The sequence below is a fragment of the Ranitomeya variabilis genome, chromosome 4 (assembly GCF_051348905.1).
Source record: "Ranitomeya variabilis isolate aRanVar5 chromosome 4, aRanVar5.hap1, whole genome shotgun sequence".
Classification (NCBI taxonomy): Eukaryota; Metazoa; Chordata; class Amphibia; order Anura; family Dendrobatidae; genus Ranitomeya; species Ranitomeya variabilis.
In genome coordinates this window covers 315,982,174-316,829,953 of record NC_135235.1, presented here as the reverse complement: position 1 = coordinate 316,829,953, position 847,780 = coordinate 315,982,174, and the positions used below count along the sequence as shown (strand labels likewise).

Sequence of the window (847,780 nt, the reverse complement as noted above, 5' to 3'; positions counted from 1 at the left end):
GAAACCTTCATAGGAACAAAGCGGGAAGAAAGCCACACCAAATCCCCAACACGTAGTCAGGGACCCACACCGCGGCGGCGGTTGGCAAAGCGCTGAGCCCTCTCCTGTGACAACTTGTCCACCACAATATTCCAGATCCGCTGCAACCTATCCACCACAGAATCCACCCCAGGGCAGTCAGAAGGTTCCACATGACCCGAAGAAAAACGAGGGTGGAAACCAGAGTTGCAGAAAAACGGCGAAACCAAGGTGGCGGAACTAGCCCGATTATTAAGGGCAAACTCAGCTAACGGCAAGAAGGTCACCCAATCGTCCTGATCCGCAGAGACAAAACACCTCAAATAAGCCTCCAAAGTCTGATTAGTTCGCTCCGTCTGTCCATTAGTCTGAGGATGGAAAGCAGACGAAAATGACAAGTCAATGCCCATCCTACTACAAAAGGATCGCCAGAATCTGGAAACGAACTGGGATCCTCTGTCTGACACAATATTCTCAGGGATGCCGTGCAAACGAACCACGTTCTGGAAAAACACAGGAACCAGATCGGAAGAGGAAGGCAGTTTAGGCAAAGGAACCAAATGGACCATCTTGGAGAAGTGATCACATATCACCCAGATAACAGACATGCCCTGAGACACCGGAAGATCAGAAATGAAATCCATGGAGATATGTGTCCAAGGTCTCTTAGGGACAGGCAAGGGCAAGAGCAACCCGCTGGCACGAGAACAGCAAGGCTTAGCTCGAGCACAAGTCCCACAGGACTGTACAAATGACCGCACATCCCTAGACAAGGAAGGCCACCAAAAGGATCTGGCCACCAGATCTCTGGTGCCAAAAATTCCTGGGTGACCTGCCAACACCGAGGAATGAACCTCGGAAATGACTCTGCTGGTCCACTTATCAGGCACAAACAGTCTGTCAGGTGGACAAGAATCAGGCCTATCAGCCTGAAATCTCTGCAACACACGTCGCAGATCAGGAGAAATAGCTGACAAGATAATACCATCCTTAAGAATACCAACAGGTTCAGCGACTCCAGGAGCATCAGGCACAAAGCTCCTGGAAAGAGCATCGGCCTTCACATTCTTTGAACCTGGTAAATACGAGACAACAAAGTCAAATCGGGAGAAAAACAATGACCAGCGGGCCTGTCTAGGATTCAGGCGTTTAGCAGACTCGAGATACATCAGATTTTTGTGATCAGTCAAGACCACCACACGATGCTTAGCACCCTCGAGCCAATGACGCCACTCCTCAAATGCCCATTTCATGGCCAACAACTCCCGATTGCCCACATCATAATTTCGCTCCGCAGGCGAAAACTTCCTAGAGAAAAAGGCGCAAGGTCTCATAACAGAGCAACCAGGGCCTCTCTGCGACAAAACGGCCCCTGCTCCAATCTCTGAAGCATCCACCTCAACTTGAAAGGGAAGCGAGACATCAGGCTGGCACAAAACAGGCGCCGAAGTAAACCGACGTTTCAACTCCTGGAAAGCCTCCACGGCAGCAGGAGCCCAATTAACCACATCGGAGCCCTTCTTGGTCATATCCGTCAAAGGTATCACAATGCTAGAAAAGTTAGCGATAAAACGACGGTAGAAGTTAGCGAAACCCAAGAACTTCTGAAGACTCTTAACTGACGAGGGCTGAGTCCAATCAAGAATAGCTCGGACCTTGACTGGGTCCATCTCCACAGCAGAAGGGGAAAAAATGAACCCCAAAAAGGGAACCTTCTGTACACCAAAAAGACACTTTGAGCCCTTGACAAACAAAGAATTTTCACGCAAAATTTTAAAGACCATCCTGACCTGCTCCACATGCGAGTCCCAATTATCAGAAAAAACCAGAATATCATCCAGATAAACGATCAGAGATTTATCCAGATAGTTCCGGAAAATGTCATGCATAAAGGACTGAAAAACTGAAGGGGCATTAGAGAGCCCAAAAGGCATCACCAAGTACTCAAAATGACCTTCGGGCGTATTGAATGCGGTTTTCCATTCATCCCCTTGCTTAATGCGCACAAGGTTGTACGCACCACGAAGGTCTATCTTGGTAAACCACTTGGCACCTTTAATCCGGGCAAACAAGTCAGACAACAGCGGCAAAGGATACTGAAATTTGACAGTGATCTTATTTAAAAGCCGATAGTCAATACAAGGCCTCAAAGATCCGTCCTTTTTAGCCACAAAAAAGAATCCCGCACCAAGAGGGGAAGAAGACGGACGGATGTGTCCTTTCTCCAGAGACTCCTTGATATATGAACGCATAGCGGTATGTTCAGGTATCGACAGATTAAACAGTCTTCCCTTAGGAAATTTACTGCCTGGAATCAAATCTATTGCACAGTCACATTCCCTATGAGGAGGCCTGGCATACTGTTATGACCCCAGTGGACAGGGTCTCAGAGGAACGTGTAAGTCTGCAAGATACAAAAATCCAGGTCATAGGGCTGTGGTAACTGGGTTGACCAAATAGCTACTCCTAACGCCAACACTAGAAGTAGCCGGGGATCATGCCTACGGTGATCGCTAGATGACTCGCGCCAGCCGGAGAATCTAACTACCCCTAGGAGAAGAAAACAAAGACCTCTCTTGCCTCCAGAGAAAGGGACCCCAAAGCAAGATACAAGCCCCCCACAAATAATAACGGTGAGGTAAGAGGAAATGACAAACACAGAAATGAACCAGGTTCAGCAAAGAGAGGCCAGCTTACTAATAGCAGAATATAGCAAGATAACTTATCTGGTCAACAAAAACCCTATAAAAATCAACGCTGGAGATTCAAGAACCCCCGAACCGTCTAACGGTCCGGGGGGAGAACACCAGCCCCCTAGAGCTTCCAGCAAAGGTCAGGATACAGATAGGAACAAGCTGGACAAAAATACCAAACAAAACAAAAGCAAAAAGCAAAGAAGCAGACTTAGCTTGAAAAACAGGAACCAGGATCAGAAGACAAGAGCACAACAGATTAGCTCTGATTTCAACGATGCCAGGCATTGAACTGAAGGTCCAGGGAGCTTATATAGCAACGCCCCTGAACTAACGGCCCAGGTGAGGATATAGGAAAAGACAGACGCTCCAGAGTCAAATCACTAATGACCACTAGAGGGAGCAAAAAGCAAAATCACAACAGACAGCAGGAGGAGAAGGCTAGAGCTATTGCCGCAACACAGCAGGGGAGCAGCTGGCGTTACTGAACCCCAATAACACGGCAGCAAGTGTTGACTGTGCAGACAGCACTTCCGGGCAGCAACTGGCGGTGTTAAAGCCCAGGGACAGCAGGAGGAGCAGGCTGGAGCTATTGCCGCAACACAGCAGGGGAGCAGCTGGCGTTACTGAACCCCAATAACACAGCAGCAAGTGTTGACTGTGCAGACAGCACTTCTGGGCAGCAACTGGCGGTGTTGAAGCCCAGGGACAGCAGTAGGAGCAGGCTGGAGGTATTGCCACAACACAGCAGGGGAACAGCTGGCGTTACTGAACCCCAATAACACAGCAGCAAGTGTTGACTGTGCAGACAGCACTTCCGGGCAGCAACTGGCAGTGTTGAAGCCCAGGGACAGCAGGAGGAGCAGGCTGGAGGTATTGCCGCATCACAGCAGGGGAACAGCTGGCGTTACAGAACCCCAATAACAGAGGAGCGACTGTTGACTCTGCAGACAGCACTTCCGGGCAGCAACTGGCAGTGTTGAAGCCCAGGGACAGCAGGAGGAGCAGGCTAGAGCTATTGCCGCAACACAGCAGGGGAGCAGCTGGCGTTACTGAACCCCAATAACATGGCAGCAAGTGTTGACTCTGCAGACAGCATTTCCTGGCAGCAACTGGCGGTGTTGAAGCCCAGGGACAGCAGGAGGAGCAGGCTGGAGGTATTGCCGCAACACAGCAGGGGAGCAGCTGGCGTTACTGAACCCCAATAACAGAGGAGCGAATGTTGACTGTGCAGACAGCACTTCCGTGCAACAACTGGCGGTGTTGAAGCCCAGGGACAGCAGGAGGAGCAGGCTAGAGCTATTGCCGCAACACAGCAGGGGAGCAGCTGGCATAACTGATCCCCAATAACTCGGTAGCAAGTGTTGACTGTGCCGACAGCACTTCCGGGCAGCAACTGGCGGTGTTGAAGCCCAGGGACAGCAGGAGGAGCAGGCAGGAGGTATTGCCGCAACACAGCAGGGGAACAGCTGGCGTTACTGAACCCCAATAACAGTGGAGCGACTGTTGACTGTGCAGACAGCTCTTCCGGGCAGCTACTGGCGGTTTTGAAGCCCAGGGACAGCAGGAAGAGCAGGCTGGAAGTATTGCCACAACACAGCAGGGGAACAGCTGGCATTACTGAACCCCAATAACAGAGGAGCGAATGTTGACTGTGCAAACAGCACTTCCGGGCAGCAACTGGCGGTGTTGAAGCCCAGGGACAGCAGGAGGAGCAGGCTGGAGGTATTGCCGCAACACAGAAGGGGAGCAGTTGGCGTTACTGAACCCCAATAACAGAGGAGCGACTGTTGACTGTGCAGACAGCACTTTCGGGCAGCAACTGGCGGTGTTGAAGCCCAGGGACAGAAGGAGAAGCAGGCTAGAGCTATTGCCGCAACACAGCAGGGGAGCAGCTGGCATTACTGAACCCCAATAACACAGCAGCAAGTGTTGACTGTGCAGACAGCACTTCCAGGCAGCAACTGGCGGTGTAGAAGCCCAGGACAGCAGGAGGAGCAGGCTGGAGGTATTGCCGCAACACAGCAGGGGAACAGCTGGCGTTACTGAACCCCAATAACAGAGGAGCGACTGTTGACTGTGCAGACAGCACTAGCGCTCAGCAACTGGCCGTGTTGAAGCCCAGGGACAGCAGGAGGAGCAGGCTGGAGGTATTGCCGCAACACAGCAAGGGAGCAGCTGGCGTTACTGAACCCCAATAACAGAGGAGCAACTATTGACTGTGCAGACAGCACTCCCGGGCAGCAACTGGCGGTGTTGAAGCCCAGGGACAGCAGGAGGAGCAGGCTAGAGCTATTGCCGCAACACAGCAGGGGAGCAGCTGGCATTACTGATCCCCAATAACTCGGTAGCAAGTGTTGACTGAGCCGACAGCACTTCCGGGCAGCAACTGGCGGTGTTGAAGCCCAGGGACAGCAGGAGGAGCAGGCAGGAGGTATTGCCGCAACACAGCAGGGGAACAGCTGGCGTTACTGAACCCCAATAACAGAGGAGCGACTGTTGACTGTGCAGACAGCTCTTCCGGGCAGCTACTGGCGGTTTTGAAGCCCAGGGACAGCAGGAAGAGCAGGCTGGAAGTATTGCCACAACACAGCAGGGGAACAGCTGGCATTACTGAACCCCAATAACAGAGGAGCGAATGTTGACTGTGCAAACAGCACTTCCAGGCAGCAACTGGCGGTGTTGAAGCCCAGGGACAGCAGGAGGAGCAGGCTGGAGGTATTGCCGCAACACAGAAGGGGAGCAGTTGGCGATACTGAACCCCAATAACAGAGGAGCGACTGTTGACTGTGCAGACAGCACTTTCGGGCAGCAACTGGCGGTGTTGAAGCCCAGGGACAGAAGGAGAAGGAGGCTAAAGCTATTGCCGCAACACAGCAGGGGAGCAGCTGGCATTACTGAACCCCAATAACACAGCAGCAAGTGTTGACTGTGCAGACAGCACTTCCAGGCAGCAACTGGCAGTGTAGAAGCCCAGGGACAGCAGGAGGAGCAGGCTGGAGGTATTGCCGCAACACAGCAGGGGAACAGCTGGCGTTACTGAACCCCAATAACAGAGGAGCGACTGTTGACTGTGCAGACAGCACTAGCGCTCAGCAGCTGGCGGTGTTGAAGCCCAGTGACAGCAGGAGGAGCAGGCTGGAGGTATTGCCGCAACACAGCAGGGGAGCAGCTGGCGTTACTGAACCCCAATAACAGAGGAGCAACTGTTGACTGTGCAGACAGCACTCCCGGGCAGCAACTGGCGGTGTTGAAGCCCAGGGACAGCAGGAGGAGCAGGCTAGAGCTATTGCCGCAACACAGCAGGGGAACAGCTGGCATTACTTAACCTCAATAACACGGCAGCAAGTGTTGACTGTGCAGACAGCACTTCCGGGCAGCAACTGGCAGTGTTGAAGCCCAGGGACAGTAGGAGGAGCAGGCTAGAGCTATTGCCGCAACACAGCCGGGGAGCAGCTGGCGTTACTGAACCCCAATAACAGAGGAGTGACTGTTGACTGTGCAGACAGCACTTCCGGGCAGCAACTGGCGGTATTGAAGCCCAGGGACAGCAGGAGGTGCAGCGCCCCAGAGTCTGGTCGTTGCAGTAACTTCGCTCTTCCTCCAGGGGGAGTGGTGGTACTTCTGATTTCACTAAAAGAGTTCTCCTTGCCAGGTATCACAGTCACACATTACACTTCACACTCCGGCCACCGGGGGGTGCAAAAGTTCCTATTTACTAGGCCACTCCTCACAGATGGGTAAAATTGGGGGTTGGATAGGAAGTTAGGGAGAAAGCAGTTGGGAAGAGTTGGAGAGAGGACCTGTCAGGGGTGGGATCCTGACAGCGGCCTAACACAGACAGATCGTTACAGAGCCGTGACTGTACCATATAGCGGCAGACTCCTAAGAAAGGACACAAAGTGAGGTATATTGTGGAGAAGTGAGAAACGGGATCACAGCACAAAGGTGATAGAACCAGAATGAGTCGTGCTTCAAGATCAGCAACATCCTTCTGAGGCGCGTAGCCGGGGGCGGAACGCTGAGGAAGTAATAGACTCTACGCATTACTTTGAACTACGGTAGGGCAGTTAACTTTAGGTTGGCTGTCTCACCTTTACACCTAATGAAGACAAGAGAGGCAATTGTGGAAGAAGGGTGTCTCTAGGGTCCCTATAAAATAACTCCAGGCCTACCCCGTCATAGGGGTGTGTCCTAGCCATATCATCTGGGGGACGGAGAGAAAGAATAGAAACATACACGACAGTTGTGAGGACTATCCTGTGGTCCTCAGCAGGGAGGTACTACAACACACAGGCGCTAGCAGGAAGGCTACTGATTTCCACCTGCAAAGGGAACTCTGGATGTGCCTTCGGAGGGGCCGGTCTCAGCCAGCCCTGTTAGCAGTGCTCTGGATTGCAGATGCCGAAGCCTTCAGTAAAGAGGTAAAGAGACTGCAACCCTGTGTCCTCGTTATTTACTGCGACCTACTCCATCACCTACATCTTTAATTGGATGCCCCTTAGCAGGGCCATGGACCGGGTCAGGCCACCGTGACATCCACAGAACCAAGAGACCGGTACCGAGTACCCCGGTGCCCTGCGTTTGGGGGCCGCTCCAGAGGAGCAGGCTAGAGCTATTTCCGCAACACAGCAGGGGAGCAGCTGGCATTACTGAACCCCAATAACACAGCAGCAAGTGTTGACTGTGCAGACAGCACTTCCCGGCAGCAACTGGTGGTGTTGAAGCCCAGGGACAGCAGGAGGAGCAGGCTGGAGGTATCGCCGCAACACAGCAGGGGAGCAGCTGGCATTACTGAACCCCAATAACAGAGGAGCGACTGTTGACTGTGCAGATAGCACTTCCGGGCAGCAACTGGCAGTGTTGAAGCCCAGGGACAGCAGGATGAGCAGGCTAGAGCTATTGCCGCAACACAGCAGAGCAGAGGGGAAGCTGGCATTACTGAACCCCAATAACACGGCAGCAAGTGCTGACTGTGCAGACAGCATTTCCGGGCAGCAACTGGTGGTGTTGAAGCCCAGGGACAGCAGGAGGAGCAGGCTTGAGGTATTGCCGCAACACAGCAGGGGAACAGCTGGCATTACTGAACCCCAATAAGAGAGGAGCGACTGTTGACTGTGCAGACAGCACTTCCGGGCAGCAACTGGCGGTGTTGAAACCCATGGACAGCAGGAGGAGCAGGCTGGAGGTATTGCCGCAACACAGCAGGGGAACAGCTGGCATTACTGAACCCCAATAACAGAGGAGCGACTGTTGACTGTGCAGACAGCACTTCCGGGCAGCAACTGGCGGTGTTGAAGCCCAGGGACAGCAGGAGAAGCAGGCTAGAGCTATTGCCGCAACACAGCAGGGGAGCAGCTGGCGTTACTGAACCCCAGTAACACGGCAGCAAGTGTTGACTGTGCAGACAGCACTCCTGGGCAGCAACTGGTGGTGCTGAAGCCCAGGGACAGCAGGAAGAGCGGGCTGGAGGTACTGCCGCTACACAGCAGGGGAACAGCTGGCGTTACTGAACCCCAATAACAGAAGAGCGACTGTTGACTGTGCAGACAGCACTTCCGGGCAGCAACTGGCGGTGTTGAAGCTCAGGGACAGCAGGAAGAGCAGGCTGGAGGTATTGCCGCAACACAGCAGGGGAGCAGCTGACGTTACTGAACCCCAATAACAGAGGAGCGACTGTTGACTGTGCAGACAGCACTTTCGGGGAGCAACTGGCGGTGTTGAAGCCCAGGGACAGCAGGAAGAGCATGCTGGAGGTATTGCCGCAACACAGCAGGGGAGCAGCTGGCGTTACTGAACCCCAATAACATAGCAGCAAGTGTTGACTGTGCAGACAGCACTTCCAGGCAGCAACTGGCGGTGTTGAAGCCCAGGGACAGCAGGAGGAGCGGGCTGGAGGTATTGCCCCAACACAGCAGGGGAAGAGCTGGTGTTACTGAACCCCAATAAAAGAGGAATGACTGTTGACTGTGCAGACAGCACTTCCGAGCAGCAACTGGCGGTGTTGAAGCCCAGGGACAGCAGGAGGAGTGGGCTGGAGGTATTGCCCCAACACAGCAGGGGAACAGCTGGCGTTACTGAACCCCAGTAACACGGCAGCAAGTGTTGAGTGTGCAGACAGCACTCCTGGGCAGCAACTGGTGGTGCTGAAGCCCAGGGACAGCAGGAAGAGCGGGCTGGAGGTATTGCCGCTACACAGCAGGGGAACAGCTGGCGTTACTGAACCCCAATAACAGAAGAGCGACTGTTGACTGTGGAGACAGCACTTCCGGGCAGCAACTGGCGGTGTTGAAGCCCAGGGACAGCAGGAAGAGCAGGCTGGAGGTATTGCCGCAACACAGCGGGGGAACAGCTGGCGTTACTGAACCCCAATAAGAGAGGAGCGACTGTTGACTGTGCAGACAGCACTTCCGGGCAGCAACTGGCGGTGTTGAAACCCATGGACAGCAGGAGGAGCAGGCTGGAGGTATTGCCCCAACACAGCAGGGGAAGAGCTGTGTTACTGAACCCCAATAAAAGAGGAATGACTGTTGACTGTGCAGACAGCACTTCCGGGCAGCAACTGGCGGTGTTGAAGCCCAGGGAAAGCAGGAGGAGCAGCGTGTAGGCTGATGCCTAATTGGAGCAAGTTTGTAGCTGAAAGAGCCACCTTGTGCAGCACCAATGATGCAAAAGGTAAAGGTGGCTCTTTTAATTATGCTCCTTGCAAACGCAGAACTAAACACTTACAAAATGTGTCCTGTTATGATCTGGTGGCCTAAGAGCAGCATGAGACATACTCTGGAGAAGGTGGTACCTGTACTTACCGCAGACCCTGAACTTAACACCGCAACTAGAAGTAGCCGTGGAATGTACCTTTCACTCCCTAGACATCTCGACACAGCCGGAGGCCACTTCTAGCTAAATAGAAAGGATAGGACAGAGTACTATGCGGTCCATATTAAAACACTAGAAAATATCCACCACAGAAAATACAAAATCTCCACATCTAACTAACGATAAGGAGGGTATATCTGCATCTCCAGAGATACCAGCTTGGCTAAACAAATCCTTATACAGACCAAGCTGGACAAGACAAAAACATGGAAAAGAACTGAACAATAAAGCCCACAGCATGTGGACAGCAAAAATCAAGGCCAGAACTTATCTTTGTTGGAATGAACAGCAAAGCAGGAGAGACCAGGCAGGGATGTGAATCCTCCGGGAACAATGGACAACTGGCACTGACTAAAGGGTCAAGCAAGACTAAATAGCCCAGTCAGAAATGCAAAAAGTGGAAACACCTGATAAATGCTGTGATCCAGAGACAGCAGCGCTACCACTGATAACCACCGGAGGGAGCCCAAGAGCAGAATTCACAACAGTACCCCCCCCCCTTGAGGAGGAGTCACCGAACCCTCACCAGAGCCCCCAGTCCGATCCGGACGAGCCAAATGAAAGGCACGAACCAAATCCTCAGCATGAACATCGGAGGCAACAACCCAATAATTATCCTCCTGGCCATAACCCTTCCATTTGACAAGATACTGATGCTTCCGCCTCGAAAAACGAGAATCCAAAATCTTCTCAACCACATACTCCAACTCCCCATCAATCAACACCGGGGCAGGAGGATCAACAGAGGGAACAACGGGCACCACATATTTCCGCAACAAAGATCTATGAAAAACATTATGGATGGAAAAAGAGGCTGGAAGTGCCAAATGAAAAGACACTGGATTGATAATCTCAGAAATCCTATAAGGGCCAATAAACTGAGGCTTAAACTTAGGGGAAGAAACCTTCATAGGAACATGACGGGAAGACAACCAGACCAAATCCCCAACCCGAAGTCGGGAACCAACACACCGACGACGGTTAGCAAAACGCTGAGCCCCTTCCTGAGACAACACCAAATTGTCAACAACATGAGCCCAAATTTGCTGCAACCTGTCAACCACAGAGTCCACCCCAGGACAATCAGAAGGCTCAACCTGCCCTGAAGAAAAACGAGGATGAAAACCAGAGTTACAAAAGAAGGGTGAAACCAAGGGAGCAGAACTAGCCCGATTATTAAGGGCAAACTCGGCCAATGGCAAGAAAGCCACCCAATCATCCTGATCAGCAGACACAAAGCATCTCAAATAAGTTTCCAAAGTCTGATTAGTTCGCTCGGTTTGACCATTTGTCTGAGGATGAAATGCGGAAGAAAAAGACAAATCAATGCCCAGCCTAGCACAAAAGGACCGCCAAAACCTAGAAACAAACTGGGAACCTCTATCGGACACAATATTCTCCGGAATGCCATGCAAACAAACCACATGCTGAAAAAACAACGGAACCAAATCAGAAGAGGAAGGCAACTTAGGCAAAGGTACCAAATGAACCATCTTAGAAAACCGGTCACAAACCACCCAGATAACAGACATCCTCTGGGAAACCGGAAGATCCAAAATAAAATCCATAGAAATATGCGTCCAAGGCCTCTCAGGGACCGGCAAAGGCAAAAGCAACCCACTAGCGCGGGAACAGCAAGGCTTGGCCCGTGCACAAGTCCCACAGGACTGCACAAAAGAACGCACATCCCGTGACAAAGAAGGCCACCAAAAGGACCTACCAACCAAATCTCTGGTACCAAAAATCCCAGGATGGCCAGCCAACACAGAACAATGAACCTCAGAAATCGCTTTACTAGTCCATCTGTCAGGAACAAACAGTTTCCCCACTGGACAGCGGTCAGGTTTATCGGCCTGAAATTCCTGAAGAACCCCTCGTAAATCAGGGGAGATGGCAGAAAGAATCACCCCTTCCTTCAGAATGCCGACCAGCTCAAGGACCCCAGGAGAATCAGGCAAAAAGCTCCTAGAGAGGGCATCAGCCTTAACATTCTTAGAACCCGGAAGATACGAGACCACAAAATCAAAACGGGAGAAAAACAGGGACCATCGGGCCTGTCTGGGATTCAGCCGTTTGGCAGACTCGAGGTAAATCAGATTCTTATGATCGGTCAAGACCACAATACGGTGCTTGGCCCCCTCAAGCCAATGTCGCCACTCCTCAAATGCCCACTTCATAGCCAACAACTCACGATTGCCGACATCATAATTGCGTTCCGCAGGTGAAAATTTTCGAGAAAAGAAGGCACACGGTTTCATCAAGGAACCATCAGAATTCCTCTGAGACAAAACAGCACCTGCCCCAATTTCAGAAGCGTCAACCTCAACCTGAAAAGGAAGAGAAACATCCGGCTGACGCAACACAGGGGCAGAAGTAAATCAGCGTTTAAGCTCCTGAAAGGCAGAAACAGCCGCAGAGGACCAATTTGTCACATCAGCGTCTTTCTTCGTCAAATCGGTCAGGGGTTTAACCACACTGGAGAAGTTGGCAAAGAAACGGCGATAAAAATTAGCAAAGCCCAAAAATTTCTGAAGGCTCTTCACGGATGTGTGCTGGATCCAATCATGCATGGCCTGAACCTTAACCGGATCCAATTCTATAGATGAGGGAGAAAAAAATGAAGCCCAAAAAAGAAATCTTCTGTACTCCAAAGAGGCACTTAGACCCCTTCACAAACAAGGCATTATCGCGAAGGATCTGAAATACCATCCTGATTTGTTTCACATGAGACTTCCAATCATCTGAAAAAATCAAAATATCATCAAAATATACAATCATGAATTTATCAAGATAATTCCGAAATATATCATGCATGAAGGACTGAAACACAGATGGAGCATTAGTGAGTCCGAATGGCATCACAAGGTATTCAAAATGGCCTTCGGGCGTATTAAACGCAGTTTTCCATTCGTCACCCTGCTTAATACGAACAAGATTATATGCCCCTCAAAGGTCAATCTTAGTAAACCAACTAGCCCCCTTAATCCTAGCAAACAGATCAGAAAGCAAAGGCAAAGGGTATTGGAATTTGACCGTGATCTTATTCAAGAGGCGATAATCAATACAGGGTCTCAAGGAGCCATCCTTCTTGGCAACAAAAAAAAACCTGCTCCCAATGGTGAAGAAGATGGCCGAATATGCCCCTTCTCCAAAGATTCCTTTACATAGCTCCGCATGGCGGTATGTTCTGGCACAGACAGGTTGAAAAGTCAGCCTTTAGGGAACTTACAGCCTGGAATCAAGTCAATAGCACAATCACAGTCCCTATGCGGTGGAAGGGAACTGGACTTGGGCTCATTGAATACATCCTGGAAATTTGACAAAAACTCAGGAATTTCAGAAGAGGGGGAGGAGGCAATTGACATCAAAGGAATGTCACCATGAACCCCCTGACAACCCCAACTAGTCACAGACATAGATTTCCAACCTAATACCGGATTATGCACCTGTAACCATGGGAAACCCAGCACCACCAGTTGCTGCCCAGGAGTGCTGTCTGCACACTCAACACTTGCTGCCGTGTTACTGGGGTTCAGTAACGCCAGCTGTTCCCCTGCTGTGTTGGGGCAATACCTCCAGCCCACTCCTCCTGCTGTCCCTGGGCTTCAACACCGCCAGTTGCTGCTCGGAAGTGCTGTCTGCACAGTCAACAGTCATTCCTCTTTTATTGGGGTTCAGTAACACCAGCTCTTCCCCTGCTGTGTTGGGGCAATACCTCCAGCCCGCTCCTCCTGCTGTCCCTGGGCTTCAACACCGCCAGTTGCTGCCTGGAAGTGCTGTCTGCACAGTCAACACTTGCTGCTATGTTATTGGGGTTCAGTAACGCCAGCTGCTCCCCTGCTGTGTTGCGGCAATACCTCCAGCATGCTCTTCCTGCTGTCCCTGGGCTTCAACACCGCCAGTTGCTCCCCGAAAGTGCTGTCTGCACAGTCAACAGTCGCTCCTCTGTTATTGGGGTTCAGTAACGTCAGCTGCTCCCCTGCTGTGTTGCGGCAATACCTCCAGCCTGCTCTTCCTGCTGTCCCTGAGCTTCAACACCGCCAGTTGCTGCCCGGAAGTGCTGTCTGCACAGTCAACAGTCGCTCTTCTGTTATTGGGGTTCAGTAACGCCAGCTGTTCCCCTGCTGTGTAGCGGCAGTACCTCCAGCCCGCTCTTCCTGCTGTCCCTGGGCTTCAGCACCACCAGTTGCTGCCCAGGAGTGCTGTCTGCACAGTCAACACTTGCTGCCGTGTTACTGGGGTTCAGTAACGCCAGCTGCTCCCCTGCTGTGTTGCGGCAATAGCTCTAGCCTGCTTCTCCTGCTGTCCCTGGGCTTCAACACCGCCAGTTGCTGCCCGGAAGTGCTGTCTGCACAGTCAACAGTCGCTCCTCTGTTATTGGGGTTCAGTAATGCCAGCTGTTCCCCTGCTGTGTTGCGGCAATACCTCCAGCCTGCTCCTCCTGCTGTCCATGGGTTTCAACACCGCCAGTTGCTGCCCGGAAGTGCTGTCTGCACAGTCAACAGTCGCTCCTCTCTTATTGGGGTTCAGTAATGCCAGCTGTTCCCCTGCTGTGTTGCGGCAATACCTCAAGCCTGCTCCTCCTGCTGTCCCTGGGCTTCAACACCACCAGTTGCTGCCCGGAAATGCTGTCTGCACAGTCAGCACTTGCTGCCGTGTTATTGGGGTTCAGTAATGCCAGCTTCCCCTCTGCTCTGCTGTGTTGCGGCAATAGCTCTAGCCTGCTCATCCTGCTGTCCCTGGGCTTCAACACTGCCAGTTGCTGCCCGGAAGTGCTATCTGCACAGTCAACAGTCGCTCCTCTGTTATTGGGGTTCAGTAATGCCAGCTGCTCCCCTGCTGTGTTGCGGCGATACCTCCAGCCTGCTCCTCCTGCTGTCCCTGGGCTTCAACACCACCAGTTGCTGCCGGGAAGTGCTGTCTGCACAGTCAACACTTGCTGCTGTGTTATTGGGGTTCAGTAATGCCAGCTGCTCCCCTGCTGTGTTGCGGAAATAGCTCTAGCCTGCTCCTCTGGAGCGGCCCCCAAACGCAGGGCACCGGGGTACTCGGTACCGGTCTCTTGGTTCTGTGGATGTCACGGTGGCCTGACCCGGTCCATGGCCCTGCTAAGGGGCATCCAATTAAAGATGTAGGTGATGGAGTAGGTCGCAGTAAATAACGAGGACACAGGGTTGCAGTCTCTTTACCTCTTTACTGAAGGCTTCGGCATCTGCAATCCAGAGCACTGCTAACAGGGCTGGCTGAGACCGGCCCCTCCGAAGGCACATCCAGAGTTCCCTTTGCAGGTGGAAATCAGTAGCCTTCCTGCTAGCGCCTGTGTGTTGTAGTACCTCCCTGCTGAGGACCACAGGATAGTCCTCACAACTGTCGTGTATGTTTCTATTCTTTCTCTCCGTCCCCCAGATGATATGGCTAGGACACACCCCTATGACGGGGTAGGCCTGGAGTTATTTTATAGGGACCCTAGAGACACCCTTCTTCCACAATTGCCTCTCTTGTCTTCATTAGGTGTAAAGGTGAGACAGCCAACCTAAAGTTAACTGCCCTACCGTAGTTCAAAGTAATGCGTAGAGTCTATTACTTCCTCAGCGTTCCGCCCCCGGCTACGCGCCTCAGAAGGATGTTGCTGATCTTGAAGCACGACTCATTCTGGTTCTATCACCTTTGTGCTGTGATCCCGTTTCTCACTTCTCCACAATATACCTCACTTTGTGTCCTTTCTTAGGAGTCTGCCGCTATATGGTACAGTCACGGCTCTGTAACGATCTGTCTGTGTTAGGCCGCTGTCAGGATCCCACCCCTGACAGGTCCTCTCTCCAACTCTTCCCAACTGCTTTCTCCCTAACTTCCTATCCAACCCCCAATTTTACCCATCTGTGAGGAGTGGCCTAGTAAATAGGAACTTTTGCACCCCCCGGTGGCCGGAGTGTGAAGTGTAATGTGTGACTGTGATACCTGGCAAGGAGAACTCTTTTAGTGAAATCAGAAGTACCACCACTCCCCCTGGAGGAAGAGCGAAGTTACTGCAACGACCAGACTCTGGGGCGCTGCACCTCCTGCTGTCCCTGGGCTTCAATACCGCCAGTTGCTGCCCGGAAGTGCTGTCTGCACAGTCAACAGTCACTCCTCTGTTATTGGGGTTCAGTAACGCCAGCTGCTCCCCGGCTGTGTTGCGGCAATAGCTCTAGCCTGCTCCTCCTACTGTCCCTGGGCTTCAACACTGCCAGTTGCTGCCCGGAAGTGCTGTCTGCACAGTCAACACTTGCTGCCGTGTTATTGAGGTTAAGTAATGCCAGCTGTTCCCCTGCTGTGTTGTGGCAATAGCTCTAGCCTGCTCCTCCTGCTGTCCCTGGGCTTCAACACCGCCAGTTGCTGCCCGGGAGTGCTGTCTGCACAGTCAACAGTTGCTCCTCTGTTATTGGGGTTCAGTAACGCCAGCTGCTCCCCTGCTGTGTTGCGGCAATACCTCCAGCCTGCTCCTCCTGCTGTCACTGGGCTTCAACACCGCCAGCTGCTGAGCGCTAGTGCTGTCTGCACAGTCAACAGTCGCTCCTCTGTTATTGGGGTTCAGTAACGCCAGCTGTTCCCCTGCTGTGTTGCGGCAATACCTCCAGCCTGCTCCTCCTGCTGTCCCTGGGCTTCTACACTGCCAGTTGCTGCCTGGAAGTGCTGTCTGCACAGTCAACACTTGCTGCTGTGTTATTGGGGTTCAGTAATGCCAGCTGCTCCCCTGCTGTGTTGCGGCAATAGCTTTAGCCTCCTTCTCCTTCTGTCCCTGGGCTTCAACACCGCCAGTTGCTGCCCGAAAGTGCTGTCTGCACAGTCAACAGTCGCTCCTCTGTTATTGGGGTTCAGTATCGCCAACTGCTCCCCTTCTGTGTTGCGGCAATACCTCCAGCCTGCTCCTCCTGCTGTCCCTGGGCTTCAACACCGCCAGTTGCTGCCTGGAAGTGCTGTTTGCACAGTCAACATTCGCTCCTCTGTTATTGGGGTTCAGTAATGCCAGCTGTTCCCCTGCTGTGTTGTGGCAATACTTCCAGCCTGCTCTTCCTGCTGTCCCTGGGCTTCAAAACCGCCAGTAGCTGCCCGGAAGAGCTGTCTGCACAGTCAACAGTCGCTCCTCTGTTATTGGGGTTCAGTAACGCCAGCTGTTCCCCTGCTGTGTTGCGGCAATACCTCCTGCCTGCTCCTCCTGCTGTCCCTGGGCTTCAACACCGCCAGTTGCTGCCCGGAAGTGCTGTCGGCTCAGTCAACACTTGCTACCGAGTTATTGGGGATCAGTAATGCCAGCTGCTCCCCTGCTGTGTTGCGGCAATAGCTCTAGCCTGCTCCTCCTGCTGTCCCTGGGCTTCAACACCGCCAGTTGCTGCCCGGGAGTGCTGTCTGCACAGTCAATAGTTGCTCCTCTGTTATTGGGGTTCAGTAACGCCAGCTGCTCCCTTGCTGTGTTGCGGCAATACCTCCAGCCTGCTCCTCCTGCTGTCCCTGGGCTTCAACACGGCCAGTTGCTGAGCGCTAGTGCTGTCTGCACAGTCAACAGTCGCTCCTCTGTTATTGGGGTTCAGTAACGCCAGCTGTTCCCCTGCTGTGTTGCGGCAATACCTCCAGCCTGCTCCTCCTGCTGTCCTGGGCTTCTACACCGCCAGTTGCTGCCTGGAAGTGCTGTCTGCACAGTCAACACTTGCTGCTGTGTTATTGGGGTTCAGTAATGCCAGCTGCTCCCCTGCTGTGTTGCGGCAATAGCTCTAGCCTGCTTCTCCTTCTGTCCCTGGGCTTCAACACCGCCAGTTGCTGCCCGAAAGTGCTGTCTGCACAGTCAACAGTCGCTCCTCTGTTATTGGGGTTCAGTAACGCCAACTGCTCCCCTTCTGTGTTGCGGCAATACCTCCAGCCTGCTCCTCCTGCTGTCCCTGGGCTTCAACACCGCCAGTTGCTGCCCGGAAGTGCTGTTTGCACAGTCAACATTCGCTCCTCTGTTATTGGGGTTCAGTAATGCCAGCTGTTCCCCTGCTGTGTTGTGGCAATACTTCCAGCCTGCTCTTCCTGCTGTCCCTGGGCTTCAAAACCGCCAGTAGCTGCCCGGAAGAGCTGTCTGCACAGTCAACAGTCGCTCCACTGTTATTGGGGTTCAGTAACGCCAGCTGTTCCCCTGCTGTGTTGCGGCAATACCTCCTGCCTGCTCCTCCTGCTGTCCCTGGGCTTCAACACCGCCAGTTGCTGCCCGGAAGTGCTGTCGGCACAGTCAACACTTGCTACCGAGTTATTGGGGATCAGTTATGCCAGCTGCTCCCCTGCTGTGTTGCGGCAATAGCTCTAGCCTGCTCCTCCTGCTGTCCCTGGGCTTCAACACCGCCAGTTGTTGCACGGAAGTGCTGTCTGCACAGTCAACATTCGCTCCTCTGTTATTGGGGTTCAGTAACGCCAGCTGCTCCCCTGCTGTGTTGCGGCAATACCTCCAGCCTGCTCCTCCTGCTGTCCCTGGGCTTCAACACCGCCAGTTGCTGCCAGGAAATGCTGTCTGCAGAGTCAACACTTGCTGCCATGTTATTGGGGTTCAGTAACGCCAGCTGCTCCCCTGCTGTGTTGCGGCAATAGCTCTAGCCTGCTCCTCCTGCTGTCCCTGGGCTTCAACACTGCCAGTTGCTGCCCGGAAGTGCTGTCTGCAGAGTCAACAGTCGCTCCTCTGTTATTGGGGTTCTGTAACGCCAGCTGTTCCCCTGCTGTGATGCGGCAATACCTCCAGCCTGCTCCTCCTGCTGTCCCTGGGCTTCAACACTGCCAGTTGCTGCCCGGAAGTGCTGTCTGCACAGTCAACACTTGCTGCTGTGTTATTGGGGTTCAGTAACGCCAGCTGTTCCCCTGCTGTGTTGTGGCAATACCTCCAGCCTGCTCCTACTGCTGTCCCTGGGCTTCAACACCGCCAGTTGCTGCCCAGAAGTGCTGTCTGCACAGTCAACACTTGCTGCTGTGTTATTGGGGTTCAGTAACGCCAGCTGCTCCCCTGCTGTGTTGCGGCAATAGCTCCAGCCTGCTCCTCCTGCTGTCCCTGGGCTTTAACACCGCCAGTTGCTGCCCGGAAGTGCTGTCTGCACAGTCAACACTTGCTGCCGTGTTATTGGGGTTCAGTAACGCCAGCTGCTCCCCTGCTGTGTTGCGGCAATAGCTCTAGCCTTCTCCTCCTGCTGTCTGTTGTGATTTTGCTTTTTGCTCCCTCTAGTGGTCATTAGTGATTTGACTCTGGAGCGTCTGTCTTTTCCTATATCCTCACCTGGGCCGTTAGTTCAGGGGCGTTGCTATATAAGCTCCCTGGACCTTCAGTTCAATGCCTGGCATCGTTGAAATCAGAGCTAATCTGTTGTGCTCTTGTCTTCTGATCCTGGTTCCTGTTTTTCAAGCTAAGTCTGCTTCTTTGCTTTTTGCTTTTGTTTTGTTTGGTATTTTTGTCCAGCTTGTTCCTATCTGTATCCTGACCTTTGCTGGAAGCTCTAGGGGGCTGGTGTTCTCCCCCCGGACCGTTAGACGGTTCGGGGGTTCTTGAATCTCCAGCGTTGATTTTTATAGGGTTTTTGTTGACCAGATAAGTTATCTTGCTATATTCTGCTATTAGTAAGCTGGCCTCTCTTTGCTGAACCTGGTTCATTTCTGTGTTTGTCATTTCCTCTTACCTCACCGTTATTATTTGTGGGGGGCTTGTATCTTGCTTTGGGGTCCCTTTCTCTGGAGGCAAGAGAGGTCTTTGTTTTCTTCTCCTAGGGGTAGTTAGATTCTCCGGCTGGCGCGAGTCATCTAGCGATCACCGTAGGCATGATCCCCGGCTACTTCTAGTGTTGGCGTTAGGAGTAGCTATTTGGTCAACCCAGTTACCACAGCCCTATGACCTGGATTTTTGTATCTTGCAGACTTACACGTTCCTCTGAGACCCTGTCCACTGGGGTCATAACAGTATGCCAGGCCTCCTCATAGGGAATGTGACTGTGCAATAGATTTGATTCCAGGCAGTAAATTTCCTAAGGGAAGACTGTTTAATCTGTCGATACCTGAACATACCGCTATGCGTTCATATATCAAGGAGTCTCTGGAGAAAGGACACATCCGTCCGTCTTCTTCCCCTCTTGGTGCGGGATTCTTTTTTGTGGCTAAAAAGGACGGATCTTTGAGGCCTTGTATTGACTATCGGCTTTTAAATAAGATCACTGTCAAATTTCAGTATCCTTTGCCGCTGTTGTCTGACTTGTTTGCCCGGATTAAAGGTGCCAAGTGGTTTACCAAGATAGACCTTCGTGGTGCGTACAACCTTGTGCGCATTAAGCAAGGGGATGAATGGAAAACCGCATTCAATACGCCCGAAGGTCATTTTGAGTACTTGGTGATGCCTTTTGGGCTCTCTAATGCCCCTTCAGTTTTTCAGTCCTTTATGCATGACATTTTCCGGAACTATCTGGATAAATCTCTGATCGTTTATCTGGATGATATTCTGGTTTTTTCTGATAATTGGGACTCGCATGTGGAGCAGGTCAGGATGGTCTTTAAAATTTTGCGTGAAAATTCTTTGTTTGTCAAGGGCTCAAAGTGTCTTTTTGGTGTACAGAAGGTTCCCTTTTTGGGGTTCATTTTTTCCCCTTCTGCTGTGGAGATGGACCCAGTCAAGGTCCAAGCTATTCTTGATTGGACTCAGCCCTCGTCAGTTAAGAGTCTTCAGAAGTTCTTGGGTTTCGCTAACTTCTACCGTCGTTTTATCGCTAACTTTTCTAGCATTGTGATACCTTTGACGGATATGACCAAGAAGGGCTCCGATGTGGTTAATTGGGCTCCTGCTGCCGTGGAGGCTTTCCAGGAGTTGAAACGTCGGTTTACTTCGGCGCCTGTTTTGTGCCAGCCTGATGTCTCGCTTCCCTTTCAAGTTGAGGTGGATGCTTCAGAGATTGGAGCAGGGGCCGTTTTGTCGCAGAGAGGCCCTGGTTGCTCTGTTATGAGACCTTGCGCCTTTTTCTCTAGGAAGTTTTCGCCTGCGGAGCGAAATTATGATGTGGGCAATCGGGAGTTGTTGGCCATGAAATGGGCATTTGAGGAGTGGCGTCATTGGCTCGAGGGTGCTAAGCATCGTGTGGTGGTCTTGACTGATCACAAAAATCTGATGTATCTCGAGTCTGCTAAACGCCTGAATCCTAGACAGGCCCGCTGGTCATTGTTTTTCTCCCGATTTGACTTTGTTGTCTCGTATTTACCAGGTTCAAAGAATGTGAAGGCCGATGCTCTTTCCAGGAGCTTTGTGCCTGATGCTCCTGGAGTCGCTGAACCTGTTGGTATTCTTAAGGATGGTATTATCTTGTCAGCTATTTCTCCTGATCTGCGACGTGTGTTGCAGAGATTTCAGGCTGATAGGCCTGATTCTTGTCCACCTGACAGACTGTTTGTGCCTGATAAGTGGACCAGCAGAGTCATTTCCGAGGTTCATTCCTCGGTGTTGGCAGGTCACCCAGGAATTTTTGGCACCAGAGATCTGGTGGCCAGATCCTTTTGGTGGCCTTCCTTGTCTAGGGATGTGCGGTCATTTGTACAGTCCTGTGGGACTTGTGCTCGAGCTAAGCCTTGCTGTTCTCGTGCCAGCGGGTTGCTCTTGCCCTTGCCTGTCCCTAAGAGACCTTGGACACATATCTCCATGGATTTCATTTCTGATCTTCCGGTGTCTCAGGGCATGTCTGTTATCTGGGTGATATGTGATCACTTCTCCAAGATGGTCCATTTGGTTCCTTTGCCTAAACTGCCTTCCTCTTCCGATCTGGTTCCTGTGTTTTTCCAGAACGTGGTTCGTTTGCACGGCATCCCTGAGAATATTGTGTCAGACAGAGGATCCCAGTTCGTTTCCAGATTCTGGCGATCCTTTTGTAGTAGGATGGGCATTGACTTGTCATTTTCGTCTGCTTTCCATCCTCAGACTAATGGACAGACGGAGCGAACTAATCAGACTTTGGAGGCTTATTTGAGGTGTTTTGTCTCTGCGGATCAGGACGATTGGGTGACCTTCTTGCCGTTAGCTGAGTTTGCCCTTAATAATCGGGCTAGTTCCGCCACCTTGGTTTCGCCGTTTTTCTGCAACTCTGGTTTCCACCCTCGTTTTTCTTCGGGTCATGTGGAACCTTCTGACTGCCCTGGGGTGGATTCTGTGGTGGATAGGTTGCAGCGGATCTGGAATATTGTGGTGGACAAGTTGTCACAGGAGAGGGCTCAGCGCTTTGCCAACCGCCGCCGCGGTGTGGGTCCCTGACTACGTGTTGGGGATTTGGTGTGGCTTTCTTCCCGCTTTGTTCCTATGAAGGTTTCCTCTCCCAAATTTAAACCTCGTTTTATTGGTCCTTACAAGATATTGGAAATTCTTAATCCTGTATCCTTTCGCCTGGATCTACCTGTGTCGTTTGCTATCCACAACGTGTTTCATAGGTCCTTGTTGCGGCGGTACGTGGTGCCTGTGGTTCCTTCTGCTGAGCCTCCTGCTCCGGTGTTGGTTGAGGGCGAGTTGGAGTACGTGGTGGAGAAGATCTTGGATTCTCGTCTCTCCAGGCGGAGGCTTCAGTACCTGGTCAAGTGGAAGGGCTATGGTCAGGAAGATAATTCCTGGGTGGTCGCCTCTGATGTTCATGCAGCCGATTTAGTTCGTGCCTTTCACGCCGCTCATCCTGATCGCCCTGGTGGTCGTGGTGAGGGTTCGGTAACCCCTCACTAAGGGGGGGGTACTGTTGTGATTTTGCTTTTTGCTCCCTCTAGTGGTCATTAGTGATTTGACTCTGGAGCGTCTGTCTTTTCCTATATCCTCACCTGGGCCGTTAGTTCAGGGGCGTTGCTATATAAGCTCCCTGGACCTTCAGTTCAATGCCTGGCATCGTTGAAATCAGAGCTAATCTGTTGTGCTCTTGTCCTCTGATCCTGGTTCCTGTTTTTCAAGCTAAGTCTGCTTCTTTGCTTTTTGCTTTTGTTTTGTTTGGTATTTTTGTCCAGCTTGTTCCTATCTGTATCCTGACCTTTGCTGGAAGCTCTAGGGGGCTGGTGTTCTCCCCCCGGACCGTTAGACGGTTCGGGGGTTCTTGAATCTCCAGCGTGGATTTTTATAGGGTTTTTGTTGACCAGATAAGTTATCTTGCTATATTCTGCTATTAGTAAGCTGGCCTCTCTTTGCTGAACCTGGTTCATTTCTGTGTTTGTCATTTCCTCTTACCTCACCGTTATTATTTGTGGGGGGCTTGTATCTTGCTTTGGGGTCCCTTTCTCTGGAGGCAAGAGAGGTCTTTGTTTTCTTCTCCTAGGGGTAGTTAGATTCTCCGGCTGGCGCGAGTCATCTAGCGATCACCGTAGGCATGATCCCCGGCTACTTCTAGTGTTGGCGTTAGGAGTAGCTATTTGGTCAACCCAGTTACCACAGCCCTATGAGCTGGATTTTTGTATCTTGCAGACTTACACGTTCCTCTGAGACCCTGTCCACTGGGGTCATAACAGCTGTCCCTGGGCTTCAACAGCGACAGTTGCTGCCCGGAAGTGCTGTCTGCACAGTTAACAGTCACTCCTCTGTTATTCTGGTTCAGTAACGCCAGCTGCTCCCCTGCTGTGTTGCGGCAATACCTCTAGCCTGCTCCTCCTGCTGTCCCTGGGCTTCAACACCGCCAGTTGCTGCCCGGAAGTGCTGTCTGCACAGTCAACAGTCGCTCCTCTGTTATTGGGGGTTCAGCAATGCCAGCTGCTCCCCTGCTGTGTTGTGGCAATACCTCCAGCTTGTTCCTCCTGCTGTCCCTGTGCTTCAACACCGCCAGTTGCTGCCCGGAAGTGCTGTCTGCACAGTCAACAGTCGCTCCTCTGTTATTGGGGTTCAGTAACGCCAGCTGTTCCCCTGCTGTGTTGCAGCAATGTGTCCTGCGACCGCCACGCTGACACAACTACTGAAATTTAAGGGAACCTGTCCCCCCCGCCAGGCGTTTGTTACTGAAAGAGACATCTTATGCAGCAGTAATGCTGCAAAAGGAAGAGGTGGCTCTTTTAATTATGCTACTTGCAAACGCTGAACTAGACACTTATGAAATGTGTCCCCTCACACCGTTAAACCGTCCCGTAGGTGGGACTTTCCTTTGTAATGTGACGCAGCACAGCCGTCATTCCTACCCCCTTGGCGCCGTGCGCCGCCTCCTCAGCGTTGTTTGATTCTGTCACGGAGCCTGCGCTGTTATGTTATCCCTTGGCCATGCACACTTTGCACAGCCCGTCTTCTAACATCATTTGGTGTCAGGCTGGCTGCGGCTGTGCGGCCGCGTTGCCCGAGATCCCGCTTCGCAGTGTCTTCTGATTTAATCACACTGCGGGCCTGGGATCCATGGGCATGCGCAGTGCATATCTTCACCTCAGCCTCTCACTCATCTCCCTCTGCCCTCTTCAGACTGTGCGCCGTCAGCTGATCCCTAATAGCATGCCACGGCCGTGACGCCGCACAGTGTGAAGAAGCCAGAAGGAGGGGAGTGATAGGCGAGGATATGCACTGCGCATGCCCATGGATCCCAGGCCCGCAGTGGGATTACATTAGACGACACTGCAAGGCGGGATCTCGGTCAGCATGGCCGCACAGGCGCAGCCAGCCGGACACCAAATGATGTCAGAAGATGGGCATTCATGTAAATGCGCTGTGCATATCTTCGCCTCTCACTCATCTCCTTCCGCCTTCTTCACACTGTGCGGCTTCACGGCTGTGGCATGCGATAAGGGATCAGCTGACGCCGCACAGCCTGAAGCAAGAGTAAGAACATGAGTGACAGGCGCCGATATTTACTGCGCAAGGCCATGAATCCCAGCCCCGCAGTATAAATAAATCAGAAGACACTGCGGGGCTGGGATTCATGGAAACGCGCAGTTACAGCGCATGGCCAAGGGATAACACAACAGCGCAGACTCCGGAACACAAAAAAGCAACACTCAGGAGGCAGCACCCAGCACCAAGGGGGTATGTTTGACAGCTGTGCTTCGTCTCATTAAGAAGGAAAGTCCAGCCTCCGAGATGGTTTCACGGTATGAGGGGTTAAAATTTTATAAGTGTTTCATTCAGCGTGTGCAAGGATCATAATTAAAAGCAGAAAAAAAGGGGAAACACCAGCACTGCTTATGGTCAGAACGCAACAATTCTCAAGTCTCATATTTGAAATACAGTTAGAATTTAGTTTGTGCATGTGCACTTTAATTGTTGCGTTCTGACCATAAGCAGTGCTGGCTTCTCCCCTTTTTTTTCTGCTGTTGCATTGGTAAGTGGCTGACCACCACTGTTGCCGCGCAAGCTGGGTTATGTACGCTATTCTTTCTGTGTTCACTGTGATTGATAGGCTGCTGTGCACACACACAGCAGCCCTGCCCTGCCTCAGGCTTTAGTTAATTGTGCACCTGTGTCTCAGTCTGTCTCACCCTTTAACTTTGGTGCTGGTTTGGGAGTGTGAAAGCCAGATCTGAAATGTCTGCATAGGACCTGATCGGCCTTTACCCGCGCTTGCCTTTCCAGCCACCAAGGGAGTGATTCTGAAATGCTCCAGGTACAGTTTGCATGTAATGTGGTCTTTCTTTTTATACTCTTAATACACTTAGAAGGCCGTAATGGCACAACGCAAATAAAATACGTAGAGTAGGACTGCCCCATTATGAGAATGCCGTGAAGTGGCGGGGTAGCTCAAAGAATTGATCAATTGTTTGCTAAATGTCTCATATTTGAAATACAGTTAGAATTTAGTTTGTGCATGTGCACTTTAATTGTTGCGTTCTGACCATAAGCAGTGCTGGCTTCTCCCCTTTTTTTTTCTGCTGTAACATAATTAAAAGAGCCACCTTTTCCTTGTGCATTCCTGCTGCACAAGGTGGCTCTTCTAGTTACTAACGCCTGAGGGGGTTTAAGGGTTCCCTTTCAATTTGCTCCAATTAGGCTTTGGCCTACACTCTGCTCCTCCTGCTGACCCTGGGCTCTAACACCGCCAGTTGGTGCCCGGGAGTGCTAGCTGCACAGAGGAAAACACCCGCCACTGTGTCAGTGGGGTTCAGTAACGCCACCTGTTCCCCTGCTGTATAGCCGGCAACGTATCCTGCAAGCGCCACGCAGGCACAACAGACAATAAACTGCCTCCCTCCAGTGCAGGCTTCGGCCTACACTCAGGTCCTCTGCTCCTTCATAATTCCCTGGGCTCTAACACCACCAGTTGGTGCTCGGAAGTGCTGGCTGCACAGAGAAAAACACCCGCCAATGTGTCAGTGGAGTTCAGTAACGTCAGCAGTGCCACTGCTGTGTAGCTGGCAACGTGTCCTGCAAACGCCACGCAGAAACAAAGCTGCCTCCAGTGCAGGCATCGGCCTACACTCTGCTCCTCTGCTCCTCCTTGGTTCCCTGGGCTCTAACACCGCCAGTTGGTGCTCGGAAGTGCTGGCTGCACAGAGAAAAACACCCACCAATGTGTCAGTGGGGTTCAGCAACGCCAGCCGTTCCCCTGCTGTTTAGCCGGCAACGTGTCCTGCAAACGTCACACAGACACAACAGACACTAAGCTGCCTCCGGTGCAGGCTTCGGCCTACACTCAGCTCCTCTGCTCCTCCTTGATTCCCTGGGCTCTAACACCGCCAGTTGGTGCTCGGAAGTGCTGGCTGCACAGAGAAAAACACTCGCCAATGTGTCAGTGGGGTTCAATAATGCCAGCTGTTCCCCTCCTTTGTAGCTGGCAACGTGTCCTGCAAACGCCAAGCAGACACAAAGCTGCCTCCAGTGCAAGCTTCGGCCTACACTCTGCTCCTCTGCTCCTCCTTGATTCCCTGGGCTCTAACACTGCCAGTTGGTGCTCGGAAGTGCTGGCTGCACAGAGAAAAACACCCGCCAATGTGTCAGTGGGGTTCAGCAATGCCAGCCGTTCCCCTGCTGTGCAGTCGGCAACGTGTCCTGCAAACGCCACGCAGACACAACAGACACTAAGCTGCCTCCAGTGCAGGCTTCGGCCTACACTCTGCTCCTCTGCTCCTCCTTGATTCCCTGGGCTCTATGTTGTGAATTCTGTTCTCGAACTCCCTCCTGTGGTTATGAATGGTACTTCGGCGAGTTCTGTTCATGGACTCCCTCTGGTGGCTGAGAGTGGAGCTGCTGGGTCTGAGGTTCCTTCTCCAGCTGATCTCGTTTAGGCCTTGGCTGGCTTCTCTATTTAACTCCACTCAGATCTTTACTTGATGCCAGCTGTCAATGTCCTAGTACTGGTTCAGTTCTCTTGGATCTTTCAGAAGACCTGTCTACTTCAGCAAAAGCTAAGTCTCTGCTAGCTTATTTGTTATCATTGTTTTTTGTCCAGCTTTCTATCATGATTTTGTTCTGTTAGCTGGAAGCTCTGGGATGCAGAGTGGCACCACCACACCGTGAGTCAGTGCGGTGGTTTCTTTTGCACACTCTGCGTGGTTTTTTGTTAGTGTTTTATGCTGACCGCAAAGATACCTTTTCTATCCTCAGTCTGTTTAGTTAAGTCTGGCCTCCTATGCTGAAACCTGTTTCATTTCTGTGTTTGTGACTTCCATCTTAACTCACAGTCAATATATGTGGGGGCTGCCTATTTCTTTGGGGAATTTCTCTGAGGCAAGGTAGGCTGTATTTTCTATGTTTAGGGGTAGTTAGCTCTTAGGCTGTGAAGAGGCGTCTAGGCAGAGTCAGGAACGCTCCACGGCTATTTCTAGTTGTTGTGATAGGATTAGGGCTTGCGGTCAGCAGAGCTCCCACTTCCCAGAGCTCGTCCTGTATTACTAGTTTGCTCATCTGGTCATTTCTAGTGCTCCTAACCACCAGTTCAATCATAACAGCTCTAACACCGCCAGTTGGTGCTCGGAAGTGCTGGCTGCACAGAGAAAAACACTCGCCAATGTGTCAGTGGGGTTCAGTAATGCCAGCTGTACCCCTCCTGTGTAGCTGGCAACGTGTCCTGCAATCGCCACGCGGACACAAAGCTGCCTCCAGTGCAGGCTTCGGCCTACACTCTGCTCCTCTGCTCCTCCTTGATTCCCTGGGCTCTAACACCACCAGTTGGTGCTCGGAAGTGCTGGCTGCACAGAGAAAAACACCCACCAATGTGTCAGTGGGGTTCAGTAACGCCAGCTGTTCCCCTGCTGTGTAGCTGGCAACGTGTCCTGCAAACGCCACACAGACACAAAGCTGCCTGCAGTTCAGACTTTGGCCTACACTCTGCTCCTCTGCTCCTCCTTGATTCCCTGGGTTGTAACACCGCCAGTTGGTGCTCGGAAGTGCTGGCTGCACAGAGAAAAACGCCCGCCAATGTGTCAGTGGGGTTCAGCAACGCCAGCCGTTCCCCTGCTGTGTAGCCAGCAACAAGTCCTGCAAATGCCATGCAGACACAACAGACACTAAGCTGCCTCCAGTGCAGGCTTCGGCCTACACTCTGCTCCTCTGCTCCTCCTTGAATCCCTGGGCTCTAACACCACCAGTTGGTGCTCGGAAGTGCTGGCTGCACAGAGAAAAACACCCACCAATGTGTCAGTGGGGTTCAGTAACGCCAGCTGTTCCTGTGCTGTGCAGCTGGCAACGTGTCGTGCAAATGCCATGCAGACAGTAAGCTGCCTCCAGTGCAGGCTTCGGCCTACACTCTGCTCCTCTGCTCCTCCTTGATTCCCTGGGCTCTAACACCACCAATTGGTGCTCGGAAGTGCTGGCTGCACAGAGAAAAACACCCGCCACTGTGTCAGTGGGGTTCAGCAACGCCAGCTGTTCCCCTGCTGTGTAGCCGGCAACATGTCCTGCAAACACCACGCAGACACAACAGACAATAAGCTGCCTCCAGTGCAGGCTTCAGCCTACACTCTGCTCCCCCTGCTGACCCTTGGCTCCAACACTGCTAGTTGGGGCTCTAGGAAGACAATCTTGAATAGGTCCCCCTGGTTCCAGTACCGTCAGCTGGTTCCGGGCAGAGCCTTTGGCTTAGGTGCCTCCTTCTGGATATCCGAGTTCCACCAATGTCAGGTGGTCCTTGGTAGTGCTTTCTGGCACGGGTACCTCCTGCTTAGTAACCGGGTTCCAGTAACGTCAGCTGGTCCTCGGTAGTTCCATTGGCTCTAGTACCTTCGGCTACCCATCTGGGTTCCAGTACCGTCAGCTGGTTCTCGGCAGTGTCTTTTGCTCTTGTACCTTCTGCTCCCCATCCTGGTTCCAGTACCGTCAGCTGGTTCCTGGCAGAGCCTTTGGCTTAGGTGCCTCCTTCTGGGTATCCGAGTTCCACCAACGTCAGGTGGTCCTTGATAGTGCTTTCTGCCACGGGTACCTCCTGCTTAGTAACCGAGTTCCAGTAACGTCAGCTGGTCCTCGGTAGTTCCATTGGCTCTTGGACCTTCGGGTAGCCAGCCGAGTTCCAGTTCCATCATCTGCTTATCTGCATTTTCTCAGCCTTCTTGTACCTTCTGCTACATTTCCAAGTTCAAGACCCTAAAGACGACGACCCGGAAGACCGAGAAGCAGAAGAACAAGAGGCTGCAGAACAAAGAGCAGAAGAACATTAAGCACAAGACTAAACATCAGAGCAAAAGATATTATCTAAATTATAAGCAGAAGAAGACTAAGCAGTGTATGGGGGTGAGTCCGTTCCTCCTCGTGGTGCCCCTGGAAAAAGCCTGCTGCTGCAGTCCTAACTGAACGCGGACAAATCCTGTTGTAACTCTTTTGTGACAGGCAGAATGGAAGGTGTAATCTTCAAACTGTTATAGGTAACAACTACAGGAATTCCTGTCACAAATAAGAATATGATGAAGAAGTAGAATATGAAGAAGAATACTAGTTTAATAAAAAGAATATGAGAAATGTAACAAAAAAAAATAATAGGTAGAAGATGAAGAAGAAGATGAATAAGATGAAGAAGAAGTTGATGTCAAAGATGCCGCTGCTGAGGATGATGAAGAAGAAAGTGTCGGAGAAGTAAAAAAAAAGGTGAAGGGCATGGAAGTAGTGAAACATCAATATCTGACAAAATAAAAAAAATCTTAACATAGTCAATATCTTTGTAACTCCGAACGTCTTAAAAAAAAATTAAAATTCCTGCTATTCTATTTGATTGGGCTAAACCTCTATGCCTTTAATGTCTCCGCCACCTCCCCCAATACATCCTACATTATTCTTCGTTGTTTTCCATCATGTAGAATGAACCTACAAGGAAAGAAAGGGTTTATTTTAATTCCGATATTTTGGTCCCATTGACTTGCATTGGTATTGGGAATCGGTATCGGCAATATCCGATATTTTTTGAATATCGGCCGATCCAATCCAATACCGATACTTTCCGATATCGGAAGGTATCGCTCAACACTAGTCATACAAAAAGGTGTTATGCATGGTGGCAAAAAAACACAGCATTCCAAGAAAAACACTTGCTACCCACAGTAAAATTTGGTGGAGGTTCCATCATGCTTTGGGGCTGTGTGGCCAATGCTGGCACTGAGAATCTTGTTAAAGTTGAGGGACGCATGGATTCCTCTCAGTATCAGCAGATTCTTGACAATAATGTTCATGAATCAGTGACAAAGTTGAAGTTACGCAGGGGATGGATCTTTCAGCAAGACAATGATCCAAAACACCGCTCCAAATCTACTCAGGCATTCATGCAGAGGAACAATTACACTCTTTTGGAATGGCCATCCCAGTCCCCAGACCTGAATATCATTGAACATCTTTGGGATCATTTGAAGAGGGCTGTCCATGCTCGGCGACCATCAAACTTAACTGAACTGGAATTGTTTTGTAAAGAGGAATGGTCAAAAATACCTTCATCCAGGATCCAGGAACTCATTAAAAGCTATAGGAAGCGACTAGAGGCTGTTATTTTTGCAAAAGGAGGATCTACTAAATATTAATGTCACTTTTCTGGTGAGGTGCCCATACTGCACCTGTCAAATTTTGTTTGAATGCAGATTGCACATTTTCTGTTAGTACAATAAACCTCATTTCAAGGCAGAAACATTACTGTGTCCAACAGTCCAACATTTATTAGATATATGAAACTGAAATAGCTGTTGCAAAAAAAACTATTTTTATAAAACATTAAGCTTAAGATTAATAGGGGTGCCCAAACCTTTTCATATAACTGTAGCCTCCCTTGCCTCTCTAAGCAGGCCACACGGCTGCTGTGTTCTGTCTGTTGAAGCCTACACTAGGCCCTGACATGTGAACAAAACCGGAACAAACTCACCATGATGGTGGGGACTCAGATCCAGTCCCGAGGGCCACCAACAGTCTAGTACGGTGGTGCACATGGCTCTTTGCCAGCTCCGTGGAACATGGTCTTCTCCTTGCTTCTGGGTCCGGAGGTGCTTCTGGAAATTGTAAATCCCTTTCTCGGAATCTTTGTGGCTTCTCAAACTATCACAGGACAGCCACCCTTGCTGCACCTTAACAGTCTGTCCAATTTCACGAGTCCACTCTGTCCCAGGCTGTGGGTCCTCTTTCACAGCTACAAGCACAGACGTTCTCTGAAGCAGCTTTTTCTCACACACTCTAAAGGCTCAACCCCTCCTCTCAGCACAGGGCACTTAATTCATACAGTCTATTGCAGGGGGAAGCAGAACATTTCATCACACCAGACAAGTGGGTGCTGTTTCTTAAAGTGGCAGCATGTTCCTTACTGTCCATAATAGCACATCCTCCTACATGCCTCCCTACTTAATGATGGTCGTCCTCGGCCATCAGAGCATCAAGGTACAGTGTAACGAAGGAACATGCAATGTGGAAACAGCACCTATAGAGGAGGCAACAAAGTAGGAAAAACAGAGTACACTGTTCTACGTATCGGACTGGTGGAACCCCTGCAGTAGACCTCTGGGATCTCTGGAGCTCTTGGCTGTCAGGCAAGGCTTGACTATCTTCCAGAGGAACACTTGCTGCAAGAGTCAGAGTGGGCTCTTGTCGGGTCTCATCCTCATGTGGCGGTAGTGGTACATCCATGGGATTAGCATCTCTGTACGGCTGAGGACCCCTTACTGTGTCAGGGACGGTCCACCACTCATCATCGATTTCACCATCAGGCATGACAGATTCAAGAAGTGGAGTCGCGCCTTCAGGTGGCAATGGAGCAGAACAGACCTCAGACCGGCAGTGCTGCAGCATATTTCTGTGAAGTACTCTAGAGGCAGACTCCCCACTCTCAATCTGTACCTTGTTGATCAGGCTGTCAGCCTACACTTGTTCGATTACTCGGTATGGCTATACTTCCATTCTCTCACTTAGTTTTCCCTTGGGGTTTTTCACTCTGACCAATACTCGGTCTCCGGGTTGGAGTGGTATCTCTTGAGTCAGTTTACGGCCCGTATGTTCTTTTTCCAGCAGCTGCTGACCCGCCAACCGCCGTATTGTTTGTAACCGTTGCCGATGCTCTTTCACCCATGAAGTGACAGTTTGCTCCATTAGCTCCTCTGGCTGTACCAAATTCAGCTCAATGATCTCTCTTCCAGCTTTTCCAAACAGCAGTAGATAAGGGGTATAACCCGTGGTGGAGTGGACCCGATTATTGTAGGTCCAGACCAACTCTGGCAGGTAGTCTGGCCAGCATACCTTCTTATCCTCCTCCAATGTTCTCAGCAATTGAAGTAGCGTTCGGTTGAAGTGTTCACATGCTCCGTTGCCTTGAAGATGGTAAGGAGTGGTCCAGGACCACTCAATGCTATACATACGATACAATTCTTCCATCACCTTGCCTTGGAAACATGCACCTTGGTCGGAGTGGATGCGCTTTGGGCACCCATACACTCGAATGAAGTCTTGACAGATGGCTCGCGCCGCCGACCCTGCAGTCTGATCTCTAGTAGGGGTGACTGCTGCGAACTTGGAGAAATGATCGGTCATCACTAAACAGTACTGTAGCCCCCGGGTCGAGTGTCCCACAAGGAGATAGTCAATCATCACAACTTCTAGCAGTTCCTTAGTTTGTATGGTCTTGACGGGTGCCCTCTGTTCGGTACTCTTAATGAGATCACATACTCGACATTGCCGGCAAACCTCTTCCAACACAGACTCCAGCCGGGGGCAATACACGTACTGCTGTAACCATTGGAAGGTCTTTGTGGGTCCGATGTGAGCTCCAAATTCGTGGGTTGACCACCTGCCACCTTACTTCCATATCTTTTCGATGTTGTCTCTTACGATATAACACTGATTCTCGCACTTCCAGTCTATCCCACTGGTGTAAGACACTCTTCATTTTAGCATCCAGATCATCTCTTTCTTGTTTGTCAGGCTTCTGCTTCTGAGTTACCCACCATTTCATCTGCCTCAGCCCTTCATCTTCATCCTGAACATGTCCCCATTCCTTATTGGTTCTCCCGAGGGACCGGGGTAGTGCGCAGGCATCCCTTCTTGACAGGGCTGCAACCACTGGGGGCTTAAATTTACGAAAGTCTGGGGCTTCCTCCTCTTCGAGATCCCCCACTGGAGTTTCCACAGTCACTCTTGACAGCCTGTCAGCATTTGTGCTTTTGGTACCAGGGCGATAACGGATGGTAAAGTCAAACTTGACTAGGTGAGCCACCCACCGATGTTCTAATGCCTCCAATTTAGCATTCTCAATGTGGGCCAGGGGATTATTATCTGTTCAAACTTAAATCTTGGTCCCTGTCAGGAAGCCCGCAAACTTCTCTGTCATGGCCCTCACCAGGGCCAGGAGCTCTAACTGGAAGGAGCTTTAATTGTGGGGGTTTCTTTTGCTGTCTCGCAGGGACCTGCTGGCATACCCGATGACTCTCTCATGTCCATCCTGTATCTGAGAAAGCACTGCACCGAGTCCATGAAGGCTACCATCTGTGTTCAACAGGAATGGTTGATTGAAATCTGCGTAGGCCAAAATCGGGGCTGAAGTAAGTTCATTATTTATAGCCTGGAAGGCCTTATCTTGTCTCTGGGCACAAGGGATGCAGATGCAGGGTTCAGAACTCCGGCTTTCCTCCTCAGAAGCGCATTCAGAGGACCCACCACTTTCGTGAAGTCTTTGAGAAACCGGCGGTAGTATCCGGCGAGCCCCAGAAAGGCCTGGAGTCCTCTCACTGTTCGAGGGGCTGGCCACTTCTGAATAGCAGCCACTTTTTCTGGTGAGGGTAGAACTCCATCTTGTGACACTATGTGGCCCAGTTACTTGATCTCTCTCTTGAAGAGGTGGCACTTCTTTGGCTTCACCTTCAAGTTATGAGCCCGCAGTCTTCCGAGTGCTTGTCCAAGCTGGGCGAGGTGTTCTTCAAATGAGGCCGAAAACACAATGATGTCATCCAGATAGATCAGGGTATCCTCAAAATTTAAGTCTCCCATACACTTTTCCATCAGCCGTTGAAACGTGCCCGGAGCATTGGAGAGCCCGAAGGGCATTCGGTTAAACTCGAACAGTCCCATAGGGAGGATGAAGGCATTTTTTCTTTGTCTTTCTCTACAACAGCTACTTGCCAGTGTCTGCTTGCTACGTCCAAGGTGCAGAAGTACTTGGCTTTCCCCAACACTGTCAAGGATTCCTCGATGCGGGGTAACGGATACGAGTTTCGAACAGTGCAGGCATTGATTTTCCTGTAATCTACACAGGACCGGATGGTTCCATCCTTTTTCTTGACAAACACCACCGGGGCTGCCCAAGCGCTCTGACTACTCTGCACAAGTCCTGAATTCAGCATCTGCCTCAGTAATGTCTTCACCTCTTGGTACATCTTGGGCTGGATCTGCCAGTATCCTTCTCGAATTGGATGAGCTTCCCCGGTTGGTATCTCATGCATGATGGCTTCAGTGCAGCCAAAATCCTCGGCATGACTGGCAAATGCGGCCTGTGTCAGTATCAGTCTTGGAATCTGTTTCTCTTGCCCTTAGACTTGCCCTCAGTTAACATGGATCTTGATGTTTTACATCGGCCATCTTGCTTCCTGCCAAAGCTGTATATACAGTTATATGAAAAAGTTTGGGCACCCCTATTAATCTTAAGCTTAATGTTTTATAAAAATTGTTTTTTTTTGCAACAGCTATATCAGTTTCATATATCTAATAACTGTTGGACACAGTAATGTTTCTGCCTTGAAATGAGGTTTATTGTACTAACAGAAAATGTGCAATCTGCATTCAAACAAAATTTGACAGGTGCAGTATGGGCACCTCACCAGAAAAGTGACATTAATATTTAGTAGATCCTCCTTTTGCAAAAATAACAGTCTCTAGTCTCTTCCTGTAGCTTTTAATGAGTTCCTGGATCCTGAATGAAGGTATTTTTGACCATTTCTCTTTACAAAACAATTCCAGTTCAGTTTAGTTTGATGGTCGCTGAGCATGGACAGCCCTCTTCAAATGATCCCACAGATGTTCAATGATATTCAGGTCTGGGGACTGGGATGGCCATTCCAAAAGAGTGTAATTGTTCCTCTGCATGAATGCCTGAGTAGATTTGGAGCGGTGTTTTGGATCATTGTCTTGCTGAAAGATCCATCCCCTGCGTAACTTCAACTTTGTCACTGATTCATGAACATTATTGTCAAGAATCTGCTGATACTGAGAGGAATCCATGCGTCCCTCAACTTTAACAAGATTCCCAGTGCCAGAATTGGCCACACAGCCCCAAAGCATGAGATGCTAATCCCATGGATGTACTACTACCGCCACACGAGGATGAGACCCGACAAGAGCCCACTATGACTCTTGCAGCAAGTGTTCCTCTGGAAGATAGTCAAGCCTTGCCTGACAGCCAAGAGCTCCAGAGATCCCAGAGGTCTACTGCAGGGGTTCCACCAGTCCGATACGTGGAACAGTGTACTCTGCTTCTCCTACTTTGTTTCCTCCTCTATAGGTGCTGTTTCCACATTGCATGTTCCTTCGTTACACTGTACCTTGATGCTGTGGTGGCCGAGGATGACCATCATTAAGTAGGGAGGCATGTAGGAGGATGTGCTATTATGGACAGTAAGGAACATGCTGCCACTTTAAGAAACAGCACCCTCTTGTCTGGTGTTTTGGAATGTTCTGCTTCCCCCTGCAATAAACTGTATGAATTAAGTGCCCTGTGCTGAGAGGAGGGGTTGAGCCTTTAGAGTGTGTGAGAAAAAGCTGCTTCAGAGAACGTCTGTGCTTGTAGCTGTGAAAGAGGACCCACAGCCTGGGACGGAGTGGACTCGTGAAATTGGGCAGACTGTTAAGGTGCAGCAAGGGTGGCTGTCTTGTGCTAGTTTGCGAAGCCACAAAGATTCCGAGAAAGGGATTTACAATTTCCAGAAGCACCTCCGGACCCAGAAGCAAGGAGAAGACCATGTTCCATGGAGCTGGCAAACAGCCGTGCGCACCACCGTACTAGACTGTTGGGGGCCCTCGGGACTGGATCTGAGTCCCCACCATCACCGTGAGTTTGTTCCTGTTTTGTGCACATGTCAGGGCCTAGTGTAGGCTTCAACAGACAGAACACAGCAGCCGTGTGGCCTGCTTAGAGAGGCAAGGGAGGCTACAGTTATATGAAAAAGTTTGGGCACCCCTATTAATCTTAAGCTTAATGTTTTATAAAAATAGTTTTTTTTGCAACAGCTATTTCAGTTTCATATATCTAATAACTGTTGGACACAGTAATGTTTCTGCCTTGAAATGAGGTTTATTGTACTAACAGAAAATGTGCAATCTGCATTCAAACAAAATTTGACAGGTGCAGTATGGGCACCTCACCAGAAAAGTGACATTAATATTTAGTAGATCCTCCTTTTGCAAAAATAACAGCCTCTAGTCGCTTCCTATAGCTTTTAATGAGTTCCTGGATCCTGGATGAAGGTATTTTTGACCATTCCTCTTTACAAAACAATTCCAGTTCAGTTAAGTTTGATGGTCGCCGAGCATGGACAGCCCTCTTCAAATGGTCCCACAGATGTTCAATGATATTCAGTTCTGGGGACTGGGATGGCCATTCCAAAAGAGTGTAATTGTTCCTCAGCATGAATGCCTGAGTAGATTTGGAGCGGTGTTTTGGATCATTGTCTTGCTGAAAGATCCATCCCCTGCGTAACTTCAACTTTGTCACTGATTCATGAACATTATTGTCAAGAATCTGCTGATACTGAGAGGAATCCATGCGTCCCTCAACTTTAACAAGATTCTCAGTGCCAGCATTGGCCACACAGCCCCAAAGCATGATGGAACCTCCACCAAATTTTACTGTGGGTAGCAAGTGTTTTTCTTGGAATGCTGTGTTTTTTTGCCACCATGCATAACGCCTTTTTGTATGACCAAACAACTCAATCTTGGTTTCATCAGTCCACAGGACCTTCTTCCAAAAAGAAATTGGCTTCTCCAAATGTGCTTTTGCATACCTCAGCCGACTCTATTTGTGGCGTGCTTGCAGAAACGGCTTCTTTCGCATCACTCTCCTATACAGCTTCTGCTTGTGCACAGTGCGTTGTATAGTTGACCGATGCACAGTGACACCATCTGCAGCAAGTTGATGCTGCAGCTCTCTGGAGGTGGTCTGAGGATTGTCCTTGACTGATCTCACCATTCTTCTTCTCTGCCTTTCTGATGTTTTTCTTGGCCTGCCACTTCTGGCCTTAACAAGAACTGTACCTGTGTTCTTCCATTTTCTTACTATGTTCCTCACAGTGGAAATGGACAGGTTGAATCTCTGAGACAGCTTTTTGTATCCTTCCCCTGAACAACTATGTTGAATAATCTTTGTTTTCAGATCATTTGACAGTTGTTTTGAGGAGCCCATGATGCCATTCTTCAGAGGAGATTCAAACAGGAGAACAACTTGCAAGTGGCCACTTTAAGTAGCTTTTCTCATGATTGCATACACCTGGCTATGAAGTTCAAAGCTCAATGAGGTTACAAAACCAAAACAAGTGCTTTAGTAAGTCAGTAAAAAGTAGGTAGGAGTATTTAAAACAAGAAAATGATAAGAGTGCCCATACTTATGCACCTGTCAAATTTTGTTTGAATGCAGATTGCACATTTTCTGTTGGTACAATAAACCTCATTTCAAGGCAGAAACATTACTGTGTCCAACAGTTATTAGATATGTGAAACTGAAATAGCTGTTGCAAAAAAAAACAATTTTTATAAAACATTAAGCTTAAGATTAATAGGGGTGCCCAAACTTATTCATATAACTGTAAAGTCAGCACCTGTTCTGTTTCATTGCTTGTGTATTATGTTTTGGACCTTGTTCCTCTGCAGTCTCAAGCCTGTTGGTCCTTTCCTAATGGCGGAGTCCTCTGCCAACCTACACGTCTGGAACCCTGCCTGCTGACCGAGTGATTGCTGAACACCTGACTTCAGAAACTTCTGCCTGACCACACCTGTGGTGAAGTAAGAACTCCAGCCAGTTTGTGTGTTCCTCGGCTCTGCAAGAGACTGTGTCAGTGCTGGACATTCTTGTGCACTCATTGCTCAGTGACTTCGCGGTCTTGTGATTGGTCTTGTGATTGGTCGCGTGACCGCTCACGTGACTGCTCACATGACCGCTCACGTGACCGCGACGTCATCAAAGGTCCTTCACTCGCTCATTCTTAGGAACGGAGGCTGCCGGTTGCAGCGGTTACAACCAGGACCCGTCCGAGGGTGAGTATATCCCTATTTTTTATTTGTATTCTTTATTTTACACATGAATATGGATCCCAGGGCCTGAAGGAGAGTTTCCTCTCCTTCAGACCCTGGGAACCATCCAGGATCACTTCCGATATTTGTGTCCCATTGACTTGTATTGGTATCGGGTATCGGTGATATCCGATATTTTTCGGATATCGGCCGATACAATCCGATACCGATACTTTCAAATATCGGAAGGTATCGCTCAACACTAATCGTGACAGGATACACAAGCCACAAAGATGGATGCCGCTGGGACAGAAACTTTAGAGGTGCGTGTTAAGAAGCTAAATAATATCACTGCTGCTGTACACGCTGAAATGCAGACATGGAAGAGCAGAATAGAAAGCCTAGAGGGGAAGAATAAATATGATGTGCAAATGCTCAGTCAGACCCTTCAGGAATTGCGTGGCCGAATTGCGGTCCTAGAGGCACAACCTCAGGCTTCTGTCCCTGCCATCCCCAAACTACTGCCATTTAGGTTTGGTGGTGACCGAGACAAGTACCGTGGATTTCTGAACCAGTGTCATTTATACTTTGCTGCACATGTCACACAGTTTCCTACGGACTGATCCAAGGTATTGACTATCATCATGTTGCTGACTAACAAGGTTCTTGCCTGAGCAAACCCCTTAATAGAATCGCAGGATGCATGTCTGAACGACTTCAATATGTTTATCACTGCCATGGGGCAGATGTTTGACGATCCGAACCGTAGCCTTACAGCGGAGACGGCCCTGCTGAATTTGTGTCAAGGTAAACGCCCAGTGACTGAGTAAGCTATGGATTTTAGAAGGTGGGCTCAGGATACCACCTGGAATAGTGCAGCAAAGTACTCAATATTTAAGAAGGGGTTGTCCAGTTGTATCAAGGACGAGTTTGCACGTGCTGATAGGTGATTTCATCAATCACTGTATTCGCCTTGACGCTCGCATCTCCGAACGAAGACTAGAGAGGTGTCTGAGGTGAATCGCAGCAGTAAATCGCTTCTTCCTTTCCCTCTCAAGGAGATTCCAGACCCAAGTCCACAGGAGTCTGCACCCGAACCGATGCAGGCAAATTCCCTACGAAGTCGAGTAAGTGACGAACGGAAGGAATTTTGTTTCAAGGAGAATTTATGCTTTTACTGTGTGAAGTCAGGACATTTTATTATCAACTGCCCCAGTCGTTCTCGCAGGACAACTGCAGCCATGGTAGAACGCGACTTCTCAGACTCCTACTCTGTGACTTCTGAACCAGGGTCACCCGAAATTGCAGCAGCTGTTCCGGATTATGACTTTTCAGATATGAACTCTGTTACATCCGAAACGGTACTACCCATTAATGCTGGCATTCTAGCTTCTGCAGTTTCATACCCTTTCATTAAGAAAAAAGACTCACATTGCTATCTCCTTATCAAGATCTGGATTAACTCCCATTGGGTGAACAGTTCCGCCATGATAGACTCCGGGGCCAGCGGTAACTTCATGGACACCTCGTTTGCTAAGGAATATGGAATCCGATCACAGAGAAGAATATCTTCAATTCTGATGAAGACTGTGGATAGATTCTCCTTTGACCTTGGGGCCAGGGGACCAGCAGACTGAGCCTCTGAAGGTCCTCATGGGAGATGATCACCAGGAAAAATTGCCCTTCCTTCTGATTTCCTCCCGACATTTCCCTATTATCTTGGGTTTACCCTGGTTGCAAGCTCAAAATCCCATCATTGACTGGGAGACAAAGAGATTCCCAGCTAGGGAGGTAACTTCTGGGAATTTGATTGATCCATCTCCGGGCGACCCATCATTGGACCTAAGGTTACCGGCAGTTTATAAAGAATTTTTGGATGTGTACGATAAAAAGAATGTAGACAAATTGTCACCACACCTCCCTTATGACTGCCCAGTTGAGCTTCTGCCTGCTGCTACCATTCCCTTTGGAAATATTTATCCATTGTCCGGTCCTGAGCTCAAGACTCTCAAAGAATATATCGATGAGAACCTGTCTAAGGGGTTCATATGCCCTTCGTCCTCTCCATCCGGTGCACCCATCTTTTTTGTTAAAAAGAAGGATGGATCCCTCAGACCCTGTGTTGATTACCGGGAAATTTACAAGGTAACCATCAAGAACCGCTACCCCCTGCCATAAATTCTGGAGCTTCTCGAGGGAGTTCATCAGGCCAAGGTCTTTTCAAAATTGGACTTACGCGGTGCATACAATCTAGTCCATATAAGACCTGGAGACGAATGGAAAACAGCATTTAGATCTTGATACGGACACTTTGAGTATTTGCTCATGCCATTTGGACTTTGCAATGCCCCAGCAACTTTCCAAAACCTAGTAAATGATATTTTTAGAGACATTCATGATCTTTTTGTCGTAATCTATCTGGATGACATTCTGATTTTTTTCTAGCTCCATGGAGTAACATCAGCAACATGTCAAGAATGTCTTGCAGCGTTTGAGGGAACATCATCTGTACATCAAGCTGGGGAAATGCGAATTTCACAAGACAGAGATCCAATTCTTAGGATATGTAATTTCTCCACGGGGTCTGAGTATGGATAACAGCAAGATCAAGGCGATTCAGGAGTGGCCAATCTCCAAGAACGTCAACGAGGTCCAACGTTTCATCGGATTTGCTAACTTCTACAGACGTTTCGTCAAGAACTTCTCTGACATCGTCTCGCCCAACACCCGGTTGACACAGAAGAAGACACCATTTATTTGGTCCCTTCAAGCCCAAGAAGCATTCTCTTGGCTCAAGACCAAGTTCATGTCAGCACCAGTACTGATCCACCCTGACCTGGAACTCGCCTTCTTTATTGAAGTAGATTGTCACGGGAGACCTAGGTAGGCAAAAGCTAACAACCTGGGCCCCTTCGATTTCCCTTAGACTAGGAAAACCCTGACTGACCCTTTCCCAGAGTTTACACTGATGGTGTGCATGTCTGGGCCTCCACCCTCACCCTGTCTCCTGTTTCAACCCTAAGCTGAAACCACCACCCACCACCCAGTGAGGAGACCACACCAATACCCACAGTTAGCACAGACAAGGATAATGGAAAATATACACCACGCTGCAGTCACACAGGAATACACTATAAATGCTCAGGGCAAAACAAATACAAATATAGGAAGGAGAAAAAATGACAAAGGGAAATACACCACCAGATACGAAACTCTTTCTCCTAGACCACCAGACCGAGATAACCAAGCACAAGACAGAAGCTATAATCGGCGACGCCCAATGTTCAGCAGAACTATTTAAAGGCAGTGGGCGTGACCCAGCTTCCAATCCGAGTACCAGCTAAATTAACCCCGGACCAGCTAGATAGAATCTAGCCGACGCCACTGAGCGCATAGCGAACAAAAGCGGAATTACCGCTGTCTGTCGGATGCCCTAGTGTGAACAGCGTCTGACATGACAGTACCCCGCCTTCGACGAGGGACCCCAGGGCCCTCACGACTTATAGGACCCGGGTTGTCTGGATGGCGGTGGTGAAACATACTGACCAGCCAATCCGCATGAATGTCCGAGGCTGGTACCCAAGACCTCTCCTCAGGCCCATAACCACGCCAGTGTACCAAGTACTGTAAAGTGCGGCGCACTGCAGGAGAGTCAACCACCTTGGAGACTTCAAATTCCAAATTACCATCCACCAAGACTGGAGAAGGCATCGACTTTTTAGCAACGATCTGTGGAACACGTTGTGTATCTTATACACCGTAGGAAGCTCCAAATGGTAAGCTACTTGGTTAATGACGGCGGCGACCCTAAATCGACCAATAAACCTTGGACCCAATTTAAGGGATGGTATTTTGAGTCTTATGTTTTTTGTGGATAACCACACCCAGTCATCCACACTCAGGTCCGGACCTGGCACACGCCTACTGTCAGCCACACGTTTGTACCTAGCACCCACGCTCAACAGGCGCTGTTTCACTCTCCTCCAGACTGATGACAGTTGTGCTCCTAACTGGTCTTCCTTCGGGACGCCGGAAGAGCCCCCCTGACTCAAAGTACAGAACTGAGGATGGAGCCCGTAAACACAAAAAAAGGAGACTCCCCAGAAGACTCCTGGTGATGATTATTGATGGCAAACTCAGCCAAAGGAAGGAACGTCGACCACTCCTCCTGGTTATCAGAAACAAAGCAGCGTAAGTACTGCTCCAGATTTTGGTTCATATGCTCGGTCTGACCATTTGACTGAGGATGAAATGCCGAAGAATGAGACAACTTGATCCCCAGCCGTGAGCAAAATGCCTTCCAAAATTTTGCCACAAACTGAGACCCCCTATCAGAATTGATGTCAGATGGAACCTCATGAAGTCTGACCACCTCCTGCACAAATACGTGAGCCAGATTCTTAGCGTTAGGCAACGAAGGCAAAGACACAAAGTGCGAAATTTTAGAAAACCGATCAACAATCACCAAGATGACCGTGTTCCCAGCTGAGGAGGGCAAGTCCGTGATAAAATCCATGAAGATCCCTGTCCATGGCTTACTAGGTACCTCGAGAGGAAGTAGAGTGCCAACAGGACGGGAGAGGGGCGTCTTAGCCCTAGCGCACGTGGTACAAGCTGACACGTATGAGACCACGTCCTGTCAGATTTTGGGCCACCAAAACCGACATGACACCAACTCCAAAGTGCCCCTAACCCCTGGATGGCCAGCCAGGACAGCATCATGATGCTCCGCCAAAACCTTTAAGCGGAGATGAAGCGTACAAACGATTTGTTGATGGGAAGCTCAGATTTTACCTCCTCCTGGGCCTCGGCAATCTCAGCCTCAACCTCGGTTGTGAGAGCCGAAACCACAACACCCTTTTGGAGGATGGGTACCGGATCTTCCCGAGGTTCTCCCCCCCGGAAAACACCTGGACAGAGCATCTGCCTTAGTGTTTTTAGACCCAGGTCTGTAAGTAACAACAAAGTTGAACCACGTGAAAAACAATGCCCAGCGAGCCTGCCTGGGAGATAGACGCTTGGCAGACTCCAAATAAAGCAAATTCTTATGGTCGGTAATAACAGTAACCTGATGAACCGACCCCTCCAAGAAGTGTCGCCATTCCTCAAAGGCCAACTTGATTGCCAACAACTCCCTGTTGCCGATATCGTAGTTACGTTCGGCGGATGACAGTTTCTTGGAGAAATAGGTGCATGGAAAAAATCACTCAAGGATGAGCCTTGTGACAGCACCGCCCCCACACCAACCTCAGACGCATCGACTTCCACGACAAAAGGTTTCGATATGTCTGGCTGCACAAGAATGGGAGCCGAAACAAAACTGTTCTTAAGAAATTCAAATGCGTGCACAGCAACCTCAGGCCAAACGGAGAAATTGGTACCCTTTTTAGTCATGTCAGTTAGCGGTTTAGCAATGATAGAAAAATCTTTGATAAACTTCCTATAGTAGTTAGAAAACCCAAGGAACCGCTGAAGTGCCTTTAGGTTATCAGGACGTTCCCAACGCAACACCGCTTGCACCTTAGAGGCGTCCATTTTAAACCCAGAAGCAGACACAATATAACCCAAGAAAGGCAACTCCTGAACCGAAAATACACATTTCTCAAGTTTTGCATAGAGCTTATTCTCTCTGAGAAGCTGTAACACCTGCCTGACATGATCTAAATGAGTATCACGGTTGCAAGAATATATGGGAATGTCATCTAGGTACACAATGACGAATTTCCCCAAAACATGCGAAAACACATCATTTATGAAATGTTGAAACACTGCAGGTGCGTTTGTCAACCCAAATGGCATCACCAAATTTTCAAAATGACCCTCAGGGGTATTAAAAGCCGTCTTCCACTCATAACTTTGACAGACTCTTATGAGGTTGTACGCCCCCCTGAGGTCAAGCTTGGTAAACCACTTAGCACCTGCCACCTGGTTGAACAAATCTGGTATCAGTGGCATAGGGTATGGATCACGAACCGTAATCTGGTTTAACTCCCTGAAATCCAGACACGGGCGTAGTCCGCCATCTTTCTTCTTTACAAAGAAGAACCCCGCTGCCACAGGCGAGGATGAAGGTCTGATGTACCCTTTGCTCAAACTTTCAGCAATGTAATCCTTTAACGCTTGTCTCTCCGGACCGGAGATGTTAAACATCCTCGCTTTAGGCAATTTGGCCCCTGGTTTAAACCTGATAGTACAGTCATAGGGGCGATGTGGTGGCAACTCTGAATAACCCTTCTCAGAGAAAACATCCACAAAATCCAGAAGTGACTCAGGAACGCTTGAAGTCACAGCAGACACACATGTGGCCAGGCAATTCTCCTGGCAGAATTCGCTCCACTGAATTATGTCCTGAGTTTTCCAGTCAATAACCGGGTTGTGCATAGACAACCATGGAAAACCCAAAACCACCTGTGCAGGAAGATTCCTGAGCACCTTACATGTAACCTGTTCGAAATGTAGAACCCCAATGTGAAGTTTCACCTCAGCCACAAACTCAGTAATCTCCCCCTGTGGGAGAGGAGCAGCATTGATGGTGACCACGCGGATAGGATAAGGCAGTTTTTCGACCCTAAAACCGGCTGTGCACGCAAACTCCTCATCAATGAGATTTGTGGCAGAACCACTATCCACAAAAACAGTGCTTGACTGCTCTCTTCCAGCGATAATAACTTTGGCAGGGAGCATGCATTGAGAAACCAACATGGAGGATATGCATAAGCTCAGATTGGTCTCCTCCACGCCCTCTGAGCTTAGTTTTCCGCCGTTGCGTTTTTCTTAGACAGCAGAGGACAAATGCTAACAAAATGACCAGTTTTACCACAGTAAAAACAGGCTCCCTGCTTCCTGAGCATAGGGGCTCGATGCTTAACATGTGACACCCCTGCGATCTGCATAGGCTCCGTGGGCTCACCTGCAGCAACCTCACGTGAACCCAAACTCTTTCCCATAGGGGTGTCTCATGCTACCCCTGACGTAAATGGCGATCAATGCGGACAACAAGACTCATAGCGGAATCTAGAGAAGCAGGAGTCTCGTACATCAGGAGGGCTTTTTTAACCGTTCCAGAAACCCCCATGAATAAACTGACTCCGCAGCGCGGGATCATTCCATTGTGTATTGACCGCCCAGCGGCGAAATTCAGAACAGTAATCCTCTGCAACACGCTCCCCCTGGCGAATAGCAAGTATCTTAGATTCTGCTAGAGCCATTCTGTCAGGATCATCGTAAATGTGTCCCAAAGCAGAAAAAAACTCTCCACTGAGTTAAATGCAGCAGAATCAGATGACAAAGAAAACGCCCATGCTTTGGGGTCCCCGTTTAGTAATGACAACACCAGGCCCACACGCTGAGCCTCATTACCTGAGGAGATCGGGCGCATACGAAAATATAGTTTGCAAGCTTCATGAAAAGTAACAAATTTACTGCGTTCCCCAGCAAACTTTTCAGGTAAAGGAAACTTAGGCTCAGCAACTCTACTTGTCGCTTCAGCTTGCACATTAGATACTACTAGTCCTTGTTGCTGCACTGCCCCCCTCAACTCAGTGACCTGTAGGGACAGCGCCTCCAACTGGCGGGTTATGGAAGTCATGGGATCCATGGAATTCAAATAATACTGGCCGATTATAATGTCATGGGAGAACTAGGTAGGCAAAAGCTAACAACCCGGTCCCCTGCGATTTCCCTTAGACTAGGGAAACCCTGACTGACCCTTTCCCAGAGTTTACACTGATGATGTGCATGTCTGGGCCTCCACCCTCACCCTGTCTCCTGTTTCAACCCTAAGCTGAAACCACCACCCACCACCCAGTGAGGAGACCACACCAATACCCACAGTTAGCACAGACAAGGATAACGGAAAATATACACCACGCAGCAGTTACACAGGAATACACTATAAATGCTCAGGGCAAAACAAATACAAATATAGGAAGGAGAAAATATGACAAAGGGAAATACACCACCAGATACGAAACTCTTTCTCCTAGACCACCACTCCAGACCGAGATAACCAAGCACAAGACAGAAGCTATAATCGGCGACGCCCAATGTTCAGCAGAACTATTTAAAGGCAGTGGGCGTGACCCAGCTTCCAATCCGAGTACCAGCTAAATTAACCCCGGACCAGCTAGATAGAATCTAGCCGACGCCACTGAGCGCATAGTGGACAAAAGCGGAATTACCACTGTCTGTTGGACACCCTAGTGTGAACAGCGTCCGACATGACATAGATGCCTCAAACTGTGCCATCGGGACTATACTGTCTCAAAGAACAGGTGAGAAGAATTTACTTCATCCTTGTGCTTTCCTTTCCAAGCGACTGTCTTCTGCCGAAAAGAACTACGATGTAGGAAATAAAGAATTACTGGCTATCATCGCGGCCTTCAAGGAGTGGAGACATCTTCTACAAGGAGCTTCACAGCCGATCGTTGTCCTCACGGATCACTGCAACCTTGAGTTCATCAGGTCAGCAAGATGCCTGACCCCAAGGCAGGCCCGCTGGAGTCTTTTCCTTAATCAATTCAATTTTAAAATCTCTTACAGAACAGGTTCTCGCAATGGGAAAGCAGATGCTCTATCCCAGATGTACTCCACTGACGCTGTTCCAGATGCTCCACCTAAGACCATACTTTCTGATTGCAATTTTGCAGGTGTCATTCATAACCCAGATTTGTTGCAGGTCATCAAAGAAGCTTACAACTCTGATCTTTTCCTGTCTCATCCATCTGATGAAGTAAGCCTTCTTTTTAGGAATGGAGTTTGGACCCGGGAATGGCGCCTCTACATTCCTGAAACCGTGAGGTTAAGGGTGTTGAGATTGGTTCATGACTCTAAGGTTGCAGGGCACAGAGGAATTCAGAAGACTCAAGAATTCTTAACTCACTTCTTCTGGTGGCCAGGTTTTCAGAAGGATGTTCAGAAGTAGGTTTCATCTTGTGAGGTATGTGCCAAATTCAAGATTCCACATGCCGCCCCTAGTGGTCTGTTACAGCCTTTGCAAGGTGCCGTCTCACCCGTGGGGATCCATTTCTATAGACTTTATTGTAGAACTGCCCCTTTCTGAGGGAAAGAGTATGATTTTGGTGGTGGTCGATTGCCTGACCAAGGCGGCCCATTTCATCCCTTGCTCCGGTTTACCCTCTGCGAAGGACACTGCTGACCTAATTAACCAGAACATCTTTCGTCTGCACGGGGTTCCAGATGAAGTTGTTTCGGACCATGGAGTTCAATTTACTTCAAAGTTCTGGTGAAGCTTTTGTTCGGCATTAGGCATAGAAGTTAACTTATCTTCTGCTTTCCACCCACAGTCCAACAGGCAGACAGAACGTTCCAATCAAACACTGGAGCAATACCTTCGCTGTTACGTTTGCCATTTGCAAGATGATTGGCTACTCCCATTGGCTGAATTTTCTTATAACAAATCCCAGAGTGCCTCCACCAAGCAGTCTCCATTCTATGCTAAGCTGGGATATAACCCTAGCATTCTTCCCAGATTACCAGTAGATACATCTTTACCAACAGTTGCCGACAGGATCTCTTCACTTCAACAGAGCCTTGAACTTCTGAAAGAGACTTTGGGTTCCGCACAAGATAGGTACAAGAAGGCAGCTGACAGATTTTGCAAACCAATGCCAACATTTAAGGTAGGAGATTTGGTCTGGTTATCTACAAAGAATTTAAAGATGAAGATCCCTTCTCCTAAGTTGGGACAGAAGTACATCGGTCCTTATAGGATCAGTGGTCTGGTAGGTGCTGTTGCATGTCGCTTAAAACTCCCAAGAACAATGAAGATACATCCTGTCTTTCATACTTTCCTACTACCAAATCCTGTTCCAGGACATTCATCTCCTCCTCCCGATCCCAGTCTTGTGGATGGTCAAGAGCAGTTCATCGTTGAGAGAATTTTGGATTCAAGAATCTACTGAAATCGATTGCAGTACTTGATTAAATGGCAAGGCTATTCTTCAGAGGAGAATTCCTGGGAACCCGTGGATAATATTAATGCCTCCCGACTGATTGAGCAGTTCCATCAAAGGTACCCTGGCAAACCTGATTTGGGGTCATCCGGAGGCCGTTCTTGAGGTGGGTGTAATGTCAGTATCAGTCCTGAAATCTGTTTCTTTTGCCCTTAGACTTGCCCTAAGTTAACATGGATCTTGATGTTTTACGTCAGCCATCTTGCTTCTTGCCAAAGCTGTATATAACGTCAGTACCTATTCTGTTTCATTGCTTGTGTATTATGTTTTGGACCTTGTTCCTCTGCAGTCTCAAGCCTGGAATTATGATCCCTGTTGGTTCTTTCCTAACGGCGGAGTCCTCTGCCAACCTGCACGTCTAGATCCCTGCCTGCTGACCAAGTGATTGCTGAACACTAGTGTTGAGCGATACCTTCCAATATTCAAAAGTATCGGTATCGGATTGGTTCGGCCGATATCCAAAAAATATCGGATATCGCCGATACCCGATACCAATGCAAGTCAATGGGACACAAATGTTGGAAGCTATCCTGGATGGTTCCCAGGGTCTGAAGGAAAGGAAACTCTCCTTCAGGCCCTGGGATCCATATTCATGTAAAAAATAAAGAATAAAAATAAAAAATATGGATATACTCACCCCTCCGACGGACCCTGGCACTCAGCGGTGCAACCGGCAGCCTCCATTCCTAAGAATGCAGTGAGTGTAGGACCTGCGATGACGTCGCGGTCACGCGACCGGTCAAGTGACCAGTCACAAGACCGCGACGTCATCGTGGCATATTATTGCCGTCAAACTTTGATGGCACACTAAATATGGTGCCCATAGGGAGTATCCTTGCAGGGGTTCCAATGCCCACATATCCCCATTAACATTAGCTGTCTGCTGCCTCCATCTTGGTGACAGTACCCTTCTTGCAGCGCTACTTGAAGTGATTGCCGGGGAACCACCACGGTGCAGGGAGACTACCGTACATAAGATGAGGTGCAAACAACAGAGGGTCAATTTATTGGAAGGCAAGGAATGAAGTGGAAGAGGAAGGTGCAAACAGGGGTATGCAATGGCAAAAGATAATTTACAAGAGTTGTATTCTTTGGCTGGGCTGTCAAATAGCACGGTGCTCCAACTATTACAGAATCAATATGCATACACAAGCAAATGCAAACAATAAACAAAGAATGATGCTACTCTACGTAAAGCCTCCCTTGCCTCTCTAAGCAGGCCACATGGCTGCCATGTTCTGTCTGTTGAAGCCTACACTAGGCCCTGACATGTGCACAAAACAGGAACAAACTCAAGGTGATGGTGGGGACTCAGATCCAGTCCCGGGGTGCCCCCAACAGTCTAGATGGTAGTGCACACAGTTCTTTGCCAGCTCCGTGAAACATGGTCTTCTCCTTGCTTCTGGGTCCGGGATGTGCTCCTGGAAACTGTAAATCCCTTTCTCGGTATCTTAGTGGCTTCTCAAACTAGCATAGGACAGCCACCCTTGCTGCACCCGAAGAGTCTGTCTAATTTCACAATTCCACTCTGTCCCTGGCTGTGGGTCCTTTTTCACAGCTACAAGCACAGACTTTCTCTGAAGCAGCTTTTGCTCACACACTCTAAAGGCTCAACCCCTCCTCTCAGCACAGGGCAGTTCATTCACACAGTCTATTGCAGGGGGAGCAGAACATTCCATCACACCAGACAAGGGGGTGCTGTTTCTTAAAGTGGCAGCATGTTCCTTACTGTCCATAACAGCACCACCCCCTACACTTGTGCCATCGGATCCGACCAGGCCCCTGCTACTCATAGAAACTAAACACAATTTTGCTACCTAGCTGCTAGTGGCTCTCCTATGTATCTCCTTCCCATGCTTGTTAAAATATATTAAGACCCAGGCAGGAGCTTGCCCTTTTCTGGGGATCTTGGAAATATAAGCAATGTACAGCTAGGATGTATAGTATTTCCATAATTCCTTTATGAAATCCTAGCTGGATGAACAATGCACGCAGGCCACATGGCTCAGATCTACAGGGGGTCTTCATGTAGAAGGTTGCATACCTACTAGCTAGCAGGAGTGTGAATTCGTTTGTCTGAAGCTGGCCAGGTGTCATGTTACCACATCATATGCTGCAAGATTTTTAATAATTCCATGCCCAATAGTATACAGATGATTGACATGGAATTATGCCTCCAATATTCTTCACAGATGCCCTATGAAATTATGCCACATGCGAGAAATACGTCCGAGTCTCGCATGGTAATACCCGGCATTGCCGTCGTCACTCAGGAACAGAGAGTGCGGCAGCATAGCAATACATAGCAATACATGCAGCCACAAGCTCTGCTCCAGAGAGACGGCGGCAGTGCTGGGTATGACCATGCAAGACTCGGACGTATTTCTCGCATGTGTGATCCCGGCCTAATAGCTTCCCCTGTGGGAGGGGGGAAGAGGGGGACATGGGGTCTAAATGATGTAAAAATCATGAGAGCAAACATAGCTGGCAATGATATTTCCTGTTTCAGAACCTAAAGATTGGAGGAGTTGGTGCACAACAAAATCCTTGTATTTTTTTGGTTTGTTTTATTTTTTGCATTTCTGACAAGTGTAATTTATGCAATTTGAAAAAAAATGTGTTGTGCATAATTTAACAATTGTGAATGACAGGTTTTTTTAATTTGCCATATGGTTCAAGAGATATGGACCTTTTTTGTTTAGTGCTAACTTTTGTTTCCTTTATAAAGGTGCGTGGCTCACAGGATTCTCTGTGGGCGTGTCTTCAGGCTGCTCTGCATTATTACCCTGTGAGTAACGCCCCCTTGTAAAAGAAATAAAAATTATAACTAAATAAAAATGCCCATATCTCAGGACCTGTATGGTGAATTTAGAAAAAAAAACAGTAAATTCAGGGAAGCCGTGGGAATAAAATAACTGCAAAAACTGGCCAGTTCGGTTCTGGCCAGTCTGTTCTAAATACAGTAAAAAAGCCTTCTAACAAATTGTGGCTCTTTATACCCCGACTTGTCCACTGTTGTATCACTTTCATTATGCAACTATAACTTTCTATATTACCAATAGGAAAATTATTAATCTTTAGAACTGCTGGTGATACAAAAATGTAATTTTTATTTATTGGAACTTTTCTAGGCCTCAGTTTACACTGATCAAGAACACTAGCAAAGACCAGCAGAAATATCTCAGTTGGGAGAGCGTTAGACTGAAGATCTAAAGATCCCTGGTTTGGTCCCGGGTTTCGGCATAAGAAGTGTTATTTTATAAAAAAATGTTTTTACATTTTCTTTGCATTGATTTTCTTCCAGGACTCCACGATTCGGAGATAATAAAGACACATAATATTACAATATTAAAAATAGCAACTGTGGTTTACCAAAAATGTGCATCAGATACTGACACCTAGTGGCCATTATGACAGCTGCAACATTTCATTACTAATTGTTACTTATATAATATAATGTTTAATGTACAGTATATGTGCATGGGCCATTATACAGCATGGAGGGTTGTGTGGGGGCCATCATATTGTGTGAAGGGCTGTGGGGGCCACTATACTCTATGGACGGCTAATATACTGTATACAAGGCCATCATACTGTATTGAGGGCTGTGCGAGGCAATTATATTGTGAGGCTATCGGGGCCATCATACTGTGTTTAGGGGAATGTGACTACCATAATACTGTGTTGTGGTCACTCTGGGGGTATCATACTTTGTGGGTTAATGTAGGGTCATTGTACTGTGCGTGGGACATGTGCCATGGAGGAATAAACTGTGGGGGGGTATCTTACTGTGATTGGGGTACTTTTGTTGGAATCATACTTTATGGAGGCCATGTAAGGAGTATCTTAATGAGCGAGAGCATTAAGGGGCTTCAATAGGGGCATAATTACTTTGTAAGAGCTGAAAATCTGTGAGATATGCTCTTCTGTCACCATGATGTTTTAATTTGTGGGGGGCCCAATTAGAACTTCTCCTATGGGGCCCCTCATGATTTCTCTGTACCCCCTGCTCCTAAGGCTTATTGCTGCCACAATGTCTGTGTACTGGTGTAATTCTCTGACTATTATGCACCAGAAAGTATAACAGGCAGCCCCCCGCAGCTGAGTAAAAAAGTACAAAAAAAATATCACAGCTTCCGCTGTTCTGTAATAAATAAATATAACCACATAATTAACCCTGTAACACCTTTACATTGTGATCAATAAAGGGTCTGATTTCTCTCTGCTGCTATTTCAAGACGATGAGGATTAATCCCTTTCCGACATGTGGTGTAATAGTACGCACATGTCTCACTCTCCCTGTTTGGTGTGGGCTTCTGCATTGGGTCCACACCTTCCGGGCACATGACAGCTAATCTATACAGCTGACATGTGCCTGCAACAGCCGCGGGTGGAATAGCGATCCACCCACTCTCTGACAGCGGCATATAAGTTGCGCTTACAGGAGGCGCATCACTAATCCCACCCATCGTTAACCCGTCACATGATTGCAGGTCACCTGTGGGTCGGCATGAAAACCAGAGGTCTGTAGCAGACCTCTATGGTTGTCATTGCCAATCCAAACACTAAAAGTAGAATTACTCAAGGGGTATCACTTTTGGGGATTTTCTAAAATAAAGGCCCCTCAAAGTCACTTCAAAATTGAATGGGTCTTTATAAAATAGGATTATTTGCAAATGTTCTTGAAAAAGAATGAAAATTTGCTGCAAAAGTTAACCCTTCTAACATCTAAAAAATATAAAAGGAGGTTTAAAAAATGATGCAGAAATAGACATAGCAAATAAAATAGACATATGGGAAATATTATTTATTAACTATTTTGTGTGGTATGACTATCTGCTTTAAGGATAAAAGCAATGACTGTGTTAAAATTGCTAATTTCCCCAAATTTTCACAAAACTTTAGATATTTTCAGAAAAAAAAAGCTAAAAACATATTCAACTACATTTACCACTAACATAAAAGACAATATGTCACAAATAGACACTTGCAAAATGATTGGGATATGTTGAAACATTCCAGAGTTATTGGTGCATAAAGTGACTGGCAAAATTGGGCTTGGTCATTAAGCTAAAAAGTGGCTCTGCCATTATGGGTCAATAATAAAAACAAATTATGATACATTTCTATTAATCACAAGCAGTGACCTTCTTTCTGCTGTCTGGTTTGGAAAGAGTTAAGTGAGATTAACAGCAGTGAGATTAAGGCTGGGGTACACATGGCGTAAGACAATACGCCACGTATTATACGTCCGTACTACGCGTTCAATACGCCAAAATGTCTCCGTAAGCGACTTCCGTAGTTCCTGCGTTGCTTAGGTGTGGTCGCGTATTTTGCGCATGTGCTTGTGCGTGTGTAATCCGTATGTGATCCGTATGGCGTATTTAGCACGCACCATCACAAAATGGACATTTAACGGTTTTCAGGCCTGCAAATCATTTAAACCATCATTAACCACACTATTTAAGACCTCTACAACAGGTGGAGCCCTCCCATCTGCCCTATATGTTCTCTAGCATATTTTGGCTGTGTTGCTTTGAGATTACAAACATGTCTGGCCCTGTGTATTTAAGCACAACTCAGCGGGTGTTGCTTCACTGGGTGTTGTCTCGTCGCTTTGGCCAGCCATATCCGGTCAATGTGGATCCGCGAAGGAGGAGACGAAGATTGTGGGTACATCCTCTATTGACCCAACGCCAGAGTAAAGGCCATTTCCAGAGACTATATTCAGCTTTGAGGGCACATCCAGAGAAGTTTTACCAGTATACTCGAATGTCCATCCGGACTTTTGACATGTTGTTGGAGATCTTACGTCCTGGGCTCACCTTTCAGGACACCTGGATGAGAAAAGCCATCTCTGCTGAGGAGCGTCTGCTCCTAACCTTACGGTATGTATTCCACATTTTCCAATACTGGTTTTTTTTGGGGGTTCTTTCCAAATGTGTGTTGTCCTACTAGGTTTAATTAACTTCACTTTGACATGAAGCCACAAGCACATATCAAAGATTTTTGCCAATATTCTAGTCTAGTTATTTTGTCAACTGTAAATTTGTATACTGTAAATAATTTAATAGTAAATGAAATATACACTTTGGCTTATTCCTTTGTTCGTCGTCCTCATGTTTGTTTTTTTTTCCCTTTTTGTTGTATTGCAGCTTCCTGGCGACAGGATTGTCCTATGCGGGTCTACACATGGAGTTTCTGATTGGGCGGTCGACCATTTCAGGCATTGTTAGGACAACCTGTTCCCAAATCTGGCAGAAACTACATGAAGCTGTGTTGCCGGAGCCAAAACAGGACGATTGGCTTAAAATCGCCACAGGTTTCAGAAATAATTGTGACTTCCCTAATTGCATTGGAGCTGTGGATGGGAAACATATCAGGGTGCGTAAGCCGCCGAACTCTGGTTCCCAATTCTACAATTACAAGCAGTTTTTCTCTGTAGTTCTGTTAGCAGTTGCTGACAGTAACTACAGGTTTGTAATTGTAGACATTGGGGCCTATGGGCGAACTGGAGACTCTAGGGTCTTCAATTCGTCCATAATGGGTCGGCGGCTACGTGACAACCAGTTGAACCTCCCACCACCACAACAACTCCCAGGCTCCAATGCGGAAGCAGTGCCTTTTGTTTTTGTGGGAGATGAGGCCTTCCAACTGTCGAGCCACGTCATGAGGCCTTACCCCAGGCGCAACCTTGACCACCGGCGGAGGGTGTTTAATTTGAGACTTGCCAGGGCACGGAGACTGGTTGAGTGCGCCTTTGGGATTCTTGTGGCCAAATGGCGTTTTTTTTTTCAGTCTGCCATCCAGCTGAGTGAGGCTACAATCAATGAGGTGATCAAAGCCTGTGTCATTCTCCATAATTTCACAAGAATACATGATTGTTCCTCTCCAAATTTTGAAGATAACCTCATGACCAATGTTCCTAGGCCTACCCCATATGTCCCTCCTCCGCGTCGTCCACTTTCTGGACTGAGAGTTCGTGATATCTTTACAAATTATTTTATGTCTCCTCAAGGTGCTACTCCCTGGCAAGACTATGCATTTTTGCATGTGTAATTAATTAGCTCTATAAAGTATGTGTTAATCAAGTTTCCAACTGTGTGTGTTTTATTTTCTTATTTCACATATGGTTATCAGCATATCATGTGTGTGTGATGGAAGAATGAATCCAGCGCATACAGACGGTGACTGGTAGTAAGAAAACGTTTTTTGCTGAATAACTTTTTTTACTTTCTCGGTGTTTTTTTTTTCAAAACCTTTTTTTGGCCTTCTAAAGGCCTATTTTTCTTTTTTAACAAAAATAGCGTAAACAACCACAGTAAAACATGCTCTGTAGTGACAATACAAGCCTAAATATTGTATCCAAATAATATTTAAAACAAAAAAAAAAAGGTTAAAATAACATTAAAACACAAACAAACAAAATTATAAGTCCTGGTAGGTTGGGGCAGGAGAAGTAGCTTGCTCATTGTCTGCATCAGGTGGCATTTGTACGGCCAACTGTCCAGCACCCTGTGCAGATGTTGTAGTGGCCTGAGGGACATTTGCCAAGCTATGATGCTGGGAACTTGGAAGAGTGGGGCGAGGATTTGGTAGATACCCCTGCTGGTGATAACCATATTGCCGGGAATCATAACCCAACCCAAAATGACCATATTGTCCAAACCCAGGTTGGGACCAGCCTCCAGCACTGGGTGTGGCCAAGTGGCCATATTGGGATGGTTGAAGATATCCCGCCATATGTTGCTGAGGTGGCCATTGTGTGTTTGATGGGGGTTGGGGCTGAGGTGTTGGCTGTCGTGGAGGGGGTGCTTCAGATCCTTGTTGAGCTGGCAGGCCTTGTAATCTCTGAGGCCGCAGAAGATTTTCTGGTGACATCTGCCACTGTTCAATCATATGCATGAGATTGTATGGGTTATTTGGGGGGGTGCATGCGTCAACAAGGATCTGAAAACACCCTCTCACACGAAGCCTTAACTCACGCTCTAGGGACCTTAAGTAATGGGCCATGCTCCTGGTAAATCCCTCCTCCCCATCATCGTCTCGAACACGGGCCAAGTAGCTCAGGACCCCAGCATCCACGTTTTGGCGCCTTTGGAGCAATTCTCTTCTGCGGCGTGCACGCTGTGGTCTGCCTGCAGCCTGTGGGGATGGAGCCAGGGCAACAGTTGGGCTGCTGCTATTTCCAGGGTCATCCTGGCTAGGTGGTGGTGCTGCAGAAGAGGCAAAATGTGGGTCCTCAGGGTGTGGGACGGAGGCAGATGGAGCAGCCTGACCAGATGAGGATCCAGGAGGGATGGAGCCAGAGGGAGCATCAGATGGACCAGCCACCTCTTCAACTTCACCAACTGGGTCAATGACAAGTTCCGAGTCAGACCCTGTCTCCCTGTCAGTGAGGTTAGACTGAGTTCTGAAAAAGAAAAAATGTTTTAGGGCCACAAATAAGACAAAAACCCAAAAATACACAAAAAACAATGTTACTTACGGCCTGAGGTCCATGCTGGGATTCAGAAAGTTAAGTCGGTCAAAATATATGTATTTTTTTTTTTTGGGAGGTGCCCCGGCTCCACTTCTCTCCCGCTGCTGCCTCTCCCTCCTGTACTGGTCGCGGATACTCCACCACCTTGTTGTAACATCACCCACTGAAACAACAAAAAATACACACATTCTTTAGGCCATTAATCAGTGAGCTCACAAAAGGTGGAACTGACTACAGAGATTTAAGTGTAGCATCCAAATAGGCCTTTGTGGAGAAGATTTAATCTTAAATATACCCAAAAAACAAAATTAGCAAGCAAAGCCACAAGGACAGAGTCCACTAACCTCTATCACAGAAAGGCCAAATAATGGGAAACACTGTTAGTAAGTAAAAGGGACACATATTCTAAACATTAATGAAATCCGTTTCTCTTGTACAACACCATGTATCTACTGGTGGGCTTTCTAGTTCCTTCATGACTATTTACTAAATTCGGGAAGAGAAATTCAAAGTAGTAAGGGCCTGATAATTCTCAAGAACATTACATTTAAAACATGGGTGTACTTACTTATCTGTCGCTGTGCCTGACGTGGCTGCTGGTCATAATGTGGGAAGAGGGCCACACACACACTCCTCCATGCTGCCTCTTTTTGTGCCCTGTTTGCATAATTAGGGTCTCTTTGGTCCCAGAGGACAGGCCTCTCTTGGACCAAAATGATCAGCATGTCCGCGTTGACAATGTTTGCCATGCTGAATATCACTCCGTGGAGGCGTGCAGCAGACTTCCGGGTTCACTGTCTGGCTTTTTCAGCTAATTAGCATGTCTCACCTGCCTGATTGAGGCCTTTGGACCTTTCAGGACATCTGCCAGTAAATCCGTATTTCGCGCAAGGCACACGCATGGTCCGTAAGCATTCCGTATTATACGCTCTCCCATAGACTTGCATTGGCGTATTTTTTGCGCGATACGCTGACAAACGCAGCATGCTGCGATTTTCTGCGCCCGTACAACTCCGTAAATTACGGATCCGTAATATACGCCTTATAGGACTAGACCCATTGAGAAGCATTGTGCCGTATGTAATGCGAGTTTTACGTACGTAGTTTTTGCGCTCTTACGTACGTAAAACACGCATGTGTGACCCCAGCCTTACAGGATGGCCGAGTGGTCTAAGGCGCTGCGTTCAGGTCGCAGTCTCCTCTGGAGGCGTGGGTTCAAATCCCACTTCTGACATCAGTTCTTTTATGTCATGAGATTGTACAGCTTCTCTCTGTTATTGATTAGTACATGTTACATTACATAATGGAATTTATATTTGTAAGCAGCAATACCAGGAACCTTCAGCTCTTCTGTCTAACACTCATGTAACTAATTTCAGCTTACAATGATTTCTTACAGACACCTAAGGAATTGAAAGTTAAATTAATATTTATTTGTGTGACATCTTTATCCCTGCCATTTGTATGGTATTCCATAAATGAGAATATCACAAAGCCTAACCCTTTCTCTACTGCGATCATGCCCCATACCTTGTGTGGACAATCACGACCTGTCTGATCACGTTCCTTAGTTTAGAGTGCAGTTATGTGTGCGCTAACACCTGTCGCTAATGGCCGGGAATATAGATATACAGCGTTTCACTACATAAACACCATAAACCAATCCCTGTGTGGTATTAAAATAATAAAGGAATATCAGCTAAACTAAAAATATCTCTTTGTAATGAAATATTGCAGTTGTCACATTGGCCACTAGACATCACTATGGTCAGACTGAGGTGTATCTGGATGGTCCACAAGTGGAGCTACCTAAGCTTCAAGTTAGTGACCCACCTCAAAGATAGATCAGCTTTTCATCGTTAGGGAACACACAGGAATTGGCCAGTTTGTGCACTAAGTACCCAACATTTCATAAGTATAATGTATTTGGCAGTAATGTAGTCTAAAGGGAACCTAACCGACAGGGCCGTACTGGGACTAAAATTCAGCCCTGGCATTTGAAGTTACACAGGCCCACTTGTCACATGGTGACCGTATAATATCTTTGTACAGTTGTAGGCAGGGCCAGTTTTAGGCAAAATGGGGCCCTAGGCAAAGTTTAAAATGGGGCCCCAAATGCTAACATATTGCACATCACACAAAAGCATTTCGGTTGTATTTACAAGCGCTGAGTTCAGGCCACTAAATGAGTTTGATCGACAATGCTGAAGTTGTTCAACACTTGTTTCCTGGCCTCTTTCCACCAGCTGAGGAATAATGATGGGACAGAACGATCACTAATAGATCACTAACAGATTACCATACAGTATCATGTTATCAGCAGCACATCTACAGTTTACGCTGGCAATGCGCTGCTGAGAACAATGATTTTTGTTCCAGCAAAAACAATCTGAATATGCAGCATTTTACTTGTTTAGTAAAATACACCCCATAGTCCTCCATATATTATAATGTGCACCACAGTCCTCCATATAGTATAATACACTCCCTATAGTCCTCCATATATTAAAATACACTGCTCAGTGCTCCGTATAGTATAATACACTCCTCATAGTCCTCCATATAGCATAATACACTCCTCATAGTGCTCCATATAGCATAATACACTCCTCATAGTGCTCTATATAGTATAATGCACCGCCATAGTCATCCATGTAGAACAATTCACTTCCCATAGTATAATGCACCCCATAGTTCTTCATATAGTATAATGTATTCCCCATAATCCTAGATACAGTATAATGCAGCCCACATATAGTATAATGCAGCCACCCCAGAGTATAATGCAGCCACTCCATAGAATATAATACAGCCCACCTCTCCATAATATATAATGTAGCCCCCATAGAATATAATGCAGCCCCCCATAGTATAACACAGCCTCCCACATAGAATATAATATACCCCCACAATAGTATATAACAGCCACATAGTATATAACATGGCCTCCCCCATAAAATATAATATACCCCCATAGTATTATTATTATTATTATTATTATTATTTATATAGCACCATTGATTCCATGGTGCTGTACATGAGAAGGGGTTACATACAAGTTACAGATATCACTTACAGTAGACAAACTAACAATGATGGACTGATACAGAGGGGCGAGGACCCTGCCCTTGCGGGCTTACATTCTACAGGATTATGGGGAAGGAGACAGTAGGATGGGGGTTGCATGAGCTCCGGTGTTGATGAGGCGGTAGCTTCGATAGTGATGAGGCGGCAGTGGTGTCAGTGCAGGCTGTAGGCTTTCCTGAAGAGATGAGTTTTCAGGTTCCGTTTGAAGGATCCGACTGTGATAGTATAAAGTATATAGCACAACCTGCATAGCAGATAACACGGCCCACGTAGCAGTATACAGGACAGCCCATGTAGCAGTATACAGCACAGTCCACATAGTAGTATAAAGCACAGCCCACATAGTAGTAAACAGCACTGCCCACATAGTAGTATACAGCACTGCCCACATAGTAGTATACAGCAGATCCCACATAGTAGTGTATAGCACAGCCCACATAGTAGTATACAGCACAGCCCACACAGTAGTATATAGCACAGCCCACGTAGTAGTATACAGCACAGCCCACACAGTAGTACACAGCAGAGCCCACACAGTAGTATACAGCACAGCCCACATAGTAGTATACAGCACAGCCCACATAGTAGCATACAGCGGAGCCCACACAGTAGTATACAGCACAGCCCACATAGTAGTATACAGCAGAGCCCACACAGTAGTATACAACACAGCCCACATAGTAGTATACAGCAGAGCCAGCACAGTAGTATACAGCACAGCCCACATAGTAGTATACAGCAGAGCCCACATAGTAGTGTATAGCACAGCCCACATAGCAGTATACAGCACAGCCCACACAGTAGTATACAGCAGATCCCACATAGTAGTATACAGCAGAGCCCACATAGTAGTATACAGCACAGCCCACATAGTAGTATACAGCACAGCCCACATAGCAGTATACAGCAGAGCCCACACAGTAGTATACAGCACAGCCCACATAGTAGTATACAGCAGAGCCCACATAGTAGTGTATAGCACAGCCCACATAGCAGTATACAGCACAGCCCACACAGTAGCATACAGCAGATCCCACATAGTAGTATACAGCAGAGCTCACACAGTAGTATACAGCACAGACCACATACTAGTATACAGCAGAGCCCACATAGTAGTGTTGTTGTGAATTCCGCTCTTTGGCTCCCTCCGGTGGTTGTAAGTGGCACTTTTGTGAGTTCTGCTCTTGGGCTCCCTCCGGTGGATTTAAGTGGAACTGCTGCTTCTTGGATTTAGCAGTCAGCAGCTGCTTCCACTGATCGTCTATTCTGGCTCGGCTATCTATCCTGGCTCTGTCCTTCAGCCTGTGCCAGTTGTCTATGGTTCCTGGTTGGATTCACATCTCTGCTTGGATTTCCCTGATATTCTGACCAGTTCAGCAAAGATAAGTCCTTGCTTTGTTCTTTTGCAGTTCACTTGTTGTGGACTTAATCGTTCAGCACATTCTATGTTTTTTCTAGTCCAGCTTGTCAGTATGGTTTTATTCAGTTAAGCTGGAAGCTCTGGAAAGCAGATTTACCCTCCGCACCTTTAGTCAGGTGTGGAGATTTTTGTAAACTCTGTGGTGGATTTTTCTAGTTTTTAATACTGACCGCACAGTATTCTGTCCTGTCTTATCTATCTAGCTAGACTGGCCTCCTTTGCTACATCCTGGTTTCATTCTGTGTATGTAATTTCCCTCTCCACTCACAGTCAATATTTGTGGGGGGCTGTCTGTCCTTTGAGAATTTTCTCTGAGGCAAGATAGATTTCCTGTTTCTATCTTTAGGGGTAGTTAGTCCTCCGGCTGTGACGAGGTGTCTAGGGAGTGACAGGAACATCCCACGGCTACTTCTAGTGTTGTGTTAAGCTCAGGAACTGCGGTCAGTACAGGTAACACCTCCTCCAGAGCACGTCCCATGTTGCTCCTAAACCACCAGTTCATAATAGTACAACTGGCCAAAAATGAATTAAATGCATCTCAAAAGAAGGAAAAAAAGTTCTGAACCATTTTTTTTTTTTTTTTTTGCAGTCTGTTTTGTCTTTTTTTTCCTCTTAATCTCTGGGTGGTTCAGGATTTTGGCGCTGGCATGGATGTTCAGGGTTTGTTTTCTCGTGTGGATCAACTTGCTGCAAGAGTAGAGAGTATCCAAGATTATGTTGTCCAGACTCCGGCTTTAGAGCCTAAAATTCCTACTCCTGATTTGTTTTTTGGGGACAGATCCAAGTTTTTGAATTTCAAAAATAACTGCAAATTGTTTTTTGCTTTGAAACCCCGTTCCTCTGGTGATCCCATTCAGCAGGTTAAGATTGTCATCTCGCTGCTGCGTGGTGACCCTCAGGACTGGGCATTCTCCCTTGAATCAGGGGATCCGGCATTGCTTAATGTAGACGCATTTTTTCAAGCGCTCGGATTATTGTATGACGAACTTAATTCAGTGGATCATGCAGAAAAAACCTTGTTGGCCCTATGTCAGGGTCAGGAAGCGGCAGAATTATACTGCCAGAAATTTAGAAAATGGTCTGTGCTCACTAAATGGAATGAGGATGCTCTGGCAGCAATTTTCAGAAAGTTGTGCACCATATGGCAGTGTCCTCTGGGCGGAGTCCTGAGCCTATGCAATGTGATAGGATTTTGACTAGAGCAGAACGGCAGGGATTCAGACTTCAGAATAGGCTGTGTTTTTACTGTGGTGATTCTGCTCATGTTATTTCTGATTGCCCTAAGCGTACTAAGAGGGTCGCTAGGTCTCTTACCATCAGTACTGTACAGCCTAAATTTCTCTTATCTGTGACCCTGATTTGCTCATTATCGTCCTTTTCTTTCATGGCATTTGTGGATTCAGGCGCTGCCCTGAACTTAATGGACTTGGAATTCGCCAGGCGCTGCGGTTTTTCCTTGCAGCCTTTGCAGAGTCCTATTCCTTTGAGGGGCATTGATCCTACACCGTTGGCCAAGAATGAACCTCAGTATTGGACTCAGCTGACCATGTGCATGGCTCCAGCACATCAGGAAGATTGCCCTTTTCTGGTGTTGCAAAACTTGCATGATGTTGTTGTACTGGGTTTTCCATGGTTACAGGAACATAATCCGGTGCTGGATTGGAAATCTATGTCTGTGACTAGTTGGGGTTGTCAAGGGGTACATTGTGACGTTCCTTTGATGTCAATTTCCTCTTCCCCCTCTTCTGAAGTCCCTGAGTTTTTGTTGGATTTCCAGGATGTATTTGATGAGCCCAAGTCCAGTTCCCTTCTTCCACATAGGGACTGTGATTGTGCTATTAACTTGATTCCTGGCTGTAAGTTCCCTAAGGGCCGACTTTTCAATCTGTCTGTGCCAGAGCATGCCGCCATGCGGAGTAATGTTAAGGAGTCTTTAGAGAAGGGGCATATTCGGCCGTCTTCATCACCATTGGGAGCAGGATTCTTTTTTGTTGCCAAGAAGGATGGCTCCTTGAGACCCTGCATTGATTATCGCCTTCTTAATAAGATCACGGTCAAATTCCAATACCCTTTACCTTTGCTTTCTGATTTGTTTGCTCGGATTAAGGGGGCTAGTTGGTTTACTAAGATTGACCTTCGAGGGGCATATAATCTTGTTCGTATTAAACAGGGTGACGAATGGAAAACTGCATTTAATACGCCCGAAGGCCATTTTGAATACCTTGTGATGCCTTTCGGGCTTTCTAATGCTCCTTCTGTATTTCAGTCCTTCATGCATGATATTTTCCGCAATTATCTTGATAAATTCATGATTGTGTATTTGGATGATATTTTGATTTTTTCCGATGATTGGGAGTCTCATGTGAAGCAGGTCAGGATGGTATTCCAGATCCTTCGTGATAATGCTTTATTTGTCAAGGGGTCTAAGTGCCTATTTGGAGTTCAGAAGGTCTCTTTTTTGGGTTTTATTTTTTCTCCCTCGTCTATAGAAATGGATCCTGTTAAGGTCCAAGCCATTCATGACTGGATTCAACCCACATCGGTGAAGAGCCTTCAGAAATTTTTGGGCTTTGCTAATTTTTATCGCCGTTTCATTGCCAACTTTTCCAGTGTGGTTAAGCCCCTGACCGATTTGACGAAGAAAGGCGCTGATGTGACGAATTGGTCCTCTGCGGCTGTTTCTGCCTTTCAGGAGCTTAAACGCTGATTTACTTCTGCCCCTGTTTTGCGTCAGCCGGATGTTTCTCTTCCTTTTCAGGTTGAGGTTGACGCTTCTGAGATTGGGGCAGGGGCTGTTTTGTCTCAGAGGAATTCTGATGGTTCTTTGATGAAACCATGTGCCTTTTTTCCAGAAAGTTTTCGCCTGCGGAGAGCAATTATGATGTTGGCAATCGGGAGTTGTTGGCTATGAAGTGGGCATTTGAGGAGTGGCGACATTGGCTTGAGGGAGCCTAGCACCGCGTTGTGGTCTTGACCGATCATAAGAATCTGATTTACCTCGAGTCGGCCAAGCGGCTGAACCCTAGGCAGGCTCGATGGTCCCTGTTTTTCTCCCGTTTTGATTTTGTGGTCTCGTATCTTCCGGGATCTAAGAATGTTAAGGCTGATGCCCTCTCTAGGAGTTTTTTGCCTGATTCTCCTGGAGTCCTTGAGCCAGTTGACATTCTTAAAGAAGGGGTGATTCTTTCTGCCATCTCCCCTGATTTGCGGCGGGTGATTCAGGAATTTCAGGCTGATAAACCTGACCGCTGTCCAGTGGGGAAGCTGTTTGTTCCTGATAGATGGACTAGTAAGGTAATTTCTGAGGTTCATTGTTCAGTGTTGGCTGGTCATCCTGGGATTTTTGGTACCAGAGATTTGGTTGCTAGGTCCTTTTGGTGGCCTTCCTTGTCGCGGGATGTGCGTTCTTTTGTGCAGTCCTGTGGGACTTGTGCCCTGGCCAAGCCTTGCTGTTCCCGCGCTAGTGGGTTGCTTTTGCCTTTGCCGGTCCCTGAGAGGCCCTGGATGCATATTTCCATGGATTTTATTTCGGATCTTCCTGTTTCCCAGAAGATGTCTGTTATCTGGGTGGTTTGTGACCGGTTCTCTAAAATGGTCCATTTGGTACCTTTGCCTAAATTGCCTTCCTCCTCTGATTTGGTTCCATTGTTTTTTCAGCATGTGGTTCGTTTGCATGGCATTCCGGAGAAAATTGTGTCTGACAGAGGTTCCCAGTTTGTTTCTAGGTTTTGGCGGGCCTTTTGTGCTAGGATGGGCATTGATTTGTCTTTTTCTTCAGCGTTCCATCCTCAGACAAATGGCCATACTGAGCGAACTAATCAGACCTTGGAAACCTATTTGCGATGCTTTGTGTCTGCTGATCAGGATGATTGGGTGGCTTTCTTGCCGTTGGCCGAGTTTGCCCTTAATAATCGGGCTAGTTCGGCTACTTTGGTTTCGCCTTTCTTTTGTAATTTTGGTTTTCATCCTTGTTTTTCTTCGGGGCAGGTGGAGCCTTCTGATTGTCCTGGTGTGGATTCTGTGGTGGACAGGTTACAGCAGATTTGGACTCATGTGGTAGACAATTTGACGTTGTCTCAGGAAAAGGCTCAACGTTTTGCTAACCGCCGTCAGTGTGTTGGTCTGTTATGGACCTGGTGGTTAGGAGCACCCGGAATGACCTGATGAGTAAACTCAAAATTGGAACTAGCTCTGGGAAGTGGGACTTCTGCTGACCGCAAACCCTACTCCTATCACACACACACTAGAAATAGCCGTGGAGCGTACCTAACTCTCCCTAGATGCCTCTTCACAGCCTAAGAGCTAACTACCCCTAAAGATAGAAATAGAAGCCTTACCTTGCCTCAGAGAAATTCCCCAAAGGTAAAGGCAGCCCCCCACATATATTGACTGTGAGTTAAGAGAAAAGTCACAAACACAGGAATGAAACAGGTTTTAGCAAAGGAGGCCAGACTTAACTAAATAGTCAGAGAGAAGAAAAGGGAACTATGCGGTCAGCACAAAAACTACAAAAAGCCACGCAGAGTAAGCAAAAAGACTCCCCACACCGACTCACGGTGTGGAGGTGCCACTCTTCACCCCAGAGCTTCCAGCTAGCAAGGGAATATCATGATAGCAAGCTGGACTAGAATTTAGCAGTACCAAGAAATATATTCAGGAAGCAGTAACAACAAATGAACTAGCAAAGACTTAGCTTCTGCTGGAGTAGACAGATCCTCAGAGAAGTCCAAGAGAGATCTGAACCAATACTGAAACATTGACAGCTGGCATGAAGTAACGATCTGAGTGGAGTTAAATAGGGAAACCAGCATAGCAATAAACGAGGGCAGCTGATAAAGCCAACCTCAGTGACCAGCAGTTCCGCTCGAAGCCACCAGAGGGACTCCAAGAGCAGAACTAACCAAAGTACCATTCATGACCACAGGAGGGAGTCCGAGAATGGAATTCACAACAGTACCCCCCCCTTGAGGAGGGGTCACCAAACCCTCACCAGGGCCCCCAGGCCGATCAGGATGAGCCAAATGAAAGGCACGAACTAAATCGGCAGCATGGACATCGGAGGCAACAACCCAGGAATTATCCTCCTGACCACAGCCCTTCCACTTAACCAGGTACTGAAGCTTCCGTCTCGAAATATGAGAATCCAAAATTTTTTCCACCACATACTCCAACTCCCCCTCAACCAACACCAGAGCCGGAGGATCAACGGAGGGAACCATAGGCGCCACGTACCTCTGCAACAACGACCTATGGAACACATTATGGATGGCAAAAGAAGCTGGAAGGACCAAACGAAATGACACAGGGTTGAGAATTTCAGAAATCTTATAAGGACCAATGAAACGAGGCTTAAGCTTAGGAGAAGAAACCTTCATAGGAACATAACGAGAAGACAACCAAACCAAATCCCCAACACGAAGTCGGGGACCAACACAACGACGGCGGTTAGCGAAACGTTGAGCCTTCTCCTGGGACAACGTCAGATTGTCCACTACGTGAGTCCAAATTTGCTGCAACCTGTCCACCACAGAATCCACACCAGGACAGTCAGAAGGCTCAACCTGCCCTGAAGAAAAACGAGGATGAAAACCAGAATTGCAAAAAAAAGGCGAAACCAAAGTAGTAGAACTAGCCCAATTATTAAGGGCGAACTCAGCCAATGGCAAGAAGGTCACCCAATCATCCTGATCAGCAGAAACATAGCATCTCAGATAGGTTTCCAAAGTCTGGTTGGTTCGTTCGGTTTGGCCATTTGTTTGAGGATGGAAAGCCGAAGAAAAAGACAAATCAATGCCCATCTTAGCACAAAAGGACCGCCAAAACCTAGAGACAAACTGGGAACCTCTGTCCGACACAATGTTCTCCGGAATGCCATGCAAATGAACCACATGTTGAAAAAATAATAGCACCAAATCAGAGGAGGAAGGCAATTTAGGCAAGGGTACCAAATGGACCATCTTAGAAAAGCGATCACAAACCACCCAGATGACAGACATCCTTTGAGAGACAGGAAGATCTGAAATAAAATCCATGGAAACATGCGTCCAAGGCCTTTTCGGGACTGGCAAGGGCAAAAGCAACCCACTGGCACGAGAACAGCAGGGCTTAGCCCGAGCACAAGTCCCACAGGACTGCACAAAAGAACGCACATCCCGTGACAAGGAAGGCCACCAAAAGGACCTAGCCACCAAATCTCTGGTACCAAAAATCCCAGGATGACCGGCCAACACCGAGCAATGAACCTCAGAAATAACTCTGCTAGTCCACCTATCAGGGACAAACAGTTTCTCCGCTGGACAACGGTCAGGTCGATCAGCCTGAAACTCCTGCAGCACCCACCGCAAATCAGGGGAGATGGCAGACAGAATTACCCCCTCTTTGAGAATACCAGCCGGCTCTGGGACTCCCGGAGAATCAGGCAAAAAACTCCTGGAAAGGGCATCCGCCTTCACATTCTTAGAACCTGGAAGGTATGAGACCACAAAATCGAAACGGGAGAAAAACAGCGACCTACGAGCCTGTCTAGGATTCGACCGCTTGGCAGACTCGAGATAAGTCAGATTTTTGTGATCCGTCAAGACCACCACGCGGTGCTTGGCTCCCTCAAGCCAATGTCGCCACTCCTCGAATGCCCACTTCATAGCTAGCAGCTCCCGATTGCCAACATCATAATTACGCTCAGCAGGCGAAAACTTTCTAGAAAAGAAGGCACATGGCTTCATCACAGAGCCATCAGAACTTCTTTGAGACAAAACAGCCCCTGCTCCAATCTCAGAAGCATCAACCTCGACCTGAAAAGGGAGCGAAACATCTTGCTGACGCAACACAGGGGCCGAAGAAAAACGACGTTTCAGCTCCTGAAAAGCCTCAACGGCCGCAGAGGACCAATTCACCACATCAGCACCTTTCTTGGTCAAATCAGTCAAAGGTTTAACCACACTAGAAAAATTAGCGATGAAGCGACGGTAAAAATTACCAAAGCCCAGGAATTTCTGGAGGCTCTTCACAGATGTAGGTTGAGTCCAATCATAAATGGCCTGAACTTTAACAGGATCCATCTCGATAGTAGAAGGGGAAAAAATGAAGCCCAAAAAGGAAACCTTCTGAACTCCGAAGAGACATTTAGACCCCTTCACAAACAAGGAATTAGCATGAAGGACCTGGAATACGATTCTGACCTGTTTCACATGAGACTCCCAATCATCCGAAAAGACCAAAATATCATCCAAATATACAATCATGAATCTATCCAGATACTTTCGGAAGATGTCATGCATAAAGGACTGAAACACAGATGGAGCATTTGAAAGCCCGAATGGCATTACCAGGTACTCAAAATGGCCCTCGGGCGTATTAAATGCTGTTTTCCATTCATCGCCCTGATTAATACGCACAAGGTTATACGCCCCTCAAAGATATATCTTGGTGAACCAACTAGCCCCCTTAATCCGAGCAAACAAATCAGACAGCAGAGGCAAAGGGTACTGAAATTTGACCGTGATTTTATTGAGAAGGCGGTAATCTATACAGGGTCTCAGAGAACCATCCTTCTTGGCCACAAAAAAGAACCCTGCTCCCAACGGTGATGAAGACGGGCGAATATGCCCTTTCTCCAAGGACTCCTTTATATAACTCCGCATAGCGGCGTGCTCTGGCACAGATAAAATGAACAGTCGGCCCTTAGGAAACTTACTACCAGGAATCAAATTTATAGCACAATCACAATCCCTATGAGGGGGTAGCACACTGGGCTCATCAAATACATCCTGGTAATCCGACAAAAACTCAGGGACTTCAGAAGGAGTGGAAGAAGAAATTGACACCAACGGAACATCGCCATGTACCCCTTGACAACCCCAACTAGACACAGACATTGATTTCCAATCCAATACTGGATTATGAACCTGTAGCCATGGCAAACCCAACACGACCACATCATGCAAATTATGCAACACCAAAAAGCGAATATCTTCCTGATGTGCAGGAGCCATGCACATGGTCAACTGAGTCCAGTAGTGAGGTTTATTCTTGGCCAACGGTGTGGCATCAATTCCTCTTAATGGAATAGGATACTGCAAAGGCTTCAAGAAAAAACCACAGCGCCTGGCAAACTCCAAGTCCATCAAATTCAGGGCAGCGCCTGAATCCATAAATGCCATAACCGAGTAGGATGACAAAGAGCAAATCAGAGTAACAGACAAAAGAAATTTAGGCTGTACAGTACCAATGGTGACAGACCTAGCGAACCGCTTAGTGCGCTTAGGACAATCAGAGATAGCATGAGCAGGGTCACCACAGTAAAAACACAGCCCATTCTGACGTCTGTGTTCTTGCCGTTCAGTTCTGGTCAAAGTTCTATCACATTGCATAAGCTCAGGCCCCTGCTCAGAGGACACCGCCAAATGGTGCACAAGCTTGCGTGCACGCAAACGCCGATCAATTTGAATGGCCAAGGACATTGATTCATTCAGACCAGCAGGCGTGGGGAACCCCACCATAACATCCTTATGGGCTTCAGAAAGACCCTTTCTAAAAATTGCTGCCAGGGCACACTCATTCCATTGAGTAAGCACAGACCATTTTCTAAACTTCTGACAATATACCTCTGCTTCATCCTGACCCTGACACAAAGTTAGCAAGATTTTCTCTGCCTGATCCACTGAATTCGGTTCGTCATAAAGCAATCCAAGCGCCAGAAAAAACGCATCTACATTAAGCAATGCAGGATCTCCTGGCGCAAGGGAGAATGCCCAGTCTTGAGGGTCGCCACGCAACAAAGAAATAATAATATTTACTTGCTGAATGGGGTCACCAGAGGAGCGGGGTTTCAAAGCAAGAAACAGTTTACAATTTTTTTTGAAATTCAGAAACTTAGATCTATCCCCAGAAAACAAATCAGGAATTGGAATTCTTGGCTCTAACATCGGATTCTGAACTACATAATCTTGAATGCTTTGTACCCTTGCAGTAAGTTGATCCATACAAGAGGACAGACCTTGAATATCCATATCTACACCTGAGTCCTGAACCACCCAGAGGTTAAGGAGAAAAGAGAGACAAAACACACTGCAAAGAAAAAAAAATGGGTTCAGAACTTCTCTTATCCCTCTTTTGAGATCCATTAACACTTTGGTGGCCAGCTGTACTGTTATGGACCTGATGGTTAGGAGCACCCGGAATGACCTGATGAGTAAACTCAAAATCGGAACTAGCTCTGGGAAGTGGGAACTCTGCTGACCGCAAACCCTACTCCTATCACACACACTAGAAATAGCCGTGGAGCGTACCTAACTCTCCCTAGACGCCTCTTCACAGCCTAAGAACTAACTACCCCTAAAGATAGAAATAGAAGCCTTACCTTGCCTCAGAGAAATTCCCCAAAGGTAAAGGCAGCCCCCCACATATATTGACTGTGAGTTAAGAGGAAAGTCACAAACACAGGAATGAAACAGGTTTTAGCAAAGGAGGCCAGACTTAACTAAATAGTCAGAGAGAAGAAAAGGGAACTATGCGGTCAGCACAAAAACTACAAAAAGCCACGCAGAGTAAGCAAAAAGACTCCCCACACCGACTCACGGTGTGGAGGTGCCACTCTGCACCCCAGAGCTTCCAGCTAGCAAGGGAATATCATGATAGCAAGCTGGACTAGAATTTAGCAGTACCAAGAAATATATTCAGGAAGCAGTAACAACAAATGAACTAGCAAAGACATAGCTTCTGCTGGAGTAGACAGGTCCTCAGAGAAGTCCAAGAGAGATCTGAACCAATACTGAAACATTGACAGCTGGCATGAAGTAACGATCTGAGTGGAGTTAAATAGGGAAACCAGCATAGCAAAAAACGAGGGCAGCTGATAAAGCCAACCTCAGTGACCAGCAGTTCTGCTCGAAGCCACCAGAGGGAGTCCAAGAGCAGAACTAACCAAAGTACCATTCATGACCACAGGAGGGAGTCCGAGAACGGAATTCACAACATTGGTCCCCGGCTTCGGGTGGGGGATTTATTCTGGTTATCTTCTCGTCATGTTCCTATGAAGGTTTCTTCCCCTAAGTTCAAGCCTCGGTTTATTGGTCCTTATAAGATTTCTGAGATTATCAATCCGGTGTCTTTTTGTTTGTCCCTTCCAGCCTCTTTTGCCATCCATAATGTTTTCCAAAGATCCTTGTTGCGGAGATATGTGGTACCCGTTGTTCCATCTGTTGATCCTCCTGCCCCGGTAATGGTTGAGGGGGAGTTGGAATATGTGGTGGAGAAAATTTTGGATTCTCGTTTTTCGAGGCGGAGGCTTCAGTATCTTGTCAAGTGGAAGGGTTATGGCCAGGAGGATAATTCTTGGGTTGTTGCCTCCAATGTCCATGCTGCCGATTTGGTTCGTGCCTTTCACTTGGCTCGTCCTGATCGGCCTGGGGGCTCTGGTGAGGGTTCGGTGACCCCTCCTCAAGGGGGGGTACTGTTGTGAATTCCGCTCTTTGGCTCCCTCCGGTGGTTGTAAGTGGCACTTTTGTGAGTTCTGCTCTTGGGCTCCCTCCGGTGGATTTAAGTGGAACTGCTGCTTCTTGGATTTAGCAGTCAGCAGCTGCTTCCACTGATCGTCTATTCTGGCTCGGCTATTTATCCTGGCTCTGTCCTTCAGCCTGTGCCAGTTGTCTATGGTTCCTAGTTGGATTCACATCTCTGCTTGGATTTCCCTGATATTCTGACCAGTTCAGCAAAGATAAGTCCTTGCTTTGTTCTTTTGCAGTTAACTTGTTGTGGACTTAATCGTTCAGCACATTCTATGTTTTTTCTAGTCCAGCTTGTCAGTATGGTTTTATTCAGTTAAGCTGGAAGCTCTGGAAAGCAGATTTACCCTCCGCACCTTTAGTCAGGTGTGGAGATTTTTGTAAACTCTGTGGTGGATTTTTCTAGTTTTTAATACTGACCGCACAGTATTCTGTCCTGTCTTATCTATCTAGCTAGACTGGCCTCCTTTGCTACATCCTGGTTTCATTCTGTGTATGTAATTTCCCTCTCCACTCACAGTCAATATTTGTGGGGGGCTGTCTGTCCTTTGGGAATTTTCTCTGAGGCAAGATAGCTTTCCTGTTTCTATCTTTAGGGGTAGTTAGTCCTCCGGCTGTGACGAGGTGTCTAGGGAGTGACAGGAACATCCCATGGCTACTTCTAGTGTTGTGCTAAGCTCAGGAACTGCGGTCAGTACAGGTACCACCTCCTCCAGAGCACGTCCCATGTTGCTCCTAAACCACCAGTTCATAACAAGTGTATAGCACAGCCCACATAGCAGTATACAGCACAGCCCACACAGTAGTATACAGCAGATCCCACATAGTAGTATACAGCAGAGCCCACACAGTAGTATACAGCACAGCCCACATAGTAGTATACAGCACAGCCCACATAGTAGTATACAGCAGAGCCCTGTTATGAACTGGTGGTTTAGGAGCAACATGGGACGTGCTCTGGAGGAGGTGGTACCTGTACTGACTGCAGTTCCTGAGCTTAACACAACACTAGAAGTAGCCGTGGGATGTTCCTGTCACTCCCTAGACAACTCGTCACAGCCGGAGGACTAACTACCCCTAGAGATAGAAACAGGAAAGCTATCTTGCCTCAGAGAAAATTCCCAAAGGATAGGCAGCCCCTCATAAAAATTGACTGCAAGTGGAGAGGGAAATGACATACGCAGAATGAAACCAGGATGTAGCAAAGGAGGCCAGTCTAGCTAGATAGATAGGACAGGACGGAATACTGTGCGGTCAGTATTAAAAACTAGAAAAATCCACCACAGAGTTTACAAAAATCTCCACACCTGACTAAAGGTGTGGAGGGTAAATCTGCTTCCCAGAGCTTCCAGCTTAACTGAATAAATCCATACTGACAAGCTGGACAAGAAAAAACATAGAAAGTGCAGAACGATTAAGTCCACAACAAGTGAACTGAAAAAGATCAAAGCAAGGACTTATCTTTGCTGAACAGGTCAGAATATCAGGGAAATCCAAGCAGAGATGTGAATCCAAGCAGGAACCATTGACAACTGGCACAGGCTGAAGGATAGAACCAGGTTAAATAGCCGAGCCAGAAAGACAATCAGTGGAAGCAGCTGCGACTGCTAAATCCAAGGAGCAGCAGTACCACTTAAAACCACCGGAGGGAGCCCAAAAGCAGAATTCACAAAAGTGCCACTTACAACCACCGGAGGGAGCCCAAGAGCAGAATTCACAACAGAGCCCACACAGTAGTATACAGCACAGCCCACATAGTAGTATACAGCAGAGCCCACATAGTAGTGTATAGCACAGCCAACATAGCAGTATACAGCACAGCCCACACAGTAGTATACAGCAGATGCCACATAGTAGTATACAGCAGAGCCCACACAGTAGTATACAGCACAGCCTACATAGTAGTATACAGCAGAGCCCACATAGTAGTATACAGCAGAGCCCACATAGTAGTATACAGCACAGCCCACATAGCAGTATACAGCAGAGCCCACACAGTAGTATACAGCAGAGCCCACATAGTAGTATACAGCAGAGCCCACACAGTAGTATACAGCACAGCCCACATTATAGTATACAGCAGAGCTCACATAGTAGTGTATAGCACAGCCCACAAAGAAGTATACAGCACAGCCCACACAGTAGTATACAGCAGAGCCCACACAGTAGTATACAGCAGAGCCCACATAGTTTTACATAACACAGCCCACATAGTAGTGTATAGCAGAGCCCACACAGTAGTATACAGCACAGCCCATATAGTAGTATACAGCAGAGCCCACACAGTAGTATACAGCACTGCCCACATAGTAGTGTATAGCAGAGCCCACACAGTAGAATTCAGCAGAGCCCACATCTCTCCTCCCCCCTAGAATGGCCCCACAGTCCAGTAAAAAAAAAAAAACACTCCTCACCTCACCTCGTGCCTGCGGTGTTCCCTGCTCCTGTCTCGGTGGCTGCCGCTGCTCTGCCTGGGACACAGTGAGTGCATGTGCACCCGCAGTGTCCGAGGCAGAGCGGGGAATGATGGGAGAGGGAGCGTCAGGTGACGCTCTCTCCTCCATCATTGCATTCAACTGTACCCGCATCTATGATGCCAGTATAGTTGAATGCGGCAGCGGCGGCGCTGGGGGGGCAGGGTGAGTCGGCACGCAGTGGCCCACTACTGGCACCGGCCCTTCTGGCATTTGCCAGAACAGTCCGATGGCCAGTCCGGCCCTGCTGACCGACCTTTCCCACCAGTTTCCAGTACAGCTCGGTCTCTGGTGTAAAAAAAAGTCCAGGTAATGTGGTCAATCAGTCACCACTAAGCCCCAGTGGCCTAATGGATAAGGCACTGGCCTCCTAAGCCAGGGATTGTGGGTTCGAGTCCCATCTGGGGTGGTTGTTAGAAAAAAATTTTTGTCCATTATGTTAAGGGTAATGTTTGTACTAAGATTAACTTTCTTTTACTTTACCATTAATTGTAATTTATACACTATAAATTCCAGTACTGCTGATTGTATTATCGACTCTTCTACAAGAACTCAACATCTTGGTAGAAAATATAAGGCTGGACAGTCCAGTGGTTGTAAAGGTGCTGTCCACTACTGGAAAACCCCTTTTAAATGCTCCAAGTGTACAGAATAAAAGAAGAAAAAAAAACCTAAAATCGCACACGAGCGCAACTTCTCTTTGTTCGCTGTGTTACCTGTGGATCTGGTTACATTGCTTTTCAATGGAACCCTGCAGCCCATCAGCAAACTAGATTATCTTTCCTTACAAATATTTACTGAGTTCCCCATATGCAGATTACAATGGATCTTCTCCAAAACTGGGAAAAATACAAAATGATTCCTGCCAAAAAGTCTAGTTTATTGGTTTAATTACAGATTTCTAATAATGCCTCAGTGTTCCCATTTGCAACATAATAAATAATTCTGAGGGGTGAAGATTTCATCCTGTTTCCATTAGCACTCAGACTAAGACTTGTGGGTAAGACATTTGCCCCATGAGTGCTGCCATTTTTGCTTGCCATAAATTTACACACAGTAAAGTTCGGGGTCCGCAACGAACACCTACTATTTTTCTGAAAGTCCATGTTACTGTCATGTTTTGGTGTTCAAAACTTTAGATGTTTGCCATGTTGTCATGCAGAAACACCAGTGGTAAGATTACTGCTCCCATCAGCCTACACCTGCTGCCACTAATAACAGTGAGAGCAGGCACAGCTAATGGGAGTATTCATCACCTGGTGCCTGCACTATAAATACATTAATTTAAAAAAAAAATAACTTGGGATCTTTCTATTTTTGATAACCAGCATGGCAAAACTGACAGATGCGGACTGCAACATTCAGCTGTCAACTGTATCCGGGCTGGTTATCAAGCATAAATAAATAATTTAAAAATGTTGTGGGGTTCCCCCCCATTTTTGACAACCAGCAATGATAAAGCTAAAGTAAATGCTCAGCGTAGAGTGCAGGATAAACGTGATCCAAAAAGTTATGTAAAATGATCCCAATAAAAGCTTCAAATCAATCCACAAAAAAGCAAGTCCTCACTAAAGTCTGTAATCTGTTAGCGGAAATATAGGGATCTTCCATGTTACTGGTAGTATAAAGGCTCTAGAAAAGCTAAATGGCTCATTGCCCCCTCTAAAAAAGAAATTCAGCTAATTATGCACTCCCAAATTCAAATGCCCCTCCCTCCCAGTGTGCCTAAGCCATATTTAGCATCAACATGTCTTACATTTCTATAGTAATGAGAGCCCGCCTAATTTACAGGTGCATGTCTCCAGAAGCATAAGATGGACACTACAACGTATTGGGTACTATAACGTCATGGGTACTTCAAAGGCAGTTTGCAATTTTCACTTAGTAACATCCACTGCTGTTTTTTTCTGAAAAACACCCATGGAGTAAAAATTGTCAATACATATGTAGAGGGATGCAATTTCCAAAATGGTGGTCACTTGAGGGGGGATTCTGCTCTTCTAGTACTCAGGGGTTCTGTATATGGAATCCGCAAACTATTCTCTACTGAGTCTCGCCGTGTCACAAATTTTGGTGTCATTTTTACCCATTTTCCCATAGTAAAAATGTAAAATCTGGGGTTAAAACTAAATTTTTGCGGTAAAAATATAATTATTTTTTCTCCACTGCCCAATAGTATAAAATTCTGTGACACATTTGTGGTGTTAAGATGATCACTACACAGCTAGATGAATTCATTTAGGTATAGTTTGTAAAATGGGGTATCATATGTGGGGTTCTGCTTTTCTCGAACTTCAGGGTCTCTGCCAATTTCACATGGTACCCTCAAACCATTCCAGTAAAATCTGAAATCCAATATGGCGCTTCTTCCCTTCTGAGCTTTGTGCTGTGCCTCAAAAGTAGTTTTTGACTACATGTGGGACATTGGTGTACTCAGGAAAAATTGCAAAACAAATTTTGTGGTCAATATTCTCCTGCTATCTGTGTGAAAATGAAACAATTTTGGGCTAAAACGACATTTTTATGGGAAAAATATATTTTTTCCATTTTCACAGGTCAATGTTGTAAAATACTGTTAAGCACCTGTGTGTTCAAGTTGCTCACCACACGTCAAGATAAATTTCTTAAGGGGACTAGTTTCCAACATGGATTCACATGTGGGGAAGATCAGGGGCTCTCCAAACGCGACATGACACCAACAGAACATTCCATCAAAGTATCCATTCCAAAAGTGACTAATTCCTTTCTAAGCCCTGTTGTGCACCCAAACAGTACTTTTCCCCTACATATGGGGTATCTGCATACTCAGGAGCAAAATTTTGGGGTCCATTTTCTCCTGTTAGCCTTGTGAAAATAAAAAAATAGTGGCTAAAAGAACTTTTTGTGGTAAAAATATGACTTTTTATTTTCATGGCACCTGGGGGTTCAAGGTACTCACCACATCTTCATCACCATAGTGCTGGCGGCACTTGCGCTGTAGCATGATTGCATGTATAATGTACACTTATTTATTTTATTTGGTGATATAAATTTATTCAGAAAAAAAATTCTCTGTCAAAATGGTGCGGAGAGTGCCTGCACAGTAGCATCTATCGGATCGCCAACAGATGCTACTGCACAGGAGCCGCCGGTGCCATTTTGCTAGAGGGAAAAAAAAATGTCTCCTCAAAGATGCTTTCTGGTCACTAAGCTCAAAATTAGCTTAGCCTGTAAGGGATTCAAAATCAATATTAAAATAACAATAGTTCTTGATAAAGAATGAAAATTTGCTGCAAACGTTTAACCCTTCTAACATCTAAACAAAATAAAAGGAGTTTTACAAAAATGATGCAGAAATAGACAAAGAAAGTAAAATAGAAATATGGGAAATGTTATTTATTGACTATTTTGTGTGATGTGACTATCTGGTTTCAGGCTAAAAACAGTTAAAGTTTTAAAACTGCTAATTTCCCAAAATTTTAGACACAAAACTATAGATATTTTCAGAAAAAGGCTAAAAACATGTTGACCTAAATTTACCGCTAACGTAAAGGACAATGTGTCACAAACAGACACTTGCAAAATGATTGTGATATGTTGAAACATTGCAGAATTATTAACACATAAAGTGACTGGAAAAATTGGGCTTCGTCATTAAGCTCAAAAATGTCTCTCACTAAAGGGTTAATGATCAATAATAAAAAATAAATGATGATACATTTCTATACATCATAAGCAATGATCTTCTTTCTGCCATCTTCACAAACAGTTAATAAAGGGTAACCAGCACAAGTCAGGATGGCCGAGCGGTCTAAGGCGCTGCGTTCAGGTCGCAGTCTCCTCTGGAGGCGTGGGTTCGAATCCCACTTCTGACATCACTTCTTTTATGCCATGAGATTGTACAGCTTCTCTCCTGTTACTGATTAGTACATGTAACTTTACATAATAACACTGACATCTTCTATAGAATTTATATTGTAACGCAGCAATGCCAGGAACCTTCAGCTCTTCTGTCTAACACTCTTAAGTCTTAACTACTTTCAGCCTACAATGGTTTCTTACAGGCACCTAAGGAATTGAAAGATAAATAAATATTTATTTGTGTGATAACTTTAACCCTATCTCTATTGTTTATATAGTATACTGTAATGAGAATATCACAAAGCCTAACCCTTTCTATACTGCGATCCGACCCCATACCTTGTGTGGACAATCACGACCTGTCTGATCACATTCCTTATCTTAGAGTGCAGTTATGTGTGCGCTAACACCTGTAGCTAATATACGCACCTCAAAGATAGGTCTCCTTTTCATAGATAAGGAACACACAGGAATTGGATAATTTCTGCGCTAAGCACCTAACAGTTCGTAAGTATAATGTATTTGGCAGTAATGTAATCTAAAAGCAACCTGACCAAGCTTTCTCACCAGTCTCCTGTGGAGCTCGGTCCCTGGAGCATAAAAACAGTCCAGGTAATGTGTGTGGTTAAGTGCCACTGAGCCCCAGTGGCCTAATGGATAAGGCACTGGCCTCCTAAGCCAGGGATTGTGGATCCGAGTCCCATCTGTGGTGGTTCATAAAAACATTACTTCTTTTTCTTAATACATTTCTTTGTGGTCTCCATTATGTTAATGGTAATGTTTGTACTAAGAGTGAGTTTAATTTACTTTATTCAGTGATTGTCATTTATGTATCTACATATATAAAAATGTGTGTATCTGTGTATCGACGATGATGTCATAATGGTTGCCATGGCTATGATGATATCATAAAGGTTGCCATGGCGAAGATGATATAATGGTTGCCATGGAAACAATGATGTCATAATAGGTTGCGATGGTGACGGTTATGTCATAATGGTTGCCATGGTTATGATGACATAATAGATTGCCATGGCAATGATGATGTCAGAATGGTTGCCATGGCGAAGATGATGTCATAATGAGTATATGGGCATGGAACTATGGAATGGAGGATGTGTGATGGGAATATGGGCACGGGACTATGAGATGAAGGATATGTATGATGGGAATATGGGTAAGGGGCTAAGAGATGAAGGATATGTATGATGGGAATATGGGCATGGGACTATGGGATGGAGGATATGTATGATGGGTATATGGATACGAGACTATGGGATGGAGGATGTGTATGATGGGAATATGGGCACGGGGCTAAGAGATGAAGGATATGTATGATGGGAATATGGGCACTGGACTATGAGATGAAGGATATGTATGATGGGAATATGGGCACGGAACTATGAGATGAAGGATGTATATGATGGGAATGTGGGCACGGGACTATTGGATGGAGGATATATATGATGGGTATATGGGCACGGAATTATGAAATGAAGGATATGTATGATGGGAATATGGGCACGAGACTATGGGATGGAGGATAATCATTATAATTTGTTATAACTAACCACAGCTCATTTCTATGCCTGGGCCACGCAGGGCTCTTCAGCTAGTACACTATAAATTCCAGTACTGCTGATTGTATTATCGACTCTTCTACAAGAAGTTAATATCTTGGTAGAAAATCTAAGGTAGGGTTAATGTTAATGTCAGGAAAGTGACTGACCCGGTATGAAACAACCCAACCGTAGGTCGGTCACCAACAGCACAACAAACAAGGGAACACTGGGGACACAATTACAACGGTGGGCCCTGCGATAGGGAACGGGGAAACGGACACCTCCTGCATGCTCCTAAGGATGTGTCCTGATCTCACTGACATCCCTATACAGGTTCTTTCAACCTGTCGCCGAGCAGGACACTTAAGCCCTCGCTTGCTTTGCACATATCCCTAAGTTAGGAATTGGCAAGTGAGGACACTGGTCCAACCGCTGCACTAATAAAACACAAAGGGATGGTATGACAGACAAGGTAAAGGAAAACAACACTTAGCTCACTGCTGCAAAGCACAGCAGGAATGAAGCACCAGATTCACCGGACTCAGCTGAAGAACAACTGCTCCCAGCAAGCTCCTTCTCCCAGCTTCGTCACTGCAGAATGAACTAACACCGACAGTCAGCTGATGCGTCAGGTGATCTCTAGAAGGATGGTGGGAGAGGTCGCCACCCACATCAGGTGACCCAGCAGAAATTTTATCACTATCATGAAGTACAATATGTCACGAAAAACATCTCAGAATCACCGAGATCCATTGAAGCGCTCAAAAGTTATTTACTCATAAAGTGACACTGGTCAGAATTGTAAAATGTGGCCTGGTCATGAAGTTGAAAAGTTGCTTGGGGGATGAAGGGGTTAAAGATGACCTATCACCAGGTCAAAAGTTTCCAGTTTTTGCCCCTTGTTTTATTTCTGCTGCTTCTCTCATTATTTATCTTTTTAGTTAATCTGCCATGCAGTTCCAGAGATCTGGGATCTTTATGTTTAGTGCTTATTTTAATGTCCTTTACAAAGGTTGTGGCTCACAGGGTTCTCTGTCGGTGTGTTTTTAGGCTGCTCTGTATTATTACCCTGCAAGCAATGCCTCCTTGTAAAAGACATAAACATGATCACTAAATTAAAATGCCTGTATCTCAGGAACTGTGTGGTGAATTGTAAAAAAGCAAAAAAGTGGTACACTCAAGGGAACAGTGGGAATAAATTAAGTGCAAAAACTGACCTTGGGACAGGTCCTCCCGAAGGCGTTTCTCTGTACAGTAAAATTTAGTATTTTAGTCTGTTCTAAATACAATAAAAAGGTAACAAATTGTGACTATCTATACCCCGACTTGTCCACTATTGTATCACTTTCAATATGCTACTATAACTTAATCTTCAGAACTACTGATGATATAAATATAATTTTCTTTTCTGAAACTTTTCTGAACCTCAGAAAACTGTTAGCCGAAATAGCTCAGTTGGGAGAGCGTTAGACTGAAAATCTAAAGGTCCCTGGTTCGATCCCGGGTTTCGGCATAAGCGATGGTATTTTGTTAAAGAATATTTTAAAATTTTCTTTTGCCATAGATGTTTTTTCTAGGACTCCACAATTCATACATTTTAAACACATAATATCATAATCTTAAAAATTGTAATCGAGGTTTAAAAGTCTGTAACATGTGTATCTGATACTGACATCAAGTGGCCAATATGATAACTGCAACGTTTCATTACTAATTGTTATTTACAAATCAAATCTAAACTAATAAAAAATCCTAACATGTATATGATACTTTTTAACGAAAGGCTAAAATTCCTAATTTTATTTTTTGCTGATTCAGGGATGTCAAGTTTCATTGTTTTTTTTATTACTATTTTGTGTTATAAGGAATAAACATCCCAGCAAAGAAAACAAAGAAAATATGTTTTAATTCCTTTACTAATTTGAATATCATAAAAATAAGCCACCAAGGACCTGCCAGTCTGACTAGTCTGTATCGTGACTCAGTCCCTGGCAACTAGCAAAGCATGTTTTTTTTTGACATGCTGAAAACTATTTGATGTTTCCAGAGTCTATTTTGAAAGGAAAAATTCAGGACATTAAGGCAATGTGCACACGTTTAGGAATTTTTGCGTATTTTTCGTGTTTTTTCGCTATAAAAACGCGATAAAACTGCGAAAAAAAACGCATACATTAAGCATCCTATTTTTAGAATGCATTCTGCATTGTTTGTGCACATGCTACATTTTTTTCCGTGGCGGAATCGCATTCCGGAAAAAAAAGCAGCATGTTCATTAACCCCTTTACCCCCAAGGGTGGTTTGCACGCTAATGACCGGGACAATTTTTACAATTCTGACTACTGTCCCTTTATGAGGTTATAACTCTGGAACGCTTCAACGGATCCTGATGATTCTGACACGTTTTTCTCGTGACATATTGGGCTTCATGATAGTGGTAAAATGTATTTGATATTACCTGCGTTTACTTGTCAAAAAAATGGAAATTTGGCAAAAAGTTTGAAAATTTCGCAATTTTCTAACTTTGAATTTTTATGCCCTTAAATCACAGAGATATGTCACACAAAATACTTAACAAGTAACATTTCCCACATGTCTACTTTACATCAGCACAATTTTCGAACCAAAATTTTTTTTGTTGGGGAGTTATAAGTGTTAAAATTTGACCAGCAATTTCTCATTTTTACAACACCATTTTTTTTAAGGGACCACATCTCATTTGAAGTCGCTTTGTGGGGTCTATATGATAGAAAATAACCAAGTGTGAAACCATTCTAAAAACTGCACTTCTTAAGGTGCTCAAAACCACATTCAAGAAGTTTATTATTAACCCTTCAGGTGTTTCACAGGAATTTTTGGAATGTTTAAAAAAAATGGACATTTAACTTTTTGTCACAAAAAAATTATTTCAGCTCCAATTTGTTTTATTTTACCAAGGGTAACAGGAGAAAATGGACCCCAAAAGTTGTACAATTTGTCCTGAGTATGCTGATACCCCATATGTGGGGGTAAACCACTGTTTGGGCACATGGCAGAGCTCGGAATGGAAGGAGCGCCATTTGACTTTTCAATGCAAAATTGACTGGAATTGAGATGGGACGCCATGTCGCATTTGGAGAGCCCCTGATGTGCCTAAACATTGAAACCCCCCCACAGGTGGCACCATTTTGGAAAGTAGACCCCCAAAGGAACTTATCTAGATATGTGGTGAGCACTTTGACCCACCAAGTGCTTCACAGAAGTTTATAATGTAGAGCCTTAAAAATAAAAAATCATATTTTTTCACAAAAATGATCTTTTTGCCCCCATTTTTTTATTTTTCCAAGGGTAACAGAAGAAACTGGACCGGAAAGGTTGTTGTGCAATTTGTCCTGAGTACTGTGATACCCCATATGTGGGGGTAAACTATTGTTTGGGCACATGGCAAAGCTCGGAAGGGAAGGAGCGACATTTGACTTTTCAATGCAAAATTGACTTTAATTGAGATGGGACACCATGTCGCGTTTGGAGAGCCCCTTGTTGTGAATTTGGATTCTGGGCTCCCCCGGTGGCTACTGGTGGAATTGAACTGGTGTTTTCATCTTCTCTGTTCACCTGTTCCCATCAAGATGTGGGAGTCGCTATATAACCTTGCTGCTCTGTTAGTTGCTTGCCGGTCAACAATGTTATCAGAAGCCTCTCTGTGCTTGCTCCTGCTCCTAGACAACTACTAGATAAGTTGGACTCTTGTCCATGTTTGTTTTTGCATTTTTGTTCCAGTTCACAGCTGTAGTTTCGTTACTGTGTCTGGAAAGCTCTTGTGAACAGGAATTGCCACTCTGGTGTTATGAGTTAATGCCAGAGTTTTAAAGTAATTCCTGGATGGTATTTTGATAGGGTTTTCAGCTGACCATGAAAGTGTCCTTTCTGTCTTCTGCTATGTAGTAAGTGGACCTCAAATTTGCTAAACCTATTTTCATACTACGTTTGTTATTTCATCTTAATTCACCGCCAATACATGTGGGGGGCCTCTGTCTCCTTTCGGGGTATTTCTCTAGAGGTGAGCTAGGACTAATATTTTCCTCTGCTAGCATTATTTAGTCCTCCGGCTGGTGCTGGGCATCTAGAATCAACGTAGGCATGCTACCCGGCCACTGCTAGTTGTGCGTTAGGTTTAGTTCATGGTCAGCTCAGTTCCCATCTTCCAAGAGCTAGTTCCTATATATGCTGATGCTATGTTCTCTTGCCATTGAGAACATGACAGTTTGACCGGCCCACAAAGTGTTAATTGTTTGGGCTGAAGCAGGAGAAAAAGAAGTGTTTAAGGGAATTTTTTTTTTTTTTTTTTTTCCCCCTCAGAGTTTTGCTGCCTAGCCCTTAATTGCTGTCTAGCTGCTTCTTACCTCCTCTTAACCCTTGAATGGCTCTGTGTCCACCTGTTTGTAATGGATCTTCAGAGTGTAACTGCAGGTTTGAATAATCTCGCCACGAAGGTACAAAATTTGCAAGACTTTGTTTGTCATGCACCTGTATCTGAGCCGAGAATTCCTTGGCCGGAATTTTTCTCGGGGAATAGATCTGGGTTTCAGAATTTTCGAAATAATTGCAAATTATTTTTGTCCCTGAAATTTCGCTCTGCCGGAGACCCTGCACAGCAGGTCAGGATTGTGATTTCCTTGCTCCGGGGCGACCCTCAAGACTGGGCTTTTTCATTGACACCAGGGGATCCTGCGTTGCTCAATGTGGATGCGTTTTTTCTGGCCTTGGGGTTGCTTTATGACGAACCTCATTTGGAGCTTCAGGCAGAAAAAACTTTGATGTCCCTATCTCAGGGGCAAGATGAAGCGGAAATTTACTGTCAAAGATTCCGTAAATGGTCTGTGCTTACTCAGTGGAATGAGTGCGCCCTGGCGGCGACTTTCAGAGAGGGTCTCTCTGATGCCATTAAGGATGTTATGGTGGGGTTCCCTGTGCCTGCGGGTCTGAATGAGTCCATGACAATGGCTATTCAGATCGATAGGCGTTTGCGGGAGCGCAAACCAGTGCACCATCTGGCGGTGTCCACTGAGAAGTCGCCAGAGAGTATGCAGTGTGATAGAATTCTGTCCCGAAGCGAGCGGCAGAATTTTAGACGGAAAAATGGGTTGTGTTTCTATTGTGGTGATTCTACTCATGTTATATCAGCATGCTCTAAGCGCACTAAAAAGCTTGATAAATCTGTTTCCATTTGCACCTTACCGTCTAAGTTTATTCTATCTGTGACCTTGATTTGCTCTTTGTCATCTATTACCACGGACGCCTATGTCGACTCTGGCGCCGCTTTGAGTCTTATGGATTGGTCCTTTGCCAAACGCTGTGGGTATGATTTAGAGCCTTTGGAGACTCTTATTCCTCTGAAGGGGATTGACTCCACCCCATTGGCTAATAATAAACCACAATACTGGACACAAGTAACTATGCGTATTAATCCGGATCACCAGGAGATTATTCGCTTTCTGGTGCTGTATAATCTACATGATGATTTGGTGCTAGGATTGCCTTGGCTGCAATCTCACAACCCAGTCCTCGACTGGAGAGCTATGTCTGTGTTGAGCTGGGGATGTAAGGGGGCTCATGGGGATGTACCTGTGGTTTCCATTTCATCATCTATTCCCTCTGAAATTCCTGAGTTCCTGTCTGACTATCGTGACGTCTTTGAAGAATCCAAGCTTGGTTCATTACCTCCGCACCGAGAGTGCGATTGTGCCATAGATTTAATCCCGGGTAGTAAATACCCAAAGGGTCGTTTATTTAATCTGTCTGTGCCTGAACATGCTGCTATGCGAGAATATATAAAGGAGTCCTTGGAAAAGGGACATATTCGTCCATCGTCATCTCCCTTAGGAGCCGGTTTTTTCTTTGTGTCATAAAAAGACGGCTCTTTGAGACCATGTATCGATTATCGGCTTTTGAATAAAATCACTGTAAAATATCAATACCCATTGCCGTTGCTGACTGATTTGTTTGCTCGCATAAAGGGGGCCAAGTGGTTCTCTAAGATTGACCTTCGTGGGGCGTATAATTTGGTGCGAATCAGACAGGGGGATGAGTGGAAAACCGCATTTAATACGCCCGAGGGCCACTTTGAGTATTTAGTGATGCCTTTTGGTCTTTCAAATGCTCCGTCAGTTTTCCAGTCCTTTATGCATGATATTTTTCGCGATTATTTGGATAAATTTATGATTGTGTATCTGGATGATATTCTGATTTTTTCGGATGACTGGGACTCTCATGTCCAGCAAGTCAGGAGGGTTTTCCAGGTTTTGCGGTCTAATTCTTTGTGTGTGAAGGGTTCTAAGTGTGTTTTTGGGGTACAGAGGATTTCCTTTTTGGGATATATTTTTTCTCCCTCTTCCATTGAAATGGATCCTGTCAAGGTTCAAGCTATTTGTGATTGGACGCAGCCCTCTTCTCTTAAGAGTCTTCAGAAATTTTTGGGCTTTGCTAACTTTTATCGTCGATTTATTGCTGGTTTTTCGGATATTGCTAAGCCATTGACCGATTTGACTAAGAAGGGTGCTGATGTTGCTGATTGGTCCCCTGACGCTGTGGAGGCCTTTCGGGAGCTTAAGCGCCGTTTTTCCTCTGCCCCTGTGTTGCGTCAGCCTGATGTTGCTCTACCTTTTCAGGTTGAGGTCGACGCTTCTGAGATCGGAGCTGGGGCAGTGTTGTCGCAGAAAAGTTCTGACTGCTCCGTGATGAGGCCTTGTGCCTTCTTTTCCCGTAAATTTTCGCCCGCTGAGCGGAATTATGATGTTGGGAATCGGGAGCTTTTGGCCATGAAGTGGGCTTTTGAGGAGTGGCGCCATTGGCTTGAGGGGGCCAGACATCAGGTGGTGGTATTGACTGACCACAAAAACTTGATTTATCTTGAGACCGCCAGGCGCCTGAATCCTAGACAGGCGCGCTGGTCATTATTTTTCTCTCGGTTTAATTTTGTGGTGTCATACCTACCGGGTTCTAAGAATGTTAAGGCGGATGCCCTTTCTAGGAGTTTTGAGCCTGACTCGCCTGGTAACTCTGAGCCCACAGGTATCCTTAAGGATGGAGTGGTATTGTCAGCCGTTTCTCCAGACCTGCGGCGGGCCTTGCAGGAGTTTCAGGCGGATAGACCGGATCGTTGCCCACCTGATAAACTGTTTGTTCCTGATGATTGGACCAGTAGAGTCATCTCTGAGGTTCATTCTTCTGCGTTGGCAGGTCATCCTGGCATTTTTGGTACCAGGGATTTGTTAGCAAGGTCCTTCTGGTGGCCTTCCCTGTCACGAGATGTGCGAGGCTTTGTGCAGTCTTGTGACGTTTGTGCTCGGGCCAAGCCTTGTTGCTCTCGGGCTAGTGGATTATTGTTGCCCTTGCCCATTCCTAAGAGGCCTTGGACGCACATCTCGATGGATTTTATTTCAGATCTGCCTGTTTCTCAGAAGATGTCTGTCATCTGGGTGGTGTGTGACCGTTTCTCTAAGATGGTCCATTTGGTTCCTCTGCCCAAGTTGCCTTCTTCTTCCGAGTTGGTTCCTCTGTTTTTTCAAAATGTTGTTCGTTTGCATGGTATTCCTGAGAATATCATTTCTGACAGAGGGACCCAATTCGTGTCTAGATTTTGGCGGGCATTCTGTGCTAGGATGGGCATAGATTTATCTTTTTCGTCCGCTTTCCATCCTCAGACGAATGGCCAGACCGAGCGGACTAATCAGACCCTGGAGACATATCTGAGGTGTTTTGTGTCTGCTGACCAGGATGATTGGGTTGCTTTTTTGCCATTGGCAGAGTTCGCTCTCAATAATCGGGCCAGCTCTGCCACTTTGGTGTCCCCGTTTTTCTGTAATTCGGGGTTTCATCCTCGATTTTCCTCTGGTCAGGTGGAATCTTCGGATTGTCCTGGAGTGGATGCTGTGGTGGAGAGATTGCATCAGATCTGGGGGCAGGTGGTGGACAATTTGAGGTTGTCCCAGGAGAAGACTCAGCTTTTTGCCAACCGCCACCGTCGTGTTGGTCCTCGGCTTTGTGTTGGGGATTTGGTGTGGTTGTCTTCTCGTTTTGTCCCTATGAGGGTCTCTTCTCCTAAGTTTAAGCCTCGGTTCATCGGCCCGTATAAGATATTGGAGATTCTTAACCCTGTTTCCTTCCGTTTGGACCTCCCTGCATCCTTCTCTATTCATAACGTTTTTCATCGGTCATTATTGCGCAGGTATGAGGTACCGGTTGTGCCTTCCGTTGAGCCTCCTGCTCCGGTGTTGGTTGAGGGTGAGTTGGAGTACGTTGTGGAGAAAATCTTAGACTCTCGTGTTTCCAGACGGAGACTCCAGTATCTGGTCAAGTGGAAGGGATACGGCCAGGAGGATAATTCTTGGGTGGATGCATCTGATGTTCATGCCTCTGATCTGGTTCGTGCCTTTCATAGGGCCCATCCTGATCGCCCTGGTGGTTCTGGTGAGGGTTCGGTGCCCCCTCCTTGAGGGGGGGTACTGTTGTGAATTTGGATTCTGGGCTCCCCCGGTGGCTACTGGTGGAATTGAACTGGTGTTTTCATCTTCTCTGTTCACCTGTTCCCATCAAGATGTGGGAGTCGCTATATAACCTTGCTGCTCTGTTAGTTGCTTGCCGGTCAACAATGTTATCAGAAGCCTCTCTGTGCTTGCTCCTGCTCCTAGACAACTACTAGATAAGTTGGACTCTTGTCCATGTTTGTTTTTGCATTTTTGTTCCAGTTCACAGCTGTAGTTTCGTTACTGTGTCTGGAAAGCTCTTGTGAACAGGAATTGCCACTCTGGTGTTATGAGTTAATGCCAGAGTTTTAAAGTAATTCCTGGATGGTATTTTGATAGGGTTTTCAGCTGACCATGAAAGTGTCCTTTCTGTCTTCTGCTATGTAGTAAGTGGACCTCAAATTTGCTAAACCTATTTTCATACTACGTTTGTTATTTCATCTTAATTCACCGCCAATACATGTGGGGGGCCTCTGTCTCCTTTCGGGGTATTTCTCTAGAGGTGAGCTAGGACTAATATTTTCCTCTGCTAGCATTATTTAGTCCTCCGGCTGGTGCTGGGCATCTAGAATCAACGTAGGCATGCTACCCGGCCACTGCTAGTTGTGCGTTAGGTTTAGTTCATGGTCAGCTCAGTTCCCATCTTCCAAGAGCTAGTTCCTATATATGCTGATGCTATGTTCTCTTGCCATTGAGAACATGACAGCCCCTGATGTGTCTAAACATTGAAACCCCCCACAAGTGACAACATTTTGGAAAGTAGGCCTCCTAAGGAGCTTATCTAGATGTGTTGTGAAAAGTTGAACTACGGTTTATAACACAGAGCCGTGAAAATAAAAAATCCTTTTTTTTCCACAAAAATTATTTTTTAGCCCTCGGTTTTGTATTTTCCCAAGGGTAACAGGAGAAATTGGACCCCAAAAGTTGTTGTCAAATTTGTCCTGAGTATGCGGATACCCCATATGTGGGGGGAACCACCGTTTGGGCGCATGGCAGAGCTCGGAAGGGAAGGCGCGACATTTGGAATGCAGACTTAGATGGATTGTCTGCAGGCGTCACATACAGTAACAGTAGAAACCTCCCACAAGTGACCCCATATTGGAAACTAGACCCCCCGAGGAACTTATCTAGATGTGTTGTGAGAACTTTGAAACCCCAAGTGTTACACTACAGTTTATAACGCAGCGTCGTGAAAATAAAAAATATTTTTTTCCCACAAAAATGTATTTTTCCCCAAAATTTTTATTTTCCCAAGGGTAACAAGAGAAATTGGACCCCAAAAGTTGTTGTCCAATTTGTCCTGAGTACGCTGATACCCCATATGTTGGGGGTAAACCCCTGTTTGGGTGCACGGGAGAGCTCGGAAGGGAAGGAGCACTGTTTTACTTTTTCAACGCAGAATTGGCTGGAATTGAGATCGGACGCCATGTCGCGTTTGGAGAGTCCCATATGTGCCTAAACAGTGGAAACTGTTATGACCTGGTGGTTAAGAGGCCACACTGATATGACCTCGTGGCTAAAACGCAACATGGGACGAGCTCTGAGAAGGTGGTATCTCTACTGACCGCAGTCCCTAATCCTAACAACAACACTAGTAATAGTGCTTTACTTTTTCAACGCAGAATTGGCTTGAATTGAGATCGGATGCCATGTCGCGTTTGGAGAGCCCCAGATGTGCCTAAACAGTGGAAACCCCCAATTCTAACTTAAACCCTAACCCAAACACACCTCTAACCCTAATCCCAACCATAGCCCTAACCACACCCCAACCCTAATCCCAACTGTAAATGTACTCAAAACCCTAACTCCAACCCTTACTTTAGCCCCAACCCTAACCCTAACTTTAGCCCCAACCCTAACCCTAACTTTAGCCCCAACCCTAACCCTAACTTTAGCCCCAACACTAACCCCAACCCTAACTTTAGCACCAACCCTAACCCTAATGGGAAAATGGAAATACGTTTTTTTAAAATTTATTATTTTTCTCTAACTAAGGGGGTGATGAAGGGGGGTTTGATTTACTTTTATAGCATTTTTTGGCTGATTTTTATGATTGGCAGCCGTTACACGCTAAGAGACACTTTTTATTGCAAAAAATATTTTTTGCGTCTCCACATTTTGAGAGCTATAATTTTTCCAAATTTTAGTTCACAGAGACATATGAGGTCTTGTTTTTTGCGAGACGAGTTGTCGTTTTTATTGGTACCATTTTCGGGCACGTGAAATGTTCTGATCGCTTTTTATTCCGATTTTTGTGAGGCTGAATGAACAAAAACCAGCTATTCATGAATTTCTTTTGGGCGGGCGCTTATACCATTCCACGTTTGGTAAAATTGATAAAGCAGTTTTATTCTTCGGGTCAGTATGATTTCATTGATACCTCATTTATATTTTTTTTATGTCTTGGCACTTTTATACGATAAAAACAATTTTATATAAAAAATAATTATTTTTGCATCGCGTTATTCTGAGGACTATAACTTTTTTATTTTTTTCGTTGATGACGCTGTATGTCAGCTCGTTTTTTGCGGGACAAAATGACGTTTTCAGCGGTACCATGGTTATTTATATCCGTCTTTTTGATCGCGTGATATTCCACTTTTTGTTTGGCAGTCTGATAATAAAGTGTCGTTTTTTGTCTCTTTTTTTTTACGGTGTTCACTGAAGCGGTTAACTAGTGGGACAGTTTTTGTAGGTCAGGTCGTTATGGACACGGCGATACTAAATATGTGTACTTTTATTGTTTTTTTATTTAGATAAAGAAATGTATTTATTGGAACAATATATATTTTTTCTTTATTTAGGATTTTTTTTTTTACACATGCAAATATTTTTTTACTTTTTTACTTTGCCCTGGGGGGAACATCACAGTAAAGTGACAGATCGATGATCTGACACTTTGCTGTGCACTGTGTCAGATCAGCGATCACACAGGCACAGCAGGGAGGCGAGGAGCGGGAAAGCTGTGCGGGACGCCGGAAGGTGAGAATATCATGATTTTATTTTTTTTATTATATTTAACATTAGATCTAGAGTTGAGCGACTTTTACTTTTTTCGGATCGAGTCGGGTTTTGCAAAACCCGACTGAAACACGAAACCCAATGCAAGTCAATGGGGAATCAAAGTCGGCAGTGAGTGGAGGACAGGAAAACACCTACAGTGCCCATTTTAATGGCAAAAACATCAATTCCTTATTACTTAAGGAATATTATTACTTAAGTTACTTATTACTGTAATTGATTCTTACAGATAACTTTTGACTGATCATTCGGATCTTGGTTAAAAATTGCCACACTACACTCTTCCTACTATGGAATACCTTTTCAGGCATTGCACGCTGTGCTACTTTCACCGGATGGCCACACTGTCCTAAAACTGTTTTTGTTTTTGACAAATGCTTTTGGCCTAAAACGGGCCAGCCAGATGACAGCTGTTGCGATGTAGATGGCTGCTGCGGATCATCCTCCACCACTTCTGAGCTACTGGCAGTGGCACCCTCTTCCCCCAATGGCTGCCAATCTGGGTCAACAACTGGGTCATCTATCACCTCCTCTTTAATGTCATGTGCACCTTCCTCTGTGTCACCGTGTAAGGTGTAATAGCGTTCGGGACGGGGCACCATAGTCTCATCAGGGTCAGATTCTGGCTCAGTACACTGCGAGGGCAATGTAGTGATCTGAGTCAATGGAACAGCATAATAATCTAGCTGTGGCTGTGCATCAGTGCACTCCATGTCTGATTCATCTTGTAATGGGCAGTTAACAATTTCCCTTTCTAACCCAGGCACGGTATGTGTAAAGAGCACCATGGAGTAACCTGTAGTGTCGCCTGACGCATCCTTCACTTTTGGTTTGGGTGAAGGACACAAGGAAACGTCTTCTTCCTGACCGGGAGCATCCACTGACGACTCGCTGCTTTTATATTTGGAACTTTCTGAAGAGGAAGCGAAAGAGTTAGAGGCTGAGTCAGCAAGGAAAGCCAAAACTTTTTCCTGCTGCTCCGGCTTTAAAAGCTGCTTTCCTTCTCCCAGATAAGGGAGCCTTTGAGGCCTTGTGTAGCCAGATGATGACGCTGGCTCAACACCTCCAGCCTTAGGTGCTATTGTGCTTTTGCCACTACCACCAGATGCACCACCACCACCACTACCATCAGTACCAGCTGGCAACCACCGCCCACGGACTCTTCCACCAGACTTCCTCATTTTTTGAAAAATATAACCAAAATAATAACCATTATATGGTACGATAAAACAAGGTAGAAGGTATAAATAAACTTGATGAGAATTCAAATCTCCCTTTTTTTGGGAGACTGAACCAAAACTCAGGCCCTGTGCACAAAACAACACAATGTAAGTGGCAGAAAGTGGCTGGCTGATATACGACAAACTAACAGGACTGAAGTATATCCACTTTGTGAGAATTTGAATCTCACTTTTTTTTGGGGAGACTGAACCAAAACTCAAGCCCAGTGTATATAGCAACGCAATCTAAGTGGCAGAAAGTGGCTGGCTGACATACGTCAAACTAACAGGACTGACGTATATTCACTTTATGAGAATTTGAATCTCCCTTTTTTCTTGGAGACTGAACCAAAGATCAGGTCCTGTGCATGAAACAACAAAGTAAGTGGCAGAACGTGGCTGGCTGATATACGACAAACTAACAGGACAGAAGTATATCCACTTTGTGAGAATTTGAATCTCACTTTTTTTGGGGGAGATTGAACCAAAACTCAGGCCCTGTGCATAAAACAACACAATGTAAGTGGCAGAAAGTGGCTGGCCGATATACGACAAACTAACAGGACTGAAGTGTATCCACTTTGTGAGAATTTGAATCTCACTTTTTTTTGGGAGACTGAACCAAAACTCAGGCCCAGTGTATATAACAACGCAATCTAAGTGTTAGAAAGTGGCTGGCTGACATATGACAAACTAACAGGACTGAAGTATATCCACTTTGTGAGAATTTGAATCTCACTTTTTTTTGGGAGACTGAACCAAAACTCAGGCCCTGTGCATAAAACAACACAATGTAAGTGGCAGAAAGTGGCTGGCTGATATACGACAAACTAACAGGACTGAAGTATATCCACTTTGTGAGAATTTGGATCTCACGTTTTTGGGGGGGAGACTGAACCAAAACTCAGGCGTAGTGTATATAACAACGCAATCTAAGTGGCAGAAAGTGGCTGGCTGACATACGACAAACTAACAGGACAGAAGTATATCCACTTTGTGAGAATTTGAATCTCCCTTTTTTGGGGGGAGACTGAAACAAAACTCAGGCCCTGTGCATAAAACAACACAATGTAAGTGGCAGAAAGTGGCTGGCTGATATACGACAAACTAACAGGACTGAAGTATATCCACTTTGTGAGAATTTGAATCTCACCTTTTTTTGGGGGAGACTGAAACAAAACTCAGGCCCAGTGTATATAAGAACGCAATCTAAGTGGCAGAAAGTGGCTCGCTGACATACGACAAACTAACAAGACTGAAGTACAGTATATCCACTTTGTGAGAATTTGAATCTCCCTTTTTTTTGGGAGACTGAACCAAATCTCAGGCCCTGTCCATAAAACAACACAATGTAAGTGGCAGAAAGTGGCTGGGCTGATATACGACAAACTAACAGGACTGAAGTATATCCACTTTGTGAGAATTTGGATCTCACGTTTTTGGGGGGGAGACTGAACCAAAACTCAGGCGTAGTGTATATAACAACGCAATCTAAGTGGCAGAAAGTGGCTGGCTGACATACGACAAACTAACAGGACAGAAGTATATCCACTTTGTGAGAATTTGAATCTCCCTTTTTTGGGGGGAGACTGAAACAAAACTCAGGCCCTGTGCATAAAACAACACAATGTAAGTGGCAGAAAGTGGCTGGCTGATATACGACAAACTAACAGGACTGAAGTATATCCACTTTGTGAGAATTTGAATCTCACCTTTTTTTTGGGGAGACTGAAACAAAACTCAGGCCCAGTGTATATAAGAACGCAATCTAAGTGGCAGAAAGTGGCTCGCTGACATACGACAAACTAACAAGACTGAAGTACAGTATATCCACTTTGTGAGAATTTGAATCTCACTTTTTTTTGGGAGACTGAACCATAACTTAGGCCCAGTGTATATAACAACGCAATCTAAGTGGCAGAAAGTGGCTGGCTGACATACGACAAACTAACAGGACTGAAGTATATCCACATTGTGAGAATTTGAATCTCACTTTTTTTTTGGAGACTGAACCAAAACTCAGGCCCAGTGTATAAAACAACACAATGTAAGTGACATAAAGTGGCTGGAAGATATATGAAAAAATACAAGGACTGTAGTACAATTTCAATCTCCCTACAATGATCTCAGGACAAGTATGGCAGCAATAAAAAGGACTGCTTCACACAAAAGTGTGGACAAATAAACAAGATAACTGTGCAGAAAGGAGCAACAGGATTTTTGCTTTTAAAAAAGCAGTTGGTTTGCACAGTAGCGTGCAAACAGCAATGCAGCTATCAGGGAGCCTTATAAGGCAGCCTAATAAGCTAAAGAGCTGATGCACAAAAATATAGCCTCCACTGTCCCTGCAAAAAAATGGTGGTGTTGGACAGTGGAAATCGCTACAGCACAAGCAGTTTGGGGGTTAATCTTCCCTCCCTAACTATATCCCTTCTTCTGATGAAGCTGCAGCAACCTCTCCCTATGCTAAGATCGGCAGAAGTAAGATGGCGGTCGGCGTGCACGCCCCTTTATAGCCCCTGTGACGCCGCAGAAAGCAAGCCAATCACTGTCATGCCCTTCTCTAAGATGGTGGGGACCGAGACCTATGCCATCACACTGCTCACGCTCTGTGTCCTCCTTCATTGGCTGAAAAATGGTGTTGAAAGCTTTATATGAAACGCGACTTTTGCGCGCAGATCGCTGACCTCATGGTCGATCCCACACTAGGATCGGGTCGGGTTTCATGAAACCCGACTTTGCCGAAAGTCGGTGATTTTTTAATTTGTCCGATCCGTTTCGCTCAACCCTAATAAGATCATCTTTTTACTATTGATGCTGCATAGGCAGCATCAATAGTGAAAAGTTGGTCACACTTGTCAAACACTATGTTTGACAAGTGTGACTCACCTGTCAATCAGTTTTCCAAGCGATGCTACAGATCGCTTGGAAAACGCTAGCATTCTGCAAGCTAATTACGCTTGCAAAATGCTAGTGTTTAGCGGGAATACGCATGCCAATTCCGCATGCGATATACCCGGGGAAGGAGTTGTGGAATTTCCGTGGAAATTTCCGCGGCAATTCTGCAACGTGTGCACTCAGCCTTAAGATTCACCTCAAGGACCATCAGGAATTCTGCTAAAATGCCAACTTTGGTTATTGCTTTTTCTGCTCAGATTGTCTTTGGGAGAAATAATATGCAGCTAAAATATATGTGCATCAAGCATTAGATCAAATAGTATAACAATGAATGCTGTTTAACCCCTTCATGACCCAGCCTATTTTGGCCTTAATGACCTTGCCGTTTTTTGCAATTCTGACCAGTGTCCCTTTATGAGGTAATAACTCAGGAACGCTTCAACGGATCCTAGCGATTCTGAGATTGTTTTTTCGTGACATATTGGGCTTCATGTTAGTGGTAAATTTAGGTCGATAATTTTTGAGTTTATTTGTGAAAAAAACGGAAATGTGGCAAAAAATTTGAAAATTTCGCAATTTTCACGTTTTGAATTTTTATTCTGTTAAACCAGAGAGTTATGTGACACAAAATAGTTAATAAATAACGTTTCCCACATGTCTACTTTACATCAGCACAATTTTGGAAACAATTTTTTTTTTTGCTAGGAAGTTATAAGGGTTAAAATTTGACCAGTGATTTCTCATTTTTACAACAAAATTTACAAAACCATTTTTTTTAGGGACCACCTCACATTTGAAGTCATTTTGAGGGTTCTATATGGCTGAAAATACCCAAAAGTGACACCATTCTAAAAACTGCACCCCTCAAGGTGCTCAAAACCACATTCAAGAAGTTTATTAACCCTTCAGGTGTTTCACAGCAGCAGAAGCAACATGGAAGTAAAAAATGAACATTTAACTTTTTAGTCACAAAAATGATCTTTTAGCAACAATTTTTTTATTTTCCCAAGGGTAAAAGGAGAAACTGGACCAGGGACGTTGTTGTCCAATTTGTCCTGAGTACGCTGATACCTCATATGTGGGGGTAAACCACTGTTTGGGCGCACGGCAGGGCTCGGAAGGGAAGGAGCGCCATTTGACTTTTTTAATGAAAAATTGGCTCCAATCTTTAGCGGACACCATGTCGCGTTTGGAGAGCCCCCGTGTGCCTAAACATTGGAGCTCCCCCACAAGTGACCACATTTTGGAAACTAGACCCCCCAAGGAACTTATCTAGAAGCATAGTGAGCACTTTAAACCCCCAGGTGCTTCACAAATTGATCCGTAAAAATGAAAAAGTACTTTTTTTTCACAAAAAAATTATTTTAGCCTCAATTTTTTCATTTTCACATGGGCAACAGGATAAAATGGATCCTAAATTTTGTTGGGCAATTTCTCCTGAGTACACCAATACCTCACATGTGGGGGTAAACCACTGTTTGGGCACATGGTAAGGCTCGGAAGGGAAGGAGCGCCATTTGACTTTTTGAATGGAAAATTATCTCCATCGTTAGCGGACACCATGTCGCGTTTGGAAAGCTCCTGTGTGCCTAAACATTGGAGCTCCTCCACAAGTGACCCCATTTTGGAAACTAGACCCCCCAAGGAACTCATCCAGAGGCATAGTGAGCACTTTAAACCCCCAGGTGCTTCACAAATTGATCCGCAAAAATGAAAAAGTACTTTTTTTTCACACAAAATTTCTTTTAGCCTCAATTCTTTCATTTTCACATGGGCAACAGGATAAAATGGATCCTAAAATTTGTTGGGCAATTTCTCCTGAGTATGCCGATACCTCATATGTGGGGGTAAACCACTGTTTGGGTGCACGGCAAGGCTCGGAAGGGGAGGCGTGCCATTTGACTTTTTGAATGGAAAATTAGCTCCAATCGTTAGCGGACACCATGTCGCGTTTGGAGAGCCCCTGTGTGCCTAAACATTGGAGCTCCCCTACAAGTGACCCCATTTTGGAAACTAGACCCCCCAAGAAACTTATCTAGATGCATAGTGAGCACTTATAACCCCCAGGTGCTTCACAGAAGTTTATAACGCAGAGCCGTGAAAATAAAAAAATAATTTTTCTTTCCTCAAAAATGATTTTTAGCCCAGAATTTTTTATTTTCTCAAGGGTAATAGGAGAAATTGGACCCCAAATATTTTTGTCCAGTTTGTTCTGAGTACGATGATACCCCATATGTGGGGGTAAACCACTGTTTGGGCGCACGGCAGGGCTCGGAAGGGAAGGCACGCCATTTGGCTTTTTGAATGGAAAATTAGCTCCAATCATTAGCGGACACCATGTCGCGTTTGGAGAGCCCCTGTGTGCCTAAACATTGGAGCTCCCGCACAAGTGACCCCATTTTGGAAACTAGACCTCCCAAGGAACTAATCTAGATGTGTGGTGAGCACTTTGAACCCCCAAGTGCTTCACAGAAGTTTATAACGCAGAGCCATGAAAATAAAAAATAATTTTTCTTTTCTCAAAAATGATTTTTGAGCCCACAATTTTTTATTTTCCCAAGGGTAACAGGAGAAATTTGACCCCAAACGTTGTTGTCCAGTTTCTCCTGAGTACGCTGATACCCCATATGTGGGGGTAAACCACTGTTTTGGCACACGTCAGGGTTCGGAAGGGAAGTAGTGACGTTTTGAAATGCAGACTTTGATGGAATGCTCTGCGGGCGTCAGGTTGCGTTTGCAGAGCCCCTGATGTGCCTAAACAGTAGGAACTCCCCACAATTGACTCCATTTTGGAAACTAGACCCCCAAGGGAACTTATCTAGATGTGTAGTGAGCACTTTGAACCCCCAAGTGCTTCACAGAAGTTTATAACGCAGAGCCGTGAAAATAAAAAATGTGTTTCCTTTCCTCAAAAATATTTTTTTAGCCCAGAATTTTTTTATTTTTGCAAGAGTAACAGGAGAAATTGGACCCCAAAAGTTGTTGTCCAGTTTCTCCTGAGTACGCTGATACCCCACATGTGGGGGTAAACCACTGTTTTGGCACACGTCGGGGTTCGGAAGGGAAGTAGTGACGTTTTGAAATGCAGACTTTGATGGAATGCTCTGCGGGCGTCAGGTTGCGTTTGCAGAGCCCCTGATATGCCTAAACAGTAGAAACCCCCCACAAGTGACCCCATTTTGGAAACTGTCATGATCTCTGCAGGCAGAGATCATAGCAAGCCTATAGAGGGACAAGCTCTCGGAAGATGGAACTATACTGACCATGAACTAAGCCTGCCGCGCAACTAGAAATAGCCAGGTAGCATTTCCTATTTATAGCTAGATGCCCAGCTCTGGCCTAAGACCTAAATAGCTAGCAGAGGGAAATATAAGACCTGGCTCACCTCTAGAGAAATATTCCAAAGAAGACAGTAGCCCCCCACATATAATGACGGTGAGTTCAGATGAAACAACAAACGCAGCAGGAAAATAGTCTTAGCAAATTTGAGGTCCGCTTACTAGATAGCAGAAGACAGATAGTATACTTTCATGGTCAGCAGAAAAACACTAACAAAACACCATCCAGAGATTACCTTAAACTCTGGCATTAACTCATAACGCCAGAGTAGCAATCCCTGATCAACGAGAGCTTTCCAGACACAGTAACAAAACTTCAGCTGTGAACTGGAACAAATAGGCAAAATGAAACATGGACAAAAGTCCAACTTATCTAGCAGTTGTCTAGAAGCAGGAACAAGCACTGAGAGGCATCAGATAACATTGTTGACCGGCAAGAAACCACCAGAGAAATGAGCTTAAATAGCGACACCCACTACTGATGGAACCAGGTGAAACAGGAAAGAGGATGACAAATCCAATTCCACAAGCGGCCACCGGGGGAGCCCAGAATCCAAATTCACAACAGTACCCCCCCCTCAAGGAGGGGGCACCGAACCCTCACCAGATCCACCAGGGCGACCAGGATGAGCCCTATGGAAGGCACGAACAAGATCGGAAGCATGAACATCAGATGCATTGACCCAAGAATTATCCTCCTGGCCGTAACCCTTCCAGTTGACCAGATACTGGAGTCTCCGTCTGGAAACACGAGAGTCCAAAATTTTCTCCACAACGTACTCCAACTCACCCTCAACCAACACCGGAGCAGGAGGCTCAACTGAAGGTACAACAGGTACCTCATACCTGCGCAATAACGACCGATGAAAAACGTTATGAATGGAAAAGGACGCAGGGAGGTCCAAACGGAAAGAAACAGGATTAAGAATCTCCAATATTCTATAAGGGCCGATGAACCGAGGTTTAAACTTAGGAGAAGAGACCCTCATAGGGACAAAACGAGAAGACAACCACACCAAATCTCCAACACAAAGCCGAGAACCAACACGACGATGACGGTTGGCAAAACGCTGAGTCTTCTCCTGGGACAACTTCAAATTGTCCATAACCTGCCCCCAGATGTGATGCAATCTCTCCACCACCGCATCCACTCCAGGACAATCCGAGGATTCCACCTGACCGGAGGAAAATCGAGGGTGAAACCCCGAATTACAGAAAAACGGGGACACCAAGGTGGAAGAGCTGGCCCGATTATTGAGGGCGAACTCTGCCAATGGCAAAAAAGCAACCCAATCATCCTGGTCAGCAGAGACAAAACACCTCAGATATGTCTCCAGGGTCTGATTAGTCCGCTCGGTCTGGCCATTAGTCTGAGGGTGAAAAGCAGATGAAAAAGACAAATCTATGCCCATCCTAGCACAGAATGCCCGCCAAAATCTAGACACAAATTGGGTACCTCTGTCAGAAACAATATTCTCAGGAATACCGTGCAATCGGACAACATTCTGAAAAAACAGAGGAACCAACTCAGAAGAAGAAGGCAACTTGGGCAGAGGAACCAAATGGACCATTTTAGAGAAACGGTCACAGACCACCCAGATGACAGACATCTTCTGGGAAACAGGCAGATCTGAAATAAAATCCATCGAGATGTGTGTCCAAGGCCTCTTAGGAATAGGCAAGGGCAACAGCAGTCCGCTAGCCCGAGAACTACAAGACTTGGCCCGAGCACAAATGTCACATGACTGCACAAAGACTCGCACATCTCGTGACAGGGAAGGCCACCAGAAGGATCTTGCCACCAAATCCCTGGTACCAAAAATTCCGGGATGACCTGCCAATGCAGAAGAATGTACCTCAGAGATGACTCTACTGGTCCAATCATCCGGAACAAACAGTCTATCAGGCGGACAACGATCCGGTCTATCCGCCTGAAACTCTTGCAAGGACCGCCGCAGATCAGGAGAAACGGCCGACAAAATTACTCCCTCCCTAAGGATACCTGTGGGTTCAGAATTACCAGGAGAGTCCGGGTCAAAACTCCTAGAAAGGGCATCTGCCTTAACATTCTTAGAACCCGGTAGGTATGACACCACAAAATTAAAGCGAGAAAAAAATAAAGACCAGCGCGCCTGTCTAGGATTCAGGCGCCTGGCAGTCTCAAGATAAATCAAATTTTTGTGGTCAGTCAATACCACCACCTGATGCTTAGCCCCCTCTAGCCAATGGCGCCACTCCTCAAACGCCCACTTCATGGCCAAAAGCTCCCGATTCCCAACATCATAATTCCGCTCTGCGGGCGAAAATTTGCGAGAAAAGAAGGCACAAGGCCTAATGACGGAGCAGTCGGAACCTTTCTGCGACAACACTGCCCCAGCTCCGATCTCCGAAGCGTCAACCTCAACCTGAAAAGGCAGATTCACATCAGGCTGACGCAACACAGGGGCAGAGGCAAAACGGTGCTTAAGCTCCTGAAAGGCCTCTACAGCATGAGGGGACCAATTAACAACATCAGCGCCTTGTCTGGTCAAATCAGTCAGTGGTTTAACGACATCCGAAAAACCAGCAATAAATCAGCGGTAAAAGTTGGCAAAGCCCAAAAATCTCTGAAGACCCTTAAGAGAGGAGGGCTGAGTCCAGTCACAAATAGCTTGCACCTTGACGGGATCCATCTCAATGGAAGAGGGAGAAAAAATATACCCCAAAAAGGAAATTTTCTGGACCCCAAAAACGCACTTAGACCCCTTCACACATAAAGAATTAGACCGCAGAACCTGAAAAACTCTCCTGACCTGCTGGACATGAGAGTCCCAATCATCAGAAAAAATCAGAATATCATCCAGATATATTATCATAAATTTATCCAGAAAATCGCGGAAAATATCATGCATAAAAGACTGGAAAACTGAAGGGGCATTAGAAAGACCAAAAGGCATGACCAAATACTCAAAGTGGCCCTCGGGCGTATTAAATGCGGTCTTCCACTCATCCCCCTGCCTGATCCGCACCAAATTATACGCCCCACGAAGATCAATTTTAGAGAACCACTTAGCACCCTCTATACGAGCAAACAAATCAGTAAGCAATGGCAATGGGTATTGATACTTAACAGTGATCTTATTCAGAAGCCGATAATCAATACATGGTCTCAAAGAGCCGTCCTTTTTTGAGACAAAGAAAAACCCAGCTCCCAAGGGAGAAGAAGATGGACGAATATGTCCCTTTTCCAAAGACTCCTTTATATATTCCCGCATAGCAGCATGTTCCGGCACAGACAGATTAAACAAACGACCCTTTGGATATTTGCAACCCGGTATCAAATCTATGGCACAATCGCACTCACGGTGCGGAGGCAACGACCCAAGCTTGGGTTCGTCAAAGACGTCTTGATAATCAGAGAGGAACTCAGGGACTTCAGAGGGAATGGACGACGAAATAGAAACCAAAGGTAAGTCCCCATGAATACCCTTACATCCCCAGCTCAACACAGACATTGCTCTCCAGTCCAAGACTGGGTTGTGAGACTGCAACCATGGCAATCTGGAGGAAAAAAAAAAAAAAAATTCCAGCAGACTTCTTATAACTCTCCTTTCTCAACCTGGGTCTTTAACACTTTATTGGCCGGTCAAACTGTCATGATCTCTGCAGGCAGAGATCATAGCAAGCCTATAGAGGGACAAGCTCTCGGAAGATGGAACTATACTGACCATGAACTAAGCCTGCCGCGCAACTAGAAATAGCCAGGTAGCATTTCCTATTTATAGCTAGATGCCCAGCTCTGGCCTAAGACCTAAATAGCTAGCAGAGGGAAATATAAGACCTGGCTCACCTCTAGAGAAATATTCCAAAGAAGACAGTAGCCCCCCACATATAATGACGGTGAGTTCAGATGAAACAACAAACGCAGCAGGAAAATAGTCTTAGCAAATTTGAGGTCCGCTTACTAGATAGCAGAAGACAGATAGTATACTTTCATGGTCAGCAGAAAAACACTAACAAAACACCATCCAGAGATTACCTTAAACTCTGGCATTAACTCATAACGCCAGAGTAGCAATCCCTGATCAACGAGAGCTTTCCAGACACAGTAACAAAACTTCAGCTGTGAACTGGAACAAATAGGCAAAATGAAACATGGACTAAAGTCCAACTTATCTAGCAGTTGTCTAGAAGCAGGAACAAGCACTGAGAGGCATCAGATAACATTGTTGACCGGCAAGAAACCACCAGAGAAATGAGCTTAAATAGCGACACCCACTACTGATGGAACCAGGTGAAACAGGAAAGAGGATGACAAATCCAATTCCACAAGCGGCCACCGGGGGAGCCCAGAATCCAAATTCACAACAGGAAACTAGACCCCCCAAGGAACTTATCTAGATGTGTGGTGAGCACGTTCAACCCCCAAGTGCTTCACAGAAGTTTACAACGCAGAGCCGTGAAAATAAAAAATCATTTTTCTTTCCTCAAAAAAGATGTTTTAGCAAGCAATTTTTTATTTTCACAAGGGTAACAGGAGAATTTGGACCCCAATATTTGTTGCCCAGTTTGTTGTGAGTACGCTGATACCCCATATGTGGGGGTAAACCACTGTTTTGGCACACGTCGGGGTTCGGAAGGGAAGTAGTGACGTTTTGAAATGCAGACTTTGATGGAATGCTCTGCGGGCGTCAGGTTGCGTTTGCAGAGCCCCTGATATGCCTAAACAGTAGAAACCCCCCACAAGTGACCCCATTTTGGAAACTAGACCCCCCAAGGAACTTATCTAGATGTGTGGTGAGCACGTTCAACCCCCAAGTGCTTCACAGAAGTTTACAACGCAGAGCCGTGAAAATAAAAAATCATTTTTCTTTCCTCAAAAAAGATGTTTTAGCAAGCAATTTTTTATTTTCACAAGGGTAACAGGAGAATTTGGACCCCAATATTTGTTGCCCAGTTTGTTGTGAGTACGCTGATACCCCATATGTGGGGGTAAACTACTGTTTGGGCACACGTCAGGGCTCGGAAGGGAAGTAGTGACGTTTTGAAATGCAGACTTTGATGGAATGCTCTGCGGGCGTCAGGTTGCGTTTGCAGAGCCCCTGATATGCCTAAACAGTAGAAACCCCCACAAGTGACCCCATTTTGGAAACTAGACCCCCCAAGGAACTTATCTAGATGTGTGGTGAGCACGTTCAACCCCCAAGTGCTTCACAGAAGTTTACAACGCAGAGCCGTGAAAATAAAAAATCATTTTTCTTTCCTCAAAAAAGATGTTTTAGCAAGCAATTTTTTATTTTCACAAGGGTAACAGGAGAATTTGGACCCCAATATTTGTTGCCCAGTTTGTTGTGAGTACGCTGATACCCCATATGTGGGGGTAAACCACTGTTTTGGCACACGTCGGGGTTCGGAAGGGAAGTAGTGACGTTTTGAAATGCAGACTTTGATGGAATGCTCTGCGGGCGTCAGGTTGCGTTTGCAGAGCCCCTGATATGCCTAAACAGTAGAAACCCCCCACAAGTGACCCCATTTTGGAAACTAGACCCCCCAAGGAACTTATCTAGATGTGTGGTGAGCACGTTCAACCCCCAAGTGCTTCACAGAAGTTTACAACGCAGAGCCGTGAAAATAAAAAATCATTTTTCTTTCCTCAAAAAAGATGTTTTAGCAAGCAATTTTTTATTTTCACAAGGGTAACAGGAGAATTTGGACCCCAATATTTGTTGCCCAGTTTGTTGTGAGTACGCTGATACCCCATATGTGGGGGTAAAGCACTGTTTGGGCACACGTCAGGGCTCGGAAGGGAAGTAGTGACGTTTTGAAATGCAGACTTTGATGGAATGCTCTGCGGGCGTCAGGTTGCGTTTGCAGAGCCCCTGATATGCCTAAACAGTAGAAACCCCCCACAAGTGACCCCATTTTGGAAACTAGACCCCCCAAGGAACTTATCTAGATGTGTGGTGAGCACGTTCAACCCCCAAGTGCTTCACAGAAGTTTACAACGCAGAGCCGTGAAAATAAAAAATCATTTTTCTTTCCTCAAAAAAGATGTTTTAGCAAGCAATTTTTTATTTTCACAAGGGTAACAGGAGAATTTGGACCCCAATATTTGTTGCCCAGTTTGTTGTGAGTACGCTGATACCCCATATGTGGGGGTAAACCACTGTTTGGGCACACGTCAGGGCTCGGAAGGGAAGTAGTGACATTTGAAATGCAGACTTTGATGGAATGGTCTGCGGGCGTCACATTGCATTTGCAGAGCCCCTGATGTACCTAAACAGTAGAAACACCCCACAAGTGACCCCATTTTGGAAACTAGACCCCCGAAGGAACTTATCTAGATGTGTGGTGAGCACTTTCAACCCCCAAGTGCTTCACAGAAGTTTATAACGCAGAGCCGTGAAAATAAAAAATAATTGTTCTTTCCTCAAAAATTATGTTTTAGCAAGTAATTTTTTTATTTTTGCAAGGGTAACAGGAGAAATTAGACCCCAGCAGTTGTACCCCAAATGTGGGGGTAAACCACTGTTTGGGCGCACGTCGGGGCTTGGAAGGGCGGGAGCACCATTTGACTTTTTGAACGCAAGATTGGCTGGAATCAATGGTGGCGCCATGTTGCGTTTGGAGACCCCTGATGTGCCTAAACAGTGGAAACCCCTCAATTCTAACTTCAACACTAACCCCAACACACCCCTAATCCTAATCCCAACTGTAGCCATAACCCTAATCACAACCCTAACCCCAACACACCCCTAACCACAACCCTAACCCCAACACACCCGTAACCCTAATTCCATCCCTAACCCTAATCCCAACCGTAACCACAACTGTAACCCCAACACACCCCTAACCCTATCCGTAACCCTAACCACAAGCCTAATCTTAACCCTATTTCAAACCCTAGGCCTAATTCCAACCCTAACTCTAATTCCAACCCTAACCCTAAGGCTATGTGCCCACGTTGCGGATTCGTGTGAGATTTTTCCTCATGATTTTTGAAAAATCTGCAGGTAAAAGGCACTGCGTTTTACCTGCGGATTTACAGCAGATTTCCAGTGTTTTTTTGTGCAGATTTCACCTGCGGATTCCTATTGAGGAACAGGTGTAAAACGCTGCGGAATCCGCACAAAGAATTTACATGCTGCGGAAAATACAACGCAGCGTTTCTGCACGGAATTTTCCGCACCATGGGCACAGCGGATTTGGTTTTCCTTAGGTGTACATGGTAATGTAAACCTGATGGAAAACTGCTTCGAATTCGCAGCGGCCAATCCGCTGCGGATCCGCGGCCAATCCGCTGCCAATCCGCTGCGGATCCGCGGCCAATCCGCTGCGGATCCGCTGCGGATCCGCGGCCGATCCGCTGCGGATCCGCTGCGGATCCGCTGCCAATCCGCTGCGGATCCGCTGCCAATCCGCTGCGGATCCGCTGCGGATCCGCTGCCGATCCGCTGCCGATCCGCTGCCGATCCGCTGCGGATCCGCTGCCGATCCGCTGCGGATCCGCTGCGGATCCGCGGCCGATCCGCGGCCGATCCGCTGCGGATCCGCGGCCGATCCGCGGCGGATCCGCTGCCGATCCGCTGCCGATCCGCTGCCGATCCGCTGCCGATCCGCTGCCGATCCGCGGCCGATCCGCGGCCGATCCACTGCGGATCCGCGGCCGATCCGCTCTGTGTGCACATGCCATAACCCTACCCCTAACCCTAACCCTACCCGTAACCCTAACCCTACCCCTAACCCTACCCCTAGTTCTAACCCTAGTTCTAACCCTAACCCTAGTGGAAAAAGAAAAAAAAATATTTTCTTTATTTTATTATTGTCCCTACCTATGGGGGTGATAAAGGGGGGGTTTATTTATTATTTTTTTATTTTGATCGCTGTGATAGAACCTACCACAGCGATCAAAATGTACCTCTAATGAATCTGCCGGCCGGCGGGCGCACTGAGCATGCGCCCGCCATTTTGGAAGATGGCGGCGCCCATGATGGAAGCGGACGGGGACCGGGAGCCTCGGTAAGTATAAGGGGGGGGAGATCGGGGCACGGCGGGGGCGTCGGAGCACGGGGGGGTGACATAGGAGCAGGGGGGGAGCGGGAAGGAGGACGGGGGAGCGGACAGCAGGACGGGGGAGCCGGCAGGCGGACGGAGGGGACCGGACCCTATAACGGAGCACTGGGGGGGCGATCGGTGGGGTGGGGGGGGTCACATTAGTGTTTCCAGCCATGGCCGATGATATTGCAGCATCGGCCATGGCTGGATTGTAATATTTCACCAGTTTTTTAGGTGAAATATTACAAATCGCTCTGATTGGCAGTTTCACTTTCAACAGCCAATCAGAGCGATCGTAGCCACGGGGGGGTGAAGCCACCCCCCCTGGGCTGAAGTACCACTCCCCCTCTCCCTGCAGATCGGGTAAAATAGGAGTTAACCCCTTCACCCTATCTGCAGGGACGCGATCATTCCATGACGCCACATAGGCGTCATGGGTCGGATTGGCACGGGTTTTCATGACGCCTATGTGGCGTCATGGGTCGGGAAGGGGTTAATGTAAAATATATTTTCTTGCACAAAAACTACAAGAAAACTCAAAACCCTTATTAGGTAACTACAGTTGGTATGGAAAGTATTCAGACCCCTTTAAACTTTTCACTCTTTGTTTCATTTCAGCCATTTGGTAAATTCAAAAAAGTTCATTTTTTTCTCATTAACCCCTTTCTGACCCCGGACGGTATAGTACGTCCGAGATCAGAAGCCCCGCTTTGATGCGGGCTCCGGCGGTGAGCCCGCATCAAAGCCGAGACATGTCAGCTGTTTTGAACAGCTGACATGTGCCCGTAATAGGCGTGGGCAGAATCACGATCTGACGCGCCTATTAACTAGTTAAATGCCGCTGTCAAACACAGACAGCGGCATTTAACTACCGCTTCCGGCCGGGCGGCCGGAAATGATCGCATCGCCGACCCCCGTCACATGATCGGAGGTCGGCGATGCTTCAGAATAGTAACCATAGAGGTCCTTGAGACCTCTATGGTTACTGATCCCCGGCAGCTGTGAGCGCCACCCTGTGGACGGCACTCACAGCACACCTGCAATTCTGCTGCATAGCAGCGAACATCAGATCGCTGCTATGTAGCAGAGGCGATCGTGTTGTGCCAGCTTCTAGCCTCCTAAGGAGGCTATAGAAGCATGGCAAAAGTTAAAAAAAAGTTTAAAAAAATGTGAAAAAATAAAAAAAAAATAAAAGTTTAAATCAGCCCCCTTTCGCCCCAATCAAAATAAATCGATAAAAAAAAAATCAAATCTACACATATTGGGTATCGCCGCGTTCAGAATCGCCAGATCTATCAATTAATAAAAGCATTAACCTGATCGCTAAATGGTGTAGCGAGAAAAAAATTAGAACCCCAGAATTACGTTTTTTTGGTCGCCGTGACATTGCATTAAAATGCAATAACGGGCGATCAAAAGAACGTATCTGCACCGAAATGGCATCATTAAAAATGCCAGCTTGGAACGCAAAAAATAAGCCCACAATGGACCCCAGATCATGAAAAATGGAGACGCTACGAGTATCGGAAAATGGCGCAAATTTTTTTTTTTTTTTTTTTAACAAAGTTTGGAATTTTTTTCACCACTTAGATAAAAAATAACCTAGTCATGTTAGGTGTCTATGAACTCGTACTAAGCGGGAGAATCATAATGGCAGGTCAGTTTTAGCATTTAGTGAACCTAGCAAAAAAGCCAAACAAAAAACAAGTGTGGGACTGCACTTTTTTTGCAATTTCACTGCACTTGGAATTTTTTTCCCATTTTCTAGTACACGACATGGTAAAACCAATGATGTCGTTCAAAAGTATAACTCGTCCCGCAAAAAATAAGCCCTCACATGGCCAAATTGATGGAAAAATAAAAAAGTTATGGCTCTGGGAAGGAGGGGAGCGAAAAACGAACATGGAAAAACGGAAAATCCCAAGGTCATGAAGGGGTTAATGTACACTCTGTACCCCATCTTGGCTGAAAAAAACAGAAATGTAGAAATTTGTACAAATGTATTAAAAGATAAAAGCTGAAATATCACATAGTCATAAGTATTCAGACCTTTTGCTCAGACACTCATATTTAAGTCACATGCTGTCCATTTCCTTGTGATCCTCCTTGAGGTGGTTCTACTCCTTCATTGGAGTCCAGCTGTGTTTAATTAAACTGATAGGACTTGATTTGGAAAGGTGCACACCTGTCTATATAAAACCTCACAGCTCACAATGCATGTCAGACCAAATGAGAATCATGAGGTCAAAGGAACTGGCCAAGGAGCTCAGAGACAGAATTGTGGCAAGGCACAGATCTGGCCAAGGTTACAACAGAATTTCTGCAGTGCTCAAGATTCCTAAGAGCACAGTGGCCTCCTTAATCCTTAAGTGGAAAAAGTTTGGGACCACTAGAAGTCTTCCTAGACCTGGCCGTCCAGCCAAACTGAGCAATCGTGTGAGAAGAGCCTTGGTGAGAGAGATGGGAGAAAGTTTCACTGCAGCCCTCCACCAGTTGGGCATTTATGGCAGAGTGGCCCAATGGAAGCCTTTCCTCAGTGCAAGACATATGAAAGCCTGCATAGAGTTTGCTAAAAAAACACATGAAGGACTCCCAGGCTATGAAAGATAAGATTCTCTGGTCTGATGAGACGAAGATAGACCTTTTTGGTGATAATTTTAAGTGGTATGTGTGGAGAAAACCAGGCACTGCTCATCACCTGCCCCATACAAACCCAACAGTGAAACATGGTGGTGGCAGCATCATGGTATGGGGGTGTTTTTTAGCTGCAGGAACAGGATGACTGGTTGTCATTAGAGGAACCATGAATGCGGCCAAGTACAGAGTTATCCTGGATGAAAACCTCTTCCAGAGTGCTCTGGACCTCAGAATTGGCCAAAGGTTCACCTTCCAATAAGACAATGACCCTAAGCACACAGCTAACATAACAAAAGAGGGGCTTCAGAACAACTTTGTGACCATTATTGACTTGCCCAGCCAGAGCCCTGACCTAAACCCAATTGAGCATCTCTGGAGAGACCTGAAAATGGCTGTCCACCAATGTTCACCATCCAACCTGACGGAACTGGAGAGGATCTGCAAGGAAGAATGGCAGAGGAGATCCCCAAATCCAGGTGTGAAAAACTTGTTGCATCATTCCCAAGAAGACTCATGGCTGTACTAGCTCAAAAGGTGCTTTTACTCAATACTGAGCAAAGCGTCTGAATAGTTATGACCATGTAATATTTCAGTTTTTACTTTTTAATACATTTGCAAAAGTTTCTACATTTCTGTTTTTTTTTCAGTCAAGATGCTGTGCAGAGTGTACATTAATGAGAAAAAAAAATTAACTTTTTTGAATTTACCAAATGGCTGCAATGAAAAAAGAGTGAAAAATTTAAAGGGATATGAATATTTTCCGTACCCACTGTACATCACCATAATAGCCTGAAAAAGTAATTAATTAGAATACTTAGTGTAAGGCCAGGTTCAGATGAGCGTATGAAAATTCATCTTATTTTCATCCAGAAAACTCAAACATTCTGACCTGTATTCCATCCATGTGTCTGTTTTTTGCATTAATAATTACACATTAACAGTTTAAAAAGAAAGTAATCAAATACAGTTTCTGGTGATACAGCGGTGACCCATAAGAAGAAAGAGAGTTTGGGTATAGTTCTGGTACCGGATACAAAACTCAAAACAGATGAACCCAAAATGAAGGGTTAACACATTTACTAACAGCCATTTTACAGTTTTTCATATGGTATTAGTGATGAGCGAGTGTGCTCGTTACTTGAGTTTCTCCGGGCACACTCGGGTGATCTCAGAGTATTTTGGGCATGCTCGGAGATTTAGTTTATGTTGTCGCAGCTGCATGATATGTGGCTGCTAGACTACCTGAATACATGTGGGATTGCCTGTTTGTTAGGGAATCCCCACATGTATTCCGGTTGTCTAGCAGCCACAAATCATGCAGTTGCATGGACATAAACAAAATCTCTGAGCACGCCGAAATACTCGGAGACCACCAGAGCATGCTCGGGGAAACTCGAGTAACAAATAGATTCTCTGAACAATATATGGTATCTGTTATGGACCTGGTGGTTAGGAGCACCCGGAATGACCTGATGAGTAAACTAGTAATCGGAACAAGCTCTGGGAAAGTGGGAACTCTGCTGACCGCAAACCCTACTCCTATCACACACACACTAGAAATAGCCGTGGAGCGTACCTAACTCTCCCTAGACACCTCTTCACAGCCTAAGAGCTAACTACCCCTAAAGATAGAAATAGAAGCCTAACCTTGCCTCAGAGAAATTCCCCAAAGGTAAAGGCAGCCCCCCACATATATTGACTGTGAGTTAAGAGGAAAGTCACAAACACAGGAATGAAACAGGTTTTAGCAGAGGAGGCCAGACTTCACTAAATAGTCAGAGGATAGAAAAGGGAACTATGCGGTCAGCACAAAAGACTACAAAAAACCATGCAGAGTAAGCAAAAAGACTCCCCACACCGACTCACAGTGTGGAGGTGCCACTCTGCACCCCAGAGCTTCCAGCTAGCAAGGGAATATCATGATAGCAAGCTGGACTAGAAATTGGCAGTACTAAGAAATATATTCAGGAAGCAGTAACAACAAATGAACTAGCAAAGACTTAGCTTCGGCTGGAGTAGACAGGTCCTCAGAGAAGTCCAAGAGAGATCTGAACCAATACTGAAACATTGACAGCTGGCATGAAGTAACGATCTGAGTGGAGTTAAATAGGGAAGCCAACATAGCAATAAATGAGAGCAGCTGACAAAGCCAACCTCAGTGACCAGCAGTTCCGCTCAAAGCCACCAGAGGGAGTCCAAGAGCAGAACTAACCAAAGTACCATTCATGACCACAGGAGGGAGTCCGAGAACGGAATTCACAACAGTACCCCCCCTTGAGGAGGAGTCACCGAACCCTTACCAGGGCCCCCAGGCCGATCAGGATGAGCCAAATGAAAGGCACGAACTAAATCGACAGCGTGGACATCGGAGGCAACAACCCAGGAATTATCCTCCTGACCATAGCCCTCCCACTTAACCAGGTACTGAAGCTTCCGTCTCAAAATACAAGAATCCAAAATTTTTTCCACCACATACTCCAACTCCCCCTCAACCAACACTGGGGCAGGAGGATCAACGGAGGGAACCATAGGCGCCACGTACCTCCGCAACAACGACCTATGGAACACATTATGGATGGCAAAAGAAGCTGGAAGGACCAAACGAAATGACACAGGGTTGAGAATTTCAGAAATCTTATAAGGACCAATGAAACGAGGCTTAAACTTAGGAGAAGAAACCTTCATAGGAACATAATGAGAAGACAACCAAACCAAATCCCCGACACGAAGTCGGGGACCAACACAACGACGGCGGTTAGCGAAACGTTGAGCCTTCTCCTTGGACAACGTCAGATTGTCCACTACGTGAGTCCAAATCTCCTGCAACCTGTCCACCACAGAATCCACACCAGGACAGTCAGAAGGCTCAACCTGCCCCAAAGAAAAACGAGGATGAAAACCAAAATTGCAAAAAAAAGGCGAAACCAAAGTAGCCGAACTAGCCCGATTATTAAGGGCGAACTCAGCCAATGGCAAGAAGGTCACCCAATCATCCTGATCAGCAGAAACAAAGCATCTCAGATAGGTTTCCAAAGTCTGGTTGGTTCGTTCGGTTTGGCCATTTGTTTGAGGATGGAAAACCGAAGAAAAAGACAAATCAATGCCCATATTAGCACTAAAGGACCGCCAAAACCTAGAGACAAACTGGGAACCTCTGTCCGACACAATGTTCTCCGGAATGCCATGCAAACGAACCACATGTTGAAAAAATAATGGCACCAAATCAGAGGAGGAAGGCAATTTAGGCAAGGGTACCAAATGGACCATCTTAGAAAAGCGATCACAAACCACCCAGATGACAGACATCCTTTGAGAGATAGGAAGATCTGAAATAAAATCCATGGAAACATGCGTCCAAGGCCTTTTCAGGACTGGCAAGGGCAAAAGCAACCCACTGGCACGAGAACAGCAGGGCTTAGCCCGAGCACAAGTCCCACAGGACTGCACAAAAGAAAGCACATCCCGAGACAAGGAAGGCCACCAAAAGGACCTAGCCACCAAATCTCTGGTCCCAAAAATCCCAGGATGACCAGCCAACACTGAGCAATGAACCTCAGAAATAACTCTGCTAGTCCATCTATCAGGGACAAATAGTTTCTCCGCTGGACAACGGTCAGGTCTATCAGCCTGAAACTCCTGCAGCACCCGCCGCAAATCATGGGAGATGGCAGACAGTATTACCCCCTCTTTGAGAATACCAGCCGGCTCAGGGACACCCAGAGAATCAGGCACAAAACTCCTAGAAAGGGCATCCGCCTTCACTTTCTTAGAACCCGGAAGGAACGAGACCACAAAATCGAAACGGGAGAAAAACAGCGACCATCGAGCCTGTCTAGGATTCAACCGCTTGGCAGACTCGAGATAAGTCAGATTTTTGTGATCCGTCAAGACCACCACGCGGTGCTTGGCTCCCTCAAGCCAATGTCGCCACTCCTCGAATGCCCACTTCATAGCTAGCAGCTCCCGATTGCCAACATCATAATTACGCTCAGCAGGTGAAAATTTTCTAGAAAAGAAGGCACATGGCTTCATCACAGAGCCATCAGAACTTCTTTGAGACAAAACAGCCCCTGCTCCAATCTCAGAAGCATCAACCTCGACCTGAAAAGGGAGCGAAACATCTGGCTGACGCAACACAGGGGCCGCAGAAAAACGATCTTTCAGCTCCTGAAAAGCCTCAACGGCCGCAGAGGACCAATTCACCACATCAGCACCTTTCTTTGTCAAATCAGTCAAAGGTTTAACCACACTAGAAAAATTAGCGATGAAGCGACGGTAAAAATTAGCAAAGCCCAGGAATTTCTGGAGGCTCTTCACAGATGTAGGTTGAGTCCAATCATAAATGGCCTGAACTTTAACAGGATCCATCTCGATAGTAGAAGGGGAAAAAATGAAGCCCAAAAAGGAAACCTTCTGAACTCCGAAGAGACATTTAGACCCCTTCACAAACAAGGAATTAGCACGAAGGACCTGGAATACCATTCTGACCTGTTTCACATGAGACTCCCAATCATCCGAAAAGACCAAAATATCATCCAAATATACAATCATGAATCTATTCAGATACTTTCGGAAGATGTCATGCATAAAAGACTGAAACACAGATGGAGCATTTGAAAGCCCGAATGGCATTACCAGGTACTCAAAATGGCCCTCGGGCGTATTAAATGCTGTTTTACATTCATCGCCCTGTTTAATACGCACAAGGTTATACGCCCCTCGAAGATCTATCTTGGTGAACCAACTAGCCCCCTTAATCCGAGCAAACAAATCAGACAGCAGAGGCAAAGGGTACTGAAATTTGACCGTGATCTTATTGAGAAGGCGGTAATCTATACAGGGTCTCAGAGAACCATCCTTCTTGGCCACAAAAAAGAACCCTGCTCCCAACGGTGATGAAGACGGGCGAATATGCCCTTTCTCCAAGGACTCCTTTATATAACTCCGCATAGCGGCATGCTCTGGCACAGACAAATTGAAAAGTCAGCCCTTAGGAAACTTACTACCAGGAATCAAATTTATAGCACAATCACAATCCCTATGAGGGGGTAGGACACTGGATTTGGGCTCATCAAATACATCCTGGTAATCCGACAGAAACTCAGGGACTTCAGAAGTAGTGGAAGCAGAAATTGACACCAACGGAACATCGCCATGTACCCCTTGACAACCCCAACTAGACACAGACATTGATTTCCAATCCAATACTGGATTATGAACCTGTAGCCAAGGCAAACCCAACACGGCCACATCATGCAAATTATGCAACACCAAAAAGCGAATATCTTCCTGATGTGCAGGAGCCATGCACATGGTCAACTGAGTCCAGTACTGAGGTTTATTCTTGGCCAACGGCGTGGCATCAATTCCCCTTAATGGAATAGGATACTGCAAAGGCTCCAAGAAAAAACCACAGCGCCTGGCAAACTCCAAGTCCATCAAATTCAGGGCAGCGCCTGAATCCACAAATGCCATAAACGAGTAGGATGACAAAGAGCAAATCAGAGTAACAAACAAAAGAAATTTAGGCTGTACAGTACCAATGGTGACAGACCTAGCGAACCGCTTAGTGCGCTTAGGACAATCAGAGATAGCATGAGTGGGGTCACCACAGTAAAAACACAGCCCTTTCTGACATCTGTGTTCTTGCCGTTCAGTTCTGGTCAAAGTTCTATCACATTGCATAAGCTCAGGCCTCTGCTCAGAGGACATCGCCAAATGGTGCACAATTTTGCGCTCACGCAAACGCCGATCAATTTGGATGGCCAAGGACATTGATTCATTCAGACCAGCAGGCGTGGGGAATTCCACCATAACATCCTTAAGGGCTTCAGAAAGACCCTTTCTAAAAATTGCTGCCAGGGCACACTCATTCAATTGAGTAAGCACAGACCATTTTCTAAACTTCTGACAATATATCTCCGCTTCATCCTGACCCTGACACAAAGCTAGCAAGATTTTCTCTGCCTGATCCACTGAATTCAGTTCGTCATAAAGCAATCCAAGCGCCAGAAAAAACGCATCTACATTAAGCAATGCAGGATCTCCTGGCGCAAGGGAGAACGCCCAGTCTTGAGGGTCGCCACGCAACAAAGAAATAATAATTTTTACTTGCTGAATGGGGTCACCAGAGGAGCGGGGTTTCAAAGCAAGAAACAGTTTACAATTATTTTTGAAATTCAGAAACTTAGATCTATCCCCAGAAAACAAATCAGGAATTGGAATTCTAGGCTCTAACATCGGATTCTGAACTACATAATCTTGAATGTTTTGTACTCTTGCAGTGAGATGATCCACACAAGAGGACAGACCATGAATGTCCATATCTACACCTGAATCCTGAACCACCCAGAGATTAAGGGGAAAAGAGAGACAAAACACACTGCAAAGAAAAAAAAATGGGTTCAGAACTTCTCTTATCCCTCTTTTGAGATGCATTAACACTTTGTTGGCCAGCTGTACTGTTATGGACCTGGTGGTTAGGAGCACCCAGAATGACCTGATGAGTAAACTAGTAATCGGAACAAGCTCTGGGAAAGTGGGAACTCTGCTGACCGCAAACCCTACTCCTATCACACACACACTAGAAATAGCCGTGGAGCGTACCTAACTCACCCTAGACACCTCTTCACAGCCTAAGAGCTAACTACCCCTAAAGATAGAAATAGAAGCCTAACCTTGCCTCAGAGAAATTCCCCAAAGGTAAAGGCAGCCCCCCACATATATTGACTGTGAGTTAAGAGGAAAGTCACAAACACAGGAATGAAACAGGTTTTAGCAGAGGAGGCCAGACTTCACTAAATAGTCAGAGGATAGAAAAGGGAACTATGCGGTCAGCACAAAAGACTACAAAAAACCACGCAGAGTAAGCAAAAAGACTCCCCACACTGACTCACAGTGTGGAGGTGCCACTCTGCACCCCAGAGCTTCCAGCTAGCAAGGGAATATCATGATAGCAAGCTGGACTAGAAATTGGCAGTACTAAGAAATATATTCAGGAAGCAGTAACAACAAATGAACTAGCAAAGACTTAGCTTCTGCTGGAGTAGACAGGTCCTCAGAGAAGTCCAAGAGAGATCTGAACCAATACTGAAACATTGACAGCTGGCATGAAGTAACGATCTGAGTGGAGTTAAAAAGGGAAGCCAACATAGCAATAAACGAGAGCAGCTGACAAAGCCAACCTCAGTGACCAGCAGTTCCGCTCAAAGCTACCAGAGGGAGTCCAAGAGCAGAACTAACCAAAGTACCATTCATGACCACAGGAGGGAGTCCGAGAACGGAATTCACAACAGGTATCACTGCGGGGGGGTTTACTATAGGCCCTCACAGTCACTTCAAAACTGATTAGATCTATTTTTAGATAAAATAGGACTTGGAAATTTTCTTGAAAAGAAAATGAAATCTTGCTGCTAAATTTTGACATTTCTTAGATCCTACCAAAATAAAAGGAGGTTTGAGAAATTTTGCTGACATAAAGTACACATATGGGAAATGTTATTTATTAACTTTTTTTTGAGATGTGACAAACTGGTTTAAAGAGAACCTGTCAGCAGGATTGTGCACAGTAACCTGCAGATACTGTCAGGTCAGCGCCATTATACTGATTACAATGATACCTTGGGTAATGAAATCTGTCTTCTGGTTGTTCTTCAATCTTTTTTTGCAGCTTTCAGTTAATGATATGCCCATTCTCCGGGGTGGGGCTATGGGCGGAGCTATGGGTGGGGCTGTGGGTGGTGTATGGGTGGGGCTTTATGTGGTGCTCTGCTCATATTGGCATATGTATGGGTTAATGACAGGTCAGTGATCCTTCAGTGACCTGCCCCCTATTTTACATACTGCATAGAATATTATGTGCAAGAAAAAAATTAACATTCATCACGGAGGCGCCGGCGCTGTAGGATGATACAATGGATAATATGCATTTATTTATTTATGATTTAGTCATATATTATTGTGGGGAAAAAATGTATCTTCATCAACATAGCACTGGCGGCACTTGCGCTGCAGCATGATCGCATGTATAATGTCCATTTATTTATTTTATTTGGTGTTATAAACTTATTCAGAAAAATGATTTCTCTCAAAATGGTGCCGACGGCGCCTGCACAGTAGCATCTATTGAATCACCGGTAGATGCTACTTTGCAGGCGGTGTCATTTTGCTAGAGGAAAAAATTGTCTCCACAAAGATGGTTTGGTCACTAAGCTTAAAATTAGCTTAGTCTGTAAGGGGTTAACAATCAATAATAAAATAAATTAAATATATTTACTTTCATAGCAATTGATGAACATCTTTGTGTTGACTGGCGTAGAAAGTGTTAATGTGCAGAATCATGTAGAAGTCAGGATGGCCGAGCGGTCTAAGGCGCTGCGTTCAGGTCGCAGTCTCCACTGGAGGCGTGGGTTCGAATCCCACTTCTGACATCAATCTTTTCTTGTTACTGATTAGTTGCGGGTCGGCTCCATTGGCGGTAATCTCAAACCAAACACTAAGGGTATGTGCACACGTTCTGGATTTTTCGCGTTTCTTCGGCGGTTTTCCGCATGAAAAACGCATTCATTAAGCATCCCATCATTTTGAATGCATTCCGCAATTCTTGTGCACATGCTGCGTATTTTTCTGTGATAAAAATGCATTGTGGAAAAATACGCAGCATGTTCATTAATTTTGCAGATTTATTGCGGATTTCCCGCTATTTAATGCATTGGGAAGCTGCGTAAAAAAACACAAAAAATCCGCACTAAAAACGTGCAAAAACCGCTACAAAACCGCGAGAAAAACACGTGCAGATTTTATGCAGAAAATCTCCGGTTTTGTTCAGGAAATTTCTGCATAAAATCCTGACGTGTGCACATGCCCTAAAAGTAGAATAACTCAATGGGTATCACTTTTGGGGATTTTCCAAAGTGTACGCCCCTCAAAGTCACTTCGAAACTGAATGGGTCTTTAAAAAATAGGATTATTTGTAAATATTCTTGAATAAGAATGAAAATTTGATGCAAACGTTTAACCCTTCTAACGTCTAAACAAAATAAAAGGAGATTTTAAAAAATGATGCAGAAATAGACAGAAGATAAGATAGAAAGATGGAAAAGTTATTTATTAACTATTTTGCGTCATGTGACTATCTGGTTTAAGGATAAAAGCAGTGAAAGTGTTAAAATTGCTAATTTCCCAAAATTTTCACAAAACTTTAGATATTTTCAGAAAAAAAAATGCTAAAAACTTATTGACCTTAATTTACCGCTAACATAAAGGACAATATGTCACAATAGACACTTGCAAAATGATTGGGATATGTTGAAACATTCCAGAGTTATTAACATATAAAGTGACTGGAAAAATTGGGCGTCATCATTAAGCTCAAAAGGGTTAAAGATCAATAATAAAAGTAAATTATGATACATTTCTATAAATCACGAGCAATGCTCTTCTTTCTGCTGTCTGGTTTGGAAACAGTTAATTCAAGCTCATCAGCAGAAGTCAGGATGGCCGAGCGGTCTAAGGCACTGCGTTCAGGTCGCAGTCTCCTCTGGAGGCGTGGGTTCGAATCTCTCTTCTGATATCAGTTCTTTTATGCCATGAGATTGTTCAGCTTCTCTCCTGTTACTGATTAGTACATGTTACATTACATAATAACACTGACATCTTCTATAGAATTTATATTGTAACTCAGCAATACCAGGAAACTTCAGCTCTTCTATCTAACACTCTTAACTAATTTCAGCCTACAATGGTTTCTTACAGACACCTAAGGAATTGAAAGCTAAATGAATATTTATGTGTGACAACTTTAACCCTATCTCTGTCATTTATATAGTACACCATAATGAGAATATCACAAAGCCTAACCCTTTCTATACTGCGATCCGACCCCATACCTTGTGTGGACAATCACGACCTGTCTGATCACATTCCTTATTTTAGAGTGCAGTTATGTGTGCGCTAACACCTGTAGCTAATGGCCGGGAATATAGATATACAGCGTTTCACTACATAAACACCATAAACCAATCCCTGCGTGGTATTGAAAGAATAAAGACATATCAGTTAAAAAAAAATCAATTTGCAATGAAATATTGCAGTTGTCACAGTGGCCACCAGAGATCAGTATGGTCAGACTGAGGTGAATCTGGATGGTCCACAGCTGGAGCTGACTCTTTGAGCCACACTACAGCAATATGCAAATAACAAAGGTTGAACTTGATGGACCTACAGATGCGCCTTTTCTGGGGTGGCTGGGGGCAGATGTTTTTAGCCAGGGGGGGCAACAACCATGGTCCCTCTCTAGGCTATTAATATCTGTCCTCAGTCACTGGCTTTCCCACTCTGGCGGAGAAAATTACTCGGGAGCCCACGCCAGTTTTTTCGGTGAATTAATCCTTTAATTTAACACCTACAGCTTCAAAATTTTACACACACACTGCTAACATTATTAGTGAGGGATATATAAAAATATAACGGATATGGAATGGTTTACTGTATGTAAACCATGTCTCATCTCCTGTTGGGTTCTGTAATGATTTTACAGAACCTGACACTTAAATTATCGGCTATTCTGCTATCTAACTCTCTATGAAATATAAAGAGATATATATATATATATATATATATATATATATATATATATATATATATATGTGTGTGTCTCACTGACATATATATATACCTATTCTATGTATACACATTTATTCTACCTATTCTATTCTATTCTGTCAGTGTGATTTTACTGTACACCGCACTGAATTGCTGTCTTTTCTATAGAACACCAGTGCGTATTTCTCACAAGTCACACTGCTGGTCCGTGTGTAATCCGTATTTTTCTCGCACCCATAGACCTGCAATGGGGGATTTGGGGCATAATACGGTGACAAACGCAGCATGCTGCAATTTCACTCGCATGTAGAAGACGGCTGAGAAAACAATGGAGCTGCCCCATAGATTAACATTGGTCCAAGTGCTATGCGATGTTTTATGGCATAGCACTCCTCCGTATTATGGTCTAGTGTGACTCCAGCCTTAGACGTTATCCCCGGTATAGTGCAGCATCGACTGTATAATACCGGAGGCTCCTGCACATGTACTGTGTCCACACCATAACTAGGATGTAGAATTATGGGTTACAATAATGGGGTTCTTCAGTGAGAACAAATCATCAACTATTCACCTCTTATTGATTGATGGTTGTCCGCTCCATTCATCATCTATGGGGCTACCAGAAAAGCCAAGTGCAGCGCTCGGCAGCCACAGTAGGAATTTTTTGAGCAGCGGTCGGACATGATGCTGCAGTCTAAATTTTTTCTAACTTGCAAAGTGCAGTAAGTTGGTTGTACACACACTAGCTGCGGAGGGAGGTAGGGATGACGTAGGACATAGTCACTATCATTATGCCCACTGGGTGACTCCTTGTTTCCCGCGGGGCCAGTTGAGCCTGGAGATCAGCACCACAAACATTTTAAAGACTTGTAAATGAATATCAACATTTTATACCTTGTGATTATTTAGTGTCTTTTTGGTCTCTTGGGTTGTGGGTTTGAGCCCAATCTGGGGTAGAAGATATAAGCTTTTTCTTTGATCATTTCTTTATAGTCTCCATTATGTTAATGCTAATATTTGTACTAAGAGTAACTTTATTTCACTTTGCCAAAGATTGTAATTTATATACTTTAAATTTCAGTATTGCTGATCATATTATTGACTCTTCTACAAGGGGTTAATATCTTGGTAGAAAAAAAATGACTCCAAAGGTGGACAACCCCATTCAGACAGCAAATTATGTATAGTTTACAAACCTATGCAGGAACCTCTCCAGGGAAACCCCAGTTTGAAAGGACACATGACAGGTAAGTCCAAAAAAATGGAAACAATTTGCATGTCAAGAAACAGGAGCATGACTACCTGCAGCAATGAATAGTGGGAAAGGCATCTGTTTAATGGCAACAAGGAAGTCTGTCACCCCTAGTGTGAAGGGGTTAAATCATTTTACAGCCAGGAGCTGTGCTAATGCACTCGCTCCTGCCTGCAAAACCCCGGGTACTGAATGGAAAGCAGGGTGATCTGTAGTTACCTTGAGTTGCGGTGATGCGCCCTCTGCTGGATGTCCTCATATGAACTCGAGCGTGGGAACTTTTCCAAGGCTCCAGTTCATGAGGACATCCAGCAGAGGGCGCATCACCGCAACTCAAGGTAAGTACAGGGCAATCCCCTGCTTTCCATTTAGTACCCGGGGTTTTACAGGCACGAGCGAGTGCATTAGCACAGCTCCTGGCTGTAAAATGATTTAACCCCTTCAGATGGATTTACTTTGTGGGACATAACGACGGAAGGTATGGAATATTGTTGTTTTTTTATCTTTACTTTGTTATAGAACGAGGGTCTTCAGGTGGATTACCAGTCTAATAAAATATTACAACACCCTGTGTCTTTATTTCATTAAAGGACTTTGTAATAATGTGTGTGTGTTTTCTTAACCATTTCGTACTATTGGATAAATAATGGATAGGTGTCATAATTGACGCCTCTCCATTATTAATCTGGCTTAATGTCACCTTACAATAGCAAGGTGACATTAACCCTTCATTACCCCATATCCCACTGCTACACGGGAATGGGAAGAGAGTGGCCAAGTGCCAGAATAGGCGCATCTTCCAGATGAGCCTTTTCTGGGGTGGCTGGGGGCAGATGTTTGTAGCCAGGGGAGGCCAATAACCATGGACTCTCTCTAGGCTGTTAATATCTGCCCTCAGTCACTGGCTTTACCACTCTGGCGGAGAAAATTGCACGGGAGCCCACGCCAGTTTTTTCCGCGATTTAACCCTTTATTTTACAAGCTACAGCGCCCAAATTTTGCACATACACACTACTAACATTAGTAGTGTGGAATATGCAAAAAAAAAAGGGGATATGAGATGGTTTACTGTATGTAAACCATGTCTCATGTCCTGTCGGGTTTGAGAAGGAGAAATGAAAAGCCGGCAATTGAATTACCGGCTTTTCTATATAGAACACCGCTGCATATTTCTCGCAAGTCACACTGCTGGTCCTTGTGTAATCCATATTTTTCTCGCCCCCATAGACTTTCATTGGCGATTTTTTTGCGCAATACGGTGACAAACGCAGCATGCTGCGATTTTCTACGGCCGTACAAGACCGTATAATACGGATCAGTAAAATACGTCTGATAGGAGCTGGGCCATAGGGAATCATTGGGCCGTGTGTTATGCGTATTTTACGGATGTATTTACTGCGCTCATACGTCTGTAAAACTCGCCAGTGTGACGCCGGCCTAAAGTTCGGGGTCCGTAACGAATGCCTACTATTTTTCAGAAAGTCCGTGTTAGGGTGCGTGTCCACGGTCCGTAATCACAGTGCTTTGGACGAAGCGGAAAACCCTCTCTGCCAAAGCGCTGCCCCTTCTGTACGAGCAGAGGTTCTGGATGTGTTCATTGTATACATCCGGAATCTCCGCACCCCATACATAGGATCCTGTGATTTACCTTGCGGTGACGGAGCGTCGCAGCAATGTAAACAGACGCGCCGCATGTCCGTAAACGCAGGGACACCGGATGCGTGTTCGCACGCATAGTGGAGATGGGATTTCATAAAATCCCCTCCACTGCTGTAACATCTGAGCGCTGTGGGTTGAACGCTGCGGCTGTATGCAGCGTCCAATCTGCAGCTAATCCGGATGTAATCCTGAACATGTCATGTTTCGGTATCCAAAACACGATGTTATGCAGAAACACCAGCAGTAAGATTACTGCTCCCATCAGCCACTAATAACAGTGAGAGCAGGCACAGCTAATGGGAGTATTTATCACCTGGTGCCTGCACTATAAATAAATGAATTAAAAAAAAATAACTTTGCATCTTTCTATCTATGATAACCAGCATGGCAACACTGACAGCTGCAGGCTGCAACCCTCAGCTGTCAACTGTATCATGGCTGGTTATCAAAAATAAATAAATAATTCCTCCACGTTTTTGACAACTAGCCATGGTAAAGCTAAAGTAAATGCTCAGCGTAGAGTGCAGGATAAACGTGATCTAGAATGTTATGTAAAATGTTCCCAATAAAAGCTTCAAATCAATCTACAAGAAAAGCAAGTCCCCACTAAAATCTGTAATTTGTCAATGGAATACTAGAGGTCTTCCATGTTACTGGTAGGACAAAGGCTCTGGAAAAGCTAAATGGCTCCTCCCCCCCCAAAGAAATTTAGCTAATTGTGCGCTCCCAACTTCAAATGCCCCTCCCTCACAGTGTGCCTAAGCCACACTTAGCATCCACATGTCTGACATTTCTATAGCAATGAGAGCCCGCCTAATTTACGGGTGCATGTCTCCAGAAGCATAAGATGGGCACTACAACATTGTGAGCACTACAATGTATTGTGTACTACAACATCCTAGGCACTACAATTGCAGTTTGCAATTTTCACTTAGTAACATCCACTGCTGCTTGCTAAGATGATCACTGCACAACTAAATTAATTCATTGGGGGTGTAGTTTGTAAAATGGGGTTTCTTATGGGGGGTTCTGCTTTTCTGGCACTTCAGGGTCTCCAGCAAAATCTGAAATCCAATATGGCGCTTCTTCCCTTCTGAGCTTTGTGCTGTGCCTCAAAAGTAGTTTTTGACCATATGTGGGACATCAGTGTACTCAGGAAAAATTGCAAAACAAATTGTGTGGTCTATAATCTCCTGCTATCATTGTGAAAATGAAACCATTTTTGGCTAAAACAACATTTTTGTGGGAAAAAAATAATTTTTTCCATTTTCACAGGTCAACATTGTAAAATTCTGTTAAGCACCTCTTTGTTCAAGGTGCTCACCACACATCAAGAATATGAATTCCTTCAGGGGTCTAGTTTCCAAAATGGGGTCACCTGTGGGGAAGATCAGGGGCTCTCCAAATGCGTCATGACACAACAGAACATTTCATCAAAGTATCCGCTCCAAAATGTCACTCCTTCCTTTCTAAGCCCTGTTGTGCACCCAAACAGTAGTTTTTCCCTACATATGGGGTATCTGCATACTCAGGAGAAATTGAATAACACATTTTGGGGTCCATTTTCTCCAGTTATCCTTGTGAAAATAAAAAAATGTGGCTAAAAGAACATTTTTGTGGGAAAAATGGGACTTTTTTATTTTCATGGCTCTATGCTATAAACTTCTATGAAGCACCTGGGGGTTCAAGGTACTCACCACACATCTAGATACAATACTTGAGGGATCTAGTTTCCAAAATGGAGTCACTTGTAGGGTGTTTAAACTATTTAGGCTCATCGGGGGCTCTCCAAATGCAACATGGCATTTGCTAGTGATTCAAGACAATTTTGAACTCCTAAAGTCAAATGATACTCCTTCACTTCCGAGCCCTGTCGTGCGCCCAAACAGTAGTTTTACTGCACATATGGGGCATCAGTGTACTCAGTAAAAATTGCACAATATATTTTAGGATCCATTTTCTCCTGTTACCCTTGTGAAAATAAAACATTTAAAGGCTGAGTCACACATAACGATATCGTTAACGATATCGTTGCAACGTCACGCTTTTGGTGACGTTAGCAACAATCCCGCTAACGATCTCGTTATGTGTACCAACGATCAGGCCCCTGCTGGGAATGGGAATGATCAGGACCTTTTTTTGGTCGCTGATCACCCGCTGTCATCGCTGGATCGGCGTGTGTGACGCCGATCCAGTGATGTGTTCACTTGTAACCAGGGTAAATATCGGGTTACTAAGCGCGGCCCTGCGCTTAGTAACCCGATATTTACACTGGTTACTATTGTAAAAGTAAAAAAAACCAGTACATACTCACATTCTGATGTCTGTCACATCCCCCGGTGTCCACAGGGTTAAAACTGCTTTCGGCAAGAACGCTGCTAATATGCATGCGCTGCTGCCGAGAACTTCCCTGCACTGAATGTGTCAGCGCCGGCCGTAAAGCAGAGCACAGCGGTGACGTCACCGCTGTTACTGCCGGCGCTGACACATTCAGTGCAGGGAAGTTCTCGGCAGCAGCGCGTGCATATTAGCAGCGCTCCTGCCAAAAGCAGTTTTAACCCTGTGGACGCCGGCGGGGGAGGTGACAGACATCAGAATGTGAGTATGTAGTGTTTTTTTTTTTTACTTTTACAATGGTAACCAGGGTAAATATCGGGTTACTAAGCGCGGCCCTGCACTTTGTAACCCGATGTTTACCCTGGTTACCCGGGTGCTGCAGGGGGACTTCGGCATCGTTGAAGACAGTTTCAATGATGCCGAAGTCGTTCCCCTGATCGTTGGTCGCTGGAGAGAGCTGTCTGTGTGACAGCTCCCCAGCGACCACACAACGACTTACCAACGATCACGGCCAGGTATTATCGCTGGTCGTGATCGTTGGTAAGTCGTTTAGTGTAAAGGTACCTTTAGGCTAAAAGAACATTTTTGTGGGCTTTACGTTACAAACTTCTGTGAAGCACCTGGGGGTTCAATGTGCTCACTATACATCTAGATACATTTCTTCTTGAGGGGTCTACTTTCCAAAATGAAGTCACGTGTTGGGGATTTCCACTGTTTAAGCTTACCAGTGGCTCTCCAAATGCGACATGGTGTCCGTTCTCTATTCTAGCTAATTTTGCTTTGAAAAAGTCAAATGGTGCTCTCTCCCTTCCGAGCCCTGCCATGCGCCCAAACAGTAGTTTTCCCCCACATATGAAGTATCAGCATACTCAGGTGAAATTTCACAACAAATTTTTGGGTCCAATTTTACTTCCTGCTACCCTTGTGAAAATTAAAAAAAATGGGTCTAAAGTACATTTTTTGTGAAAAAAAACAAAATGTTTATTTTTTCCTTCCACATTGTTGGAAAAATTAGAAATCGCTGGTCAACTTTTAACCCTTCTATCTTCATAACAAAAAAACCAAGTACTTTTCAAAGCTTGTGCTGATTTAAATTAGTTATGTAGGAACTGTTATTTGTTAACTTTTTGTATGTCATAACTCTTTGGCTTAAGGGCATAACAATTGAAAGTTTGAAAATTTCAAAATGTTCAAAATTTGTGCCTAATTTCCAATTTTATCACAAATAAGTCATATTGAACAAATGTTATCACTATCATGAAGTACAATATGTCACAAAAAAACCTCAGAATCAGTAGGATCCATTGAAGCGTTCAAGAGCATTCACCTCAGGTCGGAATCACACATAAGCGAGATACGGCTGAGTCTCGCAGGTGAAAACCCAGCTCTGGCGCTGGCACTCCGGAGCAGAGCATGCAGCCGCACAGCAAAGCATGGAGCTGCACGCTCCACTCCATAGTGCCGGTGCCAAAGCTGGGTTTTCACCTGCGAGACTCGGCCGTATCTCGCGTATGTGTGATCCCGGCCTCATAAAGTGACACTGCTCAGAATTGTAAAATGTGCCCTGGATATGAAGGTCAAAAGTGGCTTGGAGGGTGAAAGCATTAAAGCTCACCAGGTCGAAAGTTTCCAGTTTTTGCCCCTTGTTTTATTCCTGCTGCTAAGCTCGTTATTTATCTACTTTTATTAAAGTCTGCCATACAGTTCCAGAGATCTGGGATCTTTATGTTTAGTTCTTAGTTTTATGTCTTTTACAAAAGGGCGTGGCTCACAGGGTTCTCTGTTGGCATGTCTTTAGGCTACTCTGCATTATTACCCTGCAAGTAATGCCCCCTTGTAAAAGATATAAAAATTATCACTAAATAAAAATGCCCATATCTCAGGACCTGTATGGTGAATTTAAAAAAAAGCAAAAAAGTGGTAAATTCAAGGGAACAGTGGAAATAAAATAAGTGCAAAAACTGGCCAGTTCTGACCTTGGGACAGGTCCTCTTGAAGGCGTTTCTCTGTACAGTAAAATTTAGTATTTTAGTCTTTTCTAAATACAATAAAAAGGTCGTGAAACAAATTGTGACTATTTATACCTTGACTTGTCCACTATTGTATCACTTTCGATATGCTACTATAACTTACTGTTGTTCCACTAAGAATATTAATCTTTAGAACTACTGATTATATAAAAAAATTTTCTTTTACTGAAACTTTTCTACACCTCAGTTCACACTGTTCAAGTTTAACGACAACCATCAGATGACATAGCTCAGTTGGGAGAGCATTAGACTGAAGATCTAAAGGTCCCTGGTTCGATCCCGGGTTTTGGCATAAGAATTGATATGCTGAAAACTATTTGATGTTTCCAGAGTCTATTTTGAAAGGAAAAATTCAGGACATTCAGGACATTAAGGCTATGTGTACACGTTTAGGAATTTTTGCGTGTTTTTTCGCGATAAAACTGCGAAAAAAACGCATACATTAAGCATCCTATTTTTAGAATGCATTCCGCATTGTTTGTGCACATGCTACATTTTTTTCCGTGGTGGAATCGCATTCCGGAAAAAAAAGCAGCATGTTCATTAACCCCTTTACCCCCAAGGGTGGTTTGCACGTTAATGACCGGGACAATTTTTACAATTCTAGACTACTGTCCCTTTATGAGGTTATAACTCTGGAATGCTTCAACGGATCCTGATGATTCTGACACTTTTTTCTCGTGACATATTGGGCTTCATGATAGTGGTAAAATGTATTTGATATTACCTGCGTTTACTTGTCAAAAAAATGGAAATTTGGCAAAAAGTTTGAAAATTTCGCAATTTTCAAACTTTGAATTTTTATGCCCTTAAATCACAGAGATATGTCACACAAAATACTTAACAAGTAACATTTACCACATGTCTACTTTACATCAGCACAATTTTCGAACCAAAATTTTTTTTGTTGGGGAGTTATAAGTGTTAAAATTTGACCAGCAATTTCTCATTTTTACAACACCATTTTTTTTAAGGGACCACATCTCATTTGAAGTCGCTTTGAGGGGTCTATATGATAGAAAATAACCAAGTGTGAAACCATTCTAAAAACTGCACTTCTTAAGGTACTCAAAACCACATTCAAGAAGTTTATTAACCCTTCAGGTGTTTCACAGGAATTTTTGGAATGTTTAAAAAAAATGGACATTTAACTTTTTGTCACAAAAAATTATTTCAGCTGTAATTTGTTTTATTTTACCAAGGGTAACAGGAGAAAATGGACCCCAAAAGTTGTACAATTTGTCCTGAGTATGCTGATACCCCATATGTGGGGGTAAACCACTGTTTGGGCACATGGCAGAGCTCGGAATGGAAGGAGTGCCATTTGACTTTTCAATGCAAAATTGACTGGAATTGAGATGGGACGCCATGTCGCGTTTGGAGAGCCCCTGATGTGCCTAAACATTGAAACCCCCCCACAGGTGGCACCATTTTGGAAAATAGACCCCCAAAAGAACTTATCTAGATATGTGGTGAGCACTTTGACCCACCAAGTGCTTCACAGAAGTTTATAATGTAGAGCCTTAAAAATAAAAAATCATATTTTTTCACAAAAATGATCTTTTTGCCCCCATTTTTTTATTTTTCCAAGGGTAACAGAAGAAACTGGACCGGAAAGGTTGTTGTGCAATTTGTCCTGAGTACTGTGATACCCCATATGTGGGGGTAAACTATTGTTTGGGCACATGGCAAAGCTCGGAAGGGAAGGAGCGACATTTGACTTTTCAATGCAAAATTGACTGGAATTGGGATGGGACACCATGTCGCGTTTGGAGAGCCCCTGATGTGCCTAAACATTGAAACCCCCCACAAGTGACAACATTTTGGAAAGTAGGCCTCCTAAGGAGCTTATCTAGATGTGTTGTGAAAACGTTGAACCTCCAAGGGTTTCACTACGGTTTATAACACAGAGCCGTGAAAATAAAAAATCCTTTTTTTTCCACAAAAATTATTTTTTAGCCCTCGGGTTTGTATTTTCCCAAGGGTAACAGGAGAAATTGGACCCCAAAAGTTGTTGTCAAATTTGTCCTGAGTATGCGGATACCCCATATGTGGGGGGAACCACCGTTTGGGCGCATGGCAGAGCTCGGAAGGGAAGGCGCGACATTTGGAATGCAGACTTAGATGGATTGTCTGCAGGCGTCACGTACAGTAACAGTAGAAACCTCCCACAAGTGACCCCATATTGGAAACTAGACCCCCCGAGGAACTTATCTAGATGTGTTGTGAGAACTTTGAAACCCCAAGTGTTACACTACAGTTTATAACGCAGCGTCGTGAAAATAAAAAATATTTTTTTCCCACAAAAATGTATTTTTCCCCAAAATTTTTATTTTCCCAAGGGTAACAAGAGAAATTGGACCCCAAAAGTTGTTGTCCAATTTGTACTGAGTACGCTGATACCCCATATATTGGGGGTAAACCCCTGTTTGGGTGCACGGGAGAGCTCGGAAGGGAAGGAGCACTGTTTTACTTTTTCAACGCAGAATTGGCTTGAATTGAGATCGGATGCCATGTCGCATTTGGAGCGCCCCAGATGTGCCTAAACAGTGGAAACCCCCAATTCTAACTTAAACCCTAACCCAAACACACCCCTAACCCTAATCCCAACCATAGCCCTAACCACACCCCAACCCTAATCCCAACCGTAAATGTACTCAAAACCCTAACCCCAACCCTTACTTTAGCACCAACCCTAACCCTAACTTTAGCCCCAACCCTAACCCTAACTTTAGCCCCAACCCTAACCCTAACTTTAGCCCCAACACTAACCCCAACCCTAACTTTAGCCCCAACCCTAACCCTAATGGGAAAATGGAAATACATTTTTTTAAAATTTATTATTTTTCTCTAACTAAGGGGGTGATGAAAGGGGGTTTGATTTACTTTTATAGCATTTTTTGGCTGATTTTTATGATAGGCAGCCGTTACACACTAAAAGACGCTTTTTATTGCAAAAAATAGTTTTTGCGTCTCCACATTTTGAGAGCTATAATTTTTCCAAATTTTAGTTCACAGAGACATATGAGGTCTTGTTTTTTGCTGGACGAGTTGTCGTTTTTATTGGTACCATTTTCGGGCACGTGAAATGTTCTGATCGCTTTTTATTCCGATTTTTGTGAGGCAGAATGAACAAAAACCAGCTATTCATGAATTTCTTTTGGGCGGACGCTTATACCATTCCACGTTTGGTAAAATTGATAAAGCAGTTTTATTCTTCGGGTCAGTATGATTTCATTGATACCTCATTTATATTTTTTTTTATGTCTTGGCGCTTTTATACGATAAAAACAATTTTATATAAAAAATAATTATTTTTGCATCGCGTTATTCTGAGGACTATAACTTTTTTATTTTTTTCGTTGATGACGCTGTATGTCATCTCATTTTTTGCGGGACAAAATGACGTTTTCAGCAGTACAATGGTTATTTATATCCGTGTTTTTGATCGCGTGATATTCTACTTTTTGTTTGGCAGTCTGATAATAAAGTGTCGTTTTTTGTCTCTTTTTTTTTTACGGTGTTCACTGAAGGGGTTAACTAGTGGGACAGTTTTTGTAGGTCAGGTCGTTATGGACACGGCGATACTAAATATGTGTACTTTTATTGTTTTTTTATTTAGATAAAGAAATGTATTTATTGGAACAATATTTTTTTTTCTTTATTTAGGATTTTTTTTTTTACACATGCAAATATTTTTTTACTTTTTTACTTTGCCCTGGGGGGAACATCACAGTAAAGTGACAGATCGATGATCTGACACTTTGCTGTGCACTGTGTCAGATCAGCGATCACACAGGCACAGCAGGGAGTCGAGGAGCGGGAAAGCTGTGCGGGACGCCGGAAGGTGAGAATATCATGATTTTATTTTTTTTTATTATATTTAACATTAGATCTAGAGTTGAGCGACTTTTACTTTTTTCGGATCGAGTCGGGTTTTGCGAAACCCGACTTTGGCAAAAGTCGGGTCGGGTGAAATCGGCCGATTATTGTGAAACGTCGTAGGCTGACTGAAACACGAAACCCAATGCAAGTCAATGGGGAATCAAAGTCGGCAGTGAGTGGAGGACAGGAAAACACCTACAGTGCCCATTTTAATGCCAAAAACATCAATTCCTTATTACTTAAGCTTGTCAATCTTAATTTACTTTATAATAATAGTTAGGCATTGAAAACTGGGGGTCATTTGGCTAAAGTTGTGGGGGGTAGGGCTGGCTCAAGATTTTCGTGGGCCCAGGAAACACGGAATACGTCATGGCGGTGCAGCAGGGAGAGGTAAGTATTTCAACTTTGCAAGTGCTGTGATCCTGAGCAAGCAGGGGGGCCCACTCATTGGCACTGGCACAGGGCCCCTCATAGTACGGCGGTGTGTTTGACGGCGGGTGGCGCCTTCCACTGGCAGAGACACTTTTGCATACTATGAGGGGCCTTGTGCCAGTGACGTCGCCAACGAGTATGCCCCCCACCTGATGAAGGAACCTGCACTTTCATCTGCACCTTCCTCTTTGTCCCCATGTAAGGTGGTATAGTATGCGGGAAGGGGAACCTGACTTTCAGCAGGGTCAGATTCTGGCTGTGTAGAGTGCAAGGGGAATGTAGTGGTCTGGGTCAATGTACCAGCAGACTCATCTAGCAGTGGCTGGGCAATGGGCAGGATGAGGAGGAAACACAGATATAGGCCCAGATAATAAAGTAGGCTAAATGCAGTTCAAAATTGGTAACAGGACTAAACAGGCGGCATTGCTTTTTTCAGTGGAGGAAAACTAATGAGTGGCAGACACAGTTAGTAGGCCCAAATAATAAAGTAGGCTAAATGCAGTTCAAATGTGGTACCAGGACTAAACAGGCGGCATTGCTTTGTTCAGTGGAGGAAAACTGTAATGAGTGGCAGACACAGTTAGCAGGCCCAAATAATAAAGTGGGCTAAATGTCTGCCAAAAAATTGTTCATAAATAAACAGGTGGCATAGCTAGGTACAGGAGTGGGCTCCTCTGCTGAGTAGCAGACAGTGGTAGTAGGTGCAAAGTATTAACTGGTCTAAATGGAGGCCAGGGCCCCTGTATAATTTAACTATCATCTATCATTTCAACAAATTTGTATTGGCAGTGCCATTGAAGGATTTAAAAACACAGACTACACAGTGGTGGAGCAGGGAGAGGTAAGTATTGCAAGTGGTAGAGCACTGTTCGAGCTGGGGTGGAACACTCTCTCGTGGGCAGCGGTACTGGCACAGGGCCCCTCATATTACGACGGTGTGTCTGACATTGGTTGTGCACCCCTACCATCAGAGACACTTCATTGTACTATGAGGGACCCTGTGCCAGTGCCGTCGTGCAAGTGTGGGCACACCCACCTGTCCAGGCAAACGGCACTCACACGGGTCCTGGCGCCAGGTGGTGACCACGGCCCTGTGGGGGGAGTCAGCCCATTTAGGGAGGTATAAAAATGGCCTATGGTGGACATTCAGCAGTTGCAAATGAAGGAATTGGAGAAGTCAGTAAGAGGAGGCCAAAAGCAAGACATTTTTCAGGCAAGCTACGTGTCAGCGGGGGAAGGTGGGGCAAAATAATTTGAAATCCATGATTGGTTCATTTTAATGAAGGTTAGATCATCAACATTTTGGGTAGCCAGACGTGTCCTTTTTTCAGTCAGTATTGAAACAGCAGCACTGAAGACACTTTCTGATAGCGCACTAGCAGCAGGGCAAGCGAGCTCCTGTAATGCATATTCTGCCAATTCAGGCCAGGTGTCTATTTTAGATACCCAGGAATCAAAGGGGAATGACCTGTGAGGGAGAACATCGATAAGGGAGGAAAAGTAGTTCGTAACCATACTGGACAAATGCTGTCTCCTGTCACTTTGAATCGATGCAGCAGTACCTGTCATGTCAGCGGTCATTGCGAAATCACGCCACAACCTGGTCATAAAACCCCTCTGTCCAATGCCACTTTGGATTTGTGCACCTCTAACACCTCTGCCATGTTGCCCCCTACGGCTCGTGTGAGAACCATCACCGTCGCTGTGTGCTGGGAATGCCTGAAACAAACGGTCTACAAGAGTTGCTTGTTTGGTAGCCAATATTTGCTCAAGGTTCTCATGTGGCATGATATTTTGTAATTTTCCTTTATATCGTGGATCCAAGAGGCAGGCCAACCAGTAATCGTCATCGGTCATCATTTTGATAATGCGGGGGTCCCTTTTTAGGATACGCAAGGCATACTCAGCCATGTGGGCCAATGTTCCAGGTGTCAATTCACTGCTTGTGCTGGGTTGAGGAGCACTTTCTTGCAAATCAACATCAATTGTGTCCCGCAAAAACCCTGTACCTGACCTTGCAACGACACCAGTTTCTATTGCCCCGAGAAGCATCCTCCTCCCATAAATATTCATCCCCATTATCCTCCTCCTCCTCCTCTTCGTCCGCCACCTCGTCCAAGAGAGTTCCCTGAGCAGACAATGGCTGACTGTCATCAAGGCTTCGCTCCTCCTCGGCTGCAGACAACTGCTCCTTAATGTGCGTCAAACTTTGCATCAACAGACGCATTAGTGGGATGCTCATGCTTATGATGGCTTCTTCTGCACTTACCAGCCATGTGCATTTCTCAAAACACTGAAGGACTTGGCAGAGGTCTTGTAGCTTCGACCACAGCACACCAGACAACTCCATGTCTGCCATCCAAGTGCCTGCCCGTGTATGTGTGTATGTGTATCCTCCCACAAATTAATTACAGCATGCCTCTGTTCGCACAGCCTCTGAACCATGTGCAGTGTGGAGTTCCACCTTGTTGCAACGTCGATTATTAGGCGGTGCTGGAGAAGATTCAGCGATCACTGATGGTTCAGCATACGGCTGGAGTGTACGGGCAACCGGCGCATGTGCGAGCAAAGTCTTCGCACCTTCAGGAGCAGGGCTGGTAACTCCAGATAATTTTTGAGGAAGCACTGCACCACCAGGTTCAAGGTGTGAGCCAGGCAAGGTATGTGTTTCAGTTCTGAAAGGGCTATGGCAGCCATAAAATTCCTTCCGTTATCACTGACTACCTTGCCTGCCTCTAGATGTACACTGCCCAGCCATGACTGAGTTTGTTGCTGCAGGTACTCGGCCAGTACTTCCGCGGTGTCTTTGTTGTCGCCCAAACACTTCATTTGTAGCACAGCCTGCTGACGCTTACCACTAGCTATTCGATAATGGGACACCTCGTGTGCAACACTGGCAGTTGCGGATGGAGTGGTCGTGTGACTGTGCTCTGTGGACGAGCTTTCGCTTCTGGAGGAGGAGGAGGAGGGGTTGCGAACGCCTACAGCCAACTGTTTCCTAGACCGTGGGCTAGGCAGAACTGTCCCACTATGGCTGTCCCCTGTGGACCCTGCATGCACCACATTAACCCAGTGCACCGTGATGGACACGTAATGTCCTGGCCATGCCTAGTGGTCCATGCATCTGTTGTGAGGTGCACCTTTCCACTGATTGATTGCCTCAGTGCATGAACAATGCGGTCTTTGACATGCTGGTGGAGGGCTGGGATGGCTTTTCTCGCAAAGAAGTGCCGACTGGGTAGGTCATAGCGTGGTGCTGCGTAGGCCATCAGGTCTTTGAAAGCTTCGCTTTCAACCAACCGGTAGGGCATCATCTCTAACTAGATTAGTATAGCAATGTGGGCGTTCAAACCCTGTGTATGCGGATGAGAGGATGAGTACTTTCTTTTCCTAACGAGAGTCTCTTGTAGGGTGAGCTGGACTGGAGAGCTGCATATGGTGGAACTAGCGGTGGTGGTGGTGGACATGGCGGATTGAGTGAGGGTTGGTGATGGTATTCTTGATGTTGGCCTACATACAGTGTTTCCTACCAATAACCTTGTGATTCCCTGACTGCTTTGGCCTTGCGACGATACCTCCACATTTGCTGCTGGTGGTGTCCTAACCAGTGGGCTTACAGTGAGGGAAGCAATGTAGCATTGCTGACTACCTTCATTCTGAGCAGGTGCACCAACGGTATGGGACGTTTGGTAGTTAGTCCAGGCTTGCAAGAGCATACTGGTTAAATGTCTAAGCATGCACGTTGTATTTAAATTTTGAAGATTCTTCCCTCTGCTAAAGGTCTTTGAGCATTTCTTACACATAACTTTTGACTGATCATTCGGATCTTGGTTAAAAAATTGCCACACTACACTCTTCCTACTATGGAATACCTTTTTTCAGGCATTGCACGCTGTGCTACTTTCACCGGATGGCCACGCTGTCCTAAAACTGTTTTTGTTTTTGACAAACGCTTTTGGCCTAAAACGGGCCAGCCAGATGACAGCTGTTGCAATGTAGATGGCTGCTGCGGATCATCCTCCACCAGTTCTGAGCTACTGGCAGCAGCACCCTCTTCCCCCAATGGCTGCCAATCTGGGTCAACAACTGGGTCATCTATCACCTCCTCTTTAATGTCATGTGCACCTTCCTCTGTGTCACCGTGTAAGGTGCTATAGCGTTCGGGACGGGGCACCATAGTCTCATCAGGGTCAGATTCTGGCTCAGTACACTGCGAGGGCAATGTAGTGATCTGAGTCAATGGAACAGCATAATAATCTAGCTGTGGCTGTGCATCAGTGCACTCCATGTCTGATTCATCTTGTAATGGTCAGTTAACAATTTCCCTTTCTAACCCAGGCACGGTATGTGTAAAGAGCTCCATGGAGTAACCTGTAGTGTCGCCTGACGCATCCTTCACTTTTGGTTTGGGTGAAGGACACAAGGAAACGTCTTGTTCCTGACCGGGAGCATCCACTGACGACTCGCTGCTTTTATATTTGGAACTTTCTGAAGAGGAGGCGAAAGAGTTAGAGGCTGAGTCAGCAAGGAAAGCCAAAACTTTTTCCTGCTGCTCCGGCTTTAAAAGCTTTTCCTTCTCCCAGATAAGGGAGCCTTTGAGGCCTTGTGTAGCCAGACGATGACGCTGGCTCAACACCTCCAGCCTTAGGCGCTATTGTGCTTTTGCCACTACCACCAGATGCACCACCAACACCACTACCATCAGTACCAGCTGGCAACCACCGCCCACGGGCTCTTCCACCAGACTTCCTCATTTTTTGGAAAATCTAACCAAAATAATAACCGTTATATGGTACGATAAAACAAGGTAGAAGGTGTAAATAAACTTGATGAGAATTCAAATCTCCCTTTTTTTGGGAGACTGAACCAAAACTCAGGCCCTCTGCACAAAACAACACAATGTAAGTGGCAGAAAGTGGCTGGCTGATATACGACAAACTAACAGGACTGAAGTATGTCCACATTGTGAGAATTTGTATCTCACATTTTTGGGGGGGAGACTGAACCAAAACTCAGGCGTAGTGTATGTAACAACGCAATCTAAGTGGCAGAAAGTGGCTGGCTGACATACGACAAACTAACAGGACAGAAGTATATCCACTTTGTGAGAATTTGAATCTCCCTTTTTTGGGGGGAGACTGAACCAAAACTCAGGCCCTGTGCATAAAACAACACAATGTAAGTGGCAGAAAGTGGCTGGCTGATATACGACAAACTAACAGGACTGAAGTATATCCACTTTGTGAGAATTTGAATCTCACCTTTTTTGGGGGGAGACTGAACCAAAACTCAGGCCCAGTGTATATAAGAACGCAATCTAAGTGGCAGAAAGTGGCTGGCTGACATATGACAAACTAACAAGACTGAAGTACAGTATATCCACTTTGTGAGAATTTGAATCTCCCTTTTTTTGGGGAGACTGAACCAAATCTCAGGCCCTGTCCATAAAACAACGCAATCTAAGTGGCAGAAAGTGGCTGGCTGACATACGACAAACTAACAGAACTGAAGTATATCCACATTGTGAGAATTTGAATCTCACTTTTTTTTGGAGACTGAACCAAAACTCAGGCCCAGTGTATAAAACAACACAATGTAAGTGACATAAAGTGGCTGGAAGATATATGAAAAAATACAAGGACTGTAGTACAATTTCAATCTCCCTACAATGATCTCAGGACAAGTATGGCAGCAATAAAAAGGACTGCTTCACACAAAAGTGTGGACAAATAAACAAGATAACTGTGCAGAAAGGAGCAACAGGATTTTTGCTTTTAAAAAAGCAGTTGGTTTGCACAGCAGCGTGCAAACAGCAATGCAGCTATCATGGAGCCTTATAAGGCAGCCTAATAAGCTACAGAGCTGATGCACAAAAATATAGCCTCCACTGTCCCTGCAAAAAAATGGTGGTGTTGGACAGTGGAAATCGCTACAGCACAAGCAGTTTGGGGGTTAATCTTCCCTCCCTAACTATATCCCTTCTTCTGATGAAGCTGCAGCAACCTCTCCCTATGCTAAGATCGGCAGAAGTAAGATGGCGGTCGGCGTACACGCCCCTTTATAGCCCCTGTGATGCCGCAGAAAGCAAGCCAATCACTGTCATGCCCTTCTCTAAGATGGTGGGGACCGAGACCTATGCCATCACGCTGCTCACGCTCTGTGTCCTCCTTCATTGGCTGAAAAATGGCGTTGAAAGCTTTATATGAAACGCGACTTTTGCGCGCAGATCGCCGACCTCATGGTCGATCCCACACTAGGATCGGGTCGGGTTTCATGAAACCCGACTTTGACGAGAGTCGGTGATTTTTGAATTTGTCCGATCCGTTTCGCTCAACCCTAATTAGATCATCTTTTTACTATTGATGCTGCATAGGCAGCATCAATAGTGAAAAGTTGGTCACACTTGTCAAACACTATGTTTGACAAGTGTGACTCACCTGTCAATCAGTAAGCTAATTACGCTTGCAAAATGCTAGTGTTTAGCGGGAATACGCATGCCAATTCCGCATGCGATATACCCGGGGAAGGAGTTGTGGAATTTCCGTGGAAATTTCCGCGGCAATTCTGCAACGGGTACACTCAGCCTTAAGATTCACCTCAAGGACCATCAGGAATTCTGCTAAAATGCCAACTTTGGTTATTGCTTTTTCTGCTCAGATTGTCTTTGGGAGAAATAATATGCAGCTAAAATATATGTGCATCAAGCATTAGATCAAATAGTATAACAATGAATGCTGTTTAATGTAAAATATATTTTCTTGCACAAAAACTACAAGAAAACTCAAAACCCTTATTAGGTAACTACAGTTGGTATGGAAAGTATTCAGACCCCTTTAAACTTTTCACTCTTTGTTTCATTTCAGCCATTTGGTAAATTCAAAAAAGTTCATTTTTTTCTCATTAACCCCTTTCTGACCTTGGACGGGATAGTACGTCCGAGATCAGAAGCCCCGCTTTGATGCGGGCTCCGGCGGTGAGCCCGCATCAAAGCCGAGACATGTCAGCTGTTTTGAACAGCTGATATGTGCCCGTAATAGGCGTGGGCAGAATCGCGAGCTGCCGCGCCTATTAACTAGTTAAAAACGCAGACAGCGGCATTTAACTACCGCTTCCGGCCGGGCGGCTGGAAATGATCGCATCGCCGACCCCCGTCACATGATCGGAGGTTGGCGATGCTTCAGAATAGTAACCATAGAGGTCCTTGAGACCTCTATGGTTACTGATCCCCGGCAGCTGTGAGCGCCACCCTGTGGACGGCGCTCACAGCACACCTGCAATTCTGCTACATAGCAGCGAACATCAGATCGCTGCTATGTAGCAGAAGCGATCGTGTTGTGCCAGCTTCTAGCCTCCTATGGAGGCTATAGAAGCATGGCAAAAGTTAAAAAAAAGTTAAAAAAAATGAGAAAAAATTAAAAAAAATATAAAAGTTTAAATCAGTCCCCTTTCGCCCCAATCAAAATAAATCGACAAAAAAAAATCAAATCTACACATATTGGGTATCGCCGCATTCAGAATCGCCAGATCTATCAATTAAAAAAAGCATTAACCTGATCGCTAAACGGCGTAGCGAGAAAAAAATTAGAAACGCCAGAATTATGTTTTTTTGGTCGCCGTGACATTGCATTAAAATGCAATAACGGGCGATCAAAAGAACGTATCTGCACCGAAATGGTATCATTAAAAATGCCAGCTTGGAACGCAAAAAATAAGCCCACAATGGACCCCAGATCATGAAAAATGGAGATGCTACGAGTATCGGAAAATGGCGCAAATTTTTTTTTTTTTAGCAAAGTTTGGAATTTTTTTCACCACTTAGATAAAAAATAACCTAGTCATGTTAGGTGTCTATGAACTCGTACTAAGCGGAAGAATCATAATTGCAGGTCAGTTTTAGCATTTAGTGAACCTAGCAAAAAAGCCAAACAAAAAACAAGTGTGGGACTGCACTTTTTTTGCAATTTCACTGCACTTGGAATTTTTTTCCCGTTTTCTAGTACACGACATGGTAAAACCAATGATGTCGTTCAAAAGTACAACTCGTCGCACAAAAAATAAGCCCTCACATGGCCAAATTGACAGAAAAATAAAAAAGTTATGGCTCTGGGAAGGAGGGGAGCGAAAAACGAACATGGAAAAACGGAAAATCCCAAGGTCATGAAGGGGTTAATGTACACTCTGTACCCCATCTTGGCTGAAAAAAACAGAAATGTAGAAATTTGTACAAATTTATTAAAAGATAAAAGCTGAAATATCACATAGTCATAAGTATTCAGACCTTTTGCTCAGACACTCATATTTAAGTCACATGCTGTCCATTTCCTTGTGATCCTCCTTGAGGTGGTTCTACTCCTTCATTGGAGTCCAGCTGTGTTTAATTAAACTGATAGGACTTGATTTGGAAAGGTGCACACCTGTCTATATAAAACCTCACAGCTCACAATGCATGTCAGACCAAATGAGAATCATGAGGTCAAAGGAACTGGCCAAGGAGCTCAGAGACAGAATTGTGGCAAGGCACAGATCTGGCCAAGGTTACAACAGAATTTCTGCAGTGCTCAAGATTCCTAAGAGCACAGTGGCCTCCTTAATCCTTAAGTGGAAAAAGTTTGGGACCACTAGAAGTCTTCCTAGACCTGGCCGTCCAGCCAAACTGAGCAATCGTGGGAGAAGAGCCTTGGTGAGAGAGATGAGAGAAAGTTTCACAAAGTCAACTATCACTGCAGCCCTCCACCAGTTGGGCATTTATGGCAGAGTGGCCCAATGGAAGCCTTTCCTCAGTGCAAGACATATGAAAGCCTGCATAGAGTTTGCTAAAAAAACACATGAAGGACTCCCAGGCTATGAGAGATAAGATTCTCTGGTCTGATGAGACGAAGATAGACCTTTTTGGTGATAATTCTAAGTGGTATGTGTGGAGAAAACCAGGCACTGCTCATCACCTGCCCCATACAAACCCAACAGTGAAACATGGTGGTGGCAGCATCATGGTATGGGGGTGTTTTTTAGCTGCAGGAACAGGATGACTGGTTGTCATTAGAGGAACCATGAATGCGGCCAAGTACAGAGTTATCCTGGATGAAAACCTCTTCCAGAGTGCTCTGGACCTCAGAATTGGCCAAAGGTTCACCTTCCAACAAGACAATGACCCTAAGCACACAGCTAACATAACAAAAGAGTGGCTTCAGAACAACTCTGTGACCATTATTGACTGGCCCAGCCAGAGCCCTGACCTAAACCCAATTGAGCATCTCTGGAGAGACCTGAAAATGGCTGTCCACCAACGTTCACCATCCAACCTGACGGAACTGGAGAGGATCTGCAAGGAAGAATGGCAGAGGATCTCCAAATCCAGGTGTGAAAAACTTGTTGCATCATTCCCAAGAAGACTCATGGCTGTACTAGCTCAAAAGGTGCTTTTACTCAATACTGAGCAAAGCGTCTGAATAGTTATGACCATGTAATATTTCAGTTTTTATTTTTTAATACATTTGCAAAAGTTTCTACATACTGTTTCTACATACTGTTTTTTTTTTCAGTCAAGATGCTGTGCAGAGTGTACATTAATGAGAAAAAAAAATTAACTTTTTTGAATTTACCAAATGGCTGCAATGAAACAAAGAGTGAAAAATTTAAAGGGATATAAATACTTTCCGTACCCACTGTACATCACCATAATAGCCTGAAAAAGTAATTAATTAGAATACTTAGTGTAAGGCCAGGTTCAGATGAGCGTATGAAAATTCATCTTATTTTCATCCAGAAAACTCAAACATTCTGATCTGTATTCCATCCATGTGTCTGTTTTTTGCATTAATAATTACACATTAACAGTTTAAAAAGAAAGTAATCAAATACAGTTTCTGGTGATACAGCGGTGACCTGTAAGAAGAAAGAGAGTTTGGGTATAGTTCTGGTACCGGATACAAAACTCAAAACAGATGAACCCAAAATGAAGGGTTAATACATTTACTAACAGCCATTTTACAGTTTTTCATATGGTATTAGTGATGAGCAAGTGTGCTCGTTACTTGAGTTTCTCCGGGCACACTCGGGTGATCTTCGAGTATTTTGGGCATGCTCGGAGATTTAGTTTATGTTGTCGCAGCTGCATGATTTGCGGCTGCTAGACAACCTGAATACATGTGGGATTGCCTGTTTGTTAGGGAATCCCCACATGTATTCCGGTTGTCTAGCAGCCACAAATCATGCAGTTGCATGGACATAAACAAAATCTCTGAGCACGCCGAAATACTCGGAGACCACCAGAGCATGCTCGGGGAAACTCGAGTAACAAATATACTCTCTGATCACTATATGGTATCACTGCGGGGGGGTTTTCCTATAGGCCCTCACAGTCACTTCAAAACTGATTAGATCTGTAAAAAATAGGACTTGGAAATTTTCTTGAAAAGAAAATGAAATCTTGCTGCAAAATTTTGACATTTCTTAGATCCTACCAAAATAAAAGAAGGTTTGAGAAATTTTGCTGACATAAAGTACACATATGGGAAATGTTATTTATTAACTTTTTTGTGAGATGTGACAAACTGGTTTAAAGAGAACCTGTCAGCAGGATTGTGCACAGTAACCTGCAGATACTGTCAGGTCAGCGCCGTTATACTGATTACAATGATACCTTGGGTAATGAAATCTGTCTTGTGGTTGTTCTTCAATCTTTTTTTGCAGCTTTCAGTTAATGATATGCCCATTCTCTGGGGTGGGGCTATGGGCGGAGCTATGGGTGGGGCTGTGGGTGGTGTATGGGTGGGGCTGTGGGTGGTGTATGGGTGGGGCTTTATGTGGTGCTCTGCTCATATTGGCATATGTATGGGTTAATGACAGGTCAGTGATCCTTCAGTGACCTGCCCCCTATTTTACATACTGCATAGAATATTATGTGCAAGAAAAAAATTAACATTCATCACGGAGGCGCCGGCGCTGTAGGATGATACAATGGATAATATGCATTTATTTATTTATGATTTAGTCATATATTATTGTGGGGAAAAAATGTATCTTCATCAACATAGCACTGGCGGCACTTGCGCTGCAGCATGATCGCATGTATAATGTCCATTTATTTATTTTATTTGGTGTTATAAACTTATTCAGAAAAATTATTTCTCTCAAAATGGTGCCGACGGCGCCTGCACAGTAGCATCTATTGAATCACCGGTAGATGCTACTTTGCAGGCGGTGTCATTTTGCTAGAGGAAAAAATTGTCTCCACAAAGATGGTTTGGTCACTAAGCTTAAAATTAGCTTAGTCTGTAAGGGGTTAACAATCAATAATAAAATAAATTAAATATATTTACTTTCATAGCAATTGATGAACATCTTTGTGTTGACTGGCGTAGAAAGTGTTAATGTGCAGAATCATGTAGAAGTCAGGATGGCCGAGCGGTCTAAGGCGCTGCGTTCAGGTCGCAGTCTCCCCTGGAGGCGTGGGTTCGAATCCCACTTCTGACATCAATCTTTTCTTGTTACTGATTAGTTGCGGGTCGGCTCCATTGGCGGTAATCTCAAACCAAACACTAAGGGTATGTGCACACGTTCTGGATTTTTCGCGTTTCTTCGGCGGTTTTCCGCATGAAAAACGCATTCATTAAGCATCCCATCATTTTGAATGCATTCCGCAATTCTTGTGCACATGCTGCGTATTTTTCTGTGATAAAAATGCATTGTGGAAAAATACGCAGCATGTTCATTAATTTTGCAGATTTATTGCGGATTTCCCGCTATTTAATGCATTGGGAAGCTGCGTAAAAAAACACAAAAAATCCGCACTAAAAACGTGCAAAAACCGCTACAAAACCGCGAGAAAAACACGTGCAGATTTTATGCAGAAAATCTCCGGTTTTGTTCAGGAAATTTCTGCATAAAATCCTGACGTGTGCACATGCCCTAAAAGTAGAATAACTCAATGGGTATCACTTTTGGGGATTTTCCAAAGTGTACGCCCCTCAAAGTCACTTCGAAACTGAATGGGTCTTTAAAAAATAGGATTATTTGTAAATATTCTTGAATAAGAATGAAAATTTGATGCAAACGTTTAACCCGTCTAACGTCTAAACAAAATAAAAGGAGATTTTAAAAAATGATGCAGAAATAGACAGAAGATAAGATAGAAAGATGGAAAAGTTATTTATTAACTATTTTGCGTCATGTGACTATCTGGTTTAAGGATAAAAGCAGTGAAAGTGTTAAAATTGCTAATTTCCCAAAATTTTCACAAAACTTTAGATATTTTCAGAAAAAAAAATGCTAAAAACTTATTGACCTTAATTTACCGCTAACATAAAGGACAATATGTCACAATAGACACTTGCAAAATGATTGGGATATGTTGAAACATTCCAGAGTTATGAACACATAAAGTGACTGGAAAAATTGGGCGTCATCATTAAGCTCAAAAGGGTTAAAGATCAATAATAAAAGTAAATTATGATACATTTCTATAAATCACGAGCAATGCTCTTCTTTCTGCTGTCTGGTTTGGAAACAGTTAATTCAAGCTCATCAGCAGAAGTCAGGATGGCCGAGCGGTCTAAGGCGCTGCGTTCAGGTCGCAGTCTCCTCTGGAGGCGTGGGTTCGAATCTCTCTTCTGATATCAGTTCTTTTATGCCATGAGATTGTTCAGCTTCTCTCCTGTTACTGATTAGTACATGTTACATTACATAATAACACTGACATCTTCTATAGAATTTATATTGTAACTCAGCAATACCAGGAACCTTCAGCTCTTCTAACACTCTTAACTAATTTCAGCCTACAATGGTTTCTTACAGACACCTAAGGAATTGAAAGCTAAATGAATATTTATGTGTGACAACTTTAACCCTATCTCTGTCATTTATATAGTACACCATAATGAGAATATCACAAAGTCTAACCCTTTCTATACTGCGATCCGACCCCATACCTTGTGTGGACAATCACGACCTGTCTGATCACATTCCTTATTTTAGAGTGCAGTTATGTGTGCGCTAACACCTGTAGCTAATGGCCGGGAATATAGATATACAGCGTTTCACTACATAAACACCATAAACCAATCCCTGCGTGGTATTGAAAGAATAAAGACATATCAGTTAAAAAAAAATCAATTTGCAATGAAATATTGCAGTTGTCACAGTGGCCACCAGAGATCAGTATGGTCAGACTGAGGTGAATCTGGATGGTCCACAGCTGGAGCTGACTCTTTGAGCCACACTACAGCAATATGCAAATAACAAAGGTTGAACTTGATGGACCTACAGATGCGCCTTTTCTGGGGTGGCTGGGGGCAGATGTTTTTAGCCAGGGGGGGCAACAACCATGGTCCCTCTCTAGGCTATTAATATCTGTCCTCAGTCACTGGCTTTCCCACTCTGGCGGAGAAAATTACTCGGGAGCCCACGCCAGTTTTTTCGGTGAATTAATCCTTTAATTTAACACCTACAGCTTCAAAATTTTACACACACACTGCTAACATTATTAGTGAGGGATATATAAAAATATAACGGATATGGAATGGTTTACTGTATGTAAACCATGTCTCATCTCCTGTTGGGTTCTGTAATGATTTTACAGAACCTGACAATTAAATTATCGGCTATTCTGCTATCTAACTCTCTATGAAATATAAAGATATATATATATATATATATATATATATATATATATATATATATATATATGTGTGTCTCACTGACATATATATATACCTATTCTATGTATACACATTTATTCTACCTATTCTATTCTATTCTGTCAGTGTGATTTTACTGTACACCGCACTGAATTGCTGGCTTTTCTATAGAACACCAGTGCGTATTTCTCACAAGTCACACTGCTGGTCCGTGTGTAATCCGTATTTTTCTCGCACCCATAGACCTGCAATGGGGGATTTGGGGCATAATACGGTGACAAACGCAGCATGCTGCAATTTCACTCGCATGTAGAAGACGGCTGAGAAAACAATGGAGCTGCCCCATAGATTAACATTGGTCCAAGTGCTATGCGATGTTTTATGGCATAGCACTCCTCCGTATTATGGTCTAGTGTGACTCCAGCCTTAGACGTTATCCCCGGTATAGTGCAGCATCGACTGTATAATACCGGAGGCTCCTGCACATGTACTGTGTCCACACCATAACTAGGATGTAGAATTATGGGTTACAATAATGGGGTTCTTCAGTGAGAACAAATCATCAACTATTGACCTCTTATTGATTGATGGTTGTCCGCTCCATTCATCATCTATGGGGCTACCAGAAAAGCCAAGTGCAGCGCTCGGCAGCCACAGTAGGAATTTTTTGAGCAGCGGTCGGACATGATGCTGCAGTCTAAATTTTTTCTAACTTGCAAAGTGCAGTAAGTTGGTTGTACACACACTAGCTGCGGAGGGAGGTAGGGATGACGTAGGACATAGTCACTATCATTATGCCCACTGGGTGACTCCTTGTTCCCCGCGGGGCCAGTTGAGCCTGGAGATCAGCACCACAAACATTTTAAAGACTTGTAAATGAATATCAACATTTTATACCTTGTGATTATTTAGTGTCTTTTTGGTCTCTTGGGTTGTGGGTTTGAGCCCAATCTGGGGTAGAAGATATAAGCTTTTTCTTTGATCATTTCTTTATAGTCTCCATTATGTTAATGCTAATATTTGTACTAAGAGTAACTTTATTTCACTTTGCCAAAGATTGTAATTTATATACTTTAAATTTCAGTATTGCTGATCATATTATTGACTCTTCTACAAGGGGTTAATATCTTGGTAGAAAAAAAATGACTCCAAAGGTGGACAACCCCATTCAGACAGCAAATTATGTATAGTTTACAAACCTATGCAGGAACCTCTCCAGGGAAACCCCAGTTTGAAAGGACACATGACAGGTAAGTCCAAAAAAATGGAAACAATTTGCATGTCAAGAAACAGGAGCATGACTACCTGCAGCAATGAATAGTGGGAAAGGCATCTGTTTAATGGCAACAAGGAAGTCTGTCACCCCTAGTGTGAAGGGGTTAAATCATTTTACAGCCAGGAGCTGTGCTAATGCACTCGCTCCTGCCTGCAAAACCCCGGGTACTGAATGGAAAGCAGGGTGATCTGTAGTTACCTTGAGTTGCGGTGATGCGCCCTCTGCTGGATGTCCTCATATGAACTCGAGCGTGGGAACTTTTCCAAGGCTCCAGTTCATGAGGACATCCAGCAGAGGGCGCATCACCGCAACTCAAGGTAAGTACAGGGCAATCCCCTGCTTTCCATTTAGTACCCGGGGTTTTACAGGCACGAGCGAGTGCATTAGCACAGCTCCTGGCTGTAAAATGATTTAACCCCTTCAGATGGATTTACTTTGTGGGACATAACGACGGAAGGTATGGAATATTGTTGTTTTTTTATCTTTACTTTGTTATAGAACGAGGGTCTTCAGGTGGATTACCAGTCTAATAAAATATTACAACACCCTGTGTCTTTATTTCATTAAAGGACTTTGTAATAATGTGTGTGTGTTTTCTTAACCATTTCGGACTATTGGATAAATAATGGATAGGTGTCATAATTGACGCCTCTCCATTATTAATCTGGCTTAATGTCACCTTACAATAGCAAGGTGACATTAACCCTTCATTACCCCATATCCCACTGCTACACGGGAATGGGAAGAGAGTGGCCAAGTGCCAGAATAGGCGCATCTTCCAGATGAGCCTTTTCTGGGGTGGCTGGGGGCAGATGTTTGTAGCCAGGGGAGGCCAATAACCATGGACTCTCTCTAGGCTGTTAATATCTGCCCTCAGTCACTGGCTTTACCACTCTGGCGGAGAAAATTGCATGGGAGCCCACGCCAGTTTTTTCCGCGATTTAACCCTTTATTTTACAAGCTACAGCGCCCAAATTTTGCACATACACACTACTAACATTAGTAGTGTGGAATATGCAAAAAAAAAAGGGGATATGAGATGGTTTACTGTATGTAAACCATGTCTCATGTCCTGTCGGGTTTGAGAAGGAGAAATGAAAAGCCGGCAATTGAATTACCGGCTTTTCTATATAGAACAACGCTGCATATTTCTCGCAAGTCACACTGCTGGTCCTTGTGTAATCCGTATTTTTCTCGCCCCCATAGACTTTCATTGGCGATTTTTTTGCGCAATACGGTGACAAACGCAGCATGCTGCGATTTTCTACGGCCGTACAAGACCGTATAATACGGATCAGTAAAATACGTCTGATAGGAGCTGGGCCATAGAGAATCATTGGGCCGTGTGTTATGCGTATTTTACGGATGTATTTACTGCGCTCATACGTCTGTAAAACTCGCCAGTGTGACGCCGGCCTAAAGTTCGGGGTCCGTAACGAATGCCTACTATTTTTCAGAAAGTCCGTGTTAGGGTGCGTGTCCACGGTCCGTAATCACAGTGCTTTGGACGAAGCGGAAAACCCTCTCTGCCAAAGCGCTGCCCCTTCTGTACGAGCAGAGGTTCTGGATGTGTTCATTGTATACATCCGGAATCTCCGCACCCCATACATAGGATCCTGTGATTTACCTTGCGGTGACGGAGCGTCGCAGCAATGTAAACAGACGCGCCGCATGTCCGTAAACGCAGGGACACCGGATGCGTGTTCGCACGCATAGTGGAGATGGGATTTCATAAAATCCCCTCCACTGCTGTAACATCTGAGCGCTGCGGGTTGAACGCTGCGGCTGTATGCAGCGTCCAATCTGCAGCTAATCCGGATGTAATCCTGAACATGTCATGTTTCGGTATCCAAAACACGATGTTATGCAGAAACACCAGCAGTAAGATTACTGCTCCCATCAGCCACTAATAACAGTGAGAGCAGGCACAGCTAATGGGAGTATTTATCACCTGGTGCCTGCACTATAAATAAATGAATTAAAAAAAAAATAACTTTGCATCTTTCTATCTATGATAACCAGCATGGCAACACTGACAGCTGCAGGCTGCAACCCTCAGCTGTCAACTGTATCATGGCTGGTTATCAAAAATAAATAAATAATTCCTCCACGTTTTTGACAACTAGCCATGGTAAAGCTAAAGTAAATGCTCAGCGTAGAGTGCAGGATAAACGTGATCTAGAATGTTATGTAAAATGTTCCCAATAAAAGCTTCAAATCAATCTACAAGAAAAGCAAGTCCCCACTAAAATCTGTAATTTGTCAATGGAATACTAGAGGTCTTCCATGTTACTGGTAGGACAAAGGCTCTGGAAAAGCTAAATGGCTCCTCCCCCCCCCAAAGAAATTTAGCTAATTGTGCGCTCCCAACTTCAAATGCCCCTCCCTCACAGTGTGCCTAAGCCACACTTAGCATCCACATGTCTGACATTTCTATAGCAATGAGAGACCGCCTAATTTACGGGTGCATGTCTCCAGAAGCATAAGATGGGCACTACAACATTGTGAGCACTACAATGTATTGTGTACTACAACATCCTAGGCACTACAATTGCAGTTTGCAATTTTCACTTAGTAACATCCACTGCTGCTTGCTAAGATGATCACTGCACAACTAAATTAATTCATTGGGGGTGTAGTTTGTAAAATGGGGTTTCTTATGGGGGGTTCTGCTTTTCTGGCACTTCAGGGTCTCCAGCAAAATCTGAAATCCAATATGGCGCTTCTTCCCTTCTGAGCTTTGTGCTGTGCCTCAAAAGTAGTTTTTGACCATATGTGGGACATCAGTGTACTCAGGAAAAATTGCAAAACAAATTGTGTGGTCTATAATCTCCTGCTATCATTGTGAAAATGAAACCATTTTTGGCTAAAACAACATTTTTGTGGGAAAAAAATTTTTTTTTCCATTTTCACAGGTCAACATTGTAAAATTCTGTTAAGCACCTCTTTGTTCAAGGTGCTCACCACACATCAAGAATATGAATTCCTTCAGGGGTCTAGTTTCCAAAATGGGGTCACCTGTGGGGAAGATCAGGGGCTCTCCAAATGCGTCATGACACAACAGAACATTTCATCAAAGTATCCGCTCCAAAATGTCACTCCTTCCTTTCTAAGCCCTGTTGTGCACCCAAACAGTAGTTTTTCCCTACATATGGGGTATCTGCATACTCAGGAGAAATTGAACAACACATTTTGGGGTCCATTTTCTCCAGTTAGCCTTGTGAAAATAAAAAAATGTGGCTAAAAGAACATTTTTGTGGGAAAAATGGGACTTTTTTATTTTCATGGCTCTATGCTATAAACTTCTATGAAGCACCTGGGGGTTCAAGGTACTCACCACACATCTAGATACAATACTTGAGGGATCTAGTTTCCAAAATGGAGTCACTTGTAGGGTGTTTAAACTGTTTAGGCACATCGGGGGCTCTCCAAATGCAACATGGCATTTGCTAGTGATTCAAGACAATTTTGAACTCCTAAAGTCAAATGATACTCCTTCACTTCCGAGCCCTGTCGTGCGCCCAAACAGTAGTTTTACTGCACATATGGGGCATCAGTGTACTCAGTAAAAATTGCACAATATATTTTAGGATCCATTTTCTCCTGTTACCCTTGTGAAAATAAAACATTTAAAGGCTGAGTCACACATAACGATATCGTTAACGATATCGTTGCAACGTCACGCTTTTGGTGACGTTAGCAACAATCCCGCTAACGATCTCGTTATGTGTACCAACGATCAGGCCCCTGCTGGGAATGGGAATGATCAGGACCTTTTTTTGGTCGTTGATCACCCGCTGTCATCGCTGGATCGGCGTGTGTGACGCCGATCCAGTGATGTGTTCACTTGTAACCAGGGTAAATATCGGGTTACTAAGCGCGGCCCTGCGCTTAGTAACCCGATATTTACACTGGTTACCATTGTAAAAGTAAAAAAAACCAGTACATACTCACATTCTGATGTCTGTCACATCCCCCGGTGTCCACAGGGTTAAAACTGCTTTCGGCAAGAACGCTGCTAATATGCATGCGCTGCTGCCGAGAACTTCCCTGCACTGAATGTGTCAGCGCCGGCCGTAAAGCAGAGCACAGCGGTGACGTCACCGCTGTTACTGCCGGCGCTGACACATTCAGTGCAGGGAAGTTCTCGGCAGCAGCGCGTGCATATTAGCAGCGCTCCTGCCAAAAGCAGTTTTAACCCTGTGGACACCGGCGGGGGAGGTGACAGACATCAGAATGTGAGTATGTAGTGTTTTTTTTTTAACTTTTACAATGGTAACCAGGGTAAATATCGGGTTACTAAGCGCGGCCCTGCACTTTGTAACCCGATGTTTACCCTGGCTACCCGGGTGCTGCAGGGGGACTTCGGCATCGTTGAAGACAGTTTCAATGATGCCGAAGTCGTTCCCCTGATCGTTGGTCGCTGGAGAGAGCTGTCTGTGTGACAGCTCCCCAGCGACCACGCAACGACTTACCAACGATCACGGCCAGGTATTATCGCTGGTCGTGATCGTTGGTAAGTCGTTTAGTGTAAAGGTACCTTTAGGCTAAAAGAACATTTTTGTGGGCTTTACGTTACAAACTTCTGTGAAGCACCTGGGGGTTCAATGTGCTCACTATACATCTAGATACATTTCTTCTTGAGGGGTCTACTTTCCAAAATGAAGTCACGTGTTGGGGATTTCCACTGTTTAAGCTTACCAGTGGCTCTCCAAATGCGACATGGTGTCCGTTCTCTATTCTAGCTAATTTTGCTTTGAAAAAGTCAAATGGTGCTCTCTCCCTTCCGAGCCCTGCCATGCGCCCAAACAGTAGTTTTCCCCCACATATGAAGTATCAGCATACTCAGGTGAAATTTCACAACAAATTTTTGGGTCCAATTTTACTTCCTGCTACCCTTGTGAAAATTAAAAAAAATGGGTCTAAAGTACATTTTTTGTGAAAAAAAACAAAATGTTTATTTTTTCCTTCCACATTGTTGGAAAAATTAGAAATCGCTGGTCAACTTTTAACCCTTCTATCTTCATAACAAAAAAACCAAGTACTTTTCAAAGCTTGTGCTGATTTAAATTAGTTATGTAGGAACTGTTATTTGTTAACTTTTTGTATGTCATAACTCTTTGGCTTAAGGGCATAACAATTGAAAGTTTGAAAATTTCAAAATGTTCAAAATGTGTGCCTAATTTCCAATTTTATCAGAAATAAGTCATATTGAACAAATGTTATCACTATCATGAAGTACAATATGTCACAAAAAAACCTCAGAATCAGTAGGATCCATTGAAGCGTTCAAGAGCATTCACCTCAGGTCGGAATCACACATAAGCGAGATACGGCCGAGTCTCGCAGGTGAAAACCCAGCTCTGGCGCTGGCACTCCGGAGCAGAGCATGCAGCCGCACAGCAAAGCATGGAGCTGCACGCTCCACTCCATAGTGCCGGTGCCAAAGCTGGGTTTTCACCTGCGAGACTCGGCCGTATCTCGCGTATGTGTGATCCCGGCCTCATAAAGTGACACTGCTCAGAATTGTAAAATGTGCCCTGGATATGAAGGTCAAAAGTGGCTTGGAGGGTGAAAGCATTAAAGCTCACCAGGTCGAAAGTTTCCAGTTTTTGCCCCTTGTTTTATTCCTGCTGCTAAGCTCGTTATTTATCTACTTTTATTAAAGTCTGCCATACAGTTCCAGAGATCTGGGATCTTTATGTTTAGTTCTTAGTTTTATGTCTTTTACAAAAGGGCGTGGCTCACAGGGTTCTCTGTTGGCATGTCTTTAGGCTACTCTGCATTATTACCCTGCAAGTAATGCCCCCTTGTAAAAGATATAAAAATTATCACTAAATAAAAATGCCCATATCTCAGGACCTGTATGGTGAATTTAAAAAAAAGCAAAAAAGTGGTAAATTCAAGGGAACAGTGGAAATAAAATAAGTGCAAAAACTGGCCAGTTCTGACCTTGGGACAGGTCCTCTTGAAGGCGTTTCTCTGTACAGTAAAATTTAGAATTTTAGTCTTTTCTAAATACAATAAAAAGGTCATGAAACAAATTGTGACTATTTATACCTTGACTTGTCCACTATTGTATCACTTTCGATATGCTACTATAACTTACTGTTGTTCCACTAAGAATATTAATCTTTAGAACTACTGATGATATAAAAAAATTTTCTTTTACTGAAACTTTTCTACACCTCAGTTCACACTGTTCAAGTTTAACAACAACCATCAGACGACATAGCTCAGTTGGGAGAGCATTAGACTGAAGATCATCTAAAGGTCCCTGGTTCGATCCCGGGTTTTGGCATAAGAATTGATATGCTGAAAACTATTTGATGTTTCCAGAGTCTATTTTGAAAGGAAAAATTCAGGACATTCAGGACATTAAGGCTATGTGTACACGTTTAGGAATTTTTGCGTGTTTTTTCGCGTTTAAACTGCGAAAAAAACGCATACATTAAGCATCCTATTTTTAGAATGCATTCCGCATTGTTTGTGCACATGCTACATTTTTTTCCGTGGCGGAATCGCATTCCGGAAAAAAAAGCAGCATGTTCATTAACCCCTTTACCCCCAAGGGTGGTTTGCACGTTAATGACCGGGACAATTTTTACAATTCTAGACTACTGTCCCTTTATGAGGTTATAACTCTGGAATGCTTCAACGGATCCTGATGATTCTGACACTTTTTTCTCGTGACATATTGGGCTTCATGATAGTGGTAAAATGTATTTGATATTACCTGCGTTTACTTGTCAAAAAAATGGAAATTTGGCAAAAAGTTTGAAAATTTCGCAATTTTCAAACTTTGAATTTTTATGCCCTTAAATCACAGAGATATGTCACACAAAATACTTAACAAGTAACATTTCCCACATGTCTACTTTACATCAGCACAATTTTCGAACCAAAATTTTTTTTGTTGGGGAGTTATAAGTGTTAAAATTTGACCAGCAATTTCTCATTTTTACAACACCATTTTTTTTAAGGGACCACATCTCATTTGAAGTCGCTTTGAGGGGTCTATATGATAGAAAATAACCAAGTGTGAAACCATTCTAAAAACTGCACTTCTTAAGGTACTCAAAACCACATTCAAGAAGTTTATTAACCCTTCAGGTGTTTCACAGGAATTTGTGGAATGTTTAAAAAAAAATGGACATTTAACTTTTTGTCACAAAAAATTATTTCAGCTGTAATTTGTTTTATTTTACCAAGGGTAACAGGAGAAAATGGACCCCAAAAGTTGTACAATTTGTCCTGAGTATGCTGATACCCCATATGTGGGGGTAAACCACTGTTTGGGCACATGGCAGAGCTCGGAATGGAAGGAGTGCCATTTGACTTTTCAATGCAAAATTGACTGGAATTGAGATGGGACGCCATGTCGCGTTTGGAGAGCCCCTGATGTGCCTAAACATTGAAACCCCCCCACAGGTGGCACCATTTTGGAAAATAGACCCCCAAAAGAACTTATCTAGATATGTGGTGAGCACTTTGACCCACCAAGTGCTTCATAGAAGTTTATAATGTAGAGCCTTAAAAATAAAAAATCATATTTTTTCACAAAAATGATCTTTTTGCCCCCATTTTTTTATTTTTCCAAGGGTAACAGAAGAAACTGGAGCGGAAAGGTTGTTGTGCAATTTGTCCTGAGTACTGTGATACCCCATATGTGGGGGTAAACTATTGTTTGGGCACATGGCAAAGCTCGGAAGGGAAGGAGCGACATTTGACTTTTCAATGCAAAATTGACTGGAATTGGGATGGGACACCATGTCGCGTTTGGAGAGCCCCTGATGTGCCTAAACATTGAAACCCCCCACAAGTGACAACATTTTGGAAAGTAGGCCTCCTAAGGAGCTTATCTAGATGTGTTGTGAAAACGTTGAACCTCCAAGGGTTTCACTACGGTTTATAACACAGAGCCGTGAAAATAAAAAATCCTTTTTTTTCCACAAAAATTATTTTTTAGCCCTCGGGTTTGTATTTTCCCAAGGGTAACAGGAGAAATTGGACCCCAAAAGTTGTTGTCAAATTTGTCCTGAGTATGCGGATACCCCATATGTGGGGGGAACCACCGTTTGGGCGCATGGCAGAGCTCGGAAGGGAAGGCGCGACATTTGGAATGCAGACTTAGATGGATTGTCTGCAGGCGTCACGTACAGTAACAGTAGAAACCTCCCACAAGTGACCACATATTGGAAACTAGACCCCCCGAGGAACTTATCTAGATGTGTTGTGAGAACTTTGAAACCCCAAGTGTTACACTACAGTTTATAACGCAGCGTCGTGAAAATAAAAAATATTTTTTTCCCACAAAAATGTATATTTCCCCAAAATTTTTATTTTCCCAAGGGTAAAAAGAGAAATTGTACCCCAAAAGTTGTAGTCCAATTTGTACTGAGTACGCTGATACCCCATATATTGGGGGTAAACCCCTGTTTGGGTGCACGGGAGAGCTCGGAAGGGAAGGAGCACTGTTTTACTTTTTCAACGCAGAATTGGCTTGAATTGAGATCGGATGCCATGTCGCATTTGGAGCGCCCCAGATGTGCCTAAACAGTGGAAACCCCCAATTCTAACTTAAACCCTAACCCAAACACACCCCTAACCCTAATCCCAACCATAGCCCTAACCACACCCCAACCCTAATCCCAACCGTAAATGTACTCAAAACCCTAACCCCAACCCTTACTTTAGCACCAACCCTAACCCTAACTTTAGCCCCAACCCTAACCCTAACTTTAGCCCCAACCCTAACCCTAACTTTAGCCCCAACACTAACTCCAACCCTAACTTTAGCCCCAACCCTAACCCTAATGGGAAAATGGAAATACATTTTTTTTAAATTTATTATTTTTCTCTAACTAAGGGGGTGATGAAAGGGGGTTTGATTTACTTTTATAGCATTTTTTGGCAGATTTTTATGATAGGCAGCCGTTACACACTAAAAGACGCTTTTTATTGCAAAAAATAGTTTTTGCGTCTCCACATTTTGAGAGCTATAATTTTTCCAAATTTTAGTTCACAGAGACATATGAGGTCTTGTTTTTTGCTGGACGAGTTGTCGTTTTTATTGGTACCATTTTCGGGCACGTGAAATGTTCTGATCGCTTTTTATTCCGATTTTTGTGAGGCAGAATGAACAAAAACCAGCTATTCATGAATTTCTTTTGGGCAGACGCTTATACCATTCCACGTTTGGTAAAATTGATAAAGCAGTTTTATTCTTCGGGTCAGTATGATTTCATTGATACCTCATTTATATTTTTTTTTATGTCTTGGCGCTTTTATACGATAAAAACAATTTTATATAAAAAATAATTATTTTTGCATCGCGTTATTCTGAGGACTATAACTTTTTTATTTTTTTCGTTGATGACGCTGTATGTCATCTCATTTTTTGCGGGACAAAATGACGTTTTCAGCGGTACAATGGTTATTTATATCCGTCTTTTTGATCGCGTGATATTCTACTTTTTGTTTGGCAGTCTGATAATAAAGTGTCGTTTTTTGTCTCTTTTTTTTTTACAGTGTTCACTGAAGGGGTTAACTAGTGGGACAGTTTTTGTAGGTCAGGTCGTTATGGACACGGCGATACTAAATATGTGTACTTTTATTGTTTTTTTATTTAGATAAAGAAATGTATTTATTGGAACAATATTTTTTTTTCTTTATTTAGGATTTTTTTTTTTACACATGCAAATATTTTTTTACTTTTTTACTTTGCCCTGGGGGGAACATCACAGTAAAGTGACAGATCGATGATCTGACACTTTGCTGTGCACTGTGTCAGATCAGCGATCACACAGGCACAGCAGGGAGTCGAGGAGCGGGAAAGCTGTGCGGGACGCCGGAAGGTGAGAATATCATGATTTTATTTTTTTTTATTATATTTAACATTAGATCTAGAGTTGAGCGACTTTTACTTTTTTCGGATCGAGTCGGGTTTTGCGAAACCCGACTTTGTCAAAAGTCAGGTCGGGTGAAATCGGCCGATTATTGCGAAACGTCGTAGGCTGACTGAAACACGAAACCCAATGCAAGTCAATGGGGAATCAAAGTCGGCAGGAAAACACCTACAGTGCCCATTTTAATGCCAAAAACATCAATTCCTTATTACTTAAGCTTGTCAATCTTAATTTACTTTATAATAATAGTTAGGCATTGAAAACTGGGGGTCATTTGGCTAAAGTTGTGGGGGGTAGGGCTGGCTCAAGATTTTCGTGGGCCCAGGAAACACGGAATACATCATGGCGGTGCAGCAGGGAGAGGTAAGTATTTCAACTTTGCAAGTGCTGTGATCCTGAGCAAGCAGGGGGGCCCACTCATTGGCACTGGCACAGGGCCCCTCATAGTACGGCGGTGTGTTTGACGGCGGGTGGCGCCTCCCACTGGCAGAGACACTTTTGCGTACTATGAGGGGCCTTGTGCCAGTGACGTCGCCAACGAGTATGCCCCCCACCTGATGAAGGAACCTGCACTTTCATCTGCACCTTCCTCTTTGTCCCCATGTAAGGTGGTATAGTATGCGGGAAGGGGAACCTGACTTTCAGCAGGGTCAGATTCTGGCTGTGTAGAGTGCAAGGGGAATGTAGTGGTCTGGGTCAATGTACCAGCAGACTCATCTAGCAGTGGCTGGGCAATGGGCAGGATGAGGAGTAAACACAGATATAGGCCCAGATAATAAAGTAGGCTAAATGCAGTTCAAAATTGGTAACAGGACTAAACAGGCGGCATTGCTTTTTTCAGTGGAGGAAAACTAATGAGTGGCAGACACAGTTAGTAGGCCCAAATAATAAAGTAGGCTAAATGCAGTTCAAATGTGGTACCAGGACTAAACAGGCGGCATTGCTTTGTTCAGTGGAGGAAAACTGTAATGAGTGGCAGACACAGTTAGCAGGCCCAAATAATAAAGTGGGCTAAATGTCTGCCAAAAAATTGTTCATAAATAAACAGGTGGCATAGCTAGGTACAGGAGTGGGCTCCTCTGCTGAGTAGCAGACAGTGGTAGTAGGTGCAAAGTATTAACTGGTCTAAATGGAGGCCAGGGCCCCTGTATAATTTAACTATCATCTATCATTTCAACAAATTTGTATTAGCAGTGCCATTGACGGATTTAACAACACAGACTACACAGTGGTGGAGCAGGGAGAGGTAAGTATTGCAAGTGGTAGAGCACTGTTCGAGCTGGGGTGGAACACTCTCTCGTGGGCAGCGGTACTGGCACAGGGCCCCTCATATTACGACGGTGTGTCTGACATTGGTTGTGCACCCCTACCATCAGAGACACTTCATTGTACTATGAGGGACCCTGTGCCAGTGCCGTCGCCCAAGTGTGGGCACACCCACCTGTCCAGGCAAACGGCACTCACACGGGTCCTGGCGCCAGGTGGTGACCACGGCCCTGTGGGGGGAGTCAGCCCATTTAGGGAGGTATAAAAATGGCCTATGGTGGACATTCAGCAGTTGCAAATGGAGGAATTGGAGAAGTCAGTAAGAGGAGGCCAAAAGCAAGACATTTTTCAGGCAAGCTACGTGTCAGCGGGGGAAGGTGGGGCAAAATAATTTGAAATCCATGATTGGTTCATTTTAATGAAGGTTAGATCATCAACATTTTGGGTAGCCAGACGTGTCCTTTTTTCAGTCAGTATTGAAACAGCAGCACTGAAGACACTTTCTGATAGCGCACTAGCAGCAGGGCAAGCGAGCTCCTGTAATGCATATTCTGCCAATTCAGGCCAGGTGTCTATTTTAGATACCCAGTAATCAAAGGGGAATGACCTGTGAGGGAGAACATCGATAAGGGAGGAAAAGTAGTTCGTAACCATACTGGACAAATGCTGTCTCCTGTCACTTTGAATTGATGCAGCAGTACCTGTCATGTCAGCGGTCATTGCGAAATCACGCCACAACCTGGTCATAAAACCCCTCTGTCCAATGCCACTTTGGATTTGTGCACCTCTAACACCTCTGTCATGTTGCCCCCTACGGCTCGTGTGAGAACCATCACCGTCGCTGTGTGCTGGGAATGCCTGAAACAAACGGTCTACAAGAGTTGCTTGTTTGGTAGCCAATATTTGCTCAAGGTTCTCATGTGGCATGATATTTTGTAATTTTCCTTTATATCGTGGATCCAAGAGGCAGGCCAACCAGTAATTGTCATCGGTCATCATTTTGATAATGCGGGGGTCCCTTTTTAGGATACGCAAGGCATACTCAGCCATGTGGGCCAATGTTCCAGGTGTCAATTCACTGCTTGTGCTGGGTTGAGGAGCACTTTCTTGCAAATCAACATCACTTGTGTCCCGCAAAAACCCTGTACCTGACCTTGCAACGACACCAGTTTCTATTGCCCCGAGAAGCATCCTCCTCCCATAAATATTCATCCCCATTATCCTCCTCCTCCTCCTCTTCGTCCGCCACCTCGTCCAAGAGAGTTCCCTGAGCAGACAATGGCTGACTGTCATCAAGGCTTCGCTCCTCCTCGGCTGCAGACAACTGCTCCTTAATGTGCGTCAAACTTTGCATCAACAGACGCATTAGTGGGATGCTCATGCTTATGATGGCTTCTTCTGCACTTACCAGCCATGTGCATTTCTCAAAACACTGAAGGACTTGGCAGAGGTCTTGTAGCTTCGACCACAGCACACCAGACAACTCCATGTCTGCCATCCAAGTGCCTGCCCGTGTATGTGTGTATGTGTATCCTCCCACAAATTAATTACAGCATGCCTCTGTTCGCACAGCCTCTGAACCATGTGCAGTGTGGAGTTCCACCTTGTTGCAACGTCGATTATTAGGCGGTGCTGGAGAAGATTCAGCGATCACTGATGGTTCAGCATATGGCTGGAGTGTACGGGCAACCGGCGCATGTGCGAGCAAAGTCTTCGCACCTTCAGGAGCAGGGCTGGTAACTCCAGATAATTTTTGAGGAAGCACTGCACCACCAGGTTCAAGGTGTGAGCCAGGCAAGGTATGTGTTTCAGTTCTGAAAGGGCTATGGCAGCCATAAAATTCCTTCCGTTATCACTGACTACCTTGCCTGCCTCTAGATGTACACTGCCCAGCCATGACTGAGTTTGTTGCTGCAGGTACTCGGCCAGTACTTCCGCGGTGTCTTTGTTGTCGCCCAAACACTTCATTTGTAGCACAGCCTGCTGACGCTTACCACTAGCTATTCGATAATGGGACACCTCGTGTGCAACACTGGCAGTTGCGGATGGAGTGGTCGTGTGACTGTGCTCTGTGGACGAGCTTTCGCTTCTGGAGGAGGAGGAGGAGGGGTTGCGAACGCCTACAGCCAACTGTTTCCTAGACCGTGGGCTAGGCAGAACTGTCCCACTATGGCTGTCCCCTGTGGACCCTGCATCCACCACATTAACCCAGTGCACCGTGATGGACACGTAATGTCCTGGCCATGCCTAGTGGTCCATGCATCTGTTGTGAGGTGCACCTTTCCACTGATTGATTGCCTCAGTGCATGAACAATGCGGTCTTTGACATGCTGGTGGAGGGCTGGGATGGCTTTTCTCGCAAAGAAGTGCCGACTGGGTAGGTCATAGCGTGGTGCTGCGTAGGCCATCAGGTCTTTGAAAGCTTCGCTTTCAACCAACCGGTAGGGCATCATCTCTAACTAGATTAGTATAGCAATGTGGGCGTTCAAACCCTGTGTATGCGGATGAGAGGATGAGTACTTTCTTTTCCTAACGAGAGTCTCTTGTAGGGTGAGCTGGACTGGAGAGCTGCATATGGTGGAACTAGCGGTGGTGGTGGTGGACATGGCGGATTGAGTGAGGGTTGGTGATGGTATTCTTGATGTTGGCCTACATACAGTGTTTCCTACCAATAACCTTGTGATTCCCTGACTGCTTTGGCCTTGCGACGATACCTCCACATTTGCTGCTGGTGGTGTCCTAACCAGTGGGCTTACAGTGAGGGAAGCAATGTAGCATTGCTGACTACCTTCATTCTGAGCAGGTGCACCAACGGTACGGGACGTTTGGTAGTTAGTCCAGGCTTGCAAGAGCATACTGGTTAAATGTCTAAGCATGCACGTTGTATTTAAATTTTGAAGATTCTTCCCTCTGCTAAAGGTCTTTGAGCATTTCTTACACATAACTTTTGACTGATCATTCGGATCTTGGTTAAAAAATTGCCACACTACACTCTTCCTACTATGGAATACCTTTTTTCAGGCATTGCACGCTGTGCTACTTTCACCGGATGGCCACGCTGTCCTAAAACTGTTTTTGTTTTTGACAAACGCTTTTGGCCTAAAACGGGCCAGCCAGATGACAGCTGTTGCAATGTAGATGGCTGCTGCGGATCATCCTCCACCACTTCTGAGCTACTGGCAGCAGCACCCTCTTCCCCCAATGGCTGCCAATCTGGGTCAACAACTGGGTCATCTATCACCTCCTCTTTAATGTCATGTGCACCTTCCTCTGTGTCACCGTGTAAGGTGCTATAGCGTTCGGGACGGGGCACCATAGTCTCATCAGGGTCAGATTCTGGCTCAGTACACTGCGAGGGCAATGTAGTGATCTGAGTCAATGGAACAGCATAATAATCTAGCTGTGGCTGTGCATCAGTGCACTCCATGTCTGATTCATCTTGTAATGGTCAGTTAACAATTTCCCTTTCTAACCCAGGCACGGTATGTGTAAAGAGCTCCATGGAGTAACCTGTAGTGTCGCCTGACGCATCCTTCACTTTTGGTTTGGGTGAAGGACACAAGGAAACGTCTTGTTCCTGACCGGGAGCATCCACTGACGACTCGCTGCTTTTATATTTGGAACTTTCTGAAGAGGAGGCGAAAGAGTTAGAGGCTGAGTCAGCAAGGAAAGCCAAAACTTTTTCCTGCTGCTCCGGCTTTAAAAGCTTTTCCTTCTCCCAGATAAGGGAGCCTTTGAGGCCTTGTGTAGCCAGACGATGACGCTGGCTCAACACCTCCAGCCTTAGGTGCTATTGTGCTTTTGCCACTACCACCAGATGCACCACCAACACCACTACCATCAGTACCAGCTGGCAACCACCGCCCACGGGCTCTTCCACCAGACTTCCTCATTTTTTGGAAAATCTAACCAAAATAATAACCGTTATATGGTACGATAAAACAAGGTAGAAGGTGTAAATAAACTTGATGAGAATTCAAATCTCCCTTTTTTTGGGAGACTGAACCAAAACTCAGGCCCTCTGCACAAAACAACACAATGTAAGTGGCAGAAAGTGGCTGGCTGATATACGACAAACTAACAGGACTGAAGTATGTCCACATTGTGAGAATTTGGATCTCACGTTTTTGGGGGGGAGACTGAACCAAAACTCAGGCGTAGTGTATGTAACAACGCAATCTAAGTGGCAGAAAGTGGCTGGCTGACATACGACAAACTAACAGGACAGAAGTATATCCACTTTGTGAGAATTTGAATCTCCCTTTTTTGGGGGGAGACTGAACCAAAACTCAGGCCCTGTGCATAAAACAACACAATGTAAGTGGCAGAAAGTGGCTGGCTGATATACGACAAACTAACAGGACTGAAGTATATCCACTTTGTGAGAATTTGAATCTCACCTTTTTTTGGGGGAGACTGAACCAAAACTCAGGCCCAGTGTATATAACAACGCAATCTAAGTGGCAGAAAGTGGCTGGCTGACATATGACAAACTAACAAGACTGAAGTACAGTATATCCACTTTGTGAGAATTTGAATCTCCCTTTTTTTGGGGAGACTGAACCAAATCTCAGGCCCTGTCCATAAAACAACTCAATCTAAGTGGCAGAAAGTGGCTGGCTGACATACGACAAACTAACAGAACTGAAGTATATCCACATTGTGAGAATTTGAATCTCACTTTTTTTGGAGACTGAACCAAAACTCAGGCCCAGTGTATAAAACAACACAATGTAAGTGACATAAAGTGGCTGGAAGATATATGAAAAAATACAAGGACTGTAGTACAATTTCAATCTCCCTACAATGATCTCAGGACAAGTATGGCAGCAATAAAAAGGACTGCTTCACACAAAAGTGTGGACAAATAAACAAGATAACTGTGCAGAAAGGAGCAACAGGATTTTTGCTTTTAAAAAAGCAGTTGGTTTGCACAGCAGCGTGCAAACAGCAATGCAGCTATCATGGAGCCTTATAAGGCAGCCTAATAAGCTACAGAGCTGATGCACAAAAATATAGACTCCACTGTCCCTGCAAAAAAATGGTGGTGTTGGACAGTGGAAATCGCTACAGCACAAGCAGTTTGGGGGTTAATCTTCCCTCCCTAACTATATCCCTTCTTCTGATGAAGCTGCAGCAACCTCTCCCTATGCTAAGATCGGCAGAAGTAAGATGGCGGTCGGCGTGCACGCCCCTTTATAGCCCCTGTGATGCCGCAGAAAGCAAGCCAATCACTGTCATGCCCTTCTCTAAGATGGTGGGGACCGAGACCTATGCCATCACGCTGCTCACGCTCTGTGTCCTCCTTCATTGGCTGAAAAATGGCGTTGAAAGCTTTATATGAAACGCGACTTTTGCGCGCAGATCGCCGACCTCATGGTCGATCCCACACTAGGATAGGGTCGGGTTTCATGAAACCCGACTTTGACGAGAGTCGGTGATTTTTGAATTTGTCCGATCCGTTTCGCTCAACCCTAATTAGATCATCTTTTTACTATTGATGCTGCATAGGCAGCATCAATAGTGAAAAGTTGGTCACACTTGTCAAACACTATGTTTGACAAGTGTGACTCACCTGTCAATCAGTAAGCTAATTACGCTTGCAAAATGCTAGTGTTTAGCGGGAATACGCATGCCAATTCCGCATGCGATATACCCGGGGAAGGAGTTGTGGAATTTCCGTGGAAATTTCCTCCGGCAATTCTGCAACGGGTACACTCAGCCTTAAGATTCACCTCAAGGACCATCAGGAATTCTGCTAAAATGCCAACTTTGGTTATTGCTTTTTCTGCTCAGATTGTCTTTGGGAGAAATAATATGCAGCTAAAATATATGTGCATCAAGCATTAGATCAAATAGTATAACAATGAATGCTGTTTAATGTAAAATATATTTTCTTGCACAAAAACTACAAGAAAACTCAAACTACAGTTGGTATGGAAAGTATTCAGACCCCTTTAAACTTTTCACTCTTTGTTTCATTTCAGCCATTTGGTAAATTCAAAAAAGTTCATTTTTTTCTCATTAACCCCTTTCTGACCTCGGACGGGATAGTACGTCCGAGATCAGAAGCCCCGCTTTGATGCGGGCTCCGGCGGTGAGCCCGCATCAAAGCCGAGACATGTCAGCTGTTTTGAACAGCTGATATGTGCCCGTAATAGGCGTGGGCAGAATCGCGAGCTGCCGCGCCTATTAACTAGTTAAAAACGCAGACAGCGGCATTTAACTACCGCTTCCGGCCGGGCGGCTGGAAATGATCGCATCGCCGACCCCCGTCACATGATCGGAGGTCGGCGATGCTTCAGAATAGTAACCATAGAGGTCCTTGAGACCTCTATGGTTACTGATCCCCAGCAGCTGTGAGCGCCACCCTGTGGACGGCGCTCACAGAACACCTGCAATTCTGCTACATAGCAGCGAACATCAGATCGCTGCTATGTAGCAGAGGCGATCGTGTTGTGCCAGCTTCTAGCCTCCTATGGAGGCTATAGAAGCATGGCAAAAGTTAAAAAAAAGTAAAACAAAATGAGAAAAAATTAAAAAAAATATAAAAGTTTAAATCAGTCCCCTTTCGCCCCAATCAAAATAAATCGACAAAAAAAAATCAAATCTACACATATTGGGTATTGCCGCATTCAGAATCGCCAGATCTATCAATTAAAAAAAGCATTAACCTGATCGCTAAATGGCGTAGCGAGAAAAAAATTAGAAACGCCAGAATTATGTTTTTTTGGTCGCCGTGACATTGCATTAAAATGCAATAACGGGCGATCAAAAGAACGTATCTGCACCGAAATGGTATCATTAAAAATGCCAGCTTGGAACGCAAAAAATAAGCCCACAATGGACCCCAGATCATGAAAAATGGAGATGCTACGAGTATCGGAAAATGGCGCAAATTGTTTTTTTTTTAGCAAAGTTTGGAATTTTTTTCACCACTTAGATAAAAAATAACCTAGTCATGTTAGGTGTCTATGAACTCGTACTAAGCGGGAGAATCATAATGGCAGGTCAGTTTTAGCATTTAGTGAACCTAGCAAAAAAGCCAAACAAAAAACAAGTGTGGGACTGCACTTTTTTTGCAATTTCACTGCACTTGGAATTTTTTTCCCGTTTTCTAGTACATGACATGGTAAAACCAATGATGTCGTTCAAAAGTACAACTCGTCGCGCAAAAAATAAGCCCTCACATGGCCAAATTGACAGAAAAATAAAAAAGTTATGGCTCTGGGAAGGAGGGGAGCGAAAAACGAACATGGAAAAACGGAAAATCCCAAGGTCATGAAGGGGTTAATGTACACTCTGTACCCCATCTTGGCTGAAAAAAACAGAAATGTAGAAATTTGTACAAATTTATTAAAAGATAAAAGCTGAAATATCACATAGTCATAAGTATTCAGACCTTTTGCTCAGACACTCATATTTAAGTCACATGCTGTCCATTTCCTTGTGATCCTCCTTGAGGTGGTTCTACTCCTTCATTGGAGTCCAGCTGTGTTTAATTAAACTGATAGGACTTGATTTGGAAAGGTGCACACCTGTCTATATAAAACCTCACAGCTCACAATGCATGTCAGACCAAATGAGAATCATGAGGTCAAAGGAACTGGCCAAGGAGCTCAGAGACAGAATTGTGGCAAGGCACAGATCTGGCCAAGGTTACAACAGAATTTCTGCAGTGCTCAAGATTCCTAAGAGCACAGTGGCCTCCTTAATCCTTAAGTGGAAAAAGTTTGGGACCACTAGAAGTCTTCCTAGACCTGGCCGTCCAGCCAAACTGAGCAATCGTGGGAGAAGAGCCTTGGTGAGAGAAATGAGAGAAAGTTTCACAAAGTCAACTATCACTGCAGCCCTCCACCAGTTGGGCATTTATGGCAGAGTGGCCCAATGGAAGCCTTTCCTCAGTGCAAGACATATGAAAGCCTGCATAGAGTTTGCTAAAAAAACACATGAAGGACTCCCAGGCTATGAGAGATAAGATTCTCTGGTCTGATGAGACGAAGATAGACCTTTTTGGTGATAATTCTAAGTGGTATGTGTGAAGAAAACCAGGCACTGCTCATCACCTGCCCCATACAAACCCAACAGTGAAACATGGTGGTGGCAGCATCATGGTATGGGGGTGTTTTTTAGCTGCAGGAACAGGATGACTGGTTGTCATTAGAGGAACCATGAATGCGGCCAAGTACAGAGTTATCCTGGATGAAAACCTCTTCCAGAGTGCTCTGGACCTCAGAATTGGCCAAAGGTTCACCTTCCAACAAGACAATGACCCTAAGCACACAGCTAACATAACAAAAGAGTGGCTTCAGAACAACTCTGTGACCATTATTGACTGGCCCAGCCAGAGCCCTGACCTAAACCCAATTGAGCATCTCTGGAGAGACCTGAAAATGGCTGTCCACCAACGTTCACCATCCAACCTGACGAAACTGGAGAGGATCTGCAAGGAAGAATGGCAGAGGATCTCCAAATCCAGGTGTGAAAAACTTGTTGCATCATTCCCAAGAAGACTCATGGCTGTACTAGCTCAAAAGGTGCTTCTACTCAATACTGAGCAAAGCGTCTGAATAGTTATGACCATGTAATATTTCAGTTTTTATTTTTTAATACATTTGCAAAAGTTTCTACATACTGTTTCTACATACTGTTTTTTTTTTCAGTCAAGATGCTGTGCAGAGTGTACATTAATGAGAAAAAAAAATTAACTTTTTTGAATTTACCAAATGGCTGCAATGAAACAAAGAGTGAAAAATTTAAAGGGATATAAATACTTTCCGTACCCACTGTACATCACCATAATAGCCTGAAAAAGTAATTAATTAGAATACTTAGTGTAAGGCCAGGTTCAGATGAGCGTATGAAAATTCATCTTATTTTCATCCAGAAAACTCAAACATTCTGATCTGTATTCCATCCATGTGTCTGTTTTTTGCATTAATAATTACACATTAACAGTTTAAAAAGAAAGTAATCAAATACAGTTTCTGGTGATACAGCGGTGACCCGTAAGAAGAAAGAGAGTTTGGGTATAGTTCTGGTACCGGATACAAAACTCAAAACAGATGAACCCAAAATGAAGGGTTAATACATTTACTAACAGCCATTTTACAGTTTTTCATATGGTATTAGTGATGAGCAAGTGTGCTCGTTACTTGAGTTTCTCCGGGCACACTCGGGTGATCTTCGAGTATTTTGGGCATGCTCGGAGATTTAGTTTATGTTGTCGCAGCTGCATGATTTGCGGCTGCTAGACAACCTGAATACATGTGGGATTGCCTGTTTGTTAGGGAATCCCCACATGTATTCCGGTTGTCTAGCAGCCACAAATCATGCAGTTGCATGGACATAAACAAAATCTCTGAGCACGCCGAAATACTCGGAGACCACCAGAGCATGCTCGGGGAAACTCGAGTAACAAATATACTCTCTGATCACTATATGGTATCACTGCGGGGGGGTTTTCCTATAGGCCCTCACAGTCACTTCAAAACTGATTAGATCTGTAAAAAATAGGACTTGGAAATTTTCTTGAAAAGAAAATGAAATCTTGCTGCAAAATTTTGACATTTCTTAGATCCTACCAAAATAAAAGAAGGTTTGAGAAATTTTGCTGACATAAAGTACACATATGGGAAATGTTATTTATTAACTTTTTTGTGAGATGTGACAAACTGGTTTAAAGAGAACCTGTCAGCAGGATTGTGCACAGTAACCTGCAGATACTGTCAGGTCAGCGCCGTTATACTGATTACAATGATACCTTGGGTAATGAAATCTGTCTTGTGGTTGTTCTTCAATCTTTTTTTGCATCTTTCAGTTAATGATATGCCCATTCTCCGGGGTGGGGCTATGGGCGGAGCTATGGGTGGGGCTGTGGGTGGTGTATGGGTGGGGCTGTGGGTGGTGTATGGGTGGGGCTTTATGTGGTGCTCTGCTCATATTGGCATATGTATGGGTTAATGACAGGTCAGTGATCCTTCAGTGACCTGCCCCCTATTTTACATACTGCATAGAATATTATGTGCAAGAAAAAAATTAACATTCATCACGGAGGCGCCGGCGCTGTAGGATGATACAATGGATAATATGCATTTATTTATTTATGATTTAGTCATATATTATTATGGGGAAAAAATGTATCTTCATCAACATAGCACTGGCGGCACTTGCGCTGCAGCATGATCGCATGTATAATGTCCATTTATTTATTTTATTTGGTGTTATAAACTTATTCAGAAAAATTATTTCTCTCAAAATGGTGCCGACGGCGCCTGCACAGTAGCATCTATTGAATCACCGGTAGATGCTACTTTGCAGGCGGTGTCATTTTGCTAGAGGAAAAAATTGTCTCCACAAAGATGGTTTGGTCACTAACCTTAAAATTAGCTTAGTCTGTAAGGGGTTAACAATCAATAATAAAATAAATTAAATATATTTACTTTCATAGCAATTGATGAACATCTTTGTGTTGACTGGCGTAGAAAGAGTTAATGTGCAGAATCATGTAGAAGTCAGGATGGCCGAGCGGTCTAAGGCGCTGCGTTCAGGTCGCAGTCTCCCCTGGAGGCGTGGGTTCGAATCCCACTTCTGACATCAATCTTTTCTTGTTACTGATTAGTTGCGGGTCGGCTCCATTGGCGGTAATCTCAAACCAAACACTAAGGGTATGTGCACACGTTCTGGATTTTTCGCGTTTCTTCGGCGGTTTTCCGCATGAAAAACGCATTCATTAAGCATCCCATCATTTTGAATGCATTCCGCAATTCTTGTGCACATGCTGCGTATTTTTCTGTGATAAAAATGCATTGTGGAAAAATACGCAGCATGTTCATTAATTTTGCAGATTTATTGCGGATTTCCCGCTATTTAATGCATTGGGAAGCTGCGTAAAAAAACACAAAAAATCCGCACTAAAAACGTGCAAAAACCGCTACAAAACCGCGAGAAAAACACGTGCAGATTTTATGCAGAAAATCTCCGGTTTTGTTCAGGAAATTTCTGCATAAAATCCTGACGTGTGCACATGCCCTAAAAGTAGAATAACTCAATGGGTATCACTTTTGGGGATTTTCCAAAGTGTACGCCCCTCAAAGTCACTTCGTAACTGAATGGGTCTTTAAAAAATAGGATTATTTGTAAATATTCTTGAATAAGAATGAAAATTTGATGCAAACGTTTAACCCTTCTAACGTCTAAACAAAATAAAAGGAGATTTTAAAAAATGATGCAGAAATAGACAGAAGATAAGATAGAAAGATGGAAAAGTTATTTATTAACTATTTTGCGTCATGTGACTATCTGGTTTAAGGATAAAAGCAGTGAAAGTGTTAAAATTGCTAATTTCCCAAAATTTTCACAAAACTTTAGATATTTTCAGAAAAAAAAATGCTAAAAACTTATTGACCTAAATTTACCGCTAACATAAAGGACAATATGTCACAATAGACACTTGCAAAATGATTGGGATATGTTGAAACATTCCAGAGTTATGAACACATAAAGTGACTGGAAAAATTGGGCGTCATCATTAAGCTCAAAAGGGTTAAGGATCAATAATAAAAGTAAATTATGATACATTTCTATAAATCACGCGCAATGCTCTTCTTTCTGCTGTCTGGTTTGGAAACAGTTAATTCAAGCTCATCAGCAGAAGTCAGGATGGCCGAGCGGTCTAAGGCGCTGCGTTCAGGTCGCAGTCTCCTCTGGAGGCATGGGTTCGAATCTCTCTTCTGATATCAGTTCTTTTATGCCATGAGATTGTTCAGCTTCTCTCCTGTTACTGATTAGTACATGTTACATTACATAATAACACTGACATCTTCTATAGAATTTATATTGTAACTCAGCAATACCAGGAACCTTCAGCTCTTCTAACACTCTTAACTAATTTCAGCCTACAATGGTTTCTTACAGACACCTAAGGAATTGAAAGCTAAATGAATATTTATGTGTGACAACTTTAACCCTATCTCTGTCATTTATATAGTACACCATAATGAGAATATCACAAAGTCTAACCCTTTCTATACTGCGCTCCGACCCCATACCTTGTGTGGACAATCACGACCTGTCTGATCACATTCCTTATTTTAGAGTGCAGTTATGTGTGCGCTAACACCTGTAGCTAATGGCCGGGAATATAGATATACAGCGTTTCACTACATAAACACCATAAACCAATCCCTGCGTGGTATTGAAAGAATAAAGACATATCAGTTAAAAAAATGGGTGCTGTTAGTTGCCATTGGGCCCTAATGGCCTAATAGATAAGGCACTGGCCTCCTAAGCCAGGAGGGGTTGTGGGCTTGAGCCCAATCTGGGGTAGAAGATATAAGCTATTTCTTTATGGTCTCCATTATGTTAATGCTAATATTTGTACTAAGAGTAACTTTATTTCACTTTGCCAAAGATTGTAATTTATATACTTTAAATTTCAGTATTGCTGATCATATTATTGACTCTTCTACAAGGGGTTAATATCTTGGTAGAAAAAAAATGACTCCAAAGGTGGACAACCCCATTCAGACAGCAAACTATGTATAGTTTACAAACCTATGCAGGAACCTCTCCAGGGAAACCCCAGTTTGAAAGGACACATAACAGGTAAGTCCAAAAAAATGGAAACCATTTGCATGTCAAGAAACAGGAGCATGACTACCTGCAGCAATGAATAGTGGGAAAGGCATCTGTTTAATGGCAACAAGGAAGTCTGTGTGGTACATGCTAGTGATAGGCGAACCTGAACAGTAAGGCCGGCGTCACACTAGGCGTAAGACAATACGGTCCTTTTTTTACGGCCATAATACGCAGAAAAGTCCCCAAAATAGTGATCTGTATGTCATCCGTAGGCAGGGTATGTCGGCGTATTTTGCGCATGGCATCCTCCGTATGTAATCCGCATGGCATCCGTACTGCGATATTTTCTCGCAGGCTTGCAAAACCAACATCGAATGGATTTATGTGCTCAAATGTTATTTAAAACATATATGCAGTATCTATCTATCTATATATATATATATATATATATATATATGTCATTGAGACACACATATATATATACTGTATTTATATTTAATTCAGCGCGAGATATGTGAAAAGCCGGTAATTCAATTGCCGGCTTTTCATTTCTCCTTCCCAAACCCGACATGATATGAGACATGGTTTACATACAGTAAACCATCTCATATCCCTTTTTTTTTGCATATTCCACACTACTAATGTTAGTAGTTAATCCATTTTCTCCTGTTACCCTTGTGAAAATAAAACATTTAAAGGCTGAGTCACACATAACGATATCGTTAACGATATCGTTGCAACGTCACGCTTTTGGTGACGTTAGCAACAATCCCGCTAACGATCTCGTTATGTGTACCAATGATCAGGTCCCTGCTGGGAGATCGTTGGTCGATGGGAATGATCAGGACCTTTTTTTGGTCGCTGATCACCCGCTGTCATCGCTGGATCGGCGTGTGTGACGCCGATCCAGCGATGTGTTCACTTGTAACCAGGGTAAATATCAGGTTACTAAGCACGGCCCTGCGCTTAGTAACCCAATATTTACACTGGTTACCATTGTAAAAGTTAAAAAAAACCAGTACATACTCACATTCTGATGTCTGTCACGTCCCTAGGCGTCCACCGGGTTAAAACTGCTTTCGGCAAGAGCGCTGCTAATATGCATGCGCTGCTGCCGAGAACTTCCCTGCACTGTGTCAGCGCCGGCCGTAAAGCAGAGCACAGCGGTGACGTCACCGCTGTTACTGCCGGTGCTGACACATTCAGTGCAGGGAAGTTCTCGGCAGCAGCGCGTGCATATTAGCAGCGCTCCTGCCAAAAGCAGTTTTAACCCTGTGGACGCCGGTGGGGGACGTGACAGACATCAGAATGTGAGTATGTAGTGGTTTTTTTTTTTACTTTTACAGTGGTAACCAGGGTAAATATCGGGTTACTAAGCGCGGCCCTGCACTTAGTAACCCGATGTTTACCCAGGTTATCCGGGTGCTGCAGGGGGACTTCGGCATCGTTGAAGACAGTTTCAATGATGCCGAAGTCGTTCCCCTGATCGTTGGTCCCTGGAGAGAGCTGTCTGTGTGACAGCTCCCCAGCGACCACACAACGACTTACCAACGATCACGGCCAGGTATTATCGCTGGTCGTGATCGTTGGTAAGTCGTTTAGTGTAAAGATACCTTTAGGCTAAAATAACATTTTTGTGGGCTTTACGTTACAAACTTCTGTGAAGCACCTGGGGGTTCAATGTGCTCACCATACATCTAGATACATTTCTTCTTGAGGGGTCTACTTTCCAAAATGAAGTCACGTGTTGGGGATTTCCACTGTTTAAGCTTACCAGTGGCTCTCCAAATGCGACCTGGTGTCCGTTCTCTATTCTAGCTAATTTTGCATTGAAAAAGTCAAATGGTGCTCTCTCCCTTCCGAGCCCTGCCATGGGCCCAAACAGTAGTTTTCCCCCACATATGAAGTATCAGCATACTCAGGTGAAATTTCACAACAAATTTTTGGGTCCAATTTTTTTCCTGCTACCCTTGTGAAAATAAAAAAAAATGGGTCTAAAGTACATTTTTTGTGAAAAAAACTAAAATGTTTATTTTTTCCTTCCACATTGTTGGAAAAATTAGAAATCGCTGGTCAACTTTTAACCCTTCTATCTTCATAAGAAAAAAAACCAACTATTTTTCAAAGCTTGTGCTGATTTAAATTAGTTATGTAGGAACTGTTATTTGTTAACTTTTTGTATGTCATAACTCTTTGGCTTAAGGGCATAACAATTGAAAGTTTGAAAATTTCAAAATGTTCAAAATTTGTGCCTAATTTCCAATTTTATCACAAATAAGTCATATTGAACAAACGTTATCACTATCATGAAGTACAATATGTCACAAAAAAACCCTCAGAATCAGTAGGATCCATTGAAGCGTTCAAGAGCATTCACCTCAGGTCGGAATCACACATAAGCGAGATACGGCCGAGTATCGCAGGTGAAATCCCAGCTCTGGCGCTGGCACTCCGGAGCAGAGCATGCAGCCGCACAGCAAAGCATGGAGCTGCACGCTCCACTCCATAGTGCCGGTGCCAAAGCTGGGTTTTCACCTGCGAGACTCGGCCGTATCTCGCGTATGTGTGCTCCCGGCCTCATAAAGTGACACTGCTCAGAATTGTAAAATGTGCCCTGGATATGAAGGTCAAAAGTGGCTTGGAGGGTGAAAGCATTAAAGCTCACCAGGTCGAAAGTTTCCAGTTTTTGCCCCTTGTTTTATTCCTGCTGCTAAGCTCGTTATTTATCTACTTTTTTTAAAGTCTGCCATACAGTTCCAGAGATCTGGGATCTTTATGTTTAGTTCTTAGTTTTATGTCTTTTACAAAAGGGCGTGGCTCACAGGGTTCTTTGTCGGCATGTCTTTAGGCTACTCTGTATTATTACCCTACAAGTAATGCCCCCTTATAAAAGATATAAAAATTATCACTAAATAAAAATGCCCATATCTCAGGACCTGTATGGTGAATTTAAAAAAAAGCAAAAAAGTGGTAAATTCAAGGGACCAGTGGAAATAAAATAAGTGCAAAAACTGGCCAGTTCTGACCTTGGGACAGGTCCTCTTGAAGGCGTTTCTCTGTACAGTAAAATTTAGTATTTTAGTCTGTTCTAAATACAATAAAAAGGTCTTAAAACAAATTGTGACTATTTATACCTTGACTTGTCCACTATTGTATCACTTTCGATATGCTACTATAACTTACTGTTGTTCCACTAAGAATATTAATCTTTAGAACTACTGATGATATAAAAATAATTTTCTTTTACTGAAACTTTTCTACACCTCAGTTCACACTGTTCAAGTTTAACGACAACCATCAGCCGAAATAGCTCAGTTGGGAGAGCGTTAGACTGAAGATCTGAATTGACATTTTGTTAATGAATATTTTTAAATATTCTTTTGCATAGATATTTTTTCTAGGGCTCAACAATTCATAGATTTTAAACACATAATATCATAATCTTAAAAATTGCAATCGTGGTTTAAAAGTTTGTAACATGTGTATTTGATACTGACATCTAGTGGCCAATATGATAACTGCAACGTTTCATTACCAATTGTTATTTACAAATCAAATCTATACTAATAAAAATTCCTAACATGTATATGATACTTTGTAATGAAAAGCTAAAATTCCTCATTTTATTTTTTGCTGATACAGGGATGACTAGTTTTGTTGCTTTTTTATTAGTATTTTGTGTTATAAGGAATAAATATTGCAGCAAACATATTTTTAATTCCTTTACTAGTTTGAATATCATAAAAATAAAGTTTAAGGTTATGTTCACATGATGCATTCCCAAAGCATTTTATTGTTGAAAATTTTAATAAAGCTATAGTGAAAACCGAGGAGTTTTACTGCATTTTCAGTTGGGAATGCATTGTGTGAGCAAGTCCTTAGAGTGAATTCAGTGGTGTACCAGTAATAGTGGCAAACTACGTGTCTGCTATCAGGCCTGTGAGTCGGGAGTCCCCTGCCAGTGCCAGAGTCATGGATGCAGACACAGTTGAATTCAATGATGGAATAAGGATCCATTCTCCCAGTGCATCTGAGCTCTGATCTCTGAAGCACAGCAGGGGCTGCAGAGACTGGAGTAGCAAGGGAACAAGGAGAGGTATGTTTTTTTAAAATCAATAAGTACATTGTTTGGTCCATAATACTGTTTGGAGTGATATATTGAGTGATATATTTATGCTATTTGGAGGGCTATGTGGGGGCCATCATACTATTTGGAGGTCTATGTGGGGCCATTATACTATTTGGAGGGCTATGTGGGGGCTATTATACTGTATGCGTGCCATTATACAGGGTGGAAAATTGTATGGGGTCTATCATATAGTGTGGAGGTTGTGTGGTTGCCATAATTCTGTTTGGAGGCCTAGTGGGGCCATTTTATTGTGTGAGGGCCATTATACAGTCTGGACAGCTGTGTGTGGGCTATTATATTCATATACTGTAAGCTTGAGAGCAGGGCCCAAACTGTTCTTGGTATACATTTAACTATACATTTAAATATGTTGGCGCTATATAAATAAAGAAATTATTATTATTAAAGGGAATCTGTCACCCCTTTTTTCAATTTGAGATAAAAATATGGTTCAATTGTGCCTGAGCTCTGCCTTACAGCAGTACCTTTCATATCCCCCTATTCCCCACCTTTACTGAGAAAATACCTTTGTAATCTCTCCGTTTTCTTATGTAAATTACTCCAGTCCGATGGGCGGGCCTATTCGCCGTTTCTCCCCACCTCCTTCCTTGCTCTACACATTAATGTATCTTCTGTCCTGCGTTGCCTTTTTTTTTGCGCCTGCGCATTGAAGTGGCCTCTCGCGCATGCACAATATGTTTTTCCCAACAGTGGGCAAAGCATACAACTCCCTATTGCGCATGCGCCGGCATTTTCCATGACATTCTGTGCCCTGGAAGTCTTGCCATGCAAGGGGGCATAGAACGTAATGAAAAATACGGGCGCATGTGCAATAGTGATTTTATGCCTTGACCACAGTTGGATAAAGCATACTGCACAGGTGCTAGAGGCCAATTCAATGCGCACGCGCAGAAACTGTATGGGAACTGTGCTATACACAGATCTCGTTACTTCAAGCATGCCGAGGAGCAGGGGGAGAGATGGCGAATAGGCCCCGTCCATCGGACCGGACCAATTTACATACGAAAACGGAGAGATTACAAAGGTATTTTCTCAGAAAAGGTGGGGAATCCGGGGATATGAAAGGTACTGCTGTAAAGCAGAGCTCAGGCACACTTGAACCATATTTTTATCTCAAATCGAAAAAAAGGGTTGACAGATTGCATTTAAACTGTTCGGGGGGGCTAGTGAGAGCCATCATACTGTGTGGGGTCCATCATACTGTTTGGAGGCTTATCATTGGGCCATCATACTGTGAGGAGGGTTGGGAGGGGTCCATGATACTGTGGGTAGGGGTGCCGGGATCATTATACTGTATGGAGGATTATTGTACTATGTACAGGATTGTGTGGGGTCCATCATACTGTGCGGAGTGTTGTGTAGAGACATTATACTGTTTAGATGGCTAGTGGGGGCCATCATACTGTATGATGGGCCATGGTACTGTATCGAGGGCTATTACATTGTATGGAGAGCCGTTAAACAGTGTGGAGGGTTATGTGGGGTCCAATATAATGTGTGAAGGGTTGAGTTGGTCCATTATGCTGTTTGGATGGCTATGTGGGGTAGCTTTATACTATTTGCAGGGATAGTAGGGGCAAGTATACTGTGTCTTGGCAGTTATACAGTACTAGATGGTGGCCCGATTCTAACGCATCGGGTATTCTAGAATATGTATGTAGTTTATTTATGAAGATTTAAGAATAATGCAATGAATACACAGGATTTTCCAGGTAAAATATATATATTATCAGGGAAGCGGTGTTTAAATCCCACACCAATATCACTGATTGGTCGCGCCCGGCCGGCCGCGACCAATCAGTGAAGCGGTGTTTAAATCCCATGCCAATATCGCTGATTGGTCGCGGCCGGCCGGGCGCAACCAATCATCGAAGTGTGGATAAAATCCCATGCCAATTCGCGGCTGGCCGCGACCAATCAGTGAAGCGGTGTTTAAATCCCGCGATAATATCATTGATTGGTCGTGTCCGGCCGGACACGACCAATCAGCGCAGCGGGGTTCAAATCCCGAGCCAATATCGCTGATTGGTCTCGGGCAGCTGGTGAGACCAATCAGCGACGCGGGATTTCCGTTACAGACAAACAGACAGAATTAGACAATTATATAGTAGATATCCGATGCGTTAGAATCGGGCCACCATCTAGTATTCATATAAACATTGGTGCTTACATTTATGTTTTAACCCATTGGACACACTGCAATTGTTTTTCTCATGTCTTTATTTTAAGAGTCAAAACTTTATTAGTCATCTATCGCTGTATGACAGCTTGTTTTCTACAGGATGATTTATAGTTTTCAAAGACACCATTTATTTTACCATATGATAAACTTAAAAACGGGGAAAATTTGTATTCTCTCCCTCACACACTGTCCTCCATGTTATTCTCTCCCTCACAGACTGTCCTCCATGTTGTTCTCTCCTTCACAGACTGTCCTCCATGTTATTCTCTCCCTCACACACTGTCCTCCATGTTATTCTCTCCCTCACAGACTGTCCTCCATGTTATTCTCTCCCTCACAGACTGTCCTCCATGTTATTCTCTCCTTCACAGACTGTCCTCCATGTTATTCTCTCCCACACAGACTGTCCTCCATGATATTCTCTCCCTCACAGACTGTCCTCCATGTTATTTTCTCCCTCACAGACTGTCCTCCATATTATTCTCTCCCTCACAGACTGTCCTCCATGCTATCCTCTCCCTCACAGACTGTCCTTCATGTTACTCTCCCTCACAGACTGTCCTCCATGTTATTCTCTCCCTCGCACACTGTCCTCCATGTTATTCTCCCCCTCACAGACTGTCCTTCATGTTATTCTCTCCCTCACAGACTGTCCTCCATGTTATTCTCTCCCTCACAGACTGTCCTCCATGTTATTCTCTCCCTCACAGACTGTTCTCCATGTTATTCTCTCCCTCACAGACTGTCCTCCATGTTATTCTCTCCCTCACAGACTGTCCTTCATGTTATTCTTGTTCTAGTATATGTATGTAGTTTATTTATGAACGCTGATTGGTCGAGGCCGGCTGGGCGCGACCAATCAGCGATGCAGGATTTTGGTTACAAACAAACCCTTAGACAATTATATATATATATATATATATATATATATATATATATATATATAGATGAAGGGTTGTGTGGGGTCCATCATACAGTCTGGCGGGTTGTGTTGGGGGTCATTATACTGTGTGGAGGTTTGTGTGAGGGCAATTATACTGTATGGAGGGACATTATACTGTATGAATTGTCAACATACTGTATGGAGGGCTCTGTGTAGGACATCTGATAGATTTTAGCTAGTTAGCTAGGCAGTTGTTTCTAAGTCAGATAGTTTAGATAGCTAGTGTCCTGTGTGGCTGTGAAATCAACCTTCCAGCAGAATTTTTTTTCCTTGTGCCATTAGTGTGCTCCATGCACGAGTAGACCTTTCAAAATCAGTTTTTTTCAGTTGCTAGGCATGAATCAGCAAGGCATATGTCACCTTGTCATTTAGTGTCGCTGAAATTCATCTTTGTGCAGAGCTGTTTCACAGAAAAAAAAACCTATATTTTTCTTTTGCTAAATGTGATACAGCACACCATATCCCACCTTATCATTTAGTGGCAGTGAAATTCATCTGTGTGCAGAGCTGTTGTAGAGTAAAAAAACATTTTTTTTTCAGTTGCTAACATGGTTCGGCATGCCATATCTCACTTTGTCATTTAGTGGCAGTGAAATTCATCATTGTGCCGAGCTATTGCAGAGCAAAAAACATTTTTTTCTGCTACAAACATGATATAGTGGCTAAATTTGAGTTTCAAATTGCTTGAAGCACATATTCCATTGTATACAGGCTTCATCTAGACTAAAAAAATACTTTGCTCTGTTAATAACGTGACACAGTAGGGGAGATCTCAGTTTTAAATTGTTTGGAGCATATCTTCTATGTTATACAGTCCTCATACACACAAAAAATACTTTCTTCTGTTACTAATGTTATACAGTAGGGGAGATCTCACTTTGAAATTGTTTGGAGCACATCTTCTATGTTATACAGGCCCCATCCACACAAAAAATACTTTCTTCTGTTACTAAAGTGATACAGTAGGGGAGATCTTATTTTGAAATTGTTTGGAGCACATCTTCTATGTTATACAGAATTCATCCACACACAAAAAACACTTTCTTCTGTTGAGAACGTGATATAGTAGAAAAGATCTCAGTTTGAAATTGTTTGGAGCATATCTTCTATGTTATACAGGCCTCATCCACACAAAAAATACTTTCTTTTGTTTCTAACATGATACAGTAGGTGAGATCTGTTTGAAATTGTTTGGGGCATATATTCTATGTTATACAGGCCTCATCCACACAAAAAATACTTTCTTCTGTTACTAAAGTGATACAGTACAGTAGGGGAGATCTTATTTTGAAATTGTTTGGAGCACATCTTCTATGTTATACAGAATTCATCCACACACAAAAAACGCTTTCTTCTGTTGAGAACGTGATATAGTAGGAAAGATCTCAGTTTGAAATTGTTTGGAGCATATATTCTATGTTATACAGGCCTCATCCACACTGAAACAATACTTTCTTCTGTTTCTAACATGATACAATTTGGGAGATCTCAGTTTGAAATTGTTTGTAGCATATCTTCTATGTTTTACAAGCCTCATCCACAATAAAAAAAAATACTTTCTTCTGTTACTAACGTGATACAGTAGCGGAGATCTCACTTTTAAATTGTTTGGAGCATAGATTCTTTGTTATACATACCTCATCCAGACTGAAACAATTATTTCTTCTGCTACTAACGTGATACAGTAGGGGAGATCTCACTTTGAAATAGTTTGGAGCATATTTTCTATGTTATAGACAGGGCTGCCAATAAGAATTTTGGGGCCCCATACTGGCACAATTTTGGAGGCCCCCTTGAGACTCTGCCCAGGCTCCACCCCTCAAACCATCCACAGTCCCACCACCCTCTCTTGGAAAAACTTAACTTCTGCACCACATCCTCACCAATCACACATTAACGGTTCATAGCACCTGATCACATACATAGCCAGCAGCTTTTGCTCTGGCCAAAAGATTTATTAATCCGCCACCACAACATGGTAGACTCTTTTGGCTGGGCCCTAATCTACTGTAACTTATTAAACATTTTTTTAAATATAAAAAACTCGACCCGAGGCTCTAAGACTCTAGTTACGCCCCACGCTGCAGACTTATAGGATGAGCATAAAGAGTGGAGAGTGGGTGATGGACAGGCAGTGGGCAGGTTGTGCTCCGGATCTTCATGGAATATGGAGAAGTAGTGTCTATAATCATCACAAGCAATTATGTAATCCAATAATCCCAGAGAAGAACGATACAAGAACAGGTTGTGGTTACATTGTATTTATTACCAAAAATAAGAATTATAATATCCTGAAATATTAAAATAAAATGTATAAAAGATGTCCCGAATAATATATGTCCATTACTAGGATAACCCCTTCTTGATCAAAATGTTTTGCCCCCATAAAATTCTAAAGCCTATACTCCTCTTCCATGCTGGTGCCGTTCCTGCTGTGTTGGCACTTGCTTTCCCCAGGGCTCTTGTATTGTGTTGTGACATGTGACTCCAACACCCAGAGTTGGCGTCACTGTCTCCGCCTTTGAACAAAACGAACATGAAGAAGTAGTCCAGGCTGCAGCTGATCTTGGACTTCCTCTTCATGATCAATTTGTACAAAGGCAGAGACAGTGACGCCAAGTCTGATTGAGTGCAGGAGCACAACACCATACAAGAGCCCCGGGGAAAGCGAGTGCCGACACCGAGGGAATGGCACAGGAATGGGAGGTGAATATAGGCTTTATTATTTTATGGGGGCCAAACGAGGATTATGACAAAAAGTTGTCCAAGTAGTGGACAACTTCTTTAATAAACTACTTGCAATAAATAATAATTCACTGTGTTACAAAGGTTTTGTCCCTTGGACAATTTTGAGTGTTCGTGATAGATTTTTTCATGCTGATTTCAGAAATGACTTCAGATTTTTCTGATCACATAAGGTTTTTGAGAAATGATATGAAACATTATAATATTCTGTTATAATTGTAAAAACTCATATATGAACTTTTTCTGAAACAGTATATTCTATATTATATATTGCGGTTTTCGCATTATTGTTTAACAAGGATATGGCAGGTTTTCTATCTGTTGGTCTTAATACAGACACTTGGCTATCAGAAGTTAAAGAGGTTTTTTCAGAACAGGCTTTTACACAAAAAAAGTATCTTCCATCCTTTAACACGGCCTTCAAGGAGCTCCAGCAGGTATATAGGGACCAGATCACCTCATGGTGGGAGGTCCAGAGCTTGGAGAGCTACTTGAAGGCTAAAATTGTTCCACGTGGTTTAAGGATCAATTTGTCAGCCGGCAGTAGACATAAAAACTCCACATTCACACATAAGTGGGAAAGAGAGGCCACTGAGAGCTCGTTGCGTTTCATGCAACTGCTTTTAGAGGAGGAAAAGGATACACTAGCTGCCTTAAACGACAAATTAAAAGAACATATAGAGACAACAATTTTTTTTCCACAGAAACGGACTTTGTTATCAAAGAAACAGAACTTCAGACACACATTGAACGCTTCCAATATCATCTTAAAGAGAGGAAGCATCGTCGTCAATACTTGAGGGACATCCAGGACTTCAAGGATAACAAAGCATACTTAGTTCTAGCTCCCCGAGCCCCTCTTCCAGACTGGGAGACTGAATTATCCTCCACTGACACTGATTTCTCGGAGTCTGAAAATAGAGTAAGGCCTTTCAGAGGCAGAAATCGAGGGAGGGGTAGAGGCTGTGGGGCACGGGGTTCCTCGGACAGAGCAGAGAGTACACAAAGTGGGGTTTTTTTAGATCAGGTTTATTCCCTGCGAAACCGACAACCTCAAGTAAGGAAGCAATGAGCTCTTCCCCATCAGACTCTCCTTTATTTGGTAACCATACTCCTACTCAGTCTGATTCTTCTATTCAGATCATTAATTTATCTGATAAACAATTCGATGATTTGGAAATGTCAATCCTACGCAAGGGTCTTTCATTTGTCCCTAGCACAGATTTTGATTTGTTTAGAGCAGTCAAAGACCTTAACCTCTTCTTACGTAAGTTGAGATGGAATAAATTCTTCCATAAACAGGAATCTCACATATGCTCTGATCTAGGCATCCCAGTTGATATGTTACCAGACGTGAGACTGCTACACAGTATTGGCGAAATTGAGCCTAATTCTTGTGGGCCTGGGTCCCTTCACCCAGTTGAGAGACAAAAGCACGAGGATGCCACCAAACACAGGTGACCTTTCAGCTATTGATATCTTCTCAAATCTGGTCACGTCTGAGCTAAGGGAGTTATCTCATAGCCATATACAGTGCAATTTTAATTGCTCAAGACAAGAAATGGAGGCAATTAAACGGCTGGAGAAAGATGCCAGTATAGTTGTCAAGCCCTCCGATAAGGGGGGCAACATTGTTACTCTTGGGACAGAGCAATATCAAAGCATGTGCGAATCTATCCTGGCGGATCGTGAGACGTATGAGATCCTCTCACATAATCCCACTAGTGAATATCGTGATGAACTGCAGGCAATCTTACAGGAAGACCTTAATGATGGGGTCATCAGCAAAACTGAATTTGATTTCATCTTTCTGAAATGTCCAGTCACTGCCACGTTTTACAGCCTGCCCAAGATACATAAGGGCCTGCACCCCCTCAAGGGCAGGCCCATTGTATCGGGGGTAGGCAGTCTTTGTCAAAATGCAGGCATATATCTGGACCGCATTTTGGCACCCTTTGTTTCAGCACTGCAGTCCTTTGTAAAAGATACTCCGGATCTCCTTCGACGATTAGAAGGCCTGACCATTAGCCCTGAATCATTGCTCGCAAGTATTGATGTTGAGGCACTCTATTCTTCCATTCCCCATGATAGGGGCATGGAGGTGGTAAGTTATTTTCTCAACACAAGGGGACAGCAATTTAAACAACATAATTGCTTTGTACTTAAACTTCTCCACTTTTGTCTGACACGTAACTACTGTACTTTGTCTTCATCTTCAACTGCAGGACCTACCACCAGCTGAGGGGGACTGCAATGGGCAGTCCCTGTGCCCCAGCCTATGCGAACCTCTTCCTCGGCTGGTGGGAGGAGACAGTGGTTCCTGGTGAAGACTGCGAGGAGAGTGATTCGACTATATACCGTGTCTCAGAAATTTGGACACGGTATATAGACGACATTCTCATTGTCTGGCGGGGTACCAGTGATGAGTTTGCTGCATTTGTGGACTCTTTGAATCACAATGACATTGGTCTCTACTTTACTTCAGTTATTGATACCTGCACCTTACCATTTTTGGACATTTTGATCACCAAGGGTGAAAATGGCGAATTAATAACATCTACATTTAGAAAGCCAACGGCAACCAACTCTCTCGTACATTGGAATAGTCATCACCCGATACATCTTAAGAGGGGGATCCCGAAAGGGCAATACCTTCGGGTATGGAGGAATTGCTCAGATAACTGTACCTTCGAGACACAGTCTCGGGAGTTGAGAGAGAGGTTTTTGGCTAGAGGTTATCCCCGCAGTGTCCTCAGTAAGGCGTATCATGAAGCTAAGGGTAGGGACCGCAGTGAATTGTTGAATCCCGTACCCAGGAGACAGGATGATACTGTTGCCCGTTACATCACTACCTATGACAATGGTGCAACTTGTGTCAGAGACATCCTTAGGAGACACTGGTCAGTCCTGCAAATGGATCCGGATATAGCAGAACGTATAGGTGATGCTCCCACCATCACATACAGTGGGGAAAAAAAGTATTTAGTCAGTCAGCAATAGTGCAAGTTCCACCACTTAAAAAGATGAGAGGCGTCTGTAATTTACATCATAGGTAGACCTCAACTATGGGAGACAAACTGAGAAAAAAAATCCAGAAAATCACATTGTCTGTTTTTTTTAACATTTAATTTGCATATTATGGTGGAAAATAAGTATTTGGTCAGAAACAAACAATCAAGATTTCTGGCTCTCACAGACCTGTAACTTCTTCTTTAAGAGTCTCCTCTGTCCTCCACTCATTACCTGTAGTAATGGCACCTGTTTAAACTTGTTATCAGTATAAAAAGACACCTGTGCATACCCTCAAACAGTCTGATTCCAAACTCCACTATGGTGAAGACCAAAGAGCTGTCAAAGGACATCAGAAACAAAATTGTAGCCCTGCACCAGGCTGGGAAGACTGAATCTGCAATAGCCAACCAGCTTGGAGTGAAGAAATCAACAGTGGGAGCAATAATTAGAAAATGGAAGACATACAAGACCACTGATAATCTCCCTCGATCTGGGACTCCACGCAAAATCCCACCCCGTGGGGTCAGAATGATCACAAGAACGGTGAGCAAAAATCCCAGAACCACGCGGGGGACCTAGTGAATGAACTGCAGAGAGCTGGGACCAATGTAACAAGGCCTACCATAAGTAACACACTACGCCACCATGGACTCAGATCCTGCAGTGCCAGACGTGTCCCACTGCTTAAGCCAGTACATGTCCGGGCCCGTCTGAAGTTTGCTAGAGAGCATTTGGATGATCCAGAGGAGTTTGGGGAGAATGTCGTATGGTCTGATGAAACCAAACTGGAACTGTTTGGTAGAAACACAACTTGTCGTGTTTGGAGGAAAAAGAATACTGAGTTGCATCCATCAAACACCATACCTACTGTAAAGCATGGTGGTGGAAACATCATGCTTTGGGGCTGTTTCTCTGCAAAGGGGCCAGGACGACTGATCCGGGTACATGAAAGAATGAATAAGGCCATGTATCGTGAGATTTTGAGTGCAAACCTCCTTCCATCAGCAAGGGCATTGAAGATGAAACGTGGCTGGGTCTTTCAACATGACAATGATCCAAAGCACACCGCCAGGGCAACGAAGGAGTGGCTTCGTAAGAAGCATTTCAAGGTCCTGGAGTGGCCTAGCCAGTCTCCAGATCTCAACCCTATAGAAAACCTTTGGAGGGAGTTGAAAGTCCATGTTGCCCAATGTCAGGCCCAAAACATCACTGCTCTAGAGGAGATCTGCATGGAGGAATGGGCCAACATACCAACAACAGTGTGTGGCAACCTTGTGAAGACTTACAGAAAACGTTTGACCTCTGTCATTGCCAACAAAGGATATATTACAAAGTATTGAGATGAAATTTTGTTTCTGACCAAATACTTATTTTCCACCATCATATGCAAATAAAATGATAAAAAAACAGACAATGTGATTTTCTGGATTTTTTTTTTTCTCAGTTTGTCTCCCATAGTTGAGGTCTACCTATGATGTAAATTACAGACGCCTCTCATCTTTTTAAGTGGTGGAACTTGCACTATTGCTGACTGACTAAATACTTTTTTGCCCCACTGTATAGAAATGCTCGCTCGCTACAAGACAGAATTGTCCATAGCCAATTCACCACTCCCCAAACGAGCATGTGGCTTAAAAGTAATGTTACGGGGTGCCACAGATGTGGTCATTGCACGGCTTGCCAGTTTGTGGATCCGAGTAAATTCTTTGTGAGCAATGTGACAGGGAAGAGGTATGAAATCAAGCAGTTTATTAACTGCAGCACAAAGGGGGTCATTTATAGAGCCTCATGTACCTGCGGCATGGAATACATTGGTAAGACCATCAGAGAATTTAAAAAAAGAATTGGCGAGCATGTTGGTGATGTCGAACACAAGAGGGACACATCTGTGCCTCGACACATCAACCATATGCATAATGGACAAGTTAAAAATCTGCGCTTCGTGGCTATAGAAAAGGTCTCTGCACCTATGTGAGGGGGCAACTGGGATCAGTTGCTGTTACAGAAAGAGGCGAAGTGGATATTTTATTTGAACACTGTTTCACCTTATGGTCTTAATGACCAAATTAACTATGGATGTTTTATCTGATTCCTCTGTCTGTACTTTATTGTTGCTAGCCAAGTGCTGTTTTACACATGAAAGTGTACCTTCCCACAAATCCTTTCCTATTTGTCACCTTTTTGGGTTTTTGCATTATTGTTAACTGATATCTATATGGCCTCAATCATATATTCTATGTGGGGCACTTTTTTTCAACAAATTTTGGAGCAGATATATGTATGTGCTGATCTTCTAATCAGAGCATTCCTATATAACACTGTGCATTTTATTTGACTCAGCTTTTTATGGGCTGTTTCAGTTACAGTTATTTGTGTGCATGAGCAGTAGTTGCAAGCAGTTACCCCATAACATTGGGCAATTGTAACTATCAGTAGGGCTGTTTTATTAGCTTATAAGCCTAACCGTCATTGATGAACGCTGACATCCCTGTGTGCGACTAAGCGCATATGACATATTTCTAACGTAGACATATAGGCATTTTTTGTCCACTGTATGCTCTTATGCATCAATGACATCTGTTCTGCTGTATATAACACTGTGCATTTAATTTGACTCGGAACATTCCCACATAACACTGTGCATTTAATTTGACTCGGAACATTCCCACATAACACTGAGCATTTAATTTGACTCGGAACATTCCCACATAACACTGTGCATTTAATTTGACTCAGCTTTTTATGGGCTATTGCAGGTACAGCTATTATCTGTGTGTATGAGCAGTAGTCGTAAGCAGTTACCCCATAACATTGGGCAATTGTAACTATCAGTGGGGCTGTTTCATTAGCTTATAAGTCTAACCGTCATTGATGAACGCTGATATCCTTGTGTGCGACTAAGCGCGTAGGACATATTTTTAACGTAGACATATAGGCATTTCTGTCCACTATACGCCCTCATGCATTAATGACATCTGTTCTGCTCTATATAACACCGTGCATCTAATTTGACTCAGAGCATTCTCATATAACACTATGCATTTAATTTGACTCAGCTTTTTATGGGCTGTTGCAGGTACAGCTATTATTTGTGTGTATGAGCAGTAGTTGCAGTTACCCCATAACATTGGGCAATTGCAACTATCAGTGGGGCTGTCTAATTAGCTTATTGGTCATTGGTGAACGCTGACATCCTTGTGTGCGACTAAGCACATAGGACATATTCCTAGTGTAGACATATAGGCATTTTGTGTCCACTGTATGCCCTCATGCATCAATGACATCTGTTCTGCTGTACACCGCCATCCCGTGACATTATGGCATCCATCTACATGGATGTGGGCTCCCTCTGTGACTTATGACGCAGTATCTAACCATACAAACTTAATAGACACTTTGGTACCATCCAATTTCTGTCGCCCATTAGCATAGTTATGTGCTCATGAATCCATTCTATGTGTTTACACTTCATTTTATGCGCAGTGTTGGAGGCCCCCGGTTGCTGTGGCAACGTCAACATCCGGTGTTTACTGGGGATTGTTTTTTCTCGGCCGCATTTGTTAATTGTGACGTCTCGTATGAACACATATTGGGATCTAATAACCATTCCTTACCACTACGTCTTGGCAACTACTGTCCATTGGCGTAGCCTGCCTGAATGAGCGGTTACTTTGCCCCTTTTTTAGGCTAGATTGGCGTACTGTAGTCATGGCAGCGCTAACATCCGGCCCTCACCGGAAGTCATTGATTGCGGGTTCCCACCATGAACTGGTGGCGCATTTTAGTAAGTAAAGCTGCACAGCGAAGGCGTCTGCGGTGTCTATCTGATAGTTTTCAGCAGCTATTGCCCACTGGCAAAGCCTCCCAGAGACTGTGGATTCCTCTTTTTTTTTTTTTTTTTCTTTTAGGTATTGTCTGTACCTGAGTCTCGTTGCTATGGCGACATCAACTTCCCGTTGTTACAGGAAGTTACTAGCCTCGTGGATTCACGTAGGTTTTTGGCGTCTTTAAACATGTGAAAAGGCACCGGACAGGTAATTTGAGCATACTATGGGGCATGGTGTTTGATTGTTTTCTTGAAGGAAGTACTTTGGCGTATTTTAAGCGCCGCACATATTGTCTGGCTGATTAGACCTGTCACATGATTTGGGTCTGACAGGTGCTAGGCTATTATTGCCTTGTAGCACACTATTTAAGTGCAAACCAATGGTTCCTCCCACCCTCTGCAGTTTAGTATAGAGGGTGGTAACTCTATTTGTAGCACTGAAGCACCTTATCTCCCATGCAAGCGAGTCCCCTGATGATCCTGCTTGCAAAGAAACGCGTTGGGACCTGGAAATAGGGAGAGTGCAGGGCATGTTGTACCTTAGGGGTAGATGTGGACTGTCCTTGTAGGGGCAGGAGCTCGGGGATTGAGATTTATTGATAGCCCCCCAGGGACTGACAGGGAATTGTCTCCTGATGTTGTGGCTTGAAGGATTTCTCCACCTAAGCGAATTGGGGCTCCACCTTACCTATCCTCAGCAACTGGTGAGATTGTTCCAATATTACATTTGTGTACATGTCTTTTCCAATTGATCTTACCCCTCCCTTTATTTTGTGATAGCTGCTAATACTAATGCAACCAAGGTTATCTGTTTATCTGTATTGGCACTTGATAAATGCTTCCTCTATAGGCAATATCTCCATTTAATCAGGTACCTTGGGTTGAGTGATAGGACACTGGACCACTGCCAGCGTCTGCACAAAAATCCTTTATAAGTACTAAATTTTGTATGGCACATCCCCTGACAGGGTATACCCAGTAGTACTTTTTTATTGATACACCTTTTTTTTTTGGGGGGGGGGGTGACAGTTTATTTAATATATTCCTTTATTTGGTTATACATTAAAAGTTATGTTTTAATTCCTGCTTATGCTATGTTCTCTAAAAACTCATATATGAACTTTTTCTGAATTTTCCACTGAAATAAAATAAATCGCTGATCTACACATATGCAAGCACTTATTATGCGAATTCCGCGCAGGCGCAGTGAATCATTCGGCTGACTGTGTACGGAACATAACACATCTCCTGGGCAGGGGAGGAATCAAAAGACAATACTGACATTACAGCAGGGGATCACCGAGGATTTCTTTTGTCAGGTATTCACTGACCATTTTTAACCCCTTTACCCCATGTCCTTGGCAACAGCAGGGCACCGAACTTTGAACAACTCGTGGACAACATGCTCTCAGCATATCATTTGATGAAATGCAATATGTCACTAAAAATGTATTTTCTACATTCTCACTTGGATATTTTTCCAGCCAATCTTGGTGCCGTTAGCGATGAACATGGTGAAAGATTTCACCAAGACATTGCGCTGATGGAGAAAAGGTACCAGGGAAAGTGGAGTACGTTAATGCTGGCTGACTATAGAAGCATCTGACACGGATTATAAACGAAAGTCGTCTGCAAAACACTTTTGAACAATTGCTTTTGCTACTGACATCAATGCACATGTATGTAGTGTCTCAGACGTCATAATGTAGACTATAAACTGTTGTTTCTTAACCCCTTACTGCCAGCTGATGCACTATTCCGTCAGGTGGCAGTATCCCCCGCTTTAAGATGGGCTTCGGTGGTGAGCCCACCTCAAAGCTGCGACATGTCAGCTGTTTTTAACAGCTAACATGTGCCTGCAATAGGCGCAAGCAGAATCGGGATCTGCCCAAGCCTATTAAGTAGTTAAATGCCGCTGTCAAACTCTGACAGCGGGCATTTAAATGCACTTCCGGACGCCGGTCCGGAAATACGCACAGTGATGACCAGGGCCGCCATCAGGGCATTACAGCCGTGACTGGCGTATGGGGCCCGGTGGGCAGAGGGGGCCCGCATCGGGCTCACCGAGCCCCTACCGGCAGCCGCAGGCTAAACCGGGCCCTTAGCGGCGCTGCAGCTGTTTCCTATTGACATGCGGGCCCGCACGTCAATAGTTAACAGCCGCCAGCCAATCTGAGGCTGGCAGCTGACGTCAGCCGCAGCATGCATGTCGCCGGCGTCTGACGTCATTGTCAGTCGCCGGTGAGTGCGCCGCGTGCTTCAGCAGTGTGGAGAGAGCAGGAGCGCGGTCAGGTGAGAAGAACTTTTTTTTTTTTTTTATTGAGTGGCGATCCGGGGGGCCAGGGGCAGAACGCTGGACACAGGGGCAGAACGCTGGACACTGGGTCAGAACGCTGGACACTGGGGCAGAACGCTGATACGGGGCATGATGAAAGACATGGCGGTATGACTGGAGACATGGGGGCATGATTGGAGACGGGGCAGAATGGTGATACGGGCTTGATTGGAGACAGATGGGGCAGGATCATGGGGCAGGATGGATACGATGGAGACAGATGGGGCAGGATGGGGAGATCATATGGGGCAGAATGGATACTCATTAGGGCAGGATGCGAGAACATATGGCTGATGCCAGGAATGAGACACACGGGGGCTAGGATGGCGAATATTATTACCATAGGGGCTAATTAAGGGATATTATTACTGCAGTGATGTATTTATTTTATTTTTGGAGTATACTGTTTTAAATGGGGGGGTGGTCCTGTTACTGTGTAGAGTGATACTATGTTGCCTTCTTCATGTGGTGTAATGTAGAAGTTGGGAAAATTAAGTAATGTGTTCTGCAAGCGGAACTCGAGATAACTGTGTTATTCCCTGCAGAAACGAGTCCTGGCTGGATGAAGTGATGGCGATCTGTTCTGGATGAAAGATGAAGGACTTCACCTAGAGACGTCACTGGTGAGTCAGTGTTACCTATACACTGACACTATACACTGTACACTATATACAGAGCTCCTGTGCATAATGTCACTGGTGATCACTGTATTACCTGTACACACACTGCATACTACGTACAGATCTCCTGTGAATACTGGCACTGATGGTGATATTAGTATTGTGGGGTGTTTTTTATTACTGATCAGTATTGTAGTATTCAGTCACTATGTGGTGGTAATATGTGGTCTGGACATGGTGTTGTGGTATTTGTTCCTTGTATTTGATATTATTCGGTCAGTGTGGTGGTAATATGGTGTCTGGTCATGGTGCTGTGGTATTTGTTCCTTGTATGTGGTATTATAGGTCATTTTAAAAATAAATAAAAATAAACCTAAATTGTATTGCATATTTTAACAAATATTTAATAGGTTACAGTAGAGTAGGGCCTGGCCAAAAGTGTCTACCTTGTCATTTTGGTGGCTTATAAAATCTTTTGGCCAAAACAAAAGCTGCCGGCTTTATGTGTGATCTGGTGATGGGAACTGTCAATGTGTGATAGATGAGAAGTGGAGATTTTCCAAGAGAGAGCGGTGGGACTGTGGGCAGTTTGAGGGGTGGAGCGTGGAGGCAGGGCTGGGGTGGAGCCTGGGCGGAGTCTCAAGGGGGCCCCGAAAATTTTGCCAGTATGGGGCCCCGAAATTTCTAGTGGCAGCCCTGGTGATGACCCCTGTCACATGATCGGGGGTCATCGCTGCATTGCCATCACAACCAGAGGTCTCCTCGAGACCTCTAGTGTTGTTGATGGCAGATTGCTATGAGCACCACTGTCACGATTCACACCGTGACTGTCAAGATCCCTTAGCCGCGGCCAGCAGTTTGTCACGAAATCCACAGGGATTCCTGACCACGGCCACCAATATGTCACGGATTGCGGTGACTTTAGACCAACAGACGGCTATCACATGTGCAGGGGGGCTTATCTTAGTTATCCCTCCACTGCCACAATGTGATAAAAAAACACACACAAGGTTATTGACCTCTTAGTTTACAGCATGGGCTTATTTTAGGTATCCCACTGCTCTTCAATATACCGTGAACTGCCGGGATTTGTGTATATCCCGCTTACAGTTCCACTTGAACCTTGCAGCTCTCTGGCGCCCCCTTTACTGTCAGGTCGGATTAGGTACTGCACCTAGGGTAATTAGTCGCCAGAAAGGCTGCCTGCTTTGTACTGGCTATTGGGCACGCTGCAGCGATGCGATACTACTCCCGCTCAGGCAGGAACAATAATTATCAAGCCGCAGTCGCTACAGTGACACCCAAAGGCCTGCACAATACACGGTATTACTGCCACCAGCTTAGAACCAGAAAGAACTGGCATGAAATAATATACCCCACAAAATGTAGGCAGTGCTTTATCAAAATATTTTACAAAGATGTTACAAATGAGACAATTGCAAATATGTACAAGGTAATTATAAAAAAAACAGGGAATAACATGAGAAATAACACTTACAGTTGTTCAAAGCATTGCAGGCAACAGGCTAGGGGAACTTTCCATCTATCCCAGTGCATCAGGGCGTGCACTCTGGGCTCTTCAGGTAAAAAACTCAAATCTGACCCTCTTGGACGCCGGCCAGCACTTAAAACCTATAGCCTGTGACCTCACAGAAAGGGCTGGCTTTTCCAAACCCTCCTACCTCTTCCTTTTTACTGACAGGGCATGAAATATATCTGATGCCCGTAACTTCGCTACAGAACATGTCATAATCGTACCATACCCAGCATTCATCTCGTATTATCGCTGGCATTCTAGTGAGATCAAATATGTCCTATTTGGGATGTATATTTACAGAGAAATCCCTACTTCTTCACCTGATGGAGTTAAAAGCTCATGTTTAGAGTGATGGGTAGATCCTTCGATGGAGATTACAAATATATGTTTTCGTGGTCTTAACTTAAACGATTTGCCTAATATCTTCCAAAAACAGAACAAAAGACTTTCAAGATTCTAATCCAGTTAAAGCTGGGCACTTTCCACTACAGGAAATGCCGGTCGTAAATACCTTGGTGCGGGGGATGAGGGCTTGTGAGCTGAAAGTCAGGTATTTGCAGCCACAAGCTGCCGCAGAATCACTCCAAGAAGGGGGGGCTTAGCCCACAGCAGGCTAGCAAGAGAACTAAACTTATATGATATTTCATACCATATCGTGACACCTCCCCCTTTTGGCGTGCGCTAGGGAGGTAGAACCCCACGGTATGCCTCCATGCGCACCTCAGTAGGTTCACCCTGGCGGGACAGTCCATCTGCATTCCCATGCTCCCTGACCGCTTTGTGTTCAATGGTGAAGTCAAATTGCTGAAGGGCAAGGCTCCAGCAAAGCAACCTGCCGTTGGTTCCACACATGGTGCTTAGCCAGTGCAGAGGGTTGTGGTCGGTCACCACAGTGAAGGTGCGACCGTACAAGTAGGGCTGCAAGCGCTGCAGGGCCCAGATTATGGCCAGGCACTCCTTCTCAATGGTGGAGTAGGCCACTTCCCTCGGCAAAAGTTTCCGGCTCAGTTACAACACGGGGTGCTCTTGGTCCTCCGAGTCAACCTGGCTGAGCACAGCACCGAGGCCAAACTCGCTGGCATCCGTCTGTACCAAGAACAGTCGACTGCTGTCAACTGCTTTCAACACAGGGGCGTTGCACAGTGCGGTTTTCAACGCCTGGAAGGCCCCCTCACAGCCATCTGTCCAGTTGACGATGTGGGGTAGCTTCTTCCTGGTGAGGTCCGTCAAAGGTTTTGCCAGGCTACTATAGTGCTGCACAAAGCGCCTATAGTACCCTGCAGTGCCCAGGAAGGACATCACCTGTTTCTTGGTCCCAGGAGTGGGCCAGTTCACGATCGCACCCACTTTCTCAGGCTCTGTCTTCAGGGTGCCTCCGCCTACCCGGTGCCCCAGGTAGTGGACCTCCCTCATGCCCATCTGGCACTTTCCCGGCTTGATAGTCAGTCCTGCTCTATGAATTCGCCTGAGCACATCCTCGAGATGCTGCAGGTGTTCCCCCCAGGAGGCGTACTTCTCCAGTCCCTGAAGCAGGCGGTTGACCATCCGCTGGAAAGTGGCAGGGGCATTCTTCAAGGGGAGGGCATGACCGTGGACTCGTACAGTCCAAAGGGTGTGATAAAGGCAGACTTCTCCTGTGCCTTGGGGCTCAGGGGAATCTGCCAGTATCCGCGACTGAGATCCATTATTGTCAGGTATTTTGCGCCAGCTAACTTCTCAAGCAGCTCCTCGATGCGCGGCATTGGGTGCGCGTCAGAGGCTGTAATGGCATTGAGCCCCCTGTAGTCCACGCAGAACCGGGTGGTCCGGTCCTTTTTTGGCACAAGAACTACAGGTGAGGCCCACGCGCTCTTTGACTGTCAAATCACCCCCAGCTGTAACATCTCATCGATCTCCTGGCGCATAATCTGCTGCACCTGGTCAGAGATTCGATAGGGTGTTCGCCGTAGTGGGGCGTGATTCCCGGTGTCCACCTCGTGGATGGCTAACTCAGTCCTCCCAGGTCGGTTGGAGAACACGACCTGGAAGGGTTCCAGTGTGGTTTGCAACTGCAACCGCTGTGGTTCATCTAGCGAGGCACTTACCTCCACGTCCTCAATGGACCCACCGGCCTTGGCTTGGGCCAGCATGTCCAGGAGGGTGTCCTCCTCCCCGTCTTCGGGTAAGCTGCAGACCGGTAGGATGAAAGGTTCACGTTCGTGATGAGCCTTCATCATGTTGATGTGAAAGGCCTTCCGCCTACCCCGAGCGTGGTCAAGCGTGACCACGTAGGTGACCGGGTTGAGATGTTGGTGGACGACGTACGGGCCCTCCCAGGCTGCCTGAAGCTTATCCATTGATACGGGGACCAGCACCCACAACTTTTGACCCACGTGGTAGGTCCGCTCCCGGGCGTTCTGGTCGTACCAGTGCTTCTGATCAACCTGAGCCTGCGTCATGTTGTCATGCACCAACTGCGTCAAGTGTTGTGAATTCCGTTCTCGAACTCCCTCCTGTGGTCATGAATGGTACTTCGGTGAGTTCTGTCCGTGGACTCCCTCTGGTGGCTGTGAGTGGAGCTGCTGGTTCTGAGATTCCTTCCCCACCTGCCCTCGTTTAGGGCTAGGCTGGATTCTCTATTTAACTCCACTCAGATCGTTACTCCATGCCAGCTGTCAATGTTCTAGTACTGGTTCAGATCTCTCCTGGATCTTTCTGAGGACCTGTCTACTCCAGCAGAAGCTAAGTTCCTACTTGTTCATTTGTTACATATGGTTTTTCTTGCTAAGTTCTAGTCCAGCTTGCTATCATGAAACTGCCTGGCTAGCTGGAAGCTCTGGGGGTGCAGAGTTGCACCACCGCACCGTGAGTCGGTGCGGGGGTATTTTTTGCACACTCTGCGTGGTTTTGTAGTTTTTTGTGTTGACCGCAAAGATTCCTTTTCTATCCTCAATCTGTTTAGTTAGACTGGCCTCCCTTTGCTAAAGCCTATTTCATCCTGTGTTTGTGATTTCCTCTTAACTCACAGTCAATACTTGTGGGGGGCTGCTTTTACCTTTGGGGAAATTTCTCTGAGGCAAGTGAGGCTTTGTTTCCTTTCTTTAGGGGTAGTTAGCTCTTAGGCTGTGAAGAGGCGTCTAGGCAGAGTCAGGCACGCTCCACGGCTATTTCTAGTTGTGTTTATAGGAGTAGGGTTTGCGGTCAGCAGAGTTCCCATTTCCCCAGAGCTCGTCCCGATTCCGTGTTTAACTATCAGGTCATTCCTGGTGCACCTAACCACCAGGTCCATAACAGTCAAGGTCTGCATCTTGTCACGGAAGCGCATGACATACTCCACTATGGACACTTCAGAAGGGTTCGGCTCCTCTTCCCAGGATTCTCTTACCAACCCAAGGGGTCCCCGGACTCACCTGCCGTACAGGAGCTCGAAGGGGGAGAACCCCGTCGAGGCCTGCGGAACCTCTCGGTAAGCAAATAGCAGGTGTGGAAGGTACCGCTCCCAGTCGCGCCCTTGTGTCTCAACCAGCATGCGTAGCATCTGTTTGAGGGTACCATTGAAGCGTTCACACAAGCCATTGGTCTGTGGGTGATACGCACTCGATACCAGGTGCTTCACCTGCATTTTCTTACAGAGAGCCTCCATTAGGTGAGACATAAATTGGGTCCCTTGATCAGTGAGCATCTCCCTGGGAAATCCTACCCATGCAAAGATAGCCAACAGGGCGTCCGCCACCTTATCTGCCCTAGTTGACGACAGAGCTACTGCCTCTGGGTACCGGGTAGCGTAGTCTACCACAGTAAGAATATATCGCTTTCCAGAGCTGCTGGAGATGGCCAGCGGGCCCACAATGTCCACCGCGATCCTCTGGAAAGGCTCCTCTATCACTGGCAAAGGGATCAGGGGAGCCTTAAGAGCAGGCCCCGCCTTCCCCACTCTTTGACAGGTGACACAGGAGCGGCAGTAGTTTGACACATCTGTCCCCATCTTAGGCCAATAGAAGTGTTGAGACAGCCGGGCCTTAGTTTTGCTGATCCCCAAGTGTCCAGCTAGCGGGATCTCATGGGCAATCCGCAACAACTCACCCCGGAATTGCTGCGGGACGACCAGCTGTCTTTCCCTCAACCACTCCTTTTGTGATTCTCCGGGTACTGTCTCCCGGTACAACCTTCCTCCTTCCCAGAACACCTTCTCCTTATCAGTCTCGGAGAAGCGCGTCCCGGCGAGTTGTCTCAAACTCTCTAGGCTCGCATCTGTGTGCAGAGCAGCCTGAAACTCCTGGCTAGGGGAAGCCAGAAGCGATGTCAGGGTCCCTTCCCCACGGGAACCCTCTGGGACCTGCTCTGGGTCCACCTCTGGTTCAGTCATACTAATGACTGAGGAGGGTCCAAGAGGCAGACAGTTATCTGCGTTCCGGGCACTCTGACTGCGGGTGACAACAGCTACGTAGGCTGTCTCCCCGGGGGTTTCTACAGACCCATCGGCCGACGCTGCTATGGGCTCTACCTCCCCATCCACCCCCATTACCTCAGGAGCATTGCTACTTATGGGCCAGTTACCTTCCTCGGTGGCACTGGTCAATTGCATGGCATCACCTTCCTCACAGTTCCCATGCATCTCCCCATTTCCTGTAGCACCGACACTTGCCCCTGCTAGGGGTTCCTCAGCCATCTCACTCCGCAGAGCGACGTGGCTGAGCACTCCTGTTCCTACGGACACATCAACTTTCACAGAAACATCATTATCAGGTTCAGTTGGCACAGGTACAACATTTTCACCATCAATCCTAGGGAAAAAATGGTTATCAGATGCATCATTACAAGATAAAGCATGGTCAGGTAACACATGCGATTTCCCATCATCATCATCATCATCATCATCATCATCAGGGTTAACTTTACCCTCATTAGTAGATTGGGGAGGGGTGTCAACGTCGTAGTATGCAACCAACCTCCCCAAATCTGTCCCCAACAAAACATCAGTGGGCAAATTATCAGACAGCCCCACTTCCTTCACCCCGCTCCCAGCACCCCAATCAATATAAACCCGGGCCATCGGTAAGGGACAGCTGATGCCCCCAATCCCAGTGACAGTTAGGGTTTTCCCTGGAATGATTTCTTCAGGGGCCGCCAGTTTGGGTCGGATGAGGGTTCGTTCAGCCCCGGTGTCCTTGAGGCCTGTAGCAACATGGCCTCCCACAGTGACGTACTGTACGTTGTCACACACCCTCCCAACCACACCACCCACCAAAAGAACTGCTGCATTAGGCCCTGGGGCCTTGGCTGGGAGGTTCTTCTGCTTGTTTGGACAGACGGTACTGATATGACCAGGCTGCCTGCAGTGGTAACACTGGCGAAGTTCGGTGGTAGGTCTGGTGCTGTTGGCCACGGGGACAGGACCTCTGGTGTGTTGGCTGGCAGGGGTACTGGCGTTGGATGCAGGCTTACCCCCTCTCCAGCTGGTGGTCACTGGCTTCCGCACTTCTGATCTACGGTTGGCCTCATAGGCATCGGCAATCTGCGCTGCTTTCGTCACATCTTTGGGTTCTCTGTCCATCACGAACTGTCGCACCTCAGCTGGGCAAAGATGGAAGAACTGGTCTTTGATCATCAGGTCTCGCAGCTGTGCAAAGGTGGTCACTGACAGTCCTTGGGTCCACTGGTCAAAGTGGGTCGGCAGTCCATGCACCACATCACTGTAACTGTCGTGTGGGCCACGTTGGAGGGTCCGGAACTTTTTACGGTACACCTCGGGTGTAAGCTGGTACTTGGCTATGAGGGCCTGCTTGATGGCCTCATAGTCATCTTGTTCTTGAGGGAGGGCAGCAAACGCCTCCAGAGCTTTGCCTCTCAGCCCTGGTGTCAGGTATCGTGCCCATTCATCTGTAGGCAGTCGGTACTGTCTGCAGGCTTTCTCAAAGGCCCGCAGAAAAGTGTCCAAGTCCCCATCCTTTTCCATAACAGGAAAGTGGTCGGGCCGGGGCTTTGGTGTCTGAGCGCTGCTGGGCTCACGGCTCTGGGCGGTGGAAGACATCCCCCCCCTGCCGGAGCATCTCCACTTCATGTTCTCGCTGGGCTTGGCGCTCAGCTCGCTGGGCCTGGGCCTCTTGCTCGGCTCGCTGGGCCTCTCGCTCGGCTCTCTCTGCCTCTCGCTGGGCCTCTCGCTCGGCTCGGGCCTCGGCCTCCTGCCGGTATTGCTGAATCAGCTGCTGACGTCCCTCATGGTCGTCAGCGGGGAATTCTTTCAAGGCCGCCTGCAGGTGTGGGTCCAATTCACCCGGATTGCTAACGGGGCCAGCATTCAGTGGTTGGACCTCTGCTGCAGCACCATGTTCGCTGGTGCTGGCTTCTGGGCTCTGTGAGTGGTCTAGAGCGGCTTCCCATTGCATCAGGACTGCGACCAGTTGGCTTTTGTTTTTGCTTGCAAAGTCAATGTGCTGTGACTTGCATAAGGCAACCAGGGTGTCTCTGGTCTGCTGTTCATAAAAGGCTTCTCCCATCCCAACCATGGTTGCCAAATAAAAGATAGGATAGAAAAACGAAGAGAAAGGGAGGGGATAATTACCAGTACACAATTGTCTCACAACTAATAAACACTGAGTTCGTTCTCCAAACTTATTTGCACAGAGTCCTCGCAAGAACTTTCTGCAAGTTTTTAGTGAGAGGAATGATGGCTCAAACCAAATCACTAATGCTCTAATATCCCACTGCTGCCACCAATTGTCACAATTCACACCGTGACTGTCAAGATCCCTTAGCCACGGCCAGCAGTTTGTCACGAAATCCACAGGGATTCCTGACCACTGCCACCAATATGTCACGGATTGGGGTGACTTTAGACCAACAGACGGCTATCACATGTGCAGGGGGGCTTATCTTAGTTATCCCTCCACTGCCACAATGTGATAAAAAAAAACACACGCAAGGTTATTGACCTCTTAGTTTACAGCAGGGGCTTATTTTAGGTATCCCACTACTCTTCAATATACCATGAACTGCCGGGATTTGTGTATATCCCGCTTACAGTTCCACTTGAACCTTGCAGCTCTCTGGCGCCCCCTTTACTGTCAAGTCGAATTAGGTACTGCACCTAGGGTAATTAGTCGCCAGAAAGGCTGCCTGCTTTGTACTGGCTATTGGGCACGCTGCAGCGACGCGATACTACTCCCGCTCAGGCAGGAACAATAATTATCAAGCCGCAGTCGCTACAGTGACACCCAAAGGCCTGCACAGTACACGGTATTACTGCCACCAGCTTCGATTAAACAGGTCTGAAGCTAACCCAAAACAGTAGCGTAAATTCCCTTCAGAAGACTTAGGGTACGTTTTTAGAGCATGGAGAAAGAACTGGCATGAAATAATATACCCCACAAAATGTAGGCAGTGCTTTATCAAAATATTTTACAAAGATGTTACAAATGAGACAATTGCAAATATGTACAAGGTAATTATAAAAAAAACAGGGAATAACATGAGAAATAACACTTACAGTTGTTCAAAGCATTGCAGGCAACAGGCTAGGGGAACTTTCCATCTATCCCAGTGCATCAGGGCGTGCACTCTGGGCTCTTCAGGTAAAAAACTCAAATCTGACCCTCTTGGACGCCGGCCAGCACTTAAAACCTATAGCCTGTGACCTCACAGAAAGGGCTGGCTTTTCCAAACCCTCCTACCTCTTCCTTTTTACTGACAGGGCATGAAATATATCTGATGCCCGTAACTTCGCTACAGAACATGCCATAATCGTACCATACCCAGCATTCATCTCGTATTATTGCTGGCATTCTAGTGAGATCAAATATGTCCTATTTGGGATGTATATTTACAGAGAAATCCCTACTTCTTCACCTGATGGAGTTAAAAGCTCATGTTTAGAGTGATGGGTAGATCCTTCGATGGAGATTACAAATATATGTTTTCGTGGTCTTAACTTAAACGATTTGCCTAATATCTTCCAAAAACAGAACAAAAGACTTTCAAGATTCTAATCCAGTTAAAGCTGGGCACTTTCCACTACAGGAAATGCCGGTCGTAAATATCTTGGTGCCGGGGATGAGGGCTTGTGAGCTGAAAGTCAGGTATTTGCAGCCACAAGCTGCCGCAGAATCACTCCAAGAAGGGGGGCTTAGCCCACAGCAGGCTAGCAAGAGAACTAAACTTATATGATATTTCATACCATATCGTGACAGCCACTCTGTGATCGGCACATATAGCAAGCCTGTAATTCTGCTGCATAGAGGTGATCTGAGCATCACCTCTATTTAGCAGAGGCGATCGCGCTATGGCAGCTACTAGCCTCCTATGGAGACTATTGAAGCAAGCCAAAAGTTAAAAAAAAGTGTTTAAAAATATAAAAAAAAATATAAGTTCAAATACCCCCCTTTCACCCTAATCAAAATAAAACAATAAAAAGAATCAAACCTACACATGTTTGGTATCGCCGAGTTCAGAAACGCCCGATCTATCAATAACAAAAAAGAATTAACATGATCGCTAAATGGCGTAACGATAAAAAAATCAAAACGCTAGAATTTTTTTTTTTGGTTGACGTGACATTGCATTCAAATGCAATAATGGGCAATCAAAAGAACATATCTGCGCAAAAGTGGTATCGTTAAAAATGTCAGCTCATTCCGCAAAAAAATAAGCCCTCACACAGCCATATTGACAGAAAAATAAAAAAGTTATGGCTCTGGAAAGAAGGGAAGTGAAAAACAAAAAGGAAAAATAGAAAAAAGCTCCGGTCATGAAGGGGCTAAAAACCTTACATGATACAGACTTTTGGAGCACATATTGTGTTCAGCATATCAAAATCTATAAGATACAATAAAATGTCTCAGGAGACAAGAACTTCCCTGAAATTTGTTGCGCAGTGTAATTATTAACTATTATTATTATTATACTTCTGGGGCACAATCCTGCTCCGAGGAGCTCACAACCTAGGAATATTGTCTTTACCCCTTAATGACTTTATGACAATATTTATAGGGAAAAATAAAGATGATATAAAACATTAATTATTATAAAATCTATATCTATAAAAGGGCTAATACTAATATCATAGATGAAAGAAGAAAATGGAAAAATAAATCAGTCTGGTCATTGAGAGGTGAAGGCTTACAGTGTAATATCACATCATTAATATATAGAGAAGATTCCTGCCGGTCACTGCTCACAATGTACTGACATGACGGGATAAACCTCGCTCCTAAGAGCTTACAATCTAAAGAATGGAATCCTCTCAATAAATATAACGATAGAAGAGACGATCTGTATAAGACGCCTAGTACAATGTAACCTGTTATATATAAGGGACATCCTGCTAAATGAGCTCAAGATATAAAGAGGCCCATTCATGTTGATCCAGAGGAAGGCAAAAACCCCATGAGGCCAAAGGCCCCATATTAGGGGAAAAATTCCTTCCCGACCCCACATGTGGCGATCAGACTAGTTCCCTGTATCAACGTCCCGTCACAGAATCAAGGATCATAATCAGTGATGAGCGAACGTGCTCGGATAAGGTGTTATCCCCGAGCATGCTCAGGTGCTAATAGTGTCATATGCAGCATCAATAGTAAAAACATATACTGTTAATAACAATAATAATAAAAAAATCATATTCTCACCTTCCGGCATCCGCGGCAGCCTGTCCCACTCCTCGCGACGCTCCGGTCCCAAGAATGCATTGCAGCAATGACCGGAGATGACGTACCAGTCTCGCGAGACCGCTACATCATCACGTGTTACTGCCGCAAACCATCACTGGGAACGGAGCGTTCCCAGGAGCATCGCTAAACGCCTGGACTGTATCCAGGGGCTGATGGAAGGTGAGTATATCACTATTTTTTATTTTAATTGTTTTTTAACAGGGATATGGTGCCCACATTGCTATATACTATGTGGGCTGTGTTATATACTGCGTGGGCTGTGTTATATACTAAGTGGCTGTGCTATAAACTACATGGGCTGTGTTATATACTGCGTGGGCTGTCTTATATACTACGTGGGCTGGGCTATATACTACGTGGCTGTGTTATATACTACATGGGCGGTGCTATATACTACGTGGGCGGTGTTATATACTACGTGGGCGGTGTTATATACTACGTGGCTGTGCCATATACTACGTGGCTGTGCCATATACTACGTGGCTGTGCCATATACTACGTGGCTGTGCCATATACTGCGTGGCTGTGCCATATACTGCGTGGAAATCTTCATAAATAAACTACATACATATCCTAGAATACCCGATGCGTTAGAATCGGGCCACCATCTAGTCTAAAATAAGGAGGCACAGGAGACACCATCTGTCAGGACTCTGAACATTTTTTACCTTTTGTGCATTACTGCCCTTTTCCAAGATGGCGTCTTTGGTCTCATGTGCACTGTGTCTCCTGCTATAAAACTCCACCCCAGCCTTCAGTCTGTACTACAGTATTCTGCCTTGCATCCAGCTCCTGACCTCTGATTACTCCCTGGCTATACACTTGCTCCTGTGATCCTGCGTGGTGATCCTGCTACTCTGCTCTGAGTTCCTGCTGCATACACAAGTTTCCAGTAATCCTCCTTCATCAGCTGTTCGTGTTTACTTCCATCTGCATTTGCTGGTCATGTAAGCTGTTGCTGCTTTGCAATAACCTGAGACTATTAACCAGGCCTCCCTGGTTGAGCTAAGATATGATTTGAACTGCCTAATAAGCATATCTATCTGTGCCTGGACTAAGACAAGGATTTATTAGTGTCAAGTATCCTCAAGAATAACTGTGCTTCATAAACCTTCTGCTTGATTGCATTTTCCTCTGAAGTTTCTTATAGACTGCTAAGCTGCGTTTATTATTTGCACCAAGTGTTGTGGACTTGAGTTTCTCTCTGCACCTGTTTGAATCACCGTATGATAATATAGACTTTACCACTTATAAAACTGTGTCCTGTAGTTGTCTTGTTCCACGCAAAGAGTCTCCTGAGTTATCCCCTATAATTATTACACCATCCTGCTCTGAGGAACTCACAGTCTAGGAACATTGTCCTTACCTCTTAATGACTTTATGACAATATTTATGGGTACAAATAAAGGTGATATCAAATATTAATTATCCGCCCAACAGAAAATCTACTCTAGAATAAGAAAATAAGGGCAGAAATATCATAGATGAAAGATGAAAATGGAGAAATAAATCAGCCTGGTCATTGAAGGGTGAAGGCTCACAGTGTAATATCACATCATTAATATCTAGAGAGGTTTCCTGCCGGTCACGGCTCACAATGTACTGACATGACGGGATAAACCTCGCTCCTAAGAGCTTACAATCTAAAGAATGGAATCCTCTCAAACATCACATATCAACAATAAGAAAAATAACCAGAACCTTTTTATGACCAACAGCTTTTAGAAAAACCCTGCAGCCATGAGTGGTGGAAGGCTTGGGATCTCCACGTACTTCACCAAAAAAGAAGGAATAAATGCTCAGGTGTGAAGCCAGGGAAGAGGCGCAAGAATTCACAGCAAAAAAGGTGCAGACTGTAAATCCGCTCATGGGAAAAGGTCAAGTGTGAGTGGTCATAAAAAGGTTTCTACATTGTCATCATACAGAAATATACAGGCACCCTGACACCAAAGAGCTTACAGTCTAAAAGAAGGAAGTCTTAGAAGATGTTCACACTGTGTCTTTTTCAACAATTTTTAAAGTGGGTCTGCTTATAAAAATGGCGGAAAAAGATCCAACAAAATGCTGAACTCTTCCTATTAATTTGAAAGCAAAATCGATATCGGATCCTTTAATCAGGGTGTTTTTGTCAGTTTTCTGGCATAAAACACCTTGAATTATGCAGAATCACTCCTGGCCAACCCCAAAAACTTTTAAACAAGTAAGTGGAGCTAGGGGAGGGCAGGACAGGACCAAGTGCGTCCATGGAATTCCTAACAATTAGCGCTATGAAGGTGGAATAAATTACACCAAAAATGTACTCCAGTCCCTGACTAGAGTAACACTTCTGGCACCAAATTCATTAAAAGACACACACCTCTTAAAGATTTAGGCGCTTCTTACTGCAGTGAAGACGTCATCAAGAATGCCATATGAAACGCCAGTCCTGATGAATCAGTCCCATAATCTACAATTTTCACACAAAGATACCCAAGGCACCAGGTGTCTTCCTCAATAAACTTCTTGATTAGTCACAGCACCGAAAAATGAAAACACAACACGTGATATCTCTATTATTTGGCTTAATAATGGCATCTGTGACTGAAATGTCACGTTTTAATTTTTGCATGCTTTAACTAATAAATAAGGTTATTCACAGAGGTAGAGGACTAGAAATCTAAGGCCGGAGTCAGAGGGCCGTATGTTCTGTCATGTGAGGGAATCAGTACTTTTATGCTAATGTTACTCTGAACAAACTTTGTCAGAGTGTGGCACCTCCTAAAAGTCAATATTGAGGTCGATATTGAGTTTTAGGATCGCTACTTCCAGTTGATGGCTGTAGAGTACTGTCCTCTTCCTCTATGAAAAAGGTATTTATATATAAGGTTTTAAAAACTCCTTGAAAAGGACCGAAAAAAGAAGCGAGTCCTGAAGCATATTTTGTGTGAAAACAGATGTTTTTGACCACTTTAAAAAGACGCAGTGTGAACATACCCCTAGACTTTCAATGTTCTCGTCTTGTGATTTCTTCATCTTGTGATGTCCTCGCTTGGTGATGTTCTCGTCTGATGATGTCTTTGGTGATACGATAATGAGACACTACTATCGGGCGTTAGAAGTAATCTTGCAACTGGTCGCTCATATAAAGCTGTAGAGGTAATTGAAAGCAGAGATTTTTTATTAGCAGGCATAAATCATGGAAAACTAGTTTTATTAGGACCAATAGCACAATAGCATCATGCAAATTATGCAACACCAGAAAATGACAATCTTCCTGATGGGCTGGCGCCATGCACATGGTCAGCTGTGTCCAAAACTGAGGTTTATTTTTAGCCAACGGTGTAGCATCAATGCCCCTCAAAGGTATAGGACTCTGCAAAGGCTGCAAGGGGAAACCACAACGTCTGGCAAATTCTAAGTCCATTAAGTTTAGAGCGGCACCTGAATCCACAAATGCCATGACAGAAAATGATGATAATGAGCAGATCAGGGTCACAGATAACAGAAATTTAGGTTGTACAGTACTGATGGTAACAGAACTAGCGATTCTCTTGGTACGCTTAGGGCAATCAGAAATAACATGAGCAGAATCGCCGCAGTAAATACACAACCTATTCTGACGTCTGAATCCTTGTCGTTCAGCTCTAGCCACAATCCTATCACACTGCATAGGCTCAGGACTCCTCTCAGAAGACAATGCCATAGTGTGTACAACTCTGCGCTCGCGCAAGCGCCGATAAACCTGAATGGCCAGAGACATAGAATCGCTATTTGGAGTCAGTCTCTATATAGGTGGGTTTGTCACAGCTGGGCCATTCAATAACGCATATCGTAGCGGTAAGCTTTAGTTTATTATGGAAGGGAGTTACTTCAGTACTTCCTTTGGGCTGCCTATATTATACTATTTTTACTTTGGCTCTTTATTTCAGTATCCTTATGGAGTTCTGCACCTGAGTAAGGGGCTTACTCCAACTTTATTTACAACGTTATTCTCAATTCCCATAATCATTTGGTAAGCAAGTTTTTTCCTATCTGCTACAATAATTATGAAAGTATATTCATAATTGAATATTTTATACAATATGGGAATATCTCTATATAACATGGGACTCTGTCCTTGGTATATCTGGTATTGGGAGTATTTATACATTAATCAGTAACTCCAATTATTATTTTATTTTTTTCTGTTTTTTTCTTTTTATTATTTTTCTTATATTACTTTCAGATTTTTTCTGAGTTTTTCTGTTTTTTTCTATTAAAACTAATATATATGAAAAAGCTCTCATGCGACATGGGGTCCATAAGGAAATGAATAAAGATAAAGATAATTCTTGTTGATAAGGTGGATTTCTTTTGATCAGAAGGTATACATGTATCACTGATTATATTGAGACAAAGACTGTGTATATATGCTTGTTAATATATACTGGATTATATGTCAGTATTTAGTTTTCTTTTTCTTTTTCTGTTTGTACCCTAGTCTGATGAAGGTCAAAATGACCGAAACGTTACACTGAAATGTACTGGGATATGAAATAAATATATACATTAAGAAATTCTTCTTTGAGTGCCGGATTTTTTTCATATTTCCTCAGGGGGATATCCCTACCACCTTATCAGATATTGGAGCTGATTCCTGCGAATCCTGGAATCAATAATTTTCTCCACCACAAATTATTCTTGCCCATCAATCACCACAGGCTGCAGAGGTGGCACAACACATCCCTGGAAGGTCATAGGAGATACAGGCTTTAGTAAAGATACATGAAAAACTGGGTGTACCTTCATAATCCTAGGCAGCTTCAGCCGGCAGGCCACAGAGCTCACAATACTGTTGACCTTGAAAGGGCCAATGAATTTACGTCCAAGTTTTTGTGAAGGAACGTTTAACTTCAGATTCTTAGTTGCTAACCAAACGGAATCTCCTACCTTGAACATGGGTGCAGGTTTACGGAATCTATCAGCCGATCTCTTATAATGTTCTTGAGCTGTGGTCAGGGATTCCTTCAGAACCTTTAGATTTTGCCTCATCGCAGTCAGCCTTTCCTCCACTGCCAGAACCGGAGAATTAATTGGAGACCTAGGTAAGATACATGGATGATAACCCAGATTGGCAAAGAAAGGTGTAAATTTAGTGGAGGCGCTCTGAGAATTGTTATATGAAAATTCGGCTAACGGCAGCAACTCCAACCAATCATCCTGGAGATGGCTGACATAGCATCTTAGATATTGTTCCAGTGTCTGGTTGGTCCGCTCAGTCTGACCATTTGTCTGGGGATGGTAAGCGGAAGAGAGACAGACATTAATATTGAGTGCAGAGCAAAACCCCTTCCAGAATCTTGAAGTGAACTGTACTCCACGGTCAGAGATGATCTCATCCGGGACCCCATGCAACCGAAAGACATTCTGTATAACCAAGTTCACTGTATCTTTAGCTGAAGAATGGCCGGTGCAAGGAACAAAATGAGCAGCTTTAGTCAGGCGATCAACTACCACCTTGATTGTATTCATGCCCCCTGATGTAGGCAGCTCCACAATAAAGTCCATTGATATAGACCCCCAAGGGCAGAACGGAACAGGTAATGGTAGTAGAAGACCCGTAGGTGCCACATGAGGAGTCTTGTATCGAGAACATACCTCGCAAGAGAGAACATAGTCCTTGGTATCCTTCAGGCAAGTTGGCCACCAGAAGAATCGGCTCAGGAACTCTTGTGTCTTCTGTACCCCCCTGTGACCAGCCAACTTGGAGTCATGTACCAACTTGAGGATCTGCAGATGGACTACCTCAGGGACATAGATACGTCGATCTCTGAACCACATGCCACCCTTAAAGACAAGATTAATATCCACAGGTGGGTTGACCAGAAATACATCACCATCATAAGCCTCCCTGCACTCCTTTCACAACTCCTGATCGTAGATAACTCCGATGAAATTGGCATCAGATAAAATGGTCTTGCATGGGGCTCCAGGAACGGAATCCGCAGCATGGATTCGGGATAAAGCATCAGACTTCCCTTTACGAGAACCTGGACGGTACGAGATAACAAAGTTAAAGTAATTTAAAAATAAGTTCCAATGAGCCTGATGAGAAAGACATCTAGCGGATCTAAGGAACTCTAAATTGCGATGGTCAGTTAGCACTATGATCTGTTGTGCAGCTCCTTGCAGATGATGCCTCCATTCTTTGAAAGCCGCAATAATAGCCTGCAATTCCTTGTCTCCCACGTCGTAATTCTTCTCTGCTGAGGTTAGTCTATGGGAAAAGAAAGCACAAGGATGTAGCAGACCTTTCTCTCCAGTTCTTTGGGAGAGAATAGCCCCCAAAGCATTATCAGAAGCGTCCACCTCCAAAATGAAAGAAAGTGTTGGATCTGGGTGTATCAACAGCGGTGCTGAGGTGAAACAGATCTTAAGCCGATCAAAAGCTTCTTGAGCCTGTGATGACCACTTAAAGGGCTTTTCCTTCTTTGTCAAGGAAGTAATGGGATGGACAATATCAAAAAACTTTCGAATGAAGCGTCTGTAGAAATTTGCAAAACCAATAAAACGTTGGACCTCCTTAACGTTCTTGGGTACCGGCCAGTCAAGGATAGCCTGAATCTTACCAGATTCCATGTTCAGCCCCTGGGGAGAGATGATATAACCTAAGAACTGTATATCAGAATGATGGAACTCGCATTTCTCTGGCTTAATATACAGATGGTTCTCTTTCAGACGTCTTACAACAGTTTTGACATGTTCTTCATGTTCCTGTAGAGAGTCAGAAAAGATTAGTATATCGTCCAAATAGATCACCACAAACTGGTCCAACAAATCTCTGAAAATGTCATTAGCAAGGTGTTGAAATGTTGCAGGGGCATTACAAAGCCTGAAGGGCATCACAAGATATTCAAAATGTCCATATCGGCATCTGAATGCCGTCTTCCACTCATCCCCTGGATGAATACGCACCAAATTATAAGCGCCACGAAGATCCAGTTTAGAGAACACCTTAGCATGGCGGACTCTTTCCAGTAATTCGGAAATTAGAGGCAAAGGGTAGGGTTGAGCGAAACGGGTCGATCATTTTCAAAAGTCGCCGACTTTTGGCTAAGTCGGCGTCTCATGAAACCCGATCCGACCCCTGTGCTTGTCGGCCATGCGGTACGCGACTTTCGCGCCAAAGTCGCGTTTCAATGACGCGAAAAGCGCCATTTCTCAGCCAATGAAGGTGAACGCAGAGTGTGGGCAGCGTGATGACATAGATCCTGGTCCCCACCATCTTAGAGAAGGGCATTGCAGTGATTGGCTTGCTGTCTGCGGCGTCACAGGGGCTATAAAGGGGCGTTCCCGCCGACCGCCATCTTACTGCTGCTGATCTGAGCTTAGGGACAGGTTGCTGCCGCTTCGTCAGAAGCAGGGAGAGCGTTAGGCAGGGTCCACTAACCACCAAACCGCTTGTGCTGCAGCGATTTCCACTGTCCAACACCACCTTCGGTGTGCAGGGACTGTGGAAGCTATTTTTTTTTTTTTTTCCCCTCAGCGCTGTAGCTCATTGGGCTGCCCTAGAAGGCTCCGTGATAGCTGTATTGCTGTGTGTACGCCACTGTGGAAACCAACTGCTTTTTTCAAAGCACATATCCTCTTGTTCCTTCCTTTCTGCACAGCTATCTTTTTTGTTTGTCCACACTTTTTATTTAATTTGTGCATCAGTCCACTCCTATTGCTGCCTGCCATACCTGGCTTACATTACTGCAGGGAGATAGTAATTGTAGGACAGTTTTTTTTTTTTTTTTTTGTTTTTTTTTTGTGGGAGATTAAGATTGGCATTTCTGCTACAGTGCCATCCCTGTGTGTGCCATCTCTCACTGAGTGGGCCATAGAAAGCCTATTTATTTTTTCCGTGATTTGTGTTCTAAAATCTACCTCAACACAAAAACACTACATCAATCAGTGGGAGAAAAATATTGGCCTCAGTCAGGGCTTGTGTGCCACTGCTGTGTGTGCTATCTCTCATTCAGTGGGCTATAGCAAGCCTATTTTTTTTTTTTTTTTTTAATATTATTTGGTTTCTAAAGTCTCCCTGAAAAAAAAAAAAAACCTAAAAAAACAGTGGGAGAGTAATATTGCCCTTTCAGCTTGTGTGCCAGTCTTGACTCCTGGGTGTGCCACCTCTCTCCCTCTCATTCAGTGGGCCATAGAAAGCCTATTTATTTTTTTTTTTAAATATTATTGGGTTTCTAAAGTCTCCCTGAAAAAACAAAAAATACATAAAAAAACAGTGGGAGAGTAATATTGCCCTTTCAGCTTGTGTGCCAGTCTTGACTCCTGGGTGTGCCACCTCTCTCCCTTTCATTCAGTGGGCCATAGAAAGCCTATTTATTTTTTCCGTGATTTGTGTTCTAAATTCTACCTCAACACAAAAACACTACATCAATCAGTGGGAGAAAAATATTGGCCTCAGTCAGGGCTTGTGTGCCACTGCTGTGTGTGCTATCTCTCATTCAGTGGGCTATAGCAAGCCTATTTTTTTTTTTTTTTTTTAATATTATTTGGTTTCTAAAGTCTCCCTGAAAAAAAAAAAAAAAACCTAAAAAAACAGTGGGAGAGTAATATTGCCCTTTCAGCTTGTGTGCCAGTCTTGACTCCTGGGTGTGCCACCTCTCTCCCTCTCATTCAGTGGGCCATAGAAAGCCTATTTATTTATTTTTTTTAATATTATTTGGTTTCTAATTCTCCCTGAAAAAAAAAAAAAAAACCTAAAAAAACAGTGGGAGAATAATATTGCCCTTTCAGCTTGTGTGCCAGTCTTGACTCCTGGGTGTGCCACCTCTCTCCCTCTCATTCAGTGGGCCATAGAAAGCCTATTTATTTTTTTTTTTAAATATTATTGGGTTTCTAAAGTCTCCCTGAAAAAACAAAAAATACATAAAAAAACAGTGGGAGAGTAATATTGCCCTTTCAGCTTGTGTGCCAGTCTTGACTCCTGGGTGTGCCACCTCTCTCCCTTTCATTCAGTGGGCCATAGAAAGCCTATTTATTTTTTCCGTGATTTGTGTTCTAAATTCTACCTCAACACAAAAACACTACATCAATCAGTGGGAGAAAAATATTGGCCTCAGTCAGGGCTTGTGTGCCACTGCTGTGTGTGCTATCTCTCATTCAGTGGGCTATAGCAAGCCTATTTTTTTTTTTTTTTTTTTTTTTTTTAATATTATTTGGTTTCTAAAGTCTCCCTGAAAAAAAAAAAAAAACCTAAAAAAACAGTGGGAGAGTAATATTGCCCTTTCAGCTTGTGTGCCAGTCTTGACTCCTGGGTGTGCCACCTCTCTCCCTCTCATTCAGTGGGCCATAGAAAGCCTATTTATTTATTTTTTTTAATATTATTTGGTTTCTAATTCTCCCTGAAAAAAAAAAAAAAAACCTAAAAAAACAGTGGGAGAATAATATTGCCCTTTCAGCTTGTGTGCCAGTCTTGACTCCTCGGTGTGCCACCTCTCTCCCTCTCATTCAGTGGGCCATAGAAAGCCTATTTATTTTTTTTTTTAAATATTATTGGGTTTCTAAAGTCTCCCTGAAAAAACAAAAAATACATAAAAAAACAGTGGGAGAGTAATATTGCCCTTTCAGCTTGTGTGCCAGTCTTGACTCCTGGGTGTGCCACCTCTCTCCCTTTCATTCAGTGGGCCATAGAAAGCCTATTTATTTTTTCCGTGATTTGTGTTCTAAATTCTACCTCAACACAAAAACACTACATCAATCAGTGGGAGAAAAATATTGGCCTCAGTCAGGGCTTGTGTGCCACTGCTGTGTGTGCTATCTCTCATTCAGTGGGCTATAGCAAGCCTATTTTTTTTTTTTTTTTTAATATTATTTGGTTTCTAAAGTCTCCCTGAAAAAAAAAAAAAAACCTAAAAAAACAGTGGGAGAGTAATATTGCCCTTTCAGCTTGTGTGCCAGTCTTGACTCCTGGGTGTGCCACCTCTCTCCCTCTCATTCAGTGGGCCATAGAAAGCCTTTTTTTTTTTGGTTTTTTTTAATATTATTTGGCTTCTAAAGTCTCCCTGAAAAAAACAAAAAAAACATAAAAAACAGTGGGAGAGTAATATTGCCCTTTCAGCTTGTGCGCCAGTCTTGACTCCTGGTTGTGCCACCTCTCTCTCTCTAATTGTGGGCCATAGAAAGCCTTTTTTTTTTTTTTTTTTTAATATTATTTGGTTTCTAAAGTCTCCCTGAGAAAAAAAAAAAAATAAATTAGGTGGGAGATTAATATTGACATTAGTGCTTGAGTGACAGTCCTGCGTGTGTGTCATCTCTGTGATTTTGTGCCACAGAAAACAGAGTGTGTAACATTGTGCCTGATTTTCCTTGTGGTCTCACCAACCTGTTAAGGGATATTGAAATCATACTGAAGTTATAGCTCACCGTGTAAGTTGTTTGACAGCAACAAATAAAGTTACTTTGGTTAAGATTTTAAAACAATGAGGAAGTCTGGTGCAAGAGGTCGTCGTGGGCGTTCATTGTCAGCTGGTAATGATGGTAGTGGTAGTGGAGCATCAGGTGGTCGTGGGGATAAAAATATTCCACCTAAGTCTGGAGCTGTGGAGCCAGTTTCGTCGTCAGGCTACACAAGGCCTCGAACGCTCTCTTTTCTGGGAGTAGGAAAACCGCTTTTAAAGGCGGAGCAGCAACAGCAAGTTTTGGCTTACATTGCAGACTCAGCCTCTAGCTCTTTTGCCTCCTCTTCCGAAACTGGTAAATGTAAAAGCAGCGCGTCGCTTGTGGATGTTCACGGTCAGGGACAAGTCGCTTCCTTGTCCTCCTCAGCAAAAACTACAACAAGAGAGAAGGATGCAGCAGGCGACACAACGGGTCACTCCATGGAGCTCTTTACACATACCGTCCCTGGCTTAGAAAGTGAAACATTTAACAGGCCATGCCCATTACAAGTATATTCTGACATGGAGTGCACTGATGCACAGCCACAGCCAGAGTACTATGCTGCTCCTTTGACTCAGACCACCACATTGCCCTCTCAGGGTACAGATCCACAATCAGACCCTGATGAGACTATGTTGCCCCGCCACGAACGCTATACCACCGACCGACACAGTGACACAGACGAAGTTGCACACGAGCTCGAAGAGGAGGTAATAGATGACCCAGTTATTGACCCCGATTGGCAGCCATTGGGGGAACAGGGTGCAGGCGGCAGTAGTTCAGAAGCGGAGGTGGAGGAGGGGCCGCAGCAGGCATCAACATCGCAACAGGTTCCATCTGCCGGGCCCGTATCTGGACCAAAACGCGTGTCAAAGCCAAAACCTGTTGGAGCACAGCGTTGCCATCCGGTTAAAGCTCAGTCTGCAATCCCTGAAAAGGGATCCGAGTCTAGGAAGAGTGCAGTCTGGCATTTTTTTAAACAACATCCAACTGATCAGCGCAAAGTCATCTGTCAAAAATGTTCAACTAGCTTAAGCAGAGGTCAGAATCTGAAAAGTCTAAATACTAGTTGCATGCATAGACACTTAACCACCATGCATTTTCAAGCCTGGACTAACTACCAAACGTCCCTCAAGGTTGTAGCACCCTCGGCCAATGAAGCTAGTCAGCAACGCAACATCCCTTCCGTCACTGTAAGGCCACCATTTTCCGCACCACCGGCAGTATCTGTGCAGGTTTCTTTGCCAGCCAAAAGCAGTCAGGGTCAGGGAATCACCAGTTTTGTAGGAGGAAATATTGCATCTAGGGCACCGGCGGAAACAATACCGTCTCCAACCGTCTCTCAGTCTGCCATGTACACCGGCACACCCGAAAGTTCCACGATCTCCAGCTCTCCAGTCCAGCTCACCCTACATGAGACTCTGGTTAGAAAAAGGAAGTACTTATCCTCGCATCCGCGTACACAGGGTTTTAACGCCCACATAGCTAGACTAATCTCGTTAGAGATGATGCCCTACCGGTTAGTTGAAAGCGAAGCTTTCAAAGCCCTGATGGAGTACGCTGAACCACGATACGAGCTACCCAGTCGACACTTTTTTTCCAGAAAAGCCATCCCAGCCCTGCACCAGCATGTTAAACAGCGCATCGTCCATGCACTCAGGCAATCTGTGAGTACAAAGGTGCACCTGACTACAGATGCATGGACCAGTAGGCATGGCCAGGGACGTTATGTGTCCATCACGGCACACTGGGTGAATGTGGTGGATGCAGGGTCCACAGGCGACATCAATTTAGGGACAGTTGTGCCTAGCCCACGGTCTAGGAAACAGTTGGCTGTAGGCGTTCGCACCCCCTCCTCCTCCTCCTCCTCGTCCTCCTGCAGAAGCTACAGCTCTTCCACAGAACGCAGTCTGCCAACCACTCCATCGGCAGATGACACTGTTGCACACCAGTTGTCCCATTATGGGCCAGCTACTGCCAAGCGTCAGCAGGCTGTATTGGCTATGAAGTGCTTGGGCGACAATAGACACACCGCGGAAGTTCTGTCCGAGTTCTTGCAACAAGAAACGCAGTCGTGGCTGGGCACAGTAGATCTTGAGGCAGGCAAGGTAGTGAGTGATAACGGAAGGAATTTCATGGCTGCCATCTCCCTTTCCCAACTGAAACACATTCCTTGCCTGGCTCACACCTTAAACCTGGTGGTGCAGTGCTTATTGAAAACTTATCCTGGGTTCTCCGACCTGCTCCTCAAAGTGCGTGCACTTTGCTCACATATCCGACGTTCGCCTGTACACGCCAGCCGTATGCAGACCTATCAGCGGTCTTTGAACCTTCCCCAGCATCGCCTAATCATAGACGTTGCAACAAGGTGGAACTCAACACTGCACATGCTTCAGAGACTGTGCGAACAGAGGCGTGCTGTTATTTATTTGTGGGAGGATACACGGGCAGGCAGTAGGATGGCAGACATGGAGTTGTCAGGTGTGCAGTGGTCTAAGATACAAGACATGTGTCAAGTCCTTCAGTGCTTTGAGGAATGCACATGGCTGGTTAGTGCAGACAACGCCGTAATAAGCATGAGCATCCCCCTAATGCGTCTGCTGATGCAAAGTTTGACGCACATAAAGGAGCAGGCGTCTGCACCAGAGGAAGAGGAAAGCCTTGATGACAGTCAGCCATTGTCTGGTCAGGGCAGTGTACAGGACGAGGTAGCGGGCGAAGAGGAGGTGGAGGACGAGGAGGATGATGGGGATGAGTATATTTTTAATGCCGAACCTTTCCCGGGGGCACAGGAATTTGGTTGCGTGTCACGGCCGGGTTCTGGTTTTTTGAGGGACACAAGTGACGTAGATTTGCCTGCAACTGCCCCTCAACCAATCACAACCGGAGATTTGACAACTGGAACTTTGGCCCACATGGCGGATTATGCCTTACGTATCCTAAAAAGGGACACACGCATTACGAAAATGATGAACGATGACGATTACTGGTTGGCCTGCCTCCTTGATCCACGCTATAAAGGCAAATTGCAAAATATTATGCCACATGAGAACTTGGAACTAATATTAGCAACCAAACAATCAACTCTTGTTGACCGTTTGCTTCAGGCATTCCCAGCACACAGCGCACGTGATCGTTCTCACACGAGCTCCAGGGGGCAGCAGACTAGGAGTGTTAGGGGTGCACACATCAGAAGTGGCGTTGGACAGAGGGGTTTTCTGACCAGGTTGTGGAGTGATTTTGCTATGACCGCAGACAGGACAGGTACTGCTGCATCAATTGAAAGTGACAGGAGACAACATTTGTCCAGTATGGTTACTAACTATTTTTCATCCCTTATCGATGTTCTCCCTCAACCGTCATTCCCATTTGATTACTGGGCCTCCAAATTAGACACCTGGCCAGAATTGGCAGAATATGCATTGCAGGAGCTTGCTTGCCCGGCAGCAAGTGTCCTATCAGAAAGAGTATTCAGTGCTGCAGGTTCAATATTAACCGAAAAAAGGACTCGTCTGGCTACCCAAAATGTTGACGATCTAACATTCATTAAAATGAACCACAACTGGATTTCGAAATCTTTTGCCCCACCTTGCCCGGCCGACACCTAGCTTTCCTATGAAAAGCTCTTGCCTGTGAATTACTTTTCTAATGTCTAATTTGCTGCAGCTGATTGTACAGCATACGACATGTTTACACCTCCCTAAATGGCAAAACTCCCCACACGGGGCCGTGGTATCGCGACTTGGCGCAAGCACCCGTGAGACTGCTGTTTGTCTGAAGAGGTGGGTGTGCTCGCTTTTGGTTGACGGCATTGCTACTGGGTCCCTCATAGTACAATGTAGTGTCTCTGGCGGTGGTGGTGCGCACCCAACGTCAGACACACCGTTGTAACATGAGGGGCCCTGGGGCGGTCCCGCCGGCCTCAAGAGAGTTCCCCCCTACCCCAGCTCAAAATGTGCTCTACCACGTGCAAAATTATGTCGCACAGCTCCACCAATCTTTAGTCTATTCGCTGACATCATTCAATGTCTGGCACTGACAATACAAATTTGTAGACATCTATGATGCAACTTAAAGTAGTCTGTGTCTGTGTCCTATATTGGCACCATTAAATAGTTACTGCCAAATTACTATGTCAGAAACTCAGTAGATGAGCCCACCCCTGTACCTAAGTATGCCACCTTTTTTTTTTGTTTTGGTTGTTTTGCGAGACATTAACATCTATTTATATTTTGGGAGTACTGGGACAGACACTCCTTGCACTACTCCTCCACTCACCACCAAGCTGCCTGTGTATCCATGTAACCGCTGTAAAACTGCCATGAGCCTATTGTTTGTTATTTTAGGCCTTTGATAGCCTGTCTGCGGCCCCTACTTGCAATACTCCTCCACTGACCACCAAGCTGCCTGCCCGTGTATCCATGTAACCGCTGTAAAACTGCCATGAGCCTATTGTTTGTTATTTTAGGCCTTTGATAGCCTGTCTGCGGTCCCTACTTTAAATACTCCTCCACTGACCACCAAGCTGCCTGCCCGTGTATCCATGTAACCGCTGTGAAACTGCCATGAGCCTATTGTTTGTTATGTTAGGCCTTTGATAGCCTGTCTGCGGTCCCTACTTTAAATACTCCTCCACTGACCAGACCACTGCTGCCCGTGTACCCCTGGAACCAATTATAAAGTGCCTACAGCCAGCCCATTTTCTTATGTTAGGCCTTTGAAGCCTGTCTGCGGTCCCTACTTTAAATACTCCTCCACTCACCACCACCAAGCTGCCTGCCCGTGTATCCATGTAACCGCTGTGAAACTGCCATGAGCCTATTGTTTGTTATGTTAGGCCTTTGATAGCCTGTCTGCGGTCCCTACTTTAAATACTCCTCCACTGACCAGACCACTGCTGCCCGTGTACCCCTGGAACCAATTATAAAGTGCCTACAGCCAGCCCATTTTCTTATGTTAGGCCTTTGAAGCCTGTCTGCGGTCCCTACTTTAAATACTCCTCCACTGACCACCAAGCTGCCTGCCCGTGTATCCATGTAACCGCTGTAAAACTGCCATGAGCCTATTGTTTGTTATTTTAGGCCTTTGATAGCCTGTCTGCGGTCCCTACTTTAAATACTCCTCCACTGACCACCAAGCTGCCTGCCCGTGTATCCATGTAACCGCTGTAAAACTGCCATGAGCCTATTGTTTGTTATTTTAGGCCTTTGATAGCCTGTCTGCGGTCCCTACTTTAAATACTCCTCCACTGACCACCAAGCTGCCTGCCCGTGTATCCATGTAACCGCTGTAAAACTGCCATGAGCCTATTGTTTGTTATTTTAGGCCTTTGATAGCCTGTCTGCGGCCCCAACTTGCAATACTCCTCCACTGACCACCAAGCTGCCTGCCCGTGTATCCATGTAACCGCTGTAAAACTGCCATGAGCCTATTGTTTGTTATTTTAGGCCTTTGATAGCCTGTCTGCGGTCCCTACTTTAAATACTCCTCCACTGACCACCAAGCTGCCTGCCCGTGTATCCATGTAACCGCTGTGAAACTGCCATGAGCCTATTGTTTGTTATGTTAGGCCTTTGATAGCCTGTCTGCGGTCCCTACTTTAAATACTCCTCCACTGACCAGACCACTGCTGCCCGTGTACCCCTGGAACCAATTATAAAGTGCCTACAGCCAGCCCATTTTCTTATGTTAGGCCTTTGAAGCCTGTCTGCGGTCCCTACTTTAAATACTCCTCCACTGACCACCAAGCTGCCTGCCCGTGTATCCATGTAACCGCTGTAAAACTGCCATGAGCCTATTGTTTGTTATTTTAGGCCTTTGATAGCCTGTCTGCGGTCCCTACTTTAAATACTCCTCCACTGACCACCAAGCTGCCTGCCCGTGTATCCATGTAACCGCTGTGAAACTGCCATGAGCCTATTGTTTGTTATGTTAGGCCTTTGATAGCCTGTCTGCGGTCCCTACTTTTAATACTCCTCCACTGACCAGACCACTGCTGCCCGTGTACCCCTGGAACCAATTATAAAGTGCCTACAGCCAGCCCATTTTCTTATGTTAGGCCTTTGAAGCCTGTCTGCGGTCCCTACTTTAAATACTCCTCCACTGACCAGACCACTGCTGCCCGTGTACCCCTGGAACCAATTATAAAGTGCCTACAGCCAGCCCATTTTCTTATGTTAGGCCTTTGAAGCCTGTCTGCGGTCCCTACTTTAAATACTCCTCCACTCACCACCACCAAGCTGCCTGCCCGTGTATCCATGTAACCGCTGTGAAACTGCCATGAGCCTATTGTTTGTTATTTTAGGCCTTTGATAGCCTGTCTGCGGCCCCTACTTGCAATACTCCTCCACTGACCACAATGCTGCCTGGAGTGCCTGCCTGTGTATCCATGTAACCGATGTAAAACTGCCATGACTGCCTACTGTTTGTTATTTTAGGCCTTTGATAGCCTGTCTGCAGCCCCTACTTGCAATACTCCTCCACTGACCACACCAATGCTGCCCGTGTACCCCTGGAACCTATTTAAAAGTTCATAGAGCCTAGTTATATATTTTATTTACTATTAATAAGGCCATGATGGACTACGCTGTACCACGCTACAAGCTAACCAGTCGACACTTCTTTTGCGAGAAAAGCCATCCCAACCCTCCACCAGCATGTAGAAGACCGCATTGTCCATGCACTCTGGCAATCTGTGAGTACAAAGGTGCACCTGACAACAGACGCATGGACCTGTAGGCATGGCCACGGAAGATTACGTGTCCATTACGGCGCAATGGGTTAATGTGGTGGATGCATGGTCCACAGGGGACAGCCTACTAAGTCTGTCTGCAGTCCCTAATTCAAATTGTCCTCCACTGTCTAAATCGGAACTTCCACCTTCTGGCTTTCGGCCTATAGTATCAGAAATTAAACTGCATTTGGCCTTCAACTTTGGTTAGGGCCTACTAACGGCTTCTGCCCCTCCCTGGTGTTGCCCTCAACTAAATAAAGCTGAGCTTCAACCTTCTGCTCCAAATTACCATTTTGAAAAATGCAATAGGCTTTTCAGGCCTACTAAAGGTGTCTGTCTGTGTGCCCCTGCCTGGTGTTGTCCTCAACTAAATAAAGCTGAGCTTCAACCTTCCGGCTCTCATTAAGTGGTTTTAAAAAAAAAAATGGTGGTTAGGGCCTACTAACGGCTTCTGCCCCTCCCTGGTGTTGTCCTCAACTAAATAAAGCTGAGCTTCAACCTTCCGGCTCTCATTATGTGGTTTTAAAAAAAAAAAATGGTGGTTAGGGCCTACTAACGGCTTCTGCCCCTCCCTGGTGTTGCCCTCAACTAAATAAAGCTGAGCTTCAACCTTCTGCTCCAAATTACCATTTTGAAAAATGCAATAGGCTTTTCAGGCCTACAAAAGGTGTCTGTCTGTGTGCCCCTCCCTGGTGTTGCCCTCAACTAAATAAAGCTGAGCTTCAACCTTCTGCTCCAAATTACCATTTTGAAAAATGCAATAGGCTTTTCAGGCCTACTAAAGGTGTCTGTCTGTGTGCCCCTCCCTGGTGTTGTCCTCAACTAAATAAAGCTGAGCTTCAACCTTCCGGCTCTCATTATGTGGTTTTAAAAAAAAAAAATGGTGGTTAGGGCCTACTAACGGCTTCTGCCCCTCCCTGGTGTTGCCCTCAACTAAATAAAGCTGAGCTTCAACCTTCTGCTCCAAATTACCATTTTGAAAAATGCAATAGGCTTTTCAGGCCTACTAAAGGTGTCTGTCTGTGTGCCCCTCCCTGGTGTTGTCCTCAACTAAATAAAGCTGAGCTTCAACCTTCCGGCTCTCATTAAGTGGTTTTAAAAAAAAAAATGGTGGTTAGGGCCTACTAACGGCTTCTGCCCCTCCCTGGTGTTGTCCTCAACTAAATAAAGCTGAGCTTCAACCTTCCGGCTCTCATTATGTGGTTTTAAAAAAAAAAAATGGTGGTTAGGGCCTACTAACGGCTTCTGCCCCTCCCTGGTGTTGCCCTCAACTAAATAAAGCTGAGCTTCAACCTTCTGCTCCAAATTACCATTTTGAAAAATGCAATAGGCTTTTCAGGCCTACAAAAGGTGTCTGTCTGTGTGCCCCTCCCTGGTGTTGCCCTCAACTAAATAAAGCTGAGCTTCAACCTTCTGCTCCAAATTACCATTTTGAAAAATGCAATAGGCTTTTCAGGCCTACTAAAGGTGTCTGTCTGTGTGCCCCTCCCTGGTGTTGTCCTCAACTAAATAAAGCTGAGCTTCAACCTTCCGGCTCTCATTAAGTGGTTTTAAAAAAAAAAATGGTGGTTAGGGCCTACTAACGGCTTCTGCCCCTCCCTGGTGTTGTCCTCAACTAAATAAAGCTGAGCTTCAACCTTCCGGCTCTCATTATGTGGTTTTAAAAAAAAAAAATGGTGGTTAGGGCCTACTAACGGCTTCTGCCCCTCCCTGGTGTTGCCCTCAACTAAATAAAGCTGAGCTTCAACCTTCTGCTCCAAATTACCATTTTGAAAAATGCAATAGGCTTTTCAGGCCTACTAAAGGTGTCTGTCTGTGTGCCCCTCCCTGGTGTTGTCCTCAACTAAATAAAGCTGAGCTTCAACCTTCCGGCTCTCATTATGTGGTTTTAAAAAAAAAAATGGTGGTTAGGGCCTACTAACGGCTTCTGCCCCTCCCTGGTGTTGCCCTCAACTAAATAAAGCTGAGCTTCAACCTTCCGGCTCTCATTATGTGGTTTTAAAAAAAAAAATGGTGGTTAGGGCCTACTAACGGCTTCTGCCCCTCCCTGGTGTTGCCCTCAACTAAATAAAGCTGAGCTTCAACCTTCTGCTCCAAATTACCATTTTGAAAAATGCAATAGGCTTTTCAGGCCTACTAAAGGTGTCTGTCTGTGTGCCCCTCCCTGGTGTTGTCCTCAACTAAATAAAGCTGAGCTTCAACCTTCTGGCTCTCATTAAGTGGTTTTAAAAAAAAAATGGTGGTTAGGGCCTACTAACGGCTTCTGCCCCTCCCTGGTGTTGCCCTCAACTAAATAAAGCTGAGCTTCAACCTTCTGCTCCAAATTACCATTTTGAAAAATGCAATAGGCTTTTCCGGCCTACTAAAGGTGTCTGTCTGTGTGCCCCTGCCTGGTGTTGCCCTCAACTAAATAAAGCTGAGCTTCAACCTTCTGCTCCAAATTACCATTTTAAAAAATGCAATAGGCTTTTCCGGCCTACTAAAGGTGTCTGCCCCTCCCTGGTGTTGTCCTCAACTGAACAAAGCTGAGCTTCCACATTCTGGCTTTCGCCCTATACTATCAGATATTAAACTGCATTTGGCCTACTAGTGTGGTTAGGCCCTTGAAACAGTGTCTGCTGCTCTTGGGTTTGCTACTCCACTGAACAAAGCAATGCCGCCTGTTTAGTCCTGTTACCAATTTTGAACTGCATGTAGCCTACTTTATTCTTTGGCCCTATATCTGTTTCCTCCTCATCCTGCCCATTGCCCAGCCACTGCTAAATGAGTCTGCTGGTACATTGACCTAGACCACTACATTCCCCTTGTACTCTACACAGCCAGAATCTGTCCCTGCTGAAAGTAAGGTTCCCCTTCCCGCATGTTATACCACCTTACACAGGGACAAAGAGGAAGGTGCAGATGAAAGTGCAGGTTCCTTCATCAGGTGGGGGGGCATACTCGTTGGCGACGTCACTGGCACAGGGCCCCTCAGAGTACGCAAAAGTGTCGCTGCTGGTGGGAGGCGCCCCCGCCATGCAAACACACCGCCGTACTTTGAGGGGCCCTGTGCCAGTGGCAATGCGAACGAGTGGGCCCCCCCCCCCTGCTTGCTCAGGATCACAGCACTTGCAACTTTTAAATACTTACCTTTCCCTGCAACACCGCCGTGACGTAGTCCGCATTTCCTGGGCCCACGAAAAACTTGAGCCAGCCCTACTCCCCCCACAACTTTCCCCCAATTCCCTATGCCCAACTATTATTATACAGTTAATTAAGATTGGCAAGCTTCAGAAACAAGAATGGATGTTTTTGGCATTAAAATGGGCACTGTAGGTGTTTTCCTGGCCTCCACTCACTGCCGACTATGCTTCCCCATTGACTTGCATTGGGTTTCGTGTTTCGGTCGATCCCCGACTTTTAGCGATAATCGGCCGACTGCACTCGACTCGACTCTGGACAAAATCGGGTTTCCCAAAACCCTACTCGATTTTAAAAAAATGAAAGTCGCTCAACCCTAGCAAAGGGTAATGGTTTCGTATGGTTATCTTATTAAGTTCCCGATAGTCAACACAGGGTCTCAGGGTCCCATCCTTCTTTTTTACAAAAAAGATAGGTGCCCCTGCTGGTGAGGAAGAAGGACATATGAAGCCTTTGGCCAGATTTTCATCAATATACTCCTTTAAGGCTTGAAGCTCAGGTGCCGCCAAAGGGTATACGTTACCAAAAGGAATAGCTGCCCCAGGAAGCAGCTCAATGGGACAGTCATAATGCCTGTGTGGAGGAAGATGATCTGCATTCTTCTTGTCACAGATGTCAGAGAAATCTTTATATGCTGAAGGTAAAGTAAATACCTGTACATGTGGTTCAGTGTTATGATCCGGTGACCTTGGAGCCGCATGAGAGACTTTCTCAGGAGTAGGTGGTACCTGTACTGACCGCAAACCCTAAACTAACACCGCAACTAGAATTAGCCGTGGGATGTACCTAACACGTTCTAGACACCTCGACACAGCCGGAGGACTAAATACCCCTATAGATGGAAATGGGAATTCTATCTTGCCTCAGAGCAGAACCCCAAAGGATAGGCAGCCCCCCACAAATGTTGACTGTGAGTATAAGAGGAAAAACACACGCAGGCAGAAAAACAGGATTTATCAAAAGAGGCACTTCTAGCTAAATAGAAAAGGATAGGACAGAATTCTAAGCGGTCAGTATTAAAATCCTAAAAATATCCACAGCAGATAATACAAATATTCTACATCTAACTAAAGACATAGAAAGTATATCTGCATCTCCTGAGAATCCAGCATGACTGAAAAATCCAAACAAAGTCTAAGCTGGACAAAAACACAATGAATTGCACTGAATTGCAAAGCACACTGCATGTGTGCACAGAGACAAAAAAACAGACACTTATCTTAGCTGAATTGGCAGCAGGGCATGAGGAGCCAGAGAGAGATGCAATCCCTCCAAGTACAATGGACAACTGGCATGGACTCATGGATCCTGCACACCTAAATACCTAATAGAGCTGCAATCAGCAGAAACACCTGCCCGGATTACAACCCCAAGACAACTGCACTACCACCAACAACCACCGGAGGGAGCCCAAGAGAAGAATTCACAACAGTACCCCCCCTTGAAGAGGGGTCAACGAACCCTCACCAGAGCTCCCAGGCCGATCAGGATGAGCCAGATGAAAGGCATGGACCAAATCAGCAGCATGGACATCAGAGGCAAAAACCCAAGAATTATCCTCCTGGCCATAACCCTTCCATTTGACAAGGTACTGAAGCCTCCGCCTCGAAAAGCGAGAATCCAAAATCTTCTCAACCACATACTCCAACTCCCCATAAACCAACACAGGAGCAGGAGGATCAAGCGAGGGAACAATGGGCACCACATATTTCCGCAATAAAGATCTATGGAAAACATTATGGATGGCAAAAGAGGCCGGAAGGGCCAAACAAAAAGACACTGGATTGATAATCTCAGAAATCCTATCAGGACCAATAAACCGAGGCTTAAACTTAGGGGAAGAAACCTTCATAGGAACATGACGGGAAGACAACCAGACCAAATCCCCAACCCGAAGCCGGCAACCAACACACCGACGATGGTTAGCAAAACGCTGAGCCTCCTCCTGAGACAACACCAAATTGTCCACCACATGAGCCCAAATCTGCTGCAACCTGTCAACAACAGAATCCACACCAGGACAATCAGAAGGTTCAACTTGCCCCAAAGAAAAAAGAGGATGAAAACCAAAATTACAAAAGAAGGGCGAAACCAAGGTAGCCAAACTAGCCCGATTATTAAGGGCAAACTCGGCCAATGGCAAGAAAGCCACCCAATCATCCTGATCAGCAGACACAAAGCATCTCAAATAAGTTTCCAAAGTCTGATTAGTTCGCTCGGTCTGGCCATTTGTCTGAGGATGAAATGCGGAAGAAAAAGACAAATCAATGCCCAGCCTAGCACAAAAGGCCCGCCAAAACCTAGAAACAAACTGGGAACCTCTGTCGGACACAATATTCTCCGGAATACCATGCAAACGAACCACATGCTGAAAAAAGAACGGAACCAAATCAGAAGAGGAAGGCAATTTAGGCAAAGGCACCAAATGAACCATCTTAGAAAACCGGTCACAAACCACCCAGATAACCGACATCCTCTGGGAAATCGGAAGATCTGAAATAAAATCCATAGAAATATGCGTCCAGGGCCTCTCAGGGACCGGCAAAGGCACAAGCAACCCACTAGCACGGGAACAACAAGGCTTGGCCCGCGCACAAGTCCCACAGGACTGCACAAAAGAATGCACATCACGCGACAAAGAAGGCCACCAAAAGGACCTACCAACCAAATCTCTGGTACCAAAAATACCAGGATGACCAGCCAACACAGAACAGTGAACCTCCGAAATCACTCTACTAGTCCATCTATCAGGAACAGTTTCCCCACTGGACAGCAGTCAGGTTTGTCAGCCTGAAATTCCTGCAGAACCCGTCGCAAAACAGGGGAAATGGCAGAAAGGACCACCCCTTCCTTCAGAATGCCGACCGTCTCAAATACCTCAGGAGAATCAGGCAAAAAACTCCTAGAGAGGGCATCAGCCTTAACATTCTTAGAACCCGGAAGATACGAGACCACGAAATCAAAACGGGAGAAAAACAGGGGCCAAACGAAAAGACACCGGATTGATAATCTCAGAAATCCTATAAGGACCAATAAACCAAGCCTGTCTAGGATTCAGCCGCTTGGCAGATTCAAGGTAAATCAGATTTTTATGATCGGTCAAGACCACAATACGGTGCTTGGCTCCCTCAAGCCAGTGTCGCCATTCCTCAAACCCCCACTTCATAGCCAACAACTCCCGATTGCCGACATCATAATTGCATTCAGCAGGCGAAAACTTACGGGAAAAGAAGGCACACGGTTTCATCAAGGAACCATCAGAATTCCTCTGAGACAAAACGGCCCCTGCCCCAATCTCAGAAGCGTCAACCTCAACCTGAAACGGAAGAGAAACATCTGGCTGACGCAACACCGGGGCAGAAGTAAATCGGCGTTTAAGCTCCTGAAAGGCAGAGACAGCCACAGGGGACCAATTCGTTACATCAGCGCCTTTCTTCGTCAAATCGGTCAGGGGTTTAACCACACTGGAGAAGTTAGCAATGAAACGGCGATAAAAATTAGCAAAGCCCAAAAATTTCTGAAGGCTCTTCACAGATGTGGGTTGAATCCAATCATGAATGACCTGAACCTTAACCGGATCCATCTCTATAGATGAGGGAGAAAAAATAAAGCCCAAAAAAGAAACCTTCTGCACTCCAAAGAGACACTTAGACCCCTTCACAAACAAAGTATTATCACGAAGGATCTGAAATACCATCCTGATTGTTTCACATGAGACTCCCAATCATCGGAAAAAATTAAGATGTCATCCAAATATACAATCATGAATTTATCAAGATAATTCCGGAAGATATCATGCATGAAGGACTGAAAAACAGATGGAGCATTAGAGAGCCCGAATGGCATCACAAGGTATTCAAAATGGCCTTCGGGCGTATTAAGCGCAGTTTTCCATTCGTCGCCCTGCTTAATACGAACAAGATTATATGCCCCCCGAAGGTCAATTTTAGTAAACCAACTAGCCCCCTTAATCCTGGCAAACAAATCGGAAAGCAAAGGTAAAGGGTATTGAAACTTGACCGTGATCTTATTCAAGAGGCGATAATCAATACAGGGTCTCAAGGAGCCATCCTTCTTAGCAACAACAAAAAAATCCCGCTCCCAACAGTGAAGAAGATGGCCGAATATGCCCTTTCTCCAAAGACTCCTTAACATAACTCCGCATGGCGGTATGTTCCGGCACAGACAGGTTGAAAAGTCAGCCCTTAGGAAACTTACAGCCTGGAATCAAGTCAATAGCACAATCACAGTCCCTATGCGGTGGAAGGGAACTGGACTTGGGCTCATTGAATACATCCTGAAAATCAGACAAAAACTCTGGAACTTCAGAAGAGGAGGAAGAGGAGATTGACATCACAGGAACGTCATTATGAACCCCCTGACAACCCCAACTAGTCACAGACATAGACTTCCAATCCATCACAGGAATATGTATCTGCAACCATGGAAAACCCAGCACAATAGCATCATGCAAATTATGCAACACCAGAAAACGACAATCTTCCTGATGGGCTGGCGCCATGCACATGGTCACCTGTGTCCAAAACTGGGGTTTATTTTTAGCCAAAGATGTAGCATCAATGCCCCTTAAAGGAATAGGGTTCTGCAAAGACTGCAAGGGGAAACCACAATGCCTGGCATATTCAAAGTCCATTAAGTTCAAAGCGGCGCCTGAATCCACAAACACCATGACAGAAAATGACGACAATGAGCAGATCAAGGTCACAGATAACAGAAATTTAGGTTGTACAGTTCCGATGGTAACTGAACTAGCGATTCTCCTTGTACGTTTTGGGCAGACTGAAATGACATGAGAAGCATCGCCACAATAAAAACACGACCTATTCTGACGTCTGAATCCTTGTTGTTCCGTTCTAGACAGAATCCTATCACACTGCATAGGCTCAGGCATCTGCTCTGAGGACAACGCCACAGCGCACAAAGTTCTGTGCTCCCGCAAGCGCCGATCAATCTGAATGGCCAGAGACATAGAATCACTCAGACCAACAGGCGTGGGAAACCCCACCATAACATCTTTAACAGATTCAGAAAGACCCTTTCTGAAAATTGCTGCCAAAGCATCATCATTCCATTTAGTCAGCACAGACCATTTTCTAAATTTTTGACAATACAATTCTGCCACTTCTTGACCCTGAGACAGGGCCAACAAGGTCTTCTCCGCTTGATCCACAGAATTTGGTTCATCATATAATAATCCTAGAGCCTGAAAAAGGCATCTACATTAAGCAAGGCCTGATTCCCAGATTCCAGGGAAAATGCCCAATCCTGAGGGTCGCCACGCAGCAGGGAGATGACAATTTTAACCTGCTGAATGGGATCACCAGAGGAAAGAGGCTTCAGAGCAAAAAACAGTTTACAATTGTTTTTAAAACTCAAACATTTGGACCTGTCCCCAAAAAACAAATCAGGAGTAGGAATCCTAGGTTCTAAAAGCGGAGTCTGAACAATATAATCAGAAATACCCTGTACCTTAGCAGCAAGCTGGTCTATACGAGAAACTAATCCCTGAACATCCATGCTAGCACAAGACTCCTCAGTCACCCAGAGGAAAAGAGGGAAGAAAAGACAAAGCAAGCTACAGAAAAAAAAATGGCTCTTTCTTCCCTTCTTCTGAGATGCATTTAACTCATTGTTGGCCAGTTGTACTGTTATGATCCGGTGACCTTGGAGCCGCATGAGAGACTTTCTCAGGAGTATGTGGTACCTGTACTGACCGCAAACCCTAAACTAACACCACAACTAGAAGTAGCCGTGGGATGTACCTAACACGTCCTAGACACCTCGACACAGCCGGAGGGGTAAATACCCCTATAGATGGAAATGGGAATTCTATCTTGCCTCAGAGCAGAACTCCAAAGGATAGGCAGCCCCCCACAAATATTGACTGTGAGTATAAGAGGAAAAACACACGCAGGCAGAAAAACAGGATTTAGCAAAAGAGGCACTTCTAGCTAAATAGAAAAGGATAGGACAGAATTCTAAGCGGTCAGTATTAAAATCCTAAAAATATCCACAGCAGATAATACAAATATTCTACATCTAACTAAAGACATAGAAAGTATATCTGCATCTCCTGAGAATCCAGCATGACTGAAAAATCCAAACAAAGTCTAAGCTGGACAAAAACACAATGAATTGCACTGAATTTCAAAGCACACTGCATGTGTGCACAGAGACAAAAAAAACAGACACTTATCTTAGCTGAATTGGCAGCAGGGCATGAGGAGCCAGAGAGAGATGCAATCCCTCCAAGTACAATGGACAACTGGCATGGACTCATGGATCCTGCACACCTAAATACCTAATAGAGCTGCAATCAGCAGAAACACCTGCCTGGATTACAACCCCAAGACAACTGCACTACCACCAACAACCACCGGAGGGAGCCCAAGAGCAGAATTCACAACAGTTCAGTAGCCGTGGACTCAGGGACAGCTTCTGTTAACGTTGAGTTGCTCCTTGTTGGAAAGATAATCTCCTTGGTCTCCCAGTTGATAATTGGGTTCTGAGAACGCAACCAAGGAATGCCTAAAATCACAGGAAAATGAGGAGAAGAAATTAGTAAGAAAGAAAGTTGCTCCTGATGATTAGGCTCCAACAAAATTTCAAGGGGTACGGTCTCCTGATCCACAGGCCCAGAGATTAAAGGTGACCCATCCACTGTTTCCATGGTAATTGGAGAGGCTCTTTGCTGAATTTCAATACCATGTTCCTTGGCAAATGCGAATATCCATGAAATTGCCACCTGCACCAGAGTCAATCATAGCTGCACTGGAAATCCACTGTCCCGAAAACAGGATCTTAATAGGGAGAGAACAGTGAGAGTTCTTCTCCTTCAGCTCCTTGTGAAGTCATAGAAAGTGAATGGAATACAGCGTTTAAAGGCAGGCTACATTCAGAGATGTCAGATTCATCATCACAGTTGTCATATTCTCCTACCACTGCTAGCACCTTGTTTGGCTGCTTGGGACACTTGGGACAGTTGATTAAAAAGTGGTCAGACTGACCACAGTAGAAACATAGACTTTCATGAAGATGATGCTCCCAGTGCTCATTAATCTTGCGCCTCTGAACGGAATCAATTTGCATGGGCACCTCCTCCACCTCCCGAGAGGTTTTACCTGCAGGCTCTTTGGAAGGAAGGGAAAAGTTAGAAATACGGTTATATGCAGCAAACTTCTCCTGCCTATGCTAAGTAAGGCGAATGTCTATGCACAGACAATGCTGTATAAATGTCTCTAGCTCTTGTGGTGACTCAGAGCGAGCTAGTTAATCTTTTACAATACTAGACAGACCCCTTTTAAAAATAGGCAATTGTGCATAACTGTCCCAATTGGTATCTACCGCTTATCTCCTGAATTCAGTGGCATACTCAATAACAAAACATTTAGCCTGGTGTAAAGACAATAAAACAGATTCAGCAGTTGCACGGTGATTAGGATCATCAAACATTAATGCCATAGCGGCCAAGAAATCATCCAAGTTATTTAACCATGGGTCAGGAGACTCAATCATCGAATTCGCCCAGGCTAGCACTCGTGAGGTTAGCAGCATTATTACACACAATACTTTGGATCTATCAGTAGGAAAATGGTCAGCATGCACATCAAAATATAGCATACATTGATACACAAAGCCACAAAATTTGTCGCAATCACCATTAAATCTGAATGGGGGCAACTGAGGTGGGCTAGCTGGTGGCGGTTGCCCAGAGGGTAAAGTCGCTTGTGCAGCTATTTGCGTGCTTATGTCCTGAAAAGCCCGTCCATACTGGGACTCTATGCCATCAAGTTTGTTTTCCTGGGCTGCCATGCGGGTGCTTAAGTCCTGCAAAGTTTGTCCAAACACTTGTTGATTGTGTTCAATGCTTCCAAACTTCTTTGGCAGACCTTCCACATCTTTCTGCAGTGATCTAATTATGGAAAACACCTGCTCTAATCTTCTTTCTGTAGTCATTGTTCCAGCAGTCTCCTCTTTTCTGGCTAGAGTATCCTGTAATAATTATAGGGGATAACTCAGGAGACTTTTTGCGTGGAACAAGAAAACTACAGGACACAGTTTTATAAGTGGTAAAGTCTATATTATCACACGGTGATTCAAACAGGTGCAGAGAGAAACTCAAGTCCACAACACTTGGTGTAAATATTAAACGCAGCTTAGCAGTCTATAGGGAACTTCAGAGGAAAATGCAATCACGCTTAAAGTCTATGAAGCACAATTATTCTTGAGGATACTTGACACGAATAAGTCCTTGTTTTAGTCCAAACACAGATAGATATGTGTCATGGTTCTCAATGGCAAGAGAACGTAGTAAAGCATACAAAAAGGACTAGCTCTTGGAAGATGGGAACTCGAGCTGACTGTGAGCTAAACCTACCGCACAAATAACAGTGGCCGGGTAGCGTGCCTACGTTTTATCCCTAGACGCCCAGCGCCAGCCGGAGAACTGACTGACCCTAGCAGAGGAAAATACAGACCTGGCTTACCTCTAGAGAAATTTTCCCCAAAAGGCAGACAGTAGCCCCCACATATATTGTCGGTGATTTCAGAGGAAATTGACATACGAAGTATGAAGATAGGTTTAGCAAATTGAGGTCCGCTTACTAGATAGTAGGAAGACAGAAAAGGGAACTTCACAGTCAGCTGAAAACCCTTTCAAAACACCATCCTGGAATTACTTTAAGACTCTAATATCAACTCATGACACCAGAGTGGCAATTCCAGCTCACAAGAGCTTCCAGCCTCAGAAATAAACAATCACAGAGAACTGGAACAAAAATGCAAAACAAACTTAGGACTACAAGTCCAACTTAGCTGATAGTAGTCTAGGAGCAGGAACATGCAACAGAAAGGCTTCTGGTAACATTGTTGGCCGGCATAGAAATGACTGAGGAGCAAGGCTAAATAGACAACTCCCACATCCTGATGGAAACAGGTGAACAGAGGCGATGAAGCACACAAGTTCAGTACCACCAGTGACCACCGGGGGAGCCCAGAAACCAAATTCACAACAGATATGCTTATAAGGCAGTTCAAGCAATGTCTTATCTCAACTAGGAAGGCCTGGGTGATAATCTCAGGTATAAGCAGAGCAGCAACAGCTTACATGTTCAGCAAATGCAGATGGAAGTAAACACGAGCAGCAGATGAAGGAGGATTACTGGAAACTGGTGTATGCAGCAGGAACTCAGAGCAGAATAGCAGGATAACCACACAGGTTCACAGGAGCAGGTATATAGCTAGGAAGTCACCAGAGTCAGGAGCTGGATGCAAGGCAGAATACTCTAGCACAGACTGAAGGCTGGGGTGGAGTTTTATAGCAGGAAGACACAGTGCACATGAGACCAAAGACGCCATCTTGGAAAAAGGCAGTAATGCACAAAAGGTAATAAAAATGTTCAGAGTCCTGACACTCAGGTAGGAGAGGAATAGATTGAAAATCTAAAGTTTCATGAGTTTAACATTTGGAGCAATTTTTTTTTAAAGTTTTTCTAATATTCATTTTCACAGATGTTTTTTTTTTTTGCAGAATTTCACCATTAAGAGACTAAAAAGACTCTAAATAATAATAAGCTATAAAAATGGTGATATTGATTTACAAGTCTCTAAAATGATTGTTGTGCTGATCTCCAGGCTCAAGTGGCCCAGCGGGGAACAAGGAGTCACCCAGTTGGCCCCAAGTGTGCCCCTGAGCTGGAGTATGATGATAGTAACTGTGTCCTACATCACTGCTGCCTCCCTGCTCATGTGTATTGCCCCGAAAAAGCATGTGAACAATCGGCTTACTGCACTTTGTAAGGTAGAAAGAAAGTTAGACTGGAGCGTCATGTCCGACCGCTGCCCAATACATTCCTAATGTGGCTGCTGAGTGTTGCGCTTGTCTTTTCTGGCAGCCCCATAGAGGATGAATGGAGCTGACCCCCATCAATCAATAATAGGTAGTAAATGGGTAATGACTTGTTTTCAGTGAAGAACCCCTTTAATATAACCCATCATAATGCTACATCCCAGTTATGGTGTGGATACAGCAGATGTGCAGGAGCCTCCTGTATTATACAGTCGACGCTCCACAATAAAGGGTATAATACCTAACATTAATTTGCACATAGCTGTAGTGTGGCCCCTAGAGTCAACTCCACCTGTGGACCCCAGACACCTCAGTCTGATCATACAGATCTCTAGTGGCCAATGTGACAGCTGCAATATTTCACTACAAATTGATTTTTTGCTTTTTAGCTGATATTCCTTTTCTTTAATACCACACAGGGATTGGTTTATGTTGTTTACCCTAATGTAGAGAAACGCTGTTTATCTATATTCCCGTACATTAGCTACAGGTGTTAGCGCACACATAACTGCACTCTAAACTAAGGAATGTGATCAGACAATTTGTGATTGTCGACACAAGGTATGGGGTCTGATCGCAGCATAGAAAGGGTTAGGCTTTGTGATATTCTCATTACGGTGTACTATATAAACTGCAGGGATAAAGGTGTCACAAAAATAAACATTTATTTAACTTTCAATTTCTTAGGTGTCTGTAAGAAACCATTGTAGGCTTTAAATTAGTTAAAGGAGTGTTAAGGTACCGTCACACTAAACGATATCGCTAGCGATCCGTGACGTTGCAGCGTCCTGGATAGTGATATCGTTGAGTTTGACACGCAGCAGCGATCAGGATCTTGCTGTGATATCGCTGGTCATTGATTAAAGTTCAGAACTTTATTTGGTCGTCAGATCGCTGTGTATCGTTGTGTTTGACAGCAAAAGCAACGATACCAGCGATGTTTTACAATGGTAACCAGGGTAAATATCGGGTTACTAAGCGCAGGGCCGCGCTTAGTAACCCGATGTTTACTCTGGTTACCAGCGTAAAATGTAAAAAAACAAACACTACATACTTACATTCGCATCCCCCGGCGTCCGCTTCCTGCACTGACTGACTGCAGGTCGGAAAGTGAAAGTGAAAGCACAGCACAGCGGTGACGTCACCGCTCTGCTGTTAGGGCCGGCGCTCACAGTCAGTGCAGGAAGCGGACGCCGGGGGATGCGAATGTAAGTATGTAGTGTTTGTTTTTTTACATTTTACGCTGGTAACCAGGGTAAACATCGGGTTACTAAGCGCGGCCCTGCGCTTAGCAACCCGATGTTTACCCTGGTTACCCAGGGACCTCGGCATCATTGGTCGCAGGAGAGCTGTCTGTGTGACAGCTCTCCAGCGAGAGCTGTCTGTGTGACAGCTCTCCAGCGACCACACAGCGACCAGCATCGTTGTCTGTATCGCTGCAGCGTCGCTTAGTGTGACGGTACCTTTAGACAGAAGGACTGTGGTATTGCTGCGTTACAATATAAATTGACAAGAAGATGTCAGTGTTATTATGTAACATATTATTATGTAATCAGTAACAGGAGAGAAGCTGAACAATCTCATGGCATAAAAGAGCTGATGTCAGAATTGGGATTCAAACCCACACCTCCAGGGAAGATTGTGACCTGAACACCGTGCCTTAGACCACTCGGCCATCCTAATCTGCTGAGTCTTATGAATTAAATGTTTCCAAACCAGAAAGCAGAAAGATGATCATTGCTTGTGATGAGTAGAAATGTATCAAAGTTTATTTTATTACTATTCTTTAAACCCTTAGTGACAAAGCAACTTTTTAGTCTAATGACCAAGCACAATTTTATAGTATAAAAATTCTGTTTTATTAATAAAACAAAACGTTTCTAGAACGGACCGCTCTCTTCATCAGGGTCAAATAAAGATAAAACATAATGTACAAAATCTTACAATTTAAAATACTATTTACCATAAAACTTTGCCTTATTGCAACTGATACAAATTGCTTTCAACCTGAATGTATCCATTTACAGCTCTTACATTTCTGATTACCACATTCATAGGTTGGTCAGTTTTTCTTTTGCTGTGACCATTTCTCATTTTGTGTTTTGGAAATTGTGCAATAATAAAAATATTTTGTAAATTTGTAGCATTTAAAGACTCCACATGTTCTTCTTTTCTACATATGATTTAATATGGAGTCGCTTTCTAGGCCAGGTGTGGCAACTTATGCTTTGTCCAAACATGGCCTCAAATCTGTGACTACTTTGAACCTAGTGGATTTCAATTTACTAATTTTAATAAAATGTTGCAGTTGTCATAATTGCAACTAGATGTCAGTGTCTGATGCACAAGTTACAGATTTGTAAACCACAATTGCTATTTTTAAGATTGTAATATTATGTGTCTTTATTATCTACAGATCATAGAGTGCTGGAAAAAAGTCAATGCAAAAGAAAACATTCTTTAGAAAAATTATACTTATGCTGAAATGCAGGATCGAACAGTGACCTTTAGATCTTCAGTCTAACGCTCTCCCTTACTGAGCTATTTCAACTGATATTTCATTGCTTATCTGAACAGTGTAAACTGAGGTCAAGAAAAGTTCTAAAAAATTAAAATTATATTTTTATATCTCTAGCAGTTCTAAGAATTAATAATTTTTCTAGTGGTAAAATAGAAAGTTATAGTAGCATATTGAATGTAATAGAACAGTGGACAAGTTAAAGAACCACAACAGACCAAATGCTACATTTTACTGCATAGTGAACTGCCTTCAAGAGGACCTGTCCCAAGGTCAGGACTGGCCAGTTTTTGCACTTATTTTAGTCCCACCGCTCCCCTGAATTGACTTATTTTTTATTTCACCATACAGATTCTGAGATATGGGCATTTTTATTTAATAATAATTTTTATGTCAATTTCAAAAAGGGGCATTGCTTGCATGATAATAATCCTGAGCAGCCTAAAGACATGCCCACTGTGAACCCTGTGAGCCACTCCCATTTATGATGGACATAAACATTTGCATTAACCCCTTTACCCCCAAGGGTGGTTTACACGTTAATGACCGGGCCAATTTTTACAATTCTGACCACTGTCACTTTATGAGGTTATAACTCTGGAACGCTTCAACGGATCCTTACGATTCTGACAATGTTTTCTCATGACATATTGTACTTCATGATCGTGGTAAAATTTCTTTGATATTACTTAGGTTTACTTGTGAAAAAAATGGAAATTTGGTGAAAATTTTGAAAATTTCGCAGTTTTCCAAATTTGAATTTTTATGCCCTTAAATCACAGAAATATGTCACAAAAAATACTTAATAAGTAACATTTCCCACATGTATACTTAACATCAGCACAATTTTGGAAGCATTTAGTGAACCTAACAAAAAATCCAACCAAAAAACAAGTGTGGGTCTGCACTTTTTTTGCAATTTCACTGCACTTGGAATTTTTTTCCCGTTTTCTGGTACATGACATGTTAAAACCAATGATCTCGTTCAAAAGTACAACTTGTCCCGCAAAAAATAAGCCCTCACATGGCCAAATTGACAGAAAAATAAAAAAGTTATGGCTCTGGGAAGGAGGGGAGTGAAAAACGAACACAGAAAATTGGAAAATCCCAAGGTCATGAAGGGGTTAAAAAGTCTGAAATGCGCATGCAATACTGACATCTAAGTTTCAGCACATTTTGGGACAAATGTTTTCACATTGAAAATTAACAATCATTAAAATATTTTCTCTAAATTTTTGTCTCCTTTTTTGCTCCAATTATTTGCATCTAATAACAAATAAAACTTGATGTAACATTATGCATGCACATTGTCTTTTATGTCAACCATCACCTGTCTCACAAACACAGGGTTAGAATGAACCTGATGAATGGAGTCAAATTGAAAATGAAAAAAAAATCTATGTCAAAATTGCTGTTTTTTTCTACTCATTCACAAAGAGTCTATTAAAGTTATTAAATATGTACAACAAAATGGCAGGAGTTTCAAATAGAAATCATGCTGCAAAAACCTGTCAAAGCAAAAATAAAAATATCTACTTTCAGGGGTTTCGCTTGACATTTGCCGAGTGTCAAGCACTCCTGAATTTTTTTGTGTTTGGCCGAAATAGCTCAGTTGGGAGAGTGTTAGACTGAAGATCTAAAGGTCTCTGGCTCGATGCCGGCTTTTTGCAACATCGTTTTTCTTCACTCTTTACATTTTAAGGAGAAAATAAACAAAACACGTGGACTGATTATTTAAAGAAAATGTAAAAGGCCTAAAAATCTTAACTACAGAAAAAAAGATGAGAAATGGGAACTTTTACTTTTGAGCAAATTATTATTTTTTTGTAATTTTTCCTCTGTTTTGTTTATTTCCATTTCACTTAACTGTAAGAGGATTTAAAGGGAACCTGATAGCTGATACAGACAGCATGTGTCAGACACTACCTGAATGATTTCAGCCTTTTTACTTTTTCAATGTAGAATTGGCTGGAATTGAGATCGGACACCATGTCATGTTTGGAGAGCCCCTGATGTGCCTAAACAGTAGAAACCCCCCACAAGTGACCCCATTTTGGAAACTAGACCCCTTAAGGAACTTATCTAGATGTGTGGTGAGCACTTTAAAACCCCAAATGCTTCACAGAAGTTTATAATGCAGAGTCGTGAAAATAAAAAATATTATTTTTTTCCACAAAAAAGATTTTTTAGCCCCCAAGTTTTTATTTTCACAAGGGTAACAAGAGAAATTGGACCCCAGAAGTTGTTGTCCAATGCATCCCAAGTACGCTGATGCCCCATATGTGGGGGTAAACCACTGTTTGGGCGCACAACAGAGCTCAGAAGGGAGGGAGCACCATTTGACTTTTTGAGCGCAAAATTGTCTATGGCTTTTAGAGACCCCCTGATGTACCTAAACAGTGGAACCCCCCAATTCTAACTCCAACCTTAATGCCAACACACCCCTAACCCTAATCCCAACCTGATCCATAATCCTAATCACAACCCTAAGGATAATCACAACCCTAAACCCAAAACAACCATAACCCTAATCAGAACCCTAAATCCAACACACGCTTAATCCTAATCTCAACCCTAACCTCAAACATAACCCTAATCCCAATACACCCCTAACCCTAATACCAACCCTAATCTTAACGCTAATCCCAAACCTAACCCTAATCCCAAAAATAACCCTAATGCCAACCCTAATCCAAACCCTAACCCTAATCCCAACTCTAATTCTAACTTTAGCCGCAACCCTAGTCCTAACATTAGCCCCAACCCTAGCCCTAACTTTAGCCCCAACCCTAACCCTAACTTAAGCCCCAACCCTAACCCTAAATTTAGCCCCAACCCTAACCCTAGCCCTAACTTTAGCCCCAAACCTAACCCTAGCCCTAAATTTAGGTCCAACCATAACCCTTAATTTAGCCCCAATCCTAAACCCTAAATTTAGCCCAACCCTAACCCTAAATTTAGCCCCAACCCTAACCCTAACCCTAAATTTAGCCCCAACCCTAACCCTAAATTTAGCCCCAACCTTAACCCTAATTTTAGCCCCAACCCTAACCCTAACTTTAGCCCCAACCCTAACCCTAACCCTAATTTTGGCCCCAACTCCTCTAGCTGCCGGCCGGCAGATCATGGCGGGCGCACTGCGCATGCGCCCACCATTTTCTTACCGAAGGAAGAAGCCGGCGGCCAGGAAGGGACACAGGAGGATCCAGGGACACCGGTAAGTATAACAGGGTCCCTGAATCCCCCTATTTCTCTGTCCTCTGATGTGCGATCACATCAGAGGACAGAGAATTACACATCGTTTTTTTCTTTTTTTTTGCGGTCGCCGGTAAACAGCTAATTAACAGCTACCCCCGGTAACCGAGACCCCAGAGAAAATCCGACTCTGGGGGGCGCTATTCACTTTTTCCACAGCGCCGTTAATTAAAGGCGCTGTGGTTTAAGTACCCTTAACTGCCGCCATTAAAAGGCATATCGGCGGTCGATAAGAGGTTAAAGAAAATGTGAAAGTCCTAAAAACTTAACTCTCTACAGAAAATAAAATGTTAAAAAGATGAGAAATGGAAACTTTTCCTTTTGAGCAAATTATTATTTTTTTGTAATTTTTCCTGTTTTGTTTATTTCCATTTCACTTAGCTGTAAGAGGATTTAAAGGGAACCTGATAGCTGATACAGACAGCATGTATCAGACACTAGCTGAATGATTTCAGCAATGTATGTTTGACTATGAAATGCTGTGGTGTATATGAATTCATTGTGAGAAGTAATTTCTAAAATGGGGTCACTTTGGGGGGGTTTCTGCTGTTTTGGTACTTTTGGTACTCTGCAAATTTTACTCGCAAACTATTCTTGCAAAATCTGCATTCCAAAACCCAAATAGCACTCTTATTTTCAAAGCCCTGCTGTGTGGCCAAACGGTAGATTCTGAAGAAATATGGTGCATCACCGCATTTTGTGAGAAATCTAACATTTCTAACATCCTAACAAAATAAAAGGAGGTTTGAATGCTGACAAAAAGTACACATATGAAAAATGTTATTTATTAACATTTTTGTGTGGTGCGACAAGTTGGTTTAAGGATATAAGCAGTCAAAGAATAAAAATGACTAATATTTCAAAATTTTAAACAAACTTTAGATATTTTCACAGAAAAAAACTAAAAATATATTGACCTAAATTTACAGTTAATGTAAAGTACAATGTGTCACAAAAAACACTTTCAGAATTACGGTGATATGTAGAAGCATTCCAGAGTTATTACTGCATAAAGTGATACAAGTCATATTTTTTTTAAATGGGGCTTGGCCATTTAGCTCAAAATAGGCTTGATAACTAATAGTTTAAACAAATGTATTGAAATAAAAACTGTAATAGTAAATATTTTAAGATAATTTTCAATGACAATTACTGGTCATTTTTCTGTTGCCTAACTTGGAAAGAGTTAAGGAACAGAATCCACAAGAAGTCAGGATGGCTGAGCGGTCTAAGGCGCTGCGTTCAGGTCGCAGTCTCTTGGAGGCGTGGGTTCAAATCCCACTTCTGACAATCACCATTTCATGAAACTATACAGATTTTCTACAGTTATTGATTAGATGGGGCTCAAACCAAACTTAGCAATGGGCCTTAAAAAACCTGATCCCAAAGTTACCACTACCTGGAAGTCTTTGGGGTGAATCTAAAATTGTAGTCTATAAACAGAACTCCAGGAATGTGAAATAGTCTTTATGTGCATATGTTAGCTGTCTTGGCACTCTAAAAATACTGTGGGTTGTCTATGGGACGGGACTATTTCAACTCTTTGTGTTCTCTTTCCCTATTAGGGCGGAGACTCCACATCCTATGGGGCTGTTCTGGGAGATTTCTATAAACTGAATAGCCGGTAAGTCTAATTTCATATTTGATTACCTCATTCATCAATAGACCATAACAATACTTAATAAACAAAAGCTTAAAAAGTAGGTAATCATAGTTTTAAAGTCTGAAATGCGAATGCGATACTGACATCTAAGTTTCAGCATATTTTGGGACAAATGTTTTCACATTGAAAGTTAACAATCATTAAAATGTTTTCTCTAAATTTTTGTCTCCTTTTTTGCTCCAATTATTTGCATCTAATTAGAAATAAAACGTGATGTAACATTATGCATGCACATTGTCTTTTATATGCAACCATCACCTGTCTCACAAACACAGGGTTAGAATGAACCTGATGAATGGAGTAAAATTGAAAATGTAAAAAATCTATGACAAAATTGCTGTTTTTTTCTATTCATTCACAAAGAGTTAGTGAAAGTTATTAAATATGTACAACAAAATGGCAGGAGTTCCAAATAGAAATCATGCTGCAAAAACCAGTCAAAGCAAAAATAAAAATATCTACTTTCAGGGGTTTTGCTTGACATTTGCCGACTGTCTAGCACTCGTAAAGTTGCTTGTGTTTTGCCGAAATAGCTCAGTTGGGAGAGCGTTAGACTGAAGGTCTAAAGATCACAGGTTTCGGCAACATCATTTTTCTTCACTCTTTACATTTTAAGGAGAAAATAAACAAAGCACGTGGACTGATTATTTAAAGAAAATGTAAAAGGCCTAAAAATCTTAACTATCTACAGAAAATAAAATGTTAAAAAGATGAGAAATGGGAACTCTCCATTTGAGGAAATTATTATTTTTTTGTAATTTTTCCTCTGTTTTGTTTATTTCCATTTCACTTAGCTGTAAGAGGATTTAAAGGGAACCTGATAGCTGATACAGACAGCATGTATCAGACACTAGCTGAATGATTTCAGCCATGTATGTTTGACTATGAAATGCTGTGGTATAGGGTTAAGCGACTTTCATTTTTTTAAGATCGAGTCGGGTTTTGTGAAACCCGACTTTGTCCAGAGTCGAGTCGAGTGCAGTCGGCCGATTATCGCTAAAAGTCGGGGATCAACCGAAACACAAAACCCAATGCAAGTCAATGGGGAAGCATAGTCGGCAGTGAGTGGAGGCCAGGAAAACACCTACAGTGCCCATTTTAATGCCAAAAACATCCATTCTTGTTTCTGAAGCTTGTCAATCTTAATTAACTTTATAATAATAGTTGTTCAATGGAACTTGGGGGTCATTTGGCAAATTTGTGGGGGGTAGGGCTGGTTCAAGGTTTTAGTGGGCCCAGGAATCGTGGACTACATCACGGCGGTGGAGCAGGGAGAGGAAAGTATTTCAACGTTGCAAGTGCTGTGATCCTGAGCAAGCAGGGGGGCACACTTGTTCGCATTGGCACTGGCACATGGCCCCTCAAAGTACAGCGGTGTGTTTGCACGGCGGGGGCGCCTCCCACCAGCAACGACACTTTTGCGTACTCTGAGGGGCCCTGTGCCAGTGACGTCGCCAACGAGTATGCCCCCCCACCTGATGAAGGAACCTGCACTTTCATCTGCACCATCCTCTTTGTCCCTGTGTAAGGTGGTATAACATGCGGGAAGGGGAACCTTACTTTCAGCTGAGTCAGATTCTGGCTGTGTAGAGTGCAAGGGGAATGTAGTGGTCTAGGTCAATGTACCAGCAGACTCATCTAGCAGTGGCTGGGCAATGGGCAGGATGAGGAGGAAACAGATATAGGGCCAAAGAATAAAGTAGGCTAAATGCAGTTCAAAATTGGTAACAGGACTAAACAGGCGGCATTGCTTTGTTCAGTGGAGTAGCAAACCCAGGAGCAGCAGACACTGTTTTAAGGGCCCAACCACACTAGTAGGCCAAATGCAGTATAATATCTGCTACTGTAGGCCAAAAGCCAGAAGGTTGAAGCTCAGCTTTATTCAGTTGAGGACAAACACCAGGGAGGGGCAGACACCGTTAGTAGGCCGTAACCAAAGTTGAAGGCCAAATGCAGTTTAATATCTGATACTATAGGCCGAAAGCCAGAAGGTTGAAGCTCAGCTTTATTCAGTTGAGGACAAACACCAGGGAGGGGCAGACACCGTTAGTAGGCCCTAACCAAAGTTGAAGGCCAAATGCAGTTTAATATCTGATACTATAAGCCGAAAGCCAGAAGGTTGAAGCTCAGCTTTATTCAGTTGAGGAAAAACAAACACCAGGGAGGGGCTGACACCGTTAGTTGGCCGTAACCAAAGTTGAAGGCCAAATGCAGTTTAATATCTGATACTATAGGCCCAAAGCCAGAAGGTTGAAGCTCAGCTTTATTCAGTTGAGGACAAACACCAGGGAGGGGCAGACACCATTAGTAGGCCCTAACCAAAGTTGAAGGCCAAATGCAGTTTAATATCTGATACTATAGGCCCAAAGCCAGAAGGTTGAAGCTCAGCTTTATTCAGTTGAGGACAAACACCAGGGAGGGGCAGACACCATTAGTAGGCCCCAGCCAAAGTTGAAGGCCAAATGCAGTTTAATATCTGATACTATAGGCCCAAAGCCAGAAGGTTGAAGCTCAGCTTTATTCAGTTGATGGCAAACACCAGGGAGGGGCAGACACCGTTAGCAGGCCCTAACCACCAATTTTTAAAATAACAGCACTTAATGAGAGCCAGAAGGTTGAAGCTCAGCTTTATTCAGTTGAGGAAAAACACCAGGCAGGGGCAGACACCGTTAGTAGGCCCTAACCACCAATTTTTAAAATAACAGCACTTAATGAGAGCCAGAAGGTTGAAGCTCAGCTTTATTCAGTTGAGGAAAAACACCAGGCAGGGGCAGACACCGTTAGTAGGCCCTAACCACCAATTTTAAAAATAACAGCACTTAATGAGAGCCAGAAGGTTGAAGCTCAGCTTTATTCAGTTGAGGAAAAACACCAGGCAGGGGCAGACACCGTTAGTAGGCCCTAACCACCAATTTTTAAAAACACAGCACTTAATGAGAGCCAGAAGGTTGAAGCTCAGCTTTATTCAGTTGAGGAAAAACACCAGGGAGGGGCAGACACCGTTAGTAGGCCGTAACCAAAGTTGAAGGCCAAATGCAGTTTAATTTCTGATACTATAGGCCGAAAGCCAGAAGGTAGAAGCTCCGATTTAGACAGTGGAGGACAATTTGAATTAGGGACTGCAGACAGACTTAGTAGGCTGTCCCCTGTGGACCATGCATCCAACACATTAACCCATTGCGCCGTAATGGACACGTAATCTTCCATGACCATGCCTACAGGTCCATGCGTCTGTTGTCAGGTGCACCTTTGTACTCACAGATTGCCAGAGTGCATGGACAATGCGGTCTTTTACATGCTGGTGGAGTGTTGGGATGGCTTTTCTCGCAAAAGAAGTGTCGACTGGTTAGCTTGTAGCGTGGTACAGCGTAGTCCATCATGGCCTTATTAATAGTAAATAAAATATATAACTAGGCTCTATGGACTTTTAAATAGGTTCCAGGGGTACACGGGCAGCATTGGTGTGGTCAGTGGAGGAGTATTGCAAGTAGGGGCCGCAGACAGGCTCACAAAGAGCTAAAATAACAAACAGTAGGCAGTCATGGCAGTTTTACATCGGTTACATGGATACACAGGCAGGCACTCAAGGCAGCATTGTGGTCAGTGGAGGAGTATTGCAAGTAGGGGCCGCAGACAGGCTCACAAAGGCCTAACATAACAAACAGTAGGCAGTCATGGCAGTTTTACATCGGTTACATGGATACACAGGCAGGCAGCATTGTGGTCAGTGGAGGAGTATTGCAAGTAGGGACCGCAGACAGGCTATCAAAGGCCTAAAATAACAAACAATAGGCTCATGGCAGTTTTATATCGGTTACATGGATGCACAGGCAGGCAGCATTGCGGTCAGTGGAGGAGTAATGCAAGTAGGGACCGCAGACAGGCTATCAAAGGCCTAAACTAACAAACAGTAGGCAGTCATGGCAGTTTTACATCGTTTACATGGATACACAGGCAGGCAGCATTGTGGTCAGTGGAGGAGTAATGCAAGTAGGGACGGCAGACAGGCTATCAAAGGCCTAAAATAACCAACAATAGGCTCATGGCAGTTTTACATCGGTTACATGGATACACAGGCAGGCAGCATTGTGGTCAGTGGAGGAGTATTGCAAGGAGTGTCTGACACAGTTAGTACTCCAAAAAAATAAATAGATGTTAATGTCTCCCAAAACAACTATAAGTAAAAAAAGGGTGGCATGCTTAGGTACAGGGGTGGGCTCATCTGCAGAGTTTATGACAAAGTAATTTGGCAGTAAATTAGTATTTACTGGTGTCAATATAGGACACTGACCCAGACTACTTTAACTAGCATCATAGATGCAAACAAATTGGTATTGTTTGTCAGTGCCAGGCATTGAATGATGTCAGTGCATAGACTAAACATTGGTGGAGCTGTGCGAGATAATTTTGCACGTGGTAGAGCACATTTTGAGCTGGGGGGGAACTCTCTTGTGGCCGGCGGTACCGCCCCAGGGCCCCTTATGTTACAACGGTGTGTCTGACGTTGGGTGAGCACCACCACCGCCAGAGACACTACATTGTACTATGAGGGACCCAGTGGCAATGCCGTCGACCAAAAGCGGGCACACCCGCCTCTTCAGACAATCAGCACTGTAACAGGTGCTTGCGCCAAGTGGCGAGACAACGGTCCCGTGGGGGGATTTTTCCCATTGGGGGAGGTGTAAACATGTCGTATGCTGGACAAACAGCTGCTGCAAATTAACAGATTGGAACACTCAGTAAGACCAGTCCACAAGCAAGACCTTTTTATAGGAAAGCTAGGTGTCAGCCGGGAAAGGTGGGGCAAAATAATTTGAAATCCAGGAGTGGTTCATTTTAATGAAGGTGAGATCATCCACATTTTGGGTAGCCAGACGAGTCCTTTTTTCGGTTAATATTGAACCAGCAGCACTGAATACTCTTTCTGATAGCACACTAGCTGCTGGGCAAGCAAGCTCCTGCAACGCATATTCTGCCAATTCAGGCCAGGTGTCTAATTTTGATGCCCAGTAATCAAATGGGAATGACGGTTGAGGGAGAACATCGATAAGGGAAGAAAAATAGTTAGTAACCATACTGGACAAATGTTGTCTCCTGTCACTTTGAATAGATGCTGCAGTACCTGTCCTGTCTGCGGTCATTGCGAAATCACTCCACAACCTGGTCAGAAAACCCCTCTGTCCAACGCCACTTCTGATCTGTGCACCCCTAACACCTCTGCCATGTAGCCCCCTGCAGCTTGTGTGAGAACCATCACCGGCGCTGTGTGCTGGGAATGCCTGAATAAAACGGTCTACAAGAGTAGCTTGTTTGGTTGCTAAGATTTGTTCGAGGTTCTCATGTGGCATAATATTTTGCAATTTGCCTTTATAGCGAGGGTCAAGGATGTAGGCCAACCAGTAATCGTCATCACTCATCATTTTAGTAATGCGTGTGTCCTTTTTGAGGATACGTAAGGCATAATCCGCCATGTGGGCCAAAGTTCCTGTTGGCAAATCTGCGGTTGTGCTGGTTTGAGGGGCAGTTACAGGCAAATCTACGTCACTTGTCTCCCTTAAAAAAACAGAACCCGGCCTTGCAACGCCACTAATTTCTGTTGGCCCAGGAGAAGCTTCCTCATTAAAAAAGTACTCATCCCCATCATCCTCCTCGTCCTCCTCCTCCTCTTCGCCCGCTACCGCGTCCTCTACACGGCCCTGACCAGACAATGGCTGACTGTCATCAGGGCTTTCCTCTTCCTCGGCTGCAGACGCCTGCTCCTTTATGTGCGTCAAACTTTGCATCAGCAGACGCATTAGGGGGATGCTCATGCTTATTATGGCGTTGTCTGCACTAACCAGCCGTGTGCATTCCTCAAAACACTGAAGGACTTGACACAGGTCTTGTAGCTTCGACCACTGCACACCTGACAACTCCATGTCTGCCATCCAACTGCCTGCCCGTGTATGTGTATCCTCCCACAAAAACATAACAGCACACCGCTGTTCGCACAGTCTCTGAAGCATGTGCAGTGTGGAGTTCCACCTTGTTGAAATGTCGATGATTAGGCGATGCTGGGGAAGGTTCAATGACCGCTGATAGTTCTGCATACGGCTGGAGTGTACGGGCGAACGGCGGATATGGGAGCAAAGTCTGCGCACTTTGAGGAGCAGGTCGGGTAACCCCGGATAACTTTTCAGGAAGCACTGCACCACCAGGTTTAAGGTGTGAGCCAGGCAAGGAATGTGTTTCAGTTGGGAAAGGGCTATGGCAGCCATGAAATTCCTTCCGTTATCACTCACTACCTTGCCTGCCTCAAGATGTACAGTGCCCAGCCATGACTGAGTTTCTTGGTGCAAGAACTCGGACAGAACTTCCGCGGTGTGTCTGTTGTCGCCCAAACACTTCATTGCCAATACAGCCTGCTGACGCTTGCCACTAGCTGTCCCATAATGGCACACCTGGTGTGCAACAGTGGCAGCTGCGGATGGAGTGGATGTGCGACTGCGGTGTGTGGACAAGCTCTCTCTTCTGCATGAGGAGGAGGAAGAGGAGGAGGGGGGGCGAACACCTACAGCCAACTCTTTCCTTGACCGTGGACTAGGCAAAACTGTCTCAATATTGCTGTCCCCTGTGGACCCTGCATCCACCACATTCACCCAGTGTGCCGTGATGGACACGTAACGTCCCTGGCCATGCCTACTGGTCCATGCATCTGTTGTCAGGTGCACCTTTGTAGTCACAGACTGCCTGAGTGCATGGACGATGCGGTCTTTAACATGCTGTTGGAGGGCTGGGATGGCTTTTCTAGAAAAGAAGTGCTGACTGGGTAGTTCGTATCTTTCTACTATCGGATACCTTTTCAGGCATTGCAGACTGAGCTTCTTTAACCGGATGGCCACGCTGTCCTCCAACTGGTTTTGGTTTTGCCACGCGTTTTTGGCCAGATACGGGCCCGGTAGATGGAACCTGTTGTGATGTTGATGCCTGCTGCGGCTCCTCCTCCTCCACTTCAGAACTACTGCCGCCTGCACCCTGTTCCCCCAATGGCTGCCAATCAGTGTCCACAACTGGGTCATCTATGACCTCCTCTTCTATCTCGTGTGCGATTTTGTCTGTGTCACCGTGTAAGCCGGTGGTATAGCGTCCGTGACGGGGCACCATAGTCTCCGCTGGGTTTGATTCTGCCTCAGTACACTGCAAGGGCAATGTTCTGGTCTGAGTCAAAGGAACAGCATAGTAATCTGGCTGTGGCTGTGCATCTGTGCACTCCATGTCCGATTCAACTTCTAATGGACATGGCCTGTTAACTGTTTCACTGTCTAACCCAGGAACGGTATGTGAAAAGAGCTCCATGGAGTAACCCGTTGTGTCTCCTGACGCATCCTTCTCTCTTGTTCTGGGTGAAGAATACAAGGAAGCGACTTGTCCCTGACCGGGAGCATCCACTGACGATGCACTGCTCTGACATTTGGCACTTTCCGAGGAGGAGGCGAAAGAGCTAGAGGCAGAGTCAGCAATGAAAGCCAATACTTGTTCCTGCTGCTCCTGCTTCAAAAGTGGTTTTCCTACTCCCAGAAAAGAGAGCGTTCGAGGCCTTGTGTAGCCAGACAAGGAACCTGGCTCAACAACTCAAGACTTAGGTGCTGTACTGCTTTTACCACGACCACCTGATGCTCCATCACCACTACCATCATTACCAGCTGACAATGACCGCCCACGGCCACGACCTCTTCCACTAGACTTCCTCATTGCTTGCAAAACGTAACCAAAGTAACACTATTTGTTACTGTAAAACAACTTATAAGGTGAACTCAAACTTCTGTAGGATTTATATATACCTATATAGGTGCCTGACACTGAAAGGAAAATCAGGCCCAATGTTACACACTAGGTTTTCTGTGGCCCAATAATTTGAGACAGATGGCACACACAGGCCCAGCACTCAAGCAGAAATGCCAATCTTAATCTCCCACTATTTTTTTTTTTTCTTTGAGAATTTACCCTAAAAAAAAAAAAAAAAAAGGCCCAGTATTACACAGTGTTTTCGGTGCCACACAATGAGAGAGAGATGCCACACACAGCAATGGCACGGAGGCAGACTTGCCAATATTTATCACCCAATAATTTTTTTTTTTTGAAAAGGGAGAATGTACCCCCCCCCAAAAAATGGCCACGTATTACACAGTGTTTTCAGTGCCACACAATGAGAGAAAGATGCCACACACAGCAATGGCAGGGAGGCAGACTTGCTAATATTTATCTCCCAATAATTTTTTTTTTTTTGAAAAGGGAGAATGTACCCCCCCCAAAAAAATGGCCAAGTATTACACAGTGTTTTCAGTGCCACACAATGAGAGAGAGATGCCACACACAGCAATGGCACAGAGGCAGACTTGCCAATATTTATCTCCCACTATTTTTTTTTTTGGAAAAGGGAGAATTTAGAAAAAAAAAAAAAAGGCCGAGTATTAGGCCGGAGACACACTGGTGCGAGATACGGCCGAGTCTCGCTGGTTAAAAGCAAGCTGTGGCACCTGCACTCCGGAGTGGAGCGTGCGGCTCCATGTATTGCTATGCAGCTGCACGCTCCGCTCCGGAGTGCAGGTGCCACAGCTTGCTTTTAACCAGCGAGACTCGGCCGTATCTCACACCAGTGTGTCTCCGGCCTTACACAGTGTTTTCAGTGCCACACAATGAGAGAGATGCCACAAACAGCAATGGCACGGAGTCAGACTTGACAATATTTATCTCCCACTAATTTTTTTTTGGGAAAAGGGAGAATTTAGAAAAAAAAAAAATGGCCAAGTATTACACAGTGTTTTCAGTGCCACACAATGAGAGAGAGATGCCACACACAGCAATGGCACGGAGGCAGACTTGCCAATATTTATCTCCCAATAATTTTTTTTTTTTGAAAAGGGAGAATATACCCCTCCCCAAAAAAATGGCCAAGTATTACACAGTGTTTTCAGTGCCACACAATGAGAGAGAGATGCCACACACAGCAATGGTACGGAGGCAGACTTGACAATATTTATCTCCCACTAATTTTTTTTTTGGAAAAGGGAGAATTTAGAAAAAAAAAAAGGTCAAGTATTACACAGTGTTTTCGGTGCCACACAATGAGAGAGAGATGCCACACACAGCAATGGCACGGAGGCAGACTTGCCAATATTTATCTCCCTGCAGTTATCTCAGAAAAGTATGGCAGGCAGCTGTAACAGGACTGCTACACACAAAAGTGTGGACAAACACACAAGATAGCTGTGCAGAAAGGAAGGAAAAACAGGATTTGTGCTTTGAAAAAAGCAGTTGGTTTACACAGCGGCGTACACACAAAGCAACGCAGCTATCAGGGAGCCTTCTAGGGCAGCCCAATGAGCTACAGCGCTGAGGAAAAAAAAATGTAGCTTCCACTGTCCTGCAAACAAAAGGTGGTATTGGACAGTGGAAATCGCTACAGCACAAGCGGTTTGTGGCTTTATGTACCCTGCCTATCACTATCCCTGCTTCCGAAGAAGCTGCAGCAACCTCTCCCTATGCTCAGATCAGCAGCAGTAAGATGGCGGTCGGCGGGAACGCCCCTTTATAGCCCCTGTGATGCCGCAGAAAGCAAGCCAATCACTGCAATGCCCTTCTCTAAGATGGTGGGGACTGAGATCTATGTCATCACGCTGCCCACACTCTGCATCCACCTTCATTGGCTGAGAAATGGCGCTTTTAGCGTCATTGAAACGCGACTTTGGCGCGAAAGTCGCGTACCGCATGGCAGACCCCACAAAGGGATCGGCTCGGTTTCATGAGACACCGACTTTGCCAAAAGTCATCGACTTATGAAAATGAACGATCCGTTTCGCTCAACCCTACTGTGGTGTATATGAATTCATTGTGAGAAGTAATTTCTAAAATGGGGTCACTTTGGAGGGGTTTCTGCTGTTTTGGTACTTTTGGTACTCTGCAAATTTTACCCGCAAACTATTCTTCCAAACTCTGCATTCCAAAACCCAAATAGCGCTCTTATTTTCAAAGCCCTGCTGTGTGGCCAAACGGTAGATTCTGAAGAAATATGGTGCATCACCGCATTTTGTGAGAAATCTAACATTTCTAACATCCTAACAAAATAAAAGGAGGTTTGAAACTGAATGCTGACAAAAAGTACACATATGAAAAATGCTATTTATTAACGTTTTTGTGTGGTGCGACAAGTTGGTTTAAGGATATAAGCAGTCAAAGAATAAAATGACTTAATATTTCAAAATTTTAAACAAACTTTAGATATTTTCACAGAAAAAAAATAAAAATATATTGACCTAAATTTACAGTTAATGTAAAGTACAATGTGTCAAAAAACACACTTTCAGAATTACGGGGATATGTAGAAGCATTCCAGAGTTATTACTGCATAAAGTGATAAAGGTCATATTTTTTTAAAATGGCGCTTGGCCATTTAGCTCAAAATAGGCTTGATAACTAAAAGTTTAAACAAATGTATTGAAATAAAAACCGAAATATTAAATATTTTAAAATAATTTTCAATGACAATTACTGGTCATATTTCCGCTGACTAACTTGGAAAGAGTTAAGGAACCGAATCCACAAAAAGTCAGGACGGCTGAGCGGTCTAAGGCGCTGCGTTCAGGTCACAGTCTCTCTTGGAGGCGTGGGTTCAAATGCCACTTCTGACATCAACATCTCATTTCATGAAACTATACAGATTCTCAATCAATTATTGATTAGATGGGGATCAAACCAAACTTGGCAATGGGACTTAAAAAAACCTGATCCCAAAATTACCACTACCTGGGAGTCTTTGGGGTGAATCTGAATTTGTCATCTATAAACGGAACTCTAGGACAGTGAAATAGTTTTTATGTGCATATGTTAGCTGTCTTGGCACTATAAAAATACTGCGGGCGGTCAATGGGGCGGGACTATTTCAACTCTTTGTGTTCTCTTTCCATATTAGGGCGGAGACTCCACATCCTATGGGGCTGTTCTGGGAGATTTCTATAAACTGAATTGCCGGTAAGTCTAATTTCATATTTGATTACCTCATTCATCAATAGACCATAAAAATACTTAATAAACAAAAGTTTAAAAAGTAGGTAACCATAGTTTAAAAAGTCTGAAATGCGCATGCGATACTGACATCTAAGTTTCAGCACATTTTGGGACAAATGTTTTCACATTGAAAGTTAACAATCATTAAAATATTTTTTCTAAATTGTTGTCTCCTTTTTTGCTCCAATTATTTGCATCTAATAACAAATAAAACGTGATGTAACATTATGCATGCACATTGTCTTTTATGTGCAACCATCACCTGTCTCACAAACACAGGGTTTGAATGAACCTGATGAATGGAGTCAAATTGAAAATGTAAAAAAATCTATGTCAAAATTGCTGTTTTTTTCTACTCATTCACAAAGAGTTAATGAAAGTTATTAGATATGTACAACAAAATAGCAGGAGTTTCAAATAGAAATCATGCTGCAAAAACCAGTCAAAGCAAAAATAAAAATATCTACTTTCAGGGGTTTCGCTTGACATTTGCCAAGTGTCTAGCACTCCTAAAGTTGTTTGTGTTTGGCCGAAATAGCTCAGATGGGAGAGCGTTAGAATGAAGATCTAAAGGTCCCGGGTAGGGTTGAGCGAAACGGATCGGTCATTTTCATAAGTCGGCGACTTTTGGCAAAGTCGGCGTCTCATGAAACCCGACCCGATCCCTGTGTGGGGTCGTCCATGCGGTACGCGACTTTCGCGACAAAGTCTCGTTTCAATGACGCTAAAAGCGCCATTTCTCAGCCAATGAAGGTAGACGCAAAGTGTGGGCAGCGTGATGACATAGATCTCAGTCCCCACCATCTTAGAGAAGGGCATTGCAGTGATTGGCTTGCTTTCTGTGGCATCAGAGGGGCTATAAAGGGGCATTGCCGCCGACCGCCATCTTACTGCTGCTGATCGGAGCATAGGGAGAGGTTCCTGCCACTTCGTCAGAAGCAGGGATAGTGTTAGGCAGGGTACATTCACCCCCAAACCGCTTGTGCTGTAGCGATTTCCACTGTCCAACACCACCTTTTGTTTGCAGGGACAGTGGAGGCTAGATTTTTTTTTCCTCAGCGCTGTAGCACATTGGGCTGCCCTAGAAGGCTCCCTGATAGCTGCGTTGCTGTGTGTGTACGCCGCTGTGCAAACCAACTGCTTTTTTCAAAGCACAAATCCTGTTGTTCCTTCCTTTCTGCACAGCTATCTTGTTTGTTTGTACACACTTTTGTGTGCAGCAGTCCTTTTTATAGCTGCCTGCCATACTTTTCTGAGATTACTGCAGGGAGATAAAGATTGGCAAGTCTGCCTCTGTGCCAGTGCTGTGTGTGGCATCTGTCTCTCATTGTGTGCCACAGAAAACCTAGTGTGTAATACTGGGCCATTTTTTTTTTTTTTTAGTCTCCCTGAAAAAAAAAAATAAATAGTGGGAGATAAAGATTGGCAAGTCTGCCTCTGTGCCATTGCTGCGTGTGGCATCTGTCTCTCATTGTGTGCCACAGAAAACCAGTGTGTAATACTGGGCCATTTTTTTTTTAATTCTCCCTGAAAAAAAAAAAATAAATAGTGGGAGATAAAGATTGGCAAGTCTGCCTCTGTGCCATTGCTGCGTGTGGCATCTGTCTCTAATTGTGTGCCACAGAAAACTAGTGTGTAATACTGGGCCATTTTTTTTTTTTAGTTTCCCTGAAAAAAAAAAATAGTGGGAGATAAAGATTGGCAAGTCTGCCTCTGTGCCATTGCTGCGTGTGGCATCTGTCTCTCATTGTGTGCCACAGAAAACTAGTGTGTAATACTGGGCCATTTTTTTTTTTTTAGTTTCCCTGAAAAAAAAAAATAGTGGGCGATAAAGATTGGCAAGTCTGCCTCTGTGCCAGTGCTGTGTGCGGCATCTGTCTCTCATTGTGTGCCAAAGCAAACCTAGTGTGTAATACTGGGCCATTTTTTTTTATTCTCCCTGAAAAAAAAAATAGTGGGAGATAAAGATTGGCAAGTCTGCCTTTGTGCCAGTGCTGTGTGTGGCATCTGTCTCTCATTGTGTGCCACAGAAAACCAGTGTGTTATACTGGGCCCTTTTTTTTAAATTCTCCCTGTAAAAAAATAAATAAATAGTGGTAGATAAAGATTGGCAAATCTGCCTCTGTGCCATTGCTGTGTGTGGCATCTGTCTCTCATTGTGTGCCACAGAAAACCAGTGTGTAATACTGGGCCATTTTTTTTGTAAATTCTCCCTGAAAAAAAAAAAATAGTGGGAGATAAAGATTGGCAAGTCTGCCTCTCTGCCATTGCTGTGTTTGGCATCTGTCTCTCATTGTGTGCCACAGAAAACCTAGTGTGTAATACTGGGCCATTTTTTTTATTTTTTATTCTCCCTGAAAAAAAAAACTAAATAGTGGGAGATAAAGATTGGCAAGTCTGCATCTGTGCCATTGCTGCGTGTGGCATCTGTCTCTCATTGTGTGCCACAGAAAACCTAGTGTGTAATACTGGGCCATTTTTTTTTTTTAGTCTCCCTGAAAAAAAAAATAGTGGGAGATAAAGATTGGCAAGTCTGCCTCTGTGCCATTGCTGCGTATGGCATCTGTCTCTCATTGTGTGCCACAGAAAACCAGTGTGTAATACTGGGCCTTTTTTTTTTTAATTCTCCCTGAAAAAAAATAAATAAATAGTGGGAGATAAAGATTGGCAAGTCTGCCTCTGTGCCAGTGCTGTGTGTGGCATCTGTCTCTCATTGTGTGCCACAGAAAACCTAGTGTGTAATACTGGGCCATTTTTTTTTATTCTCCCTGAAAAAAATAAATAAATAGTGGGAGATAAAGATTGGCAAGTCTGCCTCTGTGCCAGTGCTGTGTGTGGCATCTGTCTCTCATTGTGTGCCACAGAAAACCTAGTGTGTAATACTGGGCCATTTTTTTTTATTCTCCCTGAAAAAAAAAAATAAATAGTGGGAGATAAAGATTGGCAAGTCTGCCTCTGTGCCATTGCTGTGTGTGGCATCTGTCTCTCATTGTGTGCCACAGAAAACCAGTGTGTAATACTGGGCTCTTTTTTTTTTAATTCTCCCTGTAAAAAAATAAATAAATAGTGGGAGATAAAGATTGGCAAGTCTGCCTCTGTGCCATTGCTGTGTGTGGCATCTGTCTCTCATTGTGTGCCACAGAAAACCAGTGTGTAATACTGGGCTCTTTTTTTTTAATTCTCCCTGTAAAAAAATAAATAAATAGTGGGAGATAAAGATTGGCAAGTCTGCCTCTGTGCCATTGCTGTGTGTGACATCTGTCTCTCATTGTGTGCCACAGAAAACCAGTGTGTAATACTGGGCCATTTTTTTTTGTAAATTCTCCCTGAAAAAAAAAATAGTGGGAGATAAAGATTGGCAAGTCTGCCTTTGTGCCAGTGCTGTGTGTGGCATCTGTCTCTCATTGTGTGCCACAGAAAACCAGTGTGTTATACTGGGCCCTTTTTTTTTTAAATTCTCCCTGTAAAAAAATAAATAAATAGTGGTAGATAAAGATTGGCAAATCTGCCTCTGTGCCATTGCTGTGTGTGGCATCTGTCTCTCATTGTGTGCCACAGAAAACCAGTGTGTAATACTGGGCCATTTTTTTTGTAAATTCTCCCTGAAAAAAAAAATAGTGGGAGATAAAGATTGGCAAGTCTGCCTCTCTGCCATTGCTGTGTGTGGCATCTGTCTCTCATTGTGTGCCACAGAAAACCTAGTGTGTAATACTGGGCCATTTTTTTTATTTTTTATTCTCCCTGAAAAAAAAAACTAAATAGTGGGAGATAAAGATTGGCAAGTCTGCATCTGTGCCATTGCTGCGTGTGGCATCTGTCTCTCATTGTGTGCCACAGAAAACCTAGTGTGTAATACTGGGCCATTTTTTTTTTAGTCTCCCTGAAAAAAAAAATAGTGGGAGATAAAGATTGGCAAGTCTGCCTCTGTGCCATTGCTGCGTGTGGCATCTGTCTCTCATTGTGTGCCACAGAAAACCAGTGTGTAATACTGGGCCTTTTTTTTTTTTAATTCTCCCTGAAAAAAAATAAATAAATAGTGGGAGATAAAGATTGGCAAGTCTGCCTCTGTGCCAGTGCTGTGTGTGGCATCTGTCTCTCATTGTGTGCCACAGAAAACCTAGTGTGTAATACTGGGCCATTTTTTTTTATTCTCCCTGAAAAAAATAAATAAATAGTGGGAGATAAAGATTGGCAAGTCTGCCTCTGTGCCAGTGCTGTGTGTGGCATCTGTCTCTCATTGTGTGCCACAGAAAACCTAGTGTGTAATACTGGGCCATTTTTTTTTATTCTCCCTGAAAAAAATAAATAAATAGTGGGAGATAAAGATTGGCAAGTCTGCCTCTGTGCCATTGCTGTGTGTGGCATCTGTCTCTCATTGTGTGCCACAGAAAACCAGTGTGTAATACTGGGCTCTTTTTTTTTTAATTCTCCCTGTAAAAAAATAAATAAATAGTGGGAGATAAAGATTGGCAAGTCTGCCTCTGTGCCATTGCTGTGTGTGGCATCTGTCTCTCATTGTGTGCCACAGAAAACCAGTGTGTAATACTGGGCCATTTTTTTTTTGTAAATTCTCCCTGAAAAAAAAAATAGTGGGAGATAAAGATTGGCAAGTCTGCCTCTGTGCCATTGCTGTGTGTGGCATCTGTCTCTCATTGTGTGCCACAGAAAACCAGTGTGTAATACTGGGCCATTTTTTTTTGGTAAATTCTCCCTGAAAAAAAAAATAGTGGGAGATAAAGATTGGCAAGTCTGCATCGGTGCCATTGCTGTGTGTGGCATCTGTCTCTCATTGTGTGCCACAGAAAACCAGTGTGTAATACTGGGCTCTTTTTTTTTAATTCTCCCTGTAAAAAAATAAATAAATAGTGGGAGATAAAGATTGGCAAGTCTGCCTCTGTGCCATTGCTGTGTGTGACATCTGTCTCTCATTGTGTGCCACAGAAAACCAGTGTGTAATACTGGGCCATTTTTTTTTGTAAATTCTCCCTGAAAAAAAAAATAGTGGGAGATAAAGATTGGCAAGTCTGCCTTTGTGCCAGTGCTGTGTGTGGCATCTGTCTCTCATTGTGTGCCACAGAAAACCAGTGTGTTATACTGGGCCCTTTTTTTTTTAAATTCTCCCTGTAAAAAAATAAATAAATAGTGGTAGATAAAGATTGGCAAATCTGCCTCTGTGCCATTGCTGTGTGTGGCATCTGTCTCTCATTGTGTGCCACAGAAAACCAGTGTGTAATACTGGGCCATTTTTTTTGTAAATTCTCCCTGAAAAAAAAAATAGTGGGAGATAAAGATTGGCAAGTCTGCCTCTCTGCCATTGCTGTGTGTGGCATCTGTCTCTCATTGTGTGCCACAGAAAACCTAGTGTGTAATACTGGGCCATTTTTTTTATTTTTTATTCTCCCTGAAAAAAAAAACTAAATAGTGGGATATAAAGATTGGCAAGTCTGCATCTGTGCCATTGCTGCGTGTGGCATCTGTCTCTCATTGTGTGCCACAGAAAACCTAGTGTGTAATACTGGGCCATTTTTTTTTTTAGTCTCCCTGAAAAAAAAAATAGTGGGAGATAAAGATTGGCAAGTCTGCCTCTGTGCCATTGCTGCGTGTGGCATCTGTCTCTCATTGTGTGCCACAGAAAACCAGTGTGTAATACTGGGCCTTTTTTTTTTTTAATTCTCCCTGAAAAAAAATAAATAAATAGTGGGAGATAAAGATTGGCAAGTCTGCCTCTGTGCCAGTGCTGTGTGTGGCATCTGTCTCTCATTGTGTGCCACAGAAAACCTAGTGTGTAATACTGGGCCATTTTTTTTTATTCTCCCTGAAAAAAATAAATAAATAGTGGGAGATAAAGATTGGCAAGTCTGCCTCTGTGCCAGTGCTGTGTGTGGCATCTGTCTCTCATTGTGTGCCACAGAAAACCTAGTGTGTAATACTGGGCCATTTTTTTTTATTCTCCCTGAAAAAAATAAATAAATAGTGGGAGATAAAGATTGGCAAGTCTGCCTCTGTGCCATTGCTGTGTGTGGCATCTGTCTCTCATTGTGTGCCACAGAAAACCAGTGTGTAATACTGGGCTCTTTTTTTTTTAATTCTCCCTGTAAAAAAATAAATAAATAGTGGGAGATAAAGATTGGCAAGTCTGCCTCTGTGCCATTGCTGTGTGTGGCATCTGTCTCTCATTGTGTGCCACAGAAAACCAGTGTGTAATACTGGGCCATTTTTTTTTTTGTAAATTCTCCCTGAAAAAAAAATAGTGGGAGATGAAGATTGGCAAGTCTGCCTCTGTGCCATTGCTGTGTGTGGCATCTGTCTCTCATTGTGTGCCACAGAAAACCAGTGTGTAATACTGGGCCATTTTTTTTTTGTAAATTCTCCCTGAAAAAAAAAATAGTGGGAGATAAAGATTGGCAAGTCTGCATCGGTGCCATTGCTGTGTGTGGCATCTGTCTCTCATTGTGTGCCACAGAAAACCAGTGTGTAATACTGGGCTCTTTTTTTTTAATTCTCCCTGTAAAAAAATAAATAAATAGTGGGAGATAAATATTGGCAAGTCTGCCTCTGTGCCATTGCTGTGTGTGACATCTGTCTCTCATTGTGTGCCACAGAAAACCAGTGTGTAATACTGGGCCATTTTTTTTTGTAAATTCTCCCTGAAAAAAAAAATAGTGGGAGATAAAGATTGGCAAGTCTGCCTCTGTGCCATTGATGTGTGTGGCATCTGTCTCTCATTGTGTGCCACAGAAAACCAGTGTGTAATACTGGGCCATTTTTTTTTGGTAAATTCTCCCTGAAAAAAAAAAATAGTGGGAGATAAAGATTGGCAAGTCTGCATCGGTGCCATTGCTGTGTGTGGCATCTGTCTCTCATTGTGTGCCACAGAAAACCAGTGTGTAATACTGGGCCATTTTTTTTTGTAAATTCTCCCTGAAAAAAATTAATAAATAGTGGGAGATAAAGATTGGCAAGTCTGCCTCTGTGCCATTGCTGTGTGTGGCATCTGTCTCTCATTGTGTGCCATAGAAAACCAGTGTGTAATACTGGGCCATTTTTTTTTGGTAAATTCTCCCTGAAAAAAAAAATAGTGGGAGATAAAGATTGGCAAGTCTGCCTCTGTGCCATTGCTGTGTGCGACATCTGTCTCTCATTGTGTGCCACAGAAAACCAGTGTGTAATACTGGGCCATTTTTTTTTTTTTGTAAATTATCCCTGAAAAAAAAATAATAAATAGTGGGAGATAAAGATTGGCAAGTCTGCCTCTGTGCCATTGCTGTGTGTGGCATCTGTCTCTCATTGTGTGCCACAGAAAACCTAGTGTGTAATACTGGGCCATTTTTTTTTCTTTTATTCTCCATGAAAAAAATAAATAAATAGTGGGAGATTAAGATTGGCAAGTCTGCCTCTGTGCCACTGCTGTGTGTGGCATCTGTCTCTCATTGTGTGCCACAGAAAACCAGTGTGTAATACTGGGCCATTTTTTTTTTTAATTCTCCCTGTAAAAAAATAAATAAATAGTGGGAGATAAAGATTGGCAAGTCTGCCTCTGTGCCAGTGCTGTGTGTGGCATCTGTCTCTCATTGTGTGCCACAGAAAACCTAGTGTGTAATACTGGGCCATTTTTTATTTTTTTTTATTCTCCCTGAAAAAAATAAATAAATAGTGGGGTATAAAGATTGACAAGTCTGCCTCTGTGCCAGTGCTGTGTGTGGCATCTGTCTCTCATTGTGTGCCACAGAAAACCTAGTGTGTAATACTGGGCCATTTTTTATTTTTTTTTATTCTCCCTGAAAAAAAAAAACAGTGGGAAATTAAGATTGGCATTTCTGCTTGAGTGCCGGTCGTGTGTGTGCCAACTATCTCAAATTATTGGGGCACAGAAAACCTAGTGTGTAACATTGGGCCTGGTTTTCCTTTCAGTGTCAGCCACCTATAAAGGTGTATATAAATCCTACAGAAGTTAGAGTTCACCTTATAAGTTGTTTTACAGTAACAAATACCGTTACTTTGGTTAGGTTTTGCAAAAAATGAGGAAGTCTGGTGGAAGAGGTCGTGGCTGTGGGCGGTCATTGTCAGCTGGTAATGATGGTAGTGGTGGTGGAGCATCAGGTGGTCGTGGTAAAAGCAGTACAGCACCTAAGTCTCGAGTTGTTGAGCCAGGTTCGTCGTCTGGCCTCGAACGCTCCCTTTTCTGGGAGTAGGGAAACCGCTTTTAAAGCTGGAGAAGCAAGAACAATTTTTGGCTTTCCTTGCTGACTCAGCCTCTAGCTCTTTTGCCTCCTCTTCTGAAAAAAATGTGCAAAATGTAAAAGCAGCGCGTCGTTAGTGGATGTTCACGGTCAGGGACAAGTCGCTTCCTTGTCTTCTTCACCCAGAACAAGAGAGAAGGATGCGTCAGGAGACACAACGGGTGACTCCATGGAGCTCTTTACACATACCGTTCCTGGGTTAGACAGTGAAACAGTTAACAGGCCATGCCCATTAGAAGTTGAATCGGACATGGAGTGCACTGATGCACAGCCACAGCCAGATTGCTATGCTGATCCTTTGACTCAGACCAGAACATTGCCCTCGCAGTGTATTGAGCCAGAATCAAACCCAGCTGAGACTATGGTGCCCCGTCACGAACGCTATACCACCGGCTTACACGGTGACACAGACGAAGTTGCACACGAGATAGAAGAGGAGGTCATAGATGACCCAGTTGTTGACCCCGATTGGCAACCATTGGGGGAACAGGGTGCAGGCGGCAGTAGTTCTGAAGTGGAGGAGGAGAAGGAGCCGCAGCAGGCATCAACATCACAACAGGTTCCATCTGCCGGGCCTGTATCTGGCCAAAAACGCATGGCAAAACCAAAACCAGTTAAAGGACAGCGTGGCCATCCGGTTAAAGAAGCTCAGTCTGCAATGCCTGAAAAGGTATCCGATAGTAGAAAGAGTGCAGTCTGGCATTTTTTTAAACAACATCCAAATGATCAGCGCAAAGTCATCTGTCAAAAATGTTCAACTACCTTAAGCAGAGGTCAGAATCTTAAAAGTCTAAATACAAGTTGCATGCATAGACATTTATCCACCATGCATTTGCAAGCCTGGACTAACTACCAAACGTGCCTAAAGGTTGCAGCACCCTCGGCCAATGAAGCTAGTCAGCAACGCTACATCCCTTCCCTCACTGTAAGCCCACCATTTCCCGCAACACCTGCAGTATCTGTGCAGCTTTTGTCTCCAGGCCAAAGCAGTCATGGAATCACCAGGTTCGTAGTAGGAAACACTGCATGTAGGACACCGGCAAGAATACCATCTCCAACCCTCTCTCAGTCTGCCATGTCCACCGGCACCACCGCTAGTTCCACGATCTCCAGCTCTCCAGTCCAGCTCACCCTACATGAGACTCTTGTTAGGAAAAGGAAGTACTCATCCTCGCATCCGCGTACACAGGGTTTGAACGGCCACATTGCTAGACTAATCTCATTAGAGATGATGCCCTACCAGTTAGTTGAAAGCGAAGCTTTCAAAGCGCTGATGGACTTCGCTGTACCACGCTACGAGCTACCCAGTCGACACTTCTTTTCTAGAAGAGCCATCCCAGCCCTCCAACAGCATGTTAAAGACCACAACGTCCATGCACTCAGGCAGTCTGTGACTACAAAGGTGCACCTGACAACAGATGCATGGACCAGTAGGCATGGCCAGGGACGTTACATGTCCATCACGGCACACTGGGTGAATGTGGTGAATGCAGGGTCCATAGGGGCCAGCAATATTGGGACAGTTCTGCCTAGCCCACGGTCAAGGAAAGAGTTGGCTGTAGGCGTTCTCCCCCCCTCCTCCTCTTCCTCGTCCTCCTGCAGAAGTGAGAGCTCGTCGACAGACCGCAGTCGCACATCCACTCCATCCGCAGCTGCCACTGTTGCACACCAGGTGTGCCATTATGGGACAGCTACTGGCAAGCGTCAGCAGGCTGTATTGGCAATGAAGTGTTTGGGCGACAACAGACACACCGCGGAAGTTCTGTCCGAGTTTTTGAAGAAAGAAACTCAGTCATGGCTGGGCACTGTACATCTTGAGGCAGGCAAGGTAGTGAGTGATAACGGAAGGAATTTCATGGCTGCCATAGCCCTTTCCCAACTGAAACACATTCCTTGCCTGGCTCACACCTTAAACCTGGTGGTGCAGTGCTTCCTGAAAAGTTATCCGGGGTTACCCGACCTGCTCCTCAAAGTGCGCAGACTTTGCTTGCATATTCGCCATTCGCCTGTACGCTCCAGCCGTATGCAGAACTATCAGCGGTCTTTGAACCTTCCCCAGCATCGCCTAATCATCGACGTTGCAACAAGGCGGAACTCCACACTGCACATGCTTCAGAGACTGTGCGAACAGAGGCACGCTGTTATGTATTTGTGGGAGGATACACGGGCAGGCAGTTGGATGGCAGACATGGAGTTGTCAGGTGTGCAGTGGTCGAAGCTAAAAGACCTGTTTCAAGTCCTTCAGTGTTTTGAGGAATGCACATGGCTGGTTAGTGCAGACAACGCAATAATAAGCATGAGCATCCCCCTAATGCGTCTGCTGATGCAAAGTTTGATGCACATAAAGGAGCAGGCGTCTGCATCCGAGGAAGAGGAAAGCGTTGATGACAGTCAGCCATTGTCTGGTCATGGCCGTGTAGAGGACGCGGTAGCGGGTGAAGAGGATGAGGAGGATGAGGAGGATGATGGGGATGAGTACTTTTTTAATGAGGAAGCTTCTCCTGGGCCAGCAGAAATTAGTGGCGTTGCAAGGCCGGGTTCTGTTTTTTTAAGGGAGACAAGTGACGTAGATTTGCCTGTAACTGCCCCTCAAACCAGCACAACCGCAGATTTGACAACTGGAACTTTGGCCCACATGGCAGATTATGCCTTACGTATCCTCAAAAGGAACCCACGCATTATTAAAATGATGAGCGATGATGATTACTGGTTGGCCTGCATCCTTGACCCTCGCTATAAAGGCAAATTGCAAAATTCAAGAATAAAAACGTATATACACTGGCGCTTATTCACCTGGAAGGATGAGGTAGGAAGCCACGGAAGCTGCAGGTGGTTAAAACAGGTTCTGTGCAAAACTCTGTTAAAAATTAAACCAGTTGATTAATAATACTATTAACCACCGCGCTAAACCGAAACTGGAATATTAATGTACTTACTTTTGATATGGCTATTACTATGTTGTCTGGGGTCCCTTGTGAGTGAAGGGTTACACCTGGTTACAGTGGTTTGCTGAAAGGTAAAGTGTGCAGCAGAGTGATATATTATTTGATTTGGACCTTACAAAAAAAAAAAAAAAAAAAGGTGTTGGTTACAGACACTTACTCTTTTTATGAGGCTGTATAGGTTGCACCTGTGGTGTTTCAATGTGGGGTTAATAGTTTCTCTTTCCACAGTGTAGTGAACCGATACTGGAAGGCAAAGTGTGTAAAACCTCGGTATATTGTACACACAAAGTATCAAGGGTATTAGCTGGGTGCACTTACTCCTTATATAAGGTTGTACAATTTACACTTGGGATGTTCTGATGTGAGGTTTTGGTATTTGTCTTTCCACAGTGTGCTAAACTGATGCTGGTGAGTAAACAAAGTAGAGAATAAAGTGATTTGCAAGCAATACACTAGAATAGTAGGAAGTTACTGGCCACAATAATTGCAGTGGTATAAATAGGAATTAGTTGGCACTCACCACATGTTTGCTTATGAAGGTACCCGCGGTGAGGTAGGCAAGGTAGTCCACTGGATAGGGTGCCGATAAAGTAACCTGCTGAGCTGGGAGGGTTAGAGTCCGGTGTGCGTGCCAGAGGCCGCGGTTCCTGGACGAGAACGTACCGGCGAGTGGTGAGGAGGTACCAGCGCCTCGCGTGCCCCGGCCGGAAGCAACGCTGAGGATGCGGTGCCGAGATGGGGCAGAGCTAGTGTGACGTCACAGAAAGCAGGGACGGGTGTGCGAGAGAGACAAGCTGCCAACTAGTTTCGAGAGGTAACTCCCCTCTTCGTCAGGGCTACAACCGCAGATTTGCCAACAGGAACTTTGGCCCACATGGCGGATTATGCCTTACGTATCCTCAAAAAGGACACACGCATTACTAAAATGATGAGTGATGACGATTACTGGTTGGCCTACATCCTTGACCCTCGCTATAAAGGCAAATTGCAAAATATTATGCCACATGAGAACCTCGAACAAATATTAGCAACCAAACAAGCAACTCTTGTAGACCGTTTGATTCAGGCATTCCCAGCACACAGCGCCGGTGATGGTTCTCACACGAGCTGCAGGGGGCTACAGGGCAGAGGTGTTAGAGGTGCACAAATCAGAAGTGGCGTTGGACAGAGGGGTTTTCTGACCAGGTTGTGGAGTGATTTCGCAATGACCGCAGACAGGACAGGTACTGCAGCATCTATTCAAAGTGACAGGAGACAACATTTGTCCAGTATGGTTACTAACTATTTTTCATCCCTTATCGATGTTCTCCCTCAACCGTCATTCCCATTAGATTACTGGGCATCCAAATTAGACACCTGGCCTGAATTGGCAGAATATGCATTGCAGGAGCTTGCTTGCCCAGCAGCTAGTGTGCTATCAGAAAGAGTATTCAGTGCAGCTGTTTCAATATTAACCGAAAAAAGGACTCGTCTGGCTACCCAAAATGTGGATGATCTAACCTTCATTAAAATGAACCTCTCCTGGATTTCAAATTATTTTGCCCCACCTTTCCAAGCTGACACCTAGCTTTCCTATAAAAAGGTCTTGCTTGTGGACTGGTCTTACTGAGTTTTCCAATCTCTTAATTTGCAGCAGCTGTTTGTCCAGCATACGACATGTTTACACCTCCCTCAATGGGAAAACTCCCCCCACGGGGCCGTGGTCTCGCCATTTGGCGCAAGCACCCGTTAGAGTGCCGTTTGTCTGAAGAGGTGGGTGTGCCCGCTTTTGGTCGACGGCACTGCCACTGGGTCCCTCATAGTACAATAAAGTGTCTCTGGCGGTGCTGGCGCGCACCCAACATCAGACACACCGTTGTAACATGAGGGGCCCTGGGACGGTTCACCCCCCCAGCTCAAACTGTGCTCTACCACGTGCAAAATTATCTCTCACAGCTCCACCAATATTTAGTCTATGCTCTGACATCATTCAATGCCTGGCACTGACAATACCAATTTGTTGACATCTATGATGCTAGTTAAAGTAGTCTGGATCAGTGTCCTATATTGACACCAGTAAATACTTACTGCCAAATTACTATGTCAGAAACTCAGCAGATGAGCCCACCCCTGTACCTAAGTATGCCACACTTTTTTTTTTGTTTTTGTTTTGCGAGACATTAACATCTATTTATTTTTTGTGAGTACTAACTGTGTCAGACACTCCTTGCAATCGTCCTCTGCTGACCACACCAATGCTGCCTGTGTACCCCTGCGAGATAACTCTAAGTGCCTTGAGCCTATTTTTATTTATTTTAGGCCTAGTAAGCCTGTCTGCGGTCCCTCCTTGCAATCCTCCTCCACTGACCACAACAATGCTGCCTGTGCACCCCTGCGAGATAACTCTAAGTGCCTTGAGCCTATATTTATTTATTTTAGGCCTAGTAAGCCTGTCTGCGGTCCCTCCTTGCAATCCTCCCCCACTGACCACAACAATGGTGCCTGTGTACCCCTGCAAGATAACTCTAAGTGCCTTGAGCCTATTTTTATTTATTTTAGGCCTAGTAAGCCTGTCTGCGGTCCCTCCTTGCAATCCTCCTCCACTGACCACAACAATGCTGCCTGTGTACCCAGGTAACCTATTTAAAACTGCATAAAGCCTATTTTTATTTATTTTAGGCTAGTAAGCCTGTCTGCGGTCCCTCCTTGCAATCCTCCTCCACTGACCACAACAATGCTGCCTATGTACCCCTGTGAGATAACTCTAAGTGCCTTGAGCCTATTTTTATTTATTTTAGGCCTAGTAAGCTTGTCTGCGGTCCCTCCTTGCAATCCTCCTCCACTGACCACAACAATGCTGCCTGTGTACCCAGGTAACCTATTTAAAACTGCATAGAGCCTATTTTTATTTATTTTAGGCCTAGTAAGCCTGTCTGCGGTCCCTCCTTGCAATCCTCCTCCACTGACCACAACAATGCTGCCTCTGTACCCCTGCAAGATAACTCTAAGTGCCTTGAGCCTATTTTTATCTATTTTAGGCCTAGTAAGCCTGTCTGCGGTCCCTCCTTGCAATCCTCCTCCACTGACCACAACAATGCTGCCTGTGTACCCCTGCGAGATAACTCTAAGTGCCTTGAGCCTATTTTTATTTATTTTAGGCCTAGTAAGCCTGTCTGCGGTCCCTCCTTACAATCCTCCTCCACTGACCACAACAATGCTGCCTGTGTACCCAGGTAACCTATTTAAAACTGCATAGAGCCTATTTTTATTTATTTTAGGCCTAGTAAGCCTGTCTGCGGTCCCTCCTTGCAATCCTCCTCCACTGACCACAACAATGCTGCCTATGTACCCCTGTGAGATAACTCTAAGTGGCTTGAGCCTATTTTTATTTATTTTAGGCCTAGTAAGCCTGTCTGCGGTCCCTCCTTGCAATCATCCTCCACTGACCACAACAATGCTGCCTGTGTACCCAGGTAACCTATTTAAAACTGCATAGAGCCTATTTTTATTTATTTTAGGCCTAGTAAGCCTGTCTGCGGTCCCTCCTTGCAATCCTCCTCCACTGACCACAACAATGCTGCCTGTGCACCCCTGCGAGATAACTCTAAGTGCCTTGAGCCTATATTTATTTATTTTAGGCCTAGTAAGCCTGTCTGCGGTCCCTCCTTGCAATCCTCCTCCACTGACCACAACAATGCTGCCTGTGTACCCCTGCAAGATAACTCTAAGTGCCTTGAGCCTATTTTTATTTATTTTAGGCCTAGTAAGCCTGTCTGCGGTCCCTCCTTGCAATCCTCCTCCACTGACCACAACAATGCTGCCTGTGTACCCCTGCGAGATAACTCTAAGTGCCTTGAGCCTATTTTTATTTATTTTAGGCCTAGTAAGCCTGTTTGCGGTCCCTCCTTGCAATCCTCCTCCACTGACCACAACAATGCTGCCTGTGTACCCAGGTAACCTATTTAAAACTGCATAAAGCCTATTTTTATTTATTTTAGGCTAGTAAGCCTGTCTGCGGTCCCTCCTTGCAATCCTCCTCCACTGACCACAACAATGCTGCCTATGTACCCCTGTGAGATAACTCTAAGTGCCTTGAGCCTATTTTTATTTATTTTAGGCCTAGTAAGCTTGTCTGCGGTCCCTCCTTGCAATCCTCCTCCACTGACCACAACAATGCTGCCTGTGTACCCAGGTAACCTATTTAAAACTGCATAGAGCCTATTTTTATTTATTTTAGGCCTAGTAAGCCTGTCTGCGGTCCCTCCTTGCAATCCTCCTCCACTGACCACAACAATGCTGCCTCTGTACCCCTGCGAGATAACTCTAAGTGCCTTGAGCCTATTTTTATCTATTTTAGGCCTAGTAAGCCTGTCTGCGGTCCCTCCTTGCAATCCTCCTCCACTGACCACAACAATGCTGCCTGTGTACCCCTGCGAGATAACTCTAAGTGCCTTGAGCCTATTTTTATTTATTTTAGGCCTAGTAAGCCTGTCTGCGGTCCCTCCTTACAATCCTCCTCCACTGACCACAACAATGCTGCCTGTGTACCCAGGTAACCTATTTAAAACTGCATAGAGCCTATTTTTATTTATTTTAGGCCTAGTAAGCCTGTCTGCGGTCCCTCCTTGCAATCCTCCTCCACTGACCACAACAATGCTGCCTATGTATCCCTGTGAGATAACTCTAAGTGGCTTGAGCCTATTTTTATTTATTTTAGGCCTAGTAAGCCTGTCTGCGGTCCCTCCTTGCAATCATCCTCCACTGACCACAACAATGCTGCCTGTGTACCCAGGTAACCTATTTAAAACTGCATAGAGCCTATTTTTATTTATTTTAGGCCTAGTAAGCCTGTCTGCGGTCCCTCCTTGCATTCCTCCTCCACTGACCACAACAATGCTGCCTGTGTACCCCTGCGAGATAACTCTAAGTGCCTTGAGCCTATTTTTATTTATTTTAGGCCTAGTAAGCCTGTCTGCGGTCCCTCCTTGCAATCCTCCTCCACTGACCACAACAATGCTGCCTGTGTACCCCTGCGAGATAACTCTAAGTGCCTTGAGCCTATTTTTATTTATTTTAGGCCTAGTAAGCCTGTTTGCGGTCCCTCCTTGCAATCCTCCTCCACTGACCACAACAATGCTGCCTGTGTACCCAGGTAACCTATTTAAAACTGCATAAAGCCTATTTTTATTTATTTTAGGCTAGTAAGCCTGTCTGCGGTCCCTCCTTGCAATCCTCCTCCACTGACCACAACAATGCTGCCTATGTACCCCTGTGAGATAACTCTAAGTGCCTTGAGCCTATTTTTATTTATTTTAGGCCTAGTAAGCTTGTCTGCGGTCCCTCCTTGCAATCCTCCTCCACTGACCACAACAATGCTGCCTGTGTACCCAGGTAACCTATTTAAAACTGCATAGAGCCTATTTTTATTTATTTTAGGCCTAGTAAGCCTGTCTGCGGTCCCTCCTTGCAATCCTCCTCCACTGACCACAACAATGCTGCCTCTGTACCCCTGCGAGATAACTCTAAGTGCCTTGAGCCTATTTTTATCTATTTTAGGCCTAGTAAGCCTGTCTGCGGTCCCTCCTTGCAATCCTCCTCCACTGACCACAACAATGCTGCCTGTGTACCCCTGCGAGATAACTCTAAGTGCCTTGAACCTATTTTTATTTATTTTAGGCCTAGTAAGCCTGTCTGCGGTCCCTCCTTACAATCCTCCTCCACTGACCACAACAATGCTGCCTGTGTACCCAGGTAACCTATTTAAAACTGCATAGAGCCTATTTTTATTTATTTTAGGCCTAGTAAGCCTGTCTGCGGTCCCTCCTTGCAATCCTCCTCCACTGACCACAACAATGCTGCCTATGTATCCCTGTGAGATAACTCTAAGTGGCTTGAGCCTATTTTTATTTATTTTAGGCCTAGTAAGCCTGTCTGCGGTCCCTCCTTGCAATCATCCTCCACTGACCACAACAATGCTGCCTGTGTACCCAGGTAACCTATTTAACCCCTTCACCCCCGGAGCTTTTTCCGTTTTTCCGTTTTCGTTTTTCGCTCCCCTCCTTCCCAGAGCCATAACTTTTTTATTTTTCTGTCAATTTGGCCATGTGAGGGCTTATTTTTTGCGGGACGAGTTGTACTTTTGAATGACATCATTGGTTTTACCATGTCGTGTACTAGAAAACGGGAAAAAAATTCCAAGTGCAGTGAAATTGCAAAAAAAGTGCAATCCCACACTTGTTTTTTGCTTGCCTATTTTGCTAGGTTCACTAAATGCTAAAACTGACCTGCCATTATGATTCTCCAGGTCAGTACGAGTTCATAGACACCTAACATGACTAGGTTCTTTTTTACCTAAGTGGTGAAAAAAAATTCCAAACTTTGCAAAAAAATAAATAAATAAAATTGCGCCATTTTCCGATACCCGTAGCGTCTCCATTTTTCGTGATCTGGGGTCGGGTGAGGGCTTATTTTTTGCGTGCCGAGCTGGCATTTTTAATGATAGCATTTTGGTGCAGATACGTTCTTTTGATCGCCCGTTATTGCATTTTAATGCAATGTCATGGTGACCAAAAAAACGTAAATCTGGCGTTTCGATTTTTTTTTTCATTACGCCGTTTAGCGATCAGGTTAATGCTTTTTTTTTATTGATAGATCGGGCGATTCTGAACGCGGCGATACCAAATATGTGTAGGTTGGGTTTTTTTTTTATTGATTTATTTTGATTGGGGCGAAAGGGGGGTGATTTAAACTTTTATATTTTTTTTATTTTTTTCACATTTTTTTTAACTTTTTTTTTTAACTTTTACCATGCTTCTATAGCCTCCATGGGAGGCTAGAAGCAGGCACAGCCCGATCGGCTCTGCTACATAACAGCGATCATCAGATCGCTGTTATGTAGCTAAAATGCAGGTGTGCTGTGAGCGCCGACCACAGGGGGGCGCTCACAGCCACCGGCGATCAGTAACCATAGAGGTCTCCAGGACCTCTTTGGTTACAATGTACAAGCATCGCCGACCTCCGATCATGTGACGGGGGTCGGCGATGCGCTCATATCCGGCCGCATGCGGTAGTTAAATGCCGCTGTCTGAGTTTGACAGCGGCATTTAACTAGTTAATAGCGGCGGGTGATTGCGATTTCACCCGCCGCTATTGCGCGCACATGTCAGCTGTAAAAAACAGCTGACATGTCGCGACTTTGATGTGCGCTCACCGCCGGAGCGCACATCAAAGCGGGGGTCCCGACATGTGACGTACTATTCCGTCACATGTCGGGAAGGGGTTAAAACTGCATAGAGCCTATTTTTATTTATTTTAGGCCTAGTAAGCCTGTCTGCGGTCGCTCCTTGCATTCCTCCTCCACTGACCACAACAATGCTGCCTGTGTACCCCTGCGAGATAACTCTAAGTGCCTTGAGCCTATTTTTATTTATTTTAGGCCTAGTAAGCCTGTCTGCGGTCCCTCCTTGCAATCCTCCTCCACTGACCACAACAATGCTGCCTGTGTACCCCTGCGAGATAACTCTAAGTGCCTTGAGCCTATTTTTATTTATTTTAGGCCTAGTAAGCCTGTCTGCCGTCCCTCCTTGCAATCCTCCTCCACTGACCACAACAATGCTGCCTGTGTACCCAGGTAACCTATTTAAAACTGCATAGAGCCTATTTTTATTTATTTTAGGCCTAGTAAGCCTGTCTGCGGTCCCTCCTTGCATTCCTCCTCCACTGACCACAACAATGCTGCCTGTGTACCCCTGCGAGATAACTCTAAGTGCCTTGAGCCTATTTTTATTTATTTTAGGCCTAGTAAGCCTGTCTGCGGTCCCTCCTTGCAATCCTCCTCCACTGACCACAACAATGCTGCCTGTGTACCCCTGCGAGATAACTCTAAGTGCCTTGAGCCTATTTTTATTTATTTTAGGCCTAGTAAGCCTGTCTGCGGTCCCTCCTTGCAATCCTCCTCCACTGACCACAACAATGCTGCCTGTGTACCCCTGCGAGATAACTCTAAGTGCCTTGAGCCTATTTTTATTTATTTTAGGCCTAGTAAGCCTGTCTGCGGTCCCTCCTTGCAATCCTCCTCCACTGACCACAACAATGCTGCCTGTGTACCCCTGCGAGATAACTCTAAGTGCCTTGAGCCTATTTTTATTTATTTTAGGCCTAGTAAGCCTGTCTGCGGTCCCTCCTTGCAATCCTCCTCCACTAACCACAACAATGCTGCCTGTGTACCCCTGCGAGATAACTCTAAGTGCCTTGAGCCTATTTTTATTTATTTTAGGCCTAGTAAGCCTGTCTGTGGTCCCTCCTTGCAATCCTCCTCCTCCGCTGACCACATCAATGCTGCCCGTGTACCCCTGGAACCTTTTTAAAAGTTCATAGAGCCTATTTATATATTTTATTTAATATTAATAAAGCCATGATGGACTACGCTGTACCACGCTACAAGCTAACCAGTCGACACTTCTTTTGCGAGAAAAGCCATCCCAACCCTCCACCAGCATGTAAAAGACCGCATTGGATGGGGGCGTGGCCAGCAGCTGAGGAGACAAGACGTGTTCTCCCTGAGCTCCGTGGATGGTAGCTGCAATCCAACAAATTTATGGCTTCTTAGTGCCCATCTACACTAATATAAGGCATCATCCATTTGCTCTAGAGCCCCTGTGCCAATATTTGAGCACCCAGGGCGCAAATTATAACTTTGAGCCTGAGGGCGAACTGAGGCCTACAGAAAAACTTCAAGCCTTATGGACGCGTTCCCGCCTTTGGATTAAGACGCCACTCCAGCTTTTCCCTGTCCTTCAGTGTGGTGGAAGCCGACTGAGACCCTATCCCCTTCATCGGGACACCTCGGACCCCGGTAGCCCCTCTGGGCTGAGTCCGAAGCTGAGGAGGGAGGACAGCCGTGGCACAAGAATCGGCTGCGGTTCTATTGGCGGTGCTTCTAACCGCAGACGCGAGTGGCTTTACGGCAGATGCGCCCCTGACAAGAGCCAGGCGCACCGATGAGAGACCCTGTAGCACCTCCTGAATGCTAATTCTCCCGTGAGGAGGAGAGGACGCTGTACAGAGGAGATGCCTGGAGCTTCTGCCCTGCCGGTAAGCGAGGCGGCCCCACAGAGGTAACGCTGCTGATCGCCGCTCGTGTCCCCCGGCCCCGGCTCATTACTTACCTGTACCTGCCCGGATCTGGTCCGAGGTCGCAGGGAGACTCTGCCGCTGTGGACTGCGGTCTCTTGCGTTGCCCACCTTCTGCTCCTGGGTGGGGAGGATACGGTGGATCCCGAGGTTCCCGGGCGGACGTGGTGTAGAGCCGACTGCCTCCCTTGCTGCTGTGCTCGGCGGCTCTTCCGCCCCGTCGGAGGTTCCCGCCTGGGTTTGCTGGAGAGGGGAAGCTGCAGCGCCGAAGATTCTGGCGCCTAGTCCGGTGCCATCTTAGATCCCATCCTGCTGCTGGAGACCAGGGCATTGTCGGTCTATGGAGTGAGCTGCATTGTTTTCCACTCTGCCATTCTATATCTCCTCAACCTGCAATTTGTCTCCTACCTTTTCCTGCTGCCCCATACCCAACAATAATTAATAATTGACAACTGCAACTATTTACATCTATAAACAGGGGGCATCAGAGGGGTCATTTATTTACACAAGCATTGAAGGTTTTTCCACAATACCCCTCTTGGTATCTCCTGGACTAACTTCTAACTACTAAGCCTTCTCAGTTAAGTGCCCTCATCATAGTTATTTGAGTCTTAAAACTTGCTCCAGAACTGGTATGGAGTGAGTTTCTGCATCCACCTAGCTACCATTTTTGATCCTATAGCGACATCTAGTGTCGACTCCCTTGAACTTGTTCTAACTTCATAAACTAAGCTTCAGTGCTTAACAAGACATTATTTTCTTTCCTAGTCCTATGGCGACACCTAGTGTCCATTCTGAATCCCTGCTTTAAATTCACTATAATGGATACATAACTCCTTTTTCATCCTTTGTCCAAGTTGTGATTTCAGCATTTCACGTTATCAAACAATCTCAACATGGTTAAATCACAAAAAGAACGTGAAAAATTAGCAAATAAAGCTATGGCAGAAGAACAGAAAAAAAGTACCCATGGTGCTATTGACTCTTATTTGAGAAAAAAAAATGAAACTTTACAGACCCCCACGAGACGTTCTCTCAAAAAAGCAATTTCTTCTGAAAACATTGAGGAATCAGATCTCAGTGAATTTGACTCTGACAGTGACTCTGCCACAGGGGATATAGCCCCCATTTCCAAGGGTTTTATGAAAAAGCTAATGGCTTAAAACATGAAACCTCTTTTGGAGGAAGTTTCTGTATACGCTCAGACCTCCAACAACTAGGTCAAAGAGTTGAGTCTCTAGAATCTGCAAACACTGACATGATCGATGCGGTTACTTGTCTACATGAGCAAACTCTTAAACAGCAACAACACCCGAATGTAGCGCTACTGGCAGCTGAAGACCAAGAAAACAGAAGCAGAAGGAAAAATATTCGGATAAGAGGTGTCCCGGAATCTTTCGCTCGAGAAGCCTTAGACAAAGTATCTAAAGAAATTGTTGCTACCCTTCTAGGTCAAGAGAGAGCCTCAACAATCATAATTGAAAGAGTTCACCGTGCTTTAAGGCCCAGACCAAAAACAGATGAACCACCCAGAGATATTATCTGTGGCCTTCTCAGCTATGTGGATACAGCTGCCATCCTATCAAGTGCTAGAGAACAAGACAAAATTCTCTATGAAAATTCGTAATTACAACTATTTCAAGATTTAGCTCCATCCACTCTGGCAAAAAGAAGAATCCTCAGACCTCTTCTATCTGTCCTAAAAGCTAAAAATCTGACTTATAAATGGCTATTCCCCTTCGGTCTTGCAGTAAGCATTGCCGGCCGTCAACTTACAATCCGTACCCCAGAAGATCTTCATAAAGCCTGGGAGACTCTAGGCATCGCACCAATTGACCTACCCTCCTGGATGCCAGTTGACTCCAACTGGAGCTTACCCCCGATGAAGAAACCACAGGAGTGGTCTCAAAAGAAATAACATACCTCTCCTAGAAACAAAAAACAAGATCCCAAGAAGCAACCACCATAAAAATATTTCTTTTTTCATCTTTCTATTAAAATATAGGAATGACTCAGTTGTTTAATGTATGTAAACTGTAGTCGACCTTATCTGCCTTATCAAGTTTTTTATATTGTGCAAAATTCTTCTCTCTTATTATAAGTTCATATTCACAACTTGGACTACCTCCCTATGTTTGGGTTTCACCACCCCCCCCCCCCTGCGTTAGGCGAGCTTTCGATTGTACAAAGTTTGTTACTCATGTTTTTCTTGTTTTTCTTTAGGTACCGGGGCGGGAATGATATCTCTTCAGCTCATGACAAGCATGAATAGTCAGGTGAGCTCGAGGTCCATCACAGTAGCATCTTTTAATGTTAAAGGTCTAAACGCGCCAGCAAAAAGAAACCAAATTTTTACACTATTAAAAAAACAAAAAGTTCAAGTGGCCTTCCTACAAGAGACACACTTCAAAAATGGTAGAGTCCCTAACACTTCCTTTTCCCCTTACCCGATATGGTTTAATAGCTGCAACTCGTCGGCGTCTAAAGGGGTCAGCATAATTCTCAAAAGAGGCCTACCATTCTCACCCAAAGATACATTGAATGACCATGAAGGAAGATACATATTAGTAAAGGGTCACCTGGGCAATACTATGGTTGCTTTTGCCAACTTATATGCACCCAATAAACAACAAGCCCAATGGATCTCAAAAACACTAGATGTTCTACAACTTTTTACAGAAGGTCTGTTAGTTGTGGGTGGAGATTTTAACTTAACCCTGAATCCTGAGATAGATTCATCAAGTGGTCTCTCCTTTATTTCCCAAAAATCAAGACAAATTTTGCTAAACAAATTATCTACACTACATCTTATAGACCCCTGGCGTTCTATTCATCCCACCACGAAGGACTATACTTTCTTTTCCCCTCCCCATTCGTCCTACCACCGGATTGACCTTCTTTTGATTCAGTCGCGATCTATTGGACTAATTAAATCTGCTAATATAGGCTCAATTATGATTTCTGAACATGCCCCGATCTTCATAGACATCATCATTAATACCTTACCTCGCCCTGCAACAACATGGAGACTAAATGAATCCTTATTAGACAACCCACATAATCTAGAGAAGGTAAAATACACGATCTCACGTTACTTCACAGAAAATGTTACGGAGGGACCACTTACAGCTAACATTTGGGAAGCACACAAGGCAGTACTTAGGGGAGAATTTATATCAATCGGGGCCCACGCTAAGAGACAAAGAGAAAAAGAGATAATGTCACTTTTACAGCAGATCACAGTCACTGAACGTCTACACAAAAAATCCAATACACAAAATCTACAACAGGATCTAGCCTCCTTACGAGGGAAACTGAAAGACCTACTTAACTTTAAATCTGCAAAGACTTTTATGCAATGTAGATATAGATTTTATGTACACGGAAACAAAAACAGTAAGCTGACCTCTCATCTACTTAAAAAGCAAAAAGAAAATAAATTTATAAGGCATATCTACAAAAACCCCAATACGAAGGTAGACAAGTCCGAAGATATTGCTGAGGCGTTCAGATGTTATTATGAATCTCTTTATAATTTAGAGCCACCCGACCCTCTGAAAGATAGTCTAACCGCGATTGATAGGATTCATGAATTCCTGGCCTCGCTGTCTCTCCCAAAAATTCAAACCAAAGACCATGCGGCTCTCCTGTCTCCAATTACCCCCTAAGAAATTAGTGATACGTTACAAAACATGGCAATAAATAAGACTCCGGGACCAGATGGTTTCCCCGTGTCTTATTACAAAAAATTCTCGAATCTGCTCCTCCCACATTTGACCTCTCTATTTAACTCTTTCCTCGCAGGAAACCCCCCAGCTAAACAGACTTTAGAGGCACACATTTCAGTTATCCCTAAGGATGGAAGAGATGGCGGTCTTTGTGAGAATTATCGCCCCATCTCTTTACTAAACTCTGACCTAAAACTTTGGGCAAAAATCCTTTCATCCAGGATCAATACTGTTCTAGAGTACTTAATCCACCCTGATCAAGTGGGCTTTGTCAGAGGAAGGGAGGGGAAAGATAATGCCACAAAAATTCTCTTAGCCATATCACATGCCAGGCGTTCCGGCATCCCGTTGGCTCTGCTCTCGACCGATGCCGAGAAGGCATTCGATAGAGTCAGCTGGCATTATATGGTCTGCACTTTAAGGAAGTTTGACTTCCCCCAACCTCTTATTGATGCCATTATGACACTGTACTCACTCCCATCTGCCAGAGTTAGAGTCAACGGCTTGCTTTCGGACTCCTTTGGGATTGGAAATGGAACTAGACAGGGCTGTCCTCTCTCCCCCACCCTTTTTGTGTTGGTTATGGAGACCCTAATACAAAAAATAAGGCAGGAAGAGTTGATCAAGGGATTGATAATAGATCAGACAGAATTCAAGACAGCTGCCTTTGCGGATGATCTACTGATTCTGATCTCAAATCCAAAGATAGCCTACCCTACTCTATTGAAACTATTAGACGAATTTGGAGTTATCTCTAACTTTAAGGTCAATATGCAAAAATCAGAAGTCCTCAATATCTCATTATCAGATAGAGTAGTCTCAGAAATTAAAAAGATTACCCCCTTTAAATGGCTCACTGAAAAGCTGAAATATTTAGGTATCTTCCTTACTGCAGATCCATGTGCCCTTTTTAAACATAACTTTGAGCCCCTCCTAGACAATATACAAAATCTTCTCAGATCATATGATTTGCCATACCTTTCGTGGATTGGTAGAGTCAATATAATTAAATCCTATATATTACCAAAAATTTTCTACCATATGAGTATGATACCCATACCTCTCCCCAAATCCTTCTTCGTATCAGCTAACAGAATAGCCAATGGTTATGTGTGGAGGGGCAGAAGAGCCAGACTCTCTTTTAAAATCCTTTCCCTTCCAAAGAAGAAGGGCGGACTGGGACTTCCTAGTCTCAAGACCTATTACCAGGCAATACACTTAGCTCGATGGTTGAAGATGACTAAAATGGTAACTGACCGGAAAACTCATAACCTGGAACTTATGTTAATCGGGAGAAAAGCGGAGATTTATCTCTGGACCTCTGCTAACCCCCCGCAAGGTACATTGGAGATGATAACCAAAAACACCCTAGATATTAGAAGAGAGCTTATACCGAATAAATGGCCACAATGTCTCTTTCTGGTTAATATCCCTTTAAGGATTATACCCTGGCTCATAGATCCAAAATACATGGACGTTTTTGACTTATGGAACTCTTTGCCGGACCTCCCGATTTCACAGTTACTCACCAACCAGATCAAATGCGTAGACAAATGGCCCCATAATGCTAAAAAACGACCCAGACACTTCATACAATCACACCATGTCCAACATATAATCTCAAAGCTTAAGTCAGAAATACAACATGACACAACTTGGTCTTGGTTGGAATTTCTCCTTAGACTCAAACCCATACCCCTTAAATTAATATCTAAATTATATTCTAATCTTATTTCCCCTAAACGTCAATTTGTTCCCTTATACATATCCTCATGGGAAACTGAATTAAACATTTCACTTTCAACTAGCGAGACGGAGCAGGTTTTGGGTCACTCACACGGTTTCTCAAGATGTGTTCTGTTGCAAGAAAACGCATTCAAAATCCTATCCAGATGGTATAAACCCCGGAAATGCTCTATCACTTAGGCCTCTCTGACTCACCTCTTTGTTGGAGATGTATGAAGTCTAGAGGTTCTTTGATACATATTTTTTGGTCTTGTCCAATTATCTCTAAATTCTGGGAAAACATCTTTGACTATCTGCGTAAAATAGGACTGATAAAAAAGAACCTAACCCCCCAAGAGGTTCTGCTGTCACTCCCCACAAGGTCATACAACCCTAAGAAACATGATCTGCTCCCCCTCCTGATAGCCGCAGCTAAACATTTGATTTCTCTACATTGGCGGCAAACGTCTCCCCCTCACATTAGTGAATGGGTTAAAAAAGTACAAGACATATGTAGGATGGAAGAGCTGTCCAGCTGGGATGCACAAACACACGACAAATTTTTTCACACCTGGCTGCCATGGCAGCTTGCCTCTCCAGCTGACCCATAGCTCTTTATCAACCAATTCTGCTGGTCGCATACAATTATGATTGTGATCTGTGATGGTCTCGAGCTCAATTAACCTGGCCAGCAGATGGAATGTTTTCGCAAACTTATCTCTATGTTGGCCCTGACTACTTAATACAAGTTTTGTAGGTCTTTATCTACTCCATTTGCTTGTCTGATCGTCAATTCTAATACTAATTTATGGAGTTCCTTTTCACTGCTTCTTCCCCCCCCCGGTATGCCTAAGTTTTTCTTATTATTTATGTTGTTTTATTATTGTTGTTTGTTTTATTTACCATTTGACCTACGGGTCTTACTTGAGATACATGGTCTGATATCTGTACTTGTTTAACCTTCAACGGAGCTTACTGTATGCTTACGGAAAACTTTTGGAAGCTCTGGTGTATAATCAAAAACAGGACATTCTTAGATGTTTTCCCATACTCTTAATTCAATCTGTTCCTGCGTGATTTATGTACCATGTATTCTCAATTTTGTTGTTGTATTTTGAAACTCGAAAATAAAAATTGTAAAAAAAAAAAAAAAAAAAGACCGCATTGTCCATGCACTCTGGCAATCTGTGAGTACAAAGGTGCACCTGACAACAGACGCATGGACCTGTAGGCATGGCCACGGAAGGTTACGTGTCCATTACGGCGCAATGGGTTAATGTGGTGGATGCATGGTCCACAGGGGACAGCCTACTAAGTCTGTCTGCAGTCCCTAATTCAAATTGTCCTCCACTGTATAAATCTGAGCTTCAACCTTCTGGCTCTCATTAAGTGCTTTCTTTAAATAAATTGGTGGTTAGGGCCTACTAACGGTGTCTGCCGCTCCCGGGTGTTGTCCTCCACTGTATAAATCTGGGCTTCAACCTTCTGGCTCTCATTAAGTGCTTTTTTTAAATAAATTGGTGGTTAGGGCCTACTAACGGTGTCTGCCGCTCCCTGGTGTTGTCCTCCACTGTATAAATCTGAGCTTCAACCTTCTGGCTCTCATTAAGTGCTTTCTTTAAATAAATTGGTGGTTAGGGCCTACTAACGGTGTCTGCCGCTCCCGGGTGTTGTCCTCCACTATATAAATCTGAGCTTCAACCTTCTGGCTCTCATTAAGTGCTTTTTTTAAATAAATTGGTGGTTAGGGCCTACTAATGGTGTCTGCCGCTCCTGGGTGTTCTCCTCCTCCTGAGTGTTCTCCTCCTCCTTGGTGTTCTCCTCCAGGTTGCCTTGTCTGAGCTTCAACCTTCTGGCTCTCATTAAGTGCTTTTTTTAAAAAAATTGGTGGTTAGGGCCTACTAACGGTGTCTGCCGCTCCTGGGTGTTCTCCTCCTCCGGAGTGTTCTCCTCCTCCTTGGTGTTCTCCTCCAGGTTGCCTTGTCTGAGCTTCAACCTTCTGGCTCTCATTAAGTGCTTTTTTAAAAAAAATTGGTGGTTGCGGCCTACTAACGGTGTCTGACGCTCCTGGGTGTTCTCCTCCTCCTGAGTGTTCTCCTCCTCCTTAGTGTTCTCCTCCAGGTTGCCTTGTCTGAGCTTCAACCTTCTGGCTCTCATTAAGTGCTTTTTTAAAAAAAATTGGTGGTTACGGCCTACTAACGGTGTCTGCCACTCCCTGGTGTTGTCCTCCACTGTATAAATCTGAGCTTCAACCTTCTGGCTCTCATTAAGTGCTTTTTTTAAAAAAAATTGGTGGTTAGGGCCTACTAACGGTGTCTGCCGCTCCTGGGTGTTCTCCTCCTCCTGAGTGTTCTCCTCCTCCTTGGTGTTCTCCTCCAGGTTGCCTTGTCTGAGCTTCAACCTTCTGGCTCTCATTAAGTGCTTTTTTTAAATAAATTGGTGGTTAGGGCCTATTAACGGTGTCTGCCGCTCCCTGGTGTTGTCCTCCACTGTATAAATCTGAGCTTCAACCTTCTGGCTCTCATTAAGTGCTTTTTTTAAAAAAAATTGGTGGTTACGGCCTACTAACGGTGTCTGCCGCTCCTGGGTGTTCTCCTCCTCCTGAGTGTTCTCCTCCTCCTTGGTGTTCTCCTCCAGGTTGCCTTGTCTGAGCTTCAACCTTCTGGCTCTCATTAAGTGCTTTTTTAAAAAAAAATGGTGGTTACGGCCTACTAACGGTGTCTGCCGCTCCCTGGTGTTGTCCTCCACTGTATAAATCTGAGCTTCAACCTTCTGGCTCTCATTAAGTGCTTTCTTTAAATAAATTGGTGGTTAGGGCCTACTAACTGTGTCTGCCGCTCCCTGGTGTTGTCCTCCACTGTAGAAATCTGAGCTTCAACCTTCTGGCTCTCATTAAGTGCTTTCTTTAAATAAATTGGTGGTTAGGGCCTACTAACTGTGTCTGCCGCTCCCTGGTGTTGTCCTCCACTGTATAAATCTGAGCTTCAACCTTCTGGCTCTCATTAAGTGCTTTCTTTAAATAAATTGGTGGTTAGGGCCTACTAACGGTGTCTGCCGCTCCTGGGTGTTCTCCTCCTCCTGAGTGTTCGCCTCCTCCTTGGTGTTGTCCTCCAGGTTGCCTTGTCTGAGCTTCAACCTTCTGGCTCTCATTAAGTGCTTTTTTAAAAAAAATTGGTGGTTACGACCTACTAACGGTGTCTGCCGCTCCCTGGTGTTGTCCTCGACTGTATAAATCTGAGCTTCAATCTTAAAGCTCTCGTTAAGTAGTTGTTTTTAAAATGTGTGGTTGGGCCCTTAAAACGGTGTCTGTCGCTACTGGGTTTTCTCCTGTTTTGTTGTCCCGACCTTCAATGTTCAGGCTTTCGGCTTACATTTTAAATAATAAACTGCAGTTGGCCTACTACTTTGGTTGGGCCTAGTAACGGTGTGTGCCGCACCTTGGTGTTGTCCTGTGTTATTTTCCTGACCTTTAATATTCAGGCTTTCGGCCTTCATTTGTAATATTAAACTACATAGGGCCTACTAGTGTGGTTCGGCCCTACTAATGGTGTCTGTCTGCCGCTCCTGGGTTTTCTACTCCAATGAACTAAGCAATGCCACGTGGTTAGTCCTGTTACCAATTTTGACCTGCATTTTACCCACTTTATTATTTGGGCCTATATCAGTGTTTCCGCTTCATCATGCCCATTGCCCAGCCGGTGCTAGATGAGTCTTGTGGTACTTTGACCCAGACCACTAGATCCCCCTTGCACGCTACACAGCCACAATCTGACCCTGCTAAAAGTCAGGTTCCCCTTCCCGCATACTATACCACCTTACACAGGGACAAAGAGGAAGGTGCAGATGAAAGTGCAGGTTTCTTCAACAGGTAGGGGGGCATACTCGTTGGCGACGTCACAGGCACAGGGCCCCTCAGAGTAAGCAAAAGTGTCGCTGCTGGTGGGAGGCACCCCCGCCGTGCAAACACACACCGTACTTTGAGGGGCCCTGTGCCAGTGCCAATGCGAACGAGTGGGCCTCCCTGCTTGCTCAGGATCACAGCACTTGCAAAGTTGAAATACTTACCTCTCACTGCTCCACCGCCATGACGTAGTCCACGTTTCCTGGGCCCACTAAAACCTTGAACCAGCCCTACCCCCCACAACTTTTGCCAAATGACCCCCAATTTCCAATGCCCAACTATTATTATAAAGTTAATTAAGACTGACAAGTTTCAGAAACAAGAATGGATGTTTTTGGCATTAAAATGGGCACTGTAGGTGTTTTCCTGGCCTCCACTCACTGCCGACTATGCTTCCCCATTGACTTGCATTGGGTTTCGTGTTTCGGTCGATCCCCGACTTTTCTCGATAATCGGCCGACTGCACTCGACTCGACTTTGGACAAAGTCGGGTTTCACAAAACCCGACTCGATCTTAAAAAAATGAAAGTCGCTCAACCGTAGTCCCGGGTTTCGGCAACATCATTTATCTTGACTCTACATTTTAAGGAGTAAATAAACAAAGCACGTGGACTGATTATTTAAAGAAAATGTAAAAGGCCTAAAAATCTTAACTATCTACAGAAAATAAAATGTTAAAAAGACTAGAAATGGGAACTTTTCCATTTGAGCAAATTATTATTATTTTGTAATTTTTCCTCTGTTTTGTTTATTTCCATTTCACTTAGCTGTAAGAGGATTTAAAGGGAACCTGATAGCTGATACTGACAGCATGTATCAGACACTAGCTGAATGATTTCAGCCATGTATGTTTGACTATGAAATGCTGTGGTGTATATGAATTCATTGTGAGAAGTAATTTCTAAAATGGGGTCACTTTGGGGGGGGGGGGTTCTGCTGTTTTGGTACTTTTGGTACTCTGCAAATTTTACCCGCAAACAATTCTTGCAAAATCTGCATTCCAAAACCCAAATAGCGCTCTTATTTTCAAAGCCCTGCTGTGTGGCCAAACGGTAGATTCTGAAGAAATATGGTGAATCACCGCATTTGTGAGAAATCTAACATTTCTAACATCCTAACAAAATAAAAGGAGGTTTGAAAATGAATGCTAACAAAAAGTACACATATGAAAAATGCTATTTATTAACATTTTTGTGTGGTGCGACAAGTTGGTTTAAGGATATAAGCAGTCAAAGAATAAAAATGACTAATATTTCAAAATTTTAAACAAACTTTAGATATTTTCACAGAAAAAAACTAAAAATATATTGACCTAAATTTACAGTTAATGTAAAGTACAATATGTCACAGAAAACACTTTCAGAATTACGGGGATATGTAGAAGCATTCCAGAGTTATTACTGCATACAGTGATAAAAGTCATATTTTTTTAAAATGGGGCTTGGCCATTTAGCTCAAAATATGCTTGATAGCTAATAGTTTAAACAAATGTATTGACATAAAAACTGTAATATTAAATATTTTAAAATAATTTTCAATGACAATTACTGGTCATATTTCTGCTGACTAACTTGGAAAGAGGTAAGGAACAGAATCCACAAAAAGTCAGGATAACCGAGTGGTCTAAGGTTCTGCATTCAGGTCGCAGTCTCTCTTGGAGGCAATCACACTTCTGACATCACCTTTTCATTTCATGAAACTATACACATTCTCAATCAATTATTGATTAGATGGGGATCAAACCAAACTTAGCAATGGGCCTTAAAAAACCTGATCCCAAAGTTACCACTACCTGGGAGTCTTTGGGGTGAATCTGAAATTGTCATCTATAAACGGAACTCTAGGACCGTGAAATAGTTTTTATGTGCATATGTTAGCTGTCTTGGCACTATAAAAATACTGTGGACGGTCAATGGGGTGGGACTATTTCAACTCTTTGTGTTCTATTTCCCTATTAGGGCGGAGACTCCACATCCTATGGGGCTGTTCTGGGAGATTTCTATAAACTGAATTGCCAAGAAGTCCAATTTCATATTTGATTACCTCATTCATCAATAGACCATAAAAATACTTAATAAACAAAAGCTTAAAAAGTAGGTAATCATAGTTTTAAAGTCTGAAATGCACATGTGATACTGACATCTAAGTTTCACCACATTTTGGGACAAATGTTTTCACATTGAAAGTTAACAATCATTAAAATATTTTCTCTAAATTGTTGTCTCCTTTTTTGCTCCAATTATTTGCATCTAATAACAAATATAACTTGATGTAACATTATGCATGCACATTGTCTTTTATGTGCAACCATCACCTGTCTCACAAACACAGGGTTTGAATGAACCTGATGAATGGAGTCAAATTGAAAATGTAAAAAAATCTCTGTCAAAATTGCTGTTTTTTTCAACTCATTCACAAAGAGTTAATGAAAGTTATTAAATATGTACAACAAAATAGCAGGAGTTTCAAACAGAAATCATGCTGCAAAAACCAGTCAAAGCAAAAATAAAAATATCTACTTTCAGGGGTTTCGCTTGACATTTGCCAAGTGTCTAGCACTCCTAAAGTTGTTTGCGTTTGGCCGAAATATCTCAGATGGGATAGCGTTAGACTGAAGATCTAAAGGTCCCTGGTTCGATGCCGGGTTTCGGCAACATCATTTTTCTTGATTCTTTACATTTTAAGGAGAAAATAAACAAATCACATGACTGATTATTTAAAGAAAATGTAAAAGGCCTAAAAATCTTAACTATCTACAGAAAATAAAATGTTAAAAAGATGAGAAATGGGAACTTTTCCATTTGAGCAAATTATTATTTTTTTGTAACTTTTCCTCTGTTTTGTTTATTTCCATTTCACTTAGCTGTAAGAGGATTTAAAGGGAACCTGATAGCTGATACAGACAGCATGTATCAGACACTAGGTGAATGATTTCAACCATTTATGTTTGACTATGAAATGCTGTGGTGTATATAAAATCATTGTGAGAAGTAATTTCTAAAATGGGGTCACTTTGGGGGGGTTTCTGCTCTTTTGGTACTTTTGGTACTCTGCAAATTTTACCTGCAAACTATTCTTGCAAAATCTGCATTCCAAAACCCAAATAGCGCTCTTATTTTCAAAGCCCTGCGGTGTGGCCAAAGAGTAGATTCTGAAGAAATATGGTGCATCACTGCATTCTGTGAGAAATCTAACATTTCTAACATCCTTACAAAATAAAAGGAGGTTTGAAAATGAATGCTGACTAAAAGTACACCTATGAAAAATGCTATTTATTAACATTTTTGTGTGGTGCGACAAGTTGGTTTAAGGATATAAGCAGTCAAAGAATAAAAATGACTAATATTTCAAAATTTTAAAAAACTTTAGATATTTTCACAGAAAAAAACTAAAAATATATTGACCTAAATTTACAGTTAGTGTAAAGTACAATGTGTCACAAAAAAACACTTTCAGAATTACAGGGATATGTAGAAGCATTTATACTGCATACAGTGATAAAAGTCATATTTTTTTTAAATGGGGCTTGGCCATTTAGCTCAAAATTGGCTTGATAACTAATAGTTTAAACAAATGTGTTGAAATAAAAACTGTAATATTAAATATTTTAAAATAATTTTCAATGACAATTACTGGTCATATTTCTGCTGACTAACTTGGAAAGAGTTAAGGAACAGAATCCACAAGAAGTCTAATGTGCTGCGTTCAGGTCGCAGTCTTTCTTGGAGGCGTGGGTTCAAATCCCACTTCTGACATCACCATTTCATGAAACTATACAGATTCTCAATCAATTATTGATTAGATGGGGATCAAACCAAACTTAGCAATGGGCCTTAAAACATGATCCCAAAGTTACCACTACCTGGGAGTCTTTGGGGTGAATCTGAAATTGTCGTCTATAAACGTAACTCTAGGACCGTGAAATAGTTTTTATGTGCATATGTTAGCTGTCTTGGCACTATAAAAATACTGCGGGCGGTCAATGGGGTGGGACTATTTCAACTCTTTGTGTTCTCTTTCTCTATTAGGGCGGAGACTCCACATCCTATGGGGCTGTTCTGGGAGATTTCTATAAACTGAATTGCCAAGAAGTCTAATTTCATATTTGATTACCTCATTCATCAATAGACCATAAAAATACTTAATAAACAAAAGCTTAAAAAGTAGGTAATCATAGTTTTAAAGTTTGAAATGCACATGTGATACTGACATCTAAGTTTCACCACATTTTGGGACAAATGTTTTCACATTGAAAGTTAACAATCATTAAAATATTTTCTCTAAATTGTTGTCTCCGTTTTTGCTCCAATTATTTGCATCTAATAACAAATATAACTTGATGTAACATTATGCATGCACATTGTCTTTTATGTGCAACCATCACCTGTATCACAAACACAGGGTTTGAATGAACCTGATGAATGGAGTCAAATTGAAAATGTAAAAAAATGTCTGTCAAAATTGCTGTTTTTTTCTACTCATTCACAAAGAGTTAATGAAAGTTATTAAATATGTACAACAAAATAGCAGGAGTTTCAAATAGAAATCATGCTGCAAAAACCAGTCAAAGCAAAAATAAAGATATCTACTTTCAGGGGTTTCGCTTGACATTTGCCAAGTGTCTAGCACTCCTAAAGTTGTTTGCGTTTGGCCGAAATAGCTCAGATGGGATTGCGTTAGACTGAAGATCTAAAGGTCCCTGGTTCGAACCCGGGTTTTATGCAGCATCATTTTTCTTGATTCTTTACATTTTAAGGAGAAAATGAACAAAGAACGTGACTGATTATTTAAAGAAAATGTAAAAGGCCTAAAAATCTTAACTATCTACAGAAAATAAAATGTTAAAAAGATGAGAAATGGGAACTTTTCCATTTGAGCAAATTATTATTTTTTTGTAATTTTTCCTCTGTTTTGTTTATTTCCATTTCACTTAGCTGTAAGATGATTTAAAGGGAACCTGATAGCTGATACAGACAGCATGTATCAGACACTAGGTGAATGATTTCAACCATGTATGTTTGACTATGAAATGCTGTGGTGTATATGAATTCATTGTGAGAAGTAATTTCTAAAATGGGGTCACTTTGGGGGGGTTTCTGCTGTTTTGGTACTTTTGGTACTCTGCAAATTTTACTCGCAAATAGTGTTGAGCGATACCGTCCGATACTTGAAAGTATCGGTATCGGAAAGTATCGGCCGATACCTGCAAAGTATCGGATCTAATCCGATACCGATACCCGATACCAATACAAGTCAATGGGACTCAAGTATCGGACGGTATTCCTGATGGTTCCCAGGGTCTGAAGGAGAGGAAACTCTCCTTCAGGCCCTGGGATCCATATTAATGTGTAAAATAAAGAATTAAAATAAAAAATATTGCTATACTCACCTCTCCGACGCAGCCTGGACCTTACCGAGGGAACCGGCAGCGTTGTTTGCTTAAAATGCGCGCGTTTCCTGCCTCCCGCGACGTCACGGCTCCTGATTGGTCGCGTGCCACCCATGTGGCTGCGACGCAACCAATCACAGCAAGCCGTGACGTAATTTCAGGTCCTGAATGCCTATTTCTGCATTCAGGACCTGAAATTACATCACGGCTTGCTGTGATTGGTCGCGTCGCGGCCACATGGGCGGCACGCAACCAATCACAAGCCGTGACGTAATTTTAAAATGCGCGCGTGTCCTGCCTCCCGTGACGTCACGGCTTGTGATTGGTCGCGTCGCCCATGTGACCGCGACGCGACCAATCACAAGCCGGAACGTAATTTTAAAATCCTGAATGCCTAGAATTAAGCTTCCAGGACCTCAAAATTATGTCACGGCTTGCTGTGATTGGTCGCGTCGCGGCCACATGGGCGGCACGCGACCAATCAGAAGCCGTGAAGTCGCGGGAGGCAGGAAACGCGCACATTTTAAGCAAACAACGCTGCCGGTTCCCTCGGTGAGGTTCAGGCTGCGTCGGAGAGGTGAGTATAGCAATATTTTTTATTTTAATTCTTTATTTTACACATTAATGTTGTATTTTACACATTAATGTTGTTTCGATACCGAAACCCGATACCACAAAAGTATCGGATCTCGGTATCGGAATTCCGATACCCGCAAGTATCGGCCGATACCCGATACTTGTGGTATCGGAATGCTCAACACTACTCGCAAACTATTCTTGCAAAATCTGCATTCCAAAACCCAAATAGCACTCTTATTTTCAAAGCCCTGCTGTGTGGCCAAACGGTAGATTCTGAAGAAATATGGTGCATCACCGCATTTTGTGAGAAATCTAACATTTCTAACATCCTAACAAAATAAAAGGAGGTTTGAAAATGAATGCTGACAAAAAGTACACATATGAAAAATGTTATTTATTAACATTTTTGTGTGGTGCGACAAGTTGGTTTAAGGATATAAGCAGTCAAAGAATAAAAATGACTAATATTTCAAAATTTTAAAAAACTTTAGATATTTTCACAGAAAAAAACTAAAAATATATTGACCTAAATTTACAGTTAGTGTAAAGTACAATGTGTCACAAAAAACACTTTCAGAATTACGGGGATATGTAGAAGCATTCATACTGCATACAGTGATAAAAGTCATATTTTTTTTAAATGGGGCTTGGCCATTTAGCTCAAAATTGGCTTGATAACTAATAGTTTAAACAAATGTGTTGAAATAAAAACTGTAATATTAAATATTTTAAAATAATTTTCAATGACAATTACTGGTCATTAGTGTTGAGCGATACTTTCCGATATCGGAAAGTATCGGTATCGGAAAGTATCGGCCGATACCGTCAAAATATCGGATCTAATCCGATACCGATACCCGATCCCAATGCAAGTCAATGGGACGAAAATATCGGAATTAAAATAAACCCTTTATAAACTTGTAGGTTCATTCTACATGAAGGAAAACAACTAAGAATAATGTAGGATGTATTGGGGGACGTGGCGGAGACATTAAAGGCACAGAGGTTTAGCCCAATGTAATAGAATAGCAGGATTTTGGTTTTTTTATGACGTTCAGCGGTAGAAAGATTTTGACTATGTTAATTTTTTTTTTATTTTGTCAGATATTGATGTTTCACTACTTCCACGCCCTTCACCTTCTTTTTTACTTCTCCCACACTTTCTTCTTCATTATCCTCATCATCAGCTTCTTTGACATCAACTTCTTCACCTTATTCATCTTCTTCTTCATCTTCTACCTATTATTTTTTTGGTTACATTGTTCATATTCTTTTTATTTTACTATTATCTTCATCATATTCTACTTCTTCATCATATTCTTATTTGTGACAGGCATTCCCGTAGTTGTTATCTATAAAAGTTTGAAGATTACACCTTCCGTTCTGCCTGTCACAAAAGAGTTACATTTGTCCGCGTTCAGTTTGGCCTGCAGCATCAGGCTTTATCCAGGGGCACCACGAGGAGGAACGGACTCACCCCCATACACTGCTTAGTCTTCTTCTGCTTATAATTTAGATAATATTTTTTGCTCTGATATTTAGTGTTATGCTTAATGTTCTTCTGTAACCCAAAAAAAGAAATGGACGCCAAAGCTAAAAATGACAACTTTATTAGAGAATTATTAAAACAATACATAAATGTACAAATAAGTATATAGATAAAAACGATGCAATAGAAAAAATGAAAGGCAACACTAGTACCACGTACAAAATGACAAGCTAACCAGCAGAAAGAGGTAGGTATGTTCTAGTCCCACAAAGGTATACAAAAGGATGCAATAATAAACTAATATAGGCCTTGAATATTAGTAGTGACAGAACCAACCAAACATATAGTAGGGATTATACATGTAGTAGCTTGCTGCTAATAATCAGGTATGGGGAGAAACTGCGTATGCATATAGATTAAGGTATAAGTAAATAAATATAATATAATACAATACCTAATGCATAAAGTAATGCGGCAAACAAGCCCTATACTGCCATACCATCCTCAGCACATCAGTGTACATATTCAGGGAAAGTCCCGAAAGCGTATGAGGGAAAAGCAGTATACTTACTAAATAGTAGATGCACACACAGAATCCCCCTGTGACCGTACGTGGACAGAGGAGCCCCGACGCGCGTTTCGCAAATGCTGCTTCCTCGGGGGGCGCTAGTGTGAAGATGAGGAGGATCTCTTTTTATAAGTAAGCAGAACGCTCAAGGCGTTTCTTATATTATCACTCTTTTATTTACTTCTTATTATTCAGTCATCACTTTTAAGCATTAGTTTATATCATTATCCTCTGGACGCACACCTCATTTATTTATCATATCTTTTTTGTGGGTTTTAGAAATATTTGTATTAATTCACTTTTTATATTATGTTATATATTTACAGATTGTTTATTTACTGCACTTTGCCCTGCACTTTATGCCTTTGCACAGTGATTTTTACTGCTGCAGTTTTGCAAAAATAAAAATCTAGATATATTTGCATTAATTCACTTTTTTTATATTATGGCATATATTTATAGGATTGTTTATCTTTTGCACTTTGTCCTGCACTTTATGCCATTGCACAGTGATTTTTACTGTTGCAGTTTTGCACGAATTTTATTGTTTGAAATTCATTATATTATTGTGTATTTATGTGTATGTATGTGTATGTGTATGTATGTATATATATATATATATATATATATATATATATATATATATGTGTATGTATGTATGTATATATGAATATGTGCATGTGTATTTATATGTATTTTTATTCATTTCTTCCCTTAATGGGAGTATACTAGGTGTATATGTTTGTTTGCACTTACATACATTTGTATTACTTTATGCATCATATTATATTTCTTTGGTTATTCTCATTATTCAGTATTGCATTCATGTTATACACCTTTTACTTTTCTCTCTCCCTTTTTCCTTTTTTTTGTTTTAGGCATTCACTCTACACCCTGGTGTGCACTTTTGTATTCTTTTTCACCGTCCTTCCACTTACACTTTTTCCGGTCAGGTATGTGCACTTATCTTATCACCGGCTTCTCGCCTTACGTTTTATTCATGTAGCCGTCTTCCTTCGCTCTGAGCAGTGTGCGCTTCTCACGGCCTGCATGTGCTGGTTGCCGTGGATACGCGTCCTCTGTGCGTCGCTCCTTTGGCTCCTCCCACTGGCGCGTCAGTGCGGGGCGCCTGGGAGTGACGTCGGACGCCGATTCCGCCACTTCCGGCTAGTGCGGCACCTGGAGCAAGCGCCGCCATTACCGCCTTGAGCGTTCTGCTTACTTATAAAAAGAGATCCTCCTCATCTTCACACTAGCGCCCCCCGAGGAAGCAGCATTTGCGAAACGCGCGTCGGGGCTCCTCTGTCCACGTACGGTCACAGGGGGATTCTGTGTGTGCATCTACTATTTAGTAAGTATACTGCTTTTCCCTCATACGCTTTCGGGACTTTCCCTGAATATGTACACTGATGTGCTGAGGATGGTATGGCAGTATAGGGCTTGTTTGCCGCATTACTTTATGCATTAGGTATTGTATTATATTATATTTATTTACTTATACCTTAATCTATATGCATACGCAGTTTCTCCCCATACCTGATTATTAGCAGCAAGCTACTACATGTATAATCCCTACTATATGTTTGGTTGGTTCTGTCACTACTAATATTCAAGGCCTATATTAGTTGATTATTGCATCCTTTTGTATACCTTTGTGGGACTAGAACATACCTACCTCTTTCTGCTGGTTAGCTTGTCATTTTGTACGTGGTACTAGTGTTGCCTTTCATTTTTTCTATTGCATCGTTTTTATCTATATACTTATTTGTACATTTATGTATTGTTTTAATAATTCTCTAATAAAGTTGTCATTTTTAGCTTTGGCGTCCATTTCTTTTTTTGGGTTACATGATTATTGCGATGGCGGAGCATTTACTCTGAGTGCCCATGTTATAGGTATACTATTAATGTTCTTCTGCTCTTTGTTCTGCAGCCTCTTGTTCTTCTGCTTCTCGGTCTTCCAGGTCGTCGTCGTCTCCAGGGTCGTCGTCTCCGGGGTCGTCGTCATTGGGGTGGTCTTCAGGGTCGTCGTCTCCGGGGTCGTCGTCATCGAGGTGGTCTTCAGGGTCATCGTCTCCAGGGTCGTCGTCATCACGGTGGTTGTCATCTCTGGTGTCGTCGTCATCTTAGGGGTGGTCTTCCGGGTCATCGTGTTTAGTCTCTTGAACTTGGAAATGTAGCAGAAGGTACAAGAAGGCTGAGAAAATGCCGAGAACCAGCTGATGGAACTGGAACTCGGATGGCTACCCGAAGGTCCAAGAGCCAATGGAACTACCGAGGACCAGCTGACGTTACTGGAACCCGGTTACTAAGCAGGAGGTACCCGTGCCTGAAAGCACTACCAAGGACCACCTGACGTTGGTGGAACTCGGATACCCAGAGGGAGGCACCTAAGCCAAAGGCTCTGCCCGGAACCAGCTGACGGTACTGGAACCAGGATGGGGAGCAGAAGGTACAAGAGCAAGTGTCTGCGTGGCTGTTGCAGGACACGTTGCCGGCTGCACAGCAGGGGAACAGCTGGCGGTGCTGAACCCCACTGACACATTGGCTGGTGTTTTTCTCTGTGCAGCTAGCAGTACCGGGCCCCAACTGGCGGTGTTGGAGCCCGGGCTCTGCAGGGGGAGCAGAGTGTAGGCCGAAGCCTAATTGAACCAATTTCAAAGGTAACCTTTAACCCCCCCTCAGGGGTTACAAAGTAGAAGAGCCACAGCTTATGCAGCAGTAGTGCTGCACAAGTCAAAGGTTGCTCTTTTAATTTTGCTCCTTGCACACGCTGAATGAAACACGTATAACATTTAGCCCTTTATACAGTCAAACTGTGTTGGAGGCGCGAGTTCCCTTTGTAATGAGACGCAGCACAGATGTCAAGAATCCCACCTTGGTGCTGGGTGCAGCCTCCTGAGCGTTGTTATTTGCTGTACAGGAGTCTGCGCTGTCGTGTTATCCCCTGGCCTAGCGCTGTTAGCGCTGCCCATCTTCTGACCTCATTTAATGTCGGCCGCTGCGGTTCGCGATGACCATGAATCCCAGCCCCGCGGTGTCTTAACATTGTTAAAACACTGCGGGGCTGTGATTCATGGCCTGGCGCAGCACATATGTTCGCCTCTCGCACTCGGGTCCTTACACCCGCTGCAGACTGTGCGGCGTCAGCTGATCCCTTATCGCATGCCACGGCCATGAAGCCGCACAGTCTGAAGAAGGCGGAAGGAGATGAGGGACAGGCGAACTGATGCACTGCTCATGCCCATCAATCACACCCTCACAGTCCCAATAAATAAGACACCGAGGGGCGTTGTGTGGGTCAGGGCGGCCGCAGAGGCGCAGGCAGCCAAACAATGATGCCAGAAGACGGGCAGCGCTACCAAGGGGGTTGCAGCGTGTCATTACAAAGGAAAGTCACACCACCGGGACGGTTAAATGGTCACACAGAGGACACATTTCAGACGTGTTTTCAGTTCCACATGTGCGAGGAGAATACGTTTATGAGCCACCTTGCACACATGCAGCATTACCGCTGTACAAGGTGGCTGTAAAACGTACAAACGCCTGGGGGAGGGGGGACAGGTTCCCTTCAATTTCAGTTCTTGTGTCTGCGTGGCTTTTGCAGGACACGATGCCGGCTGCACAGCAGGGGAACAGCTGGCGGTGCTGAACCCCACTGACACATTGGCTGGTGTTTTTCTCTGTGCAGCTAGCAGTACCGGGCCCCAACTGGTGGTGTTAGAGCCTGGGGTCAGCAGGAGGAGGAGATGGAGCAGAGTGTAGGCCGAAGCCTGCACTGGCGGCAGCTTTGGGTCTGTTGTGCCTGCGTGGCTGTTGCAGGACACGTTGCCGGCTGCACAGCAGGGGAACAGCTGGCGGTGCTGAACCCCACTGACACATTGGCTGGTGTTTTTCTCTGTGCAGCTAGCAGTACCGGGCCCCAACTGGCGGTGTTGGAGCCCGGGCTCTGCAGGGGGAGCAGAGTGTAGGCCGAAGCCTAATTGAACCAATTTCAAAGGTAACCTTTAACCCCCCCTCAGGGGTTACAAAGTAGAAGAGCCACAGCTTATGCAGCAGTAGTGCTGCACAAGTCAAAGGTTGCTCTTTTAATTTTGCTCCTTGCACACGCTGAATGAAACATGTATAACATTTAGCCCTTTATACAGTCAAACTGTGTTGGAGGCGCGAGTTCCCTTTGTAATGAGACGCAGCACAGATGTCAAGAATCCCACCTTGGTGCTGGGTGCAGCCTCCTGAGCGTTGTTATTTGCTGTACAGGAGTCTGCGCTGTCGTGTTATCCCCTGGCCTAGCGCTGTTAGCGCTGCCCATCTTCTGACCTCATTTAATGTCGGCCGCTGCGGTTCGCGATGACCATGAATCCCAGTCCCGCGGTGTCTTACCATTGTTAAAACACTGCGGGGCTGTGATTCATGGCCTGGCGCAGCACATATGTTCGCCTCTCGCACTCGGGTCCTTACACCCGCTGCAGACTGTGCGGCGTCAGCTGATCCCTTATCGCATGCCACGGCCATGAAGCCGCACAGTCTGAAGAAGGTGGAAGGAGATGAGGGACAGGCGAACTGATGCACTGCTCATGCCCATCAATCACACTCTCGCAGTCCCAATAAATAAGACACCGAGGGGCGTTGTGTGGGTCAGGGCGGCCGCAGAGGCGCAGGCAGCCAAACAATGATGCCAGAAGGCGGGCAGCGCTACCAAGGGGGTTGCAGCGTGTCATTACAAAGGAAAGTCACACCACCGGGACGGTTAAATGGTCACACAGAGGACACATTTCAGACGTGTTTTCAGTTCCACATGTGCGAGGAGAATACGTTTATGAGCCACCTTGCACACATGCAGCATTACCGCTGTACAAGGTGGCTGTAAAACGTACAAATGCCTGGGGGAGGGGGGACAGGTTCCCTTCAATTTCAGTTCTTGTGTCTGCGTGGCTTTTGCAGGACACGATGCCGGCTGCACAGCAGGGGAACAGCTGGCGGTGCTGAACCCCACTGACACATTGGCTGGTGTTTTTCTCTGTGCAGCTAGCAGTACCGGGCCCCAACTGGCGGTGTTAGAGCCCGGGGTCAGCAGGAGGAGGAGATGGAGCAGAGTGTAGGCCGAAGCCTGCACTGGCGGCAGCTTTGGGTCTGTTGTGCCTGCGTGGCTGTTGCAGGACACGATGCCGGCTGCACAGCAGGGGAACAGCTGGCGGTGCTGAACCCCACTGACACATTGGCTGGTGTTTTTCTCTGTGCAGCTAGCAGTACCGGGCCCCAACTGGCGGTGTTAGAGCCCGGGGTCAGCAGGAGGAGGAGATGGAGCAGAGTGTAGGCCGAAGACTGCACTGGCGGCAGCTTTGGGTCTGTTGTGCCTGCGTGGCTGTTGCAGGACACGTTGCCGGCTGCACAGCAGGGGAACAGCTGGCGGTGCTGAACCCCACTGACACATTGGCTGGTGTTTTTCTCTGTGCAGCTAGCAGTACCGGGCCCCAACTGGCGGTGTTGGAGCCCGGGCTCTGCAGGGGGAGCAGAGTGTAGGCCGAAGCCTAATTGAACCAATTTCAAAGGTAACCTTTAACCCCCCCTCAGGGGTTACAAAGTAGAAGAGCCACAGCTTATGCAGCAGTAATGCTGCACAAGTCAAAGGTTGCTCTTTTAATTTTGCTCCTTGCACACGCTGAAAGGAACACGTATAACATTTAGGCCCTTACACAGTCAAACTGATTTTGAGGCGTGAGTTCCCTTCATAAAGAGACGCAGTACAGCTGGCAAAAATGCCACCTTGGTGCTTTGCGCGGCCTCCTGAGCATCGTTATTTGTTGCACAGGAGTCTGCGCTTTTGTGTTATCCCTTGGCCTTGGGCTGTTAGCGCTGACCATCCTCTGACATCATGTTATGTCGGCTGTTGCGGTTTGCGATGACCATGCATCCCAGCCCCCCAGTGTGTTAACATTGTTAAAACACTGCGGGGCTGTGATTCATGGCCTGGCGCAGCACTAATGTTCGCCTCTCGCACTCGGGTCCTTACACCCGCTGCAGACTGTGCGGCGTCAGCTGATCCCTTATCGCATGCCACGGCCATGAAGCCACACAGTCTGAGGAAGGCGGAAGGAGATGAGGGACAGGCGAAGAAATGCACCGTTCATGCCCATCAATCACACCCTCGCAGTCCAAATAAATAAGACACCGAGGGGCGTTGTGTGGGGCAAGGCGGCCGCAGAGGCGCAGGCAGCCAAACAATGATATCAGAAGACGGGCAGCGCTACCAAGGAGCTTGTTGCGTGTCAATACAAAGGAAAATCACACCTGAGGGACGTTTTAATGGTCGCAGAGGACTCATTTTTAGACGTGTTCACTTCAACATGGGCAAGGAGATTAAGTTTCTGAGCCACCTTGCACACATGCAGCATTACTGTCGTACAAGGTGGCTGTAAAACGTAAAAACGCCTGGGGGAGGGGGGACAGGTTTCCTTCAATTTCAGTTCTTGTGTCTGCATGGCTGTTGCAGGACACGTTGCCGGCTACACAGCAGGGGAACAGCTGGCGGTGCTGAACCCCACTGACACATTGGCTGGTGTTTGGCTCTGTGCAGCTAGCACATCTGGGCCCCAACTGGCGGTGTTAGAGTCCAGGGTCAGCAGGAGGAGGAGAGGGAGCAGAGTGTAGGCCGAAGCCTGCACTGGAGCAAGTTGAAAGGGAAACTTTAACCCCCCCAGGCGTTTGTAGCTGAAAGAGCCATCGTGTACAGCACTAATGCTGGAAAAGGTAAACTTAGCTCTTTTAATTATGGTCCTTGCACATGCTGAACCTAACACTTATAAAAAGTGTCCCCTCCTACCGTGATACCGTCCGGTAGGTGGAACTTTCCTTTGTGATATGACGCAGCACAGCCGTCATTCTTACCCCCTTGGCGCCGTGTGCCGCCTCCTCAGCGTTGTTTGAATCAGTCCCGGAGCCTGCGCTGTTAGGTTAGCCCTTGGCCAGGCACACATTTTGCGCTGCCCGTCTTCTGACATCATTTGGTGTCAGGCTCCCTGCGCCTGTGCGGCCGCGCTGGCCGAGAGCCCGCCTCGTACTGTCTTCTGATTTAATCCCACTGGGGGCCTGAGATCCATGGACATGCGCAGTGCATATCTGAACCTCCACCTCTCACTCATCTCCCTACGGCTTCTTCTGACTGTGCGGTGTCACGGCCGTGGCATGCTATTAGGGACCAGCTGACACCGCACAGTTTGAAGAAGCCGTAGGGAGATGAGTGAGAGGTGGAGGTTCAGATATGCACTGCGCATGTCCATGGATCTCAGGCCCCCAGTGGGATTAAATCAGAAGACAGTACGAGGCGGGCTCTCGGCCAGCGCGGCCGCACAGGCGCAGCCAGCCTGACACCAAATGATGTCAGAAGACGGGCAGCGCAAAATGTGTGCATGGCCAAGGGCTAACCTAACAGCGCAGGCTCCGGGACTGATTCAAACAACGCTGAGGAGGCGGCGCACGGCGCCAAGGGGGTAAGAATGACGGCTGTGCTGCGTCACATCACAAAGGAAAGTTCCACCAACCGGACGGTATCACGGTAGGAGGGGACACTTTTCATAAGTGTTAGGATCAGCATGTGCAAGGAGCACCACGAAAAGAGGCACTTTTTCCCTTTGCATCATTACTGCTGCACAAGGTGGCTCCTTCAGTAACAAACGCCTGGGGGGGGGGACAGGTTCCCTTAAATTTAACTTGTTGTGCCTGCATGGCGGTCGCAGTACACGTTGCCGGCTGCACAGCAGGGGAACAGCTGGCGGTGCTGAACCCCACTAACACATTGGCAAGGTGTTTGGCTCTGTGTGGACAGCACTTCTGGATGGCAACTAGCGGTGTTGGAGCCCAGGGACAGGTGGAGGAGGAGGAGGTGGAGGAGGTAGGAGGGATTGCCACACACACAGCTGAGGAACAGCTGACGTTACTGAACCCCAATAACAAAGGAGCGACTGTTGGGACTGTGCGGACAGCACTTCTGGACGGCAACTAGCGGTGTTGGAGCCCAGGGACAGGTGGAGGAGGAGGAGGTGGAGGAGGTAGGAGGGATTGCCACACACACAGCAGGGGAACAGCTGACGTTACTGAACCCCAATAACAGAGGAGGGACTGTTGACTGTGCGCACAGCACTACCAGGCAACAACTAGCGGTGTTGGAGCCCAGGGACAGGTGGAGGAGGAGGAGGTAGGAGGAGGTAGGAGGGATTGCCACACACACAGCAGGGGAACAGCTGACGTTACTGAACCCCAATAACAGAGGAGGGACTGTTGGGACTGTGCGTACAGCACTACCAGGCAACAACTAGCGGTGTTGGAGCCCAGGGACAGGTGGAGGAGGAGGAGGTAGGAGGTGGTAGGAGGGATTGCCACACACACAGCAGGGGAACAGCTGACGTTACTGAACCCCAATAACAGAGGAGGGACTGTTGGGAATGTGCGTACAGCACTACCAGGCAACAACTAGCGGTGTTGGAGCCCAGGGACAGGTGGAGGAGGAGGAGGTGGAGGAGGTAGGAGGGATTGCCACACACACAGCAGGGGAACAGCTGACGTTACTGAACCCCAATAACAGAGGAGGGACTGTTGGGACTGTGCGTACAGCACTACCAGGAAACAACTAGCGGTGTTGGAGCCTAGGGACAGGTGGAGGAGGAGGAGGTGGAGGAGGTAGGAGGGATTGCCACACACACAGCAGGTAAACAGCTGACGTTACTGAACCCCAATAACAGAGGAGGGACTGTTGGGACTGTGCGGACAGCACTTCTGGACGGCAACTAGCGGTGTTGGAGCCCAGGGACAGGTGGAGGAGGAGGAGGTGGAGGAGGTAGGAGGGATTGCCACACACACAGCAGGGGAACAGCTGACGTTACTGAACCCCAATAACAGAGGAGGGACTGTTGACTGTGCGCACAGCACTACCAGGCAACAACTAGCGGTGTTGGAGCCCAGGGACAGGTGGAGGAGGAGGAGGTAGGAGGAGGTAGGAAGGATTGCCACACACACAGCAGGGGAACAGCTGACGTTACTGAACCCCAATAACAGAGGAGGGACTGTTGGGACTGTGCGTACAGCACTACCAGGCAACAACTAGCGGTGTTGGAGCCCAGGGACAGGTGGAGGAGGAGGAGGTAGGAGGAGGTAGGAGGGATTGCCACACACACAGCAGGGGAACAGCTGACGTTACTGAACCCCAATAACAGAGGAGGGACTGTTGGGAATGTGCGTACAGCACTACCAGGCAACAACTAGCGGTGTTGGAGCCCAGGGACAGGTGGAGGAGGAGGAGGTGGAGGAGGTAGGAGGGATTGCCACACACACAGCAGGGGAACAGCTGACGTTACTGAACCCCAATAACAGAGGAGGGACTGTTGGGACTGTGCGTACAGCACTACCAGGCAACAACTAGCGGTGTTGGAGCCTAGGGACAGGTGGAGGAGGAGGAGGTGGAGGAGGTAGGAGGGATTGCCACACACACAGCAGGTAAACAGCTGACGTTACTGAACCCCAATAACAGAGGAGGGACTGTTGGGACTGTGCGTACAGCACTACCAGGCTACAACTAGCGGTGTTGGAGCCCAGGGACAGGTGGAGGAGGAGGAGGTAGGAGGAGGTAGGAGGGATTGCCACACACACAGCTGGGGAACAGCTGACGTTACTGAACCCCAATAACAGAGGAGGGACTGTTGACTGTGCGCACAGCACTACCAGGCAACAACTAGCAGTGTTGGAGGCCAGGGACAGGAGGGGGAGGTGGAGGTGGAGGAGATAGGAGGGATTGCCACACACACAGCAGGGGAACAGCTGACATTACTGAACCCCAATAACAGAGGAGGGACTGTTGGGACTGTGCGTACAGCACTACCAGGCAACAACTAGCGGTGTTGGAGCCCAGGGACAGGTGGAGGAGGAGGAGGTGGAGGAGGTAGGAGGGATTGCCACACACACAGCAGGGGAACAGCTGACGTTACTGAACCCCAATAACAGAGGAGGGACTGTTGGGACTGTGCGTACAGCACTACCAGGCAACAACTAGCGGTATTGGAGCCTAGGGACAGGTGGAGGAGGAGGAGGTGGAGGAGGTAGGAGGGATTGCCACACACACAGCAGGTAAACAGCTGACGTTACTGAACCCCAATAACAGAGGAGGGACTGTTGGGACTGTGCGTACAGCACTACCAGGCAACAACTAGCGGTGTTGGAGCCCAGGGACAGGTGGAGGAGGAGGAGGTAGGAGGAGGTAGGAGGGATTGCCACACACACAGCTGGGGAACAGCTGACGTTACTGAACCCCAATAACAGAGGAGGGACTGTTGACTGTGCGCACAGCACTACCAGGCAACAACTAGCGGTGTTGGAGGCCAGGGACAGGAGGGGGAGGTGAAGGTGGAGGAGATAGGAGGGATTGCCACACACACAGCAGGGGAACAGCTGACATTACTGAACCCCAATAACAGAGGAGGGACTGTTGGGACTGTGCGTACAGCACTACCAGGCAACAACTAGCGGTGTTGGAGCCCAGGGACAGGTGGAGGAGGAGGAGGTAGGAGGAGGTAGGAGGGATTGCCACACACACAGCTGGGGAACAGCTGACGTTACTGAACCCCAATAACAGAGGAGGGACTGTTGACTGTGCGCACAGCACTACCAGGCAACAACTAGCGGTGTTGGAGCCCAGGGACAGGAGGGGGAGGTGGAGGTGGAGGAGATAGGAGGGATTGCCACACACACAGCAGGGGAACAGCTGACTTTACTGAACCCCAATAACAGAGGAGGGACTGTTGGGACTGTGCGTACAGCACTACCAGGCAACAACTAGCGGTGTTGGAGCCCAGGGACAGGTGGAGGAGGAGGAGGTGGAGGAGGTAGGAGGGATTGCCACACACACAGCAGGGGAACAGCTGACGTTACTGAACCCCAATAACAGAGGAGGGACTGTTGGGACTGTGCGTACAGCACTACCAGGCAACAACTAGCGGTGTTGGAGCCCAGGGACAGGTGGAGGAAGAGGAGGTAGGAGGGATTGCCACACACACAGCAGGGGAACAGCTGACGTTACTGAACCCCAATAACAGAGGAGGGACTGTTGGGACTGTGCGTACAGCACTACCAGGCAACAACTAGCGGTGTTGGAGCCCAGGGACAGGTGGAGGAGGAGGAGGTGGAGGAGGTAGGAGGGATTGCCACACACACAGCAGGGGAACAGCTGATGTTACTGAACCCCAATAACAGAGGAGGGACTGTTGGGACTGTGCGTACAGCACTACCAGGCAACAACTAGCGGTGTTGGAGCCCAGGGACAGGTGGAGGAGGAGGAGGTAGGAGGAGGTAGGAGGGATTGCCACACACACAGCTGGGGAACAGCTGACGTTACTGAACCCCAATAACAGAGGAGGGACTGTTGACTGTGCGCACAGCACTACCAGGCAACAACTAGCGGTGTTGGAGCCCAGGGACAGGAGGGGGAGGTGGAGGTGGAGGAGATAGGAGGGATTGCCACACACACAGCAGGGGAACAGCTGACGTTACTGAACCCCAATAACAGAGGAGGGACTGTTGGGACTGTGCGTACAGCACTACCAGGCAACAACTAGCGGTGTTGGAGCCCAGGGACAGGTGGAGGAGGAGGAGGTGGAGGAGGTAGGAGGGATTGCCGCCCAGGGACAGGTGGAGGAGGAGGAGGTGGAGGAGGTAGGAGGGATTGCCACACACACAGCAGGGGAACAGCTGACGTTACTGAACCCCAATAACAGAGGAGGGACTGTTTGGACTGTGCGTACAGCACTACCAGGCAACAACTAGCGGTGTTGGAGCCCAGGGACAGGTGGAGGAGGAGGAGGTGGAGGAGGTAGGAGGGATTGCCACACACACAGCAGGGGAACAGCTGACGTTACTGAACCCCAATAACAGAGGAGGGACTGTTGGGACTGTGCGTACAGCACTACCAGGCAACAACTAGCGGTGTTGGAGCCCAGGGACAGGTGGAGGAGGAGGAGGTAGGAGGAGGTAGGAGGGATTGCTACACACACAGCTGGGGAACAGCTGACGTTACTGAACCCCAATAACAGAGGAGGGACTGTTGACTGTGCGCACAGCACTACCAGGCAACAACTAGCGGTGTTGGAGCCCAGGGACAGGAGGGGGAGGTGGAGGTGGAGGAGATAGGAGGGATTGCCACACACACAGCAGGGGAACAGCTGACGTTACTGAACCCCAATAACAGAGGAGGGACTGTTGGGACTGTGCGTACAGCACTACCAGGCAACAACTAGCGGTGTTGGAGCCCAGGGACAGGTGGAGGAGGAGGAGGTGGAGGAGGTAGGAGGGATTGCCACACACACAGCAGGGGAACAGCTGACGTTACTGAACCCCAATAACAGAGGAGGGACTGTTTGGACTGTGCGTACAGCACTACCAGGCAACAACTAGCGGTGTTGGAGCCCAGGGACAGGTGGAGGAGGAGGAGGTGGAGGAGGTAGGAGGGATTGCCACACACACAGCAGGGGAACAGCTGACGTTACTGAACCCCAATAACAGAGGAGGGACTGTTGGGACTGTGCGTACAGCACTACCAGGCAACAACTAGCGGTGTTGGAGCCCAGGGACAGGTGGAGGAGGAGGAGGTAGGAGGGGGTAGGAGGGATTGCCACACACACAGCTGGGGAACAGCTGACGCTACTGAACCCCAATAACAGAGGAGCGACTGTTGGGACTGTGCGGACAGCACTTCTGGATGGCAACTAGTGGTGTTGGAGCCCAGGGACAGGTGGAAAAGCAGAGGAACACAATGTAGGCCGAAGCCTGAGAAAGTCGAAAGGGAACCTTTAACCCCCCCCAAGGCGTTTGTAGCTGAAAGAGCCAGCTTGTGCAGCACAAAAGATGCAAAAGGAAAAGGTGGCTCTTTTCATCATGCTCCTTGCAAACATAGAACTAAACACTTATAAAATGTGTCCCCTGAAACCGTGAAACCGTCCCGGAGGTGGGACTTTCCTTCGTAATATGACGCAGCACAGCCGTCATTCCTACCCCCCGGCGCCGCGCCCCGGCTCCTCAGCGTAGTTTGATTCCGTCCCGGAGCCTGCGCTGTTATGTTATCCCTTGGCCAGGCACACTTAGCGCTGCCCATCTTCTGACATCATTTGGTGTCAGGCTGGCTGCGCCTGTGCGGCCGCGCTGGCCGAGAGCCCGCCTCGCAGTGTCTTCTGATTTTATCCCACTGGGGGCCTGGGATCCATGGCCATGCGCAGTGCATATCCTCGCCTCTCACTCCCCTCCCTACGGCTTCTTAAGACTGTGCGGTGTCACGGCCGTGGCATGCTATTAGGGACCAGCTGACACCGAACAGTCTGAAGAAGCCATAGGGAGATGAGTGAGAGGTGGAGGTTCAGATATGCACTGCGCATGTCCATGGATCCCAGGCCCCCAGTGGGATTAAATCAGAAGACACTGCGAGGCGGGCTCTCGGCCAGCGCGGCCGCACAGGCGCAGCCATCCTGACACCAAATGATGCCAGAAGACGGGCAGCGCTAAGTGTGCCTGGCCACGGGATAACATAACAGCGCAGGCTCCGGGACGGAATCAAACAACGCTGAGGAGCCGGGGCGCGGCGCCGGGGGGGGAGGAATGACGGCTGTGCTGCATCATATTACGAAGGAAAGTCCCACCTCCGGGACGGTTTTACGGTATCAGTGGACACATTTTATAAGTGTTAAGTTCTGCGTGTGCAAGGAGCTAAACCAAAATAGCTACCTTTTCCTTGTGCAGCATTACTGCTGCACAAGGAGGCTCTTTCAGTAACAAACGCCTTGGGGGGGGACAGATTCCCTTACATTTCAGTTGTTGTGTCAGCGTGGCGGTCGCATGACACATTGCCGGCTACACAGCTGGGGATCAGCTGACGTTACTGAAACCCAATAACACTGGGTCGTATGTTTTGACTGTGCAGACGGCACTTCTGAGCCTCAACTGGCGGTGTTGGAGCCCAGGAATTTAAGTTCAGGTGGTAGAAAGATGAACACAACAGGAGACCTGGATAACGTATACAGTGACCTAATTATTTAATCAGGAGGAGGAGTGGCAAATTCCTGCGAGATCCAAGCCTTGTTCATTTTCAGGAAAGTAAGCCGGTCAACGTTATCGGAGGATAGTCGCATGCGACGGTCAGTTAGTACACCACCTGCAGCACTAAAGACACGTTCCGATAATACACTGGCCGCAGGGCAAGACAGCACCTCCAATGCATACTGGCTTAGCTCTGGCCATGTATCCAGCTTTGAGACCCAAAACTTGAAAGGGGAAGAGCCGTCTGGGAGTACAGCAAGAGGGCAAGACATGTAGTCTGTCACCATCTGACGGAACCGTTGCCTCCTGCTGACTGGAGCCGTCTGTGATGGTGTAGACTTTTGTGGGGGGCACAGAAAACTGTGCCACAGTTGGGCCATACTGGTCTTGCCTTGGGCAGAGGCACTGCTTCTGCTCCCTCTTTGTGCAGAGCCTCCACCACTGCCTGGACGCACTGAGCTGCTTTGGAATGCACTAGCAGCACTTCTCTCAGTTGGAATGGAGAAGATGATGGAATTGACCAGTGTGTCTTGGTACTCCCGCATTTTTCGCTCCCGGTTCAACGGTGTGATGAGGCTTCCTACGTTGTCCCGGTAGCGAGGATCGAGGAGGGTGAACACCCAATAATCAGACATGTTGAGAATGTGGGCGATGCGGCGGTCGTTTCTCAGGCACTGCAGCATGTAATCCACCATGTGCTGCAGACTGCCAACTGCCCAAGAAACGCTGTCCCCTGCTGGAGGCGTGATCTCTGCCCGCTCGTCATCACCCCACCCTCGCTGTACACACTGAGTACTGGACAATTCGGTAACTCCCTCCTCTGGACGGATGTCTTCCTCCTCCATTGACTCCTCCTCATTCTCCTCACAAACTGTCCCCTGCCTACGCGTTTGTGAGGAACCACGTGGCGCTGACTGTCCAGAAGATGATGGAAATGGTGAATCCTCATCCTCCACCTCTTCCACAACATCATCCCTTAGCGCTTGCAGTGAGTTTTCAAGCAGGCAGATAAGGGGGACAGTCATGCTGACTAGTGCATCATCTGCACTCGCCATCCGCGTGGAATAATCAAAGGGACGCAAAACCTGGCAGACGTCATTCATAGTGGCCCACTCTGTGGTTGTGAAGTCTGTACGGCGCTGACTGCGACTTCTTTGCACCTGAAGCAGCTGGTACTCCATTACAGCTTGCTGCTGCTCACACAACCGCTCCAACATATGTAACGTGGAATTCCACCTGGTAGGTAGGTCACATATGATGCGATGTTCCGGCAGGCGGTGTCGGCGCTGCAGAGTTGCAATGCGCGCTTTTGCCGTGCTGGAACGCCGCAAGTGAGCACACTCTAGGCGGACCTTGTGCAGCAGTGCATCAAGATCCGGATAGTCCCTCAAAAAGCTCTGCACGACCAAATTGAGCACATGTGCCAGACATGGGATGTGAGTGAGGTTGCCGAGGCCCAGAGCTGCCACCAGATTTCGGCCATTATCACACACTACCATGCCTGGCTGGAGATTCGCTGGCACAAACCACACATCGCTCTCCTGCTTGATGGCATTCCAGAGCTCCTGCGCTGTGTGGCTATGATTCCCCCAAAAAATTAATTTCAAGACGGCCTGTTGACGTTTGGCTACGGCTGTGCTCATGTCGGTCGTAACAGGTACACGTTCATCACGGGTCCATGTGGAGGTGTACTGTGATGGCTCCTGCAGTGATAATTCTGAGGAACTGGTGTAAGAGGAGGAGTCAATGCGTACAGAATGGATTCCTGCAATCCTTGGAGTGGGCAGGACACGTCCTGCGCCACTCGCACGGTCTGTACCCGGCTCAACGACATTAACCCAATGGGCAGTGAGGGAAAGGTATCGCCCCTGTCCATGTTGACTGGTCCACGCATCGGTGGTGAGATGGACCTTGCTACTGATGGCGTTCAGTAGCGCGTGTCTTATGTGTCCCTCCACATGCTTGTGCAGGGCAGGGACGGCTTGCCTGCTGAAGTAAAAGCGGCTGGGCACATTGTACTGTGGGACTGCCAATAACATCAAGTCACGGAAGCTGTCAGTCTCCACCAGCCTGAATGACAGCATTTCCAGTGACAGAAGTTTGGCAATGCCTGCAGTCAGAGCCTGTGCTCGTGGGTGGTTTGACGAGAAATGCCACCTTTTCTCCCATGCCTGTACTACCGATGGCTGTAGACTGGGCTGGGAGTGTGTGGATGACTGGGAAAGTGGTGCTGCGGGTGGAATTACAGCGGGTCTCTGGACAACAGGGCCAGAGGTTCTTACACGGCGATCCTGGGAGGAAACTGAACCAGCTGCGTGTGAGCTAGAGGAAGAGGCAACACGAGCTGAAGAGGTGGTAGCTGCCGCTGTTGGTTGGCCTAGCTCTTCAGTGTGTTTTTCTAACTCCGCCGGGTGCCTGTTGCGCACATGTTTCCACATGGAGGTATTGAGGTTGCTGACATTTCGACCTCTTTTGACTTTTTGATGACACACCTTGCATCTGACATAGCAAATGTCATCTGCAACTGTGTCAAAAAAGGACCAGGCACTGCAAGTCTTGGGAGCGCCCTTTTTGGCTTTTGGAAGAGACATGCTCCTAACGGGTGCCAAAGCGGAGGCTGCAGGATCCGCAGTCTTCCCCCTCCCTCTCCCTCTTTGGGCCGTACGGGGAATCTCTTCCTCAGAGCTGCTCCCACCACCTTCCTGTCCCTCATGCCAAGATGGGTCAAGGACCTCATCATCTACACTACCCTCTGCCCCCAACTGCTCCTCCTGGGTAGTCTCAGCAGCAGAGCACGCACCAGTAAGTGGCACCTGAGTGTCATCATCAGCTGATGCGGCCTGCGATGTGGTGACCGGAGCCACTGGCCCACCCGCCTCTTCAGAGGAAGAGAGAAAAAGCTGTTGGGCATCACTGCACCCTGCCTCTTCTTCCATTTCTCCAATGCTGCTTGGCTGGCCCCCTGTTTCCAAGCCAAGAGATTCAGAGAACAGAAGTAGAGACGGCTCCTGTCCTGGGCTCTCTGTCTGCCTGGGCAATTTGGCAGGTGGTGAAGAGACAGATGGCTGCTCTCCAGTGCTCTGTGTCTGAGAGGATGTGGCACTAATTGAAGTTGATGCATTAGCTGCCATCCATCCGACAACGGCTTCAATTTGTTCTTCACGCAGCAGCGGTGAACGGCGCTCTGACACAAAGCTGCGCATGAATGACTGTTGCCTGGTGAAAGTGGGTGCTGATGAGTCACCGGTGCCCGCAGCAGGCACAGAATCCCCACGTCCCCTCCCTGCTCCGCGCCCACGCCCACGCCCACGTGCCTTACTCACTGCCTTCTTCATCTTGGTTGACTGATAAAGATAAGCAGAAAAGTACTAACGGCTTTGTGTGCTTATTCCTGAGCAACTCCTCCTAACAGGTATAAGAAACACTAATTTTCTAAAGTGTGGACTAGACTTTAATATGAGCTAATGTGGCCTACACAAATGTAAAGTGGTGTAACTGGTGTGTTTGGTGAACTTTATTATTTATTTATTTTTTTGGGGCTGAACTGACAACGGATAGAGCTGCAGTCACACGGAGACCGTGCAGACAGACGTAAACGGCGCTGCAAGGCCCAAAAACCCTCCTCTACGTTATCCTATGTAGTGTTTTTCCACAAGTTAGCTGGAGACGGGTGGAAAGACACTAATAGGATTTTTTTGAAAAAATGTGCAGCAGCCTGCACTACTTAAAACAAAATGAAAATTGATTTGGCGGTATGACGCAGTGAACAACCCTGAGCTGGAGACAACCAGGCTATGGCTGCTCACAGACTACAGGGCGAGCTGCAGTCACACGGAGACCGTGCAGACAGCCGTAAACGGCGCTGCAAGGCCCAAAAACCCTCCTCTACGTTATCCTATGTAGTGTTTTTCCACAAATTAGCTGGAGACGGGTGGAAAGACACTAATAGGAATTTTTTGAAAAAATGTGCAGCAGCCTGCACTACTTAAAACAAAATGAAAATTGATTTGGCGGTATGACGCAGTGAACAACCCTGAGCTGGAGACAACCAGGCTATGGCTGCTCACAGACTACAGGGTGAGCTGCAGTCAAACGGAGACCGTGCAGACAGCCGTAAACGGCGCTGCAAGGCCCAAAAACCCTCCTCTACGTTATCCTATGTAGTGTTTTTCCACAAATTAGCTGGAGACGGGTGGAAAGACACTAATAGGAATTTTTTGAAAAAATGTGCAGCAGCCTGCACTACTTAAAACAAAATGAAAATTGATTTGGCGGTATGACGCAGTGAACAACCCTGAGCTGGAGACAACCAGGCTATGGCTGCTCACAGACTACAGGGCGAGCTGCAATCACACGGAGACCGTGCAGACAGCCGTAAACGGCGCTGCAAGGCCCAAAAACCCTCCTCTACGTTATCCTATGTAGTGTTTTTCCACAAATTAGCTGGAGACGGGTGGAAAGACACTAATAGGATTTTTTTGAATAAATTAGCAGCAGACTACACTACTTGAAAAAAAAAAAAAAAGAACAGTATGAGGCAATGAACCACCCTCCCTGAACTGAATACAACCAGCTATGGATGGCCTATGTGGCTGCACTCAGACTAGAGAGTGGGCTGCACTCACACACACACACACACACACACAGACCTTGCAGATCGCTGTGAAAACAGCGCTACAAGGCAAAAGCAAGGTGAATAGTAGGTGAACACAGCGGTTGCTAAATTAGCCTTTGGAAAGCACAAAGAAGCAAATCGCTATCTCTAAACTGTCCCTCAGTCAGCAAACAGCGTCCTGTCACTAACTGAATTCACAGCAGAGTGATCGCAAAATGGCGCCAGCGACTTTTAAACTGCATCATGACATCATTTCAGCAGCCAATCACAGCCTTGCCAGTAGTTTCATGCCCTCCATGCTAAACAGGATGTGCCCACACTTGGAATCATTCTCATTGGCTGAATTTCTGCATTTTGAATCTTGGAACTTCCGATTCCGGTATCCGATACGCGGCAAGTATCGGAATCCCGGTATCGGAATTCCGATACCGCAAGTATCGGCCGATACCCGATACTTGCGGTATCGGAATGCTCAACACTACTGGTCATATTTCTGCTGACTAACTTGAAAAGAGTTAAGGAGCAGAATCCACAAGAAGTCTAAGGTGCTGCGTTCAGGTTGCAGTCTTTCTTGGAGGCGTGGGTTCAAATCCCACTTCTGACATCACCTTTTCATTTCATGAAACTATACAGATTCTCAATCAATTATTGATTTTTAAAATGGGGTTTGGCCATTTAGCTCAAAATAGGCTTGATAACTAATAGTTTAAACAAATGTATTGAAATAAAAACTGTAATATTAAATATTTTAAAATAATTTTCAATGACAATTACTGGTCATATTTCTGCTGACTAACTTGGAAAGAGTTAAGGCACAGAATCCACAAGAAGTCAGGATGGCCGAGCGGTCTAAGGCGCTGCGTTCAGGTTGCAGTCTCTCTTGGAGGCGTGGGTTCAAATCCCACTTCTGACATCACCTTTTCATGAAACTATACAGATTCTCAGTCAATTATTGATTAGATGGGGATCAAACCAAACTTAGCAATGGGCCTTAAAAAACCTGATCCCAAAGTTACTACTACCTGGGAGTCTTTGGGGTGAATCTGAAATTGTTGTCTATAAACGTAACTCTAGGACCGTGAAATAGTTTTTACGTGCATATGTTAGCTGTCTTGGCACTATAAAAAAAAAAAACACATACCAAGTGATAAAGCCTTCCTAATACCCTGTCTGATGACAAATGCACACTTAGCAGGATGCAGCAGGCCTCCACTGATAAAGGCTAGGTGCGGCACGAGTGCAAACTACTTGATAAAAACAACCACCCCTATCCTCCAAACATTGCAGGGGTTGGCTGCCTAGTAGAAAAAATGCACATTGATATGACTCACATAGGACGCCAGTCACACTGATAGGTGTGATGCACAGTGTCTGGTATGCAACCTATTAATGACGCCCCTTGTATTAACAGGCGGGCTGCCCAGCACTATAATATGCAGCACACGGTGACAGACGCCCCCCCAAAAAAAAACCTAACCAACATAAAAAGGCCTGGCCACATCCTGCAAAAAAGGATATGATATAGTGCAAAAAAATGTATGCATATGATAAACACATACACTATATGAGGTATTGGTTTATTATTTTGGCCAAAACAACGTAAGCCCGCAACCCAACGTCAAGGGTCCCCATAATAATGCGGGTCCTACCACTAATATCATAAAACAGCTAACATAGAAAAAAACTCAGAAAAAACACATACCAAGTGATAAAGCCTTCCTAATACCCTGTCTGATGACAAATGCACACTTAGCAGGATGCAGCAGGCCTCCACTGATAAAGGCTAGGTGCGGCACGAGTGCAAACTACTTGATAAAAACAACCACCCCTATCCTCCAAACATTGCAGGGGTTGGCTGCCTAGTAGAAAAAATGCACATTGATATGACTCACATAGGACGCCAGTCACACTGATAGGTGTGATGCACAGTGTCTGGTATGCAACCTATTAATGACGCCCCTTGTATTAACAGGCGGGCTGCCCAGCACTATAATATGCAGCACACGGTGACAGACGCCCCCCCAAAAAAAAACCTAACCAACATAAAAAGGCCTGGCCACATCCTGCAAAAAAGGATATGATATAGTGCAAAAAAATGTATGCATATGATAAACACATACACTATATGAGGTATTGGTTCATTATTTTGGCCAAAACAACGTAAGCCCGCAACCCAACGTCAAGGGTCCCCATAATAATGCGGGTCCTACCACTAATATCATAAAACAGCTAACATAGAAAAAAACTCAGAAAAAACACATACCAAGTGATAAAGCCTTCCTAATACCCTGTCTGATGACAAATGCACACTTAGCAGGATGCAGCAGGCCTCCACTGATAAAGGCTAGGTGCGGCACGAGTGCAAACTACTTGATAAAAACAACCACCCCTATCCTCCAAACATTGCAGGGGTTGGCTGCCTAGTAGAAAAAATGCACATTGATATGACTCACATAGGACGCCAGTCACACTGATAGGTGTGATGCACAGTGTCTGGTATGCAACCTATTAATGACGCCCCTTGTATTAACAGGCGGGCTGCCCAGCACTATAATATGCAGCACACGGTGACAGACGCCCCCCCAAAAAAAAAAAAACCTAACCAACATAAAAAGGCCTGGCCACATCCTGCAAAAAAGGATATGATATAGTGCAAAAAAATGTATGCATATGATAAACACATACACTATATGAGGTATTGGTTTATTATTTTGGCCAAAACAACGTAAGCCCGCAACCCAACGTCAAGGGTCCCCATAATAATGCGGGTCCTACCACTAATATCATAAAACAGCTAACATAGAAAAAAACTCAGAAAAAACACATACCAAGTGATAAAGCCTTCCTAATACCCTGTCTGATGACAAATGCACACTTAGCAGGATGCAGCAGGCCTCCACTGATAAAGGCTAGGTGCGGCACGAGTGCAAACTACTTGATAAAAACAACCACCCCTATCCTCCAAACATTGCAGGGGTTGGCTGCCTAGTAGAAAAAATGCACATTGATATGACTCACATAGGACGCCAGTCACACTGATAGGTGTGATGCACAGTGTCTGGTATGCAACCTATTAATGACGCCCCTTGTATTAACAGGCGGGCTGCCCAGCACTATAATATGCAGCACACGGTGACAGACGCCCCCCCAAAAAAAAAAAACCTAACCAACATAAAAAGGCCTGGCCACATCCTGCAAAAAAGGATATGATATAGTGCAAAAAAATGTATGCATATGATAAACACATACACTATATGAGGTATTGGTTTATTATTTTGGCCAAAACAACGTAAGCCCGCAACCCAACGTCAAGGGTCCCCATAATAATGCGGGTCCTACCACTAATATCATAAAACAGCTAACATAGAAAAAAACTCAGAAAAAACACATACCAAGTGATAAAGCCTTCCTAATACCCTGTCTGATGACAAATGCACACTTAGCAGGATGCAGCAGGCCTCCACTGATAAAGGCTAGGTGCGGCACGAGTGCAAACTACTTGATAAAAACAACCACCCCTATCCTCCAAACATTGCAGGGGTTGGCTGCCTAGTAGAAAAAATGCACATTGATATGACTCACATAGGACGCCAGTCACACTGATAGGTGTGATGCACAGTGTCTGGTATGCAACCTATTAATGACGCCCCTTGTATTAACAGGCGGGCTGCCCAGCACTATAATATGCAGCACACGGTGACAGACGCCCCCCCAAAAAAAAAAAAACCTAACCAACATAAAAAGGCCTGGCCACATCCTGCAAAAAAGGATATGATATAGTGCAAAAAAATGTATGCATATGATAAACACATACACTATATGAGGTATTGGTTTATTATTTTGGCCAAAACAACGTAAGCCCGCAACCCAACGTCAAGGGTCCCCATAATAATGCGGGTCCTACCACTAATATCATAAAACAGCTAACATAGAAAAAAACTCAGAAAAAACACATACCAAGTGATAAAGCCTTCCTAATACCCTGTCTGATGACAAATGCACACTTAGCAGGATGCAGCAGGCCTCCACTGATAAAGGCTAGGTGCGGCACGAGTGCAAACTACTTGATAAAAACAACCACCCCTATCCTCCAAACATTGCAGGGGTTGGCTGCCTAGTAGAAAAAATGCACATTGATATGACTCACATAGGACGCCAGTCACACTGATAGGTGTGATGCACAGTGTCTGGTATGCAACCTATTAATGACGCCCCTTGTATTAACAGGCGGGCTGCCCAGCACTATAATATGCAGCACACGGTGACAGACGCCCCCCCCAAAAAAAAACCTAACCAACATAAAAAGGCCTGGCCACATCCTGCAAAAAAGGATATGATATAGTGCAAAAAAATGTATGCATATGATAAACACATACACTATATGAGGTATTGGTTTATTATTTTGGCCAAAACAACGTAAGCCCGCAACCCAACGTCAAGGGTCCCCATAATAATGCGGGTCCTACCACTAATATCATAAAACAGCTAACATAGAAAAAAACTCAGAAAAAACACATACCAAGTGATAAAGCCTTCCTAATACCCTGTCTGATGACAAATGCACACTTAGCAGGATGCAGCAGGCCTCCACTGATAAAGGCTAGGTGCGGCACGAGTGCAAACTACTTGATAAAAACAACCACCCCTATCCTCCAAACATTGCAGGGGTTGGCTGCCTAGTAGAAAAAATGCACATTGATATGACTCACATAGGACGCCAGTCACACTGATAGGTGTGATGCACAGTGTCTGGTATGCAACCTATTAATGACGCCCCTTGTATTAACAGGCGGGCTGCCCAGCACTATAATATGCAGCACACGGTGACAGACGCCCCCCCAAAAAAAAACCTAACCAACATAAAAAGGCCTGGCCACATCCTGCAAAAAAGGATATGATATAGTGCAAAAAAATGTATGCATATGATAAACACATACACTATATGAGGTATTGGTTTATTATTTTGGCCAAAACAACGTAAGCCCGCAACCCAACGTCAAGGGTCCCCATAATAATGCGGGTCCTACCACTAATATCATAAAACAGCTAACATAGAAAAAAACTCAGAAAAAACACATACCAAGTGATAAAGCCTTCCTAATACCCTGTCTGATGACAAATGCACACTTAGCAGGATGCAGCAGGCCTCCACTGATAAAGGCTAGGTGCGGCACGAGTGCAAACTACTTGATAAAAACAACCACCCCTATCCTCCAAACATTGCAGGGGTTGGCTGCCTAGTAGAAAAAATGCACATTGATATGACTCACATAGGACGCCAGTCACACTGATAGGTGTGATGCACAGTGTCTGGTATGCAACCTATTAATGACGCCCCTTGTATTAACAGGCGGGCTGCCCAGCACTATAATATGCAGCACACGGTGACAGACGCCCCCCCCAAAAAAAAACCTAACCAACATAAAAAGGCCTGGCCACATCCTGCAAAAAAGGATATGATATAGTGCAAAAAAATGTATGCATATGATAAACACATACACTATATGAGGTATTGGTTTATTATTTTGGCCAAAACAACGTAAGCCCGCAACCCAACGTCAAGGGTCCCCATAATAATGCGGGTCCTACCACTAATATCATAAAACAGCTAACATAGAAAAAAACTCAGAAAAAACACATACCAAGTGATAAAGCCTTCCTAATACCCTGTCTGATGACAAATGCACACTTAGCAGGATGCAGCAGGCCTCCACTGATAAAGGCTAGGTGCGGCACGAGTGCAAACTACTTGATAAAAACAACCACCCCTATCCTCCAAACATTGCAGGGGTTGGCTGCCTAGTAGAAAAAATGCACATTGATATGACTCACATAGGACGCCAGTCACACTGATAGGTGTGATGCACAGTGTCTGGTATGCAACCTATTAATGACGCCCCTTGTATTAACAGGCGGGCTGCCCAGCACTTTGGAGGATAGGGGTGGTTGTTTTTATCAAGTAGTTTGCACTCGTGCCGCACCTAGCCTTTATCAGTGGAGGCCTGCTGCATCCTGCTAAGTGTGCATTTGTCATCAGACAGGGTATTAGGAAGGCTTTATCACTTGGTATGTGTTTTTTCTGAGTTTTTTTCTATGTTAGCTGTTTTATGATATTAGTGGTAGGACCCGCATTATTATGGGGACCCTTGACGTTGGGTTGCGGGCTTACGTTGTTTTGGCCAAAATAATAAACCAATACCTCATATAGTGTATGTGTTTATCATATGCATACATTTTTTTGCACTATATCATATCCTTTTTTGCAGGATGTGGCCAGGCCTTTTTATGTTGGTTAGGTTTTTTTTGGGGGGGCGTCTGTCACCGTGTGCTGCATATTATAGTGCTGGGCAGCCCGCCTGTTAATACAAGGGGCGTCATTAATAGGTTGCATACCAGACACTGTGCATCACACCTATCAGTGTGACTGGCGTCCTATGTGAGTCATATCAATGTGCATTTTTTCTACTAGGCAGCCAACCCCTGCAATGTTTGGAGGATAGGGGTGGTTGTTTTTATCAAGTAGTTTGCACTCGTGCCGCACCTAGCCTTTATCAGTGGAGGCCTGCTGCATCCTGCTAAGTGTGCATTTGTCATCAGACAGGGTATTAGGAAGGCTTTATCACTTGGTATGTGTTTTTTCTGAGTTTTTTTCTATGTTAGCTGTTTTATGATATTAGTGGTAGGACCCGCATTATTATGGGGACCCTTGACGTTGGGTTGCGGGCTTACGTTGTTTTGGCCAAAATAATAAACCAATACCTCATATAGTGTATGTGTTTATCATATGCATACATTTTTTTGCACTATATCATATCCTTTTTTGCAGGATGTGGCCAGGCCTTTTTATGTTGGTTAGGTTTTTTTTTTGGGGGGGCGTCTGTCACCGTGTGCTGCATATTATAGTGCTGGGCAGCCCGCCTGTTAATACAAGGGGCGTCATTAATAGGTTGCATACCAGACACTGTGCATCACACCTATCAGTGTGACTGGCGTCCTATGTGAGTCATATCAATGTGCATTTTTTCTACTAGGCAGCCAACCCCTGCAATGTTTGGAGGATAGGGGTGGTTGTTTTTATCAAGTAGTTTGCACTCGTGCCGCACCTAGCCTTTATCAGTGGAGGCCTGCTGCATCCTGCTAAGTGTGCATTTGTCATCAGACAGGGTATTAGGAAGGCTTTATCACTTGGTATGTGTTTTTTCTGAGTTTTTTTCTATGTTAGCTGTCTTGGCACTATAAAAATACTGCGGGCGGTCAATGGGGTGGGACTATTTCAACTCTTTGTGTTCTCTTTCCCTATTAGGGCGGAGACTCCACATCCTATGGGGCTGTTCTGGGAGATTTCTATAAACTGAATTGCCAAGAAGTCTAATTTCATATTTGATTACCTCATTCATCAATAGACCATCAAAATACTTAATAAACAAAAGCTTAAAAAGTAGGTAATCATAGTTTTAAAGTCTGAAATGCACATGTGATACTGACATCTAAGTTTCACCACATTTTGGGACAAATGTTTTCACATTGAAAGTTAACAATCATTAAAATATTTTCTCTAAATTGTTGTCTCCTTTTTTGCTCCAATTATTTGCATCTAATAACAAATATAACTTGATGTAACATTATGCATGCACATTGTCTTTTATGTGCAACCATCACCTGTCTCACAAACACAGGGTTTGAATGAACCTGATGAATGGAGTCAAATTGAAAATGTAAAAAATGTCTGTCAAAATTGCTGTTTTTTTCTACTCATTCACAAAGAGTTAATGAAAGTTATTAAATATGTACAACAAAATAGCAGGAGTTTCAAATAGAAATCATGCTGCAAAAACCAGTCGAAGCAAAAATAAAAATATCTACTTTCAGGGGTTTCGCTTGACATTTGCCAAGTGTCTAGCACTCCTCAAGTTCTTTGTGTTTGGCTGAAATTGCTCAGATGGGAGAGCGTTAGACTGAGACTGATGATCTCAAGGCACCTGGTTCGATCCCGGGTTTCGGCAACATCATTTTTCATGATTCTTTACATTTTAAGGAGAAAATAAACAAAGCACGTGGACTGATTATTTAAAGAAAATGTAAAAGGCCTAAAAATCTTAACTATCTACAGAAAATAAAATGTTAAAAAGATGAGAAATGGGAACTTTTCCATTTGAGCAAATTATTATTTTTTTGTAATTTTTCCTCTGTTTTGTTTATTTCCATTTCACTTAGCTGTAAGAGGATTTAAAGGGAACCTGATAGCTGATACAGAAAGCATGTATCAGACACTAGCTGAATGATTTCAACCATGTATGTTTGACTATGAAATGCGGTGGTGTATATGAATTCATTGTGAGAAGTAATTTCTAAAATGGGGTCACTTTGGGGGGGTTTCTGCTGTTTTGGTACTTTTGGTACTCTGCAAATTTTACCTGCAAACTATTCTTGCAAAATCTGCATTCCAAAACCCAAATAGCGCTCTTATTTTCAAAGCCCTGCTGTGTGGCCAAACAGTAGATTCTGAAGAAATATGGTGCATCACCGCATTTTGTGAGAAATCTAACATTTCTAACATCCTAACAAAATAAAAGGAGGTTTGAAAGTGAATGCTGACAAAAAGTACACATATGAAAAATGCTATTATTTACATTTTTGTGTGGTGCGACAAGTTGGTTTAAGGATATAAGCAGTCAAAGAATAAAAATGACTAATATTTCAAAATTTTAAACAAACTTTAGATATTTTCACAGAAAAAAACCTAAAAATATATTGACCTAAATTTACAGTTAATGTTAAGTACAATGTGTCACAAAAAACACTTTCAGAATTACGGGGATATGTAGAAGCATTCCAGAGTTATTACTGCATACAGTGATAAAAGTCATATTTTTTAAAAATGGGGCTTGGCCATTTAGCTCAAAATAGGCTTGATAACTAATAGTTTAAACAAATGTATTGAAATAAAAACTGTAATATTAAATATTTTAAAATAATTTTCAATGACAATTACTGGTCATATTTCTGCTGACTAACTTGGAAAGAGTTAAGGAACAAAATCCACAAGAAGTCATGATGGCCGAGCGGTCTAAGGTGCTGCGTTCAGGTCGCAGTCTCTCTTGGAGGCGTGGGTTCAAATCCCACTTCTGACATCACCTTTTCATGAAACTATACAGATTCTCAATCAATTATTGATTAGATGGGGATCAAACCAAACTTAGCAATGGGCCTTAAAAAACCTGATCCCAAAGTTACCACTACCTGGGAGTCTTTAAGTTGAATCTGAAATTGTCGTCTATAAACGGAACTCTAGGACCGTGAAATAGTTTTTATGTGCATATGTTAGCTGTCTTGGCACTATAAAAATACTGCGGGCGGTCAATGGGGCGGGACTATTTCAACTCTTTGTGTTCTCTTTCCCTATTAGGGAGGAGACTCCACATCCTATGGGGCTGTTCTGGGAGATTTCTATAAACTGAATTGCCGGTAAGTCTAATTTCATATTTGATTACCTCATTCATCAATAGACCATAAAAATACTTAATAAACAAAAGCTTAAAAAGTAGGTAATCATAGTTTTAAAGTCTGAAATGCACATGCGATACTGACATCTAAGTTTCAGCACATTTTGGGACAAATGTTTTCACATTGAAAGATAACAATCATTAAAATATTTTCTCTAAATTGTTGTCTCCTTTTTTGCTCCAATTATTTGCATTTAATAAAATAAAACTTGATGTAACATTATGCATGCACATTGTCTTTTATGTGCAACCATCACCTGACTCACAAACACAGGGTTTGAATGAACCTGATGAATGGAGTCAAATTGAAAATGTAAAAAAATGTCTGTCAAAATTGCTTTTTTTTTCTACTCATTCACAAAGAGTTAATGAAAGTTATTAAATATGTACAACAAAATAGCAGGAGTTTCAAATAGAAATCAAGCTGCAAAAACCAGGCAAAGCAAAAATAAAAATATCTAATTTCAGGGGATTCGCTTGACATTTGCCAAGTGTCTAGCACTCCTAAAGTTGTTTGTGTTTGGCCGAAATAGCTCAGATGGGAGAGCGTTAGACTGAAGATCTAAAGGTCCCTGGTTCGATCCCGTGTTTCGGCAACATCACTTATCTTGATTCTTTACATTTTAAGGAGAAAATAAACAAAGCACGTGGACTGATTATTTAAAGAAAATGTAAAAGGCCTAAAAATCTTCTACAGAAGAATCTACAGAAAATATCTACAGAAAATAAAATGTTAAAAAGATGAGAAATGGGAACTTTTCCATTTCAGCAAATTATTATTTTTTTGTAATTTTTCCTCTGTTTTGTTTATTTCCATTTCACTTAGCTGTAAGAGGATTTAAAGGGAACCTGATAGCTGGTAAAGAAAGCATGTATCAGACACTAGCTGAATGATTTCAACCATGTATGTTTGACTATGAAATGCTGTGGTGTATATAAATTCATTGTGAGAAGTAATTTCTAAAATGGGGTCACTTTGGGGGGGTTTCTGCTGTTTTGGTACTTTTGGTACTCTGCAAATTTTACCTGCAAACTATTCTTGCAAAATCTGCATTCCAAAATCCAAATAGCGCTCTTATTTTCAAAGCCCTGCTGTGTGGCCAAACAGTAGATTCTGAAGAAATATGGTGCATCACCGCATTTTGTGAGAAATCTAACATTTCTAAAATCCTAACAAAATAAAAGGAGGTTTGAAAGTGAATGCTGACAAACAGTACACATATGAAAAATGCTATTTATTTACATTTTTGTGTGGTGCGACAAGTTGGTTTAAGGATATAAGCAGTCAAAGAATAAAAATGACTAATATTTCAAAATTTTAAACAAACTTTAGATATTTTCACAGAAAAAAACTAAAAATATATTGACCTAAATTTACAGTTAATGTAAAGTACAATGTGTCACAAAAAACACTTTCAGAATTACGGGGATATGTAGAAGCATTCCAGAGTTATTACTGCATACAGTGATAAAAGTCATATTTTTTTAAAATGGGGTTTGGCCATTTAGCTCAAAATAGGCTTGATAACTAATAGTTTAAACAAATGTATTGAAATAAAAACTGTAATATTAAATATTTTAAAATAATTTTCAATGACAATTACTGGTCATATTTCTGCTGACTAACTTGGAAAGAGTTAAGGCACAGAATCCACAAGAAGTCAGGATGGCCGAGCGGTCTAAGGCGCTGCGTTCAGGTTGCAGTCTCTCTTGGAGGCGTGGGTTCAAATCCCACTTCTGACATCACCTTTTCATGAAACTATACAGATTCTCAGTCAATTATTGATTAGATGGGGATCAAACCAAACTTAGCAATGGGCCTTAAAAAACCTGATCCCAAAGTTACCACTACCTGGGAGTCTTTGGGGTGAATCTGAAATTGTCATCTATAAACGGAACTCTAGGACCGTGAAATAGTTTTTATGTGCATATGTTAGCTGTCTTGGCACTATAAAAATACTGTGGCGGTCAATGGGGCGGGACTATTTCAACTCTTTGTGTTCTCTTTCCCTATTAGGGCGGAGACTCCACATCCTATGGGGCTGTTCTGGGAGATTTCTATAAACTGAATTGCCGGTAAGTCTAATTTCATATTTGATTACCTCATTCATCAATAGACCATAAAAATACTTAATAAACAAAAGCTTAAAAAGTAGGTAATCATAGTTTTAAAGTCTGAAATGCACATGCGATACTGACATCTAAGTTTCAGCACATTTTGGGACAAATGTTTTCACATTGAAAGTTAACAATCATTAAAATATTTTCTCTAAATTGTTGTCTCCTTTTTTGCTCCAATTATTTGCATTTAATAACAAATAAAACTTGATGTAACATTATGCATGCACATTGTCTTTTATGTGCAACCATCACCTGTCTCACAAACACAGGGTTTAAATGAACCTGATGAATGGAGTCAAATTGAAAATGTAAAAAAATCTCTGTCAAAATTGCTGTTTTTTTCTACTCATTCACAAAGAGTTAATGAAAGTTATTAAATATGTACAACAAAATAGCAGGAGTTTCAAATAGAAATCATGCTGCAAAAACCAGTCAAAGCAAAAATAAAAATATCTACTTTCAGAGGTTTCGCTTGACATTTGCCAAGTGTCTAGCACTCCTAAAGTTCTTTGTATTTGGCCGAAATAGCTCAGATGGGAGAGCGTGAGACTAAACGTCCCTGGTTCGATCCCGGGTTTCGGCAACATAATTTTTCTTGATTCTTTACATTTTAAGGAGAAAATAAACAAAGCACGTGGACTGATTATTTAAAGATAATGTAAAAGGCCTAAAAATCTTAACTATCTACAGAAAATAAAATGTTAAAAAGATGAGAAATGGGAACTTTTCCATTTGAGCAAATTATTATTTTTTTGTAATTTTTCCTCTGTTTTGTTTATTTCCATTTCACTTAGCTGTAAGAGGATTTAAAGGGAACCTAGTAGCTGATACAGAAAGCATGTATCAGACACTAGCTGAATGATTTCAACCATGTATGTTTGACTATGAAATGCTGTGGTGTATATGAATTCATTGTGAGAAGTAATTTCTAAAATGGGGTCACTTTGGGGGGGTTTCTGCTGTTTTGGTACTTTTGGTACTCTGCAAATTTTACCTGCAAACTATTCTTGCAAAATCTGCATTCCAAAATCCAAATAGCGCTCTTATTTTCAAAGCCCTGCTGTGTGGCCAAACAGTAGATTCTGAAGAAATATGGTGCATCACCGCATTTTGTGAGAAATCTAACATTTCTAACATCCTAACAAAATAAAAGGAGGTTTGAAAGTGAATGCTGACAAAAAGTACACATATGAAAAATGCTATTTATTTACATTTTTGTGTGGTGCAACAAGTTGGTTTAAGGATATAAGCAGTCAAAGAATAAAAATGACTAATATTTCAAAATTTTAAACAAACTTTAGATATTTTCACAGAAAAAAACTAAAAATATTTTGACCTAAATTTACAGTTAATGTAAAGTACAATGTGTCACAAAAAACACTTTCAGAATTACGGGGATATGTAGAAGCATTCCAGAGTTATTACTGCATACAGTGATAAAAGTCATATTTTTAAAAAATGGGGCTTGGCCATTTAGCTCAAAATAGGCTTGATAACTAATAGTTTAAACAAATGTATTGAAATAAAAACTGTAATATTAAATATTTTAAAATAATTTTCAATGACAATTACTGGTCATATTTCTGCTGACTAACTTGGAAAGAGTCAAGGAACAGAATCCACCAGAAGTCAGGATGGCCGAGCGGTCTAAGGCACTGCGTTCAGTTCGCAGTCTCTCTTGGAGGCGTGTGTTCAAATCCCGCTTCTGACATCACCTTTTCATGAAACTATACAGATTCTCAAGCAATTATTGATTAGATGGGGATCAAACCAAACTTAGCAATGGGCCTTAAAAAACCTGATCCCAAAGTTACCACTACCTGGGAGTCTTTGGGGTGAATCTGAAATTGTCGTCTATAAACGGAACTCTAGGACCGTGAAATAGTTTTTATGTTAGCTGTCTTGGCACTATAAAAATACTGCGGGCGGTCAATGGGGCGGGACTATTTCAACTCTTTGTGTTCTCTTTCCCTATTAGGGCGGAGACTCCACATCCTATGGGGCTGTTCTGGGAGATTTCTATAAACTGAATTGCCGGTAAGTCTAATTTCATATTTGATTACCTCATTCATCAATAGACCATAAAAATACTTAATAAACAAAAGCTTAAAAAGTAGGTAATCATAGTTTTAAAGTCTGAAATGCACATGCGATACTGACATCTAAGTTTCAGCACATTTTGGGACAAATGTTTTCACATTGAAAGTTAACAATCATTAAAATATTTTCTCTAAATTGTTGTCTCCTTTTTTGCTCCAATTATTTGCATTTAATAACAAATAAAACTTGATGTAACATTATGCATGCACATTGTCTTTTATGTGCAACCATCACCTGTCTCACAAACACAGGGTTTAAATGAACCTGATGAATGGAGTCAAATTGAAAATGTAAAAAAATCTCTGTCAAAATTGCTGTTTTTTTCTACTCATTCACAAAGAGTTAATGAAAGTTATTAAATATGTACAACAAAATAGCAGGAGTTTCAAATAGAAATCATGCTGCAAAAACCAGTCAAAGCAAAAATAAAAATATCTACTTTCAGAGGTTTCGCTTGACATTTGCCAAGTGTCTAGCACTCCTAAAGTTCTTTGTATTTGGCCGAAATAGCTCAGATGGGAGAGCGTGAGACTAAACGTCCCTGGTTCGATCCCGGGTTTCGGCAACATAATTTTTCTTGATTCTTTACATTTTAAGGAGAAAATAAACAAAGCACGTGGACTGATTATTTAAAGATAATGTAAAAGGCCTAAAAATCTTAACTATCTACAGAAAATAAAATGTTAAAAAGATGAGAAATGGGAACTTTTCCATTTGAGCAAATTATTATTTTTTTGTAATTTTTCCTCTGTTTTGTTTATTTCCATTTCACTTAGCTGTAAGAGGATTTAAAGGGAACCTAGTAGCTGATACAGAAAGCATGTATCAGACACTAGCTGAATGATTTCAACCATGTATGTTTGACTATGAAATGCTGTGGTGTATATGAATTCATTGTGAGAAGTAATTTCTAAAATGGGGTCACTTTGGGGGGGTTTCTGCTGTTTTGGTACTTTTGGTACTCTGCAAATTTTACCTGCAAACTATTCTTGCAAAATCTGCATTCCAAAATCCAAATAGCGCTCTTATTTTCAAAGCCCTGCTGTGTGGCCAAACAGTAGATTCTGAAGAAATATGGTGCATCACCGCATTTTGTGAGAAATCTAACATTTCTAACATCCTAACAAAATAAAAGGAGGTTTGAAAGTGAATGCTGACAAAAAGTACACATATGAAAAATGCTATTTATTTACATTTTTGTGTGGTGCAACAAGTTGGTTTAAGGATATAAGCAGTCAAAGAATAAAAATGACTAATATTTCAAAATTTTAAACAAACTTTAGATATTTTCACAGAAAAAAACTAAAAATATTTTGACCTAAATTTACAGTTAATGTAAAGTACAATGTGTCACAAAAAACACTTTCAGAATTACGGGGATATGTAGAAGCATTCCAGAGTTATTACTGCATACAGTGATAAAAGTCATATTTTTAAAAAATGGGGCTTGGCCATTTAGCTCAAAATAGGCTTGATAACTAATAGTTTAAACAAATGTATTGAAATAAAAACTGTAATATTAAATATTTTAAAATAATTTTCAATGACAATTACTGGTCATATTTCTGCTGACTAACTTGGAAAGAGTCAAGGAACAGAATCCACCAGAAGTCAGGATGGCCGAGCGGTCTAAGGCACTGCGTTCAGTTCGCAGTCTCTCTTGGAGGCGTGTGTTCAAATCCCGCTTCTGACATCACCTTTTCATGAAACTATACAGATTCTCAAGCAATTATTGATTAGATGGGGATCAAACCAAACTTAGCAATGGGCCTTAAAAAACCTGATCCCAAAGTTACCACTACCTGGGAGTCTTTGGGGTGAATCTGAAATTGTCGTCTATAAACGGAACTCTAGGACCGTGAAATAGTTTTTATGTTAGCTGTCTTGGCACTATAAAAATACTGCGGGCGGTCAATGGGGCGGGACTATTTCAACTCTTTGTGTTCTCTTTCCCTATTAGGGCGGAGACTCCACATCCTATGGGGCTGTTCTGGGAGATTTCTATAAACTGAATTGCCGGTAAGTCTAATTTCATATTTGATTACCTCATTCATCAATAGACCATAAAAATACTTAATAAACAAAAGCTTAAAAAGTAGGTAATCATAGTTTTAAAGTCTGAAATGCACATGCGATACTGACATCTAAGTTTCAGCACATTTTGGGACAAATGTTTTCACATTGAAAGTTAACAATCATTAAAATATTTTCTCTAAATTGTTGTCTCCTTTTTTGCTCCAATTATTTGCATTTAATAACAAATAAAACTTGATGTAACATTATGCATGCACATTGTCTTTTATGTGCAACCATCACCTGTCTCACAAACACAGGGTTTAAATGAACCTGATGAATGGAGTCAAATTGAAAATGTAAAAAAATCTCTGTCAAAATTGCTGTTTTTTTCTACTCATTCACAAAGAGTTAATGAAAGTTATTAAATATGTACAACAAAATAGCAGGAGTTTCAAATAGAAATCATGCTGCAAAAACCAGTCAAAGCAAAAATAAAAATATCTACTTTCAGAGGTTTCGCTTGACATTTGCCAAGTGTCTAGCACTCCTAAAGTTCTTTGTATTTGGCCGAAATAGCTCAGATGGGAGAGCGTGAGACTAAACGTCCCTGGTTCGATCCCGGGTTTCGGCAACATAATTTTTCTTGATTCTTTACATTTTAAGGAGAAAATAAACAAAGCACGTGGACTGATTATTTAAAGATAATGTAAAAGGCCTAAAAATCTTAACTATCTACAGAAAATAAAATGTTAAAAAGATGAGAAATGGGAACTTTTCCATTTGAGCAAATTATTATTTTTTTGTAATTTTTCCTCTGTTTTGTTTATTTCCATTTCACTTAGCTGTAAGAGGATTTAAAGGGAACCTAGTAGCTGATACAGAAAGCATGTATCAGACACTAGCTGAATGATTTCAACCATGTATGTTTGACTATGAAATGCTGTGGTGTATATGAATTCATTGTGAGAAGTAATTTCTAAAATGGGGTCACTTTGGGGGGGTTTCTGCTGTTTTGGTACTTTTGGTACTCTGCAAATTTTACCTGCAAACTATTCTTGCAAAATCTGCATTCCAAAATCCAAATAGCGCTCTTATTTTCAAAGCCCTGCTGTGTGGCCAAACAGTAGATTCTGAAGAAATATGGTGCATCACCGCATTTTGTGAGAAATCTAACATTTCTAACATCCTAACAAAATAAAAGGAGGTTTGAAAGTGAATGCTGACAAAAAGTACACATATGAAAAATGCTATTTATTTACATTTTTGTGTGGTGCAACAAGTTGGTTTAAGGATATAAGCAGTCAAAGAATAAAAATGACTAATATTTCAAAATTTTAAACAAACTTTAGATATTTTCACAGAAAAAAACTAAAAATATTTTGACCTAAATTTACAGTTAATGTAAAGTACAATGTGTCACAAAAAACACTTTCAGAATTACGGGGATATGTAGAAGCATTCCAGAGTTATTACTGCATACAGTGATAAAAGTCATATTTTTAAAAAATGGGGCTTGGCCATTTAGCTCAAAATAGGCTTGATAACTAATAGTTTAAACAAATGTATTGAAATAAAAACTGTAATATTAAATATTTTAAAATAATTTTCAATGACAATTACTGGTCATATTTCTGCTGACTAACTTGGAAAGAGTCAAGGAACAGAATCCACCAGAAGTCAGGATGGCCGAGCGGTCTAAGGCACTGCGTTCAGTTCGCAGTCTCTCTTGGAGGCGTGTGTTCAAATCCCGCTTCTGACATCACCTTTTCATGAAACTATACAGATTCTCAAGCAATTATTGATTAGATGGGGATCAAACCAAACTTAGCAATGGGCCTTAAAAAACCTGATCCCAAAGTTACCACTACCTGGGAGTCTTTGGGGTGAATCTGAAATTGTCGTCTATAAACGGAACTCTAGGACCGTGAAATAGTTTTTATGTTAGCTGTCTTGGCACTATAAAAATACTGCGGGCGGTCAATGGGGCGGGACTATTTCAACTCTTTGTGTTCTCTTTCCCTATTAGGGCGGAGACTCCACATCCTATGGGGCTGTTCTGGGAGATTTCTATAAACTGAATTGCCGGTAAGTCTAATTTCATATTTGATTACCTCATTCATCAATAGACCATAAAAATACTTAATAAACAAAAGCTTAAAAAGTAGGTAATCATAGTTTTAAAGTCTGAAATGCACATGCGATACTGACATCTAAGTTTCAGCACATTTTGGGACAAATGTTTTCACATTGAAAGTTAACAATCATTAAAATATTTTCTCTAAATTGTTGTCTCCTTTTTTGCTCCAATTATTTGCATTTAATAACAAATAAAACTTGATGTAACATTATGCATGCACATTGTCTTTTATGTGCAACCATCACCTGTCTCACAAACACAGGGTTTAAATGAACCTGATGAATGGAGTCAAATTGAAAATGTAAAAAAATCTCTGTCAAAATTGCTGTTTTTTTCTACTCATTCACAAAGAGTTAATGAAAGTTATTAAATATGTACAACAAAATAGCAGGAGTTTCAAATAGAAATCATGCTGCAAAAACCAGTCAAAGCAAAAATAAAAATATCTACTTTCAGAGGTTTCGCTTGACATTTGCCAAGTGTCTAGCACTCCTAAAGTTCTTTGTATTTGGCCGAAATAGCTCAGATGGGAGAGCGTGAGACTAAACGTCCCTGGTTCGATCCCGGGTTTCGGCAACATCATTTTTCTTGATTCTTTACATTTTAAGGAGAAAATAAACAAAGCACGTGGACTGATTATTTAAAGATAATGTAAAAGGCCTAAAAATCTTAACTATCTACAGAAAATAAAATGTTAAAAAGATGAGAAATGGGAACTTTTCCATTTGAGCAAATTATTATTTTTTTGTAATTTTTCCTCTGTTTTGTTTATTTCCATTTCACTTAGCTGTAAGAGGATTTAAAGGGAACCTAGTAGCTGATACAGAAAGCATGTATCAGACACTAGCTGAATGATTTCAACCATGTATGTTTGACTATGAAATGCTGTGGTGTATATGAATTCATTGTGAGAAGTAATTTCTAAAATGGGGTCACTTTGGGGGGGTTTCTGCTGTTTTGGTACTTTTGGTACTCTGCAAATTTTACCTGCAAACTATTCTTGCAAAATCTGCATTCCAAAATCCAAATAGCGCTCTTATTTTCAAAGCCCTGCTGTGTGGCCAAACAGTAGATTCTGAAGAAATATGGTGCATCACCGCATTTTGTGAGAAATCTAACATTTCTAACATCCTAACAAAATAAAAGGAGGTTTGAAAGTGAATGCTGACAAAAAGTACACATATGAAAAATGCTATTTATTTACATTTTTGTGTGGTGCAACAAGTTGGTTTAAGGATATAAGCAGTCAAAGAATAAAAATGACTAATATTTCAAAATTTTAAACAAACTTTAGATATTTTCACAGAAAAAAACTAAAAATATTTTGACCTAAATTTACAGTTAATGTAAAGTACAATGTGTCACAAAAAACACTTTCAGAATTACGGGGATATGTAGAAGCATTCCAGAGTTATTACTGCATACAGTGATAAAAGTCATATTTTTAAAAAATGGGGCTTGGCCATTTAGCTCAAAATAGGCTTCATAACTAATAGTTTAAACAAATGTATTGAAATAAAAACTGTAATATTAAATATTTTAAAATAATTTTCAATGACAATTACTGGTCATATTTCTGCTGACTAACTTGGAAAGAGTCAAGGAACTGAATCCACCAGAAGTCAGGATGGCCGAGCGGTCTAAGGCGCTGCGTTCAGGTAGCAGTCTCTCTTGGAGGCGTGGGTTCGAATCCCACTTCTGACATCACCTTTTCATGAAACTATACAGATTCTCAATCAATTATTGATTAGATGGGGATCAAATCAAACTTAGCAATGGGCCTTAAAAAACCTGATCCCAAAGTTACCACTACCTTGGAGTCTTTAAGGTGAATCTGAAATTGTCGTCTATAAACGGAACTCTAGGACCGTGAAATAGTTTTTATGTGCATATGTTAGCTGTCTTGGCACTATAAAAATACTGCGGGCAGTCAATGTGGCGGGACTATTTCAACTCTTTGTGTTCTCTTTCCCTATTAGGGCGGAGACTCCACATCCTATGGGGCTGTTCTGGGAGATTTCTATAAACTGAATTGCCGGTAAGTCTAATTTCATATTTGATTACCTCATTCATCAATAGACCATAAAAATACTTAACCCTGCTGTTCTGTTCGCATTTACTATACACTAGTTCTGTTCGGGTCACTATGACCCGGCTTATTAAACCTTGATTTTAGACACTCTAACTCATTTTTTTTTACAACTTTTTGCTTACTAGACTGTTTGTGAACATGTTTGGTAGTAAAAAAAAGAAAAATGAAACAGAAATCTTTTTTTTTTTGTTTTTATTCTGAAAAAACAGATCAATGAGCAAAACGAAAATAGAAAAATACACATTTTTGTAAAAAAAAAAAAAAATCAAAACAATCAAATCAAACATTTTGAAAACTTCTGAAAACAAGCAGATAAGCCAGGAAGACAGACTTACTTAGCCAAAAAAATTATTTGCAAGACTTTACAGCTCAGATTTACAAACAAAAACCGTCTTAGACAGCGCGTTCTGAGCAGTCCGTTCTGCGCAAAATATACACGTGTAGTGCACACCTAGTGATCTCTCCGGATACACTCTACATTTTAGAATAGACTGCGCACCAAAAATAATCAATATAAAGCCATTTTTATGGTGCGCAGATCTCAATGCATACCCCCGGTAGAGCGCGCGTACGACCCCATTGAAATAATTTAGGAAAAAAATCAATTGATATACAATAGTAGATGCAATAAATAGACCCAACTGAGGTTATAAGTCCTTTATTTCACTGAAAATATGGCCTCACAGCTGTAAAAAACGATGCCGGGTCACTATGACCCGAACAGAACTAGTGTAACTTTTTTCGTGTAGCAAAAAGTAAACGAAAAAAAAAATATATATATATACTCATATGTAGGTCCCCCCAAATGAGGAAAAGTCAAGGAGTCTCAAGTTTTAGAGACTTACAGAAAAAAATCTACAGGGCCGCAAAAAGTCTGTTCGGGTCACTATGACCCGAACAGAACAGCAGGGTTAATAAACAAAAGCTTAAAAAGTAGGTAATCATAGTTTTAACGTCTGAAATGCACATGCGATACTGACATCTAAGTTTCAGCACATTTTGGGACAAATGTTTTCATATTGAAAGTTAACAATCATTAAAATATTTTCTCTAAATTGTTGTCTCCTTTTTTGCTCCAATTATTTGCATTTAATAACAAATAAAACTTGATGTAACATTATGCATGCACATTGTCTTTTATGTGCAACCATCACCTGTCTCACAAACACAGGGTTTGAATGAACCTGATGAATGGAGTCAAATTGAAAATGTAAAAAAATCTCTGTCAAAATTGCTGTTTTTTTCTACTCATTCACAAAGAGTTAATGAAAGTTATTAAATATGTACAACAAAATAGCAGGAGTTTCAAATAGAAATCATGCTGCAAAAACCAGTCAAAGCAAAAATAAAAATATCTACTTTCAGGGGTTTCGCTTGACATTTGCCAAGTGTCTAGCACTCCTAAAGTTGTTTGTGTTTAGCAGAAATAGCTCAGATGGGAGCGCATTAGACTGAAGATCTAAAGGTCCCTGGTTCGATCCCGGGTTTCGGCAACATCATTTTTCTTGATTCTTTACATTTTAAGGAGAAAATAAACAAAGCACGTGGACTGATTATTTAAAGAAAATGTAAAAGGCCTAAAAATCTTAACTATCTACAGAAAATAAAATGTTAAAAAGATGAGAAATGGGAACTTTTCCATTTGAGCAAATTATTATTTTTTTTGTAATTTTTCCTCTGTTTTGTTTATTTCCATTTCACTTAGCTGTAAGAGGATTTAAAGGGAACCTGATAGCTGATACAAAAAGCATGTATCAGACACTAGCTGAATGATTTCAACCATGTATGTTTGACTATGAAATGCTGTGGTGTATATGAATTCATTGTGAGAAGTAATTTCTAAAATGGGGTCACTTTGGCGGGGTTTCTGCTGTTTTGGTACTTTTGGTACTCTGCAAATTTTACCTGCAAACTATTCTTGCAAAATCTGCATTCCAAAATCCAAATAGCACTCTTATTTTCAAAGCCCTGCTGTGTGGCCAAACAGAAGATTCTGAAGAAATATGGTGCATCACCGCATTTTGTGAGAAATCTAACATTTCTAACATCCTAACAAAATAAAAGGAGGTTTGAAAATGAATGCTGACAAAAAGTACACATATGAAAAATGCTATTTATTTACATTTTTGTGTGGTGCGACAAGTTGGTTTAAGGATATAAGCAGTCAAAGAATAAAAATGACTAATATTTCAAAATTTTAAACAAACTTTAGATGTTTTCACAGAAAAAAACTAAAAATATATTGACCTAAATTTACAGTTAATGTAAAGTACAATGTGTCACAAAAAACACTTTCAGAATTACGGGGATATGTAGAAGCATTCCACAGTTATTACTGCATACAGTGATAAAAGTCATATTTTTTTAAAATGGGGCTTGGCCATTTAGCTCAAAATAGGCTTGATAACTAATAGTTTAAACAAATGTATTGAAATAAAAACTGTAATATTAAATATTTTAAAATAATTTTCAATGACAATTACTGGTCATATTTCTGCTGACTAACTTGGAAAGAGTCAAGGAACAGAATCCACCAGAAGTCAGGATGGCCGAGCGGTCTAAGGCGCTGCGTTCAGTTTGCAGTCTCTCTTGGAGGCGTGGGTTCAAATCCCGCTTCTGACATCACCTTTTCATGAAACTATACAGATTCTCAAGCAATTATTGATTTGATGGGGATCAAACCAAACTTAGCAATGGGCCTTAAAAAACCTGATCCCAAAGTTACCACTACCTGGGAGTCTTTGGGGTGAATCTGAAATTGTCGTCTATAAACGGAACTCTAGGACCGTGAAATAGTTTTTATGTTAGCTGTCTTGGCACTATAAAAATACTGCGGGCGGTCAATGGGGCGGGACTATTTCAACTCTTTGTGTTCTCTTTCCCTATTAGGGCAGAGACTCCACATCCTATGGGGCTGTTCTGGGAGATTTCTATAAACTGAATTGCCGGTAAGTCTAATTTCATATTTGATTACCTCATTCATCAATAGACCATAAAAATACTTAATAAACAAAAGCATAAAAAGTAGGTAATCATAGTTTTAAAGTCTGAAATGCACATGCGATACTGACATCTAAGTTTCAGCACATTTTGGGACAAATGTTTTCACATTGAAAGTTAACAATCATTAAAATATTTTCTCTAAATTGTTGTCTCCTTTTTTGCTCCAATTATTTGCATTTAATAACAAATAAAACTTGATGTAACATTATGCATGCACATTGTCTTTTATGTGCAACCATCACCTGTCTCACAAACACAGGGTTTAAATGAACCTGATGAATGGAGTCAAATTGAAAATGTAAAAAAATCTCTGTCAAAATTGCTGTTTTTTTCTACTCATTCACAAAGAGTTAATGAAAGTTATTAAATATGTACAACAAAATAGCAGGAGTTTCAAATAGAAATCATGCTGCAAAAACCAGTCAAAGCAAAAATAAAAATATCTACTTTCAGGGGTTTCGCTTGACATTTGCCAAGTGTCTAGCACTCCTAAAGTTCTTTGTATTTGGCCGAAATAGCTCAGATGGGAGAGCGTGAGACTAAACGTCCCTGGTTCGATCCCGGGTTTCGGCAACGTCATTTTTCTTGATTCTTTACATTTTAAGGAGAAAATAAACAAAGCACGTGGACTGATTATTTAAAGAAAATGTAAAAGGCCTAAAAATCTTAACTATCTACAGAAAATAAAATGTTAAAAAGATGAGAAATGGGAACTTTTCCATTTGAGCAAATTATTATTTTTTTGTAATTTTTCCTCTGTTTTGTTTATTTCCATTTCACTTAGCTGTAAGAGGATTTAAGGGGAACCTAGTAGCTGATACAGAAAGCATGTATCAGACACTAGCTGAATGATTTCAACCATGTATGTTTGACTATGAAATGCTGTGGTGTATATGAATTCATTGTGAGAAGTAATTTCTAAAATGGGGTCACTTTGGGGGGGTTTCTGCTGTTTTGGTACTTTTGGTACTCTGCAAATTTTACCTGCAAACTATTCTTGCAAAATCTGCATTCCAAAATCCATATAGCGCTCTTATTTTCAAAGCCCTGCTGTGTGGCCAAACAGTAGATTCTGAAGAAATATGGTGCATCACCGCATTTTGTGAGAAATCTAACATTTCTAACATCCTAACAAAATAAAAGGAGGTTTGAAAGTGAATGCTGACAAAAAGTACACATATGAAAAATGCTATTTATTTACATTTTTGTGTGGTGCAACAAGTTGGTTTAAGGATATAAGCAGTCAAAGAATAAAAATGACTAATATTTCAAAATTTTAAACAAACTTTAGATATATTCACAGAAAAAAACTAAAAATATATTGACCTAAATTTACAGTTAATGTAAAGTACAATGTGTCACAAAAAACACTTTCAGAATTACGGGGATATGTAGAAGCATTCCAGAGTTATTACTGCATACAGTGATAAAAGTCATATTTTTTAAAAATGGGGCTTGGCCATTTAGCTCAAAATAGGCTTGATAACTAATAGTTTAAACAAATGTATTGAAATAAAAACTGTAATATTAAATATTTTAAAATAATTTTCAATGACAATTACTGGTCATATTTCTGCTGACTAACTTGGAAAGAGTCAAGGAACAGAATCCACCAGAAGTCAGGATGGCCGAGTGGTCTAAGGCGCTGCGTTCAGGTCGCAGTCTCTCTTGGAGGCGTGGGATCGAATCCCACTTCTGACATCACCTTTTCATGAAACTATACAGATTCTCAATCAATTATTGATTAGATGGGGATCAAATCAAACTTAGCAATGGGCCTTAAAAAACCTGATCCCAAAGTTACCACTACCTTGGAGTCTTTAAGGTGAATCTGAAATTGTCGTCTATAAACGGAACTCTAGGACCGTGAAATAGTTTTTATGTGCATATGTTAGCTGTCTTGGCACTATAAAAATACTGCGGGCAGTCAATGTGGCGGGACTATTTCAACTCTTTGTGTTCTCTTTCCCTATTAGAGCGGAGACTCCACATCCTATGGGGCTGTTCTGGGAGATTTCTATAAACTGAATTGCCGGTAAGTCTAATTTCATATTTGATTACCTCATTCATCAATAGACCATAAAAATACTTAATAAACAAAAGCTTAAAAAGTAGGTAATCATAGTTTTAACGTCTGAAATGCACATGCGATACTGACATCTAAGTTTCAGCACATTTTGGGACAAATGTTTTCACATTGAAAGTTAACAATCATTAAAATATTTTCTCTAAATTGTTGTCTCCTTTTTTGCTCCAATTATTTGCATTTAATAACAAATAAAACTTGATGTAACATTATGCATGCACATTGTCTTTTATGTGCAACCATCACCTGTCTCACAAACACAGGGTTTGAATGAACCTGATGAATGGAGTCAAATTGAAAATGTAAAAAAACTCTGTCAAAATTGCTGTTTTTTTCTACTCATTCACAAAGAGTTAATGAAAGTTATTAAATATGTACAACAAAATAGCAGGAGTTTCAAATAGAAATCATGCTGCAAAAACCAGTCAAAGCAAAAATAAAAATATCTACTTTCAGGGGTTTCGCTTGACATTTGCCAAGTGTCTAGCACTCCTAAAGTTGTTTGTGTTTAGCAGAAATAGCTCAGATGGGAGAGCGTTAGACTGAAGATCTAAAGGTCCCTGGTTCGATCCCGGGTTTCGGCAACATCATTTTTCTTGATTCTTTACATTTTAAGGAGAAAATAAACAAAGCACGTGGACTGATTATTTAAAGAAAATGTAAAAGGCCTAAAAATCTTAACTATCTACAGAAAATAAAATGTTAAAAAGATGAGAAATGGGAACTTTTCCATTTGAGCAAATTATTTTTTTTTTTGTAATTTTTCCTCTGTTTTGTTTATTTCCATTTCACTTAGCTGTAAGAGGGTTTAAAGGGAACCTGATAGCTGATACAGAAAGCATGTATCAGACACTAGCTGAATGATTTCAACCATGTATGTTTGACTATGAAATGCTGTGGTGTATATGAATTCATTGTGAGAAGTAATTTCTAAAATGGGGTCACTTTGGGGGGGTTTCTGCTGTTTTGGTACTTTTGGTACTCTGCAAATTTTACCTGCAAACTATTCTTGCAAAATCTGCATTCCAAAATCCAAATAGCGCTCTTATTTTCAAAGCCCTGCTGTGTGGCCAAACAGTAGATTCTGAAGAAATATGGTGCATCACCGCATTTTGTGAGAAATCTAACATTTCTAACATCCTAACAAAATAAAAGGAGGTTTGAAAGTGAATGCTGACAAAAAGTACACATATGAAAAATGCTATTTATTTACATTTTTGTGTGGTGCAACAAGTTGGTTTAAGGATATAAGCAGTCAAAGAATAAAAATGACTAATATTTCAAAATTTTAAACAAACTTTAGATATTTTCACAGAAAAAAACTAAAAATATATTGACCTAAATTTACAGTTAATGTAAAGTACAATGTGTCACAAAAAACACTTTCAGAATTACGGGGATATGTAGAAGCATTCCAGAGTTATTACTGCATACAGTGATAAAAGTCATATTTTTTAAAAATGGGGCTTGGCCATTTAGCTCAAAATAGGCTTGATAACTAATAGTTTAAACAAATGTATTGAAATAAAAACTGTAATATTAAATATTTTAAAATAATTTTCAATGACAATTACTGGTCATATTTCTGCTGACTAACTTGGAAAGAGTCAAGGAACAGAATCCACCAGAAGTCAGGATGGCCGAGCGGTCTAAGGCGCTGCGTTCAGGTCGCAGTCTCTCTTGGAGGCGTGGGTTCGAATCCCACTTCTGACATCACCTTTTCATGAAACTATACAGATTCTCAATCAATTATTGATTAGATGGGGATCAAATCAAACTTAGCAATGGGCCTTAAAAAACCTGATCCCAAAGTTACCACTACCTTGGAGTCTTTAAGGTGAATTTGAAATTGTCGTCTATAAACGGAACTCTAGGACCGTGAAATAGTTTTTATGTGCATATGTTAGCTGTCTTGGCACTATAAAAATACTGCGGGCAGTCAATGTGGCGGGACTATTTCAACTCTTTGTGTTCTCTTTCCCTATTAGGGCGGAGACTCCACATCCTATGGGGCTGTTCTTGGAGATTTCTATAAACTGAATTGCCGGTAAGTCTAATTTCATATTTGATTACCTCATTCATCAATAGACAAAAAAAATACTTAATAAACAAAAGCTTAAAAAGTAGGTAATCATAGTTTTAACGTCTGAAATGCACATGCGATACTGACATCTAAGTTTCAGCACATTTTGGGACAAATGTTTTCACATTGAAAGTTAACAATCATTAAAATATTTTCTCTAAATTGTTGTCTCCTTTTTTTCTCCAATTATTTGCATTTAATAACAAATAAAACTTGATGTAACATTATGCATGCACATTGTCTTTTATGTGCAACCATCACCTGTCTCACAAACACAGGGTTTGAATGAACCTGATGAATGGAGTCAAATTGAAAATGTAAAAAAATCTCTGTCAAAATTGCTGTTTTTTTCTACTCATTCACAAAGAGTTAATGAAAGTTATTAAATATGTACAACAAAATAGCAGGAGTTTCAAATAGAAATCATGCTGCAAAAACCAGTCAAAGCAAAAATAAAAATATCTACTTTCAGGGGTTTCGCTTGACATTTGCCAAGTGTCTAGCACTCCTAAAGTTGTTTGTGTTTAGCAGAAATAGCTCAGATGGGAGCTCGAGCATTAGACTGAAGATCTAAAGGTCCCTGGTTCGATCCCAGGTTTCGGCAACATCATTTTTCTTGATTCTTTACATTTTAAGGAGAAAATAAACAAAGCACGTGGACTGATTATTTAAAGAAAATGTAAAAGGCCTAAAAATCTTAACTATCTACAGAAAATAAAATGTTAAAAAGATGAGAAATGGGAACTTTTCCATTTGAGCAAATTATTATTTTTTTGTAATTTTTCCTCTGTTTTGTTTATTTCCATTTCACTTAGCTGTAAGAGGGTTTAAAGGGAACCTGATAGCTGATACAGAAAGCATGTATCAGACACTAGCTGAATGATTTCAACCATGTATGTTTGACTATGAAATGCTGTGGTGTATATGAATTCATTGTGAGAAGTAATTTCTAAAATGGGGTCACTTTGGGGGGGTTTCTGCTGTTTTGGTACTTTTGGTACTCTGCAAATTTTACCTGCAAACTATTCTTGCAAAATCTGCATTCCAAAATCCAAATAGCGCTCTTATTTTCAAAGCCCTGCTGTGTGGCCAAACAGTAGATTCTGAAGAAATATGGTGCATCACCGCATTTTGTGAGAAATCTAACATTTCTAACATCCTAACAAAATAAAAGGAGGTTTGAAAGTGAATGCTGACAAAAAGTACACATATGAAAAATGCTATTTATTTACATTTTTGTGTGGTGCAACAAGTTGGTTTAAGGATATAAGCAGTCAAAGAATAAAAATGACTAATATTTCAAAATTTTAAACAAACTTTAGATATTTTCACAGAAAAAAACTAAAAATATATTGACCTAAATTTACAGTTAATGTAAAGTACAATGTGTCACAAAAAACACTTTCAGAATTACGGGGATATGTAGAAGCATTCCAGAGTTATTACTGCATACAGTGATAAATGTCATATTTTTTTAAAATGGGGCTTGGCCATTTAGCTCAAAATAGGCTTGATAACTAATAGTTTAAACAAATGTATTGAAATAAAAACTGTAATATTAAATATTTTAAAATAATTTTCAATGACAATTACTGGTCATATTTCTGCTGACTAACTTGGAAAGAGTCAAGGAACAGAATCCACCAGAAGTCAGGATGGCCGAGCGGTCTAAGGCGCTGCGTTCAGTTTGCAGTCTCTCTTGGAGGCGTGGGTTCAAATCCCGCTTCTGACATCACCTTTTCATGAAACTATACAGATTCTCAAGCAATTATTGATTTGATGGGGATCAAACCAAACTTAGCAATGGGCCTTAAAAAACCTGATCCCAAAGTTACCACTACCTGGGAGTCTTTGGGGTGAATCTGAAATTGTCGTCGATAAACGGAACTCTAGGACCGTGAAATAGTTTTTATGTTAGCTGTCTTGGCACTATAAAAATACTGCGGGCGGTCAATGGGGCGGGACTATTTCAACTCTTTGTGTTCTCTTTCCCTATTAGGGCAGAGACTCCACATCCTATGGGGCTGTTCTGGGAGATTTCTATAAACTGAATTGCCGGTAAGTCTAATTTCATATTTGATTACCTCATTCATCAATAGACCATAAAAATACTTAATAAACAAAAGCATAAAAAGTAGGTAATCATAGTTTTAAAGTCTGAAATGCACATGCGATACTGACATCTAAGTTTCAGCACATTTTGGGACAAATGTTTTCACATTGAAAGTTAACAATCATTAAAATATTTTCTCTAAATTGTTGTCTCCTTTTTTGCTCCAATTATTTGCATTTAATAACAAATAAAACTTGATGTAACATTATGCATGCACATTGTCTTTTATGTGCAACCATCACCTGTCTCACAAACACAGGGTTTAAATGAACCTGATGAATGGAGTCAAATTGAAAATGTAAAAAAATCTCTGTCAAAATTGCTGTTTTTTTCTACTCATTCACAAAGAGTTAATGAAAGTTATTAAATATGTACAACAAAATAGCAGGAGTTTCAAATAGAAATCATGCTGCAAAAACCAGTCAAAGCAAAAATAAAAATATCTACTTTCAGGGGTTTCGCTTGACATTTGCCAAGTGTCTAGCACTCCTAAAGTTCTTTGTATTTGGCCGAAATAGCTCAGATGGGAGAGCGTGAGACTAAACGTCCCTGGTTCGATCCCGGGTTTCGGCAACGTCATTTTTCTTGATTCTTTACATTTTAAGGAGAAAATAAACAAAGCACGTGGACTGATTATTTAAAGAAAATGTAAAAGGCCTAAAAATCTTAACTATCTACAGAAAATAAAATGTTAAAAAGATGAGAAATGGGAACTTTTCCATTTGAGCAAATTATTATTTTTTTGTAATTTTTCCTCTGTTTTGTTTATTTCCATTTCACTTAGCTGTAAGAGGATTTAAGGGGAACCTAGTAGCTGATACAGAAAGCATGTATCAGACACTAGCTGAATGATTTCAACCATGTATGTTTGACTATGAAATGCTGTGGTGTATATGAATTCATTGTGAGAAGTAATTTCTAAAATGGGGTCACTTTGGGGGGGTTTCTGCTGTTTTGGTACTTTTGGTACTCTGCAAATTTTACCTGCAAACTATTCTTGCAAAATCTGCATTCCAAAATCCATATAGCGCTCTTATTTTCAAAGCCCTGCTGTGTGGCCAAACAGTAGATTCTGAAGAAATATGGTGCATCACCGCATTTTGTGAGAAATCTAACATTTCTAACATCCTAACAAAATAAAAGGAGGTTTGAAAGTGAATGCTGACAAAAAGTACACATATGAAAAATGCTATTTATTTACATTTTTGTGTGGTGCAACAAGTTGGTTTAAGGATATAAGCAGTCAAAGAATAAAAATGACTAATATTTCAAAATTTTAAACAAACTTTAGATATATTCACAGAAAAAAACTAAAAATATATTGACCTAAATTTACAGTTAATGTAAAGTACAATGTGTCACAAAAAACACTTTCAGAATTACGGGGATATGTAGAAGCATTCCAGAGTTATTACTGCATACAGTGATAAAAGTCATATTTTTTAAAAATGGGGCTTGGCCATTTAGCTCAAAATAGGCTTCATAACTAATAGTTTAAACAAATGTATTGAAATAAAGACTGTAATATTAAATATTTTAAAATAATTTTCAATGACAATTACTGGTCATATTTCTGCTGACTAACTTGGAAAGAGTCAAGGAACAGAATCCACCAGAAGTCAGGATGGCCGAGTGGTCTAAGGCGCTGCGTTCAGGTCGCAGTCTCTCTTGGAGGCGTGGGATCGAATCCCACTTCTGACATCACCTTTTCATGAAACTATACAGATTCTCAATCAATTATTGATTAGATGGGGATCAAATCAAACTTAGCAATGGGCCTTAAAAAACCTGATCCCAAAGTTACCACTACCTTGGAGTCTTTAAGGTGAATCTGAAATTGTCGTCTATAAACGGAACTCTAGGACCGTGAAATAGTTTTTATGTGCATATGTTAGCTGTCTTGGCACTATAAAAATACTGCGGGCAGTCAATGTGGCGGGACTATTTCAACTCTTTGTGTTCTCTTTCCCTATTAGAGCGGAGACTCCACATCCTATGGGGCTGTTCTGGGAGATTTCTATAAACTGAATTGCCGGTAAGTCTAATTTCATATTTGATTACCTCATTCATCAATAGACCATAAAAATACTTAATAAACAAAAGCTTAAAAAGTAGGTAATCATAGTTTTAACGTCTGAAATGCACATGCGATACTGACATCTAAGTTTCAGCACATTTTGGGACAAATGTTTTCACATTGAAAGTTAACAATCATTAAAATATTTTCTCTAAATTGTTGTCTCCTTTTTTGCTCCAATTATTTGCATTTAATAACAAATAAAACTTGATGTAACATTATGCATGCACATTGTCTTTTATGTGCAACCATCACCTGTCTCACAAACACAGGGTTTGAATGAACCTGATGAATGGAGTCAAATTGAAAATGTAAAAAAACTCTGTCAAAATTGCTGTTTTTTTCTACTCATTCACAAAGAGTTAATAAAAGTTATTAAATATGTACAACAAAATAGCAGGAGTTTCAAATAGAAATCATGCTGCAAAAACCAGTCAAAGCAAAAATAAAAATATCTACTTTCAGGGGTTTCGCTTGACATTTGCCAAGTGTCTAGCACTCCTAAAGTTGTTTGTGTTTAGCAGAAATAGCTCAGATGGGAGAGCGTTAGACTGAAGATCTAAAGGTCCCTGGTTCGATCCCGGGTTTCGGCAACATCATTTTTCTTGATTCTTTACATTTTAAGGAGAAAATAAACAAAGCACGTGGACTGATTATTTAAAGAAAATGTAAAAGGCCTAAAAATCTTAACTATCTACAGAAAATAAAATGTTAAAAAGATGAGAAATGGGAACTTTTCCATTTGAGCAAATTATTATTTTTTTGTAATTTTTCCTCTGTTTTGTTTATTTCCATTTCACTTAGCTGTAAGAGGGTTTAAAGGGAACCTGATAGCTGATACAGAAAGCATGTATCAGACACTAGCTGAATGATTTCAACCATGTATGTTTGACTATGAAATGCTGTGGTGTATATGAATTCATTGTGAGAAGTAATTTCTAAAATGGGGTCACTTTGGGGGGGTTTCTGCTGTTTTGGTACTTTTGGTACTCTGCAAATTTTACCTGCAAACTATTCTTGCAAAATCTGCATTCCAAAATCCAAATAGCGCTCTTATTTTCAAAGCCCTGCTGTGTGGCCAAACAGTAGATTCTGAAGAAATATGGTGCATCACCGCATTTTGTGAGAAATCTAACATTTCTAACATCCTAACAAAATAAAAGGAGGTTTGAAAGTGAATGCTGACAAAAAGTACACATATGAAAAATGCTATTTATTTACATTTTTGTGTGGTGCAACAAGTTGGTTTAAGGATATAAGCAGTCAAAGAATAAAAATGACTAATATTTCAAAATTTTAAACAAACTTTAGATATTTTCACAGAAAAAAACTAAAAATATATTGACCTAAATTTACAGTTAATGTAAAGTACAATGTGTCACAAAAAACACTTTCAGAATTACGGGGATATGTAGAAGCATTCCAGAGTTATTACTGCATACAGTGATAAAAGTCATATTTTTTAAAAATGGGGCTTGGCCATTTAGCTCAAAATAGGCTTGATAACTAATAGTTTAAACAAATGTATTGAAATAAAAACTGTAATATTAAATATTTTAAAATAATTTTCAATGACAATTACTGGTCATATTTCTGCTGACTAACTTGGAAAGAGTCAAGGAACAGAATCCACCAGAAGTCAGGATGGCCGAGCGGTCTAAGGCGCTGCGTTCAGGTCGCAGTCTCTCTTGGAGGCGTGGGTTCAAATCCCACTTCTGACATCACCTTTTCATGAAACTATACAGATTCTCAGTCAATTATTGATTAGATGGGGATCAAACCAAACTTAGCAATGGGCCTTAAAAAATCCGATCCCAAAGTTACCACTACCTGGGAGTCTTTGGGGTGAATCTGAAATTGTCGTCTATAAATGGAACTCTAGGACCGTGAAATAGTTTTTATGTGCATATGTTAGCTGTCTTGGCACTATAAAAATACTGCCGGCGGTCAATGGGGCGGGACTATTTCAACTCTTTGTGTTCTCTTTCCCTATTAGGGCGGAGACTCCACATCCTATGGGGCTGTTCTGGGAGATTTCTATAAACTGAATTGCCGGTAAGTCTAATTTCATATTTGATTACCTCATTCATCAATAGACCATAAAAATACTTAATAAACAAAAGCTTAAAAAGCAGGTAATCATAGTTTTAAAGTCTGAAATGCACATGCGATACTGACATCTAAGTTTCAGCACATTTTGGGACAAATGTTTTCACATTGAAAGTTAACAATCATTAAAATATTTTCTCTAAATTGTTGTCTCCTTTTTTGCTCCAATTATTTGCATTTAATAACAAATAAAACTTGATGTAACATTATGCATGCACATTGTCTTTTATGTGCAACCATCACCTGTCTCACAAACACAGGGTTTGAATGAACCTGATGAATGGAGTCAAATTGAAAATGTAAAAAAATCTCTGTCAAAATTGCTGTTTTTTTCTACTCATTCACAAAGAGTTAATGAAAGGTATTAAATATGTACAACAAAATAGCAGGAGTTTCAAATAGAAATCATGCTGCAAAAACCAGTCAAAGCAAAAATAAAAATATCTACTTTCAGGGGTTTCGCTTGACATTTGCCAAGTGTCTAGCACTCCTAAAGTTGTTTGTGTTTGGCCGAAATAGCTCAGATGGGAGAGCGTTAGACTGAAGATCTAAAGGTCCCTGGTTCGATCCCGGGTTTCGGCAACATCATTTTTCTTGATTCTTTACATTTTAAGGAGAAAATAAACAAAGCACGTGGACTGATTATTTAAAGAAAATGTAAAAGGCCTAAAAATCTTAACTATCTACAGAAAATAAAATGTTAAAAAGATGAGAAATGGGAACTTTTCCATTTGAGCAAATTATTTTTTTGTAATTTTTCCTCTGTTTTGTTTATTTCCATTTCACTTAGCTGTAAGAGGATTTAAAGGGAACCTGATAGCTGATAAAGAAAGCATGTATCAGACACTAGCTGAATGATTTCAACCATGTATGTTTGACTATGAAATGCTGTGGTGTATATGAATTCATTGTGAGAAGTAATTTGTAAAATGGGGTCACTTTGGGGGGGTTTCTGCTGTTTTGGTACTTTTGGTACTCTGCAAATTTTACCTGCAAACTATTCTTGCAAAATCTGCATTCCAAAATCCAAATAGCGCTCTTATTTTCAAAGCCCTGCTGTGTGGCCAAACAGTAGATTCTGAAGAAATATGGTGCATCACCGCATTTTGTGAGAAATCTAACATTTCTAACATCCTAACAAAATAAAAGGAGGTTTGAAAGTGAATGCTGACAAAAAGTACACATATGAAAAATGCTATTTATTTACATTTTTGTGTGGTGCGACAAGTTGGTTTAAGGATATAAGCAGTCAAAGAATAAAAATGACTAATATTTCAAAATTTTAAACAAAATTTAGATATTTTCACAGAAAAAAACTAAAAATATATTGACCTAAATTTACAGTTAATGTAAAGTACAATGTGTCACAAAAAACACTTTCAGAATTACGGGGATATGTAGAAGCATTCCAGAGTTATTACTGCATACAGTGATAAAAGTCATATTTTTTTAAAATGGGGCTTGGCCATTTAGCTCAAAATAGGCTTGATAACTAATAGTTTAAACAAATGTATTGAAATAAAAACTGTAATATTAAATATTTTAAAATAATTTTCAATGACAATTACTGGTCATATTTCTTCTGACTAACTTGGAAAGAGTTAAGGCACAGAATCCACAAGAAGTCAGGATGGCCGAGTGGTCTAAGGCGCTGCGTTCAGGTCGCAGTCTCTCTTGGAGGCGTGGGTTCAAATCCCACTTCTGACATCACCTTTTCATGAAACTATACAGATTCTCAGTCAATTATTGATTAGATGGGGATCAAACCAAACTTAGCAATGGGCCTTAAAAAATCCGATCCCAAAGTTACCACTACCTGGGAGTCTTTGGGGTGAATCTGAAATTGTCGTCTATAAATGGAACTCTAGGACCGTGAAATAGTTTTTATGTGCATATGTTAGCTGTCTTGGCACTATAAAAATACTGCCGGCGGTCAATGGGGCGGGACTATTTCAACTCTTTGTGTTCTCTTTCCCTATTAGGGCGGAGACTCCACATCCTATGGGGCTGTTCTGGGAGATTTCTATAAACTGAATTGCCGGTAAGTCTAATTTCATATTTGATTACCTCATTCATCAATAGACCATAAAAATACTTAATAAACAAAAGCTTAAAAAGCAGGTAATCATAGTTTTAAAGTCTGAAATGCACATGCGATACTGACATCTAAGTTTCAGCACATTTTGGGACAAATGTTTTCACATTGAAAGTTAACAATCATTAAAATATTTTCTCTAAATTGTTGTCTCCTTTTTTGCTCCAATTATTTGCATTTAATAACAAATAAAACTTGATGTAACATTATGCATGCACATTGTCTTTTATGTGCAACCATCACCTGTCTCACAAACACAGGGTTTGAATGAACCTGATGAATGGAGTCAAATTGAAAATGTAAAAAAATCTCTGTCAAAATTGCTGTTTTTTTCTACTCATTCACAAAGAGTTAATGAAAGTTATTAAATATGTACAACAAAATAGCAGGAGTTTCAAATAGAAATCATGCTGCAAAAACCAGTCAAAGCAAAAATAAAAATATCTACTTTCAGGGGTTTCGCTTGACATTTGCCAAGTGTCTAGCACTCCTAAAGTTGTTTGTGTTTGGCCGAAATAGCTCAGATGGGAGAGCGTTAGACTGAAGATCTAAAGGTCCCTGGTTCGATCCCGGGTTTCGGCAACATCATTTTTCTTGATTCTTTACATTTTAAGGAGAAAATAAACAAAGCACGTGGACTGATTATTTAAACAAAATGTAAAAGGCCTAAAAATCTTAACTATCTACAGAAAATAAAATGTTAAAAAGATGAGAAATGGGAACTTTTCCATTTGAGCAAATTATTTTTTTGTAATTTTTCCTCTGTTTTGTTTATTTCCATTTCACTTAGCTGTAAGAGGATTTAAAGGGAACCTGATAGCTGATAAAGAAAGCATGTATCAGACACTAGCTGAATGATTTCAACCATGTATGTTTGACTATGAAATGCTGTGGTGTATATGAATTCATTGTGAGAAGTAATTTCTAAAATGGGGTCACTTTGGGGGGGTTTCTGCTGTTTTGGTACTTTTGGTACTCTGCAAATTTTACCTGCAAACTATTCTTGCAAAATCTGCATTCCAAAATCCAAATAGCGCTCTTATTTTCAAAGCCCTGCTGTGTGGCCAAACAGTAGATTCTGAAGAAATATGGTGCATCACCGCATTTTGTGAGAAATCTAACATTTCTAACATCCTAACAAAATAAAAGGAGGTTTGAAAGTGAATGCTGACAAAAAGTACACATATGAAAAATGCTATTTATTTACATTTTTGTGTGGTGCGACAAGTTGGTTTAAGGATATAAGCAGTCAAAGAATAAAAATGACTAATATTTCAAAATTTTAAACAAAATTTAGATATTTTCACAGAAAAAAACTAAAAATATATTGACCTAAATTTACAGTTAATGTAAAGTACAATGTGTCACAAAAAACACTTTCAGAATTACGGGGATATGTAGAAGCATTCCAGAGTTATTACTGCATACAGTGATAAAAGTCATATTTTTTTAAAATGGGGCTTGGCCATTTAGCTCAAAATAGGCTTGATAACTAATAGTTTAAACAAATGTATTGAAATAAAAACTGTAATATTAAATATTTAAAAATAATTTTCAATGACAATTACTGGTCATATTTCTTCTGACTAACTTGGAAAGAGTTAAGGCACAGAATCCACAAGAAGTCAGGATGGCCGAGTGGTCTAAGGCGCTGCGTTCAGGTCGCAGTCTCTCTTGGAGGCGTGGGTTCAAATCCCACTTCTGACATCACCTTTTCATGAAACTATACAGATTCTCAGTCAATTATTGATTAGATGGGGATCAAACCAAACTTAGCAATGGGCCTTAAAAAATCCGATCCCAAAGTTACCACTACCTGGGAGTCTTTGGGGTGAATCTGAAATTGTCGTCTATAAATGGAACTCTAGGACCGTGAAATAGTTTTTATGTGCATATGTTAGCTGTCTTGGCACTATAAAAATACTGCCGGCGGTCAATGGGGCGGGACTATTTCAACTCTTTGTGTTCTCTTTCCCTATTAGGGCGGAGACTCCACATCCTATGGGGCTGTTCTGGGAGATTTCTATAAACTGAATTGCCGGTAAGTCTAATTTCATATTTGATTACCTCATTCATCAATAGACCATAAAAATACTTAATAAACAAAAGCTTAAAAAGCAGGTAATCATAGTTTTAAAGTCTGAAATGCACATGCGATACTGACATCTAAGTTTCAGCACATTTTGGGACAAATGTTTTCACATTGAAAGTTAACAATCATTAAAATATTTTCTCTATATTGTTGTCTCCTTTTTTGCTCCAATTATTTGCATTTAATAACAAATAAAACTTGATGTAACATTATGCATGCACATTGTCTTTTATGTGCAACCATCACCTGTCTCACAAACACAGGGTTTGAATGAACCTGATGAATGGAGTCAAATTGAAAATGTAAAAAAATCTCTGTCAAAATTGCTGTTTTTTTCTACTCATTCACAAAGAGTTAATGAAAGGTATTAAATATGTACAACAAAATAGCAGGAGTTTCAAATAGAAATCATGCTGCAAAAACCAGTCAAAGCAAAAATAAAAATATCTACTTTCAGGGGTTTCGCTTGACATTTGCCAAGTGTCTAGCACTCCTAAAGTTGTTTGTGTTTGGCCGAAATAGCTCAGATGGGAGAGCGTTAGACTGAAGATCTAAAGGTCCCTGGTTCGATCCCGGGTTTCGGCAACATCATTTTTCTTGATTCTTTACATTTTAAGGAGAAAATAAACAAAGCACGTGGACTGATTATTTAAACAAAATGTAAAAGGCCTAAAAATCTTAACTATCTACAGAAAATAAAATGTTAAAAAGATGAGAAATGGGAACTTTTCCATTTGAGCAAATTATTTTTTTGTAATTTTTCCTCTGTTTTGTTTATTTCCATTTCACTTAGCTGTAAGAGGATTTAAAGGGAACCTGATAGCTGATAAAGAAAGCATGTATCAGACACTAGCTGAATGATTTCAACCATGTATGTTTGACTATGAAATGCTGTGGTGTATATGAATTCATTGTGAGAAGTAATTTCTAAAATGGGGTCACTTTGGGGGGGTTTCTGCTGTTTTGGTACTTTTGGTACTCTGCAAATTTTACCTGCAAACTATTCTTGCAAAATCTGCATTCCAAAATCCAAATAGCGCTCTTATTTTCAAAGCCCTGCTGTGTGGCCAAACAGTAGATTCTGAAGAAATATGGTGCATCACCGCATTTTGTGAGAAATCTAACATTTCTAACATCCTAACAAAATAAAAGGAGGTTTGAAAGTGAATGCTGACAAAAAGTACACATATGAAAAATGTTATTTATTTACATTTTTGTGTGGTGCGACAAGTTGGTTTAAGGATATAAGCAGTCAAAGAATAAAAATGACTAATATTTCAAAATTTTAAACAAAATTTAGATATTTTCACAGAAAAAAACTAAAAATATATTGACCTAAATTTACAGTTAATGTAAAGTACAATGTGTCACAAAAAAACACTTTCAGAATTACGGGGATATGTAGAAGCATTCCAGAGTTATTACTGCATACAGTGATAAAAGTCATATTTTTTTAAAATGGGGCTTGGCCATTTAGCTCAAAATAGGCTTGATAACTAATAGTTTAAACAAATGTATTGAAATAAAAACTGTAATATTAAATATTTTAAAATAATTTTCAATGACAATTACTGGTCATATTTCTTCTGACTAACTTGGAAAGAGTTAAGGCACAGAATCCACAAGAAGTCAGGATGGCCGAGTGGTCTAAGGCGCTGCGTTCAGGTCGCAGTCTCTCTTGGAGGCGTGGGTTCAAATCCCACTTCTGACATCACCTTTTCATGAAACTATACAGATTCTCAGTCAATTATTGATTAGATGGGGATCAAACCAAACTTAGCAATGGGCCTTAAAAAATCCGATCCCAAAGTTACCACTACCTGGGAGTCTTTGGGGTGAATCTGAAATTGTCGTCTATAAATGGAACTCTAGGACCGTGAAATAGTTTTTATGTGCATATGTTAGCTGTCTTGGCACTATAAAAATACTGCCGGCGGTCAATGGGGCGGGACTATTTCAACTCTTTGTGTTCTCTTTCCCTATTAGGGCGGAGACTCCACATCCTATGGGGCTGTTCTGGGAGATTTCTATAAACTGAATTGCCGGTAAGTCTAATTTCATATTTGATTACCTCATTCATCAATAGACCATAAAAATACTTAATAAACAAAAGCTTAAAAAGCAGGTAATCATAGTTTTAAAGTCTGAAATGCACATGCGATACTGACATCTAAGTTTCAGCACATTTTGGGACAAATGTTTTCACATTGAAAGTTAACAATCATTAAAATATTTTCTCTAAATTCTTGTCTCCTTTTTTGCTCCAATTATTTGCATTTAATAACAAATAAAACTTGATGTAACATTATGCATGCACATTGTCTTTTATGTGCAACCATCACCTGTCTCACAAACACAGGGTTTGAATGAACCTGATGAATGGAGTCAAATTGAAAATGTAAAAAAATCTCTGTCAAAATTGCTGTTTTTTTCTACTCATTCACAAAGAGTTAATGAAAGTTATTAAATATGTACAACAAAATAGCAGGAGTTTCAAATAGAAATCATGCTGCAAAAACCAGTCAAAGCAAAAATAAAAATATCTACTTTCAGGGGTTTCGCTTGACATTTGCCAAGTGTCTAGCACTCCTAAAGTTGTTTGTGTTTGGCCGAAATAGCTCAGATGGGAGAGCGTTAGACTGAAGATCTAAAGATCCCGGGTTTCGGCAACATCATTTTTCTTGATTCTTTACATTTTAAGGAGAAAATAAACAAAGCACGTGGACTGATTATTTAAACAAAATGTAAAAGGCCTAAAAATCTTAACTATCTACAGAAAATAAAATGTTAAAAAGATGAGAAATGGGAACTTTTCCATTTGAGCAAATTATTTTTTTGTAATTTTTCCTCTGTTTTGTTTATTTCCATTTCACTTAGCTGTAAGAGGATTTAAAGGGAACCTGATAGCTGATAAAGAAAGCATGTATCAGACACTAGCTGAATGATTTCAACCATGTATGTTTGACTATGAAATGCTGTGGTGTATATGAATTCATTGTGAGAAGTAATTTCTAAAATGGGGTCACTTTGGGGGGGTTTCTGCTGTTTTGGTACTTTTGGTACTCTGCAAATTTTACCTGCAAACTATTCTTGCAAAATCTGCATTCCAAAATCCAAATAGCGCTCTTATTTTCAAAGCCCTGCTGTGTGGCCAAACAGTAGATTCTGAAGAAATATGGTGCATCACCGCATTTTGTGAGAAATCTAACATTTCTAACATCCTAACAAAATAAAAGGAGGTTTGAAAGTGAATGCTGACAAAAAGTACACATATGAAAAATGCTATTTATTTACATTTTTGTGTGGTGCGACAAGTTGGTTTAAGGATATAAGCAGTCAAAGAATAAAAATGACTAATATTTCAAAATTTTAAACAAAATTTAGATATTTTCACAGAAAAAAACTAAAAATATATTGACCTAAATTTACAGTTAATGTAAAGTACAATGTGTCACAAAAAACACTTTCAGAATTACGGGGATATGTAGAAGCATTCCAGAGTTATTACTGCATACAGTGATAAAAGTCATATTTTTTTAAAATGGGGCTTGGCCATTTAGCTCAAAATAGGCTTGATAACTAATAGTTTAAACAAATGTATTGAAATAAAAACTGTAATATTAAATATTTTAAAATAATTTTCAATGACAATTACTGGTCATATTTCTTCTGACTAACTTGGAAAGAGTTAAGGCACAGAATCCACAAGAAGTCAGGATGGCCGAGTGGTCTAAGGCGCTGCGTTCAGGTCGCAGTCTCTCTTGGAGGCGTGGGTTCAAATCCCACTTCTGACATCACCTTTTCATGAAACTATACAGATTCTCAGTCAATTATTGATTAGATGGGGATCAAACCAAACTTAGCAATGGGCCTTAAAAAATCCGATCCCAAAGTTACCACTACCTGGGAGTCTTTGGGGTGAATCTGAAATTGTCGTCTATAAATGGAACTCTAGGACCGTGAAATAGTTTTTATGTGCATATGTTAGCTGTCTTGGCACTATAAAAATACTGCCGGCGGTCAATGGGGCGGGACTATTTCAACTCTTTGTGTTCTCTTTCCCTATTAGGGCGGAGACTCCACATCCTATGGGGCTGTTCTGGGAGATTTCTATAAACTGAATTGCCGGTAAGTCTAATTTCATATTTGATTACCTCATTCATCAATAGACCATAAAAATACTTAATAAACAAAAGCTTAAAAAGCAGGTAATCATAGTTTTAAAGTCTGAAATGCACATGCGATACTGACATCTAAGTTTCAGCACATTTTGGGACAAATGTTTTCACATTGAAAGTTAACAATCATTAAAATATTTTCTCTATATTGTTGTCTCCTTTTTTGCTCCAATTATTTGCATTTAATAACAAATAAAACTTGATGTAACATTATGCATGCACATTGTCTTTTATGTGCAACCATCACCTGTCTCACAAACACAGGGTTTGAATGAACCTGATGAATGGAGTCAAATTGAAAATGTAAAAAAATCTCTGTCAAAATTGCTGTTTTTTTCTACTCATTCACAAAGAGTTAATGAAAGGTATTAAATATGTACAACAAAATAGCAGGAGTTTCAAATAGAAATCATGCTGCAAAAACCAGTCAAAGCAAAAATAAAAATATCTACTTTCAGGGGTTTCGCTTGACATTTGCCAAGTGTCTAGCACTCCTAAAGTTGTTTGTGTTTGGCCGAAATAGCTCAGATGGGAGAGCGTTAGACTGAAGATCTAAAGGTCCCTGGTTCGATCCCGGGTTTCGGCAACATAATTTTTCTTGATTCTTTACATTTTAAGGAGAAAATAAACAAAGCACGTGGACTGATTATTTAAACAAAATGTAAAAGGCCTAAAAATCTTAACTATCTACAGAAAATAAAATGTTAAAAAGATGAGAAATGGGAACTTTTCCATTTGAGCAAATTATTTTTTTGTAATTTTTCCTCTGTTTTGTTTATTTCCATTTCACTTAGCTGTAAGAGGATTTAAAGGGAACCTGATAGCTGATAAAGAAAGCATGTATCAGACACTAGCTGAATGATTTCAACCATGTATGTTTGACTATGAAATGCTGTGGTGTATATGAATTCATTGTGAGAAGTAATTTCTAAAATGGGGTCACTTTGGGGGGGTTTCTGCTGTTTTGGTACTTTTGGTACTCTGCAAATTTTACCTGCAAACTATTCTTGCAAAATCTGCATTCCAAAATCCAAATAGCGCTCTTATTTTCAAAGCCCTGCTGTGTGGCCAAACAGTAGATTCTGAAGAAATATGGTGCATCACCGCATTTTGTGAGAAATCTAACATTTCTAACATCCTAACAAAATAAAAGGAGGTTTGAAAGTGAATGCTGACAAAAAGTACACATATGAAAAATGCTATTTATTTACATTTTTGTGTGGTGCGACAAGTTGGTTTAAGGATATAAGCAGTCAAAGAATAAAAATGACTAATATTTCAAAATTTTAAACAAAATTTAGATATTTTCACAGAAAAAAACTAAAAATATATTGACCTAAATTTACAGTTAATGTAAAGTACAATGTGTCACAAAAAAACACTTTCAGAATTACGGGGATATGTAGAAGCATTCCAGAGTTATTACTGCATACAGTGATAAAAGTCATATTTTTTTAAAATGGGGCTTGGCCATTTAGCTCAAAATAGGCTTGATAACTAATAGTTTAAACAAATATATTGAAATAAAAACTGTAATATTAAATATTTTAAAATAATTTTCAATGACAATTACTGGTCATATTTCTTCTGACTAACTTGGAAAGAGTTAAGGCACAGAATCCACAAGAAGTCAGGATGGCCGAGTGGTCTAAGGCGCTGCGTTCAGGTCGCAGTCTCTCTTGGAGGCGTGGGTTCAAATCCCACTTCTGACATCACCTTTTCATGAAACTATACAGATTCTCAGTCAATTATTGATTAGATGGGGATCAAACCAAACTTAGCAATGGGCCTTAAAAAATCCGATCCCAAAGTTACCACTACCTGGGAGTCTTTGGGGTGAATCTGAAATTGTCGTCTATAAATGGAACTCTAGGACCGTGAAATAGTTTTTATGTGCATATGTTAGCTGTCTTGGCACTATAAAAATACTGCCGGCGGTCAATGGGGCGGGACTATTTCAACTCTTTGTGTTCTCTTTCCCTATTAGGGCGGAGACTCCACATCCTATGGGGCTGTTCTGGGAGATTTCTATAAACTGAATTGCCGGTAAGTCTAATTTCATATTTGATTACCTCATTCATCAATAGACCATAAAAATACTTAATAAACAAAAGCTTAAAAAGCAGGTAATCATAGTTTTAAAGTCTGAAATGCACATGCGATACTGACATCTAAGTTTCAGCACATTTTGGGACAAATGTTTTCACATTGAAAGTTAACAATCATTAAAATATTTTCTCTATATTGTTGTCTCCTTTTTTGCTCCAATTATTTGCATTTAATAACAAATAAAACTTGATGTAACATTATGCATGCACATTGTCTTTTATGTGCAACCATCACCTGTCTCACAAACACAGGGTTTGAATGAACCTGATGAATGGAGTCAAATTGAAAATGTAAAAAAATCTCTGTCAAAATTGCTGTTTTTTTCTACTCATTCACAAAGAGTTAATGAAAGTTATTAAATATGTACAACAAAATAGCAGGAGTTTCAAATAGAAATCATGCTGCAAAAACCAGTCAAAGCAAAAATAAAAATATCTACTTTCAGGGGTTTCGCTTGACATTTGCCAAGTGTCTAGCACTCCTAAAGTTGTTTGTGTTTGGCCGAAATAGCTCAGATGGGAGAGCGTTAGACTGAAGATCTAAAGGTCCCTGGTTCGATCCCGGGTTTCGGCAACATCATTTTTCTTGATTCTTTACATTTTAAGGAGAAAATAAACAAAGCACGTGGACTGATTATTTAAACAAAATGTAAAAGGCCTAAAAATCTTAACTATCTACAGAAAATAAAATGTTAAAAAGATGAGAAATGGGAACTTTTCCATTTGAGCAAATTATTTTTTTGTAATTTTTCCTCTGTTTTGTTTATTTCCATTTCACTTAGCTGTAAGAGGATTTAAAGGGAACCTGATAGCTGATAAAGAAAGCATGTATCAGACACTAGCTGAATGATTTCAACCATGTATGTTTGACTATGAAATGCTGTGGTGTATATGAATTCATTGTGAGAAGTAATTTCTAAAATGGGGTCACTTTGGGGGGGTTTCTGCTGTTTTGGTACTTTTGGTACTCTGCAAATTTTACCTGCAAACTATTCTTGCAAAATCTGCATTCCAAAATCCAAATAGCGCTCTTATTTTCAAAGCCCTGCTGTGTGGCCAAACAGTAGATTCTGAAGAAATATGGTGCATCACCGCATTTTGTGAGAAATCTAACATTTCTAACATCCTAACAAAATAAAAGGAGGTTTGAAAGTGAATGCTGACAAAAAGTACACATATGAAAAATGCTATTTATTTACATTTTTGTGTGGTGCGACAAGTTGGTTTAAGGATATAAGCAGTCAAAGAATAAAAATGACTAATATTTCAAAATTTTAAACAAAATTTAGATATTTTCACAGAAAAAAACTAAAAATATATTGACCTAAATTTACAGTTAATGTAAAGTACAATGTGTCACAAAAAAACACTTTCAGAATTACGGGGATATGTAGAAGCATTCCAGAGTTATTACTGCATACAGTGATAAAAGTCATATTTTTTTAAAATGGGGCTTGGCCATTTAGCTCAAAATAGGCTTGATAACTAATAGTTTAAACAAATATATTGAAATAAAAACTGTAATATTAAATATTTTAAAATAATTTTCAATGACAATTACTGGTCATATTTCTTCTGACTAACTTGGAAAGAGTTAAGGCACAGAATCCACAAGAAGTCAGGATGGCCGAGTGGTCTAAGGCGCTGCGTTCAGGTCGCAGTCTCTCTTGGAGGCGTGGGTTCAAATCCCACTTCTGACATCACCTTTTCATGAAACTATACAGATTCTCAGTCAATTATTGATTAGATGGGGATCAAACCAAACTTAGCAATGGGCCTTAAAAAATCCGATCCCAAAGTTACCACTACCTGGGAGTCTTTGGGGTGAATCTGAAATTGTCGTCTATAAATGGAACTCTAGGACCGTGAAATAGTTTTTATGTGCATATGTTAGCTGTCTTGGCACTATAAAAATACTGCCGGCGGTCAATGGGGCGGGACTATTTCAACTCTTTGTGTTCTCTTTCCCTATTAGGGCGGAGACTCCACATCCTATGGGGCTGTTCTGGGAGATTTCTATAAACTGAATTGCCGGTAAGTCTAATTTCATATTTGATTACCTCATTCATCAATAGACCATAAAAATACTTAATAAACAAAAGCTTAAAAAGCAGGTAATCATAGTTTTAAAGTCTGAAATGCACATGCGATACTGACATCTAAGTTTCAGCACATTTTGGGACAAATGTTTTCACATTGAAAGTTAACAATCATTAAAATATTTTCTCTAAATTGTTGTCTCCTTTTTTGCTCCAATTATTTGCATTTAATAACAAATAAAACTTGATGTAACATTATGCATGCACATTGTCTTTTATGTGCAACCATCACCTGTCTCACAAACACAGGGTTTGAATGAACCTGATGAATGGAGTCAAATTGAAAATGTAAAAAAATCTCTGTCAAAATTGCTGTTTTTTTCTACTCATTCACAAAGAGTTAATGAAAGGTATTAAATATGTACAACAAAATAGCAGGAGTTTCAAATAGAAATCATGCTGCAAAAACCAGTCAAAGCAAAAATAAAAATATCTACTTTCAGGGGTTTCGCTTGACATTTGCCAAGTGTCTAGCACTCCTAAAGTTGTTTGTGTTTGGCCGAAATAGCTCAGATGGGAGAGCGTTAGACTGAAGATCTAAAGGTCCCTGGTTCGATCCCGGGTTTCGGCAACATCATTTTTCTTGATTCTTTACATTTTAAGGAGAAAATATACAAAGCACGTGGACTGATTATTTAAACAAAATGTAAAAGGCCTAAAAATCTTAACTATCTACAGAAAATAAAATGTTAAAAAGATGAGAAATGGGAACTTTTCCATTTGAGCAAATTATTTTTTTGTAATTTTTCCTCTGTTTTGTTTATTTCCATTTCACTTAGCTGTAAGAGGATTTAAAGGGAACCTGATAGCTGATAAAGAAAGCATGTATCAGACACTAGCTGAATGATTTCAACCATGTATGTTTGACTATGAAATGCTGTGGTGTATATGAATTCATTGTGAGAAGTAATTTCTAAAATGGGGTCACTTTGGGGGGGTTTCTGCTGTTTTGGTACTTTTGGTACTCTGCAAATTTTACCTGCAAACTATTCTTGCAAAATCTGCATTCCAAAATCCAAATAGCGCTCTTATTTTCAAAGCCCTGCTGTGTGGCCAAACAGTAGATTCTGAAGAAATATGGTGCATCACCGCATTTTGTGAGAAATCTAACATTTCTAACATCCTAACAAAATAAAAGGAGGTTTGAAAGTGAATGCTGACAAAAAGTACACATATGAAAAATGCTATTTATTTACATTTTTGTGTGGTGCGACAAGTTGGTTTAAGGATATAAGCAGTCAAAGAATAAAAATGACTAATATTTCAAAATTTTAAACAAAATTTAGATATTTTCACAGAAAAAAACTAAAAATATATTGACCTAAATTTACAGTTAATGTAAAGTACAATGTGTCACAAAAAAACACTTTCAGAATTACGGGGATATGTAGAAGCATTCCAGAGTTATTACTGCATACAGTGATAAAGGTCATATTTTTTTAAAATGGGGCTTGGCCATTTAGCTCAAAATAGGCTTGATAACTAATAGTTTAAACAAATGTATTGAAATAAAAACTATAATATTAAATATTTTAAAATAATTTTCAATGACAATTACTGGTCATATTTCTTCTGACTAACTTGGAAACAGTTAAGGCACAGAATCCACAAGAAGTCAGGATGGCCGAGTGGTCTAAGGCGCTGCGTTCAGGTCGCAGTCTCTCTTGGAGGCGTGGGTTCAAATCCCACTTCTGACATCACCTTTTCATGAAACTATACAGATTCTCAGTCAATTATTGATTAGATGGGGATCAAACCAAACTTAGCAATGGGCCTTAAAAAATCCGATCCCAAAGTTACCACTACCTGGGAGTCTTTGGGGTGAATCTGAAATTGTCGTCTATAAATGGAACTCTAGGACCGTGAAATAGTTTTTATGTGCATATGTTAGCTGTCTTGGCACTATAAAAATACTGCCGGCGGTCAATGGGGCGGGACTATTTCAACTCTTTGTGTTCTCTTTCCCTATTAGGGCGGAGACTCCACATCCTATGGGGCTGTTCTGGGAGATTTCTATAAACTGAATTGCCGGTAAGTCTAATTTCATATTTGATTACCTCATTCATCAATAGACCATAAAAATACTTAATAAACAAAAGCTTAAAAAGCAGGTAATCATAGTTTTAAAGTCTGAAATGCACATGCGATACTGACATCTAAGTTTCAGCACATTTTGGGACAAATGTTTTCACATTGAAAGTTAACAATCATTAAAATATTTTCTCTAAATTGTTGTCTCCTGTCTGTCAATCTCTGTCAAAATTGCTGTTTTTTTCTACTCATTCACAAAGAGTTAATGAAAGGTATTAAATATGTACAACAAAATAGCAGGAGTTTCAAATAGAAATCATGCTGCAAAAACCAGTCAAAGCAAAAATAAAAATATCTACTTTCAGGGGTTTCGCTTGACATTTGCCAAGTGTCTAGCACTCCTAAAGTTGTTTGTGTTTGGCCGAAATAGCTCAGATGGGAGAGCGTTAGACTGAAGATCTAAAGGTCCCTGGTTCGATCCCGGGTTTCGGCAACATCATTTTTCTTGATTCTTTACATTTTAAGGAGAAAATATACAAAGCACGTGGACTGATTATTTAAACAAAATGTAAAAGGCCTAAAAATCTTAACTATCTACAGAAAATAAAATGTTAAAAAGATGAGAAATGGGAACTTTTCCATTTGAGCAAATTATTTTTTTGTAATTTTTCCTCTGTTTTGTTTATTTCCATTTCACTTAGCTGTAAGAGGATTTAAAGGGAACCTGATAGCTGATAAAGAAAGCATGTATCAGACACTAGCTGAATGATTTCAACCATGTATGTTTGACTATGAAATGCTGTGGTGTATATGAATTCATTGTGAGAAGTAATTTCTAAAATGGGGTCACTTTGGGGGGGTTTCTGCTGTTTTGGTACTTTTGGTACTCTGCAAATTTTACCTGCAAACTATTCTTGCAAAATCTGCATTCCAAAATCCAAATAGCGCTCTTATTTTCAAAGCCCTGCTGTGTGGCCAAACAGTAGATTCTGAAGAAATATGGTGCATCACCGCATTTTGTGAGAAATCTAACATTTCTAACATCCTAACAAAATAAAAGGAGGTTTGAAAGTGAATGCTGACAAAAAGTACACATATGAAAAATGCTATTTATTTACATTTTTGTGTGGTGCGACAAGTTGGTTTAAGGATATAAGCAGTCAAAGAATAAAAATGACTAATATTTCAAAATTTTAAACAAAATTTAGATATTTTCACAGAAAAAAACTAAAAATATATTGACCTAAATTTACAGTTAATGTAAAGTACAATGTGTCACAAAAAAACACTTTCAGAATTACGGGGATATGTAGAAGCATTCCAGAGTTATTACTGCATACAGTGATAAAGGTCATATTTTTTTAAAATGGGGCTTGGCCATTTAGCTCAAAATAGGCTTGATAACTAATAGTTTAAACAAATGTATTGAAATAAAAACTATAATATTAAATATTTTAAAATAATTTTCAATGACAATTACTGGTCATATTTCTTCTGACTAACTTGGAAACAGTTAAGGCACAGAATCCACAAGAAGTCAGGATGGCCGAGTGGTCTAAGGCGCTGCGTTCAGGTCGCAGTCTCTCTTGGAGGCGTGGGTTCAAATCCCACTTCTGACATCACCTTTTCATGAAACTATACAGATTCTCAGTCAATTATTGATTAGATGGGGATCAAACCAAACTTAGCAATGGGCCTTAAAAAATCCGATCCCAAAGTTACCACTACCTGGGAGTCTTTGGGGTGAATCTGAAATTGTCGTCTATAAATGGAACTCTAGGACCGTGAAATAGTTTTTATGTGCATATGTTAGCTGTCTTGGCACTATAAAAATACTGCCGGCGGTCAATGGGGCGGGACTATTTCAACTCTTTGTGTTCTCTTTCCCTATTAGGGCGGAGACTCCACATCCTATGGGGCTGTTCTGGGAGATTTCTATAAACTGAATTGCCGGTAAGTCTAATTTCATATTTGATTACCTCATTCATCAATAGACCATAAAAATACTTAATAAACAAAAGCTTAAAAAGCAGGTAATCATAGTTTTAAAGTCTGAAATGCACATGCGATACTGACATCTAAGTTTCAGCACATTTTGGGACAAATGTTTTCACATTGAAAGTTAACAATCATTAAAATATTTTCTCTAAATTGTTGTCTCCTTTTTTGCTCCAATTATTTGCATTTAATAACAAATAAAACTTGATGTAACATTATGCATGCACATTGTCTTTTATGTGCAACCATCACCTGTCTCACAAACACAGGGTTTGAATGAACCTGATGAATGGAGTCAAATTGAAAATGTAAAAAAATCTCTGTCAAAATTGCTGTTTTTTTCTACTCATTCACAAAGAGTTAATGAAAGTTATTAAATATGTACAACAAAATAGCAGGAGTTTCAAATAGAAATCATGCTGCAAAAACCAGTCAAAGCAAAAATAAAAATATCTACTTTCAGGGGTTTCGCTTGACATTTGCCAAGTGTCTAGCACTCCTAAAGTTGTTTGTGTTTGGCCGAAATAGCTCAGATGGGAGAGCGTTAGACTGAAGATCTAAAGGTCCCTGGTTCGATCCCAGGTTTCGGCAACATCATTTTTCTTGATTCTTTACATTTTAAGGAGAAAATAAACAAAGCACGTGGACTGATTATTTAAACAAAATGTAAAAGGCCTAAAAATCTTAACTATCTACAGAAAATAAAATGTTAAAAAGATGAGAAATGGGAACTTTTCCATTTGAGCAAATTATTTTTTTGTAATTTTTCCTCTGTTTTGTTTATTTCCATTTCACTTAGCTGTATGAGGATTTAAAGGGAACCTGATAGCTGATAAAGAAAGCATGTATCAGACACTAGCTGAATGATTTCAACCATGTATGTTTGACTATGAAATGCTGTGGTGTATATGAATTCATTGTGAGAAGTAATTTCTAAAATGGGGTCACTTTGGGGGGGTTTCTGCTGTTTTGGTACTTTTGGTACTCTGCAAATTTTACCTGCAAACTATTCTTGCAAAATCTGCATTCCAAAATCCAAATAGCGCTCTTATTTTCAAAGCCCTGCTGTGTGGCCAAACAGTAGATTCTGAAGAAATATGGTGCATCACCGCATTTTGTGAGAAATCTAACATTTCTAACATCCTAACAAAATAAAAGGAGGTTTGAAAGTGAATGCTGACAAAAAGTACACATATGAAAAATGCTATTTATTTACATTTTTGTGTGGTGCGACAAGTTGGTTTAAGGATATAAGCAGTCAAAGAATAAAAATGACTAATATTTCAAAATTTTAAACAAAATTTAGATATTTTCACAGAAAAAAACTAAAAATATATTGACCTAAATTTACAGTTAATGTAAAGTACAATGTGTCACAAAAAAACACTTTCAGAATTACGGGGATATGTAGAAGCATTCCAGAGTTATTACTGCATACAGTGATAAAGGTCATATTTTTTTAAAATGGGGCTTGGCCATTTAGCTCAAAATAGGCTTGATAACTAATAGTTTAAACAAATGTATTGAAATAAAAACTATAATATTAAATATTTTAAAATAATTTTCAATGACAATTACTGGTCATATTTCTTCTGACTAACTTGGAAACAGTTAAGGCACAGAATCCACAAGAAGTCAGGATGGCCGAGTGGTCTAAGGCGCTGCGTTCAGGTCGCAGTCTCTCTTGGAGGCGTGGGTTCAAATCCCACTTCTGACATCACCTTTTCATGAAACTATACAGATTCTCAGTCAATTATTGATTAGATGGGGATCAAACCAAACTTAGCAATGGGCCTTAAAAAATCCGATCCCAAAGTTACCACTACCTGGGAGTCTTTGGGGTGAATCTGAAATTGTCGTCTATAAATGGAACTCTAGGACCGTGAAATAGTTTTTATGTGCATATGTTAGCTGTCTTGGCACTATAAAAATACTGCCGGCGGTCAATGGGGCGGGACTATTTCAACTCTTTGTGTTCTCTTTCCCTATTAGGGCGGAGACTCCACATCCTATGGGGCTGTTCTGGGAGATTTCTATAAACTGAATTGCCGGTAAGTCTAATTTCATATTTGATTACCTCATTCATCAATAGACCATAAAAATACTTAATAAACAAAAGCTTAAAAAGCAGGTAATCATAGTTTTAAAGTCTGAAATGCACATGCGATACTGACATCTAAGTTTCAGCACATTTTGGGACAAATGTTTTCACATTGAAAGTTAACAATCATTAAAATATTTTCTCTAAATTGTTGTCTCCTTTTTTGCTCCAATTATTTGCATTTAATAACAAATAAAACTTGATGTAACATTATGCATGCACATTGTCTTTTATGTGCAACCATCACCTGTCTCACAAACACAGGGTTTGAATGAACCTGATGAATGGAGTCAAATTGAAAATGTAAAAAAATCTCTGTCAAAATTGCTGTTTTTTTCTACTCATTCACAAAGAGTTAATGAAAGGTATTAAATATGTACAACAAAATAGCAGGAGTTTCAAATAGAAATCATGCTGCAAAAACCAGTCAAAGCAAAAATAAAAATATCTACTTTCAGGGGTTTCGCTTGACATTTGCCAAGTGTCTAGCACTCCTAAAGTTGTTTGTGTTTGGCCGAAATAGCTCAGATGGGAGAGCGTTAGACTGAAGATCTAAAGGTCCCTGGTTCGATCCCGGGTTTCGGCAACATCATTTTTCTTGATTCTTTACATTTTAAGGAGAAAATAAACAAAGCACGTGGACTGATTATTTAAACAAAATGTAAAAGGCCTAAAAATCTTAACTATCTACAGAAAATAAAATGTTAAAAAGATGAGAAATGGGAACTTTTCCATTTGAGCAAATTATTTTTTTGTAATTTTTCCTCTGTTTTGTTTATTTCCATTTCACTTAGCTGTAAGAGGATTTAAAGGGAACCTGATAGCTGATAAAGAAAGCATGTATCAGACACTAGCTGAATGATTTCAACCATGTATGTTTGACTATGAAATGCTGTGGTGTATATGAATTCATTGTGAGAAGTAATTTCTAAAATGGGGTCACTTTGGGGGGGTTTCTGCTGTTTTGGTACTTTTGGTACTCTGCAAATTTTAAATGCAAACTATTCTTGCAAAATCTGCATTCCAAAATCCAAATAGCGCTCTTATTTTCAAAGCCCTGCTGTGTGGCCAAACAGTAGATTCTGAAGAAATATGGTGCATCACCGCATTTTGTGAGAAATCTAACATTTCTAACATCCTAACAAAATAAAAGGAGGTTTGAAAGTGAATGCTGACAAAAAGTACACATATGAAAAATGCTATTTATTTACATTTTTGTGTGGTGCGACAAGTTGGTTTAAGGATATAAGCAGTCAAAGAATAAAAATGACTAATATTTCAAAATTTTAAACAAAATTTAGATATTTTCACAGAAAAAAACTAAAAATATATTGACCTAAATTTACAGTTAATGTAAAGTACAATGTGTCACAAAAAACACTTTCAGAATTACGGGGATATGTAGAAGCATTCCAGAGTTATTACTGCATACAGTGATAAAAGTCATATTTTTTTAAAATGGGGCTTGGCCATTTAGCTCAAAATAGGCTTGATAACTAATAGTTTAAACAAATGTATTGAAATAAAAACTGTAATATTAAATATTTTAAAATAATTTTCAATGACAATTACTGGTCATATTTCTTCTGACTAACTTGGAAAGAGTTAAGGCACAGAATCCACAAGAAGTCAGGATGGCCGAGTGGTCTAAGGCGCTGCGTTCATGTCGCAGTCTCTCTTGGAGGCGTGGGTTCAAATCCCACTTCTGACATCACCTTTTCATGAAACTATACAGATTCTCAGTCAATTATTGATTAGATGGGGATCAAACCAAACTTAGCAATGGGCCTTAAAAAATCCGATCCCAAAGTTACCACTACCTTGGAGTCTTTGGGGTGAATCTGAAATTGTCGTCTATAAATGGAACTCTAGGACCGTGAAATAGTTTTTATGTGCATATGTTAGCTGTCTTGGCACTATAAAAATACTGCCGGCGGTCAATGGGGCGGGACTATTTCAACTCTTTGTGTTCTCTTTCCCTATTAGGGCGGAGACTCCACATCCTATGGGGCTGTTCTGGGAGATTTCTATAAACTGAATTGCCGGTAAGTCTAATTTCATATTTGATTACCTCATTCATCAATAGACCATAAAAATACTTAATAAACAAAAGCTTAAAAAGCAGGTAATCATAGTTTTAAAGTCTGAAATGCACATGCGATACTGACATCTAAGTTTCAGCACATTTTGGGACAAATGTTTTCACATTGAAAGTTAACAATCATTAAAATATTTTCTCTAAATTGTTGTCTCCTTTTTTGCTCCAATTATTTGCATTTAATAACAAATAAAACTTGATGTAACATTATGCATGCACATTGTCTTTTATGTGCAACCATCACCTGTCTCACAAACACAGGGTTTGAATGAACCTGATGAATGGAGTCAAATTGAAAATGTAAAAAAATCTCTGTCAAAATTGCTGTTTTTTTCTACTCATTCACAAAGAGTTAATGAAAGGTATTAAATATGTACAACAAAATAGCAGGAGTTTCAAATAGAAATCATGCTGCAAAAACCAGTCAAAGCAAAAATAAAAATATCTACTTTCAGGGGTTTCGCTTGACATTTGCCAAGTGTCTAGCACTCCTAAAGTTGTTTGTGTTTGGCCGAAATAGCTCAGATGGGAGAGCGTTAGACTGAAGATCTAAAGGTCCCTGGTTCGATCCCGGGTTTCGGCAACATCATTTTTCTTGATTCTTTACATTTTAAGGAGAAAATAAACAAAGCACGTGGACTGATTATTTAAAGAAAATGTAAAAGGCCTAAAAATCTTAACTATCTACAGAAAATAAAATGTTAAAAAGATGAGAAATGGGAACTTTTCCATTTGAGCAAATTATTATTTTTTTGTAATTTTTCCTCTGTTTTGTTTATTTCCATTTCACTTAGCTGTAAGAGGATTTAAAGGGAACCTGATAGCTGATAAAGAAAGCATGTATCAGACACTAGCTGAATGATTTCAACCATGTATGTTTGACTATGAAATGCTGTGGTGTATATGAATTCATTGTGAGAAGTAATTTCTAAAATGGGGTCACTTTGGGGGGGTTTCTGCTGTTTTGGTACTTTTGGTACTCTGCAAATTTTACCTGCAAACTATTCTTGCAAAATCTGCATTCCAAAATCCAAATAGCGCTCTTATTTTCAAAGCCCTGCTGTGTGGCCAAACAGTAGATTCTGAAGAAATATGGTGCATCACCGCATTTTGTGAGAAATCTAACATTTCTAACATCCTAACAAAATAAAAGGAGGTTTGAAAGTGAATGCTGACAAAAAGTACACATATGAAAAATGCTATTTATTTACATTTTTGTGTGGTGCGACAAGTTGGTTTAAGGATATAAGCAGTCAAAGAATAAAAATGACTAATATTTCAACATTTTAAACAAAATTTAGATATTTTCACAGAAAAAAACTAAAAATATATTGACCTAAATTTACAGTTAATGTAAAGTACAATGTGTCACAAAAAACACTTTCAGAATTACGGGGATATGTAGAAGCATTCCAGAGTTATTACTGCATACAGTGATAAAAGTCATATTTTTTTAAAATGGGGCTTGGCCATTTAGCTCAAAATAGGCTTGATAACTAATAGTTTAAACAAATGTATTGAAATAAAAACTGTAATATTAAATTTTTTAAAATAATTTTAAATGACAATTACTGGTCATATTTCTTCTGACTAACTTGGAAAGAGTTAAGGCACAAAATCCACAAGAAGTCAGGATGGCTGAGTGGTCTAAGGCGCTGCGTTCAGGTCGCAGTCTCTCTTGGAGGCGTGGGTTCAAATCCCACTTCTTACATCACCTTTTCATGAAACTATACAGATTCTCAGTCAATTATTGATTAGATGGGGATCAAACCAAACTTAGCAATGGGCCTTAAAAAATCCGATCCCAAAGTTACCACTACCTGGGAGTCTTTGGGGTGAATCTGAAATTGTCGTCTATAAACGGAACTCTAGGACCGTGAAATAGTTTTTATGTGCATATGTTAGCTGTCTTGGCACTATAAAAATACTGCCGGCGGTCAATGGGGCGGGACTATTTCAACTCTTTGTGTTCTCTTTCCCTATTAGGGCGGAGACTCCACATCCTATGGGGCTGTTCTGGGAGATTTCTATAAACTGAATTGCCGGTAAGTCTAATTTCATATTTGATTACCTCATTCATCAATAGACCATAAAAATACTTAATAAACAAAAGCTTAAAAAGCAGGTAATCATAGTTTTAAAGTCTGAAATGCACATGCGATACTGACATCTAAGTTTCAGCACATTTTGGGACAAATGTTTTCACATTGAAAGTTAACAATCATTAAAATATTTTCTCTAAATTGTTGTCTCCTTTTTTGCTCCAATTATTTGCATTTAATAACAAATAAAACTTGATGTAACATTATGCATGCACATTGTCTTTTATGTGCAACCATCACCTGTCTCACAAACACAGGGTTTGAATGAACCTGATGAATGGAGTCAAATTGAAAATGTAAAAAAATCTCTGTCAAAATTGCTGTTTTTTTCTACTCATTCACAAAGAGTTAATGAAAGGTATTAAATATGTACAACAAAATAGCAGGAGTTTCAAATAGAAATCATGCTGCAAAAACCAGTCAAAGCAAAAATAAAAATATCTACTTTCAGGGGTTTCGCTTGACATTTGCCAAGTGTCTAGCACTCCTAAAGTTGTTTGTGTTTGGCCGAAATAGCTCAGATGGGAGAGCGTTAGACTGAAGATCTAAAGGTCCCTGGTTCGATCCCGGGTTTCGGCAACATCATTTTTCTTGATTCTTTACATTTTAAGGAGAAAATATACAAAGCACGTGGACTGATTATTTAAACAAAATGTAAAAGGCCTAAAAATCTTAACTATCTACAGAAAATAAAATGTTAAAAAGATGAGAAATGGGAACTTTTCCATTTGAGCAAATTATTTTTTTGTAATTTTTCCTCTGTTTTGTTTATTTCCATTTCACTTAGCTGTAAGAGGATTTAAAGGGAACCTGATAGCTGATAAAGAAAGCATGTATCAGACACTAGCTGAATGATTTCAACCATGTATGTTTGACTATGAAATGCTGTGGTGTATATGAATTCATTGTGAGAAGTAATTTCTAAAATGGGGTCACTTTGGGGGGGTTTCTGCTGTTTTGGTACTTTTGGTACTCTGCAAATTTTACCTGCAAACTATTCTTGCAAAATCTGCATTCCAAAATCCAAATAGCGCTCTTATTTTCAAAGCCCTGCTGTGTGGCCAAACAGTAGATTCTGAAGAAATATGGTGCATCACCGCATTTTGTGAGAAATCTAACATTTCTAACATCCTAACAAAATAAAAGGAGGTTTGAAAGTGAATGCTGACAAAAAGTACACATATGAAAAATGCTATTTATTTACATTTTTGTGTGGTGCGACAAGTTGGTTTAAGGATATAAGCAGTCAAAGAATAAAAATGACTAATATTTCAAAATTTTAAACAAAATTTAGATATTTTCACAGAAAAAAACTAAAAATATATTGACCTAAATTTACAGTTAATGTAAAGTACAATGTGTCACAAAAAAACACTTTCAGAATTACGGGGATATGTAGAAGCATTCCAGAGTTATTACTGCATACAGTGATAAAGGTCATATTTTTTTAAAATGGGGCTTGGCCATTTAGCTCAAAATAGGCTTGATAACTAATAGTTTAAACAAATGTATTGAAATAAAAACTATAATATTAAATATTTTAAAATAATTTTCAATGACAATTACTGGTCATATTTCTTCTGACTAACTTGGAAACAGTTAAGGCACAGAATCCACAAGAAGTCAGGATGGCCGAGTGGTCTAAGGCGCTGCGTTCAGGTCGCAGTCTCTCTTGGAGGCGTGGGTTCAAATCCCACTTCTGACATCACCTTTTCATGAAACTATACAGATTCTCAGTCAATTATTGATTAGATGGGGATCAAACCAAACTTAGCAATGGGCCTTAAAAAATCCGATCCCAAAGTTACCACTACCTGGGAGTCTTTGGGGTGAATCTGAAATTGTCGTCTATAAATGGAACTCTAGGACCGTGAAATAGTTTTTATGTGCATATGTTAGCTGTCTTGGCACTATAAAAATACTGCCGGCGGTCAATGGGGCGGGACTATTTCAACTCTTTGTGTTCTCTTTCCCTATTAGGGCGGAGACTCCACATCCTATGGGGCTGTTCTGGGAGATTTCTATAAACTGAATTGCCGGTAAGTCTAATTTCATATTTGATTACCTCATTCATCAATAGACCATAAAAATACTTAATAAACAAAAGCTTAAAAAGCAGGTAATCATAGTTTTAAAGTCTGAAATGCACATGCGATACTGACATCTAAGTTTCAGCACATTTTGGGACAAATGTTTTCACATTGAAAGTTAACAATCATTAAAATATTTTCTCTAAATTGTTGTCTCCTTTTTTGCTCCAATTATTTGCATTTAATAACAAATAAAACTTGATGTAACATTATGCATGCACATTGTCTTTTATGTGCAACCATCACCTGTCTCACAAACACAGGGTTTGAATGAACCTGATGAATGGAGTCAAATTGAAAATGTAAAAAAATCTCTGTCAAAATTGCTGTTTTTTTCTACTCATTCACAAAGAGTTAATGAAAGTTATTAAATATGTACAACAAAATAGCAGGAGTTTCAAATAGAAATCATGCTGCAAAAACCAGTCAAAGCAAAAATAAAAATATCTACTTTCAGGGGTTTCGCTTGACATTTGCCAAGTGTCTAGCACTCCTAAAGTTGTTTGTGTTTGGCCGAAATAGCTCAGATGGGAGAGCGTTAGACTGAAGATCTAAAGGTCCCTGGTTCGATCCCGGGTTTCGGCAACATAATTTTTCTTGATTCTTTACATTTTAAGGAGAAAATAAACAAAGCACGTGGACTGATTATTTAAACAAAATGTAAAAGGCCTAAAAATCTTAACTATCTACAGAAAATAAAATGTTAAAAAGATGAGAAATGGGAACTTTTCCATTTGAGCAAATTATTTTTTTGTAATTTTTCCTCTGTTTTGTTTATTTCCATTTCACTTAGCTGTAAGAGGATTTAAAGGGAACCTGATAGCTGATAAAGAAAGCATGTATCAGACACTAGCTGAATGATTTCAACCATGTATGTTTGACTATGAAATGCTGTGGTGTATATGAATTCATTGTGAGAAGTAATTTCTAAAATGGGGTCACTTTGGGGGGGTTTCTGCTGTTTTGGTACTTTTGGTACTCTGCAAATTTTACCTGCAAACTATTCTTGCAAAATCTGCATTCCAAAATCCAAATAGCGCTCTTATTTTCAAAGCCCTGCTGTGTGGCCAAACAGTAGATTCTGAAGAAATATGGTGCATCACCGCATTTTGTGAGAAATCTAACATTTCTAACATCCTAACAAAATAAAAGGAGGTTTGAAAGTGAATGCTGACAAAAAGTACACATATGAAAAATGCTATTTATTTACATTTTTGTGTGGTGCGACAAGTTGGTTTAAGGATATAAGCAGTCAAAGAATAAAAATGACTAATATTTCAAAATTTTAAACAAAATTTAGATATTTTCACAGAAAAAAACTAAAAATATATTGACCTAAATTTACAGTTAATGTAAAGTACAATGTGTCACAAAAAAACACTTTCAGAATTACGGGGATATGTAGAAGCATTCCAGAGTTATTACTGCATACAGTGATAAAAGTCATATTTTTTTAAAATGGGGCTTGGCCATTTAGCTCAAAATAGGCTTGATAACTAATAGTTTAAACAAATATATTGAAATAAAAACTATAATATTAAAATTTTAAAATAATTTTCAATGACAATTACTGGTCATATTTCTTCTGACTAACTTGGAAACAGTTAAGGCACAGAATCCACAAGAAGTCAGGATGGCCGAGTGGTCTAAGGCGCTGCGTTCAGGTCGCAGTCTCTCTTGGAGGCGTGGGTTCAAATCCCACTTCTGACATCACCTTTTCATGAAACTATACAGATTCTCAGTCAATTATTGATTAGATGGGGATCAAACCAAACTTAGCAATGGGCCTTAAAAAATCCGATCCCAAAGTTACCACTACCTGGGAGTCTTTGGGGTGAATCTGAAATTGTCGTCTATAAATGGAACTCTAGGACCGTGAAATAGTTTTTATGTGCATATGTTAGCTGTCTTGGCACTATAAAAATACTGCCGGCGGTCAATGGGGCGGGACTATTTCAACTCTTTGTGTTCTCTTTCCCTATTAGGGCGGAGACTCCACATCCTATGGGGCTGTTCTGGGAGATTTCTATAAACTGAATTGCCGGTAAGTCTAATTTCATATTTGATTACCTCATTCATCAATAGACCATAAAAATACTTAATAAACAAAAGCTTAAAAAGCAGGTAATCATAGTTTTAAAGTCTGAAATGCACATGCGATACTGACATCTAAGTTTCAGCACATTTTGGGACAAATGTTTTCACATTGAAAGTTAACAATCATTAAAATATTTTCTCTAAATTGTTGTCTCCTTTTTTGCTCCAATTATTTGCATTTAATAACAAATAAAACTTGATGTAACATTATGCATGCACATTGTCTTTTATGTGCAACCATCACCTGTCTCACAAACACAGGGTTTGAATGAACCTGATGAATGGAGTCAAATTGAAAATGTAAAAAAATCTCTGTCAAAATTGCTGTTTTTTTCTACTCATTCACAAAGAGTTAATGAAAGTTATTAAATATGTACAACAAAATAGCAGGAGTTTCAAATAGAAATCATGCTGCAAAAACCAGTCAAAGCAAAAATAAAAATATCTACTTTCAGGGGTTTCGCTTGACATTTGCCAAGTGTCTAGCACTCCTAAAGTTGTTTGTGTTTGGCCGAAATAGCTCAGATGGGAGAGCGTTAGACTGAAGATCTAAAGGTCCCTGGTTCGATCCCGGGTTTCGGCAACATAATTTTTCTTGATTCTTTACATTTTAAGGAGAAAATAAACAAAGCACGTGGACTGATTATTTAAACAAAATGTAAAAGGCCTAAAAATCTTAACTATCTACAGAAAATAAAATGTTAAAAAGATGAGAAATGGGAACTTTTCCATTTGAGCAAATTATTTTTTTGTAATTTTTCCTCTGTTTTGTTTATTTCCATTTCACTTAGCTGTAAGAGGATTTAAAGGGAACCTGATAGCTGATAAAGAAAGCATGTATCAGACACTAGCTGAATGATTTCAACCATGTATGTTTGACTATGAAATGCTGTGGTGTATATGAATTCATTGTGAGAAGTAATTTCTAAAATGGGGTCACTTTGGGGGGGTTTCTGCTGTTTTGGTACTTTTGGTACTCTGCAAATTTTACCTGCAAACTATTCTTGCAAAATCTGCATTCCAAAATCCAAATAGCGCTCTTATTTTCAAAGCCCTGCTGTGTGGCCAAACAGTAGATTCTGAAGAAATATGGTGCATCACCGCATTTTGTGAGAAATCTAACATTTCTAACATCCTAACAAAATAAAAGGAGGTTTGAAAGTGAATGCTGACAAAAAGTACACATATGAAAAATGCTATTTATTTACATTTTTGTGTGGTGCGACAAGTTGGTTTAAGGATATAAGCAGTCAAAGAATAAAAATGACTAATATTTCAAAATTTTAAACAAAATTTAGATATTTTCACAGAAAAAAACTAAAAATATATTGACCTAAATTTACAGTTAATGTAAAGTACAATGTGTCACAAAAAAACACTTTCAGAATTACGGGGATATGTAGAAGCATTCCAGAGTTATTACTGCATACAGTGATAAAAGTCATATTTTTTTAAAATGGGGCTTGGCCATTTAGCTCAAAATAGGCTTGATAACTAATAGTTTAAACAAATATATTGAAATAAAAACTGTAATATTAAATATTTTAAAATAATTTTCAATGACAATTACTGGTCATATTTCTTCTGACTAACTTGGAAAGAGTTAAGGCACAGAATCCACAAGAAGTCAGGATGGCCGAGTGGTCTAAGGCGCTGCGTTCATGTCGCAGTCTCTCTTGGAGGCGTGGGTTCAAATCCCACTTCTGACATCACCTTTTCATGAAACTATACAGATTCTCAGTCAATTATTGATTAGATGGGGATCAAACCAAACTTAGCAATGGGCCTTAAAAAATCCGATCCCAAAGTTACCACTACCTGGGAGTCTTTGGGGTGAATCTGAAATTGTCGTCTATAAATGGAACTCTAGGACCGTGAAATAGTTTTTATGTGCATATGTTAGCTGTCTTGGCACTATAAAAATACTGCCGGCGGTCAATGGGGCGGGACTATTTCAACTCTTTGTGTTCTCTTTCCCTATTAGGGCGGAGACTCCACATCCTATGGGGCTGTTCTGGGAGATTTCTATAAACTGAATTGCCGGTAAGTCTAATTTCATATTTGATTACCTCATTCATCAATAGACCATAAAAATACTTAATAAACAAAAGCTTAAAAAGCAGGTAATCATAGTTTTAAAGTCTGAAATGCACATGCGATACTGACATCTAAGTTTCAGCACATTTTGGGACAAATGTTTTCACATTGAAAGTTAACAATCATTAAAATATTTTCTCTAAATTGTTGTCTCCTGTCTGTCAATCTCTGTCAAAATTGCTGTTTTTTTCTACTCATTCACAAAGAGTTAATGAAAGGTATTAAATATGTACAACAAAATAGCAGGAGTTTCAAATAGAAATCATGCTGCAAAAACCAGTCAAAGCAAAAATAAAAATATCTACTTTCAGGGGTTTCGCTTGACATTTGCCAAGTGTCTAGCACTCCTAAAGTTGTTTGTGTTTGGCCGAAATAGCTCAGATGGGAGAGCGTTAGACTGAAGATCTAAAGGTCCCTGGTTCGATCCCGGGTTTCGGCAACATCATTTTTCTTGATTCTTTACATTTTAAGGAGAAAATATACAAAGCACGTGGACTGATTATTTAAACAAAATGTAAAAGGCCTAAAAATCTTAACTATCTACAGAAAATAAAATGTTAAAAAGATGAGAAATGGGAACTTTTCCATTTGAGCAAATTATTTTTTTGTAATTTTTCCTCTGTTTTGTTTATTTCCATTTCACTTAGCTGTAAGAGGATTTAAAGGGAACCTGATAGCTGATAAAGAAAGCATGTATCAGACACTAGCTGAATGATTTCAACCATGTATGTTTGACTATGAAATGCTGTGGTGTATATGAATTCATTGTGAGAAGTAATTTCTAAAATGGGGTCACTTTGGGGGGGTTTCTGCTGTTTTGGTACTTTTGGTACTCTGCAAATTTTACCTGCAAACTATTCTTGCAAAATCTGCATTCCAAAATCCAAATAGCGCTCTTATTTTCAAAGCCCTGCTGTGTGGCCAAACAGTAGATTCTGAAGAAATATGGTGCATCACCGCATTTTGTGAGAAATCTAACATTTCTAACATCCTAACAAAATAAAAGGAGGTTTGAAAGTGAATGCTGACAAAAAGTACACATATGAAAAATGCTATTTATTTACATTTTTGTGTGGTGCGACAAGTTGGTTTAAGGATATAAGCAGTCAAAGAATAAAAATGACTAATATTTCAAAATTTTAAACAAAATTTAGATATTTTCACAGAAAAAAACTAAAAATATATTGACCTAAATTTACAGTTAATGTAAAGTACAATGTGTCACAAAAAAACACTTTCAGAATTACGGGGATATGTAGAAGCATTCCAGAGTTATTACTGCATACAGTGATAAAGGTCATATTTTTTTAAAATGGGGCTTGGCCATTTAGCTCAAAATAGGCTTGATAACTAATAGTTTAAACAAATGTATTGAAATAAAAACTATAATATTAAATATTTTAAAATAATTTTCAATGACAATTACTGGTCATATTTCTTCTGACTAACTTGGAAACAGTTAAGGCACAGAATCCACAAGAAGTCAGGATGGCCGAGTGGTCTAAGGCGCTGCGTTCAGGTCGCAGTCTCTCTTGGAGGCGTGGGTTCAAATCCCACTTCTGACATCACCTTTTCATGAAACTATACAGATTCTCAGTCAATTATTGATTAGATGGGGATCAAACCAAACTTAGCAATGGGCCTTAAAAAATCCGATCCCAAAGTTACCACTACCTGGGAGTCTTTGGGGTGAATCTGAAATTGTCGTCTATAAATGGAACTCTAGGACCGTGAAATAGTTTTTATGTGCATATGTTAGCTGTCTTGGCACTATAAAAATACTGCCGGCGGTCAATGGGGCGGGACTATTTCAACTCTTTGTGTTCTCTTTCCCTATTAGGGCGGAGACTCCACATCCTATGGGGCTGTTCTGGGAGATTTCTATAAACTGAATTGCCGGTAAGTCTAATTTCATATTTGATTACCTCATTCATCAATAGACCATAAAAATACTTAATAAACAAAAGCTTAAAAAGCAGGTAATCATAGTTTTAAAGTCTGAAATGCACATGCGATACTGACATCTAAGTTTCAGCACATTTTGGGACAAATGTTTTCACATTGAAAGTTAACAATCATTAAAATATTTTCTCTAAATTGTTGTCTCCTTTTTTGCTCCAATTATTTGCATTTAATAACAAATAAAACTTGATGTAACATTATGCATGCACATTGTCTTTTATGTGCAACCATCACCTGTCTCACAAACACAGGGTTTGAATGAACCTGATGAATGGAGTCAAATTGAAAATGTAAAAAAATCTCTGTCAAAATTGCTGTTTTTTTCTACTCATTCACAAAGAGTTAATGAAAGTTATTAAATATGTACAACAAAATAGCAGGAGTTTCAAATAGAAATCATGCTGCAAAAACCAGTCAAAGCAAAAATAAAAATATCTACTTTCAGGGGTTTCGCTTGACATTTGCCAAGTGTCTAGCACTCCTAAAGTTGTTTGTGTTTGGCCGAAATAGCTCAGATGGGAGAGCGTTAGACTGAAGATCTAAAGGTCCCTGGTTCGATCCCAGGTTTCGGCAACATCATTTTTCTTGATTCTTTACATTTTAAGGAGAAAATAAACAAAGCACGTGGACTGATTATTTAAACAAAATGTAAAAGGCCTAAAAATCTTAACTATCTACAGAAAATAAAATGTTAAAAAGATGAGAAATGGGAACTTTTCCATTTGAGCAAATTATTTTTTTGTAATTTTTCCTCTGTTTTGTTTATTTCCATTTCACTTAGCTGTAAGAGGATTTAAAGGGAACCTGATAGCTGATAAAGAAAGCATGTATCAGACACTAGCTGAATGATTTCAACCATGTATGTTTGACTGTGAAATGCTGTGGTGTATATGAATTCATTGTGAGAAGTAATTTCTAAAATGGGGTCACTTTGGGGGGGTTTCTGCTGTTTTGGTACTTTTGGTACTCTGCAAATTTTACCTGCAAACTATTCTTGCAAAATCTGCATCCCAAAATCCAAATAGCGCTCTTATTTTCAAAGCCCTGCTGTGTGGCCAAACAGTAGATTCTGAAGAAATATGGTGCATCACCGCATTTTGTGAGAAATCTAACATTTCTAACATCCTAACAAAATAAAAGGAGGTTTGAAAGTGAATGCTGACAAAAAGTACACATATGAAAAATGCTATTTATTTACATTTTTGTGTGGTGCGACAAGTTGGTTTAAGGATATAAGCAGTCAAAGAATAAAAATGACTAATATTTCAAAATTTTAAACAAAATTTAGATATTTTCACAGAAAAAAACTAAAAATATATTGACCTAAATTTACAGTTAATGTAAAGTACAATGTGTCACAAAAAACACTTTCAGAATTACGGGGATATGTAGAAGCATTCCAGAGTTATTACTGCATACAGTGATAAAAGTCATATTTTTTTAAAATGGGGCTTGGCCATTTAGCTCAAAATAGGCTTGATAACTAATAGTTTAAACAAATGTATTGAAATAAAAACTGTAATATTAAATATTTTAAAATAATTTTCAATGACAATTACTGGTCATATTTCTTCTGACTAACTTGGAAAGAGTTAAGGCACAGAATCCACAAGAAGTCAGGATGGCCGAGTGGTCTAAGGCGCTGCGTTCAGGTCGCAGTCTCTCTTGGAGGCGTGGGTTCAAATCCCACTTCTGACATCACCTTTTCATGAAACTATACAGATTCTCAGTCAATTATTGATTAGATGGGGATCAAACCAAACTTAGCAATGGGCCTTAAAAAATCCGATCCCAAAGTTACCACTACCTGGGAGTCTTTGGGGTGAATCTGAAATTGTCGTCTATAAATGGAACTCTAGGACCGTGAAATAGTTTTTATGTGCATATGTTAGCTGTCTTGGCACTATAAAAATACTGCCGGCGGTCAATGGGGCGGGACTATTTCAACTCTTTGTGTTCTCTTTCCCTATTAGGGCGGAGACTCCACATCCTATGGGGCTGTTCTGGGAGATTTCTATAAACTGAATTGCCGGTAAGTCTAATTTCATATTTGATTACCTCATTCATCAATAGACCATAAAAATACTTAATAAACAAAAGCTTAAAAAGCAGGTAATCATAGTTTTAAAGTCTGAAATGCACATGCGATACTGACATCTAAGTTTCAGCACATTTTGGGACAAATGTTTTCACATTGAAAGTTAACAATCATTAAAATATTTTCTCTAAATTGTTGTCTCCTTTTTTGCTCCAATTATTTGCATTTAATAACAAATAAAACTTGATGTAACATTATGCATGCACATTGTCTTTTATGTGCAACCATCACCTGTCTCACAAACACAGGGTTTGAATGAACCTGATGAATGGAGTCAAATTGAAAATGTAAAAAAATCTCTGTCAAAATTGCTGTTTTTTTCTACTCATTCACAAAGAGTTAATGAAAGGTATTAAATATGTACAACAAAATAGCAGGAGTTTCAAATAGAAATCATGCTGCAAAAACCAGTCAAAGCAAAAATAAAAATATCTACTTTCAGGGGTTTCGCTTGACATTTGCCAAGTGTCTAGCACTCCTAAAGTTGTTTGTGTTTGGCCGAAATAGCTCAGATGGGAGAGCGTTAGACTGAAGATCTAAAGGTCCCTGGTTCGATCCCGGGTTTCGGCAACATCATTTTTCTTGATTCTTTACATTTTAAGGAGAAAATAAACAAAGCACGTGGACTGATTATTTAAACAAAATGTAAAAGGCCTAAAAATCTTAACTATCTACAGAAAATAAAATGTTAAAAAGATGAGAAATGGGAACTTTTCCATTTGAGCAAATTATTTTTTTGTAATTTTTCCTCTGTTTTGTTTATTTCCATTTCACTTAGCTGTAAGAGGATTTAAAGGGAACCTGATAGCTGATAAAGAAAGCATGTATCAGACACTAGCTGAATGATTTCAACCATGTATGTTTGACTATGAAATGCTGTGGTGTATATGAATTCATTGTGAGAAGTAATTTCTAAAATGGGGTCACTTTGGGGGGGTTTCTGCTGTTTTGGTACTTTTGGTACTCTGCAAATTTTACCTGCAAACTATTCTTGCAAAATCTGCATTCCAAAATCCAAATAGCGCTCTTATTTTCAAAGCCCTGCTGTGTGGCCAAACAGTAGATTCTGAAGAAATATGGTGCATCACCGCATTTTGTGAGAAATCTAACATTTCTAACATCCTAACAAAATAAAAGGAGGTTTGAAAGTGAATGCTGACAAAAAGTACACATATGAAAAATGCTATTTATTTACATTTTTGTGCGGTGCGACAAGTTGGTTTAAGGATATAAGCAGTCAAAGAATAAAAATGACTAATATTTCAAAATTTTAAACAAAATTTAGATATTTTCACAGAAAAAAACTAAAAATATATTGACCTAAATTTACAGTTAATGTAAAGTACAATGTGTCACAAAAAACACTTTCAGAATTACGGGGATATGTAGAAGCATTCCAGAGTTATTACTGCATACAGTGATAAAAGTCATATTTTTTTAAAATGGGGCTTGGCCATTTAGCTCAAAATAGGCTTGATAACTAATAGTTTAAACAAATGTATTGAAATAAAAACTGTAATATTAAATATTTTAAAATAATTTTCAATGACAATTACTGGTCATATTTCTTCTGACTAACTTGGAAAGAGTTAAGGCACAGAATCCACAAGAAGTCAGGATGGCCGAGTGGTCTAAGGCGCTGCGTTCAGGTCGCAGTCTCTCTTGGAGGCGTGGGTTCAAATCCCACTTCTGACATCACCTTTTCATGAAACTATACAGATTCTCAGTCAATTATTGATTAGATGGGGATCAAACCAAACTTAGCAATGGGCCTTAAAAAATCCGATCCCAAAGTTACCACTACCTGGGAGTCTTTGGGGTGAATCTGAAATTGTCGTCTATAAACGGAACTCTAGGACCGTGAAATAGTTTTTATGTGCATATGTTAGCTGTCTTGGCACTATAAAAATACTGCCGGCGGTCAATGGGGCGGGACTATTTCAACTCTTTGTGTTCTCTTTCCCTATTAGGGCGGAGACTCCACATCCTATGGGGCTGTTCTGGGAGATTTCTATAAACTGAATTGCCGGTAAGTCTAATTTCATATTTGATTACCTCATTCATCAATAGACCATAAAAATACTTAATAAACAAAAGCTTAAAAAGCAGGTAATCATAGTTTTAAAGTCTGAAATGCACATGCGATACTGACATCTAAGTTTCAGCACATTTTGGGACAAATGTTTTCACATTGAAAGTTAACAATCATTAAAATATTTTCTCTAAATTGTTGTCTCCTTTTTTGCTCCAATTATTTGCATTTAATAACAAATAAAACTTGATGTAACATTATGCATGCACATTGTCTTTTATGTGCAACCATCACCTGTCTCACAAACACAGGGTTTGAATGAACCTGATGAATGGAGTCAAATTGAAAATGTAAAAAAATCTCTGTCAAAATTGCTGTTTTTTTCTACTCATTCACAAAGAGTTAATGAAAGTTATTAAATATGTACAACAAAATAGCAGGAGTTTCAAATAGAAATCATGCTGCAAAAACCAGTCAAAGCAAAAATAAAAATATCTACTTTCAGGGGTTTCGCTTGACATTTGCCAAGTGTCTAGCACTCCTAAAGTTGTTTGTGTTTGGCCGAAATAGCTCAGATGGGAGAGCGTTAGACTGAAGATCTAAAGGTCCCTGGTTCGATCCCGGGTTTCGGCAACATCATTTTTCTTGATTCTTTACATTTTAAGGAGAAAATAAACAAAGCACGTGGACTGATTATTTAAACAAAATGTAAAAGGCCTAAAAATCTTAACTATCTACAGAAAATAAAATGTTAAAAAGATGAGAAATGGGAACTTTTCCATTTGAGCAAATTATTTTTTTGTAATTTTTCCTCTGTTTTGTTTATTTCCATTTCACTTAGCTGTATGAGGATTTAAAGGGAACCTGATAGCTGATAAAGAAAGCATGTATCAGACACTAGCTGAATGATTTCAACCATGTATGTTTGACTATGAAATGCTGTGGTGTATATGAATTCATTGTGAGAAGTAATTTCTAAAATGGGGTCACTTTGGGGGGGTTTCTGCTGTTTTGGTACTTTTGGTACTCTGCAAATTTTACCTGCAAACTATTCTTGCAAAATCTGCATTCCAAAATCCAAATAGCGCTCTTATTTTCAAAGCCCTGCTGTGTGGCCAAACAGTAGATTCTGAAGAAATATGGTGCATCACCGCATTTTGTGAGAAATCTAACATTTCTAACATCCTAACAAAATAAAAGGAGGTTTGAAAGTGAATGCTGACAAAAAGTACACATATGAAAAATGCTATTTATTTACATTTTTGTGTGGTGCGACAAGTTGGTTTAAGGATATAAGCAGTCAAAGAATAAAAATGACTAATATTTCAAAATTTTAAACAAAATTTAGATATTTTCACAGAAAAAAACTAAAAATATATTGACCTAAATTTACAGTTAATGTAAAGTACAATGTGTCACAAAAAAACACTTTCAGAATTACGGGGATATGTAGAAGCATTCCAGAGTTATTACTGCATACAGTGATAAAAGTCATATTTTTTTAAAATGGGGCTTGGCCATTTAGCTCAAAATAGGCTTGATAACTAATAGTTTAAACAAATGTATTGAAATAAAAACTGTAATATTAAATATTTTAAAATAATTTTCAATGACAATTACTGGTCATATTTCTTCTGACTAACTTGGAAAGAGTTAAGGCACAGAATCCACAAGAAGTCAGGATGGCCGAGTGGTCTAAGGCGCTGCGTTCAGGTCGCAGTCTCTCTTGGAGGTGTGGGTTCAAATCCCACTTCTGACATCACCTTTTCATGAAACTATACAGATTCTCAGTCAATTATTGATTAGATGGGGATCAAACCAAACTTAGCAATGGGCCTTAAAAAATCCGATCCCAAAGTTACCACTACCTGGGAGTCTTTGGGGTGAATCTGAAATTGTCGTCTATAAACGGAACTCTAGGACCGTGAAATAGTTTTTATGTGCATATGTTAGCTGTCTTGGCACTATAAAAATACTGCCGGCGGTCAATGGGGCGGGACTATTTCAACTCTTTGTGTTCTCTTTCCCTATTAGGGCGGAGACTCCACATCCTATGGGGCTGTTCTGGGAGATTTCTATAAACTGAATTGCCGGTAAGTCTAATTTCATATTTGATTACCTCATTCATCAATAGACCATAAAAATACTTAATAAACAAAAGCTTAAAAAGCAGGTAATCATAGTTTTAAAGTCTGAAATGCACATGCGATACTGACATCTAAGTTTCAGCACATTTTGGGACAAATGTTTTCACATTGAAAGTTAACAATCATTAAAATATTTTCTCTAAATTGTTGTCTCCTTTTTTGCTCCAATTATTTGCATTTAATAACAAATAAAACTTGATGTAACATTATGCATGCACATTGTCTTTTATGTGCAACCATCACCTGTCTCACAAACACAGGGTTTGAATGAACCTGATGAATGGAGTCAAATTGAAAATGTAAAAAAATCTCTGTCAAAATTGCTGTTTTTTTCTACTCATTCACAAAGAGTTAATGAAAGTTATTAAATATGTACAACAAAATAGCAGGAGTTTCAAATAGAAATCATGCTGCAAAAACCAGTCAAAGCAAAAATAAAAATATCTACTTTCAGGGGTTTCGCTTGACATTTGCCAAGTGTCTAGCACTCCTAAAGTTGTTTGTGTTTGGCCGAAATAGCTCAGATGGGAGAGCGTTAGACTGAAGATCTAAAGGTCCCTGGTTCGATCCCGGGTTTCGGCAACATCATTTTTCTTGATTCTTTACATTTTAAGGAGAAAATAAACAAAGCACGTGGACTGATTATTTAAACAAAATGTAAAAGGCCTAAAAATCTTAACTATCTACAGAAAATAAAATGTTAAAAAGATGAGAAATGGGAACTTTTCCATTTGAGCAAATTATTTTTTTGTAATTTTTCCTCTGTTTTGTTTATTTCCATTTCACTTAGCTGTATGAGGATTTAAAGGGAACCTGATAGCTGATAAAGAAAGCATGTATCAGACACTAGCTGAATGATTTCAACCATGTATGTTTGACTATGAAATGCTGTGGTGTATATGAATTCATTGTGAGAAGTAATTTCTAAAATGGGGTCACTTTGGGGGGGTTTCTGCTGTTTTGGTACTTTTGGTACTCTGCAAATTTTACCTGCAAACTATTCTTGCAAAATCTGCATTCCAAAATCCAAATAGCGCTCTTATTTTCAAAGCCCTGCTGTGTGGCCAAACAGTAGATTCTGAAGAAATATGGTGCATCACCGCATTTTGTGAGAAATCTAACATTTCTAACATCCTAACAAAATAAAAGGAGGTTTGAAAGTGAATGCTGACAAAAAGTACACATATGAAAAATGCTATTTATTTACATTTTTGTGTGGTGCGACAAGTTGGTTTAAGGATATAAGCAGTCAAAGAATAAAAATGACTAATATTTCAAAATTTTAAACAAAATTTAGATATTTTCACAGAAAAAAACTAAAAATATATTGACCTAAATTTACAGTTAATGTAAAGTACAATGTGTCACAAAAAAACACTTTCAGAATTACGGGGATATGTAGAAGCATTCCAGAGTTATTACTGCATACAGTGATAAAAGTCATATTTTTTTAAAATGGGGCTTGGCCATTTAGCTCAAAATAGGCTTGATAACTAATAGTTTAAACAAATGTATTGAAATAAAAACTGTAATATTAAATATTTTAAAATAATTTTCAATGACAATTACTGGTCATATTTCTTCTGACTAACTTGGAAAGAGTTAATAGACCATAAAAATACTTAATAAACAAAAGCTTAAAAAGCAGGTAATCATAGTTTTAAAGTCTGAAATGCACATGCGATACTGACATCTAAGTTTCAGCACATTTTGGGACAAATGTTTTCACATTGAAAGTTAACAATCATTAAAATATTTTCTCTAAATTGTTGTCTCCTTTTTTGCTCCAATTATTTGCATTTAATAACAAATAAAACTTGATGTAACATTATGCATGCACATTGTCTTTTATGTGCAACCATCACCTGTCTCACAAACACAGGGTTTGAATGAACCTGATGAATGGAGTCAAATTGAAAATGTAAAAAAATCTCTGTCAAAATTGCTGTTTTTTTCTACTCATTCACAAAGAGTTAATGAAAGGTATTAAATATGTACAACAAAATAGCAGGAGTTTCAAATAGAAATCATGCTGCAAAAACCAGTCAAAGCAAAAATAAAAATATCTACTTTCAGGGGTTTCGCTTGACATTTGCCAAGTGTCTAGCACTCCTAAAGTTGTTTGTGTTTGGCCGAAATAGCTCAGATGGGAGAGCGTTAGACTGAAGATCTAAAGGTCCCTGGTTCGATCCCGGGTTTCGGCAACATCATTTTTCTTGATTCTTTACATTTTAAGGAGAAAATAAACAAAGCACGTGGACTGATTATTTAAACAAAATGTAAAAGGCCTAAAAATCTAAACTATCTACAGAAAATAAAATGTTAAAAAGATGAGAAATGGGAACTTTTCCATTTGAGCAAATTATTTTTTTGTAATTTTTCCTCTGTTTTGTTTATTTCCATTTCACTTAGCTGTAAGAGGATTTAAAGGGAACCTGATAGCTGATAAAGAAAGCATGTATCAGACACTAGCTGAATGATTTCAACCATGTATGTTTGACTATGAAATGCTGTGGTGTATATGAATTCATTGTGAGAAGTAATTTCTAAAATGGGGTCACTTTGGGGGGGTTTCTGCTGTTTTCGTACTTTTGGTACTCTGCAAATTTTACCTGCAAACTATTCTTGCAAAATCTGCATTCCAAAATCCAAATAGCGCTCTTATTTTCAAAGCCCTGCTGTGTGGCCAAACAGTAGATTCTGAAGAAATATGGTGCATCACCGCATTTTGTGAGAAATCTAACATTTCTAACATCCTAACAAAATAAAAGGAGGTTTGAAAGTGAATGCTGACAAAAAGTACACATATGAAAAATGCTATTTATTTACATTTTTGTGTGGTGCGACAAGTTGGTTTAAGGATATAAGCAGTCAAAGAATAAAAATGACTAATATTTCAAAATTTTAAACAAAATTTAGATATTTTCACAGAAAAAAACTAAAAATATATTGACCTAAATTTACAGTTAATGTAAAGTACAATGTGTCACAAAAAACACTTTCAGAATTACGGGGATATGTAGAAGCATTCCAGAGTTATTACTGCATACAGTGATAAAAGTCATATTTTTTTAAAATGGGGCTTGGCCATTTAGCTCAAAATAGGCTTGATAACTAATAGTTTAAACAAATGTATTGAAATAAAAACTGTAATATTAAATATTTTAAAATAATTTTCAATGACAATTACTGGTCATATTTCTTCTGACTAACTTGGAAAGAGTTAAGGCACAGAATCCACAAGAAGTCAGGATGGCCGAGTGGTCTAAGGCGCTGCGTTCAGGTCGCAGTCTCTCTTGGAGGCGTGGGTTCAAATCCCACTTCTGACATCACCTTTTCATGAAACTATACAGATTCTCAGTCAATTATTGATTAGATGGGGATCAAACCAAACTTAGCAATGGGCCTTAAAAAATCCGATCCCAAAGTTACCACTACCTGGGAGTCTTTGGGGTGAATCTGAAATTGTCGTCTATAAACGGAACTCTAGGACCGTGAAATAGTTTTTATGTGCATATGTTAGCTGTCTTGGCACTATAAAAATACTGCCGGCGGTCAATGGGGCGGGACTATTTCAACTCTTTGTGTTCTCTTTCCCTATTAGGGCGGAGACTCCACATCCTATGGGGCTGTTCTGGGAGATTTCTATAAACTGAATTGCCGGTAAGTCTAATTTCATATTTGATTACCTCATTCATCAATAGACCATAAAAATACTTAATAAACAAAAGCTTAAAAAGCAGGTAATCATAGTTTTAAAGTCTGAAATGCACATGCGATACTGACATCTAAGTTTCAGCACATTTTGGGACAAATGTTTTCACATTGAAAGTTAACAATCATTAAAATATTTTCTCTAAATTGTTGTCTCCTTTTTTGCTCCAATTATTTGCATTTAATAACAAATAAAACTTGATGTAACATTATGCATGCACATTGTCTTTTATGTGCAACCATCACCTGTCTCACAAACACAGGGTTTGAATGAACCTGATGAATGGAGTCAAATTGAAAATGTAAAAAAATCTCTGTCAAAATTGCTGTTTTTTTCTACTCATTCACAAAGAGTTAATGAAAGTTATTAAATATGTACAACAAAATAGCAGGAGTTTCAAATAGAAATCATGCTGCAAAAACCAGTCAAAGCAAAAATAAAAATATCTACTTTCAGGGGTTTCGCTTGACATTTGCCAAGTGTCTAGCACTCCTAAAGTTGTTTGTGTTTGGCCGAAATAGCTCAGATGGGAGAGCGTTAGACTGAAGATCTAAAGGTCCCTGGTTCGATCCCGGGTTTCGGCAACATCATTTTTCTTGATTCTTTACATTTTAAGGAGAAAATAAACAAAGCACGTGGACTGATTATTTAAACAAAATGTAAAAGGCCTAAAAATCTTAACTATCTACAGAAAATAAAATGTTAAAAAGATGAGAAATGGGAACTTTTCCATTTGAGCAAATTATTTTTTTGTAATTTTTCCTCTGTTTTGTTTATTTCCATTTCACTTAGCTGTATGAGGATTTAAAGGGAACCTGATAGCTGATAAAGAAAGCATGTATCAGACACTAGCTGAATGATTTCAACCATGTATGTTTGACTATGAAATGCTGTGGTGTATATGAATTCATTGTGAGAAGTAATTTCTAAAATGGGGTCACTTTGGGGGGGTTTCTGCTGTTTTCGTACTTTTGGTACTCTGCAAATTTTACCTGCAAACTATTCTTGCAAAATCTGCATTCCAAAATCCAAATAGCGCTCTTATTTTCAAAGCCCTGCTGTGTGGCCAAACAGTAGATTCTGAAGAAATATGGTGCATCACCGCATTTTGTGAGAAATCTAACATTTCTAACATCCTAACAAAATAAAAGGAGGTTTGAAAGTGAATGCTGACAAAAAGTACACATATGAAAAATGCTATTTATTTACATTTTTGTGTGGTGCGACAAGTTGGTTTAAGGATATAAGCAGTCAAAGAATAAAAATGACTAATATTTCAAAATTTTAAACAAAATTTAGATATTTTCACAGAAAAAAACTAAAAATATATTGACCTAAATTTACAGTTAATGTAAAGTACAATGTGTCACAAAAAACACTTTCAGAATTACGGGGATATGTAGAAGCATTCCAGAGTTATTACTGCATACAGTGATAAAAGTCATATTTTTTTAAAATGGGGCTTGGCCATTTAGCTCAAAATAGGCTTGATAACTAATAGTTTAAACAAATGTATTGAAATAAAAACTGTAATATTAAATATTTTAAAATAATTTTCAATGACAATTACTGGTCATATTTCTTCTGACTAACTTGGAAAGAGTTAAGGCACAGAATCCACAAGAAGTCAGGATGGCCGAGTGGTCTAAGGCGCTGCGTTCAGGTCGCAGTCTCTCTTGGAGGCGTGGGTTCAAATCCCACTTCTGACATCACCTTTTCATGAAACTATACAGATTCTCAGTCAATTATTGATTAGATGGGGATCAAACCAAACTTAGCAATGGGCCTTAAAAAATCAGATCCCAAAGTTACCACTACCTGGGAGTCTTTGGGGTGAATCTGAAATTGTCGTCTATAAACGGAACTCTAGGACCGTGAAATAGTTTTTATGTGCATATGTTAGCTGTCTTGGCACTATAAAAATACTGCCGGCGGTCAATGGGGCGGGACTATTTCAACTCTTTGTGTTCTCTTTACCTATTAGGGCGGAGACTCCACATCCTATGGGGCTGTTCTGGGAGATTTCTATAAACTGAATTGCCGGTAAGTCTAATTTCATATTTGATTACCTCATTCATCAATAGACCATAAAAATACTTAATAAACAAAAGCTTAAAAAGCAGGTAATCATAGTTTTAAAGTCTGAAATGCACATGCGATACTGACATCTAAGTTTCAGCACATTTTGGGACAAATGTTTTCACATTGAAAGTTAACAATCATTAAAATATTTTCTCTAAATTGTTGTCTCCTTTTTTGCTCCAATTATTTGCATTTAATAACAAATAAAACTTGATGTAACATTATGCATGCACATTGTCTTTTATGTGCAACCATCACCTGTCTCACAAACACAGGGTTTGAATGAACCTGATGAATGGAGTCAAATTGAAAATGTAAAAAAATCTCTGTCAAAATTGCTGTTTTTTTCTACTCATTCACAAAGAGTTAATGAAAGTTATTAAATATGTACAACAAAATAGCAGGAGTTTCAAATAGAAATCATGCTGCAAAAACCAGTCAAAGCAAAAATAAAAATATCTACTTTCAGGGGTTTCGCTTGACATTTGCCAAGTGTCTAGCACTCCTAAAGTTGTTTGTGTTTGGCCGAAATAGCTCAGATGGGAGAGCGTTAGACTGAAGATCTAAAGGTCCCTGGTTCGATCCCGGGTTTCGGCAACATCATTTTTCTTGATTCTTTACATTTTAAGGAGAAAATAAACAAAGCACGTGGACTGATTATTTAAAGAAAATGTAAAAGGCCTAAAAATCTTAACTATCTACAGAAAATAAAATGTTAAAAAGATGAGAAATGGGAACTTTTCCATTTGAGCAAATTATTATTTTTTTGTAATTTTTCCTCTGTTTTGTTTATTTCCATTTCACTTAGCTGTAAGAGGATTTAAAGGGAACCTGATAGCTGATAAAGAAAGCATGTATCAGACACTAGCTGAATGATTTCAACCATGTATGTTTGACTATGAAATGCTGTGGTGTATATGAATTCATTGTGAGAAGTAATTTCTAAAATGGGGTCACTTTGGGGGGGTTTCTGCTGTTTTGGTACTTTTGGTACTCTGCAAATTTTACCTGCAAACTATTCTTGCAAAATCTGCATTCCAAAATCCAAATAGCGCTCTTATTTTCAAAGCCCTGCTGTGTGGCCAAACAGTAGATTCTGAAGAAATATGGTGCATCACCGCATTTTGTGAGAAATCTAACATTTCTAACATCCTAACAAAATAAAAGGAGGTTTGAAAGTGAATGCTGACAAAAAGTACACATATGAAAAATGCTATTTATTTACATTTTTGTGTGGTGCGACAAGTTGGTTTAAGGATATAAGCAGTCAAAGAATAAAAATGACTAATATTTCAAAATTTTAAACAAAATTTAGATATTTTCACAGAAAAAAACTAAAAATATATTGACCTAAATTTACAGTTAATGTAAAGTACAATGTGTCACAAAAAACACTTTCAGAATTACGGGGATATGTAGAAGCATTCCAGAGTTATTACTGCATACAGTGATAAAAGTCATATTTTTTTAAAATGGGGCTTGGCCATTTAGCTCAAAATAGGCTTGATAACTAATAGTTTAAACAAATGTATTGAAATAAAAACTGTAATATTAAATATTTTAAAATAATTTTCAATGACAATTACTGGTCATATTTCTTCTGACTAACTTGGAAAGAGTTAAGGCACAGAATCCACAAGAAGTCAGGATGGCCGAGTGGTCTAAGGCGCTGCGTTCAGGTCGCAGTCTCTCTTGGAGGCGTGGGTTCAAATCCCACTTCTGACATCACCTTTTCATGAAACTATACAGATTCTCAGTCAATTATTGATTAGATGGGGATCAAACCAAACTTAGCAATGGGCCTTAAAAAATCAGATCCCAAAGTTACCACTACCTGGGAGTCTTTGGGGTGAATCTGAAATTGTCGTCTATAAACGGAACTCTAGGACCGTGAAATAGTTTTTATGTGCATATGTTAGCTGTCTTGGCACTATAAAAATACTGCCGGCGGTCAATGGGGCGGGACTATTTCAACTCTTTGTGTTCTCTTTACCTATTAGGGCGGAGACTCCACATCCTATGGGGCTGTTCTGGGAGATTTCTATAAACTGAATTGCCGGTAAGTCTAATTTCATATTTGATTACCTCATTCATCAATAGACCATAAAAATACTTAATAAACAAAAGCTTAAAAAGCAGGTAATCATAGTTTTAAAGTCTGAAATGCACATGCGATACTGACATCTAAGTTTCAGCACATTTTGGGACAAATGTTTTCACATTGAAAGTTAACAATCATTAAAATATTTTCTCTAAATTGTTGTCTCCTTTTTTGCTCCAATTATTTGCATTTAATAACAAATAAAACTTGATGTAACATTATGCATGCACATTGTCTTTTATGTGCAACCATCACCTGTCTCACAAACACAGGGTTTGAATGAACCTGATGAATGGAGTCAAATTGAAAATGTAAAAAAATCTCTGTCAAAATTGCTGTTTTTTTCTACTCATTCACAAAGAGTTAATGAAAGTTATTAAATATGTACAACAAAATAGCAGGAGTTTCAAATAGAAATCATGCTGCAAAAACCAGTCAAAGCAAAAATAAAAATATCTACTTTCAGGGGTTTCGCTTGACATTTGCCAAGTGTCTAGCACTCCTAAAGTTGTTTGTGTTTGGCCGAAATAGCTCAGATGGGAGAGCGTTAGACTGAAGATCTAAAGGTCCCTGGTTCGATCCCGGGTTTCGGCAACATCATTTTTCTTGATTCTTTACATTTTAAGGAGAAAATAAACAAAGCACGTGGACTGATTATTTAAAGAAAATGTAAAAGGCCTAAAAATCTTAACTATCTACAGAAAATAAAATGTTAAAAAGATGAGAAATGGGAACTTTTCCATTTGAGCAAATTATTATTTTTTTGTAATTTTTCCTCTGTTTTGTTTATTTCCATTTCACTTAGCTGTAAGAGGATTTAAAGGGAACCTGATAGCTGATAAAGAAAGCATGTATCAGACACTAGCTGAATGATTTCAACCATGTATGTTTGACTATGAAATGCTGTGGTGTATATGAATTCATTGTGAGAAGTAATTTCTAAAATGGGGTCACTTTGGGGGGGTTTCTGCTGTTTTGGTACTTTTGGTACTCTGCAAATTTTACCTGCAAACTATTCTTGCAAAATCTGCATTCCAAAATCCAAATAGCGCTCTTATTTTCAAAGCCCTGCTGTGTGGCCAAACAGTAGATTCTGAAGAAATATGGTGCATCACCGCATTTTGTGAGAAATCTAACATTTCTAACATCCTAACAAAATAAAAGGAGGTTTGAAAGTGAATGCTGACAAAAAGTACACATATGAAAAATGCTATTTATTTACATTTTTGTGTGGTGCGACAAGTTGGTTTAAGGATATAAGCAGTCAAAGAATAAAAATGACTAATATTTCAAAATTTTAAACAAAATTTAGATATTTTCACAGAAAAAAACTAAAAATATATTGACCTAAATTTACAGTTAATGTAAAGTACAATGTGTCACAAAAAACACTTTCAGAATTACGGGGATATGTAGAAGCATTCCAGAGTTATTACTGCATACAGTGATAAAAGTCATATTTTTTTAAAATGGGGCTTGGCCATTTAGCTCAAAATAGGCTTGATAACTAATAGTTTAAACAAATGTATTGAAATAAAAACTGTAATATTAAATATTTTAAAATAATTTTCAATGACAATTACTGGTCATATTTCTGCTGACTAACTTGGAAAGAGTTAAGGCACAGAATCTACAAGAAGTCAGGATGGCCGAGCGGTCTAAGGCGCTGCGTTCAGGTCGCAGTCTCTCTTGGAGGCGTGGGTTCAAATCCCACTTCTGACATCACCTTTTCATGAAACTATACAGATTCTCAGTCAATTATTGATTAGATGGGGATCAAACCAAACTTAGCAATGGGCCTTAAAAAATCCGATCCCAAAGTTACCACTACCTGGGAGTCTTTGGGGTGAATCTGAATTTGTCATCTATAAACGGAACTCTAGGACCGTGAAATAGTTTTTATGTGCATATGTTAGCTGTCTTGGCACTATAAAAATACTGCCGGCGGTCAATGGGGCGGGACTATTTCAACTCTTTGTGTTCTCTTTCCCTATTAGGGCGGAGACTCCACATCCTATGGGGCTGTTCTGGGAGATTTCTATAAACTGAATTGCCGGTAAGTCTAATTTCATATTTGATTACCTCATTCATCAATAGACCATAAAAATACTTAATAAACAAAAGCTTAAAAAGCAGGTAATCATAGTTTTAAAGTCTGAAATGCACATGCGATACTGACATCTAAGTTTCAGCACATTTTGGGACAAATGTTTTCACATTGAAAGTTAACAATCATTAAAATATTTTCTCTAAATTGTTGTCTCCTTTTTTGCTCCAATTATTTGCATTTAACCCCTTAATCCCATATGACGTACTATACCATCGAGGTGGGGTGGGCCTTAATTCTCGGTGACGGGATAGTACGTCATACGCGATCGGCCGCGCTCACGGGGGGAGCGCGGCCGATCGCGGCCGGGTGTCGGCTGCATATCGCAGCTGACATCCGGCACTATGTGCCAGGAGCGGTCACGGACCGCCCCCGGCACATTAACCCCCGGCACACCGCGATCAAACATGATCGCGGTGTACCGGCGGTACAGGGAAGCATCGCGCAGGGAGGGGGCTCCCTGCGGGCTTCCCTGAGACGATCGGTACAAGGTGATGTACTCACCTCGTACCGAACGTCTTCTCCCTGCAGGCCCCGGATCCAAAATGGCCGAGGGGCTGTATCCGGGTCCTGCAGGGAGCACTTCCGGGTCGGAGCAGGCTGCAGATGAAAGCTGCAGCCTGCTCCGATGAAAGTATGATCGCAGATCTGATAGAGTGCTGTGCACACTATCAGATCTGCGATCTGTGATGTCCCCCCCTGGGACAAAGTAAAAAAGTAAAAAAAAAAATTTCCACATGTGTAAAAAAAAAAAATAATAATTCCTAAATAAATAATAATAAAAAAAAAATATTATTCCCATAAATACATTTCTTTATCTAAAAAAAACAAACAAAAACAATAAAAGTACACATATTTAGTATCGCCGCGTCCGTAACGACCCAACCTATAAAACTGGCCCACTAGTTAACCCCTTCAGTAAACACCGTAAGAAAAAAAAAAAAACCGAGGCAAAAAACAACGCTTTATTACCATACCGCCGAACAAAAAGTGGAATAACACGCGATCAAAAAGACGGATATAAATAACCATGTTACCGCTGAAAACGTCATCTTGTCCCGCAAAAAACGAGCCACCATAAAGCATCATCAGCAAAAAAATAAAAAAGTTATAGTCCTCAGAATAAAGCGATGCCAAAATAATTATTTTTCATAATTTGATTACCTCATTCATCAATAGACCATAAAAATACTTAATAAACAAAAGCTTAAAAAGCAGGTAATCATAGTTTTAAAGTCTGAAATGCACATGCGATACTGACGTCTAAGTTTCAGCACATTTTGGGACAAATGTTTTCACATTGAAAGTTAACAATCATTAAAATATTTTCTCTAAATTGTTGTCTCCTTTTTTGCTCCAATTATTTGCATTTAATAACAAATAAAACTTGATGTAACATTATGCATGCACATTGTCTTTTATGTGCAACCATCACCTGTCTCACAAACACAGGGTTTGAATGAACCTGATGAATGGAGTCAAATTGAAAATGTAAAAAAATCTCTGTCAAAATTGCTGTTTTTTTCTACTCATTCACAAAGAGTTAATGAAAGTTATTAAATATGTACAACAAAATAGCAGGAGTTTCAAATAGAAATCATGCTGCAAAAACCAGTCAAAGCAAAAATAAAAATATCTACTTTCAGGGGTTTCGCTTGACATTTGCCAAGTGTCTAGCACTCCTAAAGTTGTTTGTGTTTGGCCGAAATAGCTCAGATGGGAGAGCGTTAGCCTGAAGATCTAAAGGTCCCTAGTTCGATCCCGGGTTTCGGCAACATCATTTTTCTTGATTCTTTACATTTTAAGGAGAAAATAAACAAAGCACGTGGACTGATTATTTAAAGAAAATGTAAAAGGCCTAAAAATCTTAACTATCTACAGAAAATAAAATGTTAAAAAGATGAGAAATGGGAACTTTTCCATTTGAGCAAATTATTATTTTTTTGTAATTTTTCCTCTGTTTTGTTTATTTCCATTTCACTTAGCTGTAAGAGGATTTAAAGGGAACCTGATAGCTGATAAAGAAAGCATGTATCAGACACTAGCTGAATGATTTCAACCATGTATGTTTGACTATGAAATGCTGTGGTGTATATGAATTCATTGTGAGAAGTAATTTCTAAAATGGGGTCACTTTGGGGGGGTTTCTGCTGTTTTGGTACTTTTGGTACTCTGCAAATTTTACCTGCAAACTATTCTTGCAAAATCTGCATTCCAAAATCCAAATAGCGCTCTTATTTTCAAAGCCCTGCTGTGTGGCCAAACAGTAGATTCTGAAGAAATATGGTGCATCACCGCATTTTGTGTGAAATCTAACATTTCTAACATCCTAACAAAATAAAAGGAGGTTTGAAAGTGAATGCTGACAAAAAGTACACATATGAAAAATCCACAAGAAGAAATATGGTGCATCACCGCATTTTGTGAGAAATCTAACATTTCTAACATCCTAACAAAATAAAAGGAGGTTTGAAAGTGAATGCTGACAAAAAGTACACATATGAAAAATGCTATTTATTTACATTTTTGTGTGGTGCGACAAGTTGGTTTAAGGATATAAGCAGTCAAAGAATAAAAATGACTAATATTTCAAAATTTTAAACAAAATTTAGATATTTTCACAGAAAAAAACTAAAAATATATTGACCTAAATTTACAGTTAATGTAAAGTACAATGTGTCACAAAAAACACTTTCAGAATTACGGGGATATGTAGAAGCATTCCAGAGTTATTACTGCATACAGTGATAAAAGTCATATTTTTTTAAAATGGGGCTTGGCCATTTAGCTCAAAATAGGCTTGATAACTAATAGTTTAAACAAATGTATTGAAATAAAAACTGTAATATTAAATATTTTAAAATAATTTTCAATGACAATTACTGGTCATATTTCTTCTGACTAACTTGGAAAGAGTTAAGGCACAGAATCCACAAGAAGTCAGGATGGCCGAGTGGTCTAAGGCGCTGCGTTCATGTCGCAGTCTCTCTTGGAGGCGTGGGTTCAAATCCCACTTCTGACATCACCTTTTCATGAAACTATACAGATTCTCAGTCAATTATTGATTAGATGGGGATCAAACCAAACTTAGCAATGGGCCTTAAAAAATCCAATCCCAAAGTTACCACTACCTGGGAGTCTTTGGGGTGAATCTGAAATTGTCGTCTATAAATGGAACTCTAGGACCGTGAAATAGTTTTTATGTGCATATGTTAGCTGTCTTGGCACTATAAAAATACTGCCGGCGGTCAATGGGGCGGGACTATTTCAACTCTTTGTGTTCTCTTTCCCTATTAGGGCGGAGACTCCACATCCTATGGGGCTGTTCTGGGAGATTTCTATAAACTGAATTGCCGGTAAGTCTAATTTCATATTTGATTACCTCATTCATCAATAGACCATAAAAATACTTAATAAACAAAAGCTTAAAAAGCAGGTAATCATAGTTTTAAAGTCTGAAATGCACATGCGATACTGACATCTAAGTTTCAGCACATTTTGGGACAAATGTTTTCACATTGAAAGTTAACAATCATTAAAATATTTTCTCTAAATTGTTGTCTCCTTTTTTGCTCCAATTATTTGCATTTAATAACAAATAAAACTTGATGTAACATTATGCATGCACATTGTCTTTTATGTGCAACCATCACCTGTCTCACAAACACAGGGTTTGAATGAACCTGATGAATGGAGTCAAATTGAAAATGTAAAAAAATCTCTGTCAAAATTGCTGTTTTTTTCTACTCATTTACAAAGAGTTAATGAAAGTTATTAAATATGTACAACAAAATAGCAGGAGTTTCAAATAGAAATCATGCTGCAAAAACCAGTCAAAGCAAAAATAAAAATATCTACTTTCAGGGGTTTCGCTTGACATTTGCCAAGTGTCTAGCACTCCTAAAGCTGTTTGTGTTTGGCCGAAATAGCTCAGATGGGAGAGCGTTAGACTGAAGATCTAAAGGTCCCTGGTTCGATCCCGGGTTTCGGCAACATCATTTTTCTTGATTCTTTACATTTTAAGGAGAAAATAAACAAAGCACGTGGACTGATTATTTAAACAAAATGTAAAAGGCCTAAAAATCTTAACTATCTACAGAAAATAAAATGTTAAAAAGATGAGAAATGGGAACTTTTCCATTTGAGCAAATTATTTTTTTGTAATTTTTCCTCTGTTTTGTTTATTTCCATTTCACTTAGCTGTATGAGGATTTAAAGGGAACCTGATAGCTGATAAAGAAAGCATGTATCAGACACTAGCTGAATGATTTCAACCATGTATGTTTGACTATGAAATGCTGTGGTGTATATGAATTCATTGTGAGAAGTAATTTCTAAAATGGGGTCACTTTGGGGGGGTTTCTGCTGTTTTCGTACTTTTGGTACTCTGCAAATTTTACCTGCAAACTATTCTTGCAAAATCTGCATTCCAAAATCCAAATAGCGCTCTTATTTTCAAAGCCCTGCTGTGTGGCCAAACAGTAGATTCTGAAGAAATATGGTGCATCACCGCATTTTGTGAGAAATCTAACATTTCTAACATCCTAACAAAATAAAAGGAGGTTTGAAAGTGAATGCTGACAAAAAGTACACATATGAAAAATGCTATTTATTTACATTTTTGTGTGGTGCGACAAGTTGGTTTAAGGATATAAGCAGTCAAAGAATAAAAATGACTAATATTTCAAAATTTTAAACAAAATTTAGATATTTTCACAGAAAAAAACTAAAAATATATTGACCTAAATTTACAGTTAATGTAAAGTACAATGTGTCACAAAAAACACTTTCAGAATTACGGGGATATGTAGAAGCATTCCAGAGTTATTACTGCATACAGTGATAAAAGTCATATTTTTTTAAAATGGGGCTTGGCCATTTAGCTCAAAATAGGCTTGATAACTAATAGTTTAAACAAATGTATTGAAATAAAAACTGTAATATTAAATATTTTAAAATAATTTTCAATGACAATTACTGGTCATATTTCTTCTGACTAACTTGGAAAGAGTTAAGGCACAGAATCCACAAGAAGTCAGGATGGCCGAGTGGTCTAAGGCGCTGCGTTCAGGTCGCAGTCTCTCTTGGAGGCGTGGGTTCAAATCCCACTTCTGACATCACCTTTTCATGAAACTATACAGATTCTCAGTCAATTATTGATTAGATGGGGATCAAACCAAACTTAGCAATGGGCCTTAAAAAATCAGATCCCAAAGTTACCACTACCTGGGAGTCTTTGGGGTGAATCTGAAATTGTCGTCTATAAACGGAACTCTAGGACCGTGAAATAGTTTTTATGTGCATATGTTAGCTGTCTTGGCACTATAAAAATACTGCCGGCGGTCAATGGGGCGGGACTATTTCAACTCTTTGTGTTCTCTTTACCTATTAGGGCGGAGACTCCACATCCTATGGGGCTGTTCTGGGAGATTTCTATAAACTGAATTGCCGGTAAGTCTAATTTCATATTTGATTACCTCATTCATCAATAGACCATAAAAATACTTAATAAACAAAAGCTTAAAAAGCAGGTAATCATAGTTTTAAAGTCTGAAATGCACATGCGATACTGACATCTAAGTTTCAGCACATTTTGGGACAAATGTTTTCACATTGAAAGTTAACAATCATTAAAATATTTTCTCTAAATTGTTGTCTCCTTTTTTGCTCCAATTATTTGCATTTAATAACAAATAAAACTTGATGTAACATTATGCATGCACATTGTCTTTTATGTGCAACCATCACCTGTCTCACAAACACAGGGTTTGAATGAACCTGATGAATGGAGTCAAATTGAAAATGTAAAAAAATCTCTGTCAAAATTGCTGTTTTTTTCTACTCATTCACAAAGAGTTAATGAAAGTTATTAAATATGTACAACAAAATAGCAGGAGTTTCAAATAGAAATCATGCTGCAAAAACCAGTCAAAGCAAAAATAAAAATATCTACTTTCAGGGGTTTCGCTTGACATTTGCCAAGTGTCTAGCACTCCTAAAGTTGTTTGTGTTTGGCCGAAATAGCTCAGATGGGAGAGCGTTAGACTGAAGATCTAAAGGTCCCTGGTTCGATCCCGGGTTTCGGCAACATCATTTTTCTTGATTCTTTACATTTTAAGGAGAAAATAAACAAAGCACGTGGACTGATTATTTAAAGAAAATGTAAAAGGCCTAAAAATCTTAACTATCTACAGAAAATAAAATGTTAAAAAGATGAGAAATGGGAACTTTTCCATTTGAGCAAATTATTATTTTTTTGTAATTTTTCCTCTGTTTTGTTTATTTCCATTTCACTTAGCTGTAAGAGGATTTAAAGGGAACCTGATAGCTGATAAAGAAAGCATGTATCAGACACTAGCTGAATGATTTCAACCATGTATGTTTGACTATGAAATGCTGTGGTGTATATGAATTCATTGTGAGAAGTAATTTCTAAAATGGGGTCACTTTGGGGGGGTTTCTGCTGTTTTGGTACTTTTGGTACTCTGCAAATTTTACCTGCAAACTATTCTTGCAAAATCTGCATTCCAAAATCCAAATAGCGCTCTTATTTTCAAAGCCCTGCTGTGTGGCCAAACAGTAGATTCTGAAGAAATATGGTGCATCACCGCATTTTGTGAGAAATCTAACATTTCTAACATCCTAACAAAATAAAAGGAGGTTTGAAAGTGAATGCTGACAAAAAGTACACATATGAAAAATGCTATTTATTTACATTTTTGTGTGGTGCGACAAGTTGGTTTAAGGATATAAGCAGTCAAAGAATAAAAATGACTAATATTTCAAAATTTTAAACAAAATTTAGATATTTTCACAGAAAAAAACTAAAAATATATTGACCTAAATTTACAGTTAATGTAAAGTACAATGTGTCACAAAAAACACTTTCAGAATTACGGGGATATGTAGAAGCATTCCAGAGTTATTACTGCATACAGTGATAAAAGTCATATTTTTTTAAAATGGGGCTTGGCCATTTAGCTCAAAATAGGCTTGATAACTAATAGTTTAAACAAATGTATTGAAATAAAAACTGTAATATTAAATATTTTAAAATAATTTTCAATGACAATTACTGGTCATATTTCTGCTGACTAACTTGGAAAGAGTTAAGGCACAGAATCTACAAGAAGTCAGGATGGCCGAGCGGTCTAAGGCGCTGCGTTCAGGTCGCAGTCTCTCTTGGAGGCGTGGGTTCAAATCCCACTTCTGACATCACCTTTTCATGAAACTATACAGATTCTCAGTCAATTATTGATTAGATGGGGATCAAACCAAACTTAGCAATGGGCCTTAAAAAATCCGATCCCAAAGTTACCACTACCTGGGAGTCTTTGGGGTGAATCTGAATTTGTCATCTATAAACGGAACTCTAGGACCGTGAAATAGTTTTTATGTGCATATGTTAGCTGTCTTGGCACTATAAAAATACTGCCGGCGGTCAATGGGGCGGGACTATTTCAACTCTTTGTGTTCTCTTTCCCTATTAGGGCGGAGACTCCACATCCTATGGGGCTGTTCTGGGAGATTTCTATAAACTGAATTGCCGGTAAGTCTAATTTCATATTTGATTACCTCATTCATCAATAGACCATAAAAATACTTAATAAACAAAAGCTTAAAAAGCAGGTAATCATAGTTTTAAAGTCTGAAATGCACATGCGATACTGACATCTAAGTTTCAGCACATTTTGGGACAAATGTTTTCACATTGAAAGTTAACAATCATTAAAATATTTTCTCTAAATTGTTGTCTCCTTTTTTGCTCCAATTATTTGCATTTAACCCCTTAATCCCATATGACGTACTATACCATCGAGGTGGGGTGGGCCTTAATTCTCGGTGACGGGATAGTACGTCATACGCGATCGGCCGCGCTCACGGGGGGAGCGCGGCCGATCGCGGCCGGGTGTCGGCTGCATATCGCAGCTGACATCCGGCACTATGTGCCAGGAGCGGTCACGGACCGCCCCCGGCACATTAACCCCCGGCACACCGCGATCAAACATGATCGCGGTGTACCGGCGGTACAGGGAAGCATCGCGCAGGGAGGGGGCTCCCTGCGGGCTTCCCTGAGACGATCGGTACAAGGTGATGTACTCACCTCGTACCGAACGTCTTCTCCCTGCAGGCCCCGGATCCAAAATGGCCGAGGGGCTGTATCCGGGTCCTGCAGGGAGCACTTCCGGGTCGGAGCAGGCTGCAGATGAAAGCTGCAGCCTGCTCCGATGAAAGTATGATCGCAGATCTGATAGAGTGCTGTGCACACTATCAGATCTGCGATCTGTGATGTCCCCCCCTGGGACAAAGTAAAAAAGTAAAAAAAAAAATTTCCACATGTGTAAAAAAAAAAAATAATAATTCCTAAATAAATAATAATAAAAAAAAAATATTATTCCCATAAATACATTTCTTTATCTAAAAAAAACAAACAAAAACAATAAAAGTACACATATTTAGTATCGCCGCGTCCGTAACGACCCAACCTATAAAACTGGCCCACTAGTTAACCCCTTCAGTAAACACCGTAAGAAAAAAAAAAAAACCGAGGCAAAAAACAACGCTTTATTACCATACCGCCGAACAAAAAGTGGAATAACACGCGATCAAAAAGACGGATATAAATAACCATGTTACCGCTGAAAACGTCATCTTGTCCCGCAAAAAACGAGCCACCATAAAGCATCATCAGCAAAAAAATAAAAAAGTTATAGTCCTCAGAATAAAGCGATGCCAAAATAATTATTTTTCATAATTTGATTACCTCATTCATCAATAGACCATAAAAATACTTAATAAACAAAAGCTTAAAAAGCAGGTAATCATAGTTTTAAAGTCTGAAATGCACATGCGATACTGACGTCTAAGTTTCAGCACATTTTGGGACAAATGTTTTCACATTGAAAGTTAACAATCATTAAAATATTTTCTCTAAATTGTTGTCTCCTTTTTTGCTCCAATTATTTGCATTTAATAACAAATAAAACTTGATGTAACATTATGCATGCACATTGTCTTTTATGTGCAACCATCACCTGTCTCACAAACACAGGGTTTGAATGAACCTGATGAATGGAGTCAAATTGAAAATGTAAAAAAATCTCTGTCAAAATTGCTGTTTTTTTCTACTCATTCACAAAGAGTTAATGAAAGTTATTAAATATGTACAACAAAATAGCAGGAGTTTCAAATAGAAATCATGCTGCAAAAACCAGTCAAAGCAAAAATAAAAATATCTACTTTCAGGGGTTTCGCTTGACATTTGCCAAGTGTCTAGCACTCCTAAAGTTGTTTGTGTTTGGCCGAAATAGCTCAGATGGGAGAGCGTTAGCCTGAAGATCTAAAGGTCCCTAGTTCGATCCCGGGTTTCGGCAACATCATTTTTCTTGATTCTTTACATTTTAAGGAGAAAATAAACAAAGCACGTGGACTGATTATTTAAAGAAAATGTAAAAGGCCTAAAAATCTTAACTATCTACAGAAAATAAAATGTTAAAAAGATGAGAAATGGGAACTTTTCCATTTGAGCAAATTATTATTTTTTTGTAATTTTTCCTCTGTTTTGTTTATTTCCATTTCACTTAGCTGTAAGAGGATTTAAAGGGAACCTGATAGCTGATAAAGAAAGCATGTATCAGACACTAGCTGAATGATTTCAACCATGTATGTTTGACTATGAAATGCTGTGGTGTATATGAATTCATTGTGAGAAGTAATTTCTAAAATGGGGTCACTTTGGGGGGGTTTCTGCTGTTTTGGTACTTTTGGTACTCTGCAAATTTTACCTGCAAACTATTCTTGCAAAATCTGCATTCCAAAATCCAAATAGCGCTCTTATTTTCAAAGCCCTGCTGTGTGGCCAAACAGTAGATTCTGAAGAAATATGGTGCATCACCGCATTTTGTGTGAAATCTAACATTTCTAACATCCTAACAAAATAAAAGGAGGTTTGAAAGTGAATGCTGACAAAAAGTACACATATGAAAAATCCACAAGAAGAAATATGGTGCATCACCGCATTTTGTGAGAAATCTAACATTTCTAACATCCTAACAAAATAAAAGGAGGTTTGAAAGTGAATGCTGACAAAAAGTACACATATGAAAAATGCTATTTATTTACATTTTTGTGTGGTGCGACAAGTTGGTTTAAGGATATAAGCAGTCAAAGAATAAAAATGACTAATATTTCAAAATTTTAAACAAAATTTAGATATTTTCACAGAAAAAAACTAAAAATATATTGACCTAAATTTACAGTTAATGTAAAGTACAATGTGTCACAAAAAACACTTTCAGAATTACGGGGATATGTAGAAGCATTCCAGAGTTATTACTGCATACAGTGATAAAAGTCATATTTTTTTAAAATGGGGCTTGGCCATTTAGCTCAAAATAGGCTTGATAACTAATAGTTTAAACAAATGTATTGAAATAAAAACTGTAATATTAAATATTTTAAAATAATTTTCAATGACAATTACTGGTCATATTTCTTCTGACTAACTTGGAAAGAGTTAAGGCACAGAATCCACAAGAAGTCAGGATGGCCGAGTGGTCTAAGGCGCTGCGTTCATGTCGCAGTCTCTCTTGGAGGCGTGGGTTCAAATCCCACTTCTGACATCACCTTTTCATGAAACTATACAGATTCTCAGTCAATTATTGATTAGATGGGGATCAAACCAAACTTAGCAATGGGCCTTAAAAAATCCAATCCCAAAGTTACCACTACCTGGGAGTCTTTGGGGTGAATCTGAAATTGTCGTCTATAAATGGAACTCTAGGACCGTGAAATAGTTTTTATGTGCATATGTTAGCTGTCTTGGCACTATAAAAATACTGCCGGCGGTCAATGGGGCGGGACTATTTCAACTCTTTGTGTTCTCTTTCCCTATTAGGGCGGAGACTCCACATCCTATGGGGCTGTTCTGGGAGATTTCTATAAACTGAATTGCCGGTAAGTCTAATTTCATATTTGATTACCTCATTCATCAATAGACCATAAAAATACTTAATAAACAAAAGCTTAAAAAGCAGGTAATCATAGTTTTAAAGTCTGAAATGCACATGCGATACTGACATCTAAGTTTCAGCACATTTTGGGACAAATGTTTTCACATTGAAAGTTAACAATCATTAAAATATTTTCTCTAAATTGTTGTCTCCTTTTTTGCTCCAATTATTTGCATTTAATAACAAATAAAACTTGATGTAACATTATGCATGCACATTGTCTTTTATGTGCAACCATCACCTGTCTCACAAACACAGGGTTTGAATGAACCTGATGAATGGAGTCAAATTGAAAATGTAAAAAAATCTCTGTCAAAATTGCTGTTTTTTTCTACTCATTTACAAAGAGTTAATGAAAGTTATTAAATATGTACAACAAAATAGCAGGAGTTTCAAATAGAAATCATGCTGCAAAAACCAGTCAAAGCAAAAATAAAAATATCTACTTTCAGGGGTTTCGCTTGACATTTGCCAAGTGTCTAGCACTCCTAAAGCTGTTTGTGTTTGGCCGAAATAGCTCAGATGGGAGAGCGTTAGACTGAAGATCTAAAGGTCCCTGGTTCGATCCCGGGTTTCGGCAACATCATTTTTCTTGATTCTTTACATTTTAAGGAGAAAATAAACAAAGCACGTGGACTGATTATTTAAAGAAAATGTAAAAGGCCTAAAAATCTTAACTATCTACAGAAAATAAAATGTTAAAAAGATGAGAAATGGGAACTTTTCCATTTGAGCAAATTATTTTTTTGTAATTTTTCCTCTGTTTTGTTTATTTCCATTTCACTTAGCTGTAAGAGGATTTAAAGGGAACCTGATAGCCGATAAAGAAAGCATGTATCAGACACTAGCTGAATGATTTCAACCATGTATGTTTGACTATGAAATGCTGTGGTGTATATGAATTCATTGTGAGAAGTAATTTCTAAAATGGGGTCACTTTGGGGGGGTTTCTGCTGTTTTGGTACTTTTGGTACTCTGCAAATTTTACCTGCAAACTATTCTTGCAAAATCTGCATTCCAAAATCCAAATAGCGCTCTTATTTTCAAAGCCCTGCTGTGTGGCCAAACAGTAGATTCTGAAGAAATATGGTGCATCACCGCATTTTGTGAGAAATCTAACATTTCTAACATCCTAACAAAATAAAAGGAGGTTTGAAAGTGAATGCTGACAAAAAGTACACATATGAAAAATGCTATTTATTTACATTTTTGTGTGGTGCGACAAGTTGGTTTAAGGATATAAGCAGTCAAAGAATAAAAATGACTAATATTTCAAAATTTTAAACAAAATTTAGATATTTTCACAGAAAAAAACTAAAAATATATTGACCTAAATTTACAGTTAATGTAAAGTACAATGTGTCACAAAAAACACTTTCAGAATTACGGGGATATGTAGAAGCATTCCAGAGTTATTACTGCATACAGTGATAAAAGTCATATTTTTTTAAAATGGGGCTTGGCCATTTAGCTCAAAATAGGCTTGATAACTAATAGTTTAAACAAATGTATTGAAATAAAAACTGTAATATTAAATATTTTAAAATAATTTTCAATGACAATTACTGGTCATATTTCTTCTGACTAACTTGGAAAGAGTTAAGGCACAGAATCCACAAGAAGTCAGGATGGCCGAGTGGTCTAAGGCGCTGCGTTCAGGTCGCAGTCTCTCTTGGAGGCGTGGGTTCAAATCCCACTTCTGACATCACCTTTTCATGAAACTATACAGATTCTCAGTCAATTATTGATTAGATGGGGATCAAACCAAACTTAGCAGTGGGCCTTAAAAAATCCAATCCCAAAGTTACCACTACCTGGGAGTCTTTGGGGTGAATCTGAAATTGTCGTCTATAAATGGAACTCTAGGACCGTGAAATAGTTTTTATGTGCATATGTTAGCTGTCTTGGCACTATAAAAATACTGCCGGCGGTCAATGGGGCGGGACTATTTCAACTCTTTGTGTTCTCTTTCCCTATTAGGGTGGAGACTCCACATCCTATGGGGCTGTTCTGGGAGATTTCTATAAACTGAATTGCCGGTAAGTCTAATTTCATATTTGATTACCTCATTCATCAATAGACCATAAAAATACTTAATAAACAAAAGCTTAAAAAGCAGGTAATCATAGTTTTAAAGTCTGAAATGCACATGCGATACTGACATCTAAGTTTCAGCACATTTTGGGACAAATGTTTTCACATTGAAAGTTAACAATCATTAAAATATTTTCTCTAAATTGTTGTCTCCTTTTTTGCTCCAATTATTTGCATTTAATAGCAAATAAAACTTGATGTAACATTATGCATGCACATTGTCTTTTATGTGCAACCATCACCTGTCTCACAAACACAGGGTTTGAATGAACCTGATGAATGGAGTCAAATTGAAAATGTAAAAAAATCTCTGTCAAAATTGCTGTTTTTTTCTACTCATTCACAAAGAGTTAATGAAAGTTATTAAATATGTACAACAAAATAGCAGGAGTTTCAAATAGAAATCATGCTGCAAAAACCAGTCAAAGCAAAAATAAAAATATCTACTTTCAGGGGTTTCGCTTGACATTTGCCAAGTGTCTAGCACTCCTAAAGTTGTTTGTGTTTGGCCGAAATAGCTCAGATGGGAGAGCGTTAGACTGAAGATCTAAAGGTCTCTGGTTCGATCCCGGGTTTCGGCAACATCATTTTTCTTGATTCTTTACATTTTAAGGAGAAAATAAACAAAGCACGTGGACTGATTATTTAAAGAAAATGTAAAAGGCCTAAAAATCTTAACTATCTACAGAAAATAAAATGTTAAAAAGATGAGAAATGGGAACTTTTCCATTTGAGCAAATTATTATTTTTTTGTAATTTTTCCTCTGTTTTGTTTATTTCCATTTCACTTAGCTGTAAGAGGATTTAAAGGGAACCTGATAGCCGATAAAGAAAGCATGTATCAGACACTAGCTGAATGATTTCAACCATGTATGTTTGACTATGAAATGCTGTGGTGTATATGAATTCATTGTGAGAAGTAATTTCTAAAATGGGGTCACTTTGGGGGGGTTTCTGCTGTTTTGGTACTTTTGGTACTCTGCAAATTTTACCTGCAAACTATTCTTGCAAAATCTGCATTCCAAAATCCAAATAGCGCTCTTATTTTCAAAGCCCTGCTGTGTGGCCAAACAGTAGATTCTGAAGAAATATGGTGCATCACCGCATTTTGTGAGAAATCTAACATTTCTAACATCCTAACAAAATAAAAGGAGGTTTGAAAGTGAATGCTGACAAAAAGTACACATATGAAAAATGCTATTTATTTACATTTTTGTGTGGTGCGACAAGTTGGTTTAAGGATATAAGCAGTCAAAGAATAAAAATGACTAATATTTCAAAATTTTAAACAAAATTTAGATATTTTCACAGAAAAAAACTAAAAATATATTGACCTAAATTTACAGTTAATGTAAAGTACAATGTGTCACAAAAAACACTTTCAGAATTACGGGGATATGTAGAAGCATTCCAGAGTTATTACTGCATACAGTGATAAAAGTCATATTTTTTTAAAATGGGGCTTGGCCATTTAGCTCAAAATAGGCTTGATAACTAATAGTTTAAACAAATGTATTGAAATAAAAACTGTAATATTAAATATTTTAAAATAATTTTCAATGACAATTACTGGTCATATTTCTTCTGACTAACTTGGAAAGAGTTAAGGCACAGAATCCACAAGAAGTCAGGATGGCCGAGTGGTCTAAGGCGCTGCGTTCAGGTCGCAGTCTCTCTTGGAGGCGTGGGTTCAAATCCCACTTCTGACATCACCTTTTCATGAAACTATACAGATTCTCAGTCAATTATTGATTAGATGGGGATCAAACCAAACTTAGCAATGGGCCTTAAAAAATCCGATCCCAAAGTTACCACTACCTGGGAGTCTTTGGGGTGAATCTGAAATTGTCGTCTATAAATGGAACTCTAGGACAGTGAAATAGTTTTTATGTGCATATGTTAGCTGTCTTGGCACTATAAAAATACTGCCGGCGGTCAATGGGGCGGGACTATTTCAACTCTTTGTGTTCTCTTTCCCTATTAGGGCGTAGACTCCACATCCTATGGGGCTGTTCTGGGAGATTTCTATAAACTGAATTGCCGGTAAGTCTAATTTCATATTTGATTACCTCATTCATCAATAGACCATAAAAATACTTAATAAACAAAAGCTTAAAAAGCAGGTAATCATAGTTTTAAAGTCTGAAATGCACATGCGATACTGACATCTAAGTTTCAGCACATTTTGGGACAAATGTTTTCACATTGAAAGTTAACAATCATTAAAATATTTTCTCTAAATTGTTGTCTCCTTTTTTGCTCCAATTATTTGCATTTAATAGCAAATAAAACTTGATGTAACATTATGCATGCACATTGTCTTTTATGTGCAACCATCACCTGTCTCACAAACACAGGGTTTGAATGAACCTGATGAATGGAGTCAAATTGAAAATGTAAAAAAATCTCTGTCAAAATTGCTGTTTTTTTCTACTCATTCACAAAGAGTTAATGAAAGTTATTAAATATGTACAACAAAATAGCAGGAGTTTCAAATAGAAATCATGCTGCAAAAACCAGTCAAAGCAAAAATAAAAATATCTACTTTCAGGGGTTTCGCTTGACATTTGCCAAGTGTCTAGCACTCCTAAAGTTGTTTGTGTTTGGCCGAAATAGCTCAGATGGGAGAGCGTTAGACTGAAGATCTAAAGGTCCCTGGTTCGATCCCGGGTTTCGGCAACATCATTTTTCTTGATTCTTTACATTTTAAGGAGAAAATAAACAAAGCACGTGGACTGATTATTTAAAGAAAATGTAAAAGGCCTAAAAATCTTAACTATCTACAGAAAATAAAATGTTAAAAAGATGAGAAATGGGAACTTTTCCATTTGAGCAAATTATTATTTTTTTGTAATTTTTCCTCTGTTTTGTTTATTTCCATTTCACTTAGCTGTAAGAGGATTTAAAGGGAACCTGATAGCCGATAAAGAAAGCATGTATCAGACACTAGCTGAATGATTTCAACCATGTATGTTTGACTATGAAATGCTGTGGTGTATATGAATTCATTGTGAGAAGTAATTTCTAAAATGGGGTCACTTTGGGGGGGTTTCTGCTGTTTTGGTACTTTTGGTACTCTGCAAATTTTACCTGCAAACTATTCTTGCAAAATCTGCATTCCAAAATCCAAATAGCGCTCTTATTTTCAAAGCCCTGCTGTGTGGCCAAACAGTAGATTCTGAAGAAATATGGTGCATCACCGCATTTTGTGAGAAATCTAACATTTCTAACATCCTAACAAAATAAAAGGAGGTTTGAAAGTGAATGCTGACAAAAAGTACACATATGAAAAATGCTATTTATTTACATTTTTGTGTGGTGCGACAAGTTGGTTTAAGGATATAAGCAGTCAAAGAATAAAAATGACTAATATTTCAAAATTTTAAACAAAATTTAGATATTTTCACAGAAAAAAACTAAAAATATATTGACCTAAATTTACAGTTAATGTAAAGTACAATGTGTCACAAAAAACACTTTCAGAATTACGGGGATATGTAGAAGCATTCCAGAGTTATTACTGCATACAGTGATAAAAGTCATATTTTTTTAAAATGGGGCTTGGCCATTTAGCTCAAAATAGGCTTGATAACTAATAGTTTAAACAAATGTATTGAAATAAAAACTGTAATATTAAATATTTTAAAATAATTTTCAATGACAATTACTGGTCATATTTCTTCTGACTAACTTGGAAAGAGTTAAGGCACAGAATCCACAAGAAGTCAGGATGGCCGAGTGGTCTAAGGCGCTGCGTTCAGGTCGCAGTCTCTCTTGGAGGCGTGGGTTCAAATCCCACTTCTGACATCACCTTTTCATGAAACTATACAGATTCTCAGTCAATTATTGATTAGATGGGGATCAAACCAAACTTAGCAATGGGCCTTAAAAAATCCGATCCCAAAGTTACCACTACCTGGGAGTCTTTGGGGTGAATCTGAAATTGTCGTCTATAAATGGAACTCTAGGACCGTGAAATAGTTTTTATGTGCATATGTTAGCTGTCTTGGCACTATAAAAATACTGCCGGCGGTCAATGGGGCGGGACTATTTCAACTCTTTGTGTTCTCTTTCCCTATTAGGGCGGAGACTCCACATCCTATGGGGCTGTTCTGGGAGATTTCTATAAACTGAATTGCCGGTAAGTCTAATTTCATATTTGATTACCTCATTCATCAATAGACCATAAAAATACTTAATAAACAAAAGCTTAAAAAGCAGGTAATCATAGTTTTAAAGTCTGAAATGCACATGCGATACTGACATCTAAGTTTCAGCACATTTTGGGACAAATGTTTTCACATTGAAAGTTAACAATCATTAAAATATTTTCTCTAAATTGTTGTCTCCTTTTTTGCTCCAATTATTTGCATTTAATAACAAATAAAACTTGATGTAACATTATGCATGCACATTGTCTTTTATGTGCAACCATCACCTGTCTCACAAACACAGGGTTTGAATGAACCTGATGAATGGAGTCAAATTGAAAATGTAAAAAAATCTCTGTCAAAATTGCTGTTTTTTTCTACTCATTCACAAAGAGTTAATGAAAGTTATTAAATATGTACAACAAAATAGCAGGAGTTTCAAATAGAAATCATGCTGCAAAAACCAGTCAAAGCAAAAATAAAAATATCTACTTTCAGGGGTTTCGCTTGACATTTGCCAAGTGTCTAGCACTCCTAAAGTTGTTTGTGTTTGGCCGAAATAGCTCAGATGGGAGAACGTTAGACTGAAGATCTAAAGGTCCCTGGTTCGATCCCGGGTTTCGGCAACATCATTTTTCTTGATTCTTTACATTTTAAGGAGAAAATAAACAAAGCACGTGGACTGATTATTTAAAGAAAATGTAAAAGGCCACTTCTGACATCACCTTTTCATGAAACTGTACATATTCTCAGTCAATTATTGATTAGATGGGGATCAAACTAAACTTAGCAATGGGCCTTAAAAAATCCGATCCCAAAGTTACCACTACCTGGGAGTCTTTGGGGTGAATCTGAAATTGTCGTCTATAAACGGAACTCTAGGACCATGAAATAGTTTTTATGTGCATATGTTAGCTGTCTTGGCACTATAAAAATACTGCCGGCGGTCAATGGGGCGGGACTATTTCAACTCTTTGTGTTCTCTTTCCCTATTAGGGCGGAGACTCCACATCCTATGGGGCTGTTCTGGGAGATTTCTATAAACTGAATTGCCGGTAAGTCTAATTTCATATTTGATTACCTCATTCATCAATAGACCATAAAAATACTTAATAAACAAAAGCTTAAAAAGCAGGTAATCATAGTTTTAAAGTCTGAAATGCACATGCGATACTGACATCTAAGTTTCAGCACATTTTGGGACAAATGTTTTCACATTGAAAGTTAACAATCATTAAAATATTTTCTCTAAATTGTTGTCTCCTTTTTTGCTCCAATTATTTGCATTTAATAACAAATAAAACTTGATGTAACATTATGCATGCACATTGTCTTTTATGTGCAACCATCACCTGTCTCACAAACACAGGGTTTGAATGAACCTGATGAATGGAGTCAAATTGAAAATGTAAAAAAATCTCTGTCAAAATTGCTGTTTTTTTCTACTCATTCACAAAGAGTTAATGAAAGTTATTAAATATGTACAACAAAATAGCAGGAGTTTCAAATAGAAATCATGCTGCAAAAACCAGTCAAAGCAAAAATAAAAATATCTACTTTCAGGGGTTTCGCTTGACATTTGCCAAGTGTCTAGCACTCCTAAATCTGTTTGTGTTTGGCCGAAATAGCTCAGATGGGAGAGCGTTAGACTGAAGATCTAAAGGTCCCTGGTTCGATCCTGGGTTTCGGCAACATCATTTTTCTTGATTCTTTACATTTTAAGGAGAAAATAAACAAAGCACGTGGACTGATTATTTAAAGAAAATGTAAAAGGCCTAAAAATCTTAACTATCTACAGAAAATAAAATGTTAAAAAGATGAGAAATGGGAACTTTTCCATTTGAGCAAATTATTATTTTTTTGTAATTTTTCCTCTGTTTTGTTTATTTCCATTTCACTTAGCTGTAAGAGGATTTAAAGGGAACCTGATAGCCGATAAAGAAAGCATGTATCAGACACTAGCTGAATGATTTCAACCATGTATGTTTGACTATGAAATGCTGTGGTGTATATGAATTCATTGTGAGAAGTAATTTCTAAAATGGGGTCACTTTGGGGGGGTTTCTGCTGTTTTGGTACTTTTGGTACTCTGCAAATTTTACCTGCAAACTATTCTTGCAAAATCTGCATTCCAAAATCCAAATAGCGCTCTTATTTTCAAAGCCCTGCTGTGTGGCCAAACAGTAGATTCTGAAGAAATATGGTGCATCACCGCATTTTGTGAGAAATCTAACATTTCTAACATCCTAACAAAATAAAAGGAGGTTTGAAAGTGAATGCTGACAAAAAGTACACATATGAAAAATGCTATTTATTTACATTTTTGTGTGGTGCGACAAGTTGGTTTAAGGATATAAGCAGTCAAAGAATAAAAATGACTAATATTTCAAAATTTTAAACAAAATTTAGATATTTTCACAGAAAAAAACTAAAAATATATTGACCTAAATTTACAGTTAATGTAAAGTACAATGTGTCACAAAAAACACTTTCAGAATTACGGGGATATGTAGAAGCATTCCAGAGTTATTACTGCATACAGTGATAAAAGTCATATTTTTTTAAAATGGGGCTTGGCCATTTAGCTCAAAATAGGCTTGATAACTAATAGTTTAAACAAATGTATTGAAATAAAAACTGTAATATTAAATATTTTAAAATAATTTTCAATGACAATTACTGGTCATATTTCTTCTGACTAACTTGGAAAGAGTTAAGGCACAGAATCCACAAGAAGTCAGGATGGCCGAGTGGTCTAAGGCGCTGCGTTCATGTCGCAGTCTCTCTTGGAGGCGTGGGTTCAAATCCCACTTCTGACATCACCTTTTCATGAAACTATACAGATTCTCAGTCAATTATTGATTAGATGGGGATCAAACCAAACTTAGCAATGGGCCTTAAAAAATCCAATCCCAAAGTTACCACTACCTGGGAGTCTTTGGGGTGAATCTGAAATTGTCGTCTATAAATGGAACTCTAGGACCGTGAAATAGTTTTTATGTGCATATGTTAGCTGTCTTGGCACTATAAAAATACTGCCGGCGGTCAATGGGGCGGGACTATTTCAACTCTTTGTGTTCTCTTTCCCTATTAGGGCGGAGACTCCACATCCTATGGGGCTGTTCTGGGAGATTTCTATAAACTGAATTGCCGGTAAGTCTAATTTCATATTTGATTACCTCATTCATCAATAGACCATAAAAATACTTAATAAACAAAAGCTTAAAAAGCAGGTAATCATAGTTTTAAAGTCTGAAATGCACATGCGATACTGACATCTAAGTTTCAGCACATTTTGGGACAAATGTTTTCACATTGAAAGTTAACAATCATTAAAATATTTTCTCTAAATTGTTGTCTCCTTTTTTGCTCCAATTATTTGCATTTAATAACAAATAAAACTTGATGTAACATTATGCATGCACATTGTCTTTTATGTGCAACCATCACCTGTCTCACAAACACAGGGTTTGAATGAACCTGATGAATGGAGTCAAATTGAAAATGTAAAAAAATCTCTGTCAAAATTGCTGTTTTTTTCTACTCATTTACAAAGAGTTAATGAAAGTTATTAAATATGTACAACAAAATAGCAGGAGTTTCAAATAGAAATCATGCTGCAAAAACCAGTCAAAGCAAAAATAAAAATATCTACTTTCAGGGGTTTCGCTTGACATTTGCCAAGTGTCTAGCACTCCTAAAGCTGTTTGTGTTTGGCCGAAATAGCTCAGATGGGAGAGCGTTAGACTGAAGATCTAAAGGTCCCTGGTTCGATCCCGGGTTTCGGCAACATCATTTTTCTTGATTCTTTACATTTTAAGGAGAAAATAAACAAAGCACGTGGACTGATTATTTAAAGAAAATGTAAAAGGCCTAAAAATCTTAACTATCTACAGAAAATAAAATGTTAAAAAGATGAGAAATGGGAACTTTTCCATTTGAGCAAATTATTTTTTTGTAATTTTTCCTCTGTTTTGTTTATTTCCATTTCACTTAGCTGTAAGAGGATTTAAAGGGAACCTGATAGCCGATAAAGAAAGCATGTATCAGACACTAGCTGAATGATTTCAACCATGTATGTTTGACTATGAAATGCTGTGGTGTATATGAATTCATTGTGAGAAGTAATTTCTAAAATGGGGTCACTTTGGGGGGGTTTCTGCTGTTTTGGTACTTTTGGTACTCTGCAAATTTTACCTGCAAACTATTCTTGCAAAATCTGCATTCCAAAATCCAAATAGCGCTCTTATTTTCAAAGCCCTGCTGTGTGGCCAAACAGTAGATTCTGAAGAAATATGGTGCATCACCGCATTTTGTGAGAAATCTAACATTTCTAACATCCTAACAAAATAAAAGGAGGTTTGAAAGTGAATGCTGACAAAAAGTACACATATGAAAAATGCTATTTATTTACATTTTTGTGTGGTGCGACAAGTTGGTTTAAGGATATAAGCAGTCAAAGAATAAAAATGACTAATATTTCAAAATTTTAAACAAAATTTAGATATTTTCACAGAAAAAAACTAAAAATATATTGACCTAAATTTACAGTTAATGTAAAGTACAATGTGTCACAAAAAACACTTTCAGAATTACGGGGATATGTAGAAGCATTCCAGAGTTATTACTGCATACAGTGATAAAAGTCATATTTTTTTAAAATGGGGCTTGGCCATTTAGCTCAAAATAGGCTTGATAACTAATAGTTTAAACAAATGTATTGAAATAAAAACTGTAATATTAAATATTTTAAAATAATTTTCAATGACAATTACTGGTCATATTTCTTCTGACTAACTTGGAAAGAGTTAAGGCACAGAATCCACAAGAAGTCAGGATGGCCGAGTGGTCTAAGGCGCTGCGTTCAGGTCGCAGTCTCTCTTGGAGGCGTGGGTTCAAATCCCACTTCTGACATCACCTTTTCATGAAACTATACAGATTCTCAGTCAATTATTGATTAGATGGGGATCAAACCAAACTTAGCAGTGGGCCTTAAAAAATCCAATCCCAAAGTTACCACTACCTGGGAGTCTTTGGGGTGAATCTGAAATTGTCGTCTATAAATGGAACTCTAGGACCGTGAAATAGTTTTTATGTGCATATGTTAGCTGTCTTGGCACTATAAAAATACTGCCGGCGGTCAATGGGGCGGGACTATTTCAACTCTTTGTGTTCTCTTTCCCTATTAGGGTGGAGACTCCACATCCTATGGGGCTGTTCTGGGAGATTTCTATAAACTGAATTGCCGGTAAGTCTAATTTCATATTTGATTACCTCATTCATCAATAGACCATAAAAATACTTAATAAACAAAAGCTTAAAAAGCAGGTAATCATAGTTTTAAAGTCTGAAATGCACATGCGATACTGACATCTAAGTTTCAGCACATTTTGGGACAAATGTTTTCACATTGAAAGTTAACAATCATTAAAATATTTTCTCTAAATTGTTGTCTCCTTTTTTGCTCCAATTATTTGCATTTAATAGCAAATAAAACTTGATGTAACATTATGCATGCACATTGTCTTTTATGTGCAACCATCACCTGTCTCACAAACACAGGGTTTGAATGAACCTGATGAATGGAGTCAAATTGAAAATGTAAAAAAATCTCTGTCAAAATTGCTGTTTTTTTCTACTCATTCACAAAGAGTTAATGAAAGTTATTAAATATGTACAACAAAATAGCAGGAGTTTCAAATAGAAATCATGCTGCAAAAACCAGTCAAAGCAAAAATAAAAATATCTACTTTCAGGGGTTTCGCTTGACATTTGCCAAGTGTCTAGCACTCCTAAAGTTGTTTGTGTTTGGCCGAAATAGCTCAGATGGGAGAGCGTTAGACTGAAGATCTAAAGGTCTCTGGTTCGATCCCGGGTTTCGGCAACATCATTTTTCTTGATTCTTTACATTTTAAGGAGAAAATAAACAAAGCACGTGGACTGATTATTTAAAGAAAATGTAAAAGGCCTAAAAATCTTAACTATCTACAGAAAATAAAATGTTAAAAAGATGAGAAATGGGAACTTTTCCATTTGAGCAAATTATTATTTTTTTGTAATTTTTCCTCTGTTTTGTTTATTTCCATTTCACTTAGCTGTAAGAGGATTTAAAGGGAACCTGATAGCCGATAAAGAAAGCATGTATCAGACACTAGCTGAATGATTTCAACCATGTATGTTTGACTATGAAATGCTGTGGTGTATATGAATTCATTGTGAGAAGTAATTTCTAAAATGGGGTCACTTTGGGGGGGTTTCTGCTGTTTTGGTACTTTTGGTACTCTGCAAATTTTACCTGCAAACTATTCTTGCAAAATCTGCATTCCAAAATCCAAATAGCGCTCTTATTTTCAAAGCCCTGCTGTGTGGCCAAACAGTAGATTCTGAAGAAATATGGTGCATCACCGCATTTTGTGAGAAATCTAACATTTCTAACATCCTAACAAAATAAAAGGAGGTTTGAAAGTGAATGCTGACAAAAAGTACACATATGAAAAATGCTATTTATTTACATTTTTGTGTGGTGCGACAAGTTGGTTTAAGGATATAAGCAGTCAAAGAATAAAAATGACTAATATTTCAAAATTTTAAACAAAATTTAGATATTTTCACAGAAAAAAACTAAAAATATATTGACCTAAATTTACAGTTAATGTAAAGTACAATGTGTCACAAAAAACACTTTCAGAATTACGGGGATATGTAGAAGCATTCCAGAGTTATTACTGCATACAGTGATAAAAGTCATATTTTTTTAAAATGGGGCTTGGCCATTTAGCTCAAAATAGGCTTGATAACTAATAGTTTAAACAAATGTATTGAAATAAAAACTGTAATATTAAATATTTTAAAATAATTTTCAATGACAATTACTGGTCATATTTCTTCTGACTAACTTGGAAAGAGTTAAGGCACAGAATCCACAAGAAGTCAGGATGGCCGAGTGGTCTAAGGCGCTGCGTTCAGGTCGCAGTCTCTCTTGGAGGCGTGGGTTCAAATCCCACTTCTGACATCACCTTTTCATGAAACTATACAGATTCTCAGTCAATTATTGATTAGATGGGGATCAAACCAAACTTAGCAATGGGCCTTAAAAAATCCGATCCCAAAGTTACCACTACCTGGGAGTCTTTGGGGTGAATCTGAAATTGTCGTCTATAAATGGAACTCTAGGACAGTGAAATAGTTTTTATGTGCATATGTTAGCTGTCTTGGCACTATAAAAATACTGCCGGCGGTCAATGGGGCGGGACTATTTCAACTCTTTGTGTTCTCTTTCCCTATTAGGGCGTAGACTCCACATCCTATGGGGCTGTTCTGGGAGATTTCTATAAACTGAATTGCCGGTAAGTCTAATTTCATATTTGATTACCTCATTCATCAATAGACCATAAAAATACTTAATAAACAAAAGCTTAAAAAGCAGGTAATCATAGTTTTAAAGTCTGAAATGCACATGCGATACTGACATCTAAGTTTCAGCACATTTTGGGACAAATGTTTTCACATTGAAAGTTAACAATCATTAAAATATTTTCTCTAAATTGTTGTCTCCTTTTTTGCTCCAATTATTTGCATTTAATAGCAAATAAAACTTGATGTAACATTATGCATGCACATTGTCTTTTATGTGCAACCATCACCTGTCTCACAAACACAGGGTTTGAATGAACCTGATGAATGGAGTCAAATTGAAAATGTAAAAAAATCTCTGTCAAAATTGCTGTTTTTTTCTACTCATTCACAAAGAGTTAATGAAAGTTATTAAATATGTACAACAAAATAGCAGGAGTTTCAAATAGAAATCATGCTGCAAAAACCAGTCAAAGCAAAAATAAAAATATCTACTTTCAGGGGTTTCGCTTGACATTTGCCAAGTGTCTAGCACTCCTAAAGTTGTTTGTGTTTGGCCGAAATAGCTCAGATGGGAGAGCGTTAGACTGAAGATCTAAAGGTCCCTGGTTCGATCCCGGGTTTCGGCAACATCATTTTTCTTGATTCTTTACATTTTAAGGAGAAAATAAACAAAGCACGTGGACTGATTATTTAAAGAAAATGTAAAAGGCCTAAAAATCTTAACTATCTACAGAAAATAAAATGTTAAAAAGATGAGAAATGGGAACTTTTCCATTTGAGCAAATTATTATTTTTTTGTAATTTTTCCTCTGTTTTGTTTATTTCCATTTCACTTAGCTGTAAGAGGATTTAAAGGGAACCTGATAGCCGATAAAGAAAGCATGTATCAGACACTAGCTGAATGATTTCAACCATGTATGTTTGACTATGAAATGCTGTGGTGTATATGAATTCATTGTGAGAAGTAATTTCTAAAATGGGGTCACTTTGGGGGGGTTTCTGCTGTTTTGGTACTTTTGGTACTCTGCAAATTTTACCTGCAAACTATTCTTGCAAAATCTGCATTCCAAAATCCAAATAGCGCTCTTATTTTCAAAGCCCTGCTGTGTGGCCAAACAGTAGATTCTGAAGAAATATGGTGCATCACCGCATTTTGTGAGAAATCTAACATTTCTAACATCCTAACAAAATAAAAGGAGGTTTGAAAGTGAATGCTGACAAAAAGTACACATATGAAAAATGCTATTTATTTACATTTTTGTGTGGTGCGACAAGTTGGTTTAAGGATATAAGCAGTCAAAGAATAAAAATGACTAATATTTCAAAATTTTAAACAAAATTTAGATATTTTCACAGAAAAAAACTAAAAATATATTGACCTAAATTTACAGTTAATGTAAAGTACAATGTGTCACAAAAAACACTTTCAGAATTACGGGGATATGTAGAAGCATTCCAGAGTTATTACTGCATACAGTGATAAAAGTCATATTTTTTTAAAATGGGGCTTGGCCATTTAGCTCAAAATAGGCTTGATAACTAATAGTTTAAACAAATGTATTGAAATAAAAACTGTAATATTAAATATTTTAAAATAATTTTCAATGACAATTACTGGTCATATTTCTTCTGACTAACTTGGAAAGAGTTAAGGCACAGAATCCACAAGAAGTCAGGATGGCCGAGTGGTCTAAGGCGCTGCGTTCAGGTCGCAGTCTCTCTTGGAGGCGTGGGTTCAAATCCCACTTCTGACATCACCTTTTCATGAAACTATACAGATTCTCAGTCAATTATTGATTAGATGGGGATCAAACCAAACTTAGCAATGGGCCTTAAAAAATCCGATCCCAAAGTTACCACTACCTGGGAGTCTTTGGGGTGAATCTGAAATTGTCGTCTATAAATGGAACTCTAGGACCGTGAAATAGTTTTTATGTGCATATGTTAGCTGTCTTGGCACTATAAAAATACTGCCGGCGGTCAATGGGGCGGGACTATTTCAACTCTTTGTGTTCTCTTTCCCTATTAGGGCGGAGACTCCACATCCTATGGGGCTGTTCTGGGAGATTTCTATAAACTGAATTGCCGGTAAGTCTAATTTCATATTTGATTACCTCATTCATCAATAGACCATAAAAATACTTAATAAACAAAAGCTTAAAAAGCAGGTAATCATAGTTTTAAAGTCTGAAATGCACATGCGATACTGACATCTAAGTTTCAGCACATTTTGGGACAAATGTTTTCACATTGAAAGTTAACAATCATTAAAATATTTTCTCTAAATTGTTGTCTCCTTTTTTGCTCCAATTATTTGCATTTAATAACAAATAAAACTTGATGTAACATTATGCATGCACATTGTCTTTTATGTGCAACCATCACCTGTCTCACAAACACAGGGTTTGAATGAACCTGATGAATGGAGTCAAATTGAAAATGTAAAAAAATCTCTGTCAAAATTGCTGTTTTTTTCTACTCATTCACAAAGAGTTAATGAAAGTTATTAAATATGTACAACAAAATAGCAGGAGTTTCAAATAGAAATCATGCTGCAAAAACCAGTCAAAGCAAAAATAAAAATATCTACTTTCAGGGGTTTCGCTTGACATTTGCCAAGTGTCTAGCACTCCTAAAGCTGTTTGTGTTTGGCCGAAATAGCTCAGATGGGAGAGCGTTAGACTGAAGATCTAAAGGTCCCTGGTTCGATCCCGGGTTTCGGCAACATCATTTTTCTTGATTCTTTACATTTTAAGGAGAAAATAAACAAAGCACGTGGACTGATTATTTAAAGAAAATGTAAAAGGCCTAAAAATCTTAACTATCTACAGAAAATAAAATGTTAAAAAGATGAGAAATGGGAACTTTTCCATTTGAGCAAATTATTATTTTTTTGTTATTTTTCCTCTGTTTTGTTTATTTCCATTTCACTTAGCTGTAAGAGGATTTAAAGGGAACCTGATAGCCGATAAAGAAAGCATGTATCAGACACTAGCTGAATGATTTCAACCATGTATGTTTGACTATGAAATGCTGTGGTGTATATGAATTCATTGTGAGAAGTAATTTCTAAAATGGGGTCACTTTGGGGGGGTTTCTGCTGTTTTGGTACTTTTGGTACTCTGCAAATTTTACCTGCAAACTATTCTTGCAAAATCTGCATTCCAAAATCCAAATAGCGCTCTTATTTTCAAAGCCCTGCTGTGTGGCCAAACAGTAGATTCTGAAGAAATATGGTGCATCACCGCATTTTGTGAGAAATCTAACATTTCTAACATCCTAACAAAATAAAAGGAGGTTTGAAAGTGAATGCTGACAAAAAGTACACATATGACAAATGCTATTTATTTACATTTTTGTGTGGTGCGACAAGTTGGTTTAAGGATATAAGCAGTCAAAGAATAAAAATGACTAATATTTCAAAATTTTAAACAAAATTTAGATATTTTCACAGAAAAAAACTAAAAATATATTGACCTAAATTTACAGTTAATGTAAAGTACAATGTGTCACAAAAAACACTTTCAGAATTACGGGGATATGTAGAAGCATTCCAGAGTTATTACTGCATACAGTGATAAAAGTCATATTTTTTTAAAATGGGGCTTGGCCATTTAGCTCAAAATAGGCTTGATAACTAATAGTTTAAACAAATGTATTGAAATAAAAACTGTAATATTAAATATTTTAAAATAATTTTCAATGACAATTACTGGTCATATTTCTTCTGACTAACTTGGAAAGAGTTAAGGCACAGAATCCACAAGAAGTCAGGATGGCCGAGTGGTCTAAGGCGCTGCGTTCAGGTCGCAGTCTCTCTTGGAGGCGTGGGTTCAAATCCCACTTCTGACATCACCTTTTCATGAAACTATACAGATTCTCAGTCAATTATTGATTAGATGGGGATCAAACCAAACTTAGCAATGGGCCTTAAAAAATCCGATCCCAAAGTTACCACTACCTGGGAGTCTTTGGGGTGAATCTGAAATTGTCGTCTATAAATGGAACTCTAGGACCGTGAAATAGTTTTTATGTGCATATGTTAGCTGTCTTGGCACTATAAAAATACTGCCGGCGGTCAATGGGGCGGGACTATTTCAACTCTTTGTGTTCTCTTTCCCTATTAGGGCGGAGACTCCACATCCTATGGGGCTGTTCTGGGAGATTTCTATAAACTGAATTGCCGGTAAGTCTAATTTCATATTTGATTACCTCATTCATCAATAGACCATAAAAATACTTAATAAACAAAAGCTTAAAAAGCAGGTAATCATAGTTTTAAAGTCTGAAATGCACATGCGATACTGACATCTAAGTTTCAGCACATTTTGGGACAAATGTTTTCACATTGAAAGTTAACAATCATTAAAATATTTTCTCTAAATTGTTGTCTCCTTTTTTGCTCCAATTATTTGCATTTAATAACAAATAAAACTTGATGTAACATTATGCATGCACATTGTCTTTTATGTGCAACCATCACCTGTCTCACAAACACAGGGTTTGAATGAACCTGATGAATGGAGTCAAATTGAAAATGTAAAAAAATCTCTGTCAAAATTGCTGTTTTTTTCTACTCATTCACAAAGAGTTAATGAAAGTTATTAAATATGTACAACAAAATAGCAGGAGTTTCAAATAGAAATCATGCTGCAAAAACCAGTCAAAGCAAAAATAAAAATATCTACTTTCAGGGGTTTCGCTTGACATTTGCCAAGTGTCTAGCACTCCTAAAGCTGTTTGTGTTTGGCCGAAATAGCTCAGATGGGAGAGCGTTAGACTGAAGATCTAAAGGTCCCTGGTTCGATCCTGGGTTTCGGCAACATCATTTTTCTTGATTCTTTACATTTTAAGGAGAAAATAAACAAAGCACGTGGACTATTTAAAGAAAATGTAAAAGGCCTAAAAATCTTAACTATCTACAGAAAATAAAATGTTAAAAAGATGAGAAATGGGAACTTTTCCATTTGAGCAAATTATTATTTTTTTGTAATTTTTCCTCTGTTTTGTTTATTTCCATTTCACTTAGCTGTAAGAGGATTTAAAGGGAACCTGATGGCTGATAAAGAAAGCATGTATCAGACACTAGCTGAATGATTTCAACCATGTATGTTTGACTATGAAATGCTGTGGTGTATATGAATTCATTGTGAGAAGTAATTTCTAAAATGGGGTCACTTTGGGGGGGTTTCTGCTGTTTTGGTACTTTTGGTACTCTGCAAATTTTACCTGCAAACTATTCTTGCAAAATCTGCATTCCAAAATCCAAATAGCGCTCTTATTTTCAAAGCCCTGCTGTGTGGCCAAACAGTAGATTCTGAAGAAATATGGTGCATCACCGCATTTTGTGAGAAATCTAACATTTCTAACATCCTAACAAAATAAAAGGAGGTTTGAAAGTGAATGCTGACAAAAAGTATACATATGAAAAATGCTATTTATTTACATTTTTGTGTGGTGCGACAAGTTGGTTTAAGGATATAAGCAGTCAAAGAATAAAAATGACTAATATTTCAAAATTTTAAACAAAATTTAGATATTTTCACAGAAAAAAACTAAAAATATATTGACCTAAATTTACAGTTAATGTAAAGTACAATGTGTCACAAAAAACACTTTCAGAATTACGGGGATATGTAGAAGCATTCCAGAGTTATTACTGCATACAGTGATAAAAGTCATATTTTTTTAAAATGGGGCTTGGCCATTTAGCTCAAAATAGGCTTGATAACTAATAGTTTAAACAAATGTATTGAAATAAAAACTGTAATATTAAATATTTTAAAATAATTTTCAATGACAATTACTGGTCATATTTCTTCTGACTAACTTGGAAAGAGTTAAGGCACAGAATCCACAAGAAGTCAGGATGGCCGAGTGGTCTAAGGCGCTGCGTTCAGGTCGCAGTCTCTCTTGGAGGCGTGGGTTCAAATCCCACTTCTGACATCACCTTTTCATGAAACTGTACAGATTACAGTCAATTATTGATTAGATGGGGATCAAACCAAACTTAGCAATGGGCCTTAAAAAACCTGATCCCAAAGTTACCACTACCTGGGAGTCTTTGGGGTGAATCTGAATTTGTCGTCTATAAACAGAACTCTAGGACCGTGAAATAGTTTTTATGTGCATATGTTAGCTGTCTTGGCACTATAAAAATACTGCGGGCGGTCAATGGGGCGGGACTATTTCAACTCTTTGTGTTCTCTTTCCCTATTAGGGCGGAGACTCCACATCCTATGGGGCTGTTCTGGGAGATTTCTATAAACTGAATTGCCGGTAAGTCTAATTTCATATTTGATTACCTCATTCATCAATAGACCATAAAAATACTTAATAAACAAAAGCTTAAAAAGCAGGTAATCATAGTTTTAAAGTCTGAAATGCACATGCGATACTGACATCTAAGTTTCAGCACATTTTGGGACAAATGTTTTCACATTGAAAGTTAACAATCATTAAAATATTTTCTCTAAATTGTTCTCTCCTTTTTTGCTCCAATTATTTGCATTTAATAACAAATAAAACTTGATGTAACATTATGCATGCACATTGTCTTTTATGTGCAACCATCACCTGTCTCACAAACACAGGGTTTGAATGAACCTGATGAATGGAGTCAAATTGAAAATGTAAAAAAATCTCTGTCAAAATTGCTGTTTTTTTCTACTCATTCACAAAGAGTTAATGAAAGTTATTAAATATGTACAACAAAATAGCAGGAGTTTCAAATAGAAATCATGCTGCAAAAACCAGTCAAAGCAAAAATAAAAATATCTACTTTCAGGGGTTTCGCTTGACATTTGCCAAGTGTCTAGCACTCCTAAAGTTGTTTGTGTTTGGCCGACATAGCTCAGATGGGAGAGCGTTAGACTGAAGATCTAAAGGTCCGTGGTTCGATCCCGGGTTTCGGCAACATCATTTTTCTTGATTCTTTACATTTTAAGGAGAAAATAAACAAAGCACGTGGACTGATTATTTAAAGAAAATGTAAAAGGCCTAAAAATCTTAACTATCTACAGAAAATAAAATGTTAAAAAGATGAGAAATGGGAACTTTTCCATTTGAGCAAATTATTATTTTTTTGTAATTTTTCCTCTGTTTTGTTTATTTCCATTTCACTTAGCTGTAAGAGGATTTAAAGGGAACCTGATAGCTGATAAAGAAAGCATGTATCAGACACTAGCTGAATGATTTCAACCATGTATGTTTGACTATGAAATGCTGTGGTGTATATGAATTCATTGTGAGAAGTAATTTCTATAATGGGGTCACTTTGGGGGGGTTTCTGCTGTTTTGGTACTTTTGGTACTCTGCAAATTTTACCTGCAAACTATTCTTGCAAAATCTGCATTCCAAAATCCAAATAGCGCTCTTATTTTCAAAGCCCTGCTGTGTGGCCAAACAGTAGATTCTGAAGAAATATGGTGCATCACTGCATTTTGTGAGAAATCTAACATTTCTAACATCCTAACAAAATAAAAGGAGGTTTGAAAGTGAATGCTGACAAAAAGTACACATATGAAAAATGCTATTTATTTACATTTTTGTGTGGTGCGACAAGTTGGTTTAAGGATATAAGCAGTCAAAGAATAAAAATGACTAATATTTCAAAATTTTAAACAAAATTTAGATATTTTCACAGAAAAAAACTAAAAATATATTGACCTAAATTTACAGTTAATGTAAAGTACAATGTGTCACAAAAAACACTTTCAGAATTACGGGGATATGTAGAAGCATTCCAGAGTTATTACTGCATACAGTGATAAAAGTCATATTTTTTTAAAATGGGGCTTGGCCATTTAGCTCAAAATAGGCTTGATAACTAATAGTTTAAACAAATGTATTGAAATAAAAACTGTAATATTAAATATTTTAAAATAATTTTCAATGGCAATTACTGGTCATATTTCTTCTGACTAACTTGGAAAGAGTTAAGGCACAGAACCCACAAGAAGTCAGGATGGCCGAGTGGTCTAAGGCGCTGCGTTCAGGTCGCAGTCTCTCTTGGAGGCGTGGGTTCAAATTCCACTTCTGACATCACCTTTTCATGAAACTATACAGATTCTCAGTCAATTATTGATTAGATGGGGATCAAACCAAACTTAGCAATGGGCCTTAAAAAATCCGATCCCAAAGTTACCACTACCTGGGAGTCTTTGGGGTGAATCTGAATTTGTCGTCTATAAACAGAACTCTAGGACCGTGAAATAGTTTTTATGTGCATATGTTAGCTGTCTTGGCACTATAAAAATACTGCGGGCGGTCAATGGGGCGGGACTATTTCAACTCTTTGTGTTCTCTTTCCCTATTAGGGCGGAGACTCCACATCCTATGGGGCTGTTCTGGGAGATTTCTATAAACTGAATTGCCGGTAAGTCTAATTTCATATTTGATTACCTCATTCATCAATAGACCATAAAAATACTTAATAAACAAAAGCTTAAAAAGCAGGTAATCATAGTTTTAAAGTCTGAAATGCACATGCGATACTGACATCTAAGTTTCAGCACATTTTGGGACAAATGTTTTCACATTGAAAGTTAACAATCATGAAAATATTTTCTCTAAATTGTTCTCTCCTTTTTTGCTCCAATTATTTGCATTTAATAACAAATAAAACTTGATGTAACATTATGCATGCACATTGTCTTTTATGTGCAACCATCACCTGTCTCACAAACACAGGGTTTGAATGAACCTGATGAATGGAGTCAAATTGAAAATGTAAAAAAACTCTGTCAAAATTGCTGTTTTTTTCTACTCATTCACAAAGAGTTAATGAAAGTTATTAAATATGTACAACAAAATAGCAGGAGTTTCAAATAGAAATCATGCTGCAAAAACCAGTCAAAGCAAAAATAAAAATATCTACTTTCAGGGGTTTCGCTTGACATTTGCCAAGTGTCTAGCACTCCTAAAGTTGTTTGTGTTTGGCCGACATAGCTCAGATGGGAGAGCGTTAGACTGAAGATCTAAAGGTCCGTGGTTCGATCCCGGGTTTCGGCAACATCATTTTTCTTGATTCTTTACATTTTAAGGAGAAAATAAACAAAGCACGTGGACTGATTATTTAAAGAAAATGTAAAAGGCCTAAAAATCTTAACTATCTACAGAAAATAAAATGTTAAAAAGATGAGAAATGGGAACTTTTCCATTTGAGCAAATTATTATTTTTTTGTAATTTTTCCTCTGTTTTGTTTATTTCCATTTCACTTAGCTGTAAGAGGATTTAAAGGGAACCTGATAGCTGATAAAGAAAGCATGTATCAGACACTAGCTGAATGATTTCAACCATGTATGTTTGACTATGAAATGCTGTGGTGTATATGAATTCATTGTGAGAAGTAATTTCTATAATGGGGTCACTTTGGGGGGGTTTCTGCTGTTTTGGTACTTTTGGTACTCTGCAAATTTTACCTGCAAACTATTCTTGCAAAATCTGCATTCCAAAATCCAAATAGCGCTCTTATTTTCAAAGCCCTGCTGTGTGGCCAAACAGTAGATTCTGAAGAAATATGGTGCATCACTGCATTTTGTGAGAAATCTAACATTTCTAACATCCTAACAAAATAAAAGGAGGTTTGAAAGTGAATGCTGACAAAAAGTACACATATGAAAAATGCTATTTATTTACATTTTTGTGTGGTGCGACAAGTTGGTTTAAGGATATAAGCAGTCAAAGAATAAAAATGACTAATATTTCAAAATTTTAAACAAAATTTAGATATTTTCACAGAAAAAAACTAAAAATATATTGACCTAAATTTACAGTTAATGTAAAGTACAATGTGTCACAAAAAACACTTTCAGAATTACGGGGATATGTAGAAGCATTCCAGAGTTATTACTGCATACAGTGATAAAAGTCATATTTTTTTAAAATGGGGCTTGGCCATTTAGCTCAAAATAGGCTTGATAACTAATAGTTTAAACAAATGTATTGAAATAAAAACTGTAATATTAAATATTTTAAAATAATTTTCAATGGCAATTACTGGTCATATTTCTTCTGACTAACTTGGAAAGAGTTAAGGCACAGAACCCACAAGAAGTCAGGATGGCCGAGTGGTCTAAGGCGCTGCGTTCAGGTCGCAGTCTCTCTTGGAGGCGTGGGTTCAAATTCCACTTCTGACATCACCTTTTCATGAAACTATACAGATTCTCAGTCAATTATTGATTAGATGGGGATCAAACCAAACTTAGCAATGGGCCTTAAAAAATCCGATCCCAAAGTTACCACTACCTGGGAGTCTTTGGGGTGAATCTGAATTTGTCGTCTATAAACAGAACTCTAGGACCGTGAAATAGTTTTTATGTGCATATGTTAGCTGTCTTGGCACTATAAAAATACTGCGGGCGGTCAATGGGGCGGGACTATTTCAACTCTTTGTGTTCTCTTTCCCTATTAGGGCGGAGACTCCACATCCTATGGGGCTGTTCTGGGAGATTTCTATAAACTGAATTGCCGGTAAGTCTAATTTCATATTTGATTACCTCATTCATCAATAGACCATAAAAATACTTAATAAACAAAAGCTTAAAAAGCAGGTAATCATAGTTTTAAAGTCTGAAATGCACATGCGATACTGACATCTAAGTTTCAGCACATTTTGGGACAAATGTTTTCACATTGAAAGTTAACAATCATGAAAATATTTTCTCTAAATTGTTCTCTCCTTTTTTGCTCCAATTATTTGCATTTAATAACAAATAAAACTTGATGTAACATTATGCATGCACATTGTCTTTTATGTGCAACCATCACCTGTCTCACAAACACAGGGTTTGAATGAACCTGATGAATGGAGTCAAATTGAAAATGTAAAAAAACTCTGTCAAAATTGCTGTTTTTTTCTACTCATTCACAAAGAGTTAATGAAAGTTATTAAATATGTACAACAAAATAGCAGGAGTTTCAAATAGAAATCATGCTGCAAAAACCAGTCAAAGCAAAAATAAAAATATCTACTTTCAGGGGTTTCGCTTGACATTTGCCAAGTGTCTAGCACTCCTAAAGCTGTTTGTGTTTGGCCGAAATAGCTCAGATGGGAGAGCGTTAGACTGAAGATCTAAAGGTCCCTGGTTCGATCCTGGGTTTCGGCAACATCATTTTTCTTGATTCTTTACATTTTAAGGAGAAAATAAACAAAGCACGTGGACTATTTAAAGAAAATGTAAAAGGCCTAAAAATCTTAACTATCTACAGAAAATAAAATGTTAAAAAGATGACAAATGGGAACTTTTCCATTTGAGCAAATTATTATTTTTTTGTAATTTTTCCTCTGTTTTGTTTATTTCCATTTCACTTAGCTGTAAGAGGATGTAAAGGGAACCTGATGGCTGATAAAGAAAGCATGTATCAGACACTAGCTGAATGATTTCAACCATGTATGTTTGACTATGAAATGCTGTGGTGTATATGAATTCATTGTGAGAAGTAATTTCTAAAATGGGGTCACTTTGGGGGGGTTTCTGCTGTTTTGGTACTTTTGGTACTCTGCAAATTTTACCTGCAAACTATTCTTGCAAAATCTGCATTCCAAAATCCAAATAGCGCTCTTATTTTCAAAGCCCTGCTGTGTGGCCAAACAGTAGATTCTGAAGAAATATGGTGCATCACTGCATTTTGTGAGAAATCTAACATTTCTAACATCCTAACAAAATAAAAGGAGGTTTGAAAGTGAATGCTGACAAAAAGTACACATATGAAAAATGCTATTTATTTACATTTTTGTGTGGTGCGACAAGTTGGTTTAAGGATATAAGCAGTCAAAGAATAAAAATGACTAATATTTCAAAATTTTAAACAAAATTTAGATATTTTCACAGAAAAAAACTAAAAATATATTGACCTAAATTTACAGTTAATGTAAAGTACAATGTGTCACAAAAAACACTTTCAGAATTACGGGGATATGTAGAAGCATTCCAGAGTTATTACTGCATACAGTGATAAAATTCATATTTTTTTAAAATGGGGCTTGGCCATTTAGCTCAAAATAGGCTTGATAACTAATAGTTTAAACAAATGTATTGAAATAAAAACTGTAATATTAAATATTTTAAAATAATTTTCAATGGCAATTACTGGTCATATTTCTTCTGACTAACTTGGAAAGAGTTAAGGCACAGAATCCACAAGAAGTCAGGATGGCCGAGTGGTCTAAGGCGCTGCGTTCAGGTCGCAGTCTTTCTTGGAGGCGTGGGTTCAAATCCGACTTCTGACATCACCTTTTCATGAAACTATACAGATTCTCAGTCAATTATTGATTAGATGGGGATCAAACCAAACTTAGCAATGGGCCTTAAAAAATCCGATCCCAAAGTTACCACTACCTGGGAGTCTTTGGGGTGAATCTGAAATTGTCGTCTATAAATGGAACTCTAGGACCGTGAAATAGTTTTTATGTGCATATGTTAGCTGTCTTGGCACTATAAAAATACTGCGGGCGGTCAATGGGGCGGGACTATTTCAACTCTTTGTGTTCTCTTTCCCTATTAGGGCGGAGACTCCACATCCTATGGGGCTGTTCTGGGAGATTTCTATAAACTGAATTGCCGGTAAGTCTAATTTCATATTTGATTACCTCATTCATCAATAGACCATAAAAATACTTAATAAACAAAAGCTTAAAAAGCAGGTAATCATAGTTTTAAAGTCTGAAATGCACATGCGATACTGACATCTAAGTTTCAGCACATTTTGGGACAAATGTTTTCACATTGAAAGTTAACAATCATTAAAATATTTTCTCTAAATTGTTCTCTCCTTTTTTGCTCCAATTATTTGCATTTAATAACAAATAAAACTTGATGTAACATTATGCATGCACATTGTCTTTTATGTGCAACCATCACCTGTCTCACAAACACAGGGTTTGAATGAACCTGATGAATGGAGTCAAATTGAAAATGTAAAAAAATCTCTGTCAAAATTGCTGTTTTTTTCTACTCATTCACAAAGAGTTAATGAAAGTTATTAAATATGTACAACAAAATAGCAGGAGTTTCAAATAGAAATCATGCTGCAAAAACCAGTCAAAGCAAAAATAAAAATATCTACTTTCAGGGGTTTCGCTTGACATTTGCCAAGTGTCTAGCACTCCTAAAGTTGTTTGTGTTTGGCCGACATAGCTCAGATGGGAGAGCGTTAGACTGAAGATCTAAAGGTCCGTGGTTCGATCCTGGGATTCTTTACATTTTAAGGAGAAAATAAACAAAGCACGTGGACTGATTATTTAAAGAAAATGTAAAAGGCCTAAAAATCTTAACTATCTACATAAAATAAAATGTTAAAAAGATGAGAAATGGGAACTTTTCCATTTGAGCAAATTATTATTTTTTTGTAATTTTTCCTCTGTTTTGTTTATTTCCATTTCACTTAGCTGTAAGAGGATTTAAAGGGAACCTGATAGCTGATAAAGAAAGCATGTATCAGACACTAGCTGAATGATTTCAACCATGTATGTTTGACTATGAAATGCTGTGGTGTATATGAATTCATTGTGAGAAGTAATTTCTATAATGGGGTCACTTTGGGGGGGTTTCTGCTGTTTTGGTACTTTTGGTACTGTGCAAATTTTACCTGCAAACTATTCTTGCAAAATCTGCATTCCAAAATCCAAATAGCGCTCTTATTTTCAAAGCCCTGCTGTGTGGCCAAACAGTAGATTCTGAAGAAATATGGTGCATCACTGCATTTTGTGAGAAATCTAACATTTCTAACATCCTAACAAAATAAAAGGAGGTTTGAAAGTGAATGCTGACAAAAAGTACACATATGAAAAATGCTATTTATTTACATTTTTGTGTGGTGCGACAAGTTGGTTTAAGGATATAAGCAGTCAAAGAATAAAAATGACTAATATTTCAAAATTTTAAACAAAATTTAGATATTTTCACAGAAAAAAACTAAAAATATATTGACCTAAATTTACAGTTAATGTAAAGTACAATGTATCACAAAAAACACTTTCAGAATTACGGGGATATGTAGAAGCATTCCAGAGTTATTACTGCATACAGTGATAAAAGTCATATTTTTTTAAAATGGGGCTTGGCCATTTAGCTCAAAATAGGCTTGATAACTAATAGTTTAAACAAATGTATTGAAATAAAAACTGTAATATTAAATATTTTAAAATAATTTTCAATGGCAATTACTGGTCATATTTCTTCTGACTAACTTGGAAAGAGTTAAGGCACAGAACCCACAAGAAGTCAGGATGGCCGAGTGGTCTAAGGCGCTGCGTTCAGGTCGCAGTCTCTCTTGGAGGCGTGGGTTCAAATCCCACTTCTGACATCACCTTTTCATGAAACTATACAGATTCTCAGTCAATTATTGATTAGATGGGGATCAAACCAAACTTAGCAATGGGCCTTAAAAAATCCGATCCCAAAGTTACCACTACCTGGGAGTCTTTGGGCTGAATCTGAAATTGTCGTCTATAAACGGAACTCTAGGACCGTGAAATAGTTTTTATGTGCATATGTTAGCTGTCTTGGCACTATAAAAATACTGCGGGCGGTCAATGGGGCGGGACTATTTCAACTCTTTGTGTTCTCTTTCCCTATTAGGGCGGAGACTCCACATCCTATGGGGCTGTTCTGGGAGATTTCTATAAACTGAATTGCCGGTAAGTCTAATTTCATATTTGATTACCTCATTCATCAATAGACCATAAAAATACTTAATAAACAAAAGCTTAAAAAGCAGGTAATCATAGTTTTAAAGTCTGAAATGCACATGCGATACTGACATCTAAGTTTCAGCACATTTTGGGACAAATGTTTTCACATTGAAAGTTAACAATCATTAAAATATTTTCTCTAAATTGTTCTCTCCTTTTTTGCTCCAATTATTTGCATTTAATAACAAATAAAACTTGATGTAACATTATGCATGCACATTGTCTTTTATGTGCAACCATCACCTGTCTCACAAACACAGGGTTTGAATGAACCTGATGAATGGAGTCAAATTGAAAATGTAAAAAAACTCTGTCAAAATTGCTGTTTTTTTCTACTCATTCACAAAGAGTTAATGAAAGTTATTAAATATGTACAACAAAATAGCAGGAGTTTCAAATAGAAATCATGCTGCAAAAACCAGTCAAAGCAAAAATAAAAATATCTACTTTCAGGGGTTTCGCTTGACATTTGCCAAGTGTCTAGCACTCCTAAAGCTGTTTGTGTTTGGCCGAAATAGCTCAGATGGGAGAGCGTTAGACTGAAGATCTAAAGGTCCCTGGTTCGATCCTGGGTTTCGGCAACATCATTTTTCTTGATTCTTTACATTTTAAGGAGAAAATAAACAAAGCACGTGGACTGATTATTTAAAGAAAATGTAAAAGGCCTAAAAATCTTAACTATCTACAGAAAATAAAATGTTAAAAAGATGAGAAATGGGAACTTTTCCATTTGAGCAAATTATTATTTTTTTGTAATTTTTCCTCTGTTTTGTTTATTTCCATTTCACTTAGCTGTAAAAGGATTTAAAGGGAACCTGATGGCTGATAAAGAAAGCATGTATCAGACACTAGCTGAATGATTTCAACCATGTATGTTTGACTATGAAATGCTGTGGTGTATATGAATTCATTGTGAGAAGTAATTTCTAAAATGGGGTCACTTTGGGGGGGTTTCTGCTGTTTTGGTACTTTTGGTACTCTGCAACTTTTACCTGCAAACTATTCTTGCAAAATCTGCATTCCAAAATCCAAATAGCGCTCTTATTTTCAAAGCCCTGCTGTGTGGCCAAACAGTAGATTCTGAAGAAATATGGTGCATCACCGCATTTTGTGAGAAATCTAACATTTCTAACATCCTAACAAAATAAAAGGAGGTTTGAAAGTGAATGCTGACAAAAAGTATACATATGAAAAATGCTATTTATTTACATTTTTGTGTGGTGCGACAAGTTGGTTTAAGGATATAAGCAGTCAAAGAATAAAAATGACTAATATTTCAAAATTTTAAACAAAATTTAGATATTTTCACAGAAAAAAACTAAAAATATATTGACCTAAATTTACAGTTAATGTAAAGTACAATGTGTCACAAAAAAACACTTTCAGAATTACGGGGATATGTAGAAGCATTCCAGAGTTATTACTGCATACAGTGATAAAAGTCATATTTTTTTAAAATGGGGCTTGGCCATTTAGCTCAAAATAGGCTTGATGACTAATAGTTTAAACAAATGTATTGAAATAAAAACTGTAATATTAAATATTTTAAAATAATTTTCAATGACAATTACTGGTCATATTTCTGCTGACTAACTTGGAAAGAGTTAAGGCACAGAATCTACAAGAAGTCAGGATGGCCAAGCGGTCTAAGGCGCTGCGTTCAGGTCGCAGTCTCTCTTGGAGGCGTGGGTTCAAATCCCACTTCTGACATCACCTTTTCATGAAACTATACAGATTCTCAGTCAATTATTGATTAGATGGGGATCAAACCAAACTTAGCAATGGGCCTTAAAAAATCTGATCCCAAAGTTACCACTACCTGGGAGTCTTTGGGGTGAATCTGAATTTGTCGTCTATAAACGGAACTCTAGGACCGTGAAATAGTTTTTATGTGCATATGTTAGCTGTCTTGGCACTATAAAAATACTGCCGGCGGTCAATGGGGCGGGACTATTTCAACTCTTTGTGTTCTCTTTCCCTATTAGGGCGGAGACTCCACATCCTATGGGGCTGTTCTGGGAGATTTCTATAAACTGAATTGCCGGTAAGTCTAATTTCATATTTGATTACCTCATTCATCAATAGACCATAAAAATACTTAATAAACAAAAGCTTAAAAAGCAGGTAATCATAGTTTTAAAGTCTGAAATGCACATGCGATACTGACATCTAAGTTTCAGCACATTTTGGGACAAATGTTTTCACATTGAAAGTTAACAATCATTAAAATATTTTCTCTAAATTGTTCTCTCCTTTTTTGCTCCAATTATTTGCATTTAATAACAAATAAAACTTGATGTAACATTATGCATGCACATTGTCTTTTATGTGCAACCATCACCTGTCTCACAAACACAGGGTTTGAATGAACCTGATGAATGGAGTCAAATTGAAAATGTAAAAAAACTCTGTCAAAATTGCTGTTTTTTTCTACTCATTCACAAAGAGTTAATGAAAGTTATTAAATATGTACAACAAAATAGCAGGAGTTTCAAATAGAAATCATGCTGCAAAAACCAGTCAAAGCAAAAATAAAAATATCTACTTTCAGGGGTTTTGCTTGACATTTGCCAAGTGTCTAGCACTCCTAAAGTTGTTTGTGTTTGGCCGAAATAGCTCAGATGGGAGAGCGTTAGACTGAAGGTCTAAAGGTCCCTGGTTCGATCCCGGGTTTCGGCAACATCATTTTTCTTGATTCTTTACATTTTAAGGACAAAATAAACAACGCACGTGGACTGATTATTTAAAGAAAATGTAAAAGGCCTAAAAATCTTAACTATCTACAGAAAATAAAATGTTAAAAAGATGAGAAATGGGAACTTTTCCATTTGAGCAAATTATTATTTTTTTGTAATTTTTCCTCTGTTTTGTTTATTTCCATTTCACTTAGCTGTAAGAGGATTTAAAGGGAACCTGATAGCTGATAAAGAAAGCATGTATCAGACACTAGCTGAATGATTTCAACCATGTATGTTTGACTATGAAATGCTGTGGTGTATATGAATTCATTGTGAGAAGTAATTTCTAAAATGGGGTCACTTTGGGGGGTTTCTGCTGTTTTGGTACTTTTGGTACTCTGCAAATTTTACCTGCAAACTATTCTTGCAAAATCTGCATTCCAAAATCCAAATAGCGCTCTTATTTTCAAAGCCCTGCTGTGTGGCCAAACAGTAGATTCTGAAGAAATATGGTGCATCACCGCATTTTGTGAGAAATCTAACATTTCTAACATCCTAACAAAATAAAAGGAGGTTTGAAAGTGAATGCTGACAAAAAGTACACATATGAAAAATCCACAAGAAGTCAGGATGGCCGAGTGGTCTAAGGCGCTGCGTTCAGGTCGCAGTCTCTCTTGGAGGCGTGGGTTCAAATCCCACTTCTGACATCACCTTTTCATGAAACTATACAGATTTTCAGTCAATTATTGATTAGATGGGGATCAAACCAAACTTAGCAATGGGCCTTAAAAAATCTGATCCCAAAGTTACCACTACCTGGGAGTCTTTGGGGTGAATCTGAAATTGTCGTCTATAAACGGAACTATAGGACCGTGAAATAGTTTTTATGTGCATATGTTAGCTGTCTTGGCACTATAAAAATACTGCTGGCGGTCAATGAACCTGATGAATGGAGTCAAATTGAAAATGTAAAAAAATCTCTGTCAAAATTGCTGTTTTTTTCTACTCATTCACAAAGAGTTAATGAAAGTTATTAAATATGTACAACAAAATAGCAGGAGTTTCAAATAGAAATCATGCTGCAAAAACCAGTCAAAGCAAAAATAAAAATATCTACTTTCAGGGGTTTCGCTTGACATTTGCCAAGTGTCTAGCACTCCTAAAGTTGTTTGTGTTTGGCCGAAATAGCTCAGATGGGAGAGCGTTAGACTGAAGATCTAAAGGTCCCTGGTTCGATCCCGGGTTTCGGCAACATCATTTTTCTTGATTCTTTACATTTTAAGGAGAAAATAAACAAAGCACGTGGACTAATTATTTAAAGAAAATGTAAAAGGCCTAAAAATCTTAACTATCTACAAAAAATAAAATGTTAAAAAGATGAGAAATGGGAACTTTTCCATTTGAGCAAATTATTATTTTTTTGTAATTTTTCCTCTGTTTTGTTTATTTCCATTTCACTTAGCTGTAAGAGGATTTAAAGGGAACCTGATAGCTGATAAAGAAAGCATGTATCAGACACTAGCTGAATGATTTCAACCATGTATGTTTGACTATGAAATGCTGTGGTGTATATGAATTCATTGTGAGAAGTAATTTCTAAAATGGGGTCACTTTGGGGGGGTTTCTGCTGTTTTGGTACTTTTGGTACTCTGCAAATTTTACCTGCAAACTATTCTTGCAAAATCTGCATTCCAAAATCCAAATAGCGCTCTTATTTTCAAAGCCCTGCTGTGTGGCCAAACAGTAGATTCTGAAGAAATATGGTGCATCACCGCATTTTGTGAGAAATCTAACATTTCTAACATCCTAACAAAATAAAAGGAGGTTTGAAAGTGAATGCTGACAAAAAGTACACATATGAAAAATGCTATTTATTTACATTTTTGTGTGGTGCGACAAGTTGGTTTAAGGATATAAGCAGTCAAAGAATAAAAATGACTAATATTTCAAAATTTTAAACAAAATTTAGATATTTTCACAGAAAAAAACTAAAAATATATTGACCTAAATTTACAGTTAATGTAAAGTACAATGTGTCACAAAAAACACTTTCAGAATTACGGGGATATGTAGAAGCATTCCAGAGTTATTACTGCATACAGTGATAAAAGTCATATTTTTTAAAAATGGGGCTTGGCCATTTAGCTCAAAATAGGCTTGATGACTAATAGTTTAAACAAATGTATTGAAATAAAAACTGTAATATTAAATATTTTAAAATAATTTTCAATGACAATTACTGGTCATATTTCTGCTGACTAACTTGGAAAGAGTTAAGGCACAGAATCTACAAGAAGTCAGGATGGCCAAGCGGTCTAAGGCGCTGCGTTCAGGTCGCAGTCTCTCTTGGAGGCGTGGGTTCAAATCCCACTTCTGACATCACCTTTTCATGAAACTATACAGATTCTCAGTCAATTATTGATTAGATGGGGATCAAACCAAACTTAGCAATGGGCCTTAAAAAATCTGATCCCAAAGTTACCACTACCTGGGAGTCTTTGGGGTGAATCTGAATTTGTCGTCTATAAACGGAACTCTAGGACCGTGAAATAGTTTTTATGTGCATATGTTAGCTGTCTTGGCACTATAAAAATACTGCCGGCGGTCAATGGGGCGGGACTATTTCAACTCTTTGTGTTCTCTTTCCCTATTAGGGCGGAGACTCCACATCCTATGGGGCTGTTCTGGGAGATTTCTATAAACTGAATTGCCGGTAAGTCTAATTTCATATTTGATTACCTCATTCATCAATAGACCATAAAAATACTTAATAAACAAAAGCTTAAAAAGCAGGTAATCATAGTTTTAAAGTCTGAAATGCACATGCGATACTGACATCTAAGTTTCAGCACATTTTGGGACAAATGTTTTCACATTGAAAGTTAACAATCATTAAAATATTTTCTCTAAATTGTTCTCTCCTTTTTTGCTCCAATTATTTGCATTTAATAACAAATAAAACTTGATGTAACATTATGCATGCACATTGTCTTTTATGTGCAACCATCACCTGTCTCACAAACACAGGGTTTGAATGAACCTGATGAATGGAGTCAAATTGAAAATGTAAAAAAACTCTGTCAAAATTGCTGTTTTTTTCTACTCATTCACAAAGAGTTAATGAAAGTTATTAAATATGTACAACAAAATAGCAGGAGTTTCAAATAGAAATCATGCTGCAAAAACCAGTCAAAGCAAAAATAAAAATATCTACTTTCAGGGGTTTTGCTTGACATTTGCCAAGTGTCTAGCACTCCTAAAGTTGTTTGTGTTTGGCCGAAATAGCTCAGATGGGAGAGCGTTAGACTGAAGGTCTAAAGGTCCCTGGTTCGATCCCGGGTTTCGGCAACATCATTTTTCTTGATTCTTTACATTTTAAGGACAAAATAAACAACGCACGTGGACTGATTATTTAAAGAAAATGTAAAAGGCCTAAAAATCTTAACTATCTACAGAAAATAAAATGTTAAAAAGATGAGAAATGGGAACTTTTCCATTTGAGCAAATTATTATTTTTTTGTAATTTTTCCTCTGTTTTGTTTATTTCCATTTCACTTAGCTGTAAGAGGATTTAAAGGGAACCTGATAGCTGATAAAGAAAGCATGTATCAGACACTAGCTGAATGATTTCAACCATGTATGTTTGACTATGAAATGCTGTGGTGTATATGAATTCATTGTGAGAAGTAATTTCTAAAATGGGGTCACTTTGGGGGGTTTCTGCTGTTTTGGTACTTTTGGTACTCTGCAAATTTTACCTGCAAACTATTCTTGCAAAATCTGCATTCCAAAATCCAAATAGCGCTCTTATTTTCAAAGCCCTGCTGTGTGGCCAAACAGTAGATTCTGAAGAAATATGGTGCATCACCGCATTTTGTGAGAAATCTAACATTTCTAACATCCTAACAAAATAAAAGGAGGTTTGAAAGTGAATGCTGACAAAAAGTACACATATGAAAAATCCACAAGAAGTCAGGATGGCCGAGTGGTCTAAGGCGCTGCGTTCAGGTCGCAGTCTCTCTTGGAGGCGTGGGTTCAAATCCCACTTCTGACATCACCTTTTCATGAAACTATACAGATTTTCAGTCAATTATTGATTAGATGGGGATCAAACCAAACTTAGCAATGGGCCTTAAAAAATCTGATCCCAAAGTTACCACTACCTGGGAGTCTTTGGGGTGAATCTGAAATTGTCGTCTATAAACGGAACTATAGGACCGTGAAATAGTTTTTATGTGCATATGTTAGCTGTCTTGGCACTATAAAAATACTGCTGGCGGTCAATGAACCTGATGAATGGAGTCAAATTGAAAATGTAAAAAAATCTCTGTCAAAATTGCTGTTTTTTTCTACTCATTCACAAAGAGTTAATGAAAGTTATTAAATATGTACAACAAAATAGCAGGAGTTTCAAATAGAAATCATGCTGCAAAAACCAGTCAAAGCAAAAATAAAAATATCTACTTTCAGGGGTTTCGCTTGACATTTGCCAAGTGTCTAGCACTCCTAAAGTTGTTTGTGTTTGGCCGAAATAGCTCAGATGGGAGAGCGTTAGACTGAAGATCTAAAGGTCCCTGGTTCGATCCCGGGTTTCGGCAACATCATTTTTCTTGATTCTTTACATTTTAAGGAGAAAATAAACAAAGCACGTGGACTAATTATTTAAAGAAAATGTAAAAGGCCTAAAAATCTTAACTATCTACAAAAAATAAAATGTTAAAAAGATGAGAAATGGGAACTTTTCCATTTGAGCAAATTATTATTTTTTTGTAATTTTTCCTCTGTTTTGTTTATTTCCATTTCACTTAGCTGTAAGAGGATTTAAAGGGAACCTGATAGCTGATAAAGAAAGCATGTATCAGACACTAGCTGAATGATTTCAACCATGTATGTTTGACTATGAAATGCTGTGGTGTATATGAATTCATTGTGAGAAGTAATTTCTAAAATGGGGTCACTTTGGGGGGGTTTCTGCTGTTTTGGTACTTTTGGTACTCTGCAAATTTTACCTGCAAACTATTCTTGCAAAATCTGCATTCCAAAATCCAAATAGCGCTCTTATTTTCAAAGCCCTGCTGTGTGGCCAAACAGTAGATTCTGAAGAAATATGGTGCATCACCGCATTTTGTGAGAAATCTAACATTTCTAACATCCTAACAAAATAAAAGGAGGTTTGAAAGTGAATGCTGACAAAAAGTACACATATGAAAAATGCTATTTATTTACATTTTTGTGTGGTGCGACAAGTTGGTTTAAGGATATAAGCAGTCAAAGAATAAAAATGACTAATATTTCAAAATTTTAAACAAAATTTAGATATTTTCACAGAAAAAAACTAAAAATATATTGACCTAAATTTACAGTTAATGTAAAGTACAATGTGTCACAAAAAACACTTTCAGAATTACGGGGATATGTAGAAGCATTCCAGAGTTATTACTGCATACAGTGATAAAAGTCATATTTTTTAAAAATGGGGCTTGGCCATTTAGCTCAAAATAGGCTTGATGACTAATAGTTTAAACAAATGTATTGAAATAAAAACTGTAATATTAAATATTTTAAAATAATTTTCAATGACAATTACTGGTCATATTTCTGCTGACTAACTTGGAAAGAGTTAAGGCACAGAATCTACAAGAAGTCAGGATGGCCAAGCGGTCTAAGGCGCTGCGTTCAGGTCGCAGTCTCTCTTGGAGGCGTGGGTTCAAATCCCACTTCTGACATCACCTTTTCATGAAACTATACAGATTCTCAGTCAATTATTGATTAGATGGGGATCAAACCAAACTTAGCAATGGGCCTTAAAAAATCCGATCCCAAAGTTACCACTACCTGGGAGTCTTTGGGGTGAATCTGAATTTGTCGTCTATAAACGGAACTCTAGGACCGTGAAATAGTTTTTATGTGCATATGTTAGCTGTCTTGGCACTATAAAAATACTGCCGGCGGTCAATGGGGCGGGACTATTTCAACTCTTTGTGTTCTCTTTCCCTATTAGGGCGGAGACTCCACATCCTATGGGGCTGTTCTGGGAGATTTCTATAAACTGAATTGCCGGTAAGTCTAATTTCATATTTGATTACCTCATTCATCAATAGACCATAAAAATACTTAATAAACAAAAGCTTAAAAAGCAGGTAATCATAGTTTTAAAGTCTGAAATGCACATGCGATACTGACATCTAAGTTTCAGCACATTTTGGGACAAATGTTTTCACATTGAAAGTTAACAATCATTAAAATATTTTCTCTAAATTGTTCACTCCTTTTTTGCTCCAATTATTTGCATTTAATAACAAATAAAACTTGATGTAACATTATGCATGCACATTGTCTTTTATGTGCAACCATCACCTGTCTCACAAACACAGGGTTTGAATGAACCTGATGAATGGAGTCAAATTGAAAATGTAAAAAAACTCTGTCAAAATTGCTGTTTTTTTCTACTCATTCACAAAGAGTTAATGAAAGTTATTAAATATGTACAACAAAATAGCAGGAGTTTCAAATAGAAATCATGCTGCAAAAAACAGTCAAAGCAAAAATAAAAATATCTACTTTCAGGGGTTTCGCTTGACATTTGCCAAGTGTCTAGCACTCCTAAAGCTGTTTGTGTTTGGCCGAAATAGCTCAGATGGGAGAGCGTTAGACTGAAGATCTAAAGGTCCCTGGTTCGATCCTGGGTTTCGGCAACATCATTTTTCTTGATTCTTTACATTTTAAGGAGAAAATAAACAAAGCACGTGGACTGATTATTTAAAGAAAATGTAAAAGGCCTAAAAATCTTAACTATCTACAGAAAATAAAATGTTAAAAAGATGAGAAATGGGAACTTTTCCATTTGAGCAAATTATTATTTTTTTGTAATTTTTCCTCTGTTTTGTTTATTTCCATTTCACTTAGCTGTAAAAGGATTTAAAGGGAACCTGATGGCTGATAAAGAAAGCATGTATCAGACACTAGCTGAATGATTTCAACCATGTATGTTTGACTATGAAATGCTGTGGTGTATATGAATTCATTGTGAGAAGTAATTTCTAAAATGGGGTCACTTTGGGGGGGTTTCTGCTGTTTTGGTACTTTTGGTACTCTGCAACTTTTACCTGCAAACTATTCTTGCAAAATCTGCATTCCAAAATCCAAATAGCGCTCTTATTTTCAAAGCCCTGCTGTGTGGCCAAACAGTAGATTCTGAAGAAATATGGTGCATCACCGCATTTTGTGAGAAATCTAACATTTCTAACATCCTAACAAAATAAAAGGAGGTTTGAAAGTGAATGCTGACAAAAAGTATACATATGAAAAATGCTATTTATTTACATTTTTGTGTGGTGCGACAAGTTGGTTTAAGGATATAAGCAGTCAAAGAATAAAAATGACTAATATTTCAAAATTTTAAACAAAATTTAGATATTTTCACAGAAAAAAACTAAAAATATATTGACCTAAATTTACAGTTAATGTAAAGTACAATGTGTCACAAAAAAACACTTTCAGAATTACGGGGATATGTAGAAGCATTCCAGAGTTATTACTGCATACAGTGATAAAAGTCATATTTTTTTAAAATGGGGCTTGGCCATTTAGCTCAAAATAGGCTTGATGACTAATAGTTTAAACAAATGTATTGAAATAAAAACTGTAATATTAAATATTTTAAAATAATTTTCAATGACAATTACTGGTCATATTTCTGCTGACTAACTTGGAAAGAGTTAAGGCACAGAATCTACAAGAAGTCAGGATGGCCAAGCGGTCTAAGGCGCTGCGTTCAGGTCGCAGTCTCTCTTGGAGGCGTGGGTTCAAATCCCACTTCTGACATCACCTTTTCATGAAACTATACAGATTCTCAGTCAATTATTGATTATATGGGGATCAAACCAAACTTAGCAATGGGCCTTAAAAAATCTGATCCCAAAGTTACCACTACCTGGGAGTCTTTGGGGTGAATCTGAATTTGTCGTCTATAAACGGAACTCTAGGACCGTGAAATAGTTTTTATGTGCATATGTTAGCTGTCTTGGCACTATAAAAATACTGCCGGCGGTCAATGGGGCGGGACTATTTCAACTCTTTGTGTTCTCTTTCCCTATTAGGGCGGAGACTCCACATCCTATGGGGCTGTTCTGGGAGATTTCTATAAACTGAATTGCCGGTAAGTCTAATTTCATATTTGATTACCTCATTCATCAATAGACCATAAAAATACTTAATAAACAAAAGCTTAAAAAGCAGGTAATCATAGTTTTAAAGTCTGAAATGCACATGCGATACTGACATCTAAGTTTCAGCACATTTTGGGACAAATGTTTTCACATTGAAAGTTAACAATCATTAAAATATTTTCTCTAAATTGTTCTCTCCTTTTTTGCTCCAATTATTTGCATTTAATAACAAATAAAACTTGATGTAACATTATGCATGCACATTGTCTTTTATGTGCAACCATCACCTGTCTCACAAACACAGGGTTTGAATGAACCTGATGAATGGAGTCAAATTGAAAATGTAAAAAAACTCTGTCAAAATTGCTGTTTTTTTCTACTCATTCACAAAGAGTTAATGAAAGTTATTAAATATGTACAACAAAATAGCAGGAGTTTCAAATAGAAATCATGCTGCAAAAACCAGTCAAAGCAAAAATAAAAATATCTACTTTCAGGGGTTTTGCTTGACATTTGCCAAGTGTCTAGCACTCCTAAAGTTGTTTGTGTTTGGCCGAAATAGCTCAGATGGGAGAGCGTTAGACTGAAGATCTAAAGGTCCCTGGTTCGATCCCGGGTTTCGGCAACATCATTTTTCTTGATTCTTTACATTTTAAGGACAAAATAAACAAAGCACGTGGACTAATTATTTAAAGAAAATGTAAAAGGCCTAAAAATCTTAACTATCTACAAAAAATAAAATGTTAAAAAGATGAGAAATGGGAACTTTTCCATTTGAGCAAATTATTATTTTTTTGTAATTTTTCCTCTGTTTTGTTTATTTCCATTTCACTTAGCTGTAAGAGGATTTAAAGGGAACCTGATAGCTGATAAAGAAAGCATGTATCAGACACTAGCTGAATGATTTCAACCATGTATGTTTGACTATGAAATGCTGTGGTGTATATGAATTCATTGTGAGAAGTAATTTCTAAAATGGGGTCACTTTGGGGGGGTTTCTGCTGTTTTGGTACTTTTGGTACTCTGCAAATTTTACCTGCAAACTATTCTTGCAAAATCTGCATTCCAAAATCCAAATAGCGCTCTTATTTTCAAAGCCCTGCTGTGTGGCCAAACAGTAGATTCTGAAGAAATATGGTGCATCACCGCATTTTGTGAGAAATCTAACATTTCTAACATCCTAACAAAATAAAAGGAGGTTTGAAAGTGAATGCTGACAAAAAGTACACATATGAAAAATGCTATTTATTTACATTTTTGTGTGGTGCGACAAGTTGGTTTAAGGATATAAGCAGTCAAAGAATAAAAATGACTAATATTTCAAAATTTTAAACAAAATTTAGATATTTTCACAGAAAAAAACTAAAAATATATTGACCTAAATTTACAGTTAATGTAAAGTACAATGTGTCACAAAAAACACTTTCAGAATTACGGGGATATGTAGAAGCATTCCAGAGTTATTACTGCATACAGTGATAAAAGTCATATTTTTTTAAAATGGGGCTTGGCCATTTAGCTCAAAATAGGCTTGATAACTAATAGTTTAAACAAATGTATTGAAATAAAAACTGTAATATTAAATATTTTAAAATAATTTTCAATGGCAATTACTGGTCATATTTCTTCTGACTAACTTGGAAAGAGTTAATCCCAAAGTTACCACTACCTGGGAGTCTTTGGGGTGAATCTGAAATTGTCGTCTATAAACGGAACTCTAGGACCGTGAAATAGTTTTTATGTGCATATGTTAGCTGTCTTGGCACTATAAAAATACTGCTGGCGGTCAATGAACCTGATGAATGGAGTCAAATTGAAAATGTAAAAAAATCTCTCTCAAAATTGCTGTTTTTTTCTACTCATTCACAAAGAGTTAATGAAAGTTATTAAATATGTACAACAAAATAGCAGGAGTTTCAAATAGAAATCATGCTGCAAAAACCAGTCAAAGCAAAAATAAAAATATCTACTTTCAGAGGTTTTGCTTGACATTTGCCAAGTGTCTAGCACTCCTAAAGTTGTTTGTGTTTGGCCGAAATAGCTCAGATGGGAGAGCGTTAGACTGAAGATCTAAAGGTCCCTGGTTCGATCCCGGGTTTCGGCAACATCATTTTTCTTGATTCTTTACATTTTAAGGAGAAAATAAACAAAGCACGTGGACTGATTATTTAAAGAAAATGTAAAAGGCCTAAAAATCTTAACTATCTACAGAAAATAAAATGTTAAAAAGATGAGAAATGGGAACTTTTCCATTTGAGCAAATTATTATTTTTTTGTAATTTTTCCTGTTTTGTTTATTTCCATTTCACTTAGCTGTAAGAGGATTTAAAGGGAACCTGATAGCTGATAAAGAAAGCATGTATCAGACACTAGCTGAATGATTTCAACCATGCATGTTTGACTATGAAATGCTGTGGTGTATATGAATTCATTGTGAGAAGTAATTTCTAAAATGGGGTCACTTTGGGGGGGTTTCTGCTGTTTTGGTACTTTTGGTACTCTGCAAATTTTACCTGCAAACTATTCTTGCAAAATCTGCATTCCAAAATCCAAATAGCGCTCTTATTTTCAAAGCCCTGCTGTGTGGCCAAACAGTAGATTCTGAAGAAATATGGTGCATCACCGCATTTTGTGAGAAATCTAACATTTCTAACATCCTAACAAAATAAAAGGAGGTTTGAAAGTGAATGCTGACAAAAAGTACACATATGAAAAATCCACAAGAAGTCAGGATGGCCGAGTGGTCTAAGGCGCTGCGTTCAGGTCGCAGTCTCTCTTGGAGGCGTGGGTTCAAATCCCACTTCTGACATCACCTTTTCATGAAACTATACAGATTCTCAGTCAATTATTGATTAGATGGGGATCAAACCAAACTTAGCAATGGGCCTTAAAAAATCCGATCCCAAAGTTACCACTACCTGGGAGTCTTTGGGGTGAATCTGAAATTGTCGTATATAAACGGAACTCTAGGACCGTGAAATAGTTTTTATGTGCATATGTTAGCTGTCTTGGCACTATAAAAATACTGCTGGCGGTCAATGAACCTGATGAATGGAGTCAAATTGAAAATGTAAAAAAATCTCTGTGAAAATTGCTGTTTTTTTCTACTCATTCACAAAGAGTTAATGAAAGTTATTAAATATGTACAACAAAATAGCAGGAGTTTCAAATAGAAATCATGCTGCAAAAACCAGTCAAAGCAAAAATAAAAATATCTACTTTCAGGGGTTTCGCTTGACATTTGCCAAGTGTCTAGCACTCCTAAAGTTGATTGTGTTTGGCCGAAATAGCTCAGATGGGAGAGCGTTAGACTGAAGATCTAAAGGTCCCTGGTTCGATCCCGGGTTTCGGCAACATCATTTTTCTTGATTCTTTACATTTTAAGGAGAAAATAAACAAAGCACGTGGACTGATTATTTAAAGAAAATGTAAAAGGCCTAAAAATCTTAACTATCTACAGAAAATAAAATGTTAAAAAGATGAGAAATGTGAACTTTTCCATTTGAGCAAATTATTATTTTTTTGTAATTTTTCCTCTGTTTTGTTTATTTCCATTTCACTTAGCTGTAAGAGGATTTAAAGGGAACCTGATAGCTGATAAAGAAAGCATGTATCAGACACTAGCTGAATGATTTCAACCATGTATGTTTGACTATGAAATGCTGTGGTGTATATGAATTCATTGTGAGAAGTAATTTCTAAAATGGGGTCACTTTGGGGGGGTTTCTGCTGTTTTGGTACTTTTGGTACTCTGCAAATTTTACCTGCAAACTATTCTTGCAAAATCTGCATTCCAAAATCCAAATAGCGCTCTTATTTTCAAAGCCCTGCTGTGTGGCCAAACAGTAGATTCTGAAGAAATATGGTGCATCACCGCATTTTGTGAGAAATCTAACATTTCTAACATCCTAACAAAATAAAAGGAGGTTTGAAAGTGAATGCTGACAAAAAGTACACATATGAAAAATGCTATTTATTTACATTTTTGTGTGGTGCGACAAGTTGGTTTAAGGATATAAGCAGTCAAAGAATAAAAATGACTAATATTTCAAAATTTTAAACAAACTTTAGATATTTTCACAGAAAAAAACTAAAAATATATTGACCTAAATTTACAGTTAATGTAAAGTACAATGTGTCACAAAAAACACTTTCAGAATTACGGGGATATGTAGAAGCATTCCAGAGTTATTACTGCATACAGTGATAAAAGTCATATTTTTTTAAAATGGGGCTTGGCCATTTAGCTCAAAATAGGCTTGATAACTAATAGTTTAAACAAATGTATTGAAATAAAAACTGTAATATTAAATATTTTAAAATAATTTTCAATGACAATTACTGGTCATATTTCTTCTGACTAACTTGGAAAGAGTTAAGGCACAAAATCCACAAGAAGTCAGGATGGCCGAGTGGTCTAAGGCGCTGCGTTCAGGTCGCAGTCTCTTGGAGGCGTGGGTTCAAATCCCACTTCTGACATCACCTTTTCATGAAACTATACAGATTCTCAGTCAATTATTGATTAGATGGGGATCAAACCAAACTTAGCAATGGGCCTTAAAAAATCCGATCCCAAAGTTACCACTACCTGGGAGTCTTTGGGGAGAATCTGAAATTGTCGTCTATAAACGGAACTCTAGGACCGTGAAATAGTTTTTATGTGCATATGTTAGCTGTCTTGGCACTATAAAAATACTGCCGGCGGTCAATGGGGCGGGACTATTTCAACTCTTTGTGTTCTCTTTCCCTATTAGGGCGGAGACTCCACATCCTATGGGGCTGTTCTGGGAGATTTCTATAAACTGAATTGCCGGTAAGTCTAATTTCATATTTGATTACCTCATTCATCAATAGACCATAAAAATACTTAATAAACAAAAGCTTAAAAAGCAGGTAATCATAGTTTTAAAGTCTGAAATGCACATGCGATACTGACATCTAAGTTTCAGCACATTTTGGGACAAATGTTTTCACATTGAAAGTTAACAATCATTAAAATATTTTCTCTAAATTGTTCTCTCCTTTTTTGCTCCAATTATTTGCATTTAATAACAAATAAAACTTGATGTAACATTATGCATGCACATTGTCTTTTATGTGCAACCATCACCTGTCTCACAAACACAGGGTTTGAATGAACCTGATGAATGGAGTCAAATTGAAAATGTAAAAAAACTCTGTCAAAATTGCTGTTTTTTTCTACTCATTCACAAAGAGTTAATGAAAGTTATTAAATATGTACAACAAAATAGCAGGAGTTTCAAATAGAAATCATGCTGCAAAAACCAGTCAAAGCAAAAATAAAAATATCTACTTTCAGGGGTTTTGCTTGACATTTGCCAAGTGTCTAGCACTCCTAAAGTTGTTTGTGTTTGGCCGAAATAGCTCAGATGGGAGAGCGTTAGACTGAAGGTCTAAAGGTCCCTGGTTCGATCCCGGGTTTCGGCAACATCATTTTTCTTGATTCTTTACATTTTAAGGACAAAATAAACAACGCACGTGGACTGATTATTTAAAGAAAATGTAAAAGGCCTAAAAATCTTAACTATCTACAGAAAATAAAATGTTAAAAAGATGAGAAATGGGAACTTTTCCATTTGAGCAAATTATTATTTTTTTGTAATTTTTCCTCTGTTTTGTTTATTTCCATTTCACTTAGCTGTAAGAGGATTTAAAGGGAACCTGATAGCTGATAAAGAAAGCATGTATCAGACACTAGCTGAATGATTTCAACCATGTATGTTTGACTATGAAATGCTGTGGTGTATATGAATTCATTGTGAGAAGTAATTTCTAAAATGGGGTCACTTTGGGGGGTTTCTGCTGTTTTGGTACTTTTGGTACTCTGCAAATTTTACCTGCAAACTATTCTTGCAAAATCTGCATTCCAAAATCCAAATAGCGCTCTTATTTTCAAAGCCCTGCTGTGTGGCCAAACAGTAGATTCTGAAGAAATATGGTGCATCACCGCATTTTGTGAGAAATCTAACATTTCTAACATCCTAACAAAATAAAAGGAGGTTTGAAAGTGAATGCTGACAAAAAGTACACATATGAAAAATCCACAAGAAGTCAGGATGGCCGAGTGGTCTAAGGCGCTGCGTTCAGGTCGCAGTCTCTCTTGGAGGCGTGGGTTCAAATCCCACTTCTGACATCACCTTTTCATGAAACTATACAGATTTTCAGTCAATTATTGATTAGATGGGGATCAAACCAAACTTAGCAATGGGCCTTAAAAAATCTGATCCCAAAGTTACCACTACCTGGGAGTCTTTGGGGTGAATCTGAAATTGTCGTCTATAAACGGAACTATAGGACCGTGAAATAGTTTTTATGTGCATATGTTAGCTGTCTTGGCACTATAAAAATACTGCTGGCGGTCAATGAACCTGATGAATGGAGTCAAATTGAAAATGTAAAAAAATCTCTGTCAAAATTGCTGTTTTTTTCTACTCATTCACAAAGAGTTAATGAAAGTTATTAAATATGTACAACAAAATAGCAGGAGTTTCAAATAGAAATCATGCTGCAAAAACCAGTCAAAGCAAAAATAAAAATATCTACTTTCAGGGGTTTCGCTTGACATTTGCCAAGTGTCTAGCACTCCTAAAGTTGTTTGTGTTTGGCCGAAATAGCTCAGATGGGAGAGCGTTAGACTGAAGATCTAAAGGTCCCTGGTTCGATCCCGGGTTTCGGCAACATCATTTTTCTTGATTCTTTACATTTTAAGGAGAAAATAAACAAAGCACGTGGACTAATTATTTAAAGAAAATGTAAAAGGCCTAAAAATCTTAACTATCTACAAAAAATAAAATGTTAAAAAGATGAGAAATGGGAACTTTTCCATTTGAGCAAATTATTATTTTTTTGTAATTTTTCCTCTGTTTTGTTTATTTCCATTTCACTTAGCTGTAAGAGGATTTAAAGGGAACCTGATAGCTGATAAAGAAAGCATGTATCAGACACTAGCTGAATGATTTCAACCATGTATGTTTGACTATGAAATGCTGTGGTGTATATGAATTCATTGTGAGAAGTAATTTCTAAAATGGGGTCACTTTGGGGGGGTTTCTGCTGTTTTGGTACTTTTGGTACTCTGCAAATTTTACCTGCAAACTATTCTTGCAAAATCTGCATTCCAAAATCCAAATAGCGCTCTTATTTTCAAAGCCCTGCTGTGTGGCCAAACAGTAGATTCTGAAGAAATATGGTGCATCACCGCATTTTGTGAGAAATCTAACATTTCTAACATCCTAACAAAATAAAAGGAGGTTTGAAAGTGAATGCTGACAAAAAGTACACATATGAAAAATGCTATTTATTTACATTTTTGTGTGGTGCGACAAGTTGGTTTAAGGATATAAGCAGTCAAAGAATAAAAATGACTAATATTTCAAAATTTTAAACAAAATTTAGATATTTTCACAGAAAAAAACTAAAAATATATTGACCTAAATTTACAGTTAATGTAAAGTACAATGTGTCACAAAAAACACTTTCAGAATTACGGGGATATGTAGAAGCATTCCAGAGTTATTACTGCATACAGTGATAAAAGTCATATTTTTTAAAAATGGGGCTTGGCCATTTAGCTCAAAATAGGCTTGATGACTAATAGTTTAAACAAATGTATTGAAATAAAAACTGTAATATTAAATATTTTAAAATAATTTTCAATGACAATTACTGGTCATATTTCTGCTGACTAACTTGGAAAGAGTTAAGGCACAGAATCTACAAGAAGTCAGGATGGCCAAGCGGTCTAAGGCGCTGCGTTCAGGTCGCAGTCTCTCTTGGAGGCGTGGGTTCAAATCCCACTTCTGACATCACCTTTTCATGAAACTATACAGATTCTCAGTCAATTATTGATTAGATGGGGATCAAACCAAACTTAGCAATGGGCCTTAAAAAATCCGATCCCAAAGTTACCACTACCTGGGAGTCTTTGGGGTGAATCTGAATTTGTCGTCTATAAACGGAACTCTAGGACCGTGAAATAGTTTTTATGTGCATATGTTAGCTGTCTTGGCACTATAAAAATACTGCCGGCGGTCAATGGGGCGGGACTATTTCAACTCTTTGTGTTCTCTTTCCCTATTAGGGCGGAGACTCCACATCCTATGGGGCTGTTCTGGGAGATTTCTATAAACTGAATTGCCGGTAAGTCTAATTTCATATTTGATTACCTCATTCATCAATAGACCATAAAAATACTTAATAAACAAAAGCTTAAAAAGCAGGTAATCATAGTTTTAAAGTCTGAAATGCACATGCGATACTGACATCTAAGTTTCAGCACATTTTGGGACAAATGTTTTCACATTGAAAGTTAACAATCATTAAAATATTTTCTCTAAATTGTTCACTCCTTTTTTGCTCCAATTATTTGCATTTAATAACAAATAAAACTTGATGTAACATTATGCATGCACATTGTCTTTTATGTGCAACCATCACCTGTCTCACAAACACAGGGTTTGAATGAACCTGATGAATGGAGTCAAATTGAAAATGTAAAAAAACTCTGTCAAAATTGCTGTTTTTTTCTACTCATTCACAAAGAGTTAATGAAAGTTATTAAATATGTACAACAAAATAGCAGGAGTTTCAAATAGAAATCATGCTGCAAAAACCAGTCAAAGCAAAAATAAAAATATCTACTTTCAGGGGTTTCGCTTGACATTTGCCAAGTGTCTAGCACTCCTAAAGCTGTTTGTGTTTGGCCGAAATAGCTCAGATGGGAGAGCGTTAGACTGAAGATCTAAAGGTCCCTGGTTCGATCCTGGGTTTCGGCAACATCATTTTTCTTGATTCTTTACATTTTAAGGAGAAAATAAACAAAGCACGTGGACTGATTATTTAAAGAAAATGTAAAAGGCCTAAAAATCTTAACTATCTACAGAAAATAAAATGTTAAAAAGATGAGAAATGGGAACTTTTCCATTTGAGCAAATTATTATTTTTTTGTAATTTTTCCTCTGTTTTGTTTATTTCCATTTCACTTAGCTGTAAAAGGATTTAAAGGGAACCTGATGGCTGATAAAGAAAGCATGTATCAGACACTAGCTGAATGATTTCAACCATGTATGTTTGACTATGAAATGCTGTGGTGTATATGAATTCATTGTGAGAAGTAATTTCTAAAATGGGGTCACTTTGGGGGGGTTTCTGCTGTTTTGGTACTTTTGGTACTCTGCAACTTTTACCTGCAAACTATTCTTGCAAAATCTGCATTCCAAAATCCAAATAGCGCTCTTATTTTCAAAGCCCTGCTGTGTGGCCAAACAGTAGATTCTGAAGAAATATGGTGCATCACCGCATTTTGTGAGAAATCTAACATTTCTAACATCCTAACAAAATAAAAGGAGGTTTGAAAGTGAATGCTGACAAAAAGTATACATATGAAAAATGCTATTTATTTACATTTTTGTGTGGTGCGACAAGTTGGTTTAAGGATATAAGCAGTCAAAGAATAAAAATGACTAATATTTCAAAATTTTAAACAAAATTTAGATATTTTCACAGAAAAAAACTAAAAATATATTGACCTAAATTTACAGTTAATGTAAAGTACAATGTGTCACAAAAAAACACTTTCAGAATTACGGGGATATGTAGAAGCATTCCAGAGTTATTACTGCATACAGTGATAAAAGTCATATTTTTTTAAAATGGGGCTTGGCCATTTAGCTCAAAATAGGCTTGATGACTAATAGTTTAAACAAATGTATTGAAATAAAAACTGTAATATTAAATATTTTAAAATAATTTTCAATGACAATTACTGGTCATATTTCTGCTGACTAACTTGGAAAGAGTTAAGGCACAGAATCTACAAGAAGTCAGGATGGCCAAGCGGTCTAAGGCGCTGCGTTCAGGTCGCAGTCTCTCTTGGAGGCGTGGGTTCAAATCCCACTTCTGACATCACCTTTTCATGAAACTATACAGATTCTCAGTCAATTATTGATTATATGGGGATCAAACCAAACTTAGCAATGGGCCTTAAAAAATCTGATCCCAAAGTTACCACTACCTGGGAGTCTTTGGGGTGAATCTGAATTTGTCGTCTATAAACGGAACTCTAGGACCGTGAAATAGTTTTTATGTGCATATGTTAGCTGTCTTGGCACTATAAAAATACTGCCGGCGGTCAATGGGGCGGGACTATTTCAACTCTTTGTGTTCTCTTTCCCTATTAGGGCGGAGACTCCACATCCTATGGGGCTGTTCTGGGAGATTTCTATAAACTGAATTGCCGGTAAGTCTAATTTCATATTTGATTACCTCATTCATCAATAGACCATAAAAATACTTAATAAACAAAAGCTTAAAAAGCAGGTAATCATAGTTTTAAAGTCTGAAATGCACATGCGATACTGACATCTAAGTTTCAGCACATTTTGGGACAAATGTTTTCACATTGAAAGTTAACAATCATTAAAATATTTTCTCTAAATTGTTCTCTCCTTTTTTGCTCCAATTATTTGCATTTAATAACAAATAAAACTTGATGTAACATTATGCATGCACATTGTCTTTTATGTGCAACCATCACCTGTCTCACAAACACAGGGTTTGAATGAACCTGATGAATGGAGTCAAATTGAAAATGTAAAAAAACTCTGTCAAAATTGCTGTTTTTTTCTACTCATTCACAAAGAGTTAATGAAAGTTATTAAATATGTACAACAAAATAGCAGGAGTTTCAAATAGAAATCATGCTGCAAAAACCAGTCAAAGCAAAAATAAAAATATCTACTTTCAGGGGTTTTGCTTGACATTTGCCAAGTGTCTAGCACTCCTAAAGTTGTTTGTGTTTGGCCGAAATAGCTCAGATGGGAGAGCGTTAGACTGAAGATCTAAAGGTCCCTGGTTCGATCCCGGGTTTCGGCAACATCATTTTTCTTGATTCTTTACATTTTAAGGACAAAATAAACAAAGCACGTGGACTAATTATTTAAAGAAAATGTAAAAGGCCTAAAAATCTTAACTATCTACAAAAAATAAAATGTTAAAAAGATGAGAAATGGGAACTTTTCCATTTGAGCAAATTATTATTTTTTTGTAATTTTTCCTCTGTTTTGTTTATTTCCATTTCACTTAGCTGTAAGAGGATTTAAAGGGAACCTGATAGCTGATAAAGAAAGCATGTATCAGACACTAGCTGAATGATTTCAACCATGTATGTTTGACTATGAAATGCTGTGGTGTATATGAATTCATTGTGAGAAGTAATTTCTAAAATGGGGTCACTTTGGGGGGGTTTCTGCTGTTTTGGTACTTTTGGTACTCTGCAAATTTTACCTGCAAACTATTCTTGCAAAATCTGCATTCCAAAATCCAAATAGCGCTCTTATTTTCAAAGCCCTGCTGTGTGGCCAAACAGTAGATTCTGAAGAAATATGGTGCATCACCGCATTTTGTGAGAAATCTAACATTTCTAACATCCTAACAAAATAAAAGGAGGTTTGAAAGTGAATGCTGACAAAAAGTACACATATGAAAAATGCTATTTATTTACATTTTTGTGTGGTGCGACAAGTTGGTTTAAGGATATAAGCAGTCAAAGAATAAAAATGACTAATATTTCAAAATTTTAAACAAAATTTAGATATTTTCACAGAAAAAAACTAAAAATATATTGACCTAAATTTACAGTTAATGTAAAGTACAATGTGTCACAAAAAACACTTTCAGAATTACGGGGATATGTAGAAGCATTCCAGAGTTATTACTGCATACAGTGATAAAAGTCATATTTTTTTAAAATGGGGCTTGGCCATTTAGCTCAAAATAGGCTTGATAACTAATAGTTTAAACAAATGTATTGAAATAAAAACTGTAATATTAAATATTTTAAAATAATTTTCAATGGCAATTACTGGTCATATTTCTTCTGACTAACTTGGAAAGAGTTAATCCCAAAGTTACCACTACCTGGGAGTCTTTGGGGTGAATCTGAAATTGTCGTCTATAAACGGAACTCTAGGACCGTGAAATAGTTTTTATGTGCATATGTTAGCTGTCTTGGCACTATAAAAATACTGCTGGCGGTCAATGAACCTGATGAATGGAGTCAAATTGAAAATGTAAAAAAATCTCTCTCAAAATTGCTGTTTTTTTCTACTCATTCACAAAGAGTTAATGAAAGTTATTAAATATGTACAACAAAATAGCAGGAGTTTCAAATAGAAATCATGCTGCAAAAACCAGTCAAAGCAAAAATAAAAATATCTACTTTCAGAGGTTTTGCTTGACATTTGCCAAGTGTCTAGCACTCCTAAAGTTGTTTGTGTTTGGCCGAAATAGCTCAGATGGGAGAGCGTTAGACTGAAGATCTAAAGGTCCCTGGTTCGATCCCGGGTTTCGGCAACATCATTTTTCTTGATTCTTTACATTTTAAGGAGAAAATAAACAAAGCACGTGGACTGATTATTTAAAGAAAATGTAAAAGGCCTAAAAATCTTAACTATCTACAGAAAATAAAATGTTAAAAAGATGAGAAATGGGAACTTTTCCATTTGAGCAAATTATTATTTTTTTGTAATTTTTCCTGTTTTGTTTATTTCCATTTCACTTAGCTGTAAGAGGATTTAAAGGGAACCTGATAGCTGATAAAGAAAGCATGTATCAGACACTAGCTGAATGATTTCAACCATGCATGTTTGACTATGAAATGCTGTGGTGTATATGAATTCATTGTGAGAAGTAATTTCTAAAATGGGGTCACTTTGGGGGGGTTTCTGCTGTTTTGGTACTTTTGGTACTCTGCAAATTTTACCTGCAAACTATTCTTGCAAAATCTGCATTCCAAAATCCAAATAGCGCTCTTATTTTCAAAGCCCTGCTGTGTGGCCAAACAGTAGATTCTGAAGAAATATGGTGCATCACCGCATTTTGTGAGAAATCTAACATTTCTAACATCCTAACAAAATAAAAGGAGGTTTGAAAGTGAATGCTGACAAAAAGTACACATATGAAAAATCCACAAGAAGTCAGGATGGCCGAGTGGTCTAAGGCGCTGCGTTCAGGTCGCAGTCTCTCTTGGAGGCGTGGGTTCAAATCCCACTTCTGACATCACCTTTTCATGAAACTATACAGATTCTCAGTCAATTATTGATTAGATGGGGATCAAACCAAACTTAGCAATGGGCCTTAAAAAATCCGATCCCAAAGTTACCACTACCTGGGAGTCTTTGGGGTGAATCTGAAATTGTCGTATATAAACGGAACTCTAGGACCGTGAAATAGTTTTTATGTGCATATGTTAGCTGTCTTGGCACTATAAAAATACTGCTGGCGGTCAATGAACCTGATGAATGGAGTCAAATTGAAAATGTAAAAAAATCTCTGTGAAAATTGCTGTTTTTTTCTACTCATTCACAAAGAGTTAATGAAAGTTATTAAATATGTACAACAAAATAGCAGGAGTTTCAAATAGAAATCATGCTGCAAAAACCAGTCAAAGCAAAAATAAAAATATCTACTTTCAGGGGTTTCGCTTGACATTTGCCAAGTGTCTAGCACTCCTAAAGTTGATTGTGTTTGGCCGAAATAGCTCAGATGGGAGAGCGTTAGACTGAAGATCTAAAGGTCCCTGGTTCGATCCCGGGTTTCGGCAACATCATTTTTCTTGATTCTTTACATTTTAAGGAGAAAATAAACAAAGCACGTGGACTGATTATTTAAAGAAAATGTAAAAGGCCTAAAAATCTTAACTATCTACAGAAAATAAAATGTTAAAAAGATGAGAAATGTGAACTTTTCCATTTGAGCAAATTATTATTTTTTTGTAATTTTTCCTCTGTTTTGTTTATTTCCATTTCACTTAGCTGTAAGAGGATTTAAAGGGAACCTGATAGCTGATAAAGAAAGCATGTATCAGACACTAGCTGAATGATTTCAACCATGTATGTTTGACTATGAAATGCTGTGGTGTATATGAATTCATTGTGAGAAGTAATTTCTAAAATGGGGTCACTTTGGGGGGGTTTCTGCTGTTTTGGTACTTTTGGTACTCTGCAAATTTTACCTGCAAACTATTCTTGCAAAATCTGCATTCCAAAATCCAAATAGCGCTCTTATTTTCAAAGCCCTGCTGTGTGGCCAAACAGTAGATTCTGAAGAAATATGGTGCATCACCGCATTTTGTGAGAAATCTAACATTTCTAACATCCTAACAAAATAAAAGGAGGTTTGAAAGTGAATGCTGACAAAAAGTACACATATGAAAAATGCTATTTATTTACATTTTTGTGTGGTGCGACAAGTTGGTTTAAGGATATAAGCAGTCAAAGAATAAAAATGACTAATATTTCAAAATTTTAAACAAACTTTAGATATTTTCACAGAAAAAAACTAAAAATATATTGACCTAAATTTACAGTTAATGTAAAGTACAATGTGTCACAAAAAACACTTTCAGAATTACGGGGATATGTAGAAGCATTCCAGAGTTATTACTGCATACAGTGATAAAAGTCATATTTTTTTAAAATGGGGCTTGGCCATTTAGCTCAAAATAGGCTTGATAACTAATAGTTTAAACAAATGTATTGAAATAAAAACTGTAATATTAAATATTTTAAAATAATTTTCAATGACAATTACTGGTCATATTTCTTCTGACTAACTTGGAAAGAGTTAAGGCACAAAATCCACAAGAAGTCAGGATGGCCGAGTGGTCTAAGGCGCTGCGTTCAGGTCGCAGTCTCTTGGAGGCGTGGGTTCAAATCCCACTTCTGACATCACCTTTTCATGAAACTATACAGATTCTCAGTCAATTATTGATTAGATGGGGATCAAACCAAACTTAGCAATGGGCCTTAAAAAATCCGATCCCAAAGTTACCACTACCTGGGAGTCTTTGGGGAGAATCTGAAATTGTCGTCTATAAACGGAACTCTAGGACCGTGAAATAGTTTTTATGTGCATATGTTAGCTGTCTTGGCACTATAAAAATACTGCCGGCGGTCAATGGGGCGGGACTATTTCAACTCTTTGTGTTCTCTTTCCCTATTAGGGCGGAGACTCCACATCCTATGGGGCTGTTCTGGGAGATTTCTATAAACTGAATTGCCGGTAAGTCTAATTTCATATTTGATTACCTCATTCATCAATAGACCATAAAAATACTTAATAAACAAAAGCTTAAAAAGCAGGTAATCATAGTTTTAAAGTCTGAAATGCACATGCGATACTGACATCTAAGTTTCAGCACATTTTGGGACAAATGTTTTCACATTGAAAGTTAACAATCATTAAAATATTTTCTCTAAATTGTTGTCTCCTTTTTTGCTCCAATTATTTGCATTTAATAACAAATAAAACTTGATGTAACATTATGCATGCACATTGTCTTTTATGTGCAACCATCACCTGTCTCACAAACACAGGGTTTGAATGAACCTGATGAATGGAGTCAAATTGAAAATGTAAAAAAATCTCTGTCAAAATTGCTGTTTTTTTCTACTCATTCACAAAGAGTTAATGAAAGTTATTAAATATGTACAACAAAATAGCAGGAGTTTCAAATAGAAATCATGCTGCAAAAACTAGTCAAAGCAAAAATAAAAATATCTACTTTCAGGGGTTTCGCTTGACATTTGCCAAGTGTCTAGCACTCCTAAAGTTGTTTGTGTTTGGCCGAAATAGCTCAGATGGGAGAGCGTTAGACTGAAGATCTAAAGGTCCCTGGTTCGATCCCGGGTTTCGGCAACATCATTTTTCTTGATTCTTTACATTTTAAGGAGAAAATAAACAAAGCACGTGGACTGATTATTTAAAGAAAATGTAAAAGGCCTAAAAATCTTAACTATCTACAGAAAATAAAATGTTAAAAAGATGAGAAATGGGAACTTTTCCATTTGAGCAAATTATTATTTTTTTGTAATTTTTCCTCTGTTTTGTTTATTTCCATTTCACTTAGCTGTAAGAGGATTTAAAGGGAACCTGATAGCTGATAAAGAAAGCATGTATCAGACACTAGCTGAATGATTTCAACCATGTATGTTTGACTATGAAATGCTGTGGTGTATATGAATTCATTGTGAGAAGTAATTTCTAAAATGAGGTCACTTTGGGGGGGTTTCTGCTGTTTTGGTACTTTTGGTACTCTGCAAATTTTACCTGCAAACTATTCTTGCAAAATCTGCATTCCAAAATCCAAATAGCGCTCTTATTTTCAAAGCCCTGCTGTGTGGCCAAACAGTAGATTCTGAAGAAATATGGTGCATCACCGCATTTTGTGAGAAATCTAACATTTCTAACATCCTAACAAAATAAAAGGAGGTTTGAAAGTGAATGCTGACAAAAAGTACACATATGAAAAATGCTATTTATTTACATTTTTGTGTGGTGCGACAAGTTGGTTTAAGGATATAAGCAGTCAAAGAATAAAAATGACTAATATTTCAAAATTTTAAACAAACTTTAGATATTTTCACAGAAAAAAACTAAAAATATATTGACCTAAATTTACAGTTAATGTAAAGTACAATGTGTCACAAAAAACACTTTCAGAATTACGGGGATATGTAGAAGCATTCCAGAGTTATTACTGCATACAGTGATAAAAGTCATATTTTTTTAAAATGGGGCTTGGCCATTTAGCTCAAAATAGGCTTGATAACTAATAGTTTAAACAAATGTATTGAAATAAAAACTGTAATATTAAATATTTTAAAATAATTTTCAATGACAATTACTGGTCATATTTCTTCTGACTAACTTGGAAAGAGTTAAGGCACAAAATCCACAAGAAGTCAGGATGGCCGAGTGGTCTAAGGCGCTGCGTTCAGGTCGCAGTCTCTTGGAGGCGTGGGTTCAAATCCCACTTCTGACATCACCTTTTCATGAAACTATACAGATTCTCAGTCAATTATTGATTAGATGGGGATCAAACCAAACTTAGCAATGGGCCTTAAAAAATCCGATCCCAAAGTTACCACTACCTGGGAGTCTTTGGGGAGAATCTGAAATTGTCGTCTATAAACGGAACTCTAGGACCGTGAAATAGTTTTTATGTGCATATGTTAGCTGTCTTGGCACTATAAAAATACTGCCGGCGGTCAATGGGGCGGGACTATTTCAACTCTTTGTGTTCTCTTTCCCTATTAGGGCGGAGACTCCACATCCTATGGGGCTGTTCTGGGAGATTTCTATAAACTGAATTGCCGGTAAGTCTAATTTCATATTTGATTACCTCATTCATCAATAGACCATAAAAATACTTAATAAACAAAAGCTTAAAAAGCAGGTAATCATAGTTTTAAAGTCTGAAATGCACATGCGATACTGACATCTAAGTTTCAGCACATTTTGGGACAAATGTTTTCACATTGAAAGTTAACAATCATTAAAATATTTTCTCTAAATTGTTGTCTCCTTTTTTGCTCCAATTATTTGCATTTAATAACAAATAAAACTTGATGTAACATTATGCATGCACATTGTCTTTTATGTGCAACCATCACCTGTCTCACAAACACAGGGTTTAAATGAACCTGATGAATGGAGTCAAATTGAAAATGTAAAAAAATCTCTGTCAAAATTGCTGTTTTTTTCTACTCATTCACAAAGAGTTAATGAAAGTTATTAAATATGTACAACAAAATAGCAGGAGTTTCAAATAGAAATCATGCTGCAAAAACCAGTCAAAGCAAAAATAAAAATATCTACTTTCAGGGGTTTCGCTTGACATTTGCCAAGTGTCTAGCACTCCTAAAGTTGTTTGTGTTTGGCCGAAATAGCTCAGATGGGAGAGCGTTAGACTGAAGATCTAAAGGTCCCTGGTTCGATCCCGGGTTTCGGCAACATCATTTTTCTTGATTCTTTACATTTTAAGGAGAAAATAAACAAAGCACGTGGACTGATTATTTAAAGAAAATGTAAAAGGCCTAAAAATCTTAACTATCTACAGAAAATAAAATGTTAAAAAGATGAGAAATGGGAACTTTTCCATTTGAGCAAATTATTATTTTTTTGTAATTTTTCCTCTGTTTTGTTTATTTCCATTTCACTTAGCTGTAAGAGGATTTAAAGGGAACCTGATAGCTGATAAAGAAAGCATGTATCAGACACTAGCTGAATGATTTCAACCATGTATGTTTGACTATGAAATGCTGTGGTGTATATGAATTTATTGTGAGAAGTAATTTCTAAAATGGGGTCACTTTGGGGGGGTTTCTGCTGTTTTGGTACTTTTGGTACTCTGCAAATTTTACCTGCAAACTATTCTTGCAAAATCTGCATTCCAAAATCCAAATAGCGCTCTTATTTTCAAAGCCCTGCTGTGTGGCCAAACAGTAGATTCTGAAGAAATATGGTGCATCACCGCATTTTGTGAGAAATCTAACATTTCTAACATCCTAACAAAATAAAAGGAGGTTTGAAAGTGAATGCTGACAAAAAGTACACATATGAAAAATGCTATTTATTTACATTTTTGTGTGGTGCGACAAGTTGGTTTAAGGATATAAGCAGTCAAAGAATAAAAATGACTAATATTTCAACATTTTAAACAAAATTTAGATATTTTCACAGAAAAAAACTAAAAATATATTGACCTAAATTTACAGTTAATGTAAAGTACAATGTGTCACAAAAAACACTTTCAGAATTACGGGGATATGTAGAAGCATTCCAGAGTTATTACTGCATACAGTGATAAAAGTCATATTTTTTTAAAATGGGGCTTGGCCATTTAGCTCAAAATAGGCTTGATAACTAATAGTTTAAACAAATGTATTGAAATAAAAACTGTAATATTAAATTTTTTTAAATAATTTTCAATGACAATTACTGGTCATATTTCTTCTGACTAACTTGGAAAGAGTTAAGGCACAAAATCCACAAGAAGTCAGGATGGCTGAGTGTTCTAAGGCGCTGCGTTCAGGTCGCAGTCTCTCTTGGAGGCGTGGGTTCAAATCCCACTTCTTACATCACCTTTTCATGAAACTATACAGATTCTCAGTCAATTATTGATTAGATGGGGATCAAACCAAACTTAGCAATGGGCCTTAAAAAATCCGATCCCAAAGTTACCACTACCTGGGAGTCTTTGGGGTGAATCTGAAATTGTCGTCTATAAACGGAACTCTAGGACCGTGAAATAGTTTTTATGTGCATATGTTAGCTGTCTTGGCACTATAAAAATACTGCCGGCGGTCAATGGGGCGGGACTATTTAAACTCTTTGTGTTCTCTTTCCCTATTAGGGCGGAGACTCCACATCCTATGGGGCTGTTCTGGGAGATTTCTATAAACTGAATTGCCGGTAAGTCTAATTTCATATTTGATTACCTCATTCATCAATAGACCATAAAAATACTTAATAAACAAAAGCTTAAAAAGCAGGTAATCATAGTTTTAAAGTCTGAAATGCACATGCGATACTGACATCTAAGTTTCAGCACATTTTGGGACAAATGTTTTCACATTGAAAGTTAACAATCATTAAAATATTTTCTCTAAATTGTTGTCTCCTTTTTTGCTCCAATTATTTGCATTTAATAACAAATAAAACTTGATGTAACATTATGCATGCACATTGTCTTTTATGTGCAACCATCACCTGTCTCACAAACACAGGGTTTGAATGAACCTGATGAATGGAGTCAAATTGAAAATGTAAAAAAATCTCTGTCAAAATTGCTGTTTTTTTCTACTCATTCACAAAGAGTTAATGAAAGTTATTAAATATGTACAACAAAATAGCAGGAGTTTCAAATAGAAATCATGCTGCAAAAACCAGTCAAAGCAAAAATAAAAATATCTACTTTCAGGGGTTTCGCTTGACATTTGCCAAGTGTCTAGCACTCCTAAAGTTGTTTGTGTTTGGCCGAAATAGCTCAGATGGGAGAGCGTTAGACGGAATATCTAAAGGTCCCTGGTTCGATCCCGGGTTTCGGCAACATCATTTTTCTTGATTCTTTACATTTTAAGGAGAAAATAAACAAAGCACGTGGACTGATTATTTAAAGAAAATGTAAAAGGCCTAAAAATCTTAACTATCTACAGAAAATAAAATGTTAAAAAGATGAGAAATGGGAACTTTTCCATTTGAGCAAATTATTATTTTTTTGTAATTTTTCCTCTGTTTTGTTTATTTCCATTTCACTTAGCTGTAAGAGGATTTAAAGGGAACCTGATAGCTGATAAAGAAAGCATGTATCAGACACTAGCTGAATGATTTCAACCATGTATGTTTGACTATGAAATGCTGTGGTGTATATGAATTCATTGTGAGAAGTAATTTCTAAAATGGGGTCACTTTGGGGGGGTTTCTGCTGTTTTGGTACTTTTGGTACTCTGCAAATTTTACCTGCAAACTATTCTTGCAAAATCTGCATTCCAAAATCCAAATAGCGCTCTTATTTTCAAAGCCCTGCTGTGTGGCCAAACAGTAGATTCTGAAGAAATATGGTGCATCACCGCATTTTGTGAGAAATCTAACATTTCTAACATCCTAACAAAATAAAAGGAGGTTTGAAAGTGAATGCTGACAAAAAGTACACATATGAAAAATGCTATTTATTTACATTTTTGTGTGGTGCGACAAGTTGGTTTAAGGATATAAGCAGTCAAAGAATAAAAATGACTAATATTTCAACATTTTAAACAAAATTTAGATATTTTCACAGAAAAAAACTAAAAATATATTGACCTAAATTTACAGTTAATGTAAAGTACAATGTGTCACAAAAAACACTTTCAGAATTACGGGGATATGTAGAAGCATTCCAGAGTTATTACTGCATACAGTGATAAAAGTCATATTTTTTAAAAATGGGGCTTGGCCATTTAGCTCAAAATAGGCTTGATGACTAATAGTTTAAACAAATGTATTGAAATAAAAACTGTAATATTAAATATTTTAAAATAATTTTCAATGACAATTACTGGTCATATTTCTGCTGACTAACTTGGAAAGAGTTAAGGCACAGAATCTACAAGAAGTCAGGATGGCCAAGCGGTCTAAGGCGCTGCGTTCAGGTCGCAGTCTCTCTTGGAGGCGTGGGTTCAAATCCCACTTCTGACATCACCTTTTCATGAAACTATACAGATTCTCAGTCAATTATTGATTAGATGGGGATCAAACCAAACTTAGCAATGGGCCTTAAAAAATCCGATCCCAAAGTTACCACTACCTGGGAGTCTTTGGGGTGAATCTGAATTTGTCGTCTATAAACGGAACTCTAGGACCGTGAAATAGTTTTTATGTGCATATGTTAGCTGTCTTGGCACTATAAAAATACTGCCGGCGGTCAATGGGGCGGGACTATTTCAACTCTTTGTGTTCTCTTTCCCTATTAGGGCGGAGACTCCACATCCTATGGGGCTGTTCTGGGAGATTTCTATAAACTGAATTGCCGGTAAGTCTAATTTCATATTTGATTACCTCATTCATCAATAGACCATAAAAATACTTAATAAACAAAAGCTTAAAAAGCAGGTAATCATAGTTTTAAAGTCTGAAATGCACATGCGATACTGACATCTAAGTTTCAGCACATTTTGGGACAAATGTTTTCACATTGAAAGTTAACAATCATTAAAATATTTTCTCTAAATTGTTCACTCCTTTTTTGCTCCAATTATTTGCATTTAATAACAAATAAAACTTGATGTAACATTATGCATGCACATTGTCTTTTATGTGCAACCATCACCTGTCTCACAAACACAGGGTTTGAATGAACCTGATGAATGGAGTCAAATTGAAAATGTAAAAAAACTCTGTCAAAATTGCTGTTTTTTTCTACTCATTCACAAAGAGTTAATGAAAGTTATTAAATATGTACAACAAAATAGCAGGAGTTTCAAATAGAAATCATGCTGCAAAAACCAGTCAAAGCAAAAATAAAAATATCTACTTTCAGGGGTTTCGCTTGACATTTGCCAAGTGTCTAGCACTCCTAAAGCTGTTTGTGTTTGGCCGAAATAGCTCAGATGGGAGAGCGTTAGACTGAAGATCTAAAGGTCCCTGGTTCGATCCTGGGTTTCGGCAACATCATTTTTCTTGATTCTTTACATTTTAAGGAGAAAATAAACAAAGCACGTGGACTGATTATTTAAAGAAAATGTAAAAGGCCTAAAAATCTTAACTATCTACAGAAAATAAAATGTTAAAAAGATGAGAAATGGGAACTTTTCCATTTGAGCAAATTATTATTTTTTTGTAATTTTTCCTCTGTTTTGTTTATTTCCATTTCACTTAGCTGTAAAAGGATTTAAAGGGAACCTGATGGCTGATAAAGAAAGCATGTATCAGACACTAGCTGAATGATTTCAACCATGTATGTTTGACTATGAAATGCTGTGGTGTATATGAATTCATTGTGAGAAGTAATTTCTAAAATGGGGTCACTTTGGGGGGGTTTCTGCTGTTTTGGTACTTTTGGTACTCTGCAACTTTTACCTGCAAACTATTCTTGCAAAATCTGCATTCCAAAATCCAAATAGCGCTCTTATTTTCAAAGCCCTGCTGTGTGGCCAAACAGTAGATTCTGAAGAAATATGGTGCATCACCGCATTTTGTGAGAAATCTAACATTTCTAACATCCTAACAAAATAAAAGGAGGTTTGAAAGTGAATGCTGACAAAAAGTATACATATGAAAAATGCTATTTATTTACATTTTTGTGTGGTGCGACAAGTTGGTTTAAGGATATAAGCAGTCAAAGAATAAAAATGACTAATATTTCAAAATTTTAAACAAAATTTAGATATTTTCACAGAAAAAAACTAAAAATATATTGACCTAAATTTACAGTTAATGTAAAGTACAATGTGTCACAAAAAAACACTTTCAGAATTACGGGGATATGTAGAAGCATTCCAGAGTTATTACTGCATACAGTGATAAAAGTCATATTTTTTTAAAATGGGGCTTGGCCATTTAGCTCAAAATAGGCTTGATGACTAATAGTTTAAACAAATGTATTGAAATAAAAACTGTAATATTAAATATTTTAAAATAATTTTCAATGACAATTACTGGTCATATTTCTGCTGACTAACTTGGAAAGAGTTAAGGCACAGAATCTACAAGAAGTCAGGATGGCCAAGCGGTCTAAGGCGCTGCGTTCAGGTCGCAGTCTCTCTTGGAGGCGTGGGTTCAAATCCCACTTCTGACATCACCTTTTCATGAAACTATACAGATTCTCAGTCAATTATTGATTATATGGGGATCAAACCAAACTTAGCAATGGGCCTTAAAAAATCTGATCCCAAAGTTACCACTACCTGGGAGTCTTTGGGGTGAATCTGAATTTGTCGTCTATAAACGGAACTCTAGGACCGTGAAATAGTTTTTATGTGCATATGTTAGCTGTCTTGGCACTATAAAAATACTGCCGGCGGTCAATGGGGCGGGACTATTTCAACTCTTTGTGTTCTCTTTCCCTATTAGGGCGGAGACTCCACATCCTATGGGGCTGTTCTGGGAGATTTCTATAAACTGAATTGCCGGTAAGTCTAATTTCATATTTGATTACCTCATTCATCAATAGACCATAAAAATACTTAATAAACAAAAGCTTAAAAAGCAGGTAATCATAGTTTTAAAGTCTGAAATGCACATGCGATACTGACATCTAAGTTTCAGCACATTTTGGGACAAATGTTTTCACATTGAAAGTTAACAATCATTAAAATATTTTCTCTAAATTGTTGTCTCCTTTTTTGCTCCAATTATTTGCATTTAATAACAAATAAAACTTGATGTAACATTATGCATGCACATTGTCTTTTATGTGCAACCATCACCTGTCTCACAAACACAGGGTTTGAATGAACCTGATGAATGGAGTCAAATTGAAAATGTAAAAAAACTCTGTCAAAATTGCTGTTTTTTTCTACTCATTCACAAAGAGTTAATGAAAGTTATTAAATATGTACAACAAAATAGCAGGAGTTTCAAATAGAAATCATGCTGCAAAAACCAGTCAAAGCAAAAATAAAAATATCTACTTTCAGGGGTTTTGCTTGACATTTGCCAAGTGTCTAGCACTCCTAAAGTTGTTTGTGTTTGGCCGAAATAGCTCAGATGGGAGAGCGTTAGACTGAAGATCTAAAGGTCCCTGGTTCGATCCCGTGTTTCGGCAACATCATTTTTCTTGATTCTTTACATTTTAAGGACAAAATAAACAAAGCACGTGGACTAATTATTTAAAGAAAATGTAAAAGGCCTAAAAATCTTAACTATCTACAAAAAATAAAATGTTAAAAAGATGAGAAATGGGAACTTTTCCATTTGAGCAAATTATTATTTTTTTGTAATTTTTCCTCTGTTTTGTTTATTTCCATTTCACTTAGCTGTAAGAGGATTTAAAGGGAACCTGATAGCTGATAAAGAAAGCATGTATCAGACACTAGCTGAATGATTTCAACCATGTATGTTTGACTATGAAATGCTGTGGTGTATATGAATTCATTGTGAGAAGTAATTTCTAAAATGGGGTCACTTTGGGGGGGTTTCTGCTGTTTTGGTACTTTTGGTACTCTGCAAATTTTACCTGCAAACTATTCTTGCAAAATCTGCATTCCAAAATCCAAATAGCGCTCTTATTTTCAAAGCCCTGCTGTGTGGCCAAACAGTAGATTCTGAAGAAATATGGTGCATCACCGCATTTTGTGAGAAATCTAACATTTCTAACATCCTAACAAAATAAAAGGAGGTTTGAAAGTGAATGCTGACAAAAAGTACACATATGAAAAATGCTATTTATTTACATTTTTGTGTGGTGCGACAAGTTGGTTTAAGGATATAAGCAGTCAAAGAATAAAAATGACTAATATTTCAAAATTTTAAACAAAATTTAGATATTTTCACAGAAAAAAACTAAAAATATATTGACCTAAATTTACAGTTAATGTAAAGTACAATGTGTCACAAAAAACACTTTCAGAATTACGGGGATATGTAGAAGCATTCCAGAGTTATTACTGCATACAGTGATAAAAGTCATATTTTTTTAAAATGGGGCTTGGCCATTTAGCTCAAAATAGGCTTGATAACTAATAGTTTAAACAAATGTATTGAAATAAAAACTGTAATATTAAATATTTTAAAATAATTTTCAATGGCAATTACTGGTCATATTTCTTCTGACTAACTTGGAAAGAGTTAATCCCAAAGTTACCACTACCTGGGAGTCTTTGGGGTGAATCTGAAATTGTCGTCTATAAACGGAACTCTAGGACCGTGAAATAGTTTTTATGTGCATATGTTAGCTGTCTTGGCACTATAAAAATACTGCTGGCGGTCAATGAACCTGATGAATGGAGTCAAATTGAAAATGTAAAAAAATCTCTCTCAAAATTGCTGTTTTTTTCTACTCATTCACAAAGAGTTAATGAAAGTTATTAAATATGTACAACAAAATAGCAGGAGTTTCAAATAGAAATCATGCTGCAAAAACCAGTCAAAGCAAAAATAAAAATATCTACTTTCAGAGGTTTTGCTTGACATTTGCCAAGTGTCTAGCACTCCTAAAGTTGTTTGTGTTTGGCCGAAATAGCTCAGATGGGAGAGCGTTAGACTGAAGATCTAAAGGTCCCTGGTTCGATCCCGGGTTTCGGCAACATCATTTTTCTTGATTCTTTACATTTTAAGGAGAAAATAAACAAAGCACGTGGACTGATTATTTAAAGAAAATGTAAAAGGCCTAAAAATCTTAACTATCTACAGAAAATAAAATGTTAAAAAGATGAGAAATGGGAACTTTTCCATTTGAGCAAATTATTATTTTTTTGTAATTTTTCCTGTTTTGTTTATTTCCATTTCACTTAGCTGTAAGAGGATTTAAAGGGAACCTGATAGCTGATAAAGAAAGCATGTATCAGACACTAGCTGAATGATTTCAACCATGCATGTTTGACTATGAAATGCTGTGGTGTATATGAATTCATTGTGAGAAGTAATTTCTAAAATGGGGTCACTTTGGGGGGGTTTCTGCTGTTTTGGTACTTTTTGTACTCTGCAAATTTTACCTGCAAACTATTCTTGCAAAATCTGCATTCCAAAATCCAAATAGCGCTCTTATTTTCAAAGCCCTGCTGTGTGGCCAAACAGTAGATTCTGAAGAAATATGGTGCATCACCGCATTTTGTGAGAAATCTAACATTTCTAACATCCTAACAAAATAAAAGGAGGTTTGAAAGTGAATGCTGACAAAAAGTACACATATGAAAAATCCACAAGAAGTCAGGATGGCCGAGTGGTCTAAGGCGCTGCGTTCAGGTCGCAGTCTCTCTTGGAGGCGTGGGTTCAAATCCCACTTCTGACATCACCTTTTCATGAAACTATACAGATTCTCAGTCAATTATTGATTAGATGGGGATCAAACCAAACTTAGCAATGGGCCTTAAAAAATCCGATCCCAAAGTTACCACTACCTGGGAGTCTTTGGGGTGAATCTGAAATTGTCGTATATAAACGGAACTCTAGGACCGTGAAATAGTTTTTATGTGCATATGTTAGCTGTCTTGGCACTATAAAAATACTGCTGGCGGTCAATGAACCTGATGAATGGAGTCAAATTGAAAATGTAAAAAAATCTCTGTGAAAATTGCTGTTTTTTTCTACTCATTCACAAAGAGTTAATGAAAGTTATTAAATATGTACAACAAAATAGCAGGAGTTTCAAATAGAAATCATGCTGCAAAAACCAGTCAAAGCAAAAATAAAAATATCTACTTTCAGGGGTTTCGCTTGACATTTGCCAAGTGTCTAGCACTCCTAAAGTTGATTGTGTTTGGCCGAAATAGCTCAGATGGGAGAGCGTTAGACTGAAGATCTAAAGGTCCCTGGTTCGATCCCGGGTTTCGGCAACATCATTTTTCTTGATTCTTTACATTTTAAGGAGAAAATAAACAAAGCACGTGGACTGATTATTTAAAGAAAATGTAAAAGGCCTAAAAATCTTAACTATCTACAGAAAATAAAATGTTAAAAAGATGAGAAATGTGAACTTTTCCATTTGAGCAAATTATTATTTTTTTGTAATTTTTCCTCTGTTTTGTTTATTTCCATTTCACTTAGCTGTAAGAGGATTTAAAGGGAACCTGATAGCTGATAAAGAAAGCATGTATCAGACACTAGCTGAATGATTTCAACCATGTATGTTTGACTATGAAATGCTGTGGTGTATATGAATTCATTGTGAGAAGTAATTTCTAAAATGGGGTCACTTTGGGGGGGTTTCTGCTGTTTTGGTACTTTTGGTACTCTGCAAATTTTACCTGCAAACTATTCTTGCAAAATCTGCATTCCAAAATCCAAATAGCGCTCTTATTTTCAAAGCCCTGCTGTGTGGCCAAACAGTAGATTCTGAAGAAATATGGTGCATCACCGCATTTTGTGAGAAATCTAACATTTCTAACATCCTAACAAAATAAAAGGAGGTTTGAAAGTGAATGCTGACAAAAAGTACACATATGAAAAATGCTATTTATTTACATTTTTGTGTGGTGCGACAAGTTGGTTTAAGGATATAAGCAGTCAAAGAATAAAAATGACTAATATTTCAAAATTTTAAACAAACTTTAGATATTTTCACAGAAAAAAACTAAAAATATATTGACCTAAATTTACAGTTAATGTAAAGTACAATGTGTCACAAAAAACACTTTCAGAATTACGGGGATATGTAGAAGCATTCCAGAGTTATTACTGCATACAGTGATAAAAGTCATATTTTTTTAAAATGGGGCTTGGCCATTTAGCTCAAAATAGGCTTGATAACTAATAGTTTAAACAAATGTATTGAAATAAAAACTGTAATATTAAATATTTTAAAATAATTTTCAATGACAATTACTGGTCATATTTCTTCTGACTAACTTGGAAAGAGTTAAGGCACAAAATCCACAAGAAGTCAGGATGGCCGAGTGGTCTAAGGCGCTGCGTTCAGGTCGCAGTCTCTTGGAGGCGTGGGTTCAAATCCCACTTCTGACATCACCTTTTCATGAAACTATACAGATTCTCAGTCAATTATTGATTAGATGGGGATCAAACCAAACTTAGCAATGGGCCTTAAAAAATCCGATCCCAAAGTTACCACTACCTGGGAGTCTTTGGGGAGAATCTGAAATTGTCGTCTATAAACGGAACTCTAGGACCGTGAAATAGTTTTTATGTGCATATGTTAGCTGTCTTGGCACTATAAAAATACTGCCGGCGGTCAATGGGGCGGGACTATTTCAACTCTTTGTGTTCTCTTTCCCTATTAGGGCGGAGACTCCACATCCTATGGGGCTGTTCTGGGAGATTTCTATAAACTGAATTGCCGGTAAGTCTAATTTCATATTTGATTACCTCATTCATCAATAGACCATAAAAATACTTAATAAACAAAAGCTTAAAAAGCAGGTAATCATAGTTTTAAAGTCTGAAATGCACATGCGATACTGACATCTAAGTTTCAGCACATTTTGGGACAAATGTTTTCACATTGAAAGTTAACAATCATTAAAATATTTTCTCTAAATTGTTGTCTCCTTTTTTGCTCCAATTATTTGCATTTAATAACAAATAAAACTTGATGTAACATTATGCATGCACATTGTCTTTTATGTGCAACCATCACCTGTCTCACAAACACAGGGTTTGAATGAACCTGATGAATGGAGTCAAATTGAAAATGTAAAAAAATCTCTGTCAAAATTGCTGTTTTTTTCTACTCATTCACAAAGAGTTAATGAAAGTTATTAAATATGTACAACAAAATAGCAGGAGTTTCAAATAGAAATCATGCTGCAAAAACTAGTCAAAGCAAAAATAAAAATATCTACTTTCAGGGGTTTCGCTTGACATTTGCCAAGTGTCTAGCACTCCTAAAGTTGTTTGTGTTTGGCCGAAATAGCTCAGATGGGAGAGCGTTAGACTGAAGATCTAAAGGTCCCTGGTTCGATCCCGGGTTTCGGCAACATCATTTTTCTTGATTCTTTACATTTTAAGGAGAAAATAAACAAAGCACGTGGACTGATTATTTAAAGAAAATGTAAAAGGCCTAAAAATCTTAACTATCTACAGAAAATAAAATGTTAAAAAGATGAGAAATGGGAACTTTTCCATTTGAGCAAATTATTATTTTTTTGTAATTTTTCCTCTGTTTTGTTTATTTCCATTTCACTTAGCTGTAAGAGGATTTAAAGGGAACCTGATAGCTGATAAAGAAAGCATGTATCAGACACTAGCTGAATGATTTCAACCATGTATGTTTGACTATGAAATGCTGTGGTGTATATGAATTCATTGTGAGAAGTAATTTCTAAAATGAGGTCACTTTGGGGGGGTTTCTGCTGTTTTGGTACTTTTGGTACTCTGCAAATTTTACCTGCAAACTATTCTTGCAAAATCTGCATTCCAAAATCCAAATAGCGCTCTTATTTTCAAAGCCCTGCTGTGTGGCCAAACAGTAGATTCTGAAGAAATATGGTGCATCACCGCATTTTGTGAGAAATCTAACATTTCTAACATCCTAACAAAATAAAAGGAGGTTTGAAAGTGAATGCTGACAAAAAGTACACATATGAAAAATGCTATTTATTTACATTTTTGTGTGGTGCGACAAGTTGGTTTAAGGATATAAGCAGTCAAAGAATAAAAATGACTAATATTTCAAAATTTTAAACAAACTTTAGATATTTTCACAGAAAAAAACTAAAAATATATTGACCTAAATTTACAGTTAATGTAAAGTACAATGTGTCACAAAAAACACTTTCAGAATTACGGGGATATGTAGAAGCATTCCAGAGTTATTACTGCATACAGTGATAAAAGTCATATTTTTTTAAAATGGGGCTTGGCCATTTAGCTCAAAATAGGCTTGATAACTAATAGTTTAAACAAATGTATTGAAATAAAAACTGTAATATTAAATATTTTAAAATAATTTTCAATGACAATTACTGGTCATATTTCTTCTGACTAACTTGGAAAGAGTTAAGGCACAAAATCCACAAGAAGTCAGGATGGCCGAGTGGTCTAAGGCGCTGCGTTCAGGTCGCAGTCTCTTGGAGGCGTGGGTTCAAATCCCACTTCTGACATCACCTTTTCATGAAACTATACAGATTCTCAGTCAATTATTGATTAGATGGGGATCAAACCAAACTTAGCAATGGGCCTTAAAAAATCCGATCCCAAAGTTACCACTACCTGGGAGTCTTTGGGGAGAATCTGAAATTGTCGTCTATAAACGGAACTCTAGGACCGTGAAATAGTTTTTATGTGCATATGTTAGCTGTCTTGGCACTATAAAAATACTGCCGGCGGTCAATGGGGCGGGACTATTTCAACTCTTTGTGTTCTCTTTCCCTATTAGGGCGGAGACTCCACATCCTATGGGGCTGTTCTGGGAGATTTCTATAAACTGAATTGCCGGTAAGTCTAATTTCATATTTGATTACCTCATTCATCAATAGACCATAAAAATACTTAATAAACAAAAGCTTAAAAAGCAGGTAATCATAGTTTTAAAGTCTGAAATGCACATGCGATACTGACATCTAAGTTTCAGCACATTTTGGGACAAATGTTTTCACATTGAAAGTTAACAATCATTAAAATATTTTCTCTAAATTGTTGTCTCCTTTTTTGCTCCAATTATTTGCATTTAATAACAAATAAAACTTGATGTAACATTATGCATGCACATTGTCTTTTATGTGCAACCATCACCTGTCTCACAAACACAGGGTTTGAATGAACCTGATGAATGGAGTCAAATTGAAAATGTAAAAAAACTCTGTCAAAATTGCTGTTTTTTTCTACTCATTCACAAAGAGTTAATGAAAGTTATTAAATATGTACAACAAAATAGCAGGAGTTTCAAATAGAAATCATGCTGCAAAAACCAGTCAAAGCAAAAATAAAAATATCTACTTTCAGGGGTTTTGCTTGACATTTGCCAAGTGTCTAGCACTCCTAAAGTTGTTTGTGTTTGGCCGAAATAGCTCAGATGGGAGAGCGTTAGACTGAAGATCTAAAGGTCCCTGGTTCGATCCCGGGTTTCGGCAACATCATTTTTCTTGATTCTTTACATTTTAAGGACAAAATAAACAAAGCACGTGGACTAATTATTTAAAGAAAATGTAAAAGGCCTAAAAATCTTAACTATCTACAAAAAATAAAATGTTAAAAAGATGAGAAATGGGAACTTTTCCATTTGAGCAAATTATTATTTTTTTGTAATTTTTCCTCTGTTTTGTTTATTTCCATTTCACTTAGCTGTAAGAGGATTTAAAGGGAACCTGATAGCTGATAAAGAAAGCATGTATCAGACACTAGCTGAATGATTTCAACCATGTATGTTTGACTATGAAATGCTGTGGTGTATATGAATTCATTGTGAGAAGTAATTTCTAAAATGGGGTCACTTTGGGGGGGTTTCTGCTGTTTTGGTACTTTTGGTACTCTGCAAATTTTACCTGCAAACTATTCTTGCAAAATCTGCATTCCAAAATCCAAATAGCGCTCTTATTTTCAAAGCCCTGCTGTGTGGCCAAACAGTAGATTCTGAAGAAATATGGTGCATCACCGCATTTTGTGAGAAATCTAACATTTCTAACATCCTAACAAAATAAAAGGAGGTTTGAAAGTGAATGCTGACAAAAAGTACACATATGAAAAATGCTATTTATTTACATTTTTGTGTGGTGCGACAAGTTGGTTTAAGGATATAAGCAGTCAAAGAATAAAAATGACTAATATTTCAAAATTTTAAACAAAATTTAGATATTTTCACAGAAAAAAACTAAAAATATATTGACCTAAATTTACAGTTAATGTAAAGTACAATGTGTCACAAAAAACACTTTCAGAATTACGGGGATATGTAGAAGCATTCCAGAGTTATTACTGCATACAGTGATAAAAGTCATATTTTTTTAAAATGGGGCTTGGCCATTTAGCTCAAAATAGGCTTGATAACTAATAGTTTAAACAAATGTATTGAAATAAAAACTGTAATATTAAATATTTTAAAATAATTTTCAATGGCAATTACTGGTCATATTTCTTCTGACTAACTTGGAAAGAGTTAATCCCAAAGTTACCACTACCTGGGAGTCTTTGGGGTGAATCTGAAATTGTCGTCTATAAACGGAACTCTAGGACCGTGAAATAGTTTTTATGTGCATATGTTAGCTGTCTTGGCACTATAAAAATACTGCTGGCGGTCAATGAACCTGATGAATGGAGTCAAATTGAAAATGTAAAAAAATCTCTCTCAAAATTGCTGTTTTTTTCTACTCATTCACAAAGAGTTAATGAAAGTTATTAAATATGTACAACAAAATAGCAGGAGTTTCAAATAGAAATCATGCTGCAAAAACCAGTCAAAGCAAAAATAAAAATATCTACTTTCAGAGGTTTTGCTTGACATTTGCCAAGTGTCTAGCACTCCTAAAGTTGTTTGTGTTTGGCCGAAATAGCTCAGATGGGAGAGCGTTAGACTGAAGATCTAAAGGTCCCTGGTTCGATCCCGGGTTTCGGCAACATCATTTTTCTTGATTCTTTACATTTTAAGGAGAAAATAAACAAAGCACGTGGACTGATTATTTAAAGAAAATGTAAAAGGCCTAAAAATCTTAACTATCTACAGAAAATAAAATGTTAAAAAGATGAGAAATGGGAACTTTTCCATTTGAGCAAATTATTATTTTTTTGTAATTTTTCCTGTTTTGTTTATTTCCATTTCACTTAGCTGTAAGAGGATTTAAAGGGAACCTGATAGCTGATAAAGAAAGCATGTATCAGACACTAGCTGAATGATTTCAACCATGCATGTTTGACTATGAAATGCTGTGGTGTATATGAATTCATTGTGAGAAGTAATTTCTAAAATGGGGTCACTTTGGGGGGGTTTCTGCTGTTTTGGTACTTTTTGTACTCTGCAAATTTTACCTGCAAACTATTCTTGCAAAATCTGCATTCCAAAATCCAAATAGCGCTCTTATTTTCAAAGCCCTGCTGTGTGGCCAAACAGTAGATTCTGAAGAAATATGGTGCATCACCGCATTTTGTGAGAAATCTAACATTTCTAACATCCTAACAAAATAAAAGGAGGTTTGAAAGTGAATGCTGACAAAAAGTACACATATGAAAAATCCACAAGAAGTCAGGATGGCCGAGTGGTCTAAGGCGCTGCGTTCAGGTCGCAGTCTCTCTTGGAGGCGTGGGTTCAAATCCCACTTCTGACATCACCTTTTCATGAAACTATACAGATTCTCAGTCAATTATTGATTAGATGGGGATCAAACCAAACTTAGCAATGGGCCTTAAAAAATCCGATCCCAAAGTTACCACTACCTGGGAGTCTTTGGGGTGAATCTGAAATTGTCGTATATAAACGGAACTCTAGGACCGTGAAATAGTTTTTATGTGCATATGTTAGCTGTCTTGGCACTATAAAAATACTGCTGGCGGTCAATGAACCTGATGAATGGAGTCAAATTGAAAATGTAAAAAAATCTCTGTGAAAATTGCTGTTTTTTTCTACTCATTCACAAAGAGTTAATGAAAGTTATTAAATATGTACAACAAAATAGCAGGAGTTTCAAATAGAAATCATGCTGCAAAAACCAGTCAAAGCAAAAATAAAAATATCTACTTTCAGGGGTTTCGCTTGACATTTGCCAAGTGTCTAGCACTCCTAAAGTTGATTGTGTTTGGCCGAAATAGCTCAGATGGGAGAGCGTTAGACTGAAGATCTAAAGGTCCCTGGTTCGATCCCGGGTTTCGGCAACATCATTTTTCTTGATTCTTTACATTTTAAGGAGAAAATAAACAAAGCACGTGGACTGATTATTTAAAGAAAATGTAAAAGGCCTAAAAATCTTAACTATCTACAGAAAATAAAATGTTAAAAAGATGAGAAATGTGAACTTTTCCATTTGAGCAAATTATTATTTTTTTGTAATTTTTCCTCTGTTTTGTTTATTTCCATTTCACTTAGCTGTAAGAGGATTTAAAGGGAACCTGATAGCTGATAAAGAAAGCATGTATCAGACACTAGCTGAATGATTTCAACCATGTATGTTTGACTATGAAATGCTGTGGTGTATATGAATTCATTGTGAGAAGTAATTTCTAAAATGGGGTCACTTTGGGGGGGTTTCTGCTGTTTTGGTACTTTTGGTACTCTGCAAATTTTACCTGCAAACTATTCTTGCAAAATCTGCATTCCAAAATCCAAATAGCGCTCTTATTTTCAAAGCCCTGCTGTGTGGCCAAACAGTAGATTCTGAAGAAATATGGTGCATCACCGCATTTTGTGAGAAATCTAACATTTCTAACATCCTAACAAAATAAAAGGAGGTTTGAAAGTGAATGCTGACAAAAAGTACACATATGAAAAATGCTATTTATTTACATTTTTGTGTGGTGCGACAAGTTGGTTTAAGGATATAAGCAGTCAAAGAATAAAAATGACTAATATTTCAAAATTTTAAACAAACTTTAGATATTTTCACAGAAAAAAACTAAAAATATATTGACCTAAATTTACAGTTAATGTAAAGTACAATGTGTCACAAAAAACACTTTCAGAATTACGGGGATATGTAGAAGCATTCCAGAGTTATTACTGCATACAGTGATAAAAGTCATATTTTTTTAAAATGGGGCTTGGCCATTTAGCTCAAAATAGGCTTGATAACTAATAGTTTAAACAAATGTATTGAAATAAAAACTGTAATATTAAATATTTTAAAATAATTTTCAATGACAATTACTGGTCATATTTCTTCTGACTAACTTGGAAAGAGTTAAGGCACAAAATCCACAAGAAGTCAGGATGGCCGAGTGGTCTAAGGCGCTGCGTTCAGGTCGCAGTCTCTTGGAGGCGTGGGTTCAAATCCCACTTCTGACATCACCTTTTCATGAAACTATACAGATTCTCAGTCAATTATTGATTAGATGGGGATCAAACCAAACTTAGCAATGGGCCTTAAAAAATCCGATCCCAAAGTTACCACTACCTGGGAGTCTTTGGGGAGAATCTGAAATTGTCGTCTATAAACGGAACTCTAGGACCGTGAAATAGTTTTTATGTGCATATGTTAGCTGTCTTGGCACTATAAAAATACTGCCGGCGGTCAATGGGGCGGGACTATTTCAACTCTTTGTGTTCTCTTTCCCTATTAGGGCGGAGACTCCACATCCTATGGGGCTGTTCTGGGAGATTTCTATAAACTGAATTGCCGGTAAGTCTAATTTCATATTTGATTACCTCATTCATCAATAGACCATAAAAATACTTAATAAACAAAAGCTTAAAAAGCAGGTAATCATAGTTTTAAAGTCTGAAATGCACATGCGATACTGACATCTAAGTTTCAGCACATTTTGGGACAAATGTTTTCACATTGAAAGTTAACAATCATTAAAATATTTTCTCTAAATTGTTGTCTCCTTTTTTGCTCCAATTATTTGCATTTAATAACAAATAAAACTTGATGTAACATTATGCATGCACATTGTCTTTTATGTGCAACCATCACCTGTCTCACAAACACAGGGTTTGAATGAACCTGATGAATGGAGTCAAATTGAAAATGTAAAAAAATCTCTGTCAAAATTGCTGTTTTTTTCTACTCATTCACAAAGAGTTAATGAAAGTTATTAAATATGTACAACAAAATAGCAGGAGTTTCAAATAGAAATCATGCTGCAAAAACTAGTCAAAGCAAAAATAAAAATATCTACTTTCAGGGGTTTCGCTTGACATTTGCCAAGTGTCTAGCACTCCTAAAGTTGTTTGTGTTTGGCCGAAATAGCTCAGATGGGAGAGCGTTAGACTGAAGATCTAAAGGTCCCTGGTTCGATCCCGGGTTTCGGCAACATCATTTTTCTTGATTCTTTACATTTTAAGGAGAAAATAAACAAAGCACGTGGACTGATTATTTAAAGAAAATGTAAAAGGCCTAAAAATCTTAACTATCTACAGAAAATAAAATGTTAAAAAGATGAGAAATGGGAACTTTTCCATTTGAGCAAATTATTATTTTTTTGTAATTTTTCCTCTGTTTTGTTTATTTCCATTTCACTTAGCTGTAAGAGGATTTAAAGGGAACCTGATAGCTGATAAAGAAAGCATGTATCAGACACTAGCTGAATGATTTCAACCATGTATGTTTGACTATGAAATGCTGTGGTGTATATGAATTCATTGTGAGAAGTAATTTCTAAAATGAGGTCACTTTGGGGGGGTTTCTGCTGTTTTGGTACTTTTGGTACTCTGCAAATTTTACCTGCAAACTATTCTTGCAAAATCTGCATTCCAAAATCCAAATAGCGCTCTTATTTTCAAAGCCCTGCTGTGTGGCCAAACAGTAGATTCTGAAGAAATATGGTGCATCACCGCATTTTGTGAGAAATCTAACATTTCTAACATCCTAACAAAATAAAAGGAGGTTTGAAAGTGAATGCTGACAAAAAGTACACATATGAAAAATGCTATTTATTTACATTTTTGTGTGGTGCGACAAGTTGGTTTAAGGATATAAGCAGTCAAAGAATAAAAATGACTAATATTTCAAAATTTTAAACAAACTTTAGATATTTTCACAGAAAAAAACTAAAAATATATTGACCTAAATTTACAGTTAATGTAAAGTACAATGTGTCACAAAAAACACTTTCAGAATTACGGGGATATGTAGAAGCATTCCAGAGTTATTACTGCATACAGTGATAAAAGTCATATTTTTTTAAAATGGGGCTTGGCCATTTAGCTCAAAATAGGCTTGATAACTAATAGTTTAAACAAATGTATTGAAATAAAAACTGTAATATTAAATATTTTAAAATAATTTTCAATGACAATTACTGGTCATATTTCTTCTGACTAACTTGGAAAGAGTTAAGGCACAAAATCCACAAGAAGTCAGGATGGCCGAGTGGTCTAAGGCGCTGCGTTCAGGTCGCAGTCTCTTGGAGGCGTGGGTTCAAATCCCACTTCTGACATCACCTTTTCATGAAACTATACAGATTCTCAGTCAATTATTGATTAGATGGGGATCAAACCAAACTTAGCAATGGGCCTTAAAAAATCCGATCCCAAAGTTACCACTACCTGGGAGTCTTTGGGGAGAATCTGAAATTGTCGTCTATAAACGGAACTCTAGGACCGTGAAATAGTTTTTATGTGCATATGTTAGCTGTCTTGGCACTATAAAAATACTGCCGGCGGTCAATGGGGCGGGACTATTTCAACTCTTTGTGTTCTCTTTCCCTATTAGGGCGGAGACTCCACATCCTATGGGGCTGTTCTGGGAGATTTCTATAAACTGAATTGCCGGTAAGTCTAATTTCATATTTGATTACCTCATTCATCAATAGACCATAAAAATACTTAATAAACAAAAGCTTAAAAAGCAGGTAATCATAGTTTTAAAGTCTGAAATGCACATGCGATACTGACATCTAAGTTTCAGCACATTTTGGGACAAATGTTTTCACATTGAAAGTTAACAATCATTAAAATATTTTCTCTAAATTGTTGTCTCCTTTTTTGCTCCAATTATTTGCATTTAATAACAAATAAAACTTGATGTAACATTATGCATGCACATTGTCTTTTATGTGCAACCATCACCTGTCTCACAAACACAGGGTTTAAATGAACCTGATGAATGGAGTCAAATTGAAAATGTAAAAAAATCTCTGTCAAAATTGCTGTTTTTTTCTACTCATTCACAAAGAGTTAATGAAAGTTATTAAATATGTACAACAAAATAGCAGGAGTTTCAAATAGAAATCATGCTGCAAAAACCAGTCAAAGCAAAAATAAAAATATCTACTTTCAGGGGTTTCGCTTGACATTTGCCAAGTGTCTAGCACTCCTAAAGTTGTTTGTGTTTGGCCGAAATAGCTCAGATGGGAGAGCGTTAGACTGAAGATCTAAAGGTCCCTGGTTCGATCCCGGGTTTCGGCAACATCATTTTTCTTGATTCTTTACATTTTAAGGAGAAAATAAACAAAGCACGTGGACTGATTATTTAAAGAAAATGTAAAAGGCCTAAAAATCTTAACTATCTACAGAAAATAAAATGTTAAAAAGATGAGAAATGGGAACTTTTCCATTTGAGCAAATTATTATTTTTTTGTAATTTTTCCTCTGTTTTGTTTATTTCCATTTCACTTAGCTGTAAGAGGATTTAAAGGGAACCTGATAGCTGATAAAGAAAGCATGTATCAGACACTAGCTGAATGATTTCAACCATGTATGTTTGACTATGAAATGCTGTGGTGTATATGAATTTATTGTGAGAAGTAATTTCTAAAATGGGGTCACTTTGGGGGGGTTTCTGCTGTTTTGGTACTTTTGGTACTCTGCAAATTTTACCTGCAAACTATTCTTGCAAAATCTGCATTCCAAAATCCAAATAGCGCTCTTATTTTCAAAGCCCTGCTGTGTGGCCAAACAGTAGATTCTGAAGAAATATGGTGCATCACCGCATTTTGTGAGAAATCTAACATTTCTAACATCCTAACAAAATAAAAGGAGGTTTGAAAGTGAATGCTGACAAAAAGTACACATATGAAAAATGCTATTTATTTACATTTTTGTGTGGTGCGACAAGTTGGTTTAAGGATATAAGCAGTCAAAGAATAAAAATGACTAATATTTCAACATTTTAAACAAAATTTAGATATTTTCACAGAAAAAAACTAAAAATATATTGACCTAAATTTACAGTTAATGTAAAGTACAATGTGTCACAAAAAACACTTTCAGAATTACGGGGATATGTAGAAGCATTCCAGAGTTATTACTGCATACAGTGATAAAAGTCATATTTTTTTAAAATGGGGCTTGGCCATTTAGCTCAAAATAGGCTTGATAACTAATAGTTTAAACAAATGTATTGAAATAAAAACTGTAATATTAAATTTTTTTAAATAATTTTCAATGACAATTACTGGTCATATTTCTTCTGACTAACTTGGAAAGAGTTAAGGCACAAAATCCACAAGAAGTCAGGATGGCTGAGTGTTCTAAGGCGCTGCGTTCAGGTCGCAGTCTCTCTTGGAGGCGTGGGTTCAAATCCCACTTCTTACATCACCTTTTCATGAAACTATACAGATTCTCAGTCAATTATTGATTAGATGGGGATCAAACCAAACTTAGCAATGGGCCTTAAAAAATCCGATCCCAAAGTTACCACTACCTGGGAGTCTTTGGGGTGAATCTGAAATTGTCGTCTATAAACGGAACTCTAGGACCGTGAAATAGTTTTTATGTGCATATGTTAGCTGTCTTGGCACTATAAAAATACTGCCGGCGGTCAATGGGGCGGGACTATTTAAACTCTTTGTGTTCTCTTTCCCTATTAGGGCGGAGACTCCACATCCTATGGGGCTGTTCTGGGAGATTTCTATAAACTGAATTGCCGGTAAGTCTAATTTCATATTTGATTACCTCATTCATCAATAGACCATAAAAATACTTAATAAACAAAAGCTTAAAAAGCAGGTAATCATAGTTTTAAAGTCTGAAATGCACATGCGATACTGACATCTAAGTTTCAGCACATTTTGGGACAAATGTTTTCACATTGAAAGTTAACAATCATTAAAATATTTTCTCTAAATTGTTGTCTCCTTTTTTGCTCCAATTATTTGCATTTAATAACAAATAAAACTTGATGTAACATTATGCATGCACATTGTCTTTTATGTGCAACCATCACCTGTCTCACAAACACAGGGTTTGAATGAACCTGATGAATGGAGTCAAATTGAAAATGTAAAAAAATCTCTGTCAAAATTGCTGTTTTTTTCTACTCATTCACAAAGAGTTAATGAAAGTTATTAAATATGTACAACAAAATAGCAGGAGTTTCAAATAGAAATCATGCTGCAAAAACCAGTCAAAGCAAAAATAAAAATATCTACTTTCAGGGGTTTCGCTTGACATTTGCCAAGTGTCTAGCACTCCTAAAGTTGTTTGTGTTTGGCCGAAATAGCTCAGATGGGAGAGCGTTAGACGGAATATCTAAAGGTCCCTGGTTCGATCCCGGGTTTCGGCAACATCATTTTTCTTGATTCTTTACATTTTAAGGAGAAAATAAACAAAGCACGTGGACTGATTATTTAAAGAAAATGTAAAAGGCCTAAAAATCTTAACTATCTACAGAAAATAAAATGTTAAAAAGATGAGAAATGGGAACTTTTCCATTTGAGCAAATTATTATTTTTTTGTAATTTTTCCTCTGTTTTGTTTATTTCCATTTCACTTAGCTGTAAGAGGATTTAAAGGGAACCTGATAGCTGATAAAGAAAGCATGTATCAGACACTAGCTGAATGATTTCAACCATGTATGTTTGACTATGAAATGCTGTGGTGTATATGAATTCATTGTGAGAAGTAATTTCTAAAATGGGGTCACTTTGGGGGGGTTTCTGCTGTTTTGGTACTTTTGGTACTCTGCAAATTTTACCTGCAAACTATTCTTGCAAAATCTGCATTCCAAAATCCAAATAGCGCTCTTATTTTCAAAGCCCTGCTGTGTGGCCAAACAGTAGATTCTGAAGAAATATGGTGCATCACCGCATTTTGTGAGAAATCTAACATTTCTAACATCCTAACAAAATAAAAGGAGGTTTGAAAGTGAATGCTGACAAAAAGTACACATATGAAAAATGCTATTTATTTACATTTTTGTGTGGTGCGACAAGTTGGTTTAAGGATATAAGCAGTCAAAGAATAAAAATGACTAATATTTCAACATTTTAAACAAAATTTAGATATTTTCACAGAAAAAAACTAAAAATATATTGACCTAAATTTACAGTTAATGTAAAGTACAATGTGTCACAAAAAACACTTTCAGAATTACGGGGATATGTAGAAGCATTCCAGAGTTATTACTGCATACAGTGATAAAAGTCATATTTTTTTAAAATGGGGCTTGGCCATTTAGCTCAAAATAGGCTTGATAACTAATAGTTTAAACAAATGTATTGAAATAAAAACTGTAATATTAAATTTTTTAAAATAATTTTCAATGACAATTACTGGTCATATTTCTTCTGACTAACTTGGAAAGAGTTAAGGCACAAAATCCACAAGAAGTCAGGATGGCTGAGTGTTCTAAGGCGCTGCGTTCAGGTCGCAGTCTCTCTTGGAGGCGTGGGTTCAAATCCCACTTCTTACATCACCTTTTCATGAAACTATACAGATTCTCAGTCAATTATTGATTAGATGGGGATCAAACCAAACTTAGCAATGGGCCTTAAAAAATCCGATCCCAAAGTTACCACTACCTGGGAGTCTTTGGGGTGAATCTGAAATTGTCGTCTATAAACGGAACTCTAGGACCGTGAAATAGTTTTTATGTGCATATGTTAGCTGTCTTGGCACTATAAAAATACTGCCGGCGGTCAATGGGGCGGGACTATTTCAACTCTTTGTGTTCTCTTTCCCTATTAGGGCGGAGACTCCACATCCTATGGGGCTGTTCTGGGAGATTTCTATAAACTGAATTGCCGGTAAGTCTAATTTCATATTTGATTACCTCATTCATCAATAGACCATAAAAATACTTAATAAACAAAAGCTTAAAAAGCAGGTAATCATAGTTTTAAAGTCTGAAATGCACATGCGATACTGACATCTAAGTTTCAGCACATTTTGGGACAAATGTTTTCACATTGAAAGTTAACAATCATTAAAATATTTTCTCTAAATTGTTGTCTCCTTTTTTGCTCCAATTATTTGCATTTAATAACAAATAAAACTTGATGTAACATTATGCATGCACATTGTCTTTTATGTGCAACCATCACCTGTCTCACAAACACAGGGTTTGAATGAACCTGATGAATGGAGTCAAATTGAAAATGTAAAAAAATCTCTGTCAAAATTGCTGTTTTTTTCTACTCATTCACAAAGAGTTAATGAAAGTTATTAAATATGTACAACAAATTAGCAGGAGTTTCAAATAGAAATCATGCTGCAAAAACCAGTCAAAGCAAAAATAAAAATATCTACTTTCAGGGGTTTCGCTTGACATTTGCCAAGTGTCTAGCACTCCTAAAGCTGTTTGTGTTTGGCCGAAATAGCTCAGATGGGAGAGCGTTAGACTGAAGATCTAAAGGTCCCTGGTTCGATCCCGGGTTTCGGCAACATCATTTTTCTTGATTCTTTACATTTTAAGGAGAAAATAAACAAAGCACGTGGACTGATTATTTAAAGAAAATGTAAAAGGCCTAAAAATCTTAACTATCTACAGAAAATAAAATGTTAAAAAGATGAGAAATGGGAACTTTTCCATTTGAGCAAATTATTATTTTTTTGTAATTTTTCCTCTGTTTTGTTTATTTCCATTTCACTTAGCTGTAAGAGGATTTAAAGGGAACCTGATAGCTGATAAAGAAAGCATGTATCAGACACTAGCTGAATGATTTCAACCATGTATGTTTGACTATGAAATGCTGTGGTGTATATGAATTCATTGTGAGAAGTAATTTCTAAAATGGGGTCACTTTGGGGGGGGGTTTCTGCTGTTTTGGTACTTTTGGCACTCTGCAAATTTTACCTGCAAACTATTCTTGCAAAATCTGCATTCCAAAATCCAAATAGCGCTCTTATTTTCAAAGCCCTGCTGTGTGGCCAAACAGTAGATTCTGAAGAAATATGGTGCATCACCGCATTTTGTGAGAAATCTAACATTTCTAACATCCTAACAAAATAAAAGGAGGTTTGAAAGTGAATGCTGACAAAAAGTACACATATGAAAAATGCTATTTATTTACATTTTTGTGTGGTGCGACAAGTTGGTTTAAGGATATAAGCAGTCAAAGAATAAAAATGACTAATATTTCAAAATTTTAAACAAACTTTAGATATTTTCACAGAAAAAAACTAAAAATATATTGACCTAAATTTACAGTTAATGTAAAGTACAATGTGTCACAAAAAACACTTTCAGAATTACGGGGATATGTAGAAGCATTCCAGAGTTATTACTGCATACAGTGATAAAAGTCATATGTTTTTAAAATGGGGCTTGGCCATTTAGCTCAAAATAGGCTTGATAACTAATAGTTTAAACAAATGTATTGAAATAAAAACTATAATATTAAATATTTTAAAATAATTTTCAATGACAATTACTGGTCATATTTCTTCTGACTAACTTGGAAAGAGTTAAGGCACAGAATCCACGAGAAGTCAGGATGGCCGAGTGGTCTAAGGCGCTGCGTTCAGGTCGCAGTGTCTCTTGGAGGCGTGGGTTCAAATCCCACTTCTGACATCACCTTTCCATGAAACTATACAGATTCTCAGTCAATTATTGATTAGATGGGGATCAAACCAAACTTAGCAATGGGCCTTAAAAAATCCGATCCCAAAGTTACCACTACCTGGGAGTCTTTGGGGTGAATCTGAAATTGTCGTCTATAAACGGAACTCTAGGACCGTGAAATAGTTTTTATGTGCATATGTTAGCTGTCTTGGCACTATAAAAATACTGCCGGCGGTCAATGGGGCGGGACTATTTCAACTCTTTGTGTTCTCTTTCCCTATTAGGGCGGAGACTCCACATCCTATGGGGCTGTTCTGGGAGATTTCTATAAACTGAATTGCCGGTAAGTCTAATTTCATATTTGATTACCTCATTCATCAATAGACCATAAAAATACTTAATAAACAAAAGCTTAAAAAGCAGGTAATCATAGTTTTAAAGTCTGAAATGCACATGCGATACTGACATCTAAGTTTCAGCACATTTTGGGACAAATGTTTTCACATTGAAAGTTAACAATCATTAAAATATTTTCTCTAAATTGTTGTCTCCTTTTTTGCTCCAATTATTTGCATTTAATAACAAATAAAACTTGATGTAACATTATGCATGCACATTGTATTTTATGTGCAACCATCACCTGTCTCACAAACACAGGGTTTGAATGAACCTGATGAATGGAGTCAAATTGAAAATGTAAAAAAATCTCTGTCAAAATTGCTGTTTTTTTCTACTCATTCACAAAGAGTTAATGAAAGTTATTAAATATGTACAACAAAATAGCAGGAGTTTCAAATAGAAATCATGCTGCAAAAACCAGTCAAAGCAAAAATAAAAATATCTACTTTCAGGGGTTTCGCTTGACATTTGCCAAGTGTCTAGCACTCCTAAAGCTGTTTGTGTTTGGCCGAAATAGCTCAGATGGGAGAGCGTTAGACTGAAGATCTAAAGGTCCCTGGTTCGATCCCGGGTTTCGGCAACATCATTTTTCTTGATTCTTTACATTTTAAGGAGAAAATAAACAAAGCACGTGGACTGATTATTTAAAGAAAATGTAAAAGGCCTAAAAATCTTAACTATCTACAGAAAATAAAATGTTAAAAAGATGAGAAATGGGAACTTTTCCATTTGAGCAAATTATTATTTTTTTGTAATTTTTCCTCTGTTTTGTTTATTTCCATTTCACTTAGCTGTAAGAGGATTTAAAGGGAACCTGATAGCTGATAAAGAAAGCATGTATCAGACACTAGCTGAATGATTTCAACCATGTATGTTTGACTATGAAATGCTGTGGTGTATATGAATTCATTGTGAGAAGTAATTTCTAAAATGGGGTCACTTTGGGGGGGGTTTCTGCTGTTTTGGTACTTTTGGTACTCTGCAAATTTTACCTGCAAACTATTCTTGCAAAATCTGCATTCCAAAATCCAAATAGCGCTCTTATTTTCAAAGCCCTGCTGTGTGGCCAAACAGTAGATTCTGAAGAAATATGGTGCATCACCGCATTTTGTGAGAAATCTAACATTTCTAACATCCTAACAAAATAAAAGGAGGTTTGAAAGTGAATGCTGACAAAAAGTACACATATGAAAAATGCTATTTATTTACATTTTTGTGTGGTGCGACAAGTTGGTTTAAGGATATAAGCAGTCAAAGAATAAAAATGACTAATATTTCAAAATTTTAAACAAAATTTAGATATTTTCACAGAAAAAAACTAAAAATATATTGACCTAAATTTACAGTTAATGTAAAGTACAATGTGTCACAAAAAACACTTTCAGAATTACGGGGATATGTAGAAGCATTCCAGAGTTATTACTGCATACAGTGATAAAAGTCATATTTTGTTTAAATGGGGCTTGGCCATTTAGCTCAAAATAGGCTTGATAACTAATAGTTTAAACAAATGTATTGAAATAAAAACTGTAATATTAAATATTTTAAAATAATTTTCAATGACAATTACTGGTCATATTTCTTCTGACTAACTTGGAAAGAGTTAAGGCACAGAATCCACAAGAAGTCAGGATGGCCGAGTGGTCTAAGGCGCTGCGTTCAGGTCGCAGTCTCTCTTGGAGGCGTGGGTTCAAATCCCACTTCTGACATCACCTTTTCATGAAACTATACAGATTCTCAGTCAATTATTGATTAGATGGGGATCAAACCAAACTTAGCAATGGGCCTTAAAAAATCCGATCCCAAAGTTACCACTACCTGGGAGTCTTTGGGGTGAGTCTGAAATTGTCGTCTATAAACGGAACTCTAGGACCGTGAAATAGTTTTTATGTGCATATGTTAGCTGTCTTGGCACTATAAAAATACTGCGGGCGGTCAATGGGGCGGGACTATTTCAACTCTTTGTGTTCTCTTTCCCTATTAGGGCGGAGACTCCACATCCTATGGGGCTGTTCTGGGAGATTTCTATAAACTGAATTGCCGGTAAGTCTAATTTCATATTTGATTACCTCATTCATCAATAGACCATAAAAATACTTAATAAACAAAAGCTTAAAAGGTAGGTAATCATAGTTTTAAAGTCTGAAATGCACATGCGATACTGACATTATTATTATTATTATTATTTATTGTTATAGCGCCATTTATTCCATGGCTCTTTACAAGTGAGGAGGGGTATACATAATAAAAACAAGTACAATAATCTTGAACAATACAAGTCATAACTGGTACAGGAGGAGTGAGGACCCTGCCCGCGAGGGCTCACAATCTACAAGGGATGGGTGAGAATACAGTAGGTGAGATGACATCTAAGTTTCAGCACATTTTGGGACAAATGTTTTCACATTGAAAGTTAACAATCATTAAAATATTTTCTCTAAATTGTTGTCTCCTTTTTTGCTCCAATTATTTGCATTTAATAAACAAATAAAACTTGATGTAACATTATGCATGCACATTGTCTTTTATGTGCAACCATCACCTGTCTCACAAACACAGGGTTTGAATGAACCTGATGAATGGAGTCAAATTGAAAATGTAAAAAAATCTCTGTGAAAATTGCTGTTTTTTTCTACTCATTCACAAAGAGTTAATGAAAGTTATTAAATATGTACAACAAAATAGCAGGAGTTTCAAATAGAATTCATGCTGCAAAAACCAGTCAAAGCAAAAATAAAAATATCTACTTTCAGGGGTTTCGCTTGACATTTGCCAAGTGTCTAGCACTCCTAAAGTTGTTTGTGTTTGGCCGAAATAGCTCAGATGGGAGAGCGTTAGCCTGAAGATCTAAAGGTTCCTGGTTCGATCCCGGGTTTCGGCAACATCATTTTTCTTGATTCTTTACATTTTAAGGAGAAAATAAACAAAGCACGTGGACTGATTATTTAAAGAAAATGTAAAAGGCCTAAAAATCTTAACCCCTTCCCGACATGTGACGGTATAGTACGTCACATGTCGGGACCCCCGCTTTGATGTGCGCTCCGGCGGTGAGCGCACATCAAAGTCGCGACATGTCAGCTGTTTTTTACAGCTGACATGTGCGCGCAATAGCGGCGGGTGAAATCGCGATCACCCGCCGCTATTAACTAGTTAAATGCCGCTGTCAAACTCAGACAGCGGCATTTAACTACCGCATCCGGCCGTGCGGCCGGATATGAGCGCATCGCCGACCCCCGTCACATGATCGGGGGTCGGCGATGCTCCTCCATTGTAACCATAGAGGTCCTTGAGACCTCTATGGTTACTGATTGCCGGTGGCTGTGAGCGCCCCCCTGTGGTCGGCGCTCACAGCACACCTGCATTTTAGCTACATAACAGCGATCTGATGATCGCTGTTATGTAGCAGAGCCGATCGGGCTGTGCCTGCTTCTAGCCTCCCATGGAGGCTATAGAAGCATGGCAAAAGTAAAAAAAAAAAGTTTTTAAAAATGTGAAAAAAATAAAAAAAACATAAAAGTTTAAATCACCCCCCTTTCGCCCCAATCAAAATAAATCAATAAAAAAAAAAAAAAAAACTACACATATTTGGTATCGCCGCGTTCAAAATCGCCCGATCTATCAATTAAAAAAAAGCATTAACCTGATCGCTAAATGGCGTAATGAGAAAAAAATTCGAAACGCCAGATTTACGTTTTTTTGGTCGCCACGACATTGCATTAAAATGCAATAACGGGCGATCAAAAGAACGTATCTACACCAAAATGCTATCATTAAAAACGCCAGCTCGGCACGCAAAAAATAAGCCCTCACCCGACCCCAGATCACGAAAAATGGAGACGCTACGAGTATCGGAAAATGGCGCAATTTTGTTTTGTTTTGTTTTTTGCAAAGTTTGGAATTTTTTTTCACCACTTAGGTGAAAAAGAACCTAGTCATGTTAGGTGTCTATGAACTCGTAGTGACCTGGAGAATCATAATGGCAGGTCAGTTTTAGCATTTAGTGAACCTAGCAAAATAGGCAAGCAAAAAACAAGTGTGGGATTGCACTTTTTTTGCAATTTCACTGCACTTGGAATTTTTTTCCCGTTTTCTAGTACAAGACATGCTAAAACCAATGATGTCGTTCAAAAGTACAACTCGTCCCGCAAAAAATAAGCCCTCACATGGCCAAATTGACGGAAAAATAAAAAAGTTATGGCTCTGGGAAGGAGGGGAGCGAAAAACGAAAACGGAAAAACGGAAAAAGCTCCGGGGGTGAAGGGGTTAACTATCTACAGAAAATAAAATGTTAAAAAGATGAGAAATGGGAACTTTTCCATTTGAGCAAATTATTATTTTTTTGTAATTTTTCCTCTGTTTTGTTTATTTCCATTTCACTTAGCTGTAAGAGGATTTAAAGGGAACCTGATAGCTGATAAAGAAAGCATGTATCAGACACTAGCTGAATGATTTCAACCATGTATGTTTGACTATGAAATGCTGTGGTGTATATGAATTCATTGTGAGAAGTAATTTCTAAAATGGGGTCACTTTGGGGGGGTTTCTGCTGTTTTGGTACTTTTGGTACTCTGCAAATTTTACCTGCAAACTATTCTTGCAAAATCTGCATTCCAAAATCCAAATAGCGCTCTTATTTTCAAAGCCCTGCTGTTTGGCCAAACAGTAGATTCTGAAGAAATATGGTGCATCACCGCATTTTGTGAGAAATCTAACATTTCTAACATCCTAACAAAATAAAAGGAGGTTTGAAAGTGAATGCTGACAAAATGTACACATATGAAAAATGCTATTTATTTACATTTTTGTGTGGTGCGACAAGTTGGTTTAAGGATATAAGCAGTCAAAGAATAAAAATGACTAATATTTCAAAATTTTAAACAAAATTTAGATATTTTCACAGAAAAAAACTAAAAATATATTGACCTAAATTTACAGTTAATGTAAAGTACAATGTGTCACAAAAAACACTTTCAGAATTACGGGGATATGTAGAAGCATTCCAGAGTTATTACTGCATACAGTGATAAAAGTCATATTTTTTTAAAATGGGGCTTGGCCATTTAGCTCAAAATAGGCTTGATAACTAATAGTTTAAACAAATGTATTGAAATAAAAACTGTAATATTAAATATTTTAAAATAATTTTCAATGACAATTACTGGTCATATTTCTGCTGACTAACTTGGAAAGAGTTAAGGCACAGAATCCACAAGAAGTCAGGCGCTGCGTTCAGGTCGCAGTCTCTCTTGGAGGCGTGGGTTCAAATCCCACTTCTGACATCACCTTTTCATGAAACTATACAGATTCTCAGTCAATTATTGATTAGATGGGGATCAAACCAAACTTAGCAATGGGCCTTAAAAAACCTGATCCCAAAGTTACCACTACCTGGGAGTCTTTGGGGTGAATCTGAAATTGTCGTCTATAAACGGAACTCAAGGACCGTGAAATAGTTTTTATGTGCATATGTTAGCTGTCTTGGCACTATAAAAATACTGCGGGCGGTCAATGGGGCGGGACTATTTCAACTCTTTGTGTTCTCTTTCCCTATTAGGGCGGAGACTCCACATCCTATGGGGCTGTTCTGGGAGATTTCTATAAACTGAATTGCCGGTAAGTCTAATTTCATATTTGATTACCTCATTCATCAATAGACCATAAAAATACTTAATAAACAAAAGCTTAAAAGGTAGGTAATCATAGTTTTAAAGTCTGAAATGCACATGCGATGCTGACATCTAAGTTTCAGCACATTTTGGGACAAATGTTTTCACATTGAAAGTTAACAATCATTAAAATATTTTCTCTAAATTGTTGTCTCCTTTTTTGCTCCAATTATTTGCATTTAATAACAAATAAAACTTGATGTAACATTATGCATGCACATTGTCTTTTATGTGCAACCATCACCTGTCTCACAAACACAGGGTTTGAATGAACCTGATGAATGGAGTCAAATTGAAAATGTAAAAAAATCTCTGTCAAAATTGCTGTTTTTTTCTACTCATTCACAAAGAGTTAATGAAAGTTATTAAATATGTACAACAAAATAGCAGGAGTTTCAAATAGAAATCATGCTGCAAAAACCAGTCAAAGCAAAAATAAAAATATCTACTTTCAGGGGTTTCGCTTGACATTTGCCAAGTGTCTAGCACTCCTAAAGTTGTTTGTGTTTGGCCGAAATAGCTCAGATGGGAGAACGTTAGACTGAAGATCTAAAGGTCCCTGGTTCGATCCCGGGTTTCGGCAACATGATTTTTCTTGATTCTTTACATTTTAAGGAGAAAATAAACAAAGCACGTGGACTGATTATTTAAAGAAAATGTAAAAGGCCACTTCTGACATCACCTTTTCATGAAACTGTACATATTCTCAGTCAATTATTGATTAGATGGGGATCAAACTAAACTTAGCAATGGGCCTTAAAAAATCCGATCCCAAAGTTACCACTACCTGGGAGTCTTTGGGGTGAATCTGAAATTGTCGTCTATAAACGGAACTCTAGGACCATGAAATAGTTTTTATGTGCATATGTTAGCTGTCTTGGCACTATAAAAATACTGCCGGTGGTCAATGGGGCGGGACTATTTCAACTCTTTGTGTTCTCTTTCCCTATTAGGGCGGAGACTCCACATCCTATGGGGCTGTTCTGGGAGATTTCTATAAACTGAATTGCCGGTAAGTCTAATTTCATATTTGATTACCTCATTCATCAATAGACCATAAAAATACTTAATAAACAAAAGCTTAAAAAGCAGGTAATCATAGTTTTAAAGTCTGAAATGCACATGCGATACTGACATCTAAGTTTCAGCACATTTTGGGACAAATGTTTTCACATTGAAAGTTAACAATCATTAAAATATTTTCTCTAAATTGTTGTCTCCTTTTTTGCTCCAATTATTTGCATTTAATAACAAATAAAACTTGATGTAACATTATGCATGCACATTGTCTTTTATGTGCAACCATCACCTGTCTCACAAACACAGGGTTTGAATGAACCTGATGAATGGAGTCAAATTGAAAATGTAAAAAAATCTCTGTCAAAATTGCTGTTTTTTTCTACTCATTCACAAAGAGTTAATGAAAGTTATTAAATATGTACAACAAAATAGCAGGAGTTTCAAATAGAAATCATGCTGCAAAAACCAGTCAAAGCAAAAATAAAAATATCTACTTTCAGGGGTTTCGCTTGACATTTGCCAAGTGTCTAGCACTCCTAAAGTTGTTTGTGTTTGGCCGAAATAGCTCAGATGGGAGAGCGTTAGACTGAAGATCTAAAGGTCCCTGGTTCGATCCCGGGTTTCGGCAACATCATTTTTCTTGATTCTTTACATTTTAAGGAGAAAATAAACAAAGCACGTGGACTGATTATTTAAAGAAAATGTAAAAGGCCTAAAAATCTTAACTATCTACAGAAAATAAAATGTTAAAAAGATGAGAAATGGGAACTTTTCCATTTGAGCAAATTATTATTTTTTTGTAATTTTTCCTCTGTTTTGTTTATTTCCATTTCACTTAGCTGTAAGAGGATTTAAAGGGAACCTGATAGCCGATAAAGAAAGCATGTATCAGACACTAGCTGAATGATTTCAACCATGTATGTTTGACTATGAAATGCTGTGGTGTATATGAATTCATTGTGAGAAGTAATTTCTAAAATGGGGTCACTTTGGGGGGGTTTCTGCTGTTTTGGTACTTTTGGTACTCTGCAAATTTTACCTGCAAACTATTCTTGCAAAATCTGCATTCCAAAATCCAAATAGCGCTCTTATTTTCAAAGCCCTGCTGTGTGGCCAAACAGTAGATTCTGAAGAAATATGGTGCATCACCGCATTTTGTGAGAAATCTAACATTTCTAACATCCTAACAAAATAAAAGGAGGTTTGAAAGTGAATGCTGACAAAAAGTACACATATGAAAAATGCTATTTATTTACATTTTTGTGTGGTGCGACAAGTTGGTTTAAGGATATAAGCAGTCAAAGAATAAAAATGACTAATATTTCAAAATTTTAAACAAAATTTAGATATTTTCACAGAAAAAAACTAAAAATATATTGACCTAAATTTACAGTTAATGTAAAGTACAATGTGTCACAAAAAACACTTTCAGAATTACGGGGATATGTAGAAGCATTCCAGAGTTATTACTGCATACAGTGATAAAAGTCATATTTTTTTAAAATGGGGCTTGGCCATTTAGCTCAAAATAGGCTTGATAACTAATAGTTTAAACAAATGTATTGAAATAAAAACTGTAATATTAAATATTTTAAAATAATTTTCAATGGCAATTACTGGTCATATTTCTTCTGACTAACTTGGAAAGAGTTAATAAACAAAGCACGTGGACTGATTATTTAAAGAAAATGTAAAAGGCCTAAAAATCTTAACTATCTACAGAAAATAAAATGTTAAAAAGATGAGAAATGGGAACTTTTCCATTTGAGCAAATTATTATTTTTTTGTAATTTTTCCTCCTTTTTGTTTATTTCCATTTCACTTAGCTGTAAGAGGATTTAAAGGGAACCTGATAGCTGATAAAGAAAGCATGTATCAGACACTAGCTGAATGATTTCAACCATGTATGTTTGACTATGAAATGCTGTGGTGTATATGAATTCATTGTGAGAAGTAATTTCTAAAATGGGGTCACTTTGGGGGGGTTTCTGCTGTTTTGGTACTTTTGGTACTCTGCAAATTTTACCTGCAAACTATTCTTGCAAAGTCTGCATTCCAAAATCCAAATAGCGCTTTTATTTTCAAAGCCCTGCTGTGTGGCCAAACAGTAGATTCTGAAGAAATATGGTGCATCACTGCATTTTGTGAGAAATCTAACATTTCTAACATCCTAACAAAATAAAAGGAGGTTTGAAAGTGAATGCTGACAAAAAGTACACATATGAAAAATGCTATTTATTTACATTTTTGTGTGGTGCGACAAGTTGGTTTAAGGATATAAGCAGTCAAAGAATAAAAATGACTAATATTTCAAAATTTTAAACAAAATTTAGATATTTTCACAGAAAAAAACTAAAAATATATTGACCTAAGTTTACAGTTAATGTAAAGTACAATGTGTCACAAAAAACACTTTCAGAATTACGGGGATATGTAGAAGCATTCCAGAGTTATTACTGCATACAGTGATAAAAGTCATATTTTTTTAAAATGGGGCTTGGCCATTTAGCTCAAAATAGGCTTGATAACTAATAGTTTAAACAAATGTATTGAAATAAAAACTGTAATATTAAATATTTTAAAATAAATTTCAATGACAATTACTGGTCATATTTCTTCTGACTAACTTGGAAAGAGTTAAGGCACAGAATCCACAAGAAGTCAGGATGGCCGAGTGGTCTAAGGCCATCCTGACTTCTTGTGGATTCTGTGCTTTAACTCTTTCCAAGTTAGCCAGAAGAAATATGACCAGTAATTGTCAGGTCGCAGTCTCTCTTGGAGGCGTGGGTTCAAATCCCGCCTCTGACATCACCTTTTCATGAAACTGTACAGATTCTCAGTCAATTATTGATTAGATGGGGATCAAACCAAACTTAGCAATGGGCCTTAAAAAATCTGATCCCAAAGTTACCACTACCTGGGAGTCTTTGGGGTGAATCTGAAATTGTCGTCTATAAACGGAACTCTAGGACCGTGAAATAGTTTTTATGTGCATATGTTAGCTGTCTTGGCACTATAAAAATACTGCTGGCGGTCAATGAACCTGATGAATGGAGTCAAATTGAAAATGTAAAAAAATCTCTGTCAAAATTGCTGTTTTTTTCTACTCATTCACAAAGAGTTAATGAAAGTTATTAAATATGTACAACAAAATAGCAGGAGTTTCAAATAGAAATCATGCTGCAAAAACCAGTCAAAGCAAAAAAAAAAATATCTACTTTCAGGGGTTTCGCTTGACATTTGCCAAGTGTCTAGCACTCCTAAAGTTGTTTGTGTTTGGCCGAAATAGCTCAGATGGGAGAGCGTTAGACTGAAGATCTAAAGGTCCCTGGTTCGATCCCGGGTTTCGGCAACATCATTTTTCTTGATTCTTTACATTTTAAGGAGAAAATAAACAAAGCACGTGGACTGATTATTTAAAGAAAATGTAAAAGGCCTAAAAATCTTAACTATCTACAGAAAATAAAATGTTAAAAAGATGAGAAATGGGAACTTTTCCATTTGAGCAAATTATTATTTTTTTGTAATTTTTCCTCTGTTTTGTTTATTTCCATTTCACTTAGCTGTAAGAGGATTTAAAGGGAACCTGATAGCTGATAAAGAAAGCATGTATCAGACACTAGCTGAATGATTTCAACCATGTATGTTTGACTATGAAATGCTGTGGTGTATATGAATTCATTGTGAGAAGTAATTTCTAAAATGGGGTCACTTTGGGGGGGTTTCTGCTGTTTTGGTACTTTTGGTACTCTGCAAATTTTACCTGCAAACTATTCTTGCAAAATCTGCATTCCAAAATCCAAATAGCGCTCTTATTTTCAAAGCCCTGCTGTGTGGCCAAACAGTAGATTCTGAAGAAATATGGTGCATCACCGCATTTTGTGAGAAATCTAACATTTCTAACATCCTAACAAAATAAAAGGAGGTTTGAAAGTGAATGCTGACAAAAAGTACACATATGAAAAATCCGCAAGAAGTCAGGATGGCCGAGTGGTCTAAGGCGCTGCGTTCAGGTCGCAGTCTCTCTTGGAGGCGTGGGTTCAAATCCCACTTCTGACATCACCTTTTCATGAAACTATACAGATTCTCAGTCAATTATTGATTAGATGGGGATCAAACCAAACTTAGCAATGGGCCTTAAAAAATCTGATCCCAAAGTTACCACTACCTGGGAGTCTTTGGGGTGAATCTGAAATTGTCGTCTATAAACGGAACTCTAGGACCGTGAAATAGTTTTTATGTGCATATGTTAGCTGTCTTGGCACTATAAAAATACTGCTGGCGGTCAATGAACCTGATGAATGGAGTCAAATTGAAAATGTAAAAAAATCTCTGTCAAAATTGCTGTTTTTTTCTACTCATTCACAAAGAGTTAATGAAAGTTATTAAATATGTACAACAAAATAGCAGGAGTTTCAAATAGAAATCATGCTGCAAAAACCAGTCAAAGCAAAAATAAAAATATCTACTTTCAGGGGTTTCGCTTGACATTTGCCAAGTGTCTAGCACTCCTAAAGTTGTTTGTGTTTGGCCGAAATAGCTCAGATGGGAGAGCGTTAGACTGAAGATCTAAAGGTCCCTGGTTCGATCCCGGGTTTCGGCAACATCATTTTTCTTGATTCTTTACATTTTAAGGAGAAAATAAACAAAGCACGTGGACTAATTATTTAAAGAAAATGTAAAAGGCCTAAAAATCTTAACTATCTACAAAAAATAAAATGTTAAAAAGATGAGAAATGGGAACTTTTCCATTTGAGCAAATTATTATTTTTTTGTAATTTTTCCTCTGTTTTGTTTATTTCCATTTCACTTAGCTGTAAGAGGATTTAAAGGGAACCTGATAGCTGATAAAGAAAGCATGTATCAGACACTAGCTGAATGATTTCAACCATGTATGTTTGACTATGAAATGCTGTGGTGTATATGAATTCATTGTGAGAAGTAATTTCTAAAATGGGGTCACTTTGGGGGGGTTTCTGCTGTTTTGGTACTTTTGGTACTCTGCAAATTTTACCTGCAAACTATTCTTGCAAAATCTGCATTCCAAAATCCAAATAGCGCTCTTATTTTCAAAGCCCTGCTGTGTGGCCAAACAGTAGATTCTGAAGAAATATGGTGCATCACCGCATTTTGTGAGAAATCTAACATTTCTAACATCCTAACAAAATAAAAGGAGGTTTGAAAGTGAATGCTGACAAAAAGTACACATATGAAAAATCCACAAGAAGTCAGGATGGCCGAGTGGTCTAAGGCGCTGCGTTCAGGTCGCAGTCTCTCTTGGAGGCGTGGGTTCAAATCCCACTTCTGACATCACCTTTTCATGAAACTATACAGATTCTCAGTCAATTATTGATTAGATGGGGATCAAACCAAACTTAGCAATGGGCCTTAAAAAATCTGATCCCAAAGTTACCACTACCTGGGAGTCTTTGGGGTGAATCTGAAATTGTCGTCTATAAACGGAACTCTAGGACCGTGAAATAGTTTTTATGTGCATATGTTAGCTGTCTTGGCACTATAAAAATACTGCTGGCGGTCAATGAACCTGATGAATGGAGTCAAATTGAAAATGTAAAAAAATCTCTGTCAAAATTGCTGTTTTTTTCTACTCATTCACAAAGAGTTAATGAAAGTTATTAAATATGTACAACAAAATAGCAGGAGTTTCAAATAGAAATCATGCTGCAAAAACCAGTCAAAGCAAAAAAAAAAATATCTACTTTCAGGGGTTTCGCTTGACATTTGCCAAGTGTCTAGCACTCCTAAAGTTGTTTGTGTTTGGCCGAAATAGCTCAGATGGGAGAGCGTTAGACTGAAGATCTAAAGGTCCCTGGTTCGATCCTGGGTTTCGGCAACATCATTTTTCTTGATTCTTTACATTTTAAGGAGAAAATAAACAAAGCACGTGGACTGATTATTTAAAGAAAATGTAAAAGGCCTAAAAATCTTAACTATCTACAGAAAATAAAATGTTAAAAAGATGAGAAATGGGAACTTTTCCATTTGAGCAAATTATTATTTTTTTGTAATTTTTCCTCTGTTTTGTTTATTTCCATTTCACTTAGCTGTAAGAGGATTTAAAGGGAACCTGATAGCTGATAAAGAAAGCATGTATCAGACACTAGCTGAATGATTTCAACCATGTATGTTTGACTATGAAATGCTGTGGTGTATATGAATTCATTGTGAGAAGTAATTTCTAAAATGGGGTCACTTTGGGGGGGTTTCTGCTGTTTTGGTACTTTTGGTACTCTGCAAATTTTACCTGCAAACTATTCTTGCAAAATCTGCATTCCAAAATCCAAATAGCGCTCTTATTTTCAAAGCCCTGCTGTGTGGCCAAACAGTAGATTCTGAAGAAATATGGTGCATCACCGCATTTTGTGAGAAATCTAACATTTCTAACATCCTAACAAAATAAAAGGAGGTTTGAAAGTGAATGCTGACAAAAAGTACACATATGAAAAATGCTATTTATTTACATTTTTGTGTGGTGCGACAAGTTGGTTTAAGGATATAAGCAGTCAAAGAATAAAAATGACTAATATTTCAAAATTTTAAACAAACTTTAGATATTTTCACAGAAAAAAACTAAAAATATATTGACCTAAATTTACAGTTAATGTAAAGTACAATGTGTCACAAAAAACACTTTCAGAATTACGGGGATATGTAGAAGCATTCCAGAGTTATTACTGCATACAGTGATAAAAGTCATATTTTTTTAAAATGGGGCTTGGCCATTTAGCTCAAAATAGGCTTGATAACTAATAGTTTAAACAAATGTATTGAAATAAAAACTGTAATATTAAATATTTTAAAATAATTTTCAATGACAATTACTGGTCATATTTCTTCTGACTAACTTGGAAAGAGTTAAGGCACAAAATCCACAAGAAGTCAGGATGGCCGAGTGGTCTAAGGCGCTGCGTTCAGGTCGCAGTCTCTTGGAGGCGTGGGTTCAAATCCCACTTCTGACATCACCTTTTCATGAAACTATACAGATTCTCAGTCAATTATTGATTAGATGGGGATCAAACCAAACTTAGCAATGGGCCTTAAAAAATCCGATCCCAAAGTTACCACTACCTGGGAGTCTTTGGGGAGAATCTGAAATTGTCGTCTATAAACGGAACTCTAGGACCGTGAAATAGTTTTTATGTGCATATGTTAGCTGTCTTGGCACTATAAAAATACTGCCGGCGGTCAATGGGGCGGGACTATTTCAACTCTTTGTGTTCTCTTTCCCTATTAGGGCGGAGACTCCACATCCTATGGGGCTGTTCTGGGAGATTTCTATAAACTGAATTGCCGGTAAGTCTAATTTCATATTTGATTACCTCATTCATCAATAGACCATAAAAATACTTAATAAACAAAAGCTTAAAAAGCAGGTAATCATAGTTTTAAAGTCTGAAATGCACATGCGATACTGACATCTAAGTTTCAGCACATTTTGGGACAAATGTTTTCACATTGAAAGTTAACAATCATTAAAATATTTTCTCTAAATTGTTGTCTCCTTTTTTGCTCCAATTATTTGCATTTAATAACAAATAAAACTTGATGTAACATTATGCATGCACATTGTCTTTTATGTGCAACCATCACCTGTCTCACAAACACAGGGTTTGAATGAACCTGATGAATGGAGTCAAATTGAAAATGTAAAAAAATCTCTGTCAAAATTGCTGTTTTTTTCTACTCATTCACAAAGAGTTAATGAAAGTTATTAAATATGTACAACAAAATAGCAGGAGTTTCAAATAGAAATCATGCTGCAAAAACTAGTCAAAGCAAAAATAAAAATATCTACTTTCAGGGGTTTCGCTTGACATTTGCCAAGTGTCTAGCACTCCTAAAGTTGTTTGTGTTTGGCCGAAATAGCTCAGATGGGAGAGCGTTAGACTGAAGATCTAAAGGTCCCTGGTTCGATCCCGGGTTTCGGCAACATCATTTTTCTTGATTCTTTACATTTTAAGGAGAAAATAAACAAAGCACGTGGACTGATTATTTAAAGAAAATGTAAAAGGCCTAAAAATCTTAACTATCTACAGAAAATAAAATGTTAAAAAGATGAGAAATGGGAACTTTTCCATTTGAGCAAATTATTATTTTTTTGTAATTTTTCCTCTGTTTTGTTTATTTCCATTTCACTTAGCTGTAAGAGGATTTAAAGGGAACCTGATAGCTGATAAAGAAAGCATGTATCAGACACTAGCTGAATGATTTCAACCATGTATGTTTGACTATGAAATGCTGTGGTGTATATGAATTCATTGTGAGAAGTAATTTCTAAAATGGGGTCACTTTGGGGGGGTTTCTGCTGTTTTGGTACTTTTGGTACTCTGCAAATTTTACCTGCAAACTATTCTTGCAAAATCTGCATTCCAAAATCCAAATAGCGCTCTTATTTTCAAAGCCCTGCTGTGTGGCCAAACAGTAGATTCTGAAGAAATATGGTGCATCACCGCATTTTGTGAGAAATCTAACATTTCTAACATCCTAACAAAATAAAAGGAGGTTTGAAAGTGAATGCTGACAAAAAGTACACATATGAAAAATGCTATTTATTTACATTTTTGTGTGGTGCGACAAGTTGGTTTAAGGATATAAGCAGTCAAAGAATAAAAATGACTAATATTTCAAAATTTTAAACAAACTTTAGATATTTTCACAGAAAAAAACTAAAAATATATTGACCTAAATTTACAGTTAATGTAAAGTACAATGTGTCACAAAAAACACTTTCAGAATTACGGGGATATGTAGAAGCATTCCAGAGTTATTACTGCATACAGTGATAAAAGTCATATTTTTTTAAAATGGGGCTTGGCCATTTAGCTCAAAATAGGCTTGATAACTAATAGTTTAAACAAATGTATTGAAATAAAAACTGTAATATTAAATATTTTAAAATAATTTTCAATGACAATTACTGGTCATATTTCTTCTGACTAACTTGGAAAGAGTTAAGGCACAAAATCCACAAGAAGTCAGGATGGCCGAGTGGTCTAAGGCGCTGCGTTCAGGTCGCAGTCTCTTGGAGGCGTGGGTTCAAATCCCACTTCTGACATCACCTTTTCATGAAACTATACAGATTCTCAGTCAATTATTGATTAGATGGGGATCAAACCAAACTTAGCAATGGGCCTTAAAAAATCCGATCCCAAAGTTACCACTACCTGGGAGTCTTTGGGGAGAATCTGAAATTGTCGTCTATAAACGGAACTCTAGGACCGTGAAATAGTTTTTATGTGCATATGTTAGCTGTCTTGGCACTATAAAAATACTGCCGGCGGTCAATGGGGCGGGACTATTTCAACTCTTTGTGTTCTCTTTCCCTATTAGGGCGGAGACTCCACATCCTATGGGGCTGTTCTGGGAGATTTCTATAAACTGAATTGCCGGTAAGTCTAATTTCATATTTGATTACCTCATTCATCAATAGACCATAAAAATACTTAATAAACAAAAGCTTAAAAAGCAGGTAATCATAGTTTTAAAGTCTGAAATGCACATGCGATACTGACATCTAAGTTTCAGCACATTTTGGGACAAATGTTTTCACATTGAAAGTTAACAATCATTAAAATATTTTCTCTAAATTGTTGTCTCCTTTTTTGCTCCAATTATTTGCATTTAATAACAAATAAAACTTGATGTAACATTATGCATGCACATTGTCTTTTATGTGCAACCATCACCTGTCTCACAAACACAGGGTTTGAATGAACCTGATGAATGGAGTCAAATTGAAAATGTAAAAAAATCTCTGTCAAAATTGCTGTTTTTTTCTACTCATTCACAAAGAGTTAATGAAAGTTATTAAATATGTACAACAAAATAGCAGGAGTTTCAAATAGAAATCATGCTGCAAAAACTAGTCAAAGCAAAAATAAAAATATCTACTTTCAGGGGTTTCGCTTGACATTTGCCAAGTGTCTAGCACTCCTAAAGTTGTTTGTGTTTGGCCGAAATAGCTCAGATGGGAGAGCGTGAAGACTGAAGATCTAAAGGTCCCTGGTTTGATCCCGGGTTTCGGCAACATCATTTTTCTTGATTCTTTACATTTTAAGGAGAAAATAAACAAAGCACGTGGACTGATTATTTAAAGAAAATGTAAAAGGCCTAAAAATCTTAACTATCTACAGAAAATAAAATGTTAAAAAGATGAGAAATGGGAACTTTTCCATTTGAGCAAATTATTATTTTTTTGCAATTTTTCCTCTGTTTTGTTTATTTCCATTTCACTTAGCTGTAAGAGGATTTAAAGGGAACCTGATAGCTGATAAAGAAAGCATGTATCAGACACTAGCTGAATGATTTCAACCATGTATGTTTGACTATGAAATGCTGTGGTGTATATGAATTCATTGTGAGAAGTAATTTCTAAAATGGGGTCACTTTGGGGGGGTTTCTGCTGTTTTGGTACTTTTGGTACTCTGCAAATTTTACCTGCAAACTATTCTTGCAAAATCTGCATTCCAAAATCCAAATAGCGCTCTTATTTTCAAAGCCCTGCTGTGTGGCCAAACAGTAGATTCTGAAGAAATATGGTGCATCACCGCATTTTGTGAGAAATCTAACATTTCTAACATCCTAACAAAATAAAAGGAGGTTTGAAAGTGAATGCTGACAAAAAGTACACATATGAAAAATGCTATTTATTTACATTTTTGTGTGGTGCGACAAGTTGGTTTAAGGATATAAGCAGTCAAAGAATAAAAATGACTAATATTTCAAAATTTTAAACAAACTTTAGATATTTTCACAGAAAAAAACTAAAAATATATTGACCTAAATTTACAGTTAATGTAAAGTACAATGTGTCACAAAAAACACTTTCAGAATTACGGGGATATGTAGAAGCATTCCAGAGTTATTACTGCATACAGTGATAAAAGTCATATTTTTTTAAAATGGGGCTTGGCCATTTAGCTCAAAATAGGCTTGATAACTAATAGTTTAAACAAATGTATTGAAATAAAAACTGTAATATTAAATATTTTAAAATAATTTTCAATGACAATTACTGGTCATATTTCTTCTGACTAACTTGGAAAGAGTTAAGGCACAAAATCCACAAGAAGTCAGGATGGCCGAGTGGTCTAAGGCGCTGCGTTCAGGTCGCAGTCTCTCTTGGAGGCGTGGGTTCAAATCCCACTTCTGACATCACCTTTTCATGAAACTATACAGATTCTCAGTCAATTATTGATTAGATGGGGATCAAACCAAACTTAGCAATGGGCCTTAAAAAATCCGATCCCAAAGTTACCACTACCTGGGAGTCTTTGGGGAGAATCTGAAATTGTCGTCTATAAACGGAACTCTAGGACCGTGAAATAGTTTTTATGTGCATATGTTAGCTGTCTTGGCACTATAAAAATACTGCCGGCGGTCAATGGGGCGGGACTATTTCAACTCTTTGTGTTCTCTTTCCCTATTAGGGCGGAGACTCCACATCCTATGGGGCTGTTCTGGGAGATTTCTATAAACTGAATTGCCGGTAAGTCTAATTTCATATTTGATTACCTCATTCATCAATAGACCATAAAAATACTTAATAAACAAAAGCTTAAAAAGCAGGTAATCATAGTTTTAAAGTCTGAAATGCACATGCGATACTGACATCTAAGTTTCAGCACATTTTGGGACAAATGTTTTCACATTGAAAGTTAACAATCATTAAAATATTTTCTCTAAATTGTTGTCTCCTTTTTTGCTCCAATTATTTGCATTTAATAACAAATAAAACTTGATGTAACATTATGCATGCACATTGTCTTTTATGTGCAACCATCACCTGTCTCACAAACACAGGGTTTGAATGAACCTGATGAATGGAGTCAAATTGAAAATGTAAAAAAATCTCTGTCAAAATTGCTGTTTTTTTCTACTCATTCACAAAGAGTTAATGAAAGTTATTAAATATGTACAACAAAATAGCAGGAGTTTCAAATAGAAATCATGCTGCAAAAACCAGTCAAAGCAAAAATAAAAATATCTACTTTCAGGGGTTTCGCTTGACATTTGCCAAGTGTCTAGCACTCCTAAAGCTGTTTGTGTTTGGCCGAAATAGCTCAGATGGGAGAGCGTTAGACTGAAGATCTAAAGGTCCCTGGTTCGATCCCGGGTTTCGGCAACATCATTTTTCTTGATTCTTTACATTTTAAGGAGAAAATAAACAAAGCACGTGGACTGATTATTTAAAGAAAATGTAAAAGGCCTAAAAATCTTAACTATCTACAGAAAATAAAATGTTAAAAAGATGAGAAATGGGAACTTTTCCATTTGAGCAAATTATTATTTTTTTGTAATTTTTCCTCTGTTTTGTTTATTTCCATTTCACTTAGCTGTAAGAGGATTTAAAGGGAACCTGATAGCTGATAAAGAAAGCATGTATCAGACACTAGCTGAATGATTTCAACCATGTATGTTTGACTATGAAATGCTGTGGTGTATATGAATTCATTGTGAGAAGTAATTTCTAAAATGGGGTCACTTTGGGGGGGTTTCTGCTGTTTTGGTACTTTTGGTACTCTGCAAATTTTACCTGCAAACTATTCTTGCAAAATCTGCATTCCAAAATCCAAATAGCGCTCTTATTTTCAAAGCCCTGCTGTGTGGCCAAACAGTAGATTCTGAAGAAATATGGTGCATCACCGCATTTTGTGAGAAATCTAACATTTCTAACATCCTAACAAAATAAAAGGAGGTTTGAAAGTGAATGCTGACAAAAAGTACACATATGAAAAATGCTATTTATTTACATTTTTGTGTGGTGCGACAAGTTGGTTTAAGGATATAAGCAGTCAAAGAATAAAAATGACTAATATTTCAACATTTTAAACAAAATTTAGATATTTTCACAGAAAAAAACTAAAAATATATTGACCTAAATTTACAGTTAATGTAAAGTACAATGTGTCACAAAAAACACTTTCAGAATTACGGGGATATGTAGAAGCATTCCAGAGTTATTACTGCATACAGTGATAAAAGTCATATTTTTTTAAAATGGGGCTTGGCCATTTAGCTCAAAATAGGCTTGATAACTAATAGTTTAAACAAATGTATTGAAATAAAAACTGTAATATTAAATTTTTTAAAATAATTTTCAATGACAATTACTGGTCATATTTCTTCTGACTAACTTGGAAAGAGTTAAGGCACAAAATCCACAAGAAGTCAGGATGGCCGAGTGGTCTAAGGCGCTGCGTTCAGGTCGCAGTCTCTCTTGGAGGCGTGGGTTCAAATCCCACTTCTTACATCACCTTTTCATGAAACTATACAGATTCTCAGTCAATTATTGATTAGATGGGGATCAAACCAAACTTAGCAATGGGCCTTAAAAAATCCGATCCCAAAGTTACCACTACCTGGGAGTCTTTGGGGTGAATCTGAAATTGTCGTCTATAAACGGAACTCTAGGACCGTGAAATAGTTTTTATGTGCATATGTTAGCTGTCTTGGCACTATAAAAATACTGCCGGCGGTCAATGGGGCGGGACTATTTCAACTCTTTGTGTTCTCTTTCCCTATTAGGGCGGAGACTCCACATCCTATGGGGCTGTTCTGGGAGATTTCTATAAACTGAATTGCCGGTAAGTCTAATTTCATATTTGATTACCTCATTCATCAATAGACCATAAAAATACTTAATAAACAAAAGCTTAAAAAGCAGGTAATCATAGTTTTAAAGTCTGAAATGCACATGCGATACTGACATCTAAGTTTCAGCACATTTTGGGACAAATGTTTTCACATTGAAAGTTAACAATCATTAAAATATTTTCTCTAAATTGTTGTCTCCTTTTTTGCTCCAATTATTTGCATTTAATAACAAATAAAACTTGATGTAACATTATGCATGCACATTGTCTTTTATGTGCAACCATCACCTGTCTCACAAACACAGGGTTTGAATGAACCTGATGAATGGAGTCAAATTGAAAATGTAAAAAAATCTCTGTCAAAATTGCTGTTTTTTTCTACTCATTCACAAAGAGTTAATGAAAGTTATTAAATATGTACAACAAAATAGCAGGAGTTTCAAATAGAAATCATGCTGCAAAAACTAGTCAAAGCAAAAATAAAAATATCTACTTTCAGGGGTTTCGCTTGACATTTGCCAAGTGTCTAGCACTCCTAAAGTTGTTTGTGTTTGGCCGAAATAGCTCAGATGGGAGAGCGTTAGACTGAAGATCTAAAGGTCCCTGGTTCGATCCCGGGTTTCGGCAACATCATTTTTCTTGATTCTTTACATTTTAAGGAGAAAATAAACAAAGCACGTGGACTGATTATTTAAAGAAAATGTAAAAGGCCTAAAAATCTTAACTATCTACAGAAAATAAAATGTTAAAAAGATGAGAAATGGGAACTTTTCCATTTGAGCAAATTATTATTTTTTTGTAATTTTTCCTCTGTTTTGTTTATTTCCATTTCACTTAGCTGTAAGAGGATTTAAAGGGAACCTGATAGCTGATAAAGAAAGCATGTATCAGACACTAGCTGAATGATTTCAACCATGTATGTTTGACTATGAAATGCTGTGGTGTATATGAATTCATTGTGAGAAGTAATTTCTAAAATGGGGTCACTTTGGGGGGGTTTCTGCTGTTTTGGTACCTTTGGTACTCTGCAAATTTTACCTACAAACTATTCTTGCAAAATCTGCATTCCAAAATCCAAATAGCGCTCTTATTTTCAAAGCCCTGCTGTGTGGCCAAACAGTAGATTCTGAAGAAATATGGTGCATCACCGCATTTTGTGAGAAATCTAACATTTCTAACATCCTAACAAAATAAAAGGAGGTTTGAAAGTGAATGCTGACAAAAAGTACACATATGAAAAATGCTATTTATTTACATTTTTGTGTGGTGCGACAAGTTGGTTTAAGGATATAAGCAGTCAAAGAATAAAAATGACTAATATTTCAAAATTTTAAACAAAATTTAGATATTTTCACAGAAAAAAACTAAAAATATATTGACCTAAATTTACAGTTAATGTAAAGTACAATGTGTCACAAAAAACACTTTCAGAATTACGGGGATATGTAGAAGCATTCCAGAGTTATTACTGCATACAGTGATAAAAGTCATATTTTGTTTAAATGGGGCTTGGCCATTTAGCTCAAAATAGGCTTGATAACTAATAGTTTAAACAAATGTATTGAAATAAAAACTGTAATATTAAATATTTTAAAATAATTTTCAATGACAATTACTGGTCATATTTCTTCTGACTAACTTGGAAAGAGTTAAGGCACAGAATCCACAAGAAGTCAGGATGGCCGAGTGGTCTAAGGCGCTGCGTTCAGGTCGCAGTCTCTCTTGGAGGCGTGGGTTCAAATCCCACTTCTGACATCACCTTTTCATGAAACTATACAGATTCTCAGTCAATTATTGATTAGATGGGGATCAAACCAAACTTAGCAATGGGCCTTAAAAAATCCGATCCCAAAGTTACCACTACCTGGGAGTCTTTGGGGTGAGTCTGAAATTGTCGTCTATAAACGGAACTCTAGGACCGTGAAATAGTTTTTATGTGCATATGTTAGCTGTCTTGGCACTATAAAAATACTGCGGGCGGTCAATGGGGCGGGACTATTTCAACTCTTTGTGTTCTCTTTCCCTATTAGGGCGGAGACTCCACATCCTATGGGGCTGTTCTGGGAGATTTCTATAAACTGAATTGCCGGTAAGTCTAATTTCATATTTGATTACCTCATTCATCAATAGACCATAAAAATACTTAATAAACAAAAGCTTAAAAAGCAGGTAATCATAGTTTTAAAGTCTGAAATGCACATGCGATACTGACATCTAAGTTTCAGCACATTTTGGGACAAATGTTTTCACATTGAAAGTTAACAATCATTAAAATATTTTCTCTAAATTGTTGTCTCCTTTTTTGCTCCAATTATTTGCATTTAATAACAAATAAAACTTGATGTAACATTATGCATGCACATTGTCTTTTATGTGCAACCATCACCTGTCTCACAAACACAGGGTTTGAATGAACCTGATGAATGGAGTCAAATTGAAAATGTAAAAAAATCTCTGTCAAAATTGCTGTTTTTTTCTACTCATTCACAAAGAGTTAATGAAAGTTATTAAATATGTACAACAAAATAGCAGGAGTTTCAAATAGAAATCATGCTGCAAAAACCAGTCAAAGCAAAAATAAAAATATCTACTTTCAGGGGTTTCGCTTGACATTTGCCAAGTGTCTAGCACTCCTAAAGCTGTTTGTGTTTGGCCGAAATAGCTCAGATGGGAGAGCGTTAGACTGAAGATCTAAAGGTCCCTGGTTCGATCCCGGGTTTCGGCAACATCATTTTTCTTGATTCTTTACATTTTAAGGAGAAAATAAACAAAGCACGTGGACTGATTATTTAAAGAAAATGTAAAAGGCCTAAAAATCTTAACTATCTACAGAAAATAAAATGTTAAAAAGATGAGAAATGGGAACTTTTCCATTTGAGCAAATTATTATTTTTTTGTAATTTTTCCTCTGTTTTGTTTATTTCCATTTCACTTAGCTGTAAGAGGATTTAAAGGGAACCTGATAGCTGATAAAGAAAGCATGTATCAGACACTAGCTGAATGATTTCAACCATGTATGTTTGACTATGAAATGCTGTGGTGTATATGAATTCATTGTGAGAAGTAATTTCTAAAATGGGGTCACTTTGGGGGGGGTTTCTGCTGTTTTGGTACTTTTGGTACTCTGCAAATTTTACCTGCAAACTATTCTTGCAAAATCTGCATTCCAAAATCCAAATAGCGCTCTTATTTTCAAAGCCCTGCTGTGTGGCCAAACAGTAGATTCTGAAGAAATATGGTGCATCACCGCATTTTGTGAGAAATCTAACATTTCTAACATCCTAACAAAATAAAAGGAGGTTTGAAAGTGAATGCTGACAAAAAGTACACATATGAAAAATGCTATTTATTTACATTTTTGTGTGGTGCGACAAGTTGGTTTAAGGATATAAGCAGTCAAAGAATAAAAATGACTAATATTTCAAAATTTTAAACAAAATTTAGATATTTTCACAGAAAAAAACTAAAAATATATTGACCTAAATTTACAGTTAATGTAAAGTACAATGTGTCACAAAAAACACTTTCAGAATTACGGGGATATGTAGAAGCATTCCAGAGTTATTACTGCATACAGTGATAAAAGTCATATTTTGTTTAAATGGGGCTTGGCCATTTAGCTCAAAATAGGCTTGATAACTAATAGTTTAAACAAATGTATTGAAATAAAAACTGTAATATTAAATATTTTAAAATAATTTTCAATGACAATTACTGGTCATATTTCTTCTGACTAACTTGGAAAGAGTTAAGGCACAGAATCCACAAGAAGTCAGGATGGCCGAGTGGTCTAAGGCGCTGCGTTCAGGTCGCAGTCTCTCTTGGAGGCGTGGGTTCAAATACCACTTCTGACATCACCTTTTCATGAAACTATACAGATTCTCAGTCAATTATTGATTAGATGGGGATCAAACCAAACTTAGCAATGGGCCTTAAAAAATCCGATCCCAAAGTTACCACTACCTGGGAGTCTTTGGGGTGAGTCTGAAATTGTCGTCTATAAACGGAACTCTAGGACCGTGAAATAGTTTTTATGTGCATATGTTAGCTGTCTTGGCACTATAAAAATACTGCGGGCGGTCAATGGGGCGGGACTATTTCAACTCTTTGTGTTCTCTTTCCCTATTAGGGCGGAGACTCCACATCCTATGGGGCTGTTCTGGGAGATTTCTATAAACTGAATTGCCGGTAAGTCTAATTTCATATTTGATTACCTCATTCATCAATAGACCATAAAAATACTTAATAAACAAAAGCTTAAAAGGTAGGTAATCATAGTTTTAAAGTCTGAAATGCACATGCGATACTGACATTATTATTATTATTATTATTTATTGTTATAGCGCCATTTATTCCATGGCTCTTTACAAGTGAGGAGGGGTATACATAATAAAAACAAGTACAATAATCTTGAACAATACAAGTCATAACTGGTACAGGAGGAGTGAGGACCCTGCCCGCGAGGGCTCACAATCTACAAGGGATGGGTGAGAATACAGTAGGTGAGATGACATCTAAGTTTCAGCACATTTTGGGACAAATGTTTTCACATTGAAAGTTAACAATCATTAAAATATTTTCTCTAAATTGTTGTCTCCTTTTTTGCTCCAATTATTTGCATTTAATAAACAAATAAAACTTGATGTAACATTATGCATGCACATTGTCTTTTATGTGCAACCATCACCTGTCTCACAAACACAGGGTTTGAATGAACCTGATGAATGGAGTCAAATTGAAAATGTAAAAAAATCTCTGTGAAAATTGCTGTTTTTTTCTACTCATTCACAAAGAGTTAATGAAAGTTATTAAATATGTACAACAAAATAGCAGGAGTTTCAAATAGAATTCATGCTGCAAAAACCAGTCAAAGCAAAAATAAAAATATCTACTTTCAGGGGTTTCGCTTGACATTTGCCAAGTGTCTAGCACTCCTAAAGTTGTTTGTGTTTGGCCGAAATAGCTCAGATGGGAGAGCGTTAGCCTGAAGATCTAAAGGTTCCTGGTTCGATCCCGGGTTTCGGCAACATCATTTTTCTTGATTCTTTACATTTTAAGGAGAAAATAAACAAAGCACGTGGACTGATTATTTAAAGAAAATGTAAAAGGCCTAAAAATCTTAACCCCTTCCCGACATGTGACGGTATAGTACGTCACATGTCGGGACCCCCGCTTTGATGTGCGCTCCGGCGGTGAGCGCACATCAAAGTCGCGACATGTCAGCTGTTTTTTACAGCTGACATGTGCGCGCAATAGCGGCGGGTGAAATCGCGATCACCCGCCGCTATTAACTAGTTAAATGCCGCTGTCAAACTCAGACAGCGGCATTTAACTACCGCATCCGGCCGTGCGGCCGGATATGAGCGCATCGCCGACCCCCGTCACATGATCGGGGGTCGGCGATGCTCCTCCATTGTAACCATAGAGGTCCTTGAGACCTCTATGGTTACTGATTGCCGGTGGCTGTGAGCGCCCCCCTGTGGTCGGCGCTCACAGCACACCTGCATTTTAGCTACATAACAGCGATCTGATGATCGCTGTTATGTAGCAGAGCCGATCGGGCTGTGCCTGCTTCTAGCCTCCCATGGAGGCTATAGAAGCATGGCAAAAGTAAAAAAAAAAAGTTTTTAAAAATGTGAAAAAAATAAAAAAAACATAAAAGTTTAAATCACCCCCCTTTCGCCCCAATCAAAATAAATCAATAAAAAAAAAAAAAAAACTACACATATTTGGTATCGCCGCGTTCAAAATCGCCCGATCTATCAATTAAAAAAAAGCATTAACCTGATCGCTAAATGGCGTAATGAGAAAAAAATTCGAAACGCCAGATTTACGTTTTTTTGGTCGCCACGACATTGCATTAAAATGCAATAACGGGCGATCAAAAGAACGTATCTACACCAAAATGCTATCATTAAAAACGCCAGCTCGGCACGCAAAAAATAAGCCCTCACCCGACCCCAGATCACGAAAAATGGAGACGCTACGAGTATCGGAAAATGGCGCAATTTTGTTTTGTTTTGTTTTTTGCAAAGTTTGGAATTTTTTTTCACCACTTAGGTGAAAAAGAACCTAGTCATGTTAGGTGTCTATGAACTCGTAGTGACCTGGAGAATCATAATGGCAGGTCAGTTTTAGCATTTAGTGAACCTAGCAAAATAGGCAAGCAAAAAACAAGTGTGGGATTGCACTTTTTTTGCAATTTCACTGCACTTGGAATTTTTTTCCTGTTTTCTAGTACAAGACATGCTAAAACCAATGATGTCGTTCAAAAGTACAACTCGTCCCGCAAAAAATAAGCCCTCACATGGCCAAATTGACGGAAAAATAAAAAAGTTATGGCTCTGGGAAGGAGGGGAGCGAAAAACGAAAACGGAAAAACGGAAAAAGCTCCGGGGGTGAAGGGGTTAACTATCTACAGAAAATAAAATGTTAAAAAGATGAGAAATGGGAACTTTTCCATTTGAGCAAATTATTATTTTTTTGTAATTTTTCCTCTGTTTTGTTTATTTCCATTTCACTTAGCTGTAAGAGGATTTAAAGGGAACCTGATAGCTGATAAAGAAAGCATGTATCAGACACTAGCTGAATGATTTCAACCATGTATGTTTGACTATGAAATGCTGTGGTGTATATGAATTCATTGTGAGAAGTAATTTCTAAAATGGGGTCACTTTGGGGGGGTTTCTGCTGTTTTGGTACTTTTGGTACTCTGCAAATTTTACCTGCAAACTATTCTTGCAAAATCTGCATTCCAAAATCCAAATAGCGCTCTTATTTTCAAAGCCCTGCTGTTTGGCCAAACAGTAGATTCTGAAGAAATATGGTGCATCACCGCATTTTGTGAGAAATCTAACATTTCTAACATCCTAACAAAATAAAAGGAGGTTTGAAAGTGAATGCTGACAAAATGTACACATATGAAAAATGCTATTTATTTACATTTTTGTGTGGTGCGACAAGTTGGTTTAAGGATATAAGCAGTCAAAGAATAAAAATGACTAATATTTCAAAATTTTAAACAAAATTTAGATATTTTCACAGAAAAAAACTAAAAATATATTGACCTAAATTTACAGTTAATGTAAAGTACAATGTGTCACAAAAAACACTTTCAGAATTACGGGGATATGTAGAAGCATTCCAGAGTTATTACTGCATACAGTGATAAAAGTCATATTTTTTTAAAATGGGGCTTGGCCATTTAGCTCAAAATAGGCTTGATAACTAATAGTTTAAACAAATGTATTGAAATAAAAACTGTAATATTAAATATTTTAAAATAATTTTCAATGACAATTACTGGTCATATTTCTGCTGACTAACTTGGAAAGAGTTAAGGCACAGAATCCACAAGAAGTCAGGCGCTGCGTTCAGGTCGCAGTCTCTCTTGGAGGCGTGGGTTCAAATCCCACTTCTGACATCACCTTTTCATGAAACTATACAGATTCTCAGTCAATTATTGATTAGATGGGGATCAAACCAAACTTAGCAATGGGCCTTAAAAAACCTGATCCCAAAGTTACCACTACCTGGGAGTCTTTGGGGTGAATCTGAAATTGTCGTCTATAAACGGAACTCAAGGACCGTGAAATAGTTTTTATGTGCATATGTTAGCTGTCTTGGCACTATAAAAATACTGCGGGCGGTCAATGGGGCGGGACTATTTCAACTCTTTGTGTTCTCTTTCCCTATTAGGGCGGAGACTCCACATCCTATGGGGCTGTTCTGGGAGATTTCTATAAACTGAATTGCCGGTAAGTCTAATTTCATATTTGATTACCTCATTCATCAATAGACCATAAAAATACTTAATAAACAAAAGCTTAAAAGGTAGGTAATCATAGTTTTAAAGTCTGAAATGCACATGCGATGCTGACATCTAAGTTTCAGCACATTTTGGGACAAATGTTTTCACATTGAAAGTTAACAATCATTAAAATATTTTCTCTAAATTGTTGTCTCCTTTTTTGCTCCAATTATTTGCATTTAATAACAAATAAAACTTGATGTAACATTATGCATGCACATTGTCTTTTATGTGCAACCATCACCTGTCTCACAAACACAGGGTTTGAATGAACCTGATGAATGGAGTCAAATTGAAAATGTAAAAAAATCTCTGTCAAAATTGCTGTTTTTTTCTACTCATTCACAAAGAGTTAATGAAAGTTATTAAATATGTACAACAAAATAGCAGGAGTTTCAAATAGAAATCATGCTGCAAAAACCAGTCAAAGCAAAAATAAAAATATCTACTTTCAGGGGTTTCGCTTGACATTTGCCAAGTGTCTAGCACTCCTAAAGTTGTTTGTGTTTGGCCGAAATAGCTCAGATGGGAGAACGTTAGACTGAAGATCTAATGGTCCCTGGTTCGATCCCGGGTTTCGGCAACATCATTTTTCTTGATTCTTTACATTTTAAGGAGAAAATAAACAAAGCACATGGACTGATTATTTAAAGAAAATGTAAAAGGCCACTTCTGACATCACCTTTTCATGAAACTGTACATATTCTCAGTAAATTATTGATTAGATGGGGATCAAACTAAACTTAGCAATGGGCCTTAAAAAATCCGATCTCAAAGTTACCACTACCTGGGAGTCTTTGGGGTGAATCTGAAATTGTCGTCTATAAACGGAACTCTAGGACCATGAAATAGTTTTTATGTGCATATGTTAGCTGTCTTGGCACTATAAAAATACTGCCGGCGGTCAATGGGGCGGGACTATTTCAACTCTTTGTGTTCTCTTTCCCTATTAGGGCGGAGACTCCACATCCTATGGGGCTGTTCTGGGAGATTTCTATAAACTGAATTGCCGGTAAGTCTAATTTCATATTTGATTACCTCATTCATCAATAGACCATAAAAATACTTAATAAACAAAAGCTTAAAAAGCAGGTAATCATAGTTTTAAAGTCTGAAATGCACATGCGATACTGACATCTAAGTTTCAGCACATTTTGGGACAAATGTTTTCACATTGAAAGTTAACAATCATTAAAATATTTTCTCTAAATTGTTGTCTCCTTTTTTGCTCCAATTATTTGCATTTAATAACAAATAAAACTTGATGTAACATTATGCATGCACATTGTCTTTTATGTGCAACCATTACCTGTCTCACAAACACAGGGTTTGAATGAACCTGATGAATGGAGTCAAATTGAAAATGTAAAAAAATCTCTGTCAAAATTGCTGTTTTTTTCTACTCATTCACAAAGAGTTAATGAAAGTTATTAAATATGTACAACAAAATAGCAGGAGTTTCAAATAGAAATCATGCTGCAAAAACCAGTCAAAGCAAAAATAAAAATATCTACTTTCAGGGGTTTCGCTTGACATTTGCCAAGTGTCTAGCACTCCTAAAGTTGTTTGTGTTTGGCCGAAATAGCTCAGATGGGAGAGCGTTAGACTGAAGATCTAAAGGTCCCTGGTTCGATCCCGGGTTTCGGCAACATCATTTTTCTTGATTCTTTACATTTTAAGGAGAAAATAAACAAAGCACGTGGACTGATTATTTAAAGAAAATGTAAAAGGCCTAAAAATCTTAACTATCTACAGAAAATAAAATGTTAAAAAGATGAGAAATGGGAACTTTTCCATTTGAGCAAATTATTATTTTTTTGTAATTTTTCCTCTGTTTTGTTTATTTCCATTTCACTTAGCTGTAAGAGGATTTAAAGGGAACCTGATAGCCGATAAAGAAAGCATGTATCAGACACTAGCTGAATGATTTCAACCATGTATGTTTGACTATGAAATGCTGTGGTGTATATGAATTCATTGTGAGAAGTAATTTCTAAAATGGGGTCACTTTGGGGGGGTTTCTGCTGTTTTGGTACTTTTGGTACTCTGCAAATTTTACCTGCAAACTATTCTTGCAAAATCTGCATTCCAAAATCCAAATAGCGCTCTTATTTTCAAAGCCCTGCTGTGTGGCCAAACAGTAGATTCTGAAGAAATATGGTGCATCACCGCATTTTGTGAGAAATCTAACATTTCTAACATCCTAACAAAATAAAAGGAGGTTTGAAAGTGAATGCTGACAAAAAGTACACATATGAAAAATGCTATTTATTTACATTTTTGTGTGGTGCGACAAGTTGGTTTAAGGATATAAGCAGTCAAAGAATAAAAATGACTAATATTTCAAAATTTTAAACAAAATTTAGAAATTTTCACAGAAAAAAACTAAAAATATATTGACCTAAATTTACAGTTAATGTAAAGTACAATGTGTCACAAAAAACACTTTCAGAATTACGGGGATATGTAGAAGCATTCCAGAGTTATTACTGCATACAGTGATAAAAGTCATATTTTTTTAAAATGGGGCTTGGCCATTTAGCTCAAAATAGGCTTGATAACTAATAGTTTAAACAAATGTATTGAAATAAAAACTGTAATATTAAATATTTTAAAATAATTTTCAATGACAATTACTGGTCATATTTCTTCTGACTAACTTGGAAAGAGTTAAGGCACAGAATCCACAAGAAGTCAGGATGGCCGAGTGGTCTAAGGCGCTGCGTTCAGGTCGCAGTCTCTCTTGGAGGCGTGGGTTCAAATCCCACTTCTGACATCACCTTTTCATGAAACTATACAGATTCTCAGTCAATTATTGATTAGATGGGGATCAAACCAAACTTAGCAATGGGCCTTAAAAAATCCGATCCCAAAGTTACCACTACCTGGGAGTCTTTGGGGTGAATCTGAAATTGTCGTCTATAAACGGAACTCTAGGACCGTGAAATAGTTTTTATGTGCATATGTTAGCTGTCTTGGCACTATAAAAATACTGCCGGCGGTCAATGGGGCGGGACTATTTCAACTCTTTGTGTTCTCTTTCCCTATTAGGGCGGAGACTCCACATCCTATGGGGCTGTTCTGGGAGATTTCTATAAACTGAATTGCCGGTAAGTCTAATTTCATATTTGATTACCTCATTCATCAATAGACCATAAAAATACTTAATAAACAAAAGCTTAAAAAGCAGGTAATCATAGTTTTAAAGTCTGAAATGCACATGCGATACTGACATCTAAGTTTCAGCACATTTTGGGACAAATGTTTTCACATTGAAAGTTAACAATCATTAAAATATTTTCTCTAAATTGTTGTCTCCTTTTTTGCTCCAATTATTTGCATTTAATAACAAATAAAACTTGATGTAACATTATGCATGCACATTGTCTTTTATGTGCAACCATCACCTGTCTCACAAACACAGGGTTTGAATGAACCTGATGAATGGAGTCAAATTGAAAATGTAAAAAAATCTCTGTCAAAATTGCTGTTTTTTTCTACTCATTCACAAAGAGTTAATGAAAGTTATTAAATATGTACAACAAAATGGCAGGAGTTTCAAATAGAAATCATGCTGCAAAAACCAGTCAAAGCAAAAATAAAAATATCTACTTTCAGGGGTTTCGCTTGACATTTGCCAAGTGTCTAGCACTCCTAAAGTTGTTTGTGTTTGGCCGAAATAGCTCAGATGGGAGAACGTTAGACTGAAGATCTAAAGGTCCCTGGTTCGATCCCGGGTTTCGGCAACATGATTTTTCTTGATTCTTTACATTTTAAGGAGAAAATAAACAAAGCACGTGGACTGATTATTTAAAGAAAATGTAAAAGGCCACTTCTGACATCACCTTTTCATGAAACTGTACATATTCTCAGTCAATTATTGATTAGATGGGGATCAAACTAAACTTAGCAATGGGCCTTAAAAAATCCGATCCCAAAGTTACCACTACCTGGGAGTCTTTGGGGTGAATCTGAAATTGTCGTCTATAAACGGAACTCTAGGACCATGAAATAGTTTTTATGTGCATATGTTAGCTGTCTTGGCACTATAAAAATACTGCCGGCGGTCAATGGGGCGGGACTATTTCAACTCTTTGTGTTCTCTTTCCCTATTAGGGCGGAGACTCCACATCCTATGGGGCTGTTCTGGGAGATTTCTATAAACTGAATTGCCGGTAAGTCTAATTTCATATTTGATTACCTCATTCATCAATAGACCATAAAAATACTTAATAAACAAAAGCTTAAAAAGCAGGTAATCATAGTTTTAAAGTCTGAAATGCACATGCGATACTGACATCTAAGTTTCAGCACATTTTGGGACAAATGTTTTCACATTGAAAGTTAACAATCATTAAAATATTTTCTCTAAATTGTTGTCTCCTTTTTTGCTCCAATTATTTGCATTTAATAACAAATAAAACTTGATGTAACATTATGCATGCACATTGTCTTTTATGTGCAACCATCACCTGTCTCACAAACACAGGGTTTGAATGAACCTGATGAATGGAGTCAAATTGAAAATGTAAAAAAATCTCTGTCAAAATTGCTGTTTTTTTCTACTCATTCACAAAGAGTTAATGAAAGTTATTAAATATGTACAACAAAATAGCAGGAGTTTCAAATAGAAATCATGCTGCAAAAACCAGTCAAAGCAAAAATAAAAATATCTACTTTCAGGGGTTTCGCTTGACATTTGCCAAGTGTCTAGCACTCCTAAAGTTGTTTGTGTTTGGCCGAAATAGCTCAGATGGGAGAGCGTTAGACTGAAGATCTAAAGGTCCCGGGTTTCGGCAACATCATTTTTCTTGATTCTTTACATTTTAAGGAGAAAATAAACAAAGCACGTGGACTGATTATTTAAAGAAAATGTAAAAGGCCTAAAAATCTTAACTATCTACAGAAAATAAAATGTTAAAAAGATGAGAAATGGGAACTTTTCCATTTGAGCAAATTATTATTTTTTTGTAATTTTTCCTCTGTTTTGTTTATTTCCATTTCACTTAGCTGTAAGAGGATTTAAAGGGAACCTGATAGCCGATAAAGAAAGCATGTATCAGACACTAGCTGAATGATTTCAACCATGTATGTTTGACTATGAAATGCTGTGGTGTATATGAATTCATTGTGAGAAGTAATTTCTAAAATGGGGTCACTTTGGGGGGGTTTCTGCTGTTTTGGTACTTTTGGTACTCTGCAAATTTTACCTGCAAACTATTCTTGCAAAATCTGCATTCCAAAATCCAAATAGCGCTCTTATTTTCAAAGCCCTGCTGTGTGGCCAAACAGTAGATTCTGAAGAAATATGGTGCATCACCGCATTTTGTGAGAAATCTAACATTTCTAACATCCTAACAAAATAAAAGGAGGTTTGAAAGTGAATGCTGACAAAAAGTACACATATGAAAAATGCTATTTATTTACATTTTTGTGTGGTGCGACAAGTTGGTTTAAGGATATAAGCAGTCAAAGAATAAAAATGACTAATATTTCAAAATTTTAAACAAAATTTAGATATTTTCACAGAAAAAAACTAAAAATATATTGACCTAAATTTACAGTTAATGTAAAGTACAATGTGTCACAAAAAACACTTTCAGAATTACGGGGATATGTAGAAGCATTCCAGAGTTATTACTGCATACAGTGATAAAAGTCATATTTTTTTAAAATGGGGCTTGGCCATTTAGCTCAAAATAGGCTTGATAACTAATAGTTTAAACAAATGTATTGAAATAAAAACTGTAATATTAAATATTTTAAAATAATTTTCAATGGCAATTACTGGTCATATTTCTTCTGACTAACTTGGAAAGAGTTAATAAACAAAGCACGTGGACTGATTATTTAAAGAAAATGTAAAAGGCCTAAAAATCTTAACTATCTACAGAAAATAAAATGTTAAAAAGATGAGAAATGGGAACTTTTCCATTTGAGCAAATTATTATTTTTTTGTAATTTTTCCTCCTTTTTGTTTATTTCCATTTCACTTAGCTGTAAGAGGATTTAAAGGGAACCTGATAGCTGATAAAGAAAGCATGTATCAGACACTAGCTGAATGATTTCAACCATGTATGTTTGACTATGAAATGCTGTGGTGTATATGAATTCATTGTGAGAAGTAATTTCTAAAATGGGGTCACTTTGGGGGGGTTTCTGCTGTTTTGGTACTTTTGGTACTCTGCAAATTTTACCTGCAAACTATTCTTGCAAAGTCTGCATTCCAAAATCCAAATAGCGCTTTTATTTTCAAAGCCCTGCTGTGTGGCCAAACAGTAGATTCTGAAGAAATATGGTGCATCACTGCATTTTGTGAGAAATCTAACATTTCTAACATCCTAACAAAATAAAAGGAGGTTTGAAAGTGAATGCTGACAAAAAGTACACATATGAAAAATGCTATTTATTTACATTTTTGTGTGGTGCGACAAGTTGGTTTAAGGATATAAGCAGTCAAAGAATAAAAATGACTAATATTTCAAAATTTTAAACAAAATTTAGATATTTTCACAGAAAAAAACTAAAAATATATTGACCTAAGTTTACAGTTAATGTAAAGTACAATGTGTCACAAAAAACACTTTCAGAATTACGGGGATATGTAGAAGCATTCCAGAGTTATTACTGCATACAGTGATAAAAGTCATATTTTTTTAAAATGGGGCTTGGCCATTTAGCTCAAAATAGGCTTGATAACTAATAGTTTAAACAAATGTATTGAAATAAAAACTGTAATATTAAATATTTTAAAATAAATTTCAATGACAATTACTGGTCATATTTCTTCTGACTAACTTGGAAAGAGTTAAGGCACAGAATCCACAAGAAGTCAGGATGGCCGAGTGGTCTAAGGCCATCCTGACTTCTTGTGGATTCTGTGCTTTAACTCTTTCCAAGTTAGTCAGAAGAAATATGACCAGTAATTGTCAGGTCGCAGTCTCTCTTGGAGGCGTGGGTTCAAATCCCGCCTCTGACATCACCTTTTCATGAAACTGTACAGATTACAGTCAATTATTGATTAGATGGGGATCAAACCAAACTTAGCAATGGGCCTTAAAAAACCTGATCCCAAAGTTACCACTACCTGGGAGTCTTTGGGGTGAATCTGAAATTGTCGTCTATAAACGGAACTCTAGGACCGTGAAATAGTTTTATGTGCATATGTTAGCTGTCTTGGCACTATAAAAATACTGCCGGCGGTCAATGGGGCGGGACTATTTCAACTCTTTGTGTTCTCTTTCCCTATTAGGGCGGAGACTCCACATCCTATGGGGCTGTTCTGTGAGATTTCTATAAACTGAATTGCCGGTAAGTCTAATTTCATATTTGATTACCTCATTCATCAAAAGACCATAAAAATACTTAATAAACAAAAGCTTAAAAAGTAGGTAATCATAGTTTTAAAGTCTGAAATACACATGCGATACTGACATCTAAGTTTCAGCACATTTTGGGACAAATGTTTTCACATTGAAAGTTAACAATCATTAAAATATTTTCTCTAAATTGTTGTCTCCTTTTTTGCTCCAATTATGTGCATTTAATAACAAATAAAACTTGATGTAACATTATGCATGCACATTGTCTTTTATGTGCAACCATCACCTGTCTCACAAACACAGGGTTTGAATGAACCTGATGAATGGAGTCAAATTGAAAATGTAAAAAAATCTCTGTCAAAATTGCTGTTTTTTTCTACTCATTCACAAAGAGTTAATGAAAGTTATTAAATATGTACAACAAAATAGCAGGGGTTTCAAATAGAAATCATGCTGCAAAAACCAGTCAAAGCAAAAATAAAAATATCTACTTTCAGGGGTTTCGCTTGACATTTGCCAAGTGTCTAGCACTCCTAAAGTTGTTTGTGTTTGGCCGAAATAGCTCAGATGGGAGAGCGTTAGACTGAAGATCTAAAGGTCCCTGGTTCGATCCCGGGTTTCGGCAACATCATTTTTCTTGATTCTTTACATTTTAAGGAGAAAATAAACAAAGCACGTGGACTGATTATTTAAAGAAAATGTAAAAGGCCTAAAAATCTTAACTATCTACAGAAAATAAAATGTTAAAAAGATGAGAAATGGGAACTTTTCCATTTGAGCAAATTATTATTTTTTTGTAATTTTTCCTCTGTTTTGTTTATTTCCATTTCACTTAGCTGTAAGAGGATTTAAAGGGAACCTGATAGCTGATAAAGAAAGCATGTATCAGACACTAGCTGAATGATTTCAACCATGTATGTTTGACTATGAAATGCTGTGGTGTATATGAATTCATTGTGAGAAGTAATTTCTAAAATGGGGTCACTTTGGGGGGGTTTCTGCTGTTTTGGTACTTTTGGTACTCTGCAAATTTTACCTGCAAACTATTCTTGCAAAGTCTGCATTCCAAAATCCAAATAGCGCTTTTATTTTCAAAGCCCTGCTGTGTGGCCAAACAGTAGATTCTGAAGAAATATGGTGCATCACCGCATTTTGTGAGAAATCTAACATTTCTAACATCCTAACAAAATAAAAGGAGGTTTGAAAGTGAATGCTGACAAAAAGTACACATATGAAAAATCCACAAGAAGTCAGGATGGCCGAGTGGTCTAAGGCGCTGCGTTCAGGTCGCAGTCTCTCTTGGAGGCGTGGGTTCAAATCCCACTTCTGACATCACCTTTTCATGAAACTATACAGATTCTCAGTCAATTATTGATTAGATGGGGATCAAACCAAACTTAGCAATGGGCCTTAAAAAATCTGATCCCAAAGTTACCACTACCTGGGAGTCTTTGGGGTGAATCTGAAATTGTCGTCTATAAACGGAACTCTAGGACCGTGAAATAGTTTTTATGTGCATATGTTAGCTGTCTTGGCACTATAAAAATACTGCTGGCGGTCAATGAACCTGATGAATGGAGTCAAATTGAAAATGTAAAAAAATCTCTGTCAAAATTGCTGTTTTTTTCTACTCATTCACAAAGAGTTAATGAAAGTTATTAAATATGTACAACAAAATAGCAGGAGTTTCAAATAGAAATCATGCTGCAAAAACCAGTCAAAGCAAAAATAAAAATATCTACTTTCAGGGGTTTCGCTTGACATTTGCCAAGTGTCTAGCACTCCTAAAGTTGTTTGTGTTTGGCCGAAATAGCTCAGATGGGAGAGCGTTAGACTGAAGATCTAAAGGTCCCTGGTTCGATCCCGGGTTTCGGCAACATCATTTTTCTTGATTCTTTACATTTTAAGGAGAAAATAAACAAAGCACGTGGACTAATTATTTAAAGAAAATGTAAAAGGCCTAAAAATCTTAACTATCTACAAAAAATAAAATGTTAAAAAGATGAGAAATGGGAACTTTTCCATTTGAGCAAATTATTATTTTTTTGTAATTTTTCCTCTGTTTTGTTTATTTCCATTTCACTTAGCTGTAAGAGGATTTAAAGGGAACCTGATAGCTGATAAAGAAAGCATGTATCAGACACTAGCTGAATGATTTCAACCATGTATGTTTGACTATGAAATGCTGTGGTGTATATGAATTCATTGTGAGAAGTAATTTCTAAAATGGGGTCACTTTGGGGGGGTTTCTGCTGTTTTGGTACTTTTGGTACTCTGCAAATTTTACCTGCAAACTATTCTTGCAAAATCTGCATTCCAAAATCCAAATAGCGCTCTTATTTTCAAAGCCCTGCTGTGTGGCCAAACAGTAGATTCTGAAGAAATATGGTGCATCACCGCATTTTGTGAGAAATCTAACATTTCTAACATCCTAACAAAATAAAAGGAGGTTTGAAAGTGAATGCTGACAAAAAGTACACATATGAAAAATCCACAAGAAGTCAGGATGGCCGAGTGGTCTAAGGCGCTGCGTTCAGGTCGCAGTCTCTCTTGGAGGCGTGGGTTCAAATCCCACTTCTGACATCACCTTTTCATGAAACTATACAGATTCTCAGTCAATTATTGATTAGATGGGGATCAAACCAAACTTAGCAATGGGCCTTAAAAAATCTGATCCCAAAGTTACCACTACCTGGGAGTCTTTGGGGTGAATCTGAAATTGTCGTCTATAAACGGAACTCTAGGACCATGAAATAGTTTTTATGTGCATATGTTAGCTGTCTTGGCACTATAAAAATACTGCTGGCGGTCAATGAACCTGATGAATGGAGTCAAATTGAAAATGTAAAAAAATCTCTGTCAAAATTGCTGTTTTTTTCTACTCATTCACAAAGAGTTAATGAAAGTTATTAAATATGTACAACAAAATAGCAGGAGTTTCAAATAGAAATCATGCTGCAAAAACCAGTCAAAGCAAAAATAAAAATATCTACTTTCAGGGGTTTCGCTTGACATTTGCCAAGTGTCTAGCACTCCTAAAGTTGTTTGTGTTTGGCCGAAATAGCTCAGATGGGAGAGCGTTAGACTGAAGATCTAAAGGTCCCTGGTTCGATCCCGGGTTTCGGCAACATCATTTTTCTTGATTCTTTACATTTTAAGGAGAAAATAAACAAAGCACGTGGACTAATTATTTAAAGAAAATGTAAAAGGCCTAAAAATCTTAACTATCTACAAAAAATAAAATGTTAAAAAGATGAGAAATGGGAACTTTTCCATTTGAGCAAATTATTATTTTTTTGTAATTTTTCCTCTGTTTTGTTTATTTCCATTTCACTTAGCTGTAAGAGGATTTAAAGGGAACCTGATAGCTGATAAAGAAAGCATGTATCAGACACTAGCTGAATGATTTCAACCATGTATGTTTGACTATGAAATGCTGTGGTGTATATGAATTCATTGTGAGAAGTAATTTCTAAAATGGGGTCACTTTGGGGGGGTTTCTGCTGTTTTGGTACTTTTGGTACTCTGCAAATTTTACCTGCAAACTATTCTTGCAAAATCTGCATTCCAAAATCCAAATAGCGCTCTTATTTTCAAAGCCCTGCTGTGTGGCCAAACAGTAGATTCTGAAGAAATATGGTGCATCACCGCATTTTGTGAGAAATCTAACATTTCTAACATCCTAACAAAATAAAAGGAGGTTTGAAAGTGAATGCTGACAAAAAGTACACATATGAAAAATCCACAAGAAGTCAGGATGGCCGAGTGGTCTAAGGCGCTGCGTTCAGGTCGCAGTCTCTCTTGGAGGCGTGGGTTCAAATCCCACTTCTGACATCACCTTTTATTGAAACTATACAGATTCTCAGTCAATTATTGATTAGATGGGGATCAAACCAAACTTAGCAATGGGCCTTAAAAAATCTGATCCCAAAGTTACCACTACCTGGGAGTCTTTGGGGTGAATCTGAAATTGTCGTCTATAAACGGAACTCTAGGACCGTGAAATAGTTTTTATGTGCATATGTTAGCTGTCTTGGCACTATAAAAATACTGCTGGCGGTCAATGAACCTGATGAATGGAGTCAAATTGAAAATGTAAAAAAATCTCTGTCAAAATTGCTGTTTTTTTCTACTCATTCACAAAGAGTTAATGAAAGTTATTAAATATGTACAACAAAATAGCAGGAGTTTCAAATAGAAATCATGCTGCAAAAACCAGTCAAAGCAAAAATAAAAATATCTACTTTCAGGGGTTTCGCTTGACATTTGCCAAGTGTCTAGCACTCCTAAAGTTGTTTGTGTTTGGCCGAAATAGCTCAGATGGGAGAGCGTTAGACTGAAGATCTAAAGGTCCCTGGTTCGATCCCGGGTTTCGGCAACATCATTTTTCTTGATTCTTTACATTTTAAGGAGAAAATAAACAAAGCACGTGGACTGATTATTTAAAGAAAATGTAAAAGGCCTAAAAATCTTAACTATCTACAGAAAATAAAATGTTAAAAAGATGAGAAATGGGAACTTTTCCATTTGAGCAAATTATTATTTTTTTGTAATTTTTCCTCTGTTTTGTTTATTTCCATTTCACTTAGCTGTAAGAGGATTTAAAGGGAACCTGATAGCTGATAAAGAAAGCATGTATCAGACACTAGCTGAATGATTTCAACCATGTATGTTTGACTATGAAATGCTGTGGTGTATATGAATTCATTGTGAGAAGTAATTTCTAAAATGGGGTCACTTTGGGGGGGTTTCTGCTGTTTTGGTACTTTTGGTACTCTGCAAATTTTACCTGCAAACTATTCTTGCAAAATCTGCATTCCAAAATCCAAATAGCGCTCTTATTTTCAAAGCCCTGCTGTGTGGCCAAACAGTAGATTCTGAAGAAATATGGTGCATCACCGCATTTTGTGAGAAATCTAACATTTCTAACATCCTAACAAAATAAAAGGAGGTTTGAAAGTGAATGCTGACAAAAAGTACACATATGAAAAATCCACAAGAAGTCAGGATGGCCGAGTGGTCTAAGGCGCTGCGTTCAGGTCGCAGTCTCTCTTGGAGGCGTGGGTTCAAATCCCACTTCTGACATCACCTTTTCATGAAACTATACAGATTCTCAGTCAATTATTGATTAGATGGGGATCAAACCAAACTTAGCAATGGGCCTTAAAAAATCTGATCCCAAAGTTACCACTACCTGGGAGTCTTTGGGGTGAATCTGAAATTGTCGTCTATAAACGGAACTCTAGGACCGTGAAATAGTTTTTATGTGCATATGTTAGCTGTCTTGGCACTATAAAAATACTGCTGGCGGTCAATGAACCTGATGAATGGAGTCAAATTGAAAATGTAAAAAAATCTCTGTCAAAATTGCTGTTTTTTTCTACTCATTCACAAAGAGTTAATGAAAGTTATTAAATATGTACAACAAAATAGCAGGAGTTTCAAATAGAAATCATGCTGCAAAAACCAGTCAAAGCAAAAATAAAAATATCTACTTTCAGGGGTTTCGCTTGACATTTGCCAAGTGTCTAGCACTCCTAAAGTTGTTTGTGTTTGGCCGAAATAGCTCAGATGGGAGAGCGTTAGACTGAAGATCTAAAGGTCCCTGGTTCGATCCCGGGTTTCGGCAACATCATTTTTCTTGATTCTTTACATTTTAAGGAGAAAATAAACAAAGCACGTGGACTAATTATTTAAAGAAAATGTAAAAGGCCTAAAAATCTTAACTATCTACAAAAAATAAAATGTTAAAAAGATGAGAAATGGGAACTTTTCCATTTGAGCAAATTATTATTTTTTTGTAATTTTTCCTCTGTTTTGTTTATTTCCATTTCACTTAGCTGTAAGAGGATTTAAAGGGAACCTGATAGCTGATAAAGAAAGCATGTATCAGACACTAGCTGAATGATTTCAACCATGTATGTTTGACTATGAAATGCTGTGGTGTATATGAATTCATTGTGAGAAGTAATTTCTAAAATGGGGTCACTTTGGGGGGGTTTCTGCTGTTTTGGTACTTTTGGTACTCTGCAAATTTTACCTGCAAACTATTCTTGCAAAATCTGCATTCCAAAATCCAAATAGCGCTCTTATTTTCAAAGCCCTGCTGTGTGGCCAAACAGTAGATTCTGAAGAAATATGGTGCATCACCGCATTTTGTGAGAAATCTAACATTTCTAACATCCTAACAAAATAAAAGGAGGTTTGAAAGTGAATGCTGACAAAAAGTACACATATGAAAAATGCTATTTCTTTACATTTTTGTGTGGTGCGACAAGTTGGTTTAAGGATATAAGCAGTCAAAGAATAAAAATGACTAATATTTCAAAATTTTAAACAAACTTTAGATATTTTCACAGAAAAAAACTAAAAATATATTGACCTAAATTTACAGTTAATGTAAAGTACAATGTGTCACAAAAAACACTTTCAGAATTACGGGGATATGTAGAAGCATTCCAGAGTTATTACTGCATACAGTGATAAAAGTCATATTTTTTTAAAATGGGGCTTGGCCATTTAGCTCAAAATAGGCTTGATAACTAATAGTTTAAACAAATGTATTGAAATAAAAACTGTAATATTAAATATTTTAAAATAATTTTCAATGACAATTACTGGTCATATTTCTTCTGACTAACTTGGAAAGAGTTAAGGCACAAAATCCACAAGAAGTCAGGATGGCCGAGTGGTCTAAGGCGCTGCGTTCAGGTCGCAGTCTCTTGGAAGCGTGGGTTCAAATCCCACTTCTGACATCACCTTTTCATGAAACTATACAGATTCTCAGTCAATTATTGATTAGATGGGGATCAAACCAAACTTAGCAATGGGCCTTAAAAAATCCGATCCCAAAGTTACCACTACCTGGGAGTCTTTGGGGAGAATCTGAAATTGTCGTCTATAAACGGAACTCTAGGACCGTGAAATAGTTTTTATGTGCATATGTTAGCTGTCTTGGCACTATAAAAATACTGCCGGCGGTCAATGGGGCGGGACTATTTCAACTCTTTGTGTTCTCTTTCCCTATTAGGGCGGAGACTCCACATCCTATGGGGCTGTTCTGGGAGATTTCTATAAACTGAATTGCCGGTAAGTCTAATTTCATATTTGATTACCTCATTCATCAATAGACCATAAAAATACTTAATAAACAAAAGCTTAAAAAGCAGGTAATCATAGTTTTAAAGTCTGAAATGCACATGCGATACTGACATCTAAGTTTCAGCACATTTTGGGACAAATGTTTTCACATTGAAAGTTAACAATCATTAAAATATTTTCTCTAAATTGTTGTCTCCTTTTTTGCTCCAATTATTTGCATTTAATAACAAATAAAACTTGATGTAACATTATGCATGCACATTGTCTTTTATGTGCAACCATCACCTGTCTCACAAACACAGGGTTTGAATGAACCTGATGAATGGAGTCAAATTGAAAATGTAAAAAAATCTCTGTCAAAATTGCTGTTTTTTTCTACTCATTCACAAAGAGTTAATGAAAGTTATTAAATATGTACAACAAAATAGCAGGAGTTTCAAATAGAAATCATGCTGCAAAAACTAGTCAAAGCAAAAATAAAAATATCTACTTTCAGGGGTTTCGCTTGACATTTGCCAAGTGTCTAGCACTCCTAAAGTTGTTTGTGTTTGGCCGAAATAGCTCAGATGGGAGAGCGTTAGACTGAAGATCTAAAGGTCCCTGGTTCGATCCCGGGTTTCGGCAACATCATTTTTCTTGATTCTTTACATTTTAAGGAGAAAATAAACAAAGCACGTGGACTGATTATTTAAAGAAAATGTAAAAGGCCTAAAAATCTTAACTATCTACAGAAAATAAAATGTTAAAAAGATGAGAAATGGGAACTTTTCCATTTGAGCAAATTATTATTTTTTTGTAATTTTTCCTCTGTTTTGTTTATTTCCATTTCACTTAGCTGTAAGAGGATTTAAAGGGAACCTGATAGCTGATAAAGAAAGCATGTATCAGACACTAGCTGAATGATTTCAACCATGTATGTTTGACTATGAAATGCTGTGGTGTATATGAATTCATTGTGAGAAGTAATTTCTAAAATGGGGTCACTTTGGGGGGGTTTCTGCTGTTTTGGTACTTTTGGTACTCTGCAAATTTTACCTGCAAACTATTCTTGCAAAATCTGCATTCCAAAATCCAAATAGCGCTCTTATTTTCAAAGCCCTGCTGTGTGGCCAAACAGTAGATTCTGAAGAAATATGGTGCATCACCGCATTTTGTGAGAAATCTAACATTTCTAACATCCTAACAAAATAAAAGGAGGTTTGAAAGTGAATGCTGACAAAAAGTACACATATGAAAAATGCTATTTATTTACATTTTTGTGTGGTGCGACAAGTTGGTTTAAGGATATAAGCAGTCAAAGAATAAAAATGACTAATATTTCAAAATTTTAAACAAACTTTAGATATTTTCACAGAAAAAAACTAAAAATATATTGACCTAAATTTACAGTTAATGTAAAGTACAATGTGTCACAAAAAACACTTTCAGAATTACGGGGATATGTAGAAGCATTCCAGAGTTATTACTGCATACAGTGATAAAAGTCATATTTTTTTAAAATGGGGCTTGGCCATTTAGCTCAAAATAGGCTTGATAACTAATAGTTTAAACAAATGTATTGAAATAAAAACTGTAATATTAAATATTTTAAAATAATTTTCAATGACAATTACTGGTCATATTTCTTCTGACTAACTTGGAAAGAGTTAAGGCACAAAATCCACAAGAAGTCAGGATGGCCGAGTGGTCTAAGGCGCTGCGTTCAGGTCGCAGTCTCTTGGAGGCGTGGGTTCAAATCCCACTTCTGACATCACCTTTTCATGAAACTATACAGATTCTCAGTCAATTATTGATTAGATGGGGATCAAACCAAACTTAGCAATGGGCCTTAAAAAATCCGATCCCAAAGTTACCACTACCTGGGAGTCTTTGGGGAGAATCTGAAATTGTCGTCTATAAACGGAACTCTAGGACCGTGAAATAGTTTTTATGTGCATATGTTAGCTGTCTTGGCACTATAAAAATACTGCCGGCGGTCAATGGGGCGGGACTATTTCAACTCTTTGTGTTCTCTTTCCCTATTAGGGCGGAGACTCCACATCCTATGGGGCTGTTCTGGGAGATTTCTATAAACTGAATTGCCGGTAAGTCTAATTTCATATTTGATTACCTCATTCATCAATAGACCATAAAAATACTTAATAAACAAAAGCTTAAAAAGCAGGTAATCATAGTTTTAAAGTCTGAAATGCACATGCGATACTGACATCTAAGTTTCAGCACATTTTGGGACAAATGTTTTCACATTGAAAGTTAACAATCATTAAAATATTTTCTCTAAATTGTTGTCTCCTTTTTTGCTCCAATTATTTGCATTTAATAACAAATAAAACTTGATGTAACATTATGCATGCACATTGTCTTTTATGTGCAACCATCACCTGTCTCACAAACACAGGGTTTGAATGAACCTGATGAATGGAGTCAAATTGAAAATGTAAAAAAATCTCTGTCAAAATTGCTGTTTTTTTCTACTCATTCACAAAGAGTTAATGAAAGTTATTAAATATGTACAACAAAATAGCAGGAGTTTCAAATAGAAATCATGCTGCAAAAACTAGTCAAAGCAAAAATAAAAATATCTACTTTCAGGGGTTTCGCTTGACATTTGCCAAGTGTCTAGCACTCCTAAAGTTGTTTGTGTTTGGCCGAAATAGCTCAGATGGGAGAGCGTTAGACTGAAGATCTAAAGGTCCCTGGTTCGATCCCGGGTTTCGGCAACATCATTTTTCTTGATTCTTTACATTTTAAGGAGAAAATAAACAAAGCACGTGGACTGATTATTTAAAGAAAATGTAAAAGGCCTAAAAATCTTAACTATCTACAGAAAATAAAATGTTAAAAAGATGAGAAATGGGAACTTTTCCATTTGAGCAAATTATTATTTTTTTGTAATTTTTCCTCTGTTTTGTTTATTTCCATTTCACTTAGCTGTAAGAGGATTTAAAGGGAACCTGATAGCTGATAAAGAAAGCATGTATCAGACACTAGCTGAATGATTTCAACCATGTATGTTTGACTATGAAATGCTGTGGTGTATATGAATTCATTGTGAGAAGTAATTTCTAAAATGAGGTCACTATAAAAATACTGCCGGCGGTCAATGGGGCGGGACTATTTCAACTCTTTGTGTTCTCTTTCCCTATTAGGGCGGAGACTCCACATCCTATGGGGCTGTTCTGGGAGATTTCTATAAACTGAATTGCCGGTAAGTCTAATTTCATATTTGATTACCTCATTCATCAATAGACCATAAAAATACTTAATAAACAAAAGCTTAAAAAGCAGGTAATCATAGTTTTAAAGTCTGAAATGCACATGCGATACTGACATCTAAGTTTCAGCACATTTTGGGACAAATGTTTTCACATTGAAAGTTAACAATCATTAAAATATTTTCTCTAAATTGTTGTCTCCTTTTTTGCTCCAATTATTTGCATTTAATAACAAATAAAACTTGATGTAACATTATGCATGCACATTGTCTTTTATGTGCAACCATCACCTGTCTCACAAACACAGGGTTTGAATGAACCTGATGAATGGAGTCAAATTGAAAATGTAAAAAAATCTCTGTCAAAATTGCTGTTTTTTTCTACTCATTCACAAAGAGTTAATGAAAGTTATTAAATATGTACAACAAAATAGCAGGAGTTTCAAATAGAAATCATGCTGCAAAAACCAGTCAAAGCAAAAATAAAAATATCTACTTTCAGGGGTTTCGCTTGACATTTGCCAAGTGTCTAGCACTCCTAAAGCTGTTTGTGTTTGGCCGAAATAGCTCAGATGGGAGAGCGTTAGACTGAAGATCTAAAGGTCCCTGGTTCGATCCCGGGTTTCGGCAACATCATTTTTCTTGATTCTTTACATTTTAAGGAGAAAATAAACAAAGCACGTGGACTGATTATTTAAAGAAAATGTAAAAGGCCTAAAAATCTTAACTATCTACAGAAAATAAAATGTTAAAAAGATGAGAAATGGGAACTTTTCCATTTGAGCAAATTATTATTTTTTTGTAATTTTTCCTCTGTTTTGTTTATTTCCATTTCACTTAGCTGTAAGAGGATTTAAAGGGAACCTGATAGCTGATAAAGAAAGCATGTATCAGACACTAGCTGAATGATTTCAACCATGTATGTTTGACTATGAAATGCTGTGGTGTATATGAATTCATTGTGAGAAGTAATTTCTAAAATGGGGTCACTTTGGGGGGGTTTCTGCTGTTTTGGTACTTTTGGTACTCTGCAAATTTTACCTGCAAACTATTCTTGCAAAATCTGCATTCCAAAATCCAAATAGCGCTCTTATTTTCAAAGCCCTGCTGTGTGGCCAAACAGTAGATTCTGAAGAAATATGGTGCATCACCGCATTTTGTGAGAAATCTAACATTTCTAACATCCTAACAAAATAAAAGGAGGTTTGAAAGTGAATGCTGACAAAAAGTACACATATGAAAAATGCTATTTATTTACATTTTTGTGTGGTGCGACAAGTTGGTTTAAGGATATAAGCAGTCAAAGAATAAAAATGACTAATATTTCAACATTTTAAACAAAATTTAGATATTTTCACAGAAAAAAACTAAAAATATATTGACCTAAATTTACAGTTAATGTAAAGTACAATGTGTCACAAAAAACACTTTCAGAATTACGGGGATATGTAGAAGCATTCCAGAGTTATTACTGCATACAGTGATAAAAGTCATATTTTTTTAAAATGGGGCTTGGCCATTTAGCTCAAAATAGGCTTGATAACTAATAGTTTAAACAAATGTATTGAAATAAAAACTGTAATATTAAATTTTTTAAAATAATTTTCAATGACAATTACTGGTCATATTTCTTCTGACTAACTTGGAAAGAGTTAAGGCACAAAATCCACAAGAAGTCAGGATGGCCGAGTGGTCTAAGGCGCTGCGTTCAGGTCGCAGTCTCTCTTGGAGGCGTGGGTTCAAATCCCACTTCTTACATCACCTTTTCATGAAACTATACAGATTCTCAGTCAATTATTGATTAGATGGGGATCAAACCAAACTTAGCAATGGGCCTTAAAAAATCCGATCCCAAAGTTACCACTACCTGGGAGTCTTTGGGGTGAATCTGAAATTGTCGTCTATAAACGGAACTCTAGGACCGTGAAATAGTTTTTATGTGCATATGTTAGCTGTCTTGGCACTATAAAAATACTGCCGGCGGTCAATGGGGCGGGACTATTTCAACTCTTTGTGTTCTCTTTCCCTATTAGGGCGGAGACTCCACATCCTATGGGGCTGTTCTGGGAGATTTCTATAAACTGAATTGCCGGTAAGTCTAATTTCATATTTGATTACCTCATTCATCAATAGACCATAAAAATACTTAATAAACAAAAGCTTAAAAAGCAGGTAATCATAGTTTTAAAGTCTGAAATGCACATGCGATACTGACATCTAAGTTTCAGCACATTTTGGGACAAATGTTTTCACATTGAAAGTTAACAATCATTAAAATATTTTCTCTAAATTGTTGTCTCCTTTTTTGCTCCAATTATTTGCATTTAATAACAAATAAAACTTGATGTAACATTATGCATGCACATTGTCTTTTATGTGCAACCATCACCTGTCTCACAAACACAGGGTTTGAATGAACCTGATGAATGGAGTCAAATTGAAAATGTAAAAAAATCTCTGTCAAAATTGCTGTTTTTTTCTACTCATTCACAAAGAGTTAATGAAAGTTATTAAATATGTACAACAAAATAGCAGGAGTTTCAAATAGAAATCATGCTGCAAAAACTAGTCAAAGCAAAAATAAAAATATCTACTTTCAGGGGTTTCGCTTGACATTTGCCAAGTGTCTAGCACTCCTAAAGTTGTTTGTGTTTGGCCGAAATAGCTCAGATGGGAGAGCGTTAGACTGAAGATCTAAAGGTCCCTGGTTCGATCCCGGGTTTCGGCAACATCATTTTTCTTGATTCTTTACATTTTAAGGAGAAAATAAACAAAGCACGTGGACTGATTATTTAAAGAAAATGTAAAAGGCCTAAAAATCTTAACTATCTACAGAAAATAAAATGTTAAAAAGATGAGAAATGGGAACTTTTCCATTTGAGCAAATTATTATTTTTTTGTAATTTTTCCTCTGTTTTGTTTATTTCCATTTCACTTAGCTGTAAGAGGATTTAAAGGGAACCTGATAGCTGATAAAGAAAGCATGTATCAGACACTAGCTGAATGATTTCAACCATGTATGTTTGACTATGAAATGCTGTGGTGTATATGAATTCATTGTGAGAAGTAATTTCTAAAATGAGGTCACTTTGGGGGGGTTTCTGCTGTTTTGGTACTTTTGGTACTCTGCAAATTTTACCTGCAAACTATTCTTGCAAAATCTGCATTCCAAAATCCAAATAGCGCTCTTATTTTCAAAGCCCTGCTGTGTGGCCAAACAGTAGATTCTGAAGAAATATGGTGCATCACCGCATTTTGTGAGAAATCTAACATTTCTAACATCCTAACAAAATAAAAGGAGGTTTGAAAGTGAATGCTGACAAAAAGTACACATATGAAAAATGCTATTTATTTACATTTTTGTGTGGTGCGACAAGTTGGTTTAAGGATATAAGCAGTCAAAGAATAAAAATGACTAATATTTCAAAATTTTAAACAAACTTTAGATATTTTCACAGAAAAAAACTAAAAATATATTGACCTAAATTTACAGTTAATGTAAAGTACAATGTGTCACAAAAAACACTTTCAGAATTACGGGGATATGTAGAAGCATTCCAGAGTTATTACTGCATACAGTGATAAAAGTCATATTTTTTTAAAATGGGGCTTGGCCATTTAGCTCAAAATAGGCTTGATAACTAATAGTTTAAACAAATGTATTGAAATAAAAACTGTAATATTAAATATTTTAAAATAATTTTCAATGACAATTACTGGTCATATTTCTTCTGACTAACTTGGAAAGAGTTAAGGCACAAAATCCACAAGAAGTCAGGATGGCCGAGTGGTCTAAGGCGCTGCGTTCAGGTCGCAGTCTCTTGGAGGCGTGGGTTCAAATCCCACTTCTGACATCACCTTTTCATGAAACTATACAGATTCTCAGTCAATTGTTGATTAGATGGGGATCAAACCAAACTTAGCAATGGGCCTTAAAAAATCCGATCCCAAAGTTACCACTACCTGGGAGTCTTTGGGGAGAATCTGAAATTGTCGTCTATAAACGGAACTCTAGGACCGTGAAATAGTTTTTATGTGCATATGTTAGCTGTCTTGGCACTATAAAAATACTGCCGGCGGTCAATGGGGCGGGACTATTTCAACTCTTTGTGTTCTCTTTCCCTATTAGGGCGGAGACTCCACATCCTATGGGGCTGTTCTGGGAGATTTCTATAAACTGAATTGCCGGTAAGTCTAATTTCATATTTGATTACCTCATTCATCAATAGACCATAAAAATACTTAATAAACAAAAGCTTAAAAAGCAGGTAATCATAGTTTTAAAGTCTGAAATGCACATGCGATACTGACATCTAAGTTTCAGCACATTTTGGGACAAATGTTTTCACATTGAAAGTTAACAATCATTAAAATATTTTCTCTAAATTGTTGTCTCCTTTTTTGCTCCAATTATTTGCATTTAATAACAAATAAAACTTGATGTAACATTATGCATGCACATTGTCTTTTATGTGCAACCATCACCTGTCTCACAAACACAGGGTTTGAATGAACCTGATGAATGGAGTCAAATTGAAAATGTAAAAAAATCTCTGTCAAAATTACTGTTTTTTTCTACTCATTCACAAAGAGTTAATGAAAGTTATTAAATATGTACAACAAAATAGCAGGAGTTTCAAATAGAAATCATGCTGCAAAAACTAGTCAAAGCAAAAATAAAAATATCTACTTTCAGGGGTTTCGCTTGACATTTGCCAAGTGTCTAGCACTCCTAAAGTTGTTTGTGTTTGGCCGAAATAGCTCAGATGGGAGAGCGTGAAGACTGAAGATCTAAAGGTCCCTGGTTCGATCCCGGGTTTCGGCAACATCATTTTTCTTGATTCTTTACATTTTAAGGAGAAAATAAACAAAGCACGTGGACTGATTATTTAAAGAAAATGTAAAAGGCCTAAAAATCTTAACTATCTACAGAAAATAAAATGTTAAAAAGATGAGAAATGGGAACTTTTCCATTTGAGCAAATTATTATTTTTTTGCAATTTTTCCTCTGTTTTGTTTATTTCCATTTCACTTAGCTGTAAGAGGATTTAAAGGGAACCTGATAGCTGATAAAGAAAGCATGTATCAGACACTAGCTGAATGATTTCAACCATGTATGTTTGACTATGAAATGCTGTGGTGTATATGAATTCATTGTGAGAAGTAATTTCTAAAATGGGGTCACTTTGGGGGGGTTTCTGCTGTTTTGGTACTTTTGGTACTCTGCAAATTTTACCTGCAAACTATTCTTGCAAAATCTGCATTCCAAAATCCAAATAGCGCTCTTATTTTCAAAGCCCTGCTGTGTGGCCAAACAGTAGATTCTGAAGAAATATGGTGCATCACCGCATTTTGTGAGAAATCTAACATTTCTAACATCCTAACAAAATAAAAGGAGGTTTGAAAGTGAATGCTGACAAAAAGTACACATATGAAAAATGCTATTTATTTACATTTTTGTGTGGTGCGACAAGTTGGTTTAAGGATATAAGCAGTCAAAGAATAAAAATGACTAATATTTCAAAATTTTAAACAAACTTTAGATATTTTCACAGAAAAAAACTAAAAATATATTGACCTAAATTTACAGTTAATGTAAAGTACAATGTGTCACAAAAAACACTTTCAGAATTACGGGGATATGTAGAAGCATTCCAGAGTTATTACTGCATACAGTGATAAAAGTCATATTTTTTTAAAATGGGGCTTGGCCATTTAGCTCAAAATAGGCTTGATAACTAATAGTTTAAACAAATGTATTGAAATAAAAACTGTAATATTAAATATTTTAAAATAATTTTCAATGACAATTACTGGTCATATTTCTTCTGACTAACTTGGAAAGAGTTAAGGCACAAAATCCACAAGAAGTCAGGATGGCCGAGTGGTCTAAGGCGCTGCGTTCAGGTCGCAGTCTCTCTTGGAGGCGTGGGTTCAAATCCCACTTCTGACATCACCTTTTCATGAAACTATACAGATTCTCAGTCAATTATTGATTAGATGGGGATCAAACCAAACTTAGCAATGGGCCTTAAAAAATCCGATCCCAAAGTTACCACTACCTGGGAGTCTTTGGGGAGAATCTGAAATTGTCGTCTATAAACGGAACTCTAGGACCGTGAAATAGTTTTTATGTGCATATGTTAGCTGTCTTGGCACTATAAAAATACTGCCGGCGGTCAATGGGGCGGGACTATTTCAACTCTTTGTGTTCTCTTTCCCTATTAGGGCGGAGACTCCACATCCTATGGGGCTGTTCTGGGAGATTTCTATAAACTGAATTGCCGGTAAGTCTAATTTCATATTTGATTACCTCATTCATCAATAGACCATAAAAATACTTAATAAACAAAAGCTTAAAAAGCAGGTAATCATAGTTTTAAAGTCTGAAATGCACATGCGATACTGACATCTAAGTTTCAGCACATTTTGGGACAAATGTTTTCACATTGAAAGTTAACAATCATTAAAATATTTTCTCTAAATTGTTGTCTCCTTTTTTGCTCCAATTATTTGCATTTAATAACAAATAAAACTTGATGTAACATTATGCATGCACATTGTCTTTTATGTGCAACCATCACCTGTCTCACAAACACAGGGTTTGAATGAACCTGATGAATGGAGTCAAATTGAAAATGTAAAAAAATCTCTGTCAAAATTGCTGTTTTTTTCTACTCATTCACAAAGAGTTAATGAAAGTTATTAAATATGTACAACAAAATAGCAGGAGTTTCAAATAGAAATCATGCTGCAAAAACCAGTCAAAGCAAAAATAAAAATATCTACTTTCAGGGGTTTCGCTTGACATTTGCCAAGTGTCTAGCACTCCTAAAGTTGTTTGTGTTTGGCCGAAATAGCTCAGATGGGAGAGCGTTAGACTGAAGATCTAAAGGTCCCTGGTTCGATCCCGGGTTTCGGCAACATCATTTTTCTTGATTCTTTACATTTTAAGGAGAAAATAAACAAAGCACGTGGACTGATTATTTAAACAAAATGTAAAAGGCCTAAAAATCTTAACTATCTACAGAAAATAAAATGTTAAAAAGATGAGAAATGGGAACTTTTCCATTTGAGCAAATTATTATTTTTTTGTAATTTTTCCTCTGTTTTGTTTATTTCCATTTCACTTAGCTGTAAGAGGATTTAAAGGGAACCTGATAGCTGATAAAGAAAGCATGTATCAGACACTAGCTGAATGATTTCAACCATGTATGTTTGACTATGAAATGCTGTGGTGTATATGAATTCATTGTGAGAAGTAATTTCTAAAATGGGGTCACTTTGGGGGGGTTTCTGCTGTTTTGGTACTTTTGGTACTCTGCAAATTTTACCTGCAAACTATTCTTGCAAAATCTGCATTCCAAAATCCAAATAGCGCTCTTATTTTCAAAGCCCTGCTGTGTGGCCAAACAGTAGATTCTGAAGAAATATGGTGCATCACCGCATTTTGTGAGAAATCTAACATTTCTAACATCCTAACAAAATAAAAGGAGGTTTGAAAGTGAATGCTGACAAAAAGTACACATATGAAAAATGCTATTTATTTACATTTTTGTGTGGTGCGACAAGTTGGTTTAAGGATATAAGCAGTCAAAGAATAAAAATGACTAATATTTCAACATTTTAAACAAAATTTAGATATTTTCACAGAAAAAAACTAAAAATATATTGACCTAAATTTACAGTTAATGTAAAGTACAATGTGTCACAAAAAACACTTTCAGAATTACGGGGATATGTAGAAGCATTCCAGAGTTATTACTGCATACAGTGATAAAAGTCATATTTTTTTAAAATGGGGCTTGGCCATTTAGCTCAAAATAGGCTTGATAACTAATAGTTTAAACAAATGTATTGAAATAAAAACTGTAATATTAAATTTTTTAAAATAATTTTCAATGACAATTACTGGTCATATTTCTTCTGACTAACTTGGAAAGAGTTAAGGCACAAAATCCACAAGAAGTCAGGATGGCTGAGTGTTCTAAGGCGCTGCGTTCAGGTCGCAGTCTCTCTTGGAGGCGTGGGTTCAAATCCCATATCTTACATCACCTTTTCATGAAACTATACAGATTCTCAGTCAATTATTGATTAGATGGGGATCAAACCAAACTTAGCAATGGGCCTTAAAAAATCCGATCCCAAAGTTACCACTACCTGGGAGTCTTTGGGGTGAATCTGAAATTGTCGTCTATAAACGGAACTCTAGGACCGTGAAATAGTTTTTATGTGCATATGTTAGCTGTCTTGGCACTATAAAAATACTGCCGGCGGTCAATGGGGCGGGACTATTTCAACTCTTTGTGTTCTCTTTCCCTATTAGGGCGGAGACTCCACATCCTATGGGGCTGTTCTGGGAGATTTCTATAAACTGAATTGCCGGTAAGTCTAATTTCATATTTGATTACCTCATTCATCAATAGACCATAAAAATACTTAATAAACAAAAGCTTAAAAAGCAGGTAATCATAGTTTTAAAGTCTGAAATGCACATGCGATACTGACATCTAAGTTTCAGCACATTTTGGGACAAATGTTTTCACATTGAAAGTTAACAATCATTAAAATATTTTCTCTAAATTGTTGTCTCCTTTTTTGCTCCAATTATTTGCATTTAATAACAAATAAAACTTGATGTAACATTATGCATGCACATTGTCTTTTATGTGCAACCATCACCTGTCTCACAAACACAGGGTTTGAATGAACCTGATGAATGGAGTCAAATTGAAAATGTAAAAAAATCTCTGTCAAAATTGCTGTTTTTTTCTACTCATTCACAAAGAGTTAATGAAAGTTATTAAATATGTACAACAAAATAGCAGGAGTTTCAAATAGAAATCATGCTGCAAAAACCAGTCAAAGCAAAAATAAAAATATCTACTTTCAGGGGTTTCGCTTGACATTTGCCAAGTGTCTAGCACTCCTAAAGTTGTTTGTGTTTGGCCGAAATAGCTCAGATGGGAGAGCGTTAGACTGAAGATCTAAAGGTCCCTGGTTCGATCCCGGGTTTCGGCAACATCATTTTTCTTGATTCTTTACATTTTAAGGAGAAAATAAACAAAGCACGTGGACTGATTATTTAAACAAAATGTAAAAGGCCTAAAAATCTTAACTATCTACAGAAAATAAAATGTTAAAAAGATGAGAAATGGGAACTTTTCCATTTGAGCAAATTATTATTTTTTTGTAATTTTTCCTCTGTTTTGTTTATTTCCATTTCACTTAGCTGTAAGAGGATTTAAAGGGAACCTGATAGCTGATAAAGAAAGCATGTATCAGACACTAGCTGAATGATTTCAACCATGTATGTTTGACTATGAAATGCTGTGGTGTATATGAATTCATTGTGAGAAGTAATTTCTAAAATGGGGTCACTTTGGGGGGGTTTCTGCTGTTTTGGTACTTTTGGTACTCTGCAAATTTTACCTGCAAACTATTCTTGCAAAATCTGCATTCCAAAATCCAAATAGCGCTCTTATTTTCAAAGCCCTGCTGTGTGGCCAAACAGTAGATTCTGAAGAAATATGGTGCATCACCGCATTTTGTGAGAAATCTAACATTTCTAACATCCTAACAAAATAAAAGGAGGTTTGAAAGTGAATGCTGACAAAAAGTACACATATGAAAAATGCTATTTATTTACATTTTTGTGTGGTGCGACAAGTTGGTTTAAGGATATAAGCAGTCAAAGAATAAAAATGACTAATATTTCAACATTTTAAACAAAATTTAGATATTTTCACAGAAAAAAACTAAAAATATATTGACCTAAATTTACAGTTAATGTAAAGTACAATGTGTCACAAAAAACACTTTCAGAATTACGGGGATATGTAGAAGCATTCCAGAGTTATTACTGCATACAGTGATAAAAGTCATATTTTTTTAAAATGGGGCTTGGCCATTTAGCTCAAAATAGGCTTGATAACTAATAGTTTAAACAAATGTATTGAAATAAAAACTGTAATATTAAATTTTTTAAAATAATTTTCAATGACAATTACTGGTCATATTTCTTCTGACTAACTTGGAAAGAGTTAAGGCACAAAATCCACAAGAAGTCAGGATGGCTGAGTTTTCTAAGGCGTTGCGTTCAGGTCGCAGTCTCTCTTGGAGGCGTGAGTTCAAATCCCACTTCTTACATCACCTTTTCATGAAACTATACAGATTCTCAGTCAATTACACTGGTCAACAGCATTTTTGGTGCCAAAGATATTTCATCGAATTTAGGGTATTTTTGGGGTGCTGATTCTGAATATGTCATCAGTTTTGCCAGATTGGCTCAAGTTTTTGAGATTTTTGGTATCTTATTTATAGCACTTGTTGGTAAATGCGACGCATCATCTCATTAAATTCTTTGGATTAGTACTTGAACTGAGCAGTTCTCAATATAGTTTTGTGTTAATTAGTGTTCTAAAAGTTTGTTCATAGCTTGATTTTTGCACTAACTTTATGTTGTTGTCTGTTTTCCAGTGAAAAGCATGAACTCATCAAGAAGAAGTTGTCTTAACGATCCAGACTCATTCTGTTACATTTGTGGTGAATACACACTGCCAAAACATAAAAGAAACATAACAGACTTCGTAAAAAAAGTGTATTTTGCCTATTTTGGGGTTATGCTTGGGGACCAAGACAAGTTTTGGGCACCACACATAGTGTGCAAAGCATGTATCGAATTATTACGAAAATGGAGCAAAGGACAAAGAAAAAGCTTCAAATTTGGTGTTCCAATGGTGTGGAGAGAGCCAAAAAATCATCATGATGACTGTTATTTATGGTAAACACAGGTACAGGCACATCTTCACAATGAGGGACAGGCCTTCTTGCAGATTCCATGTTACTCCCATTTTCGTTTCTTATGCTTATTGAATCCTTGCACTTGCACTGCACAGAAATAACAGTCATCATGATGATTTTTTGGCTCTCTCCACACCATTGGAACACCAAATTTGAAGCTTTTTCTTTGTCCTTTGCTCCATTTTCGTAATAATTCGATACATGCTTTGCACACTATGTGTGGTGCCCAAAACTTGTCTTGGTCCCCAAGCATAACCCCAAAATAAGCAAAATACACTTTTTTTACGAAGTCTGTTATGTTTCTTCTATGTTTTGGCAGTGTGTATTCACCACAAATGTAACAGAATGAGTCTGGATCGTTAAGACAACTTCTTCTTGATGAGTTCATGCTTTTCACTGGAAAACAGACAACAACATAAAGTTAGTGCAAAAATCAAGCTATGAACAAACTTTTAGAACACTAATTAACACAAAACTATATTGAGAACTGCTCAGTTCAAGTACTAATCCAAAGAAATTAATGAGATGATGCGTCGCATTTACCAACAAGTGCTATAAATAAGATACCAAAAATCTCAAAAACTTGAGCCAACCTGGCAAAACTGATAGCATATTCAGAATCAGCACCCCAAAAATACCCCAAATTCATTAAAATATTTTGGACACCAGAAAAAAAATTTTTTTTTGTTGACCTGTGTTATTGATTAGATGGGGATCAAACCAAACTTAGCAATGGGCCTTAAAAAATCCGATCCCAAAGTTACCACTACCTGGGAGTCTTTGGGGTGAATCTGAAATTGTCGTCTATAAACGGAACTCTAGGACCGTGAAATAGTTTTTATGTGCATATGTTAGCTGTCTTGGCACTATAAAAATACTGCCGGCGGTCAATGGGGCGGGACTATTTCAACTCTTTGTGTTCTCTTTCCCTATTAGGGCGGAGACTCCACATCCTATGGGGCTGTTCTGGGAGATTTCTATAAACTGAATTGCCGGTAAGTCTAATTTCATATTTGATTACCTCATTCATCAATAGACCATAAAAATACTTAATAAACAAAAGCTTAAAAAGCAGGTAATCATAGTTTTAAAGTCTGAAATGCACATGCGATACTGACATCTAAGTTTCAGCACATTTTGGGACAAATGTTTTCACATTGAAAGTTAACAATCATTAAAATATTTTCTCTAAATTGTTGTCTCCTTTTTTGCTCCAATTATTTGCATTTAATAACAAATAAAACTTGATGTAACATTATGCATGCACATTGTCTTTTATGTGCAACCATCACCTGTCTCACAAACACAGGGTTTGAATGAACCTGATGAATGGAGTCAAATTGAAAATGTAAAAAAATCTCTGTCAAAATTGCTGTTTTTTTCTACTCATTCACAAAGAGTTAATGAAAGTTATTAAATATGTACAACAAAATAGCAGGAGTTTCAAATAGAAATCATGCTGCAAAAACCAGTCAAAGCAAAAATAAAAATATCTACTTTCAGGGGTTTCGCTTGACATTTGCCAAGTGTCTAGCACTCCTAAAGTTGTTTGTGTTTGGCCGAAATAGCTCAGATGGGAGAGCGTTAGACTGAAGATCTAAAGGTCCCTGGTTCGATCCCGGGTTTCGGCAACATCATTTTTCTTGATTCTTTACATTTTAAGGAGAAAATAAACAAAGCACGTGGACTGATTATTTAAACAAAATGTAAAAGGCCTAAAAATCTTAACTATCTACAGAAAATAAAATGTTAAAAAGATGAGAAATGGGAACTTTTCCATTTGAGCAAATTATTATTTTTTTGTAATTTTTCCTCTGTTTTGTTTATTTCCATTTCACTTAGCTGTAAGAGGATTTAAAGGGAACCTGATAGCTGATAAAGAAAGCATGTATCAGACACTAGCTGAATGATTTCAACCATGTATGTTTGACTATGAAATGCTGTGGTGTATATGAATTCATTGTGAGAAGTAATTTCTAAAATGGGGTCACTTTGGGGGGGTTTCTGCTGTTTTGGTACTTTTGGTACTCTGCAAATTTTACCTGCAAACTATTCTTGCAAAATCTGCATTCCAAAATCCAAATAGCGCTCTTATTTTCAAAGCCCTGCTGTGTGGCCAAACAGTAGATTCTGAAGAAATATGGTGCATCACCGCATTTTGTGAGAAATCTAACATTTCTAACATCCTAACAAAATAAAAGGAGGTTTGAAAGTGAATGCTGACAAAAAGTACACATATGAAAAATGCTATTTATTTACATTTTTGTGTGGTGCGACAAGTTGGTTTAAGGATATAAGCAGTCAAAGAATAAAAATGACTAATATTTCAACATTTTAAACAAAATTTAGATATTTTCACAGAAAAAAACTAAAAATATATTGACCTAAATTTACAGTTAATGTAAAGTACAATGTGTCACAAAAAACACTTTCAGAATTACGGGGATATGTAGAAGCATTCCAGAGTTATTACTGCATACAGTGATAAAAGTCATATTTTTTTAAAATGGGGCTTGGCCATTTAGCTCAAAATAGGCTTGATAACTAATAGTTTAAACAAATGTATTGAAATAAAAACTGTAATATTAAATTTTTTAAAATAATTTTCAATGACAATTACTGGTCATATTTCTTCTGACTAACTTGGAAAGAGTTAAGGCACAAAATCCACAAGAAGTCAGGATGGCTGAGTGTTCTAAGGCGCTGCGTTCAGGTCGCAGTCTCTCTTGGAGGCGTGGGTTCAAATCCCACTTCTTACATCACCTTTTCATGAAACTATACAGATTCTCAGTCAATTATTGATTAGATGGGGATCAAACCAAACTTAGCAATGGGCCTTAAAAAATCCGATCCCAAAGTTACCACTACCTGGGAGTCTTTGGGGTGAATCTGAAATTGTCGTCTATAAACGGAACTCTAGGACCGTGAAATAGTTTTTATGTGCATATGTTAGCTGTCTTGGCACTATAAAAATACTGCCGGCGGTCAATGGGGCGGGACTATTTCAACTCTTTGTGTTCTCTTTCCCTATTAGGGCGGAGACTCCACATCCTATGGGGCTGTTCTGGGAGATTTCTATAAACTGAATTGCCGGTAAGTCTAATTTCATATTTGATTACCTCATTCATCAATAGACCATAAAAATACTTAATAAACAAAAGCTTAAAAAGCAGGTAATCATAGTTTTAAAGTCTGAAATGCACATGCGATACTGACATCTAAGTTTCAGCACATTTTGGGACAAATGTTTTCACATTGAAAGTTAACAATCATTAAAATATTTTCTCTAAATTGTTGTCTCCTTTTTTGCTCCAATTATTTGCATTTAATAACAAATAAAACTTGATGTAACATTATGCATGCACATTGTCTTTTATGTGCAACCATCACAAACACAGGGTTTGAATGAACCTGATGAATGGAGTCAAATTGAAAATGTAAAAAAATCTCTGTCAAAATTGCTGTTTTTTTCTACTCATTCACAAAGAGTTAATGAAAGTTATTAAATATGTACAACAAAATAGCAGGAGTTTCAAATAGAAATCATGCTGCAAAAACCAGTCAAAGCAAAAATAAAAATATCTACTTTCAGGGGTTTCGCTTGACATTTGCCAAGTGTCTAGCACTCCTAAAGCTGTTTGTGTTTGGCCGAAATAGCTCAGATGGGAGAGCGTTAGACTGAAGATCTAAAGGTCCCTGGTTCGATCCCGGGTTTCGGCAACATCATTTTTCTTGATTCTTTACATTTTAAGGAGAAAATAAACAAAGCACGTGGACTGATTATTTAAAGAAAATGTAAAAGGCCTAAAAATCTTAACTATCTACAGAAAATAAAATGTTAAAAAGATGAGAAATGGGAACTTTTCCATTTGAGCAAATTATTATTTTTTTGTAATTTTTCCTGTTTTGTTTATTTCCATTTCACTTAGCTGTAAGAGGATTTAAAGGGAACCTGATAGCTGATAAAGAAAGCATGTATCAGACACTAGCTGAATGATTTCAACCATGTATGTTTGACTATGAAATGCTGTGGTGTATATGAATTCATTGTGAGAAGTAATTTCTAAAATGGGGTCACTTTGGGGGGGGTTTCTGCTGTTTTGGTACTTTTGGTACTCTGCAAATTTTACCTGCAAACTATTCTTGCAAAATCTGCATTCCAAAATCCAAATAGCGCTCTTATTTTCAAAGCCCTGCTGTGTGGCCAAACAGTAGATTCTGAAGAAATATGGTGCATCACCGCATTTTGTGAGAAGTCTAACATTTCTAACATCCTAACAAAATAAAAGGAGGTTTGAAAGTGAATGCTGACAAAAAGTACACATATGAAAAATGCTATTTATTTACATTTTTGTGTGGTGCGACAAGTTGGTTTAAGGATATAAGCAGTCAAAGAATAAAAATGACTAATATTTCAAAATTTTAAACAAAATTTAGATATTTGCACAGAAAAAAACTAAAAATATATTGACCTAAATTTACAGTTAATGTAAAGTACAATGTGTCACAAAAAACACTTTCAGAATTACGGGGATATGTAGAAGCATTCCAGAGTTATTACTGCATACAGTGATAAAAGTCATATTTTTTTAAAATGGGGCTTGGCCATTTAGCTCAAAATAGGCTTGATAACTAATAGTTTAAACAAATGTATTGAAATAAAAACTGTAATATTAAATATTTTAAAATAATTTTCAATGACAATTACTGGTCATATTTCTTCTGACTAACTTGGAAAGAGTTAAGGCACAGAATCCACAAGAAGTCAGGATGGCCGAGTGGTCTAAGGCGTTGCGTTCAGGTCGCAGTCTCTCTTGGAGGCGTGGGTTCAAATCCCACTTCTAACATCACCTTTTCATGAAACTATACAGATTCTCAGTCAATTATTGATTAGATGGGGATCAAACCAAACTTAGCAATGGGCCTTAAAAAATCCGATCCCAAAGTTACCACTACCTGGGAGTCTTTGGGGTGAATCTGAAATTGTCGTCTATAAACGGAACTCTAGGACCGTGAAATAGTTTTTATGTGCATATGTTAGCTGTCTTGGCACTATAAAAATACTGCGGGCGGTCAATGGGGCGTGACTATTTCAACTCTTTGTGTTCTCTTTCCCTATTAGGGCGGAGACTCCACATCCTATGGGGCTGTTCTGGGAGATTTCTATAAACTGAATTGCCGGTAAGTCTAATTTCATATTTGATTACCTCATTCATCAATAGACCATAAAAATACTTAATAAACAAAAGCTTAAAAAGCAGGTAATCATAGTTTTAAAGTCTGAAATGCACATGCGATACTGACATCTAAGTTTCAGCACATTTTGGAACAAATGTTTTCACATTGAAAGTTAACAATCATTAAAATATTTTCTCTAAATTGTTGTCTCCTTTTTTGCTCCAATTATTTGCATTTAATAACAAATAAAACTTGATGTAACATTATGCATGCACATTGTCTTTTATGTGCAACCATCACAAACACAGGGTTTGAATGAACCTGATGAATGGAGTCAAATTGAAAATGTAAAAAAATCTCTGTCAAAATTGCTGTTTTTTTCTAGGGTCTAAGGGGTATCGTTTCTCCTTATGGAGAGTGACATACCATCTCTGGCTTGTCAAGGTAAGGAGGCTTATTTGCCGTACAATGCTCCTCTAGGAATTTAAATATGCAAATTGCCTCTTCTGAGAAAAAGAGATGGTATGTCACTCTCCATAAGGAGAAACGATACCCCTTAGACCCCATGTCCAGAGCCTCTCACCTAGCCAAATCAGTTCTCATGCTTCGCACTGACGAGGGCCAACAGCCCGAAACACCGTGTCTGCGAATTGAGATACTGATTTGGCTTTTATCCTAAGTCACATTGCACGACTCGTTAAAGGGTTGATTGTGACTTGTAGGATCGCTACTTCCAATAGGTGGCGCTGTAGAGTTTAAGTCCTCTTTTTCTCAGAAGAGGCAATTTGCATATTTAAATTCCTAGAGGAGCATTGTACGGCAAATAAGCCTCCTTACCTTGACAAGCCAGAGATGGTATGTCACTCTCCATAAGGAGAAACGATACCCCTTAGACCCCATGTCCAGAGCCTCTCACCTAGCCAAATCAGTTCTCATGCTTCGCACTGACGAGGGCCAACAGCCCGAAACACCGTGTCTGCGAATTGAGATACTGATTTGGCTTTTATCCTAAGTCATATTGCACGACTCGTTAAAGGGTTGATTGTGACTTGTAGGATCGCTACTTCCAATAGGTGGCGCTGTAGAGTTTAAGTCCTCTTTTTCTCAGAAGAGGCAATTTGCATATTTAAATTCCTAGAGGAGCATTGTACGGCAAATAAGCCTCCTTACCTTGACAAGCCAGAGATGGTATGTCACTCTCCATAAGGAGAAACGATACCCCTTAGACCCCATGTCCAGAGCCTCTCACCTAGCCAAATCAGTTCTCATGCTTCGCACTGACGAGGGCCAACAGCCCGAAACACCGTGTCTGCGAATTGAGATACTGATTTGGCTTTTATCCTAAGTCATATTGCACGACTCGTTAAAGGGTTGATTGTGACTTGTAGGATCGCTACTTCCAATAGGTGGCGCTGTAGAGTTTAAGTCCTCTTTTTCTCAGAAGAGGCAATTTGCATATTTAAATTCCTAGAGGAGCATTGTACGGCAAATAAGCCTCCTTACCTTGACAAGCCAGAGATGGTATGTCACTCTCCATAAGGAGAAACGATACCCCTTAGACCCCATGTCCAGAGCCTCTCACCTAGCCAAATCAGTTCTCATGCTTCGCACTGACGAGGGCCAACAGCCCGAAACACCGTGTCTGCGAATTGAGATACTGATTTGGCTTTTATCCTAAGTCATATTGCATGACTCGTTAAAGGGTTGATTGTGACTTGTAGGATCGCTACTTCCAATAGGTGGCGCTGTAGAGTTTAAGTCCTCTTTTTCTCAGAAGAGGCAATTTGCATATTTAAATTCCTAGAGGAGCATTGTACGGCAAATAAGCCTCCTTACCTTGACAAGCCAGAGATGGTATGTCACTCTCCATAAGGAGAAACGATACCCCTTAGACCCCATGTCCAGAGCCTCTCACCTAGCCAAATCAGTTCTCATGCTTCGCACTGACGAGGGCCAACAGCCCGAAACACCGTGTCTGCGAATTGAGATACTGATTTGGCTTTTATCCTAAGTCATATTGCACGACTCGTTAAAGGGTTGATTGTGACTTGTAGGATCGCTACTTCCAATAGGTGGCGCTGTAGAGTTTAAGTCCTCTTTTTCTCAGAAGAGGCAATTTGCATATTTAAATTCCTAGAGGAGCATTGTACGGCAAATAAGCCTCCTTACCTTGACAAGCCAGAGATGGTATGTCACTCTCCATAAGGAGAAACGATACCCCTTAGACCCCATGTCCAGAGCCTCTCACCTAGCCAAATCAGTTCTCATGCTTCGCACTGACGAGGGCCAACAGCCCGAAACACCGTGTCTGCGAATTGAGATACTGATTTGGCTTTTATCCTAAGTCATATTGCACGACTCGTTAAAGGGTTGATTGTGACTTGTAGGATCGCTACTTCCAATAGGTGGCGCTGTAGAGTTTAAGTCCTCTTTTTCTCAGAAGAGGCAATTTGCATATTTAAATTCCTAGAGGAGCATTGTACGGCAAATAAGCCTCCTTACCTTGACAAGCCAGAGATGGTATGTCACTCTCCATAAGGAGAAACGATACCCCTTAGACCCCATGTCCAGAGCCTCTCACCTAGCCAAATCAGTTCTCATGCTTCGCACTGACGAGGGCCAACAGCCCGAAACACCGTGTCTGCGAATTGAGATACTGATTTGGCTTTTATCCTAAGTCATATTGCACGACTCATTAAAGGGTTGATTGTGACTTGTAGGATCGCTACTTCCAATAGGTGGCGCTGTAGAGTTTAAGTCCTCTTTTTCTCAGAAGAGGCAATTTGCATATTTAAATTCCTAGAGGAGCATTGTACGGCAAATAAGCCTCCTTACCTTGACAAGCCAGAGATGGTATGTCACTCTCCATAAGGAGAAACGATACCCCTTAGACCCCATGTCCAGAGCCTCTCACCTAGCCAAATCAGTTCTCATGCTTCGCACTGACGAGGGCCAACAGCCCGAAACACCGTGTCTGCGAATTGAGATACTGATTTGGCTTTTATCCTAAGTCATATTGCACGACTCATTAAAGGGTTGATTGTGACTTGTAGGATCGCTACTTCCAATAGGTGGCGCTGTAGAGTTTAAGTCCTCTTTTTCTCAGAAGAGGCAATTTGCATGTTTTTTTCTACTCATTCACAAAGAGTTAATGAAAGTTATTAAATATGTACAACAAAATAGCAGGAGTTTCAAATAGAAATCATGCTGCAAAAACCAGTCAAAGCAAAAATAAAAATATCTACTTTCAGGGGTTTCGCTTGACATTTGCCAAGTGTCTAGCACTCCTAAAGCTGTTTGTGTTTGGCCGAAATAGCTCAGATGGGAGAGCGTTAGACTGAAGATCTAAAGGTCCCGGGTTTCGGCAACATCATTTTTCTTGATTCTTTACATTTTAAGGAGAAAATAAACAAAGCACGTGGACTGATTATTTAAAGAAAATGTAAAAGGCCTAAAAATCTTAACTATCTACAGAAAATAAAATGTTAAAAAGATGAGAAATGGGAACTTTTCCATTTGAGCAAATTATTATTTTTTTGTAATTTTTCCTGTTTTGTTTATTTCCATTTCACTTAGCTGTAAGAGGATTTAAAGGGAACCTGATAGCTGATAAAGAAAGCATGTATCAGACACTAGCTGAATGATTTCAACCATGTATGTTTGACTATGAAATGCTGTGGTGTATATGAATTCATTGTGAGAAGTAATTTCTAAAATGGGGTCACTTTGGGGGGGGTTTCTGCTGTTTTGGTACTTTTGGTACTCTGCAAATTTTACCTGCAAACTATTCTTGCAAAATCTGCATTCCAAAATCCAAATAGCGCTCTTATTTTCAAAGCCCTGCTGTGTGGCCAAACAGTAGATTCTGAAGAAATATGGTGCATCACCGCATTTTGTGAGAAGTCTAACATTTCTAACATCCTAACAAAATAAAAGGAGGTTTGAAAGTGAATGCTGACAAAAAGTACACATATGAAAAATGCTATTTATTTACATTTTTGTGTGGTGCGACAAGTTGGTTTAAGGATATAAGCAGTCAAAGAATAAAAATGACTAATATTTCAAAATTTTAAACAAAATTTAGATATTTGCACAGAAAAAAACTAAAAATATATTGACCTAAATTTACAGTTAATGTAAAGTACAATGTGTCACAAAAAACACTTTCAGAATTACGGGGATATGTAGAAGCATTCCAGAGTTATTACTGCATACAGTGATAAAAGTCATATTTTTTTAAAATGGGGCTTGGCCATTTAGCTCAAAATAGGCTTGATAACTAATAGTTTAAACAAATGTATTGAAATAAAAACTGTAATATTAAATATTTTAAAATAATTTTCAATGACAATTACTGGTCATATTTCTTCTGACTAACTTGGAAAGAGTTAAGGCACAGAATCCACAAGAAGTCAGGATGGCCGAGTGGTCTAAGGCGTTGCGTTCAGGTCGCAGTCTCTCTTGGAGGCGTGGGTTCAAATCCCACTTCTAACATCACCTTTTCATGAAACTATACAGATTCTCAGTCAATTATTGATTAGATGGGGATCAAACCAAACTTAGCAATGGGCCTTAAAAAATCCGATCCCAAAGTTACCACTACCTGGGAGTCTTTGGGGTGAATCTGAAATTGTCGTCTATAAACGGAACTCTAGGACCGTGAAATAGTTTTTATGTGCATATGTTAGCTGTCTTGGCACTATAAAAATACTGCGGGCGGTCAATGGGGCGTGACTATTTCAACTCTTTGTGTTCTCTTTCCCTATTAGGGCGGAGACTCCACATCCTATGGGGCTGTTCTGGGAGATTTCTATAAACTGAATTGCCGGTAAGTCTAATTTCATATTTGATTACCTCATTCATCAATAGACCATAAAAATACTTAATAAACAAAAGCTTAAAAAGCAGGTAATCATAGTTTTAAAGTCTGAAATGCACATGCGATACTGACATCTAAGTTTCAGCACATTTTGGAACAAATGTTTTCACATTGAAAGTTAACAATCATTAAAATATTTTCTCTAAATTGTTGTCTCCTTTTTTGCTCCAATTATTTGCATTTAATAACAAATAAAACTTGATGTAACATTATGCATGCACATTGTCTTTTATGTGCAACCATCACAAACACAGGGTTTGAATGAACCTGATGAATGGAGTCAAATTGAAAATGTAAAAAAATCTCTGTCAAAATTGCTGTTTTTTTCTAGGGTCTAAGGGGTATCGTTTCTCCTTATGGAGAGTGACATACCATCTCTGGCTTGTCAAGGTAAGGAGGCTTATTTGCCGTACAATGCTCCTCTAGGAATTTAAATATGCAAATTGCCTCTTCTGAGAAAAAGAGATGGTATGTCACTCTCCATAAGGAGAAACGATACCCCTTAGACCCCATGTCCAGAGCCTCTCACCTAGCCAAATCAGTTCTCATGCTTCGCACTGACGAGGGCCAACAGCCCGAAACACCGTGTCTGCGAATTGAGATACTGATTTGGCTTTTATCCTAAGTCACATTGCACGACTCGTTAAAGGGTTGATTGTGACTTGTAGGATCGCTACTTCCAATAGGTGGCGCTGTAGAGTTTAAGTCCTCTTTTTCTCAGAAGAGGCAATTTGCATATTTAAATTCCTAGAGGAGCATTGTACGGCAAATAAGCCTCCTTACCTTGACAAGCCAGAGATGGTATGTCACTCTCCATAAGGAGAAACGATACCCCTTAGACCCCATGTCCAGAGCCTCTCACCTAGCCAAATCAGTTCTCATGCTTCGCACTGACGAGGGCCAACAGCCCGAAACACCGTGTCTGCGAATTGAGATACTGATTTGGCTTTTATCCTAAGTCATATTGCACGACTCGTTAAAGGGTTGATTGTGACTTGTAGGATCGCTACTTCCAATAGGTGGCGCTGTAGAGTTTAAGTCCTCTTTTTCTCAGAAGAGGCAATTTGCATATTTAAATTCCTAGAGGAGCATTGTACGGCAAATAAGCCTCCTTACCTTGACAAGCCAGAGATGGTATGTCACTCTCCATAAGGAGAAACGATACCCCTTAGACCCCATGTCCAGAGCCTCTCACCTAGCCAAATCAGTTCTCATGCTTCGCACTGACGAGGGCCAACAGCCCGAAACACCGTGTCTGCGAATTGAGATACTGATTTGGCTTTTATCCTAAGTCATATTGCACGACTCGTTAAAGGGTTGATTGTGACTTGTAGGATCGCTACTTCCAATAGGTGGCGCTGTAGAGTTTAAGTCCTCTTTTTCTCAGAAGAGGCAATTTGCATATTTAAATTCCTAGAGGAGCATTGTACGGCAAATAAGCCTCCTTACCTTGACAAGCCAGAGATGGTATGTCACTCTCCATAAGGAGAAACGATACCCCTTAGACCCCATGTCCAGAGCCTCTCACCTAGCCAAATCAGTTCTCATGCTTCGCACTGACGAGGGCCAACAGCCCGAAACACCGTGTCTGCGAATTGAGATACTGATTTGGCTTTTATCCTAAGTCATATTGCATGACTCGTTAAAGGGTTGATTGTGACTTGTAGGATCGCTACTTCCAATAGGTGGCGCTGTAGAGTTTAAGTCCTCTTTTTCTCAGAAGAGGCAATTTGCATATTTAAATTCCTAGAGGAGCATTGTACGGCAAATAAGCCTCCTTACCTTGACAAGCCAGAGATGGTATGTCACTCTCCATAAGGAGAAACGATACCCCTTAGACCCCATGTCCAGAGCCTCTCACCTAGCCAAATCAGTTCTCATGCTTCGCACTGACGAGGGCCAACAGCCCGAAACACCGTGTCTGCGAATTGAGATACTGATTTGGCTTTTATCCTAAGTCATATTGCACGACTCGTTAAAGGGTTGATTGTGACTTGTAGGATCGCTACTTCCAATAGGTGGCGCTGTAGAGTTTAAGTCCTCTTTTTCTCAGAAGAGGCAATTTGCATATTTAAATTCCTAGAGGAGCATTGTACGGCAAATAAGCCTCCTTACCTTGACAAGCCAGAGATGGTATGTCACTCTCCATAAGGAGAAACGATACCCCTTAGACCCCATGTCCAGAGCCTCTCACCTAGCCAAATCAGTTCTCATGCTTCGCACTGACGAGGGCCAACAGCCCGAAACACCGTGTCTGCGAATTGAGATACTGATTTGGCTTTTATCCTAAGTCATATTGCACGACTCGTTAAAGGGTTGATTGTGACTTGTAGGATCGCTACTTCCAATAGGTGGCGCTGTAGAGTTTAAGTCCTCTTTTTCTCAGAAGAGGCAATTTGCATATTTAAATTCCTAGAGGAGCATTGTACGGCAAATAAGCCTCCTTACCTTGACAAGCCAGAGATGGTATGTCACTCTCCATAAGGAGAAACGATACCCCTTAGACCCCATGTCCAGAGCCTCTCACCTAGCCAAATCAGTTCTCATGCTTCGCACTGACGAGGGCCAACAGCCCGAAACACCGTGTCTGCGAATTGAGATACTGATTTGGCTTTTATCCTAAGTCATATTGCACGACTCATTAAAGGGTTGATTGTGACTTGTAGGATCGCTACTTCCAATAGGTGGCGCTGTAGAGTTTAAGTCCTCTTTTTCTCAGAAGAGGCAATTTGCATATTTAAATTCCTAGAGGAGCATTGTACGGCAAATAAGCCTCCTTACCTTGACAAGCCAGAGATGGTATGTCACTCTCCATAAGGAGAAACGATACCCCTTAGACCCCATGTCCAGAGCCTCTCACCTAGCCAAATCAGTTCTCATGCTTCGCACTGACGAGGGCCAACAGCCCGAAACACCGTGTCTGCGAATTGAGATACTGATTTGGCTTTTATCCTAAGTCATATTGCACGACTCATTAAAGGGTTGATTGTGACTTGTAGGATCGCTACTTCCAATAGGTGGCGCTGTAGAGTTTAAGTCCTCTTTTTCTCAGAAGAGGCAATTTGCATGTTTTTTTCTACTCATTCACAAAGAGTTAATGAAAGTTATTAAATATGTACAACAAAATAGCAGGAGTTTCAAATAGAAATCATGCTGCAAAAACCAGTCAAAGCAAAAATAAAAATATCTACTTTCAGGGGTTTCGCTTGACATTTGCCAAGTGTCTAGCACTCCTAAAGCTGTTTGTGTTTGGCCGAAATAGCTCAGATGGGAGAGCGTTAGACTGAAGATCTAAAGGTCCCGGGTTTCGGCAACATCATTTTTCTTGATTCTTTACATTTTAAGGAGAAAATAAACAAAGCACGTGGACTGATTATTTAAAGAAAATGTAAAAGGCCTAAAAATCTTAACTATCTACAGAAAATAAAATGTTAAAAAGATGAGAAATGGGAACTTTTCCATTTGAGCAAATTATTATTTTTTTGTAATTTTTCCTCTGTTTTGTTTATTTCCATTTCACTTAGCTGTAAGAGGATTTAAAGGGAACCTGATAGCTGATAAAGAAATCATGTATCAGACACTAGCTGAATGATTTCAACCATGTATGTTTGACTATGAAATGCTGTGGTGTATATGAATTCATTGTGAGAAGTAATTTCTAAAATGGGGTCACTTTGGGGGGGGTTTCTGCTGTTTTGGTACTTTTGGTACTCTGCAAATTTTACCTGCAAACTATTCTTGCAAAATCTGCATTCCAAAATCCAAATAGCGCTCTTATTTTCAAAGCCCTGCTGTGTGGCCAAACAGTAGATTCTGAAGAAATATGGTGCATCACCGCATTTTGTGAGAAATCTAACATTTCTAACATCCTAACAAAATAAAAGGAGGTTTGAAAGTGAATGCTGACAAAAAGTACACATATGAAAAATGCTATTTATTTACATTTTTGTGTGGTGCGACAAGTTGGTTTAAGGATATAAGCAGTCAAAGAATAAAAATGACTAATATTTCAAAATTTTAAACAAACTTTAGATATTTTCACAGAAAAAAACTAAAAATATATTGACCTAAATTTACAGTTAATGTAAAGTACAATGTGTCACAAAAAACACTTTCAGAATTACGGGGATATGTAGAAGCATTCCAGAGTTATTACTGCATACAGTGATAAATGTCATATTTTTTTAAAATGGGGCTTGGCCATTTAGCTCAAAATAGGCTTGATAACTAATAGTTTAAACAAATGTATTGAAATAAAAACTATAATATTAAATATTTTAAAATAAATTTCAATGACAATTACTGGTCATATTTTTTTTTCTGACTAACTTGGAAAGAGTTAAGGCACAGAATCCACAAGAAGTCAGGATGGCCGAGTGGTCTAAGGCGCTGCGTTCAGGTTGCAGTCTCTCTTGGAGGCGTGGGTTCAAATCCCACTTCTGACATCACCTTTTCATGAAACTATACAGATTCTCAGTCAATTATTGATTAGATGGGGATCAAACCAAACTTAGCAATGGGCCTTAAAAAATCCGATCCCAAAGTTAACACTACCTGGGAGTCTTTGGGGTGAATCTGAAATTGTCGTCTATAAACGGAACTCTAGGACCGTGAAATAGTTTTTATGTGCATATGTTAGCTGTCTTGGCACTATAAAAATACTGCCGGCGGTCAATGGGGCGGGACTATTTCAACTCTTTGTGTTCTCTTTCCCTATTAGGGCGGAGACTCCACATCCTATGGGGCTGTTCTGGGAGATTTCTATAAACTGAATTGCCGGTAAGTCTAATTTCATATTTGATTACCTCATTCATCAATAGACCATAAAAATACTTAACAAACAAAAGCTTAAAAAGCAGGTAATCATAGTTTTAAAGTCTGAAATGCACATGCGATACTGACATTATTATTATTATTATTATTTATTGTTATAGCGCCATTTATTCCATGGCTCTTTACAAGTGAGGAGGGGTATACATAATAAAAACAAGTACAATAATCTTGAACAATACAAGTCATAACTGGTACAGGAGGAGTGAGGACCCTGCCCGCGAGGGCTCACAATCTACAAGGGATGGGTGAGAATACAGTAGGTGAGATGACATCTAAGTTTCAGCACATTTTGGGACAAATGTTTTCACATTGAAAGTTAACAATCATTAAAATATTTTCTCTAAATTGTTGTCTCCTTTTTTGCTCCAATTATTTGCATTTAATAAACAAATAAAACTTGATGTAACATTATGCATGCACATTGTCTTTTATGTGCAACCATCACCTGTCTCACAAACACAGGGTTTGAATGAACCTGATGAATGGAGTCAAATTGAAAATGTAAAAAAATCTCTGTGAAAATTGCTGTTTTTTTCTACTCATTCACAAAGAGTTAATGAAAGTTATTAAATATGTACAACAAAATAGCAGGAGTTTCAAATAGAATTCATGCTGCAAAAACCAGTCAAAGCAAAAATAAAAATATCTACTTTCAGGGGTTTCGCTTGACATTTGCCAAGTGTCTAGCACTCCTAAAGTTGTTTGTGTTTGGCCGAAATAGCTCAGATGGGAGAGCGTTAGCCTGAAGATCTAAAGGTTCCTGGTTCGATCCCGTGTTTCGGCAACATCATTTTTCTTGATTCTTTACATTTTAAGGAGAAAATAAACAAAGCACGTGGACTGATTATTTAAAGAAAATGTAAAAGGCCACTTCTGACATCACCTTTTCATGAAACTGTACATATTCTCAGTCAATTATTGATTAGATGGGGATCAAACTAAACTTAGCAATGGGCCTTAAAAAATCCGATCCCAAAGTTACCACTACCTGGGAGTCTTTGGGGTGAATCTGAAATTGTCGTCTATAAACGGAACTCTAGGACCATGAAATAGTTTTTATGTGCATATGTTAGCTGTCTTGGCACTATAAAAATACTGCCGGCGGTCAATGGGGCGGGACTATTTCAACTCTTTGTGTTCTCTTTCCCTATTAGGGCGGAGACTCCACATCCTATGGGGCTGTTCTGGGAGATTTCTATAAACTGAATTGCCGGTAAGTCTAATTTCATATTTGATTACCTCATTCATCAATAGACCATAAAAATACTTAATAAACAAAAGCTTAAAAAGCAGGTAATCATAGTTTTAAAGTCTGAAATGCACATGCGATACTGACATCTAAGTTTCAGCACATTTTGGGACAAATGTTTTCACATTGAAAGTTAACAATCATTAAAATATTTTCTCTAAATTGTTGTCTCCTTTTTTGCTCCAATTATTTGCATTTAATAACAAATAAAACTTGATGTAACATTATGCATGCACATTGTCTTTTATGTGCAACCATCACCTGTCTCACAAACACAGGGTTTGAATGAACCTGATGAATGGAGTCAAATTGAAAATGTAAAAAAATCTCTGTCAAAATTGCTGTTTTTTTCTACTCATTCACAAAGAGTTAATGAAAGTTATTAAATATGTACAACAAAATAGCAGGAGTTTCAAATAGAAATCATGCTGCAAAAACCAGTCAAAGCAAAAATAAAAATATCTACTTTCAGGGGTTTCGCTTGACATTTGCCAAGTGTCTAGCACTCCTAAAGTTGTTTGTGTTTGTCCGAAATAGCTCAGATGGGAGAGCGTTAGACTGAAGATCTAAAGGTCCCGGGTTTCGGCAACATCATTTTTCTTGATTCTTTACATTTTAAGGAGAAAATAAACAAAGCACGTGGACTGATTATTTAAAGAAAATGTAAAAGGCCTAAAAATCTTAACTATCTACAGAAAATAAAATGTTAAAAAGATGAGAAATGGGAACTTTTCCATTTGAGCAAATTATTATTTTTTTGTAATTTTTCCTCTGTTTTGTTTATTTCCATTTCACTTAGCTGTAAGAGGATTTAAAGGGAACCTGATAGCCGATAAAGAAAGCATGTATCAGACACTAGCTGAATGATTTCAACCATGTATGTTTGACTATGAAATGCTGTGGTGTATATGAATTCATTGTGAGAAGTAATTTCTAAAATGGGGTCACTTTGGGGGGGTTTCTGCTGTTTTGGTACTTTTGGTACTCTGCAAATTTTACCTGCAAACTATTCTTGCAAAATCTGCATTCCAAAATCCAAATAGCGCTCTTATTTTCAAAGCCCTGCTGTGTGGCCAAACAGTAGATTCTGAAGAAATATGGTGCATCACCGCATTTTGTGAGAAATCTAACATTTCTAACATCCTAACAAAATAAAAGGAGGTTTGAAAGTGAATGCTGACAAAAAGTACACATATGAAAAATGCTATTTATTTACATTTTTGTGTGGTGCGACAAGTTGGTTTAAGGATATAAGCAGTCAAAGAATAAAAATGACTAATATTTCAAAATTTTAAACAAAATTTAGATATTTTCACAGAAAAAAACTAAAAATATATTGACCTAAATTTACAGTTAATGTAAAGTACAATGTGTCACAAAAAACACTTTCAGAATTACGGGGATATGTAGAAGCATTCCAGAGTTATTACTGCATACAGTGATAAAAGTCATATTTTTTTAAAATGGGGCTTGGCCATTTAGCTCAAAATAGGCTTGATAACTAATAGTTTAAACAAATGTATTGAAATAAAAACTGTAATATTAAATATTTTAAAATAATTTTCAATGGCAATTACTGGTCATATTTCTTCTGACTAACTTGGAAAGAGTTAATAAACAAAGCACGTGGACTGATTATTTAAAGAAAATGTAAAAGGCCTAAAAATCTTAACTATCTACAGAAAATAAAATGTTAAAAAGATGAGAAATGGGAACTTTTCCATTTGAGCAAATTATTATTTTTTTGTAATTTTTCCTCCTTTTTGTTTATTTCCATTTCACTTAGCTGTAAGAGGATTTAAAGGGAACCTGATAGCTGATAAAGAAAGCATGTATCAGACACTAGCTGAATGATTTCAACCATGTATGTTTGACTATGAAATGCTGTGGTGTATATGAATTCATTGTGAGAAGTAATTTCTAAAATGGGGTCACTTTGGGGGGGTTTCTGCTGTTTTGGTACTTTTGGTACTCTGCAAATTTTACCTGCAAACTATTCTTGCAAAGTCTGCATTCCAAAATCCAAATAGCGCTTTTATTTTCAAAGCCCTGCTGTGTGGCCAAACAGTAGATTCTGAAGAAATATGGTGCATCACTGCATTTTGTGAGAAATCTAACATTTCTAACATCCTAACAAAATAAAAGGAGGTTTGAAAGTGAATGCTGACAAAAAGTACACATATGAAAAATGCTATTTATTTACATTTTTGTGTGGTGCGACAAGTTGGTTTAAGGATATAAGCAGTCAAAGAATAAAAATGACTAATATTTCAAAATTTTAAACAAAATTTAGATATTTTCACAGAAAAAAACTAAAAATATATTGACCTAAGTTTACAGTTAATGTAAAGTACAATGTGTCACAAAAAACACTTTCAGAATTACGGGGATATGTAGAAGCATTCCAGAGTTATTACTGCATACAGTGATAAAAGTCATATTTTTTTAAAATGGGGCTTGGCCATTTAGCTCAAAATAGGCTTGATAACTAATAGTTTAAACAAATGTATTGAAATAAAAACTGTAATATTAAATATTTTAAAATAAATTTCAATGACAATTACTGGTCATATTTCTTCTGACTAACTTGGAAAGAGTTAAGGCACAGAATCCACAAGAAGTCAGGATGGCCGAGTGGTCTAAGGCCATCCTGACTTCTTGTGGATTCTGTGCCTTAACTCTTTCCAAGTTAGTCAGAAGAAATATGACCAGTAATTGTCAGGTCGCAGTCTCTCTTGGAGGCGTGGGTTCAAATCCCGCCTCTGACATCACCTTTTCATGAAACTGTACAGATTACAGTCAATTATTGATTAGATGGGGATCAAACCAAACTTAGCAATGGGCCTTAAAAAACCTGATCCCAAAGTTACCACTACCTGGGAGTCTTTGGGGTGAATCTGAAATTGTCGTCTATAAACGGAACTCTAGGACCGTGAAATAGTTTTATGTGCATATGTTAGCTGTCTTGGCACTATAAAAATACTGCCGGCGGTCAATGGGGCGGGACTATTTCAACTCTTTGTGTTCTCTTTCCCTATTAGGGCGGAGACTCCACATCCTATGGGGCTGTTCTGTGAGATTTCTATAAACTGAATTGCCGGTAAGTCTAATTTCATATTTGATTACCTCATTCATCAAAAGACCATAAAAATACTTAATAAACAAAAGCTTAAAAAGTAGGTAATCATAGTTTTAAAGTCTGAAATACACATGCGATACTGACATCTAAGTTTCAGCACATTTTGGGACAAATGTTTTCACATTGAAAGTTAACAATCATTAAAATATTTTCTCTAAATTGTTGTCTCCTTTTTTGCTCCAATTATTTGCATTTAATAACAAATAAAACTTGATGTAACATTATGCATGCACATTGTCTTTTATGTGCAACCATCACCTGTCTCACAAACACAGGGTTTGAATGAACCTGATGAATGGAGTCAAATTGAAAATGTAAAAAAATCTCTGTCAAAATTGCTGTTTTTTTCTACTCATTCACAAAGAGTTAATGAAAGTTATTAAATATGTACAACAAAATAGCAGGGGTTTCAAATAGAAATCATGCTGTAAAAACCAGTCAAAGCAAAAATAAAAATATCTACTTTCAGGGGTTTCGCTTGACATTTGCCAAGTGTCTAGCACTCCTAAAGTTGTTTGTGTTTGGCCGAAATAGCTCAGATGGGAGAGCGTTAGACTGAAGATCTAAAGGTCCCTGGTTCGATCCCGGGTTTCGGCAACATCATTTTTCTTGATTCTTTACATTTTAAGGAGAAAATAAACAAAGCACGTGGACTGATTATTTAAAGAAAATGTAAAAGGCCTAAAAATCTTAACTATCTACAGAAAATAAAATGTTAAAAAGATGAGAAATGGGAACTTTTCCATTTGAGCAAATTATTATTTTTTTGTAATTTTTCCTCTGTTTTGTTTATTTCCATTTCACTTAGCTGTAAGAGGATTTAAAGGGAACCTGATAGCTGATAAAGAAAGCATGTATCAGACACTAGCTGAATGATTTCAACCATGTATGTTTGACTATGAAATGCTGTGGTGTATATGAATTCATTGAGAGAAGTAATTTCTAAAATGGGGTCACTTTGGGGGGGTTTCTGCTGTTTTGGTACTTTTGGTACTCTGCAAATTTTACCTGCAAACTATTCTTGCAAAATCTGCATTCCAAAATCCAAATAGCGCTCTTATTTTCAAAGCCCTGCTGTGTGGCCAAACAGTAGATTCTGAAGACATATGGTGCATCACCGCATTTTGTGAGAAATCTAACATTTCTAACATCCTAACAAAATAAAAGGAGGTTTGAAAATGAATGCTGACAAAAAGTACACATATGAAAAATGCTATTTATTTACATTTTTGTGTGGTGCGACAAGTTGGTTTAAGGATATAAGCAGTCAAAGAATAAAAATGACTAATATTTCAAAATTTTAAACAAAATTTAGATATTTTCACAGAAAAAAAACTAAAAATATATTGACCTAAGTTTACAGTTAATGTAAAGTACAATGTGTCACAAAAAACACTTTCAGAATTACGGGGATATGTAGAAGCATTCCAGAGTTATTACTGCATACAGTGATAAAAGTCATATTTTTTTAAAATGGGGCTTGGCCATTTAGCTCAAAATAGGCTTGATAACTAATAGTTTAAACAAATGTATTGAAATAAAAACTGTAATATTAAATATTTTAAAATAATTTTCAATGACAATTACTGGTCATATTTCTTCTGACTAACTTGGAAAGAGTTAAGGCACAGAATCCACAAGAAGTCAGGATGGCCGAGCGGTCTAAGGCGCTGCGTTCAGGTCGCAGTCTCTCTTGGAGGCGTGGGTTCAAATCCCGCCTCTGACATCACCTTTTCATGAAACTGTACAGATTACAGTCAATTATTGATTAGATGGGGATCAAACCAAACTTAGCAATGGGCCTTAAAAAACCTGATCCCAAAGTTACCACTACCTGGGAGTCTTTGGGGTGAATCTGAAATTGTCGTCTATAAACGGAACTCTAGGACCGTGAAATAGTTTTATGTGCATATGTTAGCTGTCTTGGCACTATAAAAATACTCTGGGCGGTCAATGGGGCGAGACTATTTCAACTCTTTGTGTTCTCTTTCCCTATTAGGGCGGAGACTCCACATCCTATGGGGCTGTTCTGTGAGATTTCTATAAACTGAATTGCCGGTAAGTCTAATTTCATATTTGATTACCTCATTCATCAAAAGACCATAAAAATACTTAATAAACAAAAGCTTAAAAAGTAGGTAATCATAGTTTTAAAGTCTGAAATACACATGCGATACTGACATCTAAGTTTCAGCACATTTTGGGACAAATGTTTTCACATTGAAAGTTAACAATCATTAAAATATTTTCTCTAAATTGTTGTCTCCTTTTTTGCTCCAATTATGTGCATTTAATAACAAATAAAACTTGATGTAACATTATGCATGCACATTGTCTTTTATGTGCAACCATCACCTGTCTCACAAACACAGGGTTTGAATGAACCTGATGAATGGAGTCAAATTGAAAATGTAAAAAAATTTCTGTCAAAATTGCTGTTTTTTTCTACTCATTCACAAAGAGTTAATGAAAGTTATTAAATATGTACAACAAAATAGCAGGGGTTTCAAATAGAAATCATGCTGCAAAAACCAGTCAAAGCAAAAATAAAAATATCTACTTTCAGGGGTTTCGCTTGACATTTGCCAAGTGTCTAGCACTCCTAAAGTTGTTTGTGTTTGGCCGAAATAGCTCAGATGGGAGAGCGTTAGACTGAAGATCTAAAGGTCCCTGGTTCGATCCCGGGTTTCGGCAACATCATTTTTCTTGATTCTTTACATTTTAAGGAGAAAATAAACAAAGCACGTGGACTGATTATTTAAAGAAAATGTAAAAGGCCTAAAAATCTTAACTATCTACAGAAAATAAAATGTTAAAAAGATGAGAAATGGGAACTTTTCCATTTGAGCAAATTATTATTTTTTTGTAATTTTTCCTCTGTTTTGTTTATTTCCATTTCACTTAGCTGTAAGAGGATTTAAAGGGAACCTGATAGCTGATAAAGAAAGCATGTATCAGACACTAGCTGAATGATTTCAACCATGTATGTTTGACTATGAAATGCTGTGGTGTATATGAATTCATTGTGAGAAGTAATTTCTAAAATGGGGTCACTTTGGGGGGGTTTCTGCTGTTTTGGTACTTTTGGTACTCTGCAAATTTTACCTGCAAACTATTCTTGCAAAGTCTGCATTCCAAAATCCAAATAGCGCTTTTATTTTCAAAGCCCTGCTGTGTGGCCAAACAGTAGATTCTGAAGAAATATGGTGCATCACTGCATTTTGTGAGAAATCTAACATTTCTAACATCCTAACAAAATAAAAGGAGGTTTGAAAATGAATGCTGACAAAAAGTACACATATGAAAAATGCTATTTATTTACATTTTTGTGTGGTGCGACAAGTTGGTTTAAGGATATAAGCAGTCAAAGAATAAAAATGACTAATATTTCAAAATTTTAAACAAAATTTAGATATTTTCACAGAAAAAACCTAAAAATATATTGACCTAAGTTTACAGTTAATGTAAAGTACAATGTGTCACAAAAAACACTTTCAGAATTACGGGGATATGTAGAAGCATTCCAGAGTTATTACTGCATACAGTGATAAAAGTCATATTTTTTTAAAATGGGGCTTGGCCATTTAGCTCAAAATAGGCTTGATAACTAATAGTTTAAACAAATGTATTGAAATAAAAACTGTAATATTAAATATTTTAAAATAATTTTCAATGGCAATTACTGGTCATATTTCTTCTGACTAACTTGGAAAGAGTTAAGGCACAGAATCCACAAGAAGTCAGGATGGCCGAGCGGTCTAAGGCGCTGCGTTCAGGTCGCAGTCTCTCTTGGAGGCGTGGGTTCAAATCCCGCCTCTGACATCACCTTTTCATGAAACTGTACAGATTACAGTCAATTATTGATTAGATGGGGATCAAACCAAACTTAGCAATGGGCCTTAAAAAACCTGATCCCAAAGTTACCACTACCTGGGAGTCTTTGGGGTGAATCTGAAATTGTCGTCTATAAACGGAACTCTAGGACCGTGAAATAGTTTTATGTGCATATGTTAGCTGTCTTGGCACTATAAAAATACTCTGGGCGGTCAATGGGGCGAGACTATTTCAACTCTTTGTGTTCTCTTTCCCTATTAGGGCGGAGACTCCACATCCTATGGGGCTGTTCTGTGAGATTTCTATAAACTGAATTGCCGGTAAGTCTAATTTCATATTTGATTACCTCATTCATCAAAAGACCATAAAAATACTTAATAAACAAAAGCTTAAAAAGTAGGTAATCATAGTTTTAAAGTCTGAAATACACATGCGATACTGACATCTAAGTTTCAGCACATTTTGGGACAAATGTTTTCACATTGAAAGTTAACAATCATTAAAATATTTTCTCTAAATTGTTGTCTCCTTTTTTGCTCCAATTATGTGCATTTAATAACAAATAAAACTTGATGTAACATTATGCATGCACATTGTCTTTTATGTGCAACCATCACCTGTCTCACAAACACAGGGTTTGAATGAACCTGATGAATGGAGTCAAATTGAAAATGTAAAAAAATTTCTGTCAAAATTGCTGTTTTTTTCTACTCATTCACAAAGAGTTAATGAAAGTTATTAAATATGTACAACAAAATAGCAGGGGTTTCAAATAGAAATCATGCTGCAAAAACCAGTCAAAGCAAAAATAAAAATATCTACTTTCAGGGGTTTCGCTTGACATTTGCCAAGTGTCTAGCACTCCTAAAGTTGTTTGTGTTTGGCCGAAATAGCTCAGATGGGAGAGCGTTAGACTGAAGATCTAAAGGTCCCTGGTTCGATCCCGGGTTTCGGCAACATCATTTTTCTTGATTCTTTACATTTTAAGGAGAAAATAAACAAAGCACGTGGACTGATTATTTAAAGAAAATGTAAAAGGCCTAAAAATCTTAACTATCTACAGAAAATAAAATGTTAAAAAGATGAGAAATGGGAACTTTTCCATTTGAGCAAATTATTATTTTTTTGTAATTTTTCCTCTGTTTTGTTTATTTCCATTTCACTTAGCTGTAAGAGGATTTAAAGGGAACCTGATAGCTGATAAAGAAAGCATGTATCAGACACTAGCTGAATGATTTCAACCATGTATGTTTGACTATGAAATGCTGTGGTGTATATGAATTCATTGTGAGAAGTAATTTCTAAAATGGGGTCACTTTGGGGGGGTTTCTGCTGTTTTGGTACTTTTGGTACTCTGCAAATTTTACCTGCAAACTATTCTTGCAAAGTCTGCATTCCAAAATCCAAATAGCGCTTTTATTTTCAAAGCCCTGCTGTGTGGCCAAACAGTAGATTCTGAAGAAATATGGTGCATCACTGCATTTTGTGAGAAATCTAACATTTCTAACATCCTAACAAAATAAAAGGAGGTTTGAAAATGAATGCTGACAAAAAGTACACATATGAAAAATGCTATTTATTTACATTTTTGTGTGGTGCGACAAGTTGGTTTAAGGATATAAGCAGTCAAAGAATAAAAATGACTAATATTTCAAAATTTTAAACAAAATTTAGATATTTTCACAGAAAAAAACTAAAAATATATTGACCTAAGTTTACAGTTAATGTAAAGTACAATGTGTCACAAAAAACACTTTCAGAATTACGGGGATATGTAGAAGCATTCCAGAGTTATTACTGCATACAGTGATAAAAGTCATATTTTTTTAAAATGGGGCTTGGCCATTTAGCTCAAAATAGGCTTGATAACTAATAGTTTAAACAAATGTATTGAAATAAAAACTGTAATATTAAATATTTTAAAATAATTTTCAATGGCAATTACTGGTCATATTTCTTCTGACTAACTTGGAAAGAGTTAAGGCACAGAATCCACAAGAAGTCAGGATGGCCGAGCGGTCTAAGGCGCTGCGTTCAGGTCGCAGTCTCTCTTGGAGGCGTGGGTTCAAATCCCGCCTCTGACATCACCTTTTCATGAAACTGTACAGATTACAGTCAATTATTGATTAGATGGGGATCAAACCAAACTTAGCAATGGGCCTTAAAAAACCTGATCCCAAAGTTACCACTACCTGGGAGTCTTTGGGGTGAATCTGAAATTGTCGTCTATAAACGGAACTCTAGGACCGTGAAATAGTTTTATGTGCATATGTTAGCTGTCTTGGCACTATAAAAATTCTCTGGGCGGTCAATGGGGCGAGACTATTTCAACTCTTTGTGTTCTCTTTCCCTATTAGGGCGGAGACTCCACATCCTATGGGGCTGTTCTGTGAGATTTCTATAAACTGAATTGCCGGTAAGTCTAATTTCATATTTGATTACCTCATTCATCAAAAGACCATAAAAATACTTAATAAACAAAAGCTTAAAAAGTAGGTAATCATAGTTTTAAAGTCTGAAATACACATGCGATACTGACATCTAAGTTTCAGCACATTTTGGGACAAATGTTTTCACATTGAAAGTTAACAATCATTAAAATATTTTCTCTAAATTGTTGTCTCCTTTTTTGCTCCAATTATGTGCATTTAATAACAAATAAAACTTGATGTAACATTATGCATGCACATTGTCTTTTATGTGCAACCATCACCTGTCTCACAAACACAGGGTTTGAATGAACCTGATGAATGGAGTCAAATTGAAAATGTAAAAAAATCTCTGTCAAAATTGCTGTTTTTTTCTACTCATTCACAAAGAGTTAATGAAAGTTATTAAATATGTACAACAAAATAGCAGGAGTTTCAAATAGAAATCATGCTGCAAAAACCAGTCAAAGCAAAAATAAAAATATCTACTTTCAGGGGTTTCGCTTGACATTTGCCAAGTGTCTAGCACTCCTAAAGTTGTTTGTGTTTGGCCGAAATAGCTCAGATGGGAGAGCATTAGACTGAAGATCTAAAGGTCCCTGGTTCGATCCCGGGTTTCGGCAACATCATTTTTCTTGATTCTTTACATTTTAAGGAGAAAATAAACAAAGCACGTGGACTGATTATTTAAAGAAAATGTAAAAGGCCTAAAAATCTTAACTATCTACAGAAAATAAAATGTTAAAAAGATGAGAAATGGGAACTTTTCCATTTGAGCAAATTATTATTTTTTTGTAATTTTTCCTCTGTTTTGTTTATTTCCATTTCACTTAGCTGTAAGAGGATTTAAAGGGAACCTGATAGCTGATAAAGAAAGCATGTATCAGACACTAGCTGAATGATTTCAACCATGTATGTTTGACTATGAAATGCTGTGGTGTATATGAATTCATTGTGAGAAGTAATTTCTAAAATGGGGTCACTTTGGGGGGGTTTCTGCTGTTTTGGTACTTTTGGTACTCTGCAAATTTTACCTGCAAACTATTCTTGCAAAATCTGCATTCCAAAATCCAAATAGCGCTCTTATTTTCAAAGCCCTGCTGTGTGGCCAAACAGTAGATTCTGAAGAAATATGGTGCATCACTGCATTTTGTGAGAAATCTAACATTTCTAACATCCTAACAAAATAAAAGGAGGTTTGAAAGTGAATGCTGACAAAAAGTACACATATGTGTATGGGCCTTAAAAACTCCACATCCTATGGGGCTGTTCTGGGAGATTTCTATAAACTGAATTGCCGGTAAGTCTAATTTCATATTTGATTACCTCATTCATCAATAGACCATAAAAATACTTAATAAACAAAAGCTTAAAAAGCAGGTAATCATAGTTTTAAAGTCTGAAATGCACATGCGATACTGACATCTAAGTTTCAGCACATTTTGGGACAAATGTTTTCACATTGAAAGTTAACAATCATTAAAATATTTTCTCTAAATTGTTCTCTCCTTTTTTGCTCCAATTATTTGCATTTAATAACAAATAAAACTTGATGTAACATTATGCATGCACATTGTCTTTTATGTGCAACCATCACCTGTCCCACAAACACAGGGTTTGAATGAACCTGATGAATGGAGTCAAATTGAAAATGTAAAAAAACTCTGTCAAAATTGCTGTTTTTTTCTACTCATTCACAAAGAGTTAATGAAAGTTATTAAATATGTACAACAAAATAGCAGGAGTTTCAAGTAGAAATCATGCTGCAAAAACCAGTCAAAGCAAAAATAAAAATATCTACTTTCAGGGGTTTCGCTTGACATTTGCCAAGTATCTAGCACTCCTAAAGCTGTTCGTGTTTGGCCGAAATAGCTCAGATGGGAGAGCGTTAGACTGAAGATCTAAAGGTCCCTGGTTCGATCCCGGGTTTCGGCAACATCATTTTTCTTGATTCTTTACATTTTAAGGAGAAAATAAACAAAGCACGTGGACTGATTATTTAAAGAAAATGTAAAAGGCCTAAAAATCTTAACTATCTACAGAAAATAAAATGTTAAAAAGATGAGAAATGGGAACTTTTCCATTTGAGCAAATTATTATTTTTTTGTAATTTTTCCTCTGTTTTGTTTATTTCCATTTCACTTAGCTGTAAGAGGATTTAAAGGGAACCTGATAGCTGATAAAGAAAGCATGTATCAGACACTAGCTGAATGATTTCAACCATGTATGTTTGACTATGAAATGCTGTGGTGTATATGAATTCATTGTGAGAAGTAATTTCTAAAATGGGGTCACTTTGGGGGGGTTTCTGCTGTTTTGGTACTTTTGGTACTCTGCAAATTTTACCTGCAAACTATTCTTGCAAAGTCTGCATTACAAAATCCAAATAGCGCTTTTATTTTCAAAGCCCTGCTGTGTGGCCAAACAGTAGATTCTGAAGAAATATGGTGCATCACTGCATTTTGTGAGAAATCTAACATTTCTAACATCCTAACAAAATAAAAGGAGGTTTGAAAGTGAATGCTGACAAAAAGTACACATATGAAAAATGCTATTTATTTACATTTTTGTGTGGTGCGACAAGTTGGTTTAAGGATATAAGCAGTCAAAGAATAAAAACGACTAATATTTCAAAATTTTAAACAAAATTTAGATATTTTCACAGAAAAAAACTAAAAATATATTGACCTAAATTTACAGTTAATGTAAAGTACAATGTATCACAAAAAACACTTTCAGAATTACGGGGATATGTAGAAGCATTCCAGAGTTATTACTGCATACAGTGATAAAATTCATATTTTTTTAAAATGGGGCTTGGCCATTTAGCTCAAAATAGGCTTGATAACTAATAGTTTAAACAAATGTATTGAAATAAAAACTGTAATATTAAATATTTTAAAATAATTTTCAATGGCAATTACTGGTCATATTTCTTCTGACTAACTTGGAAAGAGTTAAGGCACAGAATCCACAAGAAGTCAGGATGGCCGAGTGGTCTAAGGCGCTGCGTTCAGGTCGCAGTCTCTCTTGGAGGCGTGGGTTCAAATCCCACTTCTGACATCACCTTTTCATGAAACTATACAGATTCTCAGTCAATTATTGATTAGATGGGGATCAAACCAAACTTAGCAATGGGCCTTAAAAAATCCGATCCCAAAGTTACCACTACCTGGGAGTCTTTGGGGTGAATCTGAAATTGTCGTCTATAAATGGAACTCTAGGACCGTGAAATAGTTTTTATGTGCATATGTTAGCTGTCTTGGCACTATAAAAATACTGCGGGCGGTCAATGGGGCGGGACTATTTCAACTCTTTGTGTTCTCTTTCCCTATTAGGGCGGAGACTCCACATCCTATGGGGCTGTTCTGGGAGATTTCTATAAACTGAATTGCCGGTAAGTCTAATTTCATATTTGATTACCTCATTCATCAATAGACCATAAAAATACTTAATAAACAAAAGCTTAAAAAGCAGGTAATCATAGTTTTAAAGTCTGAAATGCACATGCGATACTGACATCTAAGTTTCAGCACATTTTGGGACAAATGTTTTCACATTGAAAGTTAACAATCATTAAAATATTTTCTCTAAATTGTTGTCTCCTTTTTTGCTCCAATTATTTGCATTTAATAACAAATAAAACTTGATGTAACATTATGCATGCACATTGTCTTTTATGTGCAACCATCACCTGTCTCACAAACACAGGGTTTGAATGAACCTGATGAATGGAGTCAAATTGAAAATGTAAAAAAATCTCTGTCAAAATTGCTGTTTTTTTCTACTCATTCACAAAGAGTTAATGAAAGTTATTAAATATGTACAACAAAATAGCAGGAGTTTCAAATAGAAATCATGCTGCAAAAACCAGTCAAAGCAAAAATAAAAATATCTACTTTCAGGGGTTTCGCTTGACATTTGCCAAGTGTCTAGCACTCCTAAAGCTGTTTGTGTTTGGCCGAAATAGCTCAGATGGGAGAGCGTTAGACTGAAGATCTAAAGGTCCCTGGTTCGATCCTGGGTTTCGGCAACATCATTTTTCTTGATTCTTTACATTTTAAGGAGAAAATAAACAAAGCACGTGAACTATTTAAAGAAAATGTAAAATGCCTAAAAATCTTAACTATCTACAGAAAATAAAATGTTAAAAAGATGAGAAATGGGAACTTTTCCATTTGAGCAAATTATTATTTTTTTGTAATTTTTCCTCTGTTTTGTTTATTTCCATTTCACTTAGCTGTAAGAGGATTTAAAGGGAACCTGATAGCTGATAAAGAAAGCATGTATCATACACTAGCTGAATGATTTCAACCATGTATGTTTGACTATGAAATGCTGTGGTGTATATGAATTCATTGTGAGAAGTAATTTCTAAAATGGGGTCACTTTGGGGGGGTTTCTGCTGTTTTGGTACTTTTGGTACTCTGCAAATTTTACCTGCAAACTATTCTTGCAAAATCTGCATTCCAAAATCCAAATAGCGCTCTTATTTTCAAAGCCCTGTTGTGTGGCCAAACAGTAGATTCTGAAGAAATATGGTGCATCACCGCATTTTGTGAGAAATCTAACATTTCTAACATCCTAACAAAATAAAAGGAGGTTTGAAAGTGAATGCTGACAAAAAGTATACATATGAAAAATGCTATTTATTTACATTTTTGTGTGGTGCGACAAGTTGGTTTAAGGATATAAGCAGTCAAAGAATAAAAATGACTAATATTTCAAAATTTAAACAAAATTTAGATATTTTCACAGAAAAAAACTAAAAATATATTGACCTAAATTTACAGTTAATGTAAAGTACAATGTGTCACAAAAAACACTTTCAGAATTACGGGGATATGTAGAAGCATTCCAGAGTTATTACTGCATACAGTGATAAAAGTCATATTTTTTTAAAATGGGGCTTGGCCATTTAGCTCAAAATAGGCTTGATGACTAATAGTTTAAACAAATGTATTGAAATAAAAACTGTAATATTAAATATTTTAAAATAATTTTCAATGACAATTACTGGTCATATTTCTGCTGACTAACTTGGAAAGAGTTAAGGCACAGAATCTACAAGACGTCAGGATGGCTGAGCGGTCTAAGGCGCTGCGTTCAGGTCGCAGTCTCTCTTGGAGGCATGGGTTCAAATCCCACTTCTGACATCACCTTTTCATGAAACTATACAGATTCTCAGTCAATTATTGATTAGATGGGGATCAAACCAAACTTAGCAATGGGCCTTAAAAAATCCGATCCCAAAGTTACCACTACCTGGGAGTCTTTGGGGTGAATCTGAATTTGTCGTCTATAAACGGAACTCTAGGACCGTGAAATAGTTTTTATGTGCATATGTTAGCTGTCTTGGCACTATAAAAATACTGCCGGCGGTCAATGGGGCGGGACTATTTCAACTCTTTGTGTTCTCTTTCCCTATTAGGGCGGAGACTCCACATCCTATGGGGCTGTTCTGGGAGATTTCTATAAACTGAATTGCCGGTAAGTCTAATTTCATATTTGATTACCTCATTCATCAATAGACCATAAAAATACTTAATAAACAAAAGCTTAAAAAGCAGGTAATCATAGTTTTAAAGTCTGAAATGCACATGCGATACTGACATCTAAGTTTCAGCACATTTTGGGACAAATGTTTTCACATTGAAAGTTAACAATCATTAAAATATTTTCTCTAAATTGTTGTCTCCTTTTTTGCTCCAATTATTTGCATTTAACCCCTTAATCCCATATGACGTACTATACCATCGAGGTGGGGTGGGCCTTAATTCTCGGTGACGGTATAGTACGTCATACGCGATCGGCCGCGCTCACGGGGGGAGCGCGGCCGATCGCGGCCGGGTGTCGGCTGCATATCGCAGCTGACATCCGGCACTATGTGCCAGGAGCGGTCACGGACCGCCCCCGGCACATTAACCCCCGGCACACCGCGATCAAACATGATCGCGGTGTACCGGCGGTACAGGGAAGCATCGCGCAGGGAGGGGGCTCCCTGCGGGCTTCCCTGAGACGATCGGTACAAGGTGATGTACTCACCTCGTACCGAACGTCTTCTCCCTGCAGGCCCCGGATCCAAAATGGCCGAGGGGCTGTATCCGGGTCCTGCAGGGAGCACTTCCGGGTCGGAGCTGGCTGCAGATGAAAGCTGCAGCCTGCTCCGATGAAAGTATGATCGCAGATCTGATAGAGTGCTGTGCACACTATCAGATCTGCGATCTGTGATGTCCCCCCCTGGGTCAAAGTAAAAAAGTAAAAAAAAAAATTTCCACATGTGTAAAAAAAAAAAAAATAATTCCTAAATAAATAATAATAATAAAAAAATATTATTCCCATAAATACATTTCTTTATCTAAAAAAAACAAACAAAAACAATAAAAGTACACATATTTAGTATCGCCGCGTCCGTAACGACCCAACCTATAAAACTGGCCCACTAGTTAACCCCTTCAGTAAACACCGTAAGAAAAAAAAAAAACCGAGGCAAAAAACAACGCTTTATTACCATACCGCCGAACAAAAAGTGGAATAACACGCGATCAAAAAGACGGATATAAATAACCATGTTACCGCTGAAAACGTCATCTTGTCCCGCAAAAAACGAGCCGCCATACAGCATCATCAGCAAAAAAATAAAAAAGTTATAGTCCTCAGAATAAAGCGATGCCAAAATAATTATTTTTCATAATTTGATTACCTCATTCATCAATAGACCATAAAAATACTTAATAAACAAAAGCTTAAAAAGCAGGTAATCATAGTTTTAAAGTCTGAAATGCACATGCGATACTGACATCTAAGTTTCAGCACATTTTGGGACAAATGTTTTCACATTGAAAGTTAACAATCATTAAAATATTTTCTCTAAATTGTTGTCTCCTTTTTTGCTCCAATTATTTGCATTTAATAACAAATAAAACTTGATGTAACATTATGCATGCACATTGTCTTTTATGTGCAACCATCACCTGTCTCACAAACACAGGGTTTGAATGAACCTGATGAATGGAGTCAAATTGAAAATGTAAAAAAATCTCTCTCAAAATTGCTGTTTTTTTCTACTCATTCACAAAGAGTTAATGAAAGTTATTAAATATGTACAACAAAATAGCAGGAGTTTCAAATAGAAATCATGCTGCAAAAACCAGTCAAAGCAAAAATAAAAATATCTACTTTCAGGGGTTTTGCTTGACATTTGCCAAGTGTCTAGCACTCCTAAAGTTGTTTGTGTTTGGCCGAAATAGCTCAGATGGGAGAGCGTTAGACTGAAGGTCTAAAGGTCCCTGGTTCGATCCCGGGTTTCGGCAACATCATTTTTCTTGATTCTTTACATTTTAAGGACAAAATAAACAAAGCACGTGGACTGATTATTTAAAGAAAATGTAAAAGGCCTAAAAATCTTAACTATCTACAGAAAATAAAATGTTAAAAAGATGAGAAATGGGAACTTTTCCATTTGAGCAAATTATTATTTTTTTGTAATTTTTCCTCTGTTTTGTTTATTTCCATTTCACTTAGCTGTAAGAGGATTTAAAGGGAACCTGATAGCTGATAAAGAAAGCATGTATCAGACACTAGCTGAATGATTTCAACCATGTATGTTTGACTATGAAATGCTGTGGTGTATATGAATTCATTGTGAGAAGTAATTTCTAAAATGGGGTCACTTTGGGGGGGTTTCTGCTGTTTTGGTACTTTTGGTACTCTGCAAATTTTACCTGCAAACTATTCTTGCAAAATCTGCATTCCAAAATCCAAATAGCGCTCTTATTTTCAAAGCCCTGCTGTGTGGCCAAACAGTAGATTCTGAAGAAATATGGTGCATCACCGCATTTTGTGAGAAATCTAACATTTCTAACATCCTAACAAAATAAAAGGAGGTTTGAAAGTGAATGCTGACAAAAAGTACACATATGAAAAATCCACAAGAAGTCAGGATGGCCGAGTGGTCTAAGGCGCTGCGTTCAGGTCGCAGTCTCTCTTGGAGGCGTGGGTTCAAATCCCACTTCTGACATCACCTTTTCATGAAACTATACAGATTCTCAGTCAATTATTGATTAGATGGGGATCAAACCAAACTTAGCAATGGGCCTTAAAAAATCTGATCCCAAAGTTACCACTACCTGGGAGTCTTTGGGGTGAATCTGAAATTGTCGTCTATAAACGGAACTCTAGGACTGTGAAATAGTTTTTATGTGCATATGTTAGCTGTCTTGGCACTATAAAAATACTGCTGGCGGTCAATGAACCTGATGAATGGAGTCAAATTGAAAATGTAAAAAAATCTCTGTCAAAATTGCTGTTTTTTTCTACTCATTCACAAAGAGTTAATGAAAGTTATTAAATATGTACAACAAAATAGCAGGAGTTTCAAATAGAAATCATGCTGCAAAAACCAGTCAAAGCAAAAATAAAAATATCTACTTTCAGGGGTTTCGCTTGACATTTGCCAAGTGTCTAGCACTCCTAAAGTTGTTTGTGTTTGGCCGAAATAGCTCAGATGGGAGAGCGTTAGACTGAAGATCTAAAGGTCCCTGGTTCGATCCCGGGTTTCGGCAACATCATTTTTCTTGATTCTTTACATTTTAAGGAGAAAATAAACAAAGCACGTGGACTAATTATTTAAAGAAAATGTAAAAGGCCTAAAAATCTTAACTATCTACAAAAAATAAAATGTTAAAAAGATGAGAAATGGGAACTTTTCCATTTGAGCAAATTATTATTTTTTTGTAATTTTTCCTCTGTTTTGTTTATTTCCATTTCACTTAGCTGTAAGAGGATTTAAAGGGAACCTGATAGCTGATAAAGAAAGCATGTATCAGACACTAGCTGAATGATTTCAACCATGTATGTTTGACTATGAAATGCTGTGGTGTATATGAATTCATTGTGAGAAGTAATTTCTAAAATGGGGTCACTTTGGGGGGGTTTCTGCTGTTTTGGTACTTTTGGTACTCTGCAAATTTTACCTGCAAACTATTCTTGCAAAATCTGCATTCCAAAATCCAAATAGCGCTCTTATTTTCAAAGCCCTGCTGTGTGGCCAAACAGTAGATTCTGAAGAAATATGGTGCATCACCGCATTTTGTGAGAAATCTAACATTTCTAACATCCTATCAAAATAAAAGGAGGTTTGAAAGTGAATGCTGACAAAAAGTACACATATGAAAAATCCACAAGAAGTCAGGATGGCCGAGTGGTCTAAGGCGCTGCGTTCAGGTCGCAGTCTCTCGTGGAGGCGTGGGTTCAAATCCCACTTCTGACATCACCTTTTCATGAAACTATACAGATTCTCAGTCAATTATTGATTAGATGGGGATCAAACCAAACTTAGCAATGGGCCTTAAAAAATCTGATCCCAAAGTTACCACTACCTGGGAGTCTTTGGGGTGAATCTGAAATTGTCGTCTATAAACGGAACTCTAGGACCGTGAAATAGTTTTTATGTGCATATGTTAGCTGTCTTGGCACTTTAAAAATACTGCTGGCGGTCAATGAACCTGATGAATGGAGTCAAATTGAAAATGTAAAAAAATCTCTGTCAAAATTGCTGTTTTTTTCTACTCATTCACAAAGAGTTAATGAAAGTTATTAAATATGTACAACAAAATAGCAGGAGTTTCAAATAGAAATCATGCTGCAAAAACCAGTCAAAGCAAAAATAAAAATATCTACTTTCAGGGGTTTCGCTTGACATTTGCCAAGTGTCTAGCACTAGGGTTGAGCGACTTTCATTTTTTTAAGATCGAGTAGGGTTTTGGGAAACCCGATTTTGTCCAGAGTCGAGTCGAGTGCAGTCGGCCGATTATCGCTAAAAGTCGGGGATCGACCGAAACACGAAACCCAATGCAAGTCAATGGGGAAGCATAGTCGGCAGTGAGTGGAGGCCAGGAAAACACCTACAGTGCCCATTTTAATGCCAAAAACATCCATTCTTGTTTCTGAAGCTTGCCAATCTTAATTAACTGTATAATAATAGTTGGGCATAGGGAATTGGGTGAAAGTTGTGGGGGGAGTAGGGCTGGCTCAAGTTTTTCGTGGGCCCAGGAAATGCGGACTACGTCACGGCGGTGTTGCAGGGAAAGGTAAGTATTTAAAAGTTGCAAGTGCTGTGATCCTGAGCAAGCAGGGGGGGGGCCCACTCGTTCGCATTGCCACTGGCACAGGGCCCCTCAAAGTACGGCGGTGTGTTTGCATGGCGGGGGCGCCTCCCACCAGCAGCGACACTTTTGCGTACTCTGAGGGGCCCTGTGCCAGTGACGTCGCCAACGAGTATGCCCCCCCACCTGATGAAGGAACCTGCACTTTCATCTGCACCTTCCTCTTTGTCCCTGTGTAAGGTGGTATAACATGCGGGAAGGGGAACCTTACTTTCAGCAGGGACAGATTCTGGCTGTGTAGAGTACAAGGGGAATGTAGTGGTCTAGGTCAATGTACCAGCAGACTCATTTAGCAGTGGCTGGGCAATGGGCAGGATGAGGAGGAAACAGATATAGGGCCAAAGAATAAAGTAGGCTACATGCAGTTCAAAATTGGTAACAGGACTAAACAGGCGGCATTGCTTTGTTCAGTGGAGTAGCAAACCCAAGAGCAGCAGACACTGTTTCAAGGGCCTAACCACACTAGTAGGCCAAATGCAGTTTAATATCTGATAGTATAGGGCGAAAGCCAGAATGTGGAAGCTCAGCTTTGTTCAGTTGAGGACAACACCAGGGAGGGGCAGACACCTTTAGTAGGCCGGAAAAGCCTATTGCATTTTTTAAAATGGTAATTTGGAGCAGAAGGTTGAAGCTCAGCTTTATTTACTTGAGGGCAACACCAGGGAGGGGCAGAAGCCGTTAGTAGGCCCTAACCACCATTTTTTTTTTTTAAACCACATAATGAGAGCCGGAAGGTTGAAGCTCAGCTTTATTTAGTTGAGGACAACACCAGGGAGGGGCACACAGACAGACACCTTTAGTAGGCCTGAAAAGCCTATTGCATTTTTCAAAATGGTAATTTGGAGCAGAAGGTTGAAGCTCAGCTTTATTTAGTTGAGGGCAACACCAGGGAGGGGCAGAAGCCGTTAGTAGGCCCTAACCACCATTTTTTTTTTAAAACCACATAATGAGAGCCGGAAGGTTGAAGCTCAGCTTTGTTCAGTTGAGGACAACACCAGGGAGGGGCAGACACCTTTAGTAGGCCGGAAAAGCCTATTGCATTTTTTAAAATGGTAATTTGGAGCAGAAGGTTGAAGCTCAGCTTTATTTAGTTGAGGGCAACACCAGGGAGGGGCAGAAGCCGTTAGTAGGCCCTAACCACCATTTTTTTTTTTTAAACCACATAATGAGAGCCGGAAGGTTGAAGCTCAGCTTTATTTAGTTGAGGACAACACCAGGGAGGGGCACACAGACAGACACCTTTAGTAGGCCTGAAAAGCCTATTGCATTTTTTAAAATGGTAATTTGGAGCAGAAGGTTGAAGCTCAGCTTTATTTAGTTGAGGGCAACACCAGGGAGGGGCAGAAGCCGTTAGTAGGCCCTAACCACCATTTTTTTTTTTAAAACCACATAATGAGAGCCGGAAGGTTGAAGCTCAGCTTTATTTAGTTGAGGACAACACCAGGGAGGGGCACACAGACAGACACCTTTAGTAGGCCTGAAAAGCCTATTGCATTTTTTAAAATGGTAATTTGGAGCAGAAGGTTGAAGCTCAGCTTTATTTACTTGAGGGCAACACCAGGGAGGGGCAGAAGCCGTTAGTAGGCCCTAACCACCATTTTTTTTTTTTAAACCACATAATGAGAGCCGGAAGGTTGAAGCTCAGCTTTATTTAGTTGAGGACAACACCAGGGAGGGGCACACAGACAGACACCTTTAGTAGGCCTGAAAAGCCTATTGCATTTTTCAAAATGGTAATTTGGAGCAGAAGGTTGAAGCTCAGCTTTATTTAGTTGAGGGCAACACCAGGGAGGGGCAGAAGCCGTTAGTAGGCCCTAACCACCATTTTTTTTTTAAAACCACATAATGAGAGCCGGAAGGTTGAAGCTCAGCTTTGTTCAGTTGAGGACAACACCAGGGAGGGGCAGACACCTTTAGTAGGCCGGAAAAGCCTATTGCATTTTTTAAAATGGTAATTTGGAGCAGAAGGTTGAAGCTCAGCTTTATTTAGTTGAGGGCAACACCAGGGAGGGGCAGAAGCCGTTAGTAGGCCCTAACCACCATTTTTTTTTTAAAACCACATAATGAGAGCCGGAAGGTTGAAGCTCAGCTTTATTTAGTTGAGGACAACACCAGGGAGGGGCAGAAGCCGTTAGTAGGCCCTAACCACCATTTTTTTTTTTAAAACCACATAATGAGAGCCGGAAGGTTGAAGCTCAGCTTTATTTAGTTGAGGACAACACCAGGGAGGGGCACACAGACAGACACCTTTAGTAGGCCTGAAAAGCCTATTGCATTTTTCAAAATGGTAATTTGGAGCAGAAGGTTGAAGCTCAGCTTTATTTAGTTGAGGGCAACACCAGGGAGGGGCAGAAGCCGTTAGTAGGCCCTAACCACCATTTTTTTTTTAAAACCACATAATGAGAGCCGGAAGGTTGAAGCTCAGCTTTATTTAGTTGAGGACAACACCAGGGAGGGGCAGAAGCCGTTAGTAGGCCCTAACCACCATTTTTTTTTTAAAACCACATAATGAGAGCCGGAAGGTTGAAGCTCAGCTTTATTTAGTTGAGGACAACACCAGGGAGGGGCAGAAGCCGTTAGTAGGCCCTAACCACCATTTTTTTTTTTAAAACCACATAATGAGAGCCGGAAGGTTGAAGCTCAGCTTTATTTAGTTGAGGACAACACCAGGGAGGGGCACACAGACAGACACCTTTTGTAGGCCTGAAAAGCCTATTGCATTTTTCAAAATGGTAATTTGGAGCAGAAGGTTGAAGCTCAGCTTTATTTAGTTGAGGGCAACACCAGGGAGGGGCAGAAGCCGTTAGTAGGCCCTAACCACCATTTTTTTTTTAAAACCACATAATGAGAGCCGGAAGGTTGAAGCTCAGCTTTATTTAGTTGAGGACAACACCAGGGAGGGGCAGAAGCCGTTAGTAGGCCCTAACCACCATTTTTTTTTTTAAAACCACATAATGAGAGCCGGAAGGTTGAAGCTCAGCTTTATTTAGTTGAGGACAACACCAGGGAGGGGCAGAAGCCGTTAGTAGGCCCTAACCACCATTTTTTTTTTTAAAACCACATAATGAGAGCCGGAAGGTTGAAGCTCAGCTTTATTTAGTTGAGGACAACACCAGGGAGGGGCACACAGACAGACACCTTTAGTAGGCCTGAAAAGCCTATTGCATTTTTTAAAATGGTAATTTGGAGCAGAAGGTTGAAGCTCAGCTTTATTTAGTTGAGGGCAACACCAGGGAGGGGCAGAAGCCGTTAGTAGGCCCTAACCACCATTTTTTTTTTTTAAACCACATAATGAGAGCCGGAAGGTTGAAGCTCAGCTTTATTTAGTTGAGGGCAACACCAGGGAGGGGCAGAAGCCGTTAGTAGGCCCTAACCAAAGTTGAAGGCCAAATGCAGTTTAATTTCTGATACTATAGGCCGAAAGCCAGAAGGTGGAAGTTCCGATTTAGACAGTGGAGGACAATTTGAATTAGGGACTGCAGACAGACTTAGTAGGCTGTCCCCTGTGGACCATGCATCCACCACATTAACCCATTGCGCCGTAATGGACACGTAATCTTCCGTGGCCATGCCTACAGGTCCATGCGTCTGTTGTCAGGTGCACCTTTGTACTCACAGATTGCCAGAGTGCATGGACAATGCGGTCTTCTACATGCTGGTGGAGGGTTGGGATGGCTTTTCTCGCAAAAGAAGTGTCGACTGGTTAGCTTGTAGCGTGGTACAGCGTAGTCCATCATGGCCTTATTAATAGTAAATAAAATATATAACTAGGCTCTATGAACTTTTAAATAGGTTCCAGGGGTACACGGGCAGCATTGGTGTGGTCAGTGGAGGAGTATTGCAAGTAGGGGCTGCAGACAGGCTATCAAAGGCCTAAAATAACAAACAGTAGGCAGTCATGGCAGTTTTACATCGGTTACATGGATACACAGGCAGGCACTCCAGGCAGCATTGTGGTCAGTGGAGGAGTATTGCAAGTAGGGGCCGCAGACAGGCTATCAAAGGCCTAAAATAACAAACAATAGGCTCATGGCAGTTTTACAGCGGTTACATGGATACACGGGCAGGCAGCTTGGTGGTCAGTGGAGGAGTATTTAAAGTAGGGACCGCAGACAGGCTTCAAAGGCCTAACATAAGAAAATGGGCTGGCTGTAGGCACTTTATAATTGGTTCCAGGGGTACACGGGCAGCAGTGGTCTGGTCAGTGGAGGAGTATTTAAAGTAGGGACCGCAGACAGGCTATCAAAGGCCTAACATAACAAACAATAGGCTCATGGCAGTTTCACAGCGGTTACATGGATACACGGGCAGGCAGCTTGGTGGTCAGTGGAGGAGTATTGCAAGTAGGGGCTGCAGACAGGCTATCAAAGGCCTAAAATAACAAACAGTAGGCAGTCATGGCAGTTTTACATCGGTTACATGGATACACAGGCAGGCACTCCAGGCAGCATTGTGGTCAGTGGAGGAGTATTGCAAGTAGGGGCCGCAGACAGGCTATCAAAGGCCTAAAATAACAAACAATAGGCTCATGGCAGTTTTACAGCGGTTACATGGATACACGGGCAGGCAGCTTGGTGGTCAGTGGAGGAGTATTTAAAGTAGGGACCGCAGACAGGCTTCAAAGGCCTAACATAAGAAAATGGGCTGGCTGTAGGCACTTTATAATTGGTTCCAGGGGTACACGGGCAGCAGTGGTCTGGTCAGTGGAGGAGTATTTAAAGTAGGGACCGCAGACAGGCTATCAAAGGCCTAACATAACAAACAATAGGCTCATGGCAGTTTCACAGCGGTTACATGGATACACGGGCAGGCAGCTTGGTGGTCAGTGGAGGAGTATTGCAAGTAGGGGCTGCAGACAGGCTATCAAAGGCCTAAAATAACAAACAGTAGGCAGTCATGGCAGTTTTACATCGGTTACATGGATACACAGGCAGGCACTCCAGGCAGCATTGTGGTCAGTGGAGGAGTATTGCAAGTAGGGGCCGCAGACAGGCTATCAAAGGCCTAAAATAACAAACAATAGGCTCATGGCAGTTTTACAGCGGTTACATGGATACACGGGCAGGCAGCTTGGTGGTCAGTGGAGGAGTATTTAAAGTAGGGACCGCAGACAGGCTTCAAAGGCCTAACATAAGAAAATGGGCTGGCTGTAGGCACTTTATAATTGGTTCCAGGGGTACACGGGCAGCAGTGGTCTGGTCAGTGGAGGAGTATTTAAAGTAGGGACCGCAGACAGGCTATCAAAGGCCTAACATAACAAACAATAGGCTCATGGCAGTTTCACAGCGGTTACATGGATACACGGGCAGGCAGCTTGGTGGTCAGTGGAGGAGTATTGCAAGTAGGGGCCGCAGACAGGCTATCAAAGGCCTAAAATAACAAACAATAGGCTCATGGCAGTTTTACAGCGGTTACATGGATACACAGGCAGCTTGGTGGTGAGTGGAGGAGTAGTGCAAGGAGTGTCTGTCCCAGTACTCCCAAAATATAAATAGATGTTAATGTCTCGCAAAACAACCAAAACAAAAAAAAAAGGTGGCATACTTAGGTACAGGGGTGGGCTCATCTACTGAGTTTCTGACATAGTAATTTGGCAGTAACTATTTAATGGTGCCAATATAGGACACAGACACAGACTACTTTAAGTTGCATCATAGATGTCTACAAATTTGTATTGTCAGTGCCAGACATTGAATGATGTCAGCGAATAGACTAAAGATTGGTGGAGCTGTGCGACATAATTTTGCACGTGGTAGAGCACATTTTGAGCTGGGGTAGGGGGGAACTCTCTTGAGGCCGGCGGGACCGCCCCAGGGCCCCTCATGTTACAACGGTGTGTCTGACGTTGGGTGCGCACCACCACCGCCAGAGACACTACATTGTACTATGAGGGACCCAGTAGCAATGCCGTCAACCAAAAGCGAGCACACCCACCTCTTCAGACAAACAGCAGTCTCACGGGTGCTTGCGCCAAGTCGCGATACCACGGCCCCGTGTGGGGAGTTTTGCCATTTAGGGAGGTGTAAACATGTCGTATGCTGTACAATCAGCTGCAGCAAATTAGACATTAGAAAAGTAATTCACAGGCAAGAGCTTTTCATAGGAAAGCTAGGTGTCGGCCGGGCAAGGTGGGGCAAAAGATTTCGAAATCCAGTTGTGGTTCATTTTAATGAATGTTAGATCGTCAACATTTTGGGTAGCCAGACGAGTCCTTTTTTCGGTTAATATTGAACCTGCAGCACTGAATACTCTTTCTGATAGGACACTTGCTGCCGGGCAAGCAAGCTCCTGCAATGCATATTCTGCCAATTCTGGCCAGGTGTCTAATTTGGAGGCCCAGTAATCAAATGGGAATGACGGTTGAGGGAGAACATCGATAAGGGATGAAAAATAGTTAGTAACCATACTGGACAAATGTTGTCTCCTGTCACTTTCAATTGATGCAGCAGTACCTGTCCTGTCTGCGGTCATAGCAAAATCACTCCACAACCTGGTCAGAAAACCCCTCTGTCCAATGCCACTTCTGATGTGTGCACCCCTAACACTCCTAGTCTGCTGCCCCCTGGAGCTCGTGTGAGAACGATCACGTGCGCTGTGTGCTGGGAATGCCTGAAGCAAACGGTCAACAAGAGTTGATTGTTTGGTTGCTAATATTAGTTCCAAGTTCTCATGTGGCATAATATTTTGCAATTTGCCTTTATAGCGTGGATCAAGGAGGCAGGCCAACCAGTAATCGTCATCGTTCATCATTTTCGTAATGCGTGTGTCCCTTTTTAGGATACGTAAGGCATAATCCGCCATGTGGGCCAAAGTTCCAGTTGTCAAATCTCCGGTTGTGATTGGTTGAGGGGCAGTTGCAGGCAAATCTACGTCACTTGTGTCCCTCAAAAAACCAGAACCCGGCCGTGACACGCAACCAAATTCCTGTGCCCCCGGGAAAGGTTCGGCATTAAAAATATACTCATCCCCATCATCCTCCTCGTCCTCCACCTCCTCTTCGCCCGCTACCTCGTCCTGTACACTGCCCTGACCAGACAATGGCTGACTGTCATCAAGGCTTTCCTCTTCCTCTGGTGCAGACGCCTGCTCCTTTATGTGCGTCAAACTTTGCATCAGCAGACGCATTAGGGGGATGCTCATGCTTATTACGGCGTTGTCTGCACTAACCAGCCGTGTGCATTCCTCAAAGCACTGAAGGACTTGACACATGTCTTGTATCTTAGACCACTGCACACCTGACAACTCCATGTCTGCCATCCTACTGCCTGCCCGTGTATCCTCCCACAAATAAATAACAGCACGCCTCTGTTCGCACAGTCTCTGAAGCATGTGCAGTGTTGAGTTCCACCTTGTTGCAACGTCTATGATTAGGCGATGCTGGGGAAGGTTCAAAGACCGCTGATAGGTCTGCATACGGCTGGCGTGTACAGGCGAACGTCGGATATGTGAGCAAAGTGCACGCACTTTGAGGAGCAGGTCGGAGAACCCAGGATAAGTTTTCAATAAGCACTGCACCACCAGGTTTAAGGTGTGAGCCAGGCAAGGAATGTGTTTCAGTTGGGAAAGGGAGATGGCAGCCATGAAATTCCTTCCGTTATCACTCACTACCTTGCCTGCCTCAAGATCTACTGTGCCCAGCCACGACTGCGTTTCTTGTTGCAAGAACTCGGACAGAACTTCCGCGGTGTGTCTATTGTCGCCCAAGCACTTCATAGCCAATACAGCCTGCTGACGCTTGGCAGTAGCTGGCCCATAATGGGACAACTGGTGTGCAACAGTGTCATCTGCCGATGGAGTGGTTGGCAGACTGCGTTCTGTGGAAGAGCTGTAGCTTCTGCAGGAGGACGAGGAGGAGGAGGAGGAGGGGGTGCGAACGCCTACAGCCAACTGTTTCCTAGACCGTGGGCTAGGCACAACTGTCCCTAAATTGATGTCGCCTGTGGACCCTGCATCCACCACATTCACCCAGTGTGCCGTGATGGACACATAACGTCCCTGGCCATGCCTACTGGTCCATGCATCTGTAGTCAGGTGCACCTTTGTACTCACAGATTGCCTGAGTGCATGGACGATGCGCTGTTTAACATGCTGGTGCAGGGCTGGGATGGCTTTTCTGGAAAAAAAGTGTCGACTGGGTAGCTCGTATCGTGGTTCAGCGTACTCCATCAGGGCTTTGAAAGCTTCGCTTTCAACTAACCGGTAGGGCATCATCTCTAACGAGATTAGTCTAGCTATGTGGGCGTTAAAACCCTGTGTACGCGGATGCGAGGATAAGTACTTCCTTTTTCTAACCAGAGTCTCATGTAGGGTGAGCTGGACTGGAGAGCTGGAGATCGTGGAACTTTCGGGTGTGCCGGTGTACATGGCAGACTGAGAGACGGTTGGAGACGGTATTGTTTCCGCCGGTGCCCTAGATGCAATATTTCCTCCTACAAAACTGGTGATTCCCTGACCCTGACTGCTTTTGGCTGGCAAAGAAACCTGCACAGATACTGCCTGTGGTGCGGAAAATGGTGGCCTTACAGTGACGGAAGGGATGTTGCGTTGCTGACTAGCTTCATTGGCCGAGGGTGCTACAACCTTGAGGGACGTTTGGTAGTTAGTCCAGGCTTGAAAATGCATGGTGGTTAAGTGTCTATGCATGCAACTAGTATTTAGACTTTTCAGATTCTGACCTCTGCTTAAGCTAGTTGAACATTTTTGACAGATGACTTTGCGCTGATCAGTTGGATGTTGTTTAAAAAAATGCCAGACTGCACTCTTCCTAGACTCGGATCCCTTTTCAGGGATTGCAGACTGAGCTTTAACCGGATGGCAACGCTGTGCTCCAACAGGTTTTGGCTTTGACACGCGTTTTGGGCCAGATACGGGCCCGGCAGATGTAACCTGTTGCGATGTTGATGCCTGCTGCGGCCCCTCCTCCACCTCCGCTTCTGAACTACTGCCGCCTGCACCCTGTTCCCCCAATGGCTGCCAATCGGGGTCAATAACTGGGTCATCTATTACCTCCTCTTCGAGCTCGTGTGCAACTTCGTCTGTGTCACTGTGTCGGTCGGTGGTATAGCGTTCGTGGCGGGGCAACATAGTCTCATCAGGGTCTGATTGTGGATCTGTACCCTGAGAGGGCAATGTGGTGGTCTGAGTCAAAGGAGCAGCATAGTACTCTGGCTGTGGCTGTGCATCAGTGCACTCCATGTCAGAATATACTTGTAATGGGCATGGCCTGTTAAATGTTTCACTTTCTAAGCCAGGGACGGTATGTGTAAAGAGCTCCATGGAGTGACCCGTTGTGTCGCCTGCTGCATCCTTCTCTCTTGTTGTAGTTTTTGCTGAGGAGGACAAGGAAGCGACTTGTCCCTGACCGTGAACATCCACAAGCGACGCGCTGCTTTTACATTTACCAGTTTCGGAAGAGGAGGCAAAAGAGCTAGAGGCTGAGTCTGCAATGTAAGCCAAAACTTGCTGTTGCTGCTCCGCCTTTAAAAGCGGTTTTCCTACTCCCAGAAAAGAGAGCGTTCGAGGCCTTGTGTAGCCTGACGACGAAACTGGCTCCACAGCTCCAGACTTAGGTGGAATATTTTTATCCCCACGACCACCTGATGCTCCTCTACCACTACCATCATTACCAGCTGACAATGAACGCCCACGACGACCTCTTGCACCAGACTTCCTCATTGTTTTAAAATCTTAACCAAAGTAACTTTATTTGTTGCTGTCAAACAACTTACACGGTGAGCTATAACTTCAGTATGATTTCAATATCCCTTAACAGGTTGGTGAGACCACAAGGAAAATCAGGCACAATGTTACACACTCTGTTTTCTGTGGCACAAAATCACAGAGATGACACACACGCAGGACTGTCACTCAAGCACTAATGTCAATATTAATCTCCCACCTAATTTATTTTTTTTTTTTTCTCAGGGAGACTTTAGAAACCAAATAATATTAAAAAAAAAAAAAAAAAAGGCTTTCTATGGCCCACAATTAGAGAGAGAGAGGTGGCACACCCAGGAGTCAAGACTGGCACACAAGCTGAGAGGGCAATATTACTCTCCCACTGTTTTTTTATGTATTTTTTGTTTTTTCAGGGAGACTTTAGAAACCCAATAATATTTTAAAAAAAAAATAAATAGGCTTTCTATGGCCCACTGAATGAGAGGGAGAGAGGTGGCACACCCAGGAGTCAAGACTGGCACACAAGCTGAAAGGGCAATATTACTCTCCCACTGTTTTTTTAGGTTTTTTTTTTTTTTTCAGGGAGACTTTAGAAACCCAATAATATTTTAAAAAAAAAATAAATAGGCTTTCTATGGCCCACTGAATGAAAGGGAGAGAGGTGGCACACCCAGGAGTCAAGACTGGCACACAAGCTGAAAGGGCAATATTACTCTCCCACTGTTTTTTTATGTATTTTTTGTTTTTTCAGGGAGACTTTAGAAACCCAATAATATTTAAAAAAAAAAATAAATAGGCTTTCTATGGCCCACTGAATGAGAGGGAGAGAGGTGGCACACCCAGGAGTCAAGACTGGCACACAAGCTGAAAGGGCAATATTACTCTCCCACTGTTTTTTTAGGTTTTTTTTTTTTTTTCAGGGAGACTTTAGAAACCAAATAATATAAAAAAAAAAAAAAAAATAGGCTTGCTATAGCCCACTGAATGAGAGATAGCACACACAGCAGTGGCACACAAGCCCTGACTGAGGCCAATATTTTTCTCCCACTGATTGATGTAGTGTTTTTGTGTTGAGGTAGAATTTAGAACACAAATCACGGAAAAAATAAATAGGCTTTCTATGGCCCACTGAATGAAAGGGAGAGAGGTGGCACACCCAGGAGTCAAGACTGGCACACAAGCTGAAAGGGCAATATTACTCTCCCACTGTTTTTTTATGTATTTTTTGTTTTTTCAGGGAGACTTTAGAAACCCAATAATATTTAAAAAAAAAAATAAATAGGCTTTCTATGGCCCACTGAATGAGAGGGAGAGAGGTGGCACACCCAGGAGTCAAGACTGGCACACAAGCTGAAAGGGCAATATTACTCTCCCACTGTTTTTTTAGGTTTTTTTTTTTTTTTCAGGGAGACTTTAGAAACCAAATAATATAAAAAAAAAAAAAAAAATAGGCTTGCTATAGCCCACTGAATGAGAGATAGCACACACAGCAGTGGCACACAAGCCCTGACTGAGGCCAATATTTTTCTCCCACTGATTGATGTAGTGTTTTTGTGTTGAGGTAGAATTTAGAACACAAATCACGGAAAAAATAAATAGGCTTTCTATGGCCCACTGAATGAAAGGGAGAGAGGTGGCACACCCAGGAGTCAAGACTGGCACACAAGCTGAAAGGGCAATATTACTCTCCCACTGTTTTTTTATGTATTTTTTGTTTTTTCAGGGAGACTTTAGAAACCCAATAATATTTAAAAAAAAAAATAAATAGGCTTTCTATGGCCCACTGAATGAGAGGGAGAGAGGTGGCACACCCAGGAGTCAAGACTGGCACACAAGCTGAAAGGGCAATATTACTCTCCCACTGTTTTTTTAGGTTTTTTTTTTTTTTTTCAGGGAGACTTTAGAAACCCAATAATATTTTAAAAAAAAAATAAATAGGCTTTCTATGGCCCACTGAATGAGAGGGAGAGAGGTGGCACACCCAGGAGTCAAGACTGGCACACAAGCTGAAAGGGCAATATTACTCTCCCACTGTTTTTTTAGGTTTTTTTTTTTTTTTCAGGGAGACTTTAGAAACCCAATAATATTTAAAAAAAAAAATAAATAGGCTTTCTATGGCCCACTGAATGAAAGGGAGAGAGGTGGCACACCCAGGAGTCAAGACTGGCACACAAGCTGAAAGGGCAATATTACTCTCCCACTGTTTTTTTATGTATTTTTTGTTTTTTCAGGGAGACTTTAGAAACCCAATAATATTTTTTAAAAAAAATAAATAGGCTTTCTATGGCCCGCTGAATGAGAGGGAGAGAGGTGGCACACCCAGGAGTCAAGACTGGCACACAAGCTGAAAGGGCAATATTATTCTCCCACTGTTTTTTTAGGTTTTTTTTTTTTTTTCAGGGAGAATTAGAAACCAAATAATATTAAAAAAAATAAATAAATAGGCTTTCTATGGCCCACTGAATGAGAGGGAGAGAGGTGGCACACCCAGGAGTCAAGACTGGCACACAAGCTGAAAGGGCAATATTACTCTCCCACTGTTTTTTTAGGTTTTTTTTTTTTTTTCAGGGAGACTTTAGAAACCAAATAATATTAAAAAAAAAAAAAAAAAAAAAAAAATAGGCTTGCTATAGCCCACTGAATGAGAGATAGCACACACAGCAGTGGCACACAAGCCCTGACTGAGGCCAATATTTTTCTCCCACTGATTGATGTAGTGTTTTTGTGTTGAGGTAGAATTTAGAACACAAATCACGGAAAAAATAAATAGGCTTTCTATGGCCCACTGAATGAAAGGGAGAGAGGTGGCACACCCAGGAGTCAAGACTGGCACACAAGCTGAAAGGGCAATATTACTCTCCCACTGTTTTTTTATGTATTTTTTGTTTTTTCAGGGAGACTTTAGAAACCCAATAATATTTTTTAAAAAAAATAAATAGGCTTTCTATGGCCCACTGAATGAGAGGGAGAGAGGTGGCACACCCAGGAGTCAAGACTGGCACACAAGCTGAAAGGGCAATATTACTCTCCCACTGTTTTTTTAGGTTTTTTTTTTTTTTCAGGGAGACTTTAGAAACCAAATAATATTAAAAAAAAAAAAAAAAAATAGGCTTGCTATAGCCCACTGAATGAGAGATAGCACACACAGCAGTGGCACACAAGCCCTGACTGAGGCCAATATTTTTCTCCCACTGATTGATGTAGTGTTTTTGTGTTGAGGTAGATTTTAGAACACAAATCACGGAAAAAATAAATAGGCTTTCTATGGCCCACTCAGTGAGAGATGGCACACACAGGGATGGCACTGTAGCAGAAATGCCAATCTTAATCTCCCACAAAAAAAAAAAAAAAAAAAAAAAAAAAACTGTCCTACAATTACTATCTCCCTGCAGTAATGTAAGCCAGGTATGGCAGGCAGCAATAGGAGTGGACTGATGCACAAATTAAATAAAAAGTGTGGACAAACAAAAAAGATAGCTGTGCAGAAAGGAAGGAACAAGAGGATATGTGCTTTGAAAAAAGCAGTTGGTTTCCACAGTGGCGTACACACAGCAATACAGCTATCACGGAGCCTTCTAGGGCAGCCCAATGAGCTACAGCGCTGAGGGGAAAAAAAAAAAAAAATAGCTTCCACAGTCCCTGCACACCGAAGGTGGTGTTGGACAGTGGAAATCGCTGCAGCACAAGCGGTTTGGTGGTTAGTGGACCCTGCCTAACGCTCTCCCTGCTTCTGACGAAGCGGCAGCAACCTCTCCCTAAGCTCAGATCAGCAGCAGTAAGATGGCGGTCGGCGGGAACGCCCCTTTATAGCCCCTGTGACGCCGCAGACAGCAAGCCAATCACTGCAATGCCCTTCTCTAAGATGGTGGGGACCAGGATCTATGTCATCACGCTGCCCACACTCTGCGTTCACCTTCATTGGCTGAGAAATGGCGCTTTTCGCGTCATTGAAACGCGACTTTGGCGCGAAAGTCGCGTACCGCATGGCCGACAAGCACAGGGGTCGGATCGGGTTTCATGAGACGCCGACTTAGCCAAAAGTCGGCGACTTTTGAAAATGATCGACCCGTTTCGCTCAACCCTATCTAGCACTCCTAAAGTTGTTTGTGTTTGGCCGAAATAGCTCAGATGGGAGAGCGTTAGACTGAAGATCTAAAGGTCCCTGGTTCGATCCCGGGTTTCGGCAACATCATTTTTCTTGATTCTTTACATTTTAAGGAGAAAATAAACAAAGCACGTGGACTGATTATTTAAAGAAAATGTAAAAGGCCTAAAAATCTTAACTATCTACAGAAAATAAAATGTTAAAAAGATGAGAAATGGGAACTTTTCCATTTGAGCAAATTATTATTTTTTTGTAATTTTTCCTCTGTTTTGTTTATTTCCATTTCACTTAGCTGTAAGAGGATTTAAAGGGAACCTGATAGCTGATAAAGAAAGCATGTATCAGACACTAGCTGAATGATTTCAACCATGTATGTTTGACTATGAAATGCTGTGGTGTATATGAATTCATTGTGAGAAGTAATTTCTAAAATGGGGTCACTTTGGGGGGGTTTCTGCTGTTTTGGTACTTTTGGTACTCTGCAAATTTTACCTGCAAACTATTCTTGCAAAATCTGCATTCCAAAATCCAAATAGCGCTCTTATTTTCAAAGCCCTGCTGTGTGGCCAAACAGTAGATTCTGAAGAAATATGGTGCATCACCGCATTTTGTGAGAAATCTAACATTTCTAACATCCTAACAAAATAAAAGGAGGTTTGAAAGTGAATGCTGACAAAAAGTACACATATGAAAAATGCTATTTATTTACATTTTTGTGTGGTGCGACAAGTTGGTTTAAGGATATAAGCAGTCAAAGAATAAAAATGACTAATATTTCAAAATTTTAAACAAAATTTAGATATTTTCACAGAAAAAAACTAAAAATATATTGACCTAAATTTACAGTTAATGTAAAGTACAATGTGTCACAAAAAACACTTTCAGAATTACGGGGATATGTAGAAGCATTCCAGAGTTATTACTGCATACAGTGATAAAAGTCATATTTTTTTAAAATGGGGCTTGGCCATTTAGCTCAAAATAGGCTTGATGACTAATAGTTTAAACAAATGTATTGAAATAAAAACTGTAATATTAAATATTTTAAAATAATTTTCAATGACAATTACTGGTCATATTTCTGCTGACTAACTTGGAAAGAGTTAAGGCACAGAATCTACAAGACGTCAGGATGGCTGAGCGGTCTAAGGCGCTGCGTTCAGGTCGCAGTCTCTCTTGGAGGCATGGGTTCAAATCCCACTTCTGACATCACCTTTTCATGAAACTATACAGATTCTCAGTCAATTATTGATTAGATGGGGATCAAACCAAACTTAGCAATGGGCCTTAAAAAATCCGATCCCAAAGTTACCACTACCTGGGAGTCTTTGGGGTGAATCTGAATTTGTCGTCTATAAACGGAACTCTAGGACCGTGAAATAGTTTTTATGTGCATATGTTAGCTGTCTTGGCACTATAAAAATACTGCCGGCGGTCAATGGGGCGGGACTATTTCAACTCTTTGTGTTTTCTTTCCCTATTAGGGCGGAGACTCCACATCCTATGGGGCTGTTCTGGGAGATTTCTATAAACTGAATTGCCGGTAAGTCTAATTTCATATTTGATTACCTCATTCATCAATAGACCATAAAAATACTTAATAAACAAAAGCTTAAAAAGCAGGTAATCATAGTTTTAAAGTCTGAAATGCACATGCGATACTGACATCTAAGTTTCAGCACATTTTGGGACAAATGTTTTCACATTGAAAGTTAACAATCATTAAAATATTTTCTCTAAATTGTTGTCTCCTTTTTTGCTCCAATTATTTGCATTTAACCCCTTAATCCCATATGACGTACTATACCATCGAGGTGGGGTGGGCCTTAATTCTCGGTGACGGTATAGTACGTCATACGCGATCGGCCGCGCTCACGGGGGGAGCGCGGCCGATCGCGGCCGGGTGTCGGCTGCATATCGCAGCTGACATCCGGCACTATGTGCCAGGAGCGGTCACGGACCGCCCCCGGCACATTAACCCCCGGCACACCGCGATCAAACATGATCGCGGTGTACCGGCGGTACAGGGAAGCATCGCGCAGGGAGGGGGCTCCCTGCGGGCTTCCCTGAGACGATCGGTACAAGGTGATGTACTCACCTCGTACCGAACGTCTTCTCCCTGCAGGCCCCGGATCCAAAATGGCCGAGGGGCTGTATCCGGGTCCTGCAGGGAGCACTTCCGGGTCGGAGCAGGCTGCAGATGAAAGCTGCAGCCTGCTCCGATGAAAGTATGATCGCAGATCTGATAGAGTGCTGTGCACACTATCAGATCTGCGATCTGTGATGTCCCCCCCTGGGTCAAAGTAAAAAAGTAAAAAAAAAAATTTCCACATGTGTAAAAAAAAAAAAAAATAATTCCTAAATAAATAATAATAATAAAAAAATATTATTCCCATAAATACATTTCTTTATCTAAAAAAAACAAACAAAAACAATAAAAGTACACATATTTAGTATCGCCGCGTCCGTAACGACCCAACCTATAAAACTGGCCCACTAGTTAACCCCTTCAGTAAACACCGTAAGAAAAAAAAAAAACCGAGGCAAAAAACAACGCTTTATTACCATACCGCCGAACAAAAAGTGGAATAACACGCGATCAAAAAGACGGATATAAATAACCATGTTACCGCTGAAAACGTCATCTTGTCCCGCAAAAAACGAGCCGCCATACAGCATCATCAGCAAAAAAATAAAAAAGTTATAGTCCTCAGAATAAAGCGATGCCAAAATAATTATTTTTCATAATTTGATTACCTCATTCATCAATAGACCATAAAAATACTTAATAAACAAAAGCTTAAAAAGCAGGTAATCATAGTTTTAAAGTCTGAAATGCACATGCGATACTGACATCTAAGTTTCAGCACATTTTGGGACAAATGTTTTCACATTGAAAGTTAACAATCATTAAAATATTTTCTCTAAATTGTTGTCTCCTTTTTTGCTCCAATTATTTGCATTTAATAACAAATAAAACTTGATGTAACATTATGCATGCACATTGTCTTTTATGTGCAACCATCACCTGTCTCACAAACACAGGGTTTGAATGAACCTGATGAATGGAGTCAAATTGAAAATGTAAAAAAATCTCTCTCAAAATTGCTGTTTTTTTCTACTCATTCACAAAGAGTTAATGAAAGTTATTAAATATGTACAACAAAATAGCAGGAGTTTCAAATAGAAATCATGCTGCAAAAACCAGTCAAAGCAAAAATAAAAATATCTACTTTCAGGGGTTTTGCTTGACATTTGCCAAGTGTCTAGCACTCCTAAAGTTGTTTGTGTTTGGCCGAAATAGCTCAGATGGGAGAGCGTTAGACTGAAGGTCTAAAGGTCCCTGGTTCGATCCCGGGTTTCGGCAACATCATTTTTCTTGATTCTTTACATTTTAAGGACAAAATAAACAAAGCACGTGGACTGATTATTTAAAGAAAATGTAAAAGGCCTAAAAATCTTAACTATCTACAGAAAATAAAATGTTAAAAAGATGAGAAATGGGAACTTTTCCATTTGAGCAAATTATTATTTTTTTGTAATTTTTCCTCTGTTTTGTTTATTTCCATTTCACTTAGCTGTAAGAGGATTTAAAGGGAACCTGATAGCTGATAAAGAAAGCATGTATCAGACACTAGCTGAATGATTTCAACCATGTATGTTTGACTATGAAATGCTGTGGTGTATATGAATTCATTGTGAGAAGTAATTTCTAAAATGGGGTCACTTTGGGGGGGTTTCTGCTGTTTTGGTACTTTTGGTACTCTGCAAATTTTACCTGCAAACTATTCTTGCAAAATCTGCATTCCAAAATCCAAATAGCGCTCTTATTTTCAAAGCCCTGCTGTGTGGCCAAACAGTAGATTCTGAAGAAATATGGTGCATCACCGCATTTTGTGAGAAATCTAACATTTCTAACATCCTAACAAAATAAAAGGAGGTTTGAAAGTGAATGCTGACAAAAAGTACACATATGAAAAATCCACAAGAAGTCAGGATGGCCGAGTGGTCTAAGGCGCTGCGTTCAGGTCGCAGTCTCTCTTGGAGGCGTGGGTTCAAATCCCACTTCTGACATCACCTTTTCATGAAACTATACAGATTCTCAGTCAATTATTGATTAGATGGGGATCAAACCAAACTTAGCAATGGGCCTTAAAAAATCTGATCCCAAAGTTACCACTACCTGGGAGTCTTTGGGGTGAATCTGAAATTGTCGTCTATAAACGGAACTCTAGGACCGTGAAATAGTTTTTATGTGCATATGTTAGCTGTCTTGGCACTATAAAAATACTGCTGGCGGTCAATGAACCTGATGAATGGAGTCAAATTGAAAATGTAAAAAAATCTCTGTCAAAATTGCTGTTTTTTTCTACTCATTCACAAAGAGTTAATGAAAGTTATTAAATATGTACAACAAAATAGCAGGAGTTTCAAATAGAAATCATGCTGCAAAAACCAGTCAAAGCAAAAATAAAAATATCTACTTTCAGGGGTTTCGCTTGACATTTGCCAAGTGTCTAGCACTCCTAAAGCTGTTTGTGTTTGGCCGAAATAGCTCAGATGGGAGAGCGTTAGACTGAAGATCTAAAGGTCCCTGGTTCGATCCCGGGTTTCGGCAACATCATTTTTCTTGATTCTTTACATTTTAAGGAGAAAATAAACAAAGCACGTGGACTAATTATTTAAAGAAAATGTAAAAGGCCTAAAAATCTTAACTATCTACAAAAAATAAAATGTTAAAAAGATGAGAAATGGGAACTTTTCCATTTGAGCAAATTATTATTTTTTTGTAATTTTTCCTCTGTTTTGTTTATTTCCATTTCACTTAGCTGTAAGAGGATTTAAAGGGAACCTGATAGCTGATAAAGAAAGCATGTATCAGACACTAGCTGAATGATTTCAACCATGTATGTTTGACTATGAAATGCTGTGGTGTATATGAATTCATTGTGAGAAGTAATTTCTAAAATGGGGTCACTTTGGGGGGGTTTCTGCTGTTTTGGTACTTTTGGTACTCTGCAAATTTTACCTGCAAACTATTCTTGCAAAATCTGCATTCCAAAATCCAAATAGCGCTCTTATTTTCAAAGCCCTGCTGTGTGGCCAAACAGTAGATTCTGAAGAAATATGGTGCATCACCGCATTTTGTGAGAAATCTAACATTTCTAACATCCTAACAAAATAAAAGGAGGTTTGAAAGTGAATGCTGACAAAAAGTACACATATGAAAAATCCACAAGAAGTCAGGATGGCCGAGTGGTCTAAGGCGCTGCGTTCAGGTCGCAGTCTCTCTTGGAGGCGTGGGTTCAAATCCCACTTCTGACATCACCTTTTCATGAAACTATACAGATTCTCAGTCAATTATTGATTAGATGGGGATCAAACCAAACTTAGCAATGGGCCTTAAAAAATCTGATCCCAAAGTTACCACTACCTGGGAGTCTTTGGGGTGAATCTGAAATTGTCGTCTATAAACGGAACTCTAGGACCGTGAAATAGTTTTTATGTGCATATGTTAGCTGTCTTGGCACTTTAAAAATACTGCTGGCGGTCAATGAACCTGATGAATGGAGTCAAATTGAAAATGTAAAAAAATCTCTGTCAAAATTGCTGTTTTTTTCTACTCATTCACAAAGAGTTAATGAAAGTTATTAAATATGTACAACAAAATAGCAGGAGTTTCAAATAGAAATCATGCTGCAAAAACCAGTCAAAGCAAAAATAAAAATATCTACTTTCAGGGGTTTCGCTTGACATTTGCCAAGTGTCTAGCACTCCTAAAGTTGTTTGTGTTTGGCCGAAATAGCTCAGATGGGAGAGCGTTAGACTGAAGATCTAAAGGTCCCTGGTTCGATCCCGGGTTTCGGCAACATCATTTTTCTTGATTCTTTACATTTTAAGGAGAAAATAAACAAAGCACGTGGACTAATTATTTAAAGAAAATGTAAAAGGCCTAAAAATCTTAACTATCTACAGAAAATAAAATGTTAAAAAGATGAGAAATGGGAACTTTTCCATTTGAGCAAATTATTATTTTTTTGTAATTTTTCCTCTGTTTTGTTTATTTCCATTTCACTTAGCTGTAAGAGGATTTAAAGGGAACCTGATAGCTGATAAAGAAAGCATGTATCAGACACTAGCTGAATGATTTCAACCATGTATGTTTGACTATGAAATGCTGTGGTGTATATGAATTCATTGTGAGAAGTAATTTCTAAAATGGGGTCACTTTGGGGGGGTTTCTGCTGTTTTGGTACTTTTGGTACTCTGCAAATTTTACCTGCAAACTATTCTTGCAAAATCTGCATTCCAAAATCCAAATAGCGCTCTTATTTTCAAAGCCCTGCTGTGTGGCCAAACAGTAGATTCTGAAGAAATATGGTGCATCACCGCATTTTGTGAGAAATCTAACATTTCTAACATCCTAACAAAATAAAAGGAGGTTTGAAAGTGAATGCTGACAAAAAGTACACATATGAAAAATCCACAAGAAGTCAGGATGGCCGAGTGGTCTGAGGCGCTGCGTTCAGGTCGCAGTCTCTCTTGGAGGCGTGGGTTCAAATCCCACTTCTGACATCACCTTTTCATGAAACTATACAGATTCTCAGTCAATTATTGATTAGATGGGGATCAAACCAAACTTAGCAATGGGCCTTAAAAAATCTGATCCCAAAGTTACCACTACCTGGGAGTCTTTGGGGTGAATCTGAAATTGTCGTCTATAAACGGAACTCTAGGACTGTGAAATAGTTTTTATGTGCATATGTTAGCTGTCTTGGCACTATAAAAATACTGCTGGCGGTCAATGAACCTGATGAATGGAGTCAAATTGAAAATGTAAAAAAATCTCTGTCAAAATTGCTGTTTTTTTCTACTCATTCACAAAGAGTTAATGAAAGTTATTAAATATGTACAACAAAATAGCAGGAGTTTCAAATAGAAATCATGCTGCAAAAACCAGTCAAAGCAAAAATAAAAATATCTACTTTCAGGGGTTTCGCTTGACATTTGCCAAGTGTCTAGCACTCCTAAAGTTGTTTGTGTTTGGCCGAAATAGCTCAGATGGGAGAGCGTTAGACTGAAGATCTAAAGGTCCCTGGTTCGATCCCGGGTTTCGGCAACATCATTTTTCTTGATTCTTTACATTTTAAGGAGAAAATAAACAAAGCACGTGGACTAATTATTTAAAGAAAATGTAAAAGGCCTAAAAATCTTAACTATCTACAAAAAATAAAATGTTAAAAAGATGAGAAATGGGAACTTTTCCATTTGAGCAAATTATTATTTTTTTGTAATTTTTCCTCTGTTTTGTTTATTTCCATTTCACTTAGCTGTAAGAGGATTTAAAGGGAACCTGATAGCTGATAAAGAAAGCATGTATCAGACACTAGCTGAATGATTTCAACCATGTATGTTTGACTATGAAATGCTGTGGTGTATATGAATTCATTGTGAGAAGTAATTTCTAAAATGGGGTCACTTTGGGGGGGTTTCTGCTGTTTTGGTACTTTTGGTACTCTGCAAATTTTACCTGCAAACTATTCTTGCAAAATCTGCATTCCAAAATCCAAATAGCGCTCTTATTTTCAAAGCCCTGCTGTGTGGCCAAACAGTAGATTCTGAAGAAATATGGTGCATCACCGCATTTTGTGAGAAATCTAACATTTCTAACATCCTATCAAAATAAAAGGAGGTTTGAAAGTGAATGCTGACAAAAAGTACACATATGAAAAATCCACAAGAAGTCAGGATGGCCGAGTGGTCTAAGGCGCTGCGTTCAGGTCGCAGTCTCTCGTGGAGGCGTGGGTTCAAATCCCACTTCTGACATCACCTTTTCATGAAACTATACAGATTCTCAGTCAATTATTGATTAGATGGGGATCAAACCAAACTTAGCAATGGGCCTTAAAAAATCTGATCCCAAAGTTACCACTACCTGGGAGTCTTTGGGGTGAATCTGAAATTGTCGTCTATAAACGGAACTCTAGGACCGTGAAATAGTTTTTATGTGCATATGTTAGCTGTCTTGGCACTTTAAAAATACTGCTGGCGGTCAATGAACCTGATGAATGGAGTCAAATTGAAAATGTAAAAAAATCTCTGTCAAAATTGCTGTTTTTTTCTACTCATTCACAAAGAGTTAATGAAAGTTATTAAATATGTACAACAAAATAGCAGGAGTTTCAAATAGAAATCATGCTGCAAAAACCAGTCAAAGCAAAAATAAAAATATCTACTTTCAGGGGTTTCGCTTGACATTTGCCAAGTGTCTAGCACTCCTAAAGTTGTTTGTGTTTGGCCGAAATAGCTCAGATGGGAGAGCGTTAGACTGAAGATCTAAAGGTCCCTGGTTCGATCCCGGGTTTCGGCAACATCATTTTTCTTGATTCTTTACATTTTAAGGAGAAAATAAACAAAGCACGTGGACTAATTATTTAAAGAAAATGTAAAAGGCCTAAAAATCTTAACTATCTACAGAAAATAAAATGTTAAAAAGATGAGAAATGGGAACTTTTCCATTTGAGCAAATTATTATTTTTTTGTAATTTTTCCTCTGTTTTGTTTATTTCCATTTCACTTAGCTGTAAGAGGATTTAAAGGGAACCTGATAGCCGATAAAGAAAGCATGTATCAGACACTAGCTGAATGATTTCAACCATGTATGTTTGACTATGAAATGCTGTGGTGTATATGAATTCATTGTGAGAAGTAATTTCTAAAATGGGGTCACTTTGGGGGGGTTTCTGCTGTTTTGGTACTTTTGGTACTCTGCAAATTTTACCTGCAAACTATTCTTGCAAAATCTGCATTCCAAAATCCAAATAGCGCTCTTATTTTCAAAGCCCTGCTGTGTGGCCAAACAGTAGATTCTGAAGAAATATGGTGCATCACCGCATTTTGTGAGAAATCTAACATTTCTAACATCCTAACAAAATAAAAGGAGGTTTGAAAGTGAATGCTGACAAAAAGTACACATATGAAAAATCCACAAGAAGTCAGGATGGCCGAGTGGTCTAAGGCGCTGCGTTCAGGTCGCAGTCTCTCTTGGAGGCGTGGGTTCAAATCCCACTTCTGACATCACCTTTTCATGAAACTATACAGATTCTCAGTCAATTATTGATTAGATGGGGATCAAACCAAACTTAGCAATGGGCCTTAAAAAATCTGATCCCAAAGTTACCACTACCTGGGAGTCTTTGGGGTGAATCTGAAATTGTCGTCCATAAACGGAACTCTAGGACCGTGAAATAGTTTTTATGTGCATATGTTAGCTGTCTTGGCACTATAAAAATACTGCTGGCGGTCAATGAACCTGATGAATGGAGTCAAATTGAAAATGTAAAAAAATCTCTGTCAAAATTGCTGTTTTTTTCTACTCATTCACAAAGAGTTAATGAAAGTTATTAAATATGTACAACAAAATAGCAGGAGTTTCAAATAGAAATCATGCTGCAAAAACCAGTCAAAGCAAAAAAAAAAATATCTACTTTCAGGGGTTTCGCTTGACATTTGCCAAGTGTCTAGCACTCCTAAAGTTGTTTGTGTTTGGCCGAAATAGCTCAGATGGGAGAGCGTTAGACTGAAGATCTAAAGGTCCCTGGTTCGATCCCGGGTTTCGGCAACATCATTTTTCTTGATTCTTTACATTTTAAGGAGAAAATAAACAAAGCACGTGGACTGATTATTTAAAGAAAATGTAAAAGGCCTAAAAATCTTAACTATCTACAGAAAATAAAATGTTAAAAAGATGAGAAATGGGAACTTTTCCATTTGAGCAAATTATTATTTTTTTGTAATTTTTCCTCTGTTTTGTTTATTTCCATTTCACTTAGCTGTAAGAGGATTTAAAGGGAACCTGATAGCTGATAAAGAAAGCATGTATCAGACACTAGCTGAATGATTTCAACCATGTATGTTTGACTATGAAATGCTGTGGTGTATATGAATTCATTGTGAGAAGTAATTTCTAAAATGGGGTCACTTTGGGGGGGTTTCTGCTGTTTTGGTACTTTTGGTACTCTGCAAATTTTACCTGCAAACTATTCTTGCAAAATCTGCATTCCAAAATCCAAATAGCGCTCTTATTTTCAAAGCCCTGCTGTGTGGCCAAACAGTAGATTCTGAAGAAATATGGTGCATCACCGCATTTTGTGAGAAATCTAACATTTCTAACATCCTAACAAAATAAAAGGAGGTTTGAAAGTGAATGCTGACAAAAAGTACACATATGAAAAATGCTATTTATTTACATTTTTGTGTGGTGCGACAAGTTGGTTTAAGGATATAAGCAGTCAAAGAATAAAAATGACTAATATTTCAAAATTTTAAACAAAATTTAGATATTTTCACAGAAAAAAACTAAAAATATATTGACCTAAATTTACAGTTAATGTAAAGTACAATGTGTCACAAAAAACACTTTCAGAATTACGGGGATATGTAGAAGCATTCCAGAGTTATTACTGCATACAGTGATAAAAGTCATATTTTTTTAAAATGGGGCTTGGCCATTTAGCTCAAAATAGGCTTGATAACTAATAGTTTAAACAAATGTATTGAAATAAAAACTGTAATATTAAATATTTTAAAATAATTTTCAATGGCAATTACTGGTCATATTTCTTCTGACTAACTTGGAAAGAGTTAAGGCACAGAATCCACAAGAAGTCAGGATGGCCGAGTGGTCTAAGGCGCTGCGTTCAGGTCGCAGTCTCTCTTGGAGGCGTGGGTTCAAATCCCACTTCTGACATCACCTTTTCATGAAACTATACAGATTCTCAGTCAATTATTGATTAGATGGGGATCAAACCAAACTTAGCAATGGGCCTTAAAAAATCCGATCCCAAAGTTACCACTACCTGGGAGTCTTTGGGGTGAATCTGAAATTGTCGTCTATAAACGGAACTCTAGGACCGTGAAATAGGTTTTATGTGCATATGTTAGCTGTCTTGGCACTATAAAAATACTGCGGGCGGTCAATGGGGCGGGACTATTTCAACTCTTTGTGTTCTCTTTCCCTATTAGGGCGGAGACTCCACATCCTATGGGGCTGTTCTGGGAGATTTCTATAAACTGAATTGCCGGTAAGTCTAATTTCATATTTGATTACCTCATTCATCAATAGACCATAAAAATACTTAATAAACAAAAGCTTAAAAAGCAGGTAATCATAGTTTTAAAGTCTGAAATGCACATGCGATACTGACATCTAAGTTTCAGTACATTTTGGGACAAATGTTTTCACATTGAAAGTTAACAATCATTAAAATATTTTCTCTAAATTGTTGTCTCCTTTTTTGCTCCAATTATTTGCATTTAATAACAAATAAAACTTGATGTAACATTATGCATGCACATTGTCTTTTATGTGCAACCATCACCTGTCTCACAAACACAGGGTTTGAATGAACCTGATGAATGGAGTCAAATTGAAAATGTAAAAAAATCTCTGTCAAAATTGCTGTTTTTTTCTACTCATTCACAAAGAGTTAATGAAAGTTATTAAATATGTACAACAAAATAGCAGGAGTTTCAAATAGAAATCATGCTGCAAAAACCAGTCAAAGCAAAAATAAAAATATCTACTTTCAGGGGTTTCGCTTGACATTTGCCAAGTGTCTAGCACTCCTAAAGTTGTTTGTGTTTGGCCGAAATAGCTCAGATGGGAGAGCGTTAGACTGAAGATCTAAAGGTCCCTGGTTCGATCCCAGGTTTCGGCAACATCATTTTTCTTGATTCTTTACATTTTAAGGAGAAAATAAACAAAGCACGTGGACTGATTATTTAAAGAAAATGTAAAAGGCCTAAAAATCTTAACTATCTACAGAAAATAAAATGTTAAAAAGATGAGAAATGGGAACTTTTCCATTTGAGCAAATTATTATTTTTTTGTAATTTTTCCTCTGTTTTGTTTATTTCCATTTCACTTAGCTGTAAGAGGATTTAAAGGGAACCTGATAGCTGATAAAGAAAGCATGTATCAGACACTAGCTGAATGATTTCAACCATGTATGTTTGACTATGAAATGCTGTGGTGTATATGAATTCATTGTGAGAAGTAATTTCTAAAATGGGGTCACTTTGGGGGGGTTTCTGCTGTTTTGGTACTTTTGGTACTCTGCAAATTTTACCTGCAAACTATTCTTGCAAAATCTGCATTCCAAAATCCAAATAGCGCTCTTATTTTCAAAGCCCTGCTGTGTGGCCAAACAGTAGATTCTGAAGAAATATGGTGCATCACCGCATTTTGTGAGAAATCTAACATTTCTAACATCCTAACAAAATAAAAGGAGGTTTGAAAGTGAATGCTGACAAAAAGTACACATATGAAAAATCCACAAGAAGTCAGGATGGCCGAGTGGTCTAAGGCGCTGCGTTCAGGTCGCAGTCTCTCTTGGAGGCGTGGGTTCAAATCCCACTTCTGACATCACCTTTTCATGAAACTATACAGATTCTCAGTCAATTATTGATTAGATGGGGATCAAACCAAACTTAGCAATGGGCCTTAAAAAATCTGATCCCAAAGTTACCACTACCTGGGAGTCTTTGGGGTGAATCTGAAATTGTCGTCTATAAACGGAACTCTAGGACCGTGAAATAGTTTTTATGTGCATATGTTAGCTGTCTTGGCACTTTAAAAATACTGCTGGCGGTCAATGAACCTGATGAATGGAGTCAAATTGAAAATGTAAAAAAATCTCTCTCAAAATTGCTGTTTTTTTCTACTCATTCACAAAGAGTTAATGAAAGTTATTAAATATGTACAACAAAATAGCAGGAGTTTCAAATAGAAATCATGCTGCAAAAACCAGTCAAAGCAAAAATAAAAATATCTACTTTCAGGGGTTTCGCTTGACATTTGCCAAGTGTCTAGCACTCCTAAAGTTGTTTGTGTTTGGCCGAAATAGCTCAGATGGGAGAGCGTTAGACTGAAGATCTAAAGGTCCCTGGTTCGATCCCGGGTTTCGGCAACATCATTTTTCTTGATTCTTTACATTTTAAGGAGAAAATAAACAAAGCACGTGGACTGATTATTTAAAGAAAATGTAAAAGGCCTAAAAATCTTAACTATCTACAGAAAATAAAATGTTAAAAAGATGAGAAATGGGAACTTTTCCATTTGAGCAAATTATTATTTTTTTGTAATTTTTCCTCTGTTTTGTTTATTTCCATTTCACTTAGCTGTAAGAGGATTTAAAGGGAACCTGATAGCTGATAAAGAAAGCATGTATCAGACACTAGCTGAATGATTTCAACCATGTATGTTTGACTATGAAATGCTGTGGTGTATATGAATTCATTGTGAGAAGTAATTTCTAAAATGGGGTCACTTTGGGGGGGTTTCTGCTGTTTTGGTACTTTTGGTACTCTGCAAATTTTACCTGCAAACTATTCTTGCAAAATCTGCATTCCAAAATCCAAATAGCGCTCTTATTTTCAAAGCCCTGCTGTGTGGCCAAACAGTAGATTCTGAAGAAATATGGTGTGATAGAAATATATATATCATGTAGATCTCACTTGCATGTATACTCCTCTATAATCAAATATATACTTATATGCTCACATCTAATATATACATTATAATAAATGGTTTAAAATGGCTGACAAACTGATATAACCCAGACAGATCATATGGGGTTTTTCCATCTTAAAAACAGGAAATCGGGTCAGATGTCTGAGATAATGCCTAGAATCTAGCTGAATCTTGCTGAAACGGCAGACCAACAGTGTCAGGTGTCTCCACTTTGTCCTAGACAGAGAACTCGAGTTTAGTTGCTTGATCAGCAGTCATATGAGCATTAATCACAATATTCCATATATGTTTAGATAACCAATGACAGAGGAGCTAGACAATATGGTAATTAACTAACCACCCCTGACAACCCCTAACCACTCCTTTCTATGTGAAAATATAAAACTATGTATGTACAATAAAGTATCGGTATTGATGGAATGTTGTTCTGTCACAGTTGTGTACAGTCCATTCTTGATGAGCGCTCAAAATACTCAGTCTAATTGGGAGCGGCCACAGCACACACAGGGATATATTTATCCAACCCTAATATTTCCATAACATTAATGGCCCCCAACAGCGAGGCCCGGATGAAAAGCACGTGATCCTTCTTACCGGAGATACGGAAGTTATGGCCGTGGCCTGGCACAGGGGCAGGAGACTGCGCAGCTCCATAAGTAAGGTAAGAAAATGTTATCATCTTACCTGAAAGTCCCCTGTGCCCAGTCCTTGTCTATGCTTCTTGCCGGTAAGATGTGGTCACAAATTCCCAGGTAGTGTAAAAAATCCGGAGCCACGAATCCACCCTGGGAGGTGTCTGCTGTGAGCCGTGTATATGTATTTGTGTAAAATCCGAGAGAAGAAGGAAAAAGTGACTTTTGTTTGTGGTTGCTGAGAAACAGACCGCAGGATGTCAAATCGCTCGATAAGTTATTGCAGGATTCCCGTGCATAGGAGGAACACGCAGAGTTCCGGGGCAGGTGGTCCCATGATCCAGGCACGGGTAGTGATAACTTAAGAGGGCTACTGCAGATTCCCGTAGTGCCGGCGATCCAGTCAGGACGTCCGGACCGGGGTGGTAGAACCCGGGCGCAGGTGCGTCCAGTGCGATTGGCAGTAGTCTGTTCCCAGCTCAACCTGCATGTGTCACAGAATTTAAAAGGGCGTCTCTCGGATTGTCTATCTGTCTGTTTGTGTCATGTACTATTGCCGCTTTAAGAAGCAGAAATAGTTCTCTTAAACTTCCTCTTTTTTCAGCTGAAGCGGAGATATGCATTGTAAATCACACTGTCATATCTGTTTTTTTCTTTTTCTTTTGCAACGCTGGCTATGTGTAGTTTTTTTTGTGAAGAAGTGAAATTTAAATTGTATCTATCATTTTTTGATGTGACCTAAAGAGATTCTAAAGGAAAAAAAAAAAAAAAGAGAAAAGCCGTTTTCATTTTTAATTTTTTTTACTCTCTTAAAGGGTCTTTCTTTTTGCGGCATTTTAAAGTTTTTAATTAAGTTTTCCTCAATCTTCAATCTCTTTACCTTTTTATTTTTTTATATATATATATTTTTGAAAAAAGTTTTTTTTTTCCTTACTCTTGTATCAAAGTTTGGAGTTTTTGGTTGTGAACTAAGTTTTTGACGGTTTTTCTTATCGTTTTGAGTTTTTCTTAGTGTTTTATATATTCATTTTTAGAAGTTTTTTTTAGTACTGTTTTCTTTTCTCATTTTTGTGTGTTTTTCATTTTCATTTTTTTGCTTTTGCTATGGGGAATAAAGTGGCCGAGCAACAGGAAAGTCTTTTTACTTCCTGATGAGAAAACAGCCCCTAGATAGAGGCAGGACACGAAGGTGTTAAGTATGTGAAGATTTTGGAAGGTATAAAGTACGTGAAATTCATTAGAATGGCAGACTTCAAGCTGCGGAGTGGCATGACGTAGAAAGGATAATTAGGGAAGTTACAGTAGCTGATGTTAGATTGCTGAATACTAATACATGGTATGAAGTGGCAGCAGAGCTTACATCGTTTAGGTAGTACAGAAAGTTATGTGAGCAAACCAGGAAGTGATTTTTGTGGGTATGAGACGGGAGAATCTGCGCAGTCTGCTTTTAGCAGAATCCATGGTATAGGTAGTTATTTTTGCACAGTATGTGGTGCGCCCCGTCTCTCCCTACAGGGAGAAGGCATAATTGCTCCTCTCTATTATTCTTGTTGTTCTAATCTATCCTCTTTTTCCTCTGAGTCTTTTCTCTCCGCACTCTCTCTCTCTCTCTCTCTCTCTCTCTCTCCTTTCCTCTTCCTCCACATTTTTTCTCTTCTCTCTCTTCCCCTCTTTCTCCACTCCTCTCTTCTCCTCTCCTCCCATCTTCTCCTCCCTCCTTATCCACTCCCCCACCACACCTTTCTTCTCTCTCTCTCCACATTCTCTCTCCCCTCCTACTATTCCTTTGTCTCACTCATCACCCCCTCCTCCTTCTTCTTCCTCTTTTTTCCTCCGTGTTGCCGGCTGGGCCAACGCCCAATTCAAACAATATGGTGCTTACAGCACAAGTTTTCCCTATATGCCCCTGGCACAAACCAGCCATTGCCAGTTGTGATATCGGGGAAAGAAGGTGAAAGCCCCCCCTACAGTGGGCAGCCCCAGACATATCAGGCAGCAGGCAGCTCAGCCCTGGGTGCAGAGGGGGGAGGAGTGATATCAGAACGAGCTCACTGACAGATCCTCCGTTACCTCATTTCACAGTCAACAATATTGTAACCCTTAAGGTTTTACATGAACTTTGATATCACCATGTATTGATAATGTACAGCTTCAGCACCGGTCAGAGCTGCCTACATCCACATTCACACCAACATGAAACTATAATCCTAATCCATCATAGCTTCAGCAAGGGGGGAGACATCCTCACATAAAAAAGCAACTTCTAAGTTCAAAATCAGTCAGTGTATGACCCCAGTACAAGCTGTCACAACTATTCTTCTGATGAAGATGAAGAGGGAACATCATACATGCTGTCTAGTACTAGAAAAGAAACCCACAGGCACCAAGAATGCAAGGGCAGATAGAGGCACCACCATTACACTATGTGCACTGCACTTCAAGTCAGGTGACAATAGTCCAGACCCAGGGATGCATCCCATGCCATTTTACCGAAGAATGTAGCAGAAGCAGTGAACATATGCAGCCAGCTGGAATGATCTCTGGGCCATGAATGAAAATAGAAGCAGGTGATGCACTCTGGCCAATCATGAAGGAACAATTCAAACTTCCAGCAGAATCAGACATACACGCTTGGAAGTCAGGGCCACAGCTAATTGAACAGCTCAGAGAGTGAGCCATGACATGAGCCAAGATAAGACAGAGTCTGTAAAGAAGTTTCATTGCAGAGTAATGCAAGTATTCCAAGACTTGGGCTTCACCATTCATGACCAGATACACAGGCCTTTGGGCATGGACTGAGACAGCCAATCAGGAAACCACTGATAATGGCTAGGCCTAGGAACAGGTCAATAGCAGTGGACTGACCCAGAAAAAAAATGTTTTATGTGCGCCTAGGAGACTGTTTATTGCCGATTGTCGCCAAAACTGCCGCCATTATAGCACCACAAAGAGCGCAAAGAAGGAAACAGGTGCCGTGCTGCTGACAACGCTGGAAGGGGAGCCAGAGGTGAAGACGCTGCAAAGTGCCGACCAACACACCAGAAGAACCGCTGCAGACTCCAGAGAGGAGACACCGACCTCAATAAGGTTAGCAAAGGGGAGAAGCTATGTTGGAGCAGGGGGAAGAAGTGATGGCAGATGCAGCCACAGCCCCTGTAATGCCCCAAGACCTTGGGTTGGATGCAGCCGCCGGTCTCATGGCACCCCCGGGCCTCGCCACGAATGCACCTGCAGGCCCCGTCTTACCACCGCAGCTTCAATCAGCAGGCCGGACCCCGCTGCCGCTACAGTACCCATCATGCCGTTGTCCACAGTAGCCAAAGGGATTGAGTCCCAACCAGGGGTGCAGAAGACAGCCCCTCTCATGGTGACCACTGACCTGAAAGCACAACCACCCTACAAAGACAGAAAAAGTGTCAAGTGTTACATCTGTGGCAAGTTTGGCCATTTCCAGAACCAGTGCAGGGCACCCACGCCCCCGAAGAGACTGGACCCATGCAACTCAAGAGTTGGTCCAGAGAAACAGGTCAAGGAGGAAGTGCAGAAAGCAGTGAAGTACCCCGTCCATAGGACAGAGGCAAGCAAGCCAGGTCCGCAAGACACTACGCTCCTGACATGTAAAACTTCATCTGCAAGACCACTACCTCAAATTACCCTTAAAATGGATGGCGTTGTCAGATCCAAAGTGGTGCAGCCAGAAGTGTGATGACACCTGTGGAACTCGCTGATCCCACCTGCCTATCAGAATCCTCCGTGTCTCGCATGGGCATTGATGGTCAAGTCAGACATTCTCAGCTTACAAAGCCACTGAGCGTGTGCACTCAGCCAGGACACTCTATCCTGTCCCAGTTTGTGGTGTAAAGGACCTGCCACTCAACCTGCTGGGAGTGAACCTACTGCAGAAGCTGAAGGCAATCACAGTGTTCCAGGAAGATGGGACAGTGACACTTTCTTCATCCCTGACCCAAGAAGAGTCATGCTGGCGGCCCTACAAGAACATTAAGCAACCAATGAGGCCTACTCAAGGAGGTACTGGACATAGTACCAGAAAGTCTATGGTCTAAGCGACCCCAGCACGTGAGAAAACCTCAAGTTGCCCCAGTATGGGTGTCACTCAAGCCATGTACCCCGTACCCTCGAAAGGCCCAGGCCAGGCCTAGAGTCAAGCTGCCTCTGACCAACTGAAGGTCTACCTGGAAATAGGAATCATTTTTCCCCGTCAAGAAAAAGACTGTAAAAGGAGAGCCAGCCAAGTTCAGAATGGTATATAACCTGAGAGCTGTGAATGACGCCACAGAGTTTGAAACAATTATGCCGAATCCGCACACTCTGCTCTCGAATGTGCCTGCCACAGCAAAAGTGTTCACAGTGACCGACCTGGCTAAGGTTTTCTCCAGTGTTCCCCCTTCACCCGGATGACCAGTTCCTGTTTGCCTTAATGCACCAGGGGGGACACCACACATGGACAGTGATGCCACAGTGGGCCCAGAACAGCCCTTCACAGTTCACCAAAGCAATGTCCACAGTTCTCACCAACTGAGTCACAGAACAAGCAGAAGTGACCCTGCTACAATACATGGACAATCTACTCCTTTGTGCAATTGACTTTGACACGTGTAAAGCCCATTCCTTGTATCTCCTACTCTACCTGGCGGAGCAGCACTGCAAGATCTCAAAGAACAAAGTCCAGTGGTGTCTGAAGCAAGTTACGTTCCAGAGACACTGTATTGCTCACCAGGCGAAACACCTGACAGATGACCGGAGGACCACAGTGGAGAAGATGGTTCCTCCAACAACTCCAAAGGTGCTACAGGCCTTCCTTGGTCTAGTTTCGTATTGCAGAGCCTGGGTCCCTGATGCTTCCGTCCTAATGCAGCCTCTGTGTAAATAAAACAGCGTGACCCCGTTCCTCCAGACAGATGTGGCCTTCAGTTCGTTCAAGAAGTTAAAAGGCTCTGTAGTCTCAGCGCCAGCACTAGGCCTATCTGACTACAAGAAGCCATTCCGTCTCTACTTGATGAGAAGAGAAGGCCTTGCTACTGGAGTCCTGACACAGCTTCAGGGGGGAAAGCAGAGACTTTCGGACTACTTTTCAGCTTGCCTGGATCCAGTTGCAAGGGGAGCCTCTTCCTCCCGCAAGAGAGCAGCAGTTGCAGCACACGCCCTCCTGGACAGGACTACTGACATCAGTGGAAAAACCATTGGAAATCCTGGCTCTGCATGACATCTCAGCAATCCTCAACCAAACCCAGCTAAAACATCTCTCCACCGCCAGGCATCTTCGCCTCCAGTGCTCTCTACTCCTGCCCAACAATGTCACCATCTCCAGATGCACAGGCCTCAATCCGTCCACTCTACTCCCACTCCCAAGGGGGGATACAGATACGGATCCTCAGATAAAAAGTCTGATCAAAATCTGCATGATACCTTCTGCAGGGATCTGAATTTGCTCCGGACGGATGACCATGATTGCTTCAGCATCATGCAACAGGAAACAGCAGGACTACCCAAGATGGCAGAAGAGCCACTGACCAACCCAGAGTTGATCCTCTATGTGGATGGCTCCAGATTTGCAGATGATGAAGGAAGATTCCACACGGGAGGTGCAGCGACCAGCAATCAAGAGATCCTGTGGTCCAGAAGTCTGCCGCCCAGTCTGTCAGCCCAGGAAGCAGAACTGATAGCGCTGATGAAGGCCTACCAGATGGCAGAAGACAAGACTGAGAAAATGTATACCGATTCAAGGTACTTGCATGGCATAGCACACGACTTCGGACCCATCTGGGCTGCAAGGGACTTCCTCACAGCAAGCGGAACAACCGTGAAGCATCAATGGAGCCATTAAGGACCTGCTGAACACACTTCAACTTCCAAAAGTGGTGACAATGCTAAAAGTCAAAGCACATGGAAAACTGAACACAGTAGGGGCACGAGGCAACAACATGGCGGATATGGCAGCCAAAGAAACAGTCAAGGGAAGACAATATGGACAAGTGGAAGAGGTCGTAGAGCCGGACGGCTACTACAGGACGGCTGAAGACAGGAAACCTGACAAGATGACATCCTGTGATCTGCTCAAAAAAGCTGCAAGAGCAAGCCCCAAAGGACAAGAAGGAATGCTGGATGCAGAAGTGAGCAACACATGAAGAAGGAAGGGTATACTAAATGGACTACAAACCCTGTTTACCCCGAAGCATGTACCCTATGGTGGTCCAGTGGGCACATGGGCCCACACACAGATTAAAGACACAGATGAATGATCCGATTGGTGCTTACTGGTTCGCTCCAGAAATCTCCACCCTAACAGCCAAATTCATAAACAGCTGTCTAACCTGTGGCAAATGCAACCCTGGAAGAATGAAGAAAGTTCCCACACATCAACTTGCCAGACCACTGTACCCCCTTCCAGAGGATCCAGATAGACCACATCCAGACGCCGCCAAGTGGAGGATTCGAATATGCCCTTGTGGTCGCGGACGTGTTCTCAGGATGGCCAGAAGCTTTCCCAGTGAGGAACCAGTCAGCAAAGACTACTGCAAAGAAGCTACTCTCAGAGACGAGATATGCAGCTATGGGGTCCCAGAAGTGATAGAGAGTGACCAGGGACCTGCATTCACAGCAAACCTCACATGAGAGATCTAGTCAGCAGTAGGGTCAGACTTAGGCCTACACACTCCCAATCACACTACTCAGTGTTCAGGCACACTCCCAGAGGCCCAGAAAAGCTGTCACCATATGAAATTTTGTTTGTGTCTAGTCCCAGGTTAGGGGTATCCTTTCCCTTAGCAGCTGATTATGTAATATGATACTTTGTCTGCTTATGTAATTGAAATCACCAAGAAACTTGCTAACATCCATTCTCGAGTTTTTTCTTCATTGCCAGATCCAGATTCAGTGTCCGGTATGCACTCCTAGAAGCCAGGAGACTGGGTGTTGGTGAAAAAGCTTGTAAGGAGAACACCACTCGATCCCAGATTTGATGATCCTGCTCAAGTGCTGCTAATGACACCAAACTCTGTGAAACTGGATGGAAGACCCACTTGGATCCACTCATCGCATGGCAAGAAAGCTCCCCTACCAGAAGATGACACCCAAGCCAGAAAGATGTTGCGGCCTGACCGAACAGATGACCTACCTGATAAAGACTGCACATCGCTCACTACACATGCTATTGACTAAGAGACTGATTGCAACGAACCCCCGTTAGGGACAGATCTCCTGACCGCCCATTTGCGAAAAGTCTGTATGGAGTGGGGCACAGGCGTTAGGCTTGTGTCAGTTCGCCAACAGCACAAAAGAGTTGCAGCGCTTTGGGACAGGAGGCTAGGATTAGGGCAAGTGATATCTAAGGGGGGCTTGTGATAGAAATATATATATCATGTAGATCTCACTTGCATGTATACTCCTCTATAATCAAATATATACTTATATGCTCACATCTAATATATACATTATAATAAATGGTTTAAAATGGCTGACAAACTGATATAACCCAGACAGATCATATGGGGTTTTTCCATCTTAAAAACAGGAAATCGGGTCAGATGTCTGAGATAATGCCTAGAATCTAGCTGAATCTTGCTGAAACGGCAGACCAACAGTGTCAGGTGTCTCCACTTTGTCCTAGACAGAGAACTCGAGTTTAGTTGCTTGATCAGCAGTCATATGAGCATTAATCACAATATTCCATATATGTTTAGATAACCAATGACAGAGGAGCTAGACAATATGGTAATTAACTAACCACCCCTGACAACCCCTAACCACTCCTTTCTATGTGAAAATATAAAACTATGTATGTACAATAAAGTATCGGTATTGATGGAATGTTGTTCTGTCACAGTTGTGTACAGTCCATTCTTGATGAGCGCTCAAAATACTCAGTCTAATTGGGAGCGGCCACAGCACACACAGGGATATATTTATCCAACCCTAATATTTCCATAACAATGGTGCATCACCGCATTTTGTGAGAAATCTAACATTTCTAACATCCTAACAAAATAAAAGGAGGTTTGAAAGTGAATGCTGACAAAAAGTACACATATGAAAAATCCACAAGAAGTCAGGATGGCCGAGTGGTCTAAGGCGCTGCGTTCAGGTCGCAGTCTCTCTTGGAGGCGTGGGTTCAAATCCCACTTCTGACATCACCTTTTCATGAAACTATACAGATTCTCAGTCAATTATTGATTAGATGGGGATCAAACCAAACTTAGCAATGGGCCTTAAAAAATCCGATCCCAAAGTTACCACTACCTGGGAGTCTTTGGGGTGAATCTGAAATTGTCGTATACAGGTCCTTCTCAAAAAATTAGCATATAGTGTTAAATTTCATTATTTACCATAATGTAATGATTACAATTAAACTTTCATATATTATAGATTCATTATCCACCAACTGAAATTTGTCAGGTCTTTTATTGTTTTAATACTGATGATTTTGGCCTACAACTCCTGATAACCCAAAAAACCTGTCTCAATAAATTAGCATATCAAGAAAAGGTTCTCTAAACGACCTATTACCCTAATCTTCTGAATCAACTAATTAACTCTAAACACATGCAAAAGATACCTGAGGCTTTTAAAAACTCCCTGCCTGGTTCATTACTCAAAACCCCCATCATGGGTAAGACTAGCGACCTGACAGATGTCAAGAAGGCCATCATTGACACCCTCAAGCAAGAGGGTAAGACCCAGAAAGAAATTTCTCAACAAATAGGCTGTTCCCAGAGTGCTGTATCAAGGCACCTCAATGGTAAGTCTGTTGGAAGGAAACAATGTGGCAGAAAACGCTGTACAACGAGAAGAGGTGACCGGACCCTGAGGAAGATTGTGGAGAAGGACCGATTCCAGACCTTGGGGAACCTGAGGAAGCAGTGGACTGAGTCTGGTGTGGAAACATCCAGAGCCACCGTGCACAGGCGTGTGCTGGAAATGGGCTACAGGTGCCGCATTCCCCAGGTAAAGCCACTTAAAAGCAGCACTTTACTGTTGCTAAGTGGTCCCAAGTACTTTTTTCTGATGAAAGCAAATTTTGCATGTCATTCGGAAATCAAGGTGCCAGAGTCTTGAGGAAGACTGGGGAGAAGGAAATGCCAAAATGCCTGAAGTCCAGTGTCAAGTACCCACAGTCAGTGATGGTGTGGGGTGCCATGTCAGCTGCTGGTGTTGGTCCACTGTGTTTCATCAAGGGCAGGGTCAATGCAGCTAGCTATCAGGAGATTTTGGAGCACTTCATGCTTCCATCGGCTGAAATGCTTTATGGAGATGAAGATTTCATTTTTCAGCACGACCTGGCACCTGCTCACAGTGCCAAAACCACTGGTAAATGGTTTACTGACCATGGTATTACTGTGCTCAATTGGCCTGCCAACTCTCCTGACCTGAACCCCATAGAGAATCTGTGGGATATTGTGAAGAGAAAGTTGAGAGACGCAAGACCCAACACTCTGGATGAGCTTAAGGCCGCTATTGAAGCATCCTGGGCCTCCATAACATCTCAGCAGTGTCACAGGCTGATTGCCTCCATGCCACGCCGCATTGAAGCAGTCATTTCTGCCAAAGGATTCCCGACCAAGTATTGAGTGCATAACTGAACATTATTATTTGATGGTTTTTTGTTTGTTATTAAAAAACACTTTTATTTGATTGGACGGGTGAAATATGCTAATTTATTGAGACAGGTTTTTTGGGTTATCAGGAGTTGTATGCCAAAATCATCAGTATTAAAACAATAAAAGACCTGACAAATTTCAGTTGGTGGATAATGAATCTATAATATATGAAAGTTTAATTGTAATCATTACATTATGGTAAATAATGAAATTTAACACTATATGCTAATTTTTTGAGAAGGACCTGTATAAACGGAACTCTAGGACCGTGAAATAGTTTTTATGTGCATATGTTAGCTGTCTTGGCACTATAAAAATACTGCTGGCGGTCAATGAACCTGATGAATGGAGTCAAATTGAAAATGTAAAAAAATCTCTGTCAAAATTGCTGTTTTTTTCTACTCATTCACAAAGAGTTAATGAAAGTTATTAAATATGTACAACAAAATAGCAGGAGTTTCAAATAGAAATCATGCTGCAAAAACCAGTCAAAGCAAAAATAAAAATATCTACTTTCAGGGGTTTCGCTTGACATTTGCCAAGTGTCTAGCACTCCTAAAGTTGTTTGTGTTTGGCCGAAATAGCTCAGATGGGAGAGCGTTAGACTGAAGATCTAAAGGTCCCTGGTTCGATCCCGGGTTTCGGCAACATCATTTTTCTTGATTCTTTACATTTTAAGGAGAAAATAAACAAAGCACGTGGACTGATTATTTAAAGAAAATGTAAAAGGCCTAAAAATCTTAACTATCTACAGAAAATAAAATGTTAAAAAGATGAGAAATGGGAACTTTTCCATTTGAGCAAATTATTATTTTTTTGTAATTTTTCCTCTGTTTTGTTTATTTCCATTTCACTTAGCTGTAAGAGGATTTAAAGGGAACCTGATAGCTGATAAAGAAAGCATGTATCAGACACTAGCTGAATGATTTCAACCATGTATGTTTGACTATGAAATGCTGTGGTGTATATGAATTCATTGTGAGAAGTAATTTCTAAAATGGGGTCACTTTGGGGGGGTTTCTGCTGTTTTGGTACTTTTGGTACTCTGCAAATTTTACCTGCAAACTATTCTTGCAAAATCTGCATTCCAAAATCCAAATAGCGCTCTTATTTTCAAAGCCCTGCTGTGTGGCCAAACAGTAGATTCTGAAGAAATATGGTGCATCACCGCATTTTGTGAGAAATCTAACATTTCTAACATCCTAACAAAATAAAAGGAGGTTTGAAAGTGAATGCTGACAAAAAGTACACATATGAAAAATGCTATTTATTTACATTTTTGTGTGGTGCGACAAGTTGGTTTAAGGATATAAGCAGTCAAAGAATAAAAATGACTAATATTTCAAAATTTTAAACAAAATTTAGATATTTTCACAGAAAAAAACTAAAAATATATTGACCTAAATTTACAGTTAATGTAAAGTACAATGTGTCACAAAAAACACTTTCAGAATTACGGGGATATGTAGAAGCATTCCAGAGTTATTACTGCATACAGTGATAAAAGTCATATTTTTTTAAAATGGGGCTTGGCCATTTAGCTCAAAATAGGCTTGATAACTAATAGTTTAAACAAATGTATTGAAATAAAAACTGTAATATTAAATATTTTAAAATAATTTTCAATGACAATTACTGGTCATATTTCTTCTGACTAACTTGGAAAGAGTTAAGGCACAAAATCCACAAGAAGTCAGGATGGCTGAGTGTTCTAAGGCGCTGCGTTCAGGTCGCAGTCTCTCTTGGAGGCGTGGGTTCAAATCCCACTTCTTACATCACCTTTTCATGAAACTATACAGATTCTCAGTCAATTATTGATTAGATGGGGATCAAACCAAACTTAGCAATGGGCCTTAAAAAATCCGATCCCAAAGTTACCACTACCTGGGAGTCTTTGGGGTGAATCTGAAATTGTCGTCTATAAACGGAACTCTAGGACCGTGAAATAGTTTTTATGTGCATATGTTAGCTGTCTTGGCACTATAAATATAATGCCGGCGGTCAATGGGGCGGGACTATTTCAACTCTTTGTGTTCTCTTTCCCTATTAGGGCGGAGACTCCACATCCTATGGGGCTGTTCTGGGAGATTTCTATAAACTGAATTGCCGGTAAGTCTAATTTCATATTTGATTACCTCATTCATCAATAGACCATAAAAATACTTAATAAACAAAAGCTTAAAAAGCAGGTAATCATAGTTTTAAAGTCTGAAATGCACATGCGATACTGACATCTAAGCTTCAGCACATTTTGGGACAAATGTTTTCACATTGAAAGTTAACAATCATTAAAATATTTTCTCTAAATTGTTGTCTCCTTTTTTGCTCCAATTATTTGCATTTAATAACAAATAAAACTTGATGTAACATTATGCATGCACATTGTCTTTTATGTGCAACCATCACCTGTCTCACAAACACAGGGTTTGAATGAACCTGATGAATGGAGTCAAATTGAAAATGTAAAAAAATCTCTGTCAAAATTGCTGTTTTTTTCTACTCATTCACAAAGAGTTAATGAAAGTTATTAAATATGTACAACAAAATAGCAGGAGTTTCAAATAGAAATCATGCTGCAAAAACTAGTCAAAGCAAAAATAAAAATATCTACTTTCAGGGGTTTCGCTTGACATTTGCCAAGTGTCTAGCACTCCTAAAGTTGTTTGTGTTTGGCCGAAATAGCTCAGATGGGAGAGCGTTAGACTGAAGATCTAAAGGTCCCTGGTTCGATCCCGGGTTTCGGCAACATCATTTTTCTTGATTCTTTACATTTTAAGGAGAAAATAAACAAAGCACGTGGACTGATTATTTAAAGAAAATGTAAAAGGCCTAAAAATCTTAACTATCTACAGAAAATAAAATGTTAAAAAGATGAGAAATGGGAACTTTTCCATTTGAGCAAATTATTATTTTTTTGTAATTTTTCCTCTGTTTTGTTTATTTCCATTTCACTTAGCTGTAAGAGGATTTAAAGGGAACCTGATAGCTGATAAAGAAAGCATGTATCAGACACTAGCTGAATGATTTCAACCATGTATGTTTGACTATGAAATGCTGTGGTGTATATGAATTCATTGTGAGAAGTAATTTCTAAAATGGGGTCACTTTGGGGGGGTTTCTGCTGTTTTGGTACTTTTGGTACTCTGCAAATTTTACCTGCAAACTATTCTTGCAAAATCTGCATTCCAAAATCCAAATAGCGCTCTTATTTTCAAAGCCCTGCTGTGTGGCCAAACAGTAGATTCTGAAGAAATATGGTGCATCACCGCATTTTGTGAGAAATCTAACATTTCTAACATCCTAACAAAATAAAAGGAGGTTTGAAAGTGAATGCTGACAAAAAGTACACATATGAAAAATGCTATTTATTTACATTTTTGTGTGGTGCGACAAGTTGGTTTAAGGATATAAGCAGTCAAAGAATAAAAATGACTAATATTTCAAAATTTTAAACAAAATTTAGATATTTTCACAGAAAAAAACTAAAAATATATTGACCTAAATTTACAGTTAATGTAAAGTACAATGTGTCACAAAAAACACTTTCAGAATTACGGGGATATGTAGAAGCATTCCAGAGTTATTACTGCATACAGTGATAAAAGTCATATTTTTTTAAAATGGGGCTTGGCCATTTAGCTCAAAATAGGCTTGATAACTAATAGTTTAAACAAATGTATTGAAATAAAAACTGTAATATTAAATATTTTAAAATAATTTTCAATGACAATTACTGGTCATATTTCTTCTGACTAACTTGGAAAGAGTTAAGGCACAAAATCCACAAGAAGTCAGGATGGCTGAGTGTTCTAAGGCGCTGCGTTCAGGTCGCAGTCTCTCTTGGAGGCGTGGGTTCAAATCCCACTTCTTACATCACCTTTTCATGAAACTATACAGATTCTCAGTCAATTATTGATTAGATGGGGATCAAACCAAACTTAGCAATGGGCCTTAAAAAATCCGATCCCAAAGTTACCACTACCTGGGAGTCTTTGGGGTGAATCTGAAATTGTCGTCTATAAACGGAACTCTAGGACCGTGAAATAGTTTTTATGTGCATATGTTAGCTGTCTTGGCACTATAAATATAATGCCGGCGGTCAATGGGGCGGGACTATTTCAACTCTTTGTGTTCTCTTTCCCTATTAGGGCGGAGACTCCACATCCTATGGGGCTGTTCTGGGAGATTTCTATAAACTGAATTGCCGGTAAGTCTAATTTCATATTTGATTACCTCATTCATCAATAGACCATAAAAATACTTAATAAACAAAAGCTTAAAAAGCAGGTAATCATAGTTTTAAAGTCTGAAATGCACATGCGATACTGACATCTAAGCTTCAGCACATTTTGGGACAAATGTTTTCACATTGAAAGTTAACAATCATTAAAATATTTTCTCTAAATTGTTGTCTCCTTTTTTGCTCCAATTATTTGCATTTAATAACAAATAAAACTTGATGTAACATTATGCATGCACATTGTCTTTTATGTGCAACCATCACCTGTCTCACAAACACAGGGTTTGAATGAACCTGATGAATGGAGTCAAATTGAAAATGTAAAAAAATCTCTGTCAAAATTGCTGTTTTTTTCTACTCATTCACAAAGAGTTAATGAAAGTTATTAAATATGTACAACAAAATAGCAGGAGTTTCAAATAGAAATCATGCTGCAAAAACTAGTCAAAGCAAAAATAAAAATATCTACTTTCAGGGGTTTCGCTTGACATTTGCCAAGTGTCTAGCACTCCTAAAGTTGTTTGTGTTTGGCCGAAATAGCTCAGATGGGAGAGCGTTAGACTGAAGATCTAAAGGTCCCTGGTTCGATCCCGGGTTTCGGCAACATCATTTTTCTTGATTCTTTACATTTTAAGGAGAAAATAAACAAAGCACGTGGACTGATTATTTAAAGAAAATGTAAAAGGCCTAAAAATCTTAACTATCTACAGAAAATAAAATGTTAAAAAGATGAGAAATGGGAACTTTTCCATTTGAGCAAATTATTATTTTTTTGTAATTTTTCCTCTGTTTTGTTTATTTCCATTTCACTTAGCTGTAAGAGGATTTAAAGGGAACCTGATAGCTGATAAAGAAAGCATGTATCAGACACTAGCTGAATGATTTCAACCATGTATGTTTGACTATGAAATGCTGTGGTGTATATGAATTCATTGTGAGAAGTAATTTCTAAAATGGGGTCACTTTGGGGGGGTTTCTGCTGTTTTGGTACTTTTGGTACTCTGCAAATTTTACCTGCAAACTATTCTTGCAAAATCTGCATTCCAAAATCCAAATAGCGCTCTTATTTTCAAAGCCCTGCTGTGTGGCCAAACAGTAGATTCTGAAGAAATATGGTGCATCACCGCATTTTGTGAGAAATCTAACATTTCTAACATCCTAACAAAATAAAAGGAGGTTTGAAAGTGAATGCTGACAAAAAGTACACATATGAAAAATGCTATTTATTTACATTTTTGTGTGGTGCGACAAGTTGGTTTAAGGATATAAGCAGTCAAAGAATAAAAATGACTAATATTTCAAAATTTTAAACAAACTTTAGATATTTTCACAGAAAAAAACTAAAAATATATTGACCTAAATTTACAGTTAATGTAAAGTACAATGTGTCACAAAAAACACTTTCAGAATTACGGGGATATGTAGAAGCATTCCAGAGTTATTACTGCATACAGTGATAAAAGTCATATTTTTTTAAAATGGGGCTTGGCCATTTAGCTCAAAATAGGCTTGATAACTAATAGTTTAAACAAATGTATTGAAATAAAAACTGTAATATTAAATATTTTAAAATAATTTTCAATGACAATTACTGGTCATATTTCTTCTGACTAACTTGGAAAGAGTTAAGGCACAAAATCCACAAGAAGTCAGGATGGCCGAGTGGTCTAAGGCGCTGCGTTCAGGTCGCAGTCTCTCTTGGAGGCGTGGGTTCAAATCCCACTTCTGACATCACCTTTTCATGAAACTATACAGATTCTCAGTCAATTATTGATTAGATGGGGATCAAACCAAACTTAGCAATGGGCCTTAAAAAATCCGATCCCAAAGTTACCACTACCTGGGAGTCTTTGGGGAGAATCTGAAATTGTCGTCTATAAACGGAACTCTAGGACCGTGAAATAGTTTTTATGTGCATATGTTAGCTGTCTTGGCACTATAAATATAATGCCGGCGGTCAATGGGGCGGGACTATTTCAACTCTTTGTGTTCTCTTTCCCTATTAGGGCGGAGACTCCACATCCTATGGGGCTGTTCTGGGAGATTTCTATAAACTGAATTGCCGGTAAGTCTAATTTCATATTTGATTACCTCATTCATCAATAGACCATAAAAATACTTAATAAACAAAAGCTTAAAAAGCAGGTAATCATAGTTTTAAAGTCTGAAATGCACATGCGATACTGACATCTAAGTTTCAGCACATTTTGGGACAAATGTTTTCACATTGAAAGTTAACAATCATTAAAATATTTTCTCTAAATTGTTGTCTCCTTTTTTGCTCCAATTATTTGCATTTAATAACAAATAAAACTTGATGTAACATTATGCATGCACATTGTCTTTTATGTGCAACCATCACCTGTCTCACAAACACAGGTTTTGAATGAACCTGATGAATGGAGTCAAATTGAAAATGTAAAAAAATCTCTGTCAAAATTGCTGTTTTTTTCTACTCATTCACAAAGAGTTAATGAAAGTTATTAAATATGTACAACAAAATAGCAGGAGTTTCAAATAGAAATCATGCTGCAAAAACTAGTCAAAGCAAAAATAAAAATATCTACTTTCAGGGGTTTCGCTTGACATTTGCCAAGTGTCTAGCACTCCTAAAGTTGTTTGTGTTTGGCCGAAATAGCTCAGATGGGAGAGCGTTAGACTGAAGATCTAAAGGTCCCTGGTTCGATCCCGGGTTTCGGCAACATCATTTTTCTTGATTCTTTACATTTTAAGGAGAAAATAAACAAAGCACGTGGACTGATTATTTAAAGAAAATGTAAAAGGCCTAAAAATCTTAACTATCTACAGAAAATAAAATGTTAAAAAGATGAGAAATGGGAACTTTTCCATTTGAGCAAATTATTATTTTTTTGTAATTTTTCCTCTGTTTTGTTTATTTCCATTTCACTTAGCTGTAAGAGGATTTAAAGGGAACCTGATAGCTGATAAAGAAAGCATGTATCAGACACTAGCTGAATGATTTCAACCATGTATGTTTGACTATGAAATGCTGTGGTGTATATGAATTCATTGTGAGAAGTAATTTCTAAAATGGGGTCACTTTGGGGGGGTTTCTGCTGTTTTGGTACTTTTGGTACTCTGCAAATTTTACCTGCAAACTATTCTTGCAAAATCTGCATTCCAAAATCCAAATAGCGCTCTTATTTTCAAAGCCCTGCTGTGTGGCCAAACAGTAGATTCTGAAGAAATATGGTGCATCACCGCATTTTGTGAGAAATCTAACATTTCTAACATCCTAACAAAATAAAAGGAGGTTTGAAAGTGAATGCTGACAAAAAGTACACATATGAAAAATGCTATTTATTTACATTTTTGTGTGGTGCGACAAGTTGGTTTAAGGATATAAGCAGTCAAAGAATAAAAATGACTAATATTTCAAAATTTTAAACAAAATTTAGATATTTTCACAGAAAAAAACTAAAAATATATTGACCTAAATTTACAGTTAATGTAAAGTACAATGTGTCACAAAAAACACTTTCAGAATTACGGGGATATGTAGAAGCATTCCAGAGTTATTACTGCATACAGTGATAAAAGTCATATTTTTTTAAAATGGGGCTTGGCCATTTAGCTCAAAATAGGCTTGATAACTAATAGTTTAAACAAATGTATTGAAATAAAAACTGTAATATTAAATATTTTAAAATAATTTTCAATGACAATTACTGGTCATATTTCTTCTGACTAACTTGGAAAGAGTTAAGGCACAAAATCCACAAGAAGTCAGGATGGCTGAGTGTTCTAAGGCGCTGCGTTCAGGTCGCAGTCTCTCTTGGAGGCGTGGGTTCAAATCCCACTTCTTACATCACCTTTTCATGAAACTATACAGATTCTCAGTCAATTATTGATTAGATGGGGATCAAACCAAACTTAGCAATGGGCCTTAAAAAATCCGATCCCAAAGTTACCACTACCTGGGAGTCTTTGGGGTGAATCTGAAATTGTCGTCTATAAACGGAACTCTAGGACCGTGAAATAGTTTTTATGTGCATATGTTAGCTGTCTTGGCACTATAAATATAATGCCGGCGGTCAATGGGGCGGGACTATTTCAACTCTTTGTGTTCTCTTTCCCTATTAGGGCGGAGACTCCACATCCTATGGGGCTGTTCTGGGAGATTTCTATAAACTGAATTGCCGGTAAGTCTAATTTCATATTTGATTACCTCATTCATCAATAGACCATAAAAATACTTAATAAACAAAAGCTTAAAAAGCAGGTAATCATAGTTTTAAAGTCTGAAATGCACATGCGATACTGACATCTAAGCTTCAGCACATTTTGGGACAAATGTTTTCACATTGAAAGTTAACAATCATTAAAATATTTTCTCTAAATTGTTGTCTCCTTTTTTGCTCCAATTATTTGCATTTAATAACAAATAAAACTTGATGTAACATTATGCATGCACATTGTCTTTTATGTGCAACCATCACCTGTCTCACAAACACAGGGTTTGAATGAACCTGATGAATGGAGTCAAATTGAAAATGTAAAAAAATCTCTGTCAAAATTGCTGTTTTTTTCTACTCATTCACAAAGAGTTAATGAAAGTTATTAAATATGTACAACAAAATAGCAGGAGTTTCAAATAGAAATCATGCTGCAAAAACTAGTCAAAGCAAAAATAAAAATATCTACTTTCAGGGGTTTCGCTTGACATTTGCCAAGTGTCTAGCACTCCTAAAGTTGTTTGTGTTTGGCCGAAATAGCTCAGATGGGAGAGCGTTAGACTGAAGATCTAAAGGTCCCTGGTTCGATCCCGGGTTTCGGCAACATCATTTTTCTTGATTCTTTACATTTTAAGGAGAAAATAAACAAAGCACGTGGACTGATTATTTAAAGAAAATGTAAAAGGCCTAAAAATCTTAACTATCTACAGAAAATAAAATGTTAAAAAGATGAGAAATGGGAACTTTTCCATTTGAGCAAATTATTATTTTTTTGTAATTTTTCCTCTGTTTTGTTTATTTCCATTTCACTTAGCTGTAAGAGGATTTAAAGGGAACCTGATAGCTGATAAAGAAAGCATGTATCAGACACTAGCTGAATGATTTCAACCATGTATGTTTGACTATGAAATGCTGTGGTGTATATGAATTCATTGTGAGAAGTAATTTCTAAAATGGGGTCACTTTGGGGGGGTTTCTGCTGTTTTGGTACTTTTGGTACTCTGCAAATTTTACCTGCAAACTATTCTTGCAAAATCTGCATTCCAAAATCCAAATAGCGCTCTTATTTTCAAAGCCCTGCTGTGTGGCCAAACAGTAGATTCTGAAGAAATATGGTGCATCACCGCATTTTGTGAGAAATCTAACATTTCTAACATCCTAACAAAATAAAAGGAGGTTTGAAAGTGAATGCTGACAAAAAGTACACATATGAAAAATGCTATTTATTTACATTTTTGTGTGGTGCGACAAGTTGGTTTAAGGATATAAGCAGTCAAAGAATAAAAATGACTAATATTTCAAAATTTTAAACAAACTTTAGATATTTTCACAGAAAAAAACTAAAAATATATTGACCTAAATTTACAGTTAATGTAAAGTACAATGTGTCACAAAAAACACTTTCAGAATTACGGGGATATGTAGAAGCATTCCAGAGTTATTACTGCATACAGTGATAAAAGTCATATTTTTTTAAAATGGGGCTTGGCCATTTAGCTCAAAATAGGCTTGATAACTAATAGTTTAAACAAATGTATTGAAATAAAAACTGTAATATTAAATATTTTAAAATAATTTTCAATGACAATTACTGGTCATATTTCTTCTGACTAACTTGGAAAGAGTTAAGGCACAAAATCCACAAGAAGTCAGGATGGCCGAGTGGTCTAAGGCGCTGCGTTCAGGTCGCAGTCTCTCTTGGAGGCGTGGGTTCAAATCCCACTTCTGACATCACCTTTTCATGAAACTATACAGATTCTCAGTCAATTATTGATTAGATGGGGATCAAACCAAACTTAGCAATGGGCCTTAAAAAATCCGATCCCAAAGTTACCACTACCTGGGAGTCTTTGGGGAGAATCTGAAATTGTCGTCTATAAACGGAACTCTAGGACCGTGAAATAGTTTTTATGTGCATATGTTAGCTGTCTTGGCACTATAAAAATACTGCCGGCGGTCAATGGGGCGGGACTATTTCAACTCTTTGTGTTCTCTTTCCCTATTAGGGCGGAGACTCCACATCCTATGGGGCTGTTCTGGGAGATTTCTATAAACTGAATTGCCGGTAAGTCTAATTTCATATTTGATTACCTCATTCATCAATAGACCATAAAAATACTTAATAAACAAAAGCTTAAAAAGCAGGTAATCATAGTTTTAAAGTCTGAAATGCACATGCGATACTGACATCTAAGTTTCAGCACATTTTGGGACAAATGTTTTCACATTGAAAGTTAACAATCATTAAAATATTTTCTCTAAATTGTTGTCTCCTTTTTTGCTCCAATTATTTGCATTTAATAACAAATAAAACTTGATGTAACATTATGCATGCACATTGTCTTTTATGTGCAACCATCACCTGTCTCACAAACACAGGTTTTGAATGAACCTGATGAATGGAGTCAAATTGAAAATGTAAAAAAATCTCTGTCAAAATTGCTGTTTTTTTCTACTCATTCACAAAGAGTTAATGAAAGTTATTAAATATGTACAACAAAATAGCAGGAGTTTCAAATAGAAATCATGCTGCAAAAACCAGTCAAAGCAAAAATAAAAATATCTACTTTCAGGGGTTTCGCTTGACATTTGCCAAGTGTCTAGCACTCCTAAAGTTGTTTGTGTTTGGCCGAAATAGCTCAGATGGGAGAGCGTTAGACTGAAGATCTAAAGGTCCCTGGTTCGATCCCGGGTTTCGGCAACATCATTTTTCTTGATTCTTTACATTTTAAGGAGAAAATAAACAAAGCACGTGGACTGATTATTTAAAGAAAATGTAAAAGGCCTAAAAATCTTAACTATCTACAGAAAATAAAATGTTAAAAAGATGAGAAATGGGAACTTTTCCATTTGAGCAAATTATTATTTTTTTGTAATTTTTCCTCTGTTTTGTTTATTTCCATTTCACTTAGCTGTAAGAGGATTTAAAGGGAACCTGATAGCTGATAAAGAAAGCATGTAAAGTTAACAATCATTAAAATATTTTCTCTAAATTGTTGTCTCCTTTTTTGCTCCAATTATTTGCATTTAATAACAAATAAAACTTGATGTAACATTATGCATGCACATTGTCTTTTATGTGCAACCATCACCTGTCTCACAAACACAGGGTTTGAATGAACCTGATGAATGGAGTCAAATTGAAAATGTAAAAAAATCTCTGTCAAAATTGCTGTTTTTTTCTACTCATTCACAAAGAGTTAATGAAAGTTATTAAATATGTACAACAAAATAGCAGGAGTTTCAAATAGAAATCATGCTGCAAAAACTAGTCAAAGCAAAAATAAAAATATCTACTTTCAGGGGTTTCGCTTGACATTTGCCAAGTGTCTAGCACTCCTAAAGTTGTTTGTGTTTGGCCGAAATAGCTCAGATGGGAGAGCGTTAGACTGAAGATCTAAAGGTCCCTGGTTCGATCCCGGGTTTCGGCAACATCATTTTTCTTGATTCTTTACATTTTAAGGAGAAAATAAACAAAGCACGTGGACTGATTATTTAAAGAAAATGTAAAAGGCCTAAAAATCTTAACTATCTACAGAAAATAAAATGTTAAAAAGATGAGAAATGGGAACTTTTCCATTTGAGCAAATTATTATTTTTTTGTAATTTTTCCTCTGTTTTGTTTATTTCCATTTCACTTAGCTGTAAGAGGATTTAAAGGGAACCTGATAGCTGATAAAGAAAGCATGTATCAGACACTAGCTGAATGATTTCAACCATGTATGTTTGACTATGAAATGCTGTGGTGTATATGAATTCATTGTGAGAAGTAATTTCTAAAATGGGGTCACTTTGGGGGGGTTTCTGCTGTTTTGGTACTTTTGGTACTCTGCAAATTTTACCTGCAAACTATTCTTGCAAAATCTGCATTCCAAAATCCAAATAGCGCTCTTATTTTCAAAGCCCTGCTGTGTGGCCAAACAGTAGATTCTGAAGAAATATGGTGCATCACCGCATTTTGTGAGAAATCTAACATTTCTAACATCCTAACAAAATAAAAGGAGGTTTGAAAGTGAATGCTGACAAAAAGTACACATATGAAAAATGCTATTTATTTACATTTTTGTGTGGTGCGACAAGTTGGTTTAAGGATATAAGCAGTCAAAGAATAAAAATGACTAATATTTCAAAATTTTAAACAAACTTTAGATATTTTCACAGAAAAAAACTAAAAATATATTGACCTAAATTTACAGTTAATGTAAAGTACAATGTGTCACAAAAAACACTTTCAGAATTACGGGGATATGTAGAAGCATTCCAGAGTTATTACTGCATACAGTGATAAAAGTCATATTTTTTTAAAATGGGGCTTGGCCATTTAGCTCAAAATAGGCTTGATAACTAATAGTTTAAACAAATGTATTGAAATAAAAACTGTAATATTAAATATTTTAAAATAATTTTCAATGACAATTACTGGTCATATTTCTTCTGACTAACTTGGAAAGAGTTAAGGCACAAAATCCACAAGAAGTCAGGATGGCTGAGTGTTCTAAGGCGCTGCGTTCAGGTCGCAGTCTCTCTTGGAGGCGTGGGTTCAAATCCCACTTCTTACATCACCTTTTCATGAAACTATACAGATTCTCAGTCAATTATTGATTAGATGGGGATCAAACCAAACTTAGCAATGGGCCTTAAAAAATCCGATCCCAAAGTTACCACTACCTGGGAGTCTTTGGGGTGAATCTGAAATTGTCGTCTATAAACGGAACTCTAGGACCGTGAAATAGTTTTTATGTGCATATGTTAGCTGTCTTGGCACTATAAAAATAATGCCGGCGGTCAATGGGGCGGGACTATTTCAACTCTTTGTGTTCTCTTTCCCTATTAGGGCGGAGACTCCACATCCTATGGGGCTGTTCTGGGAGATTTCTATAAACTGAATTGCCGGTAAGTCTAATTTCATATTTGATTACCTCATTCATCAATAGACCATAAAAATACTTAATAAACAAAAGCTTAAAAAGCAGGTAATCATAGTTTTAAAGTCTGAAATGCACATGCGATACTGACATCTAAGTTTCAGCACATTTTGGGACAAATGTTTTCACATTGAAAGTTAACAATCATTAAAATATTTTCTCTAAATTGTTGTCTCCTTTTTTGCTCCAATTATTTGCATTTAATAACAAATAAAACTTGATGTAACATTATGCATGCACATTGTCTTTTATGTGCAACCATCACCTGTCTCACAAACACAGGGTTTGAATGAACCTGATGAATGGAGTCAAATTGAAAATGTAAAAAAATCTCTGTCAAAATTGCTGTTTTTTTCTACTCATTCACAAAGAGTTAATGAAAGTTATTAAATATGTACAACAAAATAGCAGGAGTTTCAAATAGAAATCATGCTGCAAAAACTAGTCAAAGCAAAAATAAAAATATCTACTTTCAGGGGTTTCGCTTGACATTTGCCAAGTGTCTAGCACTCCTAAAGTTGTTTGTGTTTGGCCGAAATAGCTCAGATGGGAGAGCATTAGACTGAAGATCTAAAGGTCCCTGGTTCGATCCCGGCTTTCGGCAACATCATTTTTCTTGATTCTTTACATTTTAAGGAGAAAATAAACAAAGCACGTGGACTGATTATTTAAAGAAAATGTAAAAGGCCTAAAAATCTTAACTATCTACAGAAAATAAAATGTTAAAAAGATGAGAAATGGGAACTTTTCCATTTGAGCAAATTATTATTTTTTTGTCATTTTTCCTCTGTTTTGTTTATTTCCATTTCACTTAGCTGTAAGAGGATTTAAAGGGAACCTGATAGCTGATAAAGAAAGCATGTATCAGACACTAGCTGAATGATTTCAACCATGTATGTTTGACTATGAAATGCTGTGGTGTATATGAATTCATTGTGAGAAGTAATTTCTAAAATGGGGTCACTTTGGGGGGGTTTCTGCTGTTTTGGTACTTTTGGTACTCTGCAAATTTTACCTGCAAACTATTCTTGCAAAATCTGCATTCCAAAATCCAAATAGCGCTCTTATTTTCAAAGCCCTGCTGTGTGGCCAAACAGTAGATTCTGAAGAAATATGGTGCATCACCGCATTTTGTGAGAAATCTAACATTTCTAACATCCTAACAAAATAAAAGGAGGTTTGAAAGTGAATGCTGACAAAAAGTACACATATGAAAAATGCTATTTATTTACATTTTTGTGTGGTGCGACAAGTTGGTTTAAGGATATAAGCAGTCAAAGAATAAAAATGACTAATATTTCAAAATTTTAAACAAACTTTAGATATTTTCACAGAAAAAAACTAAAAATATATTGACCTAAATTTACAGTTAATGTAAAGTACAATGTGTCACAAAAAACACTTTCAGAATTACGGGGATATGTAGAAGCATTCCAGAGTTATTACTGCATACAGTGATAAAAGTCATATTTTTTTAAAATGGGGCTTGGCCATTTAGCTCAAAATAGGCTTGATAACTAATAGTTTAAACAAATGTATTGAAATAAAAACTGTAATATTAAATATTTTAAAATAATTTTCAATGACAATTACTGGTCATATTTCTTCTGACTAACTTGGAAAGAGTTAAGGCACAAAATCCACAAGAAGTCAGGATGGCCGAGTGGTCTAAGGCGCTGCGTTCAGGTCGCAGTCTCTCTTGGAGGCGTGGGTTCAAATCCCACTTCTGACATCACCTTTTCATGAAACTATACAGATTCTCAGTCAATTATTGATTAGATGGGGATCAAACCAAACTTAGCAATGGGCCTTAAAAAATCCGATCCCAAAGTTACCACTACCTGGGAGTCTTTGGGGAGAATCTGAAATTGTCGTCTATAAACGGAACTCTAGGACCGTGAAATAGTTTTTATGTGCATATGTTAGCTGTCTTGGCACTATAAAAATACTGCCGGCGGTCAATGGGGCGGGACTATTTCAACTCTTTGTGTTCTCTTTCCCTATTAGGGCGGAGACTCCACATCCTATGGGGCTGTTCTGGGAGATTTCTATAAACTGAATTGCCGGTAAGTCTAATTTCATATTTGATTACCTCATTCATCAATAGACCATAAAAATACTTAATAAACAAAAGCTTAAAAAGCAGGTAATCATAGTTTTAAAGTCTGAAATGCACATGCGATACTGACATCTAAGTTTCAGCACATTTTGGGACAAATGTTTTCACATTGAAAGTTAACAATCATTAAAATATTTTCTCTAAATTGTTGTCTCCTTTTTTGCTCCAATTATTTGCATTTAATAACAAATAAAACTTGATGTAACATTATGCATGCACATTGTCTTTTATGTGCAACCATCACCTGTCTCACAAACACAGGGTTTGAATGAACCTGATGAATGGAGTCAAATTGAAAATGTAAAAAAATCTCTGTCAAAATTGCTGTTTTTTTCTACTCATTCACAAAGAGTTAATGAAAGTTATTAAATATGTACAACAAAATAGCAGGAGTTTCAAATAGAAATCATGCTGCAAAAACCAGTCAAAGCAAAAATAAAAATATCTACTTTCAGGGGTTTCGCTTGACATTTGCCAAGTGTCTAGCACTCCTAAAGTTGTTTGTGTTTGGCCGAAATAGCTCAGATGGGAGAGCGTTAGACTGAAGATCTAAAGGTCCCTGGTTCGATCCCGGGTTTCGGCAACATCATTTTTCTTGATTCTTTACATTTTAAGGAGAAAATAAACAAAGCACGTGGACTGATTATTTAAAGAAAATGTAAAAGGCCTAAAAATCTTAACTATCTACAGAAAATAAAATGTTAAAAAGATGAGAAATGGGAACTTTTCCATTTGAGCAAATTATTATTTTTTTGTAATTTTTCCTCTGTTTTGTTTATTTCCATTTCACTTAGCTGTAAGAGGATTTAAAGGGAACCTGATAGCTGATAAAGAAAGCATGTATCAGACACTAGCTGAATGATTTCAACCATGTATGTTTGACTATGAAATGCTGTGGTGTATATGAATTCATTGTGAGAAGTAATTTCTAAAATGGGGTCACTTTGGGGGGGTTTCTGCTGTTTTGGTACTTTTGGTACTCTGCAAATTTTACCTGCAAACTATTCTTGCAAAATCTGCATTCCAAAATCCAAATAGCGCTCTTATTTTCAAAGCCCTGCTGTGTGGCCAAACAGTAGATTCTGAAGAAATATGGTGCATCACCGCATTTTGTGAGAAATCTAACATTTCTAACATCCTAACAAAATAAAAGGAGGTTTGAAAGTGAATGCTGACAAAAAGTACACATATGAAAAATGCTATTTATTTACATTTTTGTGTGGTGCGACAAGTTGGTTTAAGGATATAAGCAGTCAAAGAATAAAAATGACTAATATTTCAAAATTTTAAACAAACTTTAGATATTTTCACAGAAAAAAACTAAAAATATATTGACCTAAATTTACAGTTAATGTAAAGTACAATGTGTCACAAAAAACACTTTCAGAATTACGGGGATATGTAGAAGCATTCCAGAGTTATTACTGCATACAGTGATAAAAGTCATATTTTTTTAAAATGGGGCTTGGCCATTTAGCTCAAAATAGGCTTGATAACTAATAGTTTAAACAAATGTATTGAAATAAAAACTGTAATATTAAATATTTTAAAATAATTTTCAATGACAATTACTGGTCATATTTCTTCTGACTAACTTGGAAAGAGTTAAGGCACAAAATCCACAAGAAGTCAGGATGGCCGAGTGGTCTAAGGCGCTGCGTTCAGGTCGCAGTCTCTCTTGGAGGCGTGGGTTCAAATCCCACTTCTGACATCACCTTTTCATGAAACTATACAGATTCTCAGTCAATTATTGATTAGATGGGGATCAAACCAAACTTAGCAATGGGCCTTAAAAAATCCGATCCCAAAGTTACCACTACCTGGGAGTCTTTGGGGAGAATCTGAAATTGTCGTCTATAAACGGAACTCTAGGACCGTGAAATAGTTTTTATGTGCATATGTTAGCTGTCTTGGCACTATAAAAATACTGCCGGCGGTCAATGGGGCGGGACTATTTCAACTCTTTGTGTTCTCTTTCCCTATTAGGGCGGAGACTCCACATCCTATGGGGCTGTTCTGGGAGATTTCTATAAACTGAATTGCCGGTAAGTCTAATTTCATATTTGATTACCTCATTCATCAATAGACCATAAAAATACTTAATAAACAAAAGCTTAAAAAGCAGGTAATCATAGTTTTAAAGTCTGAAATGCACATGCGATACTGACATCTAAGTTTCAGCACATTTTGGGACAAATGTTTTCACATTGAAAGTTAACAATCATTAAAATATTTTCTCTAAATTGTTGTCTCCTTTTTTGCTCCAATTATTTGCATTTAATAACAAATAAAACTTGATGTAACATTATGCATGCACATTGTCTTTTATGTGCAACCATCACCTGTCTCACAAACACAGGGTTTGAATGAACCTGATGAATGGAGTCAAATTGAAAATGTAAAAAAATCTCTGTCAAAATTGCTGTTTTTTTCTACTCATTCACAAAGAGTTAATGAAAGTTATTAAATATGTACAACAAAATAGCAGGAGTTTCAAATAGAAATCATGCTGCAAAAACCAGTCAAAGCAAAAATAAAAATATCTACTTTCAGGGGTTTCGCTTGACATTTGCCAAGTGTCTAGCACTCCTAAAGTTGTTTGTGTTTGGCCGAAATAGCTCAGATGGGAGAGCGTTAGACTGAAGATCTAAAGGTCCCTGGTTCGATCCCGGGTTTCGGCAACATCATTTTTCTTGATTCTTTACATTTTAAGGAGAAAATAAACAAAGCACGTGGACTGATTATTTAAAGAAAATGTAAAAGGCCTAAAAATCTTAACTATCTACAGAAAATAAAATGTTAAAAAGATGAGAAATGGGAACTTTTCCATTTGAGCAAATTATTATTTTTTTGTAATTTTTCCTCTGTTTTGTTTATTTCCATTTCACTTAGCTGTAAGAGGATTTAAAGGGAACCTGATAGCTGATAAAGAAAGCATGTATCAGACACTAGCTGAATGATTTCAACCATGTATGTTTGACTATGAAATGCTGTGGTGTATATGAATTCATTGTGAGAAGTAATTTCTAAAATGGGGTCACTTTGGGGGGGTTTCTGCTGTTTTGGTACTTTTGGTACTCTGCAAATTTTACATGCAAACTATTCTTGCAAAATCTGCATTCCAAAATCCAAATAGCGCTCTTATTTTCAAAGCCCTGCTGTGTGGCCAAACAGTAGATTCTGAAGAAATATGGTGCATCACCGCATTTTGTGAGAAATCTAACATTTCTAACATCCTAACAAAATAAAAGGAGGTTTGAAAGTGAATGCTGACAAAAAGTACACATATGAAAAATGCTATTTATTTACATTTTTGTGTGGTGCGACAAGTTGGTTTAAGGATATAAGCAGTCAAAGAATAAAAATGACTAATATTTCAAAATTTTAAACAAACTTTAGATATTTTCACAGAAAAAAACTAAAAATATATTGACCTAAATTTACAGTTAATGTAAAGTACAATGTGTCACAAAAAACACTTTCAGAATTACGGGGATATGTAGAAGCATTCCAGAGTTATTACTGCATACAGTGATAAAAGTCATATTTTTTTAAAATGGGGCTTGGCCATTTAGCTCAAAATAGGCTTGATAACTAATAGTTTAAACAAATGTATTGAAATAAAAACTGTAATATTAAATATTTTAAAATAATTTTCAATGACAATTACTGGTCATATTTCTTCTGACTAACTTGGAAAGAGTTAAGGCACAAAATCCACAAGAAGTCAGGATGGCCGAGTGGTCTAAGGCGCTGCGTTCAGGTCGCAGTCTCTCTTGGAGGCGTGGGTTCAAATCCCACTTCTGACATCACCTTTTCATGAAACTATACAGATTCTCAGTCAATTATTGATTAGATGGGGATCAAACCAAACTTAGCAATGGGCCTTAAAAAATCCGATCCCAAAGTTACCACTACCTGGGAGTCTTTGGGGAGAATCTGAAATTGTCGTCTATAAACGGAACTCTAGGACCGTGAAATAGTTTTTATGTGCATATGTTAGCTGTCTTGGCACTATAAAAATACTGCCGGCGGTCAATGGGGCGGGACTATTTCAACTCTTTGTGTTCTCTTTCCCTATTAGGGCGGAGACTCCACATCCTATGGGGCTGTTCTGGGAGATTTCTATAAACTGAATTGCCGGTAAGTCTAATTTCATATTTGATTACCTCATTCATCAATAGACCATAAAAATACTTAATAAACAAAAGCTTAAAAAGCAGGTAATCATAGTTTTAAAGTCTGAAATGCACATGCGATACTGACATCTAAGTTTCAGCACATTTTGGGACAAATGTTTTCACATTGAAAGTTAACAATCATTAAAATATTTTCTCTAAATTGTTGTCTCCTTTTTTGCTCCAATTATTTGCATTTAATAACAAATAAAACTTGATGTAACATTATGCATGCACATTGTCTTTTATGTGCAACCATCACCTGTCTCACAAACACAGGGTTTGAATGAACCTGATGAATGGAGTCAAATTGAAAATGTAAAAAAATCTCTGTCAAAATTGCTGTTTTTTTCTACTCATTCACAAAGAGTTAATGAAAGTTATTAAATATGTACAACAAAATAGCAGGAGTTTCAAATAGAAATCATGCTGCAAAAACCAGTCAAAGCAAAAATAAAAATATCTACTTTCAGGGGTTTCGCTTGACATTTGCCAAGTGTCTAGCACTCCTAAAGTTGTTTGTGTTTGGCCGAAATAGCTCAGATGGGAGAGCGTTAGACTGAAGATCTAAAGGTCCCTGGTTCGATCCCGGGTTTCGGCAACATCATTTTTCTTGATTCTTTACATTTTAAGGAGAAAATAAACAAAGCACGTGGACTGATTATTTAAAGAAAATGTAAAAGGCCTAAAAATCTTAACTATCTACAGAAAATAAAATGTTAAAAAGATGAGAAATGGGAACTTTTCCATTTGAGCAAATTATTATTTTTTTGTAATTTTTCCTCTGTTTTGTTTATTTCCATTTCACTTAGCTGTAAGAGGATTTAAAGGGAACCTGATAGCTGATAAAGAAAGCATGTATCAGACACTAGCTGAATGATTTCAACCATGTATGTTTGACTATGAAATGCTGTGGTGTATATGAATTCATTGTGAGAAGTAATTTCTAAAATGGGGTCACTTTGGGGGGGTTTCTGCTGTTTTGGTACTTTTGGTACTCTGCAAATTTTACCTGCAAACTATTCTTGCAAAATCTGCATTCCAAAATCCAAATAGCGCTCTTATTTTCAAAGCCCTGCTGTGTGGCCAAACAGTAGATTCTGAAGAAATATGGTGCATCACCGCATTTTGTGAGAAATCTAACATTTCTAACATCCTAACAAAATAAAAGGAGGTTTGAAAGTGAATGCTGACAAAAAGTACACATATGAAAAATGCTATTTATTTACATTTTTGTGTGGTGCGACAAGTTGGTTTAAGGATATAAGCAGTCAAAGAATAAAAATGACTAATATTTCAAAATTTTAAACAAAATTTAGATATTTTCACAGAAAAAAACTAAAAATATATTGACCTAAATTTACAGTTAATGTAAAGTACAATGTGTCACAAAAAACACTTTCAGAATTACGGGGATATGTAGAAGCATTCCAGAGTTATTACTGCATACAGTGATAAAAGTCATATTTTTTTAAAATGGGGCTTGGCCATTTAGCTCAAAATAGGCTTGATAACTAATAGTTTAAACAAATGTATTGAAATAAAAACTGTAATATTAAATTTTTTAAAATAATTTTCAATGACAATTACTGGTCATATTTCTTCTGACTAACTTGGAAAGAGTTAAGGCACAAAATCCACAAGAAGTCAGGATGGCTGAGTGTTCTAAGGCGCTGCGTTCAGGTCGCAGTCTCTCTTGGAGGCGTGGGTTCAAATCCCACTTCTTACATCACCTTTTCATGAAACTATACAGATTCTCAGTCAATTATTGATTAGATGGGGATCAAACCAAACTTAGCAATGGGCCTTAAAAAATCCGATCCCAAAGTTACCACTACCTGGGAGTCTTTGGGGTGAATCTGAAATTGTCGTCTATAAACGGAACTCTAGGACCGTGAAATAGTTTTTATGTGCATATGTTAGCTGTCTTGGCACTATAAAAATACTGCCGGCGGTCAATGGGGCGGGACTATTTCAACTCTTTGTGTTCTCTTTCCCTATTAGGGCGGAGACTCCACATCCTATGGGGCTGTTCTGGGAGATTTCTATAAACTGAATTGCCGGTAAGTCTAATTTCATATTTGATTACCTCATTCATCAATAGACCATAAAAATACTTAATAAACAAAAGCTTAAAAAGCAGGTAATCATAGTTTTAAAGTCTGAAATGCACATGCGATACTGACATCTAAGTTTCAGCACATTTTGGGACAAATGTTTTCACATTGAAAGTTAACAATCATTAAAATATTTTCTCTAAATTGTTGTCTCCTTTTTTGCTCCAATTATTTGCATTTAATAACAAATAAAACTTGATGTAACATTATGCATGCACATTGTCTTTTATGTGCAACCATCACCTGTCTCACAAACACAGGGTTTGAATGAACCTGATGAATGGAGTCAAATTGAAAATGTAAAAAAATCTCTGTCAAAATTGCTGTTTTTTTCTACTCATTCACAAAGAGTTAATGAAAGTTATTAAATATGTACAACAAAATAGCAGGAGTTTCAAATAGAAATCATGCTGCAAAAACCAGTCAAAGCAAAAATAAAAATATCTACTTTCAGGGGTTTCGCTTGACATTTGCCAAGTGTCTAGCACTCCTAAAGTTGTTTGTGTTTGGCCGAAATAGCTCAGATGGGAGAGCGTTAGACTGAAGATCTAAAGGTCCCTGGTTCGATCCCGGGTTTCGGCAACATCATTTTTCTTGATTCTTTACATTTTAAGGAGAAAATAAACAAAGCACGTGGACTGATTATTTAAAGAAAATGTAAAAGGCCTAAAAATCTTAACTATCTACAGAAAATAAAATGTTAAAAAGATGAGAAATGGGAACTTTTCCATTTGAGCAAATTATTATTTTTTTGTAATTTTTCCTCTGTTTTGTTTATTTCCATTTCACTTAGCTGTAAGAGGATTTAAAGGGAACCTGATAGCTGATAAAGAAAGCATGTATCAGACACTAGCTGAATGATTTCAACCATGTATGTTTGACTATGAAATGCTGTGGTGTATATGAATTCATTGTGAGAAGTAATTTCTAAAATGGGGTCACTTTGGGGGGGTTTCTGCTGTTTTGGTACTTTTGGTACTCTGCAAATTTTACCTGCAAACTATTCTTGCAAAATCTGCATTCCAAAATCCAAATAGCGCTCTAATTTTCAAAGCCCTGTTGTGTGGCCAAACAGTAGATTCTGAAGAAATATGGTGCATCACCGCATTTTGTGAGAAATCTAACATTTCTAACATCCTAACAAAATAAAAGGAGGTTTGAAAGTGAATGCTGACAAAAAGTACACATATGAAAAATGCTATTTATTTACATTTTTGTGTGGTGCGACAAGTTGGTTTAAGGATATAAGCAGTCAAAGAATAAAAATGACTAATATTTCAAAATTTTAAACAAAATTTAGATATTTTCACAGAAAAAAACTAAAAATATATTGACCTAAATTTACAGTTAATGTAAAGTACAATGTGTCACAAAAAACACTTTCAGAATTACGGGGATATGTAGAAGCATTCCAGAGTTATTACTGCATACAGTGATAAAAGTCATATTTTTTAAAAATGGGGCTTGGCCATTTAGCTCAAAATAGGCTTGATAACTAATAGTTTAAACAAATGTATTGAAATAAAAACTGTAATATTAAATATTTTAAAATAATTTTCAATGACAATTACTGGTCATATTTCTTCTGACTAACTTGGAAAGAGTTAAGGCACAGAATCCACAAGAAGTCAGGATGGCTGAGCGGTCTAAGGCGCTGCGTTCAGGTCGCAGTCTCTCTTGGAGGCGTGGGTTCAAATCCCACTTCTGACATCACCTTTTCATGAAACTATACAGATTCTCAGTCAATTATTGATTAGATGGGGATCAAACCAAACTTAGCAATGGGCCTTAAAAAATCCGATCCCAAAGTTACCACTACCTGGGAGTCTTTGGGGTGAATCTGAAATTGTCGTCTATAAACGGAACTCTAGGACCGTGAAATAGTTTTTATGTGCATATGTTAGCTGTCTTGGCACTATAAAAATACTGCGGGCGGTCAATGGGGCGGGACTATTTCAACTCTTTGTGTTCTCTTTCCCTATTAGGGCGGAGACTCCACATCCTATGGGGCTGTTCTGGGAGATTTCTATAAACTGAATTGCCGGTAAGTCTAATTTCATATTTGATTACCTCATTCATCAATAGACCATAAAAATACTTAATAAACAAAAGCTTAAAAAGCAGGTAATCATAGTTTTAAAGTCTGAAATGCACATGCGATACTGACATCTAAGTTTCAGCACATTTTGGGACAAATGTTTTCACATTGAAAGTTAACAATCATTAAAATATTTTCTCTAAATTGTTGTCTCCTTTTTTGCTCCAATTATTTGCATTTAATAACAAATAAAACTTGATGTAACATTATGCATGCACATTGTCTTTTATGTGCAACAATCACCTGTCTCACAAACACAGGGTTTGAATGAACCTGATGAATGGAGTCAAATTGAAAATGTAAAAAAATCTCTGTCAAAATTGCTGTTTTTTTCTACTCATTCACAAAGAGTTAATGAAAGTTATTAAATATGTACAACAAAATAGCAGGAGTTTCAAATAGAAATCATGCTGCAAAAACCAGTCAAAGCAAAAATAAAAATATCTACTTTCAGGGGTTTCGTTTGACATTTGCCAAGTGTCTAGCACTCCTAAAGTTGTTTGTGTTTGGCCAAAATAGCTCAGATGGGAGAGCGTTAGACTGAAGATCTAAAGGTCCCTGGTTCGATCCCGGGTTTCGGCAACATCATTTTTCTTGATTCTTTACATTTTAAGGAGAAAATAAACAAAGCACGTGGACTGATTATTTAAAGAAAATGTAAAAGGCCTAAAAATCTTAACTATCTACAGAAAATAAAATGTTAAAAAGATGAGAAATGGGAACTTTTCCATTTGAGCAAATTATTATTTTTTTGTAATTTTTCCTCTGTTTTGTTTATTTCCATTTCACTTAGCTGTAAGAGGATTTAAAGGGAACCTGATAGCTGATAAAGAAAGCATGTATCAGACACTAGCTGAATGATTTCAACCATGTATGTTTGACTATGAAATGCTGTGGTGTATATGAATTCATTGTGAGAAGTAATTTCTAAAATGGGGTCACTTTGGGGGGGTTTCTGCTGTTTTGGTACTTTTGGTACTCTGCAAATTTTACCTGCAAACTATTCTTGCAAAATCTGCATTCCAAAATCCAAATAGCGCTCTAATTTTCAAAGCCCTGTTGTGTGGCCAAACAGTAGATTCTGAAGAAATATGGTGCATCACCGCATTTTGTGAGAAATCTAACATTTCTAACATCCTAACAAAATAAAAGGAGGTTTGAAAGTGAATGCTGACAAAAAGTACACATATGAAAAATGCTATTTATTTACATTTTTGTGTGGTGCAACAAGTTGGTTTAAGGATATAAGCAGTCAAAGAATAAAAATGACTAATATTTCAAAATTTTAAACAAAATTTAGATATTTTCACAGAAAAAAACTAAAAATATATTGACCTAAATTTACAGTTAATGTAAAGTACAATGTGTCACAAAAAACACTTTCAGAATTACGGGGATATGTAGAAGCATTCCAGAGTTATTACTGCATACAGTGATAAAAGTCATATTTTTTTAAAATGGGGCTTGGCCATTTAGCTCAAAATAGGCTTGATAACTAATAGTTTAAACAAATGTATTGAAATAAAAACTGTAATATTAAATATTTTAAAATAATTTTCAATGACAATTACTGGTCATATTTCTGCTGACTAACTTGGAAAGAGTTAAGGCACAGAATCCACAAGAAGTCAGGCGCTGCGTTCAGGTCGCAGTCTCTCTTGGAGGCGTGGGTTCAAATCCCACTTTTGACATCACCTTTTCATGAAACTATACAGATTCTCAGTCAATTATTGATTAGATGGGGATCAAACCAAACTTAGCAATGGGCCTTAAAAACCTGATCCCAAAGTTACCACTACCTGGGAGTCTTTGGGGTGAATCTGAAATTGTCGTCTATAAACGGAACTCTAGGACCGTGAAATAGTTTTTATGTGCATATGTTAGCTGTCTTGGCACTATAAAAATACTGCGGGCGGTCAATGGGGCGGGACTATTTCAACTCTTTGTGTTCTCTTTCCGTATTAGGGCGGAGACTCCACATCCTATGGGGCTGTTCTGGGAGATTTCTATAAACTGAATTGCCGGTAAGTCTAATTTCATATTTGATTACCTCATTCATCAATAGACCATAAAAATACTTAATAAACAAAAGCTTAAAAGGTAGGTAATCATAGTTTTAAAGTCTGAAATGCACATGCGATACTGAATTATTATTATTATTATTATTATTTATTGTTATAGCGCCATTTATTCCATGGCTCTTTACAAGTGAGGAGGGGTATACATAATAAAAACAAGTACAATAATCTTGAACAATACAAGTCATAACTGGTACAGGAGGAGTGAGGACCCTGCCCGCGAGGGCTCACAATCTACAAGGGATGGGTGAGAATACAGTAGGTGAGATGACATCTAAGTTTCAGCACATTTTGGGACAAATGTTTTCACATTGAAAGTTAACAATCATTAAAATATTTTCTCTAAATTGTTGTCTCCTTTTTTGCTCCAATTATTTGCATTTAATAACAAATAAAACTTGATGTAACATTATGCATGCACATTGTCTTTTATGTGCAACCATCACCTGTCTCACAAACACAGGGTTTGAATGAACCTGATGAATGGAGTCAAATTGAAAATGTAAAAAAATCTCTGTCAAAATTGCTGTTTTTTTCTACTCATTCACAAAGAGTTAATGAAAGTTATTAAATATGTACAACAAAATAGCAGGAGTTTCAAATAGAAATCATGCTGCAAAAACCAGTCAAAGCAAAAATAAAAATATCTACTTTCAGGGGTTTCGTTTGACATTTGCCAAGTGTCTAGCACTCCTAAAGTTGTTTGTGTTTGGCCAAAATAGCTCAGATGGGAGAGCGTTAGACTGAAGATCTAAAGGTCCCTGGTTCGATCCCGGGTTTCGGCAACATCATTTTTCTTGATTCTTTACATTTTAAGGAGAAAATAAACAAAGCACGTGGACTGATTATTTAAAGAAAATGTAAAAGGCCTAAAAATCTTAACTATCTACAGAAAATAAAATGTTAAAAAGATGAGAAATGGGAACTTTTCCATTTGAGCAAATTATTATTTTTTTGTAATTTTTCCTCTGTTTTGTTTATTTCCATTTCACTTAGCTGTAAGAGGATTTAAAGGGAACCTGATAGCTGATAAAGAAAGCATGTATCAGACACTAGCTGAATGATTTCAACCATGTATGTTTGACTATGAAATGCTGTGGTGTATATGAATTCATTGTGAGAAGTAATTTCTAAAATGGGGTCACTTTGGGGGGGTTTCTGCTGTTTTGGTACTTTTGGTACTCTGCAAATTTTACCTGCAAACTATTCTTGCAAAATCTGCATTCCAAAATCCAAATAGCGCTCTTATTTTCAAAGCCCTGTTGTGTGGCCAAACAGTAGATTCTGAAGAAATATGGTGCATCACCGCATTTTGTGAGAAATCTAACATTTCTAACATCCTAACAAAATAAAAGGAGGTTTGAAAGTGAATGCTGACAAAAAGTACACATATGAAAAATGCTATTTATTTACATTTTTGTGTGGTGCAACAAGTTGGTTTAAGGATATAAGCAGTCAAAGAATAAAAATGACTAATATTTCAAAATGTTAAACAAAATTTAGATATTTTCACAGAAAAAAACTAAAAATATATTGACCTAAATTTACAGTTAATGTAAAGTACAATGTGTCACAAAAAACACTTTCAGAATTACGGGGATATGTAGAAGCATTCCAGAGTTATTACTGCATACAGTGATAAAAGTCATATTTTTTTAAAATGGGGCTTGGCCATTTAGCTCAAAATAGGCTTGATAACTAATAGTTTAAACAAATGTATTGAAATAAAAACTGTAATATTAAATATTTTAAAATAATTTTCAATGACAATTACTGGTCATATTTCTGCTGACTAACTTGGAAAGAGTTAAGGCACAGAATCCACAAGAAGTCAGGCGCTGCGTTCAGGTCGCAGTCTCTCTTGGAGGCGTGGGTTCAAATCCCACTTTTGACATCACCTTTTCATGAAACTATACAGATTCTCAGTCAATTATTGATTAGATGGGGATCAAACCAAACTTAGCAATGGGCCTTAAAAACCTGATCCCAAAGTTACCACTACCTGGGAGTCTTTGGGGTGAATCTGAAATTGTCGTCTATAAACGGAACTCTAGGACCGTGAAATAGTTTTTATGTGCATATGTTAGCTGTCTTGGCACTATAAAAATACTGCGGGCGGTCAATGGGGCGGGACTATTTCAACTCTTTGTGTTCTCTTTCCCTATTAGGGCGGAGACTCCACATCCTATGGGGCTGTTCTGGGAGATTTCTATAAACTGAATTGCCGGTAAGTCTAATTTCATATTTGATTACCTCATTCATCAATAGACCATAAAAATACTTAATAAACAAAAGCTTAAAAAGCAGGTAATCATAGTTTTAAAGTCTGAAATGCACATGCGATACTGACATCTAAGTTTCAGCACATTTTGGGACAAATGTTTTCACATTGAAAGTTAACAATCATTAAAATATTTTCTCTAAATTGTTGTCTCCTTTTTTGCTCCAATTATTTGCATTTAATAACAAATAAAACTTGATGTAACATTATGCATGCACATTGTCTTTTATGTGCAACCATCACCTGTCTCACAAACACAGGGTTTGAATGAACCTGATGAATGGAGTCAAATTGAAAATGTAAAAAAATCTCTGTCAAAATTGCTGTTTTTTTCTACTCATTCACAAAGAGTTAATGAAAGTTATTAAATATGTACAACAAAATAGCAGGAGTTTCAAATAGAAATCATGCTGCAAAAACCAGTCAAAGCAAAAATAAAAATATCTACTTTCAGGGGTTTCGTTTGACATTTGCCAAGTGTCTAGCACTCCTAAAGTTGTTTGTGTTTGGCCAAAATAGCTCAGATGGGAGAGCGTTAGACTGAAGATCTAAAGGTCCCTGGTTCGATCCCGGGTTTCGGCAACATCATTTTTCTTGATTCTTTACATTTTAAGGAGAAAATAAACAAAGCACGTGGACTGATTATTTAAAGAAAATGTAAAAGGCCTAAAAATCTTAACTATCTACAGAAAATAAAATGTTAAAAAGATGAGAAATGGGAACTTTTCCATTTGAGCAAATTATTATTTTTTTGTAATTTTTCCTCTGTTTTGTTTATTTCCATTTCACTTAGCTGTAAGAGGATTTAAAGGGAACCTGATAGCTGATAAAGAAAGCATGTATCAGACACTAGCTGAATGATTTCAACCATGTATGTTTGACTATGAAATGCTGTGGTGTATATGAATTCATTGTGAGAAGTAATTTCTAAAATGGGGTCACTTTGGGGGGGTTTCTGCTGTTTTGGTACTTTTGGTACTCTGCAAATTTTACCTGCAAACTATTCTTGCAAAATCTGCATTCCAAAATCCAAATAGCGCTCTTATTTTCAAAGCCCTGTTGTGTGGCCAAACAGTAGATTCTGAAGAAATATGGTGCATCACCGCATTTTGTGAGAAATCTAACATTTCTAACATCCTAACAAAATAAAAGGAGGTTTGAAAGTGAATGCTGACAAAAAGTACACATATGAAAAATGCTATTTATTTACATTTTTGTGTGGTGCAACAAGTTGGTTTAAGGATATAAGCAGTCAAAGAATAAAAATGACTAATATTTCAAAATTTTAAACAAAATTTAGATATTTTCACAGAAAAAAACTAAAAATATATTGACCTAAATTTACAGTTAATGTAAAGTACAATGTGTCACAAAAAACACTTTCAGAATTACGGGGATATGTAGAAGCATTCCAGAGTTATTACTGCATACAGTGATAAAAGTCATATTTTTTTAAAATGGGGCTTGGCCATTTAGCTCAAAATAGGCTTGATAACTAATAGTTTAAACAAATGTATTGAAATAAAAACTGTAATATTAAATATTTTAAAATAATTTTCAATGACAATTACTGGTCATATTTCTGCTGACTAACTTGGAAAGAGTTAAGGCACAGAATCCACAAGAAGTCAGGCGCTGCGTTCAGGTCGCAGTCTCTCTTGGAGGCGTGGGTTCAAATCCCACTTTTGACATCACCTTTTCATGAAACTATACAGATTCTCAGTCAATTATTGATTAGATGGGGATCAAACCAAACTTAGCAATGGGCCTTAAAAACCTGATCCCAAAGTTACCACTACCTGGGAGTCTTTGGGGTGAATCTGAAATTGTCGTCTATAAACGGAACTCTAGGACCGTGAAATAGTTTTTATGTGCATATGTTAGCTGTCTTGGCACTATAAAAATACTGCGGGCGGTCAATGGGGCGGGACTATTTCAACTCTTTGTGTTCTCTTTCCCTATTAGGGCGGAGACTCCACATCCTATGGGGCTGTTCTGGGAGATTTCTATAAACTGAATTGCCGGTAAGTCTAATTTCATATTTGATTACCTCATTCATCAATAGACCATAAAAATACTTAATAAACAAAAGCTTAAAAGGTAGGTAATCATAGTTTTAAAGTCTGAAATGCACATGCGATACTGAATTATTATTATTATTATTATTATTTATTGTTATAGCGCCATTTATTCCATGGCTCTTTACAAGTGAGGAGGGGTATACATAATAAAAACAAGTACAATAATCTTGAACAATACAAGTCATAACTGGTACAGGAGGAGTGAGGACCCTGCCCGCGAGGGCTCACAATCTACAAGGGATGGGTGAGAATACAGTAGGTGAGATGACATCTAAGTTTCAGCACATTTTGGGACAAATGTTTTCACATTGAAAGTTAACAATCATTAAAATATTTTCTCTAAATTGTTGTCTCCTTTTTTGCTCCAATTATTTGCATTTAATAACAAATAAAACTTGATGTAACATTTTGCATGCACATTGTCTTTTATGTGCAACCATCACCTGTCTCACAAACACAGGGTTTGAATGAACCTGATGAATGGAGTCAAATTGAAAATGTAAAAAAATCTCTGTCAAAATTGCTGTTTTTTTCTACTCATTCACAAAGAGTTAATGAAAGTTATTAAATATGTACAACAAAATAGCAGGAGTTTCAAATAGAAATCATGCTGCAAAAACCAGTCAAAGCAAAAATAAAAATATCTACTTTCAGGGGTTTCGTTTGACATTTGCCAAGTGTCTAGCACTCCTAAAGTTGTTTGTGTTTGGCCAAAATAGCTCAGATGGGAGAGCGTTAGACTGAAGATCTAAAGGTCCCTGGTTCGATCCCGGGTTTCGGCAACATCATTTTTCTTGATTCTTTACATTTTAAGGAGAAAATAAACAAAGCACGTGGACTGATTATTTAAAGAAAATGTAAAAGGCCTAAAAATCTTAACTATCTACAGAAAATAAAATGTTAAAAAGATGAGAAATGGGAACTTTTCCATTTGAGCAAATATTATTTTTTTGTAATTTTTCCTCTGTTTTGTTTATTCCCATTTCACTTAGCTGTAAGAGGATTTAAAGGGAACCTGATAGCTGATAAAGAAAGCATGTATCAGACACTAGCTGAATGATTTCAACCATGTATGTTTGACTATGAAATGCTGTGGTGTATATGAATTCATTGTGAGAAGTAATTTCTAAAATGGGGTCACTTTGGGGGGGGTTTCTGCTGTTTTGGTACTTTTGGTACTCTGCAAATTTTACCTGCAAACTATTCTTGCAAAATCTGCATTCCAAAATCCAAATAGCGCTCTTATTTTCAAAGCCCTGCTGTGTGGCCAAACAGTAGATTCTGAAGAAATATGGTGCATCACCGCATTTTGTGAGAAATCTAACTTTCTAACATCCTAACAAAATAAAAGGAGGTTTGAAAGTGAATGCTGACAAAAAGTACACATATGAAAAATGCTATTTATTTACATTTTTGTGTGGTGCAACAAGTTGGTTTAAGGATATAAGCAGTCAAAGAATAAAAATGACTAATATTTCAAAATTTTAAACAAAATTTAGATATTTTCACAGAAAAAAACTAAAAATATATTGACCTAAATTTACAGTTAATGTAAAGTACAATGTGTCACAAAAAACACTTTCAGAATTACGGGGATATGTAGAAGCATTCCAGAGTTATTACTGCATACAGTGATAAAAGTCATATTTTTTTAAAATGGGGCTTGGCCATTTAGCTCAAAATAGGCTTGATAACTAATAGTTTAAACAAATGTATTGAAATAAAAACTGTAATATTAAATATTTTAAAATAATTTTCAATGACAATTACTGGTCATATTTCTGCTGACTAACTTGGAAAGAGTTAAGGCACAGAATCCACAAGAAGTCAGGCGCTGCGTTCAGGTCGCAGTCTCTCTTGGAGGCGTGGGTTCAAATCCCACTTTTGACATCACCTTTTCATGAAACTATACAGATTCTCAGTCAATTATTGATTAGATGGGGATCAAACCAAACTTAGCAATGGGCCTTAAAAACCTGATCCCAAAGTTACCACTACCTGGGAGTCTTTGGGGTGAATCTGAAATTGTCATCTATAAACGGAACTCTAGGACCGTGAAATAGTTTTTATGTGCATATGTTAGCTGTCTTGGCACTATAAAAATACTGCGGGCGGTCAATGGGGCGGGACTATTTCAACTCTTTGTGTTCTCTTTCCCTATTAGGGCGGAGACTCCACATCCTATGGGGCTGTTCTGGGAGATTTCTATAAACTGAATTGCCGGTAAGTCTAATTTCATATTTGATTACCTCATTCATCAATAGACCATAAAAATACTTAATAAACAAAAGCTTAAAAGGTAGGTAATCATAGTTTTAAAGTCTGAAATGCACATGCGATACTGACATTATTATTATTATTATTATTATTTATTGTTATAGCGCCATTTATTCCATGGCTCTTTACAAGTGAGGAGGGGTATACATAATAAAAACAAGTACAATAATCTTGAACAATACAAGTCATAACTGGTACAGGAGGAGTGAGGACCCTGCCCGCGAGGGCTCACAATCTACAAGGGATGGGTGAGAATACAGTAGGTGAGATGACATCTAAGTTTCAGCACATTTTGGGACAAATGTTTTCACATTGAAAGTTAACAATCATTAAAATATTTTCTCTAAATTGTTGTCTCCTTTTTTGCTCCAATTATTTGCATTTAATAACAAATAAAACTTGATGTAACATTATGCATGCACATTGTCTTTTATGTGCAACCATCACCTGTCTCACAAACACAGGGTTTGAATGAACCTGATGAATGGAGTCAAATTGAAAATGTAAAAAAATCTCTGTCAAAATTGCTGTTTTTTTCTACTCATTCACAAAGAGTTAATGAAAGTTATTAAATATGTACAACAAAATAGCAGGAGTTTCAAATAGAAATCATGCTGCAAAAACCAGTCAAAGCAAAAATAAAAATATCTACTTTCAGGGGTTTCGTTTGACATTTGCCAAGTGTCTAGCACTCCTAAAGTTGTTTGTGTTTGGCCAAAATAGCTCAGATGGGAGAGGGTTAGACTGAAGATCTAAAGGTCCCTGGTTCGATCCCGGGTTTCGGCAACATCATTTTTCTTGATTCTTTACATTTTAAGGAGAAAATAAACAAAGCACGTGGACTGATTATTTAAAGAAAATGTAAAAGGCCTAAAAATCTTAACTATCTACAGAAAATAAAATGTTAAAAAGATGAGAAATGGGAACTTTTCCATTTGAGCAAATTATTATTTTTTTGTAATTTTTCCTCTGTTTTGTTTATTCCCATTTCACTTAGCTGTAAGAGGATTTAAAGGGAACCTGATAGCTGATAAAGAAAGCATGTATCAGACACTAGCTGAATGATTTCAACCATGTATGTTTGACTATGAAATGCTGTGGTGTATATGAATTCATTGTGAGAAGTAATTTCTAAAATGGGGTCACTTTGGGGGGGGTTTCTGCTGTTTTGGTACTTTTGGTACTCTGCAAATTTTACCTGCAAACTATTCTTGCAAAATCTGCATTCCAAAATCCAAATAGCGCTCTTATTTTCAAAGCCCTGCTGTGTGGCCAAACAGTAGATTCTGAAGAAATATGGTGCATCACCGCATTTTGTGAGAAATCTAACTTTCTAACATCCTAACAAAATAAAAGGAGGTTTGAAAGTGAATGCTGACAAAAAGTACACATATGAAAAATGCTATTTATTTACATTTTTGTGTGGTGCAACAAGTTGGTTTAAGGATATAAGCAGTCAAAGAATAAAAATGACTAATATTTCAAAATTTTAAACAAAATTTAGATATTTTCACAGAAAAAAACTAAAAATATATTGACCTAAATTTACAGTTAATGTAAAGTACAATGTGTCACAAAAAACACTTTCAGAATTACGGGGATATGTAGAAGCATTCCAGAGTTATTACTGCATACAGTGATAAAAGTCATATTTTTTTAAAATGGGGCTTGGCCATTTAGCTCAAAATAGGCTTGATAACTAATAGTTTAAACAAATGTATTGAAATAAAAACTGTAATATTAAATATTTTAAAATAATTTTCAATGACAATTACTGGTCATATTTCTGCTGACTAACTTGGAAAGAGTTAAGGCACAGAATCCACAAGAAGTCAGGCGCTGCGTTCAGGTCGCAGTCTCTCTTGGAGGTGTGGGTTCAAATCCCACTTTTGACATCACCTTTTCATGAAACTATACAGATTCTCAGTCAATTATTGATTAGATGGGGATCAAACCAAACTTAGCAATGGGCCTTAAAAAACCTGATCCCAAAGTTACCACTACCTGGGAGTCTTTGGGGTGAATCTGAAATTGTCGTCTATAAACGGAACTCTAGGACCGTGAAATAGTTTTTATGTGCATATGTTAGCTGTCTTGGCACTATAAAAATACTGCGGGCGGTCAATGGGGCGGGACTATTTCAACTCTTTGTGTTCTCTTTCCCTATTAGGGCGGAGACTCCACATCCTATGGGGCTGTTCTGGGAGATTTCTATAAACTGAATTGCCGGTAAGTCTAATTTCATATTTGATTACCTCATTCATCAATAGACCATAAAAATACTTAATAAACAAAAGCTTAAAAGGTAGGTAATCATAGTTTTAAAGTCTGAAATGCACATGCGATACTGACATTATTATTATTATTATTATTATTTATTGTTATAGCGCCATTTATTCCATGGCTCTTTACAAGTGAGGAGGGGTATACATAATAAAAACAAGTACAATAATCTTGAACAATACAAGTCATAACTGGTACAGGAGGAGTGAGGACCCTGCCCGCGAGGGCTCACAATCTACAAGGGATGGGTGAGAATACTGTAGGTGAGATGACATCTAAGTTTCAGCACATTTTGGGACAAATGTTTTCACATTGAAAGTTAACAATCATTAAAATATTTTCTCTAAATTGTTGTCTCCTTTTTTGCTCCAATTATTTGCATTTAATAACAAATAAAACTTGATGTAACATTATGCATGCACATTGTCTTTTATGTGCAACCATCACCTGTCTCACAAACACAGGGTTTGAATGAACCTGATGAATGGAGTCAAATTGAAAATGTAAAAAAATCTCTGTCAAAATTGCTGTTTTTTTCTACTCATTCACAAAGAGTTAATGAAAGTTATTAAATATGTACAACAAAATAGCAGGAGTTTCAAATAGAAATCATGCTGCAAAAACCAGTCAAAGCAAAAATAAAAATATCTACTTTCAGGGGTTTCGTTTGACATTTGCCAAGTGTCTAGCACTCCTAAAGTTGTTTGTGTTTGGCCAAAATAGCTCAGATGGGAGAGCGTTAGACTGAAGATCTAAAGGTCCCTGGTTCGATCCCGGGTTTCGGCAACATCATTTTTCTTGATTCTTTACATTTTAAGGAGAAAATAAACAAAGCACGTGGACTGATTATTTAAAGAAAATGTAAAAGGCCTAAAAATCTTAACTATCTACAGAAAATAAAATGTTAAAAAGATGAGAAATGGGAACTTTTCCATTTGAGCAAATTATTATTTTTTTGTAATTTTTCCTCTGTTTTGTTTATTTCCATTTCACTTAGCTGTAAGAGGATTTAAAGGGAACCTGATAGCTGATAAAGAAAGCATGTATCAGACACTAGCTGAATGATTTCAACCATGTATGTTTGACTATGAAATGCTGTGGTGTATATGAATTCATTGTGAGAAGTAATTTCTAAAATGGGGTCACTTTGGGGGGGTTTCTGCTGTTTTGGTACTTTTGGTACTCTGCAAATTTTACCTGCAAACTATTCTTGCAAAATCTGCATTCCAAAATCCAAATAGCGCTCTTATTTTCAAAGCCCTGCTGTGTGGCCAAACAGTAGATTCTGAAGAAATATGGTGCATCACCGCATTTTGTGAGAAATCTAACATTTCTAACATCCTAACAAAATAAAAGGAGGTTTGAAAGTGAATGCTGACAAAAAGTACACATATGAAAAATGCTATTTATTTACATTTTTGTGTGGTGCGACAAGTTGGTTTAAGGATATAAGCAGTCAAAGAATAAAAATGACTAATATTTCAAAATTTTAAACAAAATTTAGATATTTTCACAGAAAAAAACTAAAAATATATTGACCTAAATTTACAGTTAATGTAAAGTACAATGTGTCACAAAAAACACTTTCAGAATTACGGGGATATGTAGAAGCATTCCAGAGTTATTACTGCATACAGTGATAAAAGTCATATTTTTTTAAAATGGGGCTTGGCCATTTAGCTCAAAATAGGCTTGATAACTAATAGTTTAAACAAATGTATTGAAATAAAAACTGTAATATTAAATATTTTAAAATAATTTTCAATGGCAATTACTGGTCATATTTCTTCTGACTAACTTGGAAAGAGTTAATAAACAAAGCACGTGGACTGATTATTTAAAGAAAATGTAAAAGGCCTAAAAATCTTAACTATCTACAGAAAATAAAATGTTAAAAAGATGAGAAATGGGAACTTTTCCATTTGAGCAAATTATTATTTTTTTGTAATTTTTCCTCTGTTTTGTTTATTTCCATTTCACTTAGCTGTAAGAGGATTTAAAGGGAACCTGATAGCTGATAAAGAAAGCATGTATCAGACACTAGCTGAATGATTTCAACCATGTATGTTTGACTATGAAATGCTGTGGTGTATATGAATTCATTGTGAGAAGTAATTTCTAAAATGGGGTCACTTTGGGGGGGTTTCTGCTGTTTTGGTACTTTTGGTACTCTGCAAATTTTACCTGCAAACTATTCTTGCAAAATCTGCATTCCAAAATCCAAATAGCGCTCTTATTTTCAAAGTCCTGCTGTGTGGCCAAACAGAAGATTCTGAAGAAATATGGTGCATCACCGCATTTTGTGAGAAATCTAACATTTCTAACATCCTAACAAAATAAAAGGAGGTTTGAAAGTGAATGCTGACAAAAAGTACACATATGAAAAATGCTATTTATTTACATTTTTGTGTGGTGCGACAAGTTGGTTTAAGGATATAAGCAGTCAAAGAATAAAAATGACTAATATTTCAAAATTTTAAACAAAATTTAGATATTTTCACAGAAAAAAACTAAAAATATATTGACCTAAATTTACAGTTAATGTAAAGTACAATGTGTCACAAAAAACACTTTCAGAATTACGGGGATATGTAGAAGCATTCCAGAGTTATTACTGCATACAGTGATAAAAGTCATATTTTTTAAAAATGGGGCTTGGCCATTTAGCTCAAAATAGGCTTGATAACTAATAGTTTAAACAAATGTATTGAAATAAAAACTGTAATATTAAATATTTTAAAATAATTTTCAATGGCAATTACTGGTCATATTTCTTCTGACTAACTTGGAAAGAGTTAATAAACAAAGCACGTGGACTGATTATTTAAAGAAAATGTAAAAGGCCTAAAAATCTTAACTATCTACAGAAAATAAAATGTTAAAAAGATGAGAAATGGGAACTTTTTCATTTGAGCAAATTATTATTTTTTTGTAATTTTTCCTCCTTTTTGTTTATTTCCATTTCACTTAGCTGTAAGAGGATTTAAAGGGAACCTGATAGCTGATAAAGAAAGCATGTATCAGACACTAGCTGAATGATTTCAACCATGTATGTTTGACTATGAAATGCTGTGGTGTATATGAATTCATTGTGAGAAGTAATTTCTAAAATGGGGTCACTTTGGGGGGGTTTCTGCTGTTTTGGTACTTTTGGTACTCTGCAAATTTTACCTACAAACTATTCTTGCAAAATCTGCATTCCAAAATCCAAATAGCGCTCTTATTTTCAAAGCCCTGCTGTGTGGCCAAACAGTAGATTCTGAAGAAATATGGTGCATCACCGCATTTTGTGAGAAATCTAACATTTCTAACATCCTAACAAAATAAAAGGAGGTTTGAAAGTGAATGCTGACAAAAAGTACACATATGAAAAATGCTATTTATTTACATTTTTGTGTGGTGCGACAAGTTGGTTTAAGGATATAAGCAGTCAAAGAATAAAAATGACTAATATTTCAAAATTTTAAACAAAATTTAGATATTTTCACAGAAAAAAACTAAAAATATATTGACCTAAATTTACAGATAATGTAAAGTACAATGTGTCACAAAAAACACTTTCAGAATTACGGGGATATGTAGAAGCATTCCAGAGTTATTACTGCATACAGTGATAAAAGTCATATTTTTTTAAAATGGGGCTTGGCCATTTAGCTCAAAATAGGCTTGATAACTAATAGTTTAAACAAATGTATTGAAATAAAAACTGTAATATTAAATATTTTAAAATAATTTTCAATGGCAATTACTGGTCATATTTCTTCTGACTAACTTGGAAAGAGTTAATAAACAAAGCACGTGGACTGATTATTTAAAGAAAATGTAAAAGGCCTAAAAATCTTAACTATCTACAGAAAATAAAATGTTAAAAAGATGAGAAATGGGAACTTTTCCATTTGAGCAAATTATTATTTTTTTGTAATTTTTCCTCCTTTTTGTTTATTTCCATTTCACTTAGCTGTAAGAGGATTTAAAGGGAACCTGATAGCTGATAAAGAAAGCATGTATCAGACACTAGCTGAATGATTTCAACCATGTATGTTTGACTATGAAATGCTGTGGTGTATATGAATTCATTGTGAGAAGTAATTTCTAAAATGGGGTCACTTTGGGGGGGTTTCTGCTGTTTTGGTACTTTTGGTACTCTGCAAATTTTACCTGCAAACTATTCTTGCAAAATCTGCATTCCAAAATCCAAATAGCGCTCTTATTTTCAAAGCCCTGCTGTGTGGCCAAACAGTAGATTCTGAAGAAATATGGTGCATCACCGCATTTTGTGAGAAATCTAACATTTCTAACATCCTAACAAAATAAAAGGAGGTTTGAAAGTGAATGCTGACAAAAAGTACACATATGAAAAATGCTATTTATTTACATTTTTGTGTGGTGCAACAAGTTGGTTTAAGGATATAAGCAGTCAAAGAATAAAAATGACTAATATTTCAAAATTTTAAACAAAATTTAGATATTTTCACAGAAAAAAACTAAAAATATATTGACCTAAATTTACAGTTAATGTAAAGTACAATGTGTCACAAAAAACACTTTCAGAATTACGGGGATATGTAGAAGCATTCCAGAGTTATTACTGCATACAGTGATAAAAGTCATATTTTTTTAAAATGGGGCTTGGCCATTTAGCTCAAAATAGGCTTGATAACTAATAGTTTAAACAAATGTATTGAAATAAAAACTGTAATATTAAATATTTTAAAATAATTTTCAATGACAATTACTGGTCATATTTCTGCTGACTAACTTGGAAAGAGTTAAGGCACAGAATCCACAAGAAGTCAGGCGCTGCGTTCAGGTCGCAGTCTCTCTTGGAGGCGTGGGTTCAAATCCCACTTTTGACATCACCTTTTCATGAAACTATACAGATTCTCAGTCAATTATTGATTAGATGGGGATCAAACCAAACTTAGCAATGGGCCTTAAAAACCTGATCCCAAAGTTACCACTACCTGGGAGTCTTTGGGGTGAATCTGAAATTGTCGTCTATAAACGGAACTCTAGGACCGTGAAATAGTTTTTATGTGCATATGTTAGCTGTCTTGGCACTATAAAAATACTGCGGGCGGTCAATGGGGCGGGACTATTTCAACTCTTTGTGTTCTCTTTCCCTATTAGGGCGGAGACTCCACATCCTATGGGGCTGTTCTGGGAGATTTCTATAAACTGAATTGCCGGTAAGTCTAATTTCATATTTGATTACCTCATTCATCAATAGACCATAAAAATACTTAATAAACAAAAGCTTAAAAGGTAGGTAATCATAGTTTTAAAGTCTGAAATGCACATGCGATACTGAATTATTATTATTATTATTATTATTTATTGTTATAGCGCCATTTATTCCATGGCTCTTTACAAGTGAGGAGGGGTATACATAATAAAAACAAGTACAATAATCTTGAACAATACAAGTCATAACTGGTACAGGAGGAGTGAGGACCCTGCCCGCGAGGGCTCACAATCTACAAGGGATGGGTGAGAATACAGTAGGTGAGATGACATCTAAGTTTCAGCACATTTTGGGACAAATGTTTTCACATTGAAAGTTAACAATCATTAAAATATTTTCTCTAAATTGTTGTCTCCTTTTTTGCTCCAATTATTTGCATTTAATAACAAATAAAACTTGATGTAACATTATGCATGCACATTGTCTTTTATGTGCAACCATCACCTGTCTCACAAACACAGGGTTTGAATGAACCTGATGAATGGAGTCAAATTGAAAATGTAAAAAAATCTCTGTCAAAATTGCTGTTTTTTTCTACTCATTCACAAAGAGTTAATGAAAGTTATTAAATATGTACAACAAAATAGCAGGAGTTTCAAATAGAAATCATGCTGCAAAAACCAGTCAAAGCAAAAATAAAAATATCTACTTTCAGGGGTTTCGTTTGACATTTGCCAAGTGTCTAGCACTCCTAAAGTTGTTTGTGTTTGGCCAAAATAGCTCAGATGGGAGAGCGTTAGACTGAAGATCTAAAGGTCCCTGGTTCGATCCCGGGTTTCGGCAACATCATTTTTCTTGATTCTTTACATTTTAAGGAGAAAATAAACAAAGCACGTGGACTGATTATTTAAAGAAAATGTAAAAGGCCTAAAAATCTTAACTATCTACAGAAAATAAAATGTTAAAAAGATGAGAAATGGGAACTTTTCCATTTGAGCAAATTATTATTTTTTTGTAATTTTTCCTCTGTTTTGTTTATTTCCATTTCACTTAGCTGTAAGAGGATTTAAAGGGAACCTGATAGCTGATAAAGAAAGCATGTATCAGACACTAGCTGAATGATTTCAACCATGTATGTTTGACTATGAAATGCTGTGGTGTATATGAATTCATTGTGAGAAGTAATTTCTAAAATGGGGTCACTTTGGGGGGGTTTCTGCTGTTTTGGTACTTTTGGTACTCTGCAAATTTTACCTGCAAACTATTCTTGCAAAATCTGCATTCCAAAATCCAAATAGCGCTCTTATTTTCAAAGCCCTGCTGTGTGGCCAAACAGTAGATTCTGAAGAAATATGGTGCATCACCGCATTTTGTGAGAAATCTAACATTTCTAACATCCTAACAAAATAAAAGGAGGTTTGAAAGTGAATGCTGACAAAAAGTACACATATGAAAAATGCTATTTATTTACATTTTTGTGTGGTGCAACAAGTTGGTTTAAGGATATAAGCAGTCAAAGAATAAAAATGACTAATATTTCAAAATTTTAAACAAAATTTAGATATTTTCACAGAAAAAAACTAAAAATATATTGACCTAAATTTACAGTTAATGTAAAGTACAATGTGTCACAAAAAACACTTTCAGAATTACGGGGATATGTAGAAGCATTCCAGAGTTATTACTGCATACAGTGATAAAAGTCATATTTTTTTAAAATGGGGCTTGGCCATTTAGCTCAAAATAGGCTTGATAACTAATAGTTTAAACAAATGTATTGAAATAAAAACTGTAATATTAAATATTTTAAAATAATTTTCAATGACAATTACTGGTCATATTTCTGCTGACTAACTTGGAAAGAGTTAAGGCACAGAATCCACAAGAAGTCAGGCGCTGCGTTCAGGTCGCAGTCTCTCTTGGAGGCGTGGGTTCAAATCCCACTTTTGACATCACCTTTTCATGAAACTATACAGATTCTCAGTCAATTATTGATTAGATGGGGATCAAACCAAACTTAGCAATGGGCCTTAAAAACCTGATCCCAAAGTTACCACTACCTGGGAGTCTTTGGGGTGAATCTGAAATTGTCGTCTATAAACGGAACTCTAGGACCGTGAAATAGTTTTTATGTGCATATGTTAGCTGTCTTGGCACTATAAAAATACTGCGGGCGGTCAATGGGGCGGGACTATTTCAACTCTTTGTGTTCTCTTTCCCTATTAGGGCGGAGACTCCACATCCTATGGGGCTGTTCTGGGAGATTTCTATAAACTGAATTGCCGGTAAGTCTAATTTCATATTTGATTACCTCATTCATCAATAGACCATAAAAATACTTAATAAACAAAAGCTTAAAAGGTAGGTAATCATAGTTTTAAAGTCTGAAATGCACATGCGATACTGACATTATTATTATTATTATTATTATTTATTGTTATAGCGCCATTTATTCCATGGCTCTTTACAAGTGAGGAGGGGTATACATAATAAAAACAAGTACAATAATCTTGAACAATACAAGTCATAACTGGTACAGGAGGAGTGAGGACCCTGCCCGCGAGGGCTCACAATCTACAAGGGATGGGTGAGAATACAGTAGGTGAGATGACATCTAAGTTTCAGCACATTTTGGGACAAATGTTTTCACATTGAAAGTTAACAATCATTAAAATATTTTCTCTAAATTGTTGTCTCCTTTTTTGCTCCAATTATTTGCATTTAATAACAAATAAAACTTGATGTAACATTATGCATGCACATTGTCTTTTATGTGCAACCATCACCTGTCTCACAAACACAGGGTTTGAATGAACCTGATGAATGGAGTCAAATTGAAAATGTAAAAAAATCTCTGTCAAAATTGCTGTTTTTTTCTACTCATTCACAAAGAGTTAATGAAAGTTATTAAATATGTACAACAAAATAGCAGGAGTTTCAAATAGAAATCATGCTGCAAAAACCAGTCAAAGCAAAAATAAAAATATCTACTTTCAGGGGTTTCGTTTGACATTTGCCAAGTGTCTAGCACTCCTAAAGTTGTTTGTGTTTGGCCAAAATAGCTCAGATGGGAGAGGGTTAGACTGAAGATCTAAAGGTCCCTGGTTCGATCCCGGGTTTCGGCAACATCATTTTTCTTGATTCTTTACATTTTAAGGAGAAAATAAACAAAGCACGTGGACTGATTATTTAAAGAAAATGTAAAAGGCCTAAAAATCTTAACTATCTACAGAAAATAAAATGTTAAAAAGATGAGAAATGGGAACTTTTCCATTTGAGCAAATTATTATTTTTTTGTAATTTTTCCTCTGTTTTGTTTATTTCCATTTCACTTAGCTGTAAGAGGATTTAAAGGGAACCTGATAGCTGATAAAGAAAGCATGTATCAGACACTAGCTGAATGATTTCAACCATGTATGTTTGACTATGAAATGCTGTGGTGTATATGAATTCATTGTGAGAAGTAATTTCTAAAATGGGGTCACTTTGGGGGGGTTTCTGCTGTTTTGGTACTTTTGGTACTCTGCAAATTTTACCTGCAAACTATTCTTGCAAAATCTGCATTCCAAAATCCAAATAGCGCTCTTATTTTCAAAGCCCTGCTGTGTGGCCAAACAGTAGATTCTGAAGAAATATGGTGCATCACCGCATTTTGTGAGAAATCTAACTTTCTAACATCCTAACAAAATAAAAGGAGGTTTGAAAGTGAATGCTGACAAAAAGTACACATATGAAAAATGCTATTTATTTACATTTTTGTGTGGTGCAACAAGTTGGTTTAAGGATATAAGCAGTCAAAGAATAAAAATGACTAATATTTCAAAATTTTAAACAAAATTTAGATATTTTCACAGAAAAAAACTAAAAATATATTGACCTAAATTTACAGTTAATGTAAAGTACAATGTGTCACAAAAAACACTTTCAGAATTACGGGGATATGTAGAAGCATTCCAGAGTTATTACTGCATACAGTGATAAAAGTCATATTTTTTTAAAATGGGGCTTGGCCATTTAGCTCAAAATAGGCTTGATAACTAATAGTTTAAACAAATGTATTGAAATAAAAACTGTAATATTAAATATTTTAAAATAATTTTCAATGACAATTACTGGTCATATTTCTGCTGACTAACTTGGAAAAAGTTAAGGCACAGAATCCACAAGAAGTCAGGCGCTGCGTTCAGGTCGCAGTCTCTCTTGGAGGTGTGGGTTCAAATCCCACTTTTGACATCACCTTTTCATGAAACTATACAGATTCTCAGTCAATTATTGATTAGATGGGGATCAAACCAAACTTAGCAATGGGCCTTAAAAAACCTGATCCCAAAGTTACCACTACCTGGGAGTCTTTGGGGTGAATCTGAAATTGTCGTCTATAAACGGAACTCTAGGACCGTGAAATAGTTTTTATGTGCATATGTTAGCTGTCTTGGCACTATAAAAATAATGCCGGTGGTCAATGGGGCGGGACTATTTCAACTCTTTGTGTTCTCTTTCCCTATTAGGGCGGAGACTCCACATCCTATGGGGCTGTTCTGGGAGATTTCTATAAACTGAATTGCCGGTAAGTCTAATTTCATATTTGATTACCTCATTCATCAATAGACCATAAAAATACTTAATAAACAAAAGCTTAAAAAGCAGGTAATCATAGTTTTAAAGTCTGAAATGCACATGCGATACTGACATCTAAGTTTCAGCACATTTTGGGACAAATGTTTTCACATTGAAAGTTAACAATCATTAAAATATTTTCTCTAAATTGTTGTCTCCTTTTTTGCTCCAATTATTTGCATTTAATAACAAATAAAACTTGATGTAACATTATGCATGCACATTGTCTTTTATGTGCAACCATCACCTGTCTCACAAACACAGGGTTTGAATGAACCTGATGAATGGAGTCAAATTGAAAATGTAAAAAAATCTCTGTCAAAATTGCTGTTTTTTTCTACTCATTCACAAAGAGTTAATGAAAGTTATTAAATATGTACAACAAAATAGCAGGAGTTTCAAATAGAAATCATGCTGCAAAAACCAGTCAAAGCAAAAATAAAAATATCTACTTTCAGGGGTTTCGCTTGACATTTGCCAAGTGTCTAGCACTCCTAAAGTTGTTTGTGTTTGGCCGAAATAGCTCAGATGGGAGAGCGTTAGACTGAAGATCTAAAGGTCCCTGGTTCGATCCCGGGTTTCGGCAACATCATTTTTCTTGATTCTTTACATTTTAAGGAGAATATAAACAAAGCACGTGGACTGATTATTTAAAGAAAATGTGAAAGGCCTAAAAATCTTAACTATCTACAGAAAATAAAATGTTAAAAAGATGAGAAATGGGAACTTTTCCATTTGAGCAAATTATTATTTTTTTGTAATTTTTCCTCTGTTTTGTTTATTTCCATTTCACTTATGGAATGGGGCTTGGCCATTTAGCTCAAAATAGGCTTGATAACTAATAGTTTAAACAAATGTATTGAAATAAAAACTGTAATATTAAATATTTTAAAATAATTTTCAATGACAATTACTGGTCATATTTCTTCTGACTAACTTGGAAAGAGTTAAGGCACAGAATCCACAAGAAGTCAGGATGCTTTTTTGCTCCAATTATTTGCATTTAATAACAAATAAAACTTGATGTAACATTATGCATGCACATTGTCTTTTATGTGCAACCATCACCTGTCTCACAAACACAGGGTTTGAATGAACCTGATGAATGGAGTCAAATTGAAAATGTAAAAAAATCTCTGTCAAAATTGCTGTTTTTTTCTACTCATTCACAAAGAGTTAATGAAAGTTATTAAATATGTACAACAAAATAGCAGGAGTTTCAAATAGAAATCATGCTGCAAAAACCAGTCAAAGCAAAAATAAAAATATCTACTTTCAGGGGTTTCGCTTGACATTTGCCAAGTGTCTAGCACTCCCAAAGTTGTTTGTGTTTGGCCGAAATAGCTCAGATGGGAGAGCGTTAGACTGAAGATCTAAAGGTCCCTGGTTCGATCCCGGGTTTCGGCAACATCATTTTTCTTGATTCTTTACATTTTAAGGAGAAAATAAACAAAGCACGTGGACTGATTATTTAAAGAAAATGTAAAAGGCCTAAAAATCTTAACTATCTACAGAAAATAAAATGTTAAAAAGATGAGAAATGGGAACTTTTCCATTTGAGCAAATTATTATTTTTTTGTAATTTTTCCTCTGGTTTGTTTATTTCCATTTCACTTAGCTGTAAGAGGATTTAAAGGGAACCTGATAGCTGATAAAGAAAGCATGTATCAGACACTAGCTGAATGATTTCAACCATGTATGTTTGACTATGAAATGCTGTGGTGTATATGAATTCATTGTGAGAAGTAATTTCTAAAATGGGGTCACTTTGGGGGGGTTTCTGCTGTTTTGGTACTTTTGGTACTCTGCAAATTTTACCTGCAAACTATTCTTGCAAAATCTGCATTCCAAAATCCAAATAGCGCTCTTATTTTCAAAGCCCTGCTGTGTGGCCAAACAGTAGATTCTGAAGAAATATGGTGCATCACCGCATTTTGTGAGAAATCTAACATTTCTAACATCCTAACAAAATAAAAGGAGGTTTGAAAGTGAATGCTGACAAAAAGTACACATATGAAAAATGCTATTTATTTACATTTTTGTGTGGTGCGACAAGTTGGTTTAAGGATATAAGCAGTCAAAGAATAAAAATGACTAATATTTCAAAATTTTAAACAAACTTTAGATATTTTCACAGAAAAAAACTAAAAATATATTGACCTAAATTTACAGTTAATGTAAAGTACAATGTGTCACAAAAAAACACTTTCAGAATTACGGGGATATGTAGAAGCATTCCAGAGTTATTACTGCATACAGTGATAAAAGTCATATTTTTTTAAAATGGGGCTTGGCCATTTAGCTCAAAATAGGCTTGATAACTAATAGTTTAAACAAATGTATTGAAATAAAAACTATAATATTAAATATTTTAAAATAATTTTCAATGACAATTACTGGTCATATTTCTTCTGACTAACTTGGAAAGAGTTAAGGCACAGAATCCACAAGACGTCAGGATGGCCGAGTGGTCTAAGGCGCTGCGTTCAGGTCGCAGTCTCTCTTGGAGGCGTGGGTTCAAATCCCACTTCTGACATCACCTTTTCATGAAACTATACAGATTCTCAGTCAATTATTAATTAGATGGGGATCAAACCAAACTTAGCAATGGGCCTTAAAAAATCCGATCCCAAAGTTACCACTACCTGGGAGTCTTTGGGGTGAATCTGAAATTGTCGTCTATAAACGGAACTCTAGGACCGTGAAATAGTTTTTATGTGCATATGTTAGCTGTCTTGGCACTATAAAAATACTGCCGGCGGTCAATGGGGCGGGACTATTTCAACTCTTTGTGTTCTCTTTCCCTATTAGGGCGGAGACTCCACATCCTATGGGGCTGTTCTGGGAGATTTCTATAAACTGAATTGCCGGTAAGTCTAATTTCATATTTGATTACCTCATTCATCAATAGACCATAAAAATACTTAATAAACAAAAGCTTAAAAAGCAGGTAATCATAGTTTTAAAGTCTGAAATGCACATGCGATACTGACATCTAAGTTTCAGCACATTTTGGGACAAATGTTTTCACATTGAAAGTTAACAATCATTAAAATATTTTCTCTAAATTGTTGTCTCCTTTTTTGCTCCAATTATTTGCATTTAATAACAAATAAAACTTGATGTAACATTATGCATGCACATTGTCTTTTATGTGCAACCATCACTTGTCTCACAAACACAGGGTTTGAATGAACCTGATGAATGGAGTCAAATTGAAAATGTAAAAAAATCTCTGTCAAAATTGCTGTTTTTTTCTACTCATTCACAAAGAGTTAATGAAAGTTATTAAATATGTACAACAAAATAGCAGGAGTTTCAAATAGAAATCATGCTGCAAAAACCAGTCAAAGCAAAAATAAAAATATCTACTTTCAGGGGTTTCGCTTGACATTTGCCAAGTGTCTAGCACTCCTAAAGTCATTTGTGTTTGGCCGAAATAGCTCAGATGGGAGAGCGTTAGACTGAAGATCTAAAGGTCCCTGGTTCGATCCCGGGTTTCGGCAACATCATTTTTCTTGATTCTTTACATTTTAAGGAGAAAATAAACAAAGCACGTGGACTGATTATTTAAAGAAAATGTAAAAGGCCTAAAAATCTTAACTATCTACAGAAAATAAAATGTTAAAAAGATGAGAAATGGGAACTTTTCCATTTGAGCAAATTATTATTTTTTTGTAATTTTTCCTCTGTTTTGTTTATTTCCATTTCACTTAGCTGTAAGAGGATTTAAAGGGAACCTGATAGCTGATAAAGAAAGCATGTATCAGACACTAGCTGAATGATTTCAACCATGTATGTTTGACTATGAAATGCTGTGGTGTATATGAATTCATTGTGAGAAGTAATTTCTAAAATGGGGTCACTTTGGGGGGGGTTTCTGCTGTTTTGGTACTTTTGGTACTCTGCAAATTTTACCTGCAAACTATTCTTGCAAAATCTGCATTCCAAAATCCAAATAGCGCTCTTATTTTCAAAGCCCTGCTGTGTGGCCAAACAGTAGATTCTGAAGAAATATGGTGCATCACTGCATTTTGTGAGAAATCTAACATTTCTAACATCCTAACAAAATAAAAGGAGGTTTGAAAGTGAATGCTGACAAAAAGTACACATATGAAAAATGCTATTTATTTACATTTTTGTGTGGTGCGACAAGTTGGTTTAAGGATATAAGCAGTCAAAGAATAAAAATGACTAATATTTCAAAATTTTAAACAAACTTTAGATATTTTCACAGAAAAAAACTAAAAATATATTGACCTAAATTTACAGTTAATGTAAAGTACAATGTGTCACAAAAAACACTTTCAGAATTACGGGGATATGTAGAAGCATTCCAGAGTTATTACTGCATACAGTGATAAAAGTCATATTTTTTTAAAATGGGGCTTGGCCATTTAGCTCAAAATAGGCTTGATAACTAATAGTTTAAACAAATGTATTGAAATAAAAACTATAATATTAAATATTTTAAAATAATTTTCAATGACAATTACTGGTCATATTTCTTCTGACTAACTTGGAAAGAGTTAAGGCACAGAATGCACAAGAAATCAGGATGGCGCTGCGTTCAGGTCGCAGTCTCTCTTGGAGGCGTGGGTTCAAATCCCACTTCTGACATCACCTTTTCATGAAACTATACAGATTCTCAGTCAATTATTGATTAGATGGGGATCAAACCAAACTTAGCAATGGGCCTTAAAAAATCCGATCCCAAAGTTACCACTACCTGGGAGTCTTTGGGGTGAATCTGAAATTGTCGTCTATAAACGGAACTCTAGGACCGTGAAATAGTTTTTATGTGCATATGTTAGCTGTCTTGGCACTATAAAAATACTGCCGGCGGTCAATGGGGCGGGACTATTTCAACTCTTTGTGTTCTCTTTCCCTATTAGGGCGGAGACTCCACATCCTATGGGGCTGTTCTGGGAGATTTCTATAAACTGAATTGCCGGTAAGTCTAATTTCATATTTGATTACCTCATTCATCAATAGACCATAAAAATACTTAATAAACAAAAGCTTAAAAAGCAGGTAATCATAGTTTTAAAGTCTGAAATGCACATGCGATACTGACATCTAAGTTTCAGCACATTTTGGAACAAATGTTTTCACATTGAAAGTTAACAATCATTAAAATATTTTCTCTAAATTGTTGTCTCCTTTTTTGCAATTATTATTTGCATTTAATAACAAATAAAACTTGATGTAACATTATGCATGCACATTGTCTTTTATGTGCAACCATCACCTGTCTCACAAACACAGGATTTGAATGAACCTGATGAATGGAGTCAAATTGAAAATGTAAAAAAATCTCTGTCAAAATTGCTGTTTTTTTCTACTCATTCACAAAGAGTTAATGAAAGTTATTAAATATGTACAACAAAATAGCAGGAGTTTCAAATAGAAATCATGCTGCAAAAACCAGTCAAAGCAAAAATAAAAATATCTACTTTCAGGGGTTTCGCTTGACATTTGCCAAGTGTCTATCACTCCTAAAGCTGTTTGTGTTTGGCCGAAATAGCTCAGATGGGAGAGCGTTAGACTGAAGATCTAAAGGTCCCTGGTTCGATCCCGGGTTTCGGCAACATCATTTTTCTTGATTCTTTACATTTTAAGGAGAAAATAAACAAAGCACGTGGACTGATTATTTAAAGAAAATGTAAAAGGCCTAAAAATCTTAACTATCTACAGAAAATAAAATGTTAAAAAGATGAGAAATGGGAACTTTTCCATTTGAGCAAATTATTATTTTTTTGTAATTTTTCCTCTGTTTTGTTTATTTCCATTTCACTTAGCTGTAAGAGGATTTAAAGGGAACCTGATAGCTGATAAAGAAAGCATGTATCAGACACTAGCTGAATGATTTCAACCATGTATGTTTGACTATGAAATGCTGTGGTGTATATGAATTCATTGTGAGAAGTAATTTCTAAAATGGGGTCACTTTGGGGGGGGTTTCTGCTGTTTTGGTACTTTTGGTACTCTGCAAATTTTACCTGCAAACTATTCTTGCAAAATCTGCATTCCAAAATCCAAATAGCGCTCTTATTTTCAAAGCCCTGCTGTGTGGCCAAACAGTAGATTCTGAAGAAATATGGTGCATCACTGCATTTTGTGAGAAATCTAACATTTCTAACATCCTAACAAAATAAAAGGAGGTTTGAAAGTGAATGCTGACAAAAAGTACACATATGAAAAATGCTATTTATTTACATTTTTGTGTGGTGCGACAAGTTGGTTTAAGGATATAAGCAGTCAAAGAATAAAAATGACTAATATTTCAAAATTTTAAACAAACTTTAGATATTTTCACAGAAAAAAAACTAAAAATATATTGACCTAAATTTACAGTTAATGTAAAGTACAATGTGTCACAAAAAACACTTTCAGAATTACGGGGATATGTAGAAGCATTCCAGAGTTATTACTGCATACAGTGATAAAGGTCATATTTTTTTAAAATGGGGCTTTGCCATTTAGCTCAAAATAGGCTTGATAACTAATAGTTTAAACAAATGTATTGAAATAAAAACTATAATATTAAATATTTTAAAATAATTTTCAATGACAATTACTGGTCATATTTCTTCTGACTAACTTGGAAAGAGTTAAGGCACAGAATCCACAAGAAGTCAGGATGCTTTTTTGCTCCAATTATTTGCATTTAATAACAAATAAAACTTGATGTAACATTATGCATGCACATTGTCTTTTATGTGCAACCATCACCTGTCTCACAAACACAGGGTTTGAATGAACCTGATGAATGGAGTCAAATTGAAAATGTAAAAAAATCTCTGTCAAAATTGCTGTTTTTTTCTACTCATTCACAAAGAGTTAATGAAAGTTATTAAATATGTACAACAAAATAGCAGGAGTTTCAAATAGAAATCATGCTGCAAAAACCAGTCAAAGCAAAAATAAAAATATCTACTTTCAGGGGTTTCGCTTGACATTTGCCAAGTGTCTAGCACTCCCAAAGTTGTTTGTGTTTGGCCGAAATAGCTCAGATGGGAGAGCGTTAGACTGAAGATCTAAAGGTCCCTGGTTCGATCCCGGGTTTCGGCAACATCATTTTTCTTGATTCTTTACATTTTAAGGAGAAAATAAACAAAGCACGTGGACTGATTATTTAAAGAAAATGTAAAAGGCCTAAAAATCTTAACTATCTACAGAAAATAAAATGTTAAAAAGATGAGAAATGGGAACTTTTCCATTTGAGCAAATTATTATTTTTTTGTAATTTTTCCTCTGTTTTGTTTATTTCCATTTCACTTAGCTGTAAGAGGATTTAAAGGGAACCTGATAGCTGATAAAGAAAGCATGTATCAGACACTAGCTGAATGATTTCAACCATGTATGTTTGACTATGAAATGCTGTGGTGTATATGAATTCATTGTGAGAAGTAATTTCTAAAATGGGGTCACTTTGGGGGGGTTTCTGCTGTTTTTGTACTTTTGGTACTCTGCAAATTTTACCTGCAAACTATTCTTGCAAAATCTGCATTCCAAAATCCAAATAGCGCTCTTATTTTCAAAGCCCTGCTGTGTGGCCAAACAGTAGATTCTGAAGAAATATGGTGCATCACCGCATTTTGTGAGAAATCTAACTTTCTAACATCCTAACAAAATAAAAGGAGGTTTGAAAGTGAATGCTGACAAAAAGTACACATATGAAAAATGCTATTTATTTACATTTTTGTGTGGTGCAACAAGTTGGTTTAAGGATATAAGCAGTCAAAGAATAAAAATGACTAATATTTCAAAATTTTAAACAAAATTTAGATATTTTCACAGAAAAAAACTAAAAATATATTGACCTAAATTTACAGTTAATGTAAAGTACAATGTGTCACAAAAAACACTTTCAGAATTACGGGGATATGTAGAAGCATTCCAGAGTTATTACTGCATACAGTGATAAAAGTCATATTTTTTTAAAATGGGGCTTGGCCATTTAGCTCAAAATAGGCTTGATAACTAATAGTTTAAACAAATGTATTGAAATAAAAACTATAATATTAAATATTTTAAAATAATTTTCAATGACAATTACTGGTCATATTTCTTCTGACTAACTTGGAAAGAGTTAAGGCACAGAATCCACAAGAAGTCAGGATGGCTGAGTGGTCTAAGGCGCTGCGTTCAGGTCGCAGTCTCTCTTGGAGGCGTGGGTTCAAATCCCACTTCTGACATCAACTTTTCATGAAACTATACAGATTCTCAATCAATTATTGATTAGATGGGGATCAAACCAAACTTAGCAATGGGCCTTAAAAAATCCGATCCCAAAGTTACCACTACCTGGGAGTCTTTGGGGTGAATCTGAAATTGTCGTCTATAAACGGAACTCTAGGACCGTGAAATAGTTTTTATGTGCATATGTTAGCTGTCTTGGCACTATAAAAATACTGCCGGCGGTCAATGGGGCGGGACTATTTCAACTCTTTGTGTTCTCTTTCCCTATTAGGGCGGAGACTCCACATCCTATGGGGCTGTTCTGGGAGATTTCTATAAACTGAATTGCCGGTAAGTCTAATTTCATATTTGATTACCTCATTCATCAATAGACCATAAAAATACTTAATAAACAAAAGCTTAAAAAGCAGGTAATCATAGTTTTAAAGTCTGAAATGCACATGCGATACTGACATCTAAGTTTCAGCACATTTTGGAACAAATGTTTTCACATTGAAAGTTAACAATCATTAAAATATTTTCTCTAAATTGTTGTCTCCTTTTTTGCTCCAATTATTTGCATTTAATAACAAATAAAACTTGATGTAACATTATGCATGCACATTGTCTTTTATGTGCAACCATCACCTGTCTCACAAACACAGGATTTGAATGAACCTGATGAATGGAGTCAAATTGAAAATGTAAAAAAATCTCTGTCAAAATTGCTGTTTTTTTCTACTCATTCACAAAGAGTTAATGAAAGTTATTAAATATGTACAACAAAATAGCAGGAGTTTCAAATAGAAATCATGCTGCAAAAACCAGTCAAAGCAAAAATAAAAATATCTACTTTCAGGGGTTTCGCTTGACATTTGCCAAGTGTCTAGCACTCCTAAAGCTGTTTGTGTTTGGCCGAAATAGCTCAGATGGGAGAGCGTTAGACTGAAGATCTAAAGGTCCCTGGTTCGATCCCGGGTTTCGGCAACATCATTTTTCTTGATTCTTTACATTTTAAGGAGAAAATAAACAAAGCACGTGGACTGATTATTTAAAGAAAATGTAAAAGGCCTAAAAATCTTAACTATCTACAGAAAATAAAATGTTAAAAAGATGAGAAATGGGAACTTTTCCATTTGAGCAAATTATTATTTTTTTTGTAATTTTTCCTCTGTTTTGTTTATTTCCATTTCACTTAGCTGTAAGAGGATTTAAAGGGAACCTGATAGCTGATAAAGAAAGCATGTATCAGACACTAGCTGAATGATTTCAACCATGTATGTTTGACTATGAAATGCTGTGGTGTATATGAATTCATTGTGAGAAGTAATTTCTAAAATGGGGTCACTTTGGGGGGGGTTTCTGCTGTTTTGGTACTTTTGGTACTCTGCAAATTTTACCTGCAAACTATTCTTGCAAAATCTGCATTCCAAAATCCAAATAGCGCTCTTATTTTCAAAGCCCTGCTGTGTGGCCAAACAGTAGATTCTGAAGAAATATGGTGCATCACTGCATTTTGTGAGAAATCTAACATTTCTAACATCCTAACAAAATAAAAGGAGGTTTGAAAGTGAATGCTGACAAAAAGTACACATATGAAAAATGCTATTTATTTACATTTTTGTGTGGTGCGACAAGTTGGTTTAAGGATATAAGCAGTCAAAGAATAAAAATGACTAATATTTCAAAATTTTAAACAAACTTTAGATATTTTCACAGAAAAAAACTAAAAATATATTGACCTAAATTTACAGTTAATGTAAAGTACAATGTGTCACAAAAAACACTTTCAGAATTACGGGGATATGTAGAAGCATTCCAGAGTTATTACTGCATACAGTGATAAAGGTCATATTTTTTTAAAATGGGGCTTGGCCATTTAGCTCAAAATAGGCTTGATAACTAATAGTTTAAACAAATGTATTGAAATAAAAACTATAATATTAAATATTTTAAAATAATTTTCAATGACAATTACTGGTCATATTTCTTCTGACTAACTTGGAAAGAGTTAAGGCACAGAATCCACGAGAAGTCAGGATGGCCGAGTGGTCTAAGGCGCTGCGTTCAGGTCGCAGTCTCTCTTGGAGGCGTGGGTTCAAATCCCACTTCTGACATCACCTTTTCATGAAACTATACAGATTCTCAGTCAATTATTGATTAGATGGGGATCAAACCAAACTTAGCAATGGGCCTTAAAAAATCCGATCCCAAAGTTACCACTACCTGGGAGTCTTTGGGGTGAATCTGAAATTGTCGTCTATAAACGGAACTCTAGGACCGTGAAATAGTTTTTATGTGCATATGTTAGCTGTCTTGGCACTATAAAAATACTGCCGGCGGTCAATGGGGCGGGACTATTTCAACTCTTTGTGTTCTCTTTCCCTATTAGGGCGGAGACTCCACATCCTATGGGGCTGTTCTGGGAGATTTCTATAAACTGAATTGCCGGTAAGTCTAATTTCATATTTGATTACCTCATTCATCAATAGACCATAAAAATACTTAATAAACAAAAGCTTAAAAAGCAGGTAATCATAGTTTTAAAGTCTGAAATGCACATGCGATACTGACATCTAAGTTTCACTTCACTAAGTAATTTCTAAAATGGGGTCACTTTGGGGGGGGTTTCTGCTGTTTTGGTACTTTTGGTACTCTGCAAATTTTACCTGCAAACTATTCTTGCAAAATCTGCATTCCAAAATCCAAATAGCGCTCTTATTTTCAAAGCCCTGCTGTGTGGCCAAACAGTAGATTCTGAAGAAATATGGTGCATCACTGCATTTTGTGAGAAATCTAACATTTCTAACATCCTAACAAAATAAAAGGAGGTTTGAAAGTGAATGCTGACAAAAAGTACACATATGAAAAATGCTATTTATTTACATTTTTGTGTGGTGCGACAAGTTGGTTTAAGGATATAAGCAGTCAAAGAATAAAAATGACTAATATTTCAAAATTTTAAACAAACTTTAGATATTTTCACAGAAAAAAACTAAAAATATATTGACCTAAATTTACAGTTAATGTAAAGTACAATGTGTCACAAAAAACACTTTCAGAATTACGGGGATATGTAGAAGCATTCCAGAGTTATTACTGCATACAGTGATAAAGGTCATATTTTTTTAAAATGGGGCTTTGCCATTTAGCTCAAAATAGGCTTGATAACTAATAGTTTAAACAAATGTATTGAAATAAAAACTATAATATTAAATATTTTAAAATAATTTTCAATGACAATTACTGGTCATATTTCTTCTGACTAACTTGGAAAGAGTTAAGGCACAGAATCCACAAGAAGTCAGGATGGCTGAGTGGTCTAAGGCGCTGCGTTCAGGTCGCAGTCTCTCTTGGAGGCGTGGGTTCAAATCCCACTTCTGACATCAACTTTTCATGAAACTATACAGATTCTCAGTCAATTATTGATTAGATGGGGATCAAACCAAACTTAGCAATGGGCCTTAAAAAATCCGATCCCAAAGTTACCACTACCTGGGAGTCTTTGGGGTGAATCTGAAATTGTCGTCTATAAACGGAACTCTAGGACCGTGAAATAGTTTTTATGTGCATATGTTAGCTGTCTTGGCACTATAAAAATACTGCCGGCGGTCAATGGGGCGGGACTATTTCAACTCTTTGTGTTCTCTTTCCCTATTAGGGCGGAGACTCCACATCCTATGGGGCTGTTCTGGGAGATTTCTATAAACTGAATTGCCGGTAAGTCTAATTTCATATTTGATTACCTCATTCATCAATAGACCATAAAAATACTTAATAAACAAAAGCTTAAAAAGCAGGTAATCATAGTTTTAAAGTCTGAAATGCACATGCGATACTGACATCTAAGTTTCAGCACATTTTGGGACAAATGTTTTCACATTGAAAGTTAACAATCATTAAAATATTTTCTCTAAATTGTTGTCTCCTTTTTTGCTCCAATTATTTGCATTTAATAACAAATAAAACTTGATGTAACATTATGCATGCACATTGTCTTTTATGTGCAACCATCACTTGTCTCACAAACACAGGGTTTGAATGAACCTGATGAATGGAGTCAAATTGAAAATGTAAAAAAATCTCTGTCAAAATTGCTGTTTTTTTCTACTCATTCACAAAGAGTTAATGAAAGTTATTAAATATGTACAACAAAATAGCAGGAGTTTCAAATAGAAATCATGCTGCAAAAACCAGTCAAAGCAAAAATAAAAATATCTACTTTCAGGGGTTTCGCTTGACATTTGCCAAGTGTCTAGCACTCCTAAAGTCGTTTGTGTTTGGCCGAAATAGCTCAGATGGGAGAGCGTTAGACTGAAGATCTAAAGGTCCCTGGTTCGATCCCGGGTTTCGGCAACATCATTTTTCTTGATTCTTTACATTTTAAGGAGAAAATAAACAAAGCACGTGGACTGATTATTTAAAGAAAATGTAAAAGGCCTAAAAATCTTAACTATCTACAGAAAATAAAATGTTAAAAAGATGAGAAATGGGAACTTTTCCATTTGAGCAAATTATTATTTTTTTGTAATTTTTCCTCTGTTTTGTTTATTTCCATTTCACTTAGCTGTAAGAGGATTTAAAGGGAACCTGATAGCTGATAAAGAAAGCATGTATCAGACACTAGCTGAATGATTTCAACCATGTATGTTTGACTATGAAATGCTGTGGTGTATATGAATTCATTGTGAGAAGTAATTTCTAAAATGGGGTCACTTTGGGGGGGGTTTCTGCTGTTTTGGTACTTTTGGTACTCTGCAAATTTTACCTGCAAACTATTCTTGCAAAATCTGCATTCCAAAATCCAAATAGCGCTCTTATTTTCAAAGCCCTGCTGTGTGGCCAAACAGTAGATTCTGAAGAAATATGGTGCATCACTGCATTTTGTGAGAAATCTAACATTTCTAACATCCTAACAAAATAAAAGGAGGTTTGAAAGTGAATGCTGACAAAAAGTACACATATGAAAAATGCTATTTATTTACATTTTTGTGTGGTGCGACAAGTTGGTTTAAGGATATAAGCAGTCAAAGAATAAAAATGACTAATATTTCAAAATTTTAAACAAACTTTAGATATTTTCACAGAAAAAAACTAAAAATATATTGACCTAAATTTACAGTTAATGTAAAGTACAATGTGTCACAAAAAACACTTTCAGAATTACGGGGATATGTAGAAGCATTCCAGAGTTATTACTGCATACAGTGATAAAAGTCATATTTTTTTAAAATGGGGCTTGGCCATTTAGCTCAAAATAGGCTTGATAACTAATAGTTTAAACAAATGTATTGAAATAAAAACTATAATATTAAATATTTTAAAATAATTTTCAATGACAATTACTGGTCATATTTCTTCTGACTAACTTGGAAAGAGTTAAGGCACAGAATGCACAAGAAATCAGGATGGCGCTGCGTTCAGGTCGCAGTCTCTCTTGGAGGCGTGGGTTCAAATCCCACTTCTGACATCACCTTTTCATGAAACTATACAGATTCTCAGTCAATTATTGATTAGATGGGGATCAAACCAAACTTAGCAATGGGCCTTAAAAAATCCGATCCCAAAGTTACCACTACCTGGGAGTCTTTGGGGTGAATCTGAAATTGTCGTCTATAAACGGAACTCTAGGACCGTGAAATAGTTTTTATGTGCATATGTTAGCTGTCTTGGCACTATAAAAATACTGCCGGCGGTCAATGGGGCGGGACTATTTCAACTCTTTGTGTTCTCTTTCCCTATTAGGGCGGAGACTCCACATCCTATGGGGCTGTTCTGGGAGATTTCTATAAACTGAATTGCCGGTAAGTCTAATTTCATATTTGATTACCTCATTCATCAATAGACCATAAAAATACTTAATAAACAAAAGCTTAAAAAGCAGGTAATCATAGTTTTAAAGTCTGAAATGCACATGCGATACTGACATCTAAGTTTCAGCACATTTTGGAACAAATGTTTTCACATTGAAAGTTAACAATCATTAAAATATTTTCTCTAAATTGTTGTCTCCTTTTTTGCAATTATTATTTGCATTTAATAACAAATAAAACTTGATGTAACATTATGCATGCACATTGTCTTTTATGTGCAACCATCACCTGTCTCACAAACACAGGATTTGAATGAACCTGATGAATGGAGTCAAATTGAAAATGTAAAAAAATCTCTGTCAAAATTGCTGTTTTTTTCTACTCATTCACAAAGAGTTAATGAAAGTTATTAAATATGTACAACAAAATAGCAGGAGTTTCAAATAGAAATCATGCTGCAAAAACCAGTCAAAGCAAAAATAAAAATATCTACTTTCAGGGGTTTCGCTTGACATTTGCCAAGTGTCTATCACTCCTAAAGCTGTTTGTGTTTGGCCGAAATAGCTCAGATGGGAGAGCGTTAGACTGAAGATCTAAAGGTCCCTGGTTCGATCCCGGGTTTCGGCAACATCATTTTTCTTGATTCTTTACATTTTAAGGAGAAAATAAACAAAGCACGTGGACTGATTATTTAAAGAAAATGTAAAAGGCCTAAAAATCTTAACTATCTACAGAAAATAAAATGTTAAAAAGATGAGAAATGGGAACTTTTCCATTTGAGCAAATTATTATTTTTTTGTAATTTTTCCTCTGTTTTGTTTATTTCCATTTCACTTAGCTGTAAGAGGATTTAAAGGGAACCTGATAGCTGATAAAGAAAGCATGTATCAGACACTAGCTGAATGATTTCAACCATGTATGTTTGACTATGAAATGCTGTGGTGTATATGAATTCATTGTGAGAAGTAATTTCTAAAATGGGGTCACTTTGGGGGGGGTTTCTGCTGTTTTGGTACTTTTGGTACTCTGCAAATTTTACCTGCAAACTATTCTTGCAAAATCTGCATTCCAAAATCCAAATAGCGCTCTTATTTTCAAAGCCCTGCTGTGTGGCCAAACAGTAGATTCTGAAGAAATATGGTGCATCACTGCATTTTGTGAGAAATCTAACATTTCTAACATCCTAACAAAATAAAAGGAGGTTTGAAAGTGAATGCTGACAAAAAGTACACATATGAAAAATGCTATTTATTTACATTTTTGTGTGGTGCGACAAGTTGGTTTAAGGATATAAGCAGTCAAAGAATAAAAATGACTAATATTTCAAAATTTTAAACAAACTTTAGATATTTTCACAGAAAAAAAACTAAAAATATATTGACCTAAATTTACAGTTAATGTAAAGTACAATGTGTCACAAAAAACACTTTCAGAATTACGGGGATATGTAGAAGCATTCCAGAGTTATTACTGCATACAGTGATAAAGGTCATATTTTTTTAAAATGGGGCTTTGCCATTTAGCTCAAAATAGGCTTGATAACTAATAGTTTAAACAAATGTATTGAAATAAAAACTATAATATTAAATATTTTAAAATAATTTTCAATGACAATTACTGGTCATATTTCTTCTGACTAACTTGGAAAGAGTTAAGGCACAGAATCCACAAGAAGTCAGGATGCTTTTTTGCTCCAATTATTTGCATTTAATAACAAATAAAACTTGATGTAACATTATGCATGCACATTGTCTTTTATGTGCAACCATCACCTGTCTCACAAACACAGGGTTTGAATGAACCTGATGAATGGAGTCAAATTGAAAATGTAAAAAAATCTCTGTCAAAATTGCTGTTTTTTTCTACTCATTCACAAAGAGTTAATGAAAGTTATTAAATATGTACAACAAAATAGCAGGAGTTTCAAATAGAAATCATGCTGCAAAAACCAGTCAAAGCAAAAATAAAAATATCTACTTTCAGGGGTTTCGCTTGACATTTGCCAAGTGTCTAGCACTCCCAAAGTTGTTTGTGTTTGGCCGAAATAGCTCAGATGGGAGAGCGTTAGACTGAAGATCTAAAGGTCCCTGGTTCGATCCCGGGTTTCGGCAACATCATTTTTCTTGATTCTTTACATTTTAAGGAGAAAATAAACAAAGCACGTGGACTGATTATTTAAAGAAAATGTAAAAGGCCTAAAAATCTTAACTATCTACAGAAAATAAAATGTTAAAAAGATGAGAAATGGGAACTTTTCCATTTGAGCAAATTATTATTTTTTTGTAATTTTTCCTCTGTTTTGTTTATTTCCATTTCACTTAGCTGTAAGAGGATTTAAAGGGAACCTGATAGCTGATAAAGAAAGCATGTATCAGACACTAGCTGAATGATTTCAACCATGTATGTTTGACTATGAAATGCTGTGGTGTATATGAATTCATTGTGAGAAGTAATTTCTAAAATGGGGTCACTTTGGGGGGGTTTCTGCTGTTTTTGTACTTTTGGTACTCTGCAAATTTTACCTGCAAACTATTCTTGCAAAATCTGCATTCCAAAATCCAAATAGCGCTCTTATTTTCAAAGCCCTGCTGTGTGGCCAAACAGTAGATTCTGAAGAAATATGGTGCATCACCGCATTTTGTGAGAAATCTAACTTTCTAACATCCTAACAAAATAAAAGGAGGTTTGAAAGTGAATGCTGACAAAAAGTACACATATGAAAAATGCTATTTATTTACATTTTTGTGTGGTGCAACAAGTTGGTTTAAGGATATAAGCAGTCAAAGAATAAAAATGACTAATATTTCAAAATTTTAAACAAAATTTAGATATTTTCACAGAAAAAAACTAAAAATATATTGACCTAAATTTACAGTTAATGTAAAGTACAATGTGTCACAAAAAACACTTTCAGAATTACGGGGATATGTAGAAGCATTCCAGAGTTATTACTGCATACAGTGATAAAAGTCATATTTTTTTAAAATGGGGCTTGGCCATTTAGCTCAAAATAGGCTTGATAACTAATAGTTTAAACAAATGTATTGAAATAAAAACTATAATATTAAATATTTTAAAATAATTTTCAATGACAATTACTGGTCATATTTCTTCTGACTAACTTGGAAAGAGTTAAGGCACAGAATCCACAAGAAGTCAGGATGGCTGAGTGGTCTAAGGCGCTGCGTTCAGGTCGCAGTCTCTCTTGGAGGCGTGGGTTCAAATCCCACTTCTGACATCAACTTTTCATGAAACTATACAGATTCTCAGTCAATTATTGATTAGATGGGGATCAAACCAAACTTAGCAATGGGCCTTAAAAAATCCGATCCCAAAGTTACCACTACCTGGGAGTCTTTGGGGTGAATCTGAAATTGTCGTCTATAAACGGAACTCTAGGACCGTGAAATAGTTTTTATGTGCATATGTTAGCTGTCTTGGCACTATAAAAATACTGCCGGCGGTCAATGGGGCGGGACTATTTCAACTCTTTGTGTTCTCTTTCCCTATTAGGGCGGAGACTCCACATCCTATGGGGCTGTTCTGGGAGATTTCTATAAACTGAATTGCCGGTAAGTCTAATTTCATATTTGATTACCTCATTCATCAATAGACCATAAAAATACTTAATAAACAAAAGCTTAAAAAGCAGGTAATCATAGTTTTAAAGTCTGAAATGCACATGCGATACTGACATCTAAGTTTCAGCACATTTTGGAACAAATGTTTTCACATTGAAAGTTAACAATCATTAAAATATTTTCTCTAAATTGTTGTCTCCTTTTTTGCTCCAATTATTTGCATTTAATAACAAATAAAACTTGATGTAACATTATGCATGCACATTGTCTTTTATGTGCAACCATCACCTGTCTCACAAACACAGGATTTGAATGAACCTGATGAATGGAGTCAAATTGAAAATGTAAAAAAATCTCTGTCAAAATTGCTGTTTTTTTCTACTCATTCACAAAGAGTTAATGAAAGTTATTAAATATGTACAACAAAATAGCAGGAGTTTCAAATAGAAATCATGCTGCAAAAACCAGTCAAAGCAAAAATAAAAATATCTACTTTCAGGGGTTTCGCTTGACATTTGCCAAGTGTCTAGCACTCCTAAAGCTGTTTGTGTTTGGCCGAAATAGCTCAGATGGGAGAGCGTTAGACTGAAGATCTAAAGGTCCCTGGTTCGATCCCGGGTTTCGGCAACATCATTTTTCTTGATTCTTTACATTTTAAGGAGAAAATAAACAAAGCACGTGGACTGATTATTTAAAGAAAATGTAAAAGGCCTAAAAATCTTAACTATCTACAGAAAATAAAATGTTAAAAAGATGAGAAATGGGAACTTTTCCATTTGAGCAAATTATTATTTTTTTTGTAATTTTTCCTCTGTTTTGTTTATTTCCATTTCACTTAGCTGTAAGAGGATTTAAAGGGAACCTGATAGCTGATAAAGAAAGCATGTATCAGACACTAGCTGAATGATTTCAACCATGTATGTTTGACTATGAAATGCTGTGGTGTATATGAATTCATTGTGAGAAGTAATTTCTAAAATGGGGTCACTTTGGGGGGGGTTTCTGCTGTTTTGGTACTTTTGGTACTCTGCAAATTTTACCTGCAAACTATTCTTGCAAAATCTGCATTCCAAAATCCAAATAGCGCTCTTATTTTCAAAGCCCTGCTGTGTGGCCAAACAGTAGATTCTGAAGAAATATGGTGCATCACTGCATTTTGTGAGAAATCTAACATTTCTAACATCCTAACAAAATAAAAGGAGGTTTGAAAGTGAATGCTGACAAAAAGTACACATATGAAAAATGCTATTTATTTACATTTTTGTGTGGTGCGACAAGTTGGTTTAAGGATATAAGCAGTCAAAGAATAAAAATGACTAATATTTCAAAATTTTAAACAAACTTTAGATATTTTCACAGAAAAAAACTAAAAATATATTGACCTAAATTTACAGTTAATGTAAAGTACAATGTGTCACAAAAAACACTTTCAGAATTACGGGGATATGTAGAAGCATTCCAGAGTTATTACTGCATACAGTGATAAAGGTCATATTTTTTTAAAATGGGGCTTGGCCATTTAGCTCAAAATAGGCTTGATAACTAATAGTTTAAACAAATGTATTGAAATAAAAACTATAATATTAAATATTTTAAAATAATTTTCAATGACAATTACTGGTCATATTTCTTCTGACTAACTTGGAAAGAGTTAAGGCACAGAATCCACGAGAAGTCAGGATGGCCGAGTGGTCTAAGGCGCTGCGTTCAGGTCGCAGTCTCTCTTGGAGGCGTGGGTTCAAATCCCACTTCTGACATCACCTTTTCATGAAACTATACAGATTCTCAGTCAATTATTGATTAGATGGGGATCAAACCAAACTTAGCAATGGGCCTTAAAAAATCCGATCCCAAAGTTGCCACTACCTGGGAGTCTTTGGGGTGAATCTGAAATTGTCGTCTATAAACGGAACTCTAGGACCGTGAAATAGTTTTTATGTGCATATGTTAGCTGTCTTGGCACTATAAAAATACTGCCGGCGGTCAATGGGGCGGGACTATTTCAACTCTTTGTGTTCTCTTTCCCTATTAGGGCGGAGACTCCACATCCTATGGGGCTGTTCTGGGAGATTTCTATAAACTGAATTGCCGGTAAGTCTAATTTCATATTTGATTACCTCATTCATCAATAGACCATAAAAATACTTAATAAACAAAAGCTTAAAAAGCAGGTAATCATAGTTTTAAAGTCTGAAATGCACATGCGATACTGACATCTAAGTTTCACTTCACTAAGTAATTTCTAAAATGGGGTCACTTTGGGGGGGGTTTCTGCTGTTTTGGTACTTTTGGTACTCTGCAAATTTTACCTGCAAACTATTCTTGCAAAATCTGCATTCCAAAATCCAAATAGCGCTCTTATTTTCAAAGCCCTGCTGTGTGGCCAAACAGTAGATTCTGAAGAAATATGGTGCATCACTGCATTTTGTGAGAAATCTAACATTTCTAACATCCTAACAAAATAAAAGGAGGTTTGAAAGTGAATGCTGACAAAAAGTACACATATGAAAAATGCTATTTATTTACATTTTTGTGTGGTGCGACAAGTTGGTTTAAGGATATAAGCAGTCAAAGAATAAAAATGACTAATATTTCAAAATTTTAAACAAACTTTAGATATTTTCACAGAAAAAAACTAAAAATATATTGACCTAAATTTACAGTTAATGTAAAGTACAATGTGTCACAAAAAACACTTTCAGAATTACGGGGATATGTAGAAGCATTCCAGAGTTATTACTGCATACAGTGATAAAGGTCATATTTTTTTAAAATGGGGCTTTGCCATTTAGCTCAAAATAGGCTTGATAACTAATAGTTTAAACAAATGTATTGAAATAAAAACTATAATATTAAATATTTTAAAATAATTTTCAATGACAATTACTGGTCATATTTCTTCTGACTAACTTGGAAAGAGTTAAGGCACAGAATCCACAAGAAGTCAGGATGGCTGAGTGGTCTAAGGCGCTGCGTTCAGGTCGCAGTCTCTCTTGGAGGCGTGGGTTCAAATCCCACTTCTGACATCAACTTTTCATGAAACTATACAGATTCTCAGTCAATTATTGATTAGATGGGGATCAAACCAAACTTAGCAATGGGCCTTAAAAAATCCGATCCCAAAGTTACCACTACCTGGGAGTCTTTGGGGTGAATCTGAAATTGTCGTCTATAAACGGAACTCTAGGACCGTGAAATAGTTTTTATGTGCATATGTTAGCTGTCTTGGCACTATAAAAATACTGCCGGCGGTCAATGGGGCGGGACTATTTCAACTCTTTGTGTTCTCTTTCCCTATTAGGGCGGAGACTCCACATCCTATGGGGCTGTTCTGGGAGATTTCTATAAACTGAATTGCCGGTAAGTCTAATTTCATATTTGATTACCTCATTCATCAATAGACCATAAAAATACTTAATAAACAAAAGCTTAAAAAGCAGGTAATCATAGTTTTAAAGTCTGAAATGCACATGCGATACTGACATCTAAGTTTCAGCACATTTTGGAACAAATGTTTTCACATTGAAAGTTAACAATCATTAAAATATTTTCTCTAAATTGTTGTCTCCTTTTTTGCTCCAATTATTTGCATTTAATAACAAATAAAACTTGATGTAACATTATGCATGCACATTGTCTTTTATGTGCAACCATCACCTGTCTCACAAACACAGGATTTGAATGAACCTGATGAATGGAGTCAAATTGAAAATGTAAAAAAATCTCTGTCAAAATTGCTGTTTTTTTCTACTCATTCACAAAGAGTTAATGAAAGTTATTAAATATGTACAACAAAATAGCAGGAGTTTCAAATAGAAATCATGCTGCAAAAACCAGTCAAAGCAAAAATAAAAATATCTACTTTCAGGGGTTTCGCTTGACATTTGCCAAGTGTCTAGCACTCCTAAAGTTGTTTGTGTTTGGCCGAAATAGCTCAGATGGGAGAGCGTTAGACTGAAGATCTAAAGGTCCCTGATTCGATCCCGGGTTTCGGCAACATCATTTTTCTTGATTCTTTACATTTTAAGGAGAATATAAACAAAGCACGTGGACTGATTATTTAAAGAAAATGTGAAAGGCCTAAAAATCTTAACTATCTACAGAAAATAAAATGTTAAAAAGATGAGAAATGGGAACTTTTCCATTTGAGCAAATTATTATTTTTTTGTAATTTTTCCTCTGTTTTGTTTATTTCCATTTCACTTATGGAATGGGGCTTGGCCATTTAGCTCAAAATAGGCTTGATAACTAATAGTTTAAACAAATGTATTGAAATAAAAACTGTAATATTAAATATTTTAAAATAATTTTCAATGACAATTACTGGTCATATTTCTTCTGACTAACTTGGAAAGAGTTAAGGCACAGAATCCACAAGAAGTCAGGATGCTTTTTTGCTCCAATTATTTGCATTTAATAACAAATAAAACTTGATGTAACATTATGCATGCACATTGTCTTTTATGTGCAACCATCACCTGTCTCACAAACACAGGGTTTGAATGAACCTGATGAATGGAGTCAAATTGAAAATGTAAAAAAATCTCTGTCAAAATTGCTGTTTTTTTCTACTCATTCACAAAGAGTTAATGAAAGTTATTAAATATGTACAACAAAATAGCAGGAGTTTCAAATAGAAATCATGCTGCAAAAACCAGTCAAAGCAAAAATAAAAATATCTACTTTCAGGGGTTTCGCTTGACATTTGCCAAGTGTCTAGCACTCCTAAAGTTGTTTGTGTTTGGCCGAAATAGCTCAGATGGGAGAGCGTTAGACTGAAGATCTAAAGGTCCCTGGTTCGATCCCGGGTTTCGGCAACATCATTTTTCTTGATTCTTTACATTTTAAGGAGAATATAAACAAAGCACGTGGACTGATTATTTAAAGAAAATGTGAAAGGCCTAAAAATCTTAACTATCTACAGAAAATAAAATGTTAAAAAGATGAGAAATGGGAACTTTTCCATTTGAGCAAATTATTATTTTTTTGTAATTTTTCCTCTGTTTTGTTTATTTCCATTTCACTTAGCTGTAAGAGGATTTAAAGGGAACCTGATAGCTGATAAAGAAAGCATGTATCAGACACTAGCTGAATGATTTCAACCATGTATGTTTGACTATGAAATGCTGTGGTGTATATGAATTCATTGTGAGAAGTAATTTCTAAAATGGGGTCACTTTGGGGGGGGTTTCTGCTGTTTTGGTACTTTTGGTACTCTGCAAATTTTACCTGCAAACTATTCTTGCAAAATCTGCATTCCAAAATCCAAATAGCGCTCTTATTTTCAAAGCCCTGCTGTGTGGCCAAACAGTAGATTCTGAAGAAATATGGTGCATCACTGCATTTTGTGAGAAATCTAACATTTCTAACATCCTAACAAAATAAAAGGAGGTTTGAAAGTGAATGCTGACAAAAAGTACACATATGAAAAATGCTATTTATTTACATTTTTGTGTGGTGCGACAAGTTGGTTTAAGGATATAAGCAGTCAAAGAATAAAAATGACTAATATTTCAAAATTTTAAACAAACTTTAGATATTTTCACAGAAAAAAACTAAAAATATATTGACCTAAATTTACAGTTAATGTAAAGTACAATGTGTCACAAAAAACACTTTCAGAATTACGGGGATATGTAGAAGCATTCCAGAGTTATTACTGCATACAGTGATAAAAGTCATATTTTTTTAAAATGGGGCTTGGCCATTTAGCTCAAAATAGGCTTGATAACTAATAGTTTAAACAAATGTATTGAAATAAAAACTATAATATTAAATATTTTAAAATAATTTTCAATGACAATTACTGGTCATATTTCTTCTGACTAACTTGGAAAGAGTTAAGGCACAGAATCCACAAGAAGTCAGGATGGCCGAGTGGTCTAAGGCGCTGCGTTCAGGTCGCAGTCTCTCTTGGAGGCGTGGGTTCAAATCCCGCTTCTGACATCACCTTTTCATGAAACTATACAGATTCTCAGTCAATTATTGATTAGATGGGGATCAAACCAAACTTAGCAATGGGCCTTAAAAAATCCGATCCCAAAGTTACCACTACCTGGGAGTCTTTGGGGTGAATCTGAAATTGTCGTCTATAAACGGAACTCTAGGACCGTGAAATAGTTTTTATGTGCATATGTTAGCTGTCTTGGCACTATAAAAATACTGCCGGCGGTCAATGGGGCGGGACTATTTCAACTCTTTGTGTTCTCTTTCCCTATTAGGGCGGAGACTCCACATCCTATGGGGCTGTTCTGGGAGATTTCTATAAACTGAATTGCCGGTAAGTCTAATTTCATATTTGATTACCTCATTCATCAATAGACCATAAAAATACTTAATAAACAAAAGCTTAAAAAGCAGGTAATCATAGTTTTAAAGTCTGAAATGCACATGCGATACTGACATCTAAGTTTCAGCACATTTTGGAACAAATGTTTTCACATTGAAAGTTAACAATCATTAAAATATTTTCTCTAAATTGTTGTCTCCTTTTTTGCAATTATTATTTGCATTTAATAACAAATAAAACTTGATGTAACATTATGCATGCACATTGTCTTTTATGTGCAACCATCACCTGTCTCACAAACACAGGATTTGAATGAACCTGATGAATGGAGTCAAATTGAAAATGTAAAAAAATCTCTGTCAAAATTGCTGTTTTTTTCTACTCATTCACAAAGAGTTAATGAAAGTTATTAAATATGTACAACAAAATAGCAGGAGTTTCAAATAGAAATCATGCTGCAAAAACCAGTCAAAGCAAAAATAAAAATATCTACTTTCAGGGGTTTCGCTTGACATTTGCCAAGTGTCTATCACTCCTAAAGCTGTTTGTGTTTGGCCGAAATAGCTCAGATGGGAGAGCGTTAGACTGAAGATCTAAAGGTCCCTGGTTCGATCCCGGGTTTCGGCAACATCATTTTTCTTGATTCTTTACATTTTAAGGAGAAAATAAACAAAGCACGTGGACTGATTATTTAAAGAAAATGTAAAAGGCCTAAAAATCTTAACTATCTACAGAAAATAAAATGTTAAAAAGATGAGAAATGGGAACTTTTCCATTTGAGCAAATTATTATTTTTTTGTAATTTTTCCTCTGTTTTGTTTATTTCCATTTCACTTAGCTGTAAGAGGATTTAAAGGGAACCTGATAGCTGATAAAGAAAGCATGTATCAGACACTAGCTGAATGATTTCAACCATGTATGTTTGACTATGAAATGCTGTGGTGTATATGAATTCATTGTGAGAAGTAATTTCTAAAATGGGGTCACTTTGGGGGGGGTTTCTGCTGTTTTGGTACTTTTGGTACTCTGCAAATTTTACCTGCAAACTATTCTTGCAAAATCTGCATTCCAAAATCCAAATAGCGCTCTTATTTTCAAAGCCCTGCTGTGTGGCCAAACAGTAGATTCTGAAGAAATATGGTGCATCACTGCATTTTGTGAGAAATCTAACATTTCTAACATCCTAACAAAATAAAAGGAGGTTTGAAAGTGAATGCTGACAAAAAGTACACATATGAAAAATGCTATTTATTTACATTTTTGTGTGGTGCGACAAGTTGGTTTAAGGATATAAGCAGTCAAAGAATAAAAATGACTAATATTTCAAAATTTTAAACAAACTTTAGATATTTTCACAGAAAAAAACTAAAAATATATTGACCTAAATTTACAGTTAATGTAAAGTACAATGTGTCACAAAAAACACTTTCAGAATTACGGGGATATGTAGAAGCATTCCAGAGTTATTACTGCATACAGTGATAAAGGTCATATTTTTTTAAAATGGGGCTTTGCCATTTAGCTCAAAATAGGCTTGATAACTAATAGTTTAAACAAATGTATTGAAATAAAAACTATAATATTAAATATTTTAAAATAATTTTCAATGACAATTACTGGTCATATTTCTTCTGACTAACTTGGAAAGAGTTAAGGCACAGAATCCACAAGAAGTCAGGATGGCTGAGTGGTCTAAGGCGCTGCGTTCAGGTCGCAGTCTCTCTTGGAGGCGTGGGTTCAAATCCCACTTCTGACATCAACTTTTCATGAAACTATACAGATTCTCAGTCAATTATTGATTAGATGGGGATCAAACCAAACTTAGCAATGGGCCTTAAAAAATCCGATCCCAAAGTTACCACTACCTGGGAGTCTTTGGGGTGAATCTGAAATTGTCGTCTATAAACGGAACTCTAGGACCGTGAAATAGTTTTTATGTGCATATGTTAGCTGTCTTGGCACTATAAAAATACTGCCGGCGGTCAATGGGGCGGGACTATTTCAACTCTTTGTGTTCTCTTTCCCTATTAGGGCGGAGACTCCACATCCTATGAGGCTGTTCTGGTAGATTTCTATAAACTGAATTGCCGGTAAGTCTAATTTCATATTTGATTACCTCATTCATCAATAGACCATAAAAATACTTAATAAACAAAAGCTTAAAAAGCAGGTAATCATAGTTTTAAAGTCTGAAATGCACATGCGATACTGACATCTAAGTTTCAGCACATTTTGGAACAAATGTTTTCACATTGAAAGTTAACAATCATTAAAATATTTTCTCTAAATTGTTGTCTCCTTTTTTGCTCCAATTATTTGCATTTAATAACAAATAAAACTTGATGTAACATTATGCATGCACATTGTCTTTTATGTGCAACCATCACCTGTCTCACAAACACAGGATTTGAATGAACCTGATGAATGGAGTCAAATTGAAAATGTAAAAAAATCTCTGTCAAAATTGCTGTTTTTTTCTACTCATTCACAAAGAGTTAATGAAAGTTATTAAATATGTACAACAAAATAGCAGGAGTTTCAAATAGAAATCATGCTGCAAAAACCAGTCAAAGCAAAAATAAAAATATCTACTTTCAGGGGTTTCGCTTGACATTTGCCAAGTGTCTAGCACTCCTAAAGCTGTTTGTGTTTGGCCGAAATAGCTCAGATGGGAGAGCGTTAGACTGAAGATCTAAAGGTCCCTGGTTCGATCCCGGGTTTCGGCAACATCATTTTTCTTGATTCTTTACATTTTAAGGAGAAAATAAACAAAGCACGTGGACTGATTATTTAAAGAAAATGTAAAAGGCCTAAAAATCTTAACTATCTACAGAAAATAAAATGTTAAAAAGATGAGAAATGGGAACTTTTCCATTTGAGCAAATTATTATTTTTTTTGTAATTTTTCCTCTGTTTTGTTTATTTCCATTTCACTTAGCTGTAAGAGGATTTAAAGGGAACCTGATAGCTGATAAAGAAAGCATGTATCAGACACTAGCTGAATGATTTCAACCATGTATGTTTGACTATGAAATGCTGTGGTGTATATGAATTCATTGTGAGAAGTAATTTCTAAAATGGGGTCACTTTGGGGGGGGTTTCTGCTGTTTTGGTACTTTTGGTACTCTGCAAATTTTACCTGCAAACTATTCTTGCAAAATCTGCATTCCAAAATCCAAATAGCGCTCTTATTTTCAAAGCCCTGCTGTGTGGCCAAACAGTAGATTCTGAAGAAATATGGTGCATCACTGCATTTTGTGAGAAATCTAACATTTCTAACATCCTAACAAAATAAAAGGAGGTTTGAAAGTGAATGCTGACAAAAAGTACACATATGAAAAATGCTATTTATTTACATTTTTGTGTGGTGCGACAAGTTGGTTTAAGGATATAAGCAGTCAAAGAATAAAAATGACTAATATTTCAAAATTTTAAACAAACTTTAGATATTTTCACAGAAAAAAACTAAAAATATATTGACCTAAATTTACAGTTAATGTAAAGTACAATGTGTCACAAAAAACACTTTCAGAATTACGGGGATATGTAGAAGCATTCCAGAGTTATTACTGCATACAGTGATAAAGGTCATATTTTTTTAAAATGGGGCTTGGCCATTTAGCTCAAAATAGGCTTGATAACTAATAGTTTAAACAAATGTATTGAAATAAAAACTATAATATTAAATATTTTAAAATAATTTTCAATGACAATTACTGGTCATATTTCTTCTGACTAACTTGGAAAGAGTTAAGGCACAGAATCCACGAGAAGTCAGGATGGCCGAGTGGTCTAAGGCGCTGCGTTCAGGTCGCAGTCTCTCTTGGAGGCGTGGGTTCAAATCCCACTTCTGACATCACCTTTTCATGAAACTATACAGATTCTCAGTCAATTATTGATTAGATGGGGATCAAACCAAACTTAGCAATGGGCCTTAAAAAATCCGATCCCAAAGTTACCACTACCTGGGAGTCTTTGGGGTGAATCTGAAATTGTCGTCTATAAACGGAACTCTAGGACCGTGAAATAGTTTTTATGTGCATATGTTAGCTGTCTTGGCACTATAAAAATACTGCCGGCGGTCAATGGGGCGGGACTATTTCAACTCTTTGTGTTCTCTTTCCCTATTAGGGCGGAGACTCCACATCCTATGGGGCTGTTCTGGGAGATTTCTATAAACTGAATTGCCGGTAAGTCTAATTTCATATTTGATTACCTCATTCATCAATAGACCATAAAAATACTTAATAAACAAAAGCTTAAAAAGCAGGTAATCATAGTTTTAAAGTCTGAAATGCACATGCGATACTGACATCTAAGTTTCACTTCACTAAGTAATTTCTAAAATGGGGTCACTTTGGGGGGGGTTTCTGCTGTTTTGGTACTTTTGGTACTCTGCAAATTTTACCTGCAAACTATTCTTGCAAAATCTGCATTCCAAAATCCAAATAGCGCTCTTATTTTCAAAGCCCTGCTGTGTGGCCAAACAGTAGATTCTGAAGAAATATGGTGCATCACTGCATTTTGTGAGAAATCTAACATTTCTAACATCCTAACAAAATAAAAGGAGGTTTGAAAGTGAATGCTGACAAAAAGTACACATATGAAAAATGCTATTTATTTACATTTTTGTGTGGTGCGACAAGTTGGTTTAAGGATATAAGCAGTCAAAGAATAAAAATGACTAATATTTCAAAATTTTAAACAAACTTTAGATATTTTCACAGAAAAAAACTAAAAATATATTGACCTAAATTTACAGTTAATGTAAAGTACAATGTGTCACAAAAAACACTTTCAGAATTACGGGGATATGTAGAAGCATTCCAGAGTTATTACTGCATACAGTGATAAAGGTCATATTTTTTTAAAATGGGGCTTTGCCATTTAGCTCAAAATAGGCTTGATAACTAATAGTTTAAACAAATGTATTGAAATAAAAACTATAATATTAAATATTTTAAAATAATTTTCAATGACAATTACTGGTCATATTTCTTCTGACTAACTTGGAAAGAGTTAAGGCACAGAATCCACAAGAAGTCAGGATGGCTGAGTGGTCTAAGGCGCTGCGTTCAGGTCGCAGTCTCTCTTGGAGGCGTGGGTTCAAATCCCACTTCTGACATCAACTTTTCATGAAACTATACAGATTCTCAGTCAATTATTGATTAGATGGGGATCAAACCAAACTTAGCAATGGGCCTTAAAAAATCCGATCCCAAAGTTACCACTACCTGGGAGTCTTTGGGGTGAATCTGAAATTGTCGTCTATAAACGGAACTCTAGGACCGTGAAATAGTTTTTATGTGCATATGTTAGCTGTCTTGGCACTATAAAAATACTGCCGGCGGTCAATGGGGCGGGACTATTTCAACTCTTTGTGTTCTCTTTCCCTATTAGGGCGGAGACTCCACATCCTATGGGGCTGTTCTGGGAGATTTCTGTAAACTGAATTGCCGGTAAGTCTAATTTCATATTTGATTACCTCATTCATCAATAGACCATAAAAATACTTAATAAACAAAAGCTTAAAAAGCAGGTAATCATAGTTTTAAAGTCTGAAATGCACATGCGATACTGACATCTAAGTTTCAGCACATTTTGGAACAAATGTTTTCACATTGAAAGTTAACAATCATTAAAATATTTTCTCTAAATTGTTGTCTCCTTTTTTGCTCCAATTATTTGCATTTAATAACAAATAAAACTTGATGTAACATTATGCATGCACATTGTCTTTTATGTGCAACCATCACCTGTCTCACAAACACAGGATTTGAATGAACCTGATGAATGGAGTCAAATTGAAAATGTAAAAAAATCTCTGTCAAAATTGCTGTTTTTTTCTACTCATTCACAAAGAGTTAATGAAAGTTATTAAATATGTACAACAAAATAGCAGGAGTTTCAAATAGAAATCATGCTGCAAAAACCAGTCAAAGCAAAAATAAAAATATCTACTTTCAGGGGTTTCGCTTGACATTTGCCAAGTGTCTAGCACTCCTAAAGTTGTTTGTGTTTGGCCGAAATAGCTCAGATGGGAGAGCGTTAGACTGAAGATCTAAAGGTCCCTGGTTCGATCCCGGGTTTCGGCAACATCATTTTTCTTGATTCTTTACATTTTAAGGAGAATATAAACAAAGCACGTGGACTGATTATTTAAAGAAAATGTGAAAGGCCTAAAAATCTTAACTATCTACAGAAAATAAAATGTTAAAAAGATGAGAAATGGGAACTTTTCCATTTGAGCAAATTATTATTTTTTTGTAATTTTTCCTCTGTTTTGTTTATTTCCATTTCACTTAGCTGTAAGAGGATTTAAAGGGAACCTGATAGCTGATAAAGAAAGCATGTATCAGACACTAGCTGAATGATTTCAACCATGTATGTTTGACTATGAAATGCTGTGGTGTATATGAATTCATTGTGAGAAGTAATTTCTAAAATGGGGTCACTTTGGGGGGGTTTCTGCTGTTTTTGTACTTTTGGTACTCTGCAAATTTTACCTGCAAACTATTCTTGCAAAATCTGCATTCCAAAATCCAAATAGCGCTCTTATTTTCAAAGCCCTGCTGTGTGGCCAAACAGTAGATTCTGAAGAAATATGGTGCATCACCGCATTTTGTGAGAAATCTAACTTTCTAACATCCTAACAAAATAAAAGGAGGTTTGAAAGTGAATGCTGACAAAAAGTACACATATGAAAAATGCTATTTATTTACATTTTTGTGTGGTGCAACAAGTTGGTTTAAGGATATAAGCAGTCAAAGAATAAAAATGACTAATATTTCAAAATTTTAAACAAAATTTAGATATTTTCACAGAAAAAAACTAAAAATATATTGACCTAAATTTACAGTTAATGTAAAGTACAATGTGTCACAAAAAACACTTTCAGAATTACGGGGATATGTAGAAGCATTCCAGAGTTATTACTGCATACAGTGATAAAAGTCATATTTTTTTAAAATGGGGCTTGGCCATTTAGCTCAAAATAGGCTTGATAACTAATAGTTTAAACAAATGTATTGAAATAAAAACTGTAATATTAAATATTTTAAAATAATTTTCAATGACAATTACTGGTCATATTTCTGCTGACTAACTTGGAAAGAGTTAAGGCACAGAATCCACAAGAAGTCAGGCGCTGCGTTCAGGTCGCAGTCTCTCTTGGAGGTGTGGGTTCAAATCCCACTTTTGACATCACCTTTTCATGAAACTATACAGATTCTCAGTCAATTATTGATTAGATGGGGATCAAACCAAACTTAGCAATGGGCCTTAAAAAATCCGATCCCAAAGTTACCACTACCTGGGAGTCTTTGGGGTGAATCTGAAATTGTCGTCTATAAACGGAACTCTAGGACCGTGAAATAGTTTTTATGTGCATATGTTAGCTGTCTTGGCACTATAAAAATACTGCCGGCGGTCAATGGGGCGGGACTATTTCAACTCTTTGTGTTCTCTTTCCCTATTAGGGCGGAGACTCCACATCCTATGGGGCTGTTCTGGGAGATTTCTATAAACTGAATTGCCGGTAAGTCTAATTTCATATTTGATTACCTCATTCATCAATAGACCATAAAAATACTTAATAAACAAAAGCTTAAAAAGCAGGTAATCATAGTTTTAAAGTCTGAAATGCACATGCGATACTGACATCTAAGTTTCACTTCACTAAGTAATTTCTAAAATGGGGTCACTTTGGGGGGGGTTTCTGCTGTTTTGGTACTTTTGGTACTCTGCAAATTTTACCTGCAAACTATTCTTGCAAAATCTGCATTCCAAAATCCAAATAGCGCTCTTATTTTCAAAGCCCTGCTGTGTGGCCAAACAGTAGATTCTGAAGAAATATGGTGCATCACTGCATTTTGTGAGAAATCTAACATTTCTAACATCCTAACAAAATAAAAGGAGGTTTGAAAGTGAATGCTGACAAAAAGTACACATATGAAAAATGCTATTTATTTACATTTTTGTGTGGTGCGACAAGTTGGTTTAAGGATATAAGCAGTCAAAGAATAAAAATGACTAATATTTCAAAATTTTAAACAAACTTTAGATATTTTCACAGAAAAAAACTAAAAATATATTGACCTAAATTTACAGTTAATGTAAAGTACAATGTGTCACAAAAAACACTTTCAGAATTACGGGGATATGTAGAAGCATTCCAGAGTTATTACTGCATACAGTGATAAAGGTCATATTTTTTTAAAATGGGGCTTTGCCATTTAGCTCAAAATAGGCTTGATAACTAATAGTTTAAACAAATGTATTGAAATAAAAACTATAATATTAAATATTTTAAAATAATTTTCAATGACAATTACTGGTCATATTTCTTCTGACTAACTTGGAAAGAGTTAAGGCACAGAATCCACAAGAAGTCAGGATGGCTGAGTGGTCTAAGGCGCTGCGTTCAGGTCGCAGTCTCTCTTGGAGGCGTGGGTTCAAATCCCACTTCTGACATCAACTTTTCATGAAACTATACAGATTCTCAGTCAATTATTGATTAGATGGGGATCAAACCAAACTTAGCAATGGGCCTTAAAAAATCCGATCCCAAAGTTACCACTACCTGGGAGTCTTTGGGGTGAATCTGAAATTGTCGTCTATAAACGGAACTCTAGGACCGTGAAATAGTTTTTATGTGCATATGTTAGCTGTCTTGGCACTATAAAAATACTGCCGGCGGTCAATGGGGCGGGACTATTTCAACTCTTTGTGTTCTCTTTCCCTATTAGGGCGGAGACTCCACATCCTATGGGGCTGTTCTGGGAGATTTCTATAAACTGAATTGCCGGTAAGTCTAATTTCATATTTGATTACCTCATTCATCAATAGACCATAAAAATACTTAATAAACAAAAGCTTAAAAAGCAGGTAATCATAGTTTTAAAGTCTGAAATGCACATGCGATACTGACATCTAAGTTTCAGCACATTTTGGAACAAATGTTTTCACATTGAAAGTTAACAATCATTAAAATATTTTCTCTAAATTGTTGTCTCCTTTTTTGCTCCAATTATTTGCATTTAATAACAAATAAAACTTGATGTAACATTATGCATGCACATTGTCTTTTATGTGCAACCATCACCTGTCTCACAAACACAGGATTTGAATGAACCTGATGAATGGAGTCAAATTGAAAATGTAAAAAAATCTCTGTCAAAATTGCTGTTTTTTTCTACTCATTCACAAAGAGTTAATGAAAGTTATTAAATATGTACAACAAAATAGCAGGAGTTTCAAATAGAAATCATGCTGCAAAAACCAGTCAAAGCAAAAATAAAAATATCTACTTTCAGGGGTTTCGCTTGACATTTGCCAAGTGTCTAGCACTCCTAAAGTTGTTTGTGTTTGGCCGAAATAGCTCAGATGGGAGAGCGTTAGACTGAAGATCTAAAGGTCCCTGGTTCGATCCCGGGTTTCGGCAACATCATTTTTCTTGATTCTTTACATTTTAAGGAGAATATAAACAAAGCACGTGGACTGATTATTTAAAGAAAATGTGAAAGGCCTAAAAATCTTAACTATCTACAGAAAATAAAATGTTAAAAAGATGAGAAATGGGAACTTTTCCATTTGAGCAAATTATTATTTTTTTGTAATTTTTCCTCTGTTTTGTTTATTTCCATTTCACTTATGGAATGGGGCTTGGCCATTTAGCTCAAAATAGGCTTGATAACTAATAGTTTAAACAAATGTATTGAAATAAAAACTGTAATATTAAATATTTTAAAATAATTTTCAATGACAATTACTGGTCATATTTCTTCTGACTAACTTGGAAAGAGTTAAGGCACAGAATCCACAAGAAGTCAGGATGCTTTTTTGCTCCAATTATTTGCATTTAATAACAAATAAAACTTGATGTAACATTATGCATGCACATTGTCTTTTATGTGCAACCATCACCTGTCTCACAAACACAGGGTTTGAATGAACCTGATGAATGGAGTCAAATTGAAAATGTAAAAAAATCTCTGTCAAAATTGCTGTTTTTTTCTACTCATTCACAAAGAGTTAATGAAAGTTATTAAATATGTACAACAAAATAGCAGGAGTTTCAAATAGAAATCATGCTGCAAAAACCAGTCAAAGCAAAAATAAAAATATCTACTTTCAGGGGTTTCGCTTGACATTTGCCAAGTGTCTAGCACTCCCAAAGTTGTTTGTGTTTGGCCGAAATAGCTCAGATGGGAGAGCGTTAGACTGAAGATCTAAAGGTCCCTGGTTCGATCCCGGGTTTCGGCAACATCATTTTTCTTGATTCTTTACATTTTAAGGAGAAAATAAACAAAGCACGTGGACTGATTATTTAAAGAAAATGTAAAAGGCCTAAAAATCTTAACTATCTACAGAAAATAAAATGTTAAAAAGATGAGAAATGGGAACTTTTCCATTTGAGCAAATTATTATTTTTTTGTAATTTTTCCTCTGTTTTGTTTATTTCCATTTCACTTAGCTGTAAGAGGATTTAAAGGGAACCTGATAGCTGATAAAGAAAGCATGTATCAGACACTAGCTGAATGATTTCAACCATGTATGTTTGACTATGAAATGCTGTGGTGTATATGAATTCATTGTGAGAAGTAATTTCTAAAATGGGGTCACTTTGGGGGGGTTTCTGCTGTTTTTGTACTTTTGGTACTCTGCAAATTTTACCTGCAAACTATTCTTGCAAAATCTGCATTCCAAAATCCAAATAGCGCTCTTATTTTCAAAGCCCTGCTGTGTGGCCAAACAGTAGATTCTGAAGAAATATGGTGCATCACCGCATTTTGTGAGAAATCTAACTTTCTAACATCCTAACAAAATAAAAGGAGGTTTGAAAGTGAATGCTGACAAAAAGTACACATATGAAAAATGCTATTTATTTACATTTTTGTGTGGTGCAACAAGTTGGTTTAAGGATATAAGCAGTCAAAGAATAAAAATGACTAATATTTCAAAATTTTAAACAAAATTTAGATATTTTCACAGAAAAAAACTAAAAATATATTGACCTAAATTTACAGTTAATGTAAAGTACAATGTGTCACAAAAAACACTTTCAGAATTACGGGGATATGTAGAAGCATTCCAGAGTTATTACTGCATACAGTGATAAAAGTCATATTTTTTTAAAATGGGGCTTGGCCATTTAGCTCAAAATAGGCTTGATAACTAATAGTTTAAACAAATGTATTGAAATAAAAACTGTAATATTAAATATTTTAAAATAATTTTCAATGACAATTACTGGTCATATTTCTGCTGACTAACTTGGAAAGAGTTAAGGCACAGAATCCACAAGAAGTCAGGCGCTGCGTTCAGGTCGCAGTCTCTCTTGGAGGTGTGGGTTCAAATCCCACTTTTGACATCACCTTTTCATGAAACTATACAGATTCTCAGTCAATTATTGATTAGATGGGGATCAAACCAAACTTAGCAATGGGCCTTAAAAAACCTGATCCCAAAGTTACCACTACCTGGGAGTCTTTGGGGTGAATCTGAAATTGTCGTCTATAAACGGAACTCTAGGACCGTGAAATAGTTTTTATGTGCATATGTTAGCTGTCTTGGCACTATAAAAATAATGCCGGCGGTCAATGGGGCGGGACTATTTCAACTCTTTGTGTTCTCTTTCCCTATTAGGGCGGAGACTCCACATCCTATGGGGCTGTTCTGGGAGATTTCTATAAACTGAATTGCCGGTAAGTCTAATTTCATATTTGATTACCTCATTCATCAATAGACCATAAAAATACTTAATAAACAAAAGCTTAAAAAGCAGGTAATCATAGTTTTAAAGTCTGAAATGCACATGCGATACTGACATCTAAGTTTCAGCACATTTTGGGACAAATGTTTTCACATTGAAAGTTAACAATCATTAAAATATTTTCTCTAAATTGTTGTCTCCTTTTTTGCTCCAATTATTTGCATTTAATAACAAATAAAACTTGATGTAACATTATGCATGCACATTGTCTTTTATGTGCAACCATCACCTGTCTCACAAACACAGGGTTTGAATGAACCTGATGAATGGAGTCAAATTGAAAATGTTAAAAAATCTCTGTCAAAATTGCTCTTTTTTTCTACTCATTCACAAAGAGTTAATGAAAGTTATTAAATATGTACAACAAAATAGCAGGAGTTTCAAATAGAAATCATGCTGCAAAAACCAGTCAAAGCAAAAATAAAAATATCTACTTTCAGGGGTTTCGCTTGACATTTGCCAAGTGTCTAGCACTCCTAAAGTTGTTTGTGTTTGGCCGAAATAGCTCAGATGGGAGAGCGTTAGACTGAAGATCTAAAGGTCCCTGGTTCGATCCCGGGTTTCGGCAACATCATTTTTCTTGATTCTTTACATTTTAAGGAGAATATAAACAAAGCACGTGGACTGATTATTTAAAGAAAATGTGAAAGGCCTAAAAATCTTAACTATCTACAGAAAATAAAATGTTAAAAAGATGAGAAATGGGAACTTTTCCATTTGAGCAAATTATTATTTTTTTGTAATTTTTCCTCTGTTTTGTTTATTTCCATTTCACTTATGGAATGGGGCTTGGCCATTTAGCTCAAAATAGGCTTGATAACTAATAGTTTAAACAAATGTATTGAAATAAAAACTGTAATATTAAATATTTTAAAATAATTTTCAATGACAATTACTGGTCATATTTCTTCTGACTAACTTGGAAAGAGTTAAGGCACAGAATCCACAAGAAGTCAGGATGCTTTTTTGCTCCAATTATTTGCATTTAATAACAAATAAAACTTGATGTAACATTATGCATGCACATTGTCTTTTATGTGCAACCATCACATCAAGTCTAATTTCATATTTGATTACCTCATTCATCAATAGACCATAAAAATACTTAATAAACAAAAGCTTAAAAAGCAGGTAATCATAGTTTTAAAGTCTGAAATGCACATGCGATACTGACATCTAAGTTTCAGCACATTTTGGGACAAATGTTTTCACATTGAAAGTTAACAATCATTAAAATATTTTCTCTAAATTGTTGTCTCCTTTTTTGCTCCAATTATTTGCATTTAATAACAAATAAAACTTGATGTAACATTATGCATGCACATTGTCTTTTATGTGCAACCATCACCTGTCTCACAAACACAGGGTTTGAATGAACCTGATGAATGGAGTCAAATTGAAAATGTAAAAAAATCTCTGTCAAAATTGCTGTTTTTTTCTACTCATTCACAAAGAGTTAATGAAAGTTATTAAATATGTACAACAAAATAGCAGGAGTTTCAAATAGAAATCATGCTGCAAAAACCAGTCAAAGCAAAAATAAAAATATCTACTTTCAGGGGTTTCGCTTGACATTTGCCAAGTGTCTAGCACTCCTAAAGTTGTTTGTGTTTGGCCGAAATAGCTCAGATGGGAGAGCGTTAGACTGAAGATCTAAAGGTCCCTGGTTCGATCCCGGGTTTCGGCAACATCATTTTTCTTGATTCTTTACATTTTAAGGAGAATATAAACAAAGCACGTGGACTGATTATTTAAAGAAAATGTGAAAGGCCTAAAAATCTTAACTATCTACAGAAAATAAAATGTTAAAAAGATGAGAAATGGGAACTTTTCCATTTGAGCAAATTATTATTTTTTTGTAATTTTTCCTCTGTTTTGTTTATTTCCATTTCACTTATGGAATGGGGCTTGGCCATTTAGCTCAAAATAGGCTTGATAACTAATAGTTTAAACAAATGTATTGAAATAAAAACTGTAATATTAAATATTTTAAAATAATTTTCAATGACAATTACTGGTCATATTTCTTCTGACTAACTTGGAAAGAGTTAAGGCACAGAATCCACAAGAAGTCAGGATGCTTTTTTGCTCCAATTATTTGCATTTAATAACAAATAAAACTTGATGTAACATTATGCATGCACATTGTCTTTTATGTGCAACCATCACCTGTCTCACAAACACAGGGTTTGAATGAACCTGATGAATGGAGTCAAATTGAAAATGTAAAAAAATCTCTGTCAAAATTGCTGTTTTTTTCTACTCATTCACAAAGAGTTAATGAAAGTTATTAAATATGTACAACAAAATAGCAGGAGTTTCAAATAGAAATCATGCTGCAAAAACCAGTCAAAGCAAAAATAAAAATATCTACTTTCAGGGGTTTCGCTTGACATTTGCCAAGTGTCTAGCACTCCCAAAGTTGTTTGTGTTTGGCCGAAATAGCTCAGATGGGAGAGCGTTAGACTGAAGATCTAAAGGTCCCTGGTTCGATCCCGGGTTTCGGCAACATCATTTTTCTTGATTCTTTACATTTTAAGGAGAATATAAACAAAGCACGTGGACTGATTATTTAAAGAAAATGTGAAAGGCCTAAAAATCTTAACTATCTACAGAAAATAAAATGTTAAAAAGATGAGAAATGGGAACTTTTCCATTTGAGCAAATTATTATTTTTTTGTAATTTTTCCTCTGTTTTGTTTATTTCCATTTCACTTAGCTGTAAGAGGATTTAAAGGGAACCTGATAGCTGATAAAGAAAGCATGTATCAGACACTAGCTGAATGATTTCAACCATGTATGTTTGACTATGAAATGCTGTGGTGTATATGAATTCATTGTGAGAAGTAATTTCTAAAATGGGGTCACTTTGGGGGGGGTTTCTGCTGTTTTGGTACTTTTGGTACTCTGCAAATTTTACCTGCAAACTATTCTTGCAAAATCTGCATTCCAAAATCCAAATAGCGCTCTTATTTTCAAAGCCCTGCTGTGTGGCCAAACAGTAGATTCTGAAGAAATATGGTGCATCACTGCATTTTGTGAGAAATCTAACATTTCTAACATCCTAACAAAATAAAAGGAGGTTTGAAAGTGAATGCTGACAAAAAGTACACATATGAAAAATGCTATTTATTTACATTTTTGTGTGGTGCGACAAGTTGGTTTAAGGATATAAGCAGTCAAAGAATAAAAATGACTAATATTTCAAAATTTTAAACAAACTTTAGATATTTTCACAGAAAAAAACTAAAAATATATTGACCTAAATTTACAGTTAATGTAAAGTACAATGTGTCACAAAAAACACTTTCAGAATTACGGGGATATGTAGAAGCATTCCAGAGTTATTACTGCATACAGTGATAAAGGTCATATTTTTTTAAAATGGGGCTTTGCCATTTAGCTCAAAATAGGCTTGATAACTAATAGTTTAAACAAATGTATTGAAATAAAAACTATAATATTAAATATTTTAAAATAATTTTCAATGACAATTACTGGTCATATTTCTTCTGACTAACTTGGAAAGAGTTAAGGCACAGAATCCACAAGAAGTCAGGATGGCTGAGTGGTCTAAGGTGCTGCGTTCAGGTCGCAGTCTCTCTTGGAGGCGTGGGTTCAAATCCCACTTCTGACATCAACTTTTCATGAAACTATACAGATTCTCAGTCAATTATTGATTAGATGGGGATCAAACCAAACTTAGCAATGGGCCTTAAAAAATCCGATCCCAAAGTTACCACTACCTGGGAGTCTTTGGGGTGAATCTGAAATTGTCGTCTATAAACGGAACTCTAGGACCGTGAAATAGTTTTTATGTGCATATGTTAGCTGTCTTGGCACTATAAAAATACTGCCGGCGGTCAATGGGGCGGGACTATTTCAACTCTTTGTGTTCTCTTTCCCTATTAGGGCGGAGACTCCACATCCTATGGGGCTGTTCTGGTAGATTTCTATAAACTGAATTGCCGGTAAGTCTAATTTCATATTTGATTACCTCATTCATCAATAGACCATAAAAATACTTAATAAACAAAAGCTTAAAAAGCAGGTAATCATAGTTTTAAAGTCTGAAATGCACATGCGATACTGACATCTAAGTTTCAGCACATTTTGGAACAAATGTTTTCACATTGAAAGTTAACAATCATTAAAATATTTTCTCTAAATTGTTGTCTCCTTTTTTGCTCCAATTATTTGCATTTAATAACAAATAAAACTTGATGTAACATTATGCATGCACATTGTCTTTTATGTGCAACCATCACCTGTCTCACAAACACAGGATTTGAATGAACCTGATGAATGGAGTCAAATTGAAAATGTAAAAAAATCTCTGTCAAAATTGCTGTTTTTTTCTACTCATTCACAAAGAGTTAATGAAAGTTATTAAATATGTACAACAAAATAGCAGGAGTTTCAAATAGAAATCATGCTGCAAAAACCAGTCAAAGCAAAAATAAAAATATCTACTTTCAGGGGTTTCGCTTGACATTTGCCAAGTGTCTAGCACTCCTAAAGCTGTTTGTGTTTGGCCGAAATAGCTCAGATGGGAGAGCGTTAGACTGAAGATCTAAAGGTCCCTGGTTCGATCCCGGGTTTCGGCAACATCATTTTTCTTGATTCTTTACATTTTAAGGAGAAAATAAACAAAGCACGTGGACTGATTATTTAAAGAAAATGTAAAAGGCCTAAAAATCTTAACTATCTACAGAAAATAAAATGTTAAAAAGATGAGAAATGGGAACTTTTCCATTTGAGCAAATTATTATTTTTTTGTAATTTTTCCTCTGTTTTGTTTATTTATATTTCACTTAGCTGTAAGAGGATTTAAAGGGAACCTGATAGCTGATAAAGAAAGCATGTATCAGACACTAGCTGAATGATTTCAACCATGTATGTTTGACTATGAAATGCTGTGGTGTATATGAATTCATTGTGAGAAGTAATTTCTAAAATGGGGTCACTTTGGGGGGGGTTTCTGCTGTTTTGGTACTTTTGGTACTCTGCAAATTTTACCTGCAAACTATTCTTGCAAAATCTGCATTCCAAAATCCAAATAGCGCTCTTATTTTCAAAGCCCTACTGTGTGGCCAAACAGTAGATTCTGAAGAAATATGGTGCATCACTGCATTTTGTGAGAAATCTAACATTTCTAACATCCTAACAAAATAAAAGGAGGTTTGAAAGTGAATGCTGACAAAAAGTACACATATGAAAAATGCTATTTATTTACATTTTTGTGTGGTGCGACAAGTTGGTTTAAGGATATAAGCAGTCAAAGAATAAAAATGACTAATATTTCAAAATTTTAAACAAACTTTAGATATTTTCACAGAAAAAAACTAAAAATATATTGACCTAAATTTACAGTTAATGTAAAGTACAATGTGTCACAAAAAACACTTTCAGAATTACGGGGATATGTAGAAACATTCCAGAGTTATTACTGCATACAGTGATAAAGGTCATATTTTTTTAAAATGGGGCTTGGCCATTTAGCTCAAAATAGGCTTGATAACTAATAGTTTAAACAAATGTATTGAAATAAAAACTATAATATTAAATATTTTAAAATAATTTTCAATGACAATTACTGGTCATATTTCTTCTGACTAACTTGGAAAGAGTTAAGGCACAGAATCCACGAGAAGTCAGGATGGCCGAGTGGTCTAAGGCGCTGCGTTCAGGTCGCAGTCTCTCTTGGAGGCGTGGGTTCAAATCCCACTTCTGACATCACCTTTTCATGAAACTATACAGATTCTCAGTCAATTATTGATTAGATGGGGATCAAACTAAACTTAGCAATGGGCCTTAAAAAATCCGATCCCAAAGTTACCACTACCTGGGAGTCTTTGGGGTGAATCTGAAATTGTCGTCTATAAACGGAACTCTAGGACCGTGAAATAGTTTTTATGTGCATATGTTAGCTGTCTTGGCACTATAAAAATACTGCCGGCGGTCAATGGGGCGGGACTATTTCAACTCTTTGTGTTCTCTTTCCCTATTAGGGCGGAGACTCCACATCCTATGGGGCTGTTCTGGGAGATTTCTATAAACTGAATTGCCGGTAAGTCTAATTTCATATTTGATTACCTCATTCATCAATAGACCATAAAAATACTTAATAAACAAAAGCTTAAAAAGCAGGTAATCATAGTTTTAAAGTCTGAAATGCACATGCGATACTGACATCTAAGTTTCACTTCACTAAGTAATTTCTAAAATGGGGTCACTTTGGGGGGGGTTTCTGCTGTTTTGGTACTTTTGGTACTCTGCAAATTTTACCTGCAAACTATTCTTGCAAAATCTGCATTCCAAAATCCAAATAGCGCTCTTATTTTCAAAGCCCTGCTGTGTGGCCAAACAGTAGATTCTGAAGAAATATGGTGCATCACTGCATTTTGTGAGAAATCTAACATTTCTAACATCCTAACAAAATAAAAGGAGGTTTGAAAGTGAATGCTGACAAAAAGTACACATATGAAAAATGCTATTTATTTACATTTTTGTGTGGTGCGACAAGTTGGTTTAAGGATATAAGCAGTCAAAGAATAAAAATGACTAATATTTCAAAATTTTAAACAAACTTTAGATATTTTCACAGAAAAAAACTAAAAATATATTGACCTAAATTTACAGTTAATGTAAAGTACAATGTGTCACAAAAAACACTTTCAGAATTACGGGGATATGTAGAAGCATTCCAGAGTTATTACTGCATACAGTGATAAAGGTCATATTTTTTTAAAATGGGGCTTGGCCATTTAGCTCAAAATAGGCTTGATAACTAATAGTTTAAACAAATGTATTGAAATAAAAACTATAATATTAAATATTTTAAAATAATTTTCAATGACAATTACTGGTCATATTTCTTCTGACTAACTTGGAAAGAGTTAAGGCACAGAATCCACGAGAAGTCAGGATGGCCGAGTGGTCTAAGGCGCTGCGTTCTCTTGGAGGCGTGGGTTCAAATCCCACTTCTGACATCACCTTTTCATGAAACTATACAGATTGTCGTCTATAAACGGAACTCTAGGACCGTGAAATAGTTTTTATGTGCATATGTTAGCTGTCTTGGCACTATAAAAATACTGCCGGCGGTCAATGGGGCGGGACTATTTCAACTCTTTGTGTTCTCTTTCCCTATTAGGGCGGAGACTCCACATCCTATGGGGCTGTTCTGGGAGATTTCTATAAACTGAATTGCCGGTAAGTCTAATTTCATATTTGATTACCTCATTCATCAATAGACCATAAAAATACTTAATAAACAAAAGCTTAAAAAGCAGGTAATCATAGTTTTAAAGTCTGAAATGCACATGCGATACTGACATCTAAGTTTCACTTCACTAAGTAATTTCTAAAATGGGGTCACTTTGGGGGGGGTTTCTGCTGTTTTGGTACTTTTGGTACTCTGCAAATTTTACCTGCAAACTATTCTTGCAAAATCTGCATTCCAAAATCCAAATAGCGCTCTTATTTTCAAAGCCCTGCTGTGTGGCCAAACAGTAGATTCTGAAGAAATATGGTGCATCACTGCATTTTGTGAGAAATCTAACATTTCTAACATCCTAACAAAATAAAAGGAGGTTTGAAAGTGAATGCTGACAAAAAGTACACATATGAAAAATGCTATTTATTTACATTTTTGTGTGGTGCGACAAGTTGGTTTAAGGATATAAGCAGTCAAAGAATAAAAATGACTAATATTTCAAAATTTTAAACAAACTTTAGATATTTTCACAGAAAAAAACTAAAAATATATTGACCTAAATTTACAGTTAATGTAAAGTACAATGTGTCACAAAAAACACTTTCAGAATTACGGGGATATGTAGAAGCATTCCAGAGTTATTACTGCATACAGTGATAAAGGTCATATTTTTTTAAAATGGGGCTTGGCCATTTAGCTCAAAATAGGCTTGATAACTAATAGTTTAAACAAATGTATTGAAATAAAAACTATAATATTAAATATTTTAAAATAATTTTCAATGACAATTACTGGTCATATTTCTTCTGACTAACTTGGAAAGAGTTAAGGCACAGAATCCACGAGAAGTCAGGATGGCCGAGTGGTCTAAGGCGCTGCGTTCAGGTCGCCGTCTCTCTTGGAGGCGTGGGTTCAAATCCCACTTCTGACATCAACTTTTCATGAAACTATACAGATTCTCAGTCAATTATTGATTAGATGGGGATCAAACCAAACTTAGCAATGGGCCTTAAAAAATCCGATCCCAAAGTTACCACTACCTGGGAGTCTTTGGGGTGAATCTGAAATTGTCGTCTATAAACGGAACTCTAGGACCGTGAAATAGTTTTTATGTGCATATGTTAGCTGTCTTGGCACTATAAAAATACTGCCGGCGGTCAATGGGGCGGGACTATTTCAACTCTTTGTGTTCTCTTTCCCTATTAGGGCGGAGACTCCACATCCTATGGGGCTGTTCTGGTAGATTTCTATAAACTGAATTGCCGGTAAGTCTAATTTCATATTTGATTACCTCATTCATCAATAGACCATAAAAATACTTAATAAACAAAAGCTTAAAAAGCAGGTAATCATAGTTTTAAAGTCTGAAATGCACATGCGATACTGACATCTAAGTTTCAGCACATTTTGGAACAAATGTTTTCACATTGAAAGTTAACAATCATTAAAATATTTTCTCTAAATTGTTGTCTCCTTTTTTGCTCCAATTATTTGCATTTAATAACAAATAAAACTTGATGTAACATTATGCATGCACATTGTCTTTTATGTGCAACCATCACCTGTCTCACAAACACAGGATTTGAATGAACCTGATGAATGGAGTCAAATTGAAAATGTAAAAAAATCTCTGTCAAAATTGCTGTTTTTTTCTACTCATTCACAAAGAGTTAATGAAAGTTATTAAATATGTACAACAAAATAGCAGGAGTTTCAAATAGAAATCATGCTGCAAAAACCAGTCAAAGCAAAAATAAAAATATCTACTTTCAGGGGTTTCGCTTGACATTTGCCAAGTGTCTAGCACTCCTAAAGCTGTTTGTGTTTGGCCGAAATAGCTCAGATGGGAGAGCGTTAGACTGAAGATCTAAAGGTCCCTGGTTCGATCCCGGGTTTCGGCAACATCATTTTTCTTGATTCTTTACATTTTAAGGAGAAAATAAACAAAGCACGTGGACTGATTATTTAAAGAAAATGTAAAAGGCCTAAAAATCTTAACTATCTACAGAAAATAAAATGTTAAAAAGATGAGAAATGGGAACTTTTCCATTTGAGCAAATTATTATTTTTTTGTAATTTTTCCTCTGTTTTGTTTATTTCCATTTCACTTAGCTGTAAGAGGATTTAAAGGGAACCTGATAGCTGATAAAGAAAGCATGTATCAGACACTAGCTGAATGATTTCAACCATGTATGTTTGACTATGAAATGCTGTGGTGTATATGAATTCATTGTGAGAAGTAATTTCTAAAATGGGGTCACTTTGGGGGGGGTTTCTGCTGTTTTGGTACTTTTGGTACTCTGCAAATTTTACCTGCAAACTATTCTTGCAAAATCTGCATTCCAAAATCCAAATAGCGCTCTTATTTTCAAAGCCCTGCTGTGTGGCCAAACAGTAGATTCTGAAGAAATATGGTGCATCACTGCATTTTGTGAGAAATCTAACATTTCTAACATCCTAACAAAATAAAAGGAGGTTTGAAAGTGAATGCTGACAAAAAGTACACATATGAAAAATGCTATTTATTTACATTTTTGTGTGGTGCGACAAGTTGGTTTAAGGATATAAGCAGTCAAAGAATAAAAATGACTAATATTTCAAAATTTTAAACAAACTTTAGATATTTTCACAGAAAAAAACTAAAAATATATTGACCTAAATTTACAGTTAATGTAAAGTACAATGTGTCACAAAAAACACTTTCAGAATTACGGGGATATGTAGAAGCATTCCAGAGTTATTACTGCATACAGTGATAAAGGTCATATTTTTTTAAAATGGGGCTTGGCCATTTAGCTCAAAATAGGCTTGATAACTAATAGTTTAAACAAATGTATTGAAATAAAAACTATAATATTAAATATTTTAAAATAATTTTCAATGACAATTACTGGTCATATTTCTTCTGACTAACTTGGAAAGAGTTAAGGCACAGAATCCACGAGAAGTCAGGATGGCCGAGTGGTCTAAGGCGCTGCGTTCAGGTCGCAGTCTCTCTTGGAGGCGTGGGTTCAAATCCCACTTCTGACATCAACTTTTCATGAAACTATACAGATTCTCAGTCAATTATTGATTAGATGGGGATCAAACTAAACTTAGCAATGGGCCTTAAAAAATCCGATCCCAAAGTTACCACTACCTGGGAGTCTTTGGGGTGAATCTGAAATTGTCGTCTATAAACGGAACTCTAGGACCGTGAAATAGTTTTTATGTGCATATGTTAGCTGTCTTGGCACTATAAAAATACTGCCGGCGGTCAATGGGGCGGGACTATTTCAACTCTTTGTGTTCTCTTTCCCTATTAGGGCGGAGACTCCACATCCTATGGGGCTGTTCTGGGAGATTTCTATAAACTGAATTGCCGGTAAGTCTAATTTCATATTTGATTACCTCATTCATCAATAGACCATAAAAATACTTAATAAACAAAAGCTTAAAAAGCAGGTAATCATAGTTTTAAAGTCTGAAATGCACATGCGATACTGACATCTAAGTTTCACTTCACTAAGTAATTTCTAAAATGGGGTCACTTTGGGGGGGGTTTCTGCTGTTTTGGTACTTTTGGTACTCTGCAAATTTTACCTGCAAACTATTCTTGCAAAATCTGCATTCCAAAATCCAAATAGCGCTCTTATTTTCAAAGCCCTGCTGTGTGGCCAAACAGTAGATTCTGAAGAAATATGGTGCATCACTGCATTTTGTGAGAAATCTAACATTTCTAACATCCTAACAAAATAAAAGGAGGTTTGAAAGTGAATGCTGACAAAAAGTACACATATGAAAAATGCTATTTATTTACATTTTTGTGTGGTGCGACAAGTTGGTTTAAGGATATAAGCAGTCAAAGAATAAAAATGACTAATATTTCAAAATTTTAAACAAACTTTAGATATTTTCACAGAAAAAAACTAAAAATATATTGACCTAAATTTACAGTTAATGTAAAGTACAATGTGTCACAAAAAACACTTTCAGAATTACGGGGATATGTAGAAGCATTCCAGAGTTATTACTGCATACAGTGATAAAGGTCATATTTTTTTAAAATGGGGCTTGGCCATTTAGCTCAAAATAGGCTTGATAACTAATAGTTTAAACAAATGTATTGAAATAAAAACTATAATATTAAATATTTTAAAATAATTTTCAATGACAATTACTGGTCATATTTCTTCTGACTAACTTGGAAAGAGTTAAGGCACAGAATCCACGAGAAGTCAGGATGGCCGAGTGGTCTAAGGCGCTGCGTTCAGGTCGCCGTCTCTCTTGGAGGCGTGGGTTCAAATCCCACTTCTGACATCAACTTTTCATGAAACTATACAGATTCTCAGTCAATTATTGATTAGATGGGGATCAAACCAAACTTAGCAATGGGCCTTAAAAAATCCGATCCCAAAGTTACCACTACCTGGGAGTCTTTGGGGTGAATCTGAAATTGTCGTCTATAAACGGAACTCTAGGACCGTGAAATAGTTTTTATGTGCATATGTTAGCTGTCTTGGCACTATAAAAATACTGCCGGCGGTCAATGGGGCGGGACTATTTCAACTCTTTGTGTTCTCTTTCCCTATTAGGGCGGAGACTCCACATCCTATGGGGCTGTTCTGGTAGATTTCTATAAACTGAATTGCCGGTAAGTCTAATTTCATATTTGATTACCTCATTCATCAATAGACCATAAAAATACTTAATAAACAAAAGCTTAAAAAGCAGGTAATCATAGTTTTAAAGTCTGAAATGCACATGCGATACTGACATCTAAGTTTCAGCACATTTTGGAACAAATGTTTTCACATTGAAAGTTAACAATCATTAAAATATTTTCTCTAAATTGTTGTCTCCTTTTTTGCTCCAATTATTTGCATTTAATAACAAATAAAACTTGATGTAACATTATGCATGCACATTGTCTTTTATGTGCAACCATCACCTGTCTCACAAACACAGGATTTGAATGAACCTGATGAATGGAGTCAAATTGAAAATGTAAAAAAATCTCTGTCAAAATTGCTGTTTTTTTCTACTCATTCACAAAGAGTTAATGAAAGTTATTAAATATGTACAACAAAATAGCAGGAGTTTCAAATAGAAATCATGCTGCAAAAACCAGTCAAAGCAAAAATAAAAATATCTACTTTCAGGGGTTTCGCTTGACATTTGCCAAGTGTCTAGCACTCCTAAAGCTGTTTGTGTTTGGCCGAAATAGCTCAGATGGGAGAGCGTTAGACTGAAGATCTAAAGGTCCCTGGTTCGATCCCGGGTTTCGGCAACATCATTTTTCTTGATTCTTTACATTTTAAGGAGAAAATAAACAAAGCACGTGGACTGATTATTTAAAGAAAATGTAAAAGGCCTAAAAATCTTAACTATCTACAGAAAATAAAATGTTAAAAAGATGAGAAATGGGAACTTTTCCATTTGAGCAAATTATTATTTTTTTGTAATTTTTCCTCTGTTTTGTTTATTTCCATTTCACTTAGCTGTAAGAGGATTTAAAGGGAACCTGATAGCTGATAAAGAAAGCATGTATCAGACACTAGCTGAATGATTTCAACCATGTATGTTTGACTATGAAATGCTGTGGTGTATATGAATTCATTGTGAGAAGTAATTTCTAAAATGGGGTCACTTTGGGGGGGGTTTCTGCTGTTTTGGTACTTTTGGTACTCTGCAAATTTTACCTGCAAACTATTCTTGCAAAATCTGCATTCCAAAATCCAAATAGCGCTCTTATTTTCAAAGCCCTGCTGTGTGGCCAAACAGTAGATTCTGAAGAAATATGGTGCATCACTGCATTTTGTGAGAAATCTAACATTTCTAACATCCTAACAAAATAAAAGGAGGTTTGAAAGTGAATGCTGACAAAAAGTACACATATGAAAAATGCTATTTATTTACATTTTTGTGTGGTGCGACAAGTTGGTTTAAGGATATAAGCAGTCAAAGAATAAAAATGACTAATATTTCAAAATTTTAAACAAACTTTAGATATTTTCACAGAAAAAAACTAAAAATATATTGACCTAAATTTACAGTTAATGTAAAGTACAATGTGTCACAAAAAACACTTTCAGAATTACGGGGATATGTAGAAGCATTCCAGAGTTATTACTGCATACAGTGATAAAGGTCATATTTTTTTAAAATGGGGCTTGGCCATTTAGCTCAAAATAGGCTTGATAACTAATAGTTTAAACAAATGTATTGAAATAAAAACTATAATATTAAATATTTTAAAATAATTTTCAATGACAATTACTGGTCATATTTCTTCTGACTAACTTGGAAAGAGTTAAGGCACAGAATCCACGAGAAGTCAGGATGGCCGAGTGGTCTAAGGCGCTGCGTTCAGGTCGCAGTCTCTCTTGGAGGCGTGGGTTCAAATCCCACTTCTGACATCAACTTTTCATGAAACTATACAGATTCTCAGTCAATTATTGATTAGATGGGGATCAAACTAAACTTAGCAATGGGCCTTAAAAAATCCGATCCCAAAGTTACCACTACCTGGGAGTCTTTGGGGTGAATCTGAAATTGTCGTCTATAAACGGAACTCTAGGACCGTGAAATAGTTTTTATGTGCATATGTTAGCTGTCTTGGCACTATAAAAATACTGCCGGCGGTCAATGGGGCGGGACTATTTCAACTCTTTGTGTTCTCTTTCCCTATTAGGGCGGAGACTCCACATCCTATGGGGCTGTTCTGGGAGATTTCTATAAACTGAATTGCCGGTAAGTCTAATTTCATATTTGATTACCTCATTCATCAATAGACCATAAAAATACTTAATAAACAAAAGCTTAAAAAGCAGGTAATCATAGTTTTAAAGTCTGAAATGCACATGCGATACTGACATCTAAGTTTCACTTCACTAAGTAATTTCTAAAATGGGGTCACTTTGGGGGGGGTTTCTGCTGTTTTGGTACTTTTGGTACTCTGCAAATTTTACCTGCAAACTATTCTTGCAAAATCTGCATTCCAAAATCCAAATAGCGCTCTTATTTTCAAAGCCCTGCTGTGTGGCCAAACAGTAGATTCTGAAGAAATATGGTGCATCACTGCATTTTGTGAGAAATCTAACATTTCTAACATCCTAACAAAATAAAAGGAGGTTTGAAAGTGAATGCTGACAAAAAGTACACATATGAAAAATGCTATTTATTTACATTTTTGTGTGGTGCGACAAGTTGGTTTAAGGATATAAGCAGTCAAAGAATAAAAATGACTAATATTTCAAAATTTTAAACAAACTTTAGATATTTTCACAGAAAAAAACTAAAAATATATTGACCTAAATTTACAGTTAATGTAAAGTACAATGTGTCACAAAAAACACTTTCAGAATTACGGGGATATGTAGAAGCATTCCAGAGTTATTACTGCATACAGTGATAAAGGTCATATTTTTTTAAAATGGGGCTTGGCCATTTAGCTCAAAATAGGCTTGATAACTAATAGTTTAAACAAATGTATTGAAATAAAAACTATAATATTAAATATTTTAAAATAATTTTCAATGACAATTACTGGTCATATTTCTTCTGACTAACTTGGAAAGAGTTAAGGCACAGAATCCACGAGAAGTCAGGATGGCCGAGTGGTCTAAGGCGCTGCGTTCAGGTCGCAGTCTCTCTTGGAGGCGTGGGTTCAAATCCCACTTCTGACATCACCTTTTCATGAAACTATACAGATTCTCAGTCAATTATTGATTAGATGGGGATCAAACTAAACTTAGCAATGGGCCTTAAAAAATCCGATCCCAAAGTTACCACTACCTGGGAGTCTTTGGGGTGAATCTGAAATTGTCGTCTATAAACGGAACTCTAGGACCGTGAAATAGTTTTTATGTGCATATGTTAGCTGTCTTGGCACTATAAAAATACTGCCGGCGGTCAATGGGGCGGGACTATTTCAACTCTTTGTGTTCTCTTTCCCTATTAGGGCGGAGACTCCACATCCTATGGGGCTGTTCTGGTAGATTTCTATAAACTGAATTGCCGGTAAGTCTAATTTCATATTTGATTACCTCATTCATCAATAGACCATAAAAATACTTAATAAACAAAAGCTTAAAAAGCAGGTAATCATAGTTTTAAAGTCTGAAATGCACATGCGATACTGACATCTAAGTTTCAGCACATTTTGGAACAAATGTTTTCACATTGAAAGTTAACAATCATTAAAATATTTTCTCTAAATTGTTGTCTCCTTTTTTGCTCCAATTATTTGCATTTAATAACAAATAAAACTTGATGTAACATTATGCATGCACATTGTCTTTTATGTGCAACCATCACCTGTCTCACAAACACAGGATTTGAATGAACCTGATGAATGGAGTCAAATTGAAAATGTAAAAAAATCTCTGTCAAAATTGCTGTTTTTTTCTACTCATTCACAAAGAGTTAATGAAAGTTATTAAATATGTACAACAAAATAGCAGGAGTTTCAAATAGAAATCATGCTGCAAAAACCAGTCAAAGCAAAAATAAAAATATCTACTTTCAGGGGTTTCGCTTGACATTTGCCAAGTGTCTAGCACTCCTAAAGCTGTTTGTGTTTGGCCGAAATAGCTCAGATGGGAGAGCGTTAGACTGAAGATCTAAAGGTCCCTGGTTCGATCCCGGGTTTCGGCAACATCATTTTTCTTGATTCTTTACATTTTAAGGAGAAAATAAACAAAGCACGTGGACTGATTATTTAAAGAAAATGTAAAAGGCCTAAAAATCTTAACTATCTACAGAAAATAAAATGTTAAAAAGATGAGAAATGGGAACTTTTCCATTTGAGCAAATTATTATTTTTTTGTAATTTTTCCTCTGTTTTGTTTATTTCCATTTCACTTAGCTGTAAGAGGATTTAAAGGGAACCTGATAGCTGATAAAGAAAGCATGTATCAGACACTAGCTGAATGATTTCAACCATGTATGTTTGACTATGAAATGCTGTGGTGTATATGAATTCATTGTGAGAAGTAATTTCTAAAATGGGGTCACTTTGGGGGGGGTTTCTGCTGTTTTGGTACTTTTGGTACTCTGCAAATTTTACCTGCAAACTATTCTTGCAAAATCTGCATTCCAAAATCCAAATAGCGCTCTTATTTTCAAAGCCCTGCTGTGTGGCCAAACAGTAGATTCTGAAGAAATATGGTGCATCACTGCATTTTGTGAGAAATCTAACATTTCTAACATCCTAACAAAATAAAAGGAGGTTTGAAAGTGAATGCTGACAAAAAGTACACATATGAAAAATGCTATTTATTTACATTTTTGTGTGGTGCGACAAGTTGGTTTAAGGATATAAGCAGTCAAAGAATAAAAATGACTAATATTTCAAAATTTTAAACAAACTTTAGATATTTTCACAGAAAAAAACTAAAAATATATTGACCTAAATTTACAGTTAATGTAAAGTACAATGTGTCACAAAAAACACTTTCAGAATTACGGGGATATGTAGAAGCATTCCAGAGTTATTACTGCATACAGTGATAAAGGTCATATTTTTTTAAAATGGGGCTTGGCCATTTAGCTCAAAATAGGCTTGATAACTAATAGTTTAAACAAATGTATTGAAATAAAAACTATAATATTAAATATTTTAAAATAATTTTCAATGACAATTACTGGTCATATTTCTTCTGACTAACTTGGAAAGAGTTAAGGCACAGAATCCACGAGAAGTCAGGATGGCCGAGTGGTCTAAGGCGCTGCGTTCAGGTCGCAGTCTCTCTTGGAGGCGTGGGTTCAAATCCCACTTCTGACATCACCTTTTCATGAAACTATACAGATTCTCAGTCAATTATTGATTAGATGGGGATCAAACTAAACTTAGCAATGGGCCTTAAAAAATCCGATCCCAAAGTTACCACTACCTGGGAGTCTTTGGGGTGAATCTGAAATTGTCGTCTATAAACGGAACTCTAGGACCGTGAAATAGTTTTTATGTGCATATGTTAGCTGTCTTGGCACTATAAAAATACTGCCGGCGGTCAATGGGGCGGGACTATTTCAACTCTTTGTGTTCTCTTTCCCTATTAGGGCGGAGACTCCACATCCTATGGGGCTGTTCTGGGAGATTTCTATAAACTGAATTGCCGGTAAGTCTAATTTCATATTTGATTACCTCATTCATCAATAGACCATAAAAATACTTAATAAACAAAAGCTTAAAAAGCAGGTAATCATAGTTTTAAAGTCTGAAATGCACATGCGATACTGACATCTAAGTTTCACTTCACTAAGTAATTTCTAAAATGGGGTCACTTTGGGGGGGGTTTCTGCTGTTTTGGTACTTTTGGTACTCTGCAAATTTTACCTGCAAACTATTCTTGCAAAATCTGCATTCCAAAATCCAAATAGCGCTCTTATTTTCAAAGCCCTGCTGTGTGGCCAAACAGTAGATTCTGAAGAAATATGGTGCATCACTGCATTTTGTGAGAAATCTAACATTTCTAACATCCTAACAAAATAAAAGGAGGTTTGAAAGTGAATGCTGACAAAAAGTACACATATGAAAAATGCTATTTATTTACATTTTTGTGTGGTGCGACAAGTTGGTTTAAGGATATAAGCAGTCAAAGAATAAAAATGACTAATATTTCAAAATTTTAAACAAACTTTAGATATTTTCACAGAAAAAAACTAAAAATATATTGACCTAAATTTACAGTTAATGTAAAGTACAATGTGTCACAAAAAACACTTTCAGAATTACGGGGATATGTAGAAGCATTCCAGAGTTATTACTGCATACAGTGATAAAGGTCATATTTTTTTAAAATGGGGCTTGGCCATTTAGCTCAAAATAGGCTTGATAACTAATAGTTTAAACAAATGTATTGAAATAAAAACTATAATATTAAATATTTTAAAATAATTTTCAATGACAATTACTGGTCATATTTCTTCTGACTAACTTGGAAAGAGTTAAGGCACAGAATCCACGAGAAGTCAGGATGGCCGAGTGGTCTAAGGCGCTGCGTTCAGGTCGCAGTCTCTCTTGGAGGCGTGGGTTCAAATCCCACTTCTGACATCACCTTTTCATGAAACTATACAGATTCTCAGTCAATTATTGATTAGATGGGGATCAAACTAAACTTAGCAATGGGCCTTAAAAAATCCGATCCCAAAGTTACCACTACCTGGGAGTCTTTGGGGTGAATCTGAAATTGTCGTCTATAAACGGAACTCTAGGACCGTGAAATAGTTTTTATGTGCATATGTTAGCTGTCTTGGCACTATAAAAATACTGCCGGCGGTCAATGGGGCGGGACTATTTCAACTCTTTGTGTTCTCTTTCCCTATTAGGGCGGAGACTCCACATCCTATGGGGCTGTTCTGGGAGATTTCTATAAACTGAATTGCCGGTAAGTCTAATTTCATATTTGATTACCTCATTCATCAATAGACCATAAAAATACTTAATAAACAAAAGCTTAAAAAGCAGGTAATCATAGTTTTAAAGTCTGAAATGCACATGCGATACTGACATCTAAGTTTCACTTCACTAAGTAATTTCTAAAATGGGGTCACTTTGGGGGGGGTTTCTGCTGTTTTGGTACTTTTGGTACTCTGCAAATTTTACCTGCAAACTATTCTTGCAAAATCTGCATTCCAAAATCCAAATAGCGCTCTTATTTTCAAAGCCCTGCTGTGTGGCCAAACAGTAGATTCTGAAGAAATATGGTGCATCACTGCATTTTGTGAGAAATCTAACATTTCTAACATCCTAACAAAATAAAAGGAGGTTTGAAAGTGAATGCTGACAAAAAGTACACATATGAAAAATGCTATTTATTTACATTTTTGTGTGGTGCGACAAGTTGGTTTAAGGATATAAGCAGTCAAAGAATAAAAATGACTAATATTTCAAAATTTTAAACAAACTTTAGATATTTTCACAGAAAAAAACTAAAAATATATTGACCTAAATTTACAGTTAATGTAAAGTACAATGTGTCACAAAAAACACTTTCAGAATTACGGGGATATGTAGAAGCATTCCAGAGTTATTACTGCATACAGTGATAAAGGTCATATTTTTTTAAAATGGGGCTTGGCCATTTAGCTCAAAATAGGCTTGATAACTAATAGTTTAAACAAATGTATTGAAATAAAAACTATAATATTAAATATTTTAAAATAATTTTCAATGACAATTACTGGTCATATTTCTTCTGACTAACTTGGAAAGAGTTAAGGCACAGAATCCACAAGAAGTCAGGATGGCTGAGTGGTCTAAGGCGCTGCGTTCAGGTCGCAGTCTCTCTTGGAGGCGTGGGTTCAAATCCCACTTCTGACATCAACTTTTCATGAAACTATACAGATTCTCAGTCAATTATTGATTAGATGGGGATCAAACCAAACTTAGCAATGGGCCTTAAAAAATCCGATCCCAAAGTTACCACTACCTGGGAGTCTTTGGGGTGAATCTGAAATTGTCGTCTATAAACGGAACTCTAGGACCGTGAAATAGTTTTTATGTGCATATGTTAGCTGTCTTGGCACTATAAAAATACTGCCGGCGGTCAATGGGGCGGGACTATTTCAACTCTTTGTGTTCTCTTTCCCTATTAGGGCGGAGACTCCACATCCTATGGGGCTGTTCTGGGAGATTTCTATAAACTGAATTGCCGGTAAGTCTAATTTCATATTTGATTACCTCATTCATCAATAGACCATAAAAATACTTAATAAACAAAAGCTTAAAAAGCAGGTAATCATAGTTTTAAAGTCTGAAATGCACATGCGATACTGACATCTAAGTTTCACTTCACTAAGTAATTTCTAAAATGGGGTCACTTTGGGGGGGGTTTCTGCTGTTTTGGTACTTTTGGTACTCTGCAAATTTTACCTGCAAACTATTCTTGCAAAATCTGCATTCCAAAATCCAAATAGCGCTCTTATTTTCAAAGCCCTGCTGTGTGGCCAAACAGTAGATTCTGAAGAAATATGGTGCATCACTGCATTTTGTGAGAAATCTAACATTTCTAACATCCTAACAAAATAAAAGGAGGTTTGAAAGTGAATGCTGACAAAAAGTACACATATGAAAAATGCTATTTATTTACATTTTTGTGTGGTGCGACAAGTTGGTTTAAGGATATAAGCAGTCAAAGAATAAAAATGACTAATATTTCAAAATTTTAAACAAACTTTAGATATTTTCACAGAAAAAAACTAAAAATATATTGACCTAAATTTACAGTTAATGTAAAGTACAATGTGTCACAAAAAACACTTTCAGAATTACGGGGATATGTAGAAGCATTCCAGAGTTATTACTGCATACAGTGATAAAGGTCATATTTTTTTAAAATGGGGCTTTGCCATTTAGCTCAAAATAGGCTTGATAACTAATAGTTTAAACAAATGTATTGAAATAAAAACTATAATATTAAATATTTTAAAATAATTTTCAATGACAATTACTGGTCATATTTCTTCTGACTAACTTGGAAAGAGTTAAGGCACAGAATCCACAAGAAGTCAGGATGGCCGAGTGGTCTAAGGCGCTGCGTTCAGGTCGCAGTCTCTCTTGGAGGCGTGGGTTCAAATCCCACTTCTGACATCACCTTTTCATGAAACTATACAGATTCTCAGTCAATTATTGATTAGATGGGGATCAAACCAAACTTAGCAATGGGCCTTAAAAAATCCGATCCCAAAGTTACCACTACCTGGGAGTCTTTGGGGTGAATCTGAAATTGTCGTCTATAAACGGAACTCTAGGACCGTGAAATAGTTTTTATGTGCATATGTTAGCTGTCTTGGCACTATAAAAATACTGCCGGCGGTCAATGGGGCGGGACTATTTCAACTCTTTGTGTTCTCTTTCCCTATTAGGGCGGAGACTCCACATCCTATGGGGCTGTTCTGGGAGATTTCTATAAACTGAATTGCCGGTAAGTCTAATTTCATATTTGATTACCTCATTCATCAATAGACCATAAAAATACTTAATAAACAAAAGCTTAAAAAGCAGGTAATCATAGTTTTAAAGTCTGAAATGCACATGCGATACTGACATCTAAGTTTCAGCACATTTTGGGACAAATGTTTTCACATTGAAAGTTAACAATCATTAAAATATTTTCTCTAAATTGTTGTCTCCTTTTTTGCTCCAATTATTTGCATTTAATAACAAATAAAACTTGATGTAACATTATGCATGCACATTGTCTTTTATGTGCAACCATCACCTGTCTCACAAACACAGGGTTTGAATGAACCTGATGAATGGAGTCAAATTGAAAATGTAAAAAAATCTCTGTCAAAATTGCTGTTTTTTTCTACTCATTCACAAAGAGTTAATGAAAGTTATTAAATATGTACAACAAAATAGCAGGAGTTTCAAATAGAAATCATGCTGCAAAAACCAGTCAAAGCAAAAATAAAAATATCTACTTTCAGGGGTTTCGCTTGACATTTGCCAAGTGTCTAGCACTCCCAAAGTTGTTTGTGTTTGGCCGAAATAGCTCAGATGGGAGAGCATTAGACTGAAGATCTAAAGGTCCCTGGTTCGATCCCGGGTTTCGGCAACATCATTTTTCTTGATTCTTTACATTTTAAGGAGAAAATAAACAAAGCACGTGGTCTGATTATTTAACCCCTTAACGACCGCCGATACGCCTTTTAACGGCGGCCGCTAAGGGTACTTAATCCACAGCCATGGAAAAAGTGAATAGCGCCCCCCAGAGTCGGATTTTCTCTGGGGTCTCGGTTGCCGAGGGTAGCCGAGACCCCAGAGAACATGATTCGGGGGGTTTTTACCGACCCCCGAGTTGCGATCGCCGGTAATTAACCGTTTACCGGCGGTCGCAACAAAAAAAAAAACGCGATTTGCCATTTAATTTCTCTGTCCTCCGATGTGATCGCACATCGGAGGACAGAGAAATGTGGTCCCCGATGGCCCCCAATAGCCCCCCAATACTTACCTACCTCCCCCGGTGCTCCTCGTGTCTCCCCATGGGCGCCGCCATCTTTTTTCCGGGAAAAAATGGCGGCCGCCGCCCGGCACCCGGATGTTCTTTGGGGTCTCGGCTGTCGGGGGTAGCCGAGACCCCAAAGAACATGATCGGGGTCGGTTTGCACCGACCCCTGCTTTGCGATCGCCGGTAATTAACAGTTTACTGGCGACCGCAAAAAAAAAAAAAAAAAAAAGCGATCAGTTATTTCTCTGTCCTCTGATGTGATCGCACATCAGAGGACAGAGAAATAGGGGGATTCGGGGACCCTATCATACTCACCCGGGGTCCCTGGGTCCTCTTCTGTCTTCTCCTGCCAGCCGGCTTTTTCATCATGGCGGGCGCATGCGCAGTGCGCCCGCCATCTGCTGCCATCTGCCGGCCGGAAGGAGAAGACAAGTTGGGGCTAAAATTAGGGTTAGGGTTAGGGTTAGAGTTAGGGTTAGAGTTAGGGTTTATAACGTAGAGCCGTGAAAATAAAAAATCTCATTTTTTCTACAAAAATGATCTTTTTGCCCCCAAATTTTTATTTTCACAAGGGTAACAGGAGAAATTAGACCACAAAAGTTGTTGTGCAATTTCTCCTGAGTACGTCGATACCCCATATATGGGGGTAAACCACTGTTTGGGCGCACCGCAGAGCTTGGAAGAGAAGGAGTGTCGTTTTACTTTTTCAATGTAGAATTGGCTGGAATTGAGATCGGACGCCATGTCACGTTTGGAGAGCCGCTGATGTGCCTAAACAGTAGAGACCCCCCACATATGACACCATTTTGGAAACTAGACCCCTTAAGGAACTTATCTAGATGTGTGGTGAGCACTTTAAACCCCCAGGTGCTTCACAGAAGTTTATAACGTAGAGCCGTGAAAAAAAAAAATCGCATTTTTTCTACAAAAATGATCTTTTTGCCTCCAAATTTTTATTTTACCAAGGGTAACAGGAGAAAATGGACCCCAGAAGCTGTTGTACAATTTGTCTTGAGTACGCCGACACCCTATATGTGGGGGTAAACCACTGTTTGGGCGCATGGCTGAGCTCGGAAGCAAAGGAGCGCCATTTGATTTTTCAATGCAAAATTGACTGGAATTGAGATCGGACGCCATGTCGCGTTTGGAGAGCCCCTGATGTGCCTAAACAGCAGAAACCCCCCAAAAGTGACCCCATTTTACTGGTCATATTCACTGGTTACTGGTCATATTTCTTCTGACTAACTTGGAAAGAGTTAAGGCACAAAATCCACAACAAGTCAGGATGGCCGAGTGGTCTAAGGCGCTGCGTTCAGGTTGCAGTCTCTCTTGGAGGCGTGGGTTCAAATCCCACTTCTGACATCACCTTTTCATGAAACTATACAGATTCTCAGTCAATTATTGATTAGATGGGGATCAAACCAAACTTAGCAATGGGCCTTAAAAAATCCGATCCCAAAGTTACCACTACCTGGGAGTCTTTGGGGTGAATCTGAAATTGTCGTCTATAAACGGAACTCTAGGACCGTGAAATAGTTTTTATGTGCATATGTTAGCTGTCTTGGCACTATAAAAATACTGCGGGCGGTCAATGGGGCGTGACTATTTCAACTCTTTGTGTTCTCTTTCCCTATTAGGGCGGAGACTCCACATCCTATGGGGCTGTTCTGGGAGATTTCTATAAACTGAATTGCCGGTAAGTCTAATTTCATATTTGATTACCTCATTCATCAATAGACCATAAAAATACTTAATAAACAAAAGCTTAAAAAGCAGGTAATCATAGTTTTAAAGTCTGAAATGCACATGCGATACTGACATCTAAGTTTCAGCACATTTTGGAACAAATGTTTTCACATTGAAAGTTAACAATCATTAAAATATTTTCTCTAAATTGTTGTCTCCTTTTTTGCTCCAATTATTTGCATTTAATAACAAATAAAACTTGATGTAACATTATGCATGCACATTGTCTTTTATGTGCAACCATCACCTGTCTCACAAACACAGGATTTGAATGAACCTGATGAATGGAGTCAAATTGAAAATGTAAAAAAATCTCTGTCAAAATTGCTGTTTTTTTCTACTCATTCACAAAGAGTTAATGAAAGTTATTAAATATGTACAACAAAATAGCAGGAGTTTCAAATAGAAATCATGCTGCAAAAACCAGTCAAAGCAAAAATAAAAATATCTACTTTCAGGGGTTTCGCTTGACATTTGCCAAGTGTCTAGCACTCCTAAAGCTGTTTGTGTTTGGCCGAAATAGCTCAGATGGGAGAGCGTTAGACTGAAGATCTAAAGGTCCCTGGTTCGATCCCGGGTTTCGGCAACATCATTTTTCTTGATTCTTTACATTTTAAGGAGAAAATAAACAAAGCACGTGGACTGATTATTTAAAGAAAATGTAAAAGGCCTAAAAATCTTAACTATCTACAGAAAATAAAATGTTAAAAAGATGAGAAATGGGAACTTTTCCATTTGAGCAAATTATTATTTTTTTGTAATTTTTCCTCTGTTTTGTTAATTTCCATTTCACTTAGCTGTAAGAGGATTTAAAGGGAACCTGATAGCTGATAAAGAAAGCATGTATCAGACACTAGCTGAATGATTTCAACCATGTATGTTTGACTATGAAATGCCGTGGTGTATATGAATTCATTGTGAGAAGTAATTTCTAAAATGGGGTCACTTTGGGGGGGGGGTTCTGCTGGTTTGGTACTTTTGGTACTCTGCAAATTTTACCTGCAAACTATTCTTGCAAAATCTGCATTCCAAAATCCAAATAGCGCTCTTATTTTCAAAGCCCTGCTGTGTGGCTAAACAGTAGATTCTGAAGAAATATGGTGCATCACCGCATTTTGTGAGAAATCTAACATTTCTAACATCCTAACAAAATAAAAGGAGGTTTGAAAGTGAATGCTGACAAAAAGTACACATATGAAAAATGCTATTTATTTACATTTTTGTGTGGTGCGACAAGTTGGTTTAAGGATATAAGCAGTCAAAGAATAAAAATGACTAATATTTCAAAATTTTAAACAAACTTTAGATATTTTCACAGAAAAAAACTAAAAATATATTGACCTAAATTTACAGTTAATGTAAAGTACAATGTGTCACAAAAAACACTTTCAGAATTACGGGGATATGTAGAAGCATTCCAGAGTTATTACTGCATACAGTGATAAAGGTCATATTTTTTTAAAATGGGGCTTTGCCATTTAGCTCAAAATAGGCTTGATAACTAATAGTTTAAACAAATGTATTGAAATAAAAACTGTAATATTAAATATTTTAAAATAATTTTCAATGACAATTACTGGTCATATTTCTTCTGACTAACTTGGAAAGAGTTAAGGCACAGAATCCACAAGAAGTCAGGATGGCTGAGTGGTCTAAGGCGCTGCGTTCAGGTCGCAGTCTTTCTTGGAGGCGTGGGTTCAAATCCCACTTCTGACATCACCCTTTCATAAAACTATACAGATTCTCAGTCAATTATTGATTAGATGGGGATCAAACCAAACTTAGCAATGGGCCTTAAAAAATCCGATCCCAAAGTTACCACTACCTGGGAGTCTTTAGGGTGAGTCTGAAATTGTCGTCTATAAACGGAACTCTAGGACCGTGAAATAGTTTTTATGTGCATATGTTAGCTGTCTTGGCACTATAAAAATACTGCGGGCGGTCAATGGGGCGGGACTATTTCAACTCTTTGTGTTCTCTTTCCCTATTAGGGCGGAGACTCCACATCCTATGGGGCTGTTCTGGGAGATTTCTATAAACTGAATTGCCGGTAAGTCTAATTTCATATTTGATTACCTCATTCATCAATAGACCATAAAAATACTTAATAAACAAAAGCTTAAAAAGCAGGTAATCATAGTTTTAAAGTCTGAAATGCACATGCGATACTGACATCTAAGTTTCAGCACATTTTGGGACAAATGTTTTCACATTGAAAGTTAACAATCATTAAAATATTTTCTCTAAATTGTTGTCTCCTTTTTTGCTCCAATTATTTGCATTTAATAACAAATAAAACTTGATGTAACATTATGCATGCACATTGTCTTTTATGTGCAACCATCACCTGTCTCACAAACACAGGGTTTGAATGAACCTGATGAATGGAGTCAAATTGAAAATGTAAAAAAATCTCTGTCAAAATTGCTGTTTTTTTCTACTCATTCACAAAGAGTTAATGAAAGTTATTAAATATGTACAACAAAATAGCAGGAGTTTCAAATAGAAATCATGCTGCAAAAACCAGTCAAAGCAAAAATAAAAATATCTACTTTCAGGGGTTTCGCTTGACATTTGCCAAGTGTCTAGCACTCCCAAAGTTGTTTGTGTTTGGCCGAAATAGCTCAGATGGGAGAGCATTAGACTGAAGATCTAAAGGTCCCTGGTTCGATCCCGGGTTTCGGCAACATCATTTTTCTTGATTCTTTACATTTTAAGGAGAAAATAAACAAAGCACGTGGTCTGATTATTTAACCCCTTAACGACCGCCGATACGCCTTTTAACGGCGGCCGCTAAGGGTACTTAATCCACAGCCATGGAAAAAGTGAATAGCGCCCCCCAGAGTCGGATTTTCTCTGGGGTCTCGGTTGCCGAGGGTAGCCGAGACCCCAGAGAACATGATTCGGGGGGTTTTTACCGACCCCCGAGTTGCGATCGCCGGTAATTAACCGTTTACCGGCGGTCGCAACAAAAAAAAAAACGCGATTTGCCATTTAATTTCTCTGTCCTCCGATGTGATCGCACATCGGAGGACAGAGAAATGTGGTCCCCGATGGCCCCCAATAGCCCCCCAATACTTACCTACCTCCCCCGGTGCTCCTCGTGTCTCCCCATGGGCGCCGCCATCTTTTTTCCGGGAAAAAATGGCGGCCGCCGCCCGGCACCCGGATGTTCTTTGGGGTCTCGGCTGTCGGGGGTAGCCGAGACCCCAAAGAACATGATCGGGGTCGGTTTGCACCGACCCCTGCTTTGCGATCGCCGGTAATTAACAGTTTACTGGCGACCGCAAAAAAAAAAAAAAAAAAAGCGATCAGTTATTTCTCTGTCCTCTGATGTGATCGCACATTAGAGGACAGAGAAATAGGGGGATTCGGGGACCCTATCATACTCACCCGGGGTCCCTGGGTCCTCTTCTGTCTTCTCCTGCCAGCCGGCTTTTTCATCATGGCGGGCGCATGCGCAGTGCGCCCGCCATCTGCTGCCATCTGCCGGCCGGAAGGAGAAGACAAGTTGGGGCTAAAATTAGGGTTAGGGTTAGGGTTAGAGTTAGGGTTAGAGTTAGGGTTTATAACGTAGAGCCGTGAAAATAAAAAATCTCATTTTTTCTACAAAAATGATCTTTTTGCCCCCAAATTTTTATTTTCACAAGGGTAACAGGAGAAATTAGACCACAAAAGTTGTTGTGCAATTTCTCCTGAGTACGTCGATACCCCATATATGGGGGTAAACCACTGTTTGGGCGCACCGCAGAGCTTGGAAGAGAAGGAGTGTCGTTTTACTTTTTCAATGTAGAATTGGCTGGAATTGAGATCGGACGCCATGTCACGTTTGGAGAGCCGCTGATGTGCCTAAACAGTAGAGACCCCCCACATATGACACCATTTTGGAAACTAGACCCCTTAAGGAACTTATCTAGATGTGTGGTGAGCACTTTAAACCCCCAGGTGCTTCACAGAAGTTTATAACGTAGAGCCGTGAAAAAAAAAAATCGCATTTTTTCTACAAAAATGATCTTTTTGCCTCCAAATTTTTATTTTACCAAGGGTAACAGGAGAAAATGGACCCCAGAAGCTGTTGTACAATTTGTCTTGAGTACGCCGACACCCTATATGTGGGGGTAAACCACTGTTTGGGCGCATGGCTGAGCTCGGAAGCAAAGGAGCGCCATTTGATTTTTCAATGCAAAATTGACTGGAATTGAGATCGGACGCCATGTCGCGTTTGGAGAGCCCCTGATGTGCCTAAACAGCAGAAACCCCCCAAAAGTGACCCCATTTTACTGGTCATATTCACTGGTTACTGGTCATATTTCTTCTGACTAACTTGGAAAGAGTTAAGGCACAAAATCCACAACAAGTCAGGATGGCCGAGTGGTCTAAGGCGCTGCGTTCAGGTTGCAGTCTCTCTTGGAGGCGTGGGTTCAAATCCCACTTCTGACATCACCTTTTCATGAAACTATACAGATTCTCAGTCAATTATTGATTAGATGGGGATCAAACCAAACTTAGCAATGGGCCTTAAAAAATCCGATCCCAAAGTTACCACTACCTGGGAGTCTTTGGGGTGAATCTGAAATTGTCGTCTATAAACGGAACTCTAGGACCGTGAAATAGTTTTTATGTGCATATGTTAGCTGTCTTGGCACTATAAAAATACTGCGGGCGGTCAATGGGGCGTGACTATTTCAACTCTTTGTGTTCTCTTTCCCTATTAGGGCGGAGACTCCACATCCTATGGGGCTGTTCTGGGAGATTTCTATAAACTGAATTGCCGGTAAGTCTAATTTCATATTTGATTACCTCATTCATCAATAGACCATAAAAATACTTAATAAACAAAAGCTTAAAAAGCAGGTAATCATAGTTTTAAAGTCTGAAATGCACATGCGATACTGACATCTAAGTTTCAGCACATTTTGGAACAAATGTTTTCACATTGAAAGTTAACAATCATTAAAATATTTTCTCTAAATTGTTGTCTCCTTTTTTGCTCCAATTATTTGCATTTAATAACAAATAAAACTTGATGTAACATTATGCATGCACATTGTCTTTTATGTGCAACCATCACCTGTCTCACAAACACAGGATTTGAATGAACCTGATGAATGGAGTCAAATTGAAAATGTAAAAAAATCTCTGTCAAAATTGCTGTTTTTTTCTACTCATTCACAAAGAGTTAATGAAAGTTATTAAATATGTACAACAAAATAGCAGGAGTTTCAAATAGAAATCATGCTGCAAAAACCAGTCAAAGCAAAAATAAAAATATCTACTTTCAGGGGTTTCGCTTGACATTTGCCAAGTGTCTAGCACTCCTAAAGCTGTTTGTGTTTGGCCGAAATAGCTCAGATGGGAGAGCGTTAGACTGAAGATCTAAAGGTCCCTGGTTCGATCCCGGGTTTCGGCAACATCATTTTTCTTGATTCTTTACATTTTAAGGAGAAAATAAACAAAGCACGTGGACTGATTATTTAAAGAAAATGTAAAAGGCCTAAAAATCTTAACTATCTACAGAAAATAAAATGTTAAAAAGATGAGAAATGGGAACTTTTCCATTTGAGCAAATTATTATTTTTTTGTAATTTTTCTCTGTTTTGTTTATTTCCATTTCACTTAGCTGTAAGAGGATTTAAAGGGAACCTGATAGCTGATAAAGAAAGCATGTATCAGACACTAGCTGAATGATTTCAACCATGTATGTTTGACTATGAAATGCTGTGGTGTATATGAATTCATTGTGAGAAGTAATTTCTAAAATGGGGTCACTTTGGGGGGGGTTTCTGCTGTTTTGGTACTTTTGGTACTCTGCAAATTTTACCTGCAAACTATTCTTGCAAAATCTGCATTCCAAAATCCAAATAGCGCTCTTATTTTCAAAGCCCTGCTGTGTGGCCAAACAGTAGATTCTGAAGAAATATGGTGCATCACTGCATTTTGTGAGAAATCTAACATTTCTAACATCCTAACAAAATAAAAGGAGGTTTGAAAGTGAATGCTGACAAAAAGTACACATATGAAAAATGCTATTTATTTACATTTTTGTGTGGTGCGACAAGTTGGTTTAAGGATATAAGCAGTCAAAGAATAAAAATGACTAATATTTCAAAATTTTAAACAAACTTTAGATATTTTCACAGAAAAAAACTAAAAATATATTGACCTAAATTTACAGTTAATGTAAAGTACAATGTGTCACAAAAAACACTTTCAGAATTACGGGGATATGTAGAAGCATTCCAGAGTTATTACTGCATACAGTGATAAAAGTCATATTTTTTTAAAATGGGGCTTGGCCATTTAGCTCAAAATAGGCTTGATAACTAATAGTTTAAACAAATGTATTGAAATAAAAACTATAATATTAAATATTTTAAAATAATTTTCAATGACAATTACTGGTCATATTTCTTCTGACTAACTTGGAAAGAGTTAAGGCACAGAATCCACAAGAAGTCAGGATGGCCGAGTGGTCTAAGGCGCTGCGTTCAGGTCGCAGTCTCTCTTGGAGGCGTGGGTTCAAATCCCACTTCTGACATCACCTTTTCATGAAACTATACAGATTCTCAGTCAATTATTGATTAGATGGGTATCAAACCAAACTTAGCAATGGGCCTTAAAAAATCCGATCCCAAAGTTACCACTACCTGGGAGTCTTTGGGGTGAGTCTGAAATTGTCGTCTATAAACGGAACTCTAGGACCGTGAAATAGTTTTTATGTGCATATGTTAGCTGTCTTGGCACTATAAAAATACTGCGGGCGGTCAATGGGGCGGGACTATTTCAACTCTTTGTGTTCTCTTTCCCTATTAGGGCGGAGACTCCACATCCTATGGGGCTGTTCTGGGAGATTTCTATAAACTGAATTGCCGGTAAGTCTAATTTCATATTTGATTACCTCATTCATCAATAGACCATAAAAATACTTAATAAACAAAAGCTTAAAAAGCAGGTAATCATAGTTTTAAAGTCTGAAATGCACATGCGATACTGACATCTAAGTTTCAGCACATTTTGGGACAAATGTTTTCACATTGAAAGTTAACAATCATTAAAATATTTTCTCTAAATTGTTGTCTCCTTTTTTGCTCCAATTATTTGCATTTAATAACAAATAAAACTTGATGTAACATTATGCATGCACATTGTCTTTTATGTGCAACCATCACAAACACAGGGTTTGAATGAACCTGATGAATGGAGTCAAATTGAAAATGTAAAAAAATCTCTGTCAAAATTGCTGTTTTTTTCTAGGGTCTAAGGGGTATCGTTTCTCCTTATGGAGAGTGACATACCATCTCTGGCTTGTCAAGGTAAGGAGGCTTATTTGCCGTACAATGCTCCTCTAGGAATTTAAATATGCAAATTGCCTCTTCTGAGAAAAAGAGATGGTATGTCACTCTCCATAAGGAGAAACGATACCCCTTAGACCCCATGTCCAGAGCCTCTCACCTAGCCAAATCAGTTCTCATGCTTCGCACTGACGAGGGCCAACAGCCCGAAACACCGTGTCTGCGAATTGAGATACTGATTTGGCTTTTATCCTAAGTCACATTGCACGACTCGTTAAAGGGTTGATTGTGACTTGTAGGATCGCTACTTCCAATAGGTGGCGCTGTAGAGTTTAAGTCCTCTTTTTCTCAGAAGAGGCAAGTTGCATATTTAAATTCCTAGAGGAGCATTGTACGGCAAATAAGCCTCCTTACCTTGACAAGCCAGAGATGGTATGTCACTCTCCATAAGGAGAAACGATACCCCTTAGACCCCATGTCCAGAGCCTCTCACCTAGCCAAATCAGTTCTCATGCTTCGCACTGACGAGGGCCAACAGCCCGAAACACCGTGTCAGCGAATTGAGATACTGATTTGGCTTTTATCCTAAGTCATATTGCACGACTCGTTAAAGGGTTGATTGTGACTTGTAGGATCGCTACTTCCAATAGGTGGCGCTGTAGAGTTTAAGTCCTCTTTTTCTCAGAAGAGGCAATTTGCATATTTAAATTCCTAGAGGAGCATTGTACGGCAAATAAGCCTCCTTACCTTGACAAGCCAGAGATGGTATGTCACTCTCCATAAGGAGAAACGATACCCCTTAGACCCCATGTCCAGAGCCTCTCACCTAGCCAAATCAGTTCTCATGCTTCGCACTGACGAGGGCCAACAGCCCGAAACACCGTGTCTGCGAATTGAGATACTGATTTGGCTTTTATCCTAAGTCATATTGCACGACTCGTTAAAGGGTTGATTGTGACTTGTAGGATCGCTACTTCCAATAGGTGGCGCTGTAGAGTTTAAGTCCTCTTTTTCTCAGAAGAGGCAATTTGCATATTTAAATTCCTAGAGGAGCATTGTACGGCAAATAAGCCTCCTTACCTTGACAAGCCAGAGATGGTATGTCACTCTCCATAAGGAGAAACGATACCCCTTAGACCCCATGTCCAGAGCCTCTCACCTAGCCAAATCAGTTCTCATGCTTCGCACTGACGAGGGCCAACAGCCCGAAACACCGTGTCTGCGAATTGAGATACTGATTTGGCTTTTATCCTAAGTCATATTGCACGACTCGTTAAAGGGTTGATTGTGACTTGTAGGATCGCTACTTCCAATAGGTGGCGCTGTAGAGTTTAAGTCCTCTTTTTCTCAGAAGAGGCAATTTGCATATTTAAATTCCTAGAGGAGCATTGTACGGCAAATAAGCCTCCTTACCTTGACAAGCCAGAGATGGTATGTCACTCTCCATAAGGAGAAACGATACCCCTTAGACCCCATGTCCAGAGCCTCTCACCTAGCCAAATCAGTTCTCATGCTTCGCACTGACGAGGGCCAACAGCCCGAAACACCGTGTCTGCGAATTGAGATACTGATTTGGCTTTTATCCTAAGTCATATTGCACGACTCGTTAAAGGGTTGATTGTGACTTGTAGGATCGCTACTTCCAATAGGTGGCGCTGTAGAGTTTAAGTCCTCTTTTTCTCAGAAGAGGCAATTTGCATATTTAAATTCCTAGAGGAGCATTGTACGGCAAATAAGCCTCCTTACCTTGACAAGCCAGAGATGGTATGTCACTCTCCATAAGGAGAAACGATACCCCTTAGACCCCATGTCCAGAGCCTCTCACCTAGCCAAATCAGTTCTCATGCTTCGCACTGACGAGGGCCAACAGCCCGAAACACCGTGTCTGCGAATTGAGATACTGATTTGGCTTTTATCCTAAGTCATATTGCACGACTCGTTAAAGGGTTGATTGTGACTTGTAGGATCGCTACTTCCAATAGGTGGCGCTGTAGAGTTTAAGTCCTCTTTTTCTCAGAAGAGGCAATTTGCATATTTAAATTCCTAGAGGAGCATTGTACGGCAAATAAGCCTCCTTACCTTGACAAGCCAGAGATGGTATGTCACTCTCCATAAGGAGAAACGATACCCCTTAGACCCCATGTCCAGAGCCTCTCACCTAGCCAAATCAGTTCTCATGCTTCGCACTGACGAGGGCCAACAGCCCGAAACACCGTGTCTGCGAATTGAGATACTGATTTGGCTTTTATCCTAAGTCATATTGCACGACTCGTTAAAGGGTTGATTGTGACTTGTAGGATCGCTACTTCCAATAGGTGGCGCTGTAGAGTTTAAGTCCTCTTTTTCTCAGAAGAGGCAATTTGTATATTTAAATTCCTAGAGGAGCATTGTACGGCAAATAAGCCTCCTTACCTTGACAAGCCAGAGATGGTATGTCACTCTCCATAAGGAGAAACGATACCCCTTAGACCCCATGTCCAGAGCCTCTCACCTAGCCAAATCAGTTCTCATGCTTCGCACTGACGAGGGCCAACAGCCCGAAACACCGTGTCTGCGAATTGAGATACTGATTTAGCTTTTATCCTAAGTCATATTGCACGACTCGTTAAAGGGTTGATTGTGACTTGTAGGATCGCTACTTCCAATAGGTGGCGCTGTAGAGTTTAAGTCCTCTTTTTCTCAGAAGAGGCAATTTGCATATTTAAATTCCTAGAGGAGCATTGTACGGCAAATAAGCCTCCTTACCTTGACAAGCCAGAGATGGTATGTCACTCTCCATAAGGAGAAACGATACCCCTTAGACCCCATGTCCAGAGCCTCTCACCTAGCCAAATCAGTTCTCATGCTTCGCACTGACGAGGGCCAACAGCCCGAAACACCGTGTCTGCGAATTGAGATACTGATTTGGCTTTTATCCTAAGTCATATTGCACGACTCGTTAAAGGGTTGATTGTGACTTGTAGGATCGCTACTTCCAATAGGTGGCGCTGTAGAGTTTAAGTCCTCTTTTTCTCAGAAGAGGCAATTTGCATGTTTTTTTCTACTCATTCACAAAGAGTTAATGAAAGTTATTAAATATGTACAACAAAATAGCAGGAGTTTCAAATAGAAATCATGCTGCAAAAACCAGTCAAAGCAAAAATAAAAATATTTACTTTCAGGGGTTTCGCTTGACATTTGCCAAGTGTCTAGCACTCCTAAAGCTGTTTGTGTTTGGCCGAAATAGCTCAGATGGGAGAGCGTTAGACTGAAGATCTAAAGGTCCCTGGTTCGATCCCGGGTTTCGGCAACATCATTTTTCTTGATTCTTTACATTTTAAGGAGAAAATAAACAAAGCACGTGGACTGATTATTTAAAGAAAATGTAAAAGGCCTAAAAATCTTAACTATCTACAGAAAATAAAATGTTAAAAAGATGAGAAATGGGAACTTTTCCATTTGAGCAAATTATTATTTTTTTGTAATTTTTCCTCTGTTTTGTTTATTTCCATTTCACTTAGCTGTAAGAGGATTTAAAGGGAACCTGATAGCTGATAAAGAAAGCATGTATCAGACACTAGCTGAATGATTTCAACCATGTATGTTTGACTATGAAATGCTGTGGTGTATATGAATTCATTGTGAGAAGTAATTTCTAAAATGGGGTCACTTTGGGGGGGGTTTCTGCTGTTTTGGTACTTTTGGTACTCTGCAAATTTTACCTGCAAACTATTCTTGCAAAATCTGCATTCCAAAATCCAAATAGCGCTCTTATTTTCAAAGCCCTGCTGTGTGGCCAAACAGTAGATTCTGAAGAAATATGGTGCATCACCGCATTTTGTGAGAAATCTAACATTTCTAACATCCTAACAAAATAAAAGGAGGTTTGAAAGTGAATGCTGACAAAAAGTACACATATGAAAAATGCTATTTATTTACATTTTTGTGTGGTGCGACAAGTTGGTTTAAGGATATAAGCAGTCAAAGAATAAAAATGACTAATATTTCAAAATTTTAAACAAACTTTAGATATTTTCACAGAAAAAAACTAAAAATATATTGACCTAAATTTACAGTTAATGTAAAGTACAATGTGTCACAAAAAACACTTTCAGAATTACGGGGATATGTAGAAGCATTCCAGAGTTATTACTGCATACAGTGATAAAGGTCATATTTTTTTAAAATGGGGCTTGGCCATTTAGCTCAAAATAGGCTTGATAACTAATAGTTTAAACAAATGTATTGAAATAAAAACTATAATATTAAATATTTTAAAATAATTTTCAATGACAATTACTGGTCATATTTCTTCTGACTAACTTGGAAAGAGTTAAGGCACAGAATCCACGAGAAGTCAGGATGGCCGAGTGGTCTAAGGCGCTGCGTTCAGGTCGCAGTCTCTCTTGGAGGCGTGGGTTCAAATCCCACTTCTGACGTCACCTTTTCATGAAACTATACAGATTCTCAGTCAATTATTGATTAGATGGGGATCAAACCAAACTTAGCAATGGGCCTTAAAAAATCCGATCCCAAAGTTACCACTACCTGGGAGTCTTTGGGGTGAATCTGAAATTGTCGTCTATAAACGGAACTCTAGGACCGTGAAATAGTTTTTATGTGCATATGTTAGCTGTCTTGGCACTATAAAAATACTGCCGGCGGTCAATGGGGCGGGACTATTTCAACTCTTTGTGTTCTCTTTCCCTATTAGGGCGGAGACTCCACATCCTATGGGGCTGTTCTGGGAGATTTCTATAAACTGAATTGCCGGTAAGTCTAATTTCATATTTGATTACCTCATTCATCAATAGACCATAAAAATACTTAATAAACAAAAGCTTAAAAAGCAGGTAATCATAGTTTTAAAGTCTGAAATGCACATGCGATACTGACATCTAAGTTTCACTTCACTAAGTAATTTCTAAAATGGGGTCACTTTGGGGGGGGGTTTCTGCTGTTTTGGTACTTTTGGTACTCTGCAAATTTTACCTGCAAACTATTCTTGCAAAATCTGCATTCCAAAATCCAAATAGCGCTCTTATTTTCAAAGCCCTGCTGTGTGGCCAAACAGTAGATTCTGAAGAAATATGGTGCATCACTGCATTTTGTGAGAAATATAACATTTCTAACATCCTAACAAAATAAAAGGAGGTTTGAAAGTGAATGCTGACAAAAAGTACACATATGAAAAATGCTATTTATTTACATTTTTGTGTGGTGCGACAAGTTGGTTTAAGGATATAAGCAGTCAAAGAATAAAAATGACTAATATTTCAAAATTTTAAACAAACTTTAGATATTTTCACAGAAAAAAACTAAAAATATATTGACCTAAATTTACAGTTAATGTAAAGTACAATGTGTCACAAAAAACACTTTCAGAATTACGGGGATATGTAGAAGCATTCCAGAGTTATTACTGCATACAGTGATAAAGGTCATATTTTTTTAAAATGGGGCTTGGCCATTTAGCTCAAAATAGGCTTGATAACTAATAGTTTAAACAAATGTATTGAAATAAAAACTATAATATTAAATATTTTAAAATAATTTTCAATGACAATTACTGGTCATATTTCTTCTGACTAACTTGGAAAGAGTTAAGGCACAGAATCCACAAGAAGTCAGGATGGCCGAGTGGTCTAAGGCGCTGCGTTCAGGTCGCAGTCTCTCTTGGAGGCGTGGGTTCAAATCCCACTTCTGACATCACCTTTTCATGAAACTATACAGATTCTCAGTCAATTATTGATTAGATGGGGATCAAACCAAACTTAGCAATGGGCCTTAAAAAATCCGATCCCAAAGTTACCACTACCTGGGAGTCTTTGGGGTGAATCTGAAATTGTCGTCTATAAACGGAACTCTAGGACCGTGAAATAGTTTTTATGTGCATATGTTAGCTGTCTTGGCACTATAAAAATACTGCCGGCGGTCAATGGGGCGGGACTATTTCAACTCTTTGTGTTCTCTTTCCCTATTAGGGCGGAGACTCCACATCCTATGGGGCTGTTCTGGGAGATTTCTATAAACTGAATTGCCGGTAAGTCTAATTTCATATTTGATTACCTCATTCATCAATAGACCATAAAAATACTTAATAAACAAAAGCTTAAAAAGCAGGTAATCATAGTTTTAAAGTCTGAAATGCACATGCGATACTGACATCTAAGTTTCAGCACATTTTGGAACAAATGTTTTCACATTGAAAGTTAACAATCATTAAAATATTTTCTCTAAATTGTTGTCTCCTTTTTTGCTCCAATTATTTGCATTTAATAACAAATAAAACTTGATGTAACATTATGCATGCACATTGTCTTTTATGTGCAACCATCACCTGTCTCACAAACACAGGGTTTGAATGAACCTGATGAATGGAGTCAAATTGAAAATGTAAAAAAATCTCTGTCAAAATTGCTGTTTTTTTCTACTCATTCACAAAGAGTTAATGAAAGTTATTAAATATGTACAACAAATTAGCAGGAGTTTCAAATAGAAATCATGCTGCAAAAACCAGTCAAAGCAAAAATAAAAATATCTACTTTCAGGGGTTTCGCTTGACATTTGCCAAGTGTCTAGCACTCCTAAAGCTGTTTGTGTTTGGCCGAAATAGCTCAGATGGGAGAGCGTTAGACTGAAGATCTAAAGGTCCCTGGTTTGATCCCGGGTTTCGGCAACATCATTTTTCTTGATTCTTTACATTTTAAGGAGAAAATAAACAAAGCACGTGGACTGATTATTTAAAGAAAATGTAAAAGGCCTAAAAATCTTAACTATCTACAGAAAATAAAATGTTAAAAAGATGAGAAATGGGAACTTTTCCATTTGAGCAAATTATTATTTTTTTGTAATTTTTCCTCTGTTTTGTTAATTTCCATTTCACTTAGCTGTAAGAGGATTTAAAGGGAACCTGATAGCTGATAAAGAAAGCATGTATCAGACACTAGCTGAATGATTTCAACCATGTATGTTTGACTATGAAATGCCGTGGTGTATATGAATTCATTGTGAGAAGTAATTTCTAAAATGGGGTCACTTTGGGGGGGGGGTTCTGCTGGTTTGGTACTTTTGGTACTCTGCAAATTTTACCTGCAAACTATTCTTGCAAAATCTGCATTCCAAAATCCAAATAGCGCTCTTATTTTCAAAGCCCTGCTGTGTGGCTAAACAGTAGATTCTGAAGAAATATGGTGCATCACCGCATTTTGTGAGAAATCTAACATTTCTAACATCCTAACAAAATAAAAGGAGGTTTGAAAGTGAATGCTGACAAAAAGTACACATATGAAAAATGCTATTTATTTACATTTTTGTGTGGTGCGACAAGTTGGTTTAAGGATATAAGCAGTCAAAGAATAAAAATGACTAATATTTCAAAATTTTAAACAAACTTTAGATATTTTCACAGAAAAAAACTAAAAATATATTGACCTAAATTTACAGTTAATGTAAAGTACAATGTGTCACAAAAAACACTTTCAGAATTACGGGGATATGTAGAAGCATTCCAGAGTTATTACTGCATACAGTGATAAAGGTCATATTTTTTTAAAATGGGGCTTTGCCATTTAGCTCAAAATAGGCTTGATAACTAATAGTTTAAACAAATGTATTGAAATAAAAACTGTAATATTAAATATTTTAAAATAATTTTCAATGACAATTACTGGTCATATTTCTTCTGACTAACTTGGAAAGAGTTAAGGCACAGAATCCACAAGAAGTCAGGATGGCTGAGTGGTCTAAGGCGCTGCGTTCAGGTCGCAGTCTTTCTTGGAGGCGTGGGTTCAAATCCCACTTCTGACATCACCCTTTCATAAAACTATACAGATTCTCAGTCAATTATTGATTAGATGGGGATCAAACCAAACTTAGCAATGGGCCTTAAAAAATCCGATCCCAAAGTTACCACTACCTGGGAGTCTTTAGGGTGAGTCTGAAATTGTCGTCTATAAACGGAACTCTAGGACCGTGAAATAGTTTTTATGTGCATATGTTAGCTGTCTTGGCACTATAAAAATACTGCGGGCGGTCAATGGGGCGGGACTATTTCAACTCTTTGTGTTCTCTTTCCCTATTAGGGCGGAGACTCCACATCCTATGGGGCTGTTCTGGGAGATTTCTATAAACTGAATTGCCGGTAAGTCTAATTTCATATTTGATTACCTCATTCATCAATAGACCATAAAAATACTTAATAAACAAAAGCTTAAAAAGCAGGTAATCATAGTTTTAAAGTCTGAAATGCACATGCGATACTGACATCTAAGTTTCAGCACATTTTGGGACAAATGTTTTCACATTGAAAGTTAACAATCATTAAAATATTTTCTCTAAATTGTTGTCTCCTTTTTTGCTCCAATTATTTGCATTTAATAACAAATAAAACTTGATGTAACATTATGCATGCACATTGTCTTTTATGTGCAACCATCACCTGTCTCACAAACACAGGGTTTGAATGAACCTGATGAATGGAGTCAAATTGAAAATGTAAAAAAATCTCTGTCAAAATTGCTGTTTTTTTCTACTCATTCACAAAGAGTTAATGAAAGTTATTAAATATGTACAACAAAATAGCAGGAGTTTCAAATAGAAATCATGCTGCAAAAACCAGTCAAAGCAAAAATAAAAATATCTACTTTCAGGGGTTTCGCTTGACATTTGCCAAGTGTCTAGCACTCCCAAAGTTGTTTGTGTTTGGCCGAAATAGCTCAGATGGGAGAGCATTAGACTGAAGATCTAAAGGTCCCTGGTTCGATCCCGGGTTTCGGCAACATCATTTTTCTTGATTCTTTACATTTTAAGGAGAAAATAAACAAAGCACGTGGTCTGATTATTTAACCCCTTAACGACCGCCGATACGCCTTTTAACGGCGGCCGCTAAGGGTACTTAATCCACAGCCATGGAAAAAGTGAATAGCGCCCCCCAGAGTCGGATTTTCTCTGGGGTCTCGGTTGCCGAGGGTAGCCGAGACCCCAGAGAACATGATTCGGGGGGTTTTTACCGACCCCCGAGTTGCGATCGCCGGTAATTAACCGTTTACCGGCGGTCGCAACAAAAAAAAAAACGCGATTTGCCATTTAATTTCTCTGTCCTCCGATGTGATCGCACATCGGAGGACAGAGAAATGTGGTCCCCGATGGCCCCCAATAGCCCCCCAATACTTACCTACCTCCCCCGGTGCTCCTCGTGTCTCCCCATGGGCGCCGCCATCTTTTTTCCGGGAAAAAATGGCGGCCGCCGCCCGGCACCCGGATGTTCTTTGGGGTCTCGGCTGTCGGGGGTAGCCGAGACCCCAAAGAACATGATCGGGGTCGGTTTGCACCGACCCCTGCTTTGCGATCGCCGGTAATTAACAGTTTACTGGCGACCGCAAAAAAAAAAAAAAAAAAAGCGATCAGTTATTTCTCTGTCCTCTGATGTGATCGCACATCAGAGGACAGAGAAATAGGGGGATTCGGGGACCCTATCATACTCACCCGGGGTCCCTGGGTCCTCTTCTGTCTTCTCCTGCCAGCCGGCTTTTTCATCATGGCGGGCGCATGCGCAGTGCGCCCGCCATCTGCTGCCATCTGCCGGCCGGAAGGAGAAGACAAGTTGGGGCTAAAATTAGGGTTAGGGTTAGGGTTAGAGTTAGGGTTAGAGTTAGGGTTTATAACGTAGAGCCGTGAAAATAAAAAATCTCATTTTTTCTACAAAAATGATCTTTTTGCCCCCAAATTTTTATTTTCACAAGGGTAACAGGAGAAATTAGACCACAAAAGTTGTTGTGCAATTTCTCCTGAGTACGTCGATACCCCATATATGGGGGTAAACCACTGTTTGGGCGCACCGCAGAGCTTGGAAGAGAAGGAGTGTCGTTTTACTTTTTCAATGTAGAATTGGCTGGAATTGAGATCGGACGCCATGTCACGTTTGGAGAGCCGCTGATGTGCCTAAACAGTAGAGACCCCCCACATATGACACCATTTTGGAAACTAGACCCCTTAAGGAACTTATCTAGATGTGTGGTGAGCACTTTAAACCCCCAGGTGCTTCACAGAAGTTTATAACGTAGAGCCGTGAAAAAAAAAAATCGCATTTTTTCTACAAAAATGATCTTTTTGCCTCCAAATTTTTATTTTACCAAGGGTAACAGGAGAAAATGGACCCCAGAAGCTGTTGTACAATTTGTCTTGAGTACGCCGACACCCTATATGTGGGGGTAAACCACTGTTTGGGCGCATGGCTGAGCTCGGAAGCAAAGGAGCGCCATTTGATTTTTCAATGCAAAATTGACTGGAATTGAGATCGGACGCCATGTCGCGTTTGGAGAGCCCCTGATGTGCCTAAACAGCAGAAACCCCCCAAAAGTGACCCCATTTTACTGGTCATATTCACTGGTTACTGGTCATATTTCTTCTGACTAACTTGGAAAGAGTTAAGGCACAAAATCCACAACAAGTCAGGATGGCCGAGTGGTCTAAGGCGCTGCGTTCAGGTTGCAGTCTCTCTTGGAGGCGTGGGTTCAAATCCCACTTCTGACATCACCTTTTCATGAAACTATACAGATTCTCAGTCAATTATTGATTAGATGGGGATCAAACCAAACTTAGCAATGGGCCTTAAAAAATCCGATCCCAAAGTTACCACTACCTGGGAGTCTTTGGGGTGAATCTGAAATTGTCGTCTATAAACGGAACTCTAGGACCGTGAAATAGTTTTTATGTGCATATGTTAGCTGTCTTGGCACTATAAAAATACTGCGGGCGGTCAATGGGGCGTGACTATTTCAACTCTTTGTGTTCTCTTTCCCTATTAGGGCGGAGACTCCACATCCTATGGGGCTGTTCTGGGAGATTTCTATAAACTGAATTGCCGGTAAGTCTAATTTCATATTTGATTACCTCATTCATCAATAGACCATAAAAATACTTAATAAACAAAAGCTTAAAAAGCAGGTAATCATAGTTTTAAAGTCTGAAATGCACATGCGATACTGACATCTAAGTTTCAGCACATTTTGGAACAAATGTTTTCACATTGAAAGTTAACAATCATTAAAATATTTTCTCTAAATTGTTGTCTCCTTTTTTGCTCCAATTATTTGCATTTAATAACAAATAAAACTTGATGTAACATTATGCATGCACATTGTCTTTTATGTGCAACCATCACCTGTCTCACAAACACAGGATTTGAATGAACCTGATGAATGGAGTCAAATTGAAAATGTAAAAAAATCTCTGTCAAAATTGCTGTTTTTTTCTACTCATTCACAAAGAGTTAATGAAAGTTATTAAATATGTACAACAAAATAGCAGGAGTTTCAAATAGAAATCATGCTGCAAAAACCAGTCAAAGCAAAAATAAAAATATCTACTTTCAGGGGTTTCGCTTGACATTTGCCAAGTGTCTAGCACTCCTAAAGCTGTTTGTGTTTGGCCGAAATAGCTCAGATGGGAGAGCGTTAGACTGAAGATCTAAAGGTCCCTGGTTCGATCCCGGGTTTCGGCAACATCATTTTTCTTGATTCTTTACATTTTAAGGAGAAAATAAACAAAGCACGTGGACTGATTATTTAAAGAAAATGTAAAAGGCCTAAAAATCTTAACTATCTACAGAAAATAAAATGTTAAAAAGATGAGAAATGGGAACTTTTCCATTTGAGCAAATTATTATTTTTTTGTAATTTTTCTCTGTTTTGTTTATTTCCATTTCACTTAGCTGTAAGAGGATTTAAAGGGAACCTGATAGCTGATAAAGAAAGCATGTATCAGACACTAGCTGAATGATTTCAACCATGTATGTTTGACTATGAAATGCTGTGGTGTATATGAATTCATTGTGAGAAGTAATTTCTAAAATGGGGTCACTTTGGGGGGGGTTTCTGCTGTTTTGGTACTTTTGGTACTCTGCAAATTTTACCTGCAAACTATTCTTGCAAAATCTGCATTCCAAAATCCAAATAGCGCTCTTATTTTCAAAGCCCTGCTGTGTGGCCAAACAGTAGATTCTGAAGAAATATGGTGCATCACTGCATTTTGTGAGAAATCTAACATTTCTAACATCCTAACAAAATAAAAGGAGGTTTGAAAGTGAATGCTGACAAAAAGTACACATATGAAAAATGCTATTTATTTACATTTTTGTGTGGTGCGACAAGTTGGTTTAAGGATATAAGCAGTCAAAGAATAAAAATGACTAATATTTCAAAATTTTAAACAAACTTTAGATATTTTCACAGAAAAAAACTAAAAATATATTGACCTAAATTTACAGTTAATGTAAAGTACAATGTGTCACAAAAAACACTTTCAGAATTACGGGGATATGTAGAAGCATTCCAGAGTTATTACTGCATACAGTGATAAAAGTCATATTTTTTTAAAATGGGGCTTGGCCATTTAGCTCAAAATAGGCTTGATAACTAATAGTTTAAACAAATGTATTGAAATAAAAACTATAATATTAAATATTTTAAAATAATTTTCAATGACAATTACTGGTCATATTTCTTCTGACTAACTTGGAAAGAGTTAAGGCACAGAATCCACAAGAAGTCAGGATGGCCGAGTGGTCTAAGGCGCTGCGTTCAGGTCGCAGTCTCTCTTGGAGGCGTGGGTTCAAATCCCACTTCTGACATCACCTTTTCATGAAACTATACAGATTCTCAGTCAATTATTGATTAGATGGGTATCAAACCAAACTTAGCAATGGGCCTTAAAAAATCCGATCCCAAAGTTACCACTACCTGGGAGTCTTTGGGGTGAGTCTGAAATTGTCGTCTATAAACGGAACTCTAGGACCGTGAAATAGTTTTTATGTGCATATGTTAGCTGTCTTGGCACTATAAAAATACTGCGGGCGGTCAATGGGGCGGGACTATTTCAACTCTTTGTGTTCTCTTTCCCTATTAGGGCGGAGACTCCACATCCTATGGGGCTGTTCTGGGAGATTTCTATAAACTGAATTGCCGGTAAGTCTAATTTCATATTTGATTACCTCATTCATCAATAGACCATAAAAATACTTAATAAACAAAAGCTTAAAAAGCAGGTAATCATAGTTTTAAAGTCTGAAATGCACATGCGATACTGACATCTAAGTTTCAGCACATTTTGGGACAAATGTTTTCACATTGAAAGTTAACAATCATTAAAATATTTTCTCTAAATTGTTGTCTCCTTTTTTGCTCCAATTATTTGCATTTAATAACAAATAAAACTTGATGTAACATTATGCATGCACATTGTCTTTTATGTGCAACCATCACAAACACAGGGTTTGAATGAACCTGATGAATGGAGTCAAATTGAAAATGTAAAAAAATCTCTGTCAAAATTGCTGTTTTTTTCTAGGGTCTAAGGGGTATCGTTTCTCCTTATGGAGAGTGACATACCATCTCTGGCTTGTCAAGGTAAGGAGGCTTATTTGCCGTACAATGCTCCTCTAGGAATTTAAATATGCAAATTGCCTCTTCTGAGAAAAAGAGATGGTATGTCACTCTCCATAAGGAGAAACGATACCCCTTAGACCCCATGTCCAGAGCCTCTCACCTAGCCAAATCAGTTCTCATGCTTCGCACTGACGAGGGCCAACAGCCCGAAACACCGTGTCTGCGAATTGAGATACTGATTTGGCTTTTATCCTAAGTCACATTGCACGACTCGTTAAAGGGTTGATTGTGACTTGTAGGATCGCTACTTCCAATAGGTGGCGCTGTAGAGTTTAAGTCCTCTTTTTCTCAGAAGAGGCAATTTGCATATTTAAATTCCTAGAGGAGCATTGTACGGCAAATAAGCCTCCTTACCTTGACAAGCCAGAGATGGTATGTCACTCTCCATAAGGAGAAACGATACCCCTTAGACCCCATGTCCAGAGCCTCTCACCTAGCCAAATCAGTTCTCATGCTTCGCACTGACGAGGGCCAACAGCCCGAAACACCGTGTCAGCGAATTGAGATACTGATTTGGCTTTTATCCTAAGTCATATTGCACGACTCGTTAAAGGGTTGATTGTGACTTGTAGGATCGCTACTTCCAATAGGTGGCGCTGTAGAGTTTAAGTCCTCTTTTTCTCAGAAGAGGCAATTTGCATATTTAAATTCCTAGAGGAGCATTGTACGGCAAATAAGCCTCCTTACCTTGACAAGCCAGAGATGGTATGTCACTCTCCATAAGGAGAAACGATACCCCTTAGACCCCATGTCCAGAGCCTCTCACCTAGCCAAATCAGTTCTCATGCTTCGCACTGACGAGGGCCAACAGCCCGAAACACCGTGTCTGCGAATTGAGATACTGATTTGGCTTTTATCCTAAGTCATATTGCACGACTCGTTAAAGGGTTGATTGTGACTTGTAGGATCGCTACTTCCAATAGGTGGCGCTGTAGAGTTTAAGTCCTCTTTTTCTCAGAAGAGGCAATTTGCATATTTAAATTCCTAGAGGAGCATTGTACGGCAAATAAGCCTCCTTACCTTGACAAGCCAGAGATGGTATGTCACTCTCCATAAGGAGAAACGATACCCCTTAGACCCCATGTCCAGAGCCTCTCACCTAGCCAAATCAGTTCTCATGCTTCGCACTGACGAGGGCCAACAGCCCGAAACACCGTGTCTGCGAATTGAGATACTGATTTGGCTTTTATCCTAAGTCATATTGCACGACTCGTTAAAGGGTTGATTGTGACTTGTAGGATCGCTACTTCCAATAGGTGGCGCTGTAGAGTTTAAGTCCTCTTTTTCTCAGAAGAGGCAATTTGCATATTTAAATTCCTAGAGGAGCATTGTACGGCAAATAAGCCTCCTTACCTTGACAAGCCAGAGATGGTATGTCACTCTCCATAAGGAGAAACGATACCCCTTAGACCCCATGTCCAGAGCCTCTCACCTAGCCAAATCAGTTCTCATGCTTCGCACTGACGAGGGCCAACAGCCCGAAACACCGTGTCTGCGAATTGAGATACTGATTTGGCTTTTATCCTAAGTCATATTGCACGACTCGTTAAAGGGTTGATTGTGACTTGTAGGATCGCTACTTCCAATAGGTGGCGCTGTAGAGTTTAAGTCCTCTTTTTCTCAGAAGAGGCAATTTGCATATTTAAATTCCTAGAGGAGCATTGTACGGCAAATAAGCCTCCTTACCTTGACAAGCCAGAGATGGTATGTCACTCTCCATAAGGAGAAACGATACCCCTTAGACCCCATGTCCAGAGCCTCTCACCTAGCCAAATCAGTTCTCATGCTTCGCACTGACGAGGGCCAACAGCCCGAAACACCGTGTCTGCGAATTGAGATACTGATTTGGCTTTTATCCTAAGTCATATTGCACGACTCGTTAAAGGGTTGATTGTGACTTGTAGGATCGCTACTTCCAATAGGTGGCGCTGTAGAGTTTAAGTCCTCTTTTTCTCAGAAGAGGCAATTTGCATATTTAAATTCCTAGAGGAGCATTGTACGGCAAATAAGCCTCCTTACCTTGACAAGCCAGAGATGGTATGTCACTCTCCATAAGGAGAAACGATACCCCTTAGACCCCATGTCCAGAGCCTCTCACCTAGCCAAATCAGTTCTCATGCTTCGCACTGACGAGGGCCAACAGCCCGAAACACCGTGTCTGCGAATTGAGATACTGATTTGGCTTTTATCCTAAGTCATATTGCACGACTCGTTAAAGGGTTGATTGTGACTTGTAGGATCGCTACTTCCAATAGGTGGCGCTGTAGAGTTTAAGTCCTCTTTTTCTCAGAAGAGGCAATTTGTATATTTAAATTCCTAGAGGAGCATTGTACGGCAAATAAGCCTCCTTACCTTGACAAGCCAGAGATGGTATGTCACTCTCCATAAGGAGAAACGATACCCCTTAGACCCCATGTCCAGAGCCTCTCACCTAGCCAAATCAGTTCTCATGCTTCGCACTGACGAGGGCCAACAGCCCGAAACACCGTGTCTGCGAATTGAGATACTGATTTAGCTTTTATCCTAAGTCATATTGCACGACTCGTTAAAGGGTTGATTGTGACTTGTAGGATCGCTACTTCCAATAGGTGGCGCTGTAGAGTTTAAGTCCTCTTTTTCTCAGAAGAGGCAATTTGCATATTTAAATTCCTAGAGGAGCATTGTACGGCAAATAAGCCTCCTTACCTTGACAAGCCAGAGATGGTATGTCACTCTCCATAAGGAGAAACGATACCCCTTAGACCCCATGTCCAGAGCCTCTCACCTAGCCAAATCAGTTCTCATGCTTCGCACTGACGAGGGCCAACAGCCCGAAACACCGTGTCTGCGAATTGAGATACTGATTTGGCTTTTATCCTAAGTCATATTGCACGACTCGTTAAAGGGTTGATTGTGACTTGTAGGATCGCTACTTCCAATAGGTGGCGCTGTAGAGTTTAAGTCCTCTTTTTCTCAGAAGAGGCAATTTGCATGTTTTTTTCTACTCATTCACAAAGAGTTAATGAAAGTTATTAAATATGTACAACAAAATAGCAGGAGTTTCAAATAGAAATCATGCTGCAAAAACCAGTCAAAGCAAAAATAAAAATATTTACTTTCAGGGGTTTCGCTTGACATTTGCCAAGTGTCTAGCACTCCTAAAGCTGTTTGTGTTTGGCCGAAATAGCTCAGATGGGAGAGCGTTAGACTGAAGATCTAAAGGTCCCTGGTTCGATCCCGGGTTTCGGCAACATCATTTTTCTTGATTCTTTACATTTTAAGGAGAAAATAAACAAAGCACGTGGACTGATTATTTAAAGAAAATGTAAAAGGCCTAAAAATCTTAACTATCTACAGAAAATAAAATGTTAAAAAGATGAGAAATGGGAACTTTTCCATTTGAGCAAATTATTATTTTTTTGTAATTTTTCCTCTGTTTTGTTTATTTCCATTTCACTTAGCTGTAAGAGGATTTAAAGGGAACCTGATAGCTGATAAAGAAAGCATGTATCAGACACTAGCTGAATGATTTCAACCATGTATGTTTGACTATGAAATGCTGTGGTGTATATGAATTCATTGTGAGAAGTAATTTCTAAAATGGGGTCACTTTGGGGGGGGTTTCTGCTGTTTTGGTACTTTTGGTACTCTGCAAATTTTACCTGCAAACTATTCTTGCAAAATCTGCATTCCAAAATCCAAATAGCGCTCTTATTTTCAAAGCCCTGCTGTGTGGCCAAACAGTAGATTCTGAAGAAATATGGTGCATCACCGCATTTTGTGAGAAATCTAACATTTCTAACATCCTAACAAAATAAAAGGAGGTTTGAAAGTGAATGCTGACAAAAAGTACACATATGAAAAATGCTATTTATTTACATTTTTGTGTGGTGCGACAAGTTGGTTTAAGGATATAAGCAGTCAAAGAATAAAAATGACTAATATTTCAAAATTTTAAACAAAATTTAGATATTTTCACAGAAAAAAACTAAAAATATATTGACCTAAATTTACAGTTAATGTAAAGTACAATGTGTCACAAAAAACACTTTCAGAATTACGGGGATATGTAGAAGCATTCCAGAGTTATTACTGCATACAGTGATAAAAGTCATATTTTTTTAAAATGGGGCTTGGCCATTTAGCTCAAAATAGGCTTGATAACTAATAGTTTAAACAAATGTATTGAAATAAAAACTGTAATATTAAATATTTTCAAATAATTTTCAATGACAATTACTGGTCATATTTCTTCTGACTAACTTGGAAAGAGTTAAGGCACAGAATCCACAAGAAGTCAGGATGGCCGAGTGGTCTCAGGCGTTGCGTTCAGGTCGCAGTCTCTCTTGGAGGCGTGGGTTCAAATCCCACTTCTAACATCACCTTTTCATGAAACTATACAGATTCTCAGTCAATTATTGATTAGATGGGGATCAAACCAAACTTAGCAATGGGCCTTAAAAAATCCGATCCCAAAGTTACCACTACCTGGGAGTCTTTGGGGTGAATCTGAAATTGTCGTCTATAAACGGAACTCTAGGACTGTGAAATAGTTTTTATGTGCATATGTTAGCTGTCTTGGCACTATAAAAATACTGCGGGCGGTCAATGTGGCGTGACTATTTCAACTCTTTGTGTTCTCTTTCCCTATTAGGGCGGAGACTCCACATCCTATGGGGCTGTTCTGGGAGATTTCTATAAACTGAATTGCCGGTAAGTCTAATTTCATATTTGATTACCTCATTCATCAATAGACCATAAAAATACTTAATAAACAAAAGCTTAAAAAGCAGGTAATCATAGTTTTAAAGTCTGAAATGCACATGCGATACTGACATTTAAGTTTCAGCACATTTTGGGACAAATGTTTTCACATTGAAAGTTAACAATCATTAAAATATTTTCTCTAAATTGTTGTCTCCTTTTTTGCTCCAATTATTTGCATTTAATAACAAATAAAACTTGATGTAACATTATGCATGCACATTGTCTTTTATGTGCAACCATCACCTGTCTCACAAACACAGGGTTTGAATGAACCTGATGAATGGAGTCAAATTGAAAATGTAAAAAAATCTCTGTCAAAATTGCTGTTTTTTTCTACTCATTCACAAAGAGTTAATGAAAGTTATTAAATATGTACAACAAATTAGCAGGAGTTTCAAATAGAAATCATGCTGCAAAAACCAGTCAAAGCAAAAATAAAAATATCTACTTTCAGGGGTTTCGCTTGACATTTGCCAAGTGTCTAGCACTCCTAAAGTTGATTGTGTTTGGCCGAAATAGCTCAGATGGGAGAGCATTAGACTGAAGATCTAAAGGTCCCTGGTTCGATCCCGGGGTTTCGGCAACATCATTTTTCTTGATTCTTTACATTTTAAGGAGAAAATAAACAAAGCACGTGGACTGATTATTTAAAGAAAATGTAAAAGGCCTAAAAATCTTAACTATCTACAGAAAATAAAATGTTAAAAAGATGAGAAATAGGAACTTTTCCATTTGAGCAAATTATTATTTTTTTGTAATTTTTCCTCTGTTTTGTTTATTTCCATTTCACTTAGCTGTAAGAGGATTTAAAGGGAACCTGATAGCTGATAAAGAAAGCATGTATCAGACACTAGCTGAATGATTTCAACCATGTATGTTTGACTATGAAATGCTGTGGTGTATATGAATTCATTGTGAGAAGTAATTTCTAAAATGGGGTCACTTTGGGGGGGTTTCTGCTGTTTTGGTACTTTTTGTACTCTGCAAATTTTACCTGCAAACTATTCTTGCAAAATCTGCATTCCAAAATCCAAATAGCGCTCTTATTTTCAAAGCCCTGCTGTGTGGCCAAACAGTAGATTCTGAAGAAATATGGTGCATCACCGCATTTTGTGAGAAATCTAACATTTCTAACATCCTAACAAAATAAAAGGAGGTTTGAAAGTGAATGCTGACAAAAAGTACACATATGAAAAATGCTATTTATTTACATTTTTGTGTGGTGCGACAAGTTGGTTTAAGGATATAAGCAGTCAAAGAATAAAAATGACTAATATTTCAAAATTTTAAACAAACTTTAGATATTTTCACAGAAAAAAACTAAAAATATATTGACCTAAATTTACAGTTAATGTAAAGTACAATGTGTCACAAAAAACACTTTCAGAATTACGGGGATATGTAGAAGCATTCCAGAGTTATTACTGCATACAGAGATAAATGTCATATTTTTTTAAAATGGGGCTTGGCCATTTAGCTCAAAATAGGCTTGATAACTAATAGTTTAAACAAATGTATTGAAATAAAAACTATAATATTAAATATTTTAAAATAATTTTCAATGACAATTACTGGTCATATTTTTTTTTTCTGACTAACTTGGAAAGAGTTAAGGCACAGAATCCACAAGAAGTCAGGATGGCCGAGTGGTCTAAGGCGCTGCGTTCAGGTTGCAGTCTCTCTTGGAGGCGTGGGTTCAAATCCCACTTCTGACATCACCTTTTCATGAAACTATACAGATTCTCAGTCAATTATTGATTAGATGGGGATCAAACCAAACTTAGCAATGGGCCTTAAAAAATCCGATCCCAAAGTTAACACTACCTGGGAGTCTTTGGGGTGAATCTGAAATTGTCGTCTATAAACGGAACTCTAGGACCGTGAAATAGTTTTTATGTGCATATGTTAGCTGTCTTGGCACTATAAAAATACTGCCGGCGGTCAATGGGGCGGGACTATTTCAACTCTTTGTGTTCTCTTTCCCTATTAGGGCGGAGACTCCACATCCTATGGGGCTGTTCTGGGAGATTTCTATAAACTGAATTGCCGGTAAGTCTAATTTCATATTTGATTACCTCATTCATCAATAGACCATAAAAATACTTAATAAACAAAAGCTTAAAAAGCAGGTAATCATAGTTTTAAAGTCTGAAATGCACATGCAATACTGACATCTAAGTTTCAGCACATTTTGGGACAAATGTTTTCACATTGAAAGTTAACAATCATTAAAATATTTTCTCTAAATTGTTGTCTCCTTTTTTGCTCCAATTATTTGCATTTAATAACAAATAAAACTTGATGTAACATTATGCATGCACATTGTCTTTTATGTGCAACCATCACAAACACAGGGTTTGAATGAACCTGATGAATGGAGTCAAATTGAAAATGTAAAAAAATCTCTGTCAAAATTGCTGTTTTTTTCTACTCATTCACAAAGAGTTAATGAAAGTTATTAAATATGTACAACAAAATAGCAGGAGTTTCAAATAGAAATCATGCTGCAAAAACCAGTCAAAGCAAAAATAAAAATATCTACTTTCAGGGGTTTCGCTTGACATTTGCCAAGTGTCTAGCACTCCTAAAGCTGTTTGTGTTTGGCCGAAATAGCTCAGATGGGAGAGCGTTAGACTGAAGATCTAAAGGTCCCTGGTTCGATCCCGGGTTTCGGCAACATCATTTTTCTTGATTCTTTACATTTTAAGGAGAAAATAAACAAAGCACGTGGACTGATTATTTAAAGAAAATGTAAAAGGCCTAAAAATCTTAACTATCTACAGAAAATAAAATGTTAAAAAGATGAGAAATGGGAACTTTTCCATTTGAGCAAATTATTATTTTTTTTGTAATTTTTCCTCTGTTTTGTTTATTTCCATTTCACTTAGCTGTAAGAGGATTTAAAGGGAACCTGATAGCTGATAAAGAAATCATGTATCAGACACTAGCTGAATGATTTCAACCATGTATGTTTGACTATGAAATGCTGTGGTGTATATGAATTCATTGTGAGAAGTAATTTCTAAAATGGGGTCACTTTGGGGGGGGTTTCTGCTGTTTTGGTACTTTTGGTACTCTGCAAATTTTACCTGCAAACTATTCTTGCAAAATCTGCATTCCAAAATCCAAATAGCGCTCTTATTTTCAAAGCCCTGCTGTGTGGCCAAACAGTAGATTCTGAAGAAATATGGTGCATCACCGCATTTTGTGAGAAATCTAACATTTCTAACATCCTAACAAAATAAAAGGAGGTTTGAAAGTGAATGCTGACAAAAAGTACACATATGAAAAATGCTATTTATTTACATTTTTGTGTGGTGCGACAAGTTGGTTTAAGGATATAAGCAGTCAAAGAATAAAAATGACTAATATTTCAAAATTTTAAACAAACTTTAGATATTTTCACAGAAAAAAACTAAAAATATATTGACCTAAATTTACAGTTAATGTAAAGTACAATGTGTCACAAAAAACACTTTCAGAATTACGGGGATATGTAGAAGCATTCCAGAGTTATTACTGCATACAGTGATAAATGTCATATTTTTTTAAAATGGGGCTTGGCCATTTAGCTCAAAATAGGCTTGATAACTAATAGTTTAAACAAATGTATTGAAATAAAAACTATAATATTAAATATTTTAAAATAAATTTCAATGACAATTACTGGTCATATTTTTCTTTCTGACTAACTTGGAAAGAGTTAAGGCACAGAATCCACAAGAAGTCAGGATGGCCGAGTGGTCTAAGGCGCTGCGTTCAGGTTGCAGTCTCTCTTGGAGGCGTGGGTTCAAATCCCACTTCTGACATCACCTTTTCATGAAACTATACAGATTCTCAGTCAATTATTGATTAGATGGGGATCAAACCAAACTTAGCAATGGGCCTTAAAAAATCCGATCCCAAAGTTACCACTACCTGGGAGTCTTTGGGGTGAATCTGAAATTGTCGTCTATAAACGGAACTCTAGGACCGTGAAATAGTTTTTATGTGCATATGTTAGCTGTCTTGGCACTATAAAAATACTGCCGGCGGTCAATGGGGCGGGACTATTTCAACTCTTTGTGTTCTCTTTCCCTATTAGGGCGGAGACTCCACATCCTATGGGGCTGTTCTGGGAGATTTCTATAAACTGAATTGCCGGTAAGTCTAATTTCATATTTGATTACCTCATTCATCAATAGACCATAAAAATACTTAATAAACAAAAGCTTAAAAAGCAGGTAATCATAGTTTTAAAGTCTGAAATGCACATGCAATACTGACATCTAAGTTTCAGCACATTTTGGGACAAATGTTTTCACATTGAAAGTTAACAATCATTAAAATATTTTCTCTAAATTGCTGTCTCCTTTTTTGCTCCAATTATTTGCATTTAATAACAAATAAAACTTGATGTAACATTATGCATGCACATTGTCTTTTATGTGCAACCATCACAAACACAGGGTTTGAATGAACCTGATGAATGGAGTCAAATTGAAAATGTAAAAAAATCTCTGTCAAAATTGCTGTTTTTTTCTACTCATTCACAAAGAGTTAATGAAAGTTATTAAATATGTACAACAAAATAGCAGGAGTTTCAAATAGAAATCATGCTGCAAAAACCAGTCAAAGCAAAAATAAAAATATCTACTTTCAGTGGTTTCGCTTGACATTTGCCAAGTGTCTAGCACTCCTAAAGCTGTTTGTGTTTGGCCGAAATAGCTCAGATGGGAGAGCGTTAGACTGAAGATCTAAAGGTACCTGGTTCGATCCTGGGTTTCGGCAACATCATTTTTCTTGATTCTTTACATTTTAAGGAGAAAATAAACAAAGCACGTGGACTGATTATTTAAAGAAAATGTAAAAGGCCTAAAAATCTTAACTATCTACAGAAAATAAAATGTTAAAAAGATGAGAAATGGGAACTTTTCCATTTGAGCAAATTATTATTTTTTTGTAATTTTTCCTCTGTTTTGTTTATTTCCATTTCACTTAGCTGTAAGAGGATTTAAAGGGAACCTGATAGCTGATAAAGAAAGCATGTATCAGACACTAGCTGAATGATTTCAACCATGTATGTTTGACTATGAAATGCCGTGGTGTATATGAATTCATTGTGAGAAGTAATTTCTAAAATGGGGTCACTTTGGGGGGGGTTTCTGCTGTTTTGGTACTTTTGGTACTCTGCAAATTTTACCTGCAAACTATTCTTGCAAAATCTGCATTCCAAAATCCAAATAGCGCTCTTATTTTCAAAGCCCTGCTGTGTGGCCAAACAGTAGATTCTGAAGAAATATGGTGCATCACCGCATTTTGTGAGAAATCTAACATTTCTAACATCCTAACAAAATAAAAGGAGGTTTGAAAGTGAATGCTGACAAAAAGTACACATATGAAAAATGCTATTTATTTACATTTTTGTGTGGTGCGACAAGTTGGTTTAAGGATATAAGCAGTCAAAGAATAAAAATGACTAATATTTCAAAATTTTAAACAAACTTTAGATATTTTCACAGAAAAAAACTAAAAATATATTGACCTAAATTTACAGTTAATGTAAAGTACAATGTGTCACAAAAAACACTTTCAGAATTACGGGGATATGTAGAAGCATTCCAGAGTTATTACTGCATACAGAGATAAATGTCATATTTTTTTAAAATGGGGCTTGGCCATTTAGCTCAAAATAGGCTTGATAACTAATAGTTTAAACAAATGTATTGAAATAAAAACTGTAATATTAAATATTTTAAAATAATTTTCAATGACAATTACTGGTCATATTTCTTCTGACTAACTTGGAAAGAGTTAAGGCACAGAATCCACAAGAAGTCAGGATGGCCGAGTGGTCTAAGGCGCTGCGTTCAGGTCGCAGTCTCTCTTGGAGGCGTGGGTTCAAATCCCACTTCTGACATCACCCTTTCATGAAACTATACAGATTCTCAGTCAATTATTGATTAGATGGGGATCAAACCAAACTTAGCAATGGGCCTTAAAAAATCCGATCCCAAAGTTACCACTACCTGGGAGTCTTTGGGGTGAATCTGAAATTGTCGTCTATAAACGGAACTCTAGGACCGTGAAATAGTTTTTATGTGCATATGTTAGCTGTCTTGGCACTATAAAAATACTGCCGGCGGTCAATGGGGCGGGACTATTTCAACTCTTTGTGTTCTCTTTCCCTATTAGGGCGGAGACTCCACATCCTATGGGGCTGTTCTGGGAGATTTCTATAAACTGAATTGCCGGTAAGTCTAATTTCATATTTGATTACCTCATTCATCAATAGACCATAAAAATACTTAATAAACAAAAGCTTAAAAAGCAGGTAATCATAGTTTTAAAGTCTGAAATGCACATGCGATACTGACATCTAAGTTTCAGCACATTTTGGGACAAATGTTTTCACATTGAAAGTTAACAATCATTAAAATATTTTCTCTAAATTGTTGTCTCCTTTTTTGCTCCAATTATTTGCATTTAATAACAAATAAAACTTGATGTAACATTATGCATGCACATTGTCTTTTATGTTCAACCATCACCTGTCTCACAAACACAGGGTTTGAATGAACCTGATGAATGGAGTCAAATTGAAAATGTAAAAAAATCTCTGTCAAAATTGCTGTTTTTTTCTACTCATTCACAAAGAGTTAATGAAAGTTATTAAATATGTACAACAAAATAGCAGGAGTTTCAAATAGAAATCATGCTGCAAAAACCAGTCAAAGCAAAAATAAAAATATCTACTTTCAGGGGTTTCGCTTGACATTTGCCAAGTGTCTAGCACTCCTAAAGTTGTTTGTGTTTGGCCGAAATAGCTCAGATGGGAGAGCGTTAGCCTGAAGATCTAAAGGTCCCTGGTTCGATCCCGGGTTTCGGCAACATCATTTTTCTTGATTCTTTACATTTTAAGGAGAAAATAAACAAAGCACGTGGACTGATTATTTAAAGAAAATGTAAAAGGCCTAAAAATCTTAACTATCTACAGAAAATAAAATGTTAAAAAGATGAGAAATGGGAACTTTTCCATTTGAGCAAATTATTATTTTTTTGTAATTTTTCCTCTGTTTTGTTTATTTCCATTTCACTTAGCTGTAAGAGGATTTAAAGGGAACCTGATAGCTGATAAAGAAAGCATGTATCAGACACTAGCTGAATGATTTCAACCATGTATGTTTGACTATGAAATGCTGTGGTGTATATGAATTCATTGTGAGAAGTAATTTCTAAAATGGGGTCACTTTGGGGGGGTTTCTGCTGTTTTGGTACTTTTGGTACTCTGCAAATTTTACCTGCAAACTATTCTTGCAAAATCTGCATTCCAAAATCCAAATAGCGCTCTTATTTTCAAAGCCCTGCTGTGTGGCCAAACAGTAGATTCTGAAGAAATATGGTGCATCACCGCATTTTGTGAGAAATCTAACATTTCTAACATCCTAACAAAATAAAAGGAGGTTTGAAAGTGAATGCTGACAAAAAGTACACATATGAAAAATGCTATTTATTTACATTTTTGTGTGGTGCAACAAGTTGGTTTAAGGATATAAGCAGTCAAAGAATAAAAATGACTAATATTTCAAAATTTTAAACAAAATTTAGATATTTTCACAGAAAAAAACTAAAAATATATTGACCTAAATTTACAGTTAATGTAAAGTACAATGTGTCACAAAAAACACTTTCAGAATTACGGGGATATGTAGAAGCATTCCAGAGTTATTACTGCATACAGTGATAAAAGTCATATTTTTTTAAAATGGGGCTTGGCCATTTAGCTCAAAATAGGCTTGATAACTAATAGTTTAAACAAATGTATTGAAATAAAAACTGTAATATTAAATATTTTAAAATAATTTTCAATGACAATTACTGGTCATATTTCTGCTGACTAACTTGGAAAGAGTTAAGGCACAGAATCCACAAGAAGTCAGGCGCTGCGTTCAGGTCGCAGTCTCTCTTGGAGGCGTGGGTTCAAATCCCACTTTTGACATCACCTTTTCATGAAACTATACAGATTCTCAGTCAATTATTGATTAGATGGGGATCAAACCAAACTTAGCAATGGGCCTTAAAAAACCTGATCCCAAAGTTACCACTACCTGGGAGTCTTTGGGGTGAATCTGAAATTGTCGTCTATAAACGGAACTCTAGGACCATGAAATCGTTTTTATGTGCATATGTTAGCTGTCTTGGCACTATAAAAATACTGCGGGCGGTCAATGGGGCGGGACTATTTCAACTCTTTGTGTTCTCTTTCCCTATTAGGGCGGAGACTCCACATCCTATGGGGCTGTTCTGGGAGATTTCTATAAACTGAATTGCCGGTAAGTCTAATTTCATATTTGATTACCTCATTCATCAATAGACTATAAAAATACTTAATAAACAAAAGCTTAAAAGGTAGGTAATCATAGTTTTAAAGTCTGAAATGCACATGCGATACTGACATTATTATTATTATTATTATTATTTATTGTTATAGCGCCATTTATTCCATGGCTCTTTACAAGTGAGGAGGGGTATACATAATAAAAACAAGTACAATAATCTTGAACAATACAAGTCATAACTGGTACAGGAGGAGTGAGGACCCTGCCCACGAGGGCTCACAATCTACAAGGGATGGGTGAGAATACAGTAGGTGAGATGACATCTAAGTTTCAGCACATTTTGGGACAAATGTTTTCACATTGAAAGTTAACAATCATTAAAATATTTTCTCTAAATTGTTGTCTCCTTTTTTGCTCCAATTATTTGCATTTAATAACAAATAAAACTTGATGTAACATTATGCATGCACATTGTCTTTTATGTTCAACCATCACCTGTCTCACAAACACAGGGTTTGAATGAACCTGATGAATGGAGTCAAATTGAAAATGTAAAAAAATCTCTGTCAAAATTGCTGTTTTTTTCTACTCATTCACAAAGAGTTAATGAAAGTTATTAAATATGTACAACAAAATAGCAGGAGTTTCAAATAGAAATCATGCTGCAAAAACCAGTCAAAGCAAAAATAAAAATATCTACTTTCAGGGGTTTCGCTTGACATTTGCCAAGTGTCTAGCACTCCTAAAGTTGTTTGTGTTTGGCCGAAATAGCTCAGATGGGAGAGCGTTAGCCTGAAGATCTAAAGGTCCCTGGTTCGATCCCGGGTTTCGGCAACATCATTTTTCTTGATTCTTTACATTTTAAGGAGAAAATAAACAAAGCACGTGGACTGATTATTTAAAGAAAATGTAAAAGGCCTAAAAATCTTAACTATCTACAGAAAATAAAATGTTAAAAAGATGAGAAATGGGAACTTTTCCATTTGAGCAAATTATTATTTTTTTGTAATTTTTCCTCTGTTTTGTTTATTTCCATTTCACTTAGCTGTAAGAGGATTTAAAGGGAACCTGATAGCTGATAAAGAAAGCATGTATCAGACACTAGCTGAATGATTTCAACCATGTATGTTTGACTATGAAATGCTGTGGTGTATATGAATTCATTGTGAGAAGTAATTTCTAAAATGGGGTCACTTTGGGGGGGTTTCTGCTGTTTTGGTACTTTTGGTACTCTGCAAATTTTACCTGCAAACTATTCTTGCAAAATCTGCATTCCAAAATCCAAATAGCGCTCTTATTTTCAAAGCCCTGCTGTGTGGCCAAACAGTAGATTCTGAAGAAATATGGTGCATCACCGCATTTTGTGAGAAATCTAACATTTCTAACATCCTAACAAAATAAAAGGAGGTTTGAAAGTGAATGCTGACAAAAAGTACACATATGAAAAATGCTATTTATTTACATTTTTGTGTGGTGCAACAAGTTGGTTTAAGGATATAAGCAGTCAAAGAATAAAAATGACTAATATTTCAAAATTTTAAACAAAATTTAGATATTTTCACAGAAAAAAACTAAAAATATATTGACCTAAATTTACAGTTAATGTAAAGTACAATGTGTCACAAAAAACACTTTCAGAATTACGGGGATATGTAGAAGCATTCCAGAGTTATTACTGCATACAGTGATAAAAGTCATATTTTTTTAAAATGGGGCTTGGCCATTTAGCTCAAAATAGGCTTGATAACTAATAGTTTAAACAAATGTATTGAAATAAAAACTGTAATATTAAATATTTTAAAATAATTTTCAATGACAATTACTGGTCATATTTCTGCTGACTAACTTGGAAAGAGTTAAGGCACAGAATCCACAAGAAGTCAGGCGCTGCGTTCAGGTCGCAGTCTCTCTTGGAGGCGTGGGTTCAAATCCCACTTTTGACATCACCTTTTCATGAAACTATACAGATTCTCAGTCAATTATTGATTAGATGGGGATCAAACCAAACTTAGCAATGGGCCTTAAAAAACCTGATCCCAAAGTTACCACTACCTGGGAGTCTTTGGGGTGAATCTGAAATTGTCGTCTATAAACGGAACTCTAGGACCATGAAATCGTTTTTATGTGCATATGTTAGCTGTCTTGGCACTATAAAAATACTGCGGGCGGTCAATGGGGCGGGACTATTTCAACTCTTTGTGTTCTCTTTCCCTATTAGGGCGGAGACTCCACATCCTATGGGGCTGTTCTGGGAGATTTCTATAAACTGAATTGCCGGTAAGTCTAATTTCATATTTGATTACCTCATTCATCAATAGACTATAAAAATACTTAATAAACAAAAGCTTAAAAGGTAGGTAATCATAGTTTTAAAGTCTGAAATGCACATGCGATACTGACATTATTATTATTATTATTATTATTTATTGTTATAGCGCCATTTATTCCATGGCTCTTTACAAGTGAGGAGGGGTATACATAATAAAAACAAGTACAATAATCTTGAACAATACAAGTCATAACTGGTACAGGAGGAGTGAGGACCCTGCCCACGAGGGCTCACAATCTACAAGGGATGGGTGAGAATACAGTAGGTGAGATGACATCTAAGTTTCAGCACATTTTGGGACAAATGTTTTCACATTGAAAGTTAACAATCATTAAAATATTTTCTCTAAATTGTTGTCTCCTTTTTTGCTCCAATTATTTGCATTTAATAACAAATAAAACTTGATGTAACATTATGCATGCACATTGTCTTTTATGTTCAACCATCACCTGTCTCACAAACACAGGGTTTGAATGAACCTGATGAATGGAGTCAAATTGAAAATGTAAAAAAATCTCTGTCAAAATTGCTGTTTTTTTCTACTCATTCACAAAGAGTTAATGAAAGTTATTAAATATGTACAACAAAATAGCAGGAGTTTCAAATAGAAATCATGCTGCAAAAACCAGTCAAAGCAAAAATAAAAATATCTACTTTCAGGGGTTTCGCTTGACATTTGCCAAGTGTCTAGCACTCCTAAAGTTGTTTGTGTTTGGCCGAAATAGCTCAGATGGGAGAGCGTTAGCCTGAAGATCTAAAGGTCCCTGGTTCGATCCCGGGTTTCGGCAACATCATTTTTCTTGATTCTTTACATTTTAAGGAGAAAATAAACAAAGCACGTGGACTGATTATTTAAAGAAAATGTAAAAGGCCTAAAAATCTTAACTATCTACAGAAAATAAAATGTTAAAAAGATGAGAAATGGGAACTTTTCCATTTGAGCAAATTATTATTTTTTTGTAATTTTTCCTCTGGTTTGTTTATTTCCATTTCACTTAGCTGTAAGAGGATTTAAAGGGAACCTGATAGCTGATAAAGAAAGCATGTATCAGACACTAGCTGAATGATTTCAACCATGTATGTTTGACTATGAAATGCTGTGGTGTATATGAATTCATTGTGAGAAGTAATTTCTAAAATGGGGTCACTTTGGGGGGGTTTCTGCTGTTTTGGTACTTTTGGTACTCTGCAAATTTTACCTGCAAACTATTCTTGCAAAATCTGCATTCCAAAATCCAAATAGCGCTCTTATTTTCAAAGCCCTGCTGTGTGGCCAAACAGTAGATTCTGAAGAAATATGGTGCATCACCGCATTTTGTGAGAAATCTAACATTTCTAACATCCTAACAAAATAAAAGGAGGTTTGAAAGTGAATGCTGACAAAAAGTACACATATGAAAAATGCTATTTATTTACATTTTTGTGTGGTGCAACAAGTTGGTTTAAGGATATAAGCAGTCAAAGAATAAAAATGACTAATATTTCAAAATTTTAAACAAAATTTAGATATTTTCACCGAAAAAAACTAAAAATATATTGACCTAAATTTACAGTTAATGTAAAGTACAATGTGTCACAAAAAACACTTTCAGAATTACGGGGATATGTAGAAGCATTCCAGAGTTATTACTGCATACAGTGATAAAAGTCATATTTTTTTAAAATGGGGCTTGGCCATTTAGCTCAAAATAGGCTTGATAACTAATAGTTTAAACAAATGTATTGAAATAAAAACTGTAATATTAAATATTTTAAAATAATTTTCAATGACAATTACTGGTCATATTTCTGCTGACTAACTTGGAAAGAGTTAAGGCACAGAATCCACAAGAAGTCAGGCGCTGCGTTCAGGTCGCAGTCTCTCTTGGAGGCGTGGGTTCAAATCCCACTTTTGACATCACCTTTTCATGAAATTATACAGATTCTCAGTCAATTATTGATTAGATGGGGATCAAACCAAACTTAGCAATGGGCCTTAAAAAACCTGATCCCAAAGTTACCACTACCTGGGAGTCTTTGGGGTGAATCTGAAATTGTCGTCTATAAACGGAACTCTAGGACCATGAAATCGTTTTTATGTGCATATGTTAGCTGTCTTGGCACTATAAAAATACTGCGGGCGGTCAATGGGGCGGGACTATTTCAACTCTTTGTGTTCTCTTTCCCTATTAGGGCGGAGACTCCACATCCTATGGGGCTGTTCTGGGAGATTTCTATAAACTGAATTGCCGGTAAGTCTAATTTCATATTTGATTACCTCATTCATCAATAGACTATAAAAATACTTAATAAACAAAAGCTTAAAAGGTAGGTAATCATAGTTTTAAAGTCTGAAATGCACATGCGATACTGACATTATTATTATTATTATTATTATTTATTGTTATAGCGCCATTTATTCCATGGCTCTTTACAAGTGAGGAGGGGTATACATAATAAAAACAAGTACAATAATCTTGAACAATACAAGTCATAACTGGTACAGGAGGAGTGAGGACCCTGCCCACGAGGGCTCACAATCTACAAGGGATGGGTGAGAATACAGTAGGTGAGATGACATCTAAGTTTCAGCACATTTTGGGACAAATGTTTTCACATTGAAAGTTAACAATCATTAAAATATTTTCTCTAAATTGTTGTCTCCTTTTTTGCTCCAATTATTTGCATTTAATAACAAATAAAACTTGATGTAACATTATGCATGCACATTGTCTTTTATGTTCAACCATCACCTGTCTCACAAACACAGGGTTTGAATGAACCTGATGAATGGAGTCAAATTGAAAATGTAAAAAAATCTCTGTCAAAATTGCTGTTTTTTTCTACTCATTCACAAAGAGTTAATGAAAGTTATTAAATATGTACAACAAAATAGCAGGAGTTTCAAATAGAAATCATGCTGCAAAAACCAGTCAAAGCAAAAATAAAAATATCTACTTTCAGGGGTTTCGCTTGACATTTGCCAAGTGTCTAGCACTCCTAAAGTTGTTTGTGTTTGGCCGAAATAGCTCAGATGGGAGAGCGTTAGCCTGAAGATCTAAAGGTCCCTGGTTCGATCCCGGGTTTCGGCAACATCATTTTTCTTGATTCTTTACATTTTAAGGAGAAAATAAACAAAGCACGTGGACTGATTATTTAAAGAAAATGTAAAAGGCCTAAAAATCTTAACTATCTACAGAAAATAAAATGTTAAAAAGATGAGAAATGGGAACTTTTCCATTTGAGCAAATTATTATTTTTTTGTAATTTTTCCTCTGGTTTGTTTATTTCCATTTCACTTAGCTGTAAGAGGATTTAAAGGGAACCTGATAGCTGATAAAGAAAGCATGTATCAGACACTAGCTGAATGATTTCAACCATGTATGTTTGACTATGAAATGCTGTGGTGTATATGAATTCATTGTGAGAAGTAATTTCTAAAATGGGGTCACTTTGGGGGGGTTTCTGCTGTTTTGGTACTTTTGGTACTCTGCAAATTTTACCTGCAAACTATTCTTGCAAAATCTGCATTCCAAAATCCAAATAGCGCTCTTATTTTCAAAGCCCTGCTGTGTGGCCAAACAGTAGATTCTGAAGAAATATGGTGCATCACCGCATTTTGTGAGAAATCTAACATTTCTAACATCCTAACAAAATAAAAGGAGGTTTGAAAGTGAATGCTGACAAAAAGTACACATATGAAAAATGCTATTTATTTACATTTTTGTGTGGTGCAACAAGTTGGTTTAAGGATATAAGCAGTCAAAGAATAAAAATGACTAATATTTCAAAATTTTAAACAAAATTTAGATATTTTCACAGAAAAAAACTAAAAATATATTGACCTAAATTTACAGTTAATGTAAAGTACAATGTGTCACAAAAAACACTTTCAGAATTACGGGGATATGTAGAAGCATTCCAGAGTTATTACTGCATACAGTGATAAAAGTCATATTTTTTTAAAATGGGGCTTGGCCATTTAGCTCAAAATAGGCTTGATAACTAATAGTTTAAACAAATGTATTGAAATAAAAACTGTAATATTAAATATTTTAAAATAATTTTCAATGACAATTACTGGTCATATTTCTGCTGACTAACTTGCAAAGAGTTAAGGCACAGAATCCACAAGAAGTCAGGCGCTGCGTTCAGGTCGCAGTCTCTCTTGGAGGCGTGGGTTCAAATCCCACTTTTGACATCACCTTTTCATGAAACTATACAGATTCTCAGTCAATTATTGATTAGATGGGGATCAAACCAAACTTAGCAATGGGCCTTAAAAAACCTGATCCCAAAGTTACCACTACCTGGGAGTCTTTGGGGTGAATCTGAAATTGTCGTCTATAAACGGAACTCTAGGACCATGAAATCGTTTTTATGTGCATATGTTAGCTGTCTTGGCACTATAAAAATACTGCGGGCGGTCAATGGGGCGGGACTATTTCAACTCTTTGTGTTCTCTTTCCCTATTAGGGCGGAGACTCCACATCCTATGGGGCTGTTCTGGGAGATTTCTATAAACTGAATTGCCGGTAAGTCTAATTTCATATTTGATTACCTCATTCATCAATAGACTATAAAAATACTTAATAAACAAAAGCTTAAAAGGTAGGTAATCATAGTTTTAAAGTCTGAAATGCACATGCGATACTGACATTATTATTATTATTATTATTATTTATTGTTATAGCGCCATTTATTCCATGGCTCTTTACAAGTGAGGAGGGGTATACATAATAAAAACAAGTACAATAATCTTGAACAATACAAGTCATAACTGGTACAGGAGGAGTGAGGACCCTGCCCGCGAGGGCTCACAATCTACAAGGGATGGGTGAGAATACAGTAGGTGAGATGACATCTAAGTTTCAGCACATTTTGGGACAAATGTTTTCACATTGAAAGTTAACAATCATTAAAATATTTTCTCTAAATTGTTGTCTCCTTTTTTGCTCCAATTATTTGCATTTAATAACAAATAAAACTTGATGTAACATTATGCATGCACATTGTCTTTTATGTTCAACCATCACCTGTCTCACAAACACAGGGTTTGAATGAACCTGATGAATGGAGTCAAATTGAAAATGTAAAAAAATCTCTGTCAAAATTGCTGTTTTTTTCTACTCATTCACAAAGAGTTAATGAAAGTTATTAAATATGTACAACAAAATAGCAGGAGTTTCAAATAGAAATCATGCTGCAAAAACCAGTCAAAGCAAAAATAAAAATATCTACTTTCAGGGGTTTCGCTTGACATTTGCCAAGTGTCTAGCACTCCTAAAGTTGTTTGTGTTTGGCCGAAATAGCTCAGATGGGAGAGCGTTAGCCTGAAGATCTAAAGGTCCCTGGTTCGATCCCGGGTTTCGGCAACATCATTTTTCTTGATTCTTTACATTTTAAGGAGAAAATAAACAAAGCACGTGGACTGATTATTTAAAGAAAATGTAAAAGGCCTAAAAATCTTAACTATCTACAGAAAATAAAATGTTAAAAAGATGAGAAATGGGAACTTTTCCATTTGAGCAAATTATTATTTTTTTGTAATTTTTCCTCTGTTTTGTTTATTTCCATTTCACTTAGCTGTAAGAGGATTTAAAGGGAACCTGATAGCTGATAAAGAAAGCATGTATCAGACACTAGCTGAATGATTTCAACCATGTATGTTTGACTATGAAATGCTGTGGTGTATATGAATTCATTGTGAGAAGTAATTTCTAAAATGGGGTCACTTTGGGGGGGGTTTCTGCTGTTTTGGTACTTTTGGTACTCTGCAAATTCTACCTGCAAACTATTCTTGCAAAATCTGCATTCCAAAATCCAAATAGCGCTCTTATTTTCAAAGCCCTGCTGTGTGGCCAAACAGTAGATTCTGAAGAAATATGGTGCATCACCGCATTTTGTGAGAAATCTAACATTTCTAACATCCTAACAAAATAAAAGGAGGTTTGAAAGTGAATGCTGACAAAAAGTACACATATGAAAAATGCTATTTATTTACATTTTTGTGTGGTGCAACAAGTTGGTTTAAGGATATAAGCAGTCAAAGAATAAAAATGACTAATATTTCAAAATTTTAAACAAAATTTAGATATTTTCACAGAAAAAAACTAAAAATATATTGACCTAAATTTACAGTTAATGTAAAGTACAATGTGTCACAAAAAACACTTTCAGAATTACGGGGATATGTAGAAGCATTCCAGAGTTATTACTGCATACAGTGATAAAAGTCATATTTTTTTAAAATGGGGCTTGGCCATTTAGCTCAAAATAGGCTTGATAACTAATAGTTTAAACAAATGTATTGAAATAAAAACTGTAATATTAAATATTTTAAAATAATTTTCAATGACAATTACTGGTCATATTTCTGCTGACTAACTTGGAAAGAGTTAAGGCACAGAATCCACAAGAAGTCAGGATGGCCGAGCGGTCTAAGGCGCTGCGTTCAGGTCGCAGTCTCTCTTGGAGGCGTGGGTTCAAATCCCACTTCTGACATCACCTTTTCATGAAACTATACAGATTCTTAGTCAATTATTGATTAGATGGGGATCAAACCAAACTTAGCAATGGGCCTTAAAAAACCTGATCCCAAAGTTAGTAACGACAATTTCAGATTCACCCCAAAGACTCCCAGGTAGTGGTACCTGGGAGTCTTTGGGGTGAATCTGAAATTGTCGTCTATAAGGCTAGGTTCACATTGCGTTAGGGCAATCCGTTTAGCGATAGCGCTAGCGGATTGCGCTAACGCAATGTATTTTTAGGGGTCGCGTTTGGGGTTCGCGTTAACGTCCCCGCTCAGATCCCCGATCTGCGAGAGCGGGGAACGGACCTCGGGCGCGCCGCGGATGCTGCAAGCAGCGTCCGAGGCGCGCTACAAAAGAACGGCACAACGCTAGCGCGAGCCGAAAAAGGCACGCGCTAGCGATGCGCTTCAGGCAAAAAGAACATTGCTGTCAATGGGTGCGCTAACGGACCCGTTGCACGGCGTTAATTGCGACATTTTCGCCGTGCAACGCTGTCCGTTAGCGATCACCCAAAAACGAAATGTGAACCTAGCCTAAACGGAACTCTAGGACCGTGAGATAGTTTTTATGTGCATATGTTAGCTGTCTTGGCACTATAAAAATACTGCGGGCGGTCAATGGGGCGGGACTATTTCAACTCTTTGTGTTCTCTTTCCCTATTAGGGCGGAGACTCCACATCCTATGGGGCTGTTCTGGGAGATCTCTATAAACTGAATTGCCGGTAAGTCTAATTTCATATTTGATTACCTCATTCATCAATAGACCATGAAAATACTTAATAAACAAAAGCTTAAAAAGTAGGTAATCATAGTTTTAAAGTCTGAAATGCACATGCGATACTGACATCTAAGTTTCAGCACATTTTGGGACAAATGTTTTCACATTGAAAGTTAACAATCATTAAAATATTTTCTCTAAATTGTTGTCTCCTTTTTTGCTCCAATTATTTGCATTTAATAACAAATAAAACTTGATGTAACATTATGCATGCACATTGTCTTTTATGTGCAACCATCACCTGTCTCACAAACACAGGGTTTGAATGAACCTGATGAATGGAGTCAAATTGAAAATGTAAAAAAATCTCTGTCAAAATTGCTGTTTTTTTCTACTCATTCACAAAGAGTGTTAATGAAAGTTATTAAATATGTACAACAAAATAGCAGGAGTTTCAAATAGAAATCATGCTGCAAAAACCAGTCAAAGCAAAAATAAAAATATCTACTTTCAGGGGTTTCGCTTGACATTTGCCAAGTGTCTAGCACTCCTAAAGTTTTTTGTGTTTGGCCGAAATAGCTCAGATGGGAGAGCGTTAGACTGAAAATCTAAAGGTCCCTGGTTCGATCCCGGGTTTCGGCAACATCATTTTTCTTGATTCTTTACATTTTAAGGAGAAAATAAACAAAGCACGTGGACTGATTATTTAAACAAAATGTAAAAGGCCTAAAAATCTTAACTATCTACAGAAAATAAAATGTTAAAAAGATGAGAAATGGGAACTTTTCCATTTGAGCAAATTATTATTTTTTTGTAATTTTTCCTCTGTTTTGTTTATTTCCATTTCACTTAGCTGTAAGAGGATTTAAAGGGAACCTGATAGCTGATAAAGAAAGCATGTATCAGACACTAGCTGAATGATTTCAACCATGTATGTTTGACTATGAAATGCTGTGGTGTATATGAATTCATTGTGAGAAGTAATTTCTAAAATGGGGTCACTTTGGGGGGGGTTCTGCTGTTTTGGTACTTTTGGTACTCTGCAAATTTTACCTGCAAACTATTCTTGCAAAATCTGCATTCCAAAATCCAAATAGCACTCTTATTTTCAAAGCCCTGCTGTGTGGCCAAACAGTAGATTCTGAAGAAATATGGTGCATCTCCGCATTTTGTGAGAAATCTAACATTTCTAACATCCTAACAAAATAAAAGGAGGTTTGAAAGTGAATGCTGACAAAAAGTACACATATGAAAAATGCTATTTATTTACATTTTTGTGTGGTGCAACAAGTTGGTTTAAGGATATAAGCAGTAAAAGAATAAAAATGACTAATATTTCAAAATTTTAAACAAAATGTAGATATTTTCACAGAAAAAAACTAAAAATATATTGACCTAAATTTACAGTTAATGTAAAGTACAATGTGTCACAAAAAACACTTTCAGAATTACGGGGATATGTAGAAGCATTCCAGAGTTATTACTGCATACAGTGATAAAAGTCATATTTTTTTAAAATGGGGCTTGGCCATTTAGCTCAAAATAGGCTTGATAACTAATAGTTTAAACAAATGTATTGAAATAAAAACTGTAATATTAAATATTTTAAAATAATTTTCAATGACAATTACTGGTCATATTTCTGCTGACTAACTTGGAAAGAGTTAAGGCACAGAATCCACAAGAAGTCAGGCGCTGCGTTCAGGTCGCAGTCTCTCTTGGAGGCGTGGGTTCAAATCCCACTTTTGACATCACCTTTTCATGAAACTATACAGATTCTCAGTCAATTATTAATTAGATGGGGATCAAACCAAACTTAGCAATGGGCCTTAAAAAATCCGATCCCAAAGTTACCACTACCTGGAAGTCTTTGGGGTGAATCTGAAGTTGTCGTCTATAAACGGAACTCTAGGACCGTGAAATAGTTTTTATGTGCATATGTTAGCTGTCTTGGCACTATAAAAATACTGCGGGCGGTCAATGGGGCGGGACTATTTCAACTCTTTGTGTTCTCTTTCCCTATTAGGGCGGAGACTCCACATCCTATGGGGCTGTTCTGGGAGATTTCTATAAACTGAATTGCCGGTAAGTCTAATTTCATATTTGATTACCTCATTCATCAATAGACCATAAAAATACTTAATAAACAAAAGCTTAAAAGGTAGGTAATCATAGTTTTAAAGTCTGAAATGCACATGCGATACTGACATCTAAGTTTCAGCACATTTTGGGACAAATGTTTTCACATTGAAAGTTAACAATCATTAAAATATTTTCTCTAAATTGTTGTCTCCTTTTTTGCTCCAATTATTTGCATTTAATAACAAATAAAACTTGATGTAACATTATGCATGCACATTGTCTTTTATGTGCAACCATCACCTGTCTCACAAACACAGGGTTTGAATGAACCTGATGAATGGAGTCAAATTGAAAATGTAAAAAAATCTCTGTCAAAATTGCTGTTTTTTTCTACTCATTCACAAAGAGTGTTAATGAAAGTTATTAAAAAAGTACAACAAAATAGCAGGAGTTTCAAATAGAAATCATGCTGCAAAAATCAGTCAAAGCAAAAATAAAAATATCTACTTTCAGGGGTTTCGCTTGACATTTGCCAAGTGTCTAGCACTCCTAAAGTTTTTTGTGTTTGGCCGAAATAGCTCAGATGGGAGAGCGTTAGACTGAAGATCTAAAGGTCCCTGGTTCGATCCCGGATTTCGGCAACATCATTTTTCTTGATTCTTTACATTTTAAGGAGAAAATAAACAAAGCACGTGGACTGATTATTTAAACAAAATGTAAAAGGCCTAAAAATCTTAACTATCTACAGAAAATAAAATGTTAAAAAGATGAGAAATGGGAACTTTTCCATTTGAGCAAATTATTATTTTTTTGTAATTTTTCCTCTGTTTTGTTTATTTCCATTTCACTTAGCTGTAAGAGGATTTAAAGGGAACCTGATAGCTGATAAAGAAAGCATGTATCAGACACTAGCTGAATGATTTCAACCATGTATGTTTGACTATGAAATGCTGTGGTGTATATGTATTCATTGTGAGAAGTAATTTCTAAAATGGGGTCACTTTGGGGGGGTTTCTGCTGTTTTTGTACTTTTGGTACTCTGCAAATTTTACCTGCAAACTATTCTTGCAAAATCTGCATTCCAAAATCCAAATAGCGCTCTTATTTTCAAAGCCCTGCTGTGTGGCCAAACAGTAGATTCTGAAGAAATATGGTGCATCACCGCATTTTGTGAGAAATCTAACATTTCTAACATCCTAACAAAATAAAAGGAGGTTTGAAAGTGAATGCTGACAAAAAGTACACATATGAAAAATGCTATTTATTTACATTTTTGTGTGGTGCAACAAGTTGGTTTAAGGATATAAGCAGTCAAAGAATAAAAATGACTAATATTTCAAAATGTTAAACAAAATTTAGATATTTTCACAGAAAAAAACTAAAAATATATTGACCTAAATTTACAGTTAATGTAAAGTACAATGTGTCACAAAAAACACTTTCAGAATTACGGGGATATGTAGAAGCATTCCAGAGTTATTACTGCATACAGTGATAAAAGTCATATTTTTTTAAAATGGGGCTTGGCCATTTAGCTCAAAATAGGCTTGATAACTAATAGTTTAAACAAATGTATTGAAATAAAAACTGTAATATTAAATATTTTAAAATAATTTTCAATGACAATTACTGGTCATATTTCTGCTGACTAACTTGGAAAGAGTTAAGGCACAGAATCCACAAGAAGTCAGGCGCTGCGTTCAGGTCGCAGTCTCTCTTGGAGGCGTGGGTTCAAATCCCACTTTTGACATCACCTTTTCATGAAACTATACAGATTCTCAGTCAATTATTGATTAGATGGGGATCAAACCAAACTTAGCAATGGGCCTTAAAAAACCTGATCCCAAAGTTACCACTACCTGGGAGTCTTTGGGGTGAATCTGAAATTGTCGTCTATAAACGGAACTCTAGGACCATGAAATCGTTTTTATGTGCATATGTTAGCTGTCTTGGCACTATAAAAATACTGCGGGCGGTCAATGGGGCGGGACTATTTCAACTCTTTGTGTTCTCTTTCCCTATTAGGGCGGAGACTCCACATCCTATGGGGCTGTTCTGGGAGATTTCTATAAACTGAATTGCCGGTAAGTCTAATTTCATATTTGATTACCTCATTCATCAATAGACTATAAAAATACTTAATAAACAAAAGCTTAAAAGGTAGGTAATCATAGTTTTAAAGTCTGAAATGCACATGCGATACTGACATTATTATTATTATTATTATTATTATTTATTGTTATAGCGCCATTTATTCCATGGCTCTTTACAAGTGAGGAGGGGTATACATAATAAAAACAAGTACAATAATCTTGAACAATACAAGTCATAACTGGTACAGGAGGAGTGAGGACCCTGCCCGCGAGGGCTCACAATCTACAAGGGATGGGTGAGAATACAGTAGGTGAGATGACATCTAAGTTTCAGCACATTTTGGGACAAATGTTTTCACATTGAAAGTTAACAATCATTAAAATATTTTCTCTAAATTGTTGTCTCCTTTTTTGCTCCAATTATTTGCATTTAATAACAAATAAAACTTGATGTAACATTATGCATGCACATTGTCTTTTATGTTCAACCATCACCTGTCTCACAAACACAGGGTTTGAATGAACCTGATGAATGGAGTCAAATTGAAAATGTAAAAAAATCTCTGTCAAAATTGCTGTTTTTTTCTACTCATTCACAAAGAGTTAATGAAAGTTATTAAATATGTACAACAAAATAGCAGGAGTTTCAAATAGAAATCATGCTGCAAAAACCAGTCAAAGCAAAAATAAAAATATCTACTTTCAGGGGTTTCGCTTGACATTTGCCAAGTGTCTAGCACTCCTAAAGTTGTTTGTGTTTGGCCGAAATAGCTCAGATGGGAGAGCGTTAGCCTGAAGATCTAAAGGTCCCTGGTTCGATCCCGGGTTTCGGCAACATCATTTTTCTTGATTCTTTACATTTTAAGGAGAAAATAAACAAAGCACGTGGACTGATTATTTAAAGAAAATGTAAAAGGCCTAAAAATCTTAACTATCTACAGAAAATAAAATGTTAAAAAGATGAGAAATGGGAACTTTTCCATTTGAGCAAATTATTATTTTTTTGTAATTTTTCCTCTGTTTTGTTTATTTCCATTTCACTTAGCTGTAAGAGGATTTAAAGGGAACCTGATAGCTGATAAAGAAAGCATGTATCAGACACTAGCTGAATGATTTCAACCATGTATGTTTGACTATGAAATGCTGTGGTGTATATGAATTCATTGTGAGAAGTAATTTCTAAAATGGGGTCACTTTGGGGGGGTTTCTGCTGTTTTGGTACTTTTGGTACTCTGCAAATTTTACCTGCAAACTATTCTTGCAAAATCTGCATTCCAAAATCCAAATAGCGCTCTTATTTTCAAAGCCCTGCTGTGTGGCCAAACAGTAGATTCTGAAGAAATATGGTGCATCACCGCATTTTGTGAGAAATCTAACATTTCTAACATCCTAACAAAATAAAAGGAGGTTTGAAAGTGAATGCTGACAAAAAGTACACATATGAAAAATGCTATTTATTTACATTTTTGTGTGGTGCAACAAGTTGGTTTAAGGATATAAGCAGTCAAAGAATGAAAATGACTAATATTTCAAAATTTTAAGCAAAATTTAGATATTTTCACAGAAAAAAACTAAAAATATATTGACCTAAATTTACAGTTAATGTAAAGTACAATGTGTCACAAAAAACACTTTCAGAATTACGGGGATATGTAGAAGCATTCCAGAGTTATTACTGCATACAGTGATAAAAGTCATATTTTTTTAAAATGGGGCTTGGCCATTTAGCTCAAAATAGGCTTGATAACTAATAGTTTAAACAAATGTATTGAAATAAAAACTGTAATATTAAATATTTTAAAATAATTTTCAATGACAATTACTGGTCATATTTCTGCTGACTAACTTGGAAAGAGTTAAGGCACAGAATCCACAAGAAGTCAGGCGCTGCGTTCAGGTCGCAGTCTCTCTTGGAGGCGTGGGTTCAAATCCCACTTTTGACATCACCTTTTCATGAAACTATACAGATTCTCAGTCAATTATTGATTAGATGGGGATCAAACCAAACTTAGCAATGGGCCTTAAAAAACCTGATCCCAAAGTTACCACTACCTGGGAGTCTTTGGGGTGAATCTGAAATTGTCGTCTATAAACGGAACTCTAGGACCGTGAAATCGTTTTTATGTGCATATGTTAGCTGTCTTGGCACTATAAAAATACTGCGGGCGGTCAATGGGGCGGGACTATTTCAACTCTTTGTGTTCTCTTTCCCTATTAGGGCGGAGACTCCACATCCTATGGGGCTGTTCTGGGAGATTTCTATAAACTGAATTGCCGGTAAGTCTAATTTCATATTTGATTACCTCATTCATCAATAGACTATAAAAATACTTAATAAACAAAAGCTTAAAAGGTAGGTAATCATAGTTTTAAAGTCTGAAATGCACATGCGATACTGACATTATTATTATTATTATTATTATTATTTATTGTTATAGCGCCATTTATTCCATGGCTCTTTACAAGTGAGGAGGGGTATACATAATAAAAACAAGTACAATAATCTTGAACAATACAAGTCATAACTGGTACAGGAGGAGTGAGGACCCTGCCCGCGAGGGCTCACAATCTACAAGGGATGGGTGAGAATACAGTAGGTGAGATGACATCTAAGTTTCAGCACATTTTGGGACAAATGTTTTCACATTGAAAGTTAACAATCATTAAAATATTTTCTCTAAATTGTTGTCTCCTTTTTTGCTCCAATTATTTGCATTTAATAACAAATAAAACTTGATGTAACATTATGCATGCACATTGTCTTTTATGTTCAACCATCACCTGTCTCACAAACACAGGGTTTGAATGAACCTGATGAATGGAGTCAAATTGAAAATGTAAAAAAATCTCTGTCAAAATTGCTGTTTTTTTCTACTCATTCACAAAGAGTTAATGAAAGTTATTAAATATGTACAACAAAATAGCAGGAGTTTCAAATAGAAATCATGCTGCAAAAACCAGTCAAAGCAAAAATAAAAATATCTACTTTCAGGGGTTTCGCTTGACATTTGCCAAGTGTCTAGCACTCCTAAAGTTGTTTGTGTTTGGCCGAAATAGCTCAGATGGGAGAGCGTTAGCCTGAAGATCTAAAGGTCCCTGGTTCGATCCCGGGTTTCGGCAACATCATTTTTCTTGATTCTTTACATTTTAAGGAGAAAATAAACAAAGCACGTGGACTGATTATTTAAAGAAAATGTAAAAGGCCTAAAAATCTTAACTATCTACAGAAAATAAAATGTTAAAAAGATGAGAAATGGGAACTTTTCCATTTGAGCAAATTATTATTTTTTTGTAATTTTTCCTCTGTTTTGTTTATTTCCATTTCACTTAGCTGTAAGAGGATTTAAAGGGAACCTGATAGCTGATAAAGAAAGCATGTATCAGACACTAGCTGAATGATTTCAACCATGTATGTTTGACTATGAAATGCTGTGGTGTATATGAATTCATTGTGAGAAGTAATTTCTAAAATGGGGTCACTTTGGGGGGGTTTCTGCTGTTTTGGTACTTTTGGTACTCTGCAAATTTTACCTGCAAACTATTCTTGCAAAATCTGCATTCCAAAATCCAAATAGCGCTCTTATTTTCAAAGCCCTGCTGTGTGGCCAAACAGTAGATTCTGAAGAAATATGGTGCATCACCGCATTTTGTGAGAAATCTAACATTTCTAACATCCTAACAAAATAAAAGGAGGTTTGAAAGTGAATGCTGACAAAAAGTACACATATGAAAAATGCTATTTATTTACATTTTTGTGTGGTGCAACAAGTTGGTTTAAGGATATAAGCAGTCAAAGAATGAAAATGACTAATATTTCAAAATTTTAAGCAAAATTTAGATATTTTCACAGAAAAAAACTAAAAATATATTGACCTAAATTTACAGTTAATGTAAAGTACAATGTGTCACAAAAAACACTTTCAGAATTACGGGGATATGTAGAAGCATTCCAGAGTTATTACTGCATACAGTGATAAAAGTCATATTTTTTTAAAATGGGGCTTGGCCATTTAGCTCAAAATAGGCTTGATAACTAATAGTTTAAACAAATGTATTGAAATAAAAACTGTAATATTAAATATTTTAAAATAATTTTCAATGACAATTACTGGTCATATTTCTGCTGACTAACTTGGAAAGAGTTAAGGCACAGAATCCACAAGAAGTCAGGCGCTGCGTTCAGGTCGCAGTCTCTCTTGGAGGCGTGGGTTCAAATCCCACTTTTGACATCACCTTTTCATGAAACTATACAGATTCTCAGTCAATTATTGATTAGATGGGGATCAAACCAAACTTAGCAATGGGCCTTAAAAAACCTGATCCCAAAGTTACCACTACCTGGGAGTCTTTGGGGTGAATCTGAAATTGTCGTCTATAAACGGAACTCTAGGACCGTGAAATCGTTTTTATGTGCATATGTTAGCTGTCTTGGCACTATAAAAATACTGCGGGCGGTCAATGGGGCGGGACTATTTCAACTCTTTGTGTTCTCTTTCCCTATTAGGGCGGAGACTCCACATCCTATGGGGCTGTTCTGGGAGATTTCTATAAACTGAATTGCCGGTAAGTCTAATTTCATATTTGATTACCTCATTCATCAATAGACTATAAAAATACTTAATAAACAAAAGCTTAAAAGGTAGGTAATCATAGTTTTAAAGTCTGAAATGCACATGCGATACTGACATTATTATTATTATTATTATTATTTATTGTTATAGCGCCATTTATTCCATGGCTCTTTACAAGTGAGGAGGGGTATACATAATAAAAACAAGTATAATAATCTTGAACAATACAAGTCATAACTGGTACAGGAGGAGTGAGGACCCTGCCCGCGAGGGCTCACAATCTACAAGGGATGGGTGAGAATACAGTAGGTGAGATGACATCTAAGTTTCAGCACATTTTGGGACAAATGTTTTCACATTGAAAGTTAACAATCATTAAAATATTTTCTCTAAATTGTTGTCTCCTTTTTTGCTCCAATTATTTGCATTTAATAACAAATAAAACTTGATGTAACATTATGCATGCACATTGTCTTTTATGTGCAACCATCACCTGTCTCACAAACACAGGGTTTGAATGAACCTGATGAATGGAGTCAAATTGAAAATGTAAAAAAATCTCTGTCAAAATTGCTGTTTTTTTCTACTCATTCACAAAGAGTGTTAATGAAAGTTATTAAATATGTACAACAAAATAGCAGGAGTTTCAAATAGAATTCATGCTGCAAAAACCAGTCAAAGCAAAAATAAAAATATCTACTTTCAGGGGTTTTGCTTGACATTTGCCAAGTGTCTAGCACTCCTAAAGTTTTTTGTGTTTGGCCGAAATAGCTCAGATGGGAGAGCGTTAGACTGAAGATCTAAAGGTCCCTGGTTCGATCCCGGGTTTCGGCAACATCATTTTTCTTGATTCTTTACATTTTAAGGAGAAAATAAACAAAGCACGTGGACTGATTATTTAAAGAAAATGTAAAAGGCCTAAAAATCTTAACTATCTACAGAAAATAAAATGTTAAAAAGATGAGAAATGGGAACTTTTCCATTTGAGCAAATTATTATTTTTTTGTAATTTTTCCTCTGTTTTGTTTATTTCCATTTCACTTAGCTGTAAGAGGATTTAAAGGGAACCTGATAGCTGATAAAGAAAGCATGTATCAGACACTAGCTGAATGATTTCAACCATGTATGTTTGACTATGAAATGCTGTGGTGTATATGAATTCATTGTGAGAAGTAATTTCTAAAATGGGGTCACTTTGGGGGGGTTTCTGCTGTTTTGGTACTTTTGGTACTCTGCAAATTTTACCTGCAAACTATTCTTGCAAAATCTGCATTCCAAAATCCAAATAGCGCTCTTATTTTCAAAGCCCTGCTGTGTGGCCAAACAGTAGATTCTGAAGAAATATGGTGCATCACCGCATTTTGTGAGAAATCTAACATTTCTAACATCCTAACAAAATAAAAGGAGGTTTGAAAGTGAATGCTGACAAAAAGTACACATATGAAAAATGCTATTTATTTACATTTTTGTGTGGTGCAACAAGTTGGTTTAAGGATATAAGCAGTCAAAGAATGAAAATGACTAATATTTCAAAATTTTAAGCAAAATTTAGATATTTTCACAGAAAAAAACTAAAAATATATTGACCTAAATTTACAGTTAATGTAAAGTACAATGTGTCACAAAAAACACTTTCAGAATTACGGGGATATGTAGAAGCATTCCAGAGTTATTACTGCATACAGTGATAAAAGTCATATTTTTTTAAAATGGGGCTTGGCCATTTAGCTCAAAATAGGCTTGATAACTAATAGTTTAAACAAATGTATTGAAATAAAAACTGTAATATTAAATATTTTAAAATAATTTTCAATGACAATTACTGGTCATATTTCTGCTGACTAACTTGGAAAGAGTTAAGGCACAGAATCCACAAGAAGTCAGGCGCTGCGTTCAGGTCGCAGTCTCTCTTGGAGGCGTGGGTTCAAATCCCACTTTTGACATCACCTTTTCATGAAACTATACAGATTCTCAGTCAATTATTGATTAGATGGGGATCAAACCAAACTTAGCAATGGGCCTTAAAAAACCTGATCCCAAAGTTACCACTACCTGGGAGTCTTTGGGGTGAATCTGAAATTGTCGTCTATAAACGGAACTCTAGGACCGTGAAATCGTTTTTATGTGCATATGTTAGCTGTCTTGGCACTATAAAAATACTGCGGGCGGTCAATGGGGCGGGACTATTTCAACTCTTTGTGTTCTCTTTCCCTATTAGGGCGGAGACTCCACATCCTATGGGGCTGTTCTGGGAGATTTCTATAAACTGAATTGCCGGTAAGTCTAATTTCATATTTGATTACCTCATTCATCAATAGACTATAAAAATACTTAATAAACAAAAGCTTAAAAGGTAGGTAATCATAGTTTTAAAGTCTGAAATGCACATGCGATACTGACATTATTATTATTATTATTATTATTTATTGTTATAGCGCCATTTATTCCATGGCTCTTTACAAGTGAGGAGGGGTATACATAATAAAAACAAGTATAATAATCTTGAACAATACAAGTCATAACTGGTACAGGAGGAGTGAGGACCCTGCCCGCGAGGGCTCACAATCTACAAGGGATGGGTGAGAATACAGTAGGTGAGATGACATCTAAGTTTCAGCACATTTTGGGACAAATGTTTTCACATTGAAAGTTAACAATCATTAAAATATTTTCTCTAAATTGTTGTCTCCTTTTTTGCTCCAATTATTTGCATTTAATAACAAATAAAACTTGATGTAACATTATGCATGCACATTGTCTTTTATGTGCAACCATCACCTGTCTCACAAACACAGGGTTTGAATGAACCTGATGAATGGAGTCAAATTGAAAATGTAAAAAAATCTCTGTCAAAATTGCTGTTTTTTTCTACTCATTCACAAAGAGTGTTAATGAAAGTTATTAAATATGTACAACAAAATAGCAGGAGTTTCAAATAGAATTCATGCTGCAAAAACCAGTCAAAGCAAAAATAAAAATATCTACTTTCAGGGGTTTCGCTTGACATTTGCCAAGTGTCTAGCACTCCTAAAGTTTTTTGTGTTTGGCCGAAATAGCTCAGATGGGAGAGCGTTAGACTGAAGATCTAAAGGTCCCTGGTTCGATCCCGGGTTTCGGCAACATCATTTTTCTTGATTCTTTACATTTTAAGGAGAAAATAAACAAAGCACGTGGACTGATTATTTAAAGAAAATGTAAAAGGCCTAAAAATCTTAACTATCTACAGAAAATAAAATGTTAAAAAGATGAGAAATGGGAACTTTTCCATTTGAGCAAATTATTATTTTTTTGTAATTTTTCCTCTGTTTTGTTTATTTCCATTTCACTTAGCTGTAAGAGGATTTAAAGGGAACCTGATAGCTGATAAAGAAAGCATGTATCAGACACTAGCTGAATGATTTCAACCATGTATGTTTGACTATGAAATGCTGTGGTGTATATGAATTCATTGTGAGAAGTAATTTCTAAAATGGGGTCACTTTGGGGGGGTTTCTGCTGTTTTGGTACTTTTGGTACTCTGCAAATTTTACCTGCAAACTATTCTTGCAAAATCTGCATTCCAAAATCCAAATAGCGCTCTTATTTTCAAAGCCCTGCTGTGTGGCCAAACAGTAGATTCTGAAGAAATATGGTGCATCACCGCATTTTGTGAGAAATCTAACATTTCTAACATCCTAACAAAATAAAAGGAGGTTTGAAAGTGAATGCTGACAAAAAGTACACATATGAAAAATGCTATTTATTTACATTTTTGTGTGGTGCAACAAGTTGGTTTAAGGATATAAGCAGTCAAAGAATAAAAATGACTAATATTTCAAAATTTTAAACAAAATTTAGATATTTTCACAGAAAAAAACTAAAAATATATTGACCTAAATTTACAGTTAATGTAAAGTACAATGTGTCACAAAAAACACTTTCAGAATTACGGGGATATGTAGAAGCATTCCAGAGTTATTACTGCATACAGTGATAAAAGTCATATTTTTTTAAAATGGGGCTTGGCCATTTAGCTCAAAATAGGCTTGATAACTAATAGTTTAAACAAATGTATTGAAATAAAAACTGTAATATTAAATATTTTAAAATAATTTTCAATGACAATTACTGGTCATATTTCTGCTGACTAACTTGGAAAGAGTTAAGGCACAGAATCCACAAGAAGTCAGGCGCTGCGTTCAGGTCGCAGTCTCTCTTGGAGGCGTGGGTTCAAATCCCACTTTTGACATCACCTTTTCATGAAACTATACAGATTCTCAGTCAATTATTGATTAGATGGGGATCAAACCAAACTTAGCAATGGGCCTTAAAAAACCTGATCCCAAAGTTACCACTACCTGGGAGTCTTTGGGGTGAATCTGAAATTGTCGTCTATAAACGGAACTCTAGGACCGTGAAATAGTTTTTATGTGCATATGTTAGCTGTCTTGGCACTATAAAAATACTGCGGGCGGTCAATGGGGCGGGACTATTTCAACTCTTTGTGTTCTCTTTCCCTATTAGGGCGGAGACTCCACATCCTATGGGGCTGTTCTGGGAGATTTCTATAAACTGAATTGCCGGTAAGTCTAATTTCATATTTGATTACCTCATTCATCAATAGACCATAAAAATACTTAATAAACAAAAGCTTAAAAGGTAGGTAATCATAGTTTTAAAGTCTGAAATGCACATGCGATACTGACATCTAAGTTTCAGCACATTTTGGGACAAATGTTTTCACATTGAAAGTTAACAATCATTAAAATATTTTCTCTAAATTGTTGTCTCCTTTTTTGCTCCAATTATTTGCATTTAATAACAAATAAAACTTGATGTAACATTATGCATGCACATTGTCTTTTATGTGCAACCATCACCTGTCTCACAAACACAGGGTTTGAATGAACCTGATGAATGGAGTCAAATTGAAAATGTAAAAAAATCTCTGTCAAAATTGCTGTTTTTTTCTACTCATTCACAAAGAGTTAATGAAAGTTATTAAATATGTACAACAAAATAGCAGGAGTTTCAAATAGAAATCATGCTGCAAAAACCAGTCAAAGCAAAAATAAAAATATCTACTTTCAGGGGTTTCGTTTGACATTTGCCAAGTGTCTAGCACTCCTAAAGTTGTTTGTGTTTGGCCAAAATAGCTCAGATGGGAGAGCGTTAGACTGAAGATCTAAAGGTCCCTGGTTCGATCCCGGGTTTCGGCAACATCATTTTTCTTGATTCTTTACATTTTAAGGAGAAAATAAACAAAGCACGTGGACTGATTATTTAAACAAAATGTAAAAGGCCTAAAAATCTTAACTATCTACAGAAAATAAAATGTTAAAAAGATGAGAAATGGGAACTTTTCCATTTGAGCAAATTATTATTTTTTTGTAATTTTTCCTCTGTTTTGTTTATTTCCATTTCACTTAGCTGTAAGAGGATTTAAAGGGAACCTGATAGCTGATAAAGAAAGCATGTATCAGACACTAGCTGAATGATTTCAACCATGTATGTTTGACTATGAAATGCTGTGGTGTATATGAATTCATTGTGAGAAGTAATTTCTAAAATGGGGTCACTTTGGGGGGGGTTCTGCTGTTTTGGTACTTTTGGTACTCTGCAAATTTTACCTGCAAACTATTCTTGCAAAATCTGCATTCCAAAATCCAAATAGCGCTCTTATTTTCAAAGCCCTGCTGTGTGGCCAAACAGTAGATTCTGAAGAAATATGGTGCATCACCGCATTTTGTGAGAAATCTAACATTTCTAACATCCTAACAAAATAAAAGGAGGTTTGAAAGTGAATGCTGACAAAAAGTACACATATGAAAAATGCTATTTATTTACATTTTTGTGTGGTGCAACAAGTTGGTTTAAGGATATAAGCAGTCAAAGAATAAAAATGACTAATATTTCAAAATTTTAAACAAAATTTAGATATTTTCACAGAAAAAAACTAAAAATATATTGACCTAAATTTACAGTTAATGTAAAGTACAATGTGTCACAAAAAACACTTTCAGAATTACGGGGATATGTAGAAGCATTCCAGAGTTATTACTGCATACAGTGATAAAAGTCATATTTTTTTAAAATGGGGCTTGGCCATTTAGCTCAAAATAGGCTTGATAACTAATAGTTTAAACAAATGTATTGAAATAAAAACTGTAATATTAAATATTTTAAAATAATTTTCAATGACAATTACTGGTCATATTTCTGCTGACTAACTTGGAAAGAGTTAAGGCACAGAATCCACAAGAAGTCAGGCGCTGCGTTCAGGTCGCAGTCTCTCTTGGAGGCGTGGGTTCAAATCCCACTTTTGACATCACCTTTTCATGAAACTATTCAGATTCTCAGTCAATTATTGATTAGATGGGGATCAAACCAAACTTAGCAATGGGCCTTAAAAAACCTGATCCCAAAGTTACCACTACCTGGGAGTCTTTGGGGTGAATCTGAAATTGTCGTCTATAAACGGAACTCTAGGACCGTGAAATAGTTTTTATGTGCATATGTTAGCTGTCTTGGCACTATAAAAATACTGCGGGCGGTCAATGGGGCGGGACTATTTCAACTCTTTGTGTTCTCTTTCCCTATTAGGGCGGAGACTCCACATCCTATGGGGCTGTTCTGGGAGATTTCTATAAACTGAATTGCCGGTAAGTCTAATTTCATATTTGATTACCTCATTCATCAATAGACCATAAAAATACTTAATAAACAAAAGCTTAAAAAGCAGGTAATCATAGTTTTAAAGTCTGAAATGCACATGCGATACTGACATCTAAGTTTCAGCACATTTTGGGACAAATGTTTTCACATTGAAATTTAACAATCATTAAAATATTTTCTCTAAATTGTTGTCTCCTTTTTTGCTCCAATTATTTGCATTTAATAACAAATAAAACTTGATGTAACATTATGCATGCACATTGTCTTTTATGTGCAACCATCACCTGTCTCACAAACACAGGGTTTGAATGAACCTGATGAATGGAGTCAAATTGAAAATGTAAAAAAATCTCTGTCAAAATTGCTGTTTTTTTCTACTCATTCACAAAGAGTTAATGAAAGTTATTAAATATGTACAACAAAATAGCAGGAGTTTCAAATAGAAATCATGCTGCAAAAACCAGTCAAAGCAAAAATAAAAATATCTACTTTCAGGGGTTTCGCTTGACATTTGCCAAGTGTCTAGCACTCCTAAAGTTGTTTGTGTTTGGCCGAAATAGCTCAGATGGGAGAGCGTTAGACTGAAGATCTAAAGGTCCCTGGTTCGATCCCGGGTTTCGGCAACATCATTTTTCTTGATTCTTTACATTTTAAGGAGAAAATAAACAAAGCACGTGGACTGATTATTTAAAGAAAATGTAAAAGGCCTAAAAATCTTAACTATCTACAGAAAATAAAATGTTAAAAAGATGAGAAATGGGAACTTTTCCATTTGAGCAAATTATTATTTTTTTGTAATTTTTCCTCTGTTTTGTTTATTTCCATTTCACTTAGCTGTAAGAGGATTTAAAGGGAACCTGATAGCTGATAAAGAAAGCATGTATCAGACACTAGCTGAATGATTTCAACCATGTATGTTTGACTATGAAATGCTGTGGTGTATATGAATTCATTGTGAGAAGTAATTTCTAAAATGGGGTCACTTTGGGGGGGGTTCTGCTGTTTTGGTACTTTTGGTACTCTGCAAATTTTACCTGCAAACTATTCTTGCAAAATCTGCATTCCAAAATCCAAATAGCGCTCTTATTTTCAAAGCCCTGCTGTGTGGCCAAACAGTAGATTCTGAAGAAATATGGTGCATCACCGCATTTTGTGAGAAATCTAACATTTCTAACATCCTAACAAAATAAAAGGAGGTTTGAAAGTGAATGCTGACAAAAAGTACACATATGAAAAATGCTATTTATTTACATTTTTGTGTGGTGCAACAAGTTGGTTTAAGGATATAAGCAGTCAAAGAATAAAAATGACTAATATTTCAAAATTTTAAACAAAATTTAGATATTTTCACAGAAAAAAACTAAAAATATATTGACCTAAATTTACAGTTAATGTAAAGTACAATGTGTCACAAAAAACACTTTCAGAATTACGGGGATATGTAGAAGCATTCCAGAGTTATTACTGCATACAGTGATAAAAGTCATATTTTTTTAAAATGGGGCTTGGCCATTTAGCTCAAAATAGGCTTGATAACTAATAGTTTAAACAAATGTATTGAAATAAAAACTGTAATATTAAATATTTTAAAATAATTTTCAATGACAATTACTGGTCATATTTCTGCTGACTAACTTGGAAAGAGTTAAGGCACAGAATCCACAAGAAGTCAAGCGCTGCGTTCAGGTCGCAGTCTCTCTTGGAGGCGTGGGTTCAAATCCCACTTTTGACATCACCTTTTCATGAAACTATTCAGATTCTCAGTCAATTATTGATTAGATGGGGATCAAACCAAACTTAGCAATGGGCCTTAAAAAACCTGATCCCAAAGTTACCACTACCTGGGAGTCTTTGGGGTGAATCTGAAATTGTCGTCTATAAACGGAACTCTAGGACCGTGAAATAGTTTTTATGTGCATATGTTAGCTGTCTTGGCACTATAAAAATACTGCGGGCGGTCAATGGGGCGGGACTATTTCAACTCTTTGTGTTCTCTTTCCCTATTAGGGCGGAGACTCCACATCCTATGGGGCTGTTCTGGGAGATTTCTATAAACTGAATTGCCGGTAAGTCTAATTTCATATTTGATTACCTCATTCATCAATAGACCATAAAAATACTTAATAAACAAAAGCTTAAAAAGCAGGTAATCATAGTTTTAAAGTCTGAAATGCACATGCGATACTGACATCTAAGTTTCAGCACATTTTGGGACAAATGTTTTCACATTGAAATTTAACAATCATTAAAATATTTTCTCTAAATTGTTGTCTCCTTTTTTGCTCCAATTATTTGCATTTAATAACAAATAAAACTTGATGTAACATTATGCATGCACATTGTCTTTTATGTGCAACCATCACCTGTCTCACAAACACAGGGTTTGAATGAACCTGATGAATGGAGTCAAATTGAAAATGTAAAAAAATCTCTGTCAAAATTGCTGTTTTTTTCTACTCATTCACAAAGAGTTAATGAAAGTTATTAAATATGTACAACAAAATAGCAGGAGTTTCAAATAGAAATCATGCTGCAAAAACCAGTCAAAGCAAAAATAAAAATATCTACTTTCAGGGGTTTCGCTTGACATTTGCCAAGTGTCTAGCACTCCTAAAGTTGTTTGTGTTTGGCCGAAATAGCTCAGATGGGAGAGCGTTAGACTGAAGATCTAAAGGTCCCTGGTTCGATCCCGGGTTTCGGCAACATCATTTTTCTTGATTCTTTACATTTTAAGGAGAAAATAAACAAAGCACGTGGACTGATTATTTAAACAAAATGTAAAAGGCCTAAAAATCTTAACTATCTACAGAAAATAAAATGTTAAAAAGATGAGAAATGGGAACTTTTCCATTTGAGCAAATTATTATTTTTTTGTAATTTTTCCTCTGTTTTGTTTATTTCCATTTCACTTAGCTGTAAGAGGATTTAAAGGGAACCTGATAGCTGATAAAGAAAGCATGTATCAGACACTAGCTGAATGATTTCAACCATGTATGTTTGACTATGAAATGCTGTGGTGTATATGAATTCATTGTGAGAAGTAATTTCTAAAATGGGGTCACTTTGGGGGGGGTTCTGCTGTTTTGGTACTTTTGGTACTCTGCAAATTTTACCTGCAAACTATTCTTGCAAAATCTGCATTCCAAAATCCAAATAGCGCTCTTATTTTCAAAGCCCTGCTGTGTGGCCAAACAGTAGATTCTGAAGAAATATGGTGCATCACCGCATTTTGTGAGAAATCTAACATTTCTAACATCCTAACAAAATAAAAGGAGGTTTGAAAGTGAATGCTGACAAAAAGTACACATATGAAAAATGCTATTTATTTACATTTTTGTGTGGTGCAACAAGTTGGTTTAAGGATATAAGCAGTCAAAGAATAAAAAATGACTAATATTTCAAAATTTTAAACAAAATTTAGATATTTTCACAGAAAAAAACTAAAAATATATTGACCTAAATTTACAGTTAATGTAAAGTACAATGTGTCACAAAAAACACTTTCAGAATTACGGGGATATGTAGAAGCATTCCAGAGTTATTACTGCATACAGTGATAAAAGTCATATTTTTTTAAAATGGGGCTTGGCCATTTAGCTCAAAATAGGCTTGATAACTAATAGTTTAAACAAATGTATTGAAATAAAAACTAATATTAAATATTTTAAAATAATTTTCAATGACAATTACTGGTCATATTTCTTCTGACTAACTTGGAAAGAGTTAAGGCACAGAATCCACAAGAAGTCAGGATGGCCGAGCGGTCTAAGGCGCTGCGTTCAGGTCGCAGTCTCTCTTGGAGGCGTGGGTTCAAATCCCACTTCTGACATCACCTTTTCATGAAACTATACAGATTCTCAGTCAATTATTGATTAGATGGGGATCAAACCAAACTTAGCAATGGGCCTTAAAAAATCCGATCCCAAAGTTACCACTACCTGGGAGTCTTTGGGGTGAATCTGAAATTGTCGTCTATAAACGGAACTCTAGGACCGTGAAATAGTTTTTATGTGCATATGTTAGCTGTCTTGGCACTATAAAAATACTGCGGGCGGTCAATGGGGCGGGACTATTTCAACTCTTTGTGTTCTCTTTCCCTATTAGGGCGGAGACTCCACATCCTATGGGGCTGTTCTGGGAGATTTCTATAAACTGAATTGCCGGTAAGTCTAATTTCATATTTGATTACCTCATTCATCAATAGACCATAAAAATACTTAATAAACAAAAGCTTAAAAAGCAGGTAATCATAGTTTTAAAGTCTGAAATGCACATGCGATACTGACATCTAAGTTTCAGCACATTTTGGAACAAATGTTTTCACATTGAAAGTTAACAATCATGAAAATATTTTCTCTAAATTGTTGTCTCCTTTTTTGCTCCAATTATTTGCATTTAATAACAAATAAAACTTGATGTAACATTATGCATGCACATTGTCTTTTATGTGCAACCATCACCTGTCTCACAAACACAGGGTTTGAATGAACCTGATGAATGGAGTCAAATTGAAAATGTAAAAAAATCTCTGTCAAAATTGCTGTTTTTTTCTACTCATTCACAAAGAGTTAATGAAAGTTATTAAATATGTACAACAAAATAGCAGGAGTTTCAAATAGAAATCATGCTGCAAAAACCAGTCAAAGCAAAAATAAAAATATCTACTTTCAGGGGTTTCGCTTGACATTTGCCAAGTGTCTAGCACTCCTAAAGTTGTTTGTGTTTGGCCGAAATAGCTCAGATGGGAGAGCGTTAGACTGAAGATCTAAAGGTCCCTGGTTCGATCCCGGGTTTCGGCAACATCATTTTTCTTGATTCTTTACATTTTAAGGAGAAAATAAACAAAGCACGTGGACTGATTATTTAAAGAAAATGTAAAAGGCCTAAAAATCTTAACTATCTACAGAAAATAAAATGTTAAAAAGATGAGAAATGGGAACTTTTCCATTTGAGCAAATTATTATTTTTTTGTAATTTTTCCTCTGTTTTGTTTATTTCCATTTCACTTAGCTGTAAGAGGATTTAAAGGGAACCTGATAGCTGATAAAGAAAGCATGTATCAGACACTAGCTGAATGATTTCAACCATGTATGTTTGACTATGAAATGCTGTGGTGTATATGAATTCATTGTGAGAAGTAATTTCTAAAATGGGGTCACTTTGGGGGGGTTTCTGCTGTTTTGGTACTTTTGGTACTCTGCAAATTTTACCTGCAAACTATTCTTGCAAAATCTGCATTCCAAAATCCAAATAGCGCTCTTATTTTCAAAGCCCTGCTGTGTGGCCAAACAGTAGATTCTGAAGAAATATGGTGCATCACCGCATTTTGTGAGAAATCTAACATTTCTAACATCCTAACAAAATAAAAGGAGGTTTGAAAGTGAATGCTGACAAAAAGTACACATATGAAAAATGCTATTTATTTACATTTTTGTGTGGTGCAACAAGTTGGTTTAAGAATATAAGCAGTCAAAGAATAAAAATGACTAATATTTCAAAATTTTAAACAAAATTTAGATATTTTCACAGAAAAAAACTAAAAATATATTGACCTAAATTTACAGTTAATGTAAAGTACAATGTGTCACAAAAAATACTTTCAGAATTACGGGGATATGTAGAAGCATTCCAGAGTTATTACTGCATACAGTGATAAAAGTCATATTTTTTTAAAATGGGGCTTGGCCATTTAGCTCAAAATAGGCTTTCATAATGAGGTAATCATATTTGATTACCTCATTCATCAATAAACCATAAAAATACTTAATAAACAAAAGCTTAAAAAGCAGGTAATCATAGTTTTAAAGTCTGAAATGCACATGCGATACTGACATCTAAGTTTCAGCACATTTTGGGACAAATGTTTTCACATTGAAAGTTAACAATCATGAAAATATTTTCTCTAAATTGTTGTCTCCTTTTTTGCTCCAATTATTTGCATTTAATAACAAATAAAACTTGATGTAACATTATGCATGCACATTGTCTTTTATGTGCAACCATCACCTGTCTCACAAACACAGGGTTTGAATGAACCTGATGAATGGAGTCAAATTGAAAATGTAAAAAAATCTCTGTCAAAATTGCTGTTTTTTTCTACTCATTCACAAAGAGTTAATGAAAGTTATTAAATATGTACAACAAAATAGCAGGAGTTTCAAATAGAAATCATGCTGCAAAAACCAGTCAAAGCAAAAATAAAAATATCTACTTTCAGGGGTTTCGCTTGACATTTGCCAAGTGTCTAGCACTCCTAAAGTTGTTTGTGTTTGGCCGAAATAGCTCAGATGGGAGAGCGTTAGACTGAAGATCTAAAGGTCCCTGGTTCGATCCCGGGTTTCGGCAACATCATTTTTCTTGATTCTTTACATTTTAAGGAGAAAATAAACAAAGCACGTGGACTGATTATTTAAAGAAAATGTAAAAGGCCTAAAAATCTTAACTATCTACAGAAAATAAAATGTTAAAAAGATGAGAAATGGGAACTTTTCCATTTGAGCAAATTATTATTTTTTTGTAATTTTTCCTCTGTTTTGTTTATTTCCATTTCACTTAGCTGTAAGAGGATTTAAAGGGAACCTGATAGCTGATAAAGAAAGCATGTATCAGACACTAGCTGAATGATTTCAACCATGTATGTTTGACTATGAAATGCTGTGGTGTATATGAATTCATTGTGAGAAGTAATTTCTAAAATGGGGTCACTTTGGGGGGGTTTCTGCTGTTTTGGTACTTTTGGTACTCTGCAAATTTTACCTGCAAACTATTCTTGCAAAATCTGCATTCCAAAATCCAAATAGCGCTCTTATTTTCAAAGCCCTGCTGTGTGGCCAAACAGTAGATTCTGAAGAAATATGGTGCATCACCGCATTTTGTGAGAAATCTAACATTTCTAACATCCTAACAAAATAAAAGGAGGTTTGAAAGTGAATGCTGACAAAAAGTACACATATGAAAAATGCTATTTATTTACATTTTTGTGTGGTGCAACAAGTTGGTTTAAGGATATAAGCAGTCAAAGAATAAAAATGACTAATATTTCAAAATTTTAAACAAAATTTAGATATTTTCACAGAAAAAAACTAAAAATATATTGACCTAAATTTACAGTTAATGTAAAGTACAATGTGTCACAAAAAATACTTTCAGAATTACGGGGATATGTAGAAGCATTCCAGAGTTATTACTGCATACAGTGATAAAAGTCATATTTTTTTAAAATGGGGCTTGGCCATTTAGCTGAAAATAGGCTTTCATAATGAGGTAATCATATTTGATTACCTCATTCATCAATAAACCATAAAAATACTTAATAAACAAAAGCTTAAAAAGCAGGTAATCATAGTTTTAAAGTCTGAAATGCACATGCGATACTGACATCTAAGTTTCAGCACATTTTGGGACAAATGTTTTCACATTGAAAGTTAACAATCATGAAAATATTTTCTCTAAATTGTTGTCTCCTTTTTTGCTCCAATTATTTGCATTTAATAACAAATAAAACTTGATGTAACATTATGCATGCACATTGTCTTTTATGTGCAACCATCACCTGTCTCACAAACACAGGGTTTGAATGAACCTGATGAATGGAGTCAAATTGAAAATGTAAAAAAATCTCTGTCAAAATTGCTGTTTTTTTCTACTCATTCACAAAAAATTAATGAAAGTTATTAAATATGTACAACAAAATAGCAGGAGTTTCAAATAGAAATCATGCTGCAAAAACCAGTCAAAGCAAAAATAAAAATATCTACTTTCAGGGGTTTCGCTTGACATTTGCCAAGTGTCTAGCACTCCTAAAGCTGTTTGTGTTTGGCCGAAATAGCTCAGATGGGAGAGCGTTAGACTGAAGATCTAAAGGTCCCTGGTTCGATCCCGGGTTTCGGCAACATCATTTTTCTTGATTCTTTACATTTTAAGGAGAAAATAAACAAAGCACGTGGACTGATTATTTAAAGAAAATGTAAAAGGCCTAAAAATCTTAACTATCTACAGAAAATAAAATGTTAAAAAGATGAGAAATGGGAACTTTTCCATTTGAGCAAATTATTATTTTTTTGTAATTTTTCCTCTGTTTTGTTTATTTCCATTTCACTTAGCTGTAAGAGGATTTAAAGGGAACCTGATAGCTGATAAAGAAAGCATGTATCAGACACTAGCTGAATGATTTCAACCATGTATGTTTGACTATGAAATGCTGTGGTGTATATGAATTCATTGTGAGAAGTAATTTCTAAAATGGGGTCACATTTGGGGGGGTTTCTGCTGTTTTGGTACTTTTGGTACTCTGCAAATTTTACCTGCAAACTATTCTTGCAAAATCTGCATTCCAAAATCCAAATAGCGCTCTTATTTTCAAAGCCCTGCTGTGTGGCCAAACAGTAGATTCTGAAGAAATATGGTGCATCACCGCATTTTGTGAGAAATCTAACATTTCTAACATCCTAACAAAATAAAAGGAGGTTTGAAAGTGAATGCTGACAAAAAGTACACATATGAAAAATGCTATTTATTTACATTTTTGTGTGGTGCAACAAGTTGGTTTAAGGATATAAGCAGTCAAAGAATAAAAATGACTAATATTTCAAAATTTTAAACAAAATTTAGATATTTTCACAGAAAAAAACTAAAAATATATTGACCTAAATTTACAGTTAATGTAAAGTACAATGTGTCACAAAAAATACTTTCAGAATTACGGGGATATGTAGAAGCATTCCAGAGTTATTACTGCATACAGTGATAAAAGTCATATTTTTTTAAAATGGGGCTTGGCCATTTAGCTCAAAATAGGCTTTCATAATGAGGTAATCATATTTGATTACCTCATTCATCAATAAACCATAAAAATACTTAATAAACAAAAGCTTAAAAAGCAGGTAATCATAGTTTTAAAGTCTGAAATGCACATGCGATACTGACATCTAAGTTTCAGCACATTTTGGGACAAATGTTTTCACATTGAAAGTTAACAATCATGAAAATATTTTCTCTAAATTGTTGTCTCCTTTTTTGCTCCAATTATTTGCATTTAATAACAAATAAAACTTGATGTAACATTATGCATGCACATTGTCTTTTATGTGCAACCATCACCTGTCTCACAAACACAGGGTTTGAATGAACCTGATGAATGGAGTCAAATTGAAAATGTAAAAAAATCTCTGTCAAAATTGCTGTTTTTTTCTACTCATTCACAAAGAGTTAATGAAAGTTATTAAATATGTACAACAAAATAGCAGGAGTTTCAAATAGAAATCATGCTGCAAAAACCAGTCAAAGCAAAAATAAAAATATCTACTTTCAGGGGTTTCGCTTGACATTTGCCAAGTGTCTAGCACTCCTAAAGTTGTTTGTGTTTGGCCGAAATAGCTCAGATGGGAGAGCGTTAGCCTGAAGATCTAAAGGTCCCTGGTTCGATCCCGGGTTTCGGCAACATCATTTTTCTTGATTCTTTACATTTTAAGGAGAAAATAAACAAAGCACGTGGACTGATTATTTAAAGAAAATGTAAAAGGCCTAAAAATCTTAACTATCTACAGAAAATAAAATGTTAAAAAGATGAGAAATGGGAACTTTTCCATTTGAGCAAATTATTATTTTTTTGTAATTTTTCCTCTGTTTTGTTTATTTCCATTTCACTTAGCTGTAAGAGGATTTAAAGGGAACCTGATAGCTGATAAAGAAAGCATGTATCAGACACTAGCTGAATGATTTCAACCATGTATGTTTGACTATGAAATGCTGTGGTGTATATGAATTCATTGTGAGAAGTAATTTCTAAAATGGGGTCACTTTGGGGGGGTTTCTGCTGTTTTGGTACTTTTGGTACTCTGCAAATTTTACCTGCAAACTATTCTTGCAAAATCTGCATTCCAAAATCCAAATAGCGCTCTTATTTTCAAAGCCCTGCTGTGTGGCCAAACAGTAGATTCTGAAGAAATATGGTGCATCACCGCATTTTGTGAGAAATCTAACATTTCTAACATCCTAACAAAATAAAAGGAGGTTTGAAAGTGAATGCTGACAAAAAGTACACATATGAAAAATGCTATTTATTTACATTTTTGTGTGGTGCAACAAGTTGGTTTAAGGATATAAGCAGTCAAAGAATAAAAATGACTAATATTTCAAAATTTTAAACAAAATTTAGATATTTTCACAGAAAAAAACTAAAAATATATTGACCTAAATTTACAGTTAATGTAAAGTACAATGTGTCACAAAAAATACTTTCAGAATTACGGGGATATGTAGAAGCATTCCAGAGTTATTACTGCATACAGTGATAAAAGTCATATTTTTTTAAAATGGGGCTTGGCCATTTAGCTCAAAACAGGCTTTCATAATGAGGTAATCATATTTGATTACCTCATTCATCAATAAACCATAAAAATACTTAATAAACAAAAGCTTAAAAAGCAGGTAATCATAGTTTTAAAGTCTGAAATGCACATGCGATACTGACATCTAAGTTTCAGCACATTTTGGGACAAATGTTTTCACATTGAAAGTTAACAATCATGAAAATATTTTCTCTAAATTGTTGTCTCCTTTTTTGCTCCAATTATTTGCATTTAATAACAAATAAAACTTGATGTAACATTATGCATGCACATTGTCTTTTATGTGCAACCATCACCTGTCTCACAAACACAGGGTTTGAATGAACCTGATGAATGGAGTCAAATTGAAAATGTAAAAAAATCTCTGTCAAAATTGCTGTTTTTTTCTACTCATTCACAAAGAGTTAATGAAAGTTATTAAATATGTACAACAAAATAGCAGGAGTTTCAAATAGAAATCATGCTGCAAAAACCAGTCAAAGCAAAAATAAAAATATCTACTTTCAGGGGTTTTGCTTGACATTTGCCAAGTGTCTAGCACTCCTAAAGTTGTTTGTGTTTGGCCGAAATAGCTCAGATGGGAGAGCGTTAGACTGAAGATCTAAAGGTCCCTGGTTCGATCCCGGGTTTCGGCAACATCATTTTTCTTGATTCTTTACATTTTAAGGAGAAAATAAACAAAGCACGTGGACTGATTATTTAAAGAAAATGTAAAAGGCCTAAAAATCTTAACTATCTACAGAAAATAAAATGTTAAAAAGATGAGAAATGGGAACTTTTCCATTTGAGCAAATTATTATTTTTTTGTAATTTTTCCTCTGTTTTGTTTATTTCCATTTCACTTAGCTGTAAGAGGATTTAAAGGGAACCTGATAGCTGATAAAGAAAGCATGTATCAGACACTAGCTGAATGATTTCAACCATGTATGTTTGACTATGAAATGCTGTGGTGTATATGAATTCATTGTGAGAAGTAATTTCTAAAATGGGGTCACTTTGGGGGGGTTTCTGCTGTTTTGGTACTTTTGGTACTCTGCAAATTTTACCTGCAAACTATTCTTGCAAAATCTGCATTCCAAAATCCAAATAGCGCTCTTATTTTCAAAGCCCTGCTGTGTGGCCAAACAGTAGATTCTGAAGAAATATGGTGCATCACCGCATTTTGTGAGAAATCTAACATTTCTAACATCCTAACAAAATAAAAGGAGGTTTGAAAGTGAATGCTGACAAAAAGTACACATATGAAAAATGCTATTTATTTACATTTTTGTGTGGTGCAACAAGTTGGTTTAAGGATATAAGCAGTCAAAGAATAAAAATGACTAATATTTCAAAATTTTAAACAAAATTTAGATATTTTCACAGAAAAAAACTAAAAATATATTGACCTAAATTTACAGTTAATGTAAAGTACAATGTGTCACAAAAAATACTTTCAGAATTACGGGGATATGTAGAAGCATTCCAGAGTTATTACTGCATACAGTGATAAAAGTCATATTTTTTTAAAATGGGGCTTGGCCATTTAGCTCAAAATAGGCTTTCATAATGAGGTAATCATATTTGATTACCTCATTCATCAATAAACCATAAAAATACTTAATAAACAAAAGCTTAAAAAGCAGGTAATCATAGTTTTAAAGTCTGAAATGCACATGCGATACTGACATCTAAGTTTCAGCACATTTTGGGACAAATGTTTTCACATTGAAAGTTAACAATCATGAAAATATTTTCTCTAAATTGTTGTCTCCTTTTTTGCTCCAATTATTTGCATTTAATAACAAATAAAACTTGATGTAACATTATGCATGCACATTGTCTTTTATGTGCAACCATCACCTGTCTCACAAACACAGGGTTTGAATGAACCTGATGAATGGAGTCAAATTGAAAATGTAAAAAAATCTCTGTCAAAATTGCTGTTTTTTTCTACTCATTCACAAAGAGTTAATGAAAGTTATTAAATATGTACAACAAAATAGCAGGAGTTTCAAATAGAAATCATGCTGCAAAAACCAGTCAAAGCAAAAATAAAAATATCTACTTTCAGGGGTTTTGCTTGACATTTGCCAAGTGTCTAGCACTCCTAAAGTTGTTTGTGTTTGGCCGAAATAGCTCAGATGGGAGAGCGTTAGACTGAAGATCTAAAGGTCCCTGGTTCGATCCCGGGTTTCGGCAACATCATTTTTCTTGATTCTTTACATTTTAAGGAGAAAATAAACAAAGCACGTGGACTGATTATTTAAAGAAAATGTAAAAGGCCTAAAAATCTTAACTATCTACAGAAAATAAAATGTTAAAAAGATGAGAAATGGGAACTTTTCCATTTGAGCAAATTATTATTTTTTTGTAATTTTTCCTCTGTTTTGTTTATTTCCATTTCACTTAGCTGTAAGAGGATTTAAAGGGAACCTGATAGCTGATAAAGAAAGCATGTATCAGACACTAGCTGAATGATTTCAACCATGTATGTTTGACTATGAAATGCTGTGGTGTATATGAATTCATTGTGAGAAGTAATTTCTAAAATGGGGTCACTTTGGGGGGGTTTCTGCTGTTTTGGTACTTTTGGTACTCTGCAAATTTTACCTGCAAACTATTCTTGCAAAATCTGCATTCCAAAATCCAAATAGCGCTCTTATTTTCAAAGCCCTGCTGTGTGGCCAAACAGTAGATTCTGAAGAAATATGGTGCATCACCGCATTTTGTGAGAAATCTAACATTTCTAACATCCTAACAAAATAAAAGGAGGTTTGAAAGTGAATGCTGACAAAAAGTACACATATGAAAAATGCTATTTATTTACATTTTTGTGTGGTGCAACAAGTTGGTTTAAGGATATAAGCAGTCAAAGAATAAAAATGACTAATATTTCAAAATTTTAAACAAAATTTAGATATTTTCACAGAAAAAAACTAAAAATATATTGACCTAAATTTACAGTTAATGTAAAGTACAATGTGTCACAAAAAATACTTTCAGAATTACGGGGATATGTAGAAGCATTCCAGAGTTATTACTGCATACAGTGATAAAAGTCATATTTTTTTAAAATGGGGCTTGGCCATTTAGCTCAAAATAGGCTTTCATAATGAGGTAATCATATTTGATTACCTCATTCATCAATAAACCATAAAAATACTTAATAAACAAAAGCTTAAAAAGCAGGTAATCATAGTTTTAAAGTCTGAAATGCACATGCGATACTGACATCTAAGTTTCAGCACATTTTGGGACAAATGTTTTCACATTGAAAGTTAACAATCATGAAAATATTTTCTCTAAATTGTTGTCTCCTTTTTTGCTCCAATTATTTGCATTTAATAACAAATAAAACTTGATGTAACATTATGCATGCACATTGTCTTTTATGTGCAACCATCACCTGTCTCACAAACACAGGGTTTGAATGAACCTGATGAATGGAGTCAAATTGAAAATGTAAAAAAATCTCTGTCAAAATTGCTGTTTTTTTCTACTCATTCACAAAGAGTTAATGAAAGTTATTAAATATGTACAACAAAATAGCAGGAGTTTCAAATAGAAATCATGCTGCAAAAACCAGTCAAAGCAAAAATAAAAATATCTACTTTCAGGGGTTTTGCTTGACATTTGCCAAGTGTCTAGCACTCCTAAAGTTGTTTGTGTTTGGCCGAAATAGCTCAGATGGGAGAGCGTTAGACTGAAGATCTAAAGGTCCCTGGTTCGATCCCGGGTTTCGGCAACATCATTTTCCTTGATTCTTTACATTTTAAGGAGAAAATAAACAAAGCACGTGGACTGATTATTTAAAGAAAATGTAAAAGGCCTAAAAATCTTAACTATCTACAGAAAATAAAATGTTAAAAAGATGAGAAATGGGAACTTTTCCATTTGAGCAAATTATTATTTTTTTGTAATTTTTCCTCTGTTTTGTTTATTTCCATTTCACTTAGCTGTAAGAGGATTTAAAGGGAACCTGATAGCTGATAAAGAAAGCATGTATCAGACACTAGCTGAATGATTTCAACCATGTATGTTTGACTATGAAATGCTGTGGTGTATATGAATTCATTGTGAGAAGTAATTTCTAAAATGGGGTCACTTTGGGGGGGTTTCTGCTGTTTTGGTACTTTTGGTACTCTGCAAATTTTACCTGCAAACTATTCTTGCAAAATCTGCATTCCAAAATCCAAATAGCGCTCTTATTTTCAAAGCCCTGCTGTGTGGCCAAACAGTAGATTCTGAAGAAATATGGTGCATCACCGCATTTTGTGAGAAATCTAACATTTCTAACATCCTAACAAAATAAAAGGAGGTTTGAAAGTGAATGCTGACAAAAAGTACACATATGAAAAATGCTATTTATTTACATTTTTGTGTGGTGCAACAAGTTGGTTTAAGGATATAAGCAGTCAAAGAATAAAAATGACTAATATTTCAAAATTTTAAACAAAATTTAGATATTTTCACAGAAAAAAACTAAAAATATATTGACCTAAATTTACAGTTAATGTAAAGTACAATGTGTCACAAAAAATACTTTCAGAATTACGGGGATATGTAGAAGCATTCCAGAGTTATTACTGCATACAGTGATAAAAGTCATATTTTTTTAAAATGGGGCTTGGCCATTTAGCTCAAAATAGGCTTTCATAATGAGGTAATCATATTTGATTACCTCATTCATCAATAAACCATAAAAATACTTAATAAACAAAAGCTTAAAAAGCAGGTAATCATAGTTTTAAAGTCTGAAATGCACATGCGATACTGACATCTAAGTTTCAGCACATTTTGGGACAAATGTTTTCACATTGAAAGTTAACAATCATGAAAATATTTTCTCTAAATTGTTGTCTCCTTTTTTGCTCCAATTATTTGCATTTAATAACAAATAAAACTTGATGTAACATTATGCATGCACATTGTCTTTTATGTGCAACCATCACCTGTCTCACAAACACAGGGTTTGAATGAACCTGATGAATGGAGTCAAATTGAAAATGTAAAAAAATCTCTGTCAAAATTGCTGTTTTTTTCTACTCATTCACAAAGAGTTAATGAAAGTTATTAAATATGTACAACAAAATAGCAGGAGTTTCAAATAGAAATCATGCTGCAAAAACCAGTCAAAGCAAAAATAAAAATATCTACTTTCAGGGGTTTCGCTTGACATTTGCCAAGTGTCTAGCACTCCTAAAGTTGTTTGTGTTTGGCCGAAATAGCTCAGATGGGAGAGCGTTAGACTGAAGATCTAAAGGTCCCTGGTTCGATCCCGGGTTTCGGCAACATCATTTTTCTTGATTCTTTACATTTTAAGGAGAAAATAAACAAAGCACGTGGACTGATTATTTAAAGAAAATGTAAAAGGCCTAAAAATCTTAACTATCTACAGAAAATAAAATGTTAAAAAGATGAGAAATGGGAACTTTTCCATTTGAGCAAATTATTATTTTTTTGTAATTTTTCCTCTGTTTTGTTTATTTCCATTTCACTTAGCTGTAAGAGGATTTAAAGGGAACCTGATAGCTGATAAAGAAAGCATGTATCAGACACTAGCTGAATGATTTCAACCATGTATGTTTGACTATGAAATGCTGTGGTGTATATGAATTCATTGTGAGAAGTAATTTCTAAAATGGGGTCACTTTGGGGGGGTTTCTGCTGTTTTGGTACTTTTGGTACTCTGCAAATTTTACCTGCAAACTATTCTTGCAAAATCTGCATTCCAAAATCCAAATAGCGCTCTTATTTTCAAAGCCCTGCTGTGTGGCCAAACAGTAGATTCTGAAGAAATATGGTGCATCACCGCATTTTGTGAGAAATCTAACATTTCTAACATCCTAACAAAATAAAAGGAGGTTTGAAAGTGAATGCTGACAAAAAGTACACATATGAAAAATGCTATTTATTTACATTTTTGTGTGGTGCAACAAGTTGGTTTAAGGATATAAGCAGTCAAAGAATAAAAATGACTAATATTTCAAAATTTTAAACAAAATTTAGATATTTTCACAGAAAAAAACTAAAAATATATTGACCTAAATTTACAGTTAATGTAAAGTACAATGTGTCACAAAAAATACTTTCAGAATTACGGGGATATGTAGAAGCATTCCAGAGTTATTACTGCATACAGTGATAAAAGTCATATTTTTTTAAAATGGGGCTTGGCCATTTAGCTCAAAATAGGCTTTCATAATGAGGTAATCATATTTGATTACCTCATTCATCAATAAACCATAAAAATACTTAATAAACAAAAGCTTAAAAAGCAGGTAATCATAGTTTTAAAGTCTGAAATGCACATGCGATACTGACATCTAAGTTTCAGCACATTTTGGGACAAATGTTTTCACATTGAAAGTTAACAATCATGAAAATATTTTCTCTAAATTGTTGTCTCCTTTTTTGCTCCAATTATTTGCATTTAATAACAAATAAAACTTGATGTAACATTATGCATGCACATTGTCTTTTATGTGCAACCATCACCTGTCTCACAAACACAGGGTTTGAATGAACCTGATGAATGGAGTCAAATTGAAAATGTAAAAAAATCTCTGTCAAAATTGCTGTTTTTTTCTACTCATTCACAAAGAGTTAATGAAAGTTATTAAATATGTACAACAAAATAGCAGGAGTTTCAAATAGAAATCATGCTGCAAAAACCAGTCAAAGCAAAAATAAAAATATCTACTTTCAGGGGTTTTGCTTGACATTTGCCAAGTGTCTAGCACTCCTAAAGTTGTTTGTGTTTGGCCGAAATAGCTCAGATGGGAGAGCGTTAGACTGAAGATCTAAAGGTCCCTGGTTCGATCCCGGGTTTCGGCAACATCATTTTTCTTGATTCTTTACATTTTAAGGAGAAAATAAACAAAGCACGTGGACTGATTATTTAAAGAAAATGTAAAAGGCCTAAAAATCTTAACTATCTACAGAAAATAAAATGTTAAAAAGATGAGAAATGGGAACTTTTCCATTTGAGCAAATTATTATTTTTTTGTAATTTTTCCTCTGTTTTGTTTATTTCCATTTCACTTAGCTGTAAGAGGATTTAAAGGGAACCTGATAGCTGATAAAGAAAGCATGTATCAGACACTAGCTGAATGATTTCAACCATGTATGTTTGACTATGAAATGCTGTGGTGTATATGAATTCATTGTGAGAAGTAATTTCTAAAATGGGGTCACTTTGGGGGGGTTTCTGCTGTTTTGGTACTTTTGGTACTCTGCAAATTTTACCTGCAAACTATTCTTGCAAAATCTGCATTCCAAAATCCAAATAGCGCTCTTATTTTCAAAGCCCTGCTGTGTGGCCAAACAGTAGATTCTGAAGAAATATGGTGCATCACCGCATTTTGTGAGAAATCTAACATTTCTAACATCCTAACAAAATAAAAGGAGGTTTGAAAGTGAATGCTGACAAAAAGTACACATATGAAAAATGCTATTTATTTACATTTTTGTGTGGTGCAACAAGTTGGTTTAAGGATATAAGCAGTCAAAGAATAAAAATGACTAATATTTCAAAATTTTAAACAAAATTTAGATATTTTCACAGAAAAAAACTAAAAATATATTGACCTAAATTTACAGTTAATGTAAAGTACAATGTGTCACAAAAAATACTTTCAGAATTACGGGGATATGTAGAAGCATTCCAGAGTTATTACTGCATACAGTGATAAAAGTCATATTTTTTTAAAATGGGGCTTGGCCATTTAGCTCAAAATAGGCTTTCATAATGAGGTAATCATATTTGATTACCTCATTCATCAATAAACCATAAAAATACTTAATAAACAAAAGCTTAAAAAGCAGGTAATCATAGTTTTAAAGTCTGAAATGCACATGCGATACTGACATCTAAGTTTCAGCACATTTTGGGACAAATGTTTTCACATTGAAAGTTAACAATCATGAAAATATTTTCTCTAAATTGTTGTCTCCTTTTTTGCTCCAATTATTTGCATTTAATAACAAATAAAACTTGATGTAACATTATGCATGCACATTGTCTTTTATGTGCAACCATCACCTGTCTCACAAACACAGGGTTTGAATGAACCTGATGAATGGAGTCAAATTGAAAATGTAAAAAAATCTCTGTCAAAATTGCTGTTTTTTTCTACTCATTCACAAAGAGTTAATGAAAGTTATTAAATATGTACAACAAAATAGCAGGAGTTTCAAATAGAAATCATGCTGCAAAAACCAGTCAAAGCAAAAATAAAAATATCTACTTTCAGGGGTTTTGCTTGACATTTGCCAAGTGTCTAGCACTCCTAAAGTTGTTTGTGTTTGGCCGAAATAGCTCAGATGGGAGAGCGTTAGACTGAAGATCTAAAGGTCCCTGGTTCGATCCCGGGTTTCGGCAACATCATTTTCCTTGATTCTTTACATTTTAAGGAGAAAATAAACAAAGCACGTGGACTGATTATTTAAAGAAAATGTAAAAGGCCTAAAAATCTTAACTATCTACAGAAAATAAAATGTTAAAAAGATGAGAAATGGGAACTTTTCCATTTGAGCAAATTATTATTTTTTTGTAATTTTTCCTCTGTTTTGTTTATTTCCATTTCACTTAGCTGTAAGAGGATTTAAAGGGAACCTGATAGCTGATAAAGAAAGCATGTATCAGACACTAGCTGAATGATTTGAACCATGTATGTTTGACTATGAAATGCTGTGGTGTATATGAATTCATTGTGAGAAGTAATTTCTAAAATGGGGTCACTTTGGGGGGGTTTCTGCTGTTTTGGTACTTTTGGTACTCTGCAAATTTTACCTGCAAACTATTCTTGCAAAATCTGCATTCCAAAATCCAAATAGCGCTCTTATTTTCAAAGCCCTGCTGTGTGGCCAAACAGTAGATTCTGAAGAAATATGGTGCATCACCGCATTTTGTGAGAAATCTAACATTTCTAACATCCTAACAAAATAAAAGGAGGTTTGAAAGTGAATGCTGACAAAAAGTACACATATGAAAAATGCTATTTATTTACATTTTTGTGTGGTGCAACAAGTTGGTTTAAGGATATAAGCAGTCAAAGAATAAAAATGACTAATATTTCAAAATTTTAAACAAAATTTAGATATTTTCACAGAAAAAAACTAAAAATATATTGACCTAAATTTACAGTTAATGTAAAGTACAATGTGTCACAAAAAATACTTTCAGAATTACGGGGATATGTAGAAGCATTCCAGAGTTATTACTGCATACAGTGATAAAAGTCATATTTTTTTAAAATGGGGCTTGGCCATTTAGCTCAAAATAGGCTTTCATAATGAGGTAATCATATTTGATTACCTCATTCATCAATAAACCATAAAAATACTTAATAAACAAAAGCTTAAAAAGCAGGTAATCATAGTTTTAAAGTCTGAAATGCACATGCGATACTGACATCTAAGTTTCAGCACATTTTGGGACAAATGTTTTCACATTGAAAGTTAACAATCATGAAAATATTTTCTCTAAACTGTTGTCTCCTTTTTTGCTCCAATTATTTGCATTTAATAACAAATAAAACTTGATGTAACATTATGCATGCACATTGTCTTTTATGTGCAACCATCACCTGTCTCACAAACACAGGGTTTGAATGAACCTGATGAATGGAGTCAAATTGAAAATGTAAAAAAATCTCTGTCAAAATTGCTGTTTTTTTCTACTCATTCACAAAGAGTTAATGAAAGTTATTAAATATGTACAACTAAATAGCAGGAGTTTCAAATAGAAATCATGCTGCAAAAACCAGTCAAAGCAAAAATAAAAATATCTACTTTCAGGGGTTTCGCTTGACATTTGCCAAGTGTCTAGCACTCCTAAAGTTGTTTGTGTTTGGCCGAAATAGCTCAGATGGGAGAGCGTTAGACTGAAGATCTAAAGGTCCCTGGTTCGATCCCGGGTTTCGGCAACATCATTTTTCTTGATTCTTTACATTTTAAGGAGAAAATAAACAAAGCACGTGGACTGATTATTTAAAGAAAATGTAAAAGGCCTAAAAATCTTAACTATCTACAGAAAATAAAATGTTAAAAAGATGAGAAATGGGAACTTTTCCATTTGAGCAAATTATTATTTTTTTGTAATTTTTCCTCTGTTTTGTTTATTTCCATTTCACTTAGCTGTAAGAGGATTTAAAGGGAACCTGATAGCTGATAAAGAAAGCATGTATCAGACACTAGCTGAATGATTTCAACCATGTATGTTTGACTATGAAATGCTGTGGTGTATATGAATTCATTGTGAGAAGTAATTTCTAAAATGGGGTCACTTTGGGGGGGTTTCTGCTGTTTTGGTACTTTTGGTACTCTGCAAATTTTACCTGCAAACTATTCTTGCAAAATCTGCATTCCAAAATCCAAATAGCGCTCTTATTTTCAAAGCCCTGCTGTGTGGCCAAACAGTAGATTCTGAAGAAATATGGTGCATCACCGCATTTTGTGAGAAATCTAACATTTCTAACATCCTAACAAAATAAAAGGAGGTTTGAAAGTGAATGCTGACAAAAAGTACACATATGAAAAATGCTATTTATTTACATTTTTGTGTGGTGCAACAAGTTGGTTTAAGGATATAAGCAGTCAAAGAATAAAAATGACTAATATTTCAAAATTTTAAACAAAATTTAGATATTTTCACAGAAAAAAACTAAAAATATATTGACCTAAATTTACAGTTAATGTAAAGTACAATGTGTCACAAAAAATACTTTCAGAATTACGGGGATATGTAGAAGCATTCCAGAGTTATTACTGCATACAGTGATAAAAGTCATATTTTTTTAAAATGGGGCTTGGCCATTTAGCTCAAAATAGGCTTTCATAATGAGGTAATCATATTTGATTACCTCATTCATCAATAAACCATAAAAATACTTAATAAACAAAAGCTTAAAAAGCAGGTAATCATAGTTTTAAAGTCTGAAATGCACATGCGATACTGACATCTAAGTTTCAGCACATTTTGGGACAAATGTTTTCACATTGAAAGTTAACAATCATGAAAATATTTTCTCTAAATTGTTGTCTCCTTTTTTGCTCCAATTATTTGCATTTAATAACAAATAAAACTTGATGTAACATTATGCATGCACATTGTCTTTTATGTGCAACCATCACCTGTCTCACAAACACAGGGTTTGAATGAACCTGATGAATGGAGTCAAATTGAAAATGTAAAAAAATCTCTGTCAAAATTGCTGTTTTTTTCTACTCATTCACAAAGAGTTAATGAAAGTTATTAAATATGTACAACAAAATAGCAGGAGTTTCAAATAGAAATCATGCTGCAAAAACCAGTCAAAGCAAAAATAAAAATATCTACTTTCAGGGGTTTTGCTTGACATTTGCCAAGTGTCTAGCACTCCTAAAGTTGTTTGTGTTTGGCCGAAATAGCTCAGATGGGAGAGCGTTAGACTGAAGATCTAAAGGTCCCTGGTTCGATCCCGGGTTTCGGCAACATCATTTTTCTTGATTCTTTACATTTTAAGGAGAAAATAAACAAAGCACGTGGACTGATTATTTAAAGAAAATGTAAAAGGCCTAAAAATCTTAACTATCTACAGAAAATAAAATGTTAAAAAGATGAGAAATGGGAACTTTTCCATTTGAGCAAATTATTATTTTTTTGTAATTTTTCCTCTGTTTTGTTTATTTCCATTTCACTTAGCTGTAAGAGGATTTAAAGGGAACCTGATAGCTGATAAAGAAAGCATGTATCAGACACTAGCTGAATGATTTCGCAGTCTCTCTTGGAGGCGTGGGTTCAAATCCCACTTCTGACATCACCTTTTCATGAAACTATACAGATTCTCAGTCAATTATTGATTAGATGGGGATCAAACCAAACTTAGCAATGGGCCTTAAAAAATCCGATCCCAAAGTTACCACTCCACTACCTGGGAGTCTTTGGGGTGAATCTGAAATTGTCGTCTATAAACGGAACTCTAGGACCGTGAAATAGTTTTTATGTGCATATGTTAGCTGTCTTGGCACTATAAAAATACTGCCGGCGGTCAATGGGGCGGGACTATTTCAACTCTTTGTGTTGTGTTCTCTTTCCCTATTAGGGCGGAGACTCCACATCCTATGGGGCTGTTCTGGGAGATTTCTATAAACTGAATTGCCGGTAAGTCTAATTTCATATTTGATTACCTCATTCATCAATAAACCATAAAAATACTTAATAAACAAAAGCTTAAAAAGCAGGTAATCATAGTTTTAAAGTCTGAAATGCACATGCGATACTGACATCTAAGTTTCAGCACATTTTGGGACAAATGTTTTCACATTGAAAGTTAACAATCATGAAAATATTTTCTCTAAATTGTTGTCTCCTTTTTTGCTCCAATTATTTGCATTTAATAACAAATAAAACTTGATGTAACATTATGCATGCACATTGTCTTTTATGTGCAACCATCACCTGTCTCACAAACACAGGGTTTGAATGAACCTGATGAATGGAGTCAAATTGAAAATGTAAAAAAATCTCTGTCAAAATTGCTGTTTTTTTCTACTCATTCACAAAGAGTTAATGAAAGTTATTAAATATGTACAACAAAATAGCAGGAGTTTCAAATAGAAATCATGCTGCAAAAACCAGTCAAAGCAAAAATAAAAATATCTACTTTCAGGGGTTTCGCTTGACATTTGCCAAGTGTCTAGCACTCCAAAAGTTGTTTGTGTTTGGCCGAAATAGCTCAGATGGGAGAGCGTTAGACTGAAGATCTAAAGGTCCCTGGTTCGATCCCGGGTTTCGGCAACATCATTTTTCTTGATTCTTTACATTTTAAGGAGAAAATAGACAAAGCACGTGGACTGATTATTTAAAGAAAATGTAAAAGGCCTAAAAATCTTAACTATCTACAGAAAATAAAATGTTAAAAAGATGAGAAATGGGAACTTTTCCATTTGAGCAAATTATTATTTTTTTGTAATTTTTCCTCTGTTTTGTTTATTTCCATTTCACTTAGCTGTAAGAGGATTTAAAGGGAACCTGATAGCTGATAAAGAAAGCATGTATCAGACACTAGCTGAATGATTTCAACCATGTATGTTTGACTATGAAATGCTGTGGTGTATATGAATTCATTGTGAGAAGTAATTTCTAAAATGGGGTCACTTTGGGGGGGTTTCTGCTGTTTTGGTACTTTTGGTACTCTGCAAATTTTACCTGCAAACTATTACGGGGATATGTAGAAGCATTCCAGAGTTATTACTGCATACAGTGATAAAAGTCATATTTTTTTAAAATGGGGCTTGGCCATTTAGCTCAAAATAGGCTTGATAACTAATAGTTTAAACAAATGTATTGAAATAAAAACTGTAATATTAAATATTTTAAAATAATTTTCAATGACAATTACTAGTCATATTTCTTCTGACTAACTTGGAAAGAGTTAAGGCACAGAATCCACAAGAAGTCAGGATGGCCGAGCGGTCTAAGGCGCTGCGTTCAGGTCGCAGTCTCTCTTGGAGGCGTGGGTTCAAATCCCACTTCTGACATCACCTTTTCATGAAACTATACAGATTCTCAGTCAATTATTGATTAGATGGGGATCAAACCAAACTTAGCAATGGGCCTTAAAAAATCCGATCCCAAAGTTACCACTACCTGGGAGTCTTTGGGGTGAATCTGAAATTGTCGTCTATAAACGGAACTCTAGGACCGTGAAATAGTTTTTATGTGCATATGTTAGCTGTCTTGGCACTATAAAAATACTGCCGGCGGTCAATGGGGCGGGACTATTTCAACTCTTTGTGTTCTCTTTCCCTATTAGGGCGGAGACTCCACATCCTATGGGGCTGTTCTGGGAGATTTCTATAAACTGAATTGCCGGTAAGTCTAATTTCATATTTGATTACCTCATTCATCAATAAACCATAAAAATACTTAATAAACAAAAGCTTAAAAAGCAGGTAATCATAGTTTTAAAGTCTGAAATGCACATGCGATACTGACATCTAAGTTTCAGCACATTTTGGGACAAATGTTTTCACATTGAAAGTTAACAATCATGAAAATATTTTCTCTAAATTGTTGTCTCCTTTTTTGCTCCAATTATTTGCATTTAATAACAAATAAAACTTGATGTAACATTATGCATGCACATTGTCTTTTATGTGCAACCATCACCTGTCTCACAAACACAGGGTTTGAATGAACCTGATGAATGGAGTCAAATTGAAAATGTAAAAAAATCTCTGTCAAAATTGCTGTTTTTTTCTACTCATTCACAAAGAGTTAATGAAAGTTATTAAATATGTACAACAAAATAGCAGGAGTTTCAAATAGAAATCATGCTGCAAAAACCAGTCAAAGCAAAAATAAAAATATCTACTTTCAGGGGTTTCGCTTGACATTTGCCAAGTGTCTAGCACTCCTAAAGCTGTTTGTGTTTGGCCGAAATAGCTCAGATGGGAGAGCGTTAGACTGAAGATCTAAAGGTCCCTGGTTCGATCCTGGGTTTCGGCAACATCATTTTTCTTGATTCTTTACATTTTAAGGAGAAAATAAACAAAGCACGTGGACTGATTATTTAAAGAAAATGTAAAAGGCCTAAAAATCTTAACTATCTACAGAAAATAAAATGTTAAAAAGATGAGAAATGGGAACTTTTCCATTTGAGCAAATTATTATTTTTTTGTAATTTTTCCTCTGTTTTGTTTATTTCCATTTCACTTAGCTGTAAGAGGATTTAAAGGGAACCTGATAGCTGATAAAGAAAGCATGTATCAGACACTAGCTGAATGATTTCAACCATGTATGTTTGACTATGAAATGCTGTGGTGTATATGAATTCATTGTGAGAAGTAATTTCTAAAATGGGGTCACTTTGGGGGGGTTTCTGCTGTTTTGGTACTTTTGGTACTCTGCAAATTTTACCTGCAAACTATTCTTGCAAAATCTGCATTCCAAAATCCAAATAGCGCTCTTATTTTCAAAGCCCTGCTGTGTGGCCAAACAGTAGATTCTGAAGAAATATGGTGCATCACCGCATTTTGTGAGAAATCTAACATTTCTAACATCCTAACAAAATAAAAGGAGGTTTGAAAGTGAATGCTGACAAAAAGTACACATATGAAAAATGCTATTTATTTACATTTTTGTGTGGTGCAACAAGTTGGTTTAAGGATATAAGCAGTCAAAGAATAAAAATGACTAATATTTCAAAATTTTAAACAAAATTTAGATATTTTCACAGAAAAAAACTAAAAATATATTGACCTAAATTTACAGTTAATGTAAAGTACAATGTGTCACAAAAAATACTTTCAGAATTACGGGGATATGTAGAAGCATTCCAGAGTTATTACTGCATACAGTGATAAAAGTCATATTTTTTTAAAATGGGGCTTGGCCATTTAGCTCAAAATAGGCTTTCATAATGAGGTAATCATATTTGATTATCTCATTCATCAATAAACCATAAAAATACTTAATAAACAAAAGCTTAAAAAGCAGGTAATCATAGTTTTAAAGTCTGAAATGCACATGCGATACTGACATCTAAGTTTCAGCACATTTTGGGACAAATGTTTTCACATTGAAAGTTAACAATCATTAAAATATTTTCTCTAAATTGTTGTCTCCTTTTTTGCTCCAATTATTTGCATTTAATAACAAATAAAACTTGATGTAACATTATGCATGCACATTGTCTTTTATGTGCAACCATCACCTGTCTCACAAACACAGGGTTTGAATGAACCTGATGAATGGAGTCAAATTGAAAATGTAAAAAAATCTCTGTCAAAATTGCTGTTTTTTTCTACTCATTCACAAAGAGTTAATGAAAGTTATTAAATATGTACAACAAAATAGCAGGAGTTTCAAATAGAAATCATGCTGCAAAAACCAGTCAAAGCAAAAATAAAAATATCTACTTTCAGGGGTTTCGCTTGACATTTGCCAAGTGTCTAGCACTCCTAAAGTTGTTTGTGTTTGGCCGAAATAGCTCAGATGGGAGAGTGTTAGACTGAAGATCTAAAGGTCCCTGGTTCGATCCCGGGTTTCGGCAACATCATTTTTCTTGATTCTTTACATTTTAAGGAGAAAATAGACAAAGCACGTGGACTGATTATTTAAAGAAAATGTAAAAGGCCTAAAAATCTTAACTATCTACAGAAAATAAAATGTTAAAAAGATGAGAAATGGGAACTTTTCCATTTGAGCAAATTATTATTTTTTTGTAATTTTTCCTCTGTTTTGTTTATTTCCATTTCACTTAGCTGTAAGAGGATTTAAAGGGAACCTGATAGCTGATAAAGAAAGCATGTATCAGACACTAGCTGAATGATTTCAACCATGTATGTTTGACTATGAAATGCTGTGGTGTATATGAATTCATTGTGAGAAGTAATTTCTAAAATGGGGTCACTTTGGGGGGGTTTCTGCTGTTTTGGTACTTTTGGTACTCTGCAAATTTTACCTGCAAACTATTCTTGCAAAATCTGCATTCCAAAATCCAAATAGCGCTCTTATTTTCAAAGCCCTGCTGTGTGGCCAAACAGTAGATTCTGAAGAAATATGGTGCATCACCGCATTTCGTGAGAAATCTAACATTTCTAACATCCTAACAAAATAAAAGGAGGTTTGAAAGTGAATGCTGACAAAAAGTACACATATGAAAAATGCTATTTATTTACATTTTTGTGTGGTGCAACAAGTTGGTTTAAGGATATAAGCAGTCAAAGAATAAAAATGACTAATATTTCAAAATTTTAAACAAAATTTAGATATTTTCACAGAAAAAAACTAAAAATATATTGACCTAAATTTACAGTTAATGTAAAGTACAATGTGTCACAAAAAACACTTTCAGAATTACGGGGATATGTAGAAGCATTCCAGAGTTATTACTGCATACAGTGATAAAAGTCATATTTTTTTAAAATGGGGCTTGGCCATTTAGCTCAAAATAGGCTTGATAACTAATAGTTTAAACAAATGTATTGAAATAAAAACTGTAATATTAAATATTTTAAAATAATTTTCAATGACAATTACTGGTCATATTTCTTCTGACTAACTTGGAAAGAGTTAAGGCACAGAATCCACAAGAAGTCAGGATGGCCGAGCGGTCTAAGGCGCTGCGTTCAGGTCGCAGTCTCTCTTGGAGGCGTGGGTTCAAATCCCACTTCTGACATCACCTTTTCATGAAACTATACAGATTCTCAGTCAATTATTGATTAGATGGGGATCAAACCAAACTTAGCAATGGGCCTTAAAAAATCCGATCCCAAAGTTACCACTACCTGGGAGTCTTTGGGGTGAATCTGAAATTGTCGTCTATAAACGGAACTCTAGGACCGTGAAATAGTTTTTATGTGCATATGTTAGCTGTCTTGGCACTATAAAAATACTGCCGGCGGTCAATGGGGCGGGACTATTTCAACTCTTTGTGTTCTCTTTCCCTATTAGGGCGGAGACTCCACATCCTATGGGGCTGTTCTGGGAGATTTCTATAAACTGAATTGCCGGTAAGTCTAATTTCATATTTGATTACCTCATTCATCAATAGACCATAAAAATACTTAATAAACAAAAGCTTAAAAAGCAGGTAATCATAGTTTTAAAGTCTGAAATGCACATGCGATACTGACATCTAAGTTTCAGCACATTTTGGGACAAATGTTTTCACATTGAAAGTTAACAATCATGAAAATATTTTCTCTAAATTGTTGTCTCCTTTTTTGCTCCAATTATTTGCATTTAATAACAAATAAAACTTGATGTAACATTATGCATGCACATTGTCTTTTATGTGCAACCATCACCTGTCTCACAAACACAGGGTTTGAATGAACCTGATGAATGGAGTCAAATTGAAAATGTAAAAAAATCTCTGTCAAAATTGCTGTTTTTTTCTACTCATTCACAAAGAGTTAATGAAAGTTATTAAATATGTACAACAAAATAGCAGGAGTTTCAAATAGAAATCATGCTGCAAAAACCAGTCAAAGCAAAAATAAAAATATCTACTTTCAGGGGTTTCGCTTGACATTTGCCAAGTGTCTAGCACTCCTAAAGTTGTTTGTGTTTGGCCGAAATAGCTCAGATGGGAGAGTGTTAGACTGAAGATCTAAAGGTCCCTGGTTCGATCCCGGGTTTCGGCAACATCATTTTTCTTGATTCTTTACATTTTAAGGAGAAAATAGACAAAGCACGTGGACTGATTATTTAAAGAAAATGTAAAAGGCCTAAAAATCTTAACTATCTACAGAAAATAAAATGTTAAAAAGATGAGAAATGGGAACTTTTCCATTTGAGCAAATTATTATTTTTTTGTAATTTTTCCTCTGTTTTGTTTATTTCCATTTCACTTAGCTGTAAGAGGATTTAAAGGGAACCTGATAGCTGATAAAGAAAGCATGTATCAGACACTAGCTGAATGATTTCAACCATGTATGTTTGACTATGAAATGCTGTGGTGTATATGAATTCATTGTGAGAAGTAATTTCTAAAATGGGGTCACTTTGGGGGGGTTTCTGCTGTTTTGGTACTTTTGGTACTCTGCAAATTTTACCTGCAAACTATTCTTGCAAAATCTGCATTCCAAAATCCAAATAGCGCTCTTATTTTCAAAGCCCTGCTGTGTGGCCAAACAGTAGATTCTGAAGAAATATGGTGCATCACCGCATTTCGTGAGAAATCTAACATTTCTAACATCCTAACAAAATAAAAGGAGGTTTGAAAGTGAATGCTGACAAAAAGTACACATATGAAAAATGCTATTTATTTACATTTTTGTGTGGTGCAACAAGTTGGTTTAAGGATATAAGCAGTCAAAGAATAAAAATGACTAATATTTCAAAATTTTAAACAAAATTTAGATATTTTCACAGAAAAAAACTAAAAATATATTGACCTAAATTTACAGTTAATGTAAAGTACAATGTGTCACAAAAAACACTTTCAGAATTACGGGGATATGTAGAAGCATTCCAGAGTTATTACTGCATACAGTGATAAAAGTCATATTTTTTTTAAATGGGGCTTGGCCATTTAGCTCAAAATAGGCTTGATAACTAATAGTTTAAACAAATGTATTGAAATAAAAACTGTAATATTAAATATTTTAAAATAATTTTCAATGACAATTACTGGTCATATTTCTTCTGACTAACTTGGAAAGAGTTAAGGCACAGAATACACAAGAAGTCAGGATGGCCGAGCGGTCTAAGGCGCTGCGTTCAGGTCGCAGTCTCTCTTGGAGGCGTGGGTTCAAATCCCACTTCTGACATCACCTTTTCATGAAACTATACAGATTCTCAGTCAATTATTGATTAGATGGGGATCAAACCAAACTTAGCAATGGGCCTTAAAAAATCCGATCCCAAAGTTACCACTACCTTGGAGTCTTTGGGGTGAATCTGAAATTGTCGTCTATAAACGGAACTCTAGGACCGTGAAATAGTTTTTATGTGCATATGTTAGCTGTCTTGGCACTATAAAAATACTGCCGGCGGTCAATGGGGCGGGACTATTTCAACTCTTTGTGTTCTCTTTCCCTATTAGGGCGGAGACTCCACATCCTATGGGGCTGTTCTGGGAGATTTCTATAAACTGAATTGCCGGTAAGTCTAATTTCATATTTGAGTACCTCATTCATCAATAGACCATAAAAATACTTAATAAACAAAAGCTTAAAAAGCAGGTAATCATAGTTTTAAAGTCTGAAATGCACATGCGATACTGACATCTAAGTTTCAGCACATTTTGGGACAAATGTTTTCACATTGAAAGTTAACAATCATTAAAATATTTTCTCTAAATTGTTGTCTCCTTTTTTGCTCCAATTATTTGCATTTAATAACAAATAAAACTTGATGTAACATTATGCATGCACATTGTCTTTTATGTGCAACCATCACCTGTCTCACAAACACAGGGTTTGAATGAACCTGATGAATGGAGTCAAATTGAAAATGTAAAAAAATCTCTGTCAAAATTGCTTGTTTTTTTCTACTCATTCACAAAGAGTTAATGAAAGTTATTAAATATGTACAACAAAATAGCAGGAGTTTGAAATAGAAATCATGCTGCAAAAACCAGTCAAAGCAAAAATAAAAATATCTACTTTCAGGGGTTTCGCTTGACATTTGCCAAGTGTCTAGCACTCCTAAAGTTGTTTGTGTTTGGCCGAAATAGCTCAGATGGGAGAGCGTTAGACTGAAGATCTAAAGGTCCCGGGTTTCGGTAACATCATTTTTCTTGATTCTTTACATTTTAAGGAGAAAATAAACAAAGCACGTGGACTGATTATTTAAAGAAAATGTAAAAGGCCTAAAAATCTTAACTATCTACAGAAAATAAAATGTTAAAAAGATGAGAAATGGGAACTTTTCCATTTGAGCAAATTATTATTTTTTTGTAATTTTTCCTCTGTTTTGTTTATTTCCATTTCACTTAGCTGTAAGAGGATTTAAAGGGAACCTGATAGCTGATAAAGAAAGCATGTATCAGACACTAGCTGAATGATTTCAACCATGTATGTTTGACTATGAAATGCTGTGGTGTATATGAATTCATTGTGAGAAGTAATTTCTAAAATGGGGTCACTTTGGGGGGGTTTCTGCTGTAAACAAAAGCTTAAAAAGTAGGTAATCATAGTTTTAAAGTCTGAAATGCACATGCGATACTGACATCTAAGTTTCAGCACATTTTGGGACAAATGTTTTCACATTGAAAGTTAACAATCATTAAAATATTTTCTCTAAATTGTTGTCTCCTTTTTTGCTCCAATTATTTGCATTTAATAACAAATAAAACTTGATGTAACATTATGCATGCACATTGTCTTTTATGTGCAACCATCACCTGTCTCACAAACACAGGGTTTGAATGAACCTGATGAATGGAGTCAAATTGAAAATGTAAAAAAATCTCTGTCAAAATTGCTGTTTTTTTCTACTCATTCACAAAGAGTGTTAATGAAAGTTATTAAATATGTACAACAAAATAGCAGGAGTTTCAAATAGAAATCATGCTGCAAAAACCAGTCAAAGCAAAAATAAAAATATCTACTTTCAGGGGTTTCGCTTGACATTTGCCAAGTGTCTAGCACTCCTAAAGTTGTTTGTGTTTGGCTGAAATAGCTCAGATGGGAGAGCGTTAGACTGAAGATCTCAAGGTCCCTGGTTCGATCCCGGGTTTCGGCAACATCATTTTTCTTGATTCTTTACATTTTAAGGAGAAAATAAACAAAGCACGTGGACTGATTATTTAAAGAAAATGTAAAAGGCCTAAAAATCTTAACTATCTACAGAAAATAAAATGTTAAAAAGATGAGAAATGGGAACTTTTCCATTTGAGCAAATTATTATTTTTTTGTAATTTTTCCTCTGTTTTGTTTATTTCCATTTCACTTAGCTGTAAGAGGATTTAAAGGGAACCTGATAGCTGATAAAGAAAGCATGTATCAGACACTAGCTGAATGATTTCAACCATGTATGTTTGACTATGAAATGCTGTGGTGTATATGAATTCATTGTGAGAAGTAATTTCTAAAATGGGGTCACTTTGGGGGGGTTTCTGCTGTTTTGGTACTTTTGGTACTCTGCAAATTTTACCTGCAAACTATTCTTGCAAAATCTGCATTCCAAAATCCAAATAGCGCTCTTATTTTCAAAGCCCTGCTGTGTGGCCAAACAGTAGATTCTGAAGAAATATGGTGCATCACCGCATTTTGTGAGAAATCTAACATTTCTAACATCCTAACAAAATAAAAGGAGGTTTGAAAGTGAATGCTGACAAAAAGTACACATATGAAAAATGCTATTTATTTACATTTTTGTGTGGTGCAACAAGTTGGTTTAAGGATATAAGCAGTCAAAGAATAAAAATGACTAATATTTCAAAATTTTAAACAAAATTTAGATATTTTCACAGAAAAAAACTAAAAATATATTGACCTAAATTTACAGTTAATGTAAAGTACAATGTGTCACAAAAAACACTTTCAGAATTACGGGGATATGTAGAAGCATTCCAGAGTTATTACTGCATACAGTGATAAAATTCATATTTTTTTTAAAATGGGGCTTGGCCATTTAGCTCAAAATAGGCTTGATAACTAATAGTTTAAACAAATGTATTGAAATAAAAACTGTAATATTAAATATTTTAAAATAATTTTCAATGACAATTACTGGTCATATTTCTGCTGACTAACTTGGAAAGAGTTAAGGCACAGAATCCACAAGAAGTCATGCGCTGCGTTCAGGTTGCAGTCTCTCTTGGAGGTGTGGGTTCAAATCCCACTTCTGACATCACCTTTTCATGAAACTATACAGATTCTCAGTCAATTATTGATTAGATGGGGATCAAACCAAACTTAGCAATGGGCCTTAAAAAACCTTATCCCAAAGTTACCACTACCTGGGAGTCTTTGGGGTGAATCTGAAATTGTCGTCTATAAACGGAACTCTAGGACCGTGAAATAGTTTTTATGTGCATATGTTAGCTGTCTTGGCACTATAAAAATACTGCGGGCGGTCAATGGGGCGGGACTATTTCAACTCTTTGTGTTCTCTTTCCCTATTAGGGCGGAGACTCCACATCCTATGGGGCTGTTCTGGGAGATTTCTATAAACTGAATTGCCGGTAAGTCTAATTTCATATTTGATTACCTCATTCATCAATAGACCATAAAAAAACTTAATAAACAAAAGCTTAAAAGGTAGGTAATCATAGTTTTAAAGTCTGAAATGCACATGCGATACTGACATCTAAGTTTCAGCACATTTTGGGACAAATGTTTTCACATTGAAAGTTAACAATCATTAAAATATTTTCTCTAAATTGTTGTCTCCTTTTTTGCTCCAATTATTTGCATTTAATAACAAATAAAACTTGATGTAACATTATGCATGCACATTGTCTTTTATGTGCAACCATCACCTGTCTCACAAACACAGGGTTTGAATGAACCTGATGAATGGAGTCAAATTGAAAATGTAAAAAAATCTCTGTCAAAATTGCTGTTTTTTTCTACTCATTCACAAAGAGTTAATGAAAGTTATTAAATATGTACAACAAAATAGCAGGAGTTTCAAATAGAAATCATGCTGCAAAAACCAGTCAAAGCAAAAATAAAAATATCTACTTTCAGGGGTTTCGCTTGACATTTGCCAAGTGTCTAGCACTCCTAAAGCTGTTTGTGTTTGGCCGAAATAGCTCAGATGGGAGAGCGTTAGACTGAAGATCTAAAGGCCCCTGGTTCAATCCCGGGTTTCGGCAACATCATTTTTCTTGATTCTTTACATTTTAAGGAGAAAATAAACAAAGCACGTGGACTGATTATTTAAAGAAAATGTAAAAAGCCTAAAAATCTTAACTATCTACAGAAAATAAAATGTTAAAAAGATGAGAAATGGGAACTTTTCCATTTGAGCAAATTATTATTTTTTTGTAATTTTTCCTCTGTTTTGTTTATTTCCATTTCACTTAGCTGTAAGAGGATTTAAAGGGAACCTGATAGCTGATAAAGAAAGCATGTATCAGACACTAGCTGAATGATTTCAACCATGTATGTTTGACTATGAAATGCTGTGGTGTATATGAATTCATTGTGAGAAGTAATTTCTAAAATGGGGTCACTTTGGGGGGGTTTCTGCTGTTTTGGTACTTTTGGTACTCTGCAAATTTTACCTGCAAACTATTCTTGCAAAATCTGCATTCCAAAATCCAAATAGCGCTCTTATTTTCAAAGCCCTGCTGTGTGGCCAAACAGTAGATTCTGAAGAAATATGGTGCATCACCGCATTTCGTGAGAAATCTAACATTTCTAACATCCTAACAAAATAAAAGGAGGTTTGAAAGTGAATGCTGACAAAAAGTACACATATGAAAAATGCTATTTATTTACATTTTTGTGTGGTGCAACAAGTTGGTTTAAGGATATAAGCAGTCAAAGAATAAAAATGACTAATATTTCAAAATTTTAAACAAAATTTAGATATTTTCACAGAAAAAAACTAAAAATATATTGACCTAAATTTACAGTTAATGTAAAGTACAATGTGTCACAAAAAACACTTTCAGAATTACGGGGATATGTAGAAGCATTCCAGAGTTATTACTGCATACAGTGATAAAAGTCATATTTTTTTTAAATGGGGCTTGGCCATTTAGCTCAAAATAGGCTTGATAACTAATAGTTTAAACAAATGTATTGAAATAAAAACTGTAATATTAAATATTTTAAAATAATTTTCAATGACAATTACTGGTCATATTTCTTCTGACTAACTTGGAAAGAGTTAAGGCACAGAATACACAAGAAGTCAGGATGGCCGAGCGGTCTAAGGCGCTGCGTTCAGGTCGCAGTCTCTCTTGGAGGCGTGGGTTCAAATCCCACTTCTGACATCACCTTTTCATGAAACTATACAGATTCTCAGTCAATTATTGATTAGATGAGGATCAAACCAAACTTAGCAATGGGCCTTAAAAAATCCGATCCCAAAGTTACCACTACCTGGGAGTCTTTGGGGTGAATCTGAAATTGTCGTCTATAAACGGAACTCTAGGACCGTGAAATAGTTTTTATGTGCATATGTTAGCTGTCTTGGCACTATAAAAATACTGCCGGCGGTCAATGGGGCGGGACTATTTCAACTCTTTGTGTTCTCTTTCCCTATTAGGGCGGAGACTCCACATCCTATGGGGCTGTTCTGGGAGATTTCTATAAACTGAATTGCCGGTAAGTCTAATTTCATATTTGAGTACCTCATTCATCAATAGACCATAAAAATACTTAATAAACAAAAGCTTAAAAAGCAGGTAATCATAGTTTTAAAGTCTGAAATGCACATGCGATACTGACATCTAAGTTTCAGCACATTTTGGGACAAATGTTTTCACATTGAAAGTTAACAATCATTAAAATATTTTCTCTAAATTGTTGTCTCCTTTTTTGCTCCAATTATTTGCATTTAATAACAAATAAAACTTGATGTAACATTATGCATGCACATTGTCTTTTATGTGCAACCATCACCTGTCTCACAAACACAGGGTTTGAATGAACCTGATGAATGGAGTCAAATTGAAAATGTAAAAAAAATCTCTGTCAAAATTGCTTGTTTTTTTCTACTCATTCACAAAGAGTTAATGAAAGTTATTAAATATGTACAACAAAATAGCAGGAGTTTGAAATAGAAATCATGCTGCAAAAACCAGTCAAAGCAAAAATAAAAATATCTACTTTCAGGGGTTTCGCTTGACATTTGCCAAGTGTCTAGCACTCCTAAAGTTGTTTGTGTTTGGCCGAAATAGCTCAGATGGGAGAGCGTTAGACTTAAGATCTAAAGGTCCCGGGTTTCGGTAACATCATTTTTCTTGATTCTTTACATTTTAAGGAGAAAATAAACAAAGCACGTGGACTGATTATTTAAAGAAAATGTAAAAGGCCTAAAAATCTTAACTATCTACAGAAAATAAAATGTTAAAAAGATGAGAAATGGGAACTTTTCCATTTGAGCAAATTATTATTTTTTTGTAATTTTTCCTCTGTTTTGTTTATTTCCATTTCACTTAGCTCTAAGAGGATTTAAAGGGAACCTAATAGCTGATAAAGAAAGCATGATGTATCAGACACTAGCTGAATGATTTCAACCATGTATGTTTGACTATGAAATGCTGTGGTGTATATGAATTCATTGTGAGAAGTAATTTCTAAAATGGGGTCACTTTGGGGGGGTTTCTGCTGTTTTGGTACTTTTGGTACTCTGCAAATTTTACCTGCAAACTATTCTTGCAAAATCTGCATTCCAAAATCCAAATAGCGCTCTTATTTTCAAAGCCCTGCTGTGTGGCCAAACAGTAGATTCTGAAGAAATATGGTGCATCACCGCATTTCGTGAGAAATCTAACATTTCTAACATCCTAACAAAATAAAAGGAGGTTTGAAAGTGAATGCTGACAAAAAGTACACATATGAAAAATGCTATTTATTTACATTTTTGTGTGGTGCAACAAGTTGGTTTAAGGATATAAGCAGTCAAAGAATAAAAATGACTAATATTTCAAAATTTTAAACAAAATTTAGATATTTTCACAGAAAAAAACTAAAAATATATTGACCTAAATTTAAAGTTAATGTAAAGTACAATGTGTCACAAAAAACACTTTCAGAATTACGGGGATATGTAGAAGCATTCCAGAGTTATTACTGCATACAGTGATAAAAGTCATATTTTTTTTAAATGGGGCTTGGCCATTTAGCTCAAAATAGGCTTGATAACTAATAGTTTAAACAAATGTATTGAAATAAAAACTGTAATATTAAATATTTTAAAATAATTTTCAATGACAATTACTGGTCATATTTCTTCTGACTAACTTGGAAAGAGTTAAGGCACAGAATACACAAGAAGTCAGGATGGCCGAGCGGTCTAAGGCGCTGCGTTCAGGTCGCAGTCTCTCTTGGAGGCGTGGGTTCAAATCCCACTTCTGACATCACCTTTTCATGAAACTATACAGATTCTCAGTCAATTATTGATTAGATGGGGATCAAACCAAACTTAGCAATGGGCCTTAAAAAATCCGATCCCAAAGTTACCACTACCTGGGAGTCTTTGGGGTGAATCTGAAATTGTCGTCTATAAACGGAACTCTAGGACCGTGAAATAGTTTTTATGTGCATATGTTAGCTGTCTTGGCACTATAAAAATACTGCCGGCGGTCAATGGGGCGGGACTATTTCAACTCTTTGTGTTCTCTTTCCCTATTAGGGCGGAGACTCCACATCCTATGGGGCTGTTCTGGGAGATTTCTATAAACTGAATTGCCGGTAAGTCTAATTTCATATTTGAGTACCTCATTCATCAATAGACCATAAAAATACTTAATAAACAAAAGCTTAAAAAGCAGGTAATCATAGTTTTAAAGTCTGAAATGCACATGCAATACTGACATCTAAGTTTCAGCACATTTTGGGACAAATGTTTTCACATTGAAAGTTAACAATCATTAAAATATTTTCTCTAAATTGTTGTCTCCTTTTTTGCTCCAATTATTTGCATTTAATAACAAATAAAACTTGATGTAACATTATGCATGCACATTGTCTTTTATGTGCAACCATCACCTGTCTCACAAACACAGGGTTTGAATGAACCTGATGAATGGAGTCAAATTGAAAATGTAAAAAAATCTCTGTCAAAATTGCTTGTTTTTTTCTACTCATTCACAAAGAGTTAATGAAAGTTATTAAATATGTACAACAAAATAGCAGGAGTTTGAAATAGAAATCATGCTGCAAAAACCAGTCAAAGCAAAAATAAAAATATCTACTTTCAGGGGTTTCGCTTGACATTTGCCAAGTGTCTAGCACTCCTAAAGTTGTTTGTGTTTGGCCGAAATAGCTCAGATGGGAGAGCGTTAGACTGAAGATCTAAAGGTCCCGGGTTTCGGTAACATCATTTTTCTTGATTCTTTACATTTTAAGGAGAAAATAAACAAAGCACGTGGACTGATTATTTAAAGAAAATGTAAAAGGCCTAAAAATCTTAACTATCTACAGAAAATAAAATGTTAAAAAGATGAGAAATGGGAACTTTTCCATTTGAGCAAATTATTATTTTTTTGTAATTTTTCCTCTGTTTTGTTTATTTCCATTTCACTTAGCTGTAAGAGGATTTAAAGGGAACCTGATAGCTGATAAAGAAAGCATGTATCAGACACTAGCTGAATGATTTCAACCATGTATGTTTGACTATGAAATGCTGTGGTGTATATGAATTCATTGTGAGAAGTAGTGTTGAGCATTCCGATGCTGCAAGTATCGGGTATCGGCCGATACTTGCTGTATCGGAATTCCGATACCGGGATTCCGATACTCTTGTGGTATCGGGTATCGGGTATCGGAACAACATTAATGTTAAAATGTGTAAAATAGAGAATTAAAATAAAAAATATCGCTATACTCACCTGTCCGACGCAGCCGGGACCTCAGCGCAGGAACCAGCAGCGTTGTTTGTTTAAAATTCCCGCTTTTACATGGTTACGCGAAGTCCCGGCTTGTGATTGGTCAGGGCGGCCATGTTGCCGGGCCGCGGACCAATCACAGCAAGCCGTGACGAAAATACGTCACGGCTTGCTGTGATTGGTCCGCGTCCCGGCAACATGGCCGCCATTAACCAATCACAAGCCGTGACGTCACGGGAGGCTGGAAACGCGCTCATTTTAAAAAGGGCGCGTGTCCAGCCTCCCGTGACGTCACGGCTTGTGATTGGTTGCGTCGCGGTCAACCAATCACAAGCCGGGAGGCTGGACACGCGCCCATTTCAAAATGAGCGCGTCCAGCCTCCCGGCTTGTGATTGGTTGATCGTGGCGCAACCAATCACAAGCCGTGACGTCACGGGAGGCTGGACACGCGCCCATTTCAAAATGAGCGCGTCCAGCCTCCCGGCTTGTGATTGGTTGATCGCGGCGCAACCAATCACAAGCCGTGACGTCACGGGAGGCTGGACACGCGCCCATTTTAAAATGAGCGCGTGTCCAGCCTCCCGTGACGTCACGGCTTGTGATTGGTCAGGGCGGCCATATTGCCGGGACGCGGACCAATCACAGCAAGCCGTGACGTAATTTCGTCACGGCTTGCTGTGATTGGTCCGCGTCCCGGCAACATGGCCGACCTGACCAATCACAAGCCGGGAATTCACGTAACCAAGTAATAGCGCGAATTTTAAACAAACAACGCTGCCGGTTCCCTCGCTGAAGTCCCGGCTGCGTCGGACAGGTGAGTATAGCGATATTTTTTATTTTAATTCTTTCTTTTACACATTTATATGGTTCCCAGGGCCTGAAGGAGAGTTTCCTCTCCTTCAGACCCTGGGAACCATCAGGAATACCGTCCGATACTTGAGTCCCATTGACTTGTATTGGTATCGGGTATCGGTATCGGATTGGATTCCGATACTGTGACGGTATCGGCCGATACTTTCCGATACCGATACTTTCCGATATCGGAAAGTATCGCTCAACACTAGTGAGAAGTAATTTCTAAAATGGGGTCACTTTGGGGGGGTTTCTGCTGTAAACAAAAGCTTAAAAAGTAGGTAATCATAGTTTTAAAGTCTGAAATGCACATGCGATACTGACATCTAAGTTTCAGCACATTTTGGGACAAATGTTTTCACATTGAAAGTTAACAATCATTAAAATATTTTCTCTAAATTGTTGTCTCCTTTTTTGCTCCAATTATTTGCATTTAATAACAAATAAAACTTGATGTAACATTATGCATGCACATTGTCTTTTATGTGCAACCATCACCTGTCTCACAAACACAGGGTTTGAATGAACCTGATGAATGGAGTCAAATTGAAAATGTAAAAAAATCTCTGTCAAAATTGCTGTTTTTTTCTACTCATTCACAAAGAGTGTTAATGAAAGTTATTAAATATGTACATCAAAATAGCAGGAGTTTCAAACAGAAATCATGCTGCAAAAACCAGTCAAAGCAAAAATAAAAATATCTACTTTCAGGGGTTTCGCTTGACATTTGCCAAGTGTCTAGCACTCCTAAAGTTGTTTGTGTTTGGCTGAAATAGCTCAGATGGGAGAGCGTTAGACTGAAGATCTCAAGGTCCCTGGTTCGATCCCGGGTTTCGGCAACATCATTTTTCTTGATTCTTTACATTTTAAGGAGAAAATAAACAAAGCACGTGGACTGATTATTTAAAGAAAATGTAAAAGGCCTAAAAATCTTAACTATCTACAGAAAATAAAATGTTAAAAAGATGAGAAATGGGAACTTTTCCATTTGAGCAAATTATTATTTTTTTGTAATTTTTCCTCTGTTTTGTTTATTTCCATTTCACTTAGCTGTAAGAGGATTTAAAGGGAACCTGATAGCTGATAAAGAAAGCATGTATCAGACACTAGCTGAATGATTTCAACCATGTATGTTTGACTATGAAATGCTGTGGTGTATATGAATTCATTGTGAGAAGTAATTTCTAAAATGGGGTCACTTTGGGGGGGTTTCTGCTGTTTTGGTACTTTTGGTACTCTGCAAATTTTACCTGCAAACTATTCTTGCAAAATCTGCATTCCAAAATCCAAATAGCGCTCTTATTTTCAAAGCCCTGCTGTGTGGCCAAACAGTAGATTCTGAAGAAATATGGTGCATCACCGCATTTTGTGAGAAATCTAACATTTCTAACATCCTAACAAAATAAAAGGAGGTTTGAAAGTGAATGCTGACAAAAAGTACACATATGAAAAATGCTATTTATTTACATTTTTGTGTGGTGCAACAAGTTGGTTTAAGGATATAAGCAGTCAAAGAATGAAAATGACTAATATTTCAAAATTTTAAACAAAATTTAGATATTTTCACAGAAAAAAACTAAAAATATATTGACCTAAATTTACAGTTAATGTAAAGTACAATGTGTCACAAAAAACACTTTCAGAATTACGGGGATATGTAGAAGCATTCCAGAGTTATTACTGCATACAGTGATAAAAGTCATATTTTTTTAAAATGGGGCTTGGCCATTTAGCTCAAAATAGGCTTGATAACTAATAGTTTAAACAAATGTATTGAAATAAAAACTGTAATATTAAATATTTTAAAATAATTTTCAATGACAATTACTGGTCATATTTCTGCTGACTAACTTGGAAAGAGTTAAGGCACAGAATCCACAAGAAGTCAGGCGCTGCGTTCAGGTTGCAGTCTCTCTTGGAGGTGTGGGTTCAAATCCCACTTCTGACATCACCTTTTCATGAAACTATACAGATTCTCAGTCAATTATTGATTAGATGGGGATCAAACCAAACTTAGCAATGGGCCTTAAAAAACCTTATCCCAAAGTTACCACTACCTGGGAGTCTTTGGGGTGAATCTGAAATTGTCGTCTATAAACGGAACTCTAGGACCGTGAAATAGTTTTTATGTGCATATGTTAGCTGTCTTGGCACTATAAAAATACTGCGGGCGGTCAATGGGGCGGGACTATTTCAACTCTTTGTGTTCTCTTTCCCTATTAGGGCGGAGACTCCACATCCTATGGGGCTGTTCTGGGAGATTTCTATAAACTGAATTGCCGGTAAGTCTAATTTCATATTTGATTACCTCATTCATCAATAGACCATAAAAATACTTAATAAACAAAAGCTTAAAAAGCAGGTAATCATGGTTTTAAAGTCTGAAATGCACATGCGATACTGACATCTAAAGTTTCAGCACATTTTGGGACAAATGTTTTCACATTGAAAGTTAACAATCATTAAAATATTTTCTCTAAATTGTTGTCTCCTTTTTTGCTCCAATTATTTGCATTTAATAACAAATAAAACTTGATGTAACATTATGCATGCACATTGTCTTTTATGTGCAACCATCACCTGTCTCACAAACACAGGGTTTGAATGAACCTGATGAATGGAGTCAAATTGAAAATGTAAAAAAATCTCTGTCAAAATTGCTGTTTTTTTCTACTCATTCACAAAGAGTTAATGAAAGTTATTAAATATGTACAACAAAATAGCAGGAGTTTCAAATAGAAATCATGCTGCAAAAACCAGTCAAAGCAAAAATAAAAATATCTACTTTCAGGGGTTTCGCTTGACATTTGCCAAGTGTCTAGCACTCCTAAAGTTGTTTGTGTTTGGCTGAAATAGCTCAGATGGGAGAGCGTTAGACTGAAGATCTCAAGGTCCCTGGTTCGATCCCGGGTTTCGGCAACATCATTTTTCTTGATTCTTTACATTTTAAGGAGAAAATAAAGCACGTGGACTGATTATTTAAAGAAAATGTAAAAGGCCTAAAAATCTTAACTATCTACAGAAAATAAAATGTTAAAAAGATGAGAAATGGGAACTTTTCCATTTGAGCAAATTATTATTTTTTTGTAATTTTTCCTCTGTTTTGTTTATTTCCATTTCACTTAGCTGTAAGAGGATTTAAAGGGAACCTGATAGCTGATAAAGAAAGCATGTATCAGACACTAGCTGAATGATTTCAACCATGTATGTTTGACTATGAAATGCTGTGGTGTATATGAATTCATTGTGAGAAGTAATTTCTAAAATGGGGTCACTTTGGGGGGGTTTCTGCTGTTTTGGTACTTTTGGTACTCTGCAAATTTTACCTGCAAACTATTCTTGCAAAATCTGCATTCCAAAATCCAAATAGCGCTCTTATTTTCAAAGCCCTGCTGTGTGGCCAAACAGTAGATTCTGAAGAAATATGGTGCATCACCGCATTTTGTGAGAAATCTAACATTTCTAACATCCTAACAAAATAAAAGGAGGTTTGAAAGTGAATGCTGACAAAAAGTACACATATGAAAAATGCTATTTATTTACATTTTTGTGTGGTGCAACAAGTTGGTTTAAGGATATAAGCAGTCAAAGAATGAAAATGACTAATATTTCAAAATTTTAAACAAAATTTAGATATTTTCACAGAAAAAAACTAAAAATATATTGACCTAAATTTACAGTTAATGTAAAGTACAATGTGTCACAAAAAACACTTTCAGAATTACGGGGATATGTAGAAGCATTCCAGAGTTATTACTGCATACAGTGATAAAAGTCATATTTTTTTAAAATGGGGCTTGGCCATTTAGCTCAAAATAGGCTTGATAACTAATAGTTTAAACAAATGTATTGAAATAAAAACTGTAATATTAAATATTTTAAAATAATTTTCAATGACAATTACTGGTCATATTTCTGCTGACTAACTTGGAAAGAGTTAAGGCACAGAATCCACAAGAAGTCAGGCGCTGCGTTCAGGTTGCAGTCTCTCTTGGAGGTGTGGGTTCAAATCCCACTTCTGACATCACCTTTTCATGAAACTATACAGATTCTCAGTCAATTATTGATTAGATGGGGATCAAACCAAACTTAGCAATGGGCCTTAAAAAACCTTATCCCAAAGTTACCACTACCTGGGAGTCTTTGGGGTGAATCTGAAATTGTCGTCTATAAACGGAACTCTAGGACCGTGAAATAGTTTTTATGTGCATATGTTAGCTGTCTTGGCACTATAAAAATACTGCGGGCGGTCAATGGGGCGGGACTATTTCAACTCTTTGTGTTCTCTTTCCCTATTAGGGCGGAGACTCCACATCCTATGGGGCTGTTCTGGGAGATTTCTATAAACTGAATTGCCGGTAAGTCTAATTTCATATTTGATTACCTCATTCATCAATAGACCATAAAAATACTTAATAAACAAAAGCTTAAAAAGCAGGTAATCATGGTTTTAAAGTCTGAAATGCACATGCGATACTGACATCTAAAGTTTCAGCACATTTTGGGACAAATGTTTTCACATTGAAAGTTAACAATCATTAAAATATTTTCTCTAAATTGTTGTCTCCTTTTTTGCTCCAATTATTTGCATTTAATAACAAATAAAACTTGATGTAACATTATGCATGCACATTGTCTTTTATGTGCAACCATCACCTGTCTCACAAACACAGGGTTTGAATGAACCTGATGAATGGAGTCAAATTGAAAATGTAAAAAAATCTCTGTCAAAATTGCTGTTTTTTTCTACTCATTCACAAAGAGTTAATGAAAGTTATTAAATATGTACAACAAAATAGCAGGAGTTTCAAATAGAAATCATGCTGCAAAAACCAGTCAAAGCAAAAATAAAAATATCTACTTTCAGGGGTTTCGCTTGACATTTGCCAAGTGTCTAGCACTCCTAAAGTTGTTTGTGTTTGGCTGAAATAGCTCAGATGGGAGAGCGTTAGACTGAAGATCTCAAGGTCCCTGGTTCGATCCCGGGTTTCGGCAACATCATTTTTCTTGATTCTTTACATTTTAAGGAGAAAATAAACAAAGCACGTGGACTGATTATTTAAAGAAAATGTAAAAGGCCTAAAAATCTTAACTATCTACAGAAAATAAAATGTTAAAAAGATGAGAAATGGGAACTTTTCCATTTGAGCAAATTATTATTTTTTTGTAATTTTTCCTCTGTTTTGTTTATTTCCATTTCACTTAGCTGTAAGAGGATTTAAAGGGAACCTGATAGCTGATAAAGAAAGCATGTATCAGACACTAGCTGAATGATTTCAACCATGTATGTTTGACTATGAAATGCTGTGGTGTATATGAATTCATTGTGAGAAGTAATTTCTAAAATGGGGTCACTTTGGGGGGGTTTCTGCTGTTTTGGTACTTTTGGTACTCTGCAAATTTTACCTGCAAACTATTCTTGCAAAATCTGCATTCCAAAATCCAAATAGCGCTCTTATTTTCAAAGCCCTGCTGTGTGGCCAAACAGTAGATTCTGAAGAAATATGGTGCATCACCGCATTTTGTGAGAAATCTAACATTTCTAACATCCTAACAAAATAAAAGGAGGTTTGAAAGTGAATGCTGACAAAAAGTACACATATGAAAAATGCTATTTATTTACATTTTTGTGTGGTGCAACAAGTTGGTTTAAGGATATAAGCAGTCAAAGAATGAAAATGACTAATATTTCAAAATTTTAAACAAAATTTAGATATTTTCACAGAAAAAAACTAAAAATATATTGACCTAAATTTACAGTTAATGTAAAGTACAATGTGTCACAAAAAACACTTTCAGAATTACGGGGATATGTAGAAGCATTCCAGAGTTATTACTGCATACAGTGATAAAAGTCATATTTTTTTAAAATGGGGCTTGGCCATTTAGCTCAAAATAGGCTTGATAACTAATAGTTTAAACAAATGTATTGAAATAAAAACTGTAATATTAAATATTTTAAAATAATTTTCAATGACAATTACTGGTCATATTTCTGCTGACTAACTTGGAAAGAGTTAAGGCACAGAATCCACAAGAAGTCAGGCGCTGCGTTCAGGTTGCAGTCTCTCTTGGAGGTGTGGGTTCAAATCCCACTTCTGACATCACCTTTTCATGAAACTATACAGATTCTCAGTCAATTATTGATTAGATGGGGATCAAACCAAACTTAGCAATGGGCCTTAAAAAACCTTATCCCAAAGTTACCACTACCTGGGAGTCTTTGGGGTGAATCTGAAATTGTCGTCTATAAACGGAACTCTAGGACCGTGAAATAGTTTTTATGTGCATATGTTAGCTGTCTTGGCACTATAAAAATACTGCGGGCGGTCAATGGGGCGGGACTATTTCAACTCTTTGTGTTCTCTTTCCCTATTAGGGCGGAGACTCCACATCCTATGGGGCTGTTCTGGGAGATTTCTATAAACTGAATTGCCGGTAAGTCTAATTTCATATTTGATTACCTCATTCATCAATAGACCATAAAAAAACTTAATAAACGAAAGCTTAAAAGGTAGGTAATCATAGTTTTAAAGTCTGAAATGCACATGCGATACTGACATCTAAGTTTCAGCACATTTTGGGACAAATGTTTTCACATTGAAAGTTAACAATCATTAAAATATTTTCTCTAAATTGTTGTCTCCTTTTTTGCTCCAATTATTTGCATTTAATAACAAATAAAACTTGATGTAACATTATGCATGCACATTGTCTTTTATGTGCAACCATCACCTGTCTCACAAACACAGGGTTTGAATGAACCTGATGAATGGAGTCAAATTGAAAATGTAAAAAAATCTCTGTCAAAATTGCTGTTTTTTTCTACTCATTCACAAAGAGTTAATGAAAGTTATTAAATATGTACAACAAAATAGCAGGAGTTTCAAATAGAAATCATGCTGCAAAAACCAGTCAAAGCAAAAATAAAAATATCTACTTTCAGTGTGTTTGGCCGAAATAGCTCAGATGGGAGAGTGTTAGACTGAAGATCTAAAGGTCCCTGGTTCGATCCCGGGTTTCGGCAACATCATTTTTCTTGATTCTTTACATTTTAAGGAGAAAATAGACAAAGCACGTGGACTGATTATTTAAAGAAAATGTAAAAGGCCTAAAAATCTTAACTATCTACAGAAAATAAAATGTTAAAAAGATGAGAAATGGGAACTTTTCCATTTGAGCAAATTATTATTTTTTTGTAATTTTTCCTCTGTTTTGTTTATTTCCATTTCACTTAGCTGTAAGAGGATTTAAAGGGAACCTGATAGCTGATAAAGAAAGCATGTATCAGACACTAGCTGAATGATTTCAACCATGTATGTTTGACTATGAAATGCTGTGGTGTATATGAATTCATTGTGAGAAGTAATTTCTAAAATGGGGTCACTTTGGGGGGGTTTCTGCTGTTTTGGTACTTTTGGTACTCTGCAAATTTTACCTGCAAACTATTCTTGCAAAATCTGCATTCCAAAATCCAAATAGCGCTCTTATTTTCAAAGCCCTGCTGTGTGGCCAAACAGTAGATTCTGAAGAAATATGGTGCATCACCGCATTTCGTGAGAAATCTAACATTTCTAACATCCTAACAAAATAAAAGGAGGTTTGAAAGTGAATGCTGACAAAAAGTACACATATGAAAAATGCTATTTATTTACATTTTTGTGTGGTGCAACAAGTTGGTTTAAGGATATAAGCAGTCAAAGAATAAAAATGACTAATATTTCAAAATTTTAAACAAAATTTAGATATTTTCACAGAAAAAAACTAAAAATATATTGACCTAAATTTACAGTTAATGTAAAGTACAATGTGTCACAAAAAACACTTTCAGAATTACGGGGATATGTAGAAGCATTCCAGAGTTATTACTGCATACAGTGATAAAAGTCATATTTTTTTAAAATGGGGCTTGGCCATTTAGCTCAAAATAGGCTTGATAACTAATAGTTTAAACAAATGTATTGAAATAAAAACTGTAATATTAAATATTTTAAAATAATTTTCAATGACAATTACTGGTCATATTTCTTCTGACTAACTTGGAAAGAGTTAAGGCACAGAATCCACAAGAAGTCAGGATGGCCGAGCGGTCTAAGGCGCTGCGTTCAGGTCGCAGTCTCTCTTGGAGGCGTGGGTTCAAATCCCACTTCTGACATCACCTTTTCATGAAACTATACAGATTCTCAGTCAATTATTGATTAGATGGGGATCAAACCAAACTTAGCAATGGGCCTTAAAAAATCCGATCCCAAAGTTACCACTACCTGGGAGTCTTTGGGGTGAATCTGAAATTGTCGTCTATAAACGGAACTCTAGGACCGTGAAATAGTTTTTATGTGCATATGTTAGCTGTCTTGGCACTATAAAAATACTGCCGGCGGTCAATGGGGCGGGACTATTTCAACTCTTTGTGTTCTCTTTCCCTATTAGGGCGGAGACTCCACATCCTATGGGGCTGTTCTGGGAGATTTCTATAAACTGAATTGCCGGTAAGTCTAATTTCATATTTGATTACCTCATTCATCAATAGACCATAAAAATACTTAATAAACAAAAGCTTAAAAAGCAGGTAATCATAGTTTTAAAGTCTGAAATGCACATGCGATACTGACATCTAAGTTTCAGCACATTTTGGGACAAATGTTTTCACATTGAAAGTTAACAATCATGAAAATATTTTCTCTAAATTGTTGTCTCCTTTTTTGCTCCAATTATTTGCATTTAATAACAAATAAAACTTGATGTAACATTATGCATGCACATTGTCTTTTATGTGCAACCATCACCTGTCTCACAAACACAGGGTTTGAATGAACCTGATGAATGGAGTCAAATTGAAAATGTAAAAAAATCTCTGTCAAAATTGCTGTTTTTTTCTACTCATTCACAAAGAGTTAATGAAAGTTATTAAATATGTACAACAAAATAGCAGGAGTTTCAAATAGAAATCATGCTGCAAAAACCAGTCAAAGCAAAAATAAAAATATCTACTTTCAGGGGTTTCGCTTGACATTTGCCAAGTGTCTAGAACTCCTAAAGTTGTTTGTGTTTGGCCGAAATAGCTCAGATGGGAGAGCGTTAGACTGAAGATCTCAAGGTCCCTGGTTCGATCCCGGGTTTCGGCAACATCATTTTTCTTGATTCTTTACATTTTAAGGAGAAAATAAACAAAGCACGTGGACTGATTATTTAAAGAAAATGTAAAAGGCCTAAAAATCTTAACTATCTACAGAAAATAAAATGTTAAAAAGATGAGAAATGGGAACTTTTCCATTTGAGCAAATTATTATTTTTTTGTAATTTTTCCTCTGTTTTGTTTATTTCCATTTCACTTAGCTGTAAGAGGATTTAAAGGGAACCTGATAGCTGATAAAGAAAGCATGTATCAGACACTAGCTGAATGATTTCAACCATGTATGTTTGACTATGAAATGCTGTGGTGTATATGAATTCATTGTGAGAAGTAATTTCTAAAATGGGGTCACTTTGGGGGGGTTTCTGCTGTAAACAAAAGCTTAAAAAGTAGGTAATCATAGTTTTAAAGTCTGAAATGCACATGCGATACTGACATCTAAGTTTCAGCACATTTTGGGACAAATGTTTTCACATTGAAAGTTAACAATCATTAAAATATTTTCTCTAAATTGTTGTCTCCTTTTTTGCTCCAATTATTTGCATTTAATAACAAATAAAACTTGATGTAACATTATGCATGCACATTGTCTTTTATGTGCAACCATCACCTGTCTCACAAACACAGGGTTTGAATGAACCTGATGAATGGAGTCAAATTGAAAATGTAAAAAAATCTCTGTCAAAATTGCTGTTTTTTTCTACTCATTCACAAAGAGTGTTAATGAAAGTTATTAAATATGTACAACAAAATAGCAGGAGTTTCAAATAGAAATCATGCTGCAAAAACCAGTCAAAGCAAAAATAAAAATATCTACTTTCAGGGGTTTCGCTTGACATTTGCCAAGTGTCTAGCACTCCTAAAGTTGTTTGTGTTTGGCTGAAATAGCTCAGATGGGAGAGCGTTAGACTGAAGATCTCAAGGTCCCTGGTTCGATCCCGGGTTTTGGCAACATCATTTTTCTTGATTCTTTACATTTTAAGGAGAAAATAAACAAAGCACGTGGACTGATTATTTAAAGAAAATGTAAAAGGCCTAAAAATCTTAACTATCTACAGAAAATAAAATGTTAAAAAGATGAGAAATGGGAACTTTTCCATTTGAGCAAATTATTATTTTTTTGTAATTTTTCCTCTGTTTTGTTTATTTCCATTTCACTTAGCTGTAAGAGGATTTAAAGGGAACCTGATAGCTGATAAAGAAAGCATGTATCAGACACTAGCTGAATGATTTCAACCATGTATGTTTGACTATGAAATGCTGTGGTGTATATGAATTCATTGTGAGAAGTAATTTCTAAAATGGGGTCACTTTGGGGGGGTTTCTGCTGTTTTGGTACTTTTGGTACTCTGCAAATTTTACCTGCAAACTATTCTTGCAAAATCTGCATTCCAAAATCCAAATAGCGCTCTTATTTTCAAAGCCCTGCTGTGTGGCCAAACAGTAGATTCTGAAGAAATATGGTGCATCACCGCATTTCGTGAGAAATCTAACATTTCTAACATCCTAACAAAATAAAAGGAGGTTTGAAAGTGAATGCTGACAAAAAGTACACATATGAAAAATGCTATTTATTTACATTTTTGTGTGGTGCAACAAGTTGGTTTAAGGATATAAGCAGTCAAAGAATAAAAATGACTAATATTTCAAAATTTTAAACAAAATTTAGATATTTTCACAGAAAAAAACTAAAAATATATTGACCTAAATTTACAGTTAATGTAAAGTACAATGTGTCACAAAAAACACTTTCAGAATTACGGGGATATGTAGAAGCATTCCAGAGTTATTACTGCATACAGTGATAAAAGTCATATTTTTTTTAAATGGGGCTTGGCCATTTAGCTCAAAATAGGCTTGATAACTAATAGTTTAAACAAATGTATTGAAATAAAAACTGTAATATTAAATATTTTAAAATAATTTTCAATGACAATTACTGGTCATATTTCTTCTGAGTAACTTGGAAAGAGTTAAGGCACAGAATACACAAGAAGTCAGGATGGCCGAGCGGTCTAAGGCGATGCGTTCAGGTCGCAGTCTCTTAGAGGCGTGGGTTCAAATCCCACTTCTGACATCACCTTTTCATGAAACTATACAGATTCTCAGTCAATTATTGATTAGATGGGGATCAAACCAAACTTAGCAATGGGCCTTAAAAAATCCGATCCCAAAGTTACCACTACCTGGGAGTCTTTGGGGTGAATCTGAAATTGTCGTCTATAAACGGAACTCTAGGACCGTGAAATAGTTTTTATGTGCATATGTTAGCTGTCTTGGCACTATAAAAATACTGCCGGCGGTCAATGGGGCGGGACTATTTCAACTCTTTGTGTTCTCTTTCCCTATTAGGGCGGAGACTCCACATCCTATGGGGCTGTTCTGGGAGATTTCTATAAACTGAATTGCCGGTAAGTCTAATTTCATATTTGAGTACCTCATTCATCAATAGACCATAAAAATACTTAATAAACAAAAGCTTAAAAAGCAGGTAATCATAGTTTTAAAGTCTGAAATGCACATGCGATACTGACATCTAAGTTTCAGCACATTTTGGGACAAATGTTTTCACATTGAAAGTTAACAATCATTAAAATATTTTCTCTAAATTGTTGTCTCCTTTTTTGCTCCAATTATTTGCATTTAATAACAAATAAAACTTGATGTAACATTATGCATGCACATTGTCTTTTATGTGCAACCATCACCTGTCTCACAAACACAGGGTTTGAATGAACCTGATGAATGGAGTCAAATTGAAAATGTAAAAAAATCTCTGTCAAAATTGCTTGTTTTTTTCTACTCATTCACAAAGAGTTAATGAAAGTTATTAAATATGTACAACAAAATAGCAGGAGTTTGAAATAGAAATCATGCTGCAAAAACCAGTCAAAGCAAAAATAAAAATATCTACTTTCAGGGGTTTCGCTTGACATTTGCCAAGTGTCTAGCACTCCTAAAGTTGTTTGTGTTTGGCCGAAATAGCTCAGATGGGAGAGCGTTAGACTGAAGATCTAAAGGTCCCGGGTTTCGGTAACATCATTTTTCTTGATTCTTTACATTTTAAGGAGAAAATAAACAAAGCACGTGGACTGATTATTTAAAGAAAATGTAAAAGGCCTAAAAATCTTAACTATCTACAGAAAATAAAATGTTAAAAAGATGAGAAATGGGAACTTTTCCATTTGAGCAAATTATTATTTTTTTGTAATTTTTCCTCTGTTTTGTTTATTTCCATTTCACTTAGCTGTAAGAGGATTTAAAGGGAACCTGATAGCTGATAAAGAAAGCATGATGTATCAGACACTAGCTGAATGATTTCAACCATGTATGTTTGACTATGAAATGCTGTGGTGTATATGAATTCATTGTGAGAAGTAATTTCTAAAATGGGGTCACTTTGGGGGGGTTTCTGCTGTTTTGGTACTTTTGGTACTCTGCAAATTTTACCTGCAAACTATTCTTGCAAAATCTGCATTCCAAAATCCAAATAGCGCTCTTATTTTCAAAGCCCTGCTGTGTGGCCAAACAGTAGATTCTGAAGAAATATGGTGCATCACCGCATTTCGTGAGAAATCTAACATTTCTAACATCCTAACAAAATAAAAGGAGGTTTGAAAGTGAATGCTGACAAAAAGTACACATATGAAAAATGCTATTTATTTACATTTTTGTGTGGTGCAACAAGTTGGTTTAAGGATATAAGCAGTCAAAGAATAAAAATGACTAATATTTCAAAATTTTAAACAAAATTTAGATATTTTCACAGAAAAAAACTAAAAATATATTGACCTAAATTTACAGTTAATGTAAAGTACAATGTGTCACAAAAAACACTTTCAGAATTACGGGGATATGTAGAAGCATTCCAGAGTTATTACTGCATACAGTGATAAAAGTCATATTTTTTTTAAATGGGGCTTGGCCATTTAGCTCAAAATAGGCTTGATAACTAATAGTTTAAACAAATGTATTGAAATAAAAACTGTAATATTAAATATTTTAAAATAATTTTCAATGACAATTACTGGTCATATTTCTTCTGACTAACTTGGAAAGAGTTAAGGCACAGAATACACAAGAAGTCAGGATGGCCGAGCGGTCTAAGGCGCTGCGTTCAGGTCGCAGTCTCTCTTGGAGGCGTGGGTTCAAATCCCACTTCTGACATCACCTTTTCATGAAACTATACAGATTCTCAGTCAATTATTGATTAGATGGGGATCAAACCAAACTTAGCAATGGGCCTTAAAAAATCCGATCCCAAAGTTACCACTACCTGGGAGTCTTTGGGGTGAATCTGAAATTGTCGTCTATAAACGGAACTCTAGGACCGTGAAATAGTTTTTATGTGCATATGTTAGCTGTCTTGGCACTATAAAAATACTGCCGGCGGTCAATGGGGCGGGACTATTTCAACTCTTTGTGTTCTCTTTCCCTATTAGGGCGGAGACTCCACATCCTATGGGGCTGTTCTGGGAGATTTCTATAAACTGAATTGCCGGTAAGTCTAATTTCATATTTGAGTACCTCATTCATCAATAGACCATAAAAATACTTAATAAACAAAAGCTTAAAAAGCAGGTAATCATAGTTTTAAAGTCTGAAATGCACATGCGATACTGACATCTAAGTTTCAGCACATTTTGGGACAAATGTTTTCACATTGAAAGTTAACAATCATTAAAATATTTTCTCTAAATTGTTGTCTCCTTTTTTGCTCCAATTATTTGCATTTAATAACAAATAAAACTTGATGTAACATTATGCATGCACATTGTCTTTTATGTGCAACCATCACCTGTCTCACAAACACAGGGTTTGAATGAACCTGATGAATGGAGTCAAATTGAAAATGTAAAAAAATCTCTGTCAAAATTGCTTGTTTTTTTCTACTCATTCACAAAGAGTTAATGAAAGTTATTAAATATGTACAACAAAATAGCAGGAGTTTGAAATAGAAATCATGCTGCAAAAACCAGTCAAAGCAAAAATAAAAATATCTACTTTCAGGGGTTTCGCTTGACATTTGCCAAGTGTCTAGCACTCCTAAAGTTGTTTGTGTTTGGCCGAAATAGCTCAGATGGGAGAGCGTTAGACTGAAGATCTAAAGGTCCCGGGTTTCGGTAACATCATTTTTCTTGATTCTTTACATTTTAAGGAGAAAATAAACAAAGCACGTGGACTGATTATTTAAAGAAAATGTAAAAGGCCTAAAAATCTTAACTATCTACAGAAAATAAAATGTTAAAAAGATGAGAAATGGGAACTTTTCCATTTGAGCAAATTATTATTTTTTTGTAATTTTTCCTCTGTTTTGTTTATTTCCATTTCACTTAGCTGTAAGAGGATTTAAAGGGAACCTGATAGCTGATAAAGAAAGCATGTATCAGACACTAGCTGAATGATTTCAACCATGTATGTTTGACTATGAAATGCTGTGGTGTATATGAATTCATTGTGAGAAGTAATTTCTAAAATGGGGTCACTTTGGGGGGGTTTCTGCTGTAAACAAAAGCTTAAAAAGTAGGTAATCATAGTTTTAAAGTCTGAAATGCACATGCGATACTGACATCTAAGTTTCAGCACATTTTGGGACAAATGTTTTCACATTGAAAGTTAACAATCATTAAAATATTTTCTCTAAATTGTTGTCTCCTTTTTTGCTCCAATTATTTGCATTTAATAACAAATAAAACTTGATGTAACATTATGCATGCACATTGTCTTTTATGTGCAACCATCACCTGTCTCACAAACACAGGGTTTGAATGAACCTGATGAATGGAGTCAAATTGAAAATGTAAAAAAATCTCTGTCAAAATTGCTGTTTTTTTCTACTCATTCACAAAGAGTGTTAATGAAAGTTATTAAATATGTACAACAAAATAGCAGGAGTTTCAAATAGAAATCATGCTGCAAAAACCAGTCAAAGCAAAAATAAAAATATCTACTTTCAGGGGTTTCGCTTGACATTTGCCAAGTGTCTAGCACTCCTAAAGTTGTTTGTGTTTGGCTGAAATAGCTCAGATGGGAGAGCGTTAGACTGAAGATCTCAAGGTCCCTGGTTCGATCCCGGGTTTCGGCAACATCATTTTTCTTGATTCTTTACATTTTAAGGAGAAAATAAACAAAGCACGTGGACTGATTATTTAAAGAAAATGTAAAAGGCCTAAAAATCTTAACTATCTACAGAAAATAAAATGTTAAAAAGATGAGAAATGGGAACTTTTCCATTTGAGCAAATTATTATTTTTTTGTAATTTTTCCTCTGTTTTGTTTATTTCCATTTCACTTAGCTGTAAGAGGATTTAAAGGGAACCTGATAGCTGATAAAGAAAGCATGTATCAGACACTAGCTGAATGATTTCAACCATGTATGTTTGACTATGAAATGCTGTGGTGTATATGAATTCATTGTGAGAAGTAATTTCTAAAATGGGGTCACTTTGGGGGGGTTTCTGCTGTTTTGGTACTTTTGGTACTCTGCAAATTTTACCTGCAAACTATTCTTGCAAAATCTGCATTCCAAAATCCAAATAGCGCTCTTATTTTCAAAGCCCTGCTGTGTGGCCAAACAGTAGATTCTGAAGAAATATGGTGCATCACCGCATTTTGTGAGAAATCTAACATTTCTAACATCCTAACAAAATAAAAGGAGGTTTGAAAGTGAATGCTGACAAAAAGTACACATATGAAAAATGCTATTTATTTACATTTTTGTGTGGTGCAACAAGTTGGTTTAAGGATATAAGCAGTCAAAGAATGAAAATGACTAATATTTCAAAATTTTAAACAAAATTTAGATATTTTCACAGAAAAAAACTAAAAATATATTGACCTAAATTTACAGTTAATGTAAAGTACAATGTGTCACAAAAAACACTTTCAGAATTACGGGGATATGTAGAAGCATTCCAGAGTTATTACTGCATACAGTGATAAAAGTCATATTTTTTTAAAATGGGGCTTGGCCATTTAGCTCAAAATAGGCTTGATAACTAATAGTTTAAACAAATGTATTGAAATAAAAACTGTAATATTAAATATTTTAAAATAATTTTCAATGACAATTACTGGTCATATTTCTGCTGACTAACTTGGAAAGAGTTAAGGCACAGAATCCACAAGAAGTCAGGCGCTGCGTTCAGGTTGCAGTCTCTCTTGGAGGTGTGGGTTCAAATCCCACTTCTGACATCACCTTTTCATGAAACTATACAGATTCTCAGTCAATTATTGATTAGATGGGGATCAAACCAAACTTAGCAATGGGCCTTAAAAAACCTTATCCCAAAGTTACCACTACCTGGGAGTCTTTGGGGTGAATCTGAAATTGTCGTCTATAAACGGAACTCTAGGACCGTGAAATAGTTTTTATGTGCATATGTTAGCTGTCTTGGCACTATAAAAATACTGCGGGCGGTCAATGGGGCGGGACTATTTCAACTCTTTGTGTTCTCTTTCCCTATTAGGGCGGAGACTCCACATCCTATGGGGCTGTTCTGGGAGATTTCTATAAACTGAATTGCCGGTAAGTCTAATTTCATATTTGATTACCTCATTCATCAATAGACCATAAAAAAACTTAATAAACAAAAGCTTAAAAGGTAGGTAATCATAGTTTTAAAGTCTGAAATGCACATGCGATACTGACATCTAAGTTTCAGCACATTTTGGGACAAATGTTTTCACATTGAAAGTTAACAATCATTAAAATATTTTCTCTAAATTGTTGTCTCCTTTTTTGCTCCAATTATTTGCATTTAATAACAAATAAAACTTGATGTAACATTATGCATGCACATTGTCTTTTATGTGCAACCATCACCTGTCTCACAAACACAGGGTTTGAATGAACCTGATGAATGGAGTCAAATTGAAAATGTAAAAAAATCTCTGTCAAAATTGCTGTTTTTTTCTACTCATTCACAAAGAGTTAATGAAAGTTATTAAATATGTACAACAAAATAGCAGGAGTTTCAAATAGAAATCATGCTGCAAAAACCAGTCAAAGCAAAAATAAAAATATCTACTTTCAGGGGTTTCGCTTGACATTTGCCAAGTGTCTAGCACTCCTAAAGCTGTTTGTGTTTGGCCGAAATAGCTCAGATGGGAGAGCGTTAGACTGAAGATCTAAAGGCCCCTGGTTCAATCCCGGGTTTCGGCAACATCATTTTTCTTGATTCTTTACATTTTAAGGAGAAAATAAACAAAGCACGTGGACTGATTATTTAAAGAAAATGTAAAAGGCCTAAAAATCTTAACTATCTACAGAAAATAAAATGTTAAAAAGATGAGAAATGGGAACTTTTCCATTTGAGCAAATTATTATTTTTTTGTAATTTTTCCTCTGTTTTGTTTATTTCCATTTCACTTAGCTGTAAGAGGATTTAAAGGGAACCTGATAGCTGATAAAGAAAGCATGTATCAGACACTAGCTGAATGATTTCAACCATGTATGTTTGACTATGAAATGCTGTGGTGTATATGAATTCATTGTGAGAAGTAATTTCTAAAATGGGGTCACTTTGGGGGGGTTTCTGCTGTTTTGGTACTTTTGGTACTCTGCAAATTTTACCTGCAAACTATTCTTGCAAAATCTGCATTCCAAAATCCAAATAGCGCTCTTATTTTCAAAGCCCTGCTGTGTGGCCAAACAGTAGATTCTGAAGAAATATGGTGCATCACCGCATTTCGTGAGAAATCTAACATTTCTAACATCCTAACAAAATAAAAGGAGGTTTTAAAGTGAATGCTGACAAAAAGTACACATATGAAAAATGCTATTTATTTACATTTTTGTGTGGTGCAACAAGTTGGTTTAAGGATATAAGCAGTCAAAGAATAAAAATGACTAATATTTCAAAATTTTAAACAAAATTTAGATATTTTCACAGAAAAAAACTAAAAATATATTGACCTAAATTTACAGTTAATGTAAAGTACAATGTGTCACAAAAAACACTTTCAGAATTACGGGGATATGTAGAAGCATTCCAGAGTTATTACTGCATGCAGTGATAAAAGTCATATTTTTTTAAAATGGGGCTTGGCCATTTAGCTCAAAATAGGCTTGATAACTAATAGTTTAAACAAATGTATTGAAATAAAAACTGTAATATTAAATATTTTAAAATAATTTTCAATGACAATTACTGGTCATATTTCTGCTGACTAACTTGGAAAGAGTTAAGGCACAGAATCCACAAGAAGTCAGGATGGCCGAGCGGTCTAAGGCGCTGCGTTCAGGTTGCAGACTCTGGGTTCAAATCCCACTTCTGACATCACCTTTTCATGAAACTATACAGATTCTCAGTCATGATGGGTATCAAACCAAACTTAGCAATGGGCCTTAAAAAACCTGATCCCAAAGTTACCACTACCTGGGAGTCTTTGGGGTGAATCTGAAATTGTCGTCTATAAACGGAACTCTAGGACCGTGAAATAGTTTTTATGTGCATATGTTAGCTGTCTTGGCACTATAAAAATACTGCGGGCGGTCAATGGGGCGTGACTATTTCAACTCTTTGTGTTCTCTTTCCCTATTAGGGCGGAGACTCCACATCCTATGGGGCTGTTCTGGGAGATTTCTATAAACTGAATTGCCGGTAAGTCTAATTTCATATTTGATTACCTCATTCATCAATAGACCATAAAAATACTTAATAAACAAAAGCTTAAAAAGTAGGTAATCATAGTTTTAAAGTCTGAAATGCACATGCGATACTGACATCTAAGTTTCAGCACATTTTGGGACAAATGTTTTCACACTGAAAGTTAACAATCATTAAAATATTTTCTCTAAATTGTTGTCTCCTTTTTTGCTCCAATTATTTGCATTTAATAACAAATAAAACTTGATGTAACATTATATATGCACATTGTCTTTTATGTGCAACCATCACCTGTCTCACAAACACAGGGTTTGAATGAACCTGATGAATGGAGTCAAATTGAAAATGTAAAAAAATCTCTGTCAAAATTGCTGTTTTTTTCTACTCATTCACAAAGAGTTAATTAAAGTTATTAAATATGTACAACAAAATAGCAGGAGTTTCAAATAGAAATCATGCTGCAAAAACCAGTCAAAGCAAAAATAAAAATATCTACTTTCAGGGGTTTCGCTTGACATTTGCCAAGTGTCTAGCACTCCTAAAGTTGTTTGTGTTTGGCCGAAATAGCTCAGACGGGAGAGCGTTAGACTGAAGATCTAAAGGTTCCTGGTTAGGTCCCGGGTTTCGACAACATCATTTTTCTTGATTCTTTACATTTTAAGGAGAAAATAAACAAAGCACGTGGACTGATTATTTAAAGAAAATGTAAAAGGCCTAAAAATCTTAACTATCTACAGAAAATAAAATGTTAAAAAGATGAGAAATGGGAACTTTTCCATTTGAGCAAATTATTATTTTTTTGTAATTTTTCCTCTGTTTTGTTTATTTCCATTTCACTTAGCTGTAAGAGGATTTAAAGGGAACCTGATAGCTGATAAAGAAAGCATGTATCAGACACTAGCTGAATGATTTCAACCATGTATGTTTGACTATGAAATGCTGTGGTGTATATGAATTCATTGTGAGAAGTAATTTCTAAAATGGGGTCACTTTGGGGGGGTTTCTGCTGTTTTGGTACTCTGCAAATTTTACCTGCAAACTATTCTTGCAAAATCTGCATTCCAAAATCCAAATAGCACTCTTATTTTCAAAGCCCTGCTGTGTGGCCAAACAGTAGATTCTGAAGAAATATGGTGCATCATCGCATTTTGTGAGAAATCTAACATTTCTAACATCCTAACAAAATAAAAGGAGGTTTGAAAGTGAATGCTGACCAAAAGTACACATATGAAAAATGCTATTTATTTACATTTTTGTGTGGTGCGACAAGTTGGTTTAAGGATATAAGCAGTCAAAGAATAAAAATGACTAATATTTCAAAATTTTAAACAAAATTTAGATATTTTCACAGAAAAAAACAAAAAATATATTGACCTAAATTTACAGTTAATGTAAAGTACAATGTGTCACAAAAAACACTTTCAGAATTACGGGGATATGTAGAAGCATTCCAGAGTTATTACTGCATACAGTGATAAAAGTCATATTTTTTTAAAATGGGGCTTGGCCATTTAGCTCAAAATAGGCTTGATAACTAATAGTTTAAACAAATGTATTGAAATAAAAACTGTAATATTAAATATTTTAAAATAATTTTCAATGACAATTACTGGTCATATTTCTTCTGACTAACTTGGAAAGAGTTAAGGCACAGAATCCACAAGAAGTCAGGATGGCTGAGCGGTTTAAGGCACTGCGTTCAGGTCGCAGTCTCTCTTGGAGGCGTGGGTTCAAATCCCACTTCTGACATCACCTTTTCATGAAACTATACAGATTCTCAGTCAATTATTGATTAGATGGGGATCAAACCAAACTTAGCAATGGGCCTTAAAAAATCCGATCCCAAAGTTACCACTACCTGGGAGTCTTTGGGGTGAATCTGAAATTGTCGTCTATAAACGGAACTCTAGGACCGTGAAATAGTTTTTATGTGCATATGTTAGCTGTCTTGGCACTATAAAAATACTGCCGGCGGTCAATGGGGCGGGACTATTTCAACTCTTTGTGTTCTCTTTCCCTATTAGGGCAGAGACTCCACATCCTATGGGGCTGTTCTGGGAGATTTCTATAAACTGAATTGCCGGTAAGTCTAATTTCATATTTGATTACCTCATTCATCAATAGACCATAAAAATACTTAATAAACAAAAGCTTAAAAAGCAGGTAATCATAGTTTTAAAGTCTGAAATGCACATGTGATACTGACATCTAAGTTTCAGCACATTTTGGGACAAATGTTTTCACATTGAAAGTTAACAATCATTAAAATATTTTCTCTAAATTGTTGTCTCCTTTTTTGCTCCAATTATTTGCATTTAATAACAAATAAAACTTGATGTAACATTATATATGCACATTGTCTTTTATGTGCAACCATCACCTGTCTCACAAACACAGGGTTTGAATGAACCTGATGAATGGAGTCAAATTGAAAATGTAAAAAAATCTCTGTCAAAATTGCTGTTTTTTTCTACTCATTCACAAAGAGTTAATTAAAGTTATTAAATATGTACAACAAAATAGCAGGAGTTTCAAATAGAAATCATGCTGCAAAAACCAGTCAAAGCAAAAATAAAAATATCTACTTTCAGGGGTTTCGCTTGACATTTGCCAAGTGTCTAGCACTCCTAAAGCTGTTTGTGTTTGGCCGAAATAGCTCAGACGGGAGAGCGTTAGACTGAAGATCTAAAGGTCCCTGGTTAGGTCCCGGGTTTCGACAAAATCATTTTTCTTGATTCTTTACATTTTAAGGAGAAAATAAACAAAGCACGTGGACTGATTATTTAAAGAAAATGTAAAAGGCCTAAAAATCTTAACTATCTACAGAAAATAAAATGTTAAAAAGATGAGAAATGGGAACTTTTCCATTTGAGCAAATTATTATTTTTTTGTAATTTTTCCTCTGTTTTGTTTATTTCCATTTCACTTAGCTGTAAGAGGATTTAAAGGGAACCTGATAGCTGATAAAGAAAGCATGTATCAGACACTAGCTGAATGATTTCAACCATGTATGTTTGACTATGAAATGCTGTGGTGTATATGAATTCATTGTGAGAAGTAATTTCTAAAATGGGGTCACTTTGGGGGGGTTTCTGCTGTTTTGGTACTCTGCAAATTTTACCTGCAAACTATTCTTGCAAAATCTGCATTCCAAAATCCAAATAGCGCTCTTATTTTCAAAGCCCTGCTGTGTGGCCAAACAGTAGATTCTGAAGAAATATGGTGCATCATCGCATTTTGTGAGAAATCTAACATTTCTAACATCCTAACAAAATAAAAGGAGGTTTGAAAGTGAATGCTGACCAAAAGTACACATATGAAAAATGCTATTTATTTACATTTTTGTGTGGTGCGACAAGTTAGTCAAAGAATAAAAATGACTAATATTTCAAAATTTTAAACAAAATTTAGATATTTTCACAGAAAAAAACAAAAAATATATTGACCTAAATTTACAGTTAATGTAAAGTACAATGTGTCACAAAAAACACTTTCAGAATTACGGGGATATGTAGAAGCATTCCAGAGTTATTACTGCATACAGTGATAAAAGTCATATTTTTTTTAAAATGGGGCTTGGCCATTTAGCTCAAAATAGGCTTGATAACTAATAGTTTAAACAAATGTATTGAAATAAAAACTGTAATATTAAATATTTTAAAATAATTTTCAATGACAATTACTGGTCATATTTCTTCTGACTAACTTGGAAAGAGTTAAGGCACAGAATCCACAAGAAGTCAGGATGGCCGAGCGGTCTAAGGCACTGCGTTCAGGACGCAGTCTCTCTTGGAGGCGTGGGTTCAAATCCCAATTCTGACATCACCTTTTCATGAAACTATACAGATTCTCAGTCAATTATTGATTAGATGGGGATCAAACCAAACTTAGCAATGGGCCTTAAAAAATCCGATCCCAAAGTTACCACTACCTGGGAGTCTTTGGGGTGAATCTGAAATTGTCGTCTATAAACGGAACTCTAGGACCGTGAAATAGTTTTTATGTGCATATGTTAGCTGTCTTGGCACTATAAAAATACTGCCGGCGGTCAATGGGGCGGGACTATTTCAACTCTTTGTGTTCTCTTTCCCTATTAGGCCGGAGACTCCACATCCTATGGGGCTGTTCTGGGAGATTTCTATAAACTGAATTGCCGGTAAGTCTAATTTCATATTTGATTACCTCATTCATCAATAGACCATAAAAATACTTAATAAACAAAAGCTTAAAAAGCAGGTAATCATAGTTTTAAAGTCTGAAATGCACATGCGATACTGACATCTAAGTTTCAGCACATTTTGGGACAAATGTTTTCACATTGAAAGTTAACAATCATTAAAATATTTTCTCTAAATTGTTGTCTCCTTTTTTGCTCCAATTATTTGCATTTAATAACAAATAAAACTTGATGTAACATTATATATGCACATTGTCTTTTATGTGCAACCATCACCTGTCTCACAAACACAGGGTTTGAATGAACCTGATGAATGGAGTCAAATTGAAAATGTAAAAAAATCTCTGTCAAAATTGCTGTTTTTTTTCTACTCATTCACAAAGAGTTAATGAAAGTTATTAAATGTACAACAAAATAGCAGGAGTTTCAAATAGAAATCATGCTGCAAAAACCAGTCAAAGCAAAAATAAAAATATCTACTTTCAGGGGTTTCGCTTGACATTTGCCAAGTGTCTAGCACTCCTAAAGTCGTTTGTGTTTGGCCGAAATATCTCAGATGGGAGAGCGTTAGACTGAAGATCTAAAGGTCCCTGGTTCGATCCCGGGTTTCGGCAACATCATTTTTCTTGATTCTTTACATTTTAAGGAGAAAATAAACAAAGCACGTGGACTGATTATTTAAAGAAAATGTAAAAGGCCTAAAAATCTTAACTATCTACAGAAAATAAAATGTTAAAAAGATGAGAAATGGGAACTTTTCCATTTGAGCAAATTATTATTTTTTTGTAATTTTTCCTCTGTTTTGTTTATTTCCATTTCACTTAGCTGTAAGAGGATTTAAAGGGAACCTGATAGCTGATAAAGAAAGCATGTATCAGACACTAGCTGAATGATTTCAACCATGTATGTTTGACTATGAAATGCTGTGGTGTATATGAATTCATTGTGAGAAGTAATTTCTAAAATGGGGTCACTTTGGGGGGGTTTCTGCTGTTTTGGTACTTTTGGTACTCTGCAAATTTTACCTGCAAACTATTCTTGCAAAATTTGCATTCCAAAATCCAAATAGCGCTCTTATTTTCAAAGCCCTGCTGTGTGGCCAAACAGTAGATTCTGAAGAAATATGGTGCATCATCGCATTTTGTGAGAAATCTAACATTTCTAACATCCTAACAAAATAAAAGGAGGTTTGAAAGTGAATGCTGACCAAAAGTACACATATGAAAAATGCTATTTATTTACATTTTTGTGTGGTGCGACAAGTTGGTTTAAGGATATAAGCAGTCAAAGAATAAAAATGACTAATATTTCAAAATTTTAAACAAAATTTAGATATTTTCACAGAAAAAACTAAAAATATATTGACCTAAATTTACAGTTAATGTAAAGTACAATGTGTCACAAAAAACACTTTCAGAATTACGGGGATATGTAGAAGCATTCCAGAGTTATTACTGCATACAGGGATAAAAGTCATATTTTTTTAAAATGGGGCTTGGCCATTTAGCTCAAAATAGGCTTGATAACTAATAGTTTAAACAAATGTATTGAAATAAAAACTGTAATAATAAATATTTTAAAATAATTTTCAATGACAATTACTGGTCATATTTCTTCTGACTAACTTGGAAAGAGTTAAGGCACAGAATCCACAAGAAGTCAGGATGGCCGAGCGGTCTAAGTCGCTGCGTTAAGGTCACAGTCTCTCTTGGAGGCGTGGGTTCAAATCCCACTTCTGACATCACCTTTTCATGAAACTATACAGATTCTCAGTCAATTATTGATTAGATGGGGATCAAACCAAACTTAGCAATGGGCCTTAAAAAATCCGATCCCAAAGTTACCACTACCTGGGAGTCTTTGGGGTGAATCTGAAATTGTCGTCTAAAAACGGAACTCTAGGACCGTGAAATAGTTTTTATGTGCATATGTTAGCTGTCTTGGCACTATAAAAATACTGCGGGCTGTCAATGGGGCGTGACTATTTCAACTCTTTGTGTTCTCTTTCCCTATTAGGGCTGAGACTCCACATCCTATGGGGCTGTTCTGGGAGATTTCTATAAACTGAATTGCCGGTAAGTCTAATTTCATATTTGATTACCTCATTCATCAATAGACCATAAAAATACTTAATAAACAAAAGCTTAACCCCTTCCTGACATCCAACGTACTATCCCGTCGAGGTGGGGTGGGCCCGTATGACCGCCGACGGGATAGTACGTCATAGCCGATCGGCCGCGCTCACGGGGGGAGCGCGGCCGATCGCGGCCGGGTGTCGGCTGCATATCGCAGCTGACATCCGGCACTATGTGCCAGGAGCGGTCACGGACCGCTCCCGGCACATTAACCCCCGGCACACCGCGATCAAACATGATCGCGATGTGCCGGCGGTGCAGGGAAGCATCGCGCAGGGAGGGGGCTCCCTGCGGGCTTCCCTGAGCCCCCCGCAGCAACGCGATGTGATTGCGTTGCTGCGAGGGTCTTACCTCCCTCCCTGCCTGCTCCAGACCCGGATCCAAGATGGCCACGGATCCGGGTCCTGCAGGGAGGGAGGTGGCTTCACAGACGCCTGCTCAGAGCAGGCACTGTGAAGCAGCCTGTACTTCTCGCAGATCAGTGATCTGTCAGAGTGCTATGCAAACTGGCAGATCACCGATCTGTATTGTCCCCCCCTGGGGCAAAGTAAAAAAGTAAAAAAAAAAATTTCCAAATGTGTAAAAAAAAATAAAAAAAAAATTCCAAAATAATGAAAAAAAAAAAAATATTATTCCCATAAATACATTTCTTTGTCTAAATAAAAAAAAAACAATAAAAGTACACATATTTAGTATCGCCGCGTCCGTAACGACCCCACCTATAAAACTGCCGCACTAGTTAACCCCTTCAGTAAACACCGTAAGAAAAAAAAAAAAAAAACGAGGCAAAAAACAACGCTTTATTACCATACCGCCGAACAAAAAGTGGAATAACACGCGATCAAAAAGACTGATATAAATATCCATGGTACCGCTGAAAACGTCATCTTGTCCCGCAAAAAACAAGCCGCCATACAGCATCATCAGCAAAAAAATAAAAAAGTTATAGTCCTGAGAAAAAAGCGATACCAAAATAATTATTTTTTCTATAAAATAGTTTTTATTGTATAAAAGCGCCAAAACATAAAAAAATGATATAAATGAGATATCGCTGTAATCATACTGACCTGACGAATAAAACTGCTTTATCAATTTTACCAAACGCGGAACGGTATAAACGCCTCTCCCAAAAGAAATTCAGGAATTGCTGGTTTTTGGTCATTCTGCCTCACAAAAATCGGAATAAAAAGCGATCAAAAACGGTCACGTGTCCGAAAATGTTACCAATAAAAACGGCAACTCGTCCCGCAAAAAACAAGACCTCACATGACTCTGTGGAGCAAAATGTGGAAAAATTATAGCTCTCAAAATGTGGAGACGCAAAAACTTTTTTGCTATAAAAAGCGTCGCTGGTTTCACACTTGCGTTTTTGTCTGCAGCGTTTTTTGCACAAAAAAACACATGCGTTTTTTCCCTATATTTAACATTGAAAACGCATGCGTTTTTTTGTAGACGTTTGGTCGCGTTTTCAAACGCATGCGGTTTTTTTCTGCATGCGTTAATTTTCAGAAATACAACCTGCAGTATTTTCTTGATGTTTTTAAGCACATGCGTTTGTTTGCGTTAAAAACGCATGCATTTTTATCGAAAAAAAACAGAAAACACACTGAAAAGCCACCCACCACCATCAAGGTGATAAAGGGATCCAAACCCTAACCCTAACTCTACCCCTAACCTCACCCCTAACCGTTTAATGAACATTTTCTGACAGTCATAGTGCCACGTATTTCAGTGCCACGTATTTCAGTGCCACGTATTTCAGTGCCACGTATTTCAGTGCCATGTATTTCAGTGCAACGTATCACGTATTTCAGTGCCACGTGTTTCAGTGCCACGTATTTCAGTGCCACGTATCACGTATTTCAGTGCCACATATTTTAGTACCACGTATTTCAGTTGCACGTGTTTCAGTGCCACGTATTTCAGTGCCACGTATTTCAGTGCCACGTATTTCAGTGCCACGTATCACGTATTTCAGTGCCACGTGTTTCAGTGCCACGTATTTAAGTGCCACGTATCACATATTTCAGTGCCACGTATTTAAGTGCCACGTATTTAAGTGCCACGTATTTCAGTGCCACGTATTTCAGTGCCACGTATTTCAGTGCCACGTATTTAAGTGCCACGTATCACATATTTAAGTGCCACGTATTTAAGTGCCACGTATTTAAGTGCCACGTATTTCAGTGCCACGTATTTCAGTGCCACGTATTTCAGTGCCATGTATCACATATTTCAGTGCCACGTGTTTCAGTGCCACGTATTTAAGTGCCACGTATCACATATTTAAGAGCCACGTATTTCAGTGCCACGTATTTCAGTGCCACGTATTTCAGTGCCACGTATTTCAGTGCCACGTATCACGTATTTCAGTGCCACGTGTTTCAGTGCCACGTATTTAAGTGCCACGTATTTCAGTGCCACGTATTTCAGTGCCACGTATTTCAGTGCCACGTATTTCAGTGCCACGTATTTCAGTGCCACGTATTTCAGTGCCACGTATTTCAGTCACGTTTAGGGTTAGGGTTAGGGGTAGGGTTAGGGTTAGGGCTAGGGTTGGAGGTAAAGTTAGGGTTGGGGCTAAAGTTAGGGTTGGGGCTAAAGTTAGGGTTGGGGCTAAAGTTAGGGTTAGGGTTTGGATTACATTTACGTTTGGATTAGGGTTGGGATTAGAATTATGGGTGTGTCAGGGCTAGGGGTGTGGTTAGGGTTACCGTTGGGATTAGGGTTAGGGGTGTGTTTGGGTTAGGGTTTCAGGTAGAATTGGGGAGTTTCCACTGTCCAGGCACATCAGGGGCTCTCCAAGCGCGACATGGCGTCCAATCTCAATTCCAGCCAATTCTGCGTTGAAAAAGTAAAACAGTGCTCCTTCCCTTCCGAGCTCTCCCGTGCGCCCAAAAAGGGGTTTACCCCAACATATGTGTTATCAGCGTACTCGGGACAAATTGAACAACAACTTCTGGGGTCCAAGCTCTCTTGTTATCCTTAGGAAAATAAAAATTTGGGGGGCTAAAAATCATTTTTGTGGGAAAAAAAGATGTTTTATTTTCACGGCTCTGCGTTATAAACTGTAGTGAAACACTTGGGGGTTCAAAGTTCTCACAACACATCTAGATAAGTTCCTTGGGAGGTCTAGTTTCCAATATGGGGTCACTTGTGGGGGGTTTGTACTGTTTGGGTACATCAGGGGCTCTGCAAATGCAACGTGACGCCTGCAGACCAATCCATTTAAGGCTGCATTCCAAATGGCGCTCCTTCCCTTCCGAGCTCTGTCATGCACCCAAACAGTGGTTCCCCCCCACATATGGGGTATCAGCGTACTCAGGACAAATTGGACAACAACTTTTGGGGTCCAATTTATCCTGTTACCCTTGTGAAAATACAAAACTGGGGGCTAAAAAATCATTTTTGTGAAAAAAAAAAAGAATTTTTATTTTCACGGATTTGCGCTATAAACTTTAGTGAAACACTTGGGGGTTCAAAGTTCTCAAACCACATCTAGATAAGTTCCTTGGGAGGTCTAGTTTCCAATATGGGGTCACTTGTGGGGGGGTTGTACTGTTTGGGTACATCAGGGGCTCTGCAAATGCAACGTGACGGCTGCTGACCAATCCATTTAAGTCTGCATTCCAAATGGCACTCCTTCCCTTCCGAGCTCTGTCATGCGCCCAAACAGTGGTTCCCCCCCCACATATGGGGTATCAGCGTACTCAGGACAAATTGGACAACAAATTTTCGGGTCCAATTTATTCTGTTACCCTTGTAAAAATACAAAGCTGGGGGCTAAAAAATCATTTTTGAGAAAAAAAAAAAATTATTTTCACGGCTCTGCGTTATAATCTGTAGTGAAACACTTGGGGGTTCAAAGCTCTCAAAACACATCTAGATAAGTTCCTTAGGGGGTCTACTTTCCAAAATGGTGTCACTTGTAGGGAGTTTCAATGTGTAGGCACATCAGGGGCTCTCCAAACGCAACATGGCGTCCCATCTCAATTCCAGTCAATTTTGCATTGAAAAGTCAAATGGCGCTCCTTCCCTTCCAAGCTCTGCCATGCGTCCAAACAATGGTTTACACCCACATATGGGGTATCAGCGTACTCAGGACAAATTGCACAACATTTTTTGGGGTCCAATTTCTTCTCTTACCCTTGGGAAAATAAAAAATTGGGGGCAAAATATCATTTTTATGAAAAAATATGATTTTTTATTTTTACGGCTCTGCATTATAAACTTCTGTGAAGCACTTGGTGGGTCAAAGTGCTCACCACACATCTAGATAAGTTCCTTAGGGGGTCTACTTTCCAAAATGGTGTCACTTGTAGGGAGTTTCAATGTTTAGGCACATCAGGAGCTCTCCAAACGCAACATGGCGTCCCATCTCAATTCCAGTCAATTTTGCATTGAAAAGTCAAATGGCGCTCCTTCACTTCCAAGCTCTGCCATGCGCCCAAACAATGGTTTACACCCACATATGGGGTATCAGCGTACTCAGGACAAATTGCACAACATTTTTTGGGGTCCAATTTCTTCTCTTACCCTTGGGAAAATAAAAAATTGGGGGCAAAAAGATCATTTTTATGAAAAAATATGATTTTTTATTTTTACGGCTCTGCATTATAAACTTCTGTGAAGCACTTGGTGGGTCAAAGTGCTCACCACACATCTAGATAAGTTCCTTAGGGGGTCTACTTTCCAAAATGGTGTCACTTGTAGGGAGTTTCAATGTTTAGGCACATCAGGAGCTCTCCAAACGCAACATGGCGTCCCATCTCAATTCCAGTCAATTTTGCATTGAAAAGTCAAATGGCGCTCCTTCACTTCCAAGCTCTGCCATGCGCCCAAACAATGGTTTACACCCACATATGGGGTATCAGCGTACTCAGGACAAATTGCACAACATTTTTTTGGGTCCAATTTCTTCTCTTACCCTTGGGAAAATAAAAAATTGGGGGCGAAAAGATCATTTTTGTGAAAAAATATGATTTTTTATTTTTACGGCTCTGCATTATAAACTTCTGTGAAGCACTTGGTGGGTCAAAGTGCTCACCACACATCTAGATAAGTTCCTTAGGGGGTCTACTTTCCAAAATGGTGTCACTTGTAGGGAGTTTCAATGTTTAGGCACATCAGGAGCTCTCCAAACGCAACATGGCGTCCCATCTCAATTCCAGTCAATTTTGCATTGAAAAGTCAAATGGCGCTCCTTCACTTCCAAGCTCTGCCATGCGCCCAAACAATGGTTTACACCCACATATGGGGTATCAGCGTACTCAGGACAAATTGCACAACATTTTTTGGGGTCCAATTTCTTCTCTTACCCTTGGGAAAATAAAAAATTGGGGGCGAAAAGATCATTTTTGTGAAAAAATATGATTTTTTATTTTTACGGCTCTGCATTATAAACTTCTGTGAAGCACTTGGTGGGTCAAAGTGCTCACCACACATCTAGATAAGTTCCTTAGGGGGTCTACTTTCCAAAATGGTGTCACTTGTAGGGAGTTTCAATGTTTAGGCACATCAGGAGCTCTCCAAACGCAACATGGCGTCCCATCTCAATTCCAGTCAATTTTGCATTGAAAAGTCAAATGGCGCTCCTTCACTTCCAAGCTCTGCCATGCGCCCAAACAATGGTTTACACCCACATATGGGGTATCAGCGTACTCAGGACAAATTGCACAACATTTTTTTGGGTCCAATTTCTTCTCTTACCCTTGGGAAAATAAAAAATTGGGGGCGAAAAGATCATTTTTGTGAAAAAATATGATTTTTTATTTTTACGGCTCTGCATTATAAACTTCTGTGAAGCACTTGGTGGGTCAAAGTGCTCACCACACATCTAGATAAGTTCCTTAGGGGGTCTACTTTCCAAAATGGTGTCACTTGTAGGGAGTTTCAATGTTTAGGCACATCAGGAGCTCTCCAAACGCAACATGGCGTCCCATCTCAATTCCAGTCAATTTTGCATTGAAAAGTCAAATGGCGCTCCTTCACTTCCAAGCTCTGCCATGCGCCCAAACAATGGTTTACACCCACATATGGGGTATCAGCATACTCAGGACAAATTGCACAACATTTTTTGGGGTCCAATTTCTTCTCTTACCCTTGGGAAAATAAAAAATTGGGGGCGAAAAGATCATTTTTGTGAAAAAATATGATTTTTTATTTTTACGGCTCTGCATTATAAACTTCTGTGAAGCACTTGGTGGGTCAAAGTGCTCACCACACATCAAGATAAGTTCCTTAGGGGGTCTACTTTCCAAAATGGTGTCACTTGTAGGGGGTTTCAGTGTTTAGGCACATCAGGGGCTCTCCAAACACAACATGGCGTCCCATCTCAATTCCAGTCAATTTTGCATTGAAAAGTCAAATGGCGCTCCTTTCCTTCCGAGCTCTGCCATACGCCCAAACAGTGGTTTACCCCCACATATGGGGTATCAGCGTACTCAGGATAAATTGTACAACAACTTTGGGGGTCCATTTTCTCCTGTTACCCTTGGTAAAATAAAACAAATTGGAGCTGAAATAAATTTTGTGTGAAAAAAAGTTAAATGTTCATTTTTATTTAAACATTCCAAAAATTCCTGTAAAACACCTGAAGGGTTAATAAACTTCTTGAATGTGGTTTTGAGCACCTTGAGGGGTGCAGTTTTTAGAATGGTGTCACACTTGAGTATTTTCTATCATATAGACCCCTCAAAATGACTTCAAATGAGATGTGGTCCCTAAAAAAAAATGGTGTTGTAAAAATGAGAAATTGCTGGTCAACTTTTAACCCTTATAACTCCGTCACAAAAAAAAATTTTGGTTCCAAAATTGTACTGATGTAAAGTAGACATGTGGAAAATGTTACTTATTAAGTATTTTGCGTGACATATGTCTGTGATTTAAGGGCATAAAAATTCAAAGTTGGAAAATTGCAAAATTTTCAAAATTTTCGCCAAATTTCTATTTTTTTCACAAATAAACGCAAGTTATATCAAAGAAATTTTACCCCTAACATGAAGTACAATATGTCACGAGAAAACAATGTCAGAATCGCCAAGATCCGTCAAAGCGTTCCAGAGTTATAGCCTCATAAAGGGACAGTGGTCAGAATTGTAAAAATTGGCCCGGTCATTAACGTGCAAACCACCCTTGGGGGTGAAGGGGTTAAAAAGTAGGTAATCATAGTTTTAAAGTCTGAAATGCACATGCGATACTGACATCTAAGTGTCAGCACATTTTGGGACAAATGTTTTCACATTGAAAGTTAACAATCATTAAAATATTTTCTCTAAATTGTTGTCTCCTTTTTTGCTCCAATTATTTGCATTTAATAACAAATAAAACTTGATGTAACATTATGCATGCACATTGTCTTTTATGTGCAACCATCACCTGTCTCACAAACACAGGGTTTGAATGAACCTGATGAATGGAGTCAAATTGAAAATGTAAAAAAATCTCTGTCAAAATTGCTGTTTTTTTCTACTCATTCACAAAGAGTTAATGAAAGTTATTAGATATGTACAACAAAATAGCAGGAGTTTCAAATAGAAATCATGCTGCAAAAATCAGTCAAAGCAAAAATAAAAATATCTACTTTCAGGGGTTTCGCTTGACAATTGCCAAGTGTCTAGCACTCCTAAAATTGTTTGTGTTTGGCCGAAATAGCTCAGATGGGAGAGCGTTAGATTGAAGATCTAAAGGTCCCTGGTTCGATCCCGGGTTTCGGCAACATCATTTTTCTTGATTCTTTACATTTTAAGGAGAAAATAAACAAAGCACGTGGACTGATTATTTAAAGAAAATGTAAAAGGCCTAAAAATCTTAACTATCTACAGAAAATAAAATGTTAAAAAGATGAGAAATGGGAACTTTTCCATTTGAGCAAATTATTATTTTTTTGTAATTTTTCCTCTGTTTTGTTTATTTCCATTTCACTTAGCTGTAAGAGGATTTAAAGGGAACCTGATAGCTGATAAAGAAAGCATGTATCAGACACTAGCTGAATGATTTCAACCATGTATGTTTGACTATGAAATGCTGTGGTGTATATGAATTCATTGTGAGAAGTAATTTCTAAAATGGGGTCACTTTGGGGGGGTTTCTGCTGTTTTGGTACTTTTGGTACTCTGCAAATTTTACCTGCAAACTATTCTTGCAAAATCTGCATTCCAAAATCCAAATAGCGCTCTTATTTTCAAAGCCCTGCTGTGTGGCCAAACAGTAGATTCTGAAGAAATATGGTGCATCACCGCATTTTGTGAGAAATCTAACATTTCTAACATCCTAACAAAATAAAAGGAGGTTTGAAAGTGAATGCTGACAAAAAGTACACATATGAAAAATGCTATTTATTTACATTTTTGTGTGGTGCGACAAGTTGGTTTAAGGATATAAGCAGTCAAAGAATAAAAATGACTAATATTTCAAAATTTTAAACAAACTTTAGATATTTTCACAGAAAAAAACAAAAAATATATTGACCTAAATTTACAGTTAATGTAAAGTACAATGTGTCACAAAAAACACTTTCAGAATTACGGGGATATGTAGAAGCATTCCAGAGTTATTACTGCATACAGTGATAAAAGTCATATTTTTTTAAAATGGGGCTTGGCCATTTAGCTCAAAATAGGCTTGATAACTAATAGTTTAAACAAATGTATTGAAATAAAAACTGTAATATTAAATATTTTAAAATAATTTTCAATGACAATTACTGGTCATATTTCTGCTGACTAACTTGGAAAGAGTTAAGGCACAGAATCCACAAGAAGTCAGGATGGCCGAGTGGTCTAAGGCGCTGCGTTCAGGTTGCAGACTCTGGGTTCAAATCCCATTTCTGACATCACCTTTTCATGAAACTACAGATTCTCAGTCATGATGGGGATCAAACCAAACTTAGCAATGGGCCTTAAAAAACCTGATCCCAAAGTTACCACTACCTGGGAGTCTTTGGGGTGAATCTGAAATTGTCGTCTATAAACGGAACTCTAGGACCGTGAAATAGTTTTTATGTGCATATGTTAGCTGTCTTGGCACTATAAAAATACTGCGGGCGGTCAATAGGGCGTGACTATTTCAACTCTTTGTGTTCTCTTTCCCTATTAGGGCTGAGACTCCACATCCTATGGGGCTGTTCTGGGAGATTTCTATAAACTGAATTGCCGGTAAGTCTAATTTCATATTTGATTACCTCATTCATCAATAGACCATAAAAATACTTAATAAACAAAAGCTTAAAAAGTAGGTAATCATAGTTTTAAAGTCTGAAATGCACATGCGATACTGACATCTAAGTTTCAGCACATTTTGGGACAAATGTTTTCACACTGAAAGTTAACAATCATTAAAATATTTTCTCTAAATTGTTGTCTCCTTTTTTGCTCCAATTATTTGCATTTAATAACAAATAAAACTTGATGTAACATTATATATGCACATTGTCTTTTATGTGCAACCATCACCTGTCTCACAAACACAGGGTTTGAATGAACCTGATGAATGGAGTCAAATTGAAAATGTAAAAAAATCTCTGTCAAAATTGCTGTTTTTTTCTACTCATTCACAAAGAGTTAATTAAAGTTATTAAATATGTACAACAAAATAGCAGGAGTTTCAAATAGAAATCATGCTGCAAAAACCAGTCAAAGCAAAAATAAAAATATCTACTTTCAGGGGTTTCGCTTGACATTTGCCAAGTGTCTAGCACTCCTAAAGTTGTTTGTGTTTGGCCGAAATAGCTCAGACAGGAGAGCGTTAGACTGAAGATCTAAAGGTCCCGGGTTTTGACAACATCATTTTTCTTGATTCTTTACATTTTAAGGAGAAAATAAACAAAGCACGTGGACTGATTATTTAAAGAAAATGTAAAAGGCCTAAAAATCTTAACTATCTACAGAAAATAAAATGTTAAAAAGATGAGAAATGGGAACTTTTCTATTTGAGCAAATTATTATTTTTTTGTAATTTTTCCTCTGTTTTGTTTATTTCCATTTCACTTAGCTGTAAGAGGATTTAAAGGGAACCTGATAGCTGATAAAGAAAGCATGTATCAGACACTAGCTGAATGATTTCAACCATGTATGTTTGACTATGAAATGCTGTGGTGTATATGAATTCATTGTGAGAAGTAATTTCTAAA

At 38.8% G+C, this 847,780-nt stretch overlaps 359 non-coding genes across 359 annotated transcripts; all 359 read left to right on the top strand.

Moving 5' to 3' along the window:
• The first annotated feature begins 57,736 nt into the window (after positions 1–57,736).
• TRNAL-CAG (transfer RNA leucine (anticodon CAG)) lies at positions 57,737–57,823 on the top strand. Its single transcript has one exon. It is a non-coding gene; the product is annotated as a tRNA-Leu (tRNA).
• A 16,585-nt stretch (positions 57,824–74,408) lies between these two features.
• On the top strand, positions 74,409–74,481 carry TRNAR-CCU (transfer RNA arginine (anticodon CCU)). The gene has a single exon. It is a non-coding gene; the product is annotated as a tRNA-Arg (tRNA).
• Positions 74,482–77,843: 3,362 nt separating this feature from the next.
• On the top strand, positions 77,844–77,926 carry TRNAL-CAG (transfer RNA leucine (anticodon CAG)). Its single transcript has one exon. It is a non-coding gene; the product is annotated as a tRNA-Leu (tRNA).
• Positions 77,927–80,914: 2,988 nt separating this feature from the next.
• TRNAF-GAA (transfer RNA phenylalanine (anticodon GAA)) lies at positions 80,915–80,987 on the top strand. The gene has a single exon. It is a non-coding gene; the product is annotated as a tRNA-Phe (tRNA).
• Positions 80,988–117,469: 36,482 nt separating this feature from the next.
• TRNAL-CAG (transfer RNA leucine (anticodon CAG)) lies at positions 117,470–117,552 on the top strand. Its single transcript has one exon. It is a non-coding gene; the product is annotated as a tRNA-Leu (tRNA).
• Positions 117,553–142,709: 25,157 nt separating this feature from the next.
• Positions 142,710–142,792, top strand: TRNAL-CAG (transfer RNA leucine (anticodon CAG)). The gene has a single exon. It is a non-coding gene; the product is annotated as a tRNA-Leu (tRNA).
• A 25,125-nt stretch (positions 142,793–167,917) lies between these two features.
• TRNAL-CAG (transfer RNA leucine (anticodon CAG)) lies at positions 167,918–168,000 on the top strand. Its single transcript has one exon. It is a non-coding gene; the product is annotated as a tRNA-Leu (tRNA).
• A 70,141-nt stretch (positions 168,001–238,141) lies between these two features.
• TRNAL-CAG (transfer RNA leucine (anticodon CAG)) lies at positions 238,142–238,222 on the top strand. The gene has a single exon. It is a non-coding gene; the product is annotated as a tRNA-Leu (tRNA).
• A 68,603-nt stretch (positions 238,223–306,825) lies between these two features.
• On the top strand, positions 306,826–306,908 carry TRNAL-CAG (transfer RNA leucine (anticodon CAG)). The gene has a single exon. It is a non-coding gene; the product is annotated as a tRNA-Leu (tRNA).
• Positions 306,909–317,158: 10,250 nt separating this feature from the next.
• TRNAL-CAG (transfer RNA leucine (anticodon CAG)) lies at positions 317,159–317,241 on the top strand. Its single transcript has one exon. It is a non-coding gene; the product is annotated as a tRNA-Leu (tRNA).
• A 13,344-nt stretch (positions 317,242–330,585) lies between these two features.
• TRNAL-CAG (transfer RNA leucine (anticodon CAG)) lies at positions 330,586–330,668 on the top strand. Its single transcript has one exon. It is a non-coding gene; the product is annotated as a tRNA-Leu (tRNA).
• Positions 330,669–331,564: 896 nt separating this feature from the next.
• Positions 331,565–331,637, top strand: TRNAF-GAA (transfer RNA phenylalanine (anticodon GAA)). The gene has a single exon. It is a non-coding gene; the product is annotated as a tRNA-Phe (tRNA).
• A 1,046-nt stretch (positions 331,638–332,683) lies between these two features.
• Positions 332,684–332,766, top strand: TRNAL-CAG (transfer RNA leucine (anticodon CAG)). Its single transcript has one exon. It is a non-coding gene; the product is annotated as a tRNA-Leu (tRNA).
• Positions 332,767–336,867: 4,101 nt separating this feature from the next.
• On the top strand, positions 336,868–336,950 carry TRNAL-CAG (transfer RNA leucine (anticodon CAG)). The gene has a single exon. It is a non-coding gene; the product is annotated as a tRNA-Leu (tRNA).
• An 896-nt stretch (positions 336,951–337,846) lies between these two features.
• TRNAF-GAA (transfer RNA phenylalanine (anticodon GAA)) lies at positions 337,847–337,919 on the top strand. Its single transcript has one exon. It is a non-coding gene; the product is annotated as a tRNA-Phe (tRNA).
• A 1,045-nt stretch (positions 337,920–338,964) lies between these two features.
• TRNAL-CAG (transfer RNA leucine (anticodon CAG)) lies at positions 338,965–339,047 on the top strand. Its single transcript has one exon. It is a non-coding gene; the product is annotated as a tRNA-Leu (tRNA).
• An 897-nt stretch (positions 339,048–339,944) lies between these two features.
• TRNAF-GAA (transfer RNA phenylalanine (anticodon GAA)) lies at positions 339,945–340,017 on the top strand. The gene has a single exon. It is a non-coding gene; the product is annotated as a tRNA-Phe (tRNA).
• Positions 340,018–341,059: 1,042 nt separating this feature from the next.
• TRNAL-CAG (transfer RNA leucine (anticodon CAG)) lies at positions 341,060–341,142 on the top strand. The gene has a single exon. It is a non-coding gene; the product is annotated as a tRNA-Leu (tRNA).
• An 897-nt stretch (positions 341,143–342,039) lies between these two features.
• On the top strand, positions 342,040–342,112 carry TRNAF-GAA (transfer RNA phenylalanine (anticodon GAA)). The gene has a single exon. It is a non-coding gene; the product is annotated as a tRNA-Phe (tRNA).
• A 1,042-nt stretch (positions 342,113–343,154) lies between these two features.
• TRNAL-CAG (transfer RNA leucine (anticodon CAG)) lies at positions 343,155–343,237 on the top strand. The gene has a single exon. It is a non-coding gene; the product is annotated as a tRNA-Leu (tRNA).
• An 897-nt stretch (positions 343,238–344,134) lies between these two features.
• Positions 344,135–344,207, top strand: TRNAF-GAA (transfer RNA phenylalanine (anticodon GAA)). The gene has a single exon. It is a non-coding gene; the product is annotated as a tRNA-Phe (tRNA).
• Positions 344,208–345,250: 1,043 nt separating this feature from the next.
• On the top strand, positions 345,251–345,333 carry TRNAL-CAG (transfer RNA leucine (anticodon CAG)). Its single transcript has one exon. It is a non-coding gene; the product is annotated as a tRNA-Leu (tRNA).
• A 2,000-nt stretch (positions 345,334–347,333) lies between these two features.
• TRNAL-CAG (transfer RNA leucine (anticodon CAG)) lies at positions 347,334–347,416 on the top strand. Its single transcript has one exon. It is a non-coding gene; the product is annotated as a tRNA-Leu (tRNA).
• Positions 347,417–348,313: 897 nt separating this feature from the next.
• TRNAF-GAA (transfer RNA phenylalanine (anticodon GAA)) lies at positions 348,314–348,386 on the top strand. Its single transcript has one exon. It is a non-coding gene; the product is annotated as a tRNA-Phe (tRNA).
• Positions 348,387–349,429: 1,043 nt separating this feature from the next.
• TRNAL-CAG (transfer RNA leucine (anticodon CAG)) lies at positions 349,430–349,512 on the top strand. The gene has a single exon. It is a non-coding gene; the product is annotated as a tRNA-Leu (tRNA).
• An 897-nt stretch (positions 349,513–350,409) lies between these two features.
• On the top strand, positions 350,410–350,482 carry TRNAF-GAA (transfer RNA phenylalanine (anticodon GAA)). The gene has a single exon. It is a non-coding gene; the product is annotated as a tRNA-Phe (tRNA).
• Positions 350,483–351,525: 1,043 nt separating this feature from the next.
• Positions 351,526–351,608, top strand: TRNAL-CAG (transfer RNA leucine (anticodon CAG)). The gene has a single exon. It is a non-coding gene; the product is annotated as a tRNA-Leu (tRNA).
• Positions 351,609–352,505: 897 nt separating this feature from the next.
• Positions 352,506–352,578, top strand: TRNAF-GAA (transfer RNA phenylalanine (anticodon GAA)). The gene has a single exon. It is a non-coding gene; the product is annotated as a tRNA-Phe (tRNA).
• Positions 352,579–353,621: 1,043 nt separating this feature from the next.
• TRNAL-CAG (transfer RNA leucine (anticodon CAG)) lies at positions 353,622–353,704 on the top strand. Its single transcript has one exon. It is a non-coding gene; the product is annotated as a tRNA-Leu (tRNA).
• A 754-nt stretch (positions 353,705–354,458) lies between these two features.
• Positions 354,459–354,531, top strand: TRNAF-GAA (transfer RNA phenylalanine (anticodon GAA)). The gene has a single exon. It is a non-coding gene; the product is annotated as a tRNA-Phe (tRNA).
• Positions 354,532–355,574: 1,043 nt separating this feature from the next.
• TRNAL-CAG (transfer RNA leucine (anticodon CAG)) lies at positions 355,575–355,657 on the top strand. Its single transcript has one exon. It is a non-coding gene; the product is annotated as a tRNA-Leu (tRNA).
• An 897-nt stretch (positions 355,658–356,554) lies between these two features.
• On the top strand, positions 356,555–356,627 carry TRNAF-GAA (transfer RNA phenylalanine (anticodon GAA)). Its single transcript has one exon. It is a non-coding gene; the product is annotated as a tRNA-Phe (tRNA).
• Positions 356,628–357,670: 1,043 nt separating this feature from the next.
• On the top strand, positions 357,671–357,753 carry TRNAL-CAG (transfer RNA leucine (anticodon CAG)). The gene has a single exon. It is a non-coding gene; the product is annotated as a tRNA-Leu (tRNA).
• An 897-nt stretch (positions 357,754–358,650) lies between these two features.
• TRNAF-GAA (transfer RNA phenylalanine (anticodon GAA)) lies at positions 358,651–358,723 on the top strand. The gene has a single exon. It is a non-coding gene; the product is annotated as a tRNA-Phe (tRNA).
• A 1,042-nt stretch (positions 358,724–359,765) lies between these two features.
• Positions 359,766–359,848, top strand: TRNAM-CAU (transfer RNA methionine (anticodon CAU)). Its single transcript has one exon. It is a non-coding gene; the product is annotated as a tRNA-Met (tRNA).
• An 897-nt stretch (positions 359,849–360,745) lies between these two features.
• TRNAF-GAA (transfer RNA phenylalanine (anticodon GAA)) lies at positions 360,746–360,818 on the top strand. Its single transcript has one exon. It is a non-coding gene; the product is annotated as a tRNA-Phe (tRNA).
• Positions 360,819–362,843: 2,025 nt separating this feature from the next.
• TRNAF-GAA (transfer RNA phenylalanine (anticodon GAA)) lies at positions 362,844–362,916 on the top strand. The gene has a single exon. It is a non-coding gene; the product is annotated as a tRNA-Phe (tRNA).
• A 1,043-nt stretch (positions 362,917–363,959) lies between these two features.
• TRNAL-CAG (transfer RNA leucine (anticodon CAG)) lies at positions 363,960–364,042 on the top strand. The gene has a single exon. It is a non-coding gene; the product is annotated as a tRNA-Leu (tRNA).
• Positions 364,043–364,939: 897 nt separating this feature from the next.
• On the top strand, positions 364,940–365,012 carry TRNAF-GAA (transfer RNA phenylalanine (anticodon GAA)). Its single transcript has one exon. It is a non-coding gene; the product is annotated as a tRNA-Phe (tRNA).
• Positions 365,013–366,054: 1,042 nt separating this feature from the next.
• TRNAL-CAG (transfer RNA leucine (anticodon CAG)) lies at positions 366,055–366,137 on the top strand. The gene has a single exon. It is a non-coding gene; the product is annotated as a tRNA-Leu (tRNA).
• An 897-nt stretch (positions 366,138–367,034) lies between these two features.
• On the top strand, positions 367,035–367,107 carry TRNAF-GAA (transfer RNA phenylalanine (anticodon GAA)). Its single transcript has one exon. It is a non-coding gene; the product is annotated as a tRNA-Phe (tRNA).
• Positions 367,108–368,150: 1,043 nt separating this feature from the next.
• TRNAM-CAU (transfer RNA methionine (anticodon CAU)) lies at positions 368,151–368,233 on the top strand. The gene has a single exon. It is a non-coding gene; the product is annotated as a tRNA-Met (tRNA).
• A 754-nt stretch (positions 368,234–368,987) lies between these two features.
• On the top strand, positions 368,988–369,060 carry TRNAF-GAA (transfer RNA phenylalanine (anticodon GAA)). Its single transcript has one exon. It is a non-coding gene; the product is annotated as a tRNA-Phe (tRNA).
• A 1,043-nt stretch (positions 369,061–370,103) lies between these two features.
• On the top strand, positions 370,104–370,186 carry TRNAL-CAG (transfer RNA leucine (anticodon CAG)). Its single transcript has one exon. It is a non-coding gene; the product is annotated as a tRNA-Leu (tRNA).
• An 897-nt stretch (positions 370,187–371,083) lies between these two features.
• TRNAF-GAA (transfer RNA phenylalanine (anticodon GAA)) lies at positions 371,084–371,156 on the top strand. The gene has a single exon. It is a non-coding gene; the product is annotated as a tRNA-Phe (tRNA).
• A 1,042-nt stretch (positions 371,157–372,198) lies between these two features.
• Positions 372,199–372,281, top strand: TRNAL-CAG (transfer RNA leucine (anticodon CAG)). The gene has a single exon. It is a non-coding gene; the product is annotated as a tRNA-Leu (tRNA).
• An 897-nt stretch (positions 372,282–373,178) lies between these two features.
• TRNAF-GAA (transfer RNA phenylalanine (anticodon GAA)) lies at positions 373,179–373,251 on the top strand. Its single transcript has one exon. It is a non-coding gene; the product is annotated as a tRNA-Phe (tRNA).
• Positions 373,252–374,293: 1,042 nt separating this feature from the next.
• Positions 374,294–374,376, top strand: TRNAL-CAG (transfer RNA leucine (anticodon CAG)). The gene has a single exon. It is a non-coding gene; the product is annotated as a tRNA-Leu (tRNA).
• Positions 374,377–375,273: 897 nt separating this feature from the next.
• Positions 375,274–375,346, top strand: TRNAF-GAA (transfer RNA phenylalanine (anticodon GAA)). Its single transcript has one exon. It is a non-coding gene; the product is annotated as a tRNA-Phe (tRNA).
• Positions 375,347–376,389: 1,043 nt separating this feature from the next.
• Positions 376,390–376,472, top strand: TRNAL-CAG (transfer RNA leucine (anticodon CAG)). Its single transcript has one exon. It is a non-coding gene; the product is annotated as a tRNA-Leu (tRNA).
• An 897-nt stretch (positions 376,473–377,369) lies between these two features.
• On the top strand, positions 377,370–377,442 carry TRNAF-GAA (transfer RNA phenylalanine (anticodon GAA)). Its single transcript has one exon. It is a non-coding gene; the product is annotated as a tRNA-Phe (tRNA).
• A 1,549-nt stretch (positions 377,443–378,991) lies between these two features.
• On the top strand, positions 378,992–379,064 carry TRNAF-GAA (transfer RNA phenylalanine (anticodon GAA)). Its single transcript has one exon. It is a non-coding gene; the product is annotated as a tRNA-Phe (tRNA).
• A 1,042-nt stretch (positions 379,065–380,106) lies between these two features.
• TRNAL-CAG (transfer RNA leucine (anticodon CAG)) lies at positions 380,107–380,189 on the top strand. The gene has a single exon. It is a non-coding gene; the product is annotated as a tRNA-Leu (tRNA).
• An 897-nt stretch (positions 380,190–381,086) lies between these two features.
• Positions 381,087–381,159, top strand: TRNAF-GAA (transfer RNA phenylalanine (anticodon GAA)). Its single transcript has one exon. It is a non-coding gene; the product is annotated as a tRNA-Phe (tRNA).
• Positions 381,160–382,201: 1,042 nt separating this feature from the next.
• On the top strand, positions 382,202–382,284 carry TRNAL-CAG (transfer RNA leucine (anticodon CAG)). Its single transcript has one exon. It is a non-coding gene; the product is annotated as a tRNA-Leu (tRNA).
• An 897-nt stretch (positions 382,285–383,181) lies between these two features.
• Positions 383,182–383,254, top strand: TRNAF-GAA (transfer RNA phenylalanine (anticodon GAA)). The gene has a single exon. It is a non-coding gene; the product is annotated as a tRNA-Phe (tRNA).
• Positions 383,255–384,299: 1,045 nt separating this feature from the next.
• TRNAL-CAG (transfer RNA leucine (anticodon CAG)) lies at positions 384,300–384,382 on the top strand. Its single transcript has one exon. It is a non-coding gene; the product is annotated as a tRNA-Leu (tRNA).
• Positions 384,383–385,279: 897 nt separating this feature from the next.
• Positions 385,280–385,352, top strand: TRNAF-GAA (transfer RNA phenylalanine (anticodon GAA)). Its single transcript has one exon. It is a non-coding gene; the product is annotated as a tRNA-Phe (tRNA).
• Positions 385,353–386,397: 1,045 nt separating this feature from the next.
• TRNAL-CAG (transfer RNA leucine (anticodon CAG)) lies at positions 386,398–386,480 on the top strand. Its single transcript has one exon. It is a non-coding gene; the product is annotated as a tRNA-Leu (tRNA).
• A 3,324-nt stretch (positions 386,481–389,804) lies between these two features.
• TRNAM-CAU (transfer RNA methionine (anticodon CAU)) lies at positions 389,805–389,887 on the top strand. The gene has a single exon. It is a non-coding gene; the product is annotated as a tRNA-Met (tRNA).
• Positions 389,888–390,784: 897 nt separating this feature from the next.
• TRNAF-GAA (transfer RNA phenylalanine (anticodon GAA)) lies at positions 390,785–390,857 on the top strand. Its single transcript has one exon. It is a non-coding gene; the product is annotated as a tRNA-Phe (tRNA).
• Positions 390,858–391,899: 1,042 nt separating this feature from the next.
• On the top strand, positions 391,900–391,982 carry TRNAL-CAG (transfer RNA leucine (anticodon CAG)). Its single transcript has one exon. It is a non-coding gene; the product is annotated as a tRNA-Leu (tRNA).
• An 897-nt stretch (positions 391,983–392,879) lies between these two features.
• On the top strand, positions 392,880–392,952 carry TRNAF-GAA (transfer RNA phenylalanine (anticodon GAA)). The gene has a single exon. It is a non-coding gene; the product is annotated as a tRNA-Phe (tRNA).
• Positions 392,953–393,997: 1,045 nt separating this feature from the next.
• On the top strand, positions 393,998–394,080 carry TRNAL-CAG (transfer RNA leucine (anticodon CAG)). Its single transcript has one exon. It is a non-coding gene; the product is annotated as a tRNA-Leu (tRNA).
• Positions 394,081–397,404: 3,324 nt separating this feature from the next.
• Positions 397,405–397,487, top strand: TRNAM-CAU (transfer RNA methionine (anticodon CAU)). Its single transcript has one exon. It is a non-coding gene; the product is annotated as a tRNA-Met (tRNA).
• Positions 397,488–398,384: 897 nt separating this feature from the next.
• TRNAF-GAA (transfer RNA phenylalanine (anticodon GAA)) lies at positions 398,385–398,457 on the top strand. The gene has a single exon. It is a non-coding gene; the product is annotated as a tRNA-Phe (tRNA).
• A 1,042-nt stretch (positions 398,458–399,499) lies between these two features.
• TRNAL-CAG (transfer RNA leucine (anticodon CAG)) lies at positions 399,500–399,582 on the top strand. The gene has a single exon. It is a non-coding gene; the product is annotated as a tRNA-Leu (tRNA).
• An 897-nt stretch (positions 399,583–400,479) lies between these two features.
• On the top strand, positions 400,480–400,552 carry TRNAF-GAA (transfer RNA phenylalanine (anticodon GAA)). Its single transcript has one exon. It is a non-coding gene; the product is annotated as a tRNA-Phe (tRNA).
• Positions 400,553–401,597: 1,045 nt separating this feature from the next.
• On the top strand, positions 401,598–401,680 carry TRNAL-CAG (transfer RNA leucine (anticodon CAG)). Its single transcript has one exon. It is a non-coding gene; the product is annotated as a tRNA-Leu (tRNA).
• An 897-nt stretch (positions 401,681–402,577) lies between these two features.
• TRNAF-GAA (transfer RNA phenylalanine (anticodon GAA)) lies at positions 402,578–402,650 on the top strand. Its single transcript has one exon. It is a non-coding gene; the product is annotated as a tRNA-Phe (tRNA).
• Positions 402,651–403,695: 1,045 nt separating this feature from the next.
• TRNAL-CAG (transfer RNA leucine (anticodon CAG)) lies at positions 403,696–403,778 on the top strand. The gene has a single exon. It is a non-coding gene; the product is annotated as a tRNA-Leu (tRNA).
• Positions 403,779–404,675: 897 nt separating this feature from the next.
• On the top strand, positions 404,676–404,748 carry TRNAF-GAA (transfer RNA phenylalanine (anticodon GAA)). Its single transcript has one exon. It is a non-coding gene; the product is annotated as a tRNA-Phe (tRNA).
• Positions 404,749–405,740: 992 nt separating this feature from the next.
• Positions 405,741–405,813, top strand: TRNAF-GAA (transfer RNA phenylalanine (anticodon GAA)). Its single transcript has one exon. It is a non-coding gene; the product is annotated as a tRNA-Phe (tRNA).
• A 1,045-nt stretch (positions 405,814–406,858) lies between these two features.
• On the top strand, positions 406,859–406,941 carry TRNAM-CAU (transfer RNA methionine (anticodon CAU)). The gene has a single exon. It is a non-coding gene; the product is annotated as a tRNA-Met (tRNA).
• An 897-nt stretch (positions 406,942–407,838) lies between these two features.
• On the top strand, positions 407,839–407,911 carry TRNAF-GAA (transfer RNA phenylalanine (anticodon GAA)). The gene has a single exon. It is a non-coding gene; the product is annotated as a tRNA-Phe (tRNA).
• A 1,042-nt stretch (positions 407,912–408,953) lies between these two features.
• On the top strand, positions 408,954–409,036 carry TRNAL-CAG (transfer RNA leucine (anticodon CAG)). Its single transcript has one exon. It is a non-coding gene; the product is annotated as a tRNA-Leu (tRNA).
• An 897-nt stretch (positions 409,037–409,933) lies between these two features.
• TRNAF-GAA (transfer RNA phenylalanine (anticodon GAA)) lies at positions 409,934–410,006 on the top strand. The gene has a single exon. It is a non-coding gene; the product is annotated as a tRNA-Phe (tRNA).
• Positions 410,007–411,051: 1,045 nt separating this feature from the next.
• TRNAL-CAG (transfer RNA leucine (anticodon CAG)) lies at positions 411,052–411,134 on the top strand. Its single transcript has one exon. It is a non-coding gene; the product is annotated as a tRNA-Leu (tRNA).
• Positions 411,135–412,031: 897 nt separating this feature from the next.
• On the top strand, positions 412,032–412,104 carry TRNAF-GAA (transfer RNA phenylalanine (anticodon GAA)). Its single transcript has one exon. It is a non-coding gene; the product is annotated as a tRNA-Phe (tRNA).
• Positions 412,105–413,149: 1,045 nt separating this feature from the next.
• On the top strand, positions 413,150–413,232 carry TRNAL-CAG (transfer RNA leucine (anticodon CAG)). The gene has a single exon. It is a non-coding gene; the product is annotated as a tRNA-Leu (tRNA).
• An 897-nt stretch (positions 413,233–414,129) lies between these two features.
• Positions 414,130–414,202, top strand: TRNAF-GAA (transfer RNA phenylalanine (anticodon GAA)). The gene has a single exon. It is a non-coding gene; the product is annotated as a tRNA-Phe (tRNA).
• Positions 414,203–415,247: 1,045 nt separating this feature from the next.
• TRNAL-CAG (transfer RNA leucine (anticodon CAG)) lies at positions 415,248–415,330 on the top strand. Its single transcript has one exon. It is a non-coding gene; the product is annotated as a tRNA-Leu (tRNA).
• Positions 415,331–416,227: 897 nt separating this feature from the next.
• Positions 416,228–416,300, top strand: TRNAF-GAA (transfer RNA phenylalanine (anticodon GAA)). Its single transcript has one exon. It is a non-coding gene; the product is annotated as a tRNA-Phe (tRNA).
• A 1,041-nt stretch (positions 416,301–417,341) lies between these two features.
• On the top strand, positions 417,342–417,424 carry TRNAL-CAG (transfer RNA leucine (anticodon CAG)). The gene has a single exon. It is a non-coding gene; the product is annotated as a tRNA-Leu (tRNA).
• Positions 417,425–419,438: 2,014 nt separating this feature from the next.
• TRNAL-CAG (transfer RNA leucine (anticodon CAG)) lies at positions 419,439–419,521 on the top strand. Its single transcript has one exon. It is a non-coding gene; the product is annotated as a tRNA-Leu (tRNA).
• Positions 419,522–421,535: 2,014 nt separating this feature from the next.
• TRNAL-CAG (transfer RNA leucine (anticodon CAG)) lies at positions 421,536–421,618 on the top strand. The gene has a single exon. It is a non-coding gene; the product is annotated as a tRNA-Leu (tRNA).
• An 896-nt stretch (positions 421,619–422,514) lies between these two features.
• TRNAF-GAA (transfer RNA phenylalanine (anticodon GAA)) lies at positions 422,515–422,587 on the top strand. The gene has a single exon. It is a non-coding gene; the product is annotated as a tRNA-Phe (tRNA).
• A 3,116-nt stretch (positions 422,588–425,703) lies between these two features.
• TRNAL-CAG (transfer RNA leucine (anticodon CAG)) lies at positions 425,704–425,786 on the top strand. Its single transcript has one exon. It is a non-coding gene; the product is annotated as a tRNA-Leu (tRNA).
• An 896-nt stretch (positions 425,787–426,682) lies between these two features.
• Positions 426,683–426,755, top strand: TRNAF-GAA (transfer RNA phenylalanine (anticodon GAA)). The gene has a single exon. It is a non-coding gene; the product is annotated as a tRNA-Phe (tRNA).
• A 1,046-nt stretch (positions 426,756–427,801) lies between these two features.
• Positions 427,802–427,884, top strand: TRNAL-CAG (transfer RNA leucine (anticodon CAG)). The gene has a single exon. It is a non-coding gene; the product is annotated as a tRNA-Leu (tRNA).
• An 896-nt stretch (positions 427,885–428,780) lies between these two features.
• TRNAF-GAA (transfer RNA phenylalanine (anticodon GAA)) lies at positions 428,781–428,853 on the top strand. The gene has a single exon. It is a non-coding gene; the product is annotated as a tRNA-Phe (tRNA).
• Positions 428,854–429,476: 623 nt separating this feature from the next.
• Positions 429,477–429,559, top strand: TRNAL-CAG (transfer RNA leucine (anticodon CAG)). Its single transcript has one exon. It is a non-coding gene; the product is annotated as a tRNA-Leu (tRNA).
• Positions 429,560–430,030: 471 nt separating this feature from the next.
• TRNAF-GAA (transfer RNA phenylalanine (anticodon GAA)) lies at positions 430,031–430,103 on the top strand. The gene has a single exon. It is a non-coding gene; the product is annotated as a tRNA-Phe (tRNA).
• A 1,045-nt stretch (positions 430,104–431,148) lies between these two features.
• On the top strand, positions 431,149–431,231 carry TRNAL-CAG (transfer RNA leucine (anticodon CAG)). Its single transcript has one exon. It is a non-coding gene; the product is annotated as a tRNA-Leu (tRNA).
• An 896-nt stretch (positions 431,232–432,127) lies between these two features.
• TRNAF-GAA (transfer RNA phenylalanine (anticodon GAA)) lies at positions 432,128–432,200 on the top strand. Its single transcript has one exon. It is a non-coding gene; the product is annotated as a tRNA-Phe (tRNA).
• Positions 432,201–432,823: 623 nt separating this feature from the next.
• Positions 432,824–432,906, top strand: TRNAL-CAG (transfer RNA leucine (anticodon CAG)). The gene has a single exon. It is a non-coding gene; the product is annotated as a tRNA-Leu (tRNA).
• Positions 432,907–433,377: 471 nt separating this feature from the next.
• Positions 433,378–433,450, top strand: TRNAF-GAA (transfer RNA phenylalanine (anticodon GAA)). The gene has a single exon. It is a non-coding gene; the product is annotated as a tRNA-Phe (tRNA).
• A 1,045-nt stretch (positions 433,451–434,495) lies between these two features.
• On the top strand, positions 434,496–434,578 carry TRNAL-CAG (transfer RNA leucine (anticodon CAG)). Its single transcript has one exon. It is a non-coding gene; the product is annotated as a tRNA-Leu (tRNA).
• Positions 434,579–435,474: 896 nt separating this feature from the next.
• TRNAF-GAA (transfer RNA phenylalanine (anticodon GAA)) lies at positions 435,475–435,547 on the top strand. Its single transcript has one exon. It is a non-coding gene; the product is annotated as a tRNA-Phe (tRNA).
• A 1,046-nt stretch (positions 435,548–436,593) lies between these two features.
• On the top strand, positions 436,594–436,676 carry TRNAL-CAG (transfer RNA leucine (anticodon CAG)). Its single transcript has one exon. It is a non-coding gene; the product is annotated as a tRNA-Leu (tRNA).
• Positions 436,677–437,572: 896 nt separating this feature from the next.
• On the top strand, positions 437,573–437,645 carry TRNAF-GAA (transfer RNA phenylalanine (anticodon GAA)). Its single transcript has one exon. It is a non-coding gene; the product is annotated as a tRNA-Phe (tRNA).
• Positions 437,646–439,051: 1,406 nt separating this feature from the next.
• Positions 439,052–439,124, top strand: TRNAF-GAA (transfer RNA phenylalanine (anticodon GAA)). The gene has a single exon. It is a non-coding gene; the product is annotated as a tRNA-Phe (tRNA).
• A 622-nt stretch (positions 439,125–439,746) lies between these two features.
• Positions 439,747–439,829, top strand: TRNAL-CAG (transfer RNA leucine (anticodon CAG)). Its single transcript has one exon. It is a non-coding gene; the product is annotated as a tRNA-Leu (tRNA).
• A 471-nt stretch (positions 439,830–440,300) lies between these two features.
• TRNAF-GAA (transfer RNA phenylalanine (anticodon GAA)) lies at positions 440,301–440,373 on the top strand. Its single transcript has one exon. It is a non-coding gene; the product is annotated as a tRNA-Phe (tRNA).
• A 1,045-nt stretch (positions 440,374–441,418) lies between these two features.
• On the top strand, positions 441,419–441,499 carry TRNAL-CAG (transfer RNA leucine (anticodon CAG)). Its single transcript has one exon. It is a non-coding gene; the product is annotated as a tRNA-Leu (tRNA).
• An 896-nt stretch (positions 441,500–442,395) lies between these two features.
• TRNAF-GAA (transfer RNA phenylalanine (anticodon GAA)) lies at positions 442,396–442,468 on the top strand. The gene has a single exon. It is a non-coding gene; the product is annotated as a tRNA-Phe (tRNA).
• A 623-nt stretch (positions 442,469–443,091) lies between these two features.
• TRNAL-CAG (transfer RNA leucine (anticodon CAG)) lies at positions 443,092–443,174 on the top strand. Its single transcript has one exon. It is a non-coding gene; the product is annotated as a tRNA-Leu (tRNA).
• A 471-nt stretch (positions 443,175–443,645) lies between these two features.
• On the top strand, positions 443,646–443,718 carry TRNAF-GAA (transfer RNA phenylalanine (anticodon GAA)). The gene has a single exon. It is a non-coding gene; the product is annotated as a tRNA-Phe (tRNA).
• A 1,045-nt stretch (positions 443,719–444,763) lies between these two features.
• TRNAL-CAG (transfer RNA leucine (anticodon CAG)) lies at positions 444,764–444,846 on the top strand. Its single transcript has one exon. It is a non-coding gene; the product is annotated as a tRNA-Leu (tRNA).
• Positions 444,847–445,742: 896 nt separating this feature from the next.
• Positions 445,743–445,815, top strand: TRNAF-GAA (transfer RNA phenylalanine (anticodon GAA)). The gene has a single exon. It is a non-coding gene; the product is annotated as a tRNA-Phe (tRNA).
• Positions 445,816–446,861: 1,046 nt separating this feature from the next.
• Positions 446,862–446,944, top strand: TRNAL-CAG (transfer RNA leucine (anticodon CAG)). The gene has a single exon. It is a non-coding gene; the product is annotated as a tRNA-Leu (tRNA).
• Positions 446,945–447,840: 896 nt separating this feature from the next.
• Positions 447,841–447,913, top strand: TRNAF-GAA (transfer RNA phenylalanine (anticodon GAA)). Its single transcript has one exon. It is a non-coding gene; the product is annotated as a tRNA-Phe (tRNA).
• Positions 447,914–449,319: 1,406 nt separating this feature from the next.
• On the top strand, positions 449,320–449,392 carry TRNAF-GAA (transfer RNA phenylalanine (anticodon GAA)). The gene has a single exon. It is a non-coding gene; the product is annotated as a tRNA-Phe (tRNA).
• Positions 449,393–450,014: 622 nt separating this feature from the next.
• Positions 450,015–450,097, top strand: TRNAL-CAG (transfer RNA leucine (anticodon CAG)). Its single transcript has one exon. It is a non-coding gene; the product is annotated as a tRNA-Leu (tRNA).
• A 471-nt stretch (positions 450,098–450,568) lies between these two features.
• On the top strand, positions 450,569–450,641 carry TRNAF-GAA (transfer RNA phenylalanine (anticodon GAA)). Its single transcript has one exon. It is a non-coding gene; the product is annotated as a tRNA-Phe (tRNA).
• A 1,045-nt stretch (positions 450,642–451,686) lies between these two features.
• TRNAL-CAG (transfer RNA leucine (anticodon CAG)) lies at positions 451,687–451,767 on the top strand. Its single transcript has one exon. It is a non-coding gene; the product is annotated as a tRNA-Leu (tRNA).
• An 897-nt stretch (positions 451,768–452,664) lies between these two features.
• TRNAF-GAA (transfer RNA phenylalanine (anticodon GAA)) lies at positions 452,665–452,737 on the top strand. The gene has a single exon. It is a non-coding gene; the product is annotated as a tRNA-Phe (tRNA).
• Positions 452,738–453,782: 1,045 nt separating this feature from the next.
• On the top strand, positions 453,783–453,863 carry TRNAL-CAG (transfer RNA leucine (anticodon CAG)). The gene has a single exon. It is a non-coding gene; the product is annotated as a tRNA-Leu (tRNA).
• An 897-nt stretch (positions 453,864–454,760) lies between these two features.
• On the top strand, positions 454,761–454,833 carry TRNAF-GAA (transfer RNA phenylalanine (anticodon GAA)). Its single transcript has one exon. It is a non-coding gene; the product is annotated as a tRNA-Phe (tRNA).
• Positions 454,834–457,976: 3,143 nt separating this feature from the next.
• Positions 457,977–458,059, top strand: TRNAL-CAG (transfer RNA leucine (anticodon CAG)). Its single transcript has one exon. It is a non-coding gene; the product is annotated as a tRNA-Leu (tRNA).
• Positions 458,060–458,955: 896 nt separating this feature from the next.
• On the top strand, positions 458,956–459,028 carry TRNAF-GAA (transfer RNA phenylalanine (anticodon GAA)). The gene has a single exon. It is a non-coding gene; the product is annotated as a tRNA-Phe (tRNA).
• Positions 459,029–460,074: 1,046 nt separating this feature from the next.
• On the top strand, positions 460,075–460,157 carry TRNAL-CAG (transfer RNA leucine (anticodon CAG)). The gene has a single exon. It is a non-coding gene; the product is annotated as a tRNA-Leu (tRNA).
• Positions 460,158–462,532: 2,375 nt separating this feature from the next.
• Positions 462,533–462,605, top strand: TRNAF-GAA (transfer RNA phenylalanine (anticodon GAA)). The gene has a single exon. It is a non-coding gene; the product is annotated as a tRNA-Phe (tRNA).
• A 622-nt stretch (positions 462,606–463,227) lies between these two features.
• TRNAL-CAG (transfer RNA leucine (anticodon CAG)) lies at positions 463,228–463,310 on the top strand. Its single transcript has one exon. It is a non-coding gene; the product is annotated as a tRNA-Leu (tRNA).
• Positions 463,311–463,781: 471 nt separating this feature from the next.
• Positions 463,782–463,854, top strand: TRNAF-GAA (transfer RNA phenylalanine (anticodon GAA)). The gene has a single exon. It is a non-coding gene; the product is annotated as a tRNA-Phe (tRNA).
• A 1,045-nt stretch (positions 463,855–464,899) lies between these two features.
• On the top strand, positions 464,900–464,980 carry TRNAL-CAG (transfer RNA leucine (anticodon CAG)). The gene has a single exon. It is a non-coding gene; the product is annotated as a tRNA-Leu (tRNA).
• Positions 464,981–465,877: 897 nt separating this feature from the next.
• TRNAF-GAA (transfer RNA phenylalanine (anticodon GAA)) lies at positions 465,878–465,950 on the top strand. The gene has a single exon. It is a non-coding gene; the product is annotated as a tRNA-Phe (tRNA).
• Positions 465,951–466,995: 1,045 nt separating this feature from the next.
• TRNAL-CAG (transfer RNA leucine (anticodon CAG)) lies at positions 466,996–467,076 on the top strand. Its single transcript has one exon. It is a non-coding gene; the product is annotated as a tRNA-Leu (tRNA).
• Positions 467,077–467,972: 896 nt separating this feature from the next.
• On the top strand, positions 467,973–468,045 carry TRNAF-GAA (transfer RNA phenylalanine (anticodon GAA)). Its single transcript has one exon. It is a non-coding gene; the product is annotated as a tRNA-Phe (tRNA).
• Positions 468,046–469,451: 1,406 nt separating this feature from the next.
• TRNAF-GAA (transfer RNA phenylalanine (anticodon GAA)) lies at positions 469,452–469,524 on the top strand. Its single transcript has one exon. It is a non-coding gene; the product is annotated as a tRNA-Phe (tRNA).
• A 622-nt stretch (positions 469,525–470,146) lies between these two features.
• Positions 470,147–470,229, top strand: TRNAL-CAG (transfer RNA leucine (anticodon CAG)). Its single transcript has one exon. It is a non-coding gene; the product is annotated as a tRNA-Leu (tRNA).
• A 471-nt stretch (positions 470,230–470,700) lies between these two features.
• On the top strand, positions 470,701–470,773 carry TRNAF-GAA (transfer RNA phenylalanine (anticodon GAA)). Its single transcript has one exon. It is a non-coding gene; the product is annotated as a tRNA-Phe (tRNA).
• A 1,045-nt stretch (positions 470,774–471,818) lies between these two features.
• On the top strand, positions 471,819–471,899 carry TRNAL-CAG (transfer RNA leucine (anticodon CAG)). The gene has a single exon. It is a non-coding gene; the product is annotated as a tRNA-Leu (tRNA).
• An 897-nt stretch (positions 471,900–472,796) lies between these two features.
• On the top strand, positions 472,797–472,869 carry TRNAF-GAA (transfer RNA phenylalanine (anticodon GAA)). The gene has a single exon. It is a non-coding gene; the product is annotated as a tRNA-Phe (tRNA).
• Positions 472,870–473,914: 1,045 nt separating this feature from the next.
• Positions 473,915–473,995, top strand: TRNAL-CAG (transfer RNA leucine (anticodon CAG)). Its single transcript has one exon. It is a non-coding gene; the product is annotated as a tRNA-Leu (tRNA).
• Positions 473,996–474,892: 897 nt separating this feature from the next.
• TRNAF-GAA (transfer RNA phenylalanine (anticodon GAA)) lies at positions 474,893–474,965 on the top strand. The gene has a single exon. It is a non-coding gene; the product is annotated as a tRNA-Phe (tRNA).
• A 4,123-nt stretch (positions 474,966–479,088) lies between these two features.
• TRNAF-GAA (transfer RNA phenylalanine (anticodon GAA)) lies at positions 479,089–479,161 on the top strand. The gene has a single exon. It is a non-coding gene; the product is annotated as a tRNA-Phe (tRNA).
• A 1,047-nt stretch (positions 479,162–480,208) lies between these two features.
• Positions 480,209–480,291, top strand: TRNAL-CAG (transfer RNA leucine (anticodon CAG)). Its single transcript has one exon. It is a non-coding gene; the product is annotated as a tRNA-Leu (tRNA).
• Positions 480,292–481,188: 897 nt separating this feature from the next.
• On the top strand, positions 481,189–481,261 carry TRNAF-GAA (transfer RNA phenylalanine (anticodon GAA)). Its single transcript has one exon. It is a non-coding gene; the product is annotated as a tRNA-Phe (tRNA).
• Positions 481,262–482,307: 1,046 nt separating this feature from the next.
• Positions 482,308–482,390, top strand: TRNAL-CAG (transfer RNA leucine (anticodon CAG)). Its single transcript has one exon. It is a non-coding gene; the product is annotated as a tRNA-Leu (tRNA).
• A 4,467-nt stretch (positions 482,391–486,857) lies between these two features.
• On the top strand, positions 486,858–486,930 carry TRNAF-GAA (transfer RNA phenylalanine (anticodon GAA)). Its single transcript has one exon. It is a non-coding gene; the product is annotated as a tRNA-Phe (tRNA).
• Positions 486,931–487,922: 992 nt separating this feature from the next.
• TRNAF-GAA (transfer RNA phenylalanine (anticodon GAA)) lies at positions 487,923–487,995 on the top strand. The gene has a single exon. It is a non-coding gene; the product is annotated as a tRNA-Phe (tRNA).
• Positions 487,996–490,646: 2,651 nt separating this feature from the next.
• Positions 490,647–490,719, top strand: TRNAF-GAA (transfer RNA phenylalanine (anticodon GAA)). The gene has a single exon. It is a non-coding gene; the product is annotated as a tRNA-Phe (tRNA).
• A 624-nt stretch (positions 490,720–491,343) lies between these two features.
• On the top strand, positions 491,344–491,426 carry TRNAL-CAG (transfer RNA leucine (anticodon CAG)). The gene has a single exon. It is a non-coding gene; the product is annotated as a tRNA-Leu (tRNA).
• Positions 491,427–491,897: 471 nt separating this feature from the next.
• On the top strand, positions 491,898–491,970 carry TRNAF-GAA (transfer RNA phenylalanine (anticodon GAA)). The gene has a single exon. It is a non-coding gene; the product is annotated as a tRNA-Phe (tRNA).
• A 624-nt stretch (positions 491,971–492,594) lies between these two features.
• Positions 492,595–492,677, top strand: TRNAL-CAG (transfer RNA leucine (anticodon CAG)). The gene has a single exon. It is a non-coding gene; the product is annotated as a tRNA-Leu (tRNA).
• Positions 492,678–493,148: 471 nt separating this feature from the next.
• Positions 493,149–493,221, top strand: TRNAF-GAA (transfer RNA phenylalanine (anticodon GAA)). The gene has a single exon. It is a non-coding gene; the product is annotated as a tRNA-Phe (tRNA).
• Positions 493,222–494,266: 1,045 nt separating this feature from the next.
• On the top strand, positions 494,267–494,347 carry TRNAL-CAG (transfer RNA leucine (anticodon CAG)). Its single transcript has one exon. It is a non-coding gene; the product is annotated as a tRNA-Leu (tRNA).
• Positions 494,348–495,244: 897 nt separating this feature from the next.
• On the top strand, positions 495,245–495,317 carry TRNAF-GAA (transfer RNA phenylalanine (anticodon GAA)). Its single transcript has one exon. It is a non-coding gene; the product is annotated as a tRNA-Phe (tRNA).
• Positions 495,318–496,362: 1,045 nt separating this feature from the next.
• TRNAL-CAG (transfer RNA leucine (anticodon CAG)) lies at positions 496,363–496,443 on the top strand. Its single transcript has one exon. It is a non-coding gene; the product is annotated as a tRNA-Leu (tRNA).
• A 2,016-nt stretch (positions 496,444–498,459) lies between these two features.
• Positions 498,460–498,542, top strand: TRNAL-CAG (transfer RNA leucine (anticodon CAG)). The gene has a single exon. It is a non-coding gene; the product is annotated as a tRNA-Leu (tRNA).
• An 897-nt stretch (positions 498,543–499,439) lies between these two features.
• Positions 499,440–499,512, top strand: TRNAF-GAA (transfer RNA phenylalanine (anticodon GAA)). The gene has a single exon. It is a non-coding gene; the product is annotated as a tRNA-Phe (tRNA).
• Positions 499,513–500,557: 1,045 nt separating this feature from the next.
• TRNAL-CAG (transfer RNA leucine (anticodon CAG)) lies at positions 500,558–500,640 on the top strand. The gene has a single exon. It is a non-coding gene; the product is annotated as a tRNA-Leu (tRNA).
• An 897-nt stretch (positions 500,641–501,537) lies between these two features.
• TRNAF-GAA (transfer RNA phenylalanine (anticodon GAA)) lies at positions 501,538–501,610 on the top strand. The gene has a single exon. It is a non-coding gene; the product is annotated as a tRNA-Phe (tRNA).
• A 1,045-nt stretch (positions 501,611–502,655) lies between these two features.
• TRNAL-CAG (transfer RNA leucine (anticodon CAG)) lies at positions 502,656–502,738 on the top strand. Its single transcript has one exon. It is a non-coding gene; the product is annotated as a tRNA-Leu (tRNA).
• An 897-nt stretch (positions 502,739–503,635) lies between these two features.
• On the top strand, positions 503,636–503,708 carry TRNAF-GAA (transfer RNA phenylalanine (anticodon GAA)). The gene has a single exon. It is a non-coding gene; the product is annotated as a tRNA-Phe (tRNA).
• Positions 503,709–504,754: 1,046 nt separating this feature from the next.
• On the top strand, positions 504,755–504,837 carry TRNAL-CAG (transfer RNA leucine (anticodon CAG)). Its single transcript has one exon. It is a non-coding gene; the product is annotated as a tRNA-Leu (tRNA).
• Positions 504,838–509,303: 4,466 nt separating this feature from the next.
• On the top strand, positions 509,304–509,376 carry TRNAF-GAA (transfer RNA phenylalanine (anticodon GAA)). Its single transcript has one exon. It is a non-coding gene; the product is annotated as a tRNA-Phe (tRNA).
• Positions 509,377–510,368: 992 nt separating this feature from the next.
• TRNAF-GAA (transfer RNA phenylalanine (anticodon GAA)) lies at positions 510,369–510,441 on the top strand. The gene has a single exon. It is a non-coding gene; the product is annotated as a tRNA-Phe (tRNA).
• Positions 510,442–511,486: 1,045 nt separating this feature from the next.
• On the top strand, positions 511,487–511,569 carry TRNAL-CAG (transfer RNA leucine (anticodon CAG)). The gene has a single exon. It is a non-coding gene; the product is annotated as a tRNA-Leu (tRNA).
• Positions 511,570–512,466: 897 nt separating this feature from the next.
• TRNAF-GAA (transfer RNA phenylalanine (anticodon GAA)) lies at positions 512,467–512,539 on the top strand. Its single transcript has one exon. It is a non-coding gene; the product is annotated as a tRNA-Phe (tRNA).
• Positions 512,540–516,667: 4,128 nt separating this feature from the next.
• On the top strand, positions 516,668–516,740 carry TRNAF-GAA (transfer RNA phenylalanine (anticodon GAA)). Its single transcript has one exon. It is a non-coding gene; the product is annotated as a tRNA-Phe (tRNA).
• A 624-nt stretch (positions 516,741–517,364) lies between these two features.
• On the top strand, positions 517,365–517,447 carry TRNAL-CAG (transfer RNA leucine (anticodon CAG)). Its single transcript has one exon. It is a non-coding gene; the product is annotated as a tRNA-Leu (tRNA).
• A 471-nt stretch (positions 517,448–517,918) lies between these two features.
• Positions 517,919–517,991, top strand: TRNAF-GAA (transfer RNA phenylalanine (anticodon GAA)). Its single transcript has one exon. It is a non-coding gene; the product is annotated as a tRNA-Phe (tRNA).
• A 624-nt stretch (positions 517,992–518,615) lies between these two features.
• TRNAL-CAG (transfer RNA leucine (anticodon CAG)) lies at positions 518,616–518,698 on the top strand. Its single transcript has one exon. It is a non-coding gene; the product is annotated as a tRNA-Leu (tRNA).
• A 471-nt stretch (positions 518,699–519,169) lies between these two features.
• Positions 519,170–519,242, top strand: TRNAF-GAA (transfer RNA phenylalanine (anticodon GAA)). The gene has a single exon. It is a non-coding gene; the product is annotated as a tRNA-Phe (tRNA).
• A 624-nt stretch (positions 519,243–519,866) lies between these two features.
• Positions 519,867–519,949, top strand: TRNAL-CAG (transfer RNA leucine (anticodon CAG)). The gene has a single exon. It is a non-coding gene; the product is annotated as a tRNA-Leu (tRNA).
• Positions 519,950–520,420: 471 nt separating this feature from the next.
• TRNAF-GAA (transfer RNA phenylalanine (anticodon GAA)) lies at positions 520,421–520,493 on the top strand. The gene has a single exon. It is a non-coding gene; the product is annotated as a tRNA-Phe (tRNA).
• A 624-nt stretch (positions 520,494–521,117) lies between these two features.
• TRNAL-CAG (transfer RNA leucine (anticodon CAG)) lies at positions 521,118–521,200 on the top strand. Its single transcript has one exon. It is a non-coding gene; the product is annotated as a tRNA-Leu (tRNA).
• Positions 521,201–521,671: 471 nt separating this feature from the next.
• On the top strand, positions 521,672–521,744 carry TRNAF-GAA (transfer RNA phenylalanine (anticodon GAA)). Its single transcript has one exon. It is a non-coding gene; the product is annotated as a tRNA-Phe (tRNA).
• Positions 521,745–522,789: 1,045 nt separating this feature from the next.
• TRNAL-CAG (transfer RNA leucine (anticodon CAG)) lies at positions 522,790–522,870 on the top strand. The gene has a single exon. It is a non-coding gene; the product is annotated as a tRNA-Leu (tRNA).
• Positions 522,871–523,767: 897 nt separating this feature from the next.
• On the top strand, positions 523,768–523,840 carry TRNAF-GAA (transfer RNA phenylalanine (anticodon GAA)). The gene has a single exon. It is a non-coding gene; the product is annotated as a tRNA-Phe (tRNA).
• A 1,045-nt stretch (positions 523,841–524,885) lies between these two features.
• Positions 524,886–524,966, top strand: TRNAL-CAG (transfer RNA leucine (anticodon CAG)). The gene has a single exon. It is a non-coding gene; the product is annotated as a tRNA-Leu (tRNA).
• Positions 524,967–525,863: 897 nt separating this feature from the next.
• TRNAF-GAA (transfer RNA phenylalanine (anticodon GAA)) lies at positions 525,864–525,936 on the top strand. The gene has a single exon. It is a non-coding gene; the product is annotated as a tRNA-Phe (tRNA).
• Positions 525,937–526,987: 1,051 nt separating this feature from the next.
• On the top strand, positions 526,988–527,060 carry TRNAF-GAA (transfer RNA phenylalanine (anticodon GAA)). The gene has a single exon. It is a non-coding gene; the product is annotated as a tRNA-Phe (tRNA).
• A 1,045-nt stretch (positions 527,061–528,105) lies between these two features.
• TRNAL-CAG (transfer RNA leucine (anticodon CAG)) lies at positions 528,106–528,188 on the top strand. The gene has a single exon. It is a non-coding gene; the product is annotated as a tRNA-Leu (tRNA).
• Positions 528,189–529,085: 897 nt separating this feature from the next.
• Positions 529,086–529,158, top strand: TRNAF-GAA (transfer RNA phenylalanine (anticodon GAA)). Its single transcript has one exon. It is a non-coding gene; the product is annotated as a tRNA-Phe (tRNA).
• A 1,045-nt stretch (positions 529,159–530,203) lies between these two features.
• Positions 530,204–530,284, top strand: TRNAL-CAG (transfer RNA leucine (anticodon CAG)). Its single transcript has one exon. It is a non-coding gene; the product is annotated as a tRNA-Leu (tRNA).
• Positions 530,285–532,300: 2,016 nt separating this feature from the next.
• On the top strand, positions 532,301–532,383 carry TRNAL-CAG (transfer RNA leucine (anticodon CAG)). Its single transcript has one exon. It is a non-coding gene; the product is annotated as a tRNA-Leu (tRNA).
• Positions 532,384–533,280: 897 nt separating this feature from the next.
• On the top strand, positions 533,281–533,353 carry TRNAF-GAA (transfer RNA phenylalanine (anticodon GAA)). The gene has a single exon. It is a non-coding gene; the product is annotated as a tRNA-Phe (tRNA).
• Positions 533,354–535,378: 2,025 nt separating this feature from the next.
• TRNAF-GAA (transfer RNA phenylalanine (anticodon GAA)) lies at positions 535,379–535,451 on the top strand. Its single transcript has one exon. It is a non-coding gene; the product is annotated as a tRNA-Phe (tRNA).
• A 3,340-nt stretch (positions 535,452–538,791) lies between these two features.
• On the top strand, positions 538,792–538,864 carry TRNAF-GAA (transfer RNA phenylalanine (anticodon GAA)). The gene has a single exon. It is a non-coding gene; the product is annotated as a tRNA-Phe (tRNA).
• A 2,016-nt stretch (positions 538,865–540,880) lies between these two features.
• Positions 540,881–540,953, top strand: TRNAF-GAA (transfer RNA phenylalanine (anticodon GAA)). The gene has a single exon. It is a non-coding gene; the product is annotated as a tRNA-Phe (tRNA).
• Positions 540,954–541,997: 1,044 nt separating this feature from the next.
• On the top strand, positions 541,998–542,080 carry TRNAL-CAG (transfer RNA leucine (anticodon CAG)). The gene has a single exon. It is a non-coding gene; the product is annotated as a tRNA-Leu (tRNA).
• Positions 542,081–546,822: 4,742 nt separating this feature from the next.
• Positions 546,823–546,905, top strand: TRNAL-CAG (transfer RNA leucine (anticodon CAG)). The gene has a single exon. It is a non-coding gene; the product is annotated as a tRNA-Leu (tRNA).
• A 4,747-nt stretch (positions 546,906–551,652) lies between these two features.
• TRNAL-CAG (transfer RNA leucine (anticodon CAG)) lies at positions 551,653–551,735 on the top strand. Its single transcript has one exon. It is a non-coding gene; the product is annotated as a tRNA-Leu (tRNA).
• A 5,300-nt stretch (positions 551,736–557,035) lies between these two features.
• TRNAF-GAA (transfer RNA phenylalanine (anticodon GAA)) lies at positions 557,036–557,108 on the top strand. Its single transcript has one exon. It is a non-coding gene; the product is annotated as a tRNA-Phe (tRNA).
• Positions 557,109–558,154: 1,046 nt separating this feature from the next.
• On the top strand, positions 558,155–558,237 carry TRNAL-CAG (transfer RNA leucine (anticodon CAG)). Its single transcript has one exon. It is a non-coding gene; the product is annotated as a tRNA-Leu (tRNA).
• Positions 558,238–559,132: 895 nt separating this feature from the next.
• TRNAF-GAA (transfer RNA phenylalanine (anticodon GAA)) lies at positions 559,133–559,205 on the top strand. Its single transcript has one exon. It is a non-coding gene; the product is annotated as a tRNA-Phe (tRNA).
• Positions 559,206–560,250: 1,045 nt separating this feature from the next.
• TRNAL-CAG (transfer RNA leucine (anticodon CAG)) lies at positions 560,251–560,333 on the top strand. The gene has a single exon. It is a non-coding gene; the product is annotated as a tRNA-Leu (tRNA).
• An 895-nt stretch (positions 560,334–561,228) lies between these two features.
• On the top strand, positions 561,229–561,301 carry TRNAF-GAA (transfer RNA phenylalanine (anticodon GAA)). The gene has a single exon. It is a non-coding gene; the product is annotated as a tRNA-Phe (tRNA).
• Positions 561,302–562,346: 1,045 nt separating this feature from the next.
• TRNAL-CAG (transfer RNA leucine (anticodon CAG)) lies at positions 562,347–562,429 on the top strand. The gene has a single exon. It is a non-coding gene; the product is annotated as a tRNA-Leu (tRNA).
• An 895-nt stretch (positions 562,430–563,324) lies between these two features.
• Positions 563,325–563,397, top strand: TRNAF-GAA (transfer RNA phenylalanine (anticodon GAA)). Its single transcript has one exon. It is a non-coding gene; the product is annotated as a tRNA-Phe (tRNA).
• Positions 563,398–564,636: 1,239 nt separating this feature from the next.
• TRNAF-GAA (transfer RNA phenylalanine (anticodon GAA)) lies at positions 564,637–564,709 on the top strand. The gene has a single exon. It is a non-coding gene; the product is annotated as a tRNA-Phe (tRNA).
• A 1,045-nt stretch (positions 564,710–565,754) lies between these two features.
• On the top strand, positions 565,755–565,837 carry TRNAL-CAG (transfer RNA leucine (anticodon CAG)). The gene has a single exon. It is a non-coding gene; the product is annotated as a tRNA-Leu (tRNA).
• Positions 565,838–566,734: 897 nt separating this feature from the next.
• TRNAF-GAA (transfer RNA phenylalanine (anticodon GAA)) lies at positions 566,735–566,807 on the top strand. The gene has a single exon. It is a non-coding gene; the product is annotated as a tRNA-Phe (tRNA).
• Positions 566,808–570,014: 3,207 nt separating this feature from the next.
• Positions 570,015–570,087, top strand: TRNAF-GAA (transfer RNA phenylalanine (anticodon GAA)). Its single transcript has one exon. It is a non-coding gene; the product is annotated as a tRNA-Phe (tRNA).
• Positions 570,088–570,711: 624 nt separating this feature from the next.
• TRNAL-CAG (transfer RNA leucine (anticodon CAG)) lies at positions 570,712–570,794 on the top strand. The gene has a single exon. It is a non-coding gene; the product is annotated as a tRNA-Leu (tRNA).
• A 471-nt stretch (positions 570,795–571,265) lies between these two features.
• Positions 571,266–571,338, top strand: TRNAF-GAA (transfer RNA phenylalanine (anticodon GAA)). The gene has a single exon. It is a non-coding gene; the product is annotated as a tRNA-Phe (tRNA).
• Positions 571,339–571,962: 624 nt separating this feature from the next.
• TRNAL-CAG (transfer RNA leucine (anticodon CAG)) lies at positions 571,963–572,045 on the top strand. The gene has a single exon. It is a non-coding gene; the product is annotated as a tRNA-Leu (tRNA).
• Positions 572,046–586,731: 14,686 nt separating this feature from the next.
• Positions 586,732–586,804, top strand: TRNAF-GAA (transfer RNA phenylalanine (anticodon GAA)). Its single transcript has one exon. It is a non-coding gene; the product is annotated as a tRNA-Phe (tRNA).
• Positions 586,805–590,017: 3,213 nt separating this feature from the next.
• On the top strand, positions 590,018–590,090 carry TRNAF-GAA (transfer RNA phenylalanine (anticodon GAA)). Its single transcript has one exon. It is a non-coding gene; the product is annotated as a tRNA-Phe (tRNA).
• A 624-nt stretch (positions 590,091–590,714) lies between these two features.
• On the top strand, positions 590,715–590,797 carry TRNAL-CAG (transfer RNA leucine (anticodon CAG)). Its single transcript has one exon. It is a non-coding gene; the product is annotated as a tRNA-Leu (tRNA).
• Positions 590,798–591,268: 471 nt separating this feature from the next.
• TRNAF-GAA (transfer RNA phenylalanine (anticodon GAA)) lies at positions 591,269–591,341 on the top strand. The gene has a single exon. It is a non-coding gene; the product is annotated as a tRNA-Phe (tRNA).
• A 624-nt stretch (positions 591,342–591,965) lies between these two features.
• On the top strand, positions 591,966–592,048 carry TRNAL-CAG (transfer RNA leucine (anticodon CAG)). The gene has a single exon. It is a non-coding gene; the product is annotated as a tRNA-Leu (tRNA).
• Positions 592,049–592,519: 471 nt separating this feature from the next.
• TRNAF-GAA (transfer RNA phenylalanine (anticodon GAA)) lies at positions 592,520–592,592 on the top strand. Its single transcript has one exon. It is a non-coding gene; the product is annotated as a tRNA-Phe (tRNA).
• A 624-nt stretch (positions 592,593–593,216) lies between these two features.
• Positions 593,217–593,299, top strand: TRNAL-CAG (transfer RNA leucine (anticodon CAG)). Its single transcript has one exon. It is a non-coding gene; the product is annotated as a tRNA-Leu (tRNA).
• Positions 593,300–593,770: 471 nt separating this feature from the next.
• TRNAF-GAA (transfer RNA phenylalanine (anticodon GAA)) lies at positions 593,771–593,843 on the top strand. The gene has a single exon. It is a non-coding gene; the product is annotated as a tRNA-Phe (tRNA).
• Positions 593,844–594,467: 624 nt separating this feature from the next.
• Positions 594,468–594,550, top strand: TRNAL-CAG (transfer RNA leucine (anticodon CAG)). Its single transcript has one exon. It is a non-coding gene; the product is annotated as a tRNA-Leu (tRNA).
• Positions 594,551–595,021: 471 nt separating this feature from the next.
• On the top strand, positions 595,022–595,094 carry TRNAF-GAA (transfer RNA phenylalanine (anticodon GAA)). The gene has a single exon. It is a non-coding gene; the product is annotated as a tRNA-Phe (tRNA).
• Positions 595,095–595,718: 624 nt separating this feature from the next.
• Positions 595,719–595,801, top strand: TRNAL-CAG (transfer RNA leucine (anticodon CAG)). The gene has a single exon. It is a non-coding gene; the product is annotated as a tRNA-Leu (tRNA).
• Positions 595,802–596,272: 471 nt separating this feature from the next.
• On the top strand, positions 596,273–596,345 carry TRNAF-GAA (transfer RNA phenylalanine (anticodon GAA)). The gene has a single exon. It is a non-coding gene; the product is annotated as a tRNA-Phe (tRNA).
• A 1,045-nt stretch (positions 596,346–597,390) lies between these two features.
• Positions 597,391–597,473, top strand: TRNAL-CAG (transfer RNA leucine (anticodon CAG)). Its single transcript has one exon. It is a non-coding gene; the product is annotated as a tRNA-Leu (tRNA).
• An 897-nt stretch (positions 597,474–598,370) lies between these two features.
• On the top strand, positions 598,371–598,443 carry TRNAF-GAA (transfer RNA phenylalanine (anticodon GAA)). The gene has a single exon. It is a non-coding gene; the product is annotated as a tRNA-Phe (tRNA).
• Positions 598,444–599,067: 624 nt separating this feature from the next.
• TRNAL-CAG (transfer RNA leucine (anticodon CAG)) lies at positions 599,068–599,150 on the top strand. Its single transcript has one exon. It is a non-coding gene; the product is annotated as a tRNA-Leu (tRNA).
• A 471-nt stretch (positions 599,151–599,621) lies between these two features.
• On the top strand, positions 599,622–599,694 carry TRNAF-GAA (transfer RNA phenylalanine (anticodon GAA)). Its single transcript has one exon. It is a non-coding gene; the product is annotated as a tRNA-Phe (tRNA).
• Positions 599,695–608,953: 9,259 nt separating this feature from the next.
• TRNAL-CAG (transfer RNA leucine (anticodon CAG)) lies at positions 608,954–609,036 on the top strand. The gene has a single exon. It is a non-coding gene; the product is annotated as a tRNA-Leu (tRNA).
• Positions 609,037–611,077: 2,041 nt separating this feature from the next.
• Positions 611,078–611,150, top strand: TRNAF-GAA (transfer RNA phenylalanine (anticodon GAA)). Its single transcript has one exon. It is a non-coding gene; the product is annotated as a tRNA-Phe (tRNA).
• Positions 611,151–613,175: 2,025 nt separating this feature from the next.
• Positions 613,176–613,248, top strand: TRNAF-GAA (transfer RNA phenylalanine (anticodon GAA)). The gene has a single exon. It is a non-coding gene; the product is annotated as a tRNA-Phe (tRNA).
• Positions 613,249–615,273: 2,025 nt separating this feature from the next.
• TRNAF-GAA (transfer RNA phenylalanine (anticodon GAA)) lies at positions 615,274–615,346 on the top strand. Its single transcript has one exon. It is a non-coding gene; the product is annotated as a tRNA-Phe (tRNA).
• A 1,045-nt stretch (positions 615,347–616,391) lies between these two features.
• Positions 616,392–616,474, top strand: TRNAL-CAG (transfer RNA leucine (anticodon CAG)). Its single transcript has one exon. It is a non-coding gene; the product is annotated as a tRNA-Leu (tRNA).
• An 897-nt stretch (positions 616,475–617,371) lies between these two features.
• TRNAF-GAA (transfer RNA phenylalanine (anticodon GAA)) lies at positions 617,372–617,444 on the top strand. The gene has a single exon. It is a non-coding gene; the product is annotated as a tRNA-Phe (tRNA).
• A 2,025-nt stretch (positions 617,445–619,469) lies between these two features.
• On the top strand, positions 619,470–619,542 carry TRNAF-GAA (transfer RNA phenylalanine (anticodon GAA)). The gene has a single exon. It is a non-coding gene; the product is annotated as a tRNA-Phe (tRNA).
• A 1,045-nt stretch (positions 619,543–620,587) lies between these two features.
• On the top strand, positions 620,588–620,670 carry TRNAL-CAG (transfer RNA leucine (anticodon CAG)). Its single transcript has one exon. It is a non-coding gene; the product is annotated as a tRNA-Leu (tRNA).
• Positions 620,671–621,567: 897 nt separating this feature from the next.
• Positions 621,568–621,640, top strand: TRNAF-GAA (transfer RNA phenylalanine (anticodon GAA)). The gene has a single exon. It is a non-coding gene; the product is annotated as a tRNA-Phe (tRNA).
• Positions 621,641–622,297: 657 nt separating this feature from the next.
• Positions 622,298–622,370, top strand: TRNAF-GAA (transfer RNA phenylalanine (anticodon GAA)). Its single transcript has one exon. It is a non-coding gene; the product is annotated as a tRNA-Phe (tRNA).
• A 2,025-nt stretch (positions 622,371–624,395) lies between these two features.
• Positions 624,396–624,468, top strand: TRNAF-GAA (transfer RNA phenylalanine (anticodon GAA)). The gene has a single exon. It is a non-coding gene; the product is annotated as a tRNA-Phe (tRNA).
• A 1,045-nt stretch (positions 624,469–625,513) lies between these two features.
• Positions 625,514–625,596, top strand: TRNAL-CAG (transfer RNA leucine (anticodon CAG)). Its single transcript has one exon. It is a non-coding gene; the product is annotated as a tRNA-Leu (tRNA).
• An 897-nt stretch (positions 625,597–626,493) lies between these two features.
• Positions 626,494–626,566, top strand: TRNAF-GAA (transfer RNA phenylalanine (anticodon GAA)). Its single transcript has one exon. It is a non-coding gene; the product is annotated as a tRNA-Phe (tRNA).
• Positions 626,567–627,611: 1,045 nt separating this feature from the next.
• TRNAL-CAG (transfer RNA leucine (anticodon CAG)) lies at positions 627,612–627,694 on the top strand. The gene has a single exon. It is a non-coding gene; the product is annotated as a tRNA-Leu (tRNA).
• Positions 627,695–628,591: 897 nt separating this feature from the next.
• TRNAF-GAA (transfer RNA phenylalanine (anticodon GAA)) lies at positions 628,592–628,664 on the top strand. Its single transcript has one exon. It is a non-coding gene; the product is annotated as a tRNA-Phe (tRNA).
• A 1,045-nt stretch (positions 628,665–629,709) lies between these two features.
• Positions 629,710–629,792, top strand: TRNAL-CAG (transfer RNA leucine (anticodon CAG)). The gene has a single exon. It is a non-coding gene; the product is annotated as a tRNA-Leu (tRNA).
• An 897-nt stretch (positions 629,793–630,689) lies between these two features.
• TRNAF-GAA (transfer RNA phenylalanine (anticodon GAA)) lies at positions 630,690–630,762 on the top strand. The gene has a single exon. It is a non-coding gene; the product is annotated as a tRNA-Phe (tRNA).
• A 2,025-nt stretch (positions 630,763–632,787) lies between these two features.
• Positions 632,788–632,860, top strand: TRNAF-GAA (transfer RNA phenylalanine (anticodon GAA)). Its single transcript has one exon. It is a non-coding gene; the product is annotated as a tRNA-Phe (tRNA).
• A 1,045-nt stretch (positions 632,861–633,905) lies between these two features.
• On the top strand, positions 633,906–633,988 carry TRNAL-CAG (transfer RNA leucine (anticodon CAG)). Its single transcript has one exon. It is a non-coding gene; the product is annotated as a tRNA-Leu (tRNA).
• Positions 633,989–634,885: 897 nt separating this feature from the next.
• Positions 634,886–634,958, top strand: TRNAF-GAA (transfer RNA phenylalanine (anticodon GAA)). Its single transcript has one exon. It is a non-coding gene; the product is annotated as a tRNA-Phe (tRNA).
• A 2,208-nt stretch (positions 634,959–637,166) lies between these two features.
• TRNAF-GAA (transfer RNA phenylalanine (anticodon GAA)) lies at positions 637,167–637,239 on the top strand. The gene has a single exon. It is a non-coding gene; the product is annotated as a tRNA-Phe (tRNA).
• A 2,005-nt stretch (positions 637,240–639,244) lies between these two features.
• Positions 639,245–639,317, top strand: TRNAF-GAA (transfer RNA phenylalanine (anticodon GAA)). The gene has a single exon. It is a non-coding gene; the product is annotated as a tRNA-Phe (tRNA).
• A 2,208-nt stretch (positions 639,318–641,525) lies between these two features.
• TRNAF-GAA (transfer RNA phenylalanine (anticodon GAA)) lies at positions 641,526–641,598 on the top strand. The gene has a single exon. It is a non-coding gene; the product is annotated as a tRNA-Phe (tRNA).
• Positions 641,599–646,089: 4,491 nt separating this feature from the next.
• Positions 646,090–646,162, top strand: TRNAF-GAA (transfer RNA phenylalanine (anticodon GAA)). Its single transcript has one exon. It is a non-coding gene; the product is annotated as a tRNA-Phe (tRNA).
• A 5,169-nt stretch (positions 646,163–651,331) lies between these two features.
• On the top strand, positions 651,332–651,404 carry TRNAF-GAA (transfer RNA phenylalanine (anticodon GAA)). The gene has a single exon. It is a non-coding gene; the product is annotated as a tRNA-Phe (tRNA).
• A 4,287-nt stretch (positions 651,405–655,691) lies between these two features.
• On the top strand, positions 655,692–655,764 carry TRNAF-GAA (transfer RNA phenylalanine (anticodon GAA)). The gene has a single exon. It is a non-coding gene; the product is annotated as a tRNA-Phe (tRNA).
• Positions 655,765–656,512: 748 nt separating this feature from the next.
• TRNAF-GAA (transfer RNA phenylalanine (anticodon GAA)) lies at positions 656,513–656,585 on the top strand. The gene has a single exon. It is a non-coding gene; the product is annotated as a tRNA-Phe (tRNA).
• A 1,046-nt stretch (positions 656,586–657,631) lies between these two features.
• On the top strand, positions 657,632–657,714 carry TRNAL-CAG (transfer RNA leucine (anticodon CAG)). The gene has a single exon. It is a non-coding gene; the product is annotated as a tRNA-Leu (tRNA).
• An 897-nt stretch (positions 657,715–658,611) lies between these two features.
• Positions 658,612–658,684, top strand: TRNAF-GAA (transfer RNA phenylalanine (anticodon GAA)). Its single transcript has one exon. It is a non-coding gene; the product is annotated as a tRNA-Phe (tRNA).
• Positions 658,685–660,695: 2,011 nt separating this feature from the next.
• TRNAF-GAA (transfer RNA phenylalanine (anticodon GAA)) lies at positions 660,696–660,768 on the top strand. Its single transcript has one exon. It is a non-coding gene; the product is annotated as a tRNA-Phe (tRNA).
• A 1,411-nt stretch (positions 660,769–662,179) lies between these two features.
• Positions 662,180–662,252, top strand: TRNAF-GAA (transfer RNA phenylalanine (anticodon GAA)). Its single transcript has one exon. It is a non-coding gene; the product is annotated as a tRNA-Phe (tRNA).
• A 1,044-nt stretch (positions 662,253–663,296) lies between these two features.
• TRNAL-CAG (transfer RNA leucine (anticodon CAG)) lies at positions 663,297–663,379 on the top strand. Its single transcript has one exon. It is a non-coding gene; the product is annotated as a tRNA-Leu (tRNA).
• An 897-nt stretch (positions 663,380–664,276) lies between these two features.
• On the top strand, positions 664,277–664,349 carry TRNAF-GAA (transfer RNA phenylalanine (anticodon GAA)). Its single transcript has one exon. It is a non-coding gene; the product is annotated as a tRNA-Phe (tRNA).
• A 1,047-nt stretch (positions 664,350–665,396) lies between these two features.
• On the top strand, positions 665,397–665,479 carry TRNAL-CAG (transfer RNA leucine (anticodon CAG)). Its single transcript has one exon. It is a non-coding gene; the product is annotated as a tRNA-Leu (tRNA).
• A 1,186-nt stretch (positions 665,480–666,665) lies between these two features.
• On the top strand, positions 666,666–666,748 carry TRNAL-CAG (transfer RNA leucine (anticodon CAG)). The gene has a single exon. It is a non-coding gene; the product is annotated as a tRNA-Leu (tRNA).
• Positions 666,749–667,645: 897 nt separating this feature from the next.
• TRNAF-GAA (transfer RNA phenylalanine (anticodon GAA)) lies at positions 667,646–667,718 on the top strand. The gene has a single exon. It is a non-coding gene; the product is annotated as a tRNA-Phe (tRNA).
• A 2,011-nt stretch (positions 667,719–669,729) lies between these two features.
• Positions 669,730–669,802, top strand: TRNAF-GAA (transfer RNA phenylalanine (anticodon GAA)). Its single transcript has one exon. It is a non-coding gene; the product is annotated as a tRNA-Phe (tRNA).
• Positions 669,803–671,213: 1,411 nt separating this feature from the next.
• Positions 671,214–671,286, top strand: TRNAF-GAA (transfer RNA phenylalanine (anticodon GAA)). Its single transcript has one exon. It is a non-coding gene; the product is annotated as a tRNA-Phe (tRNA).
• A 1,044-nt stretch (positions 671,287–672,330) lies between these two features.
• Positions 672,331–672,413, top strand: TRNAL-CAG (transfer RNA leucine (anticodon CAG)). Its single transcript has one exon. It is a non-coding gene; the product is annotated as a tRNA-Leu (tRNA).
• Positions 672,414–673,310: 897 nt separating this feature from the next.
• Positions 673,311–673,383, top strand: TRNAF-GAA (transfer RNA phenylalanine (anticodon GAA)). Its single transcript has one exon. It is a non-coding gene; the product is annotated as a tRNA-Phe (tRNA).
• Positions 673,384–674,430: 1,047 nt separating this feature from the next.
• TRNAL-CAG (transfer RNA leucine (anticodon CAG)) lies at positions 674,431–674,513 on the top strand. The gene has a single exon. It is a non-coding gene; the product is annotated as a tRNA-Leu (tRNA).
• A 1,186-nt stretch (positions 674,514–675,699) lies between these two features.
• Positions 675,700–675,782, top strand: TRNAL-CAG (transfer RNA leucine (anticodon CAG)). The gene has a single exon. It is a non-coding gene; the product is annotated as a tRNA-Leu (tRNA).
• Positions 675,783–676,679: 897 nt separating this feature from the next.
• Positions 676,680–676,752, top strand: TRNAF-GAA (transfer RNA phenylalanine (anticodon GAA)). Its single transcript has one exon. It is a non-coding gene; the product is annotated as a tRNA-Phe (tRNA).
• Positions 676,753–677,500: 748 nt separating this feature from the next.
• TRNAF-GAA (transfer RNA phenylalanine (anticodon GAA)) lies at positions 677,501–677,573 on the top strand. The gene has a single exon. It is a non-coding gene; the product is annotated as a tRNA-Phe (tRNA).
• Positions 677,574–678,619: 1,046 nt separating this feature from the next.
• On the top strand, positions 678,620–678,702 carry TRNAL-CAG (transfer RNA leucine (anticodon CAG)). The gene has a single exon. It is a non-coding gene; the product is annotated as a tRNA-Leu (tRNA).
• Positions 678,703–679,599: 897 nt separating this feature from the next.
• Positions 679,600–679,672, top strand: TRNAF-GAA (transfer RNA phenylalanine (anticodon GAA)). Its single transcript has one exon. It is a non-coding gene; the product is annotated as a tRNA-Phe (tRNA).
• A 1,046-nt stretch (positions 679,673–680,718) lies between these two features.
• TRNAL-CAG (transfer RNA leucine (anticodon CAG)) lies at positions 680,719–680,801 on the top strand. The gene has a single exon. It is a non-coding gene; the product is annotated as a tRNA-Leu (tRNA).
• An 897-nt stretch (positions 680,802–681,698) lies between these two features.
• Positions 681,699–681,771, top strand: TRNAF-GAA (transfer RNA phenylalanine (anticodon GAA)). The gene has a single exon. It is a non-coding gene; the product is annotated as a tRNA-Phe (tRNA).
• Positions 681,772–682,818: 1,047 nt separating this feature from the next.
• On the top strand, positions 682,819–682,901 carry TRNAL-CAG (transfer RNA leucine (anticodon CAG)). The gene has a single exon. It is a non-coding gene; the product is annotated as a tRNA-Leu (tRNA).
• Positions 682,902–684,087: 1,186 nt separating this feature from the next.
• Positions 684,088–684,170, top strand: TRNAL-CAG (transfer RNA leucine (anticodon CAG)). Its single transcript has one exon. It is a non-coding gene; the product is annotated as a tRNA-Leu (tRNA).
• Positions 684,171–685,067: 897 nt separating this feature from the next.
• On the top strand, positions 685,068–685,140 carry TRNAF-GAA (transfer RNA phenylalanine (anticodon GAA)). Its single transcript has one exon. It is a non-coding gene; the product is annotated as a tRNA-Phe (tRNA).
• Positions 685,141–687,434: 2,294 nt separating this feature from the next.
• On the top strand, positions 687,435–687,517 carry TRNAL-CAG (transfer RNA leucine (anticodon CAG)). The gene has a single exon. It is a non-coding gene; the product is annotated as a tRNA-Leu (tRNA).
• Positions 687,518–688,414: 897 nt separating this feature from the next.
• Positions 688,415–688,487, top strand: TRNAF-GAA (transfer RNA phenylalanine (anticodon GAA)). The gene has a single exon. It is a non-coding gene; the product is annotated as a tRNA-Phe (tRNA).
• Positions 688,488–689,235: 748 nt separating this feature from the next.
• Positions 689,236–689,308, top strand: TRNAF-GAA (transfer RNA phenylalanine (anticodon GAA)). Its single transcript has one exon. It is a non-coding gene; the product is annotated as a tRNA-Phe (tRNA).
• A 2,005-nt stretch (positions 689,309–691,313) lies between these two features.
• Positions 691,314–691,386, top strand: TRNAF-GAA (transfer RNA phenylalanine (anticodon GAA)). The gene has a single exon. It is a non-coding gene; the product is annotated as a tRNA-Phe (tRNA).
• Positions 691,387–692,432: 1,046 nt separating this feature from the next.
• TRNAF-GAA (transfer RNA phenylalanine (anticodon GAA)) lies at positions 692,433–692,505 on the top strand. Its single transcript has one exon. It is a non-coding gene; the product is annotated as a tRNA-Phe (tRNA).
• Positions 692,506–693,253: 748 nt separating this feature from the next.
• On the top strand, positions 693,254–693,326 carry TRNAF-GAA (transfer RNA phenylalanine (anticodon GAA)). Its single transcript has one exon. It is a non-coding gene; the product is annotated as a tRNA-Phe (tRNA).
• A 1,046-nt stretch (positions 693,327–694,372) lies between these two features.
• TRNAL-CAG (transfer RNA leucine (anticodon CAG)) lies at positions 694,373–694,455 on the top strand. The gene has a single exon. It is a non-coding gene; the product is annotated as a tRNA-Leu (tRNA).
• An 897-nt stretch (positions 694,456–695,352) lies between these two features.
• On the top strand, positions 695,353–695,425 carry TRNAF-GAA (transfer RNA phenylalanine (anticodon GAA)). The gene has a single exon. It is a non-coding gene; the product is annotated as a tRNA-Phe (tRNA).
• Positions 695,426–696,471: 1,046 nt separating this feature from the next.
• Positions 696,472–696,554, top strand: TRNAL-CAG (transfer RNA leucine (anticodon CAG)). Its single transcript has one exon. It is a non-coding gene; the product is annotated as a tRNA-Leu (tRNA).
• Positions 696,555–698,885: 2,331 nt separating this feature from the next.
• On the top strand, positions 698,886–698,968 carry TRNAL-CAG (transfer RNA leucine (anticodon CAG)). Its single transcript has one exon. It is a non-coding gene; the product is annotated as a tRNA-Leu (tRNA).
• An 897-nt stretch (positions 698,969–699,865) lies between these two features.
• TRNAF-GAA (transfer RNA phenylalanine (anticodon GAA)) lies at positions 699,866–699,938 on the top strand. The gene has a single exon. It is a non-coding gene; the product is annotated as a tRNA-Phe (tRNA).
• A 1,046-nt stretch (positions 699,939–700,984) lies between these two features.
• TRNAL-CAG (transfer RNA leucine (anticodon CAG)) lies at positions 700,985–701,067 on the top strand. The gene has a single exon. It is a non-coding gene; the product is annotated as a tRNA-Leu (tRNA).
• A 1,186-nt stretch (positions 701,068–702,253) lies between these two features.
• TRNAL-CAG (transfer RNA leucine (anticodon CAG)) lies at positions 702,254–702,336 on the top strand. The gene has a single exon. It is a non-coding gene; the product is annotated as a tRNA-Leu (tRNA).
• An 897-nt stretch (positions 702,337–703,233) lies between these two features.
• On the top strand, positions 703,234–703,306 carry TRNAF-GAA (transfer RNA phenylalanine (anticodon GAA)). The gene has a single exon. It is a non-coding gene; the product is annotated as a tRNA-Phe (tRNA).
• A 1,046-nt stretch (positions 703,307–704,352) lies between these two features.
• On the top strand, positions 704,353–704,435 carry TRNAL-CAG (transfer RNA leucine (anticodon CAG)). Its single transcript has one exon. It is a non-coding gene; the product is annotated as a tRNA-Leu (tRNA).
• Positions 704,436–705,621: 1,186 nt separating this feature from the next.
• TRNAL-CAG (transfer RNA leucine (anticodon CAG)) lies at positions 705,622–705,704 on the top strand. The gene has a single exon. It is a non-coding gene; the product is annotated as a tRNA-Leu (tRNA).
• An 897-nt stretch (positions 705,705–706,601) lies between these two features.
• Positions 706,602–706,674, top strand: TRNAF-GAA (transfer RNA phenylalanine (anticodon GAA)). The gene has a single exon. It is a non-coding gene; the product is annotated as a tRNA-Phe (tRNA).
• A 1,046-nt stretch (positions 706,675–707,720) lies between these two features.
• TRNAL-CAG (transfer RNA leucine (anticodon CAG)) lies at positions 707,721–707,803 on the top strand. The gene has a single exon. It is a non-coding gene; the product is annotated as a tRNA-Leu (tRNA).
• Positions 707,804–708,989: 1,186 nt separating this feature from the next.
• TRNAL-CAG (transfer RNA leucine (anticodon CAG)) lies at positions 708,990–709,072 on the top strand. Its single transcript has one exon. It is a non-coding gene; the product is annotated as a tRNA-Leu (tRNA).
• A 1,186-nt stretch (positions 709,073–710,258) lies between these two features.
• Positions 710,259–710,341, top strand: TRNAL-CAG (transfer RNA leucine (anticodon CAG)). The gene has a single exon. It is a non-coding gene; the product is annotated as a tRNA-Leu (tRNA).
• A 1,186-nt stretch (positions 710,342–711,527) lies between these two features.
• On the top strand, positions 711,528–711,610 carry TRNAL-CAG (transfer RNA leucine (anticodon CAG)). Its single transcript has one exon. It is a non-coding gene; the product is annotated as a tRNA-Leu (tRNA).
• An 897-nt stretch (positions 711,611–712,507) lies between these two features.
• TRNAF-GAA (transfer RNA phenylalanine (anticodon GAA)) lies at positions 712,508–712,580 on the top strand. Its single transcript has one exon. It is a non-coding gene; the product is annotated as a tRNA-Phe (tRNA).
• A 1,672-nt stretch (positions 712,581–714,252) lies between these two features.
• TRNAL-CAG (transfer RNA leucine (anticodon CAG)) lies at positions 714,253–714,335 on the top strand. Its single transcript has one exon. It is a non-coding gene; the product is annotated as a tRNA-Leu (tRNA).
• Positions 714,336–715,232: 897 nt separating this feature from the next.
• TRNAF-GAA (transfer RNA phenylalanine (anticodon GAA)) lies at positions 715,233–715,305 on the top strand. The gene has a single exon. It is a non-coding gene; the product is annotated as a tRNA-Phe (tRNA).
• Positions 715,306–716,352: 1,047 nt separating this feature from the next.
• TRNAL-CAG (transfer RNA leucine (anticodon CAG)) lies at positions 716,353–716,435 on the top strand. The gene has a single exon. It is a non-coding gene; the product is annotated as a tRNA-Leu (tRNA).
• Positions 716,436–717,332: 897 nt separating this feature from the next.
• TRNAF-GAA (transfer RNA phenylalanine (anticodon GAA)) lies at positions 717,333–717,405 on the top strand. The gene has a single exon. It is a non-coding gene; the product is annotated as a tRNA-Phe (tRNA).
• A 1,671-nt stretch (positions 717,406–719,076) lies between these two features.
• Positions 719,077–719,159, top strand: TRNAL-CAG (transfer RNA leucine (anticodon CAG)). Its single transcript has one exon. It is a non-coding gene; the product is annotated as a tRNA-Leu (tRNA).
• Positions 719,160–720,056: 897 nt separating this feature from the next.
• Positions 720,057–720,129, top strand: TRNAF-GAA (transfer RNA phenylalanine (anticodon GAA)). The gene has a single exon. It is a non-coding gene; the product is annotated as a tRNA-Phe (tRNA).
• Positions 720,130–721,174: 1,045 nt separating this feature from the next.
• Positions 721,175–721,257, top strand: TRNAL-CAG (transfer RNA leucine (anticodon CAG)). Its single transcript has one exon. It is a non-coding gene; the product is annotated as a tRNA-Leu (tRNA).
• A 3,970-nt stretch (positions 721,258–725,227) lies between these two features.
• On the top strand, positions 725,228–725,300 carry TRNAF-GAA (transfer RNA phenylalanine (anticodon GAA)). Its single transcript has one exon. It is a non-coding gene; the product is annotated as a tRNA-Phe (tRNA).
• A 1,046-nt stretch (positions 725,301–726,346) lies between these two features.
• Positions 726,347–726,429, top strand: TRNAL-CAG (transfer RNA leucine (anticodon CAG)). The gene has a single exon. It is a non-coding gene; the product is annotated as a tRNA-Leu (tRNA).
• A 1,187-nt stretch (positions 726,430–727,616) lies between these two features.
• On the top strand, positions 727,617–727,699 carry TRNAL-CAG (transfer RNA leucine (anticodon CAG)). The gene has a single exon. It is a non-coding gene; the product is annotated as a tRNA-Leu (tRNA).
• An 897-nt stretch (positions 727,700–728,596) lies between these two features.
• Positions 728,597–728,669, top strand: TRNAF-GAA (transfer RNA phenylalanine (anticodon GAA)). The gene has a single exon. It is a non-coding gene; the product is annotated as a tRNA-Phe (tRNA).
• A 1,047-nt stretch (positions 728,670–729,716) lies between these two features.
• TRNAL-CAG (transfer RNA leucine (anticodon CAG)) lies at positions 729,717–729,799 on the top strand. Its single transcript has one exon. It is a non-coding gene; the product is annotated as a tRNA-Leu (tRNA).
• Positions 729,800–730,696: 897 nt separating this feature from the next.
• On the top strand, positions 730,697–730,769 carry TRNAF-GAA (transfer RNA phenylalanine (anticodon GAA)). The gene has a single exon. It is a non-coding gene; the product is annotated as a tRNA-Phe (tRNA).
• Positions 730,770–732,440: 1,671 nt separating this feature from the next.
• TRNAL-CAG (transfer RNA leucine (anticodon CAG)) lies at positions 732,441–732,523 on the top strand. The gene has a single exon. It is a non-coding gene; the product is annotated as a tRNA-Leu (tRNA).
• An 897-nt stretch (positions 732,524–733,420) lies between these two features.
• Positions 733,421–733,493, top strand: TRNAF-GAA (transfer RNA phenylalanine (anticodon GAA)). The gene has a single exon. It is a non-coding gene; the product is annotated as a tRNA-Phe (tRNA).
• Positions 733,494–734,538: 1,045 nt separating this feature from the next.
• On the top strand, positions 734,539–734,621 carry TRNAL-CAG (transfer RNA leucine (anticodon CAG)). The gene has a single exon. It is a non-coding gene; the product is annotated as a tRNA-Leu (tRNA).
• Positions 734,622–738,591: 3,970 nt separating this feature from the next.
• Positions 738,592–738,664, top strand: TRNAF-GAA (transfer RNA phenylalanine (anticodon GAA)). Its single transcript has one exon. It is a non-coding gene; the product is annotated as a tRNA-Phe (tRNA).
• Positions 738,665–740,690: 2,026 nt separating this feature from the next.
• TRNAF-GAA (transfer RNA phenylalanine (anticodon GAA)) lies at positions 740,691–740,764 on the top strand. The gene has a single exon. It is a non-coding gene; the product is annotated as a tRNA-Phe (tRNA).
• Positions 740,765–741,813: 1,049 nt separating this feature from the next.
• On the top strand, positions 741,814–741,896 carry TRNAL-CAG (transfer RNA leucine (anticodon CAG)). Its single transcript has one exon. It is a non-coding gene; the product is annotated as a tRNA-Leu (tRNA).
• Positions 741,897–742,784: 888 nt separating this feature from the next.
• TRNAF-GAA (transfer RNA phenylalanine (anticodon GAA)) lies at positions 742,785–742,857 on the top strand. The gene has a single exon. It is a non-coding gene; the product is annotated as a tRNA-Phe (tRNA).
• A 1,050-nt stretch (positions 742,858–743,907) lies between these two features.
• TRNAL-CAG (transfer RNA leucine (anticodon CAG)) lies at positions 743,908–743,990 on the top strand. Its single transcript has one exon. It is a non-coding gene; the product is annotated as a tRNA-Leu (tRNA).
• Positions 743,991–745,997: 2,007 nt separating this feature from the next.
• On the top strand, positions 745,998–746,080 carry TRNAL-CAG (transfer RNA leucine (anticodon CAG)). Its single transcript has one exon. It is a non-coding gene; the product is annotated as a tRNA-Leu (tRNA).
• Positions 746,081–746,977: 897 nt separating this feature from the next.
• TRNAF-GAA (transfer RNA phenylalanine (anticodon GAA)) lies at positions 746,978–747,050 on the top strand. Its single transcript has one exon. It is a non-coding gene; the product is annotated as a tRNA-Phe (tRNA).
• Positions 747,051–749,260: 2,210 nt separating this feature from the next.
• On the top strand, positions 749,261–749,333 carry TRNAF-GAA (transfer RNA phenylalanine (anticodon GAA)). Its single transcript has one exon. It is a non-coding gene; the product is annotated as a tRNA-Phe (tRNA).
• Positions 749,334–751,543: 2,210 nt separating this feature from the next.
• On the top strand, positions 751,544–751,616 carry TRNAF-GAA (transfer RNA phenylalanine (anticodon GAA)). The gene has a single exon. It is a non-coding gene; the product is annotated as a tRNA-Phe (tRNA).
• A 2,210-nt stretch (positions 751,617–753,826) lies between these two features.
• On the top strand, positions 753,827–753,899 carry TRNAF-GAA (transfer RNA phenylalanine (anticodon GAA)). The gene has a single exon. It is a non-coding gene; the product is annotated as a tRNA-Phe (tRNA).
• A 2,210-nt stretch (positions 753,900–756,109) lies between these two features.
• Positions 756,110–756,182, top strand: TRNAF-GAA (transfer RNA phenylalanine (anticodon GAA)). The gene has a single exon. It is a non-coding gene; the product is annotated as a tRNA-Phe (tRNA).
• Positions 756,183–757,228: 1,046 nt separating this feature from the next.
• TRNAL-CAG (transfer RNA leucine (anticodon CAG)) lies at positions 757,229–757,311 on the top strand. The gene has a single exon. It is a non-coding gene; the product is annotated as a tRNA-Leu (tRNA).
• A 1,316-nt stretch (positions 757,312–758,627) lies between these two features.
• Positions 758,628–758,700, top strand: TRNAF-GAA (transfer RNA phenylalanine (anticodon GAA)). The gene has a single exon. It is a non-coding gene; the product is annotated as a tRNA-Phe (tRNA).
• Positions 758,701–760,708: 2,008 nt separating this feature from the next.
• Positions 760,709–760,781, top strand: TRNAF-GAA (transfer RNA phenylalanine (anticodon GAA)). Its single transcript has one exon. It is a non-coding gene; the product is annotated as a tRNA-Phe (tRNA).
• A 2,213-nt stretch (positions 760,782–762,994) lies between these two features.
• TRNAF-GAA (transfer RNA phenylalanine (anticodon GAA)) lies at positions 762,995–763,067 on the top strand. The gene has a single exon. It is a non-coding gene; the product is annotated as a tRNA-Phe (tRNA).
• A 2,213-nt stretch (positions 763,068–765,280) lies between these two features.
• On the top strand, positions 765,281–765,353 carry TRNAF-GAA (transfer RNA phenylalanine (anticodon GAA)). The gene has a single exon. It is a non-coding gene; the product is annotated as a tRNA-Phe (tRNA).
• A 2,212-nt stretch (positions 765,354–767,565) lies between these two features.
• TRNAF-GAA (transfer RNA phenylalanine (anticodon GAA)) lies at positions 767,566–767,638 on the top strand. Its single transcript has one exon. It is a non-coding gene; the product is annotated as a tRNA-Phe (tRNA).
• Positions 767,639–769,850: 2,212 nt separating this feature from the next.
• TRNAF-GAA (transfer RNA phenylalanine (anticodon GAA)) lies at positions 769,851–769,923 on the top strand. Its single transcript has one exon. It is a non-coding gene; the product is annotated as a tRNA-Phe (tRNA).
• A 2,006-nt stretch (positions 769,924–771,929) lies between these two features.
• Positions 771,930–772,002, top strand: TRNAF-GAA (transfer RNA phenylalanine (anticodon GAA)). The gene has a single exon. It is a non-coding gene; the product is annotated as a tRNA-Phe (tRNA).
• A 2,006-nt stretch (positions 772,003–774,008) lies between these two features.
• On the top strand, positions 774,009–774,081 carry TRNAF-GAA (transfer RNA phenylalanine (anticodon GAA)). Its single transcript has one exon. It is a non-coding gene; the product is annotated as a tRNA-Phe (tRNA).
• A 2,006-nt stretch (positions 774,082–776,087) lies between these two features.
• Positions 776,088–776,160, top strand: TRNAF-GAA (transfer RNA phenylalanine (anticodon GAA)). Its single transcript has one exon. It is a non-coding gene; the product is annotated as a tRNA-Phe (tRNA).
• A 1,044-nt stretch (positions 776,161–777,204) lies between these two features.
• TRNAL-CAG (transfer RNA leucine (anticodon CAG)) lies at positions 777,205–777,287 on the top strand. The gene has a single exon. It is a non-coding gene; the product is annotated as a tRNA-Leu (tRNA).
• Positions 777,288–778,184: 897 nt separating this feature from the next.
• Positions 778,185–778,257, top strand: TRNAF-GAA (transfer RNA phenylalanine (anticodon GAA)). Its single transcript has one exon. It is a non-coding gene; the product is annotated as a tRNA-Phe (tRNA).
• A 1,473-nt stretch (positions 778,258–779,730) lies between these two features.
• Positions 779,731–779,803, top strand: TRNAF-GAA (transfer RNA phenylalanine (anticodon GAA)). The gene has a single exon. It is a non-coding gene; the product is annotated as a tRNA-Phe (tRNA).
• Positions 779,804–781,276: 1,473 nt separating this feature from the next.
• TRNAF-GAA (transfer RNA phenylalanine (anticodon GAA)) lies at positions 781,277–781,349 on the top strand. The gene has a single exon. It is a non-coding gene; the product is annotated as a tRNA-Phe (tRNA).
• Positions 781,350–782,823: 1,474 nt separating this feature from the next.
• On the top strand, positions 782,824–782,896 carry TRNAF-GAA (transfer RNA phenylalanine (anticodon GAA)). The gene has a single exon. It is a non-coding gene; the product is annotated as a tRNA-Phe (tRNA).
• Positions 782,897–784,369: 1,473 nt separating this feature from the next.
• Positions 784,370–784,442, top strand: TRNAF-GAA (transfer RNA phenylalanine (anticodon GAA)). The gene has a single exon. It is a non-coding gene; the product is annotated as a tRNA-Phe (tRNA).
• A 1,473-nt stretch (positions 784,443–785,915) lies between these two features.
• On the top strand, positions 785,916–785,988 carry TRNAF-GAA (transfer RNA phenylalanine (anticodon GAA)). The gene has a single exon. It is a non-coding gene; the product is annotated as a tRNA-Phe (tRNA).
• A 1,473-nt stretch (positions 785,989–787,461) lies between these two features.
• On the top strand, positions 787,462–787,534 carry TRNAF-GAA (transfer RNA phenylalanine (anticodon GAA)). Its single transcript has one exon. It is a non-coding gene; the product is annotated as a tRNA-Phe (tRNA).
• Positions 787,535–789,007: 1,473 nt separating this feature from the next.
• TRNAF-GAA (transfer RNA phenylalanine (anticodon GAA)) lies at positions 789,008–789,080 on the top strand. Its single transcript has one exon. It is a non-coding gene; the product is annotated as a tRNA-Phe (tRNA).
• A 1,473-nt stretch (positions 789,081–790,553) lies between these two features.
• TRNAF-GAA (transfer RNA phenylalanine (anticodon GAA)) lies at positions 790,554–790,626 on the top strand. The gene has a single exon. It is a non-coding gene; the product is annotated as a tRNA-Phe (tRNA).
• Positions 790,627–792,099: 1,473 nt separating this feature from the next.
• On the top strand, positions 792,100–792,172 carry TRNAF-GAA (transfer RNA phenylalanine (anticodon GAA)). The gene has a single exon. It is a non-coding gene; the product is annotated as a tRNA-Phe (tRNA).
• Positions 792,173–793,645: 1,473 nt separating this feature from the next.
• TRNAF-GAA (transfer RNA phenylalanine (anticodon GAA)) lies at positions 793,646–793,718 on the top strand. The gene has a single exon. It is a non-coding gene; the product is annotated as a tRNA-Phe (tRNA).
• Positions 793,719–795,191: 1,473 nt separating this feature from the next.
• TRNAF-GAA (transfer RNA phenylalanine (anticodon GAA)) lies at positions 795,192–795,264 on the top strand. The gene has a single exon. It is a non-coding gene; the product is annotated as a tRNA-Phe (tRNA).
• A 1,233-nt stretch (positions 795,265–796,497) lies between these two features.
• TRNAF-GAA (transfer RNA phenylalanine (anticodon GAA)) lies at positions 796,498–796,570 on the top strand. Its single transcript has one exon. It is a non-coding gene; the product is annotated as a tRNA-Phe (tRNA).
• Positions 796,571–797,230: 660 nt separating this feature from the next.
• On the top strand, positions 797,231–797,313 carry TRNAL-CAG (transfer RNA leucine (anticodon CAG)). The gene has a single exon. It is a non-coding gene; the product is annotated as a tRNA-Leu (tRNA).
• Positions 797,314–798,210: 897 nt separating this feature from the next.
• On the top strand, positions 798,211–798,283 carry TRNAF-GAA (transfer RNA phenylalanine (anticodon GAA)). Its single transcript has one exon. It is a non-coding gene; the product is annotated as a tRNA-Phe (tRNA).
• A 1,473-nt stretch (positions 798,284–799,756) lies between these two features.
• On the top strand, positions 799,757–799,829 carry TRNAF-GAA (transfer RNA phenylalanine (anticodon GAA)). The gene has a single exon. It is a non-coding gene; the product is annotated as a tRNA-Phe (tRNA).
• A 1,045-nt stretch (positions 799,830–800,874) lies between these two features.
• TRNAL-CAG (transfer RNA leucine (anticodon CAG)) lies at positions 800,875–800,957 on the top strand. Its single transcript has one exon. It is a non-coding gene; the product is annotated as a tRNA-Leu (tRNA).
• An 897-nt stretch (positions 800,958–801,854) lies between these two features.
• On the top strand, positions 801,855–801,927 carry TRNAF-GAA (transfer RNA phenylalanine (anticodon GAA)). Its single transcript has one exon. It is a non-coding gene; the product is annotated as a tRNA-Phe (tRNA).
• Positions 801,928–802,972: 1,045 nt separating this feature from the next.
• On the top strand, positions 802,973–803,055 carry TRNAL-CAG (transfer RNA leucine (anticodon CAG)). Its single transcript has one exon. It is a non-coding gene; the product is annotated as a tRNA-Leu (tRNA).
• Positions 803,056–806,980: 3,925 nt separating this feature from the next.
• On the top strand, positions 806,981–807,053 carry TRNAF-GAA (transfer RNA phenylalanine (anticodon GAA)). Its single transcript has one exon. It is a non-coding gene; the product is annotated as a tRNA-Phe (tRNA).
• Positions 807,054–808,098: 1,045 nt separating this feature from the next.
• Positions 808,099–808,181, top strand: TRNAL-CAG (transfer RNA leucine (anticodon CAG)). The gene has a single exon. It is a non-coding gene; the product is annotated as a tRNA-Leu (tRNA).
• Positions 808,182–810,189: 2,008 nt separating this feature from the next.
• On the top strand, positions 810,190–810,272 carry TRNAL-CAG (transfer RNA leucine (anticodon CAG)). Its single transcript has one exon. It is a non-coding gene; the product is annotated as a tRNA-Leu (tRNA).
• A 9,277-nt stretch (positions 810,273–819,549) lies between these two features.
• Positions 819,550–819,622, top strand: TRNAF-GAA (transfer RNA phenylalanine (anticodon GAA)). The gene has a single exon. It is a non-coding gene; the product is annotated as a tRNA-Phe (tRNA).
• A 1,045-nt stretch (positions 819,623–820,667) lies between these two features.
• TRNAL-CAG (transfer RNA leucine (anticodon CAG)) lies at positions 820,668–820,750 on the top strand. The gene has a single exon. It is a non-coding gene; the product is annotated as a tRNA-Leu (tRNA).
• An 897-nt stretch (positions 820,751–821,647) lies between these two features.
• On the top strand, positions 821,648–821,720 carry TRNAF-GAA (transfer RNA phenylalanine (anticodon GAA)). Its single transcript has one exon. It is a non-coding gene; the product is annotated as a tRNA-Phe (tRNA).
• A 2,004-nt stretch (positions 821,721–823,724) lies between these two features.
• TRNAL-CAG (transfer RNA leucine (anticodon CAG)) lies at positions 823,725–823,805 on the top strand. The gene has a single exon. It is a non-coding gene; the product is annotated as a tRNA-Leu (tRNA).
• A 2,007-nt stretch (positions 823,806–825,812) lies between these two features.
• On the top strand, positions 825,813–825,895 carry TRNAL-CAG (transfer RNA leucine (anticodon CAG)). The gene has a single exon. It is a non-coding gene; the product is annotated as a tRNA-Leu (tRNA).
• Positions 825,896–829,819: 3,924 nt separating this feature from the next.
• Positions 829,820–829,892, top strand: TRNAF-GAA (transfer RNA phenylalanine (anticodon GAA)). Its single transcript has one exon. It is a non-coding gene; the product is annotated as a tRNA-Phe (tRNA).
• Positions 829,893–833,005: 3,113 nt separating this feature from the next.
• TRNAL-CAG (transfer RNA leucine (anticodon CAG)) lies at positions 833,006–833,088 on the top strand. The gene has a single exon. It is a non-coding gene; the product is annotated as a tRNA-Leu (tRNA).
• Positions 833,089–835,078: 1,990 nt separating this feature from the next.
• TRNAL-CAG (transfer RNA leucine (anticodon CAG)) lies at positions 835,079–835,161 on the top strand. The gene has a single exon. It is a non-coding gene; the product is annotated as a tRNA-Leu (tRNA).
• An 896-nt stretch (positions 835,162–836,057) lies between these two features.
• Positions 836,058–836,130, top strand: TRNAF-GAA (transfer RNA phenylalanine (anticodon GAA)). Its single transcript has one exon. It is a non-coding gene; the product is annotated as a tRNA-Phe (tRNA).
• Positions 836,131–845,294: 9,164 nt separating this feature from the next.
• On the top strand, positions 845,295–845,367 carry TRNAF-GAA (transfer RNA phenylalanine (anticodon GAA)). Its single transcript has one exon. It is a non-coding gene; the product is annotated as a tRNA-Phe (tRNA).
• The last annotated feature ends 2,413 nt before the right edge of the window (positions 845,368–847,780 follow it).